Source organism: Triturus cristatus, chromosome 6 (genome assembly GCF_964204655.1).
Source record: "Triturus cristatus chromosome 6, aTriCri1.1, whole genome shotgun sequence".
Classification (NCBI taxonomy): Eukaryota; Metazoa; Chordata; class Amphibia; order Caudata; family Salamandridae; genus Triturus; species Triturus cristatus.
The window spans coordinates 188,157,912-189,168,442 of record NC_140589.1 but is presented as its reverse complement, the minus strand read 5'-3'; the positions used below and the strand labels follow the sequence as shown (position 1 = coordinate 189,168,442).

At 45.1% G+C, this 1,010,531-nt stretch overlaps 2 protein-coding genes across 2 annotated transcripts; both read right to left on the bottom strand.

The window, feature by feature from the left end:
- Window positions 1-125,228: 125,228 nt before the first annotated feature.
- On the bottom strand, window positions 125,229-158,227 carry LOC146816611 (endogenous retrovirus group PABLB member 1 Env polyprotein-like). The gene is made up of 2 exons (XM_085610486.1): window positions 158,083-158,227; window positions 125,229-127,719 (listed from the first exon to the last, which is right to left on the bottom strand). The coding sequence occupies exon 2, from the start codon at window positions 126,504-126,506 to the stop codon at window positions 125,499-125,501; it is 1,008 nt and encodes a 335-aa protein (XP_085466612.1). The 5' UTR covers window positions 126,507-127,719; window positions 158,083-158,227; the 3' UTR covers window positions 125,229-125,498.
- An 86,620-nt stretch (window positions 158,228-244,847) lies between these two features.
- LOC146816610 (cysteine-rich venom protein-like) lies at window positions 244,848-983,729 on the bottom strand. Its single transcript, XM_085609142.1, has 9 exons — window positions 983,534-983,729; window positions 829,240-829,347; window positions 771,713-771,777; window positions 626,197-626,310; window positions 540,398-540,488; window positions 341,163-341,308; window positions 328,040-328,125; window positions 266,113-266,201; window positions 244,848-247,301 (listed from the first exon to the last, which is right to left on the bottom strand). Exons 2-9 carry the CDS (start codon window positions 829,244-829,246, stop codon window positions 247,177-247,179), a joined length of 723 nt encoding a protein of 240 aa, XP_085465268.1. The 5' UTR covers window positions 829,247-829,347; window positions 983,534-983,729; the 3' UTR covers window positions 244,848-247,176.
- Between the last annotated feature and the right edge of the window lie 26,802 nt (window positions 983,730-1,010,531).

Below are 1,010,531 nucleotides of genomic sequence, written 5' to 3'. Positions count from 1 at the left end.
CACACATATGCACTGGCCAACCCAAACACGTTCGCACACACAGCCATTGCAACCATATGTTCAAACTCACTGTCTGGGGATGCAGTGTCTAGGGGTGCCACCTGGCCTGGCTGTGGAGGTGTGTCTTGCAGATCACAAGTGTGGAGATCCATATATAGTACATTGCACAAAACACACAGGAACTCACATATACATAATTGACAGAGGACATCTGACAGTGAATGGAATGGACACACCAAAATAGCCGACACCATTGCACGGTCACATTTACATGCGGTGCTGTTGTGAGCTGCATTCCACTCCTACATGGTGCTGCAACATATGCATCCTTCACACAACACACCACTCACTGACATAGACACTGTAGACACAAGGTCTAACCTGGACTGCATTGGAGGAGACATGCTACTCACAGCAGCCAAACCGCAACACACACAACACCGGCTCTCACTGTTATGCTTCCTTGCCCAATCCATGTCACTATGGAGAACATCGACAAGTCAAATCACATATGCACGTACAGAACTCAGCACCAGACTCATTAACGATGGTGACATCATCACTTGTATGAAATGATATGGGAACTAGGAACACTGTAAAAAAAACGTTCTCCCAAGAGATAACAGGCATACCGGACTGTGACCATGCGTACCAATACACCAATGTGACACACAAAACCTAGCAAAATCTGCTACCACACATGCCGCAACCTTACAACATCTGCTCAGTGGAATTTCACGTATGTCATTGTTAAGGGTCAGATGTGTACAGGGATGACACACCTGTGCCAGCAACGTGATGTCCTTTGAGTAGTAATTCCTCTGTCCACTGCTGGTAGTGATATGCACCCGCCCCCATGGCTCTGTCCACTGCTGGGAGTCCTCTGCACCAACCCCTCATATTGCAGGCCACTGCTGGGAGTCATATACACCCACCCCTCACATGTCTGTCCACTGCTGGTAGTGATATGAACCCACCACCATGTCTCTGTCCACTGCTGGTATTCCTCTGCACCCACCCACATATGTCTGTCCACTGCTGGGAGTGATATGCACCCACCCCCATGTCTCTGTCGACTGCTGGTATTCCTCTGCACCCACCCACATATGTCTGTCCACTGCTGGGAGTGATATGCACCCACCCCCATGTCTCTGTCCACTGCTGGGAGTCCTCTGCACCTACCCACATATGTCTGTCCACTGCTGGGAGTCATCTGCACCCACCAATATATATCTGTCCACTGCTGGGAGTCCTCTGCACCCACCCCTCATATTGCAGGCAACTGTTGGGAGTCATATACACCCACCCCTCACATGTCTGTCCACTGCTAGTAGTGATATGCACCCACCACCATGTCTCGGTCCACTGCTGGTATTCCTCTGCACCCACCCACATATGTCTGTCCACTGCTGGTAGTGATATGCATCCACCACCATGTCTCTGTCCACTGCTGGTATTCCTCCGCACCCACCCACATATGTCTGTCCACTGCTGGGAGTGATATGCACCCACCCCCAGGTCTATGTCCACTGCTGGTAGTGATATGCACCCACCCCCCATGTCTCTGTCCACTGCTGGTAGTGATATGCACCCACCCCTATGGCTCTGTCTACTGCTGGGAGTCCTCTGCATCCCCCCCCTCATATTGCAGGCCACTGCTGGGAGTCATATACACCCACCCCTCACATGTCTGTCCACTGCTGGTAGTGATATGCACCCACCACCATGTCTCTGTCCACTGCTGGTATTCCTCTGCACCCACCCACATATGTCTGTCCACTGCTGGTAGTGATATGCACCCACCCCCATGTCTCTGTCCACTGCTGGTATTCCTCTGCACCCACCCACATATGTCTGTCTACTGCTGGGAGTGATATGCACCCACCCCCATGTCTCTGTCCACTGCTGGTAGTGATATGCACCTACACCCATGTCTCTGTTCGCTGCTGGTAGTGATATGCACCCACCCCCATGTCTCTGTCCACTGCTGGTAGTGATATGCACCCACCACCCTGTCTCTGTCCACTGCTGGGAGTCCTCTGCACCCACCCCTCACATGTCTGTCCACTGCTGGGAATCCTTGCCGCCACCCACCCACCCACCCACCCCCTTGGTGCAGTACACTGCTGTCCTGGGCCTACACACACCCCATTATAAAGGTAATCTGCTGCACCAGGCCGTAAGCCAACATTCGTGGCGTGTGTACGTCTTGTATCCCAAATGTACTGGTGCCGTAGGGGTACGTGTGATACGGACCGTAGCCCCGCATTCATAGGGTGAGTACGGTCCGTATCACGCGTACCCCTATGGCCCCAATCCAATAGTGATATGGCCAGTACCCACGCTATGAATGTGTGGGTACGGTCCGTATCACTATAGTAGTGGTGCTGTAGGAGTACGCGTGGTACAGCCCGTACAGACACTCTGAGAGCGTGTGTATGGTCCGTGCCATGCATACCCCTATGGCCCCACTACAATAGTGATACGGACCGTACACACGCTATGAATGTGTGGGTACTGTCCGTATCACTATAGTAGTGGTGCCGTACGGGCCGTACCACGCGTACCCATATGGCACCACTACTATAGTGATATGGGCCGTACACACGCTCTGAGAGCGTGTGTACGGTCCATACCACGTGTACGCCTACGGCCCCACTACAATAGTGATACGGACCGTACCCACGCTATGGATGTGTGAGTACGGCGCGTATCACTATTGAAGTGTTGCCGTAGGGGTACACGTACACGTCCACTTCCGTTGTTGCGGTACGCAGGGATTGGTGGACATGCCCCCCGAAGTGACCAGACCCTGGAGGTAATGTATGTCCTCAATATTGTAGGTTTTAATTTGGGTAGGGGGTATGTTTCCTGCCCCTCACCCCCCCTTGCCCCCTGGTTTTTGTTCTCCCCTTCTGCGGCGTGTGCATCGGGTTCGGTGCACCAGGTCGTAGGCTAAGAGGGCCGGGATGACACGTAGGATGGGGTCCATGTCTGTCCGTCGCATACCGGGGCTCCGTTTTCGCGTCAGCCTCAGGTTTCCGGGGTTTTTTATGGCTTCCGTAAAAAAATAGCTATGCGGAGTGATGTAGGGACGATTCGTACTTGCTGGTCCGTAAAACGCTGCCTGACTCCGTACGGACGTCACGGACGCGCTGTCCAGGATCAGACTAATAGGTACTTTTTAGCCGTACAGTGTTTTGTACGTTTTGTACGGAAATGGTATTTCTGTACGAATCGTACTTGCTGGATTGTACGGTGGATTTCCCGGGTACGAGTCGTACGGAGAATACGCTCCGTACGACGATTCGTACCCGAGTTTTACAGGATCGGAATCGGCCCCTATGTGATGAAGCCCTGAAGAAGTTGTGGGTTAATCAGCAACACGACGAAACACGTGTTAGTAAATGAAGACAGAAAATAAAGACAACAAATATTGATTACAAAAGTTTTGAAATAATTTCTGAAATTGTGCTTTTTATATATTGTGTGCACCGGACTGTGGTAAAAGAAACTAATGCTGGCTCCATCCCAAAGGTAATGGCACTAGACACAGATTCGATCAGTTAATCCGATTAAAAACTGTTGAGAGGTCCATGAAACCCAGAAAGACTGCCCCTTCATGGCCACGGTGCACTCCTAACTCAGTAAGTGGAGATTCAGACATTGCACGTTTGTACTTAACCCAGGTCTGAACTGATACTGACAGTTAATGATAATATTCTTCTCTTCTGCCCAATCCGCCATTCTTCTTAAAACAACCTGGCTCAAGACTTTCACTGCGGTGTCTATAAATGAAGCTGGTCAGTAGCATTTGGGATATCCTAAATCCCCTTTCTTAAATGCTGGTACTATGATGGATTGAGACCAGGACAACAGGTGACCATCGGAAACAGTGGTATTTAGAATATTTGTCAATAAGGGAGCCTAGATAGTGATGCCTCCCTTAAAAAGATCTGCCTAAACACCATCTGGGCCAGGGGCCTTATGGCTTGACAGACAGCTAATAGCTCCAATAACTTCTGGAATGGTAAATGAGACACCGGGAGAGATAACCTCTTCTGAACTACTGTTAAATGTTGGCATGCCCTGTTTATTATCTAGGAGGTAAATTGATGGAAAATGAGTATCAATGGGTTTCCAGTATAACCGGTGCCAGACCTAATGAAGAATCCAGTGCCAGAAAGTGGTGGTTTCGAATTTCCAAAATGCCACACGTCATTACTTTCGCTAACTTTCACCAGATCATCCCAAATGTCACTCTTAAGGGACTCCTTTCTATCTATCAAAACCTTCTTTAAACCTCTTCAGTGCCCATGACGAGATAGTCTTGTCATGGAGCACGGTTGCGCTGTGCCCATGACGAGACTATCTCGTCATGAAACCCGCCCGCTAATGTAACGCCCGGCACAGGGCGGGGAAAGGGCGGGGCACTGAAGGGGTTAAAAAGATCTTAGGTATTGTATCTCAATCCTATTTCTTGGCCGTGATTTAAGTGCTGCCTTTAAGGCCCCCAGAGCCTAGAACAATCATTATTAAACCACCAGGGATTGTTAGAAGCAGAGCGTCCTGGGCAAGGCAGCGTTAGGGCTGATTTGACACAGGCACAGAGGTCCAAGAAAAGCTAAAAGATTATCTTTGTGGTATAAGTCAGGATTCAGACAATTCACCACCTCTAGACTAAATTACTTAAAAAGTGACCCTCAAAAACCATCGGGGACAATATTCACCCACCTAATCCATATTCCTTGATCAGAGATAGTCAACTATTCTTCAGTTAACACAATAAAGCGCTGCCTCTGTTGGGAAACAAACAGCGTTATGGTGTTATGATTGCTCCACGCCGCCCATTTAACAGAGTATTCCACCACAACAGGGGGGGGAGTAAAATGGAAATTAATAAATGGTCTGCAATGGATTCAGTACCTCTCCTGACATAGGTGGGGTCTGCCTGAACACTGGGGACAACCTAGTTCTAAAAGTGGATCAAGTTGTACAACTGATCCCCATGTGTAGAGTGTTCAAAGTGAAAGAGCAAAGAAGAGTCCTTCCCCATAGGGTCTTGAAGTAAGAAAAAAGGTTCAGGGCAGGGGTGAATATCAGAGTCCCCCCAAACCACTATTGAAACGTTAGCAGTTTGTACACTTATCCCTAACTTTTAAGGAATTCTTGAATTTCTCAGTGGCAGCTTCTAGCTTAGAAAGATTATCTGAATGAGTAAGGTTACCATGTGGATTGTAAACAATTACTATCAACATCAATAAGTTATCCTGAAACTTTAATGAGCCGGCACTACGTATGCACTGTTTGTTTGTACTTTAGTGGCCACACACTTTAATGCTAGGGAGACCAAAATACAAAGCCCCGCCTTAGCATGTCTAACGGAGGAAGGAAGGTGCAGGCCAGAAATAATTGCAAAATTAGATAGTAATGAGAAACGACTGAGGGACCAGGTTTCCTGAAAATCAGGACATGGAAGGATTTACTGAAATCCAAACAGTTGTTGTCTGTTTTCTTTGCATCCAGGCCTGCTAAATTCCAGGATAAAATCCTCAGGTACTATCCCCACTCCATTTCTTTTTTTTTTATTAATCTTTTTATTGAAACAACACACCATCTCTTTTACAGGGTACACATGTCATATTATTCTGACATTTCGCACACAGGAGGCCGATTCCGATTCTGGACGCAAAACGTACCGACCGACAAGGACCGGGAACGGAGACCAACCGACACGGACCGGCGCCGTACGACCCGTGCAGTACGATGCAACGCGTGTGAATTACAAGCGACACGTATGGAATACAAGCCATATGACCGGGCTGTAGGGAAACCAGTGATTCACACGGAAAACGGACGCGATTCGCACCGACCGACATGCACCAGGAATGAGCCCGACCGACACATACCTGCGATGTCCGATCTACGCAGTACGATGCAATGTGTGTAAAACCAGACCGACTCGCACGGAGCCCAAGCCGCATGACCGACATGCACAGAAAACAGGGACCTGAAGCAATAGAGATTTCCGCGACCGACGCGTATGAAACACAGAAGAAAGTCAGCGTGAAAGACCCGGAGAAGCCCGCACGAGCCAACATCAGCGTCCGTCTCGGTCAGAAGAACATCTCCTTCATGCCTAGAAAACCCAAAGGATAAAATACAAAAAAGGACCAAACAAGCAATGACAAAGTCAATAAATATAAAATAAAAAAAACTTGGAACAAAGACACACCCACAACTCCACCTATATAAAGGACACCAATCACTACCATGATCTTTGCAAATTCAAGAGAACAGCCAGCAGAGAACACCATCAGACAGCAACCACAGACACACTCACAACTCACCCATCACACAACTTTCACACCATTATCACCTCACCAAAAGCACTAACACATACATCTAGCAAACCTGACACTCCCCCACCCTCACTTGCACCCTCACACACACATCACTCACCACCACCACCCATCACCATGCCCCCAAAGAAGAATATAAAGTTCACAGATAGTGAGTTAGAAGTGCTGGTAGATCAACTCATCAGAGTAGAGCCACATTTGTTTGGTACATTGGTCCAAAGGATCCCCATGTCACAGAAAACAAATATGTGGGCGAGGATCGTGGACAAGGTGAACGCACAAGCACCAATGTTGTGCACAAAGGATGATATCCAGAACAGTTGGTATGACGTGTGCAGGAGGGTCAAGAAACTCATCGAGAATAATCACGGCTTGAGTCAGCACACTGGTGGTGGCCCTCCTGCCAAACCAGTATACTTCAGGTCCTGGGAGGAGAAGGTGCGGGACATCCTACCAACAGAGAGCGTCCATGGTCTATCAGACATACCAGAGCCTGGTGAGTACACAACCAATATACTCAATATTGTGTGGCAAGGGGACAGTGAAACCATGCACCATTAGCAAAGCCACAGTAACCAATAGATAATCTTCCCAAGATGTGTATGCTAGTCAGAAAAACACAATACCTGCCATCTCATAGTGACTTGTAACTGTGTCATGACATGTACAAACCTACCAACAAATAGAGCAAGGCAGTGGCACAAAGCTAAATAAACACTGTCAAACAGTTTGCCACCACAAACACACTACCTCACAGTGCAGCTGACTGACAGGAAGAAATAGTGGGTATGCAGGTGAAGTGAGTGTATCCAAAAGCACGATGGGGTTTGTAGTCACAGATAACGCTCCCCCTCCCAATTGGCCCATCAAGACCTCTCTGAACCATGCCCACATCACAGGGAGTGGAAAATGACTGACAAGATGGCTGACACTGGGTCCTGCTGTGGGGAGCACAAGGCCCTGGTAGGGGTTGTGTGCAAATCAGAAGCAGGACACCACTGCCTGACATCCTGAAAGCCAACTTGCATGCCCTCCAATGGAAGCACATTTCATGGTGGGATGTCTGGCCGGGTGAGAAGGAGGACTGACAGCTCTGACCATACTTACCAGCATGTGTAGACACACACACCCCTCAACACAAACTCCACACAACTCACTGGGTATAATGCATTGACTCACACTGTAGTAAAATATCACCCAAAGATACACCACACTGGGTTCTGCCGTGTGAAGCACAGGCGCTTTCTTTGGACTTGTAGCCAAACAAACCCCAGGACTTCACAGTCAGCCATCTTGCCATTGCTGTCACACTCCCTCACAGGGAAGCAGAGTCAAAAATAAGGAAGTATGGGCATGCTGGGAAGGGGGGTGTAGCCAAAAGCATGATGGGAGTTGCAGTCACAGACAATCCCCATCCACCCACATTTGCCCAGCAAGCTCACACTGAACTATGCTCACCTCACAGGGAGTGGAAATGGACCGACACGATGTCTGACACTGGGCTCTGTTGTGGGGAGCACAAGACCCTCCTGGGAACTGGGCACCAACAAACACCAGGACTGCACTGACTGACGTCCTGAAAGTTAACCTGCACCCACTGCGATGGTGGCATGCTTCATGATGGGATAACTGGCCTGGTGGAGAAGGAGGTTCTGACTTGAAAAGAAATAACACTGAATCTGGCCATACACACACCTTCTATGATAAAACACATTGCACATGTGGTACCAGTCACTCACAAAGATAATGCTCAGGCAAGATGTCTGACACATGGGCCTGAGAAATGATGTGGCTTAAAATCACACATATGCACTGGCCAACCCAAACACGTTCGCACACACAGCCATTGCAACCATATGTTCAAACTCACTGTCTGGGGATGCAGTGTCCAGGGGTTCCCCCTGGCCTGGCTGTGGAGGTGTGTCTTGCAGATCACAAGTGTGGAGATCCATATATAGTACATTGCACAAAACACACAGGAACTCATACATACATAATTGACAGGGGACATCTGACAGTGAATGGAATGGACACACCAAAATAGCCGACACCATTGCGCGGTCACATTTACATGCGGTGCTGTTGTGAGCTGCATTCCACTCCTACATCATGCTGCAACATATGCATCCTTCACACAACACACCACTCACTGACATAGACACTGTAGACACAAGGTCTAACCTGGACTGCATTGGAGGAGACATGCTACTCACAGCAGCCAAACCGCAACACACACAACACCGGCTCTCACTGTTATGCTTCCTTGCCCAATCCATGTCACCATGGAGAACATTGACAAGTCAAATCACATATGCACGTACAGAACTCAGCACCAGACTCATTAATGATGGTGACATCATCACTTGTATGAAATGATATGGGAACTAGGAACACTGTAAAAAAAAACGTTCTCCCAGGAGATCACAGGCATACCGGACTGTGACCATGCGTACCAATACACTAATGTGACAGACAAAACCTAGCAAACCTAGCAAAATCTGCTACCATACATGCCCAAATCTTACAACATATCCTCTGTGGAATTTCACGTATGTCGTTGTTAAAGGTCAGATGTGTACACGGATGACACACCTGGGCCAGCAACGTGTTGGCCTTTGAGTAGTAATGGCCATGTACAGCCAAATCTATACATGAGCTGGTCATGCACACACTTCGACATGCACATTGAAATGTTTCATGTTGGCTGGGCAATGTGCCACAACAATATCAATCTCTGTCCGTGACAACTTTGGACAAAGCAGTGTGCAGACAGTAGCAAATGTCATGTATGTGAAGCATTGATGCCTGTAGAAACATATCTTACATTGTGTGTCTCTTCCAAACACAGGTGGTGCTGGGGACACAGCAGCAAATAAAGAGGAGTCCCTGTCCCAGACTCCAGTGAGCCCTCAGCTCTCTGGTGTGGATCAGTCTCTGTCTTCTTCAGATGACGAAGAACAACCTGGCACCTCCGGTCTGAGTCATCATGAAGCACCAGCAGTACAAACATCTGCACCCCCTGTACCCATGCCTCCAGCATCTGGCAACAGACAGGGCACCCCCGCCAACACGGACAGACCAAGGACACAGAATACCAACAGCACAGGGACACAGGACCCCCAGGAAGCTACGGACAACACCACCAGTAACAACACCCAAGGGGGCTCAGTGTCACCTGTGCGTGCCGCTGCAGGTCCTGCCCGTGTGACTAGAGGTGGTGGGATGGGTGGTAGGCAGAGGTCACAGCTTGCAGAGGGGTCTGGACTGCATGATGACCCCGAACTGGCACGCATCATAGATGCGTACCAGGATAGCACCGGAGGATTCGGCCAGGTAGTGGGGATCCTCAAGGACATTCAATAGGAGCAGGCTGCACATCATGCTCGCATGGAGGCAAAGTGGGATGCACTTACTGCAGTGCATAGGGACATACTCACATGCCTCCGCCAGATAAGCACCAGCATGTCCACTCCTCCCTGTGTGGCCACAACATCTGTTACCGCAAGATTTGCCAGTGCCACAGGGAGGGAAGATGACTCTGGCAGAGAGTCCTCTGCACCGCAGACGCCTGCACCTGAGGATCCCCCTCCCTCGAAGAAGAAGAGGGGTCATCCGAAGAAGGACAAGTGAGACGCAGATGGCCATGCACATCCCCCAGGGCCTCAAAACCTGTTCTGGAAAATGTTCTTTGTGCGCAAACGTTTCACCATGTTGTACCTAACACAACTCACCTACATGACATGGAGGGTTCATGTTGGTCCAATGTAGCAGATGACTGTGGACTTTACTCTGGACATTTCAGCTACCAACACTTCCAAATCTACTGTCAACTTTGGATTCAAAACCCAATGTGCAGCACCCACCATCCTGTGCACTATCCTCACACATGTTTGTAAATAAACTCACCAGTACACTATACTTGCCTCTGTTGTGATTCCAAGTTGTTATGTGTCATGGAGATGTTGATCTGCTAAAGAACACAGTGCATGCCAAATACTACAGCAATGTGATCACCGTTATGTGAGTCATGGGGATGTGACACAAGTGAGGGAGACACACCACTATGGCACTACAACACATACTCACCATGGCCATGTAACTCATCCCATACAATGAGGTTGACCTTAAATACAGTGGAATGCACAGACACCACACCTATCCAGAGTCAGTGGTAACAAGCCCACAGGTGAGGTAAGCAAATGTCAGTCAGATGTGGGAAGACAGACAACGCATATAACAAAGCGAAACACAGGTTCATTACACATCAGCAACATGTTTATTCCACAACAGTTGCAAGGTAATTCTACGTGACAGTGGACACACGGTCACAAAGTGTCAGAGGATTGAAGTCCAGGGGTGTCTGGTACATCACTTGATGGGAATCGACAACTTCCACCCTGGGGTTGGATTCTGGGTGTTGGGGTTCAGTGTTGACCAAACAACAGGCAAAGTACCCTGGGAAGGACAGACATAAGACACAGTCAAAAGCACAGCTGAACACGAGAGAAATGCAATACACATGCACAACACATGTCAAAAGAAACCTACACAGAAACAAGTTAGCAGTTTGACACTATTGTGGAGTACAGGCCACCTGAAAGGACACATCACTGCACGCATCCAGTCAAGTAGCACACAGACACACTCAAACAGCAACAGAGCAGCCCCAACACATTTCAGGCTAACTCAATACATTGACATAACAACCCTGTAAACTCACATTCAGGTGAAGAAGTTGTTGATGAGCTGTGCTGATGTCACCCTCCTCATCATCATTACTGGCATCGTGGCCCAGGCCTGGATCCTCCGCAGGTGGCGGATGTAGGTCATCGTCATCATGGATGAGAGGCAACTTCTTCCGCACTGCCATGTCGTGTAGCATGCAGCATACAAGGATCATTTTGCACACCTTTGCAGGGTCATATGGGAGGGCCCCTCTGGTCTTGTTCAGGCAGCGGAAGCGGATTTTCAGGAGACCAAAGGTCCGCTCAATCACCCTCCTGGTCCAACCATGTGCCTCATTGTAGCGCATCTCAGCTGGTGTCACAGGGTTCCTGAGGGGTGTCAGCAACCATGGCATGTTGGGGTATCCGGAGTCACATACATACAAACAATTGAACAATTAGCTGAGTTTTGAAAGAGGGTGGAATACAACATTGCCAAACACACACAATGGTAAACAGTCAGTACAAACCGACAAGCCAGGCACGCTGGTTTGGCATCTGTGACATCAGCGTTGCAATGCGACTACTCCTCATGATGTAGACATCGTGTGCAGAACAGGGGAAACGTGCACACACATGTGTGATACACATGTCTGCAAGACATACCACCAGAGCATTGATGGAGTGGAAATGTTTCCTGTTCCAGTATGCCTGCTCATGTGCCTGTGGTGGTACCAGGGCCACATATGTACCATCAATAGATCCGATGACGTTCGGCATCCTCCCCAGTGTATAAAAAACATCCTTTATGTCAGTGAGTTGACCTGGGCTAGGAAATTTGATGTACAGGTCAAGGCATTGCAACATCCCCTCCAAGACATCGCGTAGCACAAGACTGAACATAGTTTGCAACATACCACCAGTAGTAGCCACAGTGTACTGGAAGGTACCAGTAGCAAAGAAGTGCAAGGCTGCCATCACCTTCACGTCTGGGGTCAGTGATGTAGGGTATGTCCAGCCAGGTAGCAGATGTGGCGCCAACTGCTCTGCCAACTCCTCAATCCGTGGCCTCGTGAAGTGGTACCGTCGGATGCAGTCACTTTCCTGCATGGTTTCAAGGTCTGGGAATGGTCTATGGACAGCTAGTGCCCTGCAGTACAGAGATGAACAAAGAAAGATTGTTGATTCATCCACCCATGTGGCTATGACCAAGCAAAATATTACATGATACATCATGACAATACACAATGTACTGAGGTGTGTGCTGTTGAGTATGGACACATATGTCACCTACATGCCCATCACCTCACATCTCAAGTCCACATGTCTACATAAGTTCCATGTAGTGCAATGGCCAACCATTGGGCTGTTTCACAGTACCTATGTACTGCTGTCACGTTACAAGTGACACCACAGTGACAAGTGAGGCCTGATGTCTCCCAGGCATCACAGCTCTTTGACATGCAGATACCCAGGGTCCCTGTATTGCCACATGGACACTGGCATGACATGGTGTATCATGTACATGCCTCAAAACAACCATGAGTCCCACAGGTAGTGACCACTGTTGTCTCTGCAGGCCCTACATGGACGTCTCGTAGACACACACACATCAATGTTGATGCACAAACCACATGGATGTGGAGACTGTCTCCCATTGGGCACATTTGATCAGACACATCTGAGACACAACATGCACACAGACTGTGGATGTACATCAGAATTGTGGCTGTTTGTCTCACTGTGATGTACATACCATCCCACCCAGGACTCAGGGTGTATGTGACATGTCCTAAACATATGAAACCTGCAACTGTGTCAATGACTCATGGCCATAACTGTACAGTTGCACATCACAGTGGTAATGTGCACAACACACAAAGGATTCTGTCCCCTTGAACGTGTGCACAGCCTGGGAGTGGTGTTGCCCCCCTACACACACAGGTAATGCAGCCTTACATGCCATGGGACACAGTGTGGCACATGCTGTAGTGTGGTAGGTGTGCACCTGAATCCCTGGCAAGTAATTGTGTGTGGAAGCGGTCAAAAAGTCACACCAATGTCAACCGACGTGGGTGACTTCTTCAGAGACGCATTGCACAGTTGAGGACTGAGCCGTGCGTACGCTTAGCCATTGACTTCAATGAGAAGAACCGATGCGGGTGCCTATCATGCATACGCATTGCACAGTTCAGGACCGAGCCGTGCGTACGCTTAGCCATTGACTGCAATGAGAAGAACCGATGCGGGTGCCTATCATGCGTACGCATTGCACAGTTCAGGACCGAGCCGTGCGTACGCCTAGCCATTGACTGCAATGATAACCAATGCGGGTGACTATCATGCGTACGCATTGCACAGTTCTGGACCGAGCCGTGCGTACGCTTAGCCATTGACTGCAATGAGAACCGATGCGTGTGACTATCATGCATACGCATTGCACAGTTCAGGACCGAGCCGTGCGTACGCTTACCCATTGACTGCAATGAGAACCGATGCAGGTGACTATCATGCATACACATTGCATAGTTCAGGACCAAGCCGTTCGTACGCTTAGCCATTGACTGCCATGTGAACCGATGCGGGTGACTATCATGTCTACGCATTGCACAGTTCTGGACCGAGCCGTGTGTACACTTAGCCATTGACTTCAATGAGAACCCATGCGGGTGACTATCATGCATACGCGCCATGCAGGCATGAACCGAGCCCTGCACACACCTTGGCCATTGAATCGTATGGAGACGGGTGCGTGTGGATTTTCAAACTACGCGTTGTACAGTCAGTTGACCGAGCCGTGCGCACTCATTGGCTCTGGACTGTCATGGAGACGGACGTGGATTCAAAACTTGTACGAGTTGTGATCTGGAAATTCAGTTGGATGCCTACAACAATGTTGCAATTTCTAGGGTTTTATGAAGTTGAAGCTTAGAACGAAGCAGAAGACGTGTATGAGTCGTACAATTCCATGGATTGGCCAGATTCATAGAATGTGTCCATGACTCATGCCCATAACTGTACAGTTGCACATCATAGTGGTAATGTGCAAAACACAAAAAGGATTCTGTCCCCATGAACACGTGCACAGCCTGGGAGTGGTGTTGCCCCCCCTACACACACAGGTAATGCAGCCTTACATGCCATGGGACACACTGTGGCACATGCTGTAGTGTGGTAGGTGTGCACCTGAGTCCCTGGCAAGTAATTGTGTGTGGAAGCTGTCAAAAAGTCACACCAATGTCAACCAACGTGGGTGACTTCTACAGAGACTCACTACACAGTTCAGGACCGGGTCGTGCGTACGCTTATCCTTTTACTTCAATGAGAAGCGATGCGGGTGACTATCATGCGTACGCATTGCACAGTTCTGGACAGAGCCATGCGTACGCTTAGCCATTGACTGCAATGAGAACCGATGCGGGTGACCATCATGCATACGTGTCGTGCAGGCATGGACCGAGCCCTGCGCACGCCTTGGCCAATGAATCGTATGGAGACGGGTGCGTGTGGATTTTCAAACTACGCGTTGTACAGTCAGTTGACCGAGCCGTGCGCACTCATTGGCTCTGGACTGTCAAGGAGACGGACGCGGATTCAAAACTTGTACGAGTTGTGATCTGGAAATTCAGTTGGATGCCTACAACAATGTTTATTTCTAGGGTTTTATGAAGGTGAAGCTTAGAACGATGCAGAAGACGTGTACGAGTCGTACAATTCCATGGATTGGCCAGATTCATAGAATGCAACCGTGTTGGAATTTCACTTGGGACACATGGCACATTTTCTGCCTCTGCAGCACAGATATAAGGCTGGCTGGCCCCCAGGGAGCTCACTTGCCTGCACTACATGCTACTGGACCACATCTCTGCTACCACTGCTGCTGTCTCTGCATCCTCTGGCTGCTGCTATGGCATGTACTCTGGAGAGGGCCCCAGCCTTCACTGAGGAGGTGAACCAGGCCCTGCTGGACGGGCTCCTTCTACAGTACTGCAAGCTGTATGGGAAACCAGGGGAGCAGGTGAGTGTGCAGTCCACTGCCTTCCTAATTGTGCATGTTGTCTGACTAGCAGTATGAGCAGCTTGTACACCAGTTGCAAGCGTACTCACTGAGTACTTTCAACCCCCAAAGTGTGTAGTTACATGTAATGAACAGGTGTTCTGCAGCAAAAGTTCATTTGTGCAAGCTTCAACTTCCCAGGCAATGTTAACATGCCAGACATGCAGGGCATTTGTCCATTTCCATGGGTGCGCTACCTGTGTAACTCATTTACCTTTGTGATGACGACATGTATATCCAATTGTGTGCAGCACAAATATGGGGCATGTTTGTTAAGGGACTTTTAATTTTGTCATCCTCACAGGTTGATGCCCACCAGAAGCAGGAGATCTGGCTAACCATCGCCCGGACAGTTTGATCAGTGGGGGTCTTCAAGCGCCGGATCCGCAACTGCCAGAAGAGGTAGTAGGACCTTCGGGGCTGGACCCGGAGGATGGCAAGGTCCAGCTGAAGCTGTTGCCTCCTCGTAGGAGGGGCGGACACCGGACCCTGAGCCCCCACATGCTCAGGATTCTGGCGGTGGTCTTCCCGGACCTGGATGGGCAGCTGAAGGCCGGACAGCAGCAAGGAGGGGGTAAGTCCATGCCTAATCTGTGTACTATGTCTGACATGCTATTTGCAGTGTTTTGACCTGGTCACACTTCCACATTACGTAGGTCTTGTAGTCCAGGACTCATGTCCCTCAATTATGTGATGCAACCTCCTCATCTGATCCACAGGTGTGGACCCTACAGTCTGTGGCTTGTGTCACTAGGGCACTGTGTCCCTGCAGTCAGCTATGCTTCAGGTTCCGAACAGCATCTGTTACCGTTACTCTGTTGTGTGTTTCATGGGTGGGTCAATTTTTTACACAATGCCTGAGATCTGACATGTGATCTGTGTGTGCCCTTGATATGTGTTCCAATTGCTGGTCTGACTCACCACATGTGCCTGGGATATTTCAAACACACCCATGCAGCAGGGGACTCCAAATTGTGGGCCTCAGGAGTATGTATATCAAGTGTGTCACACTTGCTTAGCCACCTGACTACTATCCTGGGCTAAACACTGTTTCACGTAGACCTGGGCATTTAGAAACACTCTGTAAACCCACTCCTGTGTATCAATTTACAGGTTATGCTTAGTGATATATGCCTTCAGGTGTCTGCCTCTGTGTCATTGTGGTGTGGCTTCCTTTTCAGGACAACTAGGGTGTTCATGAGTTTGAGGGTCATCAGGATATCTGAGATGTGACTATAAGAGACAAGACCTGTGTGACATATAGGTGTGCGATCACTTGACAGTGCACAATGGTGTATGCAACTGTGAACCTCAGGCAGCTGAGTTTCATGCACATCAGACTGTGATGTGCTCATGTACAGGGAGTTGTGTTCGCAGATACTCATATGTCTGTTTTGTATGATGTGGGGTAATCTGGGTCCGGGATGTGTTGTTTGCAGGGGATGGACAAGTGCACTTGTCAGCTGCAGAGTTTGCTTTACACATGACCTATGATTGTGACTGTTGGAGCCGGCCTCGTGGCGTGGTCCTGTTCCCCCTCGCTAAGCCGCACGAGGTCCCATGCACCTCGGGGCTCCTCCATTTTGGATTATACGTCACTCCACGTGACCACCTACGTGACCCCGCTCCACCCAGCCTCTGTTCCAGCGAGGCCCGACATCGAGGCGCCAACCCCTGGCCCAGGGGATACCACGTGAACCCTTCCCACTCCCGGCGGAGGGCAGTATCGATGGGACCCCCAACCGTCCTTCCACACCTAGGTGCTATCGCCCCACAGCTCTCTGGGGCCTGGCGCCTCTCCTGCTGGGTGTCTGGCCGCTCCCTACTCGGCCTCTCCGCCCCCTCCGGGTGCAAGGGTCCAGACATCAAAGGGCTCCAGTCCTATATCTGGGGCGACCCGACAACAGGACAGTAGTTGTATCCTGGAGTCAAGAGCCCTGCTGATCGGATCGCGGCTGACCCTACGGAAGAAGACTCATCCTGAACCCACACTCTGAGCCCTGCTGACGACGTCGCGGCTCCACCGTGCTTAAAGACCTCCACGAACCTTTGGGGCCCTGCTGACGCTGTCGCGGCCCGACCTTGTTGAACCTTACCATCAGAGCCCAGCTGAACTCGTCGCGGCTCGACCGAAGCGGACCTACCACCGGAGCCCTGCTGACTGTGTCGCGGCTCGACCCAAGCGGAACTACCACCCGAGCCCTGCAGACGCCATCGCGGCTCCCCACGTCCGAGCCGCTCTGAGACCAGCACTCAAGGTCTGGCACAGAGCCCTCCCGTACCTGGTTGGGTACTAAGACTGTACCGCTACCCTATCCCTCTAAAAGACATTGAGACTCTTACTGGATCCCTCGATCCCCCTGTAAATATTGAACGTACTACTGCTGATAAAGAACCAAGTCAAGCAACTGATATTGAGTCCTGTGTGGTGGTATTACTGGGCCTAGTATGATCATAGGAGAAAGACCTCCCCGAGGGGGCTTCTCAGCGGCGCTCGGCTATAACCTTGCGGTAGGAAGGTACCCCGGAATAGTCTCCCCGACTCCCCGGTGGTCCTCCCTCCAACAGTGACACAGTGCATACTGTTGTTGTCTGGATGCCCTGCCCCTGTGACAGGAGACAGTGATGACTGACTTTCCAGGCATGCCTGTGCCATGACATTTAACTTGCTATGAGTGATGCTGCATTGGGGTCAAATGTGCTCCATGCACCCCATTGTGGCATTGACTATCAGGACATGAGAACATCATAGTGTGTGTTGCTGGTATGCATCACAGCCATGTGAAATGAGACTCTGGCCATCCCTTCTTCCTGACACCTGTACTGAGTCAATGGCAAGAGATGTGATGCGTGTATAGTAACATACTCCTACATGTTCACTTGCATGTCCAACAAATGTGTAGGTGGTGCATGTCTGCACATTGGGGTATTAGCATCCAACATGCAAAAGACATATGGGTGCAAGTCCAGGAGGGATATGAGTGCCATGGTTGATGGTGAGACTGACAATTGGCTTATTCAAACCAGTGTGAGCACTTTGAGCAGTATTTAGCTGATGATGGCAGGGCTTGCCCTGTGATGTGCTGTACTCACTGTGGTGTGTGCGGTCAGTGCAGGTGACTGATGTTGTTCTTTTTTCCTAATTCTATCCAGATACATCCACGGCCACAGGAGGGGACAGCTCCACGGACCAGGAGGAGCCACAGAGCCAGACTGAGACAGAAAGCGAGGAGTTGGAGGGACCCAGTTTCATGGAGGGCGAGTGGAGCCACACCGAGGAGTCCTCAGCACCATTCACCCCAGCTGAGGGCCACAGCAGCTCAGAGGATGACTCCCTTGCGGAGGCGGGTGTCAGCAGCCACCAAACCCCAGCTAGTGAGGCTGTGCCTGCCACCACCACCACCACCACCATCACCACCCTCCTATCGGCTCCCATCCCAGAGGTCTATGGAGGCTCCTGTGTTCGTGAGCATGTCTCCTTTGTGCCAGGCACCGCACCCCCTGCCCCTGTGTCCCCTGCTGCCCTGAGTGTGGAGTCTGTGGACTTGCTTCAACAGATCCAGGTAGGGCAGACATCAATGCTGAGTGTCCTCCATGCACACACCAGTCTGTTGACACAACTGGTGTCATTCATGGAGGGCATTTCATCGGGCATGTCTGCCCTACAGAGGACCAATCAGTCCCTGGCCTCCTCCCTGATGGCAGCAGTGTACCTCCTCCAACAGTCCCTCACCCCTCCTCCCCCTGCCCCAACCACGATTCCTAGCACCCTACCTGTCCCAAGCACACACACACACCAGCACATTCACCCAAACCCACAGACACGGGCAGCACACAAACTCCCAAACCAAGGTCTAGACATGCACGCAAGCAACCTCAGGGGACTGATACCACACTCACAGGGGATGGTTTGCAAACACACAATCAGGCATCCACAACCACTCCGCAGTCCTCCGATACCTTTCCCTCCAAGACCCTCTTCCCTTGCCTCACCTGCAACCCCATCTCCCAAGAAGCCCTTCCTCTGTGACCTTGGCCTCTTCCCCACCGATCCAGCAGATCCAGCTTACAAGGGGAAGAGGAAGTCCCCACACACAGAGGGGAGTGCCCCTCACACCCAGACACCCTCCCCCAGGTGCAGTCAGACTGAGGCCCCAACCCGCAAGCCCCCCGGAGCCGGAAGAGCAAGACCCCATCCCTGCCCCGCAGCTCCACGACACAGTCTCCATCCTCCATCCCCCAGGCACCACTCCGGAGGTTCCCCCGCCACGCCCTGCCCCAGGTTCCCCCACCCACAGATACACCATCCCCAAAATGCTCTGGCCCTCCCCCATACCACTTGCTCTTCCACCCCCACCCCCCAGTCAGACTGTTTGTGCCACTGGTGTGGGGACTGTGGCCCCCCCTCTGTCCTACCGACCTCACCCGAACCCCATTCCGCACCCATGGAGTTGGGCACTACAGTTGAGTCCACGACCACCCGGTCTGACTTGGGCACTGCAGTGGGGTCCCAGTCCACTCCATCTGACCTGCCCACTTCAGTTGTGCCAGCACCCACCCCATCTGACTTGTGCCCCACAGTTGTGACTGCACACACTATGTCAGACACCTCCACTGCAGTTGCCAGTGACTCTCCTGCATCCATCACCCCTTCACTGTCTTCTTCTGCTGAGCCCTGATCCTGTCCCTGCGGTGCCTGGCCTGCCCCCATGTATGCCCCTCCAAGTGGATGTCCCTTGTCCTTACCAGTGCAGGTAAGCAACGTGTGACAGTTGTCACTCAAATCACATTGTCGACATTTGGATATGGACTGGCCATTGGCCTTTGTTTTGAAAGGACTTTGCATTTGCATTTCAATTTTGCTGAATAAAGCATTTGTATTCATCCTTGTGAATTTGATTTAGCTGTACATTATGTTGATGATGTTAACCATGACCTTGCATTTATAATGCTGGATTTCCAATGTTGAATACTGAGGTGTTGATGTGATATACTCCATGTGGTCCATGAGATATGTCTCCTATTATGGTCGGTATCCATGTCATCCTTTGCAGTTAACTGGGTGTGTCATCTCTGTAAACATTTCATTTGCATGGTCATATCTGTGGCATGCACACATGCACCTATGATGTGCTTCCCATTGTCCAATTTGTCTATTTCCCTGACTGTGGGCACATCTCCACTGGATCTGCAGGTGTGGGCATCATTGGTATAGGAGCAACTGGGTCCTCTGTGCAACTTGCTGGACAGATGTATTGAGTATGTGCAGATGACATAAGGGACACTCCCATACCCAGGCTGTTGAGACCAGAGCCTTCATTGGGTGGTAACTGATGGCTGACTGACCAAGTGTTCTGCTGACATGACTGAGACCTGCTCGGACTATGTTTGGCACAGCTGAGATTCCACAGGAGTTGAGACCCTTCAAGTAAGTGTGTTGTTCCGTGACATTGTCTGGGCCCATGGTGTGTGTTGTGTGAGCATGTGTGTGTGTGTCCACATCCCTTTTAATACACAGGCAGTGTTCCCTGGATATGTTCCTGTTGATGATGCTTGCTGAGTTGTACTGTGTTCATCCCATATCTTTGTCCTGGGCTACCAGATGTGTGGGTGCATGACACACTACTGTTAATTGGTGTTTCCTCATTGGGATTTGTCAGTTTGGAGTGGTGATGATGTGGTCAGATGCAGATGGGACACAGTCAGGGCTCCCCAAGGCACTTGTGTGTTCGCAATATCATGTAGTTGTCCCTAGGTGGTACATTTTGGTGATTGAGACATGTGTATGTATGTGTGACTTCTCCCACTCGTCAGGTTCAGGGCTGAAGTGTTAGCATGTGTGCCTTGTGGTTCTCCTTGGCTTCTGCATTGTCCTGGGACTGTGACAGGGATTCCGAAGGTTACGGGAGCTTTGACGTCATGGCAATGTACCGCATACTGTGCAGTACGTCTGTCATTCACCAGGGTTGTAGACTGTCCTTGTGTGATAAGTCTGTGCACCTTAGTTCCTCCCAACATTACTGTGTTTGTCATGGGTGCATGTGCAATGTCACCTGTCCATGTGGGCTTCACAGATGCACATTGGTGCAGTTCAGGGTGTGTGGTGTTGAGGGTGGACCGATGTGAATGTTTGCATGGATCGGCCCCTACCTCCCGTTTGTCCATGGATGAAGGGCCATGCTGAGTGATTTGTGTTTGTGTAGGTGTGGTGTACGTTTGTGGCACAGGATACATGTCTGGGTTTCACAGTTTGTACGACATCTACCTTTGTCATCACAGTGGACGTATCATGCATGCTTGTGTCACCCCAATGTATGGTCCCTAGGGGTAGTGCTGTTGTGTGTCAGTCTGTTGCTGTTTTAGTTGCTGTTCATTCCAGCTTGTGTCACATGTGTCTGTTATGCTCCCTCTCATCTCACAATGCCTGATTGCCCACTAAGGGGGGGCCAATGATGGGTTTCTTTTGTATGGCACTGTGTCTACATCTGTGTCACTGTGGTTCAGCCCCCCTCATGTGTTGTGTAGTTGCCTGGGGATACTGAGACACACACACACATGTTGTGTCAGATGTGCAGTGTGAGGTTGCCTGTTTGTGTTTGTGCATCTGCACCAGTGCATTGGTATTGCTGTTGGGGGCCATTGTCTGGATGTTGTTTTTGTGATTTTCACTGCTGTCCCTGTGAGTCATATCACATCATTCTGCAAATTCTTCCTGGTTCCCATTGCTGCCATGGAATGGGAGTTTATGACCTGACACCTACAGTCTACACAGGATGTTTTGATGTGTGTGTCTGTTTTCGAGATGTGTGTATGCTTTGTGATGGTCACTTCTGCTTTTGTGTCATTGTACACCGTATGCAATGTCAGCCCCCATGGGTGGTGCTTGTCTGCACATGGCCGAGAGTATGTTAGATTTTCACAGTACTGTTAGCCTCATCACATCTCTGTGGGTATGGGACACAACCACTACTTTGTCACAAAAGTGTTTCATGTGTTGGGACCAGGAATCATACATGCCTTTTGGCATTGGTAGCTTTGACCATGATGACATTTACATTTTGGTCAGGGGGGTTTTAGACCCCATCACCACAATGCTCAACACCTGCTGCAGTTTGGAACCCCGCACTTAACTTTTGTTCTACATAATGAGGGGTGTTAGTGCACATTGACACAGTGCTATTGTGATACTTGCCACACTCGGTTTTTGGTCACACATGGGATGGTAGTTGCATTGTATGATCAAAGTCATATTCACTGTTGTGGGCATTTGTCATATACTACACACTGTTGTCATGATGTTAGGGGGGATGTATTTTGCTGACATACCTAATGTTGGTGTATGATGGATGTGTGGTGCATCACCCATCCTATGTGTGGGGGTGGCAGGAGTGCTGGGCAACATAACCCCTATGAGTGGGGGTGGCAGTAGTGATGGGCAACAGGTCCCCTATGAGTGGGGTTGGCAGGAGTGCTGGGCAACATAACCCCTATGAGTGGGGGTGGCAGGAGTGATGGGCAACATAACCCCTATGAGTGGGGGTGGCAGGGGTGATGGGCAACATAGTCCCTATGAGTGGGGGTGGCAGGAGTGATGTACAGCATAACCCCTAAGTGTGGGGGTGGCAGGAGTGATGGGCGACATAACCCCTATGAGTGGGGGTGGCAGGAGTGATGGGCAATATAACCCCTATGTGTGGGGGTGGCAGGAGTGATGGGCAACATAACCCCTATGAGTGTGGGTGGCAGTAGTGATGGGCAACAGGTCCCCTATGAGTGGGGTTGGCAGGAGTGCTGGGCAACATAACCCCTATGAGTGGGGGTTGGCAGTAGTGATGGGCAACATAACCCCTATGAGTTGGGGTGGCAGGAGTGATGGGCAGCATAACCCCTATGTGTGGGGGTGGCAGGAGTGATGGACAACATAACCCCTATGAGTGGGGGTGGCAGGGGTGATGGGTGCAACAGGTCCCCTATGAGTGGGGGTGGCAGGAGTGATGGGCAACATAGTCCCCATGTGTGGGGGTGGCAGGAGTGATGGGCAACATAACCCCTATGTGTGGGGGTGGCAGGAGTGCTGGGCAACATAGTCCCTATGTGTGGGGGTGGAAGTAGTGATGGGCAACAGGTCCGCTATGAGTGGGAGTGGCAGGAGTGATGGGCAACAGGTCCCCTATGTGTGGGGGAGGCAGGAGTGATGGGCAACATAGCCCCTATGAGTGGGGGTGGCAGGGGTGATGGGCAACAGGTATCCTATGAGTGGGGGTGGCAGTAGTGATGAGCAACAAGTCCCCTATGAGTGGGGGTGGCAGGAGTGATGGGCAACATTTCCACTATGTGTGGGGCTGGCAGGAGTGATGGGCAACATAACCCCTATGAGTGGGGGTGGCAGGGGTGATGGGCAACAGGTCCCCTATGAGTGGGGGTGGCAGGAGTGATGGACAACATAGTCAGTATGTGTGGGGTTGCAGGAGTGATGGGCAACATAACCCCTATGTGTGGGGTGGCAGGAGTGATGGACAACATTACCCCTATGAGTGGGGGTGGCAGGGGTGATGGGCAACAGGTCCCCTATGAGTGGGGGTGGCAGGAGTGATGGGCAACATAGTCCCTATGTGTGGGGGTGGCAGGAGTGATGGGCAACATAACCCCTATGAGTGGGGGTGGAGGTAGTGATGGGCAACATAACCCCTATGTGTGGGGGTGGCAGGAGTGCTGGGCAACATAACCCCTATGAGTGGGGGTGGCAGGGGTGATGGGCAACAGGTCTCCTATGTGTGGGGGTGGCAGGAGTGATGGGCAACAGGTCCCCTATTATTGGGGGTGGCAGGAGTGATGGGCAACAGGTCCCCTATGAGTGGGGCTGGTAGTGGTGATGGCCATGCAACCCCTATGGTGGCCTGTTGCTAGTGGACAGGATATGGATCATCTGGGTGTGTGTGACATTTGGCGGGTACGTGGCGTTTGTTTGTGTGGTGGGTGTCTGACTTACCGTCTGTGCCGTCCGCATCTGTTCCTGATCCGGTCATAGATGTACAGTACTGGTATGACCTGCGGGATGGGATTCATGATGTGTTCGTTTCGTACACGCTGCTTGTTGCTTCGTCTCGTACCCGTTGCTAGCTGGTCTGTCTCGTAGCCGTGGATTGTGTTCTGGCGCAAATAATTCCTGATATGCTTCTTTTCCGGATGCTGTGACTTGCCATACGTGGCGACCCATCCGTGTGCATCATACTTGTCCGGCAGGAAACTGCTGTGGGTATTGCTTCCGGGCGACTCGGTTCAGCGATCGGAGGTACGGCTCACACGGAAAATGAAGCTTGAATCGCAGCCTACGTGTCGGTTGGATATGCGCATCGTACTTCTTCGACTGGACGGACCGGCTCTGGGTACAAGTCGGTCTCAAGGTAAGGCTGCGAACAGCTCTTGGAGAGCTGTCCGACCCGGATCGGAATCGACCCCTCTGTGTGGTGACTCAATAACAATCAGTTAATTATGACTGACAACGTTCCGATTCTCTCCCTCCACCCCGGTCCCTTTTTCCCTTACCGTTAAAGTGTTTCTTGCTACTGATCTTGTCCTGTCCTTGGACTACATAACATTCCTTGAACGGAATATTCCCCTTAAACCTTTTGACTATTTTTCCGCCTGCGTACACCAATCTAAGTCCATTTTCCATTCCAACGTCAGAGCCTCTATTGCCCTTCATTTCATCACTATATTGCCTTTGGCTATTATGAATCTCATTGTTACCCACAGGCGATCAGTGTCTGCAAGGTCCGAGTCCCCCCATATGTTTAGCAGACACCTTTTCAGCTATATATTCTCTTTGACATTATACATTTCCCTCATGGTTGTTAGTATCGCTGCCCAGTATTGCTGGAGTGGGGGGCACTCCCACAGTAGGTGGAAGGTGGTACCCTCCTGTCCACATCCCCTGGGACATAGTGGTGAGATGAGTATCCCCATTTTTACCTGAGTGGTGCATACATAGTGGGCCCTGTGAAGAATCTTTAACTGTATTAGTTTACAACACAGGTGTATGGCCACTTCTCTGGGGTAGGCCATTGCCTCCATCCTCTCTTCGTCTTCCAAAGCACCTAGTTCTCCCTCCCACCAGCTCTGAAGCTTCGTCAAGGGGTCCGGGAGGTTATTGATAAGCTTATGGTATATTTTGCAGTCAACTAATCATCCAGGAGCCTATCCTCAAGTGGGGAGGTCTCTGGAAGTACTGTACCCCTGAACAACATTGCCCTCAGTGCATGGGTGATTTGGATATATCTAAAGATTTCAGATTGTGGCATCTGATATTCCTTCTGCAAAGCCGGCAAGGTCTTTACATTCCCTTCCTCCCTGGTCCCTACTCTATTTCTGACACATCGCCTTCTTGCCCGGGTACTTAAATAGGGATCACAGAGCTCACATCTCAGTTATGTAGTCAATCCACTCCTTACAGAAAACCCAAGAGCTCAAATCTGTTGACAACATTAAAAGGAGCCCTAGAAGACATCAACCCACTATGTGACAGGATAGGCCTGAAGATTAGTATACAGATCTTGACCTGGAAGAACAGGGTGAGTGCAAGATCCCAGATAAGATCTTCCCATACCATTTTGAGGGGGGTTAGGAGCTCAGGACACAGATGGGACAATGTTCATCAGGTCTGATGTCCGTCCTGCGGGCAGTCATCCTCTAGGTTAACGTTAACTAATGTGTTTGAGGATGCACTACTACCCATCTGAACCCTAGCAGGGTTTCTTTTTTTTTGTAAACAAACATTATTGGTTTTCAATTCACTCACATTAGGTACAGATTTATGTCAATTATAGGTCATAGAAACCTCAAGTCCCAGCGCTTTCAAACACTTCCCCAATCTATGGCGATCTCTCTCCCACCTCCCAACCCCCCTCCCTTAACCCATAAATCAAAGCGCAGCAACATCCAATAACCTGACCTATCACAATACTGTACATTGAAATATGCAGAACTGTGCTTTACATGCTAACCCTAGCAGGGTTTCTCACAAACATTTCGGGGACAGTGATTTTCATGGGCCACCCAGTTCCCCGAAAAGTACCGCGGTCTATTGATTTCAATATAGTTTCCACCTCCTCAATCATCAGTCTGGTTAAGGGTACTAGGATTTTTGGCATGTCTAGCAAACTTATTAGGTTTTATTGCTGTGGAAACAACATGTAGGGCTTTCCGCTTGCCCATAGATGATAAATATTACAGAGAAGGGGAGGTGTAAAATAGCAAGCAATACCCTACAATAACCCAAGGTGACTCCACTTTTTGTGCCTAACACTCGCTGATACTACCTCCAGTTTTCTACCCCCTCAATATTTCAGCTCACTGAGCAAGAGTCCCTGAAAGTAAAAAGAAGATACAAATGGACACCCTGTCACCTCTTGAAAATTGTAAAGTATTATAACTTTATGTAGGGCTCCAAGGGTATTCAGAAGTCCCCCAAAGGCATAGTGCAATTCCCAAGACTATACTACATGGTGGTCACAAGCTGATTGTTGTATCAGCTTGTGACCCCCGTCCTTGTAAACGGCAATCAAAGATAAAAAAAAAAACAGTATGCTCAGCCCCAACTCAGAACTCTGATGTAAGTCATGTACCTCATTGCACAAGTTCCTACCCTCTTTAGAACCCATGGGCCCGATTCACAGAACTAACTTAAGACAAAATCCTAAACGTACTACCATTTTGGTGTTCACAGAAGGCACTTACTCATTTTGGTATTCACAGAAGGCACTTACTCATTTCGGTAATCACAGAAGTTAGTAGCCCTAACTTTAGGACTCCTAAATGCCTTCTGTGAATACCGAAAGGCTTAAAGTTAGGATTTTTCTCAGTTTAGGAGTCCTAAAGTTAGGCGTCCTAATTTTACTACTCTTAAACTGAGAAAAATCCCAACTTTAAGACTTTCGGTATTCACAGAAGGCATTTAGGAGTCCTAAAGTTAGGACTCCTAACTTCTGTGAATACCGAAATGAGTAAGTGCCTGCAGTGAATACCAAAATGAGTAAGTGCCTTCTGTGAATGCCAAAATAGTAGTAAGTTTAGGATTTTGTCTTAAGTTAGTTCTGTGAATCGGGCCCCATGTGTGATAACAAACACAGACTCAGAGGGACTACTTGGAAACGTGAAGAGACAGACGGAGGCATACACAGTATTGAGCAGCTTACCCCATGCAGCGTCCCAGTCTGCAATGTTGTAGAAATTGTGGTAGCCTCCTTGCAAAATGCGGACGGAGAATGAAAGCAAAAGCAACCATAAACTTGCCCCAACCACGAAGAACTGCTAAGCGAAATGAGTCACCATGTCAGGAAAGCCAAATAAATGTGCCATAAAACCTTTTAGAACATTCACATTAATAAACAGTTGGAAACAGAAGGTCACAAAAACCAAAATCAAGGGGGTATAACCCAGCCCAGCCCAGCCTTTTCTGTGCATTATTGGGTGCGGTCGTGCCAGCACTTGGCCCGGACTTCACCAAGGTGTAGCCTGCATGCACCTCAAGCAGGACTCTTAAATAGCGTTAATTGCCAGTATGTGATGGTCCCAAAGGTGGTTGTGGGATATTGATGTACCATAAAAATAAACTAAAGGACTGTACCTACCAATAGTCCCAATACTATTACCAAATAATCAGTCAGTTGGCAGTGAAGAAGGTTCAATCGTTTATTAAACAAAATACTCTATAGAGGAGCCTCTCCGAACCTCACCCCTCACGTGCGCTGAGAAGACTGTTGGCTCGTATTGAGGTTATATACTTTTCGGTTCAACACATACAATCACTGTAAAAGGAAAAACACCAGTTGGCCCTCGAGCTCCAGGAAAGGACCATATATGGCACACATCAGACCAGTACAAAGGCTTGACTATCTATTACTGATGAGGTCAGGAGGGGTGACTCCCTTTCGTCTTGGTGCCTAGGAATGCGCTTATCTCCCCCAAAGCCAGATGCGACCTTGAGTCTTAGATCAGTCAAGTAAACAGCCTACCTTCAGCTGCTACCAGTAACTCAGATGAACTGGGGCCTGACAACTGCACGTGATTGACGTGTGATCACGGCCCGTACTCGAGCATATGCTCAGAAGATGGCGTCTGTATGGTTCTCGGCCTACTCTTTTAGCAATAGATATACAGGGAGGAAATAAACAAGTTTCCTCCAAGCAAAAGCATAAATATCAAACAGGGAGTGTACATATAGATGCATCATGCTAGCATAATATAGGTCCGATAATCCTTATATATAGGAAATCTAAGTTTTTATCCCTCAGAACGGCCCTTTTAGCATGATGTAGCTCACTAAAACAGTTCAATCTTCAACTATTCCCTCATCAATCTGCATTAGGTCTTTGAGCTCCTGATGAACTAGCTGAGCTTTTACCGCTGTTGGGGATGGACCAGACACAGAGGAAGTGAGTTTTGTCGCGCAATAAGAGCAACATGCAGGTCCACATTGTACACAAACACAACACGTGAATATGATACCGGCTATACATGCCAGCACCATCAAAAGTTTCCATCCCCAAGTAGACAGCAAACCCCAGAACCAACCAGAGAGAGACCACGTACCAGTTTCTACATGTATCTCGGAAGCTAAACCATGTAGCTTCTGTATAGCCAAATGAACGGAGGGGGCGGAGTCAGGAATATAAACACAGCAAGAGCTGCCGATCACACGGTATGCTCCTCCTCGATCTGCCAAGATAACGTCCAAAACCATACAGTTTTGAAGCGAAACGAGTCTGGTCGCCTGTAGCTCTACTGTTATATTGGTCAGTATGCCTGCAGTAGTTTTAATTACCCCTTCAACTACTCTAGACAAACGTTGTACTTCTTTGCTAGTAATCATAGGCCCCCAAAAGGGTAACACTCCCTTCATAATGTCGGTGAAATGCTGCAGTGGAGTATCGGTCTGATCTATATCGGTGGTATCTATCACCTTTTTATTTCTCCTAATAAGCACGCTACGTTTATCTAGTCGGTGATCCTTGTGATCATCAGAAGGGGCAATATAGACTGGAGGGTACAGGAAGGACAGGTAGCACCGTCCAGTCCAACCTTGTGGAAGCCATGTAGAGGCACTTTCTCCACAGACAAAATATGCATTAGGAGGGTTAACAACGGAGGGCTGCGAAAGGTACGCAACTGATAAGTGTAATTACATAGGCTTTCTCCTTCTGATATGTACCCTACTCCTTGAACACAAAACGTAGAGGTACTGTTTAATACAGGCACTGGAATAGCCCTATCTTCAGTAACATTACGGTCCTGAAAGTGTCGATAATATTGAGTGAAATTGAATTCAACAAATTGGTGGTATTTTTATGCGTTATATACATATTTATACAGGCATTTGGATCTAAGGTTCCCTTTCCATTATTCCCATCGGGGTTGAATCCTTGATGAACCTCAATATATGCTAAAATCATTTCATAATCTCTCTCTGAAAACCTTCGAGCGTCCACAGTGTAATGCATATACTAAGCCTGGGCAAAGCACTACGCTACGCTCGCGTAGTTTGCGAAGTTTGCGCTACTTCGCACTACGCGAATTGCACATAGCACAGTGCAAACATGCGTAGCGTAGCGTTGCGTAGTGCAGCAATCATTTTTTGCCTGCTCGCGGTCCTCAACATCAAGTGAGCGACCGCGAGCAAGCAAAATGACATCCCGGCGAGACTTTTTCCTTGTTCGCGATCAGCAACATCATGTTGCCGATCGCGAGCGTGGAAAAAAAACATCCCGGCGAGATTCGCAATGCGAGGAGGTCAGGTTTCTCATTGCAAGTGGTCGCGTATGGTCGCGACCTCTCGCGATGAGAAACTACCAGTCCGCGTTGAGAAAGCTGCCGCTCGAGTAAAAATCTACTTGAAAACGGCATCTTGCGCAGTGCGAACAGGGTACTACGCAGTTCACAAAGTGCTACGCGTAGCTCGCGTAGTGCGAAGTGCACTTTGCGTAGCTTCGCGTAGTGCTACTTCGTGAACTACGCCCAGGGTTAGCATATACATCATAGAAAGCAATTTGAACCAAGCCTCGCAGCTTCCCAGATGAGACAAAGGTAGGGATATAAATAAGTCGTGCTTGTGCATAACAGATGGTAAAAGACCACAAACCCAACAATTTGTAGTATTGGTGGCACTGTGTGCTTGATGAAGCATTTCAATTAATGTGTTTTTCACATAGGTCTGACGATGCCTTTCCTTATGAGGGGCTAAAGTATGAAACACATGTTCCGGAGGTGGGGTAGTTGTTCCTAAAACAGTATACATAGGGTGGCGAAATTCTAAATATATGAATACTCCCAGTAATATAATTAGCAATATTGCTATAGTAGCTATAAATGCAATTTTAACACGATTGGTCCAACTAAAAAATACAGGCCTATATGTAGGAAAATAGCGTGGTACAAAAGGGCGTTCCTCTTCAGGAACAAAACGAGACAAGGGATACATGCTAACTAAAAGTCCAACAATAAACTAGGGCAGTGCAGTCCAACCTGCCAGAGGGTGCTTCTTTCCTGTGTCCGTTTAGAGCCTCACAGGCAGGCTCCTATCATTCATCACAGATAATACCAAAACAAACTTCTCTTGTTGGAGTTATGTTCTCACACAACCCTTGAAGAAAACACAACCTGGGCCCATTTGAACATGAAATTCAGTCTTTCTTTCTGAACAGAGCAAACAAATGTTCAAGGCTCTCAGCGCGTTCAGTCCAGTGTCTCGCTCAGTACACCAGAAGCGTATCTAACAGACATTCATAGCACAGGTCTGTACCCTATCACTCAAGTCTCTCCCTATCTCCTATCATGTTCAACTGGTGTACCGTGTTGTTTTCTGGGCTGCAGGTTGTATCGAGTATGGCCAAGCACTTCTTGATCAGAGAACAAAACAGAGGATGATGAATCCGGTGAAACATGGGTACTGCGAGCCTCTGAGTTAGCTGTAGGGACAGCAGAATCTGGGGCGAACAATTGTGCTGATGACAGAGCCCCTTCCGAGCCCGGTGTACCTTCTCCTTGCCCTTCTCTAATTACCTGGGTGTCAGAAAAAGGGATAAATCAAAGAACTCGCTCACTTTCCTGAGTCAGAACCCCGTCCTGGATTCGCTGATCATATGGAAGTGGGAGGGGTAGTTTTTTCAGATGTGACACATGAATCCAGTGTCGCTTGCCGTTCACTTTTACCGCCGTCCGCGTGGCCAACAAGACTTGAAACGGTTCAGACCAACGAGGATCCAAGCTGGATTTTTGCTGATAGTTACAGACCAGAACCCACTGTCCTGGTTCCAAGCGATGTCCAGGACCCTCCGGCAGGGGCTGCAGAACTGCTGAGACCTGTTGATGAATGGAACGAAGATCTTTAGTCAAAGCATACAAATAGTCTGTCAGCATAGGATACTCTATATCACGAAACGTTCTGGGTCTCGGGACGCCCCAAACGTAAGCAGGGCGCCCAAAAATTACCTCATACAGAGACAAACCAGAACGAGAATGTGAGGTAGCTCGTATTGACATTAATGCCAGCAGCAGAGCATCTGGCCACCTCAATCCAGTACTTTCTTGAATTTTAGCTAATTTGAGCTTTAATATTCCATTATACTTCTCGACCAACCCAGCGGACTGGGGGTGTCCAGCCACATGGAATTTCTGTTCAATCTGTAGTCCATTACACATATGTGTGATGAGTTCTGTCTTAAAATGTCTTCCGTTGTCACTCCAGATCACACGAGGCAATCCGTAGCGAGGGAAATACTCCTTTACCAACACTTTTGCCGTTGCCAAAGCAGTATTATTTTTTGTCGGGTAGGCTTCCACCCATTTACTGAAAGCGCATACCACGACCAGGACATACTTCAAATTGTTAACGCGCTCCAGCTGGATATAATCCATTTGAAGCACCTCAAAAGGCAAAGATGGTGGTGCACAGTTTCCACTCAGAACAGGCTCCCTGCCCCCTGGATTATGTCGTAAGCAAACCATGCAATATTGTACCAAATGAGCAGCGGTCCTAGAAATATTGGGATTGTACCATACGGGATCTAATAATGCACAAATACCTTTCACCCCAATATGAGCTGAACCATGTGCCATTGTCACCACTGCATTCACTAATGCATTACGCAACAGCCACCGCTGCTTTTCTGTCAGATCAATCCAACAACCATCTGCATCTAATCCCAATTCCCTCTTTCCAGTGTGCCAGTTCAATAGGGGTAGCTTCTTTCTGTATTTCTCGGACATTCTCCATGGTATTATCAAACATCTCTGTTTCAGCCACCCACCTAGCACAGCTAGTCACAAACATTGAGGTCAATTTGGATTTCGCAGTTTCCTTAGCTACTTGATCGGCAAATGCATTACCCTCCCCCACTGCATAGACCACTGCCTTGTGTGCACTACATTTGACTACAGCCACTATTTCTGGTAACGTCAATGCTGTCAGTAATCGCAAAATCAAGGGGCCACTCTGTATTCGCTGACCATGAGAAGTAAGAAAACCTCTTTCTGCCCAAAGTCGGCCAACACTATGAGCCACGCCAAAGGCTGTCGGTGTAAATATTTACTCTCAGTCCTTCACTTAACTCACAGGCCCGAAACAATGCCACTAATTCAGCCACCTGTGCTGACTGATAGGGTACTCGAGAAGCCTCAACTATAGTGTGAAGAGTAGGTATCGCATATGCAGCAGTTGTCGTGCCATTTGGTAACTTGAAACAAGAGCCATCGACGTACAACTCCCCTTGAGGGTCAGATAGAGGAGTGTCAGTCAGGTCTACCCATCCCTTCGTTTCTTCCTCAGTCCGAAATATACAATCATGAACATCATTGTTCTTTTCATTCGAAAGGAGGGGTAGTAACGTAGCAGGGTTCAGAGTGTCACATCGTTTAATCGTAATGTGTGGAGCAAACAAAGTCAATTCGTATCTGATAAGACGCGCACTCGTAAGGTGCTGGGTCTTTTTTTTGTTCAATAATGTATCCACAGCGTGTGGTACCATCACTGTGAGGTCAGTGTTCAGAACGAGCCCTTTCGACTGTCGAATAGCCACCGCAACCGCAGCTCTTAAACAGCTAGGGAGTGCTCTGGCGACGTTATCCAACACCGCCGAGAAATAGGCACAAGGTCTCTGCTTACCACCAAATCCTTGTGATAACACAGAAAGCGAGCAACCGTCCACCTCATGTACGTAAAGCACAAAAGGTTTTTGGTAGTCAGGAGTACAAAGAACAGGTGCAGAACAAAGCGCAGATTTCAAAGAGTCAAAAGCATCTTGACAAGCATCAGTCCAGGGTAAAAGTTCATGCACATCTTTAGTGGTTAAATACAGAAGAGGTTTAATAAGAAGGGAAAAATTAGGGATCAATTGGCGACAGTAAAAAGTTATGCCGAGAAATGCACGAACATCATGCTGAGTACGAGGTACAGACATATTAAAAATGGTAGTCACACGCTTAGGGGTTAGTCTCCACCCCTCCTTCGACAGTAGATGACCGAGATAGGTCACCTCCTGTCGACAATATTGAAATTTAGAAAGGGACACTTATTGCCATTAGCAGCCAAATGAGACAATAATTGTACAGTGGCCTTCTTACAACCTTCCTCGGTATCAGAGGCCACTAACAAATCATCTACATATTGCAAAAGCACATTACCAGGGGGCAAGACCAAATCATCCAACAATGTTTTCAAAGCTTGACTATAAATACTAGGACTCTCTGTGTACCCCTGGGAGCGTGGCAGAACCGGAAGCTAGGACCAGACAATGAGAAGCCAAAAATATGGCGGCTATCAGGCTGAATCGGAATGCTAAAGAAAGCATTTTTTAAGTCAATCACAGAGAAATATGTAGCAGTAGGAGGAATCATAGTGAGAATAGTAGTGATGTCTGAAACCACAGGGTATTGGGGCACCACTATTTTATTCATTTCACCCAAATCAATCACAAAACGATAGGTATCAGCATAGTCAGGATCACTTCCAACAGGGGCTTTCTTTAAGATAGGCAAAATGGGGCTGTTGCACACATTAGCAGCTGTCTCTTCCACCACACCCCTTTTTACCAAATCTTGTATGATGGAGAGCAAAGCCTTCTCGCCTGCCGGAGAAATTTTGTACTGAGGCATACGAGGAAGCCGAGCATTTTGCTTCAAAGTAATAGAAACGGGCGGAATCTTTAATAATCCTACATCTGTGTCACCAGTGGCCCACAATGTTGCTGGAATAGCAGCAAACTCAGGAGGGAGGGGTTCATTTTTAGTGAAACACTGCAAAGTATGCTTCCTAAGGGAATTAATAGTCAAATAAACACCATCAGGTGAACAATGAATCTTAGCATGTAATTTCTTCAACAAATCCAAGCCCAACAAACTTTCGCCACAATGGGAAGCCAAAAGAAACGGGGAGTCTATCGTAACAGGACCAGTTGTAAAAGGAATAGGTTATGAGATGGGGCTCACCACCGGAATTCCAGAGAATACTACCGAAACATTATTGTGCCCGGACAGAGCAGCCCCTGGGACCAGGGAACGAGAAATAGAACTATTCATTGCACCTGTATCAACTAAAAACTTTTCAGATGTCCCCATCAAATGCGCCTCTACATAAGTTCCTTGCTGATCAACAGGTACTGACACCTGGCCCTCACTCTGTCCATGGCTATCCTATGTATAAGCATACCCTTCGGTCGCGTCCATTGCACACTCCTCATTATAATTCTGCCTACCTCTTGGATTATCAAAATAATTATTTTCTTGTCCAACTTGCGTCACCTCTTCTCGTCGCATATCACTGTGATCCACACTTCCCCGACCTCTTCCTCTACTTCTTATAGCCCCGCTCTGGGCTGGCAACAACGGACACTGAAATCGCCAATGCCCTTCCTCCTTACAATAAGCACACTGATTTATTCCCAAAACGACAGCCGGCCCTCTGCCTCATCCAGTTCCCGCCCCCTCTGGACGAACCCTGTACTGCCTCTCTCTCTGCCTCATCCTTGAACAACTTGTTGCAACAACACCCGTGTGTTAAGATCCTTCGTTCTCTTTTCCGTCTTATCCTTACTCTCATTTTCTCTATGTTCGTAATATTGGGCCATACTCAATATGTTCGTGGAAGTGTTCCAGGTACTTTCAGCGGCTTGTAGCTGTGCTGGGACTTCTGGTAACAAATTGGTCACAAAACGATTAACAAATAATCGTATACTGCCTTCCAACGATAAATTCTGTCCACTAAAATCAATGAATACGCCCTCAAATCTAGTGAAAAAATCAGAAACACTTTCATCTTTCTTCTGTTTACATGCGGTCAATTTGTCCGAATCCACCTTACGAGGAATTAAGGAATGCATGTAAGTGATAATACGGCCAGGTAATGTCAATAATTCAGGTTTCGGCTTATCTCCAGGCTTACGATCCTTGTCCCAATCTTTTATCTGCTCCCATGTTCCGCCTAATTCTTGAGCATGGTCCTGATCATGCACCTGACGCCATACGTCAACGGGAACTAACAATGCAAAAAATAGCTCTATGTCAGCTAAGGTCATGACGGCCGAAGAGACCGCTTCTGTGAGTTCTTTATAATAAGCCGTGGGATTCTTACTGGGGTCGGGTAATTGTGATTTTAGCGAGAGGACTTCCAGGGGATGTAAACCCATTGCTCCTGCACTCGGGCCTCTACATGAGGTCTAGTCACCACACCCTGGCCATCCTTTAGTTCCGGTACTTCAGGATGAAAGATAGAATTAACTTCTTGCATAGGATGCTGAGTGTCCCACGAGGGACACTTTTGATGCATCCGTTCTCGATAATTTAATAAAACCTCCACATTTCTATACATTTCATCTGGGCTAAGTTCAGACTTATGAGCCCTGTCCCAGATGTCATACATCACTTTGGGGGCCATCTCTTCCGGTAAACACTGTTCCCAGAGAGTAATAATACGTGCAGCCATGTGTTTCAAGGCATGTTGCTGCATAACAGGCTCATTGTCTCGAAGCGTGTTCCATATATCAGTTATAGTGTGAATAGGCTGTCGCATCCACTGGGATGACGGATTCTCAATCATCTGTTTCTCATTCTGTCCTACAGCCGAACGGGCAAACAACTTCTGTGCATCAAAATACCCCAGAGCACGAAATGGAGTCAAAACAGCTGGAGATGGGGTCGTGCTCGCAGAAAGGGAAGCCCACACAGGGGTGGGGGGAGACAAAACAGCTGTGGACATAACGGAAGACGGCAGTGTAACAGGCCATAAAGTAGCCGTCTCAGACACTGAGGGAGACAAAACAGAGGACGTTCCCGGAGAGGCAAAGGGAAGAGGAAATAACAGGGGCGGAAGCTGCAGGGGCCTGTACTAGAGTCGGGGGAACAACGGGAGCATAAGGTGGAGGTGGATGAGTATCCAATAAATCCTCTATCTCATCTTCCGCTACAGTCCTAGCCACATAGGTCTTATCCACTTAAAATCGAAATTGTCTGTCTGCACAATCAATCCCTTGTTCAGTTTGTGCTTTATCATAAGCTATATCTTTCTGCGTAATCGTCTGATTTCCTCTCATCCTACATACTTTCTCCTCCCGCATACGTCTACGCTTTGCTTCCTTCTGCCACAGGCTTAGGGAGTCAAACATTCACTGTCGACTACGTTTAGAAAATAGTCAATCCTGCAGAAAATTTATCTTTTTTTCATCAAAAGACCCGGTTAAGGGCCATTGTAATTCCACATTATCTTTAGTATATTTATGCTATAGTGTATTAAACAAGAGAGGTGTAATACCATGCTTTACATACATATCATAACTTGGGCTGCCCTCAGGTGGGGCAGGTTGACTTTCAGCCAAACGCGTATCATTTGGGTGGCAACAACATCCAAAACAACTCAATTTGCTAAAACACGGCATGGTTAACGTCGTCACGCGTTCCTCATTCGATCATAAAAATAAACTTCCAAACATGGCCATGTTCAAACATTCGCAAAACATACAACCTCACGCTCATTCAAACATACCCAAGACAATAATATATATATACATACAAAGATATTCAAAATTACGTTTTTTCAAACAAAGAACAGAGCCAGTCAACTCCTGTTCGTGGAGAATAAATCAAATTCAGATTCCAAGACCGACAGATACCAAAATCAAGCAGTCCAAAGACTATCAAGAGACTGTCAGACAGGTATAACACACAGACCGACCTACAGACCATCCCGCAGCCTTCCTGGTTCACTCTTGGGACTATACTGACTAAGCCCGCTTCATTAACACCGCTTCAGATGTGTTCCCAAGGCTACCCAGGTACAGCCACAGGCTTTTCCGAGGGCAGTCCGGCCGGGCATGCACCACGCGTGCCACACCGGGCGTCCGACCGGCGTCTCTATTATTCACAAAAGGTCAGTGGAGCATCTATACGTGCAGCCACCACAATGCTACCCCGTCAGACCCCCAAGATTCTCTGTGGTACACTGACCACCAAACACTTACACAGTTAACTGCTTCAAAAGCACTGCTCAACAGTGCATGCCAAGAACATCAAAACAATTCCACTCACCTGGTGCACACAGGTACAATTGCGTGTTCTCTACTGCCAACTCCTGAAGACCAACACGGTCAGCTACTGGGTTATGCCCGTAGGACTCCGGTGAAGGGTCACTAGCAGCTGGGGATACTCTGATCGTGAGAGCGGAGTAAGTTCATACCAAAGATGGCTACATTTCAAAGGATCCTTTTTCCGTCCACCCGCTCGACCCGAATTACCCCTTGTCCTTACCACCCGTTTACGGGGAGGACGACCCAGTCACGGAGTCCCTCCAGAGTCGCCAAACTGATGTACCATAAAAATAAACGATTACCAAATAATCAGTCAGTTGGCAGTGAAGAAGGTTCAATCGTTTATTAAACAAAATACTCTATAGAGGAGCCTCTTCGAACCTCACCCCTCAGGTGCGCCGAGAAGACTGTTGGCTCGTATTCAAACATGAGGTTATATACTTTTCGGTTCAGCACATACAATCACTGTAAAAGGGAAAACACCAGTTGGCCCTCGAGCTCCAGGAAAGGACCATATATGGCACACATCAGACCAGTACAAAGGCTTGACTATCTATCACTGATGAGGTCAGGAGGGGTGACTCCCTTTTGTCTTGGTGCCTGGGAGTGTAGACACGGCGCCTCCAGGAATGCGCTTATCGCCCCAAAGCCAGATGTGACCTTGAGTCTTAGAACAGTCGAGTAAACAGCCTACCTTCAGCTGCTACCGGTAACTCAGATGAACTGGGGCCTGACAACTGCACGTGATCAACGCATGATCACGGCCCGTGCTCGAGCATATGTTCAGAAGATGGTGTCTGTATGGTTCTCGGCCTACTCTTTTAGCAATAGATATACAGGGAGGAAATAAACAAGTTTCCTCCAAGCAGAAGCATATATATCAAACAGGGAGTGTACGTAGAGATGCATCATGCTAACATAATATAGGTCCGATACTCCTTATATACGGGAAATCTACGTTTTTATCCCTCAATATGTAGTTCCCCAGCGTCAGCAGCAATCTGTGGCAGCTCACCCCCTTCCTTGCGGATGATGCAGGTTGCTCCAAGATAACAGGGGACACATTCCCCGGAGTGGCAGGCTGTAGCAAAATGACTTACAATGCCCCCAACAGCATGGAAGTGTTTGAAGGGTGTCAGCACAGACCCCAGCGAGCGGGGCTGCGGGACGCTTAAATAGCATTGTTGCCAGCATGTGAAGCACCCAAAGTGGTTTGTTAGGGATGTAGCTCTGAAGCGGCAGTGGTAATCCGTGGCAGGTCGTCGCCTTCCTTATGCTTGATGGAGGTTGCTCCAAGATAGCAGGGGACACGTTCCCCGCAGGGGCAGGCTGTAGCAAAATGACTCAAAATAACCCCAACAGCATGCTAGTGTCTGATGAGCCCCCTGACTAGAGTCTGATATGTTATTGCATCTTTGACAAGTGGTGACGTCTGGTGGAACCCAGAATCACAAATCTCAGCATCACTTATCCCACTCTGCTTGTCTACAAACAGCCACCACATCAGTCACTAGCTAGAGCACTGGAGTAATATTGCATTCCCTAAAAAGATGATGTGAATGTTCTAGGTCCTGGAAGTATACTTCAGAAAATGGAAGAACCTTGTCTAACTTTCCTGTGAAGAAGCATGAAGTGCCTTCTTCTTTTAACTTGAAGCAAGAGATTACAGTCTTTAAGAACCAAAGAAGTGACTAAGGGCCTGATTTTAGTTTGCTGTCCTTCCACCGTTGTCCCTCTGATGATATTTGTACCTACAGAGGAGCTACAGTGGCTCCTCAGAGGACATTGAAAGTTATGTTTGAGGCAGCTTTCTTTTAGCCCTAAGTCTGAAGGTAAAACGTGGTACCTCGTTGAGACACCAACGTTTCTGCAGTAGTACAATGGTCACAGCTGATAAAAAAACTCAAATCTCTGCGAATTGTATTGTGAATAACCTGTAGCAGGAGCTGGAAACAGCATATCCAAATGCTATAAAACCTCAAGGGTTTCAGCATCTTGACAGTCCTGTTGAAAGCATCTGAGAAATAAAAAATCCCCAAACTAAAACGTTTGACTGGTGTGAAGCACAAGGCTTACCCTTTCTTTAATCCATTGGCGTCAGCCTGATATGACTTTTAGGTGCTGGCCAACCACAACCAATCATCTAATAAGCATTTTGCATTTTGTTTGAGTTTTTTCTTTAAAACTTTAATATTTTGTATCGCCTGTTCAAACAATTTCCACCATTTTTGTGTCATTTTGCTAATTATTTCCTGATCTTTCTAAATGGTTTGTGAATTCTCTTCTGTTAAGCGTAATATATAAAAACGGAGGGCCCGATTCACAGAACTAACTTAAACTTACTACTTTTGGTATTCACAGAAATTATTATTTTGTCTTAGGACAAATTTAAGACAGACTTAAGACAGAATTAAGACGAATTTAAGACAGACTTAAGACAGACTTAAGACAGACTTAAGTTAGGATTTTGTCTTAAGTTTGTTTTAAGTCTGTCTTTAGTCTGTGTTAAGTCTGTCTTAAGTTTGTCTTAAGTCTGTGTGAAGTCTGTCTTAAGTCTGTCTTAAGTCAAACGTAACACAAAATCCTAACTTCTGTGAATACCAAAAGTAGTAAGTTTAGGATTTTGTCTTAAGTTAGTTCTGTGAATCGGCCCCAACATTAGATATGGGCAAGATGGCCGCTGACTGACCTCAATGAGAGCAGCATCAGTTCTCAATCCTCCTGAGGCACCTAAAGATGTATAGACGGATGGAATAATATGGTTTTGAGAACTCACCTGCTCAGCTTGCTTGGTTTGGACACTCGAGTGTTGGGACCTGGGAACCGCGGACAGTCTCTGCAGAGGTTGAAGGGGTTCGGTCTGACCCTCCGGTTGTTTTTTCTGCTGCTTCGGAGGCTGTGCAGGCACTGTCAGCAAATTATGGCTCCCAAGGCGAACAAAACGGCCAAAGAGCCCAAACAGGCTGTGAAGGATTCCTCAACAGACACAGCGCAAGGCTCTAGTCAGGGGCGGCGAGGGGGCCACGCAAGGAAGGGTGATGACAGCTTGGTGAAACCGAAAGAAGCTGGTGTGGCGGGTGGTACTCGCTTCCGCGCCGCTGCAGCTGTCGTGGTGGGCTTCCTACGGCAACCAACAGTAGTTGAGGCATTCAGATCAGTAACGGCCTCTAACACCATCTCCGCCACTCCAGGGGCTCAGAAAAACCCCAGTCTCACGGAGGATGTTTTGGGTGACACCAGTCGGGATACGGCAGGCAAAGTGGGTGCCGAGGCTGCGCTTGGGGATACAAACTTGTGCCAGTGTACTCTCCCACCTCACCTTGCTGCAAATCCTGGACTGGAGTCATGCGGCGTTCAGAGTCAGGAGATCGAAGGGAAGGCATCGGAGAAGGCTGAGAGCTTTGCGGGGGGACTGCAGCCGCAGCTTTCTGGGGAGATGGACGAGACCCCGAGTAGGGAGGAAAGACTTTTGGAAGTCAGGAGATGTTCTTCTCCGGTTAATGTCAGTCCATAGAGGCTGGAGTTCAGGATGTCAATGGTACCTTGGTATGTTCTGATATGTCATCAGCTGTATCATTGGAGAGACAGCCGGATATACAGCCTGAAGCACAGCCTGTAACAGTGGATAACGATGGGGATAATGCTACCTGCGGTCTCACTGGTCTTACCAGTCCGATCACGACGCCGTCGTGGTCTAGCGCACCCTTATTGTCCCCAGAGGGAGATAAGTTCTACTCATTAAATGATGACTCCGATCTGGGCTCAGTGAGATTGATACATCTGACGAGACTGTCTCAGGGGAGTCGTCTGCTACGCAAAAAATACATCTTAGCACATCTTCTAACTCAAAGCGACGGACAAGTGCTAAAGCTAGATCCTCGAAATCAGATTCAGCCATAGCTCGCAAACTTGAATGGGACTACTCTGCGACAACACTGACCACAAGCATGACTTATGGATCCAATTCAGCAAATGTAGCACAAGGTGGTTTTTATGGCCCTAATAATTCTGAATCTGTGGCTCCCTCACCTACATTAGAGCTACTGTACACTATCCTTAAGCAGATGCAGGGGGAGGCCAGACAAGAGAGCAGAAGATCGCTACAGGCCACTATAAAACTGCATGGGGCTATTCGCAAAGTTAATAAGCTGTGCACCGATATGACTGAATGGGTTACCCAGGTGGAAGAAAGAACCGCTGCCATGGAGGTAGAAGTCGACAAGCTTCAGATATTTAAGGAATCACAGAAAAAGCAGTTTCTGGACGTATGCTGGAAGCTTGAACATTTTGAAAAGAGGCAACGCCAAAATAATGTATGGTTTCTTGGACTGGCAGAAAACGTGGGGGGGAGAACATCATGGCCTTTTTTGTCTCTTTATTGAAAGGTGCCTTTCCTGACCTTGCCCATTGGAACTGGGAGATGGAGATTCAGCGGGCTCACCACTTTCCAATGTCTACGAGGACTAACGCTAACAGCCAGGGGGAGCGACCCAGAGCTATTTTGATCTATGTTGGAAACTTTCTTTTAAGGCAGGCCATAATAGACCGGGCCAGACCAAATTCGAAGCGGACTTATGAGGGTCACACTTTCTTCACTCGGCCTGACTTTTGAGATACTACGGTCGAGCGGAGATGGAGACTCCGGCAGATGATAACTCCTTTTCAGGGTGGTGGGTTGTGAGGCTTTTTGTTATTTCCCACACGGCTCAAGGTTATTTTGAATGGGAGGGTCAGAATGTTTTTTTCCGAAATCAAGGCACAAGAATATTTTACTGAGCTCAAGGAGGCAAGGGGGAGGAGCGGAACGGGCCGTATCATACAAGGGGTCTCAACTGCCACTGACTCATTTTTGATTTTGATGTAGATTTTCGGGACATGAAGTACATACTAACTGCTTCGGGTCTAATTTTTGTTCTCTTGGTTATTTGATTAGGTCTCGGTCACTGATTTAGATAGGCATATGGGGTTGAGTTCACATGGGTTTGGGTGGCCTCGGGGGGGTGTGAGGACTGGCTTTGCTTGAGATGTGAGATCAGCCGCCATATATGTCTGACCTATCTGCCTGTAACGGTTTCAGGGGGGGTGGGGGCAGGGTTTGCTTTTCTCAAGGGGGGAGTCAGAGGGAGGGGTTGGGTAAGGGCACAGCACAACACGACACAGCACAACACGTGAGGGGAGGTATGGAGATGAGCTTTGGGAATAAAAATGTGAGTAGAATGAGTTTTGTAAGAATAAGATTAAGTTCTGATGTATGAAAAAGTCATAATCATAGTATGATGGAGGTTTTGCTGGCTTTGTGTCTGAATTGGCAAAGCATAACATAATGAGTCTGCGAATAGCTTCAGTTAACGTCTGTGGGTTGAATGATCAAAGTAAAAGGCACAGGGCCCGATTCACAGAACAAACTTAAGACAAAATCCTAAACTTAGTACCATTTTGGTATTCACAGAATGCACTTACTACTTCTGGTATTCACAGAATGAACTTACTACTTTTGCGATTCACAGAATAAATGTACTACTTTTACTATTCACAGAATGGATTTACGACTACTAACTTTACGTCCGCACTCGGGCCGGAATTTCCGCCCCTGGAGCGGAAATCTCGCACCCGGAGTGGGAAATCCTCTTATGGGCCGGAAAGTTCGCTTAGGGGCCGGAACGTCCGCCGGAAGTTCTGATTTGGGGCCAGACTACATTAAGTGTGGCCATTGATCATTTGAGCCAAGGGTAAACACCTGTCCAAGTCCCTACCATCCCCCACCATGCATCAGCTGACACACTCCACCCAATCCTAGCTCGGCAGCACGTATAACTGCAGAGCAGACACACACACAAACCCTTACAACATGTCACTGAATGTGTTTGTTGCACTGACCCTTGCCATGCGGCAAAACTACTTGAGGAGGAGGAGGTGGAGGAGAGCAGAGAGGATCTTCAGACAGAGGATCAACCTATTTGGAATTTCCAGCCAAAATGTAAGAGCCAGGTACCGTTTCCCTCCAGAAGTCATCTTGGATATGGTATGTGAGTGGGATAGGAACTTGACTCTGTGACCTGCTGCTCACATGCAATCCCAGCATATCTCAAGATCCTTTCTGTGCTCCATTTCTTTGCCACTGGGTCTTTCCAAAGGGTCTCCAGTGACCATGTGGGCATATCCCAGGCGAGCCAGTTCCGGTGCCTGCATCAGGTACTGAGATGCATCACTGCAAGATCCTACAACCACATACAAATGCCACGTACACTGGCCCTGAGACAAAGGGCAGGACGAGATTTTTATCTCATTGCACAATTCCCACGTGTGCTGGGTGCAATTGATTGTACCTATGTGGCCCTTCAGCCACCCCGCCACATTGCACACATCTTCTGCAACAGACACCGATGGCATTCCATCAACGTGCAAGCTGTCTGTGATGCCAGGGGGAGGTTCATTAATGTGCTTGCGGTGTTCCCAGGCAGTACCCATGACAGCTTCATATTCCGCATGTCATCTTTTGCCCGGCGGATGGATGTGGGAGAATTTGGCAACATGTGGCTACTGGGTAAGTACCAAGCGTTAGAAAAGAGGAAAATGTGTATTAGAAATGTCTGAATGCCCCCCAACATTAACCATTGTACTATAAGAATCATACAGCTACATACATGGCCCAACAGATACTGCATGTGATACAATATAGATCATGTCCTGTGCAATTCAAAGAGGGAAATGTAACCACCTGCCCTTTCTCCTCTCCTCAGGTGACGCTGGGTATGCACTCACCCCACATCTCCTCACCCCTTACAGGCGTGCAAACACTGTACCACAGCGTAGGTACAATAGGGCACACATACGGACTCGAGCCATCATAGAGCGCACTTTTGTCCTGTTGAAGTCGCGATTCAGATGTCTCGACCGTACAGGGGGGGTGCTGCAGTACTCCCCAGAAGTCATGTGCAAGATCATATTAGCCTGTTGTGTCTTGCACAACATTGCCTTAACGCATGGCTTACACATACCGCTGGAACCTCGGCTAGCTCTGAATCTGGGAAATCGGGCCATGGCACATAACCGAGGTCAGGGCATGCAAGTCCGTGAGCAGCTCATTGCCACATTTTTCACATGAGCAACCTGTAGTGGAATGGACTAAATGTGGATTGCTGTCTGTTGCCAATGATGAAACTTGGATATACACGACTGTGTCAATAAATTCCTTCCTGAGACAACTTTGCAAGCCACACTAACTGCATGTAAATCACAGCTGTTGACAGTAGTCAAAAGATTGAGCGTGCTTAAGCTCATGTGCCCAAGGCAGCGACCAGTGTAGTGGATGTCCCTAAAGAATCAATTGACGCAGATGGAAAATGATACATATACTGAGAGACCTAGCCGGACCTCATGAGGATGGGTCACTTAATCAGAAAAGGCCATAACCATAGCATTGTCGGGCCTGTGCCCTCAACAGATGTGACCCCCACAAATGATGCACCCACAACGTGAATGATGTCATGGGTGAATCAGACACCATGTGTCTGTGATATATCCACACTGCTCCACCCCAATGTTACGTAACACATCACCCAACGCTGCTAATGAGCACCCAATATGGGCTACATGTACCATAATGCAAAGTAGGAGAAACTGAAAGAGTGGTTTGATGTTGTTTCAGCCCACCCCCATAAGTGCAGAAATGTCATTAAATGGTCTCTTCCCCCTCTTGTTACATTTTCCTTATTCTCACATGCACTGTCATTTCTTTTTTATCCACAACAGAACAGCAGGATGGCAGTAGATTTGATTCCTGATTGTGGATGGATCTGGATGAATACAAAATGGCTGCCAACTAGTTCCTGTGATGTATTTCCTGCCACCCACTTCCTTTAAAACAATTCCTGTATGAAATAATGTGTTCCGGTTCATTTTCGGAGTTTACGGCCCGAAAGCGGAAGTCCTGATTACGGAGCGTAAGGCGCATGTGCGGACCCTCCGCTCCACAACCGTAAAGTACGCTTACGGGCCGTAAACTCCCAAAACGACCCGGAACACATTATTTCATACAGGAAAGGTTTTACAGGAAGTGGGAGGCAGGAAATACATCACAGGAAATAGTTGGCAGCCATTTTGTGTTCATTCTGAGTCATCCTCTATCACAGATCAGATCCTCTGACATCCTGCTGCTCTTATCATCCTTATTGTCCCCATAATGGCTGAGGGTTACGCCGAGAAGGCACCCCCTTTCACTGAAAGTGAGTTAGACATCTTGGCTGAGGGGGTGCTGGCCAAATATCCTCAGCTATATGGGGACCCTGAACACCAGCTGAGCAATGCAGCCTGGGCCAGGCTGTGGCCCAACATCGGGGAGCGCTGCAGTGCAGTGGGAGTCCACACCAGGAGTGCGAGGGCATGCCGCAAGCGCTGGGAGGACCTAAAACGGTGGTCCCGGCACAAGACTGAGGAGCTGGTGGGCCAGTCTTCCCAGCACCATGTGCATCGTCCTCGCCTATCCCCACTGTACAGGAGGGTCCTGCGAGCAGCTTGGCCGACCCTCCATGCTCAGCTGGAGGAGCGTGAGCAGCAGGGACATGGTAAGTGCATCATATGCTGAATGTGTCTGGGAGTATGATGTGAGTGAAACAGTGCTGTACCATTGTGTGTGCGATGCCTCCATTCACAGATACAGGGGCCGATTCACAGAACAAACTTAAGACAAAATCCTAAACTTAGTACCATTTTGGTATTCACAGAATGCACTTACTACTTCTGGTATTCACAGAATGAACTTACTACTTTTTCGATTCACAGAATAAACTTACTACTTTTGCTATTCACAGAATGGATTTACGACTACTAAACTTACGTCCGCACTCGGGCCGGAAATTCCGGCCCAGAGGCGGAGCTTCCGGCCCGGAGGCAGGGCTTCCGGGCCGGAGGCGGAGCTTCCGGACCACAGGTGGAGATTTTGGCCATGGCTAAATCTCCGCCACTGGCCGGAATCCCCACCTTCAGGCCGGAAGCTCCGCCTCCGGGCCGGAAGCCCCACCTCCAGGCCGGAAGCTCCGCCTCCGGGCCGGAATTTCCGGCCCGAGTGCGGACGTAAGTTTAGTAGTCGTAAATCCATTCTGTGAATAGCAAAAGTAGTAAGTTTATTCTGTGAATCGAAAAAGTAGTAAGTTCATTCTGTGAATACCAGAAGTAGTAAGTGCATTCTGTGAATACCAAAATGGTACTAAGTTTAGGATTTTGTCTTAAGTTTGTTCTGTGAATCGGGCCCTACGTGTCCATGCAGCAGTCACCAAGCTTAAAAAGGCACACTGTGGCATATGGACTGTACAGGGCAGAGTGCATTTTGGGAGTTGTAGTTTCGTCATGACAACTGGCTAAATGAGCCACAATTGTGCATTTATACTGAAATCTGCTCTTCCCGCACCACTACAATTGGCACTAAGAAATCATGTGTGCATTGGATGAGCAATGGTACAGACACTGTCCAGTGTGCGCATGGCAGGCAAAAGGGTATTGGATGCTATGATTTGCATTGCATTTGTAGAGTTTGGGTTCCAATTGTGACAAATCATCATGTGCCATGGAGTCAAGACAGACTTTGACATCCTTGCATCACTCTTAAGCGCTTCTAAATTTGGAAGGGGTGTCCACTGACAGACGTCTCACCCTCAGTGGCCTGTTTGACATTTCACATGTACAGGAAGCTGTCACAACAATCCCCCACTGTTCAGTGGTGTACTGCCTTACCATATCAGTCACCAAAGCCAATATGTGCCACTGGATTGTCAGATCAAGTGTGGGGACAGCAAAAGGCTAGACTCACAATGTAGCTACAGAAATAGCCCAGAGCCCCTGTGGATGTGTGACCCACATACGCCACTTGTCCTGTCCCATACAATGCTACAAAGCAGATGACACTTGTCCAGACCTTCCATAGCTGCGACTCCCTATAAATGGCCAAAGTCCGAAAAATCAGGACTCTTCATGTTCTCCATTGGTGGCCTTCTTCTGGAACCTGCACATGCAGCAGTGGCAGGACACACAGATCACCAGAATGCCAGGTTGAGGGTTGGCCAATACAGTAGTGTAAGCTACAAACATCCACGTGAGATGGCCATGTCAGACTCAATCCAGGAAATGACAGTGAACATACACGTAATGTCAGCTCATAGACACTGACAACTATAAAGTGTGATCAGAGGAATAAAAGTCTGACTTTGGCTCCTCTATGTATGTGTCTCATCCTGCATGACACAACCATAACATTTGGATTTTGCTTACATATCAGCAGGCACAGCAGGAGAAACGGAGGGGCAGCAGGACCAGGGCCGGAGCGCATGGCCACCAGTGCGGCAGTGGCTACTCCCTCTTTCCACCAGCGAGGAAGAGGAGGATGAGGAGGGACCCTCAACATCAAGAGGCAAGTGGATTGCACCCACCCGGACTGACAAGGGACACCCTGATGCTGGTGCTACATCCCGGGTGGAGGCTGCGGACATTGAAGGGGGGGTGAACACGACACCTCGGCCCATGATGTGGTGGAGAGCTACTCTCCCCAAGACTCTTCACATGTGGGCCCTGAAGAGGTGTCCTCGGGGCAGGCCAACACACAATCTGGGCCTGCCATCAGCCCCTCCCTACCTCTAGAGTCCCCCATTCCATCGGGGGCTCCAGCTGCATCCCCTGCAACCAGTGCCCCTCATCGTAGCCGCCAGCTCGACGACATCATGGGCTCCGGACCTCAGGCACCACATCCCTCCTGTCCCCCCCAGGCCACTCCCGGTGTTGTTCCTCCTGTGGCTGTGCCAGTGGACTTGATGTGGATGTGTGAGGGTCAGCCAGACATGTCCGCTTGCATCATGCTACAAGTGTGTATGGAGGTACGCATGATGCGAGCGGACATTCTCCGATCTCTGGACACCCACACTACCAGCATCAATTCTATGACCACAGCCATGTTGTCTGTTGTCTCCCAAATCCCTTCCCATACCACGGTCAATGTCTCCCCCTGTCCGTTGCCCCACACTGTTTCCCCCATACTCCTCGTGTGTCACGAAGACAAGTGGTGCCTGTTCCTGCACCCACCAGACGTGTGTGTGCATCGGACTCAGAGGATCTGGACATTGTGGTCCTAGAGGATGACCAGAAGGATACTTGACTTTTGATGGAGACGTTGACGTGAACTATTATTTCATTTTCCCCTTGTAAATAGACTGTTTTCCCTGACGCTCCCTGACGTGTTATATATTTTTTGCCCCACCCCAATCCAGGTTCCATTCTCCCTCTGCATCAAGACCATCATTTGTTTTCCTTTCTCCCTTCCAAACGGACGGTTGTTCTCCTGTTCATACATAAATATCTTTGAGGAATTCCACTTACTTCCACTTGTTTGACTTCATTTGGAATGTCTGGTTCAGAATATGGACACATATTTGGCGAGTCATCTGCTATGCACATAATGGCTTGTTGAAATGATGGGTTACACTGGTAACTGTGTCCCACACACACATACCTTCTCACATCTAGAGGCCACCTACACCATTACACAGGACATGATACACAACAGATTCTTTTTTTTGTAGGTCTTTATTTGGTCAACACACATTCACGTGGTTACATTGTCCTGGGTTGCTGTCACCGGCGATCATGCTTGCGACATCGCAATTTGGGGGGGGGATGACCACTCAGAGTGGTCAGGTCTGGCTCGTCGCCTACGTGGTGGTGGGTATTGTCCAAGGGACTGTCCAGGGTCATCTACATGTGCTGGGGCCGATGGTGTATGCACACTTGATGGTTGTGCCTGGACAAGGGCAGGTTGTGCACGTGGTGGGAGTGCCTGTACAGGGGTTGGTGGTGGTTGTGCAGGTGGTGGCAGTGCCTGTACAGGGGTTGGTGGTGGTTGTGCAGGTGGTGGCAGTGCCTGTACAGGGGTTGGTGGTGGTTGTGCAGGTGGTGGCAGTGCCTGTACAGGTGTTGGTGGTGGTTGTGCAGGTGGCAGGAGTGCCTGTACAGGGGTTGGTGGTGGTTGTGCAGGTGGCGGGAGTGCCTGTACAGGGGTTGGTGGTGGGAGTGCCAGTTCAGCCCGCTGGTGTGGATGTCTCCCTTTGCTCTGTTGCTGAGCAGTTGGTACAGGTGTGGGGATGTGCTGTCCTGTGGGCAGATATGATGGCTCCCCTCCCTGCGTTGACCGTGAAGGAGAGTTTGGATCACTTTCAATATGCCCTCCATCATCTTCATGGCCAAGGCATGGTGTCTTGCACCCTCTTCCCTTTGGATGGATAGCATGTTTCGCATATTTCTGGACATGTCCTGCCAAGTCCTATCCATCCTATCCAAAACTTGTCTCAGCCTGTCCACCACCTGAGGAAAGTGGACCATGTCCTGCAGGGACTCCGACATGTCGGACAGGGTAGCCCCTATGGCACTAATGTCCTGCCTCACATCTGTCTGCTGTTGGTAGAAGTCCTGCTCCCACTGGCTATCACAGCCAGGTGCAGGCCCTCTCTGCAGCTGTCTGCCATGGATGTGACGAGCAGGTCCAACAGCAGGGGAGGGGGTGGCAGGTGGGAGCCTGTGGGCAGGAGAATGGTGCCCAGGGGATACCGGCACCACAAAAGGGCTGGTACTTCCCCCAGATGGTGGAGAGGATGGCAGGGATGCACTGTCTAGGGAAGAATGGGTAGGGGAACCACCATGTTGGTCCTGGACGTGAGGGCTGTGAGGGAGTGATGTCTGTGTTGTGATGCATGGGAGCTGTGGCTGGTTTGCTCGATGCTGGGGATAGGCCATGCTATGCTTGGGAGGAGGCTGATGAACGTTGCTTGGCAGAGGATGTGATGGCCTGACCGATGTTGCCAATCTGGCACGAAAGCTTGCGTTGGCATCTGTATCGTCATCAGACATGTTGTCCTCATCATCCACCAAGTAGACGTTGTCAGGAAATTCATCCTCCTCCTCATCTTGAGCAGTACTTGCGGCCGACATGACTGCTTAGAGGATCAGGGGATTCTCCCCTCTGATTCCCCGTCGGCCCGCACTGGTCATAGGCCTGTCATCCTCGTCCTCAGCATCCCCTGGAACAGAGGTTGCAACCGTATTAGGGATTGACCTGGTATAATATGTGGTGCAACACATTGGTTTGCATTAACTGTACTTTGCATCAATAGATGAGGATCATGTGACCTGTGTAGGGTACCAACACAAATGACAGCTCACACCATAGCACTGAGGTGTTACACAGAGATGTACATGATACAAGCAAACTCACCAACTTCAGCCACAACTTTCTGTCCCTTGGTGTTCCCCCCTAGTGTCACCTGCTGGACCTGTCTTCTCACAGCATTTGTAGGCATAGCTGTCACTGATCCAGCAGCTGTAGAGGGAACTGACAACATTCTCAATGATCTGCATCACTAATTGACAGACAGGCACATGACACTCCTGATTTGTATTTCACTTTGTAAACAACAACTGCTGATTACATGCAGAGGGGAATCAGGATCTCTGTCATGGCTTCGGAGTCTAAGCTAGTGACACACCTCATGCCAGAATTACCTGAGGGTCAGGTGCGCGATGGTTTCAACACTGCAGCCAGGCTGTCATGCAGTCCCCGGGATGGTGCACGCTGCTGTGGTGTCATCCTGTCAGCAGCTGTGATAAGACATACAGGTCTATATTTTTCAACAACAGATGGTAGCTCTGAGCCAACATATTATTCTCAATGACCATTTGTGGGTAATCACAAACTATGTGCAGCATGTTTAGCTCCTGAACTTTACATGTGGGCACCCGCGCACATGCAGCTGTTGCCAGCCATTACCTCCACACAGCACTGACATCAATAAGATGACACATCAAGAGACACACTTGCATGAGAAGGTTACTGATAGGAAGGGATAAATGATCCCGAAATCCTCCGCATTACACTGCTTTCACCTTTGCCATTCAGACTTACATATTTCCTGAGTCTAATGTTGTCTGTTGACAAGTCAGAAAGGGGTTCATGTGTGAGATGTGCAATAGTCAGGGACATGATGTTGCTCATTTGTGCTTCCCCACGCATGTAGTCACACAGCTCATTTTTGAATGCGAGAACACAGATGTCTTAGGTCCATCCTTTGAGTGTCCTCTCTTTGCGTACTCTATTTCCAAGATCATGGTACTATTTAGCTGACTACGATTGGTGTCTTGTACAGCAGACATCCAAACCTCATATGTCAAACACTCACCTATACATGTGAATACGGTAGGAGAGGAGGCAAGCAGAATGTAACGTTTGGTTATGCTTACACATTGCGGATAGGCTGAGAAGCTTTGATGCCTTCCGCCTTCCGCCTGCACTGGATTGGAGTGTTGCTCTTCAGCCAAGTCATTTTGCAGGTGTAACTGCATGAAGATTCACCTTAGCACCCCCACCCCACCACCCATCTCAACACACAACTGGCATCAGTGTTGGCCTCAGCCATGCTATTTTCATCATGGTGTTTCCGATCATTGCATTGCAAGCTGGTTGTGTTTTGGTCACTTCATATGACACATTGTACTATTGTATGTCCATTCTGCACTCACTTGGCATACATTTTGTGTCATCCTTTCACACAGGCACAGGGTCAAGACTGATTTGCATATGGCCATGTCTGAACTGGGGTGGTGTAGTGGGCAAAAGAACGATGGATTTAACCCAGATCTCTTGACTGGGGGAGAATGTCTGCATTGTCAGCATTCCGTCCATCATTTGTTTGTTGTAACGCTTTTCGCCCTAAGTGGGATGGGTATTCCCAGACGTGGGACCCGTGCTCACTACGCCACTGGAGTCAAGCTATCCTGGCTGATGACGGCTGATAGCCAGAAACCGGTCCTAGGATGCTTGATTCCGGTCCAGGGAAGACATGGCTTGGCAGTTCGGGCTGGACTGTTCCCATGAGGCACAGGGTCAAGACTGATTTGCATATGGCCATGTCTGAACTGGGGTGGTGTAGTGGGCAAAAGAACGATGGATTTAACCCAGATCTCTTGACTGGGGGAGAATGTCTGCATTGTCAGCATTTCGTCCATCATTTGTTTGTTGTAACGCTTTTCGCCCTAAGTGGGATGGGTATTCCCAGACGTGGGACCCGTGCTCACTACGCCACTGGAGTCAAGCTATCCTGGCTGATGACGGCTGATAGCCAGAAACCGGTCCTAGGATGCTTGATTCCGGTCCAGGGAAGACATGGCTTGGCAGTTCGGGCTGGACTGTTCCCATGAGGCACAGGGTCAAGACTGATTTGCATATGGCCATGTCTGAACTGGGGTGGTGTAGTGGGCAAAAGAACGATGGATTTAACCCAGATCTCTTGACTGGGGGAGAATGTCTGCATTGTCAGCATTCCGTCCATCATTTGTTTGTTGTAACGCTTTTCGCCCTAAGTGGGATGGGTATTCCCAGACGTGGGACCCGTGCTCACTACGCCACTGGAGTCAAGCTATCCTGGCTGATGACGGCTGATAGCCAGAAACCGGTCCTAGGATGCTTGATTCCGGTCCAGGGAAGACATGGCTTGGCAGTTCGGGCTGGACTGTTCCCATGAGGCACAGGGTCAAGACTGATTTGCATATGGCCATGTCTGAACTGGGGTGGTGTAGTGGGCAAAAGAACGATGGATTTAACCCAGATCTCTTGACTGGGGGAGAATGTCTGCATTGTCAGCATTCCGTCCATCAATTGTTTGTTGTAACGCTTTCATTAGCCAGCAGGGTCTGATCTTGCATGGGTTCAAATGCCATATGTGAGCATTTTGTGATGCAGGACAACAGTGTTGTACAACACATACAACATACGGTGGAGGTGAAAGGCACATTTAATGAGCATTCAGCCTGATTTATTCTCGGGTTTACTTCCCTTGGCCCAGCACCAGAACAGTGTGTGGGCCCTAAACAGTTGTCACAGCCAACCTTGTAGCCGAAGTCAGTGGGTGTCTTAGATTATGGGAGGACCTCGTTGTTCCTACAATGATAAGTGTGTTTTGCTACTTTACATTCCTGCAGCCACATGTGATGCACTAGATTTCTGCCACAAAGGATGAGCACAAGCAGTTGTGGGCACCAGCGTTGCTGAAGTGTGTTATACTTAATATCATGATTGCTCCCACATAACTTCGAATGTGCCCACTACCTGGATGCAACCTATATCACAATGACATGTCTACGGATCCTGATGTGAGGTCCACTATCGTGTTTTGTTGATGGACAACACAAAAGCCAGCCAATATAAGTTGTACATGACCAGCTGTGTGGACTGGGCATTTGATCTATATTGGAAACATTCAAAGTTGGACAGTGTATGCATTGTCAATACTACTGACCCTGGTATCTCACTTCTTGTTCATCAATGCCATATTTCTGCTAATTAGATTTATTGATTACGTCTACAGACACCATTACGACATAGTGGGGACACCCTTTTGACTAGTTGTGGCACTCGATAACAGGATTGGATTCCCCGGTCTGGGGCTGTTGCTGGAAAACATTTCATGTTCCGCAATTACGAAGGTTTGATGAGCCAAGACATTTAATGTGTTGTCTTTTGCTGTTAGCAAATATAATTTGCTGAATGTGGATGTCCATTGACAACTCCAGTAGTAATGCAGCTATTTTTTTATCTCTGGTTGACTTTCATATGTGGCCACTATATGTCCCTCTGTCACTCCTGACAATGTATGCATTTTGACCATCTCCTGGCCACTTTGACTTACCAGTCGGTGAGGGTGGTATGCCTACCTCTGTGCAGTGGCGATTCCTCCCAGTAGATGCAGGGACCTCTGCTACGGCAGTTGTCTGTGCTCTGGCTGAACGTGTCAATGGGTGAGAAGAGAGAAAAGTAAACAAATGGGAAATGTGCTAGTGGGACTTTTCTGTGAGTTCCCCATTTCTTCTGAATGCGAACAGTGTTGTGCAGTACTGCCGCAGACTGGGCAGGTAGGAGCAGTGGTGCATTGGGGACGTAATGGCGTGGCAGGGTGGGAAATGTACAACAGAATAGGTGTCTGACTTTTAGATCTGATGATTCTCTCACCTTCTGCTTTGTGCTTTAAGCTGGCACAGGGTGATTTACTTCTTTGATATTTAGTGGCAGGTTTACACGCCCCTTGTAATACATTTACACCGCAGTTGCGTCACTTCTGTGACACAGCAGTGGGGTAATACAGGTGACACATTTAGACTTATTCACAACGTAATGCATCTATGGGGATGCGTCATGTTTTGCAGTCCTGCGCAACATTAAACATTCATCAGCTGTGATGTAGGCAGGGTGTGCGTTTCTTTGGTTATGCCTCGTACATACATCGGGTGGTGCTATGCAAACGTATGCCTGCTTGAGGCACATGTAATGAGTGGCACAGAACGTTAGGTGTAGGCGGTCCATGGACATAGTAGGATTTGCGTCACACTTGCGACACTACTCCAGCAAAGCACCCCCCTAATGCCATCAGTTGCGACAAACATCTGTCTAGCCCTGCGCCACAGTGCACCGAATTGTAAATGTGACGCATCCGCGGTTGCACAAGAGTTGGATTGCGTGTCGCATTGTTACTGGCGCATCTCTGCTGAGATTTGTCAATTGCTACTTAGCAGGCTGGTGTATTACTGCAACAGTACAGTGTCCATTTTTCTAAAGTGGTGGAGGGGTTTGCCATTTCCATCGCTAAGGATTGTGAGACTTGTGGTGCTACATACAGAGGGTGACACATGAGTCTCTGACTGGCTATGATTTTTATATACACTTTGGACTACTTCCTTATTCACAATGACAGTGCAACACAGACAATCTTTTCATGCACTTTTCCTTTTCATCCCACTTACCTGGTACCACGTAGCGGACGTCACTAACAGGCAGCCCATGGACCAAGTGGGGGTGAATCGTGGTCAGTATATCCTCCTCCAGTGGGGTGAGGTGGATGCGGGGTCCAGAGTAAGCAGCAGGGAGGATCCGATGTAATTCAATTCGGGAGCATTTCTCCGTCCCCCTCAGCCGCTCATCCTGCCACTTCTTTTTATGTCCTGGACTGTGCGCCTCTCCTCCCCCAATGCTGTGACAGCAGTGGATAATTGCTGCCATAGGGCTGCCTTCTGTGCCCCACTGGTGCAGTAGGGTGGGAGTCCATAGAAGCGTTTGTAGTGCCTCACTATGAACTCCACAAGCATGGTGGTCTCCTCTGCTGTGAAATTCCTCTTCCTTTTCAGTGTCTCCATTGTTCCCAGCCAGTGTCAGCATGCAAACACAAACTCGCTGTGGCCAAACCTGTTCATTCACTGTGTGCTGCTTTTAACAGTTTTTTGCTGCTGGTCAATTAGTGTTAATTGGCTTCAGCTGGATCATGGTGGGGGATGGTAGGCACTAGCAACATCATGGCAAACTGGAGCTGTTGGCTGGGATTGGCTGGAGTGTGTCAGCTGATGCATGGTGGGGGATGGTAGTGACTTGGACAGGTGTTTACTCTTGGCTCAAATGATCAATGGCCACAGTTAATGTAGTCTGGCCCCAAATCTGAACTTCCGGCCCGCGAGCGGACTTTCCGGCCCGTAAGCGGACCTTCCGGCCCGTAAGCGGATTTCCCGCTACGGCAGCGGGATTTCCGCTCCGGAGGCGGAAATTCCGGCACGAGTGCGGACGTAGAGTTAGTAGTCGTAAATCCATTCTGTGAATAGCAAAAGTAGTAAGTTTATTCTGTGAATCGCAAAAGTAGTAAGTTCATTCTGTGAATACCAGAAGTAGTAAGTGCATTCTGTGAATACCTACATGGTACTAGGTTTAGGATTTTGTCTTAAGTTTGTTCTGTGAATCGGGCCCACAGGGCGGCAATTTTGTTTCAATCTTTACGAGTCGATATACTCTGTGTTCAAGAAACTCACATAGAAGGTACTAGAGGCAGCATCCTGGAACACATAGGATATAAGCTTGTGGTGAATACCAAACATGGCACCCGTACAAGAGGGGTAGCAATCCTTACTCATAGGAGGGATATAAAGGTTATAAGAAAGGTAGCTGGACAATGGGGTCGGTGGGCCATGGTTGAATGTTTAGTGGATGGTGAAAAACTCACAATTTGTTCAGTATATGGATCAACTGGTGATGACCCTGATGTTCTCGAATTTTTGGATACTGAACTTGCAATGTGGCCTATGCTGGTGATAGTCTGTTGGGATTTTAATATTAATGGGCCGGCGGTTTGCTGGGGTACGTCGGGAGGTGGATATTTGGGTAGGAAAAGAAGGGTTTCTGTAGCTCTCATGAATTTGATTAGGAATAACGGTCTTACTGACACATGGACTTATTTGAAACCAGAAGACCCCGGTAGCACTTTCTTCACAGCACCGCATAAGGTAATCTCACAACTTGATTATTTTCTTGTATCACACCATTTTATTTCAAAACTTAGGATAGGGATATATCCTCGGATACTTTCAGATCACAACCCATTAGTTCTTACAGTCACCTTCACTGGGGAGGGGTTAGGCAAGTGCGGTTTTGGACTTTCGAACGGGGGCTTTTACATGATCCAGAATGTGTGTTCCATATGAAGGGGTGGATTAAGGAATTTTGGGATTTTAATAGGGAGAGCACATTCACAGGGATAGTTTGGGATGCTTTTAAAGTGGAGTCAGAGGGGAAACAATGAGCTATAGTATGTACCGGCAAAGGAAGGGGGCACAACAAGAGGACGCAATTAGAAACAATCTGACCAAATTAGAAGAGGATCTGGCTATTGCTATCAATACGGGCAGACCAACTGAGGATATACTGCTACAGTTGGCTGTAAACAAGGCTGATGCTGGACAGCGGACTGCTGCTAAAGCTGCAGAAACCTTTTTGGTCAAAAGAGAGCACTGCCATGAGTTTGGCGAGCGGGTGGGGCATACCCTGGCCGTGAGATTAAGACAAAAGACTGCTGCAGGAGAGATATCTGAAATCTGGGATGTTAATGAGAGCATAGTAGTCGATTCCCCGGGGATCCGAGAGGCTTTTCGGCAATATAATCAATTGCACTATAGTAATGAACCCTCAGAGGCGTCAAACATAATTCAAGAGTATCTAGATAAGATACCCCTGCAGATTGGCTTAATAGATAAGGAGGCACTCGAGATCGTCCTGTCACAAGAGGAGATAGTGGGTGCTCTGCAAAGTTTACCATCTAGCAAGGCTGCTGGTCCAGACGAGATCCCTGTAGAGTTTTATAAAACTTTTGCAGATATATTAGGACCTGATCTGACTGAGGTTATTTGGCAAGCTCAAAGGGGCAGATCAGCTCCGGAGTCATGGGCCGGGGCGGACATCGGAATTTTTTGAAAAAAGACTAACCACTAAGGGAGCCAGGCTCATACCGGCCAATAACTCTTTTAAATAGTGATGTTGAAAAAATTTCAAAGGCTATGGCTACAAGGTTAAATCATAATATGAGAAAAACAATCCATTCCTGTCAACACAGGTTTATAATCGGTCGGGGAACAACGCAGCATGTCCGCCGAGTAATAACGCTTTTTGATGCAACGGAAATCTCAGGGGACCCTATGGCCGCTTTACTTCTGGATGCTGAGAAGGCATTTGACAGGGTCTCCTGGGATTTCCTGTGGGAGACTTTGAAATGGTTTGGTTTAGGGACAGATTTATCAAAGCCATAAAGGTGTTGTACAGAGCACCTACAGCTCCCCTAAGGCTAAATGGTGGCTATACGGCATCTTTTATTGAGCGCGGAACAAGGCAGGGTTGCCCATGAGCACCCTTGCTATTTCCTATATATATAGATCCCCTAATACGACTATTGGAGGCCAACAACGGAATTAAGCCTATTGTGTGTCAGGGCCTGGAATCTAAAGTATTGGCCTATGCGGACGGTGTTGCCATAGTCACAGCAAATCCTTCTGCTGCGCTCATGGTGGTGGAGGCGGTAACACCGGATTTTGGTAGATTCTCAGGGTATGCACCAAATAAAGCTAAAACTCAGATTATTAAGAATAGGCATGCTACTATGGCTGACCCTCGAGTAACTGAATCTGCATTGTATTTAGATATCACTATTATGCCGGAATTGGGGAGTCTGGTCGCTAGGAATATTGAGCCAGTTATGAGGAAGTCAAGAACTGATTTTGACAGAATTTTTAATCTACACATGTCATTAGTGGGCCGCTGCAATGTGGTGTGGATGATGTTTTTACCAAAAATACTCTACTTGTTTAAGGCAATACCGATCGAATTCGAGAAACACTGGTTCGTAACGTTGGAGAACATAGTGAACCGCTTCATTTGGGCGTGTGGGAAAACTAGGAGGGCTCTCAGGTTCATGTCACTCCCGCTGGAAAGGGAGGGCTTTGCCGTCCCTGATTTTAAAACTTATTACTGGGCAGCAGCTCTCCAGTATATCAGTATATTATGTGGTGCATTCCCTGGCAATTCTGATGAGGAAACAGGGCTTCCTGATGTATATAAGTTGTTGCTCGGGGATCATGCTGCGAATTGCTTCATGAAATTAAGTGAGCCCAGGTATTATAAGAAGACAAAATTTAAGACTTTACTGGCCGCCTTTAAATTCTGGGCGGCACTAAAAAAAAAGACTGGTGTTGGGAGGATCAATTATTATACCCAGCTTTATAAAAAACCCATGTTTCCTGAAATATTTTCTGATGGGATTATGGCGGATTGGGCAGAGAGGGGGGTCCAGAAGGTCGGGGATTTAATACAGAGGAAGGCTTTTGCCAGTTTTGTGATATCCAGATGGAGTATGGGCTGGATAGATGTAATTTTTTTAAAGTTTTGCAGCTGCGAAGATTTTTTAGTAAGAAGGTGGGGGGTTTAATGAGTTTAGTAGAATCAAAGTCATCAATATAATTAGAGATAGCAGGAAGAGCGTCATCAGGTTAATATATGCTGAAATAGTCGCATTGAAGGAAGATGATTTGGTCAAACATGCCGGAAAATTGGTGGAACGGGTGGGTGTCGAATCGGAGAGGTTCCTTGGCTCTCTAGAACTAGGTCAGACAGTTATGTGCTCGGCAGGGCTTCAAGCACAGCATTATAAGACTGTTTTTGCACTTTATTACACCCTGGCTAGGATTGCATCTTGCTCATGCCTTGAAAATCTGCTATACTCTATCATGAAGTTTTTTGACTTGTCATTAGGGTTGAAAGTTACACTAACCTGCTCTGATACTTCTCAGAGTTAGCAACGATGATGTGCAGGATCAGGCTTATCAATTCCTTTTTCTGGCTATGGCCGTAGTACGGATAAGTATTGCCTCTGCCTGGCTTGATCCGCTGCCCCCATCATTTCAGCAGTGGATGTCGCAGTTACTCTCAATGTTTACTATTGAAAGAGCTATATATGAAAGAAAGGGTAAAAAAGCGAGACTCCTGGGTCGACGTATTTGGGCTCCCTTAGTGAGATGGAAGGAGTCATAGAAGGCTAATGATCCTTGAATTACATGGTGAGAGGGACAGGAGAATCTATCCGGGGGGACATCAGTTAGTAAATGTTTTAAATTGTGTTATTTGCTGCATGATTGATTTGGCAGAGTCCTCCCTAATTATATTTTGGAGCAGATGTACTATTGCTTATCTTCTTTTTGATTGCAAATTTGAGCGGGATGAATGTAATGCTTATCTCCTTTCTGAATTTTTGATTGCTAAAGAAATCTGGATGTAACCTCACTGTTTAATATGTTATATAAGTTTGTGTTGTTTATTGAAATGTTAAAACTGGAATACATTTTTTTTTTTTATTAAAAGATCTGGGCAGAAGGAGATCTAACGTATTAATATGGTCTAGCAAGCGCTATATAAAGCTTTTCAAATAAAAAGCTACATGTCCAAGCTCTGACCCACTGCCTGCGGTGACATGTCTGCGTCCGCTGTACTCAGCAAAATGTAATGTCGTAGGGCCCCAGGCCCTCACGCATACAACAAGACCACAGGGACACACGCATAGATCATGTTGAACTGGCTACGGGCACGTGCGCCCAGACCCTTCATTGGCAGGGCCACATGTATAGTGATGCCTGTGCTGGATGTGTGTGGGGTTAGTATAAACTAGCCCGCACGGAGTGCTTGGTTCTGGCAACAACTTGAACAGTGGACACCAGTGCAATGGAAACAGAAAACACCTGAATAACAGAGTCAACTGCTGAGCAACATGGAGGGAGCCGGAGCAAGTACAGAGGTCACACAACATACAAACAGAAGTGTCCATGAGTTGCAGTGCACTGAGGTTGGGGCACTAGAGATGAGCACGCTCATGTGAAGAAAATGTCTAGGATTGTGTCCCTTTGAGTTATTCCTGATGCAGCTGCAGTGGGGAGGTGTCACACCTGCATCATCTTCCTCATCATCGTCCCTGGTCTCTTACACTGCCTGAGGTGACATTGCTGCATGAGCTCTCCACAGCACATAACCAAAACAGTAATGGACGATGATTCGTGGTGCACTGAGTTAGTGGCACCTGGAGTGCTGAGCATGGGATCAGGCAGAAGATGGCATCCACAACAGGCGTGAGCAACTCCATCAGTCTGCCAGTATGACCGTTTTGGCACTGACAGTTGGCGGTTGGAGTTGGTCCTGGCGGTGTTGGCGGGTGCTTCCTATGGTGATGTGACATCCGGGCTGGTCAGGACTCAGTTGGACGTGTGAGCCCCGGTGTGCCACAGTAGAGTCCAGAGGCAGTGAACAGGACAGGGCCACAGACACATGGCGTTGATTACCCCAAGGCCATCGCCTCAGAGGCCATCCAATATCTCAGAAGAAGGGGTTCCGGACCTGACCAGCACAGAGATTGTGGCCCCGGATGCACAGCGGCAGGCACAGGCACCCCGCCACGGGACGGTGACTTGCGGTGCACTGAGCTAGGGTAATGCGGACTGGACTGGTTCTCATCGATGTCTGAGGTCTATGTGGCAGAGGGTTGCGGGGGACAGTGGAAGGTGTCCTCCAGGGCATGATTCAGAGTTTTGATGTTATCCGGAAGCTGCAAATGGAGGAGTGGAAAGCGACAGCCTTGTTGTCACCACCAATTCGGTATCAGCCACATGAGGATGAAAACTACCCCCTAGTCCATAGACTCAGACACCACCAATGTATGACCATAGAGTGTCCGTGAATGTCGTGGAACAGACTTAGTGTCACCGGGGCTGGGAGGGGATGCAGTGTGCGATGATACCGGTACACTGATATGAACTCCGCCATTGCTAAATCAAGACTCTGTGACCTACTGGACCACAGTGTAGGCCAGAGGCAGCGATCAGCAGTGGCCCCCAGCCATGTGTCGTTGGCTCGCGAGTCGCGATGCACAGAGTTAGTGACACCAGGGCAGTTGTCGGTAGTGTTTGATCACCTCCGTAACGATTATCCTTTTTTCCGCCCAAATGCAACACGTCATCCTCTTACACCTCTACTTGCGTGCAATGATATGTACTCTGCCTTTGAATGATCAATGTTCAGTCCAATTCTGTGACCTACTCGAGCGCAGCGTAGGCCAAGAGCAGTAGTCCGCGTGGGCCCACAGAATCTTGCGGCTGTGATGTGACACTAAGACCTGTTTGCACCACATCAAAGGGTGTATAGTGACATACACTCAGCCATGATTCTTGTGCTCTGCCATGGTGTAATCAAGACTCAGTTCCAAAAGTGCAGCCTAGTTGGCCGCAGTGTCAGCCGGAGGCAGCGGTCAGCGCAGGCCAACTGCTGTCCAGCCATCTCCTCCTGAATCTTTCACACACGACGTTGGAATGGCATTTGTATCAGATTTATGGCTGACAGGTAGTGGCACCAGAGCTGGGCGGGTGTGCAGCTGGCGAGGAAGCTGTGTCCTGCCTGTGACAGACTGGATTGGATTGGTGTGAGGCCTGCAGGACCACCGTGCAGGTCAAAGGCCGGAGTCAGCAAGGGCCCACAGACACGTTTGGTGGGAGTCGTATGCACAGACTTGGTTGCACCACATCGGAGGGAATATAGTGGCATGAACTCAGCCTTAAATCTTGTACTGTGCCGTGGTGTAATCAAGACTCAGTTCCAAATGTGTGTTCTACTTGTCCGCTGTGAATGCCGGTGGAGATCGTCAATGGAAAGGAGTTCCGCGGGCCTGTGTCACGGAGGCCGTGATGGTCCAAGGGGTCTGCCAAGGTCAGGGGCCTCGGTCTTGGAGCTTGCACCGGCTGGTGGGCATTGAAGCCTGGGTGCGCAGGGGCAGGCAGGACTGGTTCAGGGACCAGCGTCCCAGGGTGCAGCAGGCACACAGGATCGCTGGCAACTCCACTCACGGGGTGGGCCTCGTGGCGGGGTGAGAGGCGCTGCCCTGGCAGAGCCATTGGGAATTCTGGAAGAGGACCATGCCCAGAGTTACGTGCCTTTTATTCACACCCCTACGCTGGCCTGGCGGACACCGGGACAGCCCACTCTGCTCACACATATGGGGGGATGTAACAGGCTACGTTTCCGCTATCTTCCCCACTGGCTGGGGAGACATGGTTGCGTCCACTGTCCACTACACTCCAAACACCAGCAGTGTGTGTCGACATGGATATGTGTGTGGTCTCCATACTGCAGAAAAATAAGGTTATCAGTTCCTCTATTTTATTCTCACTTGCACATACTTGAAAGGTGTCACTGTGTGTCTAGAGATGTCACCGCCGTATCTGGGCTCCTCATGACTGCTCGTACCACTGACTATTACAGCGGTCCCGATCCCAGTTGGTATTTTCCCTTTTGAATAACTACAACTCATTAATTGTACCACTGCGTCCCGCGATTCTAGCGGTTACTTCCGGGTCCCTTTCCGCTTTTGGTCTTGCGGAGGCCCTGCATGTACGATTATCCCTGGCACACCATGTTTAGATATTTTAAGATTACCCGTCTCACTCGCACTCTTTCTTTCTGGCATATTTTAATCTTAATTTTAATCTCACCCGTTCGATTCGTCCGGTAGACTGTGTTATTCCTGTAAGTTAACTACTTAGAGACCCAGCGGTCCGCTATTTTTACGGGTTTAATTCCGGGTCCATCACTATCCTTCTCGGGTCCATTACTGCCCCCGTATATTCCGATTTTACTGAGATCGATAGGCGGTTTGCCTCGCTTACATAGCCCTACAACCGCTGACCGTCCTCCCTGAGACGGATCTTTTGTGGTGCACATTCTACCTTTTACTAAATTGTGCCTTTTCCCCTCCATATTACTGCAGTTGGCAATCTGAATAAATTATTGGGCCAACTGTTCCCTCTCCCCCATGTGGCATAACCTTCTGTAACACTAAGGTAAGATCTACTCCTCCTGGTGTGTAGTGGTTTCGTGCTGATAGGGGTTTTTAAAGTACGATTTGGATTTTGGTCTTTGGTATGCTGGCTTATGTGTATGTCCTGACTTAAAATTGTTTTTCAGTACCATGGTTTTCTATTTTAACTTATAGCTCTCCTTTGTCAGAATTTTCTGTTTTAAGGGCTGCTACGTTCAATATCTGACCTAGATTTACTTGGGAGTATTAGTCGAAGATTATATGACTTAATACTTCTTGAAGACTTTAAACCTAGTTTTTCAGTTTATTAGCTCATGTCGCTTTTTCCTTCCCCCCCCCCATTTTTTGTTTCCCTATTACACAGGTGGAAAGGTTGGGTTATGCCCTTCACAGGAATCTACCTGTGAATTCATGATATCCTCCTACTGAGGAGGTTTACTCCTAGTGACGTCCTATTTTGGCTTTCGTTACTACTCACCTGAGGTCCTGAAGAAGTGTCGCTCATCTTGGGAGCTTTCCTGACACGAAACATGTTGACCTAAGACATTTGAATTGCCACCTGGGTACCTTAAGTCCTGTTGTTGGCACCACTGTTTTTACCCGAGACCCAGTTCTAGTACTGAATAAATTCACTTTACAGACCTGGAAATCTTTTTTAATGTCACTCAGTTACGTTATCCACACACATAGTATTAATTGCCCACAAGAATATACTTCACATACGGCTTCTCACAGATCAAAAGAACTCCGCCAAAGCAGCCACCAGGCCCGTTGGATATTGCAGCGCCGGTCCGACGAGGAGCGCCCTATGATTAAGCATGACACCCCTAAAAAGGTGTGTGAGGGCATTAAAGATCTGGAAATAAGATCCCCTAGTGACAGACATCTCTAGACACACAGTGACACCTTTCATGTATGTGCGAGTGAGAATAAAATAGAGGAACTGATAACCCTGTATATTTTTCAGTTATAATTGAGGAGCATGGGTACAGGACCTCTTTAAAACATTAGCTCTTCAGTCCCCCCTCTTTGATTAGTTGTCTCCATACTGTAGTCTGGCCATCACATCCACACCATACTAGGCATTGTGTACAGTCTCATTCATCGTTCACTTGCCGCCTTCGCACATGCCTGGTCCCCACCTCTTCCGACATTCTGCTATTGTGTGGCTGAGGTGCCATGCCATTGAATGCAAATGTACATGGCTGGCCCAGGTTCCCACAGTGAGTTGTGCTGTCGTGTCTGGTGGGTGTGCATGTTGTATGTGAGCTTGTGACATGTGCATTTTCTGTGTTGTGTGTTGCATGATAGTGGAATTCAGGTGTGTGCATTTGGTATTGGCCAACTAGCAGTGCATTTCCATGGTTGCCATCCTGGTGGTGCAGCTTGATGATGGACAGTCAGAAGGTTTAGGAATCATGCACACTGCCTGGGTGGTTTGCAGCGGCGTTGGCGGAGATTCCCAGATTGTCCACTATTGCCTGGACATTGATGGGATATGTGCGCTTTCTGTTGTGCTTATTCTGTACAGTGTTACCAGGGTGCACAAGTAGGACATGTGTGCAGTCAATTGCCCCCTGACACATGCGGGAAGCCAGCTGTGGTGTACATGCCTTGCTTGGTCTCTGGCTATTCCTGCGCAGTGTGTGGGAAGTATAGATAGTGGGATACCAAGCTGATGGTGTCATCCATGATCGTTGTGAGGGACTTGAATTGCCCTGGCTGTGTGACTCCTTCGTCTCAGGGAGATGTAGGTTGGAGAGTACCAGAGACCAGCACCTGCAGCTCGGCCAGCAGCTTTGTCTGAGGTGGGATGTTGGTTGTCCTCTGTGTTGGTACTAAGGGTGGGCGACAATTTCCGTTACGCTTGCGGAAATTGCAAAAATTCGACATTTTCGCGTTCCGCGCGGAATGCGAAAATGTCGAAACTTCCGCGATCCGTGAGGGAACGGAAATTGCTGCCCACCCTTAATTCAGATATGGCGTAGGAATAAACATGCGGCGCTGGAAGACTGAGTGAGTCTAGAGCACGTCTGTCCTCGGTGCCAATTTCAAATCCCACAGTAGGGCTCGCGTCCTCCGTCGGGCAGTGGTTGTAAGCAGAAGGGGGCTAGTGATTACGGGGTTGTAAGAACGCGGGCGTTTAGCCATTGTAACAGTTACAGTTCTGAAACCAAGTGAGATTAAATGATCTGTATAGGATCACACAATATAGTGAAATGCAGAGGAGAAGCCGAGATTAGAAGAATGTGGGTTTTCCGAGCCAGTTATGTGATTCAAAGGCAGGGAGTCGACAAGTGCGCCGATTACTGCTGACCATCATTGCTTCTGGTACCCTTCCTTCACCCAGAACTTACCACATTTGAGGTGGTCCCCCTCCAATGTATCATGTGGTCTTAAAAAATACTGCCCTGCCTCGACCACTGCCCTTTCTCTCGGACCTGCCTCGCCGGCCTTTCGTTCCAATCTTAGCTCAGCGCAGGCCAACTGCTGTCCAGCCATCTCCTCCTGAATCTTTCACACACGACGTTAGAATGGCATTTGTATCAGATTTATGGCTGACAGGTAGTGGCACCAGAGCTGGGCGGGTGTGCAGCTGGCGAGGAAGCTGTGTCCTGCCTGTGACAGACTGGATTGGATTGGTGTGAGGCCTGCAGGACCACCGTGCAGGTCAAAGGCCGGAGTCAGCGAGGGCCCACAGACACGTTTGGTGGGAGTCCTATGCACAGACTTGCTTGCACCACATCGGAGGGAGTATAGTGGCATGAACTCAGCCTTAAATCTTGTACTGTGCCGTGGTGTATTCAAGACTCAGTTCCAAATGTGTGTTCTACTTGTCCGCTGTGTACGCCGGTGGAGATCGTCAACAGAAAGGAGTTCCGCGGGCCTGTGTCACGGAGGCCGTGATGGTCCAAGGGTTCTGCCAAGGTCAGGGGCCTCGGTCTTGGAGCTTGCACCGGCAGGTGGGCATTGAAGCCTGGGTGCGCCGGGGCAGGCAGGACTGGTTCAGGGACCAGCGTCCCAGGGTGCAGCAGGCACACAGGATCACTGGCAACTCCACTCACGGGGTGGGCCTCGTGGCGGGGTGAGAGGCGCTGCCCTGGCAGAGCCATTGGGAATTCTGGAAGAGGACCATGCCCAGAGTTATGTGCCTTTTATTCACACCCCTACGCTGGCCTGGCGGACACCGGGACAGCCCACTCTGCTCACACTTATGGGGGGGATATAACAGGCTACGTTTCCCCTATCTTTCCCACTGGCTGGGGAGACATCGTTGCGTCCACTGTCCACTACATTCCAAACACCAGCAGTGTGTGTCGACATGGATATGTGTGTGGTCTCCATATTGCAGAAAAATAAGGTTATCAGTTCCTCTATTTTATTCTCACTTGCACATACGTGAAAGGTGTCACTGTGTGTCTAGAGATGTCACCGCCGTATCTGGGCTCCTCATGACTGCTCGTACCACTGACTATTACAGCGGTCCCGATCCCAGTTGGTATTTTCCCTTTTAAATAACTACAACTCATTAATTGTACCACTGCGTCCCGCGATTCTAGCGGTTACTTCAGGGTCCCTTTCCGCTTTTGATCTTGCGGAGGCCCTGCATGTACGATTATCCCTGGCACTCCATGTTTAGATATTTTAAGATTACCCGTCTCACTCGCACTCTTTCTTTCTGGCATATTTTAATTTTAATATTAATCTCACCTGTTCGATTCGTCCCGTAGACTCAGTGTTATTCCTGTAAGTTAACTACTTAGAGACCCAGCGGTCCGCTATTTTTACGGGTTTAATTCCTGGTCCATCACTATCCTTCTCGGGTCCATTACTGCCCCCGTATATTCCGATTTTACTGAGATCGATAGGCGGTTTGCCTCGCTTACATAGCCTAACAACCGCTGACCGTCCTCCCTGAGACGGATCTTTTGTGGTGCACATTCTACCTTTTACTAAATTGTGCCTTTTCCCCTCCATATTACTGCAGTTGGCAATCTGAATAAATTATTGGGCCGACTGTTCCCTCTCCCCCATGTGGCATAACCTTCTGCAACACTAAGGTAAGATCTACTCCTCCTGGTGTGTAGTGGTTTCGTGCTGATGGGGGTTTTTAAAGTACGATTTGGATTTTGGTCTTTGGTAAGCTGGCTTATGTGTATGTCCTGACTTACAATTGTTTTTCAATACCATGGTTTTCTATTTTAACTTATAGCTCTCCTTTGTCAGAATTTTCTGTTTTAAGGGCTGCTACATTCAATATATGACCTAGATTTACTTGGGAGTATTAGTCGAAGATTATATGACTTAATACTTCTTGAAGACTTTAAACCTAGTTTTTCAGTTTATTAGCTCATGTCGCTTTTTCCTTTCCCTCCCCCATTTTTTGTTTCCCTATTGCACAGGTGGAAAGGTTGGGTTATGCCCTTCACAGGAATCTACCTGTGAATTCATGATATCCTCCTACTGAGGAGGTTTACTCCTAGTGACGTCCTATTTTGGCTTTCGTTACTACTCACCTGAGGTCCTGAAGAAGTGTCGCTCATCTTTGGAGCTTTCCTGACACGAAACATGTTGACCTAAGACATTTGAATTGCCACCTGGGTACCTTAAGTCCTGTTGTTGGCACCGCTGTTTTTACCCGAGACCCAGTTCTAGTACTGAATAAATTCACTTTACAGACCTGGAAATCTTTTTTAATGTCACTCAGTTACGTTATCCACACACATAGTATTAATTGCCCACAAGAATTTACTTCACATACGGCTTCTCACAGATCAAAAGAACTCCGCCAAAGCAGCCACCAGGCCCGTTGGATATTGCAGTGCCGGTCCGACGAGGAGCGCCCTATGATGAAGCATGACACCCCTAAAAAGGTGTGTGAGGGCATTAAAGATCTGGAAATAAGATCCCCTAGCGACAGACATCTCTAGACACACAGTGACACCTTTCACGTATGTGCGAGTGAAAATAAAATAGAGGAACTGATAACCCTGTATATTTTTCAGTTATAATTGAGGAGCATGGGTACAGGAACTCTTTAAAACATTAGCGCTTCAGTCCCCCCTCTTTGATTAGTTGTCTGCATACTGTAGTCTGGCCATCACATCCACACCATACTAGGCATTGTGTACAGTCTCATTCATCGTTCACTTGCCGCCTTCGCACATGCCTGGTCCCCACCTCTTCCGACATTTTGCTATTGTGTGGCTGAGGTGCCATGCCATTGAATGCAAATGTACATGGCTGGCCCAGGTTCCCACAGTGAGTTGTGCTGTCGTGTCTGGTGGGTGTGCATGTTGTATGTGAGCTTGTGATGTGTGCATTTCCTGTGTTGCATGATAGTGGAATTGAGGTGTGTGCATTTGGTATTGGCCAACTAGCAGTGCATTTCCATGGTTGCCATCCTGGTGGTGCAGCTTGATGATGGACAGTCGGAAGGTGTAGGAATCATGCACACTGCCTGGGTGGTTTGCAGCGGCGTTGGCGGAGATTCCCAGATTGTCCACTATTGCCTGGACATTGATGGGATATGTGCGCTTTCTGTTGTGCTTATTGTGTACAGTGTTACCAGGGTGCACAAGTAGGACATGTGTGCAGTCAATTGCCCCCTGACACATGCGGGAAGCCAGCTGTGGTGTACATGCCTTGCTTGGTCTCTGGCTATTCCTGCGCAGTGTGTGGGAAGTATAGATAGTGGGATACCAAGCTGATGGTGTCATCCATGATCGTTGTGAGGGACTTGAATTGCCCTGGCTGTGTGACTCCTTCGTCTCAGGGAGATGTTGGTTGGAGAGTACCAGAGACCAGCACCTGCAGCTCGGCCAGCAGCTTTGTCTGAGTTGGGATGTTGGTTGTCCTCTGTGTTGGTACTAAGGGTGGGCGACAATTTCCGTTACGCTTGCGGAAATTGCAAAAATTCTACATTTTCGCGTTCCGCGCGGAATGTGAAAATGTCGAAACTTCCGTGATCCATGAGGGAACGGAAATTGCTTCCCACCCTTAATTCAGATATGGCGTAGGAATAAACATGCGGCGCTGGAAGACTGAGTGAGTCTAGAGAACGCCTGTCCTCGGTGCCAATTTCCAATCCCACAGTAGGGCTCGCGTCCTCCGTCAGGCAGTGGTTGTAAACAGAAGGGGGCTAGTGATTACGGGGTTGTAAGAACGCGGGCGTTTAGCCGTTGTAACAGTTACAGTTCTGAAACCAAGTGAAATTAAATGATCTGTATAGGATCACACAATATAGTGAAATGCAGAGGAGAAGCCGAGATTAGAAGAATGTGGGTTTTCCGAGCCAGTTATGTGATTCAAAGGCAGGAAGTCGACAAGTGCGCCGATTACTGCTGACCATCATTGTTTCTGGTACCCTTCCTTTACCCAAAACTTACCACATTTGAGGTGGTCCCCCCCCAATGTATCATGTGGTCTTAAAAAATACTGCCCTGCCTCGACCACTGCCCTTTCTCTCGGACCTGCCTCGCCGGCCTTTCGTTCCAATCTTAGCTCAGCGGAGGGGTGCCTGCGGCGTGTGTAACCACAGCACCCCCAAACTCCTCGGCTGAATTTCCTCCCCTAATGCAGAATCAATCATTCTAGGAAGGTAAATCTAACATACTGCGCACTTAGTGACACTTGGGGCGGGAGATGAACGTATGGTTTAGTGAATTGAGCTTTAATTGTCAATTAAGAAAAGCGAGCTACAGAACCGATGTTTAACTTTATTTGCTTTAAAGACCGTGTAAACTGCAGGACTCCTCAACAAACTAAACTGCCTACAACAGAAACAAAGAACGACCATTGCACTACTGACTCTGCCTCCTTCAAGAAAGGAATGTGTCTTTTACAAAATATAAGATCGGAATGATCCATCTCTCGGGTTTCAACCAGTATGTTACAAGTGGCAATATCAGTTTTGTACACCCATAGCCCACACAGGTCGCAGGTTTGACTCGATGCAGGGCAGGTTCGCTCTCTCATCCTTGTGGTGTAGGTAACTGGAGGACTCTGGGACAAGCCAGTTTGTAGTGCGCGCTGTCTGAATGCCTGTCATTATTTCTTCTTCTACGGGTGAGATGCACAGCGCTGGTTGGCATTGCTTGTTGCTGATCCCTGTCTCTTGGGAGGCTGGCCCAGGCCGCGCGGTTGAATGGAGGTTTTGTGTTGGCATGGCACCCGGAGGACCTCCCTGTGAGTTGAGTAGAGGTATTACACGCGCAAAACGGTGGCATCTTCTTGAATAAATAGGCAGGGCAGGATTCATTCTGGCACGATGCTCCTGTCACAAAAATTAAACCCCAACAGGAAGCACTTATAGTATTTGACCTTCAACTCGGGCACCTGCTTTATTTATATCTGTAATTCTTACAGATATAAATAAAGCAGGCACCCGAGTTGAAGGTCAAATTCAGTAACGCATTAATCAGCACACAAAAATCTCCGCGATCACGTGAAATTTCACGTGATCACGGAGATTTTTTGCCGCTTCTTGATATTTTGCGAAAGGCACTTTTGCAAATTCCGCCCACCCTTAGTTGGTACCATCAGCCTGTGGGCCATGGTGGTCAGGATGCGGAGGAGGGTTGTCCCTTTGGGCATGTAGTGGGCAATGACATTCTGTGGTGTTGGATCTGTGAGTTTGGTGCATTTTCAGAGGGTCGCTGTCTTTGTGTGCGCTGCCTCAGAATTGGTCCGGGGGGGCGGTGGGTGTCTGGGGGGATGGTCCTGGGGGTGGTGGCGGTGGGTGTTGTGGCCCTCTTGGCTGTCCGACCCGCATGATCAGTGGCTTCATGGCATCTGTTATTCTTCAGGTGTGGCTCTGCCTGGGCTCCCTTTTGTGGTTGCTATCGCGGGTAAACTGGTGGTATGGGCTGTTAGCACTGGCTTGTGAAGTGCATGATACATTTATTGCGACTGCGATAAAGTGCCGTTAACACAGCGATAGCTCCTTGAGAATATGCCCCCAAGTGTCTTTTAGCATAGCACTGGCTCTAGGCCTGGTTAGTCAGAGTCAGTTACCACCAGTACCCATCAGCAAAAAGTTGGGGGCATAGGATGACTTTGCAACAAGGCCTCTTTCTGCTCCTCTGTTGGTTCTTTGTGCACATCTTTTGCTTTTTTCTGTACCTTTCTTCGTCTTTCTGGACTTTTGTTGCCTCTTTCTGCATTTCTATTGCTTATTTCTGTGCCTTTATTCCTCTTTCTGCACATGTCCTACCTCTGTAGGCATAGTTAGAAATTAGCATTTGAAAAAACCTTTGAAATTCACTGAAAAAAACACAGGTTTCAGGGATGTTATGGTTAGAAATTAGCATTTAAAAAACCTTTGAAATTCACTGCAAAAACCATAGGTTTCAGGGACGTCATAGTTAGAAATTAGCATTTTAAAAAACCTTAAAAGTTCACTGATAAAAACACAGGTTTCAGGCATGTTACAGTTAGTTGAACATTTCAGTCATACAAAACCAGTGAAATTCTCCTGATATATTGTTAGTTCAGCTAACTATAACTTACGCCCCCGCAAGGCACTGCTGATGACGTCACATATTACATCACTCATGACATGGTCACTCACATCACTCATGACATCATTGATGACATCTCAAATGACATCACGGATGACATCATCCACGTGAGAATCTGATACATCTTCTCACACCCTAATATAACCTTTTATACACCCACTCTAAGTTACAGACTGTTATTCTCAAAACCATAGACACTCCAATACCAATAACTACATACCCACTCACTGATCCTTAGGTCTACACACACATCCACTCACTCATCCATACAGTCACTCATACTTTCGGTCACTCATCAGTACAGGACTATCATATGTACTCATACACCTATACAGACACTCACACACTGCCACTCATCCATAGAGTTACTCACACACCTAGTCAGTCATGCAAATAATTAATCACACTATCATTTACTCACCTATACAGTTATACACACACCACCTCACTTACTCATACAGATACTAACACATAGTTATGCTCTTATACAATCACTGATAGAAACACACACTCATCCATACAGCTACTCTCACAATCATTCACTCTCACATATAGTCATTTATATACTCCAACACTCACATATACTGCCTTTCACATATGTAGTTACTCATACATGTTCCACTGAGACATCCATTCACTCACCAACACACCTATACACACACTCACCCACCCATACAGCCCTTTAAAGATGCACTCTTGAATCCACACACCCAGTGAATCACCCACTCACACAACTATGCACACACCTCCCACCCACATAAACACTGAGGCACCCATATAGATACTCAGACAACCAATCATTAACCCATATAGGCACTCATGTAGCTATTCACCAACCCATGCAGCCGCTTACACGCCAACAAACAGTCTGATACAGACATTCACACAGTTTAGTTACTAACCCATACATTCAGTAAGATGCTTTTAATCTCTCACTTATAGAGTCAGTCACGCACCTACTAAATCATCCATTGAGACGCTCATAAACCCTCTCATTCTTCAATACAGTTTGGCCTATATATATTAAACATATTTAAACTTTACAGAAACACACAGTCACTGGATGATGTAATTTGAGATGTCTTCAGTGATGTCATCAGTGATGTCACTGACCATGTCATAAGTGTTGTAATATGTGACATCATCAGCAGTGCATTGCGGGGGCGAGAGTTATAGTTAGCTAAACTAAATATAACGGGCACATTTCACTGGTTTTGTACGACTGAAATGTCCAACTAACTATAAGATGCCTGAAACCTGTGTTTTTTTCAGTGAAGATATACACATATACACATATATACATTCATTGAAGAAAACAAAGGCTACAGGGATGTTATAGTTAAGTTCACATTTTATACACACAACACCATAGACATGTATGTTTATAGCTACCTCTAGTAACTTGCGTCCTATGGTAACTATATCTTGTGCCCCTGCCATGCACAGTTTTCTTATTAACAATGTCATTGTAAATGTTGCAGTGATGTTATCCATGAGGTCATAGAAGATTTCATGAGTTACGTCATATGTGGGTTAATTAGCAGTGCATCGCAAGGGCGCAAGTTATATTTCCCTTCGGGCAGGAGTTATAGTTACTTGAGATAACTTTAACTGCTGCATTTTGATGGCTTTGTGTGTGCCAAATCTGAACATAACTACAATGTCATTGTAACCTTTGTTTTTTTCCCTAAGTGTTTTAAAATTCTATTTCCTAACTATAATGTCCCCATAACCTGGGTGTGTGAGTAGGTGTGTGAGTGGTTGTGTGTAAGTGGGAGTGTGAGCATGTTGTGGGTGTGTCAGTGGGTGTGTGAATGTGTGTTGGGTATGTCAGTGTGTGTGACTGGCTGTGTGGGTATGTGAGTGGGTGAGTGAGTTGCTGTTTGGGTCAGTGAGTAGGTGTGTGAGTGGCTGTATGTGTCTGTATGTGGGTATGTGAGTGCCTCTCTCATGAGTGGCACTCTGGTTCCCTGAGTGAGTATGTGAGTGGCTGTATGAGTATGTAAGTGGGTGTGTGGGTCGTTTTCAGGGTCTCTGAGTGGATGTGTGAGTGGCCGTATGGGTCTTTGAGTGGCTTTCTGGGTCTCCGATTGGATGTGTGAGTGGCTGCACAGTTGTGTGAGTGGGTATGTGAGTGTTTGCATGGGTGTATAAGTGAGTGTGTGGATGTGTGAGTATGTGCGTGACTAGCTTTGTGGGTCTGTGAGTGGGTGTATGAGTGATTTTGTGGGTCTCTGAGTGGGTATGTGAGTGGCTGTACAGGTGTGTGAGCATGTGTGTCAGTGGTTCTCTTAGTGGGTATTTGAGTGGGTGTGTGAGAGGGTATGTGAGAGTGTTCTGGGTCTCTAAGTGGGATGGGAGAGACTGTATGGATGTGTGAATGGGTGTGTGACTGGTTGTATGGGTGTTTAAGTGGGTGTGTGAGTGAGTGTGTGAGTGGGTCTCAGAGTAAGTGTATTTTTAATTGAGATCTAGATCCATGGTTCTGTCGCCAATTCACATATGGGGCCTACACTAAGCAGTGCGGTAGATTCACAGATCCTCACGTGCCCAAATAAAATATTTCTGGACAATTTGTTGCCGATGAGGGGTCCCTCAGAGACACCTCCTTCAGTTCCAGTGGGCCACGATACCTCTCTCTCTTTATATATAATTAATTATAAAGGTAATTACATTTGTTTTTTCAGTGAAAAAGAATACATAAAAAAAACACACACATATGTGTGTGTTATATATATATATATATATATATATATATAGATAGATAGATAGATAGATAGATAGATAGATAGATAGATAGATGTATACACACATATATGTGTGTTTTTAATGTATTCTTTTTCACTGAAAAAAACAAATGTTATCTAACTTTATAGTTTATACTACAAAAAAACTGAAGGGTTGAGGCAAAGAGAATCCGCACCTGCAAACAATAACAATCCCTGATAGGTACAAAGTATTTTCAATGGTGCAATGAACCTAGGAGTCCAACCCCTCTCTAATCCAAAGTGGAATAATTTTTAAATGCAAAAGTACGGATAATGGTTCAGCAACAATTTTTTCGTCACCAACATTAAATAACACAGTCTCTATGTAAGCAAGTATGAACTTCCAATGTTGAAATGTATTTTCTTCATTTGTTCTTCATTAAATATCTTCTCAAACAGAATTACATCAATGAGATAAAATTCAGTAGCAGACGTGTTTCGTCCTCATAGAACTTTTTCAGGGCACTAACGTGTGTGTGGAATTCACCAAATCCATAGTATCTATTGACAATCTTTACTTCCCAAAAGTTATCAAGCTATGTAGTGTATACATTGAGAAGTGTTGGTCTCTTAGGTGGTGTCCGTCGTGGCGTCTGCTTCAAAACGTGAAAGCAGATGCCATGACGGACACAACTTTGCCAGTTGCATACATATTGAATATTGTGTGCAATGAGGATTTCCCATAAATCTGTGATTGGTTGTCAATGTGAACTAGGTTATTCGTGAAGTGTATGATATAGGTTCAATGCTGCATACAACACATGCTTGCTACACCTAAGCAAGTTATATCTGTGATGGCATTAAGGATGAGTCACATTATTCTGAGCTATTTTGTACTTACTTTTTGGCATCTAATGTCATACTGGTTCATAGAGTAATGTGTAAGATTGAAGCTTAGATGGTTATGTCATCAGTGTTGTCATTGCTGAGGTAATTTGAGATGTCATGAGTGATGTCATAAATGATGTCATAGAACATGTCATGAGTGATGAAATATGTGAAGTCATAAGCAGTGCATGGCGAGGACAAAAGTTATAGTTTGCGCTGCAAACTGTACCTGGCAAATTTCTGTGTTTTTTTAGTTCAAAACATCAATGTTGGCACTGACATATTCACGTAACTATAACCTATCTAAACCTTTGGTTTTTTTTAGGCCTGGGTAGAGTTCGCGGAGTGGCGCTATGCGAAACTCTGCAAAGTGGTTAAAAAAACTCAGTCCCACTATGCAGGGTTCCTCAAGTGGGCAGAGTTTCCTGGCACACCCATTCGTGTTGCGCTTTACGGTCAAATGCAACACGTAGTAGGTCCTCATTCTTCTGGTTCAAAATCGAGCACGAATGACACCCTGGGGTTCACATGGGCATGGCCATTTTGTTTTCTTACTCTGTTTATGATTCTGGGTCTGGTTTTCAAACCCTTCTTAATTGTTCTAATCCTCCATCCTTGTAATTAATCTACCTCTCATTATTATTTATTGTATCAGTGTGGGTTTTTCTGTCTGTCTATTTTACATTTTATTGTTCAGGACTTTTTGTATTTATGTTTATTTTTCCTTTTACTTCCTTCCTTCCTTCCTTCCTTCCTTCCTTCCTTCCTTCCTTCCTTCCTTCCTTCCTTCCTTTCCCTGTCACCTTTTAGTACTTCACTCCTTTCCCAATTTCTTCCGTCCCAGTCTACCAAAAATTGAAAGATCCATTCTTGGTATGTGCCAAATTATATTTAATGGTTTACCATAAAAGACTTTCTTTCATGCCTGTTCAGATTTTTCCCTTCACACTTTCGTCTAATACAGTGATTGAATGAGCCAAAGCTTAGGCACATGTCGATTCAAAGATCAGCAACACCCATCTATTTTATAGCAAATGCTCTACCTACCTACCTAATCCCTTACCTTATGTTCTGTTATGTTAATACATTTTTAAAGCGCACATATACCCTCGGGTGTTTTGGCGCTGATTCATCATAATGAACACGGAGCTACAGAGGAGACTAGATGTTGAAGAGCTATGTGTTCAGCAGCTCTCTAAAATATCAGCCGGGTGGGAGCCGCTCTGATGTTTATAGGTAGCCTATTCCAGATTTCAGAGGCTTCTGAAGCAAAGCAACTAACCCCCCCCCCCCCCCCCATTTGAGTCTTTTGAATCTGGGGCAAGTGACCATCATGGAGCTTTTTGATTGCAAGTCCCTGCTGGGTACATACCATGCTTGGGATTGTTTGAGATGGACAGGGCCTAAGTTGTGAAGAGCTTTGTAGGTAAGGTAAAGTGCCTTGAATTTGATTCAGCAGCCTACTGAAAGCCAATGTAGTCTTTTGATGGCTAAGGAAACTGACTGGAATTTTGGAAGATCAAGAAGAAGTCTAGCAGCCATTTTCTGGACACTCTGCAGTTTGTTCAGAAATTAAGTTGTTGTCTATTAGTACTCCTAGATGTTTTACTTTTTGGAAGGGTGAAAGAAGTCCTCCTAGTACAGAGGGCCAACAGTTAGGGCTCCAGAATTGTAGTCCGATGCCAAAAAGAATGACCTCGGAGATCAATTTAAGGCAGTGTTTGTTGATCCAGCTACTTATAGCTCTCATAAGGTTGTGAAGCTGGAGATTAGTGTCATTGACGTTATCGGAAGCTGACACCATGATTTGCGTAAAATGTGGATGAAAGGCCAAAAGACCTAATAAGCTATGCTAATTCTGTTACATAGATGTTGAAAAGTAAGGGGCTTAGTGAGGACCCCTGTGGAACCATGCAAGGAAGAGAGAAATGCTTGGAAGTAAGATTGTCCAGCATCACGGAATGCTCTTTGCCCGTCAGGATGGACTGGAGCAGAGCAGGAGCTTTGTTGTTAATGTTGAGCTGTTTAAGGCAAAAGATCAGAGTGAAATGGTCTACACTATCGAAGGTCGCCGATAAGTCAAGAAGAATAAGGGCTGCTTAGCCGCCAAAATCTATGGTGGTTCATAACTTATCAGTGGTTTCTGTGCTATGTCTAGCCCTGAAGCCAAACTGAGTGGGGTCCAGTAAATTATTAAATTGAATGAATTGCGTCAGTTGAGTATTTATTTTTTCTATACTTTTTGCAGGGAAGGGCAGTCTAGAGATGGGACGGTAGTTTGCAGGGTTATCTGGGTTCAGGTAAGACTTCTTGAGAAGTGGTAGAATAGAGGCCTTTTTTCACAGGTTAGGAAAGAGCCTTGTAGCAAACATTCTATTAAAGATATTAGTCAGTTAAGAGGCAATGGTGTCAGGGATCTGTTTAAGAATGGAAGGGGGCATGGGTCATAGGGTGATCCAGATTTGGTCGACTGGATAATCTTGACAACTTCCGGCATGGTGATGGGTGTGAAGTAACTGATATTAGTTAGGTGGGCTGCTGACCGAGGTGATGGGGTCTTGGCTAGGGTGGTGGACTATCAAAAGGATATTACTAGAATCGACAGTGCTCGAAGAAGTGAACTGGTTATATGTTTGACCTACCTTATTGCAGTGTAAGTAGGCTATCTTATTTCAGAAAGTTTAACTGTTGTTAAGTCCTTTTAACTCTGGCACTGTAGTTAGCTTAGTTATGACCTGAAATAGCTCCCTTCCAGAGTGCTTGGAGGATTATATTTGCTGCATAAAAAGGTGGCATTTTCTTTGATGATGAGGGTCCTATATTTAGCAAGAGAGAGCTTATAGATTTCTTTATCATAAGAGTCATATTTGGTTCTCCATTCCTTCTCATGCCTTTCGCAATTTTGCTACCATGCAGTAGAGTGAGTCAAGTTTCATTTCCTTACTGCCAAGCAAATTAATTTGTTGGGAAAAATGGGTGGCAGTAGGTGAGGCCAGTGAGTGAAGTGGGAATAAGTGCCTAATTTGATTTCAAGTTTGGTGTAAGGGACACTCTGTGACAAACATTCCAAATACAATCTATATAGCCAGTTCCTTTCCCTGTAGTGTAGTTAATCATTTTCCCCACAGTGTACCTATAGCAGACAGGATAATAATACCTGCATTATACCTGACGTGTGTGACATAGTATCTTATTTATTACTCATCTGCCTCTTTGGAGTCAGGGTAGAAAATGAAAGGCATTTGGAGAAGAGCAGGGCCACTGGAATTAAAGCTAGATAATGTTCAACTACAGCTTCCCCAGAAGCAGACAGTAGAAAGTAGCAAGTGCTGGCTAGCATGCCTCCAATAATTTAGCACAACAACTTGTATTCCATAGTGCATAATGCCTTACTTATTAATGAGAGGTAATTTATTTTTATTGTTCCACTCAAAGTGCCTGTTTAGTGAGTAGAAAAGCATTTAGGAGAAAAAAAGTCAAATCACAGTTTTTTAATCAGGTGTTATTCTGCCTTAATTCTTTTCTGCCAGACAATATCTGCTTTTTATGTGAGGCATGTAAGGGTAAAACATATAATTGGCCCTTTGACTCTCCAAATATTAATCACATCAAATTATAATGGCCCTAGGGGACCAGCAATGTACTGCTACTGTGTCACCAACCACTTATTTTAAACAAGTGTTTGCACAGAGCATTGTTTACAATGCGTCTTTTTTCATTTTGTTTTTCTCGAGATAACTACTCCTGCTGGTTCACCCGTACCATTCTGCAGGCAGGAGATAGTGGCCCGCTGTGGCAGCAGAGGCTGGACACTATCTAGCTGGAATAGCTGCAAATGGTGGCCCAAGCCACTGAAGAAGAAAAGGCTGAAACAGCTGCCTCTGAGCTGGGCCCCAGTACAGCCATTTACACACAGCCTCCAGCATCCTAGCCATTCCACCACTGCCACCTATCAGGGGGCCTGACTAGAACTTCTGCTGCCCCCTTCCGGTCTGACACTGAGAGGACATTGCTGCGACCCATCCAGCAGTGTCTGAACTGCATGGAGAGGTGAATGGAGAACCTGGACCTGCTCTGGACCCATATGGACAATGCCCTCCTTTAGCCCTTTTTAATTTTTTTGTTTTGGTTGAAGAGGCTTGATGTGGGTGAAGGGGGTGGGAAGGGAGTTGGAACTAGCTGTTATTTTCTTGGACTACTACTTGGACATTAAATGGGAAAAGGTAAATTTGGGAAGAGTGGTGGGCCTGTTGCGGGAGAAGAGGGTGGGTATGTTTGTAAAAAACTAAAGGGTAACATTTTATTTCTTCACGTTTTATGCCTGAACTAGTTTATTTGTGTTTTATTTTTACTTTAAACTGCTGCCTTTTTATACAGCCTGTTTTTTTAATCTGCTTATGAAAGTTTATACAGGTTAGTTAGAGTTAGTTATATACCTCTGTAACTTCCTTGACCATTGGGGGATACTGCCATGCGTCATGACCTATATTGCCAAAAACAACCTAGACAAACGATTACTTATCTGCAGTAGCATTTGGTTGCTTACTTCCTAACTTAATTAGTTCACATTAGTCCATAGTTCTCTAACCTGAATATAGATGAAGCAATCACAGGGAAGGCATCACAACTTCACAAGCGAGACCCACTCCCACCCAGGTGAGCTCCAACTGTAGTGTTTGTCGTAAGGATTGTCCATTGCGGGAATGAAATCAAAATAAAAACACTGAGTTAGTGGGTTATAAATTATATCATAGCTTTACAAAGAATTACTATAACATGACATAACTATAACATGACATAACTAAGAATTACTGATAGTGATAAAATAACAAAAAATAGCAATAGTAGTAACTTCTTCTGAGCAATGGGAAGCTGGTATTTAATTAAAACTAACGTTAAAAAATCTTTGAGTCATGAAAATTGGACTCAAAGTGTGGAGTGGACAAGGTTAAGCATTTACGCAATGAGTGGCCTGAATGATGATGCTGGTGACTGATGTTCTTCCATATCTAAAATATGGATCACTATTATGCATGGGAGGGTAAATGGGGCAGTGTGGGGTATTGCTTAGGTAATAGAATATCCTGCAGTGAGTTGGTGTCACTTTCACCACATCCGCCCCACCAAGTGTGTGATCCATTCATGGTGTAAATTAAGTCACACCTCAGTAAATCACATAGCCCCGGGGGAAGAGAGTTAGGGGTTTGATGAATGGATGTGTTATACCTGGCCCTTTTGACAGGTTTATCCCCAAACCTTTTGTCTTTTGCCTCCTATTTTGCGGATCCTGTTTTCGTCGGCTATAGGATTCTGGGCAATTTACCACTGCTGATCAGTGCTAAAGTGCATATGCTCTCTGAATAAATTGTGACAACGATTGGTTATCCATGATTGGCATATGTGATTTACTGCTAAGTCCCTAGTAAAGTGCACGGTGTGTGCCAGGGCCTGCAACTCAAATGCTACTAGTGGGCTTGAAGCCCTGGTTGCGTCGCCCACAGGAGTAGCCCTGTAAGTGTCTCAGACCTACCACTGTCGTGTCTGAGTGCACAGTAATAAACTGCCCTGTTGTCCTGGCAAGTGCACCCTCTTGCCATGCCCAAACCTTCCCTTTCCTTAGATGTAAGGCACCCCTAAGGTAGGACCAAGTTACCACCATGGGCAGGGTGCAGTGTATGCGAAAGGTAGGACATATACAGGTGTGTATACTTTGTATTTAATTTTTCACTATTGAAAGGCTATCTGTCCCATAGGCTTATCATTGGGGCTGCACTGCAACAGTTTTACATGTGTAATTCGCAGTAAGGACAAATTAGAAAAATGGGGTTTAGGCTCTTGGAACACACCTTTTTGTAAAGGTGGTTTTTAAATTCTTAAATTTTAGAAAGTGGGCATGATCTTACTTTACCATTCTGTGTGCCTCTGGCTATTTGTGTATTCAGCACCTGGTGTGGGAGTGACAGGAGCTGTGTTGTGCATTCACTCTAGACAGTCACTGGGGGTGTTGAGGTGTGCTCTGCCTTGCCTGGGTGAATCATCGCTGGCCTGAATAGACCTGGTCTGCATTTAGAGTGGTGGGAAGAGTTTTGCTTACACCAGAATAGGATGTGTCTCTTTTTTAACAATGCGTTCTCTGCCCCCTGTGGTCATGCTGCACTAGGGAAGACAGGACTGTTTTGGACTGGGTTCAGAGACCCTGCCACAAAGAGAACAATGGAATTTTGGATGTATAAGTATTACACCTAAAGCACCAGGACTTTAAATTACTTCCAGGAACAAGAGGACCCTGCCAAGGAGAAGAGCGAAAGGACTGTGTGAGAAGTGCTGCCTTTTCTGTGTGAGGGGTGCAAGTTGGAGCACTGTGCTTGAGGGCAGTGTAAGCGCTCTGTGCAAAGGAAACAAGCGTATGTGGAATGCTGTCATTGGCAATTACCTTTCGCCAACAGTCAGCGCATAGGATGTGTGGCTTCATCTCCCCCCAGTTGCATGGATCTGAGCGCTACTGATTTAGAAAGGAGGTCGATGTTTGTCCTGGTGCTTCCCCTTCTGTCAGCAGGGGACCGTGGCATACAGGGCCAAGGAAAAGGGTCTTTGCCAGGTAAAGACAGTGCGACCCACAGCCGGAAACCCCCCATCTCCTTCAGTCACCAAGATCCCCATGTGATGTCACCACCAGGAAGTTTGTCAAAACATGGCATCGTCTGAGGCTGCTCTGCAAGCCAGCACCACCGAAGTGGAAGTGGACAAGCTCTGCTGACGTCGAGGTCTGAGCGGGGTGCGGGAAAGGTGGCCCTCTGGCAGTGAGGTTAGACCTGGAGCCCTGAGAGGGCTCAAGGCCAGTGAACTCAGTTGCACCCAGGGCTGGACTGTCCGGACACGCCTCATTGGTGGCAGCAGCTGGTCTGCCCACCTGCGGGCAGGTGCCTGCATTAATCGACATCTTGGGGGCATTTTTTGGAATTTACCAGATGGGGTGCACCTCAACGGATGCCCCTCTCCTCTCGTTGGGTAAAAAGGACTATATTGTCACTAGTAGGCGCGCGGGAATTCCTGCGGCCTACCGTTCATAAGCCCAGTGTCCCCGGGGGTCATCTTTTACCGTATATTGTGTAAAAGAAGCACAGAGAGAATGTGGCTTCATAGGGTGCAAAGGGATGATTCAGGCACAATGATACCTGGGGGTTTATGTATGATCTGAACTATGGTATGTTTATATCTTGAGGTCAGCATTTATGTCTATTTTTCTGCCCTACTAAGACAGCATAACAAATACCTTTGCAAAAACTGCATGGTATGTACATTGATGGCGTAAGGTGCTTTTATCAGGATAGCTTTTATAACTGTGCAACCTTACAACTATTTACTCTTTGGCACTAATGTTTATGATCAGTGCAACTTATGAATATTTACTTTATTGCGGTAATTGTTGTGTTTATGACAATTGCCTTATGGCAAAGTGATTTATGAACTATGTGATGTCATTACAACTGCCTAGTGGCACGCTGATTTATGTGAATATGGTCTGAAGTGTTTTATGTGCATTACAAAGGATATTTTTATATAACCTTGTGTGGAGTCTGTTTTTTGTGGTGTGCCTAGTGTGTCACTAGTGTGTGTGTGTGTTGCGCAAACACTTTACACACAGCCTCTGGGATAAGCCTGACTGCTCTGCCATGCTACAAAGGGGGTGAGCAGAGCTTATTTTAGCTGTGTAACTCTCTTACCCTGAATAGAGTGGTACGCTCTGCATGGCTTAGGTGTAGACCCTAGCCAACCAGAAACCCCAGTTCTAAAATTAGTGACAGCAATGGGATAGAACTTGTGTTTGCGCAGTACCGCTAACTCATTGTTGCACTGCAAACTCTGCACTTAGACGAGTTAGTGACTATATAGTGTTTTCTTGTTCTTCTAGTTTTTTGGCGACACCCCTTGGATGTCAGTCATGTCTCACCAGAGTGATCCAGCAGCTGTTGTGGCAGAAAGTGCTGTTAACAATCACAAGAAGTATTATTACACTGTGAATGACCCAAAGCAGTTCTGTCAATATCTCGGTTGTCATGTGGGAAGTTCCCCATGCGGGTGGATCTGCGGGAGGCCCTGCTTGCCTGGTGGACGGCCAAAAGCCATAGGGTAGAGAATGATGACTAGAAACTGGGAGAGAAAAACCAGTCAAGGGGTTTGGTAGCTCAGGCTCTGCCTGTGAGGGTAAGGACCACCAGGCCTGGCAGCAATGTATCCTCTAGAAGGATGTCCCCAGAGGAGCTGGTGGACAGGCAGAGGGCCAGGAGTTGGAGCTTGATGTGTAGCATGAGCTGAAAATGATTGAACTTGTCTTAGCAAGCAAAAGGGAATGTGAGTTGCTCAGGAACTGAGCGTGGCTGAGCTGGAGATGGAAGCCATGAGTGCAAAGTTCAGTTCAGATGGTGGCAGAAAAAATGTGGACTCTAGTGCTGAGAGAAAAGTACATACACCCAGAGATGTGGCACCTGACTTGAAGGAGGGGGTGTACACACACCAGGGGCTTCAGAAATATGAGGTAGCTCCAGTGGTGTGCAGTCTCCCTGAGGTTGATTGGGGAACTGGCAGAGGGGTTCATAGTCCCAATAATGGGAGGGACACTCCACTGACACTAGATGAGAGGTGCAGGGAAAGGGCTGCCCCAGGGTCGAACTCCTGGTTCTTGTATGTGGACATTGCCCAGAAGAGCATGGGTTGAATGACAGAAATAGTCAGTCACTGTCTTTTCAGTCTCAGGAGGGTGATGTGAGGTATGTTTGCGAGGCACTGGATGGTGAGGTGAAGGGTGGCATGGTTAACACATGTGAGAGAAAGGGGATTTGCGAAAAGGTGTGATAAAAACAACCCTTACACAAGGGCAATATTTATTTAGGTGATGAGCAGCACAACATTATCAATCTGTTGTGGAAGGAAACAAAGGAATTAAATATTCTGTCTCCAAATTATGGAGGAGTGAACGCAACCAGTCCTTAAAATATGACTGTTAAAAAGAAAAATGATATTATATTGCTAAAGTAGGTGGTGCATCTGCATTCACCTTCGGAATGTCCATCACTCTTGGGTGCCTGTCTTTGCTTGGGCTGGGTGGAAAGCACAAGTGCTGAGCTCAGTTTTTGCCTTTTGTTCGTGCAGGAAACAAAAAGTCTGCGGATTGTAAAAACAGAAACTGTATTGTAATTTAGAATCAAGGAAAAGGACAAAAAGAAGGTAAGCTTTATGAGTATTGTTACAAGAAGACTGAGAGGCAGATCAAAAAACAAGAGGACGTGGAGTTTCACTTTTTCCGTCAGTGAAACAAACACACTCTGCAGCATTTCCCAAATCAACATACCTCTCTCCATTCCACATAGCTGAGTACTAGGCCTCAGAGTCATGGTTTTCCTTTGAGGTCAATACCTATTTCCTTCAAGCTGTTCATGAAGCAGTCCCACCCTTAGTTTTTCCATCCTCCTCCTGACTCTGAGGAACTCCACCGCATACCCGACCAAGGTAGACGTGCAGTGCACAGCTGTTGAAGATCAAGTAGAGAAAGAAAATTGCAGTATTTTGTATAGATTTCTGTTTTCTAACTAAAGTGACTGGTCTGGTCTATATTGAATCAGAAAAAAGGAGCGGACCTGGCAAGTAAATCTAGCTAAGTGTGGCAAGGCCAATCACCTCCAGGAAAATGGTTACCCATAGTTCAGGGCCCAAACATTGCAGATCATCTCACTCAAGATTACAAATTATAGTTTAACAGCCTTCCTCACTGTCTGCCACCATATGAATCATCAATCATCACTCACAATCATTCAATAACACATTGGTGCAATAGATATCTATTTTAATCCAAGCATGGTGGTAGGTACATACTCAATTGTATCTACTCTTTAAAGCAAGCAACAGATTGAAATTTGGCCAAAGGAGTGGAACTTACAGGTTAGATTTTGCTAAGTAAGTTGGTAAAGGCCAATCATCTCCAAGAAAAATGATCACCCAACATTCAGGCCCCAAACATTGCAAATCATCTCAAACAAGTTTACAAATTTCAGTTGAACTCCCTCCCTCACTGTCTGTTACCACATGAACCTTCAATCATCACTCCTGATCACTCACTCACTGTTGCAATACTTGTAGTTACCTCTTTCAATCCAAGCAAGTGTAGGTTAGGTAGTAGGTACACAACTGTATATTTGATGTGGGCAACACATTACATTTTAAATTTGCACTCTTGGAAATAAAAGATCTTCTGGGGGTAGCCCTGCTAAGTGATGCAAAAAGGATGGGCATGCTAGGGAGGTAGGCGTTGTTTCAAATGTCATGAAGGAATTGTGGAGCCTTCTTCACTGCACACTGGTCCAACTGCAATCTGACAATATATGTGACTAAACAATGGTGGGGAAGGATAGATCTGACATAAACATAATGTTCCACTAGCTACTTTTTACATAATTAAAAAAGTTCTATGGTGGAACTAGCAAACTCAGTACAGGAAGTAGAGCTCATCCTTAAACTCAGGTGGTTCACCCAAACATTGGTCAGCTAACACACTTGAGTCTGACTAATCCTCGTCCTCTTCCTCCTCCTGTGCAGTCTCAGGAATGGCGTAAATGTTTGGCATGAAATGCTGATTCATTTTGATCATAGTCAATCTCTCCATGTTTGAAGGTGAGAGACTGGTCCTTCTCATTGAAACAACTGCACCAGCTGCACTGAATGCACACTCAGCAGACACACTGGCTACAGTACAAGACAGATACTTTATCGCCAGCCTGCTGAGCTATGACAATTAGTGCCTCTCCCCATACCAATACATCAATGGGTTTTGATCCACATAGAACTCTTTTGGATCATCCAGATACTCCTGAAACATCCTCTGGGTAGTCATTGGTGCTGTCAATTGCTCTCTTTTGCCATCACCACTGTACTGGACTTAAGCCCTGCTGATTGATACCAATACAATACAGAGGCGACGTTTGATCCTTTTGTTGCTATTGTTGCCGTTGTTCTAGTTGATGGTGTTGGCAGCTATGAGACAAGACTTGCTGGAGTTTGAAGGCAGCACCCCAGAACTATGTGTTGGGACTCTAATTTCCAGCCTTTGTTCTTCCAGGTCTCCGGCTTCCTCAACAATCCACCTCTTGAATTTTGAAACATAGCTTTCAGAAATAGGAATGAAAGTAGGCCTAATTTTTTTGTACCACAGATAAAGTAGTGGGGCACAGATATACTGTTTGGATGCGATGATGTTGTCTTGCAGCCTTGAATTTGAAGCCAATAGAGAGAGTAAGCTTTCAAACAAGGTATGTGCTTGTTTTGTGTTTTCGTTCACACCTGCAAGGGCGAACATTGCAGATACCTTCTTTAGCTGACCCCATAGCATGTGCAAGAACAGGATAGCTTGGCCCATCGTACTGTCCTCCTTTCTAATTTCCCATGTGAAAACTTGAGAAGGGAGTAGCATCTGTGTCAGGCATTTTACTAGGCCCTGTTTCTCCGCATCCTTGGTCATAGATTTCTCAACTGCATTCCATCCTCTTTGAAAGACATATTCATTGATCTGTTTGTACTGCACAAACAGACATTGCAACATGTAATTAAGAGAATGGCTAAAATAATTGCAGATTCTTCTGCATGTGGTCAGTATGTTGCTGACTATGTGTTCTTTTTTTCAGAAAGTCTTGCACCACAAAGTTGATGCAATGGGCCAAACACAGAACCCTGAAATAGCCACCATCTGCCATGACCTTGACTATGTTACTACAATTGTCTGTGTTAACAAATCCAATTCTGAGACCTCTGAGCCGCCACCATTCAGACACCTTTCTAGTAAATTCATCCAAGATGGTTGCAGCTGTATTTGATTTCTCCATGGCAAACATGGCCACTGTTGCATGCCGCCGAGCACTCTTAAAACTTTCTTCATGACCAAGACCTGTATATATCTTTTGCTTTTCCCTCGCCAAAGAGATGCAGTGTGCAGTGACTCACGTATAATCAGCCGCCTGACAACTGGTCCACATGTTTCTCATTAGCTGGATAGTGTGAATAAGATTTTGCTGCAATGCTTGTCCAACCAACAGCAACTATGACAAAATATGTCCGACTTGGAACCTTCCGTTTCGGACAGATGGATGCCATAAATTCTGAGAATCCTACTCCTTCAACAAAAAAAAGAGAGGAGGTCCAGCACTAACATTTTTGCCAGCTTCCCATTGATTAGTTGCGATTGTAGTTTCCCTCCTGCCTAAACATGGCCATAATAGGAGCCTATACTTTTTCTTTGTTTCTGGGGCCTCTGATACCGGCGACTTTTGAGAAGTAGGTGCTGGTAGACTCAGTGCGCATTGTGGTGGGGCAGTCACTGTAAGCTGTGGTATCTATATCTCACTCTGAGTATCCTTGTTTCATTGTGATAAGGTGATAATGAGGTGTGTCATTCTGCTGGTGCACTGATAGGGACAGGACTGATTTGAATGAGGATGTCACCTTTTTCTTCCTTATCACCACCTCCCACTGTGAATGGACTTGTAGCTGATGTTCCCCGGCTCTCCTCACTTTCACGACCACGGCCACGTTCAGCAATTTTGTTAAGGTGCTCCTCCCACTGGATTGCGTGGTGTTTATTCATATGGGTCATTTGGCCTCCAGTACCATAATGTGAACCAGGCTTAGCTCGACTAACATGGGTGTTGCAAATTCTGCATGCTACAATGTTCTCCCCTTGTGTGCTAACCATAAAAAGTCCCATACTGGGGAGAAGTACTTTTTTTACCGTGCCACTGCCAATGCCTGAAGAAGAACTGGAGGTAGGTGAGCGTGTTTTCAATTGCCTCTCTGCTATGCATACTTCTACTGTGGTAGCAGTTAGTGGAGGTCTCAGCTGGTTATGCTAATTGTTAATTTGGTATTTATAAAGCACGTGGCTACTCCCTGGCGTGTCCCGGCGCTGAGCAAAAAAACACATAACAGCCACAGAAAAGACTCCCAAGGCAGAAACAGCGAAAAACAGACTAAAGTTGGAAAAGCCATGTTTTGAGCTTTTTCCTGAAGATGAGTAGGTCCTGAACCTGTCTAAGGGACATAGGAAGGCTGTTCCATAGGCGGTAGGCGACCACTTGAAAAGATCGTCCTCCAACCCGGGAGAGTGAAACTTTAGGAACAGGAATCAGAAGCTGAGTCGAAGACCTCAGAGTCCGTTGGGGAGTGTAATGGGGAAATCTTTGTCTAAGGTAAGGGGTTCCAATCTGATGAAATGCCTTAAGGACCAAAATCATAGCTTTAAAATGGATTCTTTTCTGAACAGGGAGCCAATGCAAAGAAGATAGGAGAGGGGACATATGAGTCCTGGGACCTGCCAGGAAAATGGCCCTAGCAGCCGTATTCTGGATCACCTTTAAACGAGCCAGTAAGTAGCCAGGTAGCCCCAAATACAAAGAGTTGACATAGTCCAATTTCGAAATCACCAAAGCTTGGACAATGATTTTTCTGTGAAGGACAGAAAGCAGGGGAAGAAAGTTCCTCAACCTTCTTAGAACCCCGAAACAAGCCCCGGCTACAGATTGGATCTGAGTACCTCCTCTGATGCTGTTTGTGGTACAGTCTGACCATATAGGGTAGGGGTGGGCGGAATTTGCGTAATCGCGTCACGCAAATCTCCGCGAAACGGTAAAAAATCTCCGCGAACACGCAGAAATTCCGCGAACACGCGGAATTGCTTGTTCGCGATACTTTTTTCCTGTTCGCGATCGCTTTTTGCGTGCTCGGGGTGAAATATCTCGCGAACACGGATATTGAGAACGCAAACAAGCAAAAAATTTCGCGAAGTCGCGGAACGCAGAGTTTTGGGCAATTTCGCGTTCTCCGCGGAACGCGAAATTACCCAAATTTCGCAAATTCCGCGAACGGAACGGAATTTACCGCCCAGGCCTAATATAGGGCATGTAGAGTTGAAAGTAGGGCTAGAAGGGATAGATCTCTGTCAAGGGGATCTGTCCAGTCTAACTCCTCTATAGGGACCTCTGTCTCTTCTCACACAGGGAGGGAAACCTCCCAGGAGAGGAGAAACAGACTTCTGAAGTATGAGCAAGACAAGTTCAACCTCAGAAAGCAGCAGATGGCCTTAGATAAGGAAGCCCTAGAGCTCTACAGAGCTAGTAAAAAGGAGGGACTAGAGTCCCTTGGTGGCAGCGATTTCCCTAGAGATAGGGAGAGGTCTTATGACCATAGAAACCTAAGTTAGATTGGCCCTCCCCACCAGAGTGGGGATGACATCCACAAATGGATAACTGCCTCGGAGAGGGCCTGTAAAGTACAGAAGGGCCCTCAAGGTCAGGGGGCAGCAATCATATGGCTCTCCTTTGCAGACAAAGGTAGAGATAAGCTCCTTACTGTAAGAAAAGAGGATTCTGATGATTACCAGGTCTTGAAAAGTGCACTAATAGATGGGTTTGGCCTAACCACTGAACAATACAGGTTAAAGTTCAGAGACACCCAAAAAGCACACAATCAAGACTGGGTTGACTTTGTTGACTGTGCTGCTAAGGCTCTGGAAGGTTGGTTACTGGGCAGTAAAGTGTGTGACTTCATAGGATTGTACAATCTGATAATGAGGGACCAAAATCTGCTGTTGCACCAGTACCTGGTAGACTCTGATCTGACCTCTCCCCAAGAATTGGGAAAGAAGGCAGACAAATGGGTCAGAACCAGGGTGAGGAAGAAGGTATAGAACCAAGGTGGTGACCCAAAGAAGCAAGATTCCAAGAACTCTGACAAGGGTGGGGACAAGGGCAAAGACCACAAGTCTTCTCAAGTGCCCCAAAAATCTTCTTCTAATGGGGAGTCACAGTCAAGTAAGGGTAAATGCCAAAAGAAACCTTGGTGCAAAATCTGGAAGCAGAAACCTCACTGGACCAGTGACTGTACCACGTCCAAAGAGAATACTCCAGCCCCCACCAATTCCCCTAAGGCACCTGCTCCCCCTAGTGCAGTTACAATTGGTGGTGGGAATACACAGAATAAGGGTGTAGTAGGGTTGACCCTGGGTTCTGAGATGGACTCTGGCCTAGTCAGAGTTCCAACTCAGGCTGTGCTTATCTGTGATGGGGGCATGGATATGTCCCCCTGTGTGAGTCCCAGTAATCTGGGCAAATACAGACAACAGTCTTTGATAAATGGAGTAGAGGCTTGGGCATTCAGGGACACAGGAGCAAGTGTCACAATGGTGACAAAAGATCTTGTGGATCCTGGGCAGGTTATACTTGGTGAAATGTACCAAGTAACCAATGCTAGCACTGTCAGAACAGACCATTCTCTGGCAGTTGTTAACTTCTCCTGGGGAGGGGTAACTGGCCTTAAGAAGGTTGTGGTAAGTGCAGACCTACCAGTACAGTGCTTGCTTGGAAATGATCTAGAGACTTCAGCTTGGGCTGAAGTGGAGCTCAGGACACATGCAGAAATGTTAGGGATCCCTGCTCATGTCTTTGCTGTGAGTAGGTCACAGGCAAAAATGTCTAAAGGTGGACAGGCCCTGGGTTCTGGAAAAATGGACCAGGTGCCTCACAAGAGGAGGAGCAGAAGGGTTAAAAATGTCGATTTATTGGTAAGGTAAGTGTGCATTGAAATGTTTTCCAAAGTATAGGGCAAGGCCCGGCCTGTAATTGTAAATGGAAAACCAAAGGGGTGATTGAGAAACAAAGTTGAAACAAATGAACAAGTTATGGTGTAGTGCAACAAGAACACTTTCCGAGGTGGCATGTATGCATCATCTCCAGTCTCTACTCTAGTCTGTTTCCAGCATTGACCTTCAACAATAACAGGAGAGAGCAGGCCCACAGTGACATGCCTGACGGCACGTTGCTTAGCAGTAGCACATCCTATGTTTAGACTTTACAGTACTTTTTTTTTTTTAAAGAGTTGGATAAAGGCAAAGCACATTATCCATTCCAAACATAGCATTTTACAGTTTAAGTTAGTAAATCAATGCACCGCAGTCATCCCACCGCTACACTCTATTCCACTTCTATAGACATTTGGGTCTGCTGTGGTTGTTGTTGACGTGTTTACCTTTAGGCTTTTAAGTTTTATGCCACTCATGAAACGTCCTCCTGACTTCATCATGATCTCCGATACTTTTACTGACTGACTGTGAAGATCGGCCTGCAGCAGAAGTAAAATTGTTATTACACAACAAGAGTAGAAATATTATTGACTTGAGTCAGTCTTTAGTGTGTACAGAAAGATAGATTACTAGTACATTTTACGACTTCACTTTGTGCACAACAAACAAACAACGAAAACACAAACACCAATCGCTCAGAGTCAGGTGTCCAATGCATGCCATTAATTGTCATTACCTGTTCCTTCTCATCTTAAGTTAACGAGCCGTCTATTTCGCCATCATCATGGACGGTGCTGTTGTGTCAATCATACTCATTGCGCAGATCGAGTGAGTCCCCTTCCTGTATTGTATTAAAAGCAATGTTTCACCAAGCTGCAGGAGAAGTACACATTTCTTATTTGCAAGAAGGGGAAAATTGAACTTACCTTGAGTTAAGTTTAGTGTGTTCTGTAGAAAGATGATTAGTGGCAGTGTACAATTACATAACTTCATACACAACAAACACAACAAAATCATTCAGTCTGCGACTCTGCGTCCAATGCATGGCATCAATCATTACCTGTTCCATCTTATTTTCAGTTAATGGGCAGTCTCTCTCGGCTCTGAAAGGAGGATAGCTATAGTAGTCATCTGATTCATGCTCCACTTCTTTTGGCAGGACTAGGAAAGTTTGAATTTGTTATTCTAGTATTTTTACCATCATCCAACCATCATTCATGAGGGCAATGGATTTGGGCGGGAGATTCAGTATGATGGAGCGGAGGAGCTGGATTCGGAGGACTGTACTGTCAAATTGCAGAGACCTGAAACTTGATTATTAAATAAGAAGAGTAGAAGACGGTGGTAATGGATTTGTTGTGATTCACAAGTTTGTAACCGGAACGACAGACACACAAATAAAGGGGGGAAAAAAGGGAGAAAGACAGTAAGTGCAAGCCTAATTGTCAGGGAAGTATAGCTCGTCCTCAAACTCTGGGGGGTCAGCCAGTAGTAGGTAATCCATGTGACACACTACTTCCGTCACCTGAGCCGCTGTCCTCATCTTCCTCCATTGCTTCATGTATTGTGTAATTCAGTGGTATGAAGTGCTGATTCATTTTGATCATTGTTAACCTCTCCACGTTTTTGGGCGAGAGACTGGTCCTTATCAATGTTACAATGGAACCAGCAGCACTGAAAACACGTTCGGAAGAGACACTTGCGACAGGGCAAGCCAGATAGCTTATCGCCAGCCTGCTAAGCAGGGGCCATTCTGACCTTTTCCTATACCAATACTGCAATGGGTTTTGATCAATGTGCACCTCTGTTGGGTCGTCCAGATAGGCCTGTACCATCCGCTCAATGTTCAGGGGTGCTGCTGGTAAGCTTTCGTGCTATTTTCTCTGTGCAACAGCACTGTGCTTATTAATGCCTAACTGTACATACCAATCGTCTAATGATTGTACTGGGCCTAATGATCCAGTTATTTTTACTGTTGTCGATAGGGATGGTGAGTGTTGTGATCCAAATGCACTGCCCTCAGCCGACGAAGTTGCACTTGATCCTGCATGGCCTGCTGCAGTACTTCTTGTGGGTTGATCTTGCGGGCTTTTAATTAGCAGCCGTTCGTTTTCCAACTTACTGGCTGCTTCAGCTATACAAGTTTTGTAGCGGGCAACATCAATCTCGGAAAAAGCAAAGAATGTCTTCAGTCCAAATTTTGCACGTGGATCCAGAATTGTGGCACATATGTAATGTTCTTGTGACAAAATTTTATTTTGTATCCTTACATATTCAGCTAAGCGACGGGCTAAGCTCTCCACCAAGTGATAGGCTTCCCTTTTGTCCTCTACACCTTTGTATGATTCAGACACATTCTTTAGCTGATGCTCTAGCATTTGCAATAATGGGATAGCTTGGCCCATTGTACAGTCCTCCTTGCTGACTTCACGTGTGAAGACCTCAAAAGGACAAAGCATCTCAGTCAGGCATTTAATTAGGCTCCATTGCTCCATCTCAAGGTTCATGCCTTTAACAGTAGCATACCCTCTTCTTTTCCAGACATATTCATGGAGTGATCTGTACTACTCATACAGACGATCAAGCATGTAATACATTGAGTTCCAACGTGTTGCCACCTCATAGATGAGTGCCTTTACTGGCATCCTATGTTCACGTTGGATGATCCTCAGCTGCTTCCGAGCTTTAAAAGAATGGCTGAAATGAGTGCATATTCTTCGGCAGATGGCCAGTAAATTGCTGACTATGGGTTCTTTTTTCAGAAAGTCTTGAACTATTATGTTTATGCAGTGCGCCAAACACGGAACCCTGAAATAGGAACCAAGTTCCATGGCCTTAAGTACATTACTGCCATTGTCTGTGGCAACAAAACCAATACTAAGCCCTCTTGGCCTCAGTCATTCCAAAACCTTGCCGCGAAACTCGTGTAAAATGTTTTCAGCCGTATGAGATTTCTCCATGGCGAACATGGCTACAGTTGCATGTTTCCGAGTACCTTTAAAAATCGCAGCTGTGTCAACAGCACCTCGTGCAGATAGCTTATCTCTAACCTTCACAAAAGAGACCCAGTGTGCAGTGATGCACATGTAATCTGTGGCTTGGCAACTGGTCCACATGTCTGTTGTCAGGTGGATATTGTAAACAGCACTCTGCTGCAAAGCTTGTCCAACCAATTCCAGCACATCATGATGTAGTGCCGGAACAGCAATTCTTGCGAAATAGGACCAGCTGGGAACCTTCCATTTAGGGCAGATGGCTGACACAAATTCAAGGAAACCCACCCCTTCCACAAATGAAAAAGGAAGAAGGTCCAGCGCTAACATTTTAGCCAGCTTCGCATTGTACAACTGTGCCATTGGGTGGTTGCGTTGGAACTGCCCCTCCAACCTAAACATGCTCTCAATGGTAGGCTGGATTACTTTCCTTTGTGGTGCTGTTTTCATTAACCCACTTAGGCTTAACGACACAGTTTGTCTCATTGCGGTACTCGGTCGCCTTGGTGTCTCAGCCTGACTCTGAGTATGGCTCTTACTGCGGTGCCACTCTGATGTTACTGAGGAGGATGTGGGCGATACCACTGCACTACTGGGGACAGGGCTAGAAATGCCTCCCTCTTCTTCACCTTCCACCGCAATAATATCGCTCCCTGATTCTTCCTGACCAACTTCAATGGGTTGAGTTTTTCTACTTTCTTTTAACTGGAGTAGGTGATTCTCCCAGATGATAGTGTGGTGTATTCTGAGATGACTTGCTTGTCCTCTGGTACCATAGTTTGTACCAAGCTTACCACGCCTAACACCTTGCCGACAAATTGAGCATATAGCAATGTTCTCCTCCTTGGCGCTAACAGAAAAGAAGTCCCAAACTGGGGAGGAGAACTTTCTGGCACTGCTGGATGTGCCACTTTCAATACCAGATGAACTGGAGATTGTGCTTGAAATATGACCCTGTGCTCCTAGACTGTGACTTTTACTACCACTACCTACTGAGATGGTTGAGCTGGATGTAGGTCCCTGCCGGGCTTGGAAAATATGGCAGCTGGAGGTAGTGGTGGTGTAGCCTGTGTTGGTGATATCCATGCTACATCCCGCTCAGTAGCAGCCTTTCTGGATAGGGTGAGAATGTTGGTCTCCAATCCCATTGGGGCGGGAGTAATGTGCGTGATGACTGGCTCGTCTTCATCAACATCAGCATCACCCCCCTCTTCTACATCTACCTTCATAACTCTCAGTTTTTCTGGGACCTTCCTTTTCAGAAGCATTGTCTTGTGGCGTATATCACTCTCAGACTGAGCTGGTGGGTGCCAAGTGGCATCACGATCATCAGAAGCGGGGCTTGAAGAAGAAGAGGATGGACTAAGCCTCCTTTTCCTTGCTGGTGGTCTGGAAGACAATAGATCTCCTGAAACAGTGGTTTGACTTTGCCCCACTTTGTCTGCAGGAAGCTCGATTTCCTGAAATGCTCCTACGTCAGGAGCAACAACTACTATGGTGGGCTGTTGTGGCTGCTGCTGTTCTTGTTGCGGCTGCTGCTGTTCTTGTTGCGGCTGCACACTTATCTGCTGAGTTTGCGCCTGCGTTGATTGTGTACTACTTTGCGATAATGACATTTTTTCAACATCGCTGCTAGTTAGTAGACTGGCTAGCTCTGCGACACCAAAGCCCTTGGGCCTAGGTTGGTGGGGTTGGACCGCTGTGCTGCTCCCAGCTTGGTTCCCGGACAACGCTGCTGCAGGCGTAACTTTTTTGGTGCCAAAAAAACCATTGGCCGGCACACCACCAGTCGTGGTTAATGGCACTTCCTTTTTCTGTTCCTTCTTCTCACCGGCAACTTTCTTGGTACTGGACCTGGTACCTTTCTTTGGGGCCATCTTCTTCAGATGTCAGGCAGGATGCAGATGCACAACAAGTTCTGGTCACACATGGACGTGATGCGCAGCAGGACTTCTGTCTGGCAGGCAGTACAACGGGTAGCCGGGTGATGCTGATGACACCTCCTCCTCTGTCTTTTGTGCACCTAAAAGCGAATAAGCCAGGAGAAGAACATCAGTGAAATGTTGCATTTGTTGTTGTGGTTCAGTTACTTAGTACTGTACTAGTGCAAACAAAAGATATAGTCTAGCCATTTATGACTTTTTTTGAACAAGGGCTATGTTATATTACTGTGTACAGTCAGTCACACACTACACTCTCAGGAAGGATAGGAAAGTTAATAATAACCACCAAAATAAAAATGTAATGGAAGTGGGGTGGACCCTATTTGCCATTAAATTATTTGAACATCTCAGCATCATGGAGCTGCTGCTGGAAAAGGGGGTGGATGTGGATGGAAGCAGTAAGCCAAATAGCCAATAGGAAAACCATGCAGGCCTATGGCAAAAGCAGGACACTAATACCTCCCAGTCCAAACACAAAAAAAGGCCACCAGCCACATGGACACTCACAAATCACAAACAAGCAGGGGTCCTGGGAAGCACCAGGAGCTGACAAAAGGCCTATAAAAGCCAGGTAAAGGATGCATGCTGGCGCACACTGCTCTGCCTTTTTAATGCAACAAAATGTAAATAAGAACATTCACAGGCCCCAAAAAGGTCTGCAGGGTGCATGCATTGCACACCAACACACCAGACACATACAACAAAAGCATGTCTTTAAGACAACCAACATCAGAAAGCCCACCCCAAAAAAAAACACTTCCTTAACTCAATCTAATGCCATCCGTGCCATAAATGATGTCTAAATTCAACAGCCACACAGAAAACACTTGATGGTCGAGTACATGAAAAAGGCAAACAAAAACCTTGAGGCTAGCCAGGAACTGCAAAAAGCCTAGCATGACCAAAAGGCTGTACTGACTGTTTACCAGCCAGGACAAAAAGTGTGGGTGTTGGAGCCTGTGGCCCCAGCAGCCCCCAAGGACACATGGAGTGGCCCCCATACAATTGTTGAACAGAAAGGGGAGGTTACCTACTTGGTAGACCTTGGAACCCCTAGTAGTCCCCACAGGGTACTTCATGTCAACAGACTAAAACCATATGTTGGCAGGGCAGACATGGGCTTGCTCATGGCTACTGATGAAGGACAGGAGGAAGAGAGTGACCCACTCCCTGACCTGCTTTCTCAAAACCCTGAAGATGGGTCAGTTGATGGTTTAGCCTTGGCAGGCAGGCTCACTGCCTAGCAGCAAACTGACTGAAGAAAACTTCTCAGCCAGTTTAGACATATGAATTCTCTGACTCCAAGTCAGACCACCTGGTGCACTCATGAAGTGGACACTGGGGACAGTCTACCTGTGAAGAATAAGATCTGCAGGCAAGCTGACCATGTCAGGGACTGTATACGGTCAGAAGTCCAAAAGATGTTGGATTTGGGTGTGATGAACCCTCAGTTAGCCCTTGGGCTAGTCCAGTAGTCCTGGTACCTAAACCTCACACCAGTGGTGGGTAAAGAGAGATGAGGTTTTGTGTAGACTACAGGGGTCTCAATGCAGTCACTAGGACTGATGTCCATCCCATCCCCAGGGCAGATGAGCTAATAGATACGTTGGCCTCAGCCAAGTTTCTAAACACATTTGACCTGACAGCTGGCTACTGGCAGATCAGACTAGCTGATGATGCAAAGCCAAAGATAGCATTTTCTACCCCTAGTGGGCACTATCAGTTTGTGGTAATGCCCTTTGGTTTGAAGAATGCACCTGCCACTTTCCAAAGGTTCTTGAATCAAGTATTTAAAGGCCTGGAAGACTTTAGTGCAGCATATCTAGATGATATTGCTGTCTTTAGCTCCTCCTGGGAGGACCACCTGGTCCACCTGAGGAATGTTTTGAAGGCCCTGCCAAAAGCAGGCCTAACTATCAAGGCTACTAAGTGCCAGATAGGGCAGAGTCAGGTTGTGTGCCTCGGCCAGCTTGTAGGTGGAGGCCAGGTTCAACCATTACAGAGCAAAATACAGACCATAATGGAATGGATTGCTCCAACTACCCAGACTCAGGTGAGAGCCTTCTTAGGCCCGACTGGGTACTATAGGAGATTTTTCAAGGAGTATGGATCAATAGTGACACCCCTGAATGACTTAACTTCTAAAAAGATGCCCTAAAAGGTTCAGTGGACAGCTAGCTGTCAAAAGGCATTTGATGACCTGAAGGAGGCCATGTGCACTGCTCCCATTCTGCAGAGTCCTCACTACTCCAATAAGTTCATTGTCCAAACAGATGCATCTGAATTGGGGGTAGGGGCTGTACTGTCACAATTGAATGATGAAGGTCAGGATCAGCCAGTAGCTTTCATAAGCAGAAGGCTGACCCCTGGAGAGAAACATTGGTGAGCCTTTGAGAGGGAGGCCTTTGCTGTGGTTTGGGCTCTGAAGAAGTTGAGGCCATCCTTGTTTGGTACTCACTACCTTGTTCAGACAGACCATAAGCCCCTCTTATGGCTAAAACAAATGAAGGGTGAAAACCCAAAACTACTTAGGTGGTCCATTTCCCTACAGGGGATGGACTTTACAGTGGAACATAGACCTGGGAGTAACCATGCCAATGCACTTGGACTCTCTAGGTATTTCCACTTAGAACATGAAGACTCAACTGGTCAAGGTTAGTTTAATGTCCCTGCGTTTGGGGAGGTTGTGTAGGAGACTAGGATCTGCTTCACATGGGTACCCCCACTTTTTGCTTGTGTTTCAGTTTTTCGACCTCAGTCTGGCTGTGGCCCTGCTAATCAGTACCACAGCCTAGCTGCTTCCTCTCTAAAATGGTTTGTATGTACATTAGGTACATATCTAATTGGATTCTGGAGTGCCTTATAAGCCCCTAGTATATGGTATACTATGTACCTAGGGCATACGTACCTCATAGGCCTACCAGGGGCTGAAGCATGTATTATGCCACCCCTGGAAAGCACTCCAAAATGGCACCACAAGTCTGCTACTGCAGCCTGGGTAAGGGTGTGCTTACACCCCTTACAGTGGTATAGGCTACCTATATCACTACTATTGCACACACATATAAAACCTATAAGTCACTCCTATGGCAGGCCTTAACCATCCTGAAGGAAGAGTGCTTGGTTTTTATGTGAGAGGGTGCCCCTGCATTAGCAGAGCCCCTCAGCAGCATTCGGAGTACCTCCTCTGATGCGGTTTGTGGTGCAGCCTGACCGTATACTCTTAAGTGCATTATAACCTCGCGGTAAATGCTAACTTTGGGATGGCTGCACAGAAACATGTCGTGTTTGGTGTCAAACGCTTTGGAATACTACCCCCCGCTAGTTCTGGCAGCGGGGGTAGCATTCCACCCTTCTAGAGGGAGAGACATGTTCACACTGGTCTAACCCGGTAGGACTTTCTTGAGCCCTGGCATCACAAAATGGATGCCTCTGCCACAGACACAGGTCTGGCCTCCTGCTGCTGACCAAAACTCTGGCAGGAGAGGCCTGGACAATAGATTTCCTGTCAAAGGGAGGTGTAACCACCTCCCCAGATAGGCAGATGTATATTGTGACTGGGCGAGAGCACTCTCTGGTGCTTTGAAGTCCTGCACTGGGGGCACACTTGGTGTCCCTGTGCATAGTCCAGTTCAAACCGGTTGCAGGGGCTACCTGCCCCTGCTCTGGTGCAAAACTGGACAAAGGAAATGGGTGTAACCACCCCTCTTTCCAAACCCTCCCATAGGTGGGTCCCTAGAGTATGTCCAACACCCAAACTTAGTATAAGTATGGGAACCCAGTCCTTGCAACTTTAGATTACCCTGGACGAAACTCTGCAATATATATCCTGGACCTTCGACTTTCTATCCTGACTAGAAGACTGAAGAAATCTCCCTTGGGATCAAGGAGTGACTCCCCTGCTTGGCAGGCACCAAAGAAGCAACTGTCCGGTCTGCAATTCCGAAGCTCCCGTTGGATGCCAAAGTCTCTGCATCACCAGAGGTGGATTTCCTGACTTCCCCGAGGCTACCGTGAGTCCACAGCAAAGCTGAGGCCCGTGGCTATCGTGGGTGTCGAGGAACCGTGACCCCTAGGCACCGCGTACTATTGCTGGTACATCAACTTCCTGTTCATCCTTGAAGTTCTGCTTTGGGCTCCTAGTAGCCCCAGCCTTGAGCACAGACTGCACTGAAGATCTCTGGCCTCCACTTACCGAGTGACCCGTGGGCCAGATTCCAGTGCGACCGCTCCAGGCTCCTTTGTGATCGCTAGCCCATTGGCTAGTGGGTACCCATGAAGGCAACTCCTCTTCTGCTTGGGCTTTCCTGGTTTCTCCAGACATGCCCTCACTTACCCTCGCTGGGTGAGTCCCTCAGACCTTGCTGATCTGCACCGACGTCCTTCTTCTCTTTCCACGAGACTTGTCGTTGCCAAGGCTTGTTGGGTCCAATCTGGTCGCCGACCCCGCAGCACTCGACAGACTTTGTGGGACAGCTAGAATCCGGCTCATGGACTTCATCGACGCCTCCTGGACCTCGTGGCTGAAGAGTCAAGACACCCGCCAACTCACCTGAAGCACCCGACATCTGTGGGCATTGGTCCATCCTGCCCTCGGCCACTGGCTGTACCCTCTGCTTTCAGGTTCCTTCCATCCTAGATCCAGGCTTGGATCTTGTCGGGACACTTCTCCTCTTCACAACAGCAGCAGTTCTTCGCCAGCTTCCATTGTAATCGACGACGCGACCCAACACCAAAAGACACCTATGCACCCGGCTTCCCTGGGTGAGGTAACTCGAGTACTCCGGTGGTCCTGTGGGTGCTAGCCCTAGAACTTCTTAAGTCCAAAAGGGTTTGGTCCTGACTCGATTCTAAGTGCCCCTAATCTTTACATTTCCAACCGCGACATTGCCCATAGACGCTAACGGGAACCCGCGGTTGTGTTTACACACTGCACACAGTCCCCGTGGGTCCCCTGTGTCACTACTTTGGGGGGTGCCTTGGGTCCCAACGATTCTACAGGCTCTAGGCCTTGTTTCTAGTACAGTCGTGGTTCTTAAACCACTTTATTGGTATATGGTTTGGTACGCCCCTATGGCCCAAACGTGTATTTGTGCTATTACTGTTGATTGCTAACTTGTAACTTAAGTACTTCGAACTCCAGTCTCATAAAGAGACTAGAGGGGTATGTTTTATCCTAAATACATATATTTTAAATATATACCTGGTGCGGTTGTCCTTTCATTTGATCATTCAAGAGATTATAGACTGGTAAAACAAGCTGCTTTACATTCCTTCAAGACTTAGCCTGAAGGCTGCTCTCCATAGCTACCACTAGGATAGCTTTCAATAAAGGTTGTCTTTAACCAAGTCATCATAAGGGGTTGTTTAGACTGATACAAGGTGCCCACTAGAACTAGTGGACAGCATATATCAGGCCACCTTCTCACAAGGAGTAATAAAATAGGTGACAGAAGAGCAGTGCTAATAGCAGCAAGTATACACAGAGGGACCGAGTGTCTGCTCTGTTATGGGTTCGAGCACACTCGTGCAGCGTCCACATTTGTAGCCAGCATAAAAAACAACTAGACCGCATCCGTCCCAAAAGATGGTGGCGTCTGTAGAAGTGTTTTGAAAATCAGGGTTCGATTCTCCCTCCCACTCCAGCAGCTGGTGCTTTGCAAATATGGGAGCTAGCGGTGCTACCTCTACCACATCCATTGGAGCAGGTTGAATAGTAATGTCAAACTCCTCTGTGTCACAATTCAGAATGACTAGCTCTTTGTCATCATCCTCCTCATCATCACCTTCCATAATTCTAAGGCTTTCAGGACCTCTATTTTTTCCTTGCCTCTTCTGGCATCTCCTGGACTCTACAACAAACAAATGATGGACGGAATGCTGACAATGCATACATTCTCCCCCAGTCAAGAGATCTGGGTTAAATCCATCGTTCTTTTGCCCACTACACCACCCCAGTTTAGACATGGCCATATGCAAATCAGTCTTGACCCTGTGCCTCATGGGAACAGTCCAGCCCGAACTGCCAAGCCATGTCTTCCCTGGACCGGAATCAAGCATCCTAGGACCGGTTTCTGGCTATCAGCAGTCATCAGCCAGGATAGCTTGACTCCAGTGGCGTAGTGAGCACGGGTCCCACGTCTGGGAATACCCATCCCACTTAGGGCGAAAAGCGTTACAACAAACAAATGATGGACGGAATGCTGACAATGCATACATTCTCCCCCAGTCAAGAGATCTGGGTTAAATCCATCGTTCTTTTGCCCACTACACCACCCCAGTTTAGACATGGCCATATGCAAATCAGTCTTGACCCTGTGCCTCATGGGAACAGTCCAGCCCGAACTGCCAAGCCATGTCTTCCCTGGACCGGAATCAAGCATCCTAGGACCGGTTTCTGGCTATCAGCCGTCATCAGCCAGGATAGCTTGACTCCAGTGGCGTAGTGAGCACGGGTCCCACATCTGGGAATACCCATCCCACTTAGGGCGAAAAGCGTTACAACAAATAAATGATGGACGGAATGCTGACAATGCATACATTCTCCCCCAGTCAAGAGATCTGGGTTAAATCCATCGTTCTTTTGCCCACTACACCACCCCAGTTTAGACATGGCCATATGCAAATCAGTCTTGACCCTGTGCCTCATGGGAACAGTCCAGCCCGAACTGCCAAGCCATGTCTTCCCTGGACCGGAATCATGCATCCTAGGACCGGTTTCTGGCTATCAGCCGTCATCAGCCAGGACAGCTTGACTCCAGTGGCGTAGTGAGCACGGGTCCCACGTCTGGGAATACCCATCCCACTTAGGGCGAAAAGCGTTACAACAAACAAATGATGGACGGAATGCTGACAATGCATACATTCTCCCCGCGTCAAGAGATCTGGGTTTAGGCCCAGATCTCTGTACTGGGGTGAATGTATGACATTGTTCTGCATTCTGTCCATCAATTGTTGTTTTTGCATTTGTCACCCCGAGTGGTACGGGTACGCTCAGACGTGAGTCCCGTGCTCTCCATGCCACTGGAGCTATCCTGGCTGAAGAGGGGTGAAACCCCGAAACCGGTCCTAGGATGCTTGGTTCCAGTCCAGGGAGGACCTGGCCTGGCAGTTCGGGCTGGACTGTTCCCATGAGGCACAGGGTCAAGACTGATTTGCATATGGCTGGGTTCAAACTGGAATGGCATGGTGAGCAAAAAAACGATGGATTTAGGCCCAGATATCTGTACTGGGGTGAATGTATGACATTGTTCTGCATTCTGTCCATCAATTGTTGTTTTTGCATCTCCTGGACTCTGGCAGGGTCCACGCCACTTCCCCATCATTACCATCAGAAGTGGTGCTTGAAGAACAGGGTTCAGTTGCATCCTACTTGTGAGGCTGGAACTGATGACAGGAGTTCATTCGGGTCCAGTTCCAAGCTGATGTCGGTCGGTCTACGGTCAGGTTGACATCGGAGTCAGCCCCTAAGTGTCACATATTTGGCCGTTGAGTTTCACTCGTAAGTGCACTGAAACCATGAAAATGTCACACATATGCAATCAGAAAGTTTGGCCGCTATGCTTCTTAGAGTTTCTCTTTGTTCTAAGGGGTGTAATTTCTGATGTTTATATGTTTCCCTCATCGTCATTGCTTACACAAGAAAGTGTCATCCATAGTCTTTGAATGTGACTCATTATTAAACTAAGATTATGAAAATGTTGCACATAAGCAATCTGAAACCATGGCAGGAATGTGCACTGCCCTGTGTCCCAGGGGAAGGGCAGGAATGCGCCATAGTTATCCAATGCTACACATTCCTGTCATTTCCCTTTGCGCTGGCACTATTTTGGCCACCTGGTGCCCATGCAGGCACCCATGCAGCATGGTGCAAGAGTGTGTGTTTGTTGTTGGCTGGATTGGTTTTGTGCAGGAAGAGGCATCATCCAAACGAGGAGAAATAAATATGTTTTTCTCGTTACGCCTTAAGAGGGTGTCTTTTTAGCGCTTTTCCAGGTTTACCAGGTTTGGTAATTCTGTTAATGCAACAAAAGCCATGGGAGGTGGGAACACCCACACAATGCCTATGGGCACCAACCCCTGTGTAGAATAATGCAACGCAGCGATTTGCGCAGTGTTTCATTACTCCAAAAAGTGGCTTTGCATGGCTTAAAAAATATGACTTTAGGTTTGTATTGCTCTTGTACCATCTTGTATGGTAGAATAGCGATGCAAACCGGGTCATAAATATGGCCGTAAGTGTTAACAAAATTCATGTACTGTTAATGCATCATTAGTGTGTAGAGGTATTGAACCCGTTATAAATCTGTGTATTGCAGAGTAACTCTGTGTGCAGACAACATTTGACGGCTTGTGTCTATTATGTTCCACACAGGTTTTTTTTGGTTCTGCAGAAAATGTTCTAACAGGGCAAAGATTCTAAGTAGTCGATATTAAGTACTGCAAGCAGCCTTGAGTTTTTAGAAAGAATTGTCTCAGCCTGACAATTTCTATAAAACATAGAAGACTACATGCACCTGGTAATAACCTCTGTACCTGTGCTTGATTTGCTTCAGAAGATGGGCGAACGGCAAATGACTACCTAATGCAGTGATGTCTATTTTGACAGACATGTTCAATTATTCACTGCAGTATGGACTGGCCCTCCATCATGGAAACACGCCATTGTCAAAACTTTGGTGAAAAAACACCTTGCTGACCCCCTTCAATGTGAAAATTACAGACTGATCTTTCTCCTGCCAGGGCCTAGTAAAATTTGGAGAAGTTTGTAAACAAGAATCTCTCTTTATATCTTGAGACAAATTGCATTTTACATCCTTCCCAGACTGGCTTTAGACAAGGAAGTAGCACAGACATCCATGCCCTAAATGATGCTTGAAAATGAAATACATTCATAAAAAACACCAAAGGGATAGTTGCTTCATCATGCACACACCCATGAGGCCATGCCCATGACTGGCTCGGGCCTACTACTGACTACTACTACCCACAACATTTAAAAAAAAAGGAATGATGATAGTTACCAAAAATAAATTGTAGTTAAAACAACTGCAATGCCCACAATCAAACAGACACAACAACCACTTACTTGTAAAATATCCAAATCAAAAAATCCTCAAATCCAATTGCAATGATGCAGCAGACAAAAAGAGTGATCTTTCCAGCTCGAAATCCAAAGGCATAATGAGTAGGAGATGGACAAAGCACTGGGATGAGCCTGCTGGACAGGAACAGGAAGTTGGAGATTCTGTGTCACTTCCTCCCTCTCCCCACCTTTTTAAAAAAGGACTCCTTGCACACAAAAGGACAGCCAAATGTCAATCTGAGGAGTTGTTTTCATCCAAAATCATCATTTGCAGAAGGTTTCATGCTGCTAGAGATGATATTCTTCTCCAAATTGAAAATTTTACATGTTCGAGTTCTCGAGCTTCACATTACTTCCGCCGGATATCGATGGCGTGTCGAAAATGACTTGATCGCGTTCTCTCGCTTCCTGTCGCGTTGGATATGAGGTGTTCGGGGTCTCTTTCTCCTTTTCGGGGTCTCTTTCTCCTTTTCGCGTTCGATTAGATGTGCCCGCGTCCTCACTCTCTCGCTCGCGGTGGAGAATGACGTGTTCGAGATCTCAATCCTCTCATACTCGCGCGGTACATGATCGCGAGAAGAATGACGTGATCGTGCGACAAATGACGTGATCGAGCGACAAGTGACGTTAATGCGGGCACGAACTATTGCGAGACAGCGCAAAATGGCTACCAACAATCCAATATCTCGTGGAGAGCGCGACCTGGTTGGGAAAACTTGTCGGCGAACGCGGGGAATCAGGTAAGGCGATCGCGTGCACGCAAGAATGTATTTTTTTACAGCGCGAGCAAGGAAACAAAATTCCGCTAAGATGCGGATTGCGGAAATTGACATTTTCGCGCATTCCGCGGAACGCGAAAATGTCAAATTAGCACAATTTCCGCGAACGGAACGGAATTTTGGCCCAGGCCTAGTCTGAAGACACGAAGGAGTTTTGTGGCTCCTGTGTAACCTGCCACGCCAGTCGCAAAGCAGGTGCACTACAAAGGCCCCCCTGATACCACTACCTGTGGTGGGGGTGCCCTTTGAAAGGGTAGGGATTGACATTGTTGGTCCCATGGATCCCCAAACAGCATCTGGCCACAGATTTATACTGGTGGTGGTGGATCAGGCCACCAGGTACCCAGAGGCAATTCCCCTAAGGACCACTACAGCACCTGTGGTGGCAAGAGCTCTCTTGAGTGTGTTCTCAATAGTTGTCAGGGTTGTCAAACCCCAATTCAGAAAAACATTGTTGATAAACACTGTAAGATTAAAATCAAGAGGAAGAATAGGGAAGACTAAGGACCAATGTAAAAGATGGCCCAAGACTAATGCTAAGATGGCCGCCAAGGATTTCCTTTTAGAACAGCGAGTTGGCGCTCTAGTGTTTACCCGCAATCAGGCAGATCCAGGTGAAGCGCCCGCTCTATGGCACACTTCACCTGAGCATTGAGGGAGAGTGGGTCGCTGAAGGTCGTCGTGGAGTTCCTCAGGAAAAAACTTCGTCACGCCGAAGCACGCTTTTCCCCCGTTCCAGAGTATCCTGAGAAGAACGTTTGTGGAGAGTTTCGAGCCAGTTCGTGAGGATTCATGTTCATAGAAGAGTGCGGTAAGACTGTTCCGTGAGGAGCAGTGGAATGCGCACTAGTATTTAGATAAGGCGGTAGTTTAGACCTTGGCGCAGCAGTAGAGAAAACGCTAAGAGGTTTTAGTCAACATCATTTCCTGAGTAAGATATCAGCGAAGAATTTAGCCTTAGCTGGTAAACGAGAGGCAAGCAAGTAATTCCATCTGCAATCTTGCAAGGAACGCTTATGGAGAAATTTGTAAGAAGCAAATTCGCATAGACATTTCCTGAACGAATTTCATTCTCAACCCAAGGAGTAAACTGTTAAATATTCAACTGCAGAGCACAACTAAATATTAGAAGGAGTAGCAAGCAAAAGGACACTTACCTTAACAGAATCCCAAGTACCGCCCAGCTGTTAACTCAATAGGTGAGGAACCTGTAGAGTAAAAATAGAATTGGGAAGAGAAAATTCCAATAGGAAAATTAACACACACTATCACTTCAGTTACAGCACATTGAAGCAAGAAAAGAAAAGTGAAAAGAAAAAAGATACACAACAGAAGAGAGGCAAGGGTCACACACAGACAGGGTAGGTAATCAAATGAAGGTTCTAAAATAGTGAGAGAGAGAGAAGCTAACAGACTTAGGACTAATTGTGTTACTTATATTTACAGTCTCTAAGCTGTCGTGCTAGCCAGAAGACAGAAAAAGAACTCAGAAGAAAGAAAAAGACGCAGCAGTGTGGCCGTCTCTTCTCTGTCCAATTCCCCTTTCCCCCCCTGGGTTTGTTTGGCACTCGTGCAAATACGGTGCAGTGCTGAAGAATCTGGGAGGGGCATTGGGAGCTTGCGACGTTCTGCTCCTGTGCATTGACTCGAGTCAGGGGTCTGACAGAGTGAAGTGCCCACGTTGTAATAGCACCTGAGCAGAATGGCGGAAGGTTTGGATTTGAAGAAACTAGGGGAAATTTTGGAAGGTATACAAAGGGAGTTAATCACAGTTCGGGAAGAGAACAGAGAGCTTAAAAAAGAAACTACAGATTTGGCCCACAAAGTGAGTAGTTTCATGTCCGGTCCTAGTGTAAGTTTTCCAGCTCCACAAGAAGGGAATCTTAGTGACACCGCAGCTCCCCACCCCAAGATAACAACTCAAGTTATTCATTCTTTGTCTCTGGTAATTCCGTTGGCACCTCCTGAGCGTTTTGGAGGAGATCCCCAGAAGGCTCAAGTGTTCATTACACAGTGCACTCTACACTTCATGTGCCGTCCAGCAGTTTTCCCTGATGCGCAGTCTCGAGTGGCATTTATTTTGTCGTATTTAAGCGGGGATGCGGCGTCCTGGTCAATGCCCTTGGTGACCCGAAATGACCCAATATTATAAGATCTGGAGGAGTTCAAGAAAGAATTTCTTCGAATATTCGACCGACGAAGGGTTTCCCAAGCTACCGACAACGAACTATTGGAAATAAGACAAGGCAATAGAGACTTGGTGGCTCACTTGGCCCAGTTCAATAAGCTAGTAGGTGAGACTGAATGGCCTGAGAATAAACGAGCTGCAGTATTCTATCGAGGCTTAAAAGATGAACTGAAGGATGCCTTAGCTCAAGTGCCCAACAGACGCACAGAGGTTTCGGCGCTAATAGATTTGGTGTTAGAAATTGACTTCGGTCAAAGTGAAAGGAGAGGAGAGAGAAAGAAGGAGTATCGTCCTAGTGTACCGAGATTTGATAGAATCAGAACCGAAGGGAACAAGGATGGTGATTTAGCCAAGGGAGGGGAGCCAATGCAAATTGGAACCATTCGAGGTCCTCTCTCTAAGGAAGAGAAGGAGAGGCGAAGAGTAACCAAACAATGTCTATATTGTGGAAATGGGGGACATTTCGTTCGTAATTGCCCCAAGAAGCCCAAACAATGACCGGCGGAAAACGCCACGCACCACCAGTAAATGGAGTTGGACTGGTGGTTGCAGAATCAAAGACAACTAAATGGAGTTGGACTGGTGGTTGCAGAATCAAAGACAACTCCAGAAGCACATACCCTGGCTAATACCCTGCAATCCGCATCTCCACATATGGTGTTAATGATGACTTTGCGGTTCCGAGAAAAGGTGTTAACACAAGTCACTGTCATGATCGATTCAGGGGCCACGGGCAACTTTTGTGATCTTAAGTTCACTGAAAAGATAGGATTGAAGGCCATCAAGAAAGAGAAGAGTGAAGCAGTGCGAGCTGTAGATGGGACGAACCTCTCATCGGGACCCATAGTGAGTCACACGGAGCCAGTAGAGTTAGAATCTGAAGAAGGACATTTAGAAATATTGGAATTCAATTTAATTGATGCTCCACAGTTTCAGTTGATTCTAGGTCTCCCATGGCTAACTGAGCACAATCCCACCATTGATTGGGGGGCACGAACAATAGCCTTGAATTCAAGTTATTGCCAGTCAAATTGCCACCGGGGATGTAAAAGAAATCGAGAGAAGTCATCGGCATATCATTTGAGTGAAAAGGAGACGACCATTTGTGTGATAAGCACCATTAAACTACCCGAAGAATACAATGAATTTCAGGATGTTTTTAACGAAATGGAGGCAGAAAGACTCCCTCCGCATAGAGACTACGATTGTAAAATAGATCTAGAACCAGGGTCCAACCTTCCCTGCAGTAGAATCTATGCTTTGACTGAGCGAGAAGATGAGCATTTGAAGAAGTATATACAAAGATATCTGGAAAATGGATTCATTAGACCATCCCAATCGCCGGTCTCATCTCCATTATATTTTATTCCAAAGAAGAACGGAGAATTGAGAACGTGCATAGATTACAGGGTGATCAATCGTATTACCATCAAGAATCGCTATCCATTGCCTCTCATATCTGTGCTATTGGATCAAGTGAAAGAAGCAAGATTTTACACAAAATTAGATTTGAGAGGGGCTTACCATCTTGTCAGAATTCGTGAAGGAGACGAATGGAAGACAGCATTCCGGACCAAACATGGGCTGTATGAGTATCAAGTTATGCCTTATGGATTGTGCAACGCTCCAGCTGCCTTTCAACATTTCATAAATGATGTATTGAAGGAGTTCATAGATCAGAGTGCTATAGTATATATAGATGATATACTGATTTATTCTGACACAGAAGAAGAACATAAGGTGCATGTTAAGAAAATCTTACAGAAATTACGAGAAAACAGCCTGTTTGTCAAGTTGGAGAAGTGCGCTTTTAATGTAACTACGGTGGAATTTTTGGGGTTTGTGCTGGCACCAAGCGGAATAACCATGGATGGGAATAAGATCAAGGCCATCATAGATTGGGGAACCCCTAAGTCAGTGAAAGAAATTCAAAGTTTCATTGGGTTTGCGAACTTCTATAGGAGGTTCATTCAAGACTTCTACAAGAAGTTAATCCCCATTACAAGACTGTTAAAAAAGGGGGTTCAATTTGAATGGTCAAAGGAAGCAGAAGAGGCATTCCTACAATTAAAGAAAGACTTTACCACAGCACCAATCTTACTCCATCCTGATCCTTCTGAGCCCTTCTTCGTAAAAACTGATGCGTCGAATTTGGCCTTGGGAGGATATATTGTCTCAAAGGCACAAGACAACAGGGCAATTGCATCCAGTAGCCTTCCGTTCCAGAAAATTGACACCAGCTGAGATAAATTATACAATCACCGAAAAGGAGTTGTTAGCCATCAAGGATGCTTTTAAGGATTGGAGGCATTATTTGATGGGAGCCAGGCATGTGGTCACTGTGTATACAGATCACCGGAATTTGAAATTTTTAAAGTCAGCCAGAACGTTAACCCCCAGGTAAAATTGCGATGGTCATTGTATTTTGCAGATTTTTACTTCGTAATAACCTTTCGACCAGGATTACAGAATGGTAAGGCTGATGCCCTATCCAGATTGGGTACCGAAGGAATCTTGGAAGAGGTCAAGGATCAGGCTATTATCCCAGCAGAGAGGCTGGTAGGAGCGATCTTACAGGAGACCAAGAAGAAGGAGAATCTGAATGCAATGACATTGGTGGAAATGAAAGACTGGTTGGAAGAAGATTCAAGGCGAGAAATTCGTGAAGGTTTACCATATCACGATGGGGCCCTATACTTGCCCACACCAGAAATGCAGCAGAAGGCCTTGAGGGAATACCATGATAGCATTTTGGCAGGTCATAAGGGCATGACGAAGACTGAAGAATTGGTGAAAAGACGATTTTGGTGGCCGGACGTGAGAAAAGATATACGACAGTATGTAGCCACATGTGAGATCTGCGCTAGGGGAAAATCGGAGCGGCAAGCACCTCAAGGGTTATTGCGACCCTTACCCACACCACCTTTCCCCTGGCATACTGTTACCTTAGATTTAATTGTAGATTTGCCATCGAGTCAGGGGTTTGACACAATATTAGTTTGTGTGGATGCCTTTACCAAGATGGCACATTTTGTGCCTTTAAAGGGTGTACCAACAGCTAAAACCTTAAGCACATACCTTTAGTCAGAATATTGTTCGAGCACATGGGATTCCTAAGGTTTTAATATCAGACCGGGGTTCTCAGTTTTTGTCCCATTTCTGGAAGGCCTTCACCCAAAAATTGAACATAGAAACTCGATATTCCACTAGTTATCATCCTGAATCTGATGGGCAGACTGAGCGTGCCAATCAAGAATTAGAGCAGTATCTAAGACTATGTTTGTTAGATCAAGAGGGAGACTGGCCAGATTACCTGTGGGCAGCAGAGTTTGCACATAATAACGCTAAGAACATGTCCACTGGTTATTCCCCTTTTTATTTGAACTCGGGTAGGCACCCCCATCATGCACTAAGTTTTCAGGAAGTGGACGTTCCAGCAGTTACAGATTTAGTTGAACACCTGACACGAGTGCATAGCCTAGCCACAAAAAATCTAACCAAAGCAAAAGAAAACTACAAACACTATGCTGATAAAAAGAGAAGGAGGGAACCTGAGTTACAGGAAGGTGATAGGGTTTGGCTGAATACAAGAAATTTGAAACTAAAAGGGGTTAGGAAGTTTCAACCAAGATTCATAGGTCCCTATCAAATAGACAAAAAATTGAGTACCCTGAACTATCAGTTAAGGTTGCCCAAGGGATTGCGCATACATCCAGTATTTCATGTTTCTCTATTAAAAAAGACCTTGAGTGGGGCCCGGATCAACAAACCTCCCAAACCAATTCAAACTGAGATAGGTGAGGAGTTTGAAGTACAGCAGATAGTGGATTCTAAGTTGCGGAAGAGTAAACTGTACTACCTGCTAGATTGGAAAGGTTATGGCCCCGAGGAAAGGTCTTGGGTGTTGTCCTCAGACATTCATGCCCCTCGATTGATTAAGGAGTTCCACAGTAGATTCCCCAAAAAACCCAAGCAGAAGGGAAGCACTTTGAGGGAGGGTACTGTCAGGGTTGTCAAACCCCAATTCAGAAAAACATTGTTGATAAACACTGTAAGATTAAAATCAAGAGGAAGAATAGGGAAGACTAAGGACCAATGTAAAAGATGGCCCAAGACTAATGCTAAGATGGCCGCCAAGGATTTCCTTTTAGAACAGCGAGTTGGTGCTCTAGTGTTTACCCGCAATCAGGCAGATCCAGGTGAAGCGCCCGCTCTGTGGCGCACTTCACCTGAGCATTGAGGGAGAGTAGGTCGCTGAAGGTCGTCGCGGAGTTCCTCAGGAAAAAACTATGTCACGCCTGAGCATGCTTTTCCCCCGTTCCAGAGTATCTTGAGAAGAACGTTTGTGGAGAGTTTCGAGCCAGTTCGTGAGAATTCATGTTCATAGAAGAGTGCGGTAAGACTGTTCCGTGAGGAGCAGAGGAATGCACACTAGTATTTAGATAAGGCGGTAGTTTAGACCTCGGCGCAGCAGTAGAGAAAACGCTAAGAGGTTTTAGTCAACATCATTTCCTGAGTAAGATATCAGCGAAGAATTTAGCCTTAGCTGGTAAACGAGAGGCAAGCAAGTAATTCCATCTGCAATCTTGCAAGGAACGCTTATGGAGAAATTTGTAAGAAGCAAATTCGCATAGACATTTCCTGAACGAATTTCATTCTCAACCCAAGGAGTAAACTGTTAAATATTCAACTGCAGAGCACTACTAAATATTAGAAGGAGTAGCAAGCAAAAGGACACTTACCTTAACAGAATCCCAAGTACCGCCCATCTGTTAACTCAATAGGTGAGGAACCTGTAGAGTAAAAATAGAATTAGGAAGAGAAAATTCCAATAGGAAAATTAACACACACTATCACTTCAGTTACAGCACATTGAAGCAAGAAAAGCAAAGTGAAAAGAAAGAAGATACACAACAGAAGAGAGGCAAGGGTCACACACAGACAGGGTAGGTAATCAAATGAAGGTTCTAAAATAGTGAGAGAGAGAGAAGCTAACAGACTTAGGACTAATTGTGTTACTTATATTTACAGTCTCTAAGCTGTCGCGCTAGCCAGAAGAAGACAGAAAAAGAACTCAGAAGAAAGAAAAAGACGCAGCAGTGTGGCCGTCTCTTCTCTGTCCAATTCCCCTTCCCCCCCCCGGGTTTGTTTGGCACTCGTGCAAATACGGTGCAGTGCTGAAAAATCTGGGAGGGGCATTGGGAGCTTGCGACGTTCTGCTCCTGTGCATTGACTCGAGTCAGGGGTCTGACAATAGTAGGCTTTCCTAAGGTGGTAGTATCTGACAGGGACGCAAACTTCATGTCTAGTTACTTGACTGCTATGTGGAAGGAGTGTGGAGTGAACTGCAAATTCACCACACCCTATCGCCCACAATGCAATGGTTTAGTTGAGAGATTCAACAAAACCTTAAAGGGCATGATTAAAGGACTCCCAGAGAAGCTTAGGCGAAAATGGGACCTACTCTTGCCCTGCCTTTTATTTGCATAAAGGGAGGTGCCTCAAAAGGAGGTTGGTTACAGCCCATTTGAACTTTTGTTTGGTCACCCTGTCAGGGGTCCATTGTGTTTGGTGAAGGAAGGATCGGAGTTACCTCTCAAGCCCCCAAAGCAAGACATAGTAGACTATGTACTTGGTCTCCGCTCCAGGATGGCCGAGTACATGAAAAAGGCAAACAAACACCTTGAGGCTAGCCAGGAACTGCAAAAAGCCTGGCATGACCAAAAGGCTGTACTGACTGTTTACCAGCCAGGACAAAAAGTGTGGGTGTTGGAGCCTGTGGCCCCAGCAGCCCCCCATGGAGTGGCCCCCATACAATTGTTGAACAGAAAGGGGAGGTTACCTACTTGGTAGACCTTGGAACCCCTAGTAGTCCCCACAGGGTACTTCATGTCAACAGACTAAAACCATATGTTGGCAGGGAAGACATGGGCTTGCTCATGGCTACTGATGAAGGACAGGAGGAAGAGAGTGACCCACTCCCTGACCTGCTTTCTCAAAACCCTGAAGATGGGTCAGTTGATGGTTTAGCCTTGGCAGGCAGCCTCACTGCCTAGCAGCAAACTGACTGCAGAAACCTTCTCAGCCAGTTTAGACATATGTATTCTCAAACTCCAAGTCAGACCCCCTGGTGCACTCATGAAGTGGACACTGGGGACAGTCTACCTGTGAAGAATAAGATCTGCAGGCAACCTGACCATGTCAGAGACTGTATACGGTCAGAAGTCCAAAAGATGTTGGATTTGGGTGTGATGAACCCTCAGTTAGCCCTTGGGCTAGTCCAGTAGTCCTGGTACCTAAACCTCACACCAGTGGTGGGTAAAGAGAGATGAGGTTTTGTGTAGACTACAGGGGTCTCAATGCAGTCACTAGTACTGATGTCCATCCCATCCCGAGGGCAGATGAGCTAATAGATACTTTGGCCTCAGCCAAGTTTCTAAACACATTTGACCTGACAGCTGGCTACTGGCAGATCAGACTAGCTGATGATGCAAAGCCAAAGACAGCATTTTCTACCCCTAGTGGGCACTATCAGTTTGTGGTAATGCCCTTTGGTTTGAAGAATGCACCTGCCACTTTCCAAAGGTTCTTGAATCAAGTCTTTAAAGGCCTGGAAGACTTTAGTGCAGCATATCTAGATGATATTGCTGTCTTTAGCTCCTCCTGGGAGGACCACTTGGTCCACCTGAGGAATGTTTTGAAGGCCCTGCCAAAAGCAGGCCTAACTATCAAGGCTACTAAGTGCCAGATAGGGCAGAGTCAGGTTGTGTACCTGGGCCACCTTGTAGGTGGAGGCCAGGTTCAACCATTACAGAGCAAAATCCAGACCATAATGGAATTGATTGCTCCAACTACCCAGACTCAGGTGAGAGCCTTCTTAGGCCCGACTGGGTACTATAGGAGATTTTTCAAGGAGTATGGATCAATAGTGACACCCCTGAATGACTTAACTTCTAAAAAGATGCCCTAAAAGGTTCAGTGGACAGCTAGCTGTCAAAAGGCATCTGATGACCTGAAGCAGGCCATGTGCACTGCTCCCATTCTGCAGAGTCCTCACTACTCCAATAAGTTCATTGTCCAAACAGATGCATCTGAATTGGGGTTAGGGGCTGTACTGTCACAATTGAATGATGAAGGTCAGGATCAGCCAGTAGCTTTCATAAGCAGAAGGCTGACCCCTGGAGAGAAACGTTGGTGAGCCTTTGAGAGGGAGGCCTTTGCTGTGGTTTGGGCTCTGAAGAAGTTGAGGCCATACTTGTTTGGTACTCACTTCCTTGTTCAGACAGACCATAAGCCCCTCTTATGGCTAAAACAAATGAAGGGTGAAAACCCCAAACTGCTTAGGTAGTCCATTTCCCTACAGGGGATAGACTTTACAGTGGAACATAGACCTGGGAGTAAGCATGCCAATGCAGTTGGACTCTCTAGGTATTTCCACTTAGAACATGAAGACTCAACTGGTCAAGGTTAGTTTAATGTCCCTGCGTTTGGGGGGGTTGTGTAGGAGACTAGGATCTGCTTCACATGGGTACCTCCACTTTTTGCTTGTGTTTCAGTTTTTCGACCTCAGTCTGGCTGTGGCCCTGCTAATCAGTACCACAGCCTAGCTGCTTCCTCTCTAAAATGGTTTGTATGTACATTAGGTACATATCTAATTGGATTCTGGAGTGCCTTATAAGCCCCTAGTATATGGTATACTATGTACCTAGGGCATACGTACCTCAGAGGCCTACCAGGGGCTGAAGCATGTATTATGCCACCCCTGTAAAGCACTCCAAAATGGCACCACAAGTCTGCTACTGCATCCTGGGTAAGGGTGTGCTTACACCACTTACAGTGGTATAGGCTACCTATATCACTACTATTGCACACACATATAAAACCTATAAGTCACTCCTATGGCAGGCCTTAACCATCCTGAAAAAGAGTGCTTGGTTTTTATGTGAGAGGGTGCCCCTGCATTAGCAGAGCCCCTCAGCAGCATTCGGAGTACCTCCTCTGATGCGGTTTGTGGTGCAGCCTGACCGTATACTCTTAAGTGCATTATAACCTCGCGGTAAATGCTAACTTTGGGATGGCCGCACAGAAACATGTCGTGTTTGGTGTCAAACGCTTTGGAATACTACCCCCCGCTAGTTCTGGCAGCGGGGGTAGCATTCCACCCTTCTAGAGGGAGAGACATGTTCACACTGGTCTAACCCGGTAGGACTTTCTTGAGCCCTGGCATCACAAAATGGATGCCTCTGCCACAGACACGGGTCTGGCCTCCTGCTGCTGACCGAAACTCTGGCAGGAGAGGCCTGGACAATAGATTTCCTGTCAAAGGGAGGTGTAACCACCTCCCCAGATAGGCAGATGTGTATTGGGGCTGGGCGAGAGCACTCTCTGGTGCTTTGAAGTCCTGCACTGGGGGCACACTTGGTGTCCCTGTGCATAGTCCAGTTCAAACCGGTTGCTGGGGCTACCTGCCCCTGCTCTGATGCAAAACTGGACAAAGGAAATGGGTGTAACCACCCCTCTTTCCAAACCCTCCCATAGGTGGGTCCCTAGAGTATATCCAACCCCAAAACTTAGTATAAGTATGGGAACCCAGTCCTTGCAACTTTAGATTACCCTGGACGAAACTCTGCAATATATATCCTGGACCTTCGACTTTCTATCCTGACTAGAAGACTGAAGAAATCTCCCTTGGGATCAAGGAGTGACTCCCCTGCTTGGCAGGCACCAAAGAAGCAACTGTCCGGTCTGCAATTCCGAAGCTCCCGTTGGATGCCAAAGTCTCTGCATCATCAGAGGTGGATTTCCTGACTTCCCCGAGGCTACCGTGAGTCCACAGCAAAGCTGAGGCCCGTGGCTATCGTGGGTGTTGAGGAACCGTGACCCCTGGGCACCGCGTACTATTGCTGGTACATCAACTTCCTGTTCATCCTTGAAGTTCTGCTTTGGGCTCCTAGTAACCCCAGCCTTGAGCACAGACTGCACTGAAGATCTCTGGCCTCCACTTACCGAGTGACCCATGGGCCAGGTTCCAGTGCGACCGCTCGAGGCTCCTTTGTGATCGCTAGCCCATTGGCTAGGGGGTACCCATGAAGGCAACTCCTCTTCTGCTTGGGCTTTCCTGGTTTCTCCAGACGTGCCCTCACTTACCCTCGCTGGGTGAGTCCCTCAGACCTTGCTGATCTGCACCGACGTCCTTCTTCTCTTTCCACGAGACTTGCCGTTGCCAAGGCTTGTTGGGTCCAATCTGGTCGCCGACCCCCCAGCACTCGACAGACTTTGTGGGACAGCTCGAATCCGGCTCATGGACTTCATCGACGCCTCCTGGACCTTGTGGCTGAAGAGTCAAGACACCCTCCAACTCACCTGAAGCACCCGACATCTGTGGGCATTGGTCCATCCTGCCCTCGGTCACTGGCTGTCCCCTCTGCTCTCAGGTTCCTTCCATCCTAGATCCAGGCTTGGATCTTGTCGGACACTTCTCCTCTTCACAACAGCAGCAGTTCTTCGCCAGCTTCCATTGTAATCGACGACGCGACCCAACACCAAAAGACACCTATGCACCCGCCTTCCCTGGGTGAGGTAACTCGAGTACTCCGGTGGTCCCGTGGGTGCTAGCCCTAGAACTTCTTAAGTCCAAAAGGGTTTGGTCCTGACTCGATTCTAAGTGTCCCTAATCTTTACATTTCCAACCGCGATATTGCCCATAGACGCTAACGGGAACCCGCGGTTGTGTTTACACACTGCACACAGTCCCCGTGGGTCCCCTGTGTCACTACTTTGGGGGGTTCCTTGGGTCCCAACGATTCTACAGGCTCTAGGCCTTGTTTCTAGTACAGTCGTGGTTCTTATACCACTTCATTGGTATATGGTTTGGTACGCCCCTAGGGCCCAAACGTGTATTTGTGCTATTACTGTTGATTGCTAACTTGTAACTTAAGTACTTCAAACTCCAGTCTCATAAAGAGACTAGAGGGGTGTGTTTTATCCTAAATACATATATTTTAAATATATACCTGGTGCGGTTGTCCTTTCATTTGATCATTCAAGAGATTATAGACTGGTAAAACAAGCTGCTTTACATTCCTTCAAGACTTAGCCTGAAGGCTGCTCTCCATAGCTACCACTAGGATAGCTTTCAATAAAGGTTGTCTTTAACCAAGTCATCATAAGGGGTTGTTTAGACTGATGCAAGGTGCCCACTAGAACTAGTGGACAGCATATATCAGGCCACCTTCTCACAAGGAGTAATTAAAATAGGTGACAGAAGAGCAGTGCTAATAGCAGAAAGTATACACAGAGGGACCGAGTGTCTGCTCTGTTATGGGTTCGAGCACACTCGTGCAGCGTCCACGTTTGTAGCCAGCATAAAAAACAACTAGACAGCATCCGTCCCAAAAGATGGTGGCGTCGGTAGAAGTGTTTTGAAAATCAGGGTTCGATTCTCCCTCCCACTCCAGCAGCTGGTGCTTTGCAAATATGGGAGCTAGCGGTGCTACTTCTACCACATCCATTGGAGCAGGTTGAATAGTAATGTCAAACTCCTCTGTGTCACAATTCAGAATGACTAGCTCTTTGTCATCATCCTCCTCATCATCACCTTCCATAATTCTAAGGCTTTCAGGAACTCTATTTTTTCCTTGCCTCTTCTGGCATCTCCTGGACTCTGGCAGGGTCCACGCCACTTCCCCATCATTACCATCAGAAGTGGTGCTTGAAGAACAGGGTTCAGTTGCATCCTACTTGTGAGGCTGGAACTGATGACAGGAGTTCATTCGGGTCCAGTTCCAAGCCGATGTCGGTCGGTCTACGGTCAGGTTGACATCGGAGTCAGCCCCTAAGTGTCACATATTTGGCCGTTGAGTTTCACTCGTAAGTGCACTGAAACCATGAAAATGTCACACATATGCAATCAGAAAGTTTGGCCGCTATGCTTCTTAGAGTTTCTCTTTGTTCTAAGGGGTGTGATTTCTGATGTTTATATGTTTCCCTCATCTTCATTGCTTACACAAGAAAGTGTCATCCATAGTCTTTGAATGTGACTCATTATTAAACTAAGATCATGAAAATGTTGCACATAAGCAATCTGAAACCATGGCAGGAATGTGCACTGCCCTGTGTCACAGGGGAAGGGCAGGAATGCGCCATAGTTATCCAATGCTACACATTCCTGTCATTTCCCTTTGCGCTGGCACTATTTTGGCCACCTGGTGCCCAAGCAGGCACCCATGCACCATGGTGCAAGGGTGTGTGTGTGTTGTTGGCTGGATTGTTTTGTGCAGGAAGAGGCACCATCCAAACGAGGAGAAATAAATATGTTTTTCTTGTTACGCCTTAAGAGGGTGTCTTTTTAGCGCTTTTCCAGGTTTACCAGGTTTGGTAATTCTGTTAATGCAACAAAAGCCATGGGAGGTGGGAACACCCACACAATGCCTATGGGCACCAACCCCTGTGTAGAATAATGCAACGCAGCGATTTGCGCAGCATTTCATTACTCCAAAAAGTGGCTTTGCATGGCTTAAAAAATATGACTTTAGGTTTGTATTGCTCTTGTACCATCTTGTATGGTAGAATAGCGATGCAAACCGGGTCATAAATATGGCCGTAAGTGTTAACAAAATTCATGTACTGTTAATGCATCATTAGTGTGTAGAGGTATTGAACCCGTTATAAATCTGTGTATTGCAGAGTAACTCTGTGTGCAGACAACATTTGACGGCTTGTGTCTATTATGTTCCACACAGGTCTTTTTTTGGTTCTGCAGAAAATGTTCTAACAGGACAAAGATTCTAAGTAGCAGATATTAAGTACTGCAAGCAGCCTTGAGTTTTTAGAAAGAATTGTCTCAGCCTGACAATTTCTATAAAACATAGAAGACTACATGCACCTGGTAATAACCTCTGTACCTGTGCTTGATTTGCTTCAGAAGATGGGCGAACGGCAAATGACTACCTAATGCAGTGATGTCTATTTTGACAGACATGTTCAACCATTCACTGCAGTATGGACTGGCCCTCCATCATGGAAACACGCCATTGTCAAGCCTTTGGTGAAAAAACACCTGGATGACCCCCTTCAATGTGAAAATTACAGACTGATCTTTCTCCTGCCAGGGCTCAGTAAAATTTGGAGAAGTTTGTAAACAAGAATCTCTCTTTATATCTTGAGACAAATTGCATTTTACATCCTTCCCAGACTGGCTTTAGACAAGGAAGTAGCACAGACACAGCTTTGATTGTAGCTTCAGAGGTACTGAGAGCTATCTTTGAACTAGGCAGCTCACATCCTTAATTCTATTTGATTTGTGCACAGCCTTTAACACAATCTCCCATTCTGTATTGGTTCAAAGGCTGGAAGAAGCAGGCATCACTGGAACAGTGCTAAAATGACTTGCATTCTTCCTTCAAAATAGAACTTGTCAAGTGTGCGAAGAAGCCACCCTGTACATACCTCACTCCCTAAAATATGTGGGTGCCCATGGTTCATCAATAAGCCACACTTTATGTAATCTGTATGTTCTCCCATTGGCAGGGATTGTGAAGACCTGCAGTTTTTCAATTGTTTCTTACCCATATGACACACAAATGGACATCTCCCTCTCTCCCCAAATAGAAAAGATATCGAACCAACCTCATGACTGCTTAAAGCATGCAGTAGACTTTATGTCTGCAAACAGTTTGAAATTAAATGGGGAAAAAACTGGAGTGCTAGTGGTGTGAAACAATCCTGCTGGATGGAGCTGAGTTGCCAGATGTTCTCGGCATTAAGTGCAACCCTAAATCGGAGTTCAGACGTCTGGGGTTTTGGATATATAGCAAGCTCTTTATGGAAGTTAAGGTCAAGAAATTTGCATGAAACTGTTTTGGTCTATTCAGGACACTGAGAAAACTGTTGGGATAGCTGACGGAACCCTCACATACAGTGGTGGTGCAAGCTCTAGAAATCTCAAGACTTGATAATGGGACCTCTCCATCTTTGGGGATTCCCAAATCTGTCTCAGAAAGACTCAAGGTAATCCAAAATGCAGCAGCCCAGATTTCAACAAAAAAAACGAAACACAAATTGGCCACAGTTTTCCTGGCAGCCTTACACTGGCTTCCAGTGTTCAAAAGAATTTGGTTTAAGTCACTCTTGCTTGCTCATCAAGCAATGTACTAGAAGGGGCCTTGGCTGATACAAAGATTGTTACGACCTTCCAATCCTACTTGAACTTTGTGCTGTAGAAACCAGGAACTGTTTGTTGTCTCTTGGATCTAGAGAGTCAGGGGTGGAGGGAGCACATTCACCATCCTTGCTCTCAAATTCTGGAATACTCTTCAGCTGGAAAAACAAGGATCAAGTCTGAATTAAAGATAATGACATTTTTTGAAGATTTCTCTTTTCAGATAACATGTATGTTCAAGGCCATGCAACCACAATAATGACTTAGAGCTGAGAGGCTCTTTTGGGTAGCCATGCGCTTTGGGACTCTAGTAGAATAGAAGTGAATAGAATAGAGGATAAAACATTGACTTTGGCCTGAGAAGAGTCGAAGGCCCTGCTTGCCTATTAGAAGAACCAATTCAAGATGGGCTTATGGTCCAGAAGCATATCAGAGTCGAGTGATGTTGGTGTTAGTGATTCAGAAGTGCCTAAGAGTTATATAAACATAGGGTTCACATTCCAAAATATATGGGGGCAGATTTACGAGTTCTGGCGCATCTCTGCAAATCAGCAGGGATGCGCCAGAAAAGATGCGACACGCAATTCCCTCCCTGCGCCACCACAAATGTGTCGCATTTAAAATGAGGTGCACCGTGGCGCAAGGATAGGGCGATGCGTGTCGCATCCTGTGGCGTAAGGGCGGCGCATTGCTGGAGTCGTGTCGCAAGCATGGCACAGCTCCAGCAATGCTCAGGGGTGCCCTAAGCCTAACATGCTGCGTCACTCCTTACGCCTGCTTCAAGCAGGCGCAGGGTTTTGACGCAGCAGGGACGTAAAAGGGCTTTACAACGTGACGCATCTGTCTAGATGCGTCACGTTGTAAATAAGGCGCAGCATGGCCATGGATTACGCCGCCGCTGCGTCACAGACGTGACGCAACCGCGGTGTAAATGTGGCGCATGGGGCTTGTAAATATGCCCCATGGTGCCTAGTTTTGTAGAGGGGGGTGATATTGATAAATCATTTGTAGCTTAGTAGGTGGCGTGGCATATGCATAGAGCCTCAAAGAAGGACTCGGGGAAAGCTTGTGGAAGTGCATTTCCATTATTGGGAGGGATACATTATTGTCCCTACAGGAAGCTGTGAGGTGCAAGAGAGCCCAGCATCAAGATGACTGTCACCCTGTGAGGCTCTGCCGGCTACAGCACTGATCTATCATTTATCTGCTGTTAAGTACTGTAGGAGAGTAGGATGTGCTTCATATGGTTACCCCCACTTTTTGCTGATGTTTCACTGTTTTTTTACTTTAGTCTGGCTGGGGCCCTGCTATCCAGGACCCCAGCCTAGCTACTTCCTCTCTAAATTGATTGCCTGTAACTTAGGTACACTCCAGATTGGATTCTGGGGTATCCTTATAAGTCCCTAGTATATGGTATACTATGTACCCAGGGCATAGGTACCCCAGAGGCCTACCAGGGGCTGCAGCATGTATTATGCCACCCCCCGGAAGCCTTCCAAAATGACACAACAGGACTGCTACTGCAGCCTGAGTGAGGTGGTGCATGCACCCCTTACAGATATATAGGTTCACTATATCTCACCCTATCACTGCACATATAAACCTATCAGTCACCCCTATGGCAGGCCTTCTCAATCCTGAAGGCAGGGTGCTTGGTTTTATGTGAGAGAGTGCCCATGCATGAGCAAAGCCCCTCTGCAGCCTTCGGAATCCACTCTACGGGGTTGTCTGTGATGCAGCCTGACAATATACTCTTAAGTGCATTATAACCTTGCAGTAAATGCTAACTTTGGGACGGCTGCACGGAAACATGTCGTAACTGGTGTGGGAGTATGATCCCACCCTTCTAGAGGGAGAGACAAGACAGCACTGGTATACCCAGTACCAGCTAACAGAGCCCTGGCATCACAAAATGGATTCTGCCAGCCACAGACACAAGTCTGGCCTCCTGCTGCTGACCAAAACTCCGGCAGGGGAGGCCTGGACAATAGGGTTCCTGTCACAGGGAGGTGTTACCACCTCCCAGACAGGCTTTAGTTGATTGGGGCTGGGTGGGTGCACTCCAAGAGTGCATTGAAGGCTGCACTGGGAGCACATTTGGTGTCCCTGTGTATAGTCCAGCTCAAAGCAGTTGGAGGGGCTACCAGCCCCTGCTCTGGCGTGAAACTGGACAAAGGAAATGGGTGTAGCCACCCCTCTTTCCAAACCCTTCCATAGGTGGGTCCCTTGAGTTAGTCCATTCCCTTCCTTGGGTATAAAGAAGGAACCCCTGACTACAGAACTTTACATACCCCTCGATGAAACTCTGAAACTGAATCCTGGAACTTCTACAATCTACACGACGCTAGATGACTGAAGAATCTCCATTGGAGTAAAGGAGTTACTCCCCTGATTGGCAGGCACCAAAGACGCATCTGTTCGGTTTGTATCTCCGCAGCTCCCGCCGGACTCTGAAGAATTTTGCAACACAGGAGGTGTGTTTCTGTGGACTTAGCAAGCAAGTCTGAGGCCCGTATCCCTCATGGCGACCATGCAACCCGAACCACTGGACACCGCGACGATTTGCAGAAGCATCAGCTTTGAGGCACCTCTGCAGCTGAGCTTTGGGTTACTTGTAGCCCTGACCCTGAGCAGCATTTGCACCAAAGATTGCCTACCTACACTCAACAAGTGTTCCGTGAGCTGGCCCTTTGTTTGTCTCTTGAGGTCTGAGGTTCTGGACTTTTAAGAGTCCAGAGGTGTCAGGGAAACAACACCCGAAGACCCCTGAGTTCCTCCTGTCCCGGTGCACAAATAAACAGAGACACGGGCTTCTCGATGGCGGCGTCAAAGACCAAGGTTTATTTACTGCAGGGACACAGAAATCATAGGAACCACACAGAGGCAGAATCTACGAGACTGTTCAAATTGTATTAAGTGGGTTACTCTTTAAATACATGCAAAATGTCTTTGGGCTACATTACACGAATATTTCTCATGCCTAACCCGGTATCCCAAACAAACAGTAAATTTGACATCAAACAATAATTAGTCGTTGGTTTTCGGTATTCGATCAGGCCCTCTCGACAGTTTTCCATTCTTTGCCCGATCCTCCCCATCATAAAAATCGTAACCTCCCCATTGTAAAAGCCCAGAAGGTAAGGAGCAGAGCCAGGTGCAAAGGATTGAAATGTAGGATAAGAGGTGTTTATGGATCATAAACGGGCATGGCTACCGTCTTCGGCCTTTCAGTCAGGACAACGGACACGAGAACCAGTATAGCAGGACTGGCCTTAGGCAAGGGAGGCAGCTTGATTCTGCCTAGTCATGCAGCGTCAACCTTTCTCGGGGCTCAAGCTTACGTGTCCTTAACAAGGTGACTCTGCCGAGGTCATCGTCCGTTCATTGACTATGTGAGGGCAAGAAACAAAATGGATGCCGTAACTAAAATGGATGCCATGACTTTAGTGACAGAATGCCCTATTTTCCAGTGAATTCATGCTAGTTGCACAGCGAAAACACCGTCATGTATATAATGGATCATTTGCGGTTCATTGGTACCAAAATCGTGTCAGTACTACGATACCGAATTCACGGGTTCGGATCGCTACAGAACCTCAGACCGTCCTTTTGCCCTTACATAGGCAATAACTCACTCTATGTCAGAGTCCATCTCTATGTTCATCAGGTCACTGATATGTTGTTGGAGCATTACTCTATCCCGTGGCGTATCTCTAAAAACAGGTGGTCTTCTTACGCATGTAGAAATGCAAAGATTACATAAGGCAGGACCACACTGAACAATGAACAGCACGAAAATAAAAATACTAACGCAACACCAGTGACTATCAGAACCTTCCATCCCCACGCAGACAGCAGGCTCCAGAACCATTCCATTAATGACCAGTCACCTTCCTCTACATGAATAGAGTCAGAAATCTTATGTAACTTAGAGATGGCCTTGTACACCGTTGGCGCATTATCTGGAATAAAAACGCAGCAACTTGATTGGATCATCTTACATACTCCACCTCGATCTGCAAGTAACACGTCAAGGACCATACGGTTCTGTAACGTCATGAGGCGATCCGCTTGAAGCTCTGCTGTTAGGTTACTAAGAGCACCCGCCGTTTCAGTGATAGTGGATTTAACCACCCGTGTTAGTTGACGTAAGTTTCTACTGTTGGCCATAGGCCCCCAGAATGGGAGGAAACCCTTGAAAAAGTCTCCTGCTTCTTGGCCAGAAGTATCTTCTTTACTGAAAACACCTCTCACAACTCTAGTTTTGTGATAGTCCGGTGCAGCAGTATATGTCGGAGGTAACAGTTGAGCGATGTAACATGAGCCTGAGAAGTCAGCAGGCAGCCATGTGTATGCTCTGTCTTGACAAACGAAATAGGTACCCTTAGCAGCTAAGAATGCCGGGGAAGACTGTGCCGGAAAAACATATGTTTCGATACAGTCACTCTTTCCTAGTCGAGCTTTCGGATTCCTCCCATTTCCTTGCAAACAGACTTGACCTTGGTGGGGTACGACCCAGATCGGAGTTGAGCTCTTACGTTTGTTCTCACCCAGAGTAATGCCATATTCCGTAACATTCCAACCCATGTAAACTCGCAATTCATCCTTGGGAATGAACGGAGTATTATTGACATCTCTCACCATGTCAGTGATTCCTTTTACCAAGGCTCTATTAGCAGAGTTATACCGAGTGGAACGCGGAGGTCGTGGAGGATAGGTCTCTAGGGCATAAGCGAACATGGTCTGAAATGCCCAAAATGATCCATTATAACTAAAAGGCAGAACCAACTAGGGGATGCCCTTGTCCATGGTGTGTGGTATCAAACCACACACCCAGCAGTTTGTTGTATTAACCACTAGTTGATGTTGGTGCAAGAGTTGAATGAAAGTGTTATTTATAAACTCAGAACGTCGGGCTTGTTCGTGGGCAGGAAAAGGATGGAAAGAATGAAGAGAAACAACAGTCGGAGAAACAGGAGCATGGGGAGATACTGTAGATGCAACAGGTGTAAAGATCAACTGAATACCAAAAATAATTCCGCCTGCCAAAGTTATTAAAACAATTAGAAGTGTCAGAGTACATTCCATTAGAAAACATTTGCTATACAATATGTCATATAGCTTTGTCTTGTGCACATTTATGACATTAACCCTTCGTAATTCAGGAAGCTCCATCTTCTACAACCGTTCGCAACGGATGGTTTGTACCTGTTAAAAACTTGCCTCTGTTTATCCTGGGAGTTCCCAAGACAAACAGAAAAAACCGACCTAGTGTCTGATTCCCTGCAAATTAAAACAAGGCACACGTTACGACCCTACGGTAACCCAGATGGCAAGGTGAGAGAAATAATAAGAAAGATAAAAATTTTGAGCAAACTTCCTGACTTGAATGGAATGCAGTAAGATCAAAACAGTTTTCAAACAGAATGGTAATTATGCAATGTCATTAGTTCATAACATGAGAACGTAGATTATATCTGTACTTTCCGGGTCTTGTCTGGTCTTGAAATAGCTGGTCTACAGGTGCGGAAATGTTCGACTCCACAGGCGACAAATGTTCACTTTGTACAGTACTTGGTTCGGGATTCAAAGGAGTAGTTGCTGCTGGGGTGTCAAAGTTCTGTGTTTCCGTTCGTGGGTGGTCCGTTATGTACTCTGCATCACTGAAAGGGATGTGCCTAGGAACAGGTTCTGTCTCAGATATACCAATTCCCTGTCTAACCCAGTTATCATAGGGGAGTGGAAGAGGGACACGCTTCGTATGGCTGGCGTGCACCCAGTTTTTCCTTCCAGCTAGGCGTACTGCAGTTCTTGTTGTGAGGAGGACCTGGAACGGACCAACGAATCTTGGCTGGAGGTTTCGGGTACGTTCAAAGTTCCGAACCACCACTTGGTCGCCTGGTTTCAACGTGTGGCCTGGACTCTCCGGCAGTTTAGGCAAGGATTCGAATACCTGTTGATGAATAAGGCTCAATTTAGCAGTCAGATCATGAAGGTAATCAATCAACATTAGGTATTCAATCTGTTTGAATTCCTTTGGCCTAGGGACTCCCCAAACATTAGCAGGGCGGCCGAACACAATCTCATATGGACTAAACCCTACTCGAGAGTGTACAGTCGCTCTGGTGGACAGTAAAGCTAAAGGCAGTGCGTCTGGCCAAGAGAGACCAGTGGAAGCTTGAATTTTCGCAAGTTTCAGCTTCAGGGTGCCATTGTACCCTTCAACCAAACCCGCTGATTGTGGGTGATTCGCACTATGGTATTTTTGGGAAATACCCAGACCCGCACACACACTCTTCATAACTTTCCCTACGAACTCACTTCCATTGTCCGACCAAACAATCCGTGGCATACCATACCTGGGGAAGTACTCTTTGAGGAGGATTTTGGCAGTGGACATAGCAGTGTTGTCCTTTAACGGATATGCCTCAATCCATCTTGAGAAGGCACAGACTACCACTAGGACGTATTTGAGATTGTTACATCTATCCATGTGGATATAATCCAACTGAATCACTTCAAAGGGGCAAGAAGGGGGAGCAAAATGGCCGGTTGGGGTTCCCTTGCCAGGATTATGCATCAGGCATACCATACAATTTTTCACCACTCTTTCTGCACACTTAGTAATTCCATCGTTCTTCCATACTGGAGATAACATTTTACAGATCCCTTTCGAGCTGATGTGCGCCGGTCCATGCGCCATCGTGACTACTGCAAGTACATACGCATCGGGTAACATCCAACGCTGCTGCTCAGACAAATCGACCCAACATCCACTTGAATCCATTTTACCTGTTTTCTCCTTCCATTCATTCTTCTCATTTTCAGTTGCTTCATTCTGGATTGTTTTCACACTTTCAATCGTATTCTCACACATTCCTGATTCAGCAATCCATCTTGCAGACGTTGCAACATACATTCGGCTCGTCATGTTCTTGGCCGTCTCTTTGGCGACCTCATCAGCAAACGCATTTCCACGGCCAACATCATCCGTAATCTTCCGATGTGCACTGCACTTTACAATCGCAACTTTATTCGGTAGAGTCAGGGATTCCAATAGATCGCTGACTAGCTGTCCATGTTGGATCTTAGTCCCATGGGACGTGAGAAAACCTCTTTCTCTCCAGAGACGCCCAAAATTGTGTGCGACGCCGAAGGCGTACTGGCTATCAGTAAACACATTCACTCTCTTTCCCTCAGCTAAAACACACGCTCTTGTTAATGCAATTAATTCTGCAGCCTGGGCAGAATTCTGACTTACTCTTGCAGTCTCAACAATCGTACTCAAGGTCGTAACTGCATACGAGGCCGTCACATCACCATTCTGTAATTTGAAACAAGAACCATCGACATAAAGTGCCGTCTGGATCTAGTAACGGAGTATCTTTTAAATCAATACGACCTTTTGTTTCTTCCTCAGTTCTGAAACAACAATCATGGGGCTCTGAATCACTCGACTCTTGAGTAATCGGCAACAATGTTGCTGGATTCAATATGTTGCATCGCTTGATCTGAATATGACTTGCCAAAAGCGTCAGCTCATAGCCTGATAGTCTAGCACTGGTGAGGTGCTGAGTTTTCGTTCGATTCATGAGTGTATCCACAGCATGTGGAACCATGACTACTAACATGTTGTTCATGACTAGTCCGGCAGACTGTCGAATAGACACTGCAGCTGCTGCTGTAGCTCTCAAACAACTTGGCAATGCTCTGGCTACCGGATCTAATGTGGATGAGAAATATGCACAAGGCCGCTGTTTGTCACCAAATTGTTGCGTTAATACACTCAAAGCACAACCTTCTCTTTCATGGACATATAGAGTAAACGGCTTACTGTAGTCAGGAGTACCCAACAGAGGAGCTGAACACAGCGCATCACGTAAGTCAGAGAAGCTCTGCTGACATTCATCAGACCATGGCAAAGGGCTCGGAACACCTTTTCCAGTCAGAGCTACCAATGGTTTCGCCATGAGAGAAAAATTTGGGATCCATTGCCTACAGTATGACGTAATACCCAAAAACGCACGCACTTCTCTTTGTGTGCTTGGTACAGTCATCTGTGAAATTGCTTTGATTCTCTCTGGGGTCAACCTTCTTCCCTCCTTTGACAAAAGATGACCTAAGTAGGTCACTTCTTGGCAACAATATTGCAGTTTAGAAAGTGACACCTTGTGATGTAAGTCTGACAAATGACGTAATAAAGAAATTGTAGCTGCTTTGCAAGTTTCCTTATCATCAGCAGCCAGTAAAAGATCGTCTACGTATTGGATCAGAGCAACACCAGGAGGAAGTACAAGGGCATCTAATTGACTCTTTAATGCTTGGCTGTAAATTGAAGGGCTCTCACAATAACCTTGTGGAGCGCGTTTGAACCTGAAGCTGCGACCTCCTAAGGAGAAACCAAAAATGTCTCTACTTTCCTCGGCTATGGGAATGCTGAAAAAGGAATTTTTCAAGTCGATCACTGTAAACCATGAAGCTGAGGCAGGAATCAACGTCAGTAATGCAGTGATATCTGGGACTACAGGAAACTGTGGAATCACTATTTTGTTAACTTCTCTGAGGTCAATCACAAATCTGTAAATTGGAGGTTTGGAAGGGTCAGTACGTTTCAAAATCGGCAGAACAGGACTATTGCAGACGTTCCCTCTAGTTTCCTCAATCACATCTTTCTGTATTAGATCTTTCACAATCAATAAGAGTGCTCGTTCCCCTTCATTCGAAATCCGATACTGTGGGATTCGTGGGAATTTAACATTAGCTTTCAGACTTACCACATAAGGGTGGATTTCCAAGAGGCCTACATCGTTAGGACCAGTCGCCCAAAGAGTATCAGGGAGAGAACGCAGCTCCGGTGGGAGCTTATCCATCGACATATACATTGGAGAGATGACTCTTTTGCCTAATGTGAGCTGTACTCCTGAAGAGGAGCAGTACAGTGTCGCGTGCAGGCGTTTCAACAGATCTAAACCAAGCAGATTCTCATTACAACCGGTTGTTAAGATAAGGGGTGCTTCTAGTTCGCATGGCCCAACAGATATTGACAAAGGACTAGAAACAGGATTGTGAACAGGGGAGACTGAGAAACCTACTGAAGTGTTCGTTAAGCCAGACAAAGGTGCGCCAGGGAGTTTCGCATGCATAATTGAACTTTTTGCCGCACCAGTATCCAACAGAAACGGTTCGACCACGCCTGAGGTAACTACTGCGACATAAGGTCCACTCTGATCAACTGGAACTGATACTACTCCCTCTCTTTGCCTGCGGCTGTCCTAGTGCTCGCTTCTTTGAATCTCCTCATTATGGTCATAGTAATCTTCAACGTGGTACTGTGGAGATCTACCTGTTTGCGCAGATTGTGCATCTCGCTGATCGAAATAATGCGATCGGCCTGTGGTGTCATCGTCCCACGTCCTCTACCTCTAGGAGCTTGCATAAACCCTACATTACCTCTCTGGGCTGGGACACCACTAGTTTGTGGGTGCAGTACTGGACACTCATTCTTATAATGACCCTCCTTTTTACAATAAGCACACTGATTCCATGCTAACTGTTGTCGCGGAAAACTATAATTAAATCCTTGGGCCGTCCCTTGCTGGAATTGTGGTTGTGGCTGAAACTGGGGTCGCTGCCGTAAATCTGACTGATTCGAACGAGGCGGATACGCCTGTTGCAGAAGAACTTTAGTCTTTAAATCTTTTGTTTTCTTTTCTGACCTTTCCTTCTCTTCCTTCTCTCTGTTCTCGTAATACTAAACAGTTGCAAGTATCTGTGCTGTTGTCGACACTGCCCATGCACTTTCAGAATCCTTTAACTTGTTACTAAGCTCAGGTAGTAAATTAAATACGAACTTGTCGACAAACAATCTCTGGCCTCCCTCAGTACTCATATCTTGCCCACTGTGGTCTACGAAAGTCTCTTCAAATCTAGTAAAGAAGTCAGAGACGCTTTCGTCCTTCTTTTGCTTGCATGCCGATAATTTATCCCAATTGACTCGTAACGCTGGCATCAGCGTTTTCATTAGAGTAATTATTCTGCCAGGTAAATCAGCAATCAGGGGTTCAGGTTTAGCACCGCCAATTTGTTGCGCATCTGCCGCTATAATAGCTGCCCAATCACCTCCTAAGGCGACTGGGTGGTTCTCTTGCCGAATTTTGGCCCATATAGGCTGTGGCACCACATTACCAAATAGCATTTCAATGCCTGCTAAATTCATGACACACGCTTGAACTGTTTGCGTTAACTCTTTGTAATAACCAGCAGGATTTTTACGTGGGTCTGGTAATGCTTGTTTTACGGCTAATACTTCGGCCCGTTTCCAAGGGATGTGTATCCACACTTTCTGGAAATGTGCCGGAGCAGCTGCAATACCCAAGTTCCCATCAGCTGCAACTGCATCACGCCATATCGGTGGAACTTCCCTCATCGGATATTGACCTCGTTTTTTCCTAGTAGTAATCGGTGAACCATCAGGGTCTCTTGTCGCTCGAAGAGGGGACTCATCCCTATAAGCTAAAATCGGTTTTATCGCTCCCCTTACTTCTGGACCTATCACCATTCCTGCGGCAAATTTCTGTTGAATATTTATCAGGTCAGAGGGGACGGAGTCTAAATCATCATCTTCCCATTCTTCACGTACAAGAGAACACATCACGTCAAAAACATAACGTTGGGTTGGTTCATTCCATTGCATAAAGGTATCTAACACTCTTCGTGCATCATACTTCGCAGTTTTCGACATCCACCCAAGAGCTGTCGAATCTAACGTGTCTCGTTCCTGGGGACCAGGAAACTGGCTACGTCTCTGTATAGAGTCAGAAACGGGGGTCCCAATTAAAGACCTGTAGAGAGGAGTTAAGATATTAGTTACAGAGTCGGTTATTTTCCGACGAACGGAAAGCGGAGTCAGAATGTTCACAGGGTTCGGGGACAGAACAGCTGAAGCAGATGAAATAGTAAGGGTAGGAGTAGCAGTTAAAGCAGTTTGCGAAACGACAGGCAAAGGCGGAACGGGCGCCCCAGGAAGAGGGGGTGCCGAAGGAATATTAACCACGGGAAGGATAGGAGCTGGAATCAAAGGAAGTGGAGCAACTATTCCAGGCTGACCAGCAGCTGGCTGTACAACAGGTGGTAACTGTGGTACTGTAATACCCTGTGCATATGGTGGGGGTGAATTCAACAGGTAAGACAACAGAGGATCCTTTTCATGATCCTCTATCGGCTTAGCAGGACAAGATGGCAATACAGGGTAACATTTATCAATTGCCAAATTATGTTTTCTATTCTCCATCTCCATTGCTTTCTCAGTCTCGTCGACATGCAGCTGCCTAGCAGACTCCATTAAAGTCAACCCTTTCTCTTTCTGTTCTTTCTTCGTTTTCCTAATTTCTCTCTGTTTGGCTTCTTTGCGCCATACGCGAAAGGAATCAAACATTGCCGGCCGGGCTTTTTTCTTGAACAACTTCATTTCTAGATTGTCTAGTATTTCCGTTTCGAAACTACCATGCGGTGGCCAACTAAGGACACCATCTTTTTTGGTATAACGGACCCATACTTCATTATACGTAATAGGACCAACACCATGTTTACAATAGAACTCATATGTAGGAGTTCCAATCGGAGGAACCAAACACGAATCATCCAACCGGGAATCCCCGTTGCAATGTAACCAGGACAAAAAACAGTTACTACTGGTAGTCATGACAACAAAGACAAATTCCAACCAAAATGCGCAGAGAACTTAGGCCTACCAAAATGAACCAATACCAAAACAAAGATTATCTAAACAAGAGCAACCAATGATAATCTACGAATTAAACCAAAGCAACAAGGAACAACCTAACTGAGCATAGCCCACTTAATACTTAACTGAAATGTGGAAGACGTCACCAAGGAGAAGCCGTCTACGTCTCGCCGTACTAAGGTCTGCACCTCGGGTCCAAGACAGGGCAACAGTCAAAGCAGCGGTCCTCTGTAGCCGTCTGGGAACGGGAACCCTCGTGGAAGAGATCGTCGGGCCACTTTTACGACATGCAGGGATCAATGAAGCGGGGTACCTCCCTCCGGAATCTTCACACGAAACTTCTCGAACTTTTTCAGGCTTTGGACCGGTACCGGATGACGTCGCCCCACGTTGGGCGCCAATTTGAGGTTCTGGACTTTTAAGAGTCCAGAGGTGTCAGGGAAACAACACCCGAAGACCCCCGAGTTCCTCCTGTCCCGGTGCACAAATAAACAGAGACACGGGCTTCTCAATGGCGGCGTCAAAGACCGAGGTTTATTTACTGCAGGGACACAGAAATCATAGGAACCACACAGAGGCAGAATCTACGAGACTGTTCAAATTGTATTAAGTGGGTTACTCTTTAAATACATACAAAATGTCTTTGGGCTACATTACACGAATATTTCTCATGCCTAACCTGGTATCCCAAACAAACAGTAAATTTGACATCAAACAATAATTAGTCGTTGGTTTTCGGTATTCGATCAGGCCCTCTCGACAGTTTTCCATTCTTTGCCCGATCCTCCCCATCATAAAAATCGTAACCTCCCCATTGTAAAAGCCCAGAAGGTAAGGAGCAGAGCCAGGTGCAAAGGATTGAAATGTAGGATAAGAGGTGTTTATGGATCATAAACGGGCATGGCTACCGTCTTCGGCCTTTCAGTCAGGACAACGGACACGAGAACCAGTATAGCAGGACTGGCCTTAGGCAAGGGAGGCAGCTTGATTCTGCCTAGTCATGCAGCGTCAACCTTTCTCGGGGCTCAAGCTTACGTGTCCTTAACAAGGTGACTCTGCCGAGGTCATCGTCCGTTCATTGACTATGTGAGGGCAAGAAACAAAATGGATGCCGTAACTAAAATGGATGCCATGACTTTAGTGACAGAATGCCCTATTTTCCAGTGAATTCATGCTAGTTGCGCAGCGAAAACACTGTCATGTATATAATGGATCATTTGCGGTTCATTGGTACCAAAATCGTGTCAGTACTACGATACCGAATTCACGGGTTCGGATCGCTATAGAACCTCAGGTCCCTTTGCGATCCCTGGTCCGTTGACTTGTGGGTCCCTGTGAAGGCAACTCTAACTTTAATTGGGCTTCCCTGGTTGCTCCAGACATGCCCTGACTCTCCATTGCTTGGGGAGTCCCCATGACCTTGCTGGTCCGCACCGAAGCATCTTTCCTCTTCCTGCGTGGGTTGCTGTTGCCAAGGCTTGTTGTTTCCAATACAGGCACCGACACTGCAGCACTCAACATCCTTTGTGGGACATCTCGAATCCAGCTCCTGGTTGTCAGACACCTCCTGGTCCTCGTGGCTGAAGAGTCAAGCTTCCCCTCTTCACACCTGAAGCACCCGACATCGGTGGGCATTCGTCTATCATGCCCCTGGTCACTGGCAAGTGACCCAGAGTCTGTCCCCTCTGCTTTCAGGTTCTTGACATCTTCGATCCAGACTTTGATCTCTTCGGACACTTCTCCTCTTCCCGGCAGCAGCACTTTTCGGCATCTTGCCATTGAAGACACCCGACACCATTTGACACCTATGCACCCGTCTCCCCTGGGTGAGGTAACACGAGTACTCCAGTGCTCCCGTGGGTGTTGGCCCTAGAACCATCTAAGTCCAAAAGGGTTTGTTCCTAGTCCACCTCTAAGTGTCCTTAACCTTTAAAATTCCAACCGCAACTTTCCTCGTAGAAGCTAACGGAGCTCCCGGCTGTGTTCTCACACTGCACATGTCCCCCATGGGCCCCCTGTGTCACTACATTGGGTTGTTCCTTGGGGTCCCAGCGATTATACAGGCTCTAGGCCTTGTGTCTAGTCAAGTCGTGGTTCTTATACTACTTTCTTAATATATGGGTTGGTTCGCCCCTAGGGCCTATCGTATGTTGTGCTAATTTACTGTGATATTTTAATTGTAACATATGTGCTTTGACCTCTAGCCTCATAAAGAGACTAGCAGGGTGTGTTTAGTAATAAATACATATATTTTACATATATACCAGGTGTGGTTCTCCTTTCATTTGGTCATTCAAGAGATTATAGACTGGTAAAACAAGCTGCTTTACATTCCTCCAAGACTTAGCCTGAAGGCTGCTCTCCATAGCTACCACTATGATAGCTTTCAAATAAGGTTGTCTTTAACCCATCACCTCTAAGGGGTTGTTTGGACTGGTGCAAGGTGCCCAATATAAATAGTGGACAGCATATGGCAGGCCAACTTCTCACATTTGCAGCATCGGTGGTCGCCGGACAGATCGACGGACTCCCCTTGAGCTGACTGCAGATGTTCCTGTATAACTGTTGAAGCAGCTGCAGAAGAGAAGATAAGGCTTGGAGGAAAACTTGTGGCCTAACTCTGCGGCTCTGAGGGTGTGGCCAGTTTCGGAGCATGGAGAAACGGTGGAGGAGGAGCGACATTGCTGGTGGGGGCAAGGTAGTGCTAGGGGCCTGTGGGACCCTGTGGACTGAGGGGAGCACCCACCCCTCTCTCGGACCTGGGCAGGCTGTGGATCCAGGGATGCGGCCAGCCCTGAGGTCCGGCTGGTAGCCGCTGGTTGGGTGTTCTGTGCCCTGACCATGGCTGATTTTGCATCTCTGGAGGAAGGCCGGCCCGGACTACTGTATTTGTGGGCTGACACTGTTTTCCCCACTGCAAAGGAGGTGAGAGAACTGAATCTGTAGGCCCTCCCCCCCAGGGTCCTGGACCGGGAATGCAGGTCCCTTGAGCAATCTGATTGCAAATGTGGTCGTGGCCTATGGAAGGCCCAATAGCTGCTATTGAAGTGAAGACAGGAAACACTAGCACATGAGCACCCTGGGAATCATGAGAGACAGCTCTACTTGGTGGCACATAAGAAGCTGAATTCATTCAAAAGAGGTGAGCGCGGTGGAGGTGAAATATATTATGGTGAGCGAATGTCTGGTGGCTGACCCTGCTGCTGGGAGTCTGGGGCTGGGAACGCCTTCTACTGTGATTGCTGCCACTTTGTGAAGAATTGACACACCGAGCTGCGGGATCTGCACTGCATGGGGAACATTTGGCATTCTTATTGTGTAGCCCTGTGACTTGTCTATTGAATCCCCAAAAGAGGTGCGGCCTTTTTAGGCAAAAATTGCTCGTACTTTGCCCTTCCCCACACTGACATTTGGGATTGGCAGAGTGTTCATGCCCCCTGGGCCCGATTTGGTCAGGTAGAGGGGGGACCGCAGTGAAGAGACCGGTGCTGCTTGTGTCACTGCACATAACTCTGCCAGTGCGCCACAGTGGGGAAGAATGACACCAGGCAATCCAAGTTAATCTGTTGTGTGTAGATTTAGATTCCGTATATAGGTTTCCCAATTTATGCCCTTATATAGGTAAAATTCATATTGCCCTTATTTAGGCATAGAAAATCCAGCCCTTATTTAGGCATTGTCCATGCTAACCAAATTCAGGCATGGTCTCCTACATCCGTTAATCCACGTCACAACGAGTTCTTGGAAAACCAGACTCTTAAGCCTTTAGGAATTTCCCTTGCTTGGATATTGATTTCTCCAAGAACTTATTTATTATGCATGAACATCTATTTCTTAGGAGTTCATTCATGACGTTCCGATGCCCGACTTTTACATCAATACAGGCATTACTAAACACCTTCAAAGTATAAATATATCTTCACTTGCCCTGGCAAACCACGGTTCCGGTACGGTCCAGTTTGACTGCCTACTTGCGGTTCGCCACAGCAAGTTCAGAAGGAGATAGAGTTCTCGCCTGATGCACTGACCAGGCGCTGTCATCCTCCTCGCAGAGAATCCAGCTCCAGTGTTTCTGACTCCCCTTGCGGGATGTTAGATATCGAGTCCCGGAAAGAGATTCCAACCTCGCACATTCTAAGGTATGGAGCAGGCTAGAACTAAGAGAAACTTTTGGCAACTTTTGGCAAAACTATAGCTAGCTATACTTTAGAAAACAGTACCTACGTCTTACCTCATACTACACTTAGGTTAGGTACACTGGGTAGGACTATTTAGAAGCATCAGATGAGTGTTCACATTTTAGCCTGTGTTATTTATGTATGTATTTTATGAATATATGTCATAGCTACAAACCATGCTATTGCAGTATTATTTTTTCTTACTGCTAACCCTGTACGTATTGTACTTCGCATCCTGTCTTACGATTGTAGCAGTTCATATCTCTTGCATGAGAAATAAGACTGTTCAATAAACCCTTTTTATTGAAACGCCCGTCTCTCTATTTCTGTGCAACTCTGTAGAAACGAAGCATTCACAATTGACTGAGTGAAACTGTTATCCATTGTTTCCACGGTTCTGAGATTGTTCCGACACTAAGGGAAGCAAAGTTGTCATGTTTATGTGGTTGTCAGAAACAAATCCCTTCTTGTTTATTCGAGAAGTTTCTAGTGACCTCTGAGTTAGCTGGCACACACAAGTAATTAAGTTTAATGTACTCGATGGAGACATACTGACCTCAGTCCTATGTCAAAACTATAGTGTATATTATTCCAATGCGCAGAGCCTATCAGGGATATAGGAACTACACTACATGGCGCCCAACAGTTTGGTAAGGCACTAATTTAACGCTAGATACTAAAGTAACTCAGTTGTGCTTTTCTCAGAGACCCCTACTTTACACGCAGTCATGGGTAAAATGCCCACGAAACATGAACAAATTCCGTTCTGGATAGCTCAGAAAATTACTCAAATCGGAGAGGTATTTCCAAATACCAGCCCTTATGAGAAACATAGAATTCTAACAATCTGTTTACCAATGGGGATCACACCACATCTGGAAGACTGCACCACTTGGGGCACAGTCTTTGCTGCTATCTACACAAAAACACATGGTGTGCCGTCTATGGCGGTAATACCTGATGTCCTGAAACAGATTCAAAACGAATACGGGGCAGAGCCTGGTCTGAATTTAGGTATTTAGTGCCAGATGTAGGTAAATCTGAAAAACCAATTCCTTAATAGCAAATTTTACTGATTCGCTATTAAGAAATCGATATTTCCTATGTAGGTAAAAATTCGGTAAAAAATACTGAATCCTTAATATTCCTTATTACTGAATCGGTAATTGAGATTCGGTAATAAGGAACACCTACCCGTTCACATCTATGGGCTTGGAGGCCCATAGGAATAAATGTGAAGACATTCACTATTAGCGATTCGGGATTACCGAATTGCTAATAGCGGGAGCACTTTCAAGGGTGCCAGGGTGTCAAAAGGACACCCTGTTGCACCCCTGAAATGTGCATGTGTGCACATGTGGCGCACATACATGCCCTAAGGGCATGAATGTGTGCCACATGGCACTTAACAAAAAACAAAAAGTGATTTTTTAAAGGAAATTGGTAATTACCACCAACTTGAAGTTGTTGGTAATTACCGATTTCTTAAGGCTCAAAAGCACTCTTTAATGTGCTTCCTATATTGCATTTAAGGAATTGGTATTACTGATTCCTTAAATTCAAGAGCAATAAGAAGTCGGTATTTACCGATTCCTTATTTACCGATTCCTTACCTACATTAGGAATGGCTAAATACCTGTCGGTAACGCTGAAATGTACCGAATTACGGCGTTACCGACCGGTATTTAGCCACCTACATCTGGCCCGAAGTTACTAAAAAAATTTCGACCAGGTCTCAACAATAATATTATCTAATATTAAAGGAGAAGCAGCATCAGTGGCAATCCGCCAGAAATTAAGGGAATTTGATGTAACAGAACAACCACAAGAACTAGCCAGAATAATTGCAAAATCCTATGAAGAATTAGGCAGAGACAGTTTGGGAGGGAAACCAGTTAAACCACAACTGTCTGAAAGTCCTGATAAGGTCTTTCCTAAAAATAATCCTACCTCTTCTAAAAAGAAGTGGGAAAATAACAAACAACATTCAAAAGAGAAAGATTCTCAATCCCGAGGTAGGTCTCCTCAAAAGGAGCCCTCTGAAAGTAGGTATAACCTCAGGAATAGGGAAAATTTGAGAAAACCTGACAGGTATCAAGATACTGATACACGTTCCTCTCATACCTTTTAGATATCATCACAGACATCCGAAAGAAGAGGACGGTCAGAAAACAAAGAAGAACACGTAAAGTCCAAAGACGATCAACACGTTCAGAAAAAAGAAAAAGAAACCTCAATTCTCCAAAAAGAAGGTAGCAGGTCTGAAGATAAGACATGCCGAGGATTCTGAGAACACAACTCAAGAACGGAGAATGGGCTCAGACAATGTTGGACAGCGCAGCAGAAGTTACAGTAGCTCGCCAGAACCTGAAGGGGCTTCTGGAGACAGCGGACTAGAATGAGGACATTCGAGTTGAAACTGTAGATACCACGGTTAGTTCTCCGCATAGGTTATATGAAATAACACTCCGGATGGAGGGAGACATACCAAGAAAGGTGAAAGCACTCTTTTGGGAGCATCTTTCAAGGAGTTATGATATGCTTCTAGCAGAACAAGACTGGCCACCAGAATTTGTCAGAGAGTGCCCATATGGCAAAAACATCATTATGCCAGCCTTCTCCAACGATGTTCCAGTACACTTAAAACATACTTATGCCAGGAAATGGGCCATGGCCCGAGCCCCAGCATTATATAAGAGTCATGTAGGATGGGATGAGGACTCAACTCTCCACAAAATCCAGTTAAAAAATCGACCAACTGCACAAAGGCAGTACCCGGTTAAACAAGAAGCTAAAAAACAGGTCAGGGAGATCTTAGATCAACTTGAATACCAGGGGGTGATTGAAACATGCACCTCATCAATGAACAATCCTTTGTTTTCTGTCTCCAAACCAGACAATACATATCGTCTAGTTTTGGATTACAGACACCGAAACTCTTGTTGTAAAACATTTGCAGTGCAAAATGCACACAGTACAGCATTAATGAATAACATTGTGCGTAAAATGTACAAAACCACATTAGACATTTCAAATGGTTTCTTTTGTCAAAATATTTCACCTGAAAGTAGATATTTGACCGCTTTCTCAATAATGGGGACCCAGCGTCAATTTTGACAACTCCCACAGGGGTTCAAAAACAGACCGGTGTTATTCTCAGCAAGAGTAACAGAGTTACTACAAATTTGTGATGACGAGGCATTATCATATGTCGATGACATGTATCTGACAGACGATGACCTGGACAGACACTTGAACAGGGTGAACACCATTATATTGGGCTTCGCCTCTGAGGGTTTCAAATTTAACTTTAAAAAGTCCAGAATTGCCCATCTCAACGTCCTTTTCCTAGGATATGAACTATCAAGTGAAGGCAAAAGCCTGGCAGCCAACTTTTTAGAAAAGTGTGCGCTGCTCCGACCTCCAAAAACGCTGAAAAAATTACAGTTGGTTTTAGGTTTCCTGAATTTTGGAAGAACAAACATTCTAAACTACGCAGAGAGAGTTAAACCTCTCTACGAATTAATCAAACCTGATTTCAAAGCCACAACTTGGACACAAGAACACACAGAAATTCTGTGTTCACTTCAAACAAACATGTTGGCAACTAAACACTTGCAAACACATGTAAATGTACGCAACTTAGTGATCCGAATCATTCCGGGTCAATGCGGATTCACCTACTCCTTTTAACGAAGGTGAAAAAGTGCCAATTGCATAGAAATCACATTTGTATACGCAAGCAGAAATGAAATTTACATCAATAGAAAAAATTCTGACAGCAGTTCAAACCGCTGTAGCAAAGGAAAGAGCCCTAGCACAGGGGAAACGCATTATGGTCATAACCCCTGTACCAGCCTTAGAGGCAGTAACAAAAGCGAGTATTCTGAATGCAAAAGCTTTACATCCAAGATGGATACAATGGGTTAATTATTTTGCTGCAACTGATGTTGAATATGTTTTTGATCCTTATTTAAAAACACAAGCATTCCTGCAATACAAACACGAATGTCCTCCACCTACTGAAATTCTCCCTCTTGATCAGTAAGAATTTTTAATTTATACTGACGAATCTGCACAACCCGCTACGGAGAGTAAACAAGCTTACAGTGCAGCATGTGCGATCGCTAAAGGTCGCTTGCGCGAATTCAGACCAATGGTCACAAAAACGCAATCTCAAGGAGATTGTACAGCTCAGCCAGCTGAACTACAAGCATTCAAGATGGCACTTGAAAATACGGATCGCAAATTCCCCACACTCATAGTGTGCAATTCTTTTTATTGTGTTCAATCATACAATTAATATTTACAGAACTGGCTTCAAAATGGTTTCAAAGATGCAAAAGTTGGCACAATCAAGCACAAAACGCTTTGGGAACAAGTAGTTCAGTAGCGAAACGGACTACTAAACACTCACATGATGCACACGCTGAGTCATCAACTTGATGGCATTCACGTTGAATGGAATTCATTTGCTAATGAAGCCGCGAAAAGGGCTGTGCAAACGGCTTCTGTAGCTGCAATCACTCGTTCAAACACGAAAATAGACAGTGAAATAATGCTGGCTGACAATGCTTCAAGCAAAGGCCGCGGTGCAGCGTTACCTAAAAAATTCCACTCATATATAATTGATGCGAACAGCGTTCCATTTGCTCGAATCCCTGGAGTGGGGGATAGGGTAATACCAAACATGGAACGAAGAGCAGCTTTGATTTGCAAAGCAAATCTGGGAGAGGGTCTGACACATCAGGGGATCTCTTAAACTATTTTAGAACTAAAAGAGATGCACTGGTGGCCAGGAATGAATACACTGATTCACACTTTTATCAATGAATGCATAGACTGCAATAGAGATCGCAGTACAGAACACCACCAGGCCCCTGTCTACAACGTAGCCAGCCCAGTACAGACACCATTGTTAGACAGCATTAGACTATCTATATGCAGCCATCACTGTGGACGAATGCAGTCCCACAAACACTAAATCAAGGTTCCTATGGATGTGGCCTCAGCGCTCGGCTGACGCTTGAACTGTTATAAAAGATTTGTGAGTCTTTATCTGCACATATGCAATTGGCACACTACATTCTGACCAGGGTCCTGCACTTAGCTCTCGAGCTTACAAAGAAGCCATGGCCAGTTTGGGCGTAGCATTGCGGTATTCTTCTCCATTCCATCCTGAGGGAAATTCTGTTGTGGAGAGAAAAAACCGGGACATAAAGCAGTCTATAACAGCTAGGGTATTAGGTTCGGGTGATGGGTGGGTCAAACACCTTTATTGGGTCCAGCGCTCACTTAACAACTTGCCAAGAAGTTCTCTAGGGGTGTCACTCCATATGAAGTTCTATTTGGAACTAGAATGTTGGTACCGGACCTTGATATGCAAGGCACAGTGATGGAAAATAAGAAATTTGATATCAAAGATCGTTTGGCTGTTTTGCAGGACTTGAATGAACTAAGAACGAAACACAGCAACGTGCTCCTGAAGTCAACCATCACTGGGGAAAAACCGGCTGTCCCAGCAAAGCCTGTCTTGATCCCAAAGCTTGGTGATCTAGTCAGAGCAAACAATCGCAGACACGAAGGAATTTGGGACTTCTTACAGACAACCAGTACCTGTCCTAGCAATCCACGGATCAAGAACAGTACTTTTGCCGCCCCTTGCTGGTAAAAAGGAGAAAAGATTTGTGTCCATCGACCTGATCAAACCTCACTATGTGGCCGATACTAAGCAGTAGGCCAAGTGGACTCTGCCAAAGTAGCAGACGCACTCCTCTAGCTACAATCCAAGAGGTTTAAAATGAGAGACTCATCACCATTGAAGATTCTGCAGTGAGAAATAAAGGACTAAGCAACAAAGCTATGGAACTTGTCCCTCTTGAAATCCAAATAACAGTTCGTCCTGATACACCTATCTACAACGAAGTAACAAGTGATCAACTGGTTCCAGCGAATTGAACAAATCCTGATGCAATTCCATGTTTGACAAAACTGCCTCTGGATATTTCATGAACTTTGATACGTTTTCTGAGGATCCCAGCGAACCTGAAACGACGCCAGCACAAAGAACATTCAAAGAACAAGCAACAGACCTTTTTCATCTCTTGAAAAATACTTATGTGGCTTCACCATGGATTGAACTATGGATTGTTTTGGGAATATTTTTCTTTCTACTATGATGGTTAGCTCTGGTAATAACTCTGGGTATGCTGATAAGTGGAAGATATATTCAAATGGACACAGCAAGTAAAAGAGTGAACTTACTTCTCCAGCCACACAAATCATCCCATCGTGAAGCAAGAGACTTGTCAGCAGTGAACATATCAGCTGTTCCTATACATGATGGTATAGTTTGGGACCAAACTGAATATGGAGCTTTTGAAGATTCCACATTTATTTAAGATTTCATTGAGTGACTTTATTTCCTCTAGTACCTTTTCTGATGATTGGGACTTCGAGACTGTTAGTTGAGAAGTGTGGCTCAATGGTTAGTGCGGCAGACCTTGATGCAAAGCTCTGGTCTGGGACCAGGGTTCGATTCCCGCCTGGGCGGGGTCTCGGGCTAAATAATTCCTCAGACCTGATATTCTCGCCTCAGTGGGTCCCACGCTGCAACTCTGGGCAATAGCTTGCTTACTCTCCACAATGGCCCCAACAGCGCTGGGATGCCTGGCTTCACCATGGGAGTGCCCAAGAGTGGACACTTTACAGGGAAAGCCAGGAAGGGTTCCTACAGCGGTATGAGTACAAGCGCCGAGATACCTCAGTGGTGAGTCTTGCGCTGTACAAGTACCAAGTTTACAGTTTTTAAGTTTTTTAATAACATGATGTCTGATCTAGAGATGTCTACAGGATTCACAAATCATGAATATTTAGAGGGTTCATCAGACTATGAACAAATGTGCTGTTATAACCACTATAGTCATCATTTCTTGCATAAATCTGCAACACCTTGAAATGCATTTATGTATAACCAATGGGAACATTGTCCTACACCTCCAAAGGGTAGTTCTAAAACTTTTGCAATGAAATTTTCATATTTTTAAGGCTACAATTTGTCTAATCCAGAAAAGTTTTACTTTAAAAATTTGAACAAGACAGGAACGAAAAATGTGTTAACTAAGACAAAACAGATTTATTCTGCAGCCTTTATTGCCCAACTGTCTAGACAGGGTTTCGACTTTTGGAAAGACAACATTGAGACAAAAGCTGTCTGGGGTAAAAAAAGATTGGCAAGCACAGGGGGTAGAAGCTTTGTTTAGAGCCTGTATCCTCCCGGAGCAAATTATGTTTTTGAATACACTGTCCAGCAAACGTCTTGCCTTGGATTAGCCAAGACCAAAGACATGAACACACGAACCATACCTATACCTGCAAGTAATAGCACTACACGGGGGGAGGTCGACGTACATAATATTTTGCATCACAACAGATCAGATCCAGAATGGAAAAAATGGTGGCTCTGGCCCACAGACACAAACAACTGTCAAGATCGATTCCTGAGCAAAACACAGGGTTTCACTATCAATAGGCCACACCCACGCTATGTTCAAAGACAGCATCCAGGGGTAGTAACAACATACAGTGCAGGGAAACTATGCCTTGATTGGCGACAGAAAGCTACGCTGAAGGATGTAAAACAACACTTAATTTTACTTCGAGAAGGCGCAGACCGTAGGGAATTCTTGCTAGGACCAAGAAAACTGCGTCAAAAACGTTTCATATATGCCGGTATCTACGCTGCTTATAATGAAGCATGGAAGGTTACCCAAGCAGAGACTGCAGAACGAATACGAGAAATTGATCGTATTAATTTAGAGAAAACTCTCTCTGTAGTAGAAAATGGGTTAACGACTCTGTCGTTCAGAATATATTCATTGGACAGCATTGTGTCTTCTGTCATAGACATCATGGAACAAGACTTGGCCATGTTGCAACATGGTCAGCCTCAGCTACGTTCTATCATGCTATTGGGCTGGACGCTACAAAACATGCGTGCAGGCTATGTGCCTTGGCATTTAATCAATACTACGTCACTGTTTTCAGAATTCAATCTCACTGATAAACATATCAGACTGGCACAAAGGGGAGCAGACTACACTATGCTGAGCATTGAAAAACTGGAAAAATAACCATTCACAGTGGCAGAAATACCAGCTACTGAGTGGATCATACATGGTAAAATTACTCTGCCTGTTACAACTTTCCATTTTCTGTATTGCCTAAAACATATACCAGTAGGCAAATATGAAAGGTTAGGTAAAGGATACATCAAGACATCCTGGGATTTACCTTACACATATAGATGTTGGAGTGGGGAATGTGAAGTGTTTCTTGGCGGTGAAAACTGTGAACACGCACCAAGCGGTTTTCTCCTTTGTCAGGGTATTAACTTACACGTGGCCTGTGATGGTTCCACTACAAACTTATCCTGTCACCTGCAAGGTTCACCGGCTGCAGTGTTTAATCTATTTTTTGGCCAACTTTCTAATGGGAGTTACATTATGTTGAATGATCACAGCTGCTGTGGCATGTTGCCAGGTATTCTATATCTAGTTACGGTAACATCCAGGGCCACTTGCTGTATGCAAGTCTTGTTTCCACAAGTAGACACAGTCAGGGAGTCGCCTTTATGACCTTCACTGAACATCTCTTCTATACGAATTGATACTCTAAGCAGAATGAAAGCCATTCTTTTACAGAAAACAGTGCCACTGACCTCGGCCAGAGAAACCTATGATCTCCAAGTCGCAAGGACTTCTGCAGAGACACATGCCCTTTTGTATACAAACTGCCCCGTACATCTCTCAGAAATGTTAGGTCGTACCTTAAACATGTCTGATACGAGCGGTATTATACATGTATTTAAAAACGTATGTGGTAGCACCTTTTCAAGCAGTCCTCGGCATATTTCAAAATTTCGTGCACTCTGTGTTTGGCGGATTGTTGCAGGGATCCTATTTTTGCTCCTACTGCTACGATATTGCAAGCCAAATCACCAGCGTCACTCCCAGCACCATAGAGAGAGCTCTATTGGAGATGAAGTGTCGTGGGCGCATCGTCCACATTTTGGGTTTACCTCGTCTACGAGAATTAAACACCACATGGTTTCTGTCATTCAGACCAATCTGGCAAGATTGTATCATACCTGTTCGACGCTGCCTATTCTGCGGTGAAGAATGAATGCTAGACATCTGTCTAACACTCCCATCAGTCATGCCTACGGATATCGATACTCTGCTGGACCTGGTAACGGCCCATGCTCTGTGTTGTCCCCAGCGGCTACCAATCCTGATGACGGCATTCATTGAGATCTCACAGACGCAAATTGCTACTGCTGAGGTATGAGAAGAAACATCAGGCACGCAGGTAAACATCCGATTTGGACATTGCTGATGCAACCAATGCTGAAGGTGATAGTTCACATCTATGTGCAGATAATCTTCTAAACGAGGTAGTCCAGCTTTCACCTACAACGGTAGACGACTTTTTGTCTACAGGATTAGAAGATTTCATGTTTTCTCCAGGCCCACACACTGACTTTTGATTCAGGCACACATGGTTCCGATGAGACTCTGAATTTGGCCTTCATTGTTTTCAGACAAGGGACTAACTTTGGAACTTTTTTCCTATGATTAGTTTTTTTTTCTCCAAATTTGTGTTTTTTCCTTTTTTTGGCACAGTAATCTGCTTATAGTAGAAATATTCATAGAGAACAGAATTCTTTGAAAATCTTCCAGGGACATTATGCCACCTTGTCACATCAACAATTTTTTTGTGTTAACCTGATATGAAATTGTTTCGGCCCCTTTTCTTCTGTATTAGCGAGCCATTTCATCATGTGTATATATTTTTGGTTTCATTCTTTTTAGCATTTCCAATGAAAACATATGCTTAGAATGAAATATTGCTTTTAATATGTACAGCACCTTATGCATAGCAATGGTTTTGTAATGCATTTTTAGCACATATGTTTTTAGATATGTTTTAGCATGTTTTAGCTGATCACATAATAAACATATCTCTTTTAGATATGTTTAGTATGTTTGGGATTTAGTAATGTCGTTCATACGAAACTGGAGTGGGTGTTGTGTGTAGATTTAGATTCCGTATATAAGTTTCCCAATTTATGCCCTTATATAGTTACAAATATTATTGCCCTTATTTAGGCATAGAAAATCCATGCCATGCTAACCAAATACAGGCATGGTCTCCTACATCTGTCAATCCACGTCACAACGAGTTCGTGGAAAACCAGACTCTTAAGCCTTTAGGAATTTCCCTTGCTTGGATATTGATTTCTCCAAGAACTCATTTACTGTGCATGAACATCTATTCCTTAGGGGTTTATTCATGACGCTCCGATGCCCGACTTTTACATCAATACAGGCATTCCTAAACACCTTCAAGGTATAAATATACCTGCACTTGCCCTGGCAAACCACGTTTCCGGTACGGTCCAGTTCGACTGCCTACTTGCGGTTCGCCACAGCAAGTTCAAAAGGAGAGCGAGTTCCCACCTGATGCACTGACCAGACGCTGTCATCCTCTTCGCAGAGAATCCAGCTCCAGTGTTTCTGACTCCCCTTGCGGGGTGTTAGATATCGAGTCCCGGAAAGAGATTCAAACCTCACACATTCTAAGGTATGGCGATACCAAAGGGGATAATGGACGGAGCGCTTGAGCATATCAAACACTCACCAGTCAACTGATCTGCCATGTGTTCCCTGGACCGGAAACAAGTATCCTGGGACCGGTTTCGGGTTCATAATCCTCATCAGCCAGGCTATCTTGATTCCAGTGGCAAAGTGAGCAAGGGACACACGTCGGGGGTTACCCTGCCAACTTAGGGCGAGCAAAGCGATACCAAAGGGGATAATGGGCGGAGCGCTTGAGCAAATAAAACACTCACCCCCAGTCAACTGTTCTGGATTTAATCCATCATCATTCTTTTACTCACTCCACCACCCCAGTTCAGACATGGCCATAAGCAAATCAGTCTGACCCTGTGCCTCATGGGAACAGTCCAGCCCGAAATGCCAAACCATATCTTCCGTGGACCGGAAACAAGCATCCTGGGACCGGTTTCGCGTTCATAATCCTCATCAGCCAGCCTATCTTGAATCCAGTGGCAAAGTGAGCAAGGGACCCACGTCTGGGCATACCCTGCCAACTTAGGGCGAACAAAGCGATACCAAAGGGGATAATGGACAGAGCGCTTGAGCAAATCAAACACTCACTCCCAGTCAACTGATCTGGCTTTAATCCATCATCATTCTTTAGCTCACTCCACCACCCCATTTCAGACATGGCCATATGCAAATCAGTCTGACCCCTGTGCCTCATGGGAACAGTCCAGCCCGAACTGCCAAGCCATGTCTTCCCTGGACCAGAAACAAACATCCTGTGACCGGTTTCGGGTTCATAACCCTCATCAGCCAGGCTATCTCGAATCCAGTGGCAAAGTGAGCAAGGGACCCACGTCTGGGCATACCCTGCCAACTTAGGGCGAACAAAGCGATACCAAAGGGGATATTGGATGGAGCGCTTGAGCAAATCAAACACTCACCCCCAGTCAACTGATCTGGGTTTAATCCATCATCATTCTTTAGCTCACTCCACCACCCCAGTTCAGACATGGCCATATGCAAATCAGTCTGACCCTATGCCTCCTGGTAACAGTCCAGCCCAAACTGCCAGGCCATGTCTTCCCTGGACCGCAAAGAAGCATCCTGTGACCGGATTTGGGTTCATAACCCTCATCAGCCAGGCTATCTTGAATCCAGTGGCAAAGTGAGTAAGGGACCCACGTCTGGGCATACCCTGCCAACTTAGGGTGAACAAAGCGATACCAAAGGGGATAATGGACGGAGCGCTTGAGCAAATCAAACTCTCACCCCCAGTCAACTGATTTGGGTTTAATCCATCATCATTCTTTAGCTCACTCCACCACCCCAGTTCAGACATGGCCATATGCAGATCAGTCTGACCCTGTGCCTCATGGGAACAGTCCAGCCCGAACTGCATGGTGAGCAAAAAAATGATGGATTTAGGCCCAGATCTCTGTACTGGGGTGAATGTGTGACATTGTTCTGCATTCTGTCCTTTTTGCATTTGTCACCCCGAGTGGGACGGGTATGCTCAGACTTGAGTCCCGTGCTCTCCATTCCACTGGAAACAAGCTATCATGACTGAAGAGGGGTGAAACCCCGAAACCGTTCCTAGGATGCTTGTTTCCAGTCCAGGGAGGACCTGGCCTGGCAGTTCGGGCTGGACTGTTCCCATTGGGCACAGGGTCAAGGGTGATTTGCATGTGGCTGGGTCCAAACTGGACTGGCATTTTGAGCAAAAAAACGATGGATATAGGCCCAAATCTCTGTACTAGGGTGAATGTGTGACATTGTTCTGCATTCTGTCCATCAATAGTTCTTTTTGCATTCTAAGGTATGGAGCATACTAGAACTTAGAGAATTTTTTGGCAACTCTTGGCAAAACTAAAACTATAGCTAGCTATACTTTAGAAAACAGCACCTACTTCTAACCTCGTACTACACTTAGGTTAGGTACACTGGCGTAGAACTATTTAGAAGCATAAGATGAGTGTTCACATTTTAGCCTGTGTTATTTATGTATGTATTTTGTGAATATATGTCATAGATACAAACCATGCTATTGCAGTATTATTTTATCTTACTGCTAACCCTGTACGTATTGTACTTCGCATCCTGTCTTATGATTGTAGCAGTTCATATCTCTTGCATGAGAAATAAGACTGTTCAATAAACCCTTTTTATTGAAACACCCGTCTCTCTATTTCTGTGCAACTCTGTAGAAACGAAGCATGCACGATTGACTGAGTGAAACTGTAAGCTAATGTTTCCACGGTTCTGAGATTGTTCCGACTCTAAGGGAAACAAAGTTCTCATGTTTATGCGGTTGTCAGAAACGAATCCCTTCTTGTTTATTTGAAAAGTTTTTAGTGACCTTTGAGTTAGGTGACACACACAAGTAATTAAGTTTAATGTACTCGATGGAGACATACTGACCACAGTCCTATGTCAAAACTAAAGTGTATATTATTCCAATGCGCAGAGCCTATCAGGGATATAGGAATTTCACTACAAACCTTCACCCAGCGCAAACTGCTCCACGCCTCGGATGCTCCCTGGGAAGAGCCGCCCCACCCAGACCCTGAGGGTGAAGATGGAATGCATCTAGAACCTGATATATATGTGCAATGTTTTTGGATCTAAAACAGAGCTTCACAGCCATAGGGCCCGATTCACAGAACTAACTTAAGACAAAATCCTAAACTTACTACCATTTTGGTATTCACAGAAGGCACTTACTCATTTTGGTATTCACAGAAGGCACTTACTCATTTCAGTATTCACAGAAGTTAGGAGTCCTAACTTTAGGACTCCTAAATGCCTTCTGTGAATACCGAAAGTCTTAAAATTAGGATTTTTCTCAATTTAGTAGTCCTAAATTTAGACTTAGGACTACTAAATTGAGAAAAATCCTAATTTTAAGACTTTCGGTATTCACAGAAGGCATTTAGGAGTCCTAAAGTTAGGAGTCCTAACTATACTACTACTAAACTGAGAAAAATCCTAAATTTAAGACTTTCGGTATTCACAGAAGGCATTTAGGAGTCCTAAAGTTAGGACTCCTAACTTCTGTGAATACCGAAATGAGTAAGTGCCTTCTGTGAATACCAAAATGAGTAAGTGCCTTCTGTGAATACCAAAATGGTAGTAAGTTTAGGATTTTGTCTTAAGTTAGTTCTGTGAATCGGGACCATAGATTGTAAAATGTATCTAGTGAATGACAGATTTGATCGCCTTAAAGAGAATGTTGCCTGCCATGATGAAAGCATTGGTCAACTTGAGCAGTGCACATCGACAGTGGAGGATGATGGCAGTACAACTAGAGAGAAACTGCTCCAAATGGAAAATGTAGAGGAACTGACCCATAACAAGAATGAAGATTTGGAGGCCAGGTCCGGATGGAACAACCTCAGAATCATGGGAGTTACAGAATCCACTGCGATGAACCAGGTGGAAGATTAGTTGGGAGTAATGCTGCAGGCCTTTTTTGGTTAAGCACTGTCTGCTGCCTGCATAGTGTGATGACCACATAGATCGCTAGGCCCGAGGCCTCCACCACTTCAGCACGTCCTATTATTGTGTGGCTCCTAAATTGGGGAGACCGAGACACAGTTTTTAGACTAGCTCACAAATAACAGTCAATGTCTTCTCAAGGGAATACTATATCCTTTTACCCTGTTCAGGCTGAAAAGCGAGATTTCTTGCCCGTAAAGCACTCCAGCCAAAGAACTGATGCTAAATATTTCCTTTTATATCCGGCCAAGTTGTGCATCTTCCATGCTGGCAAAACCATGTATTTCACTGACCCTAAGGTGGCTGCTAAATGTGTTAGAGGTATCCCACCATCTGTGTCTAGGCCCAGACATGACCATGAACCTACTGAATCTGGCCGCACTAGCGATAAAGACTGACCGAGCTAACACCTATGACTGCTGATGGATGCAGACCGACACTGCTCAGAGGGTTTTGATGTAATGATGCTCCTGTTGGGGACATCCAGTGTTTGCTAATTGTTTGTTAAAATTTGGGGTCTCTCTCCAGATGGTGGGCTCTGTCGTCCAAATACCTTACTGTTCTGGCCACCCTGCTCTCCATGGGCAAGGAAGTACCAGGCATCTGACACTCCCCCCTGGGATGATTCCCAGTTGGCATTTTTTTTCCTGGTCCTTTGAGGCTGTGCTTGGGGAGGGATGTCTGTATTTAGCCTTTTTGGGGGCCAAAGCGGAAGTGGGGTGGGACTTGTTGGGATAGGTTGAATGTCAATGTTTTTTTCCCCTTCCTTCCTTTCTTAGTCTCTCCATTCTCTTCCTTTCCTCTGTCGGACACTACACTGTTACACTGCGGTGGCTCAATCAACCAATCAATCAGGGTTCTTATACAGCGTGGTTAATCACCAGTGAGGTTCTCAAGGCTCTGGGGGTGTTTCTGGGGGGGTTCTTGCAGTTCAGTCGAAGAGCTAGGTCTCGAGGTCTGTATTAAATTGAATGTGATAGCCTGAGATGCAGAAGCAGGGAATTCCAGGTCTTCGCAGTGAAGTAGGAGAAGAATCTTCCTCCAGCTGCGGTCTTGTGGATCTGTTCGATAGTGGCCAGGGTCAGTTGGGCAGAGCAGAGATGTCTGTTGAGTGCGTAGAAGGAGAGGCGGTGGTTGAGGTATTTGGGTCCGGTGTTGTGGAGGAGAGCGTGGATGTCATCAGTTGCGGCAAAGAGTGCAGTCTTGGTGCTGTGGCTGCTCCAAAAGCCAGACTGGGAGGGGTCCAGGGTGTGGTTAGTTTCAATTAATTCTGTGATTTGGTGACGGTCTCAATGACTTTGGCTGAGAAGGGGAGCAGAGAGATGGGTCTGCAGTTCTTGGGGTTCATCGGCTCAGCAGGGGGTTTCTCCAGCAGTGGGTTGATCTCTGTCTGTTCCCAGTCTTCAGGGAGGGCACCGGATTTGATGGAGAAGTTGATGATGCAGCAGAGTTTGGAACAATGGTGGCATGAGCACGGTTGAAAATGTGGTGGGGGCAAGGGTCCCAGGCTCAGCATTGTGCGCTGCCCCTTGAGGTTTTCTGACTTCTTACTAACCTCCCACTATGGCACCATTGAAGTACATCACTTGGAATAATCGAGGACTAAATGATAGATGTAAAGCGCATCTGATCCTGACCTACAGAGGCATGGCGCAGACTTTTATTTCTTACAGGAGTCACATTTGGCAACTCACACTCATACGTGTTTACAGGCGGACTAGATTAGGGAAAGGACCTGCCCTGGCACATGCTCATGGTCTTATGCGATGAACAAGAGAGATATGTAATGCTATCTGGCCCCCTGCAGGGAGTTCCCATCAGACTCACCTCTATCTGTGGTCCCAACGTGGATGATCCTGATTTCTTTGTTGAGGATTGGAGGCTTGTTAATACGCTTGGCATTGAGGCGATCATATGGGGAGGAGACTATAATGTGATCCTGGATCCACTGCCGGATAGATCTGGTGACTCACACCCCCATCCCCAACTTACAGCTGCACAACTACAAACCATTTTATTTGATAATTGTCAATATTTGACATTTGGACTACTGATGCATTCCATTTACCAAGAACCTTCTCAGATCATTACCTGTGCTCCTTAGAAATTGCATTTTACAAGACCATAAAGGAAATTCTGAAGAAAACTCTGTTGTTGCTTCCGTGAGCAGAACAATTACTGATTTTGCCCAATTAATGAAGATTCCAGAAAGTCCACTGAATCTAGTAAATTTCCCAATGAGTGGGGCCAGATTCTAAGCTGGATCCTTAACATATATGGTGACATCGCATGCATGGAGACCAGCACCACCCGATATGTGAAAGCCAAGCCACACTGCGCATGGTGCTAGTCATATTTTTAAGGGCACGCGCCAGGTATGCCCACTTTTGCTCATCCTTTTTGCCATAGCAATGGAGCCTCTACGGCTCGCCTTCGACAGCACCAGTTATCGATTGTTTCCAGTAACACACAGAACCCACATCTGAGTATAAACATCCCAATTAGGATGACACACTAAATTATGCAATAAGTTAAAAATAGAATACTTGAAGTAATCTTAGTGACGGCCCGGGTAGTTATTCAGGGCGCAACCCAGTCTATCGATATTTTGCACACAACGCCACTTCCTCTTGGGATTGATCTGTGGTCTGAAAAATTACCAGAGGCTGACATTAATTCAAGCATAACATCCATACCATTTTTGTGTACTTACGTTTTACATACAACAGTTGTAAGGTCAGCAATAATGACTTGGCTTTTGCTATGAAGACAGACAATATTCATTGGTGCACTACCCTTTATAGAAAACCAGATGACAGAAATACTTTGAGATCATTTATAATCTTAAGGGTGCTCTTCCATTTTTACAGTTCTCCTAACTTCCCCAGAACAATAAACCGAACAATATTTTTATTGTGAAGCCAACCTCCTTCGTAAGAAACTCATTGAGGGTATACCCAGTAAAATAAGTGAAATGTTCCATGTTCTATGATCCCATGCACACTGTATCATGTTATTTTTCTAGAGACTGCATTTTTGTTTCTAAGGAAAAGGACACTCTTGAATTATTGAATTGTGTAACCACATTTTGTTCTCTCCCAAATAGGGTGGTGAGGATCATTAGAAAACATTGGAACATCTTAAAATCATGTGACTATGCGCTGGTCCTACCAGTGTTTTCATTTAAGTAGTGCTACATGCCTACAGGCCATATTGTCCAGACCTATAACATAGTTCACTGTAACTTGTCAATCACACATAGATGGGATCTTCCTCTGGTCAATGGTCATTATTAATGCAGTAATTGTGTGGCTTACAACTACACATGCAAGATTCAAATATCAAACTATAAACTGTGAACCTAAGCATTTTTCAATTGCAGCACCACTAATATTACCTAATACATTGAATGCCTCTCTGAACGGACATATGTTGCTCAAACAAACAGTAATTAAGGCATGTATCAGCCAGCACAGAAGTGAGATAAGATGAAAGTTCACAGATGCTTTAATGGCCCACTCACATCCACCAAACACAATGAGAATGACATTGTTAGACCTGTAAGCCTAAGGGTGGTTTTCCCCCAAACATTTTGCTTTCCTCCTCTATTTTTACTGATCTTGTTTTTGCTGGCCTTCGGACAAGTGTATGTGGTCACTCCTTAAAACATGGTAACACTGGTTTATCCCCAATTGGTACATTTAATTTACTTATAAGTCCCTTGTAAAGTGGTAATACATGTACCCTGGGCCTGTAAAATACATGCTACAAGTGGGTCAGCACAACTCATTGCATCACTCACTTAAGTAGCCTTGTAAACATGCCTCTGGCAGGCAAAATAAACCTTTTGCCAGGCTCAAACCTTCCGTTTTAATGCATGTAAATTATCCCCAGGATATGCCCTGGACAGCCGCCTAGAGGACAAGGTGCAGTGTATTAAAAAGTTTGTGCTTTTGAGTTTTACGTGTCCTGGTATTGAAAAACTCTTAAATTAATTTTTCAGTACGGAAAGGCCTACCCCTTCCATAGACTAGCATTAGAATTACCTTATTACATTTAATAAGCTTTAATTTCTGAAAGGGTGCCATTGACCAGTTGATGTTTGGTGTCTTTGGAACTACCGTAAAAAATGTTAACTTCTGGTGAAGTTGGATTTTTATTACAATTTTGAAAATGCCATTTTTAGAAAGTTGGCATTTTCCTCCCTTAGCCATTCAGTGCCTGTAGACTGTACCTGTGTCACATGACTGTGTGGGGAAACAGCCACTACAACGTGGCCGTTTCCACGCATACCCTTAACCACGCATGCGTTACAACGCATGCGTGGTTACCAGTCATAGCCTTTACCACACATACCTTTACTACGAGATACGTAGTAAAGGCATGTGTGTTAAAGGTACAGCTCGCACTCATTTGGGATGTAATGCCTAATCTTCACTTACTGAAATCACCACAGACAACTATTTCTACGACAACTGGAGAGCGCAGCAAAATTAGTAAACAGAGGAGAAAATTAAAATCAAACAAAAGAGCTGGATGAGGTCTGTTAATGCACCACCCAAGTGCTGGCAGGGGGCTTGGGAGCGAGAACAAAGGGAAGCTGAAGGACAAAAAAGCAGAGGATGCCTTCTTCACTTCACACAACTGCCTTCGCAGCTGTATATATCCATTAGAAAACTGCACAAACTAAAAGCACATAATTATAGGGTCTGAAAACTAGCACTGGTTCGAGGACATTAAGCATTTTCACTATATCATTTTTTGAATTCCAAACAATAAAAAAAATCAACAAGCTAATGGCCAAAAAATGCGGACTGTCAATGACTTCTAAATGAACATTAAAAATCACAGACACAAAACATTGATTGAAGGAAGATGTGGAGGCAATCGGCGTTGTTAGAGGAAATGGAAAGACACTTCCGCTTCCTCTTTACGACGTACAACGCACCTCGGAAGAGCTTGGAGAGGAGAGGTCGTGGAGAGGTAAGGGGGATTTTAGTTTAAAAAAAATTATTTGAGGGATGAGGGGGTTGTGTCGTGCAAGGGTAAATTTTTAGGGTTCAGGGCAGGGGAGGGGTATTTGATAGAAGGGTTTGTGGGTGGGGGAATCGCGCAGGGCAAGATTTTAGGGTTCCGGGCAGGGATATTTCTTGGAAGGAATGGGGGTGGGGGTTCGCACAGGGGTACAGGGGAGGGGCATTATAAAAAAAATAATATGAGAGCTGGAGGGGGGAGGGCGCAAGGTGTCACGAAGGCACCCACCTGAACACCGGTTTGTTCCTTTCCTGATGCTGCCGTCCCCAACTCCCCCGGAAACCAGCCAGAAAGAGCAAGGTAGTAATGCACTTACTATTCCCGACTGATTCCCAAGGGAAGTGGGGAATGGGAGAGAGAGAGAGAGAAACAAAACACTGCCAACTGGATGTTGTTTTCTGGAGTAGTCCAAGAGAATGCCTCTCGAGGAACAGGGGACTAGTCTGAGACCAGCGGTACTTGTCTTGGTCAATGTTGTGGTAGAATATCCTGAAAGAATTAATACGATAGAATACAATTGTGTTTCTTGTTGATTCACTTAATTGTAACCCTTACACTATTGCACTAATACAATTTCCATATTAACATACCCTGTCAGTGGACTCTCTATTCTGTTACTTTATGTATGAGTTTCCACATTGCTTCTTGATCTGACCTTCTGAAAAGACATAAACAACATCACTTAAATATTATGACTAGAAATTCTATGTTTCGTGAATATTCTTTGTGGAAAGAAACTCTATACCTTTTTATACACCAGTCTCTGTCTATAATGGGGGGTCTGAAAAATAATAAAATCGCATATAAAGAGCACAACAATTTGGCTTAATGCAGCCTTTCACGTGTCCTCGAATTTTCTGTAACAAGAATGGTTGGCTTTTGATCAGCCCTTTTCACATTATTCAGATAGTTCAATAATCTCTTGTTAACCTTGTCCTATCTGACTTCTGGAGCTTCAACAATAAATAAAAGAAACATTATTCATACCAACATTGTTTTCCTTATTTCGTTTGCAAGAATTACTCAACTCAACAAATGTCTTTTCACTCTCACAAGAGCGCTTAAATGAAAGTCCATGAAAGTCACACGAACGTTTGAGCAAAAGTCCTTGAAAGTCTCTTGAGCGTTTTAAGTAAACGTCCCTGAAAGACACTACAGAGTCTTGGTAAAATACTTCTAGACCTTAAAAGGGAATTGTCCTACCGGCAATATCTTGGAAATAAATGAATAAACGTTACCGCGATGTTGCCAGGTTTCTAGGTGAGGCTCTTTGTTGATGTGTTGTCTTTCTTTCTTTTTTCTAGGAACAGAAAGCAGGAAATCCATCCGGATGTTTCGTGCCGAGGGAAGGGAACCGGAACCAACAAAAGAACGCCGGGCGAGCGGAGAAGCCAACCGGATGTCTTTGTTGAAGCCCGGAAGGGGTCTTGAACACGGAGACAGGGAGGAGTCGCTTTCAACGTTAAGCGAAGCACTGGGAAAATGACGGGCGGGGTTAAAATAGACTTCCAGTCACGCGTTGGATCATGCTGCAAAAGGTGCTCAAAAACGTGTTAATCTACATACACGTGTTAATTTAAATACACGTTCCAACGAACTAAACAGCACCTGCTCTGGATATCAGCCGAATCAGAGAATATGGGATTCAACAAGCATTGGTCACAACAATCAGGTGCATATTGTAGCAAGCATTATGCACTACAAATGAAGCATATTGTAACACGCATTGGACATTACAAATGAAAGTGTATTTCAATCAGCCTACTCAACCTTTAGGAGGGAGCATAAAATCAACTGCAGGATGGGGTTTTCACAACAGTTCTCCCCCCCCTCAAAGCTTATGCGTGGTAAAGGCATTCGCGTTGTAACGCATGAGTGGTGAAGGCATGTGTTGCAACGGAATGTGTTGTAACGTCATACAACTGACACTCACACACAATAGGGAGCTTAGGTGTGCCTGGATGGGTCTTCACTGGCAAAATGGGAGGAAGGAGCTGGCCACAGCCCCACTTATACTTCAATACACTTGCCTCCACAAAAAAGGGCTGCTACACCATGTAGTTAGTCTGGAGCTAGGGCAGATGCCTGGGGACTGCAAATGGAAACCTCTAGAAACTTCTCCCCCACTTTAAAGGCACAACTGGGTAGAAATACTGGACCCAAACACCACCACTTTAATACAATTCTAGACCTGTCTAGACTCTGCCAAGAAGGACTGCTGAGCTGCTGAAAGATGGCCACTCTTTCAGACTGCTGCCTTCTGGACTACTACCTTTCTGTGCTGATGTCTTGCTGTTATGACCTGCTGCCGGTTGCCATTTTGCCTGAGTGAGAAGAATTGGACTTTCACCCCTTCAACCCAGGATTCCAAAAGTGACTAGTCAGCTGGACTCCTGTTCTGAGCCAGGGGGACATAACAGGCTCCCAACCACCAGTACCAGCATCCAACTAGGGAAGCCCCTGCCTCTCAAGTGGTGCCTTTCTGGCTTTCAGGCCCTGGACCCAAGTTGTGCCCTCAGAGAGGCTGAATTGAAGTTTTTGGGCCCTTTGCAACTGTGAGCAGGCCCTGTGGAGCAGAATCTTGACATCGCATAGCCAGACAATGAGAAGTTCATTCAGCGTTACCCTTTGTGATACAGCATTGATCGCTGACACTGCAAAGTACTGGCTTGACCTGTCACAATTACCACAGGATCCTCGCACTACGATGATGACCGCCCACAACGCTTCACCTGCTCTTCATGCTACATTGATGACCATTCATGATGCTTCCTTGCTCCTCGTGGTCCCCTCCACCATGCCCAGGACTCTTGGAGCTGGACTGAGGAGGTAACTTGTCAGCGGGACAAACTTGGTCCCTGTATCCGACCAACGTGCCATTGTGGTCGGCCTGAACTTGTGACTTTCTCCTAGTTTTGCAAGACCTGATAGCCAGGGTTGATGCTTTGTGCTTTCTGGGGCTCCATTACCCTAAATCTTTAAAAATGTATAACTCTGGTCTAGCCCCTTCGTTGCTAGGCCTTTTCCCCCTGTGCTAAGCCTTTTTTTGGCTATTTGAGCGAGTTTGCGCTTATGCCCCTGTAACTTTTTGACCACATAAGGCATCCATGCTAAATTTGCGAGCTTTTCTTCCAACATCCTGGGGATTCTGAGGGTACCCAGGGTTTGTGGTTTTCCCTGGAAGGGACCCAGAAATTAGCCAAAATACAGCCAAATTTAAGTTTTTTTTAAAAAAATGGGAAAGAAGTGCTGCAAATGAAAGCATCTGGGGTTTTCCCTATCAAAAAAGGGTTGGTGGGGCTGAAATAACCATTTTCCCTGCATTTAGGGAATGACAGACATTTGTCAGAAAACCAAACATTTTTACACAGTTTTGGCATTTTTCTGGGACATAGCCTACTTTTGCTATTTGATGTGCTTCCAACCTCCTTCCAGTTAATGGTAGACATGGGTGTGGAAGCAATAATGGATCCTGGAAAACTATACATTTTTACAAAGTAGACAAAATTCTGAATTCAGCAAGGGGTCATTTGTGAGGATCCTTCTAGGTTTCTTTATAGAAACTAACAGTTAAATATAGGAAAAATTGAAAGTTATTTGAAAAAAACAGCCTTTTGTGTCAACGTTTTCACCTGTAACTTCTTCTAATTATGACAGCTCTTTGAAACCAATATACCGTTACATCTGGTGGATCTTTCTGGTTGTGGGGATATATAGGACTTGTAGGTTCACCAAGAACCCGACGAACCCAGAGCCAAAAACTGAGCAGCGACTTGCAATTGTTTTTTATTATGTACCGTGTATATAGCAATTATTCTGGGAAATTGTATACATGGAAAAATCGGTATGAAAGACATCTATGTATTTGTGAAATGGGAACAAAATATAGAGTTTAGAAACAGTAGATATTTGCACATTTCCGAAATTGGGAATACTCATACTAGCATGAGAATTATCGATCATTTTTCAAAATGACTTCTTTTTTACACATTGTCTTTCATTTGGAAGGCAGAAATGCATCAAAAGTCCATAGGTAATAACAGTTTCTTTACAAAACTGAATTACCCTAAGTCTCCCGATAAAAATGGTACCTCACTTGTGTGGGTAGGCATAGTGCCCACGACAGGAAATGATTAAAAACGCAATGTGAACACACCACATTTTCATAATGAAAAATTACCCTTTTTTTGCAAAGTGACTACCTGTAGTTTTTTAACCCTAGCTCTGCCGGCACCAAGGGAAACCTAGCAAACCTATACATTTTTTAAAACTAGATAAACAGGGAAATCCAGGATGGGGTGACTTGACTGCCTCTCACCAGGTTCTGTTACCCAGAATCCTTTGCAAACCTAAAAAAAAACACATTTTCCTCACATTTGTGTGGAGGAAAGTTCTGGAATCTGCGTGGATCCACAAATTTCCACCCACCCCGCATTCCCCGAAGTCTTCCAAGAAAAATGGTACCCCACTTGTGTGAGTAGGCCTAGTACCCGTGACAGGAAATGGCCCAAAACGCAACTTGGACACACCGCAATTCCACAGTGAAAAATGACCCTTTTTTGGCAAAGTGCCTGGCTGTAGTTTTTTAACCGGCACCTAGGGAAACCTAGCAAACCTATACATTTTTGAAAACTAGAAACCCAGGGGAATCCAGGATGGGGTGACTTGACTGCCTCTCACCAGGTTCTGTTACCCAGAATCCCTTACAAACCTAAAAAAAGTCAAAAAAACACATTTTCGCCTCATTTCTGTGATAGAAAGTTCTGGAATCTGCTTGGACCCACAAATGTCCACACACCCGCGTTCCCTAAAGTCTTCTGAGAAAAATGGCACCTCACTTGTGTGGGTAGGTCTAGTACCCGCGACAGGAAACGGCGCAAAACGCAACGTGGACACACCACAATTTCACAGTGAAAAATGACCCTTTTTTGACAAATTGCCTAGCTGTAGTTTTTTAACCCTAGCTCTGCTGGCACCCAGGGAAACCTAGCAAACCTATAAATTTTTTTAAACTAGATACCCAGGGGAATCCAAGATGGGGTGACTTGACTGCCTCTCACCAGGTTCTATTACCCAGAATGCCTTGCAAACCAAAACAATTGTCAAAAAAACACATTTTCCTCACATTTCTGTGGTAGAAAGTTCTGGAATCTGCATGGACCCACAAATTTCCAGGCACCCTGCGTTCCCTAAAGTCTTCCGAGAAAAATAGTACCACACTTATGTGGGTAGGTCTAGTGCCCGTGACAGGAAATGGCCCAAAACACAACATGGACACGCCACAATTTCACAGTGAAAAATGGCCCTTTTTTGGCAAAGTGCCTAGCTGTAGTTTTTGAACCCTAGCTCTGCCGGCACCTATGGAAACCTAGCAAACCTATACCTTTTTGAAAACTAGACCCCCAGGGGAATCCAGGATGGGGTGGCTTGACTGCCTCTCACCAGGTTCTGTTTCCCAGAATCCCTTGCAAACTGTAACGCCCTGAACGTCTCAGGATCGTTTAACAGACACGACAATGAGGACGCAACCACTAGTGAAGGGTTAGTTGTTTTAATGAAGGCAAATATAATACAAAGAGTAAACAAAAGTTATAGTCACTGGAATCCTCCAGGCTAAGTACGTTACCAGCCCACAGCACGGATGGTCCTAACCGTCCTCTGCATATACGCCGGTCCCGGCGTATGCCAACAGAGGGCAGAAATGAAATGGCCGACAATGCCAATCGGTAGGCTGTGAGGGGCACGAAGAGTGTTGGGGAGAATCGAGGAGTCAGGGAAACACCCAGCCGGGGTCTCTACCTGAAGGGAGCAGCCGCTCAACCTCTTCCTCAGACTGCACCGGGACGCGGAGTCACCTCCTGGTGATGCGTCACCGATACCCCAATCACAAGCAAGAAGACTGAACCGAGAGCAGCCGCTCGATCGATCCTGTGGACTTCCGAGTCTGTAACGCGGCAAACACCTCCTGGTGTGCGTTACAGCTGGCAGTCCCTGTGTCTCTGGTCGGGCTGGGAGTTACGACTCCAACCAGCAAAAGCGCCACTGCGCTTGGACTCAGCCGAGTCAAAAAGCGAAGCTCAATGGTTGACCGGTAGAGCTTCCGGGTCCTTCACAGGTGACGATGGGGCAAGACACGGCCCAGGGAGTAACGACTCGACCTACCTCCGTTCTTGCCTTACTGGAGCACCACTCCGGAACACTGCTCTTCACGAAGCAGGTACGTCGGTGTGAACACAATATCCGACAGCGTTGTACCTCCCGGTTCCTCCCTTTATAGGGCGTGTTTTCCTTGAGTTATGTAACAGCTCTCCTGTTTACATAAGGGCGTGTTTCCTTGAGTTATGTAACAGCTCTCCTGTTTACATAAGGGCGTGTTTCCCTTGAGTTATGTAACAGCTCTCCTGTTTACATAAGGGCGTGTTTCCCTTGAGTTATGTAACAGCTCTCCTGTTTACCTAAGGGCGTGTTTTCCTTGAGTTATGTAACAGCTCTCCTGTTTACATAAGGGCGTGTTTCCCTTGTATGACAGGAATTCTTGACAGTACATCCTCCCTCTCAGCGGCTCCCCACGGGTCCAGCGCTGGCAGGAAAACGCCGATGGAACAAGGAGACCAAGCGCGGAGCATGAACCCCTTCAGCCGGTTCCCATGAATGCTCCTCCGGGCCATAGCCTTTCCACGCAACCAGGTACCACAGCTTCCCCCTGCGCCATTTGGACGCCCGTATGCCCGACACTTCATACTCCACCTCCGACTCCACGCATACCGGCCGAGGTGTCCCAGACGGCTTGGAGGGTGCTGGTTTGAGCAATGATACATGAAAGACAGGGTGTATCCGCAATGACTGGGGCAAGCACACCTTCACGTTCACGGGACCCATACACTTGGTAATTCGATAGGGGCCCATGTACTTGGGATGGAACACACTGTTCTTTCGAAACCTCATGTTTCTTGTGGATATCCAGACGTAGTCTCCAGTGCGGTACAGTGGCCCGGGCCTTCTCTTCCTATCTGCCGCAGCCTTGTATCTTCTCTTGGCCTCTATTAGGACAGCCCTTGAGCGCATCAATGTGTCTTTTATGTGTGCCACCCTGTCCGCTGTGGCGGGAATCCTGTCCTCTCTGAACGGATGTAGAAATGGCAAGAACCTGGGATGTTGGCCATAGTTGCTATAGAACGGAGATGACTGTGTGGAGCTGTGAGTGGCGTTGTTATAGGCTATCTCTGCAACCCATAGCAAGTCGACCCATTCTTCCCTGCCCTGGTCCACAAAACATCGCAGATACTGTTTGAGCGTTTGGTTCAGGCGCTCGGTTTGGCCGTCCGTTTGAGGGTGGTAGCTGGTGGACAGGGCGGTCTTAACATGCAGCGCAGTGCACCAAGTCTTCCAGAATTGCGCAGTAAACTGCGACCCCCGGTCCGACACGATCACCCCAGGTAATCCATGCAGTCGTACCACATTCTTTAGGAGTAGTGACGCCAATTCCCCGGCCGTAGGGACTCTCTTGCAGGGGATGAAGTGCCCCATTTTCGTCAAGTAATCCACCACCACCAGTATTGCCGTCATCCCCTGGTCTACCGGTAGGCCCACCACGAAGTCCAGTGATATGCTATCCCATGGTCTATCCGGGGTTGGAAGTGGATGTAAGAGCCCTTGGGTTCGGCCATGGTCGGCCTTCATGGTAGCACACGTAGGACACTCCTGTCCCCACCTCCTGACATCCACTCTCATGGTTGGCCACCAGAAATGCCGTCCCATGCTAGCCACCGTTTTTTCAAAGCCCAAATGACCTGCGCATGGAGAGTCATGGCACCAGATGAATGCTTGTTTCCTTAGCCTAGGCGTGGGTATCAATAGGCACCTGCCCTTCAGGGGTATCCCGTCCTTCAGCTGCCATTCTCTGTGACTGAGGAGCCACCTCCGCCATGCGAATGACCTGATCCCTCTCTTTATTCCCCTCAGGAAAGTATCCGGTTGGATAACCCCCAATACCATCCTCGGGGAAATGATGGAACGCTCGGTCGCAGGCAATGGTTCCTTAACTGCAGATTGACGGGACAGGGCGTCCGCCTTTCGGTTTTCCGTCCCCGGCCGATATGTGATGCGGAAGTTGAACCCCGCAAAGAAGATCATCCACCGCAGCTGCCTGGGAGAAAGGTGTCTAGTGGCCGTCATGAACTGTAGGTTCCGATGGTCCGTGTACACCGATACCACATGTCTTGCCCCCATCAACCAATGCCTCCATTCGGTGAAGGCGTCCTTGATTGCGAGAAGCTCCTTCTCCGCAATATGGTAGTTGCGTTCGGCGTCGTTGAGTTTGCGGGACATGTACGCAACGGGATGAAGCACCCCTGTGTCGTGGTTGCGTTGGGACAAGATAGCCCCCAGCGCCACATCCGACGCGTCCGCTTCCACCACGTAGGGGAGATCCGGATCGGGGTGAGCCAACACCGGCGCCTTACCAAAGGCGCTTTTCAGGGCCTCAAAGGCTTTGTTCGCTTCAGGGGACCAGACAAACTCCTTGGACTTCCTCAGTAGCTGTGTGATTGGGGCCACCACTCCTGAAAATCCATCTATAAACCGCCTGTAAAAGTTGGCGAAGCCAATGAAACTTTGGACGTCCTTCACGCTTTGGGGCACCGGCCATTCTTTCACCGCCTTGATCTTTCGTTCTGCCATCTCCTGTCCCTCTGGACTCAGCATCACTCCGAGGAATTCCACGGATGTGACGTGGAAGTCACACTTGCTGAGTTTACAAAACAGCATGTTTTCCCTCAGCTTTTGGAGCACAGCTTTGACGTGGTGTACGTGCTCCTCCACACTGGACGAATAGATGAGGATGTCGTCGATATATACGACCACGTAGATATCCAACTCCTCTCTGAATACCTCATTCAAAAAGTACTGAAAGGCTGCCGGGGCGTTGCACAGACCGAACGGCATGACGAGGTACTCAAAAAGGCCGAACCTGGTCTTAAAGGCGGTCTTCCACTCGTCTCCGTCCCTCATGCGCACCAGATGGTATGCCCCTTTCAAATCCAACTTGGTGTAGATACGAGCTTTCTTGACCTGTTCCAGAAGTACACTGATGAGAGGCAAGGGGTACCGATTTTTTATGGTTATCGCATTCAATGCCCTAAAGTCCACACAGGCTCTCAGCTCCCCATTAGCCTTCGGGATGAAGAAGAGTGGCGAGGCGGCCGGAGACTTGGACGGGCGGATGAATCCTAGCTTGAGGAGTTTATCCAGGTACCCCCGGAGATGCACGTTTTCAGGCTCCGTCAGGGCATACAGCCTGCCGCTGGGAACGCTGGCCCCTGGCACCAGGTCGATCTGGCAGTCAAACTGTCTATGTGGTGGTAGCACTTCCGCCTTCACCTCATCAAATACATCCTCAAAACTGTGATAAGCCTGGGGGAGAGCCACATCTTTTTCTGCCGCTGTAGCCACCGTCTGACTCCCGCTCTCATCTGCGTCAAGGGATTCCGTTCTTATTCCACAATGCAGGATGCAATACGGTGACGTCATTTCGATGCGATGTGTTGGCCAATCCACAAAGGGGTTGTGTTTCTGTAGCCACGGCAATCCCAATATGACGCCATATTGGGGCGCTCGGATGATGTTAAAATCGATTTGTTCCAAATGGTTCCACCCATATCTCATCGGAAGGACCCCCGTGTGCTGCCCGATGGGCCCCGTCACCAATCGCCTTCCGTCTACAGCATAGACGTCTTCGGGTACAGCTTTGGGAAGAAGCACTAGCCCTAGCCTGCATGCCTCGTTGTGGTCCATAAACATGCCAGTGGCCCCTGAATCCACCATGGCCACAACGGGTATCCACTGGTCATGCACTCCCACGTGCACCGTGATAAACAGGTGTCGTTGTCCCTTAGTGACCGAGTTGGAAAGTGAAGGGATGGATGAGTGACTCCGAGATGCCCCTTCTCTGGTCTTGGAGCCCTCCAGTTTTCCGCCGGTATGTCCACCACGGCTGTTACCGACCGCTTGGCCCGATAACGTGACGTCTTCGGTTTGGCAGGGCATTCACGTACGTAGTGGCCTTTTTTGCCACAATATAGGCACAATCCTTGTTTACGGCGTGACTCTTTCTCCGTGGCTGTGAGGCTCGCTCGTATTGCGCCGATGTCCATGGGTTCTCCCTTGGATGCGGTGGAAGTTTCAGGACTTCCCACCGTCACATAGGATGGAAGGGATTTTCCTTTTCTCCCATGATCCCCCTTTCTTTCACTTAGCCTATGTTCCAGCCGTAATACCAGGTTGATAAGGCCCTCACATGTCTTGGGTTGAGGGTCAATATGAGCCACGGCGTCCTTGAGCTCATCGCACAGCCCTTGATGGAAGAGCGCCGTCTGTTTAGCAACAGGCCACTTGGTTTCCGCAACCAGCCTTCGGAACGCGTTGAGATACTGCACCAGGTCGTTGGATCCCTGTCTCAACTCAAGCATTTCACGGTCCGCCGTGTACGAGTCAGCCCTTCTGTCGAATACCTTCAGGAATTCCTCGCGAAAAGCACCCCAATCACATAAGATGGGGTCGTCCCTGCTCACCAGAGGTACGGCCCATTGTGCCGCGTTTCCAGCCAAATAGGAAATAAGGAAAGCCACACGAGCCTGACTCGTGGGGAACGCCTTTGGTTTGCACGATAAATGTAGCGCCACTTGTGTGAGGAATACCTGCACTGTGTTAGGATCCCCACTGTACCTCTCTGGTGTCGCCAAGGGGATGGCTACCGGCATTTCCACTACTACCGCAGGGGTCTGATTCGTGAGAGAGGTGCTGGGCGTGAGCGGGTCCAATTGGATAGCATCCAGTCTGGCTTTTACATCGGCTGTTTCTTGCCTAGAGGCAGCCACTTCAACTTGCATGGCCGCTAAAGCAGCCAGCACATCATCAAGTGTTGCCATGTCTGTTATCGACCGGGAGACAGTTAGTGTTATTAAGGTCGGATATTTTGTAACGCCCTGAACGTCTCAGGATCGTTTAACAGACACGACAATGAGGACGCAACCACTAGTGAAGGGTTAGTTGTTTTAATGAAGGCAAATATAATACAAAGAGTAAACAAAAGTTATAGTCACTGGAATCCTCCAGGCTAAGTACGTTACCAGCCCACAGCACGGATGGTCCTAACCGTCCTCTGCATATACGCCGGTCCCGGCGTATGCCAACAGAGGGCAGAAATGAAATGGCCGACAATGCCAATCGGTAGGCTGTGAGGGGCACGAAGAGTGTTGGGGAGAATCGAGGAGTCAGGGAAACACCCAGCCGGGGTCTCTACCTGAAGGGAGCAGCCGCTCAACCTCTTCCTCAGACTGCACCGGGACGCGGAGTCACCTCCTGGTGATGCGTCACCGATACCCCAATCACAAGCAAGAAGACTGAACCGAGAGCAGCCGCTCGATCGATCCTGTGGACTTCCGAGTCTGTAACGCGGCAAACACCTCCTGGTGTGCGTTACAGCTGGCAGTCCCTGTGTCTCTGGTCGGGCTGGGAGTTACGACTCCAACCAGCAAAAGCGCCACTGCGCTTGGACTCAGCCGAGTCAAAAAGCGAAGCTCAATGGTTGACCGGTAGAGCTTCCGGGTCCTTCACAGGTGACGATGGGGCAAGACACGGCCCAGGGAGTAACGACTCGACCTACCTCCGTTCTTGCCTTACTGGAGCACCACTCCGGAACACTGCTCTTCACGAAGCAGGTACGTCGGTGTGAACACAATATCCGACAGCGTTGTACCTCCCGGTTCCTCCCTTTATAGGGCGTGTTTTCCTTGAGTTATGTAACAGCTCTCCTGTTTACATAAGGGCGTGTTTCCTTGAGTTATGTAACAGCTCTCCTGTTTACATAAGGGCGTGTTTCCCTTGAGTTATGTAACAGCTCTCCTGTTTACATAAGGGCGTGTTTCCCTTGAGTTATGTAACAGCTCTCCTGTTTACCTAAGGGCGTGTTTTCCTTGAGTTATGTAACAGCTCTCCTGTTTACATAAGGGCGTGTTTCCCTTGTATGACAGGAATTCTTGACACAAACCTAAAAAAAGTCAAAAAACACATTTTCCTCACATTTCTGTGGTAGAAAGTTCTGTAATCTGCGTGGACCCACAAATTTCCACACACCCAGTATTCCCTAAAGTCTTCCGAGAAAAATGGTACCTCACTTGTGTGGGTAGGTCTAGTACACGCGACAGGAAACGGAGCAAAACGCAACGTGGACACACCGCAATTTCACAGTGAAACATGACCCTTTTTCGACAAAGTGCCTAGCTGTAGTTTTTTAACCCTAGCTTTGCCGGCACCTAGGAAAACCTAGCAAACCTATACATTTTTGAAAACTAGACATCCATAGGAATCCAGGATGGGGTGACTTGACTGGCTTTCACCAGGTTCTGTTACCCAGAATCCCTTGCAAACCTAAAAAATTGTCAAAAAAACAAGTTGTCTTCACATTTCTGTGGTGGAAAGTTCTGGAATCTGCGTGGATCCGCAAATTTCCACCCACCCCGCATTCCCCAAAGTCTTCTGATAAAAATGGTACCTCACTTATGTGGGTAAGCCTAGTGCTCGTGACAGGAAACTGCGCAAAACGGAACGTGGTCACGCCGCAATTTCACAGTGAAAAATTACTCTTTTTTGACAAAGTGCCTAGCTGTAGTTTTTTAACCCTAGCTCTGCCAGCACCTAGGAAAACCTAGCAAATCTATACATTTTTGAAAGCTAGACATCCATGGGAATCCAGGATGGGGGACTTGACTGGCTTTCACCAAATTCTGTTACCCAGAATCCCTTGCAAACCTAAAAAAAGTGTCAAAAAAACACATTTTCCTCACATTTCTGTGGTGGAAAGTTCTAGAATATGCTTAGATCCGCAAATTTCCACCCACCCCGAATTCCCCAATGTCTTCCGATAAAAATGGTACCTCACTTATGTGGGTAAGCCTAGTGCTCGCGACAGGAAACGGCGCAAAACGCAACGTGGACACACCACAATTTCACAGTGAAAAACGTACCCTTTTTTGGCAAAGTGCCTAGCTGTAGTTTTTTAACCCTAGCTCTGCCGGCACCTAAGGAAACCAAGCAAACCTATACATTTTTGAAAACTAGACACCCAGGGGAATCCAAGATGGGGTGACTTGACCGCCTCTCACCAGGTTCTATTACCCAGAATGCCTTGCAAACCTAAACAATTGTCAAAAAAACACATTTTCCTCACATTTCTGTGGTAGAAAGTTCTGGAATCTGTGTGGACCCACAAATGTCCAGGCACCCCGCGTTCCCTAACGTCTTCCGAGAAAAATAGTACCTCACTTGTGTGGGTAGGTCTAGTGCCCGTGACAGGAAATGGCCCAAAACACAAGATGGACACACCACAATTTCACAGTGAAAAATGACCCTTTTTTGGCAAAGTGGCTAGCTGTAGTTTTTGAACTCTAGCTCTGCCAGCACCTATGGAAACCTAGCAAACCTATACCTTTTTGAAAACTAGACCCCCAGGGGAATCCAGGATGGGGTGGCTTGACTGCCTCTCACCAGGTTCTGTTTCCCAGAATCCCTTGCACACCTAAAAAAAGTCAAAAAACACATTTTCCTCACATTTCTGTGGTAGAAAGTTCTGTAATCTGCGTGGACCCACAAATTTCCATGCACCCCGTGTTCCCTAAAGTCTTCCGAGAAAAATGGTACCTCACTTGTGTGGGTAGGTCTAGTACACGCGACAGGAAACGGAGCAAAACGCAACGTGGACACACCGCAATTTCACAGTGAAACATGACCCTTTTTCGACAAAGTGCCTAGCTGTAGTTTTTTAACCCTAGCTTTGCCGGCACCTAGGAAAACCTAGCAAACCTATACATTTTTGAAAACTAGACATCCATAGGAATCCAGGATGGGGTGACTTGACTGGCTTTCACCAGGTTCTGTTACCCAGAATCCCTTGCAAACCTAAAAAATTGTCAAAAAAACAAATTGTCTTCACATTTCTGTGGTGGAAAGTTCTGGAATCTGCGTGGATCCGCAAATTTCCACCTACCCCGCATTCCCCAATGTCTTCTGATAAAAATGGTACCTCACTTATGTGGGTAAGCCTAGTGCTCGCGACAGGAAACGGCGCAAAATGGAACGTGGTCACGCCGCAATTTCACAGTGAAAAATGACTCTTTTTTGACAAAGTGCCTAGCTGTAGTTTTTTAACCCTAGCTCTGCCAGCACCTAGGAAAACCTAGCAAATCTATACATTTTTGAAAGCTAGACATCCATGGGACTCCAGGATGGGGGACTTGACTGGCTTTCACCAAGTTCTGTTACCCAGAATCCCTTCCAAACCTAAAAAAGTGTCAAAAAAACACATTTTCCTCACATTTCTGTGGTGGAAAGTTCTGGAATCTGCGTAGATCAGCAAATTTCCACCCACCCCGAGTTCCCCAATGTCTTCCTATAAAAATGGTACCTCACTTATGTGGGTAAGCCTAGTGCTCGCAACAGGAAACGGCGCAAAACGCAACGTGGACACACCACAATTTCACAGTGAAAAATGACCCTTTTTTGGCAAAGTGCCTAGCTGTAGCTTTTGAACCCTAGCTCTGCCGGCACATGGGGAAACCTAGCAAACCTATACATTTTTGAAAGCTAGACACCCAGGGGAATCCAGTATGGGGTGACTTGACTGCCTCACACCAGGTTCTGTTACCCAGAATCCCTTGCAAACCTATAACAATTTAAAAAAAACACATTTTCCTCATATTTCTGTGGTAGAAAGTTCTGGAATCTGCGTGGACCCACAAATTTTCAGGCACCCCGCATTCCCCAAAGTCTTCCGATAAAAATGGTACCTCACTTATGTGGGTAAGCCTAGTGGTCGCGACAGCAAACGGCACAAAACGCAACGTGGACACACGACAATTTCACAGTGAAAAATTACCCTTTTTTGGCAAAGTGCCTAGCTGTAGTTTTTTAACCGTAGCTCTGCTGGCACCTAGGGAAATGTTAGACCTGGCACCTTGGCGTGAGTCTCCCTTCCACTTTTTGTCACTGTGCCTCATGTGTTTTTATGTTGTTGGCCGCTCAGAGCACTGTGCCACTGCCAACCAGTGCCACAGTGCAAGTGCTCCCTATTTAAAATGTATATGTTGGTTGGATTCCATGATTGGCTTATTTGGTTTACTGTCAGACCCCAGTAAAGTGCACCAGGAGTGCCCAGGGCTTGTAAACACAAATGCTGCTGGTGGGCTTGCAGCACTGGTTGTGCCACCCACAGAAGCGGCCTAGTAAAATGTGTCTAAGGTCTGCCATTGCAGAACCTGCGTGCAGTCTGGTACTGTCATGCTGACTGGACAAGTGCACCCACTTCCCAGTCCCTAAACCTTCCCTTAACTTCATATTAGTCACCCCTATGGTAGGCCCAAGGGCAGGGTGCATTGTAAGCATAAGGTAGGACAAGCCCTGATGTGTGTGTCATGTCCTAATAGTGAATTACAGCCATTTTCGCTTTTCACTATTGTAGGGCTACCTGTTCTCCATAGACCAGAATGGGCTGTTAGAATTGTTACATCCTATGATCCTAACAGACCCAGGGAACATGGTAGAAAATCGAGTTTAGTATGCCTGAACTCAGAATAATAAAATACATCTTTTAGTAAAGTTTATTTTAATATTCTGTGTTTGCAAATACCACTTTTAGAAAGTTGGTATTTGCTTGCCTAACCATTTCAGCCCGCCTCTGCTATGATGTGTATTTGCCTGTCTAGTTTGTGTGAGTGACAGGGCTGGGACACCCAGAGGGGCAGAACTAGGTAGCCTGGTGGTGAATGGAGAGATTGACATCCAGATGGGTGTGAGGAGTGCACCTGGACTCTGAATAGGGCTGTGCTCTGCCACCACAATGCTGGCTCCACCTCCTATGGAGTGGCTGATGTCTCTGCCCTGCACCCTGAATAGAAAGGCAGAGTCATGTCAACAAAGTGCTCAAGAACTGGTTTGGACTGGGCAAAGGCCCCTCTACCCCAGAGGAACAAAGGAATTAGGGGTATAAGTATTGGGACCCTGCTCCCAAGAAATTAGATCCTGCTTGACAAGAAGAACCTCTGCCTGAGGAGAAGGAACTGGGAAAGCTGTAAGGAGGAGTACTGTCCCTGACCTGGGGGATTGGCCTGCAGTGGTTGCCTTGCTGCTGAAAGGAGAGGAGAAAAGACTACAAAGACTTTATTTCAACTTGTGCTTAAAAGATCTCCAAGGGCTTGTACTGAGCTTGCCCCCTGAACAAAGTCCCAGGACCAGTGGACTTCACCCCCCAGCTCCCCAGAGTCTTTTGGAAGTGCCTGCTGCTGTTGTTGGGCCTTCTGAGGGACTGCGTATCGCAAGGAGCTGGAAGTGCGACTCGAGAAGGAGAAGCGTGCCCCCGTCGGAGCTGTTGTCGTCGCATCTCGCAAAGGGTGTCGCCACTGCAGCATCGCATCGAGCGGAAGCGTCTCGCATCATTACGGAAGTATCTCGCAACGCGAAGAAGCGTGTCGCCATCGCAGCCATCGTAGCTGACGCATTGCACCGCATCAAGAGAAGAGTCTCGCATCGAGGAAGAAGCGTGTCGCCATCGCAGCCATCGTAGTTGTCGCATTGCACCGCATCAAGAAAAGCGCCTCGCATCCACGGAGAAGCGTGCCGCCGTCAGAGCTGCTTTCATCGCATCGCGGAAAGGGGTGACGCCGCTGCAGCATCGCATCGAGCGGAAGCATCTCGCAAACGTCGGAGAAGAGTGTCGCTGCCAAGGCCGCTGTCATCGCATCGCGTAAAGGGGTGACGCCGCTGTAGCTGAGTTGAGCCTTCTCGCACCATCGGAGAAGCGTAACGCATCTGGAAGATCTTCACGTCTTTATTTCTTTTGCACCAAGAACTTCATCGTATCAGCATCGTTGCAACACTTTAGTTGCCCTGCGTGTCGCATCTAAGGTACATTGACTTAAAGTGTCGCATTTAAGAACTTAAGAGACCTAAGCAAACTTCTACCATCTTAAGTAACAGTATTGTGTATTTTTGTCGTTTAATGGTCTTGTGGTAACTCTATATAAAGAATCCTTCTTTTTAATATAAAAACCTGTGTGGTGTCCATTTGTAGTGTTGTCACTTGGTTACTGTATGTGTTCACAAATGCTTAACCTATAACGCTCTGAGATAAACCTTGTCTGCTCGCGCCAAGCTACCTAGAGGGTGAGCAGGGGTTATTTTAGGAGTGTAACCCCTTACCCTGACTAGAGGAAAGGTTCCCTGCTTGTCACAAGTACCTACCTGTGCCAACCAGAGAACCCGGATTCTAACATTGGTGGTCAGCGGTGAGGATTCTGGACTTGCATTTGTGACTCATGTACAGTAATTGGTGAACAATACTTAGTGAGTGCAGACCTTAAACGCAACCAATACTTGTTGGTAGATTTCTTTTGGGACTGTCTATTTTTGAGCACTGCCAAGCTTAACCATGGTGGAGAAAGCAGCATCCATAGTCTCTGTTAATACTGAATTTGAATGGGAAGAAGAGAAATTGAATAGCTACACTGCAAAGCAGCTGAAATTCTTCTGCAAGAACTTTAATGTTTCTACAACTGGATGTAAAAACAAGGCAGAGTTCTACAAGGCGCTGAGGGCCTGGGTAGAAGCAAGGCATGCCACTGAGGATGATAGTGCAGATGAGCAGCTGGATGGGCCAGTGGGTTCAAGAGGAAGGTGAACCCCTTCCCCTGAAGCTAGCAGTGTTTCTAGTAAAAGTTTATCTCCAGAGGAGTTGGCAGACAGGAAGGAAACCAGAGCTCATGAAATAGAGATGACCAAACTAAATGGACAACTGGCAATGGAACAAAAAAAGTTGGAAATGGAAGAGAAAAAATTCCAAATGGAGCATGACATGAAAATGAGGGAGCTGGAGTTGAAAGCCCAGGGCTTGGGAAGCACTCCCTCTGGTGGCAGCACACCCCCAGTGCAGGTAGAGTCCAGAGTGTACATACCCAAAGATGTAGTGAAAGAATTTTTTAAAAATGATGACATAGGGCAGTGGTTTAAAGCCTATGAAGTACCCATGTCCTCCCACCGGGTCCCTGAGAAGGATTGGGGAGCGGGGTTGTGGGGACGGTTCTTGAGTGAAGGGTGGGACACACTGCTAGATTTGCCCTCAGAAGTGTATAACTCTTACCCCCATATGAAGGAAGCTTTAATGGCTAGGTATGGGTTAACCCCTGAAATGTATAGACAGAGGTTCAGGGGTTGCACTAAGATTCCCAATAGTACGTATGTGGAGTATGTGACTTTTTTTTGCAGAGCACTGGATGGTTGGGTGAAGGGTAGCAAGGTTGATAATTTTTAAGGGCTTCTTGATTTAATGGCATGGTAGCACTTGTCCAGTAATTGTTTTCCTGAGCTACGCCAGCACCTGATTGATAGTAGGCTGACTAACCCTAGGAAGCTTGCTGAGGAGGCGGACCGCTGGGTCAGTACCAGGGTCCACAAGGGTCCCGTGGGAGACTCCGCCAAAGGTGGGCAGGGTCCCCAGCAGAAGAGCGGGGGGGACAAGGGTAAACAGAGGGAGTTCCAGAGGAGGCCCCAAAGTAATCCCCAAGGGAACCAAGGGAAAGGTTCTCAGCCTCCCCCACCCCAGAAACCGACTGGGGCCCCGACAGGTACCCCTGTTCAAAGAGGGCCCCCAACCTGTTACAGATGTGGTGAGCTGGGTCATTTTGCCAATGATCCCAAGTGTCGCCAGTTTGGTGAACCAGCACCCCCTGGTGCAACCCCCCGGCAGACGGCTAGTGTAGCCCTGGGTGGAGAGATGGGTGTCCAAGGTGGGTGGGGTTCAGTAGAAATGTCCCTGGTCTCATTAGGAGACCATGAAGTGGTCCCCAAAACCCAGCTGCCTGAGAACACTAAAAAATACAGGCAGTGGGTGACCATAAATGGCCATAGGGTGGAAGCTCTCCGAGACACAGGAGCCAGTGTGACGGCTGTCAAGCGCCACCTGGTGTCTCAGGAGCAGGTTGTCCCAGGAGCATTCTATCCGGTTGTTGCCACCGACAACACCGAGAGTCACTGCCCGGTAGCTCAGGTTCCCTGTGAGTGGGGGGGGGTCTCTGGTACTCTTCAGGTAGCTGTGAGGCCCGCCTTGCCTGTAGACTGTCTGTTAGGGAACTATCTGGAGTGCTCACCGTGGGCTAAGGTGGAGCGGAGTGCTCACCTGGAGATGTTGGGTATGCCAGATTGGGCGTGCGTCACCACACGGTCCATGACAGCGAGTAGAGGTGTTCAAGAGGACCTGGAGCCTGAGAGGGAGGCCCAGGAACCGGCCTTAGGGAGAAGAGGCAGGGGGCGCGGGAAACCGGCCCCCAAAGTTCCCACGGTCCAGGAGGAAGCAGACCTTGAGGGGGATGCCCTAGAACCTACAGGGGAACAGATAGCTGAACTGGGGGACCTGCCTGAGCTGACCCATTGGCAGCAAGAAGGAGGACCCTCCAGGGAGGAATTCTGCAGGGAGCAGAAAGAATGCCCTTCTCTCGTGGGTATGCGGCAGCAGGCTGCAGACCAGGCCAGCGGTGATCAGTCTGGAACACATTTCATTTACTGGGAGAACGACCTCCTGTATTCTGAGCCTAAGGTTGCTGAGCTTGGGTCAGCCTGTGTGCTGTTGGTACCCCAGCGCTTCAGAGCCTTCCTACTGGGGCTGGCTCACGATGTGCCATTAGCAGGACATTTGGGGACGGACAAGACCTTTGAAAGGCTTGTCACCCTCTTCTTTTGGCCCCAAATGCGCAGTAGTTCAGACACTCACTGCAGGACCTGCCAGACTTGCCAGGCAAGTGGGAAGAGTGGAAGGAATCAGAAGACTCCACTCCAGCCATTCCCTGTGGTCGGTACCCCATTCCAGAGAGTGGGGATTGACATTGTAGGGCCACTGGACCCCAGGACAGCGATGGGCAATAGGTTCATCCTGGTCCTGGTGGACCATGCCACACAGTACCCGGAAGCCATCCCTCTGAGGACAGTGATGGCCCCCGTGGTGGGACGTGCACTGATGGGAATTTTCTCCCGAGTGGGATTCCCTCTAGAGGTGGTGTCTGACCGAGATACCAATTTCATATCTAAATATATGAAATCCCTTTGGCAAGAGTGTGGTGTAACCTACAAGTTCACCACACCTTACCACCCCCAAGGAAACGGGTTGGTTGAGAGATTCAACCAAACCCTAAAAGGCATGATAATGGGTCTTGAGGAACCCATGAGGCGTAAGTGGGACGTCCTCTTACCATGCCTTCTCTTTGCTTACAGAGAGGTGCCACAGAAGTCTCTAGGGTTCAATCCCTTTGAGCTGCTGTACGGACACCCAGTGAGAGGACCTCTGTGGTCAAGGACGGCTGGTAGCAATCTCCCAGGAAACCTCCCCAGAATGTATATAGCTACATGCTGGCCTTCAGAAACCAGACTAGGCGTTTCAGCGAACTTGCTGCGGCAAACCTGGAAGCCAGCCAGGAGGAGATGAAGCGGTGGTACAACCAGAATGCCACTCTGGTAGAGCTTCAGCCTGGACAGAAGGTATGGGTCTTGGGCCCAGTGGAGCCCTGTGCGCTCCAGGATAAGTGGACCGGTCCCTTTGAGGTTGTGGAACGCAAGAGCCCTGTCACCTATTTGGTGAACTTGCGGTCTCCAAGGAACCCCTTGAGGGTGCTTCATGTCAACCGCCTCAAGCCCCACTTGCAGAGGTCCCAAGTGGGCATGCTCTTAGCCACAGATGCTGGGATGGAGGAGGAGACCGAGCCTCTTCCTGACCTCCTGTCAGCCAAGGAGCAAGATGGGTCAGTGGATGGTGTCATCCTCTCTTCCACCCTGACCCCTGAGCAACAGAACGATTGTCGCCAGTTACTGGGACAATTCTCTGACCTGTTTTCCCTGATTCCCGGTGTCACTGATTGGTGTGTCCATGATGTGGACACTGGGGATAGTACACCTGTGCGGCACAAGGCCTACAGGGTAACTGACAGGGTAAGGGCCTGCATCAAGGAAGAGGTCTCCAAGATGTTTGCCCTTGGGGTAATTGAGTCCTCAAGCAGTCCTTGGGCCAGCCCAGTGGTCTTGGTCCCAAAGGCTGCAGTGCCGGGAGCCACACCCGAACTCCGGTTCTGTGTGGACTACAGAGGACTCAATTCGGTCACCAGGACTGACGCACACCCCATCCCCAGAGCTGATGAGCTCATAGATCGGCTAGGGGCTGCCAACTACCTCAGCACGTTTGATTTGACGTCTGGGTATTGGCAGATCCCCTTGACCGATGGGGCCAAAGAGAGGTCAGCATTTTCCACCCCTGATGGGCATTACCAGTTCCGGGTTATGCCCTTTGGGATGAAGAATGCCCCTGCCACCTTCCAGAGGTTGGTCAACCAGGTGTTGGTTGGGCTGGATTCGTTCAGTGCAGCCTACCTGGATGACATCGCAGTGTTCAGCTCCACGTGGGAGGAACACCTGCGCCACCTCTGGGAAGTGTTGATGGCACTGCGCAAGGCAGGCCTCATGATCAAGGCGAGTAAGTGCCAGATCGGGCAGGGTTCAGTGATGTACTTGGGGTACCAAGTTGGGAGTGGCCAGGTGGCACCCTTTCAACCCAAGATAGAAACCATCCTGAATTGGGAGTCGCCCAAAACCCAGACAGAGGTGAAAGCCTTCCTAGGTCTCACCGGGTATTACAGGAGGTTTGTCAAGGGGTATGGCAACATTGTTGCCCCCTTGACAGCGCTGACTTCAAGGAAGCAGCCCAGGAATGTGATTTGGACTGACACCTGTCAGAAATCTTTTGAGGCCCTGAAAGCTGCTATGTGCACGGCGCCCGTGCTTTTGGCTCCCAACTTCTCCAAAGAGTTTATCGTTCAGACAGACGCTTCAGAGCATGGTGTGGGGGCTGTTCTTTCACAGATTAATGAAGAGGGCCTAGATCAACCGGTAGCCTTTATTAGCAGGAGGTTACTACTACGGGAAGAGAGATGGAGTGCTATTGAGTGTGAGGCATTTGCTGTGGTCTGGGCGCTGAAGAAGCTAAGACCCTACCTGTTTGGGTCTCACTTCCGGGTTCAGACAGACCACAGGCCCCTCAGATGGTTGATGCATATGAGGGGTGAGAATCCAAAGCTGTTGCGGTGGTCCATTTCCCTACAGGGTATGGATTTCACGGTGGAACATCGCCCTGGTACAGATCACGCCAATGCTGACGGTCTGTCCAGATTTTTCCGCCTTAGTGATGAGGAACTCCCTGGGCTAGGGTAGTTCTCCCCACTTTTCAGCTGGAGGGGACACGTGCTAGACCTGGCACCTTGGCATGAGTCTCCCTTCCACTTTTTGTCACTGTGCCTCGTGTGTTTTTATGGTGTTGGCCGCTCAGAGCACTGTGCCACTGCCAACCAGTGCCACAGTGCAAGTGCTCCCTATTTAAAATGTATATGTTGGTTGGATTCCATGATTGGCTTATTTGGTTTACTGTCAGACCCCAGTAAAGTGCACCAGGAGTGCCCAGGGCTTGTAAACACAAATGCTGCTGGTGGGCTTGCAGCACTGGTTGTGCCACCCACAGAAGCGGCCTAGTAAAATGTGTCTAAGGCCTGCCATTGCAGAACCTGCGTGCAGTCTGGTACTGTCATGCTGACTGGACAAGTGCACCCACTTCCCAGTCCCTAAACCTTCCCTTAACTTCATATTAGTCACCCCTATGGTAGGCCCAAGGGCAGGGTGCATTGTAAGCATAAGGTAGGACAAGCCCTGATGTGTGTGGCATGTCCTAATAGTGAATTACAGCCATTTTCGTTTTTCACTATTGTAAGGCTACCTGTTCTCCATAGGCCAGAATGGGCTGTTAGAATTGTTACATCCTATGATCCTAACAGACCCAGGGAACATGGTAGAAAATCGAGTTTAGTATGCCTGAACTCAGAATAATAAAATACATCTTTTAGTAAAGTTTATTTTAATATTCTGTGTTTGCAAATACCACTTTTAGAAAGTTGGTATTTGCTTGCCTAACCATTTCAGCCCGCCTCTGCTATGATGTGTATCTGCCTGTCTGGTTTGTGTGAGTGACAGGGCTGGGGAAACCCAGAGGGGCAGGGCTAGGTAGCCTGATGGTGAATGGAGAGATTGATATCCAGATGGGTGGGAGGAGTGCACCTGGACTCTGAATAGGGCTGTGCTCTGCCACCACAATGCTGGCTCCACCTCCTGTGGAGCGGCTGATGTATCTGCCCTGCACCCTGAATAGAAAGGCAGAGTCATGTCAACAAAGTGCTCAAGAACTGGTTTGGACTGGGCAAAGGCCCCTCTACCCCAGAGGAACAAAGGAATTCGGGGTATAAGTATTGGGACACTGCTCCCAAGAAATTAGATCCTGCTTGACAGGAAGAACCTCTGCCTGAGGAGAAGGAACTGGGAAAGCTGTAAGGAGGAGTACTGTCCCTGACCTGGGGGATTGGCCTGCAGTGGTTGCCTTGCTGCTGAAGAGGAGAAAAGACTACAAAGACTTTATTTCAACTTGTGCTTAAAATATCTCCAAGGGCTTGCACTGAGCTTGCCCCCTGAACGAAGTCCCAGGACCAGTGGACTTCACCCCCAGCTCCCCAGAGGCTTTTGGAAGTGCCTGCTGCTGTTGTTGGGCCTTCTGAGGGACTGCGTGTCGCAAGGAGCTGGAAGCGCGACTCGAGAAGGAGAAGCGTGCCGTCGTCGGAGCTGTTGTCGTCGCATCTCGCAAAGGGTGTCGCCGCTGTAGCATTGCATCGAGCGGAAGCGTCTCGCATCATTACGGAAGTATCTCGCAACGCCGAAGAAGCGTGTCGCCTTCGCAGCCATCATAGCTGACCCATTGCACCGCATCAAGAGAAGAGTCTCGCATCGAGGAAGAAGCGTGTCCCCATCGCAGCCATCGTAGTTGTCGCATTGCACCGCATCAAGAAAAGCGCCTCGCATCCACGGAGAAGCGTGCCTCCGTCGGAGCTGCTGTCATCGCATCGCGTAAAGGGGTGACGCCGCTGCAGCATCGCATCGAGCGGAAGCGTCTCGCAAACGTCGGAGAAGAGTGTCGCTGCCAAGGCCGCTGTCGTCTCATCGCGTAAAAGGGGTGACGCCGCTGTAGCTGACGCATCGAGTCGAGCCTTCTCGCACCATCGGAGAAGCGTAATGCATCTTCACGTCTTTATTTCTTTTGCACCAAGAACTTCATCGCATCAGCATCGTTGCAACACTTTTGTTGCCCTGCGTGTCGCATCTAAGGTACATTGACTTAAAGTGTCACATTTAAGAACTTAAGAGACCTAAGCAAACTTCTACCATCTTAAGTAACAGTATTGTGTATTTTTGTCGTTTAATGGTCTTGTGGTAACTCTATGTAAAGAATCCTTATTTCTAATATAAAAACCTGTGTGGTGTCCATTTGTAGTGTTGTCACTTGGTTACTGTATGTGTTCACAAATGCTTAACCTATAACGCTCTGAGATAAACCTTGTCTGCTCGCGCCAAGCTACCTAGAGGGTGAGCAGGGGTTATTTTAGGAGTGTAACCCCTTACCCTGACTAGAGGAAAGGTTCCCTGCTTGTCACAAGTACCTACCTGTGCCAACCAGAGAACCCGGATTCTAACATTGGTGGTCAGCGGTGAGGATTCTGGACTTGCATTTGTGACTGATGTACAGTAATTGGTGAACACTACTTAGTGAGTGCAGACCTTAAACGCAACCAATACTTGTGGGTAGATTTCTTTTGGGACTGTCTATTTTTGAGCACTGCCAAGCTTAACCATGGTGGAGAAAGCAGCATCCATAGTCTCTGTTAATACTGAATTTGAATGGGAAGAAGAGAAATTGCATAGCTACACTGCAAAGCAGCTGAAATTCTTCTGCAAGAACTTTAATGTTTCTACAACTGGATGTAAAGAAAAAGGCAGAGTTCTACAAGGCACTGAGGGCCTGGGTAGAAGCAAGGAATGCCACTGAGGATGATAGTGCAGATGAGCAGCTGGATGGGCCAGTGGGTTCAAGAGGAAGGTGAACCCCTTCCCCTGCAGCTAGCAGTGTTTCTAGTAAATGTTTATCTCCACAAATGCTTAACCTATAACGCTCTGAGATAAGCCTTGTCTGCTCGCGCCAAGCTACCTAGAGGCTGAGCAGGGGTTATTTTAGGAGTGTAACCCCTTACCCTGACTAGAGGAAAGGTTCCCTGCTTGTCACAAGTAGCTACCTGTGCCAACCAGAGAACCTGGATTCTAACAGGAAACCTAGCAAACCTATACATTTTTGAAAACTAGACACCCAGGGGAATCCAAGATGGGGTGACTTGACTGCCTCTCACCAGGTTCTATTACCCAGAATGCCTTGCTAACCTAAACAATTGTCCAAAAAAACACATTTTCGTTACACATTTCTGTGGTAGAAAGTTCTGGAATCTGCGTGGACCCACAAATTTCCAGGCACCCCGCATTCCCTAAAGTCTTCTGAGAAAAATAGTACCTCACTTGTGTGGGTAGGTTTAGTGCCCGTGACAGGAAACGGCCCAAAACACAACGTGGACACACCACAATTTCACAGTGAAAAATTACTCTTTCTTGGCAAAGTGCCTAGCTGTAGTTTTTGAACCCTAGCTCTGCCGGCACCTAGGGAAACCTAGCAAACCTATACATTTTTGAAAACTAGACACCCAGGGGAATCTTGACTTGCCTGCCTCTCGCCAGGTTCTATTACCCAGGATGCCTTGCAAGCCTAAACAATTGTCAAAAAAACACATTTTCCTCATATTTCTGTGGTGGAAAGTTCTGGAATCTGAGTGGATTCCCAAATTTCCACCCACCCCGCGTTCCCCAAAGTCTTCCAAGAAAAATGGTATCTCACTAGTGTGGGTAGGTCTAGGGCCCACGGCAGGAAATGGCGCAAAACGCAACATGGACACGCCACAATTTCACAGTAAAAAATGACCCTTTTTTGGCAAAGTGCCTAGCTGTAGTTTTTAAACCCTAGCTCTGCTGGCACATAGGGAAACCAAGAAAACCTATGCATTTTTTAACACTAGACACCCAGGGGAATCCAGTATGGGGTGACTTGACTGCCTCACACCAGGTTCTGTTACCCAGAATCCCTTGCAAACCTAAAAATTCTTTTTAAAAATCACATTTACCTAACATTTTTGTGGTGGAAAGTTCTGGAATCTGGGGGGATCGACAAATTTCCACCCACCACGCGTTCCCCAAAGTCCTCCAAGAAAAATGGTACCTCACTTCTGTGGGTAGGCCTAGTGCCCGCATCAGGAAACGGCACAAAACGCAACGTTGATACACCACAATTTCACATTGAAAAATTACCCTTTTTTGGGTAAGTGCCTAGCTGTAGTTTTTGAACCCTAGCTGTGCCGGCACCTAGTGAAACCTAGCAAACCTATACATTTTTGAAAACTAGACTCCCAGGGGAATACAGGATGGGGTGAGTTGACTGACTGTCACCAGATTTTATTACCCAGAATCCCTTGCAAACCTAAAAAATTGTCCAAAAAAACACATATACCTCACATTTCTGTGGTGGAAAATTCTGGAATCTGAGTGGATCCACAAATTTTCACCCACCCCGAGTTACCCAAAGTCTTTCGAGAAAAATGGTAACTTACTTGCATGGGTGAGTCAAGTACCAGTGACAGGCAATGGCCCAAAACCTATTGAGGCGACATCAAAATTACCTATCACAAACCAACCTGGCTTTGCAAGGACGGTCCCATGACTTTTTGGCCCGGAGCTCACCGGCCACCTAGGGAAACCTACCAAACCCACATATTTCTAAAAACTAGACACCCGGGGAATTCCAGGGAGGTATGGCTTGCATGGATTCCCCAACGTTTTCTTACCCAGAATCCCCAACAAACCTGAAATTTTGCTGAAAAAATCACTTTTTTCACACATTTGTGTGTGGGAAAATTGTGACATCACCGGGCTGACACAAATTTCCTGCCACCCAGCGTTCCCCCAGGTCTCCCAATAAAAATGGTGCCTCACTCGTGTGGGAGGTCCAAGTACCCGCGACAGGCAATGGCCAAAAACCTATTGAGGCGACATCAAAATTACCTATCACAAAACGATCTGGTTTTGCAAGGGGGATCCCATGACTTTTTGGCCCGGGGCTCGGTGGCCACCTAGGGAAACCTACCAAACCCACATATTTCTGAAAACTAGACACCCGGGGAATTCCAGGGAGGTATGGGTTGCGTAGATCCCCTAACGTTTTCTCATCCAGAATCCCCTGCAAACCTGAAATTTAGCTGAAAAAATCTATTTTTTCACACATTTTTGTGTGGGAAAGTTATGGCATCACTGGGCTGACACAAATTTACTACCACCCAGCATTCCCCCAGGTCTCCCAATAAAACTGGTGCCTCACTTGTATGGGAGGCCCAAGTACCCGCGACAGGCAAGGGCCCAAAATGTATTGAGGTGACATCAAATTTGCCTATCAGAAAACAACCTGGTTTTGCAAGGGGGGGTCCCATGACTTTTTGGCCCGGGGCTCGTCGGCCACCTAGGGAAACCTACCAAACCCACTCATTTCTGAAAACTAGACACCCGGGGGATTCCAGGGAGGTATGGCTTGCATGGATCCCCTAACATTGTCTTACCCAGAATCCCTGGCAAAACTGAAATTTACCAGACAAAATCACCTTTTTCACACATTTTTGAGTGGGAAAGTTGTGGCATTACCGGGTTGACACAAAAGTCCTACCACCCTGCATTCCCCTAGGTTTCTCGATAAAAATGGTTCCTCACTTGTGTGGAATGCCCAAGTACCCGGGACAGACAAGGGCCCAAAATGTATTGAGGTGACATCAAAATTGCCTATCACAAAACGACCTGGTTTTGCAAGGGGTGTCCCATGACTTTTGGGCCCGGGGCTCGGCGGCCACCTAGGGAAATCTACCAAACCCACACATTTCTGAAAACTAGACACCAGGGGGAATCCAGGGAGGTATGGATTGTGTGGATCCCCTAAAGTTTCCTTACCCAGAATCCCCTGCAAACCTGAAATTTAGCTGGACTACTGCCCCATCTGCCCCCCAGGGGTGCCAGGAAGGCTGTACTTTTTGCGGGGAGGGGGTGGGGGCATGGGCATGCCTGTTTTGGGCAGCCCCCACCCTTTTCCAAATTTTCCCCAAATAAATCCCTGGCAACTAGTGGGCTTTTTGCCCCCGGGGGTGCAGATTGGGGGCTAATGCCCCCATTTGCACCCCAGGGGGGCAGAAAGCCTACTAGACACCAGGGATTTTTTTGGGCAAATTTTAATTAGGGTGGGGGCTGCCCAAAACGGCATGCAAATGCCCCCACCCTAATTAAAATTTGCCCCCAAAAATCCCTAGCTTCTTGTGGACTTTTTGCCCCCCCCAGGGTGGCAGATTGGGGGCTGCTGTCCCATCTGCCCCCCAGGGGGGGCAGGAAGGCTGTAATTTTTGTGGGGGATGGGGTGGGGGCATGGGTATGCCCATTTTGTGCAGCCCCCACCCTAATTAAAATTTGCCCAAAAAAATCCCTGGTGTCTAGTAGGTTTTTTGCCTCCCCCCGGGGGGCAGATTGGGGCCTACTGCCTCATCAGCCCCCCAGGAGGGCAGGAAGGCTATGCTTTTTGTCTGGAGGGGGTGGGGGCATGGGCATACTCGTTTTGGGCAGCCCCCACCCTAATTCAAATTTGTTCCAAAAAGATCCCTGGTGTTAAGTGGGTTTTCTGCCCCCCCAAAGGGGCAGATTAGGGGCTGTAATGGTGGTAGGGGGTGGGGGCATTGGCGTGCCCATTTCAGGCAGCCCCCATCCAAAAAAGAATTGCGCAAAAAAAATCCCTGGTGTCAAGTGGGCTTTCTGCCCCCCGGGGGGCGGACTGGGGGCTACTGCCCCATCTTCCCCCCAGGGGGGGCAGAAAAACTGAATTGTGCCAAATTAATTATGGGTGGAGCGAAGGCCCTTGCCCAAGGGGCCGCTCCCCCCTCCCTGGTGTCTAGGGGGTAGATCCCTGCTTGGGGATCACCCTTCTGGGGCGATCTCTAAGCAGGGATCCACAGGGGAGGAGATTCTCCCCTTTCCAATGATACCTCTCCCATCTTTCTACGTGCTCAGGGGGCTGAGATAGCCCCCTGAGCACGTAGAAAGTGAAACTGAAATGAGCCTAAAGGCTCATTTCAGTTTTGGAATGCACAGAAACCAGGGAGGGGGCCTCGGGAGATGGGGAAGCTCTTCCCCAGCTCCTGAGGTCACAGGGGAGTAATAGAAATAGGAATGGTTCCGTCATGAGCACAGGAGCACCGATGCTCATGACGGAACCATACCGTCATGTGCATCAAAGGGGCTAACTGACTGGATTTTTGTTGTTTTTGTCTTGTTCTATTTATTACATTTGGCTCTATTTCTAACCTGTTTGGGATCCTTTTGTGGTGTGTTTTCATTGTGTTACTGTTTGAAATGTTGCACAAATACTTTACACATTGCCTCCTAGTTAAGCCTGAATGCTCCGTGTCAAGCTACCCAAGGACTGAGCATAGGTTAATTTAGGGTTTTCTTGTGACTTCACCCTGAGCAGAATTTTGGTTGCTGCTTGTGAAGGGTTTCACCCCCTCAAACAGTCACCCAATTGTTTACAGATATTCTATGGAAAATTATCAATGTTGCCCAAAACCTACCATGAGGAGGTAAAATTGAAGATATTCTACCCAAAACACTTTTTCTTGGGACGGGGACATTGTTGGAATGTTGGTTTGTGTTTTGTTTCAGGTTCACCAACTACTCATTGGTATATTAGGCTGACTAGGCTGGTACAGGTGCACAGGGGTGACTTACGACCGTGCGCACTTCACACATCCCTCCATGACGACGGCATCACATAACATGACCCAAGAGACCACTGATAGAATACTAAACGTCCATACACAGCAGCAATGTCCTTCTTTCAGTGTTCTGTCCTGGAACGTTAATGGATTAGGAGACAAGATCAAACGGGGGCTAGTGCTGCAATATCTCAAGCGTAGGGGACCTGCGGTGGCACTCTTGCAAGAAACGCATTTAGTGGGCACGACCACTAAAGCCCTAGATAGGTGGGGGTTTAAGATGGCGATACATTCGGAGTTTACGACGGGGTCCAGAGGGGTGGGTATATTGATCAACAAACGTTCTCCCCTGATTCTTCTTGACTCTCGTAGGGAGGAGCATGGCCGCTTTGCGGCACTTACCTGCCAATGGGAGGGGAAAGTGTACAATTTGGTGACCATCTACATCCCCCCGACACTACATCAGACCTCCTTTAGGGCATTGGGTGAATTCCTGTTGGCGCTACCACAAGGGGAGCTTATCATGGGCGGGGACTTTAATGCAACCATGGACCCTACACTCGATAGGTCATCACACAGGGCACGTGGCGGCGACACCTCCATTCTCACAGAATTTACTGATGCGCTTGGCCTTGTAGACACATGGAGGGCATATAGGCCAGAGGAGAGACAGTACACCTTTCTTTCCGGGGCACACAACACCCTTTCCCGCATAGATTATATCTTCACCTCACCCGCCGGGTTCAAGGGGATGACCGAAGTGTCGCACCTCCCTAGGGGTATCTCGGACCACTCGCCTGTGGTCATCACGTTTGCGACCGTCGACCCGTGTAAACGCACTGTGTTCCCGGTCCACCCCGGATATCTCAAAATCCCTAAAATCAGCAAGGCCCTTAAAACAACGACCAAGCACTATTTCACTGAAAATACTGACTCCGTTAGGAGCCCGGCAACCCTCTGGGAGGCCTTTAAAACCGTCCTCCGCGGACAGGCCATCTCCATAATTACTGACCACAAGAAAACCCAGCGACTCGCAGTGCTGGAGCTCGAACGAGGGGTGAGTGAGGCGGAAGCAATCCATGCAACGCAAACGGATGAGGATTCGGCACATAAAGTCCGCATGGCACAGCAGGAGTACAGGTCCCATCTTTGGGAGGGGGCACGTATTAAACAGGTGGCGACTCAACACACGATCTATGAACTAGGGGACAAAGCAGGCAAACTGCTGGCATGGCTGGAGAACGGGGACCGCGCGGCGCGGTGGGTGGCTCGGATTCGGTTAGGCGATGGGGAATTTACCTCGGAGCCGCAACAAATAGCGGGGGCTTTCGCGGCCCACTACAAAAGGATATATACACCAGAGGCCTCCTCTACCGTTGCTTATAACGAGATCTTCCTTCGGGACATCGCAATGCCGCGACTGACCCCTTCGGGAGCCAAGGCCCTGGAGGCGGACCTGACGGCTGAGGAGATTACCCTGGCGATTCTGGCCCTTCGCACCGGGAAGGCGATGGGGCCTAATGGAATCCCGATCGAATACTATAAGCAAAACTCCTCGCTAGTAGTCCCGCACCTACTGGCCATGTATAGGGACGGTCTATCGACCGGGATCCTCCCCCGAGATCAGAGGATGGCTACGATAGTGGTGATCCCGAAACCTAATAAACCGACGCACGAGTGCTCATCTTATCGCCCGATTTCGTTATTGAACGCGGAGGCGAAGATTCTAGCCAAGGTACTGGCAACACGACTACAGCCATACCTCTCGACCCTAATACACCCTGACCAGTCTGGATTTATGCCCCACCGAAACACTGCTCTGAATATACGGCGTCTCCATGGAATTATTGCGTGCCGCTCCTCGATAGAGGAGGACGCGGCCATACTGTCATTGGATGCGCGGATGGCGTTTGATAGGGTAGAATGGCATTTCCTGTTTGCCGTTCTCCGCCACATGGGACTTGGCCCCAAGATTTGCGCGTGAATTCGGCTTCTATACACCCAGCCACTTGCACAGGTGGTAGTAAACGGCCACGTTTCGGACGCCTTTCCTTTGGGTCGGGGGACGAGACAGGGATGCCCCCTTTCCCGCTCCTTTTTGCTCTGGCTCTGGAGCCCTTGGCGGCGTGGATGCGACAGGACCCAGTGATCCGTGGCCTCAAATGGACGATGGGATGGGAGGACCGTATCTCCCTATATGCGGACGATGTTCTGCTTTACCTTGCCTCGCCGGCACGCTCCATCGCCTGCCTCCTCGACATATGTGCGTCGTACGGGAAGAGGTCAGGATATGAGATCAACTGGGAGAAATCCATCCTTTATATGCTCCGAGGCTCCCCGCCTCGGCCTCCGAGGGGCTGTAATATTCTAGTGGCCCATGACGGATTCAAATATCTTGGCATATATGTAACTGCGGATCGCGACAAATTTGTGGCTGAAAATTTAATGAAGCCCCTCCAACGGCTTCGTACCGACGTCAAACACTAGCGCGCCTTGCCCCTGACACTGCTGGGAAGGGCTTCACTTTTCAAAATGCTTGCCCTCCCTAGATTCCTATACGTGCTACAAAATACCCCTTTCCCGGTTGCGCCCTCTTATTTCACGGCTATCAACGCAGAGGTCACTCGTCTCCTATGGGAGGACAAGGCGCCGCGGATAGCTCTCCACAAGCTTACCAGTGGATGGTACGATGGCGGTATAGCCCTCCCAGATATTAAAACCTATTACTGGGCGTCGCAACTCATGATTATAAACCAATGGCTCCATGTGCCGGGTGACGACCCTGCGTACCGTATGGATAGGCAACTGCTAGGGGCAGAAGGGGTGATGGGAGCCCTTTATATCCCGAAAAGAGGTCACGTCCTGGCAGGGCCCGCAGCGCACACCCTCCGGATATGGTTTGCGGCACAGCGGACCATGGGCTGTGCGGGGAGGATTACCCGGGCTACGCCTCTCTGGGACACGAAACAGCTTGGGGTACTACGCACGACCAAGGGATTCCACCAGTGGGATCTTATTGGTATCTCCAGGGTCGGGGACCTCTGGAAACGGGGATAGGTGATTACCTTTACCCAATTGCAGGCAGACTACGACTTGGCAGATACCGAACATTTCCGATACTTACAAATTCACCACGCACTCCGGACGGCGATTCCACCTGGGACACGGCTCCCGGAGTCATCGCCCCTGGAGGACCGGCTCCTCACGGAACATCTGACTCAAAGAGCGACGTCCCTAACATACCGGAAAATAATAAATAATCGCCCTGATCCTTTCTTGATCCTTAAGAGTAAATAGGAGGCAGAACTCGGAGACTTAGATGAGACGGAGTGGCAGTCCGCGCTGTCATCCCCCAAAGAAGTGGGCATATCGTCCAAATTAAGGCTTGTCCAACTTAAAATTCTGCACCGCACCTACTACACCGTACACTCCTATTCAAATTGCAACGGGCGGAGTCCCCGCAATGTCTCAGGAACTGTGGCCACGAGGGAACCTTCCTTCACACCTTATGGGAGTGCCCTGTCATAGCGCTTTATTGGAAGGGGGTGTTGCATACGCTCTCCCAGGTAACCAGAGTCCTGACGCTCCCGGAACCTCGGCGCTGTCTCCTCAATATCTGGGAACAGACGGACCACAAGAGAGAGACACAGCTCTGGGTGACGTTAGGGCTCATGCTGGCAAAACGCAATATAGCCCAGCGATGGGGATCGGGGCAGGCGCCTACACTGGCGCAGTGGATCCAGGACATGGACCATGTAATGGTGGTTGAAAAAACTGTATATGTACATAGAGGGTGCCCCAAAAAATGGTCCCAGGTGTGGGGTGGATGGAATGTGTACAGAGGGAACATCTGTGAGCCCCCACCCATCAGAATCTGAACTCAGTGACCAAGACTAGTTATCCCTTCGCTAACAGTGGTTGGGGATGGGAACGACTGTATGATACATTTGGAATGTCTTTGTGTCTCTACTGTACCTGTGCTGAATTGTTGGGATACGTTTGGAGTAATTTTCTGCTAAGCATTACACTGGATGAGTGGTGTTTATTTTCTTTTTTGTTTGCAAACTTAATAAAAATATTAAAAAAAAAAAAAACACTTTTTCTTGATGAGCATCTGCTGAATTGTGACTGTATTCTTTTCATGTGTGCTGAAGCAGCAGGACTCAATACAGTGTTTGAGGGACCTCATTTTTTATGTGGATCATTAGCTATGTTCTTCCTGGTTTGCTTCTGTTAGACATTCTTTTCATTTGATTCCACTCCAATTTTAACATGTGTACCCTTGGACTAATAGTCAATCATTCTGTATCTTTATAATTTATTGTTGGTGGAGGAGCATAATTTAGTGCCTCGCCCCTTCAATATGTATCTTATATACTAAACGTGTGCCAAACGGAATATAATCGTGTGCATTTTTTTGATCAATTGAAATGGGTGGCTTGGTACCCATGTAGATAAGAGCCAACCGTATGGCATGCTTGTTTCTGCCCTGGTGGTGCAGCTTGGGACTCCCTACCCCACAAGTCATTGGTGCCTGAAAAGGAGGGGCTGCCGCAAATTTCCCCATGCTTCCCACTGAAAAGCGCCCTCCACCTTCTCCGGTGCAGGATGTTTGGTGTGCTTGTGTCTGCCCGGGTGCTGCTACATGGGACTCCCTGTCCCACAAGCAATCGCTGCCTGGAAGGCTGGAAGGAAAGGCTGCTGCCATTTACTCCATGACGTGCACTGAAAAGTGCCCTCCACCTACCACGATGCAGGACATTTGGCGTGCTTGAGTCTGCTCTGGTGCTGCTGCTAAGGACTCCCTATACCACAAGTCATCGCTGTCTGGAGGGGGGACTGCTGACAATTTAAGCGTGATAAGTGCTGAAAATTGCCCTCCACCTACCACAGTGCAGTACGTGTCCGGACAAAGCCGAACAAGGGCGGGCCCTTCCTGCACCAGCCACAGTGGGGCGGTGGGGCCGGGTAAGGGGGGATTTCAAGGTTAAGATGCAGAGGGAAAATTCATAATTTATTTTATTTTCCTTCTGCATCATCCCTCCAAATCCCCCCTAACCGGCCCCACCACCTCACTGCTGTTACCTGCATGGACTATGGTTGTCCTGCATCTGTCAGTAGTAGGAAGAGGGAGGGCAGGGTCACCCCGTTGTCTTTATGTCAGGACATCTGCGAGAGCGTAAAGAGCTTCGAATAACAATAGGGCTTAATGACTAGCACCTTATTGAGCTTTCCCCCTACGGATTCTTTGCAAGGGTGGGCCCACAAGTCCTGAGTGCCTTTTTTTAGGTTAAATGGCACCTCAATAAACAGTATGCCAGTGACTTTATCTTTATTGAACCCCTAGATGGAGTGGGACCCCGCCGGTAGTGTGCAACTTGGTTCCTCTGACGTTTTATCTGCAAACACACACTGCTGCTGCTGCTCCTGGCCCACGACCCAAAGTCACAAACGTTGACCTTGTCTCCCTTGATCTACATCTTCACCAGGGGACCATGCACCCTCTGTCTGGCCTCTTATTGGAATGAGACATTGGCCCCGATTCACAGAACTAACTTAAGACAAAATCCTAAACGTACTTCCATTTTGATATTCACAGAATGCACTTACTACTTCTGGTATTCACAGAATGCACTTACTACTTTTGGCATTCACCGAATGAACTTACTACTTTTGGTATTCACAGAATGGACTTACGACTACTAACTTTACGTCTGCACTCGGGCCGGAATTTCCGCTCCCGGAGCGGGAATTCCGCACCCGGAGCGGGAATTCCGCTTCCGGGCCAGAATCTCCACCTACGGCCCAGAATCTCTGATTCCGGGCCGGAATACACGAACTGTGGCCGTAGATCATTTTAGCCAAGGGTAAACACCTGTCCAAGTGCCTACCATCCCCCACCATGTATCAGCTGACACACTGCAGCCTAACCCAACCAATAGCTCCATTTTGCCATGATGTTGCAAGTGCCTACCATCCCCCACCACGCTCCAGCTGAAGCCAATCAACACTAATTGACCAACACCAAAAAACATATAAAAGCAGCACACATTAAAGGAACAGGTTTGGCCACAAAGAGTTTGTGTTCACAATGCTGACATCGCCAGAGAAAGATGGAACTAATAAGGAGTAAGAAGAACTTCACTGCAGAGGAGACCACCATGCTTGTGGAGTATATAGTGAGGCACCACAAACGCCTTTATGGACTCCCACCCTACTGCACCAGTGGCACACAGCAGGCAGCCCTAGGGCAGCAATTAGCTACTGCTGTCACAGCATTGGGGGAGGAGAGGTGCACAGTCCAGGACATCAAGAAGAAGTGGCAGGATGAAAGTCAGAGGGTGAAGGAGAAGTATTCCAGGATCGAATTAAACAGGATCCTCCCTGCTGCATACTCTGGACCCCGCATCCATCTCACCCCACTGGAGGAGGATATCCTTACCACAATACACCCCCACTTGGACCATGGGCTGCCTGTTAGTGATGTCCGCTATGTGGTACCAGGTAAATGGGATGAAAAGAAAAAGTGCATGAAAAGATTCTCTGTGTTGCACTGTCATTGTGAGTAAGGAAGTTGTCCAAAGTGTATATAAAAATATAGTCAGTCAGAGACTCATGTGACACCCTCTCTATGTAGCACCACAAGTCCCAGAATCCTTTGCATTAGAAATGGCAAATCCCTCCCCCACTTTTGAAAGCATGGACAGAGTACTGTTGCTGTATATACACAACCCTGCTAAGTAGCAATTGACAAATATTAGCAGGGATGCACCAGTACCAATGCAACACACAATTCAACTCTTGCGCCACCTCAGAGGCGTCGCATTTACAATGCGGTGCTCTGTGGCGCAGGGATAGACAGATGTGTGTTGCATCTGATGGCATTAGGGGGGTGCTTTGCTGGAGTAGTGTCGCAAGTGTGACACAGGTCCAACAATGTCCATGGACCGCCCATACCTAACGTTCTGTGCCACTCACTCCTTACGTGTGCTTCAAGCAGGAGTAAGGTTGCGTAGCAGCAGCCTATGAAAAGTGACTCCGTGAAATCTCGTTGATTACACTGCATCACTTTTACGAGGCATATCCCAAAGGAACGCCCACCCTGCCTACATCAAAGCTGACGCAGGTTTAATGTTGCGCAGGGCTTCACAATGTGACGCATCCCCATAGATGCGTCACGTTGTGAATAAGTCGAAATGTGTCGCCTGTATTACACCACCGCTGTGTCACAGAAGTGACGCAACGGCGGTGTAAATGTTTTTCAAGGGGCTTGTAAACCTGCCACAAATTATCCAAGAAGTAAATCACCCTGTGCCAGCCTAAATCACAAAGCAGAAGGGGAGAGAATCATCAGATCAAAATAGTCATACACGTATTCTGTTGTTCATTTCCCACCCTGCCACACCATTACATCCCCAATGCACCACTGCTCCTACCTGCCCAGTCTGCGGCACATTCAGCCGGAGCACAGACAACTGCAGTAGCAGAGGTCCCTGCATCTACTGGGAGGAATCGATATTGCATACCACCGTCACCAACTTTTAAGTCAAACTGGTCAGGAGATGATCAAAATGCATACATTGTCAGGAGACGACAGAGGAACATATAGTGCCCACATATGAAAGTCAACCAGAGATGAACAAATAGCTGCATTACTATTGGAGTTGTCAATGGACATTCACCTTTAGCAAATGATATTTGTGAACAGCGAAAGACAAAATATAACATGTCTTGGCTCATCATACATTTGTAATTGTGGAACATAACATGTATTTCACCAACAGTTCCGGACCTGGGAATCCAATCCTGTAATCGAGTGCCACAACTAGTCAAAAGGGTGTCCCCACTATATTGTAATAGTGTCTGTAGACCTAATCAAGAAATCGAATTTGCACAAATATGGTAATGATGAACAAGAAGTGAGATACCAGTGTCAGTAGTATTGACAATGCATCCACTGTCCAACTTCGAATGTTTCCAATATACATTAAATTGCCCAGTCCACACAGCTGGTCATGTACTTCTTACATTGGCTGGCTTTTTTGTTGGCCATCAACAAAACACGATAGTGGACCTTACCTCAGGATTCGTAGTCATGTCATTGTGATATAGGTTGCATCTAGGTAGTGGGCCCATTCTAAGTTATATGTGGGATCACTCATGATATTAAGTATAACACACTTCTGCAACAGTGGTGCCCACAACTGCTTGTGCTCATCCCTTGTGCCAGAAATTGAGTGCATCACATGTGGCTGCAGAAATGTAAAGTTGCAAAACACACTTATCATTGTAGGTAAAATGAGCTCCTCCCAGAATTAAAGACACACACTGACTTCTGCTACAAGGTTGGCTGTGACATCTGTTCAGGGACCACACACTGTTCCGGTGTTGGGCCAAGGTAAGTAAAGCCAAGAATAAATCAGGCTGAATGCTCATTAAATGTGCCTTTCACCTCCACCGTATGTTGTATGTGTTGTACAACACTGTTGTCCTGCATCACAATATGCTCACATATGGCATTATTTTGAACACATGCAAGATCAGACCCTGGTGGTTAATGAAAGGATGACACAAAATGTATGCCAATTGAGTGCAGAATGGACATACAATATTACAAAGTGTCATATGAAGTGACCAAAACACAACAGGCTTGCAATTCAATGATAGGAAAAATCCCTAGCAAAATATATATGGTTAAATCATAATGAAATTGGTATGGCTGAGGCCCACACTGATACCAGTTGTGTACCTTTGAAATGAGTGTAGGGGCTGCTAAGGTGAATCATCATGCAGTTACACCTGCAAAATAACTTGGCTGAAGAGCAACACGCTAATCCAGTGCAGGCGGAAGGCATCAAAGCTTCTCAGCCTATCCGCAATGTCTGATCATAACAAAATGTTGCATTCTGCTTGCCTCCTCTCCTACCGTATTCACATATATAGGTGAGTGTTTGACAAATGAGGTTTGGATGTCTGCTGTACAAGACACCAACCGTCGTCAGCTAAGTAGTACCATGATGGTGGAAATAGAGTATGCAAAGAGAGGACACTCAAAGGATGGACATAAGAAATCTGTGTTCTCTCATTCAAAAATGAGCTGTGTGACTTCATGGGTAGGGAAGCACAAATGAGCAACATCATGTCCCTGACTTCTGCACATCTCACACATGAACTCCTTTCTGACTTGTCAACAGACAACATTACACTCATGAAAAATGTGAGTCTTAACGGCAAAGGTGGAATCAGTGTAATGCGGAGGAGTCCGGGTCATTGTTTACAAAGTGAAATACAAATCAGGAGTGTCATGTGCCTGTCTGTCAATTAGTGATGCAGATCATTGAGAATGTTATCACTTCCCTCTACAGCTGCTGGATCAGTGGCAGCTATGTCTACAACAGCTATGAGGAGACAGGTTCAGCAGGTGACACCAGGGGGGAACGCGAAAGGACAGAAAGTTAAGGCTGGAGCTGGTGAGTTTGCTTGTATCATGTACATCTCCGTGTAACACCTCAGTGCTATGGTGTGAGCTGTCATTTGTGGTGGTACCCTAACCAGGTCACATGATCCTCAGCTGTTGATGCAAAGTGCAGTTAATACAAACCCTTGTGTTGCACCTCAGTACCGGGTCAACTAGGGCAGAGTCAGCACAGAAGCCTCGTCCAGCGCCGAAGAGAGCGCGAGCGACCGCCCTTCTCCATACCCGCTGTTGCCCACAGTAACGGGAAACAGGTTCAAATGAACAGTTACTTTTTGGATTAATTAACCCAAAAATCATTTCACCCTAAAGACCCTGTGAATTTTCAGGTCTTTGTCTCACCTCCTAGGTCCTGAAGAAAGCCCGTGTGACCCTTCGGGGCACAACAAGGGCTGAAACATGTCGACCTTTTTAATGACACTTTTTTAGAATGCACAGGGTCCTAACTCACCCCTGAGTGCACACTGATTAAACTCTCCAACATCTAGTACAATTAAAGATTTTTTACTAGCCCTGTTGGATTTTAATTATTTCCATTTTTTTCACCACTGAACACTTCACCTAACTCACTCTTTTTTATTTACGATCACTACCAAAACAACCAGTGGTACGATCTCCAGGTGGAGAAAGCATTACAACAAACCCAATGATGATGCTGTCACGTTACCAATAACGAAGCGGAGAACGAAAATATACCGCTAACATCTGAAACGTTTATAACGTGATTGAGGGTTTTTTAAAACAGTACCTTTACTGCCTTTGCACACCCTGGTTCTTTGGGACTAGTGATCCACTCCCTTTTGATTTACTATGCACCACATGTAATACCAGGTCAATCACTAATACGGTTGCAACCTCTGTGTTCCAGGGGATGCTGAGGATGAGGATGACAGACCTATGACCAGTGCGGGCTGACGGGGAATCAGAGGGGAGAATCCCCTGATCCTCCAAGCAGTTATGTCGGCAGCAAGTACTGTTCAAGAGGAGGAGGAAGTTCCTGAGGACATCGACTTGGTGGATGATGATGACTACATGTCCATCCACTCCGGGGATGACGATTCTGATGCCAATGAGAGCTATCGTGCCAGATTGCCAAATTCAGTCAGGGCATCACATCCTCCGCCAAGCAATGTTCGTCAGCCTCCTCCCAAGCAAACAATTGCCTGTCCCCAGCATAGAGCAAACCAGCCACAGCTCCCATGCATCCCAACACAGACATCACTCCCTCATAGCCCTCACGTCCAGGACCGACATGGTGGTTCCCCTACCAGCTCTTCCCTATAAAGTGTATCCCTGCCATCTCTCATGTTGTGGTAAAGGTATCCCCTGAGCACCATTCTCCTGCCCACAGGCTGCCACCTGCCACCCCTCCCCTGTTGTTGGACCTGCTTGTCCCATCCATGGCAGACACCTGCAGAGAGAGCCTGCACCTGGCTATGATGGCCAGTGGGAGCAGGACTTCTTCCAACAGCAGACAGATGTGAGGCAGGACATTCCTGCCAAAGGGGCTACCCTGTCAGACATGTCCCTGCAGGACATGGTCCAATTCCCTCAGGTGGTGGACAAGCTGAGCCAAGTTTTGGATAGGATGGATAGAACTTGGCAGGACATGTCCAGGAATATGAGAGACATGATATCCATCCAAAGGGAAGAGAGTGCAAGACACCATGCCTTGGCCATGAAGATGATGAAGGGCATGCTGAAAGTGATCAAAAGTCTCCCTTCATGGTCAACGCAGGGAGGGGAGCCATCATATCTGCCTGCAGGACAGCACATCCACACACCTGTACCACCAACTGCACAGCACCACAGCAAAGGTACACATCCACACCAGCGGCCTGAACAGGCACTCCCACCACCTGTACAACCACCACCAACACCTGCACAGGCACTGCCACCACCTGCACAACCACCACCAACCCCTGTACAGGCACTCCCGCCACCTGCACAACCACCACCAACCCCTGTACAGGCACTGCCACTACCTGCACAACCACCACCAACCCCTGTACATGCACTGCCACCACCTACACAACCACTACCAACCCCTTTACAGGCACTGCCACCACCTGCACAACCACTACCAACCCCTGTACAGGCACTGCCACCACCTGCACAACCACCACCAACTCCTGTACAGGCACTCCTACCCCGTGCACAACCAGCCCTTGTCCAGGCACAAACACGAAATGTGCATACACCATCTGCCCCTGCACATGTAGATCACCCTGTACAGGCACATGGACAATACCCATCTACACGTAGGCGACGAGCCCGACCTGACCCCTCACAGCGATCATCACCTCCAAAATTGCGATGTCACAAGCACGATCGCCAGTGACAAGAACCCCAATACAAATTGACCACGTGAATATGTGTATAGAAAAAATAAAGATGTACAAAACTAAGATTCTGTTGTGTATCATGTCCTGTATAACGATGTAGGTGACCTAGAGATGTGAGGTGGTATGTGTGTGTGTGACACAGTTACAAGTGTAACCCATCATTGCAACAAGCCATTATGTGCATAGCAGATGACTCACCAAATATGTGTCCATATTCTGAACCAGACATTCAAAATGAAGTCAAACAAGTTAAAGTAAGTAGAATTCCTCAAAGATATTTATGTACGAACAGAAGAATAACCATCCGTTTGGAAGGAGAAAGGAAAACAAACGATGATCTTAATGCAGATGGAGAAGGGAACTTGAATTGGGGTGGGGCAACAAAAATATAACACGTCAGGGAGCGTCAGGGAAACCAGTCTATTTACAAGGGGAAAATGAAATAATTGTTCAGGACGACGTCTCAATCAAAAGTCAGGTGTCCTTCTGGTCATCCTCTACTACCACAATGTCCAGATCCTCAGAGTCTGATGCAGGCACACGGCTGGCGTGTGCAGGAACAGGCATCACATGGATTTCTGACACACTAGGAGTACAGGGGGAAACAGTGTGGGGCAACGGACAGGGGGAGACATTGACGGTGATACGGGAAGGGATTTGGGAGACAACAGACGACATGGCTTTGGCCATGGAATTGATGCTGGTGGTGAGGGTGGCCAGAGATCGGACAATGTCCTCTCGCATCATGCGTATCTCCAGACACACTTGTAGCATGATGCGAACGGACATGTCTGACTGACCCTCACACATCCACCTCAAGTCCCCTGGCACAGCCACAGGAGGAACAACACCGGGAGGGGCCTGGGGGGACAGGAGGGATGTGGTGCCTCAAGTCCGAAGCCAATGTTGTGGTCGAGCTGGCAGCTATGAGGAGGGGGACTGGTTGCAGGGGATGCAGCTGGAGCCCCGATGGAATGGGGGACTCCAGAGGTAGGGAGGGGCTGATGGCAGGCCCAGATTGGATATTGGCTTGCCCTGGGGACACCCCTTCAGGACCTACAGGTGAAGAGTCTGGGGGAGAGTAGCTCTCCACCACATCATGGGCAGAGATGTCGGGTTCTTCCCCCCCACCTTCAATGTCCACAGCCTCCACCCGGGAGGTAGCACCAGCATCAGGGTGTTCCTTGTCAGTCCGGGTGGGTGCAATCCCCTTGCCTCCTGGTGTTGAGTGTCCCTCCTCATCTTCTTCTTCCTCGCTGGTGGAAGGAGGGTGTAGCCGCCGGCGCACTGATGGCCTCGTGCTCCGGACCTGGTCCTGCTGTCCTTCCATTTCACCAGCTGTGCCTGCTGAAATGTAAGCAAAATCCTAATGTGGTGGTTGTTTCATGCAGGACGAGACACATACATAGATGAGCCAAGGTCAGACTTTGTTTTCCTCTGATCACACTCTACAGTTGTCAATGTTTATGAACTTACATCACGTGTATGTTCACTGTCAGTTACTGAATTGAGTCTGACATGGACATCTCACGTGAATGTTTGTGGCATACACAACTGTATCGGCCAACCCTCAACCTTGGCATTCTTGTGATCTGTGTGTCCTGTCACTGCTACATGTGCAGGTTCCAAAACTAGTCCACCAAAGGAGAACATGAAGAGTCCAGATTTATTTGATTTTGGCCATTGATATGGAGTCACAGCTATTTAATGTCTGGACAAGTGTCATCTGCTTTGTAGCATTGTATGGGACAAGACAAGTGCCGAATGTGGGCCACGCATCCACATAGGGTCTGGGCTATTTCTTTAGTGTTAGAGTCGGGGATCTCTGGTTGGCGCAAGGTTGCCCTTGTGTCAAGCAGGAACCCTCTCCTCCACGTCAGGGCGCAGGATAACCCCTCGCGAATGACCCTTGCTCACCCTCTAGGTGCGTGGCGTGAGCAGCCAAGGCGATTCCTCAGGCGTTGTTGGTTAAGCACTTACAATCATACACACAGTAAATACATCAATCCCCCCAGAAACGGACACCAGACTTGGATATATATAAAAATACGTTTCTTTATGTAAAAATAAGGTATATATATCTCAACAGACTTATCACAAGACCAATAACGTTTTCGCTAGGCCACCAGGTTATACAGCAGGCAAATGTTCTTGGTTCGTAGTTTCAAATGGACAGTTCGTAGTCTCTTTACTTGTAGTTCCAGTACTCACAGAGATCGACTCCTGCGAACGGGGAAATAAGGCGTTGCGGGCCCCGAGCCCGATACTGGAACTTCTTTCGTGATGTGGAGAGTCGGCACAGGTCGGTGCGACTCTCAGCTTGGGAAGTGTTCTTGGGTCCTCAATCAGCAGGTGTGGGCAAGTAGGCAGGCGCGGCCCGCGACCCTTTAGCACGGCGGTGCAGGAGGGTCTCCACAGCGGGGGCGGCGCGGCCTGAGATGTCCGAGGATAGCGAAGCGGGGTCACAGGGCACAGTCAGTGCAGCTGGATGGCCCGGCGTAGATCACAGTCGTCGGACGGCTTCCGGCAGGAGGGGTGATAGCGCGTTCAGCGCGCTCCAGTAGCAGGCGGTGACAGGGATGCAGGCGGCCTGGCCCGGGGACAGAGAGCGGCTCGGGACGGAGCGGGGCTCTCACGGGTTTGAGGCAGGCGAGCTTCTGGGTGTCACGGCCCTAGGAGGGGCGATGAGGGGCGCAGTCTCTTTTCCAGCGGGATGCACACACGGCTCGAATTGGAGGACGAGCAAGAAGCACAGAGAACCCACTGTTCCTGGGGTTCAGTTCAGGGGGCAAGCTCAGATCAAGCCCTTGGAGAATGTTCAAGCACAAAGTAGCAAAGTCTTTTCAGTAAGTCTCTTCCTCTCCTTTCTCAGCAAGGCAAGCAGCAGGCCAGCTCCTCCAGCGTCTTCTTCTCCTTCTAGTCGGGCAGAGGTTCTTTGTGGTAAACAGGATTCTGATTTCTTAGGAGCCAGGTTCCTACTTTTATACCATGATTCTTTTGTTCTTTAGCGCCAGGGGGCCTAGGCCTGGCTCAGTCCAGTTCTGGAGCACTTTGTTATTGTGGCTCTGCTCTTTCCTTTCAGCAGCAGGGCAGAGACATCAGCCGCCCCACAGGGGGTGGCGCCGGCTTTGTGGTGGCAGAGCACAGGTCTATTCAAGAGTCAAGGTGTACTCCTCCCACCCATCCAGGTGTAATCTCTCTACCCACCACCTGGCAGCCAACCTGTCTCTGGGGATTCCCCAACCCTGCTCCTTACTGTTGCTGGGCCGAACACACACACACAGCAGAGGCGGACTGAGATGGTCAGGTCAGTAAATACTAACTTTCTAAAAGTAGTATTTACAAACCCAGGATATTAAAATAAACTTGACTACAAGAAGTATTTTATTATTCTGAGTTCAGGCATACCAAACTTGACACTCTACCATGCTCTCTGAGTCCACTGGGGTCACAGCGTTGGCGTGATCCCAGCAGCCCATTCTGGCCTATGGAGAGCAGGTAGCCTTCAATAGTGAAGAACGGAAAGGGCTGTAATTCACTACTAAGACATGCCACACACACCAGGGCATGTCTTACCTTATGCCTACAATGCACCCTGCCCTTGGGCCTACCAGAGGGGTGGCTACTATGTAGGTAAGGGAAGGTTTAGGGACTGGCAAGTGGGGGCACTTGCGCAGTCAGCGCGACGGTCCCGGACCGCGCACAGGGTCTGCGGTGGCAGACCCTAGACACACTTTACAAGGCCGCTTCCGTGGGTGGCGCAACCAGCGCTGCAAGCCCACCAGCAGCATTGGCATTCACAAGCCCTGGCACCCCTGGTGCACTTTACTGGGGACTGACAGTGAATCCAATAACCCAATCATGGACATCAATTACAGGTACACTTTACCTCGGGAGCACTTGCACTGCGGCACGGATTAGCCGTGGCGCAGTGCCCTGAGCGGACAACACCAGCAAAACAATCGAGGCACACCATCAAAAATGGGAAGGGAAACTCACGCCAAGGTGCCAGGTCTAACACGTGTCCCCTCCAGCTGAAATGTGGGGAGAACTACCCTTGCCCAGGGGGTTCCTCGTCACTAAGGCGGAAATACCTGGACAGACCGTCAGCGTTGGCGTGATCTGTACCAGGACGGTGCTCCACCGTAAAGTCCATACCCTGTAGGGAGATGGACCACCTCAACAGCTTCGGGTTTTCACCCCTCTTTTGCATCAACCATCTGAGGGGCCTGTGGTCCGTCTGAACCCGGAAGTGAGACCCAAACAAGTAGGGTCTTAGCTTCTTCAGCGCCCAGACCACAGCAAATGCTTCTCGCTCAATTGCACTCCACCTACTTTCCCGTGGAAGTAACCTCCTACTGATGAAGGCTACGGGTTGGTCCCAGCCCTCCTCAGTCACCTGTGAGAGAACAGCCCCTACACCATGCTCTGAAGCGTCTGTCTGGACTAGGAATTCCTTGGAGAAGTCAGGGGCCAAGAGCACGGGCGCCGTGCACATGGCAGTCTTCAGGGTGTCGAAAGCTTTCTGACAGGTGTCAGTCCAAATCACGTTCCTGGGCTGCTTCTTCGAAGTCAGCTCTGTCAAGGGGGCAACGATCGTTCCATAGCCCTTGACAAACCTCCTGTAGTACCCAGTGAGCCCCAGGAAGGCCCTCACTGCGGTCTGCGTCTTGGGGGGTTCCCAAGCCAGGATGGTCTCAATTTTGGGTTGCAAGGGTGCCACCTTGCCACTCCCCACTTGGTGTCCCAAGTACACCACGGAACCCTGCCCGATCTGGCACTTGCTTGCCTTGATCGTGAGGCCTGCTCGGCGCAGCGCCATCAACACTTCCCAGAGGTGGCGCAGGTGTTCAGGCCAGGTGGCACTGAACACTGCGATGTCATCCAGGTAGGCGGCACTGAACGCATCCAGCCCAACCAGTACCTGGTTGACCAACCTCTGGAAGGTGGCAGGGGCATTCTTCATCCCAAATGGCATGACTCGGAACTGGAAGTGCCCATCTGGTGTAGAGAATGCTGACCTCTCTTTGGCCCCATCGGTCAAGGCGATCTGCCAGTACCCAGACGTTAAATCAAACGTGCTGAGGAACCGGGCAGCCCCCAGCCGATCAATGAGCTCATCAGCTCTGGGGATGGGGTGCGCGTCAGTCTTCGTGACTGAATTGAGTCCTCTGTAGTCCACACAGAACCGGAGTTCAGGTGTGGCTCCCGGCGCAGCAGCTTTGGGGACCAAGACCACGGGGCTGGACCAAGGACTGCTGGAGGACTCAACCACCCCTAGCGCAAGCATTTTGGAGACCTCCTCCTTAATGCAGGCTCTGACCCTGTCAGTTACCCTGTAAGCCTTGTGCTTTACAGGTAAGCTGTCTCCTGTGTCCACATCATGGACGCACCAATCTGTGACACCAGGAACCAGGGAGAATCGGTCGGAAAATTGTCCCAGCAAGTGGCGGCAATCTTCCTGTTGTTCGGGCGTCAGGGAGGGTGAGAGGTTAACTCCTTCCACTGACCCATCTTTCTCAGAGGCCACTAAGAGGTCAGGAAGAGGCTCGGTCTCCTCTTCCATTCCATCATCAGTGGCCAGCAGCATGCCCACTTCGGTCCTCTCTAAGTGGGGCTTAAGGCGGTTAACATGTAGGACCCTCAAAGGGTTCCTGGGAGTCTGCATGTCCACCAAGTAGGTGATAGGACTTTTGCGCTCCACAACCTCAAATGGACCTGTCCACTTATCCTGAAGTGCACACGGCTCCACTGGGGCCAAGACCCACACCTTTTGTCCAGGTTGAAGCTCTACCAGAGTGGCATTCCGGTCGTACCACCGCTTCATCTCCTCCTGGCTGGCTTCCAGATTTGCCTCAGCAAGTTGCCTGAAACGCCGAGTCTGGTTTCGGAAGGCCAGCATGTAACTATATACATTCTGGGGAGGTTTCCGGGGAGATTGCTCCCAGCCTTCCTTCACCAAACTCAGAGGTCCTCTTACCGGGTGACCATACAGAAGCTCAAAGGGGCTGAACCCTAGAGACTTCTGTGGCACCTCTCGGTAAGCGAAGAGCAGGCATGGCAAGAGGACGTCCCACTTACGCCTCATTGGACCGTCCAGGCCCATGATCATGCCTTTGAGGGTTCGGTTGAATCTCTCAACCAACCCATTTCCTTGGGGATGGTAAGGAGTGGTGAACTTGTAAGTTACCCCACACTCCTTCCACAGGGATTTCATATATGTGGATATGAAATTGGTCCCCCTGTCGCTCACCACCTCTAGAGGGAATCCCACTCGGGAGAAAATCCCCATCAGTGCCCGTCCCACCACGGGGGCTGTCACTGTCCTCAGAGGGATGGCTTCAGGGTACCGGGTGGCATGGTCCACCAAGACCAGGATGAACCTGTTGCCCAGGGCTGTCTTGGGGTCCAGAGGCCCCACAATATCAATACCCACTCGTTGGAATGGCGTACCGACCACAGGGAAAGGTTGCAGAGGAGCCTTGTGCTTCCCTCCGCTCTTACCACTTGCCTGGCAAGTCTGACAGGTTCTGCAGTAGGAATCTGAATTCTTATGCATTTGGGGCCAGTAAAAGTGGGTGACAAGCCTGTCATAGGTCTTGTCCATCCCCAAATGTCCTGCTAACGGCACATCATGAGCCAGCCCCAGTAGGAAGGTTCTGAACTTCTGGGGTACCACCAGCACACGGGCTGACCCAGGTTCAGCAGCCTTAGGCTCGGAATACAGGAGGTCGCTCTCCCAGTACACGTAGTGTGTTTTGGCCTGAACACCATTGGCCTGGTCTGCAGCCTGTTGCCGCATACCCACGAGAGAAGGGCATTCTTTCTGCTCCCTGCAGAATTCCTCCCTGGAGGGACCTCCTTCTTGCTGCCAATGGGTCAGCTCAGGCAGATCTCCCAGTTCGGCAATCTGTTCCCCGGTAGGCTCCAGAGCATCCCCCTCAGGGTTTACTTCCTCCTGGGCCGTGGGAACTTCGGGGGCCGGTTTCCCGCGCCTCCTGCGCCTTCTCCCTAAGGCCGGTTCCTGGACCTCTCCCTCAGGCTCCAGGACCCTCTCAACACCCCTACTGGCTGCCATGGACCGGGTGGTCACGCACGCCCAGTCGGGTAGACCCACCATCCTCAGATGCGTGGTCTTCTCCACCTTTTCCCAAGGGGAACTCTCCAGGTCGTTCCCTAGCAGACAGTCTACAGGCATGTCAGTTCTCACAGCGACTTGTAGAGTACCAGAGACCTCCCCCCACTCAAAGGGAACTTGAGCCATTGGACAACGACTCTCTACGTTGTCAGCATTGACAACCCTACAGTAGGCATTGGGTACAATTTGCTCTTGAGACACCAGGTGTTGCCTCACCGAGGTCACGCTGGCTCCTGTATCTCTAAGAGCCTCAACCTTCTTTCCATTGATGGTCACCACCTGCCCATATTTCTTAGTGTTAGAGGGCAGGTAGGTTACAGGGACCATCTCACTGTCTCCTAGCGAGACTAGGGTCATCTGCCCGGGACCCCCACCCTCCTGGACTGCTACTTCCTCCCCAAAGTTAACACTAGCTACTTGCCGGGGTGGAGCACCAGTGGGTGCGGTCTTACCAAACAGGCGACACTTAGGATCAGAGGCAATGTGACCCGGATCACCACACTTATAACAATTGAAGGGCCCCTTTGGAACAGGTCTACCTGTCGGGGCCCCGTTCTGCTGCGGGGGTGGGGGAGGCTGAGAACCCTTCTGCGGGTTCCCTTGGGAATTACTTTGGGGGCCTTTTTGGAACCCCTTCTGTTTACCCTTGTCCCCCCCACTCTTCTGCTGGGGACCCTGCCCACCTTTGGCGGAGTCTCCCACTTGACCCTTGTGGACCCTGGTGCTGAGCCAGCGGTCCGCCTCCTCAGCAAGCTTCCTCGGGTTGGACAGCTTGCTATCTATCAGGTGCTGGTGTAGCTCAGGAAAACATTGACTGGACAAGTGCTCCCATGCAATTAAATCAAGCAGCCCTTGATAATCATTCACTTTGCTACCCTTCACCCAACCATCCAGCGCTCTGCAGAAAAAGGTCACATATTCCACATACGTACTCTCAGGGATCTTCTTGGTCTCCCTGAACCTCTGTCTATATAGCTCAGGAGTTAACCCATACCTGGTCATTAAAGCTTCCTTCATATGGGGGTATGAGGTTTGGAGATCTAAGGGTAAATCTAACAGTGTGTCACGCCCTTCAGCAAGGAACCTTCCCCACAACCCCGCTCCCCAGTCTTTCTCAGGGACCCGGTGTGAGGACATGGCCACCTCGTAGGCCCTAAACCACTGCCCTATGTCATCCTTTCTGAAATACTCCTTTACTACATCTTTGGGGATGTACACCTTGGACTCTACCTGCGCTGGTGGAGTGCTGCCACCAGAAGGAGCGGTGTCCAAACTTTTCGCCTTCAGCTCCAACTCCTTCAATCTAATATCATGATCCATTTGGCGTTGTTGTGCCTCCAGGGCCAACTTCTGCTTTTCCATTTCCATCTGTCCTGCCAACTTTGCCATCTCCATTGCATGCGCCCTGTCTGCTGCCCTGTCCGCCAGCTCCTCTGGCGACCGGACTCTGCTGGGCTCCTCAAGGTTGTCGGGTGGAACGATGTCCCCCGCATTCCGTAGGTCTCGTGACTCCTTCCAGGCTCTCAACGCCTTGGTGTACTGGGGCTTCCTCTTGCATCCAGCATGGGGGACTCTGAATTGTACACTGTAGCCTTTCAATTGCTCCATCGTGTAGCCTTCCAGTCTCTCCCAATCCACCTCATCGATTCCAGAAATCACAGAGAGCGCTCTTCCAGCAGAGAGTGAGCCAGGCATGGTTGCAGTAATGGCAGATGTCTCAACAAAGTTCGACAATTACAAACCTGTGGCTGCGTTATTTGGTCTGCTCTCACTATCTGGTGATTAATAATTCACTGTATGCAAATTACAAGTGCAAATCCGAAATCCCAACCGCTGCCACCAATGTTAGAGTCGGGGATCTCTGGTTGGCGCAAGGTTGCCCTTGTGTCAAGCAGGAACCCTCTCCTCCACGTCAGGGCGCAGGATAACCCCTCGCGAATGACCCTTGCTCACCCTCTAGGTGCGTGGCGTGAGCAGCCAAGGCGATTCCTCAGGCGTTGTTGGTTAAGCACTTACAATCATACACACAGTAAATACATCAATCCCCCCAGAAACGGACACCAGACTTGGATATATATAAAAATACGTTTCTTTATGTAAAAATAAGGTATATATATCTCAACAGACTTATCACAAGACCAATAACGTTTTCGCTAGGCCACCAGGTTATACAGCAGGCAAATGTTCTTGGTTCGTAGTTTCAAATGGACAGTTCGTAGTCTCTTTACTTGTAGTTCCAGTACTCACAGAGATCGACTCCTGCGAACGGGGAAATAAGGCGTTGCGGGCCCCGAGCCCGATACTGGAACTTCTTTCGTGATGTGGAGAGTCGGCACAGGTCGGTGCGACTCTCAGCTTGGGAAGTGTTCTTGGGTCCTCAATCAGCAGGTGTGGGCAAGTAGGCAGGCGCGGCCCGCGACCCTTTAGCACGGCGGTGCAGGAGGGTCTCCACAGCGGGGGCGGCGCGGCCTGAGATGTCCGAGGATAGCGAAGCGGGGTCACAGGGCACAGTCAGTGCAGCTGGATGGCCCGGCGTAGATCACAGTCGTCGGACGGCTTCCGGCAGGAGGGGTGATAGCGCGTTCAGCGCGCTCCAGTAGCAGGCGGTGACAGGGATGCAGGCGGCCTGGCCCGGGGACAGAGAGCGGCTCGGGATGGAGCGGGGCTCTCACGGGTTTGAGGCAGGCGAGCTTCTGGGTGTCACGGCCCTAGGAGGGGCGATGAGGGGCGCAGTCTCTTTTCCAGCGGGATGCACACACGGCTCGAATTGGAGGACGAGCAAGAAGCACAGAGAACCCACTGTTCCTGGGGTTCAGTTCAGGGGGCAAGCTCAGATCAAGCCCTTGGAGAATGTTCAAGCACAAAGTAGCAAAGTCTTTTCAGTAAGTCTCTTCCTCTCCTTTCTCAGCAAGGCAAGCAGCAGGCCAGCTCCTCCAGCGTCTTCTTCTCCTTCTAGTCGGGCAGAGGTTCTTTGTGGTAAACAGGATTCTGATTTCTTAGGAGCCAGGCTCCTACTTTTATACCATGATTCTTTTGTTCTTTAGCGCCAGGGGGCCTAGGCCTGGCTCAGTCCAGTTCTGGAGCACTTTGTTATTGTGGCTCTGCTCTTTCCTTTCAGCAGCAGGGCAGAGACATCAGCCGCCCCACAGGGGGTGGCGCCGGCTTTGTGGTGGCAGAGCACAGGTCTATTCAAGAGTCAAGGTGTACTCCTCCCACCCATCCAGGTGTAATCTCTCTACCCACCACCTGGCAGCCAACCTGTCTCTGGGGATTCCCCAACCCTGCTCCTTACTGTTGCTGGGCAGAACACACACACACAGCAGAGGCGGACTGAGATGGTCAGGTCAGTAAATACTAACTTTCTAAAAGTAGTATTTACAAACCCAGGATATTAAAATAAACTTGACTACAAGAAGTATTTTATTATTCTGAGTTCAGGCATACCAAACTTGACACTCTACCATGCTCTCTGAGTCCACTGGGGTCACAGCGTTGGCGTGATCCCAGCAGCCCATTCTGGCCTATGGAGAGCAGGTAGCCTTCAATAGTGAAGAACGGAAAGGGCTGTAATTCACTACTAAGACATGCCACACACACCAGGGCATGTCTTACCTTATGCCTACAATGCACCCTGCCCTTGGGCCTACCAGAGGGGTGGCTACTATGTAGGTAAGGGAAGGTTTAGGGACTGGCAAGTGGGGGCACTTGCGCAGTCAGCGCGACGGTCCCGGACCGCGCACAGGGTCTGCGGTGGCAGACCCTAGACACACTTTACAAGGCCGCTTCCGTGGGTGGCGCAACCAGCGCTGCAAGCCCACCAGCAGCATTGGCATTCACAAGCCCTGGCACCCCTGGTGCACTTTACTGGGGACTGACAGTGAATCCAATAACCCAATCATGGACATCAATTACAGGTACACTTTACCTCGGGAGCACTTGCACTGCGGCACGGATTAGCCGTGGCGCAGTGCCCTGAGCGGACAACACCAGCAAAACAATCGAGGCACACCATCAAAAATGGGAAGGGAAACTCACGCCAAGGTGCCAGGTCTAACATTTAGCTACATTGTGAGTCTAGCGTTTTGCTGTCCCCACACATAATCTGACAATCCAGTGCCACATATTGGCTTTGGTGACTGATAAGGCACAGCAGTACACCGGTGAACAGTGGGGGTTCATTGTGACAGCTACCTGTACATGTGAAATGTCATACAGGCCACTGAGGGTGAGATGTCTGTCAGTGGACACACCTTGCAAATTTAGAAGCACTTAAGAGTGATGCAAGGATCTCAAAGTCTGTCTTGACTCCATGGCACAAGATGATCTGTCTCAATTGGAGCCCAAACTCTACAAATGCAATGCAAGTCACAGCATCCAATACCCTTTGGCCTGCCATGCGCACACGGAACAGTGTCTGTACCATTGCTCATCCAATGCACACATCAGTTATGATTTCCTTGTTTCAATTGTAGTGGTGCTGGCAGAGCAGATTTCAATATGAATGCACAAGTGTGGCTCATTTACCCAGTTGTCATGAAGAAACTACAACTCCCAAAATGCACTCTGCCCTCTACAGTCCATATGCCACAGTGTGCCTTTTTAATCTTGGTGACAGCTGCATGGACACGGAATGAGTGAATGGAGGCATGGGACACACAATGGTACAGCACTGTTTCACTCAGATCCTACTCCAGGACACATATTGCATATGATGCACTTACCAGGTCTCTGCTGCTCATGCTCCTCCAGCTGAGCATGGAGGGTCGGCCAAGCTGCTCGCAAGACCCTCCTGTACAGTGGGGAGAGGTGAGGATGATGCGCATAGTTCTGGAAAGACAGGCCCACCAGCTCCTCAGCCTTGTGCCGGGACCAGAGTTTTAGGTCCTCCCAGCGCTTGCGGCATACCCTAGAACTCCTGGTGTGGACTCCCACTGCACTGCAGCGCTCCCCAATGTTGGCCCTTAGCCTGGCCCGGGCTCCATTGCTCAGCTGATGTTCTGGGTCCACATATAGCTGAGGATATTTGGACAGCACCCCTCAGCTAAGATGTCTAAATCCCTTTCAGTGAAAGTGGGTGCTTTCTCTTTATAACCCTCAGCCATTTTGGGGCAAATAAGAAAGATGAGAGAAGCAGGATGTCAGAGGATCTGATCTGTGATAAAGGATGACTAGAGAATAAACACAAAATGGCTGTCAACAACTTCCTGTGATGTATTTCCTGCCTCACACTTCGTGTATAACAATTCCGGTTTGAAATAATGTGTTCTGGGTCATTTTCAGAGTTTACGGCCCGTAAACGTAGTTTCCGGTTCCGGAGCGGTGGGTACACACACACGCATTACGCTCTGAAATCGGAACTTCCGTTTTCGGGCCGTAAACTCCAATAATGACGCGGAACACGTTATTTCATACAGGAAATGTTTTACAGGAAGTGGGAGGCAGGAAATACATCACAGGAAATAGTTGGCAGCCATTTTGTATTCATCCTGATCCATCCACAATCAGAAATCAAATCCACTGCCATCCTGCTGTTCTGTTGCGGAAAAAAATGAGATGACAGTGCAGGTGAGAAATATGAATATGTAACAAAAGGGGGAACAGACCATTTAATGACATTTCTGCACGGAAGGGGGGGCTGACTCAACAGCAAACCCCAGTTTCATTTTCACCTACTTTGCATTATGGTACATGTAGTCCATATTGAGTGCCCATTACCAGAGTTGTGTAATGTGTTACGTAACATTAGGGTGCAGCAGTCTGGATATATCACAGACACATGGTACCTGATGCACCCATGACATCATCACTCACGTTGTGGGCCCATCATTTGTGGGGGAGTCAAATCTGTTGAGGGCACAGGCCTGAGAATGCAATGGTTATGGCCTTTTGTGATTAAGTGACCCATCCTCATAAGGTTTGGGTAGGTCTCTCAGAACATGTATCGTTTTTCATCTGCATCAATAGATTCTTTAGGGACATCCACTACACATCCACTACACTGATCGCTGACATGGGCACATGAGCTGAAGCACGCTTAACCTTTTGACTCCTGTTTCAACAGCTGTGATTTACATGCAGTTAGTGTGGCTTACAAAGTCGTCTCAGTAAGGAATTTATTGACACAGTCGTGTATATCCAAGTTTCATCTTAGACAACAGACAGCAAACCACATTTTGTCCATGACACTACAGGTTGGTCATGTGAAAAACGTGGCAACGAGCTGATCACGGACTTGCATGCCCTGACCTTGGTTACGTGCAATGGCCCGGTTTCCTAGATTCAGAGCTAGCCGAGGTTCCAGCGGTATGTGTAAGTCATGTGTTAAAGCAATGTTGTGCAAAACACAACAGGCTAATATGATCTTGCACACGTCTTCTGGGTAGTACAGCAGCACACCCCTTGTACGGTCGAGACATCTGAATCACGACTTCAACAGACCAAAACTGTGCTCTCTGATGGCTCGAGTCCGTGTGTGTGCCCTATTGTACCTACGCTGTGGTACAGTGTTTGCACGCCTGTAAGGGTTGAGGAGATGTGGGGAGAGTGCATACCCAGTGTCGCCTGAGGAGTGAAGAAAGGGCAGTTGGGTACGTTTCCCTCTTTGATTTGCACAGGACATGATCTATACTTTAGTACATGCAGTATCTGTTGGGCCATGTATGTAGCTTTATGATTCTTATTGTACAATGGTTAATGTTGGGGGGCATTCAGACATTTCAATAACACATTTCTCTCATTTGTAATGCTTGGTACTTACTCAGTAGCCACATGCTGCCAAATTCGCCCGCAGCCATCCGCCGGGCAAGAGGTGACATGCGGAATATGAAGCTGTCATGGGTACTGCCTGGGAACACAGCATGCACATTAATGAACCTCCCACTGGCATCACAGACAGTTTGTACGTTGATGGAATACCATCGGTGTCTGTTGCAGAAGATGTGTGCAATGCGGCAGGGTGGCTGAAGGGCCACATGGGTACAATCAATTGCACCCAGCACATGTGGGAATTGTGCAATGAGATAGAAATCTCGTGCTGCCCTTTGTCTCATGCCCAGTGTATGTGACATTTGTATGTGGTTGTGGGCTCTAGCAGTGATGCATCTCAGTACCTGATGCAGGCACCGGGACTGGCTCGCCTGGGATATGCCTACATGGTCACTGGACACCCTTTGGAAAGACCCAGTGCCAAAGAAATGGAGAGCAGAATGGATCTTGAGATATGCTAGTATTGCATGTGAGCAGCAGGTCACAGAGTCAAGGTCCTGCTCCCACTCACATACCATATCCAAGATGACTTCTGGAGGGAAACGGTACCTGGCACTTACATCTTGGCTGGACATTCCAAATAGGTTGATCCTCTGTCTGAAGATCCTCCTCCTCAAGTAGTTTTGCCGCATGGCAAGGGGCAGTGCAACAAACACATTCAGTGACATGTTGAAATGGTTTGTGTGTGTCTGCTCTGCATTTATACATGCTGCAGGGCTAGGATTGGCTGCAGTGTGTCAGCTGATGCATGGTGGGGGATGGTAGGCACTTGGACAGATGTTTACCCTTGGCTAAAATGATCAACGGCCACAGTTCGTATATTCCGGCCCAGAATCAGAGATTCCGGGCCGTAGGTGGAGATTCCTACCCGGAAGCAGAATTCCCGCTCCGGGTGAGGAACTCCCGCTCCGGGTACGGAAATTCCGGCCCGAGTGCGGATGTAAAGTTAGTAGTCGTAAGTCCATTCTGTGAATACCAAAAGTAGTAACGGCATTCTGTGAATGCCAAAAGTAGTAACTGCATTCTGTGAAAACCAGAAGTAGTAAGTGTATTCTGTGAATACCAAAATGGTTGTAAGTGTTAGTGAATGATTTTATTTGCACCCATCGTGGTGTTTTTGCATTCCTGGATTGTTTGATATCAACTGAGGAGGTAATGATATACCCTTCCTTAACCTCTTGGTTTGTCAGTCGGTGCCTAAGAAGTTTGCCTGACATCCCCGCCCAGCAGCGTAGGCTGCTTAGGCCGCTATTTCTGTTGCTTTTCTAGGGAAACCAGCAAATCACGCAGCATCTAATTGTACCTTAGAAATCCCATGGGGCAGATCTACAAGCCCCTTGCAACACTTTTGCGCTGCCGTTGCGTGCGGCAAATTTACAACGTGACGCATCTAGGGAGATGCGTCACGTTATAAAGCCATGTGTGACATTATACCTGCATCAGGTATAATGTATGAAGGGTAGGCATTCCCACGCAGGAAATCCTTGTGAAAGTGACGCAGTGAAATCTACAAGATTTCACTGCGTGACTTTTAGGACGCCACTGCGTCAAAACCTTACGCCTGCTTGAAGCAGGTGTAAGGAGTGACGTAGTGTATTGGGAATACGCCGCAACATGCATTGCTGGAGTTGCATCGTGTGTGCGACACGACTCCAGCAATGTGTGACTTTTTTGCTAACAGATGCGCCATGGTGCGCGGTATCGTAAATACGGCGCATCTATGGTGGCGCAAGGGAAACTGACGAATCCATGCAGATGTAAATCTGCCCCTGAGGGTTTAATAGAGAAAGGTCTATTGGGAAAGAAAGCTAACAGGTGCATCTGCATGAAGCAAATCCAATAGTAAAGACATTAAGTCTTATTTAACAAAGGCATGCCCAGCGCAAAAAAAGACTGAGTCAGCAGTTAATTCAACTTCCATTACCAAAAGTGGGACACTTCCTAGCCCCATGACGGACAAGGCAGATTTAGCCCCAGGGCAGGGAGCAAGCTGCCAGGTTCCCTTTATGGCAAATGTTGAATGGTCCAACAGGTACGGGGCCCTTCAGTCGAAGGAGGAGTCACAGCCTGTGGGTGATCTAGCTCCTAGTGTAAATCTCATCGCCGAGGGCAGCACTGTCGTTGATTAGTTGCTACTTGCAAGTGCAGAAATAGGTGAACTAAGGAACGCATTGCAGCAGAAGGTGGATAAACAAACTGTTCTGCTAGGCAGGACTAATGAGAAGCGGAGGCTTGAACCTCCATTAAATGCCAGTATGACTACAATCCACCCCCAAGCGACCAGCACTCAAATTAACCCTGCAAGAACAGCTAGTGTTGGTCCCTCTATTACCCCAGCACAAAGGACTCTAATTTAAGACATAACACAAGCATAAGGCAATTATTGGTCATAAAAGTAATATACACCGCTCTGCCCCCCCACCAGCCAATTATTGGAGGCCAGAAGGACCCAGTTGCCCAGCCATCAAGGAAAAAGGGACCGATTTTTGGACTCTTGTTATAAGGGAGAGAGGGGCTAGTGAACATCAGGGTGAGGAGATTTTTTTATAAATGTCCCACAATTGGACATATGACAGACAGAGAATAATGAATCTCTTACAAATTAAGTCATCCATTGGGTTTGTAAAGTTTGCAACTGTTGGTCACAAATCAGGGACAACATTTTAGGAGGGAGATGTTACAGTAAGTTTTGACAATAGATTAGACCACATTGTTGTAAGATTTGTAAACAACAAAATAAATGAAGGTCTAATAGCTTTGGAACATAGTACCCCCCTACATGATGTTACTAAAATATGTATTAATATCACTCCATCCTTAGATCTTCACCAAGTGGCCAACACAAGACATGCTGCCCTTCAAAAACATGCACAGGAACGAAGAGTGGCCAGTGCTGACTCCCTGGCCACATCAGATGTAGACAGACTTCATCAGTCACTGGACCAGATCACCCACATTGATGCTGACATAACACACCCCCAGATTGAGTATGCATCCCCGTTGAGTCAATGCCCTACACTGAACAAAAACACTAGTGACTCCACCAATGGACAAGCGACATCTGATATAATCTCCTGCACGGTTTTGCCGGATTCTGCCTCCATTCATGTCTTGGAATGTGGCTGGTCTGCAAAGTTATGTGACCCAGAATGGGGAGAATTTATAGATACCCACCAAATTATTCCATTGCAGGAAATATGGGCAATAGTGCCAGTCTATGGGTCTGTGTAGCTTACTTTTAACATCAATGCTACTCCAGCCAAATCTGGTCGTGCCTCAGGGGGTTTAATAATTTGGTTAAAAAAATCACATGACTCGAGGGTAAAAGTGCTGGAAACAGGCTCAAAGGATATCTTTTGTATACATATTGTTAATAATAGACCTTGTTTGATTGAACATATAGTAGTGTTGAATAGTTCCATACACTTTGTCCATGATAGTGTAAAATTACAGTCATTAAATATATTACTACTTCTGGTTGAGAACACCTTCCTCCACTTGGCCCTTGATCACAGCAGGTGATTGTAACACTAAATTAAAACCACTCGATTCTCTTTCAGCGTTAATTGTTGGGGAAGATTCTGAGTGGGGTCTTCCTGAGCTTACAACCAAACCAGCCGTGAAAGGACCAAAAGGGGCATCTCAGTTATTTCACCTTTGTTGAGATCATGGCCCAAAAGCTGTAAAAGGGTGTACTAAATCTGATCACTTCCCTCATCCTACTTTGAAAAGAGGTTTGTACACCAACTTCATTGATTATATATTGTTAGATCTATGGCTTTAGTCATATATGACAGACATGAAATTTGTTCATTGGCCAGACAGTGACCATAACACCTTTCTTTTATGAGTTTAGCTCGCTTCTATTTGGTAAGATCCCTAAAAATACTATTGGTTCTTTTGGAATTCCACTAGATCTTACAAACAATTGCAGGAACATAAAATGGGCCACCATCAGTGGTACCGAATGCATTAAGGCAAATGTTTATGAATCAATAGTAAATACATTTGAATCTTTTGATTCTACTGTGCACTCCGTGGGGAGCACTTTTAGTTTCACCTCTAAACATGCAGAGCAATTGGAAATTCTACAATCCTTATTCACAAACGTGATTAGAAAGGCACAAGCTAGATCTATAACCTGTCCTAGGTTAACATCAGCCTGTAGAATCACCATGGGGATAAAAGTCATTAAAGAATCAATCAATCAATCATTACTTGTAGAGTGCAGCGTATCACCTGTGGGAGTATCCAGGAGCTGGATTACTCAGTTTTGTTAAAGAGCCAGGTCTTGAGTTTCTTCCTTAAGTCAGTCAGGGAGGGTGATGTTCGGAGGTGAATTGTTAGGGCGTTCCAGGTTCTGGAAGCAAGGTGGGAGAAGGAGTGGCCATCACTGTGGCTACAGCGGATGTGCAGTGTCTGACCAAGGGCGAGGGAGGCAGAGCAGAGGTTTCTGAATGATTGGTGGTAGTTAAAGTATGCAGGTCCTTGGTCACAGAGGGCTTTGTGGGATTGTGTCAGTAGCTTGATTTTGCATCTTTCGTGAATGAGGTGCCAGTGGAGGATTCTCAGGTTTTGGGTGATGTGGGTCAAATTGGACAAGTCAAGGATCAGTTTGGATGCTGAGTTCTGTGTTGTCTGGGGCCTTCTCATGAGTTCGGTGGTGGGTCCTACATACAGTGCGTTGCCGTAGTCCAGCCAGCTGGTGATTTGGGCTTGTTTGACTGTTTTTCTCGTGCTGATGGCGAACCATATGAAGATTCTTCAGAGCAAGCAGAGAGTGTGGAAGCCAGTGGAGGAGACTGTGTTGATCTGCTGTTTTATTGTGAGTTTACTGTCCAGGGTGATGCTGAGGTTGCAGGTGTGGTCTTTTGGAGTGTGATTAGGTCTGTGTTTGGTGAACCACCAGGTGTCCTTCCAGAAGGAGGAATGGTTGCTAATGGATTCTGCCCGAGAGCAAGAGGATGATCTGGGTATCTTCGGCAAAGGATATGATGTTGAGATCGTGGGTTCTGACAATGTCAGATAGAGGCGTCATGTAGGTGCTGAAAAGGGTGGGACTTAGGGAAGAACCTTAAGGGATGCTGTTGCTGCAGATGGTGCTCCTGGGTTCCGAAGTGAAGGGGAGTAGGCAGATTCTCCACCTTCCTCCAGTGAGGAATGATGCAATCCACCTCAGTGCGTCTCCTTTGATCTCGATCTGGTGCAGTCTGGTGCAGGAAGGGCTCAAGAGGGATATAACATCGGCAAGGAGGACGAATAAAGCTTGCTTGCTTAAGGCTAAAAAAGATTGCGAGGAGTACCAACGGCCGCAGATGCAAGAAGCTCCTGGGATACATGACTATAGAACTTTCTGAAGACTGTTGCTATTGGCAATAGTTGTGGTAACTGCACTCCGGAAGTGTTTGTACCAGAAGATCGCTGGGTAGCACTCTTTAACACTTTATACAGAGAGATAATGTAGCACTCTTTAACACTTTATACAGAGAGATAATGTTTGTCCAGGCCTTTTTTCAAATAAGGGTTCTATATTTCCCTCTTAGTTGACTAAGTTTACGACTCCTAAACTGAGAAAAATCCTAATTTTTAGACTTTCGGTATTCACAGAAGGCATTTAGGAGTCCTAAAGTTAGGAGTTCTAACTTTACTACTCCTAAACTGAGAAAAATCCTAACTCTAAGACTTTCGGTATTCACAGAAGGAAGTTAGGACTCCTAACTTCTGTGCATACCGAAATGAGTAAGTGCCTTCTGTGAATACCAAAATGGTAGTAAGTTTAGGATTTTGTCTTAACCCCTTCGGTGCTCATGACGGAATGGTTCCGTCATGACCCACGGTTGAGCTGTGCTCATGACGGAACCATTCCGTCATGACCACGCCCGCGCAAGATTCCGTCAGCACAGCGGCGGAATCTGCGCAGCATCGAAGGGGTTAAGTTAGTTCTGTGAATCGGGCCCTTAGACTTTATATGAACAGCAAATAATGTAAAGTGAAGTTTAACTGAAGGAGCACTGTATTTGCAACTCTGAATATGACAGCTAATGTAAACGCGAAAATTGAATAAAAAGAATAAAAATTAAAAACTGACATAATTGAAGTATAATAGGAGAATTTAATCCCCTAATGCTACAAGAAACCAACTTAAGTGACCTAACACATGAAATCAAAGAGCAAATAGCGATTTTAATCTCCAGTCCAATTCAATATAATAGAATAAACAACAATAAAAGAGTCCAAGCTTGTGAAACTAAAATCTAAATCCACATAAGGACAGTGGAAAATATGAAGAGGAAAATGAGAAAGTAGGATGAATAAAATGAGCTTAGACTAATGCACGTTATAAAAGATGTATGAGCATAGCCAAAGAAGAAGAAAAAGAGAAGTCACAAGAAAGAAAGCTTGTGAGTAAGTTAGATAGTGAAAGAAAGAGATAAAAGAATACATTGCTGAACATGAAACACAGAACGCAACGAAAAACATACTAACAAATAACATACCTACAAGTAGGGAGACTCAAGGAAAATACATGAAGGGGATGGAACCACATGGAGTAGGCGACACAGCTAGGGTCAGCTGAACGGGGGGATCCAGAAGAAACCAAAGAGGTTAGAGTAAATATTGAAATATTGAAATATATAATTAGAATGTGTGTTGAGATAAACAAAAACAGGAACGTCAGCAGTATACTGATAAACTAGGCTGATTAAACCAAAAATATACAATCTATTAAAACAAAGGACAACAATTAAAGGGTAAGATAAAAGAGTACAATATAAGATGAACAGGAGGACATGTAAACAAGAAGATCACAGCAAACCAGTAATCAAACAAAATTCAGGACGTGGAGAAGAAAAGGGAAACAAAGCCCAGGCAAACTAAAGAAACAACTTTTGTGTACAACTCCATACAGGAAAGATTAGAACCTGAATAATTGAGAAGAGTATGTACAAAACCAACAATGAGTGAATATTAGAACATGGAAGAAATCAAACACTAAACGTATGAATGGTTAGGGACTATATAACTTCAAGAAAATCACAAATTCAGGCAATATCCGATGAAGAAGACCGTTGAGTGTCCATAGCAGTCGGGTTACATGAATTGATAAAACTTTGTAGCCTCACTGGGTCTTCATAAGTTATTGTTCTATTATTATACGTAACCTTAAACAGGCAAGGGTGAAAGAGGCCATAACGGGCACCCAGTGATCAGAGAGCTGGCCTCAAATTGAGAAAAGCTTTTCGCCTGTTAGCAGTAGCCTTGGCATAGTCCTGTGTGAAAAACAAAGTTGAACCATACCAAGTAATGCGTTAAGCCAATTTGACCGCAGATAGCACCAACAACAAGTCTGTATATTCCAAAAAGTATATAATTACTCCTCTTGGTCTTTGTGAGGATGACAAATTAGAGGAGGGACGACCTAGTCTATGTGCTCTTTGGATGTAAAGTGTGGTGCCTTCTGCCAGATGAAGCACCTTGGGAAGAAAAGAAGTAAAGAAGGCGAGGGGGTCTGACCCTTCGACTCCCTCCTTCAGACCATAAATGCGTAGATTATTTGTTCTACTACGATTTTCAAGATCTTCGACGTGCTTCTGGAGTGTCGATACTTGAGATTGAAGCTGGGAGACATTCGCACAATTATCACTAAATGTGGAAACACTTTGTTCAACAGCAGTGACTCTAGTGTCGAGCTGAGACCAGTTATCCGTAAGGATTTGTAGCTTAGAATTGTTTTCCTCCATAAAGGGCCGGAGGGCTCTTATTTCATCCAACAGCATCTCCATAGAGACCGGAGAAGCTGGTTTTGGGGGAGAAGGGGGGTTATGCTTTAGGCATTTGGTAAGTGTCTTCCCAGATGGTGCAGGTACGGAATCCATGTCAGCCTCCTGGGAGCTTGGTACAGACTGCTGAGAATCCACCAGCCTAGAGTATACAGTGAAATTCCTGGAGTTTTTAATGAAAACGTGCTTATGCTGCGTTGTTGTACGTAAAGCACCTTTCGTTCTCCCCATAAAGACACCAGCGCAGCCGTCAGACAGCAGTAAGAGCAAAAAATTTGTCTATGTACAGTTAAGTTAAGCTGAGAAAAGGAGCTGCGCGAGGAGCTACCAAAAATGCAGTAGCATCAGATAAAGCAAGATTAAAACATCCAGTGAGCCACGGGTAGAGTAACCAAAAACTTCACAAAAATGGTCTCAAGCATGCAGAGTAAGAATACTGTAGCTCAAACCTTGAGGAATAGTGCAACACTTGGGTGGTGTGAGTCTCAAAAGGTGCCATTGCCCTGAGGTGATTGTGTCATGAGGAAGCAAGGAAATACTCAAAATGGCCGCCTAAAATATCTGTCAGTCAGTATACTGAAGAAACATCCAATTATTTCAGAAATGCCTCAAAACAACATCCAGAGATTGCCTGCAGAAGAAATATGCCCAAGAAAGCAAAGAAAAAGTCACAAGGTGCATATGGGCAACAGCGTGGCAATTTTAATGACTTTTGCCGGTTGCGAGCAACGCAAGATGGCGGGCGCGACTTCGCGGAAACGCTTGGGAAACTCACTTGTCAAAGAAGTGCATTCCCGCAGTGTTTACAATAACGCTGATGCGCTCACTGCATTCCGTGCGACTTCCGATGTCCTGTACAACTCCCGGTTCCGCCCGACGATGCCTCTAGATGCGGTAACCTTTGGACCCACTGGAGCGCCTTACCCAGACGCCGCCATTCACCGCGGGCGCCAAGCCACGCCCCCCCCCAGCTAAATAATTTGATCCTGCCCTTTGGCCCAGGGAAATGAGTAACAAAAGCTCAGCATGGTCTGTGTAAGAGACTTCTGCTTGAGGTATGAATTCTGGCAAGCCCTGGTTTGGAGAACTGAAACACTGTGCGTTGTGGTACTGATTGCTTCTCATTTGGAAATTGTGTGCTTTTATGGGTTTTTTAACCATTTTATTGCATTTTCATAACAACATCGTTCAATGTTACACATAGACATAGCACATTGACTTTATGTGTATACACATAAATGGAACAGGGTCAATGTGCCAACGTACAAAAACAAAGGAAGTCATGGTTCGTATTATCATCTTTTGCAACCAGCCAAACTTATAAGAACATGCAACAACACTACTATCATGCAGGACAATTAGAGGTGCTATCTGAAATCCTTTCCAGTCTGATTCGATTACATGTTTATTGGGGTTGAAGCGCGATACCCAAAATGCCACCAATTGGCAGTAAATAATTGTGCAGTATCTTGTAGGCTTGAATTATTCTAACTACATGTGGGGAGTCTAGGCAGGTACATCAGTAATCGGAAAAAGGCTAGGAAAAACATACAAGCACATGGCCATCAGCGAATGCGTGCTAACAGACAGCAAGTCTGCCTCACAGGTAGGACATAATACATGTCAACTAGAAAGGTATTTGGTAGAACTAGACAGGGTGGCCTTCGCTATAAGTTTGTAAGTTAGCCCATAGAATGTCCCACTCTGCAGCCATAGAGTATTTCTGCAGCCCTTAAGCTTCTTCCCTTGTGAGCACCACTGCCTCCGCCCCTCTCCATTTAAGTGTTGCTTTGCCCCAGTGAGCTTCACCGCACAGCGTCTGAGATTTCCAATGTATTTACCACAAGCTTACGTGTTAGTGATAATGCCAAGTCAGTAAATCTGTTTGCAGCTTTTGATGCTTTTGGGGCGCTTATATAGCCCTAGGAATGAGCCCTCTAGGGTGCACATCACTTTGCGACCAGTAACTTTTGTCAGTGCCACAAAAACTGCTTCCCACAGCGCAGTGGCAGCTGGTCAATTCCAAAACATGTGCCCCATATCAGCCCCCGATGCAGACAGCGTGGAAACGTGGCGCGAGTCCCAAATATGCGATGAAGTGATGCTGGAGTGATGAAGGCCCTATGAAGGATATTATGTTGGAAATATTGGAACTTAGCATTCCGTGATACATTCGAGGGGTGATAAAGCACTCTCTCCCACTCTTTGTATGTGAGAGCTCTACCCACATCTCCCTCCCAGCATCTGTGGGTTCCTGCAAGCAAATTGTGTAGTATATGCAAGGGCACGTATGAACCATGTTATGAATCTACTTTCACTGCCCATTATGTGTAGCGTGTGCAGCAGTGGGTGTTGGTCAGGTTCTGTGTCCGCTATGTCCCACAAACTCTTCAGTACAGCCAAAATGTGACCAGCTGGAAGCCTGTACTCCTCATGCAAGCTATCATAGGGCATGAGCACTCCATTCTGGAATAATGCACTAAGTATAGTGACTCCGGCCATCTCCCAAGCCTTCATCCTAGCACTGCCTAAGTTTTCAGTAAATGGGGTAATATAATTCAAGGGGCTCTCCGGGGAGTGCCGGGTCACACGTGACATAATTTGCAGACATAGTGAAGGCTACTGTGCACTATCTTTACTAACCAATTGGTGTTGTGCGGGAGTTTGGCCTGGGGTAGGACAAGCTGGTGCATCAGCCTAAGTGGTCGGTCAGATGAAGAAAGGCCGAGCTCTTATGTGTGGCGGCCCACCAGCCAGCATGCAGGCCAAATAATAATGCTCTAAATTAGGAGCATCTAGCCCGCCTTTCTCAACCGGTAGCTGCAGTTTGCAGAGCGAAACACAAAGCCTCCCCTTGTTCCCAATGAAACTACCCAGTGCAGAGTGTAGAGTGCAGAATGTAGATTTTAGGATGTGGACCGTGAGGTTATGGAAGTGATAAAGCAGCGGGGGAAGCATTACCATCTTCAATAAGGAGATCCTACCCTGCACTGTGAATGGCAGGGTAGGATCTCTACTGAATGATGCTACAGAATGCCATCTGGGTGCGCAACAAGGTTAGATTGCCATCTATTAGATTTTGGGTGGCATGATAGATGTTAATCCCCAGATAGTGAAAGATGGGGTGTTCCCAGCACAAGAATTGTTAGTCTACCAGCAAATCTTGCCAGGGACAGTCTGAGTGCAAGGGAAATAAACAGGAATTTGCCCAACTTACCCTCAACCCAGAGGCAGCACCAAACTCCTGCAATATGGCATAAATATCAGCAATCCCCTCCCGGATATCACGCATAGAGATGAGGACATCATCCCTGTACAACGAAACACATGCATTTCATCATGCAATGGAGTTCCCCAGTACTGGACCTGGCACCAAAGACTATGTGCAGGAGGCTCCATTGCCAGGGCAAAAAGCAGAGTGGACAGCAGGCACCCCTGTTGCATTCCTATACTCACAGAAAAGGAAGGAGAGACGCATTGGGAAATTTTACCATGCGCTGTGGGTTCGGTATATAAGAGCCGGATTAGGCAGTGAAGTTGGTCTGGTATGCCAAAAGCAGTTAGTATGGAAATCAGTCACCCCAATCTACTGTGTCAAAAGCTTTCTCTAAGTCCAGCACCATGCATGCAGCATACGACCACTCGACGTTGGAGAACTCCATCTCTCTGTGCAGCTAGCGAATGTTTAAGGTTGTGGATCTCCCAGGCACAAAACTGTTCTGATCCGGATGGACCAATCAGGGAATGTGTTCATATAGTGTGCACACTATGATTTTATTCAAGATCTTATAATCAGAACCCAGCATCGATAGCAGTCAAAAAGAGGTAAGGTCTCATGGTTCCATGTATGGTTTTGGGAGGTATACTACCAATGATTCACACAGAGGGAGTGGGAGATAGCCACCCGTTTGGGTGTCTTGGTATAATTCTAACAGTTAAGGATGTAAGTGGTGTTTGCATGCCTTGTAAAATTCGATTGGAAGCCCATCGAGTCCCGGGGATTTGTTGGTTGCTGTTCCCCTAATGGCTGCTTTTACTCCTGCAAAGTAAGAGGGGAATTGAGCTCATCTTTGTCCATCAGAGACAAGTTTGTGAGGGTTATGGATTCAAAAAAGGAGTGCGTGGCATCATGACGGTCCACAAATAGTGGGTCAGAGAGGACTTAATAATGTGTGGGAAATGCCTCATAGATGCCCACCTGATCCTTGGCCAGAGTTCCCAGAGGAGTCCCGACCATGGGGATAGACAAAGTCGGGTTAGCACTACTCAATAACCGGGGCAATAGGAGGCCTGATTTGTGTCCATCCATATGTATTTTAGCCTAGTATGCACGAAAACCAAGATGTCGCAATTGCTCAATAAGCTGGGCATGTTTGCCCAGAGCCTTTGTCTGCACATTCTGTTTTATGAAGTCCTCACAAGCATGACCTCCATGTAAAACAGCCCTGGCTTCCACAAGCGCGCAGATGCAATGTTTTCAAAGAAGTATCTTCATTGTCTCCCAATCTATCGGGAAGAAGATGTACCCAGTTTTCAGACAAGTTTTGGGAGAAGGTCTCAGCAGTGGTGTCACAAAAGACCTGGTCCTTCAACAGAGCAGGCTTCAGTCTCCAGGTGGGGGCCATCTGCAGTGCCATCTGTGGCACCGCACCCCATGCCAATTGCAAGTGCAAGGGAAAATAATCAGAAAAGTCTTTCCCAAGTACTCCACACCTATCGCTAGCAGCCTGGTGGCCAGGTCACATAAGATCCTATAAAGGTGCGCATGCAGGTAATGCAGAGAGGAGTAGTCCCTAGTGGCCGGATGGAGCAATCTCCAGCAGTCCATGAATGACCAGTGTTGTAGGTATTGCATGAGTTGGGTGGCAGAGGCAATCACTGGGGATGTTGCAAGAGACAGGTGCGAACAGTCAAGGCATGGGTCTAGGGCACAGTTAAAATTCCCACCAAGAATCCTCGGAATGTGAGCACACTTTGTAAGTGTTATGGAGAGACGAGAGAGGACTAATGACTGCATTGAGGGCATGTATGCTTCTCCCTCCCTACCATCCAGTTGCCCCTCCACAAATAAAGAGTGCCCTTTAAGGTCAATCTCTAATCTCAGGGGACGAAAGGGAACCCGCGGATGGACCCAAATTAATGCACCCCTAGCAAAGACAGGATACGTTGTGCAAAAAAAGTGCCCAAACCAGTGTTTTTGCAGGCAACGTCTTCCCCACCCACCACATGAGTCTCCTGTAAGAAGGTGATTTATGTCCCTCACCATCTCAAATATTATTGGACTGCATTCCTTTTCCTGGAGGTACCCATACCACGGACATTCCACATAATTATAGCAAGTCATCTAAGTGGTACCAGAATAGAGCTAGTCCCCTAAACTAACAATAGAGTGCTGCACTATGACTGTGCTCTACTCTACAGTAGCAATAGCCCACAGAAAGTAGTATGAGAGTGTGCTGTAAGACATAGCAAACAAAAAAAGTTGAACCCATTACTCCCATAGCTCCCCAAAAACATTGATCGCCCAAACATTGAAAAGACTGTCCCATACGAGGGGTACTACTGAGTGCATGGTCATGCACATCGGAATCGTCTAGAAGCCAGATGAAGAGGGTGGCCAGTGCATCTCCAGACCGTACCTTATCCAGGTTGCCGTAAGTACTGATACCAAATTCTTCAAAGAGACCCATTACTTCTATGTAATCTTGTATTAAAGAACAGATCTTTTGAGATGAGTTGCTTTATTGCCCTAGGGTGTGTTCACAGAATGCCATCCACTGTTTGTGGCATCATGGCTGAAAGAATTCACACTGCTCGTGGAGAAAGACGAGTCCACATGCGAGTCCTAGATTTAAGAATGATGCACTGTTGGTGATCTACGGTCTGCCCACAAGGCAATTGGCGCAACACAGATTGAGCCTGTTCCTCCCTGGTCTGCTAAGGAGTATGGGCGCCCTGGAGGTGGGTGGCACCTGGGTCACAGGACCACCGAGTGCGATGTCTCAAAGTTTCCGATGATGGTCTGTGTTCTACTGGGGATGAGGAGGAGGAGTCCCAAGCATCCTTTGGTTCTGTGAAGAAGTAGCTCTCATTCTTGACCATCACTTTAAGTCAGGCAGGGAAGAGTAGAATATAGTGCAGGCCCACCTTGCGCAACTTATGGTTAGCTCAAAAGAAGGAGGCCCAACAGCGCTGCACCTACATTGTGTAATCCCAAAAAATAAATACTTGTGTATTTTCATATTGGGTGGAGCGATCATCCTGCCTCCCTGCAACAGTGTCCTTATCTCTGTAATTCAAGACACGGGCTACAATCAGTCTGGGAGGTGCCCATGCCAGCGGAGGCTGCGCTTGAATACGGTGGGCAGGCTCAATGAGAAAGTGGGAGGATAGCTGGTTAGGAGCTACCACTTGTGACAGCCAGGTCTCAAAGCACTTCACTGGATCATCACCCTCCACCCTTTCCGGAAAGCCCACCATGTGCAGTTTATTCCAGCAAAATCACCCTTTGGAATCCTCCGCTTGGGTCTCCACCTTCTTGACCCTGGTAGTCAGTGAGCAGACCTTACTGTCCAATTCCTTCATAGATAGGTGTATTTCTGTAATCTCTTGTTCAATATGAGCAACTTGTTCCGTCAATTTGCACGGATCCTTGCGGAAGAGCCCCAGCTCATCCCCACTGCATCCACTCTAGTGCATAAGTCGAGACTTGAGTCTTCTATTGCAGTGAGCATTTGGTCAAGTTTGAGATCTGTCTGTGTTTCCGTCAATGGCCTTGTCAGCGGCAGATCTCCACAGGGATCTTCATTATCTTAGCAGGCTGAGCACTCTACTGCTGCAAACCTTTTCCCCTTCTAAGCCCCATGCCTTCGCTTCATACCTGAGCAAGCAGGGACCCACACCAGTCGGTCCCTAGCAGTGGCAAATATGTGTACGAGACCCACTAGGCCCTCATTCTCCTTCACACAGTTCAATAGGGCAGCACAAGCATTCCTGCAGAGTCTAAGAGTAGAGGTTGAGATAGGTGTGAGACCTCTGTCGATCTTCCGGACCCAGACAGTCCCTGTGGGCCTCTTCCCCACGGATCCTGCAAAGTATCTGCACAAAGAGTGTAGCCCACTGCCAGATTGGGGATAAATCCAGACTGTGGGTCAATCAAGACATTAACTTTGCAGGACCCACCTCACTTCTGAATCCACTGCATTGAAGTGGGGCTCAAGCAGTCCCGATGGTGTCCCTTCAGAAGGCAGCCTACAGGGCAGGAGCCTCAGCCCTGCACTCTACAGGCAAGGGGACTCCCTGCTACTAGGGCCACGTGCCCCAGTAGACATACCACACCAGGTCTCGTGAGGCCAGATGTCCTACTCACAACACAGAGGTGGAAATAGTGGAATATAGGCATCAATATGGCTGTGCCATGCTGTTTTTCTGCTCCTGACCGAGACGGAAACTATTGCGCTGTTTAATTCAACATACATTACCCTAATTTTTTGCAGAGGTAGTGATATCTCGAAATAGCTACTATTGCACTGCTTTGTGTCCTATGCATCTCTCTGACCTCTCTACCTCTTGGAGAGGTAGCAACTGCTTTCCTTTGTTAAATGCACTTAGCATTGTTTTACACTACACTTTTTGATTTAGTCCTAATTTTTAATTACTTATCTAAGTATGTTCCTTTTCAATGGTTACACATTGATTCCTCACCCATGTAAGTAGTCAATTATTTATCTATTTATTTTCCGTTTTTCCGGTCATTCAGTGACCCCATCCCCGGGTTCATCTTTCACTCAATGATTCCCCATCATAAATTAATGAGTATGTCACACAATTGCCCTATTTTAGCACTCTAGTCATATTTCCAAATATTGAGATCATTATTATGAATTCTCCTTTCTCCCAGTCAACCCGAGACTTGGGTCACAGTAAGTTTTACATTGTTTTTTGCAATCATTGAGTTTCTGTCCATCCCAAAAAAGTGGTAATTGCCTTATTTTCTCTCTTACAACCCTACAGTGCTTCTATCTTTCTTAGTTCTGTTGATGATATTCTAATTTGAGATGTGGTCAAAATGACTCAAGTGCGTACACAGCCAATTTCCTAAGTACCACCGTATTTATTTATTTGTAAATATGAATAGAGTTTTGTCTGCAATATTCTCATACATATACTTTGTAATTAAGTCTGACTTTTATAGCAGTGTGTGCATACTGGTTTTAGTTTAATGTTAAAAGAGTCAACTATGCTTTTCTTTGTCTATGCTCTAACTGCACAATGTTCTTTGATGGCATATTGGGTTGCATTTGTTATATATAAAATAGACTACGGAATTCTTGCTGTGTGTAATAAAAATGAGTAATGTCTCAGCCATGTCTGGTCATCGAGGGGCTAAGAATTGAATTTATTCCTTGGAATTCTTTAGCGCAAACTGTTTTTTCTAATTTTCGAGAATGTTTTAATCCCTGTTCTTATCTGTGGTCATCAATAATCCTTTAATTACAAACCTTTGGATACTTATAGCCATTAAAAGTAGATTCTGAAATTTGGGATATAATTTCTACAGCTTATATAACAGGTTTTATAACAGGTCTTTAACATCCAGAAGGATACCATGTGATAATGGTTGGCCTAGACACTTTTTCTTACGGATAGTGGTACTTGATACCTTGGTCATATTTGGAAAGCTTTTGTTTATGGCATTGAAAGTTGAATAAGCTCTTTCTTCTTGTTATCATTTCCAGTCAAAAGAGCAGGCTGGCCATACCAATAATAGGTTGGAGCAATATCTACAGGGCTATTTTATGTACACTTAAAATAATTGGGCTTCCGATTTACTAATTATGATTTGTTTTATACCAAGGCAACACATAGGGCCATGAATGTTTCACCTTTCGTTTTTATGTAAGAAATGTATGCATGCTTATTGCATTTTCTTGTGATGATCCTTTGGTTCAAGTGGCTTTTGATTGTTTGAATCAGGTACAGAAGCATAAGCAACTTCTTTCTGATTTTTCTTTTCTGAATCAACATCAAATTATTTTCTTTCAACGCTCAGAGAAAGTGTGTCGTCTTCTGTTTTGTACTTGTTCATACATTCTAAATTAAATCTCTACAACAATATTTAGTACATTAGTGATAAATAATCAGATCAGTCCTGTGACCATTACTTTGAAGTTGCCTCTTTTGATCTTTCCTTCATCCCAACTGAATCAATTTGCTCCTGATCCTAATCGTCCGCTTCGGTCTGAACCTCCATAACTGCTGCACCTCCAGTAGTTATGACACAAAGAAATCCAAAATTAGAGGTCCAAGAAATGTATGATTCTTTGATGTTTTGATGTCTTCTTTAAATTTTGTTCCATTGGAAAAAATATCCTTTTACCGAGCTATCCTATGGAAAATGTTTCTTTAAGTGTTGCTTACTAGTCTGTAATTTCTCTCAATGCCACCAGATAGCCCTGGACCTTCAGAAGGTGGAGATACTGTTACATCTGGGCTGAGAAATGAGCCAACAGCTTTCCAAAGGTTAATCATGTTCAGAAGAAGAGAGAACACTTCTCACACTCCCAGGCAGCTTATTGCTCTATGATGCACTCAGTGTGTGGTTAACAGTCTTTTCTGTCTATACAACACTAGAAATTCTGTGCTTACGATCACCTGGAAGGGAGTTCCATTAGCAGTGAAGAGCAGACGACACGAAGGACCATGGCAGAACTGCAGAATTCAGCACTTGGAAAATAAGTTATGCTTCTTTGTTTAGCAAATGATAGCCCTGAGTTTGAGGAAAAAGACATGGACAGACCTTGTAGACTGTTGTTTACAGGATGCCGGTCTGTCCATAAAATGCTATTCGCTGTTTTCATTCCAAGATAAAGTACAGTTTTTGTATTCCTATATGAAACATAAATACGTAGTTATTTCAAAGTAAAGATGGACTGCAACACAAAGTTTCCTTATTTTACATCCCATTATTCACCCTGTTGGCACTATTTTTCTCCCTTAGTTTCGTATCTAGCACCTGGAGCTTCTACTGAATCTTGGTCTGTCTTTTTTTTTTGGCTCTCTTCTCTTTACCGAGTTTAATAATAGTATAGCACCTTGCTAATACATTAAGTATTTGTTAGAAGGTGGAATATTGATAGAGGTAAGCAGGGACTAACCACCAGCATTAAGGTTACCAACTCACTATAAGGTCCAGTCAAGGTCTCAAAACATTAGCCCATGGCTCAGCCCTTGGTATCTGGCTGCAGGCAGGCTTAACTTAGGAGACAGGTGTGTATAGCATTTAAAAACACCAATATATTAAACAAGTATGACACAACACACAATAAAAATCGCACACCAATTCACAAAAATAGGAAATATGTTTATCTTTAAAATGACACAAAATGACAAAAATCCAATATAGGGAACCAGAGACATGAATTTTAAAACAATAAACACTTTCTAGTGCTAAAAACATATAGTGCCACTTTGGAACTTCTGGTCACGCTTGATCGGGACAAAGTCAAAGTTTGAGGCAAACCATGATGGAGCCTTGGCCATATACACTAAGCTGAAGGCCCCAGTCAAAATTTTAAGTTCATACTTAGAAACTATCCTGGAGGATTTTCTCTTATCGTCGAGCAAGGCTTCTCTTCAGGCTGGGGTCTGAGGTGACAACATTGACTTGGCTCAGCATGAGGCCTCAGTGAAATCCTGGAAGTCTTGAGCTCCAGAGCTTTCAGCTGGGCAAACCTGAAATCAAGGCAGGTTTGCAGTTCAACGTCAGCGATGGAGCTTTTTTCAAAAGTTGAACTTCTTTCTGAAGTTCATTTTGAGGACTCAAAGTGTCCAAAACACACATCCAAGGGTCTAAAAGCTCTGAGATGGTCCTAGGAAGTTTGGGACTACAATCCCCACAATGGTCCGGCCTGAAAAGTCTACTTAACACATTTCAGGTTGGGGACTTCTTGGGCGAGATGATGCAGGTGAGATCTGTTAACCTATTGCTGTAAGGGAGTTCATTTCTTAATCCTTTTTGAAGCAAGGCAAAGCCCTCAGGGCTGTAGTTCCAAGTGTGCAGCAGGAGCCCTTCTTCAAAGTGCAATTCTTTGGAGTGCAGGCCAGGGTTCCAGCTGGGCAGTCCTCGTTCTCCTTGTAGTTTCAAGCAGCAGATCATAATTGCTATGCAGCTCTCATATATTATCCAATGTTGTGGATTGACAAATAGGGGGGACCCCTGTCAAATGGGGTACAGGGTGCCACCCAAAAGCATGACAGCCTCCTCCAATGTGTAGTATTTGTGAACCAAAGCACTTAAAATAGTACCATAAGAAAAATGCAGTTTCCAAACAATAAGGACTAGTAAGGAGCACTGTTCCTGTTTATTATAACATTTGAGCCAACAGATATTCTTCACATGCAGATGTTATACAACTTTGTATTCTTTGTGGATGAACAGCCAACATGTGTTTCGTCACTTTGTGACTTTTTCAAGGCCTCAAAATATTTGACAAAGAACAATATAAGATAAAAGTTGACCATTTCACTAAAAAAGATGAAAACAGGTAAAGAATGATGAACTTGTACAGCTGTAGAAAAGTCCAAGAAGGTGCTTTTACAATAAGAGTGTGAAAAGGATGACCAAAAAGAGCTTATATTGAAACACACATGCAGACTAAAAAAAATAGCATGGTTCTAGAGTTGCAACGTGTGGCCAAATAAGGTGCAATGGAAAGACCAGCGAAGATCTCGATAGGTAACTCTGTAAAAAATCTTAGTTTAGGTGAGTGAAAAGAGACATAAAGTTATTGAAGATGCAAACCAAAATGGCACCATCGATCACAATCTGGCACGCCTTTTGGAAATGCAAGTAGTCCGTGGTTCCTTTAAAAATGGCATAGTCCATGAATAAGTCATGGAATAATCTCTGTACAGTGTACTTTGTCAAAAATACAAATTGTATTGGAACTACAGTTGACTAAGATAAGTCAAAAAAAAAAATGAGAATAAGGTTGCTGCCTATACAGAAGTAGATACTTTAAAAAAAATTGTGTACTCCAGAAAGATTACAAACATTTACTCTCTAGGAGTATGCAACGGTGGCCAAGCGTATGGCAAAAGGACCAGAACTCTGGTTCCGAACAAAAGAGAGAATGCTGTGAAGTATAATTGATAATTATTTGCCTCAGTAAAATCAAAACTAGCAATGTATATAATGTCACTCAGGTACAGGGAGTAAATAGTAGACTAAAGAGCAGTTGAAATCAGAAATCTGTAGGTATTAACCATATTTATAGGTGAATATTATGTCAAAATATATCCACGGCCAAATAGTGAAGTCAGCATGACTCAGACATGATGTTCTATGTTTTAGGTGTTTGTAGTAAGTACAGGAAAGCAGGACTAGATATGGTAATTCAGATAAGTCTCATAATTTAGTGAGCATGAAGATTTCAAGTGCAAGACTCCAAGCTTTGTAAAACAAAGAACAGGTGTAAGTATTGCTAATCATAGCCTGTATAAGAAGTGCATGCTATACATTTCTTACCTAGTAGTCAAGAAACAAGAACCCGTAGTTAAAAAGATAATACCAAATTCAGTTACTTGACGCTTGTCCTAGACAAGCTTAAGGTAGAGATCCATTATTAAGAGAAAAACTCAATGTGACATCTTATTGCATCCAAACGAAGTCAAAAACGTGCTCTAACTAAGCTGCAAGTAAAACTCCTGAGTGTTATTCGGGTGTAGTGGACTTGTTCGTACTAGGACACGCATAGGGCATGTCAGTAGGGAACAAGTAAATAGGTTGCTGGGATGACAAAAGAGTCCCTCTGCATTGTTCACAAACAATATATATAGTAAAACCAGTTCCTATCATGTAAAAAATGAGTCTAGAGACATACCTGTGTGGTAAAGACGGCGCAGCCGAGTCCTGGTACAGCTCAGCTCCCCATCAAGTGAAAAGCCGAAAGTCCAAGAGGAGGACTGGCATCTTATACATCCTTGCACACAAGAGTAATGAAACATAGAGGAAGGACATGAACGTCAGTTGTCCTAACATAATTTTATTAGCAATGTAGCTGTCAGGTTTAGATGGTGCTTTATCCATGAGTCAAAGTATAGCCCGAAATTGTAAAATACAATGGGGGTAATCCTACTAGCGTTCCAAGGTAAAGGGATATGACAGAAAAGATACTTAGGTTAGAACTGAGTTCCAAATGAGAAAATTTATTACAAACTGGATCCTCAAACGAGATTGGTGTCTCATGTTTTGTAGGACAGAAATATGTAACATCCTGCGTAAGAAGTGATCGAACATTAAAAATACCTTTACTTTCTATTGCTGAAAAATACAGGAATTTATAAAGATTATATTGAATGTAGTATTAGGATAGTGAAACATCATAAAGAACCGACCTGTCCAAAAAAATGTTTTCGAATTCAGAGCACAGTCAAGGTGTAGAGAAAAAAAAAAGGAAATCCTGATCGACCGTGTCAGAGATGCGAGCATTGAGGGATCAGCCCTTGAATGGACTAGATCATTCCTTACAAACCGATCTCAGTCAGTCCAGTTTGGCGTTTTCATGACCCCCATGATCAAAATTACCTGTGGAGTCACTCAGGGATCCTCACTTTCACCTCACTTATTTAATCTTTACCTTCTCCCCCTGATGCACGCATTAAAAGAAAGGAATATTCAAACTTTTAACTATGCGGATGATTTCCAATTAGTATTCCCCATCAATAACTCCCTGGCCGCCACTCACGAATACCAGTCGACAATGCTGTTCATCCGTGACTGGATGAACAGTAACCAACTGAAATTGAACCCGGATAAAACAGAATTGATACTTGCGGGAGGTTCACTTAACCCCTGGAGCTCCCAGTTCTGGCCCAAAGAACTGGGACAACCCCCGACCCCATCCAATAACGCCAAAACCCTGGGAGTTGTGGTCAATAGTGACCTTACCATGAAATCCCAGACTGGATCTGTCATTTCCACCTGCTTCTTTCAACTAAGGAAAATAAAGAAAATCAGCAGGCTCCTTACTCAGGAAGCAAAACTACAGGCAGTCCTCGCCATGGTGATCTCACATATTGACTATGCCAACTCCCTATACTACGGCATTCCGGCATACCTTAACCACCGTCTCCAACTGATACAGAACCAGGCGGCCATATTGATTCTGCAGGAAAACAATCGCTAACATGTCTCTCCCCTTTTGAAAACACTACACTGGCTCCCCATATCACAGAGATGCGCCTTCAAGATGGGATGTATCATCTTTAAATCCCTGAATAGCAGAAAACCCCAAATTCATTAACAGTACGATCAATGGATATAATCCAACCCGCAATCTAAGATCCGCCCACCTGCACTTGTTGATAATACCTTCCTTCAGGCAGAAACGTTTCGGAGGATCCAGGTTCTCCATATTGGGCCCAAGATACTGCCCCTAGAGATTAGATCTTGCACAGACCTCATGACCTTCCGCAAATGACAAAAAACGTGGCTCTTCAGACAGGCATTTGAGTAATCACGAGAATCAATTTCCGTCTTTCACCTTCCCAAGCAGCGCCAAGAAACCAACCTGGTGTATGTGCGCTATGCAAATTAGTTATAACATAACATAACATAACAGACAGGAATAAAAATGTTTAATGAAGAATATGCAAACAGTATAAAACATGTTGTATTGATAATAAGAAAAATACAAAGTGCCTCTTGTAAGTTACATTGAGGCAGGACATTAAAGAAAGGTATATTTTATACGTAACATAAAACTTGACCATATCGTAATATAGCAACAGCATTCTTAGTAATATATATCAGTCTTGTGTACATGTCGTAATAATTACTGAAAGCATATTTATATTTACAAGAGAAACATTTTGTTAATCATGTATGAGCTACATACACAGCGTAAAGCACTGCAAGTTAGTCAGTCAGTCAGTCAGTCAAAGTACTTTATTTCGATAAATAAATATCATAAAAAGGCATAGAGACAGTACAATCAATATTACAAAAGATCAACAATTCATATTATCTAAAATGTTTAAGAGGGGGGTCAGTAAGGTAAAACATCATAAAAACATCATTTAACATAAAACATTAATATTCTCCCAAATTCGCAGATGTTACATTTCATGTAAAAAGTTAAATAATGGACCAATTCATTACATTAAAATAATCTGATTAATGGCAAGCTTCCTTTTCTTAACCCTAACAGCGCCCACTAAAAAAATAGCAACATGGAACATAATCCTGGGGGTCTGCAGTAACTGTAGATACAAAAGGGCAGGTTTGACCTGTATAAACCCCGCCTCCTTTAAAATTGGGAACAAATATTTCTTTCTTAGTGCCACATAATGGTCACAGAACATCAAAAAGTGCATTGTGTTCTGGATCGAAAAATCATCACAATTACACGGCGTTCCATTTTCTGGAGGACACCAAGTTTGGAAATGACCAAGAGTTAGATGAATCAGATTGAACCGAAAACGTGTAAGTAGAAACCGGTGAAAGGGTTAATTTACAATAGACAGATATAATTCTGGACCCACATGAGTACTCAAAATAATACTGACCCGCACCGATGGTTTCTCGTATTCTACCTGTTCTCTTTCTAGACATAACAAATCTTTCATCATACTTTTAATCAGTCCAATATCTTTAACAGTTATTAATTCCGGGGAATAGAAAAGATCCGGTCTCCCTACTCTCTCAAAACAGTTTTTGATATAAACTAACCACACTATTTTATTTACTTTATCCAGCTGCAGGCAATCTTTTAAAATGATATGGTTGAGCGGAATTTCTTGGTTCAACCAAGTCTTTAGCCAGGCTAGAACAGGGGCCAGTTTAATCAGGTCTGAGATGTAACCCACACCCAGTTCAATATGAACGATATGTGTGGAAGTAGACTGAGGGAGAGAGAGAACCGATCTTAAAAATTTATTTTCCGTAATCTGTATACTCTCCATAGAGCAATGGCCCCATATCGCACTTCCATACGTTGCCACTGCAAGGCATTTTGCTTCATAAATTTTTAACAGGGGAACAATTGGCCTAGCACCAAGTTTATTCATAAAACCCCGAACAGCAGAAGATGACTTTACTAGGGCTACGTTTCTGTTTTTTATCTGGGGGCCCCAGGAGCCTTTCTCATCGAAAGTAATCCCTAGGTATGGAAATGTTGCTACTCTACACAATTCTTGCTTCCCACAGGTGAAAGTTTTGGGAGGTTTGTTATTGTTACCCTTACCCATGATCATAATCTGGGACTTTTTAACATTGATCTTTAGATCCAGGGAAGTCATAAAGACCTCAAAGGCGTCCAACAATCGTTGGAGGCCAACACCAGTACGAGAAAGCAGGACCGCATCATCAGCGTATAGGAGAACCGGAATACCGAGCTTTCCTATCCGTGGGATGTCCTGAGTAGCATCTTTTAGTGTAGATTCCAAGGCATTTATGTAAATAGTAAAGAGGAGGGGAGCCATGATGCACCCCTGCCTAACTCCCCTTTCTGAGTTAAAGTGGCTAGTGCATCGCCCCGCAGAAGTAACTCTAACTGAAGCTCTTAGGTCAGTATGTAGGTCTGCTAGGAGGTTAACTAGAGCCTTGTCCAATCCCAAGTCAAGTAAAACTTTCCATAGTTTAGATCGATTTACAAGGTCAAAGGCTGACGAGAGGTCCATGAACCCCAGATACATGGACCCCTCCTTCGCCTTCGTGTATTTCTCTATTAATAAATACAAATTCAAGCCTTGATCTATAGTACTCCTTTTCGGTCTGAAACCATACTGTACATCTGCTAGGACCCCTTTCTCTGTTAGCCAATCATTCAATTTAGTTAAAATAACACGACCCAGAATTTTCACAGATGAATCGATCAATGAAATCGGCCTGTAACAGGATGGGTCTTGCCTATTACCCTTTTTGAACACTGGTATAATTATAGATTTCTTCCAGGAAGGCGGGATTTTATCAAATGCAAGAGTATTAAAAACCTTGCATAATACCTTAGACCAAAATTTAGGAAAACTTTTAAAAACGTCCCCAGGTACCCCATCTGGGCCCGGTGCTTTGTTTTTTATGGTCAGGTCTATAGCCCTTTCTACATCTGCAACTACAAAAATCACTGCATCCTTGTCAGAGCAGGTTTCCCCGACTTCATCTTCTAGGATTCTGGCAGGAGGGCCAACATTCGAATATATCTGACTAAAGTGTTTAATCCAGCCCTCGTCTGGGATATTTGCCTCCAAAGGAGTATTAGTTTCATCAGAAAAAAGGGTTGATTTATTACTTTCCAGAATAAACCACTGTTTTTTAGGGTTTCTGGATCTAAAAGTTGACTCAAGGCGTTATCTTTCAAAGTCCTTTTCCTTTCTAAAATAGTTTTTTTATACACTTTCCTAGCATTTGCAATGTCTGCTCGATCTTTAGGGATAGTTTTTAATGCTTTTAGTAGTACACCATGCGCTTTAGAGCATTTTTTGTCAAACCATCTGTTGCCCTCTGGCGCCTTCTGACTAGATTTAACCTGGAGACTACGATTAATTTCTATGCAGATCTGATCAAATGCTAGTATGACCTCCTTAGGATCTGGACTTTCCGCTAGACATATAGAAACTTCATCCTCCACTTTAGATAAGACCTCTTGATGAAATGTTTCAGGGACTATTTTTGTCCACTTCAACCTACGATTCTGGTCTTTGACTTTAAGGTTCAAGCCCCCACTCACTATTATTGATTTGAAAGAAATTAAATCAGTATTCTTAAAAACAAGTACGACAGGATTATGATCACTAAAAACTGACACCTCAGTACAATAATTTAACACACTATTTAACAAAAAGGAAGACAAAAAAATATAATCTATAATAGTACCCTTTTCTTTGCCCTTAAACGTAGGGGACCTATTATTTCCATCTCCACAACCTGACTCATATAAATTCCATTTTGCAAGAAAAAGCTCAAGATAATCACCCTGCCTCGTATGTTCTGGGTGAGTAGTTGAGGAAAAAGGAGGGCCTTCATCATCCCTCCTAATGCATGGTAGGGTACATGGATGTATGTTAAAGTCCCCCAATAACATTAACTCAAAGGTATTTACATTTGTACTATAGACTGACAGAAATGTGTCCAAGTCATCCAAATTTTGACTGGTGCATTCATTTGCATGCGAGTTGTAAAAATTTATAAAAAGAATCTTGACCTTGTCCTGAGTAGAAAGCTCAACAATTAAACAATTTACTGAACCCGAGGGGCACTGAGTTAAAGTACCTTTAATATCCAATTTAAAGAGACTTAATAGGCCCCCCTTAGGTCTTCCTGCCATACTATTGGTGGCTGGGATACAAAAATGACAATAGCCATCCAGCGAAAAGCTGTTCATTTGGTCCCAAGTCTCTTGTAAGGCAATGACATCAAAAGATTTTAGTGTCCTTTCCCATTCGGCTATCCCAGTCTTGCTCTTTAAGCCAGCAATGTTCCATGAGGCAATCTTAAGGGACTGTGCTGGAGACTGAGAAGAACTCTCCAAAGCAATGGGCAGTCAATCATTTTCCTCCAAGGTAGGTAAAGCAGCATACCGATTGTGAAGAGGTAAGGTGTTAATAGTCTCCCTATTGATCAGCTGAACACGATTTAACTCCCCACTGACTTGCGACCGGGACATATTCACAGAGACATTCTGGGTGCGAGCAACCATCCCTCTTCCATTCTCATATAAAGGATGCCCTTGCACATATAACGGACGACATTGGGTATTGACCACATGATTATAGAAAAAGCCAAGAGGTCTAACACAAACCGCATTTTCTGGGGCTGGCAAATTGGCAGCTCTGAGGAGAACTGTTGCCACATGTTGCGGATGTTTAAAATTTATGATAATACAGTCACCTCCTAAATTTTTAGGGCCATTGCCAACCCAACTAACTCTGCGGGTAAATAGAATGTCGTTAGCAAGGGCACATGGGAATCCACAATTCTTATTCAACCAAGCAAGCGTCTTGTTTTTAAGAGCATGGTACGTTTCTAACCCAGGACCATTCAAACAAGAGTCAACCTCTGGGACATTTGTTAAAACCACAGTATATGGTACACACTCTGGCGGGAGATTAATAAAATTATGACTCTTGAAATTACTTCTTCCAGCAGTGACTGCCCCTCTTATAGTGTCCCGAGTACTCCTTTGTGTTAATTGTGGTAGACTAGATGTATTATGTGCACTAGCAGATCCTACTGACGATATAAACGCGGATGGGGCATTCGGCACAGTTACAGTTAGTGGAGCCTGAGCAATAGCCCCCATGCCCTCCACCCTGTTACTGACTATGGGGTGTGTAGCTGAGCCCGCTAGGCGATTATCCATAGAGCCTGTTGAATCTAGATGAGTGCTCGAAGAAACAGTGGGCCGAGTCAGACAAGATTCTACAAGGCCTTCTAATCTAGTAACCCTAAGAAGCACTGATTCTACCTTAGCCACCAAGGGACTAATCAATACTTCCAATTTAGACTCAAGCATTGTAACCAAAATATCAATTTGACTTGAGTGCAGGCTCGTACCCTCTATACTGTTAATGGGCTCAGGAATATTACCCCTATTGGTGGTTATTGGGCCAGTTTTTTTAGGCTTCCAGCCCCCCACTTTCTTAACGGGCCCCTTCCTGCAGGCACGCACCGCTCTCCTAGTAAGAGATTGAGTTGGAGAGGACCTTGGTGTTGGTGTCCGATCCTGTGCTTGAATAGGTTCGGAACAACAATCCTGCTCTACCACAAATACATCAGTGTTTAGATCATTCTCGTTATTAGATGTGGTCGGGGCACTATAAGGCGTTGGTGAGGGAGATAAACACTGCCTTATTGGAGATGTTTCTGGGCTAACCCTACTTAATGATAATCTCCTGTCATTGTTAATTTTGCTAACTACTTTGACAAGATAGTTATCCAATGTCCTTGAGTCATTAGTAGTGACCGTTTTGGAGGACCTCAGTTTGGACATAGTAAGAGCAGCAGAGACACCGACTAACTAATCAATGATTCCTCAATATATTAGCCGGTTACCAAGTGATCAGAAGTCCCCCTTAATTGAGCACGTCCAACGATTGTAGTACACTCAGTAAGACACGAATAATAACTGAATACGTTACTGAATACAGGCCATGGTCCAGGTTCCTCTACGTTAGTTGTCCACAACGATAGTCCTGTGGCCCTGCCCTGCCTCCTCCTGCCCCGGACGGCCACAGACGGCCCGCCCTTTGCCCGGGCTTTGCCCGGCTCGTCCCGCATGCGTCCCGTGAAGCGGGCCTCTGGGCAATTTGTAGGCGCCTCCTGGCGCTGGCGCCGCGTCAGAGCCGCGCGCCGCCGCTGAGGCTGCCGGGAGTTGGAGTCCCGGGGCGGCGACGCGGGAGATGATACTTGCTGGCGTGGTAAGGGCAGCCCTGAACTCTTGGCGGTGGCGGTGGCAGCAATGGCAGGACTGGCGTGACTGGCGACCTCTGTTGTTATCAGCCCCCAAGTCTGAGGCTACAGACCGTTCCAAGCCAGGAAGATATTGGAACAAAAGGAGGCCTGATGGCCCCTTGACTGCGACTTGAGTCTTTGCCCAGCACAAGGAGTAAATAAAAAAGTCCCCTCCCTGCTTGCCAGTTGCTGTTGGGAATGGAAAGCAGACAACGTGCAGGCGCTGATGAATATGTACCCTACCGGGACAAGTTCATCATATTTTATGGGGCCCAGCTTCTTGGCACGGTGGACGGCGTAGGTAGACAGTGTACACGTGTGTACCTTAACTCCCGATTTTTGCCCTTGGCACGGCCCATCCATCCCAAAATATTCTATGCAGGAAAAAATGGAATCTCCTGTGTGTGCAAGTTGTTCATGCATGATTTCATCATCAAGCATTTGTTAAGATGTTAGGTGCTTGATCTGGGTGATTAGTGACAGCACAATATGGGATACAGACACAGAACAATAAATATTGTTACTTTCAATCAGTAAGGAAGATATGTAATTCTAGATCCATATTCCAGCCTAAGACTACTACCCTCAATCTGGTTATCTATTTAGTTTCCATCCTTCTTAGAACAAGTGTCCTATCACCACCCCAGGGGTAAATCCCCACCTGTGGTATGCCATGAAATTTGATGTTAATACGTTCTGTGGTGGAGTGGGTGGTATCGAAATGCATTGAAAAGGGATAATTAAGATTGTTGTATTTTATTGCATTTATGTGTTACTGGATACGCTCCTTCAGTGGTCTGATCGCGCTGCCTATATAGATGAGACCACAGTGGCAGATCATGCAGTATACAACAAATGCAGTATAACACTTTATAAACTGTTGTATATAATGTACTGTTGGTGTGTTGTAACAAAAACTAGTAGTTCTATTGGCAGCATATTGGCATATGTTACATTGTGTACATTTGAAAAGTCCTTTGGGTTTGCCGTGTAATCAGGTGTTCCCATGTTGTTGTACTTGGGGTGATGTGTAATGGGACATAGAATGTTTCAGAAAGTTGTCCCTCTACTGAACGTAATGCTGGGTTCGTTCCTGATGTATTTTGAAACATCCCTGTCTAGTGTGAGAAGGTGCCAATATTTATTTAGGACTTTATATAGGTCCTGGCTAAACTCATTGTATCTAGTAATGAGAGCTAACTTAGGTTCTCCCTGTTTTTTTGTGTTTTTTATTATTTCCCAAAAGGGACCAACGTTGTTTGGTCAAAATCTTGTTTTTCGCCTGTACTAGAGTGTTGTAAGGATATCCCTTCATTGTGAAACGAGCCTCAAGAAGCTCTAATAATGGTAAGAAAATTTTTATCATCACTGCAATTATGTCTTAGTCTTGTCATTTAACCCAAAGGTATTGCATTGATTTGACTTCTGGGATGTGCACTAGAAGTGTGTAGGATAGAGTTACATGCAATAGGTTTCGGATACAGGCCTGTAGCAATCCTTTTCCCATCCGTATATAAGACTACATCCATAAATACTATTTCCTTGTCATTTATCTGATGTGTGAACTGTAGATTGTAGGTGTTGTTTTTCAGAAGGCATAGATCCAGCTGATTAACAGCACCAGTCCAGATGATAAAAATGTCATCTAGGTAGTGCCCCCAATATGAAATGTGTTCTGTAGTGTCAGGGGGGCAAGAACACCAGATGTGTTGTATCTCAAAGTGCCCATACAGATATTGGCATACAAGGGCGAAAACTTGGAACCCATTGTGACTCATAAGGCCTGCCATTATATGAGAAAATATTGTTCTCCAGTGTCAGACATGTTAGGTGTAAGATCATCTGTGTATGCTCATACAGGATGGCATCATCTACTTGAAAGTGTTGCGTATTCTTGTCCCACAAAGCACTGCACCTTAAAATTCAAAATAAAGAATCTTTCTCCGTGGAGTGAAGACCTGGCTAAACCAATCTTCTGGTGTAACTCATTTCCTTTTAGCACGCCCCCTTCCAGACCATCTGCAAATTCCATTCCTGGGGATGCCATCTAGGTGGGAGAGGGTACAGGAAGAAGGGGTAGGCCTGGCTGGCATTCTTTGCTGTCCTGCTCTCCTGGAAGCCCAGTTTGTTCACCCAGACCCCTTCCTGGCCTGTTCTCTGCAGCAGCAGAGCTCCCCCACAAGATAACCTGTGTCTCTATGCAGGCCACTTATCAGCTCATCAACCAGGCAGTTTGGCTAAGCCTGTTAAAGGCTGGCCAATCAGGAAAGGCTGCTAGAAGGCTGGATTTTGGCTCACAGAAAAGACATTTCTATAACTTCTGTTCTGTATTAGTTATGACAATTACAACGGCGGCAAGTTGTTGGATTTATCATTATCAATCTTTTAAGTCCTTGAAATATTATTTTTGCTTACTTCTGTGACACTGCATTACAGTATTTCCATGTTAGCCTATAGAGCTAAAAATACAATGGGGTAAAACTGCTGGACCCCCGGTCTGCACCCCAAAGGATTGCACTTTGAAGAACGGCTCCTGCAGCACAGTTGCAGTTACAGCCCTGAGGACTTTGCCTTGCTTCAAAAGGATTAAGGAGTGGATTCCTGAATAAAGAAATAAAGAAATGCTTTTTTGCAGTCACAAACTGCATAATTCTGTGAATCTGGCTTTTTGCAACCTCCCAAAACCTATGTAGATCTGTCATTAGGTGATTAAAAGAATGTTGATATGAAAGATGTGGACGAGGAAAATTTTTCTTTTGGCTTGTGGGTTACATATGCATATCTATTTGAATAATGCTGAACTGTTAAAGATATGCTGAACATTTACCAAAACCATTCTGACACATTCACTATTTCTGTCTTAAATTCAATAAAAAAGATGGAAATCCTTGTAACAAACCCCTGATTGGGACCCATATTTTCTCAAAGAGTCAAACATTATTGGCCTGATTATGATTACGGATGGTCGGTCCGCTGTCCACTATTGCGGCGGTCAGGAGACCGCCCGACAAGCATGCGGCAGTCTGACTGCTGCATTACGATGTGACCACCGGGCTGGCAGTCAGAAATTGCTGAGAACCACAGCAGTGGCAGCCAAGGCAATGGGCCACAGCACAATCTGCCGGCACCCAGCACGTCCAATCACTGTCTGCCATGCACCATGTTGTGCATGGAGGTGAATAGGGGCACTACAAGTGCCCCCAGGACATTTTAAGTGACCTACGACAGCCCTGCTTGGGGCCCCTCTTATCACTTTCTGACAACCATTTCATGGAGGTGTTGCCGCCATGCAAAAGCTGTCAGAAAGGGATATCCAAATCCCGACAGTGGAGCCTGCCTTGGCGAAGTCGCCATTCAGGGATACGACTCCAATCACTGCCCCATCAGGATCTCGGATCCTGGCAGAGGTGGCGGTCTACCCTCTGACTGCAGTGGGTCCGACTGCTGAATTATAATCCAACAGTTTGTGGTCCGACAACAATCATAATCAGGCCCTATATTTCTGGCTAACAGATGCAGGTGTTGCACCTTCCGTTTATCATGTCACTCCTAACTGCCTTCCTTATTAAACAGTCTGGTTGAGAAAAACTATGACTAAGTAAAGTGAAAATAGTCTAACATGATACATCACAAATGACAAAAAGAACAATTGATGGACAGAATGCAGGACAATGTCATACATTTACCCAAGTACAGATATCTGGGCCTAAATCCATCGATTTGTTGCTCACCATGCCATTCCAGTTTGGACCTAGCCATATGCAAATCAGTCTACCCAGATCTGTGACTGGGGTTGAGTGTCTAAAAAGTTTCAGCGCTCCGTCCATCATCTCCTTGTGTTTGTTTTGTTTGCCCTAAATTGGCAGGGTATGCCCAGACGTGGGTCCCTTTCTCACTTTGCCACTGGACTCAAGCTAGCCTGGCTGATGAAGGGTGTTACCCAGAAACCGGTCCCAGGATGCTTGTTTCCAGTTCGGGGAAGACCTGGCTTGGCAGTTCAGGCTGGACTGTTCCCATGAGGCACAGGGTCAAGACTGATTTGCATAAAGCTGGGTCTGAACTGAGGTGGCGAAGTGAGCTGAAGAATGATGATGGATTCAACCCAGATCTGTGACTGGGGGTGAGTGTCTGAAAAGTTTCAGCGCTCCCTCCATCATTTCCTCGTGTTTACATCACAAATGACAACATGAAAAAAAATATTAGAGGTGCATCATCTTTATTAAACAGGACATGGATTTTGATATTCTGTACGAAATGGATGTTTACAAATATCAACTAAAAAGACAGACACACTTGTATCTATAACAAATAACATGCAACTATTCAGCAATTCAATCAATGATTAAATAATAAGGCTAAGAGTATGAATTAATTTGCTAGGTACGTTAAGCTTTGATGTGTGCACTTGTCTGCTGAGCAGCTAAAGAAGTTTACTTATTAGATCTGGTGAAGATAAAAAAACAGGTTGCCCGGCACAACTAAAATTGGAAATGTACTTCTCTAGATTTGCCTCCGTGTTTAGAGTATCTTTCAACTTTCTCAGAATTCAGAAAGGTTTCAGCAGTATCCCTGGAAAAGTTTGACTAATGCTGGTTCTCAGCATGAATTCCCATTTCAAACCTGAACACAAAATTGCTCATATGCTTAAATGGGGTAATTCATTTGTCTGGGTGTATATGGGCTCTGGAAAAGTTTATGACTACCCACATCTGATGAGCTTTCAAACTTTCTAAGAGTGTCCCACAGTGGAAAACTCATTACTGAGATGACTCAATCACATGAAAAAACTTTGAGTAAGTCCATGCTATGTGAATCCCACCCTTGTTAATAATCGCACTTGCCTCTGTACATTGAGCACACAAACCGGTTTAGGAATTAAGCTCACTGATGATATTGCATAATATTCAGTAAGATGAGTTACAGTTTATTGAATTCTTCAAAAAATGTAAGTAAGAAAATACATAGGCAAGTATATTGAAAGCAAGAACTGCCTACTTAACTAAAACAACAGCTCACAGTGGTATCATGGATTGTCAGAACATATAATCTATGAGAAAAATAAGACTATGTTAAATGTAAAATAAATTGTCAATCTCTGACAAAATTACCTTGAAACAATGTAATGAATGTTTACAGGAGAAAATACAACCAAGGCAGTAAGTGCTCAAGTGTTCTCAAAGTGACATTTTTGAAGTAAACAAATGATATACAAAACAAGGGCCAACTGAATAATGCAAATTAACAAGGACAATTCCTAATAGAAATTCCTGAGCTACAAATTATGAACTGGTGACCAAATAACTCCTTATGTAAAAAGTGTTTTCACATAATAAAACAATCTAAGCGATCATCATCAGCACATAAATAAATAGAGTCCAAGCACCAGAGCTCCTATTTGAATGAGTGTGCTAGACGGTCACACTAAAAACTGAAGAGTCTAAATCAACTGAAGGAACTTGGTAAAGGCTGGGCTAAAATGAGATGAGTATATACGTTTGTTCCACATCCAAAAGGGATCTCTACCAGGAAATATGGCCAATGTTGCAAGGCTTGTGGTAGAATATTCCAGACAAAATAGAATTCCACAGGTACCTAGTTTAGAGTTGCACCACATTATAAGGACAATCAGCCAGCTTGCTCAGTGGGAACAGGATGTGGATGATGAGTGAGCCTGACTGGCTTGCAAACTCACCCTAAATTTTAGCTCTGTCAATTGGACTCTACTTATGTCCTGATTATGACCTTTTGAAGTTTTTATGAGGTCAAAACGCTATCAACATAAGGCATTATTTGGTTACTAATTCATGATATAAAGCAGAGGATTTTCTGTTATGAATTGTCCTGGTTGTTTCCCAGAAGTATCTAAATACCCATTCTTTTTATATAACATTTGTCACTTTTGTTTACATAAGATCTAACTATGTGATCACTTGAACACTGAGCACCTTGGCTTCATTTGTTATGTATGTATTCATTAAACCATAAAAAGCAATTATTGGCAGAGATTTGTGATTCACTTCATGTCTGAAATAATATTGTCTTCCGAATTATCAATTACTACAATAAATGATACGAGTGAAAGTTGTTGAATAATTTAACACAATATTAAACATGGCAATCTTCTGTACATATAAATTGATGGGTAAACAGTTATTATGAATTAAAATCCTTCAACCATATAAGTACTATAAATTATCATTGCCCATAATTTTTAAATGTTTTAAGTCACATCAAGTAGCAGATTAAAGGTAAAGTTTGTAAGAATATAAAAATCTGTAATTCCCAATATGTATTTTAGGAATATTTTGGACACGTGTGATGAAAGTTCTGTAAAACAATCTGGCAATTTTGTGAATAAAAATTTACTGAACGTAAGCTGGAACTAGTGGTATGGAGACATCACTATTAATTATACAATTCATTATCATAAAGGAAGTAGAACATAAGAAACAGTTGGCAGTGTCCTCCAAGACCGTACTGTCTGTAGAAGATTAAAAAATCAATCAGTGGTGTCCAGTAGGATAATCTTCTTATGTCTACTTTATTTCAGTAATACACTTGCACGTAGCTTGGCAACCAATCCTTACCAAGTAATCAGAATCGCAGTCCTGTTTCAAGCTTTCACAGTTTATATATTTGTTGTTGTATGGACAAGGATTGGCTGAAATACAAAAAAGTAAAAGACTGGTTTAAGTGAATATTTGAAAAGAAAAACACATGTGTGGCATTTCTAAAGCTCTTTATGCCTCTCAGTGTATACCCCTCATAAAGTGGAAGCTAATGGTAAATGATAGACAGATTGTATGTTGCATTACTAATTCTTCTGGAATAAATAATTACTAAGTAACCCCTCACAGGATTCAAACTGGTATTCAAGATTTAGGATTCCCATCAAGTGAAAGGCGGAGTACTTCAAGGCTCAGCAATGTCACATGTACTTTCCTACTACTCCAGTGCCAATAAAACATAGAGATATATATGCCTTATCAAAAATAAAAGAATAGACCACCATCCATCTCAAGACCTGCAGGACTCTGTGTCTCCTATTGAATATTCAAACATCCTAAACAGGTACAAGAATGAGTGACTATTTCAGTGGTACATGCACCACATGATCACTCAGCATTCATATTCTACTGACCATCCAGGACAGGGAATAACAGCCGAGACTTATGGGGCCTCTGTCAACTCACATGATGAATCTGGATGCCCATGGTAAATTAATACCATCCATCATTGCCTTTTTCACCTCTTTCTCATAGTATTTAGACCCAAGGTGGGTAAAATATCCATGTATATGGAAGTACAAATTTCAATTTCAATAAATTAATGACTTGTAATTCAAATGGCTCCAGCCTCAAGAATGCTAAATAATCTGGGAACAAGTAACAGAGTTCCATAGCTAAAACATAGCAGTAAAGAACATTTAATTCACCAGCACATTGAAGACAACCCAGACATGTGAGAACTAGGCCTGGGAGTAGTTCGCAGAGTTTTGCTATGCGGAACTCTGCGAAGATACAAAAAAACTCTGAGAAGTTCCGCGAGTGGTATTCCTGCAGCTCGGGTAGAAATTCTACCCGAGCGGCAGCTCGCACTCGCGAACTTACCGTTTGTGAACGCGATCTTACGGTTCATATTTGCGAGCGGGGAAAAACTCAGCTGCACATCGCGAAGCCGGAGTTTTCTGCACTATGCAAGCCCTGCGGAGTGCAGTAAACTCTGCAAAGTCCGCAAACAGAACGAAGTTTACCGCCCAGGCCTAGTGATGTAATAATGGTGTTCTGCATAGTTCACAAATACATTTTGCGCAAAGCACAGAAGCTTTCAAAAGTAATAAACATCATGCAATTCAGTCTTTGTGTTGATATTTTTTATTAGCATTTCAGAATCATTAAACAAAAACAAGAAAACTCAAATACAAGTAATAAGGGTAAGGATCATATGATAGAAATTAAAAAGTAAATCCAAATATAGAACAATATTTAATATTATGCTGTCTAGGACAATAAATATATATAACAATATATAAAGGAAATAGTGAAAAAGCATATACAATCAAGTTTTAAAAACTAAATGATAACAAATACAAACATGTAAAAAAGGATTCCATATCTGTGAAAATAACTCTAGTTGATCTTGAATATTATATATAATCTTTTCATGCGAAGCATTTTGAATCATAGCAGAGAACCAGGACTCTTGAGATGGTGGAGTGGGAGATTTCCATTGTCTTAATATACAGATTTTAGCAGTTGCAAGCGCGGTAAGACCAATAATGTTTAACCAATGGACATGTGCAAAGAATATGAACAATATCACATCCAGAAGCATTACATCTCCAACAATTGGAATGCGGTAACAAGCCTGCCTTATATAATCTAACAGGAGACCAATGCCAGTCATGTAGAATTTTAAATAAGCAAAACTTTAAACAAGCTTCTCGAGCTTCCTTATCCAAACCATCTAGAATATTCATCCATTCCATATCTGAAAAAGAAGTCTGTAAACGTGTTTGCCATTTATGTCGGAGATCGCAGGATAATGGGTGTGAAAATAATAGAGATGTAATTGTTTTTTAGAGACCTGAAATGACACCTTTCTGTTTGCCCCAAATTTGTAAATAAAACACTTTTGGTGATATAGATAATGACCAAGGTGTGGAAACAAGAGCTTTGAGAAGAGATTTTCTAAGTTGATCGTATTTGGCATGCTGCAGCGGGGGTAAGTTGAATTCATCCATTAACTGTGATAGAGGTTTAAGATCCCCGTCATGGAGAATTTGGTCTAGTGTGAGAAAGCCTACCGATTTCCATTGAGGCCATAGAAAGCTTCTACCTTTAATGCGTATTCTGAAGTTGTTCTATATAGGAACCTTTACATGTAATCGAGAATTAATGCCCAAGACACGATGCGCTCTTTGCCATATCTTACGCATTGCAGACAATAGGGGGTTACGTGGATCTATTCAGCTTGAACCAGATCCATATAAAACTGCAAGACCATTTGTTGCAGAGAGAAGATGACGCTCAACATGGATCCAATGTGGTGTATTTAAATTATCTTGGAACATGTATAAGAGCTGAGATAAATGCAAGGCAATGGTATAATGTTCAATGGAGGGAAGACTGAGACCACCATAGGAATGATGAGCATTTAATTTATGTATAGCCAGATGAGGTTTAATAGAACCCCATATGAAAGATTTAATTTTGGAATCTATAAGGCGCAATGTGGATAAGGGTACATGAAGATGAAGCATACCAAGAATATAAAGAAAGCGCGGTAACGTAACCATCTTCACCATTTGAACTCTACCCCATAACGACAGACCCAGCGCTTTCCATTTATCAAAATCTCGTTGCATCTGAATGATTAAAGGCCCTAAATTATCTGTTATCATAGCGTCCAATCCCTTATTTACCAAGAAACCTAAATATTTTAACCGAGAAGGTTACCAATGAAATATATCTCCATGTATCACATCCCTTGAGGGGAAATGGGAAGTGCTTCACTCTTATCCCAATTTATTTTATACCCAGAAAAAGAAGAAAATTCCTCTATAATTTGAAGTAATGATAGTAAAGGTCTGTTTAAATCAGTAATAGTGAGCAGTATATCATCCGCATATAGATAAAGTTTAGATTCACCCACCGGTAAGGAAATACCAACCACATTGGAAGATTGCCGAATAGCAGCCGCTAAAGGTTCAATGGCTAATAAAAATAAAAGCGGGGAGAGGGGGCATCCCTGGCGGGTGCCTCATTGTATAGTAAAAGTATCAGAAGTAAATCCTCCACAATTGATCAGTGCAGTGGGTTATTCATATAACAATTTAATCTTTCTTATAAATTGTTCTCCCAAACCAAATTTTTCTAAGATTAGGAATAAATAATCCCACTCCACTCTATCAAATGCCCTTTTGGCGTCTAGTGATAATGCCAAAACATCATCCTGTAAAGATTTAGCAGTATGCAGAGTGTGAGCTAGGGAGCGTAAATGATTTCTGGAAGATCGACCAGGTACAAAGCTCACCTGAGTATTATGAATGAGAGAGGGAATAACTCTGCGCAGATGAGAAGCAAGTATACTAGCTAAAATTTTAATGTCAAAAGTGAAATGGGACGATAACGGCTACAAAGAAGTGGATCTTTTCCTGGTTTTGGTAAAACTGCTATAACTGCTTTATTAGATATATAACCTAAGGTGGAAGTACGTTCGGCTTCTTGAAATGCCGCATGCAAACAGTCTATAATTTTATCTCTGGACCAGCGATAAAATTCTGCTGGAAAACCATCCTCTCCTGGTGCTTTGTGATAAGGAAGTTTAAGGATAGCGTGAGAAATCTCTTCTTTACTAATGTCTTCATCCAGTATGGATCTATCTTCATCAGAAAGAGATGGTAATTCTAATCCATTTAAAAAAGACAACATTTTACCCTGATCTATATGGGCGTCTGGAGTGTATAAAAATTTGTAGTATGTGGCAAATTGATTAGCAATATCCTGAGGACATGTTAACATGGAACCCTTAGAGGATTGTAAAGCAGGGATAGCCATAGCAACCTCTCTTTGCTTCAATTGTGCTGCTAGAAGTCTACCCGCTTTTTCACCCTGTTCATAATGCCTCCCTTTCATTTTTTGTAAGGCATATTCCGCCTTAGAGGTGAAAAGAGAATTTAATGTCATGAGTGATTGTTCCAGTAATTTTCGAGATTGGTAATGTCCTTTTCCAATTTATTTTGTTTAGCAATATTTTGTTTGTTGAACTGGGCTGCATCTCGCATAAGTCTACCACGAATATCAGCTGTGAGAATCCACTGAATTTTGATTAAATGTGAGAAAATCATGAAGATGTTCTTGCAATTGTTTTTTACCAAGGGGTGTTTTATGATGTTGGATGTTCATTCTCCAGGGTTTATGACCTGGTTTGGGTGTCCCAGTCTGTAGACACAAGAGGACCGGAGAATGATCAGATGGATGCCTCCAAAATACAAGAATTTTGGATCGATTGGACCGTTCTCTGAGAAATTAAAAAGTAATCCAATCTCGATAAGGTGCCATGGGAGGGATATGTGAATCAGTGGCGGTTGGTGACATTTGAAAGTGGTAAGGCGTAAAAGTCAGGGATGAGTGCTACGTCATGAAGTAAGCGACCCCGACTATCATACGGGAGAGTTCTTTATAGGGGAAATTATTGGTTTATAATATTTATCCATAGAATTGCATGATTGAGAGAATGTAATGCCTATATCAGTGGAAATGTGCTATTTATAAATGACAGTGCACTACTGCACTATCCTTTAGTAATATATTTGAGACAGTGTGCTCCAAACGGCACAACCACCAGTAACATACTACACCCTTACGGATGACAAGCATGAGCCTTGTGTTCCACAGGGCTGGTACCAGCTCATCAATAATGGCAGGTTCACTCCCAATTTTGGGATTACACTGCTTAGGCAAAACTTCTATTTATTAGAGTTACAATTCTACATGTCAGTTTCTGGTCAAAGCAATGTATTGGGGAGAGGAGTTTGCCTAACTCCTACGGCGGTCGACCTTGAATCTGGGGAACTGGGTTCGAGTCTCGGCAATGACCCTGCGACTCTGGGCAAATCACTTAATCTCCCTGTGCCTAACACAAATTATTGTGTCCTCATGTAATTCAACTGGTGCTATGTAAGGCACTCTGATACCTGATTCGGGTCAAGTTTGCGCTATATAAAACTCTGTAAAATAATAATAACTAAAGAGATGACAGCATGCCTCTATACAGCGATAGCTTTGCAGATAGCAATACAACACATTAGTAGTACAGGATTTTAAGTAATGTCATCATCTAAATTCAACTGCATGAGCTAAGGAATGGAGTCAGAAAGGTTAAATGGCAATCAAAAATTACAGTAATTATTTGAGGACAGCCCTTTAAATGTGTTCTGAAGCAGTCTTAATGACCAAGGACTGATAATTAAAGCAGATACAGATAGAAAGGCAATGGTAAAAATGAACATAGACGATTTTTCAGAAACCTAAAATGTGAACAAATTGCTGTTAAGTTACATAACGGTGAGAAAGGCAATGGTAAAAATGAAAATAGATGATTTTTCAGAAACCTAAAATGTGAACAAATTGCTGGTAAGTTACATAACGGTGAATGAGGAGAGCAGGCAGGGGAACATGCAGGATGAAGCCATGCAGGTCAGGCGGACAGGCGACGAGGCTAACAAAATGTGACTGACGTCATGGATAGGCTTGGCGCCTTGAAGAAATCATTCTGAGTCCAAGGAAAGTTAGTTTCTACTCACGCCTCACGGTTATTAATAAGCAGCAAACAGAAGAGAATTGGCTGTATTTGCTGAGAGAGATTATTTAATTACAAAGACTGCTCTCGCCGAAAGCTGCCAATGGCCAAAAACTTAATTATTAGAGATAGTGAGACTTCCCAGCAGGGCCTGCTGAGACACCAGGGGCTGCAGTTCGAGCTGCAGGAAGTGCACGGCCCAACTAGTCTAAGGAGCTGCAGGAACTGTCCCGGAGCTTTGCCAACAGGGGCACCCCCAGTGACCTCATCACCAGTGCAGGCCTTGTGGGTCTGACCCCTCCGTACAGGTCAGTGCCTCTCCAATCCTTTACACACCAGCATCAGCCCATTGGCTGATGCTGGTGTTTAAAGGAAGAGAGAGGCACCGCATGCGCAGGGAGTTATAACGGGGTCTGCAGGGAGGGATGCCAGTTCATATTGAGGTGGCTGTGGCATTGACAGGGTGGTGCCACAGTTTGTATGGGCAGGGAGAGGGGCAGAGGTGTGCTTTGGCAGTTAGCTGTGCAGGTAGAAGTCCAGATGGTAGGTATGTGCAGTGAGCAGACCGGGAGTAAACGCTGTGTGCAGTGAGGGACTTGGGGAGTAAAACATGCATGCAGTGAGACCTGGAGGAAGGAGTAGTACCAGGTAAATACAGTGGGTGGCTCGGGACTCGGTAGACCGTGTGTGCAGTGAAAGGCTTCAGGTCAGCCAGTGCGCTGGGGTAGAAGTCTAGAAGATGTGTTCTGCGAGAGGCTCCGGATTATGTGTGCAGCTTAGAAGCTTAGAAGTAGGCAGTGCGTTGGTAGAAGTTGAGGAGTAGCCAGTGCGTGCACTCCGTGCAGTGAGAGAGTGCGTTATAGCACAGGGAAGGGCTCCGCTTCTGGAGCAGATCATGTGTGCAGTGATGGGCTCCTGAATAGATCGTGTGCAGTGAGGGGCTCCGGACTCAGGATCCGACATTTAACAGCAGGTCTGCCGAGTCCTGGGGTTCAAAAAAAGGGAAAAGGCTTACCTGCACATGTGTTGTGTCATATGAAACCACGGCTGCAGACGCCTTTTTCCAGCAACAAACACACCCCTCCCGGAAATAGGAGCTGCCTGCCAAACTGAAACTAAATGGATAGCCACTCCCGGCATCGGTCCTACCCAATAAGAAAGCCGAATTTACGGAGGCGAAAGGAGTGCTGTAATTGTTACCACCCACTGCACTCAGTGCACTGTGAGCCAGCCCTGCCCCTTCCCATTACTCTGAATGGCACTCCACTGACCGCGCCCTGGGACAATTCATTATCGCCCCATTTGAAACCCATTTACTGCCGCTTTTTTCAGCCACTCCCACAAGGCTGATGTCACCCGTCTCCTCGCTCCTCGCTTGCGCCTCGAGGGTGAGGAATAGTTCTCACCCAGCTTTTGCACATGCGCACATTGCTCAGGAAGACTCCGGGACAAAGTATAAGTAAGTAAAAAAATATAAAAATATATATATATTTATTTTACATAGTTTAACTTTCAAGTTTCACGGGGGAGCACCAAGCAGTGAGCACTTCTTTAAACTGCTCCACTGGTGTTCTTTCTCTCCCATTAGTTTTCTACGATGCTGGTAGTTGTTGCAAGTGCAACGCCCCCTACGCCCCTTAACATCAGCCCCACTGATGTGAATGTATACTCAACATCAGTTGGGTGTGATAAGCGCCAATGATCTATAAGGCCGTTGTCTGCAATTATATCATTCATAAGGGCTCTGTCCGCTGCATTATTCTAATCAAGTGGTCCAGTTTTGTCCAAAACTGGATCTCTCACCAGGTTCCAATCGCCTCTGATGATGTATTGTGAGGCATCAATCTCCGACAGCAAACAATTCAAACATAGAAAGATATCTTTTTTAGCATAAAGGAGCATAAACTGAACCCACACATATATAAATATTTTTGCAAAAACATATCTGCCTTGTGAGTCTTCCCATGTTTTAAGTACACAAACTGGTAATGTTTTTCTGATAAGGATTGCTACCCCACATTTTCGAGTAGGGCCTGCTTCTGAAGAAATCCCATTGCTGATACTACTGTGGATAACTTTACCCACCCAATCTCTACAAAGTTTTTCAGACTTGAGTGTATTAAGATGAGTCTCTTGAAGAAGAGCCACATCCACCTTTTTAGATTGTAAATAGGAAAGAACCTTCTTCCGTTTAATATAGTGTGTTAATCCATTGACATTCCAGGATATGGCACATAAATCATGAGCAAGGACCATGTTAGAAATAAAAATAAATAAATAAAATAAAATAAAAATAAAAAGAGAAACTTGCAAAAAGATGTGATGGAAATGGGTATAGAAGAGGAAAGGAAAAAAAACCACCAATAAGGAAGATAAATAAAGATAAAGTATAGAAAGCAAATAAAGAAAGATTTATAGACTACAAAAGAATAATAGAAAGAGTATAATAGAATAACAATAGACTTTTAACCGCGGGTCTGGGCGTACTAGAGGACCGCTCTGGGCCGGGACTCCATTAATAAGGAAAACCCAGGGCTAGAACATTTAAAGAGAGAAAAAAGAAGAAGAAAAAGCAATTTAAAGTGGCCAATAACATTGATATGAGAAGCTTGAAAAGAAAAACCCTGAAAGAATAAAATAAAGTAAAAATAGAAAATATGAACTATGCTGGTAAGGAATATGAAGGGATATCAAATCTGCCCTTTAAAGGAGATCAAATTAAGAGAGCATAACATTTATAATATAACATTTTGGAAATATATTAGAAGATTTAAGACATAGTAAACTAAATATTGATCAAGATATAGGATTTGAAATATATAAATATCTAAGAATAGGTCAAATAGTCAACATCATAGATAAAATAACTATATTGCATGTGATAGATAAATCATGCACTAATAACCTATAAAGGACATCATCAAGAAATATAATAGTAGTGAATAATCAAAATCCATAACCTAAATATCAGCCCAAATAAAAGATAAGCATGAAAAGTTAATACTGAGACATTTTGATGACTAATATATGTAAAATGCTACAGAATTGTGACTATCTATTCATGAATACAGGAAAATAAATAGAACATTCCAAAAGGACAAGAGAATTTAACCAGTAAAACAGCACAGAGTTCATCTATATCTGTCAATTAGAGAGACATAAGCAAAAGAAGATGCAACCTATGGCTTAATAAGTTATATAGGAGCCATGACATCAAAATTATTTCTCATTAGAGGTAGACTTTAGAGGAGAACGGGGCTTATCTCGACGTTGTTCCTGAGTTAAGGTGAAGACAGTATTTAAGGCGGAAGATGTATCATCTTGACTGCAAATATAGCGTTCAAATTCTCTGCCTCTTTGACGGGATTCATGTAGATTGTGATGCATGTCATCCACAAATGTGGGAATAGCTTGAGGATTCCGAGAAGGAGCAGGGATAGGAGCAGACTGCGTGTCCATGTCTTGAGGTGTCATGTCAACCAAAAAACGTTGTAAGTCATCTGGATTGTAGAAGTCTTTGGTGTCCCCATTCTTAGAGACTCAAAAGCATGCTGGATCAAACAAACCAAACTTAATGTCCAATTTCCTCAATTGAGGTCTCATGGAGAGAAACGCTTTCCTTCTTTCATTGGTGCCACGAGAAAAATCAGCTGCCAATCGTATTTCATAACCGTTAAAAGAGTAGGAACCATGAGTACGTGCTGCTATCAGTAGTTGTCGAACTTGCTCATGCCTTAGGAAACAAGCAATAAGGGGTCTTGGACGTGTGTCTTTACCGTGCCGTGGAGGACCTAATCAATGTGCTCTCTGGATCTCAAGCAGTGGATCGAATTGAATGCCAACTAATTTAGGGAGTACATCACACAAAAAGGCTCTGTTATTCTGGCCTTCAATTTTTTCTGGAAATCCCAAAAAACGAATATTGTCTCTTCTGCTGCGGTCCTCTAAAACCACTAACTTACTACGCAGAAAAAGAAGTTCTTCATCTCTAGACTGCGTTGAATCGATTTTATTTTTAACAATTGTCAAACGTTGATCAAGACCCTCCGTTTTAGCATGGAATAGTGCTATGTCAGCTCGTATTGATTTAGTTTCTGAGGTAAGAGATGAAATGTTTATATCCATGTCTGTTAGCCGACAGCTGATTGTTGAAATTTCTTGGAAAAGACGATCCATGGCAGCATTGGATACTGCCGAGGATGTATTATGTGCCTTATTAGAAGTTGATGCAGCGGAGTTTTTCCCAGACATCTTGCGTGGTTGTTTTAATACATCAGCAAATAAAAGTGAATGAGAAGGTTTGTTTCCACTCTTGTTATTACGCATTCACTTCTAACTTCAAATGTCGGGGAATATTTAAAACTGCAGACAAACAACCCTTCAAGTAGAGCGAATGTAAGACACCAAGATAAGTAATCTTCAGTTGTGAATAAATAAATAATTATCAGAATATTAAATGAATTAGCACTTAAATGACATAAGAGCCAGATTTCACAAAGCAAGATATAATCAAGTGCTATTGGAGTCCAAAAGCATTGAGGAAAATATCGCAGCAGTTTTATGTAGATTAGTTGAGTAAGCAACCAGTAAGCCTGCAGCTGAAAAATCTCCTTATTTTAATAAAAATTATCATGAGAGAAATAGGTTGCGTATAAATATTGATGATATCATTTGAATATTGTGGTAGAGCATGAAAAGCATGGCCAACAAAAATGAGCTTTTAAGCTGATAGACATATGTCTAAATGGAATATTGTAAAGACTTAAGTTGTGAGGAGAAAAAGAAATGAGGAGTTTGCGCTATATGAATAGCATTGATGCATATTGATGTACATGCAGACAGCATTAAACCTTTCAGGGAATGCTGGAAAAATCACTGCAACAATGATTTCCCTCACTTTCTTTCAGTAACAATCCTCATGTGAGAGAAAAAATGCAGATTGCGCAGTTCTGCACTTTTATTATGTTAAGCCTCAAGTGGAGTCGTCATTCATCATATATAAAATATGAGACCGGGAATATTACATCCGGACTGACGCCTGCAACACTTGTAGCTCAATTAGCAGGTAAGCAGTAAATATAATGTGCTATCAACTCACTTCCTTTTTTAACACATGTCTGTACACCGATTACTTTTAGCAAAAAGTAAAGCTGCCTTTTTTCGTAAATAAAGATTGTTTCTTATATCCAGGTTCACATTGTTCCATTCTAAGTCCATTTAGCAGAGGAGTCAGCAGGAATACAAGTCACACATGCTCCAGGGAACATAAATTATTACTGGGCCCGGCAGCTGTGTGTTGAAGCAATGTTTCTTATTTCACTGAAGCAGTTGAAAAAAGCTTAACCTTAACCCAGAGAACATAAATTACTGCTGGGCCTGGCAGAAGTGTATTGAAACAATGTTTCTAGCTTGAAAAGGAACTGTGGAAAAATGCTTAAAAAGGCAACTTAATAAAATGAGAGGAGCAGTATTGCTTAAAAATGTTGTATTAGCAGTCTTGTATAATAAAAGGGAAATGTGACGTGGTTTTTTCCTCAGAATACAACACTTCAGTTATGGATGATTATACAAAGGGCCGGTTTACCTCATAAAGAAAAAATGTTTTTGACCAGGAATGTTTCCTCCAGCTGGTGTCTTTGGAGTCACAGCCCAATTAGCAGTGAGGTCATCGGGAGTTCAGGTTATGCAAGCACGGGGATCCTAGGATTCTGCTAGGCCCGGCAAGCCACAATGTATCCACACCTCAGAAAAGCCAGTTAGAGATGGTCTAGCAGGACGGAATTTTCACAGCTGACAGCTTCAATGTTCCGATTACTCAGAAATGCCAAAATAACATCCTTAGACACCTGCAAATAGATGTTCAATCCATTTGAGTGCCGACCCAGAGCAGAGCCTCACAGTTAGGCGGCCATCTTCCTACGTGGCCAGATCACGCCCCACCCCCTCCTGCAATTCAGTCTTAATCTGCTCTGTCAGCCACAATCAGATTTACATCCATAGAACAGATTGTGTATCTCAGTGGAAAATGATATTGCAGTTCAAAGGCTAAGACATGTGTGCTCAACAACCTTTAGAGACAAAAGGCCATCTGGAGGTCTTTTAGGTCACTGTGCTATGCTACATATCACTTTTCCACTTAACTCATTACTACACATTGAGACATCACCATGCATAAGACATTATACTTCTCTGAGATTCTTATCTAAGCAAGCATTGACAACACCAATAGACCCCAAGTTTAGTAGGAGGGTACCAACTTAATGGCTTTGTCAATGCCTGTTTGAATTACTGCAGACAGGATGCATTGTTTTTACCATTGCGTCATTTCTGTCTGCCATGTAGGAATGGTAAAGTTAAAATAAAATAATAAAAGTTACAAAATATCAGCTTTGAGTTGCATCATATGCATTTGTGTGCACTGAGATCCACATGCATTCATGCGTCATGATGCAAGGGCATGCATGTGTCAATATGGTGGCTATTTTGGTTGCTAATATGAGGTGACCACCATGCACACATGCATTACTATGCCCCTGGGAATATGTATCCCAACTCATTCATAGCAACAATGTTGTCTTTTTTTGTTTATCATCCACCGCTGGACATGTAGGAAATGGAAAAGAATATATATATATATATATAGATATATATATAAAAAGGGTTGTGTACCATTTAAAGGTGACGTGTAAAGCGGTTCTTGTCACTGACAGCATTTGGGAATTAAAAAAATAATATGGTGAAGGTGATGGATGAGGTAGCACTAAAATGATTGGGCAGGTTGAGGTGGGGAACTGAATTAAATACAGAGAGCACTGCGTATATATAAATACACTGGGCCATTAAATAATGTCTTATATATATATATTCACTGAAAACACCATAGGTTTCACACACGTTATAGTTACGAATTAGCATTTAAAAAACCTTGCAAATTCACTTAAAAAACCATAGGTTTCACACATGTTATAGTAAGCTGGACATTTCACTCGTAAAAAAACAATGAAATTCCCCCGTTATAGTTACTGCAGGCAACTATAACTCACGCGACCGCAATCCTCTGCTGATGACGTCAGATATTACATCACTGTATTTAGACACTTATTTACCCATGTCTTCTTCCATTAATCTTTAGCTATACATATATTACAAATATTTATTTTTCATAAAGACACATATGTCATCAGTGATGTAATATCTGACATCATCAGCAGAGGATTGCGTTTTTTAAATGAATTTGCAAGGTTTTCTAAATGCTAATTCGTAACTATAATGTGTGTGAAACCTATGGTTTTTTCAGTGAATTTGTACGTTTTTTTAAATGCTAAGTTATGTATTTATTAATTTTTTTTTTTTCAGGTTTTTTACCGTGCGCGCACCGTGAAATGTATTTATTTTTTTTAAATCGCGAGGTGCGCGCACCCTGCGCGCACGGTGAGCTTCGCGCACCGAGCGCCCACGGTTCGCAGTTCGTGCCGTGCGCGCAGGGTGCGCGCACCTCGCGATTTTTAAAAAATAAAAAAGATTGTTTTTTCCTCCCTTGGGGGTCCTTCTGGGACCCCCTGACCAAGGCTAGGGAGTCAGGAACTGTCCACTCTGCCCCCTTTTCACGTTCTACACCTTTTTTTTCACCCCCTCAGACTGCGAGAGACAAAATGGCGGCCGACACTTCCTGGTTTCGACGGATTCGAATGTTTACCGACATCTAACAACCAATTAGAATTGCGCTCGCGCACGGCAGGGTGCGCGCACTGTGCACGCACGGTGCGCGCGTATAGATATTGATATGCTTTTAAATGCTATTTTCTCAGTAAATACTGAACAGATTTACACCAGACCTGCAAAAGGCACTTCCTTGACCTTATGGCTACCTCTCTGCCAAATTTCACGTAATTCTGTTCAGCCGTTCGGGCTGTAGCTGTGTCTAAAGGTCCAATGGAAAATAACATGGGGAAAACGCGTTTTGGGACCCCCCTTTATTCTCGGCCCCCGCTTGACGAATCACCCCAAGACTTTCAGGGTAGGAGCTGAGCGGAGCGCCCCATTAGTTTTGAAAATTTCGCTCGGATTCGTCAACCGGCGCCAAAGTTATTCAAAATAGAATTTTGAGCTTTCCTATGGAAACTAGGTTGTAACTATAACTATCTACTGGCGACCGCCAGTAGATAATATATATATATATGCCGAGCTTTTCTTTTGGGAAGAAGCGTTGGTCTTTGTGTTTAGTCCGCAGGCTGGAGGCGGACAAACGGCACACCCTCTCGATTTGGAGCACCTTGGGGAAACCGGCATTGTGGTAATTTTTGCTCTCAGGCAATACAAGGCGCCCCCCCGAACAGCTGCACCGCCATTTGGCCATACGGACTGTATTGGGGAGAGAGGAGGCAACACAGTGTGCCTGACTAAGGAACCAGTGAGGTATTTGATTCACACCCCCGCGGGCACTCGAGCTGGTTTGTGGTCCGTGCTCATTGACATGGGAGTGTCACTTGATGTTTGCAGCGTTTTGGAAATTTTTCCTTCACCCAGTCGGACTTCAAGTCCCAGCATCCCTCTGCCTGTGGGAGTGTCGTCGCTTTGCAATAGCACATGATGTGGAGGAGGGGCATGTGCAAAAAAATTTTCAACGGGAACAGGAGTAACAACAGCTGTACTGTTTGCTGACGACTCTATGGAACCGGCACTGACGAAGGCGACTAATCGCTGAAACGCGTATGCTATCGTTTCATGAACTGCCAGCACGTTGACATGTCTGTTTCTCATGGACTGCCAGTAAAGCGAAATTTGACCGAAATAAAGCCTCACAAGATTCCGGAGTGTGCCGTGCTTTTCTTTTGGGAAGAAGCGTTGGTCTTTATATATATATACATATTACCTACTGGTGGTCGCCAGTAGGTAGTTATAGTTAGGACCACGTTTCCATAGGAAATCCGCAACATTCTATTTTGAATAACTTTGGCGCCGGTTGACGAATCCTCGCGAATTTTTCAAAATAGGTGGGGCGCTACGCTCCGCTCCTACCCTGAAAGTCTCGGGGGGATTCGTCAAGCGGGGGCTGAGATAAAAGGGGGGTCCCAAAACGCGTTTTTCCCATGCATTTTTCCATAGGACCTTTAGACACAGCTACAGCCCGAACGGCTGAACAGAATTACTTGAAATTTGGCAGAGAGGTAGTCCTCAGGTCAAGGTAGTGCCTTTTGTAGGTTTGGTGTAAATCTGTTCAGTAGATTCAGAGAAAATAGCCTTTAAATCAATATATATATCTGAGCCAGCGTACGGTGCGCTTACGGTGCGCTTACCGTACGGTGGCGTGCGCGAGCGCGATTTTGATTGGCTGTTAGATCTTAGTAAACATTCGAATTGGTCGAAACCAGGAAGCGGCGGCCGCCATTTTCTCTCTCACTCTCTGAGTTGGGCAACAAAAACGATGCCAAAAAATGTCTAAAGAGGCAGTTTCTTGAGATCCTAACCACCCAGCATTGATATAGGGGTCCCCAAACAACACCCAAGCCCAAATAAAAACAATTTTTTTTTTCGGAAAATCGCCGATTACGCTTACCGTACGCGTACGGTAAAACATTTTTTTTAAAAAAATTATCCACACCCTCCCCACCCCGTGTGCAAATGGTGCCCGAAGGGCACCATTTGAGCATGGCTTATTACAGATAAGAAATAAACAAAGAATAAATTTCACAAAGATGCGCATAATATGTCCCCCATGTGCGCACGGTGCGCGAAGAGCATCGTGCGTACATGGCCCATCCCGCATAACGTGGGCACGCGGTGGGCGCAGCGCACCGCGTGACCACCGCGCGTGCACGGCACTAACTGCGTAAAGTAAGCACGCGGTGCGCGAAGCGCACCGTGCGCGCACGGAACGAACTGCGTTAACTGGGCGCGCACGCCACGAATGGCGTAAAGTAACTTAGCATTTAAAAAACCGTACAAATTCACTGAAAAAACCATAGGTTTCACACACGTTATAGTTAGGAATTAGCATTTAAAAAACCTTGCAAATTCACTGAAAAAACCATAGGTTTCACACATGTTATAGTTAGCTGTACATTTCACTCGTAAAAAACCAATGAAATTCCCCCGTTATAGTTAGTGCAGGCAACTATAACTCACGCGACCGCAATCTTCTGCTGATGACATATGTGTCTTTATGAAAAAAAAATATTTGTAATATATGTATAGCTAAAATTTAATGGAAGAAGACATGGGCAAATAAGTGTCTAAATACAGTATTAGCATCAGCAGAGGATTGCGGTCGCGTGAGTTATAGTTGCCTGCACTAACTATAACGGGGGAATTTCATTGGTTTTTTACGAGTGAAATGTACAGCTAACTATAACATGTGTGAAACCTATGGTTTTTTCAGTGAATATATATATATATATATAGATATATGCATACATACTGCCATCAACTAATGCTTTTAAAATATATATATATGTATATATATTACCTACCCGCGGTCTCAGTAGGTAGTTATAGTTAGCACCAAGTTTTCATAGGAAAAGAGTATTTTGATTTGCCAATATCTTTGGCCCCCTTTGATGAATCTTCACGAAATTTCAAAAACTAATGGGGCGCTCCGGTCAGGTCCTATCTTAAAAGTTTTGGGGTGATTTGTCAAGCAGGGGCTGAGAAAAAAGGGAAGTCCCAAAAAGTGTCTTCTCCATGTTAATTTCCAATCAAAAATTTTGAGAAGGCTACAGCGAGACTGCTGAATGGAATTACACCAATTTTGGCAAAAGATAGCTCTTGGTTCAGAAAGCGACCTTTTAACAAAAAAATCCGTTCAGTAGTTCTTGAGAAATTCAAAACTAAAAATATTTATATATCTGGTGATCGCGGTGGGTCCACAAACCCTCCCGAGCACGAACTTGAGACTGATTGGCTACCAACACTTCAAACCAGGAAGTGTTGGCAGCCATCTTGTGACTCGGATGAGCCCTAAAAAGATAAGGGGGCAGGGTAGAAACACCCTGACCTCCTAGGCCTGTATAGTGGACCCCACAGGGACCTCCAGGGCCCAAAAAGCATTAATGTAAAAAAAAAAAAAGGTTTAGCCAGATTTGCGTAGGGTCTGTGAATCTGGCAGCATTTTTTTTCTGAATGAAGAGCGGTCTCCTGCACTTCGCTTTTTTGAAGCCCCCGAGTGGGCCAGGTCCCAGGGCACTGGAATATGTTGATGCGGTTTACACTTCAAATAAAGAGAAGGACATCACTTAGAAACTTCCCGAAATACGGAGGCATCCGCACATGGTAGGAAAAGGCTGTCTGTGGCGTATGCCAAACTAGGCACTCACCGTGCCCACATTGAGGCGGCGCCTGGATGGGCAGGAGGGAGGTTTGGGAGGAGGTTGCATGACTCATCCCTTCCCCACCCCCGTGTGCTGGAGCTGCAGCCCAAACCCCAGTAGTGGCCTCATAAGTCCACCCCGCTGCGGCTCTGCCCCTCTCCTGCTCCGGCATGCTACTTCCACTGCTTGCTCTCACAGGCGCCGCACTGCACTCTGCGGCCACTGCTCGCCACTGGACTCCTGCATCTGCACTCATCTTTGCCGGGCTGTGAGCATCGGAGTCACTGAGTATCACCTTCTGGCAAACAGCGCAGAGCCTGCATTGGGCGCTGCAGCCTCCGGGTGCAGAGAGGACCCCAGGTTCTAGTCTTCTCTCAATCCAGCTGTGCATAGTGCTCACTCGGGACACACCGGCAGGAATAGCATGCTTACCTTCCTCTAGCCATGCCCCCATGGGAGCCTGGCCTCTCATCTCCCAGATTACTGATGCTGCAGCCCCGGTTCCCCAGAGAAGGGAAGTCAAGCATCCTGGAGGCACAGGATGGGGGAGCCTCTGCCAGCTGGGTCCGGAGAACGGGGCATCAGGATGCACTCAGGTGGTAGGTATTGGACCCATCTTGGGTTTCGAGTGTATTTGTTTTCTTCCGCCCCTGCACGAGCTCACCACAATCCCGGCAGAACAGAAACAAAGGTGCTGGAGCCCTGTCCTGTTTGAAGTTGTATAAATTGGTTGGGGCACCGGGTTCGTGGGCCCACCCTCATGCCAAGTACAGCACGTAAACTAGATTTGGAGTGTGACAGGAGAGGGACGAGATAAGACTCCAGCATCACGCTGGAATACAGGAGAAAAACTTCCTAAAGGCGGTACTGTGTGTACTGTGGCCACTTTATAGTGTATAGTGCTCTTGCATATCGTATGAGAGTTTTGTCCTTGTCGACACGTTTTCCCGCTAATCGGATGAATTATTTTTTCTTCTGATTATAATCGAATCCTTCCCACCTGATGCAGCACTCACATCACCGCATCTGCTGAGCTTACACTCCAGAGACTTCCCACACATTGGGTGATATTTCCGGCTGCGCGCTGCATGTAGATGTGAATCTATCATACGAGAAATAGCACGCTCCCTAATCTTGAGAAGGGCAACATCTCCTTCCCATCCTCAGAGAAGCACCAGGAGACGATTCCGTTTGCTTTGAGCATTTTGAAATAATTTCCATCATTCGATATGGATAGTATAGCCACAATGGAACGTCGAGGGCAAAATACCATATATAGCAGTTTTCAAACTAGGTACAGGCAGTGGCATAGTGTAAAAATTATTGCCCCCTTTCAAAATGTGAAAAGGAGGCCCTTTTGTCTCCCATAACTCACAGACCTTGGACTTAATGGGGGTCTCCAGAAAGGGGTGACCCCCGATGAGTTTGGGTCCCCTTGTACTGCAGGGGCTGCACGGCCCTGTGTTAAGTCCTGGTTACAGGGCGTCTGCTATCACGGATTGAGTGGTTTATTGGTGCTCAGTATATATTTTTTTTACTTGTGTGTCTTCTTGGGGATGCAATGTGGCAACTGTCGCAACACGTACTTGAAGAAGTACGTGGCACATGGTAAGACAGTGAATGACACATACCATCAGTGATATGTGGGATAAAAGATGAAGATATACTGGTAAGTCAAAAGGTCTTTGCTGAGAGTTTTTCTGTAGTGGATTCAAAAATCAACATGGCACAAGATAAGATCTGTTATAGGGGAGATTAGAAATTGGTAGCACTAATGTATGAAGTGGCAATCATTTTAAAAAATCATTCAAACGTAGGAAACATAAGTGGATATATATAAATTAACAGTACAGAGGTACTTACTGCACAAACCAGCATCACAATGTCCTGGACATCTTCCACAAGGCTTGCCTGATTCATACGGGAGACCAAGCATTGTGTATTCATTGCCTCTGGAAAAATGTAAAAGAAAAAGTGAGAAATGCAGCCAATTCTGAAGAGAACAGAGAACAAAACACATTTCAATAATTTAGAGGAATGATGCATTTAAAATAAGGAATGTTCCCACATTTTTTTCTTATCCTATATTGTGGGACAATGCTCTTTTTTATTGGGTCAACCCCATATATATTGCTGAAAGTTTTTGCTGTTTTTTTATACTTTGCACACTGGGCACTGCTGTCCCATGTATGTGTTCTGACCACTAAAACATGTAGAAATTGTGTAATACCTTATAGTCTTATTTAGCATTTCTATAAGGCCATGATATGTATGGTGTGGAATACACTAATTTCATGAAAAGTTAAATATTACCTATGGACCGCATTACTTATCATGCCATCCACTAGCACGACAAGGAAAATATAGAGTTAGGCCTTACATTGTAATCTGGCTGTTGTAGAGTAAACCTGCAGTGCAACATGATAAATAACCCTTTTTTTACAGGTAAACATCACCCTTTTAAATATTAGTAATTCACTTTCACGGTGACCTTGTAGCCTGCAAAGGAGGGTACATGGGGCAGATTTAAAAGGAAGTGCTGCAGCACGGCAACGCAAGCCCTTTGGCTGCGCCATGCTGTTGTACTTCCAAAGCACAGGAATGTGACATATTTACAATAATATGTCTCATTCCTGGGCTCTCCCCTTCGCTGGTGCACAACCTGCTGCCATGCGGCGGTGCTGGCACCCTTGCACCATGGTGCAAGGATGCTTGCGTCACGAGGAGATTGTTTTTGTGCACAAAGGGACACCTTCCTGCACAAAAACAATCACTTAAGGCATTTTCCTCTTTCAATGCATGCTGTAGAATGCAGTACACATTGAAAGGAGAAAAACGTGGAGAAATGAAAACACTTCACCTTGTTGCGCCTCACTACGCCACCCCTAGGGTGGCGTAGCATTCAGACGCATTTCTAGATTTCCGATTCCTGGTAAATCTGGAAATGCGTCTTGTTCCATGGGTGTTGCATGGGAAGACCCACTGCAACACCCATGGAACACCCCTTTCACACAAAGTGCTGTGTGTAAAGGGGCCATATTTACAAGGAGAGGAAAAGCTACGCAGGGTGGCTTTTCCTGTCCTTGTAAATATGGAGCAGTAACATGCGCCACCAGTACGTCACAAAAAGTGACTTACTGGTGGCGCAGGGGGCTTGTAAATCTGCCCTATGGTTTTTAAAAGTGGAACATGTGGAAAATTGAGGTTACCATGTCTCTACAGTGACAAGGCTCTAAAAGATATTTTCACTGTGGCAGGCCGAGCTGCCCAATGTAGAAAAATCAAAGTACAACTTTAGCTAGAAAAACGATTAAACCACTATTTTTAATAGTTCTTTAAAATCAAATTGAATGTTGTGGTTGTATTTTTAATGAATACCTTTATTTGTATGAGCTGTCAGAAGGCTAATAAGCAGCGTCATGCCCTGGACGGAATGCAGTGTTTATTGCAATGTAATCAGACCCCTGTCCCCCCAAAATTCTACATCTATCGCCCGAGACCTTTGCACTTCCCTTGACAGCGATTTTCAAAGCCCTGTTTACTGCCAGGAGTTTTCCATTAGAATGGAAGAAAGCGTCCATACTCCTTTTATATAAAAAACCCACACTAGACATCAAAGATCCACACAACTATAGGCCTATTTTCAGACTCACCTTCCCTTCTAAAGTGGTGGGAAAGGCCATTAATTTAGAATTGTCTGCTTTCCTCAAGCAAAATGAAATATTGGATCCCTCTCAGTTCGGTTTTCGTGCACATTACAGCACAGAACAGGCGCTAATCACAGCCACTGAGGAGCTCAGACAGACACTGGATGGAGGGAGGAGTGCCGTCCTGATTCTGCTGGATTTATCAGCAGCATTTCACACTGTCAATCATAGGCTATTGATGGACCGTTTGGCAACCACCCGGATTAGGGATAAGGTGCTCTCCCTCCTAGGCTCTTTCCTGTCGGAGCATTCACAGTGGATCTCTTTAGGTGACTATGTATCCCCCCTTTTTCTCTGCCATGTGGGGTACCTCAGGGATCTTACATGAGTCCCACTCTTTTTAATCTTTACATCATCCCGCTGGACAGACTAATAAAAAGTTATGGTTTTTCCCTAGTATCGTATGCAGATGATACACAAATAATTGTCTCTATAAGTGGATCATCCAGCTTCACAGGAAGCAGTTTCCACGACTCCATGAGTCACATCGGGAACTGGATGTCAGACAAATGTCTGAAATTGTACTCCTCCAAAACAGAGGTTTTGCTTTTTGGGAGCAATCCTCATATCTGGACTAGCAACTGGTGGCCAGCCCTGCTCGGTTCTTGACCTGCACCTGTTGCTAAAGCAAACAGTCTTGGAGTTATTATGGACACTAAATTGTCCTTTGAAGCTCAGATTAACTCCCCCACATCTAGCTGCCTTTTTATCCCCAAAAATTTGCGCAGGGTACTACCCTAAATTCTCCTAGAACTGAGTAAAACAGTTATATCCGTCTTAATGTCCCCAAGACTTGATTACTGTAATGCCCTACTTACCAGTGCAACAAATCGCAGCATGCAAAAACTGCAGACCGTACAAACCACGGAAGCTAGGGTTCTCCTGGGAATTCCCAAAACAAGAGTCTGTAACCGCCGTTCTCTTACAACTTCACTGGTTGCTGGTAGCAAAGCGGATTCAAATTAACTTCCTCTGCATTGCCTTTAAATCACTCAATCAAAAGGGCACTACCCAATTAGCTAGCCACCTTAAACTCTATGTCCCAGCCAGGGCTCTAAGATCAGCAGAGCTCGTGAATCTGATCGTCCTGAGGATGAAAAAGACCATGTGGGGTGGCAAGAGTTTTATCACGAACACAGCCAAATTGTGGAACACACTGCATACCTCTTTTAAGAAAGAGACAAACTTGCTAATATTCACAAATAGACTAAAAACATGGCTCTTTAGGACAGAAACACATATCTCTCAGTACCTAGCTGCATGTGCTTTCAGGTAGTGCCTAGACACCTCAGGGTCTTGTTGCCCTTTACAAATCAATCATTCATTCATTCATGTAATGTAAGGTGGATTTGTAGACTGCTGCTTGTCACCTGAGGGTGTTCAAGTGCCGAGTAAGTGAAAGTAGTTGTGTGGTGATGCTGGGCCTGGGTGCAGACAGTCTCAACGGTCCCAAAAGAAGACTAATTAAAAAGCCAGGACATCAACTTCTTGTGGAGTTCAAGAGGGAGGAAGAGGCATTGATGTGTTGTGAAAGGTTGTTTAAGGATTTGGCAGCTTAGTAGGAGCAAGATATATTTAAATTTTTGCTCTTTTATGGGACATTATTTTCATTTTTTTAGTTAAGGGCCTCCACTCTGAAGAATGGCCTTTCCATGAACGTGAACGAGTGCTGCATTGGCCTCTAGCAGCTGCCAGCATATGTTCAACCTCGGAAAAAGTGTGAACTTCCTCCCATGAGTGGACAATAGGCTGACCTGCTAGGGCAGAGAAGACTCCTCTGAGCTTTTAAAAATATGCAGGTTTGGGATTGTGGGGATTGCGGGCACTCTATTGACACCACAGTGTCAAATCCATCCTACTAGGTCTGTTGTGCAATGAGGAGGAATTTGACACACTTGAAAGGGAAAAGTCAGAAGGCAAGGACAATTCGTGTGCGTCCTCTGCCTGGTTCCTGAAGGGGCCTTACTTTTCTCCTCCCAGAATTCTGTCCCGGTTTTTTTGTGGATACAGTGCTTGCTTCAAACTTAATGTTAGATGTGGGAGGATATTGGTGATTTCCCTATGACACTTCACAGAGCACTCAGAGTTTACGATTAGTGTAGTTGAAGACTTTCACACTCATGAAATTTGCCTGGAACAGAGTTCTGGGCCTGTTCATAATAAGGCCAATAGGAACTACTGCAAACTTCCAGGGAATATTTTCTCCGTTGGTCAGAGAGGGTCTCATAGTGCTTTAGAGTGTTCGCCCATTCACATACTAGTGAGCCTTACAAATCTGAACCCTCACTCAGCCTTCCTCACAACATAAGGCTGATTGATCCTTTTGGTGATTTAAGGACCATAAAAACACTGAAGAGAACACCCCTGTGAAGAATTCCAGCTGACCAGATGCAAAAACACCTGGACTGGACTGTTGGACTAAAGTGTTTATGTGCACCGCCTGAGGTCCTAGGGGCCCTTGAAGTACTCATGTTATTTTTTGGGGGAACCAAAGGAAGTCTTGGGAATTGTTTCAAAACCTTTGCTCAAGAGCTTCAAGGGAGCTGACTTTAGTTTTGTCCAGTGAGGAGGAAAGATATTTCTTAGAAAGATGGCAAAGTCCCTTTTTCAGAAAGGCTCTTTTTTTAACTTCCCTACTTTGAGACCATAGCAAAGCCAATCTACTAGGTCTATCTGATCAGTGTTTCATTGCAGTTGGATTGAGATCGCACCTAGGTCCCAGTTTTTGGTTACAGTTGACTACCATTAGAAATTTGCACTTTTTGGTTCCCCTTTGTGGATTTTTGTCATTTTTATGTCATTTTGCTCATTACATTTCTCTCTCTATTTGTATATATTAGAGAATAATTTTTTATTGTGTTGCATTTTTGACTTTTTAATGTGTTTTGGTAATTCTACATACTTTACAAATTTAAGTTAAGCCTGCCTGCTCTGTGCTACCACTACCAGGGTTTGAGCTCAGGTTTGAGTTACAGAAATCTTTGACTGGTCCTAACAAAACAGTGTCTTTATTACTAAACCACCCCAGTTTATACACCACTTTTTCACACATATGATTCTCTCACGAAAATCTTAAACATTGCCTGTAGACTAGAATTTCATATGCAAACTTTTGTTTAGTTTGCATATCTCAAGCTGATCACATGCATAAACATTATTGAGGATAAAAAGTTAATATATGTCTTTACTCTCATTTGTTTTATGTAGATGATACAAATCAGCAGATAGACTTTTAACATAGTGTTTATTCTTCATTATTTGCCTTTACAGATGTCAAATAATTTGGGCTGAGAAATGAATCATTATATGATTACATTTTTGAAAATCATTCTTTTTAGATTTAGAAAAATCCAATAATCTTCACATAGAACTCCTTCAATATTGCCATGATTGCACTTATCCCTAAGGCAGCAGTTTTACATCAGTTTCATTTAAGGTCTAAACATTTATCAGCTTTTTTCAAAGTAAATAAATCTCTTCACCTAAAATCAAGAAAACTATGAAGGGTGTTAGTATTTTTCATTGTGAATTATCATTTAACCTTTGGAAATGGCGTTTCAACTGTACAAACTGGCTGCAGACAGATATTTCAAAGGTTTGCAATTACTTACATAGTTATTTTTTCCAACTTCTTTACCACTGACCAACCTCTCCCTTAGCAACCACAATGCTTCAACCCTAATGATGAAATGATAATGCCAGAAACTTATCCAGCATATTTACATACTTCCCTCAGGGGATGATTCAGTGTGAATTGGACATATACACCCAAAGAGGGGACGTTTTGCGCATTCAGGTTTGATTTTAGGTGCACAATAAGTATTGTAAATCAGGCTCAATGCTTCTTAATATAGATGAATTCCTCACTTAGCCAGCTGGGATATTCTAATGAACACCACCAAGCTTTACTCTTTGCCCACAGAATGCTTCAGTATTTTTACAAGTATGCTACCAAGTGATTACCATTTTGAATTGTGAGAGAATGCATTTCTTTGAATGAGAAGTTTTTATAGAAAGCTATTTTTAAAATATATTGTGACTCAGCATAGCTTTGAAGAATAAGCGGTCAATCAACTTTAAATGTAACATGTGAAGATTGGAAACATTGAATTGGTTATGTGCAATTCATCTTCATCCTTTAACTCAAATTACTTTGGGAAATGTCTTCGAATCTGCTGTAGTGGACACAGTATGCTGACAGAGTATGCTGAAGGCTTTATAACTATTCATATTAAAATAGTCAACAGGGAGATTGTCATGTGTTCCATACATATTGTAGTTTTCCTATGTTAGCCTCACTTTGCATGACACAGGCAGCATTAGCTTTGCATGTTACTATATAATTATGATTGCTTCTGTGCTACATTGTATTTTGACACAAAACCTGCAGTTGTTTTCTCGTTCTGTTGTTTCCTGGGATTTAGTCTGAGCAGCAGACAAGGTCAAACGACAATGTCCATTGCTATTTTGTTCTGGTCAGGCACTCGCACCGAGACACAACACAGAAATGCAGCTGTTGTTTATGAACATGTGAACCTTGCCATATAGGTACATACAGTAATGTAACACACAGAGAGAGACAGATATTACTCAGAGAAGATTCCGGCTGTATCTGAGATGTAGAAAGTTCATCTGTGTATGCTAAGGTACGGGCTCCTCTACTAAACCCAGAGTTCTCTGCTGTATAATCAGTTTTTCTTCTGTAGAAGGGGAGGGGATAGGCTAGTCTGTCTTACAACATGACAGGTCTTTGCATAAAATACAGTTTATTGTCAATGCTGATGCTATTCTTGCCAGACAGTTGTTTTCTAATTGTGGCAATGTATACTGCATTTCAGAACACAATAGTATCTCTTTCAAATCTTATTGTGGATAAGTACGAGTGTGTAAGCAAAAGGGTGGGTCCTGCCACCATGATCCCTGAGAGGGTCGGGAGTGTTTAATTCTGGGGCGTCAATTCACTTGTTCCTCTGGTTATGAGTAGGAGGGCAAGTGAGATACTATAGCTAGTCGGACTCCGGCTCATGGTACTGAGGTGGTATTGTGACTCAGTCCCTAACTACTGATGCTCTATAGTCCCAAGTGTAACTCTGTTCCTGAGCAGAATCCCTAAATGAGACAGGGTAATGGCCAGCGAGCCAAGATGGCAGACATGTGAGTCGGCATCTTTGTAACCCTAATGGCCATCTGACATGATCTTGTGGCTACCTGCCACCAATCCACCCACTCACTTGAGTAATATGCTCAGCTTGATTTAGGAATTAATAGTCTGCTCAGTGCACAGCCAGTGGGGTCAGCTCCCTGGCAGTTTCGTGCAGCAGCCACATGGAAGCGGCCTTGGAAGGAGCCTGCAGAGGTGTGTTGAATGAGATGCCACTTCCTGGTTGATGCTTACTCTGCTTCCTGTAGTTTACCTTCCTGTGTTCCAATGTGGTGCAACTTTGCTCTGAGGTGTGGTGGGGTGGGGTGGGGTGGGCTTCCGCTACACCGAGGGGACGCTGTGGCCTGGTGGAGTGCCTGCTATATTAGGAAATGGTGCAAATTAAATAACACCACACAAAGTATAGTCTTGCCTATATTGTTTATTGCCCAGTACTGATTTAAACTGGCACTTTAAAGCACTTTTCAATTCTGGGGCTGCAGTGGAGCAGGAGGTCTGGGGTGCTTGATGAAGGCTGGCAGAGCAGGGTTCCAGGATTCTGGATCTAGATGGCTGGACTATAACTGTGGGTCCCCCAGTTCATTCACTACACTGACACTCCATACCGTGCAGAGGCAACAGTGTGCCCTGAACTGTTGTGCAACATTTTCACATCACTTGTTGGATAGAGCCCTACCACCTGCCCCCTAGTGTGGAGGACCTAACTTCTTCTCCAGATCAGTAACTCCATCAACAGGTCATAGGGATTTCAGGTAAGCACCCCAGTCTTGCCCTCCCTTTACAGAGCACTGTGTGTGATGAGCAGTACAATTTCCAAGTTGCAACATATTTCACTGTGATCATAGTTAAAGAAAAAGGCCCTGAGCAATCACAGACGAAGATGGAACAATTCACCAGGGTGACCCTTGGTAGGAAGACGACTGCAATGCCCTTCGAGTCATGAGCGGCTTCTGGTGATGGTCTGTTGTCCTCAGCTGACAAAATCCTACAGGCAATCAATGCCACAAGACAATCCTTACAAGAGAAAATGGTATAAAATCAAATGAATGTTAGACTACGCTAAAAAAACAAACCCAAAACTAACGGAGAAAATGGGGTCTAAGGGAACTTTTAAAGACCTAGCATGGATATATTCCACAAAGTAACAGTCACAGAACAACGACAATATCCACGGGTCTAGACAGTAACACAAAGCAGGTTGTGAATAGAGAAGCACATGATATGTTAGACGTGGGAATATTCTCAGTGTCTACCTAGCATTGTTAGATTTCTTTCTTCTTATCCACAGAGCGGGCCTCTATTCCTGAGCTGTGGGCAGGTGAGGTGAGGCCCTCTCCTCGTTAATCACGGGTGAACAAAACCTTTTTCACATAACAAAATATACATGATTGATTAACATGAGTAATGATGATGATTTCTTGCATCACGTTCATATTATACTATAGATACATTGTTTGCTAGACCTATGTTGCTCTTTTCTCAAAAAAACACTTTTGTTCCTTATGTGCCATCAGCATCTTGTGATCAACAGAGGATTTGAATTCCTGAATACCAGGTTGCACAGTTGTATTTGTTCCAACCCTGTATTTTCTTGTATTTTTTCATTTTTTCTTGCACCTTTTTGGTTTTTCACTACGCAGTAGCAAAATATTCTCTAACAGTCTTGAAGAAGGCCTAGGATCATTCTTAATCCGATTGGCTGAAACATGTAGACCCTATTATTATTACATCTTTGCAGTTATTATGTTAAAACTGCTGTTGCACTGTTTTTATTCTGGATAACAGGAGATATCCAATAAATCCTTTTCTCCTGCTACCCATTTTTAATTGCACTTTCACCTTTATGTACTTTGCCCTTCACTCATATACTAAATAACTTTCTTACATCTGGTAGTTTCCACAGAGCTCCCTATTCAGGTTAGATCTGTGAGCTCCCCTTTCACAGTGATAGGGTCGCAGCCCTTGGTTACACTAGTGTGTAACTACGAAGAGATCCCAGATGATGAAGCATGTCACTTCGGTGTGTGATGGTAATCTGTCCTTTTTGAAGGATTTTCCTTAATTATGATTGTCCTTTTTCAGATTACAGTTATTTAGGTCTAGCAACGTAAGGGTCTTTAGTGACCTATTAGACCTGTGGATATTGTCGTTGTTTTGTGACTGTTACACTATGCTGCCAGGATCTCTAAAAAACAGTAGAGCAAGTCACAGAAGTGGAGACACATATCCAGGCCTTGGAAGACCAAGTCCAAGCGATGCAAGGTAAAATTGTAAAATTCTTGACTGTGACAAAGCAATTAGAGGAGAGGGTTGAGAACGCAGAGGAGAGATCCCACAGAAACAATGTATGGTGGGCATTTCCGAGGGTTCAGAAGGCACAAATGTGGATACATGGAGCTGACAAACTGATTAGGCCTGGGCTGAGTTAACTGAGTTCCACTATGCGGAACTGAGCAAAATGACCAAAAAACTCAGCTGTACTACGTGGAGTTGCGCAAGTGGCAGAGTGTGTTAGGTCGCGCCTTCCATGCTGAATTTTGTGCCGGGTGTTTGTACCGTGCTGGAAAATCTGCACGAATGGCACCATGTGCAGCAGAAGATGGTGATGCTTCTTTCTGCCACTTGAGCAGTTGTTCAACTCAAGCGGCAGCTTCCTCAATGCAGACTGAAGGTTTCTTAACTCGAGTGGTATAGGCCATCCGTGACTACCCGATCTGAGAAATCTCACAGGGAGGTGGTCTGGAGTAAGATTTTCCTCTCGTCAACTTAATACTGGCAAGTATTAGCAAGGAAAAAACTCCGCTCTGCTACACAGATCAGAATTTTTCAGAACTCTGTGAGCTACACATAGAGCAGAGTTGGAAAAACTGTGAACTCCGCGAGCAGAGTGGAATTTCACACACAGCTCAAAACTGATTGGCGACTTGGAAACCTAAGACTGAGCTATCTGCTTGTTGTGTAATTGAGAGAGTCCACTGCACAATAGCAGCAACACCTCTGCTGGGAGCAACTCCACACCCAATTACAGTGCGCCTCCTGAACTATTTGGGCAGAGATGTGATCTTGAAAAATCACATCAACTGGTGGTGGTTCCCTATGACAACCACAAAGTTATGCTGTTACCTGATTATGAGTGCAATGCAGTAGCAGAGCTATTCTTTTATTGCAGACAAACATAAATTGAGTCCAATGCAACTAGACTATTTTTAACTGCTTCCAGTATGACTTACGGTCACCTTTTTGGGTAAATCCTTCTTCTTCTTCAACATGCCGTATGCTGCCTGGGATTGGGTTGAGGAGTGAAAAGTGTGCCTCCCCCTTCCTGAATAAACTGACTCGAATGCACAGAGTGCTAGAGGGGGCAGACGACTGTGGCCACAGAGGAAGAGATCTTGCAGACAAAGGGGAGCTGCATTCTAGTTGTCTGGTGGAGGAAGGGAATGCCAGTGATGCTAGCAACTCAACTGCTCAGGATGCAGGTCTAAACAGATTCCATACCATTCTTCTGCAGAAAGTGTGAAGGGTCATGGCGCTAAAGGTGACCCATAACTTTGCTGGTATACTTTCCGTAGGACCCGTGAGGATGAATAGTGGATGGACTGAGTTTTTGCTGAATTTATCTGATGCTCTTGGTAGCTAAAAGTCTTGGCCCTGATGCTGGAGTGACTTCTGACCAAGTTTCTGGACCCTTCGCTGTTGTCAAAGTTTACTCCTCATAACAAAATCTGAAACCAGGGACTAATAAGATTTTTGGCTCTAAAGTCCTCTGGAGAACCAGGACCAGCCTGCCAAGCCGATAGATGAAGATGCATTGCTGCTAGGCCAAGATTCAGGTTGCTTCTGCTCAGAACTTTTCTGCAGCAGCAAATCCTTTCCAGCGTGACCTTCCGGCAACAGCATCCAACCTTGTGGAGCCCTCTTCAGCTACCGCCTGAAGCCTTGCCCCACATGAAGAATCCGAGCTCCAAACAAGGGACTAAGTCCAAAGGTAGAAATCTTTACCAGGCGAAGGAGACAAAAGTATCTGGCTGGCGAAGGAGACTTACTGGGTTCAAAATTCACATTTTTCCACTCAGCTCTTTCCAGCCAAAGGTCAACGTCTTTACTGAGGCCTCGTCCAGTGGCTATTTGACAAAGTGGAGACCTCTTCAGCTACAGCCTGCTGCTGTGCCCCACTGAGAATCTTTGACTTCCATCTCAAAGACGAAGCCTGATGGTAAAACTTTAGACAGTGTCAAACCTAGTTTATGTTTCCGACCTGTCCTCCATCGTGGTCAGCCTTAACTTGGATGTAAGTACAGATAAAGCTCAACTAGATGACTAAAGGTGCCTAATGCTTTTGGGTGCTATTTTTATACCCTAACTATAAAAACTAAGGAGTCTATTAGGATGGAGGTCCGATGGCCGCTGCCGGGCTGATCGCGGTCATCTGCCAGCGATTGCAACCCAGAAAACTGCCGGTTCCATTAGCATGGCGATGACGACCGCGGCGGTGAGATTTTCTGCCTCCCACTTTTCCACCAGTAGCAGTCCGCACGCTTGCCTGGTGGAGTGGGACCGTCAAAATGGGGCCTGTGTAGGGCCAGGCTCCGCAGGCATGATTATGATGCCGGCGGTAGCCAGCCTTTCCACGGCGTGTGGAACCGCCATGGGAAGGCATGCAGAGAATGTCTCCGGGGGCCCATTGCGGACCCCCAATGTGTTTGGGGGGGTGTGGGTGCACTGTGGGGTACCCATGGTACCTCCCCACATTTACCTGTACCAGGTGGCAGGCACTGTGCAGTGCCTGCCACGCAGTGCAGGGATATGCTGGACATGCTTTTTTGGACATCGCGGCGGTGCTGCTGGCAGCAGCAATTGCTGCAATGTTAAATGCCGTGATCGTACTGCCGAGGCCGGATTTCGACTGCGGAGCATACTAATTGGACCGGGGTTATGCCGTGGTCCTAGCGTGCGGTGTTTTTCCGCTATCATAGCGGTCGGAATGATTTTCCGACAGCCATCCTATTAGACCCCTAATAATTCATAACTCCAGTTTCCGTTATTGGATTTTAGTCATTTTTGATTTGTTTTATTTATTAAAATGTTCTAAATTTTTCTATCTTAGTTTGGGGTCTTTCTTGTGTTGTACTGTGGGGTTATTATGGTTTTGGAACTGGATAAATACTTTACTCATTAGCTCTAAGGTAAGCTTCTCTGCTCTATGTCCCAGGTACCAGGGGGTTGAGCTCATCTTAATTTAATGATTTTAGGGTGCTCACTGTGACAAGTATTGTGGTTTTTACTTGATGTGGGTACTTATCCCCCAACCCCAATTTTTTACACTACATAGGTGAATTGTATTCTTTACTCCTTTGGTAATATACATTGGTATTTCAAAATAGAATTAGGCAGAAGGAGGAGGTGGAACTAGTGGAAGAGGTGAAAAGTTAGACTATCTGAGGTAGGTTTCCTTGAATTGTACGAGTGTTGGTGCTGTTTTGATGTTGGATGTGACTTTTTCCCAGATCCTGGTAATGTAGGCTTAAAGGGATTATTTTTCTTTTTTCTCCTTCCTGCAATGCTTGGTCTCTAATCTGGCAATGTTGGAGATCCTTATCCTGTGTTGATCTCCAGATATTAGTTTGTTTGCTTGATTTAGAGGTCCTTGTAAGTGATGCATTTGATATTAAAGATGATCCAACTATGTAGGGGGAGCAAGAGAAGTCCCTCCAGCATGAGGGCAATATGGTCATAATTCCTCAGACCCTTGATGAGTCATGCGTCTGCATGAAGTATGCCTTTCACCGGACCAAAGGTGGTCTTTGGGAAACTTTTGAGAAAGGCATTGCCTCCTTCTAGGTGGTAGAGGAGTAGTGAATGAACTGCGATTTTGCATTTATTTCCTGTAATAAATGGTTTAAATGTTATCAAGAGAGAGAGTTTGATCATCTTGGCAACCTGTTCTTTGAGTGAGAGGGTGGAGTAGAGGGTTAAACAAAAGAAAATGCCCTGTTTTCCATTGGTATTTGAAATAAGAGAGTCATTCATGATTGATTCAAAGAAGATTGACATTGTTGGCAAATTGGAGGAATTTGGTTTTCATGGGTTTCGCATCAGGTAATTTGTTGAAAGACAGGTTTAGAATTGTTTGAGTTAAGTTTTGAGTCTTTGAATGTCATTGGTTTAAGAGGTTTTAGGAAACAGTTGGCTTTCAGTGACAGTGATTTGCAGAGCTACTGCAAGAGGTGCGTGGTCAAGAGGGGATGCAGGCCCCTGGTGGATGCTGCTGCTTTTGTGTCAGGGTGCACTTCTAGCAGTGGCACGTGATGCTAGGAGGCATTCCGCGCAGCTTGCTTCAGATTTGGTGAGTTACCGCCGAGTGGCTGCTCATGCACCCCCTCCATGTGAATCTGTGTTTGAAAGATCAACGGTGTTGAAAGCTGCAGAGAGGCAGTGCAGAAATAGGAGGCAATGGTCGTTTTTATCATTGAAGAAGACTGCATCATCACTAATTGGAGGGTAGCTGTTTCAATTCAGCAGCGTAGTAATTTCCATTTTACTCGCACACTACACTCCCAAATTGCTTTAAAAAAGGACAAAGAACACACTGAACTACAAGGCAGTAATAACTGGGTAAACCAATTTTCACTCTCAGGTCCATATATTCTTTCAGTTTCAGATTTGGTAGCTTTCGGCTAAATCAAAATATCACACATCAAACATACAAGGTGAGAAATAAGTAGATAATGGAGCTTTGAACATACTATACATAAATCATTGTTTCACAGATGCATTTGTTAACAAACATGTCTACTTGGGACACTGTACACAGTAGTATATTTGTACATTAAAAGGTAAACCTTGATCAGTCCGTATTTGGTTAAATCAAAATGGTCCAGAGAGTGGGCTGGACAGGGAAATCTTATAAAATGAGCTCTGGCAACTGTATAGCTGACCAAGGGAGTGCCACAGGGCTCATGTCTGAGCCCCACCTTGTTTAACATATATGTCGCTCCCTTGGTTATTGCTCTATGGGTCTTTTTATTCCTCTATTTTTATGTATTGAGACACCATAGGTCTATGGATTGGTATTGGTTTCTCTTTTCTCTCTATTGGGATATAATGATTGAGTGACTCTCAGACTAAGCTCTTTAGGGACATTTTATGTTTAGAATATGATTAAATCAGACAAATAAAGAAATGATGTAACTGTTCCCACAGATATTTTTGACGGAGCTTTGACTTATACCTGGAAATATGAATACACCGAACCAAAATTGTGTATTTGATAATTTTGACCGTTTCTGAACTCACCATCAGTGCCCTGAGGAAGGATGGTACATGGAATTCCGAAACGCGCGTCGGCGCATTTGTGTTGTATATATTGTTTGTAATGTATATTAGTGTTATGTATTGTCTGTGATCAATTATGTTTTTCTTTTTTTTGATTCACTGATTTGTTTCGTTCTTTGTGTCTGTGTTGGTATTTATTTCATATTGTTGAATCATGTACTTTTACCTAAATGTATAGCTTCGTATTTTTTGAGATTTTTCCTCTTTGGATGAATTGATATGTATATTTTTTATTAATTTTGGATATTAGTCTAATGAAAAAAAGAAAAATAATTTTGAAAATAAAATGAAAATAATGTTATAGATAAAGTGTTATTTTCTCTGTGGGACAGTTCTATAGTGAATACAATCGAAAGGGGTTGGTTGTTGTTGTATTTTGATTGCTTCCTTGGCTGATCTCCTTATGTCCTCCGGGTTTACGCCTATCTCATATGCTGATGATACGCAGCTTATCTTCTCTTTCAATAAATCTACCCTCTCGCCTCAGGCTACCTTCTCTTCTGGCATGATAGCATTATCTAATTGGATGAGGAGTAACTTCCTCCAACTTAACGTAGGGAAGACCGAGATCATGCTGTTTGGTGAGGCCTTATTGCTATGGTCACCAAACTGGTGGCCACCGGGTCTCGGCTCTCTCCCTACACCTAAGACAGTTGTAAAAAATCTCGGTGTCTGCCTAGATCAGGTGCTAACCTTGAAGGAACACGTGGGCCACTCTGTCGGCTCCTGTTTCCATGTGCTGAGTCTGCTGAGAGGTGTCTTTCCTTTTCTTCCAGACTCCTCATGGAAAACACTTATCCAGACACTGGTACTAAGCAGACTGGATTACTGCAGCACTCTGCTGGTATCAGCTAATGAGTCTTCTCTGGATGGGTTGCAGGTAGTCCAGAACACCGCGGCACGTCTGGTCTTAAATGTACCTTCTAGAACGGCCTATGCCCCCTTGTTTCAACAGCTCCACTGGCTACCGGTGCGCAAATGTATCAAGTTTAAAATGTGTTGCACCATCCATAAAGCTGTGTTAAGACAAGGCTCACATGGATGAGAAGGAGGGTGAATTGTGGGCAGAGAGACTGCTCTGTCAGAACGTCTCTTCAGGAACAGGACCCTAGCTTGCATGTTGGCAATTGTTTTGAAACATTGACTAGTCTTGAGGATCATGTCTGACTGGCTCAAGCCCCAGGTTCTAAGGTGCCAAGCTCACTTAGTGATCTTAAAGTGTTAAGTTGAAACACAGGGACATATTTACAAGGGGACTGTGTCATTGGAACGCCACTTTTCCCTACATTTTAGGTGGCGCAATGCCATGCACCATATTTACAAAGTTGTGTCAAGCCACTTTTTGTGGTTTAACGTCACTTTGTAACTATGGTAACCTTTTAGGTAGTTTTCTGCATGAAAGTGGCGTGCAGTTGATGGGTGTTGCTGTGGTTGTTACAGCATGATGCCCACTGCTTTTTGACACTGCCCCAGATTTACAAGGATCTGTAAATCTGAGTCAGTACCAAAAACTAACGCCATGCAAAAGCAAGTGTTAGATCGCTGCAATTAGTAGAAATACTTTTATTTCTCCATGTTTTTGCTTTTTCTCTGTGTGCTGCATTCCGCTGCACAAATAGAAAGAGCAAAATGCCATTAATTATTGTTTTTTGAGCAGTTGTACGTCCCTGCACAACAACAATCATTAAATAATGGTGATTGGGAACTTCTAAGCACACATAGAAGTAGCAAATCGCCATTATTGTTTGTTTATGTGCAGGAAGGGAAACCTTCCTGCACATAAACAATTATCCCTGCTATGTAGGCACCCTTGCACTATGGCGCAAGGGTGTCTGTGTTGGCTCTAGGGAGCTGTAAGTAAGTAGTTTATTATGCATAATTAATTAAAATCATTGCATATAATGATCATACAAAACAAACACAATTTCCTGGTAATATAACATCTGTACATTTGAATTAAAAGAAATACTTTTCTAAAAATCAGGAAATATTATACAATATAAAAAGAGAAAAGGTTAATATTCATAAAATGTGCAAGATAGGAGGAATTTGCCGATCAACCGGAGAGTAATCGCTGTTTCTTTAATCCATTAGCGAATTATTTTTGGATGTTTAATCTTTTTTCTGTGATATCCAAAAATTTTATCAGGCGACAATTTAATTGAGTAACACTCGGATTAAAACATAGAAGTATTGCTTGTCTGCAGGTCCTCACACCATGCTCAATAAAAAACGGTTTTAACAAGGATACCCTTATGTCCTTCAATTCTTCGCATAAACAGATGATGTGGGTAATGTTCTCATCACCTAGACCGCATAATCTACATTCACTGTCTTGTCCGGTACGTTTCCATGGCGGCAATAATGTTTTTATCGGACCGACCCCCAATCTTAACTTCAAGAATTTTTGTTTGGTATGGATCTTTATTCCTAGGTTTAGATAGGTTTGAGGGTTGCCATTTTTATAATTGTTTAACACTGTCCATCCATGAGTTCGTCTTGACAATATTTCCTTATCTAATGCGAGGGAGATGCTTTTTGTTGCTTAGGGAGCTATTTTTAGTGCCAGAACAAGGAAAAACACAGGGGCGCCGTATTCTTGTAAATACAGTGCATCCTTGCATTTTTTTTAATGATGCAGCGCAGAGTTGCAAAATTGCCACAGCACCACATTCCACCATTTCCTCGTAAACATGCCCCACAGAGAAGGTCTGGGGCAAGATACTGGATGAGGAGTGGGTCAAGATGCTTTTCAGCTACGATGTAAATTGTTTTCAAGAGACCTGGGATGTACAGGGTAGTATGTACCTGGATGGGTATGTCTTGTTTGCTACCTCTGCCATTTCTTCTTTCCTGGTAGAGTTAAAGGGGGACTAGCGACGCTTCTTAAATTAGGTTTGACTGGTAAAGTGGAGATGGTTGTCTCTAAGGCACACATGCATCAAAACAAAAACCGGTCGCAAACGGGCAGATTCTCAGAATCTGACCCTTTGCTCCCGGTATTTTTGCATTTGGGATGCATCATCCCAAATGCAAAAATAGCAAATTAATGAATCTCTAAATTGCGATTCCTTAAATTGCGATTGCATTTAAGGAATCTCAAATTGAGATTCCTTAAATGCAATGCATGAAAGTAAAAATATTAGCGATTTCGCTAATAGGGGGAGCAAATTACCATGAAGTTGAACTTCATGGTAATTTGCAAAAACATTGAAAAATGCACTTAAGTGCTTTTTTCAAAGTTCCATTTTACACACACACATGCCCTTGGGGCATGTGTGTGTGCAAGATGTACTCATATGCAGATTTCAGGGGTGCAACAGGGTGTCCTTTTGACACCCTGGCACCCTTGAAATTGCATGAGCAATTTGCGATTCTCTAATTGAGAATCGCAAATTAAGAAAGTCTTCCCATTCATTCCTATGGGCCTCTAGGCCCATAGGAATGAATGGGGAGGTAATTCCTTAATTGCAACTCGCAATTTGCGAGTAGCAATTAAGGAATTTTTAGAAATCGCTATTTTGTAAGCGATTTTTACATGCATAGCCTTTTGCTATTCCTTATTAGCGAATCCTTATTTTTCGCTAATCAGGAATCGCAAATGGCATTGTTGATGCATGTGCCAGTAACTTGTTTAACATCCTAGGTGTTCTCTTAACTTTTCCAAATTCGTTCAAGGTGCTAACTGTGAACATCTATAACTCAGACCCAGCCAGAGATGAACATGATGTTGTCATAGACCTCAGAATATTTTTTACATGTTTTTTTAAATTGTTTGGCCAAGTGTTTATGTTACTTTAATTTGTACTCTTGCATGGGCTGTCATATTAACAGGGACTTGGATAATTTATTTTCAAATACTGATCAGCTGTACCTTAAACAGACCCAGCAGGGTGATATGTTAAATAATCTGATTACAGATTATAATTTAGTTAACTTGTTTAGCAAAGGGGAACACAGTCTAGAAGAGTGGACGTCCATGTCCAAGGGAAGGGGTGCTAGCACCATAATCGATAATATCTTTGTCTCTGCATGTCTTTTTTGTCTCTTATTCGTTTTGAGGCACATTGGGATATACACAGTGACCATAATCCTCTAATGGACACTTTTCTATGGACTGGAATGTCTGTGGATGCCGTACAACTATTTAAGGAACCGTCACAATAATGGATCACAGCCAGAGGGTAAGATGAGCCAAAATTACCCCTGATGATTTAATCTCTAACCTGGTTGGTACTTATCAGTCTGATCTCTTAACCTGTTTAAAATGTAGAAGCCTCTGATGTTAATATCTTGGCAGCTTTCACCACTATTAGCGGATCTAGCAAGTCTGCCTTTACTAGAACAGGGGTGGTGTCCTCCACACCCCATTGCAAATGGTTTGACAAGAAGTGCTCTCGGGCATACAAAAATCTGCTGGAGAGGGGGCTTGGCTTGCCGAGAGATAGCCGCAACTTGACAGTGTTCCAGGAGCTGTCTGCATCATACTTCAGGAATTTGCTTACATCCAGACTTTTATAGTTTGGTTCTGAGCAGATGTTATGTGACTAGTCCAGACTGTCCCAGGAATATATTGCTGACATCTAGACAAGCTAGCCACAGCAATTCGAAATGGAGGACGCGTGGAGCGGTAGCGGAGTGCATAGACCAGGGCAGTTGCATTCGGTGATTGGAGTCCCTGACACCATCCTGTGCACGTCTGTCCCGGAGGGTTGGGACTCGTGCACCAAGAACCACTCTGCGGCTGCCTGATGCCACCACAGGGGGCCACTCATGAGGGCGGCCCTATAGTGGCATCGGGCTTCCACCCCCCCTCTTTCCTGAGTCCCCCTTTGGTCGCGGGTGTCTTGCGTCACGTTTGGTGCACGGGGCAGGGTGAGGGGTACATAGGTATACCCCACCCCTTTCTCGGCCTCTTTGTGCACCGGATGCACCACGGACACCACGCTTCCCTCATGCTCTCCTCTGACCTTGGGAGCTGTTCGCCATTTAGCACGGTGAGTGCATGCTTCGCTCCCTCCCATGTCTGAGCTCCCCATCTGGGGTTGCACATATGGCAGGCGGCCCAGCTTAGGCTGGTGGCAGCCGGGGACAGGGGGGAGCTGGGTGCAGCCTCGGGGGTGGGGGCGGGTGTCCACCGGGGCACTCAGCCAGAGCCCATCCTGTGATCTAGATGGCCGCACGGAAGGCTAGATCGCATAGTTACATGTGCAGGGTCGCGTCCACATCTTGTGATGCTGGGCAAAGTACCGAGCTAAAGCGTTACTCTGGCCTAATGGTTAAGGTGTTAGACTCTCACCCTGAGGATTAGGGTTCACCCCTGGTCTTTCAATGCCACTGTATGCTCAGCCAAAGGTGAAGGCAATGGTATTTTCATCAGTAAGGCTGGGAAATATTTTTAGCCTTCAGCAGCTCAGTTGGTTAAAGGGAGTACTTTCGGGGAGTGACGGACATCCTTAGGTCGCTGGTTCATATCCAGCTCATAACTTTTCCCCGTGCCTGAATGCGACGCCTTTGCATGCGGCGCCCCCCGCCTGCCCACCTCATCGAGCTGCCCGTGTGCCCCCCTTGGGCCCTCTTGTCCAAGCTTCATGTTCGGAGACTCATCAAGGTCGGGGCAATTGCCGCTGCCCTGGGCCCCTCGCTCTGCCACCGCGGTGGTGGCTTGTGGTTGCGGCGGTCGGGAGGCGGGGCCCGCACGGTGCGCCTCCAGCACCGGGGGTTGCGCCATGCGCTGTGGGATCCCGGTGGTGCTCCCATGGCCGTGCGGCGGGGGCTGTGCGACAGGGGCATGCGCCACCCCCCAGGAGATACTGCGTGGGGGTGCGCGTCCCGCGGGGTTTGCTGGGCGGGAGGCCATGTCTTGCGCAAGCGGCCTCGTTCCCTGCTCGCAGTGAAGGTAGGCGAGCGCGCGCCCCGGGTCGGGGCTTGCGCGGTGTGCCCCTCTCCCTCCAGAGTCGCCCAGGCTAATGGCTGGCTTTAGACAGCCCCAGTCACCACGTGGTGCGCCGGCGAGGCTTTTTCAAGTAGGTCTGGCAGAATAAAAAAAAAAAGGGCAACGCAGATGCTCCCAGCCCTGCGCTGGGCCCCCGTGGCAGGGATGCAGCGGCATGGGCACCCTCCCTTGGCAGAGAAGCGCCGGGAAGGAGGGTGTCCTCAGGTGGGCGGCAAGCTATGGCTGGCGGTGACACCAGGGTCCGAGCCATAGGTTCGCGTCTACTTCTGTGATCCTGGTCAATTCACCTCCACCTCGGGCCTGAATGAGTAATGCAAATACGGCGCTCGTGTACAGCGCTCAATTATGTCCAGCTCAGCCACAGCTTGCTGAGTCTCCCAGACCAATACACCAACTAGTTACTGGGAGCTGAGCCCCTCCCTCAGGCTGCTCCCAACTAGACAATGTTGATTATAGCTACTCCTCTGGTGAAAAGAGTCACTCTGGCCTAATGGTTAAGGTCTTAGACTCTTACTCTGGTCTTTCAATGTCACTGTTTGCTCAGTCTAAAGTGTAGGCAATGGTAATTCCTTCAGAAAGGTTGGGCAAAATTTTTTGAAAGGACATTTCCTGCGTGTCTAAAGGCAGACTTATGGATATCTGGGAGTAAACTAAATAACCGAACACCAAACGTTTTATGTGGAGGTGTGCAGTCCCCCAGAAGGGGGATAACTCCCACGGGCAGATTCCGGGCCTGACTCTGCGAATAATAAAAAATAAAAAAACATTCATTAATTTTCATTGGCACACGAGCATAGGAGCTTTAGGGTTGTGCACATGCTCCAGGTGCTAGGCCCTGGGGTCCCATCCCGGCACCTTGCGGCCTCCATGGCTCCTGCGATCTTGGGGGTAGTGGGGGTCAGATCGGCCGTGCACAGTGCACCAGCAGATGGCTACCCTTATTGCCTCTTTGTGACAGCCATGGCCGATGCGAATGTATTAATTAGATTTGTTTCTTTATTCAGGATGGGATTGATGCCAGGCCCCACCTACCCCTCCTAAGGATCTGTTAGGACCGCACAGGTAAAGGGTAAGAGACGCTAGTGGCAAGGCAGCACTAAGGGCGTTTAGACGCCAACCATTGTGGTGCAGGGCGAGGGTGTCCTCAACAGCCCCACATGGCCAGGTTAACCTAAGCGGCCCTGTGGGGTGACCATAGTCAGGTGGTGGAAGCCACCACCTTCATCTTACGCCGCGCTGCTTTGTTTTCCAGCTAGGTCCCGTGCTCCCGGACGATCGCCGAGGTGCAGGGTGCAGCACCAGCCATCTGGCAGAGGTGTTCTCTGAGGTAATGCATGGGCGGGAGGACTGCCGATGGGGCCAGGTTGAGGGGTACGCAAGCACAACACCAGCTCAGGGGGGAACGGAGACATGATGGGCAGCCAGGGATTGGTAGCCGCGCCAGTGGCCGGCAGTCCATTAGGTCCATTGGTTAACATTTTTACCATCATCCCCACACAGGGCTCATCAAGATCCTTCCCAGGCAACACGACAACACGAGCATCGTCAGGAAGAGTGTAGCGACTGCAGGAAGTAAGTAAGGGGTTGTGGGTTTGGGACCGAGCGTCGAAGGCGATGACAGGCATGTAGATCCGGCACCAACAGCTAGGTTTTGGCTCACAGCTCAATTTCTCTTCCAGGTGGGCTGTCGCAGATCAGTCCGGATGAATAGCCAGGGATCCCCCCCGCGCTTTTCTCGATGATGTCCCAGGTGGAGGATTCCTAGCCAGGAACCTCCCAAGATGCGCAGTTGTCAGCCGTCATGGAGATGGTCAGGGCTAAAGGAGGGGCTTGGGCCACTGAGCTGTTGATGGCGCACAGCCTGGACGACTCTGGTATCGCCATGCCTGCCCCATGCACGGGTCAGGAACCCGCAGAGGAGAACAGTTCCACCAGATCCAAGAGGGTCTGCAGGCCCACAGTTAAGGACTTCCCAGCTGATCCGCTGGTAGCATTGTGCAGACTGTGGCCATGCAGGTGGCCGACGCTCCACTGCCCCCGTAGCCGGACCAGTGGCACCCCTGGTCAACGCAACGACGCCTCTGAACTTTGCCACACGTGACGACCTGGGTAACCTCACGAACACGCTAACAAACTTCATGGCGGAGGTCAGAGCTGGCCTCCTGGCGGTTAACAATGGCAACATAGTGAACAGTGGTGTTGGGGTAGCTAGACCAGCACCACCCGCGCAGGCACTAGGTGCCCCTTCAGTCACAAATATTTGGGGTGGAGGTGAGGGGGCAGCCACCGAGCAGAGTTGCCACAGGGCAGCTTGCAGCAAGAGGTCTTAGTGCCAGTGCCTGAGCCCAGGGCAATTGAGCACACTCCCCACTCCCATGGGAGCTGGTGCGCTAGTGGGGACCTCTCTTGAGTTAGGCGGCCAGCTACGGGCAGAGACAGCCATCCCGCCCGCAGCCACATGCGCTCCCCCGCGGTCCCTGCCACCACCGCTACTCCTCCACCCGCATCCACAGCATCAGGCACCCCCTCCCCCCCGCTGCGGTGGCTCCTGTGCTCCCTGCTCCTGCACCACTAGTCACTTTGGCCCCCCTGCTGTCCGGCCGGTGCTCACTAGCGTGGGAGGTGCCACTGGCAGCCAAGGAAGGAATATGGAGGAGGGAATTTATCGACACCTTTACGCTTCTGATGCACGGGGCAGAAGGGATGGACACCAGGAAAATGAGTGGCAAGGAGGAGGACAAGAAGGTTCGCTTCCAAGCATGGCCTGATAAAAATATTAAAAGATGGGGCAGGCCTTTGCTATCCTGGCAGCGGCTGTCATGGAGCGATACCCAGAACAAGGGCAGGGGTTGTTCCAATACGCCGGCATCATTACCAATGAGGTGGAGACTAACGGCTGGATTGGCTGGTACAGGTATGACTTCGAGTTCAGGAAAAAGATGGCCATGTGTCCGGAACTGGGGTGGGACCAGTTGGAGGTGTGTCTCTGGGTCCAGCACATGGGCAAGGGCAGGGTTGAGGCCGAGGAGAAGCCTAGCATCACCGTGAAGAAGGGGGACACGAGCAAGGACCAGAGGCAGGACAGGAAGGGTCAGTTTAAGCAGTCCTTTTGGGGAGGCCGTGGTGGGGGCCAGAAGCAGGGACCTAGGAGAGTCTTCAGTGGTACGTGCAGGCCGTTCAATGCTGGGGCATGCTCCTGGGGAAAGACCTGTCGATTTTCCCACACCTGCAGCAAGTGCGGTTCTCCACACTCGACCACCTCTTGTGACAAGCGTGAGCACACCTCCATGCCGGCCAGACACGACAAGTAGGCCCCTGGTCCGGCCTCCCCTGGCTGGGTCCTCCCCCTCCCCAGGCCAGCCCAACCGGCACGCCCGGTGGTGCCCCCTTCCGTGACCTCCGGGGCAAAGGTCCGTCCCCCGTGGTCACCTCCAACCTGCTACCACTATTAAGGGAGTACCCCAATGCTAAGGACAGACTGTCTCTAGCCCAGGAGTTCTTGGAAGGCTTCAGAATTCCCTATCTGGGGCCACCGGTCAACAGGGACGCAGAGAACCTCAGGTCAGCCAGGGACCATCCTGAAGTAGTAGGGGCAAATATCAAGAAGGAAGAGGCCCTGGGGAGGGTGGCGGACCCCTTCCTGCAACCCCCACTTCCGAACTTTGTTGTCTCTCCCTTGAGGGTGGTCCCGAAGAAGGAGCCAGGGGCATTCAGGCTGATCCAACACCTGTCATACCCGGAGGGGGATTCAGTGAACCACTGGCTGGAGGAGGGTTCTTGCTCAGTCTCTTACTGTTCGCTCGACATGGCAGTGGACATGGTCAGGAGGGCGGGCAGGGGAGCGTGGTTAGCCAAGGCTGATATTGAGTACGCTTTCAGCCTTCTCCCTGTCCACCCTGAGAGCCAGCACCTCCTTGGATTCAAGTGGCAAGGTGAATTCTTCTACGACAGGTGCATGCCGATGGGGTGTGCGGTGTGGTGTGCCTACTTCGAAGCCTTCAGTTCATTCCTGCAGTGGGATCTCTCAGGGAGGTTCAGCGTAGATGGGGTGAACCACTACTTGGATGATTTTTTGTTCATTGGGAGTACGGGAACACAGGAGTGCAGCAGGGGGCTACAATGCTTTCAGGAATTGGCATGACACCTCGGGGTGCCGTAGCACCTGGTAAGATGGAGGGTCCTGCGCAGGTTCTCACCTTTTTGGGCATTGAGCTGGACACGGTGACGGGCGTGTCTAGGCTCCCTGCAGAGAAGGTCCAGGCTTTGCATCAGGACATCCAGTCACTGCTGGGGAAAGACAAGGCTCCTTTGTGTGTCATCCAAAGCCTCCTGGGCAAGCTAAACTTTGCAGCCAGAGTCATTCCGGTGGGGGGAGTGTTCATCAGGAGATTAGCCAGGGCCACAGCTAACGTGTATAAAAAAACACCACCTGGTCAAGTTGGGGGCAGGCTTGAAGAAGGACTTGGTCATGTGGGGGGAGTTCCTGTCGCACTTCAATGGGACGGTTATCTGGAGGGCCCCCTGGGCTGACAGTCCCGAGCTCAGCTTGTTCACAGATGCATCTGGGAGGGAGGGCTTTGGGGCAATCCTGGGCGAGGAATGGTGCACACAGGAATGGCCCAACACCTGGCGCAAGCGCGGCATCACTTCCAAAATCACTGTTTTGGAACTTTTCCCCATTGTTATATCCCTCCACCTGTGGCCTGCGATATTGTCGGACAGAAGGTCCTTTTCCGGTCGGACAACATGGCAGTCATGCAGGCCATCAACGGACAGACTGCCAAGTGCCCGCTGGTGCTCTGCCTGCTTAGGGTGCTCGCCAGAGGGAGCCTGTGCTGCAACTTTGAGTGTAGGTCTCGACACATTGAGGGGTTCAAGAATGTGGCGGCTGACGCTCTCTCTCATTTTCAGTGGCTCCGTTTCCGGAGATGACCCCCTTCTCGGCAACCCTCTGGAGGATCTTGGAGTGGAACAACAGTTAAGAGCCATGGGGGAACAGGCCTTGGCCCACGGTACCAGGAAACGGTACCTGGCACACTTGACCTCCTTCAACAATGTGGCTGATGTCTTGGGCCTGGCCGGGGTACCCTTGAAGGACAAGATACAGGCGTTTTTGGTCTGGGCCAAAAAACAGGGAAAGAGCCGCGGCGGTCAGTCACGATGTCAAGCTTAGGGGAGGACAGGACCCTACCAAGTCCTTTGTTATCAGGGCGTCACTGAAGGGGTGGGCCAGGGAAGAGCCCCGGGTGCCAGACAACAGGTCCCTCATCACCTTCCCCATCCTGCAGGCCATGCTGGACGTCCTGGGAGGAGTCACCCACACGCCAAACGAGGCATCCCTCTTTTCCGCCGCCTTTTGCTTAACATTTTTTGGAGAGTTCCGTATCAGCGAGTTAGTGGCACGGTCCAAATCAGATAGGTCAGGAGACGCCCTGGGCATAGTGGATATTTGGTTGGACGGTGAGTTGACAATCCACCTCAGGAGGTCAAAGACAGACCAGAAAGGGAAGGGGGTAGAGGTTGAGTTATTGCCTTTAGGAGACCCCAGATATTGCCCGGTTGCCAGGGTCCGGGAATACATCTCTCTTCGCCCTGCAGCACCTGGGTACTTATTGATTCACACAGACCTAGTTCCCCTAACCATCTTCCAGGTCGAGCGGGTAATGGGTGCTTGCCTGTCCAAGGCCGGCCCTCTCTGGGCTGATAAAAAGTATTCAAGCCACTCCTTCAGGATTGGGGCAGCCACCACAGCATTCTCAGCAGGTTTGGAACCTGCACGTGTTAAGAAAGTAGGGCTCTGGGAGTCACAGTGTTATAAGCGATATATCCGCCCCTGATGGGGCCTGCTCAGTGTAAATAGGACTGTAACGTGCATTGTTGTGTGCCACATGTTTTATGGTTTGGTGGTTGTAGTGCAATGACATATTGTTTATGGTAATAAACTTTTTGAGTTGAAACGTGTCCTTTGTTTCATCAGGGTCATGTGTGTGGGTCACTGGGACCTCTGTCATCTCCCGGTTGGCCCGTTGGGCATCGATCAGGAACTGGATGCGTCGATTCTCGCAGACAAAGTTTGAGGTGTTGGGTTTTCCAGGGATGAGATGGAGCAGCCTCATGAACAGACTGGAGCACTCGCTAGCAATGTTGGGTGCCCCGCCTCATTTTTGGGTGATCCACCTGAGGGGCAATGACTTGACTGCCTCCAGGTGGACCTTGCTCCTGCATGCCATGAAGACTGACTTGGGGGAACTGAGCAAGAGCTTAGGTCAGTGCGAGCTCTGGTGGTCAGAGATTGTGCCACAGAGGGTCTGGCAGGGTGCTAAGTCTGGCGAGGCGGTGGAGCGGTCCAGGAGACGGGTGAACAGCTCCATGCGCAAGTTCACTCAGCAGAGCGGCCTGTGATTTATCAGACACTAAATGATTCATGAAAGGGTCAAAGGATACTTCGAGTCTGACGGGGTACACCTCACTCCAGTGGGGATGGACTTGTTCTTGTTAGACTTGGAGGAGACGCTAGCACATAAGGGTTGCAGGTAATAGACTAGAGCAGTTGGTGGGGGGCCCGACGGCGACGGTTGGCCTCCTCGAGGGCTGTGGCGGAGTTACAGGGTGATCTGGAAGCATACAGTTACAGATCGGTACCTCTGCGCGGCACAGAGGGGTGCCAGAGCCGAACCCCAGGAGGCTCATGGGAGGTTCACAGATTCTATGTCGGCGCCCCGTTAGTCCTTTAGGCAGTTGTGGGCCTGAGCAACCGGGGGCTTGCCTAGCTACGCTCCGCCCAGAAGGGCGTGAGTATAATGGACCTAGGGTGGTCAGGGGATCCGGGAAGGGGATCACCAGAAGGTGCAGTTCTAAGTGGTTCGCCCCGGTGCTGCTGGGCTCATCAGGCGGGCAGGTGGCAAGAAGGCTGCCTGTCCTTGGATCGCCCGTAAGCTAACCCACCAGATTACATAATATTGTATGTAATAAACCTGCAGCAGTTTTTTCCCAATTATAAACTTGTGGGGTGTGTTTTATTTGCGGGCATTCATGCTTTGTGGGGGGGACTTTTGCCATGATGGTGCTATGCGGCTGCCTGAGGCCACCAGAGGGGGCCACTCATGAGGGCGGCCCTGTAGTGGCATCGGGCTTCCACTCCCCACACCTTCCCCCCCTCTTTCCTGGGGGGTTTGGCCAGGGGAGGAGTCCCCCTTTGGTCGCGGGTGTCCCGCGTCACGTCCGGTGCGCGGTGCAGGGTGAGGAGTACATAGGTAACCCCCATCCTTTTCTCAGCCTCTTTGTGCACCGGACGCACCGCGGACACCACGCTTCCCTCACGCTCTCCCACCCTACCACTTACCCAGCGAGTTGGGAGTGGGACGCATAGCTAGGACTTTGTAATGTTGTACTTAAGCTGACCCACCAGATTACATAACGTTGTATGTAATAAACCTGCAGCAGTTTTTTCCCAAGTATAAACTTGTGTGGTGTGTTTTATTTGCGGCCATTCATGGTTTGTGGGGGTGACTTTTGCCATGATGGTGCTATGGTTTTGGACAGGAGTGCTGCTGCCAGGGGGGCTGTGAGGCCGCACTCTCTGGCTCACGCGGGATGGTTTGGAGTGGGCGTGCATACGCGACCCGCGATTGAACGCTGAGAAGGTCCTGGGGACACCATGACAGTAATTTGCAGAGCTGCAGCAAGAGGTGCGTTGTCAAGAGGGGGTGCGGGCCCCAGGTGGATACTGCTGCGATTGTGGCGGGCGCACTTCTAGCAGTGACATGTGATGCGAGGAGGCATCCCGCGCAGCTAGCTTCATATTTGGTGAGTTACCGCAGAGTAGCTGCTCATGCCCCCCTCCATTTCCTCCACATGTTAACAGCAGAATTTCGAGCTTCAGGGTCAGTATGTAGTCATCAGCCTCATAGACTGCGGGAGGCTCCTGCACTGCTGCTGTGGCTCAAGTTTGCTGGTTGGTGTGTTTCAGAGGCCCCCATAAGGTATAATAATCCCTGCAGGGCGGTGTGGGAAGGCACTCACATGTGACCGGACGACCCTTCTGCATGGTGTTCTCCCCGCGGACTTCACCCCTTTGGTGAAACAGCGCAGGCTAAGCCATGGGAAAGACTGATAAGGCACAGCCTAAGGTCACATTCGAGGGACGAAAGACTACTGGGGCAAGCCTGGACGATACGGAATCCTCTCATCCAGAACAGGGGGATGCTGCCGCTGACACAGGCGAGGACATTCGACATATACTAGCGGCTATGCAACAAAGTTTGCCCTCTATAGACACTAACATTGACTCTTAGCATATAGAATGAACCGCATGTCTGAACGTGAGGACTAACATGCTGAAAGGTTGGACATGGAAGAGCGTCGGATATCTGAGGCAGAGGATGCACAGGCCGCAGCTGGCTTAGCAAAGAAGCAAATGGATAAAACTTTGGTGACATTGTGTGACAAGGCTGAGGATTTGGATGCGTGTTCTTGGCGCAACAACATGCGTATACTAGGCCTTCCTGAGACCACTGGTTTCTCTACTGGGACGTCAAACATTCTCCTCAGTTTTTATCGTGGAGCTCCCCCCTAGGCCCCTGGTGGTGAGATTATTGAATTAGAGGGGCAGGGATGCAGCGCTCCAAGGTGCCAGAGAGTTGCGAGTGTTAAAATATGAAGGCTCTGAGCTGGCTGTTTTCCCGGGCTTCACGCCACAGGTGCAAGAGACACGCAGACAATTCGCACCCATGAAACGTAAATTGAGAGAGCTGCAACTCAAATATGCAATGTTATATCTGGCCAGATTGACTTTTAATGGCAAGTATAAGATATACACTGACCCTCAAGCACTACAGCAAGAACTCAAAAAGCACAGCAAGGAGAACAAGAAGAAACTTTCACTAAAGCCCGCGGGGAGGAGGGGGATGCACAAGGTGATTCGGAATAGCCAGACTTGCAGTAATGGAACATCTCTAGGACTCACTTTAAGTAGCACATACATGAACAATGACATAAAGGGCACGACAAATATATATGCCCCCAACTTCATCAGGATGATGGATAAGTAGAACATTAAGTACTGGGGGGCAAAATGAATGCATAAGTATGATGTGTTGTTTTATAATTGTAGTAAGTTGCACTAGGATGTACTACCTACAGTCATCAGTATTAATAGCTACCTGGATTGTATTCTAATGGCATGGCGGACAGCAGCCATCAGTAGGCCCAGATAGGTGGGCAACCACCGCCCCCAAGTGTACTACTCACCGGGGAGTGCAGTTGAAATGCTTTTTGTTGTTTGGAAGGGTGGGATTCAGAAAGTCAAGCCAAGCCTCATTATGCAAAACAGGCTATGGCTTTGGTGGGGGGTAAATACAGTCAGTTTGTCAGCAAGCAAATCTAGGTTAATTGTGCTTAGCACGTATTGTTCCGGTGAAAGGTCTCGCATTGTGTATATTCTGTATCAGCTCATAAGCAATTACAATGTTAAAGGAACAAACCACTAACACTAATGTCTATTTAAAATACATGTCATGGAATTTAAGGGGCCACAATAATCACAAAACAATTTGCAAAGTAGTGGCTTATTTACAACAACACCAAGTAGATGTGGCCATACTCCAAGAGACCCATCTCCCCCCAGGCACAGGTTTGCTATCATCGAGGAGAATGAAAGTCACATGCATTGCATCAGGATTTATGTCACATGCCAGAGGGGTGCTGATTTGGGTGCGCAGGAACTATGGACTGCATATACAGGAGGTAGAAGTGGACACCGAGGGTAGATATGTAATAGCTAAATGTCAGAGGGATAACTTTCACGTGCTATTAGTCAACATTTATGGACCTAACCACGATGACCCTCAATTCTATTACACCATATACACCAAAACCGCACATCACTTAGATATACCACAACTCTGGGGGGGAGGGTGATTTTAATTGCATACAAACTCCAGACCTAGAAAGGTTGAAAGGCCTCCCTAGACGCCCTTGTAGGGGTGGACAGTCAAAATATAGATTTGTAAATATTGAAGCACAGTTATATTGAGTTTTAAATATCGTAGGGACAAAATATCGAACTCTAGAATATCTACAACCAGAATATCGAAGTTAAGGTAAGAAATATCGAAGTTGCAAATATCGACGGTTAAATTATCGATGTTAATAATATCGATATTTATCTGAGTGTTATATATTTTAGTATGTATTTAATATGTATGTGTTATATATTTTTTGTTAAGTATTGTACTGTTTTTTAAAATATATGTATACATTTTTTACAAATTAGTCATTTTTTTAAATTACATTTTGCGTTTTAGTACTGTAGCGGGTTTTGGGTTTATGGGGGAATAGGGTGGGAAATAATTTAATGATGGTAAATCAATTAATAGTTTTTAGGAATTATTAATTTATTTTAATTACATTTTGAGTTTTATTTCTGTAGTGGGTTGTGGGTTTATAGGGGAAAAGGGTGGGAAGTTTTGTAATTTTAATTAAGCAATTCATAATTTTTAATTATTGTTATTAATAATAAATGTATTGTTAGGTAATTATTAATTGGTAAAAATTTAGACTTAATTGATAATTATGTTATTAGTATTAATTTATTATTGGAGTGGGTTGTGTGTTTTTAGGGGAATAGGGTGGTAAGTAAACTATTTGTAATTAAGTAATACATTAAGAAAAATTGAGTATTGATAATTATTGTTTTTGTTAATTATGAATGTGTTATTAATTTCTATTAAATATTATATATTGGTATTAATAAATATTTGTTGTTAATTAATTATAAATTGGTTATTTTCTTTTTTTACATATTTTTTATTATTATTGATAAAAACCTTTTTTATTTAATTATTGATTGCAAATTCGTTTTTATTAATTGAAAATAATGTAATTGTGTGAAATTTTCTGTGGAGTGTGTTGTGTGTTAATTGGGGAATAGGGCAGAACGTATTTAATATTTTTAAATTAATTATTATTTTTGATATATTTGTATATATTTTGTTCTAAATGTATTAATAAATAATTATTAAATTACAATATTTATTCCATTTATAAGTATGTTATTTTTAACATCTACATTGTCCAACGCTTTCCCTACTGTTGCACCCACTGGAGAGGGAATAGTAATTGTTACCCTTATGCTATCCAGCGCTTTCCCTACTGTTGCACTCTCTGGAGTGTGTTTAGTCATTTTTACCCCAACGCTATCCAACGCTTTCCCTACTGTTGCACTCTCTGGAGTGGGAATAGTAAGTTTTACCCCTACACTATCCAGCGCTTTCCCTACTGTTGCACTCAGTGGAGTGGGAATAGTAATTTTTACCCCTACACTATCCAGCTCTTTCCCTACTGTTGCACACTCTGGAGTGGGAATAGTAATTTTTACCCCTACGCTATCCAGCGCTTTACTTAATGTTGCACTGTTTGGAGTAAGTATATATATTAATTTATATGTTTATGTTTAATTTATTTTAACATTTAGGGGCCGATTCAGATCTGGGTCGGAAAGCTCTCCGACCGAGCCGGATCCAGAGAGTTTTCCGACCGCACCGGACTCCTGCAGTCCGACCGAGCAAGTACGATGCGGACGCATGCTGCTGGACTCGGTTCGGTCGGACTCCCTTAGAAGTCAATGGGAGCCAGTTGTATGACGCGTACATGGGCTCCCATTGGCTGAATGGGTACGTCTCGCACAAGGGCACCCCCTACAGTGGGTACGCATCGGTGCCATCCGCACCGTATATGCCGGTGTTGGGGAGATCCTTGGGTCTCCCCCTGTGTCTGAGTCGTAAGGCTGTGGGTGACGGGGGGTCTGATGCGGACCCCCAAAGGAAGCTTCCCGGACATATTGCGAGCTGGAAACTTCGGCTCGATCCGGCTGTCCGACACGTGCATCGTACTGGCTCGGTCGGAAATCACCTACATTGCACGGCACGGTTTGGTTACGTACGAGATGTACGGAGCGGTTTGGACTCGGAAACGATTCGGTCAGGGAATTTCACGTTGCTCGCATCGTACTTGCTCGCTCGTACACGTGTCCGAGTCAGTCAGGAAACACACGTCCGACTCATACCTTTTTGCGGCGGGATCGCATTCGGGGGTCTTCCGGCCGAGATCGGAATCGACCCCTTAATGTCTTAGGGGTCTATTGCGATGGCGGACCGCAACGGCTAAAAGGACCTTCTGCCATGGGTGCGGCGGTCCCGCCATAGGCATTAGGATGCGCCTGCCACACTGGCGGGCGCATCCCGTATTTTTTACATTGCGGCAACCGGTGCTGCAAGCAGCATCCGCTGCAAGGTAAAAAATGCATGTTGTGCATTTGAATGCAAGACGTGACAGGCTCCGTGCGGTGCACTTCCACCCCCCCAACACTCTGGGGGCCCACTACAGGCCCCCAATAGCAAAGTTTGTGAGCCTTGCCCACCTTGGAAAGGCGAGTGACCGACTGCATCTTAATATGGATGGCAGTGCCTTGCAAACACCGTCACCATGTTAAGGGCCTTTTCTGCCCGGTCGACTCCTTGACCAGCGGAAAACTGTCGGACGGTCTTCCCTTCCACCGGGGTCCCCCCGCCATCGTAATGTGGCGGGGGAAAGGTAGGCGGGCGGTGAATGTTGGCAGGCAAATGGCCACCGCCATGCTCCTCTGTCATTATTTTTAAATATCTTTTAATATTTGGAACTATATTTCCTTTAATTATATGTATTATTTACTTATTTTTACATTATTATTAAAACAATAAAAAAAAGATATTTTTAACTTCGATATTTTTGACAACTATATTTTTGTACCTACCTTTATGTAGATTGGACTACAATGTTTTTGACTTCTACATTTCTGTGTCGATATTTTCGCAGGTCGATTTTCTCTCCGTCGATATTCTGTCACACATTCCTTGTAGGGCTGCGAGAGCGATAGCTGACATCACATAAGTGGAGGAATTAGTGGACGTCTGGCGTCACCGTTCACCCTTAGGCAGGGAATATACACACTATTCATCTGTGCACAACACCCACACCAGGATAGATTATTGGTATGCCTCACAGGAACTGTTATCTCTCATGACCGACTGCATGCATATGGCTTGCGCGTTTTCTGACCATTCTCCCGTGGTGCTGACGGTGTCTATCAACAATTTACTACGCCAAACGCCAGCTTGGCGATTCCCACAATACTTACTACTTGATCCGGTCTTTCAAGATAAGTTGGGCATAGAAATAGATGAGTATGACCATTCCAAATCACACGGGAATACTTAAATCAATCACAACACAACTAAAAAAGGTGGAAACAATGCTGAAAACTTTAGAAGGGCAATTCCAGGAAAGTGGGAACCCTAAACTATTATCACAAATTAGATTGCAAATACATGAATTCAATGAGCTAGCGGACACTGACGTTGAACATCTTGGGAAATATGCCACATCAAGGGTTTATGCTGAAGGTGATAGACCCAGCTCAGTATTGGCTAGATAAACACGCCCTCCAAGAAGTGAAAATGATATATCACAAATTCGTAACGAAAATGGAGTCTTAGTCGAGAGCACACCCAAGAAAGCGGAGGTCTTTAGTAATTACTACAGAAAACTGTACACTACGCATGAACCCAACACAGCAGAAACGGATGAAGATTGTCTTGCACATATTGCAATGAAGTGGCTAGACAATTTGGATAGAGAGAGGCTTTTGGACCCCCTTCGCCCAGCTGAGATCACGACAGCCTTAAAAGACATGCCCAATGATAAGGCTCCACAGTCTGATGGCTTGCCCATGGCATTCTAAAAAGCGGACCAGGACCGCCTAATGCCCCACTTGATGAATCTATTTGAAGAGATGGAAAGGGACAGTTAAACACCACCCTCGATCCATGAGGCCACCCGGATTACGTTACTGAAGGCTGGGAAAGAACCGGAGCATTGCTCCTCTTAAAGACCTCTGTTGCTACTGAATACCAATGCTAAACATTATGCCAAGATTTTATTGAACAGGCTGGCACCCTTGCTGCCTAAATTGGTTGGGCAGGAGCTGACTGGGTTTGTACCTGGTCACTCTCTTTCATGCAATTTGAGAACCAGTTGTGGCACTGTTGCACGTATTGACCCACAGGTTCGAGCTGAAGCCCTTTTTATACACATAGAGAAAGCCTTTGTCTCTGTGGAGTGGCGTTTCCTATATGCCGTTCTCCAGAGAGTAGGAATAGGAGAGGTTTTCTTGAAACTAGTTCAAGTATTTGATACTGATCCCATAGTGCGTGTAGGGGTAATGGGCTATTCTCATCACCGATATCAGTATCAAGAGGCACTAGGCAGGGATTCCTACTTTCCCCTCTACTGTATGCTCTGGTGGTAGAGCCCTTTGCCTGCACCATGCATGAATATCATGCCCATAGGGACATTCGGTCCCTACAATACAACCTGGTCATTGCGCCATACGTCGACGATACATTGCTTTACATTTGCAATCCCAAACAAAATCTAAATCCTATGCTTCAAAAGGGTTAAACTATTTGGTCAACATTCGGGCCTTAACATCAATTGGCATAAGTCTTTGATGTTTCCACGCACCAGCATGACTACCCCCACACAGACTGACTACCCCATAGAATGGACTACAGAACCAGTACACTATCGAGGGATCCAGGTGCATACAGACACAGAGGTGATACTGCGAGAAAACTATGGGCGTACAATACTAAACCTGAAAGACTCCATCGACAGGTGGATCATGCTCCCACTATCTCTCAGAGCCGTGTTGCTTTAATGAAAATGATAGTGCTTCCCCGCTACCTATTCTTATTCTCTAATATTCCAATTACCCTGCCTAAATCATTTTTCCAGAACCTTCACACTCTAATGATACACCTCGATGATTTTTCAAGATGGTTGGTGAGCACATATATAAAAGCAATGCTAAATATCTTTAAAGCCAAATGTATTCCTTTAGTGAGGTTTGGCTGTGAAATCTGGGGATACGTGTCCACTGCACCCATCCAGGTTGTGGAAAACAAATTTCTTAGAGGTCTTTTAAACATCCGACAAAGCACACCCTCTGAGATTGCACACGAAGAGCTGGGTATGGGATATATATCAGATCTTTTTTGCCTCCGTTCCTTGTTACTATGGCTCTCAGTGTGGAAATGGATTAGTTGAAATAATAAATTAACGCTGCACGCCGGTATGGGACTGGAGAATATGCAACAGATTCCATGGCTGCACTATATTTTACGTAATATGAGAAAAATAATGAGACTGGAACTTTATTATAATACTTTTCACAATGTCAAAGCAAATATTGCCTGGGGTAAGTAGGCCTTTACCTCCAGGTTGGCAGTCAATCGAGAGGCCCCTGCTTTGACCAAACATTCCATGCACCAGTTCAGTTTGGTTAACCCCTACGCTGCTAGGCCTTTTCCCCCCTGTGCTAAGCCTTTTTTTGGCTATTTGGGGTAGTGCGCACTTAGACCACTGTAATTTTTTTTCCACATAAGGTATCCACGCCAAATTTGCGTCCTTTTCTTCCAACATCATGGGGATTATAAAGGTACCCAGGGTTTGTGGATTCCCCTGGAGGGGTCCCAGAAATTAGCCAAATTACAGCTAAATTTTGTTTTGGGGGGGAAAAATGGGAAAAAAGGGCTGCGATGCAAAGGAAAGCATCTGGGTTTTGCCCTGCAAATGGTATCAAAAAAGGGTTTGTGGGGATGAAATCGCCATTTTCCCAGCTTTTAGGGAATGACAGACTTTTGTCAGAAAACTAACATTGTTTACACAGTTTTGGCATTTTTCTGGGACATAGCCTATTTTTGCTATTTTTTGTGCTTTCAATACTCTTCCAGTTAATGGGAGAAATGGGTATGAAGGCAATAATGAATCCTGAAAAGATATACATTTTAGAAAAGTAGACAAAATTCTGAATTCAGCAAGGGGTCATGTGTAGATCTATCAAGGTTTCTTTATAGAAACTAACAGTTAAATATAGGAAAAATTGAAAATTAGTTGAAAAAAACCAGCCCTTTGAGTCAACGTTTCCACTTGTAACTTCTTCTAATTATGACAGCTCTTTGAAAGCAATATACCGTTACATCCGCTGGACCTTTCTGGTTGTGGGGATATATAGGACTTGAAGGTTCACCAAGAACCCGACGAACCCAGAGTCAAAAACTGAGCAGCAATTTGCAATGGCTTTTAATATGTACCGGGTATATATCAATAATTGTGGGCAAATGTCTACATGGAAAAATTGGTATGAAATACTCCTATGCATTTCGGAAATGGGAACAAATTATAGAGTTTAGAAACAGTAGATATTTGCACATTTTTTAAATTGGGAATACTCATACTAGCATGAGAATTATCGGTCATTTTTCAAAATGACTTCTTTTTTACACAATGTCTCATTTAGAAGGAAGAAATGCATCGAAAGTCAATAGGTAATAACAGTTGCTTTACAAATCTGAATTACCCTAAGTCTCCCGATAAAAATGGTACCTCACTTGTGTGGGTCGGCTTAGTGCCCGCGACAGGAAATGGCACAAAACACAACATGGTCACACCTCAATTTCGCAGTGAAAAATTAGCCTAGCAGTAGTTTTTGAACCATAGCTCTGCCGGCACCTAGGGAAACCTAGCAAACCAAGACTTTTCTGAAAGCTAGACGCCCAGGATAATCCAGGATGGGGTGATTTGACTACCTCCCACCAGGTTCTGTTACCCAGAATCCCTTGCAAAGTCTTCCTAGAAAAATGGTACATCACTTGTGTGGGTCGGCCTAGTGCCCACGACAGGAAATGGCACAAAACGTGACGTGGTCACACCTCAATTTCGGAGTGAAAAATGACCCTTTTTTGGCAAAGTGCCTAGCTGTAGTTGTTTAACCCTAGCTCTGCCGGCACCTTGGGAAACCTACCAAACCAAGACTTTTCTGAAAGCTAGACACCCAGGGGATTCTAGGGAGGTATGGCTTGCATAGATCCCCCAACGTTTCCTTACCCAGAACCCCCTGCAAACCTCAATTTTAGCTGGAAAATGCACTTTTCACACACAATTTTGTGTGGGAAAGTTGTGGCATCACCAGGCTGACACAAATTTCCTACCACCCAACGTTCCCCCAGGTCTTCCGATAAAAACAGTGCCTCACTCTTGTGGGAGGCCCAAGTACCCGCGACAGGCAAGGGCACAAATATAGTGAGGCGACATCAAATTTGCCTATCACAAAACAACCTGGTTTTGCAAAGGGGGTACCCTGGGTTTTTGGCCCGGTGGTCGGCGGCCACCTACGAAACCCACACATTTATGAAAACTAGACACCCGGGGGGTTCATCCCGATATGCCCCCTGGGAGGCAGAAAGACTGTGGCTATTTTTTGTGGGGGTGGGGGCATTGGTATGACCATTTTGGGCAGCCCCCACCCCCACGCATAAAAAAAGCCTGCGTACTCGCTGGCACCTAGTGGGCTTTCTGCCCCCCCAGGGGGCAGATCAGGGGCCACTGCCACCATCTGTCCTCCCGGAGGGCAGAAACACTGCAATTTCTCTGGGGTGGGGGTATTGTCATGCTCATTTTGGGCAACCCCTACCCCTACACTAATAAAACAAAAAAATCCATGGTTTCTAGTGGGCTGACTGCGCCTCCCGGGGGGCCAGATTGGGGGCTACAGCTCCCATCTGCCTCCCGGGGGTCAGAAAGACTGTCATTTTTTGGGGGGGGACATTGGCGTGCCCGTTTTGGGCAGCCCACACTCTAAAAACAATTGCGCAAAAAAAATCCCTTGTGGATAGTGGGCATTCTGCCCCTCTGGGGGGGGGCAGAAAGGCTGTAATGGTGGCGGGGGTGGGGGCATTGGGGTGCCCATTTTGGGAAGCCCCCATCCTAAAATAAATTGTGCAAAATAAAATCCCTGGCATTTAGTGGGTTTTCTGCCCCCCACGGGGAGCCGATTGAGGGCTACTGCCCCATTTGCCCCCGGGGGGGGCAGAAAGATTGTAATGGTGATGGGGGCATTGGCATACCCATTTCAGGCAGCCACCACCCTAAATAAAATTGTGTGAAAAAAAATCCCTGGCGTCAAGTGGGTTTTCCGCCCCCCGAAGGGGCAGAATAGGGGCCAATGTCCCATCTGCCCCCGACTGTAATAATTGTGGGGGTGGGGGCATGGGCATGCCAGTTTTGGGCAGCCCCCACCCTTAGTGTTAATTTAAAAAAAAATCCCTGATGTCTAGTGGGTTTTTTTACCCCCCGGGGGGCAGATTAGGGGCCAATCTACCCCCGGGGGGGGGGCAGAAAGGCTGTAATGGTGCCAGGGGGGGCAAAAAGACTAAATTATGCCAAAATTAATTGGGGGGAGCAAAGGCCCTTGCCCAAGGGGCCGCTCCCCCCTCCCTAGTGTCTAGTGGGTGGATCTCTGCTTGGGGATCACCCTCCTGTGGCGATCCCCAAGCAGGGAGGGGTACCATTGGGAAGGGGAGATTCTCCCCTTTCCAACAATACCTCTCCCGTCATTCTACGTGCTCAGGGGGCTGAGATAGCCCCCTGAGCACGTAGAAAGGGGAACTGAAATGAGCCTCCTGGCTCGTTTTGGTTTCACTGAAATGATGGCAGCGCAATGTGCGCGCCGATCGTCATTTCAGGGAAACTGGGAGGGAGGGGCCTTGGGAGCTGGGGAAGCTCTTTCCCAGCTCCCGAGGCTCTTTTGGCAAAAAAGGCAATCCTTCTGGTGCCCGCACCAGAGGGATTTCCATTACATGTTTCATGATGAGCTGGACTCATCATGAGCACACAAGCACTGTGTGCCATGATGAGTCCAGCTCGTCATGAGCATGCAAGGGGTTAAACCAGTGAGCAGTATAGAACCATATTGGTATCATCAAAGGCTGTTGACCTATTTTAGGCAAATCTGATCCATCAATTGATGTTCTCCAACTCCCTGTGGGGGTCTGTGAAAATGCTTCAGATCCTAATACCTTGCATATTGTCATGATTTGTCCCAGGTTTAGTATATTACATTATAAATACATATAGCCACTCTTGTTATCTATACATTTTAAACAAGTGAGCCCAACACTTTAGTTTCTACGGTGCATACTAACAAGGGCCAGCGATAAATATCGGAAAGCGCGCTTAGCGCTTGCATATTTATCGCTGGCTATCTCTGGAATTTACGCCCCATTTGCACGTTATCAACAACGCGCATTGCCGAGGCGATAAAAATTCCAGAGATAGTGTGGATATCGCCATTTTCCATGGTGGAAAACGACGATATCCTAGATGATAGGGCCTGTGGTCTTATCCACAGAATCCACCCTCCATGTTAAGTATGCCTTAGTCAGGAATTTAACAGACGTTAAATTCCTGTGTTAAGGCATACTTAACGTGATTTAAATAATCGCTACCCTTCCTTGTTAATATCGCGAATCTGCCTTTGTGATATTTTCCCTGGTTGGCTTCACAGCCACACCTACTTTGCATCTCATTAGCGATGCAAAGTTAGGCGTGCTGGAAACGGGCGCTAAGTCAGCAAAACACGCAATAGCGTGTCTTTGCTGATAAAGCGATAAAATTATCGCCGCTTTTCGGCCAAAAACGGCTGCAAAAGTGGCGATAATTTTATAGCGCCGCCTTGTTAATATGCCCTCACAACTTTTACCCAAACCCAAAGTGTGCTTATTTTTATCTTGGTACTTTTTAGGTGTATTGAGAACAGAATAATTAGGTTCCTCTGTTTTTATCCTCTTTGTTGTATTTGACTATGTTTTTTTGATATTGTTTTTAGGAATGTTTATTCTTGTATACACTTTTGTGATTTTCTTTGGAAAAAATAGAATAAAGTTTATACTGACTGACTGATTGTACATAACATCATAAACAGTTCAATAGCTAAATAGATCAGTGGTAGAGAAAATTGTTGACAAATGAGCCTGTTCATAAAAGTTAACTCGCATTATACAAAACATTTCAAATTCATTACAATATATGGCACTTATCTCCCTGTGACCTCTCAGCCACAGGGAAACTAAGGCACTGAGTCATACATTTGTCCTGTACATTCTCCAATAGGGTTACTTGTACTTTGGAGAAATGTTCTGACGTTTACGAATGCTCAAGGAATTCCAGAAGTAATCAGAGGAATCTAGCACAAACATATTTTTCCTGGAGTTGCCTGAGACATTGGTGCTGATTCCGATCCGTTAGAAAAATTCCCCGTACGACTCGTATCCGGATTTTTTTCCGTACGAATCGTACAAGTACCGTACAAACTGGCAAGTACGATTCGTATGGGAAAAAGTCCATACGAATCGCAGTGGGAAAATTCCCCCACACGTCCTCGGTCGGAAAACGTGTCCGAAACGTCCCCGGACGATTTTAATGAACAAATGTGAATACCCAAGTCCGAGCGCGCAAGTACGATCCGTACAGTGCGTCCGAAGTTACAACCGTATGGAAAAAACACCGTACGGACCGAACTGCAATAGCATCTATGGAGACATGTGCCCCCATACGCGACGAACACCCCCCCAGCCCTTGTATGTATGCGCCGAACCCAGCCCCCCCACAGATGTACGCGCCGAACCCCCACCCGTGTATGTACGGCACCTACCCCCACCCGTGTATGTACGGCGCGTACCCCCACCCGTGTATGTACGGCGCGTACCCCCACCTACGGGGGTGGGGGTACGCACCGTACCTACGGGGGTGGGGGTACGCACCGTACCTACGGGGGTGGGGGTATGCGCCGTACCTACGGGGGTGGTGGTACGCGCCGTACCTACGGGGGTGGGGGTACGCGCCGTACATACACGGGTGGGGGTACGCGCTGTACATACACGGGTGGGGGTACGCGCCGTACATACACAGGTGGGGGTACACGCCGTACCTACAGGGGTGGGGGTACGTGGCGTACCTACGGGGTGGGGGTACGCGCCGTACCTACGGGGGTGGGGGTACGCGCCGTACCTATGGGGGTGGGGGTACATGCCATACATACACGGGTGGGGGTTCGGCACGTACATACGGGGGCTGGGGGTGTTCGGCGCATACATACGGGGGCTGGGGTGGGGTTCGGCGCGTACATACGGGGGCTGGGGGGGGTTCGGCGCGTACTTACGGGGGCTGGGGGGGGTTCGGCGCGTACCGGGCCCCCTATTCCGCTCGCATCGCGGCGTACTTCGCTTTTCCGGCACTATTTGGGTGACGTAAAAAAATTGCCGTCCGGACTGGTGTTGGTACGATTCATACTTCCTGGTTCGTGGAATGCGGCCTGCATGCGTCCCGACGTCACGTCGGCGCTGTCCCGGATCACATTGGTATGTGTTTTTACAGTCGGTCTGTGTTTTTTCCGACACGTACGGAACTGGTGTTTCCGTACGAATCGTACATGCAAGTTTGTAGGGTTTTTTTACCGGGTACGAGTCGGACGGAGAAAACCCTCCAACCGACGGTTCGTACCCGGTTTTTCGAGGATCGGAATCAGCACCTAAATGTTTCCATATATACAAGAGACACATTTTTGCAATAATGCATGTGTAAAGTGAAAAAGATTGTGTGTTTATATACTCAGCTGGAAAAATATTTTCTTCGTAAGTTAAACCTTCTCTCATACCCAATCGATTTATAGAGTGTTTTCCCCATTACCACCACAGAAACACACCATAAACAGGCCAGGTTTGAAACACTATGTTTTTGAAAGTCAGGAAAGTAACTACTGTGAAAATACACAAAGAAACACCTCTGGGGATGTTCACAAACATTTCCAAGATGACCAAGACCAGAATGCCCATAACATTGTCATCAAACTACGGATTTGAGTATTCATATATTGCTTCATATTGGCACAATATTAAAGATAATGGGGTTAACCTGTGACCCTCTGGACCTAGGTCTTTATATTTTAAACTACAATGTGTTCTGTGGAGATTCAATTGCTTAGCACAATCATCAATTAACCTAACAATGCCACTTAGCAATTTTTGAACTGAAGCATGCAGTTATCAATACCTGACAATATTTTCCATGATAAATGTAAATGTAAACCAACACACCACACTAAGGTGTAGATTCCGATCCTGGAAATACCCGGTACGAATCGTCGGACGGAGCGTTTTCTCCGTCCGACTCGTACCCGGTAAAAAAACATTACAAACATGCAAGTACGATTCGTACGGAAACACCATTTCCGTACGAATAGCAAAAACACAGACCGACAAAAACATACCCACAATTCTGATCCGGGACATCGCGGACGTGACGTCCGGACGGAGTCAGGCTGCGTTTCACGAACAAGCAAGTACGATCCGTGCCCACGTCACTCCGCACGGATTATTTTTTACGGCTGCCAAACTGCCGGGAAATCAGGACGACGCGCAGAAGGAGCACCTGTATGCGACGGACGGCGATGGACCCCAACCTACGTGTCATCCCGGCCCTCATAGCAGTCCACCTGGTGTACTGGAACCGACGCAGATGCAGCAGAAGGTCAGAACAAAACCCAGGGGCAAAGGGGGGGGGCAGGGGCAGGAAACATAACCCCCACCCAAGTCAAAAATCATACATGCCCTGTACATACCTCACCCCCAGGGCCTGGTCACTTTGGGGGGTGGGGGCGTGTCCACCAAGGCCTGCGTCCGCAACTACGGAAGTCGACATGGACGCGAACCGGCAACACAATAATTGTGGTACGTACCGTACCCACTCCTTAAGAGCGTGGGTACGGGTCGTACCTCGCCCACCCCTACGTCACCCCAACAATGGCGGTACGGCCCGTACCCACATCCCAAAGGCATGGGTACGATCCGTACCCCTACGGCACCCCAACAATGGGGTTACGGACCGTACCCATGCCTCTAGGATGTGGGTACGAGTCGTACCACGCCTACCCCTACGGCACCCCAACAATGGCGGTACGGCCCGTACCCACGTCCCAAAGGCATGGGTACGGTCCATACCCCTACGGCACCCCAACAATGGCAGTACGGACCAAAACCATGTCCCAAAGGCATGGGTACGGGCCGTACCGCCATTGTTGGGGTGCCGTAGGGGTACAGCCCATACCCAGGCCTTAAGGTCGTGGGTACGGGTCGTACCACGCAAGTGGACAGACACATAGGGGTGTGTGGCCATCAGCCCCAGCAGTGCCCAGACATAGGAGAGGTGGGGGCCAACAGTGCCCAGACATCAGAGGTGTGGGTGCCTATCACTCCCAGCAGTGGCCAGACATAGGAGGGGTGGGTGCAGAGTCCCCCAGCAGTGCCCAGACAAAGGAGTGGTGGGTGCATATCACTCCAAGCAGTGCCCAGACATAGGAGGGGTGGGTGCAGAGTCCCCCCAGCAGTGCCCAGACATAGGAGGGGTGGGTGCCTATCGCTCCCAGCAGTGCCCAGACGTAGGAGGGGTGGGTGCCTATCACTCCCAGCAGTGCCCAGACATAGGAGGTGTGGGTGCAGAGTCCCCCCAGGAGTGCCCAGACATAGGAGGGGTGGGTGCCTATCACTCCCAGCAGTGCCCAGACATAGGAGGGGTGGGTGCAGAGTCCCCCCAGCAGTGCCCAGACATAGGAGGGGTGGGTGCCTATCACTCCCAGCAGTGCCCAGACATAGGAGGGGTGGGTGCAGAGTCCCCCCAGCAGTGCCCAGACATAGGAGGGGTGGGTGCAGAGTCCCCCCATCAGTGCCCAGACATAGGAGGGGTGGGTGCAAAGTCCCCCCAGCAGTGCCCAGACATAGGAGGGGTGGGTGCCTATCACTCCCAGCAGTGCCCAGACATAGGAGGTGTGGGTTCAGAGTCTCCCCAGCAGTGTCCAGACATAGGAGGGGAGGGGCAGAGTCCCCCCAGCAGTGCCCAGACATAGGAGGGGAGGGTGCCTATCACTCCCAGCAGTGCCCAGACATAGGAGGGGTGGGTGCAGAATCCCCCCAGCAGTGCCCAGACATAGGAGGGGTGGGTGCAGAGTCCCCCCAGCAGTGCCTAGACATAAGAGGGGTGGGTGCCTATCACTCCCAGCAGTGCCCAGACATAGGAGGGGAGGGTGCCTATCACTCCCAGCAGTGCCCAGACATAGGAGGGGTGGGTGCAGAGTCCCCCCAGCAGTGCCCAGACATAGGAGGGGTGGGTGCCTATCACTCCCAGCAGTGCCCAGACATAGGAGGGGTGTGTGCAGAGTACCCCCAGCAGTGCCCAGACATAGGAGGGGTGGGTGCAGAGTCCCCCCAGCAGTGCCCATACATAGGAGGGGTGGGTGCCTATCACTTCCAGCAGTGCCCAGACATAGGAGGGGTGGGTGCAGAGTCCCCCCAGCAATGCCCAGACATTGGAGGGGTGGGTGCCTATCACTCCCAGCAGTGCCCAGACATAGGAGGGGTGGGTGCCTAGCACTCCCAGCAGTGCCCAGACATAGGAGGGGTGGGTGCAGAGTCCCTCCAGCAGTGCCCAGACATAGGAGGTGTGGGTGCAGAGTCCCCCCAGCAGTGCCCAGACATAGGAGGGGTGGGTGCCTATCAATCCCAGCAGTGCCCAGACATAGGAGGGGTGGGTGCAGAGTCCTCCCAGCAGTGGACAGAGACATGGTGGTGTGTACACCATCCTACAATTAGCAATACTCCATGGGTGCATGAAGGCATCCACAAAGTGCGACTATATTGAGAGTGGCATGCCAACACATCACTGACAGCAATGTCCTACTCGCATGAGGGTGGATGTCCATCCCCCACTGCATTACAAACCACATGTGGGTGTGATGACCAATTACACATGCATACCCACCCCTGGTGCTGGCAGCACAATACACACACTCAGAGCATGCAACAAGACTGTATATTCATGTGCCACCCCACTAAACTAAGAGAGCCAAAGGGAACATACTGTCACGCACATTCCAGGACTCATAGGAATGTACAGGTGCTGGGGCAGCCAACAAGTTGTTGTCTCCCATGGAAGGGAAAGGGTGGAGTACCCACAGATACAATGCCCACAATTGTCAGTCAGGTGACCAAAGACCCTGCAGAACACGTAACACATGTGTGCGAGGCTGGGAGTACACACATGCATATTGCGGAAAAAGGAACATGTCCACATGAAGCCATGTCAATATACTCCATACACAAGTACAGTGACCAAGGATGCCACAAACGATGCAGGTGGAGACATTGCTGAGCATGCATGGCCAAAGTTGAAGGGATCCGTCACACACCAAGGAAATGTAGACACAGCTCATCACAACAATTGCGAAACACCCTGCAGGGAAGATGTTAGGGTCCACAGAGGAAGGAACACACCTTGGGACAATGTCACCATACAGTAAGAGCTTACATGACAAAAGATTATTTGCAGAGACCTTGTGATGGCACACAGATACCAGGGTCCACTATATGAGCTGCACAATACAACATTTCCCAGACACCTAACACATTATCACCACCCCAAAACCATGGAGCAGCACCACCAACAGCAATACCAGAAAAGCATTAGTGTGCAAAAGAAAAACAAAAAGCTTTATTTAGCATTCAAAACAAAGATTTTAAATGTCCACTATTTACAAGGCCCATAGGCCAGGCCATGTGCGAAGTCCTGGGGGGGTACACATTGGGACGTGTGTCCCCTAGCTTCCCTGCACAGTTCACATGTCCATTTCATCTACAGAAGGGGGGGCATCATGTGGGGGGGAAGGACCGGGCACCGCAGGAACAGGAGGGGCAAGGGTAGGTGTTGTGGGTGCAGGGACGGATGACTCCACCACAGGGGGTGGGGCAGCGCCAAAGGTGGATTCCAGCACGGTGCTGCACACTACTGCCAGGTCGCCCAGCATCTCCCCTGCACCCGAAGGAACCACAGGCCCCAAGGAGGGGGGGGTCGGAGGGATGGGGTGCAGCGCTACTGGGGGTGGGTATGGACAGGGGGGGGACTCAACTACCCTGCCCGGGGACTTCTTCGACCGCTTGTGGGGTGGTGTCACACTGGGGCTGAGGGACACACTGGCCATGAAGGACTCTTTGTCCGACTGTTGGGCAGGAGAGCCAAGGGGAGTGGTTTTGGAGGAAGTGGGTTGTGAGGACTGCGGACTCCCACTGTGGCTGCGTGGCTGCTGTTTGCCCCCCCACCCAATGGCTGTGCCTACTTCCCCCTGTGTGTGCGTGACAGGAGGTGCGCTCTTGGCCTTCCCTGGTGGTATGCTGCCTGTGTCTGGTGGGGTGCGTGCATGGGGACATCTGGGTGTGCTTGGGACAGGCATGGGAGTGAGTGGGAAGTGTGGATGGTGTAGGGGTAGGGGGGACGGAGCGCTGCAGGAGACCCACTGCTGCAGTCAGTGACGAGTCTATGGACCTCAGCAACATCCGTTGGTCAGACATCGCTGCTGACATGCCCTCCATGTACGACACCATCTGTGTCAGCAGTCTGGTATGGCCATGGATGACATTAAGCTGCGATGTCTGACCAACCTGTAACTTTCGCAGAATGTCCACAGACTCGGCATTGACGGCAGCAGGGGAGACAGGGGCAGGTGGTGCCTTGCCTGGCACGAAGGAGACATGGTGTCGCCTAGCATGGACAGAAGGGACCTGAGCAAGTGGGAGGCCGGTGATGGGAATGGAGGGGCGGCGAGAGATGGAGTGCTGCTTTCAGCTCTGGGAACAGCATCCGCCCCCTCTTGGAAATCAGCCTCGGACCTGTCAGCGTCATAGTCGGTGATGGACTGGACAGGTCCTCCTCCTCACTCCCCTCGGCCTCCTTGCTACTCGCTGAGCCAGACTCGCCAGCACTGGTGGCACCGCTGCTGGATCCCTCCTCAAGGTCTGTGCCAGTGTCTCCCTCGGTTTCCCCCGACGATTCTGTGGGCAAGGTGAAGAGACATGAAATAATCAGACACCTGTATACATATGACACATGATTCAAAACTACATAGGTCACAGTGCATAGCATGAAAAGCAACATGAGTAACACCTACAATACTACGCACATATGTAGGCCCTGCACCACACAGTTGGTTGACCCACCATGCCACTGAGAAACATTGGAGAGCATGACACAACAGCAGATAACTTGATATCAAATTAGACAGAGGAGCTAGTCTCTGGGGACAGTCGAGCACCGCATCTGGACCACACACCATAGCCAAAAAAGGGATGAGCAGGAACCATGTCTTTTAACTTTTGGCACATGCTGCTTAGCAAATACATTAAACCATGCCCAACATGACTGGGTCACTGCATGTTGAGTGTATGTTCAGACAATCATCACACACAGGCCAGACCTGGCAAGGACACATACGGTTTGGACATGTAGGCCTTGCCCGCACAAACCCACCCCCCCTACCTGAGACAATGTGATTGAGACAGAGGAAGTACTTACACCTCTTAATCAGGGTTTACTAAAATGCCCTTCATAAATCCTGAATGTACACGAACTAACCCTCGTGCGCCTGTCCACACATATAATTGACAAACAACCATCATCAGATAGTTGTACCAAACACACAGGCACTGGCCACTGTGAGTATGCACAAGCCAAATTGGGTCACCCTGTACAGTGGACACATGTAGCACACTTAACGTAAATACAAATTAGGCCAGGGTACAATGCCACAGAGCGCAACCTATGCTGAAGACACAGAGAATGTCCACATTGTTGGATGACACACATGATACCTAGGAAAAGGTGCCCCAGGGGACTGTAGTGGCCACACTCCATGGTCCTGTATGGATATGACTGCAACAGAAGCGACCATCCCTGCACTATGCATATCTCACACTCACGCACATCATGTCTGAGGGCACAACATTTTCATGCATGCTGTAAGGCAGTACACTTTTAAGACACACTCCTATGTCGGGACTCAGCATCAGTGCCAACTAACATGGACCCCACAATGACTGAACTGGACAGGGCACAGGGAAGGTCCAAAAACATGTTACACACCACCCCCACACATGATGCTGCAAGCATTGGGCACTTGGATAAACTGGCAGCCTAGATATCCTTGTGCAAGAGTGACTACACACAGACCAGGGAACACATGTCAAGGAGGGGATGGGAGGGAGAACAGCACCGGTTGACTTTGGGGAACAGGATCTACACTGCACATATAAACCAAAAGCTGGTGACACACAACAAACACACATGTACCTACCCCCTTCCTGCTGCTGCTTCTCCTGTAAGCGCCTATCCAAGTCAGGGAAGACCACCGCCAGGACACGCTTCATGATGTGGGTCAGGTGCCAGCGCCCACGGTTCTTATGGCTCTCTGGTGAGTCCCCCAGCAGGACCCAGGTGATCCTCTTGGTCCAGCACTGGATATCCTGCCAGCGTTTCCTCACCTGGGCCAGGCGCCGCTTCCGACCCTCCACCGACCTCACTGCACTGACGGCTTCCTTCCAGATCACCCCCTTGGCATAGGGGCCTACCTGTGAGGATGACAAAGTGAGACAACATCAATACACCTGCTACATGTCACAGAGACACACATTTGAACAATTTTGCTGGTTTGAACAGGGCATAGTATGCAGCAAACTCATTGCACCTTTGTCGTAGGGACATTATCCTCTGGGGAAGGCCAAATGCACTACGTGGCATTGAAAGTACACAGGTGGAATGAGGGGTGCAACACAATCACTGATCCCAGCTCACACTGTGCATCACAAGCTACACCACGATTATGTACAGCACCTCAAAGCAGTCACATGCCCCAGGCCACTGACGCAACCTCAACAGGGTACACAGACACACACAGGCACAGGACAATCACCTGCCATTGGCAACTGCGGGTACAAACCTCACTCTGCACATGTGCCACTAGACTGGGGGGTGTCACAGGTGTGGGGCTGGCTCAGCACGGCAGACACACAGCACTGCTCCCTGCTCACATCAGATGGGTAAGGTATATGCATCCCTCATGCAGCTGGGGTGCAACACTCCACATAGACACTCACCCACATGACAGGGGACTTACACACACACCAATGTCCAGGGGACAAACACATTATTTGGACTCTCTCACCACAGGTACACTCAACTCACACACATCTGTGGGTACAGTCACCTGTCACACTGGGGGGACCACAGAATCACATCAGGACTGTAGAAACAACATTCCCAAGAGGATTAGCCAGGCTGAATGTGGCATGCACCATGCAGTGATTGTCACAGTAAGCACTATGCAAGTGAGGAGTGCAGACATGCACTACAGCATGCTCTGCATGGGAGACATGAGGCATTCCCCCCCCCCGGGACCCACTCTAAAGTACATTGCATGTCTGTCACACCTGGACACAATGCCAGAAGTGACAGTCACAAAAAAGGGTCACAGTCTAAGCTAGTGGAGTCAGCACTCACCTGCTCTCCTGGTCTCTCATACAGCCTGGGGTACTGTGGGAGGATCACATCCAGCAGGGCATGGTTCTCCTCCTGTGTGAATGGCTGGGCCCTCTCCACAGACCTGGACATGGTGACAGAGGAATCACGAGCAGCAGCAGTAGTGTGGAATGAAAGGTTGTGCAGGCAAGTGCTCTCTCATGGGGCCTGGCTGCCTTATATTTGCCTTGCTGGCCTGTTTCATTTACAGGAGTACAGAGTGATTGGTCAATCTCATTTGCATCCTACGTTTCCTCCAATCCCTTTAAACCTACCCCAGTGTGTGCCTTTGCATGATTTCAAAATTGAACATGATGTCAAGTCAACAACCACTTTGCAACATAGTATATTGTCTCCAACCGCCTTTTGCTGGCCAACTGATGAAAACATTTGAAATGGAAACTCGGTCTCCATGACAACCAGCATGCATTTAGGCCCTTATACTTGTCCCTCATGTGTCCCCTATGTAATTTCACTATTCACACACAGGTACGGTGTGTTCCATGGCCCTAGGGCACCACTACTCCAGTGATACGGTCCGTACACGCGTCTGTAGGGTCCCTATCACTATGGGAGTGCTGCCGTAGGCGTACGCCATAGTGATACGGACCGTACACGCGTGTGTAGGGTCCCTATCACTATGGGAGTGCTGCCATAGGCGTACGCCATAGTGATACGACACCTACACACGCGTGTATGGTCCGTATCACTACAGTGTATGCCTACGGCAGCACTCCCATAGTGATACGGACCCTACACATGCGTGTACGGTCCATATCACTACGACGTACGCCTACGGCAGCACTCCCATAGTGATAGGGACCCTACACACGCGTGTACGGTCCGTATCACTATGGCGTATGCCTACGGCAGCACTCCCATAGTGATACGGACCCTACACACGCCCTCAGAGCATGTGTACAGTGCGTTTCACACCTTACACTGGTGACAGGCAGCACACAGAAAGGAATTGAGCTGTCATAGTTAGCCAAGGCTGGACATCAAGTCATTGTCAGTGCAGTCCTACATGTCTCGGGCCTAGGTGTGGCTGTGATGTGGCACATATCTCCTCATGTTTGAACCCAATAGATGTGTGATGAGCTGTATACACGTCATGTGTGATGGTGCACTATGTGCCACACATCCCCTTAACACCTTTGACATGTGTGCATGTAGTACAGACTTGTTGAGCAATGCGTCACTGGCATGGCACAGTCACCAACACCCACAACTGTCCCCTGATGCCAGATACACGGATTATTACACCTGACATGTGACTACCGGTGTTGCACGATGTGACTATGTCATGTGTGTGTCATGTGTTCACATAAGCTTGCTGTTGGTGTTCCGTCAAATGCATCTGCAGTTGCTGCATCCCACATGTGCCTGTGTGTAGATGGGCATGGCACACTATTATGCACATCAGGAAACATGTGGAATCAGACGTAATGTGTGGATGTATGCATCGAACATGGATTTGCGAGACAAGGCCATATCTGCGTAGTCTCAATGTATGTGTGATCAGTCTTGACATGTACCCCTTCATGGCAAGGTGTGTGGTCTGTCCTTTTTTCAAGGACATGTGACCTGTGCCTCTAGTGTTCCGCAACCTGTCTGTATGATAAACATCCTTCTTCTGCACATATGTGGATGTCTGTCACTCCTGTAATGCGTCTACCTGTTCACTTACACTGGTCCACAGCTAGTTTCATTCCATTTCATGTTGAGCTTGAGAATCCACGTTTGTAGCTGTCTCTTAGTAGGAGTGTCACCTGCCTGGCATACGTGTGCAGGATATGTTGCACAGACCTGACTTTGTATTTAGCATATGTGTATTGGCTGTTGAACATGTGCTCAGTACATTGACATTGTTGTTGTACTGTACTCACTCTTCGTTGTCCCTTCCAAATTACTGCAGAGCTCTGCCTCTCCCCCGACCAATGCCAGACTTGGCTGCCCTGAGGGAACGTGACTGGATACGCCGCTACCGCTTCAACCGACGGTTGATTGAGAACTTGACCGCAAGGTTGGCACCACACCTCCAACCGCTACACAGGTATCCTACTGCACTGACACCCAAGATGAAGGTGATGGCAGCCCTATATTTCTTTGCCACGTGTACGTTTCAATATACCATAGCTCAATTTGGCAGTATGTCCCAGACCATGTTCAGCCGTGTCCTGCATGATTTTTTAGAGGCCATGTTGGTACACCTGGATGAGTTCATTCATTTCCCAACTCGTGAGCAGTTGACAGGTGTCAAGGGTGAGTTCTATGCCCTGGGAGGGATGCCCCATGTCATTGAGTCTATTGATGGGACACATGTGGCTTTGGTACCACCACAGGCACAGGAGGTAGCCTTTCGCAACCGTAAACATTACCACTCCATTAATGCCCTTGTGGTGTGTCTTGCTAACATGGTGATTTCCCATGTCTGTGCTCGTTTTCCAGGATCAGCACACGATGCCTACATCATGAGGCGTAGCAGGGTGCCTGAAATGATGCTGCAGCTGCGCAACGACTGAGCATGTCTTGTTGGTGGGTATACTCTGTTACTCCTGTATTTAGCGTCATCTTTCTGTCTTACTGCTTCTCCTGACCCACTTCCGTCCATGATGTTTCCATGTAGGGGACTCTGGCTATCCCAACATGCCATGGCTGATCACGCCTCTCCGCAACCCCAGAACGGCTGCCGATCACCGCTACAACAACGCCCATGGGCAGACCAGGCGAGTGATAGAGAGGACTTTTGGCCTCCTGAAGAGCCAATTCTGGTGCCTCCACAAGACCGGCGGGTCCCTCCCATATGCACCGGTGAAGGTCTGAAAAATCTTCCTTGTGTGCTGCATGCTGCACAACATGGCAGTGGAGAAAGCTGTGCCTCTCATCCTGGATCCGGATGAGCAGGAACATCCACCCGTGGAGGATGAGGGGCTTGGTGACGAGACAAGTGATGTGGAGGAGGAGGAGGAAGAGGACATCCGGAGTCAGCTCATACACAACTTCTTTGCTTAGTGGTGAGTTGCAGTGTCTGAGTGTGCACGCATTGAGCCTTGTGTGGCATGTGTTGCAATGTGTGGGTCCATCTGGATGTATGGCAAGTGAGTCAGAGGTGTGTTTGGATGTGTCACTCGAGTGATGGTGTAATAAAAGAATGTCTTTCCTGAGACACTATTTTCACCTAGCATGTTGACAACCTTATACGTGTCGAGTACACGCCCATGCATGCGGATGTGCTTCTTTTGGCTGACTTCTTGTGTATCTTTCATCCCCAGGTATTTGCGCATGCTGTCTGCTGGTGGCATTGTTGTGCTCCTGCTATTCCTCATGAAGACAGCTACGTGTGCTGAATCAGCGTAACATGCACAGACATGTTGAAAATTCTCCTTAGGGTAAGGGATGCAGCACGGCTTTTTGGGTGTGGTATTTGTTTGGAATGTGTGTGCACTGCTCCTGTTCATGTTTGGTTACTTTGCATACATGTAGAATCACCATGGGGCACATGACATGGAGCTGGATTCACATGAATTGAAAGTCACACTTGGTGACAGTCATCTGTAATGGGATTGTGGATTGTGATGAAGGCATCAATGTGTGTAACACTGCCCTCGGAAACATACGGGATGCACCGGGTTGACATAGTGTGGGACATCCCCATTAGAGGCTCAATGGTGAATAGCAGCCTTTCCGTGAGCAGCAGGGGGTGTTTGCCTCAAACCCATCAGTTGTGTGCCAGTTCCATGGATTTCCAGCATCTGTGGTGCAAAGGGGGGTGCCAGTGTAGGTCCCACATGTTCATCCACATGACCTGTGCATCTGTTAATATTGATGCATTTGCCTTCCGGCGAACATTACTAATAAAGGTGTCCATCAGCCTCCAAGGTGCCTCATCTCTGTCAATGCAGGTCTCCTGCCACTGTGCATGCGGCATGTCTGACATAGTTATCACAGATTGTGCATATGAGTCTATGTGTAGAGTAGCAAGATGCAAGCTGTTTGTCAGGGATTATAATATGTATTATGTAATATGTATTGTGCATGATGTCCACTTTGTAGGTATTGTTGCATCTCAGTCCCCACAACGGCCACTTTGCTGCATGTGCATCCATTGTCTGTGTGTGTGCCATGTTGAACCAGACACTCCTTCCTTATCATACACCTTTGGCAGTAGTCCTTTCTGGCATCCTTGTCTTTGTGTGCAACTTGTGGCATGGTTTTCAGGACATGGCGCCTGCTGCTGCAGGCCCTGCAGCATGGGCACACAGTGTTTCTATATTTTGCATCACACACACGCCTCTAAGACGTACCTCCCTTCCTCCCTCCACCCATTCATTTTGGTGTAATCTGCTTGTGTGTGACACAGTTGCGGTGGCAAAGTCTGGACCGTCTGCACATGGAACGTGCACATTGCACGTGCCTCATGTCCTTGCATGTGCCACATCACGCTACACCATGATGTTGAGCTCACCCACCAAGCAATGTCCATCCAATACATCTGTTGCACTCAGGCATGCACTCATCACCCACACAACACCTCTGCATAATGAGTGTGCAACTCCAACTGCCTACACAGCGCAGGCATGCCTTCCAGTCCCTGTCACACCAACAAGGTCATGTCCCTCCTACTCCCCACTGGCTCTGTACCCCAACAAGGCCATGGGAGTGGTACTCCAGGCCTCTGCATGTAGTATGGTGTCATTGTGGGACACATGGCACAGGTATCATGTCTCAGCGTGTCAGTCTACAATGTGTCCAGGATCCCCCTCTACACCATGACATGCGCAATGCATCTCATCATCATCTGGTGTCCCATTGACAGCCAGGTGCTCCTCACCCTCCCCAAAGACACATTCCTTGCCAGTTCTCATATTGAATAATGCATGGTATCCATTGGCAGATGGCTGAACATCGGCCACCTGATGCTGTACTTGTACACGACTGAGGTGTTCATCTGCGGATTGTCCCCTTACAGCTGGGTCAACTGCTTGTGTCCCACCCGCAAGGGCCCTGCACAGGCACACGGTGTCCACGCACATGAGCTGGTGTGCATCATGGATTGCTTGCTCACATGTGCTATGCTGATCACCAGCATCTGTACCTCAGGCTTCAGCACACTCTGCATTACGCACAAGATCCACAGTTCGATCCACATCAAGGCAAGACAGACCATCCTCCAGGTCAACTACAACATCCGTGTCTAATCCTACCCTGCACTCTACGGACAAGTACGTTACAACTCCCATGATACTTGTCCACATCCAGGGTGCATCTGCACAGCTGTGCTTCAATATCCGCCGACCCAGCCACATCACCGTCCAACAGAGATAGCTGCAATGGATCACTGCCAGCTGCAGGATGACCTTCACAATCCACGCCCACACTCAGGGTGCAGGCCACGACCACGACCCCAACACAACCTTGTGGCACTGTCATCCAAGACCCTATTGTGCCATCTCCATGCATCCAACCTTGGCCTGGCCACCATTCTCCACATCCACCTGACTCCAGCATGCAGGATATAGTTCTCCCACCTGGCTACACATACCTGGGACTCCCACCCCAGGACGCTCCACTCCTCTACGCATGACTGTTGCTCTTCGAAATAGGTCTGTCCGCACAGTTGTGCAGGCACCCCCTCAGCTGGTTGGGCCCATCACGGGTGGGTATGGTGCTCCATGTCTGTATTGGATGATACATTGTGACCCATGTTTGTCCTGTGCCAGACTCAGACCCCAGGGTATGGATGGTTGGAGTTACTTCAAAACTCAGGCATGGTTTGACTTTCCAACACACACATGTTATGGAATAATGCAAAATGACGGCATCATCTCGTGATTTAGATGATTTTTATTAGTGGTGGCGTACGTGTTTGGGGGGATGAAAAGAGGTGATTGCCGGGTGTCTAGAATCCAAAGTTCACAGGGGGAGTTGGGATCCTTGCCATTGGACGTCAGCAGAGTCCATGCCACAGTCTTTGTCAACATTGGTCAGACAGTGACCAGCAAGTCCATGTGACAGGGAATGTCAATGTATGAGGTGCTGCTGTTGCGCCAGAGGGCCAGGTGCCAGGCCAGGTGACCTGGGAGATGGTGATGGTCCGCTGACTCTCACGGTCTTTTGCGTGGACGACCCACCTTCCTCCGGGGACCCTCAGAAGCAGGCCGTGACGATGTCTGCGATGCTCCGTCGGACGAATCCTCCTCCTCCTGATCCCTCCCTGTGGCTGGTGGTGATCTTCGCCTGGTGGCACAGGGAGGGTTGCCCATGTTTTTGGCAATCCGACGGAGTGAACGGCTCATGGCCGTTTGCACCGCCACAAGCTCAACCAGTCTTGCCTCCATCCGTTCTTGGTGTTGCTGTTGACTGGCATATTGCTCGGCCTGCAGGTTCTTAATCTCGTTGAGGGTCTCCACTACCTGGCTGATGCCCCTGGTGTCATGCCGGTATGTGTCCAGGATGTTGCGGATGTGTGACATAACCGGTTCCTCAGCTGTCTGGTCAGGTTCGTGCCTCCGCCGTCCTCCACTCCCACCACCCCTGCTCACTTGAGCCTGGCCTGCCGTTGTGGGCACATCGGGTCTCCGGGACCCCTGAGGGATGGCATTTGCGGGGTCACCTGCCTCCTCCTGGGTGCCCGGAGTACCTTGCACCTCCTGGTCAGACTGGCTGCATTGTTGTGTGCGAGCAGGGCTCCTGTGTGTATCCTGGGATGTGGCAGGAATGGGGGTGGTGGTTGGCACAGTTGTACCTGACGCAGGTGCTGCAGGTGCTTGTGCACCAGAGGGGCCAGGTTGGTCGGGGTCATCCACGGAGTGGTGAGAGTCGTTTCTGCCGGTGGGATCATCTTCCTGCCGAGCCTGGTCCTGTGATTCTTCCCCCCCAGTGTTGGGGGAGATCGACGACGTTGCCCTGTGTGTGAGAGAGAGACAATGTTAATGGTGTTTCATGCGACATCCATGTTTCACACATATTCAAGTTGGCACAGTTCCTCTGGGTAGTTGGATATGTCTAGCATTCCTCTCACAGTGCACTTGTGGATGGGTATGTTGTGGAGGACAGATTGATATGTACTCCTGGGTATTTGGCCTGTCTAATGAGTGTTGGGATGCTTATTTGGCTATGGATTGGTCTTGTTGTGTCACATGTCCATTGTGGGAGTGGCAATTTGCGTTGGCTGCCCCGGGGGTGTGTGCTTGTGTAAGGCGAGGGTGTGACCGGGCATGCTGTTGGGTGTGGTGTGATTTTTCATTGGGTCTACCAGGTGATGTGTTTATCCCCTCATGGTGCATGGTGGCATGACAGTGAATGTGAGTTCCTGTGGTAGGTAGGTGGCATGTGGAGTTGGTGTTTGAGTGTACAGTGGTCACAGGATTGCCTTGTGCTGTCTACAGCAGGGCCAAGTGTCATCTACCTTGTCTGTACTTGGCAAGTCCCTGTGCATTGATCATGGTGCATGGGTATGTCCCTTGGCCACAACTTTCAACACTTTTCCTATGTGTGACACACTCTTTGTTGTTGCATCATTTTGGAACGCAGTAAGCAGTGTAGCGTGCATGCGTAGCGAGCGATGCAGAACCGGCTTACGTGTTGCACTGTTGGTGGGCAAATGGTGCTTTTTCATATCTATTGTGGAATGCAGGTAGGTAACTTATGCATTTTTGACTGGGTTCTAACAAACACAGTGAGTGGGTATACTGGGTGTAAGGTTAGGTTTGTGCCTGCAGCAAGGATCTACTCGTGCACAGTTTGACACATGGCCCAGTGATTTCCAAGCGAAAAATGGGTGGTTCACGCACTGCAAAACCTTGTCAACATGCACACAATCCACCAGCTGACGAGCGGACATGCCCACACCACCCAAGGGTGGTTTTGTCTCCCTCTGTCTCCCTCTCTCCCTCCCTCTGTCACCCTCCTCCCTCTGTCTGTCTCCCTCTGTCGCCCTCTGTCGCCCTCTGTCTCCCTCCCTCTCTCTCCCTCTCCCTCCGTCTGTCTGTCACCCTCTGTCACCTCACCCCAGCTTCCTGGGCACACACACTTTGCAGGTCTTTCAAAGGCCATTGTCTTGTTCATGTGGCTTTGTTTAGAATTTCCCGGCCCCCATTGGGCAGGGTGTCTCTGAGTCTGCGCTGCTGCGGCGGTGTGTGCTGACACTCTTTCACAGTGATGCCTCTTCATTAGCTGCTGTTATGTGCAAATTGGGCCTTCATACCCATGTCATCCTGCGACGCTGCCACCATTTGCAGGCGACACAGTACAGTGTCGGGACACACTGTTTGTATATCTCTGCCCTAGGCCATATGGGCTGAGGGCATTGGTGTCTGCTTCTGAGTTGCACAATGTGTTTTGTGAGGCCCACCCTCCTGGCATCGCGGACATCCTGTCTTGTGTTGGTGTTTTGTGTGGCCTGTGACTTGGCATGGCCTTGCTTGGTGCATGGGGCATGGGGCCGCTAGTGGCATGTGTGTGTTTTTGGAGTGTGGTTGTGTCCGGTGATGGCTTTGGGGTAGTTGCGTGCATTATTGGGAGTTGGGTTGTGGATGTGGTTCCCCCCATGTGAGGTGAGTTGTTTGTGTACTCACCAGGCTGGGCGACTCCTTCTACTCCGTGTACTCCCACCGGCGGCAGCGTGCGCATCACCTTCTTCTCCCAGGGATGGTAGTGTACCGGTCTGCGGGGCGGGCCACCTCCAGTGATGTTCCCCTGGTTATATTTGTCAGTCATTTTTCAGCGGACCGTCCTTCGCAGATCGTACCACCTGGCTTGGCATGCATGCCTGGTCCTTCTGATGGGTGCAACAGCATTCACACTCTCTACGATCCTCTGCCACATGTCTGATTTTGCTGCTACGCTGGTCTGTCTGACCAATGTTCCAAAGAGCTGTGGCTCGACTCTGATGATTTCGTTGACAAGGATGTCCAGCTCCTCCCTTGTGAACTTTGGATTCTTGTCTGTGGGCATGGTGTGGGGTGTGGGTGTGGATGGTTGTGGGTGTGTGGGTGTGGTTGTGAAGGTGTGTGTGTGAATGTGATGAGGGGGTGTTTGTGAAGGTGGTTGTGTCAAGGTGTGCAAGTGTAAGGTGTTGTCAAGGTTGAAGTATGGTGCAGTGGGTTGTCTGTGGGGTCTGGCAGCAGTGGGTCTGTTGCAAAGGCTCATGGTTTGTGTGTGTGGGCCCTTTTTATTGGTCCATTTGTGGGTGTGGCTGTGTTTGAACTTTGGGTGGGTGTGTTATAAGAAGTGGTTGTGGTTTGGGCCTCTGTTTACCTGTTTGGCTGTTGCAGGCCAGTGTTTTGGATGTATTTGGGCTTGTTGGACGTGTTTTGTGGTGTTGTGCGATTCGACTTGACTCTCCTTGGGGTGTTTTGCAGTGTCCTGGTTCAGTACGAGTGTTTTTCGCGTCTGAACGGTGCGTACATCAGCCATGTTGTTGTACAGTCCTCACATTTGCTATGGCTTGGTACGACTCGTACATGCGCGATGCTGGGTGAGGGTGCTGGTGTAGGGGCCTGGGGTACGGTGCGTACAGGCACAGGCATAGTGTTGGGGCCTGGGGGCACTGGGCGTACATACGGGGGGCTGGGGGTTTGGCACGTAGATAGGGGGGCTGGGGGTACGGCGCGTACATTCGGGGTGCTGGGGGTACAGTGTGTACCCCCACCCACATATGGACGGTGCATACCCCCACCTCCGTATGGACGGTGCGGACCCCCAGCCCCCGTATGTAAGCACAGTCCCCCAGCACATACCCCCAGCCCCCCAGTATTTATGCGCTGTACCCCCAGCCCCCGTTATGTACGCACCATGCCCCCAGCACATACCCCCAGCCTCCGTATGTATACGGAGTACCCCCAGCCCCCGTATGTACGCACCATACCCCCAGCACATACCGGCAGCCCCGGTATGTACGCGCAATACCCCCAGCCCCCGTATGTACACACAGTACCCCCCGCCCCCTTATGTATGCGCCGTACCCCCACCCCCGTATGGACGGTGCGTACCCCCTCCCCTGTATGGATGGTGCGGACCCCCACCCCCGTATGGATGGTGGGGAACCCTATGCGCTGGGGTTCCGCACCGTCCATACAGGGGTGGGGGTCCGCACCGTCCATACGGGGGTGGGGGTACGCACCGTCCATACGGGGGTGGGGGTACGGACCGTCCATGCGGGGGTGGGGGTCCGCACCGTCCATAGGGGGTGGGGGTACGCACCGTCCATACGGGGGTGGAGGTCTGCACCGTCCATACAGGGGTGGGGGTACGCACCGTCCATATGGGGGGCTGGTTGTGCAGCGCGTGCATACGGGGGGGCTGGGGGTACGGCACGTACATACGGGGGGCTGGGGGTACGGCGCGTACAGAGGGGGGGTGGGGGTACGCTCCGTACATAGGGGGGGTGGGGGTACACTCCGTACATACGGGGGGTGTTCGGCACGTATGCGGGCACATGTTTGGATGTCTCCATGGTTGCTATAGAAGTTCGCTGCGTACGGTGTTTTTTCCATACGGTTGTACATTTGGACGGACGGGACGGATCGTACTTGCGCGCTCGGACTTCAGTTTTCCGATTCGTACGTAAAACTGTCCGTGGATGTGTCGGAGTCTTTTCCCGACCCGAGGACATGTCGGGGAATTTTCCCAATGCGATTTGTATGGACTTCTTCACATACGAATCGTACTTGCCCGTTTGTACGGGACTTGTACGATTCGTACGGAAAAAAATCCGGATACGATTCGTATGGGGAATATTTTTCACAGATCGGAATTGGCACCTCAATTGTTACAATTGAACAAAATGAGGTGAAAATATGAATGAATGTCAGACCTTTTGTATCAAGTGTCTGTACATTCACCCTTAAACTCAATTAGTGTCAATTTCAGGATAACGTGACTAATGGCATGTACTATTAAGGTATTGCCGATGTTTCGACCCCAGGTGTATGTGCTAATGATTACACATCTCGGCAGGTGTTCTTCAGTACTGAAATCGGTTTTTCAGAACGCATATGTAAAAAGTCTCACGTACGTATGGTGTGAAAACATATTTTGGGAAAATCAATATGGGGCGCCTAGGAAACTCACCAAATGGTAAAATCAATCTAGTGACCTCTTCCATTTGGGGATAAAATCCACACTGAGCCGTCAATCAAAATTCTGAAAAGGTCATCTCTTTTCAACATGATCATTCTATGGAGTAAATCAGTGCAAAATCATCAGTGTTGGAGAATGACTATTCATCAAGTAACCATAAGGCCCAATTGGGTAGAACCATTTGATGTAAAAGGATGGGCATTCATTCATATTTTCACCTCATTTTGTTCAATTGTTTTAGTGTTCTGTACAACACAGTGTTGAACTTTATGTCACTTGGCTCGCTGTGGGCCTGATTACGATGATGGTGGGACCGCTGCCGACAGCCCATCGGTGGCGGTCCCACCTCGATAGCAAACAAGTTTCCCGCCTGCCACATTTGGATGACGGGCAGCTGTGTGGCAGTCATAAAGACCAACCGCCACAGATCCAACGGGCTCAAGGAGCCTTTAGGTCCATCGGAGGCAGAATAAGGCCTACAATGGTGGCAATGCCTACCAGGCACTACCATAAGCATTACAATGTTCCTTTTCAACGGCCCTTTCATGGGAGTGAACCCGCCATGAAGAGGCAGGCGGAAAGGGACTTTGGGGGCCCGAAGCGGGCTCCTCTTTCCCCTTGGCCCTCCGATATGGGCACTGGGGGGCACATATGGTGCCCCCTACATATCCTTGCACCATGTGGCATGTACTGCATGGTGCATGCCACATAGTACAGGGATATGCGCAGTGTCCCTATTTTGCATTGCAGCAGGTGTTGCAGCCAGGTGCACCCAGCGCAATGCAAACCGTCGTGGCAGTCGCATTGTAATGCCTCGTGTGGGACCACTGAAGTGAGTCCGCCCACCATCCTAATCGGACCCTAAGGGATGTTTTTATGTGTTCTGTATCTAAGACAGTCTTTACAAATGGAATCATGATTTACAAATATTTAAAAAGTTATGAATTTGAATATATAAATTGTAGGCTTACATTTACATTTATTGTGGAAAAAAGTATTGATAACTATGTTTCACTGGCATTGTTGGCTTAATTGTTGATTATGCTAAGTAATTGTATCCCCATAGAACAACACATTGTAGTTCATACTATATTAGCAGAGAGCACCATTCCTTTACATGGGCAAATGTGTTTCTAGTGCACAAAGATGAATATTTGTATATGCTCTGTTTGGATTTTTTCAATTGCTTAGGAGTCATCCGCATGTGCACAAAATACTCACCCAGGGCAGAAATTGCAAGAATAAATGAATTCCTTGTTGCATAATACGACTTGGCAGCCGACCTTATGAGACTTGGCCCAAACAAGCTAGAACAATGAAAACGTGGGTGTTTATGAAGTTATATATTTGAAAAAGTCAAGTCACGTCCTTAATGACGTGCTTTTGACAGCTTTATAATAACTTACATAAGTGCCTGCACAGTATGGTGCGATACATAATTTGCACACAGGTCTTACATATTGCAAAATGCAGAAACATTGCATTTAAAAACATAATAAATGTTAAACTAATCCAAAATATTTGCAATGTTTGGCATAGAGCTGGCATTATATATTTAGTAACTAGAAACAGAAAAACAAAGGTGCTTACTTTCACAGGACTACCATGCGTATTCAGCAAGTTCTTAGTGCTCTACCCAGAGGCACTGGAAATATGTCGCAGAGGAGGAGCACATTATGGGGCAGGGTTGACTAAATACATTTTGTGGCCAGAAAAATCCAAATAAGCGGAATATTGTGGCACATTTTTGTAATAGCATGACTTTATTATTTTGTCATTTTTGCACAAGTTAGCACCATCTGCGCACACATTTTATCTCATTAGTATTAGTTTAATCCCAAATAAAGCAAATCCATACTACAACGAAAACGCTGTGTCACGCAGTCTCTTCATGTTCAATAGCTTTCTTCAGTTATATATTTTCTTCCAGCGTCTGTGTTTATCACTTAGCTTTGTGCGTTTCCTTTCCTCTGTGAGTGTTAACCCTGCAATCATAATAAGCTCTTCAGCGGCAATACGCCCCAACGCTGAGTGACGTGTTGTGTTTCCCTTTGCAAATAACCACATGCTCTAATGTTAGTAATAAAGGCTCTGATTCACCATGTAGGTAGAGTCTATGGTCTCTTCTCCACCCCTTAGGATTCCTCATCTTTTTACAGAACCCTCCAAAGTAAAGGCTGATTTGCGTCTTGATGTAAAAGAGTTTGCCCAGTAGGTGATACGTCTGTTGTGGAAATTCTGCACCCTTTTTTGTTTTTCAAGAATATACCTCCAAGGGACATGGCTTTTGCGTCAAGGCAAAATGGTGGCGAGCCTCTAAGCTCCGCTAAGCTTCACGGAGATAAATCTTTCAGTTCACCCCTTCATGGCGGTGCCCGATATTTGTTGACAGTGTCTCCTATTCCCTATTCTCCCTGCAGCCGGTGGGAACACTCAGATACTGTCGCTTTCTGCCCGGTTGCCGTGGCAGTGTTTTCCTGTCATGAGCAGCCACCATTTTCTAAGCGTGTCGTCGCTTCTAATAGCTCAATGTGCAGCACATTTGCTTCAGTGGTCTGGGTGAGCATTTTCTTCAATTGAGGCATTCCCACTGGATACCTTGACAGATTGATATTTCTACATGCTTAATACTCTTACTGGCAGATTATTCACATGAAAGGGTTACATTTACCTCATTTGTCCCACAATGGATATTTCTAATGGACATTATATAATTCAGTAGTTACATACTTCCATTGGCGTTTTACTTCAGATGTGACATGCAGTTTTATGGATAGTCATGCTCTACTTAATTTTATGATTTATCAATTCACACATTAGCTTTGTTCATGACCTTCACTTCAAGTTCAAGACTACATCTTCAACACTACAGTTGCTATTTGGATCTGGAGTCTTGGATTGTTAAGCGGTTTTTATCAGGTCTTGTGTTCCCTTGCTTCTCTGCACGTTCCCAGGCCGGTGGGAATTAGCGGAGACCCCCTCTCTCCTACCTATTGCTGTGAGGATATCTCTCAGTCAAATGTGAATGATATCTTAACTGTAGCCTGGTATTTTACCTACTACCAATATATTGTATGGGCAGGATTCAACCCTTTCAAAAATGTTCTTAATGCCCTGTACATTTGATCAAAATGGCTAGTGACTCGCATGTTCCTGCTAAACCATCCTCTTCTGGCGCTAAACCCAAGAGAGTAAAAAATGACCCATCATCTCTAATGCAGTTGTCTCACAAACTTGTTCTAGACACTATTTTAGATGTAGTAATTGCCTTTAAACCTTTCATGAATGCCACCAAAGAAAAATTACAACACATTGAGGATCGTTGGATTGTTTGGAGGGCAAAATGCTTAAGATGGAACAATATGTAGGTCACCATCAAGACATAGCTACCAAAATTCTGGTGATGGAACAAGAAATACAAAAACTTAAATTATACACTTAAGACCTTGAAAAATGAAATGGAAACAGTAATCTTCACCTTTATGGTCAACCTGAAGCCTAAAAATATTCAAGGGCCTGACTTTCTAAACTTCTTTAAAAAAATTCTACCTGATCTTCTAGACCTTCAGTCTTCTTCTCCTCTAAATATTCAAAGAGCACACCATCTGTGCTGCCTTCAACCTCATTCCACCAGACCTCGAAGTATCATAATGCTCTTCTTGGAATTCAATGATTTAATGCAAGACTTTGAAAGCCGCAAGGGAAAAGTGTTGTCTAGTATGGTCTGGTCACAACATCTTCATTTCTCAACTTATCTCCAATGCAACAAATGCGAGGTGTAAATAATTTCTGGGACTTCGTCCTCAACTGAGACATCTGAACATTCGCTATGTCATTTTACATCCTTGTCATTGTAAAATTACTTATGAGGGTGTCTCTCGTTCTTTTGATGATCAGGCTAAAGTAAAATTGTTTCTTCAAAAATGTACTAAGCAACCTATGGATACACATACACACTGTTCCTAAACTGTTCATTTTCTGCATGGCTGCTTTTTGCTGATTTCTTAATTTAAATCTATTTGGCTCTACTCTTTTCCTTATCTTCATCCATTTATCTCTTTGTTATCTTTCTTGCATTTGGTGTTGACAAGCCATGTACTCATTCTCCTTCCGTTTTACTTCAGATCTGGCTTTAAGTCCTTGATCTGTTTCTCTACTTCTTTCTTTTTCTAATTCTTAGTTTTCTTTTTCCTTATTTTTTATTACATGATGTCTCCCTTTTTGATTCTTTCTCTTCCTGTGTTCTGTATAATTGTATGAGTGTTTAATTGTGTCTTTTTCACAGCATCTTCATGTTATTTATTGTTGACATATGGTGTCTTTCTGTTTCTCTCATTGTTTTTGCAGTGTGTCTTCATTGTTCCTGTATTCTTGTTCCTCCCCAACAACATGTTTAATGTTGTCTTGTGGAAGTTTTGTGGTTTGGGTCATCCTGTGTAGCGTCAAAGGGTACTTTTGCATTTATCGAAAATTAATTGCCATATTACTCTTTTGCTCATTGTAATGATGCTGAATAACTTAAACTTAAATGCCAATGGGTGGGTTCAAGTTGTCTTTTCTCCTGCTGTTAATCGCACGTTTTATCAACCGATTATGATATGAATGGATGATGGGTATTGCTTAAAGCTATAATCTTTGAAAAAAACAAATAACTATTTTAATTATTTATGGCCCTATTAAATCTGACCCGGATTTCTGGCATGATGTTAAATTAAAATTATCTTCCATTACTAATCCTAACATTATTGTGGCAGGTTACTTCAATGATTGGTTAGACCCATTTTCTGATAAGAAATCTAAATGTAAATTCAAACCAGATAAATCTGCTTTTGCCTCTTGTCCACTCTTCAATGTATGGAAAACTTGTAATCCTGATGCATATGAATTTATATTTTTCTCGAATGTTCATCATACTATGTCTAGAATTTATCATGTTTTAACCTCTAAATCTTTACTTCTTTCTATCCATTCTTCTGGAATTGGTTCTATTTTTATTTCTGATCATGCCTCTGTTTTATCTACTTTTGATTTATCCCTTAATACTACTAAACATGCTTGTTGGAGATTTAACAATTCCCTATTATCTGATCCAACTTTTATTTTGGAAGCTACCTCTTTTATTAACACATTTTTTCAATTTATTCAACCTGCGGACACCTCCGTTTATAATAACTGGGACACTTTTAACGCTTCTAATGGAGCCTTCAATATTGCTGATACTGCCCAGAAAAAAAGCGATTGAACTTTCAATACCAATCTTCTTTACAACGTATTAAGACACTTGAACATACTTACTTCACTTCAAAATCACCCTCTCATTTACAAGATCTAATCAAAGGGGAATCCTCCCTAAATAAAATAGCTGCTGTTGATGCATGTAACATCCTCCTCATAATAAAATCTAAATATCCTGGGGGTCAAAATAAAGCTGACACAATGTCGGCCAATTATCAAAAAAGTTAAATCGGAAAAGAAAAATATTGGACCTATCCAAAATGACCATACAAAAACATTATTGTATTCTGTCTCTGATATTGTTAATGCTTTTCAATATTATTATTAATGATTATATATGGAAGATACGTATCCTTTTGAACATAATACCCAAAGTTTTTCAATGGCCTTCCTAATTCTTTATCTATGCTGGACACTATGGATATTCCTGCAAAGGACATAACTCTGCAAGAGATTTTGGATGCTATTAAATCTTTAAAGAAATCCAATGCCCCTGGTCCTGATCGTTTCTTAATTGAACTATTTTCTTCTTTATCATCTCTTTTTGCTCCTAAATTGCTTGAACTCTTTGTTTCCTTTTTATTGAAATCTAAACCTGAAGGCTCTTTTCTAGATGCTCTTATCGTTATTATTCCTAAACCAGATGAAGATCATACCCTTTGTAAAAATTATTGTCCAATTTCACTAGTTAACTATGACTGTAAAATGTATGCTAAAATCCTTGCCTCTAGACTAGAAGGTGTTATTCCTTCTCTTATTAAACCTGAGCAGTCTGGTTTTGTTAAAGGCAGACTTGCCTCAGACAATGCAAGGATGTTCTGTAATATTCCTACATTGGGTAAAAAATATCCCTCTCCTCTTGCTGCATTATCACTTGATGCTGAAAAAGCATTTGATTGTATACATTTATGTTTAAAACTCTTTAATGGTTTGGTTTTGGCCCTAAATTCATCTCTGTTACTAAGCTACTGTACTCAGAACCACGTACTTCTCTTTTTGTCAATCGATGTTCTTCCCCTTATTTCAATTTACATAGAGGCACTAGACAGGGAATATCCCCTTTCGACTTTATTTTTTCTTTCTTTGTTTATAACCTTTTCTTGAAATTATTCATTGTAATACTTCTATATCAGTATTTCATTAGAATTCCCTTGAAATGAGACTCATTGTATATGCTGATGATATTTTGATCTATATATCTAATCCACTGTCCTCCTGTCTTTCCTTTTTGCAAGAGATTGATTTATACTCATAAAATATCTGGCTATAGATTAAACTTCTCTAAAACCAAAGTTATACCATGAAACTATTTATGCTATAAAATATACTCTCTATTACCAACTTTATCTGGTGTCCCTCCAAGATTAAATACTAATGTGTCTGGTTCTCGTCCTCTATCTCCCATACTCTCACTTATAACTTTAATGCCTTAAAACTAAAAATCCCAAACCTACTTTATACCTGGTCCCTCTCCTTTTATCCTGGTGGGGTACATTAGACACTATTAAAATGATGATTGTCGCGCAGGTTGTTTTTTTGCTTTCTATGCTTCCATTCAAAATTCCTAATTATTATTTTTCCCAAATCACCAAATTCCTCTGGAATAATAAAAATGCTTGTATTGCATTAACGAAATTAATTAGACCTAAACATAAAGGTGGTGTCCGTTTTCCTGATTTTAAGTTATATCATACTTCTTTTCTAATTCGACAATTTTATACCCTTATGAGAAACTTCCTGAACTCCTCTATAATGAACTGGATTAATTTTGAACATTCTTTGCTACATGAATTCTCTTTTCTGGACATTATTTTTATGAATAATTCTACTCTTATTTCTAAAAAAAACCCTATTTTAAAATACTCCCGACATTAACTGCATTCCCTGTTCACACATAGATCTGATTTATTTGAATCTTTTCTTGCTTCACTTTATTTGGTATAATAAATGTATTAAGTTTAGTCACAAATCATTCTATTTTAAGCACTGGAAAGAAAAGGGTATTCTATACGTTCATCAGTTAATCTCCCAAAATTACGTTGCTCCTTTTATTGTACTACAAGAAAGCCATGACTTACCCATCTCTTGCTTACTAACTAATAACTTTCCCCCTGATTCACTCCTTTTATTCCTTGGACACCTCTATACAATATTGTTTGTGATTCTAATCCTAAAGCATCTCTCATATATAATAGGCCTGGGCAAAGCACTACGCTACGCTCGCGAAGTTTGCGAAGTTTGCGCTACTTCGCACTACGCGAATTGCACGTAGCACAGTGCGAACACGCGTAGCGTAGTCTTGCGTAGTGCTGCGGTCATTTTTTGCTTGCTCGCGGTCCTCAACGTCAAGTTGGCGACCGCGAGCAAGCAAAATGACATCCCGGCGAGACTTTTTCCTTGTTCGCGATCAGCAACATCAAGTTGGCGATCGCGAACAAGGAAAATAAACCTCCCGGCGAGATTCCCAACGCGAGGAGGTCAGGTTTCTCATTGCGAGGGGTCGCGTATGCTCGCGACCGCTCGCGATGAGAAACTACCAGTTTGCGTTGAGAAAGCTGCCGCTCGAGTAAAAATCTCCTCGAGCAGCAGAAAACTACAGCTCGCACTGTGCAAGATGCCATTTTCAATGATTGCACAGTGCCGGTTGCTTGTCCGCACTGTGCAATCATTGAAAACAACATCTTGCACAGTGCGAACATGTTACTACGCAGTTCGCGAAGTGCTACGCGAAGCTCGCGTAGTGCGAACTGCACTTTGCGTAGCTTCGCGAAGTGCTACTTCGCGAACTACGCCCACCCTTAATATATAAGATTTTATCTACTCCTATTTCTGGTAGACTTAAATCCTCTATCAAATTGACATGGGAGCAATACCTTCCTGTATTTCAATCTATGAACAGTGGGATAAACTGTGGCATAACTTTTTTACTACCTCCAAAGCTGCAAATATTACTCAACCTTTATTTTTTGTGTATAACAGAGCTGTGCTTACTCCTCCTTTTATTCACGCATTTAACTCATCTGCTTCACCTTTGTTGGCCATGTCTTTCCTCCAATGGTACACTATCACACCTATTATATTATTGTTCTAATGTTTTTAGTTTCTAGAAATATATTTGGTCTGAATATTCAGTAATATTTAAATGTAGCATTCCTCTTTCAATTCAAAATGTTTTTCTTGGTACTATGTCAGATTATTTTCAAAACCAAACCTCTGAACCTATGTTATTTGAACTTTTTATTGTACTTGCCTTAAAGGTTATACTCACTTCTTGGAAAGATAATTCTAAATTATATCCGTTAGCATAGTGGAATCTTATCTGTGATCAAAGTAGAATATTTACTGTTTCTTTCACTACTTTCTTATCTTCGCACTCATCTTTGTCCTAACTTCTACACATTCCTCTTCTTCTCTCCTTTCTCTCCGTCATGAGTCACGGTCGCCGTGTGCTCATGATGGCGTGGAGCCATCATGCCTCTGCCGCTCCACCAACGCAGCACTAATTCCCCGCCTGTGTGGGCGAATTAATGAGTGGGCAGAGTCATGATGGCACCACGCCGTCATAAGCACACGCCACCCTGACTAATGACAGCGTAGTGCCGCCATGAGCACCGAAGTGCCACGCCCGCCTCCTACCCCCTGCGCCACGGCGGAATTCTCGCCGTGGCAAAGGGGTTAATTGCTGTTGCATTGCTTGGTGCTCACTTCTTATCTATTTGCTCAGATTGCAAATGATGCCTTGCAAAAATCATGGATACATTTGCCACATTGCTGTCTTTCCCAGAGCCCATGACCTTTTTGTTGTAAGCCTTTTGTTGTCTTTTCCTCTGCATTTCTGTAATGACTTGGTTTGCTCTTGCTTAACACACACCTTTTTCTGCTGGTTTTAGACTATGTTGCTGTTTTTGTTATTAGGGTCTCATTATGATCTTTTTGTTCCTGCACTTCTAAGATATCGGTAATAGATGAGATATGTGAACCGATATTCGCTGGGTCTGTCAGTGGCCTTCGGAAAGAACATGGGATCATTATTCCTGGTCTGATGGAGATGTCAGATTGACTCTGTTCCTCTAATCGAATGGCTAATTCAGCACTACGTTTGGTTGCAGCCTCTTTTAGCTTATACTTTATCTCTGTTAGAACTGTATCCAACATTTCTGGTAGTTAGCTTAATTTATCAGTCACTGGTGAACATGCACAGCTTCTCTGTTTTAGTACAGGATCTTGCAGAGATAGACAGTTTGATAGATTAGCCACTGACTCCTCCTGGGCCCGTGCAATGAGACTGTTAAGATTAACTAGTTTAAATATTAAGCAGATCCACCTGTAGGTCAAGTTTCTTGATTGATAGTTAAAGGCACCAACAGTCCTTTGAGAGGTTTTTAAAAGTATTTTCCACATATTATTTGAAGAGTCTGCTGTAATGGGTGTGTCATCTTGGCAATCTATTGCTGCTTCTTGGACCTCCAAGGGCTTGCATGGCCCTTTGTGAACTTCTGACTTCATAATCTGTTCTTTCTTTTCTGTGACCTTATGTGGTGTTTCAGGGATTATCTCTAACTCTAAGTTTTGTACAGTAAGGGCAAAGGAGTCTAGCTCATTTGATACTTCCTTTTCTGATATGGCTCTGTTGTGGGCTACCGCAACTGAGGGTAGTGCTTCTGTAAATTCCATGTTACTGGTGGCCCTGGGACTGTTATAATATTTTGCTCCACTAGCTCCTCTTTGTGATTTGTTGGCCCAAGCAGGGCAACTCCTTCTCAAGGTGGGGATGAGCACTGCTCTAAGCAGGCAGGATTGGGGGCATTTAAGATTTTCTGCTGGGCTTCGGTGTTAATAGCTTATAGATAGCACTTTGATAGCTACCCCGCTGGTAATTTTATCGTGGCCCAGGGCGACCATTGAAACTTTTTTCTTCTTTTCTCTTTTTCAGTCAACAATTCTTTCCCGTGGGATAAAGACCCTACTAAGTTTGATGTTTTCTCATTCTTTATTATGCTTGGGTTTAGCGGAGGTTGTAGACCTCTAATTTCACTAGTTGTCGAAAAATTGCTGCAGACGGATCCTTCAGGAACCTAAACTTTGTAAAATGGTTTAGGCCACATTCATCCAGGTCAAAGGAGGGCAATATCAGGGAAATGGTGACTTCTGTTGCTTTTCCTATTGCTGTCTTTTGGTCCAAACATAACTGATGTTTGCTTTTGCGCTGATTAGTTGAGGTGTCCCACAGACATCGCCCAACCTCATCACTACCCATTTTTGCTAACCTTATTAGCTGACAGCAAACAACTGGTACGCAAACAGCCAGACAGAAGGGTGGTCAGGGGGGGCAGGATAAGCTTTAGCATAGGGTTTGAGGTGCTGGTTTGGAGTGTTGCAGGGACCGCCTCCCCAGGCAAGTATATGCCATCTAATGGGCCCGCACTGCCCGCACTGTGCTACCTCATCACTAGTCCTGTTACCAGTCCCGCAACTGCTGTTGTTTTCTTTTGTGGTTGTGGTGACAACCTATCTTCTGCTTCTCTGGACCTCTAACCGCTGCTGTTTTCTTTTGCGGCCACTGCGTCAACAACTGTTCCGCTCATCTGTACCTCTGCCCGGCTTGTGCTGTGTTGTGTGCTGCATGCCCGTGCTCTGCTACATGCTTGTCTACTTTCTGTTGATGAAATGGGGTACCGCACTGCTAAGAAACCTTCCAGTGCAAATCCATGCACTCTCCTAACTAAATACATTTTAATAATGCAGAAGGTGTTGCGGATCCCTGTAGTGTTTTCTTGACCGTTCTTTCAAACAAGTGCCCACATAATTGAATGCTGTCAAATAATACAGGAAATAGCAATAACATTGATTGCTTTTGAATTTGATTACCCTTAGATCCAAAGAGCCAAGAACAAAACAACTGGTAGAAATACTGCCATGTTTGTAGAAGCCAGATTGAGCCATTGGTATCCACCATATTGTACAGATAAAATAGGCTGACAAAAGAGGACAATCTGTTTTTACCTTGAAGGGATTTCAGTAAGAATAGGGGTTTGATTGATCAAAAAGCATTATGGAGTCTTAATTTAGGCACACTTCACTGCATCCATTTTCAGTTTCTCCAACCTGTTGAGGATTTAATCCAACACTAATGACTGGATACCGGCCAGTGACTTGGATTTGGCCTAGAGTCAGACCGCCTGATCCTGGGTTAGTAAGGACCCAGTCCTATGCTGGCCCTCCAGCAGTGTTTCTATTGTAAGCTTCATCACAAAGTGCACTTACACACTGGATATTAAAAAAGTGTCAATACCTCTTCTTTTTATAATACGGGATCTTTTGCTAACCTTTAAGGTAGTAGTAAACATGTCCCTTGCATTTGTTTTATTTGTTGTTTTATTTGTGGTCTTACGGCTAGAGTGGTGACCTCGAAGCTAGGAAACTGGTTTTGAGTCTTGGGAACGACGCTCAACGTCCTGTGATTCTGGGTAAAGCACTTAATCTCCCTGTGTCTTCCAAAAATTATTGTGCACATCTGTAACGAAACTGGTGCTCATGTAAAGCACTCTGATTCCTGATATTTTTGGGTTGAGTCCTGCTATATAAAATGTAAAAAAGAAACAATTGCATGGATTGCATTTGTTTTAGAGGATGCAAATAGTTCATGAAACCCTCAGTTTCCTGACACTTAAATAGGAGATTGTAATAATCTAATAAATGAACAATTAGGACATTTTGAATGAAACTGCACATATTTAAAGTGTTCTTTGGAGTGTTGCCGGGCCACTGAGCAGACCAATTTAATAGCATAACTTTAGAAAGGATCCTCACTTGGTTGTAAAATTATGAATAGGCGATAGATACTGTATGCATTAAATGTTGGATGCGAAAACCATTCTGGCAATGGGTACTTAACTTGCCTGCAATTAATAGTTGACATCAGATTCATAAGAAATCCAGTTTCATTTAAAGGGGATGTTGGACCTGGCCCTTTTTTGCAGGGTCAGCCCTGGATTTATTGCCTTTGTGGCTGAATGTATTTTTGTTAGCATTTTGACTCTTTGCACTTTATCACTGCTAACCAGTGCTAAAGTGCTTGTGCTCACTCCTTCAAAATGGTAAAATTGCACTACACCTAAATGGCACATTTCATTTACTTCTAGGTCCTTGGTAAATTGTACTACATATACCCAGGGCCTGTAAATTAAATGCTACTAGTGAGCCAGTGGCACTTATTGTGCCACCCATCAAGGTAACCTTTTAAAACATGTATTAAGCCTACCACTGCAGTCTGTAGTGCAGTTTTAAACTGTCATTATGACCTGGCAAAATGGGTGCATTGTATTTAAAAAGTAGGATATATGCATTTAAATTTTACATGTCCTGGCAGTACAAAACTGCTAAGGTCATTTTTCACTGTTGTAAGTATTTGTTCTCACATTGACTAACACTGGGTTACTTTATTACATTTAATGATTGATAGCTTTGGATTGGGAGCAGATAGAACTCTCATGTTCACACTCAGATGAATTGTAATTTACAATCCTCTTTAATGGTAAAGTTTTATTTTAAGTTACAATTCTAAACATGGCACTTTGGGAAGTTTGGCATTTTCTTTTCCTAACCTGTGCCTTCTGACAGTGTCTTGAGTCATCTAACTGTAAATGGCTCTGTAGTTGGGGCTTGTGTACCCCTTCCAGATAGCGAGAAATCGTGGAGGTAGGCATGATGCAATACCCACTGTTGTGGCTTTCTGCTTCCAGCTGCTATTTTCACTTAAAACTTAAACATGTTCATCTCTCTGATTCTACTGATTGGATTTCTGTCATTCTGATATTATTTTATTGAAATGTCATTGATTTTACTAAATTGGTTTCTGATTTTTTTTGCAGTGTAGTGTTTAAACTTTATCACTGCTTGTGTGCTACATAAATAACTTTACACACTGCCTATATGACAAGCCTGACTTTTTTTTGTGCCAAGTTATAAGATGGCTAAGCACAGTTAATTTACTTACTTTTGTGGTTCAGCCTGACAAGGATTGTGGTCTTTGCTTTTGTGGGGCTTCCACCCTCCTCAACCAATAACCCAATTTCTTACAGAAGTCCCCTGATGAATGATTTCACAAAAATCCACACAATAGTGGCAGACGTCTTCAAACAAAGGAACTTTGTAGAATGCCTATTGTTGGCGATTTGTATAGTTGAAAGGGGAAAGAGAGCTGGGATGGCCCCTTTAAAGCTCATTTAAAGTCTGCACCCAAATTACTAATCACGACTTGTAAACCCGTTAATGTACTAGGGTTTTACAGCTATGCAATCCAACTATAGGCTATACTACAAATGGCAGATATATTGTTTATACTATGGCAATTTGTACATCCAACACATTTGTTAAAATTCGTTTGGAAGAATATGTAGTGTCTTTTTGTTAGCTAACTCAATGTTTAATGTATGCTTTCTTCATATTTTTTAAACAACAAACAGCCAGAAACATATAAACATAAATGTGTAAAAGAAGTAACAAACCTCTACAGACTGTTTTATGTTTCATTCATTACTTTAGCATTTGGCTCCTTGGATGTAGTGTATATTTGTAGAGTGACAGTTTCATTTCATATTGATGTCTCCTAAAATACCTCCCTACTTTCACTGTGAGTGGATTGGGACTGCAACAAATCTCTTCGGCTATTTTGCTTCCAGCCTCCTTCTCTTTCTCTTTCAGTCTCTCTGTCCGAATTGAAACGTGAGTATCTGAAAAGTTTCAGCATTCCCTCCATCATCTAATTGTGTTTGGAATTGAAACATGATCCAGGATCATTTATCCAGCCTTGTCACCTGAAAAATTATTTAATTGTTTGTCATCAAATACATTAACTCATTACACCGGACTTTGAAAAAAAAAGAATCATTACCATTTTCAATCTTCTAAGCATAAAATGTTATGAGTTCCTCCACAAAAAGTTGACAAAAACTGTTGACTTTCTTATTAATCAACATTTATAAAGCAAGATCTAAATGTTGCAGAGCATGTATTAACATTTGACTTTGAGACAATTTTCTTTACTTTGAACTGTTACTATATGAAGAACGCATGCAATGATAAATTAAAATTTGCATTTAGTTCATACCTGGGTGAAGTGAGCAATCCAGCCATAAGGAAGTCGTAGACCAATTCCATAACTGAAATTCTCTTCTTGGCTATACCAGGCCTTAATTACATGTTCCCAAGAGGCGGCATAATTTGCCCTGTACATTAGTGCACCACACTGAGTTTCTAAATTAGGGAAAGCACAAAGAATGAGGATGATATAAAAAGATTATGTGAAAATGTATAAAGAAACCCTACTGTTTTAGGGAGTATCCTGCCATCTGCTGATTTTGTATCCCATGTTTAAGGTCTGCTGCCAGCTTGTGATATGATCCCATCATGGGGCTAATTATAAACTTTGTTGCTGCAACTTATTCTTGTAGTACTTACAGTTTACTTCACAATTTCAAAAGGAAGCCGGTACTAAATGAGGAGAAACGCTGGCTTTCTCAGGCATTACATAGCTAAGCCAGGGGTATTGCAGAAAATAAGTCACAAGCACTCATATAAAAATCATTGTGAATCATGCCTAGTATCTTCTGAGCTAGATCATCTGCCCTATAGTAGCTGTATACCCTGAAATGCTGGCCAATCCTGAGTGTCATGTAGGTTCCACTAATCAGTTGGAACTGTACATATGTGGATGATATAATCTTAGGATGGTGCCAGACTGAATCCATGCACTGCCGTTGGATATGTTATTTCTTTGACCAGCTAGCTCACAGTGCCACTGTTAGCCCCCATAAACTTAAGCGGGGGGCGAACCGTTCTGATAAGTACTGAAAATGACATCCCTGTTCCCTCAGGAATCGTGGTGACAGACCTAGGACTTTTCTCTTAGTCACTCATGCTTTCTTTTGCTCAGAGAAATATACATAGAATACACTAAGGGACATTTTTCAATATTTGTTGAACCGTAGTGATCCCTGTATTGAAGATATGCTCTTCAATGATTAAAAGACTGAAGAAGACAAAGGTTATAATGAGTCTCAAGCGAAAACAACAGTTTATGGCCAGAATGCAGAACATTGGCATACATTCACCCCAGTACAGAGATCTGGGCCTAAATCTATTGTTGCTCACCATGCCATTCCAGTTTGAACCCAGCCATATGCAAATCAGTCTTGACCCTGTGCCTCATGGGAACAGTCCAGCCCGAACTGCCAAGCCAGGTCCTCCCTGGACTGGAAACAAGCATCCTAGAACCGGTTTGGGTTTTCACCCCTCTTCAGTTGGGATAGATTGATTCCAGTGGCATGTGTTTGCTATAATGAGTCTCAAAACAGTAATTAAAACAAAGAGTTCCACCATCTTGTTGAATCAGTGTATATATGCATACATATACAGTATAAAACAAATCTAATGTACTCCTATGATGAAAACTCTGGCCTACGTGTCTAGGGTGTGAATGTTTGGTCTGCCAAGAAGCCCCCTTCCTGATGATCTAACCCCTTTACCTGGTGAGTAAGAATGTAGGACACCATCTTGGTCACAAACTGAACACACCTCACAGAGATGTCAGTCAGGAGCTTAGGCTAAAGCTTCGGCATGCAGGGACCCCTCAAAGTCAGCAGAAGTGTCTCCTGTGATTGTATTCAGAAACAAAAGGATATATAGAAAAGGAAATCCTTGCCTTGGCCCATGATTGTGATCAGGCTGTCTATTGTTTGTATTCCACAGATAGCTGTGTCGACATATGGATATAATGCAAAGCACATTTGTATCACACACATGAAGGCCTTACACATAATGTCAATGTAGTGTGATAGTCAATGTAGTGTGATAGAATATATCAGCATAAAAAAATGCTAAAAAGTGTATATGATAAAAATCATATAAAACTTCCATTAAAATCAGGCACCACACATAGAGCAAGAAGTTTTCATGTTTCAAGTGGTAGATTAAACATTGCTGTTGCACATACGATGTTCCCAGATGCACACCTTGAAGCAAATTGATAGAGCAAATATGTTCCCATCCACCCACTATAGCAGCCGCTGATGGAGCAAACACAGACAATTGATGTTCAGCTAAAACAGAGCCTAGATCCAAACCACTAGGTGCAGAGCCAACCCCGGGCGATCATAGAATGCAGCCAGGAGTAGAGGTATCTACAGAGGACAGATGCAAAGGTGGGCGTCAGCGGTCCATCAGTATGTGTATGTCCGCATAGTCAACCAGATAGTGGTTCAGCGGGGCAACAGGGCAGCAGGGCAGCATGGCAGCAGAGTAGCAGGGAAACAGAGCAGCACGGCAATCCTTCTGAGTCTTCCACATGTCCAGAGGGATAAGAAAGAGTTGGATATAAGAGCCTTATATTTATCCTTGGTTCTAGCCTTGAAGTAGAAGAGGTTTCTGTAGGGTTCAACCCCCTGAGGTGTTTAGAATTTCCTTCTGCCCTGCCCTGGGCTTGTCTGGGGGCCCAACCAACTAGTATGAAACCATTTGTTAGTTTACTTAGGCAGTGTCTTTGTGATGTGCAAGTGTGGTAGGTTCAGTGACAGAATAGTGACACCTAAATTATCCCCATACCACAATATCGAGTTACAAATATCAATGTAAAAAATATTGATATCCTATATTTATAAGTACAAAAATATTGAGAAAAAATATTGATGTAAAAAAACAAGTTGTACAAAATATCGATTTTTATATATAAAATAAAAAAATGAATATTAAATATATTGAATAATATTAATAAAAAATAGTAATATACAATTTAACAAATATAGCAAATAAAATTAATTTAAAAAGTTAAACAAAAATAATATATATATATATATATATATATATATATATATATATATATATATATATATATATATATTTGCTTTAAAACAATAAATAACCTATTAATTTTAGTTTATTTTATAATTTAAAAATTATATAAATATTTACAAATAAATATATGAATACATATATATATATTCACGCTCCGTAGCCATATATATATATATACATATTATCTACTGGCAGTCGCCAGTAGATAGTTATAGTTAGGACTGTGTTTCCATAGGAAATCCGCAACATTCTATTTGGAATAACTTTGGCGCCCATTGACGAATCCTCACGAAATTTTCAAAATAGGTGGGGCGCTCCGCTCTGCTTGTACCCTGAAAGTCTCGGGGTGATTCGTCAAGCGGGGGCTGAGAAAAAAGGGGGGTCCCAAAACACGTTTTTCCCATGCAATTTTCCATAGGGACCTTTAGTCCCAGCTACAGCCCGAACGGCTGAACAGAATTACTTGAAATTTGGCAAAGAGGTAGTCCTCAGGTCAGGGATGTGCCTTTTGTATGTCTGGAGTCAATCTGTTCATTAGTTCCTGAGAAAATTGAAGTTAAAAGCATATACATATCTATAGCCGTGCTCCGTGCGCGTACGGTAAAGCATACCGCACGCGCACGCTGCCGTGCGCGAGCGTAATTCTGATTGGTAGTTACATGACAGTAAACATTCCAGTCGGTCGAAATCAAGAAGTGTCAGCCGCCATTTTGTGTGTCTCGCACTGATAAACAAAGGTGGAGAACGTGAAAAGGGGGCAAGGTAGAGAGTTGCAGACCCCCTAGCATTTGTCAGGGGGTCCAAGAAGGACCCAGAAGTGTGAAAAAGACATTTTTTTTTTTTTATTAAATCGCTCCGTGCGCGTACGGTAAGCATACCGTACGCGCACGGCGGTAAAAAATCATTAAAAGAAATAGAATTAAAAATCACATTTAAGTGTTTAGATATTAGGGGGCTCTAAAAAGAGCCGTTGTGTTTCTGAAGTGTTTTTTTGGGTACCTACAAGTAAGTACCGATGCAGAGTCTAAAGTTCGAGAGGAAGACTCTGCTGCCTTCATCTGTGAAATGTACACCGTCTCCTCTATAAATGCCCTGCATGTTGTAACGCAAGTTGTTGTGGTATATAGAACCCATACCATAGTCTCTGAGGAAAGCAGAAATAGATTTATTGACGTGCTTTCTTGCTTTGTCAATCTGTGGACAAAATTGGTTGGACCAGTTCCACTTTTGCCTTTGGCATATATTAGAATATACAAAGGTAGTTTGTGGAAAAAGCGACATCAATTGCATAATGGTGTCCTTAATAAGCATTTCCAGACCTACCCCAGTTAAAGTGCCTAGGTCATTTCCACCACAGTGCACAATAATAAGGTTAGGCTGTTGGAGATGTAGAAAGGATTTCACCAAAGGCATTAATTGGTGCCACTTTAACCCTCTCTGACCAATCCATTTAATGTCTACATTTGGCAAAGCAAGGTCTCTCACAAGTCACAATATCTTTTTTCTGCATACTTTTCACTCCAGAAGACATAGCTATGACCTACAATCCACACTGTGAACATCTTCCAAGGCGATCTGGATGCACTCAGGAGGTGTCTTTCAGTAGAATGGCAATATGAAAAGAAAGACAGTTGTAAAATGGAGGCATACATACTTTTTTTAATAAAAATAACTCATTGGCTGATTCAAACCATTTTACAGTTAAAACTAGGCTGTATGTTTACATTTTTACAAGCATGTTTTGTATTGGTTCAGAAAAATGTGTTCCCACAGAAGATTAATTTGGATTTGCTGTTAGGTTTGAAAGGTCAAGCACTCTTGCTCTTTGGATTAGAAACATTGTGTGCTGAACTTCTGACCTCTCAGCTCACACCAGTGTTCCATGACCAGTTGCTATGGTAGGAGGCAGAAGTCATGTTTGGGGAAGGGATCATTTGGAAAAGGGTTGAAATTTGCAACCAATAGAAATGTGTGATTCCATTTGAAAAAATGTGGGAAGCACTGTGATTTGGAGTTAACATGTATATGCGTGAAAAAAGAGAGGGAAACATTGCCATTTACTGGTTCTGGTGAGAGGAGAGAGGTGTACAGCTCAGAGATTCTGGCTCTGATAATCTGCTGTTTGAGTGCCACATTTCTTTCTCAACTAACTAATTTTAAAGGTGAGTTATGAGTTTGAGAGGGGATGTATGTGGTGAATTTTGATATAAATAATAGAATTGTGATTCTTCTTTTAAAGTTGTGTTTTACATTTTGTGTTTTGGGAGATATTTAACTGTCTTGAACTTGTAAAATATTATGGATTATGTCTTCACCATAAGTTAAGGTGTACTGGTATCACTGAGGAATACTGTTTTGTGCCTAGAATCAAACCATGAGTCTGTGTGCACACAGGAATTGTTGCCAGAGATTTTATTTGTGTCGGTCTGGTTCTGTAAGAATGGCATTCGTAGGAAAGGGGCAGCTTATTTTTTTTAACTGTGATGGTTTGCATTCAGCATAAATCAGTATCTCACAAATGGGAGGCAAATGCTATCATATTTGAAATTGATATAGTAGATTTTACTTCCAATCATGCAATGGGTGAGGTTGTTCCTACATATACAAAACTCCAATTAACCCTTGCCACACATGTACTTTTACATACATCATTCCAATGTTTATGCTGTTGTGGAAGCATCCATGCATATGTCTCTTGTAACTGAAAATACACAGTCTGCAGAAGCAGACTCTTAGCACACACCCAGCTGCTTATCCTGTACTATCATGCTTAGTATTCACAACTGTGTGGTGTGTCAGGTAGCAGTGAGTAACGCTAATACATTCAACATCACCAAGGCTCATTTCCTTTGCTGGAGTGTAGTCAGTCACCCAGGTTACACATGTTCATGGTCTCAAAAAGCTGTTTGGACATGTGCTCTTTTCTGTTTCTGAAAACTATAATGAAAATGTGTCAGACTGTTAGAGTACTTATCACTTGCTCTACCACAGTAGTAAGTGTGCTTTCAAATTGCCAATCAAATTTCATTTTCTGCCGAGAATCACACCATGAGTCTGTGTGCACACAGGAATTGTTGTCAGAGATTTAATTTGTGTTACTCTGGTTCTTTTAGAATTGCATTCGTAGGAAAGGGGAAGCGTGTTTTCTTGAACTGTGATGGTTAGCATTCAACCCAAATCAGTATCTCACAAATGAGAGGCAAATGCTAACAAATTTGAAATCAACATGGTAGATTTTCCTTCCACTCGTGCAATGGGTCATGTAGTTCCTACATGTTCAAAACTCCTATTAACCCTTACCACACATGTAATCTTACATACATGTCTCCAGTGTTTATGCAGTTATGCAAGCGTCCATGCAGATCTCTCTTGCACCTGACAGTAGACAGTCTCCAGAAGCACACTCTTAGCAGAGAGCAAGCTTTTTCTCCTGTACAGTCATGCTTACTATTCAGCACTGTGTGGTGTTTCAGATAGCAGTGAGTAACCCTAATACATTCAACATCACCAAGGGTCATTTCCTTTGCTGGAGTGTAGTCAGTCACCCAGGTTACATATGTTCATGGTCTCAAAAAGCTGTTTGGACATGTGCTCTTTTCTGTTTCTGAAAACTATAATGAAAATGTGTCAGACTGTTAGAGTAATTATCACTTGCTCTACCACAGTAGTAAGTGTGCTTTCAAATTGCCAATCAAATTTCGTTTTCTGCCTAGAATCACACCATGAGTCTGTGTGCACACAGGAATTGTTGTCAGAGATTTAATTTGTGTTACTCTGGTTCTTTTAGAATTGCATTCGTAGGAAAGGGGAAGCTTGTTTTCTTGAACTGTGATGGTTAGCATTCAGTCCAAATCAGTATCTCACAAATGAGAGGCAAATGCTAACATATTTGAAATCAACATGGTAGATTTTCCATCCACTCATGCAATGGGTCATGTAGTTCCTACATGTTCAAAACTCCTATTAACCCTTACCACACATGTAGTCTTACATACATGTCTTCAGTGTTTATGCAGTTATGCAAGCGTCCATGCAGATCTCTCTTGCACCTGACAGTAGGCAGTCTCCAGAAGCACACTCTTAGCAGAGAGCAAGCTGTTTCTCCTGTACAGGTATGCTTACTATTCAGCACTGTGTGGTGTTTCAGATAGCAGTGAGTAACCCTAATACATTCAACATCACCAAGGCTCATTTCCTTTGCTGGAGTGTAGTCAGTCACCCAGGTTACATATGTTCATGGTCTCAAAAAGCTGTTTGGACATGTGCTCTTTTCTGTTTCTTAAAACTATAATGAAAATGTGTCAGACTGTTAGAGTAATTATCACTTGCTCTACCACAGTAGTAAGTGTGCTTTCAAATTGCCAATCAAATTTCGTTTTCTGCCTAGAATCACACCATGAGTCTGTGTGCACACAGGAATTGTTGTCAGAGATTTCATTCGTGTTACTCTGGTTCTTTTAGAATTGCATTCGTAGGAAAGGGGAAGCTTGTTTTCTTGAACTGTGATGGTTAGCATTCAGTCCAAATCAGTATCTCACAAATGAGAGGCAAATGCTAACATATTTGAAATCAACATGGTAGATTTTCCTTCCACTCATGCAATGGGTCATGTAGTTCCTACATGTTCAAAACTCCTATTAACCCTTACCACACATGTAGTCTTACATACATGTCTTCAGTGTTTATGCAGTTATGCAAGCGTCCATGCAGATCTCTCTTGCACCTGACAGTAGGCAGTCTCCAGAAGCACACTCTTAGCAGAGAGCAAGCTGTTTCTCCTGTACAGGTATGCTTAATATTCAGCACTGTGTGGTGTTTCAGATAGCAGTGAGTAACCCTAATACATTCAACATCAGCAAGGCTCATTTCCTTTGCTGGAGTGTAGTCAGTCACCCAGGTTACATATGTTCATGGTCTCAAAAAGCTGTTTGGACATGTGCTCTTTTCTGTTTCTTAAAACTATAATGAAAATGTGTCAGACTGTTAGAGTAATTATCACTTGCTCTACCACAGTAGTAAGTGTGCTTTCAAATTGCCAATCAAATTTCGTTTTCTGCCTAGAATCACACCATGAGTCTGTGTGCACACAGGAATTGTTGTCAGAGATTTCATTCGTGTTACTCTAGTTCTTTTAGAATTGCATTCGTAGGAAAGGGGAAGCTTGTTTTCTTGAACTATGGTGGTTAGCATTCAGCCCAAATCAGTATCTCACAAATGAGAGGCAAATGCTAACATATTTGAAATCAACATGGTAGATTTTCCTTCCACTCGTGCAATGGGTCATGTAGTTCCTACATGTTCAAAACTCCTATTAACCCTTACCACACATGTAGTCTTACATACATGTCTCCAGTGTTTATGCAGTTATGCAAGCGTCCATGCAGATCTCTCTTGCACCTGACAGTAGACAGTCTCCAGAAGCACACTCTTAGCAGAGAGCAAGCTGTTTCTCCTGTACAGTCATGCTTACTATTCAGCACTGTGTGGTGTTTCAGATAGCAGTGAGTAACCCTAATACATTCAACATCACCAAGGCTCATTTCCTTTGCTGGAGTGTAGTCAGTCACCCAGGTTACATATGTTCATGGTCTCAAAAAGCTGTTTGGACATGTGCTCTTTTCTGTTTCTGAAAACTATAATGAAAATGTGTCAGACTGTTAGGGTAATTATCACTTGCTCTACCACAGTAGTAAGTGTGCTTTCAAATTGCCAATCAAATTTCGTTTTCTGCCTAGAATCACACCATGAGTCTGTGTGCACACAGGAATTTTTGTCAGAGATTTAATTTGTGTTACTCTGGTTCTTTTAGAATTACATTCGTAGGAAAGGGGAAGCTTGTTTTCTTGAACTGTGATAGTTAGCATTCAGCCCAAATCAGTATCTCACAAATGAGAGGCAAATGCTAACATATTTGAAATCAACATGGTAGATTTTCCTTCCACTCGTGCAGTGGGTCATGTAGTTCCTACATGTTCAAAGCTCCTATTAACCCTTACCACACATGTAGTCTTACATACATGTCTCCAGTGTTTATGCAGTTATGCAAGCGTCCATGCAGATCTCTCTTGCACCTGACAGTAGAGAGTCTCCAGAAGCATACTCTTAGCAGAGAGCAAGCTGTTTCTCCTGTACAGTCATGCTTACTATTCAGCACTGTGTGGTGTTTCAGATAGCAGTGAGTAACCCTAATACATTCAACATCACCAAGGCTCATTTCCTTTGCTGGAGTGTAGTCAGTCACCCAGGTTACATATGTTCATGGTCTCAAAAAGCTGTTTGGACATGTGCTATTTTCTGTTTCTGAAAACTATAATGAAAATGTGTCAGACTGTTAGAGTAATTATCACTTGCTCTACCACAGTAGTAAGTGTGCTTTCAAATTGCCAATCGAATTTCGTTTTCTGCCTAGAATCACACCATGAGTCTGTGTGCACACAGGAATTGTTGTCAGAGATTTAATTTGTGTTACTCTGGTTCTTTTAGAATTGCATTCGTAGGAAAGGGGAAGCTTCTTTTCATGAACTGTGTTGGTTAGCGTTCAGTCCAAATCAATATCTCACAAATGAGAGGCCAATGCTAACATATTTGAAATCAACATGGTAGATTTTCCTTCCACTCGTGCAATGGGGTATGTAGTTCCCACATGTTCAAAACTCCAATTAACCCTTACCACACATGTACTCTTACATACATCTATCTAGTGATCAGGCAGTTGTGCAAGCGTGAATGCAGATGTCTCTTGCACCTGACAATAAACAGTCTTCAGAAGTACACTCTTAGCACACAGCCTGCAGCTTCTCCTGCACAGACATGCTTACTAATCAGCACTGTGTGGTGTTTCAAATAGGAGTGAGTAACGCTAATACATTCAACATCACCAAGGCTCATTTCCTTTGCTGGAGTGTAGTCAGTCACCCAGGTTACACATGCTCATGGTCTCAAAAATCTGTTTGGACATGTGCTCTTTTCTGTTTCTGAAAACTATAATGAAAATGTGTCAGACTGTTGGAGTACTTATCACTTGCTCTACCACAGTAGTAAGTGTGCTTTCAAATTGCCAATCAAATTTCGTTTTCTGCCTAGAATCACACCATGAGTCTGTGTGCACACAGGAATTGTTGTCAGAGATTTAATTCGTGTTACTCTGGTTCTTTTAGAATTGCATTCGTAGGAAAGGGGAAGCTTGTTTTCTTGAACTGTGATGGTTAGCATTCAGCAGAAATCACTATCTCACAAATGAGAGGCAAATGCTAACATATTTGAAATCAACATGGTAGATTTTCCTTCCACTCGTGCAATGGGTCATGTAGTTCCCACATGTTCAAAACTCCAATTAACCCTACCACACATGTACTCTTACAAACATCTATCCAGTGAACAGGCAGTTGTGCAAGCGTCAATGCAGATGTCTCTTGCAACTGACAATAAACAGTCTCCAGAAGAACACTCTTAGCACACAGCCAGCAGCTTCTCCTGCACAGTCATGCTTACTAATCAGCACTGTGTGGTATTTCAGATAGCAGTGAGTAACGCTAATACATTCAACATCACCAAGGCTCATTTCCTTTGCTGGAGTGTAGTCAGTCACCCAGGTTACACATGTTCATGGTCTCAAAAAGCTGTTTGGACATGTGCTCTTTTCTGTTTCTGAAAACTATAATGAAAATGTGTCAGACTGTTAGAGTAATTATCACTTGCTCTACCACAGTAGTAAGTGTGCTTTCAATTTGCCAATCATATTTCGTTTTCTGCCTAGAATCACACCATGAGTCTGTGTGCACACAGGAATTGTTGTCAGAGATTTAATTTGTGTTACTCTGGTTCTTTTAGAATTGCATTCGTAGGAAAGGGGAAGCTTGTTTTCTTGAACTGTGATGGTTAGCATTCAGCCCAATTCAGTATCTCACAAATGAGAGGCCAATGCTAACATATTTGAAATCAGCATGGTAGATTTTCCTTCCACTCGTGCAATGGGTCATGTAGTTCCCACATGTTCAAAACTCCAATTAACCCTTACCACACATGTACTCTTACATACATCTATCTAGTGATCAGGCAGTTGTGCAAGCGTGAATGCAGATGTCTCTTGCACCTGACAATAAACAGTCTTCAGAAGTACACTCTTAGCACACAGCCAGCAGCTTCTCCTGCGCAGACATGCTTACGAATCAGCACTGTGTGGTGTTTCAAATAGGAGTGAGTAACGCTTATGCATTCAACATCACCAAGGCTCATTTCCTTTGCTGGAGTGTAGTCACTCACCCAGGTTACACATGGTCATAGTCTCAACTAGCTGTTAGGACATGTGCTCTTTTCTGCTTCTGAAAACAATAAGGAAAATGTTTCAGACTGTTACAGTAATTATCACTTGCAAAAACACAGTAGTAAATGTGCTTTCAAATTGCAAATCAAATTTCGTTTTCTGCCTAGAATCACACCATGAGTCTCTGTGCACACAGGAATTCTTCTTAGAGAGGTTTTATTGTGTTTTTCACTTGTAGGAAAGGGGTAGATAGTATTATAAGATTTGAAAAACTCAAAAAAATATAGTAATATATTTAAATGACATAAACGTATTTTTTTTAGTTTCTTTTAGGTATTGCTGAACAACAGTGAAATAAATTAAAGATGCCTATAAAATCAAGAAATAGAAAGGAACAGAAAAAACATCTATATTTGAAGACAACTGGAGGACCCAAATTAGTTGAAGATACTCATGTTGGAAAAAACAAAAAGTCTTCTGGTAAGCAGACTAAGGATTTTTTTTAAAATATCTTCAAAAAAAGGAAAAATTGTAAAAATGTCCCCAATGGAAATAGTGTTTGAAGTAGAAAACATCAGGACAAAAGTGAGAAATTACTAAATGCCAATGTACAATCAGAAGCAATAAAGATTGACTTAAAAAGAAAAACAGCATTTAAAGACATTCGTAGAAAAATGTTTCAGAGAAGAGTGATGTCCAATTTGCTAAAGGATGTGAAAAAATATAAGAAGAAAGCAAAATTTTATAAGAGAAAGAAAGATATTGAAGGATTTGTAGCTAAGGCTTTAGAATTAAAAAGAAAACTATTCATTTTAATTTTGAACAGGATCCGTACATTAGATAAAATGGTCAATGTAATGAAGTCACAAAGCAAAACGAAAAGAGTAGTGAAAAGAAATAACTTTTATAAAGTGTTTTTAGGAGAATGGATGCATAGTTCAAGTACTGAACCATTTTTTAATGAAGAGAGTTATCTTCAAAGTAATAGTTTGCTGCATGCAGTTGACACCAGAGGTCGTGCTTATGAAGTGAAAGATGGTTTTGTAATGGAAAAGGAGAAAATGGTTCCAAGAAATGAGGAAGAAGTGATAGCTGATGAGGTTATGGGGAGACGTCCTAAAGCCCCAGTGTACACTTGGAATTGTAGTAGTATTTGTACTGTACGACAAGAATCTATTGATAAATTACGTGAGTTTCTAAGAGAATATAGTAAAAAAAAGTGTTAAACAGAAGATTAAGGTGCTTCAAAGACTAGATCCATGCAGAGTGTGAGAGAATACTGGTTTGAAAGGACATTCTCTGGCTTGTCTTTCTAGGAAAGTTTGTCAAAGTGTTTTTCACCATTTTAGGTAGGGGTGGGCGGAATTTGCGGAATTAACCTCCGCAAATTATCGCGAGAATGCAGAAAATCTCCGCAAACACGCCGGAAATATCGCGAAGATGCGGAAGTTTTTTGCCGCCTGTTCGCGGTATTTTTTGCGTGTTCGCGGGTCGCCAACTTACCCATGCGGTCGCTCACGGGCGCGGCCATCTTGTTTTCACTTGTCCCGCCCTCTGGCGTTGTTTACTTCCTGTTCCGGGTCGCGCAATGCATGTTCGCGGTCGATATTTCCTGTTCGCGATCGCTTTTACTTGATCGCGTTGCTTTTTGCTTGCTCAGGGAGAAAATATCGCGCGAACTTGCGCACGTGGTCGCAACGGGCGCGGCCATCTTGTTTTCCACTCTATTGCATGGTTCTGGGGCCTGATTTTCAATCCTCCCTAAATCTTTTCAATCCTTTGTTTATAGCCACTTTTTTCGGATCTTTATTACTTATTATTTCTCTAACTATTTTCCTGCCTCTATATTTTTGGTTTTTGTGTACCTTTTTTTTTGTTTTTTAGCTACTTTTTCTCTTTGTATTGCCTGCTATTTATTTCCTTTACTCCTTTATTTATTTTACCTTTTTCTTTCCCGCCCCGTCCCCAGAACCATGTCCAAGGGCAGGGCTGTTCGCCGGCGCAGCCAGAGCCGCGACCGCCTTCCTTGCGGAAGGCGGCGCCCACAAGGGGTGCATGCACGGGCCTTATTTGGGGAGGCGGAGTTGGCTGCACTAATTTTCTTTGTGCAGCGCCACCTCCCCTCAACCCTGGCAGCAGGTGGCAGGCCTGGGTCCGGGTACGGCCTCCGGGAGCGTCGGCAGCGGTGGGGGAAGGTGCGCCGGGCAGTGTCTCGCATCTCTGGGGTCCGGCGCACCCAGGCACAGCTGACGCACCGGTGGTCCGACATCCTGGACCGTGAGCAGGACCTGCTGGACCTGCTAGGAGTGGAGGTCCCGGGGCTTGGTGAGTACCTATTTAATTATTACAACTTTGTGTCTGTTCTTCTGCTCTATGTTATATATTGCGAATATCTTTTTTTCCTTCCAACCAGATAGAATGTTGCTGCTTGCAATACATTCCAGGTTAATAATGTTTAAAAGTCTTCTGTGATTATGACACAGGTGCTCTTCTGCGCTACTACTAATCTTACTTGTTTGCAGCTTTGCGTTTGCGCTTGCTTAGCGTGATTCTTTACGAGTTTATTTTTGAGAAATTAATTTACGTAATGCTACAGTGACTCATGTCCACTCCTTACTTTGTCCTGTCACTAATAGATAGGGGCGGATTGATACATAGGTTTAGGTACTTTGTATGAGCTTCTAATTGGTTAGTGGTATGCGTGATGCCCCCTCACTCAGTTACGTGACGTGCTGCTAGTACGCCAGTCTTTAGAACCTTTCTAGTTTGTTCAATGAGTGGAGGTAGGCTTTGCAGTTACTTAGCAGTAGCAGATGAGCATCAATCAAACCAAAATTGTGTATATACAAAAAATGTAGTCATGTTAATGTGTCCTCCATGATTGGATCATACACATTGTTGAGGAATACAGTTGAAATGCATACTTAATGTACAATTGGCATGCCTGGAATAGGTGGGCTAGGTTGGGTGGTAGGTTGTACTAATACTTAGGCTTACTTGTAACTTAGTTTTCTGGAATCAGAATGGAAGAATGGATTACTGTTGATAAATAGTAACTTAAGTAGTCGAACTGCGAATCCCCCGATATTACATGTTGACCAGATGAGATCGGTCAATGTAGTTATTGCAATTGTTTACATAAGTGTTTTTTGACCGTTGTTGAAAAAAATTGTATTTGCTTAAGTTGACACCATCCATCAATGTTTGTCTTTCTTATATCTTTCCTGTTCATCAGCACCCAGGGGCAGACGGGCAGGGACTGGGCAGTCGGCGGGACAGGAACACCACGAGGAGGACACCGCTGAGGGCTCCTCTGCTGGCCCCAGTAAGTCTTCTTGTTTTTAATAATATTTCTTATTCCATAACTTTTACTGCCCCATTTCCCCCGAACTATAGTGTGTTTCCAAATGCTATTTTTTTACCACCAATTATCCTTCGATCTGTACGGTTTCAAAAAGCTTATCCCTGCCTCCGCTATGATGACTGAGTACTACTACACACTATCAGTCTGTCTGTCTGTACTGTAGTAGCTAGTCTTGCCCAGTGCCACTCTTTGTGAAAGGTTGTAATATAAAACTCATATTCACCAGTAGCTCGTACAATCCGTTGGGTCGTTGTCTTGTACTACTTTTTACTCTTGTTGATGTTTAGGCTTTGAAAATTCACAGCAACAGCCCTACCAGATTTCTTAATATTTTGATATGATACCCTATAGGACATACAACTGTTGTAGGGATCTTGCACATACATTTGCACCAGAAAATAGGATGTTGGTGATGGTAGGTTGGACCTTCCTTGCACACCTCAATCAGAAATTCCGCACCCACCACAATTCCACTGCTTGACTATAGTACTGTCTTGTCATACCTATTAGGTCTCGGAACCCTCCCCCCAAGACAACCAACAAGTAGACAACCCAGAACATTAACACACCCAACCTCTGTCGTGGAAGCAATTCACATGCACACCCTTACTTTAATTTGCTCAATCGTGTAAGTTAGTCCACACCACAAAGTCTATGTAAGTTTAAAATTTTTATTTCAATTTGAGAAGGTCTGTACACTGTTATCTTAGCAGCACCAACCGGCAAATCAATAACATTAAAACAAAATACATTGTTACACTAATACAGTTGGGAATTAAATCATGATAACTGAAGTGGTGGAAGGCAGCACCACCATCCCATAGCAATTTAGTTTATATACATTTATAAATGAAGATGTGAGTGAAGGGACCCCTCACCTCAGAAGAACCTAGTACTGGTAGTTGGTGCATCGTTCAGAAGCTCTGGTTCGTAGAAGCGAATCTTGCGTCTGTAATGCGAAAAAAGGAAATGGTGTGCGTTAGTATATTGCAACTTGCAAGCATTTCTCAGCCGTGCCAAAAAGTGTAGCATCTATGGATAAGCAATATGGACTAACAGTAACAGTAGTACACCAGTTCTTCCTAAAAAAGTGGCTTGTTAATGTTTGTTGACCGCCTGTACGCAGCGCGTAGACTAGACAGTAGCAGTGTGAGGCAGGTCATGTGGGCTCAAAGGTGTCTTAAGAAGCTGCAAGGTAAAGGTAACGTCACATGTGCATGGCTAGGGCTAATCAAGCAAATGCTACAATGATCATATAACTTAGTGTCTACTCTACTACTACCTGATTTGTACTAGTGATTTATGTTAGTATTAACTCATTTTTCAACCTTGCTACTGATCAATAGGGGGGAGGTGTATATGTTGCCTAATAAATGTGTAATGTTTTCTAGGCGCACTACCGACCACCATTGCTGGGGCCAGCGAAGGCGACGCAGAGGGCGAGGATGCGGCAGTTGCAGATAGCAACGGAGGGGGAGTGGCAGCACCAGTGGCAGGTGGTGGTAAGTTAGATTCATAATCTTTAACTATTGTTGAACTTGACAGCACACTCACTGCAAAGGTGTACTGTATGTATATGTATACTGTAAAGTTGTGAATTAGGGCCCCATTAGGATGGTGGGCGTATTGCCCCCGCCGGGCTGGCTGGAATTCACTGCCGTCACAGCAGGGGCAAACCTCCCGCCATCCCTGTAGAAAATATTCAGACATGTCTAGGCGGAAAAGGGTTCAATATGGCGGTGGTGTCTCTCTCACCACACCGGCAGCCATATAATCTGCATTTTGGAATGCCTTTGCGTGGCGGCATTACCGTCCGCCACGGAAAGGCATGCACACATTGCAGAGTATGCTTGGGGGCCCCCATGGAGGGTACCTACCGATGCTATGGTACCCCCCGACTTTCAAAGCAAAACGTGACAGGCTCCGTGCGAGGCCCGTCATGTTGTGCTTGGAAAAGCAGCACAACATTTTAGCATTGCTTTCAGCAAAGCCAACCAGAATTTAAATTTAAAATAACAGGGTGCGCCCGCCACTGTGCCGGGCGCATCATCCTAATTAATTGTCCCCACGGGACCCCCACCCTTTTTAGCAGTCGGATGGCGGGCGGACAAAGTCCGCCCGCTATCCGATGTCGTAAGTAAGTATGAGTTCTTGGGGACGTTTGAAGAGTGAACTAGAAGACTAGAATTCCCTTTAATTGGTATAGGACTAGGAGCCAGAGTATTGAGTAACCAATGGCCTCATCTATCTGATTTCAACTCCGCTTTGAAAGTTTTATGGAGAAGAGCACCTGGTGCACTGTTCAACTAAAAAGTGTAAGACAGGTGGAAGGAAGAAGGACGGGCGACATTTAAAATGTTATGTACTACTGTGCTTTATTTTATAGTGCTACTCTACCATGCCACTATGTGTATAAATAATTACCTTGTCCTACTGTTTTATTAAGACTTTATTTTACAATTGTCTTGTTTTTTTCTTTTTGATACACAGCTACTCCGAAAATCAACCGGAAGGAGTTGGCCGCCAAGGCACGGCGCCGGAAGCTGGAGGCAATCCAGCAGGAATACCGGCGGCTGGTGGTCCTAGCCGAGGAGGAGGAGGAGAGTGCAGCAGCAATTGAAGCCTCCTCCAGTGCCCCGGGCCCCAGCCACCGCCCTCCAGCGGTACGGCGCCACCGTCTGGCGGCTGCCCGCCACCACCGTGCCATCTCCGGTGCCCCCCCCCACTGTGGTTGCAACTGCCGCGGCCTTAGACGCCGCGTCGCCCATTTAGAGGACCAGATTCGTGTCCTCCTCCAGTCCCGCCCCACCAGTTAGTCCCTGTCACTGCCCCTTTTTTAATTCCTGTTTGTTTCCTCACTCGTTTGGGCGTTCTCTATTTCTATGGACAGTCGTTGGGGTTAGGGAGGGGGGTGGGTCAGCTTTTGTGGGTTTAGTTTATTTGTTAGGGTCAATTAAATATATTTTTCTATGTTACATGCAATGTTGTTAATGTTTTGTAGGTGGGGTAACTGTTTTACATCACACTGTTTCTTTGCTGGTGCATGGCCGCCCATAGCGTGTGTTTGATTTCAATAATTTGCTGACTGTATAAGACACAAACAGATAGATGCGACACACCTCACTCATTGACTGGTCCTACTATGCATTCTTTGGAGTGGTGTTTGAAACTGACATCATTGACAACATGTCCATTATTGATTCTGCCTCCCCCAAACTTCTCTCTTACCGGTGCTTGATGTTTATGTCCAACTGTGGCACAGCACTGGCTGCATGGTGAAGATGGTTTCCTTTTTCATACATGCCATGATTGGGGTGGTGGTGGTAGTATAGTAGTAGTATACACTGGCAGGGTAGCAGCATTTCCAAAAAAAGAAAAGGAGATAGTCAATCGCCTTTGAGAGACTGTTAGAGGAGTAGTTGAATGAAGTACATCACAGAATTTACCGAGCAACAATTATATGCTCAAATATTTGACAAAAAAAATGAATGCTGGATATTATGAGGATAGCCTACTAGACAGAGTTACAAACTATAGTTTTGTCGACTTGGCTATGCCTACAGTCTAACAGTTAGTGCTGTATATGAGGAATGACAACAAACAAATCAAATCAATGCCGGCAATTCATGCTGAGGTATATGTTCCTTTGTTAAATAAAATAACCTGTGAAATATCCTACTCATGGGTGGGCAAGCAGAAGAAGATCATCGCTCTGCATTGAAATTGAAGTAGTGTTGCTTTCACCACATCCGCCCCAGCAAGTGTGTGATTAAGTATTGGTGTACATTTAATTTAGTTACACCTCGACAATAAGTCACACAGCCCGGGGGAAGAGGGTTAGGGTCCGTTGATTGGATGGGAAGGGGGATTTTGGGAAAGGTTTGACATAGAAAAACAGTATGCATACATAGACAAACAAACGACAATCATTGAAGACTACCATACCATATCCATTCCATATGTTAAGGTATAAAAAAGGAAATGCATGCATGATGAGACCCGGATTACATACACTTCTATTTCTTGTTCTGTTCCGGCCTTAAAACTTTAACAGATAGCAAATAGAAATTTTAAATATTGGTAGTGAAGAATCGTAAACACAGAGCAAACGTAATGATGATTGATAATAACAACTCCAAGAACACACTGTTGTAAAGAATGTATACAAGATATTAATCAAATTATTTAAAAGAAGTGAAAAGTGGATACTGTTACTGTCTTATCCTGGTCAAAAATGTGGACTGGTTTTTTGCATCTCGGCATTCCTCTTGCTCCTCTCGTCCATCAATCTTGGGTGTGTCGCCTCACCACTCGCCACTGCCCGGCTGGAATAAAAAGGTGATTGATTGGTAAGGTAATTAATATGCATTGTAATGTTTTACAAAGTTTTGGACAAGGCCCGGCCTGTAATTTTAGATTGAAAACCAAAGGGGATATTCAGAAAGAAAGTGAAAACAAATGCACAAGTGATGGTGTAGTGCAACAAGAACACTTTCCGAGGTGGCATGTATGCATATGCATCATCTCTACTGTAGTCTGTTTCCAGCATAGACCTTCAACAGTAACAGGAGAGATCAGGCCCACAGTGCTTACCATTAGCACATCCTACGTTAACACTTTAGAGTCCTTTTTTTTTTTCTCTCAAAGAGTTGGACAAACGCAAAGCACATTATCCATTACAGACATAGCATTTTACAGTTAAAGTTAGTAAAATCAATGCACTGCAGTCATCCCACCGCTACACTCTATTCAACTTCTACACAGACATTTGGGTGTGCTGTGGTTGTGGTTCACGTGTTTAACTTTAGGCTTTTCCGTTTTATGCCACTCATGAAACATCCTCCTGACTTCATCATCAGCTCTGATACTTCTACTGACTGAAGATTGGCCTGCAGTACAAGTGTAATTTTTAGAACACAACAAGAGTAGAAATATAAATATTACTGACTTGAGTCATTCTTTATTGTGTACAGAAAGATAGATTAACACTAGTACACTTTGACATCATTCACTTTGTGCACAACAAACAACGCAAACACAAAGATCAATAGCTCAGAGTCAGGTGTCCAATGCATGCCAATAATTATCATCATTTATTACCTGTTACTTCTCATCTTAAGTTAACGGGCCGTCTCTTTCGCCATCATCATGACGGACGGTGCTGTTTAAGTCACAGTCATTTGCATTGCGCAGCAGATTGAGTGAGTCCCCTTCCTGTATTGAATTAAAAGCAATGTATCACCAAGATGCAGGAGAAGTACACATTTCTTGTTTGCCAGAAGAGGAAAATTAGTAATTACTAGTGTGTTCTGTAGAAAGTTGATTAGTGGCAGTGCACAATTACATCAATTCATTCATGCGCAACACACACAACAAAATCTACATCACTCAGTCTGCTTTTCTGCGGACAATGCATGGCATCAATCATTACCTGCTGCATCTTATTTTCAGTTAATGGCCAGTCTCTCTCGGCTCTGAAGGAGGATAGCTATAGAAGTCATCAGATTCATGGTCCACTTGTTTTGGAAGGACGAGGAAAGTTTGAATTTGTTGTTACCATCATCCAATCATCATTCATGAGGGAAATGGAATTGACCAGGAGATGCAGTATGATCGAGCGGAGGAGCTGGATTCTGAGGACTGTAGTGTCAAATGGCAGACACCTGAAACTTGTATCTTAAATTAGAAGATTAGAAGACGGTGATAATGCATTGGTTGCGATTCACAAGTTTATAACCGGAACAACAGACACAAACAAAGGGGGAAAAAAGGGAGGAAGACAGTAAGTGCGAGCCTAATTGTCAGGGAAGTATAGCTCGTCCTCAAACTCTGGGGGATCGTCCAGTAGTAGGTAATCATCTGACACAATACTTCCGTCACCTGAGCCGCTGTCCTCATCTTCCTCTGTTGATTCATGCATTGTGTAATTCGGTGGTATGAAGTGCTGATTCATTTTGATCATTGTTAACCTCTCCACGTTTTTGGGAGATAGACTGGTCCTTCTCAAGGTTACAATGGAACCAGCAGCACTGAAAACACGTTCGGAAGAGACACTTGCGACAGGGCAAGCCAGATAGCTTATTGCCAGCCTGCTGAGCTGTGGCCATTCAGACCTTTTCCTATACCAATACTGCACTGGGTTTTGATCAACGTACACCTCTGTTGGGTCGTCCAGATAGGCCTGGACCATCCGCTCAATGTTCAGGGTTGCTGCTGGTAAGCTTTTGTGCTGTTTTTTCTGTGCATCAGCACTGTGCTTACGGCCCATCTTTACATACCAATCTGATAATGATTGTACTCGGCTGAATGATCCAGTTATTGTTTTTGTAGTCGATGGTGATGGTGAGTGTTGCGATTGTGAGCCAACCGCACTGCCCTCAGCCGACGAAGTTGCACTTGATTCTGCATGGCCTGCTTCAGTATCAGTACTTGTTGTGGGTTGATGTGGCGGGCTTTTAATTAGCAGCCCTTCGTTTTCAAACTTGATGGCTGCTTCAGCTATACAACTTTTGTAGCGGGCAACATCAGTGTCGGAAAAAGAAAGGAATAGTCCTAATTTTGCACGTGGATCCAGAATTGTGGCACAAATGTAATGGTCTTGTGACAACATTTTATTTTGTATCCTTACATTTTCTGATAAGCGCCTGGATAAGCTCTCCACCAAGTCATGGGCTTGCCTTCTGTCCTCTACACCTTTGTAGGATTCAGACACATTATTCAGCTCATGCTCTAGCATTTGCAACAATGGGATCGCTTGGCCCATTGTACAGTCCTCCTTGCTGACTTCACGTGTGAAGACCTCAAAAGGAGACAGCATCTCAGTCAGGCATTGAATTAGGGTCCATTGCTCCCTCTGAAGGGTCATGCCTTTAACACTAGCATCACTGCTTCTGTACCAGACATAATCATTGAGTGACCTGTGCTGTTCGTACAGACGATCAAGCATGTAATACGTTGAGTTCCAACGTGTTGCCACCTCCTGGATGAGTGCCTTGACTGGCACCCTACGCTCACGTTGGAGGATCCTCAGCTGCTTCCGAGCTTTAAAAGAATGGCTGAAATGAGTGCATATTCTTCGGCAGATGGACAGTAAATTGCTTACTATGGGTTCTTTTTTCAGAAAGTCTTGCACTATAATGTTTATGCAGTGTGCCAAACACGGAACCCTGAAATAGGAACCAAGTTCCATGGCCTTAAGTACATTACTGCCATTGTCTGTGGCAACAAAACCAATACCAAGCCCTCTGGGCTGCAGCCATTCCAAAACCTTGGTGCGAAACTCTTCTAAAATGTTTTCAGCCGTATGAGATTTCTCCATGGCGAACATGGCTACAGTTGCATGTTTCCGAGTACCTTCAAAAATCGCAGCTGTGTCAACAACACCTCGTGCAGATAGTTGATCTTTAACCCCCACAAAAGAGATCCAGTGTGCAGTGATACACATGTAATCTGTGGCTTGGCAACTGGTCCACATGTCTGTTGTCAGGTGGATATTGTGCACAGCACTCTTCTGCAAAGCTTGTCCAACCAATTCCAGCACATCATGATGTAGTGCCGGAACAGCAATTCTTGCGAAATAGGACCGGCTTGGAACTTTCCATTTCGGGCAGATGGCAGACACAAATTCAAGGAAACCCACCCCTTCCACAAATGAAAAGGGAAGAAGGTCCAGCGCTAACATTTTAGCCAGCTTCGCATTGTACAATCGTGCCGTTGGGTGGTTGCGTTGGAACTGCCCCTCCAACCTAAACATGCTGTCAATGGTAGGCTGGCTTACTTTCCTTAGTGGTGCCATTAACCCACTAAGGCTCAACGACACAGATTGTCTCATTGAGGTACTCGCCGCCGGTCGCCTTGGTGTCTCACCCACACTCTGAGTATGGCTCTTACTGCGGTGCCACTCTGATGTTACTGAGGAGGATGTGGGCGTTACCACTGCAGTGACTGCACTACTGGAGACAGGGCTAGAAATGCCTCCCTGTTCTTCACCTGCCACCACAATAATATCGCTCCCTGATTCCTGACCAACTTCAAAGGGTTTAGTTTTCCTACTTTCTTTTAACTTAAGTAGGTGATCCTCCCACACAATAGTGTGGTGTATTCTGAGATGACTTGCTTGTCCTCCGGTACCATAGTTTGTACCAAGCTTACCACGCCGAACACCTTGCCGACAAATTGCGCATATAGCAATGTTCTCCTCCTTGGCGCTAACAGAAAAGAAGTCCCAAACTGGGGAGGAGAACTTTCTGGCACTGCTGGATGTGCCACTTTCAACACCAGATGAACTTGAGGGGGTCCTTGAAAATATGTGACCCTGTCCACCTACACTGTGACTTTTACTACCACTTCCTACTGAGGTGGTTGAGCTGGATGTAGGTCCCTGCCGGGCCTTGGAAAATATGGTAGCTGGAGGTAGTGGTGGTGTAACCTGTGTTGGTGAGATCCGTGCTACATCCCGCTCAGTAGCAGCCTTTCTGGATAGGGTTAGAATGTCGGTCTCCAATCCCTTTGGGGCGGGAGTAATGTGCGTGATGACTGGCTCGTCTTCATCAACATCATCACCCCCCTCTTCTACATCTACCTCCATAACTCTAAGTTTTTCTGGGACCTTCCTTTTCAGAAGCAATGTCTTGTGGCGTACTTCACTCTCAGACCGAGCTGGTGGGACCCAAGTGTCATCACGATCATCAGAAGCGGGGCTTGAAGAAGAAGATGATGGACTAAGCCTCCTTTTCCTTGCTGGTGGTCTGGAAGACAATAGATCTTCCGAAACAGTGGTTTGACTTCGCTCCGCTTTGTCTGCAGGAAGCTCGATTTCCTGAAATGCCCCTACGTCAGGAGCAACAACTACTATGGTGGGCTGTTGTGGCGGCTGCTGCTGTTCTGGTTGCGGCGGCTGCTGCTGCTGGTCTGGTTGCGGCGGCTGCTGCTGTTCTGGTTGCGGCGGCTGCTGCTGCTGTTCTGGTTGCGCCGGCTGCTGCTGCTGTTCTGGTTGCGCCGGCTGCTGCTGCTGTTCTGGTTGCGCCGGCTGCTGCTGCTGTTCTGGTTGCGCCGGCTGCTGCTGCTGTTCTGGTTGCGCCGGCTGCTGCTGCTGTTCTGGTTGCGCCGGCTGCTGCTGCTGTTCTTGTTGCGGCGGCTGCACACTGATCTGCTGAGTTTGCGCCTGCGTTGAACTTGATTGTGTACTACTTTGCGGTAATGACATTTCTTCAACATCGCTGCCCGTTAGTAGACTGGCTACCTCTGCGACAGTAAAGCCCTTGGGCCTAGGTTGGTGGGGTTGCTGGACCGCTGTGCTGCTCCCAGCTTGGTTCCCGGACAACGCTTTGGTGCCAAAAAAAACCTTGGCCGGCACACCACCAGTCGTGGTTAATGGCACTTCCTTTTTCTGTTCCTTCTTCTCACCAGCAACTTTCTTGGTACTGGACCTGGTACCTTTCTTTGGGGCCATCTTATTCCGACGTCAGGCAGGAGGCAGATGCACAACAAGTTCTGGTCACACGTGGGCGTGATGCGCAGCAGGACTTCTGTCTGGCTGGCAGTACAACGGGTAGCCAGGTGATGCCGATGACACCTCCTACTCTGTCTTTTGTGCACCTAAAAGCAAAGAAGACAGGAGAAGAACATCAGTGAAATGTTGCATTTGTTTTTGTGGTTCAGTTACTTAGTACTGTACTAGTGCAAACAAAAGATAGTCTAGCCATTTATGAATTTTTTTTAACTAGAGCTATGTTATACTACTAGTACTGTGTACAGCCACACTACACTCTCAGGAAGGTGATGTCTAAAAATTCAACAGATCACATAGAAAACACTTGATCAATAAAGCTGTGGCTACCTGCTCTGGTAGCAGTGGATGAAAGCAGGCCTGCTGGCAGACAAGGCCAGGCAAGCTTGCAGGCCTAGGCCTCAAAATGGCCACCAGCCACATGGCGAGCCCCAACAACATCAGCAAGGCCACCCCAAAATACACACTTCCCCAACTCAATCCAATGCCATCCATGCCCAAAATGATGTCTAAAATCAACAGAACACACAGAAAACAGTAGATTACTAAAGCTGTGGCTACCTGCTCTGGTAGCAGTGGATGAAAGCAGGCCTGCTGGCAGACAAGGCCAGGCAAGCTTGCAGGCCTAGGCCTCAAAATGGCCACCAGCCACATGGCGAGCCCCAACAACATCAGCAAGGCCACCCCAAAATACACACTTCCCCAACTCAATCCAATGCCATCCATGCCCAAAATGATGTCTAAAATCAACAGAACACACAGAAAACAGTAGATTACTAAAGCTGTGGCTACCTGCTCTGGTAGCAGTGGATGAAAGCAGGCCTGCTGGCAGACAAGGCCAGGCAAGCTTGCAGGCCTAGGCCTCAAAATGGCCACCAGCCACATGGCGAGCCCCAACAACATCAGCAAGGCCACCCCAAAATACACACTTCCCCAACTCAATCCAATGCCATCCATGCCCAAAATGATGTCTAAAATCAACAGAACACACAGAAAACAGTAGATTACTAAAGCTGTGGCTACCTGCTCTGGTAGCAGTGGATGAAAGCAGGCCTGCTGGCAGACAAGGCCAGGCAAGCTTGCAGGCCTAGGCCTCAAAATGGCCACCAGCCACATGGCGAGCCCCAACAACATCAGCAAGGCCACCCCAAAATACACACTTCCCCAACTCAATCCAATGCCATCCATGCCCAAAATGATGTCTAAAATCAACAGAACACACAGAAAACAGTATATTACTAAAGCTGTGGCTACCTGCTCTGGTAGCAGTGGATGAAAGCAGGCCTGCTGGCAGACAAGGCCAGGCAAGCTTGCAGGCCTAGGCCTCAAAATGGCCACCAGCCACATGGCGAGCCCCAACAACATCAGCAAGGCCACCCCAAAATACACACTTCCCCAACTCAATCCAATGCCATCCATGCCCAAAATGATGTCTAAAATCAACAGAACACACAGAAAACAGTAGATTACTAAAGCTGTGGCTACCTGCTCTGGTAGCAGTGGATGAAAGCAGGCCTGCTGGCAGACAAGGCCAGGCAAGCTTGCAGGCCTAGGCCTCAAAATGGCCACCAGCCACATGGCGAGCCCCAACAACATCAGCAAGGCCACCCCAAAATACACACTTCCCTAACTCAATCCAATGCCATCCATGCCCAAAATGATGTCTAAAATCAACAGAACACACAGAAAACAGTAGATTACTAAAGCTGTGGCTACCTGCTCTGGTAGCAGTGGATGAAAGCAGGCCTGTTGGCAGACAAGGCCAGGCAAGCTTGCAGGCCTAGGCCTCAAAATGGCCACCAGCCACATGGAGAGCCCCAACAACATCAGCAAGGCCACCCCAAAATACACACTTCCCCAACTCAATCCAATGGCATCCATGCCCAAAATGATGTCTAAATTCAACAGAGCACACAGAAAACAGTAGATTACTAAAGCTGTGGCTACCTGCTCTGGTAGCAGTGGATGAAAGCAGGCCTGCTGGCAGACAAGGCCAGGCAAGCTTGCAGGCCTAGGCCTCAAAATGGCCACCAGCCACATGGCGAGCCCCAACAACATCAGCAAGGCCACCCCAAAATACACACTTCCCCAACTCAATCCAATGCCATCCATGCCCAAAATGATGTCTAAAATCAACAGAACACACAGAAAACAGTAGATTACTAAAGCTGTGGCTACCTGCTCTGGTAGCAGTGGATGAAAGCAGGCCTGCTGGCAGACAAGGCCAGGCAAGCTTGCAGGCCTAGGCCTCAAAATGGCCACCAGCAACATGGAGAGCCCCAACAACATCAGCAAGGCCACCCCAAAATACACACTTCCCCAACTCAATCCAATGGCATCCATGCCCAAAATGATGTCTAAATTCAACAGAGCACACAGAAAACAGTAGATTACTAAAGCTGTGGCTACCTGCTCTGGTAGCAGTGGATGAAAGCAGGCCTGCTGGCAGACAAGGCCAGGCAAGCTTGCAGGCCTAGGCCTCAAAATGGCCACCAGCCACATGTCCAGGCCCAACAACATCAGCAAGGCCACCCCAAAAAACACACTTCCCCAACTCAATCCAATGCCATCCATGCCCTAAATGTGATTGAAAATGAAATATATTCAAAAAACAAAAGGAACAGTTGCTTCATCATGCACACACACACCCATGAGGCCATGCCCATGGCTAGCTCGGGCCTACTACTACAACCCACAAAATTAAAATAAATTTAAAAAAAAAAAAAGGAATGATGATAATTAATTATCAAAAATAAATTGTAGTTACACAACAACTGCAATGCCCACAATCAAACACAACAACCACTTACTTGTAAAATATCCTATTCCAAAAATCCTGAAATCCAATTGCAATGATGCAGCAGACAAAAAGAGAGATCTTTCCAGCTCCAAATCCAAAGGCAGAATGAGCAGGAGATGGAGAAAGCACTGGGAGGAGCCTGCTGGACAGGAACAGGAAGTTGGAGAATCTGTGTCACTTCCTCCCTCTCTCCACTTTGTAAAAAAAAAATGACTCCTGGAGTCCTTGCACAAAAAAGGAAAGCCAAATGTGAATGTAAGGAGTTCTTTTCATCCAAAATCAGTATTTGCAGATGGTTTCATGCTGCTAGAGCCGATATTCCTCTCCAAATTGTAAATTTTACGTTGTTGAGTTCTCCAGCTTCACATTACTTCCGCCGGCGTGTCGAAAACGATATGATCGCGTTCTCTTCTTTGTCCCTGTCGCGTTGGATATGACGTGTTCGCGGTCTCTTTCTCCTGTTCGCGTTCGATTTCATGTGCCCGCGTCCTCATTCTCTGGCTCGCGATGTAGAATGACATGTTCGAGATCTCAATCTTCTCATACTCGAGCGGTGCATGATCGCGAGAAGAAAGACCTGATCGCGCGACAAATGACGTGATCGCGTGAAAAATGACTTGAATGCGGCCGCGAACTCTCGCGAGACAGCGCAAAATGGCTACCAAAATCCAACATCTCGTGGAGAACGCGACCGGGTCAAGAAAACTTGTCGGAGAACGCAGGGATTCAGGTAAGGCGATCGCGCGCGCGCGAGAATGTATTGTTTTACAGCGCGAGCAAGAAAAAAATTATCGCTAAGCTGCGGAATGCGGAAATTTTTACATTTTCGCGCTTTCCGCGGAACGCGAGAATGCCAAAATATCGCAACTTCCGCGAACGGAACGGAATTTTGGCCCAGGCCTAATTTTAGGATGCTGGCAGTACATCATACTGAAATAAGAAAATTTGTGAGAAGATTGTATTCTGCTAAAAGTCCAGCACTAAAATTAAATGAGTTGAATAGGGCTCTGTTCCGTGGATCTGATTCATATGTAGAGAAGGTTACTGATGTAATTCAGTTTTGTTACTTTGGTCCGGAACAAGAAAGTGCAGGTAATGACACAGTTATTGAAGAAAATGTGGAAGAGATTGTAGAACCCACTGTTAGTAAAAATTTTGAAGATCAAATGACAAAATTTACTATCATCTCTAATGAAAGACCAAATATTACTTGTATTTGTTGCGGGAGAAGCCATTATAAAAGTCAAACAAGGAATGTTGATCTCAATAAAAAAAGTGAAGAAGAAGATAATTATAAGTGGAAGGATTTTTGCTACATATTTGTTTCTGGAAAATTGTTTTGATTTGGGTGAAGATCAGCGTATTTGTAAATATTGGAGAAAAGAGTACCAAGCAAGAGGTGCTCCTCATATTCATATGATGTTGTGGATCAAGGAAGCCCCAAAATTTGGAACAGATTCTGATGATGCAGTTTTAAGTTTCATTGAAGAATATGCAACATGTGCTATACCTAAAAGCACAGAAGAGAAAAAGTTAAAAGAGCAAGTTTTACGTTTCCAAAGTCATCGGTGTGGAAAATACTGTCGGCGAAAGTACAAGAGCAAAGATAAATTCTACACAAAATGTCGATTTGGATTTCCAAGACCTGTTCTTTCAAAAGGAAGAGTCAATAGTTTTATGTCAGCTGTGCGACATACTATTACAAGAAAATCTCCCAAAAATACGTACAACCTAAGAAGAAAAGAAGAGTCAAAATATATAAATGACTACAACCCAGTCATTTTATCCATGTGGAATGCTAACATGGATATTCAGTATGTGGCTGACAATTCTATTGCTGTTGCTCGGTATGTCACATCTTACATCACTAAATCTGAGAAAACGGAATTGAAGGAAATGTGGGAAGAGATTTCTCACGAGAAAACTGTCAGTAAGAAGCTATACAGTTTCAGTTTAAAGATGTTATCGCATCGAGAAATTGGATCCTACGAATGCTCAGATAGGTTATCATCTGCAAGTCTGTACTCGAAATCCAGAAGAATAATTTGGGTAAGTTTAGGCCTTGCAGCAATGCGAAATCGGGTACTGAAATCTGTTGGAGAAATTGAATATTTGGCAGAGAACGACCCGGAAAGTACAGATATTTTGAAATCAAACATGTTGGACACATATTACCCAAAAAGAAGTTGTCATCTTGAGAACATGTGTCTCTATGAAGTGCTGCAGAACTACATTTTTACACGGAAAGCCACAGAAGACATCAACAATGGAAAATATAAAGTCATTGGTGAGGAAGGATGTTTGGTGAAACAAACAAAAGGAAGTATGATTGATCACAGGAAGCTGAGTTGCGACACTACTGACAAAAAGGAATTTTACTACTTAGCACTTTTACAGCTGTTTAAACCATGGCGTTCAGAGAATGAACTACTTGGAGAATTTCATAGCTATGAAGATTCCTTTAATGCATGTAAAGATACGATTGAATGCAGTACTTTCACAAATTATGTACAAATGTTAAATGAAAAAATTGAACAGGAAGCTACAATTGCAGCTGAAGTAGCTAGAGACAGTTCTCAAGACAGCCAAAGTTCTGGAACGCTCAGTCAAGATCCCCTAGGACAACCAATCGTAGAAAATGAAGCTGAAATAGCCATGACTGAAGTGGAAACGGCTATGAATCAAGCTCAGGAAGATTTAATAGACTTACCAAATTTGGAACAACAACTGAATGAAGAACAACAACAAATTTATGAAGAAGTCACAAAAAAAATTGATCATGGATTACTACATGAAAATAAAGAGTGCTCATGCACATCATTTGAACCAATCAGGATGTATGTGAGTGGACAAGCTGGAACTGGAAAAAGTTTCTTAATTAAAGTCATCAGACGCTACCTACAGCAAAAACAGATTCAACTTTGTCTTGTGTTGTTACTGCTCCAACTGGGTTAGCAGCATATAACATAAAAGGAATTACCTGACATCGCTTGCTAATGTTACCAGTGGAGCATGAGAACAAAATAGAATATCACAAGCTTACAGAAGAAGCATGCTTCGAATTTTCAAGAGTGTTGAAGAAGATGCAAGTTCTCATTATTGATGAGGTAAGCATGGTATCAAACTTAATGCTTGCCTATGTGCATTTAAGAATGCAGCAAATTCTAAAGAGAGACTATGACGTGTTGTTTGGTGGAAAACATGTTATAGTTTTTGGGGATCTTCTGCAGCTCACTCCAGTTAAAGGACAACCAGTGTTTAATACTGTGACACATGAAGACACAAAGAAGTCATTAGGAAGTATTGGTAATGCGAATATTTGGTCGTTCTTTGAGTACAAAGAACTCACTACCAATTTGATGCAAGCAAACGATGAAGATTATGCAAGTATTCTGAAAGATATCAGAATTGGACTACTCACAGAAGTTGGCAGAAAAGCATTACAGAGTCGGTTGCTACATAATTTATTTCCAAATGAAGAAATAGTTGCAGAGAAAATATACAAGAACATTGCAGAAAAAAATACTGCAATCTGCTTAATGCCAACACTACGTGAATGCTCGATCTTTAATGAGGAACTTTTGAAATTGGAAAAGGAAGAGATTAAGAAAATGGAAGCAGTGGACAAAATTCAGCATGAAGGAATTACTATTACATTAACAGGCAAACTGAAAAATAAATTGGATTCTCTAGAGAAGAACATTTCGAAAACAGCTGGATTAGAAAAAAATCTTTATGTTTGCATGAACTGTAGAGTTTTTTTAAGAAGAAATTTGGATTTAGAAAAAGGTTTAGTGAATGGAGCTATGGGTAAAGTTGTGGGTTTTCTGAAGTACCAGAAAAAAGATGGGATTGAATTTTTAAAAATAAAATTTGATCAGATTGAAGAGGTTAAAGAGATTAGTCGTTGTTCAGTCTGTTTTTTGCTTGTAAAAGACTTATATGTACGTAGGAAGCAGTTTCCGTTTTCTCTAGCATATGCTGTAACTATTCACAAATCTCAAGGATTAACTGTAGAAAGTGCTTTTGTAAACATTGGTTCTACTGTGTTCAAAGAAGGTATGGCATATGTTGCTTTGTCACGAGTGAAAACATTATCTGGTTTATTCATGATAGACTTTGATGACTCAAAAGTTAGTGCTGATGCAAATTGTGTAAAGGAGTATAAAAGATTAAGAAGAACCTATGCTCCTCATTTAGGTCAGTATCATGTGTTTGAAAAACGTGTTGTTTCTCGGAAAAGGAGAATTGAGAATATCTGTAATGAGGATGTACAGAAGAGAAAACAAAAGGAGAGTGATGTGATTGCTAGCAAAAAGAAAAAGGACAATGTTGAAGAGGTTGTTGGTTGTCATTTTGAAAATAGCTCTGGTGTCAACTGCTACGCTAATGTAGTGCTGAATGTTGTATTTTATCTTGAAAGTTTGCAAGAGCAGATAATAGTAAATCATGAAAAAAAATTGATAAAGTACTGATAAAACTAAAATAGAAAGTGCTTCTGATGTGAGAAATCTTTTAGATGTATGTTCTGGATGTACACAGTTTACACAAAATGTCCAGCAAGATGCACAGGAATTCTTAATGTATATGCTTATGGTACTGGAAGATGAAGGGGTAGAAATTGAGAATATGTTTGGTCTCTCTTATAAATGGGAACATAGTTGTGAAAACTGTTTCAACACATGCAGCTCTAATGTTGATTCAGAAAGGTTTATCTATTTAACATTGCCAGAGAGTAAATCAGTGACTTTTAGTAAATTAGTTAAAGATGCCAATCACAACATGGAATGTTGTAAATGTAAATCAGACATGTTTTCAACGTTACTTTTAAAGAAATATGGACAGTATGTAATTTTAATGATGCAACGTTGTAGAGCTGATGGTTCAAAATTTGACACTTTAATAAAGAAGTTTACAGGACATCAATTATCAATATCTGGAAAAACGTTTGTTGCAGTTGCAATAATTTTCCATGATGGACCTTCTATAACTTCTGGTCATTACACAGTTTATCTTAAATGTGAAAAAGGCTGGACACTGTGTAATGATTCTCAATTGATTTTCAAGCAACGTTTGCCTTATGATTTACCAAATTCCCATTTAATTTTTCTGAAACCAACATTTTAGATACAAATTACAACATCTGAACAAATCATTTTTGCGATTTTATTGGATTACCATTGGATATTTCATCAAAAAAGAATTTAAAAATTACCATTTGGCCTCACGGAAAGGTAACAATTTCTATTGTGGATTTCTTTGACAGATAATATTTTGGTGTATATGCTTATGCAACAAGATTTACAGACGATATTTATTGCAAATAGTTATTGTTCTTAGATTATATTTTTATTAAATATGTTACATTTCTATAAAGGTATGTTTTACTGAGAAGAGATTCAGGGCTTTTTTTAAACAATCTCTCAGATTGTTAATTTTTTTGCCCGCTGTTAAGTGATGAATGCAATTGGTTTCACGATTTACTGTGAAATTCAATATATTCTGAAAACAGCAAAAAAAAGGGCAAAATATTGTTTTTTTAAATATGAAAATATGTGTACTGTATTCTAAAATGTATTGTTAAATATTAATACTTTTTTTCTTTTTTTTCAGATTGAGAAAGAAAATTTAGGAAAATTAATCCTTTTTTCTAGCAATTAAAAAAAACCATTTATTGATAATTAAGTTATTTTGTTGGTCAGGTAAGTTTGAAATATCTGTATTTATCCCAGTTTTACTTTCATGCTCCCTTTTTTCACTTCTCCTCACTCTGCTTTTCTCATTTCCGTTGTGGTCCCTCAAGGACCTTGAAGGGTGAAAAAACATTTAACAAAAAAAAAAAAAAAAAAAAGATGCGCGTACCGTACGCGCACGGTGGGAATTTTTTAAAAACAAAAGTGATTAAAAAAATAAAAAAAAGTTGTGAGGTAAGGTTGGCTCTTAAAAGAGCCGTTGTGTTAATAAAAGGGACAGAGGAAGGAAAGAATGGCAATATTAAAAGGTACCACACTTGTGCTGCTCTATCTTATTGTCTATTAGCGGAATACTGGACTCCCCAAAAGCAATAAGAGCATAGCAAGTATTGCACCTTATTTGTACCCTCTGAAATCGAGGGTAAATGTCCAGAGGAGCAGAAGAGGGTGACGCTCCCACCGCAGAGGAAGGGCTCAGCTGAGCTGCCGATTGTTAAGATGTAGGACTACATCTCCCATAATGCACTATGCAGGTAGACGACTTGTGTGCCTTCCCACATTGCACTGGGACTCTATCAGCTGACTTGAACAGCTTATAAGCAGGCAGCAACTGCTCCCAGGTGCTTGGCTTTGCTTCCTGCTAATTGGGCCACGCCTTCTCCTCAGACCTTCTCCTGCCACGAGGACGCCGTGAGGAATCTCTGGTTTGGTGTATATTAAGGATTACTGAGTCTGCCTGGAACTTTCTTTTTTGAGCGCGTGGATGCGCTGTTTGTTTTTCCACGATAAACCTCTCCTTGTTTCACTAGCGCGAAGTAGCGCTGGAGACGGCTTCAAGTTTGACTTTCTCAGCATCAGCGCGAGGGCGCGCTGTCAGTTCCTGCTTGGTAACTCTCCCCTGGATGTGGTAGCGCATGATAGCGCTAACGAGATCAGCTGTCCTGCATTCACGATACTAGCGTGAGCAAGCGTTATTTGCAGAACACCTTTTGCTGACATTGACGGGCGCTAGGTAGCGTTCGTGTTTTCCTGCTCCCAACGAAATCCTGGGAATTGCGATATATGGAGACCAATTATTTTTATTGATATTTTTTGCCACAGTGCTGGGGCACGCTATGAAACAAATAGCAATTTAGTTGTATACAGCGCTAGGACGCGCTAAAACTTTATCCTTGGTTGTTGGGAGCTACACTCTGGGTAACAACCAGTGACGCCCTGTTGGGATAGAAGGAGCACAGAGAAGCCCTGGTTCTTATCGCCTCTTGCATAGCTGACTTCAAGTAAGTGCATTCCTGGACATATTATGGTATAGACATTTGCAACGAGAATCAGAGGCACAAACTTATGCATCACATTGAGAGTATGCCGGATACCAGTTATATTTTTTCTTTTTAACGAACTGGAACTTACTATCCTGTTAAAGTTTGAATATTGACGCCTTTGGATTAAGTTCACAGCAAGTACGAATCTCCTTCGAAACCTACTGGCATACCTAACCTGTGTAAGTGTGTGATGGTACACAAGGGTACATGTTTAGATAGATTATAAGCACACGTGATAGAAGACCCTAGTTCTAACCTATGCTTTTTTGTTTGTCTTCCTTTGCTGCAGGGTTATATTTCGTCTCCTCCTGTTCCCTCACAGACTGACATAGAAATCCTCCAGGTGGCTCATTCCGGTCTCTTCGCTCCTCAGATATCTCTCTCTTCTTGCTACTTTAATAGGCAAGGGGGAGTTGTCTCTGGGGAGAGGAAAGGCACATTCTTCGCTCCCGCGGATATTGGCCTGCTCTGTAATACGAGGCCTCAGGTCTTCACACCGATGATGTACTCGGCTGAGCTTCTGCAGATGGGCTCGGCTGAGCTGCTGCAGGGGTTGCTGCAGTAGCTCGAGCAAAAGTCGCAGGATGTACATCCCTAATGTGCCTGGACATAGAGAAGATTCCAAAAGAGTACTTCTTCTTAGGATCTCCTCTAGACAAGACACGCCCACAAAGTTTGCAGGTGACTTTTGGAGCATTGACTTTCTTCTGCCCCTCTGGAAATGTGAAATATTGCCAGACAAAAGAATCCTTCTGTTTCCTCTTTCTCTGTCTGACAATGCTGTCCTGCTCACTCCCAGAAGTGGATTGCTGCTCTGCCATTGTCTCACAAAAGCAGTTCAGGTCTTTCTCCTATGGAATCACAAGCAATAATCAGGGGAATGGGTGTGTTGTTGGAAGTTTCTGGAAATGAAAGAAGTTTAAACCAATCAAAAGTGTTGTTTCTAGATCACATGACCTACCGTACGCGCTCGGTAAGCTTACCGAGTGCGTACGGTAAAAGTACGCATGCGCGTACGTAAGACGTACGCATGCGCGTACGGAGCACACAAGTACGACGCACGCACGCATGTGCATTAGAGGCACTCGCGCATCCGTGTACGTCGGTTCCGCGTAAGGAGCACGTGCGCATGCGCGTAGGAAGCCAGCGCGTACGCGTCGATGACGAAGTACGCATGCGTACGTAAATCGCGTACGCATGCGCACACGGAGCATACATATTACGCACGCGCTCCGTACTTATAACGTACGGAGCGCGTACCGTAAGCTTACGGTACGCGCACGGTAAAAATTCCTTTAAACAAAATAAATAAAAAGTTTAAAGGTTTGTAGAACATATTAACTATGATGTTCAACTATATCTAAACATTTATTTAAAAAAGGTGAACCATTCCATATTGCAGGATACAGTAAATCTATGATTATATACATAAGTAGGATATTGTTTAAAAAAAAATCTCCCAAAATATAATAAATAAAAAATTTTGCATTTAAAAAACCTTGCAAATTCACTGAAAAAACCATAGGTTTCACACACGTTATAGTTAGGAATTAGCATTTAAAAAACCTTGCAAATTCACTGAAAAAACCATAGGTTTCACACACGTTATAGTTAGGAATTAGCATTTAAAAAACCTTGCAAATTCACTGAAAAAACCATAGGTTTCACACATGTTAGCTGGACATTTCTCTTGTAAAAAACCATTGAAATTCCCCCGTTATAGTTAGTTCAGCTAGCTATAACTCGCGCGCCCGCAATCCACTGCTGATGACGTCACATATTACATCACTGATGACGTCATCCATGTGATAAATTACCGCATCTTCTCACACCCTAATATAACCTTTGATACACCGACTCAAAATTTCAAAGTTCCATTCTCAAAACCATTCCAATTTCCACTTATTAACTCTTAGGTCTACATACACCTCCACTCATTCACCTGTACAGTCACTCATACTTACAGTCACTCCATACAAGACTATCATATGCATTTATACACCTATATAGACACTCACACAACACCAATCATCCATAGAGGTACTCTCACACCTAGTCAGTCATGCAAATATTCACACTCCCATTTACTTACCTATGCGGTTATACACACTCAAGTTCACTTACTCATAAAAATAGTACCACATTCTTACGCTCTTATAGAATCACAGATACAAGCACACACTCATCCATACAGTCACTCTTACAATCACACACTCTCACATCTACCCACTTATATACTCTTACACGCATATATACTGCCTTTCACATATGTAGTTAGTCACAAATGTACCATTGAGATATACATTCAATCACTAACACACCCATACATACACTCACTCAACCATACAGTCCATCACAGATCCACTCTCAAAACCATGCACCCACTGAATCACCCACTCACACATCTAGTCACAGAGTCACACACACCCTACCCACACAAACACTCAGGAACCCATACAGATATTCAGACAAGCAATCAATAACCCATATAGACACTCATATAGCTATTCACAAAACCATGCAGCCACTTATACACCAACATAAAAAAACTAGGCCTGGGCGAAGCACTACGCTACGCTCGCGTAGTTTGCGGAGTTCGCGCTACTTCGCACTACGCGAACTGCACGTAGCACAGTGCGAACACGCGTAGCGTAGTGTTGCGTAGTGCTGCGGTCATTTTTTGCTTGCTCGCGGTCCTCAACGTCAAGTTGGCGACCGCGAGCAAGCAAAATGACATCCTGGCGAGACTTTTTCCTTGTTCGCGATCGCGAGCATGGAAAATAAACCTCCCGGCGAGATTCCCAACGCGAGGAGGTCAGGTTTCTCATTGCGAGGGGTCGCGTATGCTCGCGACCGCTCGCGATGATAAACTACCAGTTCGCGTTGAGAAAGCTGCAGCTCGAGTAAAAATCTACTCGAGCAGCAGAAAACTACAGCTCGCACTGTGCAAGATGCCATTTTCAATGATTGCACAGTGCCGGTTGCTTGTCCGCACTGTGCAATCATTGAAAACAACATCTTGCACAGTGCGAACATGTTACTACGCAGTTCGCGAAGTGCTACGCGTAGCTCGCGTAGTGCGAACTTCACTTTGCGTAGCTTCGCGAAGCGCTACTTCGCGAACTACGCCCACCCTTAAAAAAAACACATACAGACATTCACACAGTTTAGTCACTAGTCTGCAGTAAGATACATATAATGACTCGCTTATAGAGTCAGTTACGCACCACAGAAAATCATCCATTTACACACTTGTACACCCACTTATTCTTCAACAGGTCTTTCCCTATATATATTAAACATATTAAAACTGTTCAGAAACCCATACTCAATGGATGACGTCATCAGTGATGTCATTTGAGATGTCATCAGTGATGTCATGAGTGATGTCACTGACCATGTCATGAGTGATGTAATATGTGACGTCATCAGCAGTGGATTGCGGGCGCGCGAGTTATAGTTAGCTGAACTAACTATAACGGGGGAATTTCAATGGTTTTTTATGAGAGAAATTTCCAGCTAACTATAACATGTGTGAAACCTATGGTTTTTTCAGTGAATTTGCAAGGTTTTTTAAATGCTAATTCCTAACTATAACGTGTGTGAAACCTATGGTTTTTTCAGTGAATTTGCAAGGTTTTTTAAATGCTAATTCCTAACTATAACGTGTGTGAAACCTATGGTTTTTTCAGTGAATATATATATATATATATATGTATATATATTCACTGAAAACACCATAGGTTTCAGGGGTGTTATAGTTAGCTGGACATTTCACTCGTACAAAACCATAGAAATTCCTCCGTTATAGTTAGTTCTACTAACTATAACTTGCGTGCCCGCAATCCACTGCTGATGATGTTACATATTACATTATTCATGACATGGTCAGTGACATCACTGATGACATCACTGATGACATCTCAAATGACATCACTGCCCTCAGGGACCCTCAGTATTAAAAGAGAGTTAATCCCCCACTAGACACTAACTTAGATCTAGCAAATGAACAGTTTGAGACTTGGATTTCAGGGGCTTTAGACAAAACTGCTCCTTGGAGCACCAGAACACCTCAAAGAATAAAAACCACTGCACCATGGTTCAATGAAGAACTCCGCACGGCAAAAAAAGGTTGCAAAAAGGCAGAGCGAACTTGGAGAAAAACCTATTGTACTGCATCCAAAGATAAATACAATAAGGAATTAAAAGCCTACCACACTCTAATAAAGAAAAATAGGCGTGATTTCTACACAGACAAAATCGATAGTGCTGGAAATTCCCATAAGGAACTGTTCACTATATTAAAATCCCTCAAAAATAAGGAAGAGGAAGAAGTCACAACCTCCTCCAAAGAGATCTGCAACAAAATAGCAGGCTATTTTGCTGATAAAGTCATCAGGATATATGAGTCTTTTCCAACTGAAGCCCAATTGGGAGGTAATCAGCTCCCCAGTAGCCAGGAAGAATTTAGGGGAACGATACTAAATGAATTCACAACACCTGAGAGGGAGGAATTGATAACTACGATTAAGGGAATAAAATCAGGATCCCCTCGTGACCCAGCAAGGCCTGAGAGAATAATGATGGGTATCAACACGATTATACCAGTGATTTCTGAACTTATCCATTGTTCACTAAAGACTGGGATAGTCCCCTCTAGTTGGAAAAGGGCCATTGTAAAACCGCTGAGGAAGAAACCCTCTCTGGACTTCTCCATATTGGAGAACTTGCGTCCTATTTCACTACTACCTCTAACCGCAAAATTAGCAGAAAAAATTGTAAATAAACAATTAGTAGACCACATAGAGGCGAACGCGATTCTTCATCCTTCGCAATCAGGTTTCAGGAAGGCACACTCCACAGAATTAGCTCTGCTGATGGCCACCGAGACCTTGAGAAAATTTGCAGGTGAGGGGAAGACAGCTGCGCTCATCCTGTTGGATCTGAGCGCAGCTTTCGACACTGTCTCACATCCCTTACTCTTACAGAGATTAGAAGCTTGTGGCATACGGAGATGTGCACTTCAATGGCTGACTTCCTTCTTAGCCCAACAAAGTTTTCAAGTAGCACAACTATCACACATATCGGACAGCCATCCTCTGAAACAGAGAGTCCCTCAGGGCTCTACCTTAAGCCCTACCCTGTTCAACATATATGTAGGACCCCTAGCCGAATGTGTTCAAAAACATGAGGTATCAATTGTATCATACGCCGACGATACCCAACTAATAGTGCTACTATCTCAAAACAGTGATCAGGCTGCTACCCGTTTTTCTGAATGCCTTGATGAAGTGGCACTCTGGATGAATAACCACTGCCTCAAATTGAATGGTAACAAAACAGAGGTCCTAGTAGTCGGCAAAACACCTAAGATCTGGTCCTCGGCATGGTGGCCACAATCATTAGGACAGGCCCCTCTCCCCAAAGAAGAAGTGAAGAATCTTGGTATTTGGGTCGACGCCAAATTATCATTCGACAGCCAAATACGTTAAGTTGCTGGAAAATGCTATGGAGCAATGAAAACATTGAGGAAAGTTGTTGACCTGCTCCCCGTTAAAGCCAGGAAAACGGTTGTCCACGCTATAATCACATCCCAATTAGACTACGCCAATGTATTGTATTTGGGAGCCTCTAAAAAAGGACTCACGAAACTGCAGAGAATACAAAATGCAGCCGCCCGCCTAGTCCTCAGCCTCCCTAGGAGAACTAATACGAGGAAAGCTCTGACTACCCTACACTGGCTACCCATTGAAAAGAGAATTCTGTTCAAGGCTATGTGCTATGTACACCGTATTCTGATAGGTAAGAGCCCCCTCTACCTTAAGTCTCTGGTGTCAAGATACACCCCAGCTCGGGATCTACGATCCAGGGATATGGCCTTACTGAATATCCCGAGAATTTTCAGAGCCAGAATGGGAGCTCGCTCCTTTAGGTACCTAGCTGCAAAACTGTGGAACACGCTACCAATAACAATGAGAACCGAGCCTAGCGAACACGTTTTTCGCAGACAACTAAAGACATGGCTATTTCTGAATAACAACCTATGAACGATTGTTCAGTCTCTTTCTGATCTACTCATCTTGATGTCTCAGCGCGGGGACACACCGTTAGGTATAACCATGCGCTCTACAAATGAATAAATAAATAAATAAACTTAAAATGCGCCACGGGGAGTGTTTGCACAGTGGTGAAGGAAGGAGGTGTGGCCTGAAGTGACATGTCTGCAAACACACCCTGTGGCGCGGTTTAAGTTGGGGAATTAATTCCTCCTCAATCCTGAGGGTCCCTGGGGGCCAACTAGCCCACCAGGTACCTCCAGTATGCGCCAGAGAGCTGCCTTGCAGAGAGGTGTTCAGAGGCCACACCCCTTTTTACAACACTCTGCAACGCAGCTCCGTGGCGCTTACTGGAGGTACCTGGTGGGCTAGTTGGCCCCCAGGGACCCTCCGGATAGAAGAGGAATTAATTCCTGAACTTAAAATCGACCACAGGGCGTGTTTGCACACATATCACCTCAGCTAGAACAAAGTATCATTCCCGAGCATAAGCAAATAAATGTTCAAAACAGTAGTATTAAAAGTCTCAGAGAAAAGTTCAGTCCATATAATCAGGAAGCAGTCTTCTTTATTTTCTTATTTCTCAGGATCTCTCCTTAAGGTCATGACATAACAGTTCATTGTAACAGGTAAGCACAGATGTTGCAGCCAACACGTGGTTAGTCTTGGGTAAATGGCCCAACGACTTCCTCAGGGCTACAAAAACGATAAAAGTTCTATTCAAACAATATATCATTTAAAATGTAAGCAGATAAAACTTAGTATGAGAATAACAATGAACCTTGTTTATATCTGACAGAGAACCTTCTCAGAAGGAAATCCAAGATATACCGAATAGAAAAGTCAGCAAGAATGTACCCAGTGATAGTAGACACAAATAGAACGGTGCCACCAAAAAGTGAAGAAATAAAAAGAAAAAGAAAAAGAGAAAAAGAAAAAACAGAAGACCAATGAGAACATGGTAAAATAGAGCCAAATTCAGGCTCTACATCTTAATGGTCTGTCCAACCTAAACAAAGCCAGTTAGGCCATCCTATTAAGAAATGTGCGTACACCACAGGAGCAACCACTACTATTAGGTTTGAAACAAATGAACAGCCAATTATCATACCCGTGTCGACAAGAGCAATAAGCTAGTGTGAATATAAAAATACAAAGATCAAAAGTTTGTATTTTATATAGCTAGACAATATTAGTATCACTCACCAAGGGTAATATTTAAACAGGCAATACACCACACATTAGGTAAAACCTATATGTGGTTCCATATAGGTGCCGATCACGATCCGGCAAAAAATGTCCCCGTGCGACTCGTATCGGGTCTTTTTACCGTACGAATCGAACAAGTGCCGTACGAACTCGCAATCACGATTCGCATGGTAAAAAGTCCATACGAACCGCACTGGGAATCATTCCCCACACGTCCTCCGGTCGGAAAATGTGTCCGACACGTCCTCGGACGATTTACCTTACAAACGTGAAAAGCCAAGTCCGACCGAGGAATCACGATCCATCCCGTGCGTCCGAGCCTACAACCGTATGGAAAAAAACACCGTCCGCACCGAACATCCATAGCAACCATGGAGACATGTGCCCGCATACGCGCCCAACACCCCCCCCAGCCCCCGTACGTCCGACACGTACCCCCCGTGTATGTATACCCCCACCCGTCTAGGTACACCCCAGTACGTTCCAGTCCAACCCCCACCCCAGTACGTGTCGTACCCCCCGTGTACCCCCACCCCAGTACGTTCCAGTCGTACCCCCACCCCAGTACGTGTCAAATCCCCCGTCTACCGACACCCCAGTACATTCCAGTCGTACCCCCACCCCAGTACGTGTCGTACCACCGTCAATGTACACCCCCCCACCCCAGTACGTGTCGTACCCCCCGTCTACCGATACCCCAGTACGTTCGAGTCGTACCCCCACCCCAGTACGTGTCGTACCACCGTCAATGTACACCCCCCCACCCCAGTACGTGTCGTACCACCGTCAATGTACACCCCCCCACCCCAGTACGTGTCGTACCCCCCGTCTACCGACACCCCAGTACATTCCAGTCGTACCCCCACCCCAGTACGTGTCGTACCACCGTCAATGTACACCCCCCCACCCCAGTACGTGTCGTACCCCCCGTCTACCGATACCCCAGTACGTTCGAGTCGTACCCCCACCCCAGTACGTGTCGTACCACCGTCAATGTACACCCCCCCACCCCAGTACGTGTCGTACCACCGTCAATGTACACCCCCCCACCCCAGTACGTGTCGTACCCCCCGTCTACCGATACCCCAGTACGTTCGAGTCGTACCCCCACCCCAGTACGTGTCGTACCACCGTCAATGTACACCCCCCCACCCCAGTACGTGTCGTACCCCCCGTCTACCGATACCCCAGTACGTTCGAGTCGTACCCCCACCCCAGTACGTGTCGTACCACCGTCAATGTACACCCCCCACCCCAGTACGTGTCGTACCACCGTCAATGTACACCCCCCCACCCCAGTACGTGTCGTACCACCGTCAATGTACACCCCCCCACCCCAGTACGTGTCGTACCACCGTCAATGTACACCCCCCCACCCCAGTACGTGTCGTACCACCGTCAATGTACACCCCCCCACCCCAGTACGTGTCGTACCCCCCGTCTACCGACACCCCAGTACGTTCGAGTCGTACCCCCACCCCAGTACGTGTCGTACCACCGTCTATGTACACCCCAGTAGGTTCCGGTCCTACCCCCAACACAACCTCCTAAGTACGGAGCGCACCCCAGGCCCCAACATCACCACCGCATGTACGACTCGTACCAAGTCACATACAAGGACAGCACCGTACAACCAAATGGCCCATGTACACACCGTACACATGCTCAAAACGCACGTACACAACCAGGACAAAACAAAACTACACAAGAATACACCATTCGAAAGGCACAAAGCCACGAAACATGGCCAACAACCACTAAAATAACACAATCACTGACCTGCAACTGCCAAAAAAAAACAGAGGCCCAATACACCACCACTCCTTATAACACACCCACCCAAACTTCAAACACTGCCACACCCACCCATGGACCAATAAAAAGGGCCCACACACACAAACCATGAGCCTTTGCAACAGACTCACTGCTGCCAGACACCACAGAACCACACTACAAGCTACACCACACCTTACACTTGCACACCTTTACACAACCACCCTCACAAACACCCTCTCATCACATTCACACACACACACAACCATCCACACCCCACCCGCACCCACACCATGCCCACTACCACCACCCACCCCTCCTGTCTCAGGGCACTGCTGGGAGGTCTCTGCACCCACCCCTCCTGTCTCAGGGCACTGCTGGGAGGACTCACCACCCACCCCTCCTGGGTCTGGACACTGCTGGGAGGACTCTGCACACACCCCTCCTGTCTCTGGGCACTGCTGGGAGGACTCTGCACCCACCCCTCCTGGGTCTGGACACTGCTGGGAGGACTCTGCACACACCCCTCCTGGGTCTGGACACTGCTGGGAGGACTCTGCACACACCCCTCCTGTCTCAGGGCACTGCTGGGAGGTCTCTGCACCCACCCCTCCTGTCTCTGGGCACTGCTGGGAGGACTCACCACCCACCCCTCCTGTCTCAGGGCACTGCTGGGAGGTCTCTGCACCCACCCCTCCTGGGTCTGGACACTGCTGGGAGGACTCTGCACACACCCCTCCTGTCTCTGGGCACTGCTGGGAGGACTCACCACCCACCCCTCCTGGGTCTGGACACTGCTGGGAGGACTCTGCACCCACCCCTCCTGTCTCTGGGCACTGCTGGGAGGACTCACCACCCACCCCTCCTGTCTCAGGGCACTGCTGGGAGGTCTCTGCACCCACCCCTCCTGTCTCAGGGCACTGCTGGGAGGACTCACCACCCACCCCTCCTGGGTCTGGACACTGCTGGGAGGACTCTGCACACACCCCTCCTGGGTCTGGACACTGCTGGGAGGACTCTGCACACACCCCTCCTGTCTCTGGGCACTGCTGGGAGGTCTCTGCACACACCCCTCCTGGGTCTGGACACTGCTGGGAGGACTCTGCACCCACCCCTCCTGTCTCAGGGCACTGCTGGGAGGTCTCTGCACCCACCCCTCCTGTCTCAGGGCACTGCTGGGAGGACTCACCACCCACCCCTCCTGGGTCTGGACACTGCTGGGAGGTCTCTGCACCCACCCCTCCTGTCTCAGGGCACTGCTGGGAGGACTCACCACCCACCCCTCCTGGGTCTGGACACTGCTGGGAGGACTCTGCACCCACCCCTCCTGTCTCAGGGCACTGCTGGGAGGTCTCTGCACACACCCCTCCTGGGTCTGGACACTGCTGGGAGGACTCTGCACACACACCTCCAATTTCTGGACATGTACGCTTGGGACATACACGGTGTGGGTGCGCTCCATGCATTCGAGGTGAGGGTTCGAGTCGTACTTACACTGGTGTGGTGGTGGTACGGTCCGTGAGTCCAGGAGTCGTACTTACACTGGTGGGGGTGGGGGTACGGTCCGTACGTCCGCGGGTGAGGGTTCGAGTCGTACTTACACTGTTGGCATGGGGGGTACGCTCCATGCATATAGGGTGTGGCTACGGGTCGTACTTACACTGTTGGCATGGGGGGTACGCTCCTTGCATACGCGGGTGGGGGTACGGGTCGTACTTACACTGTTGGGGTGGGGGTACGCTCCATGCATATAGGGTGTGGGTACGGGTCGTACTTACACTGTTGGCATGGGGGGTACGCTCCTTGCATACGCGGGTGAGGGTTCGAGTCGTACTTACACTGTTGGGGTGGGGGTACGCTCCATGCATACGCGGGTGAGGGTACGGGTCGTACTTACACTGTTGGGGTGGGGGTACGCTCCATGCATATAGGGTGTGGCTACGGGTCGTACTTACACTGTTGGCATGGGGGGTACGCTCCTTGCATACGCGGGTGGGGGTACGGGTCGTACTTACACTGTTGGGGTGGGGGTATGGTCCCTGAGTCCGCTGTTGGGGGTCGGAGTCGTACTTACACTGGTGGGGGTACGGTCCGTAGGTCCGCGGGTGAGGGTTCGAGTCGTACTACACTGTTGGCATGGGGGGTATGCTCCATGCATATAGGGTGGGGGTAGGGTCCGTACATATCCGTCCCCACGCTATGTGATGCTTGTGCGGGCCGTACCCAGGCCTTTGCCACGTGGGTACGATCCGTCCCGCCATTGTTGGGGTGACGTGTGTGTGGGCGTGGTACGACTCGTACCCACGCTCTTCAGGCGTGGGTACGGGACGTACCTGTCTGGTTGTGTTGTCGGTTCGCGTGGTGACGGACTTCCGTTGTGGCGGTAGCTGGCTTATCAGGACACGCCCCCACCCCCTCGTGGTGACCAGGGCATGGGAGTCAGGTATGTCCAGGCCATGTGTGACTTATGTGGTTGTTTTGTGGCCTGCCCTGGTCGTGCCACCCCCACCCCACCCCACTTTCCCCCCTCCCTTAGTTATTCTTACCTTCTGCGGCGTCTGCGTCGGTGCCTGTAGAGCAGGTGGACTGCTATGAGGGCAGGGATGACTCGTAGGTTCGGGTCCATGTCTGTCCGTCGCGTACTGGTACTCCTTGCTCGCGTCGTCCTGTCGCGTACGGGTCCTCCTTGCTCGCGTCGTCCTGTCGGGTACGGGTCCTCCTTGGTCGCGTGGTCCTGTGTCCGTCGCGTACTGGTCCTCCTTGTTCGCGTCGTCGTCTGTCCGTCGCGTACTGGTGGTCCTTGTTCGCGTCGTCCTGTTTCCCGGCAGTTTTTGGCTGCCGCAGAATCTTCACCGTGCGGGGTGACGTCGGTGCGAATCGTGATTCCTGGTTCGTGAATGGCTGGCTGCGTGCGTCCAGACGTCAGGTCTGCGCTTTCCCGGATCACATTGGTAGTTGTTTTTTTGTTCGGTCGGGCTTTTTTACGATTCGTACGGAAAAGGTGTTTCCGTACGAATCGTAATTCCTTGTTTGTATATTTACACGACCGGGTACGCGTCGAACGGAGAATATGCTCCGTCCGACGGTTCGTACCCGGTTTTTACCGGATTGTGATCGGCACCATAGTCTATGTCTAAATATAGCTGGTATCCATCCAAGTTCAGCAATAAAGTATATGTAAGTATCTAGAAAAAGACACAACATGGTATTAGCAAATGTAATAATACTAAAGTATCAAGATCACCAATTAATTAAATTTACAAGCCAAGTTGTGAAGTTAAGTATCATCACACTTGACTACATATACCAAACTTGTGACAAAAAATTACACCTGAACACTAAACGTGTACCAAGAGAACAGTCTCAGAAAGAAATGATAACAGCCTACATTTAGATGTGTTGTATCAAAGATATCAACTGGCATGCAAATCTATATACACCAGGCTTAGAACTATCTCAAACATTAAAAATAGATTGTAAAGTCAAAAACGTCTCATAAGTGGAAGACTTGTGTGTCTAAAACCAAAAAAACAAGACAAATACAACAATAAGACGCAATAGGACAATTACTAGTATGTATTGTATCATGAGATAAATACAAAACACATCTCCAACCACAATATCGCAACAAAATCAAAGCCTCAATATGAGTATAGTGATAAGCATAGACTTAAATGTAAAAGCCAATGCGTTCATCCATTTCTAAATCCCGCTTAGTGCTTGCCGAATTATAGGAAGTAAAAAGGAAAAGCGGTATATTATGACCCAAAACTGAACAGATAGTATCCTAGTTTCGATACTGGACACCAAATAATTACACGTAAAGTACTAGGTCCATAGTCTTACCACAAAACGGAGAGTACTCCGATCATCGTTGCGTTCTGTTCGTGTAAACTCGGGCGCCATTCATTTCCGATATTTATACACACAAACGTGAGTCAGCGCTCACGTCTCTTCTTAATAATAAAAGATGGACTACCATAACAGACGTACATGTGATGGCGGCCATCTTAAAACGGTAAATATGGTTAGAAAATTCATCAGTACAATATTGATATAAAAATCACTATCGGCCAGCCGCGAATATAATTGAAAAGAAGAGATATACATATCTGTCCAAAACAATACAAATTACCTATAGATAGGGGCACTTAACATTTAATACAACCGCGGGAAGCGTCAGTCAGCCGCTGGTTGTGAACATGCGAAAAAAAGGAAAATAAAGTATCAATACTTAGCCAGCATAATGCTATTCCTTCCTACTAAAAAACCTCTCAACATTTAAAGTTAGGCTGGCATTAGCCTGCATAGCGTACTTTTTCTTAACTTATAGGCCGCTCAGATATCTAACGTAGTTATCCCCTCAGACCCCGCCCCCTCCCTTCACCACTGTGCAAACGCGCCCTGTGGCGCGTTTTAAGTTGGGGATTACCCCCCCTTGAATCCTGAGGGTTCCTGGGGTGCAACTACCCCACCAGCTACCTCCATTAAGTGCCACTGAGCTGCGTGGCAGAGAGGTGTAAAAAGGGGCGTGGCCTCAGAACACAACTCTGCAACGCAGCACCCTGGCACATACTGGAGGTTCCTGGTTGGCTAGTTGGCCCCCAGGGACACCCAGTATTCAAGGGGAATTCGTTCCCCATCCGCAAACGCCCCAGGGGGCACGTTTGCAGAGTGCTGAAACTTGGGGGGGCGCCCTCCGGCACGATGCCGGTATTTCTTTTCTTTTTTTTTTTAAGAAGGGGGACTGCGTAGCCCCCCTTCTTTTACTCATTTTTTGGCCCTGGGGACCCCATCCCCCAGGACCTGCCCCCTAATTTATTTTTTACAAATGTAACATTTGGGAAGGGGGCCGCGTGGCCCCCTTCCCAAGGCCTTAATCAGCCCAGGGGACCCCATCCCCCGGGGCATGGCCTTTTTATTTCTTTTATTGTTTTTGGAGGTGTGCTGCGTTGCCCCCCTCCTCGGCCACTAAAGGCCCCGGGGACCCCATCCCCTGGGGCCGGCCTTTTAAATTTATTTATTTATAAACTATTTTTAAGGGGGAGGGGGGCCGTGTGGCTCCCCTCCCAGGCCACTAATAGCCCCGGGACCCCATCCCCCGGGGCTGGCCCTCTCCATTGGGGGCCGTGGGGGGGTCCCCAATCCCCAACACGGTCCCGCCGGCTCCCCGCCTCCTGTGGGAGCCGGCATTACTTTTCCACATGGGGAGCTGCTAACATGGAGCTCCCCGTGTGGAAAAGCAATTTGCTTTGAATTTTGAAAGAGAGAGCAGGTTTCGTGCTCTTTCAAAATTCAAACCAAGTTTGCTATGGCCGGGCGGGAGCTGCGAGGCTCCCGCCCTGTCGTAGCAAACAGCAGTGTCCCGGGGATGGGCATCCCGGGACACTGCAGGAGCCAGCCCTGGTGGGTGGCGGTCTCCAGGGCCATCATTGGCTCCAGGGGGGGCGCGCGGCCCCCCTCCCACCAATTTACAAAGCCCCTGGGGGTGGTGGTCCCCGGGGTTGGCCCAATTTGCACATTTTTTAAATATCATTTGGTGATGTTAATGGATACATTTAGGAGTGCTAAGATGTTGATGTCAATAGGCCAGTATTCAATACATATTCTAGTTAGTTTAACTCGAAAATGAGCACTATGCTAGAAGTTGTATTTTCGAGATACCCTAAATCCAATTGTATATATTTGGACACTTTCTGTTTGTGAGTCATTAACTAAGGAGCACTAAGCTTTCATTGTTACATTTGGTTGCACAAACAATAAAACGCGATCAGTAATTTGCAAGATCTATTATGATTGGTTAGTTGCTATTAAAAAAAACAGGCCTCTTTCTATGTTTGCACTCTGTTTTGAGTCAATTTAAATATGTGTATCATGTGCTTTTTTGTTTGACACTAGATATATTCACTGATTAGTCCAGCGTGTCATGTGATCAAGACTGCTGTTGGGCAGTCGAAACACGTCAGGCTGGACACTTGCTTGTAACGGAATATGCACTTGCACATTTAAATCTGCAAAAATAAAAAAGAAATGTTCTCCATGTTGTGGTCCGTACCTGCTTTGGATCAAGAAAAGGATCGTTTCAAGATTGTGGCTACCATATATACATATATAGATATATATATATATATATATATATCTACTTGCGGTCGCTAGTAGGCAGTTATAGTTAGGACCTATTTTCCAAAGGAAATCCGCAACATTCTATTCCCAATAACTTTGACGCCGGTTGACGAATCTTCGCGAAATTTTCAAAACTTTTGGCCAGCTCCGGTCCGCTCCTATCCCGAAAGTCTCGGGGTGATTCGTAAAGCGGGGGCAGAGAAAAAAGGGGGTCCCAAAACATGTTTTCCCCATGCAATTTTCCATAGGAACCTTTAGTCGCAGCTACAGCCTGAACTGCCGAACGGAATTACACCAAATTTGGCAAAAAAGTAGCCCTTGGTTCAGAGTCATGCCTTTTGGTTAAATGGTGTAAATCTGTTCAGTAGTTCCTAAGAAAATCAAAAGCAAAATCACATATATATCTGGGCGGAGCCTAACCACACATCTCATCGTGAGATCTGATTGGCTTTCCGCACTTCATCCAAGAAGTGTTGGCAGCCATCTTGGGACCAATATACATGATAGCACCTCATTTAAAAGCAATGCAGTTAATAGAAGGTTTTAAGACTTTAGCTACATTATAAATCATTTGTTGATGGTACCAAACTCATTTTAGGAATTGTGGTGTGTTCTAAGGTGATTTTACCATGTGAAAAAGCCTTCTGCTGGGATATCATGAATCATGTTTGAGAGAAAACTATTTTCTCATGCTTTTCCCACAGAGGTTTGGAAGGTGATCTATAAGCTAAACTGAGAGCAAATTTTCTGTAAATTCACATTATCTTTCTCAGTCATGTGAGAATGAAGTCTGACATTCTCAGTAAAACATGTACATCCAACAAGGGCAAAGACTATCAGTTGATTCCTTTGTGTTCTACTGCAGCTTCCCAGAGTGTTCTAAAGAACAACTAGAGCGCTAACAGTCCTACTTATGACAAACGAATTGCACACCTGAAGCCATCTTGATTGGAGTAAAGTGGTAGCTCTTAAAACATGTAATTTAAAAAGGAACAAAATGAGAGGGTTCATTTTGCCATAGAAAGTATGATTAGTGCTGCAGAAAGAAAAATTGGGGCACATTTTGAGTGACTTCTCAAATCCTCTTCTATTTCCTTAAAAAATTCTGACATGCAGACTGAAACATGCACTTTCAATACAGCAGCAGACTTCCCTGGTGAGCAGTAGCTTTGCTACCGTGATCCAATGAGCAACTAGTGTGCTAACATTCAGAATTTATGGCAAATGTGTGACACATCTGAATGCCTTCTTGATGGAACCAAAGTAAAAATCTGAAAGTATTTCCTACTGAGGATCCTGCAGTAAATGAGGAAATTAGGAAACTTCATTACAAATAAGTCTCCCAAGATGGCCACCAGACACAAAAGAGACCAAATGTAGCACAAATATCACCCAGATGTAGCCCAAGTATAGCCCAATGACAGAATGTCCCAGAGTGTTCTTAAGAACAACAACAGCGCTAACTGTCTTACTTATGACAAAAATATGGCACACCTGAAGCCATCTTTATTGGAATAAACTGGTAACACCTAAAACATTTGATTTAAAAAGGAACACAATGAGGGGGTTCATTTTGCCATAGAAATTATGATTAGTGCTGAAGAAAGAAAAATTAATGCACATTTTGAGTGACTTCTCAAATCCTCCTATATTTCATTAAAAAATTCTGACATGTAGACTGAAACATGTACTTTTAATACCAGCAGTAGACTTCCGCGGTGAGCAGTAGCTTTACTACAGTGATCTAATGAGCAACTAGAGTGCTAACATTCAGAATTTATGGCAAATGTGTGAATACCTTCTAGATGGAATCAAAGTAAAAAGCTGAAAGCATTTCATACTGAGGAGACTGCAGTAAATGAGGAAATTAGGAAACTTCATAACAAATAAATCTCCCAAGATGGCCACCAGAGACAAAAGAGCCCAAATGCAGCACAAATATCACTCAGATGTAGCCCATATGTAGCCCAATGACAGAAGTGTGCAAAACACTTTTTATTTTTTGTGTTTTTACAGTTTTATATAGTGCAGACGTGTCAGGTATTGGAGTGCTTTACATGAGCATTGGTTACATCACACAAGAACAAATTCATTTTGGTTGTAGACACGGGGAGATTAAGTGATTTGACCAGAATCACAGAATGTCGAGCTGAAGCAGAAACTCCAACCTGGTTCCCCAGTTGCAAAGTCTGCAGCTCTGGACGTAACACCACATCCTCTTCCCTAAGTGCAACATTTAATCAAGTGGTTAACTGGATAAAAAAACATAAAGGTAACAAATAATTTAAAAGTGATGTGTCGCTATTTGAAAACTCAGAAAATATGTCCTCATTTTAATTTTTTAGAGCACTAACCATTATTTGGATGCAAATAAGACCCTCTCATATATGTAATTTCTAAAGGAAATGCTTTAGGTATTACAGTTTTGATTATATCAAGATGACGTCAGGCATTCCACACTTTTGTAATAAATATAGAATGTTAGCAATCTAGTTGTTCATTGGGATACTGTTGAGAGGCAGAGGCCAGGGGCACGGACTCTGAAAATTATAGGCAGGTAGGAGGGTGTAGAAGCAACAATTTGACCACACTGGGCAGGCAGGAAGGGCAGTGGCAGCACACGAGAATATGGAGGGCAGTGGAAAGGGGGGCAGAGGCAACAAACCAACAATACAGGACTGGCAAGAGAGGCTGTGGCAATATAATAGACCATTGTGGGCAGAAGGAAGAGGCAGTGGTAGTACAACCATACATGCCAACAGACCCGATTCAGTCAGGAAACGTCCAATGTTTTTAAGCTCAAATGGGCTTTATTTGATCTGTCTCCTGACTACTATCTCCTCTTTTTCAATGTAACTCAAAGGGGAAAATCAATACCCCAGTTTTTTTTCAAAATCTCCCACTTACCAAGTTTAAAATGTTCGCAAGTATGGTACATTGGATCATGGAAGGCAGGAGGAATTGGGGTAGGGACATGGACTCGGATAACAGAGAACAGGGGGTACAAGGAGAGGTGCACCAAACTGACCCTACAGGGTAGGCATCAGGGTTTGCAGCAGCACAATACACCACACAGGGCATGCGGGACGGGAGTGCAGCACAACAATCCATAGAAAGCAATAGGGAGGGGACAGGACCATGCACATGGACAACAGAGAACAGAGGGGAAAGAGGCAATGGAAGCTAGCTGACCATAATGGACAGACAGGAGAGAAAGCTGCAGCATAACAGACCATAAAGGGCAGGAGGGACGGATCAGGGGCATTACAATGGAACAGACAAGCCAGGAGGGAGGAAATAGGGGTCTGCACATGGAAACTGAGAGCTGGGGGTAAGGGGGCAGGGCAGAAGCAGCATGATGACCATGGAGGTCAGGCAGGATGGGCACTAGAAGCAAGATACACCATGGAGAGCAACAGTGAGACTATGACAGCATACACACAGACCATAGAGGGAAGGTGGGATGAGGTCAGGGGCAGCTAGCTAACCACACAGGGAAGGTGGGAGGGGCCGTGGCAGCACAGAACACCATGCATGGCAAGCAGGAGGGTTAGTGGCAGCACAATGGCTATGATGGGCAAGAAGGAGGGTGCAGGGGCATGCACAAAGGACCATGGAGGATAGAAGGGAGGGTCAGGACCTGGGCACAGACAAGAGAGTTCAGGGGAAGGGGCCTCACAACAGACCAAGCGGGGCAGGCAGGAGGAGCAGTTGCAGCACAACAGACCAGGGAGAGCAGAAGGGTGTGGCAGTAAAATGGACCATGGAGGACAGGAGGAAGGGGATAGGGGCATGGAATGTGGACAGGCAGGGTGGAGGTGGCAGGGACAGGTTACAGTCATCTGACAATGCTAGGCAGGTGGGAGGGGAGTGGCCTCAACAGAACACTCAGAGTAGATAGGAGTGGCCGGTCCATGGAACATGATGGGCAAAAAGGATGGAGCAGGGGCATGCACAAAGACATCGGAGGGCAGGGGGAAGGAGAATAGGGGCAGCAAGCTAAGCACAGAGGCTAAGCAGGAGGTCAATGATGGGCCATAGAATTGGGCAATGGAGGGCAGGAGGAGTGGACTGGTACATCATGCTAAATGGAGGGCAGTGGCAGCACATCAGACCATGCATGGCAGGAGGGAGGAGGCTAGTCCATGGATTCAGACACCAGAGGATAGGGAGGAGGTGGATGGTGCAGCAAGCTAACTGTTCAGAGAAGGCAGGAAGGCCAGTGGCAGAACAACAACCACACAGGGCTGTAATAAGGGAGCAGGGACATGGGCTTGGACAATGGATGGCTAGGAGGAGGGAAGGCAGGAGCAGCAAGCTTGGGTGAGGGCAGCACAATGACAGGCCCTGCTTCCAACCCCCCACCATCCATTGTGATATGCATCTTACTTAACGTTAAAATCAAAAACTAGAAATTTGCTGAAAAAAAAAACAAAGATTACAGGGACGGTATAGTTAGACTCAGATTTCACTCATACACAACCAGTGAAATTCAGCAGTTATAGTTACCTGAGCTAACTATAACTTACGCCCCCGCAATGTACTGCTAATTACATCAGACATTACATCATTCATGACATGGTCAGTTACATCACTCATGACATCACTCATGACATCTCTAATGAGCTGTGAATGGAATGGAACTACAATCGCTAGAACTTTATTTAGGGATAGTGTGTGTATATTAACAGCCCTTTTTTTCCTTTTCTTTCGTGTAAGAACCATTATATTACGCAACGTGCCCAGATTAATATGCCTGACAGCCTTTCACTTTAAAGTAATGTGTAGTCCATTGTTTATGTTGTTGTTTGCAATTCTAAGTATGTTTATTATGAATAAGTCACGTCGACGAACATACAGGTATGGCGGTCACGGAGAAAGATATGCTGAAATGATATTTTGTGCATATTAACACTTGTTTTCTTTTCTTTATTGTATCAATTGTCCTAAAGTAATGCACTGCTGATGACGTCACATATTACATCACTCATGACATGGTCAGTGACATCACTGATGAAATCACTGATGACATCTCAAATGACATCACTGATGACATCATCTACGTGATCATCTGATGCACCTCCTCACACCCTAAAATACAGACTACCATTCTCGAAACCATAGGCACACCAATACTAGTACAGCTACAATATTCTGTGCACTATGCGTGCAGACCTCCTATCAGCTACATAGCTTCTTTTAAATACTCAGTTAGTACCTATGCAGTCTAGGAATCCTTCTGTCTGTCCCATGCACTTCTCCATTCAACCATCCAGCACTATCTACGTACCCTATCACTCTGCCAATACCAAAGCACTAATAAATTTAGCATGCACTCTCTTTGCAGCACTGAAATTACTCCAGTTATTAGTCATATACTTACGGAATGGCCTAGCCACTAACACAAGTGCAGGTACAATATTTTGTACACTATACATGCAGACCTCTAACCAGTTACATACTATTGATACGCTCTTCTAAATACCCAGTTAGTACCTATGCAGTCTAGGAATCCATCTGTCTGTCCCATGCACTTCTCCATTCACCCATCCAGCACTATCTACGTATCCTATTACTCCACCAATACCTAAGCACTTATAGATTCAGCACGCACTTTCTTTGCAACACTCAAATTACTCCAGTTATTAGTCATATACTTAAGGAATGGCGTAGTCAAAAACACAAGTGCAGGTACAATATTTTGTACACAATGCATGCACACCTCTAACCAGCTACAAACTATTGATACGCTCTTGTAAATACCCAGTTAGTACCTATGCAGTGTAGGAATCCTCCTGTCTGTCCCATGCATTTCTCCAATCACCAATCCAGCACTATCTACTTATCCTATTACTCCACCAATACCTAAGCACTTATAAATTCACTATACACTCTGTTTGTAATACTGTAATTATTCTAGTTACTGGTCATGAACTTATGGAATGGCCTAGCTACTAACACAAGTACATCTATAGTATTTTGTGCGCTATCCAAGCAGACCTATAACTAGCTACAGACTATTGATACACTCTTCTAAATACCCAGTTAGGACTCATGTAGTGTAGGAATCGCCCAGTCTGTCCCATGCACTTCTTTAATCACTTATCTACCACTATCTACTTATCCTATATCTCCACCAGTACGTAAGCACTTCTAAATTAAGTGTTCACTCTGTTTGCAGCACTGTCATCATTCCAGTTACTAGTGGTATTCTTATAAAATGACCTAGGCACCAATACAAGTACACATAATATATTCTGTGCATAATCCCTACAAATCTCTAAGCAGATACATACTATTGGTCCACTCCATTAAATACTGAAGTAGTACCCATATGGAACAGTCTAGCGTACCATGCTTGATAAGTCGGGGGATCTTCATCCTTCCATTTTGAAGCGATCATTAAGCGTAAGGTTGCTATCATGGCAAAGTAGAAGTAGGCTTGAGATGTTTCTAGTTGTAAGATCTCATCGCAACCAAGTAAATTTAGAGTTGGAGTTAATGGGTCCGCCCGCCCCAAAACTTTATGCAAAAATGTTTCGATCCCCAATTTAACCATACCCAATTTGGAAGACTCGGCAAACATGTGAACCATATCAGCCGGGCCTTGCCCACATCTCGGAAATTTATCAGTCTCTCTTTTCCCCCAGGCCCAGAGTTTGGCAGGTGTAAAATATAATCTAAAAACTGTTTTAAGATGTTGAGCCTTGAGGTTGGCAGATAAAAGAACCTTCTTAGACAATTCCAGTGATTTACATAAATCCACATCTTGATTTCCCAATTTATCTGCCCAACTGCTTTCCATTTTAACTGTATCATCGTGACTAGCTTCCATCATCATTGTGTATATCTCGTTTACTTGGAGCTTTTTATAAACTAATATATCTAAGATTGGAAAACGGGTTTGGTTAGTAAGATGTTTAATGACAGATATAATTGCCTCCCTAACCTGTATATATTTAAATGGGGTTTGAGGGTCGATCCCAAATCGTTCTTGGATCTCAACGAATGACATCATTCCATTTGAGTTAACAATGTCTCCGACATAATTAATTCCCGCCTGCTCCCACTTATTTCCGATTTTATCATACAGAGAGGCTGAAAAAAGTGACGAGCGCCATAATAACAAATACCGCTGGATTTTTGGGATTTTTAACAGTTTACTTGATTTCTGCCAAACATTCTAGGCTGCCCTAAGGGGTTTAAAACGAGTTTTCTTGTAGTAGCTCCCCTCTAGTTGTCTAAGTAACAACCCTGGTGCTAGATCCCCCAAAGCCAATTCAAAGATGGAAGGTGGTATCTCCATTTCCTGAGATAGAGTTGTTTGCCTCGGTCTAAATAGGATGGTCATCTGCTGTAGCATGATAGCCCAATAATATTATAAGATATTTGGGACCGCCAACCCACCTCGATTTTGTGGTAGGTTAATTAATTTCAGTGATCTCCTGACTTTCTTGTATCCCCAAATAAACTGGGAGAAAATCCTCTCGATTTTTTTAATATATACATTTGGTGGTTCAATAGGTTTGCAACGTAACAAATATAGTATTTTGGGGAACATTGTCATTTTTATAACATTTGCCCTGCCAATAATAGATAAATGTAGGTTATGCATTCTTTTTAAATCGGCCTCTATTTTCTTAATAAGAGGATCTGCATTGATATTCCAGATTATCCCAACGTTTGTTGCAATAGAGATACCTAGATACATAGCAGCCTCTGTTCTCCTAGGGTCTTGCCAAGTAATCGACTTGGAACACAGAATTTTAGTTTTATCGGTATTCAACCAATATCCTGACTGTTTCCCGAACTCACAGGCCAGGGTTTCAATCCTTACTTTTCCCGCCTGCGGATCCGGAGTAATTACAGCGATGTCATCCGCATAAGCCAAGACATTAGTGTTATACCCTCTAACCACTACGGGTTTAATTGCCTGGTCATTTAATATTGCTCTAATAAACGGATCTATATATAGTGCAAAAAGAATTGGGGAGCAAGGACAGCCCTGCCTTGTGCCCCTGGCGATGTTGACCTTCTTCGATTCCTGCCCCATCAGTAATATTTTCGCATTAGATTGAACATACATAGCTCTCAGGGCAGTTAAGATACGTGGTCCAAAGCCATTTGACCTTAAGTTTTGCAAGAGGTATGCCCACTCTACTTGATCGAACGCTTTTTTAGTGTCCAATAAAATTAGGGACTTCTGTTGCCCTGAGATCTCTGCAATATTAAATAGTGATATTACCCTTTGGATATAATCTGTCGTGCTTCTACCCGGGATAAAACCATGTTGCCACGGGCTTACCAGAGAGTCAATTATCTTAGAAAACCTACGCGCTAAGATTTTGGAATAGAGCTTTTCATCCGAATTTATCAAAGTAATTGGTCTATAGGAAGCCGGATCTTCTGCTGCCTTCCCCTTCTTCAAAAATATAACTATATTAGTCTCTTGCCATGATTTAGGTGGAACTCCTTTCTGCTGTATTGCTAAAAACAAGTCAAGAAAAAGAGGGGCTAGTTCTCTGTGCAAAGCTTTATAGATCTCAATTGGTAACCCATCCGGGCCTGCCGCCTTCCCTGAAGCCATCAACCCTAATGCCTCATTGACCACCTCCAGCATGATATCCGCTTTTAGTTCTTGAATCCAAGGCGGTAAATCTGAGTATGGATCTGCACTCCCTACTGCTAAATCAGTTAACATGGAGTTGTAGAGATCTTGATAAAAATCTTGAAATATTTCGACTATCTCTTGGGGTTCAGTGGCAATTGAACCATCTTTCCTTTTCACCCTCGTAATGCGACTTGCAGCAACCCTTTGTCTGATCCGAAGTGCAAGATGTTTCCCTGTCATTTCTCCATATTCGTAATGATCTTGATGACCTGTTTGGAACCTTTCAGCTATACTTTTATTATAAAACCCATTTATTTTGGCCTTAGTGCTGATTACTCTTAATTCAACATTCAATTGGAGCTGAATCTGTTTGTGTACAATAGTTGCCATATGTTCTATCTCATACCTACTTATTTCTTCCATGAGTGTGCGTATTTCCTCTTGCTTTTTCTTCCTTTGGTATCCCACAAAGCTAATTACCTCCCCCCTAAGCCATGCTTTGAAGTCGGCCCATACATTTTCCCTTGTTGTGCTATATCTATTGACATAAAAAAACTGAGTAGTCCAGCCTCTGATATGGCCGATGAAACCTTTAGTAACCAATAGCTTTTTATCAAAGGTCCATTTTACAAGAGTTTTAGTATATCCCGAAATTTCTATGTCCAGCACCAGAGGATTATGATCCGAGAGGACCTTAGGTAACTTCTTAATCTGTGCCTTTTATATAAAGGAAGTGGAAACAAAAAAATAGTCTAGCCTTATATATTTTCTATGTAGGCATGAATAATAGGTATATCCTGGGTCTCCTACTTTTTTAATTGGCCATATATCTACCAGGCCATGACTATCAATTAGCGATTGTAAGGCATGAAAAACTCATGGCTTCCTACCTTGATATCCGGCCCTATCCGCCCCATTTGCATTGATGTGGACGTTAAAATCTCCACAGATAATCAAAGGGGATGGCCAGAAGGCAAGCTCAGTTTCTAGTTCTACCAACACATCTATATCGTCTAAATTAGACCCATAGATAGTACACAGTTTGTCAAAGCTGGGGATTAGGGCGATCGCCACCTACCCTATTTATCTGATAATGTCCGTTTTATGGGGGAAACCGATCGGATACATGGATAGCAAACCCTCTCGTATTAAAGGTCTGCAATGAGCAAATAGCTTGGGTGTAACCTGGAATATTATTAAGACTTCTCTTCTGCCAAGGCATATGAGTCTCCTGCTGACATATGATATCCAAACCCAGAGTTCGAAGTACTTCTGCAGTCCTACCTCTCTTCGCTCGGTCATTTAATCCCCCAATATTTATAGTACAGAGAGTTAGCTTACCCATCCCTGCGTTTTTCCCGTATTACCTACTTTCCCTCTTAAGCCTTTTCCTTGATTTACCTGAGACCCAAACTTTTTTTTAAGACAATGTTCTGCTTTCCTGAGATTTTTATTTTTTAATTCCCCTTCCCTCCCCCCTCAACCCCCCCGTTCCCCCCTCCAAGATCCACCCTCTCCCACCACCCTGTATCGTGAAACAACAGACCTATCTAGGTCTGTAGGTGATGATTGGTGATAATCTCGCTAGGGTGACATATATAAGAAAAACAATTAGTGCCTTTTATCCCCCTCCCTCCAAACCTCCCCCCCACCAATTATTCCTCATTTGTTTTAGCCACTTTCTAGTTACTGAAGCCCCACCATATTTAACACCATATTTTCAACCGAGAAGAAGACGAAGACAGCCTTAGACAATCTTATTGCCAGAGGGAGGTAACTAATAAAATCTACTTAAATACGAAGTATTATACTCTAGCTACAGGCGTTTTTCCAACAAACATCTGTCGACCAGCACACCTCAGAAATCATGTCCCCCCACTGTCTAGGAATTCTTTGGCTTTAATTTGTGACGTGAAGACTCTAACATGATCCTTCCATACAACCTTAAGACAGGCCGGGTGTAATAAGAAGGCTTGTGCGCCCTTTTCCTGGAACTGGTTGATCATTTGGCGTAGACGCCATCTTCGCTCCACTAGTCTGTAATGTGGCAAAAGTCTGGCCTGGTAAAGAAAGAGTACCCATCGGTCACAACTTGTGAATCTGGTCTAGCCTTCTCGAATACCCTTTGCCTCAATAGGAAGTTTCCAAAGTAGACAAAGTATCGCCCAGGGCTTGGCGTCGGGGCGAGTTGGCTGGCACATTAAATGGAACTCTATGCGCCCTCTGAATTTCCTGGGGCCAGCTCCAGCCCTCTAAGTCTGGGAAGGTTTTCTGCAACAACTCTACCATAAATTCTCTTGCGTCTGATCCTTCCTTCGTCAGAGCATTGCTCGTTTGGATTGATTCTATGTGAAAATATTCGGACTGATCCCGTTCAGCATCACATTTTTCAAACTCGACTTAAACTTCGAAACGCAAGCCAATTTGGGATGCCTTGATGCACCTTAACAATCCCATTAGTCCTTACTCTGGACCACGTCACCCCTCCTGAGATGCTACTGCTTCCAGGCTGCAATTTATGCAATTTTGAATAATTCTTTAGTCTACACTCGTGATTAGATCTCCAACGTACCCAAGTTTCTAATCGCCCTGTCACTTCCCTGCTATTAAGAAATCATCCCCGTTATTTCTGCGAAACAGAGGTATATATATTTTTTTAAAACCTTCGTAGCCATAGTCCTGATGATGACCTCAACGAAAGGAGGTTGAAACGCCGTCGACCTGCCAACGCTAATTGCGGCTTTTCAAAGGGCCAATCAAGACCGGATTAATAGTGTTATAAGTGTAAATTTCTATGTGACTTCTGTATGACCCTTTTGATTGGATTCAATTGTTCTCTCGCCGTTCCGCGTTGTCATTTTAAACACTTATGTCACTGCGCCGTTCACTTTTTCACTTCACTACCAGTGCACATATGATTGTTATGGTTACTGTAAATTGGACATACCTACTGTGCCTCTAATTACAAATAACAATTTTCATATCTCTTTGGTCTCCCTTGTCCCTTTTTGTTGTTTTTGATTAATTCTTATGTTTAATAGTCCCCTTGCATGATGTTCTAGTTGAGACATTGTTTTTTGATATCATATCTACCCGGTCTTAACTGGGTTAACGGGTTAGCTCCTGTTTTCTTCTTTCTAATATGTATATTAAACACACATACATATCATTTTAGAACCTAACAAACATTTGCGGGAGTCGCGCACCCAGCACGCCCCAGCGCGTATATGACGTCACGCTGAACCCGCCACCGTGCTAACATCATGTACCGTAATGCGCATGTGTGATGAATGCATGGGACCAGGAGTCGCGGACTGGTCGCATACCAATCGCGCACATCACGTAATATTAAATGTATATGATGTAACTGAAAAACACGCAGCCATTGCACATCGTACGCGGACCCTTCACAACGTTTCCAAAATGGCAGGTAGAATCCGCGCACCCACTTTTTTAAAAGAAAATAATATAAATATATTAAAATAAAAAAATAAAATAAAAAAATGAAACAATATTTCAGATTTTTTTTTCAATCTTCAGAAAAATATATAATGTTATTCAATGAATAAAATATTTATAAATAAACAGTAAAAAATTACTGTAGAAAATCAGTTCAAAAAAATAGGTATAACTACTATTACACTTAAAAATTAGCATTTAGAAAACCTTTCAAATTCACTGAAAAAACCATAGGTTTCAGAGACGTTATAGTTAGAAATTAGCATTTAAAAAAGCTTTGAAATTCACTGAAAAAATCATAGGTTTCAGAGACGTTATAGTTAGAATTTAGCATTTAAAAAACCTTAGAAATTCACAGAAGAATTTGAGATGTCATGAGTGATGTCATCAGTGATGTCACTGACCATGTCATGAATGATGTAATATGTGACATCATCAGCAGTGCATTATGGGCGCGCGAGTTATAGTTAGCAGAACTAACTATAACGGAGGAATTTCTATGGCTTTGTACGAGTGAAATGTCCAGCTAACTATAACACCCCTGAAACCTATGGTTTTTTCTGTGAATTTCTAAGGTTTTTTAAATGCTAATTTCTAACTATAACGTCTCTGAAACCTCTGTTTTTTTCAGTGAATATATATACCCACTGGCGGTCGCCAGTAGATAGTTATAGTTACAACCTATTTTCCATAGGAAATCTGAAAATTCTATTTGAAATAACTTTGGCGCCGATTGACGAATCCCTGCGAAATTTTCAAAATAGGTGGGGCGTTCCGCTCCGCTCGTACCCTGAAAGTCTCAGGGTGATTCGTCGAGCAGGGGCCGAAAAAAAGGGGGTCCCAAAACGCGTTTTTCTCATGCATTTTTCCATAGGACCTTTAGTCGCAGCTACAGCCCGAACGGCTGAACAGAATTATGTGAAATTTGGCAGAGAGGTAGCCATAAGGTCAAGGAAGTGCCTTTTGCAGGTCTGGTGTAAATCTGTTCAGTATTTCCTGAGAAAATAGCATTTAAAACCATATCAATATTTATACGCACTCACCGTGCACGCACTGTGCGCGCACCCTACCGTGCGCGAGCGCAATTCTGATTGGTTGTTAGATGTCGGTAAACATTCAAATCGGTCGAAACCAGGAAGTGTCGGCTGCCATTTTGTCTCTCGCAGTCTGAGGGGGTGAAAAACAAAGGTGGAGAACTTGAAAAGGGGGCAGGGTGGATAGTTCCTGACCCCCTAGCCTTTGTCAGGGGGTCCCAGAAGGACCCCCAAGGGCCCCCAATTTTTTGTTATTTTTTTTTCAAAAAATCGCGGAGTGCGCGCACCCGGCGCGCACGGTAGAAACGGAAAAAAATCCGTGAAGTTTAAAAAATTCTGCGAAGTTCGGGCACTATGCGCGCACGGTGCGCGCAAGCTGAAAATTCCATTAAAAAAAACATACATAAATTAGCATTTAAAAAACCTTTGAAATTCACAGAAAAAAACATAGGTTTCACACACGTTAAAGTTACGAATTAGCATTTAAAAAACCTTGCAAATTCACTTAAAAAACCATAGGTTTCACACATGTTATAGTTAGCTGGACATTTCACTCGTAAAAAACCAATGAAATTCCCCCGTTATAGTTAGTGCTGGCAACTATAACTCACGCGACCGCAATCCTCTGCTGATGACGTCAGATATTACATCACTGATGACATATGTGTCTTTCTGAAAAATAAATATTAGTAATATATGTATAGCTAAAGATTAATGGAAGAATACATGGGTAAATAAGTGTCTAAATACAGTGATGTAATATCTGACGTCATCAGCAGAGGAATGCGGTCGCGTGAGTTATAGTTGCCAGCACTAACTATAACGGGGGAATTTCATTGATTTTTTACGAGTGAAATGTCCAGCTAACTATAACATGTGTGAAACCTATGGTTTTTTAAGTGAATATATATATATATATATATATTCACTTAAAAAACCATAGGTTTCAGACATGTTATAGTTAGCTGGACATTTCCCTCGTAAAAAACCAATGAAATTCCCCCGTTATAGTTAGTAAAGGGAACTATAACTCACGCGACCGCAATCCACTGCTGATGACGTCAGATATTACATCACTGATGACATATGTGTCTTTCTGTAAAATAAATATTTATTAAATATGTATAGCTAAAGGTTAAAGGAAAGAAAAATGGGTAAATAAGTGAATAAATACAGTGATGTAATATCTGACGCCATCAGCAGTGGATTGCGGTCGCGTTAGTTATAGTTCCCTTTACTAACTATAACGGGGGAATTTCATTGGTTTTTTACGAGGTAAATGTCCAGCTAACTATAACATGTGTGAAACCTATGGTTTTTTAAGTGAATATATATATATATATATATATATATATATATTCACTGAAAAAAACATGGGTTTCACACACGTTATAGTTAGGAATTAGCATTTAAAAAACCTTAGAAATTCAATGAAAAAACCAAAGGTTTCACACATGTTATAGTTAGCTGGACATTTCACTCGTAAAAAACCAATGAAATTCCCCCGTTATAGTTAGTTCAGCTAACTATAACTCGCGCCCGCAATGCACTGCTGATGACGTCACATATTACATCACTCATGACATGGTCACTGACATCACTCATGGATGGGTGGCGTTGTGTAACAGGATGTATAGGTGTATGAGTACATATGATGAGTGAGTACATGTATGAGTGACTGTATAGGACTGTTGGTGAATGAGTGGATGTGGATGTGGATCTTACAATTACTGAGTAGGTTGTTGTAACTGATATTGGTATGTCCATTATTTTGAACATTTTAGTTTCTATTTTTGAATGTGTGTATCAAAGGTTATATTAGGGGAAGAGGAGGTCTGCCACTCTATCACAAGGATGATGTCATCAGTGATGTCATCAGTGATGTCATTTGAGATGTCATCAGTGATGTCATGAGTGATGTCACTGACCATGTCATGAGTGATGTAATATGTGACGTCATCAGCAGTGCATTGCAGATGACACTTTTGTTTTCTGCAATGTTCTTGTATATCTTCTCTGCAACTATTTCTTCCTTTGGAAATAAATTATGTAGCAGCCGACTCTGTAATGCTTTTTTGCCAACTTCTGTGAGTAGTCCAATTCTGATATCTTTCAGAATACTTCCATATTCTTCATCGCTTGCTTGCCTCATATTAGTAGTAAGTTCCTTGTACTCAAAGAAGGACCAAATATTTGTATTTCCGATGCTTCCCAATGACTTCTTCGTGTCTTCATGTGTGACAATATTAAACACTGGTTGTCCTTTAACTGGAGTAAGTTGCAAAAGATCTCCAAAAACTATGACGTGTTTTCCACCAAATAACATGTCATAGTCTGTCTTCAAAATTTGCTGCATTCTTAAATGCACAAAGGCAAGCATTAAGTTTGAAACCATGCTCACCTTATCAATAATGAGAACTTGCATCTTCTTCAATACTCTTGAAACTTCCAAGGATGCTTCTCCAGTTAGCTTGTTGTATTGTATTTTGTTCTCATGCTCCACTGGTAACATTAGCAAACGATGTAAAGTGATTCCTTTTATGTTATATGCTGCTAACCCAGTTGGAGCAGTAACCACACAAGACAAAGTAGAATCCGTTTTTTGCTGTAGGTAGCTTCTGATGACTTTAATTAGGAAACTTTTTCCAGTTCCAGCTTGTCCGCTTACATACATCCTGATTGGATAAAATGATGTGCATGAGCACTCTTTTTTTTCATGTAGAAATCCGTGATCAATTTTTTTTCTGATCTCTTCATAAATTTGTTGCTGCTCTTCATTCAGTTGTCTTTCCAAATTTTGTAAGTCTACAAATTCTTCTTGAGCTTGATTCATAGCCGTTTCCACTTCATTCATGGCTATTGATGCTTCATTTTCAACGATTGGTTGTCCTAGGGGATCTTGACTGAGTGTTTCTGAACTTTGGCTGTCCTGAGAACTGTCTCTAGCTATTTCTGCTGCAATTGTAGTTTCCTGTTCAATTTCTTCATTTAACATTTGCAGATAACTTGAGAATGTACTGCATTGTATGCTGTCTTTGCAAGCATTAAAAGAATCTTCATAGCTTTGAAATTCTCCCAGTAGTTCATCCTCTGTACGCCATGGTTTAAACAACTGTAAAAGAGCCAAGTAGTAAAATTCCTTCTTGTCAGTAGTGTCGCAACTCAGCTTCCTGTGATTTATCAAACTTCCTTTTGTTTGCTTCACCAAACATCCTTCCTCACCAATGACTTTATATTTTCCATTGTTGATGTCTTCTGCGGCTTTCCGTGAATAAATGTAGTTCTGCAGCACTTCATAGAGACACATGTTCTCCAGATGTTGACTTCTCTTGGGATAATATGTGTCCAACATGTTTGATTTCAAAATATCTGTACTTTCTGGGTCATTCTCGGCCAAATATTCAATTTCTCCAACAGATTTTAGTACCCGATTTCTCATTGCTGCAAGGCCTAAACTTGCCCAAATTATTCTTCTTGATTTCGAGTAGAGACTTGCAGAAGATAACCTATCTGAACATTCGTAGGATCCAATTTCTCGATGCGATAACATCTTCAAACTGAAACTGTACAGCTTCTTACTGACAGTCTTCTCATGAGAAATCTCTTCCCACATTTCCTTCAATTCTGTTTTTTCTGATTTCGTAATTCAGCTACATACTGTATATCCATGTTAGCGTTCCACATGGATAAAATGACTGGGTTGTAGTCATTTATATTTTTTGATTCTTCTTTTCTTTTTAGGTTGTAGGTATTCTTAGGTGATTTTCTTGTGATAGTATGTCTCACAGCTGACATAAAACTGTTTACTCTTCCATTTGAAAGAACAAGTCTAGGAAATCCAAATCGACATTTAGTGTAGTATTTATCTTTGCTCTTGTATTTCCGTCGACAGTATTTTCCACACCGATGACTTTGGAAACGTAAAACTTGCTCCTTTAACTTTTTCTCTTCTGTGCTTTTTGGTATAGCACATGTTGCATATTCTTCAATGTAAGATAACACTGCTTCATCAGTATCTGTTCCAAACTTTGGGGCAACCTTGATCCACAACAGCATATGAATATGAGGAGCACCTCTTGCTTGGTACTCTTTTCTCCAAAAGAAATCTACTACTTCTCCAAGAGGTGGATTTTTTTTATTGCAGATGAAGGACATCATAGCCTCAAATCTATGATTGAAATATCTGCAAACATTAACCGGATCCAATGAGCACAGTTCTCCTGCTGTCTTGTATTCGATGTTTTTAATGTTTGAATTTGCCTCTCGTAGAAAATCCAGTAAATCATCCCAAGCGTACTCAGCACAGCTTAGGGTAACGAACCATGTTGGTGTTCCTAAATTCCGTAACATGCATTTTAATTCACCATGACGTCGGTACCAATATTCGTTTGTCCCACGCTGACAAGCCATCAGATTGATCAGTTGTGTTTCCAAATGATCATCTCGGTGCTGCACTTTCTCCATAAAATCCTTAGCAGATACATTTTGTAAATGTACTCCACTTTTTAAAATGTGATTTACTGCATAAGACAGTGCAGACAAATCACTTTCAAATAAAAGATGGAACAAATAAGGAATACTTTGTCGAAATCTGGGATCTTCAGCATATAGTCTTGTAGTCCGATACTCAGAAGCTGGAATCTGTTCCGGACGTTCATCGTATCGTCCTCCTTTTCCTTTAGGAAACAGCTGGGGAAAACATCGAGCTTCCAAGCTCTCCTCCCATACACTCACGGGAGTTCCTTTTGCTTTCTTCATCTGAAAGAGATCAATATTGTCTCCCATAACTTCTTTTGAATGAAGAGGATGTATGCTAAAATGTTCATAAATTTCTTCTTCCTTTGACTTGTCCACTTTTTCAATTTGTCCAGTTGGTGTTTCTGTGTCTTCTTGTAAATCTTCTTCTTCTTCTTCTTCTATATAAATTGATTCATACCATTTGTTATTCCTTTTCAAATACAAATTTGCTCTTTGTACTTTCCGCACATCTACCAGCTCCTGCCAAATCTTCTTATTCTTTGTAGGTACACCATTAACCAGAATAATTAATGGTTCAGTTTCCACAGTATCCGCATCAATAGTTTCCATATTTTTTTTCAAATCCAAGGGCAAATACACCACTCTACCTTTTAAACCTCTCAGTAAATCTGAAGGAGGTAATTTACCAGTTTTGGGCTCCATACGTACTATGGTCTGGAACGGATGAACACATTGACTCATATGTATTTAATTCAGAAAGTTCAGCAGGAATAGCATCCAATTCTAAATTATTATGTACAGCTCTGGTCGGCATTCTATTTTCCTCTAACTTGTTGTAACAGTATTTACAAATACGCTGATCTTCACCCAAATCAAAACAATTTTCAAGAAATATATATGTGGCAAAATCCTTCCACTTATAATTATCTTCATTTTCACTCTTTCTGTAGAGATCAACATTCCTAGTTTGTTTTCTATAATGAGTTCTGCGGCAACAAATACAAGTAAAATTTGGTCTTTCATTAGAGATTATTGCAAATTTTGTTATGTGATCATTAAATGTGTTACTTACAGAGGGTTCTACATTCTCTTCCACTTCTTCCTCATTTACTGTGTCCTTCTCTGCACTGTTTTGTTCAGGACCAAAGTAACAAAACTGAATTTCATCAACAACCTTCTCTACATCTGATACCGTTCCTCGGAACAGAGCCCTATTCAATTCATTTAACTTTATTGCTGGACTTTTGGCAAAATACAACCGTCTCACAAACTTTCTCATTTCAGTATGATGAACAGCCAGCATCCTAAAATGATGGAAAACACTATTACACACTTTTCTAGATAGACAAGCCAGAGAATGACCCTGCAAACCAGTATTCTCTCTCACTCTGCATGGATCCAGACTTTGAAGCACCTTAATCTTCTGTTTTATACTTTTTTTACTATATTCTCTTAGAAACTCACGAAATTTGTCAATAGATTCCTGACGCACAGTGCAAATACTACTACAATTCCAAGTGTACACTGGGGCTTTAGGACGTCTCCCCATAGCCTCATCCGCCATCACTTGTACCTCATCTCTTGGAACCATTATCTCCTTCTCCATTATGCAACCATTTTTCACTTCGTAAGCACGACCTCTGGTGTCAACTGCATGCAGCAAACTATTACTTTGAAAATAGCTCTCTTCGTTAAAAAAAGGTTCACTACTTGAACTATGCATCCACTTTCCTAAAAACACTTTAGAAAAGTTTGTTCTGTTCACTACTCTTTTCCTTTTGCTATGTGATTTCAGTACATTAACCATTTTGTCTAATGTACGCATCCTATTCAAAATTAAAATGAATAGTTTCCTTTTTAATTCTAATGCCTTTGCTGCAATGGCTTCAATTTCTTTTTTTTTTTTATAAAACTTAGTCTTTTGCTTATATTTCTTCACATCCTTTATCAAATTGGACATAACTCTTCTCTGAAACATTTTTCTACGTATCTCTTTAAACGCTGTTTTTCTATTTATGTAAATCTTTTCAGTTGCAGAAGGTATATTTGCATTAACTAAATTCTCAATTTTTTCCTGTCCTTTTCTTTTCAAAACATTCTTTCCAGTACAGACATTTTGTACATTTTTCCTTCTTTTGAATATATTTTTTAGAAATTGTTTTGTCTGCTTACCAGAAGATTTTTTCTTTTTCCCAACATGAGCATCTTCTACTAACTTTGGTCCTCCAGTTGTCTTCAAATATAGGTTTTTTTTGTGGGTTTTTTTAACTCTGGATTTTGTAGGCATCTTAAATTTTGTTCACTGCTCTTCAGCAATACCTGAAAAAAACTAAAATAAAAATCCTTTATTTTATTTAAATATATTACTACATTTCTTTTCACAATAGTCACAAAACGTAATTTCATTGCCAATTTGAAAACACACTTATTACTCTTTTTTTTGGCAAGTGATAATAATGCAACTGTGAAATCACCAGAGCAAAACGCAATAAATCTCTGCCTGTAATTCCTATTTGCACACAGAGTCATGTTTTCACATTAGTCACAAAACGAAATTTCTTTGCCAATTTGAAAGCACACTTACTGCTCTTTTTTTTTGGCAAGTGATAATCACTTTTACAGACTGACACATTATGAATCCACTTTTCAGATTTTTTAAAAAGCCCATGTCCAGACTGCTTTTTCAGACCACCACCATGTGTATCCTGGGTGACTGCCTACACTCCAGCAAGGGCAACCAGCCTTAGTGATGCTGAATGTATTTGCATTACAGACTGAAACCTCAAACCCCACTCGCTTGTAAATACTGTGCATGATTATACATGGAAAGCAGCTGGGTGTGTGCTAAGAGTCTGCTTCTGCACCAAAAAATCGCTCCCCCTTTTTCCTACTAATGCAACTGTGAAATCACCAGAGCAAAACGCAATAAATCTCTGGCTGTAATTCCTATTTGCACACAGAGTCATGTTTTCACATTAGTCACAAAACGAAATTTCTTTGCCAATTTGAAAGCACACTTACTGCTCTTTTTTTTTGGCAAGTGATAATCACTTTTACAGACTGACACATTATGAATCCACTTTTCAGATTTTTTAAAAAGCCCATGTCCAGACTGCTTTTTCAGACCACCACCATGTGTATCCTGGGTGACTGCCTACACTCCAGCAAGGGCAACCAGCCTTAGTGATGCTGAATGTATTTGCATTACAGACTGAAACCTCAAACCCCACTCGCTTGGGGCGTGGTCTGGCCACGCAGGAAGATGGCCGCCTGACGAGTGAGCTCCGCCGCGGGATGGGCTCTTAACAGAAATATTTTACTCCTTACCTGCTTTGGAGTCCTCTTCACGTGCCCTGTGCTTGCCGGAAGGTGGGGGGCACGATTTGAGCGTGTTCCAGGGATGTGACAGCGCAGTCTTCCTGGTGTTGCTCACCTTGACGAGATTGTGTGGCGCTGCTTACCTGACGCAGCCCGCCTGACGTGCTTCCTTCGGCTGCCTCATCCTCCCCCTGAAGACGCGCCTCTGCTACTCATGGAGTGCGCCTGGCCCCTCATGAGGCCGCGCCTTTGTTGCTGTTGAGGAGCACCCGCTTCCTTACGAGGTCGGGCTCCTGTGGATGTCGAGCGCCCGCCTCCTCATGAGGCCGCGCCTTCGCTGCTGCTGTCAGGCGCCTTCCTCATGAAGTCCCGCCCTTGCTATTACTGCTGAATACCTGCCTCCTCATGTAGTCGCGCCTCCTTCAATTTTGTCTGCTTTATTTTCCTCAGCAATATTACCTCACAGGAGTCATGGTTCTTGTTGTGCTGCTGGTCTGCTGCTGGTAGGATTAACTCCTTTTATAACTTTATTGTGGCGCTTTTTGTCATTTACCTCAGTCAGTCATTTTGCGCCACACTCTCTGCAAAGTTAATGTTTTTCCTGCAAGAACAAGTCACGACTGTCACTCAAAACTGAACTTTTCAAATTTCTAAAATTTTTTTCATCCTCTTATGAGTGGCCTCATAGTTTCGCCCCTTCGACTGGTGCTGCCTGGAAATGACTCTTTTAATGCAACTTGGGTGACGCATATAATAGCATGTCTTAATTTAATGTCATTATGGTGCTTTAGTCAACCTTTTCAGTCAGGTTGTGTACTCTTTGCTTTGATGTGGCTCATGATTTCCCTGTTCATTCTGCAAATACAACTGTGGTTTATATGCTGTTTCACTCTATTTATGCGCCTTTGAGCATGGCGACAGTTACACTATCTTCATCAATGCTTTAACCCTTTGCTTGTGGTTTTGGGGATAACTAAGCAGGGTTTTCCCCTTCATGTGATGTACTTTTACATTCTAGTGTCTGGAATTGTTGTATTTTTGTGTTTATATACAAGAACTGTCTACCAGCAAGACGCCTTCACGCATTTTCAAAGTTTCTGTCAAATATTTTCCTCAAATGCCTGCCCCTAGGCAAGGAAATAAGTCTTCTAAGCCACTTCTCTTTGCCGAAGCTCTTAAGCAGACCATTAACATGCCAACGAAAGGTACTGCCTCCTCTCCTCCCGCTTTACCCTCGGCTTCGACCTCTAATGGGGGGCAGACATCGGCGGCAACTCTGCAACGTATTTTACACGAAATATCTGAGGTTAGTCGCCGTTTAGATGACATGAAACTCACAATTACATCATTAGCTGAGGAGACTAAATCAATTAAAGCAGAATTCACCAACTTTCATGCGAAGATTGAATCTCTTGACTCCAGAGTTCAGACGGTGGAGAACCACTTGGACTCCCTTCCCAATAAAGAACGAGACCTCCTATCCTTCCATAGCAAACTTATTGATTTGGAAGACAGAAGCAGGAGGGATAATGTTCGTTTCTTTGGTTTTCCAGAGCGTATTGAAGGGCAGAGTTCCAGTGCATTTCTGTGTCGTATACTTCCTCAGATGACTGGTATTTCTTTTACCCCACCTCTGGAGATACAGCGGGCTCATAGAATTGGTCCTCCTCGTGGTGATCCTGCCGCGCGCCCACGGCCGATCATTGCTTGTTTTCTCCGACATGACCAAACTAGACAACTACTGTCTGCTGCTCGACTTCAAGGTTCCTTCTCTTTTGAAGGCCATCGCATTCATATGGCAGCTGATTTCTCCAAGGAAACCAACGAACGGCGGAAGGCCTTTCTCTCCATGCGACCTCAGTTACGTCAATTAGATATCAAATATGGCCTATTTGAACCTGCACGTTTTCGTGTTACCAAAGATGGAGTCTCCAAGGACTTTTTTGATCCAGAACATCTTCAGCAATTTTTGGACTGCCTTCAACCTCAAGATATGGAGGTTCTCGCTGCATCCTCACAGCCAATTCCGTCCCAATCACTCCTTAAATCTTCTACTTCAATGTCAGAACGTAACAGGCGCCCTCCTAGTAGCCCTAGACCTCGGGGCAGGGACCTCGAACGACTTCATCGCTCACAAGAAGATAGGAAGTCTGCAATACAATCGGTTTCGGCAGCCACATTCCCACAAGACTTACAAAGAGACAAGTCTCGCTCTCCTCTTAAAATCCCTTCAGATGCGGACTGAATAATACTTCCTCCTGTGGAAAAAGTTACTTCCTGACCTCTTGGCAGCTTATGGTGGACTTTTGGTCCTTGCGAGCCTTGTTTCTATTGTTAAATCATTATTATATTTTTGGCATTTTTCGCTGTTCTTATAATATCTGATTGCCTTTTTTTTCACCTCTTTTCTCACTAGCTTCTTATCTTATCTCTTTTCCTTTTCACTATGCCTTCTGCTATATCTCTGCCTTATAATGCTATTCTTTTTTTTTCCCTGCATTTCTTACTTTTCATGTTACAATTTTATTGCATATTCTTAACTGGTTTTGCAGTTACTCGGGTGCATTGGCGCCTAATTGTTTGATTATAGTTGTATTATTTTATTTGCTCGTATGCATATTGGTGTAGGCTTTTTGATATGTGTATGATATGTTTTATGCACTTAATGTTACCTCACATTTAATTACTGTAAGATTTCTCCTCTTATGTAGTGTCGCGTCTCAACCTTTATTTGGCTTTCTCTACCTTCTTCTGTTCTCTTTTATATTGCTCTTTCGGGTTTCCCTTCCATATTATTAATGCTTTCTTAATTGTTTCTCTCTTTCTGTGGGGTCTTTTCCCGCGGCGGCGCTCTAGTGCGCCCAGACCCGCGGGTAACAGTTTTCCGGTTTCTTGTTCTTTACTCGCTACTATTCTATAGTTTCTTTATTACTGTACTATTTTCTAAATTTTACCTCCTTTCGTCTTTATCTTTTTATGGTTTTCTTTATGCATTTCATCTAGATTAGAAGTACTGCTTCCACTTATTTTCTTTCTGTTTCCCCTTCCTTTTGTCATCTCTCTCCCTTTTCTCTTTGTCTGGTTCAACACGTTGTTTTGTGCTTTATTTTCTTCCTTCTGATTTATATTCTACTATGACACAGGCACACTCTCTTAATGCGATCACTTGGAACGTACATGGCCTCACCCATTACATAAAGCGGAAGAAAGTACTCTCCTATCTCCAGACCAAACATGTGGATGTGGCCTTGCTTCAAGAGACCCATTTGGATGCTCTAGAATCAGATAAACTTTGCAGAGACTGGGTGGGCAAGGTTATCCATAGTAGCGTCCAGCAAGACGATTCCTCAGATACAGGCCCCCTCCGCAAATGTGGAGTAGCAATCCTCCTTCGCAAATCCCTCCCGGTCACTGTCTCTAAAACATGGTCAGATGTAAATGGCCGTTATGTATTTGCCAAACTTAAAATTGGAGAGTCTCACATCTGTGTAGGGTCTGTTTATGCCCCTACGGGTACCAAAAAAACATTCTTTCTTCAATTATCCCGTTTGTTGCTTGAAATTAATGCATCACAATATTTGATTGGCGGAGACTGGAATGTAACGCAAGATTCCATTCTAGACAAAACTGGCCCATTAGACAAGGGCAATGCGTCAGACAGAGCCTTGTTGGGGGACATCATATCAGATATTGGACTGGTTGACCATTGGCGTTTCAGCCATCCAACGGATAAGGAATATACTTTCTTTTCATCGGCCCATGGTACATTTTCTCGTCTTGATTACTTCCTTATTTCTCATAGCACAGTTCAATTCGTTACAGACTCCTGCATCCTGGAAGCGGCCTTGGCTGATCACTCTCCGGTTCTCCTCTCCCTTGATCTGGCTCTTTCTCGGCCTGGACGTAAACCATGGCGAATGAACATCCAACGCCACAGGACTCCTGCTGGTAAGTCCCAGCTGCAATCTCACCTTCAAAATTATCTTTCTACTAATCAGGGGTCTGTCACCTCCAGCAGGACTCTCTGGGCTGCGGCGAAGGCTACTTTGAGGGGGCAATTAATGCGCGATGCAGCAATTGCTAATAAACAAAATGCAAGGAGACAAAGTGAGCTCGAATCTGACATACAAACTTATTCTCGTTTATACACCACATCTCCGTCTCTACAAAACCGTAAATTACTTGAGCAAGCTCGAATGGCCTTAAATAGCCTTTTTACATCTAAAGCAGAATACGCTTTACAGAAAATGAAAGGCCGGCATTACGAGCAAGGGGAAAAGGCGGGAAGGTTATTAGCCGCGCAGCTGCGTCAGAGGGAGGCGTCCATGGCCATTCCGGCCATTAGATCTGCGCAAGGTCACCTGTGCATGAAACCTCAAGACATTGTTAATGAGTTCGCCTCCTTTTACGAATCTCTTTACACCTCCGATAATAGAATGGACTCGGATAAAATGACAGCATTTCTTGCTAAAGTGCATCTTCCTTCTCTTTCGGCGGAGGGCAGAGCCATCCTAGAGGGTGAAATAACCAGAGATGCGGTTTCTAGTGCGATTACTGCCCTGCCTTATCACAAGGCCCCTGGTGAAGATGGATTTCCCCCTGAGTTTTATCGCTGGGCAGGTCACAATATTATTGATACCCTGCATGCCGCATTCCAGGAGGCGGATAGTTCATCTTCACTAGGACCTCTTTCTAACAAGGCTATTATTGTTGTGCTTCCAAAGCCAGGTAAGGACCCCCAGCTCTGCAGTAGCTATCGCCCCATCTCTCTATTGAACTCTGATATTAAAATCTTGGCCAGCATTCTTGCTTCGCGTTTGCGTAAAGTCTTGCCTTCCTTGATACACCATTCTCAAGTTGGCTTTGTACCGGGTCGTTCCTCTCGGAACCATCTGCGTTCTCTGGCCCATGCACTATGGTCGGCTCAACATCTTAAGGATGATGCGTTAGCCCTTTCACTTGACGCAGAAAAGGCGTTCGACCGCATCGAATGGAACTATCTCTTCAAGGTCATGGATAGATTTGGTTTAGGCACGAAATTTATTGATAAGGTACGCTTATTATACGATCACCCTTCTGCTCAGGTAAATTGTGGTGGGTTTCTATCAGACACCTTTACCATTAAGAGAGGGACACGTCAAGGATGTCCACTATCCCCTCTTTTGTTTCTTCTGGCTATGGAGCCTTTGGCCGCCACCATTCGTCAATCTGATGAGGTCTCTGGTGTCCCCCTTCCAATTGGACATTCTAAAATATACTTATATGCTGATGATATCCTACTCACCCTTACTCGTCTTCCCCGGTCGATTCCTTCTCTTCTTCACATTATTAATGATTTCTCCTCTTTTTCAGGGTATAAGATTAATTGGGACAAGAGTGAGGCTCTGCCCATCTCTAACGGTACCACAAAAGCAGCCATTTTTGGATTCCCTTTTCATTGGCAGCCTTCACGCCTTAAATACTTGGGTGTCCTCGTTAATAAAGGTTTGCAAGACATGGTTGCAGATAATTTATCTCCTCTTATATCCCAAATGCAACGGGATTTTGACAAATGGAAGGCTTTGGGTCTTTCTCTTTGGGGCAGAACTCAGGCGGTTAAAATGGTTACCCTTCCGAGATTTATATACATTCTAGGTATGCTTCCTTTGCAGATCCCTCTATCCTTACTTCGATCAATAGATGCCCAGATTAAAACTTTCATCTGGGGTACTATGAAGCCTCGCCTTGCTATCACTAAGTTGAAGGCTCACCAGTTATCTGGCGGAATTGGCCTTCCATCTATTGAACACTACTCTTTGGCGTTACATATTTCCCAACTCTCATATTTTTTACCTGGCATCAAAGATTTACCACAATGGGTTCAAATAGAAAGACATCTCCTATCCTCAGAATCAAACCTTTCTCCTCTGTATGGTACTGGCTCTAGTCGTTTTGACCCAAAAAACCCGATACTATCTGCCATGCATAAATCCTGGCAGAGAAGTCATAGATTATTAGGCTCAAACTCAAGAATCCATGCTAAGGCTCCCTTGTGGAATAATTCGGGGATCCGTATTAATGGTCGTATGTTATCCTGGCCTGAATGGCGAGCTGCAGGTATTCTCTATCCGGATCAACTTCTGCATGATGGGGATTTTAAGTCATTCTCTCAGCTCAGGGTAGAATTTGATCTTCCCCTTCATCATTCTTCCAAATATCTTCAACTCCAACAATGTTTGAAGACCCATATGGGAACATCACCATGGCTCCTGCAGGATTCCCCTATATTATCCTATTTGCACATTTGGGGGAAACTTAAGGGTGTTACTTCTGGTATATACAACATTTTTTCATCTCATCTTTTTTCTAAATCTCTTTCACATGATCTCCAGCGTAAATGGCAATCTCGTCTCTCAATTTCCTTTTCCGATACTGAGTGGGATTTGATTCTAGAGAATTTAAATAAGGGAGCCCGTGAATCAAGGCTCAAATTTTGTCTTTTCAAAATTCTGCATGATTGGCACTGGTCTCCTGTCAAATTACACCAAGCTGGTCTTCTCTCTCATTCTAACTGTTGGAGATGCTCCAATTCAGGTTGTGATATTACTCATATCATTTGTGAATGTCCTAGTATCCAATCCTATTGGACTTTTATCGGTGTTACCTTGAAATCCACTATGCCCCTAAAATTGCCACTTACATCTACTAACATTCTCCTACATGACTTACGTCATTCCCCAAAGCTCACAAAGCCACAACTCCGTCTTTTTCATACTTCAATTGCTACTGCCAAAATATGTATACTGCGTCATTGGAAATCAACTTTGCCTCCATCACAGGAGGACTGGTTGGTGGCCATGATGCAAACTGCCTCCCATGAACGTACAATCTATAACCTTCAGGATCAAAATGACACTTTTCTTCGAATATGGTCTCCATTTCTTAAATCAAATGCTGCTGATTCTCCGGCCTCCACTTCTACTCAAACACACTAATCAGCTTTCACTTTTCTGTCCTTTGTTTTTTCTCTTCTCTTTGTTCCCCTCCAATCCTTTGCTTCCTCCGTTGTGGTATTCTTCTGTTTTTATTTAATTATTTTTCCTTTGTTTTATTTCTCTATATTTCCAGCACTCTTTATTCTACTATGTTTTTCTCCTCTCTCTTTTCCCTATAGTTCACTCTTATTACATGTCATTTTGGGTTTTGATCTCATCGTTGCATTAATTAGTATGTATCTATTTAAACGCATATTTATATCGTATTTATTTATTAATATCTTATTCCATGATTCCTTTTAACATGAATTTATTCTCTTTTATTTATTATTGCATATGCTCTAATGTATTTGTCTTATAAAATTCAATAAAAAATTTCAACACAAAAAAAACCCCACTCGCTTGTCAATACTGTGCATGATTCCACATGGAAAGCAGCTGGGTGTGTGCTAAGAGTCTGCTTCTGCACCAAAAAATCGCTCCCCCTTTTTCCTACTAATGCAACTGTGAAATCACCAGAGCAAAACGCAATAAATCTCTGGCTGTAATTCCTATTTGCACACAGAGTCATGTTTTCACATTAGTCACAAAACGAAATTTCTTTGCCAATTTGAAAGCACACTTACTACTCTTTTTTTTTGGCAAGTGATAATCACTTTTACAGACTGACACATTATGAATCCACTTTTCAGATTTTTTAAAAAGCCCATGTCCAGACTGCTTTTTCAGACCACCACCATGTGTAACCTGGGTGACTGCCTACACTCCAGCAAGGGCAACCAGCCTTAGTGATGCTGAATGTATTTGCATTACAGACTGAAACCTCAAACCCCACTCGCTTGTAAATACTGTGCATGATTCTACATGGAAAGCAGCTGGGTGTGTGCTAAGAGTCTGCTTCTGCACCAAAAAATCGCTCCCCCTTTTTCCTACTAATGCAACTGTGAAATCACCAGAGCAAAACGCAATAAATCTCTGGCTGTAATTCCTATTTGCACACAGAGTCATGTTTTCACATTAGTCACAAAACGAAATTTCTTTGCCAATTTGAAAGCACACTTACTACTCTTTTTTTTGGCAAGTGATAATCACTTTTACAGACTGACACATTATGAATCCACTTTTCAGATTTTTTAAAAAGCCCATGTCCAGACTGCTTTTTCAGACCACCACCATGTGTAACCTGGGTGACTGCCTACACTCCAGCAAGGGCAACCAGCCTTAGTGATGCTGAATGTATTTGCATTACAGACTGAAACCTCAAACCCCACTCGCTTGTAAATACTGTGCATGATTCTACATGGAAAGCAGCTGGGTGTGTGCTAAGAGTCTGCTTCTGCACCAAAAAATCGCTCCCCCTTTTTCCTACTAATGCAACTGTGAAATCACCAGAGCAAAACGCAATAAATCTCTGGCTGTAATTCCTATTTGCACACAGAGTCATGTTTTCACATTAGTCACAAAACGAAATTTCTTTGCCAATTTGAAAGCACACTTACTGCTCATTTTTTTTTGGCAAGTGATAATCACTTTTACAGACTGACACATTATGAATCCACTTTTCAGATTTTTTAAAAAGCCCATGTCCAGACTGCTTTTTCAGACCACCACCATGTGTATCCTGGGTGACTGCCTACACTCCAGCAAGGGCAACCAGCCTTAGTGATGCTGAATGTATTTGCATTACAGACTGAAACCTCAAACCCCACTCGCTTGTAAATACTGTGCATGATTATACATGGAAAGGAGCAGGGTGTGTGCTAAGAGTCTGCTTCTGCACCAAAAAATCGCTCCCCCTTTTTCCTACTAATGCAAATATAAAATTACCAGAGTTGTACACAATAAATCTCTGCCTATATTTCCCAACATGTGTAACCTGGGTGACTGCCTACATTCCACCAAGGGCAACCAGCCTTAGTGATGCTGAATGTATTTGCATTACTGAGTCCAACCTCAAACCCTTAAACTATTCTTTTTTTATACCAATACACCTTAATTTATCGTGAAAACATAGTCCATATTATTTTACATGTTCCTCACATTTAAATTTCTCCCAAAACAGAAAATAATAAACACAACTTCAACAAAAAGAATTACATTTCTATTATTCATTTCTTAATTTACCATATACATCTCCTCTCAAACTCTAAACTCACCTTTAAAATTAGTTAGTTGTGAAAGAAATGTGGCACTCAAACAGCAGATTATCAGAGCCAGGATCTCTGTTCTCTACACCTCTCTCCTCTCAGCAGAACCAGATAATGGCAAAGTTTCCCTCTATTTTTCCACACATATACATGTAAGTTTCAAATCTCAGTGCTTCCCCCTTTTTTTCAAATGTAATCACACATTTCTATTGGTTGAAAACCAACCCTTTTCCAAAAGTACCCTTCCCCCAACTTGACTTCTGCCTAGTACCCTTCCCCCAACTTGACTTCTGCCTGCTACCATAGCAACAGCTCATGGAACACTGCTGTGTGGAGTTAGGTCAGAAGTTCGCCAAACAATGTTTCAATTCCACAGAGCAAGAGTGCTTGACTTTTCAAACCTTACAGCAAATCCATAGTACTGTTCTTTGGTAACACATTTTTCTGTACCAATACAAAACATGCTTCTATAAATTTATACATACAGCCTAGTTTTTAGTGTAGAATGGTATGAAACAGCCAATCAGTTCTTTTTTTTATAAAAAAATATGTATGCCTCCATTTCCAAACTGTCTTTCATTTCTTTTTACCATTCTACTGAATTACACCTCCTGAGTGCATCCAGATCTCCTTTGAAGATGTTCACAGTGTGGATTGTAGGACACAGCTATGTCTTCTGGAGTGAAAAGTTTGCAGAGAAAACAGGTATTGTGAGAGACCTTGCTTTGCCAAATGTAGACATTAAATGGATTGGTCAGAGAGGGTTAAAGTGGCACCAATTGATGCCATTGGTGAAATCCTTCATGCAAATCCAACACCCTGACCTCATAATAGTGCACTGTGGTGGCAATGACCTAGGCACTTTGACTGGGGTAGGTCTGGAAATGCTTATGAAGGACACCTTTGCACAACTGTTTTCACTTTTCCCTAAAACTGCCTTTGTGTTTTCCAACATATGCCAAAGGCAAAAATGGAACTGGTCCAATCATTTCTGTCCGCAGATTGACAAAGCAAGAAAGCACGTCAACAAATCTGTTTCTGCTTTCCTCCGTGACTATGGTATGGGTTCCATTTACCACAACAACTTGCGTTACGACATGCAAGACATTTATAGAGGAGATGGTGTGCACTTCAATGATGAAGGGAACAGAGTCTTCCTCTTGAACCTTAGACTCTGCATCGGTACTTACTTGTAGGTACCAATAAAAAATAACTTCATAAACACAACGGCTCTTTTTAGAGCCCCCTAATATCTAAACACTTAAATCTGAATTTCATTTCTTTTATTTATTTTTTTGTTACCGTACGCTTACCGTACGCGTACCCCGTGATTTTTTTTAAAATCAATAAATGTTTTCTTTGTACTTTTCTGTCCTTCTTTGACCCCCTCACAAATGTAAGGGGGTCTGTAACTCTCCTCCTTGCCCCCTTTTCTTGTTATCACTCTTTTTTTTCTGAGTGAAACACACGAAATGGCGGCCGCCGCTTCCTGGTTTCGGCCGATTCGAATGTTTACTAAGATCTAACAGCCAATCAGAATCGCGCTCGCGCACGCCACCGTACGCGTACGGTAAGCTTACGGTAAGCGTACCGTAAGCTGGCTCAGATATATATATTGATTTAAAGGCTATTTTCTCAGAATCTACTGAACAGATTTACACCAAACCTACAAAAGGCACTTCCTTGACCTGAGGACTACCTCCCTGCCAAATTTCTAGTAATTCTGTTCAGCCGTTCGGGCTGTAGCCCTGTCTAAAGGTCCTATGGAAAAATGCATGGGAAAAACGCGTTTTGGGAACCCCCTTTTATCTCAGCCCCCGCTTGACGAATCCCCCCGAGACTTTCAGGGTAGGAGCAGAGCATAGCGCCCCACCTATTTTGAGAAATTCGCGAGGATTCGTCGACCGGCGCCAAAGTTATTCAAAATAGAATGTTGCGGATTTCCTATGGAAACAGGGTCCTAACTATAACTACCTACTGGCGACCGCCAGTAGGTAATATATATATATATATATATATATATATATATATATATATATATATATATATATATATATATATACACACAAAAACTCCTCCCAGAAAGAAAGAGCAGAGGCCACATCGGGGAACAGAGGAAGCTTATTTATTTAAAATTGTTTGGCGAATGCATTTCAGCCTAGTCCGGCCTTCATCAGCGCCATGATGTCACAGGAGGCTTTTTCACGCTGTGCATTTAAATATATCTTGCCGTACTGCGATTGGTGCATAGTCCGCTACTCCCCTCTGATGCTGTGTTCACCTATCACAGTTCCCAAGTTCCTTTAAGGACTGCGGTTCCCAGGGTGCATCTGGCAACTCCCAGGTAAGTGATGCGTGGAGTTATGCTTAGAGTAGTCTAAGTATTTCGCGGAAGGCAGGATATTGCTCACAACGGTAGAAGTCCCCTGCTAATTAAAAAACAAGTTACCACCTCGGGTCCCCTTTGACCGCTTCAGCCCTCTTGTCCAGATTTCAAGTAGGCGGGGGCAAATATGCCAATGCATTTCGCCCTGACCAAGGTTAATACCCTCGCTGCACCGCTGCGTGTTCATCCGAACTTGAAGGCGGGCCTGGATCCTTCAATACCTTGAAGTGAAAAACGATGCCGGAGCAAAGGCCAGTGACATCCAGGCCGATTTGAGAAACGGGAGCCTCTGTACCGCGTCTCTGGTTGACGCGTTTACCATCTCCACAAAAACTCCTCCCAGAAAGAAAGAGCAGAGGCCACATTGGGGAACAGAGGAAGCTTCTTTATTTGAAATTGTTTGGTGAATGCATTTCAGCCTAGTCCTGCCTTCATCAGCGCCATGATGTCACAAGAGGCTTTTTCACGCTGTGCATTTAAATATATCTTGCCGCACTGCGATTGGTGCATAGTCCGCTACTCCCCTCTGATGCTGTGTTCACCTATCACAGTTCCCAAGTTGCTTTAAGGACTGCGGTTCCCAGGGTGCATCTGGCAACTCCCAGGTAAGTGATGCGTGGAGTTATGCTTAGAGTAGTCTAAGTATTTCACGGAAGGCAGGATATTGCTCACAACGGTAGAAGTATATATATATATATATATATATACCAACAAAGTGCCCCAAAGCATTGAGAGGGCATACACAGCGCTCGCTCCTTCCGGCTTTCTGATGCAGCTCGCCTTCATGTTCCATCATTTAGCAATTTATGTGCCGACGTGTTTCAAGGCTCTGGGCCTCTTCTGCTTGGGCTGCTAATTAAAACACCACATCGCAAGCTCACAATCTGTTTTGCGGCATTCTTTATTTCTATTCAGGTCCTAAGTGGGAGGTGCTAAGTCCAATCTATTAGCTGTATCCTGGGACTTGTAGTCTCTTTGGTGAGCATCATTATTTCCTTTTGTAAGTTCGATGCACATTTTACAATTAAAGCATTTTAATAGCCTTAGTAGGATTTTGAAACATTGCAGACGTATTCATTTTGCATTTCAAGTGCTGTACTGTAAATGGTTAAGAGCAGTTCAAAAACCACAGCCTCACTTCTTTGATGACGGTGCTCCTCTCCATGGCTGCGTTGGAAAGGAAAAGAATGCAAAATGAGTGCTGATGCTCCTTTTTCCCTTTGAATAAACCTTCTGATTTTCTTCCAAAGTCGAGTGCACTCTCATTGCTTTGGGCAACTTGGTTAAAAAATAGTTGCACAGCAGCCCTGCCATGGAGCGCTACAACATTTCAAGATCAATTGAAAGGCTGCGAGTTGGAACTGTGACAGACTCAGTTTACAGCACTTTGGAAGAGGAAAATATGAACGTGCTCAGCATCTTGGCCCACTGGAGGGCAACAATATATTAAAATGAAATATACAAAGCAGAGCCTACTAAAGGTATGAAATGTACTCTGATTTGGACTACAAGTCCTAGCATGCAATGGAACATTTTCACGCACTGAGCAAGGGGTATTTAAATCAGGCATGCTGTGAAGGAGTTAATCAGAGCCATTGGTGGAGCATATGCTAATGATCCATTACGAAGAGGCAGGAGCCTCGTACCGCATCAGAAAGGAAAAGAATCCGAAATGAGTTCTGATGTTCGTTTTTCCCTGTGGTTTTCTTCCAAAGTCGAGTGCGCTCTAATTGATTTGGGCGACTTGGTAAAAAAAATAAAAAAAAATGTATATATATATATAAACAACATAATCGTCGCAGTTTTGCACTTTAATTGATTTTTAGGTTATTATGTCTATGTTCTATAAATGTATTTTGAATTTATTTATGGACACTATGAATTAATTTAACATGGCTATCTTCTTTATATATACCTCATGCGGATATTTGCATTTTGCACTATTATTGCGTATTTTGCACAATAATGTCATTGCAATTTGCACCGTAATTTGCGTATTTTGCACAACAAGCATTTGCACTTTGCAATAATATTGTTCATGTTCTTTTGCACTTTCCCAAGAATGCATCATGGCAAGAAAAAGACACACATTTTTTAGCCCACAGTAATGGATTTCTGTTTCAGATTTTCTGTGACCAGATATTTTTTCTATGTCTTTCATTAAAGCATCACATGATCATAGAGTGCTAAGTATATAAGGATGTCAACTATGGCGGTTACCTTATGTGATCAAGGCCACCTGGTGGCCGAAACGCGTAATGACATGCTGTGACAGTGCTGACTTTCATTAAATCTCTGTGAAGCACGATCGGTGTCCGTGTGCTTTCTTCTTCGCCTGCCCAGAAGTGGGAGAATGCGCTTGGTGCTCGCATCATTTTGCCGGTAGTGGGTCTGCTACCTTCCACGGATCCCCTCGGCGTTGGCTGGCCGTCACTTTCAGCCATCCAAAGTACTTTGTTCCGTGTACGGAAATTTGTGACGGCCCCCCGTGTGGACTACATATCCCAGACTGGCTCTGAAGACTTGCTGCCGGATGCTGTTTCCCGCCGCATTCCCCGGTAACTATTCCAGGACAAGTTAGATTCCAGACGAACACGGATGCCGAGGTAGTGTTTCTCTATTTTCGCGGTCCCAGCAAGGTCCGGACTGCAAAAGAAGTTATTGTCAGCACCACACAGCCATGTCCAGTAACGCCCAACGGGAACGTGAGGCGGAGGCTGAAGAATTATTCAGAAATTTGGTTATGACTACTACTAAACGAGCGGATGACGGTAAGAATGCAACTATGGATCCCAACCCTGACATGAAAACTCTACTCAAAACACTCGAAAAATATCAGAAAAGCGAAATGATGAAATGGTGGGAGGAGATCTTGCTGACCAAATATGAGGAAGCAGGTCGGGTCCCACGTGGTTTGAGGATCATGCTAGCGCCTAACTTTGATAATATCCACCCTGAAATGCTCGTTGAATGGGCGAACAACAATCTTAGCGCTTCCATGAATGCTGTCAGGATTCTGATTAAATATGCCCGCATTGACCGTGATATGCTTTTAAAGAAAATCGAGGAGATTAATGAACAACTCAACAAACGACCTGAAACAGAAGAAATTCTGAAACAGAGAAAGGAGATTGTTGACAGAATTAGAAAACAACAGGAGAAAATTAAACAGAGAAAAATACGCAAATTTACAAGAGATAAAGAGGACTACGAATTAGGGCAGATTTTCACTTTTGCCCGTCGTTATGACAATGCTACAAAGAAACGTTCTGATAAACTGGCTACCACCACACGAAATGTACCAACCACAAGTGGACACTCCATGCCGGCAGAATTAGACACAGTTGATTCCGTTTCTTTGACCAGTGGCAGCGAGGGAGAAGAAATGGACCGTGGAAGTTCCAACATGATGCCAAGTATCTTGCAACCAGGAGAAGAGCTGAATTTTTTAGCCGAGGACCGCCGTCAGACCCTGAGGCCGCGGAATCCGCAAGTATCCGCAGGGTCAAACGCAATAAGAAACGGAGTGCCAGAAGAAAGGCCCGTGGCGCAAAAAGGCAGAAAAGCACAATGGCGACGACATTAAATAAACAGAAAGATAGTAACACCATAGTTAATCTTTCTAGAATTGCTCTCACCGCCGCAGAAGAGAACATTTTATCTTTGGGTCTCTCTTATTGTGCAGGTAACAACTTCAATTACTGCAAGACCAGAGTTGATATGTTCAGATTTTCGAGAAAATTAAAATTTTAAAAATTCTTTACCATCAAAGGTAGCAACAAATCAAATGCTTCCTCCGGAACCACGGCCACCATTACTGATTACAATCTGGCAGCAGCAGATGCCCAATTGCTTCTCACTATGGCAGAACTTAACAACACGGAGGCCAATCCCTTAAGTGGGTTAAATGATACACGGTCCACACAGGACAGGCTCTCAACCCTCATTAATACAGATTCATGTGCCGGTCTCAGTCCGTTCAAAGGGAAATCAAGCTTCATTCCCATGATGCCCAAAGACGCTATAGACATTTTTCAGGAGATGGTTATCAATGACTTGAAAAATCTTTACCGCACTACCAGCCACAAAAATATCAAGATCAATCAACATGAGTTACAGTACAAGAATTTGATGTGTAAACTCAATAACAACTACGGTTTGATGATATGTACGTCCGACAAGGGGGGCAACGTGGTCATATGGCCCAAGGACGAATATGTAACCGAAGCCAAAAGGCAGCTTTCCGATGGGGACTGCTATGAAAAAATTAACATGAAGACTTACAATATTTCGAAGGAGTCTTTGAAGAAAATGTTGCACTCCTACAAGAGACAGGGATTGATTTCGAGTAATGAATTCAATTTTTTATTCAATGAATTCCCCACTGTCCCCATGCTTCGCCTCATACCAAAGATTCATAAAGGAGTACAGCCGGTACCAGGCAGACCTATCATCTCGGCCATTGGTAGCATCAGCGAGAACACCAGTAGGTATGTGGATTATTTTTTACAACCGCTAGTCCAAGATTTGCCTACTTATATTAAAGACACTGGTGACTTCATCAGGAAACTGAACAATATCAAATGGCAACAGGGGTTTCTTTTGGTGACTCTAGATATTGAGTCACTTTACACGAGTATTGAACACGTCACTGGTATTGCCACAACCAAACATTATTTGGACCTCAGACCCATCAAATTTCACAATCATAACGTCATGCTTTTATAATTGATTAAGCGGGCCTTGTGCAATAACCATTTTATGTTTGGAAAAGATCTGTATTCTCAAAAGAGGGGAGTCGCCATGGGAGCTTGCTTCTCCCCCAGCTACGCGTGTCTTCATGTTGGTTGGTGGGAGGAGCAGGTTCTCATGGGGACCCATGCTGATGTGTTCAACTCTAAGATCGTTACGTGGTTCAGATATATTGATGATGTTTTTATGGTCTGGAACGGTGATTTTACCAGTGTGATGAATTTTATTGAGATTTTAAATAACAATGCTTTTAATCTCAAATTTACCTCACATATTGACACAAATTCAGTTGAGTTTTTAGACACTAAAGTTATGATTGTGGACAATAAGATTGAGACAACCCTCTATAGAAAACCCACTGCTGGCAATTCCATCTTGCACGCCAGCAGTGCTCATCCCCAGCACCTTATAAAAAGCATCTAGTATAGGGGAACTCCTCCGTATTAAGCGCATTTGCAGCATAACGGAGGAGAGAGCCAAATGCTCGGAGGAAGCAATAATGAGGATGAAGGAAAGAGGATATACCGAGAGGACTCTGAGGGACGCCTATAAGAAAGTGCAATCCGTTTCCAGAGACACTCTGATTATTGATAAGTCCAGTATTCCCAGTTTTAATGAGTCCGCTCTTGGGCTGGACAGTCCATTCCCTGACGCACCTCGTTTTATCACGACCTACAATAAGCAACACCATAAAATCAGGGCCATTGTTACCAAAAATTGGCCTATCTTGCTTACTGATGGTGTTCTGGCACCCATGTTGCCCTCTAAACCTGTTCTTACGTTTAGAAGGGCTAAAACCATGAAAGGAGAACTCATGAGGCCCAACACTGCTAGTTCTCCTAGAGGCATATGGCTTACACCCAAAAATTGCTTTTTTAAATGTGCCAGTTGCAGGGCCTGTAAGTTTGGCCAGAACACTACTGAATATTCTGTTCCCTTCAGCCCTAACATCAGGCAAATTAAGGGTCATTATACTTGTAGATCTGATTTCGTGGTGGATGTCCTCAGTTGCATATGTGAATTAAACTACATAGGTAGCACCAAACTTCAAGCTCATGTTAGAATTCTTCAACATTTAAGAGCTATCGTTAATAACGATTCTAGCTACCCCGTAGCACGACACTTTAAGAAATGCCACAACAATGATCTTAGCTGCCTCAAATACTTTGTTATTGATAGCATTCCTGTACAACGTAGAGGTGGCAACAGAGAAAAGCTTCTCAGACAGCTCGAAACAAGGTATATCCTTGAATTTGATAGCAAAGCACCCACAGGACTCAACAACACTGAAGAGCTATATAATTTTATTTGAAAAGAGGTAATATATTTTATGTGACATTTTAAAGCGCCTTACCAGACTGAAGAAGATAATTCATCAATATTCTGTTTAGATGTTTACTGCTCCTTGTTTTTAGTTCTTTACCCACACTAATTACAGAGGGCGTTCATCCAGAAAGATACTGCACACTAATATATGCTGTTTTTCATGACTGTCTGATAATTGAAATATGGGTCTACGAATGTTGAAATTTGCTTACATTCTCTTTCTTTTTTCTTCCTCCTTTCCCTTTTTTTCTGGTTGTCATATATATTTTTCCTGGTACCAGCGTCTTCTGTTTTTCCCAGTTGATGTCCCACACAATCTGGCCTTTCCAGTTTCTACCAGCAGTACTGCATATGGGATTACTTCTATAGAAATTGCGCAATCTCTCTTTTTTCACATATGTTTGTTATATCAGCCTCTGAATTTGTACATACATGCTGTCTGTCCCTATGTACTCCAGCATTTTTTCAAATTTATTTTCTCCCCTCTTTTCCCTTTTCTCCCCATTCTTTTTTTTCTCACATTCGCACTCTTTTACATCTTTTTTGATAATATTCACATGATCAACATATTTGTTATTAATTTTCATGAAATCCTGGGCTCGTCTATTAGTTCTTTATATTTATTTTCATTTCTTGCTTCCTTGCCAACTGTTAGAAAGATGCTTTTCAATCTATTCATGAACATTTTTGCATCAGGTCAATATTGCTGCCATGTAGATTTGTATTCTGCATGGTTATTGCGTATTTTGCACAACATAATCTTCGCAGTTTTGCACTTTAATTGATTTTTAGGTTATTATGTCTATGTTCTATAAATGTATTTTGAATTTATTTATGGACACTATGAATTAATTTAACATGGCTATCTTCTTTATATATACCTCATGCGGATATTTGCATTTCGCACTATTATTGCGTATTTTGCACAATAATGTCATTGCAATTTTCACCGTAATTTGCGTATTTTGCACAACAAGCATTTGCACTTTGCAATAATATTGTTCATGTTCTTTTGCCCTTTCCCAAGAATGCATCATGGCAAGAAAAAGACACACATTTTTTAGCCCACAGTAATAGATTTCTGTTTCAGATTTTCTGTGACCAGATATTTTTTCTATGTCTTTCATTAAACCATCACATGATCATAGAGTGCTAAGTATATAAGGATGTCAACTATGGCGGTTACCTTATGTGATCAAGGCCACCTGGTGGCCGAAACGCGTAATGACATGCTGTGACAGTGCTGACTTTCATTAAATCTCTGTGAAGCACGATCGGCGTGCGTGATCGGCGTTCTGCGCCTGCCCGGAAGTGGGAGAATGTGCTTGGTGCTCGCATATATAAATATATATATATATATATATATATATATATATTACCTACTGGCGGTCGCCAGTAGGTAGTTATAGTTAGGACCACGTTTCCATAGGAAATCCGCAACATTCTATTTTGAATAACTTTGGCGCCGGTCGACGAATACTCGCGAATTTTCCAAAATAGGTGGGGCGCTACGCTCCGCTCCTACCCTGAAAGTCTCGGGGGGATACGTCAAGCGGGGTCTGAGATAAAAGGGGGGTCCCAAAACGCGTTTTTCCCATGCATTTTTCCATAGGACCTTTAGACAGGGCTACAGCCCGAACGGCTGAACAGAATTACTAGAAATTTGGCAGAGAGGTAGTCCTCAGGTCAAGGAAGTGCCTTTTGTAGGTTTGGTGTAAATCTGTTCAGTAGATTCTGAGAAAATAGCCTTTAAATCAATATATATATCTGAGCCAGCTTACGGTGCGCTTACGGTACGCTTACCGTACGCGTACGGTGGCGTGCGCGAGCGCGATTTTGATCGGCTCTTAGATCTTAGTAAACATTCGAATCGGCCGAAACCAGGAAGCGGCGGCCACCATTTTCTCTCTCGCACTGAGAGAGATGATTAAAAAACACAGCACAAAAACATTTAAAGGGGCTGTTTTGACAGCTCCCACACACATAGCCATGTAGAGGGAGTCCCCAAAGATCCCCCAAGGCCAAAAACGGAATTTTTATTTTTTCGCTAATGTTGCCGATTACGCTTACCGTACGCGTACGGTAAAAATATATAAAAAAAAAAAAATTATCCACACTAATCCCACCCCGTGTGCAATTGGTGACCGAAGGTCACCAATTGTGCATGGCTTATCAAAAAAGTGAAAAATGAAAATATTAAAAAAAAAATTATCCACACTCTCTCCACCCCGTGTGCAAATGGTGCCCGAAGGGCACCATTTGTGCATGGCTTATAACTATTGCGAAAAATTAAAATATTACCTTTAAAAACGAAGTGCATCATATGTCCTCCATGTGCGCACGGTGTGCGAAGCGCATCGTGCGTACATGGCCCATCTAGCGTAACGTGGGCACCGTGCGTGCACGGCACTAACTGCGTAAAGTGGGCGCGCGGTGCGCAAAGCGCACCGCGTGCTCACTGTGCGCGCACGGTGCGCACGGAACGAACTGCGTTAAGTGGGCGCGCACGCCACGAATGGCGTAAAGTAACTTAGCATTTAAAAAACCGTACAAATTCACTGAAAAAACCATAGGTTTCACACACGTTATAGTTAGGAATTAGCATTTAAAAAACCTTGCAAATTCACTGAAAAAACCATAGGTTTCACACATGTTATAGTTAGCGGAAATTTTACTGATAAAAAACCAATGAAATTCCCCCGTTATAGTTAGTGCAGGCAACTATAACTCACGCGACAGCAATCTTCTGCTGATGACATATGTGTCTTTATGAAAAAAAAATATTTGTAATATATGTATAGCTAAAAATGTATGGAAGAAGACATGGGTAAATAAGTGTCTAAATACAGTATTAGCATCAGCAGAGGATTGCGGTCGCGTGAGTTATAGTTGCCTGCACTAACTATAACGGGGGAATTTCATTGGTTTTTTATCAGTAAAATAAGTCAAGCGGCGGCCGCCGCTTGACGAATCACCCCGAGACTTTCAGGGTAGGAGCTGAGCGGAGCACCCCATTAGTTTTGAAAATTTTGCGTGGATTCGTCAACCGGCGTTAAAGTTATTCAAAATAGAATTTTCAGATTTCCTATGGAAACTCGGTCCTAACTATAACTATCTACTGGTGACCGCCAGTAGATAATATATATATATTCACTTAAAAAACCATAGGTTTCACACATGTTATAGTTAGCTGGACATTTCACTCGTGAAAAACCATTGAAATTCCCCCGTTATAGTTAGTGCAGGCAACTATAACTCACGCGACCGCAATCCTCTGCTGATGATGTCAGATATTACATCACTGTATTTAGACACTTATTTACCCATGTCTTCTTCCATTAATTTTTAGCTATACATATATTACAAATTTTTTTTTCAGAAAGACACATATGTCATCAGTGATGTAATATGTGACATCATCAGCAGAGGATTGCGGTCGCGTGAGTTATAGTTGCCTGCACTAACTATAACGGGGGAATTTCAATGGTTTTTCACGAGTGAAATGTCCAGCTAACTATAACATGTGTGAAACCTATGGTTTTTAAAGTGAATTTGCAAGGTTTTTTAAATGCTAATTCCTAACTATAACGTGTGTGAAACCTATGGTTTTTTCAGTGAATTTGTACGGTTTTTTTAATGCTAAGTTATGTATTTTTTTTACGTTTTTCACCGTGCGCGCACCGTACGAGCACCGTGCGCTTCGCGCCCCTTGCGCGCGCTATGGGCGCACGGTGCGCTTTGCGCACCGCGCACCCACGTTACGCGGTTCGCAAAAATTTTCCGTTTCTACCGTACGCGCACGCTACGCGTACTCCGCGATTTTTCATAAAAAAATTAAAAGATATTTTGGCCCTTGGGGGTCCTTCTGGGACCCCCTGACAAAGGCTAGGGGGTCAGGAACTGTCCACCCTGCCCCCTTTTCACGTTCTCCACCTTTGTTTTTCACCCCCTCAGACTCCGAGAGACAAAATGGTGGCCGACACTTCCTGATTTCGACCGATTCGAATGTTTACTAAGATCTAACAACCAATCAGAATCTCGCTCGCGCACGGCAGCGTGCACGTACGGTAAGTTGTACCGTACGCGCACGGAGCGCGCCTATAGATATATATATATTGATTTAAATGCTATTTTCTCAGGTACTACTGAACAGATTTACACCAGACCTGCAAAAGGCACATCCCTGACCTGAGGACTACCTCTCTGCCAAATTTCAATCGGCGCCAAAGTTATTCCAAATAGAATGTTGCGGATTTCCTATGGAAACACGGTCCTAACTGTAACTATCTACTGGCGACCGCCAGTAGATAATATATACATATATATATATATTTAGATTTATATATATATATATATATATATATATATATATATATAATTCACTGAAAAAACCATAGGTTTCACACATGTTATAGTTAGCTGGACATTTCACTCGTGAAAAACCATTGAAATTCCCCCGTTATAGTTAGTGCAGGCAACTATAACTCACGCGACCACAATCCTCTGCTGATGATGTCACATATTACATCACTGATGACATATGTGTCTTTCTGAAAAAAAATTTTTGTAATATATGCATAGCTAAAAATTAATGGAAGAAGACATGGGTAAATAAGTGTCTAAATACAGTGATGTAATATCTGACATCATCAGCAGAGGATTGCGGTCGCGTGAGTTATAGTTGCCTGCACTAACTATAACGGGGGAATTTCAATGGTTTTTCACGAGTGAAATGTCCAGCTAACTATAACATGTGTGAAACCTATGGTTTTTTAAGTGAATATATATATATTATCTACTGGCGGTCGCCAGTAGATAGTTATAGTTAGGACCGAGTTTCCATAGGAAATCTGAAAATTCTATTTTGAATAACTTTGGCGCCGGTTGACGAATCCACGCAAAATTTTCAAAACTAATGGGGCGCTCCGCTCAGCTCCTACCCTGAAAGTCTCGGGGAGATTCGTCAAGCGGCGGCCGAGAAAAAGGGGGGGTCCCAAAACGCGTTTTCCCCATGCATTTTTCCATAGGATCTTTAGTCGCAGCTACAGCCCGAACGGCTGAACAGAATTACGTGAAATTTGGCAGAGAGGTAGCCATAAGGTCAAGGAAGTGCCTTTTGCAGGTCTGGTGTAAATCTGTTCAGTATTTCCTGAGAAAATAGCATTTAAAAGCATATATATATCTATACGCACGCAGGGTGCGCGCACCTTGCGCGCACCGTGCGAGCACCCTAACGTGCGCGAGCGTAATTCTGATTGGTGGTTACATGTTAGTCAACGTTCGAATCGGTCGAAATCAGGAAGTGTCGGCCGCCATTTTGTTTGTTTTCAGTGCGAGAGTGAAAAAGGAAGGTGGCGAACATGAAAAGGGGGCAGGGTAGAGAGTTCCCGTCATCAGCAGCGGATTGCGGTCGCGTGAGTTATAGTTGCCTGCACTAACTATAACGGGGTAATTTCATTGGTTTTTTACGAGGGAAATGCCCAGCTAACTATAACGTGTGAAACCTATGGTTTTTTAAGTGAATATATATTACCTACTGGCGGTCGCCAGTAGGTAGTTATAGTTAGGACCCCTTTTCCATAGGAAAACCTCAACATTCTATTTTGAATAACTTTGGCGCCGGTCGATGAATCCTCGCGAATTTCTCAAAATAGGTGGGGCGCTACGCTCCGCTCCTACCCTGAAAGTCTCGGGGGGATCCGTCAAGCGGGGGCTGAGATAAAAGGGGGGTCCCAAAACGCGTTTTTCCCATGCATTTTTCCATAGGACCTTTAGAACGAGCTACAGCCCGAACGGCTGAACAGAATTACTCGAAATTTGGCAGAGAGGTAGTCCCTAGGTCAAGGAAGTGCCTTTTGTAGGTTTGGTGTAAATCTGTTCAGTAGATTCTGAGAAAATAGCCTTTAAATCAATATATATATCTGAGCCCGCTTACGGTACGCTTACCGTACGCTTACTGTAAGCGTACGGTGGCGTGCGCGAGCGCGATTCTGATTGGCTCTTAGATCTTAGTAAACATTCGAATCGGCCGAAATCAGGAAGCGGCGGCCGCCATTTTGTGTATTTCACTCTGAAAAAAAAGAGTGAAAACAAGAAAAGGGGGCAATGAGGAGAGTTACAGACCCCCTAACATTTGTAAGGGGGTCAAAGAAGGACAGAAAAGTACAAAAAAAACATTTATTGATTTTTAAAAAAATCACGGGGTACGCGTACGGTAAGCTTACGGTAAGCGTACGGTAAAAAAAATAAAAAAAAATAAATGAAAAGCAGATTTAAGAGTTTAGATATTAGGGAGCTCTAAAAAGAGCTGTTGTGTTTATGAAGTCATTTTTTTAGTGGTACCTACAAGTAAGTACCGATGCAGAGTCTAAGGTTCAAAAGGAAGACTCTGTTCCCTTCATCATTGAAGTGCACACCATCTCCTCTATAAATGTCTTGCATGTCATAACGCAAGTTGTTGTGGTAAATGGCACCCATACCATAGTCACGGAGGAAAGCAGAAACAGATTTGTTGACGTGCTTTCTTGCTTTGTCAATCTGTGGACAGAAATGATTGGACCAGTTCCATTTTTGCCTTTGGCATATGTTGGAAAACACAAAGGCAGTTTTAGGGAAAAGTGAAAACAGTTGTGCAAAGGTGTCCTTCATAAGCATTTCCAGACCTACCCCAGTCAAAGTGCCTAGGTCATTGCCACCACAGTGCACTATTATGAGGTCAGGGTGTTGGATTTGCATGAAGGATTTCACCAATGGCATCAATTGGTGCCACTTTAACCCTCTCTGACCAATCCATTTAATGTCTACATTTGGCAAAGCAAGGTCTCTCACCATATCTGTTTTCTCTGCAAACTTTTCACTCCAGAAGACATAGCTGTGCCCTACAATCCACACTGTGAACATCTTCAAAGGAGATCTGGATGCACTCAGGAGGTGTCTTTCAGTAGAATGGCAATATGAAAAGAAAGACAGTTTGGAAATGGAGGCATACATATTTTTTTCAAAACAAAAAGAACTGATTGGCTGTTTCATACCATTCTAGAATAAAAACTAGGCTGTATGTGTAAATTAATAGAAGCATGTTTTGTATTGGTACAAAAAAATGTGTAACCAAAGAACAGTACTATGGATTTGCTGTTAGGTTTGAAAAGTCAAGCACTCTTGCTCTGTGGAATTGAAACATTGTTTGGCAAACTTCTGACCTAACTCAACACAGCAGTGTTCCATGAGCTGTTGCTATGGTAGCAGGCAGAAGTCAAGTTGGGGGAAGGGTACTAGGCAGAAGTCAAGTTGGGGGAAGGGTACTTTTGGAAAAGGGTTGGTTTTCAACCAATAGAAATGTGTGATTACATTTGAAAAAAAGGGGGAAGCACTGAGATTTGAAACTTACATGTATATGTGTGGAAAAATAGAGGGAAAGTTTGCCATTATCTGGTTCTGCTGAGAGGAGAGAGGTGAACACAACAGAGATCCTGGCTCTGATAATCTGCTGTTTGAGTGTCACATTTCTTTCACAACTAACTAATTTTAAAGGTGAGTTTACAGTTTGAGAGGGGATGTATGTGGTAACTTAAGAAATGAATAATAGAAATGGAAATTGTTTTTGTTGTAGTTGCGTTTATCATTTTCTGTTTTGGGAGAAATTTAAATGTGAGGAACATGTAAAATAATATGGAGTATGTTTTCACAATAAATTAAGGTGTACTGGAAAAAAAAAGAATAGTTTAAGGGTTTGAGGTTGGACTCAGTAATGCAAATACATTCAGCATCACTAAGGCTGGTTGCCCTTGCTGGAGTGTAGGCAGTCACCGAGAATACACATGGTGGTGGTCTGAAAAAACAGTTTGGACATGTGCATTTAAATAAATCAAAAAAAGTGGTTTCATAATGTGTCAGTCTGTAAAAGTGATTTTCACTTGCCCCGAAAAAAAAAGAGCAGTAAGTGTGCTTTCAAATTGGCAAAGAAATTTCGTTTTGGGACTAATGTGAAAACATGACTCTGTGTGCAGAGAGGAATTATAGGCAGAGATTTATTGCGTATTGCTCTGGTGATTTCACAGTTGCATTAGATGGAAAGGGGGAGCGAATTTTTGGGGGAAGAAGCAGACTCTTAGCACACACCCATGTGCTTGCCATGTATAATCATGCACAGTATTTACAAGCAAGTGGGGTTTTCAGGTTTCAGTCTGTAATGCAAATACATTCAGCATCACTAAGGCTGGTTGCCCTTGCTGGAGTGTAGGCAGTCACCGAGAATACACATGGTGGTGGTCTGAAAAAACAGTTTGGACATGTGCATTTAAATAAATAAAAAAAAGTGGTTTCATAATGTGTCAGTCTGTAAAAGTGATTTTCACTTGCCCCGAAAAAAAAAGAGCAGTAAGTGTGCTTTCAAATTGGCAAAGAAATTTCGTTTTGGGACTAATGTGAAAACATGACTCTGTGTGCAGAGAGGATTTATAGGCAGAGATTTATTGCGTATTGCTCTGGTGATTTCACAGTTGCATTAGATGGAAAGGGGGAGCGAATTTTTGGGGGAAGAAGCAGACTCTTAGCACACACCCATGTGCTTGCCATGTATAATCATGCACAGTATTTACAAGCAAGTGGGGTTTTCAGGTTTCAGTCTGTAATGCAAATACATTCAGCATCACTAAGGCTGGTTGCCCTTGCTGGAGTGTAGGCAGTCACCGAGAATACACATGGTGGTGGTCTGAAAAAACAGTTTGGACATGTGCATTTAAATAAATAAAAAAAAGTGGTTTCATAATGTGTCAGTCTGTAAAAGTGATTTTCACTTGCCCCGAAAAAAAAAGAGCAGTAAGTGTGCTTTCAAATTGGCAAAGAAATTTCGTTTTGGGACTAATGTGAAAACATGACTCTGTGTGCAGAGAGGATTTATAGGCAGAGATTTATTGCGTATTGCTCTGGTGATTTCACAGTTGCATTAGATGGAAAGGGGGAGCGAATTTTTGGGGGAAGAAGCAGACTCTTAGCACACACCCATGTGCTTGCCATGTATAATCATGCACAGTATTTACAAGCGAGTGGGGTTTTCAGGTTTCAGTCTGTAATGCAAATACATTCAGCATCACTAAGGCTGGTTGCCCTTGCTGGAGTGTAGGCAGTCACCGAGAATACACACTACAAAAATTTTTTAAACTATTTTTGAAAAAAACAAATGAATAAATATTTTTTCAGTGAGTATGGTAAGTCAATAATAATAATTGGAGTCTCTCAAGGACCTTGTAATGTGTTTATTGATTTTTAGTGTTTTTTTAAAAAAAAAAAAAAGTACGCGCACCGTACGCGTACGGTAAAAAAAAATAAAAAAAAGTTTTTAAAAACATATGTAAAAAAAAGATGAAAGATAAGGTTGGCTCTTAAAAGAACCGTTGTGTTCATGCAGGGACAGAGGAAAGGAAGCATGGGAAAATTATTCAAAGCGACAAATGTGCTGATCTATTTTGTTGTTCACTAGGGAAACACTGGTCTCCCTATAGCAAATTAGATCTTGACAAAATGTGCATCGAATATCAACCTTCCGAAATCGAGGGTTGATTTCCAGAGGGCCAGCAAAAGGAGATTCTCCCCCACAGATGAAGGGCTCACCTGACCTGCAGAAGAAGGAGTCAGCCCTGCAGATGATGGTCCAGGCTGAGCTGCTGTGGATGTACTGGCTTGTCTTTCTGAAGAGTTACCTCCAAAATGATGACCATGTGTCCTTCTGTGTACATCCTGGAGGTGTCTCTTCATGGTGTGATTCCCAAAGGAATACTTCCTGTTAGGATTACCTCTAGAAAGTACACGCTTACACAGCTTACAAGTCACTAAGGGTGCATTTACCTTTTGCTGGCCTTCAGGAAAAATAAAATAATCCCATACATAAGAGGGCTTTTGTTTCCTCGATCTCTGCCTCAAGACAGTGCTGCTAGTGCTAGCCTCACTCTCAGAAGAGCTCTGCTGTTCTGCCATCATATCCCAAAGACAAACCAGCTCCTTCTCCCAAGGGATCACAAGCAGAAATGAGGGGAATGGGTGTGGTGTAGGAGAGTTCTAGAACTGAAAGTAGTTTCAACCAATCAAAAGTTGTGTTTCATGATCACATGACCTACCGTACGCTTACGGTACGCTTACGGTACGCTTACGGCAAAAGTGCGCATGCGCGTAAAAAAGACACGCGCTTGCGCGCATGCGCATAACAGTCACTCCCGGCACTTCCGCGTAACGTGCGCGTGTAGCGTACACGCGTACGCGTCCCACGCGGAGTACGCGCGGCTACGCAAATTGCGTAACTATACGCAAGCAGCGTAGGAAAATTACGGACGTTGCGTAAACCGTACGCTTACCGTGAGCTTACGGTACGCGTACTAAAAAAATTTAAAACAAAATAGAAAAAAAGTACTGCAAATAAATTTTACATGTTTATTTTAAAAAATATATTAAAAAAAACATATTAAAGAATTTTAAAAATTTAATCATAGTCTTTATAAAAGGTAAGAAAATTAAAATAAAAATATGTTAGAAAAAATAGAAGAAAAAAAAAATTAGCATTTAAAAAACCTTGCAAATTCACTGAAAAAACCATGGGTTTCACACACGTTATAGTTAGGAATTAGCATTTAAAAAACCTTGCAAATTCACTGAAAAAACCATGGGTTTCACCCACGTTATAGTTAGGAATTAGCATTTAAAAAACCTTAGAAATTCAGTGAAAAAACCATAGGTTTCACACACGTTATAGTTAGGAATTAGCATTTAAAAAACCTTAGAAATTCAGTGAAAAAACCATAGGTTTCACACATGTTATAGTTAGCTGGACATTTTACTCGTAAAAAACCAATGAAATTCCCCCGTTATAGTTAGTTCAGCTAACTATAACTCGCGCGCCCGCAATGCACTGCTGATGACGTCACATATTACATCACTCATGACATGGTCAGTGACATCACTCATGACATCACTGATGACATCTCAAATGACATCACTGATGACCTCACTGATGACATCATCCTTGTGATAGAGTGGCAGACCTCCTCTTCCCCTAATAAAACCTTTGATACACACATTCAAAAATAGAGACTAAAATTTACAAAACAATGGACATACCAATAACAGTTACAACAACCTCTTCAGTAATTCTAAGATCCACATACACATCCACTCATTCACCAACAGTCCAATACAGTCACTCATACATGTACTCACTTATCATATGTACTCATACACCTATACATCCTGTTACACAATGCCACTCATCCATAGAGCTACTCACACACATAGTCACTCATGCTAATAAAGAATCAAACATACATTTACTTGCATATACAGTTATACACACACCACCACACTTACTTCTACGGAAACTTACACATACTTAGTCTTTTAAACAATTACTTATAGAAATACATACTTATTCATACAGGAACTCTTTCAATCTCTCACTCTCACATATACTCACATATATAAACCAATAGTCACATATACTAGTTTTAAACATATGTAGTTACTCATAAAGACACTATTGAGACAGTCATTCACTCACTAACACACCCATACACACACTCATCCACCCATGCAGTCCTGCACACATGCTCTGTTCAACACATACAAACAGTGAGTCACTCATTCATGCACCTATGCACTACGTCATACCCCCCACCGAACCATGCAGACACTCATACTGATACTCAAAAAACCAACTAATAACCTATATAGACACCCATGTAGCTACTCTCCAACCCATGCAGCCACTTATACACAAAGTGAGAGACTGATACAGATATTTATATATTTAAACATTACTCACTAAGCCATGTATTCACTATGATACACTTAATCAGTCAGTTACACAATCAATTTTTCAAAAAGAAATCATCCATTTAGACAGTAATATACCCATTTATTCTTCCATCGACCTTGAGATATACATATATAAAACATATTTAATTTTCAGAAAAACACACATTCACTGGATGATGTCATCAGTGAGGTCATCAGTGATGTCATTTGAGATGTCATCAGTGATGTCATGAGTGATGTCACTGACCATGTCATGAGTGATGTAATATGTGACGTCATCAGCAGTGCATTGCGGGCGCGCGAGTTATAGTTAGCTGAACTAACTATAACGGGGGAATTTCATTGGTTTTTTACGAGTAAAATGTCCAGCTAACTATAACATGTGTGAAACCTATGGTTTTTTCACTGAATTTCTAAGGTTTTTTAAATGCTAATTCCTAACAATAACGTGTGTGAAACCTATGGTTTTTTCACTGAATTTCTAAGGTTTTTTAAATGCTAATTCCTAACTATAACGTGTGTGAAACCCATGGTTTTTTCAGTGAATATATATATATATATATATATAAAACCACAGGACAACAAAGGAAATCCACCAAATTCCACGCGGCACACAGTAGGACGGTACACATATGTATTGTGCACACAACGCGTTTCGGCGATTCGTTCAAGTTAGTGAACAGTGCTCAATTTCCCAAAGAAATACCAAGGCACGTTGGATAGGGCAGAGGTAAAAATTACTATTCCCACTCTAATGAGTGCAACAGTAGGGAAAGTGTTGGATAGAGGAGGGGTAAAAATTACTATTCCCACTCCAGGAAGTGAAACAGTAGGGAAAGTGTTGGATACCAAGGGGTAAAAATAACTATTCCCATTCCAGTTAGTGTAACACTAGGGAAAGTGCAGGAAAGCGGAGGGGTGAAAATTACTATTCCCACTCCAGTGAGTGCAACAGTAGGGAAAGTGTTGGATAGTGGAGGGAATACATTTACTATTCCCACTCCAGTCAGTGCAACAGTAGGGAAAGTGTTAGATTGCATAGGTGTAAAAATTAATATTCCCACTCTAGTCAGTTCAAAATTAAAAACAGCAAAATATCAACAACAACATTTTGTACAAATCAAAGTAAATTAAAAAATATATAAATATGTTATAGATTAAAATACAAATATATTTAATATAAAAAAATTAAAAATAAAAACATATTATAATGTTAAATACATATGACAAATACCTACAAACATTATATTAAATAAAATAAAAAATAATTTTTAAACAAATAAATATTTTTAATTTAAAATTATTTAGAAACAAAACCATTAATTAGTACATACATTTTGTTTTTTGTTTTTTTAATTCCTACCCTATAACACCACAAAATTCAGAACCCAAATCTAAATTTTAAAAGATCGTACTTCCATAATTAACATAATTGTATTGTGCACACAAACAATGTGTACCCTCCTCTGGTGTGCTGCTATGTCTTTGATGGATTTCCTTCAATGCCCTGTGGTTTTCAATTTATTGATGGTTGCTGCAGCCGTCGCTGGCACCAACATCGCAGGTTGAGAATTGGCAAAGTGCAGTAATCACGGGAATATATATATATATTCTCCACAGGTTTTCCAAGTTGACTGCAGGGTTGTGAAATAAATGAAAAATAAATGAAAGATACTACATCTCCCAGAGTGCTCAGTAACATAATTAATTATCAATTAAAGAAATAGTATTAATTTTAAAAAAATACCACTAATACTAATACTACTACTACTACTACTACTACTACTACTACTACTAATAATAATAATAACAATAATAACAATAATAATAATATGCTCTTTATTCGGATGGCAATACATCCATAAAAAGATAGAATAATAGGATCATACAATATAAAAGTCAATAAAGACAAATTAAACAACACAACTGATTGAAACATAACGGGGTCCTAAAAACCCTTGAAATCTATGGCTATATACCCCATCACACCAATAATAACCTCATGAATACAAAGCGATGGGAGATCAATCAATTCTTGATAACCTGAACCTATAAGCTGCCCGCAAAAAACTAATCACAGCAAGGAGGGTATGGTGGTTTGCCAAAGTGCAACTTTGCCTGCTAAACTTCAAGCTCATTAGTAAGGGCTAGAGGAATTGTTTTCTTAGCACTGAGAACAAATTACACAATAAAACAAAATGAAGCGATGTCCCGTGGAGATCTAAGATCGCAGCCACAGGAGGCTTTTTGGGATAAGGAAAGAAATCCAGCTGGTGAATCTAAAAGGTAGTGAAGTTGATTAAATCTGAAGCGCGTAATTAAAATAATGGGCGCTAGATAGTGCAAAAAAGTATGGTTCCATACCATGTACAGTCTTTAGCTTTACATAAGCCCTCACTGTAGGTTTACTGAGCTCATTATTTTCATGCTAAACAGTGACAAATTTATGATGTAACTCTTTTATGATGTTGAGATCCCCAGGGCAGAAAGTGTCATGTGCAAATAAAGGTCTGGCCTTCCTATAGACTGTGCGGATTCCTTAATATAACGTATCCAGGGGATGTTGGTGCCTTGTCGGAGGCCTATGCAATCCTCTAAAATCAAGGGGTTTAAACTAAGCCTTATCTCAGCGTAGCCAAATCTTAATCCAGCAAAGTAATGGTTTTATTGCCACTTGATCTACCAGGCAATCAGCCTGTGCACTTTGTGCACTGACCAAGCAGACGTGCCATGGGGGACTCGCAGGATCTGCCGTAAAAACCTGTTGTTCACCACCAGTAAACTATGAGAAGGGATGTACCCGAGCACCTTACTGCCATATATAACTTTCAGACGGCCTTGGATTTTTACAGTTTTATAATGACCTCCGGTGCCCATGACCCTAGTCTGCTGGCAAAGCTGGTAAGGGCCCAATCGGATGTATTCAACTCGTTGCACTTCCCATCTAAGAGGGCTTTCCACTGTAAGCGGTCGTCGAATAACCCTCCTAGGTAGGGAAAAGCCAAGATCTTGGCCAGAATGTGATGGCCCGCTTTAAAACTTTCTTGCGAGGCCCCTGCTGACCAGTGACTAGTACCTATAATTTAGTAAAATTAACGGACAGGTCCAGCCTGTCCATTAAAGACATAAAGCCACCTATGAAAATCTACAGGCCCCGGGCGGGACCATCCATGAGCACTGCATTGGCGGCGTAGAGTAAAACTGGCAAGGCTCTCCTCCCCACTTTAGGGGAATCTGACTGAAGTCCCAATAGGGACACCTCAAGAGCATTAATATAACAGGAATATAAGAATGGGGCTAAAATGCAGCCTTGGTGCACCTCCCTCGTACAGTTAAAATGATTTGTGAGTTCCCCCTCATGTTTGTATGTCACTGCTGCTGTCATCTGGGCATTGAGTGAAATAAGTAGATGGACAATAGAGGGTTCCACTCCAGGTGGAAGGTAAAATGTCCCATAGCTTAGTCCGGTTGACTCAGTTGAATGCGACATAAGGTCCATAAAGGCTAAATACAGAACACCTGGTTGTATCAGGGTGTATTTGACAGTCAAAAGATAAAGGTTGAGGCATTGATCTGTCATTGACAGGCCTTCACAGAAACCAAATTGGACGTCCGATAAAATCTGGGTGTCCATGGCCCACACAGGGAGTCCGGATAAAAGAACCCAAAACCTTTACTACAGCGTCAATAGGGGAGATCGGGCGATCCGATTGCGATTGTCCTTGTCACCTTTTTTGTAGATTGGGATAAATAATATATGGCGGTGGACCAGGAGGGCAACATCCCCTTTAAGGCTACCAAGTTAAAGACTTGGGTTAAAAGGGGTGCCCTGACCTCAATGTTATCACAAAACAGACCTGGGGGTGTAGTGTAGTTCCAATAGTACCCTTTCATGCAGGACCTTTGCTGGTTACGGATAGCATATACTGTGGGTCTGGTTGCAAACTGACTCCGTACACCCCCGCCGCATCGGTTAGCTTATGTCTTGCATTAGCGAGCTCGCAGTGCCACTAGAATCTCCTGTTGTCAGAGAGATTAGGTTTTGGCAACCACTGAACACAATAACCTCAGACTTGTGGAAACAATATACTACGTTTCACCCAGTCACTCGTGCTTGCTTGTTTTGTTCTTAGAGAGATACATAGAAGAAACAGTCGAGCGTGTTTACAATAAGAATTTATTGTACCGTTGTTCTTCTCATGTAAAATAAGTGCGCTGTTACAACTGTAACACAGTAGCAGAGATATAGAACCAGCAGTACAGAGAATAAAAATGAATACTATTGTTCTACAGTTTTTCAATAGTCATGAACACATACATGAATATAAAATGCATTTATAAAATAAAGTGCGTACTCCTAAGATGCCTGTCTAGACGTACTTAAGTGTACCTAGCATGTGAGTAGGTGCGAAAGAGCCTAAGCCTGAGAGCCTAAGATTCTAAGAGCCAAGAACCCCACTAGGATTTAGTCCAACCCCCATACCTGAATAGTGAGAGTGAGGGACTTCGTCCTGGACTTGAGCTGGACACCCCGCAAGGGATGGTTAGACCACTGTCAGCTGGAGCGATGGCATGCCGGAGCCGCAGCGTCTCTGGTCAGTGTGTCGGCCTTGAAGTCTCGGTTCCCTCCTGCCTTCTGATAGTAAGAGGTCCTGTATTTATACAGTCTATGTACGTGTGCTACCCATTGTTCAGTATGAAGATGACGTTGGAGATTAAACCTTGTGCGTCGATGGGAGAGGTGAAGTATACCCCCTGGAGAGTGTACTCATAAATTATTCATGTGTGCTAAGGATGACGTCTTAGCAATATCGATTGGGAAACCTCACCCTCGGCATGGAACTAGGTGAAAGGTTTAGTCCATAAAAGGCTGCAGACCTTATAAGGCGTTGAGTCCCTATAAGGCATTCTGTCCTTATTTGGAGTTATGTCCTTATAGGGCTCATTCATGAAATATCGGAAGATGATATAGGGAAAGTCTACGATGATCCCTGGACCTATATTAGGGTACCGATATGAAATATAACAGGGGTATTCCATCAGGACCCGTGGCCCTATTTAGCGATAGCAGCCCTATATTTGAATGTACCTCATACAGCGAGAAACTGATGGAAATTACAGCTGGACAAGGAGGTATATCTACCCTTGTCTCTTCCACGTAGCCTATGGAATATACATTTTCAAAATGGGGAACCCACTGGTGTGAGGTAATATGATAGCACATGGACATTCTAGCTGATTCCACAAAGCAGGGGCTGTTAATGATCTTCCAGAATAGGACCAAGTCCCGCAGTTCCCCTGCTTTCGATAGGTCCTCCCACGCCTGTTTTGTAACTGGTGTCTTCATAGTTTCACCACCTCTTTGTAAAGACGCTGACACTGAGAAACTCTATTTTTCACCCGGGGCTCTTGCTTCAAGGCTGCCTTTAACGTCCTCAATGCTTGCAAGCACTTACGGTAAAACCACAAGTGGGGAGCCTGGACACTGATTGTGTCATTAATTAACCTGACCTCACCTGGGCAATGGAGATAAAAGAGCTTAAAATGTCCTCACTTGAGGAATAGAGGTCCAAACGAAGGGCTATCTTAAGCCAACAGGAGGAGAAAAGGCTATGATTAAAGGACTTGGCATCTATGGTTGGACAATGTAGGTGCCTACCCTGATCCGTAGGGACTGGGGGTGCCTGAGAATTACAGGGGGCCAATGTATGGGTGCCCTGCCCCTCAGTTTAAGTGTCAGGGAATTATGATCACTAAATGGGTTGTGTTCTATGGAGAAAAGGCCCTGGCCCTTGCCCAAGGAGGCAGACACAAAAATAAAGTCTATGACGGTGGCAGATCCCCTACCTTTATAGGATGGGGCAGATGTGAGATAGGTCCCTTGGGCCAGTGGTCCAGGGTGTGTACTAGGTTAAGAGTGAATAAGAGATTGTTTAACTCATTCCCTTCCATAGTGTGCTCCATGTGCAGGTCCTCTGTGAGCAGACAGGGCTGTGCGATAGAAGAGGTCTTTACAAAAGATAAACACAGGTGACAATTAAAATCCCCCACTAAAATAAGATTCATATGCTCAAGACCCTCAAACCTTATGGAGTCATGGACAATATTTAGGGCATTAACATTGGATGACCTGCCCTTACCCTTCTTCATATTATAGAAGTTGATTATACCAAGTGGGGGCTCTCTACCTAATGCAATGTTATTCCCTGGAACGCCGAGAAATCCCACTTAAAGGTCTGCACCTTCTTGCATAATTCTAACTTCACGAATATGATAAAATCCCCACTCTTTCTTCCCATATTGGAAACTTGGGCTGGGCAAAAAAAAGTCTTATAACCCTCCCAATAAAATTATCCTGTGTCTTCCAGGTTTCCTGTAGACATTTCTTTTTATTTGATCTAATATATGAAATCCGTCTGTCATCGGCAGACAAACCAGCCACGTTCCAGGAGACAAGATTAAGTTCACTTTTGGAATTGTAGTTAGTGCCTCCTACATGAGCTAAAGATCAAATTTGACTTTAGGAATCACCTCAGGAGGGGGATCTAATAATATACTGGTTGACAATAGAACCGATGGAGCACTTACTGCTTCCAGATCCTGATACAAGGGGCCTTTTTATTAGGGGGACTGAGCTTGTGTTGCCGCTGATTCACAATCCAGATCATTCAGTTCCTCTAAAGGGGCATACAAGTTTCTAAGTTGTACATGTCAAACTCAAACCTTCTTCAGTAAACCTGCCCCGCATGCAAAATTCCTCACCCTGGTTACGCAGTGGGGGTCTATGAAAAAAGCCTAACTGAAGTAATTTGATGCATGATTTAGAAGCCCCAAAGAGGGTTGATGTGTAGAGATGGTGATACAATCTATGTTAAAAGTAGGCCTGGACGAAGCACTACGCTACGCTCGCGTAGTTTGCGAAGTTCGCGCTACTTCGCACTACATGAACTGCACGTAGCACAGTGCGAACACGCGTAGCGTAGTCTTGCGTAGTGCTGCGGTCATTTTTTGCTTGCTCGCGGTCCTCAACGTCAAGTTGGCGACTGCGAGCAAGCAAAATGACATTCCGGCGAGACTTTTTCCTTGTTCGCGATCAGCAACATCAAGTTGGCGATCGCGAGCATGGAAAATAAACCTCCCGGCGAGATTCCCAACGCGAGGAGGTCAGGTTTCTCATTGCGAGGGGTCGCGTATGCTCGCGACCGCTCGCGATGAGAAACTACCAGTTCACACTGTGCAAGATGCCATTTTCAATGATTGCACAGTGCCGGTTGCTTGTCCGCACTGTGCAATCATTGAAAACAACATCTTGCACAGTGCGAACATGTTACTACGCAGTTCGCGAAGTGCTACGCGTAGCTCGCGTAGTGCGAACTTCACTTTGCGTAGCTTCGCGAAGTGCTACTTCGCGAACTACGCCCACCCTTAGTTAAAAGTTTTTCCTTGTCGGACCTATCCAAGCCACCCTCCTTGTCATCAAAATATCATGATAATTCCTTTCAGAAAACCAAGAGTACTGCGCTAGCCAATGCCAGGATTTATCAATCAATTGGGTGGTAGTTTCCTCCTTGTGGGCAGCTAGGGCTGGGGACCCCGACAGGACTTCAGTGTAAGGAGAGCATGCTGGGAGAAGGCTAATCACTCGGAGCTGAACAACCTTAGGGAATTGCACCCCAAGGTGGGGTGCATCTACCTTATCTAAGGCCCGAGAAACATGCATGGCAGAGGAAGACCCCCTCCCACAAAACATGATTTACTGGGCCCTTTCGTTGCATGTTGGACCGAAACATCCCTTGAGCACGTTGACATGCATGATACCACTACTACTCCAGGGATTGCCAGAAGGTATAGTGTCAGGTAATGGGGGCACAAAGAGAGATGGTTGGGTTGGGGTTCAGCAAGAGAGGTTAAAATGGTATCAAAATTTTGTGACAATTTCCTACATGCCATCTCCAGCTTGTCCAGTCTGGTCAGGATCGGTGATACAAGCTGATTCAACAATTCTTCTGTGTTGGTCCCTATCCAACACTTACCTGTTCCTTCTGTGTGACCGTAGTGGATTCCTTTGCCTTCTTGGCCTTCCTTTGCCACTTTAGAGCTGGAGGGCTTGTCACTTCAAAAGGTGGAATAAGCTGAGGAGGGGCAGGCACTGACCCTGGGGATGCAGGCTCAGGAAAAAAAGGCTTGCCTACTTCTGGATTAAAGGGCGAAGCGAATGACACTGGGGACAGGGTTGCCATGGGAGCATTACATACAGGTGGTGGAGTCAATGTGAAACACAGCCCGAGCTTCCTATATCAACAGAAAGCCGTTCGGCCCAGTCTATCTCTTTAATGATAGCTCCCATGGCCTTTGCTAAGAATGTATTAATAGTGAGGCGCAGCTGCCCTAAGGGAGTCACGGGTAGTGCCTTCCTTTTCCCCATTTCACTATGTCAAAGAGTGTCCCAGGAAAAGAGTCTTGCTGACCAAGACAACAGACAGACAGAGGGGCAATGTTGATTCACTTGGCTTGTCTAGTGCACAAGAGCACAAGAGCCCATGATATCTCTCCCAACAAAGTAAATTCTTAATGATGCCCCCCCTAACCAGCTTTTTCCCTTCAAATTTGGTGATGTTAGTAGAAGCTGTACCTGAATCAAAACACTGGCCACCCAAGAGACTAACCAGTGATGGGCGAACACAGGCGAGGCCGCTCTTGACCAGGCACACTCTGTAAGGGACGTGGGGATGTTATAGGTACTCCCACTGATTATCAATTGTCAATGGTTCCCCCATAATCGATAGTCATTGACAGCTGTGAGACAGTCCAAAATGCCCTGGGACAAGAAATCCCACCAGGACTAAAGACAACCAGGTACTGCAGACAATAAAAAAAGCCCCAAGGGGCCACTCACATGATCCAGAAGCTCCGCAATTTCAACTCCAAAAGGAAGAAGGATAGCCCAGCCTGCCTCATCGAGTCTATGATGGGCTAAGACGGGCCTGTCTTTGCCCGATCCTCACCTAGCCTGAGCTCGGCCACGCCAGCGATCGTCCTGCAGATTTTATGGTGCTGCTCCTAGCATGTTGGTGGCTCCTGGGCTGCGGGACACCTCAGCATATTTTATGGCGCTCTGGCACCGCCTCTCCTCATCACGGCCGTCACAGCCCCAGGGCAGGGCAGAAAAAAAACAAGCACGTTGGTGCATTAACTTACCACACTTTACCCCTATATTCCCAATAACCCACAGCTAAAATTAAACTGTAAAAAAAATATTTACACAATTAAAATGTATTTTCAACTAGAAAATTAATAGTATTGAACAACCAATTATAAAGTAAATACAATTAATTCACTACACACCGTTTACCCCTATAAAACCAAAACTCACAGACCCAAAAATAAACAATTACCCTAATTAATTTTCAATTAGTTAATTAATATTAATATTCAACTGATTGTTAATTAATTAAACATAAATTACTTCCCACCCCTAACCCCTAAAAACCCTACAAACCACACCTAAAATTAAAAGCACAATTTCCATATTTAATTTTCAATTAATTAATATTAACAACAAATTATTAGGTAATTAAACATAAGTTACCTCTCACCCTTTAACCCTATAAACACCACAATCCACACCTAGGTGCCGATTCCGATCCGGCAAAATAAATTTGCGTACGACTCGTATCCGTATGTTTTCACGTACGAATCGTACAAGTACCGTACAAACAGCGAAGTACGATTCGTACGTGAAAAATACATACAAATTGCGTCGGGAAAAGGGTACGAGAGGGACCCGGGAATTTTTACGTCCGAATAGTGTTGGGAAAAGTGTATGATAGGGAGCCGGACATTTTTATGTGCAAATCGTAAAACAGAAGTCCATTCGCGCAAGTACGATCCGTACTGCCCGTCCGAATACACAACCGCATGTAAAAGGCCCCGTACGGAGCGAACGCAGTAGCACACATGTACACGGGTAAACTTGTGGCCGGATACGAGTCATACAGCCCCCCTCTCCCCGCATATGTCAGCACCGTACTCCGGTATGTCAGCACCGTACCCCCTCCTGTCCGCACTGTACCCCATCCCCGTACCGGTACGCACCGTACCCCAAGCCCGTAGTGCCTGTACGTGCCACACCCCATGCCCATACCCCATCCCCGTACCTGTACGCACCGCACCCCATGTCCATACCCCAGCCCCGTACCTGTACGCACCGTACCCCAGGCCCGTACCCCAGCCCCGTACCTTTACGCACCGCACCCCATGTCCGTACCCCAGCCCCATATCTGTACGGACCGTACCCCAGGCCCATAGTGCCTGTAAGCGCCGCACCCCAGGCCCATACCCCAGCCCCATACTTGGACGCACCATACCCCAGCGCCGTACCTCATGTCCGGAATTGGACGCACCGTAGCCCAGCGCCCTACTCCGCCCCGTACATGTACGCACCGTACCCCACCACCGTACCCCAGCCCCGTACTGGTACGCACCGCACCCCAGGCCCATACCCCATCCCCGCACCTATACGCGCCGCACCACAACACCGTACCCCAGCACCCTCACCCAGCATCGCGTATGTACGGACCTCACCTACGCGAAAAAGACTTGTACAGAACCAGGACACTGTAAAACAGCACAAGGATCGCACAACACCACAAAACACGTCTACATGACAAAATACATCTCAATGACTGACCTGGGACATCCAAACAGAGGCCCAAAATAACAACCAACTCTTATAACACACCCACCAAAAATTCAAACCAAGCCACACCCACAAATGGACCAATAAAAAGGGCCCACACACTCAACCTACGAGCCTTTGCAACAGACCCACTGCTGCCAGACCCCACAGACAAACAACTGCACCTTACTTACACCTTAACTACACCTGAACTTACACACCTTCACACAACCTCCTTCACAAACAACCCCTCTTCACATTCACACACACACCGTCACATTCACACCCACACACCCACAACCATCCACACCCACACCCCACACCATGCCCACAGACAAGAATCCAAAGTTCACAAGGGCGGAGCTGGACCTCCTTGTCAACGAAGTCATCAGAGTCGAGCCACAGCTGTTTGGAACATTGGTCAGACAGACCAGCATAGCCCAAAAAACTAGCCTGTGGCAGAGGATCGTCGATAAGGTGAATGCTGTTGCGCCCATCCGAAGGACCAGGCATGATTGCCAAGCCAGGTGGTACGATCTGCGCAGGGCAGTCAAGAGGAAAATGAACGAGGAATACGCCCAGAGTAACATCACTGGAGGTGGGCGGCCCGCAGACCCGTACATTACCATCCCTGGGAGGAGAAGGTGATGGCCATGCTTCCGCCGGTGGGAGTACACGGAGTCAAAGGAGTCGCAGAGCCTGGTGAGTACACAAACAACTCACGTAACATGGGGGAATGGCATCCACACCACAAACACACCAAATGCACGCATATTCCCCCAAGCCCACACCGCACACAACCACACTCAAAAACCACGCTCATGCCACTAACGTCTCCATGCCCCATTCACAAATAAAGGCAATGCCATGTCCCAGGCCACACCAACCACAAACCCAAGACTGGATGTCCCGGATGCTGGGAGGGTGGGGCTCACACAACACATTGTGCAACTCAGAAGCAGACACCAATGCCCTCAGCCCATATGGCCTAGGTACATACCCATGCACCATGCCCAATGCACAGGGACTGGCAAAGTACTGAGAAGGCAGCTGACACTTGGCCCTGCTGTATGCAGCACAAGGCCCTCCTGTGACCACTGTACACTCAAACACCAACTCCACAAGCTCAGATATCTAGCACAGGAACTAACACTCACTGACATGCCAGCATGCACCATGAGGGGACAGACACATCACCTGGGAGACCCAATGACAAATCACACTACACCCAACAGCAGGCCCGGTCACACCCCCCCCCCCCTTACACAAGCACACACCCCCGGGGCAGGCAACGGATTCACCCACACTCACAATAGACATGTGACACAACAAGACCAATCCATAGCCAAATAAGCATTCTAGGCAAAATTCTACTGGTCAAACACTCAGGAGAACATATCAATCTGTCCACCGCAACATACCCATCCCCAAGTGTACATTGAGAGGAATGCTAGGCACATCCAACTACCTGGAGGAACTGTGACAACTTGAATATGTATGAAACATGGATGTGGCATGAAACAGCATTAACATTGTCTCTCTCTCACACACAGGGCAACGTCATGGACCTCCCCCCAACAATGGGGAGCAACAAACACAGTCCCAGGCTCAGCGTGAAGATGATCCCACTGGCAGCGACGACTCTCACCACTCCGTGGATGACCCCGACCAACCTGGCCCCTCTGGTGCCCAAGCCCCTGCAGCACCTGCGTCAGGTACATCTGTGCCAACCCCCACCCCCATTCCTGCCATATCCCAGGAGACACCCAGGAGCCCTGCTCGCACTGAACAACACAGCCAGTCTGACCAGGAGGGACAAGGTTCTCCGGGAACCCAGGAGGAGGCAGAAGACCCCGCAAATGCCATCCCTCAGGGGTCCCGTAGACCCGATATGCCCACAACGGCAGGCCAGGCTTGTGTGGGCAGGGGTGGTGGGGGTGGAGGCAGGCGGAGGCGCGAACCTGACCAATCAGCTGAGGGAACCGGTATGGCACACATACGTCACATCCTGGACACATACCGGCATGACACCAGGGGCATCAGCCAGGTAGTGGACACCCTCACAGACATCAAGGGGACCCTCGACGAGATGAAGAACCTGCAGGCCGAGCAACATGCCAGTCAACAACAACACCAAGGACGGATGGAGGCAAAACTGGCTGAGCTCCTGGCGGTGCAAACAGACATGAGCCGTTCACTCCATCGGATCGCCGACAACATGGGCAACCCTCCATGTGCCACCAGGCGAAGACCACCACCAGCCACAGGAAGGGAGGAGGAGGAGGATTCGTCCGACGGAGCATCACAGACATCGTCAAGGCCTGCATCAGAGGGTCCCCCCAGGAAGGTGGGTCGTCCACGGAAAAGACCGTGAGAGTCAGCAGACCATCCACATCTCCCAGGTCACCTGGCCTGGCACCTGGCCCTCTGGAGGAACAGCAGCACCTCAGCCAATGACATTCTCTGCCACATGGACTTGCTGGTCACAGTCTGACCAATGATGACCAACACTGTGGTCTGGACTCTGATGACTTCCAAAGCAAACAATACCATCTCCCCCTGTGAACTTTGGATTCTATGCAGCCGGTAGAGCACCTTAGTTAATCTACCAAAATACGTACCTCACCGTAAATAAACACTTAGTCCACAACATATGTGTGTGTAAATGTCAAACTATGCCTGAGTGTTGAACTAACTCCACCCATCCATACCCTGGGATCTGAGTCTGGTACAGGACACACATGGGTCACAATGTATCATTCAATGCAGACATGGAGCACAATACTCACCTGTGATGCCCTCAAGCTGCTGAGGGGAGGCTTGCAATACTGTGCGGACAGACCTATTTGGAAGAGTATCATTAAGGCGTAGAGGTCATGCCTCATTTGGAGGTTCCCGGGGAGTGAGTCCCAGGCATGTGTTCCCGGGTGGGAGAACCATGTCCTGCATGCTGGAGTACGGTGGATGTGAAGAATGGTGGCCAGGTCAAGATTGGATGCACGGAGATGGCACTATGTGGTCTCGGATGACAGTGGTACAAGGTTGGTTTTGGGACGGGGTTGTGGCCTGCCTCCTGAGTGTGGGTGGGGAGTCTGAAGGTCATCCTGCAGCACACAGTGATCCATTGCAGCTATCTCTGCTGGACAGTGATGTGGCTGGGGCGCGGGATGTTGAAGCTGAGGTGTGCAGATGCACCCTGGATGTGGACAAGTTTCCCGGGAGTTTGGATGTGGCTTCTCCGTAGAGGGCAGGGCAGTATTTGACACAGATGTTGTCGTGGACCTGGGGGATGGTCCGTCTGTCCTTGGAGTGGATCTATCGGGGGATCATGTGCATAATGCAGAGGATGTTGCAGTCTGAGGCACAGATGCTGGTGATTACCATGGCAAATGTGAGCAAGCAATCCATGATGCACACCATCTTATGTGCGTGGACACTGGGTGCTTGTGCAGGGCTCTTGCGGGTGGGACACAAGCAGTTGACCCAGCTGTAAGGGGACAATCCTCATATGTCGATCTCAGTCCTCTACAAGTCCAGCCTCAGGTGACTGATGTTCAGCCATTCATCAATGGATCTTATGCAATCTTGAATATTGGAAATGGCAATGTCTGCGTCCTTGGTGAGGGTGAGGAGCACCTGGCTGTCAATGGCATACGAACTAATGATGAGGTGCTGTGCGCATGTGATGGTGGAGACGGGGGTCCTGGACACATTGTAGATTGACACGCTGAGAGATGATACCTGTGCCATGTGCCTGACAACAACACCATACTACATGCAGAAGCCTTGAGTCCCACTCCCATGGCCTTTCTGGGGTACAGAGCCAGTGGGGAGTAGGAGGGACATGACCTGGTTGGTGTGACAGGGCCTGGAAGGCGTGGCAGCGCTGTGTAGGCAGTCGGAGTTGCACACTCATCATGCAAAGGTGTTGTGTGTGCGCTTAGTGTATGCCTGAGAGCAGGTGGGAGATGTGTGGATGGACATTGCTTGGAGGGTGGCTGCAACATCAGACTGTAGTGTGATGTGGGTCATGCAAGGACCTGAGGGTCATGCAATGTGCACGTTGCATGTGCAGACGGTCCAGCCTTTGGCACCGCGTGGCCGCAACTGTGGCACAGACAAGCTGATGACAGCCAAATAAATGGGTTGCGGGAGGAAGGGAGGAGCATCTTTGATGTGTGTGTGTTGGTAAATCATGAAACTTTGTGTGCCCTTGCTGCAGTGGCTGCAACAGCAGGCGGCATGTCCTGGGAACTATGCCACAATTTCCATACAAAGACTAGGATGTCAAAAAGGACTACTGCAACAGATGTATGTAAAGGAAGGAGTGACCGGTTTTCAATGGCACACCCAGAGACACAGGATGCACAATCACCAAAGATGACTGACACCGGAACATGAAACTGAAGGCTGAGCTGCGCACAGGAAACACACCCCAGAAGGTGTTAACAGCCCGTTGTGGGGACCAACATGCCAAAACACATACACAGCCATGGACTTCATGCACAATAGAGAATCAAATACATGAAGAACAGCATGCAGCTTGCTAATCTACACATAGACTCATATGCACAATCTTTGACAACCATGCCAGAGATGCCGCATGCACAGTGGCAAGAGACCTGCATTGACAGAGATGAGGCACCTTGGAGGGTGAGGAACCCCTGTATTACTCAGGCTCACACCTATGAAAATGCATCAATATGAACAGACTCACAGGTCTTTTGGATGAACATGTGTTACTTACACTGGACACCTCCTTCGCACCACAGATGCTGTAAATCCATTGGACTGGCACACAAGTAAAGGGGGTGAGCCAAACATCCCCTGCTGCACACGGAGAGGCTGCAATTACCCATTGAGCCTTTTATGGGGATGTCACACACTATGTCCACCCGTAGCCTCCCGTATGTTTCCAAGGGAAGTTGTACACACATTGATGCCTTTATCACAATCCACAATCCCTTAACAGATGACTGTCACGAAGTGTGACTATCAATTCATGTGAGTCATGCTACATGTCATGTGCCCCATGGTGAGTCGACATGTATGCATAGTAACAAAACCTGTACAGGAGCAGTGCCCACACATTCCAAACAACTACCACACCCAAAATGCCTTGCTGCAATCCTTACCCAAAGGAGACATCTCAGCATGTACGTGCATGTAACGCTGATTCAGCACACGTTGCAATACTCATGAGGAATAGCAGGAGCACAACGATGCCATGAGCAGACAGCATGCGCAACTACCTGGGGATGACAGACACACAAGAAGTCAGGAAAAAGATAGTCATCCGCATGCATGGTCATGTACTCTACATGACTAAGGTTGACACCATGCTAGTTGACAATTGAGTGTGTCAGCTAAAATGTGTGGAATGACATCATCACTCGAGTGACACATCAGAACACACCTCAAAGTCACTTAGCATACAGTCAGCTGGACACACACATTGCAACACATGCGACACAAGGCTCCAAGCGTGCACACTCAGACCCAGGGACTCACCATTATGAGAAGAAGTTGCGTATGAGCTGACTCCGGATGTCCTCCTCCTCCTCCTCCTCCTCCTCCTCACTTGCCTCGTCACCAAGGCCGTCATCCTCCACGGGTGGATGTTCCTGCTCATCGGGATCCAGGATGAGTGGCACAGCTTTCTCCACTGCCATGTTGTGCAGCATGCAGCACATGAGGAAGATTTTGCAGACCTTCACCGGTGCATATGGGAGGGACCCGCCTGTCTTGTGGAGGCAACGGAATCGGCTCTTCAGGAGGCCAAACGTCCTCTCAATCACTCGCCTGGTCTGCCCATGGGCGTTGTTGTAACGGTGATCTGCAGCTGTTCTGGGGTTGCGGAGAGGCGTCACCAGCCATGGCATGTCGGGATAGCCAGAGTCCCCTACATGGAAACATCATGTAAAGAAGTGGGTCAGGAGATGCCGTAACATACAAAGATACCTCTAAATACAGGACAAACAGAGTCTACCCACCAACAAGACATGCTCGTTCGTTGTGCAGCCGCAGCATCATTTCTGGCACCCTGCTACGCCTCATGATGTAGGCATCGTGTGCTGACCCTGGAAAACGTGCACAGACATGGGAAATCAGCATGTTAGCAGAACACACCACAAGGGCATTAATGGAGTGATAATGTTTACGGTTTCGATGGGCTACCTCCTGTGCCTGTGGTGGTACCAAAGCCACATGTGTCCCATCAATGGACCCAATTACATGGGGCATCCCCCCAGGGCATAGAACTCACCCTTGATACCTGTCAACTGCTCACGATTTGGAAAATGGATGAATTCCTCCAGGTGCTCCAACATGGCTTCTAAAACATCATGCAGGACACGGCTGAACATGGTCTGGGACATACCACCCACATCAGCTATGGTGAATTGAAACGTACCGGTGGCAAAAAAATGTAGGGCTGACATCACCTTCATCTTGGGGTCAGCGCAGTCGGATAACTGTGTCGCGGTTGGAGGTGTGGTGCCAGCCTGTTTGTCAGGTCCTCAATGAACTGTTGGGGGAATATGCAGTCATGTTCCCTCATGGCACCCAAGTCTGGCATTGGTCGGGGGAGAGTCGGTGCCCTGCAGAAATTTGGAAGGAATAACGAAGATTGAGTACATTACTACACCAATGTCAATGAACTGAGCACATGTTCAACAGCTAATACACATATGCTACATACAGAGTCTGTTCTGTGCAATACATCCTGGACACATATGCCAGCAAGGTGATACTCCTACCAAGAGCCAGCTACAAACTTGGATTGTCAAGGTCTACATGACATGCCATGAAACTAGCTGTGGGCCAGTGTGAGTAAACAGCCAGACACATTACAGGAGTGACATACATCCACATATGTGCATTTGAAGGATGTTATCTCATACAGACAGCTGGCGGCAAGCTAGATGCACAGGTCACATGTCATTGAAAAAGGACAGACCACACACCTTGCCATGAAGGGGTACATGTCAAAACTGATCACACAGACATTGAGACTACGCAGATATGTCCTCAGCTCGCAAGTCTCTGTTCGATGCATACAGACACACATTACATGTGATTCCACATGTGGCCTGGTGTGCGTAATAGTGTGCCATGTAATATCGGTCTCTGTCCTCTGCTGGTGTTCCTCTGCACCCACCCCCATGTCTCTGTCCACTACTGGTGTTCCGCTGCACCCACCCCTCACATGTCTCTGTCCACTGCTGGGAGTCCTCTGCACCCACCCCCATGTCTCTGTCCACTGCTGAGAGTGATAGGCACCCACCCCTCACATGTCTCTGTCCACTTCTGGGAGTCCTGGGCACCCACCCCCATGTCTCTGTCCACTGCTGGGAGTCCTCTGCACCCACCCCTATGTCTCTGTCCACTACTGGTATTCCTCTGCACCCACCCGATGTCTCTGTCCACTACTGGTATTCCTCTACACCCACCCCTCACATGTCTCTGTCCACTGCTGGTGTTCCTCTGCACCCACCCCCATGTCTCTGTCCACTACTGGTGTTCCGCTGCACCCACCCCTCACATGTCTCTGTCCACTGCTGGGAGTCCTCTGCACCCACCCCCATGTCTCTGTCCACTGCTGGGAGTGATAGGCACCCACCCCTCACATGTCTCTGTCCACTGCTGGGAGTCCTGGGCACCCACCCCCATGTCTCTGTCCACTGCTGGGAGTCCTCTGCACCCACCCCCATGTCTCTGTCCACAGCTGGTATTCCTCTGCACCCACCCCCATGTCTCTGTCCACTACTGGTATTCCTCTGCACCCACCCCCATGTCTCTGTCCACTACTGGTATTCCTCTGCACCCACCCCTCACATGTCTCTGTCCACAGCTGGTTTTCCTCTGCACCCACCCCCATGTTTCTGTCCACTACTGGTATTCCTCTGCACCCACCCCTCACATGTGTCTGTCCACTACTGGTATTCCTCTGCACCCACCCCTCACATGTCTCTGTCCACTGATGGTATTCCTCTGCACCCACCCCCATGTCTCTGTCCACTACTGGTATTCCTCTGCACCCACCCCCATGTCTCTGTCCACTATTGGTGTTCCTCTGCACCCACCCCCATGTCTCTGTCTACTACTGGTATTCCTCTGCACCCACCCCTCACATGTCTCTGTCCACTGCTGGGAGTCCTCTGCACCCACCCCCACGTCTCTGTCCACTGCTGGGAGTCCTCTGCAGCCACGCACCCACCCACCCGCCCCCTTGGTGCAGTACACTGCTTTCCTGTGCACACACACACACCAATATACTGCTTATATACTGCACCAGTCCCTAAGCCAACATGCGTGGCGTGTGTACGCCTTGTATCGATTCTGTACTGGTGCCATAGGGGTACGGGTGGGATGGACCGAACCCCACATTCATGGGGTGTACGAGCCGTACCCACGCTCTGGGGGCGTGTGTACGGTCCGTACCATGTGTACCCCTACATCCCCACTCCAATGGTGGTACGGGCCGTACCCACGCTCTGAGGGCGTGGGTACGGCGCATACACCTACATCGCCACTACAATGGTGGTACGGACCGTACACACGCCCCAAGAGCGTGGGTACGGCTCGTACCACGATTGGAGTGGTGATGTAGGGGTACGCGCCGTACCCACGCCCTCAGAGCATGGGTACGGTCCGTACCACCATTGTCATGGTGACGGGTACGCGTCCACGTCCACTTCCGTTGCGCGTACCCCTACGTCACCACTTCAATGGTGGTACGGGCCGTACCCACGCTCTGAGGGTGTGGGTACGGCACGTACCCCTACATCACCACTACAATGGTGGTACGGGCCATACCCACACTCTGGGGGCGTGGGTACGGAGCGTACCACTCCATCACCACTCCAACGATTGCCTGCCGGGTGGAGCAGGGCCACTAATATGGTAGTGGTGCCTAGCAGGCACCGTCCGCCATATTAGAATGTGGGTATTGGCGAGGCCTTTCCATGGCGGCGATTGGCGGGGATTGGCTTTGGAGACCTGTTCCGGGCCCCCTCTGTGGGGGAGTGGTGGGGATGCACTGGGGTGTACCCATGGTACCCCCCTGCAGTTCCATGTACCAAGTGGCTCTTTTACCATTGTGGACGGTGCTGCATCCAGCAGCACCGTCTGCAATGATAAAAGGCCCGGATTTTCCCCCCAGTATGGCGGGCGCATCCTAATTGCACTGGTGGGACTGCCGTACAGCTGGCGGGCGGTCCCATCACCGTTATGATGGCGGGCTGACTGATGCCCGCCTGCCATTATAATGAGCCCTCATATTTTTGCAAACAATATTAATGACTTCTATATTTTAAAAAACAATATTTCTTACCTTAAAATCAATATTCTGGACCACGATTTTCTTGCTGTCGATATTTCTGTGTCATGATATTTACAACTCAATATTTGTGTAAGTCGACATTTCAAACTCGTATTTTCTCTGAAATACCAGCATGGTAGGTAACAGATGTGCCCCCTGTCAAGGCAGAGATGGCCCATCCTGCCAACACCTATTCCTCCTTTGTCTTACTGTCTGTGGGCAATACACAAAGACCAACACCAGCTACACCTGGTCATGTGACCCAGGCTACAGGCTGCAGGCATGAAATGTTTGGGACAAGAAAATGCCAATTTTCTAAAAGTGGCATTTTCAGGATTATGCCTTAACAGTGTAAACCATTAAAAAAGGTTTTAAATTACAATTCTTTGGACACCAATCTCAAGATTCCCATTGGCTTCCAATTGAAATGTATTACTTATAACTCAATGTTATCCTGTGGGAGGAGTAGGGCTTGCAGTAATGAAAAACAAATTTAAGAGTTTTTCCCTACTAGGACTACTAGGACGTGTAAAACTTAAAAATACACTACACCCTGCCCTTTGGGCTGTTAGGGCTTAACCTAGGGGTGATGTGTATTCAAAAGGAAGTTCTGGATAAAGGTTGAAATGGCAGTTTGTAACTGTCAACAGGCTACTTTGGACGGCCTGAGGCATGTTTCTTCTTACAGAGTTTTATATAACGCGAACTTGACCCGAATCGGGTATCAGAGTGCTTTACATAGCATGAATTGCGTTACATGAGGACACATTAATTTTTTATTGGGCACGGGGAGATTAAGTGATTTGCCCAAAATGACAGGATGTTCAGCGTCGTTGCCGAGACTAGAACACAGTTCCCCAGATTTGAGGACGACCGCTGTAGCCGTTAGGCCAACTCCTCTCCCCATGTTTATAGGGTTACTTAAGTGGGTGACACAATGAGAGCTGCATGCCCAATAGTGCAATTTAATTTACAGGCCCTGCGTACACGTAGTACCACTTTAATAGGTACTCACAAGTAAATTAAATGTGTTTGTTGGGTGTAAGTCAATTTCACCATGTTTATTGGACAGAGGTCAAGCATGTTTGCTCTGGTTAGTAGTGGTAAAGTGTGCAGAGTCCTAAAAGCAAAGAAAAACAGGTTCAGAAAACAGGAGTCTGAAGGCAAAAAGGTTTGGGGATGACCCTGCAGTCAGGGCCAAGACCAACAATAAATATTTGTTGAAGCCCGCTTTCTGTACATCATCCTTTATGGGCTACATTGTTTTGTATGTAACTGAGTTTCTATGCAAAGTTAGCTTTTTTCTCGATGTCTGTCCACCCACCTCCCTGCCAGCCCATTCCACCTCCCAGGACTACTTATTGAGGCCACTGTGTGGACCTGCTGCAGGTACGCCAAAGGCAAGTCTGTGTGCACCTGTCTGCACCTAGACTGCGCCCAGCACCAGCAACCCTGCTCTTCCTCTATCCCACTGTCTGTTAAAGACCTCCATGGCCTATACTCTGGATGCAACAACTGTTGCCTTGCATCGCCTCGCTCCAGAGTGGGACCTTTCACATGCATCTGCTGTCAGTACAACTCCACCCCTGGATGGGCTGCCATTGCTGAAACCAGCAACACGCCAGCCCCGCTGACTGAGGCCTCCCCAGAACAACTCAGCTGTCTCCTGATCAATGCCAGATCGCTCAGCAAACATACCACTAAAGTCTAGGACATCATCTCCAACCTCGTACCTTATGGAGTTAAAATTTCATAATTGCATTTTAGTCATCTGTAGTGGTGCATCATAATCACAAGTAGAGCACAGCCATGTATAATACTGTCTTATCAACTGTGTTTATGTATCTATGTTACATGTTTAGGTTACTGACAAATAGTTTGAGGAATTAACATGTGAAAACTAGCAGGAAAGGCTAACATAAGGAGACCGTGTTGTGAAGTTTCACACTACTCATGTACTAAATGTGCTTAATAATAATACCTTCTATAATTTGGTAAAAGTGTTAGTTGAAATGTAATATAGTTGTGCAGACTCATAATGCTTAAGTGATTGTTAGCCAAAGCTGTAGGCCTGAAATGTAAACCCCTGACAAACTCTCACTTTAGAATTGATGTTCTGAATTTCAGGCGCACTGTGGAATCTGTTCTTTCTCACCTTGTGCATTGCAGTTTGAGAAGCATTCTATTAAGCAAATTAATGTCTTTATTTTAGCAGCTAGGCAAGAAGAGAAAAAGTTACAATTACATGGGTTTGAGGTGATAAGGGAAAAGTCAGTTTCATGCGGCAGAAGTCACGGGAACCATGGGCATATTGTCGCTAAGGATGTACATGGAGAACACTGTGAAAAGTAAGCTCATGACTGTACCCATTGTGGCATATGTGTGAGAAGTGCATCATGAGAATTCTACCTGTGCAACTGGTTGTTGGAATTAGGGATAGTGTCCTAAATCTGTATTGCCTTTGGAGAGGAAGCATCTCAAAACAAGCTCTTCCTTTTGCAATAGTGTCTCTATGTTGCTTGACCCATCTCAATGGTGGAGAGACTTCTTGGGAAGACTCCACGAATGACAAATTTCCTCCTGATGCAAAATACTTACCCATTTAACGCAGAGATGTCACCTTATTGAGAGAGTAGGGATAGATTTAAATGCAGGGAAATTTGGATTCTTGCTTCTGTATCATTCTTTTTGAGATAATAGTCCTGTTCATGTTGCACCATCTGCACTGGGTGCATAGGTTTGTTCTTATACTGCTTCCTTTGTATTTCTATGCCCTTGTGTTGAGGTGTGTCTATTTTCAGTTGTTTCTGTGTTTGTAATAAATCTAACTAAGCTTACTAAATTGTCATTTGGTTATTATGCATTTGGAAGCGTCATTTTAAAACTGATTGTGTAGTAATGAGTTTTCTCTCCTTCACAATGTCATGCTGCTTAAAAGAACCATTGGAGTGTGGCTCTAGGAAATTTTCTGGTCGAATGGAAGTAGCCCTTTTCACCCCTGACGTGACCTTCATTACAGAGACTTGACTCACCCCCGCTTTGGGTCCTGACAGTGCCACTGCAATACCCATTTGTTTCAAGATAACACACTTTGACCACATCAACAGACTCGGAGGTGGCATCAATATTGTACACAAAGAATCGATCACGCGCACCACCACTGATGATGAAACAACGCCGATCAAGGAAGACACTTGTATTTGTGGAATTTCTAAAGCGCCTTAGACCGAACGGTATCAAAGTGCTATGCATGAGGAAGTGAGAACAGAGAAGTGGATCACATAAAGAGGCAGATCACCTACACAGTCCCTACCAATCTGCTCGGCAATTACCCAGGTTTTAATATGCTGATGAAAGCTCAAATTTTAGTTCTGAATCCTGATACATTCCGGAAGAGGGAGATACAACTTAGCAGCCGCTACAGTTAAGTAAACACATGAACCTCCGGCTCCACACCAATGATAAAATTACCATCGAAGGCACCCTTTCTTACAGACTGCCAGGACCACGAACTGGCCTCAGCGATGCCATTATGGAAATCATTACCCTGTTCGCCCTTTACTCTGAACACTACGTCTTCCTAGGAGACCTCATCTTCCACATGGATGACCCAATATACATCAATTCCATTGACGACGTGGAAAGACTGGACAACATTGGCCTCAAGCAGCTGATCACAAACCCCACCCACAAAGCAGGACACACGCTGGACCCCATCTTCAGGTTCAGCAACAGAATCAGATACGGCCACACCACAAAACTCATCTGGGTGGACCACTCTATTGTACACTTCACCCGTGCCGGGTCTCGCTATACGACCCCCCAACTGACACAGCACCCCATTCCATAACTGGACCATGGTCACAAGCACCAATGGACTGACGCCATCAGCATTACACAGCCCACTGTCACCACCAACCTGAACCAGGCAGTGGAGAACTTTAACACCTGGATCCCTAGTGCCACTGACTGTGTCACCCCCACCAAACCATCCAAAATGCACAGATCCACTAAAATGGCCAGCTGGCACACCCTGGAACTCATCACGTTGAAGTAGAGATGCAAACAACTGGCGAGAACATGGCCCACCAGCATGAACAACATCGTTCGAGCCCCCTTCAAGGCAGCCCTCAACAAATACCACAGCTAGCTCAAAGCCACAAAAATGGAAGCCCCGACACACCAGATCGAGACCAGTGCCAACCATACCATGAACTCTTTATCATCATCAGGGAGTTCACCTGCCTATCACCCAAAACTAGATCCCCTCCTCAGAGAAACTCACCCTTGCCCTCTCCGACCACTTCCACAAGATAGCAACCATCTACAGAAACTTAGATTCCCAACCCACCAATCTCCTCAGCATCCAACAGTCATCCATCCAACTTTGATCGCCAACCCACAGACCCCCTCAGCATTCAACAGTGATCCACCCGTTCACTGAATGGGAAAAACACAGCACCCAAAACACAATTATGCTAATGAACTCCATTCAATCGGAAGCACCCACTGACCCATGCATGCACTGACTCTTCACCTCAGCCCCCATCTCACCTCCATCTTCATTGCCTCCATCACCACAGCCACCTTTGCCGAAACCTGGAAATTTGCAGAGGTGAGACCGCTCATCAAGAAACCCTCTTCAGACCCCAGCGAGCTCCAGAACTACTGTCTCATCTCACTGCTCTCGTTCCCTGCCAAATTCCTGGAGAAGGTTATCAGCCTCCAATTTACCAAACACCTGGAGAGAAAGAACATGCTGGACCCCTGACAATCAGGTTTCAGAGCCAATCACAGCACCGAGACAGCCCTGATTGCTGCAGCAGATGACATCCGTACACGACCATCAACACACTTCGCCTACACCTCCGTACTTCATCCACATTAACTCACTTCATGAGGGCACACAAGACCTGGCTCTTCAACTGATACCCACATCAGAGCACCTGGATACCCTCTTGGTGAAAAGCTGAGCTATATAAATACAACTTGATTGATTGATTGATTAAGTGAGTGCCTATTTCAATTGAAAATGTGTTATCTGTAAATGACAGTGCACTACCACATATTTTAGTAATATAGTTGGCACAGTGTTCTCCAAAATTCACACCCCTACAGCTCTCCTGCTGAATAGGCATTGTTCATGTGCTGGACTTTATGTGACTAGATGTTTCACAATCCCTATAACTTCAGTGATGTAACAATGATGATAGCACCCGCAATATTAAAATTGTTCCAATACCACTAGGGTTTATTTTGCCACCACAGTACATTCACCATGGTTTAGTCCCTCATCTTTCCTGGTTGATTCCTCTTTGATTCTACGTGGTATCTGACTTCTGGCCTGCTATTAACTCTGATTCTGAATCCTGTTTTGGATATGTTGCTTTCTTGTGCTTTGTTCCTGTTAATCTTCATCCAAGAGAATTCTTGAACTGGTTCATGAGGGAAACAACCTTCACAACGCAGTCATTACAACGCAGCATCCTTTACATCGCATACCATTACAACGCAGCCATTACATCGCATGTCACTACAACGCATGTCATTACAACACATGTCACTACAACGCATACCATTACAACGCATTATAAGGTAATTAATGGGGAATTTTAATTTTTAACCCTACACTATCCAACGCTTACCCAACTGCTGCACTCACTGGAGTGGGAATAGTAACTTTTACCCCTACATTATCCAACACTTACCCTACTGTTGCACTCACTGGTGTGGGAATAGTAATTTCTACCCCTACACTATCCAACACTTACCCTACTGTTGCACTCACTGGAGTGGGAATGGTAATTTTTCCCCCTACACTATCCAACACTTACTCTACTGTTGCCTTTAAAGGAATATGTTCAGCTAGTCTGTCAGCATTTAGACTGTCATTGAATCACGGTTTGGAGACTTTTATGGGAATTCATTTTAGTTGAAGTCGGGCCGAATCATTCAAGGCAGATAGCATGGTATTGTTATAGTGTTCAGTGAGGTCGTGAACGTCAGACACGTTAGCAGAGGGCGGAAGGGAGAGATTGCAGTGCTGTCTGAGCTCACTGGCACTTGTGCTATGAAGCGGTCTTTTCCACTGTTTTACTTTCACTGGTTGAGCAGTTTTGTGGATCCAGCTTTCAAGTATAAGAAAGTTGATAAAATGATGGTCAGACCAGTCACAGGGGAGAATGGAGTTGAGATGAATGTAGCTGGGGCTGGCGATGATGAGATCCAGTGTCGAGCCTAAGTTGTGAGTGGGGCCGTCACAGAATTGGGTAAGCGATAGGTTGGCTAGGAAGTTTTTGAGGGATGTAACCGACTGATTGTGCGGGTCATTCCAATGGAGATTGAAGTCACCACGAAGATATGGGGGGAGTGACGGCCAAGGTTGAAGGAGATGGTTTCCATAACTTGTTCGATTAGATGAAGGTTATCACCTGGGGGGTGGTAGAAGATGTGAAGGCTGCATAATGGTCGGTGTGTGCTAGAGATATCTATGCATAGGTATTCACACGAGGTGAGAGTAGCTGAGGGGGACTGTTTTGCTGTGAGAGAGTTGTGGAAGATACAGGCTATGCCCCCTCCCACTTTCTTAACTCTGTCGAGTCTGATAATGTTGTGACTAGGAGGACCTAGGGCCAGAGGAGTCATTGAGCCAGGTTTCTCTGAGAATAAGGAGGTCCAGATCTTGGGCAAGTATGAGATCAGCAAGGTCTGTGGCATGTTTCACTGCTGATCTGCAGTTAAGTAACATGCTTTTCAGGTGTGGTTTGAGCAAGATGTCTGTGAGTGTGGGTTGTGTAGTTGGGATCTGCAGGAGATTATTGATGTTTGAGGAATTGGCATTGATACTGGGCGCTCTATGGCGGTTGGGTGTGATGGTTTGTATGATCTCCTTAAATATCCAACTCTCGTTTTTAACTGCCAATGGCCCACCCATTAAAATATTCATTTTTTATCCCAGGGACCCTTAGGACAGCCTTTTTAACATTTACTCACTTCCTTTCACTGCACTCTCATGGCACAATACCAGCTTCACTGTATCCAAGCGTCATAGCACACCCGAGGTGCACTCGGTGCCTTGGGTGGGGCCCGATGATGAAGCATGTACTAGGTTGGTGAGTGAGGGCCTTACTATAAACATAATGTGTTTCCTTTCCAAAACAAACATACGCTAGGAGCACCCACTCCAGAGTCAGTTCTCTTTGATAAAATATGGTTTGTATGGAAACAGCATTCTCATGTTTAGGGAGAGATGAGTTATGTGCATTAGGTGACGTGATGGTTAGGATGGGTTCTGAATTCCCATGTTGAGGGAGTGGCAAGTTAGTTGAATTAAGTGGGGCTGTTTGTGAGGATTTAGCATGGACTCCACTGGCCGAGGGAGGAGAGGAGTACTCAAGGAGGAGGGAGAGAATATCAGGTTCTGAGTAAGGATTTATGGATCTGGTAGGTCTAGAAGGAGCAGTAGGGTCGGAAGTGGTGTTCGAGTAAGGGGTAGGGGGTTTCGGGTGGGTCAAAAGTGGGATCTCATGTCTTGTTAAGGAGGCAGTGAGATGGGGAACTCAATTGTGGCCATGTTGGGGGTGAGATCAAGGGCTAGCTCTTCGGTGGCCTTCATGAGTTTGAGGATGACAGATTTGAGAGAATGCAGTTCATGGCTTATTTTCTTGAGCTTAGATGCAGGATCAGAGTGTGAGTTATGGGGAATGTGAAGGGGTGTAGGTGGGTGGGACAAATGGGATGGAGGAGGGGGATCAGGGCAGGTGAACTGGGGGTGTGTGGAAGGACAACTGAGTATATGTTTAGGTATAGTTATATTTGTCCTGTCTTCAGATGTGCCTTATGGGGGTAGGGGATTGATGTTTACAATGACGTGTTAAGTGTGTAGGGTACAATAAGCTAAGTTAAGATAGTGTTAAGGTTAAACAGTATAAGGTAGTGTAGAATAGGTTAGGATAGTTCTCTAGCATAGGTTATATAGGCATAGATTTAGTCTATTTTTTTTTAATAATACTACTACTTTTGTACATTGTAGTGTAAGTATTGTTTAATGTGTATCAGTGATCTATTGTGCTCAGCTGAATCTAGATATTTTTTTTAACTCTTTTTATAAAAAATTTGTTGCAGACAAATACAGTAACCAACCTTCCAATCGGCACTTGTTCAAATTATACATGTCTTCTATGCATCAGAAACAGACTTCCAACATGAGTACAATATTATACATTTTGCCCCCTCACCCCTTTTAATTTGTAACGTGTAGCTATTGGAAATCTTGCAATGCATTGCCCCGTGCCTAATGTTTCCCCTGATGGGAGCTATGCTCGACAGGGAGGCAGATCATTCTCCTGCTTTTATTCCATTCACCCCAGATCCTTGATCATTTTTGTGGTCAACCACTTCCTTCATAGACCACCCTTTCAGCTTGCATACCCCAATCCATATCAACCTCCCAATCACCGGTCCCGACTCCACCCTCCATTTTCTAGCAATTCTACGTTTAGCTACCATAATTCCTAGTGTTACCCAGGTTCTTCCTCCTGCTGTTAGGTATCTCTTCTCCCAAATGTTTAAAGGGCACCTTTGTGGTGAAGCCACCAATTCCCGCCCTCTCAGTGTCTGCATGCATGTGGGGATTTTATTCCAGTAGTCCCAAAATATTAGGCAGTCCCACCATTGATGCAAAAACATACCCACTTGACCACAGTTCCTAGGACATTGCGTCAAATCTGTTTTGCCCATTTAACTAGAATAGTACTTGTATGGTATGCCCTATGCAAGATCTTCAATTGTATCAATCTAAAACAGGAACGAATGGCAACTTCCCGGGGGGGTTCAATTGCCTCCTGCCACTCCACATCAGTCATGTCTCCCAGGTCCTCTGCCCACCTTGCTCGTATTTACTCCAGTGTTTACAGAGAGTTGTTCCGTGTTTTCCTGTATGTCACTGATATAGCTTTTTCCCTCAAGTAGTCATCTAGGAGCCTATCTTTGAAGGGAGATGAGGTCAGGATGTCCGCATTGCGAGGAGTGGCTCTTTGGAGTGCATTTCGTAGAGCTCATAGTCGCTTCGGAGATCTGTAAAAGACAGAATCCTCCCCTTCACCCAAAGGACTCCCACCCTAGCGAGACCTATAAGGGCCAATTTGTCGAAACCCGGTTGTCCCGCCAGCAGTCCCAATTGGATTGAATCCCAAAGTGGAGTCGCCAGCGTGAGCCTGTTACTCCACCCCAATGCCACTGACGCCTTGTGACATATTTTAATGATTGTCGACATAGGTGTTTGTGTTGATGCCATCTGTTTCCCACCATAAATGGCTCTTTGATAGTTCCTGGCCCCATGTTGCGTCTATCCATTCTGTATGCCAGTTCGGGATGGGGCAAATGGACTTATTGATTTACCACCATGAGTTGTGCTGCCCAATATTAATACCATATTGCTGGGAGGGCAATTCATCCATCGTACCAGCTCATTGTCAGCTTGGTTAGTGCTATTCACGGACTCCACCATCCCACAGAAGTGTTCTTGCTTCTGATTCTATAGCTCGGAAATACCTAGAGGGTACTGGATACAGCGTATTTTGTAAGATATAGACGAAGTGCAGTAGTGCCATCACTTTATATAGGGAGGCTTTTGCCAATGGTGACAGGGGAAGTCCCCTTCAGTGTCACACGTCTTTCTGTAGTCGACACAGGGGGAAGCCAAATTGTGCTCATAAAAGACCACCGGGTCTAAGGTGACAAAAAATTCCCAGGTAGCGAAACCCTTCAGTCACTCTCCTGGTCATAAAAACTCTGGGAAGGTTGATGCTCAGGCTCCAAAGGATGTATACTAGCGATTTGTCCCAGTTTCTAGTGTATCCTGACTATTTTTGATACTGGGTAAATATATGCAGCAGTCTATGTATCGAGGAGTATGGTTTAGCCAAATAGAGTAGTATATCATTCGCATAAAGGGAAATTCTATCTTCCAAATCCTCTGTTCGTTTGAGTCCCCTAATAAGCGGATCACCCCTTATCTATACCGCCGATGGCTCCAATACTAGGGCAAATATTAACGTGAGAGGGGGCATCCCTGCCTAGTCCCTCTTCGCAAACCAAAGATCGATGATCTTCCCCCATTCCCTGTGACTTGAATTAGTGGGTCTGAATAGAGCAGCCGGATCCATGCTAAGAAGTTTTTACCGAATTCTAATCTCTCCAGGGTTGCGAACAGAAAGGGCCATTCTATCATATCAAATGCCATTTTGGCATCTAATGACATTACCACTGCTTCTTCCCTGATGCTGTCTGCCCTCCCCAGCACTCCTTGAAGGCGTCTTAAGTTAAGAGCAATGTTTCTACCCGTAATGAAACCCGATTGATCAGGGTGGACCAACTTATGTAACAGTGAAGCCAGACATGTTGCAAGGATTTTCACAAGATTCTTGACCTCTGTATTCAACAGAGATATCGGTCTATAAGATGCACAGAAGTCAGGTGGCTTGCCACTTATGTGTGTTACTACGATATAGGCCAACCATTGATTTTCGGGTAGTGTCCCTAGCTTGACGCATTCTTAATACATTTGCAGTATGTTTGGGCAATTTTGGACCCAATCAATTTGTGTAACTCTATTTGAAGGCCATTTGGGCCCATTGCTTAACCGGTCTTCAGTGCAGTGATTGCTTGTATTGCTTAGTTTTCGGTCAGATCTGACTCCAGAGTCTCCCTATCTATCTCCCCAAGGGAGGGCAGGTTAAGAGTAGCCAGAAGCTCACAGGCTTCCATCGGGGTGGTCAAGTTGCCTGAAGTATGTTGCAAAGACCTCCGCTATTTCTTGGCAATCTCTTCCTGGTGTTCCTTTATCCTGGGTGATTTCAAACACCCATCTGGCCGTGCCTTTCCGTTTCTCTAGCCAACCAACAGCTTGCCCGTCCTATCTCCCACCTCATATAATCGATGTAGCATCACCCGGTGTTGTGCTCTACCTGCCTCTTCGGAAAAATATTTATATTATTTCTGTTTCAACTGCAATCTGTGTTTCTTTTCTGGTGAATGTGTCAGTATTAGATCTTATTCTGATTTTTTTATTCCTTCGTGTATAGTCATCAACTGTTTCTGTCTCTCTTCTTTATTACCAGCGATTCAAGAGATTCCCTACCCCCTGATAACTGCCTTGTAAGCCTTCCACATGGTTCGGGCTGATTTTACTGACCCCTTAGTTTCAATGAAATAATTTTTTGTCACTTTTGTTAAGCTCTCCTTGATGGATGGTATCTTTAAGTACCAGGGGTTAAGTGACATTCCCTCTCGCTTAGTGGAGGGTGTACAGTCACAGAGCGTGCTGAGTGGGGAGTAATCTGAGATACCCCTCGGGAGGTGGGTCAACTCCCCAAACATTGAGAGCTGGTCTGCCAACCCAAACATATAGTCAATCCAAGACAAGCTCCAGTGAACCCCAGAATGGAAAGTATACTGGTGGGTTGAGGGATTGTGCATTATCCAAACATCAACAAGTCCCAGGGCCAATAGAAATTCTTCCAGGGCTTTCCCTGGCATCTCTCGTTGTCTGACTGTCCAACGGTCCCACTCTCCGTTGAGGGCAGCATTACAGTCACCCTCTATGATTAGTTCTCCCTGGGGCAGATTAATTATATGTGTCAGCAAGGGTGGGGGAATGTAATCTTGGAGGGAAATAAAGGGACATAATGTTTAACGGCCTGACCTTCCAGTGCCCTGACAGAGTGACAGAATGCCCCAGTGAGTCATGTGTTACTGTTTGTATTTTGAAAGGATAGAATTTACGCAGTAGGAACCCAACCGCTCTCGACCCTCTGTTATAGCCTGCATGGGCCAATCGTTTATAAACACACCTATTGAGCTCGCAATAGGAGGTCCCTTGTATGTGGGTTTCTTGAAACAAGGCCTCTTCATATATTGTAGTACCATTCCTCTTTCGATTTTGTCCCCCAGCCAATTGACATTCCAGGAGAGGATCTTAAAATTACTGGATGGGGGAGCACCTCTCATATTACCATTCATAGCTTGTGGTAGGACAATTCCTCCTGGGAAAGGGGCAGTTGGCCAGGGAGTAACCCGGCAAGGATCCATTAGACATTTCGAAGGACATTTGTCCTGCAACTAATTTCCCCCCAAGACATGTGTTGCTCCGTACTGTTTCAGTTATCCAATTTACGTGCCAATAAACATTATAAGATAAACTGCTGAAATTGCCCCCTCCCCTCCCTGCTTCCCTGCACAGTGGACATAGGACTGTCTACCCCCCCCAACTTGCAGTGTGCCTGTATACCCTTACCCTCATATCTCAACATTGGGGGATGTATCCCAGCTGGCCACCCACCCCACCCCATACAGTCCACAAAGCATAGACTAACTTGTGCCATTGTGTACAGATTACTTTTGGCCCATCCGATTCCTAGTCGAATCCAACAAACGTTACAAGAGCAAGAATCAAGAGTTTTTGGATCAGTTGAGCCAAGCAACTGTCTTACTGTGAATTCCCCCCTCTATAAGACTGATGAAATGTATGGTCCCAGGGAGCCAAGTAGCATACCCATGACATATCTTACTTCTCCCAAAGTCTCCATGAATATCACACCAACTGGCCAGAGTTAAACCTTCCATCTTCCTCTTATGGATCATCGCTTTGTCGCCGTTCTGGAAGTTGCCAAACTTTCCAACATTTCTGCTGCTAGAGGTTTGTTTGTTTGTTTCCAGGTGTGCTCCACCCCTCCATCAACTCCCAGGCATCTTCTGGGGACTCGAAGAACCAGACATTCCCTCTGCCACCACTTGAAGCCTGGCCGGAAACAGCATTACATATTTTATGCCTTTGTCACGGAGTGCTCTCTTGACCTCCAAAAAGGAGTGTCTCTTCTGCTGGACCTTTGCTGTGAAGTATGGGAAGAAGGTTATGGTAGAGTGGACATACCTTAAGGGGGAGCCAAGTGTGCGGTGTGTAGGATAATATCCCTATCTCTGAAATTGAAGATCCTCGCCAGGATAGGGTGTGGAGGCGCATCTGGTTGGGGTGGGCCTCCCAGTACTCGATTGGCCCGCTCCACAGAGAAGTAGTGAGAGAGGGCCTTGAGCTGCAGGTGGTTTTTAATTAGATCTTCAACAAATAAGTCTGTAGCTGGGCCCTCGACTCGTTCAAGAACCCCTAAAATACACACGTTATTTCTATATGAACGCCCTTCATAGTCCTCCAAGCGCCCTTCATAGACCTCCAATTGTGGCTCAAAGTCCGCTGTTGTTATTTGGAGCTTTTTCATATTGGCTTTGAGTGATGTAGTAGTAGATTGAAGTGTGATAACCAAATCCTCAGTGACTTTTACTCGGTCACCCAAGTTGTGAAGGTCTGGTGGCATTAGCGTGACCTCTGAGGTGACAGTATTGATCTTGCATTCGAGCGCAGTTCGAACTTCTTGAATTGCTGCTTTTATGTCTTGCAGAGTAGGGGCTATTTCCTCGCTACCTGCTTGTGGCTTTGGACATCTCCTCCGTCCTTCGCATTATCCATTTTAGGGTGAGTATATTTTTCAAGATTTGTCAGATGTGTCGTCTTCGTCCCTTTTGAATTCGACTTCAGCACTGCCAAGTAGACCGTACCATTCATGCTGGTGAACTGAGATCAGCGACCAAACTGCGAAAAGCAGATCAGAGTGGTGCAACACAGGAGGCCCCCTGTAATATCTAGGTGGAGAAACAACTCTCTCCCCATCTTTACTAAGGGTACCTTGCTTGATCGAGCCTTTCAATCGTTGTGTACACAATGTTGTGGAGATTCAATACAACCAATATTAACACATTTCATGTGGGTCTATAATGCTAAATGGAGGTTGTTTCAGTGGTGTTTATCATGTCTTTTCTGCAAAGCAGTACAAATGGGTAAGGTGGCTATTAGGACAGACATTATGTTCTGTCTGGATGCAAAAACAATGTACAGTGGGTATATGGGCACAGTGAGTATTTTGTCTGTCTCACTAGATGTGTAACCCATGCAGTTTATGTAACACTGTTGGAACACAAGCACATCTCATCATCATCATCATCTTTTTTTCAATCACTCAGATCTTATCAAGTGAATCTCACAGAATTCTTACAAACATGCAATTTAGGTTTAAAAGAAGTTACAATTGCGAGAAGTACAATAAAACACAGCAATGCTTTCCTAATATGAACAGAGGCTGGTGGACCATTTCACAGAACCTTTGCTATATGGGATAGATCCATATGTACACAGTAACAGCACACAAAGCATTGATTTTTGTATTATAAAATTTTAAAACCGCATCAGCACCTAATCCATGCATGAATATTAAAACTAAGATCTTATTGCCTAAAACATCTTGGAGAGTAAAATATTACCAAAACCATCATACAGTATTGAATAGAAGAAAACATCACACAATATACTTCGATCGTCTAATCCATAGGGCCATGAGAAATTTAGCTTGTCTGAATACTACAACTCTCCTAGTGTCAGGCTGAGAATTTGGACACCTCAAGATGGTGCCTGGAACCAATACACCTGCTTAAGGGGACAATCCACTTGGACCTCAGGTTTTTGTAAAAAGGGCAGAAAAATAATAAATGAACAAAGGAGTCAGGTCCTTCTTTGTACGCTGGGCACTGATTACCTAGTGATACATCGGGATCACCAACTTCTGCAGAACACCCTGTAGGGAGTTTCTTCCATCCAAACTGGAGGAACAATTTCTGTGCTGTGACTTGGACACGCTCATCAATAGTGTTGAAGATAGGATTTAAAATCTATGAATGCTGTAGTGAGCAGTCCCATAGCTTTGGTCACACTTTCCACCTGGATGCATTCCCAGTAGATTTTTTTGAGCCTGTCTTTGAAAACCTGGGCCACCTTCTCTGGGTCTTTCCAATATATTTCCCAACCTAGTTTGCTCAGGAGTACACTAAGGGAATCTAGCCAGGGAATGTTACTAACACATGGGGACTGAATAAGGTCCATGAGGCCCACATTATGGGTGAGCGCTTCAGTAGACCATACCAGATGCCAAAAGATTAAAAGTATGCACTCTATTTTGTGGACAATCATCCTTTGGGCCAAATCCAGAAAAACTGGGGTAAGAGGGGTACTTGTCGGAAGATTGAGTAGGGATCTTACAAATGAGCTCTCAATTACTGATTAGCCATCAGTATTCCCACATTCCCACAGTGCTGCTCCGTACAAGACTAAGCCTTGAGCCTTGGTGTTATAGATTTGTGAGGGCTAGTTTTTTTAACACAGTTCTTCTATGTATCTTGGTTATGTGTGAAGTTTGCTGCATAAGTAAAAGATGCGCTTTCCCAAGGTAGGGAGCCCAAAGCAAGCATAGATAATCAAATGTGGGGTCCAGTTCGATGGGGTTGCCCCCAATTACCATACACCTCTTAAATTGTCTTGGTATCATTTCATTACAGCCCTCTCTAGTCACAAAAGGAGCTAACATCATTCAGTGGCTGTTGGAGTCCTTGGGGACATTTTGATATCAATAGAGTATTGTCGGCAGAGAGAAGGGCAGGAGCCTTTCTCCCTCCAAAGTTTGGTGCATCGCACCAATCTTTTTCAAGAAAACCACTACTCCATTAATGAATAGCGAAAACAGAGTGGGTGCCAAAACACACCCCTGCCTTACTGCACGCCTGGGCACCAAGCGTTCAGTTAATTGCCCCACCTCCCACCACCTAACCTGAGCCATATTGTCTACATGTAGTTGCCTCAGGATATCCAGTAGATCATCTGGGAGCCCATCTCGGCCAGCACCTTCCCACGTTTGCTCCTTGGAACCAGGTCAAAGTCTGTCCGCAGATCTACAAACGCAATAAATAGTTTGCCACCTTTTATTATCACTTCTCTCCCAAAAATACAGATGAAACAGAAAACCTGATGTAGGGTACTAATATTGGTGTAAAATACCACCTGAAAATCAAATCAAAATTTCCTTTTGGAATCCACTCCTGGAGACACGCCAGGATTTGTTTACAGAATATCTTCTAGAGGGAATCTAATAAACTGATAGGTTTATAACTACCAGGGGTTGCCTTGTCCACTTTTTAAACATTGGTATAACGTCCATCAGCTTCCACGATGCTGGAATCTCCATGCCTAAAAGGATGTCATTAGATAGGATGTTAATATAGACACCCCTGACTTCTAGACCTTCCCTACATAGGTAATTCAGAATACTATCGGGCCTCGAGTTCTGGCTGGAATACACATTTTAATTGCTGCATAGGTTTTTTTGAGAGAGAGTACAAGGGTATCTAACTTACTGGTCGGGCCTTTTCCAGATGGCTATAATTAACTTCTTAATTAGAAGTCAGAAAAACCATCCCAAAGGTTGAAACCGTGAAGCCACCGTTATGCTGGTACGCTAGAGGCAAGTTCCATTTGCTGTTGCTCTTCTGTTTGTCTACCAGGGCCCAGATATATTGTTTGTGAACATTGAATGAGTGTTTCTTTAGGAGTGCATGTGTGTGTTTGTATATTTTAGTGGTTTAATAATGAGCTAATTTTTGTCTGAGGAGCATGAGGTTCAAGCGCAGATATACAACTCAGTGTAGAGATATTACTGAGCCCAAGAAAAGTTTGTTGGAGAGTAAGAATTATCCCTGGAGCAACTGGAGATTGCTTGCTTGTATTGCTCTCTTAGTGGCATTTGGTGCAGCTGTTATGCCCCACAACTTTCAAAGTTCACCAGCTGCCACTGCACTTAGAGTCAAATTGATAGAAACAAATCAGAGTATGAAAGACCTTATTATTAATAAATAGTTTAAATGATTCTACCCTTTCCTAAGAATCCGCTTTATCTTCCTTTACAGCTCAGGGGAAAATACAATTTTGGAACATTGCATGTAGCTTATTCAAAGATATCAAACTTTTACGAAAGCTAAACCTAGAATAAAACTTTGTTATAGATGGTATAATACACTCTCTAATATACTCTGATCATCTTTACAAAGCAACATTGTGCTGTTTAATATGTATTATGCAGCAGAATGGGAATTACAGGCAGGGGTTTTATTCACAGTCATAGAATATTTGAGAGATATTGTTACAAAGGGATCAAGTGGCTGTATTGCACAAATACACCTGAGCACAACTGGCATAGGCACCACTTTCTACAGCACCAGGACACAATGCTATTCCAGAAGGTGCAGCTGATGTTTGCATTACTCCTTCAGTAAGGTGGATTGAACCAGTGCACTTGTAACACTAGCATAATCTTGAGGGGGTTTCACCTCATGCAAATGCGCTGATACTTTGCCTCTGCAACCATGCTGTATTACAGATGCCAATAATTGAAAGAGGTTCTGGAAGGACCAGAGCCTGCGTGAATCACAGCTAGGACCCTAAGGTCTCAATAAAAGTAAACCGGAAATATTCAAAATGTGCAACTATTATACAGTGAAACAAGATTCAAATGGTGTAAAAGCAATAAACAAATAACTGGTTTTACCACTGTTTGTTTATATTTTAACTGGTTCAGTTTGTACTGTTAGCGTCACAATACATCAATTGTAGTATATTTGTATTACAATCCAAATCAAATTACATTGTTCAGCAATTGTAACAAACAAGGTCCCAATGCATTTCGGGTTAATTTCTAACCCTTTGTCAGGGGATATATATATATACGTTCACAAGCAACAATGTATAATGAATGAAGTTGCCCTCTTTTAAGCTCTTTCAGCCTCCAACCGGAGCTACAACAAAAGCCACATGAATACAATTAGTAAAATGACATATATGTTGAATTTATAGGATTTGCACTCGTGAGAAGATCGTAGGATGGGAACCCTCATCAAGTGGTTAGCGTGTGAAGAAAGTGAAATCTCACCAAAGTCTGTGTCAAAGAAGCAGTTTAAAAGAGAGAGCATAATGCTTAAAGTCAGAAGATGTATGCTTACCGCAATGTTATTTAGTCGTGCATAACTCAAAATATCTGTAAAAGAGCGTGATTGATGAGCTCTAAGTAAGAAGCGTGTCTGAACTAAAAGTTAAAGAACAAACACTAAAGGAAAATAAATTACGCCCCGACTCACCCTGCTGTGCCGCCTGGAGTCATGAAAGAGTCTAAGTATCTGCCGGTCGATAAGATGAATATGTCTGTGAAAAACGAAACCGCGGGTCAGCTTTGAAATATCACAACCGAGTGGTTGTAATGAGATATATAAGCTTAATGTACAATGAACGCTACCGCGTCTCACCTATTTAGTGAAGAGTTAGTGCTTCTCAGCTTAACTTCCGGGAATCGCAAGCCATCTGCTAGCGCATGCGTGTAAATGGCGAGTATGTCGGTTTTAACGAACAAAGTGGTGCACAAGTGACACAAACGAAGGACTAACGTAATGTTGATGTGACGGAAATAGAAAGAGTAAAAAACGGTGACTATTCGTAATTAGCCAATTTCTTAACAGTTTTTGTGCTGAAAAGCACTGCGTGTAAAACCTGACTTGCCGCATGTATATAAAAAAAGAAAAAGAGAGTGTGCAAAAGCAAAAGTAAAGTTTGAGGTGGGTATAAAAAATGGGAAAAGGTTTGTGGAAATATGGATTTTTCTGGTCAGTTATGTCCCCTATCTTGGACCCCAACGGTTCTATGTGCATGTCACAAGTACATGTATGTTCCCTCCAGTTCCAGTTATGAAGACGCAAATACATGTGCGTCCACTGTCAACATGTCCTCTGTCAGATCCGCCATGAATAGGCCGGATATTCCATTCCTAAATATGAAAGGCCACCGGCTTTATATGGTTCACTTATGCCATTTTACAGTCCAGGCAAGTAGGCCCTGATTCTGTCATCAAACTCCTCTTGCTTTCTGCCTCTGAAAACTCCAGTCTGAGCCTGCATCTGTGACCATGAACTTTGTCTCATTCTCTGCGCGGCTCACGAAGCCTGACATCAGCCTATTCTCTGCCAAGAACTGTATTTCACCTTCGAATTATCTGCTTCCCCCTCAGCCGATGCATTCCTGCCTAGTAGTTTAAGTAAACATTCTTCCAGTTACCGAGCAAAAGGCTCGGCTTCTCTGTCCTCATGCAAGTAATTCATAGCCCTGTTACCATGGAATATTCCTACCCCCTCGCTTTTAGTGTAGACACTTAGACGCTTGTACACGCACACACAGTCAGTATAGAATAGATTCTGTCCGAGAGTCCTTCTTTGTGGATAACATAGTTCTTTAAACATAAGATGTTAGATATGATTTGGGATTAGGTTGACTTGACCCCCCAGACTTTTTGTCTCCACATGTAGAGCTAAATGTCAAGTCCCCTTCACCCCCTAGTTGCACGTCAATTACACGTCATGCTGCTGCGCGCGCATCTATGCCAAGTATTATCTTATAGATCCACCTATATATGACATCATTGTGGTAAATATTTCTCCTTTACCGGGACTGAATTTGATACAGAAACATTATAAAATAGCTCAGTAAAATGAGAGGCAGAATCCGTGATATTAGAGGTTCGGAATGGGCTTTATTCCAATAAGCGATTATAATCGGATGCCTCAAGTTCCATCACCACGGGGGTTCAGGAAGTGAAGTACATACTTTATTGACAAGAAGTAACTTTTATAGTACACACATTATAATGAAGTGAATACAGTAGGCGTAACAATTGATAAGGAAATTGACGTGTGGTCCGCGTAACCGAAAATGGGTGTAATAATGAGTAAAAAGGAACATGATTGGTTATGATGTAATACATAGGTGGATCTATAAGATAATACTTGGCATGGATGCGCGCGCAGCAGTATGACGTGTAATTGACGTGTAACTAGGGGGTGACGGGGACTTGACATTTAGCTCTATATGTGGAGACAAGAAGTCTGGGGGGTCAAGTCAACCTAATCCCAAATCATATCTAACATCCTATGTTTAAAGAACTATGTTATCCATAAAAGAAGGACTCTCGGACAGAATCTATTCTATACTGACTGTGCGTGCATGTACAAGCGTCTAGGTGTCTACACTAAATGCGAGGGGGTAGGAATATTCCATGGTAACAGGGCTATGAATTACTTGCATGAAGACAGAGAAGATGGGCCTTTTTGCTTGGTAACTGGAAGAATGTTTACTTAAACTACTAGGCAGGAATGCATCGGCTGAGGGGGAAGCAGATAATTCGAAGGTGAAATACAGTTCTTGGCAGAGAGTAAGCTGATGTCAGGCTTCGTGAGCCGCGCAGAGAATGAGACAAAGTTCATGGTCACAGATGCAGGCTCGGGCTGGAGCTTTCAGAGGCAGAAGGCAAGAGGAGTTTTGATGACAAAATCAGGGCCTACTTGCCAGGACTGAAAAGTGGCATAAGTGAACCATATAAAGCCGGTGGCCTTTCATATTTAAGAATGGAATATCCGGCCTATTCATGGCGGATCTGGCAGAGGACATGTTGACGGTGGGCATACATGTATTTGCGTCTTCATAACTGGAACTGGAGGGAACATACATGTACTTGTGATATACACATGGAACCGTTGGGGTCCAAGATAGGGGACATAACTGACCAGGAAAATCCATATTTCCACATTCCCTCCTTGTCCCCTACTTGCCCTTCAAGAGATATCAATCTTCATCAATCCATTGATCTGTTCATATAGCATCATTTGTTCTTCTTTCTTCTTCCGGGATCTTGAATGAAAATCTTGATGTGGGATACACGATGTGGCACACAGACCACAAATCGCTGGTCCACATTGCAGACATAGACAGCAACTGAATAGTATGAGAAGGCCAATACCTAGGAAGGATAGAACTCTCCATCCCCAGGCTGATACCGTATTCCAAAACCAACTGGACCAAGTCCAAGTGCCTGGGTTCTGGTGTATCTGGCTTACAATCTTATGAAGGCGAGTGATGGCTTTATATACAGATGGCGAATTTTCTGGTATGAATACGCAGCAGCTTGATCCGATGACCCTACAAGCTCCGCCTCTATCAGCCAGGATGACGTCAAGGACAAGACGATTTTGAAGCACAACAATCCGCATAGCAGACTGCTCTTCCGTTAAATTGCCTAAGGCGGAAATAGTCTCATTCACTACTGCTTCAAGGGTTCTAGTTAATCTACGTATCAGCTTACTGTTAGTAACAGTACCTATATAGGGAAAGATGCCTTTATTAAAATCTACATACTTGTCCCATGCCGTCTCAGTGTAATCGACAATGGGGAGATCTCTCCGTTCTCTGTTGTGTACTAAATGAATATTTCTATAATAATCAGGAGGAGCTAGGAAAACAGGTGGCAAAAGGAATGCTATGTAGCAGGTACCATCCCAATCTAGAGGTAGACGCATATATGCAGTCTGACCACATATAAAGTAGGAGTGGCGAGAAGCTCTGAATGAAGATTTGCCTTGATCACTGAATTCTACTGTAGTAGTGCATTGACTGTGGCCCATATGTATGGAACCAACCTTTCTTACACATAATTCACCTTTTGCTGGGAATACTGACATGGTGGGTAAGACTAGCTCAACTTCGGATACGACATTTAGAATCATGAGATTAGGTGTAAAATTACCTAATCCATACACTTCATTTTCTAGATCAGTTCCTGTTCTTTTGGGGCGACCCTCCTTGTCAGGATAGCAGACTTTGAATAAAACTAGGTTCAGGTTTCCCCATATCCAATGGTCTTGGTAAACTGCTGTGTCTGAGTCTATGGAATTAATTAAACTAAACCATGCTCCACAGGAGCCATTATGTGTAAATGGATGTGGAAAGAAAGGCAGGACTCCTTCATAATTCTGATAGGGAGGGAGTCGGCCACACACCCAACAATTGGTGGCATTACTAGTCTGATGGGAATGATGTAACATACTAATGAAAGTGTTATTGCGCAGCGCAAGTCTATAAAACAATTCATGCGGAGGTAAGTCACTAAAAGAATGTTCTGCAATAACATTGTGAACATTTCTGGCAATAGGGTAATATATGTGCAACAACATACTGGTAATAATTATTAAAAGACTTAAGGAAAACAAAATTAATAATGTCACTATGCAGTGGCTACGCAGTGATTTACAATACGCCTGTCGTTTCATCATTTTTCGCGATTGTTCATGATTCAGGTCTAGAGGATACATGTCAGAGACAGATTCAACCGCTTCACCTAGGGGAGGACTTAAACAATCAAACCGTCTGACGTCCTAGGCCTTAACTTAACTTTGTAAAGTTCGCTTTCAGTTTTTTCCACCAAAGGAAGTTTTGAATCAGTCTGTGAGGGAGTGCAGGGCACAATGTCTATATCCGAAGATAGTCCATGAAATTTCTTGATGTGGCTTGAATGAATCTAGCCCTTGCGGCCCTCGATCTTCACGGCTGTTCTTGTGGTCAACAGGACCAATTTGGGTGCTTTCCACCTGGGCTCCAGCTGAGTCTTTCGGTCGAAATTCCTCACAAAGACAAGATTACCCGGAACAACGTCATGGGGTTTCACCTCAGTGTTGTCGGGAAAAGCTGCAGCTACCTGTGAACGAGAAGATTGTAGTGCAGACATCAAGGAAGCCAAGTAATCTGTCAGCATATTACAGTCAATATCAGTTATTTTGCGTGGTATAGGCGTCCCCCACATATTCGGTGGTCTACCGAAGATCACCTCATACGGGGATAGCCCTGTTCTAGAGTGTGCTACCATTCTCATGTAAAAAAGTGCAACTGGTAATGCTACTATCCAGTCGACCCCTTTCTCTCTGCATATTTTGGACAGTCTGATTTTCAGTGTCTGATTATGTCTTTCTACGAGACCTGCTGCTTCGGGGTGTCGGACACAGTGGAATTTCCACTGATATCCTAGCAGAAGTGAAACGTGTTTCATTAATTCGGATGAGAACGGCTGGCCGTTATCTGAGTAGACAACACGTGGTAAACCGTATCGTGGGAAGAATTCTCGAACCAACTGTTTGGCAGTAGTCGGGGCAGTGTAATCTGAAACCGGGTACGCCTCTGTCCAACGGGACAGAGCGCAGACAACTACAAGAACATATTTGAATCCTCGACATCGTTCCATCTGGATATAATCCATCTGTAGGACTTCAAAAGGGTGATCAGGAGGATGGAATCCACCCTGTTCTACGGGAACACTTTTTCCTGGGTTGAACTGGCAACAGATCATACAGGTACGGACCTTTTGTTTTGCTGCTGCTCGTAAATGTTTATTGAACCAAATGTGTTGAATGCTGTCTAGCATAGCTTTTTCTCCTAGATGTGCCGGACTATGTATAGTGTTAATTACGACTTGGACCATTGAATCAGGAAGGAACCATACAGACCTTTCCTTCATCATCCATCCTTGGTCCGTTTGGATCCCTCCTAACTCGGTCCATTTCTTTATTTCGTCTGGTGTAGCATGTGTCTGTATGTCAATTACGTCAAGAGTAGGATCTTTAACGGTCATACAACGTGTCGGTGTCGGGACTATTGTCTTTGTCATGTCGGGGGTCTGAGTTTGAGCAGTCAGTTTAGCTGTTCTGTCGGCTAGATCATTGCCTTGGGAAATGATATCAGTAACCTTCGTATGGGCCTTACATTTCATAATTGATATTTCAGTGGGTAGATGTATTGCATCTAATAATGCATGAATGAGGGGTCCGTGCTGAATGTGGGCACCGTGGGAAGTTAAATAACCTCTCTCTCGCCACAGCACGCCGAAGTCATGTACAACTCCGAATGCATAACGTGAATCAGTGTATATGTTGACTTTTTTATTCGTGGCTTGAATACAGGCTTGTGTCAGAGCGATGAGCTCTGCGGCTTGAGCTGACAAAGTATTTATACGATTAGTTTCAATGACTTCAGTATCTGTTGTGACTGCATAAGCGGCTACTAACTCTCCTGTACTTGTTCTCATGCATGAACCATCGACATAAAATGTCAAGTCTGGATCTGACAATGGAACATCGGTCAAGTCTTGTCTGGGTTTTGTCGTTACAGTAATAACTTCAATACAGTCATGGGCTAGTGGGTCTATTCCGATTACTGGCAAAAGTGTGGCAGGATTCAATGTGTTACAGCGTCTTATTTCTATATGTGGCTGAAACAATGTAAGTTCATATCCTGTAAGTCGCGCTATAGTCAAGTGTTGTGTTTGTGTTCTATTTACAAGAACCTCTACTGCGTGGGGTACTTGAACTGTCAATGGATGTCCTAACACTATGGCATCGCTTTGTCTGATTGCTAAAGCTGTCGCTGCTACTGATTTCAGGCACGCAGGCAAAGCCTGAGCTACGGGATCTAATGTACTAGAGAAATAGGCACATGGTTTGTGTGCTCCTGCTTGTTCCTGTGTGAGTACTGACAGAGCAGTACCTTCGCGTTCTGTAACAAAGAGTGTAAACTGTTTTCTGTAACATGGTGTTGCTAAAACAGGTGCTTGACATAAAGCTTTCTTTAGGTTTTCAAAAGCTTGTGTATGTTCTTGAGTCCAAGGGAGAACAGTCGATGTGGCTGCCTCCTGTGTTGTTAATTGAATGAGTGGTTTTGCTAGAAATGCATACTGAGGGATCCACTGCCTACAATATGAAGTGAGGCCTATGAAAGCCCGTACCTCCTTTTGTGTCTTGGGTATTGGCATGTTAGCTATTAACTGAATACGGTCGGGTGTAAGCTGCCTTCCCTCCTTGTCCAGCGAGTGTCCAAGATAAACAACTCGCTGGACACAGAATTGCAGCTTAGAAGGGGACACCTTGTGCCCTTTTTCGGCCAGAAATTGTAAAACTGTCAGTGATGCTTTCTCACATTCGGGTTCGCTTCTAGCGGTGATCAGCAGATCATCGACATATTGAAGCAAGGCAGTGTTGACTGGCATGTGGATACTGTCAAGTTCTCGTTTCAGTGCTTGGCTATAGATGCTGGGGCTTTCTGTAAATCCTTGAGGTGCGCGTGTGAATTTAAAGCTACGCCCATTTAAACTAAATCCGAACAAATATTGGCTTTCCGGATCTATTGGGACGCTGAAAAAGGCGTTTTTGAGATCAATTACAGTAAAGAATGTCGCTTCGGAATCAATGGCTGTCAGTAATGACGAGATATCTGGGACCACAGGGAATTGTGGCACAATGCATTTGTTTAACTCGCGCAGATCAATAACCAATCGATATACTGGCGGCGCTGTAGGATCTGTTCGTTTAAGAATCGGTATTATCGGTGAATTACATATATTGGAGTCTGTTTCCACAACTACTCCTTGGGCAATGAGCTCGTCAATGATTTGTAGTAAAGCCGTTACAGCATCTGGTGGTAGCTTGTATTGTCGCATTCGTGGTAGCACCACTCCTGCCTTTAGTGTGACTCGATATGGTGTAATATTCATGCAACCAACATCAGTAGGGCCTTGTGCCCATAGATGTGTAGGTAAAGTCTGCAGTCGGGGATCCATGTCTCTAGATACGTAGTGACCTTTAAAATCACGTAAAAACAACCTTACTCCTTCCGGAGAACAACATATTATGGCTCCTAGGGCTTTCAACGTTTTTATTCCTAACAAGTTTTCTGGACATGATTTAGTAAGCAGTAAATCTGTAGTTCGGGTCAGAGGTCCTATCGTAAGTGGAAGAGGCTGTGACACTTCATTAACAATAGGTTTTCCTGAAAAACCAAGGGAAATATTCTGTGAGCCTGAGAGGGGTGCCCCTGGAACTTCACTACGTTTTATAGTTGTTCGACTTGCCCCTGTATCGAGTAAAAATTTTCTATCTTGACCTAATAATTTACTATGTACATAATGTCCTTCTTGATCTACAGGAATCTCGATAAGGGGTAAGTCAACTTCCCTCTCTAGGCTAGTTCATGCGTAACGCTGATACTCGGGATATTCATACTGTGCGGTCTGATACATTTGTCGTGTTGTTGTCTGTGTGGCAGCAACAGGCAATGGGGGTGCAGCTGGCACAAACTGTATTGGCTGTTGTGCGGCTGGCATGGCCTGGGCATGCTGTATAGCTCCTTGTTCATTCTGATCTTGTCTGAGTGGCCGTGATCTTTCTTGTGTTTTACCTATGGCGATATTATGTTTTAAAACTGGACAATCGTGTACGTAATGGCCTGGCTTTTTACAATAATTGCATGTCCCTTTCACAGGTCCTGCTGAATCGGAATGTGTCATACCCCTTTTATGTCCTTCAGCTGGAACTGTCTGGGAAACTAACATTTTCATTTTTGTGTCTTTCATGCGTCTGTGTTCATGTTCTTGTTCCTCTTTAATTCTATTGTGGTGGTACTGTAACATTTGTAACATTTGTGTTGGAGTGTTACCTTGCCAGGTACTTTCGAATTTTAATACTCTATTCTTTACTGGGGGCAGAGCATTTTCTACTAATTTTGTTACAAACAGATGTGGGTAGGATTCGCTACTTGCTTTTATGCCACTATTTATACCAAAACATTTTTCAAAACGGGCATAGTAATCACTAGTGTCTTCATCTTGCTTCTGTTTACAGGCTGAAATTGTACCCCAATCTTCCTTTTTCGTAGTTAATAAACGTGGCAGTACCTGTACTAGTAGACCTGGTAGTGCTTTAGTTTTGTCCCCAAGCCCCGAACCTGGACCTCGGGCCCTTTCTTCTGCTTCTAATGCTGACCATTCTATCTTTTGATCACCTACCTCCCACTCTTTTTCCTTGAGTTTCTCATAAATGCCAGCAGGCATCAACACCTTTAATATTGTCATAATGTCGGGGTAGGTATACTCTCCCATGAGTAACATGTCTTTAATTTCTCGGTGAAACCCCGCTGGGTCCTTGTCATGACTGGGTACTACTTTCTTCATTTCTAACAATTCTATTTTCGATATAGGCGTATATACAAATACGCGTTTAAACTCGTTGTCCTCACCCTTTATTGGGTGCACTTCTCGTAAGGGATTCTGTCTATCTATGTGATACGTAGTTCTTTCCTTGACGGACAATGGAACATGTTCTGAACATACAAAAAGAATATACTGCTTTCTTGATTCTAGAATTTCTTTAATTAATTCAGTACCTGGACCTCTCCATTTATTCATAAGTAATTCAGTCAGTATGTCAGGCAAGGGACCAGGGTCCGAATGCTGACTCCGATATAGTATAATGAGTTGTTGAATCATATAAATCCCAGCTAACCTTTGTTCATCTGGGGTAAGATTCAAAAATGTGCGTACTACTGTATCATCACTATATTTTCCGGGACTGTCCACCCAATGGACAGCTGCCCTGGCTAAATCTTGTTCATCCATAGAATCGAGGAAATGATAACCCCTTCGTTCTCGGAGTAGTTTGTCGGCGGTTTGGAACGAATGCTCGTTAGACCTTATGTTAATTATAGTTATTTGAAAATTCCTGTTATTATCTGGACATATCGGATGTATTGAGTCAGTGTGATATCTAGTCTTACTCCTATTACAAGATCTTCCTCTACCTACATAGGCTATGGTGTCCGACTGCCCTGTGGGCAGTCCTGACCCTTCTTCCTCGTTTTGTTCGAACTCGTCTACCTCTAATCGCTCTTCGTGTAGGCGTTCTATTTCTTTACGGATCTTTCGGCACATGGCTATTATACAATTTTGTTTATCATGTCTCCCTTCTGATATATTCTGGCTCCATCTTGTAAGAATTTTCATGGCTTCCGGGTCTACCCCCGGTCGGTCTTGATTTCTGATCACACAGTTTATGAGGAAACGTAACAGTTCCCCCTGTATCTCTACTTTCTGGTATTCCATAGCTCTGTAAATACATTCTGGATCTCGCCCTGTTTGGACAAAAATGATATATATTATCTAGATGCGCAGTCATTCCTGGTAACTTCGCTAAATACACTGCGGCTCGTCTGATACGCAATGATGCTAGGGTCATTTCGTCCTCCTTTCCAGGCACCGGGTCATATCTACAATCTATAAGAAGTTCCTTAAGCGTACGGGTACTAAGGAGTTTGGGTGTACGTGAATGCGCTGACTCTTGAAAAGTAAGTTTATTTATTCTGGGTGGCGTAGAAAAGACATTGGTAGCTCCTCCCGCGGCCCCATCTGGGGCGTCGGGTGTAAAAGGATTCGTCGAACGTGACACAGCAACTACAGGTGTGGACACAGCCATAGAAGTAGCTGTAGGAGCGGATACAGAAACAGATGTGCTTGCCGGAACTTGTGACTCGATTTGTTGCTGTAGGGATACGGATACTGGATCTTGGCGTTGAACCTCCCTGGTATGCGGTCTATGTAGGGCAGAGTTAGCATACTCGGGAGCTGCGTCATCTAAATATGAGGAAAGAAAAACATCTTCTGCCGTTCTAGGATGCCCCTTAGGATGTACCTTTATTGGGAACAATGGGGTTGGCAAGTCTTTCGGTATCTCTGGAGTAGCCTTAGGTAATCCTTCAGCCAGAAGGGGATACATACCATTCATAAGGGCATTTCTTTGTCTGTCTACTTGTTCTGATTTCACTCGGATACCTTCCTCAATTAATAGATTCTCTCGAACTTTATTGGAACTCTCTTTACTCTTCTCCTCCTGTCTACGTGCTTTTTCTGTTCGTCTATGTGATTCTTTACGCCATAATTCAACGGCGTCTTTCTGTGACTGTCTGACTTTTCTTTTCCATAACTCTTCCTTGACTTTCATGATGCACTCTGCATCCCAGGTCCCTGCTGTGGGCCACCTCTGACTTTCTGGTAATCCTTTGGTATAGTCTACCCATAAATCAAGAAATAATATAGCGTCTAAGCCATGTTTGTGATACATAAAGTGCCCTGGAGTGTCCCTAGGAGGAATAGGGACGGCTTCTTCGAGAACCCCTTTTCTGGTAGTGATCTGTCTTAATTTCGAAAAGAGCGGCATATTGAGAACTGACCTTCTACTTGATTTTGACCTGATACTTGAGTTTGAACAGACTTAATACAATAAACACGATAATGAACAGTCATTCATACCACGATATACTTAAACACTTTAAACATTAAACATTAAACCTTTAACTGAAACAACAATGATGATCGTCTGCATAACTAATCACCAAGCTTAATTCTCGACAATAACTAGACAATAACTAGACACTTCGGAATACCTCGGAATACTTGATATACTGCTAAACAGTACAGATACACTGCTAAAACAGTGCAGACCGGATTTGTGTACCCAAACCCGTCTTGACCGGCACAACCTATGTGCACGTCAGAAATGCCTCCCCAGCAATGGTACTCACCGGGTAGCTTCGGAAACGGAAGGCCTCAGTAACTTGAACTTGAACCGGACCGGACTCGACTCGACTCGACTCGTCGGACACTGGGCTTGACTTCGGACTGGTGGGTCTCTGTATACCTCGGATCTTGCTCTCTCAGCTAGGCTCTGGTCGGGATACTTCGCACTTCTCACCGCCTCGTCTGGGTGTTGATCGCAGTCTCAGTCGCCCCCGCTTGACCGGAGGGAGATACAGGAAATCCTGCTGGTACGCGTTATTGTCCGTCCAGCTGTGGCAGGAGACCGGGCCTGCAACGCACCGCCGGCGCGTGAGATGAGAAAGTGTCCCTGTTCGGGCGCCATCATGTGGTAAATATTTCTCCTTTACCGGGACTGAATTTGATACAGAAACATTATAAAATAGCTCAGTAAAATGAGAGGCAGAATCCGTGATATTAGAGGTTCGGAATGGGCTTTATTCCAATAAGCGATTATAATCGGATGCCTCAAGTTCCATCACCACGGGGGTTCAGGAAGTGAAGTACATACTTTATTGACAAGAAGTAACTTTTATAGTACACACATTATAATGAAGTGAATACAGTAGGCGTAACAATTGATAAGGAAATTGACGTGTGGTCCGCGTAACCGAAAATGGGTGTAATAATGAGTAAAAAGGAACATGATTGGTTATGATGTAATACATAGGTGGATCTATAAGATAATACTTGGCATGGATGCGCGCGCAGCAGTATGACGTGTAATTGACGTGTAACTAGGGGGTGACGGGGACTTGACATTTAGCTCTATATGTGGAGACAAGAAGTCTGGGGGGTCAAGTCAACCTAATCCCAAATCATATCTAACATCCTATGTTTAAAGAACTATGTTATCCATAAAAGAAGGACTCTCGGACAGAATCTATTCTATACTGACTGTGCGTGCATGTACAAGCGTCTAGGTGTCTACACTAAATGCGAGGGGGTAGGAATATTCCATGGTAACAGGGCTATGAATTACTTGCATGAAGACAGAGAAGATGGGCCTTTTTGCTTGGTAACTGGAAGAATGTTTACTTAAACTACTAGGCAGGAATGCATCGGCTGAGGGGGAAGCAGATAATTCGAAGGTGAAATACAGTTCTTGGCAGAGAGTAAGCTGATGTCAGGCTTCGTGAGCCGCGCAGAGAATGAGACAAAGTTCATGGTCACAGATGCAGGCTCGGGCTGGAGCTTTCAGAGGCAGAAGGCAAGAGGAGTTTTGATGACAAAATCAGGGCCTACTTGCCAGGACTGAAAAGTGGCATAAGTGAACCATATAAAGCCGGTGGCCTTTCATATTTAAGAATGGAATATCCGGCCTATTCATGGCGGATCTGGCAGAGGACATGTTGACGGTGGGCATACATGTATTTGCGTCTTCATAACTGGAACTGGAGGGAACATACATGTACTTGTGATATACACATGGAACCGTTGGGGTCCAAGATAGGGGACATAACTGACCAGGAAAATCCATATTTCCACATGACCAATTATGTTCCTTTTTACTCCTTATTACACCCATTTTTGGTTACGCAGATAAACCGTCATTTTCCTTATCAAATTGTTACGCCTACTGCATTCGCTTCATTGTAATGTATGTACTATAAAAGTTACTTCTTGTCAATAAAGTATGTACTTCACTTCCTGAACCCCCGTGGTGACGGAACATGAAGGCCGCGACTCGAGTCGGCCATTTTGGAATAAAGCCCATTCAGAAACCTCTTATACCACGGATTCTGCCTCTTATTTTCCTGAGCTATTTTATTTAGATTCTGTATTAAATTCAGTTCCGGTAAAGAAAATATTTACCACATGATTGGCGCCCGAATAGGGACACTTTCTCATCTCACGCGCCGGCGGTGCGTTGCAGGCCCGGTCTCCTGCCACAGCTGGACGGACCATAACGCGTACCAGCAGGATTTCCTGTAGCTCCCTCCGGTCAAGCGGGGGCGACTGAGGCTGCGATCAACCCAGACGAGGCGGTGAGAAGTGCGAAGTATCCCGACCAGAGCCTAGCTGAGAGAGCAAGATCCGAGGTATACAGAGGCCCACCAGATTTTGAAGTCCCGATGTCCAGAGAATTCGATGTCCGCAGTGTAATCGAGTCCAGTCCGTTTCGAGGCCTTCCGTTTCGAGCTACCCGGTGAGTACCATTGCTGGGGAGGCGTTCTGACGTGCACATAGGTTGTGCCGGTCAAGACGGATTTGGGTACACAAATCCGGTCTGCACTGTTATAGCAGTGTATCTGTACTGTTAAGCAGTATATCAAGTATTCCGAAGTATCTAGTTATGGTCAAGAATTATGCTTGGTGATTTAGTTATGCAGACGATCATCATTGTTGGTCATTTTAAAGGTTAAAATGTTTAATGTTAAATGTTTAATGTGTTAAAACGTCCTGCATATTGTGGTATGAATGACTGTTCATTATTGTGCTTTTTGTATTAGGTGTGTTCAAGATTAAGTATCAGGTCAGTTGTCAATATGCCGCTCTTTTCGAAATTAAGACAGATCACTACTAGAAAAGGGGTACTTGAAGAAGCCGTTCCTATTCCTCCTAGGGACACTCCAGGGCACTTCATGTATCATAAACATGGCTTAGACGCTATATTATTTCTTGATTTATGGGTAGACTACACCAAGGGATTACCAGAAAGTCAGAGGTGGCCCGCAGCGGGGACCTGGGATGCAGAGTGCATCATGAAAGTCGAGGAAGAGTTATGGAAAAGGAAAGTCAGACAGTCACAGAAAGACGCTGTTGAATTATGGCGTAAAGAATCGCATAGACGTACCGAAAAAGCATTAAGACAGGAAGAGAGAAGTAAAGAAAGTGCAAATAAAGTCCGAGAAGGTTTGTTGATTGAAGAGGGTATACGAGTAAAAGCAGAACAAACTGATAGACAAAGAAATGCCCTCATGAAAGGAATGTATCCCCTCCTGGCCGAAGGATTGCCTAAGGCTACTACGGCCATACCAAAAGACTTGCCACCTCCATTGTTTCCAATAAAGGTACATCCTAAAGGGCATCCCAGAACCGCAGAAGATGTTTTTCTTTCCTCATATTTAGATGACGCAGCTCCCGAGTATGCTAACCCCGCACCACATAGACCGTCTGCTGGGGGGGTTCAACATCAAGATCAGGTGTCTGCATCTGTACAACAGCAAGCCCCGACACAAGCTTCGGCAAGCACATCTGTTTCCGCATCTGTCCCCGCAACCGATTCTGCAGTTGTGTCCACACCTGTAGTTGCTGTAGCACGTTCAACGAATCCTTTCACGTCCAGTACCCCAGAGGGGGCCACTGGAGGTGCTACTAGCATTTATTCCACGCCACCCCGAATAAGTAAACTTACTTTTCAAGAACCAGTACATACACGTACGCCCAAACTTGTAAATCCCCGCATGCTTAAGGACCTTATGATAGATTGTAGATATGATCCGGTGCCTGGCAAAGAGGACGAAATGGTCCTAGCATCGTTGCGTGTCAGACGAGCTGCATCATTTTTAGGGAAACTACCCGGAATGACTATGCATTTGGATAGCATATATCATTTTGTCCAAACAGGGAAAGACCCTGAATGCATTAACAGAGCTATGGAATATCAGAAAGTGGAGATACAGGGGGAACTGTTACGTTTTCTCGTAAATTGTGTGATCAGAAATCAAGACCGACCGGGGGTGGACCAGGGAATAATGCAAACTCTTACGAGATGGAGTCAGAATATCTCAGACGGGAGACATGATAAACAAGGAAGTATAGTAGCCATGTGCCGAAAAATTAGGAAAGAAATAGAACGTATACATGAAGAGAGATTGGAGACAGACAAGTTCGAGCAAGACGAAGCGTCTGAATCAGGAGATTCCGAAAGACAATTAGACACCATAGCCTATGTAGGTAGAGGAAGATCCTGTAATAATACCAGATGTTTTTCTGATCCAATACATTCGATATGTCCAGATAATAACAGAACTTATCCGACACCTATAATAAATCTGAAGTCTCCCGAACATTCGTTTCAAGCCGTTGACAAGGTACTACGAGAACGAAGGGGTTATCACCTCCTCGATTCTATGGATGAACAAGAATTAGCTAGGTCAGCCGTTTACTGGATTGACAGTCCTGGAAAATACGGTGATGAGACAGTAGCACACACGTTTTTGAACCTCAGCCCAGATGAACAGCGTTTAGCTGGAATCTATATGATTCAGCAACTTCTTATATTATATAAGAACCAACATTCCGATCCTGGTCCCTTACCTGATATCTTAACTGAACTACTCACGAATAGATGGGGAGGTTCTGGTAATAAGTTAATTAAAGAAATACTAGTATCAAGAAAGCAGTACATTCTTTTTGTAAGCCCAGATCCTTTCTCGCTGCCCAACAAGGAAAGAACGCCGTATTACATGGATAGACAGAATCCTTTACGAGAAGTGCACCCAATAAAAGGCGAGGACAATCATTTTCATCGTGTATTCGTATATACACCCATATCTAAACTGGAATTGTTAGAAATGAAAAAAGTGGTACCCAGTCATGATAAAGACCCAGCGGGTTTTCACCGAGAAATTAAAGACATGTTACTGATGGGAGAGTATACCTATCCTGACATTATGACGATATTAAAGGTGCTAATGCCTGCTGGCATCTATGAAAAGCTTAAGGAAAAAGAGTGGGAAGTGGGAGACCAAAAGATAGACTGGACAGCATTAGAAACCGAAGAAAGAGGCCGAACCGCAGGTTCAGGGCTCGGGGATAAAGTTAAAGCATTACCAGGTTTACTAGTACAGGTACTGCCACGTTTATTAACTACGAAAAAGGAAGACTGGGGTGCAATCTCAGCCTGTAAACAGAAACAAGATGAAGACACTAGTGATTTCTATGCCCGATTTGAAAAATGTTTTAATATAAATAGTGGTATAAAAGCAAATAGTGAGTCATATCCACATTTATTTGTGACAAAATTAGTGGAAAATTCCTTGCCTCAAGTGAAGAATAGAGTATTGAAATTCGAGAGTACATGGCAGGGTAACACTCCGTCACAAATGTTACAAATGTTACAGTATCATCACAATAGAATTAGAGATGAACAAGAACACGAACAAAGACGTATGAAGGACACTAAAATGAAAATGCTAGTTTCCCAGACAGTTCCAGCGGATGGTCACAAAAAGGGTGCGACACATTCCGGAGATTCAGCAGTTCCTGTAAAAGGGACATGCAATTATTGTAAACAGCCAGGTCATTATGTACACGATTGTCCAGTTCTAAAACGTAATATAGCTGTAGGTATTGCAAAAGAAAGACCACGGCCACTCAGACAGGATCAGAATGAACAAGGAGCTCCGCAGCATGTACAGGCCATGCCAGCCGCGCAACAGCCCATACAGTTCGTGCCAGCTGCACCACCGTTGCCTGTTGCTGCCACTCAAACAACAACACGACAAATGTATCAGACCGCACAGTATGAATATCCTGAGTATCAGCGTTACGCATGAACAAGCCTAGAGAGGGAAGTTGACTTACCCCTTATTGAGATCCCAGTAGATCAAGAAGGACCTTATGTGCATAGTGAATTATTAGGTCAAGACAGAAAATTTTTACTTGATACAGGGGCAAGTCGAACAACTATAAAACGTAGTGAAGTTCCAGGGGCACCCCTCTCAGGCTCTCAGAATATTTCCCTTGGTTTTTCAGGAAAACCTATTGTTAATGAAGTGTCACAACCTCTGCCACTTACGATAGGACCTCTGACCCGAACTACAGATTTATTGCTTACTAAATCATGTCCAGAAAACTTGCTAGGAATAAAAACATTGAAAGCTCTAGGAGCCATAATATGTTGTTCTCCGGAAGGAGTAAGGTTGTTTTTACGTGATTTTAAAGGTCACTATGTGTCTAGGGACATGGATCCCCGACTGCAGATTTTACCTACACATCTATGGGCACAAGGCCCTACTGATGTTGGTTGCATGAATATTACACCATATCGAGTCACATTAAAGGCAGGAGTGGTGCTACCACGAATGCGACAATACAAGTTACCACCAGATGCTGTAGTGGCTCTACTACAAATCATTGACGAGCTCATTGCCCAAGGAGTAGTTGTAGAAACAGACTCCAATGTATGTAATTCACCGATAATTCCGATTCTTAAACGAACAGATCCTAAGGCCCCGCCAGTATATCGATTGGTTATTGATCTGCGCGAGTTAAACAAATGCATTGTGCCACAATTTCCTGTGGTCCCAGATATCTCGTCATTACTGACAGCTATTGATTCCGAAGCAACATTCTTTACTGTAATTGATCTCAAGAATGCTTTTTTCAGCGTCCCAATAGATCCGGTAAGCCAATATTTGTTCGGATTTAGTTTAAATGGGCGTAGCTTTAAATTCTCACGCGCACCTCAAGGATTTACAGAAAGCCCCAGCATCTATAGCCAAGCACTGAAACGAGAACTTGACAGTATCCACATGCCAGTTAACACTGCTCTGCTTCAATACGTCGATGATCTGCTGATCACCGCGAGAAGCGAACCGGAATGTGAAAAAGCATCACTGACAGTTTTACAATTTCTAGCCGAAAAGGGGCACAAGGTGTCCCCTTCTAAGCTGCAATTCTGTGTCCAGCGAGTTGTTTATCTTGGACACTCGCTGTCCAAGGAGGGAAGGCAGCTTACACCGGACCGCATTCAGTTAATAGCTAACATGTCAATACCCAAGACACAAAAGGAGGTACGAGCTTTCATAGGCCTCACTTCATATTGTAGACAGTGGATCCCTCAGTTTGCATTTCTAGCAAAACCACTCATTCAGTTAACCACACAGGAGGCAGCCACACCGACTGTTCTCCCTTGGACTCAGGAACATACACAAGCTTTTGAAAGCCTAAAGAAAGCTTTATGTCAAGCACCTGTTTTAGCAACGCCATGTTACAGAAAACAGTTTACACTCTTTGTTACAGAACGCGAAGGTACTGCCTTGTCAGTACTAACACAGGAACAAGCAGGAGCACACAAACCATGTGCTTATTTTTCTAGTACACTAGATCCCGTAGCTCAGGCTTTGCCTGCGTGCCTGAAATCAGTAGCAGCGACAGCTTTAGCAATCAGACAAAGTGATGCCATAGTGTTAGGACATCCATTGACAGTTCAAGTACCACACGCAGTAGAGGTCCTTGTAAATAGAACGCAAACACAACACTTGACTATAGCGCGACTTACAGGGTACGAACTTACATTGTTTCAGCCACATATAGAAATCAGACGCTGTAACACCTTGAATCCTGCCACACTTTTGCCAGTAACCGGAACAGACCCACTAGCTCATGACTGTATTGAAGTTATTACAATAACGACAAAACCCAGACAAGACTTAACCGATGTCCCATTGTCAGATCCAGACCTGACATTGTATGTAGATGGTTCATGTATGAGAACAAGTACAGGAGAGTTAGTGGCCGCTTACGCAGTCACAACCGATACTGAAGTCATTGAAACTAATCGTATAAATACTTTGTCAGCTCAAGCCGCAGAGCTTATCGCTCTGACACAAGCCTGTATTCAAGCCACGAGTAAAAAAGTCAACATATACACTGATTCACGTTATGCATTCGGAGTTGTACATGACTTCGGCGTGCTGTGGCGAGAGAGAGGTTATTTAACTTCCCACGGTGCCCACATTCAGCACGGACCCCTCATTCATGCCTTATTAGATGCAATACATCGACCCACTGCAATATCAATTATGAAATGTAAGGCTCATACGAAGGTTACTGATATCATTTCCCAAGGCAATGATCTAGCCGACAGAACAGCTAAACAGACTGCTCAAACTCAAACCCCCGACATGACAAAGACAATAGTCCCGACACCGACACATTGTATGACAATTAAAGATCCTACTCTTGACGTAATTGACATACAGACACATGCTACACCAGAGGAAATAAAGAAATGGACTGAATTAGGAGGGATCCAAACGGACCAAGGATGGATGATGAAGGAAAAGTCTGTATGGTTCCTTCCTGATTCAATGGTCCAAGTTATAATCAACACTATACATAGTCCAGCACATCTAGGAGAAAAAGCTATGCTAGACAGCATTCAACACATTTGGTTCAATAAACATTTACGAGCAGCAGCCAAACAAAAGGTCCGTACCTGTATGATCTGTTGCCAGTTTAACCCAGGAAAAAGCGTTCCCGTAGAACAGGGTGGATTTCATCCTCCTAATCACCCTTTTGAAGTACTCCAGATGGACTATATCCAGATGGAACGATGTCGAGGATTCAAATATGTTCTCGTAGTTGTCTGCGCTCTGTCCCGTTGGACAGAGGCATACCCGGTTTCAGATTACACTGCCCCGACTACTGCCAAACAGTTGGTTCGAGAATTCTTCCCACGATACGGTTTACCACGTGTTGTTCACTCAGATAACGGCCAGCCGTTCTCATCCGAATTGATGAAACACGTTTCACTTCTGTTAGGATATCAGTGGAAATTCCACTGTGTCCGACACCCCGAGGCAGCAGGTCTCGTAGAAAGACATAATCAGATACTAAAAATCAGATTGTCCAAAATATGCAGAGAGAAAGGTGTCGACTGGATAGTAGCGTTACCAGTTGCACTCTTTTACATGAGAATGGTAGCACACTCTCGAACAGGGCTATCCCCGTATGAGGTGATCTTCGGCAGACCACCAAATATGTGGGGGACGCCCATACCACGCAAAATAACTGATGTTGACTGTAATATGCTGACAGATTACTTGGCTTCCTTGATGTCTGCACTACAATCTTGTCGTTCACAGGTAGCTGCAGCCTTTCCCGACAACACTGAGGTGAAACCCCATGACGTGGTTCCGGGTGATCTCGTCTTTGTGAGGAATTTCGACCGAAAGACTCAGCTGGAGCCCAGGTGGAAATCACCCAAGTTGGTCCTGCTGACCACAAGGACAGCCGTGAAGATCGAGGGCCGCAAGGGCTGGATTCATTCAAGTCATATCAAGAAATTTCATGGACAATCCTCGGATATAGACATTGTGCCCTGCACTCCCTCACAGACTGATTCAAAACTTCCTTTTGTTGAACAGAATAATTCTGAAAACTACAAACTAAAGCTTAGGCCCAACAAGTCGAGCAATTTGATTGTTTAAGTCCTCTCCAAGGTGAAGCGGTTGAATTGTCTCTGACATGTATCCCTTGGACCTGAGTAGAGAAAATACCCGGAAAATGTTGAAACGACAGGCGTATTGTAAATCACTGCGTAGCCACTGCATAGTGACATTATTAATTTTGTTTTTCTTGAGTCTTTTAATAATTACTGCAAGTATATTGTCGATATTCCTATTCCTAAACATGTTTATAATGTTACTGCTGAACATTCTTTTAGTGACTTACCTCCGCATGAATTGTCTTATAGACTTGCGCTGCGCAATAACACTTTCATTAGTATGTTACATCATTCCCATCAGACTAGTAATGCTACTAATTGTTGGGTGTGTGGTCGGCTCCCTCCCTATCAGAATTATGAAGGAGTCCTGCCATTCTTTCCACACCCATTTACACATAACGGCTCCTGTGGAGCATGGTTTAGTTTAATCAATTCCATAGACTCAGACACAGCAGTTTACCAAGATCATTGGGTATGGGGAAACCTGAACCTAGTTTTACTCAAGGTCTGCTACCCTGACAAGGAGGGTCGCCCCAAAAGAACAGGAACTGATCTAGAAAATGAAGTATATGGATTAGGTAATTTTACACCTAATCTCATGATTCTAAATGTCGTATCCGAAGTTGAACTAGTCTTACCCACCATGTCAGTATTCCCAGCGAAGGGTGAATTATGTGTAAGAAAGGTTGGTTCCATACATATGGGCCATAGTAAATGCACTATTATAGTAGAATTCAGTGATCAAGGCAAATCTTCATTTAGAGCTTATCGCCACTCCTACTTTATATGTGGTCAGACTGCATATATGCGTCTACCTCTAGATTGGGATGGTACCTGCTACATTGCATTCCTTTTGCCACCTGTTTTCCTAGCTCCTCCTGATTATTACAGAAATATTCATTTAGTACACAACAGAGAGCGGAGAGATCTCCCCATTGTCGATTACACTGAGACGGCATGGGACAAGTATGTAGATTTTAATAAAGGCATTTTTCCCTATATAGGTACTGTTACTAATAGTAAGCTGATACGTAGATTAACTAGAACCCTTGAAGCAGTAGTGAATGAGACTATTTCCGCCTTAGGCAATTTAACAGAAGAGCAGTCTGCTATGCGGATTGTTGTGCTTCAAAATCGTCTTGTCCTTGACGTCATCCTGGCTGATAGGGGCGGAGCTTGTAGGGTCATCGGATCAAGCTGCTGCGTATTCATACCAGAAAATTCGCCATCTGTATATAAAGCCATCACTCGCCTTCATAAGATTGTAAACCAGATACACCAGAACCCAGGCACTTGGACTTGGTCCAGTTGGTTTTGGAGTGTGATATCAGCCTGGGGATGGAGAGTTTTATCCTTCCTAGGTATTGGCCTTCTCATACTATTCAGTTGCTGTCTATGTCTACAATGTGGACCAGCGATTTGTGGTCTGTGTGCCACATCGTGTATTCCACCACCAAGATTTCATTCGTCACGGAAGAAGAAAGAAGAACAAATGATGCTATATGAACAGATCAATGGATTAATGAAGATTGATATCTCTTGAAGGGCAAGTAGGGGACAAGGAGGGAATGTGGAAATATGGATTTTTCTGGTCAGTTATGTCCCCTATCTTGGACCCCAACGGTTCTATGTGCATGTCACAAGTACATGTATGTTCCCTCCAGTTCCAGTTATGAAGACGCAAATACATGTGCGTCCACCGTCAACATGTCCTCTGTCAGATCCGCCATGAATAGGCCGGATATTCCATTCCTAAATATGAAAGGCCACCGGCTTTATATGGTTCACTTATGCCATTTTACAGTCCAGGCAAGTAGGCCCTGATTCTGTCATCAAACTCCTCTTGCTTTCTGCCTCTGAAAACTCCAGTCTGAGCCTGCATCTGTGACCATGAACTTTGTCTCATTCTCTGCGCGGCTCACGAAGCCTGACATCAGCCTATTCTCTGCCAAGAACTGTATTTCACCTTCGAATTATCTGCTTCCCCCTCAGCCGATGCATTCCTGCCTAGTAGTTTAAGTAAACATTCTTCCAGTTACCGAGCAAAAGGCTCGGCTTCTCTGTCCTCATGCAAGTAATTCATAGCCCTGTTACCATGGAATATTCCTACCCCCTCGCTTTTAGTGTAGACACTTAGACGCTTGTACACGCACACACAGTCAGTATAGAATAGATTCTGTCCGAGAGTCCTTCTTTGTGGATAACATAGTTCTTTAAACATAAGATGTTAGATATGATTTGGGATTAGGTTGACTTGACCCCCCAGACTTTTTGTCTCCACATGTAGAGCTAAATGTCAAGTCCCCTTCACCCCCTAGTTGCACGTCAATTACACGTCATGCTGCTGCGCGCGCATCTATGCCAAGTATTATCTTATAGATCCACCTATATATGACATCATGACCAATTATGTTCCTTTTTACTGCTTATTACACCCATTTTTGGTTACGCAGATAAACCGTCATTTTCCTTATCAAATTGTTACGCCTACTGCATTCGCTTCATTGTAATGTATGTACTATAAAAGTTACTTCTTGTCAATAAAGTATGTACTTCACTTCCTGAACCCCCGTGGTGACGGAACATGAAGGCCGCGACTCAAGTCGGCCATTTTGGAATAAAGCCCATTCAGAAACCTCTTATACCACGGATTCTGCCTCTTATTTTCCTGAGCTATTTTATTTAGATTCTGTATTAAATTCAGTTCCGGTAAAGAAAATATTTACCACAGGTTGGGAAATTAAAAACTGAATGAAATAGATTCCGAGTTCAAATCCTTTACAAAGAAATGGAATACATGATGTCACAAAACTTTCAAATGAAACATAACATTTCGTAGTGGTCATTCAGACCACCCGGGATCACCGTTCCCAGGAATTTTATCCAATATGTTTCTCTACATGAAAGAACTGTGTTCATATCTCTGTCTGACAGTATGGGAAGACGTTCCAAAATGGTGAATCGTAATTGGGGGATGGTATGAGGTGTGTTGATCCAGTGTGTAACCAAAGAGGAGGTCATGTTCCTATTACGAATTCTGCTCTTGTGTTCGATAATTCTAGTCTTGATCTTACGACTCGTTCTCCCTACATATACCAAGCCACAAGGGCATTTAATGGCATAAATGACCCACTCAGTATTGCAATCTGATGTATGTTGTAATGTGATTGTTTTGCCTGTGTGCGGATGTGTGAAAACTTTGCCTGCTATGACATTGCCACATTGCCCACAGTTGTGGCATTTTTTCATCCCTGTATTTTTCGCGTTTGAGGTTTGACTTTGTTTTTAAGAAGATCCCTCAAATTCTTTGGTCTGGTATGTGCAAACATAGGGGGATCCTTAAACAACTCGTGAAAATCAGCTTCTTGTGCAATGATGTCCCATCGTTTGCGAATGATCGATTTGATGTTTTTGGATTGCACAGAGTGTCTTAATACAAAAACTTCCCGTTTAGGAGAGGCCTTAGAAGTAGTAAGAAGTAAATCTTCTCGTCTTTTTTGTGCCACTTTTTGTTCTGCCTCTAAAAGGATGTTATCAGGATAGCCCCTGTTTTTGTATTTAACCAACTGTTGTTTGATGTCCATCTCACATTGGTGGTTGTCTGAAGTAATCCTTTTGATTCTCGTAAGTTGAGACACCGGTAAATGTTTCTTCAAAGAGTATGGGTGGGCACTGCTGAAATGCAGTGCATTGTTGACATCTGTGGGTTTCCTGTATATCGTGGTGATTAAGCCATGGGTAGATTTGTGAATTTCAATGTCCAGAAAATTAATCTTGTCATGTTGAATGTCATGAGTGAATTGAATTCTTGGGTTGCACTGATTCAACTCAGCGATACTGTGCTCCAAAAGAGTTCTGGAACCCTTCCAAATGACTAGGATATCGTCAATATATCTCAGGAAAAGAATTGTGTTGGCTCGCCAGACTGGTTTGTGTAAAATGTATAGATGCTCAAAGTAAGCCATAAAAGTATTCGCGTACGCTGGGGCTCCTGGAAAGCCCATGGATGTGCCTGTGATCTGAAGATAGTATTTGTCCTTCCATGAGTAGTAACTGTGGTACAATGCGAAATGTAGTAATTCCAAAAGGAAGATGCTTTTTTCTTTGGTAAATGATGAGTTAAGAAGTCTCCATTCTACAGCTTCGAGACCTTCATCGTGGGCTATCGATGTATAAAGTGCCACAACGTCAATTGTGCAAAGGAGATAATCAGTGTCCAGATGTTCTTTGATCGATTCCAATTTTAATAGGCAATCAGTTGTGTCCTTGATGTACGTTTCCCAAGTTTGGACCAAAGGTTGCAAATGGTGATCCAGATATTGACCTGTAGCTTCATGCATGGATCCACAGCCTGCTACTATAGGTCTAAATGGTGGATTTTGTTTATTTTTGTGTATTTTAGGGAGCATATATATATGCGGAACCTTTGGTGTGGATTGAAAAAGGAATTTCCGGGTGTTTACATCAATGATGCCATCTTCTTCTCCTTTCTGTAAAATACTATTGAGTATTGTGAGAAAATCTTTTGTGGGATCTTGGTCCATGGCTATGTATGTATTGACATCTTTCACATGCTCATCAACGTTTTTTATGTAGAAATCAGTATCCATAACCACTAGGGCTCCGCCTTTGTCGGCTGGTTGGAATGTGATGGACATGTCTTGTCGTAATGCATTCAAGATACGTGATTCTTTCCCGGAGAGGTTCGAGTGTTGAGGTTTGTTGTACTTGATTGATTCCAGGTCCTTTTTAACCAAGATCTCAAAGGTATCTAGAGTTTTGTGTGACAAAGGAGACATGAATTTACTTTTTGGTCGAAATGATTGTGTAGTAGATGTCTCATCCTCAATTCTGGGGTTAATGGAAAAGAACCATTTAAGTCGTAGTTTGCGCATGAATTTGAAGAATGCAATTTCAGTTTCCAAGCTGATGGATGTATAGGTTGGCACAAACGATATCCCTCTGTTCAATACTCTAAGTTGTTCTGTATTGAGTTGTTTGTTGGAAATGTTTACAACTAGGGAATTGTTTTCTTGACACTCCTCTGTGGTCTGCCCGTTTCGGTGTTTTTTTTGGATTTTTCCCCTGCGGGTGCGTTGTCGCTTGGTGTGTTGGTTTTGTCTGGAGGGGATTTCGAAGATTGGCCCTCGGCTAAAAAAGACGGTTTGGTGGTTGAAGCGGTGGCTGGTTCTTCTGTTTGATCACCAGGTTGAAGTCTTGAACCAACTGTTGGTCTGTGGAGTAACAGATCTTGTTCATTAACAACACTTTCTTCAGAGGAGGAGTTCCCGGTTTTTTTGAAAGGGCGTTTTTGAGCATAAACTTCAGCCCATGAGTAGACTTCGTCAAGTTTGTAATCGATTGTGTCCCTTTTAAATTTTCTGATTTTGCGCTCGTGTACTTCCCTGGCATGGACATCAAGTTTGTTATTGATGTCTTCAAGAACTTTATTCCAATCTTCCTGTTCCATATTTTCAGCTATTTCATCTTTCAGTTTGTTGATGTCTTGATCTAATTCTTGGAGTATGGACGAGATTTCTTCAACTATAAGTAATATAAGATCCAAGGAGCATTTGTTCAAGATTGCATACCAACGAGACATGAAATGTTTATTGAATTTAAAGAGCATGGGTTTTAAAGCGATTCTTAAGCCTCTGGGGATTCTTTTTACTTTGTGGTACTCGATGAGCGTGGTAGCGTGGAGACGCTGATTAATTTCTTTCCTCATGATATATTCCAATTGTCGTAACTGTTGTGTTGTGGTTCTAGCGGAGGAGCTGAAAGTGCGTGTTTCTTTGACAAGAGAATAAATAGATGTGGCTTCATCAGGTGTATAAGCTTTCGTTTGTGCCTGATTGGTAGTCAGATCTGCTATGTCTTTCCAAGACATTTTTGTTGAAGGGTGCTGGACCACAGGGACTCAATAGCATGAAAATTATGTGGTTGAGTGGGCCTGCACACCTATTCTATGAGCTGGTGTATTATAATGAAAAATCTGAAAAGAATTCTTTTAATGTGTTTTAAGCGTGCTTTCACGCTGAGGGATGTGAGTCTACGTCCCTATTTGTGACAATAATTGAAAGAGGTTCTGGAAGGACCAGAGCCTGCGTGAATCACAGCTAGGACCCTAAGGTCTCAATAAAAGTAAACCGGAAATATTCAAAATGTGCAACTATTATACAGTGAAACAAGATTCAAATGGCGTAAAAGCAATAAACAAATAACTGGTTTTACCACTGTTTGTTTATATTTTAACTGGTTCAGTTTGTACTGTTAGCGTCACAATACATCAATTGTAGTATATTTGTATTACAATCCAAATCAAATTACATTGTTCAGCAATTGTAACAAACAAGGTCCCAATGCATTTCGGGTTAATTTCTAACCCTTTGTCAGGGGATATATATATACGTTCACAAGCAACAATGTATAATGAATGAAGTTGCCCTCTTTTAAGTTCTTTCAGCCTCCAACCGGAGCTACAACAAAAGCCACATGAATACAATTAGTAAAATGACATATATGTTGAATTTATAGGATTTGCACTCGTGAGAAGATCGTAGGATGGGAACCCTCATCAAGTGGTTAGCGTGTGAAGAAAGTGAAATCTCACCAAAGTCTGTGTCAAAGAAGCAGTTTAAAAGAGAGAGCATAATGCTTAAAGTCAGAAGATGTATGCTTACCGCAATGTTATTTAGTCGTGCATAACTCAAAATATCTGTAAAAGAGCGTGATTGATGAGCTCTAAGTAAGAAGCGTGTCTGAACTAAAAGTTAAAGAACAAACACTAAAGGAAAATAAATTACGCCCCGACTCACCCTGCTGTGCCGCCTGGAGTCATGAAAGAGTCTAAGTATCTGCCGGTCGATAAGATGAATATGTCTCTGATCATCTTTACAAAGCAACATTGTGCTGTTTAATATGTATTATGCAGCAGAATGGGAATTACAGGCAGGGGTTTTATTCACAGTCATAGAATATTTGAGAGATATTGTTACAAAGGGATCAAGTGGCTGTATTGCACAAATACACCTGAGCACAACTGGCATAGGCACCACTTTCGATTTGGGAAAAGGGGGTGGTGATGGACAGAGTTTCTGAATGATGCAGAATACTCTTACCAAGTCAAGAGATCATGGTTTTAATCCATCACCGTTTTTTAGCTCACTGCACCATCCCAGCTCAGAACCTGGCTACATGCAAATTAGTCTGTACCTGTCCCAGTGCATGATGGGAACAGGGCAAACCAAACTACCAAGCCAATTCTTATACTGGGAAGGAAACAAGCTTCCGGGGACCGGTTTCTGGCATCACAGCCTTCGTCGGCCCGGCTTGCCTGAATCCTGATGGTGCAATGAGCAAGGGACTCACGTCTGAGCATACCCTCCCACACTGAGTGTGGATAAAATCGATTTGGGAAAAGGGGGTGGTGATGGACAGAGTTTCTGAATGATGCTGAATACTCTTACCAAGTCAAGAGATCATGGTTTTAATCCATCACCGTTTTTTAGCTCACTGCACCATCCCAGCTCAGAACCTGGCTACATGCAAATTAGTCTGTACCTGTCCCAGTGCATGATGGGAACAGGACAAACCAAACTACCAAGCCAATTCTTATACTGGGAAGGAAACAAGCTTCCGGGGACCGGTTTCTGGCATCACAGCCTTCGTCGGCCCGGCTTGCCTGAATCCTGATGGTGCAATGAGCAAGGGACTCACGTCTGAGCATACCCTCCCACACTGAGTGTGGATAAAATCGATTTGGGAAAAGGGGGTGGTGATGGACAGAGTTTCTGAATGATGCAGAATACTCTTACCAAGTCAAGAGATCATGGTTTTAATCCATCACCGTTTTTTAGCTCACTGCACCATCCCAGCTCAGAACCTGGCTACATGCAAATTAGTCTGTACCTGTCCCAGTGCATGATGGGAACAGGGCAAACCAAACTACCAAGCCAATTCTTATACTGGGAAGGAAACAAGCTTCCGGGGACCGGTTTCTGGCATCACAGCCTTCGTCGGCCCGGCTTGCCTGAATCCTGATGGTGCAATGAGCAAGGGACTCACGTCTGAGCATACCCTCCCACACTGAGTGTGGATAAAATCGATTTGGGAAAAGGGGGTGGTGATGGACAGAGTTTCTGAATGATGCAGAATACTCTTACCAAGTCAAGAGATCATGGTTTTAATCCATCACCGTTTTTTAGCTCACTGCACCATCCCAGCTCAGAACCTGGCTACATGCAAATTAGTCTGTACCTGTCCCAGTGCATGATGGGAACAGGGCAAACCAAACTACCAAGCCAATTCTTATACTGGGAAGGAAACAAGCTTCCGGGGACCGGTTTCTGGCATCACAGCCTTCGTCGGCCCGGCTTGCCTGAATCCTGATGGTGCAATGAGCAAGGGACTCACGTCTGAGCATACCCTCCCACACTGTATTGAGTTGTTTGTTGGAAATGTTTACAACTAGGGAATTGTTTTCTTGACACTCCTCTGTGGTCTGCCCGTTTCGGTGGTTTTTTTGGATTTTTCCCCTGCGGGTGCGTTGTCGCTTGGTGTGTTGGTTTTGTCTGGAGGGGATTTCGAAGATTGGCCCTCGGCTAAAAAAGACGGTTTGGTGGTTGAAGCGGTGTCTGGTTCTTCTGTTTGATCACCAGGTTGAAGTCTTGAACCAACTGTTGGTCTGTGGAGTAACAGATCTTGTTCATTAACAACACTTTCTTCAGAGGAGGAGTTCCCGGTTTTTTTGAAAGGGCGTTTTTGAGCATAAACTTCAGCCCATGAGTAGACTTCGTCAAGTTTGTAATCGATTGTGTCCCTTTTAAATTTTCTGATTTTGCGCTCGTGTACTTCCCTGGCATGGACATCAAGTTTGTTATTGATGTCTTCAAGAACTTTATTCCAATCTTCCTGTTCCATATTTTCAGCTATTTCATCTTTCAGTTTGTTGATGTCTTGATCTAATTCTTGGAGTATGGACGAGATTTCTTCAACTATAAGTAATATAAGATCCAAGGAGCATTTGTTCAAGATTGCATACCAACGAGACATGAAATGTTTATTGAATTTAAAGAGCATGGGTTTTAAAGCGATTCTTAAGCCTCTGGGGATTCTTTTTACTTTGTGGTACTCGATGAGCGTGGTAGCGTGGAGACGCTGATTAATTTCTTTCCTCATGATATATTCCAATTGTCGTAACTGTTGTGTTGTGGTTCTAGCGGAGGAGCTGAAAGTGCGTGTTTCTTTGACAAGAGAATAAATAGATGTGGCTTCATCAGGTGTATAAGCTTTCGTTTGTGCCTGATTGGTAGTCAGATCTGCTATGTCTTTCCAAGACATTTTTGTTGAAGGGTGCTGGACCACAGGGACTCAATAGCATGAAAATTATGTGGTTGAGTGGGCCTGCACACCTATTCTATGAGCTGGTGTATTATAATGAAAAATCTGAAAAAAATTCTTTTAATGTGTTTTAAGCGTGCTTTCACGCTGAGGGATGTGAGTCTACGTCCCTATTTGTGACAATAATTGAAAGAGGTTCTGGAAGGACCAGAGCCTGCGTGAATCACAGCTAGGACCCTAAGGTCTCAATAAAAGTAAACCGGAAATATTCAAAATGTGCAACTATTATACAGTGAAACAAGATTCAAATGGCGTAAAAGCAATAAACAAATAACTGGTTTTACCACTGTTTGTTTATATTTTAACTGGTTCAGTTTGTACTGTTAGCGTCACAATACATCAATTGTAGTATATTTGTATTACAATCCAAATCAAATTACATTGTTCAGCAATTGTAACAAACAAGGTCCCAATGCATTTCGGGTTAATTTCTAACCCTTTGTCAGGGGATATATATATACGTTCACAAGCAACAATGTATAATGAATGAAGTTGCCCTCTTTTAAGTTCTTTCAGCCTCCAACCGGAGCTACAACAAAAGCCACATGAATACAATTAGTAAAATGACATATATGTTGAATTTATAGGATTTGCACTCGTGAGAAGATCGTAGGATGGGAACCCTCATCAAGTGGTTAGCGTGTGAAGAAAGTGAAATCTCACCAAAGTCTGTGTCAAAGAAGCAGTTTAAAAGAGAGAGCATAATGCTTAAAGTCAGAAGATGTATGCTTACCGCAATGTTATTTAGTCGTGCATAACTCAAAATATCTGTAAAAGAGCGTGATTGATGAGCTCTAAGTAAGAAGCTTGTCTGAACTAAAAGTTAAAGAACAAACACTAAAGGAAAATAAATTACGCCCCGACTCACCCTGCTGTGCCGCCTGGAGTCATGAAAGAGTCTAAGTATCTGCCGGTCGATAAGATGAATATGTCTCTGATCATCTTTACAAAGCAACATTGTGCTGTTTAATATGTATTATGCAGCAGAATGGGAATTACAGGCAGGGGTTTTATTCACAGTCATAGAATATTTGAGAGATATTGTTACAAAGGGATCAAGTGGCTGTATTGCACAAATACACCTGAGCACAACTGGCATAGGCACCACTTTCGATTTGGGAAAAGGGGGTGGTGATGGACAGAGTTTCTGAATGATGCAGAATACTCTTACCAAGTCAAGAGATCATGGTTTTAATCCATCACCGTTTTTTTAGCTCACTGCACCATCCCAGCTCAGAACCTGGCTACATGCAAATTAGTCTGTACCTGTCCCAGTGCATGATGGGAACAGGGCAAACCAAACTACCAAGCCAATTCTTATACTGGGAAGGAAACAAGCTTCCGGGGACCGGTTTCTGGCATCACAGCCTTCCTCGGCCCGGCTTGCCTGAATCCTGATGGTGCAATGAGCAAGGGACTCACGTCTGAGCATACCCTCCCACACTGAGTGTGGATAAAATCGATTTGGGAAAAGGGGGTGGTGATGGACAGAGTTTCTGAATAATGCAGAATACTCTTACCAAGTCAAGAGATCATGGTTTTAATCCATCACCGTTTTTTAGCTCACTGCACCATCCCAGCTCAGAACCTGGCTACATGCAAATTAGTCTGTACCTGTCCCAGTGCATGATGGGAACAGGGCAAACCAAACTACCAAGCCAATTCTTATACTGGGAAGGAAACAAGCTTCCGGGGACCGGTTTCTGGCATCACAGCCTTCGTCGGCCCGGCTTGCCTGAATCCTGATGGTGCAATGAGCAAGGGACTCACGTCTGAGCATACCCTCCCACACTGAGTGTGGATAAAATCGATTTGGGAAAAGGGGGTGGTGATGGACAGAGTTTCTGAATAATGCAGAATACTCTTACCAAGTCAAGAGATCATGGTTTTAATCCATCACCGTTTTTTAGCTCACTGCACCATCCCAGCTCAGAACCTGGCTACATGCAAATTAGTCTGTACCTGTCCCAGTGCATGATGGGAACAGGGCAAACCAAACTACCAAGCCAATTCTTATACTGGGAAGGAAACAAGCTTCCGGGGACCGGTTTCTGGCATCACAGCCTTCGTCGGCCCGGCTTGCCTGAATCCTGATGGTGCAATGAGCAAGGGACTCACGTCTGAGCATACCCTCCCACACTGAGTGTGGATAAAATCGATTTGGGAAAAGGGGGTGGTGATGGACAGAGTTTCTGAATGATGCAGAATACTCTTACCAAGTCAAGAGATCATGGTTTTAATCCATCACCGTTTTTTAGCTCACTGCACCATCCCAGCTCAGAACCTGGCTACATGCAAATTAGTCTGTACCTGTCCCAGTGCATGATGGGAACAGGGCAAACCAAACTACCAAGCCAATTCTTATACTGGCAAGGAAACAAGCTTCCGGGGACCGGTTTCTGGCATCACAGCCTTCGTCGGCCCGGCTTGCCTGAATACTGATGGTGCAATGAGCAAGGGACTCACGTCTGAGCATACCCTCCCACACTGAGTGTGGATAAAATCGATTTGGGAAAAGGGGGTGGTGATGGACAGAGTTTCTGAATGATGAAGAATACTCTTACCAAGTCAAGAGATCATGGTTTTAATCCATCACCGTTTTTTAGCTCACTGCACCATCCCAGCTCAGAACCTGGCTACATGCAAATTAGTCTGTACCTGTCCCAGTGCATGATGGGAACAGGGCAAACCAAACTACCAAGCCAATTCTTATACTGGGAAGGAAACAAGCTTCCGGGGACCGGTTTCTGGCATCACAGCCTTCGTCGGCCCGGCTTGCCTGAATCCTGATGGTGCAATGAGCAAGGGACTCACGTCTGAGCATACCCTCCCACACTGAGTGTGGATAAAATCGATTTGGGAAAAGGGGGTGGTGATGGACAGAGTTTCTGAATGATGCAGAGTACTCTTACCAAGTCAAGAGATCATGGTTTTAATCCATCACCGTTGTTTAGCTCACTGCGCCATCCCAGCTCAGAACCTGGCTACATGCAAATTAGTCTGTACCTGTCCCAGTGCATGATGGGAACAGGGCAAACCAAACTACCAAGCCAATTCTTATACTGGGAAGGAAACAAGCTTCCGGGGACCGGTTTCTGGCATCACAGCCTTCGTCGGCCCGGCTTGCCTGAATCCTGATGGTGCAATGAGCAAGGGACTCACGTCTGAGCATACCCTCCCACACTGAGTGTGGATAAAATCGATTTGGGAAAAGGGGGTGGTGATGGACAGAGTTTCTGAATGATGCAGAATACTCTTACCAAGTCAAGAGATCATGGTTTTAATCCATCACCGTTTTTTAGCTCACTGCACCATCCCAGCTCAGAACCTGGCTACATGCAAATTAGTCTGTACCTGTCCCAGTGCATGATGGGAACAGGGCAAACCAAACTACCAAGCCAATTCTTATACTGGGAAGGAAACAAGCTTCCGGGGACCGGTTTCTGGCATCACAGCCTTCGTCGGCCCGGCTTGCCTGAATCCTGATGGTGCTATGAGCAAGGGACTCACGTCTGAGCATACCCTCCCACACTGAGTGTGGATAAAATCGATTTGGGAAAAGGGGGTGGTGATGGACAGAGTTTCTGAATGATGCAGAATACTCTTACCAAGTCAAGAGATCATGGTTTTAATCCATCACCGTTTTTTAGCTCACTGCACCATCCCAGCTCAGAACCTGGCTACATGCAAACTAGTCTGTACCTGTCCCAGTGCATGATGGGAACAGGGCAAACCAAACTACCAAGCCAATTCTTATACTGGGAAGGAAACAAGCTTCCGGGGACCGGTTTCTGGCATCACAGCCTTCGTCGGCCCGGCTTGCCTGAATCCTGATGGTGCAATAAGCAAGGGACTCACGTCTGAGCATACCCTCCCACACTGAGTGTGGATAAAATCGATTTGGGAAAAGGGGGTGGTGATGGACAGAGTTTCTGAATGATGCAGAATACTCTTACCAAGTCAAGAGATCATGGTTTTAATACATCACCGTTTTTTAGCTCACTGCACCATCCCAGCTCAGAACCTGGCTACATGCAAATTAGTCTGTACCTGTCCCAGTGCATGATGGGAACAGGGCAAACCAAACTACCAAGCCAATTCTTATACTGGGAAGGAAACAAGCTTCCGGGGACCGGTTTCTGGCATCACAGCCTTCGTCGGCCCGGCTTGCCTGAATCCTGATGGTGCAATGAGCAAGGGACTCACGTCTGAGCATACCCTCCCACACTGAGTGTGGATAAAATCGATTTGGGAAAAGGGGGTGGTGATGGACAGAGTTTCTGAATGATGCAGAATACTCTTACCAAGTCAAGAGATCATGGTTTTAATCCATCACCGTTTTTTAGCTCACTGCACCATCCCAGCTCAGAACCTGGCTACATGCAAATTAGTCTGTACCTGTCCCAGTGCATGATGGGAACAGGGCAAACCAAACTACCAAGCCAATTCTTATACTGGGAAGGAAACAAGCTTCCGGGGACCGGTTTCTGGCATCACAGCCTTCGTCGGCCCGGCTTGCCTGAATCCTGATGCTGTAGAAATAGGCACCACTTTCTACAGCACCAGGACACAATGCTATTCCAGAAGGTGCAGCTGATGTTTGCATTACTCCTTCAGTAAGGTGGATTGAACCAGTGCACTTGTAACACTAGCATAATCTTGAGGGGGTTTCACCTCATGCAAATGCGCTGATACTTTGCCTCTGCAACCATGCTGTATTACAGATGCCAGCACAGAGGCAAAGAAGCGTTTGGCATATAAACATTGGAACACAAAAAGAGGGTACATAGTTAATTCAACCCTGAAGGGTGCTTGCGAAATGGTGAAAGTAGGGTTCCATGGACACACACAAACAACCCTCTACAGACAGTTTCAGTCCCTCTTCACCCACCTTTATTGGGATGTATGTTCCCCTTTTAAGCAGGCTGGTTGTCTCCTGCACGATGAAAGTAAGGTTAGCTGATTCAAACAGCAGATCCAATTTTCACTAGTGGGCTGTCCCCAGGGCAGACTGGAGTTTTGGCTGCTTCTGTGGACAGCACATTCATTGCAATTGGGCCCACAGGCCAGGTCTGTACCCGGCATGCCTAGTTAAAGTTGCACCATGGCACAGACAAAGGTAGTGCACCATGTACATACTATGACCCTGATATTGTATGCAGAGGTTTAGATGAGTTACACTCTTGCTATGAAAGTATCTTTAGGCAATATGAAGCTTTTTAAAAATGTTAATAGAACTGTAAGTCACACATTTTTGTATTCAGGATAAAAAAATAATGGGGCAGTGGATCTACAGCAGCAAATTATTACGTCGCCGACAGTATAGGCAGCAATACCAGGTTTCAATGTTTTTTTATTTATCTTAACAGTTTATCTTAGGAAACTTATCCAAGCAATGTAACTGGGGCACAGTTTCAAATATATGATGTCAGCATATGTATAATATTTTACATATTTATAATTTACTTTTTTCAAGAAGTTATTTTTGCTCTTACACTATTCACATATATCACTACACATTGACACAACATAATTTTCATAAAATATTTTTAAATCCTTTTTTGAAAAGTCACAAATGCAGTATATTATTACCATTTAGGTCCCAACACAACTTTGATACTATTGAAAAATATGTTCCTAGTGACAAAAGTGCATCAGGACTCACTGTGAACCATGTCAAATAACATATAGTAATGCTGGAGAAAGTAAGTTTGTGAGATCATGATGTTTAATAGTATGCACTGGAATCAATTATTCCCTCCTCTATTTTCAAGTAGGGAACCTACTGTACAGAAGATGGACAGCCCTGTACTAAGGAGACACCGGAGGGCATAATTTTAGCCCTGTGCCCCATTCATAGTGGCCAAATGGAAAACTTGTGACACAAAATCTAGTTCAATGGCCTAATCCCATCAGTAGGTACTTAGAGATATGTCAACCACCTATGTAATAACCTAAGATATGCAATATATAGTTTTGTTTTCTCGGGTGTTAGGTTTGTGGACATTTCCTAAGGTAACAAGACCTATAGATCATATTGTACACTGTGAGTACTAAGACAAAATATTCTTTTAGTGCAAATGCTGGCCAAAATCCATTTTCAAATATTCAAGGGATTCTGCATGTTAGAAAACGGGTTATTGGTTGAGGGGGGTGAAAACCCTATTCAAGTTACTAAATTAACCTATGCTTCGTCTGGTAGAAAGGCACAAAAGCAGTCAGGCTTAAGGGAGAGGCAATCTGTGAAGTAGTTTTGTAGTACTCAAACAGTAATAAAGTGAAAACGCACACATTAAAACCCCCCAACTAATTTAGTAAAAAAGAGCTAATTTTATTGAATATCATGACACCAAAATTAAATAAATCTAATCAGTAGAACAGGAGTTATATGTTTAAAAGTGATTAACATAACATAGCGCCTTGAAAGTTGAATATTTCCAGCGGGAAGAAGCTGCAGGCCGTAAGACTAGGGCTTTCTGGAGCTGGATAATTTCACGGAGAGGTCCAGCTGAACAGGATTTCTTCTGCGAAAAATGTAGAGGGAGCTACTGCGAAGTGAGACTGACCAGCAATGCATCTTTGTTTTATCATCTGGCCTAGGTCCTGGTCTTCTGATGACTCCCAGGGGACTTTATGGTGAAAGATTTTCCAACTCCCAAATTTTAGATGTAGGCAGGAGCAGCACCTCTAACACAATATCTAAGGGTCCAGGACCTAGGATGCAGCACGTGGGGGTTTAGTATTCATTCCAGCAGAGATCAAATGCAAGGATCAAGGTCTCTAAGGCCTGTTATATCCCTGTAGCTTACATAGGAGGCCAGCAAACTAGCCAGAGGAGTCACTTCTCATGGTCATGGGTACACAGAGATGGCCCAGTTGTCCTCAAGCAGCGGAGCAGTCCTCTGATAGCAGCAGGGCAGTCTTCTGGGGGTCCAAGGAGTCCTTCTGAAGTCTTCCACAGGTCCAGGAGTATACTTCAGGCTGTTCTGAGCGTCCAATATTCTTACCCGGTGCCAGGCTTTGAAGTTGTGGGACTTCCTGGGCTGGCTCCACATCTGGTTCTGAAAGGTTCTTCTTTTTCCCTGTGAAGGATCCAAGACGTCTAGTGTGAACAAACACTTGAGTCAGATTACGTTGTGTGTGCTAGAGACAAGCCATTTGTAGTGTGAGTGGGGCAGGGAAAAGCTCCGCCCCCAGCCATCCAGGAAGGATGGTTCATCTTGCCTGCATCTAATCCCCTTAGTCTCACTGTCTGGCAGAAATACACAAACCCCAACAGCAGAGCATTCACAATCATGTGAACCAGGACACTGGCACTGGCACCAAATGGATAGGGCAAAAATAAATGCCAACTTTCTAAAAGTGTTTTTTTTTCAGAATTGTGTCTTAAAATCTGGCTTCACCATTAAAAAGGATCTTAAATTACAATGCATTTGAGTCAGTCAGTCAGTATAACTTTATTCTGCAAAAGGCCATAAAAGATAGGAACTTACCATACAAACAAATACATTAGTGATAAACCAATAAAGAAATCACAATTAAACTCTATAACATTAAAATATAAAGGGCCAGATGTAGGACCCACCAATTAGCGAGTCGCAAATTGCATCGTATTTGCGATTTGCTAGTTGGGATGTACAACCGTGTCTGAGACACTGTTTGCAATTCCCAATGGGGTCGCAAATTGCATGCCTCATGCATATTAATAAGGCTGTGTTAGACCTGGCACCTTGGCGTGAGTCTCCCTTCCACTTTTTGTCGCTGTGCCTCATGTGTTTTGCTGGTGTTAGCTACTCAGAGCACTGTGCCACTGCCAACCAGTGCCACAGTGCAAGTACTACCTATTTAAAATGTATATGTTGGTTGGATTCCATGATTGGCTTATTTGGTTTACTGTCAGACCCCAGTAAAGTGCACCAGGAGTGCCCAGGGCTTGTAAATACAAATGCTGCTGTTGAGCTTGCAGCACTGGTTGTGCCACCCACAGACGCGGCCTAGTAAATTGTGTCTAAAGTCTGCCATTGCAGAACCTGCATGCAGTCTGGTACTGTCATGCTGACTGGGCAAGTGCACCCACTTGCCAGTCCATAAACCTTCCCTCAACTTCATATTAGTCACCCCTATGGAAGGCCCAAGGGCAGGGTGCATTGTAAGCATAAGGTAGGACAAGCCCTGATGTGTGTGGCATGTCCTAATAGTGAATTACAGCCATTTTCGTTTTTCACTATTGTAAGGCTACCTGTTCCCATAGGCCAGAATGGGCTGTCAGGATTGTTACATCCTATGATCCTAACAGACCCAGGGAACATGGTAGAAATTCGAGTTTAGTATGCCTGAACTCCGAATAATAAAATACATATTTTAGGAAAGGTTATTTTAATATTCTGTGTTTGCAAATACCACTTTTAGAAAGTTGGTATTTGCTTGCCTGACCATTTCAGCCCGCCTCTGCTATGATGTGTATCTGCCTGTCTGGTTTGTGTGAGTGACAGGGCTGGGGAAACCCAGAGGGGCAGGGCTAGGTAGCCTGGTGGTGAATAGAGAGATTGACATCCAGATGGTTGGGAGGAGTGCACCTGGACTCTGAATAGGGCTGTGCTCTGCCACCACAATGCTGACTCCACCTCCTGTGGAGCGGCTGATGTCTGTGCCCTGCACCCTGAATAGAAAGTCAGAGTCATGTCAACAAAGTGCTCAGGAACTGGTTTGGACTGGGCAAAGGCCCCTCTACCCCAGAGAAACAAAGGAATTAGGGGTATAAGTATTGGGACCCTGCTCCCAAGAAATTAGATCCTGCTTGACAAGAAGAACCTCTGCCAGAGGAGAAGGAACTGGGAAAGCTGTAAGGAGGAGTACTGTCCCTTACCTGGGGGATTGGCCTGCAGTGGTTGCCTTGCTGCTGAAGGAGAGGAGAAAGACTACAAAGACTTTATTTCAACTTGTGCTTAAAAAGATATCCAAGGGCTTGGAATAGAGCTTGCCTCCTGCTGAAGTCTCAGGAACAACAGACTTCACCCCCCAGCTACCCAGAGTTCTTTGGAAGTGCCTGCTGCTGTTGTTGGGCCTTCTGAGGGACTGCGTGTCGCAAGGAGCTGGAAGCGCAACTTAAGAAGGAGAAGAGTGCCGCCGTCGGAGCTGCTGTCGGAGCATCTCGTAAAGTGTGTCGCCGCTGCAGCATCGCATCGAGCGGAAGCGTCTCGCATCATCCAAGAAGTGTCTCGCATTGCCGAAGAAGCGTGTCGCCATCGCAGCCATCGTAGTTGACACATCGCACCGCATCGAGAGAAGAGTCTCGCATCGAGGAAGAAGCGTTTCGCCATCCCAGCCATCGTAGCTGTCGCATTGCACCGCATCAAGAAAAGCTCCTCGCATTCACGGAGAAGCGTGCTGCCGTCGGAGCTGCTGTCGTCGCATCGCGTAAAGGGGTGTCGCCGCTGCAACATCGCATCGAGCGGAAGCGTCTTGCAAACGTCGGAGAAGAGTGCCGCTGCCAAGGCCGCTTTTGTCGCATCGCGTAAAGGGTGACGCCGCTGTAGCTGACACATCGAGTCAAGCCTTCTCCCAACATCGGAGAAGCATAATGCATCTGGAAGATCTTCACGTCTTTATTTCTTTGCACCAAGAACTTCATCACATCAACATCGTTGCAACACGTTCGTTGCCCTGCATGTCGCATCTAAAAGGTACATTGACTTAAAGTGTCGCATTTAAGAACTTAAGAGAACTAAGCAAAATTCAACCATCTAAAGAAACAGTATTGTGTATTTTTGTCGTTTAATGGTCTTGTGGTAACTCTACATAAAGAATCCTTATTTTTAATATAAAACCTGTGTGGTGTCCATTTGTAGTGTTGTCACTAGGTTACTGTATGTGTTCACAAATGCTTAACCTATAACGCTCTGAGATAAGCCTTGTCTGCTCGTGCCAAGCTACCTAGAGGGTGAGCAGAGGTTATTTTAGGAGTGTACCCTCTTATCCTGACTAGAGGAAAGGTTCCCTGCTTGTCACAAGTACCTACCTGTGCCAACCAGAGAACCCGGATTCTAACTGGCTGTCACAATTTGCGCCCGCATTGGGAATGGCTGGCACTCCCAGGGATGGTGGCCTGCTGCGATCAGCAGACCACCATGTCTGGGACTGCTTTTAAATAGAGCAGTTTTTTTTAATGCAGACCATTTTCCTTAAAGAAAAATGGGATGCATTTAAAAAAGAAAAATTAAACTTTTCAGTTTCATATTTTAAGGGCAGGCAGTGGTGCCTGAGACCACTGCCTGGCCTTAAAAAAAAATGTGTGCATGCATTCACAAAGGGGAAGGGGTCCCCTGTGGACCCCATCCCATTTGCGAGTGCTTTACCACCCTCTGAGAAGGGTGGTAAACTTCAAGTGGTTTGCAATTGTGGTTGCAAAACAGTCTTACATAGCTTAAGGAGTCACTATTAGGTAGGGATGCCCATGGAACACCCCTTCCTAGTAGCGAGTCGCAAATTGATTTGCGACTCACAAAATAGGATTAGTACATGGGCCACAGGTTTTTTGCAGGCACAAAAGGATCTAAAACCCATTTGAACCCATTTGCGCCCACAAAAAACCTTTGTACATCTGGCCCAAAATATTTAAAAGGGGTATTTAGGCAACTGTAGTTGATGCTCGAGAATAATATATACAAAATTCAAGCAGTGATTAAAATCACATAATAAAAAAAAATTAAAATAGCTGACATGCTTTCTAGCTTTTAGATTTCTTGACTTTGAAAGCTCCACGACCAAAGCTTGTAATGCCACAGATTTGCAATTCTGACACTAGGTATAAAAGACATGACAAACAAGTACTGTACAAATTGACACCAGTTGATTTCAAAACAAGCCATAAGAAGGGTATTCTGGGTTAGGTGTAAACCCCACAGAAAAATGCAAAGGGGACAAGTGATTGTTTAATGATACCATCACAGGGGAAGGGCAGTAAGCTATTAAACCATTATCCCTGCTGAGGGGAAGCTATCAAAAAGGGAACAATACCTGATCTGAATCTTGTTAGATAGAATCTATGTTTTGGGTTGATTACCCAAAGTAACAACATTGAATTCCCACTTCTTGCCTAAATAACAGGATACTAAAGCTGAAGAATTTGCTTAGTGAGTCTCAATTGGATTCTGTATTGAAAGAATGCATATTTTTTTCTGATTTTTATTGCTACCCATGATTTCATTAGGAAAGAAATAGAGATAAGGAAATCCGAGGTTGATAACAGACTTTTTGACATAAGCCATGGAATAGAAGCGGCATGATCTAATTTTGCACAGTCCTCCAATATCTCTTTGAAAAAATACAGGTACATGAGGTGCTCCAGATTTTAAGCCACAGGAGAAAAGGGGCAGCTAAAACTGTATCTTCGAGATAAGGAAGCCCAGATTCCAGGTTAGAAATTAGGCTGGCTGTAAACCTTGGGATGGTGAGTAGCCTACACAGTAACTTATTTTCTGTAGTCTACAATGGGCCTGGCAGAATATATCCCCAGATTCTTTCCCGCTATATCCCCCAGGATACAGATTTAGGGGGAACATGCATCAAAGTTACATTTTGCGATAACCAAATAGCGATTTTTTCAAAATCGCTATTTGGTAAACGTGAAATGCAATGCACCAATAAAGAGTGCCAATAGCGATTCTCTAATTGCGCTTCCAACTGGCAAACGCAATTAGGGAATCACTACTTGCAATTGCGACTCCATTCTTTCTTATGGTCCTCAAGGCCCATAGGTGAGAATGGTCTTGCATTGCCTAAATTACAATTACCTAATTGGTAATCGCAAATTAGTTAATGCAAAGGCCAGGGTGCCTGGAGGCCTAAGGCTCCCCTAAGGCGCCCCTAAAAAAAAAGTGCACATGCCCTATGGGCATGCGTACGCCACATGGCACTTTGACAAATGCATTTTTGTGCATTTTTCAAAGTGTGCACATGGTTACCATCAACTTGAAGTTGATGGTAATTAGCATTTCCTAAATGCACAGTTCACATTTAGGAAAAGTTTCCTGCATGTGCATTAGGGAATCGCAAATTTCGATTCCCTATTTGCATTTGCAATTTTTTGCGATTACCTAAATTGCAACTTTAATAACCTGCATTGAAAACAGCCATTTGCGATTGCAAATGGCCGATTTTTGCAAATCGCACTGTTTGCAATAGCAAACTTGCTTGATGCATGTGCCCCTTAGATCTGTAATAGGTTGTTAGCTCTTTAATTGGTTTATGACCTGGCTTCTTTGAAAATTGAAGGATTGCCTCTAGTTTCCCCTTCATCTTACAGACTCTCAGGCTCAGAAGTTAATTTCATTTTAAGTCACATGACAACAATACCCCAACATAATTAAAATTCTGAAATTCTTTTTAAATTTTGAGATGGGGAGCCCCGCAATGTAATGGAGACAATACAGGGTATTTTTGGGTCCATAAACCATGGTGTAGGACATTTGAGTCCAAACATGAAATTTCTACCAGCTCCCAATCAAAGGCTAGCACTTGGTAAATGTTGTTCAATAGGAAAGTTAGGCCTTCCAGTAGTGAAAAGAAAAATAAGGAGCTTTACACTACCAGGACACGTAAAACTTAAAGCCACATATCCTACTTTTCAAATACAATGCCCCATGCCCTATGAGCCTTTAGGGCCTACCTTAGGGGAGACATCTGTGTATTAAAATAGATGGTTTAGGCCTGGCCTAAGGTTTCTTTTGCCAGGTCAAAAAGGCGGTTTAAAACTGTACTACAGGGGGGGCGTGGCTTCGGCGCCTTCGGGGATGGCCGCAACGTCCGAGGGCTCCGTGGCGGCGTGAGGCGAAGGACTCGCTTCAGGATACTTTCACTTCTTCTCGGCACGCAGAAACCACCTCCGAGATCGTTGGAAGTGCGGCTCCATAGGAAATTATGTAGCTGCTGCTCTATGGTGAGCTTAAAACAGCGTTTTTTGGCTTTTTCTCGGCTATATTGCTCTCGCGGCCGCCATTTTGTTTTTTCTTTTTGAGGTGTTTTTTCTGCCTGCTGCCCTTTTTCAACTCAGAAGATGTCAATTTTGGTAGTTTAATTACCTAACCTGTTTTTTATTATGCTGCCTCTGAGCCTCTTTATTTTTCCAAGCCCTGGTTTGCTATTTTTGCTTTGGAGCATTGCAACTTTCGTCATTCAGTCAGCCTGACAGGATATGCTTGTTATTTTCTGGCTATGCTTTGTTATCATCGCACCTTGGTGGTCAATACTCTCTGAATTTGGAAATTTTGGACTTAATGCCATCATTTTTTTTTCCTCACTCATAGTGTCGCTGTGTGTTACCTTACATCTGGCAACTGTTTACAAATTTAATTTTATTCTTTGAACTTTGATAGTCGCTATCCCCTTTCAGTTTTGACCACGGCATCATCTCGCTCTAACCGTAAGGAGGCTCCGCAGCCTAGTGGTGCTTCACTGGCAGATTTTAATCCTTTCAATATTTTACAAGACACTGCTGATGATCTCCCCACGGACTGTGTTGCTACACAAGGTCCCTCTTCTTCTGTGACTCGGCTAAGTCCAAGCAGGGATCCAAACTGCCGTCTTCAGTCCCTTTCGCACCTAGAAAACGCGGTAAAGCGAATCCTCCTTCTCCTACTAATTCTTCTGGGCCTTTGTCGATGGAACTTCTTCTTGAAGAGATTCGCGCTCTCAAACCCCATATGGAAGAAACCAACATTCGTCTGCAGAACCTGGAAGACAATTGGTCTCACACTGAGCAGCGAGTTGATGTTCTAGAAAAAAGGGTTGATTCTGTGCAAGATTTTGCTATGCAAGTTCCTCTTCTTCATAAGGAGGTGGATCATCTTAAACAACAAATTGAACAGTTGGAAAAATCGTAATAGGCACAATAACTTACGCATTTATGGTCTGGCTGAGGGACTTGAAGGTACTAACGCAATATCCTACTTTCAATCCTTTCTTCCAACTCTCCTTGGTTTGCCAGAATCCCCACCATTAAATATCCAACGTGCACATCGCTTGGGCCAGAGTCCCCGTTCTTCTTCTTCCTCAACAAAACCCAGGGGAGTAATTCTGTATTTCTTGGAGTATACAGACTTGCTTAAGGTCTTGCAGGCAGCCAAACAGAGAGGAAAGATTTCCTGGAATGGCTCCAATCTCTTCTTCGCTCAGGATTATGCCAAAATAACTGCTGACCGTCGGAAGACGTTTTTGGATATGAGGCCGGCTCTTCGCAGCTTGAACGCTCGTTATGGTTTATTCCATCCTTGTCTTTTTAAAGTGACTTATAACAACAAAACAACCAACTATGAAGACCCTGCTGTACTTCACAATTTTTGGACTCTTGTAAAGGAGTTTCTATGGACATATCTAAATCATAACTTGTTGTGAATGTTTTTATCTCCATGGTTTAATGGTCTTTATGTATTTGTCCTTAAATGTGAACTTCTTTTGTTTCAGTGGCTTTCGTAAGTTTTGGTGTCATTATAATTTTTCACTCTAAATTATTTCTTCTTTGTTCCTTTTTTATCAGGTTGTGGTTTTTGCGTTCCCTTATTCTCAGTGTTCTTCACTTCGCCTGGACAATGTTCTTTGTGTGCTTCGCGTCCTACGCCCTCTCGTCTGGCGTTTGGCTCTCCCCATGTGGTTCCACCTACCCCCGTCATTCTTGTTCTTTTGTGGTACGTCTTTCTATTATATTGTTTTATCAATTGATAAGTCTATTTTGTTCTTCTATTTCGTGTTATCTTTGCTCTTTCCCTCCTTTTCTCCTCATTCCTCTGTTTCATCTCTATTTTTAGCTTTCCTTTTGAGCTTCTCATTCATCTCGTCTTTTTTCTTATCCTCACTTTTTATGCTATTTCTTGGTTTCCTGTATTTCTCACTGCTATCTCTTTATCATAATGTTCTTTTTTCACACGTTGTCATATTTTTCGCACTGTTTTTGCCTTTACAATTGGCATTTTATTTTACGACCTGTTTTGTTTCAGTTTACGTAAGATTTAAATGTCATTAAATATTATATCTTGGAATGTTAAAGGTTTGGGTTCTCCTATCAAACGTCAGCGAGTTTTGTCACATATTTCAAATTTAAAGGGAGATATTGCTCTTTTACAAGAAATTCATGTATCGGATACTGAAATAACTAAACTACGACGGAACTGGGTGGGACATGTTTTTGCATCTCCGGGCTCAGGAAAACGTAATGGGGTTGCTATTCTCTGTCATAAACGTTTAGATGTCCAGCTCATAAAACAGGATAATGATTCCGATGGTAGATGGATTGTGACCTCCTTATTGATTAATAAGTTTCCTCTCACTATTTTTAATGTTTATGCTCCCACTACACATGATAAATTGTTCTGGCCCCAAATTCTTTCCCTTCTAATGCAATGTACTGATGAGTATTTGATCCTGGGTGGGGATTGTAATATGGTTGTGGACCCCTTTATTGACAGGAATTCCAGCTCTAGGTTTGTCCCCTCTTCTATACATTCTCAATTCACCTCCACTATTTCTCAGAGAGCCCTTGTAGACTCCTGGAGAATCTGTCATCCCACATTACAAGAATACACTTATTATTCACCTGTTCATTCATTGAAATCCCGAATAGATTACCTCTTTATTTCCAGGGCTCTACTTCAACACGTTTCTCATTCAGACATAGGTTCTATTCTCATTTCTGATCATGCCCCAGTTTCCTTAAGTTTGGATCTCCTTCCTCCCCTTAAAGGTACTAGACGCTGGAGATTCAATAATTCTCTTTTATTGGATCCTAAGTTTACACCAGCCTTTCTCAAATTTGCCTCCTTATTTTTTGATGAAAATGAATCCCCTAAGTTATCTCCTCCTCTTGTATGGGATTCTTTTAAGGCTGCCTCTAGGGACTTTATCATATCTTTTGTTGCCCAAAAACGACGTGCGGCTTTTCTTTCGTCTCGGGCACTTAATTTATGTATTAAGAAATTGGAACATCTTTATTATCTATCAAAAAACCAATCTACTTTAAAGGAACTCATTACCGCCAAAATCTCTTTTAATACATTTTCTACTGATTCTGCAAATCTATATTTACTCAAGTCTAGTGCTAAATTCTATAGTGCTCAAAACAAATCTGGTAATCTTCTTGCTAATTATCTCAGAATCAAAACAGAACGTACTAAAATTGAATCTATCACTTCTTCATCTAATAATGTACTCCACAAGGATGAAGACATTCTCTTGGAATTCTCCGATTTATATAAGTCACTATATACTCCTGAATCTTCTCCTCCCGTTTCGGACAGTGATCAGTATTTAGCTTCTATACCCCCGCCTACCTCTTTGGATGTAGATTTCTCCTTTCTAGAATCAGACATATGCACTAAAGACATTCACAATGCTATTCAATCACTTAAAAAGGGGAAAGCTCCGGGTCCTGATGGCTTTACTATAGAATTTTACACTCACTTCTCCAGTTTCCTTATTCCCAAATTGCTTCAATTATTTTTGTTTTTTATAGCTTCCAGGAGTTCTGAAGGTTCATTTCAAGAGGCTCTAATTTGTCTTCTTCCTAAAGAAAGTAAAGATCATTCACTATGTAAAAACTACAGACCTATTTCTTTAATCAATTTGGACTATAAAATTTTTGCAAATATTCTTGCGCTTCGTCTGGATAATATTCTACCTCACTTAATCGGTAAAGAACAATGTGGTTTCATTAAAGGTCGCCACCTCTCTGATAATACCCGTCTCTTTTTCAATGTACTTAGTAAATCTCACTCTCATAATTCTTCGTTAGCAGCTGTGGCTTTAGATGCTGAGAAAGCCTTTGACAGGGTCAATTGGCAGTTTATTTTTTCGACTCTTACTTGGTTTGGTTTTGGCCCTAAATTTCTTCCTATATTTCGCTGCTTTATTCTTTCCCAAGATCATTTATTTTAGCCAACGGTCTTGTTTCTTCTTCTTTTCCACTTCTCAGAGGTGTCAGGCCAGGTTGTCCTCTTTCTCCCCTTTTATTTATTTTGTCTTTAGAACCCTTCTTATCTAAAATCCGGATGAACAACACTATTACTGGCTTTCCCTATGGTGATAAACATTTAAAACTCTCAGCCTATGCTGACGATATTCTTTTATTTATCTCTAATCCTCAGACCTCTCTACCGGCTTTTCTTTCCGAAGTTTCTTCTTTTTCTTTAGTTTCAGGATACAGACTCAATGTAGATAAATGTGAAATTCTTCCATTAAATAAATATTGTTTTCATGCTGATTTTGTATCTTCTTCTTTTCACTGGAATCCTACTAAGATTAAATATTTAGGCTTATAGTTCACTCCCTCTATTAAAGACACTATATCATTCAATCTTAAGAATCTCCAGTCCACTTTAACCGACTCCACGACGCGTTGGCATCCCTTGTTTTTATCTCGGTGGGGTCGACTAGATTCTATCAAAATGATGTTGGTCCCTATAATTTTATTTTTCTTATCTATTCTTCCTTTTCACATTCCTAAATTCTGGTACAAAAAAATGTATAATATTTTATCACGTTTTCTGTGGCAGAACAAAAAACCTAGAATGTCTTTTTCCAAACTTAAACAACCTAAACACTTAGGAGGTGTTAACTTCCCTGATTTTGCGTCTTATCATACTTCCTTCTTTCTTAAGAATTCTTCTTCTTTATTATCTCAGAATTCGACTGATTAGTTGTCTTTGCCTTTGTGGGTAGAAATTGAATCTTCTTTCATTTATTCTCTTTCATTTGATGAATTTTTATCCATATCTAATACCCCTCGAAATTTTCTCTTCCCATTCTTAAACATACTCATAAAACCTTTCATCCTTTTATGTTCGATGGTTTAAATGACCGAGACCGTTTTTTGCAATCTCCGATTTGGTATAACAATCTTATTAAGATTAAAAATCGAACTCTCTTTTGGAAAGATTGGTTTAATCTTGGCCTTAAATGGACTTATCAGCTTTTTCTTGGTGATTCCTGCATACCCTTTTCTATCTTGCAAACTTGGTACTCCCTTCCCTCTTCATATTTTTCTAAATATATATTATTGGTCCTAGCTGTTCAAAGCTCTTATGACACGCTCAAGACTTCTTCCATACAGATCAGTCCTTCTCCAGTTCCTCTTTCGTTCTTACAATTGAATACTTCAGCTTCTTAAATTTATAACAAATTGAGGCACACTGATCAGATTCGCGACAAATCTGCTGTTGAATCTAGTTGGGAATCTGATTTAAACACTTCCTTTTCCACTTCAGTGTGGGATAAAATTTTGATTAAATTAAGGAAATCTTCTAGGGCAGCAAATACTACCCAAACATTATTTTTCATATATAACAGACTTTTAATCACCCCTGCCAAATTACATCAGATTAATCCTCTCTCTCCTCCTACTTGTTGGTCATGTCCGGCCCATGTTGCAGATCTTAAACATATGTTATTTACCTGTCCATTTATTCATCATTTTTGGACTAGTGTTTGGCAACAAATTAACAAAATATTTCACACACATATCCCTTTTTCTTTTTCTCATATTTTTCTAGGTAGTGTTGCAGAAATTTGGTCTACTTCCACCTCCCTTAATATCCACATCATTGATTTACTTATAGCCGTTGCTTTTCAGAAGATCACTAAATCGTGGAAAAATGCTTCAAATGTTTCCTTCCAGGCCTGGTGGTATGGTGTTTGTTATAACCACAGACTGGATAGAGCTTATGTTTATCCGATTGCATTAGCCATTAAACGTAATTTATTATGGCTTCCTGTTACTAACTTTCTAGACATGTCTGCTCAATCATTACCGGCGCATACTCCAGCCATAGAAGAAGTTCCTAATCCACCCTGAAGTAAGGTTAATTGCCTATTAATATAGTCTGTGCTTATTCTCAAATGTATAATATTGTTTGTTAGTAGTGAGATACATATGATATACTAGTTATATCTTTGACCAATTTTTTCATTTGTATTATTATTGGATATTTATATCTTTTTGGCTCCCCCCCCCCCCCTCTTTTTCTTCTTCCCTTCCCTTCCTTTTTCTTTTTTTCCTTATTGTATACAGTATACTTTTCCATTTTTGTATTACTTCTTTACATGGAAATGTAGGATTGTTGTATTTATACTTATATTCAATAAATTTCCTTTTCAACTAAAAAACTGTACTACAGGCTGCAATGGCATGACTGAGACATGTTTTAAACACCTAATTATAAACTCACTTCAGCTTTTGTTCTTCCAGTTAATTTGTGGGGTTGGGGGTTATTCTTAAAGTGATATTTTATTACCATACATAACACCAACCCCACCATCTGGGGACATGTAGTATCATATACTAGGGACTTACAAGTGCCAATCAGGTGCAGGCCACTTTTGCAATGTTTTAGGGAGAAAGCACAAACACTTTAGCCCTAGTTACCAGTGGTAAAGTGTACAAAGTACTGAAACCAGCAAAAACAAATTTTAAATACCTAATTATAAAGTCACTTTAACGTTTGTTCTTTCAATGAATTTGTGGGGGTGGGGGTTAACTTACAGTGATATTTTATCACCATACATAACACCAACCCCACCGTCTGGTGACATGTAGTATCATATACTAGGGACTTACAAGTGCCAATCAGGTGCAGGCCAATTTTACCATGTTTTAGAGAGAAAGCACAAACACTTTAGCCCAAGTTACCAGTGGTAAAGTGTACAAAGTACTGAAACCAGCAATTTTACCAAAACAGGAGGGGGGAAGTCAAAAGGTTTAGAGGTGACCCTGCAGAGAGGGCCAGGTCCAAGACTGCACATTTGGTATGGTGCTTGATTTATGAAATAACAAGTGCAACAGCCTAAGATATTTCAGGGGGGGCCACTGCTGTTTGCACCATCCATTGCCCCTACCAGTGCTCTCCAATGTCAGTTCCAATGTTACCTACTACCATCACGCTATAACGAGTGGGAGAAAAAGTCACGGAACGTTGGAAGAACTTTCTGGTAACACTGGCAATATTTTTTTATGTATTTTGAATTGCTAAGTTCTCTACTCTTGTGCACTGCTTGCAAATAGACAGACTTCACCACCATGTGGTAGTAAGTCCTAAACAAGTGCTGGTGTTAAGAATTAAGGCCTGATTCAGAGTTTGGCTGGTGGTTTATCTCATCTCAAATGTGACAGATAGTTGATGAGGGAAATCAGTCACCTCCTCACTCTATCCCAAACTCGTTCTTCTCCTATCAAACGGGGTGAGTCCACGCTCCCCATCCAGGGCGTATCATGTTCATGCTCAGGTGCTCACTGCAGAGATGTGCAGTATTGTGTGCAGAGTAATATAACGCATGCGGATGGATGGGATCCCGCTACACTACGCTAGCGCATCCCTTAAGCCCTCAGGTTCAACACTATTTCTCATGCATCCTGGTGAAAGACTTTCCCGAGGCTCATGCTCAGTGCTGCTGGAGGGGCAGCCCTACAAAACATGCTCACATGATACTTGAATCCATGATTAACAGTAGTGGTGGGTCACGTTGGTGCCGGTGTAATCCGCTATGCTGCGTAGGTGGAGGTTTTGCCAAACTCCGCTGTCCAAGTTGAGTGCAGAGTGACAAAAAATGTAAATTGATACTTGTATAGCGCACTACTCACCCGCAAGGGTCTCAAGGCGCTTGTACGAATACCGCTGTGGAACCCATCCTGGTTTTCTCTGTGAGGCGCCCACTCCTGGGCACCCCCAAGGTGGAGCCCAGGAATCCTTAGCATTGTGGGGGCCGTTGTGGAGATTAAGCAAGCTATTGCCCAGAGTTGCAGAGTGGGACCCCATGATTGGAATGGCACCGAGGCGAGAATTATCAGGTCCATGGAATTTTTGAGCACAAGACCCGCCGAGGCAGGGAATTGAACCCTGTCCCGGGCTAGACCTCTGCATAAGGGTCTGCCGCTCTAATCATTGAGCCACACTTCTCCACTCATTGAGCCACACTTCTCCACGAAAACTCCATGAACTCCACCAGTGGAGCGGAGTTTACCGCCCACTACTAGTGATAAAGGATACTAATTACAATATAAATCATTTATTGATGGTACCATACTGATTTTGGGAATCGTAATGTGTTCTAAGTAGATTTTACTATGTAAAAAAGCCTTCTGCTATGATTTCATGAATTCTGTTTGAGAGAAAACTGTTTTCTCATGATTTTCTAAGAGAGGTTATGGACGGTGCTTCAGAAGATAACAGAGCATATTTTCTATCTTTCTCAGCCGTATGATAAATTAAGTCTCACAATTTCAGTAAGACATACACTTCCAACAGCTGCAGCTTGTCAGTTGATTACCTTATGTTTCCTTATGTTCCACTGCAGCCTCCCAGAGTCATCTAAGAACAACTAAAGAGCTAACAGTCTTACTTAAAACAAACATATGGCACACCTGAAGCCATCTTGATTGAATCAAACTGGTAAAAATTAAAACATTTAATTTAGAAAGGAACAAAATGAGGTGGTTCATATTGTCATTAAAGGTACGATTAATGTTGTAGAAGTGAAATTAGGACATATTTTAAGTGAGTTCTCAACTATCATATCTTCTGTTTCATTAAAACATTCTGACATGCAGACTGAAACATACACTTTTAACACCAGCAGCAAACTGCCAACTAACGCCCTGATGATCAGCAGCTTTACTACAGTGCTTTATTGAGCATGTTTGCTAACATTCTGATTTTATGCCAAAGGAGTGGCACATCTTAACACCATCTTAATGGAATCAAAGTGAAAAACTGAAAGCATTTTCTATTGAGGATAGTCCAGTATAAGAGGAAACAAGGGAGCTTCATAACAAATAAGTCTCCCAAGATGGCCACCAGAGAAAGAAGAGCTAAAATGTAGCACAAATATCACCCAAATATAGCCCAATGACAACAATTGTTCAAAAACACTTAGTTCTATCGTTTTGTTGCAATTTTATATAGCACAGACTTGACCCGAAGGTATTGGAGTGCTTTTATGAGCATCAGCTACATTACACAAGGCCACATTCATTTTGAATTTAGGCATGGGGATATTAAGTGATGTGCCCAGAATCACAGGATGTCAAGCTTATGCCGAAACTTGAATTTGGCCCCTTGTTACAACGTCTGCAGCTCTGGCCATAACCCCAACTCCTCGCTCCTAATTGTAACATATAATCAAGTGATCAACTCAATAAAAAACATAAAGATAGCAAATATATTTTGAGGGTGCTTTATTGCTAATTGAGAACCCAGAAAATATGTCCTCATTTGCGTTTTTAAGAGCAATTGCCACAATTTCTATGGGAATAAGATACCCTCATGTTTATATTTTCTAAAGAAAATGGTTTAGGTATAACAGTTGTGATTACATAAAGATGACTTCAGGTATATCACAATTTAGTAATAAGTATAGAATGTTAGCAATCTAGTTGTTCATTAAAATACTGTTGGGAGGCAGAGGTCAGGGGCATGGACTCGGATAATTGAAGCAGGGAGGATGGTGCAGCGGCAACAAGTTGACCGTGCTGGGCATGCGGGAGGGGCAGCACAACAGATCATGGAGGTTATGGAAATATAACAGAGTATTGAGGGCAGAAAGAAAAGACAGTTGCAGTACATCCATACATGCCAACAGACCTGATTCAGGTGGGAGGCACCCAATGTTTTTAATCCTAAAAAGGCTTTATTTGATCTGTTTCCTGCCAAAAATCTACTCTTTTTTAATGAAAGTCAATAGGGAAAATCAATTCCCCTGGTTTTATATTAAAAATGTCCCTCTTACCAAGTTCAAACTGTTAGTAAGTATGGTCATTGGACCACAGAGGGCAGGAGGAATGGAGTAGGGACATGGGCTCAGATAACAGGGGGCTGGAGTGAGATGGGCAGGGGCACAAAACTGACCTTACAGAGCAGGCGCCAGGGGTTGCGGAAGCACAATACACCACACAAGGCAAGTGGGACAGCAGTGCAGCACAACTGGCACTGGAAAGTTAAAAGGAGGGGACAGGGCCATTCACATGGGCAACAGAGTGCCGGGGGAAAGAGGCAAGGGCAGCAAGTTGACCATACCGGACAGACATGAGGGACAGTTGCAGCATAATGAACCATGAAGGGCAGGAGGGAGGGGGCTGGGGCAAAACAACAGACCAGAGAAGGAAGGTGGGAACGGATAGGGATCTGCACATGGAAAATGAAAGCAAGGGTAAGGAGGCAGGGCAGAAGCATCACGCTGACAATGGAGGGCAAGCAGGATGGGCACTGGAAGCACAACACACCATGGGAGGCAACAGTAAGACTATAATGGCATACAAAAAGACAATGGCGGGAAGAAGGGTGTGGATTAGGACATCAAGCTGACCACACAGGGCAGGTGGGAAGGGTTGTGGCAGCATAGAAGTTCCTACGTTGCAAGCGGGAGGGGTAGTGGCAGCACAATGTCCAAGGTGGGCATGAGGGAGGGGGCAGGAGCATGTATGAAGCACCTTGGAGGAATGAAGGCAGGGGTAGGAGCAGGACATAGACAAGCGAGGGCAGAGGAAAGAGCTTCGCAAGAGACAACACAAGCCAGGCAGGAAGAGCAGGTGCAGCACAACAGAGCATGGAGGGCAAAAGGCAGTGACAGCAAAATGGACCATGAAGGACAGGAGGGAGGGGATAAGGCCAGGGAAACCTGACAGGTAGGGTAGAGGTGGCAGAGACAGGCGGCAGCCATCTGACCATGCTAGGCAAGTGAATGGGGCATCAGTAGTTCATTAAAACACTCAGATTAGAAAGGACAGGCAGTTGCAGGTCCAAGGACCATGGTGAGAAAAAAGCAGGGGACAGGGGCATACACACAGATTTCGGAGGGCAGGGGGAAGGAGAGCAGGGGCAGCAAGCTAAGGCTAAGCAGGAGGTCAATGATGGGGCATAGAAGTGCAACAGAGGGCAGGAGGAGTAACATAAAGCTAAATGGAGGGCAGTGCATGCACATTGGACTATGCAGGGTGGGAAGGAGGTGGCTTGTAAATACACTTGGACAGTAAAGGGTAAAGAGTAGGTGGATGGAGCAGCAAGCTAACTGTTCAGGGCAATCAGTAAGGGCAGTGGTAGAACAATGGCCACAAAGGGCTGTGATGAGGGAGCAGGGGCAAGGACTTGGACAATGGATGCAAGGAGGAAGGGGCAGGAGCATCAAACTTGGATGAGGCAGAAGAATGCCAGACCAGGCACTAAGCCTACTACCCCCCCCCCCCACTGTTCATTGTGATGGGCACCTTACTTAACAATTTTAAAAAGTAACCTCAGAAATTCACTGAAGAAAACAAAGGCTACAGGGGCGCTATAGTTAGGCTCAGATTTTACTTGTACAAAACTAGTGAAATTCAGCAGTTATAGTTGCCTGAGCTAACTATAACATCACCTCCACAATGCACTGCTTATGACCTCACATATTACTCCACTCATGACATGTTGAGTGACATCACTGATGACATCTCTAATGACATCACTGATGATATCATCCAGTGATTGTGAGTGTTTTCTTAAAAGTTATAAGTGCTACAAATATATACTATTGTACTACAGAAGTTAAATTACCATACTTTGTGTACTACTTGTATACTACTGAGTGATACTATTTCTAACATATATTATGTGAGTGACTGTGTGGCTGTGTGTATCTGTGTCTGAGTGGATGTCTGAGTGGCTTGTGCAGGTGTATGGGTGGATGGGTGAGTGGCTGTATGGGTAAATAAGTGGGTGTGTGAATCCCTGTATGGGTGAATACGTTGTTGTGTGAGTAAATGAATGGATGTGGGGGAGACTGTGAGACTGGCTGGATAGGTGTGTGAGTGGCTGTATAGGTGAGTGAGTGGCTGTTTGGGTGAGTGAGTATGTGAGTGACTCTTTGGATGAGTAACTAGTAGTGTGAGTGTCTGTATTGGTGAGTGAGCAGGTATATGAGAGGCTGTATGGGTCTGTGAGTGGATATGTGAATGGCTGTGTCAGTGGCTAAGTGGCTATGTGAGTGGCTGTATAGGTGAGTGACTGTGTGTGTAAGTGGCTGTATGGGTGACTGAGAGGCTATTTGAGTGGGTGTTTGGTTAAATTATTGACTGTGTGAGTGGCTGTATTGGAGAGTGAGTGTCTATGTGCGTGAAGGTACGGGTTAGTGAGTACATGTGTGAGTGCTTGTATGGACATGTGAGTGGGTGTCTGAGTGGTTGCATGGGTGAGTGAATGGCTCTTTTGAGAGGTGTCTGTGTGACTAAGTGACTGGGTGTGTGAGTGGTTGTTTGGGTGAATAAGTGGGCTTGTGAGCCGCTGCATAGGTGAGTAAGTGGCTGTGTGAGTAGTTGTAAAATAAGTGGCTATAAGGGTGAAAGACTGGGTATGTGAGTGGCTCTATGGATCAGTGGGTGGGTGTGTGAGTGTTTGTATGGGTGTGTGTATGAGTGGTTGTGAGTGGATATGCAAATGATTCCAAAAGGTTAAAGTGACATTATAGTTAGGTGAATATTTCAGTGCCAACTTAACAGTTATAATTATTTCTAGTAACTATAACTTGTGCCCTTAGGTAACTATAACTCACTCCCCCACCATGACTTATCATCAAGGATGTCATTTTAGATGATGCAGCGATATTATCAATTATGTCATAGGACATGTCATGAGTGATGTAATATAGGAGGTAATTAGCGGTGCATGGCGAGGGTGGAATTTATTTTATAGTTACCTTAGGGCACAAGGTATAGTTACTAGGTATAACTATAACTGGTGAATTACACTGTTTTTTTTCCATTAAAACTTTACTTTGACTTGGAGAATTTCACCTAACTTCAATGTCACTTTAACCTTGGTTTTGTTTCAGTGAATTCCTAGGTTTTTTTTAAACGTAAAGTAATATGTTTTATTTTATTTTTTTATTTATTTATTTTTTTTTTTTGAAACCGTTTATTGCAATTCCAAGTATATACAAGTATGGGCCTACAACCTTCCGGCCGGCCGCTAGAGTGACAGGAGCACCTGACAAACGTACAAAAAGGCACTTGGCGTTGCAGAGAAGTAAATCAGGAGGTATCAATGACGTGGGCCACATGACTCTAAGCCCACAATACGGTTTCATTTCATATAAACACAACAACACAGAAAAACCACACCCGCAAGGCAACCCGCAATCGAAAGTAACCGCACGTGCTCCTCAAATGAGGGACCCCGACCATCCACAGGAATCTAAAGAGGGGGAAGGGAAACAAATCCAGGACTGGGGGAACTCTGTGCCCGGGGCTGGGGGAGGGGGTCAACTAGGGGGACGGAGCCGGTGAGGCAGCAGGCAGCAGTGGTGGCTCGCAGATACCCCCGCGGTAGGCGTTCCAGGGGCCCCATACTTTCACCCACGCCCCAGGCTTACCCCTCGCCACATACACCACCTTTTCTCGGAACATGCACCAATCCATGTGTTCTTTCCAGGCCGACACCGCCGGGGGTCGCTGGGATCCCCACAGTTGAGCGATGTCACGCTTAGCTATCATATATCCCAGAGTCACCCATCGCGTCTGCGGAACCGAGTAATCAGTTGGTTCCCACACATTCAGCAAGCATCTCCTCGCTTCAGGCAACAGCGCGACATGCGTAACCAGTCGCAGGACCTCATGCACACCACGCCAGAATCGCTCCACCTTCGGGCATTCCCACAAAATATGCAAAAAAGTCGCCAAAGCACCACACCCACGCTTACACAACCCATCCTCAGCATAACCCATACGCAGAAGCCTTGGCCCCGTCATGTAAACCCGGTGGAGTATCTTAAGCTGGACGAAGCGAAGGCGAGCCGGTATGGCCACCTCCTTCGGAGAGGCCACCGCGGAACTCCAGTCTTCGTCGTCCAACTCCAGCCCGTCGGCAACCCAAGCCTCACGGAGGCCGGTCAGCAGGCCCGAGCGGTCATTAATCAATTTTTTTAAATAAGGGAGATCGTGCTGTCCGGAACGTGGCCATCCAGCACTCTATCCTCCAGGGGGGAAGACTCCGGGATGGAGGCGACGTCTGGGAAGACGGAGCCCAGCGCGTGACGGACCTGCAAGTACCGAAAGTATTCACTGCCCTGCAGCTGAAACTCCGCCTGCGGCGTCTCGAATGTTTTAAATCCCCCTCTCGTCCAGAGGTCCCCCACTTTACTGATGCCGATCATGTCCCACTTCTCGAAGCCCTTCGAGGTCCACAGGGAGCCCAACCGCTGAGGCGCATACAACGGCGACGCCCGGGTCAAACGGTCCTTCCACCCCATAGCTGCATTGGCCGCGTGCCACACCCGCACCATGACACGCGTGGGCCCCGCCAAGCGGGGATCCGGCGCGCCAGAGTAGAGCGCTCTATTGTAGTCGCCACCGGGCAGGAGCATCTTGTCCATTTCAAATGCCGGGTTCAAGGCGGGCCCATAGAGGCCGTGATTAATTGCAGCTAGCTGGGAGGCCCAGTAATACCGCTTAATGTCCGGGAGGGCGATCCCCCCGTCATACCACGGGAGCGTCAACTTCGCCAGGGCTATACGCGGCCTCCCGTCCCAGAACAGGCGGCGCTGTAGACTCTCCACCTCACGGAAGTAGCGCGCCGGGACTAGGTCCATAGTGTTCTGGAGAGCGTACAGGAAGCGCGGCAACAACATCATCTTAAACAATGCCGCCCGGCCGAGCGGCGAAAGCGGCAGGCGCCGCCAGCGCGCGACGTCCTCCTTCAAGCGCTGGAGGGGGGGAAGCAAATTCCGCTCGTAGCGGGCCTCCGGGTCCAGCGTGATATAGACACCCAGGTACCGAAACCCCTGCGAGGCAATCTGGATCGGACAGCCCCGCGGGAGGACAGGAGCCTCCCCGGAAAGCACATAGACACATGATTTAGCCCAGTTGATGACGAGGCCTGAGTTACGGCCAAAGGAGCGCAGGACATCAACCAGGACAATCAGTGATTTGCGTGGGGAGGCTAGGTACAAAAGGATATCGTCAGCGTAGAGGGACACGCGGTCCTCATACTCGGGGGTCCAACGGAGACCACGGATGGAAGGGTGCCACCGCAGCCACTCCGCCAGGGGTTCCAAGGCCAATGCAAACAGGAGCGGCGACAAGGGGCAACCCTGTCGCGTGCCCCGTCCCAGCGCGAATGGGGCCGAGACTCGTCCATTCACTACCACCTGCGCTAATGGGCCCGAGTACAACAATTTGACCCAGCTGATGAATCCCGGTCCAAATCCAAATTTCGCCAGCATCGCCCAAATGTATGGCCATTCGAGCGTGTCAAACGCCATGGTGGCGTCTAAGGACGCCAAGATGGCCGGCTCCCGCACAAACGGAACACGCGCGAGCACCCCGTGCAAGCGCCGCAGATTGCGGGCCGTGTTGCGATGGGGAATAAAGCCGGACTGGTCCTGGTGGACCAAATCGCCCACCACGCCGACCAGCCGGTTGGCGAGCACCTTGGCAAGGATTTTGGGCTCCGCATTCAAGAGCGAGATAGGCCAATAGGAGGTAACCCGGTCTCGGGGTCTCCCCTCCTTGTGGATCACCACGATTGTAGCCAGACGTTGGTCCGGCGGGAGGGAGCCCCGCGAGTGGGCCGCCAGGAACATCGCGCGGAGGTGGGGTGCCAGTACATCCGGTCGCAGCTTATACAACTCGATAGGGATGCCGTTCGGGCCCATGGCCTTGCCAGATGCGACCGAGCGTATGGCGAGGGCAATTTCGTCCGAGGTAGGAGCAGCATCCAACGACTCCCTGTCCTCCACCGAAAGGGAGGGCAGCGCGATATCTCGAAGCAGGGCATGGGAATCCGCCTCCGAGCAGGGAGAGACCGGGGAATACACCTCGCGGAAATAATCCGCGAAGCAAGAGACAATGTCTTCTGGCTCGGTGACACGTACACCATCCATCCTCTCAATCAGCGGGACCACACGACTCGCTCTCTCCTTTTTATCCAACCACGCAATCAATTTACCAGCCTTATCACCCACATCATACAGTCGCCCCTGTTGCTCTCTACTGAGGCCCCTGGCTGCCTCCGTGACGAGGGCCCTATAGGCCGCTTGCTTAAGGTGTAGAACATGCAGTGCAGCATCCGTCACCCCACTCCCCAGATCACCCTCTAATTCAGTAATTTCGGCCTCCACCCGGGTCACCTCCTCCTGCTCGCGCCTCCGGGCATGGGATATGAAGGAGAGGGCCTCCCCCCTAAGAACTGTCTTGAAGGCTTCCCACAGGGAGATAGCCGAAGGGACAGACCCCACATTCTCCTCAAGATACCGCTGCAAGGATTTAATCAAGTCAGCACGAATGGTGGGGTCGCGCAGGTACCAGGCATTGATTGGAGCTACCCTGCCCTCCCCCCTCGGGAGGACACCAAAGTGCAACAGGAGCGGGGAGTGATCTGAAATACCCCGCGCCAGATGGCGCACCTCTCCCACCCTCCCAGCATAGGCCGCAGGGACAAGGATATGATCAAGCCGCGAGAGGCTACCATGGGCACCCGAATGGAAGGTGTATTGCAGCTGCGTGGGATGTTTTAAGCGCCAGCAGTCCACCAATCCCAATGTATCTAAGAGGCCGGACAGCCACGCCTGCGCCCGGGGGAGGTCCCTAGGGGGGTGACGATCCATAGTCCCAGAAACCACCGCATTGAAATCCCCCCCAACCACCAGGAGCCCCCCCGGAAGGTCAAGGAGGAGGCGCCCCAGGTCCGCAAAAGTGGTAGACTGTAGCCCCGGTGGGACGTACACTGAAACAAAGACAACCACTTTGCCCTCCATTCTCCCCACCAAGGCAGTGTAGCGTCCCCTCTCATCATGGCGCAACTCGTCTATTTCCAGCGGGAGCGAGTTCTTAACCATGATGCCCACCCCCCGCGAGCCAGACGTGAAGCCCGAGTGGGCCACCAAACGATAGCCATGCCGATTCATGGCACAAAAGGAATTACCAATAAGGTGTGTCTCCTGCAAAAAGACCACATCTGGCGAGATTCGTTTCAGATACTGCAGGACCACACCTCGCTTAATCCTATCCCCCAGTCCATTGACGTTCCAAGACAACAAAGTCAAGTCCCTACCCCCCATCACATACAGAAGCCATCATTCGTCCCCCCGAGAGCACCTCAAAAACACCAATACAGTAAAGGGTTTGCCTTGCGGTAAAAACGAACAACACCCCACCCCAACCCACCCGTCCCAACAGAACTCCCCCCTCCCTGCACCCCTGCATGAGCCCAAACAGCCCCCCCAAAGTGCAGTGTGCCTGTCGCCCCATAGATGAGAAAACTAACTAGTCCCCCAGAGGAGGAGGGAAAGCCCCCAAGGGACCCCGTACGACCTCCACGGGAGGGGAACTTACACAATCAGTCAATGATGACAATAATGTTGTCCAGAGCAAGGCCTACTGTTAGTCCCTCAGTCCTGATCCGGCAAGCCCTCCCCACCAACCGCGCCCCCCCACCCCCCCGGCCCCGATCCCCGGGCAAAGTGTCCAACCAGTCCCCGGCCGCCTCGGGACGATCAAAAAAGTGCGTGCGGCCATCCACCTCTACCCTCAACTTCGCTGGAAAAAGCATCGCATACTTGAGGTTCAGGTCCCGTAGGCGACGTTTGACTCCGAGAAAACTCAGTCTCTGCTTCTGGACCGCCGGAGTAAAATCAGGATAGAAGTTTACGTCCACATTATCGAGTCTGACCGGTCCTTGTTGCCTAGAAGTCTGCAGGATAGCGTCTCTGTCCCGAAAGTTGAAGATCCGGGCAATGAGAGGCCTCGGAGGGGCTCCGGCCTTAGGTCTTCCTCCGGGGACCCTGTGGGCACGTTCCACCGCAAAGAGTTTACTCAGCCCCCGGGGCTGGAGACGGGTGAGGATCAGGTCCTCCACAAACAGATCCGCCGCCTCCTCCTCACGTCCCTCCGGCACCCCAACAATGCGGACATTGTTCCTCCGGGCCCGACCCTCGGAATCCTCCAGTCGACGATCCATCAGGGCGCTCGCCTGGCCAAGTCGGCGCACCTCCTTTTGGAGGGCCGCCACGTCCGTTGTGAGGCCCGAGGTGGTGTGGGCCAAAGAGTCGACCCGGTCATTCGTCTTGGACAGATCGGCCCTCACCAGGCCCACATCCACGAGGACCGAGTCAATCTTCTGCGCCAGAGTGTCAAAGCGCTGGTCCACCGAGGCCTTCATCTCGGCGATGGCGCCCATGACGTCTCGGAGGGTCAGATCCGCGGGCAGAGCAGGAGCATCAGTCGGGCCCACAGGGGACCTACGCGGCGCCTCTGGAGATCCCTTCTGGAGGGTGTAGCGGTCCATGCTGTTGGATTGATGGGCTGCGCCACGGCGGGTCGATTTCACCTTTGCCCGGTCGCCATCTTGCTTCGTGGACATGGCTCCAGTCCCCAAATCGTGCCAATCTCCTTGAAAGGGGCTGACAAACCAGTTCACGGGCTCCGGGGGGGGGCGACCACAGCTCCGAAGGGCGGATCACAGCTGGCAGGCCGGCAGGGCACCCCGACGAAGCCACACCACCGCACGCCGCCCCGCGACCCTACCTCGCTTGGCAGCAAGGGGGGCGCGAAAGCGAAAGTGAAAGTGCGGGGTACGCGAGTCGCCCAGCCTCACCCGCCGCTGTTGTTCACTTTGTCTCCGGATCGCCCCACAACTCCAATCCGGGGGGCCGGCGTGGAGAAGGCCGCAAACCTCAATCGATGCTCCCGCCGGTGTCCGAGGTCCGATTTGGAAACGGAAAACGGGTGGCACCTCAGCTCGGTCTCACGAACACAGTCCCCTCGTCTGGGACAGGATATGGTCAGGATTTATGCAGGAGGTCGCGGAGGTCCTCGGGAGCCTCGCACCTACGCGGCCATCTTGGTTGCGCGCTAGGCTCCTCAATATATGTTTTATTTTCAAAAGTAAAGCCAAATCCTGTGCACAGTGGGTGGTTGGCAGCAGGGCCTGGTAGCAGGCATCCCCATAACTTAATATGTTATTATCTATGTATGTGTTTGTTTATTTGGTGGTTTTAAAAGTGATGTTTTTTCCTGCTGTTCACTTAATGGTGTTGGCAACAGGTTGGATAGGTCCAAAAAAAGTTTCATACAAAATCTCAATTTAAACTGGGGGCCATCCTACCTAGCTCCTATTTTCCTTCCCTGACACCATAAGCTTAGAAGTTGAGATGCGGACTTGAGGTCCTAATACAAATGGAAAACAGACAGAATAGTGGTATATTCAACACAGACCTGTAGAGCTAGCATGGATTAGATGTTGAAATGCAGCTCAGACAGAAGGTATGTTTTTCTAATAGTGAATTAATATTTAACAATTTTCATCAATACCATTAATTGTCCTTTGTGAGGCAGGACTGTGGTTAAAGTTGCATTTTCGAATCCAAAATTCTGAAATACCTGCAGCGTCTTCATTCCATGTCTAAGTAAAAAGACAAATACAAATGTGATTGTTATTCCGTTGTTGTATTTCATGTGAAAAAAATTCAGAATATTTAACAGGACGGCTTTTTTCTAGGGGTGGGCGGAATTTGCGTAATTGCGTTACGCAAATCTCCGCGAAACGGTAAAAAACCTCCGCGAACACGCAGAAATTCCGCGAACACGCGGAATTGCTTGTTCGCGATGCTTTTTTCCTGTTCGCAATTGCTGTTTGCGTGCTCGAGGAGAAATATCTCGCAAACATGCATTTTGAGAACGCAAACAAGCAAAAATTTCGCGAAATCGCGGAAAGCAGACTTTTGAGCAATTTCGCGTTCTCCGCGGAACGCGAAATTACGCAAATTACGCGAGCGGAACGGAATTTGCCACCCAGGCCTACTTTTTTCCATCAAATGGACAAGTAAAAGAAATTAGTCTTTCTAATCAGGATAGCTACTCTAGTCCTGTAGCACAATTAATTTACAATACAATTATTTCTTGTTCAATAGTTCCATATGACATCTTATCAAGCACTTTGTGGACAGAGTAAAAATATTCAAAGAAGAATAGCAATTCAAAATGATGTATATAATCAATCGTTAGACACTTCATGTACATGTAAACACAGCACACACTCAGTTCTTTGTAATTCTCACTTACCTCAATGACAAATCAAACTTTCACTGCCATATCATATAAATCTATCTTGAAGATTTGAAGCACCATCCTTCCTTTCACCTCACCATTCTTTCACATCAGAAAGGAGCAGACAACTCCTCTAAGGCCTTGAATAAGAGTGACTCATTGCTGTACCCTTAGCGGTGTGGGTTGACTCTCCAGGTCAGTGGTTCCCAGACTTTTTAAAACCACTAACCACTTTTTAGAACACCAAATTTTATTGACCCACCTACCTGCTGTTGACATGAGGAAGTTGATTTTTTATTATAACTAATGCATCGTGTGTCTGCGCACTGTCATTTACAGACTGAATATTTCCCATTGAAATGGCCAGTAGATTTGCACAGACAATGTTTTACTGATAAAACAATATCGCAAAATCACTAAACATTTATCTTTTGGTCATCAAAAACTAAAATGTTGTGTTTTGTTTTGATCCTATTATGAAAATCTTTCCTTCCATCACACATCGGAATTACAAAAAAAGTGCTTCATTGTTACTTTCCTAACTGCTGAATGTAAACAGTTTATTTACAGGTATTAAAATTTTGTTGTGTGTTACAAAAAATGACATCCTACAGCGTGTCCTTACCACAGTAAGACTGTTACATAATTCACTTTTATGAGAAGCCATAACTTGACGCTTGACCTCTGTCTTTGAAGCCCAGCAAATGTGATGAGATAAATACACACTTTAAAGGCATCTTTATTTATTGCTTTGACTTTAAAGACCCATAAAAAATCTGGTGTTTTAAGACCCAGAATTAATGAATCATCAAAAAAAAGATGTGGTAATGATAAGCACAGAAACTCTAGACCCAGGCCCATACATGCTGTGGCTACTGGAATTTTTGAAGCATGGCCCTCATCTCCCCTCTTCAATAACAGGAGAACTGCAAGTGCTCCCCCACCCATGACAGCCTCTCCTGGCCCTGGAAGACCCCACGGTGCACCATCCCAACTAAACAACACTTCCCTCTCTGAAATGTACCCTCTGTTCTAGTCTGGTTGTAAATTTGTGTGGGTAAATGCCTAGAAAAGTGACTGGGATCAGGAATATCTGCACTGTAGTGCTAGGGAGTCTACGTGGTGTAAAGCAGCAAAAAGTGCGCCAGCATAGAGGGAGAGAAAAAGAAAGCAGTATCTAAGTAGATTTGGTGCTGTTCTGTGCTCTCCCCCTAATGTAACACAGTGGAGTAACATTGGATGCTGCTCTGTGTTGAGTCAAATATTAATAAGCTTTCTCCTAATTCAAAAGGTAAAATCTTTGACAAGGACTACCTTGTGCTTAGTTTGTATAAATTATGTTTCCAGGGCCCACAGTTTTGCTCAAAAGTCTCTGGTCAGTGCTATTGAATGTCAGCATGCTGAATAGAAAGGTTGCCTAGTCCTGATATCACCTCATGTCTCTTTAATCTACCACCAAACAGTTCAAGACCCTTTTTCTTACTTTTTGGGTTCATAATGTCTCCTTTTAGAAAAGTTTTCACTCTTTATTCCTCCTTCTTTCCCTTTTGCATGTTTTCCTTTGCTGCTTTCAGTCAAAGTCTAATGAGAAAATATTAGTGCTGTTCCCAAAAAATGAGTACCGATGGGTCTCTCCTACTACCACCGGCTCAAGTTAAGCACTGATACTGCCCTCAGTGCGCCACACCACCAATTCATCATGGTAGGCCTAAAATCATGCCTAGGTCCTGGTCAAATATGAACTGTTGTTTTTCTTTTCACATTTTATTAAACATTTTCATTAAAAAAACATTACAGAAATGCAAAAAACAGATACGAGAAGTAAAAAGCACAGCAGTATTTTGACTGTACATGAGAAGCCAATAAATAATAGGCATAGATAAAATTCATTACAATGTTTGGCCATTGAAGAACAAATCTGTGAAATTCATTGGGTAATATAGCTGTCGTGGCTAGCTTCCATGTTTTGGTGGTGATGCACTTCCCGTGTGAGAGGAGAGGAGAGGAAAGTGTGAGAGCAATAGCAAAAGAGGGTAGGAGTGAGGAGGGGTCATGGCCTGGATAAAGGCGGGTGTTGGTCTCTAAATAGGTATCCAGGGGTAGGCAACGTTGTCCGGACCAGGTGTGATTAGAGTTTTGGTTGAGAATAGTGTTGTCCGAGCTTCTGAGAAAGTATACCCAGGTCCACCAAGTGTGATAGGAAATTGATTTAAAGTCTTTCCAATCACAAAGGATCTTTTTGACCCCTAATGTAAGTAGTAAATTGAATAATAGGAGTTCTGCTTTTTTAAGTGGGAGTGGGGATTATGAACAATCCAGGGGCCTACGTATATGAGGACTGGGTCCAGAGTCACTTTACAGCAGAAAATGTTGTTGATGGCTTTATTGATGTCTTCCCTTTATGAGTGGAGCCTCAGGCAGAAAAATAAAATGAGTGCACCTATTCTGGTTAAAAAGTTCCAACACTTGGCTGAGTTTATTAAACCTAGTTTGAAGTGTTTGTCCGGGGTCCAGAAGGATCTGTGTAACAGACAATATTTACACTATGAGATTATGGGAGAGATTTTGAGCTTAGTTACATGTTTCCATTTAGGAGACCAGTTTTACTTATCTAGATGGGTGAATCCTTCTTTGAGGCTGGGGCAGACCAGTTCTTTTGAGATTTTTGTGAGGTGTTACAAGTGTATTCCTGAAGGATTTTATAAAGTTTAGAAGTTTGGTTTTCTTGAGATGCGATTAAGATTAGTTTTATTAGAATACTTGTGGGCTCAGGAAGACTTAGCTCTGGTTAATCGTAACTTTTAGGTAATGGAAGTTGTAGAATTCTTTGTCAGGTATGTTAAAATCTGTTTGTAAGTGTGAGAAAGGGATTGGGTTGGTCCTATTAACAACATCCTTAATTTACAAAATGTTATGTGCTGACCAAGAGTGCCAGTGGAGAGTTTAACAGTCAATTTTATTGGTGGGTTTTGCTAAAGTGAGGCATAGGAGGAGTATTTGATTTTTGTCAATACATAGCAGCGTTTAACTGCTGTTATCCTGTCTCTGATCACATTTGAGGAGTGTAGGGGTTTAAAGTGTTTAATTGCGATAGCAGATAGGGGGTGAATGTGGAAAGAGTCCTCTATAGATATCTGCCCAGATTGAGGGGGGGGGGGTTTCGACTGTTGCCAATGTAGAGATTGTCTGAGTATAAATGCCAGTTGAAGTTTGCTGAAGCTGGGAAGATTGACTCCACCTTATTCTTTATCCAGTAAGAGAACTTTGGTTGAAGTTCTGGGCCTTTTACTACGCCAAATAAATTGAGTGATAGTGTTGTTGAGGAGTTTAAACAAGCATTTGCAATGCAATAGGTCTCGCAATAGCAAGAGTTTAAGCTATTGGCATTGTAAATGACAATGTCTTTTATTTATATGTTTTGCTAATTAACACATAAATGAAAGGCATTGTCATTTTCAATGCCAATAGCTCAAACTCCTGTTAATGTGAGGCCTATTCAAAGAAGCGGCCACCGTTGTACCGGGCTGCTATGGGAAAATAAAGCAAGCATGGAGCGCTGAATGGTAGGAAAGCATGTCGTGCCTGCAGTAGGAGAAAAAAAGATGTACCATGTAACAACCGAATTAAAAGGGCCAGTCCTCATGTAAGGTTTCAGATTAAGACAAGGTGGTACCAATGAGGGACTAACAAGCCTATTAACGAATCAGAAGCCAGCATTTATGAAGGGCAATGACACAAGCCAATACCAACTACAGGTGGAGAGTTGGTGGGGCTTTAATTTAATACTCCAATACAGCATGCCTCGCAGAGCAGCACATCTGAGGCCCAGGCTCGACCTAAACAAGTATAAACAAGGAGGACAACAACTCCCCTGCCTTCTTGGCACTGATTTATCCACCCCTGAGGGAAGGGATAGCAAAGGCAGGGCCAGTAGATGCAGTGAGCAAATGAGGGTTCACAGCTGTGGCACCTGGCAACCCCTTAATGATGACCATGCATCCTCCTGAAAATATAGGGCCACTTGACAAAGGAAAATCTAGACATACTAAGTTTCATCCTATGACTTAAAACATATTTCTGACTTTTAAGAGATTGGCAAAATCCTTCAGAGGTATATGTGGAAATATATGCAACATTTAGATGTCCATGCATTCCTAACTTTCAGCATGTAATCAAGCTTTGGTATTGAGGAAATGTGCATGAGAACATTTAACACTTTCGTTCTTTAGGGGTTTACTTTTTAGATGGAGAAACGGCTTCCCTCAAATTTCTGTGAACTATTTTGTTTTTCTGCTTTATTTACTGCCTTGGAAATTCACTTATTCCTTCATTATTTTTCATGGGGGGGGGGGGGGGTAAGTTTATGCTTTCAAGGAGGAGTTGGTGATGCAAAGCGTTTCAAAAGGTTTCAACTTTGTTAGGGATTCTATTATTTGTCATTTCCCTTTGAACGATAAAGTGCCGGCTCTGCAGTTCTGCCTTTGTGCCACGCGCAGAGAGCACTGACAGGGAAAAGAAAAAGAAACTGCAATTATTGCCCTCCAATTATCAGCTCCAGGCGATAGATGGTTATATACGTAGTTCTCTCAGAGCTTTTGGGGTTGTCTCACTACACCTAATAGCACTTCTATCAACAAAATAAAAGGAGAACCCCGATCCAATTTCATAATGCCTTGAATTTGAGCTGCCCCCCAGCCTTCCATGTACAGAACGCTGAGCACTGAAAAGACTTCCAACGCAGCTCTTCACTTTTCATCAATCGCTTGAGTGTCGTCTGGTGACGTGAATGGAGTAATACGCTGGCCTGCGCGTAGTTTGCGAGTTGCAGAGTGCAGTGCGAACTGCAGTTTGTGATGGTATTCCTGCCGCTCGGGTAGAAAATCTACCTGAGCGGTAGCTTGCGCTCGCAAAATTACCGTTCGCGAACTTACCATTCGCGATCGCAAACTTACCGTTCGCGATCGCAAGCGGAGAAAAATCTCCGCTGCACAGTGCACTAGTGCAGAAAACTCCTAGTAATACAGTGCAATGCCCCCTTTCATCATTCAAACGAGTACCGCGTCCAGACCGTATGATCTGAAGTTTGGAGTCTGCCTTCGAGAGACGTATTGCCCATGACAGCAAAGTCTGTTCCATGCCACAAACCATCCACAGCATCAGATGAGCTATCGTTTCAAGCAAATTTTCTACATCACACAAACTTGTAAATTACTGCTCCAATTGGTAGTACAAAAGAGTTACTATAAAACTCAGATTCACATTTCTTTTTTTTTTATATGCATTTCTTTATTGATTTTCCACTGAAGTACACCTCGTCCTCCCGTAGAGACTACATAGAAACATTTAGATAATACAAAGGATTAAATACAAAGTAGCCTCGTTGAGGCCAGACAGGCACAGTATAGGGAGAAAGTAGAGCTGCTAAAAAGGTGAACAAAAACATGAAAGAACACTGTACAATATGGCGAAATGATTACACCTCACACAGTCATGTGCTTATGCAGATGCCCCACTTGATCCAGGACATGGCAAACTCCAAACCAGCCCCGCAGACGGCATTACAGCAAAGACAGAACCAGAAAGTGCACAGAATCATGATGACACACATCACGTGCACGGATCACGAAAGTACGGACAGAGTCACCCAACACTCACCCACATTGTACCACCCGAAAATAAAACGCATAGACACCCTCCATCTGCAACAAACAAGACTAAGGCAAAGGCCATTGCCACAAAAATCAGATCCACATTTCTAAGAATGTAAGCTTTGCGATATTACACTGCTGGTTTTCACAGGATGCTTGTGTCATTGTGTAAATTAGGGAAGTGTCATGTGACTGGGCACCGGATAGAAACTCCATACTGCGAGACCCGGAAATGGAAGGCGCGGACAATGGGACGGAGGGCAGGGGGTGGCGTGTAAAGAAGGCAGGATGGTGGGTGAAGAAGGCACGGAGAACGGGAGGGAGAGTTGTGTTGGCACTCGTGCCTGCGGTATGAGAAACTCGACAGAGAAAATAGTGCTTCAAGACAGAATAACAGACACCGTGTAAGGGGCCAGTCGCCATGGGAGGTTATAAATGAAGACACGTCAGTAATAAGGAGGGACTTTACGAATTAGAAGCCAGAATTTAGGATGGACAATGACACAAGCCAATTGCAAATATGGGCAGGGAGTGGGCAGGGCTTCTATTTACTACTCCACCACAACAAGTCTCGCAGCGCATGCGCGCTGGCTCTAGGCTCAACCTAAAAAGGTTTTGGAGTTGCATTAGGAACATGTTTATTATGACTTTTACCTGAGGTGCTGTTAGCATTTTGGTGCAGTCCAATCTACCCCACCAGGTCATATGTTTGGGTAACCATGTCTTGATGAGATCTTGTATTTTGTAAGGAGTGCGAGAGTTGGCCTCAATTTACAGAGTTGTAGGCATAGGTATTTTTAGGTGATGGTTTTGCCATTTGAGGTTACAGTTACCAAGAAGTACACGTGTGCTGAGTGGGTTTATGGGGAAGACCTCTGTTTTACTGTATTCTGTGTGTATCCGAAAGCTTTACCTTAGGCATTGATCAGGTTTAGGATTTCGGGTATTGCTTTGTCTTTATCTTTGGAGAAGAAAATGGTATTATTATGTAATTCAGTTATGAGGGGCTTAATGGCTGGGAGAAAGAGTAACGTGGATAGGGGGCAGCCTTGCCTCGCACCCTGGGATAGCTTCAATATAACAAGATAAGTATCTATTTACCCTGGCTCTGGCCAACAGTTTGTCATATAGTATGAATACCATCCGCTCAAAGGTCGGTCCTATGTTGAATTTGTGGCTCACCGATCTTAGAAAAGGCTCAGACACTGTATCAAAAGCCTTTTTAGCATCTAAGGCCATAACAATCGCTGGAGAATGGAGTAAGCAGGCTTTTTCTAGAACATTAGCAAATTGTTTGAAGCAAGGCTTCCCTTCATGAAACCAATTTGGGATGCGTGCATTAATAAGGGGAGCCATTTTTCCAGTCTTGTAGCTAGGATTTCTGCATAGATTTTACAATCTACATTGAGTAAGGATATGGGCCTGTAACTTTGGGTTCTAATGTGTCTTTGTTTTCCTTGTGGATGACTGTTATTATGACCTCTGAGAAGATAGGACCTGTTTGGCCTTTGGAGGAATAATAGTTGAAGAGGTGGCAGGGAGGTTTAGTAAAAATGACCTTTTGAAGCTGCCAGGCCCGGACATTTCTTTACTTTAAGTCCTTTGATCGCATTCTCTACTTTTTGTGTCTCAAATTGTTTGTTAAGGAGGTCTCTTCGCCTCTTTAATTGAGGAAAGTTTCTTGTTTTCGAAGTAATTTTCACAATCTGTAATATCTGGTTACCAATTGAGGTTGTATAGCTGTTTACACTAGCCTGCAAAGCAGCTTGCTATGTTTCTTGCCCCAGTCTCTGTTTTCCTTTAATTGCAGTTATCAAGGAGTTCTGGCTTTTGACCTTTAGGTAGTTGGCTAGGAATCTCCCTGCTGTGTTGAATTTGAATTGTTTTTTTGTTTTATTAGTGTTCAGCCATAGGTGAGCCCTCTCACTTATTAGTTTGTTGTATTGGAATTTTAGGGCTTTCAGATTTTTAATCGTTGCGGTGGAGTGTTTTGAGATTAGAAGACGTTCAAGTTGCTTCGCTTTGGATTCTAGTACTTCAAGTTTTTTGTTAGCTGCCTTGTTTTTATTGGTCATGATGCTAATTATTCTACCCCTGATTGTTGCTTTCATGGCTTCCCAGAGCGTTTCTGGAGCGATCCCAAAAGAGGCGTTTTCTTTGAAGTAGTTTACGATTGCAGAGCATATTTCTTCTCTATTAGTTGGGCCACTTAGTAGCATCTCATTAAGGCACCATAGTTTATCTGGGTTTTAGGCATTAGATATTGTAATGTCTTGTGAAATACAGGAGTAGTCCAAAATAATGATGGTTTCAATTATGGGGTTGGAGCAGGAAGGAGTGAGTTTAGACTATATAACAATGCACTGTGTTTTAGATTATTATAACTGTGTCCTTTGCCATTCTTTTTCTTCCTTTTAGGAAAATGTGTGTAATATTCCTATAAGAATATATTTCTTGGAAATAAAGTACCTTGAATTTGAATTTGAGTAGAAGCTATGTGGGTGGGAGTAAAAAGTTAAGTTGCTACCTTTGGGGAGAATAGCCTCCATATGTCTGTGACGTTATGTGCAGAGCACAGATTTTTCATTTGTTTATGGGATTTTCATGGGCTGCGTTTGCCGACAGATAATCTGTCTAACAGTAGGCCCATATGAAGGTTAAAGTCTCCTCCTAATATTATGTTTGACCCATTTGGAATTTCGTTTAGTCTTTGTTTTAGGTTGACCCAAAATGAGGGGAAATCAGAGGTGGGCACATAGATGTCGACAGTGAATAATTCCTGATTGTGTTTGAATATTTGTGGAATGACCTATCTGCCTCTGTGTCATGTATGGTTTTAATGAATTTAATGCCTGCCAAACTGGCAAAAACAGTGACAACTTTTTCTTGTCAGAGTCAGTGGAGCATGCCAATTGCGAGTGCCAATTGTTAGGAGGTTGCGGGCAATATTGCTGTCTATTCTGGTCTCTTGGAGTAAAAGGATATTGCCTTTAGTTTTATTGCAACATTCTATGATTTTCCTTCCTTTGACAGGGCGATTTAGCCCTTTTATGTTTAATGAAAGAACCTTAGGAGTGTTATTTGACGTAATATATGCTGTGGGGGTATCGATGGAGTATGGTATGTTCTAAGACATGAATGGTGTAATATGGGTTGCGGCACATCATGCAGTGTTTGGAGAAGAATGGATTTGGATGCTTAGGCCTGGGATTCCCTGGGGAGGGAGAAAAGCGAGAAAATAGAATAACTAGAGAACCCAATTTCCCATCCCAAGATGGAAAGTGGGGCAGTGGAAGCCATGGACCTGCCCTCTGAGAGCTCGAGAGGGCAGAGGGAGAAATAAAGCTGCTGAGGGGAGGTGGTGGACAGGGAGCAACAGGGATTCAAAGTGGGAAGGCTAAATGTTTCAGCTATTAAGAACTATATTGGCAAAAATTAGAAGACTGGGAGATACATTTGGGTTGTTAGTCTGCATAGGTTACATGTGAGCAAACATGTGAGCAGACAGATGTTATACAAACATTTCACATTTTATTACAAACTCTTCAAAACATTTAATGTGAGCAAATATGTGAGCAAACAGATACTATACAAAATTTCACATCTCATTGCAAACATTTCAAAAACATTTCAAACGTACCAGAGAATACAACATCATAGGTTAGTTAAGTAGTTCGATGTTATAGCTCATTGTTAATCAGAGATTTAATTAGAGGTTTGGTTAATTAGAGAGATTATGTTTACCTAGTAGTGCCGCCCTAATATCTTACATGCATCAACTGGAAGGTAATATGTAAGGTAGGCATTACAAAAGTCGTCACAGAAGGCCTGCCATGATTACGCATTGAGAAACCAGCTGTTGTTAACAAATACAGCAAGTGCGGCAAGTTCAACATGGTTGAGGTGGGGCAATGAACCAGATGAACACATTTGAAAATATTTGAACATTATTTATTTGTCCTTTCGCAGATGATGCCATGTGGGTGGCGAGACGGTGGCTGTGTTATTGATCGTGCCAGATGGAGGCTTGATGTACCGATTTGCAATGGCTTTATCTAGCTGGGATGTTGCAATTTACCTTTAATCTATGTGAGGTCCATATATCCACATAAGTGTAGGTGGGAAAGCATGTGTGAGCTTATGCATGCATGTATGGATGGATGTGTGGCAGAGTGTGTGTGTATGTGTGAGTTTGTGTATGTGTGAATGTGGGTAGGTGAGATGGGTGTGTCTGATAGGAGTGTAGGCAGGAGTGTGAGGGTGTGTTTGTGTGGGTATGTGTAAGGAGGTGGGTAAAGCACCTGGGGTAGGAGAGTGAACATTATAGGGACATAGAAACTTGCAGTCATATTGTTGGATGAGTGAAAGAGCACGCAGGAGTGTCTGTGAGACAAGGGTTGAGAACATTAAAGAATGTCACGCTGCAGAAAATGGCACACATAGGCTTAAGGAGGGTGAGTGCATGCAATACATAAGACAAGCTTGCATATATAGGCATTGTACATAAACCAGGATGAAATTGAAAAACATTAAGTCTTATCTATTGGGATGTTAAGTAAACTGGTATGTCTGATAGGGTTGCCTGAGCAATCAAATCAGGATACCATTTCTTGTTGCTGTTGATTTTTGATGTAAGTTTGGAGCTTTCGGTCATCGAAGATCAAAGTTTCTCCAGCTGTGTGTGATTTTAAATCTGTCTGGGCAGATGATGGAGAAGGTGATGTTCAGCGCTGTTAGGGAATTCCTTAGAGCTAGGAAGACTTTCCTGCTAAACACAGTCCCTTATATATATTCTTGGGATATTCCAATCTTGAAATCGTTCCAGGTTAGTGCTTTAGACTTCCTCATGTGTGTTGAAAGTCTTGGAGTGCTGGAATCTAAGGGTTGGTCTGGATGGCACTCTATGTGATCTTTCGATTGATTTGGAATGGTCTCTCATATTCTATCCATAGGGTTTGTGGTATCCATTGTTCCAGGAAGAACAAACATGAGGAGGATTGATTTTCAGTTCCTTCAGGTCGGCCAAAGATTCTGAGGTTTTCCCTTCTGTTCATGTTTTTTAAATCTGCTATGCTTTATGCTTTAGTGCTGGCCTGTGATTTGGTGTTCACTTTTGGTGCTTTGTGCCATTTCTAGTAGTGACGAGAAGTTCTGTAGTATTAGGTCCATTTTATCATTAGTGTCTAGGGCTTTTTTTGGCTCAATTGAAGGTGGGTTTTGTTTAGCCCTTTACAGAGATACCGTCTGTTCCTTAATGTCTTAGTGGGCTTTTGAGTCCTTGGATTTGAGGTTTTTTTGTTCACCATTGTGGATCTGAGTGTTAGGTTCTGTCCTGTTGCTAGAGGTTATGGATAGCCTGCGTAGGTTAAATTGGGCAGTAGTGTAATAGGCTCTGCTGGTTGGAGCCTCCAATCTCAGCTCTTGAGCGGAGTGCTCTGGATCTCAATGAGGGAGTGTTGAAGTTGCAATGTGCTCAGTTCTCCTACTCTTCAGTGCTGTAGTGTGTCAGTTTGATTCTGATGTGGGGGATACAGGGCACAGTGAGAGTAGCAGGAAAGTTGCAGTAGGGGAACAGTGTGTGTTGTTATATCTATCATGATACAAGGATATATATGGGTAGAAGCTCTGTTTAACAACTCCCTGCAACACTAATATTAAGATCTTCTCTATTTACCAGGAACTTCAATATACGCTACATTACATTACATTACATTACTTAAGACCTCGTGTCACGGTCTTACGTCGCCTCGCCACAGGGAGAGCCTACCTGATGCTCCTTCCTTGGTATGTGCCCACTTTGGGTGTTTGAATTAAGGGTGAAGGTACATCTTGTACATCACATCCCACACCTTCTATGGTGTGGAATTGCGAGTATGGATCCTGCGGTAGGCCATTGACGTTATGTTATATGTTATGTTATAGGGGTATTTGTAAAGCGCACGGCTACTCTTACGAGTGTCCCGGCGCTGACTTAACCCTATTGAGAGAACAGTTGGGGCACCTTCGGGAGCTCATGATCACATGACTGTTTCTGGGCACTTGGTTGCAAGATTACTTTGGGTCACTGAGATGCGAGTTGCTGAGTATCCGTGGTTACACAATAATTTCATCGTACTGTATAGTATAGCTTACGAGTGCCTTGGATGGTGAATCACTGTGGTGCCATTTTGCCGGTAGAGATCCTTGTAGGCCTTAGGTCCAGTTTCAGGGCTGCTGGTTCTCAATAAACATACACCTTCATTGTTGCAGGAGAGAGAAGGTTGCTTTCAGATTTGCCTCTGGCACTGACCTGCACAGGTGCGTGTGTTGCTGCTTTAAGCACTGGCCGATATGGCTGGTTTAAATTGTCAGGGGGTCATTATAGGCCTTATGGTAGGCCTTCAGCCATAAACGTCATGGTGCATGTTCCTTGTGAATGCCACCCTCTAAAAGATACGAGGAGAAAAGGTTGCGGTGGGTGCTGGCAGCAATTGACTGCCCCTCACCTTGGGTACTTAGCTGCACGTGTGTGCACAAGTACGAGGGAGCACAATTCATAGACAGAGACTCACCGCAGGCCCAGTGTATAAGCTATAAGTGTCAATTAACTGCCTCGAGGCTCGGGCACTGAGCTTTGGAGGTATGCTCAAGTGTCAGGACCATGAGTTAGAGACTCAATGCGGGACCAGTGTCCGAGCTACAAGTGTCAGAGATGCAAGCTCACTCTAGGGGTGCGTTAAGGATGCTGGGGTGAACATATGTGTTTTAAATTCTCCTTGTGGGGTTCCAGACAGTTGTTTTGTGCTCTACGGGCGCTACTAGTCATGATCGAGCAAGGTGAAGTGATTCCATGGTGTCATCCTGCCAGTTTAAATTGCAGTAGGCCTCAGGGGATTTGCAGACTACTTAGGGGGTTTGCAATAATGTAATGGGGTGACTGCTTTACCCTCCTGGCATTTGGGGACCAGTTCACACGCACTCTGGGTGGTGGGCTTGTGGTGAGTGTGCCGATCCTTATGGCACAGCGGCTGCCATGTCCTTGCCCCACAAACCCTGTTAGTGGTTCTGCGATTGGCCATCAATCGTCATAAAGGGGTGTCTTGAGAGCTCAGAAAACGGCTGTTTTGGTTCAATTGGTTATCTGATGCTCATTTCTGCCACATTGGTGTTGGATAGCGGTAGATCGATCTCCCATGGCATTACACTTCAGGTGTACATCTTCACCTGGCTCGAAGCCACGCCCCCCCAAATATTGAATTTCAAGGACCATTTTCGTTTTCTAGGTTTTTTTTTATCTTACAATTTGAAAAGTCATATCACATGTCCCTCTCATATAATTTTGATGCCTTCTATCTCATTATTTCTTTCTCTAGTATTCTAAATTGGTTGAGGATTTTTATTTTATTGTTTTCTTGACTTTCAAATTGTTCTTAATGCTTGAATTTAACAAACAGAACCTGGGCGATTGCCTGCTGATTTGACCTAAACATAGGGCCCGATTCACAGAATTAACTTAAGACAAAATCCTAAACTTACTACTTTTAGTATTCACAGAATGCACTTACTACTTTTGGTATTCACAGAATGCACTTACTACTTTTGGTATTCACAGATTGGATTTACGACTACTAACTTTACGTCCGCACTTGGGCCGGAAATTCTGGCCCGGAGGCGAGGCTTCTGGCCTGGAGGCGGATTGGCTCGCACCTGGGCGCTTCAGTTTTAAGCCCAGAAGTGCCTAGGGTCAAATGTCAATCAGTGACACTTCTTCACAGAGTGGGGCAGGGCAGTAGTCTCACTAACCCCATCCCACTCTGTGATGATGTTGGGACTGCTGCCTTACCTACGGTCAGCCAATGAGGGAAGGCAGCACAGAGCTGGCTGCAGGTAAGTGTGTTTTGTTTTATTTTTAAATTTTTTGGTGCATGGGAGTGTGCGTGTATGAATGTTTGGGAAATAGTGTTGTGAATGAATGTGTGTGTGTGAGCGGGCGTGTGTGCATGCATGGTTGTGAGTGTTATGTGTATGTGTGCATATGTGTGCGTCCCTTTCGCCACCCTTCCTCCAAAACTTACCGGCCACCCCAGGGTGGACATAAGGAGGAGAAGGAGAGGGTAAGGAAGGAGAGGATGAAAATACCCTGCTGGTGGCCCCAAAGGGGTGAGGAGAGCCCAGAATAAAAGGTATCAGTATGTCTGCCCACAACATTTCCCCTTAGGAACTGGTAGACAGGAAATGGGAAAGGGATTTTAGGCTGCAGATGGCCAGTCTCAAAATGGAGGATGCATCTGCCCACAGGGCTGCAGATGAAAGAAAGGCTGAGGTAGAGAGATACTTGGAAAAGGAGGAGTCTGAGGCAGAGAGAGCCTTTGCAAAGCGAAATGTGGAAGCCTATAGGGCACTAGAAGAAAAGAAACTGGCCTTGGAGGAGAAAATAATTCTGCTGGCTCATCAAATGAGTAAACAAGTAATGGACCTGAAAGCCAAACAAAGTACAGGGTCCAGCAACAATGGTGGCAGTAAAACCACATTGTGTCAAGAGGAAAGGACAGTTATCATAACTAAAAACCTGGTGCTTAGATTTATGAGGACTACGAAGTAGCCTTAGAAATGTGCAGGATCCCTAACGGAGATTGGGGAGCCAGTCTGTGGAGGCACATACCTACAAAGAGGAAGGATTCTTTGTTGGCCCTAGGAAAGGGTGTTAGGATGAAATACCCCTCCCCCACGCCCATGAAGGCTGCCCTTATCCAAAATTATGGACTCACCCCTGGAAAGTATAGGCTGAAGTTCGGGATAGTCAGAAACTGCTCCACCAGACTTTGGTAGATTTTGTGAAGTATTTCAGCAAGGCACTATACGGTTGAGTGAAGGGTAGTGAATCACACACTTTTGAGGAGCTGTACAATTTGTTTGCCAAAGAGCACATGTTTAGTCTTTGTTTTCAAGAGCTACGGCAACACCTGATAGACAGCAAGCTCACACGCCCTACAGAACTTGCCAAGGAGGCAGGCCGCTGTCTCAACTCAAAGTCCCACCAGGTCATATTGGAGGGATCATCCAAAGAGTAGACATGGACCCCACCAGAAAAAAAGAGGGGGGAATCAAAACATCTAAGTTCTCAAAAGGTCCCCAAAATAGTTTCCAGGGAAAGGATTGCCAGCCTAATAATGACGAGAAGAGGGAAGAGTTCAATAGGAAGAAGCCCTCAAATCAATTCACCCCTACGTACTTTGTGTGTTACAGGTATGGGCACTCAAAGGGAGACCCCAACTGCCTGAAATGGCAGCAGTCCCCTGCTGCAGGGTGGACCACAGGAATGGCTAGTGTAGTGCTCGGGAGGAGGTTGTCTCAGTTAGTATGGGTGTAGTGCAAAGATCACCTTAGTGTCCCTGGGAGAGAGAGAGAGATGGTACTTAGGACTCCTGTGCCTAATAATAATAAGAAGTATATGCAGTGGGTCACCATCAATGGCCAGAGAATGGAGGCTCTGGGAGACACAGGAGCCTGTAAGACTACTGTCAGGTGTCATATGGTGATTACTGTTGACAACCACAAGTGTCACTACCCAGTTGCTCTGGTTCCCTTTGAATGTGGTGGGTTCAGGTTCCTTGAAGGTAGGTGTGAGTCCAGTCTGTTGGTAATGATGTGGAGCCACCACTGGAAAAGAGGTGGAGCTCCGGTAACAATTGGAGAAGCTAGGATTACCTGAGTGGGTGTCCCTGACCACATGGTCCATGGCCTCCCAAGAGGAAATCCCAAGGTCCTGGAGCCTACAACAATAGTCCAGGCAACTGCCAAGAAGAGGCGGGCAAGGGTCACAGGATACCTATTCCAGAGAGGCTCATGGTCCAGGAGGAAGTAGAACCTAAGGGGGATGCTCTGGAACCTACGGGGGAAGACATTTCTGTTCTGCCCTTGGTGACCTACCTGATCTGGCCAGTTCACAAGCTGAAGGAGACCCCTTCTCATCAGAATTCTGCCAAGCACAGATGTAGTGTCCCACTCTCTAGGGATTTCAGCGCAGGCTGAAGCCCAGGCAAATAGAGACATCTCTGCTGATTACTTCATCTACTGGGAGAATAATCTCTCTATGGAGGTTGTGTCTGACCAAAGCACCAACTTCAGGTCTGCGTACATTAAGTCACTGTGGAATGAGTGTGGCGTAACCTCCAAGTTCTCCACATCCTATGATCCTTAAACCAATGGGCTTGTTGAAAGGTTTAGCAAGACCCTGAAAGTCTCAACAATGGGTCTATCAGAGCCCTAACTATGATTGGTTAAACCATCAGCTAACAGTTGGAAAATTAAACACCAGACAAACGTAAAGACAAGGGTGTATAGTGAGGTTTATTGTAGGATTTAAACGAAAAAACCAACTGATGATCTACAAAATCAAACTTTTTAAGGCAAAATCCATAAAGGCAGTTTAACAAGGCATTGAGGGCCAGATGTGAGACGCTTTTTAGCGTGGGCAAATGGGTCTTAGATGGGCCCATGTAAGACAGTATTTTGCGACTCGCAAAATACTGTTTTGCGACTCACTATTAGGAAGGGGCGTTCCCTTCCTAATAGTGACTGCAAAGCTATGTACCAATTTTTAGTGACCGCAATTGCGGTCGCAAAACACTCGCAAATTACCGCCTACTTCAAGTATGTGGTAATGCATTCACAAATGGGATGGGGTCCCCGGGGGACCCCTTCCCCTTTGCACATGCATGCAATAATATTTTTAAGGGCAGGCAGACTGCCTGTTCTTAAAAAATGAAACGGAAACGTTTCATTTTATTTATTTTTCAAATGCATCTCGTTTTCCTTTAAGGAAAACAGGCAGCTTTAAAAGAAAAAAAAGAGCTGCTTTATTTAAAAGCAGTCCCAGACATGGTGACCTGCTGAGCCCAGCAGGCCACCATCCCTGGTGGGCCTGTTATTCCCAATGGGCTCGCAAATTGCGAGAGGCTCTTTAATATTCATGAGCCTCTCAATTTGTGACCCCATTGGGAATCGCAAACAGTGTTAAACACACTGTCGTACATGTCAAATAGTGCCTCGCAAATTGCGAGTCACAAATGCGACGCAATTTGCAAGGCGCTCTTTGGCATGTTTTATATCTGGCCCTGAATCTGTCCTAAAAACTGTTATGATTCTTAAAGTAGCTCGGTGATCCCAAATGTAGAGCTCTTCTGACATCTATCTCTCAAGAGCTTCGTGATGCAAATTTAGATTTTTCCAATTCAAAGTTCAAACCATAAACATAGATATAGAAGTTACCAAGGCCCTAATACTTAGGCAATAGGGTGACGTGTGTTGTAGGGCATCACACGGAAAGCAGAAAAGCTACAGCGTGCTGACTAGGTAGATAGTAGAGACAGCCTTAGGATTGAATTATTCTATAGCCCCATTAGACTCTTTTTCAAGCTTTGTGAAAAAATGCGGGAATGACTGTATGGCCTTAGTAGTGGTTCTGCAAGCCTGGAATATGTAAACCATACCCAATTTATTAATGACATGGTCTTTCACCCCCAAAAAGGTTTATAACTGTTAAACAAACATATTGTTGTCTACACTGGGCAAACCCTTAGACACACTAGTGACTAAGCAGCTCTGGGGATCTTGGAGTAGAAAGAGGTGCTAACTGAATGTCAACTTGACTTCAGGACAGGAAGACAGAGACAGCACTCATCCTATCCACTAAGGAGTTACGGAAGACACTAGATGAAGGTCAAATGGTGGCAATGATCTTCCTAGACCACTTGGCAGTTTTTTATATGGTTGACCATAATAGTCAAATGAACTGCCTGAGAAACGTAGGCATTGGGGGAGCTGCTCTGAGATGGTTCAAAGCCTTTTGAAGGATATGTCACTGGCATTTAATCTTCACAACTTTTATTTTAATGGCACCATCATCACAGTGCGGTGGCACAAGGACTCCCCTCTTTTATCCTTGCTTTTTAATCTGTTTGTACACCTATCATCAAACATATTCCTCACATGTGACAAAGGCCTTGGACACTGACATTAACTTGAATGATTGAATTCTGGCTGTCCGGAGATGGATAGGAAAAACTTAAATCCTTGCAGCATAGATACATTGAAGTATTTCATATGGCCAAAAACTACTAAAGCAAAATATGTGGGTGTTATTTTGGAAAGCAAGTTTGTTTAGATTAACACAGTCGGTACAGCCAGCCTACAATGTTTATGAATTCTAAAGAGAACACTTCTTTTCCTTCTTAATAAATCTCACATGCAAGTTGAAGCAGGCTGCAGAAAGTAAAATTACAAGGTGTGCAAAATGTGGCCAATCTTTATAAAGATGAAAATCAATCAGGATTTAGAAGTGCAGAAGAAGCACAGAAGTCTTCATTGGTTTCCTATTTGTGAGAAATGGGGATGTTAGTTGACTGAGTTCTGAGCCCTGGACAAGCAAAAGCTACAATCACTTGTAAGGTGAACCAGAAAAAGTCACTAAATTAACCTGTGCTTAACCCTAGGTAGCTTGGCACACATGCAGTCAGGCTTCACGTAGTGGGACTGTGTAAAGTAGTTATGCAGCCCACAAACAGTAATAAAGTGAAAACACAACACAAGAAAAATCCCAACTCAACTTACAAAATAGAACATATTTTATTACATTATTTGACACCATAATGACAAAAATCCAATGGGTAAAACAGGAGATATTGATTTTTAAATATTTAAATGAAAATAGCTATAAAAAAGAATAAAGTGCCAATAAGCGATATCTGGTCGCGCTGCGTCTGGACAAAGTCTAAATTTCAGGATGACAGCAATGGAGTGCAAGCCAGCTTTAGAGTCCAGGTTTTCAGATTGACCAAAAGTACCTTTGTTCAAAATCCGTCAATGTTGAGGATGCTGTTGATGGCGAAGATGCGGGGTGCAGGCGACGCGATGCGTCGGCTCCGATCCATGCAGCAATAGTGATGCGCTAGTTCCTATTTACACAATGGTGGCAATGGGTCGACTGTGATCCGCGCAACAATGGCAATATGCCTGTTCCAAAAGCACAAAGCGCCAATAAGCGACATCTGGTCACGCTGGGCCGAGACATAGTCAAAATTTCAGGATGACAGCAATGGAATGCAGGCCAGTTATAGGGACCAGGTTTTCAGGCTGAACAAAAGTTTCCTTGTTCAAAATCCATCAATGTTGAGGATGCTGTTGATGGCAAAGATGCGGGGTGCAGGCGACGTGATGCGTCGGCTCTGATCCAAGCAGCAATAGTGATGCGCTGGTTCCTATCTACACAATGGTGGCAATGGGTCGACTCTGATCCGCGCAACAATGGCAATGTGCCAGTTCCAATCTGCAAACGGCCGCAATGAGTCAGTGCTAACCCTCACAGTGATGGAGATGCACTAATTTTGGTCAACAAGGCAACGTTGATGCATTTGTTCAGCTGGAGTAACATCTTTGGTCCACTTCCAATGGTCCAGGACTGGAGTTGCTCGGCGGGGTTTACTCAAAGATGGCAGAGTCCAGGTGGAGAAGCAGGTAGTTGGAGGTCCCTGAGACTTCAGATAAGGAGGCCAGCTAACGAGCCCTGGAGTCACCCTGGGTTCTGGGAGTCAGGTGATACAGGTCCAGTGCTTATCACCCAGACCAAGATGGCAGAAAGCAGCAGGTCAGCACAGTAAGAAGGCAGTTCTTCCATAGCAGCAGTCAGCAAAGTTGTAGTCCTTCAGAAGCACAACAGTCCTTCTTCCTGGCAGAGTATCCAATGATCCAGAAGTGGTGTCTTTGAAGTAGAGGAGACTTCAAAGAAGGTTATTGAAATGAGTAGAGGTCCTCCCCTCCCGCCATGGCTCCAGTGTAACTACAGGTTTATATGCAGCCCTTTTTGTGGTGACTGGATATAGCTTAGTCAGGTTTAAGTGTCAGGTGGTGTCCAGCTCCTCTCCAATCTTGCCAGGATGGCTCAACAAGGCTCATCAAGTCACAGCTAAGCTCCCATTGTGTGTTGCTGTCTAGTGGGAATACACAAATCCCAGTTGTAATCAAAACCCAGACATGGAATCAGAGAAAGGCGGCAGGCACACCAGGCTAAGAGCAGGAAAATGTAAACTTTCTAAAAGTTGTATTTTTAAAAATGTAGTGATAAATTTGACGTTGCCATTAAAGAGGATTGATCAATGCAATTCAATAGGTACCAAACATGGAAGATTTATCTCCCCTCAATTAGGAATTACTGCTTAATAATGGTAATTAGGAATCCCCAATGTTATCCTATGAGAGTGGTAGGCCTTACAGTAGTGAAAAACAAATGTGGGAGTTTTTCACTACCAGGACATGTAAAACGTGTAAGTACATGCCCTATCTTTTACTTACATAGCACCCTGCCCTATGGGCTACATAGGGCCATCCTTCGGGATAATTTATATGTATTAAAAGGGGTGTTTAAGGTTTGATAAGGGATTTTAGAAGCCAAGTCTGCATGGCAGTGGAACACTGCATTCAGGCTGCAATGGCAGGCCTGGGACAATGTTTTAAGTGCTACCAGTGCCCTGGGTGTATGATATACCACTCTATAAGGGACGTACAAATACATTAAGTATGGCAATTGGGAATATACCAATCAAACTATGTTTACGGGACTATATACAAGCACTGTTTAGCAGTGGTGAAGTGCAAACATTCCTAAGGCCAACAAAAATGAATTCAGCAAAATTGGAGGTAAGCAGACAGAAGGTTTGGGGGAAGAGCCTACTAGGTTGACAGGTCTGACATGCAGAAAGTGGGGAGATCTACACAGCCTCCTGGTAGCTGTCATTACTAAGGCGTAAGAACCTGTAGACACCATCAACATTGGAGTGGTCTGACCCAGGTCTTTGTTCCACCGTAAAGTCGATTCCCTATTGGGAGATGGACAACCTCTACCCTTTTGGATGTTCACCACTCATTTGCATTACCCACCTGAGGGGCCTGTAGTCTGTATGAATCTGAAAGTGAGCCCCAAACACTGAAACAACTCTTATGACCCCATACTGAACGCCTTCAAGACCTTCTTTTTGGACCCCATCCTCACCCAGCCATGTGCAGGCCCAACACATAAATAAGGTTCTATCCTCTATCTAATCATAGCCAAGGATAATGTCATACAATTGGAATCCATATCCCCTGAGATTGATCAGATCACTACTTGATCTCCTTTCTCATTTAGATAAGATACTGATTAGACAGTGCCAAACCCTGGTTCAACGGTAACCTTAAAGAGGAAAGGCTCCACTTAATGCTTGCCAAGAGATCATGGAGAATCACTTCCTCCTTAGCACACATCAAACACTTGAGGTCGACAAGAAGCTCTCACAACAAGCTCATACTTTAGGACGCAACTTGAAAATGCCAAAAATAGACCCAAAACACTATTCTAAATCTTCACACAACTAACAGTTGACAAACCTAACCACCTCTCGGCAGACACAGAACCATTACCCAGCAGAGATGAATTATCCACCCATTTCACTGAAAAGACTAAGAAGATTGAAGCTGAATTACAACTTGCATCACCGCGTCTACTATGCCAGGTTCAGCCCAGCCTCCTCCAGGTGCAGCACCTGGTGAGATCCCCTTTTACTGTACATTCTACAATACATAATGCAGCTTGGATGGTCTTCAATGTACCAGATGAAGCTGAAATATTCCAAACATTAATCTCAATAAACCCTCCACTCACTTCAATGATCTTCTGCCTGCTAAGCTCATCAGAGAGATCAGATCTTCCATACTCCAGCTCTGGTCTAAGATTGTCAATGCATCTCTCTCTCTCAAGCCATGATTTCTGACTGCTTAAAGATAGGTCAAGATACCCTTATCCTAAAAAAATGAATGTGGACCTATCAGACCTCAACAATGTCTGCCAATCACAAACATCCCAACTCTATCAAAACTACTGGAGAAATGTGTATACCTGAAACTCTGCAACCACATAAGCAGTTTTATCTCCTTGACCATTGCCAATCTGGATTAAGAATAGGACACAGCAATGAAACGGCTCATACATACATTGCAGCTGACACCCTGAAATTGCTTGATCAAAATAAATCGTGCCAGCTTATACTTCTTGATCCCTCCTTTGCATTCAATACGGTCAAGCATGACAGTATGATTGGCCTTCTGGAGCATAGGATGGGGGTATCTGGTCCCTTTCTAAACTTGTTCTCCTCATTTCTAGATAACAGAAAACAAAGAAATAAAGTCAACCAAACCCTTTCTGACAATACTCTGGTTCTGATTCAAGTATATCAAGGATCCACGCTCTCCCCCTCATTATTCAACTTGTTCATGGAATCTATTACCAAAATTCTGAAACCTTCACCTGGCACAAGACTCAAATTAATTCAGAGAATGCCTCGTCCGTTTCAGGGCGTGCACTTTCACTCTTCTGTTTTGTTTGATTTAATCTCAATGCGTACGGCGCTGTCAGTTCTTGCTTTGAGCCAAGATTATCACCTGTCAGTGTTTGGGGTATGGTACAGTGAGGGACACTGGTCCACCTCCTCTGCTCTGCCCAGAGCACTCACTGTGATTCCTCGGTCCCCTTGAGAGCTGCACAGGATACCAGGAACCTTGGGTAGGAGGGAGATACCAGACACTGCCTGGCGCCAGGTATATGCATTGGAAGCTCACCCCCCTGTGTGCCCCCAAGATCCCTGCAGGGACAGAGGTGCAGCACCCCTGCTGCACTCTCTGGGTTTTGGTTCCTTATTTTGTTGCTTACATTTTTTAAAGCTTTTCTGGTGCTTTCAATTCCTGCATGTGTTTGATAATTAATTTCCCATGAGTACAGTCTGTTTTGCTTTAAGTTTTAAAGTGACATTTCAGGATACTATGGAGGCTTTTGTGGAACAGGGCAGAAGACTTGTAGATGTGTCCGTACATCTTTTTGACATCCTTGCTTTTTTATCCTTTAGTTTTCAGTTGGAATCTTCGCATATAGATTGTCTTGAAGCACATATTAGTCCACAAGTACATAATGGGCCTGAACTCTAAATGTTTAGAGTACTCTGCCTGCTCGCAGTACTCTGCAGAATCTTGCCGAGTTTTCCTGTAATTCTGCGAGATTCTGCAGAGTGAAACTCCATGATCTCCACCCAGGCCTACCACCAGGGGAGCCACCTACCATCTGAACACACTAAGGAAACTCAAACCCTTTTTGCATTCGGATGACTTTCACTTAGCTGTCCAATCCCTAGTCAAATCTCGACTAGACTACGGGAGTACTACACTTGCAGGCTTATCTAAAGCAAGGTTAATGCTGCTAAGGGCCATACTGAACTCTGCTGCCAGGCTCATCAGGGGATCCAGTAGATTTGACCACATTACTATACATCTAAATTGGCTTGCGTTTGAAGCAAAAATCAATCTGAAGATAGCCTGCATGACACACGTGCATCTTCTAAAGGCGAGTTTGCCTCTGCATCCACGGTGGTAATATGGCGCTGGGACAGAGGCAAAGTGATTCTCTCATTTGTATGGGACCACACTCCATGCAAATGAAGGAACATTTGCTATTGAAAGCGCTGGTGTAACAAGTGTGCCAGCACTATCTGCATTACAAAAGGGACCGCACAAGCATCTATGGCCATTCCTGTAATACCAAAGTGCCACAGGGGCGCATAAGACACACAGTTGATGGACAGAATGCAGAACAAATCAAAACATTCACCCCCAGTCAAACATCTGGGTTAAATCTATCATTCTTTTGTTCACCATGTCACCCCAATTTAGACCTGGCCATATGCAAATCAGTCTTCACCCTGTGCCTCATGGAAGCAGTCCAGCCCGAACTGCCAAGCCAGGTCCTCCCTGGACCGGAAACAAGCATCCTAGGACTGGTTTCGTGGTTTCACCTCTCATCAGCCAGGATAGCTTGATTCCAGTGGCACAGTGAGCTCTAGACCCACATCTGGGTATACCCGGCGCACTTACGGTGAGAAAGCAAAAGACACACAGTTGATGGATAGAATGCAGAATATATCAAAGCATTCACCTCCAGTGGCCCATAAAGGAGGCACAAATGTCCGTTGCACCCCCGGGCGCTTATGTAATGCAGCGTCGGGGATCAAATTTAGAATACGGCCCCCTCTCATTGTTTGCGTGAGGTGCATCTTTCACACGGTGCCCCCTGCACAAACAAGGAGAGTGCACTGTATTATATTAAATGCGCTGTCCCCAGCGGAGCTGCAATGTTGTGCTGCCCTGGGGGCAGCACATTCAGGCGAAATACAGATCAGCTTTGAAGCAGTCGCTCAATGTTACACTGTGCAGGCGGCAACCCCTTTGCAGGTGAGTGCAGTGAGTGACTGCATCTGCCTGCAAGGGAATGTCTGTGGGGTCCATAGGACCTCCTTGGTCCCTCCAGAGGGCTGCTATCAGGGGGTGTCCCCACAGTGTGCAACCTTTTTGTGGTACACTGTCAGTGTGCCTCCTGATTGCTTCTTTGCCTCTGCCCATGGATCTATAATACAGCGGGGTTACAGAGGCACAGAGTTTACCTCATTTGCATGGGGCCACACCACCATGCAAATAGGGGAACACCATCAGGTGATAGCACTGGTGCTAAATGTGCACCAGTGCAATCTGTATTACTGAAAGGGCTGCACTAGCATCTGCAGGCCTTTTTGTAATACCAAAGTGCCTGGGGGCGTACAAAGCATGTGCACATGACCGTTGTGCCCAGTGGCAGCTCACAGAGGGAGTGCTGTGGGGCAGTGGGCAGGGCGGGGGAGGGGCAGGGTGGGGGGTTAGTGGACTCAGACATACGACAGAATGGAGTAAACTAAGTAGAAAAATAAATAAACTATTTACCCTGCGCGTGCTGCATCACATCGGTGATGCAGCGTGCGCAAGGTAAATAGTTTTATTTATTTATTTACTTAGGTTACTCCATTCCATCGTATGTCTGAGTCCACCTTACCCTTCCCCCACCCCGCTCCACCGCCCCGTAGCAATCCCTCTGTGAGCCGCCACTGGTTGCGCCCCAGGGCACTTCTCCATAATAGGCCCCCAGGTTTAATAACTCTGGTCCCAGAAACACCACTCTATGGTTATAGACTTCAAACAAAAGCATAGACTGGACCTGCAGTAGTGTGGGGGTGGACAATGCTACCCCCTAGGCAGAAGGAAGCATGCTCAGATTCCTCAGTAATTCCTTTTCGACCCCTGTTGCCCTCCCACTGGCACTTTCTACCTGCACAGAGCAGGTAGAAAATATCTGTTTTTTTCTTCGCAGAATCATGAAAATATTCCTGGTAAAGGATCAGTTACTCTGAGTCCAAACATTATTCCCCATTGCTGAGTAGTAATTCTGAGTTCTTATGAAAAATGGATGTGTAGTCCACTGGTGAGCAAAAAGGTGGGAGAAGGTGGTGGGAGCACAACGTCTATAGCAAGGCTAAATTTCCCGCCCATATGGACGACCAGGGGGAGATGCCTCAGGCTAACCAACCTCCCATGTAGCGGTCATGCCTCCGAGGCCTCCCTGTAGATATAGGCCTCTGCTTATTGCAGGCTTTTTGTAGCTAGCATGTGGTGTGTTCCAGTAGGGCTCTCCGGGATCCACCATGAACCGCACTTCCCTCCGTCGCTCTAAATCTTCATGCAAGCTTCTCTTTGCAGCATCCAGTGCACATGGAAAGGGCTCGGCGTGGAAGCTCTGGGCTTGAGACGCCATCATGGCCCCAGGCACGGCCACAACCCTGAGTAAATCACTGTTGACTCCCCAAAACCAGACATTATCAGAAAACCCAATTTTCTAGAAATACATTTTCCTATGCCTCACATTTTATAAAATCTTTTGAATTTTCCCATTTGCAAGCCCATTGAGCGGGTCAGTGTCACTGCCATCCCCGCGCAGGTCCACCACTAAGTAGCTGCCTCCTGAGTGTGCTCTGTACCTTCTGGGTCTTCTGGCCATCCTTCACCAGCAGGCCTGCCTGTGCCACATCCCTGGTGGTACTGTGGGAGGGATTTTCTGCTCTTCTGCTCATCTGCTCTATGTCTCTCTGCTGCTTCTGTCTTTTCCTTGCACTCTCTTTCCCTTTCCTCCTACTCTTTGTGCCTTTGTAGGTTGAGCCTGAGTTTGCGCACATGCGCTGCTCTGGGGAGCTGCTGTAGTGGAGTATGGAAGAGAAGCCCCACCCACTCTCCGCCCATATTTTTCATTGGCTTCTGTCTTTGTCCTTCGTGAAGGCATTCTTCTGATTTAATAATCAGCTTGTTAGTCCCTCCTTAGCACCACCTTGTCTTCATTTCTAACCTCCCAGGGCTACTGGCCCTTTTACTTCTGTTGTTACACAGGACATGTTATTTAGTCTGTAAGCGCTACTTTCTTTAATACGTTTTTCCTATGGCAGGCACGGCATTCTTACCTGTAACATACAGCACCCCATGCACACTTTCACTTTCTAAGCAGCTCCTCACTTGTCTCAGTTGGTCATGAGACCCAGAAGTTTTTTTCAATCTCCATCACATGGCAAAGGGAGAGAGATTTAACAAGCATTGGCATAGCCAATAGGTCTCGCCTTTGGGACCTTATAAGTGTTTAGCAATGCAACAGTTGCATAACTAAATACTTATAAGGTCCCAAAAGCGAGACCTATTGGCTATGCCAAGCGGCCGTGCGGCCGCGAAAGTGATTGCAATCAAAGTGAAAGTGAAAGTAATTGCGGTCAAGCGCGGTGTGCGCGCCCTCGCACATGCACTGTAGCTCTAGGATGGCCTGGTAGCACTTTTTGGAGCCCTCTCAAAAAGTCTCACCAGACCAGCGCATGCGCTGGGTCAGGCGAGACCTAATAAAAACAGAAAAATGGTGACACTCACGTTGTGGCTAGTGTTGCAGCGTCATTCCCTTCTCGGCATCTAAACATTTCAAGATGAGAACAAAGCCACGAGATGGCGGGGACAATGCAGGTGGGACTCGGAAGGCATCTGTCTGTCACTGGGACCCAAGCGCGAGCGTTGCAGTGGTGGCTAAAGAATACGGGGATGTGTCTCACCTGGAGTGGATGTGTTAATGTTTGCAAGGGTCATGCAGGGCGCTGAAGCCTCTACACCAGAATCCATCATCCTCAAATGGCAATTCCCATACACAAGCGGGATTAACGAGGCTGTATTGTGTGCAACTCCGCACACCACTTTTATTAAAAAACTTCGGTCTCTAGGCGCTAGCTGGTGGCAGAATACCACGAAGCCAGGGCCTCTGCATTTAAGGAGCGCGAATATTTCCATGTGGATATTTTTTTAATCTTCCATTTGCTTGTTTTACTGCAACATTTTTCCAAGCTGCATCTGCGATATTGTGCGTGTCTTTAAATTGCCAATCTCTGCGTGCTGTTTTTTTACTGAGTTGCGTACTGCTTTTTTCACGACATATCCTGGCACGAGTCCTCCCATCCAGTCAAGTGATTGTAAATAGAGCCAAGGGTTGCTTACATGAAGCAACCTGCGGGAGAAAACCAGGGAGGCAGGACTTCGGCGGGACGCAAACTCCACAATTAGGCTGTGGATCGATACCGGGAGAAGGAACCAGTGGGCGCTGTGCTGTTGCATCCAAAGGTGGGGAATGGCAGGGTACGTACCACACACCTGCATCTTTATTTCTATTCTTCCTGGGGGGCGTGGCTTCGGAGCCATCGGAAATGGCCGCCGTTTTCGGGAGCTCCGCGACAGCATAGACAACAAGGATTCTCCGGGCTTCTCTTCATATGTAGCGGACGGCGGAAACCGACTTTTCAGCTGTCGGAACATCTCTGCTTCCGCTGTAAAGGTATGCGGAGCATTTTTACGATGTTACGCTGATTTTTTCACCTCAAATGCGGTCTGTCAGAGTTGCGGCCGCCATTTTGTTCTTTCAAAGCATTTCCTCAATGCCTCTTTCGTCTTGCTGCCACTGTTCCTGACACTTCAATCTTCACGTTTCTGTTGCCAATGTTTTGCGCGAAGGTTTTTTCACATGTTTTTGTGACATTTTTCTTGCAATTTTCGCAGAAGTTCATGATGTGCTCCATGCAGTTTTCTTTCTCCTGATTTTCTGGCGTATTTTTATTTTTTTAGTTTTCGTTGAGGTTTCTTGCTGACTTTTCTGATTTTGAAAGTTATTGTTATTTGGAGCCTTACTTCCCCTGTGACTTTCGCTGCCATTCTTAAAGGATGTTTTGCTTTATTTTCCTCATGGCAATGCCTCGTGGCACTCAGAATGTGGCGCAACCAGTTGGTAACCCGTCATTGGCGGATAATAATCCTTTTAATGTCCTGCATGATACTATGGAGGAAATGCCCAGTGAGCCCTCTGAGTCTAAGGCCGCTTCAGGCACTCGTCCTAAACAGGCTTCCAAAATGTCAGCATCCTCTACAACTGGCAAAAGGCTGAAGGTTAATCCGCCTTCCCCTACTAATCCACCATCCTCAGTATCTATGGAGCTTTTACTTGATGAAATTCGCACTTTGAAACCCTATATGGAGGAAACCAATTTGCGTTTGCAAAATCTTGAAGACAATTGGTCTCACACTGTTCAAAGGGTTGGGGTCCTTGAGCAGAGAGTTGACGCAGCCCAAGACTCCATGACTCAGGTCCCCATTTTACATACAGAGATTGGTCACCTCAAGCAACAGGTTGAAAATTTGGAAAACCGTAATAGACGCAACAACCTACGCGTTTATGGTCTGGCTTAAGGTCTTGAAGGTTCTAATCCAATTTCGTTTTTTCAATCATTTTTACCATCTCTTCTTGGACTTCCTGAAACTCCTCCATTAAATATTCAGCGCGCTCATCGCCTAGGTCGGATTTCTAACTCTTCATCCTCTTCAGCAAAACCTAGAGGAATTATTTTATATTTTCTGGAATATACTGACTTACTCAAGGTGCTTCAAGCTGCCAAGCAAAGAGGAAAGCTTTCGTGGCATGGTTCCAGCTTATTTTTTGCTCAGGATTATGCCAAAGTGACTGCAGATCGTCGGAAAAAGTTCCTGGAGATGAGACCTACTCTTCGTAGTCTCAATGCTAGATACGGTCTTTTCCACCCTTGTCTTTTCAAAGTGACCTATAACAATAAGACAACCTCTTTTGAAGATCCAGCTGTGCTTCAACAATTTTTGAATACCTGTCGTCATGATTCTATGGATGCTTCCAGATCGTAAATGTTTTAGTCTCTTCATACTTGATGTCTGCTCTGTTGTATTTTGGCATTGATGATATATGATGTTTAACATATTTGTTTTATCTTTCTCTCATTAGATATAGATATGTGGTCCCCTGTGTGGTATCTCCTCCATTTTTCCTGGATGACGACCTTCTTGTCGTTGTTGTTCTGCGGTTTCCCGTTCAGCGTCCGTTCTCCCCTGTGTGGTTCCACCACCCTCATCTTTCTTGTCTTCTTGTGGTATGTCTTTTATTATTATGGTCTCATTTTCATCTTTACGACTTCTTTTGACTTGTTTCCTTATCTTTGTTTTGTTCCTTTCTTTAGCTTCTCTTCATATCTTTTTTCTTCTTGCTTTCTCTACTTTTTCCTTTGTTCCTAATCCCAGCTCTTGTATTTCGCTTTCTCTATTTCTCCTTATTCTCTTTTTCATCCTATTATCTCACTTTCTTTCTTCTTTTCCAGGTTCATGTATTTCCTTATTTTTTTACTTCTATGTTTTCAAGTATAATTTGTATCTGGCAGTTCTTCAATTATGTATGTGGTTATGTCAATTATTTTCCTTTCATATATTAATAATTCTTATGCTTGCAATGTGGTATTTTGCTTTCTTTTATAAATATACCAGGTGTTGTTTATTTTTTCTTAATAACTTACATTTTTGTATTTTATCTACATTTAATTCTTAGCTCTTTTTCTTAGATGACTCTGAATATTTTATCTTGGAATGTTAAAGGTCTTGGTTCCCCTATCAAACGTCAAAGAGTTCTGTCACATATAGCACATTTAAAGGGGTTCATTGCGTTATTACAAGAAATTCATGTTAAAGATACTGAAGTTTCTAAATTGCGTCGTCAGTGGGTTGGTCATATTTTTGCTTCTCCTGGTTCTGGGAAACGTAATGGTGTTGCAATTTTATGTCATAAATGTTTGGATGTTCAACTTGTTAAGCACGATGCCGATTCGGAGGGTAGGTGGGTAGTGGTCTCTTTATTGATTAATAAAATTCCTCTAACTATTTTTAATATTTATGCTCCCACTGTTCACGATAAGTTATTTTGGCCCCATATTCTCTCCATGCTCATGCAACATACTGATGACTATCTTATTATGGGTGGTGATTGTAATATGGTTATGGACCCATTTTTGGATAGAAGATCTGATTCTAGATTTTCTTCCTCTCCTATGCATTCTCTATTTACCTCTACTATCTCTCAAAGAGCACTTGTAGACTCTCGAAGACTTTGTCACCCTACACTTAGAGAATATACCTTCTACTCACCCCCTCACTCCTCCCAGTCCCGGTTAGATTATATCTTTATTTCCAAAGCCCTTACTCAACTCATTACACACTCTGATATAGGTTCTATTTTAATTTCTGATCATGCCCCTGTTTCTTTAAGTCTAGATTTAATCCCTCCTGTGAAAGGCATTAGGAGATGGAGATTTAATAACTCCCTCTTATTGGACCCTAAATTTACACAAGCCTTTCTCGAATTTGCCTCTTCATTTTTTGAAGAAAATGATTCTCCCCAGTTACCTCCCTCTCTTATTTGGGATACCTTTAAGGCTGCTTCTAGAGACTTCATTATTACATTTGTTGCCCGGAAACGGCGTACAGCTTCTCAGTCTATTTCTTTACTTAGCAACCAGATTAAAAGGTTGGAGCACTCCTTTTATTTATCTAAAAACCAATCTGATCTCGACAATCTTATTAAGGCTAAACTCTCCTTTAACAAACTTTCTACTGATTCTGCCAATTTATTTTTACTTAAATCTAGTGCTAAATATTACTGTGTACAAAATAAAGCCGGTAATCTATTAGCTACTTACCTCAAAGTTAAAAAAGAACGTACCAAAATTGAATCCATTGTTACTTCCTCTAATGTTATGGTTCATAAAGATGAGGATATCTTAGCTGAATTCACTGATTTTTATCAAAAATTATATACTCCTGAATCTTCACCTTTATTATCTGACATTACTCGCTATTCGTCTTCCATCCCTTCGCCTTCCTCTTCCGATGTTGATTTCTCTCCTTTAGAAACTAATATAACACATAAAGATATTCTGGAAGCTATTCAAGTTCTTAAAAGAGGTAAAGCCCCTGGCCCAGATGGGTTAACCATAGAGTTCTATTCTCATTTCTCCTCTCTACTTCTTCCAAAACGTTATCAATTATTTTCCTCCTTTATTGCCTCGCAGAAATCTGATGGTTCTTTTCAAGAAGCTCTAATTTGTCTCCTCCCTAAAGATAACAAAGACCACACTTTATGTAAAAATTATAGGCCAATCTCATTAATTAATTTAGATTGCAACATTTTTGCAAAAATTCTTGCGCTTCGTTTGGAGAAAATTCTTCCTCAATTAATTAGTAGAGAGCAATGTGGTTTTATTAAAGGCCGTCATCTTTCTGACAATACTCGTCTATTTTTTAATGTCTTAAGTAAATCTCACTCTCATAAGACTTCATTAGCAGCGGTTGCATTGGATGCTGAGAAGGCTTTTGATAGAGTTAATTGGCAATTTATTTTCTCTTCTTTTTCTTGGTTTGGTTTTGGGCCTAAATTCCGCTCCTATGTCTCCCTGCTCTATTCTTCTCCTAGGTCTTTTATTTTAGCGAATGGTCTTGTTTCTTCCTCTTTTCCTCTTCTCTGAGGTGTCAGGCAAGGTTGTCCACTCTCTCCGCTTTTATTCATTTTAGCCTTAGAAACTTTCCTAACAAGAATTCGTATGAATGATGAAATTTCTGGTTTTCCCTATGGTACTAAACATCTAAAGATCTCTGCTTACGCAGACGACATTCTTTTATTCATTTCAAATCCACAAACTTCTCTGCCGAAGTTTTTATTGGAGGTCTCGGATTATGCATCAGTATCAGGTTATAAACTTAATGTAGATAAATGTGAAATTCTTCCCCTAAATAAGTTTTGTTTTCATGCTGACTTTTTATCTTCCTCCTTTCATTGGAGTCCAACTAAAATCAAGTATCTCGGCCTCTGGTTTACTCCTTCGATTAAGGACACTGTAGCATTAAATCTAAAGAATTTATTATCATCTCTCACTGTCTCTACAAACAGATGGCATCCTCTGTTCTTATCCTGGTGGGGTAGATTAGATTCTATTAAAATGATGTTAGTTCCAATAATTTTATTTCTTTTGTCGAATCTTCCAGTTAATATTCCTAAATCTTATTATAAAAGTATTTATTCCATATTATCAAAATTTCTATGGCAAAACAAGCCAGCCAGAATGTCTCTTTCCAAACTTAAATCCCCTAAACATTTAGGTGGTGTTAATTTTGCTGACTTCTTCTTGTATAACACTCTACGTCCTTCATTTCTGATCACATCCTTCCTCTCAGCCTTTGTGGGTAGAGGTTGAATCCTCATTTTTTCATCCTTTTACATTTGAGGAATTTATTTCCTTAACACAGGCTCCAAAGAAGTTTTCTCTTCCTATCCTTATAAACATTCGGAAAACTTTTCGTCCTATTCTTTTGCATAATTTAGATGATCGTACCCGCTTTTTACAATCTCCTATTTGGTATAATCACCTTATCAAAATTAATAATAGGTCTATTTTTTGGAATGACTGATTAATTCTTGGTCTTAAATGGCTTCATCAGCTTTTTCAAGATGGATCTTTTCTTTCCTTCGTTGTTCTTCAAACTCGTTTCTCTCTCCCCATATCTTTTTATCCCAAATATACATTATTGAGGACGGCGGCTCAAAATGCCTATGATGATCTTACTTGTACCTCCATACAATATACCTCTTCTCCTGTTGCCTTAACATTCTTACACTCTTCCCCATCTGCCTCTCAGATTTATACTAAATTGCAGGATACGTCTGCTCCTCGAGAGAAATCTATTGTGGAATGTGCTTGGGAGTCAGATATGGATGATTCTTTTTCCATTTCTACCTGGGATAACATTTGGATTAAAATAAGGAAGTCTTCTAGAGCAGCGAATACCACCCAAACTTTATTTTTTGTATATAATAGACTTTTAGTTACCCCATCCAAACTACATAAGATTGATTCTTCTATCCTTTCTACCTGTTGGTCCTGTTCGGCCTTGATAGCCGATCTTAAACATATGCTGTTTACTTGTCCTGCTGTTCATCTTTTCTGGGGTAAAGTGTGGCAACAAATTAATACCATTTTCTCTTCTAATTTTCCCTTTTCTCTTTCACATATCTTTCTTGGTAGTATTTCACAAGTATGGTCGTCCACTACCACCAACACTTCCATTGTTGATCTCCTTATAGCTGTAGCATTTCAACAAATTACGAAGGCGTGGAAGGATACTTCAAATATTTCCTTTCAAGCCTGGTGGTATGGGGTTTGCTAGAATCATAGGCTAGACAGGGCTTATGTTCATCCCATTACTCTGGCCATTAAACGGGACTTACTATGGCTACCCATTACTACCTTTCTGAATATGTCTGCCCAATCCCTTCCATTACATAACCCTTGCAATGAAGAAGTTTCCAAACCTCCTTGAAATTGTTATTACTATTGATTGTAGATTATCATTTTTGTTCTGCTTCTTGTTGAATTATTAATGTTTTAATAATGTAACTATTTTTATTTCACTTGCCTTTGTTTTAATATATATTGTGGTAATAGTTTCCTGGTGACCTCCCTCTTTTTCGTCTTCTGTTCTTCTCCCTCTTTCTATTTCTTTTTAGCTTTTATGGAATTTTCTGTGATTTAGTATTTTTACAATTGTATGTTATTATAGTTATGAACTTGTATGTTCTTCAATAAAATCTTCTTTAAAACTTAAAAAAAAATTAATTTCTATTCTTCCTGCCAGATGTCTCCCCTGCCCAGCTCGTGACTTCCCACTGCTTGCAGCAAGGACATCAGATAAATCCCATCACTATTACGGCAAGTGTTAAGCTCCATTAGACCTTGTTTTCCAGCAGTTGGGAGCCGAGAACCCTTGGCCTCGGCCCGCCGCCCCTCTTTGTTTTTGAATCAGAGTTGCGCACCACACGTTTGTAGGTAGGCATTGTGCTGTTGTGGGTTGTGTGGAAGGTGGTTTCGTCCCGATGCTGTCTATGTCTCATAACATTTCTCACTTCAGTGATTTTTCTTCAGTGCTAATTAAGGTTCTTTTGTGAATTTTAAATATTCCTATCCTGCAAAGGCATGCAGAATGCGTAAATATAATAGATGTACATTCACAAATGCACCTGTGTTTTAATTACTTTTTTTCCCATTGCTGAAAAGTTTCCACAAAAATAAATTCCTCTCTTACACCCAGTGCTTCATTTAGGCAGTTAGGGTGAAATACCAGGTATCTGCACTTCAATTTGAGAGGGCAAGTTCTTGCACTTTTCAGCCCAGTTGCGAAATGGACGAGTACGAGCACTTTCTAGCAGCAAAGAAGTAGTCAGGGATAGTGAGTATCTGCACTTCCATATTCCAATTCGAAGTCTGCCTACACCCCCACTACGTTTGGATGTTTATCTCCCCATTCCCAACTTCAATATAGAACTACTTCTGTGTTTGTTAGGACTGATTAACCAACCTGTCCAGGGTGTAACATGCGTGCCTACCCTCACATTTGCAAGTTGTGGCCGTTTGCTCGCTTTTCTCTGCATTATCACCTTGGAAAAGCCACTCCCACTCCGCTGAGCAAGCCATAAGGTGCTTGAAAACCCACCACAAATGTCAACTCACAGTAATTAAGGCATCTTTACATCAACTCTATGTGGGTGGTGTAGTTTATGGCTGAGCAAATATGCTACACTGACATTTACTTCTACAAAGGACAGGAGTGAATCCATGGACAGGGTGAAAATGGGGTGTGAACGTCTCTCACCCACGCATACAAGGCCCTTAATAATACTGAACACGCATGCTTGACTCACCGCCTCACATTCCATGTACCCAACTGGCACATCTACTCCGCCCAGCTTTCCCAGGCTACCATCCCAAGAATTCACACAACCAGCCCCAGAGGAATGTTCTTCTCTTACCTCGCCTCCAAGACATGGAACACCTTACCCATCCACCACAGGAAATGACGCTCGCTGACACAATTCAGGAAGGACTTCGAGACCTGCCTCTCTGGATGAACTCAGCACTTAGTCTGATCTGCTGTACCCTCCCGCCCCCCCCCACAGCACCTTGAGACCTTCACAGGAGAATAGCCACGCTTTACAAACCCTGGTTGATTGATTTTCCAGATTATGTTGTTTCTGTAGTATTTTCGTAAAACACATGACTATTGTACAACACGTGCTGGGAGCTAAATCGGATGTAGGTGCCTGTGTAAGTTTAAAATATGGAGGGGCAGATTTACAAGCCCCGTGCGCCACTTTTGCGCCGCCGTTGCGTCACTTTTGTGATGCAGCGGCGGAGCAAAGCAAGCGCCATGCTGCGCCAGATTTACCATGTGACGCATCTAGTGAGATGCGTCACGTAGTAAAGCCCTGCGCCACATTAAAGCTGCGTCAGGTTTAATGTATGCAGGGTGGGCGTTACGTCAGAAAAAGCCTCAGAAAAGTGACGCAGTGAAATCTACAAGATTTCACGCAGTCACTTTCCTGACGCTAGTGCGTCAAATCCTTACGCCTGCTTCAAGCAGGCATAAGGCGTGACGCACCATGTTGGGGATAGTGTAGGTTGGAACAGTGCAGGAGTTGCGTCGCACTTGCGACACAACTTTAGCACTGCGCCAACCTTACGCCGGCATATGCGTCATGCATCTGCTTGTCCTTGCGCCACAATGCACTGCATTGTAAATGTGGCACATCTGCGGTGGCACAAGGGCAAACTTGCGTGACGCATCTTCCCTGGCACATCCCTGCTGATTTGCAGGGATGCGCCAGAGAACATAAATCTGCCCCGGAGTCTTTATGAGGGATCGTAAATGAGAGCTTTGGAGCTGAGTCTGAAGGCAGTGAGAGTTACTCAGAGTACTGCTTGTCGGTGGATCATACATGTATTAAGGCTACATGTTCATCCAACCTATTTGCAGAGCGCTCATTAATGTTCACATATGTGTCAAATGTAGCTGCCAGTTTATATGAAAGTCTGTGAAGAAGAGATACACAGCGGTTGAACTACTTAAAGGCACTAAAGAAATAAAAATGGTATGTTTACAGATGAAGTGAGAGTGAGAGTGGATGGGTCTGTGCTGTAGAGGGCGATACAAGGAAATGCATGCAGAAGAAAGTGAAAAGACAGTGATGAACAGAAAGGAGATGACGAGTAAGATATTCAGATGTTGAATGTCAGAAAAATGAGGAGAGAAAAAGGGCATACGGGGTTAAACGTGAGTGGCTGCAGAGGAAAATGGTGGGGGGTGTACACTGGGAGGAATTAGGGTTAGAAACACTGAAGACCCTATCCCTTGTCCACAGATGTTAGTAACCTTTAAATCACAGTCACATATTTTCAGATTTGAATAATTTGTAATGCTAGTTATCCACGACAAAATCATTATCAGTACACTTTTAGCTGATACTGTTAACAACAACTGACTTGTTTTATGTGCATGCTTGTTTTAGTGCGATATGTCTGGTTATAAAAACTTGAAAGATCACAGGCAGGCACTCCAATATTCAGCACTTTTATTTTATTTATTTATTTATTTATGAGAAAGAGTCACTCCAAGTATCACACACTTGACAGAAACATGTCACTCATACACTGAAACCTTAGAAATGTCACATAAGCAAACTGAAAACTTGGCAACAATGTTGTTTGACTGAGAAAAGAGGTCATCAAGAGAACCTCATTGCATCACTGTAGTATGATGATGATGTTAACTAAGCCTGGGCAAAGCACTATGCTACGCTCGCGTAGTTTGCACGTAGCACAGTGCAAACATGCGCAGCGTAGCATAGCGTAGTGCAGCGGTCATTTTTTGCTTGCTCGCGGTCCTCAACGTCAAGTTGGCGACCGCGAGCAAGCAAAATGACATCCCGGCGAGAATTTTTCCTCGTTCGCGATCAGCAACATCAAGTTGCCGATCGCGAGCGTGGAAAATAAACCTCCCAGCGAGATTCTCAATGCGGGGAGGTCAGGTTTCTCATTGCGAGTGGTCGCGTATGCTCGCGACCGCTTGCGATGAGAAACTACCAGACCGCGTTGAGAAAGCTGCCGCTCGAGTAAAAATCTACTAGAGCGGCAGAAGACTACAGCTTGCACTGTGCAAGATGCCGTTTTCAATGATTGCACAGTGCCGGATGATTGTCCGCACTGTGCAATCATTGAAAACGGCATCTTGCACAGTGCGAACAGGGTACTACGCAGTTCGCGAAGTGCTACGCATAGCTCGCGTAGTGTAAAGTGCACTTTGCGTAGCTACGCGTAGCGCTACTTTGCGAACTACGCCCAGGGTTTATGTTAACATGGGGTGATTTGGAATTCCTATATAATGAGCATTGTTTTGACTGTAGCTAGACTCCCGCATGGAGCGGATGCTGGTAAGGTGTTCGAATGGCAAGTGTCAGTTGCGATTCGAGCTCCGAGCCAGTGAGACGCTGCATTCTGTGGGTTATCTAAGATGAAGAATAAACATCAGATGAAAATCAGCATATGGTGCATAATATGTACTTTGTTTGGCGATGATCGGGGACATCACCCACCGGCAGAACCCATGAAATTGGGCTACTGTTCGAGTGAAGTCTGCAGAAAAGCTCCAGAAAAGCACAGGAGGGCAAGTGCTGTTGTGCAGCTGCTGATAGGAGTAAGTCCGGCGCACTCATTCCAACGAGCGGTGCTGTTTGAGGCCTTTTTGTGAATGGTGCAGAGGCGCCAAGTGGCGATCATCAGCGCAAACATCTGCACGTCACTGTTCGCCGCATGTGACTGACCTTGACCGGCAGACACGCCCTTGGCAGGTGACATCATCATGCTGGGTGTAGCGGGTATATATGTTATGGTCCGAGAAATGGGAAGTTTAAGAGGTTCGTGAATCTTTCTGCAGCATCCTGGTGAGCGTGAACAGGAAAGCAATGTCATTCATCTGCAGCATCAGGTTCACAGTGTTACAGTTAGTGCTCTAGCCTCCGGCTAGAGCGCAAGGTAGAGAGCATAGTTTGCGCTCACGTCGGAGGACGTGAGCGCGCTGGTATAAAAATAAAGGGGCGGGTGAACAGTTCAGTTCGCGCCCGACTGTAAGACGGAGTTGGTGTCTTTATTGCGCGCTGCTCGCGCTAGGCCACACGCACGTGGCGTGCCCCCCAGTGAGCTATTGCCCTGCAGAGTCCTGGAACACAATGTGGAAATATGGATTTTTCTGATCAGTTATGTCCCCTATCTTGGACCCCAACGGTTTCATGTATGAATCACAAGTACATGTATGTCCCCTCCAGTTCCAGTTATGAAGACGCAAACACTTGTGCGTCCACCGTCAACATGTCCTCTGTCAGATCCGCCATGAATAGGCCGGATATTCCATTCCTAAGTATGAAAGGCCACCGGCTTTATATGGTTCACTTATGCCATTTTACAGTCCAGGCAAGTAGGCCCTGATTCTGTCATCAAACTCTTCTTGCCTTCTGCCTCTGAAAACTCCAGTCTGAGCCTGCATCTGTGACCATGAACTTTGTCTCATTCTCTGCGCGGCTCACGAAGCCTGACATCAGCCTGCTGCCTGCCAAAAACTGTATTTCACCTTCGAAATTATCTGCTCCGTTCCCTGCCCAATGCATTCCTGTCTAGTAGTTTAAGTAAACATTCTTCCAGCTACCGAGCAAAGGCCAGGCTTCTCTGTCTTTATGCAAGTAATTCATAGCCCTATTGCTATGGAAGATTTCCGCCCTCGCATCTAGTGTAGACACTTAGACGCTTGTACACGCACTAACAGTCAGTATAGTCAGTATAGAATAAGATTCTACTCTAAGAAGACTTCTCTTTTGGATAACTTAGTTCTTTAAACATAGGATGTTAGATATGATTTGGGATTAGGTTGACTTGACCCTCCAGACTTCTGTCGCCACATGTAGAGCTAAATGTCAAGTCCCCTTCACCCCCTAGTTGCACGTCAATTACACGTCATGCTGCTGCGCGCGCATCTCTGCCAAGTATTTCTGCTGACATTGCGAAATTCTTTCATAGAACCACCCTATTATGACATCACATCTAATGACGTTCTTTCATCACTCCCAGTTACGCCTATTTTTGCTACGTACGAATATATTATCAACACTATCAATTGTCACGCCTCTTGTATTTGCTTCACTGTAATGCCTATTGTATAAAAGTAATTGATTGTCAATAATGTATGTACTTCACTTCCTGAACCTTCGTGGTGATGGAACTTGGAGCAACCGATTATAATCGACCATTGGAATAAAGCCCATTCCGAACCTCTAATACCACGGATTCTGCCTCTTATTTACTGAGCTATTTTATTATGTTTCTGTATCAAATTAAGTCCCGGTAATTAAATTATTTACCACAACAACACTGGCGACGAGAGTGGGCCCCCACCCCACCCCTTCATAAACTAATCTCCGAAGCTCCGGGCAGCCCAGCAACTCCTCCACAGAACAGCTGCTGGCACCCGGAGACGCTCACACGACCTGCCTGGAGGTCGCGAGGCCACAGCTCCAGCCGACAGAACACCTGAAGGTCTACAGGCCAGAAGTGTGCATCGCCCAGCAAGGCGGCGCGGCGCACGCCAGAATAAAAGTGGATTAGTTGGCTGAAAAGGTCAGTGGCCGCTGTACTTGTGCTCCGAACACGTGATCCCTGCGCCACAATGAGTGACACGGAACAGCAGGACCAAGCCAGAGCGCTGCCCCTTCACCCTCCGACAGGGGTCCTACCCCCATTCAGCGAAGCCGCTGACCCCACGACAGCTGCCCCGCGGTGGCAAACCTGGCTGGGCAGACTGGAGAACTATTTCATTAGTTCAAGGGAAACAGACGGGGCGGTGAAGAGGTCCTTCCTACTCCACTACACGGGGGAAGAAATATAACTCCTTTTCAAGCACCTGCCTAACACGGGGAACCAGGATGACTACGCAGCGGCAGTGACAGCTCTGAATGCGCACTTCGACCCGCAGGTCAATCTGGACTATGAGCATTTTAAACTCCGCCAAGCGAGACAGAGCGAAGGGGAGTCCGTGGACGCCTTCCATACACGCTTAAGAGCCCTCACGGATACGCACCTCGTTAGTGAAAGGGCCAAAGAAGAAATTAGGGCGCAATTGATACTAGGGATCCGGAGTAAGACGCTTCGAGGACTGATCCTTCGCAGGCCCAACATCACCATGAACGATATCCTGGTCCTGGCCCGGACACATGATCTGTCGGTGGCGCGAGCAGAGGAAATGGACCAGGCCCTAGTGAAGGGAACAGACAAACCAGTGGAGGTGAAAACAGAAAAGGTGGATGCGGTGTGGCTGCGGGAAAGACCGCAGAGGCCCCGAGACCGGCGACCCCCAGCCCAAACCCAACTGAGTGGGTACTGCGGGTACGAAGATCACCCGCTCAAGTCGTGCCCAGGAAGAGGAAAAGTGTGCACGAACTGTGGAATCGAAAACCACTTTGCGTCGGTCTGCCGGAGGAAGACACAGAAGGGCGGGAACAAGGGGGACAAGCCGCAGAGGAAGCTCATAAGACAGCTCTCACACACGTCGCTGTCATCCCAACCGCCGCCCAGATATGAGAGGGCCAGGGGCCACAAGGACTCGAGCACGGAGTCGGAGGATGGTGATGAAACGTATTTCATATCCTTCACAAAGCCCTGAAGAGTACCAGGAGACCGCAGCCACGATGCGACCTACTAATAGCAGGGACAGAAGTCAACGCTGTGATAGACACGGGAGCGTCTGTGATGGTGATGGGCGTACAGCAGTACAACCGTCTCAGGCCGAGACCGGAGCTCCGGCAATCCAAGGCCCGGATCTACGCCTATGGGAGCGACACACCATTGCCGCTAAAACGGAAGATGACGGTAGCGGTGAGTGCAGAAAACTCAGAAATAGTCATTGACATTCACGTCATTGACCAGGAGGTGGCTACACTACTCAGCGGTCACGCAGCCGAAGATCTCGGGCTGATCGCATTCCTCAGGAAGATCCAGGACAAGCAAGCGGAAGACCTGCTGGATACATTTAAGGACCTCTTCTCAGGGCTAGGGAAGATTAAAAGGCCACCGATACACCTGCACATCGACCCCGCGGTGGCTCCGACAGCCCTTAGGCACAGGCGGATCCCGTTCCATCTACTGGTGGAGGAGGAACTCCAAAGGTTGGAAGAACAAGGGGTGATCGAGAAGGTGACCGGACCCACACCGTGGGTATCACCCATGGTGATCGCAGAAAAACCACGTCAGCCGGGGAAAATCCGTTTGTGCATAGACATGCGGCTCCCGAACAAAGCGATCAAGTGCGAGAGACACCTCACACCGACCATGGATGACATTGTGTCTGATCTAAACGGAGCTCGGTGGTTCTCCAAACTAGACTTGAACCTGGGATACCACCAGCTCACCTTGGCAAAGGAAAGCCGCTACATTACTACGTTCAGCACGCACCTAGGACTAAGGCGATACAAACACCTGAATTTCGGAATCTCCTCGGCAGCGGAGATCTTCCAAAACACCATCAAGGATATCCTGCTCGGGCTACCGGGAGTTTTAAACGTGAGTGACGAAATCCTCATCTACTCCAAGACGGTAGAAGAACATTACCGGCACGTCCGAGCCACACTGTCACGGCTGCAAGAACATGGCGTCACCCTGCACCGGGAGAAGTGCCAACTATTTCAGCAAACCATCGAATTCTTCGGCTATGTCTTCACCAAAGAAGGCATCCAAGTGGATCCCCGGAAGTCCCATGCCATCAAAGCGGCCGCAGCTCCGACATCAGTTGCTGAGGTCCGCAGCTTCCTTGGGATGGCCACTTACTGTGGGCGGTTCATCCCGAACCTGGCCACTTTAGCCGAACCCCTCAGACACCTCACCAAAACCGATGTAATGTGGCGATGGACAGATGCAGAAGCGGGAGCGTTTGAGGCGATCAAGACAGCCCTCTTGGACCAGACCACACTGGTCTACTTTGACCCGAGCAAGAAGACTGAAGCCCTAGTAGACGCCAGCCCGGTAGGACTAGTGGCGGTCCTAATGCAAGAGCAGGAACCGGGGCAGTGGGCAGCACTGGCATACGCCAGCAAGGCCCTCACAGACACGGAGAAGCGCTACTCCCAAATCGAGCGCGAGGCCCTAGTGATTCGGTGGAGCTGCCGTCACTTTCATTTGTACGTGTGCGGGCACCCATTCACAGTGGTGACGGACCACCAGCCGCTAGTGCCACTATTCCGAGGAACGGCGCCACACCCGCCCCCACGAATAGAACGATGGGCCATCAACCTTCAACAATACCAACACCTCTGTGGTATACAGGCCAGGGGCCAAAAACCCAGCAGACTTTCTATCCCGACACCCCGAGACCCATAGCAAACTGATACCTATGGATGGGGAAGAGGAGGCTGAAAGCCATCTAGACATGGTAGCTGCCCTAGTGTACCCCCGGGCCTTAACGCTATAAGAAATCATGGAGGCGGCCGAACAAGACCCGGTGCTCATCAAGGTCAAGGACACCATACTTGCGGGAACCTGGCAGCGTTTTCTCCAGGCAGCAAACTCATGGTCTCATGAAGGGAGAGACGATCTCCAACACATGTGGAGAGTGCGTCACGAGCTGAGCGTGACTAGAGGGGGACTCATTAGCCGAGGATCCAGAATCGTTATCCCGGCTGCCCTCAGGACCAGAGCCACGCAACTGGCGCACAAAGGACATCAGGGAACAGAGAGAATGAAGGCTCGGATGAGGGAGAAAGTATGGTTCCCGACCATGGATGCCTACGTAGACGACGCGGTTCGCAGCTGCCAGTCATGCCAGTTGACCAGCTTGGCCCAACCGCCAGCTCCCATCATCACCGAGGAGCATGGGAGAAGCCCATGGGAGAAGATCAGCGTGGACTTCAGGAGTCTACCTGACGGACGAGTCACGTTAGTGATCATTGACAGCTACTCAAAGTACCCACTAGCGGAGGCGTTGCCGTCGACAGCCTTCGTGCACGTGGGCCCCGCCCTGGAAAAGATGTTCGGGATGTTTGGGTGCCCCAAAGAATTGTGGAGCGACAACGGGCCCCCCGTTTCAAGGACATGAGTTTAGGGAGCTCCTAATAGCACATGGCATCCGCCATCGACGCATCACCCCGCAGTGGCCACAGGCCAATGGAGAGGTAGAAAGGCTCATGCGCACCATCAACAAAATACTGCGCATCGCTGTAGCGGAACAGTCAGACCCGGAACAAGAACTGGAGGAATATCACAGTACCCCCCACTGCTCCACTCGTCAAGCACCGTGGGCCCTGATGTGCCAAGGGGCTCGCCGAGACGGGCTACCAGTCGCCCCAGACTGGACAGCCCCACCGTTCGACGCGGAGAGGGGGTTCCGGAGGCGCCAGGAGCGCAACGACAAGGTCAGCAAAGCGCGAAGGGCGGTGCCCAGGGAGATCCACGCCGGGGATACTGTGGTTCTATGAGAGCGGCGGCCCGGAGGAAAGTTCAAGACTCGGTATGAACAGGGCTACTGGAGAACAGTCGACCGGCAAGGGACCATGGTGACAGCACGCCGGGGAGGCGAGCTGGTCACCCGGAACATCTCATGGTTCAAGGTGGTGAGGAGGCCCGCGGTCGACCATGAAGCCACCGTCGTGGGTGAAGAGCCTGACCCAGGGGTCCTCCCAGCGAGTGGGCCTAGCCCCATCTCGCGAGGTAACCCAAGGGCCGAGCCGAGCAGTACCGAACGCCCGGACAGCGGGCCAGAGCAAGAGGCCGCGCCAACGACCCAAGCCCCGGCTCCTCGGGGAACTGCGAGGTATGGGCTAAGAGAAAACCCCAGGCCCAGCAGCCGATTGCGAGACTTTGCATGTCAAGTAAGTGACGCTGCGAACTAAAGTTTGAACTGTTGTCAAGGACTAACTTGGAGAGGGATGTTACAGTTAGCGCTCTAGGTAGAACGCATAGTTTGCGCTCACGTCGGAGGACGTGAGCACGCTGGTATAAAAATAAAGGGGCGGGTGCACAGTTCAGTTCGCGCCCTAATGTAAGATGGAGTTGGTGTCTTTATTGTGCCATCTGATCGTGCTAGGCCACACACACGTGGCGCGCCCCCCCCCCCCAGTGAGCTATTGCCCTGCTGCCCTGCAGAGTCCTGGAACACAACACACAGGAGGTCATTTAATTAATTTGGCTGCAGCGCTGATTTTGACCTAGTTTGCACGTCAGGGCTCGAGTTTTCTAGTTAGGGGATTTTATCCAGCAAGCACAAGTACCCTCAGTCTATAAGAGGTAATCACCAGTAGACAAGTGGACCCAGAGGAGAGCAGCCAGTCGAAAGGAGACAAGAAAAGAGATCCATTGCTGGGAGGAACTGAGGCCGCGTCGGCCGCGAATTCTCGCTGAATCGTAAGAAACAGCGCACATTATCATCTTAACCCAGCCCCACAGGACCGAGCCTCAATCCGGGCATCACTTGATACATCAAGTAATCGGGCAAAAAACAATATACACACTCTGCATGGCCAGATAAAAGCAAAAAAATAGAGCAAATTCTACAATACAGCAAGAGGGAAGCAAATGACATATTGGATAGAAGGGCTATATTAAAACTATTAGAAGTACTCCCATCCCTGAGTCACATAAAATCCTGCGATCTGGACAGAACTGAGTTTAAATCGAATCCAAATCAAACAGGCCCAGAATCATCCATAATCACCACCTGGACCAATCATAGTTTCATAGAACAGATTTTGCAGCACAGGGAAGAGTTCTCTAATTGGGGTATAGGGCTAAAAAAGGTGGAACCCCCCTCATTATCTAAGTCCGTTACAACAGCTGACAAAAAATACTGGGCGTCCTAAAAGGAGCAAAAGCCCTGTACCAGACCAATACCGAGGCAGAAGAGGGACACATACTCAGACAAATTACAATCACGATAGCACACTGAGAAGCAGCGAACCTTGAGGTGCACCCTCATGTGACACCGTCAACACAGCATCATGGAGAAGCATGAGCCAAACCACGCTCACTCTTTGGGAAAGTGCAGGGTTGCAGGATGTGCTCCTGGAACGTAAATTGCTTTGTCACAAAGCTAGAAGAAGACGATTTTGTAGAATTCATCTACCAGTATGATATACTCCTATTTCAAGAAACTTGGCAGAAAAAAATTCCCCATTAGTAGGCTACAAAGAAATCCTCACTCCAGCAAAAAAGGAGGCACAGTACGGAAGTGCAAAAGGTGGCTTATCGACCTTCATATCTATTGATTTTCTCTGGAAAGATGCAATCATCGACCTTGACTCCCCCTGGATGCAATGCACTAAACTAGATCTTCAGCCCTCAATGTGCCTGCTAATCATGAACATTTATATCCATCCTACAGGAAAGCAGAAGGGGCAAAGAATCAAGCAATTAATCGCTGTAATCAAAATGCTGAAACTCACCTATCCAAGCGAAAATATAATAATAACGGGGGATTTTAAAATGAATTTTATTCAAGGACAGGAGAGAAACCTAGCAAGCTTCACACAGCCAAGACAGGGCAATACAAGTAGACAAGATACCCTGGGATAGAAATGCTCCGCAAAACTGGCCGACCTCTTCTTGTACACACTAAATGGCCGAGGTTCATTAGACAGACCAGCAGCATTTACAAGGGTCACAAGGAAAACAGGCTCAACAATTGATTTTACCCTAGTGTACCCTGATCTATTTCCATACATAACGGAATTTCATATACAGGCACAAGTTGAAAGCGACCACTACCCTCTGACCTTCACACTAACCATCAGTCCGAATGGGTCAGAGCGAGCCAAGCCTCTTACACTATCAACACAATTCTATAATTTGAAACGGTTAACTTGGAATGAAAACAACATCGACTCAATAATGGACACCTGCTGCTCATTATTAACATCCCCAGAAGCAGATCAAGACATAATAGAGACCTGGGAGTCATTTGTTACTAACATAAACAAGAAATTTCAAATTAACTACAGTGGCCCCAAAACCCCAAAAAGCGGCGGGGCGCCGTGGTACACATCAAAACTACGGACTATAAAAACACTGCTAAATAAACAACTAAGGACACTTCGAACCAAGGGTTCCCAACTGCCACAAATGATCCTTACAACAATAGAAAAAACAAAAAAGGACCTAAAACAGGAAATTAAGGTGGCCAAGCGAACACACAAGGAACAATTTGAGATCAACATGCTCCCCGCTAGTAAGCAGAGAAACTCTAAACAGTTTTGGGTAAACATCGACTTTCTGCTAAATGGCAAACATCACCACTTCAACTCAGATTTAACGGAGCAAAACTGGAGAGCTCACATTAAAGCAACACCTCGGACTCAAGCAGCTGGTGACCACCCCCACCCACTACGCCGGCCACAAGCTTGACCCCGTCTTCTCCTCCAGCAAGGACATCTCCTTCAGCCACGCCACCGGACTCCACTGGTCGGACCACAGCTGCATCCACTTCAGCTTCAGAAAGAACACAATCCACCACCAGCAACAGGTTGCACGCAGAAGCTGGAACAAGATCACAGCCGACCAGCTCGCAGCTTCCCTGAGCCAGGACCCTCCCGCCAGCTCAGCGAACCCCAGCCATGCCGCCAACAACCTCTCGAAGTGGATCAACAACTGCGCAGACGACCTCGCCCCTCTCAGGACCCCGCCCAGCAGAACCGGCTGTAAGAAAGCACCCTGGTTTACCGACGAACTCAAGAGCTCCAAGAAGAACTGCCGAGCCCTCGAGAGAGCCTGGCGCAGAGACCCGACACCAGACAACATGACCACCCTCAAGCTCGCCACTCGAAAACACCACCAACTGATCCACTCCACCAAGAAAACAGCATTCAAGGAACGGCTGGACAACAACACCCACAACAGCAAGGAACTCTTCAACATCGTCAAAGAGCTCTCCAACCCCAGCGCCGGAAATAACGACATCACCCCATCGCAAGACCTCTGCAACTCCCTCGCCTCGTACTTCCACAACAAGATCGCAGACATACACAACAGCTTCAGCACACAGCCGACGCACCCTACGATCGCACCAGCACCCACACCACCACCCTCCGCGCCTGGACCCCGATCAACACCGAAGAAACCATACGCACGATGAACTCCATCCACTCCGTATCTCCAACCGACCCCTGCCCCAACACGTCTTCAACAAGGCCGACTCCGTCATCGCTCCCCATCTACGAGACATCATCAATGCCTCCTTCGACACCGCAACCTTCCCGGAGAGCTGGAAGCACGCCGAACTCAGCGCCCTCCTGAAGAAACCTTCAGCCGACCCCACCGACCTCAAAAACTACCGCCCCATCTCGCTCCTCCCATTTCCTTCTAAAGTCATCGAGAAGACCATCAACAGACAGCTGGCCGCCTTCCTCGAGACGAATGGCTCCCTCGACCTCTCGCAGTCCGGTTTCCGAGCCAACCACAGCACCGAGACCGCCCTCCTCGCAGCCACTGATGACATCCGAGCCCTGCTCGACAACGGGGAAACAGTGGCCCTCATCCTCCTGGACCTCTCCGCGGCGTTCGACACTGTCTGCCACCGCACCCTAGTGCAGCGCCTCAGCAATGTCGGAATCCAAGAGAAGGCACTGGAGTGGATCATCTCCTTCCTCGCCGGAAGGACACAGAGAGTCCGCCTCCCCCGTTCAGATCCGAGGCCACCGAAGTCATCGGCGGCGTACCACAGGGATCATCGCTCAGCCCCACCCTCTTCAACGTCTACATGAGCCCCCTCGCAGCCATCGCACGCCAACACAACCTCAACATCATCTCCTACGCCAACGACACCCAGCTGATCCTCTCCCTCACCAACGACCCCGCCACCGTCAGGGCCAACCTACACGAAGGGATGAAAGACGTAGCCGAGTGGATGATGAACAGCCGCCTGAAACTGAACTCAGATAAGACGGAAGTCCTCATCCTGGGATCGTCGCCCTCTGCCTGGGACGACTCCTGGTGGCCCCCTGCCCTGGGCAACGCACCCAAACCAACGAACCACGCACGCAACCTGGGCTTTATCCTGGACTCCTCCCTCTCCATGACCAGACAAGTCAACGCCGTCTCCTCGTCATGCTTCAACATCCTACGCATGCTACGGAAGATCTTCCGGTGGATCCCCACTGAAACCAGAAAGACGGTCACCCAGGCCCTCGTCACCAGCTGATTGGACTACCGCAACTCCCTCTACGCCGGAACCACTGCAAAACTCCAGAAAAGACTCCAGCGGATTCAGAACACCTCAGCTCGACTCATCCTGGACATCCCCCGACACAGCCACATCTCCGCGCACCTAAGAAACATGCACTGGCTCCCCGTCAACAAGAGAATCACGTTCCGACTCCTCACCCACGCACACAAAGCCCTCCACAACCAAGGCCCAAGATACCTCAACGACCGCCTCAACTTCTACACTCCCACACGCCAGCTCCGATCGACCAGTCACGCCCTCGCCGCCGTCCCCCGCATCCGAAGAGCCACAACGGGAGGAAGATCCTTCTCCTACCTGGCCGCCAAGACGTGGAACTCCCTGCCCACCCACCTCCGCCTGACCCAAGACCACCTCGCCTTCAGGAAGCAACTCAAGACCTGGCTGTTCGAGCAGTAGCGGACCCATCCTCCCCAAGCGCCTTGAGACCCTCCGAGTGAGTAGCGCGCTATACAAATGCCTTGATTGATTGATTGATATAATATCACAGCCCCCACGAGTGCAGCTAGCACTGCTGATGCTCCAAACAAGATCGAAATGCATACTAGTTCGAGCATAAAATCCGACGACCTGAACCAAAGCATTAAAGAGGAACTAGATTCTTCTCATAGACAACCATCTGAGGAGTCATTAGCTAATGGCTCAGAAAATCTAGCCAAAGAGAAACCTCAAGAAGAAGTCAGAGAAACCCAAAAAGAAAGTGGAGACCTAACCAAGCATGAGCTAAGGAAAGAACAAGCACAGATTACTCAAAAGGAGGTCTCAAACATAATCAAACTTTTGAGATCAGATGGGGCCCCAGGCCCTGATGGCCTTCTGAATGCCCTGTTCAGGAACGATCCAGCTTTTTGGTCTAGTCACTTAACTTCGCTGTTCTTACACATCTTAGAGACCAGTATCATCCCCGACACCTGGTGGGGCAATATCCTTTAGCCCATATACAAATCAGCTCAGACCCAAGCAACTACAGACTGATAGCCCTCATTGATGTAGAGACAAAGATCTAAGCATGAAGCTTATTGACAGATCTGGAGACCTGGGTCGGCAGCATAAACTTGATACCGAAAACGCAGACCGGATTCCGGGCCGGTATGGGCACCTTGACAAATATACTTCCCTTTTCAAGCAATTTGTCAACTCAAACATCCTCTACGCATGCTTCGTAGATCTCAAAGCAGCTTTTGACAAAGTGCCAAGATCCAAGCTATGGGCCAAAATGAAAGATTGGGGTGCCCCTTCGAATATATTAGGAGCAATCATTAACCTGTACTCGCAAACTTGGGTTCAAATAAAAAAAGGGGATGGCCGGAGCTTAACTAAGAAGCTCTTGAGAACCAAAGGGCTAAAGCAGGGATGTGTCCTGGTGCCCAGCTTATTTAACATCTACACCACCGACTTAGAGAGCAACCTTTGCCTAACTTAGGGCAATTCTCATAAGTTGGGAAATGCCCCAATAGTTAGCCTGCAATATGCAGATGACATTTTGCTGCTCTCCCAAACGACCCTTGATTTGCAGTGTCTGATCTCTCAACTAGTGATTTACACCTCAAAAGAACAACTAATAATTAATTTAAAAAAATCGAACATTTTATACTTCTCCAGTATCCATAAAAAACGCCCCAAAATTGTGTGGAGGAAAAATTCCAGCATCTTATCTCTGGTGGACGTATGTAAATATTTGGGTTTTCATTTAGATCGCCAACTCATCTACAAACAACATTGTTAGACCTGGCATCTTTGGCATGGTTTCCCCTGACTTTTTGCCTCTACCTCCTGTATTTCTGACGCTGTGCTGGATTTCGTTTTTGCTGGTTTAGATGCTTTGGGCACTTTGCCACTGCTGATCGGTGTCAAAGTGCAAGTGCTCCCTAGGTACATTGTTATATTGATTGGTTATCCCTGATTGGTATATTTGTTTCACCTGTTAGCCCCTAGTAAAGTGCACTGAGTGTGCCAGGGCTGCTGATTCAAATGCTACTAGTGGGCCTGCAGCACTGATTGTGCCACCCACAGGAGTAGTCCTAAAATAGTGTCACTGGCCTGCCACCGCAGTGCCAGGGTGCAGTTGCTAACTGCCATGCTGACCTGACCAGTGTCCACACTGGCCAGGCTTAACCCTTCCCTTTCTGTACACATTGGACACCCCTCCTGTTAAGAAGTCCCAGGAACAAAAGGACTTCACCCCCAGCTTCCCCCTGAACTCTGCTGTGTGAGTTCTTCCCTTCCTAGAGTGCTTGATCCAATTGTGGGGCCTCTGGAAGTTGTGCCTGCTGTTGGGAACCTGACCAAGAGAAAAGAAGTTAAAGATCCGCAACTTTTTCCCGCACCGACGGCTTAGCGAGAACATTTCCGTCGCCGCAAAGATCGTCGCAGCGCCTATCGCCGCTGCAACGTCCACGTTGTGTTCGTCTTCAGAGCGCATCGCCCCCGGAGCAGGAAGATTCACGTCGCTGCGAGCGTCGTCGCAGAGCCTGCCGCCGCTGAGTGAGATCGTCGCACCGCTGTTTAGCGGGCCGCATTTCGTCGCTGCGAACATTGTCGCAGAGCCATCGAAGATCGTCGTGATCCAGCGCAAACAACAACTCGGGGAAAAAGTGAGAACGCAACTACCCTCATCGCGTCGCAGAACCGCCGTCACACTAACTCATTCACACACGCATTCATTGGTGGGGCCCATAACACCAACACTCACACGTTTCTCATTCACAGGTCTGCACACAGGAGGGGGAATGATGCGCTGGACATGTGGGTGGAAGTACCTTATGACCTATAGGGAGAGAAAAGTTATCTTACATCATATACATTAACATTCGCCACCTATAGATTCCTAATCCTAAACATCAAGGCACTCCGCCCACTTAGTTGATCGGACAAAATAGTTGGATTGGTTGATGGTGATTTAGAAAAAGCTAAGACACATTTAAGACTCAGAATCCTCTATTCTCTTTAGAGAAGAACCACAAACTAATAATTTCGGTTAATCAATATTTGTTTATCAAAAATGTCATCAGATTAGCATTTGTCTCTTCAAATCTTAGATTTTCTAGATCAATTTAATTAAATCGTAGAACACCATATTTACCTTTTCTGGCTATCTGGGTTTTCTCAATTTCATTGGCTCAGCATAATCGAATTTTGTCGTAAAATTGTCCAAAGAACAGGCCAGATCTCAGAGTCCGAAAGTCCTTTACTCAGCACGTTATAGTCCCAAAGATCATCAAAGGACCAGAAATCGTGCCAGCATCCGTCATCGCCTGTGGGGTCAAAGAGGGTATGCAGTAATAATAACCGCCGAATGTAGTCGAAAAGGTCTGGAAAGAATAGAATAGATAGCCCCTCCCTAATCTACTACTCTTTTTATAATAAATTTTGGGATAACATGAAACATTTTTGGGCGGAGAAAGGTTTCAATTGGTCGGGGGAAAACGTCCGATTTTGTATAGTCCAGGTTCACATGGATTTTGCTGATATGTTTCCGGTTATGACCAAATTCCGATTGTTGCAATATTTCGACTTCTAGTTTAAAAGGTCCATTGTTCATTTATACCAGTTCCGAATATCCGGGGTCCTTTGGCAGTCCACCAATAATCTATCCTTGACAGGAACGGCATGTACAGAGGTCGTTAGGAAGTTCACAGAGACATCCGATTCGGCGCAGTAGACTTCGCGCTTCATGAGACGGTGGCCACTTCTGAACTCGGTCTCTGACGCCATGCTTTCGATAGGCCAAAATGCCAACTTAAGCGAAACAAACACAAAACAGTAATTAATACAAAGAAATGATGCTTCTAATGTTATACCTTCACTAATCCCTTTATGTATTACTATTTTCCTAGCATATAGCGACATTTAAAGCAGTATATTCACCTTTACGGTCCACCACAAAGGTGCAAACGTCATAAAAGCAACATAAAGCATAATTATTACATATACTACTGTTAATATGTGTACATATTTTAGTTATTAGAGTTATTTTGCCATGCAAATAGCTAGTTCCCACGTGTAATTTGTGTATGCAGGTTGGTTAATTTTAATATATCACAACACACCATTACTAAATTATAATAAGTAGGTTATTCAATTAATACTTTCATGCAAAATAGAGGAGGCATACATAATCTTGCACTACCTGCTCCATTAATCCCCCCTTTGGTGATTTTTAACATCACCACACTACCTTTAAATTTTGAAAAAAAAATGAGTAAAAGAAATGAATTCCCTTCTCTTATTCATTTGTTAGATTACATTACTGTTTCCCCGGTCTCTTCTTCTCTTGTTTTTCTATACATATTGTCTTTCCACTCTTCTAATTCTATTTCTTCAAATTCTCTTTCTTTTCTTTCTTTCTCTTTATTTCTTACAGTTTCTCTTTTTATATGTTTTTGTAATTTAATTTCTTGCTACATAAACATCCTAGTCTTAGAATTAATACTAAAATAATCACATATGTTACTGAAAATAATATCTTACCAATAAAGGTACTACCTAGATTAAGTAAGAAGTTCTTAATAGTAGAAAACTTTTTCCCAATCTTTTCCCAAATACCTTCATCCTGCAGTGGAACAATTTCATCATGCAAATCAGTTATATTCTTAATGTATGTCTTCAAATCTTGACTTCATCAGGAATGTAAGTACAACAATGTTGAACTTTCAGCATTCCACAGACTCCACCCTCTTTTGCAAAAATTATATCAAGGGCAAGTCGATTTTGCATTACCATGGCACGCATGGCAACCATTTCAGTATTTACCAATAAAAATCCTCCAGCGGTGCTTGTTGACAAGCGATCCACTACTGCTGATAGTTTTCTAATTTTGTGTGCATTCAGAGATATTCCCACTGCTGGTATCAATGCTCCGAAAATGTCTCCTACAATTTCTGACCAAGATTCTCTTTATCTATGTGTTAATTGACTACCTAACTCATGTGCACCATCTTTTCCTCTTCCCACATGGAATATCTTTGGGAAAACCAGGCCTAGATAACATGTGCCATACCAATGATCTGGTAATTGACAATATGCTTTGTTCCCGCAGATAAAATATAATCCAGGGCAAACTGGATCATTTCCTCCTTTAAATCCCCATCCTCCCATGATTCTATAAGTATCATGTCAATCACTGGTGCCTACAAAATAATTATCATATGCAGTTTGATTCCTTCTAATACACAACTTCCCTTTCTGAGGCCAATCTAAAGCCATTGTTGGACTAGCTTCTCCTTTCAAATGTTTTTCTCTTTCAACATCCCAGACTGTCTTTTCTTCTTTTCCCTCAGGTACCTTCCTTTGCATTTTTAATCCCCTTTCTTCATATCCAAGAAAACCTTCTCCTCCTTCTTTAAACTGCAAGTTAGATTATTTCTAAATATTGATGCTAATGTTAATTCTTTAGTTTCTAAGAAAAATTCACCTAACACATTTGCAGGTTTTACTTTATTCAACTTGTTAATTACAGGTACTTATGAAAATACATTATCTACGTCTGAAAAATAATATTCTAATTTCCCTATTTTGTAAAACAAACTTGCTATTACACTACATGTTATTCCATATGTTACTGGGAGGTGATGGTAAGTCACTCCCTCAGATACAGACGCTGGCAACTGCATACAGACATAGCAATCCCTCACGTCCATCGTCTTCACATATTCGTATAGTAATTTTGAAAATACATTTTTAGAAAAATCAGTTTTAGACCTATCTTTATGTAAATAATTTCTATCTATTTTAGTCGGATATACCTTCTGAGTCTCTTCTACATTAGTTGTATTCTCGCTATGTCCTTCTATTGTTTCTAGTGTAACCTTAAATGAAACCATTAGAGCTAACGCACTCCACAGAAGCATTAGTAATCCTGTTCAACAACAACACATTTTGAACCATCTTCTAAGGAACACACATTTAGATTTTCTATTTTCTGTGTTTGCCATTTCGAAAAATGATCAGTGTCTTTTGACTTAGCCTCTTCTACTTCACAACTAGTTTTGTCTAACCCAAGGCTCTAAGCTCCTAGTTGGTTCTTTTCAGTTTTATTTCTTTCCGGTAATTTATTGTTTCTCCATTTTTAACACTTTTATCTCTTCAGTTTGGCATTTGATTGTCATTTACTTTTCTTTCGTAGTCTTGTTGCAGAATTTCCTGAACATCCGTCTCTTCTCCGATATCGGACAAGATAACTCTCAGGATTTCCGATTCTTCGTCTTCCTCAACCACTCCTGGTACAGTAACCTCTAGATCCCCTTGGCTGTCTGCCTCTTCTTTTATTTCAGGCAGTGCCACATATGACCATTCCGGCGACTTATACTTCTGGCTAGGTTTTCTCGTTCTCTTATTTTCTTCTGCTGTCGTTTGTTCCACGTCTTTCAATTTCTCTTGGCTAGACACTTCATTCACCTGTTCAGCTCTAGATGAATTTACTTGTGTCAATCTGTATCTTAATCTCTTTATCTTGTTAGGCCAAATTTCATCTCTTGCTGGCCTTTTCAACTTACTTCCTTTTTCATTCTTCTCAGTTCTCCATGCTCTCTTTCTCAGGACTCGACCTTCTGGTACCTCTTCATCACTGTCCTCTGATTCAGTTCCAACGCGACTTTTACTTTCAGTAGTTCCTCTTTCCACCACTTCTTTTTTATTACCTATTTCTGTTCCTCCTCGTGGTTCTTCCACACAATCTTCCTGCTGACTAACTGTCCCTTCCTCTAACTGGATGTGTGAGTTTCCTACAACTCCTCGGGGGTCTTCCACAAATATCTTTCCCTCACTCTCTGTATCTGGTACCTTACCATCTAATTTTATTACTTCAGGTGGAATTTCTCTTGAACGTTCATTCGGGACAGTCTTATCAAAAATTTCTTTCACAGTCTCTTCACTGTTTTTAATCTCTCTCGTTTGTGCTTGGACCGGTTCGGTGTCTGATTCTGAGCTGGTTTCAGAAATCTGTAACTTTCTTCTTAAAGGAAGGTTCTCTGGTGCAATAGCTTGACTTTGTTCTGATTCCCCCCTTTCAGGAATTTGTCTCGTTCTTATTTCTTCAGTATCTGATTCAGAGCTTGTATCTGGTTCTTCAAAGTATTCTCCCTCCTTATTATCCACGGGGTTTGGAATTCGCAAGGTGTGACTAGCATGAATCCAGTTCTTCACTCATGCACATTTTACTGCTGTTTTCGTGGTCAAGATCACCTGACATGGTTTTCCCCAACGTGGGACCAAACAGTTTCGTCTTCTGTGCACTTTTATTTTCACCCAGTCCCCTGGGCTCAAATCACAAGCTGGCTTCTTTTCAATGTGGTGGCATCCGATGAACGGAATCAGCCAACCCCTTGCAATAATCCAATACCAAGTCATCAGATAAAGGCAATAGTTTGTTGACTGGTATGAAAACATGTCGCATTGCTCTTCCCATGACAATTTCATGGGGACTCAGACCTGTATTCCTATCTGGAATTGATTTAATAGTCATGAGTACCAGAAGCAAGATATCAGGCCATTTCAAACCTGTGGCTAAACATATCTTTCCCAGCCTGTTTTTAATGGTGCCATTTACTTGTTCCACCACACCAGAAGCCTCTGAGCGATAGGCACAATGTAGTTTCTGTTGTGCATTCAATGCTTCACAAATCGACTTCATGATTTCATTATGAAAATGTTTTCCTCTATCTGACTCAATTGTGACTGGAAAACCAAACCTAGGAATGAACTCTCTTAATAATAGCTTGGCTACTGTAATTCCATCACTTCTTCTCGTTGGGTATGCTTTCACCCACCGTGAGAACAGACAAACCATCACTAAGACATACCTCAACCTGTTACAGGGGGGCATTTCAATGAGGTCATTCTGCATTCTGGTGAAAGGCCCTCCTTCTCGACCTATCGTTCCCAGACTTACCACTGTTTTTCTTCCAGGATTGAACTGCTGACATATAAGACATCTCTGACAAAGACTTTCAGCTACAAGTCTAAATTTCGCATTATACCATGTCTGTTTAAAAAGTCTGATTATTGCATCTCTTCCTACATGTGCTTGTCCATGATACATCCGTGCCATGGCAGACACCATTCTATCAGGCATAACTGGTCTTCCATCCTGATAAATCCACACATGATCTGTTTCCCGTGGTGCACATCCTGCTTTTACCCACTGTCTCATTTCCTCATCTCCTGCTTCTTCCTGCAACTACCTTACTTCCTCCCATGTATTTACAGTGTTAGTAAACAACAAGGGACATGAATTCATTTCTCTTTCTCTTCCCCTATTTATTGAATTCTGATTCCGTGTGCAATATTGAGTCATATCGTTGGAAAACTGAGTGCCAGCCGATACATAGTCATTGGACTTTGTGTGGGCTGCACACTTCACGACAGCTAACTGCTTAGGCAGCTGTATCGCCTCAAGCAATTTTCCAACCACTTCAGCATTCCTTATAGGAGTTCCACTTGATGTCAAAAATCCTCTTTGTGACCAAATTTGGCCAAAATCATGCACTACACCGGAGCCATATTGACTATCGGTTATCACAGTCACTCTCACATTCTTTCCCAACTTACATGCTCTTGTTAAGGCAAATAGTTCAGCAACTTGGGCTGGTTTTACTCCTTTAAGACACGATGCTTCCAACACTGCTGCCACTGTGCATAGTGCATATGCTGCACTTAGAATTCCCTCATCTGTTCTCAAGCATTATCCATCCACAAACATCACATAGTCACTTTCTGTCAAAGGTACATCTTTTATATCAGGTTGTGGTTTGGTACAGAAGTCAAGCACTTCCAAACAGTCATAATCCACATCATCTATGACTTCCACATTCTCAGCATCAGGTAATAACATTGAAGGATTCACATTCAGACATCTCACCAGGCGTACATTTGTTGCACCTAGGATGATTTTCTCATCATTTAGTCAGACGACTGTGCGTCATAAACTGGGTGCAGCTGCTTGTTAAAAGGATCGCCACATCGTGTGGTACAAACACTCTCACAGGATATCCCATCACAATTCCTTCACTTTGTTCCAAATTCTTGCAAGTGGCTGCTACAGCTTTCAAACAACCTGGCAATGCTACAGCTACAGGGTCTAATATAGCTGAGAAATATGCAATTGGTCTCCTTAGTTTTCCATGTTTTTGTATTAATACAGAAAGTGCACATTCATTTCTTTTGCTGCAATAGAGTTCAAATTCCTTTTCATAATCAGGCATACCAAGTGCTGGTGCTTCACACAAACTGTATTTCAATTATTTAAAAGCCGTTAATTCCTCTTTATTTAACTGAATGGGGTCTTTTACATCACTTCTCGTCAAGCGTACCACAGGTTTTGCAATCAGGGAAAAGTTACTTATCCACTGACGACAATATCCAACCATTCCAAGAAACATTCTCACTTCTCTTTGTGTCATTGGGGCTCTCATTCCTTTTATTATCTTGATTCTAACTGCAGTTACTTTTCTCAGTCCTTTTTCGATTTTGTGGCCTAAATATTGTACTTCTTTCTGACAGAATTGCAATTTCGATGGGGATAATTTAAGTCCTCCATCTGCCAAATGATTCAGCAGAGCAATGGTATCCACTACACAAGCTTCTCGAGTTCTTGATGCTACAAGCAAATCATCTATATCTTGTACCAGAACTGAACTTTCAGGCATTTTTAAATCTTCTAGAGACTTTTTCAATATCTGATTAAATATTGAGGGACTCTCTGTGTACCCCTGTGGAATTCGGCACCATGCCAAGATACGTTCACCAAATCGGAACGCAAAAATTTGTTGACTGTCATGATGCAGTGGGATAGAAAAGAAAGCATGACACAAGTCAATCACTGTGTACCATTCTGCATCATGAGGAATCTGATACAAAATCACGGATGGATTTGGTACAATGGGAAAACATGACACAACAATTTTGTTTATTTTCCTCAGGTCTTGTACTATTCTAAATGTTCCATTAGGCTTTTTCAGGCCCATAATTGGTGAATTACATGGACTGCTCATTATTTCTATCAGAATGCCTTGCTTGATCATTCTGTCTATTATAGGAGTAACTCCTGCAATTATCTCGGGTGTCAATTTGTACTGGGGAATATTTGGGTAAATTATTCCTTCTTTTATAGCAACTTTCACTGGATCTACATTTTTCATTAATCCCACATCTTCTCCTGTGAAATCCCATACCTACGCTTTTACTGTCTTTTTCAGCTCTTGAGGCAGCTCTTCGGGGTTAAATACAGCAAATGCCTCAGTAATCTCAGGTTCCGTATTAGCCATAGTCATTTTATACAGTACATCTTCATCTGGAGTCTCAAATGCTACACCATCGGGAGTACAAAATATAGTGCAATATATCTTGCACAGCAAATCTCTCCCTAACAAATTTACAGGCCTTGAATCGCACACGACAAAGCGGTGCATTTCAGAAAATTTCCCTATGCTAACTTTTACTGGATCAGTGAGATACGTTTTTATCTGTTTGTTGGATACTCCAACTACTTGGATTGTTTCGTCCGAGAGAGGAAGATTTTTAACATCAGCTGACCTAACAGTTGAACGAGTAGCACCAGTATCTACTAGGAAAGTAATGTTTTCGTCATTTACCTTTCCATCCACAAATGGGCCTGCCTGGTCTACTTCTAGAGTAGCGCCAAGTACGCACTCCTCTTCCTCCCCTCGGCACCGTCAATAACCTTCTTCTGACTCACTCTCATCACGTTGTAGCCAATACTGCGAAAAAGCACTAGCGCGCGGCAGTTTAGTTACCTGTTCTTCGTTGTAGAATCCTGTCTCATTACTGTATTTCTGATGATTTACGCTCTGAAGAAAAGGCGGTTTTGGCGCCTAATTCTGTTGGGGAACAACCTGCTGCTGTTGCTGCGGTTGACAACTCACCTCTTTCTACACCTGTGAATTCAATGATGTATTATCACCATTAACACTCGGGGGAAATTTACACTCGGATTTCCAATGCCCCATTCTTCCACAATTATGACATGGCCATTTCTTTTTTGCTTCATTTGTATTAAATTGTCCTTTCCCTTTTCCAATAATACATTTTTGTTTCGTACCTGTACCAGTTGCTTGTTCAATCAATTGTGCTTCCTGTCTTTCTGCTACTTTTACTTGAGCCCACATGGCTTTTTTTTTTTATTTATGCTGCTTTACCTCAATTTCATCACTAAAATATTTTGCATGTCTTAGTACTTCGTCTATCTTTTTATTTTGCCAATCAACTGTATGCTGTTTAATCATTTCACTCACTTCTGGTTGCAATCCATACACAAATCGATATACAAAATAACTCAAATCCTTTTCACTCAAGTTTTCATCACCACTATACTGCTTAAAGGCAAGAATCAGCCTTTTATAGTAAGCATGTACCGATTCTTTCGCTTCTTGATGAGTTCTATCAATTTTTACCCAATCAGTTCTTTAGGAGGTACTTTATTTTTCAGAAAAGTAATTACTTGTTCATATTTTCTCATTACTTCTGGATCAGGGGCACCTGTTTTTGGATCTCTAGGGTATTCTTGTGTAGGCCAGCTAATCATTACCTTGCACTCTGTCCATAAATCTGCAGGCACTATTATATCAAAAAGATTGTTCAAATCAATCAATAGAACCTTTGATAATTTTATGAACCTGTACCACTCAACTGGCTTTTCGCGCAGTCATGGAATATCATTGGTAAAGGACAAAATATCTTGTCTAGTCCAGGGGACATGTACATAGCCTCCACCTGGAATCTCTCTCATGGGACATTCAGTTACTACTTTTTCCTTTTCTCTTACTGGGTAAGCTGCAAACGTTTTATCCGTTGCATCATCTCGTTTTCGAAATGATCTACTCTTCCATTTGTCTACATCACCCCATTTTCTCAGTAATATGATTAAATCTTTAATCTGAATCATTCGTCCTGTTGTGTTTAGGTTTTCAATGTCTTTTTCAGAAAAATCTACTCTATATGATTTTTGTAATGACTTTACCTTTTCAAAATCAATACCCATTTCATTTGCCACTTCTTCAAGTCTTTCATGTACATTTCTGGCTCTCCATGTTATGCTTTTACATAGAAACATTAATTCTTCATCCTGATAGCTCTTTAATTTTTCTGTAGGAATAGTCCCTACTATTAATTCCTCTAATACTTTTTTTAATTTGGACACATCTAAAGGTTTAGGCTCAGCATCTTTTTGTTGCAAACTTCTCAGCCAATCGCTTAATTCATCAGAAGTAGGACCTACAGTAATCATTTCATTTTGTGTCTGTTCTAATCCTTTTGGTGATCCTGGTAATGACTGTCATCATTATTGCTCTATTTACTAAACCCTGATTTACTGTCAAAATTTTAGGAGTACTTTGTTCAGAAATTCCTAGCGTTTGTCCCCACAAATTTTCTCTTGTATCTCGTCTTTGTATTTCATTTTCTCTGTTTCCATTGTAAGGAATCGTCAGACAATCCTTCTGTTTATCAAAAATCGGCATTACAGGTCCTATTGTTACAGGTACAGTTACTGCTTCCATATTTTTAGTTAGTTCTCTAATCTTCTCAGTCAATTCTAAAGTAGTTCTAGCTAATTCAGCTGAATTTTCATTAGCCATTTTACTAACTTGAGTATTTTCTGTTTCTCTAAAAGGATTATTTCTTCCTGCCTCATGTGGTACTGTCTCAAATTTTATATTCTGTGGCGATTCTTTTACTGGGGCACTCGGTGTCATTGTGGAATTTGGTTGATATGGGGGTGGCTTTTTATAAAACATGTTCTCAAGCACATCATCCTCTGATTCATGCACACCATACTTATAACCTTCCGATCCTGTATTATTTCTCTTTTCCGTACATTTTGTACTAGTGGTTTCCTACACATTTCTCATAGGAAACAACCCATCAGTCATATTTGCACTTCGCCATCTCTTCATTCTATCATCATGATTTTCTTGTCCATATGATCTACCAAACATATATCTATACCTTCCGCCACTCCGTTGTCGTTCTGTGTCATACATCTCATCTTCCCATTCTGTCAATGCTTCAAACTGTGTAGGTCCAGGTCTCGGTTTTAATTTCATCATTCTTTCTCTCCGATTCTTCAAAACCGATAAATTAAATGAACCATGTTTAGGAAATTCCCAAACTCCATCATCTTTTGTATACTTTGCCTAATTGTCTAACCAAATACATGTATGATAACCATATTTTGTAATCATAAAAGATGCAGGTGATTTCGCTGGAGGGAGCAACTGACCCTCTCTAGTCACAATCGGTTTGTCCTTTTTAAATATGTTCTTGATTTTACCAAACCAGGACTTTTTCTCCTTTTCTGGTGGATCGAAATACATCATTTTCTCTTTTCTTGTATCGCTAGTTTTCTTCACTAACGCACCAATCCTGAGCGTCTATGTCACTATTTCAATTCTCCAATCCCAGCGCGACTCTCACTAACGCACCAATCCGGAGCGTGTAAGTCACCCTGTAATTCTCCACTCCTAGTTGGGCACACACTAATGCACCAATCCAGAGCATCTATGTCACTTACTGACTGTCCAATCCCAGCGCGGTCTTTCTGATGTCAGCTTTTCTTGCTGCTCCTGGTTCTGCTGACCCCTTCTTTACAAAATTTATCGGCAATCTTTTCACATTCACTTTTACTAAAATTCTGTTAGTAACGACATAAAAACGCCACCATTATCTGTTCCGCTAACAAATGGATAGTCCTGACCTTTTTCACAAGAATTCCGTCTTTCCCAAGAGCAGCGCTTGCCTCTGCCCTACAACGGAATCGTTACATCCGTTGATAAAGTAGCACTTCCCTCTTCTTCACCCTTCTAGCAAGCATTAGCTAACCGTTTCTCCAGAAATAAAACACCTGTTGGAGACCCAATGCTCCTGAGAATTAAAACCAGAGTTCACAATTAACCTGAATGCTATTTCATTTACACACATTCATACGGAAAATGTAGTTCATTCACACAGAATCCTGTCTTTCCTGAGAGCAGCGCTTACCTCTACCCTACTACAGGATTATTTCATTTGTTAATAAAGTAGTACTTCCCTCTACTTTATCCTTCTAGCAAGCTTAGGGAACACCTATTACCTTTCCAGTGATAAGCGTAATCAGAGCTCCTTTTGGACTCCTGGTACTTAAGACCAAAATTTCACAGATGACCTTCCGCTACCATATATCTCTCCCAAACAGAAAATGTCTATAGTGGCAACACACAACGATGTAATCAATCGAACCCAGACAATGCGTCGTGCAACTTCAATCGTCACACGTTTTCCCCGTGTACTTACAGGGCAACAACAACATTTCCGTTTTTCCAGAGAACAGCACTTACCTCTGCTCTACTATGGAATCGTTACAAACTTCCGACTTCCTACATCCCAGAAATCGTCATACAACATGGAACGCAACGCGACTCAACATAGAGTGTTAATGCATAAACCTATACTTATCCACAGTCAATAATCAATAAGCAATTTACAAGCAATAATCACCAAACCAATGCAATAAAACCATCCTCCACTACCAGAAAAACGGATCCAGCACAAACAACAACCCGGGGAAAAAGTGAGAATGCAAATACCCTCCTTGCTTCGCAGACCCGCTGTCACACTAACTCATTCACACACGCATTCATTGGTGGGGCCCATAACACCAACACTCGCACATTTCTCATTCACAGGTCTGCACACAGGAGGGGGAATGATGCGCTGGACATGTGGGTGGAAGTACCTTATAACCTATAGGGAGAGAAAAGTTATCTTACATCATTTTTAAAAAAACAGCTAATAACGCACACCCATATTGGAAGTACAAACAGTTCTATATCAAACTCTTGTCTTAGGACCAATATTTGTAATAATTAGACCAGCAATCTCTCAAAGTCCTTCAAGAATCTGGAGTGTTCCAAAGTTCCATAAAATAGGTAGCATGGACGTCAAATCTTCAAAAATGTATTCTTTTTAATGATTTTCAAACTCATATCCAAATTCGCAACAGCCAACACGTGTTTCGTCCGTACTTGATAAGTACTTTGACTTTCTCAAGGCTATAGACATAAAAATGCATATATCATCAATCAGATAATATAAGATAATACTTTCAAATTATAATGTTAAAAGCCTGCTAGAAACAGAACCTCACCAATTGCAGAAGTCACCCGAAATGTAAATAGTGCTCAGATACAGATCCAAAGAGAAAGAAAGATAGTGTGCCACCAAAGTCACCAAAGTGAAACCTGATGTTATAAAAAAAAGAGAAAGAAATCCACTGAAAAGATATAGAAATATTAGACTCTTGAGCGTATGTTCTAAGATATATAAGTGAGGTTATCATATAGACTCCCTATAAATTACCTAAAACGTGTGATTGTGCCATACTCTCACGCCCGTGCTACTAGGACAAACCACACAAAATCATGTGTAATACTTATAAAAAGAAAAAGTCATATCTATACTCCAAAAGGCCAAAATAGCCAATAGCACCCACCTAATGGTTGATTAGTCAAATCCTGACTTGAATTAGCGACATCCAGATAAGGTAATGGTTCAATGACATGTATCCATGATTTATATACAAAGATGCCGTCAGTTCTAATCACAAGCATAAAAAGAATAGCTATATAAATATACTATTGTGGTCTCCTCATAGATATCAAAAGTTAATGTATAATAAACTACTGGTATGTCTAAAAATACTCCTAAAAGGAGAACACAACTACATAAGGATAAAATGATAATATCTCTATATGTAAAAACCCTAATAAGCTGATTCAAAACCCCTCAGTCAATTGGACATAGGAGATCACGTTCTGTAATACAAATTGTGTATCAACGTAACCTCTCTCCTACAAGAGTGCACAAAACGATATTGGTATGATACACAAATCAATCGTAAATGAATATAAATGATGAAAACATGCTAATTGTCAGTAATATGTTAGCGTTAGGAACTACCATGCATCAAATATCCGGCACAATTGAAAATAATAAACTCAAAAAAGTGTGCAGAAGTTATAAACATGGACACTCACCAAGAACATTCCAACGTAGATCTATAGTCGTCCATGTTGATCAAACTAGGTCCCAAAGCACACAAAAGTGATGAGTGGATAATATGTACCGATCCTGGACACACCAAAAATAAACAAACAACCAGAAGGGGGTCTAAGTATGTAAACTGAGTGTAAATCGACCGCCAATAATCAGGTAGATAGAATGTGTAACTAATCACATTTATAACAATATAACTATTGTCTATCATACGAATAATAATCACGTTGTCAATGAGGTGCCCAAGCTAAAACTTACATTCAGTCAAAATCATTCTACATAAACAAGCCCATAAGTTAACTCCAACACTGTTGTGATTATCCCTGTCTTGTTGTGGGGATAATTAATCATATAACCAGAAATGTATAATGACCCTATAGACAAATAACAACAATAATGCAAGCCCACCCTATTTCAAAGTAAGCAATAATGCAAGGATTCAATTACGCGCGAATGGAATCAGCGCTTATCCCAGTCTCCTTACTGTGGGGATGAGTCGTAATATATCGAAACGCGCTTGATAACGCTAAAAAGAAGTAGCAACCGTGATTCAAATCCACCATCTTTAAAAGTAAGAGATCACTATTGCGAGAATTCAATTACGCGCGAGTGAAATCAGTGAAATAAAAACAGGACTCCCCAAAAGAACAACACGCGCCATGTTGGTATAATAGGCAATTCCTACCTATTATGTCATTTACCTTAGGAAGTGCTAGGCGCATATATAATCTGTATGTGTTGAATGGCGGTATAATTCTAAATGAGGTACCAAGTCAGACCCCAGTCATGTATGATGAAAAAGACACCTTAAAAAGTACATAATGACGGTAATCTACTCAATCAATCTAAAATTAACACGAACGAACACCCGTGTCACGTGCGTCATTTAAGAAGCAGACAATACGTGATGTTATATTCTTCATACACCACTATTTGTTTATTGCCAAAATAGGAAGAAAAAGAGGAGGAAGGCAGAGAGCATGAAAAATGAAAACTGGAAAAATATCAAATTCTCTACTGAGAGATTGTTCACCCCTAATACTGATAAAAGGATGTTAGCTCTGTTAGTGTAGTCAATTGCACATCCCAATAAAGTGTGAGAAATAGATTACACTAATCAAAAACTTTAAATATCAATATACAACCATGTATGTATCAAACCAAACCACGTGAATAAGTGAATGGTCCCAAATCATGAGCATAGTTCATATTGGACACCATCGCATGTCTAACAATTGTAGATAGAGTTATGTCATTGATATATAAAAGAACTTCAATATGAAATCATAATACATACATGAGTATTAGGACAGGCCAAACTTCAAGTGAGTTGTATTAGATGACACTTAACATATATCTCCTGACAAGTAAGTTGAAACAACTTCAGAATGATTGAACATATCAGACAAATCCATCAGTATATATCAATTATCCATATCATATATCATTACTATGTAGTGTATTCAATCTTTCAGGAAAACATGCATTTCCCTGTCGGTATTGAGTCCATGATCCACACATCTTGATTTAATAAGCCATTTAGACTCTAATTTCCTCAGAGCCAAGGTTTTGTTACCACCACGAGGATCATCAGCAATTGTATCTATAGCATGAAATTTGATATGTAGTACTTCTGATAGTTTGTGTTCTAAGTTATAATGAACTGCCAGCGGATAATTTCCATTGTTGTTCCTGATCGCTCTAATGTGTTCTTGAATGCGATCTTTAAGCGGTCTTACCATGCTACCAACATAGATCAAATTGCATTGACACACAATACAATATACAACATATTTAGTGTTACAATTAATAAAATTGTTAATGTTGTGTACTTGTCCAGTATTATAACTGAAGCTTGTCATCTTATCGTGTGCAAATTGACACACATTGCACATAGTGCATTTGAAAAAACCCTTAGGTTTAGGAGGTAACCAGGTACTTGTTGGTTGATTTGCTGTCTGTATTGTATGCTTAGAGTTTAGAATGTTGTTAAGAGTCCTCCCTCTGGTGTATGTAATGTGGGGTTTATTGCTGAGGTATGGGTCCAGATCATGGTCAAGTTTTAAAGGCGGCCAGTGTTTATGAATTTTCCAATATATCTCATTACTGTACGAATGGAATTGTGTAATAACAGCAACTTTTTTTGGCGATGAAAACTTACTGTTTGACTTATTGGATTTGAGAAGCTTAGTGCGTTCTGTTCTATTTATTCTGGTATGTGCTTTCTCAAGCGTTGTTCGATCATAACCCCTAATTATAAATCGTGCTTTCAAATAAGTTAACTCTTTTTGAAAAATCTGTTCAGTACTGCAGTTTCTCCTCAATCGGGTCATTTCACCGAATGGGATGGCACGTATCTGGGAGGCGGGATGTGCACTGCTAGCATGTAGAAATGAATTGCACGCAGTACTTTTACGAAAAAGTTTAGTTTCCAATGTCCCTTTCTCAACAAACAGAGTAACATCTAAAATGTCAATTTCTTTTTTGCTGTAGTTGTGAGTGAAACTAAGATTCTACTCATTAATATTTAAATGACAGATGAAATCATCCAGGGTTTTTGTATCTCCCCTACATATAAGTATGATGTCGTCAATGAAACGACCCCAATACAAAATATGGTTGGAAATATGAGATAGACATGATCGCCAAATGTGATGTTGTTCATAGAACCCCATATGAATATTCTCAAACGAGGGAGAGAATTGTGCCCCCATTGCAACTCCTGAATGTTGCCTGTACCACGTATCCAAATGTTTGAAATAATTATTTTCTAGCGTTCGTTTGGTTAGCTCAATTACCATTCTCGTGTGATCATATAGGGTTGCGTCTCATTTAGATACGAAGTATGTCAAGGCTTCCATGCAATTGTCCAATGGAATGCTGGTGTATAATGCATTCACATCCAAGGTAACAAGAGTGAGATCATCTGTCCATGAAAAGTGTTCTAATTTATTCAAAAGATCTTTGGTATCCACGATAAATGCTGGCAACTGACGTACGATGGGCTGTAAAAAGATATCGAAATGTTCAGATATACGCTCAGTAGGCCTGCCCAATCCAAAAATAATCGGCCTACCTGGTGGTGCTGCAATATTTTTATGAATTTTGGGCAAGGTATATATGTATGCAGTTCTTGGCGTCAAATTGAACATATATCTGAATTCAACATCTGAAAGGAGCCCTGCATCCAACCAGTATCGTAAAATTCTCTCAATCAAGGTGTTAACTACTTTCATAGGATTATGAGCAATCTTAGTATATGCTTTTTGATCTGATAGTTGTTTATCAATTTCACTAAGATAATATTAATTGTCCATAAGGATAATGTTCCCACCTTTATCAGCTTCTTTGATTGTCAAGTGGGAATAGTTTTTCAACTCGAAAATGGGCATCTCTCTCATATTTAGTGAGATTATCCCTAAATCTACCGGGGGCACGATGTAGTCTGTCCTCCAATTTGCAAAAATCAGTTGTAACTGCTTTAAGAAAACAATCAATTAAGTTGTCTGGAGATAAAGTTGGAATAAATGAAGATTTGGTTTTTAGCCCACTGTCAGTTTGTAGATTCGTAGTGAGATCTAATTCCTGCAGAATTTCATCCATATTAGGTACTTCATCAAGACTATTATCAAGTGATAGTAACATATGTATGTTCTGTATGTTCTGTATCATTTTCCCACTGGCACCAGTAGTATATATAGGAATAGGGCACAATTTATTCTGCTTATCAAAGAATTTCTTTAATTTAAGCCTGCGTGTGAATTTAAACAAATCTATCTGAATTTGGGTAAAGTCAGGTTTGGACATTGGGCAGAAATGTAATCCCTTTTTCAATACATTGATCTCAGCATTGCTCAAAATTAGTTTAGACAGATTAATTACAGAAACATCATTACTCTTCTTAGAAACAAGAGTGTTAGGTTCAAGATTGATGACATCCCGTGGTATAACATCATCCTGACTTACAGTACCGGCACTCATTTCTTCTGCACCTGCGACACTGATCTCGTGATTACCGTCGCTGCGAGCATCGTCGCAGAGCCTGCCGCCGCTGAGTGAGATCGTCGCACCGCTTTTTAGCGGGCCGCATTTCGTCGCTGCGAACATCGTCGCAGAGCCATCGAAGATCGTCGTAATCCAGCACAAACAACAACTCAGGGAAAAAGTGACAACGCAACTACCCTCCTTGCGTCGCAGACCCGCCATCACACTAACTCATTCACACACGCATTCATTGGTGGGGCCCATAACACATTCACTCGCACGTTTCACATTCACAGGTCTGCACACAGGAGGAGGAATGATGCGCTGGACATGTGGGTGGAAGTACCTTATAACCTATAGTGAGAGAAAAATTATCTTACATCATATACATTAACATTCACCACCTATAGATTCCTAATCCTAAACATCAAGGCACTCCGCCCACTTGGACGATCGGACCAAATAGGTGGATTGGTTGATGGTGATTTAGAACCAGCTAAAACACATTTAAGACTCAGAATCCTCTATTCTCTTTAACAAAGAACCACAAACTCATAATTTCTGTTAATCAATATTTGTTTATCTAAAATTTCATTAAATTACCATTTGTCTCTTCAAATCTTAGATTTTCTAGATCAATTTAATTAAATCGTAGAACACCATATTTACCTATTCTGGCTATCTGGGTCTTCTCTATTTCATTGGCACAGCATAATCGAATTTTGTCGTAAGGAACAGGTCAGATCTCAGAGTCCGAAAGTCCTTTGCTCAGCACGTTATAGTCCCAAAGATCGTCAAAGGACCAGAAATCGTGCCAGCATCCGTCATCGCCTGTGGGGTCAAAAAGGGTATGCAGTAATAATAACCGCCGAATGTAGTCGAAAAGGTCTGGAAAGAATAGAATAGATAGCCCCTCCCTAATCTACTACTCTTTTTATAATACATTTTGGGATAACATGAAACATTTTTGGGCGGAGAAAGATTCCAATTGGTCGGGGGAAAACGTCCTGTTTTGTATAGTCCAGGTTGACATGGATTTTGCTGATATGTTTCCGGTTATGACCAAATTCCGATTGTTGCAATATTTCAACTTCTAGTTTAAAAGGTCCATTGTTCATTTATACCGGTTTCTAATATCTGGGGTCCTTTGGCAGTCCACCAATAACCTATCCATGACAGGAACGGTGTGTACAGAGGTCATTAGGAAGTTCACGGCGCCATCCGATTCGGCGCAGTAGACTTTGCTCTTCATGAGACAGTGGCCACTTCTGAACTCGGTCTCTGACGGCATGCTTTCGATAGGCCAAAATGTCAACTTAAGCGAAACAAACACAAAAGTAATTGATACAAAGAAATGCTGCCTCTAATGTTATACCCTCACTAATCCCTTTATGTATTACTATTTTCCTAGCATATAGCGACATTTAAAGCAGTATATTCACCTTTACGGTCCTCTACGAAGGTGCAAATGTCACAAAAGCAACATAAAGCATAATTATTACATATACTACTGTTAATATGCGTACGTATTTTAGTTATTAGAGTTATTTTGCCATGCAAATAGCAAGTTCCCACGTGTAATTTGTGTATGCAGGTTGGTTAATTTTAATATTTCACAGCGCACCATTAGTAAATTATAATAATTAGGTTATTCAATTAATACTTTCATGCAAAATAGAGGAGGTATACAACATTTTGCACTACCTGCTCCATCATTCGCACCGCTCGTTAGCGGGCCGGATTTTGTCGCTGTGAACATCGTCACAGAGCCATCGAAGATCGTCACATCGTGCCTTTGCGAGTACATTTCTACCGGAGAAGCTACGCCTAGGAATCCATACAAGTATCGCCTCACTCCCCATGCAGACCGGATTCGTCGCACACGCCCGCTGCATGCAGCGGGGTTGTCGCATCGCCTCCCCAGGGTCTCAGGACTGACGCTGTTGCTTGTTTTTCGACGCCTGAGCGCCGCTCGGAACATTTATCGCATCACCAGGTACTGTTGGCTAAAATCGACGCTAATGTGGATTATTTTGTCGCTAAGCTAAGAACTCTTTTCAAACCATATCCTTGAACTGTGTATGTTGGATTTTTGTCATTTTGGTCTTGTGTAGTTTATGTAAAAGTACTTTATTTATCTACACATGTGGAGTCCATTTGTGGTGTTTTCCCTGTGTTCCTGTGAGTGTTGGTACAAATACTTTACACATTGCCTTTGATAAGCCTGTCTGCTCGTGCCAGGCTACCAAGGGGGTGAGCAGGGTGCTATAACCTATTGTTGTTGTTGGTGCATCTTCCTTATTACTGTCCTGTCCCTTGCTGCTCAGCCATGTGTGATGTCACTTGGAATGTTGAGTGTGTGGGACTGGAGGAGTTGGCAGTTGGAAGAGATGGGCTGAGCAGCAGGGAGGCTGCTCCTGGTGGGGCTTTACTTGGGGCTTAGCAGAGGCTTTACAGGAGATCTACTGGTTCTACATGGACTTTATGACTTAATGAATAAACCTGTAACTTGTTCTACGTGACCTGTCTACGAGACATCTTTCATTATTACACTGGCGACGAGGATGGGATTGGGGCTCATTATATTTTCTTGCGAGTATTCTCTAATTTGAGTGCCTTATGTATATTCAATTGCTTGATGTATTTCCTTATTAAGTCTTTCAAGATGTTTATTTTTGTTTATGCAAGCAAAGTTATTTTGTGCTATCCTGACTTAATGCATTTATATCTTTTGCTTAGTTTTTCTAAGGAAGGGAGATGTGCTATAACCTATTGTTGTTGTTGGTGCATCTTCCTCATTACTGTCCTGTCCCTTGCTGCTCAGCCATGTGTGATGTCACTTGGAATGTTGAGTGTGTGGGACTGGAGGAGTTGGCAGTTGGAAGAGATGGGCTGAGCAGCAGGGAGGCTGCTCCTGGGTGGGCTTTACTTGGGGGTTAGCAGAGGCTTTACAGGAGATCTACTGGTTCTACATGGACTTTATGACTTAATGAATAAACCTGTAACTTGTTCTACGTGACCTGTCTACGAGACATCTTTCATTATTACACAGGGTTTATCTAAAGAGTGTACCCCCTTACCCTGACTAGAAGCTAGAGACCAACCAACATCTTGATGGGACGACCTTTTCACCCCAAACCCGTGGCCCAGCCAATACTGCCTCTGCTTAATTTCTTATTCCATTGATCTCCAATTAGCTACTTTTTCTCCATCGATCATCCAGTCATTCATTCATTTGAAATTGGTTCCAATCCGCATGCAAGGAAATGCATTTTCCAAAGTTTCTCATATTCAAGATGGGCCATCCGAACCTCTATTCAAGAATACGTACTAGTGCAAGTTCATCAAAGCAGTTTATTAAAACCCAATGCATTTCAGGCCACTGGGGCCCTTCGTCAGGGGTAACTGAAAATAACAATAAAACATGCATTATTATACCATTCCTCCATGTATGTACAAAATGTTATTTAGAATATTGGTTACACCTCTCTACTCTTTGGCTAACACTCATGATATTCACTAATAATGTTTGCATATTTACAACGTTTCCATAGATATCCCCTTGGTACTTATAGCAGTGTATGGTCCCTTCCATATTTCTTGTTTTTGTAAGACTCAATGTCATTAGGTTGCTATTTCCAGTATCATGACCCCTTTTATTCCTATTCTTTTAACCCCCTTTCCTCTCATCACCTTCTTTCCCATCCCACCTCCATAATCCTTCTTCCAAACCCTTCCAATTCTGCAGCCCAATTCAATATCTCTCCCTCTAAATCCCCTCCGTGCTTACACCCCCTTCACCAAACTAAACTCTACACTCCTCACCATTGCCCTTCATCTTCCCACTGGCCACGATTTGCCACCTTGCAACCCGGCCTTCCACCCGTTCTTTCCATCTGCCTCCATCCCAAATCCTCATCACCCATCCACACACAATCTCCCCTCCCCTTTCTGCACTGTGCATCCCACTACCTTCTGTCTCCCGTTCACATACCTGCCAAAAAACAACCGTCTTCCTCTGTCTTTCACCAACAGAGTTCACTTTCCCTTTTAACCGCCCTACTTTTAAACGCGGCAGTCCGCCCTCCTATCCAATACCCTCCCACTTCATCCATGTCATCATGCTCACATGTAGCCCCTTAATCACCCAAGTCTACCTCCAGTTTGTTGAACTCTACAACCCCCATAATGCACCCGGTTACTACGCATACGTTGTAATCTGTTGTTCATGTAATACACAATTTAAAAACGTGGTTGATGCAACTAAAGCCATTTCAGAAATATTAATATAATTGTAAACATGTGAAATGTTCAACTTTCATTGCTAATGTTTCCCAGTCTGTCTGACACCGATCTAAACAGTCCTTGGTGAACGAAGATGTTCCGCCTTGCATGAGGATGAATAATGTAATTTCCAAGAAGTTCCTGTTTTAGTATTCTGTTCTTTGTGGGTGCCAACCCGTTTCTGTGGGCTAAACTGTTATAAACATCATAATATGTGGGTTGCACTCCGTCTCTTAATCATAAGAGACGGAGTGCAACCCACATATTATGATGTTTAGAAGCTAGAGACCCCCAGATCTAACATTGGTGGTCAGCGGTGAGGATTAGAACTTGTATTTGTACTTGACCCACAGTAATTGGTGTACATCACTATTTTAACCCCTTCGCTGCCAGTCCTTTTCCCCTCCTGTGCCACGCCCTTTTTTGGCTATTTGGGGTAGTGCGCGCTGAGGCCCCTGTAACTTTTTGACCACTTAAGGTATCCACGCCAAATTTGCGTCCTTTTCTTCCAACATCATGGGGATTATGAAGGTACTCAGGGTTTGTGGATTCCCCTGGAGGGGTCACAGAAATGAGCCAAAATACAGCAAAATTTAGTTTTTTGGGGGGAAAATGGGAAAAACGGGCTGCAAATGAAAGCTTCTGGGTTTTTCCCTGCAAGTGTTATCAAAAAAGGTTTTGTGGGGCTGAAATCACCTTTGTCCCAGCTTTTAGTGGATACCAGACTTTTGTCAGAAACCCAAAATATTTTACACAGTTTTGGCATTTTTCTGGGACATAGCCTATTTTTGCTATTTTTTGTGCTTTCGACCTCCTTCCAGTTAATGGTATAAATGGGTACAAAAGCAATAATGGATCCTGGAAAGCTATACATTTTAGATAAGTAGACAAAATTCTGATATCAGCAAGGGGTCATTTGTGTAGATCCATCAAGGTTTCTTTATAGAAACTAACAGTTAAATATAGGATAAATTGAAAATTTGTTGAAAAAAAGCGCCTTTTGTGTCAACGTTTTCACCTGTAACTTCTTGTAATTATGACAGCTCTTTGAAAGCAATGTACCGTTACATCCGCTGGAAATTACTGGTTGTGAGGATATATAGGACTTGTAGGTTCACCAAGAACCCGACGAACCCAGAGCCAAAAACTGAGCAGCAACTTGCAATGGTTTTTTATTATGTACCGGGTATATAGTAATTATTCTGTAAAAATGTGTACATGGAAAAATCGGTATGAAAGACACCTATGTATTTCTGAAATGGGAACAAAATATAGAGTTTAGAAACAGTAGATATTTGCACATTTCCGAATTTGGGAATACTCATACTAGCATGAGAATTATCAGTAATTTTTTAGAATGACTTCTTTTTTACACAATGTCTTTCATTTGGAAGTCAGAAATGCATCAAAAGTCAATAGGTAATAACGGTTCCTTTACAAATCTGAATTACCCTAAGTCTCCCGATAAAAATGGTACCTCACTTGTAGGGGTAGGCATAGTTCCCACGACAGGAAATGGCTCAAAACCCAACGTGAACACACCACATTTTCACAATGCAAAATTACCCTTTTTTAGCAAAGTGCCTAGCTGTAGTTTTTTAACCCTAGCTCTGCCAGCACCTAGGGAAACCTAGCAAACCTATACATTTTTAAAAACTAGACACCCAGGGGAATTCAGGATGGGGTGACTTGACTGCCTCCCATCAGGTTTCTGTTACCCAGAATCCCTTGCAAACCTAAAAAATTGCAAAAAAAAACACTTTTCCCCCACATTTCTGTGGTGGAAAGTTCTGGAATCTGCATGGATCCACAAATTTCCACTCACCCCGCGTTCCCCAAAGTCTTCCGAGAAAAATGGTACCTCACTTGTGTGGGTCAGCCTAGTGCCCGCGACAGGAAACGGCGCAAAACGCAACGTGGACACACCTCAATTTCGCTGTGAAAAATGACCCTTTTTTGGCAAAGTGCCTAGCTGTAGTTTTTTAACCATAGCTCTGCCGGCACCTAGGGAAACCTAGGAAACCTATACATTTTTGAAAACTAGACACCCAGGGGAATCTAGGACGGGGTGACTTGAGTGCCTCCCACCAGGTTCTGTTACCCAGAATCCCTTGCAAACCTAAAAAATTGCCAAAAAAACGCATTTTCCCCACATTTCTCTGGTGGAAAGTTCTGGAATCTGCGTGGATCCACAAATTTCCACCCACCCCACATTCCCCAAAGTCTTCTGAGAAAAATGGTACTTCACTTGTGTGGGTCAGCCTAGTGCCCGCGACAGGAAACGACGCAAAACGTAACGTGGACACACCTCAATTTTGTAGCAAAAAATGACCCTTTTTAGGCAAAGTACCTAGCTGTAGTTTTTGAACCATAACTCTGCCGGCACCTAGGGAAACCTAGCAAACCTATACATTTTTGAAAACTAGACACCCAGGGGAATCCAGGATGGGGTGACTTGAATGCCTCCCACCAGGTTCTGTTACCCAGAATCCCTTGCAAACCTAAAAAATTGCCAAAAAAAGACTTTTTCCCCACATTTCTCTGGTGGAAAGTTCTGGAATCTGCGTGGATCCACAAATTTCCACCCACCCCGCGTTCCCCAAAGTCTTCTGAGAAAAATGGTACCTCACTTGTGTGGGTCGGCCTAGTGCCCGCAACAGGAAACGGCGCAAAACACAATGTGGAAACACCTCAATTTCGCTGAGAAAAATGACCCTTTTTTGGCAAAGTGCCTAGCTGTAGTTTTTGAACCATAGCTCTGCCAGCACCTAGGGAAACCTAGAAAACCTATACATTTTTGAAAACTAGACACCCAGGGGAATCCAGGATGGGGTGACTTGACTGCCTCCCACCAGTTTCTGCTACCCAGAATCCCTTGCAAACCTAAAAACATTGCAAAAAAAGCACATTTTCCCCACATTTCTGTGGTGGAAAGTTCTAGAATCTGCATGGATCCACAAATTTCCACTCACCCCGTGTTCCCCAAAGTCTTCCGATAAAAATGGTACCTCACTTGTGTGGGTCGGCCTAGTGCCCGTGACAGGAAACGGCGCAAAACGCATCGTGGACACACCTCAATTTCGCAGTGAAAAATGAACCTTTTTTGGCAAAGTGCCTAGCTGTAGTTTTTGAACCCTAGCTCTGCCGGAACCTAGGGAAACCTACCAAACCCACATGTTTCTGAAAACTAGACACCTGGGGGATTCCAGGGAGGTATGGCTTGCGTGGATCCCCCAACGTTTCCTTACCCAGAATGCCCTGCAAACCTCAAATGTAGGCAAAAAATTCACCTTTTTCACACATTTTTGTGTGGGAAAGTTGTGGCATCAGCGGGCTGACACAAATTTCCTACCACCCAGCATTCCCCCGGATCTCCCGATAAAAACGGTGCCTCACTTGTGTGGGAGGCCCAAGTACCCGCGACAGGCAAGGGCCCACAACGTAGTGAGGCGACATAAAAATTGCCTACCTCAAAACGACCTGGTTTTGCACGGGGGTCACCTGGGTTTTTAGCCCGGTGCTCAGCGACCACCTAGGGGAACCTACCAAAACCACACATTTCCAAAAACTAGACAGGGTGCAGTTGCTAACTGCCATGCTGACCTGACCAGTGTCCACACTGGCCAGGCCTAACCCTTCCCTTTCTGTACACATTGGACACCCCTATGGAAGGCCCTAGGTACCCCCCTGGGCAGGGTGCAGTTTATGTGAAAGTTAGAGCATGTACTGGTGTAGGTGACATGCTCTGGTAGTGAATTACAGCCATTTTCGTTTTTCACTATTGAAAGGCTATCTTGCCCATAGGCTAGAATGGAGAATGCTGAGTATAATGTTTACCTGCATATCTTTCCGTAGGAGCAAGATAGAAAATTAAAGTGGCTGTTTCCTTTTCTGCCCTTTCTGTGTGCCTTGGCCTGTTTGTGAATTGACTGTCTGGTTTGTGAGTGACAGGGACAGGGGTGGCCCGGACCAGGGTTCAATTCCCACCTCAGCGGGTCTTGGGCTCAATTTCCCCGGACCAGATAATTCTCACCTCGGTGCCTATTCTAATCATGGGTCTCACTCTGCAACTCTGGGCAATAGCTTGCTTAATCTCCACAATGGGCCCAAAAGTGCTAGGATGTCTGGCTTTCACCTTGGGGGTGCCCAGGAGTGGGCACTTCACAGGGAAAGGCCAGGAAGGGTTCCACAGCGGTATGTGCACAACGCCTGAGAGACCCTTTCGGGGGTGTGCGGAGCGCTATATAAATGCACTACATTTACATTTACAGTGAACAGAGTGCTCCAGGACTGACCAGAACTGGTTCTGATTAGGCCAAGGCACCTCTGCCTTCAGAGGACAAAGGATTTTGGGGTATAAGTATTGGACCCAGACTACAGAAAATTAGATCATCCTGGAATCAAGAAGGAACCTCTGCCAAGGAGAAAGCTGGAAGAAGAAGAAGAAGAAGAAGTACTGACCTGCTGTAAGGCTGACCTGCAGTTGCTTTGCTGCCAAGGAGAGGGGAAGGACTTTGCTGTGTGCTGTGTCCCCTGGCTTGAAGGAATCTCCAAGGGCCTGGGTAGAGCTGGCCTCCTGTTAAGAAGTCCCAGGAACAAAAGGACTTCACCACCAGCTTCCCCCTGAACTCTGCTGGTTGAGTTCTGCCCTTCCTAGAGTGCTTGATCCAATTGTGGAGCCTCTGGAAGTTGTGCCTGCTATTTGGGAAGCTGACCAAGAGAAAAGAAGTAAAAGATCTGCAACTTTTTCACGCACCGCCGACATAGCGAGAAAATTCCCGTCGCTGCGAGTATCGTCGCAGAGCCTGCCGCCGCTGAGTGAGATCTCTTTGCGAGTAAATTTCTACCAGAGAAGCTACGCCTTGGAATCCATACAAGTATCGCCTCACTCCCCATACAGACCAGATTCGTCGCACATGTCCGCTGCGTGCAGCGGGGTTATCGCATCGCCTCCCCAGGGTCTCAGGACTGACGCTGTTGCTTGTTCTTCGACGCCTGGGCGCCGCTAGGAACTTTTAACGCATCACCAGGTAATGTTGGCTAAAATCGACGCTAATGTGGATTATTTTGTCGCTAAGCTAAGAACTCTTTTGAAACCATATTCTTGAACTGTGTATGTTGAATTTTTGTTGTTTTGGTCTTGTGTAGTTTATATAAAAGTACTTTATTTATCTACACTGGTGTGGAATCCATTTGTGGTGTTTTCACTGTGTTACTGTGAGTGTTGGGACAAATACTTTACACATTGCCTTTGATAAGCCTGTCTGCTCGTGCCAAGCTACCAAGGGGGTGAGCAGGGATTATCTAAAGAGTGTACCCCCTTACCCTGACTAGAAGCAAGGGTCCCTATTTGGACAGTGGTACCTACCTCTGCCAACTAGAGACCCCCAGATCTAACAAACATCAAGACCTTTGGCAAACAAAAGCAAAACAACTACTATTTGCCTTTATAACTCTGCAGAAAACATTAAGCAGCAGTTCAACAAACCACCTACTAAAGGTCATGGCAGCTACATTTTTGCCACCTATTACATACAGCTCGGAAATGCTAAACACCAAGGAGTCGACAACTTTAAACATAGTCCAATTCAGATTATTCAATAAACGGCTCACAATCCCACGTCACATCTCCCAGGCTCAGATACATCTGGAATACGGTCTAAAAAACTAGATACAGGCTAGACAAGAAACCCTGGCCAAATACTACTGGAGAACGAGGGCAGCTGAAGAAAACACGTTAGCCCATCATTGCTGGAAGGAGGTTGAAAAACAATCAAGGTAGAACAAGTCCATATTTCGAATTTTAAAACAAGCTCCTTCAACATTAAAGCTCAAGGAAGCCTGGCACACACCAATGCCATACTCTGCATTCAAACAAATCACTAATGAAGAAATAAAACAACTATCACTGCACACAGATAAAGCCTTAGTGGCCGGCAAACATCATGCATGGATGGTGATGCCTACTTACAAACAGCTGAAACTGCAACCATACTTACAAGAGGGTTTCACAGATCACTATAATCGGAAACTGACCCTATTGAGACTGGGGTCCTTCACGACAAAAGATCTTACTCCAAAATGGTTACAGACCTGGTCAACCATGGATTGCCACCTCTGTGACAATGGAGTAGAGTCTCTATTACACCTACTATGCATCTGTCCAGCTCTACATAATACGAGGACGATCCTTTTACGGCCAATCCTGAAAAGAACAAATAAGGAATTGAAGAGAGGCAGTCATAAAATGTCTCAGTGGTTCCTCTATTCAATTGTCTTGCAAGACAGACAATCAAATAATTGAATTTAGCAGCAAAAGAACTTGAAATAAAGGACTCAGCGACAAAAGAACTTAAAAAGGACAGATGACCAGTATTCCATCATGCAGTCAGGTTGAGTCCTCCCCAGAGCTTCCAATCCATTCTTTTCATCTCTCCCCTTCCCCTTTTCAGCACAAGCACTTTACCTGAAGCAAGAGGCATAGACACATTTATAATTCATTTTAAAGACCTCTGGTTGAGGTATTTTATCACAAAATGTTGGGACTTGGAATTACTTACATTACGTGTGGGGCACTATTAATTAAAAAAATGCTTTAATGTAATTTTAATCAAGTTTAACCGCATTACACTGTGTAGCTCATGGTGGTATGTTCCACCCTTTTATAATCTTAAGAAATCAAATAAAAGTATATTTGTTCATTATTCCAAATCGCAAAATTGCTTTCAGGCTCTCAGGCAGCATTCTTTTGGGATTCTAGGCTTGAACAAAGCTTACAAAGGCCAATGCAATGCCATAACAGATCACTCAGCTGCCACCGTTCCTAAGTAAGCCAGGCAAACCGGCTATGATGTGGTCAGAATGGTACAGGCTAGTCAAGAGCCATTTTGTGGCCATTGATGCCATGGTTTATGCTCAAGCTCGTAAGTTTGCTATGCTATTTAGGAATCTGGGACAGGCAGGTGATTGCAAGACTCAAGAAACAGTTTTCTGATGTGCCTAACATTATGCAAGAGCGCCATCATTTCTGTAAACAAAAGCAAATGGAGGGTAAGAAGGTTGCGGAGTACATTTCAGTGTTAAGTGTTTTGGCAACTACATGTGGTTTTGTCCCTTTATCAGATGCCTAAATTAGAGATCAATTTGTATTTATTATTGTATCACAAAAAATTAAGGAAAGATTACTGAGCTGCAAAAATCTATCACTATCTGAAGTAATTGGCTTGGATCAGGTATTGAAAGGTCAAGTATCTCTACTAAAGCCATGCAGGCGGATAAAGACTCAGAAATCTGTGTGGTTTCTTCAGCAGACGCAGAGCCAGAGGTAGTGCTATGTATGGTTAACACGAAGGGAAAACCATCAAAATCTATGTCAAAAAAAGGATCCACTTTTTGTTATAGATGTGGGCCACATAGTCATTTGAGCAATTGCACAGGGTGTCAGTCTGGCAACAAGCGTTGCTTGAGTTGTAAACAGTTTGGACATTTTCAGAATGTTTGCAGGAGTAATAAGAAGTCAGTAAGGGTTAGTGGTGTTGACACAGAGGTTGATACATGTTTAGATTCCCTCAATAACATGGTTCTAACACTGGATTGTGATGATGGGTCCAGAGTGGTTAAAGGCCCATTATGTTCTGCTACCATTGATAACATTGCTTTACAGGTCATAGTAGATTTGGGATCGCCTATAACTATCCGAAGAGAAGCAACCTTTTATGACAAATGGGGAAAGGATTTTACTTTCTAGTGGGCGGATGTGAACCCCAGGACAGAAATTGAAATGAATGGGCATTTGTTTGAGAAAAGTACAATATTTGGGCAGAGAAACTCACGCAAAGGTGTACGTGGCTGTTAAAAGAAGTAATATCATTGGTTGGAGAGATTTGGCACACATTGGCTTGTATTTGGTTCCTGGAGGTGAGAATCAGATAAGGGTAAGAGATTTGTCAATTTGCAGTGTGGATAGAGTGGATGGTTCTATTAAGGGTATTTTAGAAGAATTTCAATCTATGTTTAGTGACCAGGTTGGGTTAGCTAAGGACGTGGAACATTGAATAAGGTTGTTACCTAATGCTCAGTCAGTTGCACACAAAGTATGTGCTGTGCCTATGAGTGTCAGGGAAGAGTTAAAGGTCACTTTACAAAGTTTGTGCTCACAAGGAATCATCCAGACAACGGATTCATCGCAGTGGGTGGCACCCATAGTTGTTGCATGGAAAAAGTCAGGAGAGATCAGGCTTTGTGCTGATTTACATGCCTTGAACAAAAATATTGTCGTAGGCTGCCTCCCACTGCCCAGAATTCACGAGCTATTGGTGAATCTCGGGTAGCTAAGTTGTTTTCCCTGATTGACTTGAGTTCAGCTTATCACCAAGTATCATTGACGACTGAATTTTAGGAGTTGACGATGATTGTGACACCCTTTGGTGCCTATACATTTTTGAGACTTCCGTTTGGTCTATCTTTAGCAGTCAGCATGTTCCAGATACCTATGGAAACATTATTTTAGGGCACCAAGGGGGTACAAGCCTATCTGTATGCTAACCTGATACATTCAGAGACCTTGGAGGAACATAACGAGATATTGAGGGAGGTCATATCTATTTCAAAAGCATAAGATATGACTGTCAGGGCAGACAAGGGCAAGTTTGCTGTGAGGGATTTGGACGCACAGCATCGGATGCTGACATAAAAGTTCTCAGTGATTAGAGCAATTAGCGATGCTAAAGCACCCATGGATAGGGATACTCCCCACTCGTTTCTGGCATTGGCAGGATACAATGCCAGGTTTGTGCCTAATTATGCCCAAACAGTTGAGCCATTACGTACTTTACTAAGGAAGGGTCAGGTGTTTAAATGGTCAGAAGATCTAGAAAAACTGTTTGGAAAGGTGAAGGAGTTAATCATAACTGCTTAGGCCCTACATGCATTCGGTGAGCATTGCACGGTATTTATAACTGTAGACGCTAACGTACATGGTCTGAGGGCGGTGCTCAGCCAGAGGGTAGGTGGTCGAGAACAGACAGTGGTGTTTGCATCAAGGTCCCTGAAGCAGTTTGAATGTCAGTAAAGTACAATTCATCGGGAAGGGCTGTGGAAAAGTTTAAAATGTACATTTGGAGTTGCAGGTTTGTGTTATATACAGATCAAAAGCAACTGGTTTATATTTTTAGTAGGGAGAGCAGCAATAATATGTCATCCAGGCTTACAAGATAAATGTCTAAACTACAACAATATCATTTTGAGATCATGCATTTTTTTTGGGGGGGGGGAATTTACGGGCAAATTATTTCTCCAGAATGCCAATAGAAAAGGATGATGAGGAAGATTTGCAGGGGGATGATGTTGAGTGTGTAGTGCTGGTGGATGCCATAGCAGAGTTTGGGTCAGTTATAACTGAAAAGGATCGGAGGGAGGCTTGCTGAAAGGTTCAGATTCTGATTAAGGTGGGCAAGTATATTACCCATAAGTGGCCAGAGTCAAGGTGCTTAACTGGGGATTTGAACATTTTTGCACAGATAGAAGAGGAGTTATCGGTAGAAAATGACTTGGTAATGCAGGATGATCAATTTTTTCCATCTACTGATTTTCGTAGTACACTCATAAGGGAAGCACATCAGGGATATCTGGGTTCCACAAGGACTAGTATGAAAGTAAAGCAGCATTATTGGTGGCCTGCTATTGAAAACAGCATTATTGGCAGCCTGCTATTGATAGTCAGGGTAAAATATTGGTTGATAAATGTCTGGAATGTTTAATGTCAGATAAACATTGGAAGATACTACAGGTGCCTTTTCATCCAACTCAATTTCCAAATGCGGCATCGGAAAAGATTGGTTTGGACTTCTAAGGTCCATATACAGTTTTGCCCTCAGTTATGAAGTACTTAATCCTAGCTTTGGATTATTTCTCGAAATGGATGTATTATAGGACACCAGATATGAATACTAACATTGAGTTCCTGAGAAAAATGCTTTTAACTGCAGGTGCTCCTAAGGTCATAGTCACAGATTTATACGCATTTTGTTTCAGATCATAATCACACAGGACTTAAAACACCTCAAAGGAGGCATTATACTCACCCAGTTCAAATGGTTCAAATGGTTTGGTGGAGTGGGGCAACAAAATGATGAAGGACGGTATAAAGACTGCCAGCTCTTGAGGTTTGGATGTGAGGGAGTTCCTTGAACAGAAGGTGAGGAATTATATTATGTTACCACACTGCACCATGGGGTTACTGCAATTGCTTTGTTAAGGGTCAGGGAGGTACACACACCTTTATTCCCGTCATGGTTGGGTGAAATGAAAACTGTGAACTTAAATGATATGTCTAGCACTGAAAAAGTATCATCTAAAGTGGTTGAGAAACAAATCACTATGAAAAATAATTTTGACAAAAAGTGTTGTCTTGCTGGCAAAGACAGGTCAGTTGGTGAGTGGGTTTTAATTAAGAAATGCAATGCAATTTGTCTTTTGTTAATTGCTGATTATTAAGGGGGAGTGATGTAGTATGATGATGTTAACGTGGGGTGATTTGGAATGTCTATGTAATGCATAATATTTTGTTTTGACTGTATCTAGACTAGTGGAGGAAGGGGTTTCAATGGCAAGTGTCAGTTTCTGTCCGACCTCTGAGCCCATGCTGTGGGTGATGTAAGACGAAGAATAAACTTCAGAAGAAGATCAGCATATGGTGTATCGTACTTATTCAAGTTACAGACACTGGACACCATGCAGTAGGACCTTAGTCAAGTTCATTCTAAGCTAGTCCTATCCCTAATTCCAGGAAAGCCACACACTTGGTGGCCTGCTGTAGGCTAGACTTGCTTTGTTTTCCCATCACAGTGGAAAAAAGAATCTCACATGCAACCTACTGACAGCATTTAAATTAAACAAACTCTGGGGCATATTTACTAGCAAGTGGTGGAGTGTGATGTTAGCATAAAGCAGAGCTCTGCTGCTTCCAAAATGCAGGGCTGCTCTGTATTTACAAGGATAGGTTGCAGCCCTGCATTTCCCTCTGCGCTGTTGCTAATTTTAGCTTCCTAGCGCCAATACAGGCAGCCTTGCACCATAGTGCAAGGGTGTTTGCGTTGTAGGAGAAAATTGTTTACGTGTAGGAAGGTGCCCCATCCTGCACCTAAACAATCTGAAATGGCATTTTGAAACTTATATGAGTGCTGCATAATGCAGCACACATAGACGTTGGAATATGTCATTTTTTAAATTTATTGTTTATGTGCAGGAAGGCTCACCTTCCTGTACAGAACAATCAATTACCTTTTACTGTTTCTTTGTGTTCTGCACAACGCAGCACACATAGAAACATCAAAAATAAGGAGCAATTAAACATTTCTCCTGGTTGCGCATGTTCAAGACAGGTTTTCCCTGGTCTTAATTTTGGCACTGCCCCATATTTACGCTGCACTTGTAAATATGGGGCAGCATTAAAATCAATTGGTGTTGCAGTGGAATGCCACCGCAACACCCATTGCCCTCTCCTTTCACGCTAAGTATAGGGTTAAAGGGTGCCTTATTTACAAGTTAGCATTAAGCCACATTAAGTGGCTTAACCCTGCCTTGTAAATTTGGCGAAGTTTGGGTCGGCACCATAACATCATTAAAAGTGACGTTGTGGTGGCGATAGGGGCTTGTAAATATGCCCCTCTGTAACTAATATGTTGTTCAGAAATGCACTGGTGTTTTGATTGTACCCCTACAGGATAACAAACATTCCAATTAATTAGAGATTTATCTCGCATACTTAATAATGTATTACATTTACAAGATAAAAACATTTTAAACCATGAATTATGGTATCACTGTCCAGGTGAAATAACATAAAGATGAAGCTATCTAGAGAGGCCTATTTTACTTTAAATCCTCACACTTACTCTGTAACCTTTGAGACCAGGGGTTGCAAGGGCAGTACCAGGGGTTCGCAAGATGTAAGCCAGGGATAGCAACTGCTACCCGGAGCAAGAGTAAAATTACTTCCATATCTTAAGTGACAGCTCGGTCAAATGGAGCCTGATATTAAAGGATCCTCTACTTAAATAAAGTTCTGTGTTACAAACTGCACGTCACTTAACTGGAGTTAAAAGCAAAGTACATGTAATTTACTGGTTCATAGAAGTCAGAAATAATAGGCTAGGTCTGCTCCAATATCTTCCCTTAAGCAGAGGAAAATAAAGAACTGCACCAATCATTTGAGGTTGACCATTACAAACTTACTTCACCATAAACAATTAAAAGTTATGTATAACTTGATATTGTTTTAGGTAGTTGGCATGCAGGGCCGGACAGGCCTTTTATTCACAGGGTGTTTCCCCAGTGGGCTGGAGCACTTGGAGGCCCTTTTTGAAACTCCAGTGCTGCTCCTGGTGCCTCTGTCACTATCATGAGCTCTCCCTTGTTAATTGCAGCAGGGCTGGGAAGGCTTCAAGTGAGAGAGAAACAGAGGAGGGCAGGGGGAAGATAGATAGGAAGAGATTAGAGAAAAAGAGAGAGATGTGATTAGGCGAGAAAGAGAATGGATGGATGGGAAAAGAGTGCACAAGGAGATAAAAGGAACGGGCTGGTTTGAACATTTTTGTCATGGCTACTTTTGGTTCCCTAGTCCACCCCACTGGAATGCCATTAATGCCACTCAAGTAAATTTGTTAGTAAATAAGAAAGTCTTACCAGTTTTAGCATGTTCGCTGGTTTTGGCTTCACATTCCGTCTTAGGTTATTCATTAGGTCAACAATTTCTTTTTGAACACGTTGGTTCATTGTGTCAAACTTTGCTAATAATTTCTGAAATAGATAATTTCATGATAATGATTCACCAATTGGATGTCAGTGGCAAGGTGTTAAATTAAATAATGAGGCTTGAACAAAGCAATATTACAGTTTCAGATAGTTGTAATCCAATGGTGTTTCCTCAAATGGAAGTTTAGATCTCCAACCTACACTGACACATGTAGGCCGAGATGTGAAAATATATGAATATAGCGGGAGGTGGAAAAAAGCTTTGCATACTTAGCCACAACAATGTACATGTTAGATTTGTGAGTATGTTGTTATACATGTAATTGCTAATTTCAGTTATTTGTTACAATAAATTAAACTCTTTCTTGACTCTATTCAAAACTTTTTGACTAGAATGAACTGTATTGTTTCCTTGCAGGAACACAGATGGAAAATAATTTTATTTTGATTTTCATAAAACCCTCACCCACCCGGGTTTCCTCTTGGTAGCATGCTTCATCATTGGGTCCATACCTTCCCTCTAGGGACAGGGGTGTGCTACTACCAACAAATACGCGAGAACACTGAATAATAAAATACAGGGTGTCCCTATACACTTAACCACTTATGACAAATCAGAATGGAGTGGTTCTTTTTCAAAAGTAATGAAAATGTTAAAAATACCAGATTAGTGGGTCCAAAAACAATTTTGGGAACAATGCAAGTTTACCAACTGTGATTCAAAGAACGTTATATTCTTGATCACAGGCCCCTGCAACCTTTATTATGTGGGCATGACATCAAGGAAGGTGAAAACACATATTTGCGAACATTGCAGCAACCTAAGGTGCCAACGCGTGACAACTAAAATGACCTCTCATTTTTGGGAAAAGAAACACACTCTGAAGGATTTGAGATGGACTGTTATTGAACTGATTAACAATGAAGCTGGCCTTCATGAAAAGGAGCAGAGATGGGTCTATAGACTCAAATCACATGACAATGGATTGAATGAAAATATACTGTGGGGTCAGTTTACTTAAATACAGCACTCTTTCATCAACCCAATAGCCCCTGATATTTTCCTTCCTCTGCATCTGTTAACATCTGATCAGGCATCTTTTCATTACATTTCACTGGGTACATCGGCTCCCAACTTAAGGGTGTTCATTATTGTCATCCACACAAATAATCAAACCCTTGTACCAATGTGATTTTCTTTATTTTTTTATAATTTGTCTGTTAGTACTACCTGCAGTACTTTTGTAAACTAACAACATTGTTTTGTGGGCACATTAAGCTAACAATGCCCTTATTTTTCTTAACCTTGATCCACGGCGTTGGGTGTAAACGCCTTTGGACTCGGCACATGCACACTGTTGAGAATCCAGAAAGGTCACGAAGGATTGATCCTGTGTCCCCTCATTTGTCAATAAAGTTATTGACATTAGTGGCTTTTAACCCACCAGTATACTTCTAACATCCTTTGGTGTCACTAATAGTTTTGTGCCCATTCCAGCAGTTAGATCAAATGCTTCTTTTGAGTGCTCAGATAGTACACTAGGGTGCCAATTCCGATCCGGTAAAAAAATTCCCCGTCCGACTCGTATCCGGATTTTTTTCCGTCCGAATCGTCAAAGTAGCGTACAAACTGCCAAGTACGATTCGAACGGAAAAAAGTCCATACGAATCGCATTGGGAAGATTTCCCCACACGTCCTCGGGTCGGGAAAAGTCACCGACACGTCCCCGGGCGAGAAACCCACCGTGCGGAAAAATAAAGTCCGACTGCGCAAGTACGATCCCTCCCGTCCTCCCCATTTCACAACCGTACGCAAAAAACACCGTCCGAACCGAACTCCCATAGCAACCATGGAGACATGTGCCCGCATACGCGCCGAACACCCCACCACCCCCCGCCCGCGTATGTACGCCCCGAACCCCCACCCGTGTATGTACGCACCAAACACCCACCCGTGTATGTACGCCCCCGAACCCCCCCCAGCCGTGTATGTACGCACCGAACCACCAGCCGTGTATGTACGCCCCCGAACCCCCCCCAGCCGTGTATGTACGCACCGAACCACCAGCCGTGTATGTACGCACCAAACCCCCCCCCCAGCCCTGTATGTACGCACCGAACCACCAGCCGTGTATGTACGCCCCCGAACCCCCCCCAGCCGTGTATGTACGGACCGAACCACCAGCCGTGTATGTACGCACCAAACACCCACCCGTGTATGTACGCCCCCGAACCCCCCCCAGCCGTGTATGTACGCACCGAACCACCAGCCGTGTATGTACGCACCAAACACCCACCCGTGTATGTACGCCCCCGAACCCCCCCCCAGCCGTGTATGTACGCACCGAACCACCAGCCGTGTATGTACGCCCCCGAACCCCCCCCCAGCCGTGTATGTACGCACCGAACCACCAGCCGTGTATGTACGCACCAAACCCCCACCCCAGCCGTGTATGTACGCACCGAACCACCAGCCGTGTATGTACGCACCAAACACCCACCCGTGTATGTACGCCCCCGAATCCCCCCCCCAGCCGTGTATGTACGCACCGAACCACCAGCCGTGTATGTACGCACCAAACACCCACCCGTGTATGTACGCCCCCGAACCCCCCCCAGCCGTGTATGTACGCACCGAACCACCAGCCGTGTATGTACGCCCCCGAACCCCCCCCAGCCGTGTATGTACGCACCGAACCACCAGCCGTGTATGTACGCACCAAACCCCCACCCCAGCCGTGTATGTACGCACCGAACCACCAGCCGTGTATGTACGCACCAAACACCCACCCATGTATGTACGCCCCCGAACCCCCCCCCCAGCCGTGTATGTACGCACCGAACCACCAGCCGTGTATGTACGCCCCCGAACCCCCCCCCAGCCGTGTATGTACGCACCGAACCACCAGCCGTGTATGTACGCACCAAACACCCACCCGTGTATGTACGCCCCCGAACCCCCCCCCAGCCGTGTATGTACGCACCGAACCACCAGCCGTGTATGTACGCCCCCGAACCCCCCCCAGCCGTGTATGTACGCACCGAACCACCAGCCGTGTATGTACGCACCAAACCCCCACCCCAGCCGTGTATGTACGCACCGAACCACCAGCCGTGTATGTACGCACCAAACACCCACCCGTGTATGTACGCCCCCGAACCCCCCCCCAGCCGTGTATGTACGCACCGAACCACCAGCCGTGTATGTACGCACCAAACACCCACCCGTGTATGTACGCCCCCGAACCCCCCCCCAGCCGTGTATGTACGCACCGAACCACCAGCCGTGTATGTACGCACCAAACACCCACCCGTGTATGTACGCCCCCGAACCCCCCCCCAGCCGTGTATGTACGCACCGAACCACCAGCCGTGTATGTACGCCCCCGAACCCCCCCCAGCCGTGTATGTACGCACCGAACCACCAGCCGTGTATGTACGCACCTAACCACCACCCCACCAGGGAATGTACGGACCGCACCCCCACCAGTGCATGTACGGACCGTACTGACGCCAAAAAAACACGTACTGAACCCGGACAAACCATATTTACACAAGGAGAGTCAAGTAGAGTTTCCCCACACCACCAAACAGGCCCAACAACCCCACAAACATCACATACACTCACCTGCAACTGCCAAACTGCCAAACAGAGGCCCAAAACTCAATCACTCCTCATAACACACCCACACAAATTTCAAACACAGCCACACCCACAAATGGACCAATAAAAATGGACCACACACACAAACCATGAGCCTTTGCAACAGACCCACTGCTGCCAGAGCCCACAGACGACCCACACCACCATACTTGAACCTCACACTTGCATACCTTCACACAACCACCTACACAAACACCCCCTCATCACATTCACACACACACCTCCACTACCACACCCACACACCCACAGCCATCCACACCCACACCCCCACAACCACACCCCACGCCATGTCCACCACCAAGAATCCAAAGTTCACAAAGGAGGAGCTGGAGATCCTTGTCGACGAAATCCTCAGAGTCGAGCCACAGCTCTTTGGGACATTGGTCAGACAGACCAGCATATCCGAAAAAACCGCCATGTGGCAGAGGATCGTCGATTCTGTGAATGCTGTTGGGACAACCAGAAGGACCAGGCACGAGTGCCAATCCAGGTGGTACGATCTGCGGAGGACGGTCAAGAGGAAGATGACTGACAATCACAACCAGGGGAACATCACTGGAGGAGGGCCGCCCCCCAGACCGGTACAATACCATCCCTGGGAGGAGAAGGTGATGTCCACGCTGGCGGTGGAGGGACTACACGGACTGCCAGGACTCCCAGACCCTGGTGAGTACACAAACAACTCACCTCACATGGGGGGGATGCCATACACAATCAATCATGCATGCCACCCCCCCCAAGCCACCACCGGACACAACAACACTCCACAAACACACACATGCCACTGGCACCTCCATGCCCCATGCATCAATCAGGGCCATGCCAAGTCACAGGCCACACAAAACACCAACACAACACAGGATGTGGTCGATGCTGGGAGTGGGGGCAGCAAAACTAACATTGAGCAACTCACAAGCACACAACAATGCCCTCAGCCCATATGGCCCAGGGCACAGCCATACAAACTGTGTGTACCCACACAGTACTGTCTTGCCTGCAAATGATGGCTGCCATGCAGGATGCCATGGGTCTGAAGGCACAATTTGCACATAACAGCAGACAATGAAGATGCATCGCTCTGATAGAGTCTCAGCACACACCGCCACAGCAGCAGCCTACACTCAGACACACTGCCCAATGGGTGCCCGGAGAACAGGGACTAACTCACATGAACAAGCCAATGGCCATTCAAAGACCGGCTAACTGTGTGTGCCCAGGAAGCTGGCCTGAGGTGACAGAGAGTGACAAAGAGAGGGAGGGAGAGGGGGAATGAGAGGGAAGGAGACAGAGGGGGGACACAGGGAGACAGACAGAGGGAGGGAGTAGGGTGACAGAGGGAGACCGACAGAGGGAGGGAGGAGGGTGACAGAGGGAGGGAGGAAGGGAGACACAGGGAGACTAAATCACCCTTGGGTGGTGTGGCCATGTCCACTCGTCAGCCGGTGGACTGTGTGCATGCAGACCAGGTCTGGCAGTGCCTCAACCCCCCCTTCCGTAGATGAAGACCGGTCCATGTGTCAATCTGTGCACGAGTCCATCCGTGCTGCAGGCACAGACCTAACCACACACCCAGTATACCCACCCACCGTGTCGGTAAGAACCCTGTCACAAATGCTTCAGTCCCCTACCTGCAACATCAAATTGCCTTGCCAAAACACCATTTGGCCACGTACAGTGCAACACGTAAGGCGCCTCTGCATGGCTCGCTACGCCCGCACACCACACTGCTGACTGTGTACCCAAATAGATGCATCAACTAAGATTGTGTCTCACACATGCGTAAAGCCCTGACAGCTGTGGCCAAGGGACATAGCCATGCACAAGTGCACTGTGAGAGGAATGCAGGACAGATCCAACTACCCAGAGGAAGAGTGCCAAATCAGAAATGCATGCAACATGGATGCCACATGTGACACTGTTAACATTGTCTCTCTCACACACAGGTCAACGTCGACGAACACCCCCCAACACTGGGGGGGAAGTCACACAGGACCAGGCTCCGCGGGATGATGACCCCACCGCCAGCGATGACTCTCACCACTCCGTGGATGACCCAGACCAACCTGGCCCCTCTGGTGTCCAACCACCTGCAGCACCTGCGTCAGGTACAACTGTGCCAACCACCACCCCCATTCCTGCCACATCCCAGGAGACGTCCAGGAGCCCTGCCCGCACACGACCACCCAGCCAGTCTGCCCAGGAGGGACACGGTCCTCCGGGCACCCAGGAGGAGGCAGGCGGCAACGCAGATGCCATCCCTCAGGGGTCCCGGAGACCCGATGCACCCACAACGGCAGGCCAGGTGCACGTGGGCAGGGGTGGCGGGAGTGGAGGACGGCGGAGGCGCGAACCTGACCAGGCAGCTCAGGACCCGGTAGTGTCCCAGGTCAGCAACATCCTGGATACATACCGGCGTGACACCAGGGGCATGGACCAGATTGCGTCCACCCTCAATGACATCAAGGGGACCCTCCAGGAGATGAAGACCCTGCAGTCCCAGCAACATGCCTGTCAACTGCAACACCAAGGAAGGATGGAGGATAGACAGGCTGAGCTCGTGGCGGTGCAAACCCAAATGACCGGTGTACTCCGTCGGATTGCCGACAACATGGGCAACCCTCCCTGTGGCACCAGGCGAAGGCCATTACCAGACACAGGGAGGGATCAGGAGGAGGAGGATTCATCCGACGGAGCGTCACAGACATCGTCACGGACTGCTTCCGAGGGTCCCCGCAGGAAGGTGGGTCGTCCACGAAAAAGACTGTGAGAGTCAGCAGAACATCACCATCTCCCAGGTCACCTGGCCTGGCACCTGGCCCTCTGGCCCAATAGCAGCACATGACATTCTCTGCCACATGGACTTGCTGGTCACTGTCTGACCTATGTTGACGAAGACTGTGGCATGGACTCTGACATTTTGCTACGACAAGGATACCAACTCCCCCAGTGAACTTTGGATTCTACACTCCCGCTGTGCACCTCTTGTCATCCCCACAAACCCGTACCCCACCACAAATAAATTAATCACACTTACAAGATGATGCCGTGATTCTACATTATTACAATACATGTGTGTGTCGTACAGTCAAAGCATGCCTGATCTCAGAATTAACTCCAACCATCCAAACCGTGGGGTCGCAGTCTTGCCCAGGACACACATGGGTCCCAATGTCTCATCTGATACAGACATGGAGTACCAAACTCACCTGTGCTGGGCCCAACCAGCTGAGTGGTTCCCGCACAACTGTGGCTACAGACACATTCAGGGGAGCAACAGTCATGCGCAGAGGTCAGGGATCATGTGGAGTGACCTGGCTTGCCGCTCCCAGGTATGTCTAGACATGTGTCCCTACAATGTGCAGCATGCTTGCGTCAGGCGGATGTTGAGAATGGTGGCTAGGCCAAGGTTGGATGCATGGAGATGCCAGAATGCAGTTTAGGATCACTGTGCCACATGGTTGTGTTGGGGTTGTGGGCTGCATCATGAGTGTGGGCGTGGATCTAGAAGGTCATCCTGCAGCTGGCTGTGAAACATTCCCCCCATCCCGTTAGGACGTTGATGTGGCCTGGTTGCCCGACGCAGTAGCAGAGCTGTGCAGATGCACTCCGGATATGGACAAGTACCATGGGAGTCGTGAGGCACATGTCCGTAGACTGCAGGGTAGGATTCTACACAGATGTTGTAGTTTCCCTGGGGGATGGTCTCTCTTGCCTTGAGGTGGATGGAACTGTGCATCTTGTGCATAATACAGTTCCCACTCCCTGACAAACCCCTAGCATCTTGTCACTCTACACATAGACACATATGCACCACCTATGAAAACTATGCCAGACCTGCGGCACGCACAGTGGCAACAGGGCACCATTGACAGGGAAGAGGCACCTTGGAGACAGAGGGACAAATTTATTAGTCATGTGTGTTGGAATGACAATGATACTCTGTCAACACATACACAGGTCATGTGGATGTACATGTGGGAGCAACACTGGCACCCCCCATTGCAACACAGATGCTGGCATCCCATTGACCTGGCACACAAGTGACGGATAACAGCTAAACACCCCCTGCTGCCACGGAGAGGCCGCTATACACCATTGAGGCCCTGATGGGGCAATCACACACCATGTCAACCCGGTGCAACCTGTATGTTTCCGAGGCCAGTGTTACACACAATGATGGCCTCATCACAATCCCCAATCCCCTGCCACATGACAGTCACCAAGTCTGAGCATGGCTCCAGGTGAAGCCTGCCCCATGTCATGTTCCCCATGTAGGATCACCATGTATGCAAATGGAACACACATGAACCGGAGAAGTGCACACAGACTACAAACAATTCACACACCCAAAACGACGTGAGGCATCCCTTACCCTGAGGAGATTTCAACACTTGCCCGTGCATGTGACGCTGAATCAGCACATGTCGCTGTGTTCATGAGGAGTAGCAGGAGCACAACAATGCCACCAGCAGACAGCATGCACATGGACCTGTGGAAGAGAGACACACAAGGATTCAGCACAAAGGAGCACATCCGCAAGCATGTACTTAACACGTATCATGTTGTTAACATGACAGGTGACAATGATGACCCTCAGACAACATCCTTCCATTGCGCCATCACTTGAGTGACACTTCAATACACACCACTGACTCACTTGGCAGACATGCAGATGGACACACACATTGCAACACATGCCACACACGGCCCAATGCGTGCACACTCAGACACTGGAACTCACCACTAAGCAAAGAAGTTGCGTATGAGCCGACTCCGCATGTCCTCCACAGCCTCCTCCTCCTCCACATCACTTGCCCCGTCACCAAGCCCTTCATCCTCCACGGGTGGATGGTCCTGGTCATCTTGATCCAGTATGAGTGGAACAGCTTCCTCCACTGCCATGTTGTGCAGCATGCAGCAGACGATGATGATCTTGCACACCTTCACCGGGGCATATGGGAGTGCTCCGCCGGTCTTGTGGAGGCACCGGAATCGGCTCTTCAGAAGTCCAAACGTCCTCTCAATGACTCTCCTGGTCCGCCCATGTGCGTTGTTGTAGAGGTGCTCGGCAGCCGTGCTGGGGTTGCGGACAGGCGTCATCAGCCATGGCATGTTGGGATAGCCAGCGTCCCCTACAAGGAAACATCATGGACAGAAGTGTGTCAGCACAGGCAGTGAGATTGGAAGATGACGCCAAACACTGAACTGCCAGAGTCTACCCACCAACAATACATGCTCGCTCGTTCCGCAGCTGCAGCATCATTTCTGGCACCCTGCTACGCCTCATGATGAAGGCATCGTGTGCTGATCCTGGAAAGCGAACACAGACATGTGAAATCACCATGTTGGACAGACACACCACAAGGGCATTAATGGAGTGATAATGTTTGCGATTCCTATACACCACCTCCTGTGCCTGTGGTGGTACCAACGCAACATGTGTCCCATCTATGGACCCAATGACATGGGGCATCCCTCCCAGGGCATAGAACTCACGCTTGACATCTGTCAACTGCTCACGATTTGGGAATTTAATGTACTCATCCAGGTGAACCAACATGGCCTCTAAGAAATCATGCAGAACACGGCTGAACATCGTCTGGGACATGCCCCCGACATCAGCAATGGTATGTTGGAACGTACCCGTGGCAAGGAAATGTAGGGCTGCCATCACCTTCAACTTGGGTGTCAGTGCACTTGGATACCTGTGGCGCGGGAGGAGTTGTGCTTCCAGCCGGCCAGTCAACTCATCAATCAACCGTTGGCTGAATCTGTAGCGGCGTATACAGTCCCGTTCATGCAGGGCAGCAATGTCTGGCATACGTCGAGGGAGAGGCGGAGCCCTGCAGTGAAATGGAAGGAACACCTAAGAGTGAGCACTGTACAACAACATCGTCAATGCACTGAGCACATGTTACACAGCCAATACACATATGCCACGTTGTGAGTCAGGTCTGTGCCACAGTTCCTGGACACGAACGCCAGTCAGGTTACACTCCTACCAAGGGACAGCCACTAACGGAGGGGGGCAAGATCACGATGACATGGCATGAGACTAGCTGTGGGCCAGTGTAAGTGAACATGCACACGCATCACAGGATTCACAGACATCCACACATGTGCAGAGGTAGTATGCGTATGGTACAGACAGGTAGTTGGATGCGATATGCACTGGTCACATGTCATAGGAATAGGACAGGCCACACACATTGCCTTTGAGGAGTACATGTCGAGACAGAACATACATAGGGAGCATGTGGATATGTACTTGTGTTGATACTCCGTGTAGTTGGATACATACACACCTCATGGCAAATCACATATGTGGGCTGGTGTGCGGAACAGTGTGCCATGCCCATCGACACACAGACACATGTTGGCAGCAGCAACTGCTGACACATTGAATCACACACCTACAGCAAAATCATGGAAAGACATGCCACACACATGACATGGTTGCAGCATGCAACGCAGCCATACACGTGTCATATGTAATATTCCGTGTACCTGGCATCAGGGGACAGGTGCGGGTGTCCGTGACTGGGACATGCAAGTGACTCATGGCTCCACTAGTGTGTACGACATGCACACATGTCAAAGGAGTGCAGGGGATGTGTGGTACAATGCGCACCATCACACACGACATGTGTACACAGCTCATCGTACATGTGCTTTGCCCACACCTCAGGGGTAAAGTGCCACATCACATCCTGACACACCTGTGTCACACACAGGTGGTATTGCACAGACAATGCATTGGTGTCCACCCTTGGCAATACCTGTCCGCTCCATTCCTGTCTGTGTGCCGCCTGTCACCACTGACAGTTGTTATACGCACCGTACATACGCTCGGAGCGCGTGTATAGGGTCCCTGGGCCAATATTGCCGCTGGCGTATGCGTACGCCACAGTAGTACGGACTGTACACGCGCTTGTGCGGTCCGGATCACAATATGGGCGCTGGCGTATGCGTACGCCACAGTAGTACGGACTGTACACGCGCTTGTACGGTCCGGATCACAATATGGGCGCTGGCGTATGCGTACGCCACAGTAGTACGGACTGTACACGCGCTTGTACGGTCCGGATCACAATATGGGCGCTGGCGTATGCGTACGCCACAGTAGTACGGACTGTACACGCGCTTGTACGGTCCGGATCACAATATGGGCGCTGGCGTATGCGTACGCCACAGTAGTACGGACTGTACACGCGCTTGTACGGTCCGGATCACAATATGGGCGCTGGCGTATGCGTACGCCACAGTAGTACGGACTGTACACGCGCTTGTACGGTCCGGATCACAATATGGGCGCTGGCGTATGCGTACGCCACAGTAGTACGGACTGTACACGCGCTTGTACGGTCCGTACTACTGTGGCGTACGCATACGCCAGCGCCCATATTGTGATCCGGACCGTACAAGCGCGTGTACAGTCCGTACTACTGTGGCGTACGCATACGCCAGCGCCCATATTGTGATCCGGACCGTACAAGCGCGTGTACAGTCCGTACTACTGTGGCGTACGCATACGCCAGCGCCCATATTGTGATCCGGACCGTACAAGCGCGTGTACAGTCCGTACTACTGTGGCGTACGCATACGCCAGCGCCCATATTGTGATCCGGACCGTACAAGCGCATGTACGGTCGGTATCACTGCTTGTGGGGTGCCCTAGGGCGTGGAACGCACCGTACCTGTGTGTAAATGTATGAAAACACATAGGGGACACATGAGGGACAAGTATAAGGGCCTAAATGCCTGATGGTTGCCATGGAGACTGAGTTAAATTTTTGAATTTGAGCACCAGGTGCACAGCAGAAGTCAGTTTGAAAGAATCTACATTGTTGCAATGTGGATGTTGACTTGACATCATTATCAAAACTGAAACCATGCAAAGCCACACACTGGGGTAGGTTTGAAGGGATTGGATGAAACGTAGGATGCTAATGTGACTGACCAATCAATCTGTACTCCTATACATGAACAGGCCAGCCAGGCATATATAAGGCAGCCAGGTCCCATGAGAGAGCACTTGCCTGCACATCCATTCATCCATGACCACTGCTGCTGATAGTGATTCCTCTGGCACCATGTCCAGGACTGTGGAGAGGTCACAGCCATTCACCCAGGAGGAGAACCTTGCCCTGATAGATGTGATCCTCCCACAGTTCCAGAGCCTGTATGGTCGACCAGGGGTTCAGGTGAGTGCAGACTCCACTAGCTTAGACTGTGCCCCTTTTGTGTGACAGTGACTTCTGGCATTGTGTCCATGTGTGACAGACATGCACTGTTGTTTGGAGTGGGTCCCAGGGTGTGGAAGGCCTCATGTCACCCATGCAGAGCATGCTGTGTTTCCTGTGTGCACTCCTCACTTGCATAGTGCCTACTGTGACAATGAATGCAAGGTGCATGCCACATTCTGCCTGCATACTCCTCCTGGGGATGTTGTTTCCACAGTCCTGATGTGATCCTGTGTTCCCCCCAGTGTGACAGGTGTCAGTACCCATGGATGTGTGTTTGTTCAGTGTACCTGTGCTGTGAGTGTCCAAAGGCCGTGTTCGTCCCCTGCACATTGGTGTGTGTGTTAGTCCCCTGTCATGTGGGTGAGTGCATATGGGGAGTGTTGCACACAAGCAGCATGAGGGATGGATATGGCCTGGCCATCGGATGTGAGCAGGGAGCAGTGCTGTGTGCATGCCGTGCTGAGCCAGCCCCACACCTGTGACACCCCCGTCTACTGGCACATGGGCAGAGTGAGGTGTGTACCCGCAGTTGGCAATGCCATGTGATTGTCCTGTACCTGTGTGTGTCTGTGTACTCTGCTGAGGTAGCATCAGTGTGCTGGGGCAGGTGACTGCTGTGAGGTGCTGTACATAATCCTGGTGTAGCCTGTGAGGCACAGTGTGATCCCTGGTCAGTGAGTGTGTGGTACCCCTCATGCCACCCGTGTGCTTCCACTGGCACGTAGTGCATTTGGCCTTCCACAGTGGATAATGTCCCTATGACAAAGGTGCAATTAGTTGCATGCATACCATGGCCTGTTCATAATGAGGATTGTTCTATATGTGTGTCTCTGTGTCTTTGCTCATGTGGATTAATGTATTCTCTCTTTTGCATCCTCACAGGTAGGCGCCATTGCCAAGGGGGAGATCTGGAGGGAAGCCGTCAGTGCCGTGAGGGGTACAGAGGGTCGGAGGCGGAGCCTGTCTCAGGTGAGGAAACGCTGGCAGGACATCCGGTGCTGGACGAGGAGGATTGCACGGCTCCTGCTGGGGGACTCACCTGAGAGCCGTAAGAACCGTGGCCGCCGTCGTCTGACCCACATCCAGAAGCGTGTGCTGGCGGTGGTCTTCCCCGATATGGACAGGCGCCTACAGGAGAGGCAGCAGCAGGAAGGGGGTAGGTACATGTGTGTCAGTTGTGTGTCCCCAGCCAATGTAAGTGTGCAGTTGCATGGATACACTGCCAGGGTTTGATTGTGCAGTGCGTCAACTTCTCCACAAAGTAGCACAGTGCTGTTCTCACTCCCTCCCTTCCCCTCCTTGCAATGTGTTCCCTGGTCTGTCGCCACTCTTGCACAAGGTTATTTATGCAGGCAGTTCATGCAGGTGCCCTATGCTATCAGCATCATGTGTGGGGGTGATGTGCCACAGGTATGGGGACCTTGCGTGTGCCATGGCCAATTTCAGTCATTGTGGTGTCCATGTCACTTGGCACTGATTGTGAATCACGACATAGGGGTGTGTCTCCAAAATGTACAGCCTTCCAGCATGCATGTCCAATTGTGTGCCCTCTGACATGATGTGCCTGAGTGGGAGGCCTGCTAAGTGCAGGGACGGTTGCTTAATTTGCAGTCATGTCCATCCTGGACCATGGAGGAGTGTGGGCACTACTGTGCCCTGGGGCACCTCTTCCTAGGTATCATGTGCGTCATCCAACAATATGGCCATTCACTGTGTCTTTGCCATGGGTTGCGTAGGGTGGCATTGTACCCTGGGCTCAACTGTTAGGACCTACAGGTTGCTACATGTGTCCACTGTACAGGGGGACCCATTTTGCTTGTGCATACTCACAGTGGGCATTACCTGTGTGTGTTGTTGAGACAATCTGATGATGTTTGCCTGTCAATGATGTGTGGACATGGCCACCAGGGGCTGTGTGTTTACAGTCATGAATTAGTGGAGGCCATGTGTTTCCATCCCAGAGTAAGAGGTGTACATACTTTCTCCGTCTCAATGAGATTGTCTCAGGTGTGGGTGGTTTGTGCGTACAAGGCCTACATGTCAGAAGCTTCATCCTCCTTGCTGGGTTTAGCCTGTGTGTGATGTTTGACTGGACATACGCTCAAGGTGCAGTGACCCTGTCATGTGTGGCCTGGTTTCATGTATTGCCTTTGCAGCATGCGGCAAGAGTAAATGGATATGATTCATGCTCATCCCTTTTTGACGACGCAGTGTGGTGCAGGTGCTGTGCACATTTGTCCCCAGAGGCTGACTCCTCTCTAAAATTTCAGGTGCAGTGATTTGCTGTTGTGTCATGATCTCCATTGTGTCTCAGTGGCATGGTGGGTAGAAAAACTGTGTGTTCCATGGCCTACATGTGTACATTGTTTTGTAGGTGTTACTCCTGTTGCTTTTCAGGCTATGCAATGTGACCTATGTATATTTGACTCATGTGACATAAGTGTACAGGTGTCTGATTTTCTCCTGTCTCTTCACCTTGCCCACAGCATCGCCGGGGGACACGGAAGGAGACACTAGCACGGACCGGGAGGAGAGATTGAGCACCAGTACCAGCAGTGCTGTCCTGTCTGGCACATGGAGTGGCACGGAGGCCGAAGGGAGTGAGGCGGAGGACCTGTTGACTGCCAACACAGACTATGACGCAGACGGGTCCGAGGCTGAGCTCCCAGAGGTGGCGGAGTCTGCCCCCCCAGCTGATGGCAGCCCTCCACATCCCCCCGCCACCTCAGGTTCCATCACCGGCCTCCCACATGCTCGTGGCCCTTCCCTCCGTGCTCGGTCCCCACATGTCTCCTTCCTGCCAGGCACCGCACCCCCTGCCCCTGTCACCACTGCTGCGGTGAGTGCGGAGTCTGTGGACATCCTGAGGCAGTTGCAGGTTGGTCAGACTGCGATGCTAAATGTCCTCCATGCCCACACCCAGGTGCTGACCCAGATGGAGGCATACATGGAGGGCATGTCGGCTGCGCAGTCTGACCAACGGCAGTTGCTGAGGTCCATAGACTCCACACTGACTGCAGCACTGGATCTCCTGCAGCGCTGCGTAACACCCCCTACCCCTGCCCCATCCACAATTCCCACTCCCGTGCCTGTCCCACGCACATCCAGACGTCAGCGTGCACGCACCCCAACAGACACAGGCACCACACCACCAGGGAAGTCGAAGCGCACACCTCCTGTCACGCACACACAGGGTGAGGAAGGCACACCCACTGGGTCGGGGGGGAAACGTAGAACACGCAGCCACAGTGGGAGTCCGCATTCCACACAACCCACTCCCTCCAAATCCACTCCCCTTAGCTCTCCTGGCCAACAGTCAGTGACAGCATCATCCACTGCGAGTGTGCCCCCCAGCCCCAGGATGACACCACCCCGCAAGCGGTGGAGGCGGGACCCGGCCAGGGGAGTTGAGTCCCCCACCCTGTCCACACCCTCCCCCAGTGGCGCTGCGACCCATCCCTTTGCCCCCCCCCCCTCCTTGGGGCCTGTGGTTGGATTGGGTACGGGGGAGTCGCTGGGGGAACTTGCCGACGTGTGCAGCGCCATTCTGTCCTCCACCTTTGGCGCTGGCACCCCCCCTGTGGCAGATTCATCCCTCCCTGCACCCACAACACCTACCCTTTCCCCTCCTGTCCCTGCGGTGCCTGTTTCCACCCTCCCCCCTGATGCCCCCTCTTCTGTGGATGAAATGGACTTGTGAACTGTGCAGGCAAGCTAGGGGACACACGTCCCGATGTGTACCCCCCCCCCGGACATTGCTGCTGGGCTGGCCCATGGCCCTTGTACATAGTGGACATTTTCTCTGATATATTTTCCTGCTGAATAAAGCCTTTTCTTTTTGTTTTGCACACTGATGCTTTCCTGGACTTGCTGTTGGTGCTGGTGCTCCCTGCGTTGGGGTGGTGATAATGTGTTAGGGGTCTGTGAAATGTTGGAGTGTGCTGCTCATGGGGTGTACCCTGCCATCTGCGTGCCATCACAAAGGTCTCTGCAAATGGTATTTGGTCATGTTTGCTCTCACTGTATGGTGACATTGTCCCAAGGTGTGTTCCGTCCTCTGTGGCCCAGGCCATTTTTCCTGCAGGGTGTCTCCCAAATGCTGTGCTGTGCTGTGTCTACATTTCCTGGATGTGTGAGGGTTGCCTTTCAATATAGCCATGCTGGCTCAGCGATGGCTCCGCCTGCATCTGGGGTATCACCCTTGTAGGTCACTGAACTTGTTGATGGGGTATATTGTCCGATGTCTGGGCACTGCTGGGAGTGATAGGTACACACCCCTCCTGTGTCTGGGCACTGCTGGGAGTGATAGGCACACACCCCTCCTGTGTCTGGGCACTGCTGGGAGGACCCTGCACCCACCCCTCCTGTGTCTGGGCACTGCTGGGGGTGTTTTGCACACCCCATTCTTATAGCAGGTTCGGTGCGTACATGCACGGGTGGGGGTTTGGTGCGTACATACACGGGTGGGGGTTCGGTCCGTACATACACGGGTGGGGGTTCGGGGCGTACATACTCTGCTGGGGTGGGGGTTCGGTGCGTACATACACGGGTGGTGGTTCGGTGCGTACATACACGGCTGGGGTGGGGGTTTGGTGCGTACATACACGGCTGGTGTGGTGGTTTGGTGCGTACATACACGGGTGGGGGTTCGGTCCGTACATACACGGGTGGGGGTTCGGGGCGTACATACTCTGCTGGGGTGGGGGTTCGGTGCGTACATACACGGGTGGTGGTTCGGTGCGTACATACACGGCTGGGGTGGGGGTTTGGTGCGTACATACACGGCTGGTGTGGTGGTTTGGTGCGTACATACACGGGTGGGCGTTTGGTGCGTACATACACGGGTGGTGGTTTGGTGCGTACATACACGGCTGGGGTGGTGGTTTGGTGCGTACATACACGGGTGGGGGTTTGGTGCGTACATACACGGCTGGGGTGGGGGTTCGGTCCGTACATACACGGGTGGGGGTTCGGGGCGTACATACTCTGCTGGGGTGGGGGTTCGGTCCGTACATACACGGGTGGTGGTTCGGTGCGTACATACACGGCTGGGGTGGGTGTTAGGTGCGTACATACACGGGTGGGGGTTTGGTGCGTACATACACGGCTGGTGGTTCGGTGCGTACATACACGGCTGGGGGGGGGTTCGGTGCGTACATACACGGGTGGTGGTTCGGTGCGTACATACACGGCTGGGGTGGGGGTTTGGTGCGTACATACACGGCTGGTGTGGTGGTTTGGTGCGTACATACACGGGTGGGCGTTTGGTGCGTACATACACGGGTGGTGGTTTGGTGCGTACATACACGGCTGGGGTGGTGGTTTGGTGCGTACATACACGGGTGGTGGTTTGGTGCGTACATACACGGCTGGGGTGGGGGTTCGGTCCGTACATACACGGGTGGGGGTTCGGGGCGTACATACTCTGCTGGGGTGGGGGTTCGGTCCGTACATACACGGGTGGTGGTTCGGTGCGTACATACACGGCTGGGGTGGGTGTTAGGTGCGTACATACACGGGTGGGGGTTTGGTGCGTACATACACGGCTGGGGGGGGTTCGGGGGCGTACATACACGGGTGGTGGTTCGGTGCGTACATACACGGGTGGTGGTTCGGTGCGTACATACACGGCTGGGGTGGGGGTTTGGTGCGTACATACACGGCTGGTGTGGTGGTTTGGTGCGTACATACACGGGTGGGGGTTTGGTGCGTACATACACGGCTGGGGGTTCGGGGCGTACATACCAGGGTGGGGTGGGGGTTCGGGGCGTACATGCACGGGTGGCGCTTGGGTGCGTACATACACGGGTGGGGGTTCGGGGCGTACATACCAGGGTGGGGTGGGGGTTCGGGGCGTACATACACGGGTGGCGCTTGGGTGCGTACATACACGGGTGGCGGTTCGGGGCGTACATACACGGGTGGGGGTTCGGGGCGTACATACACGAGTGGGGGTTCGGGGCGTACATGCACGGGTGGGGGTACGGGCCGTACTTCCACGGGTGGGGGTACGGTCCGTACATACCCCTGCCCACGCTCTGCGTGCCTGGGTACGGGCCGTACCCATGCCTTTGGTGTGTGGGTACGGTGCGTCCCACCATTGTTGCGGGCCGTGGGGTCCGCACCGTACACAGGCCTTGGGGGCGTGGCTACGGGTCGTACCACGCGTACCCCTACATGACCCCAGCAATGCTGGTACGAGCTGTACCAAGGCCTTTCTGACGTGGGTACGGGCCGTACCGCTATTGTTGGAGTGACGTAGGGGGACGCGTGGTACGTTCCGTACCCACGCTCTTGCGGCCTGGGTAGGGTACGTACCGGTTCGCGTGACCATCCACTTCCGTTGTGGCGGACGCTTGCGTTGCTGGCCTTGCCCCCACCCCCTGGAAGTGACCAGGCCCTGATGGTCAGGTATGTCCAGGCCATGTGTGATTTGGTACCATGTGTTGGTGTTGTGTGTCCTGCCCCTGCCCCCCCCTTTGCCCCTGGTTGTTGTGCTGACCTTCTGCGGCGTCTGCGTCGGTTCCTGTACGCCAGGTGGACTGCTAGGAGGGCAGGGATGGCACGTAGGTTCGGGTCCATGTCTGTTCGTCGCGTCCAGCTGCTCCTTGCGTGTGTCGTCCTGATTTCCCGGCAGTTTTTGGCAGCCGGTAAATATTTTCCGTGCGGGATGACGTCGGTTCGAATCGTACTTCCTGGTTCGTGAAACGTAGGCTGGATGCGTACCGACGTCACGTCGGCTCCTTTCAGGATCGGAATTGTGTTTAGTTTCTGTTCGGTCGGTGTTTTGTTCGAATCGTACGGAAATGGTGTTTCCGTATGAATCGTACTTGCATTTTCGGATGGATTTCGCACCGGGTACGAGTCGGACGGAGAAAAGGCTCCGTCCGACGGTTCGTACCCGGTTTTTACCGGATCGGAATTGGCACCTAGGTGTCCTCCCGGTGTTCCAGACCCGTGTCAATAAAGTTTTTTAGCGCATAATTCTAGTTTCACAAAGACTTCAATTTTCTCTATTATTTCTCTACTCTAGATTAGAAGTTTTCTGATTTAAAGCCCTTTTAAATTTATCATCCATGTGTAACCTCAGTTGGCAATCTGTTTCACTCGAGTTTAGGTAACCTTGCAACAAACAGGAAACTAACCGGCAAGGGTAATGTGAATGGCGGTACGGGGTCTAGTTTATGTTTCAATTTGACATGTGCAACGCACACGTGTCTAAAAAGCCACCCTGTCTCCAGCTCCAGCAACATCAGAGCCTCGGGTGAGTGTGGTCAGGTCTACGGAGAGGGATTAGCCTTGACGGAGTAAGTAGGGGTGTCCTGCCGTCATCAGGACACACGCTAAATTTTTCTGCTTTAATCCCAAACCTTGATTGGATTTCTCCCTTTTGGCCACATATGCAGGGTTTCACTACAGGCGTCCCTCCTTTAACTCCTCGATGGACTCATGAGGCCCAATGATGGTCGCATTTTAAGTATAAACTATTCTAAACTTGTCTATGCTGGTGACAGTGTATTATATGTTTTATGTTAGTATTGTCTAGTAAGTTTTATCTCCACAGTTTTCACGCACGCCTATGGCATGGTTTGAAAAAAATATATTTGACCACCACAAGCACGGATTGAAATACCTTATGGACCTGAGGGTTATGTATTTTTTTATTTTTTATTTTTCCTTATATCCTTGCTGGTCTTTTTGATATTTAATGCAGGCCAATTAGGTGCTGAATGTTTATTTTGAATTTTGATTATTATTGTGTTTATTGTGACCCCTGGAGTGAGAACATAATTTCTCCTTTCTAGGTACTGACAAAATGCCTTGGGGAAAGGCATGAAACTAGTTGACTATAAAGGTAAACAATAGGTATTCACGCCTAGGGTTTTCCCACACGATCCCAGATTTTAGTACACTATTTTGGGGGTAGGAAATAAAATAGTTTTGGACCAACTAATATGGTATTTGTAACCTTTTTCCTTTCTTTTGAAAAAAAAAACACTTCATTCTGATTGGTCATAAGTGGTTAGGTGTATAGGGACACCCTGTATTTTATGATTCAGTGCTACCGCGTATTCGTTGGTAGTAGCATGCCCCTGTCCGTAGAGGGCAGGGATGGACCCAATGATGAAGCATGCCTCCAATGGGAACACCGGGTGGTTGCGGGTCGTATGAAAATAATGGAAATAATAAATTTTTCTTTTTCCATCTGTGTTCCGGCAAGGAAACAATATACCCCCTTCTTCTCTGGATAGAGGGTACCTTTTTGATTATTTATATAGTACCGTGGAGGATAGGTCCCCTCTTTGCTGACCTCTATGCTCCCTTCTTTGTGTTTTAATACTATGACCTGTAAAAAAATCACCACCATTTATAGCAACTTCTTCCCTCAGCTGGACCCTGTCACCGTCGTAACTCAGCTTTCCATCACAGCCAAAGAATGAACCCCGATCCTATGGCCTGCCATAACCACCATTGAAATCACTCCTACCATGAAGATCATCCACTCAGGTGCCTCAACTGACCTTTGCCCCTACCACACATTCACCACAGGACTCATTGTGATCAGTCAAGCACTAACACCCATCTTTAATGCCACATTCAGCCATGCTTAAGAAACCATTCTCTGACCCAGCCACTGTCTCCAACTACATACCTATATCCCTTCTACCTTACCTTGCCAAGGTCTAGAAGAAACTGGTCAACAGATGCCTCACCAACCACCTCAACAACTGCCAGCTTCTCCATGCTACGCCGTACAGATGGGTAGTGATTTCCCTTCTGAGCCAACTTTGGTTCTTCCTTAGCATGTTTTGCCTTTGCTTTACATAGTCTCATATAATACATTTGTTTTTGCAACATTGTTCAGGAAATATGTTGTACATGCTGCTTGTTATTCAGGGACCCTTCTTGAGATTCGGTCTGTGCATTTTGTACAACTTTGCTCGAAATACATAAAAGCAGGCCCTGATTATGATGTTGGTAAGAGTTGCCTCCGACTGACATCTCTGCGGTTTCGGAACCTGACCGACCTCGGGTCGGCAGTCTGAAACCACAATTATGATGCAACAACACATGGTGGTGCTGCAAACTCTGATTTCCCTATTAGAGCTTATGCGGTGGTCGTAAACAGGCCGAGTACCAGCTTCCATAAAGAAATGGGAGTTAATGTAAATCCCTGCACTGTGTGGCAGGCACCACATGTCCCCCCCACCCCAGAACCATAGGACACGGAGAGAGGGAGCCCTGCTAGGGGCTACAAAAGCCGCTTTCAGACAGGCTTTCCATGCCAGAAACCCCAACATGAAAAGCCTGTCGGAAACCGACTTCATAACCCTGACGGCAGAAACGCTATCCGTAAGGGATTATGTGTCGGTTCCGACGGGCTGTCGGGCTCCTTGAGCCAATCAGAAGCCAGTTGGATTGACCGTCCAGTTTGGACTCTGACCGCCGCCATTATAATATGACGGTCGGACTTCAAACCAAGGATGTCGAACGGTAAGCCTCCGACGAGTGGTCGGAGGCTTACTGACTGTCATCCTAATCAGGGCCATAGTGAACTCTTTTTCTCTGTTCATTCAGAAGCAGCTCCTAATGTTATACATAACACAGTTGCACAACTGCATCTTCCAACACAGTAGGTTTTATCATAAATACTATGCACCTTCCCCTTGGGGTCTAGAGAGGAGGATTCCAGCTGAGAGGACTGTTCTGGATTTACAGCAGTGCTTGACATGCAGCCCTTCATAAACTAAGTTTACACTCATGATGCGGACCACCTAATTACATACTCTAAGTATTGGGTCTGAGGCCAATCCCAGAGATCACAAATATATCCCTGTTTTCATACAGTGAGGGTAGATTTAGCTAGATACATAATTTGCCACAGTTGGGATGTTTGTCCTAGACACTCTGTTAGTAATGCTAATTACGTTGTTTAGTTGCATCTCCCTAATGATTGCTGCACATTTGCTCCATAATAGGCTATGATAGTTTCAATAAATGTATTGTAAATTTGTTCATGTCTTTCTTGTGTTCACCATTGGCATGTATGAGTAAGTAAGCAACAAAAGGGGGGCAGTGCAAGGTGGCACATGTTGTGCCACACTGCACATATAGTGTTGTGTATGCACTGTGTGCTATGCATGACATTGTGCATTGTGACAGTGCGTGCATGCTAGTGCAGGCACTGCACTGCAGTAGTATTACCTTCAGGCTCACATAGAAGTGAGCCTGAGCATACCACCGCTGACAGCCCGCCGTGGTCATGGCGGTCATGTCATAATACGGCGGTCGGGATGCCGCTTGCTTGATAGTGTTCTCCCAACGGCCGACACTACCGTCTGGTGGTCTGACCACCATGATTATAATTGGGACCCCAGTCGCTACACTCTGACATCCTGCTGTCCTAATTCACAGTTCTACTTTACCAGCAGAATCCGTGCAACATGGCACTACCAACGTTGGTCAGGTACCTCTTTAACAGGTCTCCTGTGTAGTACTTGTGTGTACCTTTGGTACCCATTATATACCTTTATCGGAGATGTCCATAGTTTTAGGGATTAATCCTCCACAGTATTTCAGAAAGTACAACGTTTTTTCTGTTGGTTGTTCAAGTTTGAACCTTTAAAAGTATACGAATATTAGTGTTTCACTCTGTTTCCTTTAACTCATTATTGATGACAACATCAAAATTAATACCTATAGCTTCTAATTGCAGACCTGCAGTGCATGTGCATTTAACTTTACATGGACTTGGCAATGTGGGTGGTGTCACAGGGATTCTGATGATAAAGAAGAACTGTGGTTTGGGATGACAGTACATCAGACTTTAGGGACTAGGTCTCTCTACAACATGCATATCCGTCAGCCCAAATCCTGGCTAGCTCACAGTGCCTCACCTAAACTTCTTACCCTCCCTGAGTAGCAGGTGATTTTGGCAACATACAACGTGACCCTCTACTCCCCAAGGGAACGTGGAAACAGATCTTCACCTTACGTCTGGTATTTGGGCAAAATATCAAATCAAAAATATCATGTTACATAAGTATTGCTGTTTTTAATATCATTTTCAAAAATATCATTTTAGGTGTTGTTCAAAATATCAATTTGTTTAATATCGATGTAGTTTATATCGTTGTTTATGATATCATTTTTTTGTTGTAAATAGTGTGGTATATATTGTATTTTATATCTTATATGTTGTGATATTTTATTTTAATGTTGTATTTAAAAAAAATATTATGTATATTTAAAAAAGTTTTCCTTATAATTGTAATTATTTTAATGTTAATATTGATATGTAAAAATAATGTTTTTTTCATTGCGAGATGTTTAGTTTATTAGGAATAAGGGTGGGGAGATATTTAAAAATATGAACTCATATTTAGTTTGCAGTTATTATTATAATGTTAATTTCAAATTTTAAAAATATTTTTTAGTAGTGAAATATTGGGTTTATAGGGGATAAGGGTGGTGAGATATTTTAAAATTATTCCTTAATATTGCATTTTGCTACAAAAACATTTTGTCCTAAAAATGGTTGTATTATTTTTAAATAGCTTTAAACAAAATGTATAAATGTAAACAAAATATGTCATATTTAGAATTGTATTGGAGAAAGATTTATAATTATATTAAACACGTATTATCAAAAGTACTATAATGTGCAACATATGTAAAACATATTTGTTTATGTTCAAATATGAAATAATTTGTTTCAAATTATAATTTTACAATGTTGTCTAAATAATTATGAACACTTAGATTTTTGAAAAATTGGAAGAATACATTTTTCAATTACTTAAAACATATATAGTTGTATTGCAAAAAAACTACATGTATTAATCAAATATAGTACTATTTGCAATTTGTTTTATTAGATGTTGAAAATATATATTTTTTAAATAGAAAAAGGGAATTATTTTTATTTTATAATGAGATATTTAATAGTTTTTTTAAATAGTGTATTAAATTATTGAAGTGTTGTAAAAAATATAATTGCATAATATGTAGTATAAAATATATGTAATGTATTTGTAAAACAATTATTGTAGTTAAGGATGTTTATTTTAATTTGGAAATATTACGTGTGTTTTTATTTATATAGTTATATGTTTCTTAACTCTGCTAGTGATAATTGCAATGTTATCCCACTGGTGTCCAATACCTTCCCTGACTTATTTTGTAGTGGAGTGGAAATAGTAAATGCCACCCACTTAGTGTCTAGCACCTTCCCTGAGTTAGATTATGTTGCAGTAGGAATAGTAAATGTCACCCCTTTAGTGTCCAACACCTTCCCTCAGTTAGTTTAAAATGGGGTGGGATTAGTAAATATCACCCCTTCAATGTCGAACGCCTTCCCTGAGTTGAGTTATAGTGGAGTGGGAGTATAAATGTCACCCCTTGACGTGAGTCCAGGGCTCACTGTGCCACTGGAATCAAGCTATCCTGGCTGAAGAGGGGTGAAACCCCGAAACCGGTCCTAGGATGCTTGTTTCCGGTCCATGGAGGACCTGGCTTGGCAGTTCGGGCTGGAAAGTTCCCATGAGGCACAGGGTCAAGACTGATTTGCATATAGCCAGGTCTAAACTGGGGTGGCATGGTGAGCAAAATAATGATGGATTTAACCCAGATCTCTTGACTGGGGGTGAATGTTTTGATTTGTTCTGCATTCCGTCCATCAATTGCTTGTCTCTTGCTTTCTCGCCCTATGTGCACCAGGTATGCTCAGACGTGAGTCCTGGGCTCACTGTGCCACTAGAATCAAGCTATCCTGGCTGAAGAGGGGTGAAACCCCGACACCGGACCTAGGATGCTTGTTTCCGGTCCACGTAGGACCTGGCTTGGCAGTTCGGGCTGGACTGTTCCCATGAGGCACAGGGTCAAGACTGATTTGCGTATAGCCAGGTCTAACATGGGGTGGCATGGTGAGCAAAAGAATGATGGATTTAACCCAGATCTGTTGACTGGGGGTGAATGTTTTGATTTGTTCTGCATTCCGTCCATCAATTGTGTGTCTTTTGACCCCTCTAGTGTCCAGCACCTTCCCTGAGTTTAGTTAGATTGGAGTGGGAATAGTAAAATCCACCCCTTTAGTGTTCAACACCTTCCCTGAGTTTGATTAGATTGTAATGGGAATAGTAAATGTTGGCCCAATATGCCCTGATTACGATTTTAGCGTTCTGACTGCCGACAACTGCATCCTTGTCCTCTGCGGCACCACTGCTCCGGAGATCTACCGCTGCTGCATTTTGGGTTGTGCTGTCTGAAACGCCGGCCATGGCAGTCTTTATTCCAAGACTGCGGGGTCTGCAATCTTTGCTGTGTGTTCTGTAACGCCATCAGGTCCACAGTCCAACCGCCGCGCATACTATGACTACAAAATCATACTCGTGGTTTCCCATTGGCAGTTAACAAACTCCGGTTACCCAACAGCTATTGACAGCTGCAGTACGTGAAAAGAAAAAACACCCCAACAGTTACCATTAAATGGATTTAAAAACAAGACAGCTGATGTGTTTTGGCAAGTGGACACTCCTGCAATTCACACTATAAAAACATTCCATCCCTGAGCAGCATCCTTTGCTTCCCAGCTGCAGCTCACAAGAAAGGCAGTCCTTTTCTCTGCTACCCTTTTTCATCTTCCCATTTAGCACTCTCCACCACCTGAAATGTTTGTTTTGCACCTATTTCCCTGTATCACTTGTTTGTTTTTCCTTTCATATACACACTCACATTTATTTTCTCATCATGCCTTTCATAAAAACACTCATCACAGAGCAAGATTTGACAGTCATGGTGGATAAAATCATTAGAGTAGAGCCCCAACTCTTTGGTTCCCTAGTCCAGCAAACTCTTCTCAGTAGGAAAATGGAAATGTGAAACAGGATAGTTAACAGAGTGAATGCTGTTGGTACCACCCTGCGCACACAGGACAACAATATTAGCAGGTAAACTGACCTTAGGTTGAGGGTGCATATCAGGTACAACCCCCACCACATGGAAGGCCAGAGGACTGGTGGTGGCCCGCCCAGTGTCCCATTAAAATGCTTTTCCTGGGAGGAGAATGTGTTGACCATCTTGCTGTTTGAGGGCTACATAGGAATAGGTGTGAGAGTAGCCTCTGGTAAGTTACACTTCAATATCAGAATACCACAACATCCTGTTTGCTCTCAACTCTGCTTTTGCTATTATGTCCTCTAACTACTTTCTTAACATGCATACTCAAAGTATCTGAGATGTAGATGTTGGTTTGTCTGTATCCATCTGTATTGTTGCATATAGGAGCACATGTATCCAACTCCATGAAATGCCACATAATGCAATGCTGGCTGTAAGTGCATTACCATCAAAATACCAATCTAGGGCCCATGATATGTGTGAATATTTAAAAGTATGCTCCATCCCAAATGTATGTTGCCAACAGGTATAGAACAATAACTGTTTGTCAAGTATTGGTAAAGTGAGATTGAAGTGACTACAACTACCATGAGGCTCTGTCACTGCAACTCTAACCAAGATGCTAGACTCTTTTTGCCCCTTCTCACTTGTCTGCCATGTACAACTGATCTTCACACATCATACACGTTACCATTTTTCAAGTGTTGGTTAAGTGAGATTAAAATTGCTATAACTACCATGACGCCCTCTCAGTCCGTCACTAACCAAGATGCTAGGCTGCTTTTGCCCCTTCTTACTTGTCTTCCATATTACTACTGATCTTCACTCAGCATGGACTGTACAATGTGCAGACAATGCTCCACTCAGATATACGTTTGAATGCTGGATGGTGTCCTGGTCTCATCTACTGAACCAATGATGGTATGAGTGACACCATAACAATGACCTACCTCTAATATATGTGAGCCATGAAGAAAACTCAGCTCAATAGCAGTGTCAGGTGATCCCTTGATGGTATACTCCTCACATGATGAACAATGCTAAATATACAACCATGCTGGATGTTTGCCTGTATTAGGCACAATTAGACCTCGGAATGGACAAATACGCATGATATGACTACAGTGTGTTTGTGGCAGAGTTTTGGAGATGTCATGTCTATTCTTAATACTAATCTCTATCTTTTCTGTTCGATTCTAGGTCCCTATTTACTTTTACATAAACAACGTGGATGTAGATACCTCGCTTCCACCATTAACAATGTTCTCTATTTCTCAACAGGTTGAGCCGCAACTACACCAGCACAGAGGCTGGAAACAGAACAGAGGTCATCTCCACCCTAGTACAAAGCCCTCAGTGATGAAAACACTGCTGAAGAGGTTAACAGGTATGAAGGTTTTGACCCATATACTCAGCCGGGGCAGATGCTAAAAGTGAGGCTCACTGTGCCCACAACAACACCTCCCATCACAGCTGCAACAACACAGCCAACCACTGTCCCCCCAAACTGTGCACCTAGTACAGTCAATGCCATCCTCTGCCCAAAGTCCTGTATTCTGAGCCGGCTATTACCGACCAATCACGGAGGAACCAGAACCCAGTAGGAGTGTGCAGTTGTTGAAAGGGCAAAAGGCCTGTGGGGATATGTGTAGTGGGAGGGTAATTGTGGGCCCGCAAAGTGTGACCACTGGGCACACCAACACCCAGGCTGCCATCACCAAAGTATAAAGTCACAAGCAATGTTCCCTCTAATTTTTTTCCTCTGTGTGCGGCAGTGGAGGGTCTCTGTGCGCTGCACCCTTGGCTATGTGTGCCAGGAACCAGACCGCACGCGTGTGCAGCGCCAAATGTCACTCCAAACGTTTACTTTAAAAACTGAAAAGATGATGCATTTTTACACATACAGCGCCACGTTAAGGGTCTTAAGGTCGGTTTGCAAATTGGATAAACACTCCATGACATTAATTGGTTACACAGGCAAGTACACTTCAGGTTTAGAAAAGCACAAGACTCCAAGGGGCATATTATCAAGAAAGGCGTTAAAATTATCGCCGCTTTAGTGGCAGGAAACTACCGCTAAAGCGGCGATAATGGGCTTGATAATATGCCCTTGAGAATTCCAATAGAAGCCCATGTTCTGGTGTGAACATGGGCTTCTATTGGAATGCTCAAGGGCATAATATCAAGCCCATTATCGCCGCTTTAGCGGCAGTTTCCTGCTGCTAAAGCGGCGATAATTTTAACGCCATTCTTGATAATATGCCCCCAACGGTGGTACCATCATAAGATTTTACTAAAGATTCTTAACTGGAGCACTGTTCATTGGGTGGGGAAATGTTGCCCCTTTTGTTACTTGCAGTTTAGAAGTTTGAATCCTAATATGGAACAGTAAGCTATTAACTATCAAAGAGCTGCATTTCCATTCATTGCAATGGCAAAAAACCTGCGACAGACCACCCGAGCGGAACAGTAATATAGCTTTTGATTGTAAGAACGTAAGGGTGTTTTTGAACAGTAAATAGAAAAATTCAGCCTGAAATTTAGAAATCAGCATCAAGAGGAATAACCTTCAATCATGTTTTACTTGAAGATACATTTAAACAAAACACAGAACAAGGCACAGTAGGGCTGCCGATTCAAGGGAGTTCCACAAATATTAAAATAGATGCCTAAATAACAGCCAACCTCTGTACGTCTCCAACCACAAAGTGACTAGCTAGAATTCAAGCTCTGCATTTTCGACCCCATACCTCCTGCTATGCTGTAGGTACCACAAGGGAGAGGGGCTGCAGCTTGCAAAGAGAAGAGCAACTTTAAAAACACAGCGTGTACTTCCTGAAAGTACACACTGGGTTTTTGAACTTGCTCTACTCTTTTGTTTGTAAAGCGCCATGTGGGGAACAGGCTCGGCTCCAGGAATTTTTATTTGGGTGGGCCAAGGGTGCATTTGGGTGGGCCACTGCGGGCTTGATTTGTCGCAGATATGTCTAGGCAGGCCTGCTTCCGGACCCTCCTTTATTTCTTCTTAGTCTTACACGGCCCAGTAAAACACACTTTTTTCCAAATCTCTTTCTAAATATTATCACTCTCAAAAAGTGCTTTTTCCATGTAATGTTCCTTTATTGGGAAGAGGAGGTTTCTGAGGTGGGAGTATCAGGCAAGTGACACTTCTCAGGCTCCCTCTGTGTGAGCTTTCAGGGAGAATCCCTCTTCATTACTACCTCACCCACAGCACGCCAGGTTATTCTGAACTAGTTGAGCCTGAGTAACCTTACCTGCTGCTAAAGCGCAGGGATACCCCTAGTGGGTAGCTGCCACGATATACAAGCATCATAAAATAACATAAAAATGAATGAATGAGAATCTGAAACAACCCACAATGCAACTGCTGATTTTGCATAACCCATATTTCTCATGTTTTTAATGTGGCCATATGCCACAAAGCCACGTTTATGGTTCATCCCCCTCAAGTAACAAAGGCAGACCAAAGCATGCGGTGGATCATCCTCGCCCAAAGAATCTTTACAAATTTTCTTCCATACTGCCACCTCTTAGTGCATACATTGTATACAGTGAGTCATCAATTTGAGGTTCACCCATAACAATCATGGTCAACAAATATACAGTACCTGTAAAAAAAAGTTTGTGTTTTACTTATTCCAAGCTGAAAAATCTTTAAAACCTCAACAATGGCCATATCTTTATGACAAGACCAGTGTTAAAGAGAACAATGTATTTTACGATAAGCAGAATGATTCACACCCAAAAATACTATTTCAGATAGTCTGGGTTCAATTAAATAATATAATTACAAACCTTTGCATGTGGTATGTGAGGAAATCAGAGTGGAGGTGAGAGGAATTTTTTGAGACCAATCAAATTTATACTACCCACAATTTTAAAAGTATATACAAATATTTGAAACATCCCTTGATTACAAAAAACAACTTGGCTCCCCAGGTAGAAGAATTGTAACTTGATGTTGATCATATTTATTTATTTGCTGTGGTGGAAATGGCACTCACTGGCTGCTGAAGTCCTTGGTGAGCAAAGGTAATTTGCTAGAGACTTGAAATAACTCCACAGAGTAATATTCATGAGTAATGTGTTTTGTCTTGGAAATTAGACAGGACAGCCAGCCAATATGTCGGACACTTAAACAAATATTTATACGTTTACCTTTTTAAAAGAATAAATAAATAAATGGGTCCCAAATTAGGCTTCACTGCTGTGTTTGCATAATACACTTATTGCAATACAAATAGTGTTTATAAGAGAATTATCAAAGGGATGTCACATAAGAAAAAACATCTGCCACTTTCTTCTCACAGTGGGAAAATAATGCAGCTATTGGTTGAAAGTTCCAAAAGGGACCAGACTGCGTGGATTTTCACACCAGAAAATCCCCCCTCATGTCAGATAAAAGTCCCCTTTCTAAGTGCAGTAGTTGACCACTGTAAGTTTTGTATCGCACATAATACATAAATACTATATACCCAAATGTAGCACAATAACACTATTTAAATTCAAACACACACACATACATATATATATATATAAAATGCCATAGAAAGTTACACAGGATTAAACAACACACACAGCTAAAAAGATATGTACAGGCTTGATTATCCACTACTCCTCTCTAGTGCACCTTATCTCACAGCTGACCTTGGGCCCCAGCCCCATATCAGGCACCATAGGACTCCACTTTCATTTTTCCCGGTAAAAACATTAGTAAAATCGCCTACAAACTTAAAACATTGAATATAGCAGTAAATATAATTAGCACTCACTTTAAAGTATGTTCCACAGTAGCCCTTATGACCCGACTGCTAATTAAATAAACAAAAACAGAAAGGCCATGACAGGGCCGGCTTCAGCACTGATACAAAAGTATTTTTTGGTGCCACACCAATAACCTCTTTCTCTGTAAATACCTTTTCTACCACCTTCCAACAGTGCCCCTCATCCCTCCATGGCCCCCTCTATTGACCTCCTCCTCCGATTCCCTCACTGCCACATGCCACAAGTGCCCCTCATCTCCCCATAGCCCCTCCCCCTTATGACCTCCTCCTCGGATTCCCTCACTGCCACCCTCCAACAGTACCCCTCATCTTTACTTAGCCTGTCTCTCATATGCATTTCATTTGTTGTATAGCGCTACTCATAGTGTAGTGTGTGTCAGTACTTTACACCACGCACACATTATACAGAGACAATGAATCATACAAGTATGTAAATCAGTCTACAGGGAATGTCACATAAGCCAATGAGGATTACAAGGTGTAGGAATCACATGTCATCCATACTGGTGGGCAGTATATTTTAAGAGGGTTTGGTCTGGGGAAACACAACCTTAGGATTTAAAGAGTATTCCATGGGGGTCAGCTTTACTGATAAAAATGTATATCTGCCCGAACATACTCATTTTAGCAACATTAGAATAATTAAAGACTGCGGAAGTTCTAACTATATCATTTATGGTTGTGAATAAACTACTTCTCTCCTGCGCTGCATAGAAAAAGAAAAATCCACGCAGCAGAACAGTAGGCGATGGTTACCATTGTTAAAGAAAGGATTTGTCGCCTTTCGCCATGTGAAGATGAAGGGGTGAAACAGTGAATAAAGCCAGGTTAACATGTAAATGGTCTTTTAAAGACCTGTTAAGTACTCGGGTGCGGCTGCGATAATCTCTAATGCTGTCTGTGTGCACCCGGGAAGCTGTCTCGTCCCGGGCTGACACACACGAGGGGGGAGTTGGAGCACTTTGAGCCCCATGGCATTGCGCGCATGCCTTCAAGCCCTCACTGCGAGGGCCAAGGCTCCTGTTTGGCTGGAACCGGGCCTGGTGGGGAAGAGTGTGGGCTTTTGTATAAGTATTTATGTTAATCACAGCTCGTGAAGGGGCTGTGATTAACATGAATACTTAAAAGCCCACAATCTTCCCCGCAGGTGCCGACAGCCGCAAGCCCCCAAACCCCACCTTACCTTCACTCCCAGTCCCGACACCGCATCCAGGAAGTGAGTGATTTTCGCACCGCTGGATTTTTTAAGCAGCAGCGTGATTCACTCGCGGGATGTCGTGGGTGTGTGCACGCTGCCCATACGGCAGTGCGCGCTCTCGATAATAGAGGTGCGCTCGCGCGCGCGCACACGTTAACGGGAACAGTGGTCACAAGTATTGATTGAAATCCGGAAAATCAAGGAGCTGCAGAGGGACACATACCAGGAGGTGGCCGGCATACACACCAAGATGGCTGGCATTCACAAAGAGATTGCCGGCATGAACACCAACATGGCCTCCCTGCAGGGCTTTTCCACCTGCATATACCTCTTCCTGTTGTCCAAATCCAACCAGGCCATTAACATCTGCCGCAGCCACAGAAAGGAGGCCTGGTCAGAGGACCACATGCCTGAACATGCCCCTGTCTCAACATTTGCATATCCCCCTCTTTTGGAAAGATTCCAGGTGGTGAGAATGGCAAGTCAGCCACCACCGCCAGTAAAAAACTCTGGGCCCGATTCACAAAAGTAATCTGAGACAAAATCCGAACTTTACGACTTTCGGTAATCACAAAAGGCATTTAGTAGTAGTAAAGTTAGGATTCCTAACTTTACTACTACTAAACTCAGAAAAATCCGAACTTTACGACTTTCGGTAATCACAAAAGGCATTTAGTAGTAGTAAAGTTAGGATTCCTAACTTTACTACTACTAAACTCAGAAAAATCCTAACTTTATGACTTTCGGTATTCACAAAAGGCATTTAGGAGTAGTAAAGCTAGGAATCCTAACTTTACTACTCCTAAATACCTTTTGGCTCAAAGCTCAAAAGTGCTGCTAGCACCTCTTGTAGACTAAACATAGGTTATGCCATTCCACCTGAAATAGCAACAGTAAATGGAAACGAGCCTGAGGCCAAAAAATGCAAAACAGACATGAGATTAATAAGTGGTGGGTATGATGTATGATTATTGATGTATGGTAGGAGGTCAGGCTCCAACTGATGACATAAATCCAGGAGTGTTTGACAATTCAAACTAAACTTCTGGTTGACATACCGCTCTACCATGGTCTGTAGATCTGTAACTGGGTGTTCCACTGGAGCCTGGCATCTTCTCCCTCTCCCAGGGTACTTTTGTGAGGGGTAACACAAAAATGTAGATTGGTCACAGTATGCAGCGTAACATATGTGAAGAGTAAGGCAAAAGTCATGTGTCTGAACATTATTGCTTCATGAAGCAATACCTCTTTTACATCATCATTGTCAAATCTTGGACATACCACAAAGGTGACGTTCACAGGTCTGTAATAGAAACATGCACATCATCAATTCAGATTTTTTTTTTAAATGCCTGTATAATGAGGTTAGCATAACATTTCATGTGAAATACCACCAACCACGGTGAATAGTGTGCTGCACACATTTTGCCTATGTGCACAGTAATGCAAAACACGGATGAAGTTTTGTGCTGGACATCACATGGCATTCCAAATGTAAACATGTCTGTTCCTATTTGTAGTGGTGGTGATGCACTTAACTGTCACCAATACAATTTTTCCAACTGCCAAAATGGCGGATTCCTGACCTTGATTAAAGGAAATTTCGAGCTTCTAATGCCGGCGGTAGTCAACCACGCGTTGGGCGGTCAATTGCACGGTGGACACAGCCATAGGCTAATGGGGAGAGTGGCGGTCTCAGCCCAATTGCTGTGTGCACCACCGCAGATGACCACGTGCATTGCGTACATGTACGCAGCAGTTGGAAACAAAATCACACTTGCCTCCTGACATTGCTGCTATCAATACCTCCTCCATTATAGCTGCTTTGTGCCAGCTCTAGGAGCAATCATGTCATGCACCACAGGGGAGAGGGCCCATCCCTTCACTCTAGAGGAGCTGGATGCCATTGTGGATGAAGTCCTTTTCCTGGATTATCAGCTCTATGGCCCACCAGAGGATCAGGTAAGTTTCTTAAATACATATTTCATTCTATTTCACATAGGCTACAATGTGCCTCTGAGTGTCAGAGTGTAAGCATTCTGTTGATTGCATACATTTTGTAGCCCCTACATAGGGCACACCTGTAATGGATTATGGGACCCTGGACTGTGTGCAGACTAAAGTGCACCATTGAAATGTGTGATAAGTTTGATTTCTGCTTGTGTTACATGCATATCTCAAGACAATTCAATATGAGCTTTATTTGGATAAATTGCGCTATAAAAACAAAGCACAAATATATAAAAATGAATGCAAAATCCCAAATTACAATAATTTGATAAAGCGCAATGAATCAGATCATCATTGAATTGATTGCTTACTCCCCTGACAATCATAATATAAAATACAGGTTAAATATAGAATATAAAAAGGAACAAGAAAGACAAACATGATCAAGACATATTTTTTGCGCACCCTCTTTCTAGCTTTCACCACAGTAGCAAAATGATTGTACACCATAAAACAGATCTGATCAGTTAGCAGCAACTGAAGATAAAAGCTGGATGAGACTGTTTATAATTTTGTGACTTTAAGATCTCTGTTGCCGGTGTAGGCCACAAAAGAACCATATATGAAGTTGCAATTGAGAAGTAATAGAGTTGTAAAGGGCAAGGTACCAGTTTGTTTTGGCATCATACTTGTTTAAGACGTAAGCCTTCCCTCTCTTAAGTTGGTTAAGAAGTTCCTGTCTAATAATTGTTTTATCACAGGACATAATACTCATCTATCAATTTCTAATATAGTGTTTTTAAAACACATACACCACTTGCTTTAGTGCATCCCTGCTATCCCCAGACAATAGGACAACAATGACTGCATCAGTGAAGCTTTTGGCCTGGCCCAAACTGAGAGTTAGAGAACTATTGGAGCAATTCTCTCTCTCCTCTTTATTAGCTATGAATGAAGGAACACTACCGGACAATGACAGCAATTTTCTCCAAAATTTGTTCTCACTAATCTTCAGTTGCAAACAAACAGTGTGCCCCCAAATGCCAGCACTATATGATATAATAGTTACTGGTCTGGCTATATAAACCGAAAAGCAGCCTCTGAAGGCATGGATGCAAATTTGAATAGTGATGACGTTGCCTGTTCAAATTACGTGGAAATGGAAATGGAAATGGAGGTATATTTATAGAGCGCAAATTGCTGCCCGGAGGCGTCCAAGCGCTAATAGATACTGGAGAGGAACCTAATAAGGTGGCTGAGAGGGCCTAATAGGGAAGGTTAAAAAGGAAGGTTTTTAACTCCTTACGGAATGACGAGTGGTTGGAGTTGGCTCTGAGATGGAGAGGGAGAGCATTCCAGGACTTAGCGGCGTTATAGGTGAACGTCCTGCCGCCTGACTTGGACTTTTTTATTCTGGGAAGTTTCGCAAGGAAGGTGTGGTTAGAACGGAGGTTTCTGGTAGGTATGTAATGGTTGACTAGGTCGCGGGTGATCAAGGGGCCTGTGTCCCAAAAGGACTGGTGAGCAATGCACATGGCTTTGAAACAAATTCTTTGACGCACTGGCAGCCAGTGCAGTTTAACCAACCCGGCCCTAGCGGATTGACTGCGAGGGAGTTCGAGCAGTAGTCTGGCCGCGCAATTCTGCACTATCTGAAGTCTGCGTAGGGTGTAGTCCGGTGCGCCGAGATATAACACATTGTTAAAATCCAAGCGGGACTGTATCAGACCCTGTGTGACTACCTGCTTGGCTTCCATAGGGAGGAGAGGCAGGATTTTCCTCAGCATTTTGAGGAGGCCAAAGCAGGATGCCGAGAGCTTAGTGGCTTGAGTCTTAAATGAAAGGGAACTGTCCAACCAAACCCCAAGGCTTTTGATGTTATCTTTGGGTTCAGGGGGGGGCCTAGGGCGGATGGCCAGAGGGAATTGAGGAGGAGGGGGTTGGAGGGGCCAAGGAGCAAAAGTTCCGTCTTGTCCCCATTCAGTTTTAGGGACGATGAGGACATCCAGCTTTTTACTTCTATTAGGCAGTCTCTGAGTCCGCTTGACATGGGAGGGTTGGCTCCCTGTGCCAGTGAGACCACTAGCTGCGTGTCGTCCGCATAGGAGATGATCTTAATCCCAAAAGGGCGGACGACATCGGCCAGTGGCCTCATATAGATGTTGAAAAGGGCGGGACTCAGAGAGGAGCCCTGGGGGACTCCACACCCCTGAGGTCTACTGGTGGAGACGGCCTCACCGTCAAAGACTCGGAAGGATCTGTCCTCAAGGAAGGATTTAAACCAGCGCCAGGCTTTGTTCTTGATTCCGACGCAGGACAGGCGATGGAGGAGGGTATCATGGCTGACCGTATCGAAGGCCGCGCTGAGGTCAAGGAGGATCACTGCCACTGATCCTCCCTGATCCAGGATTTTTCTCGATTCCTCCGTAACCGTGAGGAGGGCGGTCTCAGTTCCTGTTTCACGTAACTCTCACAGACTTCAGATGGCCCCATGTGGATCAAAGGGCAACCTCAAGTAGGTGAAAGTGGAAGCACATTTGAGTAGTGTATCGCCTATGTGAAAATGAGCCAACTTACTTCTCGGATGACCGCATTGCATGGCATAAGACTTGAATTTGTTTGAAGAAAGGCCTAAGCTAAGTCAGTCATAAAATATACACAATTGTTTAAAAGTCTTTGAAGGCCCCTCTCTCTTTGTGCCATGAGTACGCAATCGTCTGCATACATTAAAAAAACTGAAAATATCTTTATGCAGGGCTCAAGTTTATAGTAGCTACAATTAGGTCTCATGTCGTATCATGGTATATGTGCATTGTTATGTTTTGGCTTTACACCAGGAGCCATGTCTGTATACTGTTATAAACATTTGAGGATGATGTTGGCCAAGTGTACCATCCCACTCTTCACTCAGCCCACATCAGTTTTTGTAAACAATTATGTGGGAGGTAGGTACACCTCACAGACCCCTTCAAAGTGCCACATAACTGTTTCTTGTTTCTGTATTGGATGAGTGGAAATGTGAGGTTCATGTGTGGTAAGTAGCCTCAGCCTGCAGAGAGCAATGTTGTGGCAGGAGAACTGATGCACAGAGTAATGTCTCTGTGCACCTGCCGATCCATGGCTGTTCCAGAAAGAGTTGTCTGTACAATTAGTAGACCTGATAGCTGTTACATGGATGATATGAGGCATGGTGACTGAGGTGATCCCCTGACCTGATACTTCTTTCTATCTACCCACAGTGTCAATGTTTATCTGTCACTTATAACTGTCCCCTTACTCACACATGTCTTTTGACACTTTTAAAATAGTGTTGCTTAACCACTGTATAGGTCTATTGCACATCTGAGATATTTGATCGGTAGCTGGTGGCCAAACAGCAGCTACATGTGGGTGAGTCCTGGCCAGAGTCATACATGTCATATTGCCAATTTTGAGTGTCATAGACAGGCATTTCACAAGTCATATTAGTGGCAGCCCATATGAAACACAAAATGAGTCATTGTTAGTGTAAAGGTGGAAGCAGGTGCATGTGCTGTGCTGTGGCTATTGTGTTTCTGACCTAAAATACAGCAGGATCCTGTCCACATCCAATTCTCTCATTTTGAGCAGGCATCTGCCTGAGTGAAGTGAGTCATCATCTCATTTTCTCAGTAGATCGGGGTGAAAATTGTACCACAAAGGCAAACTGTCTTGCTTGTGTGAGGAGTGATGTTTTCTCACTACTGTCTCTCATTTGATGGTGAGCCTATTGCATGTGGCATGATATAAAGTTCACAGTAAATGCAAAGACTGTACAATAGCTCCCTTTGTTATGTACTGGTTATACAGTGAAATGAGAGTGGAAATATCACTGATCCCATCAGCATCAGTGCCTACATGGTGGCCAGTATGCATTTGCCAGTTGATGTTTAATCTGCAATAGTGATTCAAAACACTCATGCACTAACTGGTGACATGCATGAGGGAGTGAGATGTAGAATCAGGTGCTGAGCGCAAGGGAAACATTCAAGTCTTGGGTGATAAGAATGTCATCTCACTGTAAAGTAGGATACCACTTTCCTTTGCTCGGTAATATGAAGAACGATAATAACAACCTTAGAGGCATCTCCCACTCTGTCTTAAGGGGAGCACGCAGCCAATCACCGCTTAGGGAACAGGGGTATACAGATCACTCTGGTTACTCTAGGCAACGATCATGTCAACCACTGGCACCTCCAGTTAACCAACAGGTCTATTGAACTATCAAAAGCCACACAAAATGACAAACAGCTCGTGTAATACTGTGATGTACTTTTATGATTTTAATTAATCGATTAAAGTGGTTTTGATGATGGTTGATGATGATGACAAACAGCTCTTCAAGACAGAAGGGCTAGGCAGTCTAACACCACCTGTTGCCTTTGCTCCGAGAACATCAGTGGCAATAGAAGCAAAGTAATGAATATGTATCATGTTTAAGATAATATGACATAGTGCTGCTTCAGGAAACATGGGCCTCTGAACCATATCATCTAGAGGGGTTTATAGGGTTTCACGCATCAGCAACTAGGAAAGCAAAATGCGGGCACCTTTCAGGCGGGCTGGCAACTTAAGTTTCTATGACAAGTACATCCAATGCCAAGAAAATCCCTTCTGCCTCCTCTCTGGTCAAGACAATTGAGAAGGTCTCACTTAACATAGATGGAAAAAACGAGGAAATTATAATTTTCTTTTATCTTTTTCTTTTTGTTTTATTGCAATCCATAACATGAATAGATACAATGTCATTTCGTAAGACACATATATCAAAATGCACCAATGTCATAGAAAAGAAGCAATACATCAGCAAGGTAAAGACAGGATAAAATACAGAAAGTGAGGGACATATAATAATAAATAATTATCAAAAATATTCATACCAGTCTTTCATATGCTCAATCATGGGGCCCCATATCTGTGAACCCAGTTTCCATCTATGTGACCCTTTGAGAGAGTAGAGACTGTATTCCAAATTAAAAATAACATAAAACCTGGCTCTCCACATCTCAAAGGTCGGGACTTCCTTCTGTAACCACATAAAGGGTATACAATGCCGCGCCACAGCAAAAAAATCAAATAGCGAAATTCATAGGCTGGCTACCCCTCAATCCCCTGTGCCCAGCAACATGGTGGGTGGCATGATTCCTATTCCAACCCCTGTGATTTCCAAGAGGAACTTCTCCATATGCCCCACTATTTGAGTTAGTTTTCCACACATATAAAAGATATGTACGATATCAGCCTACTCTGTATCATCTTCCCATCATTAGCTCCTCTCCATTTCAGCATTTTAGGGGTATGAGACAAATTAAACAATGTTTTAAAGTGCTGTGTCTTTAAATTAGCAAAGACTAATAGCCTCCTAGCCATGTCAACCAATTGTTCCTCACAAAAACCTCAACACTTCAATCAATTATCCTATTTCAGATTTTGAGCCTCTAAGTCTCCCTCTGCATGTCTAGCAGGCAGTTAGATACAACTCCAATCCGATCTTTGCGTCAGATGGCCTCAACTAAAGGGGTCGGCTCTATGACCCTCTGTTTTTTACATAAAAAGTCAAGCATTTGTAGAAACTTAAAAAATTACGTTTTAGGGAGCTTATACTTTTCAACCAATGTGAGAAGGTACCTATCCTCGTCCAGATCACCTATATATAAAATCCCTTTGCCTCGCCACCTATCTATTATCCTATCCCAAAAGACAGCAGGGAGTAGAGTTGATGCGGCTATGGGTGTGTAGTGACAGACCTCCTCCATCTGCAAACTTCGTCGTACCGACTTCCAGACCTTAAAAACAGTTGCAAAAACCTTGAAGCAGGTCTTTTTGTAATAGCTAGACTCCAGCCTCTTGAATAGGCAGTTCTTGGCCTCCACACCCAACAACATCTGATATATAGATGGGGTCTCTGCAAGATTTCGACCTCCTCCCCTGTTAACTTTTATCTTCATATTTTGCAATATCCAGGCTTAGTAATAGAGTGTAAAGTCCGGGACAGCCAGCCACCTTTCTCATGGGGTAATGTCATAAAACACATTGCTCTACAGGGTTTCCCTTGGGCCAATAGAAACCTGGTTCAGTGTGATTGAAGCTGCTGTAACTGTCCCTGAGTAAGCTCTAGTGGTAAAGATCTGAAATAGTAAAGCACTTTGCGTAAGATAGTCATCTTTAGGACGTTACACCTCTCCACCATTGACAGATGAAGACACTCAACTTTCTCTAATTGTTGTTCATCACTAGTGGGAATAGAGCCCCAATTAACCTCCACCGAATCCTTTAAGCATGTCTTAATTCTAATCCCAGATATATTACCTAATCGGTCACTCTAGGGTCCAAGCTGCAGGCTTGTTTTGTACAGATAATCTGTGTTTTAGATGTATTAAGTTTGTGGCCAGACACGGACCCAAACCTGTGCTCAAGTTGTTCTATCTCTGGTATAGCTATCGCTGGATCAGATGTTACAACCGCTATGTCATCTGTGTAAGCAAACACTCGGAACTGCTCTTGTCTACAAACAACAGGTTTAATCTTTGGGCTCCCCTCCAACATAGTTAAAAAGGGGTTTATATATAATGCAAATAGCAGTGGGGAGCACGGTCAGCCCTGCCTCGTACCTCTCAATATGCGCACTGTTTCAGACTCTAGGCCCATTATATGGATTCTAGCCTCGGGGGTCTTATACATAACTTGACTTGAAGTAATAAGCAAGGACCAAACCCCAAATGTTGTAAAACCGCCCATAAAAAATCCCAGGAGACACTGTCAAATGCTTTTTCGGCATCTAACAGTACCAGGCGGAGAGTGGTACTGGCACATTGGCTGCGTCAAACAGGGTCACCACCCTGTTGATGTGATTGACCGTGCCCCTGGTGGGTATAAACCCATGTTGTCTTATCGAAACCAGTGGAGTAATAAACCTAGCCAAACGGGACACCAAACTTTCAATAGAGATCTGCCCGTCACACCAGGAAAATAAGTTGATAAGACCCAGGGAGATCTACAGGCTTAGCCTTTTATTTAAAAACAATAATATTTGCCTTGTCCCAAGATGGTGGCGCACTCCCAAGTTGCGCTTGCTGCAAGGAAGCCAACATATCCATTTTTAATTCCTGAAAGAAGATTCTATAAACCTCCAGGGGTAGCTTATCTGGGCCGACCACTTTGCCACTCGCTAAATTATTTATTGCCTCCTCAAGCTCCTCCATACTATTAGGGGTGTCCAGAATTGCTTAAATCCTGAAGGAGAGCCTCACCTGCCTGCCCCCTACAGTTGTCTTCTGTGTACAAAGCCTCAAAAAATGTATGAAAGACTTTCAAGATCTCAACTATCTTACCCTGTGTGTCCTTCATAGCCCTTGTCCTTCGTAGCCTTAATTCCCTGTACCATTTTCTTAGAGCTCCCCAAACTCACAACTTTCTTTCTTGTACAGCTTGTATTTGATGGCTATTTACTTACTCCAATGCAGGTTGACTTTGGCTTTATTACGGGTGACCTCAGTTTGCAGCAGTGTAGTAGCAACACCAGCCTGTATTTCCCGCATAAGGTTCTCTTCGGCTGTTTTAAGTTTTCCTTGTAAGTCTTGTACCTCCACTTTCAGTTTTCTCTGTTTATGTAGATTAAAGCGCAGGAGCTCTCCCCTAAACCCTGCCTTTAGAGCATCCCACCCATAAGCATGTGAGGTCATATTTCTATTATTTTCTAAGAATCGCCTAATCCAGTTATTCATGTGATTAACAAATGTTACGTCCATTAGGAGCTTCCTATCAAACAGGAAAGATCTTGGAGAGAAGAATGTATTAATAATCAGAATATCCATCACCACTGGACCATGATCCACAGTAATCCTTGGGTAGACCTGAATTTTAGCTCTCGCAAGTAATGCCGATGAGGTGACGTAGTAGTCTAGCCGCACTAATTTATGTTGGTTGGAATAAAAGGTAAAACCAGGGTCTGGGTGCCGTAATGTGGCTTATGCATTGGTTAAGCCATGGTCCCCTAGAAGGTGATGTGATGTCTTAATAACTTTGGGTTTCCTACCTTTATAGTTCTTTCAGCATGCCTGAAAGCCCTGGCAGCCCAGGTGGATATTGAAGTCGCCCCACAAGTAGGCCTGGGCAAAGCACTACGCTACGCTCGCGTAGTTTGCGAAGTTCGCGCTACTTCGCACTACGCGAATTGCACGTAGCACAGTGCGAACACGCGTAGCGTAGTCTTGCATAGTGCTGCGGTCATTTTTTGCTTGCTCGCGGTCCTCAATGACAAGTTGGCGACCGCGAGCAAGCAAAATGACATCCCGGCAAGACTTTTTCCTTGTTCGCGATCAGCAACATCAAGTTGGCGATCGCGAGCATGGAAAATAAACCTCCCGGCGAGATTCCCAACGCGAGGAGGTCAGGTTTCTCATTGCGAGGGGTCGCGTATGCTCGCGACCGCTCGCGATGAGAAACTACCAGTTCGCGTTGAGAAAGCTGCAGCTCGAGTAAAAATCTACTCGAGCAGCAGAAAACTACAGCTCGCACTGTGCAAGATGCCATTTTCAATGATTGCACAGTGCCGGTTGCTTGTCCGCACTGTGCAATCATTGAAAACAACATCTTGCACAGTGCGAACATGTTACTACGCAGTTCGCGAAGTGCTACGCGTAGCTCGCGTAGTGCGAACTGCACTTTGCGTAGCTTCGCGAAGTGCTACTTCGCGAACTACGCCCACCCTTACCCACAAGATCAGTGGGGTGGGCCATGATGCAAGTTCAAAATTGAGTCCTTTCAGGACTGATGCCTCCTCCAAATTAGATCGATAAACTGAGCACAGGGCAAACTTAACAGCCCCCAACATACATTCAATGACAGCCCACCAGCCTTGTTTATCAGGCAGTGTTCTACCCCTGCCCTTGATCCCGTGTTTAGCCAAGAGAATTACCCCACAATTCATAGTAGACTGTTGTGTGCAGGTCAATAACGAATAACCTACTTCATTTAAGATCTTCCGTTTACACCACAGGATATGGGTTTCCTGTAAGCACACCAGGTCGGGTTGGATCACAAGTAATTTAGCAGCCACCCGTAGCCGTTTCCCATTGTTATTTAGCCCACAAAGGAGCATATACACAATTCTGAGGGCATAGGGAGCTTCCTATCAAACAGGAAAGATCTTGGAGAGAAGAATGTATTAATAATCAGAATATCCATCACCACTGGACCATGATCCACAGTAATCCTTGGGTAGACCTGAATTTTAGCTCTCGCAAGTAATGCCGATGAGGTGACGTAGTAGTCTAGCCACACTAATTTATGTTGGTTGGAATAAAAGGTAAAACCAGGGTCTGGGTGCCGTAATGTGGCTTATGCATTGGTTAAGCCATGGTCCCCTAGAAGGTGATGTGATGTCTTAATAACTTTGGGTTTCCTACCTTTATAGTTCTTTCAGCATGCGTGAAAGCCCTGGCAGCCCAGGTGGATATTGAAGTCGCCCCACAAGTAGGCCTGGGCAAAGCACTACGCTACGCTCGCGTAGTTTGCGAAGTTCGCGCTACTTCGCACTACGCGAATTGCACGTAGCACAGTGCGAACACGCGTAGCGTAGTCTTGCATAGTGCTGCGGTCATTTTTTGCTTGCTCGCGGTCCTCAATGACAAGTTGGCGACCGCGAGCAAGCAAAATGACATCCCGGCAAGACTTTTTCCTTGTTCGCGATCAGCAACATCAAGTTGGCGATCGCGAGCATGGAAAATAAACCTCCCGGCGAGATTCCCAACGCGAGGAGGTCAGGTTTCTCATTGCGAGGGGTCGCGTATGCTCGCGACCGCTCGCGATGAGAAACTACCAGTTCGCGTTGAGAAAGCTGCAGCTCGAGTAAAAATCTACTCGAGCAGCAGAAAACTACAGCTCGCACTGTGCAAGATGCCATTTTCAATGATTGCACAGTGCCGGTTGCTTGTCCGCACTGTGCAATCATTGAAAACAACATCTTGCACAGTGCGAACATGTTACTACGCAGTTCGCGAAGTGCTACGCGTAGCTCGCGTAGTGCGAACTGCACTTTGCGTAGCTTCGCGAAGTGCTACTTCGCGAACTACGCCCACCCTTACCCACAAGATCAGTGGGGTGGGCCATGATGCAAGTTCAAAATTGAGTCCTTTCAGGACTGATGCCTCCTCCAAATTAGATCGATAAACTGAGCACAGGGCAAACTTAACAGCCCCCAACATACATTCAATGACAGCCCACCAGCCTTGTTTATCAGGCAGTGTTCTACCCCTGCCCTTGATCCCGTGTTTAGCCAAGAGAATTACCCCACAATTCATAGTAGACTGTTGTGTGCAGGTCAATAACGAATAACCTACTTCATTTAAGATCTTCCGTTTACACCACAGGATATGGGTTTCCTGTAAGCACACCAGGTCGGGTTGGATCACAAGTAATTTAGCAGCCACCCGTAGCCGTTTCCCATTGTTATTTAGCCCACAAAGGAGCATATACACAATTCTGAGGGCATAGGGAGCTTCCTATCAAACAGGAAAGATCTTGGAGAGAAGAATGTATTAATAATCAGAATATCCATCACCACTGGACCATGATCCACAGTAATCCTTGGGTAGACCTGAATTTTAGCTCTCGCAAGTAATGCCGATGAGGTGACGTAGTAGTCTAGCCGCACTAATTTATGTTGGTTGGAATAAAAGGTAAAACCAGGGTCTGGGTGCCGTAATGTGGCTTATGCATTGGTTAAGCCATGGTCCCCTAGAAGGTGATGTGATGTCTTAATAACTTTGGGTTTCCTACCTTTATAGTTCTTTCAGCATGCGTGAAAGCCCTGGCAGCCCAGGTGGATATTGAAGTCGCCCCACAAGTAGGCCTGGGCAAAGCACTACGCTACGCTCGCGTAGTTTGCGAAGTTCGCGCTACTTCGCACTACGCGAATTGCACGTAGCACAGTGCGAACACGCGTAGCGTAGTCTTGCATAGTGCTGCGGTCATTTTTTGCTTGCTCGCGGTCCTCAATGACAAGTTGGCGACCGCGAGCAAGCAAAATGACATCCCGGCAAGACTTTTTCCTTGTTCGCGATCAGCAACATCAAGTTGGCGATCGCGAGCATGGAAAATAAACCTCCCGGCGAGATTCCCAACGCGAGGAGGTCAGGTTTCTCATTGCGAGGGGTCGCGTATGCTCGCGACCGCTCGCGATGAGAAACTACCAGTTCGCGTTGAGAAAGCTGCAGCTCGAGTAAAAATCTACTCGAGCAGCAGAAAACTACAGCTCGCACTGTGCAAGATGCCATTTTCAATGATTGCACAGTGCCGGTTGCTTGTCCGCACTGTGCAATCATTGAAAACAACATCTTGCACAGTGCGAACATGTTACTACGCAGTTCGCGAAGTGCTACGCGTAGCTCGCGTAGTGCGAACTGCACTTTGCGTAGCTTCGCGAAGTGCTACTTCGCGAACTACGCCCACCCTTACCCACAAGATCAGTGGGGTGGGCCATGATGCAAGTTCAAAATTGAGTCCTTTCAGGACTGATGCCTCCTCCAAATTAGATCGATAAACTGAGCACAGGGCAAACTTAACAGCCCCCAACATACATTCAATGACAGCCCACCAGCCTTGTTTATCTGGCAGTGTTCTACCCCTGCCCTTGATCCCGTGTTTAGCCAAGAGAATTACCCCACAATTCATAGTAGACTGTTGTGTGCAGGTCAATAACGAATAACCTACTTCATTTAAGATCTTCCGTTTACACCACAGGATATGGGTTTCCTGTAAGCACACCAGGTCGGGTTGGATCACAAGTAATTTAGCAGCCACCCGTAGCCGTTTCCCATTGTTATTTAGCCCACAAAGGAGCATATACACAATTCTGAGGGCATCGTCCTATCCCCCATCATATACTGCCAACTCCCTCCAATAGCTGACCCTGCCACATAATTTCATGCACCTGTGCATCTCTATCTTTCAATGCTCCCGCAGACCCCCCTCGACCCCCCAACCTTCCCCCACCCCACCATTGCAGGGCTTCCGAAGCTTCTCTGCACCCACCCACCCTGCAAGGAGGCATTAGGGCAAATGGTCCCTGTGATGGGTAGCTTGCGTTACCCAGGGATGCCCGCACACAAATATTTTTAGATATCAACAAGCATAATAAACCACATCCCCATATTCAGAGATACGTGAAGAGAAGAAAAATGTAAATAAAAAATGGGCAGGGAAACCAGCCAAAGATGTATGAGACAGATAATGCACCTTTATACTAAAGCCTTATTTAATAGACTGTACATACTCTTTGGCCTGCATTTCTGAAGTGAAAAATTGAGTATGTTCATTATATATGACCTTCAACGTGGCAGGGTTGAGTAAAAAGCCTTGCGCCCCTTTTCCCTGAAACAGAGAGATACGCTGTTGCAGCTGCCATCATTTTTGCACCATCTGGTGGCAAAACTCTGGTCTCATAAAAAATTCTGACACCTTTCCAACCCTCTTTTTATCAGGACATGCCAGTTAGTACACTGCTTGGCGAGCCAGGAAGTTGGAGATGGATATTAGGATTGCTCTGGGTCTGGAGGTTTTTTGTCTCATGCGTTATATGAACAGTAATCCTGCACCTTTTTGAGGATTGTTGCGCTTACCAAAGTCTACACCTTGTGCACCTTCTCGTTTCTCCTCCACCATTTCTCCTGTAGTGCCTGTAGTGCCATTTTTGCCACTCCGTTGTTGAATCATCCCAGAAGAAGCTCTCTGCTGCACGACGGGAATGCAGAAGCCAGGGAGGGCGCCAGACAGAACCGAAGAGCCATCGCGTCAAGGACCAACGGGCCGCCAAAAAGCACCAAAACATGCCTTGTGGGAGCCAGAGGTGATTGTTATTCTTCCAGGGCTGCAGGGGATGCAGGAGGAGAAGATTTTAAATGGGGGGTCCGGGAACGCTGGCTAGGCAAACAGCGATGCAGGTGCCATCTTGCCTCAAGAGCGACTCCCAGGTCCTCGGAAGTGATCATTTTCAATACTTACATGAACACGAAACAGAAAACCAAAGATACCAAGAATTTGCTGGATCATCTCTTGGATACTATAAGGGAACAAGAAATTTCCAATTTTATTCTATCAGGGATTTCAATCTCCATCTTTTAGGCTCGTCACCTTCAGAAGAGATTCTGCCCAGTCAGCCATTTGGAACATCCCCGACCAGAAAAAGAGCCAACATGGCAGACCAAGCCAAACATCTAGGTGCTTCTTGGAAGACCTAGGACACATTAACTTTCTGGTGTTTAACAGCAGGTTCGCAGAAGATTCCCCACCAGCTGCTTCATTCTATACCGAGACAACAGCTGGGACAAGTTTTCCAAGCGCAAATAAACATAAAAGAGAACCTTTCCTTTGGTAATTTGTGGAAGCCTATGAGGAAGATGTTTTCTGCATTGAAAAGCGTCAGGGTCCGAGAAAAAAGGGGGGGCCCAAACGTGTTTTTTCCATGTTATTTTCCATAGGAAACTTTTGACACGGCTACAGCTCGAACTGCTGAATGGAATTACACAAAATTTGCCAAAAAGGTAACCCTTGGTTCAGAAAGAGACCTTTTTGTTAAATGGTGTAAATCCGTTCAGTAGATCCTGAGAAATAAAAAAAAAAGAGGTTGAAAAAAGCATTTCGCATAGGAAACATTAGGCACGGCTACAGCTCGAACTGCTGAACGGAATTACACCAAATTTGACAAAAAGGTAGTGCTTGGTTTAGAAAGCGTCATTTTTTTTAAATGGTGTAAATCTGTTCAGGAGTTTTTGAGATATTAAAGCAAAAAAATCTTTATAAATCTGGGCGGGAATTAACTACAGAAGCACAAGCTTGGTTCTAATTGGCTGCCAACACTTCAATCCAGGAAGTGTTGGCAGCCATCTTGGTGCAATGCTTTTTAGGTCTTGTCTAGCGATGCAGTGGATGCACTGTCACTACACAAACACTACTGTACTACCCTAAACACTAAAACAATACCCCAGCATGACCCCCTACACTTCCCAAACACTACTGTACTACCCTAAACCCTAACACACTACCCCAGCACGACCCCCTACACTACCCAAACATCACTGCACTACCCTAAACCCTAAAACACTACCACCAGCACGACGATCCCCTACACTACCCAAACACCACTGCACTACCCTAAACCCTAAAACACTACCCCCATCATGACCTCCTACACTAACCAAACACCACTGCACTACCCTAAACCCTAACACACTACCGCAGCAGGAGACCCTATTTATTTATTTATTTATTTATGGGCTTGTAACGCGCCGGCATCACACCCGAAGGTGTATCTCCGCGCGGTGCTGTGAAGGAACAGGTAGAGCAGCGCTCCAACTAGAACAGGGTAGTCTTAAGGTGTTTCCTGAAGGCTAGATGGCTAGGGCAATCTCTGAGGGAAAGAGGAAGACTGTTCCACAGACGTGGGCCCATGATGGAGAGGGAGCGACCTCCTTGTCTGGTCTTGTTATGTCTAGGAACCTGAAGTAATAGCTGATTGCTAGACCTAAGAATGCGGGAGGGGCGGTGGTATACAAATTTCTCGGCCAGGTAATGTGGACCGAGGTTGTGAAGACTCTTGTGCACCACACAGCAAATCTTGAATTCCACCCGTTTCCGGATGGGAAGCCAATGGAGGGCCTTAAGGAGGGGCAAGGATGGGGTTCTAGGGGGGGCATTGGTCACCAGGCGGGCCGCAGTGTTTTGAACCACCTGAAGTTTATTAAGCACTCCTTCGTTGGCTGCTAAGAATAGGCCATTGCAATAGTCCAGGCGGCTCAAAACGAGGGCCTGGACCAAGGTCTTTCTTGTATGGTCAGGTCGAAGGGGGAACACCTTACGAAGGAGGCTAATAATGTGAAAGCAGGAACCCGCCGTGGTGCTGGCATGATGAGCAAGGGTGAGATCATGATCTAGACGGACCCCCAGATTTTTCACCACCTGTTTAGGGGATGGGGCCTGACCCAGACTGGGGGGCCACCAGTCAGGGGTCCACAGGGTTTTTGCCCCTCCGAATAGCATGACCTCAGACTTTCCCACATTACACTGGAGAAAGTTCTGGGCCATCCAGCTGGCGATCGCAGTCATGCCGTTGGAGAAAGCTTGTCTTATCTCCGGGGTAAAGTCTTTAAAAGTGAACAGCAGCTGCGTATCGTCAGCGTAGGAGATAGGCATAAACCCGAAAGACCTCACAATGTTAGCCAAAGAGGAGACATATACGTTAAACAACGTAGGGCTGAGACAGGAGCCCTGCGGGACTCCTCTGGTGATGCTGGCCGAGGGGGAGCTGAAGGAACCCATATTCACCTTCTGGGTACGCTCAGAGAGAAAGCTGGTGAACCACGCCAAGGCGGCTCCATCAATACCAATCTCCTTTAATCTGGTAAGGAGAATTGCGTGGGATATGGTGTCGAAAGCTGCGGACAAGTCCAGCAGCACCAACACCACTGACATCCCTCTGTCCAGGGACAAGCGTATAGCATCCGTGACGGAGAGGAGAGCCGTCTCGGTGCTATACCTGGGCCTGAACCCCGACTGAGAGTGGTCCAGACAGCCGGCCTGCTCAATAAAGCTGGAAAGATGGTGATTCACATGCTTCTCCATCAATTTGCTGATGAACGGCAAGAGGGAGATAGGCCTCAGATTAGTCATATCAGACCAGGGGATGGAGGTGTTTTTCCTGATAGGCTTGACCATGGCCTCCTTCCACTCCCTGGGGACCAGTCCCTCAGAGAGGGAGCGATTGATCACCGTCTGAATGGAAGGACTGAGGACACTCCCAATGAGGTGCATGACACGGGCAGGAACAGGGTCCACTGGGCTGCCTGATTTAATAGTCCCGATCAGGGAGTTGACTTGGTCCAAGCTAATCTCGGGAATAGAGGACAGCGTAGCGGAAACAGCACCGACTGTTCCGGGCTGGGGGCTAAAAGAGGGGACCGTCTCCTCAGTAGGTGGGCTTATTTGGGAGATGTTACGATAAATGGAATCGATTTTATTGGCAAAAAACCCAGCGGTATCCTCACACAGTTTTTGGGTCAGCATTTCAGGACTGTCACAGGCGACGGGCTTGGTAAATGTGCAAAGAACCTGGTACAGTAGTTTAGGGTCGTTGCCAGCCTCAGACAGTTGGAAGACAATGTGGGATTTACGGGCGGCTCTGATGTTTTTATGATAGAGTCTCATGGCTGAGCCATAGCGATCTTTATCGGTCATACTGCGTGAGATTCTCCAGGCTTTCTCCAACTTCCTGCAGGCCTTTTTCTCCGCACGCAGTAGGTCAGAGTACCATGGTTCCTGCCTGCGGTCAGAGCGCTGATTACAGCGTCTTAAAGGGGCAATTAGATTGACCGCCGTGATCAAGGCATCATTGTATTTAGACAGAGCCGAACTGGTGGAGTCAGAGGGGAGAAAATCGGGAGGTACGAAAGTAGATTTAAAAGTGTCAGCGGACACCTTATACCACTGCCTGCGCCATAACGGAAGGGGAGCAGGTTGGGGACGTTCTGTAAAGAGGGCAGGGAGGGAGAAATTAATTACAAAGTGATCGGTCCATTCCACCTGCGTAGAAGGATAACACAACAGGAGGTGCGAGTTGGACAGGATTAAGTCGAGGGTGTGACCGGCCCGATGGGTCGGACCCTGGTTGCACTGTTTAAGACCAAGGGTAGATAGATCAGCCAGCAAGTTGCGCGCATCTGCATTGTCAGCCAATTCACTGTGGACATTGAAGTCTCCAAGGAGTACAAAATTAGTCCCTATGCTGATATGAGGAGCTAATGTCTCCAGAAGGAGAGTCGAAGCCTCCCCACAAGGGCCAGGGGGACGGTACACCAGTGCTCCCTTCCAGCAAGCTTGTGACAAGGAACCAATTCTGAAAACAAGGATTTCAATGTCCCTAGTACAGCATTGGTCGAGAAAGGTGACAGTAAGAGTGTCTTTATAGATTACTGCGACCCCGCCGCCGGTTTTGACAGGGCGGTCGAGCCTAAGAATCTTGTACCCCATAGGGATCCCCAGGGTGATGGCAGGGACCAGATGGGGTTTGAGCCAGGTCTCTGTACAAAAGCAGAAATCAGGGCGGGCCGAGTGGATTAAGTCCCAAACCTCCGAGTGATGCTTCGGGAGGGATCTTATATTGCATAATATGCTATTGCCCCTAGGAGACCTGGGACACAAGTCCCCAGGGGTCAATGTGCCTGAAAGGGGAGGGCATGGGTATGACTGGTAACGGCAATGCCTACATGAGAAAGGGCCCTCTGGACATAAGTCAGGGTCCTGAGCGCAACCTTTCAGCGGCGGGTGCCACAAATTACGTAGGTCATTGGAAGAGTACCTAAGTCTGTCGGAACCGCCAGCGGGAGGAGCCGTGATGACAGGGGTCATGGCCCCTGGCCCCGTGCGGTCACGGACGGGCTCCTGTCTGGCTCGTCTCAGGCGCGACTAAGGCGCCCCCTGCGCGCAATCGCTGCGCGCTTGGGCGACGAGAGGGCTTAAATGCCCTGCCTGATGCAGTCAGCTAGAGCGCTAGCAGCGCGATAGTGTGGGTGGGGTCACTGGCTCTTCCTGTCCCGCCCTCCGCTCAATCGGCACTGGTTGCCGTGTCGGACCGGGGCGGGGCAGGGGAAGAATCGAGCACAAGCCCTCAAGGAGTCAGAACGTCAGCACAGTCTCACAGTAATGGCAGTAGGTATGACAAACGTTTTTAAAATATCGTAGTGACAAATTAAAAGCTAGACTGTGCAAACACACACAAACAGGTACCGGCTAGTGGGGAGCGCAGAGCGCTGTCACAATCACAGCAGATAGTAAAGCGGGTCGGGGAGACTCTGCCACCGTCCTCCCTTCCGCAAGCTCCCGCTGCTCCTCGCCGCCTTAAATGCCCTGCCTGATGCAGTCAGCTAGAGCGCTAGCAGCGCGATAGTGTGGGTGGGGTCACTGGCTCTTCCTGTCCCGCCCTCCGCTCAATCGGCACTGGTTGCCGTGTCGGACCGGGGCGGGGCAGGGGAAGAATCGAGCACAAGCCCTCAAGGAGTCAGAACGTCAGCACAGTCTCACAGTAATGGCAGTAAGTATGACAAACGTTTTTAAAATATCGTAGTGACAAATTAAAAGCTAGACTGTGCAAACACACACAAACAGGTACCGGCTAGTGGGGAGCGCAGAGCGCTGTCACAATCACAGCAGATAGTAAAGCGGGTCGGGGAGACTCTGCCACCGTCCTCCCTTCCGCAAGCTCCCGCTGCTCCTCGCCGCCTTAAATGCCCTGCCTGATGCAGTCAGCTAGAGCGCTAGCAGCGCGATAGTGTGGGTGGGGTCACTGGCTCTTCCTGTCCCGCCCTCCGCTCAATCGGCACTGGTTGCCGTGTCGGACCGGGGCGGGGCAGGGGAAGAATCGAGCACAAGCCCTCAAGGAGTCAGAACGTCAGCACAGTCTCACAGTAATGGCAGTAAGTATGACAAACGTTTTTAAAATATCGTAGTGACAAATTAAAAGCTAGACTGTGCAAACACACACAAACAGGTACCGGCTAGTGGGGAGCGCAGAGCGCTGTCACAATCACAGCAGATAGTAAAGCGGGTCGGGGAGACTCTGCCACCGTCCTCCCTTCCGCAAGCTCCCGCTGCTCCTCGCCGCCTTAAATGCCCTGCCTGATGCAGTCAGCTAGAGCGCTAGCAGCACGATAGTGTGGGTGGGGTCACTGGCTCTTCCTGTCCCGCCCTCCGCTCAATCGGCACTGGTTGCCGTGTCGGACCGGGGCGGGGCAGGGGAAGAATCGAGCACAAGCCCTCAAGGAGTCAGAACGTCAGCACAGTCTCACAGTAATGGCAGTAAGTATGACAAACGTTTTTAAAATATCGTAGTGACAAATTAAAAGCTAGACTGTGCAAACACACACAAACAGGTACCGGCTAGTGGGGAGCGCAGAGCGCTGTCACAATCACAGCAGATAGTAAAGCGGGTCGGGGAGACTCTGCCACCGTCCTCCCTTCCTACACTACCCAAACACAATTGCACTAACCTAAACCCTAAATCCACCCCAAGCATGACCCCCTACACTACACAAACACCACTGCACTGCCCTAAAGCCTAAAAAACTACCACCAGCACAACCCCCTACACTACACAAACACCACTGCACTACCCTAAACCCTAAAACACTACCACCAGCAAGACCCCCTACACTACCCAAACACAACTGCACTACCCTAAACTCTAAAACACGACCCCTATACTACACAAACACCACTGCACTACACCAAACCCTAAAACACTACCCCCAGCATGGCCCCCTACACTACAAAAACACCACTGCACTACCCTAAACCCTAAAACACTACACCCTATACTACACAAACACCACTGCACTACCCTAAAACCTAAAACACTACCACCAACACGACCCCCTACACTACCCAAACACCATTGTACTAAGCTAAACCCTAAAACACGACCCCCTATACTACCCAAACACAACTCCACTACCCTAAAACCCGACCCACTGCACTAAAAAAACACCACTGCACTACCCTAAAATCTAAAACACTACCCCCAGCATGACCCCTACACTACACAAACACCACTGCACTACACCAAACCCTAAAACACTACCCCCAGCATGACCCCTACACTACAAAAACACCACTGCACTACAACACACCCTAAAACACTACCCCCTACACTACACAAACACCACTGCACTACACTAAACCCTAAAACACTACCCCAGCACAAACCCCTACACTACACAAACACCACTGCACTAATCTAGACCCTAAAACACTACCCCCAGCACGACCCCCAACACTACAGAAACACCACTGCACTCCCCTAAACCCTAAATCTACACCGAGCACTACCCCCTACACTACCCAAACACTACTGCGCTACCCTAAACCCTAAAACACTACCCCCAACTCAACCCCCTACAATACCCAAACACCACTGCGCTACCCTAAAACCTAAATCTACCCCCAGCACGACTCCCTAAGCTATCCAAACACCACTGCGCTACCCTAAACCACTGGCCCCAGCATGACCCCTACACTACCCAAACAACACTGCGCTACACTAAACCTTATACTACCCTCAGCACGATCCCCTACACTACACAAACACTACTGCGCTCCCCTATCCCTAAAACACTACCCCCAGCACGAACCCCTACACTACACAAACACGCCTACGCTACCCAAAACCCTAAAACACTACCCCCAGCAAAACCCTTTCACTAAACAAACACCACTGCGCTACTATAAACCCTAAAATACTACCCCAGCACGACACACTAAACTACCAAAACACCACTGTGCTACCCTAAATCCTAAAACACTACCCCAAGCACGACCCCCTACACTATCCGTACACCACTGTGCTACCCTAAACCCTGAAACACTACCCCCAGCATGACCGCCTACACTACCCAAACACCACTGTGCTACCCTAAACCCTAAAACACTACCCCAGCATGATCCCCTACAGTACCCGAACACCAATGCACTACCTTAAACCCTAAATCTACAACCAGCACAACACCTTACACTATGCAAACACCACTGCACTACCCTCAACCCTAAAACACGACCCCCTACACTACCCAAACACCACTGCACTACCCTAAACCCTAAAACACAACCCCCTACACTAAACAAACACCACTGCACTACCCTAAACCCTAAATCTACCCCCAGCATGACACCCTACACTACCAAACACCACTGCACTACCCTACACCCTCAAATACAATCCCCTACACTACACAAACACCACTGCACTACCCTAAACCCTAAACCACTACCCCCAGCATGAACCCCTACACTACCCAAACACCACTGCACTACCCTAAACCCTTAAACACTTCCCCCAGCATGACCCCCTACACTACCCAAACACCACCACACTAACCTAAACCCTAAACCACTACCCCCAGCATGAACCCCTACACTACCCAAACACCACTGCACTAACCTAAACCCTAAAACACTACCTCCAGCACAACCCCCTACACTACCCAAACACCACCACACTAACCTAAACCCTAAAACACTACCCCCAGCATGACTCCCTACACTACCAAAACACCACTGCACTTCCCTAAACCCTAAACCACGAACCCTTACACTACACAACCATCACTGCACTACCCTAAACCCTAAAACACTACCCCCTGCATGACCCCCTACACTACACAAACACCAATGCACTACCCTAAACACTAAATCTACCCCAGAATGACTCCCTACACTACCCAAACAACACTGCACTACCCTAAACCCTAAATCTACCCCAGCACGACCCCCTACACTACCTAACACCACTGCACTACCCTAAACCCTCAAATACGACCCCCTACACTACACAAACACCACTGCACTACCCTAAACACTAAAACACTATCCCCAGCATGACCCCCTACACTACCCAAACACCATTGCACTACCCTAAACCCTTAAACACTTCCCCAAGCATGACCCCCTACACTACCAAAACAAAACTGCACTACCCTAAACCCTAAAACACTACCCCAGCACAACCCCCTACACTACCCAAACACCACTACACTACCCTAAACCCTAAAGCACTACCCCCAGCATGACCCCTTACACTACCAAAACACCACTGCACTACCCTAAACCCTAAAACAGGACGCTCTACACTACACAACCACCACTGCACTTCACTAAACCCAAAAACACTACCCCCAGCATGACCCCCTACACTACACAAACACCAATGCACTAGCCTAAACCCTAAAACACAACCCCCTGCACTACACAAACACCACTGCACTACTCTAAAAGCCAAAACACTACACCCAGCACGACCCCCTACACTACACAAACACTACTGCACTACACTAAACCCTAAACCACTACCCCAGCACAACCCCCTACAATACACAAACACCATTGCACTACCTAAACCATAAATCTACCCCAGCACGACCCCCTACACTACCCAAACACCACTGCTCTACCCTAAACCTTAAAACACTACCCCCAGCACGACCCCTACACTACACAAACACCACTGCGCTACACAAACACCCTAAAACACTGCCCCCAGCACGACCCCCTCCACTACACAAACACCACTGCACTACCCTAAACCCTAAAACACTATGCACAGAATGACCTCCTACAGGACACAAACACCAGTCTGCTACCATATACCCTAAAACACTACCCCCAGCACGACCCCCTACACTACCCAAACACTATTGCTCCAACCTAAGCGCTAAATCTACCCCAGCACAACCCCCTACACTATCCAAACACCACTGCACTACCCTAAACCCTAAAACATGGCCCCATACACTACACAAACACCACTGCGCTACCTAAACCTTAAAACACTTCCCCCAGCACGACCCCCTACGCTACCTAAACACCATTGTGCTAAACTAAAACACTACCCAGCACAACCCACTACACTACCCAATCACCACTGCGCTACTCTAAACCCTAAAACACCAACCCCAGCACAACCCCCTCTAATAACAAAACACCACTGCGCTAGAACTAACTTAAGACAAAATCCTAAACTTACTACCATTTTGGTATTCACAGAAGGCACTTTCTCATTTTGGTATTCACAGAAGGCACTTACTCATTTCGGTATTCACAGAAGTTAGGAGTCCTAACTTTAGGACTCCTAAATGCCTTCTGTGAATACCGAAAGTCTTAAAATTAGGATTTTTCTCAGTTTAGTAGTAGTATAGTTAGGACTCCTAACTTTAGGACTCCTAAATGCCTTCTGTGAATACCGAAAGTCTTAAAATTAGGATTTTTCTCAATTTAGTAGTCCTAAGTCTAAACTTAGGACTACTAAATTGAGAAAAATCCTAATTTTAAGACTTTCGATATTCACAGAAGGCATTTAGGAGTCCTAAAGTTAGGAGTCCTAACTATACTACTACTAAACTGAGAAAAATCCTAATTTTAAGGCTTTCGGTATTCACAGAAGGCATTTAGGAGTCCTAAAGTTAGGAGTCCTAAATTTAGGACTACTAAATTGAGAAAAATCCTAATTTTAAGACTTTCGGTATTCACAGAAGGCATTTAGGAGTCCTAAAGTTCGGAGTCCTAACTACCTACTACTAAACTGAGAAAAATCCTAATTTTAAGACTTTCGGTATTCACAGAAGGCATTTAGGAGTCCTAAAGTTAGGACTCCTAACTTCTGTGAATACCGAAATGAGTAAGTGCCTTCTGTGAATACCAAAATGAGTAAGTGCCTTCTGTGAATACCATAATGGTAGTAAGTTTAGGATTTTGTTTTAAGTTAGTTCTGTGAATCGGGCCCTCAGCATGACCCACTACACTACCCAAACACCACTGCGCTACCCTTAACCCTAAGACACTACCCCAGCACATCCCCCTACACTACCCAAACACCAATGTGCTACCCTAAACCCTAAAACACTACCATCAGCACGACACCCTACACAACCCAAACACCACTGCGCATCCCAAAGACTCAAAACACCACCCCAGAACGACCCCCTACACTACAAAAACATCACTGTGCTACCCAAAACCCTAAAACATCACCCCACCATGCCCCCTACACTACACAAACACCACTGCACTACCCTAAACCCTAAAGCACTACCCCCAGCACAACCCTCTACACTACACAAACACCACTGAACTACCATAAACCCTAAAACACTACTCCCAGCACGATCCTCTACACTACCCAAACACCACTGCACAACCCTAAAACAATACCCCCAGCATGACCCCCTACACTACACAAACACCACTGCGCTACCTAAACCTTAAAACACTTCCCCCAGCACGACCCCCTACGCTACCTAAACACCATTGTGCTAAACTAAAACACCACCCCAGCACAACCCACTACACTACCCACTCACCACTGCGCTACACTAAACACTAAAACACTACCCCCAGCACGACCCCCTACAATACCCAAACACCACTGTGCTACCCTACACCCTAAAACACTACCCTCAGCACGACCCACTACACTACCCAAACACCAATGCGCTACCCTTAATCCTAAAACACTACCCCAGCACGACCTTCTACATTACCCAAACACCACTGCGCTACCCTAAACCGTAAAACACTACTCCCAGCATGACATCCTACACTACCCAAATACCACTGCACTACCCAAAATCCCAAAACACCACCTCAGCATGACCCCCTACACTACCTAAACACCACTGCGCTACCCAAAACCCTAAAATGCTACCCCCAGCATGACCCCCTACACTACACAAACACCACTGCGCTACCCTAAACCCTAAAACACTACCCCCAGCACGAGCCCCTACACTACCCAAACACCACTGCGCTACCCTAAATCCTTAAACACTACCCCTACATGACCCTCTACACTACCCAAACACCACTGCGCTACCCTAAACCCTAAAACACTACCACCAGCACAACACCCTACACTACCCAAACACCACTGCACTACCCAAAGACTCAAAATACCACCCCCAGCACGACCCCCTACAGTACACGAACACCACTGTGCTACCCAAAACCCTAAAATATCACCCCCACCATACCCCGTACACTACCCAAACACCACTGTGCTACCCTAAACCCTAAAACACTACCCCCAGCACGACCTCCTACATTACCCAAACACCACTGCGCTACCCTAAACCGTAAAACACTACTCCCAGCATGACCCCCTACACTACCCAAACATCAAAGCGGTACCCTTAACCCTAAACCACTATCCCAAGCACAACCCCTTACAGTACCCAAACACCAATGCGATACCCTAAACCTTAAAAACACTACCACCAGCACGACACCCTACACTACCCAAACACCACTGCGCTACACAAAATCCCAAAACAACACCTCAGCATGACCCCCTACACTACCTAAACACCACTGCGCTACCCTAAACTCTAAAACGCTACCCCCAGCACGACCCTCTACACTACACAAACACCACTGCGCTACCCTAAACCCTAAAACACTACCCCCAGCACGAGCCCCTACACTACCCAAACACCCCTGCGCTACCCTAAATCCTAAAACACTACCCCTACATGACCCTCTACACTACCCAAACACCACTGCGCTACTCTAAACCGTGAAGCACTACCCCAGCACGACCCCCTACACTACACAAGCACCACTGCGCTACCCTAAACACTAAAACACTACCCCCAGCATGACCCCCTACACTACCCAAACACCACTGCGCTACCCTAAACCCTAAATCTACCCCCCCGCACGACCCCCTATACTACACAAACACCACTGCACTACCCTAAACCCTAAAATACGACTCCCTACACTACACAAACACCACTGCACTACCCTAAACCCTAAAACACTACACCTAGCACTACCCCTACACTACACAAACCCCACTGCACTACCCTAAACCCAGAATCTACCCCCAGCACGACCCCCTACACTACCCAAACAACACTGCACTACCCTAAAACAATTCCCCCAGTATGACCCCCTACACTACCCAAACACCATTGCACTACCCTAAACCCTACAACACTACCCCTAGCACAACCCGCTACATTACCCAAACACCACTGCACTACCCTAAACCCTAAAACACTAGCCCCAGAATGAACCCTACACTACCAAAGCACCACTGCACTACCCTAATCCCTAAAACACGGACTCTGCACTACACAACCACCACTGCACTACCCTAAACCCTAAAACACTACCCCAAGCATGACCCCCTACACTACACAAACTCCACTGCACTACCCTAAACCCTAAATCGCTACCCCCTACAGTACACAAACACCACTGCACTACTCTAAACCCTAAAACTCTACCCCCAGCACTACCCCCTACACTACACGAACAATACTGCACTACCCTAAACCCTAAAACACTACCCCAGCAGGACCCCGTACAATACACAAACACCATTGCACTACCTAAACCCTAAATCTACCCCCAGCATGACCCCCTACACTACCTAAACACCACTGCACTACCCTAAACCCTAAATCTACCCCCAGCATGACTCCCTATACTACCCAAAAACCACTGCACTACCCTAAACCCTAAAACACTACCCCCAGCACAACTCCTACACTACACAAACACCACTGCACTACCCTAAACCCTAAATCTACCCCCAGCATGACCCCCTACACATACCAAAACATCACTGCACTACCCTAAGCCCTAAAACACTACCCCCAGCATGACGCCCTACACTACACAAACACCACTGCACTACCCTAAACGCTAAAACACTACCCCGCCACGACCCCATACACTACTAGGGGTGGGCGGAATTTGCGTAATCGCGTTACGCAAATCTCCGCGAAACAGTAAAAAATCTCCGCGAACATGCAGAAATTCCGCGAACACGCGGAATTGCATGTTCGCGATGCTTTGTGCGTGCTCGGGGAGAAATATCTTGCGAACACGCATTTTGAGAACGCGAACAAGAAAAAATTTCGCGAAGTCGCGGAAAGCAGCATTTTGGGCAATTTCGCGTTCTCCGCGGAACGCGAAATTACCGAAATTCCGCAAATTCCGCGAGCAGAACGGAATTTACCGCCCAGGCCTATACACTACCCAAACACCACTGCACTACCCTAAGCCCTAGATAAGTAACCCCCACCCCATGCTCAATCCCCTTTACCTGTCACTCCTCGTGGTTCCTGCTTCACATCGTCTCAGAGGGGCGGTGCATGTCGTTGTGAGGAAACGGCCTATGTTTCCTTACAACGACGTGGATAGTCTACATTTTTTTAGAACGCATGGTCATTTACCATACATACCTTTACAATGAAATGTGTTGTAAAGGCATGCATGGTAAATGACCATCCGTTGTAAAAAAATGCATAGTAATGACTTCGCGATGTACAACGCATGCATGGTAATGCATGCGTTGTAATGATATTGCAAAGTTAAAATTCGTTGTAACAGCTGTTTACCGATTGAAACTGGCCCCTGTTCTTCAGTGAGTCTTTTATTTGATTGGGAGTAAGGAATGTGTTTTTTACCGAAAAGTGCATTCCCGTCTGTTGTATTCTGAAAGTGTCCGCGTGGCCTAGTTTAACTTCCGGTGAGAGAGTGGAAGAGTCGGTTTCGATCTAAAGTAGCTCTGTTGTTGGACGGGGCCGGCGCTGAAGAACCAGAACCTTATGGGCCTGGCGGCGCAGGGTACGCCTTAATCTCCTGGGTTCTCCTGCTTCAGCTAACAGAGACACGGGGACACTCTGTCGGCGTAAAAGATCAGATTTTATTCGCTGCAGCTAGTACAGTTGTCCTAGTAGTACACACGGTATGTTCTCAGGAGACTGCCACTTGGCGCACAATCTTATATAGTAGGTAGATAACATATAGATTAACCAGAAACACACCCAAAACATACATGAAGAACCAATATGAGAATGTCAAAAACAAAATGTAGCCAATAGAACGAATGTAAAATAAGGTATCGAGTAACCCGAAGAGGCCTCTCCTTCAACTGTGTTTGTCGCTCCACCTTACTGGTTAATTTATTAACGTGTCTGTAGCTGACTCGCAGGTGGCGAGATAGTATGTGTGTTTTTGAGGACAGCTGTGAAACGAGAGAATACGAGCAGAGGACAGCGAAGGCCAGAAGATAAAGTCAGAAGAGAATAGTGTGAACCAACAGATAGTTGAGACAGGGATTAGAAAAACCAGACAGGGATTAGTGTACTCGGCCAGTCCCTAACAGCAGCTTTGTAAACAGAGGCAGAAGGCTATTTTGACACGATACTGCAGGAAAAGCAGAAAAGACTTCGTTCGGCGTGCTGCCTGAGTGAGGGCAACACGAAATGGCGGCGATTTACAAAATGGCGGGTCAATACGATCGAAATCGTAAATCGAATTTCCTCAGACCCTCCTTTTGCCAGAACTCAGGCAGTAATACACGCACTCATGCTAATCTGAGTCGATGTCAATGGCCATGAGGTCATCAAGCTGTTGTTGCAACATCATTTTAATATTCTCTGTTCTCTGTGACTTAGGGTTTGGGATGCACATAGTAGCACAAAGGCCACAAATGGCGGGGCCACAGTGCATACAGAGACAACAAGAGAAAATGATGGCCAAAACCATTCCAAGGCATGTTAATACCTTCCAACCCCACTTAGACAGTAGTCCCCAAAACCACCCCAATAACGACCAATCTCCTTCATCCTGATGAACCGACTCGGAGATTATATGTAATTTAGAGATGGCCTGGTATAATGTCGGAGCATCGTCAGGTATATAAATACAGCAACTTGATTTGATCAATTCACAGACTCCACCACGATCTGCAAGAATAACGTCTAAGGCAACTCGGTTCTGTAATGTCATAAGACGATCCGCCTGTAGTTCCGCTGTAATATTACTCAAAGCTCCTACAGTGATCTCTATGGTAGTCTCTACTACACGAACCAGTTGTCTCATATTCCTGCTGTTTGCCATAGGACCCCAAAAAGGAAGAAATCTTTTTAGGAAGTCCCCTCCCTCTTGTCCTGCTGTATCTTTGGAATCAATAATTCCTCTGCCATATCTGTTTTTATGATAATTTGAAGAAGCAGTGTATGTAGGGGGAAGAAGAAAAGCTATATAACAAGTTCCAGAAAAACCCGTTGGCAACCACGTATAGGCTCTATAGTGACAGATGAAATACGTGCCCTGAGATGGCACTAACGGCGGCGAATTCTGAGATGAATGGATGTACGTATGAGAACAAAAGCTTTTTCTCTGTTCGGTGTCAGCGGTGTGACCATTTATTTGCAAACTGAAATTGCCTTGATGAGGTACAGTCCAAATTGGTGGAGATTTTCCCTGTTTAACCTTATCACTAAGACTAGTGATATAATGAGTGATGTTCCAATTAGTATATGCTTTTCTCTCATCACTAGAAATTTTACTATTTTCCATGATTTTAGCCATAGGTACCATTCCCTTTATCAACGAACTATGACTGAAATCTGGTCCACCAATATAAGAACTGACAGGTCGTTTTAATCGGCTTTGATAGGCATTAGAGAAAATTACAAAATAAGCCCAAGCAGAACCTTCATAAGAGAACGGAAGGACTAAATATGGCATTCCTTTTTCTGTGGTATGAGGCATAAGTCCACACACCCAACAGTCGGTTGTATTAATTACTAATTGGTGTTGGTGTAATAACTGTATGAATGAATTATTGTAATATTCGGTTCTTCTAACAAGTTCATGTTGAGGAAGTGTATGAAAAAGATGTGGAGAGATAGTATAATAAGAAGGCACAGTGATAGAAGAAAGGACAACTTTTTGCTGCGTAGCATGAACAATCCAACCTATACACGCCAATAAAATACACAATAAGATGAAAATACATAAAGTTATACCACAACGACTATACATTAATTTACAGTAGTTTTTCATCTTGTCCTTGTTCTCTCTTTCTCTTAATGTAGTCTCCATCTTCTAAGTGGATGCTCACGGCAATCTTCCTCAATCACTTGGTTATAATTATCTGTCGTCCTATGACACTGCACGTCCTGCAGACCTATTGTCACTACTCAGGTCACAACCAAGACTCCTACCGTGACCCTGCAACCGGGATAGAAACAACATGGAAGAGAGAATCTCAAGTTTTCTTCTGCAGTCTAGGTCTTAAATTGTAACGAGCCTTATCAGCTACAGTCTGATCCTGAAACAATGTTCGTGGATTTGTGGTATTCAGACAAAAATGTGGTGGTACAGCTTCTTGGAGAATGTCGTCGTTTTCTTTTTCTGACAATGTTCCATTCAAGCGTGCATCACTAAAAGGTATGAATCGGGGAACCTTCTTGCTTTCAGAGTCACTTATACCCTTGCGGACCCACTGATCGAAAGGCAAAGGCAAAGGCACCTTCTTGCAGTGCACACCGTGAATCCAGTTCTTCTTTCTTTCAACTTTCACTGCTGTATGGGTTGTTAGGAGCACCTGACGAGGTTTTATCCAGCGAGGCTCCAAATTCTTCGTCCTTTGGAAATTCTTCACACAAACCCAGTCACCTGGTTGGATGGAATGACCTGAGTCTGTGGAGGCCTCTGGCAAAGTGCTCTGAACCTGTTTATGGAGAATACGCAATTTAGTTGTGAGGTCGTGCAGATAGTCAATCAACATCGGGTATGGTATATCAGAGTACTTTTTAGGGCGAGGGACTCCCCATACATTAGCTGGGCGTCCGAAAACAACCTCATAAGGGCTAAGTCCCAAACGAGAATGCACAGCCGTTCTGGTGGATAGAAGAGCCAAAGGTAGGGCATCGGGCCAACTAAGGCCTGTACTGGCTTGTATTTTAGCAAGCTTGAGTTTTAGAGTACCATTATAGCACTCCACTAGACCCGCTGACTGTGGATGGTTTGCCGCATGGAACTTTTGCTTGATGCCAAGACCCGCACAACTTTTTGCATGACTTGGCCCACAAATTCACTCCCATTGTCACTCCAGCTGCAACACAAATCTAGGAAAAAACTCTTTTAGAAGTATTTTGGCTGTGGATAAAGCAGTATTGTCTTTCAGGGAGTATGCCTCTATCCATCTGGAAAAGGCACATACCACCACTAGAACATATTTGAGATTGTTGAATCGTTCCATGTGAATGTAATCGATTTGCAACACCTCAAATGGATAGGTCGGAGGAGCAAAATGACCTGCTGGAGTTGGGGTTCCCTTTCCAGGATTGTACATTAAGCAAATGATACAGTGTTTCACTACATTGTCTGCACACTTCGGTATTCCCTCATTCTGCCACACTGGAGCCAAAAGCTTGCATATTCCTTTCGCACTTAGGTGGGCTGGACCATGCGCCATAGTAACTACAGGTAGTACATAGGCATCTGGTAACAGCCAACGTTGGTGCTCTGATAATTCTACCCAACATCCCATCTCATCTAACATTCCTGTACTTTCTTTCCACTTACTCAATTCTTTCTCTGTAGCCTCTTCTTGAATTGATCTCACACTCTCTACTGTGTCCTCACACATTCCTCTTTCTCTGACCCAATTTGCAGGGCCCGCAACATACATGCGACTTGTAGCATCTCTGGCTGTCTTTTTCGCTACTTCATCCGCAAAAGCATTTCCGCGACCAACATCGTCAGTAATCTTCTTATGCGCACTACACTTCACAATTGCTATCTGGGTAGGTAAAGCAAGTGACTCAAGAAGGTCAGTCACCAACTGACCATGTTGTATCTTAGTGCCATGGGAAGTAAGGAATCCCCTTTCTTTCCACAAACGCCCAAAATTGAACGCTACACCAAAAGCGTATTGGCTATCGGTATACACGTTCACTCTTTTCCCTTTGGATAACACACACGCTCTGGTTAAAGCTATCAGTTCAGCTGCCTGAGCTGAATTATGTCTGATGCGTGCTGTTTCCACGACTGTATGCAAGGTAGTAACAGCATAGGCTGAAGTTGTCTCTCCATTAGGAAGCTTAAAACAAGAACCATCTACCCATAGCGTTCCATCCGGATTCACTAATGGCGTATCTGTTAATCAATACTACCTTTTGTCTCTTCCTCAGTACGGAGGAAACAATTGTGTTGTTCTTGAACACCTTTCTCTTCTGGGAGAGGCAACAAAGTAGCTGGATTTAAAGTGTTACATCGTTTGATGTGTACGTGGCTAGCCAAGAGCGTCAGCTCATATCCAGACAAACGAGCACTCGTAAGTTGCTGCATTTTTGTTCTGTTTAGCAAAGTATCCACTGCATGCGGCACCATAACAATGAGAGTATTATCTAGCACCACTCCAGCCGACTGACGAATGGAAATTGCTGCTGCTGCTGTCGCTTTAAGACAACTGGGCAATGCTTTAGCTACTGGATCTAACGTAGCCGAGAAATAGGCACATGGCCGCTGTTTGTCTCCAAATCGCTGCGTTAAGACTGACAACGCACAGCCTTCTCTTTCATGAACATAGAGCGTAAAAGGCTTACTGTAATCAGGAGTACCTAGTACAGGAGCAGAACATAGAGCAGCACGTAAGTCAGTAAAACTCCTCTGACATTCGTCAGTCCACGGAAGGGGCTGAGGCTTATCTTTCAAAGTGAGTGTCAACAAAGGTTTGGCCAACAGAGAGAAGTTAGGGATCCACTGCCTACAATAGTAATACCCAGGAAGGCACGTACCTCCCTTTGTGTGGATGGCACAGACATTTGCGTAATTGCTTGGATACATTCTGGGGTTAATCATCTTCCCTCCTTTGATAAGAGATGATCCAAGTAGGTAACCTCTCGGCAAACATATTGTAGCTTAGAAGGTGAAACCTTATGATTAAGATCGGACAAGTGTCGCAACAATACAACCGTCACATTCTTACATATTTCCTCTGAATCAGCAGCGATTAACAAGTCGTCCATGTACTTAATAAGAGCAGCACCAGATGGCAAAGAAAAAGCATCAAGATGACATTTTAGAGCTTGACTATAAATAGAGGGACTTTCACAATAGCCTTGAGGTGCGTGCTTGAACCGGAAGCTTCGGCCTCCAAGAGAGAAGCCAAAAATATCTCTAGTCTCTTCGGCAATGGGAATACTAAAGAAAGCATTTTTCAGATCGATAACAGAAACCCAAACTGCTGTGGAAGGTATCATTGTCAACAGTGCAGTGATATCTGGGACAACAGGAAACTGTGGTACAACAATTTTGTTTACCTCCCAAAGATCAATCACAAAATGATAAACAGGAGGCTGAGAAGGATCAGTGTGTTTAAGAACAGGAAGAATAGGGCTATTGCATATGTTTCCTCTTGTTTCCTCAACCACATCCTTCTGAATCAAATCATGAATGATTTCCAAAAGCGCTCTTTCACCTTCAGTGGAAATTCTATATTGAGGAACGCGTGGCAATTCAGCATTGGGCTTGAGAGTAACAACATACTGTGGGATCTCAAGTAGGGGTGGGCGGAATTTGCGAAATTAACTTTCGCAAATTATCGCGAAAATGCTGAAAATCTCCGCTAACACGCCGGAACTATCGCGAAGACGCGGAAGTTGTTTTCCCGCCTGTTTGCGGTATTTTTTGCGTGATCGCGGGTCGCCGACTTACCCATGCGGTTGCTCACGGGCGCGGCCATCTTGTTTTCACTTGTCCCGCCCTCTCGCGATGCTTACTTCCTGTTCCGGGTCGCGTAATGCATGTTCGCGCCCGTTCGCGGACGATATTTCCTGTTCGCGACCGCTTTTACTTGATCGCGTTGCTTTTTGCTTGTTCGGGGAGAAAATATTGTGCGAACTTGCGCACGTGGTCGCAATGGGCGCGGCCATCTTGTTTTTCACTCTGTTGCATGGTTCTGGGGCCTGATTTTCTATCCTTTACAAATCTTTTCAATCCTTTGTTTCAACCCACTTTTTTTTGATCTTTCTTATTTATTATTTCTCTTGCTATTTTCCAGCGTCTATATTTTTGGTTTTTGTCTCCTTTTTTTGTTTTTTTAGCTACTTTTTCTCTTTCTATTGCCTTCTATTATATATTTCCTTTACTTCTTTAATTTTATTACCTTTTCTAAGTTTCTTACCCCAGAATCATGTCTAAGAGGGCTGGTCGACGTCGCAGCCAGAGCCGCGACCGCCTTCCTTGCGGAAGGCGGCGCCCACAAGGGGTGCAGGCACGGGCCTTATTTGGGGAGGTGGAGTTGGCTGCACTAATTTTCTTTGTGCAGCGCCACCTCCCCTCAACCCTGGCAGCATGTCAGGAATCCCCTCCCGCACATGGATTCCCTCCCACGATGCCACTTCCGTGAACCTGGTGCGCTTGGAGGAAAGCGGACTACAACTCCCAGAATGCCCTCCGGCAACAATTGCCTTATGCAACTCAAGAGTCATGGTTATACAACGCAGAGAGTACTACTTAAGGAGAAGATCACTGGGGCTCGGTGTCGGATATTCTGATCTTTGCCGGAGTACCTGGTTGAGGTACACGGACCCGTTGGAGAGTTGAGCGGCGGAAGGAACATTCTAAGGAGCGGAGGAGAGGTGCTGGCGTGTGCTTCCTGCCCGTGTCCTGTCCCGTTCTGCGAGCCGTATTCAACGTCATTGGGCACAAGTACCGTTGGTAGAGCCGAAGCTCCCAACGGCCTGGCAATTTGGAGAAAACGAGGTTGGTGCGAGCCGAAGCTCCCAACCCTCGTTACTTGGGTAAACACACGCTTAGGGCTAAGACGCTATCCAGGAGGTGTTTCTGCGTCTTAGCCACCGACACTCGTAGGAGAACTGGGATAGGTAGAGCGGCTGCTCCCATCCATTCTCTGCACCACCCTGGGTATCATCACTTAAAACCCGGATACAAGAGACGCGCACTAGGAGGTGTTCCCAGCGTCTTTGTGTTGTGGCAGTACTCTGGGGATACTGGTAGAGCGGCTGTTCCCAGGTGGTAGAGAGCCCGGCCGGGTGACTCCCACGTGCCCCCCCGTAGATTCCACAACCTTGGAACTACCCTTCACAGCGGTCGAGTGGCATTGTCGGCCACTGCTTAGCACTGTGCCCTCCGTTGGAGCATACCGGGTCCGGTGTGCATGCGGAGGACGGTTAGAAGAGCTGTGAATGGGTATCGTACTTTAACTGGTGATTCCAATACCGGTATTCTTTGTTTTCTGTAGTTGTTTATCTGTTTATTAAATCATCCTTAACCTCCATTTCTCTGGTCCATCGTCTGTTTGTCCCAACCCCGAGAAAGCCAGGACGTTACATAATATCCGACCTCTTCCATAACTATCTCCTGGTTGGGCGAATGACATGGCCACGATTGAGGATGTGTTGGCCGTCTTAGCCGCGATGCAAATCGAGCTCACCGCTTCCAGACAGGAAACAGCAGACGTTAAGGCTAGAATGGACGCTCTGCAGAATGATCCGCTACAGGCGGGTGCCTCTCACACGGCCACGGCTCCTGCGGTTGTGGTAGAGATGCCCCTAGCCATTCCTTTGGCGACACCAGAGAGGTACAGCGGAGACCCCAACACAGTGCAGGTATTCCTCACTCAAGTAGCACTGCATCTGTCCTGCAAACCAAAGGCCTTTCCTACCAGCCAAGCCAGAGTGACCTTTCTGATCTCGTATCTTGCTGGGAACGCAGCGCAATGGGCAGTCCCACTGGTGAGCAGGGACGACCCTATCCTATGTGATTGGGGAGCCTTCCGCGAGGAATTCTTGAAGGTGTTTGATCGAAGGGCGGATTCGTATACTGCCGATCGAGAGATGTTGGAGGTGAGGCAAGGCAACAATGATCTGGTGCAGTACCTTAATGCTTTTCGAAGGTTAGTGGCCGAAACCAAGTGGCCCATAGCCAAACAAACCGCGCTGTTTCACCAGGGCTTGAGCGAACAGCTCAAAGATGTGGTAGCACAAATTTACCCCCAACCCAAGACATGTGAAGGCTTGATCAACCTGGTGCTACGGCTGGACCATAGATTGAACGAAAGAAAGGGCGATCACAAGAGGAAAGGGAAAGCGCTGCCATCGTATGTTTCGATGGGTGGCCCTGAGACCAACTCCTCCACCAGGACGGAACCCATGGACATAGGAGCTATAAGGGCGAGCCTTACAGCCACTGAAAAAGAATCACGCCGCAAGCAAGGCCTTTGCCTTTACTGCGGGAAAAAGGGGCACTATGTACGTGAGTGTCCAGCCAAGCCAAAAACCTCACGATACCGAGCGAACAAAACGGTGACAGCAGTGGTGGACGCACCGGCGGAAAACTGAGGGACTCCGGGTCTAGGGAAGGGGCATCTTGGAGTCACACCCACATCCCTTCCATGTTGAGCCCGAATCAAAAAGGGCGTAGACATTTATTTATTACCTTACACGTAGGAGTGCAGGACCAGTGTTTACCTGTGGTCGCCATGATTGATTCAGGAGCCACGGGCATGTTCATGGACTACAATGAAGCACGGAGACTGGGTCTCACTCTCCTTCCCAAACAGATACCAGAGGAGGTGTATGCAGTGGATGGGAGAAGTCTGGTGACCGGACCTATCGGACAGCACACAGGAGAAGTACCGGTGAGGTTCGGAAAACTGCATAACGAACGTATCGATTTTAGCATAATCAGAGCCCCGCAGTACGGGGTCATTTTGGGTCTACCCTGGCTCCAAAAACATAACCCAACGGTGGATTGGCCTACGCATCACATTGAGATGACTTCCCCGTTTTGTGAACAATGGTGCGGCATGCGGCAGGACCCCCATGTAGGTGAGGTAGGCGAAGGTCACATGGTCGCCACGGCAGCAGAAAAGGCCGTACAGCTGCCCAGAGTGTATCACAGTTTCGGGGACGTCTTCGATGAAATCCGAGCGGAGGTGCTCCCTCCACATAGACCGTTCGACTGCCAAATCGACCTGGTTCCGGGGGCTAGCGTTCCCAGCGGCAGACTGTATGCGCTCACAGAACCCGAAAATTTACATCTACGGGGATATTTGGATAAGTTACTAGGGCTGGGGTTCATCAGGCCGTCGAAATCCCCTGCTGCATCGCCTCTCTTTTTCATCCCGAAAGCGAATGGCGAATTGAGGGCCTGCGTGGACTTTAGGGCCTTGAACGCGATAACCATAAAAAAACGGTACCCCCTGCCTCTCATAAACATTCTCCTGGAACAGGTAAAAAAGGCCCAAATATACACAAAGCTTGATCTCAAGGGGGCATACCATCTTGTGCGCATGAGGGACGGCGACGAATGGAAAACCGCCTTTAAGACCAGGTTCGGGCTCTTTGAGTACCTCGTCATGCCGTTCGGACTATGCAATGCCCATGCCGCCTTCCAATACTTCCTCACTGAGGTGTTCCGGGAGGTATTGGATATCTACGTGGTCGTTTATATAGACGACATTCTCATCTACTCCAACTCTGAGGAAGAACACGTACAGCACGTATCCGCGGTTCTCAAAAAACTGAGGGAAAATATGCTATACTGCAAACTCAGCAAATGTGACTTCCACGTCACATCAGTGGAATTCCTTGGGGTGATGCTGAGCCCCAACGGACAGGAGATGGCGGAATACAAGATCAGAGCGGTGGAGGAGTGGCCGGTGCCCCGAGGAGTAAAGGAAGTCCAGAGCTTCATAGGCTTCGCCAACTTTTATAGGCGTTTTATTGAGGGGTTTTCTGGCTTGGTTGCCCCGATCACGCAACTACTAAGGAAGTCTCAGGAGTTCGTGTGGGGACCGGAAGCACAAAAAGCATTTGTGGCCCTCAAGAAGGCCTTCAGCACCGCCCCGGTGCTAGCTCACTCGAATCCGGAATTACCCTATGTGGTAGAAGCAGACGCCTCTGATGTGGCGCTGGGTGCCATTCTATCTCAGAGGAATGAGGTGTCGGGTTTGCTCCATCCTGTGGCGTACATGTCTCGTAAATTGAACGACGCGGAACGCAATTACCATATTGCGGAGAAGGAACTACTCGCAATAAAGGACGCATTTGCTGAGTGGAGGCATTTGTTAATGGGGGCCAGACACATGGTTACAGTGTATACGGACCACAGAAACCTCCAGTTTCTGACAGCGGCACAGCATTTGTCTCCCCGTCAAATGAGGTGGATGATCTTTTTCTCCGGTTTCAATTTCCACATCACATACCGACCCGGTACGGAGAACACAAAAGCGGATGCGCTTTCGAGGTAATCGAATGCCAGGGATCCGCTGCTGGTTGCCGAACATTCCATCATCCCTCCAGGAGTTGTGATAGGGGTGATTCAACCACAGACGTTCCTCAGTGGGGTCCAGAAGGGGACCCGTACCTTCATGTGGCAGAGGTGGCTTCACAGTCACAAGGAGTGGCAGATGAAGGACGGGATTCTGGTGAAAGGACGATGTATGTTGTTACCCACGCCTAGGCTTCGAAAACAGGCCTCCACCTGGTGCCACGTGTCTCCCTGTGCCGGCCATCTGGGTGTCGAAAAGACGGTAGCGAGCCTAGGACGGCAGTTCTGGTGGCCTGCCATGAGAACAGACGTCCGGAATTGGTGTTCATCATGTACCGTTTGCTCATCCATGAAATCGGACCACAGAAGATCGCAGGGACTCCTCCAACCCCTTCCTACACCGACAAAACCCTGGGAAAACATATCCTTAGACTTCATTGTCGGGCTACCAAAGGATCAAGGAAAGACGGCCATACTGGTGGTGGTGGACTATCTCACGAAGATGGGGCACTTCCTCGCTTGCAAACAGGTACCTTCGGCAGGAGAGCTGGCGTCGTTGTTATTGAAGAATGTAGTGAGACTACATGGCCTACCCAACGTGATCGTGTCAGACAGGGGATCTCAGTTCACGTCGCACTTCTGGAAAACTTGGTGTTCGGCGTTACACGTCAAGTCTGCCATGTCCACGAGTTATCACCCGCAGACGGACGGCCAGACGGAGCGCCTGAACCAGTCGCTCAAACAATATCTACGTTGTTTTGTAGAGCAAGGGAAGGATGAGTGGGTGGACCTACTTTGGATCGCGGAAATCGCGTACAACAACGCCACACATTGTTCCACCAAGGCCTCCCCTTTTTATAGTAACTACGGCCATCATCCCCGGTTCTTGCCGTTTCTGCACCCGGTCAGGGAAGACAGATTGCCGACAACAGCCAAGAGGGTGGCCCGCATCAAGGAGGCCTTGATGAGTTCTCGAATTGCCCTGGAGGGGGCTAAAGCCATGTATAAAGCCTTTTCTGATAGGAGGAGAAGGCCTGGACCGGTCTACAAACCTGGAGATTATGTCTGGGTCTCTACACGGCACATGAGATTCAAGAAAAGTAGCGTGTTCCATCCCTGCTTCATGGGCCCATATAGGATCCTTCGATGCATCAGCCCGGTGAACGTGAAAGTGTGCCTGCCCCAGTCCCTGCGGATCCATCCCGTGTTCCACGTTTCCCTCTTGAAACCCGCGAACGCGGTGAGGCCTCGTACGCCGGTGTCGGTGACTGTGGATTCGGAGGTGGAGTACGAGGTGGCTGGTATCTTGGATTCCAAGTGGCGCAGGGGCAAACTATGGTATCTGGTGGCATGGAAGGGGTACGGACTAGGCCTGGGCGAAGCACTACGCTACGCTCGCGTAGTTTGCGAAGTTCGCGCTACTTCGCACTACGCGAACTGCACGTAGCACAGTGCGAACACGCGTAGCGTAGTGTTGCGTAGTGCTGCGGTCATTTTTTGCTTGCTCGCGGTCCTCAACGTCAAGTTGGCGACCGCGAGCAAGCAAAATGACATCCTGGCGAGACTTTTTCCTTGTTCGCGATCGCGAGCATGGAAAATAAACCTCCCGGCGAGATTCCCAACGCGAGAAGGTCAGGTTTCTCATTGCGAGGGGTCGCGTATGCTCGCGACCGCTCGCGATGAGAAACTACCAGTTCGCGTTGAGAAACTGCAGCTCGAGTAAAAATCTACTCGAGCAGCAGAAAACTACAGCTCGCACTGTGCAAGATGCCATTTTCAATGATTGCACAGTGCCGGTTGCTTGTCCGCACTGTGCAATCATTGAAAACAACATCTTGCACAGTGCGAACATGTTACTTCGCAGTTCGCGAAGTGCTACGCGTAGCTCGCGTAGTGCGAACTTCACTTTGCGTAGCTTCGCGAAGTGCTACTTCGCGAACTACGCCCACCCTTAGTACGGACCCGAGGAGCAGTCATGGGAATCTGCGGCGGGGGTTCACGCTCCTCGTCTGGTATCGTCGTTCCATCGTCGATATCCTTCCTGTGCTGGTGCTGATGGGGGCGCTGATGGGAGGGGGATGTACTCTCAGGAATCCCCTCCCGCACATGGATTCCCTCCCACGATTCCACTTCCGTGAACCTGGTGCGCTTGGAGGAAAGCGGACTACAACTCCCAGAATGCCCTCCGGCAACAATTGCCTTATGCAACTCAAGAGCAAAAACAACAATTGATGGACAGAATGCAGAACAATGTCATACATTCACCCCAGTACAGAGATCTGGGCCTAAATCCATCGTTTTTTTGCTCACCATGCCATTCCAGTTTGAACCCAGCCAGTTGCAAATCAGTCTTGACCCTGTGCCCCATGGGAACAGTCCAGCCCGAACTGCCAAGCCAGGTTCTCCCTGGACTGGAAACAAGCATCCTAGGACCAGTTTCGGGCTTTCAGCCCTCATCAGCCAGGATAGCTTGATTCCAGTGGCATGGAGAGCAAGGGACTCACGTCTGAGCATACCCTTCCCACTCGGGGTGACAAATGCAAAAACAACAATTGATGGACAGAATGCAGAACAATGTCATACATTCACCCCAGTACAGAGATCTGGGCCTAAATCCATCGTTTTTTTGCTCACCATGCCATTCCAGTTTGAACCCAGCCATTTGCAAATCAGTCTTGACCCTGTGCCCCATGGGAACAGTCCAGCCCGAACTGCCAAGCCAGGTTCTCCCTGGACTGGAAACAAGCATCCTAGGACCAGTTTCGGGCTTTCAGCCCTCATCAGCCAGGATAGCTTGATTCCAGTGGCATGGAGAGCAAGTGACTCACGTCTGAGCATACCCTTCCCACTCGGGGTGACAAATGCAAAAACAACAATTGATGGACAGAATGCAGAACAATGTCATACATTCACCCCAGTACAGAGATCTGGGCCTAAATCCATCGTTTTTTTGCTCACCATGCCATTCCAGTTTGAACCCAGCCATTTGCAAATCAGTCTTGACACTGTGCCCCATGGGAACAGTCCAGCCCGAACTGCCAAGCCAGGTTCTCCCTGGACTGGAAACAAGCATCCTAGGACCAGTTTCGGGCTTTCAGCCCTCATCAGCCAGGATAGCTTGATTCCAGTGGCATGGAGAGCAAGGGACTCACGTCTGAGCATACCCTTCCCACTCGGGGTGACAAATGCAAAAACAACAATTGATGGACAGAATGCAGAACAATGTCATACATTCACCCCAGTACAGAGATCTGGGCCTAAATCCATCGTTTTTTTGCTCACCATGCCATTCCAGTTTGAACCCAGCCATTTGCAAATCAGTCTTGACCCTGTGCCCCATGGGAACAGTCCAGCCCGAACTGCCAAGCCAGGTTCTCCCTGGACTGGAAACAAGCATCCTAGGACCAGTTTCTGGCTTTCAGCCCTCATCAGCCAGGATAGCTTGATTCCAGTGGCATGGAGAGCAAGGGACTCACGTCTGAGCATACCCTTCCCACTCGGGGTGACAAATGCAAAAACAACAATTGATGGACAGAATGCAGAACAATGTCATACATTCACCCCAGTACAGAGATCTGGGCCTAAATCCATCGTTTTTTTGCTCACCATGCCATTCCAGTTTGAACCCAGCCATTTGCAAATCAGTCTTGACCCTGTGCCCCATGGGAACAGTCCAGCCCGAACTGCCAAGCCAGGTTCTCCCTGGACTGGAAACAAGCATCCTAGGACCAGTTTCGGGCTTTCAGCCCTCATCAGCCAGGATAGCTTGATTCCAGTGGCATGGAGAGCAAGGGACTCACGTCTGAGCATACCCTTCCCACTCGGGGTGACAAATGCAAAAACAACAATTGATGGACAGAATGCAGAACAATGTCATACATTCACCCCAGTACAGAGATCTGGGCCTAAATCCATCGTTTTTTTGCTCACCATGCCATTCCAGTTTGAACCCAGCCATTTGCAAATCAGTCTTGACCCTGTGCCCCATGGGAACATTCCAGCCCGAACTGCCAAGCCAGGTTCTCCCTGGACTGGAAACAAGCATCCTAGGACCAGTTTCGGGCTTTCAGCCCTCATCAGCCAGGATAGCTTGATTCCAGTGGCATGGAGAGCAAGGGACTCACGTCTGAGCATACCCTTCCCACTCGGGGTGACAAATGCAAAAACAACAATTGATGGACAGAATGCAGAACAATGTCATACATTCACCCCAGTACAGAGATCTGGGCCTAAATCCATCGTTTTTTTGCTCACCATGCCATTCCAGTTTGAACCCAGCCATTTGCAAATCAGTCTTGACCCTGTGCCCCATGGGAACAGTCCAGCCCGGATGGGTATTCCCAGACGTGGGACCCGTGCTCACTACGCCACTGGAGTCAAGCTATCCTGGCTGATGACGGCTGATAGCCAGAAACCGGTCCTAGGATGCTTGATTCCGGTCCAGGGAAGACATGGCTTGGCAGTTCGGGCTGGACTGTTCCCATGAGGCACAGGGTCAAGACTGATTTGCATATGGCCGTGTCTGAACTGGGGTGGTGTAGTGGGCAAAAGAACGATGGATTTAACCCAGATCTCTTGACTGGGGGAGAATGTCTGCATTGTCAGCATTCCGTCCATCATTTGTTTGTTGTAACGCTTATGCAACTCAAGAGTCATGGTTATACAATGCCGAGAGTACTACTTAAGGAGAAGATCACTGGGACACGGCGTCGGATATTCTGATCTTTGCCGGAGTACCTGGTTGAGGTACACGGACCCGTTGGAGAGTTGAGCGGCGGAAGGAACATTCTAAGGAGCGGAGGAGAGGTGCTGGCGTGTGCTTCCTGCCCGTGTCCTGTCCCGTTCTGCGAGCCGTATTCAACGTCATTGGGCACAAGTACCGTTGGTAGAGCCGAAGCTCCCAACGGCCTGACAATTTGGAGAAAACGAGGTTGGTGCGAGCCGAAGCTCCCAACCCTCGTTACTTGGGTAAACACACGCTTAGGGCTAAGACGCTATCCAGGAGGTGTTTCCGCGTCTTAGCCATCGACACTCGTAGGAGAACTGGGATAGGTAGAGCGGCTGCTCCCATCCATTGTCTGCACCACCCTGGGTATCATCACTTAAAACACGGATACAAGAGACGCGCACTAGGAGGTGTTCCCAGCGTCTTTGTGTTGTGGCAGTACTCTGGGGATACTGGTAGAGCGGCTTTTCCCAGGTGGTAGAGAGCCCGGCCGGGTGACTCCCACGTGCCTCCCCGTAGATTCCACAACCTTGGAACTACCCTTCACAGCGGTCGAGTGGCATTGTCGGCCACTGCTTAGCACTGTGCCCTCCGTTGGAGCATACCGGTGTGCATGCGGAGGACGGTTAGAAGAGCTGTGAATGGGTATCGTACTTTAACTGGTGATTCCAGTACCAGTATTCTTTGTTGTCAGTAGTTGTTTATCTGTTTATTAAATCATCCTTAACCTCCATTTCTCTGGTCCGTCGTCTGTTTGTCCCAACCCCGAGAAAGCCAGGATGTTACACAGCAGGTGGCAGGCCTGGGTCCGGGTACGGCCTCCGGGAGCGTCCGCAGCGGTGGGGGAAGGTGCGCCGGGCAGTGTCGTGCATCTCTGGGGTCCGGCGCACCCAGGCACAGCTGACGCACCGGTGGTCCGACATCCTGGACCGTGAGCAGGACCTGCTGGACCTGCTAGGAGTGGAGGTCCCGGGGCTTGGTGAGTACATATTTAATTATTACAACTTTGTGTCTGTTCTTCTGCTCTGTGTTATATATTGTGAATATTTTTTTTCCTTCCAACCAGCTAGAATGTTGCTGCTTACAATACATTCCAGGTTAATAACGTTTAAAAGTCTTCTGTGATTATGATGCTCTTCTGCGCTACTACTAATCTTACTTGTTTGCAGCTTTGCGTTTGCGCTTGCTTAGCGTGATTCTTCACGAGTTTATTTTAGAGAAATTAAGTTACGTAATGCTACAGTCACTCTAGTCCACTCCTTACTTTGTCCCGTCACTAATAGATAGGGGTGGATTGATGTTTAGGTAAACTACTTTGTATGAGCTTCTAATTTGTTAGTGGTATGCGTGATGCCCCCTCACTCAGTTACGTGACGTGCTGCTAGTACGGCAGTCTTTAGAACCTTTTCTAGTTTGTTCAATGAGTGGTGGTAGGCTTAGCAGTTACTTAGCAGTAGCAGATCAGCATCAATCAAACCAAAATTTGGTGTATACAAAAAATGTAGTCATGTTCATGTGTCCTCCATGATTTGACCATACGCATTGTTGAGGAATACAGTGGTGCATACTTAATGTACAATTGGCATGCCTGGATTAGGTGGGCTAGGTTGGGTGGTACGTTGTACTTAGGCTTAGTTGTAACTTAGTTTTCTGGAATCAGAATGAAAGACTGGATTACTGTTGATAAATAGTAACTTAAGTAGTCGAACTGCGAATCCCCCGATATTACATGTTGACCAGATGAGATCGGTCAATGTAGTTATTGCAATTGTTGTTTACATAAGTGTTTTTTGACCGTTGTTGATAAATATTGTATTTGTTTGACACCATCCATCAATGTTTGTCTCTTTCTTATATCTTTCCTGTTCATCAGCACCCAGGGGCAGACCGACAGGGACTGGGCAGTCGGCGGGACAGGAAGAACACCACCAGGAGGACACCGCTGAGGGCTCCTCTGCAGGCCCCAGTAAGTCTTCTTGTTTTTAATAATATTTCTTATTCCATAACTTTTACTGCCCCATATTTTTCCAGAACTATTGTTTGTTTCCAAATGGTATTTTTTTACCACCAATTATCCTTCGATCTGTACGGTTTCAAAAATCTTATCTCTGCCTCCGCTATGATGACTCTGAGTACTACTACTACTACATACTATCAGTCTGTCTGTACTGTAGTAGCTAGTCTTGCCCAGTTGGCCAATGCCACTCTTTGTGAAAGGTTGGAATATAAAACTCATATTCACCAGTAGCTCGAGCCATTGAGTCCAATCCGTTGGGTCGTCGTCTTGTACTACTTTTACTCTTATTGAACTTGAGGCTTTGAAAATTCACAGCAACAACAGCCCTACCAGACTTATCACTATTTTGATATGATACCCTATAGGACATACTACTGTTGTAGGGATCTTGCACATACATTTGCACCATAAAATAGGATGTTGGTGATGGTAGGTTGGACCTTCCTTGCACACCTCAATCAGAAATTCCGCACCCACCCCAATTCCACTGCTTGACTATAGTACTGTCTTGTCATAACTATTATGTCTCAGAACCCTCCCCCCAAGATACCCAACAAGTAGACAACCCAGAAAATAACACACCCAACCTCTCAGTCGTGGAAGCAATTCACATGCACAGTGCACACCCTTACTTTAATTTGCTCACTCGTGTAAGTTAGTCCACAGCAAATACCACCAAGTCTATGTAAGTTCAAAATGTTTATTTCAATTTGAGAAGGTCTGTACACTGTTTTCTTATAAATGCAGCACCAACTGGAAAATCAATAACATTAAAACAATATACATTGTTACACTTATACAGTTGGGAATTAAATCATGATAACTGAACAGTGGTGGAAGGCAGCACCACCATCCCATAGCAATTTAGTTTATATACATTTATAAATGAAGATGTGAGTGAAGGGACCCCTCACCTTAGAAGAACCTAGTACTGGTAGTTGTTGCATCATTCAGAAGCTCTGGTTCGTAGAAGGGAATCTTGCGTCTGAAATGCGAAAAAAGAAATGGTGTGCGTTAGTATATTGCAACTTGCAAGCATTTCTCAACCGTGCCAAAAAGTGTAGCATCTATGGATAAGCAATATGGACTAACAGTAACAGTAGTACACCAGTACTTCCTAAAAAAGTGGCTTGTTAATGTTTGTTGACAGCTTGTACGCAGCGCGTAGACCAGACAGTAGCAGTGTGAGACAGGTGATGTGGGCTCAAAGGTGTCTTAAGAAGCTGCACGGTAAAGGTAACGTCACATGTGCAAAAATAAAAGCCACAAAGGTAAAATGGTAGCATTGCTAGGGCTAATTAAGCAAAGGCTACAATGATCATATATAACTATTAGTGTCTACTCTACTACTACCTGATTTGTACTAGTGATGTATGTTAGTATTAACTAATTTTTCAACCTTGCAACTGATCAATAGGGGGGAGGTGTATATGACGCCTAATAAATGTGTAATGTTTTCTAGGCGCACTGCCGACCACCAGTGCCGGGGCCAGCGAACAAGGCGACGCGGAGGGCGAGGATGCGGCAGTTGCTGCCGATACCGACGATGGAGCGGTAGGGGGAGTGGCAGCACCAGTGGCAGGCGGTGGTAAGTTAGATTCATAATCCTTAACTATTGTTGCACTTGACAGCACACTCACTGCAAGGGTGTACTGTATGTATATGTATACTGTACAGTTGTGACTTAGGGCCCCATTAGGATGGTGGGCGTATTGCCCCCGCCGGGCCGGCTGGAATTCACTGCCGACACCGCAGGGGCAAACCTCCGCCATCCCTGTAGAAATTATTCAGACCCCCCACATGTCGACCAGGCGGAAAAGGGTTCAATATGCCGGTGGTGTCTCTCTGAACACACCGCCAGCCATATAATCTGCATTTTGGAATGCCTTTACGTGGCGGCATTGCCGTCCGCCACGAAAGGCATGCAGACATTGCAGAGTATGCTTGGGTGCCCCCATGGAGGGTACCTACCTATGCTATGGTACCCCCCGCCTTTCCAAGCAAAACGTGACAGGCTCCGTGCGGGGCCCGTCATGTTGTGCTTGGAAAAGCAGCACAACATGTATTTTTAGCATTGCTTTCGGCACCGCCAACAAGAATGTAAAAAAAACAGGATGCGCCAGCCACTGTGCCGGGCGCATCATCCTAATTATTTGTCCCCACGGGACCCCCACCCTTTTTAGCGTGAGGATGGCGGGCGGACAAAGTCCGCCCGCCATACGATGTCGTAAGTAGTAAGTATGAGTTGTTGTGAACGTTTGAAGTGAGAACTATAAGACTAGAATCCCTTTAATTGGCATAGGAGCGGGAGTATTGAGTAACCAATGGCCTCATCTATCTAATTTCAACTCCGCTTTGAAAGTTTTATGGAGAAGAGCACCTGGTGCACTGTTCAACTAAAAAGTGAAAGACGGGTGGAAGGAAGAAGGCCGGGCGCGATTTAAAATGTTATGTGCTACTGTGCTTTATAGTGCTACTCTACCATGCCACTATGTGTATAAATAATTAACTTGTCTTACTGTTTTTCTAAGAGTATATTTTACAATTGTCTTGTTTTTTTCTTTTTGATACACAGCTACTCCTAAATTAAATCGAAAGGAGTTGGCCGCCAAGGCACGGTGCCGGAACCTGGAGGCAATCCAGCGAGAATACCGGCGGCTGGTGGTCTTAGCCGAGGAGGAGGAGGAGACTGCGGCTGCAATTGTGGAAGCCTCCTCCCGGGCCCCAGCCACCGCCCTCCAGCGGTACGGCACCACCGTCTGGCGGCTGCCCGCCGCCACCGTGCCATCTCCGGTGCCCCCCCCACTGTGGCTGCAACTGCCGCACCCTTAAGCGCCGCGTCACCCGTTTAGAGGGCGAGATGCGCCAGATGCGTGTCCTCCTGGAGTCCCGCCCCACACCTTAGTCCCTGTCTTCTGCCCCTTTTTTAATTCTTGTTTGGGTGGGTGGGAATTGGGCGTGGGGTTTTGGACTATTTTCTGGACTTTATTACGGACATTGGTTGGGGTTAGGGAGGGGGGTGGGTCAGCTTTTGTGGGTTTAGTTTATTTTTGTTAGGGTTAATTAAATATATTTTTCTACGTTACATGCAACGTTGTTAATGTTTTGTAGGTGGGGTAACTGTTTAACATCACACTGTTTCCTTGCTGGTGCATGGCTGCCCATAGCCTGTGTTTGATTTCAATAATTGGCTGACTGTATAAGACAAAAACAGATAGATGCGACACACCTCACTCATTGACTGGTCCTTCTAGTACTTTCAGTCTGTCCTCTAGTCTATGCATTCTTTGTACTGGTGTGTGAAAACAAAATCATTGACATGTCCATTATTAATTCTGCCTCCCCCAAACTTGTCTCTTACCGGTGCTTGATGTTTATGTCCAACTGTTTCACAGCACTGGCTGCATGGTGAAGATGGTTTCCTTTTTCATACATGCCATGATTGGGGTGGTGGTGGTGGTAGTATAGTAGTAGTAGTAGACACTGGCAGGGCGGCAGCATTTCCAAAAAAAGAAAAGGAGACAGTCAATCACCTTTGAGAGACTGTTAGAGGAGTAGTTGAATGAAGTACAGTACAGAACTTACCGAGCAACAATAATATGCTCAAATATTTGACAAAAAAACAGAATGGTGGTTAGGAGGATAGCCTACTAGACAGAGTTACAAACTAGAGTTGTGTCAAGTCACTTGACTAGGCCTACAGTCTAACAGTCAGTGCTGTATATGAGGAATGACAACAAACAAATCCAATCAATGCCGGCAAATCATGCTGAGGTATATGTTCCTTTGTTACAAAAAATAACCTCTGAAATATCCTACTCATGGGTGGCCAAGCAGAAGAAGATGATCGCTCTGCCTTGAAATTGAAGTAGTGTTGCTTTCACCACATCCGCCCCAGCAAGTGTGTGATTAAGGATTGGTGTACATATAATTTAGTTACACCTCGACAATAAGTCACACAGCCCGGGGGAAGAGGGTTAGGGTTTGTTGATTGGATGGGAAGGGGGTTTTTGGGAAAGGTTTGACATAGAAAAACAGTATGCATACATAGACAAACAAACGACAATCATTGAAGACTACCATATCCATATGTTAAGGGAGAAAAAGGCAATGCATGCATGATGATGAGAGACCCGGATTACATACACTTCTAGTTCTTGTTCTGTTGTTCCGGCCTTAATACTTTAACAGATAGCAAATAGAAATTTTAAATATTGGTAGGGAAGAAACGTAAACACAGAGCAAACCTAATGATGATAACAACTCCAAGAACACCCTGTTGTAAAGATTGTATACAAGATATTAATCAAATTATTTAAAAGAAGATAAAAGTGGATAGATACTGTTACTGTCTTATCCTGGTGAAAAATGTGGACTGGATTTGCATCTCGACATTCCTCTTGCTCCTCTCGTCCATCAATCTTGGGTGTGTCGCCTCGCCACTGCCCGGCTGGAAAAAAAAAGGTGATGGATTGGTAAGGTAATTAATATGCATTGTAATGTTTTACAAAGTTTAGGCCAAGGCCCGGCCTGTAATTGTAGATGGAAAACCAAAGGGGATATTGAGAAAGAAATGCACAAGTGATGGTGTAGTGCAACAAGAACACTTTCCGAGGTGGCATGTATGATCTCTACTTTAGTCTGTTTCCAGCATTGACTTTCAACAGTAACAGGAGAGAGCAGGCCCACAGTGCTTAGCATTAGCACATCCTACGTTAACATTTTAGAGTCCTTTTTTTTCTCTCAAAGAGTTGGACAAACGCAAAGCACATTATCCATTCCAAACATAGCATTTTACAGTTTAAGTTAGTAAAATCAATGCACTGCAGTCATCCCACCGCTACACTCTATTCAACTTCTACACAGACATTTGGGTCTGCTGTGGTTGTTGTTGACGTCTTTACCTTTAGGCTTTTCCGTTTTATGCCACTCCTGAAACATCCTCCTGACTTCATCATCATCTCTGATACTTTTACTGACTGACTGTGAAGATCGGCCTGCAGTATAAGTAAAATGTTTATGACACAACAAGAGTAGAAATATAAATATTACTGACTTGAGTCATTCTTTATTGTGTACCGAAAGATAGATTACTACTAGTACACTTTGACATCACTTTGTGTACAACAAACAAACAACGCAAACACAAAGACCAATAGCTCAGAGTCAGGTGTCCAATGCATGCCATTAATTGTCATCATTCATTACCTGTTCCTTCTCATCTTAAGTTAGCGGGCCATCTCTTTCGCCATCATCATGATGGACGGTGCTGTTGTGTCACAGTCATACGCATTGCGCAGATTGAGTGAGTCCCCTTCCTGTATTGAACTAAAAGCAATGTATCACCAAGATGCAGGAGAAGTAGAAATTTCTTATTTGCAAGAAGGGGAAAATTACTAGTGTGTTCTGTAGAAAGTTGATTAGTGGCAGTGCACAATTACATAAATTAATGCGCAACAAACACAACAAAATCTACATCATTCAGTCAGCGACTCTGCGGCCAATGCATGGCATCAATCATTACCTGTTCCTTCTCATCTTAAGTTAACGGGCCGTCTTTTTCGCCATCATCATCATGGACGGTGCTGTTGTGTCACAGTCATACGCATTGCGCAGATTGAGTGAGTCCCCTTCCTGTATTGAATTAAAAGCAATGTATCACCAAGATGCAGGAGAAGTACACATTTCTTATTTGCAAGAAGGGGAAAATTACTAGTGTGTTCTGTAGAAAGTTGATTAGTGGCAGTGCACAATTACATAAATTCATGCGCAACAAACACAACAAAATCTACATCATTCAGTCTGCGACTCTGCGGCCAATGCATGGCATCAATCATTACCTGTTCCATCTTATTTTCAGTTAACGGCCAGTCTCTCTCGGCTCTGAAAGGAGGATAGCTATAGTAGTCATCTGATTCATGGTCCACTTCTTTTGGAAGGACTAGGAAGGTTTGAATTTGTTGTTACCATCATCCAATCATCATTCATGAGGGAAATGGAATTGAGCAGGAGATTCAGTATGATGGAGCGGAGGAGCTGGATTCGGAGGACTGTACTGTCAAATAGCAGACACCTGAAACTTGTATATTAAATTAGAAGAGTAGAAGACGGTGATAATGGATTTGTTGCGATTCACAAGTTTATAACCGGAACGACAGACACATAAACAAAGGGGGAAAAAAGGGAGGAAGACAGTAAGTGCGAGCCTAATTGTCAGGGAAGTATAGCTCGTCCTCAAACTCTGGGGGTTCTTCCAGTAGTAGGTAATCATCTGACATAATACTTCCGTCACCTGAGCCGCTGTCCTCATCTTCCTCTGTTGATTCATGTATTGTGTAATTCGGTGGTATGAAGTGCTGATTCATTTTGATCATTGTTAACCTCTCCACGTTTTTTGGAGATAGACTGGTCCTTCTCAATGTTACAATGGAACCAGCAGCACTGAAAACACGTTTGGAAGAGACACTTGCGACAGGGCAAGCCAGATAGCTTATCGCCAGCCTGCTGAGCTGTGGCCATTCAGACCTTTTCCTATACCAATACTGCAATGGGTTTTGATCAACGTACACCTCTGTTGGGTCGTCCAGATAGGCCTGGACCATCCGCTCAAAGTTCAGGGTTGCTGCTGGTAAGCTTTTTTGCTGTTTTTTCTGTGCATCAGCACTGTGCTTACCAATGCCCATCTTTACATACCAATCCTGTAATGATTGTACTCGGCCTAATGATCCAGTTATTGTTTCTGTAGTCGATAGTGATGGTGAGTGTTGTGATTGTGACTCTGAGCCAACCGCACTGCCCTCAGCCGACGAAGTTGCACTTGATTCTGCATGGCCTGCTTCAGTATCAGTACTTGTTGTGGGTTGATGTTGCGGGCTTTTAATTAGCAGCCCTTCGTTTTCAAACTTAATGGCTGCTTCAGCTATACAACTTTTGTAGTGGGCAACATCATTGTCGGAAAAAGCAAGGAATGTCTTCACTAGTCCTAATTTTGCACGTGGATCCAGAATTGTGGCACAAATGTAATGTTCTTGTGACAAAATTTTATTTTGTATCCTTACATTTTCAGTTAAGCGCCTGGATAAGCTCTCCACCAAGTCATGGGCTTGCCTTCTGTCCTCTACACCTTTGTATGATTCAGACACATTATTCAGCTCATGCTCTAGCATTTGCAACAATGGGATAGCTTGGCCCATTGTACAGTCCTCCTTGCTGACTTCACGTGTGAAGACCTCAAAAGGAGATAGCATCTCAGTCAGGCATTTAATTAGGGTCCATTGCTCCCTCTCAAGGGTCATGCCTTTAACACTAGCATCCCTGCTTCTGTACCAGACATATTCATGGAGTGACCTGTGCTGTTCGTACAGACGATCAAGCATGTAATACGTTGAGTTCCAACGTGTTGCCACCTCCTGGATGAGTGCCTTGACTGGCATCCTAAATTCACGTTGGATGATCCTCAGCTGCTTCCGAGCTTTAAAAGAATGGCTGAAATGAGTGCATATTCTTCGGCAGATGGCCAGTAAATTGCTGACTATGGGTTCTTTTTCCAGAAAGTCTTGAACTATAATGTTTATGCAGTGTGCCAAACACGGAACCCTGAAATAGGAACCAAGTTCCATGGCCTTAAGTACATTACTGCCATTGTCTTTGGCAACAAAACCAATACCAAGCCCTCTGGGCCGCAGCCATTCCAAAACCTTGGTGCGAAACTCTTCTAAAATGTTTTCAGCCGTATGAGATTTCTCCATGGCGAACATGGCTACAGTTGCATGTTTCCGAGTACCTTCAAAAATCGCAGCTGTGTCAACAACACCTCGTGCAGATAGTTTATCTCTAACCCCCACAAAAGAGATCCAGTGTGCAGTGTTGCACATGTAATCTGTGGCTTGGCAACTGCTCCACATGTCTGTTGTCAGGTGGATATTGTGCACAGCACTCTGCTGCAAACCTTGACCAACCAATTCCAGCACATCATGATGTAGTGCCGGAACAGCAATTCTTGCGAAATAGGACGGGCTGGGAACTTTCCATTTCGGGCAGATGGCAGACACAAATTCAAGGAAACCCACCCCTTCCACAAATGAAAAAGGAAGAAGGTCCAGCGCTAACATTTTAGCCAGCTTCGCATTGTACAATCGTGCCGTTGGGTGGTTGCGTTGGAACTGCCCCTCCAACCTAAACATGCTCTCAATGGTAGGCTGGCTTACTTTCCTTAGTGGTGCTGTTTTCATTAACCCACTAAGGCTCAACGACACAGATGGTCTCATTGAGGTACTCGCCGGTCGCCTTGGTGTCTCACCCAGACTCTGAGTATGGCTCTTACTGCGGTGCCACTCTGATGTTACTGAGGAGGATGTGGGCGTTACCATTGCACGACTGGGGACAGGGCTAGAAATGCCTCCCTCTTCTTCACCTGCCACCACAATAATATCGCTCCCTGATTCATCTTCCTGACCAACTGCAATGGGTTGAGTTTTTCTACTTTCTTTTAACTCAAGTAGGTGATCCTCCCACACAATAGTGTGGTGTATTTTTAGATGACTTGCTTGTCCTCCGGTATCATAGTTTGTACCAAGCTTACCACGCCGAACACCTTGCCGACAAATTGAGCATATAGCAACGTTCTCCTCCTTGGCGCTAACAGAAAAGAAGTCCCAAACTGGGGAGGAGAACTTTCTGGCACTGCTGGATGTGCCACTTTCAACACCAGATGAACTTGAGAGGGTGCTTGAAAATATGTGACCCTGTGCACCTACACTGTGACTTTTACTACCACTACCTACTGAGATGGTTGAGCTGGATATAGGTCCCTGCCGGGCCTTGGAAAATATGGCAGCTGGAGGTAGTGGTGGTGTAACCTGTGTTGGTGAGATCCGTGCTACATCCCGCTCAGTAGCAGCCTTTCTGGATAGGGTGAGAATGTCGGTCTCCAATCCCTTTGGGGCGGGAGTAATGTGCGTGATGACTGGCTCGTCTTCATCAACATCATCATCATCACCCCCCTCTTCTACATCTACCTCCATAACTCTCAGTTTTTCTGGGACCCTTCTTTTCAGAAGCATTGTCTTGTGGCGTATATCACTCTCAGACCGAGCTGGTGGGACCCAAGTGGCATCACGATCATCAGAAGCGGGGCTTGAAGAAGAAGATGATGGACTAAGCCTCCTTTTCCTTGCTGGTGGTCTGGAAGACAATAGATCTTCTGAAAGAGTGCTTTGACTTTGCTCCACTTTGTCTGCAGGAAGCTCGATTTCCTGAAATGCCCCTACGTCAGGAGCAACTACTATGGTGGGCTGTTGCGGCGGCTGCTGCTGTTCTTGTTGCGGCGGCTGCTGCTGTTCTTGTTGCGGCGGCTGCTGCTGTTTTTGTTGCGGCGGCTGCTGCTGTTCTTGTTGCGGCGGCTTGACACTGATCTGCTGAGTTTGCGCCTGCGTTGAACTTGATTGTGTACTACTTTGCGGTAATGACATTTCTTGAACATCGCTGCTCGTTAGTAGACTGGCTACCTCTGCGACACTAAAGCCCTTGGGCCTAGGTTGGTGGGTTTGGACCGCTGTGCTGCTCCCAGCTTGGTTCCCGGACAACGCTTTGGTGCCAAAAAAAACATCGGCCGGCACACCACCAGTCGTGGTTAATGGCACTTCCTTTTTCTGTTCCTTCTTCTCACCGGCAACTTTCTTGGTACTGGACCTGGTACCTTTCTTTGGGGCCATCTTCTTCAGATGTCAGGCAGGATGCAGATGCACAACAAGTTCTGGTCACACGTGGACGTGATGCGCAGCAGGACTTCTGTCTGGCTGGCAGTACAACGGGTAGCCGGGTGATGCCGATGACACCTCCTACTCTGTCTTTTGTGCACCTAAAAGCAAATAAGACAGGAGAAGAACATCAGTGAAATGTTGCATTTGTTGTTGTTGTTCAGTTACTTAGTACTGTACTAGTGCAAACAAAAGATAGCTCTAGTTAAAAGAAAAAGTCATAAATGGCTAGACTATGTTATACTACTAGTACTGTGTACAGCCACACACTACACTCTCAGGAAGGATAGGAAAGTTAATAATAAACAACAAAATAAAAATCAAATGGAAGTGGGGTGGACCATTGCATTATTTGAGCATCTCAGCATCCATGGAGCTGCTGCTGGCAAAGGGGGTGGATGGATGGAAGCAGTAAGCCAAAGAGCCAATAGTAAAACCATGCAGGCCTATGGCAAAAGCAGGACACTAATAACTCACAGTCCAAACACCCAAAAAGGCCACCACCCACATGGACACACACAAATCACAAAGAAGCCGGGGGCCTGGGAAACACCAGGAGCTGACAAAAGGCCTATAAAAGCCAGGTAAAGGATACCTGCTAAAGCACACTCCTCTGACTTTTTAATGCAACAAAATGTAAATACGAACATTCACAGGCCCCAAAAAGCTCTGCAGGGTGCATGCATTGCACACCAACACACCAGTGACCAGACACATAAAAAAAGCATGGATTGTCTTTAAGACAACCAACATCAGCAAGGCCACCCCCAAAATGCACACTTCACAACTCAATCCAATGCCATCCATGCCCTAAATGAAGTCGAAATTCAACAGAGCACACAGAAAACAGTAGATTAATAAAGCTGTGGCTACCTGCTCTGGTCCTAGTGGATGAAAGCAGGCCTGTTGGCGGACAAGGCCAGGCAAGCTTGCAGGCCTAGGCTTCAAAATGGCCACCAGCCACATGCCCAGGCCCAACAACATCAGCATGGCCACCCCCAAAAAGCACACTTCCCCAACTCAATCCAATGCCATCCATGCCCTAAATGATGTCTAAATTCAACAGATCACATAGAAAACACTTGATCAATAAAGCTGTGGCTACCTGCTCTGATCCTAGTGGATGGAAAAGCAGGCCTGTTGGCAGACAAGGCCAGGCAAGCTTGCAGGCCTAGGCCTCAAAATGGCCACCAGCCACATGGCCAGGCCCAACATCACAAAGGCCACCCCCAAAAAATACACTTCCCCAACTCAATCCAATGCCATCCATGCCCTAAATGATGTCTAAATTCAACAGATCACATAGAAAACACTTGATCAATAAAGCTGTGGCTACCTGCTCTGATCCTGGTGGATGAAAAAGCAGGCCTGTTGGCAGACAAGGCCAGGCAAGCTTGCAGGCCTAGGCCTCAAAATGGCCACCAGCCACATGGCCAGGCCCAACAACATCACAAAGGCCACCCCCAAAAAATACACTTCCCCAACTCAATCCAATGCCATCCATGCCCTAAATGATGTCTAAATTCAACAGATCACATAGAAAACACTTGATCAATAAAGCTGTGGCTACCTGCTCTGATCCTAGTGGATGAAAAAGCAGGCCTGTTGGCAGACAAGGCCAGGCAAGCTTGCAGGCCTAGGCTTCAAAATGGCCACCAGCCACATGGCCAGGCCCAACAACATCACAAAGGCCACCCCCAAAAAACACACTTCCCCAACTCAATCCAATGCCATCCATGCCCTAAATGTGCTTGAAAATGAAATACATTCAAAAAACAAAAGGAACAGTTGCTTCATCATGCACACACACACCCATGAGGCCATGCCCATGGCTAGCTCGGGCCTACTACTACTACCCACAAAATAAAAAAAATAAAAAAAGGAATGATGATAATTAATTAATTATCAAAAATAAATTGTAGTTACAACTGCAATGCCCACAATCAAACAAACACAACAACCACTTACCTATTCCAAAAATCCTGAAATCCAATTGCAATGATGCAGCAGACAAAAAGAGTGATCTTTCCAGCTCCAAATCCAAAGGCAGAATGAGCAGGAGATGAAGAAAGCACTGGGAGGAGCCTGCTGGACAGGAACAGGAAGTTGGAGATGCTGTGTCACTTCCTCCCTCTCTCCACCTTTTAAAAAAATGACTCCTTGCACAAAAGAGGAAAGCCAAATGTCAATGTAAGGAGTTCTTTTTATCCAAAATCAGCATTTGCAGATGGTTTCATGCTGCTAGAGCCGATATTTCTCCCCAAATTGAAAATGTTACGTTGTTGAGTTCTCGAGCTTCACATTACTTCCGCCGGCGTGTCGAAAACGGCATGATCGCGTTCTCTTCTTTGTCCCTGTCGCGTTGGATATGACGTGTTCGCGGTCTCTTTCTCCTGTTCGCGTTCGATTAGACGTGCCCGCGTCCTCATCCTCTGGCTCGCGATGTAGAATGACATGTTTGAGATCTCAATCTTCTCATACTCGCGCGGTGCATGATCGCGAGAAGAAAGACTTGATCGCGCGACAAATGACGTGATCGCGTGACAAATGACGTTAATGCGGCCGCGAACTGTCGCGAGACAGCGCAAAATGGCTACCAAAATCCAACATCTCGTGGAGAACGCGACCGGGTCAAGAAAACTTGTCGGCCAACGCGGGGTTTCAGGTAAGGCGATCGCGCGAACGCGAGAATGTATTTTTTTACAGCGCGAGCAAGAAACAAATTATCGCAAAGCTGCGGAATGCGGAAATTTTGACATTTTCGCGCTTTCCGCGGACCGCGAAAATGCCAAAATATCGCAATTTCCACGAACGGAACGGAATTTTGGCCCACGCCTAATCTCAAGACAACCAACATCATTTGGACCCGTAGCCCAAAGCGTTGCAGGCAGAGAGAGCAATTCAGGTGGGAATTGATCTTTAGACAAATACATCGGAGAAGTCAATCTCTGTCCTAGAGTAAGATATACACCAGAAGGAGAACAAGATATCGTGGCATGTATTCTTTTCAGTAGATCCAAACCCAATAGATTCTCGCCGCAACCATTCGTTAAGAGAAGCGGAGCTTCCAAATCATAAGGGCCAATTGAAATAGGCAATGGGCAGGAAACCGGATTACGAACTGGGGCGCCAGAAAAACCTACAGATACATTTGTTAAGCCAGACAAAGGTGCCCCAGGGAGTTTTGAATGAATGATAGAACTTCTCATCGCACCAGTATCTAAAAGAAATGACTCTGAAACACCCATTGCAGTGACATTAATATAAGGTCCACTCTGATCTACTGGAATCGACACAACTCCCTTACTTTGTCCATGGCTGTCCTAGCTAGCAAGAAGACCTTCATTCTCACCTTCAACATAACAATCCTCATTGTAATACTGTGTAGACCGAGCGTTTTGCTGATCAAAGTCATTCACGGAATTAGGAGGAGGAAGGGAACGCTGTTCTTGGGTCGACATACCTCGACCTCTACCTCTGTTTACTGACTGGAGGCCACCACGACCTCGTGGAGCAGATAGTGTGCCATTGCGCTGCAATAAAACCGGACAACTATTCTTAAAATGACCTTCCTCCCTACAATAGGCACATTGATTAGGACTTAACGAAGGTCGCGGAATATATGGCTCAGGCTTATGATACACCCTCTGAAACTGTGGAGGCTGTTGAAACTGGGGCTGAGCGTTACGAGGGGGATAAGCCTGTTGCAAGAGAACCTTAGTTTTCAATTCATTAGTCTTTTTCTCTTGCTTATCTTTTTCTTCTTTATCTCTATTTTCATAATATTGAGCAGTAGCCAATATCTGGGCTGAAGAAGAAACATCCCATGAACTCTCGGAGTCTTTTAACTTGTGCGACAGCTCGGGAAGCAGGTTGAATACGAACTTATCTACAAATAATCGCTGTCCACCCTCCGTAGTCATATCCTGACCACTGTGATCAATGAATGTCTCTTCGAAACGAGTGAAGAAATCGGAGACACCCCATCTTTCTTCTGTTTACACGCGGCTAGTTTATCCCAGTTAACTCTCAAGGCAGGCATCATTGTTTTCATTAACGTAATAATCCTACCAGGGAGTTCTGAAATCAAAGCATCGGGCTTTGCACCACCCACTTGGTCTCTATCTGCGGCAGTTATAGCATTCCAATCTCCACCTAATTCTTGGGCATGATTCTCTTTACGAATTCTAGCCCATAATGCTTGTGGGACTACATTCCCCATCAACATGTCAATGTCTGCTAAATTCATAATACAGGCATCAACGGTCTGTGACAATTCTTTATAATAACCTGCAGGGTTCTTACGAGGATCCGGTAGAGACTGTTTAAGAGCCAAAACTTTAGATCTTTTCCAGGGGACATGTACCCATATACGCTGGAAGTGAGCAGGAATAGCTGGATTAGCACCTACTGCTGCAACCTCTTCTCTCCATACTGGTGGAACCTCTCTCATTGGGTAATTTTTCAGTGTCAACCTAACCGTAGGATCGGAGTCAAGAAAAGTCTGTGAGGTAAATAAGGTTCTAAAGGTAACAAGTCGCTTTACAGCGACCTCAACCTTGGAACCCACAATGAGACCCTTATCAAAATCAGCCTGAACATCTAACAGACCCTGAGGAACCGAACCCAAATCCATATCCTCCCATCCTTTTACGAGAGTATCACACATGACATTGAAAACATATCTCTGTGTAGGCGCATTCCACTTTGAGAAGGTAGGCATAATGTCGGGCACATTATACTGGGGACCCTTCTCAATCCATTTACGAGCGAGAGAGTCCAACCTTTCTCGTTCTTCGGAAGCTGGAAACAGACTACGAGACTGTCTTCGAGAAAAAGCCAGAGACACATTTAAAGCCTCACAGAAAGGAGATAAAAGACCAGAGACCGTATCTGTGAGTCGTTTACGCATAGACGGAGAATTGGACATAAGGATAGGGGACAAGGTATTAGGCGAACTAACTGAAGAGGAATCAGTAATTACCAGGGGAGCAGAGGGCAAAGAGGATAAGGGCAAAGGAGTCGAAGGCAAAGCTGGCAGAAGTGGCAATACTTGAGGGGGCAAATGTGGAAGAGCCGGAGCAAGCGGAGGCGCAGCTGGCGGCTGAACAGGTTGTAACAACGGGGGTGCATTAGCACCTTGTACATAGGGCGGAGGCAATCTCAATAAATGAGACATCAAGGGATCTTCCTCTAAATCCTTTCTTTTATCGGAAGGGGAAGCTGGCAACATCGGATAGCATTTATCTATTGCCATACGATGCTGTCTCTCTGAAGTTTCCATCGCATTATCAACTTCATTGTCTTTAAATTGCTGAGCAGCCTGTATAATTGTCATACCCTGTGTTTTCCTATCCCGTTTTTCTTGCTTAATTTTTCTCTGTTTGGCTTCCTTACACCAAAGGCGGAAAGAGCCATACATTGCCGGCCGGGCTTTTCTTTTAAATAAATTAGCTTCCAAATTATCTAGTATGTCAGGCTCAAAACTACCATTTTCTGGCCATTTTAAAACACCATCATTCTTCGTGTATCGGATCCATGCCTCGTTAAAGGCAATGGGGCCAACACCATGTTTAGAATAGAGCTCATAAGTGGGAGTGCCAACCGAAGGAATTGGACAAGAGTCCTTCAGCCGGGAATCCCTATTACAACCAAAGCAACAAAGTTTCTTAAACTTAGTGAGACCAGGCATCGTTATTTCACTGGACTGTTCACAAACATCAAGGGGGTTAAATCATTTAACACAGCACAAATGTACTTACCCCTCGACTTCGGTTATTGCAATACCCGAATCAAAGACCCAAAGAACCTAAGAACCAAAGAACCAAAGGACCAAAGAACCAAAGAACCAATGTGGGAGCGACCCACCAATACTTAACTAAGATGTCTTCTTACACCAACAGAGGCCCGTCTATCGTCTCGCCTTACCATACATCACCAAAAAGAGGGCCAAGGCGGGGCATTAGTCAGGGCAGCAGTCGTCAGTAGCCGTCAGGAAGGAGTAACCACGCTGCAAAAGACCTTCGGACCACTTTTGACATACAGAGGTTGCTTGACGTGGCTCGCAATTCCTCCAGAATTTTCTTGCGGGGTTCCTCACGACCTTCAGGCAGAACCACTACCTCTGAAACGGCCCTACGTTGGGTGCCAGTTGAAGAACCAGAACCTTATGGGCCTGGCGGCGCAGGGTATGCCTTAATCTCCTGGGTTCTCCTGCTTCAGCTAACAGAGACACGGGGACACTCTGTTGGCGTAAAAGATCAGATTTTATTAGCTGCAGCTAGTACAGTTGTCCTAGAAGTACACACGGTATGTTCTCAGGAGACTGCCACTTCACTCTGTGGCGCACAATCTTATATAGCAGGTAGATAGCATATAGATTAACCAGAAACACACCCAAAACATACATGAAGAACCAATAAGCGAATGTCAAAAACAAAATATAGCCAATAGAAAGAATGTAAAATAAGGTATCGAGTAACCCAAAGAGGCCTCTCCTTCAACTATGTTTGTCGCTCCACCTTACGGGTTAATTTATTAACGTGTCTGTAGCTGACTCGCAGGTGGCGAGATAGTATGTGTGTTTTGGAGGACAGCTGTGAAACGAGAGAATACAAGGAGAGGACAGCGAAGGCCAGAAGATAAGATAAAGTCAGAAGAGAATAGTGTGAACCAACAGACAGTTGAGACAGGGATTAGAAAAACCAGACAGGGATTAGTGTACTCGGCCAGTCCCTAACAGCAGCTTTGTAAACAGAGGCAGAAGGCTATTTTGACACGATACTGCAGGAAAAGCAGAAAAGACTTCGTTCGCCATGCTGCCTTAGTGAGGGCAACACGAAATGGCGGCGGTTTACAAAATGGCGGGTCAATACGATCGAAATCGAAAATCGAATTTCCTCAGAGCGACACGTCATCAGAAAACACAGCTAATGGAAAGCGTCCTCCCCGAAGTGTGGAACAGTGCCATGAGAGGTCAACGAGTGTGCATCCCACCGCAGTTTGACCGTACTGTGCCTTTCTAGGTTACATGATGCAGAAGCAGCATCCATCGCAGGTCCTCTTGTACACTAAAAAAGGACCAAACAATGCTTTCCTTTCTTTTCTTCTGCACCATCTGTTCTTCCTCCTCAACTGCAAGTGGATCAACTTCGGCAAAACTAGAAGCCATAATTGTATTAAAAATAAACAAAAACACAAAAAAGGTATATCAATATAAAGAGAAGCAAGAAACAGGTCTCTCTATCAAGGACTAAAAGTAAGGGAAATATCAGAAAGATGGATCTTCCCTCTTTCACAATGAAATTGATTTCAACCAATCAGATTCCTTTTTTCTTTTCCTGACATGAAGTCGCGTAGGGTGCACGCACTCGTCACGCAACCTTCGCGCTCCCGCGAAAATCATATATATCTTTCTACACTATAAATAAAAAATTCTATCAACTTTTAATAAGTATATTAGCAAAACTGTTCAGTCTAATATCATATTCAAACTTTCTATAGTAAGTTTTTCAACTTTAAAAGTACGTCGAAGTCTTGACTTCAGCTCGATCTCAGCGCGATCACGGCACGACCCCGGAAATACACATGTGGAGAAGTTGTGCACATTAAGCGGCTACACCGCGCATTTCGTAACTTTACTTTCATTGAAATTATATTGAAAATAATAATTTAATAATACTTTTATTAATAAATTTAGACAAACTCTTAAAGGAAAACTTTTATTTATAATTAATTTAAAAATATTTCATACTTTACAAATTACGCCAAAGTCGCGACCCAGCACGACTTTTCAAAATGGCTACCGGAATGTGCGCAGCCATCGGGTAGGATGCAAGAAGGTTGCGCGACTTCTGTATAATATTATAAAAAATAAGAATAAATATAGTTTTCGTAACTAAAAATGTATCACAATTTTTTTAAAATAAATATGTATAGAAAAATAAAACCATAGGATTAAGGTACATTAGACTTACAAATTTTCATTTAATAAACCTTTGAAATTCACTGAAAAAGCCATAGGTTTCAGGCACGTTATAGTTAGAAATTAGCATTTAAAAAACCATCGAAATTCACTAAAAAAACATAGGTTTCAGGCACTTTATAGTTAGAAATTAGCATTTAGAAAACCATAGAAATTCACTGAAAAAACCATATGTTTCAGGAACGTTATAATTAGTTGGACATTTCACTCGTACAAAACCATAGAAATTTCGGTGTTATAGTTAGTTCAGCTAACTATAACTCGTGCCCCCGCAATGCACTGCTGATGATGTCACATATTACATCATTCATGACATGGTCAGTGACATCACTGATGACATCTCAAATAACATCACCGTGCGTGAAACCTATGGTTTTTTTAGAAAATTTCTATGGTTTTTTAAATGCTAATTTCTAACTATAACGTGCCTGAAACCCATGTTTTTTTCAGTGAATATATATATATATGTACATACATACATATACATCCATATTTACATGCATACATATGTATACATATATATGTAATTATATGTATAAATGTATATATCTATATGTATGTGTGTGTGTGTGTATATAAATATATATATATATATATATAAATAAATATATATAAATATATATATATGTGATCAAGGCACTTCTGTGCTGAAACGCGTAGCGTTACCTTGTGAATAAACGCCAACGAGCTGTACTTTTCTGAGTGCGTGTTTTGCTTACCGGAGCTGAAAACTTTATTGATTCTTAACTCGGCGGTGGGATTGGCCGAGTACAACACGCCACCTGACTATGGGAGATGGATCCCGGAAACGAATCCTGTTGTGAAATGATGGAATATATATATATATATATATATATATATATATATATATATATATATATATATATATATATATATATATATATATATATATATATATATATATATATATATATATTACCTACTGGCGGTCGCCAGTAGGTAGTTATAGTTAGGACCCTCTTACCATAGGAAATCCGCAACATTCTATTTTGAATAACTTTGGCGCCGGTCGACGAATCCTCGCGAATTTTTCAAAATAGGTGGGGCGCTACGCTCCGCTCCTACCCTGAAAGTCTCGGGGGGATTCGTCAAGAGGGGGCTGAGATAAAAGGGGGGTCCCAAAACGCGTTTTTCCCATGCATTTTTCCATAGGACCTTTAGACAGAGCTACAGCCCGAACGGCTGAACAGAATTTAATGAAATTTGGCAAAGAGGTAGTCCTCAGGTCAAGGAAGTGCCTTTTGTAGGTTTGGTGTAAATCTGTTCAGTAGATTCTGAGAAAATAGCCTTTAAATCAATATATATATCTGAGCCAGCTTACGGTGCGCTTACGGTGCGCTTACCGTACGCGTACGGTGGCGTGCGCGAGCGCGATTCTGATTGGCCGTTAGATCTTAGTAAATATTCTAATCGGTCGAAACCAGGAAGCGGCGGCCACCATTTTCTCTCTCGCACTCTGACAGGGCGTTGAAAAACAAAGTGCAAAAACATGTAAAGGGGCTGTTTAGACAGCTCCCAAGCACCTAGCCATGTCGAGGGAGTCCCCAACGATCCCCCAAGTGAAAAAAGGCAATTTTAATTTTTTCGAAAATTTCGCCGATTACGCTTACCGTACGCGTACGGTAGCAAATAATAATAAAAAAAATATATATCCACATTCTCCCCACCCCGTGTGCAAATGATGCCAGAAGGGCACCATTTGAGCATGGCTTATTAGAGCAAAACAAAACATATATTTTACCTGTCACAACGATGCTCATCATATGTTTCCTCCATGTGCGCACGGTGCGCGAAGCGCATCGTGCGTTCATGGCCCATCTAGCGTAACGTAGACACGCGGTGCGCGAAGCGCACCGCCTGCTCACTGTGCGCGCACGGTGCGCGAAGCGCACCGTGCACGCACGGAACGAACTGCGTTAAGTGGGCGCGCACGCCACAAATGGCGTAAAGTAACTTAGCATTTAAAAAACCGTACAAATTCTCTGAAAAAACCATAGGTTTCACACACGTTATAGTTAGGAATTAGCATTTAAAAAACCTTGCAAATTCACTGAAAAAACCATAGGTTTCACACATGTTATAGTTAGCTGGACATTTTACTGATAAAAAACCAATGAAATTCCCCCGTTATAGTTACTGTAGGCAACTATAACTCACGCGACCGTAATCTTCTGCTGATGACATATGTGTCTTTATGAAAAAAAAATATTTGTAATATATGTATAGCTAAAATTTAATGGAAGAAGACATGGGAAAATAAGTGTCTAAATACAGTATTAGCATCAGCAGAGGATTACGGTCGCGTGAGTTATAGTTGCCTACAGTAACTATAATGGGGGAATATATATATATATATATATATATATATATATATATATATATATATATATATATATATATATATATATATATATATATATATATATATATATATATATATATATATACTGGCAGCCGCAAGTAGGTAGTTATAGTTAGGACCTTGTTTCTATTCACAAAGTGTTTTTTGTTTTCCTAATAACTTTGGCGTCATTTGACGAACCTTTGCGAAATTTTTAAAACTAGTGGCCCGCTCCAGTCAGCTCCTGTCTTGAAAGTTCCAGGGTGATTCGTCAAGCAGGGGCCGAGAAAAAAGGGGTCCCAAAACCTGTTTTCCCCATGTACATTTCCATAGGAAACTTTAGACAAAGCTACAACCCGAACTGCTGAACAGACTTACACCAAATTTGGCAGAAAGGTAGCTCTTGGTTTAGAAAGAGCCCTTTTTGTTAAATGGTGTAAATCTGTTCTGTAGTTTTTTAAATATTAAAGGAAAAAGAAATTTATATATCTGGGCGGACCCTAACCACACATCTCATAGTGAGATCTGATTGGCTGTCAGCACTTCATCCAAGAAGTGTTGGCAGCCATCTTGGGACCAATATACATTATAGAATGCCATTGAAAAGCATTGCAGTGAATGGAAGGTTTTGAGCGTGACCAAAAGGAGAACGTATAAAGGGTGATAAGACTTTAGTTACATTATAAATCATTTGTTGAGGGTACCATACAAATTTTAGGAATTGTGGTGTGTTCTAATGTGATTTTACCCTGTGAAAAAGCCTTCTGCTGGGACATCATGAATCATGTTTGAGAGAAAACTATGTTCTCATACTTTTCCCGCAGAGGTTTGGAAGGTGATCTAGAAGCTAAAATGAGAGCATATTTTCTGTAAATGCACATTATCTTTCTCAGTCATGTGAGAATGAAGTCTGACATTCTCAGTAAAACATGTGCATCCAACAAGGGCAGAGACTGTCAGTTGATTCCTTTGTGTTCTACTGCAGCTTCCCAGAGTGTTCTAAAGAACAGCTAGAGCGCTAACGGTCTTACTTATGACAAAAGTATTGCACACCTGAAGCCATCTTGATTTGAATAAAGTGTTAACTCTTTAAACATTTAATTTAAAAGGAACAAAATGAGGGGGTTCATTTTGCCATAGAAATTATGATTAGTGCTGCAGAATGAAAAATTAGGGCATATTTTGAGTGACTTCCCAAATCCTCTTCTATTTCATTAAAAAATTCTGACATGCAGACTGAAACATGCACTTTCAATACCAGCAGCAGACTTCCCTGGTGAGCGGTAGCTTTGCTACAGTGATGTAATGAGCAACTAGAGTGCTAGCATTCTGAATTTATGGCAAATGTGTAACACATCTGAATGCCTTCTTGATGGAATCAAAGTAAAAAACTGAAAGTATTTACTACTGAGAAGACTGCAGTAAATGAGGACATTAGGAAACTTCATAACAAATAAGTCTCCCAACATGGGCACCAGAGACAAAAGAGCCCAAATGTAGCACAAATATCACCCAGATGAAGCCCATGTGTAGCCCAATAACAGAAGTGTGTTTTTGCAGTTTTATATAGTGCAGACTGGTCCAGTATTGGAGTGCTTTACATGAGCATTGGTTACATCACACAAGGACAAATTAATTTTGATTGTAGAAATGGGGAGATTAAGTGACTTGACCAGAATCACAGAATGTCGAGCTGAAGCAGAAACTCCAACCTGGTTCCCCAGTTGCAAAGTCTGCAGATCTGGAAATAACACCACATCCTCTCCCCTAAGTGCAACATTTAATCATGTGGTAAACTGGATAAAAAACATAAAAATAACAAATAATTTAAAAGTGCTTTGTCGCTATTTGAAAACTCAGAAAATATGTCCTCATTTTAGTTTTTTAGAGCACTAACCATAATTTTGATGCAAATAAGACCCTCTCATCTATGTAATTTCTAAAGGAAATGCTCTAGGTATAACAGTTTTGATCATATCCAGATGACGTCAGGCGTGCCACACTTTTGTAATAAATATAGAATGCTCGCAATCTAGTTGTTCATTAGGATACTGTTGAGAGGCAGAGGCCATGGGCACGGCCTCAGAAAATTGAAGGCAGGTAGGAGGGTGCAGAGGCAACAATTTGACCAGACTGGGAATGCAGGAAGGCCAGTGGCAGCACAATGGACTATGGAGGACAGTGGAAAGGGGGGCAGGGGCATCAAACCAACAACACAGGACAGGCAAGAGAGGCTGTGGCAATATAATAGACCATGGTGGGCAGAAGGAAGAGGCAGTGGTAGTACAACCATACATGTCAACAGACTCGATTCAGTCAGGAAACGCCCAATGTTTTTAATCCCAAGTGGGCTTTATTTGATCTGTCTCCTGTCTACAATCTCCTCTTTTTCAATGTAAATCAATGGGAAAAATCAATACCCCAGTTTTCTTCTAAATCTTCCTCTTACCAAGTTCAAAATAGTAGCAAGTATGGAACATTTGATCATGGAAGGCAGAAGGAATTGGGGTAGAGACATGGACTCTGATAACAGAGGACAGGAGGGACAAGGAGAGGTGCACCAAACTGACCTTACAGGGCAGGCATCAGGGTTTGCAGAAGCACAATATACCACAGAGGGCATGCGGGATGGGCGTGCAGCACAACAATCCTTGGAAAGCAATAGGGAGGGGACAGGACCATGCACATGGACAACAGAAAACAGAGGGGAAAGAGGCAATGGCACCTAGCTGGCCATAATGGATAGACAGGAGAGAAAGCTGCAGCATAACAGACCATAAAGAGGAGGAGGGAGGGATCAGGGGCATTACAATGGAACAGACAAGTCAGGAGGGAGGGAATAGGGGTCTGCACATAAAAAACAGAGGGCAGGAGGAAAGGGGGCAGGAGCAGCAAGCTAACCATGGAGGTCAGGCAGGATGGGCACTAGAAGCAACACCATGGAGAGCAACAGTGAGACTATAATGGCATACACACAGACCATGGAGGGAAGGTGGGAGGGGATCATGGGCAGCTAGCTGACCACACAGGGAAGGTGGGAGAGGCTGTGGCAGCACAGAAGACCATGCATGGCAAGCAGGAGGGTGTGTGGCAGCACAATGGCCATGATGAGCAAGAAGGAGGGGGCAGGGGCATGCACAAAGGACCATGGAGGATAGAAGGAAGGGGTAGGAGCTGGGCACAGACAAGAGAGTTCGGGGGAAGGGGCCTCATAACAGACCACGTGGGGCAGGCAGGAGGAGCAGTGGCAGTACAACAGACCAGGGAGGGCAGAAGCGCGTGGCAGTACTATGGAACATTGAGGACAGGAGGAAGGGGATAGGGGCATGGAACGTGGACAGGCAGGGTGGAAGTGGCAGGGACAGGTTACAGTCATCTGACAATGCTAGGCAAGTGGGAGGGGAGTGGCAGCTCAACAGAACACTCAGAGTAGATAGGAGGGGCAGGTCCATGGAACATGGTGCGCAAAAAGGATGGAGCAGGGGCATGCACACAGACATCAGAGGGCATGGGGAAGGAGAGGGGCAGCAAGCTAAGCACAGAGGCTAAGCAGGAGGTAAATGATGAGGCATAGAATTGGGCAATGGAGGGCAGGAGGAGTGGACTGGGACATCATGCTAAATGGAGGGCAGTGGCAGCACATCAGACCATACATGGCAGGAGGTAGGAGGCTAATGCATGGATTCAGACAATAGAGGATAGGGAGGAGGTGGATGGGGCAGTAAGCTAACTGTTCAGAGAAGGCGGGAATGTCAGTGGCAAAACAACAGCCACACAGGGCTGTAATAAGGGAGCAGGGACATGGGCTTGGAAAATGGATGGCTAGGAGGAGGGGAGGCAGGAGCAGCAAGCTTAGGTGGGGGCAGCATAATGCCAGGCCAGGCCCTGCTTCCAACCCCCCACCATCCATTGTGAGAGGCATCTTACTTAGGGGTAAAAAAATATAAATTTGCTGAAAAAAACTAAGATTACAGGGGCGTTATAGTTAGACTCAGATTTCACTCCCAGTGAAATTCAGCAGTTATAGTTACCTGAGCTAACTATAACTTACGCCCCCGCAATGTACTGCTAATGACCTCAGACATTACATCATTCATGACATGGTCAGTTACATCACTCATTACATCACTCATGACATCTCAAATGAGCTGTGAATGGAATGGAACTATAATCGCTAGAACTTTATTTAGGGATAGTGTGTGTGTATTAACACCCCTTTTTTTCTTTTCTTTCGTGTAAGAAGCATTATAATACGCAATGTGCTCAGATCGATATGGCCGATAGCCTTTCACTTTAAAGTAATGTAGTCCATTGTTTATGTTGATGTTTCCAATCCTAAGTATGTTTATTATGAATAAGTCACGTTGCTGAACATACAGGTATGGCGGTCATGGGCCAAGTTATTCTGAAATTACATTTTGTGCATGTTTACACTTGATTTATTTTCTTTATTGTATCAATTCCTGAATTTTCACATCGTGACCATGCCAATATTGCCGCCAGCTTTTTGGATTGTAGTCCTTTGTTAATGTTGGCAACTGGAGGCATTTGTACATTTAAATAAGGAAGCTACAATGACGTCTTGTATCGTTATCAAGGTTCGGACAAGCCGAAACTAATGGATTGCGTCCTTTGCAGATTAAATACTTCCAAACTACAACCCGAGTGCTGATTCCTTCCTTGTAAGAGTGAGGGGAGATTAAATACATATATACAAAATTCACTGAAAAAAATCACAAGTTTCAGGGACGTTATAGTTAGAAATTAGCATTTAAAATGAAATGAAATGAAACGAAAGGAAATTTTGTACTTGTATAGCGCACTGCTGCCCCAGCAACGGGGCGTCCTGGCGCTTGTACTCATACCGCTGTGGAACCCTTCCTGGCTTTCCCTGTGAAATGTCCAATCCTGGGCACCCCCAAGGTGAAGCCAGGCATCCCCTGCGCTGTTGGGGCCGTTGTGGAGATTAAGCAAGCTATTGCCCAGAGTTGCAGAGTGGGACCCATGATTAGAGTAGGCACCGAGGCGAGAATTATCAGGTCAGAGGAAATTGAGCCTAAGACCTGCCGAGGCGGGAATTGAACCCTGGTCCCAGGCCAGATCTCTGCATCAGGGTCTGCCGCTCTAACCATTGAGCCACACTTCTCCACTAAAAGTGTGGCTCCACTCCAAAAAACCTTAGATATACACTGAAAAAAACACAGGTTTCAGGGACATTATAGTTAGTCTGACATTTCACTCGTACAAAACCAGAAAAATTCAGCTGCTATATCTCACACCCCTGCAATGCACTGCTGATGACGTCACATATTACCTCACTCATGACATGGTCAGTGACATCACTGATGACATCTTTGATGACATCTCAAATGACATCAATGATGATATCACTGATGACATCATCCAGTGACTGTGAGTGTTTCTAAAAAGTTTAAGAATGAGATATATATATGATGATTCAGTCAGCGTGTGACTGACTGTATAAGTGAGTGATTATACATGGCTGGGTGAATGTATGAGTGAGTGACTAATCTGTGTGAATATCTGTATCAGTCTGTCAGTTGGTGTGAAAGTGGCTGCATGGGTTGGTGAATAGGTACATGAGTGTCTCTCTGTCTCGCCCGATTCTCCTATGTTCAAGCTGTGCATGGTGGCCCGAATGTATGGTTGCCATTTTATGTCTGAGTTCCCATCCGTTTGTCATTCCATTTGTTTTTTGCCAACATTATTTTTTACCCTTTTGCGTTTGTGTGCCGTTTGCCCATTCTCTGTCCTACTGCTTAATGGTTGTTTTACTTTTCAGTCTGTTTTTCGTCATTTTTTTATTTGTCTGTCTGCCTGGTTAAACCTATTTTTTGGCTTTTTTTTAATTGGCCTGTTTTTTTATATTAGTGTATCTGTCCCTTATCCTGCCTTTCTTCATTTTCCCCTCTTGGTTTACTTTTATGTATCCCTTCTTTAACTGTCTGCCTCCATTGTCATTCTCTATTTGCTTTTACTTTTCCATAGCTAGCTTTTCTCTGCCTTTTCTCTGCCTTCCTGTGTCTCTTTGCTGCGTGGCACCTGTCCATCTGAATATTTGTTCATCCTTTTGCCTTTTTTTCCATCTGCCTGCCTCCGCTTTAGCCATAGCTCACTGTAACTGTCTCTTTGTTGTGATTTTAATTTTTTTATCTACGTGTTTCCCTTGTTACCTTTGTTTCTGTCTGTCTTTTGTCATTTTCTATCTATCTTAATTTTTTCTGCCTGCCTTTTGTGACAGTTGACCAATCTGCCTCTTTTCCCCTCTTGCCCCTCTAACCATCATTTTCTATGTGAGCATCTGTTCTGTTTTCTACTTTACTTGCCTTTTTAAGAGCACTCCAACTGTCAGCCTCCTCACGCCCCCTTGCCTTTTCTATATGTTCCTGTTTTATTCCCATTATATATATTTTTTTTCTAATTCTCCCACTTGTTTTCTACCTAACTCTAAACATTTGTGAAGTCATGCCATCTTGTCCCCGAGATCTTTGGTACAATGCATGTAGATGCTTAGCAAGTGACAGTACCACAGGACAGGCTTCTGCAATGGTTTACAAGGCTCACGTCATGGGTCAGAGGGACCTGAAGACAGACCGGCATTTCACAGCACATATGTGCCTATACAGCGTATCTCTCCACTCCCTGCAGCAAGCACGCCAGTGGTGAACCCTTAGATTATAGAGAAGCCAATGGTACTGCATAGATCAATATGTCAAAAGCCTCTTTTTGCACCTCTGTTGGTTCTTTCTGCACTGCACCTCTTTTGCAGATTTCTGCATCCCTCTTGCCTATTTCTGCACCCTTCTTCCTTTTTTGTCCACTTCTCATGCTTCTTTCTGCACTGCTCTTGCTTCTTTCTGTACCTCTCTTGTACATTTCTGTATGCCTCTTGCCTCTTTCTGTACCCCTGTACCCCTGTTCCCCCTTTCTGTACCTTGCATGCCTGCTTCTGCACTTGTCTTGACTCTTTCTGCACCTCTGTTGCTTTTCTCTGTACTTCTCTTGCCTCTTTCTGTACCCCTCTTGCCTCTTTCAGCATCTCTGTTACTTCTTTCTGCACTTCTTGCTTCTTTCTGCACCCCTCTTGCCTCTTTCTGTACCCATTTAGCCTCTTTCTGCACCCCTCTTACCTCTTTCTGCACCTCTCTTGCCTCTATCTGCACCCCTGTTCCCTCTTTCTGTACCTCTTTTGCCCGTTTCTGCAAGTCTCTTGCCTCTTTCTGCCATTCTCTTGCCTCCTTCTGTACCTATGTTGCTTCTTTCTGCACTTCTCATGCCTCTTTCTGCACCCTGTTGCTTTATTCAGCACTTCTGATCCTTCTTTCTGCACTGTTCTTGCTTCTTTCTGCACCCCTGTTGTTTCTTTCTGTACTCGTCTTCCCTCTTGCTGTACCTCTCTTTCTTTCTGCACCTCAATAGCCTCTTTCTGCACTTATCTTGTTTCTTTCTACACCTCTGTTGCTTCTTTCAGCAATTCCCTTGCCTCTTTCTGCACTTCTCTTGTCTGGTTTTGCACCTCTTTTGCCTCTTTCTGTACCTCTCCTACCTCTTTCTGGACCCCACTTGCTTCTTTCTGCACCGCTCTTGTCTTTTTCAGCACCCCTCTTCCCTCTTTGTGCAATTCTCTTGCCTCTTTCTATACCTCCCTTCCCTCTTTCTGCACCACTCTTGTCTCTTTCTGTACCTCTGTTGCTTCTTTCTGCACTTCTCTTGCCTCTTTCCGCACCCTTCGTGCCTCTTTCAGCACCTCTATTGCTTCTTTCTGCACTTCTTTTTCTTCAGTCTGCACCCCTCCTGTTCTTTCTGTATCCCTCTTGCCTCTTTGTGCACCTCTCCTACCCCTTTCTGCACCCCTCTTGCCTCTTTTTGCACCTCTGTTGGTTCTTTCTGCGCTGTTCTTGCTTCTTTCTGTACCTCTGTTCCAAATTTCTGGATCCCTGTTCCCTCTTTCTGCACCCCTCTGCCCTCTTTCTGCACCTCTCTTGCCTAAGTCTATATGTCTACTTGTGTATGTATTCTTACATGTGTTATGAGTCTGAAGATTGTAGCTTAAACAGCGGATAACTTCTCTAATAGGTGGTCAAATCTTCTCAGTTCTGCTCTGTCGTTCAGTTGCACAGGCAGATATGTCTTATGTATATATGTGTTATAGAGCCCCTCAAATAAACTATTGAATACCCATGTACAATGTATTGGGAGCAGAAAAAAATGCATACACCTTCTTTTACACACATTTACAGAGTATGCTGTTTGAAACACAGGTATTCAAGTGTTTATATGTTTATTTTAATTTAACATGTCACTAGGTAAAAGCATAGACACGTATGCATACCTTCACAAACTTGGTCCGACTTACAACAGTGATATGCTTAGGATTGCTGTTTTATATTTGGTAGGCCTAACATTCTGAGTAGTCGATTAATAGTGAACCTTCAAGAGAAAAGTGAGGTTTAAGACATCTTTGGAGAAGGATTAGTGATTAGGGTACTTTGTATGAGTCTGTTGTAAAGTACAGTCAAAATAGGCCTCTTTCTGCACCTCTGTTGGTTCTTTCTGCGCCTTTCTTCATTTTTCTGCATGTTCTACCTATGTAGGCATATTGAAAAATGTGCATTTAAAAAGCCTTACAAATCCACAGAAAAAAACAGAGGTTTCATAGACGTTATAGTTAGGAATTAGCAGTTAAAAAACCTTTGAAATTCACTGAAAAAACCAGAGGTTTCAGGGACGTTATAGTTAGAAATTAGCATTTAAAAAACCTCTGAAATTCACTGAAAAAACCCACAGGTTTTTAGGGATGTTATAGTTAGTTGGACATTTCACTCATACAAAACCAGATAAATTTAGCCGTTATAGTTAGTTGGGCATTTGAAATGTCATCAGTGATGTCATCAGTGATGTCACTGACCATGTCATGAGTGATGTAATATGTGACGTCATCAGCAGTGTATTACGAGGGAGCAAGTTATAGTTAGCCCAAATAACTATAACAGCTGAATTTCTCAGGTTTTGTACGAGTGAAATGTCCAACTAACTTTAACGTCCCTGAAACCTGTGTTTTTTTCAGTGAATATATATATATATATATACTAGGGGTAAGTATGCACTCACCACTAGTAATATGGGCCCCAACGTAATATAAGGCCCAGGCAAGGTCTTAATAAATGATTCCCTTGCTCAACTCTTGTTAGTTAGCAACATGCAAGTGGGCTTAACTTAGTATACAGGTGTGTAAAGCATGTAAAAACATCAATACAATAAATACGTAAAACACACATACACATTAATAAATCCAACACCAATTTAGAAAAATAGGACATATTTTTGTCTTTAAAATTACACTCAATGACAACAATCCACTGTAGGGAACCAAAAATACGTATTTTTAAAGAATAAACACTTTCTAGTGCTTAAAAAACAAGAGCCCCAAATTGGACATCTGGCAATGCTTGACGAGGAAAAAGTCTGGCCTTGAGGCCAACCATGCTGGATCCCTGTGAGAAGTTGGCCTGGTATCTGATGTTCACTAGTTAAAGTGACCACCTTGTACCATGCCAAGCAACCCTTATGGTGTGGTTGTAAGTCAACCTTTTCGGACCAGCTGCCCTAGTGGTAGCGTAGGCTAAGCAGTCTTTGAGGCTAAACTCGTGAAGCGTGTTAAGCCAGCTGTTTTACCAAATGCAACCCCCTTTTATACCAATGAAAGGACACCACACAGATATATATTCAAAATATATATGTATTTATTTCTCAAAGTAACCCCTAGTCTCTTTATGAGCACAGGAGCACAAATCGTCAAACAAGATTACAGTAGAATACACAGAAGTTGCACTTTATATGGATAGGCCCTGGTGGCCGCTCAAACCATATACTAAAATAGTGGTATAAGTACCACGAACAGAAAAGGGAAAAGGCCTAGGGCCTCTAGAATCGCTGGGCCTACAAGGAGCTAACTTCAGTTCGTGACCAGGAGGTCCACGGGTGGCGTGTGCAGAGCCAATAGTCACACGCGAGCTCCCATAGGTTTTCAATGGGTGCGTAAAAAGTACAAAGTTACTGCAAAAAGGATCTTCCGGATGGACTATGAACTCAAGATTGGAAACACAGACACTAGAGATGTTACTCTACACTTGGGCACCGGCGTGCCAGCTTTACCTCACCCACAGGAAGCGGGTGCATAGGTCTCGAAGTGCGTCGGGTTTCTTCTATCTGTTCAGTGGAGCCTGTGGACAAAGATGCTGCAGGCGGTCGGTCCGGAAGGGATGCGGTGGATCCAAGGGTGGATCGGAGTTGTAGAAGACCTGTAAGCAGAGGGGACAGTGTTCACAGTCACTAGCCAGTGAGCAGCGTGGCACCAGGTGGGTACCAGGCGATGTCGGGTGCAAACAGGAAGAAAGATGCAGCTTGTCTCTGCAGCCACGTGGTCCCTGAAGGTTGACGACGTCCAGGAGTCAGTTCACGAGCTGTCCCACGCAGGCTTTCGCTGTCGGCGGTGTCGGCGACTTGATCGAAGCAAACAAGCCTTGGCAAAAGCAATTGTTGTGGAAAACGACATAAGCTGATGGTTCTGACCAGCAAGGTCAGAGGGATTGCTCCTTTGGAGGGGAGCAAGGGCCAGTCTGGAGCAACCAGACCAGTGGTGTATTTCTTGAAGTTCGTCGCCAAGATGGCCACTAGCCAGCGGGCCAGCAACCGGTTAGGCGCGTCGAGTGGCAAAATGCAGAAGGGCCCCACGCAGATCGTGGAGATGCTGGAGGGCTCTCCTTTGGTGCAGAGGCTGCTCGAGGGTTGGGCTTCTCAGATCCCAAAGCACAACTTGGAGGGAGCCTCGGTTGTTGCGCTTGCAGCTTGTCGTGATCGTTTCAAGATGGCTGGCTCCACGTGTCTCGGTGCCTCCACGGGTCTCCTCTTTTCAGGGACTGTGGATCGGGCGGTGAGAGGTCTGGAGGTCCAGGTCTTGTCAGTCTCTGGGCTCAGGCTCCAGCGGGAGGCGGCGGCAAAGCAGACGTTGACTCGCTGGATGGTGCTTGCGTTAGCAAGGTGGTCACTCCCTGACCACAGGGGAGATTTCCTTCAGTCTTCTGTGCAGGAGAATGTTGAAGTTCCCGTCTTCTTCTTAGTTTCAAGTTGATTCCAGGATGTCTGAAGTCTTAGGACACAGCTCCTACCTTTAAGCGGATTCTAGGGGCCGGACTACCTGCTAGGTCCCTCCCTAAGGGTGGGACCAGGAAGGGGGGTGGTTACACCCCCAATCCTTTGTCCAGCTCGCCCCAGGTCCAGGGCTGGTGTGCCCCAGGACCGGTTTGAACTGGCATATGCACCGAGGCTCCTTGTGAGCCTCAGGCATGTCTGGTTTCTTTCAAGCCCTACCTGACCAATACACAAAATCCTGTCTGGGGTGGTGCATGCACCTCCCCTGGCAGGAAGCCCTTTGTCCACACCTCCCAAGCTGGAAGGACTCCCAGCAGCAGGAGGGCAGACTTGTGTCTGTGGTGGCAGCATCCATTTTGTGGAGCTGAGGCTATGTCTGATTTTACCCGGGTTTCAGGTACTGTACATGTCGTGTCCCTCTGGAAGGGTGGAATGCTAACCCCGTCGCCAGAATTGGCGAGGGGTTAGTATTCCAATTCGTATGACACCTTACTGGACATGTTTTGATAAAGCCAAACCAAAGATAGCATTTAACCGCGAGGTTCATAATGCACTTAAGAGTATATGGTATGACGATATCTGGAAACAGTAGAAGGAAGTGGTTCCGAGCACTGCAGACAGGCTCAGCTCATGCCAGAGCACCATCTCACATGGAACCAAGCACTCTGCCTTCAGGATTGTCAAGGCCTGCCGTAGGAGTGACTTATAGGTTAACATGTGTCCCATTTAAGGTTAGGTATAGGTATACTACACCTAAGTAAGAGGTGGTTACACCAACTTACCCCAGCTGAGGGATCAGCCAGTTGTGTCAAATTTGTTAGGCCAAGCCTGGGGTGGCACAATACATGCTTCAGCCCCTGGCAGGCCTTGGAGACACCAATGCCCTGGGTACCTAGTGTACACTGGTACAGGGGCTCACAGGGTGATCCACTTCCAATTGGTTATGCACCTAGGGTGCATAGTGTAAATTTAGTAGAGAGAACAGCAGGCTGGGGGTCTGATTGGCAGGCCCACAGCCTCAATATGTCAAAAACCAGTGAAGCAAAAAGCAAAAATTTGGGGTGACCATAGGATAGCAGACCCTACTCTCCTACAATCCCTGCATCTGGAGGCCTCATCAAAACTTTACCTTCACACTTTTCTGGAGCCTTTTCCCTCGACAGTGAGCAAAGCACTTCGTCAGGGTGTATTTGCAGTGAATTCACTGGCTTGGTTCCACAGAAGACCCAGTTCAACTCCTGGAAGTATTGAGCTACGGAGCTTTCAACAGGATGAACCTGAAATTCAGGCTGAGTCACAGTAAGACATAGTTGGCTTGACTCTCTACTTCAAGCAAGTCACCGTATGGCCTTTTTCTCAAAGCTGCTCCAAAATTCTGGAACCTCTTCCTGATGTTCCTCTTGAGGGCTCAAAGTGCCCAAAACATAACTGATTTGCTCCTCAGAAGTTGGAACTACAGTTCCCACAATCCACCAGGCATATTTTTTTGAAGGTGGTCAACTGGGTTATTCTTGCTGGATGTGATGCAGGTTGAGCTTTTTTATCCTGTTGCTTTCAGAGAGTCCACTCCTTATCCTTTTGAAGCAAGGCAACATCGTTAGGGCTTTAGTTTCTTAGTGTGCACCAGGCACAGTGATTCAGAGTGCAGTTCTCTTGGTGTAGGCCAGGGTCCAGCAAAGCAGTCCTTCTTTTTGTTGTAGTTTCAGGCAGCAGATCTGAGTTGCTATGCAGCGCTCACCTATTTATCTAACGTGTTGGGTGGCACGTGGGGCAGCCCTGTCCCATGGGGTACAGGGTGCACCTCAAACGCATGACAGCTTCCTCCAAAGTGTGGCATATTTTTGTCCCACAAAGCACTGCACTTTAATATTCAACATGGAGAATGTTTCTCTATGCAGTGAAGACCGGCTAAGTCAACACACTGGTGTGGCTCATTTCCCTTAACACTCTCTCTTCATGTCCTAAGTGGAAGTACCTGGAGAGACCATCTGCATTCCCATGGTCAGTACCTGGCCGGTGCTCCACTGTAAAGTCCATCCCCTGTAGGGAAATGGACCACCTAAGCAGTTTGGGGTTTTCACCCTTCATCTGATTTAGCCACAAGAGGGGCTTATGGTCGGTCTGAATCTTGAAGTGAGTGCCAAACAAGTATGGCCTCAGCTTCTTCAGGGCCCACACCACAGCAAAGGCCTCCCTCTCAATAGCTGACCAATTCTTCTCTCTGGGGGTCAACCTTCTGCTAATAAAAGCAATGGGTTGGTCTTGACCATCTACATTAAGTTGTGACAGCACAGCTCCCACACCCAACTCAGAAGCATCTGTTTGGACAATAAACTCTTTGGAGTAGTCAGGACTTTTCAGGATAGGTGCAGAGCACATGGCCTCCTTCAGGTCATCAAATGCCTTTTGACAGCTTACTGTCCACTGAACCTTTTTGGGCATCTTCTTGGATGTCAGATCATTAAGAGGAGTCACAATGGACCCATAGTTCTTAACAAACTTCCTGTAGTACCCAGTCAAGCCCAAGAAAGCTCGAACTTGAGTCTGGGTGGTTGGAGGAGACCAGTCCCTGATGGATTGTATCTTACTCTCCAGTGGTTGAACTTGGCCTCCACCTACAAGGTGGCCCAAATACACAACCTTACTCTGCCCTATCTGGCACTTAGTGGCCTTGATAGTGAGGCCTGCCCTTTGCAGAGCCCCAAGAGCCTTCTTCAGGTGGATCAGGTGATCCTCCCAGGTGGAGCTAAAGACAGCAATGTCATCAAGATATGCTGCGCAAAAGTCATCCAACCCAGTAAGGACTTGATTCACCAACCTTTGGAAGGTGGCAGGTGCATTCTTCAGACCAAAGGGCATCACCACAAATTGGTAGTGCCCACCTGGGGTTGAGAATGCTGTTTAGGCCTTAGACTCCTCAGCTAATCTGATTTGCCAATAGCCAGCTGTCAAGTCAAATGTGCTCAAAAACTTAGCAGAAGCTAGTTTGTCTATGAGCTCATCTGCCCTTGGAATAGGGTGTGCATCTGTCCTGGTGACAGCATTGAGTCCTCTGTAATCCACACAGAACCTCATCTCTCTCTTGCCATCTTTGGTGTGAGGTTTGGGGACCAGAACCACTGGGCTAGCCCAGGGGCTCTCTGGGGGTTCAATGACACCTAATTCCAGCATTTTGTGTACCTCAGCCTTTATACAGTCCCTGACGTGGTCAGGTTGTCTGTAAAGCTTGTTCTTTACAGGCAGACTGTCACCAGTGTCCACCACATGGGTACACCAGTCAGTTTGGCTAGGTATTAGGGAAAACAGATGTTGAAATGATTGTAGAACTTGTCTACATTCAGTCTGCTGAGGGCAGTGAGGTTTCCTCCAAGGGTCACTCCTTCAACTGAGCCATCTTCAGGGTTCTGAGACAACAGGTCTGGGAGAGGGTCACTCTCTTCCTCCTGTCCCTCATCTGTAGCCATGAGCAAGCCCATGTCTGCCCTGTCAACATATGCTTTTAACCTGTTAACATGGAGTACCCTGTGGGGACTCCTGGGAGTTCCTAGGTCCACCAAGTAGGTGACCTCTCCCTTCTTTTCCAGGATTGTATGGGGTCCTGACCATTTGTCTTGGAGTGCTGCTGGGGCCACCGGCTCCAACACCCATACCTTCTGTCCTGGCTGAAACTCAACCAAGACAGCCTTTTGGTCATGCCAAGCTTTCTGTAAGGCCTGGCTTGCCTCAAGGTTTTTGGATGCCTTCTCCATATACTCAGCCATCCTGGAGCGGAGACCAAGTACATAGTCCACTATGTCTTGTTTAGGCTTTTTGAGAGGTAACTCCCATCCTTCCTTCACTAAACACAGTGGGCCTCTTACAGGGAGCCCAAACAACAATTCAAAGGGGCTGTAGCCAACCCCCTGTGGTGGGACCTCTCTGTAAGCAAACAGAAGGCAGGGTAGAAGGATGTCCCATCTTCGCCTGAGCTTTTCAGGTAATCCTTTGATCATACCCTTTAGGGTCTTGTTGAATCTCTCAACAAGCCCCTTGCATTGTGGGTGATAAGGGGTGGTGAACTTGTAGTTAACACCGCATTCCTTCCACATAGCTGTCAAGTATCCTGACATGAAGTTGGTACCTCTGTCAGAAACCACCTCCTTAGGAAACCCCACTCTGGAGAATACTCCCAGCAGGGCCCTGGCCACAACAGGAGCTGTAGTGGTCCTAAGGGGAATTGCCTCTGGATACCTGGTGGCATGATCCACTACCACCAGTATAAATCTGTGCCCAGATGCAGTGGAAGGATCCATGGGACCCACTATATCTATTCCCACTCTTTCAAAGGGGACCCCCACCACAGGTAGTGGTATCAGGGGGGCCTTTGTTGTGCCACCTGATTTGCCACTGGCTTGGCAGGTCACACAGGAGCGACAAAACTCCTTGGTATCTTCATTCATGTGAGGCCAGTGAAAGTGAGGGACAAGCCTGTCCCAAGTCTTGTTCTGGCCTAAGTGTCCTGCTAAAGGAATATCATGGGCCAAGGTAAGAAGGAAGCCCCTAAATTGCAGAGGTATAACCAACCTCCTGGTTGCACCAGGCTTGGGGTCTCTAGCCTCTGAATAAAGGAGCCCTTCATCCCAATACACTTTATGGGTACCTTGAGCATTCCCAGCAGCCTCAGCAGCAGCCAGCTGTCTGAGGGGTTCAAGAGAGGGACAGGATAACTGAGTCTGCCTCAAGTCAGCCCTTGAAGGTCCCCCTGTCCCCAGAAACTCAACCTGATCAGGTTCAAGCTCTTCAGGGACAGTTCCTTCAGGGTCCTCTAGATCAGCTTCCTGGGAAGGTTGATCATCACTCTGAGGCAGGGGGGAAGGCACAGCCTTGACCCTCCTGTTCTTCTTCTTGGTAGGTGCTTGGTCCATTGTTCCAGGATCCAAGACCTGAGGTTCAGTAAGGCACTTTTTGGCCTGTGACCTGGTCACAGCAAGGACATGTGGTGATATACCTAACATATATTCAAACACTGAGTATGAAGTTCCTATCGTGAAACGAAAAGAGGAAAGAAATGCTAACTGTGTGGTTGAAACCGATGGAAATTCGGAGAGTGATCTCCTTATTGGAATAAGACCCTCACACACCTGACAAGTAGGTGTCTTGCTTCATCATCGGGTCTGCTCCTACTCGGGCCGGCGCTGCAATGCCCGATCAGGCACCCATTGAGGGGCCTACTTCTCGGAGATCTTTTTTCCAGAGCCGATGGGTGAAGTGCAAGTGAGGATCCTAGTGTCAGTATACGTGAAGGTGTTGTGTGCGTTAAAATAGGGAAAAATAATCCAATTCAAAAGAATTTTTAATGAGTATGGTTACTCCCCTAATTAAAATGAGAATAGCACGTATCGTCACTACAATGTTGTGTTGTGATACGCTAAAAAGAGGTCGACATGTTTCTTGCCTATTTATCAAAGTCGATGGCAATTCCTCAGGACCTAATGTTATACTACCTCCACATTTTTTGGTGGTGGTCACCCAGAGCGAATAGTGAAGGAGCGGCCACCATTACAGCACCCTAAAAAATGTGTAGGGGTGGTTGGTACCTTGGTGTCAACCGGGGTAAGCAATGCTTAACCTGAAATAAAAACACAGTTAGAATAATCAAAAACAATCCATTAAAATGCTATTACAATGAAAGTCACTCAACCCAATACTGTAGTTTGTGGTAGTGTAAAAACACATGCATTGGGACTGAGTGCAGTGACGTGCTAAAGTGCAATAAACAGTGATCAATCAATGGAAGGACACTGCACTACAGTGGTGAAGCAAACAACAGAAGTACGAAGGAAGACAGAAAATAAACATCGTACTTGGAACATAAAGATATAAGGATATAATCTCATCAAAATGAGTCTCACCCTCGTTCAATCCGTGCCGGGCCATATTGGTACCGGTCTCCGCCAGCACTGCTGTCTAATGTCATGATATATGGTAAAAGCATGTTAAAGTCAAACCCATAATGGGGTGTAAACCACAGCGAATTCATTATTAGGACCCAGGTGAAGATGGTAACTTCTGTAAGGGTCATACGAGCTCCATGGTAACGTTGATTGTGAAATTCGAACCAACAGAGGCAGCCGTGGAGCGGTAACACACATCATTAAGTAAATTTCAAATACATTATGAAACGATACTTGGCCGACTGTACTGACATCTGTGCCCAAAAGATCAGAGAAAGCCATGGTACCATAAACACATTGCAGAGCAGTTTACGTATTGTAATGGTGCTCGATTGGAATTTGGGTCGATTAGTATGAACCCGTGACAAGCGGATATCGCGTGTCTCTTAGTAGTAAAATCTGGTTAAGAAACCCCAGACCACGAAGGGGGTTTAAAAGGAATGGTATTACTCACGGTTTTGCAGTTGGATTGTATCGTTAACCCTACCCCTGCGTAACGGCCGGTCCAAGTAGTCCGGTGACCGTGGAATCACTAATGGTGCTTAAAAAGGGAAGTAGGACACTGGGTGCATGATCCATACTTCCGGGTCGGGTCAAGCAAGGACTAGAGCGCTACACATTCTGGAGCGCCATATTGAGGAAGTGTGGACGGGGCCGGGCAACCAACGGTAAACGAGGAAAGACAATGGCTATGCATGTGATCTCGAAGGGTCATGCATTCAATCCTACGAATGCTTATAAAAGTATTAACCAATTCTGGTGGTTTACCAATCATAATGAATGCTTTATGCCAAGACAGTGCCCACATATTAATGGAGATAAATAACGAACGGTAAAGGAGGAAAGACAATGGCTATGCATGTGATCTCGAAGGGTCATGCATTCAATCCTACGAATGCTTATAAAAGTATTTACCAATTCTGGTGGTTTAACAATCATAATGAATGCTTTATGCCAAGACAGTGCCCACATATTAATGGAGATAAATGACGTGTAGCCCTTGGACCATGTGAACGTTCGGTGGGTTTAGTTAATTCAAGAAATGTATATAAATGGTCAGATGTTTAATGGAGGCGGGAATTGTACTCCAGGTAGTAAGCCATTAATACAATTACTATTTGCATTAACTGAGTCTGTGATATAAATTTAACATGCTGAGAGTGACAACTAAGAGTACCCCTTAGTTTCTGGGGGTCAGCATGCTCCATGGAATCTCCTTGTTAAGTCCTGTTCTGTCAGAAGACAGTCTCAGGACCCAACGTTGTTCCAAACGGAACAAGGCATCCTTCGTCATGCCTGTGTGTGCTTCAAGGATGCACCACTCAAAGGAGTCAGGAGGATGTTGACTTTCTTTGTAATGGGTGGTCATTCTAGTGTTAGTCTTAGCACACCTGAAAGTGCTTCTATGTTCCATCATGCGGAGCTTAACCTGTCTTGTCGTCATCCCTATATAAATAAGGTTGCAAGGGCAGCGCATCAAATAAACACAGTTGGTTGTGTTACAGTTCGTGTGTTTTTTCAAATGCCACAGAAAGTTGTTAGGAAGGTTCAGTTGTTTTGTGACCTTGGTTTGGGGACAAACAGAACATGAACCGCAAGGAAAATGTCCCTGTACTGGTGGTAAATGCCATAGGGTGTTCTGTGTTGTGTCACGGCGTTGTTTAGGTCTGGTGTGTATCAACATGTCTTTTATGTTGTTGGTCCTCTTAAAAGCAAACCTAGGGTTCGCAAGGTTCAGTGAACCGGTGTTCAAAATACCCCAGTGTTTGCGAATAATGTTCCTCAGGCGACTCGAGTCTGGTGTGTAGGTGGTGACACAGGTGATGGTAGTGTCGGGTTCTCTTGTCCTAACCTCCAACAATCCTTCTCGATTATTATTACGTGCTCTTTTAAAAGCATCATTGATCACCTGTTTAGGGTATTGACGTTGGAGGAGATCTTGTCTCAACGTATTTGCTTCCTTTTTGTATTCAGCGAGGGTGCTGCAATTCCTTCTGATGCGAAGAAACTGGCCTATAGGCAGATTATGTCTCAATGCCCTGGGATGATGACTGCTGAAAAGAAGCAGACTATTTCTGTCTGTAGGTTTTCGATCTAGGGTAGTAGAGATTGTCCCTGCTTCCAATTTAATCATGAGATCAAGAAAAGGAATCTCCTTATCAGAGATCGTATTGGTGAATCTCAAGTGGGGATTCAAGGTATTGATCCACGTACAAAAATTGTTGCATTCAATCAACTCGCCCTTCCAGAAGATAAGGATGTCGTCGATAAACCGTTTCCACAATAAGATGTTAGAACCATATGGATTATTGATATCAAAAATCTTGCGTTGCTCAAAAGCGGACATGTACAAACATGCCAGGCTTGGAGCAAAGGTACTCCCCATTGAAGTACCCTGGGTCTGATGAAAAAGTTGGGTACCAAACTGAAAATAGTTTTCTGTGAGCGCTAAAGTGGCGCATTCCATAATAAATGAAACTGGAGTAGGTGAACTCCACTCAGCAGTGGTTAGAATATCTTCGAGAACCTCCAAAGTGGCTCTTTGAGGGATATTCGTGTATAGGGCCTCAACATCCAATGTCACCAGAAGGTTCACCTCATTGGGATGTTGAAACCCCTCTAGGAGACGTAACACGTCAGTCGTGTCCCTCACATAGGAAGGTGTTTCCTTGACAAAAGGTTGTATGAAGTGGTCCACAAACTTGGAGAGGGGCTCTAGTATGGACCCTATACCTGACACGATGGGGCGTCCTGGTACTGGTGTCGTCCGTTTATGTATTTTAGGGAGACAATAGAAGTAGGGCACGACTGGATCGTTGGTTATTAGGAACCCTGCTTCTTTTTTCGAGATCCATCCTTCCGATTCTGCAGAGAAGGTCATAGCAGTGATGGTATTATGTAATCTCTGTGTGGGATTCTCTCTTATTGGAGTGTAGTATCTTCTATCACTCAGTTGTCTCTCACATTCGATGTTGTAATCTACTGTGTTCATAATAACAGTGGCCCCACCTTTGTCAGCTTGTTTGATTGTAATAGTCTCGTCAAGTGCCAGTGTTTTAATGGCTGTCGTCTCCGCCGTGGAGAGATTATGAAAGGATGTTGAATTAGTATTGGAATTGAAATCCTTCAAAACAGCTTGTTCAAATGTGAGGACCTCGTTGGGGACCATGCTGCTAGTGGGAGTGAAGGTTGACGGTTTGTGGAGTCCAGAATCAGTAGCAATATGTGCTGGTTGATCCTGAAAGAAGGCTTGTAGACGGATTTTGCGAAAGAAGGTTTGAATCTCGCACCGAACCCTGAAAGTGTCTATTCTGGGAGTGGGAACAAAACCTAACCCCTTCTGTAGAACCTGTTCCTCAATGTGTGACATGGTTCTGGAGGATAGATTCACAATCAGTTTCTTTTCCCCTTGGTTTGACTCCTGGTCTCCACCGATCCTGTCGGTTGGTCCTGCCACTGAACTCTTTTTTGGCCTCTTCTGCGCCCTCTTCCTCTGCCCCAACCTCTGTCTAAAAAAGGAGGTGCAGGTCCGGTCTGGTAGAAGTGTGGTGGGCCTTGTGGATATATAGGGTACTGCCAGAAGGGGGGTCCCGAATAGGGCGGGGCGTTAAAGGTTGGAAAGTTGGATGGTTGATAGGTACGTGTCTTCCTATTGTTCCAGCTCCCAGTGTTGGAGTCATTACTGGAGGAAGAGCCCCTCCGTGAAGTATTAGAACTATCATCTGAGGAGTATCCAGTTGCTGAGCTTGTATAGTCTGCTTTGAGATAGGGGTAGACTTTCTCAGTTGAGAATTTCTGAATATCTTTTTGTAACTTGGTGATTTTTTGTTTCATAAGATATTCCCGGTTCTCTGCAAGTTCCGCATTTATCTCTGCTAGTTTATTCTTGTAAACTGCCGTCTGAATTGTCACCTTGATGGCTCCCTCGGCTGTTTGGATTCTAATTAAAAGGGCGTCTGCAATCCTTTTAGCTGTATTTATAATTAAAATCAGCCAGTCCCTAGTGCATTTCCAAAACATCTCTGCATGTGTCCTGTACTCCACTTCAGACCATAGAGAACTCTCTAGGTCATTGCCCAACAAACATTCTACTGGGAGGTCTGCACTAACCACAACCCTTTTAAGGCCAGTTACCCCTCCCCATGAGAAGTTAACAACTGCCACACTATGTGAAGTAGTGGCATTGCTGGCATTGGTCACCAGGTAATTCTCACCTGGTATGTACTGTCCAGGGTCCACAAAGCCTGGTGTCACCATAGTGACACTGGCACATGTGTCCCTGTAGGCTTGAGACACTTTTTCATTAATTAAAGGAGTCTGTCTGTACTTGCCCAGGTTACTGGGGCTCACAGTCAGGGACAAATCAATGTCCCCATCACAGATCAGGACTGCCTGGGTCAGGGTTCTGTCTAAGTCAGAATCTCCTTCAGTTCCCATAGTGATTCCCACTACACCCTTTGTCTGGTGACCAACACTGCTAACAGTAGTACTGGGAGCAGGTGCCTTAGGGGCAACAGTGTTGGGGGCTCCACCCTTCTTACAATCACTAGTCCAGTGAGTTGTATTCTTGCAATGATTGCACCAGGGTTTCTTTTGACCTTCTTTGTTCTTTCCCTTGGATTGTTGTTGGGACCCACCCTCCTTAGCAGTAGTTTGGGGCCCTGTTGAAGACTTCTGGTCTTTAGATTTCTGATCTCCACCCTTTTGGTCTGTTTTCTTCTGATCACCCCCTTGGCCCTGGTTCTGGTTCTTTTGCTTAACCCTGGTTCTGACCCATGTGTCTGCCTTCTTTCCCAATTCTTGGGGAGAGGTCAGATCAGAGTCAACCAAGTGTTGATGCAGTTGCTGGTTTTGACAGTTATTTAAAATCTGTTCTCTCATCATCAAATTGTACAATCCTGTATAATCAGATACCTTACTTCCCAGCAACCAACCCTCCAAAGCCTTAGTGGCACATTCAATGTATTCAGACCAGTCCTGAGTCTGTGTCTTCTGGGTGTCTCTGAACATTAACCTGTACTGTTCAGTGGTTAAGCCTAACCCATCAACTAGGACACTCTTCAGGACTCTGTAATTTCTGACATCCTCCTCCCTAACAGTGAGGAGTCTGCCTCTGCCTCTTCCTTCAAAGGAGAGCCAGAGGATTGCTGCCCACTGGTCTTCAGAACCTGCTGCACTTTGCAGGCTCTCTCAAGAGCAGTCATCCATTTGTGGATGTCATCCCCACTTTTGTAGGGGGGCACAACCTTAGACAGGTTCCTATTATCAAATACCCTATCTTTGTCCCTAGGGACAATGCTGCCACCAGTGGGTATAGACCCACTCTCTTTAGGTCGCCTAGCCTTACTCAGTTTCTCTTCCATCAGAGCTACTTCTAGCTCCTGTTTCCTGATTCTCAGCTGAGCTTCCTGCATTCTGGCCTCATGTTCCCTCCTCTGAGGGGTGGTCATCCTTCTCCTGGAGTGACCTTGAGAGCCTCTAGAGGCATGAGAAGCATTAGAGTCACCTGAGTGATTCCTTTGCCTCCCAAGCCCCTGGTTAAGTCCACTGGGGAGATCCAATGGGGTGTTCCCATTGTCAGTCCCCAATAGCCTTAGTTTAGCTGGGCCAAGTATAACACTTGGCACTGGGCTAGTTCTCCCTTCATCCTCACTACTTTCTGTATCCTCACCACTTTCCTCCTCTGTAGTATGATTCTCATCTAAGGGATGGCTATTGGAAAGGGGTACTTCAGTAGCATCTTCAGAAGGGGGGCCTCCTGTTCCTGTCCCTAAGGGGCCTAACTGGGAGGCTTTCCTGAGAGCTTTCTGATCTTCATCAGCCTGTAAAAGCTCTCTGAGTTCAGCAGAAGTAGGATTCTTGGGCTGTTTAAGGCCCCTGATATTTGCCAACTGCCTGAGCTCATTTTGATTAAGGGTAGCAAAGATGGATGGTGCCCTCTGGGGGTCACTCTCAACAGAGATGGGTACAGTGGACCCCTCTGTCCCAGCCATTGCTCTTAAGTGTGGGTGGATGTGTTGCAATCTACCTACACTTGGGTTTACCTACTAAACCTATCTAGTAGTTGTGGTCAGGGTGTGCTACTCCCTTTGCTCTACAACAACTAAGTTCAGTAGAACTTAAGTATATCTAATCTTGTTTTATATGTACCTACAGGTACCTATGTGATATTTCAATTGGTAACCAAGAGATTACAATGGTAAAACACAGCAAGCTCAAATCCCACCGCTGCCACCAATGTGAGAAGTTGGCCTGGTATATGATGTTCACTAGTTAAAGTGACCACCTTGTACCATGCCAAGCAACCCTTATGGTGTGGTTGTAAGTCAACCTTTTCGGACCAGCTGCCCTAGTGGTAGCGTAGGCTAAGCAGTCTTTGAGGCTAAACTCGTGAAGCGTGTTAAGCCAGCTGTTTTACCAAATGCAACCCCCTTTTATACCAATGAAAGGACACCACACAGATATATATTCAAAATATATATGTATTTATTTCTCAAAGTAACCCCTAGTCTCTTTATGAGCACAGGAGCACAAATCGTCAAACAAGATTACAGTAGAATACACAGAAGTTGCACTTTATATGGATAGGCCCTGGTGGCCGCTCAAACCATATACTAAAATAGTGGTATAAGTACCACGAACAGAAAAGGGAAAAGGCCTAGGGCCTCTAGAATCGCTGGGCCTACAAGGAGCTAACTTCAGTTAGTGACCAGAAGGTCCACGGGTGGCATGTGCAGAGCCAATAGTCACACGCGAGCTCCCATAGGTTTTCAATGGGTGCGTAAAAAGTACAAAGTTACTGCAAAAAGGATCTTCCGGATGGACTATGAACTCAAGATTCGAAACACAGACACTAGCGATGTTACTCTACACTTGGGCACCGGAGTGCCAGCTTTACCTCACCCACAGGAAGCGGGTGCATAGGTCTCGAAGTGCGTCGGGTTTCTTCTATCTGTTCAGTGGAGCCTGTGGACAAAGATGCTGCAGGCGGTCGGTCCGGAAGAGATGCGGTGGATCCAAGGGTGGATCAGAGTTGTAGAAGACCTGTAAGCAGAGGGGACAGTGTTCACAGTCACTAGCCAGTGACCAGCGTGGCACCAGGTGGGTACCAGGCGATGTCGGGTGCAAACAGGAAGAAAGGTGCAGCTTGTCTCTGCAGCCACGTGGTCCCTGAAGGTCGACGACGTCTAGGAGTCGGTTCACAAGCTGTCCCACGCAGGTTCTTGCTGTCGGCGGTGTCGGCGACTTGATCGAAGCAAACAAGCCTTGGCAAAAGCAATTGTTGTGGAAAACGACATAAGCTGATGGTTCTGACCAGCAAGGTCAGAGGGATTGCTCCTTTGGAGGGGAGCAAGGGCCAGTCTGGAGCAACCAGACCAGTGGGGTATTTCTTGAAGTTCGTTGCCAAGATGGCCACTAGCCAGCGGGCCAGCAACCGGTTAGGTGCGTCGAGTGGCAAAATGCAGAAGGGCCCCACGCAGATCGTGGAGATGCTGGAGGGCTCATCTTTGGTGCAGATGCTGCTCGAGGGTCGGGCTTCTCAGATCCCAAAGCACAACTTGGAGGGAGCCTCGGTTGTTGCGCTTGCAGCTTGTCGTGGTCGTTTCAAGATGGCTGGCTCCACGTGTCTCGGTGCCTCCACGGGTCTCCTCTTTTCAGGGACTGTGGATCGGGCGGTGAGAGGTCTGGAGGTCCAGGTCTTGTCAGTCTCTGGGCACGGGCTCCGGCGGGAGGCGGCAGCAAAGCAGACGTTGACTCGCTGGATGGTGCTTGCGTTAGCAAGGTGGTCACTCCCTGACCACAGGGGAGATTTCCTTCAGTCTTCTGTGCAGCAGAATGTCGAAGTTCCCGTCTTCTTCTTAGTTTCAAGTTGATTCCAGGATGTCTGAAGTCCTAGGACACAGCTCCTACCTTTAAGCGGATTCTAGGGGCCGGACTACCTGCTAGGTCCCTCCCTAAGGGTGGGACCAGGAAGGGGGGTGGTTACACCCCCAATCCTTTGTCCAGCTCGCCCCAGGTCCAGGGCTGGTGTGCCCCAGGACCGGTTTGAACTGGCATATGCACCGAGGCTCCTTGTGAGCCTCAGGCATGTCTGGTTTCTTTCAAGTCCTACCTGACCAATACACAAAATCCTGTCTGGGGTGGTGCATGCACCTCCCCTGGCAGGAAACCCTTTGTCCACACCTCCCAAGCTGGAAGGACTCCCAGCAGCAGGAGGGCAGACTTGTGTCTGTGGTGGCAGCATCCATTTTGTGGAGCTGAGGCTATGTCTGATTTTACCCGGGTTTCAGGTACTGTACATGTCGTGTCCCTCTGGAAGGGTGGAATGCTAACCCCGTCGCCAGAATTGGCGAGGGGTTAGTATTCCAATTCGTATGACACCTTACTCGACATGTTTTGATAAAGCCAAACCAAAGATAGCATTTAACTGCGAGGTTCATAATGCACTTAAGAGTATATGGTATGACGATATCTGGAAACAGTAGAAGGAAGTGGTTCCGACCACTGCAGACAGGCTCAGCTCATGCCAGAGCACCATCTCACATGGAACCAAGCACTCTGCCTTCAGGATTGTCAAGGCCTGCCATAGGAGTGACTTATAGGTTAACATGTGTCCCATTTAAGGTTAGGTATAGGTATACTACACCTAAGTAAGAGGTGGTTACACCAACTTACCCCAGCTGAGGGATCAGCCAGTTGTGTCAAATTTGTTAGGCCAAGCCTGGGGTGGCACAATACATGCTTCAGCCCCTGGCAGGCCTTGGAGACACCAATGCCCTGGGTACCTAGTGTACACTGGTACAGAGGCTCACAGGGTGATCCACTTCCAATTGGTTATGCACCTAGGGTGCATAGTGTAAATTTAGTAGAGAGAACAGCAGGCTGGGGGTCTGATTGGCAGGCCCACAGCATCAATATGTCAAAAACCAGTGAAGCAAAAAGCAAAAATTTGGGGTGACCATAGGATAGCAGACCCTACTCTCCTACAATCCCTGCATCTGGAGGCCTCATCAAAACTTTACCTTCACACTTTTCTGGAGCCTTTTCCCTCGACAGTGAGCAAATCACTTCGTCAGGGTGTATTTGCAGTGTATTCACTGGCTTGGTTCCACAGAAGACCCAGTTCAACTCCTGGAAGTATTGAGCTACGGAGCTTTCAACAGGATGAACCTGAAATTCAGGCTGAGTCACAGTAAGACATAGTTGGCTTGACTCTCTACTTCAAGCCAGTCACCGTATGGCCTTTTTCTCAAAGCTGCTCCAAAATTCTGGAACCTCTTCCTGATGTTCCTCTTGAGGGCTCAAAGTGCCCAAAACATAACTGATTTGCTCCTCAGAAGTTGGAACTACAGTTCCCACAATCCACCAGGCATATTTTTTTGAAGGTGGTCAACTGGGTTATTCTTGCTGGATGTGATGCAGGTTGAGCTTTTTTATCCGGTTGCTTTCAGAGAATCCACTCCTTATCCTTTTGAAGCAAGGCAACATTGTTAGGGCTTTAGTTTCTTAGTGTGCACCAGGCACAGTGATTCAGAGTGCAGTTCTCTTGGTGTAGGCCAGGGTCCAGCAAAGCAGTCCTTCTTTTTGTTGCAGTTTCAGGCAGCAGATCTGAGTTGCTATGCAGCGCTCACCTATTTATCTAACATGTTGGGTGGCACGTGGGGCAGCCCTGTCCCATGGGGTACAGGGTGCACCTCAAACGCATGACAGCTTCCTCCAAAGTGTGGCATATTTTTGTCCCACAAAGCACTGCACTTTAATATTCAACATGGAGAATGTTTCTCTATGCAGTGAAGACCGGCTAAGTCAACACACTGGTGTGGCTCATTTCCCTTAACACTCTCTCTTCCAGATCTTCTACAAATTCCATTCCTGGGATCCCAACTGGATTTGGAAGTAGAGGACGTTAGGGTAAGCTTGGCTTGCATTCTTACTGTCCTGCTCTCTTTGATGATCAGCTTCATTACCCATACCCTTTTCTGACTGGTTTTCGGCATGCTGATCCCCCACCAGGTAACCTCTGTCCCGATGCAGGACACTTATCAGCTCATTGAAGTAGTGTGGCTCAACCAGGAGAGGCTGCTAGCATGCTGGATTTTGGCTCATAGGAAAGCAAGTTTCAAAACTACTTTTCCGTACCAGTTCTGCCAAATTCAACAGTGGCAAGTTGTTGGGTTCATAATTTCCAATCTTGTAGGTTCTTGCAATATTATTTGCGCTCGCTCCTATCAAGATTTGCACTGTATTACAGTATTCCCATGTTACCCTATGAAGCTATAAAAGCTGCAAGAAGGAAAAATGAAATTGGTATTTTTTCCCTCACCAGGGCATATGAAATATATTTTTGAATGACCCTGCCTATATTTAAATGGCACCCTCCCTGGGATTATCTACGATAGACCTTGGGGTGACATATGTATAAATAAGGTAGTTTTATACTACTACAGTACCTTTAAATTCAAAGCCGAATTTGCATTTAATTTCAATTTAAAAGCAGCTTGCACAGCAGGACTGACTTTTAAAATGACAGCAGGCAACACAGCAGAGCACACATAAGTGCATGCCATTTGCTGGGCCTCTAAATCTACATGCCCTACCATATACCAGGGACTTACAGGTATGTTGTCAGTGTCAATTGCAATTACACCTTATTACCATATACCTTTTTAATCAGCGCACTGGCCCTGGTTATTAGAGCCCAGTGTGCAGTCAGAGTTAATTACCACTGGTATCAGTTAAAAAATGGGGGGTGATCAGGGCAAAATGGATGGCTTTCTTACACTCTTCACATCTAAAATATATTTAGTAACATCCACTTTTGGGATCAATAAATACCTATTACTTCTAATGAGAGTAAACGAAAGAAAATTACCTGTTGTGAAATGTATATTATATGTATTGATAACACTGTCGTATAAATATTTGAAACACACCACCAAAAATACCAGTTTCCATTACCTCTCATACCCTCATTGTAGGTATCATAAATGCTTAAAAGTAGCCCTCAAGGGACTCAAACGCAAGAATTTTGAAGGTACTTTGGGTCTGTTTTTGCCTGAATCCATAGAAAAAATGTTGAAATAAAGAACATCCTACTTGACCATTGTAGTTGGTAGGAAACAGACTTATGTTCTCATGATCTCCGAGGAAACGCTAGACACCAAACATTCTGCAGACCCAGACACTGGGCACATAGCTACACATTTTCCCTTGAAAGATAGAAGGCCAAGGGAAAGAGACATTGAACACTATACAATAAGATCATACAGAACTGAGGATAATATAGGTATTTTCAGTAGTGCTGCTCCCTTGCAGTGGTGAGCAGTAAAAGAACACTGATGAATCTTAGTTAACATTTAAGGGGACATATACTAATTGTAAGGCACTGCCTGGGTCTCTTCACTTGAGTGTGACTATAGAGGCATGCCTCTGCCTGTTCCAGTGGGGTATGGAATGATATCAACTGGGGTAAAGACAGTTTGTTGGCTAAAGTGCAACCTATATTTTATCGTTACCACAGTATTGTCTATTTACATTTCTTGCCCACCCCCAGGATCCATTACCCCTAAAGCAGGGGTCCTTTTTTACTATATATATCTTTTCAAATGTGTGCTTCATTACATTATTGCATACTGACCAAAGTCGTGTTGGTTAGTCAATCAATATTTGCATGTCAGCGTGCAAAATGAATTCAGTGTTATACGTTTATCATTCCTCACAAGAGAAAAGATGTTTGATTGCGACTAATGATTTGTCTGTTTTATATGCCATTTCTTTGTTTTTCTCAACACAAGCATTAATAAGTGCACTTATCAGAAGCCCACTCAGGTAGGCCTGGCAATGTATGTTCAATGCTACATGTTGTCTTTATTACACTGGCTCTGACTAAATAGGGTCAGGAGCCAAAATACTACATTTAGGTCCTGATTAACGCCCCAGACCCAAAGTGGCCCAATTACGAAGGGCTGAAACATGTTGACTGACAAGTTGAGGTGTAACAATTCATTACACTTTATTATTGAAACCCAAGGATTACATATTTTATCCGTACCAGATGCACCGTAGAATAGGGACACCTTGGCGATCGCTAGGTATTTTCATCTATACTATAGTAGACCCCGTCTAGAGTTACATGTCAAATGTGCTTCCTGGAACATGGTAGAGTCCATCCTGGCTTATGGGGATCAGGATAGGGCTGATAATGGGGCATGACACTAATAGTGTGTGAGGGTCAACACAATCAACTCATGATCGCTCAAATCAGGAATGCTACTCAGTCTGTAGATTAACTGATACCACACGGTTGTAGGATGCCATTAAGGTGACAATTCCTCCTGGAAACCTGCTGTAAGTCATAAATAAAGCTGGCTGCATGGCAAGAATGAGACTCTAAAGGTTATTGAGAAGAGCCTTCCCTTGAGAGGTAAGAAAAGGGTTCCTAAATAATAATCACTAAGGGCTTGATTACAAGTCTAGTGTTCCATGGCCTGCCAGATTTGGAGATGCTATAAACCAAAACTGGGCTTTGGCTCAATTAATCAGCCGGACTGAGCCGAATAAACTAACCAACAAAACATCTTGTCCCAACTGAAATCTATTAGACAACAAACTATTTTCAAAAACCTATCATGAAATGAAACACGAAAGGAAGGCTTTACGGATTGCCTGTTACTCAAAACACTTTTGTTTATTACATATTCTTATTTTTTGTGTGAACAGCAATTTTAATTTACAAAAAACTATACATTACACATACAAATATATTCAAATCCAATGACAACAAACTAGACGATACCCTAGCGGATTTTTACATTCAATCATCAAGCATTCTTGGCCAATCCATTCATACCAAAAACTCACATACACTAAACTGGACGGTCCTTTTGACACCTCTCCCTTTTGAACAAAAATTGTTATCCGCCCTTTATGCGTATTATAACATTTTCTTTCTTCATATACAATGAAAGAACCACAAAAGCATTTAGGGAAGAGCTTTCAAAGAGGATGTGCGAAGGACCGACTGGTCGACGCGTTTCGAACCTCTATCTTTATGAGGTTCTCCTCAGGACCAATCAATTTCTGCAATACAAATAAAATAAACATAAATGAAAAAACCGGTGGACAGTTTAAGAACTCAAGCCAGCCCCCACCAGCGGCCTAGCACACCCACCTTACGGACAAGTGTCAGAATGGAACCTTGACCTGCTTTGGTCTTCAAACGATTCAACCAGCTCGAGCCGGAGCTGTGGAAAACCAATTATAAAAATGTACCCACTCATATTGTCATTCTTTCTATACGATGACAAACAAATACGGACATCACAACAGCTGCACTAATTTTCGCTCACCCTGCAATCTGTAGTACGACTCATCAAATGGGCTGATGTAATTTTTCGTGCCAGCGTTGCTTTGACTTTAATTAGTCGTGTCCCTTTTCTTTTGCTTCTAACATGAACTGGAATTAAAAAATCAAAATGAAGGACGTCGTCAGTAGGAATGTTCAGCTAATTCTGACGGCGCTGGTGATTAAAAGATGTGAAAAACGGGGGGGTCAACCCTTCGCTTACCTAATTTTCTCTCAATTAACGGCGTGCCGCGAGCCCGTGCATCCGCATCAGGAACACCTCGCCCGATCAGGAAGTGAATACGATGGATTTCACCGGGTCAAAAAGCTGCCCTTGGCTCATGGGAACTGTAGTCACTTCTAACGGAGAAGTGGGAAATGTAGTTCGCTGCCGGCGTGATGCCGACCTGGCATTTTTTTTAAAAAACTGTGAACTTGGTGAAACGAATTCTGCAAAGCTGCGCAATTGTTGTAGCGCTATTATGTCCATTACTGTAAGGACGATCATAAAGGGCATATTCAAGTTGTAATCGGTCTATAGATCTCAGCTGTTTCGTTGAGACCATTAGTTGTCGTATTGAATTTCATGATAAGGAAAGCCTCTCGTTGGCTCAAGAGTCTCTCCAGGTCACCGCCACGTGGGTCTTTCTCAATTTTGGACAACACTGTCCACTTGAAGTCCTCTTCACGGTGTGTCATCGAGATCCAGTGGCTTACTAGCGGAGCGTTTTCAACTCTCCGTCGAATCCTCGACTTATTCTGAGTGATCCGCTGCCGTACTTCCTGAGTAGTCTTTCCTATATAAAGTTTTGGACATGGGCATGTTACTGCGTACACGACATTCTTGGTTCTGCAGTTTGTAAATGTATTATGTTTCCAATTGATGCTATCAAAGGTAAAAACGTCTCCCTCTAGGGTTTGTTCGCAACACATGGCATATGGATTTGATTTAATCAAGAGGTGTAGTGAGAATTTGTATTCCCATTTGTTTGCCAGTTTTTAAGGTTTTTACCTTACATGCTGCCTTCTCGTCTACCTTCTTTTTGCTAACCTACAACTCTTAAAAAGTATTTCTTAAAAATGTTCAAAAATTTGATTTTTTTCAAAAAAATGAATTATTGTGTATAAGTGCATAGATAATATATTGGTTGCTGTTAGTGGAATCTTGTACCACAGAGAGTTGGCACACGAGGTGGTGCTTTGTATATTGGTTACCTATACTTATATTACAATCTAGAGTTCGGTTGAATTTTAGAACTTAACGGTATTTGGTCCAATATAGTGTATGTGGAATAAGGATTTGATTTAATCATGAGATGGATGCACATACATTTATATATGTGTATATAATGTGTCATATATTTGTTGTCAATTGTATTTATATATGTAGTACAGTGGTGTCTTGTTTCTTCTGTATTAGTGTTTTTATATACATATTTGTTTATATATGTCTTTGTATATATTTATGTATTGTCCTGTGTCAATTATTTCAGCCCTGAAGAAGTTCTTTTGTAAAGAGTGAAACGCGCTGGCTGATGTCTGAGTGTTTGTTTTACTAGAAAGAATAAAAAGAAACTTAAAGGACTCTCTTAGTAGCGTTTGGACTCTTTTCCTGGTGCACCTTCCATTTTTCTCACAAATCTCTTGTCTGGATTCCAGTGGAGCCCAACTGCGGCGGACTTCGGAAGAGTTGTGCACAGGACATTTACACATATTGAATGGGGATTGAGGTGCTGAACCGAGGGTCAGCCACAGTTCTGTTGTCTGCTTTGGCCATTTCCTTCTCCTTGCCATACAGATTGTACTAACTTAGTTGTACTAACTCCCTCCCCTCCTGCCCCCCCCCGGTCATGTCTCGGTGTTGAGAATCATCTTGCATTCCCTGTCTTGTTTCTTCACCTGACTTCCCCTTCTTCATATGTCTCATCTTCACCTCCTCTAACCCCCTCCACAGTTGGGTCAGGGGGTCCCTTGTGTCCGCCATCATGAGTGACCAGGCTCGTGCATCCTCATTAATCCTATCGTCTTTCCTGACCCTTTTCATTCTAACTAATTCTGCGGTTGCTCATCTGCTTACGTCTTTCAGCCAACCCTCCATTGTTGGTAGATCAGAGCATAGCCATCTAATCACTATTCATCTTTTTAACAGCACCAATCCCAGTAGCACAAATCTTCTGCTAAGTTTTTTAGATTTGGGCGTAGGAAGCAGCCCCAATATTACAGTCCGTACTGTTTGGGGATCCTCCACCCTGTGGCAATTTGCATTTGGTCTAGTATATCTACCCAGTGTTGCACATGTTCTGGATATTTCCATATCATGTGAATGAGATGTGCATCTTTTTGACCTCATCTAGGGTATGAGTTCATCCATTCTGGATAAATTTTACTTATAGTCCGCTGGGTTAAATACGTTTGATGTACAATGTTATATTGTATTAGTTTAAATTTCATGTTGGAACTCACCGTTTGTATTCTTTGTGTATTTTTATCCACTCCCAGTCTGTCAGAGGTTCGTCTAGTGCTTCTTCCCATCTCGCTTGTTCTTGGAAGAGCCCCGCTGGGAGGTCGACTCGCAGTGCCCTGTAAATATGTGAGACCAAACGGTGACCTCCCTTCATGTAAAGCATTACCCTTGGCAATGAGGTGCTGGGAGGCTCCTGTGGAAAAGAGGACCACAAATCGCGAGCCACCACTGCAATATTCCCATAGTGTAAGACTACCCTCTTCCAAGCTCAAAGGTGTGTTCAGCCTCCTCTCGGGTTATACATTGTTCATTACTGTATAGATCTCCAACTCCACTCCATCCATTTTTCAATAAACATTGAGACTGCTATCTTTTTTAAAAGGGTTTTACCACCCACAATGGCATATCTGGGGCATAGGGAGCATACCAGATAACCTTTGTGATGGCTGTCTCCCATTCTGCTGCTTCAAGATGGATGATATATGGATAGGCCCCGGGCACCCATGCTCCAAGCATGAGAAGATCTGGAAGGGTGGCATTGCCATGTGTACCCGCCAGAAGCTGTTTCTCCCAGTTATTGTTCTCATCTAACCAGTGAACTGCGTGTTGAAGTTGTGAGACCATATAATAGAGCTCTAATTGCTGCACTTCCATTGCTCCTGCTTCTCATATTCCTTGGAGTATGTCAGGTTTTACTCATTTTCATTTGAATCCCCACAGCAGTTCAACCAAAATGCTATCAAACTTTAGAAGTACTGATTTGGTATTGTATATAGAGAGTGCTGAAGGGCATACAGGCATCTCAGCAGGATAACCATTTTTATTAGTGCTATTCTCTCCATCAGGGACAGTGGGAGCTCCTTCCAGAAATTTTATAGAATTATTAATACCCTCCACATCCCTCCCTATGGTATTCTCTAGATTTGCGGGGCTGTGTGTATCAGACAGATTCCTAGGTATCTGACACCTTCAGGTACCCAAGACAGACCCACATTGGGCAGGTCACTCTCTGGCTTCTCTGCCAGTCTCCCCATGGGGAATACATAAAATTTCCCAGGATTGAGGTGAAGGCCTATAACACCCCCAATTCCTTTAGTTCTCCCATAAGGACAGGGACCGCTCTCTTTGGGCGATGCGTCGTTGAGCATACTGGATACTTTCACCATATATGAGTCCAATGTAGCTACGCCCCCTCCACTGGCATTGGCACCTTTTATTTTCCTTTTTACCATCCTCCCAATCAGGATATCAATTACAAATATTACAGTACCTTTACTGAATGGATCTTAGGGGGGTGGCCCAGCCCTGCCACGTCCTGCCTCGGACGGCCACAGACGGCCCGCCCTTTGCCCGGGTGTAGCCCGGCGCCGCCCGCTCGCATTCCGCGTTGCGGGATGCGCGAGTCACAGATAAAGTTTCCCCGGTATCAGGGGGTGGGGCCACAGGAGTTCGCTCAGCCCCTCAGGCTCCAGGTGCAGTGATTGCTGGTGCTGGTTGCTGCTTCACTGGTCCCCCGTGCGAGACGAAGCGTCTCCCGCCAAGCGTGAGGCGCGAGCCACAGATAAAGTTTCCCCGGTATCAGGGGGCGTGGCCACAGGAGTTCGCTCAGCCCCTCAGGCTCCAGGTGCAGTGATTGCTGGCGCTGGTTGCTGCTTCACTGGTCCCCCGTGCGAGATGAAGCATCTCCCGCGAAGTGGGAGGCGCGAGCCACAGATAAAGTTTCCCCGGTATCAGGGGGCGGGGCCACAGGAGTTCGCTCAGCCCCTCAGGCTCCAGGTGCAGTGATTGCTGGCGCTGGTTGCTGCTTCACTGGTCCCCCGTGCGAGACGAAGCATCTCCCGCCAAGCGTGAGGCGCGAGCCACAGATAAAGTTTCCCCGGTATCAGGGGGAGGGGCCACAGGAGTTCGCTCAGCCCCTCAGTCTCCAGGTGCAGTGATTGCTGGCGCTGGTTGCTGCTTCACTGGTCCCCCGTGCGAGACGAAGCGTCTCCCGCGAAGCGGGAGGCGCGAGCCACAGATAAAGTTTCCCCGGTATCAGGGGGCGGGGCCACAGGAGTTCGCTCAGCCCCTCAGGCTCCAGGTACAGTGATTGCTGGCGCTGGTTGCTGCTTCACTGGTCCCCCGTGCGAGACGTGGGCGATGCATATACACCAGTGTATTGTCTGCATATAATGAGACCACATGTTTGGTGTCCCCCAGTTGAATTCCCCATCTCCCCCGTTTTCACCTTAAAGTTGCAGCAAAGGGCTCCATTGCTATTGAAAATATAAGTGGGGATAGGGGGTAACCTTGGCGAGTGTCTCTTGTTAGTGCAAATTGTTCCGATACCATACAACGGAGCCTCAGCCGAGCTGTTGGATTGGTGTAGATTAATTGTACTCATTGGACGAACCTCTGCCCCAAACCCATCTTTCTTAGAGTCGACCGTACATATTCCTATTCTACTAAGTCGAATGCTTGCTTGATGTGTCTTGCTCGATGTCATTTGCACCACCTCATGCATAGTCACAGGCAGGGCCCTATTTTCCAGGACCTTATTATATATTCCCAGCAGTCAGTCAGCCAGCAACAGAGAAAACCTCTGGTAAAATTCCACCAGAAGTCCGTCGCTGCCAGGGCATTTCTCCAGTTTAAGTACTCAGATAGCTGCTAATATTTCTTCATTGGCAATTGGTGCCCAAGGGTGTCTGCGTCTTTCTATATTTCTATATTTATATTTAATATTTGTAAGGAGCAGCGAATCATCCCCAAGGGGATCTCTCGGCGCCTGGGAGACAGATTACAGAATGGACAGAGCACTAACAAAACAGCCACTTTTGAGAAGTTTCTTGAATTGTGCCAGGTTGGGGCATGCTCGTAGATCCTCTGGTAGACTATTCCAGTGGGCAGGAGGTAGAGGCGAGAATGCACGCCCTCCCATCTTAGCTTTTTTTATTCTGCAGGTGCGGAGGCGCTTTTGACTGCTGGATCTCAAAAGGCGCCCTGGGGAGTACCATTGCAGCTTTTTGATTAAATATGCCAGTCCGTGTCCTTGCAGAGATTTGAATACCAGACATAGAAGTTTAAAAATTGATCTTTTCCTACTAGGAAGCCAGTGCAGTTGACGCAGTAGGGGTGATGATTGGGTTCATGCAGGCTTGTTTAGGGCCAAGTGCGCTGCCGTATTTTTTACAACCTGCAGCCTTGATAACAGATCTTCTCTAATCCCTACCAGTATGGAGTTCCCATAGTCTAGTCTACTGACTAGAAGCGCCTGAATGAGAACTTTCCTGGTATAAAGGGGGATCCAAGGGAAGACCTTTCTCAGTATGCACATCATGCCGAAACACTTGCACAAGCTGATTTTTACATGCTCCTCCATGGAGAGTTTATCGTCAATCACCACGCCCAGGTTCTTAGCGCATTTCTTTGGGATGGGGGCTTCCCCCATTTTCTCCGGCCACCACTCAGAGGACCATGACTCCTCAGTTTTACTAGAGTTCAACTGTGAGAAATTCTTGCTCATCCAGGTTGCAGTTTTTAGCATGCAGGTCTTGAATCTGTCTCTAGTCAGAGCGGGGTCTTTTCCTATGGGGACTATAGACCTGGGTGTCATCTGCATACAAGATTGTATGGTACCCACACGATCTGATGATAGGGGCCAGCAAGGAGACATAAATATTGAACAGGGTGGGGCTTAGGATGGAACCCTGTGGTACCCCCTTGTCAACCGCTATAGACTGAGATACAATTGTGTCCAATTGTACACATTGTGTTCTCTCAGTCAGGAAGCTATGCATCCAGTTTAAGGCCGAGCCTCTGACACCAATCTCTCGCAGCTTATCCAAAAGGATACTATGAGAGATGGTGTCAAAGGCTGCTGACAAATCGAAAAGGACTAGCATAGCTATTTTGGCCAGTTCTAGGTTATCCAAGAAATCCAATAATGTTTGTTTAGGTGGGGAGAGTTTGTTTTTCCATACCACCACTAGGTGTCTGGCTAGTTCACCTAAACCTGCCCCCTGAGTGCATACCTTGTTTCCATCTTTATTTCTGGAGTATCGGGGTTGCCTCATTCTCCATTTCTATTAACCTTGCAAGGAGTGCACCCATCCTATCCCACTCCAGATGGAGTTGTTGCCTATATGCTGTATATGTAAATGTTTCCAACCTGCACCATGTTTCTAATAGCTCCTTTCTGGCTTTATTCCATTTAACCCAATCTTGGGGTCTAATGTATAAGGTATCTTCCACCTTCTTCAGCTGTCTTTCCTGTGTTTGTATATCCCTTTCTAGTTGCTCTGGTACCCCATATGTTGTTCTCAAGCACACCCCTCCATATGACCACCTTCATAGCCTCCCACTCCATGGATCCGTTGGATGCCGTTTCCCAGTTTTCCTCAAAATAGTGTTTTAAGGCCTTTGAGAATATTGCAGCATAAGGTGGGTCTGTCAGCGCCTCAGCCCGGAGGAGCAACAATGCTATCGCTGAGCAGCCCTCACCACTCTTCAAGGTCAGCAGGATCAGTGAATGATCTGACAGATATCGAGGCAGATAGGACAGTCCATGCACCATTGGGGACAGATCGGGGCTGCGGCTGCATGTATTAGACGCTGGGGTGTGACAGGAAAATACTCTTTTTTTTGGGTTACGTGCCCTCCCTTCATCTCACAGATGCATGCCCTGCATTATGGTCATCAGAGATACCAGCATTTAAGGTTTTGTGTTGTTCCTCGGGAGTTCTCTATCCAATGTTGCATCAAAAACACAGTTAAAATCCCCAGTGAGGCTAACCTCCGCACCCAAGTATGGTGTCACTGCCTTTATAAGCGCCGGGAAGAAATCGGGCAATCAGAATTAGGGGCATATACATTTATAATGCATAATTCCTATCCCTCCCATTTTCCATGTAAGATGATATATCTCACTTCTGGGTCTAGCATGTGATGCAGATGTTTAAAAGGGGTCCCAGGTGCCACCCATATAAGCGCCCCTGTGCAAAGTGTCCTTTTAATGAGCGATTTAAATGAAAGGATTCCTCCCAGGCAGAGGAGGAATTCCATTCAGGGGGATTACAAGATGGCATTGAACATTCCCTGTCAGGTCTCGGGAACTCAGAAGGGCAATTGGAGACCCTCCCTAATAGTTGCAATATGACCATAATAAACAGTAGGTGCCCTGGGGATCAGCCAGCTTGGACGATGTTTGACTTTGGAGGATAACATCCCTGATTTATTATTTGATAATATACTCTGAGCATTTTGATTCAGTGAAGGATTTATTTGTGGGCAACCTTGGGGAAGTGACCACAAGCACCTTGTCTTCAAACTATTTAGAGGAATTATGACATGTGAGAGGTGGCCCAACAGCTGTTACCCTGCACTGCAAAAGGATGTATAGAATTGTGTAGTCAGCCAAATTAAAAAGACATGTTATAGATGTTTTGAGGGGGCTAATCATCGATCAACTTAACGGTCTTTCACATCACACAGTAAAGGCTTTCGAAACACGTATTCTTCCATAACGGATTGGGTGGCTGCAGGCCTTGTAGAATGAATTTTTTTAAGTTCAGAAAAGTCTTGGGCTAAAGTTTTTCTTAATAAGAACATAATGGAGGTGTTTAGGGTAGGTGGGTAACACAGGGAGAGCCTGATCAAACATTATAGGAAAGTATTCAGGAAGGAAATGAGGCAAATTAAGTTGAGGGAAAGTTAGATTTTATGGATGAAGACTATCTTTTGCCTCCGCACTGGTAACCTCAAGGGCTTTTGGCATATCTCTAATATTATACTTGAGTCTGTTACTCATATTACAGTAGTGTTAATACTCCAAGAAACCATGGTTAGTTTCATCGTAGACCATTACAAAATTAAAGAAGGTTTTGGCACTGTACCCAGTATTCCACAGGTAATCCCGCTGGTTAAGGCATTGGCTGAGAGTATTCAGCTTCCGACCATTTGTGAGATCAAAGAAGTGATCAAAGGCTTGTGAAGTTCTAAGCACAAGGACCAGATGTTATTAGCGCCAACATCATTAAACTAAATCCTCTTCTCTTGCCTCCTACCTCCACTGTTTTGGAGAAATAATTTGGGGACAAAAATTGCCTGAAATATGGAGAGGGGTGACAGAGCACCAACATCTAATTATCGTATGATTACCCTTTTGGATATTCTGGGTAAAATCTTGGCTAGGCATCTGTTAGCCCTTTTGAAAGATTCGGTGAGTGAGCCAGAATTTTACCAATTAACCCAAATGGGCGATAGAAAAGGGTACTCGACTACCGATGGCTGTGTGATATCAAAGTTGCTGGTGGAGGATTATGCCCTCTCATGGAAACAGTCCCTGTATGCAGCCTATATCGATTTGTCTACCTCATTTGACACCGTTAACAGAGTCACTTTATGGGAAAAGATGGCCAGACGGAAGTGTCCCTCGGGACTCTTGAAGCTGATAGCCCAATTGCATGAAGGATCTTCGATTAGAGTGTAACTTGGGGGGGGGGGTCCAAAAAACATAAGCACACCTAAGAAATTGAGACAGGGGTGTATTTTGATCCTGCTTCTGTTCTGTTTTCTATCTATACAGTAGACACTTTGGACAGTTTTGGACAGGTTAGGGCTCAAGTTGAGGATGGTGCCCATACCGGCATTGTTCTATGCAGACGACACAGTGCTATTAGACCTTATGCCGGTTGGGTTGCAATGGCAATTTGATATATTTTCTCATTATTGTAATTGGAATGATTTAATGATTTTTACATTCAAAATGAAGGTAATGTTTTTTTCACAAGGTGTGAGGCTTCCCCTGAGGTTTAGGTGGCGGATGGAAGGTGTCCAAACGGATGTCGTTTGGGAATATAGATACCTTGGTGTGTTATTTATCCATATCCTTGACTTTTGGGGCCACGTCTTGTGGCAGGAATCGAGGGCAAAGGCCAACACAGGTCACTCCAGAGTTTAGTCTTGGTCATGGGACAGAAGTCAGCAGAAGTGCTGAAAGAGTCATATAATGTTAAATAGTCTCCCTGTTGCTTAATGGGTGTAAGGTTTTGTTGCATTAAGAAGTCAAATGCTTACAACAATTGAAACAACTATTTGAAAAAAATGGGTGGGGTCAGCCACAGGCTGAGTGAGTAGTGCGCTGAGACTTGAATTGAGCCTTATTAACATTTTTGGCAAACATAGCCAGTGGCTGCTCAAGAAGGTTCCCTGAGGTATCTTCTTTTATTGCACCGGCAAGGGAAACCCAAGGGATAGTGGGTAAATAAAATTGTAAATTGATACTTGTATAGCGCACTACTCACCCGCAAGGGTCTCAAGGCGCTTGTACGAATACCGCTGTGGAACCCATCCTGGCTTTCCCTGTGAGGCGTCCACTCCTGGGCACCCCCAAGGTGGAGGCCAGGCATCCTTAGCGTTGTGGGGGCTGTTGTGGCGATTAAGCAAGCTATTGCCCAGAGTTGCAGAGTGGGACTCCATGATTGGAATGGCACCGAGGCGAGAATTATAAGGTCCGTGGAACTTTTGAGCCCAAGACCCGCCGAGGCAGGGAATTGAACCCTGGTCCCGGGCCAGATCTCTGCATCAGGGTCTGCCGCTCTAATCATTGAGCCACACTTCTCCACTTCTGGGTAAATAACATATGGGTAGTGGAAGTGTCTCTGAATCTACTCACTTGACATTCTACGCTGGACATGTAGGCATCACCATGGGAACAAGCTTTAAAGCGCTTAATTAAAGAGCACTCCCTCTATAGAGATTCAATTGATGTAAGCAAGAATGGCAGCACCTAGTGGAAGTGCAGTATAGTGGTTTAAGGCAATTGTATTTGAAGGACATGATGGGTATACACGTGAAGAGATGGGCTCTGAATGTTCGCTTTGGGCAGGTTTGAGCCTTTATTAGATGGGTTGGGTCCAACCGGGAGGGGAAGGGTCAGAGATGTTTTCCCTTTCTGTAATTTTGCAACATTATCGTTTTTGCATCTTATTTGTTTTTCTGCCTTTATCTGTAACATAAGATGAAATTTAGAAGGGTGCAGGTGTGCCGTATTAGGGACCTAGGGGCATATGTATCACAACATTGTTTCGCTAGTCCTTAATAGTGATTTTATGCAAATCACTATTAGGGACTCGCAAAATGCAATGTATGTAGGAATTACAATAATAATTGCGATTCCTACATATTCCTTAATTGCGACTCGCAAATTGTGAATCACAATTAAGGAATACCTTCCCGTTCATTCCTATGGGCCTAGAGGCCAATAGGAATGAATGGGAAGACATTCGCAATTTGCGAGTACCCATTAGGTACTCGCACATTGCGAATGCAATTTCAAGGGTGCAAGGGTGTCAAAAGGATATGTATGTGTACACATGTGGTACACATACATGCCCTAAGGGCATGTATATGTGCCACACGGAAATTTGAAAAATGCAAAAAGTAAATTTTTCAAAGAAATCGCAAATTACCACCAACTTGAAGTTGGTGGTAATTTGCGATTTCTTAAGCCAAAATTACACAAATTGGGTGCTTCCTGCAGTGCATTTAAGGAATCGTAATTTGAGATTCCTTAAATGCATTTGCAAAGAAGGAAATCGCACATTTTACAATTCCCCATTTTGTGAGGGCCTTTTGGGATGATACATCCAAAAAGGCTTTTTCCCGTTCGCAAACGGGCCGATTCAGAGAATCGGCCCGTTTGCCAACGGGAAATGGGCTTGATACATATGCCCCCTAATGAATATATTTTGCACTGTAATAATATGACGGTCTGTTGGGCTCTGGCACCATGCTTGACAGTGGTAGCTGGTGAGCTTCCCTGCACCCTTTCTTAAGAATGTGATTTCCCGTTTGGGTAAGAAGGGCTGTTGCTGTTTTTATTTTGCTTTTATTGTTCTTATTTATTTCAGAGAGTGTGTATTTTTATGTAGGTTGCACTTCTCTGTAGGTATTTTACTATTGAGGGTGGCAGACATTTATCCCTCGTATGAATTCATTTTTTATGTACTAAGCACGAAGTTTTAAAGCATTTTTGCATAGTTGGTCATATTTCTCAACCAGCCATGTCAAGTTATCATTTTCTCTACTGCTACCTTTGTCCTGCTCAGCATTTATGTGTTTTTTTATGTCAGGGGTGGGCTGTGCTATACAGTTGTTGGGTGTCTAATATAGGGTGCTGCTTGGTATTCCATCTATTATATCATGTTATGTGTACTGTACTTATTTTAACATGTGTTTGAGTGCATATTTGTCAGATTTGTGCCTAGATTAATATCTCATGAATTGGAGGATCCCAGTTGTTTGTGAATAATAGTGGTCTTTTGCTGCCTTAATGAATTTTCATTTGCTGTTTTTTATCATTGATGTCTTTGAGATGTGTGGTTTGTATTATCTAAGTAGCATGTGAGAACATTTATAAATTAATATACTGAAAAGTACTGAAATTGTGACTCTCCCTTAGAGGGTCTGACACTCCTCAGAGAAAATTCTTAGTGGGCGTCTGTGGCATTATACTGAGGGCCAAAAGAAATGCCATCCTCATATCTCTTTGGGGACAAGTAGTTGACCTGGTGTACAAAGGTCAACGGGGAATAGTAGTGACCACAAGAGCACCACATGACCAAGCGTATTTCCCAGTGAGGATGCCACAAACATCATTAAAGATGACAAGTGTCAAATGCTGCAGATGTTTCCTCTCCTTGATGTAGTAGGCAGCAACATAACTTTAACAAAAATATGGGCTCATCAAGATAGATACATACTACAGATTCCCACTGGGAAAATACATTTCATCACTAGTAACCAGGTAGAAACTCCAGATCTAGATAAAATATTGCAGTGAGTGGAATCCCATAATTAATGAAGGCAGACAACGGACCTCCTTTTTAACAGCCGTGACTTTTTATTTTAATTTATTTTAGTAGTTTTATATAGCTCTGGTTAAACCCGAGGGTATCGGAGTGCTTTACAACATTTGTAAAGTAGCAATCGAGTACAAAGAGTAGTAATAATAAATACAGTGATTCTTGACGGATCAATGTTCAGGATTTGTCAGGTAGCAGTTGAGTACAGAGAGTAGTGTTGGTAAGCACAATGAATCGTAGCAGGTTTTGTTCAGTGGGGGGACATAGGTGTGAGTCAAGAGGTAGATGTTGAAAGAAGGTATTCTTGTCACAGGGATTGGATGCTCAGGTGGGCGCGATTCCATCTTGTGTGACCTCTCTCACTTCATAAGGGTTCGATTGAGGAAGAGGGTTTTGAGCTGACTTTTGAATTTTTTGAAGGAGGTGTTAGTCCTGATATGGACAGGGATGTTGCTCCCAATTTTGGGCGCATTTCCAGAGAAGTAGCGTGATAAGGTTCTTTGCGGGTTTTCGGAGGGATGAGCAGTAGAGTGTTGGTGCTCCTGAGATTTCTTGTCTGCCCAGCTTTGTTGAGTTTGGAGGCCAGATAGGTGTGTTTTCCAGTGTGCAGAGCTTTGTGGGTGAGGCAGGCAGTTCTGAAGTTGGCGCGCATTTCTATTGGGAGCCAGTTTAGCTCTCAGAGAACGGGGGAGATGTGTTTGAATTGCTTTACTCCTGTCACCATTCTGGCTGCCGCATTTAGGGTAGCTCTGAGAGGAGCAAGGTGTTATTTTACCGCGCCTGTGAGGGTCGCATTACCGTAATGTAATCTGGATAGCACAAGAGATTGCATGGCTTGCTTAAGGTCTTTTGGGGGGATGAAGGGTTTGATTTTGTTGAGTAGTTTTAAGTTGAAGAAAGCACAACTTTGCTGTGTTCTTGATGTGTTTGACCATGTCTAGGTTAGGATCCAGAGTGATTCCCAGTGATTGCACGGAGTCGGCGAGGATGAGAGTGCAGTTGAGAGCGTCAATAGATTTGAGCCATTCTGTGATTTGGGGGGTCTGCTCTTTGTTGGCTATAAGGAGTATTTTGGTTTTATCCTGGTTGAGTTTCAGATGGTTTTGGGAGAGCCATTGTTGGACTTCTATTAGGGTGTCATCAAGTCTTTGCATGTCTGCCCTGGTGGAGGTTTCTAGGTAGATCTGGGTGTCGTCAGCATAGAGGTGGAAGGGTATGTTGGCTTTTTTTAGTATGGTGGTGAGGGGCTCCATGTAGATGTTGAAGAGTGCGGGAGAGAGAACTGATCCTTGGGGAACGACCCTGCTTATGGTGCGTAGGTCAAATGTGAAGTTTCTAATTTTTTACTGTAGGACCACCTCTTCTGCTCCTACCCATTCATGAAGTACGTGGATGAGTAGCTTGTGGTCAACCGTGTCGAAGGCCGCCGATAGGTCCAGGAGTATAAGTAGACAGCAGTGGTCCATGTCGAGTGAATTGTGGACGTCTCTGTGCTGCAGCCTTTTCTAAAGCCCGATTGGTGAAGGTCTAGAAGATCATTGTTGTCCATGTGTTGGGCAAGTTGACGGAGAACACATTTTTCTAGCAGTTTGGCTAAGAATGGGAGATTGTAGACAGGCCTGAAGTTATTGAGATCGTTTGGGTCAGCGTCAGCTTTTTTCAGTAGTGGTGTTACCTGGCCGATTTTGGTCTTAGTCAAATTGGCATGGCTGACAGATTCAAAATCATCCAGAAGTAAACATTATGACACATTGAGCTGGACTGTGAAGCAGCCCAGCAGACTTTGCATACTATGCTGCATGTGTATCGAAACATACTGTCCAGCATCAATTGTGACCTGCCACCATTTTACTTAGTCATAAAGTTTTCAATAGGATACTATGATACAGATCTACAAAGAAAAGCTTGTCACTCTGACATAAAGGAAGGTGATTGGGTGCTGGTTAAAATGGTTCTGATGAGCAAGACAGACTCCAGATATGCCAGCATGCCATTGCAAGTAATTATTTAGAACAAATCAAGAGTGACCTACCTTGTGAGGAACAGATGAGTGACTATCAATCATCACATTATTGAAATTGTCTATACTACTGCCTCAAGTGATAACAATGACTCAAATCTTAACATTGGAAAGGATGTGACACATCCACCATGGTGGTCAACTAGATTATCCAAAAAACCATTTCAAGTGATCAATGGGATTTAAATGTGAACAACATAAGAGGATACTCCTGAATTTGAAATCAGGAGGTTGACTGGTTATTGTAATATAGCTGGAACATTCAAACGACCTTAAACTCTCGAGAGAAGTGCATTAGGTGACCACATGACATCAATTCCGGAAAGTGGAAAAAACCAAAAAGTGCTGGAAAGGGACACAGACATACACTTAGGTTGGGGAATGCACTTGATAGAGGCTACCTCTCTCATATAGTGATAATATGAGTATAGTGTACTGAGGCCTCATTTGCAAATAAAGAAAGTTGGATACCCATAACTGCAACCTGTGTTTTATCCATACCTGTAGATACCACAGTGGTCCTGGTCATAAATTATTTGAACAATATTTCAAATTATTTTTTATTTGAACATCCACATTGGTCAATTATGTCATGTGGATATGTTTTTCAACCTTACACTTGAATATGTTTCCGTATGGCAGATCTGTCTTCCATTACAAACAATGTGTTTTTAAATCATTGTCTATCATGCAACAATGCAACAACTCATATTACGTAAATGTATTTATTTTTATTTATTTTTTCCCTTAGGTTTATACAGCACAAACTTGGCCCTACTGTATTAGAGCAGTGTTGCAAGAGAACCAGATTAAATTTGTTTTTTGGGCATGAGGAGATTAGACCATGTTCTCAGAATCACAGGATATTGAGCTGAGGCTGAGATTTGAATCAGGTTCCCCAGCTGCAAGGGAATCGCAGTGCAATAATACAGCACAAAAATACAGCAGCATAAAAAAACAAGAGAACACATCAACACCACAACAGAATATCACACAATAAATATGCACAAACTTTCTTGTCACACATTGCCATATGTTGCCAGAATCCTATATTTATAATTAGGGCTCCCGGTTTTATGGTATTTATTTTTTTAACATTTCCGTCTGTATTTATCCATATTTATTTTTTGGTCATTTTTTCTGTATTTATCCATATTTATTTTGTCGAGTAAAACAAACATTAGTTAAACGGTGCACACCACACTTGTGACCCAGAAAGCTGACAATCTTTTCTATCACAATAGCAAATAATGTTATTAAATCAGGCTGTAACAAGTAAAAAAAAGAGTACTGAAAATGATTTTCCAGACATTACACCGATTGAAAAACATTTTTGTTCTGTTGAAACCCTTTTACTGTTTACATACATGTACGTATAAAGTAGCTCTCCAGTGCTATCGAAGTTCCTCTTGTCATTCGTGCTGAACTAATAATTCAGGTCTCCAATAGTTCTAAAACTCGAGGATAACAGAACATGAGTATTGTGTTGTCATATTTTTGCAGGTAGCAAACTAACAGGCGTGTTGCTGAGAATCACTTCTCCCTATTTTACTCCTACGTGCACTTGCGATAGCCGTATCCTACACCAAGCCCTTCTTAGTGAAAGATGAGACTTAGTAGGTAATCTTCCCTGCCCCTTTCATCCTTTATCTCCTGGGGCCATGTAATCAACGGACTGAAAGCGCAACAGGTGCCCCATTTTTAGCACTTCAAGGTAACTCTATGTGGCCTCCCCGATAAGTTATAGAGGAGGTCACACAGAGTGCATCCCGCCGCACCTCTGCTCCAAGCCAGGATACTTAAACAAAAGGAAACCTAATGGCCCCTTAACATTGACCTTTGTATTGACTCGGCTGTAATCCGATAAGCCCTCTCCCCAGCTGCGCTCGGACAGACTGGTCTTCTCCTCGAAGACTACAACAAAGTTAAACGTATTTATTGGCATTTTTCCGTTTTTACATATAAATGCAGACAAAGGAAAAATATTTTTCCGTCTGTATTTATATGTAAAAATCCGTTTAAACGGAAAACCGGGAGCCTTATTTATAATATGGTGGTAAGAGATGTTTCAACAATCCTTGTCTTAGATGAAACAGCACCAGGCAAAAATCTTTTGTGACCCGGCCCCATAGAATTTTGTCTCCTCTATGTTAGTGTTCAGCTGATTAACACAGCAGAATAGAAGTTAAAATATTAAGGTGAAATCAGCTATTTTTATTTTAATAAAATGAGTTAAACATTAGTAATTAAATGTGCATTTTTCATTTGAGTTACACTTTCATAAGATGCTTTATTGGACACACTCTTGTTTATTTATTACTACTATTTTACTCTTTAAGTATTTTTTTAAGATGTCTATTAATATTTTGTTTTCAGTATGAAAGTGGAATTCCATACCTCTGCCATAATTTGTCGCGTAGCAAAAACCAGAAGGAGTGTCCCCACTGCCAGTGCATCCATTCCTGTAAGGTAAAATAGAATGTGAGATGTGTGCTGGTCATTCATTTGGATTTTGAAACGTAGCTGTAGTAATACACAAACAGTGTATGCCAAAGAAGATATACAATGAGCGGACATTCTAAAATAACTAACTTATGAAATGTAAATATACAACAGGCAAAGTACTGTAAAATGAAACAATTAACTATGACTATATGAACCAATAGACTCTGCGGTGTAGGTTCAAGGTTTTCTTTGTGCATGCGCCTTCTCTTCTCCTGCACTTCTTGCGAAGGATGAGCTCTTATTGAGGACTTCAGTATTAAAATGAGTGAGGCTGTGCCTTTAGGATAGAATTTCTTTTTGCCGCACAAGTAATTGCATTTTTAGGGTGGACCTATGAAAATTGACTGCATTTGTAACATGAAGCCATAAGCACTGCCTATTTCAGGTTAAATCTGTATTATGTTTTAATGTTTCCACGTGAGCTAACAGCACAAGATAAAAAAAAACACATGCTGATCAATCTGGTACCTTGGACTAATATCTTGAATGAATTAACCTCACATTTCATGGAGAGCAGCTTAAATAAGCTTAATTTCTTTGGACTCAAAAACACATTACAAGCTCTCCATAATTTTCTGAACGAGTCAGAGACATGGTTTCTTTCATCAGTCACTGAAGTAAGAGGCAGTCATACCATATATACATCTATTTTTTTCAGAGTAAAAAACCAAGGTTAAAGTAATGTTATAGTTAGAGATTGGAAATGTTAATAATATGTTACTTTACATTTTTTTTCAAAACGAATAAATTCACAAGAAAATTAAAAGTTATAGGGTTGTTATAGTTTGGTGAAAATGCAAGCTAAAAATCACAGTTTTAAATTAATAAAACCACTAAAGTAACTATAAAAGCTCTCTAGCCATTCACAGTGTTCTCATGAATAAATGATATCATTTCATTTGTTGTAGTGATATTATCAATGATTGTGTGGGACATGTCATTAGTGATGTACTATGCAAGATAATTAGCAGTGCATGGAGAGGGCACAAGTCATAGATACTTTAGGGCACGGCTTGAAATTATGTTTTAACTGGCATTTTCATCCAACTATAATGTTTCTTTAACCTTTGTTTTTATTCAGTGCATTTATCAGTTTAAAAACAAAAAGGAAAGTAGCATATTATCAAAATTTCCAACTATAACATTACCTTTGTCTTTTACAGTGAATGTCTGCATTTTTCAACATAAAGTAAGATGTTGATTGTGGTCTGTGGCATGAAGGTGGGGCAGGACTGTGGTCAGACACTGCACGTAACACCCTGTGAGTGCCCTACGCCCCCGGTTTGCAGTCTAGTTTGATTGACTATAGTCAAATGCATAGTTCACTAATTCATGCAATTCTATGTTACTTAAAGTGATTGTCTTAAACAATGTTTATCAGAGTTTGTATTAAAAAGAAATCAATGTCTTTGAGTTATTTTTTAACATTTTTCAGTCCACAATGTGTAGTCACAAAAACAACCACAAGAGAGCCCTGCACTCAAGCTGGAGAGCATAGAGCTCCAGCTGAGACTGCTTAAAAAATTATAGTAAGCTTGTAGTGAAGACAGGGTTTTGCCTGCACACATTGCTATGTTAGCATAAGCGCTTTCGATGTTAAACGCCATCTTGCCGCTTTGCTGCTTTTGCACACAACACCACAGGTAGCTGTTATTATAAATGCAACTGCTTGCTTGCTTATTACATGAGTGCCTCTAGCACACCATTTATTCATGTTTTTCTCTTTTTTTTAAAATTATTTTTGTATTTCCAAATGTCCACCCAGAAGAGCCATGGGTCACGCTGGAGCAGGCATGGTAATATATTTTTTTAACACATTTGGGGTGCTCTAGGGCCCCCCAGGAGCACTCTAACTATTTTTCATGTTGGGGGAGACACAGGGCATCAGTGGCCCTGCTAGCTCCCCTTGCCAGAGCATGACATTTCTCAACTTTTTCGAGGGTGCCCCAGTCCCCTCTAGGGGCACCTGCTAGCCTGGCTTTGTTGGCAATATCTGAAACGGACATTTTCACATAACTATAGTGTCCCTTTAACTTTTTTCTCTGTTGAATTTCTAAGGTTTTGTGTTGCAAAGTAAGATATTATTACCATACTTTACTTTACTGTCACTTTAAACTTTAATTTTATTTGTGGATTTCATAGTTTTCTTTTAGATATAAAGTAATGGCTCAGCCTCTAATGCCTCTGTAGGCAGCCAGCCACATGCCGTGCATGGTCTTTAGCTGTCCGTTCTATGGGGTCATCTTTATGAAATGTTTCCCCAAAAAAGTCTCATCCACCTCAGTTCCTTTCTACAAAGGTTTGGGGTGATTCCTCAAGGGGGAGCTGAGAAATAGGGTGTATCTCAAAATGTGTTTCCCTTACTCATTTTTCATTCAGAAAATTAAAAATCAAAACCACTAAAACTGCTGATTTGGCAGAAAGCTAGATCATCATTCAGAAAGGGTATTTTTGTGACAGTGCAAATCCATTAAGTCGTTTTTGAGTAATTAATGGTCAATAACTTTGTATATATTAAGCTGCGGTGGATTGGTAGACCCAATAGATCTCAAGCTGAGACATGATTGACTATCACCACATCACATCAACAACGATGTGGCAGCGGCAACAGTCTTAGGCCTCGGGAGACCTGTAAAAAAGGTGGAAAAAAGATATAAATGTCATACATTTTGCAGCAAATTTGCGGAGGATCCCCAGGCGAAAGCTTGAAATTGTACTCTCTTTACTTATAGGGTGCCCCCACGTATCTGGACAATCAGTCAATCAATCTAGAGTGACCCTCACTGTAACTCTGGCCGATGTGTTGTATGTGGTGAGGCAGAAGGAAGTGGAGCACAGGTGTCTGGAGGGATAATAGAAGTTCAGCCGTAGTTGATGTATGCAGGTCCCTGGTTGTGGAGGGCTCTGAAGCCATGGGTGAGCATTTTGAACTGGCATCTTTTTTTAATAGGGTGCCAGTGGAGCTTCCAGAGGTGGGGTTGATGTGGGACTGCTTGGGGAGGTCTAGACAAGCCTGGCTGCTGCATTCTGTATCATCTGCAGTCTCATCAGGAGGTGTGAGATAATTCCTGCATACAGTGTGTTATACCCTACTTAATTGTATAACATGTACTTCAGCCCTGCTGCCTCTAGCTGCTCAGCCAGAGCGTGAGATGGTCATGGAATGTTGGTGTGCCTGTGATGCATGGAATGCCTGGGTGTCTGAGTGGATGAGTGTTGGCAGTTGAAGATGGGCTGAGCAGCTAGGCAGGCTGCTCCTGGTGGGGCTGGTACCACACTAGGCTGGCTGGAGTAAAGACAGATGTGACCTGTACTGGAGACTGAATAAAGAAGACTTAATAATACCTCTTGGCTCCAGGTGTCTATCTTCATAGATCACAACATAATTTTGGCGACCAAGTGCTACGATGCAACAGTTTGTTAAAAGAAACAACGGTCTTGCCCCGAATTTGCCAACCTTTGGATGTCTACTCTAGAGGCGAGGTGTATGATCGGTGTTTTGGGCACGAGTTTGCAGGTGCGGTATTGCCAGCGTGTTGAAGTTGCCGCACAGCTGTGGGAGAACATGGAGTGTGCACACTGCCCTGCGGTGACACACAACGCTTCGCTATTTTGGCATCGTCAGTGCCGAGTGGGTGTACAGTTCTTTTTATTGATTTGCGGCAAGATACAGAGGGAATTGTCAATTGTAAACTTTTCATCGCTTTTTGAGGTGAGCCTTTCATTTATTTTTTATGTCTGGCAGCGCTTAACGGTTAGTTTAACAGTTCACTTGAAATTCAAACTGGGCGCGAGTCACTAACAGCGTGCGCAAACTTACCCGATGTTTTCTCGTGGGATTCTGCATGACGCGCTCATCTTCGTGGGATCCTCTATGACGGTCAAGCTCCACACAAGACGCTTTTGGAGCATCTACGTGCCGGGAGCCACCCGGTGCAACGTAAAAAACATGCCACCATCTTAGGGTTGGTGGTGGCGCATAGTCACATAACGTTCTTTGCTGCCCTCTGGTTTTCTAGCCAACCACGGTGTTCAGGCTGCACCCAATAAAGTTTTTTTTAACATTATTGAGGGCCGGGGACAAAGCGATGTCTTCACTACATGAACATTATCCAAGATCGTCTATTTCGGAATTTTGTTTTGGATATCCTCCGTTTCATGTATGTCGGAGGTAAAGTGCTTTGTCTTTTCTCTATATCTGAGTGCCCGCTTGTTCGGTTTGGCCATATGTCATAACCACGATACTTGGAACTAGGTGCTCTTCTGCCACCAGTTTATTTTTCCGTGCAGCGTATTTCTTTTGAAGTTGTCTCAAGTTTTCTGTACTTTGGCAGTGACATCAACATGCACATCTTGACAGTGTCTCCGACGTGTGTTGTCATTGACCGGCTGACTAAATATTCTGTGCCGTATATCTGGCAAGTTACGTCATCTGACTGTGTGTTAGTCTGCATTAACAAATGTGTAGGATTTTCGGCACAGAAGAACATGCACCATTAATTTTGGCTACTGTATGGTTTATAACTAATGACAAAGGATTTGAACTGATTATCTATCTAAATGTTTACAGTGTTGCTATACGTCATTATCTTCGCAAATTGGCCTAGAGTGCTATGTTTAGAGCAATAGAGTTCTTATCTCTTAGGGGTTAGTGTTTGTAATTTTCTTCAACAGTACAGTTGATGTCGTGATGCCACATGTTTACGTTTTTCTAAGGATGGGTTTTCCTTGATTTTCTGTGGGTGGTCATCACATTGTTCCCTACACGAGGGAAGATTGTGGGTAACAGCCCTTTGTCTAGTTACGTTTGTTACTCCCATATGGGGTACGTAACCTCCACAAGGGGGTCAAGAGCTCTTTTCGTATTTATGTTTGGTTACTCCTACATGGGGGTATGTAACCTCTACAAGGGGGTTGGAGTATCTAGGTTAACCCTTACACTGGGTTGGGTTATGGTTTAGTCCATAAATAGTTGTGCGCAGTACTAATGTACATCCCTTCACAGGAGTTTTTATGGGTGACGACCCATATATATGTTTGTTTCCCTTTCTCTTGGGATTGTAGTTGCAGGTTATGCTACCTTTAGCGCTACTCTACGTTATGCTTTTGGGCATTGGTTGACTGAATAAAGAAGACTTAATAATACCTCTTGGCTCCAGGTGTCTATCTTCATAGATCACAACACAGTGCGTTGCCGTACTCCAGTCAGCTGGTGACCAAGGCCTATGTGATGGTGCACCTGGTGTAGATGGGGAGCCATTTTAAAATCTTGTGGAGGATGTGGACGCAGATTGGTAAGACTGCGTTGATTCATTTTTTTGATGGTGAGCTTGCTGTCCAGAATGATGCCGAGGTTGAGGGTGTGGTCGGTGAGTGTTGGTGCGGATCCCATTTTGGGGTTACACCTGACATGATTCCATAGAGAAGTGTTTCCAAAGATCAGCACTTCTCTCTTTGTTGAGTTGTAGGCAGTTGCTCCTCATCCATTTTGTGATGTTTTTCATGCATTTGCTGAAGATTTTCAGCACTGCGGAGGGGTCTTCTGTTAAGGAGATGATGAGCTGGGTATCACCGGCGTATGATCTGATGTTAAGTCCATGTGATCTTACAACGCCTGTGGGTGGGAGGCAGATTCTTTATGTTCTGCCTGTGATGAAGGAGCCGATCCGCTTGAGTGCATACCCTTTGATTCCGATCTTGTGAAGCCTTCAGAGTAGGGTGTGGTGTGATACTGTGTTGAAAGCTGCTAAGAGGTCAGGGAGGATCAGGGCCACCATTTTACCCTGGTTGAGGATGGATCTGATGTTGTCTGTGGCTGTAATCAGGGCAATTTCAGTTCTGTGTTTGGTGTTGAACCTGGATTGGGACATGTCCAGAAGATCATGGTTCCTCAGGTGTTCTGTAATTAGGTGTTTGATGGCCTTCTTGAGGACTTTGACTAGGAAGGGGAGTAGAGAGATGGGGCTGCAGCTCTTACGGTCACTGGGGTTAGCGGATGGCTTCTTGAGTAGGTGCATGACCTTTGCATGCTTCCATTCATTTGGGAAATGGCCCTGATGATCAATGTGTTGAGGATGGAGGTGAGCTCACTGTTGATCGTTTTACTCTGGAGGTTGAAGATGTGGTGGGTACACGGTCAGAGGGTGCTCCTCAGTAGATGGAAGTCATGATGGCTGTGGTGTTGTACATGGTGAGCTTGTTCCAGGTGGTGAGCAGGTGGTCATTTTCTTCATTTGTAGGGTTAAGACAAATCTACACCTCTCTGACAAGAGTGAAACACAAGTCAGGGGTAGCTTTAATTCATTCCAGGTTGACTAGGATGTTGTTTTACTAATCTAAAGCTGTAATTCTTTGCTGAGAGGCTTTTGCTATGTTTTAGCTTGGCTTGGATGGTGCTTACATCTGTTAAAAAGGCAAAAGGCTCAGTGTGCATGACACTATTGTAATCTTATGCTTAAGAACTCTACTTGAGAAACAAACATTTTATGTGCACAGATTCAGAGTATCAGTGGTACTGGCTCCATATAAAGGAGCTTCACTCCACCTAAACTTGGGAACTACACAGAGCTCCCAGTCTAATTTTAGCATAATTTATGCAGCACATTCAGCATAAACGGGGTAGCCAGTAGGTAGTTATAGTTAGGACCAACATTTCAATAGGGATTGTATTTTTTGTTTTGCCAAGAACTTTGGCGTCTCTTGGCGAAGCTTCACAAAATGTTTAAAATTTTTATTTTAGGTGGTTCAGCTACTGTGTTAAAGGTTTCGCGGTGATCTGTCAAGCAGGGGTGGAGAAAAAGGGGGTCCCAAAAACACTTTTTCCCCATGCTATGTCTATGGGGACTACAGATCAAACCACTGGCACCAAATTTGGCAGAAAGTTAGATTTCGGTCTAGAAAGTGTGTGTTTTGTGATTTGGTATAAATATGTTCAGTAGTTTTAAAGATATTAAAGGTTCAGAAATATAGATATCTAAGAACGTGAAGGAACTGCGTATTCATCCATGGATGATCCGAGGATTTGGCGGGGAAAGGGAGTCCCTGATTTGCTGGCCGTAGACTGTAAGAAAAGTTATGTCAACCATTTTGTTTTCTCAGATCAGCTGGGTGCATTGAAAATTCACTCTAAAACACATAAAAGGGGTCAGGCTAGAGGTATCATGATCCCATAGAACACATAGAATGGTCCCTGAGGGACACCTCAAGAGCACAAAATTGCACATTTTTTTGTTCATGAAAAGTTAAAATCCGCAGAGCTTTTGCAGCTTTTGGCCCAAGTTGAAAAAAAATCCAAAACAAAACATTGAATTTCACTGATAAAACCAAAGGTTACAGGATTGTTATAGTTAGGCTGATGTTTTACCCATACAAAACTATGGCTTTTCGGAAGTTATAGTTATACTTATAATTAGACTTATCTGAACAAACTATATCTTGTGCCATTATGTAATATATATAGTAGGTAGTTAAAGTTAGGACCAAGTTTCCATAGTAAAACCATTTTTTGACTTGACTGTATCTTTGGTGCCTTTTGATGAATCTTCATGAAACTTTCCAAATAAAAGTGACCTCCTGATTCTAGTTGTGCATGGGAAGAGAGCAACCTTTTGTGATTTGGTGGAAATCCATTCAGGATTTCTTGAGATATTAAAGAAAATCTAACTTTGTATGCCTGTAGCCTTCACGACTAATTTGTGACATATCAGGAATATGCGCACCAACATGAATGCTTTGATTGGCTGCTGCAACCTATGCAGCTATGTAGTTGCAGCCCCAATTTTATATATTGGCTCACCATCAATGGGGGCTCAAAATAAATATTAGAATATATATAGGGATCAGGGTAGAGTTATCCTGACCCCGTGGGTATCAAAAACGGGTCTTCGAGAGAGCCCTTATGTGACCAATGCATCAAACATCTATTGTTTTTTTTTAACATACGATAATTGCGAAGTTGTTGCAACTCCTCTGTGTAACATTGAGAGGTATTAATGAATATCTTTGCCAAAAAAATTATCAGATACTCACTATGCTACTACTGTACTCACTCGGAGATTCCCTCAAACTGTTGCACCCACTCACACACCTACTCAGAGACTCCTGCACCCACTCACAGTCCCACTCACACACCCACTCACTGACCTACTAAGACATTCATGCACCCCTCACATACCCACTCAGACAATTATTTACCCACTCAGAAACCCACATACTCATGCACCCACTTACAGACATACTGTGAAACTCACAAACCACTCTCAGAACCTAACAGAGACTCATGCACCCACTCACAGATAGATCCACTCAGGCACCCACTCACAGACACACTTAGAGATTCACAAACACACTCAGACACTCCCACACACACTCACCAACCCAGTTAGACACACACACACCTACTCACAGACCTACAAAGAGCTCTAGCACCCACTCACAGACTCACACAGATACTCTCACACGCACCCTCACACTCTCTCACCCACTCACAGACCCCCTCACAGACTCCTGCACCTAGACAGATACCCACAGAGACACAAACATATCCACTCACAGACCCACTCATAGACTCCTACACCCACTCAGAAACCAACTCAGAGACTCATGAACCCACTGACAGACCCATTCAGAGACTCTCACACACACTCACAGAGCTATGCAGACTCTTATTCACCCACTGCCAGACCTACTGAGAGACTCATGCATTCATTCAGAGACCCACTCAGATACTCACACACCCACTCACAGACCTACGTAGAGGATCATGCACTTGCTCAGAACATACTGGGAGCCTCATGCACCCACTGACTGTCCCACTCAGGCACTCACTCACCTACTCACAGACACACTCAGAGACTCACACACCTGCTCACAGACCCACTCAGAGTCCCATGCACCCTCTTCAGCCTGCCACTGTGTAGCCTGCATGTGCAGTTTTACTGCCAGGTCGACTTGGCATTTAAAACCCCTTTGCCATGCCTTAAACTCCCCTTTTACAACATATATGTCAACCCTAGGTTGCTATGTCCTTAAAACCTTAAAAGGTAAGACTTTTACTTTGGCGTTTCAGTGAGCAACACATGAATATACAGACTCATACTTCTAATTATACATCCAGTCTCCCACCCATTATTTGACTCACATACCTATGTCTAAAAGCATAGAGCTACTAATGCATCTAGTCTGACAGCAACAGAGACATGCACATAGTCACTCACACACCCACATGGAAATATGTATCCAGCAGTAATAGATCAACTCAGGTACTCATGCATCCACTCACAGACCCACTCAGTGACTCACTCAAACACTCCTGCACCCAGTCACAGACCCAGTTAGATACTCATGCACTCACTCATGGACTCACTCAGAGACTCTAGCACCCACTCACTGACTCACACACACAGACACTCATAAACCCACTCACAGACACATTCTCACACCCACTCACAGACCCACTCAGAGACTCATGCACCTAGTCAGAGACCCACACAGACACTTACATATCCACTCACAGACCCACTCATAGCCGCATGCACCCACTCAGAAAAACATTCAGAGACTTACCATCCACTCACAGACCTACTCAGAGACACATGCACTCACTCACAAACCCAATCGGACACTCAAATACCCAATCACACAACCACTCAGAGACATAAACACCCACCCACAGACTGACTGAGACAGTCACATACCCACTAACAGACTGACTGAGACAGGAACGCAACCACTCACAGACCAATCATACTCTCAAGCACTCACTCACAGACCCATTCACACACTAACACACCCAGTCACAAGCACAGAGTCACTTATACAGTACTGAATTTTGAATGTGCTTGTGTCTATTGAATGTCTGCTTTTGTGTTGTGAATTTGAGACGTATTCGCAAATTTGAAAAATTACTTAAAAAAGAGATTTTAAAAGAAAATGAATCAGTGTTTTGTAAATGGGGTGGCTCTGAGAAGAACCGTTGTGTTTATTATGTGTAGATGATAACTACACATAAAACATGATGTAGTGTTTCAATTTGTTGAGGAACACCCTGTTGACTCTCTCTGTGAAGTGAACATCATCCCTTCTATAAATACCGTCCATGTCAAAGCTCAAGTTGTAGACAGAGCTCATGTTATGGTCTCTGAGGAATGCAAGAACAGCTTTATTTACATGATTCCTGGCTTTGTCTATCTGTGGACAGAATTCATTTGACCACTTCCATTTCTGTTTTTTGCATATGTTGGAGAATACCAAGGCAGTCTGAAGGAAAAGTACCATTAATTGAGGAAAGATATCCTTAGTTAGAATTTCCAGTCTTACCCTAGTAAGTGTGCCTAGGTCATTGCCACCACTGTCTACAATCATGCGGTCAGGGTATTCGCAAACCGCAATGCTTTTTAACCAAAGGCAGCAATTGATGACCCTTTAACCCACTCTGGCCAATCCAAGTAATGTCCATATTAGGCAAACCAAAGTCCCTGTCTGTCTCTCTTTCTAGCACACTCTCTAGCTCAAGACACAAAGTTGTGACCCACAATTCACTCTCTAACCATTTTAAAGGCAAGGAAGAGTAGTACACAGGAGACAGGCTGGAGTAGAATGAGACTGTTTTCAAATTGAAGGCAGTTAAGGTCAAGTACTGGTGGTACAAAATAACATATTTGATTGAGGGTGTAAATATGAAGATAGCTATAATTAGGTATTGAATTTTGAGGAACAGTAAATATGTCTGTGATTTGCTCTGGTAAAAATAAAAAAAAATCTATGCAATCCTTGGTATGTTTTTTATTGCAAACAGTCAACCATACCTGCTGTAGTTGAGTTGAAGAGCAATATGCTGCTTCTTGAATGTGCTGTGAACTTATGACCTACTGGTTCAAGAGGATGCTCTAAAGGAGGTTTCTTTGGAATCTCTTCTAAAAGAGAATGGGAGAAAGGTATTAAAGAGACTGTAGTCTGTTTGCTAAAATTAGAGTGGCATAGAGTCTTTATATATTAACAAGGGTTTATTTTCTCAGTCACATGTATGTAATAAAGATTACATTAGTTGTAAAGCATTAAGAGTGTAATTTTTCAGACTCCCATAGGTATTCACAAATATTTGCAAAGCTACACCGGGGTCCGAGCTGAGGATCATAGCGAATTTGTGAAAACTCCCAAAACCACTACGAGATTGGGCTTCTTTATGGAAGTGAAACTAACGGGTACTCCTCAGAGTAGTCCGTTATTGCCTCTGAGATACGAGCTTGGAAGAAAAGAAATCTCGGAAATGGCCAAACTACGACCAATTCTATACTGGCGTAGGTTATGGACCACACCTGAGCTCACTCATTATGCATCCGGGTTCACTGATGTTATTAGAGCAGATTGCTTTAACAAAATCAGATGGTTCAAACTATTAAAACTAGTACTATTTGAACTAGGCCTGAATGCACTATGGTCCGACCCAGCTGGGGCATCATTCCCGAATAAGGCAACCCTAAAAAATATTTTTGGGGATAATGTCGCTAACAAAAGTCTCCTCAGTATCAATTGTGGGGCCATGACTGCTAGTTTTCTCGAGGTTAAATTGTACCCCATGTATGAACTGTATTGGGATTATATATCCAAACCTTTGGATAGGAAATTGCTTTTTCAATTAAGGGCGGGCTCTCTTCCTCTTCGTTACCTAACATCTAAATGGAGGGAAGGAGGCCCTGCTATATGCCCAGCTTGTGGGGAAGGTAATGAAACACTTGGCCACTTTTTGTTTTCCTGCAAACCATACTCTACTCCAAGGCGTGTATGGTTGGCGCCTATGTGTAGGAATCTGGGTACCAAGAGTAGTATGGTGGCTTTGCGCATAGTAAGATCGACAACTTTAACTTGGATTATAATTGCCACCGCCAAGTATTTGGGGTGGGCATGGACAATCAGGCAGAGATTGCTAGTCCGGTGATTACTCTCTGCCTAGAAGAACAGAGACTGCTAGAGTATTGTCTATTCTCTGTTTAGTGTAATTTATCGTGTCATCTGGAAAAAACAATTTTAAATGATTCTTTTTAGAACAAAGATTTTATAAAATTATACTTAATTGTACTAACAACATTAATGAACTTTACACCTGTGAAATATATGTCTAAGTGGCTCTCTCAATAGCACAAAAATTATATAAACTGTACCTAATTGCATTATCTATAATAATGAATTTTATTATTGTGATTAATTTTATCTTATCTTTGAAAATAATTTGTATCTTTTTAAGAACTGTGCGTTTGTCAATATGACATCTCAGATTTAATTGTTTTTTATTATATGTTTGTATGTCTGCTTTTATGAGTAATTCTCGAATAAAGCACTTTGAATTGAATTGCAAGTAAGGGTTAAGAAATAATGACTTTTAAGAAGTGTATTAACAAAAGAAAAACATGAAGGGGATGTTTTTGTTTGCTAACTTCAACAGTATCAGTGAGAGAAAAGCTGAGAAGGTTGCCATTCATGGTTGCTTTGCATGAGAGTGGTTTACCATTCTCATGCATAGTTTTCATGTTTTCTCTGAGACGTTTCATGTACCAAGTCACTCACCCACACAGTCACCTATGCATCTACTCAGTCACCCATACAATCAAAAACACATACAGTCACTCTCCCATGTAACTACTGACACACCCAATCACCCACTCATACAGCTACTACCACATCCACTCACTCATTCATAGAGGTAGTGATAGACCCACTCAGTCATACATACAATCACCAACACACTGAATCACTCTTCCATGTAACCGCTGACACACCAAATCACTCACCCATACAGACACTCACATTCTGTCACTCACCCACACATCTACTCATGCAGCCACGAATGCACCATTTACAGCCACTCACACAGCCACGCATCTATAAACTCATTCACAAACCCATAAAGCCACTCACACATCCATGCCCACACATCCATCCACTCACACACCCACTCAATCACCAATACAGCCAGTCATCCATCTGCTCATTTACCCATGTAGCTACTCACAAAGCTATTGATGTACCCATGCACCCACTCACACACCCATTCACTCACTAATACCGCCACTCATACATCCACAAACTTACTCATACAACCACTCACATACTCATTTACCCATATAACCACTCACACACTCACACACTCATTCACAAACCTATACAGCCACTATCACACCCACTTACTCATCCACTCACTCAAACACTTACACATCCAGTTACTCAATAATGTAGCCACTCACTCACTAACACATAAACTCACTCACTCATACTCTTACTTACACACGTGTACATGCACACATATACAGTTAATAGTTTTGTAAACCAAGAAAGATGATTCTAATACAAAACTTTCTTTGGGATTTTTCCAAACTCTTTTTGTTTTTTAACACTATGTATGTTTGTTTTTTACAAAAAAAAATGGCAAATGGAAAAAGTAATTAAAGAAAATGCTGAAAACTGGGGATACAAGTGTCATTGTAGAAAAAAACAAAGAACATAACACTTGTGATGCTTTGCTACTGTCTTTGAATCGTCGAGTGACACCAAATGTCTTGCTTCACCTTTCAGATAATACAGAAGCTCTCACACGGTGGCTCAAACCCACGGCGAAGCAGGAGACATAACACAACAACACCTAGAAAAGGGTTTTATTTTACAAAAGGCAAACACGCTCTTTTTAGAATAAGGCTTGGGGTTTTTATTTTATACAATTCTCTCTAACAGAAAGGCTTTCCCAGATGTCAAATGCTCAACATTTAAATACACACACACACATATATATATATATAATGCAACAGTTAAATGCATGTATACTACTAATGAATAAACTAGCAGCTAATAATATGAGATAAGACTCAAGAAAATATTATGGGACGTCCTGCAAGAGATCAGAAAGATATATATATACTAGATACATCAAATTATTACTTTGGATGTGCACACATCACAATGAGAACACCTCAAATGATCAAAGCCACTGTCTACACATCACAATGGCAATAATCAAAACTCAAACACCTCAAATGACCACAGCCACTGGAACCACGCATCACAATGGCACTAGTCAGAAACAATTCACCTCACCCGATCGTTCACTCAACATCCTTGCCAATTCTTACTGAGGGGTCCGTTCACAGCTGGCTTGGACTCTCGACCGGGACTCAGGTTCCTGTTCTACTCCGTGACAGCTTCCACTGAGAAACAAGGCATATGCATGAAGCCGTACATTCAGGCTAGGGTAAAAAACACACACAAAAGTAAATTAACATGATGCAGTTAAAGGTAATCACAGGGTGTCAGACCACAAGAGTGCCTCTGGCACTCCATTCCAACCCATGACCTTTGACTACTATAACATACATATATCACAAAACTGAACATCTTAACTGAAAGCACAACTATGATTGAAGCAAATATCGAAAAGTAACATTATAGACTCATGTGCTGAACTGAAAACACAAATATAATTGAAACACACATTAAAACTGTGAAATCATCAAAGCACGTAAAAATTATTTTAAGGCATTGAAAAATAGCTCATGCATATCTCAATATTCAGCAAGAATAAATATATGATGTATACACAAAATAGAATCAAGCAAATAAACTCAGTAATGCTCCTAATGTCACAAATGGCTAATTCTGGAACTTCTACTGTTGAAGCAGCCAAACATATATATTTTGTGCTTAAAAAACAAAGGCTTTAAACTAAAAAACATCTTATTCAATTTCAATTTCACAAAGGTTTTTTTTTTCTTTTTTTTCTGCAAACTGAACAAATAATGTCCTTCTGTGTGAAAGACACACAACCTTCTTGCATTCAAAATTATAACTGAACATTTTAATTCCTTTTCAATTTCACAATATGTTTTGTTGTTCTTTTTCAGAAATAAGGCTTGTTAAGTTTGTCTGGTTTATTCAGACAAAGGATGTCAGCTTGCATCGTCCGGTGATCACTCCATGGTTGGGGGGGAGGGGGTCCACACCCTCGCCAACCCACTCAGTCACAGGCACCCACTCGCAGGACAGGGAGATCAGGTACACCAACATGTCGCAGTATGATCTGGAAAAGAAACAAGCATTACTCTTCTTGCAAAAAATATTTTTCAAAAAGCAGCACGTTTTCCTTTCTCTGTTTTGGATCTGATGGCAAAATAGTATCATTCCTGTCTGCACGATTCTCTGCTGGCTGTGGGGAATTATCTGGGAATTCTACCCACATTATGGCCTCTGAATTGTTGGTATTGGAGTGAAACTCTCCTTTTCCCTGCACAGTAAGAATGGCTGACTATTTAGCCACACACTACTGAATACGTGCTCCTTTTATCATTTGGTGTGAGCCCAAGGCAATACATCTTCTCTATCTGCTCTGGTAATTTTCCTTTCTTCAACTGGCCTGTCACCTTCTGTGGGACTGGTTCACGCTGTGCATACTGACACATAGGAATCACAGTTGTAAGTAAGTCTAAGGGGATATGCATCCCTTCAGTCTCTGCCCACCTGTTTGTATGGTCTTTCTCTCCTAGGTGCTCGCAATGAGTCATGCACACCAAATCAGAATCGTGTGTCACCACCTCTGTCTCCAAGGTTTTAGCCTTTTCATCTGTAAGGGAATTAAAGGTTCTGCCTAGTTAATGTATAGAACCATGAGCATACACAGCAGCTGAGCTTTGTGGAAAAATGTGCGACTTCACTGGGGAATCCTTTGTCTCAGGCACCTCAAACACCACCCCTGGACTTCCTAGTGGGACCAGCACCAACTGTTCATGCAAAACTGCAGTTTCTGTCTGTATGTACCACTTGATCACGTTTGTTTCTTGCCATTGCATTTGAGAACATTCAAAATTCAAAATCACATCATGTCTTATTGTCATTTGCCCAGTGTCTGTCAGCGTGCAAAAGCACAAAAGCATCTGTATCTGTCCTGTATCTATCAGAGCACAAGTCAAAATCAACTGTGTTTGCCCTGCATCTGTCACAATGCAAGCAAAATATTCTCCAGCATTTTAAAATATTTCAGTCCACTAGTCTAAAAGCAGACACTTCCTTCCTTGTTTTTCAAACATACTCAAAGTAGCACACTGCCCCTGAACAATCACATAAAATTTAATGTCAACTTTCTGTATTGGCCATACATTTAAAACACATTGCACAATCTCCTTTGCAGACTCAAAAGCACATTGCTGCCTTTCTGTTTTCAAAACAGCATATCTCCATGTAAAGCAAGATTTGTTATTCACTAACATGTCTGATGCATAACTGCAACCAACGATCGCTAAATCTAACAGACTGGTTTGTTTATCTTCCTGCACGTTTACATTTTCTTGCTTCAAATTAATTTCTGGCTGTGAAACACCCTCAAAAGAATTAATTAAAACCTCCTGTGAATCCTGCAGATTAACTCGCAGCATCTCTACATCCACATTTTTTATGAATTAATCCCTCTGGCTATCTGAACAGCCTAGCAAAGTAAATGGCTTCAGAGCTTGGAACATGTTTAACTCTTTTTTCAAAGAGTTGTTTTCAAACTGAGCGTCCTCTAACTCTCTTTTCAGCTCACTACATTCTTTTTCCAATCGTTCACATTTTTGATACATGCTAAGCAATGTATTCAAAATGACACCACTATTTCTGTTTGAAATACCAAGGTGTTTTACCTCTTTAAGATAAAAATCTTGCATACTTTTCAATATCTGTATTTGCCTCTCATCTGTTTAACATGCATTAGAGACAATCTCTCACTCAAACAATGCATCTGGGACTCTGCAACTTAAAACATAGGCATTTTAGAGAGCATATTCCCCTTTTAGAATTGCACTTTTTTGAATCGTGGAATGACGCCAAATGTCGTGCTTCACCTTTCAGATCATACAGAATCTCCCACACAGTGGCTCAAACCCACGGGGAAGCAGGAGACATTACACAACAACACCTAGAAAAGAGTTTTATTTTACAAAATGCAAAGACTCTCTTTTTAGAATAAGGCCGGGGGTTTTATTTTACAAAAAGCTCTCTCGCAGAAAGGCTTTCCCAGATGCCAAATGCACAAAATTCAAATACACATAGATATATATATATTGAGATATATATATATATATATTTATATGCAAGCAATAATAACACACTTGATAAATGCAACAGTTAAATCCATATATAATACTAATAAATAAACAAGCAGCAAATAATATGAGATGAGACTCAAGAAATTATTATGGATGTCCTGCAAGAGATCAGAAAGATATATACACTAGATACATCAAATTATTACTTTGGATGTGCACCTCACTCAGTCACACATCACAAAGAAGGCACCTCAAATGATCAAAGCCACTGGCCACACATCACAGTGGCAATAATCAAAACTCACACACCTCAAATGACCACAGCCACAGGAACCACGCATCACAATGGCACTAGTCAGAAACAAGTCACCTCACCCAATCGTTCACTCGACATCCTTGCCTATTCTCGCTGGGGGGCCCATTCACAGCTGGCTTGGACTCTCGACCAGGACTCAAGTTCTGTTTCTCTTACAGCAGTACGTCTAATCTATAAGTGAGCTAGCAACTCAGCTGTCAACAAACCTCAGCTTTATAGTCTCAAAAACACACACTAGAAGGTTCGAGAACCTTCCCCCCTGCACCAAAGGAATCTTACTAGGACTGGCCAGCTGTGCACGCAGATAAAGCTTAAGCCAGGCAGAGTCAGAATTCAGGATGACACGAGGCCATGTCAAAGCAAATAGTAAGAACTTAATATTACTACCAATGACCAACTCAATGCACATTTGTGCACCCCTGCTTATAGCATCACATACTTCATCTCTCAATGTACAACACAGTGCACATTTGTGCACCATTGCTCATAACACTGCACAGACCAAAAAATACATTCCACACCCCTCTCTCTCTCATGCTTTCAATTGCACATACCACTCGTTCTGTTCTTGGCAAGGCTGTTCTACTCCGCGACAGCTCCCATTGAAAGACTGCAAGAAGGCATGTGCAGGAAGTCGTACATTCAGGCTAGGGTAAAATAACACACCAACGTCAATTAAAATAATGGTAGTCCCAGATCATCACAGGGTGTCAGACCACAAGAGTGCCTCTAGCACTACAGCTACCTCCAGAACTGCAGCAACCAGTTGTTCACCTGCAGTGAGGACTTTTTTTGTAGTTCAAACAAAATGTCCTGATTCTTAGCAGCTTCAGGGACTTCTCAGGGAGAAGTTGCTGAACCTCAGTAGGTATAGGGTTTCCTGGTGCAATGGGTGTGCACCTGATGTATATAAATTTACTTCATTGTGCTCCCTCTGGGCTATGGCCAAGTGGTTGGAATGGTGCTTCTTCAGGTGAGTCAACATATTTGTTGTGCTACACAAATATTTATTTTATGTACCCCTGGGTAGGGTCTTGTCACACAAAGAGTATTTAACATACTTTTCCAACAGTTTCAGCTCTCTGGAGAAGATGGTGAAAAATGTGCCTCTTTGCCAGCAGTTCCTTTAAAGAACTGTCTTCATCAGGGTGTGCCAGCTGATCTTCTGTTCCACCAGTTGCCATTTTATTCGGAAATAATTTTGAAAAAATAAACTGAATCAATATTCAAATTGAAAAGAGCAGGTGTTGAAATGCAAACTTCCAATATCATCACTGAAAGGCTAAAGAAAAGAAAACTGGGGGGGGACTTCATTTCCAGAATACTGAAATGTATCTTGTCCAATGAAATGCCTTTTGCCCATAGTCATGTGATATTCTCAAAGGCTGGCGTATTCGCAAACACTGACATATTAGCGAGAACAGGAAATAAAATAAAACAGTGTTGAACCATAAAGCGTTCCTGTATCTTTTGGTTTTTCCAGTGAATTTCTAAGATTTTTTCAATTCTCTTTCCTAACTATAACATCCCTGTAAATATTGGTTTTCTAAGTGAATTTCTAAGGTTTATTATTTCCTAACTGTAACGAACATGTGACTATTGGTTTGTTAACTGAATTTTTAATGTGTTTAAGTGTTATTCTAACAGTAATCTGTAACCTTTAGAGGGAGTGTGTGACTGAGTGCATGAGTGTCTTATTGGACGAGTGAGTACCTGAGTGTCTCAATGTGTGTGGGTGTGTGTGTCTGAGTGGGCCTGGGAGTGGCTGCATACCTGTCTCTCTGGGTCTGTGAGTGAGGACATGAGTCTTTGAGTGGGCCTGTGAGTGAGTGAATAAGTCTCTGAGGGTGCCTTTCATTTAAAAAAAGAAACACATTATTGTCAAGAGTTAGCTCAGTCATTACTATATGCATATCAGTATGTTTCCACAGGCATGCCGATCTTGTGTTCAATATATTTCCCTGTGCCTTCATTCCTATGTCATGTCTAATTGTTGTGGCTAAGGCTACCTCATACATGGTTACTAAAATCAATCCATGCTCCTAGGTCACATCAGTAATTAAATTCAGTATGTGTTTCGTGTCTTTGATAAAGGAAGGAAGATTGGAAACAAAGGTCTGCAAAAAAATATCCTCATATTCAGATAACCTTTCTGTCAGTCCCCCAATACTGGATACAATAAGTCAAATCAAATCAAATATTTCTTTATTCGATCTCTTTTTAAAATAGATCATAAAAGCATCATTTCATCAGGTACACCATTCATAATCTTATAAAACCATATAAAAAACAGTTAAAACATTTAAAATATTTGTGAAGTTATGAAGTTATTATGAGTGTCAACCAATGGGACCTGCACAGAAGGGGTAATATATAAAACCATATAAAAGAACAGACACAGTCTTTCTGAGATGTTTTGACTTCTTAAGTTCACATTACTAATGATAATTCCGTTTATGCAGCGGTTCAAATCAGCATACCCCGGTTCTTCCTCTTTCTCACGCATGCCCATTGAAAACATGCTGCAGAGAAGCAGACAAAGAGATAAGAGAGTCCCTTTAAAAAGTACAGTGCCACCCTGCATTCCGAAAAATTCTGACACTTGGAATCAGAAGGATAAAAGCTTCCCTCTCATTTTGATAAAACTTACAAAATAAAACTACATGTAAGTCCGTTTGGGGTGAGTGATTATCGCAGGGGGGCAGATCTGAATGTTTAAACTTCCTCACTGGTAAGGCCAACATCAGGGGGATGTAATTCAGATAAAAGCACAATAGTATAAATCTATGATGTACATAGCTAATACACAAGAGGTATGAAAATCCTTCCCCTAATCTGGGTGGAATAAGGTCATATGCACATAACGCCTTTTGTTGCTGATTCTTTTCCCTCCAAAGGAAGTTGGCCCGCTGAAGAAATAGGTCAATGATTTGCTGTTTAGAGACCTTCCCACACAGTGAGGGGTCCCTGAACAGCTTTCCCTGCCCAAGTGCGGTCAACATAGCCTCCACATATCTAAGCCACCCAATCCTATTATAGTGGTCCAGCTTCAGACGAGTGCAAATTATACGTTGAGATAAATTGACAATGGACCTGCGCCAGATTGAAAGCCAAAATAAGATTGCAGCCAATCTGATGGTATCCTGCAAGTAGGGTAACCCCAATTCAAGATGCAAAATATAGTTCGAACGTGAGTGGAGTGATGACACCTGATTATAAAAAAAGGTGTCTTCCATACTTTGTAGATGGTCCAAGGATGCCATCCCCCAAACTCCCGCTTGGTATGTTTCCATTGCCTTAGTTTTAACACAATTGATGTTTTTAATCATGTCCAGATGACTGGCTCCAAGCTTCCTTGCAAAGCCCTTGATAGCTTATAGACTCCTCTCCATACCTAGAGCTCTTGCTGCCACCAGATTTCTTCGGGAGTGGTTCTTATTGAATTAGACCCCCAGGTATGGGAAGGAGTCCACCACTTCGAGGCGAACTGGAAATGGGGGCATTTTGCTCTTCCATTGGCTCCTGCTATGATAACAAATGATATTGTTTCATTTACTCTAAGATCTAATGAGGCTATGATTGCAGCATATGAAGTTATAAGAGATTGTAAGGCAACCCCTTTCCTGGCAATTAAAACCGCATTGTCAGTGTACGCCAGTATTGAAAGGGGGGGTGTTATCAAATGTAGGCACGTCCAGAGGTGACCCAGTCAGGGCGCGCTCCACCCCATTTGTATAGATGGAAAAAAGAAACGGGGTGAGGATGCATCCCTGCCTGACTTCCCTCTCGATCTTAAATGAATGTGTACATTCCCCATTTGCGCCATAACGAACACAGGCAGTGGCATTGGCGTACAGCTGGCAAATAAAGCAGATTATCAAGGGATCAACCCCCATCCCCTCCAGTATAGGCCACAACTTCTGATGGGACGCACAGTCGAAGGCCGCCGAGAGGTCCATAAAGGCCATGTAGATACCCCCCCTTTTCACTTTGGTGTATTTTTCAATGCAGAGTGATAAATTAAGGTATTGATCCACCGTCCCCTTTCCCTTCTAGAACCCATACTGGGCCTGCATCAATATATTGTTCCCTTCAGCCCAGTCCTCCAATCTAGATAATAAGAGCCGGCCCATCGGCTTTGCAGTGGTATCGAGAAGGGAAATAGGGCGATAGTGCTTAGAAATGCCCCTATCCCCTTTCTTATAGATAGGGACAATTACACTCTGATTCCAGGATGGGGGAGGACCCTCTATCGCTATACTATTAAAAACATGCATTAGTAGGGGGACCCACATATCATAGTTCTGCAGGAAAAGATCGATCAGGATCCCATCAGGGCCCGGGGCCTTCCCAGGTGCACAAGACTCCAGCCCTCTTCTATCCTCTGCTAGCAAAAATATCTGGGTGCCTTGTAGCGATCGGTATTGGTCCGTAGATGGTGGGACTAGGGGGGTGTTGGAACCAAAAATACTTTCAAAGTGGCCAACCCATGTGTCCTCATCAACGTGTGAGTCCAAACAGGGGTCCTTTACATCTTTAAAATAAGGGGCATTTATAACTCTTCATAATTTCCTGCTGCTGCCCGAGGCAGCTACTTGCTCAAGGTCATTCCAAGCCTTCTCCCTAATGGTCTTCTCTCTTTGTTTCCTCGCCTGCTCATATTTGTTTCGTAGAGATTTTATCACTGCTGGATCTCTGTGGGGAGCTTTTATGGCTGTAATGAGGTCCTTCCTTGATGTGGAACATTCATGGTCAAACCATCCTATGGTTTGATTAGAATTGGCAGGCTTAGGGCGAATAAGTGCCAGTTTTAATTTCGTTAAGAGGGCTATGAACTGGGTGACTATGTGTAAAGGTGAACACCCCTCAATCAGGCACTTTATAATATCTTCCTTTGCGTGGGGTATTATTTCATTGCCCAAGTTCAGCTTCAAAACCAGTGCCCATTTTAGCTGGTAGCCATTTTTCCTAGTTAGCGATATATTGTCTACTATCTGTTGGTGTTTTTTTGTCTTACAGGGAAGGTTTAGAGACATAAATAAGATGGCATGATCACTGTATCATGTGAACAGGTTATCTAAGTGGGCCACTTTTCCGCATAACAAAGAGGAGACTAAAATTAAGTCAATTGTTGACTCCTGGCTGCCCCGCCTGAATGTTTTCCCTGTCTGGCCTGCAATTAAATTATTAATTATTCCCAGATTGCTCGCAAATAGGAGATTATTTAGGCTGTCGCCATACTCATTATGTGAGAAGTGTGTTAGAGGATTACCCTGAGGGTCAGCTCAGCCACACACCTTAGACTCTTTCTGTTTGCAAAGGTGTGTGTTAAAGTCCCCAACCCAAATAATATGGGAAGGACTATTATTTTGGATTTTCATAATTTTACCTAGCTCCCTGTTTAGGTACTCTACCACTTTCTTCATATTTCTCCCGAATTCATTGTTGTAAAAATTGATTAAAATCCAGGGTCCTTCATTTCTTTGGTCAATATATAAGAACTGGAAATGGGTGTTTGGTGAACCAACCTGTTTTACTAGTAGGGGGACGGTGTTTGAAATCAAAGTCAAAAATCCCCCCTTTGCTTTACCTGAGTTAGATGCTACTGCAGGAGTATGGAAAGTGCAGAATCCAGGGAAGAACACCGGCTCCTAAGCCCATGTTTCCTGGAAGCAGATAATCTCCAGGAAATTCCAAAGGTTCAGCCATTGCTCATTGCCTACCTTTGAGGCAATTTCTGCCACATTCCAGGAAGCTAGTGTAATCTTATTTTCTTCTACTATATGTTGCAAGGGAGAGGACATGAGCGTTGTCTGCACTACCTGTGCTGGACCAACTGATATAGATGTTCTCCCATTGGGCAGTGGTGGTCAATCACATGAATCCAGGTCAGAAAGGGGAGCCAAACTATTTTCGAGCCTTATCCCCTAGAAGATGTTAGAGCCCTCCATATGTCTTATTGGGGGTTGACCCAACCTTGGCCTCATACCCTCCCTTGAGCTTATAGCCTGCTTATAGAAATGCTCCAATGGTAGGGGAATAATCTGGGTACACCTGGAGGGAGACCTATGGAGATTGTCCAGGAGCATATAGCCCACCTGTGCGGAGTTAAAATGTATCACTACACAAATCCCTTCGATAGTCCTTGCTGAGCTGCCCACCCACCCCACTATTCTGGGCATGATACTTTTATTGGCCAGATAATGGTTCCTAATGCCCGAGTTCTTAAGATTGTTTGAAAGCCAATGGAGGGATGTGTCCATTAACTGTGATGTCGATTCAAACTGATTGTCCCTGAGCGGTGGTACGTTAGCCAAGACCAATGCCAATGGGGAGGCTTCTGGTGGAGGGTGGAGAACTGGTAGCGGGTAATCGCCTACAGGCGTGGGGTAAATGTTTCATGTTCATGGTGCCAGGTTGGGTGGTCTTGATTCCTCCCTCACTAGGGATACCTGTTGTAATATATCCCTTTGGCCAATATCTTGTGGAGTTCGAGCCTCCCTTTGTGCATTTACTTGCTCATTCATTGTAAGACACGGCCCACAGGCCCTACTTCTGTGGTTAATTATATTTTTCAACGCTGATGATGAAGTTGGCTGAGTTTGGGCCTCAATCGGGTGAGCTAGAGCTGCCACTGCAGCTACACATGTTGGTTGCACTCTATGGAGCTCACTCAGAGATCGAGCGGGTATATTAAGTGCTTCCAATGTCAGAGTCTTAGGATTTCGTTCAACAAATATATTCCATGAGATTTGGTGAGTGTGTGTGCTTTTCATAATGGCTTTATAAGGAAAATATTTAATTAGGGCAATTTTGGCTTCTTAAAAATGATACATATGGAAAGTAGTGCTTTATTAAGAACCCCTCTCCTTTAACATATATTTAGGATTCAGTTGGGAATTACCTCAATACAGCACATATGGGTAGGAAGTAGAACCTGGTTTGCAGGTATGAATAATGATGTATTACTGAGTGGGATGTGGGTATGGATGAGTGTGATACATGTTGGTAATCAGATATTGTTGCTCATCTTACAGGATTTATCCAGAGCACACAGATTGAAAGAAGCTATCAGGTACTTGGAGAGGATTGCATGGTTCTTTACTTTAGTGGTCTATGGATTGGTGCACAGGCAGTGTTTTGTATTAAAGTTTTGGTGAATTACTGGAGTTGTGCCACACTTCTTATGGTTTCCACAAATAAATATAATAGGATATTTTATAATATAAAAGCATTTTGCATAGTGGTATGCAATCATTGTAAATAGGCAATGTCTTACTGATAGTGCAAGATAATGAATCATGGGATTCCATTGTATTACCACAATGCAATTAAGAATTCCAAATGGACACACAATGTCCACAGACTTTTGCAATGTTTACAGGAATATGTTAATGAATGTGCATTACATTGGGGACCATTCTTATGTTTTTTAGCTCTGAGGAAGTCATCAGGTACTCCACCAAAAGACGAAACACATGTTGGCTGCCTGAATAAGTAATTGAAAAGGCCAGTGGGCAAAAAATAAAAGACATATTTTCAAATGTGAATCATTAATTTTCAAAGAAGCACTGATAATTATTGTATTTAAACATGGACTGAGTTTGCATGTGCTAGAGATTTGAATGTTGTTTTACCAATCTTTTTGATCAGTTTAAGAGAAGTAGGGTGAATCTTTCTCCTCTTTAAGCATCGCAGGTTAAATATTATTTAATCATATTAGTGTGATACAAGTCTAAGAGTGCCACATACCCAACAAAATCACCTATCCGAGTGCAATAATTAACAGGTATGTTAATAATGAGATTGATAATGTATATATATATATATATATATATATATATATATATATATATATATATATATATATATATATCATGCTCCGTGGGGTGTCCGACAAGCGAGCAGCACTCGAAACCACAGACCGCTTTTTCCCCAATAAAAAGCCTTTATTGGTATGAGCAGTACACGTTTCAGTCCATTAAAAGCAGCCGACCGCTGCCTGACGCGTTTCGAGATTAACTCTTCCTCATAGGCAATGGCGGTCGAGAGAAGGCAAGGAGGGCTGCCACTTCCTACTTCTGCTATATCGTGGGATCTGATTGGTCCGCTCTGGATGAGCAACACGTTGCAGTCTGGGAAATGCAGTCCTCAATAGGTCCTCTGATGGATGCCTTCTTGTTAAATGCTCGATAAAGCCCTCAGTGAGCCCTGGAATGCGTCACTGCTCTAGATCCAAGATCCGTGCTCCACAATTGAGTCCCGTGTATCGAGCTCAGTGGCCCCCTGTTTCTGGGATGGTGCTTGCTCGGCGGCAGGACGGCCGCCAATAAATCATGCTCCGTGGGGTGTCCGACAAGCGAGCAGCACTCGAAACCACAGACCGCTTTTTCCCCAATAAAAAGCCTTTATTGGTATGAGCAGTACACATTTCAGTCCATTAAAAGCAGCCGACCGCTGCCTGACGCGTTTCGAGATTAACTCTTCCTCATAGGCAATGGCGGTCGAGAGAAGGCAAGGAGGGCTGCCACTTCCTACTTCTGCTATATCGTGGGATCTGATTGGTCCGCTCTGGATGAGCAACACGTTGCAGTCTGGGAAATGCAGTCCTCAATAGGTCCTCTGATGGATGCCTTCTTGTTAAATGCTCGATAAAGCCCTCAGTGAGCCCTGGAATGCGTCACTGCTCTAGATCCAAGATCCGTGCTCCACAATTGAGTCCCGTGTATCGAGCTCAGTGGCCCCCTGTTGTTAAGAAGGCATCCATCAGAGGACCTATTGAGGACTGCATTTCCCAGACTGCAACGTGTTGCTCATCCAGAGCGGACCAATCAGATCCCACGATATAGCAGAAGTAGGAAGTGGCAGCCCTCCTTGCCTTCTCTCGACCGCCATTGCCTATGAGGAAGAGTTAATCTCGAAACGCGTCAGGCAGCGGTCGGCTGCTTTTAATGGACTGAAATGTGTACTGCTCATACCAATAAAGGCTTTTTATTGGGGAAAAAGCGGTCTGTGGTTTCGAGTGCTGCTCGCTTGTCGGACACCCCACGGAGCATGATATATATATATATATATATATATTACCTACTGGCGGTCGCCAGTAGGTAGTTATAGTTAGGACCCCTTTTCCATAGGAAATCCACAACATTCTATTTTGAATAACTTTGGCGCCGGTCGATGAATCCTCGCGAATTTCTCAAAATAGGTGGGGCGCTACGCTCCGCTCCTACCCTGAAAGTCTCGGGGGGATTCGTCAAGCGGGGGCTGAGATAAAAGGGGGGTCCCAAAACGCGTTTTTCCCATGCATTTTTCCATAGGACCTTTAGAACGAGCTACAGCCCGAACGGCTGAACAGAATTACTAGAAATTTGGCAGAGAGGTAGTCCGTAGGTCAAGGAAGTGCCTTTTGTAGGTTTGGTGTAAATCTGTTCAGTAGATTCTGAGAAAATAGCCTTTAAATCAATATATATATCTGAGCCCGCTTACGGTACGCTTACCGTACGCTTACCGTACGCGTACGGTGGCGTGCGCGAGCGCGATTCTGATTGGCTCTTAGATCTTAGTAAACATTCGAATCGGCCGAAACCAGGAAGCGGCGTCCGCCATTTTGTCTCTCGCACTGAGTGTTATTTATCAAACATGATGCCCAAAAACATGTTACGGGGCTGTTTTGACAACTCCCTCCCACATAGTCATGTTGAGGGAGTCCCCAAACATCCCCCAAGATCAAAAACGGTTTTATTTTTTTTTCGGCAATTTCGCCGAGTACGCTTACCGTACGCTTACCGTAAGCGTACGGTAAAAAATAGAAATAAAAAAAACACTATCCACAATTACCCCCCCCATGTGCTTTTCGTGGCCGTAGGCCACCAAATGTACAGGGCTTATTACATCAGTAAAAAAACTATATTTTGGCAACATGAAATTATAAAATCGAAAAAAAAAACACTATCCACATTGACCCCACCCCCCGTGCTTTTGGTGGCCGAAGGCCACCAAATGTACAGGGCTTATTAAAGTTGATAAAAACCGTGCACGGAAAGCACTGCGTTAAGTGGGCGCGCACGCCTCGAATGGCGTAAAGTAACTTAGCATTTAAAAAACCGTACAAATTCACTGAAAAAACCATAGGTTTCACACACGTTATAGTTAGGAATTAGCATTTAAAAAACCTTGCAAATTCACTGAAAAAACCATAGGTTTCACACATGTTATAGTTAGCGGAAATTTTACTGATAAAAAACCAATGAAATTGCCCCGTTATAGTTAGTGCTGGCAACTATAACTCACGCGACCGCAATCTTCTGCTGATGACATATGTGTCTTTATAAAAAAAAATATTTGTAATATATGTATAGCTAAAAATGTATGGAAGAAGACATGGGCAAATAAGTGTCTAAATACAGTATTAGCATCAGCAGAGGATTGCGGTCGCGTGAGTTATAGTTGCCAGCACTAACTATAACGGGGCAATTTCATTGGTTTTGTATCAGTAAAATTTCCGCTAACTATAACATGTGTGAAACCTATGGTTTTTTCAGTGAATATATATATATATATATATATATATATATATATATATATATATATATATATATATATATATATATATATATATTACCTACTGGCGGTCGCCAGTAGGTAGTTATAGTAGGTAGTTATAGTTAGGACCACGTTTCCATAGGAAATCCGCAACATTCTATTTTGAATAACTTTGGCGCCGGTCGACGAATCCTCGCGAATTTTTCAAAATAGGTGGGGCGCTACGCTCCGCTCCTACCCTGAAAGTCTCGGGGGGATTCGTCAAGCGGGGACTGAGATAAAAGGGGGGTCCCAAAACGCGTTTTTCCCATGCATTTTTCCAAAGGACCTTTAGACACAGCTACAGCCCGAACGGCTGAACAGAATTTAATGAAATTTGGCAGAGAGGTAGTCCCCTGTTCAAGGAAGTGTCTTTTGTTGGTTTGGTGTAAATCTGTTCAGTAGATTCTAAGAAAATAGCATTTAAATCAATATATATATCTGTGGCAGCTTACGGTGCGCTTACCGTGCGCTTACGGTGCGCTTACCGTACGCGTATGGTGACGTGCGCGAGCGCGATTCTGATTGGCCCTTAGATCTTAGTAAACATTCGAATCGGTCGAAACCAGGAAGCGGCGGCCGCCATTTTCTCCCTCGCACTCAGACAGGGGCTTGTAAAACAAAGTGCAAAAACATGTAAAGGGGCTGTTTAGACAGCTCCCAAGCACCTAGCCATATCGAGGGAGTCCCCAACGATCCCCCAAGTGAAAAAAGGGGATTTTAATTTTTTCGCAAATTTCGCCGATTACGCTTACCGTACGCGTACGGTAGCAAATAATTAAAAACAAAAAAAAAATCCACATTCTCCCCACCCCGTGTGCAAATGGTGCCCGCAGGGCACCATTTTTGCATGGCTTATTAGTGTTAAACAAAGCATATATTTTACCTGTCACAACGATGCTCAGCATATGTTTCCTCCATGTGCGCACGGTGCGCGAAGTGGCGTAAAGTAACTTAGCATTTAAAAAACCGTACAAATTCACTGAAAAAACCATAGGTTTCACACACGTTATAGTTAGGAATTAGCATTTAAAAAACCTTGCAAATTCACTGAAAAAACCATAGGTTTCACACATGTTATAGTTAGCTGGACATTTTACTGATAAAAAACCAATGAAATTCCCCCGTTATAGTTACTGTAGGCAACTATAACTCACGCGACCGTAATCCTCTGCTGATGACATATGTGTCTTTATGAAAAAAAAATATTTGTAATATGTGTATAGCTAAAATTTAATGGAAGAAGACATGGGCAAATAAGTGTCTAAATACAGTATTAGCATCAGCAGAGGATTTATAGTTGCCTACAGTAACTATAACGGGGGAATTTCATTGGTTTTTTATCAGTAAAATGTCCAGCTAACTATAACATGTGTGAAACCTATGGTTTTTTCAGTGAATATATATATAGTTAGTTATAAGTGACAGTTTTAAGTAGGATATTTAAAGTATTACTGATATAAGCAATGACATACATTTAAAGAGCCTGAAATTTTTTTTTACAGATGAAAGGAAATGGATATAGCGCTAGTCAACTATTTGAAAAGTAATTGATATATAAATGTAAAGAGTAACATACAAAGGCATTTAAATAATCAAACAGTCAGTAGCCAAAAAAGTTATCCGCTGAATCATCTATTTTGAATTAGATGACCGAAAACGTTGGTGGTGGTTTAGTGAACATTTGTATGTCCTATATAGTTTGATACCTTATCTGCAATTGGTATATTGAATTACTTTGTAAGATTATACTTTAGTACTGTACTTGTGGTATGATCTGGTACTGTAGTGTATATGTATAAAGTGTTACTACTTGCTTGGTTTCAGATTTAAAAAAACATTGACAAATGTTAAGTTGCTGTTGTCCTATATGAAAGAGAACTGTAATCTAGTATGTACATAAAGGATATTGCGTGATGTGTGTGCGTATATACTTTCTAACATAAGATGTGTATGAGTGTTACTGATAGGCAGAGTTCACATTTAAAATATTTCTTCAAGTCGATTAAGTCTTCTTATGCTTCTTATAACTCATCAGTAACATAGGTTGTAGGATAGGCCATAGGCAGTGAGGTATGTCCTTAAAGCATAAGACATACAGTTTCAAGGTTTAGTGACTCCCATCTGCACTTACAGAGCCATGTATCTAATTATACATCCTCTCTCACACCTGTACTGCAGCTCTCATGGGTATCTAGAAAAAGCATACAGTCTCTTACACACCCAGTCAGACATGGACAGAGGTTGTTCAGTGTCCACTTCTAGAAACACATGGCTATTTTGTAACTAGGCCTATTGAAGGCAGCTGCACACAGAGATATCTCAAGCAGTAACCAATTTATGCAGGCCCTTTACATACAGATTTAGAGATTGCATTGAGTCACTAAGAGAGGCACTCATGTCCCAATATACTGCCCTAAAATACAAAGACACACCCAAACAGGGACACAGTACTCATTCTGATATGTACTGATAAATGGACTCTAATAAGTCAGCCACACAAACCACTTGCCCTTTCAACATGCCTTGGGCCTGCTACTGGACAACCTGTGTGTGCAGTGTTACTGCTAGTCAGACTTGATATTTGCAACATGTTTTCGAGTCTAACAATCACTCTTCTACCACATATAAGTCATCCCTAAGGTAGTCTGTAAACCGATCATAGGCAGTGATGAGGTATGTGCTTAACACATAAGGCATATACTTTCAAGTTTCAGTGTCTCTAATGTGCACTTATAGACTCAAATGTCCAGTTTTAATTGCATCCTTACACCTATCCTGGAACTCACATACCAATTTGGAAAAGGATACAGGCCCTTACAGAACAAGAAAAACATCCACCGAGTTACTACAACATTTACTCTCAGACACACAGAGCTGTAATGTAAATAGGCCTAATAGAGCAGTCACATACATACAGGTATACCCTAATACTCTTTAATACAGCTAGTAACCAATCCATGAAGCTCTCTCCTTGCAAGTTCACAGACCCATACAGTCAGTAAGAGAGGCACTCAGATGCTAGCGTACTACCTACAATATGCAAAGACAGAGCCAGGAAGGGACTGATGCATTCAGTCATATATGTACTGAGGAATTGACACTAAGAAGTCAGCCATGCAGACTACTTCCCCTTTCAACATGGTTCAGGCCTGCTACTGGGGAGCCTGTCTGTGCAGTGTTACTGGTAGGCAGACTTGACATTTACAACATGTTTTCAAGTCTACAAATTAGCCTTCTACTACATAGAAGTTACCCCTAATATAGGCTGTAGGCAATTAGAGATATGCTAAAAATATATGACATATACTTATATGTTTCAGTGTCTTTCTTGTGGCCCTACTGTCTGATTTTTTTTTTTAACACTTTATTGATGAACGCAATATGCCAGATACATAGCATAAGCAAGATTCAGTCGATACGGTCTGTTTTGTTCTTTTCTCTTAGTACATCAACTACAATACATATGCCCACACAGAAGTTCTGTTTCCATTGTCCTATATGCTATAAACAAGAGAAAAAGGACCAAGGGTCGCATTCTGTGGCAATAATGCTACCAAGCAAACAGTGGAAACGTTCTCTCGTTAGTGTCATTACAAAGTTGTGTATATTAACATTCAACTAATAAAGCTTATTCTAACTCATTTCCCCCCCCCCCAGCCCTCCCTACCCCACGCCTGGTCGTTCTTACTTCAACTTACACGGTGATCGTAATTAGTCTATGTACATTATTCTCATAAGGGATGTAATTTTCATGGCAAGAACATATTTTCTCGGGTCTCAGGACCTAAGTCCGAAAGGCCATAAGGCGTCCTTGTGTATTGCTGGGTCGGGGTAGCTTATATAGGGGACAGATCAAGTGCTTCCAGTTCAATTATCATAGCCTCCCTCTCCAGTGAGATGGGATGCTTTCTTAGCCCTCTCTCTTCTTCTCTGCGAAGACCTGCACCCTCCGCCCGTCCCCACTGAAGCATGTCAGTTTACCAAACAGTGACCACCGGGCATCTGGGGGACTTCGAACCTCATAGTAAGAACTCTGATCGCTAAAATGAGTGCTAGGTCCAAGAACTTTAACCGCACCTTTTGCACCCCTGAGCGCCTTCGAAGGCCCACCAGGAAGTCAGGGCCTCATCCGGAACCGGGAGCTGCGTTACTACCGTCAATGAGTGGCGAACTCTCTCCCAATAACCCCGTATGCAGGGGCAAGACCACAGCATATGGACAAAGTCCGCCTCGTCTCCCCTACAGTGGGGGCAACAGTGGGTGGAGTCTGGAAACATGCAATGTATCTTTTTTGGGGTGAGATATGACCTATGAAGGATCATCGTCTGAATAAATTTGAGTTTCACATTACGCGATACTTTTTGGGAGTGCTCCAGTATACTCTTCCATGCTTTATCCGTAATCTCAACTCCAGAGTCCTCCACCCAGTGCGCCCTAAGGGAGGTAAGTGCAATTGCTGCATGTGCCATGACTCCAGTGTATAGCCAGCATACTAAATGCCCCCCGGGTCCCATATAGTATAATAGGTGTACCAAATCATGTTGTGGGGCTCATTCCTCTGTGGGGCCCATGCGGTTCTGAGGTAATGAGTCATAGTAGCGTGTAAAAGATATAAGCGGGGGGTGCTCCCGTGGCCTGCATGAAGGAGTTGTGATCCAGCATGGCGCCATCCCCAAAGAACGCCCCCACCCCTTCAACCTCATTGTCTGTCCAGTCTCGTATTTTGGTCTTCGTGAATCTGCCTTGCGGTGTAGGGATACTAAGGATGGGAATGTTCGCGGCATAAGGGATCGCCGTAGATGTATAAGATAGGGCCAACATAATAGGCAGTCTTCAGTAGGGGAGGACAGTCTGGTGGAATCCTAGCCCTCGGCAGCAGCAAGGAATGCAGCTCCCCTCGATCTAGCCTCTGCAGCGTGAACCCAATCTCCTGCAAATTCCTCCCTGCGGTCCAGTATGAGAGCCACTGGAGCTGGCTTGCGTAGTAGTAGCCTCGGAAGTCAGGGACTCCCAGGCCGCCATTATGTGTTTCCAGTTGGAGCTTCCGAAGACTTACTCATCTGCGGCCGGTACCCCAGATAAGACTCACCAGTATAGTGTTTAATGTGTTAAAAATGGACTGCGGGAGGATCACGGGTAGATTCACAAAGTAATATAATAGGCGAGGCAGCATCACCGTTTTTGAGATAGCGATCCGTCCCATCACCGATAAAGGTAGAGAGGAACAAAACCATACACTAGCACGGAGCCCTGTTATTGCCCGCTGTATATTGCCCTCAATTTGATCCTCCTGTGTTCTATAGACCTGGATTCCTAGGCACTTAAAGGTGGTAGGAGTTACCAGTTCGGTATAGGTGCCGAATTGCAGGCGGGTTAGATGTGGTGCCTCTTGGAAGAAATAGCTCATCGATTTCTCAGGGTTTATGGCCAGGCCCGACAATCGCTCAAAGGTGGCAAATATATTAGGGGGAGGGGCATTATCAGAGGTCAGGTCTCGTAAGTAGAGGAGGATGTACTCTGCATAGATGGACATCAGGTGTCACACTCCATCGATAGGAATGCCAAGCCGGTCCGCGGAGACCCGTAAGGCTAGGGCCAAGGGCTCTAGTGCAAGGACGAATAGCAGGGGGGATAGAGGGCATCCCTTCCTCGTGCCTATGTAGATATTATAATGGTCTGAAATGTAGCGACCTGTGCGAGCCCTGGCCGTAGGGGCCGTATACAATAAGCAGACCCATTTAAGGCATGTGTCCACGAATTCAAACCGTCTCAGAGTCGTGAACATGAAGTCCCAGGAGAGGGAGTCGAATGCCTCTTTAAGGTCCAGCGCCATACACCCTGCGTATTGGTAAGCTCGTGGGGTGGCCTTCATAACATAATGTTGCCGTCTAGTGTTCAGAGCGGTGCTGCGGTTTGGTAGGAAACTGCACTGGTCTCGGTGGATAAGCGTAGTAAGACAGGGTTGTATGCGATTAGCCAGGGCCTTGCTTATAATTTTATATTCTGTTGATAACATAGAGAGGGGTCTGTAGTTAGACATCTCCAACCCGTCCTGCCCTGGTTTGGGTATGAACGTGACCAATGCCTGCATGGTGGAATCTGGCAGGCGGCCAATCTCAAAAGCGGTCTTGAATACGGCCTCCAGTGCGGGTACCAAAGATTTACAGTAGGTCTGGTAAAATTCTACAGGGAGCCCATCCATCCCAGGCATCTTGTTACGGTTTAGACCCTTGATTGCAGCGCGGAGTTGAGTGATAGGACCAACTATCTCTTTCTGCACATCAGCAGATAGCACTGGGAATGGGAGGTCTTGTAAAAACTCAGTGATTGAGGAGCTTTCTACCGGAACAGGGGGTGCATAGAGAGCTTCAAGGTGATCATGGAAGGCCGCATTTATTTCTTCTTGTGTGTGGACTATATGTCCTGCTAGGGTTCGGATTCTAGTTATGATTGGAGGGTCTGGTCTAGCTCTAACAATGGGGGCAAGTAGTTCACCTGATCTATCCGCTTTGGTGTGTTTTCGTTGGAGAAATGCCCTGTAGTCTATTGTCCGCAGTGTCTCCAGCATCTCCGCATGCTCTGTGTGTGCGGATTGCAATGCCCCCTGTTTGTCAGGGTCTGACACTGCCTCCCTCTCCAGTGCATGTAGCCTATGTTCAACGTCCTTCAGCCTTTGATGTGTCTCTTGTCTAGCACCAACTAACTGTCCAATCGTTGCCCCCCTCACCACCACTTTTAGAGCATCCCACTCAGTCAGTCAGTCAAAAACAATGTTTATTTAGACCTTGGTCTTTAAACAATTATGGAACCAATTAAAAAAAAAAAAAAAAAAAACATCACAATATATACATTATCAATGTTAGGGAATTGATCAATTTTTCAATAGATAGTACATGAATCCAGTTTTCCTGCTCAGGGAGGCTCAACACATTTTAAAATATATGCAATATAAAGATATTCTTATAAAATACGATATTAATACCATAATACAAAAGTTAAAATGGTTTAAAATCATTAAATCTTTTAACTAATTCATTGCTAGGAAATGTATTCATTTATTTTTAATTTCTTTCATATATTTCCCAATTGCAATCGCTATATCAAGATTTGGCATTTCAGTAAGTAGTTCTGCTGCCTTATTCCTTTGCCTTATTTCATATTTTAAAAATATTGGGCGGAGATAACATTTACGCTGTTCTAGTAGCGTTGTACAGTCCAACAGAATGTGCAATATATCACCTTTAGTGCCCAAATTACACTTACAATGGCCATCAAAATATAACATTTTTCTTTTCAGTTCCTCATTTGCCAACCAGGGATTTATACCTATTCTTATTCTTAAAATCTCCTGTCTATACCCCATGTTTGGTAAAATTTCCAGATAGGGGAACCAATTTTCTTTTCGCCATGAATCCCTCATTAATTGCACAGATTTTTTCTTCTCCAAGTAGACCATATCTCCTCTTCTTGAGGCTTCTTGTCCATATTTTATGAGCTCCTTCTTAGAGAACTCTACCTGCAACTGGCTCTGGGTGATTTTTACCTTTAGATTCTCACTGGCCTGTAATAATTTCTTTCTTGTATCTTTCGCCCATTTTAGGCTACTTGATATAATCTCTTTCCTACACCAATGTGATATCTTCTGGCCTGTCTCTATATCCAGGCGTTTCCAAAATCTGACCAAAGCCATTTGAGCCTGAATACTCCAAGCAGTTGTACCTATCTCGGTTCTTATTGCTTGGATCATCGAAGAGCGTGGTAACGCCAACAATGTTTTCAGGCACATACCTTCCTCTTGGTCCCAAACTTGCTTACCGCTTAGATAAAGGATCTCTACTCCATATAACACCTGTGGTGGGATCATAGAGCTAAAAGCCTTTAACAGCGGTCTATGTGACATATATCCATAGTCCCGATTAAATTTCTTCAATCCGCAGATTGATGAGACGGCCTTTGCTTTTTGAGCTTCTAAATGTGTATACCATTTTAACTTCCTGTCAAACCATACGCCCAGATAGCGATATTCATTCACTATTTCCAGTTTAAAATCTCCTAACATCCATTTAAAACTCGTGTCTTTATTTCCGAAACATAAAATTTTTGTTTTATCCATATTTACAATTAAACTTTTCCCTTCACAGTATTCTCTAAACGCATGTAATTTTCTCTGGAGGCCTATTTCGGTCTGGTCCAAAATCACCAGGTCGTCAGCATATAGCAAGCATGAAATTTTCTTACCGTCCATTTTTGGGCTTGCACTTCTTTCAACCTCTAAGGTTGCTGGTAGGTCAGCCAAGAATATTGCAAAGAGCAGGGGGGCTAACACGCAGCCCTGTCTTAGGCCATTTTCAATTACTATTTTTGGTGTCAGTGACCCCTCTGTATCTCTTATTACTTGGGCCCAATTGCCACAATGTAACTCTTTTATTATACTCAGCAACCCCACGGGGATGTTTTTGTTTACTAGAGTTTCCCAAAGGCAGTTCCGATCAACTGAATCGAACGCTGCTCGAAAGTCAACAAAGCAGCAGCACATCTTACCATTTTGTTCCAATGACTTGCGTGCGACTGCCCATAAAGCAAAGCAGTGGTCGATTGTGGAGTGTCCTTCTTTAAAGCCCCCCTGTTCAGTTGGTACAATTGAAAATTCCTCCACCCAGTTCTTTAATCTATTCAGAATTATTTTTGAGAAAACTTTTTCCCCAATATCTAACAGGTTAATTAACCTATAGTTTTGTGGTGCGCTCATATCACCTTTTTTATGGATTGGCCTTATTACGGCTCCCTTCCAATTCTTAGGTATTTTCCCTACCTCTAAAATTACCGAAAACATCTGAGAAAAAAAACTCGCCCACCACTGCATCTCTGACTTTATTATTATTGCTGGGAGGTTATCTGGCCCTGCAGCCCGTGTTAGTTTTAAATCAGCTATAACATTTTTTACATTTTGTTCTGAGAAATCTGATTTTAATTCATCCGTTAGCCCTGGCCATTGCTCTGGGGCTGTTTCTTCTGGTCTTCTACGTACGCCGTACAATACCTTCAAATACTTTTCCCATGCTGCCTCGTCTACCACACAATTCATGGTCCCGACAGGATGGTCTTCTGCTGCTTTTACTAGTTTCCAAAACTGTCTTAGGTTCTTCGTTTCAATAGACACCAATAAGTTTTCCCAACATTTTTCTCTATAGGCTCTTTTTGTATCTCTAAGTAACTTTTTATATTCTTTTTTCAATTTTTCAAGATGCCTTTGTTTCTTCCAGTTAGATTTTTTACTACTTCTAATTTCTCTCCTTATCTCTCTTTTTTTCTTCTGACAATCTACCGTGAACCATCTCAAGCAGTTTACAGGGATTGTATGTTGATTTACTTTATTTCTCTTCAATTCGATTCGTAGACATTGCACCACTTGCGCTATTTTTCCCTCGTACCATTCCAGATTTTGACCCGCTATATCTCCTAAAGGTATCTTCTCTTGCAATTTCCTTAATTTTTCTAAATATTCTTCCGTTAATCTAGTTGTCACTCTTTTTGGGTATTCAACTTGTTGTTCAATTACCTTATCACAGGGTTTCGTACGTCCACCTTCGATTGTCAGCTGCAGGGGATGATGATCACTCCCTTCTAACTGGAGTATCCTAAATTTCCTTATTAGAGGGAAGTTCCAAGCAAACATAAACATATAATCTATTGGGCAGTTTTGTGTACCTATTTTAAATGTTTTCTTTGCTGGGCAATCAGATTCAAATCTACCATTCAGACAATAAAGGCCCTTCGACCCTAAATAATTTCCCAGCCATTCATCCCGTCTTTGGGGGTCGCAGACCGGAAAAATTGCTTGTTTTATCTCATATGCATCCATTATATCCCTATACCAGAGATCGACCTTCTTTGGACTCAATTTGTGATTAAAATCTCCCATTATGAAAAACATATCCAATTCATACATTTCACATAAAACATCTATATCTTCTTTAAAATACTCCAACTCACTTTCATACTCCTTGATGTCCCCCCATTGCATATACACATTTATAATAATTACATTTTCATATTTTTTCCCTAGCATCAATAATGACAGTTTACATACCAAAAGCCATTTACATTTTACTTTTACCGGAGTCACATTAGTTGCTATTTTTGTAGACAATAAGGTCATAATCCCCCCCGCCGGACGCCCAAATCTTTTTTTCCTGGCTGATCGATGCAGTTGGGTAAAACCATCAAATGTTGGGGTTTCGTCGCAAAGCCAAGTTTCTTGCAAACACATAATTTCCACATCCTTTAGTAGCTTACTTAAACATTCCTGTTTTGCTCTATCGCCCAAACCATTTATGTTCCAAGTTAAGAACTTAAGGCTATGCGACACCCCTTCATCCTATTCTACCTCACTTAAACCTCCATCCTCTGCCAAATCTTCATTATACCACTGGGAGGGGCCTACAGGACTATTTCTTTGGCTCCAGTTACCCCAAGTATTGTCAAATTCTGTATTATTCACTGCTATATTTAGAGTACCTCCCCCCTCTCTGCTTTCCTCCATTAACCTCACTTGTCTCTTCCCAAGTCCTGCATGGTAATTTAAAAAATTGCCATCTGGGTACATCTTTTTTTCCATTTCCTTCTCTGACAGTAATCGTATCCCTTCCTGCTCTAACTCGCTCTCTGCCTTCCATACTGTCATTTTCACCAAGTCTGAGTAAACAAGGACTCTTGTAATTTCTTTCCCATTTGTATCTTCTACAAAGCCTACTTGTCTTAGATCTTTTGTTCCTATTACCCTCAAGCTTGGACATTTTGAGAAGGAAAACAGGATTTGGGACCTATTTATGGGTTGGATCTTTCGTGTTTTCTTTCCCTTTTTCTCTGGTTGGGCTGGTTCAAAGTATAGCCATTTATTACTTAGAGGGGTTGGCTTTATGTTAGGTATTTTTATACCTAACCGTCTATTATCCTTCCATATAGCCTTGCCCTGGTTACTTTTCACTCCTATCTTTCCTGATTGCGGAGCGGCTTTTTCAAGGGTTCGGGTCTTCTGGGTGTATTTATCCTGATCCCCATTTGTTTTTTTTTGTTTTAATGGAGGTTTTACTTCTACTTTCTCTCTTCTTGGTCCCTTACAGATCTGTTTCTTTACTTGGTCCTTGGGGCCCTTCCTCTTACTTTTCTCTTTTGCAGACTTATCGGATGCTAATATTACTGCTTGATTTGGCTTTTTCTCCACTTCCTTTACCTGCTGTTTTACCCCTAGAGTACCTTTGGGTCCCTGCTTTCTACCTAACGTTCTTCTGGCCTGGCCACTATAGTTTGTAAACCTAGCTTGACAGCTATAGTTCATAAACCTATATCTGGGGATTTCTCCTCTTCTTCTTATCAGCATCGGGCGTTTAGATATATATACATTATGGAGTGGTACTACCGTTTCTGCACTCCCTAGCTTTTCTACAGGTTGTAAATCTTCTACCGGTCTCATCATATATGGCATTTGTCCTCGAATTCCTTGCAACTCCTCCTCTATCTCTTTTAAATATATTTTTTGCGTTTTTAGAACCCCGTTGTTTAACATTGTAACTTCTAGAATACCCTGGAGGGTTTTCTGAAGCATCAACAGTATGTCCATCATTGACGAGGAAGGAGTAGCGGAAATGTCAAAATCATGTAGGCTATTTCTTTCAGGGTCATCACTTCTTGTGCTTCTCAAAGGTTCCTGCTGAGTTTCATTTGACCGTTGAGCCGATGTATTTAATACCTCACTCCGATCAGTTCTTGATGTTTCACTGATATTTTCCATTTGACCTGAGGTCTCGAGACCCTGGATTTGTGACCGGAATAATCTGGGGGATGAAGACAGTCGCGGCGGTATTAACAATTCACTTTGACCTATTTGTGAATAGTTTAACAGAAGTGATGTCTCCTGTAGTTCTTCCACGAGTTCTACAGTGCCATTTCCGATCACCTGCGCTGCCCCCATACACATGGCTCTCATAGGTGTATCAGTTCTTTTGTAATGTTTCCCTAAAAAATCCTTTACAGGGTTGGAGACTGATAAACATCCTTTATTTACTTGCTCGGTCTCTATAATAGCTTGTTTATTAGCTTTTTTAGTTTTTCTCCTTTGCAATATTGTTTTGGCACCTGCTTTGGGGCTAACCTGACTCTCCAGGCTCTCTTCTGTAGACTTTGATTTTCCAAGTAGTTCTCTCCAGCCGGGACTCCGCTCCGTTTGTTTTTTTCGGATTCTTAGCATTCTTTTTGGCCCCATAACTATAGCCGCAAATAAGTATATTCTATTGGATGGACTTATGTGTTCCTCGCTTGACTTTCCCCTCCCTTACTACCCCCTAGGCAGTTAAGTCTATATACTTTTGGGGGAATGTTCAGGGTCAATAATCATTCATCCACATCCACTTACCTCTGTTGTGCCGCTAACCTGCCTTGCCCACCAAGCGCCTTAAGATTTGCAATTTGTAGTTTTTGTGGCTTAGATGCTTCAAATTTAAATGATTCAAGTGACTCAAATGTCCTTAGGGCCTTGGGGCCTCCCTCTTACTTCTCTCTTTTTACAGAGAGGAGGGGGGGGCCACGGTCGATTTCCAATACAGCTTCCCGGTACCTGAAAGGGCTAGGGTTACCTCTCTTTCCCTTACTCCATTGCCACGTGACCGCCAAGTCCTCCAGGTCCACCGACTCCCGAGAGCATATATCGGAACTAACTTCTCTTCTCCTGTAAAGGCTGCACTACACGGTGCCGTAAACCTTCAACGTAATCCTTCAGCATCCGTGCTCCGTTGCAGCGCGATCCCCTCGGCCTCAGGGGGTGGGGCGGGGCGCGATCGGCGGGATGCGATCGGCGCGATCGGCGCAATCGACGTTTCTCCGACGTTCTCTGTGGGCGGGCAGGCAGCAGGCGGCAACACAACAGAGTGCAGAGAACCATCAAGTCAGATTGGAGGAGGCTGTGTTCCAGTTTTCAGCCAAATAATTAGTGATAGTGTTAGAGAGAGTCGTACGGAATGGGGCGTCTTCAAGTAGGTGTGGATGCAACTCCCATGTGGGGACTGGGGTAGGCACCATGCCCCAACCGAGTGTGAGCTCGAGGGGGCTGTGATCAGAGAAGGTCTTTGCTAGATATGTGGAGTGGTGGGACTTCGCTATGATGGAGCTCGAACAGAGGAACCTGTTGATTCTAGTGTGGAGACTGTGTACTGGGGAGTAAAAGGAACATTCCTTGTGGGTTGGGTAAAGGCTGCGCCAAACGTCAGAAAGTGTACACCCGCTAGCCCATGTCGTGAATTGCTCCGCTAATTTACTAGCGTTAATGCCATGTGGGGGGGGTGTGACCTGTCTAGTGCAGTGTCCAGTACCGCATTCCAATCCCCACCCAGTATCCAGGGTATCCCATCCCAGTCTGCTAAGACTGCACCCAACCTACCCAAGAAACGGTCCTGGTCGAAGTTAGGGGCATAAATGCTGCCAAGGACCACCGGGGAGCCATCGAGGGGGCCTTTCACCAGGATGTAACGGCCCTGGTCATCTACCCGGCGCTCCAGTTCAAGAAAGGGTACCCCGTGGTGTATCCAAATAGTCTCCTCCATTTTTTCCGTATCTTTTGTGTTTCAGATTCGGTTAGGTGGGACTCCTGGAGGAACGCCACCTGTGTCTTTTGTCGAAGGAGGAATGCATGAATACGGTGCCTTTTCTGGATTGCACCTAGTCCCCGTACATTCCATGTGATTAGGTTATACGACCCTGGTGTGTTAGTGTTCCCTGCCATGTTTCAAAGTATACTGTGGAGCTCCCATACCCGTGGAGCCAGTAGAGCAGACCTGACAATGAGACCCCTTTCCCATAACCTGAACAAAACTTGGCACAGCGCCTAAACTGCGCTGGGCCCAACATTGGAGTACCAATAGTACAAAACAAATAATGGTGCGTACGCAAGCAGGGAGGTAGCCACCCCAATACCTAATCATGGTCGTAGGAGGGTCTGCAACCCAGCGGTACTACGGCTACCCCCGGGGGGGGGGAGTGTGTGCAGATGTGGTGGGGACATAATAAGTGGCATACTCCATCATAATGGAAAGTGTTACGAAGTCCCTCCTCAGATAGCGCACATCCCAGATGTATCAGAGTGCAGCAGTTGTATCAATAGGACATAAGGCTGTAGTCCCACCCACCCCCAGACTGAGCCACGGAGTTCATCAGCATACACATGAATCATTATAAGCTAAAGGATACGATAGTCTCTCAGGTGCAGAGCTCACGCCAGTGGCAAGGGCAAGTCCAAGTCCCACAGCCTCTGACTCAGGCGTCGTTGACTCGTCCCCTATATTCAGTTGTCGATCATATCATCAGCTTCCCTCGGTGTGATCGTGGGGAAGAGAATTGCACTGTGCTCGGAGTCCGAGTGAGTAGTACTGTCCTCAGAATCAGTGGAGATTTTGTGCGAGTCTTCACGGAAGGCACCAGCAACCGCAATCGCTCCCTCCTGATGTCGTCGCTGTTGTTCTCGTGATGGGCCGGCGCCTCCTTTACTCCGGTCGGGGTTCTGAGTTCGGCGAGAGGTCTTTTTCAGGAGTGCGTCTGAATCCTGCGAGGAGATATCCAGGTTGCTGGTTTGTCTAGAACCGATGCACATTACTTCCAACCATTCCTCAGCATCTGCTGGGCTTTCAAAAAAGTGGGTTTTCTTATCATGTATAACCTTCATCCGGGCAGGATATGAAAGTGTGTATTTGAGTTGTGCTTTCTGTAGTTTTTTCTTCACAGCCTGGTAGGATGATCTTTGTCTCTGTACCCACACTGTGTAGTCGGGATACAAGGATATACGGTCGTTTTCATACTGGATTAGTACCTTTTCTCTAGCTTTCTGTAGTAGGCCATCGTGGTCTCTATAATTGAGTATTTTCACGATCAGAGGGCGGGCGGTGTGCCGGGCCTGGGCTGTCCCGTTGGAATTCGATGAGACCGTTCCACAGAGAAGTACAGGGAAAGTCCTTCAGGTGCCACATGATCTCTGAACCATGTCTCCATGAAGTCTGCCGCCCTATTCCCTTCACAGCATTCCGGCAGTCCAATGACACGGACATTATTGCGTCTGTTCCTGCCCTCTGCATCCTCCACCCGATCCAGGAGCGTCGTCACCTGCTTTTGTAGGTGTTGCAATGTGGATGAGTGTTCCGCTATGCTGGGGGCAAGGTCAGTGATAGATTGGCCGTGGTCTTTTACCGTGTCCGCCAGTTTATTATGGTCTGCCTTCAGCAGCGTGAGCCCCTTGGCGAGCGTACCCATTTGTAGTTCCAGCGCTGTTCTAGAGTCTCGGATCTCCTTGAGAATGAGGTCCAGTGTATCCGGTGGCGCTTCTGTGTGTCCGGTGGATGTTGCCTCTGACGAGAAAGGCCAATTAGTGTGGCCCGTCATGGCGGAAGAGTGGTCAGGGTCTTGTTGTCCTTCCAGCGTCATCGCCCGATGCCTGCCCATGACGCAACGTTGCTGCCATTCTTCGTACTAAGCCGTCTCTATGGTCGGGTCCTCGGGATCTCCGGTAGTGTCCCCCGTAGTGTTATGGCGCAGCCTAAGTGTTTTTCAGTGCTCCCTGGATGAGTATCGCCGATGGGACAGGGAGTCAGGGGAGGCGGTAGTCTGCTGTGTATGTCCAGGCAGAACAGGTAGATCCAGTGTTTATGGACAGAGGTATCCTAAAGTTGTTAGGTGATATGACACCCTAGGGCCCCATCCGTATGTCCTTCGATATGTGTGGCGCCCTAGCACGTGTAGAATATACTCGGTCTACCGTAGGGAATGCGTCCAGCATTGTTGTACTCCGGCAAAGGACAGTGGCAGGGGCGCCCAGGGTCCCCCGCCAGCCAGCTCTACACCTCGGGTTGTACTGGGAGGAGGCATCTCGGCATCCGTCTCGCAGTCCCCCCCAGGGGCTCCGTGGCAATCCAGCCACCCTCTAGGTCCAGGCAGCCCACTGGCAGAAGAAAAGGGTCAGGGTTGTACCCCCTGGGGCTCAATGGCAGGCCGCAGGGGTCTTACGCGGTACCGTGGCACTATATCTGGCACTGTACTGACCATTGACAGGTTCCCCCGGTGCTCCTCCGTGCCCTCCCAATCGCACCTCCTCCGGGGTCCATTCCAGTCCATGGGCTGTGTGTCTTTCCGCTGTGAGCCTCCAGTAGTCCTCCGCCATGCAGCCGTCCCATAAAAGTATGCGGCGCAGGAGCCAGGCCAACGGACTCCACCACCGCCGTCTCTGCCTAATGCCCACGTCGCAGCACCCGTGTCCCGCTACAGGTCCTGGCCTCTCTCCAGGCGCGGCCCCGAGCAGGCCTGCGCCAACCTCCTCTCTGCGGGATGAACGGTTCATGGGTCGCAGCAGGTCGCAGATGTGGGGCCTGGGCGCGTAGGTCAGCTCAGCTGCCTCCGGATCTCCCACTCACCGCTCTCTCCCGGGCGATGATGCTTCAGGCTCGATGCGAAGCGCCAGGCCGCTCCCCCGCCAGGCCGTCCGCCCCACAGCCACTGTCTGGTAGGGGGGGTCAGGCCCTGTGCTCGTTTTTGGAGGCAGGCGCAGGCCACGCAGGGTGCCCTCGAATGGGCATAGAAGGGACCCCAAGTCCCACGCTGAGTGCGGGTCTCAGGGGGGAACACGTCCAGGCGCTCATCCTGTGCTCGGGCGCCCTCGTCACTCCAGGCCCCAGCCTCCGCTCGGGTCCAGCAGCTGACAGGCCCCAGGCAGGATCCACACCGGAGTGCCGCTGTTCGGGCTGCCAAACATCCTCCTCCGTGCTGGGGGCTGTGGGGCTCCCAGATGCCCGTCTCCCGGCCACAAAAGTCTGTGGGACGCTAAAGGATACTTAGATTCCCCCCCGAGGGCCCGGAGCTCTACTGTGATGCGACCGCCATGACAGACGGCTAACCACGCCCCCCAACCTACTGTCTGATATGCCCAACATTACATGTATTCCCATACCTATTTTGCAACTTTTATACCTATTTGGAAACGGATACTGACACTAGCAAGTGAGCCATCCAGAAAAGTAGCCCTTTGAACATGTCCCAGGCAAGGTACAAGTGATCCTCTGCATGCTGTTCTACTGCTTTGTCACCTTGACATTTACAGGCACTTAACACGCCTTAACCTGCTGTTTTGCCGCATATACCCCACCCCTAAGGTATGCAGTAGCTAGGCCATGTGCATAAAAGCTAACACATGTAGATAGAAGTTTCACTGAACTACATGCACACTTATAGGCTCGTATGCACAGTTATACACACAGTCTCCCACCCTGAATTGAATCTCATATAATTACATACAAAAGGGGAGAGCCACTAATACACCCCCTCAGTTTCAGAAGCATCTAAATATTCACCAACACACAGACACAACTCCTATATATCTAGCACTAATGGAGGCAGTTGCACACTCATGTGAATAACCCAATAGTAACTAACAGACCCGGGAGACAATCCATGCCACCCCTTGCATGGAAATTTGCAGACCCTTACAGTGACAAAAAAAGCCAGTGATGTACCAACACAGTCAGTTATATATGGAAACACCCCTCTACATAGCCACTGAGACACCAATTCAGGTATCTGCTCAAGAACTGACACTACTAAGTCACCCATCCAGAGAAGTAGCGCTTTAAACATGCCTCAGGCCTGGTACACTTGAGCTTGTGTATGCAGTTATACTGCTAGGGAAACATGACATTTAAAACCCCTTGACAAGCCTTACCCTACTGTTCCACCACATATAACTCACCTGTAAGGTAGACTGTAGCCAGGCTACATGGTATGCTCTTATGTGCATAAAAGCTAACACATGCAGTTAAAAGTTTCAGTGAGTTACATGCACACTTACAGACCCATATGCTCAGTTATACATCCAGTCTTTCACCGTGATTTGAATCTCATATAAGTTGATACAAATGGGAGAGAACCAGTACTACACCCCCTCAGAGAGTGTCAGAAGCATCTAATCATTCACTCACACACACAGATACAGCACTTATGTAGCTAGCACTAATGAAGGTGGGGCACATTCTCTTAAATAACCCAATAGTAACTAACTCATCCAGGAGGCAATCCATGCCACCCCTTACATATACATTTACAGATTGACACAGTCACAAAGAGAGCCATTGATCTACCAACAAGCTTACTTATCTATGGAAATACACCCTCACATAAGGACTGAGACATCGATTCAGATATCTACCAAAGCAGTGACATTTGCAAGTCACCCATCCAGAAATGTAGCCCCTTAAACATGTCTCAGACTTGACACATTTGAGCTTGTGTATCCAGCTCTACGTCTAGGCCGAGTTGGCATTTAAAACCATTTCACAAGTCTTCACCGGCCATTCTAGCACATATAACCCATCCTTAAGGTAGCCAATAGCTAAACCATAGGGTACGCTTCTATGTGCATAAAAGCTAACACATGTAAGTAGAAGTTTCATTGTGCTGCATGCATACTTATAAGCCGATATGCTCATTTGTATATCTACTCTCCCACCCTGATCCGTCGAAGCTGCTGCAAAGATCGGTCCTTCTCCTTTCTCGCCATCAAGTCAGAAATGACCTCCCCCTCCACCTGCGCACCTCCCCTTCACTGGAGGACTTCAAGAAGAAGCTCAAAAAACCTGGCTCTTTGACCCTCATGGTCAGTCATCCAATGTTCTCAATGCTGGCGGTCGCGACCGTTCGCGGTGAGAAAGCTGCCACTCGTGTAGATAATCTACCTAAGCAGCAGTAAAGAAGCAGCACTCTCTGGTGCTTCGTGTGGGTCCGCTTGTGCTAATTTTGGAGTGTGGAACAATCTGCCGGTACTAAAAATTAGAGCAAGTAGCGCAACCTACCAAGTTCAGCCTGTTCAAGGAACTTTGTCGTCTCTCACAGGGTTTTCACGTAACTCCCCAGATTTCAGCCGAGGAAAACTCTGCGGGTTCCGGTCACCCCTAGATATAACCTTCAACTGTCTCTTTCTTGGGAGAACTGAGCTCCATGAGTACAGTACCATTTAAATCAAGATCTTTGATGACTGTATCACATTGGCCATGCTCCCCTACTAACCCATGTAGAATGTTTACAGCATTTTGTTGTCACTGTAAACTTTAATAGACAAACCTTTACTTTAGCAGACTAACCATACACTCCATGAAATGGATATTTTCTTTTTACTCCCTGTGCACTTAAATGCAATATAATTGTTCTTCGTAGCTTGACATGCTTGACTGTTTATGCCTTCTCAAGTACATCTTGCACGGTTTGATCTTGAATTTGCCCCATGTACGAAAAACAGAAAAGAGTGCCTTTAAAAAAAAACAAGGTGCTGGTGAACAGATCTAGACTATCAAAACACATTTCAACACAATTCCAACAGTTTACTAGAAACAGTGATACTGAAGGGTGATTATGTTATAGTAATTATCATAAAGATTACTACTACATGGACTGAGATATGGAGTTTTCAATTGTGTGCTTAGTGTTGCATACTCCTTAAACATTCTGTGCTGTATTTTGTAAGTATGATTAAATATGCAAAGGTGCTATTTCGCCAGAGTCATTTCATAGATGAACTGCAAGCCAAGCCAAGGATAATTTGTTTGTTGTGGGTGAGGCCTTATCTCAGCTTAGCAGCTACAAGTGACTAACCCTGGGCGTAGTGCACTTCGCACTACGCAAGCTATGCGTTGCTACGCGAGCTGCGTAGTGCGGTAGGTAAAATGCTGTTCGCACTGATTGCACAGTGCCGGATGCTTATCCGCACTGTGCAATCATTGCAAACGGCATCTTGCACAGTGCAAGCGGTCGTTTCCTGTCGCTCGAGTAGATTTGCACTCGAGCAGCAGTTTTCTCAACGCGGACTGGTAGTTTCTTGAGAAACCTGACCTCCCCGCATTGAGAATCTTGCTGGGAGGTTTATTTTCCACGCTCGCGATAGGCAACTTGATGTTGCTGATCGCGAACGAAGAAAAAGTCTCGCCGAGATGTCATTTTGCTTGCTTGCGATCTCCAACTTGACGTTGAGGACCGCGAGCAAGCAAAAAATGCCCGGTACGCTATGCTACACTACGCGTTTTTGCACTGTGCCATGTGCAATTTGTGTAGCGCATAGTTGCGCAAACTACGCTAGCATAGTCCTACGCCCAGGGTTACAAGTGACTCACCCTGAGGCCTGAGGAACTGGTGAGTTGATGAATCAGAAGATATAGCTTACTGTAGTTCCCAAGATTGTTAAAACAACAGTATTAATATAAGGACTCTATGCTGGATTTAGAGGATATTTAAAGTGACAGGAGGGGATTTATCTAGATGAACAGATGAGACTATTGTACAGACCTATCAGTCATGTAAATGTGTAGAATAATTTTCCTCTCTAGAAAATAAAAATAAAAAGTACTTGGTTAGTATGGTAGTAGCAGATCATCCTGGCTGATATGTAAGTAGAGCTGTACTTAAACAGATGCTTAAGTTGAACTCGGGGTGGAACATGATGTTGGCCAGAGGAAAAAAGTCAACATTATGTAACAAAAGAAAAATGCACGAACACTGCGGAACATCACAATCAATTTTACAAGAGGTAGTTCAAAACTTACATAATGTAAATAAAACACAACCTTATTTTAACCTCTTACTGTCAGTCTTAGACATTCAAATGTGGTTTAGACATATATGGCTTCCTAGACCAACAAGTCAATCAGTGGTGAGTAGCCCAAAAGCAGAGTTTGTTACCCTAGTGCCCATTACATTTTATTCTGTACACTACGTCTCCTTCTCTCCTAGTCAAAGCCTGGACAAACAAAATAGTGTATGAACGTATATGTCTGGAACAGATTATTCCTGTCCCTCATGGGTCACTAAAAAAGGTGATCTGAAAATTGCAGAATCCTTCCCAACTCAGGGGCATATTACCAAGGACGACGTTAAAAATTATCTCCGGTTTAGCGGCAGAAAACTGCCGCTAAAGCGGCGATAATGGGCTTTATAATATGCCCATGAGAATTCCAATAGAAGTCCATGTTCCGGTGTGAACCTGGGCTTCTATTAGAATTCTCCAGGGCATATTATCAAGACCATTATCGTCGCTTTAGCGGCGGTTTTCTGCCGATAAACCGGCGATAATTTTAACGCCGTCCTTGATACTATGCCCCTCAGTCCTTAATATTATTTTAAACCTTTGTTGGGATAATATTGCAGAAGTATTTAGATCTAGACCAGTTGTCTTTGGAAGAAAGAACCACACCACTTCTTTTCATACAGATTCATTTATAATAGGTAATGGCTATTTAGAAGCCAAAGGATATATGGTGAACTTTCTCTGATATTCAGTTCTCCTCCAGGGCCCTTCTATGCCTTCTGGAGTTTATCCTCTTCCTGGTCCTGTTCAACGTCCTCATTTTCTGAATTTATGTGGCCATCGACTGACTAGTTCTAGTTACCGTGCTACTGGTTTAATCTGATACTCCTGGTTCTAGTCCTTCCTGACCTTGGTCTTTCTGGCCCTTGCATTAGCTCATCCTGTGCCTCCTGATACTGGCACTACTGGAGAACCCCACCCCGATCCTACTGGTCTGCTGGGTCAGTCTCCACTTATCCCTATTTACTAGCTCTCCTAGGTCTGGCACTCCTAGTCTTCCTGGATGGGGTTCTTACGATTCTCCTTGTCCTGGCCTCTGTCCTCAGAGTTCAACTGGTACTGTGTTTACTGGTCTTAGATCTTCTTTATATCCTATTTGCCTGGGGCTGGTTATTTTATTTTATTATTGCGCCGAGACACCTCCGGGTAATTGTGTGCTTTATAAGTTGTTAAAATAAATAAAATAAAAAATACATTTTAGTCCTGGCCTGGTCCCATTGTCCATCATTGTTCTGGTTGTCCTGGTCACCTTGATACTCACTAGTCTGATACTCACAGCTCCTGGTCTTCCTGCTCTCCCTGGTACTTCGGGTCATTGTCCCCTCGGTTCTGTCCCCTCTGGTCCCGATGCTTTTTGTACACCTAATCACACCAATCTGCTCCCAGGTCCTAAAGGTCCTAGTACACATGCACCTGATCTGAATACTTCTTATAACTTTCCTCCATCTTGTCATAATGTTTGGCCTGGTCCTCCTGCTCCCTGTCATCCTGGTTCTGCACTAACTTTTTCACGTAATACTGATCCTCCTTATTCAAGTCATCCTGTGTTTTCCACCTGGCTTGGTCATCCTGGTGCCAGTTCCCAACCTTGTGGCCTGGTACTCCTGGTTGTGGTAATTGTGAACCTGATGTCCCTGGTCCTGTTCTGCCTTTTCTTACTCATAATGGTCCTATTGGTCCAGGTACTCTTTGCCCTGATCTTCCTGTTCCTTTGTTTCATGGTTCTGTTAGAATTGCTCCTTCTGGCTCTGGATGCCTGTGTCGGTTGTCTCACCTGCCTGGTTCCCCTGGCCATGGTTGTCCTTTTCTTGTTTTTCATAGCTCATGTCCTTTTCAAGATTCTGTGGCCAATTACCCTGATCCTCTTGGACTTTAGTCCTCCAGCTCTTTGTCCTTGTGATTGTGCAATAATTTGTCCTGACCCACCACAGGTCATCCTCATCTACACTAGCTGTGATCTACCGTGACATAGTTTATGCTAAATGTAGAAAGTGCTGGCCTTTTATTTTGTGGTTCTGATCTCTCAAGTCATGATTCCCATGTACTCATGCTCTAGTCATCTGGATCCTGTTTTTCTGCTTCACAGGCTCCCGGCCCTGGACCATTCAATCTTTCCTGCCATCATTTTCATCCATCAGTCCTCCTAGACCTGCTTCCCTAGTATATCTAATCTCCTGTTTGCCTGTTTCTAATCCTTCTGCTCTTGGCTCTCCTGTCCATGTAGTCCTGGTCTTAGTACTGGTCTTCTTCTTTCTAGACCTCCCTTATCAGGCCTTCTGGTGCAGTTCCCACTGTCCTTTGGTTTCCTGCTTCTACTGCCTTGTCCTACTAGTCCTGGTCTCCTAGTTTGCCTGTTTTACTTTGTTATTGTTTATCTGAATCTGGTCCTCTCTACTATCGTTGTCCTAGTAATGATCGTCCTGTGTCTGGTCTTCCTCATCCCTGTGACACTGGTCCTTCTAGTTCATATGTTGCGGCTAACCCTAGTTCATGTAGTCCTTGTCGCCATGGTTTAAGGTCCCCCTTGTCTGACTCTCATGTACCTTCTGATTCCTGGCCCCACTGGATCTTGACTTCCTGGTCCTATACATTTCCCCATTTCCTGTCAGTTTAGGGTCTCCTGGTCTTACTAGTCCTGATCCTTTCCGGTCTTGGACTTCCCAGTATTGGTTCGTTTGCTTCTGGCCCTCTTGCTCCTCTTTGATCTAATCTCTGTGTTCTTGGTCTTCCTGTCTCTTGTCCTTTTTTACACTGGTCTCCTGGTACTTCTACTCTTTGCTTCAACCATCGACTGCTCCTGCTCCTGGCTGTCCACCTCTCTCTGGACCTTGTTAGTATTGTATTGTATTGTATACACTTTTGTATAGCGCAGCTATCACCCAACGGGTATCCTGGTGCTTGGAGACCATGATGACGTGTAACAACAGAACGACTGGACCACTGATCAGGAATGTTGCTACCTGTTCCTGGCAAATAGCCAGGTCTTAAGGTTCTTCCTGAAGTCCAGCAGAGAATCAGCTTGTCTAAGGTCTTGGGGGATCTCATTCCAGAGACGTGCTGCTGCCGTACCAAAAGCCCTACCTCCCATCCTTGCCAGCTTTACTCTAGCGATGGACACCAGGCTTTGGCTAGTGGACCGGAGGAGTCTTTTGGGCTCGTACCAGGAGAATCGCTCTCGTATGGGTAGCGGACCTATATTGTGTACTACTCTGTAGACCATACACAGAGACTTGAAGCTAATTCTGTCTTTGATGGGCAGCCAATGTAGGTCCCTCAGCGCTAAAGTCGCGGAGGAGCCACGCTGTCTCTTAAGAGCCAATTTATCTGCCATAGACTGGACTCTTTGCAACCCCTGCAGAATGTATTGAGGAGCACCCAAATACAAGGAGTTGCAATAGTCCAGTCTACTCAGAATTATGCTTCGGACCACTAAAGGTCTGGCCTCGCTTGGTAGTAGAGGAAGAATTTGCCGAAGAGCTCTCATCAGGGCAAAGCAGATGCCGATTGTTTTATTGGCCTGGGTTTGCATCTGAAGGTCCTCATCCACCATGACCCCCAGGTTACGAACCGTTTTTGCTGCCACTATGGGGTAATCCTCTGCCCTAAACCTGAATTCGCCCATTAAGTGTTTAGACATTTTCGCTGCAGAACAATACAACAGCTCTGTTTTCCCGGCGTTGAGCTGTAAGGAGTTAGCCTTCAGTCAGTCTGAAACCCGCCCCATACATGCCTGAAAGGAGCTCATAGGCAATGCATGCTTTGCTTCGATGGAGAATAACAGTAGGATATCATTGGCATAATTGACCACGTCGATCCTATAAAATTTTATAATAGGGATCAGGGGGCCTAAGTAGACATTTAAAAGAATCGGGCTGATTGTCGAGCCCTGGGGTACTCCATAGCAGACTGGGGACCAGGGGGAAGCAAATGGCGTCATAGTAACCACCTGCTGTTGATTTTACAGATAAGATTGTAGCCATTTCAGGGCACAGCCCTTCACCCCCTGTCTCTCCAATCTCACTACCAATACCGCATGGCTAACCTTGTCGAATGCGGCCGACATATCCAGTAACACCAACACCGAAGAGTTCCCGCTGTCGGCTCGCATTTGAAGTTTATCCAACACGGTTGTCAAAGTGGTTTCTGTCCCGTGCCCAGGCCGAAATCCAAACTGGTCCCTGTCCAAGAGATAGTTTTCTTCCAGGTAGCATGACAGGGACTTACTAACCATCTTTTCCAGAATCTTAATAGGAAACGGCAAGAGGGATATGGGGCGAAAATTGGCTGGCATTGTTGGATCTAAGGACGGCTTCTTCAGCAAAGGGGTAACTGTCGCCTGCTTCTAGCACTCTGCCACTACTCCTTCATTCAGGGATTGGCAGCATATTTGCCGCAGACCCGGAAATAAATCAGGGCCATACTCCTTCCAGATCTTATGAGGAAGAGGGTCAAGGGGCGATCCGGATTATATCTCCTGGGCTATACTATTAAAGAGATCTTCAGTGAGGGGTTGAAAATATTCAAGAGATGTATCAGTTCTAACTTCCTCATCAGTCAACAGGGTTCCAATGGTACCCTGGCCGAACCCTCCCACAATTTTCGCAACCTTGTCAACGAAGAACATAGCAACTTCGTCGCAAAGTTTTTGTGATGCCTGAACTCTGTTAGCCATGCACCCAGGATTATAGAGGTCCCTCACGATATTAAAGAGGGCCTTTGTGCCATTGGGTGCCTGTAGGATAGAGCTAGCATAGAATTGTGACTTAGCCCCCCTAATGGCCTGCTTGTATTGAGCCTGTGCTGATTTTGAAGCTTTTTTTATCTGTTACTGAGTAAGATCTGCGCCACCTTCTCTCGGCCTGTTGGTGAGCCGAGCGTAACAATCACAGCTCCTCACTAAACCAAGGGGCCGAGGGTGTTCTCCTAACCTTAAGCTTTTTCCTGGGGATACATCCATCAAGGGTATTGTTGACAAAATTACTATATCAATTATAGTTCTCCACTACTGACTCATCCGGATTAAACAGAGTCTGTTTAGGAAAGAGAGAAACTGGACCCTCTTTTGAAAGTTTCACCCAGTCTCTCCCCCACTGGAAGGTAGTTTGGTCTTTCCTAACCAGTGTAGTTCTAGGTATAGTTATCCTAAAGTGTATCAGAAAGTGATCGGTCCAGCTTAACGGTAATATATTAAGCACCTCTGACTCAGACTAGATCGAGCATATGCCCTCCCTGGTGGGTTGGCTCTTGAATAAGCTGGTGTAGGCCAAGATTCTCACAGGTTTGGCTCAGGGCTTGCAGATGGTTCCCCAGGCTTCCTGTATCCCAGAGATTGAAGTCTCCTAGAAATAACAGTCTGGAGTGTGTCAGTGCTAAGGCGGCAATGGTATCAAGTAATGCCTGGGTTAATGCAAGTTTGTGTGATAAATAGAAAATCTAGGTCCAAATCTTCCAGCAGGTTAGTAATCTCCTGATAATGCTTTATCAGGGACCTGCTGCTTAATCAGGCCACATGTCAAAGCACACTAGTATTTCCCTCGCCCCCCCAACTGATGTTAAGCAATGAGTCCCTGGAGTAGCAAATCCTACCTGTGCGAATTTGGGCAGCGTTGCTAGCGCTAGGCACAGCCGGTGCGCGGACGGGCGCAGAAGGGCTTGCCTCTGGCGCGCCATCGCAGCGCCTGCTGCGCGTGCGCGCTGCGTGCTTGCATTCCCCCCACTTAAATAGAGCCAGCCACTAGAGCGCTAACCAAGATGGCGCTCGGTGGATGGCACTGGCTTAGTGGAGTCTCGTGGTCGTCTCGCTAATAGCAATGTGATGTTCCAGTATTTTATAGTGCAAGTGAGTGGGCAGTACTCAATTTAACAATATTAAAATTATTTTCGCAACAATAAAAACAATTAAAACAAAGTGACAGCAATGTCAAGGCCGAGCGCAGCGCTTGTACCTACCCTCGCGTCAGCGAAGGGCACGGTGCAACGATGCGACAATAAACCTAAACCAGGTGCAGTTTCCTAAATCAATGAACAATGCGTTCTGAGGTCTGCATTGAACTCGCTAAGCGTCTCCTTCAGTAGCCAGGCGCGCTTGCATTCCCCCCACTTAAATAGAGCCAGCCACTAGAACGCTAACCAAGATGGCGCTCGGTGGATGGCACTGGCTTAATGGAGTCTCGTGGTCGTCTCACTAATAGCGATGTGATGTTCCAGTATTTTATAGTGCAAGTGAGTGGGCAGTACACAATTTAACAATATTAAAATTATTTTCGCAACAATTAAAACAAAGTGCCAGCAATGTCAAGGCCGAGCGAAGCGCTTGTACCTACCCTTGCGTCAGCGAAGGGCGCGGTGCAGCGATGCGAAAATAAACCTAAACCAGATGCAGTTTCCTAAATCATTGAACAATGCGTTCTGAGGTCTGCGTTGAACTCACTAAGCGTCTCCTTCAATAGTTAGTGAACCTGAGACGTACTACCCTCCCTGTTATTAGGTTCTAGGTTCCTTTGCTCCTTCTACGTCTAATCCTTCAGTTTATTTGGTCCCTTTTCCACTGGGTGGTGATTCCCCTGCTCCAAAACCTCCTGGCAATCATGATAGTTTGCATCCTGATGCTAGTACCCCACTACTGTTTCCTTGTCCATTTCCTCCTGGTCTATTTGGCTCCTGGTGTCTTCTGGCATTGGCAACCTAGTTCTTCCTGTCCTAGTTCCCAAGGCCCAGGTTGCCCTACACCTCCCAGTGATCCACCTCCCAGCCCACCATCTCCTGGGCCCCTTCAAAATGACTTTAGTCAATAACATCCAAGCCTGTCACTTAGGATTTATACTTTTGTTTGGCTTCCAGATTTTTGCATTAAGACACCACTGTCAAGGACAAACATGAGGGCTCAATAGAGAAAGGATCTCTCCCATTTAAAACACCACATAACATTTTAAAAACAAAACTACCATTCCCAAGATATTTTGGACATGAGACCAATAGGCATCTATGCCTGAAGCACACTATACTGGGAGAATAGCATGAAAAAGAGTCTTTATTCTGCAGGCAACCTCTCCCATGATGTACCCAAATGCATTGTTACTTGTCTCCGGCTTTCACTTCCACTTTGTACAGAGGCCCTTTTACTGTGCCTCACTCAATTTACCAACTGTAAGAGTCCCAAGGCACTGCACACCCAAGCGCCAAATCCCCCTGTAGGTGTCCCTCCCTCTGTGGCCCAGTTACTACCCATCTCTCTGCATTTCCGGTTTGCTGGTGCTTGTCAACTGCTGCTATGTTGTCAGGCCTGTGCCCTTGATCTAAGCAAGCACAATCCTTCTTAAAAAGAAGTCTAGAACTAGCACAAGGCCTACTATAAGAAGCCCAAAATGAGCCAAGACTTTAAAATGCATCAAAAAGAGACTATCACCATAAAAAAATATATTCTCATAAGTAAAGGCAACATTTATGTAACATAGTTTAAAACCATACTCGTTATTCTTTGCAGACAGGCACATACTCCTACACTGCAGCATAAAATATCTGAAGCTCCTGAAACAAAAGTTTTGATGCCTATATTTTGTGTTTTAATATTATAATACAAATGTTCTTATTCAAAATAATTTTTCTGTTTTTTTCATCTGAAAACATCTTAGTGAACTCATTCACTTACCTTTATACATACTACTGTACATGTGTATACACACTTAAGCAGTAAAGTGACCACTTGTCAAATAGCAAATAATCTTTCCTCAGATATTTAGCCGGCTGATGGCGAAATAGCAGATAATATATACTGTTTCGACAACCATTGAGTAAATAGCAGAGCTTCTGCACTATTTGGGAGGTGGCCTAATAAATAGCCACTTCCTTAATAATACCCTTAATAGACCCTTGCAACTTTTTATGTTCTTCAAATACCAGTTCATTTCTTCCAAAAACATTGTTTGAAAATGTTTCAAAACTAGATACCCTGAAATCTAGACCCTAAACTATGTTGAGGAGGACTGGTCTATTGTCTGATCCTCTTGCACCTTACGATAAATTGCACGTCTACTCACTCATAATCTCTGGTCCTAAGCTTTTTCACTTCCAGGTTTTTCATCTTAAGCTGTCTTTCCTAGCCATATGTATCATTCCCAAAATGTATCTAATTTCAGTGTTTCACTAAACTTTGTTTTCCTGAATTATTTTTTTAAATAAATCTGTAGTTACTATGAGAACCCCTTACTAAAGATGTGTAGCTGTACCTCATGTTTCTCATTTGCACCTGTTTGCCCTATTATTAGCAACCACTGCTTAGATGAAAGGAAGTAGATTACCATAGTCATGAAATAGGATCCATGTCAATCTTATTCAGTTTATTAGCAAACATTGCGCTGAAGGATTGTGCATGTCTTAAAAAGTATGATATACATAATATTCTTCAGCACTGTATGTTTTGGCCAAATGCTCAACGTTAAATACTTCTTGACTGATATTATGGCTAAATGCATTGGTAAAAGCATAAATATCAACAAAAAACACATAATGTATGTTCAGTCAATATTTTGTAGAGACAAAGGAGAAATATTCAATTAAATAAAGATACGAGCTGTCCTACTTAAACTCACATTCACTTAATAAACATAGCAATATGGTCCGGAGAAACACTATTATAGTGCCATTTACCTTTTGTTTATGTCAGACGTGATCAAAAAATATTCCTAACAGGTATTTTGGCAATAAAGAATAATACTCTTATAATACTGCTACAAACACCAAATACATAATCCTTTTGTTGAGTCTCTTTCATAGCAGGTGCATTCAGACATGCCAGGATGTAACTTACCTTTCATGATAAGGGTCTGCTGAGAGATCCGGTGTCAAGGGGCGATAGTCCAAATAGAGTATGAAGTGGAACAGTGCCTTTGGCACTCTTTTATAGCCTTGGGTGGTTCTGCAATTACATAAGAAGTACATAAACCTTGGACAAGGTACACAGAAGAAAGAATAATAATAAAATAACACTGTGTCCAACAATGTTTAATAAGTGATAATTGCCATAATGGCCATATTCCAGCTATATTTCTGGCTTTGATCCTCATCAATATGAAATTAAGTTCTAGCTGTGGTGAAAATTGCAATGTAGTGCTGGTATGGTGTTCCTCCAAGGCAGGCAGCAGAGCTCCACAAATTAGGATATCTACAATGACAATAAAATACCATGTGTATTTGTAAAGCGCACGTTCACCTGGAGGTATCGTGGCACTGAATAACAGACGTTTATTGTTACCCAAGGGTACTCATTTTATTGTTCTCTGATGGATGAAAGGCTGAGTGGACTCGCTGGGATTTGAACCTGTGACCATGAGGTCAAACACAAGCTCCTGTAGTGAACACATAAGTCTACTGAGCCACCAGACCCAGACAATGGAGCTATCATATAGAAATACTTTTTGAAAAGGCATGTTGTGTTAGAAGGGGGAAGAATGCAAATAGGATAAAGCACTATACATGAAAAATGTATCATAGGTAGTATCAATGTAAACATTCTTACTCATATCAGATAGTAAGAAGGAATTATGGTAATTGCTGAGCCCTTTCACCACAAACATTAAAAACCATAATACCTCACAGTATGCCAATTTTTCTATTGCCATATAAGGGTCCTTTTATGAGCTGGTTGTAAGCTCCTTGAGCAGATACCAGGGGCCGTATTACATAAAGTGCCCTGGGGGGCAAAACAGGCATTTGAACCCACTTTGCATGCCCCCGGGGGACTTTAGTAGCACAGAAGGGGCCACAGACGCTTGTGCAGACCCTTCTGCAATACCAATAGTATAATAATAATACAGTCGGGTCCAGGGTCCTTCCCTCCCATACTCGACATGATAGCCTGATTAACCTCAGCAAGGTCGAAATGTATGTCAATTTGGTGGCTACTTGGCAGTAGTTCTAACACGCCAACTATGCCAACTTCTCCAGCTACATCACAAAGTGTTTTATTGTACAGCTCGGAGTAATGTTCCACCCATTCAGCCTCGCTAATATCTATCTCTATTGACACTGTATCTCTATCAACCAGGAAGGGAGCATTAACTGCCTTCCAAGGCAGAAGTATCTCTAGATTCAGAGGCTAAATGTAGGGAACACCAAGCTTCTTCTTTTAGTGCATGTTTCCGTTCTTTTTATGCACACCTATATTCCTTTCTGGCCTCTTATCTAATATCGTCTCGATTTTCAACTGATTTGTGTAGGGTATTTTTAAGTTTTGAGTAGGCCTTGGTACATTTAGAATCAAACCACCCTTTTTCTTTAGTAAATTTTTTATTAGTCTTCACAAAATTAGCTTTTTTAATAAGATCTGATATTTTGGGAAAGCCTTTTATGATGTCTTTGTAAGGAGTTGTGTCATCAAGGCAAGCAAGAAAGGCGGTTTTCAGTTTACCACAGCTTTTTTGTAAACTCATCAGGGTCCACATTTGCCCAATGGAGCGAGTACTCGTTTAACATACTCAGAGTTATATTCTGAACAATGTGAGTTGGACTATCAATTGTGTTTATCACATTTCTATGTACTGATAAACCTATGCTCAGTGGATAATGATCACTCAGGGGGATCGCGTGAGTACAAAAATCCTGGACTCTAGAGGAATGTCTGCTTGACAGTAAGATGAAATCTATAGTTGAAAATGTACCGCAGCTGTTAAAAGTGGTGCTACAAGAAATAGGTGGAGAACATAGATTATTGGCGAATCCTAGATCAACAGTGAAATACATTTCATTCAAAAGATCCCCATGGATTGCGTGCAGAAAGTGTAAAAGACTAATATCTTCATTAATCGGGATACCACAGACACCTCTTTCAGCGTGTTGACATAAAGCAAAGTTAAAGTCCTCTCCCCAGATAATAAGTACGTCCTTTGTTGTGGAGGCCTGTAAGCTTTGTAAATGATATCTTATTCTTCTCAGTACTCCCTCAATCAATTCATAGGGAACATTGTTATGAAAATTCAATAAGGCAATACGGAGTGATTTGTCAACATAAAAGGTAATAAGTTGGAAATACCTATCTGCGACATCCCAAATAAACTTTTACATATATTCATACAGTTTGAGACATAGGTACATAGACGCTCCTTTGATCTTCCACGGGACGATGTAACTGCCACCTTATGATAGGTTTTGTAACCATTGATGTAAATAGGCTCTTCCACCCAAGTTTCCTGAAGGCTAACTATATCAAATTTCCCAACAAAGTCAGACCATACTTGGTTATTTACCCTCATTTTTAAACCTGCAACATTCCAAAACATTACATGGCAATGATCTTTCCTCTTATGTCCTTTATTCATCTCTATCTTGGGGCCATCAGAAGGTAATGTGGGAACATCAGATGGGGCTGAAGGTGGAAGATTATCGATATAAGTCTCAGGGCCATCAGGCATAATTAGAGTGTCAGGAACCCTGCAGATAGGTGATGACAGTTTGGATAAAATATGTTGGTTGTTGATTGAGGCACTTGATGTTTCTAGGGACTGAATGCCTAGATGTGTTGCTTGTGTGGAGATCTGTGTTTTTTTCTTTATCTCGGCAGACCTAGTGCTACTGATGGTAGTCAATCAACCTCTTCTAAGTTTGGGAGTATCTCAAATCAATTGTGAGCTGGAACGTTATATAAGGGACCATGATTAGCATTGTGGGGCCCGCTAGCTGCTTTGATGTAGTTGTTATTAGCAGGCTGGTAAAAATATCCCAGGGGGACTAGATTGATACCTTGCACTGAGATAGAATAATTGCCTGCTCTGCTCAATATCGTTTGTGAAAGCTGCGGGATTTAAAGGTCAGTACCACACAATCTCCACAAAGGTTCTTACATCCTTTACCTATCCAACTCACTCCTCTGGCCATTTTGAAATCAGCGAAAAGCTTCTTACTTAGACCCGCTTTTGATCCCTGCCAGAATAGGGATTTATTTCTCAAAGAGTCCCATGACTCCATCTCCCCAGAGGGTAGCCTAGGCACTTTAGCTAGCACTACAGTTTACAGTGTTACAGCTGGAGGTAGGTCCAAGTAGGTCATTTCGGGCTCATGGCTACTAGGAGGTATGGATAAATTTGTGCTCTTAGCACCAGAGTAGGCCAGAGAGTACACTCCTGGATTTTTACTCTCAACCGCTAATGTGGTGATGTCATCAGAAGATGTATAGGTCTATAAAGGCCTAGCGGGTGATAAGTTTATTAAGATATAAAGAGTAGGCAGATTAGCAGTCCATATATGTTGGTCCCTGTTACAAAAAGCCTCCACTGAATTTATTTGATTAGTGGGTGCTGTAGGTACGGATCGAGTATGTGTCCAGCTACTGCCTTCTGGATGATCCGGTCCGATGTTACCAATAGTGTCCGGTTTTGTGGTGTTTAACTGGCAATTATTCAGGCATCCATTTAGTGAATCTTCTAACACTCCGACTCTACTAGTTAGATTCGTTAAAGTATCTTTAAGATAAATATCTAGTGCGTCCAATTTGGCATTTAGCTTAGAGAAATAGCTCTGAGCACACGAGTAAACACTAGATAGAGGTTTTTCCTTGTTTCATTGCTTATGTGGAAGGGGAATTTTATCCTTTTTGAGTGCCTTTTTACGAGAGGTAGGGGGTATCGCCCTTGGCTCTGGTAATAGTTCCTCTATTATATTGGGGAGGGTGCCTGGGTTTCTTGAGCGCTTTGTAGGCGGTTAAGAATCGCCCCCCTGGTCGCTTACTGAAATGTGCTCAGACACATTCAGTATGCAACCATTTACAATTGACTTACTACTGAGTGCTTTTAGTGGAGAGGCACATGAACCCTGAGCAGCCTGTTTTTTACGGGTTCATGTCCTCTTCAAAAGAGATAATCTGTTGTTTCATGGCCCCCATTGCCCCCGTTAGGTAATTCAACAAAGTCAAACGAGTCCCCCTTCCCGGCTTGGGCTGTGTTTTGGCCCAGGAGTTTGTAGCTTTCCTCTTGCCCATTTTACTGAACTAACACTATATAAACAAAACAGGAGTTATACTTAAGTTCCTTTATCAGTCTCGGACTTTTAACAATAAATATAATATATTCTTGAGCTTGCAACCTTTGTCACGGGTAGTCAACCAGTGGGCTGTATAGCACGTTCAGTCTAGTTGTAAGTTACAGTCCCACCACATTAGTTTATGCAATAGTTTATGCAATAGTTTATGCAAAAATGTCTGAATCAGGGAATAGAATGTCTTGGACTCAAAGAAAGCTTGTATGGAGATGAGAGAAAAACAAGGTGACGAAAAGAACTCACCCACGCTGATCAGCAAATCAGTGCGTCACAGCACCCCGCAGAACAAAACCAAGAGAGTGGGCCCAGCCCAGCCTCTTCCGGCCTATGACGGGCTAAGACGGGCTCGTCTTAGCTCGGTCTTTGCCCGGGCCGAGCCGGGCATGCCCCGTGTGCGTCCCGCACTGCGGGGCCAGCTCTTGCTTTTTAAAGCGTCCGCCCACCCCCAGGGGCCAAGAAGAAAGTGCTCAGTTCAGGTCTAGTGAGGGTCCAGCAAGGGTCCTTTTCTAAAGTGCTGCTGTGCGGTGTGGTGCAGAACGGTCTCCCATGCTATGGGTCCGGCTCTGGGTTTTTAAAACGTCCGGCCACCTCCAGCGGCCAGGAAGAAAGTGCACAGTGCAGGTATGGCAAGGGTCCATCAAGGGTCGGTTTCTAAAGTGCTGGTAGGCAGTGCAGTGCAGAGCAGTCTCCCGCGCTGCGGGACCGGCTCTGGGTTTTTAAAGAGTCCGCCCACCTCCAGGGGCCAGGAAGAAAGTGCACAGTGCAGGTCTGGCGAAGGTCCAGCAAGGGTCAATTTCTAAAGTGCTGCTGTGCGGTGCGGTACTGAGAGGTCTCCCACTCTGCGGGACCGGCTCTGGCTTTTTAAAGCATCCGCCAAACTCCAGGGGCCAGGAAGAAAGTGCTGAGTGCAGGTCTGGCGAGGGTCCGGCAATGGTCCATTTCTAAAGGGTTGCTGTGCTGTGCGATGCAGAGAGGTCTCCCATTTATTTGGTAGGGGAATACATTATTTATAGTTGACATATGATGTGAATCTTTTGTGGGGGGTTATTCTTTTACTTTACACTGTTTCCTTTGCTGCAGGTCTGCAGCCAGTTTTTGATTGAAATCTGCCAATAGTGTAAGACACCAACAGATAGATGGGGTACCCTCACATGTCCTACTAGTACTGTCACTCTCTCCTCCTAGTCTATGCAGTCTGCAGCTAAAACCTCTATGGACTCAGGAGGGTGTGGGTGTGTAAATTTATTAATTTCCATAATCAATACATTATGCCTCCCCCAAATGTATTCTCTTACCAGTGATTGATGTTTATACTTAGGCGAAGCTGGCTGCAATGTGATGGTTTGGTTTCCCGAGGTGCCATGGTGGTGGTGGTAGTAGTAGTGGACACTGACAACAGCATTTGCAAATAAAGAAAATGAGGCAGTCAGTCACCTGAGGGAGACTAGGGAACAAGTAGTAGAAGTACAGTACACAAGAAGACTGCCACACAAGAAACCATGATGATGATAAGCAATGCTAAAGTAAAATAAACCAGAATGCCTGGAGGGCTAGCCTAGTACAAGCTACAAACTGAAGTCGACTTGAGCTATTAGGCGGACAATCAGCTTTGTAATCATTAGTGCTCGAACTAGGATGATTGATGACTAGATGCTTGGAACCAATTATATTATGATGGATTATGTTCCTCTGGGAAAACAAATTGAATATTGAATACTGTGCATGGGTCGGCAATCCAATATTGCCAGTGATGGCTATAGTATATATACTTAGAGCAGAAGAAGATCCTCGCCCTGCCTTAAGTTAATGTTGCTTTCACCACATCTGCCCCAGCAAGTGTGTGATCAATAATTGGTGTAAATTTAATTTAGTCACACATCTATATAAATCACACAGCCCTGGGGAAGAGGGTTAGGGTTTAATGAATGGTTGGAAAGGGGGATTTGAGGGAAAGGTTTGACAAAGACAAACACTACACATGCGCAACACACAACACATAATCTTGGCAGTCAACCATCATAAATCTGTTAAGGGAGAAAAATGAAATGCATGCATGATGATGATGACTTAATGAGTAGTAGTAGGCTAGTACACTGCAGTATATTATTAAATAGTATGCAATTGCTTTGTCTGTCTGCCCCCAGAGAGACCCAAGTTACATACATTTTATGTTCTGTTGTACCGGGCTTCCTTTGAAAGATAGAAAAGAAAATTAAAAAATATCTGTAGGAGTCAAATATATAAGCAAACATAAACAATAACACACACAGTCATAATGATTGAAGAAAAAAGAAATCAAATGAAATGAGACTATAATTATTGCCAAATTGGGAGTTGCATCTCCTCATTCCTCTTGGACCTTCCTTGGACTGTTCGTCTGTCAATCTGGGGTGCCTGCCTGATGGATGTGTGAGTTCTTTTTCCCAGTATAGCACAGGTTAAAGGCCGGCCTGTAGATGGAAAAACAAAAATTCCATTGAAAAAGTAAGGAGAAAAGCTAAACTGCATAAATTAAGGAGGAGTGCAACAAGACGACTTTCAGAGGCGGCATAGTAAAATCATGTCTGTTTCCAGCGGTTACCTCCAACAACGGGAGCAGGTCCACCCTCCCAACCTCCGCTTAGCTTAGAATTTGAGCCAGACATCACTGAGCATACATACAAACACAGCTACATAGCATTTTTAAAATTAAGTAACAAAATCAATGCAGCGCTGTCAGTCACACCACCACACTCGCCTCCACCACTACACAGACATGTAAGTCTGGTGTTGTTTACCTTTTAGGCCACTTCATGAAACACTCAGAGTTGTTCCATCAATCAGCACCGATCCTATTGACTGACTGTGAGTATGGTATGGTCATGGTGTCCAACTCTGTAGTGTTCTGAGTGAGTCCAAACTCAAAAATGCAATGGATCGGCCTGAAGTAGTACAATTTTGTTATTGAACAACAAGAAGGGAAACATTGACTTGAGTCACTTTTTTGTGTGTAGCATACTATTAGACATCATCCACAACATACACCAATCACTCAGAGTCAGCGTGCAATGCATGCCATCATTTACCTGTTCTTCCGGGGCAGTCCTTATAGGCTTGGAAATGAAGATGGATTTATAGTCAGGTTTGGAGGGACTCGAGGGAAATGAATGTAGGATGAGTCAGGAGGAGTGGAATTACTTCTTCACTGACTGCACACAGTTGCAGCTCCAATCGGCAATAAAAGAGTAAGACGGTGGTGATGGATTTGTTGTGATTCGAACCAGAAAGACAGTGATGCTCACAAATAATAAAGTAAATAATATTCCTTAGTTATATCTTTTTTTTTTTTTTTTTTGGGCATCAAAAGAAGAAAGAAATTAACTCGAAAGCCTAGTTGTCAGAGAAGCAGAGCTCATCCTCAAACGCTGGTGGTTCACCCAGAAGTAGGGCACCTAACACACTACTTCTATGACCTGAGTCGCCGTCATCTTATTCCTGCTGTGCTATTTAGGTATGGTGTAATCCGGTGGTATAAAGTGCTGATTCATTTTGATCATGGTTAACCTCTCCATGTTTTGGGGCAAGAGACTGGTCCTTCTCACTGTCAGAACGGCACCAGCAGCACTGAAAACATGCTCAGTAGAGACATTTGCAACAGGGCAAGCCAGACAGTTTATCACCAGCCTACTGAGCACTGGCCATTGGCACCTTTTCCCATACCAATACAGCAATGGGTTTTGATTAAAGTAGACCTCTGTTGGGTCATCCAGATAGGCCTGGACCATCCGTTCAATGCTCATGGGCACTCTCCTTTGCTTGGACTATTTTGCCTTTGCCTCAGCACTGGACTTAAGCCCTGCCTGTAGAAACCCTTCCTGTGCCGATTTTCGGGTTGATGCTCCTTTACTTGTTCTTGTTGATGTTGGTGGCGTTATTGGTGGTTTTGCCTGCTGTGAGCCAACCATACTGCCCTCAGGCTCTGAAGTTGAACCTGAAGGCTGACCTACAGTACTTGTTGTGGCCTGGAGGAGCGCGCCTCCAATTCCCAGTCTTTCTTTTTCTAGCATACTGGCTTGCACAGCTATCAAATTTTGTAGCTGGCAACATACGAGGATGAAAAATGAATGAAAGTGTGCAGTAATGGTTTGTACTCTGGCGTAAGAATTGTGGCACAAATGTAAAGTTGGATGACACAATGCCTCTTTGCACCCTTGTATTTTCAGATAAGCGAAGGGTTAAGCTCTTCACCAACTTATATGCTTCTTTTTTCCTGTATACATTGCAGACACCCCCTTAAGCTGTTGCTGTAGCATGTGCAACAATGGGATAGCTTGGCCCATAGTACTGTCCTCCTTGCTGACTCCACATGTGAACACCTCAAAAGAAAGTAGCATCTCTGTAAGGCATTTAACTAGGCCCCATTGTTCCATCTCAATGATCATGCCTTTCACTGTAGCATCCCCTCTTTCGATGACCTATTGATTGATTGGTCTGTACTGCTGTACAGATGTTCAAGCCTGTAATAAGTTTAGTTCCAAGATGTTGCTACCTCCTGGATTAGTGCTTTAGCTGGCATTCAGTTATCACGTTTAATGATCCTGAGCTGCTTCAGGGCTTTAAAAGAATGGCTGAAATGTATGCGGATTCTTCTGTAGGTGGTCAGTAAGTTGCTTCACAGAACCCTGAAATAGCCACCATCGGCCATGGCCTTAACTATATTACTGCCATTGTCCGTGGGAACAAAGCCAATCTTAAGCCCTCTTGGTTAAAGCAATTCAAAAACGTTGCTGTCAAAGTCTTCCAAAATGTTTGCAGCAGTATGAGATTTCTCCATGGCGAACATGGCTACGATTGTGTTTTCGAGAAGCAATATTAATCTCATTAGCGTCAACACTTGCAGATATCTTTTCTCTAACCCCAACTAAAGAGTTCCAGTGTGCAGTGATGCACATGTAATCAGTGTCTTGGCAACTGCTCCACATGTATGTTGTCAGGTGGATAGTGTGGACAGCACTCTGCTGCAAAGCTTGTCCAAGCAATTCCAGCATGTCAGGATGTAGTGCTGGAACAGCAACTCTTGTGAAATAGGACTGGCTGGGAACCTTCCATTTCGGGCAGATGACTGCCACAAATTCAAGCAAACCAGCCCTAACATTTCAGCCAGCTTCGCGTTGTACAAACGTGCCGTTGGGTGTTTGCATTCATAGTGCCCCTCTAAACATGCTGAGAATGGTAGCATGGAATTTTTTTCTTTTCTGGTGCCACTGATGCAGGTGACTTCTTGGCACCAGATATTGGGCTCAATGCATGTTTTTGCTGTGGTGCTCTCTTGCCTTGGACTTCTTGGTATCTCAGATTTGATTTGATTTGATTTTTGGTTCTGTATAGCACTAGAATGCTAGGAGGCATCTTGGCGCTGCTGCTGTCTTGTGCGGTGCTGAAGGGAGAATGGTAGCTGCTACTTAATAGCTTGTGACCAGCCAGGTTTTTATTACTTTTGAAAGGTCAGGAAGTCAGAGAATTTCCTTATGGTCAATGGTAAGCCGTTCCACAGTGCAGCTGCTTTCAGTAGAAATCTCCTGCTGCCCCAGGTAGTGTGCTTTGCTCTTGGGAGGGATACCAACATTGCATCTGGGGACCTGAGCTTTCTGCCTGGGGAAGAGCAAACACATTTTTCACAAAGGTAGCTTGGTCCTGAGTTAGACAGTGCTTTTAAGGTGATGCATAAGGTCTTAAACTCTAGTAATTTTGATATGGGTGGCCAGTGCATATTGAACAGTGTTTGAGCCTCTGACTTATGCTTGGTAATTCCAGAAAGAAGTTAGGCTGCCGCATTTTGCAGTGTTTGAAGTATTTGTAGGACTTTTTTCAGATACCAATATTTAGAGCATTCCCAAAGTCCAACATGACCCGAATCAGGAAAGTGACAACTGTTCATTTGAGATGTATAGATAGATCTTCTTCATTAATTTTAGTGCATAAAAAACAAAAGAAGAAAGTGCTTTTACTTGATGGTAAAAGTGGAGTTTATCATCAAAGATAACTCCCAGGTTCCTTCCTTTTTGTACTGGCATTGGTAAGGGTCCCATATTCTGAGGCCACCAAATTGGCGACCAAAAGTATCTATTATTTCCGAATAGTAGGACCTCTGTTTTACCAGCGTTTAATTTTAGGCAATTTGTTTTCATCCAATGATCTATTTTGACCACGCAGAAGCTGAATCTATGACACACTTCTTTCTGCTCTTTGGAGATTGACACAACAATTTGTGTGTCATCGGCGTAGGACACAACTAAAAAATCTAGGGACTTAAGTAGTTTGACCAGTGGGGCAACATATAGATTAAAGAGGGTGTGGCTCAGTGAAGAGCCTTGTGGTACACAACAGGGTAAGCTGAATTGTTTTGATGTAAAATTGCCCAAGGCCACATGCTTTCTTCTGTCAGTTAGAAAGTCTTTAAGTATGGTCAGAGCTGCGCCTCTTATTCCCAACTCCACTAGTCATTTGATCAAAATGGTGTGGTTGACCATGTCAAAGGCCGCCGAGAGATTGAGTAAGATCGGGACTGCTTGGCCACCATTATTCATGATCCATCTGAGTTCTTCTGAGGCTGTTTCTGTGCTGTGAACCTTTCTAAAACTATATTTGGAGAGATCCAGAAAATTGTTACTGTCAATGCAAGCCATCAGTTCGCTATTTAGTGTTTTTTCAAGTAGTTTCGCTAGAAAAGGAAGTCTGGAGATGAGGCTGTAACTACACGGTTCCTGGGGATCAAGATTGTTTTTTTTCAGCAGGGGCAGGATGGATGCTGCCTTCCATTCAGTGGGGATATGTCCTGCCCTGATCACTTTGTTCAGGATTTTTGTGAGTTGTTCTTCAAAAACCCTGGGAGCTAAGTGTCAGCCTGACTCTTGTGCCATTGCAAAGTTGCTGATGATGATGTGGGTGGTACCACTGCAGTGCTGGGGACAGGGCTACTTTATGTAGCAGAGAAAATGGCTCCCTCATGCTCACCTTCCACCATGATCGGATCTTCTTCTTCTTCATCACCTCCACCAACAACATGTGCAGTTTTTCGCCACTAAGGTGCACCTCCACTGGATCAAGTGGTGTTTTCTCAGATGGGTTGTTTGGCCTCCGGTACCATAATTTGTACCAAGCTTACTGCAACTAACACCTTGTCCACAAATTGGGCATATAGCAATGTTCACCTCCTTCTTGCTAACCAAAAAAAAGTCCCAAACTGGGAGGTCAATTTTCTGCCACTGCTGGTGCCATTTGCAAAGTCGGATGAATTGGTAGGTGACATTTGACTCTCTGCAGTACCTACTTCTACTGAAGTGGTTGTGGAGGATGTAGGTCGCTGAAGACGAAATATGGAAGCTGGAGGTGGTGTTGGTGGTATCCGTGCCACATCCCTCACAGCAATTTGGGATGGGGTAATATCGGTCTCCATGTGGGCGGGAGTAATGGTCATGATGACTGGCTCGTCATCATCCTTCTCTTCTATATCTACCTCCATAACTCTAAGGCTTTCTGGAACCTTCCTTTTCCCTAGTCTTGTCTTGTGGTGTGTCTCACTCTCAAACTGACGTGGTTTCCAAGTGGCATCTAGATCATCAGAAGGGGGCTTGCAGAAGAAGTTGATGGACTAACACTCCTTTTCCTTGCTGGGGATCTGGAAGACAATGGATTTTCTGAAAGAATGGCCTGTTCTTCTTCTTCCTCTGCAGGAAGCTCGATCTCCTGAACTGCCTCAACTTTGGGAGGAACAACTACTATTGGGGGTGGTTGTGGCTGTTGTAGCCCACTTATCTGAATTTCCTGCATTGACTGGGTACTACTTTGCGATAGCAATAAGTCAAATTCCACATCACTGCTTGTCGGCATTGAACTTGTGATTAGACTGGCTGCCTCTGTGACAGACGTGGTCTTGGGCGTAGGTTGGTGGGCTGAGTCCACTGATGCGGGGGTGCTGCTCCCAGCTTGCTCGCTGGACACTGCTGCTGCAGGCGAAAAGTTTGGCTTCCCAAAAAAGGTCTTGGGAAACATACCGGTCTTGGTAAGTGGCAGTGCCTTCTCACTGGCAACTTTCTTGTCACTGGACCTGGTACCTTTCTTTGGGGCCATCTTGAAGATGTCAGCAGCATGCATTGGCACAAGTTGAAGAGATGTCTGTAGTCACATGTCACGTGACGTTGTGCGCAGCAGCACTTCTGTCTGGCAGTACAATGGGTGATGTTGTCTTCTCCTCTTTTGTGCACCTAAAAGCAAAGAAGCAAGAAGAACATCAGTGAAACGTGGCATTCATTGTTGTGATTCAATTACTACTAGTACAAACAAACAAATATAATATATAAGTTAGTGTGTGGTCACACTTGTTAGTGATATTGATAGTATTCAACATATTACCTCAGTAATTAAAAAAAGAGAACAATACAGTGTAGCCATTTGTGAGACTTTGACAACAACAAGGGCTTTTGTGGTGTACTGTACAGTACACTCAGGATGGATAGGAAAGAAGAAGAACAAGAATAAAAACACAAATTTAACAGACCCGGTTTGGCATTGTGCATCACGTGGGATGCAAAATTCAGGGAGCCGCAGCTGACAATGGATGGGAGCAATAAGCCAAGAGGAACAAAGGAAAGACATACGGGCCTATGGCAAAAGCAGTAAAGCACAATAACTGCCACCACAAACTAGCCACCATCCACATGGTCCCTCACAAGTCACAACAACAAGCCTGGAAAACAATGAACTCAAGCAGGCCTATATGGAGTTAGACACAGACTTTACAAAATGTCCCCTGGCCACATGGGGAGGCTCAGCCAAGGCAAAGGCTGGCCCACTAATACAAACACACTCACACACTGGCCAGACAAAGGTGGCAGACTAAACAACACAGCTTTAATGCAACAATGCTAAAAATGAAAATCCGCAGGGCTAAAATGGTTTGCAATTTATAACCACACACATCCAACAGAGGCATTTATTTAACACACATGGAAAAAGTGAAATACCAAAAAAATACATTTTGCATTTTAATCCAATGCCATTGATGCCCTAAATGATGTTTAAATTCAACAAACACCACAAAAACAATTGTTTCATGCACCCATGAGTGCCTCTGAGCCTATTGGTTGGAAAACCCATTGGCAGACTAGGCCACATAGTAAATCATTTAAAATCAATAAAATTCCAAATTTATTAGAAAATGTAGTGAACTGTGCTAAATTATTTGCTGGATAAAGGAGGACAAACGTGCATGCAAAACAACAATCAGCTAGAAGGCATGGCCACCACAAAGAAGGCTTGCAGGCCGCCAGCCACATGACCAGGCCACAACAACAAGAAAGGGAAGACAGACAATGCAGGCCAATGGCAAAAGCACACTGGCTGCCTTTTCAAAATGGATGCCAGCCACATGGCCAGGCCACAACAGCAAGCAAGACAGAAAACGCAGGCCTATGGGAAAAGCATACTGGCTGACTTCACAAAATGGCCGACAGCCACATGGCCAGGCCACAGCAACAAGAAAGGGAAGACAGACAATGCAGGCCTATGGCAAAAGCACACTGGCTGCCTTCACAAAATGGCCACCAGCCACATGGTCAGGCAATCATGACAAGAAGCAATAAACCAAGAGGAACAAAGGAGAGACATGCAGGCCTATGGAAAAAGCACACCAACTACCACCACAAAATTGCCACCAGCCACATGGTCACTGACAACAACAACAAGCAGGAGGCCTGGAAAAGAATGAATTAAAGCAGGCCTATATGGAAATAGACTTTATAAAATGGCCCTAGTCACATGGGGAGGCTCAGCCGAGGCAAATGCTGGCCCGATATTACAAAGACACTCACACACTGGCCAGACAAAGGTGGCATGCCAAAAATTAAAATCCACAGGGCTAAAAAAGGTTTTCAAATTACAATAACCACACAAATCTAATAAAGGCATTTATTTAACACATATGAAAAAAAGTGAAATACAAAATAAAACACATTTTGCATTTAATCCAATGCCATCCAAGCCCTAACTGATGTTTAAATTCAACAGACACCACAGAAAGAGTTGTTTCATGCACCCATGAGTGATTCTGGGCCCACTGGCTGAAAAGCCTATTGGCAAACTACTGGGGTAAATAAATGTTGCAAATTGATTTCAAAAGTTGGAGAAAATGTAGTGAAATGTGCAACATGTTTCCTTTATAAAATAAGAAAAATTACTTACAAAGAAACAACTAGGCCCCTACTGAAACTACAGGCCACCCACCAGAATAAATTAAAAAAAAGATGAAATGTACAAAACAATCTAAGTGCATGGCCCCAATCAAACAAGCACCACCAATTTTCCAACTTACTTGTGAAATCTCAAATTCAAATGTCCTCAAATCCAATGATATACGATGCAGCAGACACAAAGAGTGATCCTTCCACCTCCAAATCCAAATAAAAAGTGAACAGAAGATGGAAAAAGCACTTGGAGCAGCCTGCTGGAGAAGAACAGGATATTGGAGACTCTGGGGTACTTCCTACCTCTTTAAAAAAAAGTAAAAAAAGAAAAAGGACTCATTGCACAAAAAAGTACTGCCACATGTCAATCTGAGGATTTTTTTAAATCTAAATCGTCATTTCGAGAAGGTTTTGATGCTGCTGGGGAGAGCACCTTCTCCAGATTACAGTGTTCGGGATCGCGTTCTTCACATTCACATTTTGGGCGCAAACACAAAAATAACTACCGCAACTCCACGTTCTACACGGCACGCAGAGTTGACAAAAATCAGCAAACTCCGTGAGGGGACCAGAGTTTTACACCCAGGGTTACATTATTGCTTAAAGTGTAACATGAAATCTAAAAAAAAAATGTATCAAACTATGAGTAATATTTTCTATTGACACAAGCATCTCCTCTAGGCCTCCTTGACATTTTGCAAAAGTGGCAAGGGAAAGTTCAAGAACATTGCTGCTGATACGGCATGGCCAAAACATGTTGGTCTAGGTGCAATCATCTTAGACCATGGAGTCATATTTGCCCTAAAAAGGAGAAAATAGATCTTATTTAGTAGTCCGAGCTTTTAGAAAGGAACAGCGAAATTGCCTTCTTTTGGCAGAATTGGTTACTAAGATGTGTATCTTAACATTATCTTTCTGGAGTACTATCAAGATTTATTGTTCCTCACTAGAACATGGATGTTGTACAGAAGATTTAAACAGATATTAGGCAAACAGTTGCCAATACAGAATTAAAATATTATCTCCTGATCTTAACTTCTGACCCTGTATGAACAAAAAAAGGAACTGAGGTGGCTTCCTCTAGAGTTCTTAGGGGCATATTATCAAGACAGGCGATAAAATTATCGCCGCTTTAGCGGCAGAAAACTGCCGCTAAAACGCTGATAATGGGCTTGATAATATGCTCTATGGAATTCCAATTGAAGCCCATGTTAAATGTGAAGGACATCTAACATGGGCTTCAATTGGAATTACATAGAGCATATTATCGAGCCCATTATCACCGTTTTAGCGGCAGTTTTCTGCCACCAAAGCGGCGATAATTTTATCGCCTCTCTTGATAATATGCCCCCTAGTGTTTCTTTCTATTATCACTGGAAAACACAATAAGTAGGATAAAAGGGAGGTAGAGCTGTATAATCAATTAAATTGGGGTGGCATTCAAAATATGAGCAAGTCAAACTTTTCACTAATGTAATATAGCGGGAAAAGGCAACCAAAACCATATAATCACTCCTATTTATTTTCTTTCAGAGAGTAAAATAATTTAATGAAAACTCCAGATACTTGAGTCCTTGTGGTTCTTTATTTCATATTATATTCTTGACCATGAAAGAAGATGTCAGCCAATGTGTTTCACTCACACATTAAAGAATTTCTTCAGGGAGATACATTGCTGGTTGGGAGGGGTGATACCCTACTCAAGCAGCAACCACAAAACTTGTCAGGGTAAAGTCACAAGCAAGACCCAAATTAACCAGTGCTCAGCCCTCTGGTAGCTGGGCACACAGCAGTTAGGCTTAAAATAGAGGCAATGTGTAAAGTATTTAATCAGAACTTCAAATAATAATAAAAATACAACACAAGAAACATTTCACACTTTATCGAAAAATAGATTAAAATGTGGTAAATAATTCACTCCAAAATGACAAACATGCAACTAGTGGAACCAGAGAAATGCATTTTTAAATATTTAAGTGAAAATAGCACCTAAAAACACAAAACACACAAAGCAACACTTGCAGCTGTCTGGTCTCGGGTGACCAGGTGAAAGTCACACGTTCCATCCGACAGTGATGGAGTGTGGGTTTGATGCAGGGACCAGGTTAGTCTTGCTAAAATAGTTACCTTCAAGTGCAACGCAAAGAGTTTTGTTCATGATGGAAAGGGGCTGCGAAGAGCAGGAACGGTGTTGTGGACAGTCATCAATGTAGCACAGAGAGCAGACAAGGCATCACAGATGGTCGTCGCTGTAGCGTGAAGATCCTGTTGGTGGCTGGAGATTCCTTTTGGTGGTCACTGTGGTGGTCAATGCTATAGTGTGACAAGTTAGTTTGCCAGAAGGTTGCATTGGTGTGAGTGCGAGCGGCAAGGTGTTGGCACCCGCAGGCCTGTTTTCATTTATGAACAGGCCAAAAACTACAGGGTAGCTCAACTGAGGGTGCATGAAGGGTCCTCAACATGAGAGCCACAGCTTGGGGATTAGGAATGCACTCCTGTAAATGCCATGAGGGCTCGACAGGTTCAGTTGCAAGTCTAGGCAGCAGTTCAGTTGGGCACTTGCAGGGAGACTCTGGAGCTTGTTGTGTTTCTGTACAGAGCAGGAGGTCAGCTGGCTGACCCTTGCAGTCACTTCAGCTGGGGGTGAAGTGTTCAGGTCCAATCTTCCTACTCAGCAAGCAGATCAGAAGGCAGCAGAAGAGTAGCAGTTCACAAACAGTCCTTATTCAATAGTATCCACAGGTCCAGGAGTGTACTAAAGTATTGGTGTGTGAGGTCCAATATTTATACCTGGTACCTTCTTTTAAGTGGGAGAAATGTCCTTCCAGAGGATTCCCTTTGAAGGGTTCAGGTTTTCTGCCTCCCCTTCTCTGGCTCCAGACAAACTAAAGGGGTGTCCTTTGAGTGAAGGCAGAACACAGCCTATTCAGTTGTAAGTGGGGCTGTACCTACCTCTGCCCTTCTATCCTGCAAGTGATGGCTCATCCAAGCACATCTAAGCTCTCTCTTATGCCGACGACACCCAGATGATCCTTTCCCTCAGGAAGGACCCCGCCACTTCCAAAACCAACCTCCACAAAGGAATGAAGGTCGCCACCGAATGGATGAAGAACAGTCGCCTGAAACTGAACTCGGACAAGACAGAGGTCCTCATCCTTGGCTCCACCCCCTCAGCCTAGGATGACTCTTGGTGGCCAGCAGCTCTGGGAGCCGCACCGACACCCACTGACCATGAACGCAACCTGGGGTTCATCTTGGACTCATCGCTCTCAATGTGTGTGTATATATATCACCTATAAATGCTGCAAATCACTTATTGATTATTTGGTTTCAAGCCACTATCGTGGACAGACACACAGGAAAGACAACATTAATGGATTTTATCCGTGTATGCAATGCAAGGCCTGCAAATTTACAGTACCAATGAGGGATCCACAGCACAAAGACAAATCAGGTGTTGTTAAACTGTAACTCAGATTTGACGATATACTGTTTGGAATGTCCATGTCAGAAACAATATGTGGGGAGCACTATTCATCCGACAAAAAAGTGCGTGTTAGAACATATGCGCGCTATTGTGAAAAAAGGACCCCACATACCCAGTGGCTCGCCACCTTGAGACAACATATAACAATAATCTGAACCTGTTGACTTTCTTTTGCATAGATCAGGCCCCCAAACAAGAAAGAGGCGGGGACAGGGTCAGGACTCTCCAGTAAATGGAGCCCAAATATATCATTGACTTTAACACCTAGGTTGACATGTTCAGTAGTGTGGGTTACCTGTATAGCCTCTGTTTGACCTTGACCTTTCCCCTCTAGGTTTTGGGTTCTGTATTTCATCTATCCTTTTAGTCACAAACATGCATTCCATGTCAAATTGAAATTTCCTAAAAAAAATGTAATGGGTTCCATAGATGCATTGATGAATTTTCTGTTCAAAGATTCAATAGAACCCATCCCCCCTCCCCCCTCTTCTCCCCCCCCCTCTCTTTTTTCCACCATGGCTGTCTGCGGCCAATATGTTCTGACTTCTTACCGACATCGAGGAAGGCGGCAACGCCGAAACGCATCTGTTGGTGTGGGGGGGTTTTCGCATGAATAAACTACACACAAAATAATTCCCGTGAGTGCTGTCCTTCTTTCGGACTGACCTGAATTGCTCACCGTTGTGAAAACAAATATATATGGTGGGAGAAAACTACACTTGAAAAATACATCGAATTCAAAAGAATTCCCAGAGGCTTGAGAATTCTCATTATGCCCACCCTCAATGACCTGGACATAGATTTAATAAAACAATGGCAAACCGATACCAACGAATGCTCATTCAGACTAATGGCCACCTTGATTGCTCACGCCGATAGGAAACTAGCTTTGATTGCCACAACTATTAAAGATTTGGAGACTGAATTGAATCAAATTCCCACCGATGAGGAAATTACTAAATCAATTGAATCTATGGAAAAGAAAGTCAATAAACATGAAGATGATGTGGAAAAACGTAAAGCCAACAAATTTAACAGGGACAGACTCGACTACACTTATGGCCGAATTTACACTTTTGCCAGAAAATACGATACATTTAGAAATCGTGTAGTCATGGATAAACACAGCGGACAAGAAACTCCTGTGTCAGAAGAAAGCTCTGAATTGAGCTCAGCGGATGAGGATCAAACCACCTCTAGCCTGGATTTTTCCGGGGAAATGCGCCTCATGCAGATGACAACGCGACAAAGAGGGCGCGGCCAAGGACCATCACGGGGGAGAGGACGACCACAAACCCGAAACGGAGAACCAGGAGAGGCGGTCAGACCCAAAAGAGGAAGAGGAAGAGCAAAGTAAAATTAAAACCACAAAATCTCAACCTCATTGTGAATCTCTCCAACAAAATTCTCAATAAAGCGCAAACCTCACTGCTCAACAAGGGCCTTTCTTTCTGTCCCAACAAGGACATGGATCTTGCCAACATACGCATTGACCTGTACAAATTTTGCCGTAAAATTAAACTTAAAAAATATTTTGAAGAACGACCTTCTCAACCATCTTCTACACCCCCACCAAGCGAAACTATTCAATCTTTAAGTATTAAAGATATTCCAGCATTAAGAACAGCCACCTCATTACAAACAGAGTCTTCTACTCAAGTTGGTGCCAGCAACCTTTCTTCCATGTCGGATCTACAATATTGTCAAGACACTGGCCTTGAAACTAACAGAGGAGGAAACAGCGGTTCTAAAAACCAATCAACTTTTTGTCCTCAACTTCCTCCTGGCAACAAAATTGATCTCTTTCAGGAAATCATGGTGGAGGAGATCAACAAAATGTCTACTAACTGCCTTATGTCATCTACTAAAAAGCTCAAATCTACAACCAAATCCAAGAACATGAGAAAGACATGGAACCTCACTTATGAAGAACACAATGCATTAAAAGAACTACGCAATGATCAAAACATCATCATCAAAGCCTCTGATAAAGGGGGTAACATCGTTATTCAAAATTGTGAGGACTATATTAAAGAAGCTGCCAGACAACTCAATAACAAGGATCATTATGAAAAATTATCCAAGAATCCTATCAGGGATTGGACAGAGGAATATCATCTGAAACTCTCCGCTTGGAAAGACAGAGAACTTATTGATCTGGAAGAATATTTGTATTTAAAAACCAATCATCCCACCACGGCAACCATTTATTTCTTACCAAAGATCCACAAGTCAATTATCAACCCACCTGGTAGACCCATTGTTAGCTCCATTGGTTCCTTGTTAGAATCCACATCCCGGTTCATTGACATCTTTTTAATGAATTATGTTACAGCTCTCCCATCATACTTGAGGGACACAATGGACTTTTTGCAAAAAATTGATCAGTTTCAGTGGCACGACAACTACATCATGGCCTCCATTGATGTTGCATCACTTTACACTTCGATTCGTCATTCTGATGGCATTGCAGCAGTAAAAAAATTCCTTGACACCAGAGCAATTTGTTTTTTGGAACATTCTGAGATGTTGATTGAAATGCTAACCTACTGTTTGACACACAACGTCTTCCTGTTCAGAGGAGAAGTGTTCCTGCAAAAACAAGGGACCGCGATGGGCACTTCATTTGCCCCAACTTATGCCAATCTCCTCATGGCAACATGGGAAACTGAAGTCTTAAAAGATGTTCGTGCAAAAAATATCAAATTTTGGTCAAGATATATTGATGACCTGTTCATCATTTGGGAAGGCGATATTGAGCTCTTTACGAACTTTCTGGTCTCTCTTAACACCAACAGTTACCAATTGACTTTTACTTTCACCACCAGCACTACTAAAATTGTGTTTCTGGATGTCGAAGTATACATACTAGATGGTAAATTCTGCACTAAAATGCATAGAAAACCCACGGCTAGCAATAGCATCCTTCATGCTAACAGCGGACACCCAGCCAAACTCAAATGGAGTATCCCCTACGGGGAGATGCTAAGAGCCAGAAGAAATTGCTCAGAAGTCTCAGATTTTAACACACAAATAGTCGAGATGAGTCAACGTTTTCTACAACGAGGCTACCCTATGGATGTAATTCTAACAGCAATCAACCGAGTCAAAAACAAAAATAGAGATGAATTACTCCAAGTAGGCCGAATCAAAGAGGACACTGCGTCCATAACTAGACTCATAATCGACTTTAACAACCAAAGTAAAGAATTCCAAAAAACCATTTCCAAACATTGGGATGTACTGCTTCTAGATGATACCCTTAAAAACATTCTCCCAGCTGGACCTAGAATTACTTACCGCAAAACTGCCTCTCTGGGAGATATTCTGACTCACAGCCATTTTGAAATCAAACCACAAACTACCACATCCTGGTTAACGACACCGGGATTTTGGAAATGTTCAAAATGTAAGGCGTGTGAACAGGGCCAAAACATCACTTCTTACCAATTACAGAATGGCCATCATGAAAAGATTCTAGATCACATCACTTGCGAATCGAAATATGTAATTTACAGACTGGGATGTCCATGTCAAAAATATTATATTGGCAGCACAATTAACAAACTCAAACTTCGCATCCTACAACATCTACGTGCTATCAAGAATAAGGACTTCACATATCCCATTGCTAAACATTTCTTTGATTTTCACTCAAGTGACAGTAATTTACTCAAGTACTCAGGTATCAAAATCATCAAACAAAAAGAAAGGGGTGGAAACCGCATTCTTGAGCTAAGAAGAGCAGAGTCGAGAATGATATTACTAATGGGTACAGAAAATCAATTAGGACATAATTTGGATGCTGAACTACATGTGCACCTCTAATTCATCTTTAATTGATCAAGTATGATGGACTCATCCCTGTTCTCCCTTTTATACTAATATACAAATCCCACTGTTGATCAAAACATTGCAAATCTTCGCCTGCTCTCATAACAATAATTTTATCTCTCTCTCCTCTGATTGCTGTTGTGATCTACATATGAACTTTACATTGTAACAGTTGAAACAATTATATGTTGGTAACATTTGGAATTTTTTGACAAATAATCAACCTTGACTTTACATACTTTATGTAAATTCGTTAATGATTAACAATTTTTTTCAGTGTGTGGTCTAAAGTTGTGATCACTCACTTCATGAATTGCCAAATAGGATCTCCTTATTTAGAATTCGTCAAAATTATTTAAAATTGTCTGATTCCAATCGATTCCTCTAGAGCCTATAGGTACTTTACCTTGATTGCGATTTTTCTTAAATCCTTTAAAATTATTTCTGCTTAAATTACATTAATTTCACATTACCATCTAATTTACAGCAATCACCATGATGGATGAATTATTGTGGTTCTTTGTGATCTAAAAACTTCATTTACTTTCAAATAACATACCTTGATCAACGATGTATCTCAAGTCCAGTATGTTTTCACTTTCTATTTTCCGTTTTTTTCATGTATAAAAAAATGCTTCTATAAAAAGACACTCTGGACATTAGGACTCTATGGTCCAGTTGAAGGCTGAGTGCCGAAACGCGTCGACCGTCCTTTTGTGCGTGTTACTGATGTTATTTTGCTGAATAAACACTTCAAGTGTTCTCTGTGGTGCCGTGCTTTCCTTCATTGCGACGAACCCTAGGACTAAGGGTGAAGCGAGAGAGAAGTTTGTTCTATATATATATATATATATATATATATATATATATATATATATATATATATATATATATATATATATATATATCCTACTGGCGGTTGCCAGTAGGTAGATATAATTAGGGCTATAGGAAAATGGCAACATTCTATTTTCGAAACTAATTCTTTGTTGAGATCAGCTCCTATGTTGAATGTTTGGGGGTGATGTGTCAAGGGGGGGCCGAGAAAAAAGGGGGTCCCAAAACATGTTTTTTCAATGTTAATTTCCATAGGAAACTTCAGACAAGGCTACAGGTCGAACGGGTGAACGGAATTACCCCAAATTTGGCAAGGGAGAAGGGTCTTGGTCTGGAAAGCACGTTTTTGTTTATTTGGTGTAAATCTGTTCAGTAGTTTTTGAGAAATATTGAAATTTACAGATATCGATATTTGGGAATTCTGCCATCTGATTGGCTGAGGCGTTATGAGCACAAGCTTGTTGCTGATTGGCTGCGAGCGTTGCGAGCGTTTGCAACTAGGAAGTGTTGGCCGCCATTTTGTGATTCCGTTGAGGCGAGTAAGGGTGAAAAGGGCAAACAATGTGGGAAAGAGGAGGGTAGGAGCACTGTAACCTTTGTGGGGTGTTTAGGGTGTGCTATAGAGGGGGTGCGAAGTGAACTAATCATACCTACCGGTGTGAAAGTTCTAGGCTATGAAAATTAAGTGAGGTATTGGCTAGTGTGTGATGTTTCTAAGGTGAGCTTGTGCGTGACTCGAGGATTAAAGCGTGAGCCTACACTGTGTGTATCATGCTGTGAAGTCATGTGCCGTGGTTGCTGCAGTACAGCTGTGGAAGTAGTGTCAGCATGTGTTTATAACTACTAGGACGAACTACTGACCCGTACTGGTCTGAAAGTTCTGGGGTACGGAAAATATGTGAGGTAGTGTGTAGAGTCTCATGCTGCTAAGCTGAGCTGCTGTCAGACACGTTTGTTTCGAACATTGTAACTTGTGTATGGTGCTTAGGGGGTGTTATATAGGGATTGTGAATGTAAATTTGTGTGTATGAAATGAATTCGGTATTTGGAAAGTGGAAAGCACTGACTCCTACGGGTCTGATGGTGCTAGGGGCATAAGGTGAGGTGCTGCTGGATTTGGGAATAACGCTGATGAACTACTGACCCCTATTGTGAAGTTTTAAAGTGCACATGCCGTTGAATATTTGATAAAATGTTGCAAAAGTATATTGTTAGGTTAAAAAAAATGATGATCGTTTAACCTGCAAGTGTTGTAGAAGGTTCCAGAAAGTGTCGTGATAAAATAGGTTGAACTTGTGACCTGTATGTGGTGCGGAATAATAAGTAGCTTTTCGGAAGGAAAATTTAAAATGAACCAATGGAGGTAAGTTTTGGAATGTAGTTGAAGGAATTAAGTATTCTGATTTGCTCTTTACATGTATTTATGTGTGGAGCGACAGAGAAATTGTGCCATTCCTGGTTTCATTCTCGATGAAGTCGGAGCTTTACATATACTATGTGAGAAAGAGAGAATTGTATGCGTGTGTCATTTGAAATCTGGATAACAACTACAAAGGTGAGGTAGAAATTAACAAGGTGTGTTATGTGTTTTATGTATTGATTAAGTATTTGAGGTGATGTTTTTAATTTTGAAAGTATTTTTTATTTCAAAGTAATATAGTGTTAGTAAAGTGTGGTGTTTGATATTGGTTATGAAATATGCATAAAATTTGAGCTGTTGTTATATAAGTATTTTATATATGTTTAGGAATTTTTCACAGAGAAGAAGTGTAGTTTGTCATCTTTATAGGACTGTATTGTATTGTTTTGAAAATGAGGTACAGCGTTAATTTGAGTTTGTAATGTATTTGGGGAGATTAAGAAAATGTCGCACGTTTGCAACTGATACTTTTTGTGGAAATAGTGGGGTGGGGGTGGTGGTGGAGAGAGATGTATGTGTTAGTAAAAGCAATAAAACGAAATGCAGAAATGTTATGTGGGCAGGTTGTGGTCTTATTTTTTACACTGAGAGATAGGTTTGAATGTAAGTCAGGGTAGGATGTTGTACAGTGGGGCCGTGTACAGTGTTTGGAGATTACATGGAGAGGAGATGGAGATAGGAAAAGTGGTACGTTCCTTTTATATGTGCGCATAGTTTGAATCATGTGATCCTAAGTTGAGATAAATATGAATATGGTTTCTGGTTTGCATTTGGGTATAATGAATAGTTTTTGTAGTTTTGCAGAATAATGAAAAGGTAGATATACTAAAATATATGGTAGTAAACGTATTAATTATTGTCTGTTCTTATGGAATAGAAGTGGTTGGGGAGTGCTTCTTTAGAAGAGACGTTTTATAAATGTGTGAGAGATAAAAAAAATGTAAATGTGCGGTACATTTTCTGTATGAGTTTGTTGACATTAGAGAACTACATGTGCTTATAAGTGATACTATTTATCAGGCTGTGTCGCTGTGGCGGATATATGTAGGTGTTGAAGTGGTTCGTGTTGTACTGATGGTGAGCTTCACTATCCCTTTTGAGACACTGGTCAATTTATTCATTCCATTTAATATCTTTAATATAGATGCAGTAAAGGGACTGTATATCAAAAGTTTGGGAATTAGAACTTTGTTTACTCTCCCCATGCCCTGCTATACACTCTACAGAGTGTTTAAACGACTTTCGTAACATATAGATGTCTAGCTAGTAAAGGTGGTGTAGTTCGACTGGGCCCATTTATAAACCATGCTATGGGATGGTTTATGTTTTACCCGCCAATTTGCATGTTTGAATACTTTTTGCTGGTAAGTGTTCCGACAGACACCTGTTAAAATTAACGTCGTATATGGGTATAGTGGGGCTACTGGGAATGGTGGGGGTTTCTGTTTGATTTCGTACGGTTAAGCAAGGGCGGGGTGGGTGTGGGAGAGGTGGTTATGTTGCTGATTGAAACACAGAATATAGTAACGTGCTTATGTCGAGCTACTAAAGGTGATCTAGTACCACTGGGAGCACTTATAACGTGCCCTTTGGCATGGGATAAGTTTTAGTCGCAAATTTGCATGTTTTAATACGTTTTGCTGGTGAGCGTTTCGGGAGACACCTGTTGACATTAAGTCTATGAATGGCTATAGTGGCGGTAACGGGAGTGCTGGGGCTCGTTGTTTGATTTCGTAAGGTTAAGCAAGGGATGGGTAGGGGTGGGGGAGGTGCGTATGTTGCTGATTATAAGACGGATATTTGTAACGTGGGCATGTGTAGTTACTAAAGGTAATGTAGTTTCACTGGACCCATTTATAAACAGTGCTATGGGATGGTTTATGTTTTACCCGCCAATTTGCATGTTTGAATAGTTTTTGCTGATAAGTGTTCCAGTAGACACATGTTAAAATTAAGCCTGTGTATGGGTATAGTGGCGTTACTAGGAATGTGGGGTTTCTGTTTGATTTTGTACTGTTAACCAAGGGCAGGGGTGGGTGTGTGACAGGTAGTTATGCTGCTGTTTGAAATACAGAATATAGTAATGTGGAGATATGGAGCTACTAAAGGTGATGTAGTACCACTGGGAGCACTTATAAAGCGCCCTATGGCATGGTATCTGTTTTGCATGTTTTAATATGGTTTGCTGATGAGCTTTTCAGGAGACATCTGTTGAAGTTAAGACTGTGTATGGCTATAGTGGCGCTTCTACGTTTGCTTGGGCTCTTTCTTTTATTGCGTAAAGTTAAGCAAGGGCAGGTGTTGAGGTGGTGTAGTGGTACTGTGACTATTTATAAACCGTTTTATGGTATGGTGCATGTTTGAGTTGCAAAATTGTAAGTTTTAATAGCTTTTGCTGATGAACGTTCCAGCAGACACCTGTTGACATTAAGTCTATCTATGGCTATAGTGGCGGTAACGGGAGTGCAGGGACTCGTTGTTTGATTTCGTAAGGTTAAGCATGGGTATGGGTGGGGGTGGGGGATGTGCGTATGGTGCAGATTATAAGTCGGACATTTGTAACGTGGGCATGTGTAGTTAGTAAAGGTAATGTAGTTGGAGTGGGCCTATTTATTAACCGTGCTATGGTATTGTTTATGTTTTTCCCGCGAAATTGCATGTTTGAATACTTGTTGTTGATAAGTGTTCCGGTACACACCTGTTAAAATTAAGCCTGTGTATGGGTATAGTGGTGCTACTAGGAATGATGGGGGTTTCTGTTTGATTACATACGGTTAAGGAAGGGTGGGGGTGGGTGTGCGGGAGGTGGGTATGTTTCTGATTAAAACACAGAATTTAGTAACGTGCAGATGTCGAGCTACTGAAGGTGATGTATTACCACTGGGAGCACTTATAAATTGCCCTATGGCATGGTATATGTTTTACCCGCAAATTTGTATGCTTTAATACGCTTTACTCATCAGCGTTCCGGTAGACGGTTGTTGAAATTAAGTTCTTGTATTGGTATAGTGTGTTTACTAGGTTTGGTGTGGCTCTTTCTTCAATTTTGTGAAGTTAAGGAAGGATGGGGAAGAGGGTGGTGCAGTGGCAGTGTGCCCATTTATGAATCGCTCTATGGTATGGTATATGTTTTTCTGGCAAATTCCCATGTTTTAATACGTTTTGGTGTTGAGTGTTCCAGCAGACAGATATAGAAATGACACAACATTTCTGTGGATAAGACATCTTCGTGCTGATAGACACTCTTGTACTGTGGTAGAAGGCTGATAGCGTTGATGGAAAATTATGAAACTTGGTGCCATTGTACATTTTACTGGAAGGTTACACTGTTTGTTTGTTACTATGGTGTAGTTAGGGTTCTAAGTGGGAGAAAAAAAGGTGGGGGTGCTCTAAAGGGGGGGGCAAAGCTCTTAGAGGGGTGTGGGCTATGCAAGTTGGGGCGTGGTCTAAATCAAGATAAGTATCATTGTGTGCTTTAGAAAATCCTCTCCAATTATCGTAGGTTTGGAAAAAAACATTGTTTAAAGGATTTCCCTTTCTTCTACAACGTGGGTAACCTAGCGTGATGTCTCCAGTTCTCTGTAGTGAGTAAAATAAGCATGCGTACATCGATGTGCATGCTGTCACTGCAGTGTAATAAAAAAAAAATTGACTATCTTTGAGAGGGCCGAAAATAGAGCCTGGTAGAGAGTCATTTGGAGGCTGCCTAAAAATAAGTGCCGGTCCCCAGACCCGGCCCAATTAAAGCGCAGTATCCATGCATCCTAAGCACTGCGCCATTCAACCATCTTTTAATTGATGGATATATTCCTACTCATATATATATATATACATAAATCTGTTTGTCCGCTTATCTTAAGCATCTATGAGCGCACTCGCCTATACTAAGCACTGTGCCATTCATGCAGCGATACGCCTATATATGCATAGATATATCTGTCCGAGAATCAATCCTAAGCATTTATCAGGGCACCCGTCTATCGTAAGTAATGGTCTTTGCATTCATTAATCCTTCCATCCATCCATACATTGATACATTGATCTATGTATCTATCCATTGATGCATCTGGCCATGCATCCACTCGCCCTTTATTCAACTATACATTCTTATTTCCGTGCATCGTTCGCCCTCGATCTTAAATACAACGTATTATACTCATACAGCTACCCTCATAAGGTGTTGAAAAGGCTTCCGAAAAGCATTGCCAGGCAGATTTGTTAATAAAGAATAACAAAGCTTTGAGTTACTCTTTGTGGAGCATACTTCAACACCCTTCTCTGGTGGTGTTTTAAACAAAGGTACATCTAGCAAAAGAAATGTAAAGGAGCTTTTACGTGTAATACGTTAATTTAGAAACATACCGTTTTGTCGAGTTGTTTATAGGTACACTGTTTTAAAGTGGCCGTGACTGACAGATACTGAATACTTGTACTTCTTATATTTGAGAAAGTATACCAGAGAGCTAATTTGGGGTGGTGAGAACCTTGAGCTCTATATTTCCATGTGAAGTACAGTATAGGAATATATAAGTAATTGGAAAGCTTTTATGTTCATATTAAAGAGGGGGTTTGAGAACTTAGTGAGGCAGTCAAAGTGTGTGTTTTTGTAGCACTAAAACAAGACCGTGTGTAAGGTGAGAGCAGGTTCGTGCTGGAGTTGCCTTGTTGTGGTCGTTTGCAGAGGTGCAATCAGAGGGAAATTTTGGGGGAGCCTAATTCTTTCAGCAATAGGCAGAGTGGGCATGTAGGGGTTGTAAAAAGAGGTGAAAAAGAACAGAGTCTCCTTTACAAAAAATGATGTTTTGAAGACCGGTGAAGTACTCGGGTGCAGCTCTGTGTGTGCGCCCGGGAAGCTGTGTCAGAGAGTCCGGGGCAATGGGCGTTGCACGCCTGGTGGTCTGTCTGCTAATCACCCCACGATGATGTTGCTGGTGCGTTGCAAAAAGAGAAGGGAAATACTGAGAGAAAATGGCTCTCTTGTAAGGATTTCCCTTCTTCTACAATGCGAGTCACTTGGCATGATGTCTCACTTCTAAGTAGTGAGCAATGTGCATGCTCTCACAGTGTCACTGCAGTGCAATAAAGAAAAAAAACGGATTGCGTTTGTGAGGTCGGAAAATAGAGCCCTATAAAGACCCGTTTCGAGGCTCCCAAGTGCTGGTGGTCACATCCCCACAGACACCCCCTCCAGGTAAAGCCCTGGGTGCAGTGTGATGTTTGCAAAGTTGTAGATAAAATTGTTAGGTAATAATGCAAATTTTTATGTGTGCTGTTTGGTTGATAATATCATTCTAAGTACATAGATTAAAAATATGGCACTACTTGTCATCCTAGTGCTCAGCTGTCGTGCTCCATCACGTTGCAGCAATGGGTCTGGAAGTTGTTAGTGGAAGTTTTGCAATTATTTTAACATAGTGAAGAAATGTGAAAAAGAGTTGAATCTATTTTTTGTTTTTAAAAAAATATTTCGTTTGGATTGAAATTTGGAAATGCCTAGAAGAAGTGAGAAAAAAGAAAAGAGAAGAATAATATATATTTGACAAAAAGGAAAGATCTTGAAGTAGAAAAAAATGTGAGTAGTAGAGAAACTATTTGTTTGAGTAAAAGCAAAAGACAATTTTTGAGAAAAATATTATGAATATTTAATGAGAAAAACATCACACAAAGCAAAAAGAAGAATTTTTCAAGTAAGGTGAAGCAGAGTTCAATTTCAAATACGAGGAAAAGGAAAGATGATAAAGAACTAGTATCTGGTACTCGGAGACAAACACAAATTCAAAAAATTCGTCAGAGACTTTTTCGATCTAGAGTGATTCAGAATTTATTGAAAACATGCTGCAAATATAAAAGAAGAATGTTCCAATTCAAAGAGAAGCAGTGTATTGAAAGTATAGTGGATACTGTTTTTAATTTGAAACAGAAGTTGTTCATTTTGATTTAAAGAGATTGAAAATATTGGCTAACATTTTTTATTTTTTTATTTTATTTTAAGCTGACAACACTTGATGACGTACATAGCTGTGCGCCTACAACCCTGAGGCCGGCTGCTGTGTTTGCTTATGGGCGTGTCATATCACAGCTTATCCCACATCCCGGAGGCTGGGCATCGCTGTGTTCAAAAGTTGTAGTACAGCATATCTTCATAACTTACAATCTTGTATGTCATTTCCTGTAGACTTTCCCCCATAAGGGGCTCAGAGTTTTTTTAATTTGAACATAACAAAAAAACAAAAAAAACAGCACCCTCCCCACCCCCCTACCTATAGCCGTTGAGGTGTCCTGTCAGCGACCCGCATAAGATTTATCCTCGCACTCAGTACTGAACCGTATCGTCTCCACTCAGAGGAGACTTCCATACCTTGTTTTTCATATCAGACAGGTGTACATTAGTAAATGGTCTTTGCATTCCTCGCCTGCCTTCAATCCCCTGTCATTGTAGAGACTCTCCTGGGATAGCTGTGCTCGGGGCCTTCTCGTCCTTTGTCCCCGTCCTAATCTCCACAGCTCCACCCCCCCTCCCGAGATAGTCGGCATACAATCCCCAAAAATTCTTTGGCCTGCTCCGCGGGGGGAGCAATTCGCTAAACTTCTCTGATTGCGTGCAGCAGTAAAGCACGTCTCGCGCCCACTGCGCCACAGTGGGCAGGGGACCCCGCATCCAACACATTGCTACCCTGCGCTTTGCTATAAGCATACCCATATCCACTAGTTTACGTGCTGCCCTGGGGAGCACTCTGGAGTGTCCCAGTAGAGCCACTGCTGGGTCTGGAGTGAGATCTAATTCAACTATTCTTCCTATCTGCTGATAAATGGCCTCCCAGAAGCTGTAGACCCCTGGGCAGTCCCACGCTAAATGAATGAAGTCAGCCTTTGAGTGGCTGCACCTCTCACAAGTCGCCTCCTCCCGTAGGCCATACCTATGCATTCTCTCCGGCGTGTAATAGACTCTGTTTATGAATTTAAAATGAATCAGCCTATGCTTGCCGTGCAGTGATATGCGACATATCCCAGAACAGCAATACGCCCACATGGCATCGTCTATTACAGTGTCTAGGTCCCTTTGCCAGGCTAATCTGGCCTTGGTATTCTTCTGTGCTCTCTGCGACATCGCCATGCTGTATAGTTTAGACACCAGCCTACGGGGGCTTTTGTGTTTAATGAGATATGATAATTCCAGAACCTCAGTGGGCTCGGACATATCGTCCCCTAGATGTTGCCGCCATGCTCCCCTCACCCTATGGAATTGGAAGCGCTGCAGTTGCGTAGTGGTTTTCACTGTGGCAGCGACCTCTTCCCATGTTTTAGCAATGCCGTCCAAAAACAGGTCCCCCAGCGCGTGTATACCCAGCTCCCGAGGCATTGCACCAACCCACGGTCCCTGCAGGGGGTCAACCAGACCGCCCAGTCCAGTGGAATTGCTGGGGATTATAATAATGCCCCCGCCGTTTGCTGCAATATTTTATTCCATGCATGCCGGGTTGAGTTTAGTGAATCTAAGAATCCCGTTCTGCGATCGGTCGGCTCAAAAATGACCGCGGGCAGCAGGAGAGATGCAGCGAAAAATCTTTCTGTTTTTAGATGTGGGACCGATTCATCGCCATGTATCCAGCTATGCGCCTGAGTTCCCTGTGCTATCCTGTAGTACAGTTCTAAATCGGGTGCCCCCAAGCCTCCCATGTGGTAAGGCAGCATCAAGACTCGCCAACTAACATGAGCTTGCTTACCCGCCCAAGCCAGCCGCAACAAGGATTTAGTAAGCCTAGCAAAAAAGGCGCGCGACAACACAATAGGGATGTTAGTAAACAGAAATAAAAATCTGGGAAGTACCACCATCTTCATAATGGATGTCCGACCCACCAATGACAGGGGTAGCCCGATCCAGGTCTCCACTTCGTCCTCCAGCTTATCAATGGCCCTGCCATAGTTCTCAGAGAGCACTACTTCAGGGTCCATATGCAGTTGTATCCCAAGGTATCTAACCGCGTCGTCCGACCACTGAAGCGGGTACTCCATCTCAAATGGACCAGTGGACGGGGTCAACGGAAAAGCGATGGACTTGGTCCAATTTACCTTCAGACCAGAGAGCGCCCCAAAGTGCACCACCTCCCGCAACACCGGTGCCAAATTGTTCTCCGGGTCTCTGACATAAAGCAGAGTATCGTCTGCGTATGTGGAGACCACAATCTTGTGTGTAGGGTAGCACACTCCTCTAAGGCTGTGGTATTCCCAGAGGGCACACGCCAAAGGCTCCGCAATAAGGGCATACAATATGGGCGACAGGGGACAACCATGACGCGTTCCCCTCAAGATAGGAATAGTGTCCGTGACCAGGTCGCCTAGCCGTATCCTCGCAGTAGGTCCCCTATATAACACCCCGATCATTTGTAAAAAGACCAGGCCCAGTCCCATTTTGGTCAGAACCTGTTGCATGAATGGCCATTCTACCGAGTCGAAAGCCTTCTCCATGTCCAGGAAGACTGCAAGTGCCCGCGTATCCCACCTTCCATGCTGCATTGTGCCAAACACCGTCCGCAAATTATACGTGAGGTTGCTGCCAGGCGCAAACCCTGCCTGTTCCAGCGCAACCAGCTCCGAAGTGAGCAGGGCCAAGCGCGTGGCTAAGACTTTCGCAAATAGCTTAGTGTCGACATTTAACAAAGATAGCGGTCGATATGAACTGCACTCCTCCAGTGGCTTACCCGATTTGGGGATAGCGACCAAAATGGCCTCTCTCATAGACTGTGGCATGTGGCCCGTAACACACATATCATCGAACAGTGCCGATATCTGTGGGAGCAGCTGGTCTATAAAGGTTCTGTAAAAGGCGACCATGAGGCCATCCGCCCCTGGGGAGCTATTCGCCTTCATGCCCGCCAGCGCCTCGAGAATTTCATCCTTCTCTATGGGAAGGGCCAGAAATTCCCTGTGTGCATTAGTGAGAAAGGGTAACTGAATATGGTCCAGGTAGTCTCTTATGCTCTCTTCCATATCGGTCTGTCGAGAAGCATAGAGGGCAGTATAAAACATCTTGAAGCGCCTCCTCCGTTAATAGCACACCTTCGTCAGATTTAATCTTGGTGACAGCAGCTCTGCCCCTCCGGGCTTTTAGTATATTAGCTAGTACTGAGCCAGGCCTATCGCCCTCCCATACACCCTGGCCGTAGCATACTTTCCTAAATGCTGCACTTCCGCATCTGCTGCCTCATGATACTCCACTAGCAGTGCCTTCAACTCCTCTGCCGTATCTTCCGATGCATCTGACTGTTGCCTAGTCTCTAAGTCCCCCAGCTTGCGCTCCAATGTCATCAGCCTCCGCAGGATGTCACGCAATACCCCAGAATGCTTGGCTATTGCCACCCCTCTAATATAAACCTTAAATGTTTCCCAAATCGTTTGGAAGCTATCCACTGAACCAATATTGGTATCAAAGAACAATGTGATCGCCTCCGCCATTTCTTCTTTAAAAAGGGGGTCCAACAGTGAGTACGGGGGAAACCGCCATATAAATGGAGGAATGGTCTTCCTGGGTGTTGCCAATGTCAGCAATATAGGGGAATGATCCGATAGAGTGCGCGGCAGCCCCTGGCACGAACGTACCTGTGATATAAGAGACGTCGACGCAAGCCAGTAATCTATGTGCGTATGCAGGTTATGGTAAGCAGAATAGTGCGTGAAGCCCCCCTCCGTCGGATTAAGGGTTCTCCACACATCCGCAAGGGCCATACGGAGCATTTCCCTACCAACTACTTTAACCACTGCAGCCTGCGTTCTAGCCAGGCCTCCCGATCTATCAAGGCCCGGATTCATAACCATGTTAAAATCTCCTCCCCACAACATATGCGGCACTCCACAGTCCCTCACTGCGTTAGCTAACGCCGTATAAAACTCCGGGCAGTCATAGTTTGGGCCATAAACATTAACCAGTAATAAGTCCAGACCTCTACCCTGACAACGCGAGAGCACAAACCTGCCTCCGCCGTCCGCCGACAACTGATGCGACCTTCAAGTTGACTTAGGATTGAACCAAGTCATCACCCCCCTGGCGTGGGTGGTGAAACCAGCTGCATGCACATTTCCCATCAACCCTCTCGTACGCAGCATGTGGCTATGGTTGGGGAGATGCGTTTCCTGTAGAAAGGCTATATCAATAGTATGTCTGTTAAGGTAGTGTAGCACCTCACGAAGCTTCCGGTGATCATTCAGGCCTCTGACATTCCAGGTCACTACTCTCACAGAATTGAGCATCACACTTGGAACGGTTTTACTAGTCATTGCCATCCTGTCTGAGACGCACAGCGTGCTATATGCGACATGTGTAGTAAAGATTGCACCATGTAGCTCACTGACAATCGGACCATGATAAAAGAAAACTGGCACCCACCACCCTCCCCCCTCCCACAGCAGACCACCCCCAACTCGGCCATGCCGTCCCCCTATAGGGACTATCTGCTCCTCCCGCCACCCTGCCATGAACAAATTAACCCCCCCCAAATTGTGGTATTCACTTGTGGGCGGAGGTCGCTCAGTCCTCAGTTTGTAACGGGTTATCACCTTATACCCAATTACGACCCCCAGGCGCAGCAAACGAATGTCTGCCCCACCGCCTTGCAATGTTCACAGCCATGTATACGTTTCTACGCACCCCGCAATCCTTAACTGCGCACCCGCCCCGTGCACCCCCAATACAGTACTTGACGCGTTGCCCGCCGAGCTCTAGGCCTATATGCCACCCATCACTTCCCATTGCACAGTCTATAGGTTATTTGGCAGAACCGCAGGAAGCGCCTATCCCACAGTCGCTGTTCGCACCCCGTCCCGTCAACCCCCCGCACCACCCCACCCCACCCCACATCCCCAGGCACCAAGTAAATGCCACACATGCTTGTCAGTCCTCCAGGTTCAGTCCTGCTCCTCCAGTGAGCCATCTGCCACCTGCCCCGGCAGGTGTCTCTCTGGACTACGCTTCTGCTCTCTGTTCCAGTCTTTCAACGCCTTCTGGAGTGCCTTTGGGTCCAGGAAGATGTGGGATTTCCCTTGCCTGTTGACTCGCAGCTTGGCCGGATATAACATCGCATAGTCCAGTCCAAGGTCCCGCAGCTGTTTTTTGATGGGGACGAACTACCCTCCTGCACCCTGGCAGTGAAATCCTGATAGAGTGAGATGGTCGACCCTTCATATACCAATGTCTTTTTTTCCCGGGCCACACGGAGAGCCGTGTCCCTGTCACGGTAATTCAGTAGTTTCGCTATGATTGGTCGCGGCGGGGCTCCCGGAGGAGGCCTGGGTCCCAGGGATCTATGCACTCTCTCCACCACAAACATCCTTGAGAACACATCCTGACCAAGCAGCTCAACCAGTCGCGACTCCACAAAACACTCCATTCTGCCAGTTTGCGTCGTCTCCGGCAGGCCTGTAATGCGCAAGTTGCAGCGACGAGTACGCGCCTCAAGGTCCTCTGTTTTATCCTGTAACACCTGCATAAGACATCCAAGTTTCTTGTGGTCCATTTCCAACGAAGTCTGTGCTTCTTCAACTACAGCAATACGTTGGTCCGACTGATCCAGTCTCTCAGCATGCTTGTCAATTCTCTCCCCCATGCGATCCATCCTGTATGAGAGAGCGTTGATTTTTGCGCCCAAGGAGGTGATACCATTTGGCAGTCCTCTCTCCATGGAAAGCAGCAGGCCCCGAACATCTTGTTCTTCTTCCGGCGGGACAGAGGCGCCACCGTCTGCCCCCTCGGCAGCGACCTGAGGTTTGGGGCGTCGCTTCTCAAAAGAGAGTTTCGATTGGGACATGTCCGACTTGCCCATTGTGGTCGCAATGAGTCTCACCTGGCGCTGCCCTCCCCGGTCTCCATCCCTAGGGGGGGGGGGCTCTCAGTGCGGGTGCAGCGTCGTTGGTGATTCACCCCTCAACTGGTGTCGCCACACAGCTTCCCCAGGAAGCCCCACCAGTCCACCACACACGCAGCGATGCTCTTCATGCTCCTGGCCTCCCAATTTAAGGGCGGTAGGGTTGTGCCAGAGGGGGGCTCACCGCGATGGCTTCCGCCTACTCCTCGCTCTCCTGAACCTGCAGATCAGCAGCGTTTTGGCAAAGTTGCTCCCTCTCAGCTTCCCAGGCTGCCCAACTACGAGCTTCGCTCCAGATTTCCATGCACTCGTGCACCCTGCACTTTCCTGCAGCCAACGCTCCCTCACCGTGTGCAGCAGTAGCTTCAGGCTATCCCAGGGGCACCGACCCTCCAGTGCCCCGGCCGGCCAATCCGCTAAGCATCACTTGCAACGCTGTCCTCCAGTCTCTGCTGCGGTGATCACCGCTCAACCGCGCCTCACTGCCACTACTTCCGAGTCTTATCGAAGCAGCCTGCGGCTGGGAATTCCATCTGCACGATGGCATCAGTCTGCATCCTCCGGTTGCAACTTCAGTGTCCCCCGTGCTTCGCCTCTAGCCCCCAATCACTACACGTGCGGCTCCGACCGCCGCTCACGCTTCTTTCAATGGAGGCCAAGTCTTCTCCTAGTCGGGCCCCTCTCGGCACTAGGGCCGCGGAATTACAGAGGTGCTGACCGTACCAGGCGCCCCTCTCGCTTTCACCGCCGTGCGCGGCAGCACTCTGGGTGTCTTGTCCTCGTCCTTCCTGCCTCAGTGCCCGAGCACGGGCCGCAACATCGAGGCCCGGCAGGACAAGCCACCGCACATCAAGCTCGCAGGCCACACGCACAGTGACGCAAGCCCGCCTGCGTGCTCACTGGAGTCCGAGGATTAGCGGCCCTGCGCCGCACCCAGCACCGCCGGCCACCGCACAGTCCTGGAAGTAGTGAAAGTATTGAAAGACAAAAGTAGAGAAATAAAAAATAAAAAAGTCTTGTGAACAGAACCAACTTTTGTAAAATCTTTAATGGACATTGGAGACATACTTCTAGTACTGAGCCTTTTTTTAATGAGAAAGTTACTTCCAGGAAAATAGTTTATCATTTGCAGTTGATACTGGAGGTCGTTGCTATGAACTTCAGGATGGTGTTCCTCTTCCAAAGGAGGAAATGGTTGGTAAAAGTGCAGAAGAGTTAATAGCTGAAGAAGTGCAAGGGAAACGTCCACGAGCTCCTGTGTATAAGTGGAGTTGTAGTAGCATTTGTAGTATTCAACAGGAATCCATTGATATAATGAGAAATTTGCTACGAGAATATACTCAACAGAAGATTAAGTTGTTACGAAGACTAGATCCATGTAATGTAAGAAAATATACTGAGAAGTATGGGCATTCTCTGGCTTGTCTTTCAAGAAAAGTTTGTAAAAGTGTTTTTCATCATTTGAGGATGTTAGCAGTACACCATTCAGAAATGCGGAACTTTGTAAAGAAACTGTACTATGTAAAAAGTCCTGCATTAAGTTTAAGTGAACTGAATGGAAGTCTTTTATATGGTTCTTTGTCAGATGTTCAAAAAAGTGTGATGATATTGAAATGCGATATTTTGGTTCAGAAGAGCAGTTCATAGAAAGTGAAAGTTTGACAATTACAGATGTTGGAAGAGATGAGAAAGTGATTAGCACTGATCAGTTTGAAGAAGAAATTGGAAAGTTTAATGTAGTGTGCTCTGAAATACCAAACTATGTTTGTGTTTGTTGTCGACGTACTCATTATAAAAGTCTAAGTAAGAATGTTGATTTGTTTTTGAAAAGTGAAAAGGAGAACAATAGTAAGTGGGAAGAATTTGCAACTTACTTGTTTGTTGAAGGTCGATTTGAGTTAGGTAGTGATCAATATATATGTAAATTGTGTTACAACAAATTAGAAGAGAACAAAATGCCTGCTAGTGCAGTGCATAATAAGTTGGAGTTAGCAGCTATTCCGCAGGAGCTGCCCAAATTGAATACATATGAGTCGGTTCTAATTCAATCTGTTCATCCTTTTCAACCTATAATTCAGATGGAGCCTAAAAAAGGTAAACTGCCACCAACAGACTTGCAAAGAGGGCTGAAAGGAAGAGTGGTGTACTTACCTTGGATTTTAAGAAAAACATTGAAACTATTGCTGGAGAAAAAGAGGAAGATGAGGCAGTAGTTATTTTAGTAAATGGTGTACCCACAAATAATCGGAAAATATGGCAAGAATTTGTGGATGTTAATAAAGTTGAAAAGGCTACCTTATTTCTTATAGAGAACAATATTTATTACAAAAATGTAAATGTGGATGAACAGGTAATACGTTTAGAAGATGATTTTGAAATTTCATGTGATCAAATAGAGAAAGTGGACAAGTCAAGGACTGAAGAGATTTATGAACATTTTACAATATGTCCTTTGCATTCAAAAGAGGTGATAGGAAGTAGTATTGAGTTATTTCAAATGAAAAAAGCACAGGGAATTCCAATGAGTGTATGGGAGAAAAGCTTGGAAGCTCATTATTTTCCACAGTTGTTTCCTACTGGAGAAGGTGGACGATATGATGACCAACCTGTACGGATTCCAGATTCAGAATATCGGTCAACAAGATTATATTCTGAAGATCCTGGATTTCGACAATGTATTCCGTACATATTTCAACTTTTGTTTGAAAGTGATCTGTCTTCTCTCTCGTATGCAGTGAATCATATACTTATAACTGGAGTTCATAAATCACTTCTTTCTGCGAAAGAATTTGTGGAGAAAGTTCAAGAAACAGATGAAAATTTAGATGCACAGTTAATCAATTTGATGGCATGTCAGCGTGGAACAAATGAGTATTGGTATCGTCGTCATGGAGAACTCAAGTGTATGTTACGGAACTTAGGTACACCAACATGGTTTGTCACACTTAGCTGTGCAGAGTATGCATGGGAAGATTTGCTTGAGGTTTTTAAAAGAAGCAAATTCTAATATGAGAAACGTTGAAATAAAGACTCCTTGTGAACTGTGTTCATTGGCTCCTGTAAATATGTGCAGATATTTTAATCGTAAGTTTCAAGGTATGATGTCTTTTATCTGTAATAAAAAGAAGTAACCGATTTCTTTTGGAGAAAGGAGTACCAATCAAGAGGTGCACCTTATATACATATGCTACTATGGGTCAAGGATGCACCTAAATTTGGAACTGATTTTGATGAAACAGTATTGTCTTTCATCGAACAGTATGTGACATCTGAGATTCCAAGAGAAGGAGGAGATAGAAGCTTGAGAAAGCAAGTTTTACGTTTCCAAAGTCACCGTTGTGGAAAGTATTTTACACCAAATGTCAGTTTGGTTTTCCCCGTCCAGTCATTTGCAAAGAAAGAGTAAATTATTTTTTTCTTCTGTGAGACACACAATAACTCGGAAATCTCTAAAGAATACCTACAATTTAAAAAGAACAAAAGTGTCAAACTATATCAATGACTACAATCCAGTCATTTAAAAAATGGGGATGATGTCATGAGTGATGTCAACAGTGATGTCATTTGAGATGTCATCAGTGATATCATCAGTAATGTCACTGACCATGTCATGAGTGATGTAACATGTGACATCGTCAGCAGTGCATTGTGGGCGCGCGAGTTATAGTTAGCTCAACTAACTATAACAGGTGAATTTCTCTGGTTTTATATGAGTCAAATGTCCAACTAACTATAACGTCCCTGAAACCTATTGTTTTTTCAGTGAATTTCTAAGGTTTTTTAAATGCTAATTCCTAACTATAACGTCTGTAAAATCTATGTTTTTTTCAGTGAAAAAAAAATAATATTTATATATATATATATATATATATATATGTAGCTCCTGCTTGTCCCAAACTTGCGAGATGCACTCGGGCTCGATCACGGGCCTCAAGCTGCAGCTCTGCTCAATGGTAGAAACGCTGGCATGCCAAATCCTTTCACAGCCGCTACACCCTTGCCTGACGCGTTTCAAATTTCTTCATCAGAGGCTGGTGGTGAGAGGGAAATGACGCACAGTCCGGTGCTGACAGCTTCTGAAATACACGATCGTGCGCCCCCATTGGGCTGCTCTGAATGAGCCTGTGCGTTGCTTTCTGGAGGCTGTAGTCATGGAGGGATGTAGATATCCCCTTATACTGTGTGCATAAATGTACTGCTGGTGATTTAAACGCCCACCGATGGGCTTCAGCGAGCAAGCGTTTCTTAATATCAGCGGTCGTGCTCCACTCTCGTGGCCCCCATATTAGCGGGTGGTGCACCTCGGTGGCCAGGGCGCCGCCTGAATATGTAGCTCCTGCTTGACCCAAACTTGCAAGATGCACTCGAGCTTGATCACGGGCCTCAAGCTGCAGCCCTGCTCAATGGTAGAAACGCTGGCTTGCCGACTCCTTTCACAGCCGCTACACCCCAAAATATATATAATTAATTTTGGAAATGATTAGCACACCCACTGGGGAGGACAGGCAGCGCACTACGACATCCAGAAGGCCGTGCATTCGGCCACGCCCACTGAGGCAGGTGTTTAAATGAATCTGCACGCTATGGAACAGTGCATTCATTCTCCAAGAACAACACGCCACGGAAAAAGGGACTGTGAGATTCCCGAAACGCGTCTGGCGTATGGATTTTGTTTGATGTGGGTCTCTGAGAAGTCACTTGCTTGCATGCTGCCATTAAACTACGTGAGAGAAATTCTTCTTCCTGTGGCCTTTTTTCGAATGGGTTAACCTGCATATGTGTGGATTTATAACGGCTGAATCCGGTCGTGAAGCGAGGCCCACCGCAGTTGTGCGGGTCCGAGCAAGTGCCGATTTGGTGTTTGAACAGTAAGAAGGAAGAAAGGGTGGCACCATTGCAGGATGGTGCCTGCTCACTCACAATGACAGCAAAAAAGCGGGGCAGATGACTGCAGGTTCTCGCATCTACCCACTTGGGAAAGAACTTTGTTTTAATTTTGCAAATGATTAGCACACCCACTGGGGAGGACAGGCAGCACACTACGACATCCAGAAGGCCGTGCATTCGGCCACGCCCACTGAGGCAGGTGTTTAAATGAATCTGCTCACTATGCAACAGGGCATTCATTCTCCAAGAACAACACGCCACGGAAGAAGGGACTGTGAGATTCCCGAAACGCATCTGGCGTATGGATTTTGTTTGATGTTGGTCTCTGAGAAGTCACTTGCTTGCATGCTGCCATTAAACTACGTGAGAGAAATTCTTCTTCCTGTGGCCTTTTTTCGAATGGGTTAACCTGCATATGTGTGGATTTATAACGGCTGAATCCGGACGTGAAGCAAGGCCCACCGCGGGTGTGCGGGTCCGAGCAAGTGCCGATTTGGTGTTTGAACAGTAAGAAGGAAGAAAGGGTGGCACCATTGCAGGATGGTGCCTGCTCACTCACAATGACAGCAAAAAAGCGGGGCAGATGACTGCAGGTTCTCGCATCTACCCACTTGGGAAAGAACTTTGTTTTAATTTTGCAAATGATTAACACACCCACTGGGGAGGACAGGCAGCACACTACGACATCCAGAAGGCCGTGCATTCGGCCACGCCCACTGAGGCAGGTGTTTAAATGAATCTGCGCACTATGCAACAGGGCATTCATTCTCCAAGAACAACACGCCACGGAAGAAGGGACTGTGAGATTCCCGAAACGCATCTGGCATATGGATTTTGTTTGATGTTGGTCTCTGAGAAGTCACTTGCTTGCATGCTGCCATTAAACTACGTGAGAGAAATTCTTCTTCCTGTGGCCTTTTTTCGAATGGGTTAACCTGCATATGTGTGGATTTATAACGGCTGAATCCGGTCGTGAAGCGAGGCCCACCGCGGTTGTGCGGGTCCGAGCAAGTGCCGATTTGGTGTTTGAACAGTAAGAAGGAAGAAAGGGTGGCCACATTGCTGGGTGGTGCCTGCTCACTCACAATGACAGCAAAAAAGCGGGGCAGATGACTGCAGGTTCTCGCCTCTACCCACTTGGGAAAGAACTTTGTTTTAATTTTGCAAATGATTAACACACCCACTGGGGAGGACAGGCAGCACACTACGACATCCAGAAGGCCGTGCATTCGGCCACGCCCACTGAGGCAGGTGTTTAAATGAATCTGCGCACTATGCAACAGGGCATTCATTCTCCAAGAACAACACGCCACGGAAGAAGGGACTGTGAGATTCCCGAAACGCATCTGGCGTATGGATTTTGTTTGATGTTGGTCTCTGAGAAGTCACTTGCTTGCATGCTGCCATTAAACTACGTGAGAGAAATTCTTCTTCCTGTGGCCTTTTTTTGAATGGGTTAACCTGCATATGTGTGGATTTATAACGGCTGAATCCGGTCGTGAAGCGAGGCCCACCGCGGTTGTGCGGGTCCGAGCAAGTGCCGATTTGGTGTTTGAACAGTAAGAAGGAAGAAAGGGTGGCCACATTGCAGGGTGGTGCCTGCTCACTCACAATGACAGCAAAAAAGCGGGGCAGATGACTGCAGGTTCTCGCCTCTACCCACTTGGGAAAGAACTTTGTTTTAATTTTGGAAATGATTAGCACACCCACTGGGCAGGACAGGCAGCGCACTACGACATCCAGAAGGCCGTGCATTCGGCCTCGCCCACTGAGGCAGGTGTTTAAATGAATCTGCGCGCTATGGAACAGTGCATTCATTCTCCAAGAACAACACGCCACGGAAGAAGGGACTGTGAGATTCCCGAAACGTGTCTGGTGTATGGATTTTGTTTGATGTGGGTCTCTGAGAAGTCACTTGCTTGCATGCTGCCATTAAACTACGTGAGAGAAATTCTTCTTCCTGTGGCCTTTTTTCGAATGGGTTAACCTGCATATGTGAGGATATATATATATATATATATATATAATATATATATATATATATATATATATATATATATATATATATTCATATATACATATTACCTACTGGCGGTCACCAGTAGGTATTTATAGTTATTTATAGTTAGTACCTTGTTTCTATTCAAAAAGCATTTTATCTTTTCCCAATAACTTTGGCGCCGGATGACGAATCTTCGCTTAATTTTTAAAACGTTGGTCTCACTCCGGTCAGCTCCCATCCTGAAAGTTTCGGGGTGATTCGCCAAGCGGGGGCCGAGAAAAAAGGAGGGTCCCAAAACATGTTTTCTCCATGTTATTTCCCGTAGAAAACTTTAGACACGACTACAGCCCGAACTGCTGAACGGAATTACACCACGTTTTGCAAAAAGGTAGCCCTTGGATCAGAAAGAGACCTTTTTATAAATGGTGTGAATCCGTTCAGTGGTTGCTGAGAAATTCAAAAAATAAGAGTGAAAAAATCAATTTACCATAGGAAACTTTATGCAAGAATACAGCCGAAACTACTGAATGGATTTACCACAAATTTAGCAAAAAGGTACTGCTTAAAAAATGATTTAAATCCGTTCAGTAGTTGCTGAGAAAATCAAAAATAAAAGTTTTGATATCTATGGCCGCGGTGGATCCGCGCAGCCTCCCGATCACGAGCTGCATTCTAATTGGCTGTCAACACTTCAAACCAGGAAGTGTTGGCAGCCATCTTGTGCCTCTGTAGAACCACAAAACAAGAAAAGGGGGCAGGGTAGAAACACCCTGACCCCCTAGACCTGCTTAGGGGGTCCCACAAGGACCCCCAGGGCCAAAGAAAGCATTTAAAAAAACAAAACAAGCGGGATGCACGGAGGATCCGCGGATCCGGCCGAAAATTGTCGGCTTCTGCGCTTCGTTATTAATTAGCCCCCGGGTGGGCAAAGTCCCAGGGGCATGTTCAAAAAATATTTGCGGGGGCCCAAGGGGACCTCTGCAGCACCGGGGACCACTACCCCCCGGGGCTTTCTAAAAATATTTGCGGGGGGCACACAGCCCCCCCGCAGCCCCTGGGACTGCCACCCTACAGGCTTGTTTCTTTTTTTTTAAAAAGGACCTGTGTGGGGGGGCTCAAGTCCCCCTACACACCCGGGGACCACCACCTCCCTGGGGCACTGAACACGCAAATTTGGGGGTCCATTACGGACCCCCGAGCCCCGGGGACCACCACCTTCCTGGGGCTATGTTAACTGATGGGAGGGGGCCACGCGGCCCCCCTCCTGGAGCCAGTGTTGGTCTTGGGGACCACCACCCCCCAGGGCCGGCTTCTGCAGTGTCCAGGGGTGCCCACCCCTGGGACACTGCTGTTTGTAATGACAGGGCGGGACCCTTGCGGCTCCTGCCCTGTCATTGCAAACACTGCTTTGCTTCATTGAAGCGAGAGCAGGGAAACCTGTTCTCGCTTCAATGAAGCACAGCAGAATTGCTTTTCAATAAGGGGAGCTGCATGTCAGAAACTCCCTATGTTGAAAAGCAATGGCGGCTCCCGCAGGACGCGGGGAGCCGGCAGGACCGTGGGGGGATTGGGGACCACCCCACGGTCCCCAACGAGAGGCCAGGCCCCGGGGATGGGGTACCTAGGCCATGAAGGGCCACGTGCACATATGTCACCTCAGGCCCTACCCCCTTCCTTCACCAGTGTGCAAACGCGCCCCCTGGTGAGTTGTAAGTTGGGGAATTAATTCCCCTGGAATACTGAGGGTCCCTGGGGGCCAACTAGCCCACCAGGTACCTCCAGTATGTGCCAGGGAGCTGCGTTGCAGAGAGGTGTTCAGATGCCACTCCCCTTTTTACCCCTCTCTGCAATGCAGCTCTGTGGCGCTTACTGGAGGTAGCTCATGGGATAGTTGGACACCAGGGACCCGCAGGATTCAAGGGGACTTTATCCCCCAATTTACAATGCACAAGGGGGTGTGCTTGCGCAGTGGTGCAGGGGTGCAGTGCAGCCTGATGTCACAAGTGTGGAAACACGCTCTGTGGTGCGTTTTAAGTTGGGGAATTAAGTCCCCTTTAATCCTGAGGGTCTCTGGGGGCCAACTAACCCACCAGGTATGTCCAGTAAGTGCCACAGAGTTGCATTGTAGAGAGGTGTAAAATGGGGCATGGCCTCGGACCACCTCTCTGCAACGCAGCTCTGTGGTGCTTACTGGAGGTACATGGTGGGCTAGTTGGACCCAGGGACTTTCAGGATTCAAGGGGACTTAATCCCCCAACTTAAAACTTGCCACAGGGCGCCTTTGCACAGTGGTGAAGGGAGGGGGCGGGGCCTGAGTTGACATGTGGCAAACACACCCTGTGGTGCGTTTTTAGTTGAAGAATTCTGTCCCCTTTAATCCTGAGGGTCCCTGGGGGCCAACTAGGCCACCAGGTACCTCCAGTAAGTGCCACAGGCCTGCGTTGCAGAGAGGTGGTCCAGGCCATGCCCCTTTTTACACCTCTGTGCAACGCAGCTCTGTGGCACTTACTGGAGGTATGTAGCGGGCTAGTTGGACCCCAGGGACCCTCAGGATTCAAGGGTACTCAATCTCCCAACTTAAAACGGCCACAGGGCATGTTTACACAGTGGTGAAAGGAGGAGACGGGGCCTGAGGTGACGTGTGCAAAAACGCCCTGTGGCGCATTTTAAGTTGGGGACTTAATTCCCCTTCAATCCTGAAGGCCAACTAGCCTACCTTGTGCTTCCAGTAAGCGCCACTGCGGTGCATTGCAGAGAGGTGGTCAAGGCCATGCCCATTTTTCCACCTGTCTGCGCCCATGTCTCTGCCCAGCTGCCACTGCTACTGAAGGAGTTAGAGGCCCGCCTCCATCCGCAGGCTACCACCTGCGCCTCATCCCTGGTGGCCAGTGGTAGGCCATAGGTATTTGCTTCTAGGATCTGCACTGTTTTTGTTGACTTATGTGCTTCTGCCCTGTATTGCTAATTTGTTGTTCTGTGATCATTTTTTGTCTCTGCACTGTATTGCTTATTTGTTGTTCTGTGATCGTTTTTTGCCTCTGCACTGTATTGCTTTTTTTTTTTCTGTGATCGTTTTTTGCTTCTGCCCTGTATTGCTCAATTGTTTTTCTGTGATCGTCTTTTGCTTTCCCCCCTTTCTGTGCCTTTTGCCTTCTGTTCCCTTTTCCATCTCCCCCCTCCCGTTTTCCCGCCGCTGCGTCCCCTGTGGCCCCGCCCCCCGCTCCCCCATTCGTCCGATCCCCCCTTATAGCTGCTCCTCCCTCCCACCTTCCCTTCTTATGTTGGCCGCTGCGCGTTGAAGATAACTACCCTTGACCTTGTCTCCAGGCAGGTCGCTCCCCATGCCGCGCAGCTCCACCTGTCTGTGCCCGTGTCTGTGCCCAGCTGCCACTCCTGCTTAAGGAGTTCGAGGCCAGCCTCCAACCGCAGGCTACCACCTGCGCATCTTCCCTGGGGGCCAGTGGTAGGCCGTAGGTATTGTCGTCCAGTATTTGCACTGTTTTTGTTGACTTATCTGCTTCTACCCTGTATTGCTTATTTGTTGTTCTGTGATCATTTTTTCCCTCTGCACTGTATTGCTTATTTGTTTTTCTGTGATCGTTTTTTGCTTCTGCCCTGTATAGCTCAATTGTTTTTCTGTGATCATCTTTTGCATCCCCCCTTTCTGTGCCTTTTGCCTTCTGTTCCCTTCGCCGTCTCCCCCTCCCGTTTTCCTGCCGCTGTGTCCCCTGCGGCCCCGCCTTCCCGCTTGCCCATTCGCCCAATTCCCCCTCCCAGCTGCTCCTCCCTCCCACCTTCCCTTTTTATGGCGGCTGCTGCACGGTGAAGAGAGCGACCCTTGACCCTGTCTCCAGACAGGTCGCTCGCCACACCGCGCAGCTCCACCTGTCTGCGCCCGTGTCTCTGCCCAGCTGCCACTGCTGCTGAAGGAGTTTGAGGACCGCCTCCACCCTCAGGCTACCACCTGCGCCTCATCCCTGGTGGCCAGTGGTAGGCCGTAGGTATTTGCGTCCAGTATCTGCACTGTTTTTGTTGACTTATCTGCTTCTGCCCTGTATTGCTTATTTGTTGTTCTGTGATCGTTTTTTTGACTCTGCACTGTATTGTTTGTTTGTTTTTCTGTGATAATTGTGTGCTTCTGCCCTGTATTGCTCAATTGTTTTTCTGTGATCGTCTTTTGCTTCCCCCCTTTTTGTGCCTTTTGCCTTCTGTTCCCTTTGCCGTCTCCCCCTCCCGTTTTCCCACCGCTGCGTCCCCTGCGGCCCCGCCCACCCGCTCGCCCATTCATCCAATCCCCCTCCCAGCTTCTCCTCCCTCCCACCTTCCCTACTTATGGTGGCCGCTGTGCGGCCACGCCGCTAGTGCGCCAAAGGCATGCCTAAGGCAAGCCCGTCTGCGCCCGTCCGCGCCTGGACCGCACCCAGCTCCAGAACCCCTGGCCCCCGCGAATGCCACAATGCCCAACTCCGCTATGATGCCAGCACCCTCCATGCTCTCAACACCGGATGAGAACACACCTGCTTCCAGGCCACACCAAAGCGCACCAAAGGACCCTTCTCCTGCTGGAACTGCAGCTTCACCAGCACCAGAGCCACCAATACGCCAACCAGGACCGGACTCAACCACCTCCGCTGCACACTTGTGAATACCCGCTCTGCCCGCAAACATGCCATTGCACTCTGGGACCTACTCGACTCAACCTCCTCACTGGTCGCCTTCCTGAAGGAGACCTGGCTGAACCCCTCCTCGGCACCTGACATCGCCATAGCCATCCCGAACGGCACCAAGATCACCCGCAGAGACCGCACCAATGGAGTTGGAGGAGGAATCGCCATCATCCACAAGTCCACCCTCAGAGACTCGACCAACTCCGACGACACCCTCAGCACCGCCGAACACCGGCACTTCCAGATCCACACCGACCCCAACACCACCATCAGAGGAACCCTCATCTACAGACCCCCTGGACCCCGACCACAGTTCAGCGACTCCAACACTGACCTCGTCAGCACACACGCCCTCGCCTCCATGGACTACATCCTCCTCAGGGACCTGAACTTTTACCTCAAGAACAAAAACGACACCAACTCCACCACCCTGATCGACAACCTAGCCAACCTCGGACTGAGACAACTCGTCACAACACCCACCCACTCCGCTGGCCACACGCTCGACCCCATCTTCTCTGCAAGCCCCCACGTCTCCTTCAACCACACCACCGAACTCCACTGGACTGACGACCGCTGCATCCACTTCACCTTCCAGAAACCCACCAACGCACCCAACAGATGCCTCGCCGCCGCTGGAGCAAAGTCACCGAAGACCAGCTAACCACCAAATATAACTTTCCCTAAAGCCTATGTTTTTTTCAGTGAATATATATATATATATATATATATATATATATATATATATATATATATATATATATATATATATATATTTATTCACTAAAAAAACATAGGTTTTAGGGAAAGTTATAGTTAGTTGGACATTGCACTCGTACAAAACCCATGAAATTCCCCTGTTATAGTTAGTTCAGCTAACTATAACTCACGCCCCCGCAATGCACTGCTGATGACGTCACATATTACATCACTCATGACATGGTCAGTGACATCACTGATGACATCACTGATGACATCTCAAATTACATCACTGACGACATCAATGATGACATCATCCATGTGAAAATGTCATGCATCTTCTCACACCCTAATATAACTTTTGATACACCCACTATAAATTACAGACTGCCTTTCTCAAAACCATTGACACTCCAATACCAATAACTACATAGTCACTCACTGATTCTTAGGTCTACACACACATCCACTCACTCACCTCTACAATAACTCATACTTACAGTCCCTCAGTACAGGACTATCATATGCACTCATACACCTATATAGACATCAGTGATGTCATTTGAGATGTCATCAGTAATGTCATCAGTGATGTCACTGAGCATGTCATGAGTGATGTAATATGTGACATCATCAGCACCGCATTGCAGGGGCGCGAGTTATAGTTAGCTGAGCTAACTATAACAGGGGAATTTCATGGGTTTTGTACGAGTGCAATGTCCAACTAACTATAACTTTCCCTAAACCCTAGGGTTTTTTCAGTGAATTTCTACGGTTTTTTAAGTGCTAATTTCTAACAATAACATGCCTGAAACCTATGGTTTTTTCAGTGAATTTCAAAGGTTTTTCAAATGCTAGTTTCTAACTATGCCTACAGAGGTAGGACATGTGAAGAAAGAAGAAAAATGCACAGAAAGAAGCAAAAGAAATGCAGAAAGAAGCAGCAGAAGTGCGCAAAGACGAAAAGTGCAGGAAGAAGCAAGACGTGCAGAAAAACCAACAGAGGAGCAGAAAGAGGCCTTGTTCCAAAATCATCATGTGCCCACAACTTTTTCAGACGGGTACTGGTGGTAACTGACTCTGACTAACCATGCCTAGAGCCAGTGCTATGCTAAAAGACACTTAGAATACAGTGAAAACACCTACATACACTAGGGAACACTATGCGTTGGGGTACCCCTGTGTTTAGCATGACCTCCTCTGTAAGTTCCTAGTACATAATAGGGCAGGGGGATTAAAACTGCCTCTTAAAATGCGCTACGGGGCACATTTGCACAGTGGTGAAGGGAGGGGGGGCTGGGGTGACGTGTGCAAACACACCCTGTGGCCGTTTTAAGTTGGGGGATTAACTCCCCTTCAATCCTGACCATCCCTAGGATCCAACTTGCCAACCAGATACCTCCAGTAAGCGCCACAGAGCTGCATTGCAGTGAGGTGTAAACAGGGGCATGGCCTGGACCACCTCTCTGCAATGCAGCGCAGTGGCGCTTACCGGAAGCACCTTGTGGGCTAGTTGGTCACCAAGGGCCCTCAGGATTGAAGGGGAATTAATTCCCCAACTGAAAACATGCCCCAGGGCGTGTTTGCACACATCACCTCAGGCCCCGCCCCCTCCCTTCACCACTGTGCAAACGCGCCCGTGGCATGTTTTAAGTTGGGGGATTAAGCCCCCTTCAATCCTGAGGGTCCCTGGGGTCCAACTAGCCCACCAGGTACCTCCAGTAAGAGCCACAGAGCTGCGTTGCAGAGAGGTTTAAAAAGTTGCATGACCTGGACCACCTCTCTGCAACGCAGCCCTGTGGGGCTTACTGGAGGTTCCTAGTGGGCTAGTTGGCCCCCAGGGAACCACAGTATTGAAGGGGAATTAATTCCCCAACTTAAAACGTGCCACAGGGTGCGTTTGCAGAGTGTTGCTGGAGGGGGCGGGGCCTTTGGCACGATCGCGTTTTTTTTTTTTTTTAAGAAGGGGTTTGTGTGGACCCCCTTCCTTTTCTATTTTATGGGCCCTGGGGACCCCATCCCCCAGAGCCTGACCCCTTTTTGTATTTTTTTAAACAGAAGGGGGCCTTGTGGCCCCCCTCCCAAGGTCATATTTGGCCCTGGGGACTCCATCCCTTGGGGCATGGCCAGTGTTTTTTTTTTTTTTTTTAAGTTGGAGGGGGGCTGTGCGGACCCCCTCCTGAGGCCTGCCTTTACATTTTCTTTTTTCTTTTAATTATGGGGAAGGGGCCTGCGTGGTCCCCTCCCTGGCCACTTCTAGCCCCGGGGACCCTACCCCCTGGGGCCTGGCCACTTCATTGGGAACGTTGAAGGGTCCCCAATTCCCCCACAGTCCCGCCGGCTCCCACCTCCTGCAGGAGCTGGCATTGCTTTTCCACACGGGGAGCTGCTAAGATGCAGCTCCCCATATGGAAAAGCAATCAGATTTGGTTTTTGGAAGCTCTCTCTTCCAAAAACCAAACCAGAGTTTGCTATGACAGGGCGCAGCAAACTGCGGTGGCCCGGGGGTGGGCATCCTGCAACACTGCAGGAGCCGGCCTTGGGGGGTGGCGGTCCCCAGGGCCATCATTGGCTCCTGGAGGGGGGCCCCTCCCAACATTGTGAATGCCCCAGGGGGTGGTGGTCCCTGGGGCTCGGGGGTCCATTACGGACCCCTGCATTTAAAAATGTGTGTCCTGGGGAGGTGGCAGTCCCTGGGGTGTGTGGGGGGGTGTGTGGGGGGGCGAGCCCCACCCACACAGTTCTTTTTATTTGAAAACACCTACATACACTAGGGAACACTATGCATTGGGGTACCCCTGTGATTAGCAAGACCTCCTCTGTAAGTCCCTAGTACATAATAGGGCAGGGGGATTAAAACTACCTCTTAAAACGCGCCATGCGGCGCGTTTGCACAGTGGTAAAGGGGGGGGGGGCCTCAGGTGACATGTGTGCAAACACACCCTGTGGCCATTTTAAGTTGGGAGGTTAAGTCCCCGTGAATCCTGAGGGTCCCTGGGGTCCAACTAACCCACTAAGTACCTCCAGTAAGTGCCACAGAGCTGTGTTGCACAGAGGTGTAAAAAGGGCATGGCCTGTACCACCTCTCTGCAACACAGGCCTGTGGCGCTTACTGGAGGTACCTGGTGGCCATCACTGGCTCCAGGAGGGGGGCCCCCCACCCACTTAATACAAAGCCCCGGGGGTGGTGGTCCCCAGGGCTCGAGGGTCCATAACGGACACCCTAATTTGAATATTGAGTACCCCAGGGAGGTGGAGGTCCCCCAAAACAGGCCTTGTACCCCCCGCAAACAATTAATGAAAGCCCGGGGGTGGTGGACCCTAGGGCAGGGGGGCTGAATGCCCCCGCACCTCTTTTATCAAGCCCCAGGGAGGTGGCGGTCCCCGGGGCAGTTTTTTAACTGCCCGAGGACCTGGCCCACCCGGGGGCCTAATTAAACGAAGCGCTTCGTTTTTTTTATTTTCGGCCGTAATTCGTGCTGGGTGTGCGAATCTCGCAGATTTAAAAAAATAAAAAAAGTTTTTTTGGGCCCTTGGGGTCCTTGTGGGACCCCCTGAGCAGGCCTACGGCGTCAGGGTGTTTCTACCCTGCCCCCTTTTCTTGTTTTTCGCATTTCTTTTTCTGTTATCTTGTGCCTCAGTTCTACCGAGGCACAAGATGGCTGCCAACACTTCTTAATTTCTCAAAAACTACTGAACGGATTTAAACCATTTTTAAAAAGGACACTTTCTGATGCAAGCAGTACCTTTTTGTCAAATTTGGTATAATTCCGTTCAGCAGTTTTTGCTATAACTGTGTCTAAACTTTCCTATGGGAAATTGATTTTTTGACCTCTATTTGTTGATTTTCTCAGGAACTACTGAACGGATTTACACCATTTAAAAAAAAGGTCTCTTTCTGAGCCAATGGATACCTTTTTGCAAAATATGGTGTAATTCCGCTCAGCAGTTTGGGCTATAGCCTGTTCCAAAATTTCTTATAGGAAATAACATGGAGAAAACATGTTTTGGGACCCCCTTTTTTCTTGGCCCCCGCTTGACGAATCACCCACAACCTGTCGGTATGGGAGTTGACCAGAGCACCCCACCAGTTTTAAAAATTTCGCGAAGATTTGTGATTCGGCGCCAAAGTCATTGGAAAAAGAATGTTACCAATTTCCTATGGATAATAGGTCCTAACTATAACTACCTACTGGTGACCGCAGTAGGTAATATATATATTCACTGAAAAAAAAAAAAAAATATATATATATATATGTATATTACCTACTGGCAGTCGCCAGTAGGTAGTTATAGTTAGGACCTATTTTCCATAGGAAATCCGCAACATTCTATTTGGAATAACGTTGGCGCCGATTGACGAATCTTAGCGACATTTTCCAAACTTTTGGTCAGATCCGGTCCGCTCCTATCCTGAAAATTTCACGGTGATCTGTAAAGCGGGGGCCGAGAAAAAAGGGGGGTCCCAAAACGCATTTTCCCATAGGACCTGTTGACGTAGCTACAGCCCGAACTGCTGAACGGAATGACACCAAATTTGGCAAAGAGGTAGTCCTCAGTTCATACTCGTGCCTTTTGCTTAAATGGTGTAAATCCGTTCAGTAGTTCCTGAGAAAATTAGAGTTAAAAAGATAGATATATCTGGGCGGAGCCTAACCACACATCTCATCGTGTGATCTGATTGGCTGTCAGTACTTCATCCAAGAAGTGTTGGCAGCCATCTTGGGACCAATATACATGATAGCACCTCATTAAAAAGCATTGCAGTTAATAGAAGGTTTCAAGACTTTAGTTATATTATAAATCATTTGTTGATGGTACCATACTCATTTTTGGAATTGTGGTGTGTTCTAAGGTGATTTTACCATGTGAAAAAACCTTATGCTGTGATATCATGAATCCTGTTTGAGAGAAAACTATTTCTCATGCTTTTCCCACAGAGGTTTGAAAGCTGATCTATAAGCTAAACTGAGAGCATATATTCTGTAAATTCACATTATCTTTTTCAGTCATGTGGGAATGAAGTCTGACATTCTCAGTAAAACATGTACATCCAACAAGGGCAGAGACTGTCAGTTGATTCCTTTGTGTTCTACTGCAGCTTCCCAGAGTGTTCTAAAGAACAACTAGAGCACTAACAGTCCTACTTATGATAAACTTATTGCACACCTGAAGCCATCTCGATTGGAATAAAGTGGTAACTCTTAAAACATTTAATTTAAAAAGGAACAAAATGAGGGGTTCATTTTGCCATATAAAGTATGATTAGTGCTGCAGAAAGAAAAATTAGGGCACATTTTGAGTGACTTCTCAAATCATCTTCTATTTCATTAAAAAATTCTGACATGCAGACTGAAACATGCACTTTCAATATCAGCAGCAGACTTCCCTGGTGAGCAGTAGCTTTACTACAGTGGTCTAATAAGCAACTAGAGTGCTAACATTCTGACTTTATGGCAAATGTGTGACACATCTGAATGCCTTCTTGATGGAATCAAAGTAAAAAACTGAAAGTATTTCCTACTGAGGAGACTGTAGTAAATGAGGAAATTAGGAAACTTCATTACAAATAAGTCTCCAAAAATGGCCACCAGAGACAAAAGAGCCCAAATGTAGACCAAATATCACCCAGATGTAGCCCAAGTATAGCCCAATGACAGAATGTCCCAGAGTGTTCTAACAAACAACTAGAGCGCTAACAGTCTTACTTATGACAAAAATATGGCACACCTGAAGCCATCTTGATTGGAATAAAGTGGTAACACTTAAAACATTTAATTTACAAAGGAACAGAATGAGGGGGTTCATTTTGCCATAGAAATTATGATTAGTGCTGCAGAAAGAAAAATTAGGGCACATTTTGACTTCTCAAATCCTTTTCTATTTTGTAAAACAATTCTAACATGCAGACTGAAACATGCACTTTGAATACCAGCAGCAGACTTCCCTGGTAAGCAGTAGCTTTACTACAGAGATCTAATGAGCAACTAGAGTGCTAATATTCAGAATTTATGGCAAATGTGTGACATATCTGAATAACTTCTTGATGGAATCAAAGTAAAAAACTGAAAGTATTTCCTACTGAGGAGACTGCAGTAAATGAGGAAATTAGGAAACTTCATAACAAATAAATCTCCCAAGATGGCCACCAGAGACAAAAGAGCCCAAATGTAGCACAAATTTCACTCAAATGTAGCCCAAGTGTAGCCCAATGACAGAATGTCCCAGAGTGTTCTAACGAACAACTAGAGCGCTAACAGTCTTACTTATGACAAAAGTATGGCACACCTGAAGCCATCTTGATTGGAATAAAGTGGTAACACTTAAAACATTTAATTTACAAAGGAACAGAATGAGGGGGTTCATTTTGCCATAGAAATTATAATTAGTGCTGCAGAAAGAAAAATTAGGGCACATTTTGACTTCTCAAACCCTCTTCTATTTCATAAAACAATTCTGACATGCAGACTGAAACATGCACTTTGAATACCAGCAGCAGACTTCCCTGGTGAGCAGTAGCTTTACTACAGTGATCTAATGAGCAACTAGAGTGCTAACATTCAGAATTTATGGCAAATGTGTGACACATCTGAATATCTTCTTGATGGAACCAAAATAAAAAAACAGAAAGTATTTCCTACTGAGGAGACTGCAGTAAAGGAGGAAATTAGGAAACTTCATAACAAATAAATCTCCCAAGATGGCCACCAGTGACAAAATATCACCCAGATGTAGCCCACATGTAGCCCAATGGTAGGTAAAGCTTTATTCGATATAAAATATCATAAAAGCACAACATACAATGATAAAAAAGAGGATCAAGTGTACATAAAAAACATCAGTAGTCACAAACGTCTTAAAAAGTTATAAAAACAGTTAAAAACAACATATAAAAAGCAGAGAATAAAGTGCTTGGTTATTTAGAGTTCGTTAAAATACATGGCAGCCGTCGATCTCATAAATGGGTCAGTGCAGTTGGGATGGAATGTTTTTCTTGCGCAATAACCACGCACAGCCCAAATACTTGGCAATGCCGCAGACAATTGTAAGGGATGAGGTATCCGTCTGCAAAATGCGTAGCGCAGTACAGTAGTCACGACATCCCAACATTCTGGAGATCGGACGGAGCCATTTAGCTCTTGGCCTTCGATAGTGATGGCAAGCAAATAGGAAATGAGGGATAGACTCACTAGGTGCTGTGCAACTCGGACAGCCAGCAGATGGGAGTGGGGATCGCTTCCAACCAGCAGTCACACAATTAAGGGGGAGGGACCCTAATCTGAATCGTACATACAGGGATCTGTCCAGAGGGGACTGGATGAAGTCGAGATATGCCTCAAGTTTACAAACGGGCTTATGTTCTAAGAAAGCCACACTCAACTTCCCCAATTTGGGATTGTTCAGATCTCTTGTATTTACCCAACTCCAATAAGCTTCCTTAAGATCCTGTTTCTGAGGGGGTACCTGAGATACCCAGGAATCTTCGTAGCCAATGGATTTCAGTGTTTGCTTTATGTGGGTGAACCATTTTAACCTCCGCCCAGTGTCTGCTGATAGAAGATCATCTAGGCCTGCCGCATATTTAGCAAGTTCAGGGGTCCTCCGCAATCTGGCCCAGAATAGTAACCCAATGACAGAAGTGTGCAAAACACTTATTTTTTGTGTATTTGCAGTTTTATATAGTGCAGACTTGTCAGGTATTGGAGTGCTTTACATGAGCATTGGTTACATCACACAAGATCAAATTAATTTTGGTTGTAGACATGGGGAGATTAAGTGATTTGACCAGAATCACAGAATGTTGAGCTGAAGCAGAAACTCCAACCTGGTTCCCCAGTTGCAAAGTCTGCAGCTCTGGAAGTAACACCACATCCTCTCCCCTAAGTGCAACATTTAATCAAGTGGTCAACTGGTTAAAAAAACATAAAGATTACAAATAATTTAAATTTCTTTGTCGCTATTTGAAAACTTAGAAAATATGTCCTCATTTTAGTTTTTTAGAGCACTAACCATAATTTTGATGCAAATAAGAACCTCTCATATATGTAATTTCTAAAGGAAATACTCTAGGTATTACAGTTTTGATTACATCAAGATGACGTTAGGCGTTCCACACTTTTGTAATAAATATAGAATGTTAGCAATCTGGTTGTTCATTGGGATACTGTTGAGAGGCAGAGGCCCGGGGCATGGACTCTGAAAATTGAAGGCAGGTGGGAGAGTGCAGAGGCAACAATTTGACCACACTGGGCAGGCAGGAAGGGCAGTGGCAGCACAACAGACTATGGAGGGCAGTGGAAATGGGGGCAGGGGCAACAAACCAACAATACAGTACTGGCAAGAGAGGCTGTGGCAATATAATAGACAATTGTGGGCAGAAGGAAGAGGCAGTGGTAGTGCAACCATACATGCCAACAGACCCGTTTCAGCCAGGAAACGTACAATGTTTTTCAGCTCAAATGGGCTTTATTTGATCTGTCTCCTGTCTACAATCTCTTCTTTTTCAATGTAACTCAAAGGGGAAAATCAATACCCCAGTTTTTTTTTCAAAATCTCCCTCTTACCAAGTTCAAAGTGTTCACAAGTATGGTACATTGGATCATGGTAGGCAGGAGGAATTGGGGTAGGGACATGGACTCGGATAACAGATGACAGGAGGGATATGGAGAGGTGCACCAAACTGACCCTACAGGGTTTGCAGCAGCACAATACACCACACAGGGCATGTGGGACGGGAGTGCAGCACAACAATCCATAGAAAGCAATATGGAGGGGACAGGACCATGCACATGGACAACAGAGAACAGAGGGGAAAGAGGTAATGGTAGCTAGCTGACCATAATGGACAGACATGAGAGAAAGCTGCAGCATAACTGACCATAAGGGAAGGAGGGACGGATCAGGGGCATTACAATGGAACAGACAAGCCAAGAGGGAGGGAATAGGGGCCTGCACATGGAAACAGAGGGCTGGGGGCAAGGGGGCAGGGCAGGAGCAGCAAGATGACCATGGAGGTCAGGCAGGATGGGCAGACACACCATGGAGAGCAACAGTAAGACTATGATGGCATACACACAGACCATGGAGGGAAGGTGGGAGGGGGTCAGGGGCAGCTAACTGACCACACAGGGAAGGTGGGAGGGGCCATGACAGCACAGAAGACCATGCATGGCAAGCGGGAGGGTTAGTGGCAGCACAATGGCTATGATGGGAAAGAAGGAGGGTGCAGAGGCATGCACAAAGGACCATGGAGGATAGAAGGGAGGGTCAGGACCTGGGCACAGACAAGAGAGTTCAGAGGAAGGGGCCTCACAACAGACCGCGCGGGGAAGGTAGGAGGAGCAGTTGCAGCACAACAGACCAGGGAGGGCAGAAGGGTGTGGCAGTAAAATGGACCATGGAGGACAGGAGGAAGGGGATAGGGGCATGGCATGTGGACAGGCAGGGTGGAGGTGGCAGGGACAGGTTACAGTCATCTGACAATGCTAGGCAGGTGGGAGGGGAGTGGCAGCTCAACAGAACACTCAGAGTAGATAGGAGTGGCAGGTCCATGGAACATGGTGGGCAAAAAGGATGGAGCAGGGGCATGCACAAAGACATCGGAGGGCAGGGGGAAGGAGAATAGGGGCAGCAAGCTAAGCACAGAGGCTAAGCAGGAGGTCACTGATGGGCCATAGAATTGGGCAATGGAGGGCAGGAGGGGTGGACTGGTACATCATGCTAAATGGAGGGTAGTGGCAGCATATCAGACCATGCATGGCAGGAGGGAGGAGGCTAGTCCATGGATTCAGACAACAGAGGATAAGGAGGAGGTGGATGGGGCAGCAAGCTAACTGTTCAGAGAAGGTGGGTATTAGGAACTTAATTGTTTTTAACATGTGTGTCTGTGCGAACTACTTAAAATATGAACAAGTATGCAGCATAATCTCACTTGTATTCAGGAAAAAGAGGACGTTTGTGACTGTGACTCCGGGCTCACTTGGCAGAAACAACCCCTGACCCTCCACCCCCATCGCAAAATGTAATGCCCGTGAAAAGGGTAGGTGGATACAGTGTTATATAGAACATAGTCCTGAGAGCACGATTGAAAATGAAATCTAGATATAGTATATGATATAAACTATACACCAAAAAGTGTGATATAAGATGAACCGGGCGTGAAATATAATATGCAATACATTGTGCGCAATGACAGATTGATTGGAGAGTGCGAGATAGCACAGGCACTAGCGCGTGCTATGCGATATGCGCCTTGGGGTGTAATATGCACAGGGCAGTTTTGTGTAACCTAACTAGTCTCTAAAGTTGTAATATAAAATATGTGCTGGGGAGTGTAACGTTGCATACGCACTGTGACAAAGATATGGATCCCAGATTGTAATATGTATGGGATAGCACTGTGCGTTATAACATAGGAATCGAGGAAGGCACGTTAGATGGGGCAATATAACCCGTGCGAAGGCAAGTGTGGCATGACATATTCACGGGGTGGTGTTACAATGCAAATGGGCTAAAGAGTGTCACAGCATACGCACTAGCTGGTGGAATACAACACAGAGGTGTGTGGCACTCGGCAGGTACTGGTGGGTGTAACACAGCGTTGGGCTCAGCCAGGAGCACGCTGTGACTCTCAAGTGAGGTTTGTCTCCTTTCCAGAGAGTAAAATAAAAAGTATTACACATCCGGCGGTGGATGTGTGTTTTATTAACCGTGAGGGGGGTTTCTTGCATAGTTTGGTTGAATTTTTGTCAAATCCACTTTGAATGGCTTGGTGTGCGTGTGTATGAAATGTGCCCGTCAATAGCTACCCATGTTTGTATAAATAAACGACAAGGGTGTCTACTTGGAGAGTACCCACCGGCGGGGGCGCCGGAATTAGGCACGGTAGGGCATCAGACACGTCAGAGCTTCACTAACGGTGTAAATACATTCCACGTGGATTCATTGTATGCATAGTCGCCTTTTAATGAATATCACGCAAATCGTCATGGTGATAGGTACATGCGGTTTGTCCAGCATGTCCTAGGTGTTTCTATAAATATATATTTTTTAAAAATATTAAAAAACAAAGGCCGGCCCTAGGAGATGGGGTCCCCGGGGCCAAAAGTGGCCTGAGGAGGGGGGCAACGCAGCCCCCCTCCTAAAGAATAAAAAAATAAAAAGGCTATGACGCGGGGGTTGGGGTCCCCGGGGCAGATTAAGGCCTTGGGAGGGGTGCCCCCTTCCAAATTAATTTTTTTCAACAAAAAAAATTAGGGTGCAGGCCCTGGGGGATGGGGTCCCCAGGGCCAATAAATTAGAAAAAGAAGGGGGGCCACGCCCCCTACTTGCAGCACTCTGCAAACGCGCCCCCTGGCCAGTTATAAGTTGGGGAATTAATGCCCCTTCAATACTGAGGGTCCCTGAGGGCCAACTAGCCCAACAGGTATCTCCAGTATGCGCCAGGGAGCTGCGTTGCAGACAGGTGTTCTGAGGCCACGCCCCTTTTTACACCTCTATGCAACGCAGCTCCGTGGCGCTTACTGGAGGTACCTAGTGGGCTAGTTTGACCATAGGGACCCTTAGGATTCAAGGGGACTTAATCTCTCAACTTAGAACGGCCACAGGGCGTGTTTACACAGTGGTGAAGGGAGGGGACGGGGCCTGAGGTGACGTGTGCAAATATGCCCTGTGGCGCGTTTTAAGTTGGGGAAATAATTCCCTTTCAATCCTGAGGGACCCTGGGGGCCAACTAGCCCACCAGGTGCTTCCAGTAAGCACCACTGCTCTGCGTTGCAGAGAGGTGGTGCAGGCCGGGCCCCTTTTTACACCTCTCTGCAATGGCGCTTACTGGACGTACCTAGTGGGTTATTTTGCCCCTTGGGACCCTCAGGATTCAAGGGGACGTAATCTCCCAACTTAAAACCGCCCCAGGGCGTGTTTACACAGTGGGGAAGGGAGGGGACGGGGCCTGAGGTGACGTGTGCAAACACGTTTTAAGTTGGGGAAATAATTCCCCTTCAATCCCGAGGGCCCCTGGGGGCTAACTAGCCCACCAGGTGCTTCCAGTAAGCGCCACTGAGCTGTGTTGCAGAGAGGTGGTCCAGGCCGTGCCACTTTTTACACCTCTCTGCAACGCAGCTCTGTGGCACTTACTGGAGGTACCTAGTGGGCTAGTTGGACCCTAGGGTCCCTCAGGATTCAAATTAACTTAATCCCCCAACTAAATACGTCCACAGGGCGTGTTTACACAGTGGTGAAGGGAGGGCACGGGGCCTGAGTTAAGGTGTGCAAACACGCGCTGTGGCGCGTTTTAAGTTGGGGAAATAATTCCCCTTCAATCCTGAGGGACCCTGGGGGCCAACTAGCCCACCAGGTGCTTCCAGTAAGCGCCACTGCGCTGCGTTTCAGAGAGGTAGCCTATGCCGTGCCCCTTTTTACATCTCTCTTCCATGCAGCTCTGTGGCGCTTACTGGAGGTACCTAGTGGTCTAGTTGGACCCTAGGGACCCTCAGGATTCAAGGGGACTTAATCTCCCAACTTAAAACGGCCACAGGGCGTGTTTACACAGTGGGGAAGTGAGGGGACGGGGCCTGAGGTGACGTGTGCAAACACGCCCTGTGGCCCGTTTTAAGAGGTAGTTTTAATCCCCTGCCCTATTATTAGGCTGTCCGGATTTCGGTTTAAACCGACTCTGACCGACAGTACCCTACCGGATGAAAATCAGTGACCCCCGGTTTAAACCGAGTGTCTCTGATTTTCATAGTTGACAGGGGAGAGGAGCTGTTGTGGTCTGCCGTCTGTCTGACTGCGGCCGCACCCGAGTACTTCACAGGTCTTTAAAAAGACCATTTACATAACGAGGCTTTGTTCTTCTTTCGCCCCTTCTCAGAGCCCTTGGGGGCTGGGGCTGAGCGCAGAAACAGTCTTCATTGCTTGCTAATTAGCAAGGATGGCGCCTAGAACCAAACTATCTCTGACATTTCCACATCGCCTACTGGGCTGTCATTTTCCACAGTTCGGCGTCTAAATGTGTCAGAACTAAACAATACCAGAAAGACCAGTCACATTAGTTACAACTAATTTGTAGCCACGTTTCCTGTTTACTGATTAGAAACGGATTCGTGTCCACGGTGCTGTTTGCCTGAAATACCTGTTCAGATAACAACCTCCTCAAATGTCATTCTTCATGAGATAAAACACTTACATTGTATTTATTTTATCAAATCCCTTTATGCCTCTTCGTTTGACTTAACTAGAGAGCCCTCAGTCGATCTGCATATGCCCTGCCCTTCAAGGGGGTTTCAAAATGTATTTATCCATTGACAAGTTTCCTTTAGGCTGCCTCCTTAAAGTAATCTATTCCAGCGGTAATAAACAGGGGCGTGGCGATCACTAATGCAGCAGGAGCAGTGGCACCGAAGCCTAGATGGTTCCTGCCTTTCGCTGTCCGAACGGCAGTCAGAGACCGGGGGTTCCCTTGCCGGGACTATGGCGCGTGAGTCGTGACGTGGGTCTTTACGCCACTGGTAACAAACGCGTGTCTGCTTGTAGCACACTCACAACGAGAGCTCGGGGCGCACTGCCCGTAGTCACGCTGTTCCGTGAAAGGGGAGGGCCCGGGCCTTTGTTTGGTAACACACTGGGGAAGTGTAGGGGGACGGGGAATGACAATGGGGGCATGCCACCAACAGCCGCGAGGTGTTCGGAATACACGCTTGAGGTGCTCATGTGAAGTGCTTCAATACCTTCAGGTCGAGTTAGCACTATATAAATCTCAGAGTGGAAAAAAACAGCAGTGAAAACCAGCCTAGCTTTACTCAGAGCCGTGCCATCATGCTACATGATTTGTGAGGAGTGCCCAAAACCATGAACATTTCACCAAGCTCTCACTTTCTTCAAATGACAACACATTGATTCAAAATGAACTATGAGAACTGCCTGCCTTGCCTACAACGCCCAACACCCCCAGAAATCTCTCGTTTCCAAAACATTCTCTCTGTATCCCGCAGTTCAAGAGGTGTGCCTTGCACAGAGCCACCCTTTTCAGGCAAATTTCAGAAAGTGCTGACTTAACCTTCGAGTTGTAAAAATGTATTTGGGGGGGGCGTGTCTAAGATGGCGACGGAGTAGGACGTGCTTTCTGTCCCTCCGCCGCCGTGAGTGCTTAGCCTTGTCCAGCGCCTTCCCTGGACCCTGCTGGCTGACCCCGAGTTCGCGACTTTCCTCCGGATGCACTGGAGGAGGTTCGGTGTCATCTGCGGCCCTGGTGGCGGAGAGGAGGACCCCCCGGCTGCTTTGGGGCCTACGGCATGGCCGGACGGCAGGAGCCGGGAGCCTTGTGTGGCGATGCGGCTGGGGTGGCGCCGTCTGCAGCGCCGTGGTAGCGGAGCCGCTGTCTGCGGAGTGCCCTGCTGGACCCGCCGAAGTGCAGGTAGTGTGGGAGGAGCCTTGAGGCGAAAGGCGGACGGCCCATTGAGCCGTACTGGAGGCCGGAGGCTTGGGCCGGGTCCGGACCGCGACCTGCATAGAGTGCCCTGTCGGGGGGCTGCTGGCCGGGACTGCGGCGCGGATATGGTGGTGTGCCTGCCTCTGCCCCAGCGGCGGATGGTGTGGGGACTGTAGTGCGCCTTCCCCCCGAGAGCGGAGTGGCCCGGAGGCCTGAGGCGGACGGGCTGCGTGGCAGCCCTGCCCGTGAAGAGCTGCGGAGGTGCGTCGAGCGGACCGGAAGCTGGGACCTGAGGTGCGGCGCGGGTACGTGGGGCCCTTGGACTGGCCGGGCCCACGGTGAGCTGTCGCTGGGGGGTGCACCTGCCCTGGAATGTTGGTGGCCTGTTGGAAGCTCACCTAGATACTGTGTACCGCGCGGGGGACCTCCCTGGTTGTCGCTGGCCCCCCGGGGTGCTTCCCCCCTCTCCCCCCGTTGGATTATCTCAGGTGGCCCATGTGGTTGCATGGTGGGCACCCCTAGGTACTCCTGGGGCCATCCCTTTCGCCTCATCTTCAGATGGCAGAATAGACTGGTCCAACTTAGATCCCTGCAGGCTGCTAAGGACCTCCTTGGGTTGGACGACGCTGCCCCTTCTCCGAGGGATGGACGCTCACCTTCGTGGCGGCGTCGGCGTTCTTCCACCTGGCAAAGAGTGGGGCGACCCACGGCGTAGTCTAGGCCGGACCCCATGGCCATCCAGCAAGAAAGAAATGGTGCAGTGGCCTCCGTGGTGAATGTGACGGTAGCACCGTCACTGGTCAGCTCGTCGGCTGCTTGAGCGTAAAGGGAAGGCTGTCTAGCGTCGGAGGGACACCCCCCCTCCATTCAGGTACCGTGGGTGATTATGTACTTTTGGGGAAGACGCCCCGGACCGAGGAGCAAATGGGACACCGACTGTTACCTGGGATCCCGCTCTCTGAGGGACTCAATGCTAGTCCTCTCTATGGAACTCTGCGTTCTATTGTTTCTCTTTTTTTGGGGTTTGTTTGTTCTTCTACCCTTTGCATTTTGTCCTTTTTTGGGTCCTTGTTGGGGTGGTCTTGGGAGAGGGAAGGGGAGGCGTGGGAGGGGTTGGGTGGGGACGGGGTGGGGAGGGGTCAGTGGTGGTAGCCAGCTGTTGCTTGGGGGAGGTGTGTATGGGCCGTGACTTGCGGGGGGACGGCAGGGTGGGCTGGGGAGGGTGGATGTGGGTTGTCTAGCACCATGGGGTGGGCTTTGTGGCCTGCTCGGAGGGGGCTTCAGTTCTGGGCGAGGTGGAGAGATGGGGTGCCGCTGTGTTGTGGCGAGACGACTGCTGTACTTTGTACGGGGGGGCCTGGCGGAGCTGGGGGACGTGATGTGTGAATAATGCCTGTTACCCTAGGAACCTGGAATGTGCAGGGGCTGAATTCTCCCCAGAAACGCCAAACGGTCTGGAAGTACATCCTGGATCACCACCTTGATGTGGTTGGCCTTCAGGAGACCCACCTGGCCCGGAAGGATGAGTCCCGATTGAAACACAAGCAATTCCCCCTTATTTATAGGTCTTCGGCAGCTTCAAAGCATGGGGGAGTGGCCCTATTGATCCGCTCGACACTTCACTTTCAGCCTCTGGGGGTCCGGGGCGACAGGTAGGGTAGGTGGCTGATTGTCAAGGGTGTGCTGCTCGGTAAGACTTGCTCGTTCCTTGTGTTATATGCCCCCAATGTGGGGCAAAACAGGTTCCTCCTGGAGCTGCTGCGAACCGTGGAGGTCTTTGTGGAGGGGGTGTTCTTCGTGATGGGAGATTTCAATTTGGTATGGGAGAAGGACTTAGACAGCTCTCACCAGCAGAGAGCAGAGGCCGTTCTCTTCTCCGACGAGACACGCCGGAGGATTGCAGAGCTGGGTTTGCTAGATGGATGGCGCTCTCTGCACCCTCTCTCTCGGAACTACACTTTCTTCTCCCATGTGCACCACTCTTATTCCCACTTGGATCATATTTTTTATAGTCAATCCCTCCGGGGGTCCCTGAGAGAGGCCAAAATCCTTCCTCTTTCTGTCTCTGACCATAGCCTATTCGTGCTGGGCCTTCAGTGGGCACCGGAGGGGAATGCCCCGCGCAAGTGGTACTTTCCGGCTTCCCTGGTGAGGGACGAGTCCTCATGCAGAGAGCGCCGTAAGGCGATTAAGGAATTCTTGGAGCTTAACCCTGTGCAGGACACCTCGGTTTTCACTACCTGGGACGCCTTCAAGGCGTCAATGCGGGGTAGCTGCTGACTGCGGAGGATGGAAAGGGAGGCGTTGGAGTTGGAACTCTCTGCGCTGGAGCAAGCCCATAAGGCCAAACCTTCCAGACACACATTGCGGCCATTGACTGCCCTTAGGGGCAAACTCCGGGCTCACTACAACAACAGGGCGGAGTTCACCCTCCTGAAGCTCCGCCATCTCTCCTACTCTCAGGGGAACAAGGTAGGAAGACATTTGGCCCACCAACTTCGCCATAAATGGGAGAAGGACTATATAGCGGGTGTCCGGGATGCAACTGGCACGTTGCGGCATTGTGATGCTGCCAAGGCTGAACTCTTCGGGGAGTTCTATGCGACGTTGTATTCGGGAGATACCCTGGACTCCGTCGCCCAACAGGACTATCTGAGCGCGCTCCCGCTCCCTTGTGTCTCTCATGAATGGAATGAGCTGCTCTCCGCCCCCATCTCTAGGGAGGAGGTGCTGGGCGCCATCAGGTCCCTGAAACCCCATAAGGCACCTTTGGGCGGACGGATTTACGGCCCTCTTCTACCAAACCTTTGCAGCTGACATTAGCGACTTCTTGGTTCGACTGTTCAATGCTATGGCTGACTCGGGGGTTTCCTCGGCCTCCATGGCGGAAACGGTCATCTTGGTAATCCCCAAACCTGGTAAGGACCCCTCTGCGTGTTCGTCGTATAGGCCGATAGCCCTGCTCAATCTCAACGCCAAACTTTATTCTTCCATTCTTGCGACTCGTTTGCAGGACCTGATGCCAGCTCTTATCCACCCTGATCAATCGGGTTTTATCAAGGGGCGTCAAACCCATGATAACACTAGGATCCACCTCATCGAGAATTCCAACCGCTTTAACATCCCGGCGGTATTGGTTGGTCTAGATGCCGAGAAGGCATTTGACCGGGTGGACTGGCGGTTTCTATTCCGAACCTTGGAGGCATTTGGATTCTCGGACAGATTCCTGACCATGCTCAAGGCCAATTATAACGACCCCCGTTCTAGAGTCACGGTTAATATATATTTATTGTCCTTTTCGCACTCGCGGGGCACGCGGCAGGGGTGTCCCCTCTCCCCCTTGCTATTTGCTTTGAGTATTGAACCCCTGACGTTGGCGATACGGGAGCATCTGGACATACGAGGATTGCCCTTCACGGGCGAGCAACATAAGATCTCCCTGTTTGCGGATGACGTCTTGCTCTCTCTTGCAGACCCAGCGCACTCCCTCCCTCACGTGCAGACGGCTCTGACGTGTTTCGAGGCGATAGCAGGTTTCAAGGTGAACTACGACAAATCTTATATTCTTATCCTCACTCTTTCTGCGGCGGAGGTGGACCGCCTCCGACCGCTTTTGCCCCTGCCATGGACCCATTCCTCTTTACTGTATTTAGGGGTCCACTTGACGCCCACGGTGGGGAAACTGTTTTCGGCCAATTTCCCCCCTCTCTTGGCTACAATCCAGGCTGATTTACATCGCTGGAAGCCGTTATTTAATTCCTGGTTGGGCAGGATCCATACGATTAAAATGACGCTCCTCCCGAAGCTTTTATATTTATTTCAAGCTCTCCCCATTGTCTTGGACAGTGATTTCTTTCGTCGCATTAAGACTCTTATGCTCCGTTTCGTTTGGCAGGGGGGACGGGCTAGATTTTCCTTTGCCGCTCTCCGGCGCCCTCTGGGGGAGGGTGGAGTGGGCCTTCCGGACCTGCACCTCTATTACAAGGCAGCGCAACTGAGGATATTGGTGGAATGGACCCAACCCCTCTCGGAGAAACACTGGCTGCACATGGATAGAAGTGTGGCGGGGCGAACGATATGGGACTTGGTGTGGAAGCCCAAGGGGGATAGGCCCAAGAATGCGTACATCAGCACACCTACCGGTACCGCCCTTAAGGTCTGGGATTCGGTTTCTGGAGATGAGCGGTGGACTCCGTTCCCGTCGCCCTTTACTCCCATACACTTCAGCCCGGCCTTCCCGCCTGCACTGCAAGAGGGGCCTTTTGATGCCTGGAGAGAGGGGGGCTGCCTCGCTCTCATGCATCTGTTTCATGGCTCTGCCCCGCTAACGTTTGCGAATTGTGGGCGGGATTATGGGGTCCCCCAGTCGGAACAGTTCCGCCACTCTCAAATGCTGCACTGGGCATTGTCCTCATCAGTTCGAGAAGCAGCGACTAGGCCGCTCACCCCCTTTGAGGCCTTTCTTTCCCGCACCTCGACCATGCGCGGTGCCATTTCCTTTATTTACAGCCACCTCTTGGCCACTGCTATCTCCCCGAGACCACGCTACATTGGCATATGGGAGGACATCCTTGGTCGCGCCATCCCGGGTGAGGAGTGGTCCCGTTTGTGGAGGGACATGGCCAAGCATAACCACTCGGTGGAACTGCGGGAGGCACATCTCAAGACCATGATGGACTGGTACCTCTCCCCTGCCAGGTTGCACCGCATCTTCCCTACCTCTTCGGACAGATGCTGGAGGGGCTGTGGTCTGCTGGGGGACTTTCGCCATATTTGGTGGGACTGCCCGATCATCCGCCCCTACTGGGAAGAGATCTTGTCCCATTTTAAGGAGATCCTGGGGTACCCGATCGTGGACTCCTTGACCCACGTATTGTTGGGCCTTCGGGATCCACTCCTCAAACATCAGACGCGAGCGGACAAAGAGATCCTCTGGCTTTGTCTGGGGGCGGCCAAGATAACCCAGGCGGCGGCCTGGAAGAAAAGAGAGGCCCCGGCACTCTCTTTGTGGCATGCGAGATTGTGGAAGTTGTTGAGCATGGAACGGATGGCGGACATCTTTCTGGGGAACTTTAAGAATTTCATTTTCCATTGGGGACCATTGGTTCGCTTTCTTTCCAAGGGATTACCAGCAGCGGTGTGTCCACCCTCAGTTCGAGCCCTCCATCTGTTTCAGATATGAGTGTTGGCAGAGGATTGTAGTAAGTATGTCTGAGAGCTACCACCACTGGGGGGGAGGGGGGATGGGCGGGGGTAGTTGGGGGGTAGGGGGGTTCCTTTTTTGGTTTTGGTTCCTTGTGGCACCCCTGGACGGCGGAGGGGGGAGCCTGCTCGTGCGAGGTTTGGAATGACCGGCCCCAGTAGCTTGAACTCTGCTGAACCTTAACGGGGAGCGGGAGCTGGGCTCCTCTAATAGCTTTGTCTTTATGGCTTGGATTTGGACCCTCTGTATTTTTGTGGCTTGTTGATTGGCAGGGCCGGAGAACTGGACACTCTTTACTCTCTATGACCTCCCCTCATGTTTTGCGTACCCTCTGCGAGGGAAGTTGTGCGGGACTACTGCTTGTTTTTTCTTCTTCTGTTTGATTATCACTAAAAAATAAAAACACCTTTGAAAAAAAAAAAATGTATTTGGACCTCATCTACACTGTACGTACACTCTCTATATACCATGCATCAATGAAGAAAGCAAGCAATAATAAACGCAAAGCGTTCCATAAACACCGGTAAAACACCGGTAAAACACAGTTTCTGCTGTTTTTTATGGCGCGAAAATGAGTAACCACTGAAAAGCACTGTTTTTTTGAGGTTTTGAAATCACTGGAAAACACTGAAAAAACACCACCAGAATTCACCAAAAATAGAAACTGAAAACAGGAAAGCCTACCTATTATATACTAGGGGCTTACAGAGGAGGTCATGCTGATCACAGGGGGACCCCAACGCATTGTGTTCCCTAGTGTATGTAGGTGTTTTCACTGTATTCTGAGTGTCTTTTAACATAGCACTGGCTCTAGGACTGGTTAGTCAGACTCAGTTACCACCAGTATCCATCTGAAAAAGTTGAGGGTACAGGATGATTTTGCAACAAGGCTTCTTTCTGCTCTTCTGTTTGTTCTTTCTGCACGTTATCCTTCTCCCTGCACTTTTCTTCATCTTTTAGGACTTCTGTTGCTTCTTTATGTTTCTTTTTTTTCTTTTTGTGCGTTTTTTCTTCTTTCTTCACATGTCCTATCTCTGTAGGCATAGTTAGAAATTAGCATTTTAAAAACCTTTGAAATTCACTGAAAAAACCATAGGTTTTAGGCACGTTATAGTTAGGAATTAGCATTTAAAAAACCTTAAAAATTCACTGAAAAAACCATAGGTTTCAGGGGCGTTATAGTTAGCTGTACTTTTCACTCGTTCAAAACCATTGAAATTCCCCCGTTATAGTTAGTTCAGCTAACTATAACTCGCGCGCCCGCAATGCACTGCTGATGATGTCACACATTACATCACTCATGACATGGTCAGTGACATCACTCATGACATCACTCATGACATCTCAAATGACATCACTGATGACATCATCCTTGTGATAGAGTGGCAGACCTCCTCTCCCCCTAATATAACCTTTGATACACACTTTCAAAAATAGAAATTTTCAAAAAAATGGACCTACCAATATCAGTTACAACAACCTATTCAGTAATTCTAAGATCCACATACACATCCACTCATTCACCAAGTCCTATACAGTCACTCATACATGTACTCACTCATCATATGTACTCATACACCTATACATGCTGTTACACAACGCCACTCATCCACAGAGTTACTCACACACATAGTCACTCATTCTAATAAAGAATCAAACATCCATTTACTTGCATATGCAGTTATACACACACCACCACACTTACTTCAACAGAAACTTACACATACTTAGTCTTTTAAACAATCACTTATAGAAACACATACTTATTCATACAGGAACTCTTTCAATCTCTCACTCTCACATATACTCACTCATATACACCAATAGTCACATATACTAACACACCCATGCACACACTCATCCACCCATACAGTCATGCACACATGCTGTGGTAACTGAGTCTGACTAACCAGTCCTAGAGTCAGTGCTATGTTAAAAGACACTCAGAATACAGTGAAAACACCTACATACCCTAGGAAACACTATGCGTTGGGGTCCCCCTGTGATCAGCATGACCTCCTCTGTAAGCCCCTAGTATATAATAGGGCAGGGGATTAAAACTACCTCTTAAAACGCGCCACAGGGCGTGTTTGCACACGTCACCTCAGGCCCCGTCCCCTCACTTCCCCACTGTGTCAACACGCCCTGTGGCCGTTTTAAGTTGGGAGATTAAGTCCCATTGAATCCTGAGGGTCCCTAGGGTCCAACTAGACCACTAGGTACCTCCAGTAAGCGCCACAGAGCTGTGTTGCTGAGAGATGTAAAAAGGGGCACGGCCTAGACCACCTCTCTGCAACACAGCGCAGTGGCGCTTACTGGAAGCACCTGGTGGGCTAGTTGGCCCCCAGGGACCCTCAGGATTGAAGGGGAATTATTTCCCCAACTTAAAACGCGCCACAGGGATTGTTTGCACACGTTAACTCGGGCCCCGTCCCCTCCCTTCACCACTGTGTAAACACGACCTGTGGTCGATTTTATTTGGGAGATTAAGTTCATTTGAATCCTGAGGGTCCCTAGGGTCCAACTAGCCCACAAGGTACCTCCAGTAAGCACCACAGAGCTGCATTGCAGAGAGGTGTAAAAAGTGGCATGGCCTGGACCACCTCTCTGCAACACAGCTCAGTGGCGCTTACTGTAAGCACCTGGTGGGCTAGTTAGCCCCCAGGGGCCCTCAGGATTGATGGGGAATTATTTCCCCAACTTAAAACGCGCCATAGGGCGTGTTTGCACACGTCACCTCAGGCCCCGTCCCCTCCCTTCCCCACTGTGTAAACATGCCCTGTGGCAGTTTTTTAAGTTGGGAGATTAAGTCCCCTTGAATCCTGAGGATCCCTAGGGGCAAAATAGCCCACTAGGTACATCCAGTAAGCGCCATTGCAGAGAGGTGTAAAAATGGGCACGGCCTGCACCACCTCTCTGCAACGCAGAGCAGTGGCACTTACTGGAAGCACCTGGTGGGCTAGTTGGACCCCAGGGTCCCTCAGGATTGAAAGGGAATTATTTCCCCAACTTAAAACGCGCCACAGGGCGTGTTTGCACACGTCACCTCAGGCCCCGTCCCCTCCCTTCACCACTGTGTAAAGGCGCCCTGTGGCCGTTCTAAGTTGAGAGATTAAGTCCCCTTGAATCCTAAGGGTCCCTGGGGTCAAACTAGCCCACTAGGTACCTCCAGTAAGCGCCACAGAGCTGCATTGCATAGAAGTGTAAAAAGGGGCCTGGCCTCAGAACACCTGTCTGCAACGCAGCTCCCTGGCGCATACTGGAGATACCTGTTGGGCTAGTTGGCCCACAGGGACCCTCAGTATTGAAGGGGAATTAATTCCCCAACTTACAACTGGCCTGGGGGCGCGTTTGCAGAGTGCTGCAAGAAGGGGGCGTGGCCTCCAGCACGATGCCGGTCTTTTATTTATTTTATTTTTTTAAGAAGGAGGGCTGTGTGGCCCCCCTTCTTTTTCTAATTTACTGGCCCTGGGGACCCCATCCCCCAGGGCTGCACCCTATTTTTTTTTGTTGAAAAAAATAAATTTGGCCTTCCCAAGGTTTTAATCGGCCCCGGGGACCCCAACCCCCGCGTCATGGCCTTTTTTAAAAAAATTCTTTAGGAGGGGGCTGCGTTGCCCCCCTCCTCAGGTGACCTCTGCCCCTGCGTGCAGGGCCGGTCGCTCCACACACCGCGCAGCTCCCTCCGTGAGTGCCGGGACCCCTGACCCCTCCGCTGCTGCCTCGCACAGCCGTCTGCCTGGATTGCTGTTCTGCCGGTTCTTTGCCTGTCTGTGTTTTTTCCCTAGCTTGTGCCCCTGATTTTGTATTTTGTTGTGCCTTCCTGTGCCCTTGCATTTTCGCCGTCCTAGTGTCCTTTCCCGCTGCTTCTCCCCCTCCCCGCTCCCCGCCGCTGCTCCTCTGCGGCCCCTCTCCTTTTCTCTTTTGTAACCCGCCCATTGGCCACCCCGCTCCCGCCTCCCAGCTGCTCCTCCCTCCCACTTGGCCATTTATGGAGGTCGACGCACGGTGGTGAGCTGTGACCTTTGCCCCTGCCTGCAGGGCCGGTCGCTCCACACACTGCGTGGCTCCCTCCGTGAGTGCCGGGACCCCTGACCCCTCCACTGCTGCCTCGCACAGCCGTCTGCCTGGATTGCTGTTCTGCCGGTTCTTTGCCTGTCTGTGTTTTTTTCCTAGCCTGTGCCCCTGATTTTGTATTTTGTTGTGCCTTCCTGTGCCCTTGCATTTTCGCCGTCCTAGTGTCCTTTCCTGCTGCTTCTCCCCCTCCCTGCTCCCTGCCGCTGCTCCCCTGCGGCCCCGCCCCTTTTCTCTTTTGTAACCCGCCTATTGGCCACCCCGCTCCCGCCTCCCAGCTGCTCCTCCCTCCCACTTCGCCATTTATGGAGGTCGACGCACGGGAGCGCAGCGGACGTGCGCAGCGGGTGCGCCGATTGTGCGCCGAAGGCGTGCCAAAGGCAAGCCCGTCTGCTCCCATCCGCGCCTGGCCCGTGCCCAGCGCCAGGACCCCTAGTCCTCGACGATGCCAACGCACCAGACGCACCTACGACTCCGCCACCCTCCACGCACTCAACGCCGGCCGGAATCCCACCTGCTAGGAACTCTTCAGCATCATCAAAGAGCTCTCGAACCCCAGCACCGGAAACAACGACATCACACCCTCGCAAGACCTCTGCGACTCACTCGCCTCGTTCTTCCACAGCAAGATCGCCGACATACACAACAGCTTTGATGCACAGACCACGCACCCAACCACTGAACCAACGCCCCCCACCACCACCCTTTGCGCCTGGACCCCGGTCAGCACCGAAGACACCACCCGCACGATGAACACCATCCACTCCGGATCCCCAACCGACCCCTGCCCCCACCATGTCTTCAACAAGGCCGACTCCATCATCGCACCCAAACTCCGGGACATCATCAACACCTCCTTCAACACCGCCACCTTCCCGGAGAGCTGGAAGCACGCCGAGCTCAGTGCCCTCCTGAAGAAACCAACAGCGGACCCCACCGACAAAGAACTTCCGCCCCATCTTGCTCCTCCCATTTCCTGCCAAAGTCATCGAGAAGACCGTCAACAGACAGCTTGCCGGCTTCCTCGAGACGAACGGATCCCTCGACCACTTACAGTCCGGCTTCCGGGCCAACCACAGCACTGAGACCGCCCTCATCACAGCCACTGACGACATCAGATCCCTGCTCGACAACGGGGAAACAGCGGCCCTCATTCTCCTGGACCTCTCCGCAGCGTTCAATACTGTTTGCCACCACACCCTAGTGCAACGCCTCAGCAACATCGGAATCCAAGAGAAGGCACTGGATTGGATCATCTCGTTCCTCGCCGGAAGAACCCAGAGAGTCCACCTCCCCCTGTTCAGATCTGAGGCCACCGGAGTCATCTGCGTTACAACAAACAAATGATGGACGGAATGCTGACAATGCAGACATTCTCCCCCAGTCAAGAGATCTGGGTTAAATCCATCGTTCTTTTGCCCACTACGCCACCCCAGTTTAGACATGGCCATATGCAAATCAGTCTTGACCCTGTGCCTCATGGGAACAGTCCAGCCCGAACTGCCAAGCCATGTCTTCCCTGGACCGGAATCAAGCATCCTAGGACCGGTTTCTGGCTATCAGCCGTCATCAGCCAGGATAGCTTGACTCCAGTGGCGTAGTGAGCACGGGTCCCACGTCTGGGAATACCCATCCCACTTAGGGCGAAAAGCGTTACAACAAACAAATGATGGACGGAATGCTGACAATGCAGACATTCTCCCCCAGTCAAGAGATATGGGTTAAATCCATCGTTCTTTTGCCCACTACGCCACCCCAGTTTAGACATGGCCATATGCAAATCAGTCTTGACCCTGTGCCTCATGGGAACAGTCCAGCCCGAACTGCCAAGCCATGTCTTCCCTGGACCTGGAATCAAGCATCCTAGGACCGGTTTCTGGCTATCAGCCGTCATCAGCCAGGATAGCTTGACTCCAGTGGCGTAGTGAGCACGGGTCCCACATCTGGGAATACCCATCCCACTTAGGGCGAAAAGCGTTACAACAAACAAATGATGGACGGAATGCTGACAATGCAGACATTCTCCCCCAGTCAAGAGATCTGGGTTAAATCCATCGTTCTTTTGCCCACTACGCCACCCCAGTTTAGACATGGCCATATGCAAATCAGTCTTGACCCTGTGCCTCATGGGAACAGTCCCGCCCGAACTGCCAAGCCATGTCTTCCCTGGACCGGAATCAAGCATCCTAGGACCGGTTTCTGGCTATCAGCCGTCATCAGCCAGGATAGCTTGACTCCAGTGGCGTAGTGAGCACGGGTCCCACGTCTGGGAATACCCATCCCACTTAGGGCGAAAAGTGTTACAACAAACAAATGATGGACGGAATGCTGACAATGCAGACATTCTCCCCCAGTCAAGAGATCTGGGTTAAATCTATCGTTCTTTTGCCCACTACGCCACCCCAGTTTAGACATGGCCATATGCAAATCAGTCTTGACCCTGTGCCTCATGGGAACAGTCCAGCCCGAACTGCCAAGCCATGTCTTCCCTGGACCGGAATCAAGCATCCTAGGACCAGTTTCTGGCTATCAGCCGTCATCAGCCAGGATAGCTTGACTCCAGTGGCGTAGTGAGCACGGGTCCCACGTCTGGGAATACCCATCCCACTTAGGGCGAAAAGCGTTACAACAAACAAATGATGGACGGAATGCTGACAATGCAGACATTCTCCCCCAGTCAAGAGATCTGGGTTAAATCCATCGTTCTTTTGCCCACTACGCCACCCCAGTTTAGACATGGCCATATGCAAATCAGTCTTGACCCTGTGCCTCATGGGAACAGTCCAGCCCGAACTGCCAAGCCATGTCTTCCCTGGACAGGAATCAAGCATCCTAGGACCGGTTTCTGGCTATCAGCCGTCATCAGCCAGGATAGCTTGACTCCAGTGGCGTAGTGAGCACAGGTCCCACGTCTGGGAATACCCATCCCACTTAGGGCGAAAAGCGTTACAACAAACAAATGATGGACGGAATGCTGACAATGCAGACATTCTCCCCCAGTCAAGAGATCCGGGTTAAATCCATCGTTCTTTTGCCCACTACGCCACCCCAGTTTAGACATGGCCATATGCAAATCAGTCTTGACCCTGTGCCTCATGGGAACAGTCCAGCCCGAACTGCCAAGCCATGTCTTCCCTGGACCGGAATCAAGCATCCTAGGACCGGTTTCTGACTATCAGCCGTCATCAGCCAGGATAGCTTGACTCCAGTGGCGTAGTGAGCACGGGTCCCACGTCTGGGAATACCCATCCCACTTAGGGCGAAAAGCGTTACAACAAACAAATGATGGACGGAATGCTGACAATGCAGACATTCTCCCCCAGTCAAGAGATCTGGGTTAAATCCATCGTTCTTTTGCCCACTACGCCACCCCAGTTTAGACATGGCCATATGCAAATCAGTCTTGACCCTGTGCCTCATGGGAACAGTCCAGCCCGAACTGCCAAGCCATGTCTTCCCTGGACCGGAATCAAGCATCCTAGGACCGGTTTCTGGCTATCAGCCGTCATCAGCCAGGATAGCTTGACTCCAGTGGCGTAGTGAGCACGGGTCCCACGTCTGGGAATACCCATCCCACTTAGGGCGAAAAGCATTACAACAAACAAATGCAGACATTCTCCCCCAGTCAAGAGATCTGGGCAATTGTTTATTTCAATTTGAGAAGGTCTGTACACTGTTTTCTTAGCAGCACCAACCGGAAAATCAATAACATTAAAACAATATACATTGTTACACTTACACAGTTGGGAATTAAATCATGATAACTGAACAGTGGTGGAAGGCAGCACCAACATCCCATAGCAATTTAGTTTATATAAATTTATAAATGAAGATGTGAGTGAAGGGACCCCTCACCTTAGAAGAACCTAGTACTGGTAGTTGTTGCATCATTCAGAAGCACTGGTTCATAGAAGGGAATCTTGCGTCTGTAATGCGAAAAAAGAAATGGTGTGCGTTAGTATATTGCAACTTGCAAGCATTTCTCAGCCGTGCCAAAAAGTGTAGCATCTATGGAAAAGCAATATGGACTAACAGTAACAGTAGTACACCAGTACTTCCTAAAAAAGTGGCTTGTTAATGTTTGTTGACCGTTTGTACGCAGCGCGTAGACTAGACAGTAGCAGTGTGAGGCAGGTCATGTGGGCTCAAAGGTGTCTTAAGAAGCTGCAAGGTAAAGGTAACGTCACATGTGCAAAAATAAAAGCCACAAAGGTAAAATGGTAGCATGGCTAGGGCTAATTAAGCAAAGGCTACAATGATCATATATAACTATTAGTGTCTACTCTACTACTACCTGATTTGTACTAGTGATGTATGTTAGTATTAACTCATTTTTCAACCTTGCAACTGATCAATAGGGGGGAGGTGTATATGACGCCTAATAAATATGTAATGTTTTCTAGGTGCACTACCGACCACCAGTGCCGGGGCCAGCGAACAAGGCGACGCGGAGTGCGAGGATGCGGCAGTTGCTGCCGATACCGACGATGGAGCGGTAGGGGGAGTGGCAGCACCAGTGGCAGGCGGTGGTAAGTTAGATAAATAATCCTTAACTATTGTTGAACTTGACAGCACACTCACTGCAAGGGTGTACTGTATGTATATGTATACTGTACAGTTGTGACTTAGGGCCCCATTAGGATGGTGGGCGTATTGCCCCCGCCGGGCCGGCTGGAATTCACTGCCGACACCGCAGGGGCAAACCTCCGCCATCCCTGTAGAAATTATTCAGACCCCCCACATGTCGACCAGGCGGAAAAGGGTTCAATATGCCGGTGGTGTCTTTCTGAACACACCGCCAGCCATATAATCTGCATTTTGGAATGCCTTTGCGTGGCGGCATTGCCGTCCACCACGGAAAGGCATACAGACATTGCAGAGTATGCTTGGGTGCCCCCATGGAGGGTACTACCTACCTATGCTATGGTACCCCCCGCCTTTCAAAGCAAAACGTGACAGGCTCGGTGGGGGGCCCGTCATGTTGTGTTTGGAAAAGCAGCACAACATTTTAGCATTGCTTTCAGCAAAGCCAACCAGAATGTAAAAAAAAACAGGATGCGCCCGCCACTGTACCGGGCGCATCATCCTAATTAATTGTCCCCACGGGACCCCCACCCTTTTTAGCATGAGGATGGCGGGCAGACAAAGTCCGCCCGCTATCCGATGTCGTAAGTAAGTATGAGTTGTTGGGGACGTTTGAAGAGTAAACTAGAAGACTAGAATTCCCTTTAATTGGCATAGGAGCCGGAGTATTGAGTAACCAATGGCCTCATCTATCTGATTTCAACTCAGCTTTGAAAGTTTTATGGAGAAGAGCACCTGGTGCACTGTTGACGGGTGGAAGGAAGAAGGACGGGCGCGATTTAAAATGTTATGTACTACTGTGCTTTATAGTGCTACTCTACCATGCCACTATGTGTATAAATAATTAACTTGTCTTACTGTTTTTCTAAGAGTATATTTTACAATTGTCTTGTTTTTTTCTTTTTGATACACAGCTACTCCTAAACTAAATCGAAGGGAGTTGGCCGCCAAGGCACGGCGCTGGAAGCTGGAGGCAATCCAGCGAGAATACCGGCGGCTGGTGGTCTTAGCCGAGGAGGAGGAGGAGACTGCGGCTGCAATTGTGGAAGCCTCCTCCCGTGGCCCGGGCCCCAGCCACCACCCTCCAGCGGTACGGCATCACCGTCTGGCGGCTGCCCGCTGCCACCGTGCCATCTCCGGTGCCCCCCCACTGTGGCTGCAACTGCCTCACCCTTAAACGCCGCGTCGCCCGTTTAGAGGGCGAGATGCGCCAGATGCGTGTCCTCCTCGAGTCCTGCCCCACCAGTTAGTCCCTGTCATCCTGTTCTGCCCCTTTTTAAATTCTTGTTCTTAACTCGTTTGGGCGTTACAGACTTTTTTCTAATATGGACAGTGGTTGGGGTTAGGGAGGGGGTTTAGTTTATTTTTGTTAGGGTAAATTAAATATATTTTTCTATGTTACATGCAATGTTGTTAATGTTTTGTAGGTGGGGTAACTGTTTAACATCACACTGTTTCCTTGCTGGTGCATGGCCACCCATAGCCTGTGTTTGATTTCAATAATTTGCTGACTGTATAAGACACAAACAGATAGATGAGAGACACACCTCACTCATTGACTGGTCCTTCTAGTACTTTCAGTCTGTCCTCTAGTCTGTGCATTCTTTGTACTGGTGTGTGAAAACGAAATCATTGACATGTCCATTATTAATTCTGCCTCCCCCAAACTTGTCTCTTACCGGTGCTTGATGTTTATGTCCAACTGTGTCACAGCACTGACTGTATGGTGAAGATGGTTTCCTTTTTCATACATGCCATGATTGGGGTGGTGGTGGTGGTGGTGGTAGTATAGTAGTAGTAGTAGACACTGGCAGGGCGGCAGCATTTCCAAAAAAAGAAAAGGAGACAGTCAATCGCCTTTGAGAGACTGTTAGAGGAGTAGTTGAATGAAGTACAGTACAGAACTTACCGAGCAACAATAATATGCTCAAATATTTGACAAAAAAACTGAATGGTGGTTAGGAGGATAGCCTACTAGACAGAGTTACAAACTATAGTTGTGTCGAGTCACTTGACTATGCCTACAGTGACGTCTAACAGTTAGGGCTGTATATGAGGAATGATAACAAACAAATCCAATCAATGCCGGCAATTCATGCTGAGGTATATGTTCCTTTGTTAAAAAAAATAACCTCTGAAATATCCTACTCATGGGTGGCCAAGCAGAAGAAGATCATCGCTCTGCCTTGAAATTGAAGTAGTGTTGCTTTCACCACATCCGCCCCAGCAAGTATGTGATTAAGTATTGGTGTACATTTAATTTAGTTACACCTCGACAATAAGTCACACAGCCCGGGGGAAGAGGGTTAGGGTTTGTTGAATGGATGGGAAGGGGTTTTTTGGGAAAGGTTTGACATAGAAAAACAGTATGCATTCATAGACAAACAAACGACAATCATTGAAGACTAGACTACCATATCCATATGTTAAGGGAGAAAAAGGCAATGCATGCATGATGATGATAGACACGGATTACATACACTTCAAGTTCTTGTTCTGTTGTTCCGGCCTTAATACTTTAACAGATAGCAAATAGAAATTTTAAATATTGGTAGGGAAGAAACGTAAACACAGAGCAAACCTAATGATGATAACAACTCCAAGAACACACTGTTGTAAAGATTGTATACAAGATATTAATCAAATTATTTAAAAAAAGATAAAAGTGGATACTGTTACTGTCTTATCCTGGTAAAAAATGTGGACTGGATTTGCATCTCGGCATTCTTCTTGCTCCTCTCGTCCATCAATCTTGGGTGTGTCGCCTTGCCACTACCCGGCTGGAAAAAAAAAGGTGATGGATTGGTAAGGTAATTAATATGCATTGTAATGTTTTACAAAGTTTAGGGCAAGGCGCGGCCTGTAATTGTAGATGGAAAACCAAAGGGGATATTGAGAAAGAAAGTTAAAACAAATGCACAAGTGATGGTGTAGTGCAACAAGAACACTTTCCGAGGTGGCATGTATGCATCATCTCTACTCTAGTCTGTTTCCAGCATTGACCTTCAACAGTAACAGGAGAGAGCAGGCCCACAGTACTTAGCATTAGCACATCCTACGTTAACACTTTAGAGTCCTTTTTTTTTCTCTCAAAGAGTTGGACAAACGCAAAGCACATTATCCATTCCAAACATAGCATTTTACAGTTTAAGTTAGTAAAATCAATGCACTGCAGTCATCCCACCGCTACACTCTATTCAACTTCTACACAGACATTTGGGTCTGCTGTGGTTGTTGTTGACGTGTTTACCTTTAGGCTTTTCCGTTTTATGCCACTCCTGAAACATCCTCCTGACTTCATCATCATCTCTGATACTTTTACTGACTGACTGTGAAGATCGGCCTGCAGTATAAGTAACATTTTTATGACACAACAAGAGTAGAAATATAAATATTACTGACTTGAGTCATTCTTAATTGTGTACAGAAAGCTAGATTGCTACTAGTACACTTTGACATCACTTTGTGCACAACAAACAAACAACGCAAACACAAAGACCAATAGCTCAGATTCAGGTGTCCAATGCATGCCATTAATTGTCATCATTCATTACCTGTTCCTTCTCATCTTAAGTTAACGGACCATCTCTTTCGCCATCATCATGATGGACGGTGCTGTTGTGTCACAGTCATACGCATTGCGCAGATTGAGTGAGTCCCCTTCCTGTATTGAATTAAAAGCAATGTATCACCAAGATGCAGGAGAAGTACAAATTTCTTATTTGCAAGAAGGGGAAAATTGAATTCACCTTGAGTTAAGTTTAGTGTGTTCAGTAAAGTTGATTAGTGGCAGTGCACAATTACATAAATTCATGCGCAACAAACACAACAAAATCTACATCATTCAGTCTGCGACTCTGCGGCCAATGCATGGCATCAATCATTACCTGTTCCTTCTCATCTTAAGTTAACGGGCCGTCTATTTCGCCATCATCATCATGGACGGTGCGGTTGTGTCTCAGTCATACGCATTGCGCAGATTGAGTGAGTCCCCTTCCTGTATTGAATTAAAAGCAATGTATCACCAAGCTGCAGGAGCAGTACAAATTTCTTATTTGCAAGAAGGGAAAAATGAGTGTGTTCTGTAGGAAGTTGATTAGTGGCAGTGCACAATTACATAAATTCATGCACAACAAACACAACAAAATCTAAATCATTCAGTCTGCGACTCTGCGTCCAATGCATGGCATCAATCATTACCTGTTCCATCTTATTTTCAGTTAGTGGCTAATCTCTCTCGGCTCTAAAAGGAGGATAGCTATAGTAGTCATCTGATTCATGGTCCACTTGTTTTGGAAGGACGCGGAAAGTTTGAATTTGTTGTTACCATCATCCAATCATCATTCATGAGGGAAATGGAATTGAGCAGGAGATTCAGTATGATGGAGCGGAGGAGCTGGATTCGGAGGACTGTACTATCAAATAGCAGACACCTGAAACTTGTATAATAAATTAGAAGAGTGGAAGACGGTGGTAATGGATTTGTTGTGTTTCACAAGTTTATAACCGGAACGACAGACACATAAACAAAGGGGGAAAAAAGGGAGGAAGACAGTAAGTGCGAGCCTAATTGTCAGGGAAGTATAGCTCGTCCTCAAACTCTGGGGGTTCTTCCAGTAGTAGGTAATCATCCGACACAATACTTCCGTCACCTGAGCCGCTGTCCTCATCTTCCTCTGTTGATTCATGTATTGTGTAATTCGGTGGTATGAAGTGCTGATTCATTTTGATCATTGTTAACCTCTCTACGTTTTTTGGAGATAGACTGGTCCTTCTCAATGTTACAATGGAACCAGCAGCACTGAAAACACGTTCGCAAGAGACACTTGCGACAGGGCAAGCCAGAAAGCTTATCGCCAGCCTGCTGAGCTGTGGCCATTCAGACCTTTTCCTATACCAATACTGCAATGGGTTTTGATCAACGTACACCTCTGTTGGGTCGTCCAAATAGGCCTGGACCATCCGCTCAATGTTCAGGGTTGCTGCTGGCAAGCTTTTGTGCTGTTTTTTCTGTGCATCAGCACTGTGCTTACAAAGGCCCATCTTTACATACCAATCCTGTAATGATTGTACTCGGCCTAATGATCCAGTTATTGTTTCTGAAGTCAATAGTGATGGTGAGTGTTGTGATTGTGACTCTGAGCCAACCGCACTGCCCTCAGCCGATGAAGTTGCACTTGATTCTGCATGGCCTGCTTCAGTATCAGTACTTGTTGTGGGTTGATGTTGCGGGCTTTTAATTAGCAGCCCTTCGTTTTCAAACTTAATGGCTGCTTCAGCTATACAACTTTTGTAGCGGGCAACATCATTGTCGGAAAAAGCAAGGAATGTCTTCACTAGTCCTATTTTTGCACGTGGATCCAGAATTGTGGCACAAATGTAATGTTCTTGTGACAAAATTTTATTTTGTATCCTTACATTTTCAGTTAAGCGCCTGAATAAGCTCTCCACCAAGTCATGGGCTTGCCTTCTGTCCTCTACACCTTTGTATGATTCAGACACATTATTCAGCTCATGCTCTAGCATTTACAACAATGGGATAGCTTGGCCCATTGTACAGTGCTCCTTGCTGTCTTCACGTGCGAAGACCTCAAAAGGAGACAGCATCTCAGTCAGGCATTTAATTAGGGTCCATTGCTCCCTCTCAAGGGTCATGCCTTTAACACTAGTATCCCTGCTTCTGTACCAGACATATTCATGGAGTGACCTGTGCTGTTCGTACAGACGATCAAGCATGTAATACGTTGATTTCCAACGTGTTGCCACCTCCTGGATGAGTGCCTTGACTGGCATCCTAAATTCACGGTGGATGATCCTCAGCTGCTGCCGAGCTTTAAAAGAATGGCTGAAATGAGGGCATATTCTTCGGCAGATGGCCAGTAAATTGCTGACTATGGGTTCTTTTTTCAGAAAGTCTTGAACTATAATGTTTATGCAGTGTGCCAAACACGGAACCCTGAAATAGGAACCAAGTTCCATGGCCTTAAGTACATTACTGCCATTGTCTGTGGCAACAAAACCAATACCAAGCCCTCTGGGCCGCAGCCATTCCAAAACCTTGGTGCGAAACTCTTCTAAAATGTTTTCAGCCGTATGAGATTTCTCCATGGCGAACATGGCTACAGTTGCATGTTTCCGAGTACCTTCAAAAATCGCAGCTGTGTCAACAACACCTCGTACAGATAGTTTATCTCTAACCCCCACAAAAGAGATCCAGTGTGCAGTGATGCACATGTAATCTGTGGCTTGGCAACTGCTCCACATGTCTGTTGTCAGGTGGATATTGTGCACAGCACTCTGCTGCAAACCTTGACCAACCAATTCCAGCACATCATGATGTAGTGCCGGAACAGCAATTCTTGCGAAATAGGACCGGCTGGGAACTTTCCATTTCGGGCAGATGGCAGACACAAATTCAAGGAAACCCACCCCTTCTACAAATGAAAAAGGAAGAAGGTCCAGCGCTAACATTTTAGCCAGCTTCGCATTGTACAATCGTGCCGTTGGGTGGTTGCGTTGGAACTGCCCCTCCAACCTAAACATGCTCTCAATGGTAGGTTGGCTTACTTTCCTTAGTGGTGCTGTTTTCATTAACCCACTAAGGCTCAACGACACAGATTGTCTCATTGAGGTACTCGCCTGTCGCCTTGGTGTCTCACCCAGACTCTGAGTATGGCTCTTACTGCGGTGCCACTCTGATGTTACTGAGGAGGATGTGGGCGTTACCACTACACTACTGGGAACAGGGCTAGAAATACCTCCCTCTTCTTCACCTTCCACCGCAATAATATCGCTCCCTGATTCACCTTGACCAACTTCAATGGGTTGAGTTTTTCTACTTTCTTTTAACTTAAGTAGGTGAGCCTCCCACACGATATTGTGGTGTATTCTGAGATGACTTGCTTGTCCTCCGGTACCATAGTTTGTAACAAGCTTACCACGCCAAACACCTTGCCGACAAATTGAGCATATAGGAACGTTCTCCTCCTTGGCGCTAACAGAAAATAAGTCCCAAACTGGGGAGGAGAACTTTCTGGCACTGCTGGATGTGCCACTTTCAACACCAGATGAACTTGAGGGGGTGCTTGAAAATATGTGACCCTTTCCACCTACACTGTGACTTTTACTACCACTACCTACTGAGATGGTTGAGCTGGATGTAGGTCCCTGCCGGGCCTTGGAAAATATGGCAGCTGGAGGTAGTGGTGGTGTAACCTGTGTTGGTGAGATCCGTGCTACATCCCGCTCAGTAGCAGCCTTTCTGGATAGGGTGAGAATGTCGGTCTCCAATCCCTTTGGGGCAGGAGTAATGTGCGTGATGACTGGCTCGTCTTCATCAACATCATCACCCCCCTCTTCTACATCTACCTCCATAAATCTAAGTTTTTCTGGGACCTTCATTTTCAGAAGCATTGTCTTGTGGCGTATATCACTCTCAGACCGAGCTGGTGGGACCCAAGTGTCATCACGATCTTCAGAAGCGGGGCTTGAATAAGAAGATGATGGACTAAGCCTCCTTTTCCTTGCTGGTGGTCTGGAAGACAATAGATCTTCTGAAACAGTGGTTTGACTTTGCTCCACTTTGTCTGCAGGAAGCTCGATTTCCTGAAAAGCCCCTACATCAGGAGCAACAACTACTATGGTGGGCTGTTGCGGCGGCTGCTGCTGTTCTTGTTGCGGCGGCTGCTGCTGTTCTTGTTGCGGCGGCTGCTGCTGTTCTTGTTGCGGCGGCTGCTGCTGTTCTTGTTGCCGTGGCTTGACACTGATCTGCTGAGTTTGCGCCTGCGTTGAACTTGATTGTGTACTACTTTGCGGTAATGACATTTCTTCAACATCGCTGCTCGTTAGTAGACTGGCTACCTCTGCGACACTAAAGCCCTTGGGCCTAGGTTGGTGGGGTTGGACCGCTGTGCTGCTCCCAGCTTGGTTCCCGGACAACGCTTTGGTGCCAAAAAAAACATTGGCCGGCACACCACCAGTCGTGGTTAATGGCACTTCCTTTTTCTGTTCCTTCTTCTCACCGGCAACTTTCTTGGTACTGGACCTGGTACCTCTCTTTGGGGCCATCTTCTTGTCAGGCAGGATGCAGATGCACAACAAGTTCTGGTCACACGTGGACGTGATGCGCAGCAGGACTTCTGTCTGGCTGGCAGTACAACGGGTAGCCGGGTGATGCTGATGACACCTCCTACTCTGTCTTTTGTGCACCTAAAAGCAAATAAGACAGGAGAAGAACATCAGTGAAATGTTGCATTGGTTGTTGTGGCTCAGTTACTTAGTACTGTACTAGTGCAAACAAAAGATAGTCTAGCCATTTATGACTTTATTTTTTAACTAGAGCTATGTTATACTACTAGTACTGTGTACAGCCACACACTACACTCTCAGGAAGGATAGGAAAGTTAATAATAAACGACAAAATAAAAATGTAATGGAAGTGGGGTGGACCATTGCATTATTTGAGCATCTCAGCATCCATGGAGCTGCTGCTGGCAAAGGGGGTGGATGGATGGAAGCAGTAAGCCAAAGAGCCAATAGGAAAACAATGCAGGCCTATGGCAAAAGCAGGACACTAATAACTCACAGTCCAAACACCAAAAAAGGCCACCACCCACATGGACACACACAAATCACAAACAAGCCGGGGGCCTGGGAAACACCAGGAGCTGACAAAAGGCCTATAAAAGCCAGGTAAAGGATGCCTGCTAAAGCACACTGCTCTGCCTTTTTAATGCAACAAAATGTAAATACGAACATTCACAGGCCCCAAAAAGCTCTGCAGGGTGCATGCATTGCACACCAACACACCAGTGACCAGACACATAAAAAAAGCATGTCTTTAAGGCAACCAACATCAGAAAGGCCACCCCCAAAAAGCACACTTCCCCAACTCAATCCTATGCCATCCATGTCCTAAATGAAGTCTAAATTCAACAGACCACACAGAAAACAGTAGATTAATAAAGCTGTGGCTACCTGCTCTGGTCCTAGTGGATGAAAGCAGGCCTGTTGCCGGACAAGGCCAGGCAAGCATGCAGGCCTAGGCTTCAAAATGGCCACCAGCCACATGGCCAGGCCCAACAACATCAGAAAGGCCACCCCCAAAAAGCACACTTCCCCAACTCAATCCAATGCCATCCATGCCCTAAATGAAGTCTAAATTCAACAGACCACACAGAAAACAGTAGATTAATAAAGCTGTGGCTACCTGCTCTGGTCCTAGTGGATGAAAGCAGGCCTGTTGGCGGACAAGGCCAGGCAAGCTTGCAGGCCTAGGCTTCAAAATGGCCACCAGCCACATGGCCAGGCCCAACAACATCAGAAAGGCCATCCCCAAAAAGCACGTTTCCCCAACTCAATCCTATGCCATCCATGCCCTAAATGAAGTCTAAATTCAACAGACCACACAGAAAACAGTAGATTAATAAAGCTGTGGCTACCTGCTCTGGTCCTAGTGGATGAAAGCAGGCCTGTTGGCGGACAAGGCCAGGCAAGCTTGCAGGCCTAGGCTTCAAAACGGCCTCCAGGCACATGGCCAGGCCCAACAACATCAGAAAGGCCACCCCCAAAAAGCACACTTCCCCAACTTAATCCAATGCCATCCATGCCCTAAATGAAGTCTAAATTCAACAGACCACACAGAAAACAGTAGATTAATAAAGCTGTGGCTACCTGCTCTGGTCCTAGTGGATGAAAGCAGGCCTGTTGGCGGACAAGGCCAGGCAAGCTTGCAGGCCTAGGCTTCAAAATGGCCACCAGTCACATGGCCAGGCCCAACAACATCAGAAAGGCCACCCCCAAAAAGCACACTTCCCCAACTCAATCCCATGCCATCCATGCCCAAAATGTGCTTGAAATTGAAATACATTAAAAAAACTACCAAAGGAACAGTTGCTTCATCATGCACACACCCATGAGGCCATGCCCATGGCTAGCTCGGGCCTACTACTACTACCCACAAAATTTTAAAAAAAAGGAATGATGATAATAATTATCAAAAATAAATTGTAGTTACAACAACTGCAATGCCCACAATCAAACAGACACAACAACCACTTACTTGTAAAATATCCTATTCCAAAAATCCTCAAATCCAATTGCAATGATGCAGCAGACAAAAAGAGTGATCTTTCCAGCTCCAAATCCAAAGGCAGAATGAGCAGGAGATGGACAAAGCACTGGGAGGAGCCTGCTGGACAGAAACAGGAAGTTGGAGATTCTGTGTCACTTCCTCCCTCTCTCCACCTTTTAAAAAAAGGACTCCTTGTACAAAAAAGGACAGCCAAATGTCAATGTAAGGAGTTGTTTTCATCCAAAATCAGCATTTGCAGAAGGTTTCATGCTGCTAGAGCTGATATTCCTCTCCAAATTGAAAATTTTACATGTTCGAAATCGCGAGCTTCACATTACTTCCGCCGTCGTGTCGAAAATGACATGATCGCGTTCTCTTTGTCCCTGGCGCGCTGGATATGACGTGTTCGGGGTCTCTTTCTCCTGTTCGCGTTCGATTAGACTTGCCCGCGTCCTCACCTTCTCGCTCGCGATGTAGAATGACGTGTTCGAGATCTCAATCTTCTCATACACGCGCGGTGCATGATCGCGAGAAGGAAGACGTGATCGCGCGATAAATGACGTGATCGCGTGAGAAATGACGTTAATGCGGCCGCGAACTGTCACGAGACAGCGCAAAATGGCTACCAACAATCCAACATCTCGTGGAGAACGCGACCGGGTCTGGAAAACTTGTCGGCGAACGGGTGGATTCAGGTAAGGCGATCGCGCGCACGCAAGAATGTATTATTTTACAGCACGAGCAAGAAACAAATTATCGCTAAGCTGCGGAATGCGGAAATTTTTACATTTTCGCGCTTTCCGCGGAACGCGAAAATGCCAAAATATCGCAATTTTCGTGAACGGAACGGAATTTTGGCCCAGGCCTACCAATCAACCTCAATCAATAAACCAGAGTGGAGGATGACCAACAAAACGGAAGTTGCTGGTACAGTTAACATTTCGCTTTGTTCATGGAATATCCATGGATTTAACGATACGGGGCAAGACCAAGAATCAATCTCATTTGTGATCCAACATGATATCATTCTGCTTCAGGAAACCTGGAAATTGGCTACAAGCTCAGTTCCTGGTTATTCAGATCACCATTGTATGGCAGAAAGATATTCACACCTCGGACACCCGAGAGGGGGCCTATCAACATTCATCTCACACAAATGGAACTGGGTAATCGAAAAATTAGACACTGGGGTCAAGTGGATCCAAATGACCAAACTAAGTAGTAACCTGAGGTGCAATGAAACAAACTGCTATCTTCTATTAATCAACGTTTACATCCACCCTGAGAGGAAAAAACAGAAGGGAAAATACACAATTTTAATCAAATTAATAACTTCTATGCAAAGAAGCCTCGAGAATTGCCAATTATTGATCTCAGGAGACTTTAACAGTAACCTTTTAGTCAATCAGTGGGGAAGTAAAAGAAAAATCAACCAGGGAACAAGAGCATTTGTAAATAACCTAGAATCACTTGATCTAACAATTTTGAACGGAAAAGCTTTGGGAGACATCCCTGCAGCTGCAACATTTCTAAGCGGCAAAATCTCTTCAACGATAGATTTCATAATTATCAGTAATAATCTGCTCCCACAAATTAACAAACTCAACATCATCCCAAGAGCTGAAAGCGACCATTTGCCTCTTGTTTTAAACATGTTTAAAAAAGTCAATCATGCACCAAAAATAAATTCTATAGTGCATCTCCCAGAAAAATATAACCTTCAAAAACTAAAATGGCGGGGAGTGGTACCCCAGGCCATTCAAGAGACAGCTAAGGCTTTTGTTGCTAACCAGGGCTGCAAAGCCAAGTTGGATCGCGTTAAATCCTGGGAGTGTTTGGCTCATCTTTTAGTTCACAAATTTTCAGCCTCCTCGGGACGTACCCCCAGTGTGGTGAACAGAAAAGACACCTGGTTTAATCACGGCCTTAGAATTCAAAAAAGAGCAATTGTAAGAGAACTGAAATTGCTATTACAAGCAAATAAAATGGGATTCAAAACAGACCAAACAAAGTTGTATGCATTGAGGCGAACATTCAGGAGGAACCTGTGGAAGGCAAAAACAGCGCACAGAGGATCCATTTGGCTTAAACTATTATCCGCCAGCAAAAAGCCTAACAGTAGCGACTTTTGGGGTATAATTAACAAACTGTCATCCGGCCCGAAACTGCTGCAAGAAGCAGGAATTGGAGCATACATCTGGACCAAACATGTACTCTCATTATATAATAAGGCAGGAACTAGTTCTAACGGAAGGCCCCCTGGAGAAGCCAAAGATCCAAAAGCAACTCAAGTCCCTTTTATTCCAGTAAAGATGGAAGAAAGCTTATTACAATCAGTTCCTTCCACTTATGGGACAAACATCTTGACAACCGGGAAAGAATTAAGAGGGATAATACAGAAACTTAAAACCGAGGGAGCGGCTGGCCCCAACGGTATTCCCAACGCCTTTTTCAAGAACGATCCAGAGTTTTGGTCCTCCTATCTTGCTCCACTCTTCAATGAGATTTATAATCAGTCTAACATCCCGGCTTCTTGGAGGGGGAACATCATGCACCCCATTTTTAAAAAGGGAGATCATATTAACCCCGGAAATTACAGACTAATTTCACTGATAGATGTGGAAACAAAATTGTACGCCTCGTGCCTGTTAACTCAGCTGAAACGTTGGATGGAGGAAAAAAACATAATCCCCAAGTTTCAGACAGGATTTAGGCAAGGCATGGGCACCATAACCAACCATGTAACCCTTGCTCTTTTAATAGAAAAAGCCCAAAAAAGGGATTCCTGATTGTTCGCCTGCTTTGTAGACATTAAATCTGCATTCGACAGGGTAAGCAGGAGCCAGCTATGGAAAAAACTTAGTGACTGGGGCTTGCCATCTACCATGCTCAACGCCATAATTGCCTTATACACGGACACCTGGGCAAGAGTCAAGTTAGGCAATGGGTCAAGCACAACTGCAAGCCTCCAGACGCAAAGCGGCTTAAAACAAGGCTGCGTTTTAGCCCCCAGCCTATTTCATCTGTTTTTATCTGACTTAGCTCCGCACATTGAAAAACCAGAGTCTCACCCCCCGAAACTGGTCAACGAGCCAATCGCCATATTACAACATGCGGACGATATAGTGCTGTTGAGCCAAACTCCCATTGGCCTTCAGAGATCAATAAACAACCTCGTGACCTACCTGGATAAGGAACAACTGGAGTTAAATAAAGAAAAAACAAAAATAGTTCGCCTATTTGATCGTAAGAAACTCAAGTTCAAATGGTCGGCTAAGGGGCAACTGTTGAAGAAGTCAACTCATATAAATACCTGGGTGTAATAATTGGGCAGGGTGCAACCCACAAAGATCACAAACTGGCTCTAACAGCAAAGGCACATTCTTTAATTTTTGCATATAAATTACTTTGCAAAAAGGTGGACAGTCCAAATTTCTCTCATTTACTCAAAGTAATGGCCGCCCAAATACTACCTAAATTGTCCTACGGCCTGGCTCCATGGCGTGGTAAAGAAGTGCACATATTGCACACATTGCAGACAAAGATCTATAAAGCAGTTTTTAACCTGCCTAAATCAGTCTCGCCCTCGCAGGTCAGACTGGAATTTGGCCTCCAGCACCAGAAATTTCGAGTAATGAGCAGTTTTATTAAACTGTGCCACATGCTCCGCTCTTCTGATACGAACTCTTTAAATAGCCTATGCTGGGAAGAAATTAAGCTCCAGGGGGATCATGTAACATCCAACTTCTGGGGAAGCTTTCTGAGAGAGTCCCTAGCTGAGATGGCCCTACAAACAGCATGGGCCAAAAGACTGGATCGAGGAAGCTTTGGCAAAATAGTAAATAGCGCAGCCAAAAAGAAATCCCCATGGGCAGACAAACAAGAGTTCTCCAAGCGGCGGCATGGGGGGACAGTAATTAATACATATAGATTCTTGAGGCCACAACGGTATCTATCCGCCCATTTCAGCTCACAACTAAAAACCAGTTTTTTTAAATTCCGAATGGGTGTGCATGAGGCTAAGGATTTATACCCCCAGTGGAAAACGCCATTCAAAACGGAATCCTGCAGACTATGTGGCTTTAAAAAAGAATCATTAATCCATTTAACATGCGCATGTACAGCCACTTTAGACCAAAGGAGAAAGTATTTGAAACCAATTTTTATTGAGCTGAACATTCGCTCTATCAGGCAAGCGGTGATTTGCTGGCTAGAGGGTACCTCGTCGATACTAGCTTGCCGTGGAACTAAATACATGAACCTAGTCTGCAGACTTTTACGGCAATTTGAGGGAGAGATTAATTAACTTGAGTCTAATGAGATCACCAGTACCCCCTTGGGTTCTTATTCCTCTGTCGTCCCATCCAAAAGCTATTAATGTAATTGTTTTTAACTTGAATCCTACTGATAATTGATGTGGATTTTACTCTGGACAATAAGATTTTAGTTCAATGTGGTATTTATTTAGGGGGGGGTTTGTTTTGTGTTGTTTTTGTAATGATTTTAAGTAATCACACAATAAACGTATTATATTGATTGACTTATGGCCCCGGGGACCCCATCCCCCGGGGCCGGCCTTTGTATTTTATTATTTTTGTTAAAAATATATTTATAGAAACACCTAGGACATGCTGGACAAACCGTATGTACCTATCACCATGACGATTTGCGTGATATTCATTAAATGCGACTATGCATACAATGAATCCACGTGGAATGTATTTACACCGTTAGTGAAGCTCTGACGTGTCTGACGCCCTATTGTGCCTAATACCAGCGCCCCCGCCGGTGGGTCCCTTTCCAATTAGACACCCTTGTCGTTTATTTATACAAACATGGGTAGCTATTGACTGGCACATTTAATATACACGCACACCAAGCCATTCAAAGAGGATTCGACAAAAATTCGACCAAACTATGCAAGAAACCCCCCTCACGGTTAATAAAACACACATCCACTGCCGGATGTGTAATACTTTTTATTTTACTCTATGGAAAGGAGACGAACCTCACTTGAGAGTCACAGCGTGCTCCTGGCTGAGCCCAATTATGTTACACCCACCAGTGCCCGCCGAGTGCCTCACACCTGTGTGTTGTATTCCACCAGCTAGTGCGTATGCTATGACACTCTCTAGCCCATGTGCACTGTAACACCACCCCGTGAATATGTCATGCCACACTTGCCTTCGCACGGGTTATATTGCCCCATCTAACGTGCCTTCCTCGATGCCTATGTTATAACGCACAGCGCTATGCCATACATATTACAATCTGGGATCCATATCTTTGTTACAGTGCATATGCAACGCTACACTCCCTAGCACATATTTTATATTACAACTTTAGAGACTAGTTAGGTTACACAACACTGCCCTGTGCATATTACACTCCAAGGCGCATATCGCATAGCACGCGCTAGTGCCTGTGCTATCTCGCGCTCTCCAATGTATCTGTCATCGCGCACAATGTATTGCATATTATATTTCACGCCCCGGTTCATGTTATATCACACTTTTTGGTGCATAGTTTATACCATATACTATATCTAGTTTTCATTTTCAATCGTGCTCTCAGGACTATGTTCTATATAACACTGCGTCCACCTACCCTTTTCACGGGCATTACATTTTGCGATGGTGGGTGGAGGGTCAGGGGGTGTTTCTGCCAAGTGAGCCCAGAGTCACAGTCACAAATGTGCTCTTCTTCCTGAATAATAGTGAGATTATGCTGCATACTTGTTCATATTTTAAGTAGTTCGCACAGACACACATTTTAAAAACAATAAAGTTCCTAATACCCACCTTCTCTGAACAGTTAGCCTGCTGCCCCATCCACCTCCTCCCTATCCTCTGGTGTCTGAATCCATGGACAAGCCTCCTCCCTCCTGCCATGCATGGTCTGATGTGCTGCCACTGCCCTCCATTTAGCATGATGTACCAGTCCACTCCTCCTGCCCTCCATTGCTCAATTCTATGGCCCATCATTGACCTCCTGCTTAGCCTCTGTGCTTAGCTTGCTGCCCCTATTCTCCTTCCCCCTGCCCTCCGATTGTGCATGCCCCTGCACCGTCCTTCTTGAGCATCATAGCCATTGTGCTCCCACTAACCCTCCCGCTTGCCATGCATGGTCTTCTGTGCTGCCATGGCCCCTCCCACCTTCCCTGTGTGGTCAGCTAGCTGCCCCTGAACCCCTCCCACCTTCCCTCCATGGTCTGTGTGTATGCCATCATAGTCTCATTGTTGCTCTCCATGGTGTATTTTGTTTGTTTCTAGTGCCCATCCTGCCTGACCTGCATGGCCATCTTGCTGCTCCTGCCCAGCCCCCTTGCCCCCAGCCCTCTGTTTCCATGTGCAGACCCCTATTACCTCCCTCCTGACTTGTCTGTTCCATTGTAATGCCCCTGATCCGTCCCTCCTGCCCTTTATGGTCTGTTATGCTGCAGCTTTCTCTCCTGTCTGTCCATTATGGGCAGCTAGCTACCATTGCCTCTTTCCCCTCTGTTCTCGATTGTCCATGTGCATGGTCCTGTCCCCTCCCTTTTGCTTTCTATGGATTGTTGTGCTGCACTCCCGTCCCGCATGCGGTGTGTGGTGTATTGTTCTGCTGCAAACCCTGATGCCTGCCCTGTAGCGTCAGTTTGGTGCACCTCTCCATGTCCCTCCTGTCCTCTGTTATCCGAGTTCATGTCCCTACCCCAATTCCTCCTGCCTACCATGATCCAATGTACCATACTTGCGAACATTTTGAACTTGGTAAGAGGGAGATTTTGAAAAAAAAACTGGGGTATTGATTTTCCCCTTTGAGTTACATTGAAAAAGAGGAGATTGTGGACAGGAGACAGATCAAATAAAGCCCATTTGAGCTTAAAAACATTGGACGTTTCCTGGTTGAAACGGGTCTGTTGGCATGTATGGTTGTACTACCACTGCCTCTTCCTTCTGCCCACAATGGTCTATTCTATTTCCACAGCCTCTCTTGCCCGTCCTGTATTGTTGGTTTGTTGCCCCATCCCCCTTTCCACTGCCCTCCATAGTCTGTTGTGCTGCCACTGCTCTTCCTGCCTGCCCAGTGTGGTCAAATTGTTGCATCTGCACTCTCCTACCTGACTTCAATTTTCAGAGTCCGTGCCCCTGGCCTCTGCCTCTCAACAGTATCCCAATGAACAACTAGATTGCTAACATTCTATATTTATTACAAAAGTGTGAAACGCCTGACGTCATCTTGATGTTATGTTATGTTATGTTATGTTATGTTATGTTATGTTATATTGATTTATTATGCGCACAGCTACTCCAGCCAAGGAGCGTCCCGGCGCAAAACTGTAATACCTAGAGTATTTCCTTTAGAAATTACATATATGAGAGGGTCTAATTTGCATCAAAATTATGGTTAGTGCTCTAAAAAACTAAAATGAGGACATAAATTCTGAGTTTTCAAATAGCGACAAAGAACTTTTACATTATTTGTAATCTTTATGTTTTTTTTATCCAGTTGACCACTTGATTAAATGTTGCACCTAAGGGAGAGTATGTGGTGTTACTTCCAGAGCTGCAGACTTTGCAACTGGGGAACCAGGTTGGAGTTTCTGCTTCAGCTCAACATTCTGTGATTCTGGTCAAATCACTTAATCTCCCCATGTCTACAACCAAAATTAATTTGATCTTGTGTGATGTAACCAATGCTCATGTAAAGCACTCCAATACCTGACAAGTCTGCACTATATAAAACTGCAAATACACAAAAGTGTTTTGCACACTTCTGTCATTGTGCTGCATGTGGGCTACATCTGAGTGATATTTGTGCTGCATTTGGGCTCTTTTGTCTCTGGTGGCCATCTTGGGAGATTTATTTGTTACAAAGTTTCCTAATATCCTCATTTACTGCAGTCTCCTCAGTAGGAAATGCTTTCAGTTTTTTACTTTGATTCCATCAAGAATGTATTCAGATATGTCACACATTTGCCATAAATTCTGAATGTTAGCACTCTAGTTGCTCATTAGATCACTGTAGTAAAGCTACTGCTCACAACGGAAGTCTGCTGCTGGTATTAAAAGTGCATGTTTCAGTCTGCATATCAGAATTTTGTTTTGAAATAGAAGAGGATTTGAGAAGTCACACAAAATGTGCCCTAATTTTTCTTTCTGCAGCACTAATCATACTTTCTATGGCAAAATGAACCCCCTCATTTTGTCCCTTTTGTTATTAAATGTTTTAAGAGTTACCACTTTATTCCAACCAAGATGGCTTCAGGTGTGCCATAAGTTTGTCATGAGTAGGACTGTTAGCGCTCTAGTTGTTCTTAAGAACACTCTGGGACATTCTGTCATTGGGCTATACTTGGGCTACATCTGGGTGATATTTGGGCTACATTTGGGCTCTTTTGTCTCTGGTGGCCATTTTGGAAGACTTATTTGTTATGATGTTTCCTAATTTCCTCATTTACTACAGTCTCCTCAGTAGGAAATACTTTCAGTTTTTTACTTTGATTCCATCAAGAAGGCATTCAGATGTGTCACACATTTGCCATAAATTCAGAATGTTACTACTCTTGTTGCTTATTAGCTCACTGTAGTAAAGCAACTGCTCACCAGGGAAGTCTGCTGCTGGTATTCAAAGTGCATGTTTCAGTCTGCATGTCAGAATTTTTTATGAAATAGAAGAGGATTTGAGAAGTCACACAAAATGTGCCCTAATTTTTCTTTCTGCAGCACTAATCATACTTTCTATGGCAAAATGAACCCCCTCATTTTGTCCCTTTTGATATTAAATGTTTTAAGAGTTACCACTTTATTCCAACCAAGATGGCTTCAGGTGTGCCATAAGTTTATCATGAGTAGGACTGTTAGCGCTCTAGTTGTTCTTTAGAACACTCTGGGAAGCTGCAGTAGAACACAAAGGAATCAACTGACAGTCTCTGCCCTTGTTGGATGTACATGTTTTACTGAGAATGTCAGACTTCATTCTCACATGACTGAGAAAGATAATGTGAATTTACAGAAATTCTGCTCTCAGTTTAGCTTATAGATCACCTTCCAAACCTCTGTCGGAAAAGCATGAGAAAATAGTTTTCTCTCAAACATGATTCATGATATCACAGCAGAAGGCTTTTTCACATGGTAAAATCACCTTAGAACACACCACAATTCCTAAAATGAGTATGGTACCATCAACAAATGATTTTTAATGTAACTAAAATCTTAAAACCTTCTATTAACTGCAATGCTTTTTAATGAGGTGCTATCATGTATATTGGTCCCAAGATGGCTCCCAACACTTCTTGGATGAAGTGCTGACAGCCAATCAGATCTCACGATGAGATGTGTGGTTAGGCTCTGCCCAGATATATATGTGATTTTACTTTTGATTTTCTCAGGAACTACTGAACGGATTCACACCATTTAAGCAAAAGGCATGAGTCTGAACTGAAGTTTGGTGTAATTCCGTTCAGCAGTTTGGGCTGTAGCTGCGTCAACAGGTCCGATGGGAAAATGCATGGGGAAAACGTGTTTTGGGACCCCCCTTTTTTCTCGGCTCCCGCTTGACGAATCACCGTGAAATTTTCAGGATAGGAGCGGACCGGAGCTGGCCAAAAGTTTGGAAAATGTTGCAAAGATTTGTCAATCGGCACCGTTATTCCAAATAGAATGTTGTGGATTTTCTATGGAAAATAGGTCCTAACTATATCTACCTACTGGCAACCGCCAATAGGTAATATATATATATATATATATTACCTACTGGCGGTCGCCAGTATGTCGTTATAATTAGGACATAGTTTCTATAGGAAAAAGCGTATTTTGATTTGCCAATATCTTTGGCGCGGATTGACGAATCATTGCAAAATCTTCCCCAAAAAGGTTCACTCAGGTCAGGTCCTGTCTTTAAAGTTTTGGGGTGAATCATTAAGCGGGGGCAGAAAAAAAAGGGGGGTCCCAAAATGCGTTTTCTCCATGTTAATTTCCATAGGAATCTTTAAACTCGGCTACATCCCGAACTTCTGAATAGAATTACACCAAATTTGGCAAAAAGGAAGCTCTTTGTGCAGAAACCACCCTTTTTTAAAATGGTAGAAATCCGTTCTGTAGTTGCTGAGAAATTCAAAAAATAAAAATATAGATATCTGAGCACCGAGGAGGGTTTGCGAACCCTCCCGAGCACAAGCTAAATTCTGATTAGCAGCCAACACTCCAAACCAGAATATGTCGGTAGCCATCTTGTGACACGGTAATCGAGTCACAAGAAAACAGAGGAAAAAGGGTTAAAAAACAAGAAAAGGGTAGAAACACCCTAACCCCCTCGGCCGGCTCAGGGGGCTAAAAAAAGCAATTTCTTTAAAAAAACAGAAATCGGGCGAATTCACGCTGGATGCACAAATCCGGCTGAGTAAAACAAAAAAACAAAGCGGGGACTCCCGCACTTCGTTTTTTTAAAGCTCTTGGGTGGGCCCCCACAGCCCCAGGGACTGCCACCTCCCTGGGGCTTTATTAGTTATGCATGGGGGCATGTGGCCCCCCACAGCCCCATTGACCCACACCTCCCCAGGGGTTCTTTGTAAAAATGCATGGGGGGATGCTGCCCCCATCATGCCCCGGGAGCTGCCACCTCCCCTGGGGAAAATCTTGATTTGTGTGTGGGGGCCTCACGGGCCCCTCCAAGCTCCGTGGACCGCCGCCTTCCCTGGGCTTAAATATATAAACAAAGTGTGGGGTGGCTCCTGTCCCCCCACACTGCCCCGGGGACCATCACCTCCCAGGGGTAAACTTTATTTACATATAAGGGTCTGTTGCAGACCCCCGGGGACCACCACCTACCCGGGGCATTACAAACATTGGGAGGGGAGCCACATGGCCCCCCTCCTGGAACTCTCCATGGCCCTGGGGAACGCCACCCCACAGGGCCAGCTCCTGCAATGTCCAGGGGTGCCCACCCCCGGGACATTGCTGTTTGCTATGACAGAGTGGAAGCACAGTTCCCGCCCTGTCATAGCAAACTCCTGCTTTGCTTTGTTGAAGCGAGAGCAGGAAACCTGCTGTCTCTTCAACAAAGCAAAGCAGATTGCTTTTGGGCAAGGGGAGCTGCATGTCAGTAGCTCCCCTATGCCCAAAATCAATGCCGGCTCCCGTATGAGGTTGAGAGCCGGCAGGGACCATGTGGCATTGGGGCTTTCCCACGGTCCCCATTGTTGAGGGCCAGACCCGGGGAATGGTGTCCCTAGAGCCAGAAGTGGCCCGGGAGGGGGGTCACGCAGCCCCCTCACTTCATAAAAAAAATATGAATGGCCGGGACCTGGGAGATGTGGCTCCCGGGGCCAAAATCGGCCTGGGTAGGGGGGCCTATAGTGCCCCAGAAATGGGAGGCCACGCGGCCCCCATCCCGTATGATTATTATTATTTTGAAAAGAGGCCAACCCTGGGGAATGGGTCCTCTGGGCCAAAATCGGCCAAGGGAGGGGGCCCACGCAGCCCCCTTCCTGTTTTTTAAAATGTGGTCAGTCCCTGGAGGTGAACACCCATTACAACGATGTGCGCACATCGCGGGTGCATAACAACGCACATTTTACATCGCGGTAACATTAACATTGCATTACGAAACAACGCATGCGATTACAACGCGCATGCTGTTACATTGCACGTTCTATTACAACGGTAATATTGACACAACGTGCTATTAATTATTTACTTACGGTGCCGTCATTGTCGTCATTGTCCTCTTCCGCATTAACATTAACTGGGCACAGACAATATGGTAATATTGACAAGTAAGATTGACAACACAGCCTGCTATTACTTATTTACGTATGGTGACTTATGGACGTATGGTGACATGGGGCATTTACTTATGGACGTATGGTGACGTGAGCCAATACGTTAATATTGATCTTATGGTGACGTGGGGCAATACGGTAATATTGACAACACAACACAGCGTGCTATTACTTATTTATGTATGGTGACGTCATTGTCCTCTTCCGCAGTTACCATTAATTGGGAACAATACGGTAATATTGACAACACAGCGTGCTATTACTTATTGTAATATTAACAACACAACACAGCGTGCTATTACTTATTTACGTATGGTGATGTCATTGTCCTCTTCCGCAGTTAACATTAATTGGGCACACAGACAATACGGTAATATTGACAAGTAATATTGAAACCATAGCGTGCTATTACTCATTGACGTATGGTGACGTAATTGTCCTCTTCCGCAGTGAACATTAATTGGGGACAATGAACATTCATTGGGTAGCACAAATATTAATCATTACTATGTACAATGAACATTAATTGGGTTACTACGTATTGTGACAGCGTGATATGACTTATTTATGTATTTATGGACAGTGGACATTAATTGGGTTACTACGTATGGTGACGTCATTGGCCTCTTCCAATCGTATTAATGGACAGTGATCATTACTATGACGCATTCGTATAACATTATTTCAATGTTTGGCCTCTGGGGGACGGCTGGACACACAAAAAAACCTGCTTTGCCTGAAACTTCATATAGTGAAGGGGGCCTGGGAACGATTTTAAGTGGAACTTTATGTTAATATTTTGTATAGTACATCAAGCAAACCATGGGTCTGCTTCAAAATATTGTTCGTGAACAGAGCAGGAAAACAAAAGAAAGAAATGATAGAGAAATTATAGAATTAAACAGTATGTCATACAAAAACACTGGTACTCTCTATCCCACTGGCTCTTAGGGGGCCTTAATGGACAGGCTGGGCTGTGTTGCAATTCAGTTAAGGGCACGTGAAAGATGACAAGTTCACCAGTGCCCGTGTCTTCTAAAAAGACATCATTTATCAACCTGAGGCAATAAGCTAATCAATGTATCATAAACAGTAACCTATGCACAATTGTCACTTAGGGCTTTGGGCAATGAAGTATTATAACGTGGTGTTTGATGAGGTACTCGCAGTAGGTAGCTGTATTGCCCTGGTAACTGTCATAAAAAGTGAATCAGTGTCGTCTACTAGATGGTTGTCATACTGTTTGGACATGATGTCGAGTACAACTAAAAGACGTTGTTCATTATATATTCCTTGGCAGATGATCAGACAATCAGCGGCTCACAAGACTGCAACGACGTGACAGCCAGAATACATTTCAAAGATAATAATAGCTAATGAGCAATGGTGTCGCAAATGGCTGGAAACACGGTGTCCGACACATTTTATACCCCCCCATGAAATTTTTAGGGAGGTGAAGGGAAACATTGAGGTAATGTACGCTTTTCAATTGTAGAATTATTGGCCGCAAACAAAAAAAAAGAAAAATAGAAAAGAATCAGCGTCGTGGGAAGGGGGGGCAGTGGGGGCCGGGGGTTAGAGGCAGGATCACGCTTTTTCAAAATAACCATGCGTTTCTAAACAACCATGCATTGTAATGGCGTGCGCTTTGGCTGTGTGCGAGGTATTGTACTTTAATAGGAAACAACGCATTGGCGCTGAAACGCCGTGCATTTTTAAAAATGCCGATGTAATGGTCATTGCGATGTTTTACACGCGTGGTAAATGCATGCGTTGACATCGTTCGCGATGTACGAACATACATCAGTCCCTGGGGGTTGGGGTCCCCAGGGCCCCAAAAATATTAAAAGAAGGGGGGCCACAGAGCCCCCTTTCTAACAAAAAAAAATTTGGCATCTCCCCGGAGGCCCGACCCCCTTTCAGCATCACTCTGCAAACACTCCTCCTAGCGCGTTCTAAGTTGGCAGATTAAGTCCCCTTGGATCCTGTGTAAAAAGGGGGCATGGCTTCAGACCACTCTCAGCAATCCAGCTGTGTGGCGATTACTGGAGGTACCTGTTGGGCTAGCTGGCCTCCAGGGACCCTCATGAGGAAAGTTGACTTCATCCCCCAACCAAGAGTGCACCAGGAGGTGCGTTTGCAGAGTGGTGGAGAAAGGAGGCGTGGCCTGTGTCCACCACTCAGCAATCCCACTGTGTGGGGCTTACTGGAGATAAGAGGTAGGTTAATTGGCCCCCAGCAGGGAAAGGGACTTCAATCCCCATCGAAGAGCACGACAGGGAGCACGTTTGCTGAGTGGTGGGCAAATGGGGTATGGCCTGTTATGAGATTTTAGCAATCCTGCTGTGTGGTACTTACTGGAGGTAATAGGGGGGGTAGTTGGCCCCCAAGGATGTCCTTGGGGGCCAAGTACCCCTCTTGTTACCTCCAGTAAGTCCCACACAGTAGGATTGCTAAGATGTCTTCGGAGGCCATTTGCCCCCTTTCTCCACCACTCTGCAAATGCGCCTCCTGGCAGACTACGGTATGGGGGATGAATTCCACTTTATTCCTGAGGGATTTTGGGGGCCAAGAAGCCCTCCTGGTACCTCTTGTAAGTCCTAGGCAGCGGAATTCCTGAGATCTAGGTTGGAGGCCCAGCACCCTTTCTCTACCACTCTGCAAACGTGACTACCAGTTAAATAGGCATGTTTCTGCACCTCTGACATAGAGGTAGTTTTAATCCCCCTGCCCTATTATGTACTAGGGCCTTACAGGGGAGGTCATGCCATTCACAGGGTTACCCCAACCCATGGTGTACCCAAGTGTATGTAGGTTTTTTCACTGTATTCTAAGTGTCTTTTAGCATAGCACCGGCTCTAGGCCTGGTTATTCAGAGTCAGTTACCACCAGTACCCATCAGCAAAAAGTTGGGGGCACAGGATGATTTTGCAACAAGGCCTCTTTCTGCACCTCTGTTGGTTCTTTCTGCATATCTCTTGCTTCTTTCTGCAACTTTCTTTGTCTTTCTGGACTTCTGTTGCCTCTTTCTGTATTTCTCTTGTTTCTTTCTGCGCCTTTCTTCCTCTTTCTGCACATGTCCTACCTCTGTAGGCATAGTTAGAAATTTGCATTTAAAAAACCTTAGAAATTCACTGAAAAAAACATACGTTTCAGGGATGTTATAGTTAGAAATTAGAATTTTAAAAAACCTTTGAAATTCACAGAAAAAACATAAGTTTCAGGCACATTAAAGTTAGAAATTAGCATTTAAAAAACCTTTGAAATTCACTGGAAAAAACATAGGTTGCAGGCACGTTATAGTTAGAAATTAGCATTTAAAAAACCTTAGACATTCACTGAAAAAGACACAGATTTCAGGGACATTATAGTTAGAAATTAGCATTTAAAAAACCTTAGAAATCCACTGAAGAAAATAACTGGTTTCAGGGACGTTATAGTTAGAAATTAGCATTTGAAAAACGTTTGAAATACACTGAAAAAAACACAGGTTTCAGGGACGCTATAGTTAGAAATCAGCATATAAAAAACCTTTGAAATTTACTGAAAAAACCATAGTTGGACATTTTACTCGTACAAAACCAGTGAAATTCAGTCGTTATAGTTAGTTCAGCTAACTATAACTCGCGCCCCCACAATGCACTGCTGATTACGTCATATATTACACCATTCATGACATGGTCAGTGACATCACTGATGACATCACTGATGACATCATCTGGTGACTGTGTGTTTCTGTAAAGTTTAAATATGTTTTATATGTACATATATATAAATGTGATCAAGGCTGCGGCGACGCGGCCGAAACGCGTCATGCTGAATCATTGACTGGGCGAAATAAAGCGAAAATAATTTAATTTGCACTGCTGTGGTCCGTAGCTGTGTTCAAAGTTACCAAGTATCGTGGTAATCCAGGATTATTTTGTTCCATATATATAAATATATACATATTCCAAGCTGTATTGAATGATTTAGTACATCTTATAATGTAATGTTGCTTGTAAGTGTGTCTACAAATAACATATTGCATAAATGTGTTTTTATAATGTAAATGTCTGTTCTTTTTTATCAGTATATTTTCCCTAGGTATGTTTACATTACAAATGTGCAAGTCTTGTTAATGTTTAATCAAAATGACTACAACTACAATGATGGCTTGCTTTTGATTCTTAAGAATAATTTTGCATTGTTATCCTGTTCATTCTCTCGTTCTAGTACATTTTCACGTATGTCAAAGTGTTATGTATTGATCAATCTCTATATAATGCTATATTTACAAATGTTTTTCTGTTTAAATTTGTATGATGTCCCATCCTTGTTAGTTGATGATATTGATGCAATTTCTCTCACAAATCCAATTTTATTTACAAAAAATGTTTAAGGTACGTAATTTTGTATGGTGAATATAAGTGTATAAATTTACTCTCCGATGTTTATATGATGACTAATGCTATATATCCTTTGAAGCTGAGTAGAGGTCAGAATATTAGGCCCTAGGGCTTGGAATGGTTGAATTCACATTTCACCTCTGTACTGTCTTGTGTGAAATGTCCGGTATATTTTATGTACACTTTCTAATCATCTTATTGCATTTCAGGATATCATCTGACTATTAGAGGAGAACACTTTTGTCAGGTATGTATGTGCAACAATGTTGCGCTTTCAACATTTTACAGACTCCACCCTCTTTTGCTAATAAGATATCAAGGGTAAGTTGATTTTGCAAAACCATAGATCTAACAGCAACTAATTCTGAATTGATCAGTAAAAATCCTTCAGCAGTGTGAGTAGATAACCGATCAACTACTGTTGACAATTGACAGATTTTTCGAGAATTCAGCAGAACTCCCACTGAAGGTATCAATGCACCAAATATATCACCTACTATTTCTGAAAAACGAGCTCTTTTATATCGGGTTAGTCCATTACTGTCATTATTGTTTCCAGTGATTCTTTTAACATGATAAACTTTAGGGAATACTATTCCAAAATAGCAACTCCTGTACCAGTGATCAGGGAATCTAAAATAGGCTTTGTTTCCACAAATATAATAAATTCCAGGAAATACTGGATCAGTTCCTCCTTTTAGTCCCCAACCCCCAATTACTAAGAAGTTATGTTCACATTCACTGGAACCAATAAATACATTGTTATATTCTGTTTTTAGTCTATGGAGACAGCTTTTCTCTTTCTTTTCAAAATCCAGAGACATAGCAGCATGAGTCTTGCCAGTTACCAAAAGATCTTCCCTTTCAGCCCATTTAGGTATCTGAGGTTTCGGTTCTGAGGCCCTTCTTTGGTAGTCCTGTCTCCTTTGTTCTACAAAGTTCAAAAATATCTTTTCTTCTTCATGCAATTTACATGTTAGTTTGTGTTTATGTGCATCGGCTATGTCTATTGTCTTCATTGTTAGAAAATATTCACCCATGAATTTTGAGTCTATAGTACTAAGGACAGGGTTCATGCTCTTCTGCATAGGGACTTCTGAAAACATTACATCTACATTTGAAAAATAATACTGCAGTTTTCCAGTTCTATAAAATTAACTAGCTAATACCCTATATGAAATACCATATGTCAAAGGTAAATGATGATAAGTTACCCCTTCAGCTACTGAGTTTGGCAATTTCATGCAAACATAACAATCACTAACTTCCATTATTTCTACATAGTGTACTAAGACATTCGCAAATACATTTAAATCAGTTTTGTTTTTGTCTACAGTGTGATGTAAATCTAACTCGTCTGTTGTTTCTAAGTCTACTCTATCTCCTTTTATGTTTGCTACTTTCTTATGTGCATTAGTACTATTCTGTTTGTCAGTAACCATCAAATAGGGAATAGATTTTGCGAATACTACCCACATTATGAAAACTAATAGGCTACATATACAGATCCTACGACACTTCTTTATACAGCTTTGTTTTGGTTTTCCAGTAACTTTAGTATCAGAAATTTTGGACAAGAAGATTTTTCTGTTCTTTAATTCAGAACTTGGTATGAGATTACACCTTAAGCGTATTCTCTCCCTTTCAAGTCGGTCTCACTTCTTCATTAATTTGTTCGTCGTTCAGCTTTTCATCACTTTCTTCATTTAAGTCGAGATTTTCGAAATCTTCAAGAATGACATATGTCCACTCAGGACCCTTGAACTTGTTAATCCATCTTTTCAACCCTTGACTCCTTCGTTTTGGTGTTACTGTAGAAGGTCCAGATTCACTAGATACTTTGTTTACTTGATCAGTTTCTTCACTGGTTGTCTTAAGACCGTATCTCAGTCTCTTTTCTTAAATTTCACAGTACTGCCAGGTTCTTCAAGGCTTCTTTTATTTTCCTTTATTTTCGGCACACCTTGATCATCTTCGTCTTCGGATTTCCTCTCTATCTGACCTTGTCCAGGGCTTATTGTTCTGGTTTGTTCTGCCTGGATTGGTTCATCTACCTCAATCTGACCCTGTTCAGGATTGGTGATGTCTGGTTTTACTTCTGTATCCTGAACTTGTTTTTGTATGCCTATCTGGTCCTGTTCAGGTCTTTTTAACTCCTTACCTTCTTCTGCCTGAACTTTTTCTCTAAACCCTATCTGTCCCTCCTCAGACTCATGAATGGGGCTTTGGTTTTCTTCTGTCTGAGTATATTGTTCTCTCCTTAACTGTTCCTGCTCAGGTTCCCTAATAGTCATTTCCCTACTTTCCTGAGCGAATTATTCTACACCTGACTGATCCTCATTCTTTTCCTGTCTATATAACTGTGTTTGATTCCTAGTTCTTATAAATACTTCAGGTATGTCCACCACTGGGATCCAGTAATCCTGATATGTGCTCGGTTGTTCTTGGGCAGCTACCTCAGGATCTTCTATGGGAAGTTCTCCAGCTGCACAACCTTCAGCAACTTCAATTTCTCATTTCAATTGAAATTCTTCTTCTTCAGGAGCTGGTACCCTTTTGGTGTGACTTGCATGAATCCAATTAGGCAATCCTGCAGACTTTACAGCTGTTGAAGTAGTCAGCATAACTTGATGCGGTTTGTCTCACCTTGGTGCTAGGCACGATTCGCGAGTTTGATTCTTCACAACTACCTAGTCACCGGGATTCAGATCATGTGCTTGGCTCAGCTGTCTTTTGACTGCGTCTTCCCCAACCTGATGAGAGATTGAACGCACTCTGTCAGCCAACTCTTTGCAATACTCCAAAACCAAGTCATCAGTTATATTCAACAGCTTGTGTCCTGGTACACATGCTTGTCTCATAGCTCTTCCCATGAGTATTTCATGGGGACTCAATACAGTATTTTTGTCTGGAATACTTCTGAATCCCATCAGAACCAGAGGTAAAGCATCAGGCCATTCCAGTGGGGTGGATGCACACACCTTTCTGAGTCTTGACTTGATCGTGCCATTTCATTGTTCTACCACCCCAGAAGCCTCTGGATGGTAAGCGCAGTGCAATTTTTGTTCGACTTTGAATTCTTCACAAATTTGTCGAATTATTTCATTATTTAAATGAGACCCTCTATCTGATTCAATCATTACTGGAAAACCAAATCTAGGGATGAATTCTCTTAATAAAAGTTTGGCCACTGTCAAGCTGTCATTTCTTAGGGTCGGGTATGCTTCCATCCACTTTGAAAATAAGCAAACTATGACAAGTACATATTTCAACCCTTTACAAGCAGGCAGTTGAATGAAATCTAATTGAAGTCTTACAAAAGGACCTTTCCAATCTTTCCCATACTAACCACAGTTTTCCTGCCGGGATTCATTTGTTGACATGTTATACATCTTTGGCAAAGACTCTCTGCTACATTCCTGAATTTTGCGTTAAACCATTCTTGTCTGAAAAGTCGAATCATTGCATCTCTGCCCACATGTGTGTCTCCATGATACATTCTAGCCATCCGTGCAAGCATACTGTCTGGCATTGCTGGTCTGCCATCATAACAAACCTACACACCATCTTCTGCCCTTCTTTGACATCTTATTTTTACCCACTCTTCCTTTTCTCTCATGCCTACTGCATCCTGCAGATCCTTCACCTCCTCCCAGGTTCCCACTCCTGCAAGTAGCATAAGTTTGCAGCTGATTCCACAGGTATCGACTTTCTTGTTTAGGGCAATTTTATACCTCGCACAGTGTTGGGCATCCTGGTCAGCATATCGGTTACCGGCTGTCACAGAGTCATCTCCTGATTGGTGAGCAGCACACTTAACCACAGCCACCTCCTTTGGTAATTGAATTGCCTCAATTAATTCTCTCACAAACTTTCCATTTTTAATAGGAGTTCCTGAGGAAGTCAGGAAATCCCTTTGCAACCATAGCTGGCCAAAATCATGCACAACCCCATAACCATATTGACTGTCTGTGAATATGGTTATTCTCCAATTCTTCCCAATTTTGCATGTTTTTATTAAAGCAATCAATTTGTCTACTTGTGCAGATCTAACTTCTGGTAAATAGGATGCTTCGACTATTCCGGTTAATTTACAGACAGCGTAAGCAGCACTCAATCCTCCCTTCTCATGTTGCATGCATGAGCTATCTACAAATAGCTCAGGATCAGCATTTTTCAAGGGTTCTTCTTGTATGTCAGGATGTGGTTTGGTGCTAAGTTCTGTCACGTCAAGACATTCATGTTCAGCTTCATGTTTCACTTCTTCTTGGTAAGCATCAAGTAGTAAAGTGGCTGGATTGAGAACAGTACACCTCACTATAGTCACGTTTTTTGCCCCAGTATTATTCTCTCACATTTAGTTATCCTACTGGGAGTAAGGTACTGCGTTTGAGTTCTGGTCAGTAAGTTCACCACTGCATGTAGAACGTACACCTTGACAGGGTGTCCCATCACAATTGACTCACTCTGTTCTATGCTCACACAAGATGCGGCTACAGCTGTCAGGCAACCCGGTAATGCACAGGCTACAGGATCTAGAGTAGCAGAAAAATATGCCACTGGTCTTCTCATTAATCCATGTCTCTGTGTCAGAACTGAAAGTGCACAGTTATCCCGCTCATAGCAGAATAATGCAAATTCTTTTGAGAAGTCTGGCATTCCTAAAGCAGATGCTTCACACAAACAATCGCACAACTTTTTAAAAGATCCCATACTTTCATCATCCCATTCTATTGGGTCTTTCGCTTTCTTTCTGGTCATCTGTATCAGGGGTTTAGCTAGTAAAGCAAACCCTACAATCCTCTGCCTACAATATCCTATAACTCCAAAGAAAATTCTTATTTCCTTTTGGGTTCGAGGCAACTGCATTTGTCTTATTATTCTGATTCTTTCAGAGGTCACTCTTCTAACTCCTCTCTCTATTTGATGTCCCAAATATTTAACTGAGTTTTTACAAAACTGAAGTTTTTCAGGGAACACTATATGTCTGCCCTTTGCCAAATGGTTTAACAATGCAATTGAATCAGTAACACAGTCATCTCGAGTGTTTGACGCCACCAATACGTCGTCAATATATTACACCAGGACTGACTCTCTGGGCAATACAAGAGATTCAAGGCTTCTTTTGAGAATCTGATTAAAGATTGAAGGACTTTCAGTGTACCCTTGAGGCACACGATTCCACACCTAAACATACTCTTCAAATTTAAAGGAAAATAAGAACTGGCTATCTGGATGCAATGGAATAGAAAAGAATACATGACATAAATCAATTACTGTGAACCAACCTGCTTTCCATGGTATCTGATAAAGAATCACGGCTGGGTTGGGCCCTACTGGACAGCAAGGTACAACAATCTTATTAATTTTCCTTAAGATCTTGAACCACCCTATACTTCCCATTAGGTTTCTCAATGCCAATTATAAGTGAGTTACAAGGAATACTCATTATTTCTTTCAGTTTGCCTTGTTCGACTAATCGCTCAATCTCTGCGGCAACACCTGCCTTTATTTCTGGACTCATTTTGTATTGTCGAGTATTCGGATAAACAGCACCTTCTTTCACTGTCACTTTTACGGGATCTACATTTTCCATCAATCCTATTTCTTTCCTAGTAAAATCCCATATTTCTGCATTTACAGTCAGTTTGACTTCGGCAGGTAATTCATTTTGTGTCACCATCGAATATAATTCAATTAATTCTGTTCCCTTTTTAGCTAACATGAACTTGTAAACTGCATCTTCATCTGGGGTGTGTATTGCAACACCATCCGGTGTGCAAAATATGGTGCAATTCATTTTGCACAACGAGTCCCTTCCAAGCAAGTTTACAGGGCTTGAGTCACACACCAAAAACACATGCATTTCTTTAAAATTCCCAATGTGCACTCCATTGGTTCTGTGATTGGAATTCTAATCCATTTGTTCAACACACCTACAACTTGGATGTCTTCACCCGAGAGGGGCAGGTTATGAATGTCTGCTGTTCTCACAGTAGACCTGGTAGCACCAGTATCCAACAAGAAAGTAATATCATTTCCTTCTACTTTACTTTCTACGTATGGATCTGACTGATCTACCAGTAGGGATGCGATAAGTACACACTCCCCTTCCTCCCCCCTCAGGCACCGTCATTCCTGCTCATATTCAATTAGTGCATCATGCAAAAGAAACTGCGATGTTACAAACTTTTTTTTACCACTTCCTTCTGGAAATCCGGCGTCCACTCTGTACTTGGCTTGACTTACAAAATTTGACTTAGGGGCAGGTGGCAATTGTGTCTGAAGATCTATAAGCTGTTGCTGATGACTCATTAACACCTCATTCTGGGTCTGTGGATTTAAATTTTGATTTGGGCCATTATTAACTTGTAAGGCTTTACACTTGTTTTTCCAATGCCCCAACTTCCCGCACCCGTGGCAGGGAAATATTTTCTTTGCCTCTTCCCGATTCAACCTTCCCCGTGGTTTTCCCCCATTATTATCACCTTGACCTTGTGCTCTTCCTTGATTTTCAGACTGTTTATTTAATTGGAGCTCTTGCTGTTCATCTAATTATAACTTGCGCTCACATTACTTTTTCTTCTAAAGCTTTTAGTTTGTTCTCAATTTCATCCCCACAATATTTAGCATATTTTAAAATCTCATCAATGGGCTTTAAATGCCAGCACAGCATGTGCTGCTTAATCATTTGAGATATGTCCAATCTTAACCCTGTCACAAATCTATACACAAAATGTGTCATGTCCTTGTTCTCTAAACTTTCAAACCCACTATACTATTTGAACACCTGTAAAAGACGTTCGTATTAGACATGTACAGACTCAGGGCCCGATTCACAGAACTAACTTAAGACAAAATCCTAAACTTACTACCATTTTGGTATTCACAGAAGGCACTTACTCATTTTGGTATTCACAGAAGGCACTTACTCATTTCGGTATTCACAGAAGTTAGGAGTCCTAACTTTAGGACTCCTAAATGCCTTCTGTGAATACCGAAAGTCTTAAAATTAGGATTTTTCTCAGTTTAGTAGTAGTATAGTTAGGACTCCTAACTTTAGGACTCCTAAATGCCTTCTGTGACTCCCGAAAGCCTTAAAATTAGTATTTTTCTCAGTTTACTAGTAGAATAGTTAGGACTGCTAACGTTAGGACTCCTAAATGCCTTCTGTGAATACCGAAAGTCTTAAAATAAGGATTTTTCTCAATTTAGTAGTCCTAAAGTTAGGACTCCTAACTTTAGGACTCCTAAATGCCTTCTGTGACTCCCGAAAGCCTTTAAATTAGGATTTTTCTCAGTTTAGTAGTAGTAAAGTTAGGAGTCCTAACTTTAGGACTTCTAAACTGAGAAAAATCCTAATTTTAAGACTTTCGGTATTCACAGAAGGCATTTAGGAGTCCTAAAGTTAGGACTCCTAACTTCTGTGAATACCGAAGTGAGTAAGTGTCTTCTGTGAATACCAAAATGAGTAAGTGCCTTCTGTGAATACCAAAATGGTAGTAAGTTTAGGATTTTGTCTTAAGTTAGTTCTGTGAATCGGGCCCTCATTCTTTTCTTGGGTTGTTCTGTCTACTTTTACCCAGTCAGTTTCTTTCGGGGGAATTTTACTCTTCAGAAAAGTGATTACTTGATGATATTTTTTCATTACATCTTCTGACAGGGCTCCTGTCTTGGAATCTCTTGGATATTCCTCACTAGGCCAATCTATAGTAATTTTACACTCTGTCCACAAATACGCAGGTACTACTATGTCAAACAGACCATCCAGATCCTTCAATAAAACCTTTGAAACTTTCACAAACCTCTCAACTTGTCTGTACCATTCCACTGGTTTCTCTCTCAATTTTGGGAAATCATTTGTAAACGACAAAATATCCTGTCTAGTCCATGGTACATGTATGTACCCCCCTCCGGGTACTTCCTTCATCGGATACAACCTCTCAGCCTTTTCTGTTTCTCTCATCGCATATTCAGATGTCATTCAATTTACCTGAACTTCTTCCTTTTACTTTGCCCACCTAACTTTCCATCTTTCAAGATCCCCCCATTTTTGTAGCAGAAATAACAACTCCCTGATCTGTAATTTTCTTCCAGACACATTCATGTTTTCTAAATCCTTATCAGAAAATTCTGCTCTATATGGTTTCTGCAACACCTTTGACTTCCCTATGTCAATTCCCATTTCAGATGCCAGATTTGTCAGTTTTTCATGGAATGTTTTTGTGTTTCGTGTAATGCTTCTACAAATAAACAGTAATTTTTCCTCACTGTATGTGTTTAACCTGTCTAGACCCACATTTCCAGCAACCATTTCTTTTAATTCCACTCGTAATTTAAAAATGTCTAATATTTTCGGCTATGACTTTGGTTTCTCTATTTCATGAGACCATCTCTCTATATCTTCTGGGGTTACTATTTTGGCACTTCTAGCTCCTGTGGAGGTTTCTAGTCTAACTTACTTCGAACAACTGGGCACATTTCTTTTCGGGGTTTCCATTATTGGCTCTCTTAAGGGCAAATCAATTAATGATATTACTGATTCACATTCACTTGCTAGGTCATCTACTATCATCTTTTCTTTTCTAGGTTCTATGCTTGGGGTAGGCATTATAGGAACTTTAGAACAGTTGGACTTTTCACCATACAATGGAACTACTGGACCTATGGTTACTGGTATGGTCAATGCATCCGGATGTATATTCATCTGAGTTATTTTCTGGATCAATTCATCTCTATTCTTATTTATTGCTTCCCTTTCCTTTTCTTAAAGTACCCTGTCTGCTGTGTCATGTACTATTTGTGGAACCAAAAGTGTGTTTCTCATCGGGGCACTAGGAGTCATTCTGTTAAATCCTTCATTATAAGGTGGAGGACTTTTCATCAATATGTCTTCTAAGTATCCTTCTTCGGTTTCTCCGCTACCTATCATGGTTAAGTGCTTGTTTTTTTCTGCACATCTACCTCCCATCTGCCCATCAGATGTTAACACAGGATATAAACCTTCTGCCACCATGGCCTGTCTCCACTGTTTCATTTGACTATCTCTTGTCTCTCGGGGAAATTTCGAATAATATTTGCTTAATGTCCTGTTACTTCATGGTCTATCACGTTTAAAGGCTTTCATTTCCCATTCTTCTAAAGCCTCATACTGAGTCAATCTAGGTCTGGCTTCTAATTCATTCATCTGGGTTCTTAAATTGTACAATATTCTTCCATTAAAGCTTCAGTACTCAGGAAATGCTAATATTCCATCATTTTTTGTGTATTCTACCCAATTTTCTAACCATACACAGGTATGATAACCTCTTTCCACCATAATGTATGATGCAGGTGTATTAGGAGGAGGAATGAGAATACCTTTTCTACTCTTAATGGGTTTGTACTTTTGAAAATAATTCTTAACTTTTTGCAATAATTTTTTGCATAAATTAAATTTTTCTCTTTTCTACATACATTGCATGTTTGTGCTTGTTAAGGTACTGTTCATAAGCAAACCCTATAAATCTTCTGTCTGGTCGAGTCCCTATAAATGTTGGGTCATACATGCAATTTCCACTGTCTATTATTAAACTTGGAACCTCTATTTTGATGACCAATCAGACGCTCTCTTTAATTCTAATAATTCTCCAATACCAGCGTGTTTTCTAGTCTGAGGACCAATCAACTTCTGCTATGATTGCTCCCTCAGCCAATGCTTGCGTGGCTTTTCCGTGACGTCAGTATCACTCCTTACTACTGACCCCTCCTTTACAATTTCGCATCAACTACATGCCCGCTGTTTCAACCAATCCCAGCGCGGCTCTCAGGGACGTAAGTGCATACCCGCAACTGACCCCTCCTATACAAGGTAATGCGAAAACTTATTTTCTCACAAGATTTTCATTAATCAATAACGTATAAACTTTCTCTATTGTGTCTGACCCACTAATTGAAAGTATAGTAACATTTCTTTCATTGCGAGTAAAACCTTTCCGCTTACTCTTCACACACTACGAGTAAAACCTTTCCGCTTACCCTTCACACAAGCATCAGGGAACCTGCTACTCCTTCAGTATTACCCTTTCTAGGTGATATAATACCAAATTTTCACCAGCGAACTCCTCGCTATCAACTACTCTCACTAGCATTCAAGAAATCATTCCCTAACGTAGTGCTTCTAGTCCTGCGTAACTTTCAGCACTTTCTCGATCCAGACCAATAACTGCAGCGTGGCTTCCATTTACCACCCGCTATTCAATATTCCCGGGAATTTCCAGACAACATAAAACAATACATAACGGGTTTTGGTTAAAACATAAATCAATAATTCAAATTTCAAATACAATCCTCACCTAACTATCTATACTAACCATGCCTCTGCTACCAAGAAAAACTGATACAGCGGAGTTTACCAGCTCTGTACATACATACACACAACACTCAATTTGGGCCCATATACATTCATACATTCAATGAGCTAGCAAATGTCCGCTGGACACCAATTTTTATTTACCTTAGAGACCTCTTATACCAGTATTCTTACCAACCCTGTCTCCTAAGTAAATGTACCTGTCGAAAGATCTAGTAGTAGATTAGAATAGGGAGGAAAACAATAATAGTAATAACAATACATTCAATTTTTATTCAGAGAACGACAGACTCAGTAGGAGGTTTAAAGGGTTTATCTGAATTAATAATTTTGTGAGTCAAATAAAACACACGTAGATACATTAAGATTCTCCATCAGGAAAGTAGTTCAATTAGTTTAGAACACAATTCACATTAATTAATCTCATGTGATGACAGTACCAGATGGGAGAAAGAAACAGAGAGCAAATACGAAGCACAACCCTACAGAACCATATTTACCTAGAATGGTCTGAGGACCTAGACATCAGAGTATCAAGGATTCGAGACAGGTTCAGGACCGGAAAGGTGACCTCTTCTAGTGTAATGCCAGTGTTACACCCCTCTCTGGTGCTACTCTCTCCTGCTCGGGCTCGTCCGGACCCCTTTCTAGATGTGCCTCCTCGGTTGTGCCACGATCTTTCCCTAGTGTTGGATTCTTCAATCAGATTGCAGCAAAATCGGGTAGCATCTCAGCATAGCATCGGCATCAAGTGGGTCAAGTGTGTCTAACTAACTAGAACTTACCTCTGTTATACCAATTCAAATGTATGATCCACCCCCAAATGTTACAATTCCATGTACACCCCTCAAATTGATTGGACCAAGCAGTGGGGTGAGGACATCACACCATACTAAGTGCAATACTCTTCTTTGGTTCTATTGTCTAATTCCCCGCCCCTTAATTTTAATACCCACAAGCTTTATTCCCACAAGCATTTCATATGTGGATCGATAAATCTGTAATACAATGTTTCGGGTTCTTCCTCTTGTAGGGTCAGGAGTTGTTCTTCCCATGTCCTTGCTGAGCACATGGACTGGCAGCCATTCAATAATTTCATCAGTTTCAGAATAAGGAAGTTGCGCGCATGCGTACTTGACACAAAGGATAAGGACATCGGTCACCCTCCAAGGCCCAAATGCGAGCTATTAATAAAGTCAGAGAAGAACATGTTAGAATACAAAATTAAAATGAATTCACTCTATAATACTTACTTCTACTCTAACCCCATTTACTTAATATATTCTTTACATTAATAGCTTTATTAAAACTTGCATAGGTTAGTTTCAGCACAGCATGTGCGTTAATGTGATGTTTCAAGCAGCCATGTTAAAAACTATTGTGCAGCTGCAAAGATTTCCCACCAAGCAACAGGAGATGTCATACTACATAGATGTAGTAGATGCATGCGCAGAAGAGTTCCCGCGTTTTTAGTGCCCATTTTAAGGACACTCAGGTTAATCATTAGTGAAGCACATAGAAAAGCTTCCCCTAGATACGATATGTAAAATTAGTACTTACATACAGGTTGGTAATAATGTTACAGGTTATTCGAGAGGATTGCATACAAGCAAGTTTCTTTTTATACAAAACCTTGCTCCACAATTGGCGAGGTTGTCATGCAGGGTGGTGGAGTTGCTGTTGTTGGCGTTCTTGAGGTGGAAGTTCAGGTCTCGATGGAGGATGTAGTCTGTGGACGCAAGGGCGTGCGTGCTGGGATCTGGGGGGTCTGTAGCCAAGGGTTCCTCTGAGGGTGGTGTTGGGATTGTTGTGGATCTGGAAGTGCAGGTATTCGGCAGTGCTGAGGGTGTCTTTGGTGCTGGTCGAAATTGGGTGCAAGGTTTTTTTATGTTCACAGAGCCATGCACCAAACCACAAAAAGAAATGACAGGAACCTCTGTGATTGTGTTTTCTGGCATTGCTTTATTTACTGGCAGCTTGGTGGTCATTTCTAAAGTACTCAGGCAACATCTCCTTTAGGGTGATGGAGTAATTTACTCTTTCTCCCTTATGGAGCAACAGACCACACCCAAAAATCTAAATTAGGCCCTAAATTCGAAGGTAAAACTTTGCAGTGGGCTGATTCTGATTCCTGTAGCTGACCTGTGCTCCTTCATGTCTGGCCTCAAATCCCACCTCGGTCCTGGTCTACAGTGACCAGTTGACTTTGTTTGGTGCTTAACATTATTTGATGGTATATTGATTTGAGAATGAAAAAAATCATATCTCTAGTTCCACTTGACTTATGATGTTTTGGTGTAATTGTGTTCAATAAAATTTACTCCAAGTTTTCTAAATTGGGTTGGGTTTTTTCTTGTGTTCTCTTTAGGCTTTATTTCTCTTTTGGTACCCCATAAATACTTTTTACGTTGCCTCTAAGTTAAGCCTATCTGCTTTATCCTATAGCTACCAAAAGGCCGAGCTCACGTTTAGTTAGTGACTGTGAGGTTCTCTTGAAAATCCCCAAATATTAATCCATTCTTAATTTAGTATTCAGTGGTGGGATGCATGGCTTATATTTTGCAGCACCATGCAGTGATTTAAGTTGAAATTAAAAAAAAATTCTAAATAGTCAGTAAAATATTTGGATTTTTCTGTTCTTTTTCAGTTTTAATTTATTAATGTTCAATGTCTTTCTAAATTCACTCTTTCAACTAATTTTTTAACTTAATTCTTTGGAAAACAAGGAGGTAGATCTGACTGACATGGAGTCTCATGTGCAAACAACGAGGGCTGAATCTGAGCAAGGAAGTTAAGAAGAAGGATTACTACATTGGCCTCTGATTCAGGATGAAGTGCATCAGCTACAGTCCACCCTAGAGGAGAAGCTGAAGAGGACAATGAGGTTGGAGTTGAGAAGGCTCCACTGCCAGAGGGGTATTGTCCTCAATCAACAGCATCACCTGTGTTGTCGAAGGAATGAAGAGTGCCCCCTTTCGCAGTTTGGCCCCGTCAGAGCTCTAGGTCATCCAGGCTGAGAGGGCCATGGGATTACAGCTGGCAACCCTGGAGGAGAGAAAGTTGGCTTGGCTGATGAGGAGAAAAGGTAGGACTTGGCTGCAGAGGGGAAAAACATTGCTTGGCCTTAAAAGGGTAGAAGGTCCTGCTAACCCATAAAACAAGCCGGTACAAGATAGACATGAGGACCAGTAGTGTGTCAGTGTACATTGATGAGGATGATAGCAGAGATTCGGAAGTGTTTAGGAGAAGTAAACATGGGGTCCTCAACTCAAAAGATCTGGTGCCTAGTTACGTAGTGGGGGATGACTTTGATAAATTATTTGCAGCATATTAGATGGCCTTGTAGATGTACAGAATCCCAGAGGAGGACTGTGGAAGTACATGCTCTTTATTGGGAGAAATATACTATTGGTCTTGAATCCAGCTAACAAAGTTAAGTATTACCCCGTGAAGGAAGCCCTGACAAGCAAATTTGATCTAGCTCAAAGAAGTATCACCTAAAGTTCAGGGATAGAATGAGACAATCACCAACCCACCCACGAGTCTTAGGAGGTTTTTGCAGGCCTGTCAAGTAGGGAACTGGATGATTTGGTGAAGGCCAGTAGAGGAGTATGATGGTAATTTGCTTATGGGAGCACATGTTGACTGATTTCTTTACAGAGTTGCACCAGCACCTAATAGTCTCAAAGAGTGTCAAAGAAGGCACCAGGGCATAACCACAAGGAGGGTTGTTTAGGCTCCAAGCAGAATGTTGAAAGTGAGTGACCCCGAAGGCCCCAAACACCTCACAAGATGTGTGGTAAATTGGATTGTTGGTTGAAGGGGGTATGTACCTTTCTCAAGCAACATCTACAATCAATGTCAGAGTGAACAAACATCACTAAATAAACCTGTGCTTAACCCTCTGGCAACTTGGCACAAACGCAGTCAGGCTTAACTTAGAGGCATTGTATATAGCATGCAGCACCTAAACAGTAAGAAAGTGAAAACACCACCCAAAAATATCCCACACTAATTTAGAAAAATGGAGCAAATGTAAAAATCGTATTTGACACCAAATTGGCAAAACTCCAATCAGCAGAACTGACATTATTAATTTTTAAAAGTTTTAGTCTAGCACCAAAAAGATCAAAGTGCCAGCTGTTTAGTCTCCCGAGACCTTGGCAAAGTCTAAAGTTATGGCCCACCACATTCGGGCTTGGGGCTATATGTACTCAAATTTAGGACTGTGGTTGGATGACAAAACTGATGCAAATTGATGTAAAATCTTTTTTTACTAATTTACTTTCCATCGCAGAATTTATTTTGTACTGGTAAAATGACTTGAAAGTAGCGCAAAGCAGCACATAGCACAGCTTTGCATTTCTTAACACCAAGGGAATGTCCCATGGGTGCTACATGGGCATTCCCATGCAACCACCCAAGGATTCTGATTCAAAACCCTATTTTCAAAACAAAAAAAAGCAGACAGGTTTTGAGTAAAAAAACTAGCACCCATTTCAACCAGGCGCTATCACTGAGAAATGCTTTTATTTCTCCTTCCTTTCCAAATTTACATGTCCACTGCACATATACAAGGTGGGAAAAGTTTTAAAGTTAATCTAAGCATAGTATTTTGTATTGGAAGGGAATCCTTCCAGTACAAAACATATGCTAGACTGACTCGTACATCCTTGCACTATGGTGCAAAGGCAAAGATGTGTGAATGGTGCACTGGAGCACTTTGCTGCACAAGCACTAGGGAGACGGGAGGAGAGTGCCATATTTCTGTAAATATGGTGCTCTCCTGCTCACTTCGTCTTATGTAGTGTAGCCTGCTGCAGGGTTCTGCGTAATAACTCAGCAAATCTGGGGCAAAGTCCCTTTTCAAGGCCCGATATCCTTCCAGAGAGGAGCTGCCTAACATGATTTGCTGCTGCAAAGAAGAACGCAGGGGGAGATACCGTGAAGTCACGGCTACTGCCGATGCACATTGACATTGGACAGATCAGTGAATGGGTAGGTCCCAAGCTCCGCTTGGTTTACAAACCACTTTTTGGTAGAAGGTTTCTCAAGTCCCAAGTTTTGGATTTCCGGCTGGATGGACACTTTTAGCACTGAGGGCACCACTTGGAGGGTCAGGACCCCCTTAATACTGGTTCAAGGTGCACTTTAAAAGCTGTTGGAGCTGTTCTTGTCCTTGTAGCTCTGATCAAAGAGCTAGCAAATAAGCTTTGAGTCACTCTGGTGGTCTTGGGTTCAAGCCGAAACCAAGTCTCCGGCAGCAGGGCATTCTACTGAGGGCACATGGCAGGCTTCAGGCTGCATGAGAGTCATCTTGAAGCAGCAGGGCAGTCCTCTGAAGCACACAGCAGGCCACAGGCAGTAGTGCAGTCCTCTGAGAGTCCTCCACGGGTCCATAAGTGAACTGAAGAGGGGGTCTGAGAGTCCTATTATTATACCTAGTCCCAGCTTTGAAGTGGCAGTAATGTCTAGACTTATCTCCCCAAAGATGGTCCTGGAATTTCCTGCTTACCTGCCCAGGCTCCACTGTATCTGGGTTCAGAAGAGTAAAGTTATTTGTGTTTGTGTTGAGGCAACTTCTTTGAAATGTAACTGGGGTTGTGCAGAGCTCTGTTCAGCACCTCTCTGGTATGACCCCAGCTTAATCTGGGTCCATCAGGCCCTGCATGTATGGGTTAAGGTGAGCAGGTAACATGCCTGTGAAGATTTTGGCATCTACATTTAATAAGGATATGGGATAGTGGGATATTTTCCGGATTTGGGAATCACAGTGATGACTGCTGCTTTCATTGTGTCAGTAAGTGTGCCCGTGTCATTAAATGAATTGTAGAGGCAGGAGAAGAGAGGGACAAGATGGGGTGCTAACAGTTTGAAGAGGGCGGCTGTGCATACATCTTGCCCTGGGGCTTTGCCTGGCTGAGGTTTGGCTATGGCCACAAGCACTTTGTCCTCCAGGATGTCTTTCTACAAAAGGAGGGTGACCCTTGCAGGCAGGGGCATCTAGATAGATATACCGCAGCCTCAACTGCGCCTAGAGTCTCTGCATATTAAAAGCATGCATAGAAGGGCTCAAATGCCCTCACATTAGCTGTGTCTGTGTATAGTTTCTGTCCCCAGGATGCCTGGATTCTATTTCTATGTACCTGGGCTCTCAACTCATGTTCTAGGAGCCTTTCCTCTTTATTGCCTCCAGTTTAATACCTTTGTTTGGTGTAGAGCAGGGCATACTTCTTTTTATCTGTGTCTAGGGCTCTGAGCTGTTTTTTGGTCCGAGCGAGTTGTCTCCTCACCATGTGGGAGCCATATTGTTTGGGGTGTCCACCAGGTCTTTCACTTGGGTTTCCAGAGCTGTGCGCATCTCTCTCCTATACCTATTGATTCTGGGTATCAATGCTCCTCAAAGGACTGCTTTTAGAGTGCACTATAGCAGTGATATGGAGGTGTCAGGGTTGTCATTTGTGTTTAGAAAGGTGTCATGTATTTCTGCAATCTCTTTGACTTAGGAGTCATACATTAATAGCTATTGCTCCAAGCACCATGCCTGGTGGGTTGGGGGTCCTTCTGGGATGCTCAGCACGATCGAGCTAGGGGAGCAGTCAGATTGTGCTGCGACACCTATGTCAACTTGAGTATTTCACACAAAGAAGTGCACTGTGGCCAGGAAATAGTTAATTCTAGCATAGGTTTGATGTGTGGCAGAGAAGAAAGTGTAGTCTCTGCTGTTGGGATTCCGTGAGTGGCATATATCCATCAGGCCCACCTTGTGTAGCCAGTGTAGGCCCTCAGGAGTCAAGTCTGCCTTATTCTTTGTGCCAAATGGCCTTTTCATGAATGTAGGACTAAATTGAAGCCTCCACCTATTAATTCATCACTGAGAATGAACTGTTCTTGGTGCTCATTGGGGCATATAGTAGCTGAAAGTGAAGATGTGTGTGTATGTATCTTGATTTGTAGTAAGAAGAGTCTCCTTGCTTGCTCCGCCTGTGTCTAGAGAACCTGCCTGCAATAGGTAGAGGTGAGAACAATCACCACCCCAGCTCTTTTTCCTGGGCCTATAGAGAAGTATTAGCGATCAAACCAGTGTGATTTTAACCACTTCCTGTCACAATTAATGAGATCTGTTTCCTGCAACAGGCAGACATCACGTTGGGAGTCCTGGAGCATGGAAAGGACAGCTATACCTTTTGCTGGGGCATTGAGGCCCGCACTATTAGATTCAGTACTTTTATCATGTGGGGAGGTATATGTGAGGGGCTATTGGGTGGGACATGAGGAACTGGATCTTAGCAGATTGATTTTGCAGGATTGCTTAAAACTGGATAAATCCTACTTGATTCCATGGCTGGCATACGTTGCACATAACATACAGATTCTAGTGAGGTCAAATCTGTATGACAAACCTTCTAGTATAACTCGCCTTGATGCAAATGAGTTGAAAATGCTTTTAGGGATAAGTTTTCATCAGACCACGAGGATTCTGCACTAATGAAACACTATGCGACATGCAATTTTTGTGAAAACTGTCAACAATATAGAACCTTACTCGACTTGGAATATGACACCTCACCAACACCGTCTTTTATCCAGTGGCAAAGTGAGCAAGGGACCCACGTCTGGGCATCCCCTGCCAACTTAGGGCGAACAAAGCAAACACAAGGAGATGATGGAGTGGATTCAAGGTAGTCTGGCTGATGAAGGGTGTTACCCAGAAACTGGTCCCAGGATGCTTGTTTCCGGTTCAGGGAAGATATGGCTTGGCAGTTCGGGCTGGATTGTTCCCATGAGGCACAGGGTCAAGGATGATTTGTATATATCTGGGTCTGAACTGAGGAGGCGGAGTGAGCTAAAGAATGATGATGGATTCAACCCAGATCTGTGACTGGGGTTGAGTGTCTGAAACGTTTCAACACTCTGCTCATCATCTCCTTGTGTTTACCTTATTTTATTCCCCTATTTTCTATGAGAAAGTGCTGCAGTACAAGTGCTTGACCATGCTTGGTGGTGGATTTACTACTGTTTTTTATTAGTAGATTAATCTCAAATTATTTGAATAAGCAAAAAGTAGTGAACATACTCAAAAGTGTAAATTGAACAATATCTGGCCTGATTCACATAGGGAACGCACACTTTTTGGTACTGTACTCTTCTGAGTAAGTTTGTTGTTACATTATTTTTTTACATTAAAAATAGGGTTTTATATTATTTTCTATCTAAATAATAAATATGTACTAGTTTTACATCTATAAACATTTTATATTTTTAAATAGATTGAATAATTTAATTTAATGTATCATTATTTCCTAGGGGTTATATGTTTATTCCCCACCTCGATTATTTTGTATGTGAGAGTGTTTCAGGACAAGTGGTTGGTGATGCATGGTGTTGAACTTACTATTGTGTTTATTTTTTGGACAAAACATATACTTGGATTTTGAGAATAAGAAAAACGTAGCAAACCTAATCAAAAAAGTGTTAGTTACTTTTCTGAATAAGACCACTTCTCTTTTGGGATTGTATACTGCTTTTGACTATTCACAAGTGTGAAGTTACTTGTAAGTGTAAATTACATATGTAAATTACCCAAATGTGGTAGTCACCTTTGTGAAAAGCCCTTACATTGTTTTTCCTAGTAATTCCTGTAATGTCTCTTCCTGTACCCCTCTCATTCCTGATGCAGACACTTGTTCATGTGCGTGTTGACAGATACCATTTTAAGGAATTTCTTCAATGGTGTGACATGCTGTTTTTGTCTCCCTTTCAAGATAGCAACTATTTTACTGCAGAGCACACCATTCACCACTCCAATTTTTGTAGAAGTAGAAACCTCTGAAGACCGTGATTGTTGCTATGATTAGTGTTCCATGCACCTCACCGAACCTTATGGAGGTAACATTAATTTTGGATTTGGCCATCCCTGCAGGGTCCCTGCCATACTTTTTGCCTTCACATCTTTCTGAATTTGGTTGCCATTAAGACTCTTCCATTTTACCAGTGCTTACAAGCTTATGCTCTCTCCATAAAACATGATACAATTGGCTTACACCTAATTGTCATATTTATTTACTTAAGATTTAGTCCCTGTTATTTGGCAATACATGAGCCCAGTGCCTGTTAATGCTACTAGTGAGCCTGCAGCACTCATTGTGACACCCATTTAAGTAGCCCTTTAGAACATGTCTCATGTCTGCCAGTGCAGCATGTTGTGCAGTTTTAAAACTGCCAATTCAATCAGGCAAAATAAACTTTTTGCTAGGCCTTTTTTTAAGACATACAAGTCATCCCCAAGATAGGCCCTAAATGAACCACCGGGCATGGTGCATTTTATTGAAGCAGTAGGAAATTTATTTTTTGAGTGTTGGAAGGCATTACTCTCCCATAGGATTACATTGGGATAACTTAATATACTTCATATGTGATAACGTAAGTTTGGGATTAGATAGGAAAATTATGTTTACACTCAAATGAACTGTAATTTAAATCCTCTTTAATGTTAAAGTCGGATTTTAAGTCACATTTTCTGAAAATGCCATGTTTAGAAATGTGGTATTCCTTTGCCCAGCCCCCTGTGCCTTCGACCAGTATCTTGGGTCGTAGGACTGGGATTAGCTTATCTGTTGGCCTTTGTGTATCCCACCCAGACAGTGATACAAAGGGGCCTAGGATTTAGCAGTATTGGCCACCCTGACCAGATAGTGTGGCTGAACTGTTCCCTGCCCCACTTACATTTAAATGGAACTCCTCAAGCCCACATGCCAAGGAGCTTGATACCAGACTTTTGTCATCCTAGACTACTTGGAGTCTTAACAGGGGAAGTGAAGGACTTTTCAGAACCAGAGATGGGTAGTATAGGCAGTCCCCCCACTTCAAAGGCTGGCACCAGGCACAAATATTGGACCCCCTGAACTACTCATCAGCTCACTTCTGGACCTGTGAAGAAGGACTGCCCTGCTGCCCTGCTGTCCTTCTGTCCTGCTGCCCTGCTTCCCTGCTGCTGGAAAGACTGACCTGCTTCCCTGCTGGAACTGAAACTTGACTGCCCGAGCCCTGCAGGCTTCTACTGAAGTAAGTCCCTGATACCCAAGAGGTGCCTCCTCAGGTCTTCAACCCTTGGCTGGCATCATATAGTACACCTACCTGCCTATCTGAAGCTTGCATTAAATCTGGTGCAAAGATATGCTAAACCCTGCAAAACCTTGCTGCTCAGCCGAGAGCTTCATCTTAGCTGATGCTGAGCAACGCAAAGCCCCAGAAAGCCCTCCTGCACTGCTGCAAACTTCATTGGAGTCAATTCCAAGCAACGCAACACCTAGCAAAGCTCTGTCACACAGCTGGGAGCTGCATCAGAACCAATGCCAAGTGATGCAAATAACTGCAAAACCGCGACACACAGCTCAGAGCTTCATCAAAACAGATGTCGAGCGAAGCAAAGCACCTCAAAGCCTCACTGCACACCTGAAAGCTCCGTCAGAACCAATGCGTAGTGATGCAAAGCACTGGAAATCCTCGCCATACAGCTGAAAGCTTTGTCAGAACCGCTGATGGAACGCTGTGCACACCTTATATCAGATACGATCAGGTGGGCCATTTGTGCTTTTAGGTGGTATATTTACTTAAATCTTTAAAATTGCATATCTCCGGTTCTACTGATTAGATTTCTGTTGTTCTGGTATAATTTTATTTAGTATAAGGGCAGAACTCACACAGCAGAGTTGTTCAGGGGGATGCTGGGTTGAAGTCCTTATGTTCCTGGGACTTCTTAACAGGAGGCCAGCTCTACTCAGGCCCTTGGAGATTCCTTCAACCAGGGGACACAGCACACAGCAAAGTCCTTCCACTCTCCTTGGCAGCAAAGCAACTGCAGGTCAGCCTTACAGCAGGTCAGTCCTTCTTCTTCAGACTTCCAGCTTTCTCCTTGGCAGAGGTTCCTTCTTGATTCCAGGATGATCTAATTTTCTGTAGTCTGGGTCCCAATACTTATACCCCACAATCCTTTGTCCTCTGAAGGCAGAGGGGCCTTGGCCTAGTCAGAACCAGTTCTGGCCAGTCCAGGAGCATTCTGTTTATTTGGTTTCTTCTTTCCTTTGAGAGAGAGGGACAGGGTCGTCAGCCGCCCAGCAGGGGGTGGAGCCAGCATTGTGGAAGGCAGGCACAGCCCTATTCAGGTCCAGGTGCTACTCCTCCCACTGATTTACAGGGGAATTTCCCTATTCAGCCCTGGGCTGACTCATTCAGCCTCTGGGAGCCATCCCTGTCCCTGTCACTCACAAACCAGACAGTCAATTCACAAACAGGCCAAGGCAAACAGAGAGGGCAGAAAAGGAAACAGCCACTTTCTAAAAGTGCTGTTTTCACACACAGGATTTAAAAACCATCTTTCCTAAAAGATGTGTTATTAAATTCTGAGTTCAGGGATACCAGACTTTAATTTTCTATCTTACTCCTATGGGAAGATATGCAGGTAAACATTATACTCTGCATTCCCCATTATAGCCTACGGGCAAGATAGCCTTTCAATAGTGAAAAACGAAAATGGCTGTAATTCACTACCAGAGCATGTCACCTACACCAATACATGCTCTACCTTTCACATACACAGCACCCTGCCCAGGGGGGTACCTAGGGCCTTCCATAGGGGTGTCCAATATGTACAGAAAGGGAAGGGTTAGGCCTGGCCAGTGTGGACACTGGTCAGGTCAGCATGGCAGTTAGCAACTGCACCCAGGCACTGCGGTGGCAGGCCTGTGACACCATTTTAGAGCTAATCCTGTGGGTGGCACAATCAGTGCTGCAGGCCCACTAGTAGCATTTGAATCACCAGCCCTGGCACACTCAGTGCACTTTACTAGGGGCTAACAGGTGAAACAAATATACCAATCATGGATAACCAATCAATATAACAATTTACCTAGGGAGCACTTGCACTTTGACACTGATCAGCAGTGGCAAAGTGCCCAAAGCATCTAAACCAGCAAAAACGAAATCCAGCACAGCGTCAAAAATACAGGAGGTAGAGGCAAAAAGTCAGTGGAAACCACGCCAAAGATGCCAGGTCTAACAGCCACCCTATATGTCAGAGGTCAAGAAACTCATATGTGGAGTTCCCCATGGAACATCTCTCAGTCCAACGTCATTCAGCATGCACATGATCCAGCTGGCAGGCCTCATCAGATCACATAACATCCACATGCTCTCCTATGAAGAAGACAACCAACTGATACTCTTCCTGTCAGACAAGGCCCCATTACGGAAACAACTTCACCACCTGCATGACCAAGTTGAAAACATGGATGAAATCCAACTGCCGCAAACAAACCAAACTGAAGTGGTGATCTTCAGAAGAAAAGCCTCTGTTAGGAACTGCACTTGGTGGTCAACTGACCTCAGTCCCTCACCAACTCCCCCTACCCAGACATGAAATCTTGGAATCATCCAGGAAGACAAGCTTGATATGAATGCCAAAAAATACAATGGTCTCCTCTTGCTTCCACATCCTTAGCATGCTGCAAAAGATCTTCAGATGGCTGCAAGAGAACACTGTGAAAATGATTACACAGGCCGTGATTACCAGCAGACTTGACTATGACAATGGATTGTGTGCAGGAATCACTAAGAAGTTCCTGAATAGGCTTCAAACCATTACAAATGATGCAGCAAGACTCATACTCACCCTCCCACATCACACTCACATCCCCCACATCTAAGAGAATTGCACAGTCTCCCAATCCTCAAACAAAAATATTTCAAATTGTTCACACATGAGGAAATATGAATTTTTATGGTCAATTGTGTCCCCTATCTTAGACCCCAACGGCTCCATGTACATGCTACAAGTACATGTATGTTCCCTCCAGTTCCAGCTATGAAGACGCAAATACATGTGCGTCCAACGTCAACATGTCCTCTTTCAGATCCGCCATGAATGGGTCGAATATTCCATTCCTAAGTATGATTGGCCACCGACTTTATATGGTCCACTTTTCACGTTTTACTGTTCAGGCGAGTAGGCCCTGAATTCTGCCATCAAGCCTTTTCCTGCTTCTGCCTCTGAAATGCTCTAGCCTGGACCTGCATCCGTATCCATGAACTTTGTCCTACTCCCTGCGCGGCTAACGGTGCCTGACGCGGCCTGTTGCCTGCCAAAAAAACTGTATTCAGCCTTCAAGTTATCTGCTCCGCTCCTCATCCAATGCATTCCTGTCTAGTAGTTTAGGTAAACATCCTTCCAGCTACCGAGCAAAGGGCCCGGCCTCGCTGTCTTTATGCAAGTAATTCATAGCCCCTGTTACCATGGAAGATTCCTGCCCCCTCGCATCTCATGTAGACACATAGACGCTTGTACATGCACTAACAGTCAGTATAGAATAGATTCCGTCCGAGAGACCTTTCCTTTTGGATAAAACAGTTCCTTAAACAAAGATATTAGATACGATTTGGGATTAGGTTGACCTGACCCCCCAGACTTCTGTCTCCACATGTAGAGCTAAATGTCAATTCCCCTTCACCCTCTAGTTGCACGTCAATCACACGTCATGCGGCTGCGCGCGCATCTCTGCCAAATATTTCTGCTGACACTGCATGATTCTCTTATGGATCCACCCACTTGTGACATCATTTTAAATGACGTTTCTAGTATACGCCTATTTTCATTACGTATGTGTATTCTTATCTGTATTATCAGCTGTTACGCCTCCTGCATCTGTCTTAATGTAATGCTTTTCATATATATATCCTTACTTGTCAATAATGTATTGCCTATCCCTTTCTGAACCTTCGTGGTGATGGAATAAGATTGCCTGGTTCGAACCATAATTCCTTTGTAAGGAATAAAGTCCTTTTCAGAACCTCTAATACCACGGATTCTGCCTCTTATTTTGACTGAGTTATTCTTACTAGACTTTACCGCATAAAAAATAGTACAGGTAATTTAAATATTTACCACATAAATTGGCGCCCGAACAGGGACACTTTCTCATCTCACGCGCCGGAGGTGCGTTGCAGGCCCGGTCTCCTGCCACAGCTGGACGGACAAAAACGCGTACCCGCAGGATTTCCTGTATCTCCCTCCGGCCAAGCGGGGGTGACTGAGGCTGCGATCAACACCCAGACGAGGCGGTGAGAAGTGCGAAGTATCCCGACCAGAGCCTAGCTGAGAGAGCAAGATCCGAGGTATACAGAGGCCCACCAGGTTCCGAAGTTCCGAGTCGAGTCGAGTCCAGTCCGGTCCAGTTCAGTTCAGTTCTGAGGCCTTCCGTTCCATGCTACCCGGTGAGTACCGTTGCTGGGGAGGCATTTAGACGTGCACATTAATTTGTGCCGGTCATGACGGGTTTGGGTACACAGATCCGGTCTGCACTGTTTTAGCAGTGTATCTGTACTGTTTAGCAGTATATCTAGTATGTTCATATATATAATCCAGTATTATCTAGTATTAGTATTATGTCAGTAACTAGTTTTCTTCTAATTATCATTGTTCGTTAAATGTTAAATGTTAAATGTTTTACTGTGTTCAAAAATTGTGGTATGAATGAGTGTTCATTATTGTGTTTATCGTATTAATGGTGTTCAAGTCCAGTTTGAGTAAGAATCAAGTAGCAAGGTTTTAAGATGCCGTTCTTTTCAAAATTAAGACAGATCAAAACTAGAAAAGGAGTACTCGAAGAAGCTGTTCCCATTCCACCTAGGGACACTCCAGGGTACTTTATGTATCAGAAACATGGCCTAGATGCCGTATTATATCTTGACTTATGGGTGGACTACACCAAGGATCTAGCAGAAAGTCAGAGGTGGCCCGCAGCTGGGACATGGGATGCAGATTGCATCATGAGAGTAGAAGAAGAATTATGGAAAAAGAAAGCCAGACAGTCACAGAAAGATGCCATTGAACTATGGCGTAAAGAATCGCATAGGCGCACAGAGAAAGCGCTCAGACAGGAAGAGAAAAGTAGGGAGAACTCAAATAAAGCCCGAGAAAACGTATTAGTTGAGGAAGGTATCCGAGTAAAAACAGAACAAGTAGGCAGACAACGGAACACTCTTATGAATGGTATGTATCCTCTTTTGGCCGAAGGTTTACCTAAGGCCACCCCGGAAATACCGAAAGATTTACCAACCCCATTACTCCCGATTAAAGCACATCCCAAGACCGCAAAAGATATTTTCCTTTCCTCCTATTTAGACGATGTAGCTCCCGAATATGTTAATGTTCCACCACACACGCCACCTGTCGAGGGTGCTCAACCCCGAGATCATCCGCCCCCGACTCCGCAACAACAAACTCCTCCGCACATTCCAATTGGTCCGTCTGTTTCCACCGCTTTTCCTACATCCACAGTTTCTACCTTACATCCCACAAATCCTTTCGTGTCTAGCACCTCAGAAGGTGCGACAGGAGGTGCGACAGCAATTTTTGCCACGCCACCGTCACAAAGTAAATCGTCCCTTAGAGATTTAGCAAACCAACGTACACCCCAAATAGCAACGTCCGACATGTTTAAGGAACATCTTGTGGATTGTAGATATGATCCAGTGCCCGGTAAAAATGACAGAATGCTGCTATCATCACTACGTATACGACGAGCTTCACTGTATTTAACGACACTACCAGGAATGGTTAATCATCTAGACAATATATATCGCTTTGTCCAAACAGGGCAAGGCCCTGAAAGTATTGACGAAGCCATGGATTACCTGAAAGTGGATATACAGAGATTACTGTTACGCTTCTTCATAAACTGCTTGATCAGAGACAGAGATAGGCTTGGGATAGATCAGGATGAAATGCAAGTACTTACCAGATGGGGTCAGAATATATCAGAGGGAAAACATGATAAACAGACGTGTATAGTAGCTATGTGCCGAAAGATCCGCAAAGAAGTAGAACGAATACATAAAGCCAGATTGGAGGCAGACAAAACTGAATCAGAGGGAGAGGAGGAGGAAGAATCAGAAATGCCCACAGGACAATTAGAAACGATAGCTTATGTAGGTAGGGGAAGACCTTGTAACAATACCCGATACTTTAATGATCCAATACGTCCGATACGTCCAGACAACAGACATTTTCAAGCCCCTATGTTAAATGCAAGGTCCCCTGAACACTTATTCCAGGCTGCTGATAAATTACTTCGAGACCGAAGGGGGTATCATATGCTCGATTCTATGGATGAACAAGAATTAGCCAGGTCAGCAGTACAATGGGCTGACAGTTCTGAAAAATACAGTGATGATGCGCTAGCACACACGTTTTTGAATCTCACCCCAGACGAACAGCGTTTAGCTGGTATATACATGATACAACACCTCCTTATATTATATAGAAGCCAACACTCCGATCCTGGTCCCCTACCTGATATACTGATAGAATTACTCACGAATAAATGGAGAGGTTCAGGTACTGATTTAATTAAAGAAATTCTAGAATATCGACACCAGTACATTGTCTTCGTATGCCCAGAACATGTTTCAGTTCCCCCCAAGGAAAGAAAAACGTATCACATAGACAGACAGAATCCCTTACGCGAAGTGCACCCAATCAGAGGTGATGACAATACTTTTAAACGCGTGTTTGTGTACACGCCCATAACTAAAATTGAATTATTAGAAATGAAGAAAGTAGTACCTAGCCATGACAAAGACCCAGCAGGTTTCCACCGTGAGATAAAAGACATGTTACTCATGGGAGAGTATACTTACCCTGACATTATGAAAATATTAAAAGTCTTATTGCCTGCCGGTATTTACGAGAAACTCAAAGAAAAGGAATGGGAGGTGGGAGACCAAAAGATAGATTGGACAACATTAGAAAACGAAGAAAAGGCCCGAGCTGCAGGTTCAGGGCTTGGGGAAAAGACTACAGCATTACCAGGATTATTAGTGCAGGTACTACCACGTTTACTGACCACGAAAAAGGAAGACTGGGGTGCAATTTCAGCGTGTAAACAAAAACAAGATGAAGACACTAGTGATTTCTATTCCCGATTTGAAAAATGTTTTGGTATTAATAGTGGCATAAAAGCAAGTAGTGAGTCGTATCCACATCTGTTTGTGACAAAATTAGTTGAAAATTCCCTGCCCCAAGTTAAGAATAGAGTATTAAAATTCGAGAGTACTTGGCAAGGTAACACACCGTCACAGATGTTACAAATGTTACAATATCATCACAATAGAATTAGAGAAGAACAAGAACATGAACAAAGACGTATGAAAGACACAAAAATGAAAATGCTTGTTGCGCAGTCAGTTCCAGCTGACGGTCATAAAAAGGGTACGACGCAGTCCAATGATTCAGCGGGTCCTGTTAGACGGACATGCAACTATTGTAAACAGCCAGGTCATTATATACACGATTGCGCAGTTCTAAAACATAATATCTCTACGGGTATAACGAAGGAGAGACCACGTCCGCCTAGACAGGACCAGATCCAACAACAAGTACCTCAGAATATACAGCCTATGCCAGCTGTACAACAGACCGCACCACAACCACAACAACAACCACAACAACAGCCACAGCCTACTGCTGCAACACAAAACACGACACAACAGATGTACCAGTATGCACAAAATGACTATCCAGAGTATCAGCGCTACACATGAAATAGCCTAGAGAGGGAAGTTGGCTTACCCCTTATTGAGGTTCCCGTAGATCAAGAGGGTCCTTATGTACAGAGTCAAGTATTAGGGAAAGACAGAAAGTTTCTACTTGATACAGGGGCAAGCAGAACAACTATCAGTCACAGCGAAGTCCCAGGGGCACCCCTCTCAGGCTCACAAAATATTTCCCTTGGTTTTTCAGGAAGGCCCACTATTAACGAAGTATCACAACCACTTGCATTCACAGTCGGTCCATTAACACGGACTACAGATCTATTGCTTACGAAATCATGTCCAGAAAACTTGTTAGGTATAAAAACATTGAAAGCTCTAGGAGCTATAATATGTTGTTCTCCGGAAGGAGTACGATTATTTTTGCGTGACTTTAAAGGTCACTACGTGTCTAGAGACATGGATCACCGGTTACAGAATCTACCTGCACATTTATGGGCACAAGGCCCCACCGATGTAGGTTGTATGCACATTACACCATATCGAGTCACACTCAAAACAGGAGTAGTACTACCACGAATACGACAATACAAGTTACCCCCAGATGCTGTTGTGGCTTTGCTGCAAATCATTGACGAGCTCATTGCACAAGGAGTGGTCGTGGAAACCGACTCCAATGTATGTAATTCCCCGATAATTCCGATTCTTAAACGAACTGATCCAAAAGCACCGCCAGTATATCGATTAGTTATTGATCTGCGAGAATTAAATAAATGCATTGTACCACAATACCCCGTGGTCCCAGATATCTCTTCATTGCTGACAGCCATAGATTCAGAAGCAACGTTCTTTACTGTAATTGACCTCAAGAACGCTTTCTTTAGCGTCCCAATCGATCCGGAAAGCCAATATTTGTTCGGATTCAGTTTAAATGGACGAAGTTTTAAATTCACACGCGCACCTCAAGGATTCACAGAAAGCCCCAGCATCTATAGCCAAGCACTGAAAAGAGAACTTGACAGTATCCACATGCCAGCTAACACTGCCCTGCTTCAATATGTCGATGATCTGCTGATCACCGCCCGAAGCGAACCTGAATGTGAAAAAGCATCACTGACGGTTTTACATTTCTTAGCCGACAAGGGGCACAAAGTGTCCCCTTCGAAGCTGCAATTCTGTGTCCAGCAAGTTGTGTACCTTGGGCACTTGCTGTCCAAGGGGGGAAGACAGCTTACACCCGACCGTATCCAGTTAATTGTTAACATGCCGCCACCCAAGACACAAAAGGAGGTACGGGCATTCATAGGCCTCACTTCGTACTGTAGGCAGTGGATCCCTCAATATGCATTTCTAGCGAAACCACTCATTCAGTTGACAACACAGGAGGCAGCGACATCGACTGTCCTCCCTTGGACTCAGGAACATACACAAGCTTTTGAAAGCTTAAAGAAAGCTTTCTGTTAAGCACCTGTTTTAGCAACGCCATGTTACAGCAAACGTTTTATACTTTTTGTTACAGAACGTGAAGGTACTGCTTTGTCAGTACTCACGCAGGAACAAGCAGGATCACACAAGCCATGTGCTTATTTTTCTAGTACATTAGATCCCGTAGCTCAGGCTCTTCCTGCGTGCCTGAAATCAGTCGCAGCAACAGCTTTAGCAATCAGACAAAGCGATGCCATAGTGTTAGGACATCAATTGACAGTACAAGTACCACACGCAGTAGAGGTTCTCTTGAACCGGACCCAAACACAATACTTGACTATAGCAAGACTGACGGGTTATGAATTGACATTGTTCCAGCCACACATAGAAATCAGACGTTGTAGTACATTAAATCCTGCCACACTTTTGCCATTAAGTGGAACAGACCCATTGGCACATGATTGTATTGAAGTCATTACTATTACGACAAAACCCAGACAGGACTTGACAGATATTCCATTATCAGATCCAGACCTGACATTGTATGTAGATGGTTCATGCATGAGAACAAGTACAGGAGAGTTAGTGGCCGCTTATGCAGTCACAACAGATACTGAAATTATTGAAACGAATTGTATCGATACCTTGTCAGCTCAAGCAGCAGAGCTCATCGCTCTGACACAAGCCTGTATTCAAGCCAAAAATAAGAAAGTCAACATATACACAGATTCACGTTATGCATTCGGAGTCGTCCATGACTTCGGCGTGCTTTGGCGAGAGAGAGGTTATTTAACTTCTCACGGTGCCCACATCCAGCACGGTCCCCTTATTCAAGCTCTGTTAGATGCAATACATCTGCCTACTGCAATATCGATAATGAAGTGCAAAGCCCATACGAAAGTGACTGACATTATTTCTCAGGGTAACGACCTAGCTGACAGAACAGCTAAACAGACTGCTCAGAATCAGACTCATACAACTGACACGACAAAGACAATAGTTCCGACACCAACACAATGCATGACAGTTAAGGATCCTGCCCTTGATGTAATTGACATACAGACACATGCTACACCAGAAGAAATAAAGAGATGGACTGAATTAGGAGGGATCCAAACGGATCAAGGATGGATGACGAAGGGAAAATCTATATGGTTTCTTCCTGACTCCATGGTTCAAGTCATCATTAACACAATACATAGTCCAGCGCACCTAGGAGAGAAAGCTATGCTAGACAGTATTCAACACATTTGGTTCAATAAACACTTGCGAGCAGCAGCTAAACAGAAAGTACGTACCTGCATGATTTGTTGTCAGTTCAATCCAGGAAAAGGCGTACCTGTAGAACAGGGTGGATTTCAACCTCCCGATCACCCTTTTGAAGTCCTCCAGATGGATTATATCCAGATGGAACGATGTCGAGGATTCAAATATGTCCTTGTAGTTGTATGCGCTCTTTCCCGGTGGACAGAGGCGTATCCCGTCTCAGATTACACTGCCCCGACTACTGCCAAACAGTTAGTTCGAGAATTCTTCCCACGGTATGGTTTGCCCCGTGTCGTGTACTCAGATAATGGCCAGCCATTCTCATCCGAGCTAATGAAACATGTTTCACTTCTGTTAGGATATCAATGGAAATTCCACTGTGTCCGACATCCCGAGGCAGCCGGTCTCGTGGAGCGGCATAATCAAACTCTGAAAATTAGACTGTCCAAAGTATGTAGAGAAAAAGGTGTTGACTGGATAGTAGCTTTACCAGTTGCGCTCTTTTACATGAGAATGGTAGCACACTCTCGAACAGGGCTATCCCCGTATGAGGTGATCTTCGGTAGACCACCAAATATGTGGGGGACGCCTATACCTCGTAAAATCACTGATGTTGATTGTAATATGCTGACAGATTACCTGGCTTCCTTGATGTCTGCACTACAATCTTGTCGTTCACAGGTAGCTGCAGCTTTTCCCGATAACACTGAGGTGAAGCCCCATGACGTGGTTCCGGGGGACCTTGTGCTTGTAAGGAACTTCGACAGAAGGAACCCGCTGGAGCCTCGCTGGCAGTCGCCCAAGCTCGTCTTATTGACCACAAGGACAGCTGTGAAGATTGAGGGACGCAAAGGGTGGTTGCACTCGAGCCATATCAAAAAATTTCATGGACTATCATCTGACTGGAATTTTCAGCCCTGCATTCCCTCACAGACTGACTCAAAACTCCCCCTGGTTGATAAGCCAGAAAAAGAAAACTATAAACTGAAACTAAGGTCTAGCAAGTCAGACAATTTGATTGTTTAAGTCCTCTTCAAGGTGAATCGGTTGAATTTGTCTCTGACATGTATCCTCTAGACCGAAATAGAGAGAGAAATAGACAGAAACAGCTCAAGAAACATGCGTACTGTAAATCACTTCGTAGTCACTGCATAGTGACATTGTTAATTATGTTTTTTCTAAGTCTTCTGATTATTATTGCCAGTATATTATTACACATGTATTACCCTATTTCCAAGCGTGCTTTCAATGCTACTGCCGAACATTCTTTTAGCGAATTACCCCCGCATGAGTTGTCCTATAGATTTGCGCTGCGCAACAACACATTCATTAGTATGTTACATCATTCTCATCAGACCAGCAATGCTACAAATTGTTGGATATGTGGCCGACTCCCTCCCTATCAGAAATACAAGGGAGTTCTGCCCCTATTTCCGTATCCATTCACACACAATGGCTCCTGTGGAGCATGGTTTAGTTTGATTAATTCCCTAGATTCAAATTCAGTAGTTTATCAAGACAACTGGGTTTGGGGAAACCTGAACCTAGTTTTACTTAAAGTCTGCTACCCTAACAAGGAGGGACTTCCCAAAAGAACAGGAACTGATCTAGAAAATGAAGTATATGGATTAGGTAACTTTACACTTAACCTCATGATCCTGAATGTTGAATCCGAAGCTACACCAATCTTGCCCGCTATGTCAGTATTTCCAGTTAGAGGCGAATTATGTGTAAGAAAGAATGGTTCAATACACATGGGCCATAGTAAATGTACCACTGTAATAGAATTCAGTGATAAAGGCAAGTCTACATTTAGAGCTTCCCGTCACTCCTACTTCATCTGTGGTCACACCGCATACATACGCCTACCCCTAGATTGGGATGGTACCTGTTACATTGCATTTCTTCTGCCACCTGTTTTCCTAGCCCCGCCTGATTACCATAGGAATACCCATTTAGTACACAATAGACAGTAGAGAGATCTCCCGATTGTCGACTACACTGAAACAGCATGGGAGCAATATACAGATTTCAATAAAGGTTTCTTTCCCTACATAGGTACAGTCACTAATAGTAAGCTGATACGTAGATTAACTAGAACCCTTGAAGCAGTAGTGAATGAAACTACTTCCGCCTTAGGCAACTTAACAGAGGAGCAGTCTGCGATGCGGATTGTTGTTCTTCAAAATCGTCTTGTCCTTGACGTCATTCTGGCCGATAGGGGCGGAGCTTGTAGGGTCATCGGATCAAGTTGCTGTGTTTTCATACCAGAAAACGCGCCGTCAGTATATAAAGCCATAACTCGACTTCATAAGATTGTAAGCCAGATACACCAGAATCCAGGCACCTGGACTTGGTCCGGTTGGTTCTGGAGCGTGTTGTCAGCCTGGGGATGGAGGATCCTATCCTTCCTAGGTATTGGCTTTCTCATACTATTCAGTTGCTGCTTGTGTCTACAATGTGGGCCAGCGATTTGTGGTCTGTGTGCCACATCGTGTATCCCGCCTTCAAATTTTCATTCAAGATCCCGGAAGAAGAAAGAAGAACAAATGATGCTATATGAACAGATTGATGGATTGATGAAGATGGATATTTCATGAGGGTCCGTAGGGGACAAGGAGGGAATGAGGAAATATGAATTTTTATGGTCAATTGTGTCCCCTATCTTAGACCCCAACGGCTCCATGTACATGCTACAAGTACATGTATGTTCCCTCCAGTTCCAGCTATGAAGACGCAAATACATGTGCGTCCAACGTCAACATGTCCTCTTTCAGATCCGCCATGAATGGGTCGAATATTCCATTCCTAAGTATGATTGGCCACCAACTTTATATGGTCCACTTTTCACGTTTTACAGTTCAGGCGAGTAGGCCCTGAATTCTGCCATCAAGCCTTTTCCTGCTTCTGCCTCTGAAATGCTCTAGCCTGGACCTGCATCCGTATCCATGAACTTTGTCCTACTCCCTGCGCGGCTAGCGGTGCCTGACGCGGCCTGTTGCCTGCCAAAAACACTGTATTCAGCCTTCAAGTTATCTGCTCCGCTCCTCATCCAATGCATTCCTGTCTAGTAGTTTAGGTAAACATCCTTCCAGCTACCGAGCAAAGGGCCCGGCCTCGCTGTCTTTATGCAAGTAATTCATAGCCCCTGTTACCATGGAAGATTCCTGCCCCCTCGCATCTCATGTAGACACATAGACGCTTGTACATGCACTAACAGTCAGTATAGAATAGATTCCGTCCGAGAGACCTTTCCTTTTGGATAAAACAGTTCCTTAAACAAAGATATTAGATACGATTTGGGATTAGGTTGACCTGACCCCCCAGACTTCTGTCTCCACATGTAGAGCTAAATGTCAATTCCCCTTCACCCTCTAGTTGCACGTCAATCACACGTCATGCGGCTGCGCGCGCATCTCTGCCAAATATTTCTGCTGACACTGCATGATTCTCTTATGGATCCACCCACTTGTGACATCATTTTAAATGACGTTTCTAGTATACGCCTATTTTCATTACGTATGTGTATTCTTATCTGTATTATCAGCTGTTACGCCTCCTGCATCTGTCTTAATGTAATGCTTTTCATATATATATCCTTACTTGTCAATAATGTATTGCCTATCCCTTCCTGAACCTTCGTGGTGATGGAATAAGATTGCCTGGTTCGAACCATAATTCCTTTGTAAGGAATAAAGTCCTTTTCAGAACCTCTAATACCACGGATTCTGCCTCCTATTTTGACTGAGTTATTCTTACTAGACTTTACCGCATAAAAAATAGTACAGGTAATTTAAATATTTACCACACACACATAAAAGATGCTGCACAACACTGGACTTGCCTAACTTAAAACCTGCATTTACTTCCATACACCTGCCAGGCACCACTGCTCAGCTGGAGGCTTTCTTACACGCATACTCTGCATCCACAAACCACCAGCCAGAGGCTGCGCCTTCTCCTTTATCTCCATCAAAGCATGAAACGAACTCCCTCACCACATTAGTGCCTCCTTATTGCTTCTTGAGTTCAGCAAGAAGCTGATGACTTGGCTTTTCGAATGACCTCACCAAGGCGATAGCTGCCTAACTCACCTGCAAAGTGCCTGGAAACCCTCACAGGTGATAAGCGTGCTGTACAAATACACATAACATAACTTCTATACATTTGACAGACAGTAGTCCATCAGGATCTTGGAGGTAATGTTGTCTGCCACCCTGACGAATGGCGTACCTTTTGTCAAATTCTAAATCAAGCCCAAAGTTTCTAAATAATTAAAAAACTGCAGCAAAGAAAACCCCTTCCCTACCTCCTTGATGAATACTTTACACACAAAGTTAGCCTTCCTATAATAAGGAAGGGTGTCACTGCACTTGTTTTATAATCTCTAAAAGATACTTTCAGTGCCCTGCCATCACAGAATGTTAAACGATTTCAGCTTTGAATTACTTGGGGGCATATTATCGAGGAAGAGCGGTAAACATCATAAAGCGCACTTAGCGCATTTCTGTTTGTCGCCGTCTATCGCTGAATTACATCGCCGTGTTAGCGATAGACGGTGAGAAACAGAAACATCGCCTGAAATCCAGCGATGATTATGGAGATGCTTACTGATAGGGGAGGGTGGTCTTAACATGGCGATCCACCTCCCATTAGCAGCATATCTCAGTAGAAGAAAAAGCAGACATAAAGTTAATGCGATAACCGCAGCTACCGCGGTTTTTTACATCGCTGGGGCAGCATTGTTAATAGTGCGAAGGTCTGTCGGTCACATAAATCATGCAGACATTGTGAGGAACGCCCATTTTGCATGTCATTAGCGATAATAATTGCTGACATGCAAAATGGAGAGAAAACGGCTACAGAATCAAGGAAACACGCGTTAGCGTGTCCTTGAAAATAGTGAGGTGTTTATTTTGCCGCTTTTCGGCCGAAATCGTCCGCTAAAGTGGCGAAAATGGGCTTGTAAATATGCCCCTTGGTTTTAAAAAACATCTCAACTTTGACCGATGAGGGCTTTGCTGACAGAAAGGCTTTTTTTTACCTTAAGGATGATTATTAGATTAATATAAACCATAAATATAAGGAGGGTGGGGACAATGGTAAGTACAATTAAAAGATACTCTGTCAACAGTGTACCATCCTCTTGATTCCAAACCCCTTTCTCCTATTCAAATAATTCCTTTTCTTGAACAATAGGAATCCTAGAAAACCTGACCTTTGTACTCTCAGCAAGGACCCATATGAAGATACATCTAACATATATCTAAATCTCTGGGGAGACTTGTACTTTCTGGGTGTGGCCCTGTTCTCAAACCCTAGGGCAGTGCGTTGCTTTCATTCATTATGGGTTTAACATAGACCTATGTCATGGGAAGTTCCCACTGTATCAAGTTTATTTAGGAACTCACTTTGACCCGGTAAATGAAACCCTGGATACTATACAGGATCATAGTCTTGTCATTATAGAGGGCTTGCTATGCACTCAACCAGCTCCATTTCAAACACATACTATGTTCTTCGCATTGCCCTCACAATGAACTTCATCTGGGACCATCTATCTCCAAGAGGACCTAAATGGGAGCAGTTATGGCTCTGAATTTTGCAATTCTGTTTGTTGATGTCCTATCTTGCATACATCTAAATATCTGTACATGGAAAGTATATAAAGAGAATATTTTCTTGATTTGGTCCGGCAACCCTGCTGCACTCTCTAACTGGCTCTTTATGGCTTACATACAACAGGAGTAGGGTCATCATTAATGTCTTGGGGTTGGCTGTCATGACCGACAATAATCACTTGTACACCACCCTCCATATAAAACCTACAGAGAGAAATGTTTTGATATCATCTTAGAACTCTTAAGGGTGAGCCTCCGTTTGATAAGTTCACTCTACTTCACCAGCATTGGAAAATGAAAGACAATTCTTTACAGGGAAGCTAGGCTTCCCTGTAAGAAACTCATAGTGAGAAGATACCCAGTAAAACTGGTGAGACGTCCCATGACAATAGAGTGCTACATTTTCTAGAGAGGGCCTTCTGGTTAATAAGGAAAATAAATCTCTTGAAAGATTGACCTTCATAACTTCATTTTGTTCTCTCTCAAATAGGGTGGAGAAGATAATTAGAAAACATTTCCTCTGACCTATCAATCGCACACTTATGGGGTCTTCTACCAGTCAATGACCATCATGAATCCAATAATTGTGTGGCTTGCACAACTACACACCAACATGTAGGATTCAGTTATCAAAATATGACTTTTGGTGTTTCCAAGTAGGAGCTGACCACATAGTCCTTAATGTTTCTGACTCGCTTGAAGGCAAATAGTGGCTCATCTTTTATTTTGATTTCCGTGCCTACCAGATTCCAATACTTCTTGATCACGTTTTTGATTTCCTAACTCCTTGTATTAAATGCAATAAGGTATGTTTTCATACTTGAGTCCCTTACATACGATAACAAACAAGCCTCATTATATAATGATGGATAATTCAATTTATATCCTTGACTTAGACTGGTTGGTGGACGTCTGCAAACTTATGGTCCCTAGTTAAGTGAATTGATTCATTCACCTCTGGATACTGTCATTATATTTCAACTACATCCTGATTTTCTGCAGGATTTCTGGTAAGGCCGCTTCCCAACCAAAATATTAGACCTGAGCTTTTACCGAGGTTTTGATGACCTTGAGTGGAACTATCCCCTCTAGTTCACTAAATTGGATTGTCCTTTTACATGTAAAGCTATAATAATTAGCTATATACACATCAAGTTCTTTTGACCTTTAGAACACACCTGGCTCCTCTTAAATTAATTTCATAGGCTGTGCACTGCACCCTTCACAGTCCTGAGAAAGACCCGTTTTGACGCAACACAATCCGCGCTGTTTCCAGGGTTGAAACGTCGACATTACTGTTACACTTGTCCATACGGCCTCCTTGACCCTAACATAAAATCATCATTGGGTCTAATATTCATGTTAAAAATCAAGGGACAGGACATAAAAAAATTGTTTTGAATCCAATTTATCTATGTGACTTATGTATGTCATGTATATAGTGCACCACTGGCTTCACTGGTCACCACACGTCACTTATTTTCACTAGTCACATTTGTACCGCCGTAATTCAATTGTATCTGTGACAGCCTTACTCAATTTCTTTGGAAATAACAAAAAAGTAAAAAACGTTATCTTTGCAAATTTTCTTTTCCTGGTGTGTTCTTATTATAAGGTTTCACTTCCCTTTCCTTTTCAAAAATAACTGATTTGCATTTGTTGAAAATCAATTGTGATATAGCGTTTTCTTTTTTTTTTAAACACACAGATCACAGCAATTGTATTACCCAACAGGGCCAATTGTTTTCTATATCATAAATACCCAGGTTCTGATGGACACAGGGTCACCCCATTAACTCTAAATGTCATATTAATTATTGCTTGACTACCATTGATTTTTACTGCTTTTCTCCACCAATGCTTGTGATGAAACGCCTTCTATTTCCAACCTGGATACAGGCCCGACTTTAGTGCTGGTGGCGCCCGGTGCGACAATCTTTTTAGCACCCACCATGAACTCCTCCTCATCTCTCCATAGTACCTCTCCCACATACATTTTTTTTAAGTGCTGGTAAAGGCTGGCTTTACTTATCTACGCAGCTATCCACATAAAATACAGATCTGTTCTTTACAGCAGGCACATAAACCCTCTGCGCTACTTCAAGGCAAGTCAAAACTGGCACTGGACAAAACTCCGGTCTGTCTCTTTCTCTTCAGCAGGAACATTAATGACAAGAGTTATCTTGACATTTGTATTGCTGCCTGAAAGCTGGATGCACAAGGTACTCTGTAGCAGGTGCTTTAAATCTTAAGTTATTGCTAAACACAGCGCCCCCTCCAACCCCCAAGTCAGTGACCCCCTCCAGGTGAGCGCCCAGTGCGGCTGCACCGGTCACACCGCCCTAAAGCCGGCCCTGCCTGGACATATGTACGTGTCATGCTGTGTTTCTGCTCCTAGTCTTAGAACCAACTACAGCACTGTCAAGCTCACCATACGCCACCCCAGTATTTGCAGAGGTAAATGGCCACCATCGCTCTACTTTGTGCCCTATACATATCTCTGCCCCTTGTGAAGGTAGCAACTTTCCTTTGTTACACTATGCACATATTTATGCCGTCGTATTTTTTAATTACTTATCCAATTATGTTCCTTTTTCTGTGGATACACATTGATTCCTGAACTGTGTAAGAAGTGTTCCTCAAGCTTGCTGTAGCTAGTCCCTTTAGTCACGTTTTCCAAAATCAATTATTAATCTATTAATTTTATATTTATCCAGTCATTCTGTGACCCCCCCCCCAAAAGGGATCTTATTTCACCCAATGATTCCTACCATAAATTAATGTATACCTCATGGTGACCTATTTTATCACTCTAGTCATATTTTCCTGTCTGTCATTCTAAGACCTCCTCTGGAGCCCTTTGAGCCACAGTAAGTTTTACAGGGTTTCTGCAATCATTGTGTTTGTCCTGCCCAAATATAGTGGTAATTGCATAGTTTTCTATCTTCCAACCCCGTGTGCTCCCATCTTTCTCATTCCTGTTGACTACCTTTTTATTTGCAATGTGCTCTAAATGCCTCAGAGTCCATATAGTCACATAGCTGGATACCTGGACCACCCTTTTTGCATTTTTATATAAATATGAATAAAGATGTTCTGAAATATTCTCAGAAATTTCTCTTGTAGGTATGGCTGGAATTATATAGCAGTTAGTGCATTCTGGTTTAAGTCACTACCATGCAACTGAATGACTGGTGTTGAATGACTCTACCATGAACCACTGTTTTGCCTATGCTCTAATTACCCAAGGTTCTTTGGTGGTATATTTGGTTGGCATTGTCATATTTAAAACGGGCTAAGGAATTATATCTGGGTGTAATGCAAATATGCAATGACAGAGCCATGCGTGGTTGTATATAGGTTAAGAATTGTTTTTATTTCTTTGTGGGTTTATTTTAGTGTACAAGAATGGGTTCATTACTGTTGTCTGTGGTCATCAGAAATCCTTGCATTATACGTATTTGGACACTTATAGCCAATATCAGTGGCTTCTGAACTTAAGGATACAATTTCTGCAGCTTTTATTTATTTTTTATTTTACAGTATTTTATATAGAGCGAACTTTACCCGAATCTTGTATCCGAGCACTTTACGAAGCACCAGTTGCATTACATTTGGACACATTCATTTATTTTTTTTGGGCCACAGGGATATTAAGTGATTTGCCCAAACTCACAGGATGTTTAGCGTCATTGCTGAGACTCAAACCCAGTTCCCCAGAGTCGAGGTCGACAGCCCTAGCCGTTAGGTCAACTACTCTCCTTTTATACAGACTGTCAATCCCAAGCTAGATACTATGTGATAATGGTTACCCTTCACACTTTTTCAAAGATAGCCCAAGTCTCTCTCTCTCCAATTTACCAACTGCTGAATCAATGATCCAATATTTTTAGACTGATATTTTTCATCCTCATGGATTTCTACATACTATTATTTCTGATAGTGGTACTCAATATATTTCTCATTTTAGGAGAGCTTTGTGCAAGGCATTGGGAGTTGGACAAGCTTTTTTTCAAGTTGTCATCTCCAGTCGAATGAGCAAGTAGAGCATAATAATAGTTTGGAGCGATATCAACAGTGTCACTATATTTACACTAAAAATAATATGGCTTCCTATTTAACAATTATGGATTTTTTATATAATTGCAAACCATAGTGCCACCAAAGTTTTGCCTTTTTTTCTACGCAAGAATGTTGTGCATGTGTTTTTCCATTTTCTTGCAGTGATCCTTTGGTTCAAGTGGGAACAGACTGTGTGAATCACCATTTTGAGATTAGAATAAAGAAATATGACAATAAATCAAGCTTAGATTCTTTTCTTTCCACTCCTAGAGAAAATGTCTCCCTGTCTACTGTTTTTACCTGTGCATACAATCTCAGTTAAATTTCGAGCACAATGTTTAGGTACATTTGTGTCAACTGATAGGATCTATCATGTGGCCATATATTGAAGTTGTCTTGCAGTTGCAGCATTGGCCCGTCACCTGCCAAAAGGCAACAGGCCGGGCTGAAGGATTGATGAGGGATGTGGGGATGTTTGGGAGACAAAATGTCTTTTTTTTTTTAAACTTACCTGAACGTCGCCGACGACGACCGCCGTATCGCGCTCATGCCTTCTTCTTCTGGGCACTGGCTCCCAGACTGCACTGCGGCCAATCTTGTCGCTGCATGAAAGCAGCATCAGAATTGGCCTGAGCCCCGGCAACTTGCGCTCCTGTGCAGACTGGGAGCCTGTGCCGGCTCTCTCAAGCCCCAACAATCCAGCTGGGGCTGGAGAGAGCTTCAGTGCGCATAACGGTTTGGGCAGCCTGAGACGGCATGCTGAACCTTCATGCACAGAGAAAGGAGTGATCACCACTCTCCCACCAGCAGTGTCATCCCCTGGACCCGCCCAAAAGACTCGTCAGAGTCCTGGGGGCGGGTCCAAAGGATTAAAATAAAATGACACTAAAACGTTTTAAAAACCCATTGTATTATCATTTTGTTTGCTGATGGTGACAGGAGGGGTGGTGCTCCTCCACCCTAATGGAGCAGCTGCCGCTGTGCCTTTGTAAGATTATTTTGGGTTATTCTTCATCCAACTACATCCATCTGTTCCTGATCCTTATCATTAGCTTCTCTCTGACCTTTCAGCAGTTACAATACAAAGTCAATCAGAATATAACGTTTAAGAAATTTGGGATTCTCTGAAGTTTCAAGGCCTTCTCTCATTTCTGATGCACTGGAAAGAATATTCTTCTACTAAGCTTTCTTTGGGAAATGCTTTTTCTGGTATTGCACCCTGGTTGGTCTGCCATTTGTCACAATAGCACTTTGGTAATCCTGGACCCTCAGAAGGTGGACACTTTGCTACATCTGGGACAAAGGATGAGTAAGACCTCACTGACATCACATGTGTTCAGAATAAAAAATGTTCCTCGCACTGCCAGGCAGCATATTGCTCCATGATGCACCCCGTGTTTGTTGTTTACCTGTCCTTGCTGTCTAGACCACATTTGAATTTCCACACTGGTCACCCAGAGATGTGTTCTATGAGCAGTGAAGAGCAGAAGACATGAAGGGGCATATGTATCAAAATCTCCATTTGCGAATTTCAAATAGCGATTTTTGAGAATCTCTATTTGAGAATTGCAAAACGGGATGTATTTAAAAATTCGCACATATTTTGTGAATTCTTAATATTCCTTAATTGCGATTAGCAAATTGCGAAATCGCAATTAAGGAATACCTTCCCATTCATTCCTATGGGCCAGGAGGCCCATAGCAATGAATGGGAAGTCATTCTCAAATTGCGAATTGCAATTTGCTAATCGCAAATTGAGAATAATTTCAAAGGTGAAAAGGTGTCATGATGACACCCTGATGCACCCCTGAAATTAGCATGTGTGCGCATATGGCGCACATACATGCCCTAAGGGTATGTATGTGCGCCACATGGCACTTTGAAAAATGCCAAAAAGTGCATTTTTCAAAGAAATCGCAAATTACCACCAACTTGAAGTTGGTGGTAATTTGCGATTTCTAAAGGAGAAATCGCACTACTTGGGTGCGTGTTACATAGCATTTAAGGAATCGCAATTTGCAATTCCTTAAATGCTTACGCAAAATTAAGAAATCGCAAAATTAGCGATTCCTTAATAATGCAATGCTAAAATGGCTCATACATCTCATTTTGCGATTTTGTATTCGCAAACGCTGTTTTTTGGCGAATCGCAGGGTTTGCGAATACAAAATCATTTGATACATATGCCCCGAAGGTCCCTGGGGTAACTGCAGAATTCTGCACTTGGCAAATTTTCAAATGATTGACATGAGTTTCAAGAAAGGGATATGGACAAGCCATATAAACTGGCCTTTCCAAGATGTTGTTCCATCCAGAGAATGCTATCTGACAGTCCCAGCTCAAAATGAAGTAGAGTTTTTTATTCCTGATTTATTTATTTGTAAGTAGGCATTTCCAAGTAAAGAATGCAATTCCAAGCTCCCTAATGTTGCATCGCATTCCTATCCCCGTTACTACTATTGTTCTCCATGGTGTTTACAATTGTTTCAATAAGTTTTATTTCAGTAATTTATACCATAAAAGGAAATAAATCAATAAAGTATTTTAAATACATAAGCCTTACACTCAACAAGGATAGATTAATTCTAGTAACAATGAGAGCCGTAGGATCACAGCATACAGATGAAAATAGTAATTTGCACTGATACTGGTAACATCATTACATCCCCACAATTAATGTCCTTACATGGGTGAGCAAACCTATGAAGTACCATAAAACAATTAAAAACAATTAAAGAAGATCGACAACGATTAAAATTTGATAAGAGGACTTATCTATCAAAAATGCTAGTACATTCAAGTACGAAAGCCTGGGCATTGCAACATACATAAAAAGCTATTGTTACTCTAATCAAAATTATATCCCCTCTGACAAATCATTACAATTTATACTTGCATAATGATTTAGCAAAATGAGTATAAAGCTAGACCATAAAAACAATATATTACAAAATGAAAAATACAATATGACAATACCAGTGAAACAAGCAATGTTAAAGATTGATAGGGCCCTACTAAAACATAAGTTAAGTGCCACAACAACAATGGGTAGTGTGAGTTACATAGCTGTAAAGGTTTGTTCTACCAAACCATGCTATCAGTATACTTTCATGGTTTTAAACATTTGGTAAAACATAGTTAGAAAGGTGCTTCTGTTGGTAATATAAGAGCACACAGCGGGGAGTGTAGGTTTGCAAAAGAACTCTCGGTGGACAATGTTTTGGAAGCCTCCCAAATAGCGTTAGCAAGATTTAGAATATCTCCAGTTGGACTAAGCAGCATGCATCCTAGTTCCTAGCTCTTAGCACCGACAACTGACCCACAAACTTAGCAATAAAACATAAAGAATGGTCTAGGGTCTGATATGAGTATTCTTAGAGCAGAGCAACTGCTAATTATTCCCATGTGTCTGCAAAGCAGTTTAATCCCTGTCTGGCAGGGGCCTACATAGCCCGGGCAGGCAAACAGGACATTGGCTATAGATTCTGCAGAGCTATAACCCCCGCACTGTGCCCACTCCAGAGTACATGCAACATTCCCCCACTGCATTCCTTAGAATGAATAAGCCAACATGCAATTGTGTCTTGTAGTGGTCATTTGTTGGCCGCAGTTTTATTTGGAAAACATGTATATACTTGGCATAATTTGCATGCTCTGGTCATAAATCATCCTTGGTGAACTGTCATATTTGCGTCATAAATCAGATGCATTTTTGTCATACATCATATCTGCCATAAATCATATGTATATCGCCCATTAGCAAATTAGACTGACAGTTTGTTGGTTAGCTCATTTGCAGGCTTTCCTTGTTTCTTGTCCCTTCTGGGTCATTTCTTTGTTTGGTTGGATTTGCGCTCTCTTTGCACGGGGGTAGCTTCTGTCCCAGAGTTATGCCACAACTTGCTACCTTGTTAGACTCTTTTGAGCCCTGCCATCCGGCGGGAGCTGGGCTGCGAGCACCATCTCCGTTTGCTACCCAGTTTTGGTAGGCCAACTCACCCAGCCGTGAGGCATCCCAAAGTGAGTGGTTCTACGCACTGCCCTTAGGCCAACTCACCCAGCCGTGAGGCATCCGAAGGTGAGTGGTCCTATTCCGGCACACCTCCCTCCGGTGTGCCTCCGTACCAACCATTGTCCCCGTAGCTCTTCGCCACGCCACCAAGGAGGCTTAGGTCTTCCTGCGGCTCCCCCACGCTCTGCTCACTCCTTTTTATCTGCAACCTGCTAAGGCCATGGCGCTCCACAGGTTGTCCCAGAACACTTGCATGCCTTCCTCTGACACATGCACGCCATCCTTCACATAGAGTTCTGAGTGTGGGAAATCCAGCGATAATCTCACAAAGTTTGGCGATAGCTTGATGATAGGGCAAGGCATACTTAGCCATGATATCCACCTTAGATAAGAAATCATGGCTAAGTCAGTCTTGAAGCAGGCGTAAGGAAAGTAGCGATAACAGAGGTTATGGCTAATTTGCTTGTCGATCTGCAGGTGCGCTTGCCCATTGATAATTGGAGAAATGTCGCTTAGCGACATTTCTCCAGTTATGTCAGGGCAGGAATGCCCACTTTGCATCTCATTAGAGATGCAAAGCTAGGCATTCAGAAAACAGGTGCTAATGCAAGAATTCACACTATAGCGTGACCTTGCAGATAAGGCGATATAATTATCGCCGCTTTTCGTCCGAAAACGGAAGTAACAGCGGCGATAATTTTATATCGCCTCCTTGATGATATGCCCCTTAATTTTTCCAACACTGTGAGTTAGAAAAACAGTTTCTACTCAACACATTTTTAATACTACAAGGATGATATATGCAAACTTTTTTATGTTTAAAATGAACATTTTCGAAGAATTCCCAAATATGATCCCGCTATTTCTGAAGTAAAGTGCTTGACATATAAGACCACCCTGTTAACTCCCTTTATATTAGGGGGCTGGTCTGGAATCGATTCTCTGCACCTACCCGCGCTCGTTCGGCTCACTTTGGGGCATATTATCAAGCACGGCGATAAAATTATCGCCGCTTTAGCGACAGAAAACTGCCGCAAAAATTGCGATAATGGGCTTGATAATATGCTCTATGGCATTCCAATTGAAGCCCATGTTAGATGTGAAGGACATCTAACATGGGCTTCAATTGGAATTCCATAGAGCATATTATCAAGCCCATTATCGCCGTTTTATCGCCTGGCTTGATAATATGCCCCTTAATATTTAAATGGTTCTGTAACAAGAAATCAGCTCTCCTCCCTTTGGGTTACCTTGAGAAAACTCGACTCTCACTCTAGTCCACCGACGGGTCCTGTTTCCGGCGCACAACCAGTGTTTTTGGAGCAGCACAGCAGAGGTGAGCACTTCCATCTTCCTTTTTTTTTTTTATTTTTTTTTTTTTATTGCAGAGTATCATCACACAGATATCATTCATCACAATGGAAAAAAAAAAAATCACAGAAAAAGAAAAAGAAATACAAGCACTTAACCATAATTTTCATCAACTACATCATCTGTATCATAGCTCTTATTTTAGCAAATTAACCCCCAACCCCACCCTGAATCCACCCAACCCACCCTTGAGGGCTGAGGACTGGAGACAAGAGAAAGAGAAAAAAAAAAGAAGAACCTTTTATCTCAATAGATTGATAGCTACTTAACACCCTATATACAATGTACACGATACATACACAAAATGTATATATATATATATACATTACTATCATACTACACTAATTTCAAGAATCAATGGTTTACACAATCCAGCCAGTTAATCAAAGGTGCCCAAATCAGTTCCCCATTTCTGCGGGCCCTTGGGCCTCTCTTTCTAAAAACCAAAAGCTCCCACTTCCCAACATTTATATAAATTTACTAAACCACTCATGTTCTGATGGAGGGGATGGATCTAGCCAAGCAGTTGCTACACATAATCTAAGTAAAGCCATTGAAACAAAAAATAACTTTTGCTCAGGGAGCGTCATGTCCACTTCAGTTACCCCTAATATAACTGCCTGAGATGAAAGTAGAACCGTACGGTGAAACAATATTTCCAGCCATCGTTCAACTTTATTTAATAGAGGAATCAAATTGGGACAAGAAGGGAACATATGGATAATATCAACCGCAACCTCACCACATCTGGGACAGTTAACTCCCATAGTCCCACCCCATTGATGTATACGCTGTGGAGTTATATACAAATTATGCCAGGTTTTAAAGCATTGGACTTGGAGATTTGCAGATAGGGTAGAAATATAGCTAAGCCGTAATGATTTTTCACAGACCTCCTGCCCAACATGCAATCCTGTATACCATCGGCCAAAATGTTTATCTAAGTCGTCTTTTCTTTTTTCGTTGATCATTTTATAAATTGAGGATATTGTGGAATGCCCACCTTTAATAGCCTCAAGTAGCGAAATAGAAGTCCAACTAACCGTCTTCCGAGAGAGAAAATCCCGGATCTGTAAAAACTTAAAAAAATGTTGATTACTAAGATTAAATTTCTGTTTTAAGTATTCAAAAGTCCTTACCCCATCATCCGAAACCAAGTCCCCTAGCTTATGAACACCATGGGCCCTCCATTCTCTAAAATATCCATCAGCAAAAATTTGAGGCAAAAGAATATTTCTATTAACTGGAGTGTATATATGTATTCTACCAATGTTAAATAATTTCCTGATAGATGTCCAAGTTTTAAAAGCGGCTAATAGACCTTTAAACCTCACACGTTTAAAGTATGCAAAATCTATATGCTTAAATAAAACCCCTGAAACTTCCTCTCCATAAACAAGTTTATATATTGAATTTTCCCGCTCTTCAAAATCAGGGCCATCAAGCAGTACAGAGATATGTCTCAAGGTGATAGCCCAATAATAAATCTGAAAATTAAGGCACGGACCAGCCACCCCTTTCTCTTGGTAGAGTCATAAATTTAAAGGCTCGTCTGGGTCTTCTCCCTGCCCAAAGAAACCATGAGACAATACGTTCTATTTTTTTAAACCATATTAAGTCGAATAAAACAGGGATAGCTCTGAGGAGATACAATATCTTTGGTAGAAAGAGCATCTTTATAACATTGCATCTCCCCATAAGTGTTAGGTGAAGATTGTTCATCCTCCGGGCATCTTTTTCAATCCTACACAACATAGTATTCAGATTAATCTCCACAATTACTTCTGGATTTGAATTTATTAAAATCCCAAGATATTTAGCAGTCTCAGTAACCCTGGGATCCACCAGTAAGATCTTATTGTTACAAATAATTTGGGTTTTGGATTCATTAAGATGATAGCCGGACAATTTGCCAAATTGAGATGTCAATTTTTGGATTTCCACTAAAGCAGTTACGGGTGAATCTGTTAAGATAGCAAGATCATCTGCATAGCCCAGTATTTTAGTTTCACCACCCTTGGATCTCACTGGACTAATCAAATTATTCAAAAGAAATTTTTTAATTAAAGGATCTATATAAATAGCAAATAATAAAGGGGAACAGGGGCAACCCTGTCGAGTACCTCTTGAAATATTAATAGTTCCCGACTGGGTCCCCATAATTGAAATTTGCGCTGTGGGTTGTCTATACATAATTTGTATTGCAGAAATAAATCCTTCTCCAAAACCATAATGTCTTAAAACCGCCCATAGAAAGGGCCAGGAGACCCTATCAAACGCCTTCTCCGCATCCAGCAGGATTAAGGCCATAGGATCCCCTGAAACCCTAGAAAAATCAAATAATGTAATTGTGCGGCGAATATGATTGATTGTTTCCCGTCCTGGGACGAAGCCGTGTTGATGAACAGAGACCAACGACTTGATCACACCAGAGAATCACCTTTGCATATATTTTAACGTCACTGTTGATAAGCGTAATTGGACGGTATGAGCCCATGTCCGTTGGATTTTTATCTTTCTTTAGAAATGTAATAATTCGGGCCTTCTGCCAGGACTCAGGGGAAGATTCCCCCTTCTGGACTATCTTGAACAAAGCCAACATAACAGGAGTAAGTTGGAGGCGAAAAATGTTATAGTATTCTCCTGGTAGATAATCTGGACCAACAGCTTTCCCGCCCGGGAGAGAATCTATAGCTTGCAAAAGCTCTTCCATACTTATTTCAGCCTCTAATGCATCACGTTCTTCCGGAGGTAGTGTGCCAACACCAACCTCCCACAGATACTCTTGTATTTCCATCTGATGCACATCATTATTACTAATATCTTCACTATACAAATGTTGATAAAACTTTTGAAAAGCAAGCAAAATATCCCCATCCCCGGACACCAAACCAACATCTGGATCTTGAATATTTTGAATACGCGTGGCTATCTCTCTTTCTTTGATTCTTGAGGCTAACAAGTGCCCTGCTCGCTCGCTATTTTCGAACATTTTAGATTTCCAGATTAGAAATTTACTGGCTGTCTTAGCCTGAGAAAGTTCGATTATGGCTGATTTTGCTAAAATAATCCGGTTTTGAGCAGCGTCACTATCACCACCCATCCGTATCTGAGTAACCAGATTCTGCTCTGCTTCTGCAAGTGCTATATATAATCGTTGCATTTCGGCCTTTTCCTTCTTTTGAGATTCCCAGCCAAACCGTGTTGTTTCACCCCTTATCCCTGCCTTTAATGTATCCCAGACATTCTGAATACCTGTGCTATCGATGTTTTCTTCCAAAAACCTAGTGATCCATAAAGACATATTATCAATATATTCTATATCCTTAAGCAGGGCACGGTTAAACGTCCAGATATTAGTTTGATTCCTACAGATCGTTGTGTTTATTTCAAGCAAGAGCGTATTATGGTCCGACATTACACGTGGAAATCTAAAAATACCAGAACCCTGAAGTAGTACGGGTGAAACAAAGAAATAATCCAACCTTGAGCACATTCTATGAGGTGCAGAAAAATATGTATAGCCGGGGTCAGCTGGATAAAGAAGAGCCCATGCATCCGTTAAACCATGCAGATCTATTAAGTGTTTTAAAGCACGGTATACCCTAGGCTTCCTCCCAGTATAAACACTCCCTAATTGATTTAAAGTGCCACCCTCTATATTAATATTCAAATCTCCGCATATTATAAACGGGGATGGCCAGCCTATCAGCCTAAGCTGAGCCAATTAACTATAGTAGGATCATCCAAAACAGGACCATAAATAGAACAAAGTGTAAATAAAATTTTTACCCTGGAAATTACCGTAAACTATTACCCAACGACCTAAGCTGTCCGCAGAGGAGCGAGTAATATTGACCTTTCCTCGTCTAACTAGAATTGCAACACCCTTGGTCTTAGCCTCAAGTTTGGTCCAAGACACAAGTTGAAATCCCTCAATCTCCAAAAGTTTATGCTGACTGGCTTCGACATGTGTTTCCTGTAGACAGAGAACATCTGCCCGCAGGAAGCGTAAATGTTCCCTTATCCGGCGTCGTTTGGACGAATTATTAAGTCCACAAATGTTTATTGATAGAATTCTTAAATTAGCCATACAGAAAAAAAAGAAAAATACATCCAGTAGCCATTTCTCGACCCTTTACACAAGCTCAACTTTAGTTGAATTATCATAACCATCAATTTCTGATTTCTCCCAAAACAAATCTCTGTCCGCAGCCCATCACCCCTCAAAAGCTCTTCCCTACCCCCCCAAATACAGGCAAAATAGGTCAATAGACCCATATGATGGCTTCCCTTACCCGAGTGACCCAAGGTCACTCCCCGCCTCTAAAGTCCATTATTCAGCATACCCATAAAGATAAAATGAGAAAAATAACCCCTATCTAACACATTAATTAAATCTTTTAGCCTTCCCCAAGTCCCTTAAGATATTCTTCAGCCTTAATTTCTGATGTGAATACCCGTGTTCTGCCAGAAAATATAATCTTCAGGCGTGAGGGGTTCATTAAGAACACCTCGCACCCTTTCTTTTGAAAAGGAGTAATCAGGGATCGGAGTCGCCATCTCCTTTCCACTGTTGTATGGCAGAAATCAGGGCGAACAAAAAAAAGTATGCCCTTCTGCAGATCTTTTAGCATCAGGACGAGCTTTCTCAAAAATAGCTTGTCTCAATAAAAAATTCCCCCAAAAAATCAGAATTGCTCTTGGTTTGGCTCCCGATTCAGGGCTCTTTTTCAAAGTTAAGGGAAACCGATGGACTCTCTGAATCTCCGAATCCCATGACCATTGGGAGAGTTCTGGAAAGGCAGCTTTAAATAATTTTAAAACAAAACATCTAATATCCGCCCCCTCAACATTCTCTTCTATTCCCAATAATCTAAGATTATTTCTTCGAAGTCTATTCTCGGAGTCCTCGAGTTTCCACATTATATCAGCCAGTCTATCATCGTTTAATGTGGTTTTGATATCAGTCTTTTGTAATCCCATCTCAAGATCGACAATTCTTTCCTCCAATGCCGTAGTCTGGGCAATGACCTCAGAGCATGCTTTTGTGTTTCTTCGAATAGCGCCCTGGATCTTCATTGTAGCAAGTTGAGCCCTTTTATGTTCTTGTCGCGCCTCCCCTTGTATTGATTTTAACAAGGCATAAATCGCAGAATTAGAGGGAGGAGAATTAAATTCCTCATGATCTTCGCTTTCCCCCCCCCCTTTTTTTTTGTGAGCACTAGGTTCCTCTAAGGCTGCCAAACTCAGTGCAACTTGAGAATAATCCCACTGAAGTTTATTACTGTTTTCAGAACCATCACTATCTTCGTCCCCTAAACTGCGCTTAGAAGCGGTTTTAGAATTATTGCACCGGGTAGAGGCCTTCTTAGAAGTGCTTGCCGTTCTCGGGGGGCTATCAAGTTCACCACTGGAAGTTGAATTTTCATTAATAGACCCTTCCTCAGACTCAATATCTGACTCTTCTGCCACAGAAAAGAAGCTGTCCACGTCGATCAATTCCAGCAGAGGGCCCTTGTTCTTTTCTACCCTCCCGCCAATGGGGGTTTGAAAAGTGTGAGAAGTTACAGCAGAATCATTTAACCCCCCATGTTTCTCTCTACTAATTACTTCACTACTTATTTGAGGGACCTTAGCATTTGGTAATCCCGAGGAGCATTCGATACTAGCCAGTCCCCCAACGGTTCTAGCATCCCCTTCATTATTTTCAGTCACCAAATCCAAAGAGTTTTCATTTCCCTCGATTAGTGAGCCTACAGTATGTGTAACAGATACTGAAGAGACCTCTGACTGATTTTTAACTACCCTGCTCTTTCCGGAAAACATCCCAGGGACCGTTAACATTTTCACAAATACAGAACTGTCCGGAATAGAGGGTGTTGTTCCTATTTGATTAACAGCTTTAGCAGGGTTATTGCAGGGTGGTCTCTGAGAGGCTTTGTCCGCTTTATCTCCTATCTTTCCTTTAGCCAGGGAGGCTTTGCGCGCACTCACCGCTGGAATCCTTTCTGCCGGCTTCCCCTTCTTCTCTGACTTGCCAGTGGTGTCCGCTTTGTCCGCAGCAGCAGGGTTTTTCTTTCCCCCTACACCAGAACCAACCACCAGCGGCTCTTCTGTCAGTTTCGCTGCCGCTGCTGCAGAGTTTCCGTTTTTTGCGGGTAGGCATCCTACCAAACACGGAATCCTCGTTCCTCCCTTCCACCGTAAGCCACACCCGCCAAGCCCTCAGGTGTGCGCGGCTCAGGGAGGCGGAGACAACCCGTAGCCAGGGCTGGTGAAAACGAAGAACGGTGAGCATCGGTATTTTTCCTCCTGGGTTAGGACCGTTTTAAGCAGAGGTAACAAACTCCATCAGTAATGAATTATCGCTAAAATAATTCCGAGAAAGGCATGTCTTTTAGTCCATAGACGTGTATGCAAGAGACTGCTGTTCAGACCCGGCAGCGGGAGCGACCTTCACTCGGTATCACGCGGCCGCCATCTTCCATCTTCCAAAGAGGCCCTGTGAAGGTTACACGAACACACAGCACGTAGGCACTCAGGGGCAGATTTACAAGCCCCTTGCCCCACTTTTGCGTCACTTTTCCCATGTTAGAATTGAGGCAAAAGTAGCGCAAGGGGCTTGTAAATCTGTCCCTCAGTGCTTTTGTACCCCCAATTGGTCAAGTTGTTTGCTTAACGTAAATTCCTAAGAGCATCGGCGGAAAAAGTATCCCGGCTGGGTGACTAGTATTGTCACTTTTGGCTGTGCTAAATGTGCCCTGTCCAGGTATCTGGCCGTAAATCTCTTAAACTGAGGCGCCCTGTGTAAGACGTGGGTGTTCGTGTTCACTCATCTGGGAGGAGCATGTGAAATCTCGACAGTAGTGCACTTCAGTCGTACTCTTAGACCCACCACCGCATGTTTAGATGGGATTGGTACATTAATTATACTAATAACAGTCAAATATTTTCGATGCTACTATGTCAACTTCAAAACAAGCGAGCTACCCTTCCTCGCTCCTTTGTACCGTAACTTATTACGCTTAACTGAAATTTGTATCCCGGTTATCCCGAATAGATGCCTCTCCCCCTGCCGATGCACCTGCCGTTTAACCCACGGCGTTAATGCGGGATGCTTCCGTGAGCTACAAGTTGCCGGTGATATTCCCTGCACCCTGGATGCACGTTTTATAAAGTAAAGCCAAATCAGTCTCAGTTTCCCCATGTTTAGCTTATGCGCCCGCCTGAGATTGGATGCTAGCAGCACTAAACTTTTGCGGACGAGGGGGGGAGCTGAGGCCACCACTCCAGCCGAGACATAGGGGAATGTAGGTGCATATTATCAAGGGCAATATCACCGCTTTAGCGGCACTTTTTGCCGCTAAAGCGGCGATATTTTTATCGCCCTATTAGCAAGCTGTAGCGACAGTTTACTGGCAATAGCGCCCGTCTTTTTGCCACTTTACATGTCAGCGATGAATATCGCTAATGACATGCAAAGTAGGCCTTCCCTCATATCTCTCCTTGGAAATCAGAGCTGACACAGCAGCGCAATATTAGCAAGCTTCAAGCAAACCAGCGAAGCAATAAAATAAACCGCACTAACCACGGTTATCGCAGGTTTGCAATGCCTGCTTTGAAACTGAGGGGCCTATTTACAAGGGCCATATCTCTGCTTTTTTGGCTTTTAAAGCCAAAAAAGCAGAGATAAAAATATCGCCCTATTTACAAGAGGGTGATAGCATGCATTAGCACATGTTAGCACCCTATTACCCGACACCTCCCTTTGTATCTCTAATGAGATGCAAAGTGGGCGTCACTGGGCAGTGCAACCTTCTAAATATCGCTGATATACACATCACGATATTTACAAGGTTGCCCAGGCATTTTAGCAGACGTTAGTTTTTGGAGAAAACAGCTGTTTTCTCCAAAAACTAACATCTGCTAAAATGCAGACTTACCTATACTTACCATTGGGGGTGGATTATGCTGATACGACCACAGGGTCGCGCTAACCCTGTTAGAGACAAAAAAAGCAGCGCTAACCACGGCTAACGCTGCTTTTTTACGTCTGCTAATTTTCAGACTTAGCCATGTAATCCAATGGGAGGTGGATTACATGGCTAAATCCACCATGGGCTATCAACAAGGATATCCCTATCCTTGTAGTTTTATCGCTGCATTAACAGCGATAACCTCCCAAAATGCCGCCATCGCTGGATTTGTTATCGCCTACGCGGTTAGCGTTGTTAATAACGCGATAACCAGAGTAAATCTAGAACTAGATCGCAGAGAGCGTCCGGGGACATACCATCGGAGCTTCTTAGCAAGATACAGTGGACCAGTTCCATACATTACCTTGTGGGCAAGACTAAGAATTTTAAAACGCCCTCTTTGGCGAACAGGTAACCAATGCAGAGTTTTGCGAGTAGGGGCAGAGGGGGACCGAGGAGGAAGATCAAGAACCAGTCTGGCGGCCGTGTTTTGTAGAAACTGAAGTTTACAAAGCATATCATGGCTAAGCCCAGTGAATAGGGCATTGCCATAGTCTAAGCGGCTAATTATGAGACCCTGAACCAGAGGTTTCTTTGCTTCCGGGGGTAGCCACTTGAAAATCTTCCGCAGCATTCGCATAATCCCGAAACAGGTCCCAAGCACCTGATTTACATGGGTCCTCAAGGACAAAGACTTGTCAATCATGATGTCGAGATTACGCACTGATTGCTTAGGTTGCGGACAGATGCCCAGCTCTTCCGACCACCAATCAATGGAACAGAGCTGTTCTGCTTTTCCGAATAGAATAACCTCTGTCTTGCTACCATTTAGTTGAAGCTTATTCTCATTCATCCAGTCCTTAATACGGATCAGACAGTTTTTGAAGCGAGCTCGCACATCCGTCAGATCCGACTTACAGGTAACAAGCAACTGAGTATCATCAGCGTAGGAAATTGTTTCAAATCCGTAGGTCCTAATAATGTCAGCAAGAGGGGTTAGATAGACATTAAACAGCATTGGGCTAAGAATAGAACCCTGCGGAACCCCAATTGTAACTGGGTGAGTTTTAGAGGCAATACCGTTGACAGATACCGTAGTAAAACGGTCAGCCAGGTAGTTCTCAAACCACTTAAGGGCCTTCCCTCTGATACCCACCTCCCACAGCCGGTGTGTAAGAATGCTGTGGGAGATGGTATCGAAAGCTGCAGACAGGTCCAAAAGGACTAGAATTGCAGATTCTTGATGATCAGTGCCTTTCTGGCGGCCGCCGTGGGGGGGGGGTGTGGGTGTTTCCCCTGCTTCTGGGTGCCTCAGCGCCAAAAACCAGTTTGTTCTAAGGCTCGGCGTCAGTTATGGTGCCGGCCCTCGAGGCCCCCTTTGGGGGCAGCCTCTGCAATTACACGTGGGGCACAAAACACCCTATTTTGAAGCTTATTAACTAGTAAAGTTTTTCAGTGGCAGTGTGTCAACCCTGAATTAGAGATAGAATTTTCCTATCAAATGGCATAGTAATGGTATCCCAATATGATTGTAGGAATCTACAACACTTGAAATCTAAAAACTGCTCCGTCAGTGAGGAGCTCACACTCAATCAAGCCTCATTCTGCAATACCCATGACCAATAGTGCTTTAGGAATGAGTTTGAAGCATGATTGTTCCTAGAACTCTCTTATTCCTATTACAAATGGCAGCTTTTTAAATTGCTTGAGCTACGCCTTTTATTAAACCTGTCAGCATCCATGACATTCTTTAAGGCGGTGGCATGCTGAACTAGTTCAAGTGTGGACCACAGCCTTCTTCAGAATAACAGTGGGGGGGAGTCTAACTTGTCGACTAGCCTTCCCTTCCCATATTCATGGGTTTCAATCGAGTTCTAGGTGAGAGGTGTGTTAGTTTTCTCAAAAGCGTATTCTCTGAACTTGTTAGGGAAGAAATGTTGTGAAAACTCCAAGTTCCGAGCCATAGAGCACTGAGCACAGTGCTTTGGCATCATAAATCTGTAACACTGGTGCAATTGGTTTACTGAAAGAGATACTATGGGGCATATCAGCAACAACCGGCGATAATTATAGCTAAGCGCACTTAGCGCTAGGATAATTATCGCCGGCTATCGCTTGTTTTTATCGCAGAGATAGCGCGCTAACAGCGACGCTTATCTCAAGAGCGATAAAAACAACCGAGTTAGCTGCCAAATGTGCAAATATCGCTGGGATTCCAGTGATAATCGCACAACGTTTGGCGCTACGTTGCGGATAGGGACACACATACTTAGCCATGATATCCACCTTCCATAGGATATCATGGCTAAGTCAGTTTCAAAGCAGGCATAAGGAAAGTAGCGCTAACCGAGGTTAGCGCTACTTTTCTTATCGCTCTGCAGGTTAGGGTGAGGCTTGATAATAGGAGAAATGTCGCTTAGCGACATTTCTCCCATTATTCTGGGGAGGAACGCCCACTTTGCATCTCATTAGAGATGCAAAGGTCGGCGTAGGAAAAAACGGTGCTAACATGCTAATATGCATGTCAGCACCCTCATGCTGATAATGCGATGGTTTTATTTCCGCTTTTCTGGCTTTTAAAGCCAAAAAAAGGGAGATAACTCCCTTGCTGATATGCCCCTAAGTTCCTTGAGGGTAGAGCCAGTAATCTGCCAATGCTTAACACACATTATATCCACATGAGGTTTCCATAAAATGGTCGAAGACTAGGTAACCCAGGTAATTAAAGACACCTACTTTGTCTTTGCGGAATTGATCTCCAATCCACGCGCTATTCAATATTCCTCATTGCTTGGTGTTTTGGAGATCAAAATAGTGTGCTCCAGAAGCAACAGTATAGGTGTTTTTGCACCAGCCAAAGTGGGAGCATGAGTGGAAAACAAGAAAGGAAGTGCAAAATGTTAAGAAATAAAAACAAACACAGCCTTGGTGAGCACCTTTATTGACAGAACATCTGTCAGTAAGTTTGCTCTCACTGCCCCATCGAACCTGAGCATAATTGCCCTCATATATATGAACTAGTAAGGTCATGCATGCGGTCCGGTGGCATGCTCATGTGGCCAAGAACCTCCCATTTCTTCTTTCAGGGGACTAAGTCAAATGCCAGCTTGGAACATATAGTTGCGTGGCAGACATCCGACAGATTTTTTATAGGTCGGGATGACTTTGTCTCCGTTCCAGGAATCCGATATAGGTGCTCCACACACAATGGCATTTGCCAAAATAGGAATGTACCTGGACCATTTTACTCTGTCCTATAAAAATATGTCAGCTGGTATGCCATCTGGTCCTGGTGCTCTACCTCTAGCAATTACTTACAGGGCAAGGGAGACACCAGCTGACTCAAATAAAGGCATTGGCAGGGCAAGGGAGCTGTCTATGAGGGAGATGCTAAACTCATTGTCCACTATAGTGGGAGAATGGCTTCCAGAGTATAAGTTAGAGAAATGGTGGACCCAGGCGGGAGGAGAAATTAAGTTTAACGGTGCAAGCCACTTTCAGTTCTTGCCACCTCCCTTCATACCATTCCCTTTTGGCCGGCCTGTGTCAGTTTGTAGTGCTACCTTGCCAAACAAGTCCGCAACATATCCCTAGTCTTTATCACTTTACCCATTAGCCTATGCAATCATCTGCACTCCTTGTCGATCAAAGTTTTGATGTAGAGGAACGCCTGCCTGTATTTGTTACTGGGACTGTAAAGTAGGATAAGATTTTCTTAAACGAGTTATTGTGTGGATCGGTAAGTAGCCCTTGACCAATTGTTGCACCTAGAGGACATTTTGAACAATTCTGCTAAGCAAGATTTCCACTCTTCTCTCATGGCGGACAAACGATTGGGGGGCTCAGCTACCAGGGACCATTTCATTCAGCACATGTCATTTGTGGGATGTATGTCCCTGGTGCAGGCCACGATGTGAGAAATAGTTGCTACTATTGTTCTCCCTGGTTTTAATGTCTAACTGTTGAAACTTCTACTGGATGTACATATTGATATTGTTTGCTTTGTGCTTCCCTCTTTGCTAACATAAGGAGAACTATGCTGGCTTACTATTAAATTAAGAATTTTTCTACATCTTCAATAAAGAGCAATACAAATGGCAAAAACTTTATTTTAACCTTTGTGATCTTTTCCTTTTTGAGACCCACTTAATGGGACACTAGACATCTTTCATGTTTTTTATTCTGTACCGAGAGGAGGGGTCTTCCTTGGGCAGTTACGATGTGGACTCAACATACCTTGCCAGTGTCTATTCCTTAACAGGTACATGTGTTGGTGCTATTGTGTCATAAATCTCTGGAAAAAGTACTTGGTGGAAACCATCTCTAAAGCTGAGAAACCTATCAAAGGCATTCTAAGGTTTGTCAAGAAGAAGAAGAATCCTTGAATTGCAGTTTGAGCATATTCATTCAATAGTGTGGGGAATAAAATGTTATTGATAAGAGATCTGGAATCTTACCACAGACCTAAAGGAGATACTTCGATAGCTGGACTTGGCTAAGGTATTTATTGAAAATAATTTTCTTTTGTGTGTTGCGCCAGAGGATTTATACCTTTACTGTGTATTTGCAGGCTATTGAAATGTGTGCCCTTTAATCCTGCTAGCCAGCGGTAAAGTTCCTGTGCTCTGCTTTTCAACATGAAGAAATTGGCATACCCCTTATTGGCATATATAGCATAACTACAAGCCCCAATTTTTTTTAAGCATCTTTTTTTTGATTTTATGATATACGTTACAATGAACATATCAGTTTGTACATAAATTAAGCAACAGCATTACGGGCAGTATGTCACATATCCCCGCATCTATGGACCCACATGTATGGCAAATAGGAAAAGCATGTTCCAACAACTCAAAAATTATCTATGCACCAGTAAAAGTACAAGTGTGAAAAGAAAAACATGCATGTATGTTCATGACGCACAGTCTACCCCAAGGATCCCCAGTAGAGCACTTAGGTTCTGATTTAGATCTTGGTGGCACTTCCATTGTATCTCCGTGGCAGCAGTTACAAGCATCCCGTCGAGCTGATGGTGTCTCGCCCACCGTATTTAGATGTGTGCTGGCTGAACCACCGTCCGCATCACAGACTGTTTACCATCACTTAAGTGGAAAAAGACCCAAGTGTAACTCATTTTATACAACATCTTCTGAAATAGGGGACTCCTGGGACATACAACTAAAATCTTGGGAGAAGTTTTTCTAAAGTTCCCTAGTGCTGGTGCAGAATTTTACTCCGTGTGCAACACACACGTTTGCACCGTAGTGCAAGGGTGTGTGTGAGAGTCTTGCATAGGTTTTGTACTGGAAGGGTTCCCTTAAAGTATGAAATACTATGCCAAGAAAACATTTAAAACTTTTCCTAGTTTGTATGTGTGCTGAACAGTGCAGAACACATTAAAAGTTGGAAAAGAAAGAAGAAATTAAAACATTTCTCATTTTGACACCAGGTTTCAAAAGGCTTTATTTTTTACGCAAAACATGGTCACACATTTTTAGTCAATAGGTTTTTGCATCAAAAACTGTGGGTAGTTGCATGGGCACACCCATAAAATGCCCCCCTTGATGCTAAGTAATACGAAGCAAAGCTTCATGCTGCTTCACGGCTGGAAAGTAAATAAAAAATATATATTATATGCTAGTCTGATTCACTTCTCTGACACAAAGCCAGTGCAATATCACCCCCTGATTTACAATTATTGAGTCACAAAGCAATCACAGTGTTTGCACAGCAACCAGTTTGTGATCTGAGAATGGTTTATGCAGCAACAGATCGGCTAATAGGTCATGATGCAAAATCTGATATTTGGTAGGATTTACAAAAATCCTACCTCCCGCATATTAATGCAATTGAAAATCCTACCCAGTGGCTGTAAATTCAGGGAAGAAGGACTTAGAGAGACAACTGGCCTTTTTTTCAGCAGTGGAATTCTAAAATTACAGCCGTTGCTGCAACTCTTATTTAGAGAGACAGACATTTATTTTTTAAATTTAATAATAATGATGTACAAGGCATTGGAAGGATTATCCAGTATTCCCCTGGAACACATTGTGCTTCAGTGAATGACCGAAACCTGCATTCATAGATTCGAGGATGTCAATCATGGACCGATTCCAGGTTCACAATGGATGTCATACACCTTTGAATGTTGGATCCAATCAGTTCCTTGATGCATCTCATTTAGGATTGCTATGAAAGAGAAACTCATTTCATGCCCCCTTTCCTGAAGGTTCAAAAAAGTTGCAATGCATATATTCAGAGTTGCAAATACATTTGTGCTTTTTAATGTACAACCACATACTTAAAGAGGGGCAATAGGTATGACCATTCCTTTTGTCCTCCCTAAAATGTATATCTCACACACAAGAAAAGGGAGAGGAATTTATCACCAGCCTCACTTCTACATGGGAAGTCATCTAAGGAATTAAAACTGCACTTATACACCAGATAGCGTAAAGCTTCATTATAGGGCGTGCAACAACACTCTGGCACACACCAATGCTCAGTGGTGCAAAAGAGTATTTCTTTTTTTTTTAGGGCAAAAGAAATAAGCTCTACAACCACTGGGATCCTCTTAGCGCACAAAAGGGTTTTAAAAATACCTAAGAGAGTGCCCAACTCATTTTATTAATGGCCCCTCTTGGTTAAGCCTGGGCAAAGCACTACGCTACGGTCGCGTAGTTTGCTAAGTTTGCGCTACTTTGCACTACGCGAATTGCACGTAGCACAGTGCAAACATGCGTAGCGTAGTGTTGCGTAGTGCAGCGGTCATTTTTTGCTTCCTCGCGGTCCTCAACGTCAAGTTGGCGACCGCGAGCAAGCAAAATGACATACCGGCGAGACTTTTTCCTCGTTCGCGATCAGCAACATCAAGTTGGCGATCGCGAGCGTGGAAAATAAACCTGCCGGCGAGATTCTCAATGCGAGAAGGTCAGGTTTCTCATTGCGAGTGGTCGCGTATGATCGCGACCGCTCGCGATGAGAAACTACCAGTTCGCGTTGAGAAAGCGGCCGCTCGAGTAAAAATCTACTCGAGCGGCAGAAAACTACAGCTCGCACTGTGCAAGATGCCGTTTTCAATGATTGCACAGTGCCGGTTGCTTGTGCGCACTGTGCAATAATTGAAAACGACATCTTGCACAGTGCGAACAGGGTACTACACAGTTCGCGAAGTGCTACGCGTAGCTCGCGTAGTGCGAACTGCACTTTGCGTAGCTTCGCGTAGTGCTACTTCGCGAACTACGCCCAGGGTTACTCTTGGTATGATTAAAAATTATGGACCAGAGTGCATTTGGACTATTAGTATCTTTGTCCCCTGCCATCTGTATTCATCAACATGTTTTGGCCATCTAACCGCCCTTCAAGGTCATCAGCATTCATCAGAGTGAAGATCTCTATCTTATTTCTCAACCCTACTTTGTGCCCTCTAGTTTTCTTTGCATAAATGGGACAGGAAATCACATTGTGGCCGTACTTGCCACTCTCAGGAATCTTTACAGGAACAACCATTAGAAAAATCTTTTACCATCAGACACAAACCTTCAGAGGCCAGGCTCCTGGTAATTTACCACATACTCAAAAGTTCTTCAATCTAATACCTGATCATGGACTCCCACTGTGCACTAACACCCAGTGGATGACACAAACATATACATGCAAACACATATGACTCAGGGTGTTCACCCTGATCTCCCTTTTGGGTTTCCTACCCAACTTTCATCAGAGTATTTCCAAACCTGGGGTAAGTATGGAAGTGTCGCCCAGTAGTCACAACCTGTGTGAAAAAAAGAAAAGGCGAACACAAAGGGTCTAACGCTGCTGTCTAGCCACTCCCCTCCTTCCGATGTGTGAGACTGTGCAACGATGCTCCCATTATTAGTCCTTGGTTTCATCAGTTGGCCCGTGTCATGTGAGTATTGCTTACTATTCCATTATTACTATGCCAGTGGCCTCAAAACACAGCCATTTTGGAATACTGCATGCCCCAATATGTCGAGTTTTTAAACCTAATACAGACCTCTTGCTAGTGCGTATTATAAACCGCTGTCTGGTCTGAATCACCCATGTTAGTGAACCCGGTTAATTGTTTATCTGCCACCAAAATTCAACTACAAAAGAAGTAGTTCTGCCCTACCCATTATTATGAGACCCCTTCACAAGTATTAACAAGGTGTTTTTTAACATATCACTGCTTCATTCCTAATCCTATTGTCTATTTAATACTGTTCAGGAAATGCCACAGGATATCGTTATTTAATCCATTTTCATTACTTTTAAGTCTGCATACCCAATGTTTTCCATGCTTTAAAAGAACGTTTTTTGCGTCTGATATTGTTTCAGGATCCAAGGTTTATTAATTGCTAGCCATTTCAAACCATCCACTGTATGTTTCCTTTGTAGATAATGTGTGGTCAATTTTGTTATTGATTTTTGGCATCTCAGATTACTCATATATTTCCTGATCCTATATCTTTATTTTCCTGGGGTCATCCCAATATACAATGACTTACATGGGCACCTAATGAGGTAGTATCCAAGAGGAATTCCTACCTAAGTCAACTGACTTAACATTGCTCATTAGTGGACATGCTTTATCTGACCCAGAGGCATTACGTCCTGTCACAGACGGGAGATCCCACAGTCTTGGCTCTGCGACTGCTTTGCCTAGACGGGGTCTCATGTGTACCAACAGATTCTCAATGCTAGCTCTTTTCGGAAATAAAAACAATTTGGTTCCAAATTTAGACCATTTAAATTGACTAACCACAAACTTTTTGACACAATCTTCTTCACCATATTGGAGGCTGTGAGATAGGGGCCTCTGATCAAATGGTCATCCCTGAGATTGAACAGGAAATACAGAGAAAGAGATGATCTTTTATGAATTTGAGGAGATTGGACAGATAGGCTATACAGAAGTTATATGATGACCCCAGGAGAGTGATAAAGTTGGCTGACAAGGGAGGTGCCTTCTTCATACAGACAAGGAACCTTATGATTTGCAAAGCCTGTGTTTCCTGGAGGATAAGAGAAATTACAAGATCCTGGAGAAATATACCACCCTGGAAATACATAGGGAAATCAGAACGCTGGTGGAATAAGCATTACAGAACAACGGGATTTCCCAGAATGAAGCTTCTTTTTTGTTCAATGAGCAACCAGTAATACCGTATTTTTATACATTACCGAAAATACATAAGAACAAAGAGCCCCCTCCCGGAAGGCCGATCGTTTTGGGCATTGGCTCAGTTCTAGAACATTTGTCTTGTTTTTGTGATTTTTATTTAAGACCAATTGTGGAGAAGATGCCGTCCTACACCAGGGAAGTACTTAATTTGATTAAAGAAGATAGTACATTCAGTCCTCACTCAGTTCCTGGCAGGGTTCAACATTGAGTACCTGTATACAAATATTCCTCAGGAAGAAACCTTGCAAGTGGGGAAAAGTTTCCCGTACTAGGAAAATTAGAAATTTCAAATGGCAAGCTTTTTTAAGTTCAAGGACACAATTTATTTTCCGTCACATAGAACTTCCATGGGGAGTACATTTGCGTGTTTGTACGTCTCAAGTTTTGAAAGAAAACACTTCTACTCCCAGGCGAACCCTTTTTCTGAATACATGATGATGTATTGATCATTTGACAAGGATACAAGGAGTCCATTGAAAGGCTCCTGGTGTGGTTGAACAGCAGGAATTGTTTTTTACTTTTGTTAATCTACAAAGTATCTCTCAATTTTTGGGACTTGGTCATCAGACCCAAGGATGGCAGATTAGTTACAGTGGCACATCATAAACAGACAGACAGACAGGGAAAATCTAATGTCATTTCATAGCTTTCATCCTAAGGCCATTTGAGAAAATTTGCCTCACTGGCAATTACTGCAATTCAGAAGGAACTGCAAAGAGATCACTGCTTTTGAAGATGAGAGCTCAAATTTAGGCATAACATTTAAGTTGAAGGATCAAAACTATCCTAGAAAAGTAGTAAGGAGGGCATGGAAGAGAGCCCAAAACAACAACAGAGTTGCCTTGCTAGAGACTCATGAGAATCAAAGGACTAACATTCGTATTTGTATAACAACATTTAGCACGGCCTTAGCTATGGTGATGAGGATTGTATCAAAAAATTGGCAGTTAGTCAATTCAAATGGTCTACATTTGGAATCTCTATTGTTTTAATCGCGGAAAAGACCAGCATTAGGATTCTGTTGTTACATACAAGTCCATGTATAGGCAAAGCAGTGGCTGAGCCAAAACTGTGGGTCAGTTGACTTAGGTATGAAGTCCACTAGGATAATTACTAATTACCCAACATGAAACTTAAAAAAATGTTATCTACCTCATTAGGTGCCCATGCAATGTATTGTATATATTGGGATGACCACCAGGAAAATGAAGATTAGGATCATGAGTATCTGGAAAGTATACATACAGTGGAGGATTTAAAATGAATAGTCATTGATAAACCATTTTTCCCCAAAGCAAAATTAGATGCAAAAAATCTTCATTTAAAACATGAACAACATTGGGTATAGAGACTTAAAAGTAATGAAAACATATCCAAGGTATTTCCTGAATTCTATCAAATAGGAAATAGGATTAAGATGGATAGCAGCGGTATATTAAAAAATGCCCTGTTAATACTGGTCAAGGTGGCCTCATGATAATGGACCATGCTGAACTACTTTTTTTGTAATTGAATTTTGGTTGCAGATAAACATGTTAACCGGGCTCACTATCATGAGTGATTCAGACCAGACAGCGGTGTATAATATACACTAACGAAAGTCTGTGTTAGGACTAAAAAATCAACATGTGGGGCACTCAGGATTCCATGATGGCGGTTTTTATGGAGCCACTGGCAAGAATAGTAAGAACTCTAGTGTTCTTTGCAACAAACACCTGGCACATGCTGACCGATGAAATCAAGAACTAATAATGGCGGCTGTGTTGAAATGTCTCACACTTTGGAGGGCAGCGAGTTGCCGGAAGGCAGCGTTAGTCCCTTGACAAAGTTGGTGAGGGTGCAGCAGGAGGGAGGGTGACCCCCAGCCCACATAGCAAACTAGAGAGAGTGACTTCCAAAGGATTTAAGACTCAATTACACTAGTGGAATATGGGGCAATTCTCCGTACCGTAATGTCAATAGAAAATGGGAACTTCGGGTAGAATGAGAACCCGACGGCCAGATTGTGGATATGTAGAGTGCATTTGGAAAAGACCGCACTATGTAAGAGCTGAAAATATGAGCACAGCAGGATGATTAGAGGAACAGGTAGGACCCCAAGTCACCCAACAGAGATTGAAATACAAACATAAACCTATGTGATTTTCATCCCGGGTGGGGTCTCAGGGATGTGGTTTTACGAGTTATGACAAATGCACGACTGAGAAAAGGTGACAGGGGAGCACGAGGTTCATGAGAGGACACACTAAGGTCCAAAGAATAACAGTAGGATAGAGGCAGTAGAGATAGAGTGGCTCTGCTCTGTTCAACAAAGCTCATGTGTTTTGTGTTCTCTGCTTCTTTTTTCACTCAGCTTCTGAATAAAGGGTGATGCTCCCACTCCTTTGCGGATTTGAAAATATTCTGGTGAAACTCGGGTATGAAACCCGAAAGTGAGATCAGAGCGAACAGCCTGAGTCATATGTGTTGGCATGCAAATGTTTGTGTGCGTGTGTGTCATCCACTGGGTATTTAGTGCACAGTCGGAGTCCATGATAAGGTATTGGCTTGAAGCACATTTGAGTATGTGATAATTTACCCGGAGCCGACCCTCTAAAGGCTTGTGGCTGATGGTAAGATTTCTTTCTACAAGTTGTTCCTGAGAGTGGCAAGTAGGGCCACAATTTGATTCCCTATACCCATTTATGCCAAAAAAGCTAAAGGGGGCATAGTAGGGTTGAAAAATAAGATAGCGATTTTCATTCTGATGAAAGCCAACTTCCTTGAGGGGCTGTTAGATGGCCCAAATATTTTGATGAACAAAGGTGGCATGGACTCAAGATACTAATAGTCCAATTGAACCCTGACCAGTAGTTTTCAATCTTACCAAGAATAGCCGTGAATAAAATGCAATCAGCACTCTCTTATGTATTTTAAACCCTTTTGTGTGCTGGGAGGGTCCCAGTGGTTTTAGGGCTTATTTTATGCCCTTAACAAAGAAATACTTTTGTTGCTCCACTCTGAGCATTGGTTTATGCCAGAGTGTTATAGCATGCCCTTCGATGATGTATGACACTATCTAGTGAGTGAGGGCAGTTTTAACCCCTAAGAGGACTTCACATGTAGCGGTGAAACTGTTAATAATCTACTCTTAATGTACATTAATAACTTTTTTATATTTTAAAGGCTTAATTTTTCTGTATGGCAAGCGTTGCACCCAAATGGTCAATACAATTAGACAAATAAAAGAAGACTATCACAGTTGTCATGCTACAACAATTTGCCAGTAAGCAAAATCTTGAGTGTGTGAAACATATGGCAACTGCAATTCAGAAACGTTGCACCAGTATACACTATAGTTTTACTACTGACGACACATGCTCAATTCTAGTGTTATTTAGGAATAACACTAACACAACATAAGGATTAATACAAAATATTGTATGATATGCTAAATTCTAACTAACACTTTAAGAAATTTATTTTTAATTTATTTTATTAACTTCAGAAGTAATACTGAAATTGGGTGGGGACATATTAAAAAATAAACATGTAATAAACATATCATAAATATATTTTTAAAATTCATTATTTAAGTTATAATTTAAAAATGAAAACAATAAATCAAATAGTTGTAATGTACAGTGGCTGAAAATAATCTAAAATCAGGCATTAATAGTTCCACCTACAAGAGCAAACTTGCCAAAATCAATTCTGAGATGGAGGAACACACATATCATCTGCTGCGTCAGAAGATTAACAAACTACAGAAAGATATCAAAAGGTTTGATAAGGAGAATATCTACCCCTATATTACAGAAGACTTTCAAGTTCCAGGGTGCGACAGTTCCTCAGATGACGGCTTCTTCAACAGCCACCCACAGCATGGATAATTCAGCTGCTCTTCAGGTATTGATAGCTGGAACAGCCACAGAAGCAACAGAGGCCACCCAACACAACCAATGTTTGGATACCCAATGGGCCCGTTCTTTGGACATCAACCACCATAGAACCCAATTTTCCAAATGCTCCAACCACACTTAAGCCCTCTGTACTAACACAATCCCTATCAGCAACCTTTTTTAGGAAGAGGCCAGGGCAGAGGCAGGAGAAGAGGAGGACACAAACATGTCCAGTGACAAGGCCAACCGGAACCCCAATCATCACAACAAATGGAACTCAGGAGCAAGAACAACCAACGAAGATAGTGGTGAACCTGTCACTCAAGGTGCTGACACTGATTGAACAAAAAGTATTAGAAAGAGGCCTGGGATTTGTACCAGCTCCCCATGAGACCGCTTCCAACTCATCAGAGAACTCCATGGGTTCTTTATGAAATGGAGACTAGGAGCATATTGCCTGGACAAAGAACCCCGCACCTATAAGGACACAGGTCTGAGCACTCCATCCAAATTCTCACCACATGGACATATGACGCCACATGAGATCTTGGCTTTTGAACAAGCTGTCATCAAGGACATAAGCTCTATGGATACTATGACAAAATACAACAACCTTTCATCCCAGGAGAGCCACCAAGCAACTGACGGAGAATGACTCCATCATAATAAAGCCAGTGGACTACAACAAGGAATGCCTACATCAACTGTCAGAAGCAAGATACTACAGACGCATTACCACGGATCCTACAAATTCTTTGTCCACAAGGATCAAGTCCCTTGTGGATTCGGCTGAAGCACAAGGGTGGATTTTACCTAATGAAGAGGGTTTCCTTATCAACAGGGACCAAGGACCCCTTACTTCTATATCATACCAAAAATCCACGAGGGTTTCTTTCCGCAGCCTGGTCGTCCCTTTGTCTCATGCATAGGGTCTCTTCTAGAACCTTTAGCAAATTCTGCGATCACTTCTTGCAGCCTCTTGTGGAAAAGATTCCACCATACCTTCAAGACACAAGAGATGCTCTAAACATGATCACTGGGCCGGCAAGAAGAGACAAGATTAGCTATCTGAAGGCATTATATACCAACGTACCCCAGGAAGCTACACTGACTTTTGTGGAGTTGTGTCTTTCAGCAGAGAATTTGACCTCCCAAACCCCGATAAACCTCATAATGGAATGTGCCATTATAACGATAAGAGATAACTTCTTCTTGTTCTAGAACACCATGTACCACCAGATCCATGGGACACCGTTTGGGAGTTTGGCTTGCCTGTACGTGGCTGAATTCGAACGAATACACATTCATAATAACAACCCTTGCTCTACCAACATCCTGACTTGGCGTCGCTACAGAGACGACATCATCAACTTCTGGAAGGGAGATGAAGAAACCTGCGATTCCTTTTATGAGTGGATTAACACACTGGATCCTTTCTTAAGGTTCAAACGCACAGTTTCTTCAACAGAGATTCACTTCCTGGATCTCACCATAACACTGAGAAATGGACAACTGGCGACTAATACCTTCAGAAAGCCTATGGATTGTAATAACCTACTGCACTACGACAGTCATCACCCCAAAGCGCTTCCGGATATTCTTCCTTTTGGCCAATTCTTATGTCTGTGCAGAAACTGCAGCTCCATTGCCGACTTCCACAATGAAGCCACATTACAGAGTAAGGACTTGGAAACCAGGAACTACCCGACATCCATGATAAAGAAATCCCAGAAGAGGGCTTCGAAAAACAACAGAGAGGCACTACTGAAGCCAAGGCATAAAGAGTAGGAAGATATCATCACTACACTTAATTAACGATATTCACACCCAACTCCAATAGGATACATAAGGTGATAAGGAAAGACTGGTGGATCATTTGATCTGGGAACCTAGATATCCCTATGCCACACTTCCCCTTTAAGCGGACAAGCAACTTGCGGGACATTTTGGCCATACTCGACCGACAAACAAGGAATAACCCGCACAAAGAACACTTTGGAACTTGACTCCGGTCAAGGGACACTATCCCGGTGGTCAATGCTGAGTGAGTTACCTGATGAAACACTCAAAAGAGGTGGTCCTCAACAAGAACCAGATTTGGACCCAGCATACTCCTACTTATTGCAATACAAAAAATAGCATTTACCTGATCGAAAGTCCATGTCCGTTGAGGTACATAGGCATGACCACTGGAGCAGTAAAAGCCTGAATTATTGAACACCAGAGCAATATCTGCTGCCAAAGAAACACCATAAAAATGAGTGCACATTTCATTGATCATCCTCAGTCAGCGGAGGACATGTACTGGATGGTACTTGAAACCAATACATCTTGGTAAAAGAAGAAACTCTTCGAGGTGGAGCTGTGCTGGATATTCTGCCTGTTCACGAACAGCATAGGCTTGAATGATGAAATTCCGTGGCACGAGCTGAATACCTTAACATTTACTGCAGTACTCTATTCTGTCTGTGCATACCCTAGCCCCACACTCTGGGTTGTATTCCGACTGGGCCCTTATGGGGTGAGCACCCAGGGAATTACTATAACACTAATACAGGGGTCCTTGTTTAACCCCTGGTCCCAATATATGGTGGTTATTTACGTCAATTTTCTGAGAGTGTCATTAGGGTTGGGAGACTATCTCTCCTGGCTACACACAGGGATTTATGATAACATTAACACAGGGCTCTTTCCTTAGCCCGTGTTCCCACTATATGACGTTTACTTACGTCAACTTTCTGATAGTGTCATTTGGACTTGGAGACTATCTCTTCTCGTCTTCTCGCACCTACAACACCAATATTACTATCACTCCCAATATGGCTGCTGAGTTAGCTATTACTCCTATTAACACATGAGTTCATTTTAAAATTTTGAGTACGGACCACCTATGGCCAATGTTAGAGAAGTGGCCTACTGGCACATATCCCTCCATTACCCTTATCCCATGTTCTACTACATTAACTTTGGAACTATAGTTTCTACGGTAAAATAGGATATACTTTTTTCCCCTTCAATTTGGCCGCAGTACCGTCCGGCCATCCTACGTGGATCCAGTATAATCGATGAGTTTAATGATCACTTGACAGGCACCTCTATGAAAGGGACGCCGCCTCGCAGCCGCAGTGTTCCAGGTAAATGGAGGTAGGTAGGTGATACCACAGAGTCCCAATCGCCGACAAATAAGTCTTCTGAGATGAGGCATCTTCTAATTTTGTTTGCACAACCATATGATAGCCCCAATTCAAACACAGCCAATCTCGGCGGGTTAGTGTCCCTGGTCTCCCGTTACTGATCACCGAATTGCATGTTATGGTATCAGTTCAAAATCAGACATGGTGAATCTTAGTGGGTGATTGCCCCTGTCTCCCGTTACTGATCACTGAATCGCATGTTATGGCACAACGCCACAGCCTTTGTGCCCTAGGGCATGGTACCTCTGGTTACTTCGCTATTTGGCTGTTATTACCCCTCGTCTCCCGTTACTGTCTGCAGAGTCACACATTGCAACACACCATTGTGGCTCTGGTAACCCTAGGGCAGGGTACTGGAAAAATCGATGTCGGTAAAATGTTAAGCAATCACTTTCACACATCATATATTGGACCGTCAAATAGGTGATTTCTGCTCAGCAACATTAACTCCCTTGAAGAAGAATATATGCAACACTAGGGGCACTCCCTCACCTGAGGGAATTTCATACTGCACACTCATCCCCGGCTGCTGAGTGTCTACAGGACTCTAGATTGTCCTATCAATCCTAAACAACAGCGTATGATGGTTATTGCACTCACCTTTGACCTGCTTTATAACAATACATATCGCATGTGGGCCATTTTCTATTTTAGTGACATAATTCTGATAAGCTTTCTACTCCTATTTCTGTGACATGACACAGAGCTAACTCCTGCTCCTTAACAATGGGAACATGAAAGTCTTGGCATTTGATAGTTTGTTTTAACCTATGACCTCAGATGCTTCTTTTTCTGTCCTATGAAGATGTCCCTCCAATTGATCGGGTCCCTCCATCTTGCCTAAGGAGGAATACCTTGGCTCTCTTGAGGTAAGTCACGTTCATACCAACACAGAGATTCTGCTACATTACGTGTGCAAGCCTATTACCCCCTGAATCATGTGAGCAGATTTGATGTATGCGATTGGACTACCATCCACATGATACCTCCACGTATCGCAACCTAGACACTTTTATTGCATGTCTGTTGAGCTTTGCACTGTGAGTGTTGGATACCTCAGTGTTTGGCCGTGCAGCCACACATCACCTATTTAAGAGGCATTAATGAGTTCACCTATGTACCACTATAGTGGACCGAGAACTTGATTTTTAATTGCCTTTTGCATGTATTTGTCGACCTTATGTTTCCCTTTATTTTAGGTGGAACCATAGGCCGGCAACCATTTAGGAGTAGACCGGTGAACATTGTTAGGTCATCCCTTAAGGAGACCTGAAGCCCCAGGTAGGGGCATAACTTGATTGTTTTTTTGGTCCTAACAAAGTGCCGCCTGATCCTTGGGCTGTCGAGGCATGAAATATGTTGGCAACACTTCACTAGTAGCTATCCTGGTACTTGATGACCACATGATAGCACCACTGTTTTTATTCAGTCCTGGTACCCTTATGCTATAAAGATTTCCTTTTAGGATATCAGAGCCTATTTTAGTCAACACTCACTCACTCCACTAGTTACACGTTTAGTTAACTCCCTCACTTGCATTCATCTATATGGCGCTTTTCATATCAAACGATCTCCGACAAAGAGCCCCCAGGCCCGTCAGGCATTGCAGCGCTGGCCTGATGAGGAGTGCCCAATAATGAAGCATGACACCCTAACAGGTGTGTGAGGGCACCATGATATGAACTTCAGGTCTTCCTGCAACAGGAATACCAGCCACTTGGTTCAAACTTTGGCGTCCATTTTGGCCAAAGAGGAACTACCTCGACCTTGATAATAGTTATGCATATATTCTAGCCAGGTGATGAATGCATTCAACATATCTAATATTGTAAGGAAGTAGGGAATTCCCACACCCACCACTGCCTAAAACTGAGGTTATGAGAAATTGGGATGTTGGCTTGGGGGGGGTGGGGGTGAGCTCTTCTCAACAAAAGCCACACTCTTTGTCAAAGTAAACCACATACAGGCATTAATTCAACCTGTGTTTAACTGTGAGAAATTGGGTTCTTGGTTGAAAGGGTGTAAGTCCTACTTAAGCAACAACCACAATCCCTGTCACTAAATAAACCTGTGCTTAACTCTCTAGTAGCGTGACACAAAAGCAGTCAGGCTAAACTTAGAGGCAATGTGTAAAATATCACAGAAACAGTAATAAAGTGAAAACACAACCCAAGAAAAATGCCACACCAATTTAGAAAAATAGAGAACATTTGACAGTAAAACAGCAAAAATCCAATCAGTAGAGCAGGAGTTATGAATTTTTTAAGTTTTAGGAAAAATCTAGCACCTAAAAGATCAAAGCGCCAACCGCAGACATCTTGCCGTGAGAGACTGGGTCAAAGTTGAAAAATATGGCCGACCACGAAGGAGCGCGAGTCAGATAATAAAAGTGGGTTGGGCCCAGTCAGTGCTTACCTTCGGACTTGGAAGACATTTCACCAAAAATTTGCGGGAAGGCAGATGTTCAGCAGGGCAAGGCTGCAGGCATTGTCTGAGGAGGAGACATCATTGTTGGTGACTCACTGGATGGAGTGGCAGTGAAGATTTCTTTGTTTGGACATAGTCTCTTTTTTTTAAGTCAAAATTCTCCAGTGGGATGAGACTCCACTCGACAGGATACACCTTCTGCAAAGGACTGCTGAACAGGGTTTGCCGCTGCCCCTAAAAAGAATGTTGCGCGATCTAGTGTGAAGTCAGGCTGGCCGGTGTTGTACATAGTGAGGATAGACAGGCATGTTGATGCCAGTCTCCTCTCGGTTCTCAGTGTAGTTATTAGCCCAAAAATGTGGCTATCTGGGCACCTTTGCCATCACTTCCAAGGGTCCAAGATTGGAGAAGCACCGCTTGGAGAGTCAGGATTCAATCAATCTGATTACAGGTGTAGGTTCAAGATGGAGGGAGACTTTTCTGACCTGGAGGCTCTGATCAGAAGACCAGTCAACTAGCCCTTAGAGTCCCTGTGCTAGTCCTGGGCTCAAGAGGTGGAGCAGCACCAAGACAGGCATCTGAGGATTCGAGGCAGGCTTCAGGCAGCAAAAGCGGTCCTTCTAGGTGCGGCAAAGCAGTCCTCTGATGTACACAGCAGGCCACAGCAGCTGGCACTCATTTTAGAGTCCTTTGCCAGGTCTAGGATGTATACTGAAGAGTCAGTCTGAAGGTCTTATTTTTATGGCAACACAAACAAGCCACCCTGGGTCAATATTGTGACAGCAGAGTGCAGGGGAGTCCCTTTTATAGGACAAATTGCCTCAACCACCTGTAAGTGACATGCTTCATCATCTTGAACCGCCTCGCACTGCGAACCTAGTCGCAGTGCGGGCTACAACCCCCTCACTGTGAGAGAGTAGCTCAGGGATCTTTTGTTTATGATTGTAGGGAGGTATAATAAAAACCTTCAAATGAGCCGGGCATGGAGGGAGTATGTGAAATGAGTGACAGTGAAGATAAAACTAACTATCTGGTATGTTGAAGATTAATTTTAATGAAACATCCAGGGGTCAGAATTAAAGATATATGTGGACCATGACAGGAATATTTAACGTAGCATGCTTTCGACGTGGTCGATTGGTCGACATGTTTCAGCCTATGCCCTCCACAGAGGTGACATGGCTTTCTTCAGGACCAGGTGAAAATTTGAACAGTGTGGGTGTGTGAATCATACCACCATACCAGAACTGGACAGTGGAAAAAAAAGTTACAGCCAAGTAATAGGTTGATGCATCAATTGTCAGAGTCTGCGGGTCAGCGTCGTCCCTATAGAGAGACAAGTGTTACAAACAAAAATTTGATACACGTTTCCACATGCACTCCTTAGTTATCGTGCCACAAGTATATATATAAATCTTTAATGTGGCTATGGAAATAGTGAGGAAAATTATCCTTCAGTGCTTACCCGCCTTGAAACTGTTTCACATTTTCACCTAGTCCTGAATAAAGTTCTCTGAGGATCCTTCTGCAGGTCCAGAAGTGAAATGAAGAGTGGATTTAGGTGCCTCTTCCTCTTAAGTGGGGTAGGTTGCACTTCGAATTTTGGAGGGGTAGTGTTGCATTCTGTAAATGAGGTGGTCCTGTGGAAGCAATGTTATGTAAAGGTATTCAAGCTGGTTTTTTATGCTTAATCTACGATAGATGTATGAGGTTTGGGTCAGGTGGGTGGTATTTTCTATTCCCTTCTATTTGGGATCCTTCACCCCAGGGGTGGCTAAACCTCCAGAGAGGTGGAAAGTTATTTGTAGTAACTTTGCAGTCACATATCTGGCCATAGGAGGCTTCGCTTCCTCATTTGGAGGAGTGTAAACTTGAAAGTCTAACCTTCAGAGTGTATTGCTGCATGGAATTGGTGAATACCATCCATGTGGCAGTAGGTGTAAATGTCCATGTGTGGATAACTCACCAAGGAAGTGTCCCTTTGTGAAAAGACCCCTTAGTACTTAAGCAGCAATACCTTTCTCACATTAAGAGTGTTTACACTGCAAAACCTAAGAATTGTAATATTCCAGTGACAGGATACTGATTAACAACCAACGGCAGTGAACTCCTTATATGTGTTCTTCAGCTGTTTGAAACTAAGAAGCAATTGAAATTCAAGTGGCAGATACAATGACATTCAAAGCCACATCTGGTTTTTCTCTTTCCACTAATACATTCTGTAAAGAAACAGATCAGCCAACCTCCGATTAATTGCAATGTACCAGTTTTATTTGAATGGACGAATATAGTAAATAAAACATCTAGGGCCATATCGCAAAAAGGGAGCATTGTAGCAGCCACAATTTTGGCCTGACTTCTGTCTTAAGCGGGTGAAGAGCCAGGGCAGTGCTATTTTATCACCTTAAAGAGTGGTAAGGAACTTTCCAGTTACATCTTGCTTTTTGATGGAAATATAGCACAATTTTCTGACATATGTAGAGTAAACAACCAAATTTAACACAGTCACATACACAAATGAGCATAACACCACACATAGAGCATAACATGCACATCACAACAAAACAATCTAAAAAATGCAGCACAAAAACTGCAGAACAAAAATCACATTGCAATAACGCAGATCAAAAAGATAACAGCACAAATGGCAAATGTACACGTCACCAGCACAAGAAAGTGCCACACAGCAAACGTGCACCTCCAGCCTTCTGGGGCATATCAGCAACAACCGGCGATAATTATCGCTAAGCGCACTTAGCACTAGGATAATTATCGCCGGCTAGCGTGGATTTTTATCGCTCAGATAGCGTGCTATTATCAAAGCTTATCTCAAAAGCGATAAAAATCTTCACGCTAACTGCCTAATGGGAAATTATCGCTGGAAACCCAGCAATAATCACACGCAATGTGGCGTTAGCTTGTTGATAGGGCCCCACAAACTTAGCCATGATATCCACCTTCCATATCAGTCCTGAAGCAGGCGTAAGGAAAGTAGCGATAACAGGGGTTATCGCTACTTTTCTTGCCGCTATGCTACATAGCTTTGGGCTTGATGATAGGAGAAATGTCGCTTAGCGACATTTCTCCTGTCATGTCAGGTCAGGAACGCCCACTTTGCATCTCATTAGAGATGCAAAGCTGGGCGTTATGAATTCCTACGCTAACGCAAGTTTTCACGCGTTAGCGTGAGCTTGCTAATTAGGCGATAAAATTATCGCTGCTTTTCGCCCGAAAACGGCAGCAAAAGCGGCGATAATTCTATCGCCTCGCCTTACTGATATGCCCCTCTGTTTTCTTAATACGGTGGTAAAGGGTGTTTAGCATAGCGACAGTTAAAAATGCTTTGTGATTTGGCCCCTAAGGTGACTTCTGGTGATAAAATAAAAAAATTAAGACATTGGCTAAATAATTATAGTTTTAATGCCCTTCTCAATTTGGTCATATTCTGAAGACTTGTGAGTATGTAGTTAGACCAATGAAGGAACAAAGGGGCATATTATCAAGCCAGGCGAGAAAATTATCGCCGCTTTAGGGGCAGAAAACTGCCGCTAAAATGGCGATAATGGGCTTGATAATATGCTCTATGGAATTCCAATTGAAGCCCATGTTAAATGTGACGGACTTCTAGCATGGGCTTCAATTGGAATTCCATAGGCATATTATCAAGCCCATTATCGCCGTTTTAGCGGCAGTTTTCTGCCGCCAAAGCGGCGATAATTTTATCACCTGTTTTGATAATATGCCCCCAGGTGGTTAGTAGGATGTCGATATGAAAGATGTGAGTGAGGACCATGAAATAGTGTTTTATTTGGTTTGTTGAATATATATGCAAGGAATGGCTATCAATATTGTTTAAAGGTATATGGGGGCAGATTTACGAGCCCCTTGCAACACTTTTACGCCACTTTTGCATCACATTTGTGACGCAGCAACGTCATAAACAATGCGCCACATTCCAACACATTTACAACGTGACGCATCTAGGGAGATGCGTCACATTGTAAAGCCTGCGTCACATTATACCTGCATCATGTATAATGTATGCAGGGTAGGCATTCTCAGGCAAGAAAGGCTGGTAAAAGTGACGCAGCGAAATCTACAAGATTTCACTGAGTCACTTTTGCGACACCACTGCGTCAAAACCTTACACCTGCTTCAAGTGACGCAGCACAATAAGTATAAGCCGCCCGTGAGCATTGCTGGAGTTGCGTCATGCTTGTGACATGACTCCAGCAATGCGTTACCTTTACGCCAACATATGCATCACACATCTGTTAATCCTTGCGCCACGGTGCGCCGCATTGAAAATGAGACCCATCCATGATGGCGCAGGTTTTTTTTTGTGTGACGCAAATTAACTGACGCATCTCTGCTGATATACAGAGAGGCGTCAGTTCTTGTAAATCTGCCCCATGATGCTGATCCACATTAATCATGCAGACCTGATAGAGAGATGCTAAACATTTACCAAAACATTTCTAGGCATATTTACTACTTCTGTCTTCAATTCAGTAACATATATGGACATCCTTGCACCAATTCTCTGATGGGGACCCATCTGCTCTCAAACAGTCTAAAAGCATTTTGCTGGCTATCTAACTAGCAAATGCGGTATGTGTCTAACACCATCTGTCTTCCTTGACCACCAGTCTTGGTGAGTAAAACTTCAACTTTATAAATAAACGATATTGTAACATGATACGACAAAAATGAGAAAATATGACAGGAGCATCATCTTTATTGAACAGGACATGGATTGTGACATACTTTACCAAATGGACATTTAAAACTGTGTACTAAAAGAACAGCAAAACACACATTAGTATGTATGAAAACTAACATGAAACTATTCAGCAATTTAGTCAATGACTCACAATACTGCTAACAGTCTGAATTAATTTGTTAGACAAGTTAAGCTTTAAGATAAACACTTTTCTGCTGAGTCAATTAAGCTTTATCTGGTGAAATTATAAACATATTGCGCCACTCAAAAGGAAATTTGGAAAAGCACTTCTGTAGATTTTCTCTATGTTTAGAGTAACTTTCAACTTTCTGGGAATTTGCAAAGGTTTCCTTGGAAGGATTCAACTATTGCTGGTTTTCGGAAGAATTCTGGGGCATATTATCAAGCACGGCGTTAACATTATCGCCGCTTTAGAGGAAGAAAACTGCCGCTAAAGCGGCGATAATGGGCTTGATAATATGCACTAGAGAATTCCAATAGAATCCCTTGTTGACACCAGAACATGGGTTTCTATTGGAATTCTTTGTGGCATATTAGCAAGCCCATTTTCTGCCGCTAAAGCAGCGATAATTTTAACTCCCTTTCTTGATAATATGCCCCTCTATTTGTGAATACCATTTGCAGACCTGAAAACAAAATCGCTCTTGTAGTTAAATGGAGTAAAACCCATTTTTCTGGGTGGGTATGGGCTGGGAATACTTTGGGAATACCCGCATTAGAGCACATGTGTGTGATGTGTTTACAAACTTTCTAAGATAACCCCACTGTGGAACACCCACCACTCAGATGATTTAATCACATGAAAAATGTATGAGTAAATCTTTTTACAACTGTAAATCCATGCTATGTGAATCACACACTAATTAAAAATCTAATTTGCATCTGCACATAGAGCACACAAACAGATTTGTGAATCGGCGTTCAGATATTATTGCAAGATATTCTGTACAACAAGTTACAATTCTTTTAAACTTGTTAGGAAAAAAATAAGTAGACCATCTCTTAAAGCAGGAATGGCCAACTCAATCAAACAGAGCTTTAGGTATACAATATATATACACAACAAAATCTTACAGTGGTATCACGCATTGTCAAAACAGGTAATGTATGGGGAAAACAACATAGGGGCTCCCCGCCACTATAATGGTCTGCCCATCAAATTTAATTGTGGGCAGATCTTAAGTCTGGCCACGGCAGAGACTACTCTGTCTCCGACATGGCCAAACTTCTCTGATGGCCCTGAGCAGTAAGGACCGTTAGTGAAATGGCTTTATCTACCCACCCAATTTAGATGGATGGACATCATTTTTTGCTGTTCTGTACTACAAGGTAAGACCAGGTGATAAGAAACTGTAAAAGCATTCTAATGCTCCCCCTACCATGGGAGAAGCCTCCCATGGCGACCATTACTTTGTTCATTTTTCAGGATTTTCTTTTTGAGAAAAAAAAGAAATCTGTTTGTTGCAGGACTTTGCCTTTCTGACCCAGCCCTGCAAGAAACAGTAAAATGCATTGACAGGAACCGCCATGATATCAGTTCCTGTCATTGCATTTGTAAATTACCACCTGCTTGGAGTTCATTT

Bases quoted from the DNA above. Each gene is read 5' to 3' on its own strand.
- LOC146816610 (XM_085609142.1), bottom strand. The intron at 266,202-328,039 runs GTGAGTATTTTG...ACATTTTTCCAG, and splicing joins TCTTGCAATTTCTGCCCTGG to AGGCAATGAATACACAATGC. The intron at 247,302-266,112 runs GTAAGTACCTCT...TTTGTATTTCAG, and splicing joins TTGTGATGCTGGTTTGTGCA to CCAATCCTTGTCCATACAAC.
- LOC146816611 (XM_085610486.1), bottom strand. From the start codon at position 126,506: ATGTTCGCTTATGCCCTAGAGACCTATCCTCCACGACCTCCGCGTTCC.